At 50.5% G+C, this 1,078,362-nt stretch overlaps 7 protein-coding genes across 20 annotated transcripts in view; 2 read left to right on the forward strand and 5 right to left on the reverse strand.

Annotated features, from left to right (window-relative positions):
- Nucleotides 1-38,334: 38,334 nt before the first annotated feature.
- Nucleotides 38,335-96,339, reverse strand: PER3 (period circadian regulator 3). 9 transcript variants are annotated; one of them, XR_013966656.1, is made up of 22 exons: nucleotides 96,215-96,339; nucleotides 95,554-95,941; nucleotides 94,946-95,091; nucleotides 93,269-93,384; nucleotides 91,870-92,071; nucleotides 87,591-87,639; nucleotides 83,953-84,095; nucleotides 82,793-82,871; nucleotides 81,164-81,270; nucleotides 80,743-80,899; nucleotides 76,884-76,989; nucleotides 75,663-75,791; nucleotides 75,081-75,207; nucleotides 64,913-65,045; nucleotides 64,323-64,447; nucleotides 63,931-64,092; nucleotides 53,530-53,772; nucleotides 52,452-53,126; nucleotides 50,769-50,874; nucleotides 41,912-42,092; nucleotides 41,207-41,357; nucleotides 38,335-40,172 (listed from the first exon to the last, which is right to left on the reverse strand). XR_013966656.1 is itself a non-coding variant. In XM_080800575.1 (22 exons), the coding sequence occupies exons 2-22, from the start codon at nucleotides 95,730-95,732 to the stop codon at nucleotides 40,089-40,091; spliced, it is 3,441 nt and encodes a 1,146-aa protein (XP_080656701.1). In that variant the 5' UTR covers nucleotides 95,733-95,941; nucleotides 96,215-96,339; the 3' UTR covers nucleotides 39,177-40,088. The 9 variants fall into 9 exon arrangements, 4 of the variants coding, with proteins under 4 accessions (XP_080656701.1, XP_080656699.1, XP_080656698.1 ...); XR_013966657.1 differs by having other exon boundaries at nucleotides 74,949-75,207; XM_080800575.1 differs by having other exon boundaries at nucleotides 39,177-40,172; nucleotides 52,414-53,126; nucleotides 53,527-53,772.
- Nucleotides 96,340-100,720: 4,381 nt separating this feature from the next.
- On the reverse strand, nucleotides 100,721-110,142 carry VAMP3 (vesicle associated membrane protein 3). The gene is made up of 5 exons (XM_080800894.1): nucleotides 110,041-110,142; nucleotides 107,801-107,882; nucleotides 104,353-104,511; nucleotides 103,550-103,601; nucleotides 100,721-102,503 (listed from the first exon to the last, which is right to left on the reverse strand). Coding segments are annotated over exons 1-5 (315 nt in total). The 5' UTR covers nucleotides 110,043-110,142; the 3' UTR covers nucleotides 100,721-102,483.
- Nucleotides 110,143-113,492: 3,350 nt separating this feature from the next.
- Nucleotides 113,493-927,994, reverse strand: CAMTA1 (calmodulin binding transcription activator 1). 5 transcript variants are annotated; one of them, XM_080800235.1, is made up of 22 exons: nucleotides 927,857-927,994; nucleotides 899,484-899,553; nucleotides 894,287-894,405; nucleotides 647,374-647,441; nucleotides 514,497-514,632; nucleotides 346,652-346,723; nucleotides 215,621-215,774; nucleotides 201,395-201,535; nucleotides 198,001-199,847; nucleotides 193,412-193,538; nucleotides 188,247-188,381; nucleotides 141,738-141,889; nucleotides 139,167-139,363; nucleotides 138,687-138,765; nucleotides 138,188-138,503; nucleotides 137,227-137,750; nucleotides 132,263-132,450; nucleotides 131,519-131,765; nucleotides 130,616-130,687; nucleotides 127,413-127,606; nucleotides 126,605-126,679; nucleotides 113,493-114,949 (listed from the first exon to the last, which is right to left on the reverse strand). In XM_080800235.1, exons 1-22 carry the CDS (start codon nucleotides 927,899-927,901, stop codon nucleotides 114,886-114,888), a joined length of 5,022 nt encoding a protein of 1,673 aa, XP_080656361.1. In that variant the 5' UTR covers nucleotides 927,902-927,994; the 3' UTR covers nucleotides 113,493-114,885. The 5 variants fall into 5 exon arrangements, 4 of the variants coding, with proteins under 4 accessions (XP_080656361.1, XP_080656358.1, XP_080656359.1 ...); XM_080800232.1 differs by lacking the exons at nucleotides 188,247-188,381; nucleotides 193,412-193,538; nucleotides 198,001-199,847; ... (6 more) ...; nucleotides 899,484-899,553; nucleotides 927,857-927,994 and adding an exon at nucleotides 164,075-164,264 and having other exon boundaries at nucleotides 137,227-137,411; XR_013966637.1 differs by lacking the exons at nucleotides 113,493-114,949; nucleotides 126,605-126,679; nucleotides 127,413-127,606; ... (14 more) ...; nucleotides 514,497-514,632; nucleotides 647,374-647,441 and adding exons at nucleotides 848,661-848,917; nucleotides 887,362-887,502.
- A 54,955-nt stretch (nucleotides 927,995-982,949) lies between these two features.
- DNAJC11 (DnaJ heat shock protein family (Hsp40) member C11) lies at nucleotides 982,950-1,053,540 on the forward strand. Its single transcript, XM_080800333.1, has 16 exons — nucleotides 982,950-983,056; nucleotides 1,004,915-1,005,044; nucleotides 1,007,097-1,007,170; nucleotides 1,013,929-1,014,030; nucleotides 1,034,945-1,035,073; nucleotides 1,035,999-1,036,121; nucleotides 1,037,196-1,037,269; nucleotides 1,040,016-1,040,205; nucleotides 1,040,789-1,040,874; nucleotides 1,041,207-1,041,323; nucleotides 1,048,977-1,049,132; nucleotides 1,050,183-1,050,252; nucleotides 1,050,668-1,050,725; nucleotides 1,050,843-1,050,985; nucleotides 1,051,571-1,051,700; nucleotides 1,051,977-1,053,540. Exons 1-16 carry the CDS (start codon nucleotides 982,985-982,987, stop codon nucleotides 1,052,000-1,052,002), a joined length of 1,680 nt encoding a protein of 559 aa, XP_080656459.1. The 5' UTR covers nucleotides 982,950-982,984; the 3' UTR covers nucleotides 1,052,003-1,053,540.
- Nucleotides 1,053,541-1,054,053: 513 nt separating this feature from the next.
- Nucleotides 1,054,054-1,060,083, reverse strand: THAP3 (THAP domain containing 3). The gene is made up of 5 exons (XM_080801565.1): nucleotides 1,059,957-1,060,083; nucleotides 1,057,266-1,057,458; nucleotides 1,055,407-1,055,469; nucleotides 1,054,944-1,055,042; nucleotides 1,054,054-1,054,775 (listed from the first exon to the last, which is right to left on the reverse strand). The coding sequence occupies exons 1-5, from the start codon at nucleotides 1,060,028-1,060,030 to the stop codon at nucleotides 1,054,389-1,054,391; spliced, it is 816 nt and encodes a 271-aa protein (XP_080657691.1). The 5' UTR covers nucleotides 1,060,031-1,060,083; the 3' UTR covers nucleotides 1,054,054-1,054,388.
- A 552-nt stretch (nucleotides 1,060,084-1,060,635) lies between these two features.
- On the reverse strand, nucleotides 1,060,636-1,069,112 carry PHF13 (PHD finger protein 13; the record flags this gene model as incomplete). 2 transcript variants are annotated; one of them, XM_080801802.1, is made up of 5 exons in its annotated part: nucleotides 1,060,636-1,060,721; nucleotides 1,063,480-1,063,712; nucleotides 1,064,333-1,064,867; nucleotides 1,066,066-1,066,167; nucleotides 1,068,731-1,068,769. In XM_080801802.1, the coding sequence occupies 4 exons, from the start codon at nucleotides 1,068,767-1,068,769 to the stop codon at nucleotides 1,063,486-1,063,488; spliced, it is 903 nt and encodes a 300-aa protein (XP_080657928.1). In that variant the 3' UTR covers nucleotides 1,060,636-1,060,721; nucleotides 1,063,480-1,063,485. The 2 variants fall into 2 exon arrangements, with proteins under 2 accessions (XP_080657928.1, XP_080657927.1); XM_080801801.1 differs by lacking the exon at nucleotides 1,060,636-1,060,721 and having other exon boundaries at nucleotides 1,061,061-1,063,712; nucleotides 1,068,731-1,069,112.
- A 6,315-nt stretch (nucleotides 1,069,113-1,075,427) lies between these two features.
- The window catches only part of KLHL21 (kelch like family member 21), a 12,933-nt gene continuing 9,998 nt past the window's right edge, over nucleotides 1,075,428-1,078,362 (forward strand). Inside the window, exon 1 of the mRNA XM_080800386.1 lies at nucleotides 1,075,428-1,076,480. Within this exon, the coding sequence (XP_080656512.1) occupies nucleotides 1,075,460-1,076,480 (1,021 nt within the window). The 5' untranslated portion in view covers nucleotides 1,075,428-1,075,459. The remainder of the gene's footprint in view (nucleotides 1,076,481-1,078,362) is intronic.

The following is a 1,078,362-nucleotide window of genomic DNA, read 5'->3' on the forward strand; positions in this document are numbered from 1 at the left end:
CTAAGATTTTTTTATTGGACAAATAACTTTTATAGATAATTAAGAAATACTTACACATTTAAAAAACAATAAAGCCACCATTTGCTCACATGGCTTTTGTGACAGAGGAAGCATCTGTCCTCCGCGTATGATGCTGGGATGTGGATCAGGGCAATGTTCCCGTCAGTGTTATAACGAAAGAAGAAAAAAAAAAACCTTTTCATCTTGTCGAAGTTTTTCCTGGGATCATCTGAGTGTTGACTTAAAATGTTCTGGTCCCCATCGAAGAGAGGGAATCCAACACTTAGCGTGCCTGTCCCATATCCACCATATTTCGGAGCAACCAAATACCCTGGTTCAGGAGGGAAATTGCGATGTCAGAAAACAACAGCAACACCGCCATTTTGCAGCCCGTGATGCAATAATTCGTTCAGACAAAGATCATTAAAGGATGGAACCATCCGATAAAACTGGAGACTGGAAACTGGAGAGACAGACAGATGGAAACCTGTGGACGTGCGTAGATGCATATAGACACACAGAAGACGGCTGGCTGGACAGAGGCAGTGGACAAAACCTCTAATCCACACAAAAGAGGTTTTGTCTTCACCTAGATCTCAAAGCTGAATTCACTATGTAATCCCCTTGAATCTGCCCCTCCTCCAACATTCTCTCGCTCGCTCCCGGAGCCTCCTGCCAAGCTCCCTCCCTGGCAAGGAGCCTGGCGGTCCCCTGGGTCCTGTCCCTCACCCCATCCTCACCATCAAACCAATTTACACCCTCAGGCACGCCTGCGACCGAACAAATGTGACCGCCTCACTCTGCTGCCCACCCTTGATCAAGGGCTCTCCAGCATCTCCAAAGTCAAGTTCAAAATCCCAGGCCACCATCCCAGCCAGCACCGAGCCCGTCTTCCGTGGAATCGCCGCTTCTCCGCACACACCGTGGTGTTCCACGGCTCTGGGTTTGACGGCTTTTCCCTCTGCTTGAAATGCTCTTATCTGCCTGACAAAACCCTGCTCTTGCTTCAACATCTGCCAAAGCAGCCTCTTTCTGTGAGTCTGACCTCCCTCTGGACAGCCCCCTCTCCCGCCTGGGTTCTTCCCTGGGCCTCCTATGTCACCCCATCCCGTGCCTCCCGCAGTCGGCATATTGCCCTGTGTCCGTCCGTCGGTCTTTCTTATCTGGCTGTAAACCTCTTGAGAGCAGGAACTGTGGTTTACTCATCTCTGAACCCTCAATTCCTATGCAGTATACAGTATGTGCTTAATAAGTGCTTCCTAAATATATTGCTTGTCTCCTTTAAAACAGGGGGGGGGGGCGTTGCTTGGGTGGCTCAACCAGTTAAGCATCTCAGACTTGATGTTGGCTCAGGTCATGTTCTCAGGGTTGTGAGATCAAGCCCTGCATGGGGCTCTTTGAGCTTAGCATGGCGTCTGCTTGGGGTTCTCCCTCTCCCCCTCTCTCTCCCTCTCCCTGTGCTCCTCCCCCTGCTCCTGCTCTCTCTCTCAATAAACAAATAAGCAAATAAAATCTTAAAAAAATAAAATAAAACAGAAGTGTGGGGGGGAACCTTACATTTTCCCTTAAGGAACACTACAAGGAGAAAAAGAGATTTATCTGCCTGACTAAACTTGTGGTAATTCTAGACAATTGCCAGCAGTTTCCTCCGACAGAGTTAGTGAATTCTGGATTACCTGGCTAAAGAAAACAGCCGCGGTGTGAGAATCGAGACATTTGTGTTTGGACTGTAACTGACCTAGGAAGGTGTGTTTGACTAAGGTTTTAAACAGACTGACGCTTGCGTCTATGCTCTTATCGTATGACGTTCTCCGTGGATATCCTCGTGCAGTAAAGGAAGCAACAAGACTCGCCGACCCGGGATCTTCAATCTGCCCCGTAGAATCCATGTATGGATTAGTTAGAGTTGGTTCACAGTTAGGAAGTTTAAAAACCTTCCAGATTTAAACGGTATGGAGGTTCCTCAAAAAGTTAAAGTTAGCACCACCCTACAAACCAGTAATTGTGCTAGTGGCTATTCACCCCAAAATACAGAAACACTCATTCAAAGGGATACATGTGCCCCCACGTTTGTAGTGACATTATTTACAATAGCCAAACTATGGAAACAACCCATGTGTCCATCTACCAACGAATGGATAAAGACGTCACACACACACACACACACACACACACACACACACACACACACAGTGGAATATTACTCAGACATAGAAAGAATGAATTCCTGCCATTTGCAACAACGTGGATGGAGCTATTGGGTATGAGGCTAAGCGAAATAAGTCAGAGAAAGACAAGTACCCCATGATTTCACTCTTATGTGGAATTTAAGAAACCGAACAAATGAGCAAAGGGGAAAAAGAGAGAGAGAGAGGAACCAAGAAGACACTTAACTACAGAAAACACACTGATGGTCACCAGAGGGAGGGAAGGGGGGGTGGGTGAGGTAAGGGGTGGGGTTAAAGAGGGCACTTGTCCTGACGAGTACTGAGTAATATATAGACTTGTTGACTCATTATATGGCGCGCTGGGATTCATAATTACATATAACTAACATTACTGGAACTGAATAAACACTTAATAAAAAAAATTAAGATAGAAAAACCCTTCCAGATTATACACATATCTCAATCACAACATTTCCAGCATAATTTGTAGAAGTTGGTGTCACATGATTGCTTCCCTGCCCAAGGTCTGACTCGAAAGAGGCCCCCATGTAGACAGGGCTGAACTGGCTCTCAGTTCAGCCTCCAACGCTCTTCCCTGCCGACCGCAGACTTGGTCTTCTTTGCTGAGTCCTACGTGAACTTTTTTGTGCAACTTGCTTTCTCGACAGCCCAGAACAGTCAGAGCTCTGCTTCCTTTCACAGACTTTCATTCATTGTCTCAGCTTCATCCAAAAAAAAAAAAAAGAACCCTGGCTCATACACATATTTATTTGACACATTCCTTAAAAACCAACTGTAAAAAACAAATTTCTATTAGAACCATAAAAATTAAAACATATTGAAATTGATAATAAATAGATTCTAATATAATTTAGGGGAAACAATTATCCTAAGATCTGGACTTTAGTAACCACAAAACCTTAAAATTCTAACTTCGGCAGTTGTAGGCGGAAAAAAAAATCCTTTCACTTCAACTTGGTTGTGAAAGGTACACGTGGATAACGAAACACGGGAAGTCTGGATTTTCCAAATCCAAATTCAGAGTACTGGTCAAGAATAAGCAAGGTAACCTTTTTTTTTTTTGAGCCCCTTTGGTGCCTGCTGAGAATCTAAAAGGTGCTTTTTTTTCTTTGCTTTTTTCTTCTTTCCTTCCTCCTTCCCTCCCTCCCTCCCTCCTTCCCTCACTTCCTCCTCCCTTTCCTTCCGCCAGCATCTTCCTCTTGTTATTAGCAAGCATGACCCTCAAATATAAACATAGTAACACACGTGCCTTTACTCTTGCAACATTTGATTTTCTTAGATCCCAGTAGCTTTCAAGTCCATCAACCGGAAAGCAGGAGAGCCGGCGGCCACTAGAGGGCAGTACGCGCCGCCCGGCAGAGCGCTGGCGGGGGACCGGGGAGGAGGGCGCTCTCCTTCTACAGATGGCGAGGAGGTTTGGGGACTTGTCTGAGACCCTGGGGTTGCCAGAGTCTGTTATCCTCAAAGTTTAACATGCCCCCAAGTGCCGGAATGAAAGAGGAGGCGGCTGGTTAGGGACGCTCTTCCCCAGGAACTCAGCTGTCGGATGATTCCGTACCACTTCCCAGAAGAGAGAAAGTGGATGCTCGTGGACAGGAAATGAGAAACTCTTTCCCGCTGTAGCGCCTTTGAGCTCGCTGTTCCTCCTGCCTGGAATGCTTCCCCCCCGACCCAACCCCCGGGGCTCGGCGCAGATCTGCACAGACATCTCAAACTCAAGATATTCCAAACTGGGGTAGGGTCCGTGCCTGGGGGTGGACGGCACTGGACGGACCCTCCTCACTGGGATGGTGATGGGACGGTTACTTAGCCTCTCTTGTTTGTAAAATTAAGAACATCTGCATCGCAAATTTTTCCTGAGGCTTCAGTGAGGTTACCCAGTCAATTAGATTGTTTGCATCACGTGGCGCGGTGTGTGATCACCTCGATGCCTGGAAGCTTCTTCAGTAGTGGGTATCATGTTCCTCCATAAACCAGGCTTTCTTACTTCCTCTCCAAGGCAAGAAAGCAATTAGCATCCCTCGACTGTCTCTTTCACCACCTGCATTTAACTAACCAACCGGTTTCAATGTACATTTTCAGAATCCAGTCCCACCTTTCGGTCCCAATTGCCACTATCCTAATCTGTGCCTTCAGTACTTGTGGCCTGACTCCCAACCCCCTGCCTCCCATCCAGGCTCTACACAGCAGGTCAAATAATGTAAGTAGGATGGGGTTTAGCCATGTAATAAGAGCCTATTCTGAACGGTGAACTCATCTGGACTTGAGGCTTAATTTGACGGAGTTTTTACCTCTGTGTTAGTGATGCACCTACGACTGATTTTTATGTTTGGTGTGAGGTGAGGATTCCACTCCACTTCTACGTGGATGACCTAACCTGTCCCCCCTTAATCTGCAAAGTCCCTCTTGAAAACTCAGTATCTAATTACGGATGAAGTGAAAACACAGTTTTTGGGCTTCATTCACACATTAGGGTTCAAATAAGGCCGAGAAAAAAATTCGACTCTGTGCTTGAGATTTGTCCCTTGGAAAACGTTTTCAGAATGAGCTAAAATGGGGTAAGTGGCAGTCACTCCCCCACACCCATGACCTTGTCTGGATGACAAAAATGCAGTTGTTTACCTCAAGCTCTGATTTAAACGAACAGACAGGGTTGCTTCTGAAATTTAAAAATTGAAAAATGGAGAGAGCGTCCCCTGATGTACACCCAGGTCTTTTATCCCAGTTAGAATATGAAACTCTTCAACGAATTCTAACAATTTTTGATTAAGAAATGAGGACTGAGGGGCGCCTGGGTGGCTCAGTGGGTTAAGCCTCTGCCTTCGGCTCAGGTCATGATCTCAGGATCCTGGGATCGAGCCCCGAATCAAGCTTTCCGCTCAGCAGGGAGCCTGCTTCCTCCTCTCTCTCTGCCTGCCTCTCTGCCTACTTGTGATCTCTGTGTGTCAAATAAATAAATAAAATCTTAAAAAAAAAAAAAAGTTACGTCTCCTTGAAAAAAAAAAAAAGAAATGAGGATTGAGCAATTTGACCTTTGGCTCTGAGTCAAGGACTATTTTTCAAATGATAGTTATCTTTAAATGAATAATTGACAAGTTATTGATTCTTTTTTTAAAACATTTTATGTATTTATTTGACAGAGAGATACAGCGAGAGAGAGCACACAGCAGAGGGAGTAAGAGAGGGAGAAGCAGGCTTCCCACTGAGCAGGGAGCCCGATGCGGGGCTCAATCCCAGGCCCCTGAGATCATGACCCGAGCCCAAGGCAGACGCCCAATGACTGAGCCACCCGAACGCCCCGACAAGTTATTGATTCTAAAACGGCACCGTGGTGCTCCTCACCCCACTCCCCCTTTGCCACCAGCATCTATGCTGTGAGTTTCCTGCACTGATGAGCCACCATCTTTCCTAAGAGCAAAGGGGATGGCAGTAGAGGACCATAGTCGGTTCAGACCTTCCATGACCGTTGGTCTGGGAGGATTGACCCCTGAGACTCCGGGAGCAGGTGTCGGGAGCACTGTCTGCGCACTGGCTGCTTGGTCCGAGGACCAAGAAGCGACATTGCTCCTTGCAGCGTGGCCCCTAGGTACGATGCACACCGCCAGCTCAGATCCTCTGGGCTTTGGGCTGTGTGATTCATTTTAAAGAGAAGGTTTCTTTTTTCATTTCATTCTTACGTATGTCCGTTATTGATCAAACACACACAATCCGTGTCTTCCTTCCCTTCTTTTGCTTTTCTTTTCACAGAAGGATCTCGAGACTGGCTGGATTCCATCTGCACCTCCAAGCCCTCCGAGCAGCCGCCCTGCTCATGGCGGAGGGATCCCGGGAGCCCAGCGCAGCGCCTGGCAGAGACCAGAGAGCACCTATAGAGGAGGGGAGGGTGTCCCGCAAGGTGATCCTCGAGAAGGGCGGGGGAGCTTCATTACTCACCTTATCCTGAGGAAGGCAGCAGAGTGGGACAGAGTGGGACAGAGTGGGACAGCAGTTACCGAAAGAAGCTTCGCAGCCCAACATATACCTCCTTTTTGGAACAAAGAAGAAATAAAAGTTAGGATATACTTTTGTAGATGTGACGAAGGTTTGGAGAGAGCAATTAGGGTTTTTTCATACATTAGTTGTTGAAGGTGGAACTTGGAAACGTTTCTCTCCTGCATCTTCGTGTCTTTCGGCTTTCTGGCCACTTGAGCATCCTCCTAAACGAATTTCGGAATTATTGAGAGTTTTTAAGAGAACCGGCTTTGGAAAGGTTGTCAGAACAAAGATAATGTTTAATCTGTGAGTCACATCATCGTTTCTTGTTTGGAGACTTATTTGCTCTGCAATGCTCACAGAATTTTTTTTTTAAAACTGCAAATGTTAGCTAAATATTCTTTTATTAATTTGCTGCAGATCTTGTTCTAACACGTTACCATGAAGACATTTAAATAGAAAGTCAAGATTCATAAATTTCAGCCATAGCCTTTCTGATAAAATCGATAGTTTTTTTAAAAAAACTATTTAATTTATTTATTTGATTAGAGAGAGAGGGAGAGAGCACAAGCAGGGGGAGCAGCAGGCAGAGGGAGGAGGAGAGGTCAACTCCCAGCTGAGCAAGGAGCCCAACGTGGGGTTCGATCCCAGGACCCCAGGATCATGACCTGAGCCTAAGGCAGACGCTTAACAACTGAGCCACCCTGGTGCCCCTATGTGTAGCTTTTTAAGGTATAGATAATATGATTTTTAAAAAGATTTATTTATTTATTTCAGCGAGAGAGAGAGCAGGGGTGGGGAGCAGAGGTGGCAGGAGAGAGAGAAACTCGTGCAGACTCCCCACTGAGCATGAACCAGATGTGGGGCTCAATCCATGGCTCTGAGATCACGACCTGAGCTGAAACTAAGAAGAATTAGATGCTGAAACCACTGAGCCTCTCAGTACCGCCATAATGTGATTTTTTTTTTACACTCTACTGTGAGCGTCTATCTTTCCAGGTCAAAAGCCAACTGGCCTCATCATTTGCATGCTGCTAGAAACATCTGGGCAAGTACATATTTGCATATTCTCTAATAATCTCCTCGGGATGGAGTCTTTGCAGTGGTATTACCACATCAAACATGATCTATTTTTCAAAGATTTTTGAGCCAAATTTGGTTCTGAGGACGGAAGAGCCCTCGGCCTGCATGGCCCTTGGGAGGAAGGCGCACATTCGGGTGTCTGCTTGAAAAAGCTCTGAGGGAGAGGAAAACCCGGTTCTAGTCAGCCGCAGTCAGCCGAGCCGGGAGAGTGAAAGGGAGGTAAGCGAGGAAGCCGAGATCAAAAAGGATGTGGGAGAGATTTTCAGAGCACTTTCTAAAAAAAGACGGTCTTGCGGTTGGTTTTTGTTTTTGGCATTTTTCTTGAACTCTTAGTGAAGTGCCGTGCTGGGGAGACTGGGCAGGGGTGCTCCATTATTATCTTTGTTTTATTTTATTTTTAAAGACTTACTCATCCATTCACGTGTGAGAGAGAGAGCCGAGCAGGAGGGGCAGAGGGAGGGAGAGTCCCAAGCAGACTCCACGCTGAGCGCAGATCGCGACGTGGGACTCGATCTCATGACCATGAGACCATGACCCGATCTGAAACCAAGAGGCAGACGCTCAGCCGACAGAGCCACCCGCACACCCTGGAAGCTCCATTTTTAAAGACTGTGCCGTCGCAATGTCAGCCGACAGCCCCCGTGGCCCTACGCAGCTGCTGCACTTTCCCCCCAGTCCGAGGGCTGGTTTCCACGCACTCAGCCACTGCCCGCACACCTTTGGGTTTATCAAACGTGAGGCCCAAATCTCACGCTTTCCATGGGGGCTGAGGAGGCGGGGGCCCAGCACTTTAACCTCCTTCATCTCAGACGTAGTGTCTTGGATGAGATGACCAGAGGATTTTCAGGAGCCCTTTGCCCACGTGGCTCCTGCAGACAATGGAAACCTTGAAGCAGACGCAGTGCTGGGAATGGAGAGGGGACGGTGAAGGGTGTGAACAGCAAACACCGCCCGGACCTTGCAGCGGAGTGACCGGCCGCGGGAAAGGAGAACGGTGACTTGCAGATGACGCATCAGGAGTAGAGGCTCGTCTCCACTGCCTGGCATAGGGGCGAGGGCCGCAGGCCAGATGGCGGGATTGGGGCTGAGAAGGCTGAGGCTGCTGAGTGCCTTTTGGAATGGTTGCAGCTCAGGGAAGGCGCCGTGTGCGTGAAAGGGAGGCGTGTAGCTGGAAACACAGTTTACGTGGAAAAGGAATCAGAGACGGGTGTGGGTCATACACACAAGGTCAAGTGTAAGTGAGACCCAACAAAGCAGAGCCCAGGATGGAGGTGCTGGGGGTGCTTTTGTGTTTTCAGTTGCTGGAGAGATGCAAGGGTTTAACACTTGAATTCTTTTTTTTTTTTTTTTTAATGTAATCTCTACACCCAACATGGGGCTCGAACCCACACCCCCGAGATCAAGAGTCGCTGGCTCCACTGACCCAGCCAGCCAGGCGCCCCTGATTTCCTTTCACGTGCTTGTTTCCTGGAATGTTTCCCCAGAATCTTAGCCCGCTTCTGCCAGAACCAGGCAAGAATTCTCGACGTCTTCCACAGATGTGTTCAGGCTTTGAAAGGAGAACCGACCGCTCCTGGGGCAGGTGGTTTTTGCCCTTTGAGCTTAGCTGAGAGTCAGTGCTATAAAATACCAGCCTGGCTGACTTCATTTTTGAAGAACAATGACTCATGAATATCCCAAGTTCACTTCTAATCTGTTTTTACATTTTAGGTATTTTTTTTAAAGATTTTATTTATTTATTTGACAGAGATCACAAGTAGGCAGAGGCAGGCAGACAAAGAGAGGAAGGGAAGCAGGCTCCCTGCTGCGCAGAGAGCCCGATGCGGGACCCGATCCCAGGACCCTGAGATCATGACCTGAGCCAAAGGCAGAGGCTTAACGACTGAGCCAGCCAGGCATCACGTCATCTTGTCTTTGTCTTCTTTTTTTTTTTTTTTAAGATTTTATTTATTTCTTTGACAGAAAGAGATCACAAGTAGGCAGAGAGGCAGGCAGGGAGAGAGGAGGAAGCAGGCTCCCTGCTGCGAAGAGAGCCCGATGCGGGGCTCAATCCCAGGACCCTGAGATCATGACCTGAGCCAAAGGCAGAGGCTTTAACCCACTGAGCCACCCAGGTGCCCCTACATTTTAGGTATTTAAAAAAAAAATAATACATTCGTTGCTGCAGATAAAGATTTAAACTTGATCTGTGTGTGCTCGCATTCATTAATAGAAAGAAGAATTTAGGGAAGCCTGAGTGGCTTGGTCGGTGAAGCGTCTGCCTTCCGCTCAAGTCGTGAGCTCAGGGTCCTCGGATCCAGTCCCATGTGGGGCTCCTGCTCGGCGGGGAGCCTGCTTCTCCCTCTCTTTCTTCCCCTTCCCCCCGCCCCGTCCCCGACCCCTAGAAAGAAAGAGAGAGAAAGGGAGAAAGAGAAGAAGAGAGAGGGAGGGAGGGAGGAAGGAGGGATGGATTCATTCATCCCTCTGCTTCCTCGATCTCTGCCTTTGCCTCTGGACCCTGCAAATGTGCCTGAGGCCAAAGATACCGTGGGAGCAACTCTGGACCGGGGCAGCCTGCGATGTGGGAGAGAGACCCACTACGGGGTGCCGTCTGCAGGGAGAGGCCCTAACGGAAAAGGTGAGTCCAGCCACTGCGTGCCATCGTGGAACCTCTTAAGACCTGGGCAGAAGAGCCTGATGATTTGTGTTACGCTGACAAAATCCTCCCACATGCTACTTGGCAGTAGAGAGAGGAAGAAACACAGGCAGACAGCCCACAGAATGGCCAAATTTGAACTCATTTTTGCCATTTTCTCCCCCTGACAATTAAAAAAATGAAAGTCCTAGAAGAGTCCGTGTGTAGCGTGCGGCTGCACGGGCTCAAGGACGGAAGCTGAGGGAGAGCCGGGCTGGAGGGGGAGAGAAGTTCCGCGCCAGGGTTCGTGCCAGGGCCTGCGAACCGCTGCTTCGTGGGCCGTGGGCCTCCCTTCCTCCTGGCAGGCCCGGCCCCCTCGCTCAGCTCACCCACAGGCCCCGCCTTTCAAAGAGAACGTTCGAGTCTCCGAGGACTATGGATTCCCCCGTATCTTGAGGAAAGCAGACACTGCTGCTGCGCTTTCCCGGAAGACAGAACGTTCAACAACGGCTTTAGGGCTGTGTTCACGCTGGGACCACAGACTGGTTTCCTTAAACCCACAGTTCCACGTGGGCTTTGGGACCCCTGGAGGTGGGGTGTGGATTTGTTAATGGAAATAAATGAAAACTATTCTGGTTAAGTAGATTCATTTTTATTGTATTGTATTGCATTGTATTTTATTCTATTTTAAATTGCATTGTAGTTAACATACAGTGTTATATTAGCTTCAAGTATACCACGTAGAGATTCAACACTTCTCTACAGCACTCAGTGCTCATCAGGGTAGGTGCCCCCCTTCATCCCCACCTCCCACTCACCTCCCCTCTGGTGATCATCAGTGCATTCTCTATAGTTAAGAGTCTGTTTCTTGGTTTGTCTCTCTTTTTCTCTGTTTGTTCTGTTACTTAAATTCCACCTGAGGGAGATCATATGATACAGTATTTGTCTTTCTCTCACTTATTTCACTTAGCATAATACTCTCTAGCTTCCATCCTTGTTGTAAATGACAAGATTCCATTCTTTTTTTTTTTTCTAAAGGATTTTGTTTATTTGACAGAGATCACAAGTAGGCAGAGAGGCAGGCAGAGAGAGAGAGAGAGGAGGAAACAAGCTTCCCCGCTGAACAGGGAGCCCGATGCGGGGCTCCATCCCAGGACTCTGGGATCATGACGTGAGCTGAAGGCAGAGGCTTTAACCCACTGAGCCACCCAGGCACCCCAAGATTCCATTCTTTTTATGGCTGAGTAACAGTCCATTGTATATACACAGACCACGTCCTCTTCATCCATTCATCTGTTGATGGACACTTAGATAACTTCCTTAATTTGGCTGCTGTAAATAATGCTGCAATAAACATAGGGGTCCATGTGTCCTTGTGAATTTGTGTTCTCATACTCTTTGGATGAATTATCCAGCAGTGCAATTACTGCATCATATGATGCTCTTTTTTTAAGCTTTGAGGACCCTCCACACTGTTTCCCACAGCGGCTGCACCAGCGCGCATTCCTACCAACAGTTCACAAAGCTTCCCTTTTCTCCACATCCTCACCAACACCTGTTGTTTCTTGTGTTTTTGATTTTAGCCCTTCTGACGGGTGTGAGGTGATATCTCGTTGTGGTTTTGATTTGCATTTCCCTCGTGATGAATGTGCCTGAATAGTTTTTAACTACTTTCGAATCTAACAAAACTTGAGTCTGACAGCAGTATTCATTCTGAGCCTGTCCTGTGAGGAATGTCAACTTAGCTTTTTTGAGATTTCCTTTTTAGGGATTATAGAAGTTATCGCTGAAATTATTTTAGATGCCCTCCTAGATATATCCAAAAGGACAAAGAAATTGTGCCAAAGGAGCTGATAAAGAGCTGGAAAGAATCTCTAGGAAAGGGAACCTCTAGGCGTGCATCAGAGGCTGAGTCCGTATGAACTGAAAACTCACCCGTGTTCTGGTTCTAAGGCTGTGTAACAAAGGTCCCAAAATACAGGGGCACAAGACAGTCACTTCCATATGATCATGGATTATGTGGGTCAGGAAACCAGATGGGGAAGATTTGCCTCTGCTTTACCAGCCCCGGTCCTTTAGCTAGAAGATTCCATGGCTGGAAGTGACAGGCTATTTGGGAGCTGAGGTCATCCGGAGGCTTCTTCACTCACATGTAGGGCAGTTGATGTCAGCTCTCAGTGGGAGCCCAGCTGGCCTGTCAGCCAGAACACCTACCCACAGCCTCCGATGTGCCCTGGGATTCCTCATAACACAGTGACTTCAGGGCAGTCAACTTCCTGCACGGTGACTCACACTTCCAAAGGGGAGTGTCTCAGTGAACAACGAAGATGATGCATCACCTTTTAGGACCTCGCCTCAGAAATCACGCAGCACAGTGTGTAGGACTTTTAAAAAATGTCCACAAAGTCTTTGATCCGCCTTCCCCAGGGTGCACCTAATTCTCCTGCTCCATACTTAGTGACTCATGTCTCATGAATGGAATAAGACAGGGGTGACTGTATATGACCTCCAAGACTAGGTAATGAAAGGCACACAGCTCCTTCCTTCCACGTCCACCCCTACCCCATTCTTGAAGCCAGAAGCCATGTCATGACGATCCTCAAAAAACCCAGGGGGCGTCCTGCCAAGAGTCACGTGAGCCAGCTATCTTGGACGTGGACTGTCTTAGTCTGTCAGGGCTGCTATTACAAAAATACCATGTGCTGGGGCTTAAACAACAAACACCGATTTCCCACAGTTCTGGAGGCTGGGAAGTCCAAGACCAAGGTGCTGACAGGTTTGGTGTCTGGAGAACACTTGCTGGTTTCTTCATAGATGGCCATCTTCTTGCTGTGTCCTCATCTGGCAGAAGGGTGACAGAGGTCTCTGGGGTCTCTTTTACAAAGGCATGAATCCCATTCATGGGGGCTCTAACTTCACGATCTAATCACCTCCGGGTTCTACCTCCAAATACCTTCACTTTGGGAATTAGGTTTCAACGCAAATTTGAGGGGGGACACGGACATTCAGCCTGTAGCCCAGATCAAGCCTTCAGCTGATATCTAGACTATAACCTGAGACCCTAAACCAGAACTACCCACTTAAGCCATCCCCAGGTTCCTGTACTCAGAGACTGAGATGATAAATACCTACAGTGTTAAGCTGCTAAGTGTTAAGATAACTTGCTACTCTGCAGAGAAGATCAAAACACAGGGCCAGGCCACATTCGAGGGAAGGTGACCTACACTCCACTTATCAATGGGAAAAGTGCAGAAGAATTTGCGGACCCGTTTTCAAAGTGTCCTAATTCATAAGGGAACAATAAAGAATTATTTTGCTCCCCACTCACCCACCAAAAAAGCTTAAGTGTTCTGTGGAAGCTTCACCACAAACCCCCCCCCTTTCATTATTTCTTTTTCTTAATGTCAAAATGGTCACATGTGTTAGGAATCCTGGGTCCCTACTGGGTCAAAGAAAAGAGAGTTCTTGATGAAGCTGACCTTCCAACATTGACTTGACTAAAAATATAATTCCTTTTTCCGGAGTTTCTCTCAAGTAGCTTCAGTGAACAGAGTATGCTTGGTCTCCCCTTTAATCTCACTGTTCTCAGGCTGGTCCCTACTCTCCTCTTCAATTTCCCTTAGTAGGAAACTAACTCCTATTTGTCCTTTATGTCCGAGGCCAGGAATCCACCATACCCAAAAATATACTCATGGAAAAAAGACTTCCTAGGAACCCCAGCTGCTTGGAACTCCCCAGTGAACGTCTCTCTTATCGTATTCACCACCCTGTGTTATGAAGATCTGTTTGTGTGTCTGTCTTCCCCATTGGGATGTGCTGCAGGGACTGTGTCTTACTCCTCTCACATTGGTGCCAGCATCTGGCACATCAGGAGCACTGCCTGTCAGTAAACAGTGATGATGGTGTGACCTCCACACTTAGAGGACAACAGTAAGAGTTGACACCAACATGCTAAGCACGTTTCACACCATCTCTTTTAATTCTTGCAATGAGAAGACTGACTGCAATTCCCCTTTGGCAAATGAGTAAACTGTGTCACGGAGAGACTGAGAGATTGTCTGTGGTACCCAGTGGGTGAGTGGGACCACCCGCCCACTCACAAGTCATCAGAACCCAGAGTCTGCCCTTCTGCCCCAACTCTATATTGAATTCTATATTCTCAATCCAAACAAAACCAGTTCCAACAGTTAGGATTCTTAGAAAAAAATGACATTTAAATAAGCAATATCTCATAGATTATATATGATTATATATAAGTGGTAAAAAAGAGGATGAAAGAGAATAAAGCACAACCGAGTCATTTTCATAACAAATTGAACACATCTTAAATAAAATGTTGTGCACAAAAATGCAGACACAGATAAAGCTGGGGGCAGGTATTCTTTGATTGAACTATAAGACCTACTCATGCTTAGAAACTCAGGCTCAGTAACCAGGAAAGAAACCATTGAATCCTTCAGCTACATCCTGACATTTCACATTTTCAAACCAGTGAGTCTATTTTACCCTGTAAGAACTTTGGCTCCACCAAACAATTAACACAATCAGCCTGCTTACAGGGAGAAGAACTAAAAGAATGGGCCTCCAACCCTAGCCCACTATAAAGACTAATAAAAACCTCATGTAAACTCAGGAGTTGTATTTACCGGAAGTGGGATCTCCTGCTGTCATGTAATTATATTCTAAGATAGGCAAACACTGTTCTCTAAAAGGCATTTTGATTCACACTAATAAAGTTATGCTGCTTCATATATGCAGGCCAACAAAAAGGGGGTTGTGAGGTGTGTGGGGGAAACAGGATGCAGAATAAACATGAGGCTGACCTTGAAAGGTCAAAAGAACAACAGATGCATTCTCCAGGTGTTTAAAAAACTGATCATGCAGGGAACATGTTTTCATGAGCACCCCTCTTTAGAAGCTTAATCCGGTCTACAAACTGGGCAAAAGAGGTGAGTTTGTGTGCAGTTTACTCATTTGTGTTCCGAATGCAAATGTTATTACTTGAGGATTTGCACAAAACGTAACACGGAGACATCGTAAAGAAAAAGGGAGAAAGCAACTTTCAGTCCAACGGGATTATTACTTAGGTAAAGCCTCCACTCCAGTGACTATTAAGCCCTCTTAGCAAACGAAACATCCTGAGGGGAAGAAGTCAAAGTACAAAGAACAACTATTTGAGAATTGTGAAGGGTAAACAAGGAGGTGGACTGGGAGGGAAATTAAATCTGAAGATTTGGGAGAGGAAGTGGTAAGTTCCTCGTTGTTTTTCCTCTTTTCTTTGCTGCCTTTGATCTGAGGGCAGCTCTGGTCATAAAACTGTGCAGCTCTGGGGCACCTGGCGTCTCAGTCATTCAGTGTCTGTCTTGAGCTCAGGTCCCCACATAGCACTGGGCTCCCTACTCAGCAGAAAGTCTGCTTCTCCCTCTCCCACGCCCCCGCTTGTGCTCCCTTTCTCCCCCACCCCTGTCAAATAAATAAAGAAAATCTTAAAAAACAACTGTGCTGCTCTTTTGTTTTGTTTTGTTTTGTTTGTTTTTTCCAGAGAAAAAGGAGGAAGGACTGAGAGCAACCCCATCTCACATCTACAAGGTAGCAGAGAGCATAGTGATAACTCCGAGAGAAAGTCTTGATTTCTGGCTACGGGACTGAGAAAGGGGCCCCTGGGAGCCAAAGACTGATCAGGGAATTATAGAGAGGAGAGAGACAGTGAAGGGGATCTCTTAATTCTATTGGGCATGAGTCTATATGGGCACGAGTCCTCAGCTTGCCTTAGGGCTGCACATGCGCAGGAGAGACCCAGATCAACCCAGCCAAGACTCTGAGAGCTGAACTACAAACACAAACAGCTGCTTGCACCCCAGCCTACCCTCTAAGTGCTACATGCATGAAACAGAAACCAAGGAACCCAGCAAAGATTGTAAAAACTGAAGTGCCACTGAAACCACCATTCACAAAAGGCAAAATAGAACTTGTGGTAGTAGCCTAGCCAGGGAACTGCCAGCTAACAACAAGTCAGTGTTCTTCAGAGGATTTTAGCAGGACACAGAGTCTCACAACAACATCATCAAAATGTCAAAACACTCTTTGGCATATGAAGAGCCAGGAGTATGTAAGTAACCAATTCTCAAGAGAAAAGAAAATCCACAGACACCAATCCTGAGTTGACCCCAATATTGGAATTAACAGAGGCTTTAATGTGGGTATTAGGACTGTGCTCCATGGGGTGAAGGTAAATACACTTCAAATGAATGGAAAGATAGTCTCAGCAGAAAAACAAAAACCATATAAAGAAATGTAAACTTTAGACCTGAGAAATACAATATCTGGAAGAAAACAGAATGGAGATGACAGAGGAAGGAGTCAGTAAACTCAAAGATAAATCAAAGGAAATTATTTAATTTGAAAAACTGAAAGAAAGATTAATTATAAACAATTGAACACAGCCCCAGGGACCTCTAGAATAACATCAAAATATGTAACATTTGTGTCACTGGAGGTCCAAGAAGGGAAGAGACAGAGACTGGTATGGAAAAATATCTGAAGAAATAGTGACCAAAAACATCACAAATTTGGTGAAAGATATAAATCTACGGGTCCAAGAAGCTCTGTGACCCATCAAAAGGGATAAACTCAAGGAACACAGGCTGAGATACAGCATAATAAACTGCTGAAAACCAAAGATAGAGGAAAGATCTTGACAGCAGTCAGAGAAAAGTGACACCTGTACAGGGAACAATTAGAATGACTGTGGATTCCTCACCAGAGCCTACAGAAGACAAAAGAGAGCAGAACCACGCTCTATACTCAGTGCAGATATTCTTTAGGAATGACAGCAAAACAAAGACATTCTCAGATGAAGGAAGACTGAGAGAATTTGTTGTCAGGACACTTGCTCAAAAACAAATACTAAAGGAGGTTCTGCCAGCTGAAGAGAAGTGATGTCACAGGGAAACTTGGTACTGCAGGAATTCCTTTAGGAACCAAGGAAGAATGACGGAAGTGGTATATATCTGACTAAATACGTGTACCCCTGAAAGAAAAAAATTATAGCACTGTCTGGTAGAATTTTTAGTGGATAGAGGTGTAATCCATACGGACAACTATAATATAAGAGAGAGGAGGGGGGTACCTGGTGGCTCAGTCTATTAAGCATCCAACTCTTGGTTTCAACTCAGGTCATGATCTCATGGTTGTGAGACTGACCCCTGTTTCAGGCTTTGCACTCAGCATAGAATTTGCTGGCAATTCTCTCCCTCTCCCACCCCTCTACTCCTCCCCCAACCCACACTCTATAAATAAATAAATAAATAAATAAATAAATAAATAAAATCTTTAAGAGAGAGAGGGTAAAAGGACTTAGATGTTTATAAAGTTTGTATATTTTATTTGAATTGTTAAAATATTAATCTATATAGACCATGAAAAGTTAGGTATGTATACCATAATCCCTAGAGCAACCACTATAAAATAATATGAAGAGAAATGGACCAAAAAATAGATAAATTAAAAGGAATTACTAAAAACATTCAAATAATCCAAAAGGATGTACAAAAGAGGGAACAGAGGAACAAAACACAGTGAGAAAAAAAATTATGTATATAAAATGGGAGGCCTAAATCCAACTATATCAGTAAGCACTAAATGTAAATAGTCTATTTTATACCAACTAAAAGAGATTGTCAGATAGGATTGAAAACACAAGACCCAAGTATATGCTGTATTTAAGGACATATAAAGCTTCTGCACAGCAAAGGAAACAGTCAACAAAACAAAGAGGCAATCCATGGAATGGGAGAAGATATTTGCAAATGACACCACAGACGAAGGGCTGATATCCAAGATCTATAAAGAACTCCTCAAACTCAACATCCAAAAAACAGATAATCATATTAAAAAATGGGCAGAAGACATGAACAGACACTTCTCCAAAGAAGACATACAAATGGCTAACAGACACATGAAAAAATGTTCATCATCATTAGCCATAAGGGAAATGCAAATCAAAACCACACTGAGATACCACCTTACACTAGGCAGAATGGACAAAATTAACAGGACAGTAAACAACATGTGTTGGAGAGGATGTGGAGAAAGGGGAATCCTTTTACACTGTTGGCGGGAATGCAAGTTGGTGCAGGCACTTTGGAAAACAGTGTGGATCCTGAAAAATTTAAAAATAGAGCTACCCTAGGACCCTGCAATTGCACTACTGGGTATTTACCCCAAAGATACAGATGTAGTGAAAAGAAGGGACATCTGTACCCCCAATGTTCATAGCAGCCATGGCCACAATCACCAGACTATGGAAAGTGCCAAGATGCCCTTCAACAGACGAATGGATAAAGAAGATGTGGTCCATATATACAATGGAGTATTATGCCTCCATCAGAAAGGATGAATACCCAACTTTCGTATCAACATGGACAGGACTGTGGAGATTATGCTGAGTGAAGAAAGTCAAGCAGAGAAAGTCAATTACCATATGGTTTCACTTACTTGTGGAGCATAAGGAATAACACAGAGGACATTAGGAGAAGGAAAGGAAAAGTGAATTGGGGGAAATCAGAAGGGGAGACGAAGCATGAGAGACTGTGGACTCTGAGAAACAAACAGGGTTTTCGAGGGGAGGGGAGTGGGAGGATGGGCGAGACTGGTGGTGGGTATTAAGGAGGACACATATTGCATGGAGTGCTGAGTGTGGTGCATAAACAATGAATCTTGGAACACTGAAAAAATAAAAGAAAAAGGGAAAAAATCTCTAACAGACACACAAAATAAAGAAATATAATGACGTAGGTTAAAAGCAGAAGGAAAAAGAAGGTATACTATGAAAATATTAGTCAAAAGAAACTGGAGCAGCTATATTAATATAGAGAAAGTGAGATTTCAGAAAAAGAAATTATGAAAAAGGGATCAAAAAGAACGTTAATAATAGTAAAAGAACGAATTCGCCAAGAAGACACACCATTCCTAAATGTGCATGCACAATGAAAGAGCTTTAAAATCTGTGGACCAAATCATGATAGAATGAAAAAGAAAGCTCATAATTATTCTTGGAGATTTCAACAGTCTCCTCTCAATAATCAATAATTTCTAGTGCAGAAAATCAGCAAAATATACAAGATGTGAACATTATAAATTGACTCAATCTAATTGAGATTTAGAAAACATTCCACTCGGGTGCCTGGGTGGCTCAGTCGGTTAAGTGTCTGCCTTTGGCTCAGGTCATGGTCCCAGAGTCTAGTGATAGAGCCCCGAATCGGATTCCCTACTTGGTGGGGAATCTGCTTCTCCCTCTGCCCCTCCCCTTGCTCATGCGCACTCTCTCTCTCAAATAAATAAATAAAATCTTTTTAAAAAGACCAACATCCCGTCCAAAACAATAGAATACACATTCTTTTCAAAGGCACATGGGGCATTCATCAAAATGGGCCATATTTTGAGTCATAAAACAAACATTAACAAACTTGAGATCATAAAATTCTGCAAAGTACATTTTCTGGTCATAATGAGATTAAACCAATAATCAATTACAGTAAGATATCTGGGAAACACTGAAACACTTTGAAATTAAAAAGTACATTTCTAAATAATCTATGAGTCATAGAAGTCACAAGGAAATCAGAGAATATTTTGAACTGAATGAAAAAAAATTTAAAATATCAAAGTTTGTGGAATCCAACTAAAACAGTGCTTAGAAGGAATCTACAAGATAGTTCCTAGACCTAACAAGTAAATTTAACCAGGTCACAGCATATGAAGTAGTATCCAAAAATCAAGTGTATTTTTATATACTAGCAGTGAGCAATTAAAAATAGGAATTACATAGACAAGACCGTTCTAATAGCACCAAAATCCACATTGCTACTCCCAAGTGAAAAAAATTTTAGATTGATCGAGAATCTGTATGCTGGTGTGTATAGCATCATTACTCATAATTGCCAGAGACTGCCCTTCAAACGGTGAATGGATAAATCACGGCACACCATTAAATGGAATATAAAGTAATAAAAAGAACTGAAATGTTGATTCAGATGAATTTCAAATGCATTATGTTAAATGAAAGAAGCACATCTCAAAAAGTTATGTACTGTATGATGATTCCATTTATATGATATTCCTGCAAAGATAAAACTTTATTTTTTATTTATTATTATTATTTTTTAAGACGACACTTGAGGGATGGAGGATGCATTGTCAGGGATGTGGGTAGGAGGAAGATACAGACCACAAAGGGTCAGCTTGAGGGAAATTTGTGGGCTCCTGATTATTAACTTGTCAAAACTCACAAAGCTGTTTGGCAAAAAGTGTACATTTTACCGCATGATAACTTAAATTAAAAATGAAAAAAAAGAATGAAATCCACACTCCTCATCTGAGTCCAACCTGAGCTACCAGTCCAGTTCAAAACACAGTGGGATTGCAAAGCAGGGTTCTAAATCAAGGACACTAGAGGAAACCCATTTTTGTTGTTTTAGTTTGATAGAATAAAGAGGGAAAAAAAAATGCGCTGCATCATGTTATAAAAATAAGATGACCAACACCTGTTGATGGATTTGTTAAAGGTTTTATTTATTTTAAGATTTTTTAAAAAGATTTTATTTATTTATTTGACAGAGAGAGATCACAAGTAGGCAGAGAGGCAAGCAGAGAGAGAGAGAGAGGGAAGCAGGCTCCCCGCTAAGCAGAGAGCCCGATGCGGGACTTGATCCCAGGACCCCAAGATCATGACCTGAGCCGAAGGCAGTGGCCTAACCCACTGAGCCACCCAGGCACCCCTATTTATTTATTTGACAGAGAGAGAGATCACAAGTAGGCAGAGAGGCAGGCAGAGAGAGAGAGAAGGAAACAGGCTCCCCGCTGAGCAGAGAGCCCGATACGGGACTTGATCCCAGGACCCCGAGATCATGACCTGAGCTGAAGGCAGAGGCTTTAACCCACTGAGCCACCTAGGAGCCCAGATTTTTTTTTTTTTTAAGTCAGAGGGTATTTCGTTCAGAAGAAAAATACTGAAGAGCTCAATAAGGCAACATCATGATTCCTTATATTACATGCATAACCAGTTTCGCAGGATGCTCCCATCTTTGGATCCTTCTCCTTGTTTTTCTTATTCCAAGAGAGCTACTGATACCGCTACCTTCCTTCCCTGAGCTTGAAATCACAATACAGAGTAAAATGCAGGTCAAGTGCAGCAATGGCTTCTGCACAATTAGACAACTCCATCTTCCGCAGGCAATGCAATCACACCACAGTATATTTTCGTTTTGTTCTTTGATTGCCACACCACTGTTAGGTCGTCATTTGTTTTGGAAGCTATAGATTAGATGGATGTGCATTTGTTCTGGGAAGTATTGTGTATCTAAGTCTTCCCAGCAGGGACGGCCATGAATTGGCTTGCGGCTAGGACCAGTTGTGTGTAAGACATAAGTCCATCGAATGGTACATACCATTAAGAACAAACATTTTTTCAGCATTTTGTAAACGGGAATGTTCTGTAAGTACTGTGCATTTTTACAGTACAGGATAACAGGGCCCTTTACCAAAAAGCGAAACCATACCATTTTCTTTAGCAATTCCTCAAAATAAATTTTATTCCCAGGTGATGACTCAAAAGTTTTAATGGTGTGCAAACATACAACTAAATATCAAGTATAAAAAATCCCTTAATAAGGCAAAAATATATCTGCCCTGTAATTCTAACTGTGAAATTCATACATGTTCATTTACTTTCAATTATAAGAACCATAGAGTGCAATTATGACAATGCTTAACTTCTATTATAAAATCTAGAAATGGACCTCAGAATTAGCTTTCTAAATAATACCGATTTAATTTCTTTAAAAAAGTTTATCTATGATAAAGGTGTGGAATTGTTTAAAACGTGATATAGGGAAACCCTGTTAGAACCAATCCCTTTTGTTTGGAATATTCTAGTTAGTGAGAGGACAGACAGCTCACAGATCGAAATCTGACCCACCTCGACTGATCTAGCATGGGTTTGCGTCCTGTGGATTAACATTAAAAAAATGTCTTTTATATTTATTTAAAATTAACACTAGCTCGAATACTATCTTAAGCATCCCTGTCTGAGCTGAATAGGGCTATCTGGAAATGGTAAAATTGTTTCTCTGTGTGAGTAGATAAACAGTCATCATTCGCGTCGCTTGTGGCAAATTGTCCTCTGTTCCCGCAGCCTGGGCCGAGATGGGTTTGGAGCAAGCAGTGCGGATGGCAGGAAGGGGCCAGAGAGGCCTGAAAGCCTCTGAGGTCCCCCAGACGCGGCCAGGGCAGGAAGGACTTTGTCAGATCTTCCCGGCGTCTTTGTGCGGGAGCAAGGGTAGCGCGCAGGTCTCTACGGAGACTTAACCTGGACACCTGGGATACCTTATAACTCGGAAGAGGTGCGGTGCAGGAGACTCCCGATGGGCCCGCGAGACCAGATAGCTTGATTTTAGGGATGCAGCAAGAAAGGGCGCGAGTTTCAAGCACAACAATCCAAGTACCAACAACCATCTGCCAGGGGCCCCCTCAGCCCTCGGCCGGGCGCTCCACACCCCTCCCACCTCCGAGGGCGCTCGGCAGCATAAGCCCCTCCCCGCACCTCCCGGCCACACCCCTGCGGACTTCACCATCTCTCTCACCTGGCTCCACCCGCGCTGTCCTGGGACGCCTAGCCCAGTCTGGACCACCCGCCGCCAAGTCCCACCCCAGCCCGCCCACCACAGCCCGACCCTCACCAGAGTCGGCCACGCCCCCTACACATATGCCACGCCCCCTCGCCACGCCACGCCACGCCACTCCAGACACGTCACCCTTTGTCCGACCCAGCCCAGCCTCAGCTCCGCCCCATCACTCTCTCCAGGGCCGGCCTACGCGGTTTGCCACGCCCCCAAGCCGCGCCCAGGCCCCGCCTCCGCTCTGGATGCAGGTGCGGGAGGCGGCGCACCTGTGCCCAAGTCCTCCTCCCCTCCCCATTCCTCCCACCCCACTCCCCACACCCCAGGTGACACTATGCCGGGCTTTCTCCGGCACTTCCAGGGCCCTGGGACCTCGTGCTCGGCCGACAATGTTTGTCTCCCAGACCGCAGGGCCCAGTCCAGGTGCTAGCGCCTGACAAAGCAGCCCCATAGATCCACAGACAAGCAGAAATAAAAGAAAACTTATCTTTTGGAAATTGTCCAAGTATATTCACTTTCTGAATGAGACTATGTACAAACCAATAAAAGCTGTAAGTGGATGGAGGGATGGATGGTGGGTGAGCAGGTGGAGGGATGGGTGACTGGATGGTGGAGGGCAGACAGGTGGATGAGTGGACCACTTTAGAATAGTGGCCCTGGGGATCAGGACACTGGAAAATTCCACTAGAAAAGACCAGCTGTGATTTGGCCAGACATGTCATGTATCACACAGACGACACATTCTTTAATTAAAGGTCAGCATCAACAAATACTTTTTGAGCACTGCTATGTTGCAGGCAATGAGAATACAGCAGAGGGCTCGTCCCTCGTGGAGCGCACGGACACCAGATAAACCCACAGCATGTCAGAGGCTGTGGAGAAAAGCCAGGGCAGGTGACGGGGCACAGGAGGTGAGGGAGGATCCTAAGGCAGCTTTTGATTAGATGGATTTGTGCTTGTAAATCCCTGCGTGTCCGTCCCGGAGGAAGCCTGCTGCATTACCTATTTGAGTAATAAGCACGTGGACGGATGGCAAGAGGAAAGCAGCCTCTGGCGCTCACAGCTGGTCCTGCTCAGCACTGATTTCACGAGCACCATCAGACAAGGTCACCTTGTGTCTGTGCTGGACCAAGACAAAACAACAGCGCAGGCAAGCAGGTCTGCTCAGACAAAACAAGAGCTCATCCGAACCACAAGAGTGATCCGGCACCCCCTATCCTGGCCAACATGAGAGACGGCTGCTTCTCTTCCATCAAAGCTTGAGCCTCACACGGGTTGTCCTACTTTCTAGATAAAAGTGGTCGAGATATCCAAGCATAGGATCACCTCTGCTTCCTGACAGCCGCCAATCCAGAGCACAGCCCTACTTCTTGGAGCCCCTAGCCCCTCAAATCCCCCACCCCGGATCAGTTAGGTCCTTTTCAGTACCTCCTTACTGAGATACCGTATGGTTCCCCATGATATAAGGTTTTATTAAGTGAGTCAAAAATCCCAACTTTCTTTGGCTATCAGTGTGTTCTTGGTGTTTGTTTTGCTTTGTTTTTATCTAGAATACATTGCAAAAAATCAAGTAATAAAAATAAAATGATTTTCATAGGAACAATAGTTCGATATTCTATATTTTTAGAAACTTGAGCAATTCTCTCCATCTTTACATTGGAGGATTCAGGTGAACTGAATTCTGATCTTAGAAACAGGTCTGCAAGAAATATAGGAGGACTTCGGAAATGAAAGCTGAGTTACTGTTTCAGGGGACAAGAGGGTTTTCTCAGCTGAAACATCAAATAGTTCTGTGAGTTAGGGACTCTGGTGCCCCGTGAAGAATTTAGTTTTGATGTTAAGATCTGAGTTGGAATGGAAGCAGCAAGGATACAGGCTACCTTCCATTACCCATGAGTTAAGGAAGGGACATAGAAACAGTGATCATGATACAGTCAACCTGCTGGCCCAGCTCGGCTCAGTGCCCACTCTTTTCGTAGACCTATCGCTCTGCTTCACCCCACACCCAGCCCTCAGTCACAATTAAGATTCTCTGTAATGAAAAGTCTCCTGTGACATCGGAAATATGAAAAATGCTGGCTGAAGTCATTCAGGCATCATTCAGGTGACATTTGAGTCATTCCCTTGAACAATGCCTACACGGGGCTCCCATATAATTGGATGGATCCAATCAATAGAGTGAGTGAGTGTTTGCCCAGCACCCTTCCTGTCGCCGTCACTCCTGACGCATCCCCTGGCACATGAAGTCCAGACCTGGAGTGTCACGCTTTGGCAGCTCACCCTCTTTGGAAAGTGGCCTTCTAGGTCACAGGGATGGGGATGGACGTCTCTGCTAGAAAAACGATGCCTGAGAGTGAAGACCCAGCCCATCTGCGGCTGCCCACGAGATCCCATGGAAATGTGACACTTTCAAGGCAAATGGAAGGACTTATTTTTTAGAGTTTATAAAAATCTAGGCCCACCGAGTAGGGCGGGTATCACTAGACACGTTGCTGTTTTCTCGTGTGGTCACCACTCTTCCGGGGAGGGGTGGGTAGGGCCATGCTCGCCCAGTTCCACAAAGTGGCTCCTCTCAGGCACCCCTGCAGTGTAAGGACCCCTGAGCACCCAGGGCTACCCCTGAAAGGGGTCAGTCACAGAGCTCCCCACTTCCAACAGTGTCAGGTCCTATGAAGGATGTCAAGTACGGTGACGTGGGGTCCTAGAGCAGGGCCAACGCTCACACGCTGCAGGAACTTGGCAGGCTTCTGGACCTCGTGCAGCCTCCCTTCCATCATCTGAAAAGCAGGGATGTTGCCGTAGCTCTGGCCCTCCCCACTGGAGCCCTGGGCATGTGCTGCCCACACCGCGCAGAACCTGGACACCCGCGATGACGTCATCGTTATTATTCCACCAACAGAGGAAGTGCCCTACCTGCAAGGCTTTTCCCCATTATTTCTTGAGCCCATTCTAATCAGCCTCTCAACCCTTGATGCCATCAAAACTGTTCTTGCCAAAGACTTGGTCAGTGTCCTGGGCCCTCACCTGCTCCACTCTGCTCCCCTGTCCGCCCTCACGTCCTTGGTGACGCGTGTGGCCGCACGCCTTTACACACCAGCTGCTGACTCCAGGTTCTATCTACACCCCAGGTCTTCCTCCTGGACCCTGTGTGCGTCCAGTTCCTTCTCGACCTCTGCCTGGGCAGGGGGGGCGCTAACAGGCACCCCAAACCAGTATGTCTAAACCACTCCTGACAATCCCCTGCAAGCCTGCTCTACCCACGGCTGTCCACATTTTGTTACGGGTGACGCCGCCCTTCCAGGTTCTCAGGCCAAGGACGCTGGGGTCATCCTGCATGCCTGTTTTTGTGTGGCACCCAATTCGCCAGCAAATCCTAGTGGTTCGTCCTTCAAAATAGCTGTAGAATCTGGCCATTCTCACCACCGCCCTTCCAGCCTCCAGAGGGCGGTCTCCCCACTTCCACCTTGTCCCCCTGGCTGACCTCCCCACACAGTGGCCAGATCGTGTCTTTTAAAACATCATTCACATTCGGCCATATATTTGCTCTAAATGGGCCCTGTCCTACTCACTTTAAAACCAGAAGACTTAAAATAACCAAAAAGAACCAAAATCTGTCCTGCTACCATCTTCTGCCTGCAGCCTGCACTGTTCTCCCCTTGATAAATACTGCTGGACCCATGCTGACCTCCTGGGTGTTGCTCAAAGCTCAAAGAGGCATAAACCAATCCTACCCCAGGCCCTGGGCAATTGCTATTTCCTTTGCCTGGAATGTTTGTTTTTTTTTCCCCCCAGATAGCCACATGGCACCCTCTTCCTTTCCTTCTATACTGATTTCCTAAAATGGCCCCTGTACCCCACCACCACCGTCCTGAGCCTACTCAGTTTTTTGCAGCACCTATCACCTTCTGATGCCCTGGGTATTGAATGACACAACTCCCTTGTTTCGAACCCTTCCTTGTCTCTCCTCTTTGCTATTAAAGGACAAAAATCCAAATTCCTTAACTTGGCGATGTGATCTAGTCATCTAGATGACTACCTCTCCGGTCTTGGCAAGCTGGGTCCAGCCTTTTGCAAACACACTGAGCACATTCTCAGGGCTTCGGTTCAGGCTGTGTTCTCACTCGGTCCTCGCTCACCTCTCCCACAAAGCCCCTGATTCTCCTGGAGGGTGGGAGTGACTGTGATTCCCAAGGGTTATTGCCCCAGTGTGATTGACAAGGGAGGCACTCAGGAGGCATTTACACGCAATGGTTACCCGAGATATAAATTAATATAAACTAAGCCTATATCCAATATAGATTAACTTAAAAATTTCATGAATATGCATTCATGCATATGGATCCAAGAGCCTGTAACCTATGATTTTACACTAACAGAAGTAAGAGTGGACCCCTATGATGTCTGAAACATCCTCTGGATGGGAGCTGTGCTGGTGTCAGGGACCCAGGTCGGCTTCAAAAAACGGCGTAAGCGCTGGAGTGTCTGAAGAGCACAAACGCGTTCCTGATCGACTGTCCTGAATTTTGACAGCACTCACTAAGGAAGCTCCGGACAGGCTTGAAACACTAGGCAGAGTCACTGCTATCAACTTCTCCTCACAACTGAGGACTATCCACAAAAGTTAGGCCCACGGGACACACGGACAGAGACAGCAGCAGGGACGGTGAACTCAGATCAGTTAGATCAGTTTCAAAACAGAGCAAACAGAGATTTCCGACTCTGATGTTTATCCAGTGGACACTGGTGCTCCATGGGCACGAGTCACCCCAAATATGTCATAATCACTGTTTGCTTCTTCAAAGACACAAAAAAATACCCCTCTGGTTTAAAAAGGTAATTTGTGGGGTGCCCGCATGGGTCAGCCCATTATGCATCTGCCTTTGGCTCAAGTTGTGATCCCAGGGTCCTGGGATCGAGCCGCCAGTGGAGTCCTACATTGTCGGGGGGGGGTCCCTACTCAGTGGGGAGTCTGCCCTCCTTCTGCCCTCCCTCCTGCTTGTGCTCTCTCTTTCTCTCTCTCTCAAGAAATGAAAATCCTTGGGGGAAAAAAAAGGTAATTTGCAGCTAATGAAAGGGACCACCCTCCCCCCCCCACGAAAGGTGGTCATCATCGTTCGTACCTATTCTGCTATAACCACAAAGCTGCGTTGCTTAATGCAAGGACCCTTAGGACTGAGTGATGTATCAGTACGTTTCTGGGACAAGGTGACATTGTCATTGATGGTCTGCTGAAGGAAAGAAGCTAATTTTCTTTTGAGCTTAAGCCTTTAGTAGTAACTTAATTAGGCCATCCTGTAAAATCATCACTAATAACTGTCAGAAGTACCCCTGAGTCACCGGAGGATGACAAAGCTTGGCAGGGAGCCCCTTCTATAGAGAAGAGGCGCCTCTCCCAGAAATGTCCTCAAGGGGCACCAACACCCCCGAGCCCCAGCCTGCCTGCTTCCTGACCCCACGGCAGGACTTTGCTTCCTGAATGCTTTACACAGACGCGTGTAACTGACAGATGTAATAAATAGCTACACAACGTGTAGCCACATCAATAGCACCTGGAAGAAGCCACCTTCACCCTCGCACAGCTCTTTTCACCTTTGCGAGATTACATGCCGGTTCTTGTCCACTGTCCTTTCTTTTCCCACATAGTGTCAGTCTCCTTGTATTCTAATTCCTTAACATTATTCTGTTTTCCAAGTTTCTTTTTTCTTTTAAAGTCTTATATGAGAGAGAGACACACACCAAGAGAGAATATGCAGCAGAGAGGGGAAGAGAGACAGGGAGAGACAATCTCAAGCAGACTCCGTGCAGAGCATGAAGCCCTGCGTGGGGCTCCATCCCAGGACCCTGAGATCACCACCTGAGCTGAAACCAAGAGCCGGTGCCCAATGGACTGAGCCACCCAGGCAGCCCTGTTTTCCAAGTTTCTAAGCTCCAATGATCTTCAAACTTACATGCTTATTTTTGGTATTTAGGGCAGAACGGGGTGCCTGAAGGGTGAGTTATGGCTTGTCGGTGTGTACTATTTGATGACATAGTGGGCTTACGGTATTTTTTGGCCATTCTTTTTTTTTAATTTAATTAATTAATTTATAGAGAGTGCACAAGCAAGAGGAGGGGCAGAGGAGAGAGAGAATGCCAAGCAAACTCCCCGCTGAGCACAGAGCCCTATGCAGGGCTCCATCTCATGACCCTGGGATCCCGACCTGAGCAGAAATCAAGAGGCAGACACTTAACCAACTGAGCCACCCAGGCTCCCCTGTCATTCTTGTTTTTTAATTTGAATTAAAATCCAGCCCTTAAAGTCCAGATTTCTAATATCAAGATTTGGCAACTAGCAGCAGGAGTCCACCTTAAGAGAGAGCATAAGCTCTCTACTTTGCCATACTCCCCACCACTCCCTATTGCTTTCACCAAGCTGGCTTCACACACTTACATGATCACTTCTGACTCCCGTATGCAGTTCAGTCTTCGGCCTTTGATCTAACGTCTTGGTCTCCACAGCTAAGGCTGCCAATGATGCCTTCGGGTCATGTTTTGCTGCTGTTGTGTTATCTCCTTAGGGTAAATTTCTGGAAGCAGGCTTACCAGGTCTAAGTGTATTTTCTCTCCTGCCATATTGTATTCAGTTTGGGATGTCTGTTGGGGCCACAGTCTTCTCTTGTGTATGAGCTGCCCCAGGCACCCTCCATGGGGATGTTCAGCAAAAGCTCTGCTGAACTGGGCCCGTTGAACCCTCTCTCCTAGGAATTTGCAAATTGGATTTAAAGATCCTGTGTCGGAGCTGATCTCCTTCAACCGAAGAAAGGCAAATTTGGGCAGTGGGGTGTATGTCTGGTCAAATACACGTGGAAAAGAAAAGAAAGCCAGTTCTGCAAAGAGAAAACAAAGAATGAGCTAAAATGGGCAGAGAGTTATCAAGGCAAGGAAGTGTAGAGACAGAGAAAGGGAGGGAGGGGGGCAAGAGTGGTTTCTGCTGGCACCAACCGGCAGGTTGAGAGCCTCTTTCTCTCGTCTTGGTCCACGGCTGTGTCGCCCACCCGGCAGTGTAGGTGTGTTGTGGCTGCTGAGATGTCTGCTGAATGGGTAGAGGAATCTGAAGATGACCACCCTCTGTCCCACCAGAACTGTGTGCGCAGTTGCCCTGACATTGTCCCTGTCCCTGTCCCAGCAATGACAATGCCCTGCTGTCCATCCAGGGGTCTGGGCTGGACCAATCCTGCCCATGAGCAGCATGCCCCCCCACCCCCCCACCGGGGCTGGGACTCTCCTGTCAGTGCTCCACCCGCTTCCAGGCCATTCTTCCATTTCCTCTGGGAGATCCTGCACTTGTATGGCTCCCCGACTCCACCTGGGTCTGTGCCCACCCGTCCCCCTTCCCAGAAGCCTCTTGCCCGCCTGTCTGCCACCGGCCTCGCTGCACCGTCTCTTCACTCTGCTTTATTTCCCGTAGCAATAAAAAATTATCATAGCAAATACTCATTTTGTTGTCTGTTGCCTCTGGCGGGAAAGTTCACGAGAGTAGAAACTTACTTTGTTCTCTGCTTTTTCCCCGAAACACACTGCCTGACACGGGGTTGGTGCCCCACTCGCTGACTCAGCAGATAGTTACTAAGTGCCTCTAGTTCAATAACGACCTGAAATATGTAACGGTGCCGGAGGGCTTAGTGTGGTGGGATAAACTGAGAGAGGCACAGATATGAGTAATGCCCGGGTAGGTTTGTTGTGATTTTTAAGTAGCAGGGTCAGGGAAGACCTCACGGAGGATGCAACATTCTAGCAAACACTCAAAGGAGGGGAGGAAGAGAGGCAGGAGCACATCAAGCAAAGAACATTTCAGGTGGCGAGCAGCCATTGCAAAGGTCCTGAGGCAGGAATGTGTTCAGGAAGCAGTCGAGTTTAGCTGTAAGCGGAGAGCAGCACCGGAAGAACTGAAACATGAACTGGTTTTAAGTGTTAATCTGCACATTGTCATTCTTCGGGCATGGCAGTCCCCGATACAACAGGACAATTCATCTATCGCTCTTGATTAAGAAATGGGAAACCAACACCATCCATGTCACGCCCTGTGTCACTCCTGCTAGGACTCATAAATCCATGTCCTTGCCTTGGCCACTTCAACTCATGCGTGACCCTTTCTTTGACTTATGATTTATTGCTGTCAGTCCTTTTGCCAGATTTATAAATGTAACTATTCTGTCTTTATATATCTACTTTGTACACTAGGCATTGACAGCAAATTTATTGTCTGTGAGTTGTTACCTTGAAAAATTACATCAATGCAAAGTGATTGCCTTTTAGCCTCCATAGCCAATAAATTTAATTTTTTGGAGGGGGTGATATGAGTCATAGGATCATATATATAACCACTGATCACAGAATAAGGAGCAAGTTGGAAGTTCTGAGCACAGAAGCCAAGAAGGGAGACTCCTGTCTCTTGCCCAGCATGTATAAGCTGATCTCCTGGTGTTTGCTTTTCATAGGATGTTTATATCCTCTCCTCGCTCTGCCTGTCCCTGACTCCAGGGACGAGACCCTGCGGCTCTCAGGTAAAATGAATTTGTTTCCCTTCTTTTTGTCTTGGAAGAGTCTTCAAGGGTCTTAAATGCAAAGTTAGAGATAAGAATGGGAATTCTTGTTTGCAGAAGTCTTTAAGTCCTAGCTATGGATAGAATCCTAGAGGACCCTTACAACCTATTTTAGTTTTTTTTTTTTTTCTTCTAAAATGGAAGAGAAAAAAAAGGTAGTTTTGCTTATTTCATGTCATTTCTGTAACCCAAACTTTTGTTTTGGTCAACTTTTTTTTTTCAGTTTAAAAAATTATATGATGTTTTAAACATCAATTCCTTTTAGTTTCTATTTTAAATGAACTGGTTGGACGTAGAATTTGGTTGTTCCAATTATAGATTAAAACTATTTTATATCATTTTCAGTTAAAAGTAATCATCTGATATGTGTTACATGAAACACAAATGTTTATTAAGGAATAAAAAAGGGACAGTTTGGAGCTAGGGATGACACTGGTTTCCAGGTCAAGTATCTTGTCCTTTTTTATTTATGTCTCATTCAGTTTAAGTGTAAGTTGAATTAAAAAAAGAATCAGTCAGTACTTATTTGGCTATTTCCTCTTAATTTAGTTTAAGGAATAAAACAACTGATGCATAAACATTTTAACTGGATTTTATCTGGTCTTTAATTTAGGGTACTTTTAGACTTTTTTTTTTTAAAGGAAAAAACTCTTCTATGCCATTGATCTTATCACTTCTAGTCTCTAAAGTTTCTCCCTAGAGGCTTTTTGATGATGGCCAAGCACTGTTGGCCACTCACACGTGACCCGTCCTCGGCCGCAACCCCTGACCTCCCGTTGTGTTAGCGGCCAAAACCAGGCATTAACTTTATTGAATCTCTACCGTTTTAAAAGAACAGTGAGAGGCAAGCACAAGATGAAATCGAGACCGGCTCTATCGCTGTCCTTTTCAGAAACGTCCATATTATGATTTTTTTAAAGCTCTGATGAGTGCAGCATCTTAGTCAAACCCTAAACAGGTGACAGCCTCCCTTCAAGTTCTTGTCTCAGTTTTTCTAATTTAGTTGTTCCTACATAAATGAGCCTCAAGACACGTAGCCGGATTTTACAGATTTTTCATTACTACTCTTCAGAAATATTGCGAATGTGCTCAGATACCTTTGTAATGCCTTCCAGCTGAGGTCGTAGCACTGCATCAGTGAGCTGGCGCTCTGGGGCTCCCGGAGCCTCTGATCTCAGCACGGCGGCAGCCGGCCAAGAGAGCTATCCTGGTGCCAAGTGTCCCCTCAGCATACCTTCCGCCTTCTCCCCACATCCCATACCTTGCACACACAACCCATACGCGTCCCAGGCACACTTGCCGTCCATCTTATATTCAGCTGACCAAATCTCACATTAAAAATGTTACTATCAAAGTCTTTAAAGAGGATTTCAAAGGCTGACTCTTTTCTAATAAAGACGGTCTTCAAGTCTTGAGGGGCAGAGAGTCAAGGAGTATTGCCATCTTATTTGGTTTATCAGAAGAACATGGACAGTCTTGGCTCCCAGACAACCAACCCTTCCCTCTTCCTCTCTACGCTATCACTCAGACCATCCACAAGTAAAAGGTAATGGGCAGCAGAAGAGAAATAGGGACAAAAGAGAACGACTTTTCAAGTGGAAACATTCTTCAGCGGGCCCTGCAGCTCAGCCTCTGCTCTCCTATTTGGGGCGGCTGAGCAGCTGGGCGAGGGCGTATAGTCAGAACTAGATGCCCTCCTCTTGATTTTCTGTGCTGCCGGCTTGCAAATTGGACCGTAGCCTCCCCACCTCTCTGTCGAGATACCAATGACAACTCACGAACACAGCACTGGAGGCTTCCCTAGTATTCCCTCCCTGCCCCAGAGCCCCCCGGAACACAATAGGGAACAAGTCACTGAAGGATGAACAGCGTTACTAACCTCTATTTTACTCTATGTAGCACCTGATGGAGACGTGAGATCACCCCTGGATGAACTGGAAAGAGTGGCCCTCCTGCAAATGCTGCTGGAGATGTCAGGGGCAGAGAGGGGTGATGGTCTCAGGAAGGCAGGTAAAGTAATTCTTGCATGGATCGGTGGTCTGATTTTATTGCTACTGAATTACTCTCTATTCTCCTCCACTAGATGAGGTAAAAACCTGTTTTGGAAGAGAAAGATGACCTATAAAACAGGCTAATAAATTGCCTGACACTCTCCCCTCCTGGTGTCAAGACTGCTCTGCAATCTTGTGTTTTCTCTTTCTCACCAACTCCTTGCAAGCATCGTGCTCTCCTTGCCATCCCAGCTTTTATATATATATATATATATATATATACACACACACACACACACACACACACACACACACACATACACACGGGGGGGAAAATATATATGTATATATATATTCCCCCCCCCCGTATGGATTTATATGGAGGGGAAGGAGGGTGTTATCCCAGTTTCCAGTAAGTGCAATTTGAAATCCTGCTTTCCTTCTTGCTAAAATCTTAAGCAAACTCCTTAATCACCTGGTACCTAGTTTCTTATCAGTAGGCGGGATTTGGACAAACACCACCTCAGAGGGCTGTTGTGAAGGCAATGAGACAGGCCAAGTAAACAGCTCCCCACAGTCACACACAGCCACCAATAAACTGTCCGCTTTTACTGTTTTCTCTGACTGTACTCTATGCACAGACACAAATTCCCAGGATATTCTGGAAATGAAATGAAGCCCTTTTTGTTCCCCCTAGAGAAGGGGGTGGGGGTGGGGCAGAGAGAGAAGGACGATCTTCAGCGGGCTCCACGCTGAGCGCAGCAGAGCCTGACCCCAAGTTCAGGACCTGAGCCCAAATCAAGAGTCTGACACTTAACTGACTGAACCACCCTGGCGCCCCCAAATGGAACCTTTTACTAGAAAGAAGTTCATTCATTTAAAATGTTTCCAATAAACTACTGAGCTGCTAACTTCTTGGGGAGAATGCAGCGCCCTTTGTGGACTCCCGTCAGCAAGAAAGAACAGGGGCCCTGCCCAGCGGCCTTCAAGGAAACATCACTGTGGCGTGAAAACAGGACAATCAGAAATTAGATGTGACTTAGTAATATTCTAAGAAAAACAAGCGTAAACCGGAAATCACAGATCTGATGATGAATGGTTTCCAAATACTGTTTTCCAGGTCTCGGTACCGAAATTGCTAACACTAGAGGAAGTATGAAAAACGTAAGTGACTCTATTTGACAGTTAGGTGAAGCATTTTATACCTTGACTTTAGAGGATCCTGAATTCTTGAACTGGGTGGTGTCCTGGGTGGAAATCATCCCTTCAAGTAACTGGCCAATCGGTGTTATTTCAAAGCATTACTTTTCCTAAATTCTGATCCGTATTAAATGTGACCACAAGCATTTGCCCAGAGCCTGTTTTGGGTAAAAACTACTGTAATAAGTTTAAGGGAATGAATAATAGATAAAGTCCCTACTCTCCAGTCTGTTATCCCTGTGCAAGCTCTTTCATCATCCCCACATGTGGCCCGGGGCCAGCAGCCCTGGTGTCACTGGGAAGCTCGTGAGAAATGCAGAATCTCATATGGAGTCAAAATCCCTGTCCTAGTAGGAACCCCGGGTGACTCGTAGGCGCATTCAAGCCGCTGGGTGTAGGGTCTAAGTGGAGGAGCGCTGCGCTCAGACACGCAGGTGGAGCATGGGCGCTAGAGGGCAGGGCACGGGTGGTACCCTGGGTGTGGGGGAAAGAGTGGGATGGGGAATTGGTGAATGATAATGGTAGATGCTTAGAAATGGCACGCAATTCCCGGAGGGCCTCAGATGCTGAAAGGCAAGTCTACACTTGACCATCATCACCAAGACCCCCAAACTCTAAGTGCTTCCCGAAGGGTTTGTGGGTACACCAGTCCCAGCAGCCAATCGACGATGCCCACTGTTCTAGCCTCTCCCGCCTCGGTGATTCTGTGTTATGTCAGCACACCAAAACCTCCAGGAAATCCCGAGGTAAACTTATTTAACTTTAATCAAGAACTTCCCAAACATTTTGGCCAGAGACTTCTTTTTTGGTGTAGTACCCACCAGCATCCTCATAAAAATATACCAGACACACTCCATCCCAGAGACGGCAGACACTGCCTGAGGTCCCAGCGGGGCGAAACCACCCAGCAGGGGTCAGTGTGGTGTCTGCAGGGGACGAAGTAAAAGTCATCATTCACAGGTTTATATTCTTCTGAGTAGAAGGAATATGGCTAAAGATTCTAAAATCACAAAGGTGATTAGTAGGATCTGCTCGTGCCATTCTGCAGTAGCGACAAAACTCAGGGCCCACGCTTCAAGAGAAGTTCATTTCAGGGGTAATACAAGATCTGTTTCACGAAGAAGATAATAAATGGACAGAACGTGTTACTGACCAAGTATTTCAATAGAGATGGGTCAGTGAGGGCTTGAAGAACTTCACGGCCATCAGCGGGCTGGACGCCCTTCCAGAACCACCACACTCCAGGTTCCTAGTGCAATTACACACCACATGACAGAGCAGACACTTTTCACAGGTCCTAAGTCTTAACTACAGTTCCTCTTACTTGTAGGAATCTTAATTCATTGATAACCTATTTTTTTGTTTGTTTGTGGGTTTAGTTTCAAGCCTTCTCTGGACGAGATCCCAACATTTTCCTGAGTCACCTTTTGGCCAGATACAGGAAACAAGATAAGAAGCGTGGGTCTCCTTCTGAATGCTTCTGGAAATACTGTGTCTGAAGTGAAATGAACATCTACTAGTCAACCAAAAATAATAATCTTACAAAGTTAAAAACAAAAATGTCTGATTTGAAAATAGTATAGGAAAAAAAAAACCTAACCCTGTTCATTATTATTTGGAAAATAAATCCTCTATGTTTTGCAAATATCATGAGTGGTCATTTTACTTACAAGTGTGTCCTGAAAATTTACTACTTTTCTTTTCATCAATTTATCCTTGAATTCTCTGAAAATTTAAAAAGTAAAGCTAGTAAGTGAACAGAAGCAAAAGTAAAATTTAGTTAAGAGAGTTAAACTACAAATTGTTTAAACATTATCTTTCCTCCATGTCCTCTCAACCTTAAAAATAACAACTTATGTTATTACTTAAAAAATGTCAGTGGGGTGCCTGGGTGGCTCAGTCAGTTAAGCGGCTGCCTTCAGCTCAGGTCAGGATCTCAGGTCCTGAGATGGAGCCCCTGCCCAGCTCAGTGGGGTGCCTGCTTCTCCCTCTCCTGTTCCCTCTGCTTGTGCTCTCTTGCTCACACATTCTCTTTCTCAAATAAATGAATAAAATCTTAAAAAATCAGGGGTGCCTGGGTGGCTCAGTCAGTTAAGCGGCTGCCTTCAGCTCAGGTCATGATCCCAGGGTCCCTGGATCAAGCTCTAGGTCCCCCAGGGCTCCCTGCTCAGTGGGGTCTGCTTCTCCCTCTGCCCCTGCCCCACCCCCTCCCCTTGCACGAGCACGTGTGTGTGCCCGCTCTCTCTCTGAAATAAAATCTTAAAAAAAAAAAGGGAAAGCTTCCACTTCCTGGATTTAAGACCTCAAGGACAAATCTACAAATCTACAGGGAAAAATGTCTCAAGCTCGAAGAACGAAGAACGGATGCGTCACCTCAGGGACCATGTGGACATTAAGTGGCCGTGGTAACACTGGTATCTCGCGCTGTAGAAATGAAGCTATGCTCGTTCCCCGACGCACAACGCTGGCACCACAAGACTGTTTCATATTTACGATACCAGAAAGAGCCTCGGAGGAATTCCAGGGCGGGGAAACTGGGAACCCTGGCCTGTGTTTCAGGGGTAGGGGCGATGACCCCTGCGGATGGGGCGCCAGGGTCGGATTCAAACGTTCACACCCCTGCCCCCCCCCCCCCCCCCCGCGCAGGGCGAGTCGTCCACCAGGGGAGGGCTCCCTCCACCCCGTGGCTGGGCTGCAAAATGAGGGTTCGAGCAATGCTTCTCTCCCTCTCTCTCTCTCTCTCTCTCTCTCTCTCACATGGCTGCGAACATTAAAAATTCACAGAAAGCACCTGGAGCAGCTCCTGTTAGAGCCCCGCGCCCGGGATAAGCACTCGGCTGTTTCTTCTCCCCGGGATTACTGTTCTGCTGCAGGAAGGGGCGACGGACCTGAAGCCTCTAACATCTAGTCTGGGCTTCGGGATCTCGACCCATGTTTTAACTCTGAGATTTCTGTTGCTGCCACAAAGTGTCCCACACACTTCGTGAAGCACACGTGTGCTCTAGGGAACCGGACAGAACACGTCTGACACTGAATTCGGAGTCAGGCGTTACGACAGCGCTGACAAGATGCACAGACGCTGAGGACCCCACGGGCGGTGTCACAGGGCTGCCGGAGGGCTGGGGGCGGGGAGGGACTCGCCAGCACAGCAGGAGCTCAGATGCCGCGACCGCACACGCGGTGCTGCTGAGAAAACCAACGTTCATCTGAGCACCTTGCAATGCCTCTTAGTAAACATTTCATAATGATAAAAATACATATTCAGGGAAAAAGTTTATTGACACAGCGCAAAAATATGTCAGGTTCTACATGTACACAGTTTATTTGTTTTTACTTGAAAAAGATACCTGATTGAGGTATTAATAACCATTAAAAACAAGTAAATTCATATAATTAATTATAAATTCAGCTGAAATAAAATTTCAATTTAGATTAAATTGACCTTGAGAATTATAATGAAGTTTTACTTCATTGCAAAACAACTCCGTTCACACAGCATTCTGTTTTTCATAAATCCTGACCTCCTACCCAAGAAAATGCAGCCTTTTGGGTAATATTTGTGTAAACGTCAAAGCCTATGATACACGTTTTTATTATCAATTCCTATAGTTATTAATACAAAAAGTTAATAAACTTGCACAACGAAGTGTAAAAGTGGGCACAGCCCCCTTGGGGGGCAGCAGCATCACTGCTGAGCCTCCTCCCTGCTCCAGCAGCGCGAGTGTCACGGTCCAATCCCTACATACGCCAACAACTAAGCTACTTGTCAACATACGAAAGTTATATGCGGTATTACAGGTCTGCCTACAGCAAGCACCAGTTTCATACCGAGTCCGGTGTCACATGCACTCCATAAAATGTGTGCTAAGGCAAAGAGATCAGCGAAGTGAGATAAAACCAATACCAGAAAGACTGAAAAAGAGATGCTTCCACGATTGAGAACGTAAGGTACAAAACGTGCTGCACGAAGCTGCGTGACCTCTGACAGCCACGTGTCATTTCTGATTTATGCAGATTAAAATTTTTGTCCCTGCAGAAGATCACGAAGAGTACACTGATGGACAACATCTGGGCTGGTCAGTTTTTTAAAATTTGATTTCTCACCAAGGGCAAAAATGCCACACCACCTGACTGCCACGATGAGGGCTCAGAAATCGCTCAGCCATCAGGACGGAGCAGAGCACGAGGGCTCCCCTGTCCTAATGCCGCAACGCTTGCACAGAACAGCTCAGCATTTGAAAATGGCTCGGATGCACAGAACTGCCTTCCAGGAAAACCCATTTTAGAAAGGAAACCCGAGCTACGGGAATTGAGAATCAGGGCCCAGCAGTCATCATGGAATCACAGATAAAAAGGTCAAGTCTCCTAATCATTATCATGATACACTTTTACAAAAAAGTATAAAACTTGAAAGGAGGAAGAGTGTTTTCTTAAAAACAAAACAAAAAATAAAACAAAAAAAGAAAGCTCAGTTAGTCTGTTAGATAAAAGATGAAAGGTTACTGCTGCTCCATTACTGGCTTCTGGTCCTCTTTCTGATCTGTGTGGGTCACACGTCACCCAGAGTCTGGGCAGGAACCACGGACTTCTCTGAAGAGCAGGGAGCGAACTTACCAAGCAAACAACCCACTCACTTCCTTGAAGACACAATTATGGCCGCGTAGGAAGCACCGATCTCTGACTGCTTCTGCACGCCTGCGAGGACGGCGGAGCTCCCACAGGCCACTGCTGTCCCCGTGGACCGCTGCTGTCCCCACGCAGCCCTTCGTGGCACTTACAGACTTCCGGCAAAGATAGCCAGACCTCTTGTGTAAATTGGTTGGAAAGAAAGAGTTAACTGTTAATTTTGGGCGAGACAACATTAAATCACTGAGGCATGAAAGAACAATTATTATTTTTTACATGAGTTCTGAAACTTTTTAGTCATTATTTTAAAAACAAAAACATCAGAAAGGGGAATACCACCGGTTGAGCGAGATGCTCTCTCTGTTTGAACGTCACACACGCAAAAGCTAACTTCAGCTTCCGAGGAACAAGCTCATGGTGAGTAGATTCACCGTGAGGGCAGGACTTTGGGAACTTCAGTGGAAGGTGGAGAATTAAAAGGAAAGGCGTCTACAAGAACAAAGCTCAAAATCCAACCCCAACAAGCAGGTATTTCCGGTGTACCGATGGGTGGTATTTGTTACTACTGGTAGACACCAAAGTGACCCGTGTTGTGGGCAAAGGAGAACGTTTCACCTGAATTACAGAGGGAAAGGCCAAGCTGCACGAGGACCAGAGGAAAGTACATTTCTGGGAACCATTCTGAAAAGCAGACGGCCTGCAGGTAGGATGTCAAGTCCTCTCACAGGGAAAGTGATTTCTGTAACACCAGAAGGAAATGAAGGTAGCCAGGTTTGGGGGCTATTTCTGGCTGTAATTGTGACTACCGCGGATTTCGGGTGCCGCTTGTGCACACACCTCTCTAGAGGCCATCCGATCTCCTCAGAGGATGGCAGAACTAGAAAAAACACCTAGCTGACAGCTTTAATACCTCCGGAACGAGGACATAGAAGATGATACACGGCGTTTGCTTCAGAAAAACAATGCCTATTAAAAAATCAAGAAGGGAAAACCGTAACATTGAGTGACAAGTCCATGGTCACTTAGAGTCTTTTTTTTTTTTTTTTTTTGGATGAGGAACGAGGAGACTTTATTTCTCACAACACCTCCCTCCCGTCCCGCACGAGAAGGTCTGGTTGTCCAGCGGGTCCCCGCGGGGGCGCCTCCACGGCCACTCATCTGCTGTTTGCTGCTGCAGCTTGACCACAGGGTTCCGCGGTGTCGCCCAGGGAGTCCCGGCTTTCACAAGTGACGCAGCCCTCCGAGAAAGAACAAGAGTGGGCGCCATGACGTAATGTCATCTGGAAGGTTTAAAGCAGTAAAATGGTGGCCAGGTACCTTACGTCTAGTCCCCAGTTTATTCAGTGTGTGTCTAAGAAGAGCCCACGTGACAGTTCATTCCCAATTGTTGTGAGAAGGAACAGGACAATTGTTTACACAATTGTTGCTTAAATTACTTTGGGGCTCATTCATTTACTCTCCTATTCAAAAAGCATAAAAATAGTGTTTTAGGAACGAAGACACTTGAAATGAGGAGCAGGCTCCGCTCCTGCTTTTCAGGAAAGCCACAGCTAACCAGACGCCGGCTGCGGGAACGCGTTCTGTTCTTTAAAAAGGAGGGAGGGAGATCCCAGCACCTGTTTACTTCAGCAGCCTTGACACTACACTGTTCTGAACACCCAGCTTTCTTCTCTTGCTATAGTTTTTAACTCCCCACGTTGTCACCTCCCACATCCACGGCTTGACACTTGAGGGAATAAAGGCCTCATTCCTGGTACAAGTGTCACAACGGTTCCACAGAGCCACCACAGGGGCCGCGGGCAAACCAGAGCTCCACTGGCCAGGCCGCTTGCACGCGCTCTCACTGAGAAGATCTCGTTAACCGCCAAAGCCCCCGGGCCTCGTGGAAAATCCTGCTAGGTATGAATACTCCCTGCAGTGTGAATCCCACATCTTGAGTTTGAACTCCGTTCAAACACACCTGCATATCTGAAACGCACATCTCTTACTCCTCGCCTCCCCGCCAGCCATACTTCAAAGCAGGGGCCCTGCAGCGTTCCAGCCAGGAAGCACACTTGCCCTCCAAAAGACCGGCATTCAAAGTCAGCGGGACTGTGCGACCGTGTATAAATGATTTAATATCTGTACACGTTACTTTGCTGCTCGGTGGTGAGGTAGAAGCATCTGTGAGGACTGTAATTATCAGTGGGATGGTGCGATGCGTATGAAGTGCCTCGGGCACTGCCTGGCACAGAGAGACATCACACAGCACAGCTGTTGTCACGGTGCTTACTTGGATGCCTATTCCTTGAGGGACAGTCTGGCTCTGAATCCAAGAGTGCACCTTGGCCAGCTCCTCCCTCTGGCCGCGTGAGAACCGGGGCTGCCGCCCCCGCAGGCCCGCCAGCTTCTCCAGGTCCTCTCTCAGTACAGCCTCTGTCACCCTGAGGACAAACGAGCAACCTTAGTCCTGAATAAGGCACAGGGTTCTTCCGTCATCCAAGAAAAGCACTTCTGGGCTTGTGATATACTTTCTATCTCTTGCTAATATATAATGTGCGTGTTAAAAAATAACCGAATCCACTCTTTGTCAATGGGTGAAGCTAGAGCGCTTTTTCTTGGTGGAAAGCATCTACACAGTGCTCGAGAGGAAACAGATTTCCCTGAGCTCCTCTCTTGCAGAATGCGGAAAAATTCAGAGTCTAGAGAGAGAAGTTCTGGTACTTGTGCGCCCTCTTGGAAGCGCTGTCTGACGGCTTTCTGGTCTCACGATGCACATGTGGGTTCAGTGTGGACCCGAGCGTGTGTGCGGCACTGGCACCGTGGCCACTGTCCTAGGCCCACTCATCATCTGACTTCAAATGAGTGAATGTGAAAATCTGGTTCTCTAAGAGCATGTATAAAAACATAATTTGAAAATCATTTTGTATTAAACAACATACTTAAGAAATCATGAAACAAAACTCATAAAAGTGGGCCTCCTAAGGTGCGTTCTTACCTCTCAGGTACCTGGTACGTCATGAGAACGCGCTCAGGAGTTTGCTTTATCATTCTCCACATGGCCTCTTCAGCTAAACCGGGAAATGTTTCCTCTTCCTGTGCGTCCTCAGACTGCTGCCCGTTGGAGGTGGTTTCAGGACGATCAGTACTAGCGAAGTCCACACTGCTGTCCCTGCTTCCTGTCACAGATGAGCAACAGCGACAGGTTAGGAGATAAATCTTAGGGGCTGATTTGCCAAACTTCCTCCTCAAAGACTCTGGCCATCAGCTGACAGTCTGTCCCCACACAGCCCAGCCACGGTCCTGGGTGACCTCACCTCCCAGCTCCTCCGCCTTCCCTAGATCCCCGTCACTCCTCCCGTGATGACTGCGCGCAAGGCCATACCTCGCTCCTCATCATCATTTGCGGCTGCTCCGCGTCACCTCCATCTCTCAATCGCTAACCCCCCACTCAGCTTTACTAGCTCGTCTGCTTGTTCAAGTGTGCCACGTACAAATATGAAACCGTGCCTCGGCCCTTCAGCTCAGAGCCCAGCCCCCATCGTTCAGTAACGTGCTTTGCAATAGCCGAGATTTCTTCTTCCCTCTGACTTCTTACAACTACCCAAATGTCAATTCTCATAAAGCCAACTGTGAATTCTATTCTTATGTCAACCCTAGTAGCCAAAGGTATGGAGAAAAGTCACATATAATAGGGTACGTTGGTTCATCATCACCAAAAGGATCATCCAGATGCTGGGTAATTCTGCTACGGTCTCTGGCCAGCACGCCAGGCTGCCCCAGGCCTCTGCTCCCTCACTCTCATCTGTTAGAAACAGAATTCATTATCCTGACACTAGATGTAAGCTTACTCATATCTACACTCTTTCCTCACTTCTTCCTGTTACAGCAGAGAAGTTACCCATCCATCCATCCATCCATCCATAAAGGCCCGTCCCTTTATGGCTGCTATGGAGCTTTGCAGATCATTCTTTTCTTATCTTACATCTGATCTTTCTAGATCCTTTTCACCAACTTTGAAATAATAAAACAAACAAAAAAATCCAAAAGTACTAAATTATATGGGCAGATATAAAAGATGTTTTTCCTCATTTAAAAAAAAACCTCCCTAAAAGGTAATTGCTTAAAGCAACAACAATAACAATTTTATTGTGGGGTTTATAATACACGTAAAAATATTTCTTTGTAAGCAAAAATAGCACAGAACATGAAGGGGAAATGGAAGTACCCTTTTAAGGTTCTTAGACATAAAGATGAAAATACATATAAGGTCTGAAGGTTAACTATGATAGATAAAAAATGAACTTGTAAATCCTAGAGTAATGACTAAAAAAGAAAAGATGAGAGGTATAGTTGAGAAGCTAGCAATGGAGAGAAAAAAATCATTAAAAATACATAATTATCAAAAAGAAAGAGGGAGGAGGAAAAAAAAGAAAGAGCAGAGGAGAAAAACATAAAATAAGCAGCAAGATGGAAGATTTTATTTACACTTGACCATATAAATAATCACCTTAAATGTAAATGGTCTAAGTATTCTAATTAAAAGGCAGGGACTGTAATACGAATTAAAAAACCAACACCCAACCATATGCTGATTATCAGAAAACAATTTTAAATATACAGATAAGAGTAAAAAAAATGGAAAAAATATGCCAGATAAACACTAATCAAAATGAAGCTGGAGTGGATACACCGATATTTAAGTAGATATAAAGCAAAGTACATTCCATTATAAAGAGATCAATTAATCAAAAGGGCCTAACAATCTTGAATGTGTATGTACCTCATAAAAGCATCAAAATACATGAAGCAAAAACTGAAACATAAGATATAGGCTAATGCAAAACTGTATTTGGACATTTTAACAGCTCTATCTCAGTAACTGATAAAACAAAATCAGTTAGAATGCAGAAAACTAGATCAACATTATTAGCCAACTTGATGTGACTTACATTTACAGAAGAGATGTCTTTTGTGAAAACCACACATGCTTTTCGAGTGCACATGAAACTTTTACCAAAATAGACCAAATTCTGGACCATTAAATAAGTCTCAGTGAATTTTTAAAAATATAGACAATGTTTTCTGACTGTAATTAAGTTAGAAACCAGTAAAATACCTGGGGCCAGCCCCAAATATTACAAAATTAAAAACATCTTTATAACTCATGGCCAGAAAAAGAAAACACAGAAATTTTAAGATATTTTGGACTGAATGAAAATACATCAAAATTTGAGGAATGTAGTAGTGCTTAAAGGGAAATTAAAAGTATCAATTGTTTATATTCAGGAAGGAAAAAAACAGTCCCAAAGCAATGCTCTCAGGTTAAGAAATCAGAAAAAGAGAAAAAAAAAATCCAAAGTAAACAGAAGAAAATAATAAAGATTAGAGCAGAAATTGATAAGATACAGAGTCAGAAAACAATAGGAAAATAAACCCCAGTAAAACCAAAATTGTTTCTTCGAAAAGTTAATAAAATTGTGAACCATAAGGCCAGAACGATCCGAAGAAAATTAACATCAGTAATAAGAGAGAAGACATTCCTATAGACTCTACAGACTTAAAAAGGATAAGGGAATATTATAAACAACTTTATGTCAATAAATTCAACAACTTAGATGAAATGGACAAACTCCTTGAAAGATACAAATCACAAACATCACTCAAAAAGACAGAGATGAACTGAGTAGCCCATATCTATAAAAGAAATTAAATTTGTTGCCAAAAACCTTCTCCTAAGAAAACTTCAGGCCCAGACAGCTACACTGATGACTTCTACCAAACATACAAGGAAGACATAATATCATTTCAATATAAACTCTTCCAGAAAAGAGAAGAGAGGGAACAGTTCTCAACTTACTTTTTAGGCCAGCATCACCCTGATACCAAAACCAGACAAAGATATTACAAGAAAAGAAGACAAAGGGCCCATATTTCCTGTAATAGTGTGATAATCCTTACCAGAATCTTAGAAAGAGAATCCAACAATATATAAAAAGGATAGGGGTGCCTGGGTGGCCCAGTGGGTTGAGCCTCTACGTTTGGCTTGGGTCATGATCTCAGGGTCCTGGGATCCAGCCCGGCATCGGGCTCTCTGCTCAGCAGGGAGCCTGCTTCCCCCTCTCTCTCTGCCTGGCTCTCTACCTACTTGTGATCTCCCTCTCTGTCAAATAAATAAATAAATAAAATCTATCTATCTATCTATCTATATATATATAAACATATATCAAAAAAGTAAGTGAAATCTAAAATGTGTGTATATATGTATTATATACATATATATAAAGGATAAAATAGCATGACCAAATACAAAGTTTAATATTTGAAAATTAGTGTAATATCTTAACAGAAATAAGGGAGAAGAAACATATAATTACCTCAAAAGATGCAAAAAAATCATCTCAGCAAACAAGCAGTAGAAAAGAATTCCTCAACTATACTGATAAAAGGCTTTTAAGAAAAACCTACATTTAACATCATACTTAATGGTGAAATTCTCCCTGCTTTTCCCCTAAGACTGCTAATAAGATAAAAGTATCAGTCTCACCATTTCTTGTTCAATATTAGGGGTCCTAACAGTCCTAAATAAAGACATACAGATCAGAAAAGAAGACGTAAGCTGTATTTGCAAACAAGACTGTCTGTATAGAAAAGTCCTACAGAATCTACAAAAGAGCTACTAAAACTAATGAGTTTAGCAAGATAGCAAAATACAAGCTCAAAAAAAAATTCAGTTAGATTTGTATATGCCAAAAACAAATACTTGGGGGCGCCTGGGTGGCTCAGTGGGTTAAAGCCTCTGCCTTCGGCTCAGGTCATGATCTCTGGGTCCTGGGATTGAGCCCTGCATTGGGCTCTCCGCTCAGCGGGGAGCCTGCTTCCCTTTCTCTCTCTCTCTCTCTCTGCCTGCCTCTCTGCCTACTTGTGATCTCTGTCAAATAAATAAAATCTTTAGAAAAAAAAATACTTGGAAATTGAAATTTTACAATGCCCTTTACAATAGCATAAATAAATGAAATCCTTAGGGATAAATTTAGCAAAGTATGTGTAAAACTTGTGCCCTGGAAACTACAAAATGGTGCTGAGAAAAATTAAAGACCTACATAAATAAGAAATACATTATGCTTGTGGATTAGAAGACTCAGTACTATTAGGGTGATAATTCTCTCCAAATTGGTCTATGATGTCAATAAATATCCCAGCAGGACTTTCTGTAGAAACTAAGAAACTGATTCTACAATTTATATGGACAAAGGACCTATACTATCCAAAATTACTTTGAAAATAAGAATTAAGTTGGAAGAATTGCCCTATCAGATTTCAAGACTTATTTGAAAGCTCTATTACTCAAAAGAATATGGTATTACCATAAAGCTAGCCATAAAGATAAATAGAACAGAAAAGAGAGTCTACAAATGGACCCAACCTGTATGGCCAATTTATTCTCAGCAAAGGTGCCAAGGTAATTCAACAGGGGAAAAGACTAATCTTTTCAACAAATGGGACAGGAACAACTGAAGCTCCAAATGCAAAGAAGGTACATCAACCCTTATCGCATACCACATATATAAAAATTGACTAAAAATGTATCACTGACCTAGCTACCAAAGATTGTTTAAAAAGGGTGGCTCGGTTGATTAAGCGTGGGACTCTTGATTTTGGCTCAGGTCGTGATCTCAGGGTTGTAGAATCAAGCCCCACATTGGCTCCGTGTTTGGCACAGAGTCTGCTTGTCCCTCTTCCTCTGCTCCTCCCCCTGCTCATGCTTTCTTAAATAAATAAATAAAAAATTGGAAGAATGTAGTAGTGTTTAAAGGGAAATTAAAAGCATCAATTGTATATATTTAGGAAGGAAAAAAACAGTTCCAAAGCAATGCTCTCAGGTTAAGAAATCAGAAAAAGAACAAAAAAAATCCAAAGTAAACAGAAGAAAATAATAAAGATTAGAGCAGAAATTGATAAGATACAGAATCAGGGGTATGAAACTAGAAATTAATTATCAGGAAAAAACTGGGAAAAAACACAAATACGTGGAGGCTAAATAACATACTACTAAAAAACCAATTAACCAATTGGTTAAATCAAAGAGGAAATAAGAAAACACATGGAGACAAATGAAAACGTAAACACAATGGACCAACGGGAAGCAGCAAAAGCAGTTCTAAGAGGCAATTTTATAGCAATAAGGGCCTACCTCAAGAAAACAAGAAAAATCTCAAAACAATATAGCCATAACACCTAAAGGAAACAGATAAAGAGCAAACAAAGCCCAAAGTTAGTAGGGAGAAGTAAATACAGGTCAAAGTGGAAATACATGAAATGGAGACTAAGAAAACAGAGAAAAGATTGATGAAACCATGAGGTGGTTCTTCAAAAAGAAAAAAACAAACTGCTAAAACTTTAGTCAGACTCACCAAGAAAAAAGAAAGAATCATCAAATAAATAAAATCAGAAATGAAAGATAAGTTAACAACTGACATCACAAAAATACAAAAGATTAAAATCCACTACTACAAGAAATCATATGCAATAAGTTAGACAACCTGGAAGAAATGGATAAATTCCTAAAAACATACAAACTTCTAAAACAAAACCTGGAAGAAATAAAAATATGAACAGACTGATTACTTGTAATGAAAATGAATCAGTAATCAAAACCCTTCAACCAACAAAAGTTCAGAACCAGATGGCGTCACAGGTGAATTCTACCAAACATTTATTTAAAAATTTTTTTAAAGTTCTATTTATTTAAGTAATCTCTATACCCAATGTGGGGTTTGAATTCATGACTCTGAGATCAAGAGTTGCATGTTCCACTGCTTGAGCCAGCTAGGTACTCCTAATTCTACCAAACATTTAAAGAAGAGCAGATACCTTTTATTCTCAAACTATTCCAGAGAATCAAAGAGGAAGGAAAGCTTTCAAACTCATTCTATGAGGATAGCATTACCTTGATACCCAGTCCAAAGACACTATAAAACAAGTAACTACAGGTCCATATCCCTGATGAATGTAGATGCAAAAATCCTCAACAAAATACTAGTAAACTGAATTAACAATATGTTAAAAGGATCATTCACCATGATGAAGTGGGATTTATTCCAGAAATGCAAGGATAGTTCAGTATCTGCAAATCAGTCAACATGATATATACCACACTAATAAAGGATAAAAACCACACAATCCTCTCAATAATTGTAGAAAAAGCATTTGACAAAATTCAGCATCCATTCACGATAAAAACTCCCAACAAATTCAGCATCCATTCACGATAAAAACTCCCATTATGTTGAGAACATACCTCAACATAATGAAGTCTACAAACCCACAGCTAACATCATGCTCAATGGTGAAAAAACTGAAAGCTTTCATTCTAAGATCAAAAACAAGACAAAGATGCCCCAACTTTTTACTCAAGATCTTATTTATTTGTCAGAGAGAGAGAGAGAGAGAGCGAGAGCGCAAGAGCGCATGCACAAGAAGGGAGAGCAGTAAGTAGAGGGAGAAGCAGCCTCCCTGCTGAGCAGGGAGCCTGACATGGGACTCAATCCCAGGACCCTGGGATCATGACCCAAGCCAAAGGCAGACAACCAACTAAGCCACCCAGGTATCCCATCCAGCTCTTATTCAACATGGTACTGGAAGTCCTAGCTTTAGCAATCAGACAAGAAAAGGAGATCAAAGGCATCCAAATTAGCAAGGAAGAAATAAAACGTCATTATTTGCAGATGGCATGATACTATATATAGAAAACCCCAAAGACTACAAAAGAAACTATTAGAAAAAATAAATTCAGTAAAGTTGTGAGACACAAAATTAATACAGGGAACTATGTCACGTTCTATATACTAATAATGAAGTAGCTGAAAGACAAATTAAGAGAACAATCCCACTGGGGTGCCTGGGTGGCTCAGTCAGCTAAGCCTCTGCCTTTCGCTCAAGTTGTGGTCCCAGGGGCCTGAGATCAGTCCATGTCAGGCTCCCGGCTCAGTGAGGAGTCTGCTTCTCCCTCTGCCTCTGCTCCTGCTCTCTCTCTCTCTCAAATAAATGAATTAAAATTTTAAAAAGCCTCCATAAAAACACTAATTTGAAAAGACACATCCACCTCCATGTTCACTGTATCATTATTCACAATAGCCAAGATATGGAAGTAACTTAAGTGTCCATCGACAGAGGAAAGGATAAAGAAGAGGCGGTGTGTATATATATACACAACAGAATATTACTCAGCCATAAAAAAGAATGAAATCTTGCCATTTGTGACAACATGGATGGAGCCAGAGAGTAGAAAGCTAAACAAAGTAAGTCAGGGAGAAACAAATATCATATTATTTCACTCATGTGGAATTTAAGAAACAAAAGACCCAAGGAGAAAAAAAAAGAGAGACAAACCAAGAAACAAACTCTTTAACTACAGAGAACAAACTGATGGTCACCAGAGGGGAGATGGGTGGCAGATGGGGAGACACAGGGAATGGGAATTAAGGAGCATACTTGCTGTGATGAGCACTGGGTATTATATGGAAGTGTTGAATCACTATTATTGTACACATGAAACTAACCTAATGCTGTACATTACTAGTTTACTATATAGTATATACACTATATAGTATAATATATGGCTACAATTATACTGGAATTAAAAACCTTAAAAAGAAGAGATGTGATGAGCACTCATGCACACACACACATTCATGCGCACGCACACACATGCACTGGAATGTTACTCAGCCTTCAAAAAAGAATGAGATCCTGTCAGCTGCAACAGCATGGATAAGCTAGAGGGTATTACGCTAAGTGAAGTCAGTCAGAGAAAGACACAACTTGTATCACTTGTATGTGGAATCTAAAAAACAAAAGAACCAACCAACCAACTAGAAACAGATCATACATATAAAGAACTAGTGGTTGCCAAGGGCAGGGGCTTGGGGGAGAAGCAACATAGGTGAGAGGATTAAGAGGTGCAAACTTCCAGTCGTAAACAAATAAGTCACGGAGATGAAAAGTGCCACACAGGGAACATAGCCAATAATACTGTAATAATGTTGTATGGGGACAGATGGTAACCACCCTTAGCAAGGGGAGGACCGCATAACGGACAGAATTGTTGAATCACTATGTCGTACACTGGAAACTAACAGAGAATTGCATGCAAACAAGACTGCAATAATAAAAATAAAATAAAGTTAACCATACACTTAATACACAGCCTAGCAATTTCATTCCTAGATATTCACCGAATAGAAATGGAAAACCTATGTCCACGAAAGGACGCAGACTCAAATGTTTCAGGAGCATGATTCATAATAGCCCCAAACCGGAAGCACCTGAATAACCAGCACGCGGGGAACGGACTTCCGCACAATCTAATCCTGCTCCGTCCTAAGAAGGGACAAGCAACCGACACGCACCAGTCAGGATGGATCTTGGCAGCACTGTGTTAACCGGGAGACCCTGAATACGAAAGGCTGCACACTGGACGATTCGGCTGACATGACATTATAGAAAAACCAAAACTGTAGTGCTAGGAAGCGAATCAGCAGTTGCCAGGAGCTGGAGCATCAGGGCAGAAGCCGAGTGTAAAGGGTCACACGAGAACGCCTCCAGGTGATGGAAATGTCCTACATGCTAACTGTGGTGCTCGTGACACTAATGTATATATTTGTCAGAATTCTTGTTTTGTATACCCAAATTTGGTGAGTTCTCTTGTGTGTAAATGTACCCCAAAAAGCTTATGAAAAAAGAAACAATACTTTACTTCCACACCAGTGCCAAAGCCAGACAGCCCATCGCACAGGGATCTCCTGGCCATAGAGCTGGAAGAATTCACCATTTTGACCATTTTGACCCACTACCTGATGCTGCAGAACCCGCTCCGGATGGAGGCTCCTCGTGGAGTAACGCCGTGGACAGCTCACCGGCAGCAAAACCACGGTTCTTCCCACGACTGCCCGAGACGCGCTGCAGGAAGTAAAGACACGGAAAAGATTTTAACCTCTCAAGCATCCTATTACAAAATAACCGGCAGATCTTCAACTTCACGTTAAACGGAATAAAGTGCAGACAGAAGGGACAGATCAAACAGTGCAGCCTGTCCCCAAGAATGTGGCTTTGACCTTTCGATGTAATACTAATACTCCCTTTCTATGTAATACTAAAGATACTGCTGGTTTTTGAGCACCAGGCTCCAGACGGTTGTATGTTTTTTTGTCATTCCAAAAATATATACTGCACGTTTTGTAAGTTCTAAGCACTGTTCTCAAAACTTGGGACTAGAGTCGTGAACAAAGCAGAAGTCCAGCTATCCTGAGCTTATGGTGCCTGGGAAGAAGGATTATAGGAATATTACTTTGTTTAAGCCTCAGAATAAGGCAGCGAGGATTAATCTCTTCATTTTCCAAGTGAGGAACAGAGAAGGGAGGCTGGCGGACTTGGGTCGGCTAACACACCGAACCAGGGCCAGAGCACCCGCATCCCTGCCTTCCTGCACAGGCCGGCTTCGCTCACGGGCATACACTGCCTGCACGTTTCTAAGGACACTAATATCAGGCTTTGAAATTTCAGCGTATTTTCTTGTTTCGGATGATCAGATTGTGAATATTTGTCAAAAAAGGGTATTAGCCCTTGAAAAGAAGACTGAAGAAAAACTGTAAAAATTCACACTTGTCTTGAATCCTATACCTAAATATAGGAATATCCTATTCCCAAGTTTAACCGGATACATACATCTGAGAATGATTTTTAGGTAAAAGAGATAAAAAGTTAAAGGAAAATGACCATTGTAATTTTTGGTTTTGAAAATGATGTGCATTCCTGTGGGACTAGAAGTTGCCTGCTTTACTGAGAAGCCATGGGCAGAAAGTGACTCCTCCCGGCTCAGTCCATATCTGGTGTCCCTCAGCCATGCCTGTAGGAACACACTCACTCCCATCGGGTCTTGTTAGTATGGTTACTCCTGCCTTACCGCCCACAAATCCAGCTGTAAGTAAGAAAACACATTTTACAGGCAATGGGTATGTTAAGTTTAATGACTGGATATCATTTTTCTTAAATATTTTATTTCTTTATTTTAGAGAGAGACAGAGCATGTGTATGTGAGCAGGGGGAGGGGCAGAGGGAGACTTAAGCTGACTCTGCTCAGCACAGAGCCTGATGTGGGGCTCGATCTCATGACCCTGAGAGCATGACCTGAGCTGAAATCATGAGTCGAACGCTTAATCAACTGAGCCACCCAGGCATCCTGGATATCAAATTTTAAAAGGGGGTGGAAACTCAGTTCACATAGAAAATGTGAAAGACAGCACTTTGGGAACAAACCTCACAAAGTGTCTAAGAAACTAGGACACAGCAGATTCTTTAATTCCAGCTTTTGAAACGGAGCCAGGAAGATACAGTACGTATTTCTGGAACACAAAGCTGCTTCAACCCCAGCCGTGATGTCAACTACCCGCTAAGCCTTCAGTGGTGGATCTCAGGGCAAGAACTTTAACAAGGACCCACATTTATGTTCTTGCTCATGTGCTGAAGGTTAGCGTCACTTATATACTTTGCTTCCGGGCAAATATCCCTTCTCGTCTGATCTGAAGATTCACAGGATCCGAGCATGTCTGCTTGCAGTAAGTTTAGCTGTAGTGGTGAGCTGCTCCTTGACTTAACGCAGGGGTGCTCTCCACGCGGCATCTCCCATTTTCCCTCCGCCCGCTTCCGGCTGGGGACAGAGGACAGTGGCTCCAGGTGTGGAGCGACTGCAGATAGTGAGGGCGGCGTTCCAGAAGAGCCCGCTGCTCCCAGGAAATCATATGGTGACAACAGGGGACAGTCAGGGGGATCAGGCAAGAAAATGGTCATCACAGTATCTAAAGAAGGAGAAGGGAGAGCGGGAAAATTCTGCAAGTCGTTCCATAAAGTGGCCTTAGGCAGCCGGTTGAGTGCGGTCAGGGACACTGCTTGCTCTCCTCCCACAGAAGGCAGGGCTGGGATGAGGTAAGGAGCCAGGTCGGGAGCCATCAGGGCAGCCGGGAAGGGAAGGCCGGGTGCCTGCGGAGCGGAGGCGAGGGAAGGGCCCCAGGGCTGCCTGTACTGGCCGTCTCCTCCCAAGCGGAGCCAGAAGGTGTCCTGGGCGTCCCTGCTGTCCCACGGCCCCGACAGTTTCTTCCGCCTGGGCTTCCCCTTCTTGCAGCCAGCTGACCGGGGCTGCTTGGGAGCAGAGTCTCCTGCGACCATAGAGAGGGAGGCATAGTATCAAAAACTCAAACCAAAAAAGAAGACAGGAAGGCCACTTACAGGTAATTATAAGTAGATTAGGAAAGAAGAGACACTTGTCAACAGTAACTATGTCCTCTCCCACTGCTCCTGGAAACATGAGCAAGATCCCAGATAAAAGCTGTTGTAAAATAAACTTATTTCAGTATCTCTCAATCACTTTCCTTAGAAAATCATCTTCTCAGATCCAGGATCTAAGAAAGATCTTCGAAAACAAATTGCTAAGATGAATTTATTCCATCATCATCTTCCACTTTCTTAAAAGCAAAACTCCTCTTCTTTACTCCACATCTCCCAGTACTTACACAAATTTATAAAATTGATAAATGAATATAGTTTTAAAAATACAACTACCTTGAACATACAAATGTTTAGCTTTGCTTCTGCTTTCGTTCCGAAGACAGGATCTGTACGGCGATGAGAGGATCTTTTCCCAGAAGTTATCAACATAATTCTGTTCCTCCTTCTGGGTGTGCACTGACACAACAGCCTTCGTGAGCCCTACGTGCTTAAATTCTTCTGAGGGCAGTGGAGCTGGGGGGGTATGTGCTGTCCAGGGCTCACAAGCAGGGGCGATATCCTCTGCTGGAGTCACTTCTGCTGAGGTAAGACAGAGACAGTTTTTATTTTTATTTTTTAGTTAACATATAATGTATTATTGGTTTCAGAGGTATAGGTCTGTGAGAATCAATCTTATATAATACCCAGCGCTCATTACATCACATGCCTTCCTTAATGTCCATCCCCCAGTTGCCCCATCCCTCCCTTTCCCTCCCCTGCAGCAACCCTCAGTTTGCTTCCTTTAAGAGTCTCTTAGGGTTTGTCTCCCTCTCAGGTTTCATCTTGTTTTATTTTTTCCTTTCTTCCCCTATGATCCTCTGGTCTGTTTCTTAAATTCCACATATGAGTGAAATCATGTGATAATTCTCTTTCTCAGATTGACTTATTTTGCTTAGCATAATACCCTCTAGTTCCACCCATGTCATTGCAAATGGCAAGATTTCCTTTTTGATGGCTGCATGATATTCCATTGTAGATACACACCACATATTCTTTATCCATTCATGGATATCTGGGCTCTTTCCATAGTTCGGCTATTGTGGACACTGCTTCTATAAACATTGGGGTGCAGGTGCCCTTTCGAATCCCTACATCTGTGTCTTTGGGGTAAATACCCCATAGTGCAATTGTTGAGTAGTAAGGTACCTCTATTTTCAACTTTTTGAGAAACCACCATACTGTTTTCCAGAGTGGCTGCACCAGCTTGCATTCCCACCAACTGGTGGGACGTGGTATCTTACTGTGGTTTTGATTTGTATTTCCCTAATGTAGAGCACTTCTTCATGTGTCTTTTGGCCATGTGGATGTCTTCTTTAGAGAAAGGTCTGTTCCCATCTTCTGCCCATTTCTTGATTGGATTATTCGTTCTTTGGGTGTTGAGTTTGATAAGTTCTTTATAGATTTTGGATACCAGCCCTTTATCTGATAGGTCATTAGCAAATATCTTCTCCCATTCTGTTGGTTGTCTTTGGGTTTTGTCGACTGTTTCCTTCACTGTGCAAAAGCATTTTATCTTGAAGTCCCAATAGTTCATTTTTCCCTTTGTTTCTCTTACCTTTAGAGACGTGTCTAGCAAGAAGTTGCTGTGGCCAAGGTCAAAGAGGTTGCTGCCTGTACGGATTCCTGTTTCGCATTTAGGTCTTTCATCCATTTTCAGTATTTTTTATGAATGGTGTAAGCAAACAGTCCAGTTTCATTCTTCTGCATGTGGCTGTCCAATTTTCCCAACACCATTTGTTGAAGAGACTGTCTTTTTTCCATTGGACATTCTTTCCTGCTTTGTTGAAGATTAGTTGGCCATAGAGTTGAAGGTCCCTTTATGGGTCTTCTATTCTGTTCCGTTGATCTATGTGTCTGTTTTTGTGCCAGTACCATACTGTCTCAATGATTACAGCTTTGTAATACAGCTTGAAGTCCAGAACTGTGATGCCACCAGTTTTGGTTTTTTCAACGTTCCTCTGGCTATTCGGGGTCTTTCTGGTTCTTATAAATTTTAGGATAATTTGTTCCATCTCTGTGAAAGAAGTTGATGGTATTTTGAGAGGGATTGCACTGAATGTATAGATTGCTCCAGGTAGCATACAGATTTTAACAATATGTGTTCTTCCAATCCATGAGCATGGAATATTTTTCCATTTCTTTGAGTCTTCCTTAATTTCTTTCCTGAGTCTTCTATAGTTTTCTGAGTAGAGATCCTTTGCCTCTTTGGTGAGGGTTATTCCTAGGTATCTTATAGTTTGGGGTACAATTGTAAATGGGAATGACTCCTTAATTTCTCTTTCTTCTGTCTCATTATTAGGGTATAGAAATGCATCTGATTTCTGTGCATTCATTTTATATCCTGCCACTCTGCTGAGTTCCTGTATGAGTTCTAGCAATTTGGAGTGGAGTCTTTTGGGTTTTCCACAGAGTATCATGTCATCTGAGAAGAGTGAGAGTTCACTTCTTCCTTGACAGTTCAGATGCCTTTTCTTTTTGTTGTCTGATTGTTGTGACTAGGACTTCTAGTACTAGTGGTGATAGTGGACATCCCTGTGTTGTTCTTGACCTTAGGGGGAAGGGGAAATGAGAGCTTTTCTCCATTGAGAATGAAATTCATTGTGGGCTTTTCATATATGGCTTTACGATATTGAGGTATGCTCCCTCTATCCCTACACTGTGAAAAGTTTTAATCAAGAAAGGATGCTGTACTTTGTCAAACACTTTTTCTGCATCTATTGAGAGGATCATATGATTCTTGCCCTTTCTGTTATTGATATAGTATATCACATTGACTGATTTATGGTTGCTGAACTACCCTTGCAGCCCAGGAATAAATCCCACTTGGTCATAGTGAATTATCCTTTTAATGTATTGTTGGAGCCAACTGGCTAGTATCTTGGTGAGAATCCATGCTCATCAAGGATATTGGTCTGTAATTCTCCTTTTTAATGGGGTTTTTGTCTGATTTTGGGATCAAGGTAATGCTGGCCTCATAAAATGAGTTTGGAAGTTTTCCTTCCATTTCTATTTTTTGAAACAGCTTCAGAAGAATAGGTATTAATTCTTTAAATGTTTGATAGAATTCCCCTGGGAAGCCATCTGGCCCTGGGCTCGTTTGTTGGGAGATTTTTGATGATTGCTTCAATTTCTTTGCTGGTTATGGGTCTGTTCAGGTTTTCTATTTTTCTTGTTTTAGTTTTGGTAGTTTATACATCTCTAGGAATGCATCCATTTCTTCCAGAGTGCCTAATTTGTTGGCATATAGTTGCTCATAATACATTTTTATAATTGTTTGTATTTCTTTGGTGTTGGTTGTGATCACTTCTCTTTCATTCGTGATTTTATTTATTTGGGTCCTTTCTCTTTTCTTTTTGATAAGTCTGACTAGAGGTTTATTGATTTTATTCTTCCAAAGAACCAGTTCCTACTTTCCTTGATCTGTTCTCCTGTTCTCTAGGTTTCTATTTCATTGATTTCTGCTCTAATCTTTATTATTTCTCTTCTCCTGCTGGGTTTAGGCTTTATTTGCTGTTCTTTCTCCAGCCCCTTTAGGTGTAGAGTTAGGTTGTGTATTTGAGACCTTGTTTCTTGAGAAAGGCTTGTAATGGCATACACTTTCCTCTTAAACCACCTTTGCTGCATCCCAAAGATTTTGAACAGTGTGTTTTCATTTTCATTTGTTTCCATGAATTTTTAAAAATTCTTCTTTAATTTCCCAGTTGACCCATTCATTCTTTAGTAGGATGCTCTTTAGCCTCCATGTATTTGAGTTCTTTCCAAATTTCCTCTTGTAATTGGGTTCCAGTTTCAGCACTGTGGTCCAAAAATATACAGGAAATGATCCCAATCTTTTGGTACAAGTTGAAGACCTGATTTGTGACCAAGTGTGTGATCTACTCTGGAGAATGTTCCATGTGCACTCGAGAAGAATGTATATTCTGTTGCTTTAGGATAGAATGTTCTGAATGTATCTGTGGAGTCCATCTGGTCCAGTATGGCATTCAAAGCCCTTATTTCCTTGTTGATCTTTGACAAATTTCATTTTAATTGTTACCAATTATTTGCATTTATTTATTTTCACTAATTTAACTTCTTTTCAACAAATTCTTACAACCATTATTACAACAGCAGGCATATAAAAACTTCATCAACCTAGCAAATAAGTTGGTTTTACTTTTTCTGCTTTTCTTTATACTCTTTGTACGCTTGTATATACATTTTAGAGTTGTAATACTCAATGTGTGTATACCTATTAAAATCTTACTGTAAATATTTTATCTTCATAGATTCTTCCAAAATGTTTTTATCTTTGAATTAATTTTACAAATCTGTAATATATTCACGTGGTTCAAAAATCAACAAGCTTTGAAAAAGCAGTCATTAAATCCTCCCCACTCCTGTCTACTATATGGCTAGTTCTTCTTTATTTTCCCCACAGAAAACCATTTCTTTTATATCTTTATCTATCAGTCCACTTTCTTATGTACCTATAAAGAAGCAAGAATATAGATTTTTTACCCCAAAGGCATGTAATATGGACACTATCTATAGCGTTTTTTTTTTCACTTAATGCTATCCCTTCTACCAGTTCAATGACAGCTATCTTACACTTTTTCTGTATCATAGGCTTCCATTTCTTGTGTATACCACAATTTATTAAAGTAAACACCTGTAGACAGACTTTGAGTTGCTTCTAAATATTACTTCTCCCAAGTACAAGAGATTTCATGGTGGACGCGGTAGGCTTCCCCACAACATCCCTTCCACCTCTCCCCTCTGTGCAGTATCCAGGCAGCATGGATGTGCCTGGCCCCACTTTACTTCCAGAAGTGCACTCTGATTCATTTAAATCAACACAGCACAGCCAAGATGGAGTAACAGAGACTGGATTTACCCTCCTCTGCCTGAACCAACTAAGAAAATGGACAAAACATGTGAACCAGTAAGTTCCAAGACACTGAACATCAGTGAATGAAGGAAAGTGACCCCTGAGGGAGGGAAAACAAATGTGTTGAGCCCTGCCCCAGCCTACTGCCTTGAGAGTTTCTGAGGTACAGGGTGGGGAAACCAGGTGAAGCCTGTGAACCCCCTTAGTCGATGAGGCAAAGCCAAGAGTCTGGTTGGTGGCTAGAGTTTTCAGGGAAGAGTACTGGGGAGGAGAGCTGCAGACAGCGGGCTCCACACAGCTAGACAGAACCCCCTGGTGTATTCAGCAGTACACTCATGGGAGAAGGAACAATCACCGAAGCTCACACTATATGGAGAATAGCATGGGCTCCCCTCAGCCAGACTGAAAATCTCCTAACTCATGGGGCACTGAGTACAGTACTCCAAAGGACCTTGCCTCGGTAGCAGACAATAATTAGCCACAGACTACACACTGCTCTGGTTCTGCCTAACAAATTTGAAAAGCAAAGCCTGAAAGGAATGATTTGTTTCCAAGTAACTTAGCTGGGTCCCAGAATAAAGCTCGTCCATATTTATGGGAACGGATACTCATCAGCACCCATTCACAATATCTGGCATCCAATCCAAAACTGCCAGGCATGCAAATAAGCAAGGAAAATACAACCCATAAGACAGAGAAAAGTGAGTCAACCCCTTGGGACTGGAAGAGATGTCAGAATCAGAGACAGGGACATTAGGAGTGACTATACTGAACTCCACACTGCTAGAGAGAAGATCAAATGTGTCAGAGACATGGAAGATGTAACAAAAGAAAAGGCCTGAACAGAACTTCTCAAAGTGAAAACTACAATACCTGAGATGGGAAATACACTGAATGGAAATACAAGTGACAGATACCGCATTAGAAAAGATTCGCGAACTTGAAGACCCAGCAGGAGCCTATCCAAAATCAAATTTAGAGGGGGAAAAAAAGACTGGAAAACTGAACCCAGTGTCAGTGGACTGTGGAACCACCACAGGCTGCCTATATGCATGTAACTGGAGTCACAGGAAAAGAGGAGAGAGAAGCAATACTGGAAAAAATTGGGAGGGAAGACTTTCAATTTGCTGGAAATTGTAAACCTACAAATCCAAGAAGCTCAATGAACCAGAAGGACAGGGTATCTTGGCATATCATACTCAAACCGTGCAAATCAGTGATAAAGAGAACATCTGGATGGCTCAGTGGTTAAGTGTCTGCCTTCAGCTCAAGTCATGATCCGAGGGTCCTGGGGTCGAGTCACACGTTGGGCTCCCTGCTCAGTGGGGTGCCTGCTGCTCCCCCTGTTTGTACGCTTGTTCTCGAGCACTTGCTTTCTCTCTCTCTCTGGCAGGTAAAATCTTAACAAAAAAAAGGAGAGAACCCCTTACAAGCAGCCAGAGAGAAGCCGTGCTGCAAGCAAACCAAGGATGGCAGATTTCATTGAAAACAGGGCATTGAGAAGCAGCAGAGCAACATCTTTAAAGTACTGAAAGGTGAAACTGCCAACTAGAATTCTATGCTCTGCCAGCATACCTTTACACCACGAAGGGACAGCAAAGACATTTTCAGACACACGAAAACAGAAAGGCTTCACTACCACTAGACTCAAGGGACAAGAAATAGTCGAGAAACTCAGGCAGGGAGAAGGAGAATGATCCCAGGTGAGTCTACAAAACAGAATGAAACCACTGGAAGAGGTAACTACATGGGTAAACAGTTGCAGAAATAACCACTACCTATACAAGAATGACAGCAGCGTAGGGTGGGACTTACAACATATGTAGAAGGAAAACATAAGCCAACAAACAAATGCCAGAAGGGGTTAGAAGTACCCTATTGTTGGGTTTTTAATACTACACATGAAGTGATAAAATATTTCCAGAAGGTGGGCTGTGAACAATCGAATGTGTACACCAGGAGCCCCAAAGCAACCACTAAAACAAAGCCCACTCTAAATATTAACATAGCCAGGTCAAAAGTAAAAAGGTGGAAAAGATGTAACATGCTGGCACTAATTTAAAAAAATGCTAGAGTGAATACATTAATACAAGACAAAGTGTATTTTATTTTATTTTTTTTATTTTTAAAAAAGATTTTATTTATTCACTGAGGGAAGAAGCAGAGGGAGAGGGAGAAGCAGGTTCCCCACGGAGAAGGGACCCTGATGCAGGACTCGATCCCAGGACCCTGAGATCATGACCTGAGTCAAAGGCAGGTGCTTAAACGACTGAGCCCTGCAGGCATCCAGACAAAGTATATTTTAGAGCAGAGAATGTACAAGGGATAAAGAAGGTCATTTCACAAGGGAAAAAAAAAGGCCAATTCATCAAGAAGACATGACACTTCTAAACATCTGTGCACAAAATAAGAGTGCTTTCAAAATGCACGAAGCAAAACCCAGCAATACCACAAGAAGAAACAGACAAATCCACAGTTAAGGTCAGAGATTTCTGTTCTTCTGAAGCAGAACAAGTACTGAGAAAACTAGTAGGGACAGACAGGACCTGAACAACAGTATCAACCACCCTGACTTAATTTACACAGAGAACATTCAACCCAACAGCAGCAGAATAAACATTCCTCCCAGTGCGCACAGAACAGTCATCCAGAGAAACCATATCACAGACCATAAAACAAGTCTTGACAGATACAGAAAAATTCGGGTTCTGTATTTTCTCTGACCACAATGGGATTAAATTAGAAATCAGTAACAGAGCCGTGGAAAACCCCCAAATCGGTGGTGCTGAAGAAATGTATGATAAAAAACAACCACAGAGACGCGTGATGAAGAGTGATTTCAAAGGAGACAGCTGGGGGTAGTAGACAGTATCAGAACACGATGAAAATGACACAATCCATCAAAATGTATGGAATGCAGATTTTAATTTGTATTAAACTCCAGTAGGAAAAAAAATGTCTGAAATCGATTATTTCACCTTCCACGCTGAAACACTAGAAAGAGAAGAGCAAGATAAAAGCAAAGTAAGCAGAAGAAAGGAAATAACAAAGACCAGAGCAGAAGTCAGTGACGCAGCACACAGGAAAACAATGAACAAAGCCAGTGCAATCGTAAGCCTGTGCTTTGAGAAGTCCAATCAAATCAGTCAGACTCCAGCCAGACAGATCAGGGGAAAGAGAAAAGACAGACAGAAGGTGCCAACCTCAGAAATGACAGAGGAGCATCATTAGAGATCTAACAGGTGTCAAAAGAAGAAGAAGGGAACATTATGAACACTTTTATTCCAATAAACCTGACAACACAGACAAAATACACCAATTCTTTGAAAGACACAAACTAAGTTCACTCAACAAACAGAAACCCTGAACAGCCCTGTGTCTATGGCAGAAACTGAATCTGCAGTTAAACACTTGGCCAGGAAAACTCTAACCCCAGATGGCTTCACTGATTCCTAGTCATTTTAAATTTGAGACCTATGACAGCCCAACATATTCTATATCTCAGTGAACATATCATGAACACTTGAGAAGAATGGGTATTGTGCAGGTATCGGGTACTGTGTTCTCTCAGGTCAGCTAGTCAATGTCGTTGACAGCATCGCTCAGATCATCTGCTTTACTCATTTTCTGTCCAGATGTTTAAAAATTTTACTTAACCGTCTAGATGTTTTATCACCTGTGCAGAAGGAGTGTTACATTCTTCAACTATGGTTATGGAAAGTCTATTTCTCTCTTTAACTCTTTCTATTTTTACCTCCTATCATGAAAGCTTCGTTATTAGCAAATATGCATAATGTATTCAGATCGCCGTGTCTCCCTTTGCCACCACAAAGGGTCTCTGAGAAGACCCTGTCTTAAAGTCTGAATCACACGGGCTCGCCAGCCTTCTTAAGCTTCTCATTTGCATTGTGCTTCTTTCCTCTTTTATTCTCAATCCATTTGTGGATTTTTATTTAAGCTGTAATTCCCCACAGTATACAGCTGGGTCTTTTTTTTTTTTTTTTTTAATCTGTTCTGACAATTTCTGCCTTTTAATGGGAGTAGACAGTCGCGTTTAGAGTGATTATTACTAGTTTGACATACTCCCTCTGGTGGTGATGGCTGTTGCTCTCTTCCTCCTTTTCTGCCCTTCTTTTGGATGATTTGTGTGTTTATTATTTTTTCTTAGGGTGAGCACGCATGTGAGTGGGGTGATAGAGGTGGGAGAGAGAGGAGGGAGAGAGAACCTCAAGCAGGCTCCACATCCAGTGTGGAGCTTGATCCCATGACCCTGAGATCGCGACCTGAACTGAAACCAAGAGTCGGATGCTTAATTGACTGAGCCACCTAGATTTGTGTGTTTCTTAAAATCACACATTATCTCCTGGCTTCATTTCACACTCCAACTTGACCCTACTACAGATTCAAAGATATGTGTTAATGGAATGGTTTCTGGAGGCTACTTATTAACGTCTGATTCCCTACTCTGCCACTCATCTGCTGTGTGACTTTGGGCAAGTTAAGGGACTTAACCTGTTTGTGCCCTAACTGCTCTGTATACATAATGGAGATCATGACTGGCAGGGAAATGCATATGTGGTCAAAGTCCTCAGACCCCATTTGTAAGTAGAGTCACAGAGTAAGCTGCAGGAATATAAGCTTTCCAGAAAGCAGAAGTTATATGGATACTCTACAGATCTCCTGATTCTGTTTCCTGTCCTTGGAATAAAGAGGTGGCCCTGCAGATGCTGTGACTGGTTTAGATCAGGGGAAACAATGATCAGTAAATATTCCCTGAAATGAAAGCTTAGAAACTTCAGTATGAGTTCTTTCAAAATGGTAATATATATCACAGTACAAAAAGTTTAAAGGCATAATCAAAAAAATCTTTCCCCGCTGGATGAGACCCACCTTGTATGGACTATTACTGGCAGCTGTATGTCCACATGGGAGTTGAAAGTATTAAGAAAGGGACACTGAAAAATGTGCATCTTCCCCTTCCTGAGGGACAAGCTCAGCTCCGAAAGAACTATTTTCAGTTTATTGGAAACATAATCTAATCTCCCAACAGCTGTGCCTCTGGCGTCTTCCCACCGACCCCAGCCCACTGGTCAATACTATACTCTCCATCTCCAAGGGTCAGTGTGAGGGTTAAGGGAGTTAATTCCTATGAAGGACTTGGGATAGATGGCGGCACAGAGTAATAACTCCACGTGTGTTGACGATCTGCCACTGAAGACTAGCAAAGGAACTGAAAAACCTGATTTAACAATTTTGTCACCAGTTCTTGTCCACCAAGTTGTTATAATGACAAAGTCAAAGAACAGGAGGCAGTAAAAAGGAACAAAAAGAAGATACCAGAGTAATTTACCAAGTCATTATGTTATTAAAAGAGATTTTAGACACACCCTCCTCATTATCATCAGGCCAATAGGAAAATGTGGATGTATACTGGTCAATCCAGTCACAACCACAGAGTCTGACAAGGACACCTTCTTTCAAGGGCAGCAACAAAGTGACCTAACGCAGCCCCACAGGAAACTTCATTAGTGATGGTTAACACTAACTGAGGACTTACTACTATATTATCAGGTACTGTTTCTAAGTGCTTCCCACACATCTGCTGATGTGACAACAAATGACAATGACTTAGAAATACAGTCCCAACTATGTAACCAATATAAACATGACGGTATTTCCAAAAGTACTTTAACTGAGTCAAAGAAAGGAAAACGTAATTATAATTTAGAAGTCGTTCCTAAGTAACTGATGTTAAGGACTTTCCTTTTCTCACAGTAGTGTAATTCCCGCCGAGTGTACTTGAGAGCAGAAAGTGAACACAGCACCTGTCTCTGGTGGTGGGGCAGGAATGAGCGTGCTGCGCTGGCTGCACTGGTTCAGTCCAGAGCCCAGGCTCAGTGCCGTGGGGGCCAGGGTCCTCGGAGTGCCTCCTGCAGCGGGTGCGGGCTGCATCTCCAGGTTGGCTATGGCTGGGATCTGAGACACCACTGGGGGCACAAGAGAAAGTCACAATGAAAAGAAAAATCCCCATAGGAAATTTACAATGAAGACTCAGTTGGCAGATGTTTGTGACTGATGAGCTACAACTTCTTGGCCATAAAAGAGCCATAGGAAACTTAGGCTCATTTGTGATTAATGAAATAAGATAAAAATTTAGAAACAGAAAGGGATGGCTTTGTAATCACCCTCTGTCTATCGAGGAGGGCATTCGTGTTACCGTGCAAGGCTTCAGCATCATTTGCCTTGGGGTTGTGTCTGTCTGCTTCGGAGGATGAAGAGGTTGTATTGGTACAGGATATGCACTTTCTTTTCAAAGCTGGAATGTTGTAGCTCTTCAGGTACCTGCAACAACAGAATTAGGTCATGCATGCCTGCCTGTCCCCCAACTCTGCCACTTCCCACATTTCTGCTTTTCTCACAGCACTTCTGTGTGGGTACTTTGTACTCTCGTGTTTAATGAGGTCTTCCCTGACCATCCCAGCCTCAATCACTGGCCTGTCGTATCTCTTTTACCGTGACCTTGTATTGATCTCCAAATCTTGCTTCATTTAATTTTTACGACCAAGGTCTTGTCTTCTCAACCATGCCATTGCTCCTTCAAAGAAGGGATCCATCTTCTAATTTTTTGCAGCCATTGAAATGCTCAATTTATTATAAACTATATGTAAGTAGGCACTCCATAAATATCTAGTGACTTAAGAGTGAAAAATCAAGACAACCAGTAATAAAAGGGATGTAAGGTGTATGCTACAATGATGATGTATACTTTTAGAAAATGGACATGTTCTCAACACTCCTGTCTCACACCTGATAACATTGTCAATGCAGTTTATTTCCTGGTACGATGGGTTATGCTGGTCTTTTCTCCAATCTTCATAAGACTCCATGGGCACACTATTGTTTTTTAATGTCTGGAAGGTAGATGAGGCCTTCTGCTCATCTGAAACAGAACAAAAGGATGTGTAATTAAAAACATTATATACCTGGGGCGCTCAGGTGGCTCAGTTGTTAAGTGTCTGCCTTTGGCTCAGGTCAAGATCCCAGGGTCCTGGGACTGAGTCTGGAATTGGGTTCCCTGCTCAGCAGGAAGCCTGCGTCTCCCTCTCCCACTCCCCCTGCTCGTGTTCCCTCTCTCGCTCTGTCTCTCTCTGTCCAATAAGTAAATAAAATCTCTAAAAAATCTATTACATATCTAAGAACTTACCCAACAAAGCTAGATCAGGTCCTTTAGCATTATACATTCAAGAGAATAATATATAGCTATTAAAGATGAACTCAGCTCTAAAAAAATGCACTGATACAGAAAGATATCCATATGGAATGATTAAATGAATCATTATTTTATTTTTTTTTTACAAAAAAGGAGTAAAACAGATGTTTCAGGCAAAGATTAATAGTAAAACTATCAGATGGAAGGCTAATGAGGACTTCACGATACTGAGCTGACACTACCTGCCAAGTGACCGATGTTGGCCTTACCGGGGGTGGGTGACCAGACAGAGTGAAGTGCAAGGTGGTGCCCTCCAGACCGGTGTCCAACAGGACTTTCTGCAGAGACAGAACCGCCCTGCATCTGTGCTGTCCCGCACCGCGGCCACCAATACCACAGGTGGCCATTGAGCACTTGCAATGTGGCTACAGCAACTGAGCAACTAAATTTTAAGCTTTATTTATCTGTAACTAATTTGAATTTAGAGTGTGGCTAGTAGCTACCATACTGGACAGCGGGGGTACAGAGAGAAGACACAAGGCCTCAGGTTGGAACCGTGACGAACTTAAATCTTGTGTGGAGAACGACAAGCCAAGAATGGAGGCTGAAAAAGCGCATGGAGAAAGGTAAGAGAGAGCCTGCCAACATGGCGTCATGGAAATCAAGACGGGGAAACTGGGTCAAGGAATGAGGAACCGGTTACGTCAAACACTGCTGAAAGGCTGACTTAGCTACCGTTGTTGCTGTTAGTGAAGGTCATCTTAGCTGCCTGGCAGATGCTGCTCCATTTCCAGAGGGGATTACAGAAAAAGGCCTGTTTAACTGTCACTTGTTAACTTTTTTATTTTTTAAGATTTTATTTATTTATTTCACACACACACATACACACAGGCGGAGAGAGAGGGAGAAGCAGGCTCCCCACTGAGCAGGGAGCCCGATGTGGGGCTCGATCCCAGGACTCTGGGATCATGACCTGAGCTAAAGGCAGCCACTTAACCAACAGAGCCACCCAGGTGCCCCAGACTTCTATACTTAAAAAAAAAAAAAATCTTTAAGATAATAAAAATAGGGGTCTTGAACTTATGACCCTGAGATCAAGAGTCGCACACTCCACCAACTGAGCCAGCCAGGAGCTCCTATACTTTTAATTTCTACATAATCTTAACCTTGAAGAGGGTTACAGAAAGAGTAGAGTTCCCGGATACCCTCCACCCTGCTTCTACGGATGTAACACCTTACAGAACTATTAACAGAACGAAGAAAACTAGGAAATGCACAGGGGAAACTAGCTTCTCTGTGAAATTTTCTGCTACAGGGTCCAATCTGGGGCCTCACAGTGATTTTGGTTGTCAGTGTCTGTCTTTTCTTGTCTTTCCCGATCTCAACTCTTGTGAACAGTACAGGACAGGAATTCTGTGGGAATGCCCCTCAACCTGAGTTTCCCTGATGTTCTATCATGATGAGCCTGAGGCTGTGTCTCTTGGGGAAGATTCCCACAGAGGTGCTGTGCCCCTCTCAGTACCTCACACCAAGGGGACATGGCCTTGACATGTTTACTGCTGGTGTGTCAGCCTTGATCACTGGTTAAGATCTGTCTGCCAGGTTTCTTCCACATAAAGTTACTATTTTACACGTAATACATGATGTAAACAATAAATGTTTCAGTCACACTTTGAGGCCATGCAAATATGCTATTTCTCTTACAATTTCACCCACTGGTGAATGGACTTAATGCCACCAAACCGTACATTTAAAAATGGTTAAAAATTGGTTACATACATCCATTCACTGTTGAATGACATCTAGGTTGTTTCCAATTTGGGATGAGCACGAACGACTGTGACAAACATACACAGGCAAGTTTGTGTGTGAATTTGAGTTTTTCTTTTGCTTGAGTAAATAAGAATGGAATTGCAGGGTCATAGGGTAAGAGTATGTTTAATTTATAAGAAACTGCCAAACTTTTTTTGTGGGACTCGATCCCAGGACCTTAGGATCACGACCTGAGCCAAAGGCAGACGCTTAATCAACTGAGCCACCCAGGTGTCCCAAAAACTGTCAAACTTTTTAAAGTGGCTGTACAATTCCACACTGCCTTCAGCACTGCCTGGGGGCTCTGGTTACTCTGCCTTCTTGCCAGAACTTGGTATTTCCAGTATTTTTTCTTTTACTTTTAGCCATTCTAATGGGTGTGTGAAGGTCCCTCATGCGTTGTTTTGTTTCTTGTTTTTAAGATTTTATTATTTGAGAGAGAGCACATTAGAGCAGAGAGGTCAGTGGGAGAAGCAGACTCCCCATTGAGCAGGGAGCCCAACTCGGGACTCAATCTGGGGACTCCAGGATCATGACCTGAGCCAAAGGCAGTCACTCAACCTACTGAGCCACCCAGGTGCCCCTCTCATGTGGTTTTAACTTCATTAACAACTGAAATTGAGTGTTGTTTCCCATGCTATTTGCCATCTGTGTGTACTTCACTGGAAAAGTGTCAGGTCTCTTGACCATTTTTTGAATGGATTATCTTCTGATTGTTAAATTTTGACAGTTTTTTAAAGTATTCAGGATATGAATTTTATCTATAACTTGTAAATATTGTCTTCTCATTGTCTTACCAATGTCTTTCAAGACATCTTTAATTTTATCTATAACTTGTAAATACTGTCTTTTCATTGTCTTATCAATGTCTTTCAAGAAGTTTTTAATTTTTATAAAGTCCACCTCATCAATTTTTTTTTAAGGATCAAGCTTTTGATGTCAGATCTAAAACCTTTTTGCCAAACCCAAAATCACAAAGGTTTTCTCCTAGGTTTTCTTCTAGAAGTTTGTAGTTTTAAGTTTTATATTTAGGTCTATGACCAATTTTGAGTTAACTTTTGTATAACATGTGAGCAGTATGCTGAGGTTCATTTTTTACATATGTGGATGTCTCACTGTACAGTATCATTTTTTTTTTTTTGAAAAGCTACCTTTTGTCCATTGACTTGATCTTGCACTTCAAAAACTGACTGTATTTGTGCAGGTCTGTTTTGGAACTCTCTCATCTGTCCACTGATCTCTTCACCAGTGTCACACTGTCTTAACTACAGTGGCTTCACGGTTAAGTCCTGAAATCAGATAGAGTGAGTCCTCCAAGACTGTTACTCTTTTTCAAAACGGTTTTGGTTGTCCCCCCCCCCACAGAAGTTGGGGGATCCATCTGATGATACATATACAGAAACAAAATCCTGCTGAGAGTTTACTTAGAATGACATTAAATGTACAGATCAAACTGGTGAGAACTGATAATATTGTGTATTCCAAACCATGAACAGGATATATCTTTTCATTTACTTAGTCCTTTTTATTTTAAAGTTTTTCTTTTTATCAGTGTCTTGAAGTTTTCTGCATATGGATTGTTCCACATATTCTGTTGGATTTTTTTTTTTAATTTATTTGTTTGACAGACAGAATCACAAGTAGGCAGAGAGGCAGGCAGAGAGAGGAAGGGAAGCAGGCTCCCTGCTGAGCAGAAAGCCCGATGCAGGGCTTGATCCCAGGACCCTGGAATCATGACCTGAGCCGAAGGCAGAGGCTTTGACCCACTGAGCCACCCAGGTGGCTGTTGGATTTTTTATATAAGTATTTTATATAGTTTAATAAAAATTTACATAGTAGTTTAATTTAAAAAATTCTGTTCCAGCTGTTTCTTGTTAGTACATAGAACTTTAACGGGTCTTATATGTTGACCATGTATTTATAACCTTGCTAAAGTCAGTAGAAGCTTTTTTATAGATTCTTCGGAATTCTTCTGTTAGACAATCCTGTCATCTGCAAATAGAGTTTTATTTCTTCCTTTCCAATCTGTTATGTCTTTTATTTCTCTTGCCTATTGCACTGGGCAGGACTTTCAGTTTGATGTTAAGATGTGGTTAGTGGATACCCTTCACCTATTCTCCAGGTTAGGGTGAAAGCATTCTCTCACCATCAAGCATGATGTTAGCTATAGGTTTTTGTAGATTCCTTTTTTGTTAGGTTAATGAAATCCCTTTTCCACTTCTAATTTTTGAGCATTTATCATGTGTGGGTGTTTGATTTGTCACACGCTTTTTCACCATCTATTAAAATAACCTGTTGGGTTTGTCTTTTTTATTCTGTTAATATGGCGAATAAATGTGGCTGACTTTCACATATTGAACCAGCCTTGCATTCCTAGGATAACTCATACTTGGTTGTGATATATTTGTCCTTTTTATACTTTATTGGTTTTGATTTGGTGATATATAACTGGGGATTTTACAAATATGTTGGCAATGGATCCTGGTCTGTAGTTTTCTTGAATTGTATTTATCTTCAGTATTAGGGCAATCATGGGCTCATAGAAGGAGTCTGGGAGTTTCCTTTTCAAACTTCCTTCTTCTATTTTCTTCTGTCTTCTATTTTCTGAAAAAGATTATGTAAAAACTGGCATTATTTCTTCCTTGAATGTTTGATAGAATTCTCCAGTGAAACCAACTGGGCCTAGAGTTTTCTTTTTGGAAGGTATTTAACTTCAAATTCCATATCTGTAATAGATATGTCTATTCTGTTTTCTTTTTCATTGAGTTCTGATAGGTTCTTTAAGTTATTAATAGACCAAAGTGATAGGAATAGAGTTGTTTGTAGTCCCTTTAACACCTATGGGGTCTTTCATTCCCAATAGTGGGGATTTCTGTCTTCTTTTCTTATTCAGTATGGTTAAAGTTTTGTTAATTTTATCAGCTCTCGATTTCATTTTCTCTTATTGATTTCTGCTCTCAATTCCACTGATATTTGGTTTTTTATTTCTTTCCTTCTGCTCTCCTTGGATTTAAGTTGCTCTTCTTGCTCTTGTTTCTTAAGGAGGAAACTTAGATTATTGATTTGAAACCTTTCTTTTTTTTCCCACATAGCCACTTAATGCTACAAAAATCTCCCTTTAAGCACTGTTTTAGCTGCATTCCACAAATTTTTTGTTGTTGTTGTTCTTCAATTCATTCAGTTCAAAATGTTTTTATTTCCCTTAAGGCCTTGACCTATGGGTCATTCAGAGGTATGTTCTTTAATTTCCAAACATTTGGCATTTTCTAGATAAACCTTCCTGTTACTGATTTCTAGTTTAATCCATTAGGTCAGAGAATATATTTGGTCTGATTTATATTTTTAAAAAATTGCTAAGGCTTGTATGATGGCCCAGAATAAGGTCTATTTTGATGATGGTCCATTTGCCCTTGGGAAAAATAAGCATCACATTGTTGTCAGTTGAGGTGTTCCATAAAGGTCCATCACGCCAATCTTGTTGACAGCAGTGTTCAGGTCTGCATCTTTACTGATCTTCTGTCCACTTGTTTTCTCAATTACAGAGAGAGGTGAATTATAGTCTCTAATACCACTACAGATTTATTTTTCAAAGTCTTTATCAGCGTTTACACCTCATGTATTTTGAAACTCTAATGTTCAGTGCATAAACTTTTAGAACTGTTACATGCTCTCAGATAATCAACCCCTCTGTTGTCATGCAATATCCCTGAAACCCTGATAATGTTGCTTGTCCTAAAGTCTACACTACCTAATATTAATACAGCTTTCCAGCTTTCTTTGGATTCCTGTTAGCATGTATATCTTTTCTAAGCTTTTGCTTTTACCCTATGTTTTTATTTGCAAAATGGGTTCTTGCAGATACTATGCAGCTGCCTCTTATTTTTTTTTCATCCAATTGACAATTTCAGTCTCCCAGCTGGTACACTGAGAACATTCATATTTAATGCGATTACTGAAACAGCGGAATTAAAATATGCCACTTTGCTAGCAGTTTTCCATTTATTCCATCTGGGTGTTTATTTTCTGCCTCATTTTGTATCAAATGTTTTAAATTCCACTTTATCTCCTCTGCTGACATTATTGATACTTCTTTAGAAATGAGTTCTAATGATTGTTCTAAAGTTCACAACATATACCTTTAAGAAATCTTAATTCAACATTTCACTTCTGGTGTAAGGACTCCACAGCAGCACATTCCCAGTGCCTCTCCTGATCCTTTGCAATATTTTTACATATGTCACAAATGCAGAAGAGTCATTTCTACTTTAGTCAGTTACCTTCTAGGGCAACTAAAAATAAGTAAAAAATAAAATATCTTCATTAATTCCTTTCCCAGTGCTTTTCATTTTATTGTGCCGATCCAAGTTTTACATCTGGTACTGTATTCCTTCCACCTTTAGAAATTCCCTTAGTGTTTCTCACAGAAGAGATCTGCTGGCAATACATTCCCCCCTCCCCACCTTCGTTTGAGAAATTTTTATCTCCTTCATTTCTGAAAGATACTTTCCACTAGGTAGAGAATTCTGAGCTAGCAGTTTTATTTTTCCTCTGAAGACATTTAGTCTTCTAGTATACATGGTGTCTAAAGAAATGTCTTCTGTAATTCTTATCTTTCTCTGTATGTAGTCTGTCTTTGTTGCTCTGGTTGGCTTCAAGATATCCTCTTTGCTTTTGTTTTCAGCAGTTTGAATATATTTCCAAGTATGTGGTGGGTTTTTTCTTTTTTCAAGTACGTAGTATTTTTATTTTGTGATTGGTTTTTCTTTCTTATTTTTGTATTCACACTATTTGATGTTCTTCATATTTGTGGGAAAATTCTTAACCATTATTTCAAGTATTCCTTCTGGGATTCCAATCACTCTTATGTTAGATCATTTGATTGTGTCTCCAAATTCTGAGAGGCTCTATTCTGTATGTTTCTTTCTGTGTTTCAGTTTGTGTAATTTCTTTTTTCTTTTTCTTTTAATCTAACAATTTTTTTAAAGATTTTTATTTATTTATTTGACAGACATAGATCACAAGTAGGCAGAGAGGCAGGCAGAGAGAGAGGAGGAAGCAGACTCCCTGCTGAGCAGAAAGCCCGATGTGGGGCTCGATCCCAGAACCCTGGCATCATGGTCTGAGCCGAAGGCAGAGGCTTTAACCCACTGAGCCACCCAGCACCCCAAGTTTGTGTAATTTCTATGTAATCTATCTTCAAGTTTACCGATTCTTTTCTTGGTTGTATTGAGTGCCCGTCAAAGGTATATGTGCATCTCTAATGTCTCCATTTGATCCTTTCCCTCTCTATGCTACGATTACCCATGTGGTTTTGCATGTTGCTTACTGTCCACTAGAGCCTTTAATGTATTATTTGTAGTTATTTTAAATTCTCTGTCAGATCGTTTCCAACAGCTGTGTTATGTCTGACTCTTGTTTTGATGACTGCTTTGTCTTTTCGGAGTTTTTTTCCCTTGCCCTTACATATGTTTCATAATTTGTTGAAAACTAACCATCTTGATAAAACAGCAGAGACCACGCATGCCTTTCCTTCTGCTGGGGCTGTGTTCAAGTTAACCTAATTTGTTGGCCAGGACTGAGATTTGTTGTTGCTCTGGTTTCACTCCGTATATCACAGCTTTCAAATTCCTCTAGTGACACTTTGTGCTTACACGGTGGCTAGTGTGCTAGAGAGCTTTGGGTTTTTGCCAACAGTTGCTCCACTTGCAGCCTTTGATCTTCCCTTTGCATTCATTGTGCCTGGAAGGCCTGTCTCTCATGAGTTACTGATTCCGTCAGCCGGTGCACCAGTATCCAGGACTTGATCTCACATCTCCCTACATGCATGTGTTCCCCTTAGATTTTAGGCCTGTTGGCTGCCCTGGAGCCTCAGGTCGGGTCCAAGAAAGCTCATGAACTTACTGCCATATGGCTTTTTTCCTTGTCCATTTGGAATGATGCTCTTTCCAGCTCTTCTTGAGCACAAACCAAAGCACGCTCACCCTGAATGAGTTCAGTTCATGGATCAATGTTTCCCCCTCAGGTGCTGACACTCTAGAAGTGGAATAGTCCATTTTCCTCAGGTTCCCCAACTGCTTCTGGCAGCTGGCATCAGTATCTGTAGCTGATGAAGGGGATTTTTATCCTCATTACTCCTTGCCTTTCCATATTAACTTCTAAAATTTCCCTTCTCGTTCTATTTCAAAGCCAAACCTGCCCTCATAAGAAAAGTGAAAATATAAATTTAAAAACTTATGTTCTTGTTGGCTCTGACACCCTGTATATAGAACATGTATACAATGATTATTCAGTATTTTCCTCACGATTGGTGCTATTTCTAATATTTAAATTACAACATCTTATCTTTCAGTTACATACTTGTTTCTCTTGAGTAAGGAGTAATAAAAATTTTACTAGCTCTTTAAACTTGTAGGTCTTAAGATATTAATAAAATCAAGATGCCCAAGTAACAATAGTTCCCCCCAAACAGTATCAAATGGCAGATTTTCCCTTTTCCCCAAAAGTCATATGCCATGTGTTAGAGTCAAATAACTAAGTAGATATTATTCTCTTATATTATTCTCCTAAGTAGGTATGATTCTCTACAACAGTATCATAAATACACAGAATTAGTTATAGCTTGAATTTTATAAAATGGTGAATGATGGAATATTGATGTCTGCTTAAAAACATGGCCTTCACACCATGGTACTGATAGCATTTCCAGACTAATGGTAGATGGTAAGAAATGGAACAAAGCAGAAGGTGAGAAACGATTTGTACTCTGACAAGAAATACAGAAGTCAGGACATAAAATTGTGGACCTAACATGAGGTCCTAGGCCCAAGCAGCAGTGAGCAGCACAAAGTGGACCAGACAGTAAAGAAAACATTTAGGAATTTTAGCCTTCAAATACCCCTAAAGAAGTTCCAGTGCCAGGACATGGGATAACAATAAATAGCAAAGAATATACTCAAATTCTTTTGCAGAGAGGGAATTGGATGGTTTCAAGGGACACACAAAAAAGGTATTGTTTCTATCTCATGCCCTTACGTCCATGGCAAAAGAGACAAGCAGAATGTTAAACCTCCTATCAAGGAGACAAAAAAACCCTCAAAGACTGGACGTGGTCTATCCAGAGGGCTGCCTAGGAGCTCCCCATGATATCACCTGTAGCAGCAGGTGGACGTTTTTGTTTTGTAAATCATGACACACCTTGAAAAATATAGCTATTATTTTAAAAAAATTTTTATTGACCTTAGAAAATTTCGCCCCTACTGTGTAAAATACCCACATCTGACAATGATAGAGACCATTAATAACATTCGGGAGACAAACCTATAAAGGCTTCCAAAGCTATATTAACATTCGAGAAGACAAATGAAGGGAAAGACAGCTAAACTAAAAATATAATTTGATCTCTACATTATAGATCTTTCCTCTGCTATATAAGGCCAGTCGGCTGACTTTTCTAAAAAATGTCAATTATCATGAGTGATCCAATTCCTCCGGAATGCCCCTTACCTCATATGTGAAAAAAGTAAACATGTATCAAAAAAAAAAAAAAAAAAAGGGAGTCCCTAGTTGTTCTTTCAATTTCATTTCAATTTTCATTCAATCATAAATATTCTTCATTTGTTGTTAAGGACAGGAAGGGATTACTAGGAGCCGCACTCTAATTAACCCTTTCGGCTGACAGATGCCTCATGGGGAAGAAGGGAAATCTACGAATCTGTTGGTATTATCAAAAACATGAGTTCTTCAGTGGAAATACACAGAAATCACACTCTAATGCCATTTGGCTTTCAGAGCAGTATTTGCTGCTCCCATTAGCATCCTTACCGCCGTCACCCGGCAAGCCAGCGTGAAGGGTCGTCGCAGCACCGGGTGGTGGCTTTGTGCTCGCACGCGCCTCGCCCACGCAGAAGAGGGCGGGCCCGCGGGCAGAGGCTGGGGGCTGCGCCGCCGACTCACCGCCAAGCCGTCCCGGGCGCGTCCCCGTCACTCGCGTCTCTGGGGGCTTGGCCGTTGACTCCACGTAGAGCTGCTGTCCCAGAGTCGCGGTTGTGTTTCCACGGGCGTACACCCGCGGCGAAGGCAACTTCGAGAAAAAGAATAATAGAATATGTTTCAAACATTAGAAAATCAAAAGAGAAACAACAGGCACAGTAAAAGACGGAACACGCGTCACTTCGGGCTCTCCGGGGCCATGAGGAGAGGCCCGGTACCCGCGTTCACTCGCTCTCCCGCGGCGCCGCGACACTCTCCACACAGCCGTTCCCCGCACGGCAGCTGCGCGAAGGCCGGCGAGGACCCCGGGCCGCACCTCCCGAAGGTGCTATTTCTTTCTACGGGCTGTTTGCAAACCAAAATGGAGGAGGCCGTCTGTTCCTCAAACACGGTCCCAGCGGGCCAGGAACAGACGGCAGGAAGTCGCCGCGCTGAGGGGCAGACGCGGGCCCCGCTCGTTTCACAGCACATGGTAGGAGACGGACGGGACGCCGGGCGCGCGCACGCAAGCACACACGCACACGCACGCACGCGTCGCTCACGTACCGGTTCCCGGCGCGCGGCCTCGGTGCGGGGCCCGCTGGACTCCCTGGACGCCGCGAGGCAGACGCAGGGCCCTCGGGAGTCGCTGCCGCCCAGGCTTCCGAAGCCGCTGGAGGCGCCTCCGTGAACGGGCTGAAGGAAGAAGGAGCCGCGCTCGAGTTCCGGCGATGCCACTGCCGGGCGGAGAGCTGCAGCCGCCCCCTCAGAGCTTACACGGCCGCGGCCTCCCTGATACCCTGCGCCCGGGCGGGGGCGGACGCCCCTAACTCGGCTGCTGACAGAAAGGGGGCGCTTGAGTGGCTCCGTGGGTTGAGGCCTCTGCCTGCGGCTCAGGTCATGATCCCAGGGTCCTGGGATCGAGCCCCACATCGGGCTCTCTGCTCAGCAGGGAGCGTGCTCCCCCCCCCCCCGCCTACCTCTCTGCCTACTTGTGATCTCTGTCAAATACATAAATAAAAATATTTAAAAAAAAGAAAAGAAAAGGCCGTCCTCGCCTTCTGGCGCTTCTCGGGGGAGGGTCTCGTTTTCTAGTCTACGCGGGCGCTTCCAGAGCAGCGAGTCTTTAGAAAGCCGCAGAGAACAGAGGAGACAAACTACGAAAATAAACTCTGTCTGTGCCAGGCCGGGAACGGACGGGAGACATGCAACAGAGCCCAAGCTTCGCGCCTCGAACGTCACTCGTGAACCCCCGTTTGGAAACGAGCGGGCTCGCGGCTGCCGGTCTCTTAACGGAACCTCCAGCAGGAATCGTCGCTGGCATCTGTTGTCAACAGGTGGTTTTCCCCCCGCGCTCGCCTTGTAAGAGCCAGACGCGGAGACCTGCCCTCCCCGGGTCCCCACCTTTAAAATCGGAATCTTTTTTTTTTTTTTTTTTTTTAATACTGCAGCCCAGCCCCGCAGCTCCGCGCACCGGTCCCGGCCGGGAAACAAGGAGGCGGCTCTGGTTTAGGAACCGCTTCCCTGTCTTCCCTGCCGGCTTGGCTTGCTCTGTTAGAGCGGGATCCGACAAGAGCGTGCTGTGCATTTACTCCTCTCAGTAAAAAGAAAACCAGATGAATAAGAAGCTAAAAACAAAACCAGGAGGACAAAAATTCCCAGAACGCAGGGCGTGAAGATTTCTCTCCCCTTGCGGTGTATTTTTTTGTGAGGTCACTTCGCCAAGATCGACTGTTACAACACGATCATGGAAATTCTGTGTTTGCTTTTTTTAAAATCTCACTTTACCTGTAAGAGAAGTTTGTGAATTTGTTCTTGTAGTTCTGTGATGTCTTTGTCATGACTGTTTGCCTTCCTTTTTCTGGTAGCAAAAACATCCTCATTCAGGGGACTCCTGCGAAATGCCAAGCAGAAGATGGGGTCAGGCAATTCAAAATTAATTTACAATGAAGTCTAAAGTGATTTTTAAACAGAATGTTCAAATAACAAATCTATACTTGTACAAAGCAACTCTTTGACTTCGAATAGAAAATATAAAGCTAAATACCATCTGTGGAGGCAAAAAAAAGAAAAAATACTAAGACATTATGAGGCTTCTTTGGATCGCCCAGAGCGCTAATTTATCAACATCTACGTCAGCATTGTTTTGCAGAAATCTAAAGTCAGTGAGGAGTAACCTCTTTAGATACCAAAATATCTGCAACAACGACTGGTCTCAAAATTTAACATTAACTGAGTAACCTATTGTAGAAATTTTAAGACCCTAGGTCCGCCAAACAACATTTGATGTTTAATATACCTAATCACTTCAGCAACCCAACTCTTGGTGCAACTGTGGCTGTCAAAACCTCCAGTCTTGTTTACACTAGAGCATTTCAAAACCACGACCTGAACACAGCAAGAGGAAGATGTGCCAGCAGAAAACACCACAGAGAAGAAAATGATGTTCATTTAGGACCTTCTATGTGACAGGAACCATGGCACTTTTATACAACAAGAATAACATTTTCCAAACCCTTACAATGTGCCAGGCACCATTCCAAGTGCTCTAGCAAGTATTACCTCCTTCACTGGAGCTGAAAACTTCTCGAAGTCACCTAGCTGGTAAAGTCTAAACAGGTATTCATGAAGGGACCAGAGTCTAGGCTTTGGAGTACACTTTTGCCACCACAGAGTATTGCCTCTCAGTACCTCAATAACTCAAGTACTATTAACGTGATGCACTGAGTCAGACATGTCATCTCCTGAGTCCTCACAACTCTATGAAGCAAGAATCATCGTGATGCCAGAGAGGTTGGGTCACTTGCTGACACCCATACCTGAAAAGCAGCAGTCAGGGTTTGAATCTACATGCCTGACTCCAAAGCCAGGGCCTTCCCTTTTCTATTCTGCCACCCTGCTGTTTCCCACAACTTTTAACACACAACCCAATTCCCTAAGAACTGAGATACTTTCCCAAAGACTGAAATAATTATTAATTAGCAGTGTCATAAAAGTAGTCAGGTAGAGCTCTGCCTTTGGAGACTATGTCCCTCTCTGTCCAGATCCCCATGGCAATGTCTTCTATGGTGCGCGGACCACGGGTGGTGCCCACCGATAGTTATCAACACAGCATGATGTATGTGGAACATAGATGGCAAACCGTGCCTGGATGCACCACCTGACACACTGTACACAGCACCCCCTTGGCCCGTCTGCTACCCGTTCTCCCCAGCTTCCCATGGGCATGTGAGCTCTGTGGGGTCAGTCTCTCTGGCCTGCTGTGTTCACCTCTCTGGTACCTCCAACAGTGCCAGGCACACACGAGAATGAATCCACCAGTGAAGGAGCAGTCTTGGCCCGGGGGGGTGGGGGGTGGGGTAAGGTTACATCTGACCCGTGATAAATATGGCTATGCACTGGGAGCTTGATACATTCCAGAAACATTTGGTTTGTTTGTCAAATGAAATTCTGGAACAGAAATAGAACCAACTGCTTTGTGTTGTGAGATCTATTCCTGTCCGTGAAGCTTTCTACAAAACCAGGTTGTACCTTTAGTCGGTAATCACATAACTCAAGAGAATGAATGTGCAGGCTGTGGAGATGCAGCCTTGACCCTAAAGTGGCAAATGCCATGCAGCGCTAGGTCACTGGCTATGGAAGGACGCTGCTGGAGGGGTCAGGGAGAAAACCTGGTTTTTCTCTCCACTTCCCAACCTCCTCCTCAAGTGACCTCTACAAAAGTTACTCTGTCGCCGAGTATATGGATATTATCTGGAGGATGAGAGGTAATAGCACATCACTGCCTGCCCACAGAGAGGTGGCTAGGTTCCCCGCTGAACACCCTCACTGTACCCCCTCATTGTTCCCATTTCAACCTCACACTTGCCAAAACTCCACTAACACATGCCATTTCTAGGTCCGGGCTCTCCCACTGCACTGTGAGCCGCAGGTCAGGGGAGATGATGAAAGTGTGGTCTACCATCTTCGTCTCAGGGTCTAGCACAATGCCTGGCATAGCAGGTGACCCATAAGTACTCGTCAAAACAGTTGTATAAATATAATGGATGATTATTTCAAAAGAGCGATGAACATTTACTAGACTCTAAATTTTTCCCTCACATCATCCTGGAAATTGAGATGCAAATGCTGATATAATTTTTTTTTAATTGCAAACACTGTGAGGACTTACATCATCAGTTAATTTCATACGTCATGTAATCACACCGAAAGGACACTTGGGGCATCTAGGACATGGCTCTGGCATTGACGGGGAGGGCACAAAGACCAGTGGACAGACACCCAGGGGACACCTCATGAGAGCAATCGTACTTGCTCTAGGGTTTCCTATAGTCCTACTAAGCAACCACCTGATTTTATTTTCCTTTCCCTACAGATTTCCCTCCCAGGAAAAAAAAAGTCCTTTCTGGCCAACAGGAATAACAATGACTTGGCAGTCATATTTCTTATCCTCGTTACTACATTAGTTTTCTAGCAGAAGTTGGTCCCTTGAGTTAGGGCAGCAAGGAGCCCTTTTCTCCCATTAGGGTTCCAGACCTGCTCTACTGAGAAGCCAAACCCCAAAGCACAAAGACATAGGAGGACCTTGGGACCATTTCTCACCATGGCTATGTATCTTGTATTATGTAGCATTAGGACATGACAAAATAAGTCTCACTGGTACACCTACGTTCTCAGTTTTATGCTTATGTGCACAAAGCTGTATGACAAAACACAAAAGACATGATTTCTCAGCCTTAGCATGATTCTAAAGAGTTAAGTACAATTTCCATGTTAAAAAAAAAAAACACCCAAAGATACCACAGGGGAACCTATGGCCCAGCTGAGAAATTTACAGGCCAATTTTAATTTTAAGCCAAAAAGTCAAGGGACTGGGAGTATTTTAGGCTCCAAGAGTGGTGGGCCACTGGACAAGTAGCAGTGATCAAAGAGGCTAGAGTCAGCCATGTTGTCAGGAAAAGAAAAACTAAAGCATCTAATTTTTAAAAATAAAGATTTGATAAAATGGACACAAGAGGAATTTGACAGCAGAAGCTGATATAAAATGGTTTACATGGTCACTAAAGAGAACTTTAAAATTCAGAAAAGAAAAAAAAAAAACATACACACACAAAAAACACCTCACCCCACTACCCTACATAGAGTCAAAATTTGTATTTTATTTCCTTTCTTCTTCTTTCTACTTCACAGTGTTTATGTGTCATTTGAACACATTTATATTCATACAGTATAAAAAATTTTGTATGCTGCCTTTTAAATCTCATATATCAATTTCTCATGTTATATAATCTTTGCAAAAATTTCCTTTGACCAATAATACAACATGTCAAAGAAATAGTCTAGAACGAACTTAATGATTGACATATAAGCTACTCTAAGTCCGCCATTATGATTGAACATGGTGCAAAATATATCTTTTCTTTATAAAGCTCTTCTATGTTTAGGCCTATTTCCTTAGACTGTTTCCATAAGGGAATCATGAGATCACAGAGGTAGAAATCTTTCAAGGTCCTTGGCAGACCAAAAAAAAAAAAAAAAATCTGTGCCTTATTTAGTTATGTGTCAACTGAGTCAAAGGGAGTCATGGGTGGAAGAATACTATTTGGTATGAACGGTCTTCTAGAACCATGAACACTGACTGACTTACGTTTGAACTTTATGCCGACCAATGATGAAAGACACCTTCCGGCTCCATGGGTTCACAAAGCTGGACCAGCTGGAGTCCAAGATGACGTAATCTCCATTTTGGGTACAAAATCGGATGGGTGAGTGTTCAAAGGGAGGGTGGCCTGCATACTTCAAGACTGTAGAAGATAATACGACGAGATTAGAATTTATTGAATGCATATTTAGTGCAAATATTTTTCCTAGGAATTTATTTGTAAGTTCTTCAGATGTCAAAACAGAAAAAAAATAGTTTTAGCAGCTTCAACACAGTGCTCACTTGTTAAAGGCTGAGCTCTAGTGATAAAGAGCTTATGAGAAGCTCTAACACGAAATGAAATGAAAAATTAGAGCAGAGGAGTGGTTACAGAAAAACTTCCTCCTATAAAGAAGCAGGCCCTTACCTTTTTGGTGTACAGCGAGCATGAGAGAACGATCTTTTGGGTGCAGATAAGCTAAGACGGATGTTCCCATCAGATCCTGAGGTAGATAACCCAGCAAAGGCACCGCTCTGGGATAGACACACAGCACAGACAGCATGTTACATGCAGCAAGTAATTTTCAGACTTTATACACTTTCAACAATACTTTTTAACTTAATTCTACCTATGAAAAAGAAAAGGCATGCCGAAGATATCATTCCAGCATTTATAAAAGGGGCCGTGGGGTAATGGTTCCACAATCTAAGAGATGCTGGGCACTGGACATGTGTTGAAGTCGCCTATGGAACTTGCTAGAAAATGATTCACAGGCTCACCACAGGCTAACTAAATCAGTTTCTGGGGTGGGTCTAGGAATCTGTATTTTTAGCAAGTTCCACAGGGGTCTCGGACACCCCTCCCAATTTACAAAGTTTACAGAGGTCACATCGTAATGCAGAAGACTGCTGATGGTGTTAAGTGAATAAAGCAGGGTGCACATTTATCCAGTATGATTAAAACTGTGCGGAAACAGTGTCTCCCAGAAGGTGGAAACAGACAGACACCAGGAACACAAAGACATGTGCAGGATGGAGCTTCATGGGAGGGCAGTGAGTGCGCAGCTCTCATGGTCATATAGAAAGAACGGACTCCAGGAGTGTTTTCTGTGTGTCCAAATTCACAACCATTTTCTAATACAATAAATTTAAGCCATTACCAGGGTATCTGCAGCTAAATATTCTTACTCTCTACAGATTCCATGATATAAAGTATTTCATCAATTACTGTTTAGTTTCAGGGTACCTATTATTAAATAAACCTATTTTCAGATGTTAAGATTTTTTAAAAATCAAAATGAAAAGCTATCATAGCTGTGCCAACCGTTTTGACTTTGTTGGTTTTCACTTCCGTGTGCCATGGTGCACTGAGTGCCCGATTTTCCGATTTCACGAATAAGTAAATGCAAAAATAAATGTGGGAAGAAACAGAGGGTAATCACCAGGGGATAACAGTGTTTATCTTTCCAAATAAAAGTATTAAAAAACAACAATAAGCAATGACTACTATCTGCTATCATGATTCTTTAAGAGCACTTTAATACCAAAAAAAAGTAGAAAAGACATTAGTTCAAAATGACTGATGATGCTTTAAATTAAGTAAACTTAGCTTTACCAAAAAAAAAAAAATCTTATTTTTCCTTTTGTTTCTCCCTTCAGTTCAGACTAAGAAACATTTCATCGAAAGGTATTTTAGGAAAGCACTTGTCTGATGGAAATCATGTTGGTACAGGAGCTGGAGGCCAGAGTTAGAGTTTTAGTCTCCTTTTGAGGACAATCCGTACCACGTCCACGTTCACTGTCCTCCTGAGTAACATGGAGCAACAATTCCTGACTTACCTAAAGCAGACTACTGCCAAATCAAATGCAACTTGCAAACTCTATAAGTAGAATATGCAAGATCCTTACATTAAAACATAAACTTCGAGCTAACAAATCAAACATGCAAATGGCTAGACATCTGTTTCATCATGTGGACGTATGTAAACGTAATGTAAATGTTCTCATATTTCTATTTTCAGAAACAAATTTTTTTCAGGCTTAAAGAAGCACTTACCTTTCATCTATTTCAAGAAAGACACATCCTGGGGTGTGTGTCGTGGTAAAAATTCTTTTATCCACCGGGATTCGAGGAGCTACGAAAAACAGAAAGACTCACCTAAAGGCAAATATTGAATTAGTCATGCCCTTAACTGACCACTTATATTAAAGAGGGAACAGTATCTCATATGAAACGGTAGAAATCTCACTCGGGGACCTGGCCTTCAAGAAGCCAAGGCTACGGTTATGTTATATGATACTTGTCGTTATCAACTACATTTTGATTAGCTCAAAGTGCAACGGCTACTGAAGTTCATTGTAAGTAGAGTTTATGTCCACGGAATCGCTCATCACAATTCAGCAGGCCGAGCTGGCGGAAATGAAAGGTCAGGCCTGGTGGGTCTGGTGGTATTTGGTGGTGCTGTGTGACTAAGTACAATGAATTTGGTGTCAGGTTTTTAAATCTGGGTCAGAAAGCTCATACGGTCAGTGCTTCTGTATTAACGCATGAATTTGGAAACGTAGTTCTGCCATCAGAGGACAGAACTACAGCTTCCACTCAAGGCCTTTCAGAATACTTAAAACATACAAATTCATTCTTGTGACCTCACAAGAAACTGTGCAACAGTTTTCATGCTCTTTTTTTTTTTTTAAGATTTATTTATTTACTTGAGAGAGAGAGTGTGTGTGTGTGTGAGTGTGGGGGAGAAGCAGAGGGAAGGAATCTCAAACAGACTCCCCACTGGGCATGGAGTCCGACACACGGCTCGATCCCCCAACTGGTAAGATCGTGACCTGAGCTGAAACCAAGGGTCAGGCGCCTAACTGACTGAGCCACCTAGGTGCCCCCAAGTTCCATGCTCTTGTTTCACACAGGGCAGAAGCCAGAAGCCACCAGTCACCAGTATAGAATGGTTCAGACCGGGTATCAGTGGCCAAGTCTGTGCTTAGATCTTAGGCCGCACTGACCTTGAAGGAGACAACTATGGAGAAGTCAGGGTCGGGAAACGGAGACACCATGGCAGATCAGCTCTAAATGCCCAAGAGTTCAGGGTCAACATGAAGCCTTGAGCACGCTTTTCTGGTGCTGCAGCGGCAGTCAACAGGCTTCCACATGCTCCTACCTGCACGGCTGTCAGGTTACGTTTGATCCAGAAGCAGACCCTCCTGCCTTACCTTCATAACCAGAGTGAATCTTCTCCACCAGGGTGAGACAGCAGGGCTCAGATTCCAGCTGGGCAGGGCCACGTACATGCAGCAGATAGGGGATAATCCGGACTGGGCAGTAATGCTTCTCTTGCTCTGTGTCTTGGCCTCCCCTGAAAAGCACAGACATGGTGAGTAACCTGTCCTGATGCATTCAGGGAGCCCAGCGTGAAACGCCTTCTTGGTGATTTCTGAAAGAGACCTATCCAAATCTAAAATGTTTAAATGTGTTTATTTTTTTATTTTTTTTAATATTTTATTTATTTGACAGACAGAGATCACAAGTAGGCAGAGAGGCAGGCGGAGAGAGAGGAGGAAGCAGGCTCCTCGCCAGGCAGAGAGCCCGATGCGGGGCTCGATCCCAGGACCCCGGGATCACGACCTGAGCCGAAGGCAGAGGCTTTAACCCACTGAGCCACCCAGGCGCCCCTAAATGTGTTTATTTTAAAAAGAAATGTTAGTTTACATTTTCAGTGCCCAAGGATAATTACACTCATTCCTTATCCAATGAAAAAGAGGATTCATGGAGAACCAGCTTAGTGGGTTAAAAGTGGAACCAGCCGTTCCACGACTTTTCTTCTGACCCAAATCATGTGACCTCCTGGTTTTACCTCACATGCCTCAACCAAGTACCACATGACAGCAATCAGGGTTCCCTGTGATCGTGCCCCGCAAAGCCAGCTCTCCACCACCCCTACCTACACTCTCGCGAGGGGCTGACTTCGTCGCACAGCTTCACGACTACCTGGATGGGCACAGGGCCCTGTGTGGGGGGAGCAGGCATCAGGAAAGCAGGGCTAGAACCTGCTGGCTGAGCCCTGGCCCAGCTGGGCAGGGGCAGCTCGACTCCCAGCCTTTCACCCTGTTTTATAGCTCCAGCTTCCCAGAGGACATTTCTCCTTGGATACACTGTGGTCCCCTTAGTAGCGACATGCCCACAACCGAATCCATACTCCCCCGTTTCTATGGGTCACACCTTGCCTCACCCACCACTGGCCGAAGTCATGTCAGGGTCTTCAGATGCCCAGAAGCTCCACCTCCGTGTGCCCTGGTGCTCCCCGCCCCGCACCTCGCTTCCTTGCCTCTCCGCAGGTCCTGGTGCCTCTGCTCCCAACTGTGTCCCTGCTTCCATTTGAGAAAAGAGCAGCCTGACCCTGACCCTGACCCTGACCCTCCAGCTGTCCTGTGTCTCCCGCCTGTTCCTGGGCCTGCGTCTCCCAGGCTCATCCTGCCCCGGCTTCTCCATGCTCTGTACGCGCTGACGAACCGAGCACCTGTCTCCAGCCCGGACTTCTCCCTGAACTCCAGACCCACCTCCCGATGCTCCGTCAACACCGCAGAGTTCAAGTTCCACCAGACAAGGCCAATTAACTTGTCTAAAACCAGGCTCCGGACTCTTCCCCTCCTCGGTCCAGGAAGCGGCTCTTTCCTTTCACACCCAAAACTGGTCCATTAATGAACTCCAGTAGCTCTCCTGAACAAAGGCATCTGGAATCCCCAAGGTATGTCCGTGTCTTCCTGCTGCCACTGCCCGGTGACAGCCCTTCTCTCCCCGCTGCCTCTCCTCCCTGCCCCTTCTCCAGCACAGCGCCCGGCAAGGTCCTCTTAGGCCAAGCTGCATCCCTCTGAAAAATGCAACTGGCCTGTCTCTGTCCACTGAGGACTCCCAGAAGCTGTGTGAAGCCTGGTTGGTCTCCAGACGGTAATACCATCTCCCACCTCAAGGAAGGAGGGATCGTGGGAGAAATGATGGACTCCACGTGTGCAGTAGGACACGTCTAGGTGGTGCCTGGGCCACTGTGCCCGGAGCAAAGGCAGCTGTCAGCGCCACGGGGGTACCCTCACACGGCACTGGAGCGAACCTGAAAGGGTTCGTGCTGGCCACAAGCGAGACCATTTGAGCATCACAGAGACGAACGAGCACCTTATGTTTTCGCTCACATTCTGAAATGCTGATGGAGGAAATGATCCACAGTCTACAAACTGCTTCAGCATCAGGGGGAGGGCAGACTGAGGAGTTGGCGGTGGCAGCTATGACAGAAGACTGGCTGTGGATTAAAGTCAGTGAAGCTGAATGGTGAGTCTGTGCCAGTGCACTGTACTATCTCCCCTACTTTCATGTTATTTGGCAAATTCCGAAAGTAAAGCTTTCAAAAAAAAATGATTAACCTGAACAAAACATTCCTTTGGGAAGTCAAAGCTCCCTACGCTCTGGTCCCTGTTTCTTCATCTCCTTCCAGCCATCTTCTCCAGCCATATTAGTTTCCTTGTTACGCCCCCCACAGGCCAAGCATGCTCTGCCCCAGGGCCTTTGCACTTGTCTGGAACACTCTTCCCTCAGGTAGAGGTATGGCTCGCTCCCTTACCACCTTCAGGCTCTGGCTTCAATCAGGCTTCTTTTTAGAGAACATTCCTTAACCACCCTGAACACACTAGTAATCTCTCCCCTGCCCAGAATTCCCACTCCTTCCCTCTCCTCCACTGTTCCACATGGAACTTGCCGCCAGTGGGCACACATGTAGGTACCTGTTTGTTAACTGTCTCCCTTCCACACACAGAATGGAAGGTCCACGAGGGCAAGACTTTGCACCCGTAATCTTGCCTGGCTCAGAGAAGGCAAAGAAATATATTTACTAGCAAAATAAATACAACAGCACTTAGTCCGTGGTGAGCGCTGTTCTAAGGTCTTCGTTAACAGTTCCTCTGTGAGGACTGAATGGACCAACACAGCCCTCCCTCCTGCAGCCCTCTCCCCGGGTAGCCTTCCCCAAGCACTGGAACGCTGTGAGCTCAAGGGTTCCAACCCGCGGAGTGCTGACTGGTCCATTACAAGGACTTTCCTCTTTAGTTTTCCACATCTGGACCCTTTAGTAACTTCAGTACCCACGCTGGCAATCGTGATGTCACTGAACCACATTTCCTTATTGCAAAAGTAACATGAACACAGCACAGCAAATTCAGAGAGAAAAAAATCACTAACAAATCCTATCAGAGACCAGCTACGATTAAAACTTGGGTCAGTTTTCTCCAGTTCACTACGTCTGACCTTAAATCCTTCCCTTAGACATAGGTATCTTACTTTCTTTAGTTATTTAAAATTTAGGAAGTTAGGGGTGCCTGGCTGTGCTCAGTCGGTAGAGTGTGTATCTTTGATCTCACCAGGTCACAAGTTCAAGCCCCACTGTAGACGCAGAGCTTGCTTAAAAAAAAATTTTTTTTAAATCAAGTAAAATTTCAAAAATTAATTTTAAATGTGACCGAGTCAAAAAGCAAACAAAACCCAACAGATCCCCAAACAATGGGCATTTGAAAGTGTACTTAACATCATCCAGCGGTTCCTAGTGAGAAAGAGAGAGAAAGCACATGAGAGAGAGCACGAGAGCGCGCGAGCACCCCCCCCCCCCCCGGCTAAGAATGATCTCTCTGTTCTTTGTCCGGACTGCATTATTATCTCGTCATTTTGAGTGTACGCTGCGTCTCCTCAATCAAAACACGAACTTCTTGTGGCAAGAACTCAGTGCTAGCTGAATAGAAAAGAATCTAAAAAGGGCCCCCCCAAATCAGAGTGTAACCCATCGTTCCTGCCTCTCACAAGCCCCTAGACTTACCGGATCCTGCAGAAAAAGGATTTCACCGGAGCGGAGTCGTACTGAGATGCTGCAGGAAACAGAGACAAAGCGTTAATCACCCCCTCCCAGAGCAACAGGCCAGAGCAGCTCACTGTCCGTGAGACAAACTCCAATTATCCCCAAACAAATGAGAAACTGCTCTTTTAAAGGAGATACCCTTGATTCAAACAGGGCTTCTGCCCTCCCTCTGAGATGGAGTCGCATCCAGTATTTTCCAGGGGGATTTGGTACTCTAGCTGTGACCCTCAGGGAGACAGCAAGCATATGTATGTAGGACTGAGGGCTTTCCCTCATCAAACTGCTAAAACTGCCCATGCTCCTCCTTCCGAGGTCAAGGCAATGATCTGGGGACACAATTACTTTGGTGTCACGTTCTATTTCACCGTGATAGTCCGCAAAGATCTCAAAAACTGCCGATCTGGACCACTTACAGCGTTTAGGTACAGGATACAGAAATGTCTCACTGTTTTCTGTCCTTGGACAAAATCCCCAAAGTTGGGGCCCAGAAATGACACAATCGTCTTAGGCCTCTCACCATGGAGTGCCTCCCTGGTCTACAGAAGATCGTACCAACCACCAGGGTCTCTAAGGACACGTTCTCACCAGCCTCACACCAACGTGTGTGCTGGTTTTGTGGATTTCGGTGTTAATTTCATTGATTTGTCAAGTGGTAATTCCGAAATGTTCAATTTACCTTGATCGAGGGGCTGAACCTTTTCCCAAGTGTTTATCGACTATTTAGTTCTCCTCTGCTTAGAGTGCCTTGAATTGATCTTTGGGGCATTTGCCCACTGGGGTGAAAAAGCCTCAGTTACAAGAACCAAGGAAATGCTTAACACCAAGGAGATATTTTACAAGCATACACCAAAGGAGCAGAAACAACGAGAACTCTGGAGAACCAAGACAGGGCACGTGGCCCAGGTCTTCGCACTTCCGAGGAGAAGATCACAGAAGAGTCAGAAAATGGGCTTTTGAATGATCAGGGAAAATGTACGTGATTGAAAAAGCAAACAAACAAACAAAAAAACCCAGAAAAACCAAACCGTAAAAACTCCCAGTTTCAAAGGCACCAATGATCCAACTCTCAGAATTCAGAACACTACGGAAGTCACAGTCCTGGAATTCTGAAACCAGAAGACTGTTCTTACGGCTCGTCTGTGAGGAGGAACCAAGCTGACCTTGTCAGCTCACCGAACTCGTGGCTCTGAGATACCCCACGGGCCTTAACATCAAAACCACCCCAGGAAAGGGTCAGAGAAGCCTGCGGAGGGCTGATGGCAAGATAAGGATGTCTCAAAAATATGCTTAACTTTTTGAGATGATGTTTATAAACAGGACCCATTCCTTGGTGTCATTTTCAAATGCCCACCTTCGTGTGCCCACGTTTGACATCCTGTTTGATGGTTCCCGCCGCAGGGACTGACATGGTCTGGAGGGGCAGCGGATCCCAGCAAGGGCCCTGACTCACACCGCCAGGGCGAAATCCCGCTCCGCACCTGCCGGTAGTGCGATCTCGGCTGAGTCCCTTAGCTCTGTGCCTCAGGATCAGAGAGACCGAGAAAGGACATGGCTCCTGGCTTCAGGGGACATCACTGACCACAGGCCACAGCTGCTATCCCAGGGCCCCACTTTTGGTGGCTGTTCCCACCCGGGGCCCGCGCACAGAGCGGTACAGGGACAGGACCGTTCCACGTAGACGCAGGGCTCCTCTGGCGCGTGACCGTGGCTGGGACTTCCCTTTGACGGCCAGCCAAGCGGTCCTGTGAGCCGTGTGGCAGGCCAAGCCGCCGCCTCCCCAGTCCCCCGGTTCCCGCTCCTTCCACGGGTGTCAGGTGCACCCCGCGGGCTCCCCCCCGCCCCCCACCCCCTGCGGCACGTCGCTTCCACAGCTAACCCCATCTTGGCGTCTGCTGCTCCGGAGACCCAGACTAACACAGTTACCTTATCCGTCAACTGGGGACAGTGATGGGGTCTACCGCTCCTAAGGTTTTTGTGAAGATTAAATGAGTCAATCCACTGAAACATGAAGAAAGGCCCCGGCAAACAGTAACCGTTCAACAGAACGGCAGCAACAAAGAGGAGCCCTCGAGTTGCAGAACGTTCCAGATACCTCAAGTGCTCCAACCGCCGGCGAGCGTGCTTCTCTCAGCGGCCGTGTGTTAGCAGGCTGGTGGAACACGACGATTTTACAGGGAGAAGCTAAATGGCCTCCTTGGTTCCAGAAGGGACGAAACTCAATTTAAAACTCAGGTCTTCCGATTTCCTTGCTTAAAATTCCTTGCACATAGGAAATACGGCAGCTCTACCGGAAGGGAGACCTGCGTGTCCTGTGTGTGAGGACAGCAGGCACGGCAGTCTCTAGGAGTCGTGCAGGGCCGAGAGCCAGACCGTGGGATCTCAAACAGTGGACGCGAGTCCCTTCTCAGTGCCACACCTCGGCTGCGGGGGCGAATCCTTGTTTTCGGACGTGCGTGCTACACAACAGCGGTCAGACCTTTCCGGGAGGTCTGTACGAGCCCAAGTGGAAACATCCTCTGACGCCAGGCCAAAGGCTGACATCTGCTGAGTTCCCAGCTTCCTATGTCCCCTTCATGCTCCAGGAGCTCAGAGGAAGGGCAGAAGGAGGCAGCAGGGGCCCAGCCCAGAAACGGCTCAAGAAGAGCGGGAGTTGAGTCGCGGAGGTGTGCGAGGCGAAGCCCAGCGCGGGCAGTCGCCAGGAGGAGCACCAGCTCTTTAAGGAGAAAGTCAAAATTCAGGTCCCCAAAACAGCGATTTCAGAATATGTTACCTTTTTACATGTTGGGGAGATATCATGGCAATAACTAACTTGCAAAGATAACACAGCAGAAAGGAGCAGAGACCACAGCGGGGACTGACGGAGGAGGGAAGGTGGGGGACGGGGCGCCTGGGCCGTCTCAGCACCCCGAACAGCTCCCGGCCCCCGGCTAAATGGCGGTGGAGTGGAGGAAGGATGGATAAAAGCAGACAAACAAAAATGGACAATGAGAGGTTGAAAATACGTGCTCAAGAAAGAGGAAGAGAAATGAAATCAACCTTTTCTTAGGGGAACAGGAAAGAGTTGGAATCAAGCAAGGAAGACAGGTGTGCATTTTGAAGTGCCCATGAGCTACGCCCAAAAGACGGGGCCAAAGGTCTGCCACGGAAAAAAGGAGCATGTGTGTCTGTTCCCACTGGACCACGGCCTGCGTTAGAAAGTCAGAATGGGCACAGGGCCCTAGATTTGCAAAGTGAGAACGTTCTGGAGGGGTGTTTCACATCCGTGCCAATGTACCTAACACTACTGAACTGTATACTTAAAAATGGTTAAGATGGTACATTTTGCTAATCGGTTGTTTTTTTTTTTAACTATAATAAACAAATTTAAATTTTAAAAAAACTAGAGAAAAGGGCTTGGAATCAAAAGAAAAAGGTTGAGCTATACTAATGTTACTAATATTCTAATTACTAATTACTAATATTCTAATTACTAATAGTTCTAATTACTAATATACTAATATTCACAAAGAATATGAAATAAGTAATAAAGGGTGACTTTAAAAAGAAATAACGAATTATTTACAGAATCACACACGATTGCAAGTCACAAAGCAAACCAGGACTAGGCATTCCCAGTTCAGGGAAATAACTATTTCAGAAGAAAACAAAGTAATGAGATTCATGAACTTTTGGGGAGAGGCAAAACTGGAAGGGGAGCTAATCGTGAGAAGTTTCTCTCCAAAGCCAAGCAAAGAAATAATGAAGTCAACGTGAGAGGGAAAACGTTTAATTTTATTAACTTAGAGAAAAAAGAATCCTTGTAACAATGAAACTGCTGTATGGGATGCAAGCAGTCAAACAGATTAAAAAAAAACATATTTATGATATGGAACCTATAAAATTAACTTCACGAAGTCAAATGTATTAATTGGAATTTTGTTATCAGAGGATTTAAAATGCTGTTTCCAACACAGTCTAACTTTTTATTTATTCATTTATGTGCCTTTGTTTTTTTAAAAAATTTTATTTTTAGTAATCCACCCAATGTGGGGCTCGAACTCATGACCTCAAGGTCAAGAGTTGCACATTCCACCAACTGAGCCAGGCAGGAGCCCCACATTCTCATTTTTTTACATAAAGAAACAAGAAAAGCCATATAGTTTGCAGGTCCAAAACAATACGTTAATTTTGGTCCTCTCTCTGAAAGAATGAAACTGATCGTTCTGAGGCAAGGTAAGCATCTGAGCCTCGGTCCCATTACCTCTTTGGGTCCAGCTGTTCCAGAGGGGGAGGTGAGCGTGGGCAGTGTGTGCGCAGAAAACCCTCACATCTTGGGGAGCGAGCAGTTCCACGAAGTGAGACGACTCCAAGAAATCTTTCTTACAATTCAGAATTGAAGCAGCCTGTTCAGAAATGTGCACTAACCTTCCAGACAGAAAGGAAAAAACTGCCACAAAGGTATCCTAGGAAAAACATTTAAAATAAATGCAAACATTGAGACACATGTGAACAATATTCCCCGAAAGGTCAATTTGTTCTAGACTCCTAATGTCATCAACACAGGCACATACCCTGCAAAGGCAGCGTGATTCTCCAACATATGCCTTAGTGGTCCTCGAAAAACCCACATTTGATCTTCTGAAGGTCTGATTTCTATACCAGACAATGTACCAGTTCATCCTACATCGACTAAATGTGCATACGGCGTAACCACTTCTGATGCCTCCTCGTTTGCAAATCGACGGGACTGTCTTCTCTTGACCAATGCATAACTCTAGGCTTCAAGACCAGGCTCAAGAGCCGCCTCCTTCAAGACACTGTCTTGGACACGCCTCGCTACGTAAGAATCATGTCTCCCATTTGTTCCATGAGACAGCAGTGACATTTACAAATTGGCCACTGTTCCCGTCCTAGCATCGGCACATCCTTCTAAGTTTTATCTTGAAGATCTTAAAGGGAAAATGTTTTCTTAAACTTTTCCTTGTTTCTTCCAACTCCGCCACACCCACCAGAGTCCCATAAACACCACAGTCAGTGAAACAAACACTACTGTGATCTCAGGGAGCGCTCTTGTTCTGACATTACAAGATCTCTAAGTCTGAGGTCTAAACATGAAACCAAGCCATGCCCATCCCAACAACGAGGCATGAAGCTGAATGATTCTGCCAAAATGAAGAGATTTTAAAAAGATACACGACATGTCTCTTGCCCAATTTTACAGAAAAATGACAGCATCTCAACACAGCTGGTTCTATAAAATCCAGCTGTTACAACTTGAAGGAGTAGATATTGGAACTAAGAATGATATAAATACAAATTAACAATTCGGAAATTAGAAAAAAATGAGGGCGGTTAAGCTGCAGTTTATTTTTTATTTTTTTTATTTTTGGTGGAGAGATCGCAGGGATGCTCAGGAGGCAGGGGCAGTTGGTGAGGGGAGCCCAGCAGGCCACTGCCCCCGGGCCGCCGCCTGAGTTTACATCTGCGCTCTCGCAAAGGCAGCAGAAACTAAGTACAGGATGCCTCCTGGGCAGCCTCTGTTGTTTGCCTCGCATCATGGTTACTGAAGCTCCAACGTATTAGGTTTCAATATCTACATCTAGATAAAGTTGTTAGGAAAAACCGCGCAGGCTGATATGGCAAAATGTGCGGATTCTTACTGTGTTTTTGGAAGGGTACCCCGAGACAGCCGTGCCCAGCTCCTCGAGACTGTAGGTGGTCGCAGCTGCTTGAGGTGCTCCACTCTGACTGAGGGTCTGGAAAAACCCACTGTTGGCTAAGAAACACAGGAAAATAAACAGGTAGTCCAGTGACTGTGATAGCTTAAGGAGATCATTTTCACCACCCTTGAAGTCGGCTTGTTTTTTAGGATGAGGACACCTCGGTGTGTCTGCCTCAAAACCACATCATCATCTTTCACCTAAAACACTGACAGTTGTACCAACGTCGAGCCTTTGGAGTTTAGGATTTTCTGATGTTCTGTGTCATACGAGCAAGCTCCATATAAGGCATGAAAACCCCAAATTCCAAATACATGCACGTGGCGTGTTTATGGCAGAAATATTACTTTCGTATTCAGGACCTGTGTGTCATACATGACGTCACAGAGGTTTGTGCTAGCTAAAGAAAATGTGTACTTTGTTAAATCCCTGGAAAAGAAAGGTCAGAGATAAAAAGGGAAAGGTGCTTGCAGCGGTTCGTTTTTAATTTGGCAAATTCCTTGGCGAGGATGTGGGGAAAGGGGAACCCTCCTACACTGTTGGTGGGAATGCCAGCTGGTGCGGCCACTCTGGAAAACAGCATGGAGGGTCCTCAAAAAGTTGGAAATAGAGGTATCCTGCGACCCAGCAATCGCACTACTGGGTATTTACCCTAAAGATACAAACGTAGTGATCCGAAGGGGCACGTGCACCCCAATGTTTATAGCAGCGATGTCCCCAATAGCCAAATTATGGAAAGAACCTAGATGTCCATCAACAGATAAATGGATAAAGAAGATGTGGTATATATATACAAAGGAATACTATATAGCCATCAAAAGAAATGAAATCTTGCCATTTGCGACGATGTGGATGGAACTAGAGGGTATCATGCTGAGCAAAATAAGTCAGTCGGAGAAAGACAACTATCATATGACCTCCCTGATATGAGGAAGTGGAGATGCAACGTGGGGGGTCTGGGGGTTAGGGAAGGAAAAAACGAAACAAGATGGGATCGGGAGGGAGACAAACCATAAGAGACCCTTAATCTCACAAAACAAACAGAGGGTTTCCGGGGGGCGGGTAGGCAGAGGGTGGTTCGGTGATGGACATTGGGGAGGGTCTGTGATATGGTGAGTGAAGTGTATAAACCTGGCGATTCACAGACCTGTACCCCTGGGACTAAAAATACATTACATGTTAATAAAAAAAATTAATTTGGCAAATTCCTGACATACCATGAATGTGTTGTAACAGTATGTGGATGACACGGACACACGAGCTGTATTTACCAAATGTGTTTTTTCCCCAATACCCTGAGAAAACCATGATCCTTTAAAAAGCGAGCTTTAAAATGTGCTAAACTCTACTCTGCTAAAGCAAATCACCGAAACATGGCAGAGTCGCTCAACAACAGTTCCTCAACTATGACACAAACAAGGTTCTCCTGATATTCCTGATTTGCCAAACCAAGACATGAATACAATCCATGTGGGTTTGCCCATCTCACATCAAGCACCACAAACGCTCAAAACATTTCAGGGACCAGAACCAAACTGACAGCTCTTCCAGCTTGGCCCACGTTTACAAACAAAATGATGCACTCCCAGGACTGTACTTTTTCTCCCGCTCATTTACCTTGTACTCTGTGCACGCAGCGAAGGGCATAGTTGAGAGCATCGACAGTGCTTGGCTTACTGTGTCTCCCTGATGGAAAGTATTTTTTCATTTCTTGCACAACCATTACAAGTTCTTCAGAAACTCTGTTTCGATCCTGCTGTTCACTGTAAGAGAAAACAAAACAAAACAAAAAGAACCAACCCATCAATTCACACTTTCCATTAAAATTCAAATTCAAAAAAAGAGCAGCCAGCGTTGATCAAACGTGCCAAGCAACTTTTTAAGTGCTTCCCACGGGTCATCTCATTTTGTTCCCAGGTTTATTTTCCCCTTTGGAGGGTGGGGGATCCTGGCCAAGGAAACTGGTAAACATCAAACATCTTCCATTTTTTCTCATCCCTCCTGCAGCTCCCCCTGCTCAGATAAATCCTTAACCACTGTTTCCGAACTTCCGGCACTCTTTGGTACTTCCTCACAGTTTCCCAGGTCTTTTCAGTCCGTTGTCTGAGGATCCCCCTAAACTTTCTCCTGGGCTTACAAACAAAAGGATAAAGCGATTTAAGCCCCCCCCCCCTTCCTGGTTCCTGTACTGGCCCTGGAAGAACAAACAGATCAGGCCGGGTCACCTGTTGCTGCTCTCCACCTGTGGGTTCTGCAGTTGGAACTTCTGGCTCCACATCTCCTCCTGTCCTCTCCCCAGGGCCTCCGAGCCCCGGGCCTGCGCTCTTTCAAGTTCCCGAGGCTCAGTCCCCCTGGAGTCCAGACATTTACGGCTGGACCTTTCCAGGTCTTCACAGGGGTCCATCCTCTGCTCAGCAGCCCTCGGTCTGTCGCCTGCTTCCTTTTCACCTTGCAGTCAGCGACAGGAATTTATTTCTCATTTTGGTCCACGCCATTGCCTTAGCGAAAATGACCGGTCATCAGGAGCCGGCGGATACGGGTCCCTGGTCACCTGGCCGGTTTCCTCTGCAGGATCTCCATGCAGTCTCGGATGGCTCGGCTCACGGGGGCAGCCTGGGGGCGCGGGCGGGGGGGGGGGGGACGTGACTGAGGGGACAGGTGTCCAGTGACACGGGCGATACGCTGCGGACGCCGGGCTGTGACAACCCGCCCCCCGCCAGACTCCCGCATTCGCCGGCCTCCCCACCCGCGACGTGCGCCCAAAAACTGGACCCGGGAGTGCGGAACTTCCAGCGCCAAGTTCAGGAGCCCCGGGTTCCCCCGGCCCCCCGCCCCAGAACGGAGGGCGGACTCGGGGAGCTCTCCCCGCCCCAGCAGAGTACTCACCAGCCACCGCCGCCGCCGCTCGCCCCACCGGGCACCGCCGGGCAGCGAGCAGTCCCGAGGCCCGCCGCGTGCAGGCGGCCGCCGGCGCCGCGGCCCCCGTGCACCGCGTGACGCGGCCCCGCCCCTCAGCCGCGCGATTGGCTGCCGCGGCCGGCTCTGCGCGCCCCCATTGGCTCGAGGGCGGAGCCCGCGCCGGGCGCCCCGGTTACATAACCCGAGGCGAGTGGGCGGGGAGAAGGCCGGGGAGCGAGTTACATAACGTCGGGGGTCGGGCGGGGGGCGGTGCTCGGCCAATCCCGTCAGGGCGGCGAGTAGTGGGGGGCGGAGGGGCCCGGAGGGGGCTGGAGCTCAGGCCGCGCTAGTCGAGTGCTCCGCCCCCTTCGGGGGAACGCGACCACCAGGAGGCCGGCGCCAGCGCGGCAGGGATAGGGCGCTCGAGCCGCCAATCACGAGGGGGCGGAACCCGAGCGGGGTTGGCCATCCCCCACATGGGGGGCGCGCAGGTGGCGGGGGTGGCCGGGGTGGCGGGGGTGGCGGGGGTGGCGGGGGACAACCCCGGGGCGCGGTCGCGCCAGGCCCGGGCGCGGGAAGAAGCGCTGGACATCCGAGCGCCTGGTCTGCACCTTCTCGGGTTCCCTGTTTGCATCTTGCTCGACCTTGGTGCTCTCGCGCCCGCCAGCTCCGGGGGCTCGGAGGTGTCGACCCCGGAGCCGTCCCGGGAAGATCAAAGCCCTGTTTCAGAAACGGGATTTTGACGGCGGACTCCGAACATTTCCCTGGTTCCTGAAGTTACAGGTTGATTTGGCAGCTGGGGGAAGACAAGGGTGTGTAAGAGACACCGTTTCAGAAAAGGAAGGTGTAGCCAAGCCCTTTGTAAAAATAGGAAGTCTGAAGGTTTTTTCGACTCCTCCGAAGTGCAGAGCTCCGCCCCTTCCCGGTGTCTGGTACATGAAAAATGTTCAGTATTTTTTGGAAAAATGAAAGGAATTGTATAGAAAGGGGGTGAGTGAAGTAGGTCAGTTGTTCATGTCATGTATTGGATAAACCACCTCCTTTTTCCAAATGACGGCAGATCTCCCTCTCCTCTCGTTTCGTCGCACTGCGTTCGTTCAACAGATACTTACTGAGCGGATGATCTGGGCCGGGATGACCGTGGTCCCCGAGAAAGAGTGGTGGCGAAAGTCCCTGCCATTCAGGAAGTCTACCTTTTATGAAGACGGAAGACACCAGCAAGGGGAAGCACAAGCAAGTGGATAGCGCTGGGTGGAATGTGAAACGAAGATGAAATGCAGCTGGGAGGGGGTGCAGGGTGAGGGACGCAACGGACGCCTTAACCGGGTGATCGGGGAAGCCTCTGGGACAGGGAGAACTGAAACCCGGGTGTGTGTGGGATGGGGGTGGGGGTGCGGGTGGCCGGAAGGGAGGGGGCAGAAGACACCTGCAGAGGCTCTGGCAGAGCAGGTGCGTTGTTCAGGAACAGAAAGAACATCTACTTTGGAGAATTCCCAGAGGGAGGAGGAATGGTGTGAGGGGCGATCAGGAAGTCAGGAAGGGCCAGACTATAATTAGGGAACGCAATTTGGGTTTTCTTTTAAAGGTAGTGGAAAGAGGATTTGAAGGAAGAGAGCGATCTGTATCAGCCAGACTTCTACACAGGGAGTGGTTAACAGGTGGCTGTTAGTTACAAGAAGAGGGCTGAGGACCGGTTGGACTAGGGTGGTGCCAGGAAGGATGGTGAGAGGAGACTAGACGTGGGAGGCATCTGGGGCACAGAACCTTGCGGATGAGTTGAGTGTGTGTGTGAGAGAGAGAGTGATCAAGGGTGACTCCTGGGTCTTTGGTGTAAGCAGAGCTGCGTGTCATGGGTCATCAGCATAGACGGACAGGTCTGGGGAGAGTAAGTTTTGATGAGGGGAGAATGGAGACTGGTTTCCCACACGTTATGTTTGAGCATGCAGGTGGGATGGTCGGGTGGGTGACTGGATGTCCCAGCCTGGGATGCAGGGGAGAGGCCAGGGATGGCGAGATGGCTGACGTTTGGAAGAGGCCAGAGTCCCTACAGCGTTTACAGTCACGGGTGAAATTCTCAATGGGAAAATGCAGATAGAGGAAGGCCAAAGGCCAAGACTGGGGAAGGGGGGAGGCGTGGAGATTTAGAGGCCAAGCAGAGAGCCGGGTGAAGAATAAGGAGCCATAGAGGGGGTTGAAAGAAAAGCAGAAGAACGTTGGGTCATGGGAGCTGGATGAATATTTCAAGGAGAGAGCTATTCACCGTATCAAATGCTGGTGATGCACAGAGTATGACAAGGGCTGAGAAATTTCTGTGGTGCTTCACCGAGACGGTGACCTTGGTTAAGGATGTCCCAGTGGTGTTGGCTGAAGAAAAGTGCAACGGGGGGCAGGAACCACAGCGAGCGGTGGGGAGGGGTTTTGCTGTGTGGGGCTGCAGACAAGTGTTTGTTGGCCCAAGGGAGGGACATAGGGACCACGATTAGGGTCTGATGGGGTGACCGGTAAGGAGGGAGAAGGGCTGAAGCAGGAGGAGGAGACGCGGACAACGGGAATTGCTGGAGGGAGGCTTCCACTAGGCTCAGATCTGGAGCCTGGGCTAAAGACAGGCACTTGTGTTAACTGGGGATTTAAAGACAAGTAGGAGATTTTGAAATGCACTTAGCTTGCTACTTAGAGGAGGAAGGAAAAGAAATCAATTATTTTCTAATAATTATGCCATAATTGACTTATTTAGTAAATTGTGGTTTTATAGATTGAATTTTCTGCTAGTGTAAAAAGCAGCTCGGTTATAAATAAGGATGCTGTTGTTTTTTAAGATCTTATTTTTAAGCAATCTCTATACCTAGTGTAGGGCTCAAACTCACCACCCTGAGATCAAGAGTCTCACGCTCCACTGACTGAACCAGCCAGGCGCCCCCAAGGACGCTATTTTTAAATGCACTGAGCAGTCTGGTCAATTTTAAACAAATAATCCTCACTCAAAACCAATAGAAAAAAATCACCATACTTTTAAAAAACATTCTTTTAGTGATGCAAATATGGAATTATCACGTAGGATGCACAAGTCATTGGAAAATACGTATGAGTCAAGGGGAATTTGCCACATCCTTTGACTGAAATTGTCATGGGGAAGGCAGCTGTTCACAAACATCACATTTCTCCTTCCGGTGACACGTGGTCCCTGCCACCTGTGAGGTTGGGCGGGGTCATGTGACTTGCTGGCCAGTAAAATGTGAGCAGAGCTAAGAACCCTGCTTCCAGACGGAAGCTTTGAGAGCGAGCGCACAGTTCCTGATGTCCCCCTGCCGCCACAGTGATAACCTGAAACGCATGTTTACAGGAAGTCCTTCCCGGAGGCACTGACGGCAGAACCTTCCTGTTGGCTGCCTTTGCACATGAGGCACGAGTGAGGAAATAACTTGAAGCTGTTGAGATTTGGAAAACAGTTATTACGTAGCGCCCCAGCACCTTCTGAGTGATCTGTATGGTCACGACAAATAGCAGCAAGTGCAGTGGACTGGTCTGGCGTGGACGCTGGATGGATGGTGGTGCCATTTTCTGGAACAGACACTTAACGGTAGGAAGAGGAGCGTGCTGCAGGGGAATGCCCAATTCCGTTTGGTCCACTAGGCCAGGAATCCTCAGTACATTCAAGATTAGAGATGTGGGAAGAGATAAGATTGACCCCCGGGAGACCGAGTAGAACGGAAAGAAGTTGGCTGAGGACCCAGTTGGCTGAGGAATCCTGACATTTACAGAAGAGGCAGAAAAGAGCCCATTTATGGTAGATTTTCCTTCAAAATCTTGAGAAAGGAACCAAAATTTATATAGATCTCACTATAGAAAGGTCCTGAACAAACGGTACGATTCTGCTGTAGGTGCCTTACCAGGACACGATAGCATGGCAGACAAGAAAAGTGGCGACCATCTATCCAAGGTCAAGAAAATGGGAAGAAGTCAACCACTTCTCTCTCAGGTTTATATAGGAAACTGGCATTTCACTGTAACCATAAGCAAAGGTTACTTCTACCCTTATTGTATTGTTCCCTGGAGGTGGTAGATTAAGAGTGGAAGTGTATTCAAGGGGAAGGGTGTGCAGAATCAAAAGGAGAGCTGTGTTTGGAGAAGGTTCCCGCCCGCCCACCTTCCCTTCCCCGAGGGCCACAGAGGCAGCTCGCTACTCCACCAAACACAGAGCCAGCTCTGTGGTCTTTGAAGAACGTGTATTTAAGAAGCTCAAAAGCCAGCTCCTGAGCATTCTGGCAATTCTAAGAAAGCCAGCCGCCCCCTCCCCCCCATCTCCAATACTTCTCACGAGGGGAAGGGTTTGCTTGGGTTCACTAGGGTAGGGGGAAATGCTGGGGACTGGGGAGAGGAAGAGAAAGTGCATTTTGGGGTTTCTAAGTGAGAGGGGAGGGCAGCAACGAGGAATGCCAGTTTTGTGACTTGGACCGCACACAGCGATTCTTCTACAAGCAACACAAGATACCAGAATCACGCTTATAAACAGTTTATTCAGTTCATTAGAGTGGGTGAGTTCCCAGCTAAACGCACAGATACAAGCGAGGTGCCCCCGGGTCAGTGCAGGAGCCAGCGGGTTACAGGGACCGGGCACGAGGCAAGGAGAGAGCACCAAGGTTTCCGAGTCAGACCCGGCCAGAGCCCCTGAGCGGAGGGTGGGCTCGAGGCCTGCCCCAGTCTGACGGCTGCGTCCATCCTCCAGCGGGCATCCTGCAGGCCGTGTCCTCAACACGGCAGCGTCTCAGTGAGGCCAGGGCAAGAGAGATTAAAGGGAGCCCATGTCCTGGGGCACCTCAACTGCTGCTGCTTTGTAAGTCACACGCTGGCATATGGACAAGAATTTTAGAATCCTCTAGTAACCACGGGCCAGGGTGGTAACACCTCAGCATTTCTCCCTCAGAAACTCCTTGCCTGTTTGCATGCCAACCTGAATTCCCATCCTGAAGCCACCCGCCCTGATGGTAAAAGTCTCACATACACCACAAGTCTCTCAGGTGACAAAGCTCTTTCCAAAGCAGCATCTTGTACAGTTTCTGACGTTGAAGAAAGTTGGTTAGCTGTCCTCTGGGAAGAGTCATCCACCCCCGACCAATGCCCGGTAGAAAGTATAATTCAGAAGACAGATTTAGGAAGTGGGATATGGATAAAAATAGGAAAACAAACTCCCAAAGGCTATCGTCTATGCGGACTGGGCCAGTTAATGACCAGGTCACAGACCGTCTCCCTCGAAGGCTGCAGGACTGCTGCTCCCGTAATTATCAGAGGCCCTACTGAGCTCAGTCTCTAGGGAGGAGATGCTCAGAGTCTGACTTAAACCCCCTCTCAGCCCTGGGAGAAATGCGGACTCAGGGGGAGCTGCACCACCCACAGCACTCCAGAGGCAAGAAAGGCCTGTTCGGATGGAGACGGTTCACAGACAGTATTACAATTTTAATTCTGAAGGGCACCTTCAGTTCCATCTGTCACTTTCTTAAATTTATCTGTCAGGAACAGACGTAGGGACACTGTACCGGGCATTCAACTTTTTGGCAAAATAGAAACTTTGGTCATAGCCATAGTTCTGTAAAAATGTTTTAAAGAGGCTACTATTGCTGATTAAAATAATATTTTTAGCAAGTGATACAAAAACAGTAACAAGAAAGTAAACATCTTCGTATCTAATGTAAGAGCAGAAACTCTTTATCCACGTCTTATTTTTAAATACAGCGCAAGTCAGTAGTGCTTATAAACAGTAGAAAGTTCTCTTCTAGGGAATCCGAAAAATAGCAAAATAAGGCACAACCTGTTACTGTTACAGATTTGCTTAGGCAGTAGTGTTCTTTCTGGAAGGCACAAACTGGAAATCTGATTACCTAAGGGCTTAGAATGTGGTTCTGAAGATGTCATATGGCAGGGATGGCTAGCTTGGAACAAATTCCCTTCACCGGAATTAACGGCAATTCCTCAGACAACCTGACTTCGAGGTGACGACACTTGGGCAGTTAAGAGACGCTCTTCATCAGCTACTCGGCCATCTGGGAAGGCGCCGGGCCGGGCGTGGGCTGGGCGGCCGCACTTCAAGTTCGGAGTGTTTATGACATCACAAAGGCACGTGGCCTAGAAATTCAACTTTACAGTAACAAACAGAAACTAATCAGCTTAGACAGAACAGTAGGCGAGCTCGAGAATATAGCGGGTTCTAAGTCAAAGGTCTTGAAGAGGTTTCTTGAACGGCGGGCTGGGGCGGCACTGGTTCTTCACGAGGAAACATTCCACACTAAGGGGGAGACACGACAAACAGAGGAAACAACAGTTCAGTCTCTCACTGCAAACCCGGAGTTACCAGTGAACGTCACCGTCTAAATGCACAAGTCAACTTGGCCAACTTCTTACTAGTGGCGTCTCTACGCTTTGCCGAGGGCTTGAGGTCACTGTCAAGAGAAGGGATGGGAAGAACTGCTTTTTGGAAATGGTTCCCAAGGCCTGGGCTACAAATGTCAAAGGCCTGTTCTAGTACTGCATGTGGTAGCCGGAGTGGTAATTCCGGTACTCAGACTTCTGCGCGCACAGGCGCGTCCGTACAGACGTACGTACTTATCCCGCTACCGTCAGTACTACGCGCCGGGGACGATCCTGTGCACCATTCGTAGACTGCGCAGCGGTGTCCCCATAGCAAGCGTACGGGGGTACTATTATCATCCCCACTCTCCAAGTGAAGAAACTGAGGACCAGGGACATTAAGTTGCTTGCCCAAGGCTGAGCAGCTGGACGGGACCGGAGCCACAGGGAACAGGCAGTCATGCTTGTAATCAATAGACGAGACTGTTCCTCGTACGAGGAAGTATCGGATGAAAATGTGCTCAGAGTGAAAACAGATGGGGCAGTGGAAATGAACACATTTTTCTCTGACTTCAAAGGATCAATGTTTATACTTAAAAAAACCCTTGGATTTTAATGAAATAATCAAGTACTTAAAACATTTACTGAAGAGGGGCGCCTGGGTGGCTCAGTGGGTTAAGCCTCTGCCTTCAGCTCAGGTCACGATCTCAGGGTCCTGGGATTGAGCCCCGCATCGGGCTCTCTGCTCGACAGGGAGCCTGCTTCCCCCTCTCTCTCTGCTTGCCTGTCTGCCTACTTGTGATCTCTCTCTCTCTGTCAAATAAGTAAATAAAATCTTGAAAAAAAAATTTACTGAAAAAAATGAAAATCTTTGGAGTGAACTAGTAATTCTGAGGGAACTTTTTTTCCAAGTTCTTGTATGTGACGTCAGCTGTGACCACACCGAGAAGACCTGAACAGTGGATTTAGGCCAGGAGAACTCACCGATGATGATGATGATGATGATGACCACGACGACAATCCCTATGGCCCACATCTGCGACAAAACAGAGACCATCTCACATTTCCAAACACACAGATGAGCGTGCCCACTGAAGAATGTAATATTCTAGTCATGGACCGAGAAGCTAAGGTGCACTATAATCTGAAATAATTCAGTTTTTAAAGCCTAAATTTGCTGTTCTCAATTGTAGTATGAAGTTATTTATCTGCTTTTTAGAAGATGGTCCAATGATTTGTGGTCCCTAGGAAGGCATCTGCATGGGCTACTAAGCCTGTCCTGTGCATTAGGGAGTGTCACTCGTGTGCCGTAAGGGGCAAGATACCTCTGGGCTGCGGCAGGTGTTAAGGTCTGCTCTGCGGTGCGCTGCTCGGGGGGCTGCTTTCTGCACTTCTGTGGAGCACACTGGCTTTCAAGCACCCCCATCCTGTGCCGCTGGAGCCTTTCACTGAACCACAGGCCAGCGGACTGCCAACCCCAGCCCTTTCCTGCCACTGTGTGTGCAGGGCTTTGCGGGGGGGGGGGGGGGGAGACGTGGAAGGGCCTTGGTGGGTTGGTGACCCGATTTTGGACATTCCCGTTCTATATGCATCTTAAGGTCAGCCATGGCTCATGGTGCATTCCTAGCTGAGGGCCCAGGAAGAGGGCATGCGGCCAGGGCTCCAGACTCAGAGTCAAGCCAGAGTTCCACGTACGGGACACCAAACTCCTCTCCAATACCTGCAGCGCCCGCAGGCCCTCTGAGAACGGAGGTGACTCCATGTAAAGTCAGGGGAAAGCAAATCACCTTGCAGTTCTTCCACCAGTATTTTCTCTTCAACTTGGCAGCGCTCGTTTCAAACTGGGATGCTCCTGCCTGTAGCGCGTCTGCGCGGTCATCTAACTCCGACAGCTTCTGGTCTCTTTCCAACACCTTATCCACGTTGACTCTCATGATGTCCACCACCTGAACGGACGCGAGCACGCCGAGTTACACAGAGAGGAAGGGAAAAACAAGCAGAACTCTCAGTGAAGTAAAAGGGCTCATTTCCCTTCAGGTCAGCACTTGATTACTCTGAGCCACGCTTTCATTTAAAAAGGAGGGAGCAGGGAGTGGCTCACTCTTTCATGAGGAAAACACCTGGCAAACTAGAAACAGAAGGGCACTTCCCTAACATGACAAAGAGCATTTATGGAAAAACCCTCAAGTAACACCCAGGCTCAGTGGTGAAAGACGGAGAATTTCTCCCCAAGATCCAGAACAAGCAAGGATGCCCACTTTCACTAATGCTGTTCATCACTCTCCTGGAAATTCCGGCCAGAGCAATCAGGCAAGGAAAGAACAAAAGACATCCAAATTGGAAAAAAAGAAGTAAAATGGTTATCTTTTTGCAGATGATTCCATATACGGAAAATCCTAAAGAATCCACACTAGAGTCAATAAACACGCTCAGTAAAGGCTCAGGGTGCAAGACCAGCACCCAGAAATCAGAACGTTTCCATTCAAGATAAATGAAAAGGAAATTAAAAAAAAAAATTCCACATACAGTAGCATCTGAAAGAATAAAATACTAGGGGATAAACTGAACCAAGGAAGTGGAAGATTTGTGCACTGAAAACGACCTACAAGACACCGCTGAAAGGAATCAAAGACATCATTAAATGGGAAGATGTTCCAAGTTCACAGATAGGAACACTTACTGTTAAGGTGGCAAGATGCCTCAAAGCACTGTACAGATACACAGATTCAACGCAATCTCTATTCAAATTCCACTGTCTTTCTCCACCTACCATCCCCTCCCAGAAACAGAAAACCCAGTCCTTAAATTTTTATGGAATCGCAAGGGGTCTGAATAGGCAAAACAATACTGAAAAAGAAAATGTTGGAGGACTCAGACTTTCCAGTATCAAAACCTTACAACAAAGCTACAGTAATCAAAGTAGTGTGATTCTGGCATAAGGACGGACATACGGACTGAGGATCCAGAATTAACTCAAACTTCTATGGCCAAATGATTTTTGACAAAACTGTCAAATCACTCAGTGAGGAGGAAAATGGTCTCTTCAGCAAACGGTGCTAGGACAATGGGACAGCTGCTAGGACAATGGGACAGCCAAGAAACGAAGCTGGACCTTTACACCTCACCCTATATATAAAAATTAACTCAAAATGGATTGATGACCTAAGTATAAGAGCCAGAAACTATAAAACTCTTAGAAGAAAACATAAGAGCAAACATTCCTAACTTTCAATTTGGCCATGGATTTGACACCAAATCAAGAACAACAAAAGACAAAATAAACTGAACTTTTAAACAATTAAAACCTTTTGTGCAAAAGACATTCTCAAGGATGTGAAAAGACAATCTACAGAATAGAAGAAACTATTTGCAAATAATTTATCTAAGAAGGGTTTAATATCCAGAATATATATACACACATATATATGAACTCCTGCTCCCCAACAAGGAGAGAAACTACCCAATTAAAAAAGCCAGGCAACAGACTTGACTAGACACTTCTACAAAGAACGTATACAAATGATCACCGAGCACATGAAAAGATATTCGACACCGCTGGTCATTAAAGAAATGCAAACCAAAACCACAATGAAATACTTCATATTCGTTAAGGAGGACAGCTACACTCAGAGAAAACAGAAACTAACAAGTGTCGGTGAGGAAGTGGAGAAGCAGGGGCCCCCGGACACTGCTGGAGGGAAGGCAGGCTGCAGCGGCCACTGTGGACAGGCTCGGCAGGTCCCCAAAAAGTGAGACACAAGATTACCACGTCATCCAGCACTCCTGCTTCTAGATACGTATCCAAGAGAAATGAAAACATACGTCCACACAGAAATTTGTCCATGAATGTTTGCAGCAGCATTATTCATGATAACCAAAAGGTGGAAACTCAAAAACCCCTCCACAGATGAATGGAAAAACAAATTCTGTATACACACACCACGGAACACCACTCAGCCCTAAAAAGGAAGGAGGTACTGACAGATGCTGCAACGGGGACCGACAGCAAAAACGTCATGCTGAGTGAAAGAAGCCAAACCCAAGAGGCCACATGGGGCACAAACCCCTTTATCGGAAACAGCCACAACAGGCAAATCTATAGCAAAAGAAAGCCGACTACAGGTTACCAGGAACAGGATAAAGGGGGAACGGCAAGTGAGGACCGCACACGTCCAGGGTGTTCTTCAGGGGGGATGCAGAAGTAGTGAACGCAGACACAGGTTAATGGCGGCACAACACTGTGAGTACACTGAACTCCCCTGGTCGATGGCTAATTGTATGTTAAGTAAATTTCACCTCAATTAAAAACAAAACAAAACAAAAAACAACAAAAAACCCCCACCTCTCCTTAAAATTCCTTTGGTTAAGAAAAAGGACCCAGTTTGATTTTGTAAGTAAAAGAAAGTTTCATCCAGTTAGAATGGGTAAGATGGGTACGAACACCACGGAAATGCACAAGTTTCAGAATTCAGTTCCTAAACAAAACCATCAGACCAGAATATTACCAAATGATTTAATAATGCAATCTAACCCAAGTTTGACTCTGCTTTTTAAAGCAGCTAAGTGCAGAGAGATCAAGAGGTCTTTGTTGCACACTGGCAGCTCTTCGGGCTACAGAATCCTAGTCTGAATTTCTCACAGTCTCCCACTGTGGGTCTGCACATACAGAGCAGAAAAAAGATGCTGTGAGGGTCCCCTGACTCCAGGATTCCACAAATACCGATTTGTCGGGCTAGAGCAGTCTGCCAGCATCTGCCTTCGGTAGGTGAATGGGTGACAACTGGAATGGAATTCCAGAGGTTTGCTCAAGCCTAGTAACCAGTGTGTCAGGCTACTCTAAGAAGCCTTTTGATGAAAAATCAGGTTGGAGGGATTCATCTTGGTTCGAACAACCTAGAGACCTAATCCTTAAAACTCTATTACCCTATTTTATAAAGTGTTTTTTTTTTTCTTTTCCATTTTTTTAAAAATTGTGGCAAACTGTATCTTATAAAGTGGTTCCTGGAGGAATGCTCTCAGGAGGAGTGTCTGTGGTTCAGATACGGGATTCGGTCACGGGAAAACAAGCATGACTCCTGGAGACTGACTTCTCAGAAGCTTAGCTTTGTTATATTTATAAAACAGCCAAAATTTCCTTTATACTCATGCTTTTATGATACTTTTTCTAAAAAGAATTCTTTCCAGGGTGTTCCCATGTTGGTTTAAAATTCAGTTTTCAACACTGGAGAGCAGTACCTCATCGACTTGATTTTGTGTCTGCTGAAGTCTTCGGTTGCTGCTGGAGGCAGCACTTGAACCTGCAGGTGCACTTGTAGACCTGAAACGTGGAAAGGCACAAGCATGAGTAAATTCTGATTTCAGATACATTTCTGTAAGGATGAAGACGTTACTCCAAGACCTCGCTGTTAGAAGTTTCAGAACTAAAGCAGAAAAGAAATCCTTCCCACAGTAATGAATAAAGGTTCTAATGACATTTCTTCTAATTCCTCTATAATTTCCAAGATTCATCCATATGTGAGAAGTGACCAGAGTCTAAAGCGAAGGTTTAACAAGCTTCACTTTGTAACGCTGAAGCACCTGATGTTAATATCAGGAATCCTAAGAGAGGGAAACTCTACTTCTTTATTGTTTAAAGGCACACATCTGCTTAAATGCACTCAGTACTCTTCTGATCTCTCATTGTGGCAAGAATTGTTTTCACAGTTATGAACAATTACAAAATGCCACTTTTCCACTACGGAGAAATATATTCATTTACAGAAACAGGGTCAGGAACATCAAGATGTAGGGAGGAGGGGTGGTGTGAGTGGGAAAGGTGAGATGTGGTGCCTCCTCTCTTAGAAGGTACCCCTCTTTTCAAATCCTCACTGAATGCCTGCTTCTCCCCAGGCAGATCTTCCTTGACCACAGTGGCTCTGAAGTCCTTATTGCTTCCATTACTTGGCTGGCTAGAGTCTGATTTTTCACACACACACACACACACGCGCGCGCGTGCGCACACGCACACCCAGTCAACCCTTGAACAAGGTGGGGTTTGGGGGCACCAACCCCTTTCCCCACCCCACAACTGAAAATCTACATGTAACTTTTGACTCCTCCAAAAATGTAACTACTGACAGCCTACTGTTGACAAGAACATAAACAGCTGACTTACACGTATTTTGTATGTTGTATGTATTATACACTGTGTTCTTACAATAAAGTAAGGTCGAGAAAAACTGTTAAGAAAATCGTAAGACAGAAAAACAGTAACAGTAGTGTTCTGTATTTATCAGAAAAAAACCCACGTGTAATTCACACCCATGTTGTTCAAGGGTCATCGGAACGTCTCGCCTTCCCTAGTAGATCAGACTCCTGTGTCTTAGACGGCTCTTCCCTGTACCCAAGACAGCACCAAGCATGCGTCTTGCATACAACAGCTACTGATGCATCCACTGATTCAAGTTCTTTTATACCTACCATGTGTCAAAGACCAGGGATGTACCAGGTCCCATGCCTGCCCTTACACTTTATTTTTATTCTCTGATAGGTAACAGTGAAGAACCATGTACTGGTACGTCTTCTTCAAGCGTTTTCTCATGTAATCCTTATTAACTCTTCGAAGGGGGTACTACTATTAGCCCCATCTTATGGAAGCCTAAAGTGGGGTTTAGAAAGCCAACACGGCTGGTTGCACTGGAGCCTGTCTCTAGACCAAGTCCCATATGATTCTACGGATCTAGACCTTAACAACCGTTAATTTCCCGGCACAGCAGCCTCAGCAGGCACACTCCAGAGTGGTGGCCCTAGCTCCTAGGAGTAACCCGGGGAAAGCACCCATTCCTTCCTCCTCCGTAGGTGAGCCATGACAGGCTGGAAGGGCACAGAGGGTCCTTGGAACTCTTGACAGAATATTACCGCGGGAAAACTCCCACGTTATCAGGGGCCACTACAAGATGGCTTCTGCCTAAAGAGGGAAGGTCTACAGCTCCGCTCCTGAGTCCACTCTGACCACTGCTGCCTCCACACACAGGGCCGAGGTCCTTTCCCTTGCAACTTCCGGAGCCCAGCCCAGTACCAGGCGGCCAACGGGCGCTCCAGGTCTAGGGCAGGGACCACCGCTCCTCTCGGGAGCCTCGGGCCGGGAGTTAGGGGAAGGGGAGAAGGGGTGGGGTTCAGTTAGGGGCAGGGGAGGGAGGGGGCGTTTCCTAGCTCCGGGAATCCCCCGGCCGCCCCGCCCCCGCCTCTTCCGCGGTCGCCCGCCAGCCGCGGGGCTGCGAGCTGCGCGGCGGGGCAGGCTCCGCCCGCCAGCAGCCCGTATCCTCCGGGCCGCCGCCCATCCCTGGGCCTCCGGAGCCACCGCGCAGGCCCGCGTCCGAGCGGCTGAAGGGGGCGGGGGGCGGGAGGAGGGGGGGACCGAGCAGGGGGAGGATCCCAGCCGCGGGCCACCGTCTCCCGGAGTCCGAAGCCGCCCCGCGTCTCGCCGCGTCACTCACATTTTGGTGGCGGCGGGCGACGGTCAGCAGAGCGGCGCAGCGGGACCGAAGGCCGGGAGCTGGGCGGGGCGGCGGCGCGGGGCAGATGACGTCGCCGGGCGCGGCCGCGGAGGGGCGCGCCGGAAGGGGGCGGGGCGTCTCGGGGCGGGGCCACGGGAGAGCGCCGGGGGGCGGGGCGCGAGCTGACTGCGCGAGGCGGTGCGCCTGAGCTCTGTCGCGCTCGCGACGCTGTGGGACGCGGCGCGTTAGGCACGGTGAGGGGACTGTCTCGGTAAATGGGGGCGGGGGCCATTTCCCTGGCCGTGGCAGTACAGGGGACCCACTGTGTGCTTCTGCTGGACGTCCCGCGTTAACCCGGTGGTCCTGGAGACCCCCGTTTCCCCGGGAAACTTGTTAAAAGGAGATCGGAAGGCCCTTTGGGAGTATTGATCACAGGCGTCGGTAGGGTTAGACTCCCTCTCTTCGTGTGCTCGTTGGTGACTCAAGTGTCTGTCACTGCACAGGCCGTACTACAGTCTGTCTACGGGAGCCTGGCCATGAGGGGCTGTGCTTCGTTTCTGTATTTCTGCATTCCCGGGCCCGGCACAGAGTAGGTCCTCAACTTCTGGTCGGCTGCGGGCGGAGGCACAGATCCAAATGCAGTGAGTTACTTTGCCGTGTATTTAAAGTTGTTACTGGGAGGATTCCTACCAGCGTAGACAACGCCTACCTTAAAACAAAAACAAAAACAAACCAGAACACCCCAGAACACTGCAGAACGCTGCCAGGTCAACCGGCAGAGGAGATGAGAAATGAAAACTAAAATCCTTAAATACCGAACTGTCTTTTCCCACTGTCGATGTAACAATCTGAAAAGGGAGATGTTAGTGTGTATTAGAATAAACAAGAGTGTCACGGAGGAGGTGGGGTTTGAGTTGGGTAAGTAGGTAGGAAGAGAACTCTGCAGGCAAGGGATGAACAAACATGACCAAGGGCAGCAGCGGAAATGGACATGGTTTGCACCGCCCAACCAGAAGGGGCAGGTTGGGGGACAGGTGAAAAGAAGACAGAATAAAGAGTGAGGATCAGCAAGAAAAGAGAATGTCGCTTGAATGCAGTGGGCTTTAGAAACCACCGGGGGCCTGGTGGAGCTGGGAGATATCCTGCAGACTGGGTCTGGCGGGAGCATCCACACCAGACTCCGTGGAAGAGGGACTACCAGGGAGACGAGATGACACCCTGCAGTGAAAGGAAAGGAGATGATGACAGAATTCTCAGAAGAGAAGATGCGTATTAGTAGTCAGCTGGAAAATGCCTTTTCAGAAGCAGCAGAGGATTCTCGCGGCAGTGGTGAATTTAGATTGGCGTCTCTATGTTTCAAGTAACTGGCATGTTGAGCGGTGCCTGAGAAGACGGTTGAGAAAAGCGAGTGTTCTAGGGGCAGTGGCTTACTAAGACATTTTTCTTACGGACACGTCTGAAGCTCTGTAATAGCTGATGACAAAACACTGTCTCTAGATCTAAGGAAATCCAGGGAAGTGATCTCGTCTGGGTTTGAAACAGGCTGGTCACCCCGGATTTCAGTATCAGGTAAAGTTAAAGTAAAGCACACACATAGTATGGGGAAATTTTCTTCATTTTTTAATTTACAGCAGAAAGAATATAAAGCATTCAGAAAACATTTTCCATATTTTAAGGGCAATTCAAAACATTTTGCATGGTTTCCAGCAGCTGGGTTCTTCAACAGATCCATTGATTCAATGATGCTTCACATGCACAATTACAAAAATAAAACTTACAAAAAAGAAGACATCTAGACTAGTTTTACATGCAAGTCTCAGGGACCCCCCATTGGGCGCCAACTACTGTGTGGAACTGCCATAAGCGACGCTGCAGCCAGAGAGGGGTTCGGTTTATTGTCTTTATTTTCGTTCACACAGTACAGCTGATTTCAAATGGGTAACAAGAATAGCAATTAAATCTTCAGGAGACAGAATAAGATTAGCTATTAATTTTATAATGAAGTCCTACTCCTGGCACTTGGGAATTCAGATTATCCAAGAAAGCTGCGCTTACCTATCATCTTATATTCAAAATTAAGATTCACAACCAAGGAAAAGCGGTCAGAAATGCTTCGTTTCAGTGGAAGTGCATTCGTACCTCACCTATGAGTCACAGTTGTACTGGTGGGCTACACCGGTAGGTTTTGAACCTACTTCCTATCCCCTCCGTAAGAACCCTCCTAATTCTATGTTAAGTCTTTATCTTCCAGAAGTTTCTAACTTACTCGGCTAATAATGTAGCATGGGAGACATTAAAAAAATAAATGAATAAATAAACAAACGTGAGGGTTAAAGCAAATCCACTGAGGTCATTACTCTTGTCAAAAGATCAGTTATTTGTACCATAATAAATGGAGTAAACGTATCTAGTTTCAGTTCTAATATGGGATATTCTGAAAGAGCTGGCTTTCACCTTCCTATTCCCATTTATGGATACAATTGTGTGTTTTGTAAATTACTCAGTGTCCTCCTACAGGTCAAATCGTTTAAAATAATAGGTATTTGGGGTGGGGGGAGTGCAACAGCTGCAACATAACCCACACATTTAAAAACAAAATCGAGCCAGGTCAGTTTACAAATGTACAGGTGGCTACTGGTTGTGGGGCTGTCACTGTTGTCAAAGCTGATCACAAGCGGTAAGACGTATACTGTACAGTAATCCGAGGTTGGCAGTGAAAGGAAGTAATTAAAAAACAAGTACAATTATAGAAAAGGCACCAAGAGCACTGACCCCAGTTTTTACCACAATCTTTTTGTATCTACCTTCCTTCTAAAGACACCAGTTTAAAAGCTTATTTGTGAATATTTTTAGGCTTCACAACGAGCCTTTAGTTTTTAACTTACAGTTGGCAGCCAGAACCAAGAAAAAGAAAACAAAACGAAAACTATCACTTCAGCTTTACACCAACTGATCCTGAAACTTTACCTGGGAATTTTAAACTGGCATCAGCAAATTCGAACTTTATTCTCTCAATTTAACGTTAGTAGTTTAATTTTTAAAAGCATCAGATTTCTTTGGCTCCTCGTTATATGGAAAGAGTAACAGACCATGACAACCCTACGAGACCAGTTTGCATCTTTTAAATTTTTAGTTATTTTTTGTGCAATTTTTGTTCCATTTTCTGATTTCCAGCAGGAGATATGAAAAACGTGAGACGTTTTCCTACTTGTCATACCATTTCTTTTGTCAGGTTTTGATCGTTCTAAGTGTTCTTTGTTGGAGTGAGTGGATGGTGTTAAGCTATATACGGATTCATCTTATGATTATCTGTTTAGCAAAAGTAACTTAATTTTCTTAAGCAATATTAGCATTCACATTACTTGGCACCGTTGGCAAAAAAATTTTAAATTAAATAAAATAAACTCCTGGTAGCCAAAATTAAATGTAAACATATCCTTTTTTTTTTTTTTAAGTAATGTTACTCTGCCTTTTATCCTAAGTCTAAATACAGTAGCTCTTTTTTTTTGTTTTTTGTTTTTTGCAGTTTAGTCATGCTTTAGCAAAATGTTCTTCTAAAGAACATTTAAAATAAAGTACTCTTATAGTGAAATAAAGTTTTTTTTTGTTTCATTTTACAGACCATAGCCACTAATGCTTTGCTTTTGTTCATTTCTTTTTTCTTGATTTCATGCACATATCTCTTTGTTTTAATATATACAATATATACAAACAATACATCCACATTTTTTTCTCGCTCGTTCAGACAAAACTATACAAATAATTTTATCTTGCCATGTTATTGACCTTTGTGAATAAAATATTTAGCAATTAATATAATCCCTTTCAAATATTTTCTCACTTTCCGATTCTACCTTCTATATATACACAGAAACTGCTCAGTTTGGATGAGATTATAGCCAAAAATATGGAATTTACTGGCCAGAACGCAGCACCACACTGATCTTTTAGGTGGCAAATGTCCAGGCAAGGTTTATGATTCCTTAGAATGACTACAGTTTCCAAGGTTACTAAAAAAAGCTCCATGCTGTACCAATTCTCTAAGTAAATCTCATTGCACATGAAAGTAAGGCCCAAAAATTAAAGTGCTGAGCATGACAAAAGGGACAAGATGATCACTATACTCGCAGGTTCTTGGGAGGTGGTGGGGACAAGAAAATAAATTTAAACTCTGTAAGCTGTTTCTCATTAGTTCCCATGCATTACCCGTTTACCACACACCCGCCCCTCTGCAAATTTCCACAAGACATTAAAAACCTGCAGATTTTTAAAGTTGCATTAAGTGTGCTGTAGAGATTAAAACAAACACAAATTAAAATAAAATAAGATCAGTGAAGGAAATGAGAACACACGGACCCAATAAGATTTGTATGATCTAAGCCCTCCACTGAGAATCAATCCCAAAGATTCAGCTTCTTGGAAGTAACTGACAGGTGCAGGAGCAGCATTCTCTTTTGTTGCTAGTGCATCCCCACCTTTGCTTGTCTATATTTTTGGTATAAATATTTGTACAGTTCCACACGATGTTTGAATACAGCCCTATATGAGAAGGAAACCGGCTTCTTCCTAAGTAGAGGAAGCCTCTTTCAGTTCCTCGTGGTGTCTTGTTTTCCCATGATCCAACAGAAGATTGAGTTCCAAGATGTCTTGCTGATCAAATTAAAAGTTGTCCATGAAAGTGCAAATGCAATGACCAACACATTCCTGTTAAAATCCTGCAGCTGATCTCCCCAAAACTGCAGAGGGATTGTGTGTGTGTGCGCGTGTGTGTGCGTGTGCGTGCGTGTGTGTGTCGTTGCATGTCTCTGCTAAAAACAGAAATGAAAACAGTCTGAAAAAGCAATGTCACATTGCTAAGGGATGCTGCTGTATGTCTTCAAGTTCCTTGGCCTTTCTCAACTCTTTCACTCTGGAAGAGAAACAGAACAGAACACCAGGTGATAGCTATATAGTGAAACCGTGGCCGGATGAGGGGAAGGGCGGGACCATTCCCTCCGAAGTGAAAAACCAAGACAAAAACCCTTTGGAAGACTGATGGCAAAAGAAACTCCTGCTAAGTTCCTGGGGGAAACATTCAAGAGAAAGACACGTCCCTTCCTGAAACTCTGCTCTGTAGCGAGTGCTCTGAACACAAAGCAAAACGGAAGTCGACAGCTTTAAGTCACGTGTGACGGTAACGTGCTCGTCTTAGGAAAAGGTAACTGTTCGCCTGGCTTTCCTTTGTAGCCTGTTGGGACCACCGTGAATGCCCAGCAGTCCCACGGGAGGCACGTTAGGGAAACTGCACACACACTTGCTTCGCTTCTGACACTCCCGGGGATTGAACTGCTTTGCTCACAGACTCAAGACGGAAGGTATCTTGCAACCCATCGGACGCCTGCACGGCCCTACCACTTGCGCTCGTGCATCGTGCAGTCTTTCTGAGTCTCCTTATTCCTTACCTTCCTCCCATTCCACACTGTCACTTTCTAAGATGTTCGGGTCACTTCCCCCCGTGCTCCCAGATGGACAGCAACAGGGGGCGTACCACTGTGTTCTATTTATCAAACATGTTGTAGTGAACAAATTTAAATGAAATCGTTGTCAACAGAGTCATGGGAAGTTCACATCAGCAAATTACGTGTTACCGATCCCCTCTGGTCTATGGTTTTCAATATAAAACTCTGTCTTGGGTTTTGAATATGGCCACCTGACGTAGGTGGGGTGCCCGGGAAGGGGTTGTGAGCTAGATTATTTCCTTTTAGTGACAAATAATTGAGATCTTGCCTTAATAGCCAAATGATCAAATGCAAGTGTGACTTCAGGGTCTGAGTCCCGAAGGCAGCGCGTGCGGTGCACGGCAGGCAGCGTGAGCTCTGCGGACCCTGTGATAACATTTGTTTCCTAAAACGGGTGTGGGAGGGTGGGTTCGGGCAAATAGAAGCTGCTGTTTCTCAGGACACGGATACCCTATACCTCAACAGCGCGACAAGGAAAAGGCTCTTCTGTTTTGCTCCTGGGGGCCTCTAGAGAGGTCAGTAATCCCCAAACACAGTTTTCTGATTCTCCAAGGCTAAGGTTTCTGCTGTTATCTTAAGTGATACTGGTCAATTCAGATTCTATCTTAAAGCAAATGCCCGTTTACTTTCTAAATAGATTCTTGTTAACACTCAGGGGGAAGAAAACATTTTGAAAAGCAGTAGGAAGTTGTTGTTGATATCTGGGATTCAATGGCCTGACACATATGCTATTATAGCAATTGAAGAAAACAATATATTTACCACCTCCAAGCAGAATCATTTCTGAGTATTCTGCAAAGTTGATACAATCTCTTCAGAGAGAAGTTGCTCTCTTTCAGAAAAAAAAAGCTTTATTATTTTATCATCATGAATACTGAAAAAAATTATCATGTTTGAAAACTTATTTGCCTGATTTATTTACTAAATACACCAGGTCCAGCTTGATCAACAGTGTATCTTCAAAACTGTTAAATCCCTCCTCCTCAACAGGTACGTTTAGAACACGTTGCTCTGTTCACAACTGGACCCAGGTATTATTTAGTTTCAAATTTTGTAATTAAATATACCATGGATTATTAAGTTTCAGGGTAATTTGGATCATATTACAGTGCAGAATTGTGCATCATTATTGGTCCCTAATTTTGGACATGCAGACTTGATAAATAAATGGCTTTTTAAAAATTGAAACATGCTATATTGTGTGTTCAATTTTTAAACATGCAAACTCTATACTAACAGCCCTCTGGCTGGAAAAATGCAAGGCATGCACCGATGCCACCTCTACTTCTGGGCATGCAAATATCTGTACTTGTGCAGAGCTTGTTGCGAATCCCGCAAAATGTGCATGCCACTTTGAAGACAACATTTTATTTCTGCACCAGTACAGAACTCATTCACAGATATGCAACAGTGACTCCATCACTGATGAGACTTCTAGAACCTGAAGAACCCTGAACTCAAAACCTGACAGCATAAACACAGATGTCCATCCACAGTTTTTCGAGAGTGAAGAGGAATGCTTTAAAAATATTAAGTTCATCATCGAGATGAAAGAATAAAGAGTGAACTGTAAACCAGAAATGTTTCATACAGTCTCCTACCAAAGAAGCTATCATCTGCTGATCACAGTGGGTTAAACCTTGAACATTTTTCTTTTAGTTAAAATGGTCACATTTGTTTTTGCAGGTTTTTGGTTTTGTTTTTGCAATTTCTTTTGAAACTAATTAAAAAGTTAACTAAGTTTTCATGAGGTTTCGAAGTCACCACGTAAATATTCTGCTATGAACTAGCAATAGAGAGCCTCACATGGCTCTAGGTCAAGGCGAGATGCATGCCCATACACAGAGGTGGTGACGATCGTCTACACTGGAAAAAGGAGTCGCCCTGATTTCTAGGATTTCATCACCCCCGAGCTATGGTGGAGAACTTGGTTCTCAGTTTCATGATGAAGTTTTTACAGTACGTCAGCATGATAAATGATACCCAAATGGCTTCAGTGGCATAGGCTTTTTTTTTTTTTTAAATCAGATGTTCAAGGAGGAGTTCGGGAAGAGGAAGAGAAGGCTTCTGTTCCAATGGCTGTACGGGCTAAGTATTCATTACCTCGTTTAGTCCTCCCGACACATTCCCATTCTCTCCAACTCATAAGTGCAGAACCTGAGATTTAAAGCAATGAAGCAACGTGCCCCAGGTAATACAGTTAGCAAATGGCAGAGTGGGGATTTGAGCCCAGGCCTGTCTGACTTCGCCTCTCTACCCCGCTGCCTCCAATATACAGTCAGGAGAACAAAACGATGGGAAAAAAAAAAAAAAAACACAACCCAGTTACAGTACTGGTTTTTCCAAAGGCATTTGGACAATCTCTGTGGCATGAGAGGAGTACATTATTGAAAATTGATAACAATTAATATCTCTATTCCTAACAACTATGTTTCCTCAACTCTGAAATGCTGTCTTTTATGAGACCTTATGCTGATTTTACTACGGTGTTTAGGAGAACAAAACTTCCTACACTTAAAATGCACTTAACAATTTTATAAAGATGGACCAGAGATCTGAAAATAGTGGGAATAAGAATCAAGGGAAGGGAAGCATTTTATCCTCCTCCAATTTCTAATCGGCAGACTACACAGATGTCAATTTCTCCCTTGAGGTTTAGATGAAACTGAGACCTTCATAATCTGTCCTACTGAAGTCACAAATGGAGTTCTAAGTTACTGGAGGGCAGATTATTAGGACAGACTACAGGTGCCTAATTTTTTATTTTATTTTGTTTAATGTCAAATGTCAATTGGACAGAAAGTAATGTTTGACTGGTATATTACTGCTGAAGAAACAGAACAATTAACTCTATCACCGAGGTAACTTAGAACATTTGATACTTGAATTTTCCTTCACAAATCTTAAAAAACAGATGTTTCAAATAGTTACAGAAATTTGTGGTTGCCTTATCTCTGCCAGGACGTGAATTGCCACTAAAAGGCCCATATTGACGACACGTACATCTACCACGAAGGGTTGTAAAAGTTTAGGTGTTATTCTCCTGTGGGTTTTTCTCCTTGCTTATTTTTTTTTAAAGATTTTATTTATTTATTTGACAGACAGATCACAAGCAGGCAGAGAGGCAGGCAGAGAGAGAGAGGAGGAAACAGGCTCCCCGCTGAGCAGAGAGCCCAATGCTTGGCTGGATCCCAGGACCCTGGGATCATGACCTGAGCCGAAGGCAGAGGCTTTAACCCACTGAGCCACTCAGGCGCCCCTCTCCTTGCTTATTTCTGTTTCCAAAATGTGCTACAAGGAGTATACTCCTGTAATAATTATTCCTGCTTGTCATTCTCCAAAAAAAAAAAAAAAAAGTTTATGTTTTTCTATCCATCTTTTACTACGATGACATCTCACAAATGTGCAATCACATGACACAAAACACCCAACTGAAAAATTCAGTGGAGAAAAAAAAAATTATTTTATGGTCCCAAACCAAGATCAACGGACTGAACCGCTGTCGGTACTACCTGTATTAAGAGCCTACTGTTTTCAGTACACTTACTGGCAAATAGAGACCAGAATTTTTGAAGCTGGAATTATGCTTGAAAATCCAGTCACCGCATTCATAGAACTTAGAATACAGACGTTTGATAGACTTCCGTCGCATGGTACGCGCTATCTACAGGCAGCTAAAGCTCACTGAGGTTTTGGCTCTCCAAAGTAGTTATACCTGCGAGATTCATTTAGGGCCAAGAAAGAACCTAACCTAAGGATGTCCTGATCATCTAAAAACAAACCCCACTATAATTACACTTGCTTCTGAATTTCACCACACAGAAGACAGGCAAAGCAGCCTTCCATGGGATGGGACAGATAGTTAACTGGGACAGAGACTACAACTTCTGTAGCTCGGTGGCTCTTGCTACCATACGGAGAGCTGCAAGGAGGACACTTCACCGCCTCTGGTCAGCACCGTGGAAAACGGTACTCCTAGGGCCGGCTTGGAGTTGAGGTAATTAGGGCAGCAAGACTTTGACCTGTGACCATTCAACAGGGATGGGAGACAACCCCAGGATTTGCCCGAGCGTTCTAGGCTAAAAAGAATCGCCACCTTGGGATACTGCTACAGTCTTAACAACAAGAAAAATAAAACAAAACAAAATGCCAACCCCGCAAAAAACCACCACCCCCCCCCCAAAAAACAAAGAAAAAACAACAACAACAAAAAAAAACAAATGTTGCATTCTAATGTACCGAAGTGATGTAGTAAGCAACAGCACTGAAAGCCAGCAAAGCCCACAGGGTTTATTCCCGTCAGACGTCCAATGAGAATTCATGAACACATGAAGTGGGTCTGCTTCCGAAACTTGTAGCAAACAATGGCTCCGTGGGTAAAGCATAAGGCAAAGCGGCTTCATTCCATCTACTCAGGAACGCTCAGCCAGAGAAATGTTTCATGAGTCAGTGGATTTCAGCAGGTATATTCTTGCAATGCTGGACGTCAAAAATATACAGGGCAGCCAGATGCGGCTTTCTGATGAGTTACCTGTTGCTCTGAGAGCTGCAATAGCTCGTGGGGAATTTAGGAAAAGAGAGATCTTGCCATTTTCCAGAAATCTCATTTGGATTGCAAAACAAAAAAGACAGAGAGGCCCAATAAGAATGACACAGAGCATGTTGTCTGCAATTTAACACACACCACTGTGTTCCAAAAATATTCATTTCCTAAAAGAGGCAAGTAAGACAAAATTACTTTGGATATTTGAATTACATCCATGATGACACATCCCACACATTCATTTCCTACTCCTCACCGGATATATCGGGCCGCTTGGGAACTACGCCTCATGTCTTATTTAACTAAGGAAGCGTGATGTCACCGTGCTTGACCTAGAGCACTGTCTACTTCTCTCCAATAACCAGGAGCCTTCCAGGCATCGTCAGAGAATCATCCCTTGGATTAAAGTATATACCACAAAGCAGAAGGTGTTTAGTGTAACCTGCAGATCTTGACAACGACCCACTGAAGAGATTTCACAGGACGGCTCTCAAGAGTCAGCACCGAAATCACTACTTACCCAGATAACTGGCACCATCTGGCAAAGTCAAGAGTTTGGAAACCCAGTTGTCAAATACAGAGAAAATCCCTTGCTTAAAATTTTGTGGCCAGAAAGTGTTACCTCTTCTTCCTCCAATTAAGGTTCTTTTATGTAAGTTGTGTAGCTCTGCCCACCTTTACTGAACGCAGGTACTAGGCCAGCAACTCACTAAGACAGGTTATTGGAAAACCAGAGTTCCCACTGTGTATGACAGTGTTTGCAGTGACTATTCTAGGTGGTAAAGCCCTCACAGAAGTATCATCCCAGGGAAAAAAAGGAGTTTATCTAGGAATAGCTTCTCGGAGAGTCGTCTCTCTGGTCTGTGAGAACACTTCCTGATACCCACAAAAAACAACTATCTTAGAGAGAAGTGGAAAGCCATTTTCTAGCTAGAAAAAGAGGGACTGCCCTGTTTAGTCTCAGTACCTGGAGGATGCATCTGTCAGGAAATTCCGGTATTTGTTATTTCTTGACATACAAGGTGCTTTGGGTTTTCTGCTAGGACACTAAATAACACCCTGTTGGATATATTCAAAACCATGCTGGAAAGGAGTGTTTTCAGCCATGTGGGCCCCAAAGACTTCCTCAATCTCAGAAATCCTCCACTTTTTTTTTTTTGGAAGTAGAATTCCTAAATTAACTGAAATAATAATTAAGACCGTTCATTTAAATAGCTCTCTGTGCCTAACAAAAGTTTTCTCTTAAGCGGACAGCTATTGTGTCCAAGACAAAACAAGTCCCTACAAGAGCTACTGGGAATTTGGAAATGGTTTTAAGTCGGTAAACTAGGGGCTAAGCCGGGATGGAAGGCTGGGCGAAAATGAGCTGATGCGGTGAACGGGAGGCTTTTTCTTAGCCTCCCCCTTTAGTATTAGTGAATACTAAAAACTGGAAGACACGGTGGTATTTTCTCATCGCTGTGCTCCTGGAATTAGCCTATTGTGCCTTCATTCAGATGGCCGACATCACCTGCCTTTCCAGACAGCCTTCCGCTTCATCCCTCCAGGAGGCAGAATTCCACAGTGTCTGGCAAACACTGCGCCACAAAACTTAATTCCTTCAGTTTTCAGGTATTATCTTTTGATGTATCAACCTTAAACGTCTTAAGTGTGGTACACAGCGTACACGAATAAGTGCATTAACTTCTTTGACATAAATTCCAGGAATAAGAACTCTCCTCCGAGAATGCTCTGCCTCCCAAGAGTCATTTCAACCTGGGGACTGTTGGAGGGAACCCCCTTTGACTTCTCTGATGGAACAGAGAGGGAGCGAGATCTTGCTGGTAATTAGAGCCACAGGGAGAGAAACAGGACCACTCCAGGATGAACCCGAGCTTCTCCGCTCCTAGCTTGGCTCCGAGCTCGGCTCCTAGCTTTCCGCGCCCGGGGAGGAGTTTTAGGAGCTTGCGACGGAATGCAGCAGGTGCCGAGGAAGCTAAGGTAGGGGCTCTGGTGTTGAAGAGCACCTTTGGAAAATGCACTCTTCAAAAGGACCATTGACATACCAGAAGCTAACAGAAGTGCGTAAGCAACAATCTTACTAGATTCTTACTGGGCTCCTTGCAGCGACTGTAATAATTGCACATGCAAGACACTACAACTGTTAGTTAAACTGAGTCCTCGGGCATGCATCTGCTCTTTGGGAGTTTTGTTTGTTTGTTTTTTCAGTGGAAAGAAATATTATCTATGTACGCAGCCAGTGAGAGGGAACAGAAAGAGAAAGAAATGGAGATTTGCGTCCCCCTTCTCTCTTAGGTTTCAAACACAGACGTCTCTGAACCAGCTCTACCACATGGGACAACTGTGAACAGCAGCCTGGTGCTCAAGAGGACTGACTAAGTTACACTTATAGACCAGCGTAGCTGCTTTATTTATGTATTTTTAAATACATTTTCTTTCAGTGACTATCTATGATTTTAACCAGGTGAGACTTGGAATCTTTATAGAGATAGAGTCTTGTTTTCGGAAGAACTTATAAAAACTCAATTCTATTATCATCAGTCAGCAAGCTACAGTCCATGGGCCAAATCCAGCCCAACGAGTATCTGTGTAAATAAAGTTTTACTGGCACACCTGCCAGAACCATTCACGTGCGCATTATCTACGGTGCTCGCACGCTCCGATGGCAGAGCGGAACAGCTGTGACAGCAACCATGGGGCCCAAGATACTCACTATCTTACTAAAGCCTCTTACAGGAAAGGTAGTTGGCCTCTGACTTAAGATATAATGAATAAAATGTCAGCATTCACAGAAGTGTACTTGGATGAAAAATATTAGCTCCAGAAATATTAGAAGTTTTAGACTTCTTGAATTATAACATCTTCTCAGGAATCGTACACATGACTCAAGTGTGACTGTAGGGCTGGGAAGGGAGGGCGCTGAACCCGGGTGACTGGGCAGAGGTAACGCCTGTGTTCATTTTTTAAGTGGATCTTGTCTTAAGTCTGTCAGACAGAAGTTGTCAAATTTATCTACATTCAGATTTGATTTTGGTGAATGGTATTCCTGGCTTTTAAATCAATTTCTACTACATCCTTTACTGGAACTTCAGGCACGGTCTGACTTCTGGTCTGGTCTGACAGAGACTTCTGCTTCTTGGGCCTACCTACAAATCAGCGTCCTATTCTAAAATCTCAAGGACACCGACAGGGTCTACTAAATACCCCTGTTATCATTTCTTTAAAATACAAATTCTGTTGGAACATCCAATCTTCACTGCAACACAGATATACAGACTTAAGACACTTCACACCGCGTTGTCTTTATTCAGCGTTGCCGTTAAATTCTGGAAGTCAGGTTTGCTCGCTGTGTTCTAACGAATGTCCTGCATTGCTTCTGAAAAAACAGCTTCGTGCGCTGACTTACCTCAGGGCACCAGGGAAAGGGAGATTTAGAAATGAAACTATAGGAACAGGGTAACCGGGAAATAGTAACTCTAAATAAGAAATGGATTCATTAAAAAAACCACAAAAACAAAAAAGGGGAAAAAAAAGCAGCATCACCTGGTGAGCTTTTTTGCTTTAGGAATTTGGATGTGGCAGTAGTTGAGTGAATTTCATTGTGGCCAATTATGTGAATCACAAAGAACCACCTGCTGGATGTTTTCTTTTGGTGCAGCCTTGTTTCAACACCGACTTCTAAGCATGCCCTGCGGGGTTTCAGGAGGCCCTCCCTTTCTCTCACTCATGCATTTGTTCGTCTGCTGTATGTGACTATTGCCATGTTGTATAATGTAGCAGTGTTAGTAATTAGGGTTAGTTTTCATTTTATCTTATTTCATTCAAAATGGATGTGAAACTTTCTGGCATACCTAGGCTGCAGCCCCATGCAAGCAAGCAAAAAGCAAAATATTGAAAATGGAAGATAAAGGTAAACACTGGCTAGCAGGCAGCTAAACTCACCCTTTTGTACAGCCTATGGTCCACCAGGGGGCTTTAGACAGTAAAACAATACCAGAGAGCTATTAGCATGTGAGGGTCACAACAGAAACCTTATACATAGCTTTATTTCAACAACAACAGAAAAAGAGTATAAAGTGCTTCCTTTTTTGGAAAGAAAGGAGAGTGGTGATGGGGTATGTGAAATGAGCAGGTAGGACATTCGATTTACCGTGAAGTCTCAAACTGTGGGGGTCGTATGACTTAGCAAATTCCTTAAGAAATGGGACACCTCTCATTGATTCCTGAAGCCATTATCTACCTACCTTTCCTGAGAGGGTGTCATATGAGGTTTTCTATTTTCATGCTTCTCAGGGCCAGGACACATGACAGTTTCTTTTAAAATAATATTCACTACCCCAGAATGGAGCCAGGGCTACGTTCCTCGTAGGGAAAAGAGGAGCTCAGACTTTCGGTTCTATTGATCTGGAGGATCCAGGGATGGGAAGAGACTTATGGATCTGGCCCAGTGGGCATACAGAGGTCAATAAAATTTGCCTGCACATCCCTCCTAACCTCTGAACTATTCCAGGGCAAGCAAGGAAAAGAGCCAGGAATTCAGAGTCCATAATCTGATGTTCTCCTCAGAACAAACCTTCTCGCTACCCTCAAGAGCTTGCTACTAGTTAAAATAGGAACCTGAGAAAGGTAATCATGAGCTTCTTCTCCACTAGTTCACAGAAAGAGAGCTTTGAAAACAAGAGCGGCCCAGTCTACTGTGGATGGGGGGCGGAGGGGGCAGCCTTTAATGCACATATGTTCTGTTTAAGTAGCTAACCCGCTCACCTCGCCCGGTGTAGACACAAGGCACGGCTTTGGATGAGAAAGAGAAGGAAAGGAGTGTGGGACTTCACGTCCATTTGCTCGTAACGCCCGAGGCTGCACTACCTACACGTGTCTGCAGAGCCTGGGCAGAAGACCGGCAGAAACAGCAAGGAAAGTGCGGCCTGTGGACATTCAGGTATGTTCACAGTGGCCTAAAGAAGAGCAACCTAAAGCTAATTTTCTTGAAGATAAAATCAGCCGGGAAAGCGTTACACGCAGTCTCAGCAGGACTGGGTAGAGCCTTCCTGTGTTTTTCATTCTGCAGGTCGGAGAGGAATAAGGAAGGAGGGAGTGCGAGCACATGTGAGAGCCTCCAGAGAAGGTCTAGGGGAGTCCCAGAGTTTTCACCGAACGGAGAGAATCAACTTCCCTATTTGGTTGCAAGTACTGTCCTGCTGGCAGACGTGGGACAGAGTGGGAGCGAAGCGAGATGGGCCCTTGGGAAGGCTAGAACTGATGTGATTATGTCACAGGTGCCTCCTATTTTCATCTGGATTTCCTAACAAGACTTCCTAGCTGGGTGTCGGTCCTGAAATCTCGCTGGCCGGCTAATTACGAGGGACCGACCAGTCGCTACGTGGTAGAGAGCAGGTGGGCTACTGAGGCCTAGGGGGTGACATTAGCTTCTTCCAAACAGCATTCCAGTTAGAGAATATCAGATATATCCTAAAGAATATTCTTTTGGAAGTTTGTATCATTGTTCGTGTGTGGCTCTGTGCCCCTTTCCTTAACATCATAGAAAAGAATTCTTTTGCTAACAGAAGTCAAAGTACAAATGGCCAGCCAACCCCTATTAAGTCTCAAAGCCAAAAGAGTTTCCAAGTTAGCAAGCAGACGGGTTTAGGAGCGAGAAAAACTGAAGTAAAAGGGAACGTCTGTGGACCTGAATTGAATCTGGACACTTGGGCTCAGGCTCTAGGTACCGTGAAACAGGACGAGGAAAGGAGACGTCAAAGAGCTCGCTCCAGAGCTGGGCTCTGGAACCGCACAGGGAAGCAACGACACCACACAGGGTCATGAAACATCTCGGAAGGCCGCGGGGCCGGATGTCAGACCGGAGTGCTCACCTACTCAGGAAAACCAAACGATCTCACCAGCTCCCCCCAAATCTAAGGGAAGAGCCTAGTGTTCACAAAGGAGGCTCGAATTTGAGGAAACAAAGAGAAACCCTTTCAGCTGGCTCCGTGGGACGCTGCCCCGTCTCCCGGGAAGGCCCCGGCCGGTCTCCCAACTGCAAATGCACGCGCGTCCGCGCAGACGGCGGCCCCTTCCCGCCGCGTCCAGCAGAGGGCACCCGCGCGCAGCAGGAGCCTGGCTGGGGGGCGGCTGGTCTAAGCTTCCAGACGGGAGCTGGGCTGGTGCTCCCCTGCTCCGGGGAGGACTAGGGGCTCGGAGGGAGGAGCTGCTGCGTGTGGCATGCGAATAAGAGGCTGAAGAGAAACGGGAATTAGAAGCTGGTCCCCTCAGCTGTCCTCACCCCCGGACTAAGACAGAAAGTCACTGGTGAGAGCCTCCGCTATTTGCCACGCGGTCTGAGCCAGGCCCCCCGGTTCCTGAAGCAGCAACTCGGGCCCTAGTGAGGTCTGCTCTCCTACTGCGACCGGGACCTTCCCCCCGAGGAATGTCGGGGCCGCGCTGCGGCCGGTCATGCGTGGTCGGGAGGGTTAGGGCTGGGCTCTGGCTCTCGGTGAGCAAACTGTCTAGAGGAGAGTAGGGTTACCTGTGGCGGCAGCGGCGGAGGAACCTCATTATTTTTCGAGCAGCTTGGTCCTGCTTTTTGGTTAGCAAACTGCTCCTGAAAAAGCCGGAACATGACTGTCACGAGGAGGTCCCGTGAAGCTTGACGCGCACACGCCGAACACAGGTGAGCAGCGACAGAGGCCCCTAATCAAACAGTTCAGGGAGCGAACCCGACAGCACTGGCAGAGAAGGAAGGAGGGGGTGGCGGCCCCGCCCGTGGCCGTGATGGGCACAGGGCCCACGTGCGACCCACGGGGACCCCCAGCTGTCCTTTCACAACCCTTCCTGAGCTTGTTTGGTGGAAGAAGGCTTTCCGGCCTTAGACAGGCCTTCTCGGGGTCGAAGCTGACTCGCCCGCGTCTGATACTCTGCTGAACGTCTATGAGCGCGTCTCACTGCCTTCCGAGTCCCTGTCACGCTCTCTCAGATGGCCCAGCCGGCCTCTCACTATCCTCCCGAGGGCTCCCGTGCAATGACGCTACAATTCGGACTCCCCAGCGGAGCGCCGGCTCTGAGCAGGAACGTGGGTCCCGCCAGATTCCCACCCCAGCTGAAGTCGGTGGGAACACCAAAATGACCCAGGGTGGGTGGGGGGTGCGGATTAGAGAGAAGGAATGAGAAGGAGCTGAGCACGGAGGGACCGACAGCACGGGCATCACCACACGCAGGCACAGCACCTAGTCCCACCACAGGCGAGTCGCCCCCGACGTCGGGGCAGGGCCATTCTCCCCACGATGCCAAGGCTCTCTTGCCTAGACAGCTTCCCCCCCGGTGAGAGGTCAACCCACCTGAGTTTCTGTTGTACAATGACGGCTGTTCGGCGAGCCTGCCGTCTCTTGCCACATTTCTTATAACTCCGGTAATACTTTTGGATCAGCACAGCAGCACGCCGGCTCTGCTGGAATTTTTTTTGTTCGTAGTAACTTCGGAATTTACTCTGGATTAGGATGGCAGCCTGTGTCATCTTTTTATAAAGTGCATACTGCAGGGAAACAAGAACGAGCACAACAGTAACAACAGGAGCCACACAAGTCCGTGTCCACTGAGCGTGCCGGGGAACGGGGGAGAGAAACATCTTTTTCTTTTTGCTTTTTTTTTCCCCCTTGATCATCATAGTCTCTGTTTTGGGCTCGGTCATCAAAGAGGAAAACTAGGAACACTTTCACCTACCTTCCCCAAACGCAAAATGTTAGTTTAAGGGTTGCCTTCAGACCATGTACTGCTTTGAATGTGCTTTTCCCCCAAAATATCAAACATTTTGCCCTTCTTGAAAAAAAATTTTTTTTAACAGCAATACGCGTAGACATTTAGGAATAGTAAAAACGTATTTAGAAAGTACAACTTAAATGTTCAAGATTAATATTTACTCTCCAATTTTGAAGCATTTTAAAATAACCTTCCTTATGCGCCCCAGTCGCCACCACACACACGCCCACTCAGCGCAGTCGGCAGCTGCTTCCTAACTACGGTTCCGTAGGACACATTTCTGAGTCGCAAGGTCCCAAATACAAGGCTTATCATGAAACGCTGACACCTTTGAGACATCTAACCTGCAGAAAGACGAGCGCTCACCAGACTGACACAGGGGTAAAGCCATGAAAGCGGGCCAAGTGTCGCAGGCCCGGGGCCAGCTCGGGACCTGGCGCCAGCAGCTCTCTGGCCGGCCCGGCAGCACCGCTCGGGGGAGGGATGACGGCGCGGGAGAAGGGAGTTCTATTGCACTTCCGTCTCTAGGCACCAACGAACACAGAGCTCTCCACATTTAAAAAAAATGCCATGTCCAAACGACTACTGAAATGGAATAGGACTCCGGGGACAAGAAGTCACAAGGAAGCGCTTGGCTTGCAAGAAGGCGACTTACCATCCCGGGGAAAACTACTCCTGAGAAAACGCCTGTGCCTACGTGCATCTCTGCCTGGGGAAGCTGGAGTGAGGAGAGGGAGCTGACTCCCTGGAATGCTCAAGACACAAGACCCTCGCACAAAAATCCTCTTCAGTCTCGTCTGACCTGCTTTCCATTTTCACTTGCCCCCAAATCTTTGAAGACAGCGCGCTCTCCTACAGGGTCCTGTGGCTCTCCTCCCCTCGGCCGGTGCCTACCGCATGCTCAGAAATTACCGGGCCACAGGGAGGCCCAGCAGGAGGGAGGGAGATGCACTAAGTAGCTGGCTGGGCTCAAGGGAATTGGCTTGGACGGATTCTTTAGACTGACACGGCCAAGAAAATGTCTGATGACTGTTAATGCCAAAACCCACTCCAACTGAATAACCGCGTGGGCCCCAGAGATGCGCTGTGGTTAGGCGCCTGGCGAGGGGAGGACGCCTGCTTCCTGACCCTGCCGTCTTAATGGCCCCTTCTTATAGCTGGTGATGGGTGTGAAGTTTGTGACTCTGGTGGAATGGTTTGTGAGGGGACTTGGGTGTCATTACCTTCAAGGCTATCCATGTCAGCTTGGGGAGAAACAGAAAATACAAGATTAATGTTAGATTGCTGAATAGAAGGAAATTAAAAACCAGAACCAATAAAACTCCCAACTGGAAAAAAAAAAAAGGCATTCTGGCTACATTAATGCCTTCCATCTTCCAAAATACTTGTCTTATACTTGTCAGTATTTCAAAAAATCATGCCTTCTGTTTTCCTGGTTGGAGACGACACTTCTTGGGACGGGACTTTAAAAACCAAAACCAAAACCAAGACTCGTGTTTTGGAATAAACACCTGTTGTGACCACAGACTGGGAACCTCGTGTGTCTCACTTGTGCTAACGGGAAGACGGAGCTAGGTACCGTGGTGCCAGCGTTTACACAATAAACCTTCATTTTCTGGGATCATGAACTCAATGGGTTAGAAGTCGAAGACTCCTCCCAGCCCACCCCCTTCCACTAGCAGGGCTTCAGCCGAGAGAAGCTCAAGAACATGGCAACCCGTATGAGAAATCAAAGCGAGCCCTGCCTCGTAGCAGGAGAACACAATACACTTCCACAGGACCGCTACCCGTCTCAGCATGTGTTATTCCTTTAAGTAAAAAAGTTTAAAACCTACCTAGAGCACTGTCTGCTGAAAGGTTCTGGAACCTACTAAAAGGCCTGAACTTTCTCATATGGGCCAGTCAAAACTCAAGTAGGCAAGTTTTTACATTTTCTAACCACCCAGGTGGTTCAGAAAATCTAATACTGACTTCATTTCCGAGCCTCAGCTTCTTCATGGTAAGGGGGACATAAAATTGTTTATTGCCAGTAACTGTAAGGAGCAGATGCGGTGAGATGATGTGGATGCAAGGTACAGTACATCCTCGGGGCCCCGTGCACATTAGTTCCCTTTCCCACGTGGTGGCAGGTAGGTAGCCTTACGGGGTGTTCTGGAAACAGTCACGTGGCGTGAAAGAACACTTAGGGGTCCTTCCCGCATCTCTTAACTAAGGAACGCACAAGCCGTATAAGCTGTTCTGGGCCTCTTAAGATTTTTGGAGATTTTTCCAAGTCTTCATTTGAAAATGGATGAGAAGAAGCTGAAAGGAGAGTGGCTCGAGAGTGGATCATTTCTAAAGCTCAATGTCAAAGATAACCGCCATAATTTCTCTTCTCTGATCACCACATCAGACTCCCTAGAGTCCTTCAATTACTCCAGGTACAATTACTGTACCTGGACAATTATTGTACTGTACCTGGACAATTACTGTACAATTACAATTAGCCTCATTTCAGACACAAATAACTTTCTCTGTGTCAGACCAGCATCTCAGGTGGTCATGATACTGAAAGGCCAACAATCTGAACAGAAATTATTTTGCGACATCACTTTAATGGCAGATGGTTTTTGGTTCGTTTTTTACCCCCCACTCTGGAACATTCCTCTCTGGTGTTTGGTTTACACAGTTCAAAGCCTGTCCTTGAATCAGGTGCTGGACATAGCGCTCTCTGGCCACACTACACGCTAGAGTCCTGTAGGCACAGTAGGCGTACTTCCTACTGTGCCCCAAAGCTGTGGTTTACCTGTTTGTATTTTCTGTAACAACGCTGAATGACAGCGGCGGCCACTTCTTGCTGCTCCCGCAAGGGTCGGCCCTGAAGGGTAAAGTGAAAGAAAAATCCAATTCAGTGTAAGAATTAACGATTTGTAAGAAATGCCAACTTTCTTCAGACTTGAGTAGAATTACTACTCATCTATAACCTTCTCTGAGGCCCCATTGTTTATAAAAATACAGTAGTAATTAATTACAAGTAGAAATTAGGAAAAACGAACTTACAGAATAAATCTGATTCTTCCTTCTAAATAGAACTATGATATTTGGGTGTTAGGAGGTCTAGAAATATTCATTTTGCAAGTATTTAACAAATCACATTTTGTGTTATTTGCCCTTATACGCTGCCAGATTTCCATCGTCTCTCCTAACATAACCCCAACCACTCTGACTTTGGGACTGATGAGTACTGGCTTTTAACACCTTCTCGGGGTGGTCAAAGACTCCTCTGAGAATCTGCGGAAGGCCACAGACCCTCTCCCACCACAGATGCACACACAAGCTTTAGCACAAGATTTTAGGAGTTCATGGGCTGCCTACAGTCAATCCCAGTCCCTTAAGAATCCCTGCTTTAGGTTATTAATTCCTTGTGGCAGAGGTATCAACTCCCTCTATACTAACTAAATACTAAATATCTGTCATCATTACCAAGAACAAGTTGACATGGTGTTAACCACACTCTACTGGTTAATTTCCCTACAGCTTCTGAAAATTATTACTAAAATTTCATGTGGCAGGATAATTCCAAATAACGGTTCTACAGACTCAGGAAAAAAAAAAAAGCGAGGGGCATGAGTTCTAGTTAGGATGATCCTGACTTCCATCTGTGTCCCCGATCTTACCAATGCCACGTCAGGACTCTGTTCTATTTTACCTTGTATTTCCGGAAAGCGGTCTGGACAAGCCTGGCGGCTTCATAGAGCTCTCTCTGCTCGTGATCAGAAAGAGTCAGCTGAGCAAATTCATTCTCCACCTTCTCACTGGTAGACGCACTCAGGAATTCTGACCAATCTGCTGCCGAGGGAAGGCTGGGTTTCTCAAAAGCTATTTCACTGACTGGGGAGCCGACAGGGCTCAAGCTGGTATTAGAAGAAGGGGTGAGAGGCTCGTTATATGCACTTCTGAAACAAGAGGAGACACAAGGGAGAGAGACTGGTGATTGATCAGCACAACCCCCATCACATACTGCTTAGTAAGGAGACAAGGGCCACTACTACGAATATGCCTTCGTTCAGTCCTGTCAGCTGTTAAACATATTCCACACTTTAACTGTCCTTCAGGTCGCGAGATCCTCCTAAGTCCCTATCACGAGTTTAGCGCTATGCTAAATACGAAAGCCACTGAAGATGCCGTCCGGCCCTCAGGAATCTTCAGATGAAATGGGTCGGGGGACATCATGGGACACGACCTCCCAAGTGCTACAAGGAGAGAAAAGTCATGGAAGAGGCGAGGACGTGAGCAGGGATCTAAAAGTGGTGAAGGAACCTGTCCCAGCGTTTCCGTCCTTCCTTCATGAGGTCTCCTATTACATAGCATTCATCAGCTCTAATTAGCCTCCCACACCTCGCGCTGAGCCGGGGAATTCACGCCACCCAGTGGCCCACAGACTTCCGCTGACCTGATCTGCGTAGCGCTTGGCAGGCGGTCGACATCGGCTAGGTAACTGGCCAGCCAGCTCATGGTACTGCTGATGGTGGCAGTGTCTGGTCTTTCCAATGCCGAGGGCTCCGTGGGCACAAAACTCTCCTGTTTAATTCGATCAGGTGTGGCTTCAATGATGTGCTCTGCCAAGGTCATCATGTTCACCTGGAATCCAGAGTTCACAAAACACTCAGGTTAAGAGGAAACCTTAGGAGTTATCCAGCCCCTCCCCCCACCCCACCCACCCTTGGGAAGAAAAACGAAGGGAGGGAGTCCTTCCACCTCAATCCAGTGCACCCCAGTATCACTGTAAGGTTTTATACAATTCAGCCAAATATGCTGAGACCTGATCCTCTCCTAATCGTGGTCTGGCCAAATACCTTTACACTCAAGTCTTAGAGAACTTCTGCCTTGTGTCTACTCTCTGCTCTCAGCTCGGATCAGCCATTTAATGATACTGTGACTGGGCAGCTCTTCAGCAAGTTGTCACGTTACCATGGTGACGCTACAGGGTACCTAAAGGAAGGCCACTGTCCCTGCCACCTGGGCCTTGCCTAGAGACCCCCGGTCCTGTAGAGGGCAGCAATGAGCCAATCGGAGAGGCCGGCTCCGGGCTGACACGAACCAGTCAGATAACCCTCTCCTTGACCTCCCACCCTCCTGCACACTGAGGGGAGGATACGTGACCCACTTCTGGACAAAGAGACTCTACAGACATCTGCTGTGGGGTTTGGGGAGAAGCTTTTTTTAAAAATTTGTTTTAAAAGATTTTATTTATTTGCTTATTTGTCAGAGAGAGCGAGAACAAACAAGCAAGGGGAGTGGCGGGCAGAGGGAGAAGCCGGCTCCCCGCAGAGCAGGGAGCCTGACGCGGGGCTGGATCCCGGGACCCCGAGATCATGACCTGAGCCGAAGGCGGGCACCCAACCGACTGAGCCACCAGGCATCCCTGGAAAGCTTTGGCTTTCCTGCCGAACAGCACCGATGCCCTTGGCTCTTCCCCTCTTCTTCCTGCCTTGGCTCCCAACAAGCGCCAGCACCCACCCTGTGAGCGCACAGCAGCAAGAATCAGGAGGAGCTGTCGCCAGAGAGAACAAAAAGCTCAGGGAAAAGTCTGGGCCCTACTGGCACCCCTGAGCCAATGAACCTCTGCACCTGTTGTCATGTGAGAAAAATGAATCATTTGTTACTAATGCACGGCAGTGAGGCTGATGACACCGGCAGCCCCAAACACACGCCCAACAGAGAAGTGGACTCCTCAGAGCTGCTCGGCACCACTGCGGGTTTCAGTAGACTTAGAGATACGGCTTCGGTTTTCTAAAGATTTCCTTGCATGTCTCTCTTGACAATAGAAATGGAAACAATAGCCGTGTAAGTTTCTAAGTGAAAGTATCCTGAAAGGATCCGTACAAAGGTGATAAAATGCTTATCTTACAACGTGAATGAACCTCCAAAACACTATGCTAAGTGCAAGGAGCCAGACATAGAAGCCTGCAAATTTTAGGATGCCATTTGTATGAAATTTCCAGAAAAAGCAGAACTCTGGGGATAGAAATCAGATTGGCAGCTGCCTAGGGCTGGGGCGGGAGCAGAGACGACTGCAAAGGGGTGTGGGAAACTTTGGGGGGCTGATGGCAGAGCTCTAAGGGGCACACTAACATTACATGGAGCACTTGGAGGGGGTAAGCCTTATGGGACGTGAGGTATACCACAGGAAGCTGCTAAACACTTATCCTGGGTAATTTTCTATATTTTCAACAAACAAGAATGGTTCTTGTAATAGGAATAAAAATGAAACAAATATTGCAGCCTTTCTTTTCCCTCCATATAAGCTTGTTGCTTTGTGACTCAAGCAGCAGGAAGTCCTAGCCTGATACCTTTTCCATGAAAGTATCCAAATGTTTAATTAAAAGCAAAGCAGTATTTCTGGAGACTGAAGACTATGACTCTACAGTCGCCCCCCCCAAGTCCTCCATTTTTATAACACGTGTCAGTGTGAGAACACTTCAGGATCACGACACGTGCCACACGCTGGGCTGCGACACACGCACTTTTTACTGTGCCGGCTGCAAAAGGCAAGGAAATTTAAATGACTTTAAACAAAATAATAACATTCTAAGCAGTAGGACCTGAAAAGTCACATCATCTGCTTCTAAATTTCTTGTGCTGTGGTGAGAGAAGACAGTCTATAAATGTGCAGCTTTAGGTTTTTTGTTTAAATTCTTGTTGTATTCTAACATAGGAGCAATTTTCACGGATCTGTCTAGGATACAGAAAAAGAAGAATCATCTCTATACTTACTATGTGTATGAATCACATCCGCCTGCATAATTACATACAAGCATATCCTGCATTAAATCCATCACATATATTAAATATGTCTATGAAAGCCAGCTTTCTAATAGCCTTGTTCCGGGTTCTCATATCCTTTCCATACCTCCTCGCTCGGACAGATTCTGAGGTAAATGTGAGTCTCACACTATGATTGAGTGTGGTTCCACACTGCTTTGTATTCACTGGTTTTTGCTTTAGTATTCAGAGGCTGTGTTAGTTACACAACTGTGGATGGGTTGTATCTTCTCAACAAATGATACGTCCATACTATTTGCCTTGAATTGTACTTTGAATCTTTTTTTCTTTTTGTACTTACTCGTCTGTCCTATCTCTGCCCACGGCTTCCTTTTCACTCTTTCTGTGTCATCTCTTTCAGTTCTGTCTTTTATAAGCAGCATATAGTATGTTTTGCCTTCTTCTTCTTTTTTTTTTTTTTTTTTTACCCAATCTGAGAATCTTTTAATAGAATTGCCAGATAGCAAAGTGGGAATGGATCATGTTTGAAAATATTCCTATAATATTACGTTTTCTGCTTATTATTTCTGTTGCTTCATTTTTACTTTTTTCCATTCCTGAACTTTCCCCAAATGGGCCCCAGTTCCCTTTTCCACCCTTCAATGACTTAGAAATTCGGTAGCCTGTTTTTATGCGATGTATTAACCCGACATACAAAGCAAGCCTATTTCAGCCTACATTTATCTATCGATAACACAAATGGAACAAAATTTACGATCTTCCCCAAGTAAGAGAGCTGCTTTCATACCCTTCACCTTCTTCATTTCCCCACCTCCCTAGTTTTATTGAAATAATGAGAATATTAGTTCTAAAATAGGATTCCTCCTCTGTTTCAAGCATCCCTTAACAAGTGCTGTGTGTACAGTCACACTGTCACTAAGTCCTCAGACGTATCGGTTTTGCTGGTTTTACTGTGCACTCCTCCATGAACTCTGGCTTGAAGTACTTCATTATTTCTTTAATTCCTTAATTATTTTTCATTGTCTTTTTTTTAATTTGGTGAAATCTTCTTGAGACTATTGCTTTTTCATAGCTAGATGCTCTTCAGGTAGCAAAATGTTACTCTCTCGAGACTCAGTGAAAATGTAAAGTAGAACTTTTCAGGTTATTTCCTGCATCAATCCCATTTTAGCAAAGGCCAGCTGCTACCAAGCTCTGCTATCCGATGGTTATTTAAACTTAAATTAATCGAACTTACATAAAATCAGAAATCCAGTTCCTGAGTCACACTGGCTACCTTTGTGGCTCTAGAGACCACATGTGGCCAGTGGCTACCGTAATGGGCAGTACAGACACAGAACACTTCCTTTGCTGCAGAGAGCCCCAGTGAACGGCAAGGATTTTCAGAGTCTGGTAACTTATTATTTTGTTTACGTTTATAAATATTGTCCTAGATTGCTTAGTATTGACATGCGGTATGGCCAAATCCAGCAGGCTACCTGTTTGCGTAAAGAAAGATTTACTGACACATCGCCACACTCGTTCATTCGATATTATCTAAGGCTGCCTTTGTGCTAGAAAGGCAGATTCAGTCGTCATGACAGTCTATATGGCCCATGAAGCCTAAAATATTTACCATTTGGCCCTTTCCAGAAACACGTTGCTAACCTCCTGTCTAACAAGTTCTTCAATTTCCCTGGCAGGCCTCCCCCAACCTGCAGTGATGGGCAGGTAAGTAATGGGCCCGCACCCCACCTTCTTCTCCCTGTGCCAACAGAGGCGGCAGGAAGGGGATCCTGGGACGAAGAGGAGCAGCTCCGCAATAGGCCCTCTCCCTGTGAACGCCCGCCAGGACAGGGGCTCTCCAGGCCCCTCCTTCCGATGGCATTTCTCTAGACCTGTACCCTACTCAATTTCTCATGGGACTTTTTCCCCTGCCACCTTTGTTTGGGGCTGTAGAGGGACGAGGACAGACAGCAAGTCGAACTCATCCTCTTTGGCTGCTCCTCTGGTCCTCCCCTGCGTAGTATATTTTATTTAATGGAATTTGCCTACTTAATAGCTTAACCTCTAGTTTACTGCAGTCTATCTTCTCATAGTCTATTGCGAATTTAATGTACCAACAGGATTCTGGAGCTCCTAGGTGTGTGAGAAGGACAATTATCCGCTTCAGGGATATTTCCCTGCACCTCAAGAGCCCCACGCCGCATACGCCTTAATGGTGGCCAGATGACAGCTGTGCTCATTGGATCACTTAGGTCAAATTCTAGCCACAGGCCTCCTGTTCTAGCAGTGACTGGGCCATGATTCTGTTAAACTCTCCGTCTCCCTGGACATGGGAGGGAAGCAGGAGACCACCAGAGGGCCCCGAGTGAGCTCCGAGGAGCTGGTGTGAAGAGGGAAGGATTTGTTGAGCCCCAGGTCGCTGGTGTTCAGGCCCCATTCAAACAACATTTGAGTCGCTGAATGAAAATGTGGCCCACAAAGAAGATACTCCAACATTCTTCCATGTAAGACCGCACCTCTAACCCTCTGCTGGCGAGCAAATCGCACGGCCCCGGGAAACGGGCCCGTAAGGACGGAGGGAGGGACGGCGGGAGGGAGCGACGATGGACGGCCCAGCCTCTCCGGGCTTACCTTGTCCGCGCTTACCTGTATCTCGTCCATGGGCTGTGAGCATTCCGCGCGCTCTGCGCTATCGCGGTAGGGCCCCATCTCTGAATCCACCACCTCTCTGTTAGCCATCATCAGGACACTCGTTGGTCCCCGAGGACGCACCTGTGAAGGTGCTGCATCCTCTCCTACACTGGTCCCCTTCGGAGTTCCAGTCACCTGTACTGTAGACACACCAATGTAAAGACCTTTGGAATTCCACTTTACTACAGGCTGAGATCCAGAGGCTTGGAATCCTGCAGTCTCTGGAGTGGGAGGGGAGGTTTCCCGGATGCAGTCCCTCACTCCTTCACTGGGGCTGATTGTCTCGGGGACACACTGCTTAGAACTAGGGCTCTGCTTCCTGATATTTGGCTGTTCCAGACTCAGTGCAGTGGACAGCAGCTTCTCCTGCCTTGCCTGGAAGTACTCAGGGTTCAATTTATGCTTTTTGGGAGCTGGATAATCTTTGTGGCTCTCACTGCTGTAGTAATTAGAGGGTTCAGAACGAGGTCTTCTCAGCTCTGAAAAGTACAGTAGAAAGGATAGTCAGGACAGGCGATAAAATTAGGAATCTTAAAGAATTAATACTTTCTCTATGCCTGAGAGACACAAAGTGCAAAGCCGGAACTCAAGACATGTCCCTAACACTTAAATATTCCCCAGCAGAATATACTAGATTCAAATAGTCCTCCTCTAAAATGTGTATTTCTTTCTTGAACGGACACAGATTTTTTTTTTTTTTTTGCTACTTTCTGCATTTATTTTTGGGAAGGGAAGGGGGAGCAGTAGGCATTCTTAGAGCTAAAGGAAAAATTGAAAACATACAAAACAAAAACAGAAAACCAAAAACCAAACCCTTAAATGTACGTGAATATCCTATAGATTTTCTGAGGGTAGCTGCATGAAAGCGAATGGGAAATCTGTCAAGGTCTGAGACGTAATAATTTTGAGTATTTACCTGGATTGGTACTTGCAATAACAGTGACTCCTTTGGGTATTTCTGGAGAGCTGATGGCTTCACTGTGCCACTGGGTCATCCAGCTCTCCGTGCTGGGCTCCTCGCTTGGAGGACAGTGCATTCTGGGGTTCTGCCCCAGCTGAGCCTGTTCATCTCTCTGCAAGTGCTCCAGACACTCTGCTAATTTCACATGACCCCTTGACCTGGCAATCCCCAAAGGCAGCCTTCCTAGAGAGTCAGGGATAGAGATGGCCCGACGGTCCCACTTGTACAGAACAACGGCAGCTTCCAAGTGCCCTAGAGCACATGCCCACATCTAAAAGACAGCAAAACAGAAAGCAAGTTTTCTCAGTACAAGTTAAAAAACATATTCTGTTTTCACTATTGCTACCAAGTGACAAACCGGTCCTTGCTGGCAATCTCAGCGGGGCCGTAAAAATGTCACCATATCCCTATGCCAGTTAAAAAGAGTTCAGGAACAAATGAACCTATTCCTTACCAGAGGGGTACAGGAGAAGTGGTCCACATTCAAGGGGTCAACTTCCAGTTCCAAATCAATGCTATCTGCATGCTTTGTGCTGTAAGGGATAGCACCAGAAATTACTGCACAATTAATCAGTGTTCAAGAAAGACACCAGAACCTTATAAAACCCACAAAGATGAAACCATAGTGGGTGTTTAACATCCCTGATGAGAGGAAACAGAGCCCCTAATTTCCTAACATGGTTTGGACCAGCAGTCCAGAGGAAACAGAAGTGCAACCTTGAGTTAGTACCGCAGGCCCACATTTCTTGGGCGGAAGTTCCTAAAATTCCCTGGGGAACTGTCCTCAGAGAAAGCCCTCTGATCCTGGGGCCATGGTCATGCTCGCTGACTGGCTGGATCTCTCTCTCCCAGCGGAAACGCTAAGGAGGACGCTGCAAGCGGATGGGCAGGGACGGGCAGGGAAGAGCCCCAGCTGCACACGGCCCAGCCTTACCGCCATTTGATGAGGGTCTGGATGAGCGTGGCATAGCCCTGCGCGGCAGCCAGGTGTAAGAGGGTCATCCCACGGAAGGTCTTTGAATGGATCAAGTGCTTGGACTTGGCCCAGCAGGCTCGGCTCATCATCTTCTCACACACGACCACCACACGGTTCTCGAAGCAGCTCCCCAGTGTCCCAGGGCCAGAAGTGCACTAGGAGGAGGAAGTGCGCATTAACGACTAAGGACCAAGGGCCTCTCCTGGCCAAGTCAGCCTCTTCATGTAGGAGAAACAAATGCTTTACGGCCAGCCGCCCACGCTGGGAAGCAGCAAAGGGCACATAAAGAGGCACCGTGGAACGGAGACTAGCATGTGCTCGGTTCAGCTCAGCAGCACATGGCCACACTCGTGGCATAGGGTAATTTTCCATCACTCTGAGAACACCAGAGTCTGTCTATCACAGCTGACACTCTGATCATGAACATCATGCTGCTCCATCTCGGGGAAAGCGTATCTGACAGAAAAAAAAAGGTGCCACCAGCCTCCAGTTGAAGTTCATGCTGTAGACCGTGGACTGGTAGGAGAGCGAGGCAGGGTAGCCGTCCCAGTTCTTGCCCCTGGGAATATACCATGACCTCTGCCTCCCTGGTTCCTCCTTAAGGAGAATTAAGTCACTCAGAAGGGGATTGTTTCCCCCCAAAGAAACACTTATAAAAATCCATTAATGATCCCATCCTTTGGGGAAAGCATTAGAGATCCTGAAATTTAAGTGTTATTAATAACAATAGAGGTACACGGGAAAGAGAAATTCATGAATTTCAGCTGCGGCTTTCTTCTCTTGATTCCGTTGTAAAGCAAGAGAAATAAAATCAAACTCAGTCCCCTCAACAGTTTGTCTGAGTCTCTGTGATGGCAGCTACCTGCTGAACCTTCCCCCCCACCATATAAATGATACTTCTAGCCTGATTCTCACCTCTGGAATTATTTAAAAAGTGTCCCCCCTCCACCCCCAGTAAGAAAGCCTACAAAATTCAATTACTACAGAAATATTGTTGCTTCTCATTGTTTTGTTTTGTTGTGTTTTTTTTTTTTTTGTTTTTTGTTTTTACTTTTAGGTCGGGGGGGAAATGTCTACAAAAATGAAAAGGCAGATGATAGATATACTGTCATCCTTGCTTGGACTGTCAAAATATCTTAAAAGAGCTCAGGTGGGTGAGCCCGACCTGCAGTACAATGACCTTGCCTCAAAAGGCCCAGGCAGAGCCACCCCACACGTACCAGACACATTCGTAAGCACAGGGGAGTTATGGGTCAGTGAGCGAGGAGGAAATTTTTTTTTTTTTTGCATTAACAAAAATAGCTGCATCTTTATCATGAAAGGTGGACACAGGTATGTTATTGAAGCCAAACTAGATTGACGGAAGGGTCTTTCAGAGCAGTTAATATGGGAGCAGGTCAACTAGGCCAGTTACTGAAGGGTAAGTTGCTAAGAAGACATTACCACGCAACCGTTGTTGGTGAGAGGAAAAGGTTTTCATGGGAAGCTCTTATCTGAGTCATGAGATATGTCAAAGAATGAACACTTCTTTCTTAAAATTTAGGAGTACAGGTGAAAAAGAAGCCTACAGTAGCCCTGATGACACTTTACGGTGTGCCAGGTCCTTCCTTTGCATTTCTGAAGAGGGGTGAGAAAGAAGAAAACTTAAGGAAAAAGAGATTAGTTTCTTGGGTGTGGCCTATTAGATTAAAATTAGAATTAAATTTAAAATCCAAATTTAAAATTTACAGGAAAACATCATTCATATTGAAGAAAAAAAGGATGGTGACCTGAAGTTTGCAGGGAATAACTCAGTAGTAGAGATAGGAACACTCTCTATTTCCTTAAATTTGTCTCCAGGGTCTCCTGAAAAATAATTTCTGCCCAGAAATTTCTCAAATGAATGAGATCCTAAAATGAAGATCCTAAATGCACTTTATTTTCTCAAAATGAAGATCCTCAATGAAATTTCTATAAGGCTTCTAATGGGACTCTTAAAAAATATCTAGTGATTTCCCTATATTTGGCAAATTCTTCTTGGAAGTTATGAAAAAGCATACGTGAAACAGGATAGAACAGATAATGCCATTCCACCAAATAATTACAGAGACAGTTTCTCTGGGTCCTCATGTTGGTCTCTTGAGTTTATAAAAGGTTTCTGAATTACTGAATTCAATTATGTTTCATATTTATACCTAACATAAATATGGAATATGGAATAGAGAATAGAGTCCAACTGAACTCTGAGTCACCATCAGGCCTACTTCTTCCCTGGGTCCCTCAACTCCCACTGCCCGGCGGCAGCAGTGAATTCTGAGATCCACAGCAGTGATTTAAGGCTCCAGGAGGTCAACACCCGGGAAGGTCCACAGTTCGAGGCTTCTTTGCTATTACACAGATCTTAATGCTTCGGGGCACAGGATCATGAAGCACTCTCTGGGATTAGCTCAGGAATGACACCAGTACCGGACAGAGGACTTGCGACCCACTGTTTCTCTGATCAGTAAGACACACACGAGACGAGAGGTGACGGTCAACGCAGGCTGGTACCTGAGCTTGGCTTCCTCCGTTCCCAGTCCCGTTGCCCCCTCCACTGCTGCCTCCTCCGCTCCCCTGCTTGTGCTGCTGGGACCCCGTCATCTCAGCCATCCTCCTTTCCATCTGCTCCAGGCGCTCTAGGATGGACATCCTGAACTGGTTATCTAGGGCAGAACAGAGACGAGTGAGGCTGTGCTCCCGAAGAAGAGCAGTCGACGTGGGGCCTAGTCGAGCCTGCAGGACTGCCATCAGCCTACCGCGGCCACAGAGGTCTGCCCCGGCCAGACTTCCACCCGGGACTCAGCCCGACACCTCCCACAAGACTTGCGGCATCTACAGCAGCTCAGAGTTCTCCGCTAAAGGAATAGAAAATCCCTTTCTGTTAAAGTCCTGGTTTCACGTCCCTGGTACCCCATTTCCTTGCCAAATTCCCAGTGGGAGCCTTGGAGAGATCTGATAGGTAAGCCCCCAGAACAAATAAATGAAAAAAGCACAGTTTAATTTAAATCAGTGGAAGAAAGGAAGATGTGTGTGTGTCGGTATGTATAAACAGTGTGTCTACATAAATTATATATACACGTATTTTTTAAGAGTATTATCTGTTCAACCCAAACACGGGAAAAAACACAGGTCATTCACTGGCTGAGACCCTCACACATTTCCTTTAACACATGACGGTCTTTTAAGACCGATACAACCAAGTGTTCTACCTTTACACAGGAAAAACACCAGGCCATTCCCGCTGCGCCTAGGACTGTAACTCGAAGAAGTCTGTGCTTCTGCACCGCACTGCTAAGATTAGACTCTCTCTCTCCACATTCATACATTTACTCCCACATACATGTGCACACACACATGCATATCAGGATTTGGGCTGCACGCATACATAAGAAAAGGAGCTAAGACCATTATTAAAGTCGTTAGCACCTATATTTATTCAAAAAATTCTAAATAATGCTGTGTCAGGTATTTAGTAGTAAACCCATCAGAAAAGGCCTCTTCCTGCTTGAGTAGGGGACGCAAGCAGGATAACTTGACGAGGAAAGACAGGGTGGGGCTAGAACTCAGATAAGTCAGGAAAGGCGACACTTGAGTTTGACCAGAACCAAAAGGAGCCAGGTCTGCAAGAGCTGTGTGAGTTACCAGCAGATGCAAAGGCCCTGAGGCAGGGTATTCAAGAAGCAGAAGGCAGGGGGTCAGACCACAGCAGAGGAGAGCAGAGGGTGGACCTGGAGAGGGGCCCCTGACCAGACAGTACACAGTTAAGAACCCTGGCTGTGCCACAGAAGAGTCGCGTAGCTTTGAACAAAACCTTTAGCGCCTCAGTTTCCTCAACTCTTCATTGGGGATAGTAACTATACTTACATCAGGGCTGTCGTGAGGACTGAGTATGTGCAAATGCGCAGAACACGTCAGTTCCACGTCGTCATCATCTTCTGACAAGGGAGTTAACTGTCTTGAGGAACTGACTAAGCAGCGGGGACAACCTATTTGGCCCCAAATGGTTAATGGCAGAACTATTTTCAAAATACCACCACCTGAATCCTGGAAAGGAAGGACTCAGGACGGGAGTATTTTATCAGCACACCTGGCCAGCCTGACTGTAAATCCCAACACCGGTGAGTAATTGTCTAAATAAATAAACCAATGGGCACGGCCAGCACTTACGGAAAGTTTCCCGTGTGCCCGTCACCGTTTTGATCGTTTTACAAATATTAACCCATGTACTCTCCATAAGAATCGTGAGGTAGGTACTGTTCTCACCCTCTTTTCACAGAGGAGGAAACTGAGGCATAAGACAACTAATCTCTCTGGGGCTGAAGCATGGAGCTTCACTCCTACATGACACCAACAGGAGGGAGAGGTTGTGGGAAAAGACGCACAGAATTAGTGTTACCCTAGGAAAGAGAACTTTTTCTTACAATAACAAGACAGTAAATACCTGTTTCACAGGAAGATTTTTGAGACTGCTGTCCCACGGATGCCACTTGACTAAACCACAAAGCCAGAGGAGGAAGACCGCTTTTTAAAGATCATGAACAACACCGAAAGTGAAAGAGAACGTCTCCGTGCCCATTGCACACATACACACGGATACGACAAACACCAAGGCCCCTGTGCTGAGCATCTCCGTGGCCGGTCACCTACAGGTAGTAGTACCCTGAGTCTGCGTGTGATGCACTGTGCGTGGTCCTTGCCATCATGCGACCCTCCTGCCTTCACGGTGTGGTACCAGAATCCTCATTCCATGCCCTCTCCCTTAGAAAAGGGACACTTTGCAGAATGCAGGACTCCTTTATGTGGAGCCAAATAAAGACTAAGAATCCTCCCTTTCAGTGTGACTCCCAGTCGAATGGCAGGGTTGCCTCGTGGCCCTTGTCCTTGCTTCTTCCCCATCATGCCACGCATCTACTCACAGACACTCACGCAGCCCACTGAGACGGGGGAAGCTGCTCTAGCCACCTACTGACGATCTCTTCTGCAGCCTCCGAATCCGGCACCCACCCGACGAGTGTTCAGAACCCATTTCGCTGGTTTCGAGCACTTGTTTGGAGCACAGGGGCCAGTATTAACCGTCCGTGTCATGCACAGGGGCGGAAGGGCAGAGAGAGCAGTGTCTGGCTGTGCTCTGCCTCAGCGGGGTGCTGTGGGGCGCCTGGCCCGCCACCTGGCCCGGGGAGATGGCTCTGTCCCGGCAGGTGCCCTGTTGCAGTGAGGACGGCCTCTCGTGCCTGCCCGAAGACACTGCAGAGACAGACCCTCCCTGACATGGGAGGGCCCCGCACATGGTGTCTCCAGATCAAAACACGAAGAGTTTCAGCCCTGTGACTGCCACTGAGGTCCCGGCTTCCGTTCTGGGCTGTTCAGCACCATCCCCACGGCAAACCGTGCACTTGGCTCTCACGTGATTAAGCTGCTCTGAGAAGCACTTCATGAAGACACTCAGAAGCAATTATTTGCCTCTTAACAAAATTATATCACGCATAATGGGATCTATGAGCCTCTCAACTCCAAAAGGGGAAGGTAGTGATAATTAAAATAAGAAACAACCTCAAATGGGAATGACCGAGCGGGCATCCGGGAGCATATGGGCCTGCTGTACCGTGTGGACTGAGAATCACCAGAGCCTTCTGATCCCACTTCCTCTCCTCTGAGCACGGCCAGGGCCCTGCTCTGTCCACAGAGCTGATTCAGAGGGACGAAGTGAGGGTCTTCACGTCTCTGTTCCTAGCCAGTCAAACACAACGACCGTAGGCTTGTTTTGGTTTTATAGTCTGACGATGGTGCGGAAACTGTTGTAAAATACTTGGCAAAGGCAGAGCCTCCATTGTATATTATGTATGGTCATGGGATAAAGGGAATATAATTACTGAGAAGCAAAAAAAAATTTTTTTTAAGATTTTGTTTATTCATTTGACAGAGATCACAAGTAGGCAGAGAGGCAGGCAGAGTGTGTGTGTGGGGGGGGGGGGGAAGCAGGCTCCCCGCTGAGCAGAGAGCCCGACGCGGGGCTCGATCCCAGGACTCTGGGATCACGACCCGAGCTGAAGGCAGAGGCTTTAACCCACTGAGCCACCCAGGCGCCCCCCGCCAAAATTTTTCTGATGACAGAGTAAAAAAGCAGATTTCAGATTCATTTACTCATGCACAAATGTTTATCAAGCACCTACTATGTACCAAGCACTGGGGGTGACTTGGACACCAGATGTCCTTGCCCCCATTTGCTGGCCAAAAAATAATTTCTGCAGCCTCAATAAACCAGATTTTTGAATTAATATGTAGGAGGGAGGGGGGAGAAGAGAGAAAACAAATAATGTATAGACCTAGGGGGCTGATACACTTGGCCTCAGTGCTCACCTGTGACATTTCAAACAAAGCCAACAGGGACTCAGCTTTGAGGGATTCCAAGCCCCATGTCCTTAGGACAGTGTGAGTGAGCAACCCAACTACTCCCCTGTGAGCACTGGACCGCACAAAAGTGTGCCAGGAGGACCTGCTTCCATGAGCACCTTACACTCCTGATGCCCAAGCAAGGGAAGGCAGCTGTTCCAGCCCAAGCTCCTGCCGGGCCGCCCCCAGCTTTCCATTCCTGTCTAGAAGGATTAGGGCTCTGTCTCACCAAACAACAAGACACTGCTTCCACAGAAAGGTTCTCCCACTCTTCCCCTTCCCCTCCTGGCCCTGAAGATAGGGCCCAGGTGACGGCCAAGCACTGGTCCACTTCTCCTGGAGCAGAAGCTCCAGGCATATGTGTGGGCATCTCTCCTGTGGCTGAGTGTCTGTGGGCTCTAGCCACGGTGCTCATCCCTCACTGCCGATGGAGGCCGCCCTCAAAGGAGGCTTCCCCTCCTCGGTGGCTCTCCCATGCTAGGTGGCATCCGAACCACCAGACTGATGGGGTGGGCCCTACTCCCAGGGTTATTTGGTTTTCCCTAGGAGGTGTGGGTGAGGCCCAGAGGTTTGCATTTCTAGCAAGTTCTCAGATGATGCTGATGCTTCTGGTCTGGGGCCACATTCAGGAGCCACAGCTCTAAGACCCTACCTCCCTCCACCAGAATGAATCCTCTCTCCACCTGAGTGCTCGTGAAGGAATGGTCAAGAACTCCCCGCTCGAGCAGATGCGTGGGTTGCTGCCCAGCGTGGACGCATGAGACGCGACCTCAAGGAAACCACGCTAGCTCCATCCACACTGGCTCTGTCAACACCACCAGCTTGCATACTTTCTTCTCATGTACACAGCCAATTAAGATCGGGCAAAACTTGAAAACTATTTAAAATCCGCCCCCTGCACCGCTGTCCGTAACAAATCAGACGCTACTTGATCACTCCCATCAAATCTTACCGCCTCACTGCTCACGTCTCTCAGCTGACCAGCTGAGACTTTGTGTCTTGCTTGTCTCTGCAGTGATCTATTCATGTGCATGGTTTCAGGGAACAAGGGCATTCGACCACCGCACAGCAATTCCTTCCCACGACATTCAAGACCCCTCCCCCCCCCACACACGTGCCTGCGCCCCAGATGGAAAGTAAATAATCCTGATCACTCTGCAGCAGCGGTCTGGCTGGCAATACAGTCAGCCTCTTCCTGAGCCTGTTCTGTATCCCCTTTTGAGCAGAAGTGGCATTTTTAGACTGGGCAGCTGTGATGGAGTGGAAGGAGCATAGGAGTAGAGACGAGAGCTCTAAATTTAATCCTGTTGCTGCATGATTTTTAAAAATGACCACTTTGCACCTCAATTTTCTCATGTGTAAAGAGGAGATATCACTATCCTATTGTTTTTGTGGGGATGAGATAAATTTATGTGAAATTTTTTAAAGTGTTGAGGCTTTCTTCAGTCTGAGCAATTCTTGGACGGGGACCCAGTCATACTGATGGGACTCTTGGAAATGATGGGACTCTTTGAAAAACAAAATACATTTTAGGGGCACCTGGGTGGCTCAGTCGGTTAAGTGTCTGACTTTGGCTCAGGTCATGATCTCAGAGGCCTGGCATGGAGCCCCAAGTTGGGCTCCATGCTCAATGGGGAGTCTGCTTCTCTTCCTCTGCGCCTCCTTACCCCAACTCGTGTGCTCACTTGCTCTCTCAAATAACTCAAATCTTTTAAAAAAATGCATTAAAAAATGTTTTTGAATAATGTTAGATTTACAGATGACTTGCAAAGATCGTGGCACTCCCACAAACCTTTGCCTAGTTTGCCCTAACAGTGACATCTTTCATCCATGGTACCTTTGTCTTTCAAAACACAGACACTCAGTGGCGTCATTACTAATTCAACCATAGACTTGAAATAGACTCGCCGATGGAAGTAAGGTACTTTCTCGGGGCGGGGATCCAGCTGCAGACAGCACACCCTCTCTCTCCTTGGATGAGATGGTCTTCTCTCTAGCTCCTGGTTCCACAACAGTCATGGTATGCAGGAGCACTGGTCACATGCTCTGTAGATGTCCCTCTGTTCAAGTTGTCTGATATGTTTTCTAATGACTGGACTGGAGTCATGAGTTTTCAGGAAGAACATGACAGAGGCAGGAGGCCCTGCTCATCCCACGACACTGGTAGTGTATGATGTCCTGCTGATGTGGACCTTGATTTCCACATCAAGGGTGTTGTCTGCGAGATTGCTCTATGATGAAGACATCATCTTCGGGGCGCCTGGACGGCTCAGTGGGTTAAAGCCTCTGCCTTCGGCTCGGGTCATGATCCCAGGGTCCTGGGATCGAGTCCCACATCGGGCTCTCTGCTCAGCAGGGAGCCTGCTTCCTCCTCTCTCTCTGCCTGCCTCTCTGCCTACTTGTGATCTCTGTCGGTCAATTAAATAAATAAAATCTTAAGGGAAAAAAAAAGCTTAAATGCTTTAAAAAAAAAAAAAGATATCATCCTCTTTCCATACTCTATTCTTTGCAAGTAAGTCAGTCAGTAAGTCCAGCCCACACTCAAGGAAAAGGGAATAAAGCTCTACTTCATGGGTGGGGGAATAGCCACATATATTATTTGGAGATCTCCTACAAGGGAGATTTGTCCTTCTGAATTTATTTCATCAACCATTTATTTATATCCATATGAACTCATGCATATTTACTTTACACTTTGGCCATAATCCAATACTATGTTTGTTTCTTGCTCAAACCGTCCCAGCTTTGGCCCCTGAGAGCTCTTTCATGCTGGCTCCTGTGTCCGTGTGACATACCCCCAGCCTCTTCCCTTCTTTTTCAGGCACTTCCTTACTTTCTGGCATTAGAAGACGCTCTGCTTCAACTTTTATTTGACCTGCCCCAGCCCTAGAGTCTGCAATTTCTCTAAGGAGTTCTGGTTCCTTTTATTGGCGAATGGCATTTAGAAGCCAAGATCTGGGCGTGGGTGTGCTCATTGCTGCTGGGGCGTCACTGCTTCCTGGCCCTCTCAGGGGACAGAGTGAGGAAACACATGTTAAGTGTAACCCATGTATGCAGACACATCTGTACTTGTTCTGTATCTCACTGTAACACACTGAAATAAACTGAGTCCACACTGAGCTCCACACCTCTAACACAGCACTGCAGTGTCCATCCTAACCTTCTGGTGGGTACTTCAGATGTCGATAAGATGATGGTGGGAGTAACTGTGAGCTACCTGGCTATACTAAGCCAATATATTAAATGCTGAAAAGAAATCCCACTGATGTATTGAACTACAATAAAGAAATCTGTACGTCTAATTTCTGTCACTCAAAAATATAGGTATGGAACATAGCATAGTAGTTTATCCAACTACCTTGCTATATATAATCCAGTTCTTAGAGTTTCCCACAACAATATTAGAAAACATACAGAAAAAATACTTATAATCCCAGAACAGCTTTGAGCATTACAAAGGTCAAGAAGAAGTCAAAGGAACACTTCCAGCAAATCACTGGCCTGAGGATCAATGAATGATTCATTGGGGGTTCATATCCCCTTTTCCTTTGCTGGATTCACTATGTCCCAGCCTCCCCTTAAGGGCTGTTATGCAAGTGTTACATGGCTCGGCAGCAGTCACGGGTCATATCTTCCTCTCTGACAGGGATTCCCAACCCTCAAAGGGACTCATTTTACAATGTCCCAAGTTAATACTTACCTAAAAACTTAAATTCCTGAACAATACCAAAGTTTTAAAGACAGAGAAAATTTCATGAAGTCAGACTTCCCACAGTATGTTCTAAGTTTAGAAAGGTTGGTGCTTACTTCTGTAAAAGTGGAGAATCCCAAGTATTTAAGGATCTGATGTAAGAAAGTGTCTCCATCAGGAAACCAACTACTAGCCAGACTTCCTAGGCTCTTAGCACTTAGCTGTGCCTACTGTTGCCTATAGATGACCTCTCTGTGAGTCTTGGAACCTTATTAATTTTCAGGGCTCTATTGAGCAGTACATGAGGACGTTTCAGACATTGTATCAGATAATCTAGTTTAAAAAAACTTAAGTTCACCCCCTCCCTGCCCCAACTTTGACCTACAAAATAAAACTGAGGCTGTCTGGCATGGCATAGAACACTCATGACCTGCTGTCTCAGGCTACTCTTTAGGGACTCTTACCACTCACCGTTCTTCAATCTACTGGGGGTCCAAATGCCCTTGGCCCTTTGGTCATGCTAACTTCTTCCTGAGTCCATCTGGTGAGTTTGCTGTTCTTCAGAGGATGGCTCATGCATCACTTCAGTATTATTACTGAATAATAATTATTAGGTATTATTAATACTAATTATTATTAATTAATACTAATTATTATTAATCCACATGTATTATTTCTAGTCCTCAAAGTAATCAAAAGAAAGCTTTTCCTTTTCATTTGACAGATGAAGAAGTTGAAGCTCAGAAATGTGTTGCTTGCCCAAGGTCATACTGCTTGTAAGTATCAGGGCAGGGATTTGAACACAGGCTGGACTCCAGATCCACGTTCTTTCCACTATGCCCAGCGAGCCTTCATGTCTTGCCCTGTGTCCTAACAGTACTTAGCCAATGAAACGTAGAGTTGTTCTCCTACATGTGTCCTTTCTACTAGAGGGAGCTTTCTGAAAGCAGGGAGCTTGTCTGCACCCGGGACCAGATACAGAGTGGGTGCTCAGTCAATGGAAAAGAATATTATTTTCTAATTTAAAACCTCTTCTGGAGGCCAATTTATTGCCGAGGTTATCAAACTCTGGGGCAAGGGCTCTGAGTGACCTCCACTAGCCACAGGGGACTCCAGGTGGCTGCATACCAGTTAGCAGCAGCCTACCACTTGTTCCCGTGGCAAGAGTGGTCAGGATGATGCAAACCCAATGGAACTGACTTGAAAGCACGTGAGAAAGCTCTAGGAGTTTACTTGGCCGGCTGCCACTTCCTTTCAGCTCAGGGAAGGAAATTATGTACCTGCAGCACGTTGGTGCAAGACTCTGGCGAGAGAGCTGAGAAATATCTGACTTCCTTACGGACACAAACTGGGATTTTGCAGCAGTCCTGAGCTTCGCATGATCTATTTTACATATTTCCACTTTTCCCTGGCAAAATGGAGTATGTGGAACACACATGGCTGGCAGCATACCTTATGGAAGGAGTGTCTATGATGAGTCACAAAAGTGCTCCACAAGTCCATTGGGGGCCCGTCGGGGGTAGGCTGTTGCAGAAACATGAAATTTTCATTGTCTTAAAGATTTTTTAGAACAGCCTCATGAAGTATGCGTGGATCTGAATGCTTGGAAACCGGCTAAGGACTATCTGCAAGCACGAGAACTTGTTGCTACAATTGCTTGATCGGAGCCACCTCCAGTCTGGTTGCCAGAGGTGGAGAAAAAGTTTTGCCTTGGCAGGTAAATGAATGAAGGAGCAATCATCAAATACCACCTGCTATTTTAAAACGCGTTATTTGTAGCTCAAGTGCACATGTGCCCTCCTGTTGCTATTTGGACCGGGAATGAGAGGCCATCTCTCATTCCATTTGCAGCCCTTGGCCACGCTGGCAGGAAGAGCTGATGAAGCAAAAGGAGGCATGACTTGAACTATTTCTGTAGGGACTGCAATTGCTGCTTAGGAAGCCTCCTAAATTTTTTAGGAAGCTCAGAAAGACAGGGAAAATGAAGTCACTTAATTCCTGCCCAGAATAAATGGGGCCCCTGGAGCACACGAAGCCGTCCTCTCCGGCAGGCCATTTAAGATGTCCAAGTGCGGAGGGAAGGGTAAGGGCCGGATAGAGATAAGGCACAAGTTGTACCACTCTGATTTTCCAAAGCAACGGCTAAATTTAGCCTCAGAAAAAAGCTGCCATACTCCACTTTTTAAAAACTCTCCAACTCTATATACCAAGACAAATGGAAATTAGCAATTCTTCTTGGAATTCCTTCACTTGCAGTGACTTCAGATCCATAGTTCTTCTCCTTGGTCTGTGTTTCACACACTTCGCGAATCCAGCGTCTTGGACGTGTCAAGGAGACTTGCTCAACAGCTCACAGCAAGGAGGAAACAAATGTGACAAGAGGAGCCAATCAAACGTACAGGTCGTTCTCCCTTGAACTCCTTCCATGCCAGAGCTTGAGGGGCACGAGGCAAGAATTTCAAACCTCTTCTCCAAGGACACGAAGGCTCAGTGGCACACCCCAGGAGCTCAGCTGTGCTGCCCGTGGCATGAAGCATAGGAGAGCACCCCGAATTATGCAGGAGCTGACAGCGCGGTCAATACTGTAGGAGACCCGACTGGAGTTCAGTGCAGTGAAACCAGAGCTAACTGGTGTGAGAACAATGGAAATCAGGAACTCTGACGCTGGTTCTCTACCTACCCTCACTGTCTACAGAAGAGGGGACTATTTTAAGTCTGCCAGCTTCCAAAAGTAAACAAAGCTGGAGGGCATTGCCACAACAGTTTCAGTACCCAGGGACAATCAGGTATACCACAAGCACAGGAGACTTTCTAACGTAGTAACAGCAAAGTGAGTGAAGGCCAGGGGAACATGTCACCACTAAGACTAATGAGGTCTTTAAAGAAAAAGCCCTGTGAGGAGACTCAGAAGTGAGCAATCGTCTCCCTCCCCTGGACACAAAGGTGTGGTGGTGGGATGAAATTTAAGTGCATGTGGGAAAATGGGAGATGAAAATCCTAACACCCAAGACCCGACAGGGTGGAGAAAAACTACAAAATGCGCAGGAAGTGTGAGGAGGCAAGACAACTTCAATGAGCCACCAGGAGGTTGATCTGCGGCGCTCAGCTTTAACAACAAAAATGCCCGAACACTTGAAATTCCTGGGGAAGAACTATGGAGAATTAGGGCTAGAACAGTTTGTACTGCAAATGCCTAGCCAACCTTCACTCCCAAGGCACGACTACTCAGCACTTGTTCCGGGGATATAACAGGGAACAAGAAAGCTCACAATGTCGTGGTCACCATCAGGGATACAAAACCCAGTACGACAGGAGCCTTTATTTCAAGAACCTCCGTCTGCTGTGAAGGTAAAGAGAAGTCCTGTGCGCTCTGTGAAGCCAGCAGCTACGATCACTATGTCCATGTGAAATTCCCAAAGCCTTGTGGAATGCCTGGCACATAGTTGGGCCTCAATACGGATTTACTGAATAAGTGATTTAACTTCATCTGTTAGAGCTCTAAAATGTGAGTTTGAAGGAGAACAAGGCAAAGGATGTTACGTGGAACAAAATGCGTTTCTAGGAGTCATTTCTGCGGTGTCCTTTTCTCTAGGCAGGTTACTAAACGCAGTCCCTTCCCTTCTTGTGGGCCCACCTTCTACCTGATCCCGTCGAATGTATGAGGGAGCAGACATTTGGAAACAAACAAACAAAACATCTAATGAGACTTGTATCCAAGAACGCTTACATCTGAGAGTTTCCATCTCAGAGGCAGGGCTCCGGAACAAGGGCAGGGTAGAGATATTATGGCAGTGAGGAGATGGGGGGGGGGGGTGGCGGTTGAAAACTCTGTAAGAAAACCAAAACTCTGGGACGCCTGGCTGGTTCAGTCAGTAGAGCCCGTGACTGTTGATCTCCAGGTTTCTCTAGCCCCATGTTGGGTGTAGAGATTACTTTAAAAAAAGTAAAAATCTTAAAAAAAAAAAAAATCTTTGCTAATCACGTGTGCTACCTGGTGCCCGGAGGGGGGGAAAAATCCTGGCTGCTTTCAGCTAATTTTACTAATCATAATAAATGTTAATTGGCCCTGAGTTCTTGGTGAGTTTCAACATCTGAAAAATCATGTGTTAGGGATTCTAGCCGGAAGAGTCCTTCTCTGTGTCCAGTTCATTCTCCATCATTATTTAGAGGACTGCTGTTGTCAATGCTTCGCTCTCAGAACTAATTGCAGGAATGCCATCTGCATAGACATTCCCAACTGTCTTGCCTACTCGTGAGAGTTAAAGTCCAAGGTGTTCCAAAAATATGTATTTTTTGGTAAAACTGGATTCTCCATAGAAAGGTTTCAGTTCTAGAACTTGAAATTTTGTTAACTACAATGATACTTTTTCATAATGCTGTTAAGTTTTTTTTTAAACTCTGGAATAAATACAGATGAGGATGTGATTTCCAAATATATAGACTGAAATGCATATATTTTAAAGAAAACAACTATACTACTTCAAAATAATGGATGTATTAAAAAGTAGGTCTTGATTGATAAAATGATTTAAGAATACTACTTTACAGTTTATCATGGGCCTTTCTGACAATAGAAAAATAAACATTTAAAAAATCCAAGTTATACCATTTTAAACTTTTTTTCAGAAATAAAAATATTTCTCTGAGGGAGAAAACGAGAGTTTTGGAACAATTTTAACCATTAAGTTCCTTTCCAGAGGTGTCACAATCCCTGGGAAAGCAGTGTGGCTCCCGGCCCCGCCTGCCACATCAGAACGCACAATGTCTACCCTCCGGGTCTGTGTGCCACTCGACCACACATTTGCGATCTACATCTCCCATAAGTACTCACCTCTGGACCAGAGTAATCTTCAAATTTCTGCAAATTCCAAATCAGTGAGGCCTGAATGAATTATTGAGGCCAGTATTCAAACATCCCTTGGATTAGGTGGGAAGGCTAACAACATATCATGCTTTCCACTACATGGGGATGAAACTTGATTTCATGGAGTCGAGGGGCTGCCTTGTCGGGCTATCCTCAAGGAAGCCCCAAAGCAGGCTTCTTTAATCCTTCCACTCAGAGCAGAGTGGGTCTAACGGTTCACGGAGTATTTAAGTAACGGAACAAAAGGTTAATAACCAGCTCCAAGGGCAGCGGGTGCTAACCTTGGGGAACATCCCTCAAAAACCCCAAACATCCCTAGCGTCTCTTTTTCTCCCCTCTTCCTCATTTTCCTGATTTCTCTTCCCTGCCCCAGTCCCATCCTTCCTCAACCTGTTTATTTCCCTCCCTGCTCTCACCCAACTGGCACCAACCCCAGATCCAGGTATGTCTATCTGAAGTGGCTAACAAAAATGTTTATAATTAATAATCAGGTAAGATCGAGATTCATGGAAAGAGTAAAATAAAGCTCATGTAAAGCTACTTTATAGAAGACACCCATGAGATCCTCCAACATGGTTAATTTGAGTCCCAAATTTGGCTGAACTTGGCAAAGGAAGCAAAATGGAAAGCAGTTTCAAGTTCACGGTCAGTTGTTTTCAATAGCCTGTGATGTCACAGGCTTTGACGTCCTTGCAACAAAGGCAGTACTGGGCTTCGGAGACTGTTTATCACCATTTAGCATCAACAGACACCAAACACTGTGTCACAGAAGCAGGTGGACAAAGCTCGGGTGTGGTCTGACTTGAGCACTCTCGGAGGATCTGGTCAAAGTCGAGGTGAGACTGACTATTGCTTGCATGTCTATTATCTACTGCTCACTGTCTCCTGAACAGTATTTTAATGATCCTGATTTTTAAATCTAAAAGTAGGCGAGTTGATGGTTTTGTTTCCTGAAGGAAAAGCTTTCTGTACTTCGTTGGTTTTTCATAGTTTGTCATCAAGGAGCTCTCAACAGATTTCTCTTCTGCGGGGCAGGGGCTCTCGACTTTTAAAACAGACCTCTTTACTGCGATGAAATAACATGTCTTCTTCTTTGGGAATAAATACATCTGGAGTTTAATGATAGGGTGGTGTCCTACACAGGCAATTTCTTTCCACAATTCTTGGTGGGAAGAGAGTAACTGCCAGTGTTTACCTCCATTTGACAATAAGCCTAGTAACTGGCTAGTCAGCCACCTGTTTACTGCTTGACGCCCCTGACGGATGCCACGTCTGCTGAGCAATGTCCCTGCACAGACTGAAAATGTGCAGGAGAGGCTGGACTTCCCTCGTCAGGAAAGTTACCCACAACAAGTGATTTCTGCCCTTCATCACGTATTGGCGCTTAGTGATGAAAGCTACAAACCCTTTCCTAGAAAAGTACGTATGTACAAACTCGTACCTTCCCTATCATGGGACTCACAGACCCACGGGCGGGGCTGGCCGTGAGTTCTAGGCTCCGGACGACGTCGCGGGGCTGGTCTACTGAAACATTTCCCAAACTGCACACCGCAGATTCCCCACGCCACTCAGTAGCAGACCCGTAAAAACAAAATGTGTCAAGATGTGTTTGAATTACTAGGTTAAACACAACGAAATACATGTGCCTTTCTTTGACGTAGGACTTCTCTGAACTTTGACATGCTAACACACACTGTAAATCGCTGGTAGAGGGCTGGTAGGCGTGTTCCCGAAACTTATCTGAACCTTTCTGTATGAGGTTGGGGGAGCTTCTTATAAGCGTATCCTGTAACTAATGTTCCCACAGTAGAGTTTAGGAACTAAAACTAGTCCTAAAGAATATCCCGATACAGACAATGTCTGGTGAGGAAACTCCTGGTCCACGCTCCTTGTTTTCCGTCCTCACTCACCAGGCAAGGCTCAGGTGCCCCGCCAACCGCCACAGACCCTGATAAAGCTATGTGGGTTAAGGGGGAACGTCCCCAGGGACTAATATAGGAAGCTGTTTGACCTGAGATCCCTTCCTCCCATCTCCTTTTTCCTTCCTAGACGACTCCTCTTCTTCTGATGGTCTAGTCGGTCCCACTTCAGACAACCTCTGACACACATAACCACCTTTGAACCCACTGTCTGTCCCTTCCACTGTTCCAACCTTCAAGATACCTCAGAAGGGTTTCTTTCTCTTTTCTTTGTGCCACTTGAGAATAAAAATAAGATTGTAATTACAATTGAATATGTATAAAAATAATGTTAAAGTTCTGTTGTCAAGAAACTTAAATTTTACTCCTCCAAAAAGTTAGGGAGCTAGACTATGTCATGTCAGAGAACTATTTTGGCTTCTACCCTATGCATTAAGAATCTTCGCCAGAACGTTTCCATTTACTGAAGTTACTTCACATGTACCTTTATTTTTATTTGAGCAATGACTTTAATGTGAAAACAGAAAGTGCATTATTTCATGTGTTTGGGAACATGTAAGTATATGTAACTAACATGTAAGTAAGGAAAACAAGGGAACATGTAAGTATATATTATGTAGCTTATACAGTTCAGTGTTGTACAGCCTATAATGTGATATACATAAGTATATATATTACTTTAATATTTTTCTCCTGCAAATGCTGAGTATCTATTACGGGTTCAAAGGTTTTTCTTCTCAGGCTGGCCTGGGAACATACTACCATTTGTTGCACTGTTTATCTGAGAAATATCATTCAGTTGACTTATACATCTTTAGAACAACATCAGTTTCAGGCTGGGCCCTTCCTGTTTTTTACATTGTTAGATGAAACATCTCTCACACACGCACACAAATGCCAGAGGCATGGATTCTGGCTAGAGCAGAATGAATGGTTTCTTTCATTAGAAAAGACAAAAGGATGTTTAAATGAATTCTTTGTTGATTTATCCAAACCACAGTGTACAATATATTAAGGACCTGAATCATATTTTCTGAAGATGGTCCTAGGAATTGTTAGTCAGCACCTATTAAAAGGTGAAGGTTCTGGTGTCTTCTCATTTAAAATGAGACCATGAGAATAAAATCAAGGCCTTGGCTTTATTACGAGCTTCTGTGGTTTCAGAATGAATGGTGCTTTCTTTAGGAAGAGGACTATCAGGCTGACCATCAAAAAGTACCGGTTCCCTCACAGTGTGCCTGCCTCGCATCCCTTCCCCCTTCCCTGGCTATGGCACCTTGCTGCTCCTTGGGAGCTGCTCCTGCCCTGTGTGTAGTTCAGGTGGTGCTGACCCCAATTCTTGTTTCCAGGGAGAGAGAGGCAGGCCTTGCTAATAATGAGGGTACCGCCTCCTCTTCACATGAGTCAAGCTGAGCCAAGAAGAACAGAACATTTCCTGGAACAACTGGCAAAGATGTGCCATCTTCCCGGAGATATTTGCTAAATTGGCAAAATACAAGCCTGGAGCCTTGAAGGGGCCATCTTGCTAGCACTGTGGAAATCAGAATCAAATCAACACAGACAAGAGCAGAGTCAAGAGGGAGAGACGAGTTCCTAACGCTATCACTTGAGCATCTGGAACCAGCTGTACCTGAAGAGAACTCCAAAACTGAACTTCATAAGAGTCAATAAATTCCCTTTTTTATATAAGCCAGTTTGAGTTGGAGTTCTGTTACTTGCAGCTAAAAGAGGAGTCTAAGGTGACTCTAGTAACTGAAATGTGGATCCTTTCACTAAAGAAATAGTGAAAGTCTGCTCCCACTTACAAATAAAAAAATATTCAATTAAATATTCATTACATATACCTCGGTTGTGCAAAATTATCATTGGACTCTCCCTATAAAACATGGGCTAAACTGTGGTGGAAATAAGCTGTCATGCTCATTTGAAACATTTCTGTTACCTGAAGAAATCAGAAAAAGGTATACTGAGTTCCAGCTGAGCTGGAATCCTATCTGCTGTCGAACTCCACACCTGCAGAAGTATCTCGGCTCCTTCGACTTTAGGTAAATCAGCTGTTGCAACAAACACATCCCATGGAAGACAGTCACTGCAAAACACTGAGACTTAAAGAGCACTCGAGATCTGATGCAGGGGCTTTCAACAGCGTTTAACTGTGGCCCACAGAAGGAACTAATTCCTGTACACACACACACACACACACACACACACACACACACACGCCCCTGAAACAAAAACTTCCCAAATCCACAGTTACCGTGCACAGGGCACGCTGATTTTAGAAACCAGTGCTGCCGACTGCTAATCTTCTGAACCACTCCTAAGTTTAGAGCACAGGTAAGGCACTGATCCAGAGACATAAGGGGATTTACCTGAGACTTCTCATTTGCTCAGCACAGGGCTGAAAAACAACACAGCTGCTCACCCTACTGTATTATTTCACAGCAAAGGGCTCCTACCCATACACGTTCCTAGATGGCAAGCGTCGGGGCAATCCCAAGAAAGCCAGAACGATGATTCAGGTGGCAGACCTAGAGACCTCACGCTGGTACAGGCCAGGACTCTTCAAGCCCGCTTGAATGAAAACCCCAACCCCCTAGAGACCCTGAACTGCTCTGCCTGGGAGGTCCTGCGGTGTTTGTGTCTAACTGACTAACAAGCAAGACTCAACGGAGTGCACGAAGCAGAATCATCCTTCTCGTTCTGTGCACTAAACAACACCATATGTGTAATCTGTTTGTCAACAGCGGTCCTGGAACTCCAGCCCCCAGACTGCACTATGCCAGCCGGGGAGGGGAGAGGACAGCCTAGGTGACAACATGCCCTGCAGAGAGCCGCTAATCTACGCTGGCAGATGAGGGAAAAGGCTTCATTAATAAGACTTGAGTTAGCCTCAGAGAATTTAGAATATTGAGTAGTTGTTGGGAGACAGGGGAAGGCTGGCTAAGAGAGTGGGGTCAGATTTGAGAGTGGTGAAAGTTGAAAGGTGAAAAAACCTGCAAACTAATTAATCTTGGTAGTTGATGAATGTTAATTTAACGTATTTGGGAGAACTTATGCCATGTGCCATTACTTTCAATATTACAAAGATAGTATATCAGTTCAGCATCACTATTACTTTAACTCCTATACACATTCACCCTGATTAAATTCCTTCTATACTGTACCTTTCTCAAATTTATCATAACGTTATAATTTGCTTAACAATTGACTTATAATAGGTACTTTAAAAAATGTGTTGACTGGTTGATCTTTCTATAAGTCATATGTCTAAAGCTATGCTCTACATTCAGTGCTTCCAAGACAACATAAAATTTGGGGTGCCTGGGTGCCTCAGATGGTTAAGCGTCTGCCTTCGGCTCAGGTCACAATCCCATTGTCCTGGCATCAGGCTCCTGGCTCGGCGGGGAGCTGGCTTCTCCCTCTCCCTCTGCCTCTCCCCCTGCTCATGCTCTGTATCTGTCTCAAATAAATATACCCTTTAAAAATTTGTTTAAAAACAGACAATATAAAAATTCAAAAATTATAGGTACCGTGATATTTTTGGAACTAAAATGTGTTAGTACACAAAAAGAACTTTACTGAAATAAAGCAACAAGCAAGGTCGTACAGGCATTATCAACGCAGCCAGTAGTACAGAAAGCAAAGACGCTATTTACAAAGTATGGTGCCATGACTGTAATGAGCCTCCGTGCTGCTGCGCTGCTTAGGGGGCGGATCGTAACTATTTCTTGACGGTAAAGGCATCCCCTAGCCTGCCTGGTGTGAGTTAACCCATGTCTAGACGTGTCAGAGAAAAGCAAAGAAAGATGGTCATTTGACTTCAGGGCAATCCACTCAGGAAGGGGACAAGTGATGGTCTCCATGATCATGAGGGGCCCTACCCTCACACTATCATGTTCCTGACACCCAGCAGGCTCCTCAGCACTTCCCACATGTTAAATGTGACTAATAGTGACCTGCAGCCTTCAATGTCATTCAGTGCATCTCATCTGGGCTTCTCCCATTGGCACTGAAAAGTCCTGGCTGGCTGTCAGACCTTACAGAGAATGTAAGAAAATCCATGTCAGCTGTAAGGAAGACAAAATTAACCCTACATCAGTCTACTGTTGCCACAAAGCTCAGAATGCAGTTTATGGCCTGCCTCCAGAGTATGTAAAATTTTATGGAATGAATGCTACCAACTTCATTAGAGCCCCCATTTGCCTTTCCTGTGTCCTCACTTTCCTTTGGCTTTATCCTTCTTTATTTCACCTATTTTTATCTTGCTTCATCGTGTGATATATATACAGCCACACCTTAGAGATACTGTGAGTTTGGTTTTAGGCCATCACAATAAAGCAAGTCACATTTTTTGGATTCTCAGTGCCTATAAAAGTTGTTTTTATATTCTGCTGTGGTCTATTACGTGTGCAACAGCACTCTGTCTTAAAAAAAAAAAAACTATGTACCTTAATTAAAAACTACTGCTAAAATATGCTAACCGTCAACTGAGCTTTCAGCAAGTCATAATCACTGATCACAGATCACTGCTAACAAATATAACGATAAAAAAAAGTTAGAAAGATTGCAAGGATTACCAAAATGTGACAGAAACACGAACTGAGCAAATGCTATTGGAAACACGGTGCTGACAGACTTGTTCCCTCCCACGCAGGGTTGCCACCAACTTCCAATTTGTAAAACATGCCTTATCAGTGAAATGCAATTAAAGCGAAGCACAAGAGAACGAGGTATGCCTGTATCTCTGTAGGCTCCCTTAAATCATTAAAAAAAAAAAAAAAGTGAGTGTACACAAACTACATCACGTGTCCATGCCAACTGCTTTTTGGCAAAGGAATATATAACTGAAATAAGCTCCCAAATATTCAGCTTATATACTGTGACAGGATGCCACGGCTGATATTTAACAATGAACACTTGGCACCACTAAGAGAGTCTCTTTTTGAAAAGATCGATGGAATACAAATATTAAACCACTTTAAGCCAGGGGAAGCAAAATCCTTTAAATGTGAGAAGACATGGCAGACACACAATGAACAGTTGGAAAAGCGGTGGGAGGATGCACACCGCTAAGAACAAATGACTTCCAGAAACCACTGCACCAGCTAAAGAACAATGTCAAGTTTAACAAAATGGTCTTTACTGACCTTTCCGGGTGATTCCTAAAGTTGTGTTTTAAATAAATGTATTAACAATTTTCCCTTAGACATTTAAAAAAGGCAGCTCACAAGCACAGTCCTGAAGCTTGAAACGTTCACAACAGCAGTGATCGGAAAACATGAGAAAAATGTTGACGGTTCCCAAAGGAAATTCTAGATCCCCAAAATGTCCATTTCCTGCACTGGCAGAAGGTGAGGGCTTTTGAGAGAGCACCTGCAGCTGAGCCATCAATAAAGGGCCTCCAGGCTTTCGCTAGGGACGCTCACCATTGATGAACTCTTTAACTGCACTATCTTTCTCACATGAAGTACAAAACCCTCCGTTCAACCTGTTGTCTGTGCTCTCTAAAACAGTCCCACGTGAATAGCCTGCAGCTGTGACAGCTGCTGTCGTAGACGGAAAGGCCCAGCAGGGTCCTCAGAACTAATAATGTGTGTGTCTATGTGTGTGTATCACAAAAGCAGAAAGACTGATTTTCTAAAAATGTTAAATAACACAATGTTGTTCTTAACTACTGCATTAAATACTGTGTTTCCACTTTGATCTTGTGGAATATAATTAACCAGGATGATTAAATGGAGGTCTCTCCGATATTTACGATATTTACGGCACTTCTCTGTTTTCACGACTAAGCTGAATTTATTGGGGGAAATGCATATCCTGTAAATAAATGTTATTTTCTAGAACATTAAACATGATGACTCTCTAGATCTAATACAAAGAAAAGGAAATACATAACCTTATTTGCCACTAATTCTGGTCTTAAAAATACGGTTTTCATATAAACACACACCATGAAAGGTGCTACTGCTGAACGTGTTTCTCTTTACCAGGTTCCCAGGCAGCCGTTTCTCTCTATGACACAGTTTCTGTAGGAAAACTCCCTGAAAAATTCCTTTGGGCAGAAAGAGAAAAGGTTTCCTTTACATACAGCCAGCCATTTTACCATATATGACAAAATTCGGGGGGGGGGGCACAGTTTTAAAATTTCAGGTTTTGGCTTCATTGGTGACTGAAAAAGAACGCGCAGAACCAAACACATGCATGAAGCCTTCTGTGAATCCGCCAGCACTTCTCGCGCTTACTGAATCTGCCTTGCTAATTACAGACCTCAGATTAATCAGTAGAAATCATACCAAGCGGTACTGTACAAAATATAAAATAGACTGAAATCGGCATCATTCCCTGGTAAACCAAATGATGAAGACACTCTGCAATAATATTAGACTTTCAGAAATCTGTTCTGATGCCTACAGAAACCTACCGAGATTGGAAAAAGTCTCAAACATCTGAACACCACCAGGACCACCTCTTAAAGTTGTGCACTACCTAAATCAAATCACGGGAGATCCTGTAAACGCAAGAAGGCCCCACGCAGCCTCTCTTCCAGAGCGGCTGAGCGTGGGTGTCCTGGTCTGCAGGTAAGCCAAACTCTCAAGTTCTTCCAAACCTCTTAGGCTCTGAACTCAACCAACTTTCCCCGCCGGGTTCTACGCACACATTAATAAAACGTTCATTCACGCCATTGGCCTGCTAGGAAAGGCGGCCTCCAACCGCCTAGTCCTGGAGAGGCGCCTGGGGCCGAGGTCGGGGCTGTCCCGGCCCCTTTCCCAGCACCCCGCGGAGGGCGCACCTGTCCCGACCCTTCTCTCCTCTCCCCGCGTAAGGGGCGCCTGTCTGGATCTTCCCTCCTCTCTCCGTGGAAGAGGCACCCGTCGCAGGCCCTCTCCCTTCTCCCAGAAGGAAGGGATCCTGTCCTGTCCCCTCTCCCCAAGTCCCGCCGAGGGGGCTCCTGTCCCCGCCCCCTTCCCCGCCCCACTCCCCACCGAGTGGCACCTGCCTCCCGCCTTCTCCCCGCGCCCCGCTGGGGGGGCCACCTGTCTACCCCCGCTCCCCGCCGAGGGGCACCTGTCCCCCACCCTCGCCCCGCGCCCCGCGGGGGGGTACCTGGATACCCCTCCGCGCCGAGGGGGCACCTGTCGCCCACCCCCTCCGCGTGGCCCGCTTCGGGAGCGGGCGCTGGATCCGAAAAGCCCGCCGCCGAGGCGCGCCTCGAAGACAAAAACCAGTCGGCGGCCCCGTGGGCGCCCGCTCGGCTCGCGCCCCGCCGCGGCCACTCCCCGCACGCGCGCCCCCGGACCGCCACTCACCCAAACACTCCCACTCCCTCGCGCACACACGCGAGTCCTCACACCCGCTCCCGCCCTCGCTGCCTCGCTCCTCACGTTCCCTCGCCTCCCCCACTCGCCTCAGGAACACGCGTGATCTCACACCCACTCCCCAACACACCTCCTCACAGACACGCTCGCTCCATCGGCACACGCCGGTCCCGCGCACACTCACGCGTCAAAACACGCTCGTTCCCCTCGCGCTCACCATCCACGCGCGCTCCCTCCCTCCCCACTCGCTCTGTAAACACGCGTGTTCGCACGCCCGCTCCCACACGCGCACGCCCTCCCCCTCGCTCCATCAACACGCGCCGCTCACGCTCCGCCGAACACCCCCTCCCTCACACCCGTGCCGTAAACACACGCCGGTGCCCACGCACACTCACGCGTCAAAACACTCTCCCCTCGCGTGAGCACGCGCGCCCCTCACGCCCCCTCCCCCTCCAGGGCCGCGCGTGTCCTCGCGCCCACTCCTCAAACACACCCCGCGCCCCCTCGCGCGAACACGCGCGCCCCCCACGCCCCGGCCGCGGCGCGCGCCCGCCCCCGGCCCCGCCCCCGCCCGCCCCAGCCGCCCCGCGCGCCCCCGCCGGCCGCCGCCCTCGCCCCGCACGCGCCCGGCCGACTCTCCCCTCGGCCACACGCACACTCACTTGGACTTGGAGAGCACGGCCACCGCTCGGTCCGACTGGCGCCGAGCCGCCTCTGCGTTCCTCCTCCTCTCCCGCGCGGCCCCGCCCGGCCCGGCCCGGCCCCGACAACCTAGCCCGGCCCAGACCCGCTCAGCTCCACACGCCGCAGCTGGAACGACTCGGGCTCCGGGTACCGCTGTCTCCCCGCCACAGCCCGAGTGCGACGCCCGGACCAATGGCCGGGCGCGGCGGTGAGCTCACCGGTCTCGGCCCCGCCCTCCTGGCCGCACGGGCCAATCGGAGAGCGCGACGTCACCCGGAGCCGGGCAGAGGCAGGTGTGGGGCGCGGAGCCGCTCGGCGCGGGGACTGCGCCGGAACTGCGCCGGAGCCGCGCGGCGCCGCGCTGGACGGCGGCGGCCGGGCCCGGAGGGCGCGGGCGGAGCGCGGCCTCGCGGCCCCGGGCGCCCGCACGCGAGGGCCCGGCCGGCTACGGCCCTCGCGACGCCGCGGCCCGCTCCCCGCCCAGATTCGCCGAGGCCGGCTAGAGGGGCGGCCGCGGTCCGCTCGAGGGCAGTGGCGGTCCGGAGCCCGACGGCCGCGGCCGCTCCCCCGGGCTACGGTCCCGAGAGGCTTCCCCGGGGACCCGCGCGGCGGGGGGCGCTCGGACCGCGCTTGCCCGACCCCGCGGCGCGGCCCTACCGACTCCCGGCCCCGCGGCGCCGTCGAGTCCGCGCTGGAGACCCGCGCCCAGGGGCCCCCCGCGTCCCCGGGCTCGGCTCCCGGAGCGGCCCCGGCGCGCCCTGCGGCGGCGGCGGCGTCTGCAATGCAGCCGCGGGAGGAGCCGGCGCTGCGCTGCGCGGCGAGCGGGGGAGCGCGGAAGGCTGGGCGGGAAGGAGGGGCGCAGTGCGCGGCGAGCCGGCTGGGGCCGCGAGGGCGCGGGGCAAGTCCTGGGGACCGGGTGCGGAGGTGCGCGGGCGTCGGCCAGGGCGCGGCCGCGGACGTCTGGCTCGTGACGGGGAATGGCGAGTCCCCTGGGCGTTCGGGAGCGTCCGAGGCTCCCTCGCGGGAGGCGCAGGGCCCCACCTCCGCAGCTGGAGTTCCAGGGCCTCCGCCCACTCCTCGGGTCTAACCCTGGTGTCCAAAAGTTCTGGCTGCGGCTTGGCTTTCTCACTTGGACACTAATGCATTACAACCTCTCGCCTCGCCTCCCGCCCTAAGTCCGAGTCACACCGAGTCAAGGCTCCCCGTGTCCAAGCAGCCTTCCCAGGCGTCCCAAGTGGACACCATCACCCTTTCTCCTTTCCCTGTGTCATTTGTAGCCCTGCTGCTAGTCAAGCACCGCCGCCCCCTCACCCACCTACGGCCTTGCACACACACAGCGCTTGACCCACGCGGACTTTCCGGGAGGCTCTCTTCCTTTTTTTCCTCCATCTTGTCAATTACCTTTAAAAATTGATAATGTCACTTTCCTGCCATCTGGGTTAAAAAGAATCTCAAAAGATGGGGAAGGAGTTGTTTTTTTTTTCCTTACCCTACCCGAACATGCGTGAAAACCATAGAATTTTGCACAACTCTTAAGCCTGTAGGATCAAAAATGAGTAATTGGTTAGAGGCCAAGCCAGGGACGCTCCTGGTGAGGCTGGGTCTGGTTCTGTGCCACGCATCGGAACCAGGGAAGCAAGCAGGTAAGGTACAGTTGCACTCTTGGGGGCTGACCATGGCTTCTGGTCTGCAGCCAGTCCCTCCCTGCCCCAACGAAGTCACAACACCCAATGCTGTTCAGAATCCTGCTCCAACAAGCCCTTCCTGTTCCTGCCACCGCCTGTGTCTATCCTGCTCTCACCACACAGGACCCCTGCACTTCCCAGCTCTGCCTCCCAGCTCCCCTTTATGGACTGGGGTACCCCCATCAGAACTGACCCAGGAGCATTGTTAATGCATTCCTATCACAGCACTTCCTGAGTGGCATCTATTGCTGGAAAGGTAAGGGTTAGTAATCAAGGAGGAGGGCTCTGGAGACAAACCATCTGGGTTCAAAGTTAGACTCTCCCACTTGCTAGCTGCATGCCCCACTTGTCCTGTCTTCATATCAATGGGTGAGAATTAAGAGAGCCAATAGTTGTACTTATACCAGTGCCTGGTGCATCAGGCACACTTAGTACAAATTGGCTCCGGCTGCTACTAGAAGTCAGGGTATCTACTAGATACCTAGGTATGCTACTAGAAGTTAGGGTGGCCACTGGGAAGGGGAGGGGAGGGCTTCTGGGTTTCTGATAATGTTCCATTCTTAACCTGGGCACTAGTTTAAGTTTGTGAAAACTCGTTGAGCTGAGTTGCACATACCTACTCTATGTGCATTTTTCCATATGTATAGTGTACGTTGCTGCAAAGTGCTCTAAAAAACTGGTTGTTATTAGCTGAGACTGAGACAGCTCTAATCTTGAGAGCAAGGACAAGGTCTTAACTTATCCTGGTACTTCACACAATGCTGGGCACACTGTAAGTCCTCAGATAAGAGTTACTGAACAGCTCTGATTGGATTGTGAGCCACAGAGAACAGCTGGAGAGGCGGGATCATGAGGGGCAATGCCTGCCTTTCTTCTCTACACTGCCAGTGAACTCAGGGTGACTAGGATCCAGGTTCAGGCACTTGGACCCCTGCTAAAGAGAAGATGCCTCCACTCTTTACTGTCTCTCAGGCGGGGATGTTTTCCCCTTGGGTTTGTTTTAAAAAGGCAGAGGTTCAGACCTGGACATCCTAGCTGCGTGAGGAGGGGCATCCTGACCCTTCACTCTTCCTCCAGCAGCCCCGTGTCCACCTGCCACGTGAGAAAGGTAGTCATGGGTGTTTCAGCACATCGGCTCTGCCCTGGTGATACAGTCGGGGTCAGCATCTGGAGCTCCCCTTTCAGGTAGCCTGCGGGGACATTTCTGTAGGAGGAAAGTCCCCTTCCCTGTTGCTCTGCTGGGCCCATTACTCTCCTGGAAGACTTGCCATTCTAATTCCCCACTGCACCTCTGTCTCAGGATGGAGACCACAAGAACAAATGCCCTTTTTGGGCCCATTCATGGAAAGTCAGATGGCACTGGGTAGGGTAAGCCAGATGCGTCTGAAGCAAGCTCAGAGCTCTGACAGCCTGCTAGAACAAAGTACCCACAGGTTGTCTCTCCTTATGGGTATTCATGTTTCTTTCTAGCAGGTTAGGAAATGACAGGATCAGGCATGCATGTGCTTAAGGCAGATTATTACCCTAGATTTTTATGGGACTTTGAGTATGCCTGGGTTGTTTTTAAAAATAGGGAAAAAGAAACCTTTGCTCAGTGTTGTCATCACTTGGCAGCACCCAGACCAAGTGCAATCTTTGACGCTTAAAGCAGGGCTGGTGAGTGTTTATCCCAGCCTTATCCTCTGCTGAGGGTCTCATGATGAACCAAAGGGGTGCATCCTGGTGCAGATGAGGAAGAAGGGAACTAAAGTTTGTTGGATGCCTGTTATCTGCCTGCTCTTACGCTAGATACGCTCATACACTGTGGGTTTCTCTTGCAAGTTGGATATTGTATAGAGGAAAAAAAGGCTTTAAGAAGTCAGATAAATTGCCTAAAGGCACACAGATTGTAAGCGGCAGATCAGGGTTTTAGGTTCTGAGCCTGTTTTCATTCTGTGCCTCTCTGAGTGTTCTCCAAGTGCCTAAAAACTCTTGCTACCATTTAGATACCACTTGTTTAAGAAGGCAGTCTGGGAAATTTCTAAGAATGACCATGTTCTTTTCCCCAGCCCTGGCAACTGTGAAAGCCTGTTTATGTAAAGATGTAGACTCTACCCAGGCAGGTACCTGAGTGTCCGTGAAGAACAGAGCTTGCCCTGCAAACTGATGTTGAACTTGAGTACAAGTGGAGAATAAAGCGCTGAGACTGGGTTGTTTGTTAGGGCAGCACAACTTTGTCTCTTCTAGCTCATAAGAAATCAAATGTTTCTAAATATAATGACTTCCAGTAAAACAACAACAACAACAACAACAAAGAGGAGTCTTCTCAAACTAAATGATAATTTAAAAATAATTGCAAGATGCATATCCAGTATATCTTTAAGGCACTAAGAAATTATGGAGAAAAAAAAGAGTCTTTTCAATAAATAAGTCTGGACAACTGGATATCCCCATGCAATAAAATGATGTTGGACCCCTGCCTCACACCATATATAAAAATGAACTCAAAATGGATCAAAGACCTAAATGTAAGAGCCAAAACTACAAAACACATAGGAGGAAACACAGAGGTGAATCTTCTTGTCCTTGGATTTGGCAATGGTTTCTTAGATCTGACATCAAAAGCACAAGCAACCGATAGATAAATTTGGCTTCATCAAAATTTAAAACTTCTGTGCTTCAAAGGACTCCATTGAGAAAATAAAAAAGATAGTTCGCTGAATAGGAAAAAATATTTGCAACTCATGTATGTGATAAGAGACTTATATCTAGAATATAAAAAAATAATTACAAGTTATTTTTTTAAGTAGCCTACTTTAAAAAAAATAGGCAAAGGATCTGAATAGATATTTCTCCAAAGAAGATAAACAAATGGCCAATAGCATATGAAAGAATGCTTGATATCATTAGGCACTGGGGGAATAAAAATCAAAACTACCATGAAATATCACTTCACACCCACTGGGAAGGCTATAATAATTATTGGACAATAACAAGTGTTGGTGAGGATGTGGAGAAATTGAAACCCTTATCCCCTTATCCCCTGATGGGAATGTAAAATGCACCTGCTTTAGAAAAGAGCCTGGCAGTTCCTCAAAAGTTTAATGATAGAGTCACCCTATGACCTCACAATTCCAGTCCTAGGTCTGTCCAAGGGAAGTGAAAACATATGTCCATACACATGGATGCTCATTTAGCAATAAAAGTGGAATGAAGCACTAACACATGCTGTAACATGCTAAATGAAAGAAGTCAGCTGCAGAAGGCCATATATTGTAGGATTCCATTTATATGCAATGTCCAGAATAGGCAAAATTATTGAGATTGAAAACAGATGAATAGTTGTCTTGGGCTTGGTTGGGGGGAGTGCTGGGGAGAATGGGGCATGACTTAATGGATATGGGCTTTGTTTTTGGAGGAATGAAAATGTTTGAAAATTCCATTGTAATGATGTCTGCACAACCCCGTGAGTCTACTAAAAATATTTGAATTGTACTTTTGAAATAGGTGAATTGAATGATATGTTAATCATATCTCAATATGGTTGTAAAACCCACACATGATAAGGAGAAAAAGAATGAAATATCGAAAAGGATCAGTGGATTAACGCTGGAAAAGAAGACTGAAGGCTAGAAAAAGGAAGGCCAAGGTCAGGAGGCCTGATAGCCTATCCTCAGAGCCAGTCTGTTCACCCTTGTTCGCCAAACCCCTTGTGTCCAGCCCAGTGTGGGATGCACGGGTAGAGAATCCAGGTGGACAGGCCCTGCCAGGTGACTGTTCTTGAGGAGACGAGACAGACACGGCAGAAGCACTGAGTCAGTGATAGTGACATCCAGGAGCAAAATTTCTAATATTTTGCTTCTAATAAAATTGCTTCTGAAAGGTTGTAAAAAAGCCAGGGGTGAGTCTGTCAAATTCATTCTTGCAGTGATTAACTCTTTGCCAGCTCGGGATCCTGGAGGGAACAGTGTCCTGAACTTGGGGTTCCCTTTGAAGAACTCCCTGGTGTGTTGGGGTTCTCCATCACAATTGTTGGCTGATTCCGGGGTGAAGATAAACTTTGCAGAGAGCCTCAAACCCCTCTACCTGAGCTGCACATGTCCTTATCACAGCCCCCGAGCCTTCCATATGAGGCAGATACGGAGGGTAGGGCGAAGGGCCCAGGGCTGGGTTCAGCAGCCTGGACTCCGGTTCCAGCTCTACCACTAACCACTGGTGTGGGAAACTCATTTCTCTTCCCAGGCCTCACTTCTTATTTTGCAAAATGAGGTCAAAGAATGTGCAGATGGGGTGTTAGTGTTGTTCAGCACGACCTGGCCTGATACAGCAGCCACCCCTCTGCTTCAGCTGCAGGGACTCTGGATTTGAAATGACCAGTCTCCCAAAGGCAGCTGCGTGCTCGAGCCCAAGCAACCCATAGCATCAAGAGAACAAATGCATGCTTGTTGTTTTTAGACGCTAACCTTTGGGGTGGTTTGTTATGCAGTAGTAGATAACTGCAGGGGGGACACTGGTAAAGGGGGTGGTGGGAGAAAAGGTGTTTGCTACCAAGGCAAACCATGCTGCCGTGATTTGTATCAGCCTGGGAAGGCTGTCAGAGCTAACCTGGAGGGTGGAGGGGATGCGTCAGCCATCAGCCTGAGAAGCTGGGATTTCTCTTGAAGGACATGATGCCGGAAGAGAATCCAAAGAAGCTCGGGGAAATCACCAACTTCTTCTCCCCAGAGGCTTAGACAAGCCCATCTGTTCCAGGCCAGCTGCTGACCCACACAGCTATTCTTTCTATGAGTGTAGGCATCCTCTGCTCTAAGAGGCACAGAGTATCAAGAAGGCAGATAATCCAAAATGCATTCAGGGAGTGGTGGTGTGTGGGGATAAAGCACCCAGTAGGCTTTAGTGTCTGATAGCCCTGAGTCGGAACCCCTAGCTGTGTGCCATAGGACAAGTCGCCCGACTCCTCTGAGATTCAGGTTTCTGTTCAGTAAAATGGGAATGGAAACATCTGCTGGAAACACGGAGAGGATGACATTGGATAATGAATGTAAAGTGAGTAACCCAGAGCCTGCTGGGCACCCAGGGAGGGCTTGGGGTCTAGGACTATCTTCGTGATAAACCCCAGGATCTTTTGGAATGGTGGACTCTTTCCCACTATGATTTACTTCCTCTGCTGTTAAAATGAGCTCGCCTTCCCGGCACACAGTAGCTGGGTGGCGTAGGCATGGCCGGTAATCACACATGGAGGGAAGATAGAGCCTCTCCCCCAATCCTATTTTGTAGTCATTCAGAAGGAACTTGGACCAGAGGACCCAGACCCTTTAGAGCATGCCAGTATAGCTCATGGGTCCCACCCAGGCTAGCCCGTGCCTACACCTCCTTTCACTTCTCTAAAGGTCCCATCTGTTCTAGGTCTCTGGGCAACAAGGACCTTATGGAGAAGGTGGTGCAGTGCAGTAAGTCTCCAGGGTAATGAGACCCCAGTGAGCAAGATGCCACCTGGGGAGTGGAGAGATTTACTCTTCCTCTTGGGGTGACCATCACCATCATCATCATAGTTATCGTCATCATTGTCATTGTCATCATCGTCATTATCGTCATTGTGACAGTCATCATCTTCATCATTGTCATTGTTATCATCATCATTGTTGCTGTCACTGTCATTGTCATCATCACTGTCATCATCACTGTCATTGTCATTGTTCTCACCGTTATCATCATCATCAATATCATCATTGTTGCTGTCATCATTGTCATTGTTATCATTATCGTCATTGTCACTGTCCCATCATCATCGTCGTCATCATTGTCATCATCATTGTCACCGTCATCATCATTGTTGTCATCATCATTGTTGTCATCATCATTGTCGTCATTGTCATCATCATTGTCATCATCGCCATCATTGTCATCATCAATGTCATCGTCATCAGGATAGCAGTCACTGAGCCCCAACTGTGCTTCTTACCCACATCCGTTCTTTCCATGTTTATACCAAGCCTGGGATGTAGGTGCTGCTGTTATCACAGCTCACACAGGAGGAAACTGAGGCACAGCAGGCTTATGTAGCTTGTCCTGGACTATGCACTAGTGAGGAGCAGAGCCCCCCATGCTCTGGGGCTGGAGCTCTTAGCTGTTTGTTCAGCCTCACCGGGGCTAGAGAAGCGCAGCTACAGGGACGGCACAACCAGGTGGAACAAGGAAGCGAGGACAGACGTGGCAGCTTGGCTGACAGTGCTGCTGTCCCTCCCTCCCCCAAACACCCTCCCTGAAGACATGCCAGTCAACTCGATGGCCACCCTTTGGTGCCGGAAGGACACCTCAGACATCCTCAAAGAGTCAGGGTCATGTCTGGGCTGTGGACCCCCTAAGCCGGGCCAGTTGTGCCAGTCTGGGCCTGGGCTTTGTTTGAACCAGAAGCCTAAAATCCCTAGAAGGCAGGGCATCCAAGCGGTGTGTGCTCTCTGCTCAGCAGACAGAAGGGCCCGGGCACCCCTATTTTCCAGCTCTGGCACCCTGGAAAGGGTCTGTTCTCCAGGCTCATCTGTAAAACGGGGATGAAAATAGTGGCCACATCAACATACTCATTGTAAGGACTCAGGTGGGATGTTTGTGAAGATCCCAGCCTGGTGCCCAAAAGCACTTGGTGCTTTGTCTTAGTCAATCAAGAGAGCAAGGTAACCAGTCCACACCTTGGCCAAGATAGAAAACTCTAGCAGAAGCCCTGGTGTTGAGGGACAGGCCCCCATGAGGTCTCAGAGGGCATATCTGGGGCCTTAGAAGAGCCCTCCGGCAGTGATGAAATCCCCTTCAGGCAAGACTTCCCTGGGGAGAATAACTCTTTTGGGGGACTGAACTGTGTCCCCCTCAAATTCACGTGTTGAGCCCTGACTCCCAGACAGTATTTGCAGACAGGGTCTTCCAAGAGGTGATGACATTCAAATGAAGCTGTTAGGGTAGGCCCCCACCCAATGTAAATTTCCTTACGAGGAAATTTAGACCTACAGAGAGACCTTGCGGAGGGAAGCACGTACGGGAACAATCCTGCGAGGACGCCGTGAGGGGGTCACCATCAGTCAGCCCAGGAGAGAGCCCTCAGAAGAAACCAAACCTGGTCTCAGGCTCCCAGCCTCCAGAACTGTGAGGAAATAAAATTCTGTGGTTTAAGACAGTCTGTGGTGCTTTGTTATGGTTGCCAGAACGAAGGCAAGCTTTTTCTTCTACACATTTCCATGCATCTTTTTGCCTGCCTAAGGGCTTCCAGACCCTCATGGGCAGAATTCATGGGCCTCTGCTATGGCCAAATCAGGGCCCCAACCCCCAGAATCCCACTGGAAAGGAGCTTAGGAAGCCTGGGTGCCTAGGGTCCGAGAGAGGGCCACAGGTGCCTCCCGGACCGCTGCTGGCTTCTCTGTGAGGCAGGAAAACCTCGCAAGCCTTCAAAAGAGGCTGCCACGCACCTGCTGTCCGATGGAGTCACGTTTGTGATTGGAGCTGTTTACCTGAAAGGTACACTCAGAATACACTTATTGAAACTGCCATGGTGTGCTTTCTCACACAACAGACACCATCCTTTCTTAACACAAAAATCTGATTAAAGAGAAAAGTCCGTGTTCTCTTAGAGGCGACAATGGAATCCAGAGACCCGTACAGAGAGTATTGATGGCGGAAACGGCTTGGAGATCCCCATCCTGATGGTTGCTGCCTCCCCAAACCTGAGGCTCCCGCACCAGTAAAAACAAGAGCTAGAAAGTTCCCCGTTTAAGGAAGCAACCAGCTACCGCCTAGGAATAATAATTACCGAGGTCGCGGTAGCTGCCACGTCACGTCATGTTCTGAGTTACCAAAAGAAGAGAAAAAGCAGTCAAAAGGGAAGGCACGATCAGAGGCAAGTGCATTTTAAACGGCACCACCTCAGGCACCTCGGGGAAGCAGAATGGATACGGATACGTTAGTTTTAGGTAGGGGCTAACGTGAGAAAAACAACAAAGGTGACCGGACCAAAGAACAATGGGTCACGCACCTCTGGGCTCCTCCATCCCCAGCTCATCTCTCTTTGACACCCCGGGTCATGTTTCTGCTGTGAACCCTCGTGGTAGGCCACGACCCCACGCAGACTGGCAGCTCGCCGGCTTCTTTGGGACCCGTGGGTTGGATCAGTCCCGTGCATGGCCGTGAGCCTGAGAGGCACCACCCATCCCTTTCCAAAGAGAAATCCCCTGAGCGCCCTCGCAAGCATGCAGCCCCGCCCAGCAGTCCTCCTGGCTTCAAGTCGCTTATAAGTCACGTGGGAGATAGAAGACGAGCCACCCACCCACTCTCTTCCTGGGTCCTCCACACGGGAACGTCGGGGGAGGAATGATGTCTTTAAGTGCAGTCAGGCCCTGGAGTCAGACTTCCTGCTGCACAGGGCCTTTCTGCTGGGAGCTGCTTCTCTCTTGCCGCTTTTCAAGGGAGGAGCCCTAAGACTCAGTGATGAATGCATGAGCCACTTCTAAGTGGCGGAGAACTGGGGGCTTTGAAAGCCTCGGGCCCAGCCTGGTGTTGCTGTGTTTGCCATGGTTCTGGGTTGGCTCCCTAGCACCTCTGTGCAGGCCCTGCTCTGTGGGAGGAGCCGGCTTCCACAGCCCCCCGGGTGACCCGGGCCAGGCCTTCAAATGTCAAAACAAACATCCCTGAGCTTACAAAATTAGAGCCTTGAGTCTTAAGAATCACACCGAATTGTTAACATCCTAGAAGGCGGCTGGAGGCTGCAGGTGCGTCTTCCCTTTCTCTTCCGAGGTGAGTTATTGAATGGGAATGCTCTTGCCGAGGTCCCCGTCCTGGCCACCAGTGTCGGCGGAAGGAAGAGGAGCTCTGTGGGAAGAGGGGGATCTGGTTCTGGGGCTTCCCCCAGGCTCCCAGCCCCCAGCATCGGGGAGGGGGAGGGGAAGGGGGAGAGAGGACGGGAGGGAGGAGGCCGACTGCTCCAAATGGAGCTGCTCATAACCCTGTAGCAGCAAATGGAACCATCAGGAGAGCACTTTTGCGAGAGGAGAACATTGCTAGAGCCAGGGGTGTTGTCTGCGGGTTGGAGATGGGACGCAGGTTCATTTACAGAGCATCACAGCCTGTGGCGCAGGTGAGTAATTTAAAGAGGTAATTGAAATAATATGTTAGAATAATAAGCTTAGCCATCAAAGGCTTCTGGAATTTCTTATTTAATTCCCCATTAGATCGACTGATCTGTAATCTACTTACTTTCGTGTCTATGCTCAAGGAGATGTTGAGCTTTGGACAACACTCTGCAGAAGAAAAGCCATTTTTCCTAAAAAAAAAAAAATGTGTTCTTTGGCCCCAAAGAATTGCTGAAGATGACACGAGATCTGTGTGGAGGCAACACTGTTTAAAATCAACAGCAACAAAGACAACAGAAGACACAAATTTCCTCTCCCAGCACGGATGCAGGTAGAAATTGGTCTGCTGCAGTGAGGAGTCAGGGAGGCAGGTGAGGGCAGATGGGAACAGAGAAGGAGGAGGTGCTGCTCTGCTCGGTAAAAAATTTAACCTCACCCCAAAAGAGGTCTGGCCTCTATCCTTGCCTCTGGGAGGTGATCTCTAAGCCCTTAGAATGTTCTGCCTTATGGGAGTGTCTTTATTTGCCTGGAGGCCTCCGGTGGCTGGCGTCCAGCAATGTGATTTAAGGTAAGGGCTGGTCACAGAGGGTATTTAAAGGGTGGGGTTGGCCACACGAAAAGGACCAACAACGTGATTTAGGGCGGGGGCTTTTGGTCACACAGGATCCGCCAACTCTAGAGAGGCTGGAAAAGAATCGGCCGGGTGGACAAGGGCTCATGCTCACACAACGGAGCCCCAGTAAACGCTCTGGATGCTAGGGCTCCTGCGAGCTTCCTTGGTTGGTGATACTCCGCCAGCATCGGCCCCCATTGATGCCGGGCGAGCAGACACTGTCCATGACTCCACAGGGTGGCCTCCTGGTCCCCGCCCTCTGCACATCTTCCCTTGGCTGGTTTTAATCTGTGTCCTTTTCACATAATAAACTCTGAGTATAATGGCTTTTGTGGGTTCTGTGAATCCTTTCAGTGCATTACTGAACCTGAGCATGGTCTTAGGCACCCCAGAACTTACAGTTCATATCAAAAGTCAGGGGGTCTTGTATGGACTGGGCACCTCTGACCTCACAGTTGGCTAACTCCCTCAGATTCTTTCTACATATGAAGAGCACTGCCATGAACAAACATTAAAGTTTTCAGGATCAGCTCCTGTCAAACACATTCCCTTCCTGATGGGGGCACAGAGGGATACCCCTGGCTCTCGTGTGTTCCCATAAACCCTCAGAATCTGCCCCTATGGAGTTGTGTTGTCTGGTCTGTCTTGTGTCCTCGGCTGTGAGCTCCCCGGGGCAGGGGCCTGCACAGCTGACTTATAAAACCCTGGGTCCAACAGAGCACCTCTCGGGAGGCAGCGGTATCTGGTCAGTTCTCGACACACTCCTCAGCTTGCCTGACCTCAGGGAGGACATCAGGGATGCTACAGCCTAAAGCTAAGGTTAGTCTGCAGAGAGGACGATGACCATAAAGCACCACTGACTGTTCATCAGTCCACCCATCGGTCTACCCATCAGCCCATCCATCCATCCATCCATCCATCCATCCATCCATCCATCCATCCATCGGTTCCTCCTTGGAAGAAACATTTATGGAGTACCCACTATGTTCTTAGTCTCTTGGAAATGATAATAATTAAGATAAAAGTCCTTGGCTTCAGGATTCAGCTGTCTTCTCAACTTTGTCAATTTCATCCACATGCCTTAGCCCATTTCATGCAATGCCACCTCCCTGCAGACATGTCACAGACTTCGCTCTCCTGCCATGTGTTTTTCTGAGCTCTGGAGCCAATAGCCACTCACTCACTATTGATTTTTCACATGATGTCCCAAAGGCCCTTCAAACTCAGCCCAACTTGGGACTAGTCCTCTCCGGCGTGAATGACACAGAACTCCCATATTTAATCCACCTACAATTCATGTGATGTCGCCTCCTAAATGTCTCTTGCTTTGCCCCTTCTCTCCAGAACCACCAAGTCCAGCATCATCCCCAGCCCAGAGGATTAACTGGTCTATCCTCACCCACTCTGACCCTCCTTCCGCCATTGTCCAAACAGAAGCCAAGGGCCCTTCTCAAAATACACACACTGGCCATGTCTCAAACCCTCAGTGTCTGCCCTCTTCTTGGGGACAAAGCCAGCTCTCCTTAGCCTGACCCACACAGCCTTATCCTTGAGCACCCAGACTAGCCTTTCTGGTCTTATCCCCCTTCCCTCTCTACCTCACCAGCCTTCCCATGCTCCCTTATACCCGTGGGGCTCCCTCCCACCGCGGAGCTTTCTGTGGATGCTGTTCCCTCTGCCTGGAATATTCTCGCCTTCCCTCTTCATGGAGCTAACTTCTCCTTCCTCAGATCTCAGCTCAAGGGTCATTTACTCAAGAAATTCCTCCTAGACATCCTGAGGAGTCATTCCGCAATTACAAGTACCCCAAGTTCTTGGTTATGGGAAGGCTTGGAGGTCAGGTCTGATTTTTCCTCCACTAGATGGTGAGCTGGTTGAACATAGGCCCCTCCTTGGTTTTGTTCATTTGTTTTGATTCTAGCACTTGGCCCAGCGCCTGGCACAAAATAGTTAGTGAATAAATGATTACAAAGAATAATTGCTAACGGAGGGATTTACAATGTGTGATGGGAAAGCCAAGTAAAAAGAAGAAGTCCTGCACATGGGGAAAAAGAGACAAGGTGGGGAACTGGCTTTTAGAGAGGAGGGGGCTTAGAGTAGATGTTTTGATTAGAAGGGATGGTATCCCATGCTGGAGGGTGAGTTTATCCAGACCTTCCCAAGGAACAGATGACCACCCTCTCCCTCCCAACAAGTGCTCCCTCAGCCCCATGCCTCCCTCCCTAACAGATCTCACTACACTGGGTTATGTTTGCTGGTTTCTTGTCTGTCTCTCCCAGTGGACAGCACCTTGCGCAGTGCCTAGCGCACACCAGGCGCCCCGTCCGTCCTTTCTGAATGCATCAGTGGCATATAGCGTGGATGGGAAGACAAAGAAAGTGGCAGGAAAGTGGCGATATGGGATAAGAAAAGCCTAAGATAGGACAGTGACAGACCTGGGAGGAGGAAGCCCTGTGGGGTTTGAAAGTCCTAATTTACATGCTGCTTGGCTGAGCAGGGGAAGCATCCTAGGAAGAGAGGAGAAGGGGCGCTTCTACCTCTGGAGGCCGGGTCGGAAGCAGCAGGATGGAAGCAGGGAGAAGAGGCTCACTGTGTGGAAGTCAAGAGCGAGCAGGTGGACTCGGACGGTGAGTGTATCATTCTCTCTGCACCTCTGGCTTACTGCTGCGTCTGAGTGTCCTCATGTGGAGGATGGCGCACCTTCTAGGCTACTGGGAGGTTTAGTGCATCAATACACGTAAATGCTTCATGGATAGGGCCTGGCAGGTGTAACCCCTGGGTGGGCAGCTCTGTCCTAACATGCAGCTTTTGCAGAAAGAGACAGCCACGGCGGCTCGGAGGTCTACCAGTTCTCCCGTGTGTGTTAAGCCCGTTGGATGCAGCTTGATGTCACTGAAGTAACACAGGTGGTCACGAGAGTGCTCCTGAGTGGGGTGAGGACTGGGGCGGGGTTCCCTGCTCACACGGCCAGCACATCTGGGACTTGGGCAGGAGAAAGGACACCTGGGGCGCTCCCCCTCTGCTGATGTCAGAACCAGTCACTCAGTGTGAGGGTGGGTGCCAGGGGGCTGCTTTTTCTCTAATCAGTGCGAATCATAGGAAGGAGCATCAGCCCCCTAGGCCAGGACACCTGAGCGAACACGGACCAAGGGAAGGAAACCACAGTGCCACACCACCATGGCTTTGAGCCAGCTCATTTCGTCCCGGCCTCCAGAGCTACGGCAGGTGCGGCGGTGCGGGGAGGGGAGCACGCTGAGCCAGGAGTCAGGAGGGGCTTCTGCCCCGAATCAGGTTTGGGACCAGTCGCCGCCCTTGTCTGGGCCCACATTCCTGCCGGAAGGATGGGGAGGTTGGGCTCGGTGCTGACTGAGCTTTCTTCAACTTCTAACTCCCGAAGATTCGAAGTTTGTTCCCGGCGTGTCAACAATTCCCGCTCTGTTGCGGGCGTTTAAGATGCCTCCTGTTATTCCTACTAAGCGCGGAGCGTCTGACACACCTGCCTGCCACTGTTCGTTCGCAAACAAAGGACTTCGGGTTCACAAGTGTCCGCGAGATCCTGCAGTGGAGGGAGCTGGTCTTCGGCCTGTCAGACTATTTTGTTTTTTTTTTTTTTGTATTTTTAAGATTTTATTTATTTATTTGACGGTCAGAGATCACAAGTAGGCAGAGAGAGGGGGAAGCAGGCTCCCCGCTGAGCAGAGAGCCCGATGCGGGGCTCGATCCCGGATCAGGACCTGAGCCTAAGGCAGAGGCTTTAACCCACTGAGCCACCCAGGCGTCCCAGACTATTTTGAAAGGCTTGTCACAGGCGGGGATGGGGTCACGGGGCTGCTCGGATGGATCAGAAACGTGTGTATTTTGGGGAGATTTTAAAAGGAGAGGCCTTGCTCCTGACCCTGGGCAGAGGCTGTTTTGCCTGCTCTGTCCCATGTGGAACTGGACTGAAGGGAGCTGTCTCCCCTCACCCAGCTCTGGGACCTCTGGGACTCACTTCCTCCGGGGGGGCCAGACCAGCTCCGGCGCTGCCCCTGGCCTCTTCTCCTTCCTGATGACGTTCTGAGTGTCGAAGTCTTAAGACCGTGGCTCCCCATGGCTGGTCAAACAGATCAACATCTCCATTCTTTTCCAGGGAGGTAGATTCAGGGAGCCAGATCCCAGGAGAGGCTAAGGAAGCCAGCTGGCTTGACTGTCCGTATCCCCAGGCCTTTGGGTCTCTTTGGGGTCCAGCTTGGCCAAGAGGCCTTTCGTTGAAGTTATGGTGTCTGGAGCACAGCTGCCCCCATCCAAATGTTGTGGTAGGATAATGGGGATCCCATACAATCATCCCATACAATCCCACACAATCATCTGACGAGCTAGGGGTACAGTTGCCCGAGGGGGCCTGCCAGGCGGTCTTTGGGCCCATCTGTAGGATTCCTGCTTTCCGGCACCAGCTCTGTCCTCTGTTGGGATGAGAGCCATCTCCACGGGGTCTGACAGCCACATGCCCTTTGGCAGTAAGACACAGTTGGTTCCTGCCTTGGGGCTCGCCCCCAGCCCCTGTACCCCAGTGGGGAGCAAGCAGGAGGGAGTTTGTCCCAGGGATTCGGAGCAGGTGCAGGATGTCTCCCCAGGCCCAGGGACAGGGAAGCTGCTTTCCTGGGGCCCACAGGCCTCTGGGCCAACACCAGAAGGCAAGACAGGCACAGCAGGACCTGTCCTTCCTCTTGCGGCACAGGTAGGGCAGAGGTAGGGGAGACATAGCACCTCCTGGGTCAGGTAGGAGTCAGAGAGGCTCCTGGGCCTTCCTGCCCTGCCCTGGACTGGCTCTAAGCGCAGAGACAGGTTTGGCATCTTCTCATCCAGAGCTTTCTGCCATTTCTCTGTTTTTTTTTCAACTCACGTTGCTCTCTCTTGGTTGAGGGTATCCCTCCATGTGGCTTCGTCCGCCTGGAACGCTCTGCCCCTCCTTTCATCCGGCAGGTGATACAGCTGCCCACATCCTTTTTCTTAACACCCTCTCTTCTCCTAGCCTCCCTGGGATCACGTCCTCCCATCTTCTTCCTGACTTGTTGGGTGTGTCTCTCTGGGCTCTTGGCGAGCTCCTTTCTGTCTGACACCCAAATGTCTGGGGCAGCCCATGGGGGACCCGCCCCCTCCCCCCTGCGTTATCGACTCTTCTGTGGGGCGGTGGCGGTTGGCTCACAACTTTAAATTCCATCTACGGCCCAACGACTCTTAACTTTTATCTCCACTCTGGACTGTCCTTGACCTGCAGGCTTTCAGATGTGCACTTGGTGACTCTAACCAGGCAACAGAGTGCGACAGACCCCAAACCAAACTCCTCACTCCCCATCGCCCAAACCCGTTGCTTCTTCAAGCTCCTCCACCCCACAAAACGATCCACTGCACCCCCGTTGTTCAAGCCCCAAGCCTAGGTACGACCTGTCATTCTCTCTCATCCTCCACGTTCAAATCATTCACAGAAGCCTTGACTCCGAACCCCAACCGTGTCTCTTGGGACCCATCATTATGGGCCCCTGAGGCCCCCATCTTCTCTTGCCTGCACTCTAAGAGCGTCAGCCGGCTGGGGGTTTCAAAAACGCGAACCCGAGGGTGTGACTCACCAGCATAAAACCCTCCCTCGGCCCCCACTGTCCTCAGGATAAAATTCCAGCTCCCCGTCTTGGCTGATGGGCTGCTCACGGCCTGGCTCCCACTGACCGCCCTGGACATCTGTCATTCCCTACACCTTCCCCTCCTCTACCCAGCCACGGGCGCCTCCTCAGCTCCTCCGACATGGCAGGCTTGTCCTCTCCCTGTTCTTGTTAGTCCCTCAGCCTGGAATGTTCTTCCCACGCTCTTAGTGTGGCTGGCTCCCTTCCTGTCATATGGCCTTCCCAGAGAGGCCTCCTCCGATGCCCCCAACCTGAAGTAGCCGCGCCGGACCCTTTACCCGGCCACCATTTTAAACCCTGACGTTTTCCTTTGTGATTTGTTGTCGTTTCTCTCCCACTGGAATATAAAACTCCACGAGAATAAAGGTTCCCCGGAGCCTAGAGTGGTGTCTGGTGCACAGCAGATGAAGGACCGATGGCCCCTGGTAGAGGGAGGTGAGCCGAGAGGCCAGGAGATGGTTCGCGCATGTGAGGTGATGTTGGGCTGCGTGAAGGTGGTGGACAGGGGATGCAGAGAAGCAAGAGAAATCGGGGGGGGGGGAACAAAAGCGTTAGGAGGGTGACAGGGTGCTTCCTGGCCAGGGGAATGGTCTAGGAGATGGAGGGTTGCAGGGAGGCAACAAAAGAACGGTAGCGAGTAACATTTGGGATGTGTTGACTTTGTCCAAGAGAAATCTGACAGCAGAGCTGTCTCGGGGGCAGTTAGATGGGTGGTTCTGGATCTGAGGTGAGGCACAGAGGAGATATTGTACCTTTACCTTTGTGTACCATAGCGGGAGCCCTGGGTGGGGCCAAGCCCTCAGGGAGAAGAGAGTAGCCCAGGAGACGGGACCTATTCACGGCCATTCAACTTGCAGGCTCTTGGGACCTGTGACCCCGTTGACTGCCCCATCCCCTTGTGAGGCCCTCCAGGCCCCAGGCTCTGTGGCTTCACCCTCTCCCAGTCCCTGCGACTCCCCTGACTGCTTCTTCTCAGTCTCCACCACAGGCTCCTTCTGGAATGTTCCGCGAACGTATAGCCCGCTTTCTCCTGGGGCACTCTCTTCTCCCTCTGCCTCAGAATGTGACCTTATTGGGCAATAAAGTTTTTGTAATTGATAATTACAAATGTAACTAGTTATAATGAGTTGCTACTGAATTGGGCCGGCCCTCATCCAATGACTGGTACCCTTACAAGAAGAGAAAATGGGGACACGGAGACACACAGAGACAAGGTGCCGCGTGATGACGGAGGCAGAGATTGGAGTCACGCTGCCACTAGCCAAAGGAATGTCAGGGATGGTCAGCCACCACCAGGGAATTCTGTCGCTTTCGGGCGGAGCATGGCCCTGCCGATGCCTTGATTTTGGACATCCAGCCCCTAGAGCTGTGAGAGAATATATTTCTGTTTTAAGCCTCTGAGTCTGTGGTCCTTGGTTCCAGTGGCCCCGGGACACTAATGCAACCGTCAAAGGTGAATTGGCTGAGCCCCCCACCTTGATGCCTCGGGGTGGGGAAGGGAGCCGGCAAGCCCATCCTACGAGAATACCCACATCTGCCCGAGCTCCGGGGCTCCCCCCACAGATCGTCCTTTCCTTCCAGGAGGGAAGATGCAGAGGCCGCCTCCTCGGCCTCTGCAGATGCTGGCTTTGCTCCTCCGTGCTGGTTCTCTGCAGGGCACCATTTGTCATTGCTGCAAGGAGGCGGGTGAGGCCCAGCTCCAAGGTGACCCATTCCCTGCCACACAGAGGAGCCCTTCACAGATCTATTTGCTGTGGCCCCAGCTGCAAACAGCAGAGGATCACTTCTCCACGAGGCATCTGAGGACCAGGCCCCCGGATCCCTGGCTAAGGAGGGCTAAGGACAGACACCCACCCCCAATCTGTAACGATGTAGACCCCACAAAGACCAATTATGGGAAGAGCGCCCGTGTTCTGAAGAAAGGCACTGGCCGGGCAGGCTGCAGCTCAGAGACGGGGATGTCCCTGCCCCCGAGCTTCAAGTCCCACATGTAAGACCAGGTCAGTCCAGGCTTTTCTGCTGCCCCCTTGTCTCGGGAGTGAGCTCTGGGGCCCACGGAAGCAGGTTAGCTTGTGCATAGAAGTACCCATGAGATAACCCACTCCAGATGAACGCCAGAAGGTTCTGGGAAGTACCCACTTCTTCCTTATGGGGGGACCCCTACGTCGGTGCTCCTGAAGCTTCTCTAAAGTCCTCCCAGAGGCAGGTGAGGCCAGGCCCGCAGGCACTGGCGATGGAAGGACCTCAAGGCACCTCTCCAAAGTCAAAGACAATTCCCTCCGCTGTATGTCTTATCTTAAAAACTCTTGTGGATTTTGTATTCAACTCCATAAAATCAACTGCCTTGTTTTTAGTAAAACAGTGACATTCTACATGATTTACAACTCAGTTGCTTGGCTCTGCGTGTGTTCTCCCATGTGGACAGTTCAGCGTCATGCCAAGGCTCAGAGGAGGGTACCTGGGGGGTGGGCTGTGGGTCTACAGGAGGGAGGGAGGCAGGCGAGGAGCAGCTTGCACAGGCCATTCGTCAGAACACCCTGGAGTGTCACTACGGGAGGGAAAAAAACACCCAGAGGCTTCTGGGGGGGTCAGTCTCACAGCTGGAGTGGCCTCTCCTGCTGCCACTGGGCTACCCCCACCGTCTCTAGGTCAGTGTGTGGTCTCTGGCTCCTGGTGGAACGAGGCTGCTCTTAGAAACCGGCTATCAGGGGAGAGGCTGGCAGGAGCACAGCCATAGTTGGGGGGAGGCAGCCTGAGGGCAGGCAGCTCGGGGGTGGAGGCTGAGCTGGGGACCACCCCAGCTACACATCTTCCGTCTGTTAGCATAGAAGATTTGGTCAGTGCAGATGATCAAACGCGGAGGCCAAATCTTGCTTTTCCTTCTCTCCGCTTCCTTAGTAGGGAGTAGCTCTCCCTACTCTTGCTCTTTCCAGATGTTTAACCCCCTGGAGGCTGGCTTAACGCCTCCAGCACCCCCAGCGCTGGTGAGTGCCCACCCTGCCCTGGGGCTTCCTATAGAGGAAGCCGGCACCTAGTGGCTGAAGTCCTTTCCAGCCTCTGCTCCCCACTCTGCTGGAGATGACAAGGTCCCTCTCCTGCCCCTGAGGGTCAGCAGGAGGCCTGCCCAGGTGGCCAGCTGGCAAGCTGAAGAAAGCTGCATCCAAGCCTCACTCGGATCCTGTTGCCCAGCCAGAGGCACTGCTGCCTGAGAAGCTACTGAAAATAGTCTAAGTCTACGCAGCTTAGTGGGGATCCAAGCATGGGGCCGACGGGGGTGGGGCCGGGGGACCCTGGGCTTCTCGAGCTGGCCTTGGGAAGAATTAGATAGAGGCAAGAAAAAGAACTGTGCGCCCAGAAGTTCCACTCATCTTCTATTCCAGGGACAGGAGTCACTTAAAGGTGTCCCAGTGCCCTTGGAGAGATGGGAGCCCCACCCCCTCCACTCCAGGAGCCGGAGCTGCAGTGTCGAATGGCCTGGGTTTATTCTCTTTGCAAAGAGAGGCACAGGGAGACCATCCACACAGCCAGCACATCCTCTCCCTGCGCAGCACAACCCGGGCTGTGTGTGTCCGCAGGACCTAGAGCAGGCAGAAGAGACATTTCCCAGAGTCCCTCCACGAACGTCTCCAGGGTAAACTCGGTCTGACTGCCTGTAGCCTGGAAGAGGTCCCACTGCCTTCCCTAATGCACAGCTGGCCTGCCCCAGGCGCTCTGCAGTCAGGCCCTGGAAAATCTGTGCTGAATTTGCACCTTTGGGTTAAGAAATGGTGAAAATGGTAGTTCTCCGAGTAGCCTGGCCAAAGCCAGCCCCGGCTCCATCCACCCCCTCAGCCCTTGCTGCCCCCTCTCCCTGGGATCCTCCTTTTCATCCCTCCCGGCTTAGCTGATGCCTGCTCAGGCTTGATGTCTTAGGTCGGGAAGCCTTCCCGCCCACAGGGCTGGACTGAGCTCCTCTGATGTACCTGGTGGGCACTCAGTCACTCCCGCGCGCATTCACAGGACAAAGACGCATTGTGGCCTGCAACCTGCCAGCCCGTGCTAGGCAGCGGGGCTCCAGGCGGACAGGGCTGGGGGTGGGTGGGTGAGGGGGGAGAAGCCACCTAGCTCTGGCGGAGGAGCTGCAGCTCTCGGGGCTGGAAGGGCCGCGCTTCCCAAGGTCCGCCCCAGCTCTCTAAGTGCTGGAGGCAGCGCCCCCTTCCCCCCACACCCATCTCCTCCTTCGGTCTCCGCCTGGATGGCTGCGCTCCCGGGTGCGATTTGGGGGCCAAGGTCCAAGCACTTCGCCCGGCCCGGCGGCTCAGACAAAGGCTGCGCCGGGAACAAAGGCTGCACCACCGCGGCCGCGCGGGTTTGCGGCGCTCCACGCTCGTGCTTCCACGCGGCCTTCCGTCTGGCAAACATCCACTTTAAAAAATCAAATGAAGGCAGAAATCTCTTCCCCAAACAGTCCTCCCCCTCCGGGAAGGGGGAGGGGCGAAGGGCGCCCCCACGGTCGGGAGCAAGGCGGCGGGGGCGCAGGCAAGGCCGGCGGCTGGGCTGCGAGCGCCGCGGCTCTGGCGTCCCGCAGGGCTGGGGAGAGGCGCGGCCCGCCGGGTGCGCGGTGCCCTGCCGCAGTCGGGGCGGGCGCGAGGCGCCCCTGCATTGCAGAGCGCGGGGTGCGGAGGGGGGCGCGGGCGGGTGTGCCTGCGTGCGCGCGTGTGCGTGCGCGCGTGTGTGCACGCGCGCCGCCCGGCCGCCGCGCCCCAGTTTGCTCGGCGCTGCAGTCCCTCGCCCCCTCCCCTTTGCACCCACTCTCCTCCCCCTCACCGCCGCAGCACGCGCGTCCCCACCTCCCAGCAGCTCCCAGGGCGAGTCTGCCCAGTAACTGTGGGGGCGGGAGGGGAGAGAGTTGCTGGAAGGAAGGCTTCCGGCGGCCTGCTCCCTGCAGCGCCCTCCCCCACACGAAGTTCACTGCCAAGCCACAGGGCTGGCCAGAGGCCCGTGGACCCCTACCCTCGGGGCTGTCCCAGCTGTCCCTTTGGCTCGAGGCAGATTCTGCCCTGGCGCTGCGGCTGCAGTTCGGGCTCCCCCCTCCCCCCACGGTTATCATTTATCAGGCGGGTGAAATCCTGGGAAACTTTTCCTGCCGTGAATGAGGCACTTGTATTCGTTTAGGGGAAGGGAGGGTCTCACGGTTCCTCTGCTCTGGCCACGTTCCCCTCCCATTACTTGAAAGGATACCTGTCCAAGACCAGAGGGAGAGGGATTCATGAGGCCTGGTGGGGGCCCCGGTCTGTTCCCTGTCCGGGGTGGGCCTCTCCTGTCTTTTCCCCAATCTGTCATCTCTCCCGTGTATTTTGCCAGGGGCTGGAGGATGCTAATTTCAACTGGAGGCCTCTTGGAGGTCTGAGCTCCTAGTCCTCTGGGGAAGGGTCTGGTGCGGATCAGGCGTCCGGCTCGGTGCAGGCTCATTGCCTCAGGGACCTGGTATGGCCGAGGACTGAGACGTGTGTTTGTAATGAAGCAGAGGTGTTTTCCTTTCCCCCTGGTCTCTGTCCCAGCATCCACCCCTGCCAGTAACCTCAGGGTGCAGCTTGCTCCCTGGGCTTCCACGAGGGGCTGGCTGGTGTTTCCTGTGCCCCAAGGTACTGCCTGGCTGAGGCTTGGCTCTCAGAAGGGCTCCGTCTCCCAGGCAGGTCCGACCTGGGTCCTCACCCTGGGGAGGTGACCTGGTCACTCAGGGAGAGCCGGGATTCTGCAGAGTACCCTGTCCCATTTCCCGTTTGTTCTGCAAAACTCAAACCGGATTTCCTGAGCAGGAGCCCCTGGTCACCCTGCCCTTCTCTGTTACAGTCCTGCAGGTCATCATCCCAGCTCCGGCGGCTCCAGGCTCGCCCAGGGTGGCTGCCAAGGCCAGCCCGGGGCTCCCACGCTGCTACTGCCAGGGTGCAGATGTCTGCTGACCCAAAGCCACTTCTGGGAACAGCCTGGAGGCTTTCGGTGGCCAGGGTGGCCGCCAGGAACCCTGTCGCTGCTGGAGCGGGGCAGGGATGAGGCTGAGGTTTGCACAGGGGGCGGCTCAGGAAAGCTGCCCAGGGCATGTGCCCGAGCCCAGAAAATCCTCCAGCAGCCAGCAGCCAGGGGGAAGTCTGGGAGTCGACAGGGCCAAGGGCTGCTGTGTGCAGAGGGGAGAGGTGCTTAAGGAAGTGATCCCTACAGAGGGCCCAGGGGCAGCTGGGGCAAGGCCCACACCTCGGGCTAATGGTCTCTGGCAAGTACCCCACAGACTGGTGCTCCTCTGGGCTGCCCTGAAACTGACATGTGTGCAGCCATCCCTCCGACTCTGGCCCGGGGCCAGCGAGCAGACTACCAGCTCGGCTCCCCAGGCCAGCTTTTCTCTGCAGAGCCTCCAGTGCCAACCTTCACTCATGTTCAAGGCCAGTGGCTCTCAGAGAGCCATCCTGGGACAGCAGGTCCTGTCTCCTCCATCTGAGCCTACTGGGGCTCCCTGGCCCTCCACCATCAGCCATGATGATGATCCTGGACTTGGTTCAGATGCTCTATGGGGCAGAGGCTAAGGTAGAAACAGCCTGGAAGCCGGGGGGCACAGGTGTTGGAGGGCTTCCGTGAGGTTTGGTCTGTTATCCCCAGGAGGCAAAAGCACTAATACACCGCCCCCCCCATCAAGGCCTTGGAACATGTAAGGAGCCGAGCCTGAGCCACCTCCCCTGGACTGCCCACTCTGCTTTCATCACTAAGAGGTTCAGGACTTGGGGATGGCCTCCAGGGGCTCTCTCTTCGAGGACACCCTAGAAATTGGCTTGGGGGGCAGGAGAGCACACGCAGACCCAGCTTCTCAGGTCCTGTCCAGAGAGGAACGTCTGAGCAACCTGGGGGTTTATCTGGCCACTCAGATCCCCTGGCAGGCCCAAGCTCATCTACTTCCTTCTGTGGCAGAGAGAGACCTAGATTAGGGAGAGCAGTCCAGTCGGTCCGTCTGTGGTGGAGACTTCTGCCCCAAGTGGACATTAGGGAAACTGAATGCTTCTTTCTTTTTCGCACCCTGTACACAGGGTCCCCAAGGGTCCCTTTTCCTCAGCACCTGGCAACCCGAGCGCCGTTCTTACCGTCCAGTGACAGCCAGTCATGCTGGGAGGAAGGGAGTGTGGGCAGGGCCCGAGCTTTGTACTCAAACACCACTGAGTTGGAGATGATCTGGTTGTTGAAGGCAACTTGTAGGGTCACGAGACCAGTGTCATGGGCTGCAAGAAAAGGAAAGAGAGGTCAGGGTGGGGGCGGGCGTGGGGGTGGGGACCGTTCCATCTGATGTACCACACAGGAACCTGGAGGGCCCCCTCCCCACCCCCCTTCCCTGGGCGACCCCAGCCTCTGCCTGCTCTTTCCTCGAGGCCCAGATGTAGCGCTTCTCCTTCCAGGAAACTTCTCTGGACGCCAGACTCAGGCAGGCACCCTGCGATCACTCCCAAACCCAAGTAATCGCCCGAGTGCTCCTCTGCTCCCTGGTGAGGACAGGTACCAGTGCCGATTTGCCGAATGAATGCGTGAATGAATGGGCGCCAACCCCGCCCATGGTGCCTGACTTCTCCCGCATCCCATCTCTCCTAGACGGCGTCCAGAAACGGCATTTGCTGCGGAGTCTTGGTGCTTATTTCTCTGTTTCATCCTCTCCTGCAAGCTCGTCCCGCCGCACTCAGCATGGCCTTCCGTGTATTTTCAGAAGTTCCCTTCCTTCCGGACGAGGGCAAGAGCCTCAGCCGCGCCTGTTACTCTGGGCCCACGGGGGCCGATCTGGGGGTGCTCGCACGAAGCTTAGGGCTCCCTCCCATGCTGAGACGGTGGCCTTTGGGAAGGCAGGCCCCTGTGGGTCTCATTAACCCTTCTGTCCCCAACATAGGGCTCAATGAAGACTGCACGGCTTGAGTAAACAGCTGGGACGTTCTCGTTGTCGGCAAGAAGAGAGCCCGCCCCTGGCGGACAACTGCTTCGGTTCTGGGGTAAAGGGGGCTGCACAGCTCCTGTTGAAATCTTGGGGGCAGTGGCCCACAGAGATGGCCCTGGGGGCCAGTATGGGCGTGCAGCCTGCTCACCCCACCAGGCCTCATCCTCTGGTAGATGTCAGGGCTCTGTGCTCTCTGCCCTGCTTTTTTGGAACACCAGATACCAGTGCCCGGGGCCTCCCCAGGCCAGATTTCCAGGGAGGACGCACACAGCGATCATGTTACTGCTTGGGCGCTCGGTTTGCAGTTTACAGACTTGAGAAAGCCATCCAGGCCAGCTGCTCCCCGGGGCAGCGCAGAGCTCCGGCTTCCCTCTGAGGCGGACCTTGCTTCCCATGGGAAAGCCAGCTCATTGAGCTGTGGCCTCTGTTCTTCCCAGGTAGATGTGTGATGCCACTGTCCCCAGAGCGGGTCTTCAGGATGTCACTGCCCCAGGGGGACCAGTGGGCTTCCCCCTGCACTTTCTACCCCGGTGTGGTCTCTTAGCTCCGGACCAGAAGCTGAACTAGTGGCTCCATGGTGGGCTGGGGGGAGGGGGTCCTGTAGGACCTACTGCAGTGCCTCTCTGGGCAGGGGTTCCCGGCCAAGTCCAGAACCTCCGGCGGCCCTGACGGCGTCCCCAGGCAGACTTCCAAGTTCATGGTCACTCATCCTCCCTGGAGATTTGCCTTGTTTACCAACAGGAAGAAAACGCAGCCCGCACACACCCCATCTGAGCCTGCTCAGCTCTGCGCCTATCAGCAGGTCTCCCGGCGTCCGAGGGAGGCTTCTCTGTGTCACACGTTTTGACCCGGGAGGGTGGGGAGTTCCTCAACCCCTGCTCTTCTCCACACCTTCCAGCATCTCCTGGCACTTGTACCACCTGTGATGCTGGAATGTGGACGATTGAAAGCATCCCATCCTTCCACAGGCATACAGAACGGAGAGGAGAGGACATAGTGTCGTCTCTGGGTCCCAGACCAGCAGCTGGGTGCAGGCAGGCCATTGCGCAGGGCGCGTCCTCGGCTCTCTCCCTCCCCTCCTTCAGTGCATCAGGGGGTGCCGGCCCCTCCACTTGTCTCCACCCCCCCTGCCACCGCTCTGAGCCAAGCTGCCGGCCTTTCTCACCTCGAGTCCTGCTGTGGGCAACCTCAGCTGTCCGGAGACCCACCTGTTCCTGCCAGGATGGTATTGGGGGGTGAGGGGCTACATCCCAAAGCCTCCACCTGAAACTGGTGGGCATGCGTTGCCCGGGGAGCTCCCCTCCTGAAGTCAGGAAAGATCACCCCTCTGCCCGCTTCCTACAGTCTCCGTGTTTCTGTTCTCCCTCCCAGCAATCTGTTCTCCCACGCACCCAGAATCATCTTTTAGAGACATAATTTAGATCGCATCACTTCCCTACTTAAAACTAATGGCTTCGCATTGCAAGTGAAACCAAATCAGACTCCTTCCCGTGATTCAGAAGGATGGACAGGGGTTGGTCCCCACCATCTTCTCCAGCCCTGCAGTGTTCGGCTCCCCCACAACCTGTTCCACTCTCCCTCCGACTTGCTTGGTGATTTGTCTCCTTGTTTCTTTCTGTCTCTTGCAGTAAAGTGTAAGCTTCGCGAGATCTGGGTGCAGGTCTGTCCTGGTCACCTCTTTGTGCCCAGGGCCAAGGTCAGTGCCTGGCACGGTACAGCCCCTCAATCGTTTGTTGAATGAATTGTTTCAAAACGCAGTGCACTTGCCCACCTCAAGTTGAATTCTACCCCTTGCCTTTGGTGACCTCCCGGGAATCCAGGGTAGGGCTGTCCTGCCAGCCAGGTCTTCTGGTCGGTGGCTTCTCCTGTCTCCTCCTGGGCCCAGGGGTGCCTTTCCTGAAGTCCCAGGTCTTCCGTCATTATGCCCCTCACTCTGAGCTCAGTGCCCTGACTTGGTCGTCTCTCTCCTGGGCTTGGAGCACTACCGAGATCTTGTAGGGGGCAGACTCCATGCTGCGTGGGTCTGTGGCCCGTGGTGGTGGTAGGGGACCGTGTTCCTGGTCAGGGTCTGGTCTCTTCATCAGGGTGCCGGGCTAGTGAGTGGCGGCCACGTGTGCCCCCTGTGTCCCCTCCTCCCGTGTCATTCCCTGCTCCTAAGGTGTCTCCTCTTGTGCTCCCCGGCCTTTGAGCCCTTCTCTCTGGCAAGGCCAGTTTGGCTCTAGATTCAGGTGTTCCTTCCTCAAGATCAGCTCCTTCTCCTGAGCCCTCGGAAGGCTCGCGGAGGGGCCCGAGCAGCCAGTCTACTCCCCACCCCCGCCAACGCAGTGGTTTCGTTGCATGATCGATTCCTCCCTGGGCCGATTGCTCCTCGGGGTCAGAGTTGGGCTGAGGGGCTGGGCTTCAGCCCTACTCCGTCCTAGATGCCTAGCAGGGCCTGGTAGACGATCTGATGAATGAAGGAACGCGCGCCTACACCCAGCACTGTCTTACAGAGTGACATGCTTCAGTTTGGGCCTGAAAGCAGAGCTGTCCCAAGGGGACCCCCTCTTTGTGGTTAGTTGCAGAACAAAAGGGTGCTCGAGCTGTGGGGCCCCGGCTCTCTGTGTCTGTCTGAGCCTGTGGCTTCTCATCTCTGCGTCCAAGACGTGCTCTGTTAGAGGAGCTGAACCCCTGGTAGACAGGCTGGCCTAGGCAGACTCCGTTGCCAGGGTTTGGGACCCAGGAAGGCTCTGGGACCAGCATAGCGGCCTGCCGAGAGACCCAACAGCGCTGAGCCCCTCTCTTCCTTGACGCAGAAAGCCCTAAGGCTTCCCACAGGGAGCGCCTTCCCGAACTGAGCCTGGGAACCCAGCGCTACACGGACCTCCCTCCCCCTCTGCTCTCACCCATCTGACAGCTGGCTTTTCAGATGTCGAAATGGAGGCCCCGAGGGGTCAAATACGGGCCTAGAGTCACCAGATGGTAAGTGGCTATCTGGGGTGTGCTGTGATGCGCCAGGTCCTGGCTTGGGATGTTGTCCAGAGGGCATGCAAAGGCCAGTCTTTTTGTGGAAGGGTCAGATAACCTAGGACAGGCAAGGTCTGGGACCTCCGCCAGGCAAGACCCAGGTACCGGAAGTGGCTTCTATTTATAGGGCAGGCGAGTCCTGCCCCCGCAGCAGGTGGTGAGCGGACGGCAGGATAACAGGCTGCTCTCTCCCCCTGCCCCCTGGAGCGGAGGTGGTGGGGAGTGGCGGCGGCATTGGCCACGCAGCCTGGAGCCGTGCTAGGCTGACCTGCGCTGGCCTCCTGAGGGCTGTGCTCCGGGCGAAGCCGGGCTGCCGGGAGCGAAGGGGGCTAAGTGCGTCCTCCGGAGCTGGCCAGGCAGTGGTGGGGGCAGGGGCAGGATGGGGAGGCCACCCTGGGCATCATCCCTGCCTCTCTGCGGTATTTGTGGTGAGGGAGGTGCCAAGTTCACGTGGGGGCTAAACCCAGGAACCCAGTTCTGGGGCATTCTTCCCCGCCGGGCTGCACAGGGAAAGGAGCAAGAATGAAGGAAGAATTTTCCATGTGAATCCAGGAGCCCCAGGCTGGGGGGGGGGGGATGGTGTGGATGGAGGCAGAGAGCTGGGGTGGCCCAAGATTCCTGTCCCCACTTGTCTTTGCAAGCCCTCAGCCTCCACAGGGAGCACTGGCTCCTTTTGTAGACGCCTGGCTTCGGAGAACACGGGGTAGGGCTTGCTCTCTGTTCGTTCTCCGGGCGAGCTGGAGTCCAAGGACACATTGCCCACCACGGGCACTGGAACACCAGAACTCTGCAAACAGATTCCTTCACAGAGACTGATCTCCTTGTGGGGTGCCCCGGCGGACACCTGATGACCGGGAAAGGCACGGATCCCGGCTGCACGCGGCTGGCAGGCCAGAGGTCAAGGAGTTGAGCAGACGGGAACGTCTGTCTAGCCAAGCAGATGATGATGAGGGAGGGAGGTGAAGGTCAGAGCCACAGGGACAGCAGAGGGGTCTTGCCCCTGAAACTGGTAGCAAATTATATGACGTGCCCTTTTTGGGGTGCGGGTGCATGGCTCCACATTCTCAAGGGAGTTCGCGCCCATTTTTCTCAGTTTGACCCTCCTTCCCACTGCCACCAGGTCTCCATCCCTCTCTGCACTGCTCAGTGCTCCGTGAGCCTCAACTGATGACGTTATACTAGTTGTTCGGGGACCCCTCCGTCCCAGCGGGGGACCCTGAGGCTCAAAGTACTGACGTGACTTGTCCCAGGTGGCTCCCAGGCTGAGCCTCGGTGCAGCACTCCTGGGGGCCCCCCGAACCCGTGGCGGGTGGCCGGTCTCCTCACCTGGGCAGTAGCAGCGCAGAACCCCGGGCTGAATCAAGGATGCAGGCACTGAGATCTGGTCGAACAGGCAGCTGTAATTATTGCTGGCTTCTTGCCACGGGCCTGTGATGAGAACCTTCACTCCTCCCTGGAGGGGACAAAGAGGAGCAGAGAGGAACGTCAGCCACAGCGGGAGGGAGGGACGGGAACTCGGGCCTTGCAGGCTGCCCCCGCCCCACGTGCTGGGTGAACGTGCACACTCCTGGACTCCAGGGTGCCCCGGCTTTCCAGAACCGCCTTTCCAGGATGGCGGCAGGAAGACCGAGCCTCTGGAGGGGACCCCACACCTTCCTTGCCTTCCTCAGCTGGCATCCTGCACGGCGACCAGTGGTTTTGGTCCCTGACCCTCTCTACGCAACTTTCAGTTCTAGGCAGAAGGCAGCACGGGGTTGGTTGTTCAAACCTTTTCAGCTCGCTGTGCGCCTGAGGACGGGTCAGGCAGGAGCCCTGGAGGGAAGGGGTGGGGGAGGGAGGGAGCTTCTTCTGTCATTTACTTGTGCGCAGGTTTTGGGAACTCCGAGTTTTGAAAACAGGCCTGAGCATGTTAGTGTCACCCCAGGAACAGGGAATTCTGGTGGGGATAGGGAGAGCTGCAGGAGCCCCAGGGTAGAGCCGCGATCGTGGGAGAGGGGGGCACAGACGAGAACGGCTGCAGAAACAGAAATGGGGGAGGAGGGCTCAGAGTTAGAGGGGGGTGAGCGGGACAGGGGCTTAGAGCTGGGGGCTGGGGGTGCTGGCCCCTCTGGCTCTCCTGGGATGGGCCACCCCAGGCCCCAGCCACCTTTCCCCGCAGGGGGCCCGAGACTCTTAGGACAGGGTGGAGAGCGCCACCTAGTGTCCAGGCTGCAGAAAACTGAGCGGCGTACCTACTTGAGACTGGGGGTGAGGAGCAGGGGGTGAGAGGTTCAGGCCCCCTTTTCCCCACCTCTCCAGGCCAGAGAAGCCAAGCCCCAGCTGTCCCACTCCTGGCCCCCTCCAGAGACTCTCTCCTGCCCAGTCACCAGTTCTTGCGTGGACCCTCCTTGGCACTGGCCCACCCCTACCATGGAGGGACCCCCAGCCTCAACACAAGGCTATCCCGGGGCTGCCCACAATGCTCCTGGAACCCAGGCCTGGACCAGAGCTGGCCTTGGGCATCAAGAGCAGGAGGGGGTGTTTCCAGGGATGAGGGGAGGGGGGCTTTCCCACAGCCCAGCGCAGGAGGGACCTTTCCTGACTGACAGGCATTCCACCTGGGCTTTTGGATGGGATGGGATGGTTTTGGAGAAGCCGCCTCACTGCTAGGGGGACAGCAGAGATCGCTCAGGCCCAGAGGCCAAAAGCGAGAGGCCTAGCTGTGTGTCCTCAGCCAAGTGGCCCAACCTCTCTGGTGGCCCTTCCGGCCTTAACGTTCCTTGGGGCTGATACGTGGTTCCCTCGGGAGATTTGAGCTGTGGCAGGACTGGGGCCCACGGGCTGGAGGCTGGGCGCCGGCGGGGAGGCATGCGCCGGGTACAGGTGGAACCACAGGCCAGCTCGGGGCACGAGCCTCCCCGGATCCTGGGAAGCGGAAGAGCAGGGGCTTCACAAAGCCACAGCAGGTTACCACGTGAGAAGGCAGGAAAGCACCGGGAGCCGCTGGCGTGAAGCTGGGGCGGCCCGAGGAACAAAGAACAGGAGAACGGCAGGGCCCTCTCCATGGAAACCGCCGCAAGATGCGCTCTGCACCCCTCGGTTCAGGGGACCGTTCCCATGGCAACGCGGGCCTGGCTGCTGTCAATCCAGCGGTGACGCAGGCCCCTGATGGCTCTAACTGCAGCGTCCCCCGCCTGCTGCCGCCCACCGTCCGTGGAGGCAGATGACGCAGAGGGTTCGGGGGAGGGGAGGGGGCGGCAGACGCCATCTGAGGTCTGTGCCCTGGGAGCCCTGAGGTAAAGGACCCAGATTTCTGAGGCGCCCAGGGCAGATCCCGGGGCACGGGCACGCGTGTGCGTGTGTTGGGGGCCTGCTGCGGCTGCGGTGAAGACGGGGAGAGAGCCTCCGGGAGGTGGGAGGGAGGGACACTCCCCGAAGAGACAGCAAGGTGACCCGGCCTTCGCTTTCCCCCAGAGGGGATTTTAGGGCCCGGACCGCTTAGCTCAAGAAGCGTCCCCGGGGCCTGGGTGACTTGCTACGGGTGTTGCTATGTATCGTGCTCGACAGAGCGTGGCTAGAACCGAGCTCTTGGCACCATTGGCAAGGAGGACAAGGGGCAAACGTGCCAGCCAGGGGGCTGTGAGGGGGCGAGAAGTGTCTCTGGAAGGGGAACCCAGGAGGGGATGGCCCTTGCTGCTGGACGGGGCCCAGTGGCCGGGGAGGAGGAAGTGGCTGGTCAGAGCCCATGGGGCCTCTGCAGAGGCCTCACCATGTGGCCATCGGGCTCCAAAGGGACCAGCTGGGTGGCATCTGTGCATTTCCCAAATCAAATTGAATTTGAGTTGCTTTTGTTTCCTGGAAGCATCAAGGGCTTCTGGAAAACCAGGGCTGGACTCGCCGTCTCGGAGGAGCCCAGACCCACGTTCTTTCCTGCTCCCGTGCTGCCCTCGCGTGGCAGGCCGCTGAACTGACTTTCCCTGAGGTACAATTTGGGGACCTGCCGGTACTGGGGTACGGAACAGGGGACCGGGTCTGCTAATAGCCCCTCGCTAGTGCCCCCAGGCCCATGAAGGCCAGACGGCGGGCCTGGACCCCTGCCGGGGGGGCCCGGCGTGCACAGCCCAAGGCTGGGGAAAGACGGCTCCTCTCCTGGGCCTCAGGTTTCTGCGGGACTCAGGCTCCAGGGCGCCTCCTGAGGACCAAACCTCCCAGGCCTAGGCCATGCCTCTCAGCCATTTGCAGATAAGGAAACTGAGGCCCAGGGAGCCAGGTCTCCCAGCTGACCTCTCACTAGGCCCCCTCCCTATTCCTTTGAGTTGCTTTCTTAGCCCTGGGTTGGGGGCAGGTGGCTGGGCTGAGCTGACCTGTCACTTGGGGTGGAGGGTGACACATGGTGGGTGCTATGGGGATGCCACTGAGCTCAGGATGGCTGACACGGTCAACCCGAGCCACACCACAGGTAGGCCTGGTCAGAATCTTCCCGAGTCTTGGGGGAGGAGCCATGGAGATGGATGGAAGGGGTGGCTGCTGCCCAAGTACTTTACTCGGTCCTTAACGACCAGCCAGTGAGATGAGACACAAGAAAGGCAGCTAGGGACCTTGCCCCGGGTCACCAGCTAGTAAGGGTGGGCGCACACTGTCTGGCCCCAGCCCCGTGCTCCCCAGTACGCGGGGTGACGGCCTCTGGACACCCACAAAACACGCTGCACAGGGAAAGAGGGCGGGGCAGGAGCTGCTCTGTCCAGACCCCCACCGTCTTTCCAGGACCCCCTGGAACGGAGCCTGGGCTGCTGGCTGAGCTGATGTGTCACCTTCCTGAGAGCTGGGGACACTGGTGCCGGATTTTATTTGTGCTTTGCCATAAAAGAAAGAGCAGAGGGAGTAATGAGGCTTCCGGTCAGAGCTGTAACCGTGAGGCCCACGGTCCAGGTGACTTCCCCAAGGTTGTGAGCGGTCAACCCGTGAGAAGGAGGGACAGGAAACAGCTCAGTGGGGCCTCAGTGGCCCAGCCACGGCCGCGGGGCGGGGAGAGGACGCCAGAGGGCCTCGAGCTGTGGCAACCACGGGACAGTAAACAATATTCACTGACTCCTTATTACAGACAAGTATTTTACCAAACATTCCTGGTACTACACCTTGCCCTGAGGAGGGGACTCTTGCCACTTTTTAAGCGAGGAAACTGAGTCACAGAGAGGTGAAGTCACGGCAGAGCCCAACTGATACCCTGGAGTCGGGGAGCGTGTGCCCCAGGAAGCTCAGGTCACCGTGTCCCCTTCCTAGGGCTTCTACCCCAGAGTACAAGGCAAGGTTTCGTCTTTCACTCCCCGCCCTGGGGGCGAGACCTGCGTTTTCCGTTTTCCGGGGCCCTGGGCTGAGGAGCCCGCGGAGGTGGGGGCGGGGAGGCCACAGGTGGGACATCCTGGGTCACGGAGCGCGCCTTTGATTTTACAGAGACCGGGTTTACTCGCAAGACTTTCATGGGTGGCTCTCCGAACGCTGTGCCCCTCCTCGCGCGGTGGATGGGAATTCGCTTATGTTCTGATGCATTGAGTAAAGCAAATCAAGAATAATGGATATGGATGGCCTGTGGTGGTGATTTCTGAATTTGTTTTGTTTAGTTTTAGCAGCTCTAGGACATTCTTAAAAAATAATAATAAAAATAAATAAAATAAAAATAAATAGAAAGCCGAGCAAAACCCAGGTGGGATGTTAATACATAAGAAGCCAGGCCCTGGCGGGAGTGGGGAGGTCCGCCAGACCCCTGGAGACCCGGGACTTTCCAGCTTCGGCGAAGTCTGGGAACCACGGCTGGAGAAAGGCGGCGGGGACAGAGGAGAGGGACGGTTCTGTCTGCGGGGTCCAGAGCTTCCTCCAAAGGGCAGCCCCATGCACACCAGCCTCCCTGCGCTGTGCGCTGGCCGGCCGCAGCAGCTTACCTCCGGGTACGACCACTCCGGGGAGTAGTCGGTCACCATGAACACCCGTGCGCTCGGCTGCAGCATCCCCAGCGCGCCCTGCGCGGGGCTGGCGGAGACCACCTCGGCCACGTGCATGTAGGCCATGGTGCCGGCCCCACCCTCGGCCCCGCTCAGCTGCAGGCTCCCCTGCTGGGGGCTGCAGCAGGGGATGCACATCTCCGCCTGGGCGAAGGGCGCGCGGGCCCCGTCTTCCGACTGGGAGAGCGCCGCGCCGTCCCCCGCCACCAGCTGGTGCCCATAGATGGTGCCGCTGCCCCCCTCCACGGAGATGAAGTCATTGATCAGGTCGGAGAACTGGTTGCTGAAGGAGATGTCAAAGTGGTCCAGGCTGAGCTCCATGTTGGAGGCGTTGCCCAGGCCAGGCTGGGCCACGGGGTAGAGGCCCTGCACCACGTTGCCTGGGAGGATGGGGACCCCACCGGCGCTGCGGATCACCCCCGTGGTCTCGGGCTGCAGGTAGTGCTCGGAGCTACAGGCCTGCAGCTCCCCAGACTTGATCAGGCCCTCGCCCCCTTCGGCAACCTGCGAGGTCTCCATGGTGACCTCCCCTTCCGCAGCCATGGCCTGGAAGTTGGCCTGGAACTGCATGAGGTGGAGGGAGGAGGTGGACTCTATCCTCGTCTCCACGTGGCCGCTGCAGGAGCTGGTTTGCGACGAGGCCTCCGTTTTCACCGTGGGCATCACGAAGGTGCCCCCGGAGTCGCTCAGGCTGCTGTGGGCGTTCTGCTCGAGGGGGAGGGGCTTGCTGGCGTCCTGCAGGAAGAAGCTCGGGGACGGGGTCTGGTGGACGTGGGGGCTGTGGCCCGTCTGGCTGAAGCTGGACGTGTAGTCCTTGTTGGAGTCTATCGCACTGAAGTCCATCTGCTCCAGCGTGGTGCTGGGACTCAGGCCGCCGCCCGACGGCAGGAGGCTGGAGCCGGCGGTCAGGGTGAGGGAGCTGGACGCCGCGGCCGCCGCCGAGGACGAGTACGCTTCTTTGGCCATCTGCTGCTCGAAGGAGGTGTCCTCGGTCTTAATCTCCTTGGTGAGGACGGTGGTGAAGCTGAAACCCCTGTCCACTGGCGGTGAGTGCCGCACGTTGGTGCTGACCATCTCCGCCTTCAGGCCTCCGCCCCCGTACGTCTGGCCCTGCTTTGGGTTATTGAGGAAACAGTCGGGGTCAAAGTTCATGGTGGTCTCTGGAATCTTCCGGCCGCCGTCGAGGGTGGTGGAGAGGACCAGCTCTTCGGACACGTTGGTGGGCAGCATCGACAGGCTCTCCGAGCTGCCCGTGGTGGGGAAGGCGAACTTGTGGCCGTCGGAACTCACGGCCAGGACGAGGCCCTGAGAGGCGTCGGGCGAGAGGAGGTGGTGGTTGGGGCCGGTGGTGGGGGACATGGTGTACACGGCCTCGTTGGTGACCTCAGACATAAACACCGTGGCGCTCTGGGACAAGCTGCCCATCACGGAGGCCACGGCCATGCTGGACACGCCGGTGACCACGGGGCTGTCCGCCATGTCCGGGTCGCTGTTGAGCCCGCTGCTGATGGACACGGGGGAGCTCTGCGTCGTGTCGGGCACCTCCACCTGGTTGGTGGAGGAGACCTCCGTGCTGTTCTGGTGCAGGAGCACCGGCTTGGACACCTTGCCGTTCCTCTTCTCGCGGCTCGAGCCCTTGCCGTGGCTGTGCTCGTGCTTGCCCTCGGACACGTCGTTGTGCTGCACCTCCGCGTGACTCCCGTACCCCCCTGTCCGCGGCTCGACCTTCGGCGAGATGATACGGTGTTTGGCACTGTTGCACTTGTGGTGCCCACTGCTGCCCGCGCCTGTGGAGATCAGAGGCACACCACGCACACGTGCGTGCGCACACGCACACACACATACACACACGCGCATGCGAAGAGAGCGTCAGAGCCGCGGCCGTGATGGACCCTGTCTCTGGGCAGCTGGGGCCTGGCCGAGCCTAGTCTGGGAGCCCGGGCAGCCCGCTGACCCCCAGGGCAGGTGCGTACCCCATGCTCGGGATCTCGGGTTCACCAACCCCAATCCCCGGGCCTCTCACATGCTCCACGGAACCATCCTCCAGACCGGAGGTGGGGGTCTTTCCTTGGGGTGCCTTTACTACTACTAACAATACTAATAGTAGCGCCTCAGGAGATGGGTCATTGGGAAGGAGAAGGTGGAGAGTCTGCTGTCCTCCAGGAAAATCCTTTCCACCTTCAGAGACAGACACCATTTACTGAAACAGCTCTTGTTGGCCAGGGAGGGTAGGGGGAGCTCAGCCCAGAGCGGTGGCCGTGTCTCTCTCCCCTCCCCCAACTCTCCATGCCTGTTCCTGCTGCACAGAGCGTTTTGGGGGGCAGGGGTTGGAGACCAATGTTCTCTCTCTGGATTAACCCTCAGGCACCAGGACCAGATCGGGTTCTAGGCTTTGCTCCAGAGACAGAAAGGTATCTGGCCCCTCCTCCGTTTGGCCAGCCCGGGCCTGTTCTCAACTCTTCGTGGGTCAAAATCCCTACAAGACCCAAGCAAAGACAGAGTCCTAAACCCCCAGCCCACTGGCAGAGAGGGAGAAAGCCCTAGGCCACGGGCTTCTGAACTCTGGCCAGTCTCCGCAGGGCTTTCTGCACACGAGGCCAGGTCGGCTCTTCTCTTTTCTCTCCCCTCTGCAATTGTTTTCATTCCATACGAGGAGGGTCCCTTCCCTTCTGATAAAAGGGTGACTTCTCCCCCCGAGCCTATTATGGCCTCGCCACCATAATTCCTAAATGCATGAAGCCTTTGCGGAGAAGTGACATGACCGTCTAATGGAAATGTGTAATTAAGGCAGACAAGGAGGTGGAGAACGCGTATTTCTAAAAGCAAATACCGTTATCAGAAAAACAGACACGTGAGGACAGGGAGGGTGGGACACTCTATTCTTGGAGGAGACCAAGGTTAAAGAAGGATTAGCCCGAGTGGGCCCATTGACTCCGGGCTGACCTCCCTGAAATGCTCATGTCAGCCCTGTGCCCGGGCAGCCGGGCTTCCTGTCGATACCCAAGATGGGACCTGGAGGGTCCCTGCCGTGTGTAGACGAGGCCTGGAGCCCCAGCCCTAGACTCTCCCCATCTCCACTGCCCCCATCCCTAGAGGGAGCTGTCTCTCTGGAAACGGCTTCTCCTGCCCCAAGTGGGCTTCCCCACCAGCACCACGGGCCAGGATGAGGGTGAGTCTGTCCCGGGTGCTGTCCCGCCCTGTCCCCTGGCTCCTGGCCAACCCCACTGGGCTCACTGGACAGCAAAGCTACCTGTGGAGGAGAGCCACACCTGCGGCCTGGCAGAGCCCCCTCCGCCCGCTTGCCCCCTCCCCGCCCGCAGGGGGCGCTGCTCACCCAAGCCGCCAGTGCAGAGGCAGTTGTGGGTCCGAGGCTGTGGCTTGGTCTGGTGGCTGTCGAGGATCTGCTGCACCAGCTGCTCCACGGAGAAGCCTGAGCTGCTGTTTCCATTGCTGCAGGTCCACTTGATGCCGTGGACTATGGGGAGAGAGAGGCAGAGGGGCGGTCAGAAGTCACCTGGTGCAGGGGCAGGTCCTGGGGGTGGGGGGCTGGGACCTGCGCCCTCTCAGAACAGGGCTCCCCCTCTGCTGGGAGGCTGGCTCTAGGGGGGAGGTCGGAGGACCCAGCGGGGCAGGCTGCCCTGTGGGGCCTGCACTCCCGGGAGCTCCGTGCCCCCTTCCACTGCCCCCTCCTCCCTTCCCTACAGTGCAGCCTGGGGAGAGGACTAGAGATTTGCTTCTGTTTTCCTGGAGTCCAAGTGCACGAGAGCGGCTCTTCCGGGGGCCCTGGAGTGGAGGAGAGGGGAGCCGGGACAGGAAGGAGAGGCGGCAGGCCTCTGAGGGCCCCCCTACCCTGCCCAGACCATAGGTAGTGGAGATTTGGAGAGGAGACGGAGGCTGTGTACCCAGGGTGGAGGCCCAGCCCTGGAGGGGAGCTTCTGTTTCTCGTTCTCACCTGACTGCTCGGCCTAGGGGGGCTGCAGGCTAGGCCGTGGGAGGGGAAGGAGGGGGAGAATGAAGGGCCCACATGACCTGGACAGTCGATGCCCACCGATGACCGGCCCCCTGCATGGCCGACCCCGGGACCTCCGCTGTCCCTGCTGCTCGGGCGGATCCCCAGATTGGCTGAGGTTGGGCTCCCCAGCTGCCTGCAGGACTGCGGCTGAAAGTCTAGAATAAACTGACTTGCCCACGGGGCCTGTGGGCTGATGGGTGTCTCGCCCACTCGTTCATGGTCCTCCGCTGGCGCTGCCCCCGGGCTCGCCAGGCACTCGGCTCTCTCTGGGGGCTCTAGGGGGCCAGTTCCAGGGACAGGGAGGACCTAGCCCTGGGGCTGGGGGCCAGTGCCCAGGGCTCTAGGAGGGACCCAGCTTGCTGTGAAACGGGGACGGTGGGACCAGGTGGTCTGGGAAGAGAAGCGGGGCGGGGGCGCGCTGGGGAGAGGCCAGTGGCTTTGCCAACGCAAGGACAATTTCCTTTGTCCTCTGGAAGAACTTCTCTCACACGGCCTCCAGGGAAAGACCATCACCATGCCCCACGCCTGCCCTCCCTCTGTGAGGCTCCGGGGGGCAGCCACCCAGGGAGACCGTCCACACGGCCGGGAGGAGCTGGGTCAGATTCACACCTGGACGGGAGGCCAGGTTTCGGAGTGAATTTGGGCAAGTCACTAAACTCGCCTGTGAAACGGCAACAGAGCAGCCTCCGCCTCACAGGGCGACCAGCAGGAGAGGCCGACCTCCTGCCTTGTACTTTGTGTGTTCGCCCCAAAGAACAGCTGCTGTCCTGACGGTCCCTGGGGTGACGGCATGAGCAGGCGCAATGCCGGCCTCACCCAGGGCCTGCCTGATGCTGGCGGGGCTGGGCTTGGGGAAGGAAGCTGCTTGCTGGGACAGCCCCCGTGGCTCTGCCTTGGAACCCCGCGGAGAGCGCTCCTCGCCCATCACTCCTGGTCACCTCCTTTATGTAGGACTTCGGTGCTTTTTCAGAGAACCCCTTCCTGCGCAGGTGTGGTGCGCTGGGAGTCCCGGCGGGCGCTGTTTCCTTCCTTCTTCCTTCGGGCACATCGGCCCCAGGTGTTAGCCCCTTCCTGATCAGGCCGGTGGCCCTGGTCCCAGAGTGTCCTGGCATCTGGGGCATCATCACGAGGGGATGGGGTGTGGCTGCCGAGCGGCTCCTGTCCCCGAGCTGGCTGAGCTACCTGGGTGGGAAGTCGTGTCTGCCTCTTCAGATCGCTGTACGAGGGGCCCGGGCAGAGGGTGGCGGGGCAGTTTCCAGACCACCTTCTCCCACCTTGGGATCCCTCAGGGAGCTCTCTGGTGGCCGGCGAGGACATCAGCATTCCCGCTGGCTCGGGCCCCACCTTGTCCTTGGCCACCGAAAGGCAAGGCCCAGGCCAGGGTCTGCAGATCTCACGACCGCTGCGGAGCCCTTTTCTCAAATGAACCTCCACCCGGAAACCCCATATGGAAGATGGCTAAGAGCAGAAGGGACCTGGTCAAGGCAGGAGTGAAGGCCAGGGTCGCTCAGCTGACCTCTCCCGGACTCCTCATTTTGTAGAGGAGGAAGCAGAGCCTGGGGGGAGGGGACAGGGCTTGCGGACCCCTCCCCTTGCACCGCGCAGCTGCACCTGCTGATGGTGTGTCCCAGTCCCTGCTCTGGGGTGGTGCCAGGCTTTTTTTTTTTCTTTTAAAGCTTCCCAAGAGTTCCTCATGGGCAGTCCGGACGGTGAACACGCGGCTCTGTCTCAAGCCTGAATCCTGCAGGTTACTGCCGGTCTGGGAGCCCACCACTGCCGCTCCTTCCTACAGGGGACTCCGAGCGGATGCTTGTTGCAAAGACAGACCAAGGCGTTCTCAGGAAAACCCCCACCTGGCTGTGAGCTTGGCTCTGTGGACAGATGAGCAGTGGGCCTCCCCACAGGGCAGCCCACCTCTGGCTTCTGGCCGCAGGGCCACCCCTTGCCCGGAGGTCTGGGTCTTGGAGGGGGGGTGGGCTGTTGAATCCCTCGAGTGGCAGTAGTCCTCTGGCCTTTGGGACCAGAGCCCCTCCCTCTCTGCAGCCGCCTTCTCCAGTCTTCCTCCCCAACCCTGCCGAGCCGGGGCTCACTTACTGCATTCCTTCTGCCTCTTGCTTTCCTCTTTTCTGTTGTGAAGGTTATAAAATGAAAACCCAGTGAAGGGTGACAGATTGCAAGCAGAGAATTTCTGGATGCTTAATGCAAATTACCTACTGTCTTGGCACATTCGATATGCAGATCATGTCCCTCCCCCTCCGGTGGGGGCGGGGAGAGAAGCCCCCTCCTCCTCCAAGCTGGGGAGTTGTCGGTTCTGAATATCAAATACTATCAAGACGGCTTTTAACATGTCATGCTCTGCTTCCTGACACGTAATGAATCAGCGGGAAAGGAGATTTCTATGGGAAAAGAGCGTTTTATGCAGGGAAGGTTAGTAAACACGTGCACTGGCCGGCTGTCCCCTGTCTGCCCCTCACCCCAACCTTGGCAAAATCAGCGAAAGGGAAACTGCATTAAAAATACACTTGGTTAAATGTAAGGTCGTTACCTGGGGGGTGGGGGTGGGGGTGGGGGTGACTGTGAGGGAAGCACAGAAAGAGAAAAGGGAATTCCTGGAAAAATAGCCTGCCGGTGGCTCTGGGTCATGTTTGTCCCCTCTCTTTGCTAGGTCTTGGTGGGAGGCACTGGGATCCTAATTCCCAGGCCATAGTCGGCCTCCTCAAATGGGAGGAGCCAGCTTTGGCAAATCCCAGGAAGGGGGACCTCCTGGGGTCCCCCTTGTGCCACCCATGCCCGGCCCTGGGTGGTGGTCCCAGGAAGGCTGGGCAGGGTCAGGTATCACAGGGGGAGAAGGCAGGTGTGGGTGGGCCACGCCCGTTTCCCCACAGGCTGGTGCAGTCCGGGAGTTCCCAGGAGAACCCCATGTTCCACTGGAAACCGGGGTACGCAGGTGCTCCCGTGGATCCCCCAGCACTCCCGCTGCTGTCCTGCCCCCTCCCTACCACTCTGGCTGGGGCGCCCAGAGCATTCCCTGCAGGAGGACTGACCAGCAGAGCAGGGCTGGGGTGCCTGTCGCAGGAAACCCCATCCCACTCCTGCGCTGACCTGGCCCGTATGTGACACTTACCCTAATTACCACCCGCAACGAGGCAGCTATAACGCCACTAATATGAATAATCAAAAGGAAATCAATGACAACAGCATGTGGGCCGTGCTTTGGAGAGTATCTTCTGATGAACAATTTACCCAAGAGGCGGCCAACCACTGGGAAGAGAGTCACTGGGCTCTGGGAGAGGGGGCTGGGGACGGGGTGGGGCGGGGGGGCGGTTGCTGCCACCTGGGACTGGGTTCTGGTTGCTCCTGTCCAGCCGTGTGGTGGGAGGGGGGAGCTTTGGCGAGGCAGGCTAGGCCTGAGCCCAGGTGAACTTCCCTGTCACCCCCTGAATGGACAGAACTGTGTCCCCACAAATTCTTAGGTTGAAGCCCTACCCCCAGGAGACTGTGTCCGGAGACAGGGCTTTTCAGGACGCGCCAGGTTAAAGGACGTCATAGGCTGGGGCCCTGATCCGACAGGACTCGTGTGCTTGTGAGAAGAGGAAGAGGCACGGGGAGTGTGTGTGCACACGGAGATTCATTCCATGGTTGAAATTCCCTGGTCTGGGCTCTCCTGGCGTGATGGCCCAGACAGGCTCTGCTTCCCCCCTCCTCAGGCTTACTGGCTGGCGCCCTAGGAGCCCCCAGGACAGAGCCACCCATCCCACACTTGGCGTGCGTGCATTCTAGAGGCCCTGAGATCAGGGACGTTCTGGAACCCGGCACTGTGCTGGGTTCTTTATGTGCTGACTACATCACGAATGTTATCTGTCTCCTCTGGAGCCTTGACGGTGGACAGGGCATTGGGCAGTGGTTCTCAGACTGGGGTCCCAGAAGCAATATAACACCTGGGATCCTGCTAGAAACACACATCCCCACGCCTTACCCAGACCCACCGAGTAAGAAATTCTGTCTGTAGGCCTCAGATCTGGGTCCCAAGAAGCCCTCCAGGAGATTTGATGCTGGCTCAAGTGTGAGACCCCCCAGTCCAGACATTATGTCTCTAATCCCTCCACAATCCTTTGAGGAAGCATTGCCGTCTCATTTCATTCACGTGAGGACTAAGGCAGGAAAGTTAGTGACTTGCCCAAGGTCACACAGCAGGTGAGTGGGGGTGGGAGGGGTTGCAGGGTCCCGCTGTCTGCCTGGGCCTCCCCAGCCCACACCCCTCCAGGGACGGAGGAAGGGCTGGAGGTTCCTTCGTGGGCGGAGGAGGGCGAGCTCTCCCGTCAGGAGGTCCTGCTCTCCCATCAGGAGAGCGAGCGTTCCCTGCTCTCCCAGCAGGACTCACTTCACTGCCAAGGGACAGGCTGTCCGATTTCCCGGGTGGTGACCGTGCAGGGGACCCTGGAACCTGGGGCTAGGCTGGGGGCTGTCCCCCAGCCCCCAGCCCATCCTGACCATGGAGGGTGCCAGCGGCCTCAGAAGGGCCAAGCGAGCAGCCAGGCAGGGCCACCAACCCAGGGCGGGACGTGGGAGGCAGGACACGCCACGGAAGACGGGACGCCGGCAAGAGAGGGACGAAGACTTGCGTGAGGAGCTCGTCCCGGTTTCCACACCCGAGCTGCCAGGGTCCCCGGGTGCTGCTTGGCCTCAGTCCTCTTGGCAGACTGGGGTGTGCTTAGGAGAAATTTCTACAAAAGATGGGGCGCTCAAAGAAAGCCTCCTCCCAGAGAAGGTGGGATTTGCGGGGGGCAGGGTTTCGGTCTGAGACAAGGCTTCCTTGCCTGGCTTTCCAGTCATTGGCGGTGGGGTGGGGAGGAGACCCACTGAGTCCGAGACCAGGTGCCTGCCCAAGCCACAAATGTCCGTTCTCGCAGCGGTGGAACTTAGGGCAGGGGAGGGTGAGTTTCTCACCTCAGTGTCCCAGCTAGCTGGACGGGAAGAGCTGGGGGAGGCGGGGCCGGGCTGGGGGGACCTGCCACCTGAGGCCAGGGGTCCGCCTCGGCCGCTCTTTTCCTCACACACCTGCGATCTCAGGAGGGTCTTCGATTTCTCTCGGCCTCACTTTGCTCACGTGTAAAATGGGTGCTTCACCTGACTGCATGTTCCCCAAGGGACTTTAGAGACGGAGAGTGGGGCCCACCCCCAGGATTCTGATTGGATGGTGTCCATAGGAGCTCCGAGGCACACCAGGGCCCAGGACGCAGAGCCAGACCCCCTGTCTGTTCTGAAACATCGTGCCTGGAACCGTTTGGAGAGGAGCTGGACAGAGTCAGAAAGGAGAGCTTGGAAAGCTCCCCACCTTGCCCCACTGCGGCTCTGGAAGGCTGGTGAGAGCCTGCCCCTCTTTGCTCTGCAGGGCAGAAACTTCTAGAGGTATGACAGGGCATGCTGGCTCCCGGGAGCTTGGGTCACTACAGTAACCACACAGTCCATGCCTGCTGGAACTGGCATTTGGCTTTCTCTGCATGGAAGAGATTTCTCGGTGCTGTGGCAAGCAGGTGACACATGGGATGTTGGTGACAAAGATGATCACCCTCTGGCACTGAACGCAAGGCCTGTGGGGAGGCAGGGCGGGTCCCTTCCTCCTTCCTCATCAGCCTGGATTCATCCAGCACTCCTGCCCAGGTCCTCAACCCTCAGTCACGGCCTATAAATAGGGTGGCCATGTGACCTGGCGGAAGGGTCCCCTTGGGAGACTGACAGGGGCTCTGGGATCATCTGGCTGCACGATGGTATGAACTGGGGAGCTCCCAGGCAACCCTGGACCTGTAGGAAGGGGTTCCTAGGAGCCACGTGACGGGGGCAGCTGGAGGGGGCCCGCCAACCGCCTCTTGCGTGAATGAGCCCGTTTGGATCCTGCGCGTTGTTGACACTAAGGCTGTCTCCATGGCAACAAGGTCAATGGGAACCAACTGCCACTAGTCTCATCTTGACTGTGTTCTTGTTGACTGGAATAAAGACCCTGCTTCTGATTGCTGGGTTCAACTGGATAAAATTCTCATTAGATTTGAATCCTTGTATTTAGACACCCACAAGCCATTCTGTTTCCCCCACTGTGCCCTCAGCTCTGTTCTCCTACGGGCCCCAAGGACAACATTTCCAGAAATCTCATCTGGAGGAGTGTGTTAGGGACAGAAGGGTGTGTGTGCCTAGGGTCACAAGTATGGGGTCCCCAAGGAGCTTAGAGTTCCTGGTTCTGGAAGTCTGGGGTCGTGGGGCATCATCATGGGGGGGAGCACCTTGTTCCAATGGTAGACACGCTGTGGAGAAAGGTCGAGGGCCTGAGAATGGAACACGTCTTGCGGGTGGGAGGGGCCTGGGGCCTGGGGGGTGAGGGGCAGGGGGGGACCGTCCGGGCTGTCCAGGCCATATAGGGATGGCTCCCTGCGCTGGGTGCCTGGCCTCCCACTAGGGTCCCAGTGACATACAAGGCTGGCTCCGCTGGGTGTTTTCCTGCCAAGCGGGCCCAGGAAGCGACATTGTGGGGTCAGTCGGAGGGAGGCTCTCGGAATCTCCTCCCGATTTGGTAAGTGGCCTTGTTGCTGAGGCAGAGAATTCTTTGCGCCCTCGGGTGAGCGTGAACGCGCTCGGAGCTCTGGCTGTCTAATGTCGGAAGCTCAGCTGGCAGGCAGAGAAGCCCCAGCCCTTATCCCTCATCCAGGGAGCCACGTGGGCTCTGGAATCTTCTCCCCTGTTCAAGCTTCATGGCAGACCATCTCCCGAGGCCCTGCTCAGCGGCAGAGATGGCAGGAGGGACCCCCTGACTGAGCAGCCCTGCCAGGCCCCTGGCAGGGGGGCAGGGGACCACGTGGGACTGTTGCCATCTCGCTTCTTTTGAGCCTCTGGGCTTGTAAGGACGCCGGAATCAGATGCCTCCTCCTGGGGTTTGGAGGGGGTACCTCCATGCTGGGAGGCAGGTGGCACTGAGGTGGCTGCCTCTTGGCTCCTAACTGCATGCGCCAGAACCTTCAATATTCAAAGAGAGGCTGAAAATCTGCAGATTTTAATATTGGCAACGATTCCAAAGTCTTGCACTAAGCAAGTCCCCGTCAGCTCTGGGTGGCGGTCGGGCACAGGGTGTGGGTGGGGGTCCCTGGGGACGCACTCCACTGGAGCTCAGCAGATGAGGGGGAGGGGTAAGACAGAGAGGGGCGTTCTGTCACAGCCGGGGGTGGGAGGAGCCCCAGCAGCCAGGGAGAGACGGGAAACCTAAAGAAGTATTTCTCTTTCAGTTTTCCTACTTGGGAGCCAGATCCGCCAAATACAATTTAGCCCGAGGGAGCCCATTTGCAAAGCAAGCCTGGTCCTGGGAGCAGAAAAGGAAACCAACTGGTCTCTGATGCCCACGGCCTGCTGTCCTCTGGTCAGGGTGGGAGGAGCCAGGAAGGTGCGCTGGCAGAAACTGGGGACATAAGGGGACCCACTCTGCCTGCTCCCCGTGCCGGCAGCCCCCCTCCCCAAACACAGGGACCAGCGAAACGGGCAGGAAAATCTTCTCCGGGCCCTTCTGTACTGTCTTCACCCCCCCCCCCCATGATGCCACATCCTGTGGACCCAGGCAGGGAGCAGGGCAGAACCTCTGGCTCTCACATGTTCCAGCCACTGGTGAGTGCCTCTGTTCTTAGGGGCAGCACTGCTGTCCTGGACCCGGGGCCTGCCGTGGGGACACAGATGTGCTCCTGCTCATGGCACACAGCGTTGCTCACGAGTTCAAGTCAATAATGTCTGTAAGACCTTATTATGTGCCTGCCTCTAACATAAGACTTTTAACCCAAGGAAACTTCTAGGGTAGCATATCTTAGCCCAGAGTCTGTGGGAAGACTTCACAGGGCCAATTACATCCTCGATTCTTGGTGCTTCCCTCCCACCTGGATGGGAGAGCCATCGGATGCTCAAAGAGGCCTGTGGCCCCAGAAGGGTGGCGACCCTGATCTCCACAACATGGGTGGTGGTGGGCTTCTTGCCGGAGCCTGATTTGGGTGGGATCTCTCAGAAAGCATGAGAATCTTATCCAGACCTGTGGAATCAGACAGCCTCAGGGGCTAGTGGCTGAGGGGCCGGGAGCCTGCCTTTGATCAACCTGCCCAGGCTGTTTCAGTGACCGCGGCTCCTGGCACTGAGCCAGCGTCTCTGCCCAGCCTTCTTGGGCCTCGGAGCATTGGGTGGGGAGCCCCAGCAGCGGCCAGCCTGGCCATGTCCAAGCTCGTTCCTGACTCACCTGGGCCCTTGTTCCTATCCTGGGTGTAACTTCAGAGAAGGGGACGCTGGAAAGTGCTTCCAAGTGACCCTTTCTCACCAGAAAGAAACTCTCCAACCCTTTCTCACAACAGATGCCCCTTCCCCATCTTAGCGCAACACCTTTGTGACTTATTTTGCTAACGGCCTCCTACTGCCCACAGACTCTGGCCAAGACTTAGGAGACGCCTTCCTTGTCAGGGTGGCACTGCCAGCCCCTTAGTCTAGCAGCAGCTGGCTGCTGTCTGATCAGGAGGGACGGAGTCAGAGAGGAAAGGCAGTAGATGTGTCTTCCCCGGGGCCGCCCTCTGCTTGTTCCAGCCCCAGCCCAAGCCCAGTGCTCCGGAATTACAGAGCAGACCCCTGAGGGCTCCCGCCACATCCCAGACCCCAGGTCCACAGGCACGCGTGGCCCAGCGCCCCACATCCCCAGGCTGCTCGTGGACCCAGGCCTGGGAGACAGGGTCTGGCTCCCGCAGAGGGCTCGCACCTCCGAGCGCTCTGCGGCTGCCGGCCGCCAGGTGGCGCTAATCGACCAGGAACAGGATTCCATGCGGGGCCAGAAAGGAGAGCCTTTGTTGATTTTACTTCTTGATATTCTATAATCACCAGGATTACAATCTAAGCAAAAAAGCAAAACAAATAAACAACCGCCCCCTTACTGGATCTTTGGTCTTTGTCTGGAAAATTATGAGACAACAACAGACGCACTGACTATATAAGCCAGCCTTGGGTGCTGCGTGGTCTGGGCGACTCAGACAGGTGGAGAACCGGCCGGGGGCTCTGGACACGGAGGGTGCCCTTGGCGTCAAGTGCGGGTGGCTGAGGAGCTCCTGGGAGACATGCGTGCCTGCTGCTGAGCCCGCTCCCCTCCAGCCTCTCTGCCACGTCAGCTCCTTCCAGCAGCATAGGGTTCCCTGTCTCCAGGCACCCCGGGCTTAACTACACGGGTGGGTGCAGGCCCGGGGACCAGGCAGGCTCCCCAGCCAGCCCTCCTGTTTGCCCACCCACAGGTCTCGGGACCTGGAAAGTCAGTCCGAGTAGAGCCAAGCCCAGAGGGGGTTGATCTCTGGGGTGATCTCTTGGGCCAAGGAGGAGCACCTATAGGGCATCTCTGGGGTGAAGCACGGTGATCTCTGGGGCCGCGGAGGTTTGCAGGAAGGCCTGAACTCACTTGGCAATGCAGAGCCTCCTGGCCAGCCAGCGTGCTCCAAGAGGATCCCCTGGGTGACACAGCTGGGGCACGATCCCTTTCCGGGAAGGGCTGTGAACACAGCTTAAAATTCATGCCCTCATCCCTCATTCTGGATGGCATCCTCTTGTCTCCTGCTAGCTGGGAAGTGGGTGGCATGCCTGTCCCCTCCAAGGCTGCCAAGGAATGGGGCCAGGCAGAAAGCCACGGATGCTCAGAGGAGGGGATCCCTCCAAGGGCCCCATCTGACTTCCTGCAGGCCCCAGTAGAGCCAAGAGTGGAAGGTCCGGGGCACAGTGGTTCAGAGCCATTGTGGTTCTGGGCAGCCAAGAATCACTGAGCACGTTTCCCAGCAGCAGCCCTGCAGCACAGAGCTCCCTGGCATTCTTCTCCACTCAAAGTTGACCCAGGACGATAGGATCCCACCTGCGCGGTCCCTTGCTCCCACTGTGGCGGTTTGCTGCTCCAAAGCTGGGGCTCTCGGACCAGCTGCACTGGAACAGACCCCAGAATTTCCAGGATGAGACATACTGAGCTGTAGATCACATTCACTTGAATTCTCTAAACTCCAACCCTCAGATGGGGCCTGAGACAATCATTCTCAGGCCTTGACCTAAGGCATGTGATTCTCAGTTGAGACCCCACAGGGACACCCCAGGCTGAGCTCGGTTCCATTCGGCTCTGGATTACTCACACGCGGAACCTTATTCCCCAAAGTGTGTTAAGATGGCAGTGCTTAGCATGAGACTACACTTCCCAGACTCCTTTGCAACCAAGGGTAACCATATTACCAAATTCTGGCCCATGACAGAGGAGTGGAAGTGTTGTGTACAACCTCTGGGACCTGTTCTCGAAAGGAAGCAGCTTGCTCTCCACTTTGTCTGCCCTGCTTCCCACTGGCTGGAATGCAGTTACAATGGTAGGAGCTGGACCAGCCACCTGTACCACAGACCAGAGAGTGGCACCCCGGGGACGGCAGAGTCACCAGCTGCAAGGAGCACAGGGGGCTGATCCCTGACGCTCTGCGACTGCCATGTCAACCCCAAACTCCTTTTGGTCTCTGGCACACCTGCACCGTATTCTAACTGCCCCGGAAGGGTTTGCAAAAGATAGGAAGTATCTTTGGAAACACATTGGGAATTCCTACTAGATATCTTAATTTTTCCCTGTCTTTATTTATTTATTTTTTAATTTTGGAAGAGGCATCCCTCAGACGGCAGATTGAAGGGAAGCCCCCGTGAGACCCAATGGCACAATTGCGAGCATCAAGGTAGGTTCTCAAAGTCAGTACGGCTTAGAAGCCGGCATTTTTGAGATCCCCCGCCCCCACCATCTTGCAACAGGTAAGGCGAGGGCTGCGCACCCGAGTTTCCCTTCACCACTGATAAGCGCAACATTGTGATTGAACCACTGACAACTCTGCTGTAGGGCACAGAAATTTGGAAACATCAGAAAATCAAGCTGTGAAGTCTTTGAAGGAATGTGATTTATGTGAAAATGTGATGAAGCTAATGTGTTTGGCTCCAGCGTTGGGTGGCACGCCGGATTCTGGAGCCCAATCTGATGCCTTCTCGGCTCCCCGCGCACCTCTGCCTTCCCCCAACGCGGTTAGCTGGTGCCCTGTGTGTGTTCCAAGGCTCGTCGCGCGTGACGCTTGCACTGGGGCCTGACTTCCAGGCCTCGCGTCTCTAACCAGTGCCACGCGCACATGTGCACGCTCAGGAACCACGTGCGGCTCGCTCCCCGCCCCCAGATACACGGGCGCGCTAAGTGTTATTAGATTTACAGGGAGTTGGTGGTGGTTTGACATAATTTTCATGATGCATTGCAGACTTTCCTCCAATTAAGCGTCAGAGGTTGACTTGGGTCTGGATGGCACCCCTAAAATTCACAGAGCTTAATCCCCTTGCCCCTAGGCATTCCTGTCTGTCACGGGGAGGCTCCCGCGTGGCGGGGAGGGGTGTATTGTGGGGAGGTAAAGGCAAGGAGGAAAGGAAAAGGGAGCAGACAGAATACAAGAATGAGGACAGTGGCCATGGGTGGCTTCTAGGCCAAGGGCCCTCTGTGTACGCTGGGGAGGACCCAGGCCCAAGGCTCAGACCATGTGGACACCACGAAAGGCATCTTTGCCTTCGGGCTAAACTCTGGCTAGGTGGTTCTGGAGTGAAATCGTGGCCCCAGTGCTTTGGACCTCTCTGCAGAGGCCGGGGGGCTGAGCTGGGCCTGGAGGGGCCGGCTGGGGGCTACGGATCTTGGTACAGACTCTGGATTCTTTCTTTCACCTTACAGAAGGGGACTGGGGTGCAGAGGGTGAGCAACTGGCCGGAGGTCACACAGTGAAGCGGTCACAGAACAGGGATGTGCCCGCCTCCTGGTTCCCCGGCTTGGGCTGCCCTGCCCTGCTCACGTGGCACTGGTGCCCACTGTTACCGAAGCCATCGCTCAGACCCCTGTGGGGAGTGGACCAAAGCTGGGCCCAGACACTTGACACTCGACCATCCGACCAGTGTGCATGTGCCCAGCACTGTACAGGGCCCAGGGAACGGCGGAGCACAGGGAAGTTTCCTGGGGGTTAGCTGCAGGGTCTTCCCAGTTTCTGGGTGCTCTGCAGAGTACTGATGAGGTAGGGGGCCCCTCTGGTGAAGCACGGAGGCTAGCTTCAGTCTGGGGTCTCCCTGGAGGTCCTGAGGCAGCTAGGCGGGGGGTGGGGGGCCGTGTGAAGCCCGGAGTAGGGCAGGGCCTACAGAAGGGCTGATGTGTCTGCTGAGGGCAGAGGGATGGGATATGCAGACGAGGACAGGGAGAGTGACCCACCCTGGGGACGGTGGGAGGTTTAAACAAGATGGGTGTGTCACATCAGTAGTTAAGGAGGATTCCACGAGACACAGCCTGAGCCTTGAAGACCCCTGGGCCTCCTGGTTCTAGATTCCTGGAGCCAGGGCATCAAGGGCAAGATCACTGGGGGTTCCCCCAGCTCCTGGCTCAGGACGATGGCCCAGTCTCGGGGCCCGGCCCCTGGGTGGCTGGGCCTTGGCCCATTGGGGTCTCCCTTCCCACCCAGACCCCTCTGCCCTTCCTGTCCCTAACCCCAACCTTGAGAATGGGGGGTAATGCCCCAGTCTGAGCTCTGAGGACCTCTCAGGATGAGCTGGGCACTGTGGGCGCCGTCAGGCCTCAGCTTGGATGCTCCCAGCAACAGGACGCTCACGGTCCCCCAGGAAAAGACATTTCAGCTGCTCTCTGTATATATGTCCCTCAGCCTCTTTCCTGCAGCCCTGCTTCCAAGGGCGTCACGGGCTCTGAGGGACCCGGGGACCCCTTCTCTTAGGTCCTGTGTGATGACATGTCTTTTCACTGAGCCTCAGAGAAGAATGTTCTGGAACCCTGGGCCCTGGACACTGGCTGGGTCTTCTCGGGTCTGGCAGACCCGTGTCTGTTCTTCCTGAGTCCAGGAGGCAGGGAGAGGCCACCGAGAGCCCCCAGCGGCTGCCCGTGGAAATGAGACACAAGCCGTGCCCAGCTCTCCAGACTCCCTGGGCGTTCTGCATTCAGAGAGCTGCACCTGTCAGATGCTTCAGAGAACATCACTTTGCTGGCAAAATGAAATCCAGCTCATTCTGGTCATCAGCATGCCACCCAGTCTGGGAGCCTCCGGCGGAGCCAGCTCCGCGTCCAGAAGCAGATGGGCTGGGGGCTGGAGGCAGGCCAGTTCTGGCCAGCCCCTCCTCTTGTCTCCAGGCCTCACTGTCCCCAGACCGCAGCTGCTTGCCCGTCTGTGGCCCACGAGACAGCAGTGCCTGGCTCCCTTGGTTCCGCTCCTCACGGACATGGCCTCATGCCTCTGAGCCTCACCGTTGCCATCTGCAATGTGGGCCCGCAGTCCCTGATGTTCTGAGCCTTGGCTACTGCGTAGGGGGCTCAGAGGGTCAAGCGAGAGTAGGGTGGGGGGTGACCCTTAGGAAAGCTGTGGTCACTAGCGTCTGAGCAGGATGACCACAGAGGGCCTCTGACCCGCCCACATGGTGCTGGCCTGGCCTCCAGTGCCGGACCCCGGGCCAGGTGGACCAGGGCTACTCAGTACTCACACATGGGTTTCAGCTGCCCGATGAGCTCCTCTTTCGTCCATTTCGCCCATTCCTTCTTGTCGGTGTTGATGGAGCAGAGGATTGGGCCGCACGGCTTCCCACAGTCCTCGATGGCTGGGACGTTCAGGTAGTGCACCAGGACGATGTCGGGGTTCTGCAGGGAGAGTACAGAGACGGGCAGCATGAGGGAGGCATGGAGCCCATCCAAGGGGACTTCCCCCCCCAGCAGGTGCAGACAGGCCGAGCGTCCCCACACCAGGCTTTCTCATCCTTGGCACCGCTGACATCTGGAACCAGATCCTTCTCTGGCGCGGGGCTGCCCTGGGCCCTGGTTTCCGCCCACGGGAAGCTAGTAAACCCTGCCCCCTCCCCAGGCGTGACAACCAGGAGTGTCTCCAGCCATTACCCACTGTCCCCCGAGGGACAAAATCACCCCCAGCTGCGAACCACAAGGGCTGATTGGTGTGTAAAGGACCACACATGAGGCCGGACATAACACTGGTCTAGCATCTGGGACTTTATGCCAATGGCTGCCCAGGAGCTCTGGCCCCTGGTCCGTGCATTTCCTCACCACAGCTCGCTGGACGCCCCCCACACAGGCATCATCACCCCCTTCCTCCCCAGAAATGGAGGTGCCCCGCCTCTAAGGGCTGCCCTTCAGCCCGTGGGCGTCTCCCTGGACGAGCAGCCCCATTAGCGTGTTACTTCTGAGCAGCACCCAGGAGGTGGCTGTCGCTCAGAGCCTCTGGACACTCCCCCTGGGAAGCCTTTAGAACAGAAAGAATGCTCTGTGTGAAGACCTCATTTTGTCCCCAGATGGTTCTATGGAAATGGGTCAACCTCTTCCCACGAGAATCAATTCCAAACGCCCTCCAAGCCTTTCTGCCCACCACCAGCTCTGCTAGAGACCTCCCGAGGGGATCTGGCAGGGCAGGAGTTTCCCTGCAAAGACCATGGGCCTTCCACGGCTTTCTGGGGCCCTCCAGAACCCAAGGCCATTGACTCGGCCACATCAGGCCTGACAAGTTTGTTAAAAACCAAAAACCAAAAACCAAAAACCCAATCCTAACACTTTAGAGTGTATCTGGGTAAGTCCAGAAACACCTTCTACCCCAAGCAGAAGGTATCGCTTAAACCATAAAGAAATCTCTAGCATTATATTAATAAGCCCCAGGGAGCTGGGGATACAGGCACTTAGAAGGCTCTACCCCAGGCTTTCCCCTAGACCTGTGTCCTCCGCTTTTTCTGAGTGACACCTGCCGGCAAGTCCTGGGAGGGCATGAGGACCTCCAGCATGGGGGAGGCCAGGCCTACCGTTGTCTTTTGGGATGTGGTCAGAGCGAGAGTCATTGATGATTATGTGAATCAATCAGCGCATTCATAAATAAAGACCCAAGAGTACGCCATGACCAGTACAAGAAAGTAGACTGGCATAATTTAAAAAGATTTCCAATAAGGGTTGAAACACGGAGTTTTTTTTTTCTTGCCAACGCTCAGTTAACCAGGAAATTAAATCAACACGAACAGGGGCCTTCTCGTTAATGGCAGCTTTTCTGGATTGCGGTAATCATGCTCCTTCATAACGCTGATAATCCCTGACATCGTCACAGTATGTTATTCTTCTTGGGGCACTTTCCAGCCATTATCTTGTGTGGTGCCCTAGTGCGCCGGGGAGGCCGGCCAGGCTGGGCAGGGCCAGGCAGGGCCCGGGAGAGCGCCCTCCGTCTGCAGCCAGTGGACTGCGGCAAAGCTGTGTGGCCGGGGACAGAGCCTGGGCTGGAAGCCAAGGTTCGGACTCCAAATTCTGGGCCTGCCAAGACATCTGGTGGCCTCTTTTTTGCTTGGTCTAAGTGCTTTCCCACCTTGCATTTCACTTTATCCTTGCAATATGCCCCAGAGCTAGGTAGGTAGGTCTGTTCTGCGCATCACATGGATGGGGAGTGGGGAGTCAGGAGGAATGGGTGGTACTTCCAAGTCCCTGCCTTGTGTTCCTCCTACAGACGCACTGGCCTCCCCAGGGTTGCTTCTGGGCTGGGGGTTCCTGCCTGGGCCTGGGCCTGGCCAGGTGGCAGCACTAGCTGCTGAGCAAGACGAGGAAGGATCAAAGGGCTGCAGGCCCCCCAGAGTCCCCGGGGGCTTCCTCTGATCCCAGCCCCTGAGCAGGAGCACACAGGAACGGAGCCAGGATGTCAGCTGCTTGGGAGATGAAAGGGCTGCAGCTTCCTGCCCCATGGCCTCACTGAGCTCAGCTGGGGTCCTTGGGGAGGCTGCAGGGGGTGGGGCAAGGTGGTGGGAGGGCAGGTGGGAGCTTGGGGAGCAAAGGGCCACCTTCACCGTGCACCCAGAGTTTCAGGAAGCTCTGTCCCTTCTTCAGGGCCTAGCTGCATTTCTGCATAACCAGTTTCCATTTGGTCTCTGAGGACAGGCACAAGGATCGCCTCCTCCTCCAGGAAGTCTTCCCTGATACCTCACCCTCCATAAGTCAACCACGGCAGGATGGGGTTTGTGTCTTCCCAGTCTGTGGGCCTCCGCCTCCTTGAACTCCCTCACAACAGGGACAGTGTCTGGCAATGACCGGTGCTCATTTCGTGTTTGTAGAATTGAATTAGGCTGTCTCAGGACTCCCCATCCTTATGCTTCCCAGGCTTGTGTGCCACCGACATCTGGCTTCTCGTTTCTGGGTCTATGAAGGGCAGAGAGGTCTTTTCTGAAAACGCGTTCCTAGGAGGCCAAGAGGCAAGGCTGATCCTTACCCTTTCTTGGGTCTCAGGCCTCTTGGAGAATTTGATGAAGGCTGTGGATAGTCCACGCCCAGCTTCAAAAACTACCCAAGGCTCATCAACCCTGCATTTCAGGGGTTCACAGATCCAGTGGCCTGGGTACCCCACATCTGTAAACACTGATCTAGGGAGTCTAGATCCATCAGTGTTCCTGTTGAATCGGGGAATGTGCCCAACGTGGAGGCTTTGCTCTGGGTCTGTGGCTGCTCAGTGTCCTTGATACAGTCAGGAAGAAGGTGCCAGCCCATGAGGGTTCAAGGAGTCTGGGCTTGGGATTAAGAACCATAGGAGCAGACGGCATCATGGTCTGTGTCTCCAGCAAAGGTTCTGTCCTCAGGCCTGGGGATCCTGCGGCTAAAACTCCCGAGCTGAATTTTAAGGGATGACTTCCTGGCTGGGACTGGTTTTAAGACACATTAAATGGAAGTGATTGAAGTGTTTTTGGAAATTTGGGGCACACATTGCTTCTTGGCAACGTGGCGATTTTATTCATTAGTGCTATGTTTTTTTAAAAAAAGATTTTATTTATTTGACAGAGATTACAAGTAGGCAGAGAGGCAGGCAGAGTGTGTGGGGGGAGAAGCAGGCTCCCCGCTGAGCAGAGAGCCCGATGTGGGGCTCGATCCCAGGACCCTGGGATCATGACCTAAGCCGAAGGCAGAGCCTTTAACCCACTGAGCCACCCAGGTGCCCTACTGGTACATTTTATTGGGTATTTTTGGGAGAAAAAATATATTAGCCAGAGAGTCCCAGTGCATGAACTTCACGAAGTGCTCCTAACAGAGTCAGATCCTGGCCCAGAGCCGCTCTGCTGGCCGTGCACGGGGGGCTGGCAAGGCGCTTGCCCATGCCCTGCTCGGGGGGACCCAGCTGAGATGCAGCCCAGCAGACCCGCCAGGACTCGGGATTCTGGACAGTTGTGCAGCAACCTGGCCTTTGTCTCCCTGGGCTGCTTGCATGTTTCCCTGGGGTTTGCCACTCAGGTCCGGTCTTACAGGTTGGGGGGCATACAACAGGCTGTCTAGAGGCTCCTCCCTGGGCGAGGGGACTTCTGTGAACATACTAGAGCTGAAGCCCACAAAGACAGCAGGACCCTTGAAGACGAGCCCCCGCCCCCCGCCCCCCGCTGAATTCCAGGAGGCCCAGTCTGGTACCGAAGGCCTGGGAGAGGGACATCTATGGGGGTGGACTGCGCCTGAGGGTAGGTAAGAGTCTCAGACATTCCAGAAGATTCGGGAAAGCCCAACGGACTAGGTGATCCCATCCCTTCCTTTTTTTTTTTTTTTTTTTTTAAGATTTTATTTATTTGACAGAGATCACAAGTAGGCAGAGAGGCAGGCAGAGAGAGAGAGGAAGGGAAGCAGGCTCCCTGCTGAGCAGAGAGCCCGACGCGGAGCTCGATCCCAGGACCCTGAGATCACGACCTGAGCCGAAGGCAGAGGCTTAACCCACTGAGCCACCCAGGTGCCCCCCATCCCTTCCTTTTGATGCCTGGAGCTCCTCACGCGCAGGTGGAAACAGCCCCCCAGGGCCCCTGAGAGGAGTGAGGTGCCCTCCGGACAGGAAGGAGTCCTGCTCTTCTAACTCCCATGCACCGCGGGACCAGACCTCAAACCAAACCAAACTCCGACATTTTTCCGACAGAATGACCAGAGTGAAGCTAGCGGGCAGTTTATCCGCTTAAAAACGCGCTCCCTCTCCACGGCAGCCCCTCTGTCCTGATTTTCCTCTGAGCGCACGGAGACTTCCCTTCCTCTGCGCCTCCCAGCAGGGTCCTCGTCCTTCTCCTTTCTTAGTGACCTCACGCGGCCCTACAACCACTGTGTGGCGAGGATCCCAGCTTCCTCTCCCCAGCCCCAACTCTCCACGTGGCTCAGGCTCACTGTCCGACTGCCCCATGACGGGCCCTGTCGGGGCTTCCAAAGGACCCCTGGCTCGAGGGGCCGAGCCCGATGTCCGCATGGCCCACCCGGCCCTCCCCCCGCCGTGCACGTCATTCTTCTCAGTCCTTCCCCCTCCACATGCCAGTCCAAGTGAGCTCTGTCATTTCTCCCACCCCCACTGCCCGGGCCCTCACCCCCGCCGCATGGACCCTCCAGGGGGCTCCTCACTTCCGCTCTGGCCTCCGTCCCCACCCGCTATCTCAGGCCAGCAGCCACGGTCCTGTGATTCGGGGCAGCCTCCCCGGCCCTGCGAGGGAAGCTCACGGTCCTGACATGGCTAAGGCAAGCCGGTCCACTTCTCTCCAGAGCCGCTCCTGGCCTCACACCCCCCTTGGCCCACCTGGCCGGACAGTCTCCTTCCCCTGACGGCCTGTTCTCTCCTGAGCCCTTCTCCAGCTGGTGTGCGCCAGTCCATACGTCCTGCAAATCTCAACCCCACCTCTGCCTGCACACCTTACTCTGAGACCCCACAGAACGGGGGTCCCGTCCTGCGGTCCCAGCACCTGTCACCACTTCCTGTTTGGCTGTCACCCCCATTCCTTGGTTCTGAGCGGCTACTGCTTGGCCCATTTTCCCACCCGATGTATGAGCTCGGCAGGCCAGGCTCCTTCGGTGGCCGACTCCCCAAACCCAGTGCCCGCACCTGCTGTGTGCTGAGGGTGCAGGACAGCTGAGTGACCTCTGGGGCACGGGGCAGGGACCCGGCTGGGCTGCCGACCTCGCTGGGGGAGGCGGGATGGGGCCAGTTGTCTCCTCCCTGGTGACTCAGCATTTGACACCCACTCAGGAGATCCCCACGTGTGTCTTCCTGAGGGACACACAGACTCAGGAGAAGGGGGAGGAGGAGGAGGAGGAGGTGTCTGTCCTCTTGGAAGTGGGGCGACAGCACCTGAGGGGGCCCAGGGCTAAGCTGGCCCCTTGACCCAGTGCCACCCCAGTTTTCATCTGAAAATGTGAGGTTTGGATTTGGGGGCTGACCTAGTAGCTCCAGGCTGCCAGGACTCTGCAGGGCAGAGATGCGTCGGGAGGCTGAAGGTGCTGGAAGGGTGTGTCCTGGGGGCCAGAGTTAGTTGGTCTCCTAAGACACCTTTACCAAAGGGCATATTTCACCCGACCCTTGGGGACAAAGGGAAGTCTAGGGAGAACAAGCCAAGGACCTTAACGTCTAGAAGCACAGGAGGGGTTAGGAATGTTGCAGAAAGGGGATGCTTTGCCAAAGTCACACAGGCTCCTTTGCGGCAGGACTGGTCAGTCTTTATGGCACCCTGCTTGGCAGGAGAGCCTCCTGGGTGTTGCAGTAGACAGGCTTTCCAAGCTTTTTTGAATGTCAGCCTGAGCCCCTCTTGGGACCCTAGTGTTCTCTGGAACACAGATTGGGAACCATGGCTAGAGTTCAAAACCAGAGGAAATGACTGTCAGCAGCTACTGGAAACAGTTCCTCCCTGCCTGTTCTTGGGTCTCTGGGGCACTGGGGTTTTGGATGCCCCAGAACCGTCCCCTTTACCCTGGGCTCCCTCCCTGGCCCAGCCCGAGGCCCACATGGCATTTGAGTTTCTGAGGAACCCCTGCCCTGATGTGGTGCCCTGTCCACACGGCTCTCCCCTTCCTGGTCGGCACGGGCAAAGTTCCTCCCCCTACTCCGCGATGGGGCTTCCTTTTGGGAAGACTGGAGCGGAACGGGGGCCAGATGGGCAACTGAGTGTCCCCTTTGATCGTGGGCTCATCCCTCCTGACCTGGGCGCCCTGGACCACGGGGGTCCTGTGGGGAGAACAGGGGGAGATGCTGGCCCAGCAGTGGGGAGAAAGCAAGGTTGTCCATTTAATCTTCTTAGTGACTGGTGATGGAATTTGAGAGAGGGAGACTGGTTTGGAAAAGAACGCGTCCCTGCTCCCCCTGGGTGGGTCGCCACTACCGGCGGCAGGGGAGGACGGCAGCCAGGGGGCCGGGAGCGGACTTGTGATCCACATTAATCTGCAGCAGCCCCTGGGCAATGGCACATTTCTGGACCCTCATGCCCGGGCCGAGCAGGTGCAGCCTGGGAAAGCGGCAGGCGGCGATGGGCCGTGTCTCTCTGATGGCGCCCACGGGCTCTCCTAGCAGAGATCCTTCGGGGTTGGGGGGGGGGACCCGGACTCACCCTCTGTGGAGGATTGGACCTCAGGCTGGGGCTGGGGGCAGGAGAGAGAGGCAGACGAGGGGAGGAGGAAGGGAAGAGGAAAACAGACCAGGAGGCACAGCAGACGAGCCCAAGCAGGTGGCAGCCACAGGTGGATGGGAGCACCTAGTCACAGAGACTTGGACGGGGTACTAACCCTTCTCCCAGTCCCCAGAGAGCTCCAACTTTCACCCTGGAGCCAGAGCCCCGCGGTTCCCATGTCTCTGGCTCCTGAGAGTAGGGCCCAGGGGGCAGGGTGCTCCAGTGTGGGCAAGCACTTGACCTGGCTGAGCCTCCGTGGCTGCCCTTTAGCAGGGGGAGGACTGTGACTGGCCTTGACCTGGCTGGAAGACAGGCAAGGCCTTAAGGAGCCCAGGGAGGGCTTGACCCCAAGCCAGTGCTCGAGAGCAAGGCCCCGATGCTGCTGATTTGAATGGGGGTTCAGTAATCTGCTGTGGGCTCAAGAGGGAAGTTGGGGGGGACATTCCAGCTTGTAGGGGGCAGCTGAGCCCGTGCCTGCTGCACGCAGAGCCCAGCCCCCAGGTGTGCAGCAGGCTCCGGAGTGGGCTGCAGGTGCAGCCGTGAACTCTCCGCCAGGAGGCCCGCTCGGGGCCCCGAGTCGCCCAGAGGCAGAGCCTCGCGGGGTGTCGCATCCTCCTCTGGGCCGCCGCTGGATTTTGTCCACTGCTGGGTGCCAGGGGGTCCCCCGACCCCCAGCCGGGGCCCCTCCACCTCCATGGGAAGGAGGAGGAGGCCCCGAGCCAGCACCCCCTTTTGTGCAGGAAGCAGGACAGCCGTGCAAGAAGTGGTTAAAAATGCAAAAAGCTGTTGGTTTTGATAAAGAAAAATGCAGCTGCAACATCTGCTTGACTCTTGTTTGCAGCTTCATCAACGCTAAGTGGTCGATAAATCAGAGTGGCGTGGCGTTCCGTTTCTTCTGTGGCTCAGTCATTAATCTCGTGCCAGTTCTCATGAAAAATGAAGGAGAGAGGCTGTGTGATAGTGAAAATGTATACATTACCCAGAAAGTCATAATAGCGTGTAATAGTGCCACACACCTCCCCACTTGCCTCCGGGTGCGTGGCAGGGGGTGGCCCACGCGGCCGGCCCCGGTGAGGGGGGTGACTGAGAGTGACTCAGCCCGAGCGTGCCACAGGCTGGTTCTTTCATGGCCTCTGTCGCGTGAGCACCGTTGACACACATCCTGAAACCCCCACGAGCCTGATCTTAAGAGGCTGAGCCTTCCCTGTACCTGGGTGCTTCATAAACGGGGTAGATGCCCATAAAACAGGAGTGCAAAGCCGGCAGAAAGAAGGGCGGGATTTATTAGGGAATGAATAAATGATGAGACGGGGCGGCTCAGGGCCGTGGGTGGGACCTCGCTGTGAGGCAGAGAAAGTCCTCTCGCCTGCGCTCCGGCTGCCCGGGGCAGTCCGGCATCTCTCCTCTGCTCTGGGTAAAGCCGCGTCCCTATCAGAAGCGAGGCCAGTCATGGGGCCCTGGGCAGGCTCCAGTTTTCTCCCCTCGGGTCCCTGCTGAGGGCTGCCGGTAGCTACAGGACACTCAGGAACAGTGCTCCCTGAGGAGGGCCAGGGTGGGCGGGCCCGGCTGCCCAGGGCTCCCGCCGGCTGCTACCCCCTTCCCAGTTAGTTCTCTCCTCCCTCTGCAGAGAACTCTGTGTCCGGAACCGCTACATTTTACATCCTCTCTGCTGCTCTCAGGGGGTTGGGGGGGCAGGGACATGCCTGTACCCCCAGCACACACCTCCCGGCGGGCACCTCTATTTGCAAAGATCGCTCCTGATCAGCTGTGTGCGGGACCCCACCTTCCAGCCTTACTGGCCACCCCTCACTTAGCGCCTTCAACAACCTACAGCCGCGGGTGCTATTGTCACGCCTTCCGGGGATGGAGACTCTGACTGCTCAGAATGCCATCGCTCCCTCGAGCCCCGAGCCCCGAGTCCCACGCTTCCCCTCCACCTGGGCCCTGGGGCTCCAAGGGGACTGGCTGGAGCCGGCAGGGGGGATGGGTGACTGAGCGTCCAGTGGCTGGAGCACAGAGAAGTCAGGGGAGCCTGGCTGGGTGATGCAGGGCGCTGGGAGCTGATGGGAACAGGGGCAGGGCTGGAAGTCCTGCTTCCGTACTGGCCTGAGGCAGCAGAGTCCCCATCTCCACATCAAGAGGCCCCACAGGACACCCCCTGTATTTGGGCAGGGGTGTGAGGTGGGGCAGGGGGACAGCCAGGAACGGAGCACTTGGCCACTGGGCCAGGCCTGGCCTCCACCCAGCATGGCCAGGGACGCAGACCGCCTCCCTGCTCCCCAGCCTGGGCCCCATAGGGCGGGGGTCTCGGGGTGATGGCCAGTGGGGAGGGCCCACATGGGGCCTCCTCTCCTTCTCCACATGGGGGCAGAGGCCGGTGGCCCCGGGCCAGCCCCCGCGCTCCCTCCACCGGGCTGTCCTCATTAAGCCAGTGTGCACGCCTCGGGGAGTCCGGGGCTGCAGCCCTTCCTGGCGTCGGAGGGAGGCTGGGAGGCTTAATTAGTTAATGTGGGTAAAGTGGTCTGAAGATGAAAACCCTGGGTAATTGCCGAGTGCTGCCGCTGCCGTTGTTATTACACAATTACCAGAGTTTTCCAGTCGCGGGAATAGACTTCAACAATTTCCACCGGGCGTGGAGTTCCGGGAGCCGCGCTGGCTGAGCGGCCGGCCCCGCGCTGGCCCCTCCAGCCCGCAGGTGCTGCGGGAACCCGCGCCTGGCACAGCTGCGGCTGCATCCCGGACACCGGGCGGTGCTGGCAGGAAATAGAGTCACCATCCCCTGGCCCCCTCCCCGGCGCACTTAAGGACACGTAGGCTTCGAGGACGCCGGGCAGGCCACCTGTCCCAACCTTCTGGAAGCCTCTGAGAAGGCCTGACCCCAAGGCCCCCTAGAAGGTCAAGCCATCCTGCATGACCACCGTCGCGCAAGACCTGGCCTCAGAGCGCACCTGTGCGGCGGGGCGTGGGGGCGCTTTCCGGACGCAGAAGACGTGAGAGTCACGGTGGCGTGGGGCCAGGCCTGGCCTCATTTAGAGTCGTTACAAATGATCTCAGGGAAGGAAGGCCCAATAAAATCTCATTGCAGATGACACTAAACTTTTATGGGTGACGAAATGCCTATAAAGTGCCCAAAGTTTGCGATGGGTCCTGAGAGGACCTCGTGGGGTGGCACTGGCGGGTGCAGAGTGACAGATGGAGCCCATAGTGGGCGAAGCGCAAGGCGACACCTCGGGAAGATCAAAACAAATGGGCTGTGGAGGCGGGTGGGCCCCGCGCTCTTGGCAAACCCAGGGAGACCTCGGGGTTCACGGATGCTTGTGTCCAAAGTCGTCGCTGGGACCGAAGGCTGGAGCTTTGGTGAGCCCCGGGAGCTGGACTCAGAGCAGCGACGGCTCTTTACGGAAAACACGATCTGCCCTAGTGAGTGCGGGGGGTGGGGGGTGGGGGCTACCCATGGAGGAAGGGCCGTGGCCACGGCGACACCAAGATAAGGACTTTTCTGGTCAAAAAGACAAAAGCCGAGAGGAAATGCAATTTAAGTGTTTTAGGTCAGAAAGGGGAGGTGAATGTGTGTGTGTGTTTTGTTTTGTTTTACCGGATCCCCAAATGCTAGGAGTAAGAGCTCCCCTTGGAGCTCAGGATGGTAATTTTAGCATAAACTCTGCACAGCGGCCAGTTAGCATATGAGACTGGTTATCCCACGGGCTGGAAAGGAGAAATTCTAGATTTTTTTGGTAATGGGTGATATTAGTTTCTGAGTGGCTGATCTGTACGGGGTTATGGAAGGAGGTCAGAATGTTTGGGGTCATCTCTCCCTGGGACCCAGATCCGGGGGCACCCACCGGGTGGGGTCCAAGGCTGGGCATGTCAGCAGGGCTGTCCAGCCTCCACCTGTCGTTTCCCACTTGCCGGACACCTGCCAGGGCTGTAGGCAGCTGTCACCCTGGAGCTGGCAGAGCCTGATCTTAAATGAGATTGTTGGGTTTTTCTCCTGCTCTCACCTTGAACTCATTTTTGATTTATTTAAAGTCACAGCAAGGGTCCCTCTAGCCAGCCCTGAGGTAAGACACCCTGGACGTTTGCTGGGACGCAGGACTCTAGGGAGGGGGTCCTGCTCGGTGTTTGAGGCCCGGACCCGGTGGGGAATGGGGGGCGGTGGGAAGCCTCAGGGCCGGCAGTGTGGCTGCTTGGTACTCAGGTCTCGGGGCTGCTGTCACTACTCCTCACATCTCTTCCCTCCCAGGAGCGGCCACATCAGCGGCCACGATCCCCTTCTCTCTAGCCTCTGGCCAAGACTTGGCTGTGGGCGCCTGGAAGACTGGTAGCCCAACCCATTGCTCTCCCCTCTCTGTCCCTTCAGCTCCAAGGACATGTGCCTCAGTCTCGTTCCCAGGGCGGGCGTCTCCGCTCAGAACTGTGCCCCATTAGGCAGTGATTCAACCCCATCAGACGGCAATGGCACCAAACAGTCATTTGCGCATGTGACGTGCTCTGGAGCCTTTCCTGCCCACCTGCTCTTCACAATAGCTCTGGAGGAAGCCGAGCATGTCCCCACTGGCCACATGAGCCCCCTTGGACGGGGAGGTGTCCCATGGTCTGATCAGAGTTACAGGGCTAATGAGAGGCAGGGCTGAACACAGCTCTCTTGCATTGGTGTTCCTGTGAATCCCGATGTACTTTAGGGAACAGACCACCTCTCTTGGACTCGGTCCCGGGAGGGAGCATGTGACTCAGGTGGCCAACTGGAACCTTGCATTTTCTGGGCCATGATGACTGGCCACGAGTCCCAACGAGAGGCAATCAGAGCTAATCCCTGGACTTGGCTGGAGCCTCTAGGGGGCAGGGATGCTCTTTCCTGCTGGACCCGAGCCTGGAATGATGAAGCCTCGTGCTCCTGGAAGCCATCTCTTGCCGCCAGGGCATGGAGTCCAAGGAGCCAGGCAACATGGAGGGAGAGCTGAGAGAAGGAGACACTAAACCTCCATGTCATTGATTGGAGACGCCTTGATCCCATTATGCCTGAAGGTGTAACCTCAAGACTTTTCAGTAACTTAAACCTCCCAATTTTCTTTTATCCTGAAGTTGAATTTTCTGTTGCATCAACCAAACAGGAACCTTAACTCCTAAACAGATCTGTCTTCCTTTTGCTAAGCTACTCCTCCCTCCACTCCACTGTTCAGACTGTCCTCTGGTTCCAACAGCCACTGCCGTCACTGTGATTGCTGAGAGCTACCATTTATCCAGCACTCGTATGCTCCAGTGCTGGTGCCGAGGGCCTCACAGGCCTTAGCTTATTTAATCCTCACCCGGACCCCACGAAGTAAGGACTGCTGATCATTACCTCTACGTTACACACAAGGAACACGAAGTGAAAAGAATCAGGTCGCCTGCCAAAGCGCCACCTTGAATCCAGGTCTATGTGATGCTAAAGGTGACAGTGATGGTGACGTGGGCCCTGGTTACACCTGCTGGGGTTCGAGTCTGGGTTCTGCTACTTCCTAGCTGTGGACCTTGGGCAAACCAATCTCTGTGCCTCAGTTTTGTCACTGATAAAAGGGGGAGAATCCCGCTACCTACCCCTTGAGGGAGTGAAGATGAAATGAGATAAGCATTTGAACAGTGGCTGACATGTTCAAGTGGCAGGTACTACTGTGACTACCTCTCAAACCTGTGTGACTTCATCTCTCGGTATCGCTAATAACCACCTGTCCCCAAGATCTTCGAGCACTTGTGTGTGGAGCTCACCCAAGTTGACTCAGACGTTTTTTATTTGGGAAGTGTAATTCCCTAAGACAGGAGCCCATTGGGGCAAGGTTAAGAAATTCTTCTCGGACACTGAAGAAGCATTGTTAGCACCAGTGGACAGACGCTCCAGCCCTCATGAGCTAAACACGGGCCATTCTTATCCCATCATGAAAACAGGATCTCAGAGGCAATGCTTGGCTATCTTCCAAGTGCTGGAAGAAAACAAAGGCTCCATTTCTCGATAAACAGTCTGTAATTTAAGTGTCTGTGAATTCAGAGAGATACCACCCTGGCCACATCCTGTCACATGGTGAGAAGGTGTGGGGTTCTCCTTGGCCACAGGGGTCGTCTGCTGTCCTCGGCCGGATAAAACCCACGCTAGGTGACCTCAGGTCTTCCAAACTCTTCTTAACAATTGCTCGGCTTCTCATCTGGAGGCTGTGTATACTTTAATTTGTGCATGAAAGATCCTTAAGGATCCTGCAGACCATGGGCCTCCGGACCCTTCTGTGTATTCCTCTTGGAAAAGAGGATGATTGAGGCAGGAAGAAACTTAGGGGTCGTCCAGGCCAACTTTCCCTTCCCCTTCCCTTTCCGGGTGGGAGCACTGAGCCAAGAAAGGCTGTGACTTCTAATGTCGCCCAGTGGAGAGGAAGAGTGAGGCCGGGGAGCCATACCCAACTCCCTACCCCCGGATAGCTTCCTCCTTTTGCCCCGTCCTGGGCTTCAGAACCACCCCAAGGCAATGATCACATTTCCCTTGCTTTGCAGAGAGAAAGTACAGCAGGGCAGAGCTGGCAGACATTCGCCCCATGTGGCATTCACACTGAGCTGGCTTTGCAGCCAATGCCCTTCTTTGCAACCTTGACCGTGAACAGGCTCCCGAGATCCCCGGTGGGCTGGACGGGGGGCACTGTGCTTCGCTCTCGGAGCTCATGCTTTCCGTTCAGCCTCTTCCTGGTGGTAATGATGGCGGGACACGTGCTCCAAGCAGGGAAGTCTGGGCGGCTGGACCCTGGGCCACCCTCCCTCTGCTCTGGGGGAGCCTCTGGGGAGCCCCTCCACTAAGTGCTGTTAAAGACAGAAACCCCTAAGCTCTCCCTTGACGACGAAGGGGCCGAGCATGAAGGCTGCAGAGGACGCGTTGTGCCCGGCCCCCCAAGCGTCTATAGGATTTTTATGCTCCAGCAACTGTAACGGTGAGATTCTAGCAATTGTTTTAGAGGGAATCATGATTAAATTGGGCTGTATGTTTTTTTAATGTGTTCCCCAGTTCCTCTTTAATACCTTGGTAGGACAAGATAAAGTGTAATCACTGAAGTAATTGTGGCACTCAACAGTTTATGTCTTGAAAGAGTGACTGGGGGTTAACAAAGCCACTGCAGGGTGAGGTTTGGATTAGAAATTACAGTTTTTCTTTTTGTTATTTTCTTTTTAAATCCCTCTTTATCTTCCTCCTTTCTCCAGTGGCTCCTGGAGCTGGCTGATAACCTGTAAGCCTCCTCGGGTAAGAACAGAGCCTTCCGCACTAATGACACAAGGCAAATCCGGGGGCCGCCTCCTCTGCAGAGCCGCTGCGGCAGGCCCGCCCCTTCCCCGAGCCCGTGCCCTTGCAGACGACGCCGACCTGCCCCCCAAACCGGCAGGGCTTGACATCCTGAGTACCAACGCCGGTCAAGGCCTGGTCTCCACTGCTACTTACTGAACCCCGGCTGGAGCCGAGCGCTGGCCTGCCCAATGCTGGCCGCTTGCAAATGGCAGAGGAGGAGACCCCGGGGGAGTCTCAAAGCTTCATGCTTGGAGAGCAAGACCCACATTTTCAGGTGGGGGCAGAGTGGAGCCACACACCTGGGAAATTCCAGAGTGATCATGAGGCCACGGCTCCCGGGGCACTCGCTAAGGCACGGCTGGTGCCCGCAGAATGGGAGGGGGGTAGAAATGTGGGAACGGTGAGGCTTTCTCTCTGTCCCCAAGGCCACTGCCCCAGTCTGGTCCTCGTCGCCTCACCCATGCAATGGGCATCAGTCATCTCATGGGTCCCATTCGACTCCCAGACCCATTTCCCAAGTCCCAGCTCCGACGGGGCCACCTGCTGCTGGCCTTCCACGGCTCCTCATTTTCCGTGAATTCAACCCACCAAGACACCCGCCTCCCACGATGGGCCAGATCCCTTCCACCTGCACCTCCACATGCCCTCCTCACATCCCTGGCTCAGTCCTTGGGCCCACCTGGCCTCTGCCTACCCTGCTTCCTCTCTCCCACCTCCGCCAGGCCCCAGCCCACCTGCACGTCCAGACCCAGCTCTGAGGCCACGCTGTGCGTGAAGTCTCCTCAGACGCTCCCAGCACCAAGTAACGGCACTGTCCCCAAACTCCCGGAGCTGCCTTCTGCACTCACACCATCTCCTTTCACAGATGTTGGGGCTCAGGTCTACCTTCCTCTTAGAACCCAGGCTTTTCGACCCCAGAGTTTACATCAGAAGGAAATTCATTCCTCAGTAGGTGGCCAACACGTACTGGTTGAATCAATGGCTGGTTGATCACATCTGCCTTTGGGGTGGTGGGGAAGTGGGACACCCAGGATGGACTTGTCGCGGGGAGCTGGGCTGTGCCTCTGGAGGAAAGCGAGTGAGTCGGCCGACTGGGGGACCGTATTCCCTCCGTTTACCCCCACCCTCCCCCTTCCACCCTCCTGCCATTGCCAAGGCAGAGTGAATGAAGCTGCCTGGGCCGTTCTGGGTCCTTCTGCATTTGAGCTGATTGGACTTTCCAAGTACATGCACGCGCACACACACACTCACACACGCACGCACACAAGCACTCACACACGCCCCTCAGCTGTGAGGCCCGTAGCTCGCTCTCCTTGTTTGTTTTTAGGTCTCACCACGGCTGCCTTGAAGCTGAGAAGACAGACGCTGGGCCGAGGGCCTTGGCACAGGCCCAGGGTAACTGGGACACCCATGTTTGCAAAGAAAGCGTTTGTGGAGTGTGAAGAAATCAGAAGAGGGACGTTCAAAAACTGTGTTTAAATTTCACTCAAAATGTTCTGTTTTGTGTAAGGGGCCGAGTCCCTTCAGAAAAACACTTGCTGGCATTTGCGGACCACTGTTGCCATGGAGCTGTTAAGAGAAGTTGGCTGCCCGGGGTCAGCAATTAATTCTAGTGGCTGTCGGAAAAATGAGGCGGCAGCTTCTTTTGGAAAAAGCTGATGGGTAAGGGGAAGCTGAAAGGTAAAAGTTGAAAAAAATACCTCTTTCTGATGGAGGGTTTTAGACTCGCTGGAGCAAAGTGCCTTTCCTAGCTCTTTCTCGATGCTTCCCTCGCTATGGAGGAGAAAGCGTGTAAGTGCTCGGAGCCCCCAGAAGACGAGGCTTTCTTTCCTCTTAGTTCCCTTGAGAGAGGGGTTGGGGGTCCCAGCTCACCCCTCACCGGCTGGGTACTCCTGGGGGGGATGCCCAGTCTCTTGGAGGAACAGCTTCCTCTCTGCAAAGTGGGGGGGACGGCAGTCCTCACTTCATTCATTCACCCGCTCACATTCATTCGACAGGTGTCTACCCGTAACCGCGACCTGCCGGACACCGGTCTACGTTCAGAGTCTATGGCAAGGGAGACGAAGTTGTTCTCCAAGAGCACGGAAAAGACAAACCAGGCAGATTTGGAGAAAGGAGACGGTGACTTTGGAAGGGCTCAGTAGGAGCTCTACTAGGAGTAGAAAAAGACCAGGCAGGGGGCACCTGAGGGGGGTGCGAGGCGGTTTAGCCAAGGAACTCGTGGAAAGCCTCTGAGGGGGAGACCTTGAGCCGAGCCTGGAATAAGAATCCAACCCGGGGAAGGTCTGGGGGAAGCCAGGGTTCAGACACAGGCAGGGGTGGAGGAAGAGCTTAGGGCAGCCTTGCCGCGCCCTCCCCACGCCGCTCCCGGGGCTATTCCGGAAAGAAGCCACGAGCAGAAGAAACGGAAGTTCCACCGCAGAGCAGAGAACCGGGGCTGGGGAGGGCCACCCCCCCGTGGCAGTGGCTCGGCTCGGCTCGGCTTCCCCAGCGTCAGCCCAGTGCCCGGCCTGGAGCCGGGCCGGGTAAGCACAGTCCAAGGACACATCAGCGTTAAATGAGCCTCCCCCCCGCACTCAGGACTCCGTGTCTCAGGGAAAGAACGCCCGCCCTTAAGAAGAAATCACTGGGGAGGGCTTCCGCCGGCAGCTGAGATTCAGCACGAGGCGAGACACGCCGTTTTACCCACTAGTGAGAAAGTTACCAAAGTTTAACTTGTTTAAGGTTTGTTCTGAAAAAACAATCTGTTTTGTTGGCCATTTGTTGAATGAAGGCATAAAAGATGGGTTATAATTAAGTCAGCTGTGTTCAGCAGCGGGTACTAACTTTGGAACTGAAGGAAGATAGAAACAGCACCCATCTGTTGTCTTGCCGGCAGCCAGATGATGGGAAGAACTTGGACTTGGAATCGGACTTTGGTTCGGGTCCCACCTGGGTCGCTTAAACGCCGTGGGATCCTGGCTGAGTGACTCAGCCCCTCTTTTATCCCTCCCCTCTGAAACGAGGGTCATCGTCCCTGACAGGGCCATTGTGGGGGCCAAGTGAGAAAACACCAAAGGGGCCCCCAACACAGTTCCCAGCAAGTAGTAGCCACTTGGTCATTGGTCAGTGACCTCCCAGACACCAATCTCTGTGCCCTCCTGCCCTCCATGCCTCTAGGGTCATGAGCTAAACGGGTCAGTTTTACGGTGCCTTCAGAGGCGACTAACTCCCCCCCATTTGACTGTGGTTTCTGCAAAACCAAAGGTTTGAAGCGACTCCAATGTCACACAAGGTCACCCCTGGGAAGATGCCTTGCTTTGTCCTTAGCATAATCTCTCCAGAGACAGAGGCGGGGGCCAGGAGGCGGCGGAGCTGTGTTGGTGCCTGGAATTTTGTGACATGCCAAGGCCAGGTGCAAGATCAAAGTGGAAGGTCACTTTGATTTCCCATCCCTTATCCGGTAAACGTCCGGCAGGGCCAGCACAGCACTTGGCAGCTCCCCCCACTCTCCTTGTTACTTAAATACACCCCAGATGAGGGAGAGTGTTGAGCTGTCACTGCCGGGTGGAGGCACTTGGCAGAAAATTAACTTCTTAGCTTCTTAGCTTTGAGGGGAGCCTCTCTATTGAGCAATGCTACCAGGATAGGGTTGACCGGGGCTTCCAGACATTTTAATATGGGAGATTGGCAGCAAGGCATGACCCACAGCCTCCCTTGCCACCTTCTCATGCTGGCACCTGGCTTAGCAAATGTCTCCGGAGGGAAGGGAAAACCCCCAGCCTCTGAGCCTGTGGCCCCCAGTGGAAGTTCTGGCGCTGACAGGGGGCAGTGACGAGACCCTCCTGCTGTGGCCCGCCCCTGTGGAACAGAGGGGCCTACTGGTGCCAGCCTCAGTGGTCCTCCCATCGCCCTTGGCTGCCCTCAGACCAGTGGCCCCTCTCCTTGTGGCCACCTCTCTCTGGCCGCCCCCCTGAGAGGGCCACTTTCCCTTGGATGGTCCCTGCCCAGCTCCCTTCATTCTCCAGCCTCCCGTCAGGGCTCTGTGGGCTCTCCTGGGCTTTTGCGTCTCCGCTCCTGGCCCTGCTCCTCCCATCCGGAGACAACACATCGGCAGGCTCCAATTCTGACTCTGTGACCTTCCTCGGTTCTTTCTCTCTCGCCCTCGCTCCACCTTCTCCAGCCCCATTCATCTTGTGCCTGTCCTTGGGGCTGCCTTCTCTGACCTTCCCACCTTCTCATCTCTCCTTCCCACCTTCTCTTGTCAGGGGACCCTTTGGCTTGGTCGGAATGGTCAGGTTCAATTTCTCCAGCAAAACCTTTGAATCTCTCCGACCAGCTCTGGAATGTCTTTGTTCCCCAGCTAACAAGCAGCGGATCTCAGCACCAGCCAAGCTTTGCCTCGAGCGCCTTGGCCTCTAAGTCCTCTTCTCTCTCCTCAGTCCCAGATACTCCCTCCTACCCCGTCTCCCCTCTCTCCTCCCAGCCCACATTTATGGAGCACCTACTGTGTGAGTGCCGGTATGGAGACAGGGGCAACCGAACAGGAGACTGCTCCCCAGTACAGCCTCCTGGGGACACGCATGTGGGACAGGGCAGAGTGAAATATGCATTCTGTGGGAGAAGGGAAGGAGAGGTGATGCCTGGCCCTGAGTTTCCCAGCTTCCAGTCCCATCTAGTTGGGAAGTCATCTTCCTCTCTCCCCTCCCCCCAGGAGCAAAGCCCCAGGGGAATATCCAGGAATAACCTGGGGGCAGGCCAGGCTTAAACACAGCTTCTCGACCTCACAACTGCAGACACTTGGGACTGGATAGTCCTTTGCTTTGGAGGGCTGCCCATGCACCGTACGATAGTTAGGAGCATGGTGGTCTCTACTACTAAAAGCCAGTAGTAGCATCTTAGAATGGTAACAATTAGAGATATCTCTAGACATGGCTGAATTTCCCCCCGGAAGCCAAATCTGCCTCGGTTGAGACCCACCGAGCCCCACAGTGACCCCAGGTTCCATTCAGTCTCCAGGTACCACGTTGTTCAACTTTCAAGATTCCAAAAGGGGTGGGGAGAGTAAGACTGTCCTTCGAGGGAAACTAAAGTTGCCAGGGCTAGTTCTGGTCTATTCTGGGGTTCATTTTATCATGACTTGGGTTTTTTAGATATACATTTCTTTGTGTTCACCATTCAACAAAACGTTACATGACTTCATGGTGGGTGCTTCTGGGTTGTCCACCAGCATTTGTTCCCCACCCAAATCCCTCCTTCCCCCATGCAGCCATGAGATTGGGTCTACGGGGAGTTGGGGGGTAAGGCGGAGCCCAACTGGCCAAGTGTTCCCCCATTCCCCTCCATGGGGATTGCTCAAGAATGAATCTATGACCCAGTTCTGGCTAATGAGGCAACAGAAGTGTGTGTCGGTAAGAGGATTTCCCACTGGCAAGAGCTGCAGGGTCTCCCATCTTCCTCCTGTGTGTGGGTGTGACCCTGGATTTGCTGCTGCCATCTTGCTCCCAGCAAGAGGACGAAGCCACCATTGAAGACAGCCGAGCAAAGAGTGGGAAAGAACCTGGGTCCTTGGTGACACGGCTGAGGCTCTGAACTCACGAACCTCAGCCTGCACTCCCTCCAACTTTCCTTGCAGATGATGTCACAGAGTCTTTATTGCTTAGGCCAGTTTGAGTTGGGGCAATATCCCCAGGGCAGGAACATCTTGCCATGGTATCGTCTGGTAAAGATGGGAAAAGGCTTGGCGGGGAAGCTAGACTGTGGCTTTCCTCTTAAAGAGCCAGAGTTCACCTCTTCATGTTCTCTTGCATTGGCCAACCTGCGAGGTCCCCTGGTTTGGGGGGAGGCGGCATAGCTTCAGGGACTCCCTGGGCCCCAGCTGCCCTAAAATCCACAGCCAAGATCTACATCAGTCTGAGATGCAAATTTCCTAACTACGTTTAAATAAGTCCCTTATTTCCCTTCCTGATGTCTAATCCAAGATCAGGTGCAGAGAAAAAAACAAAACAAAACAAAGCACAACAGCAACCTTTCTGGAAGAAACGGATCGCTCTGAACTGAAACCCAAGTAACATAACAGCTCTCAAACTGGCATTTGCAATTGGGCTGAGTGAACCTAATTCCATATCAAAGGAACAGGGAAGTGTTTTAATTATCTCATTCTCATAATGGAAGAAGAAACTGGTTCTGTGGGAGGTAAACACCCTAAGCCACAAGGTTTCCTTGTAAATTACAATGCTCAACTTGAGCTGACAAGGAGAGGGGACACTTCTTCCTGTTTGATGGTGTTCCCTGACGTGTGGCCTTTTACTATAGTCATAAAAGGGCAGTAAATTAGGAAGGCGCTGTAAAATATCATCAAAACCAACTGGGATCAACCACGAGAAGCCAAATTTCCAACCAAAGCCTTGAAAATGAGGGAGACATAAACAGCATTAAGCCAGTTCCTGGGGTGGAGGCCCCCTGGCCAGGGGGGAAAGTAGGACGTTGCCTCCAAAGGTGCAGAGTTTCCAAGTCTGGATGGAGTGACACACAAAGCAAATGACAGGAGGTTACAGAATGGGAGGGCCGGCCTCTCCTAGAAAATGGTCCTTCCCTGTGAGGGTCTGCCCGGGCTTGGTGCTGGCTCCAGAGCCAATGTGGGCTGAGAACCCCTCTTCCCATTCACCACTCAGCCAACACTCTCTTGAGGTCCTGTGAGCCAGGCACTGGAGGCGTGGCGACGGGAGAGCAAGTCGCTGTCTGCAGAGTCCCGGTGGCACAGACCAGTGACATGTTAACCATACAGTCTGACGAAGTCAAGGTTGGCTGAGGTGACACTAAGGAACCACAGTGGGGACGGCCACGGTGGGGATGGCCACGGTGGGGATGGCCACGGTGCAGCAAAGCCCAGGCTGCTGGGGAGCACTGCATCTCGGAAGCAGAAGTGAGTCCACCTGAGTGGTCTGGGAGCACTACTCTGTGCACAGGCAGGGCTGAGTTCTCGCCCAGTAGTGGTAATAAAGCCCACGTTGACTGTGCCAGGTGGGCCCTAGGCTGCAGGCTTCATTCACATAGCTTCCTGCACTGAACCTTCCCAAGAATCTTCTCAGGAACGTTACTAGGATCTGTTCCACTTCAGAGCTGAGGAACTGGGCTCCGAGGAGTTAGGGAACCTGCGTCTGGCCAGTTGCCTGTTAAAGGTTCCCATGCTAGAACCCGAGACATCTCATCTCGCTCTGACTAGCCCGGTTCCAACACTGGGTGTAGGAACAGTTGAGACTCTTGATTCTCCATTGGTTGGACTATTTTGCAATAAAAAAAAAATGACATCTGAGAACAAATTTCTTGGGGAAATCGATCCCAGTCTTGAGGAAATAGTGCCTTAGACTCTAAGGGGTTGTGTGTGTGTGTGTGTGTGTGTGTGCGTGTGTGTGTGTGTGCGCGCGCTAACCAACATCTTCCGGGTAAACACTCCTGGTGGGAAACTCAGCACCCGGTCTGTGTCTTCCTGGGTCTCCGAGTGACTGATTAGCAGGGACCAGGGGCCACCCCAAGATCTGAGTACCAGCCAGCCCTGAGGCCATATTTGCTCTGCTGACATGCCGGCCTGAGAACCTGAGGGTAGAGGACTCACGTCCTTCTGGGAATTTCCCTGAGGTCCCAGAGTCTTCCCAAGCTCCCCTCGGTTCCAGGCAGGATTGATATGAGTCACTTCAGAGAGAAGGACATGTACATCTTCAAAGTCTGTACAGGGGGGATTGATAAGACCCTGAAGTTTTCCTTCTATCCCACCTGATTGTTTGCTGCTATGTGTCTGTGCTCTCGTGCATCCTCCCCCACTGGAGGTGGGTAGGGGCCCAGCAGGCGTGTTCTCCTGGTATTTGTAGACAGAATCGAGTGACTCCCAGCCGAGAGTGGGCCTTCCACGACCCAGGAATCTCGGTCATCTGGATACAGGCCAAACAACCCCAGTAATCTATCGGCTGGAAACGAAGCTCAGGGTCACCACAGGGGCCCATGGCTGAGACCAGAGGAGGCCCTGGCCTCAGACCCAACAACTTCTCTCACTCCCAGCAGCTACACTTCCCCCATGGGAAGGGCTGTTTATAAAACAGAAGGAGCAGGCTCGGCCACACTTTACCCCAAGAGCTCAGCCCTCCACGTCTTAGAGAGAACACTTCACTGCAGGGGACACCTGCGGGACGGCAGGCCTTATTCAAGTGACAGATTTATAATAAACAGCCTTATTTTATAAAGCCCCAAATATTTGCACAAAAATGAGCCCTTCGTATAACGTGTGCCATTTATCTCCCCGCTGTCACCTGGTATATCTCTCTATTTTATTACTTTATTTTCCAGTTCCTCCCAGTTCTGTGCTCACCTCTCTCCTCTCATTTCTACTGCAGCTGTCCCTCTGGCGGGCCCCGCCTCCCCTCCCTTTCACGCTCTTGCTTCTGCCGGCGAGTGCCCCACCCCACCAGCTCAAGACACTTGGGATCCCCGGGGCCCCCCATCCTTCCTTGAGGATTCTAGGGGACAGCAGGAATGTGCCAGTAGGGAAGGACCTTTCAGCCAAACACCCTCCCTGCACTCCCGAGCCCGGCCCTCCGTTTCAGCACTCCGGACAGCGCCCGGCACAGCGGCCTCCGCGCCCTCACCACGCTCACCCCCTCACTGCCTCCCGGCCTCATCTCTCAGCATTTCTAACACCACAAAGTAAACCCCAAGTGGTTTCTGACCTTCTGCTACCCCAAGACACAGGCTCAATAACAGATTGCGAAGTGCATGAAGAAAGAAGCCATTTTAATTTCAAAGTTCTGCTGACATTCGAGGGCTCTCAAGGTTTATATAAACAGAACGCCCCGCTTGAAATATCACTTTGAATTCTGTTTGTGCAGTCGCGCCTCTAATGTGCTGCTGTTCTGGTTTCCCTCGGCAATGGGAGCCTTTGTGTTTTAATATTCAGAGGCACAAGGAAGCAGGAAAATTATAGCTGGGGACTCCCGGGCTTGGTTCTTCATCATCCAAGTTAAATTTGGCTGAATTGAGGGAAAACATCCTTTTAAAAGGGTGGTAAATGGGAATAATAATCTCTCACATTTACAAAACACTGGGTATTTTCAAAGCCTGCTCACATTCATTATCTTGTTGGATTTTCACAGCAATCCTGCTCAGAACCTTCCATGACTAGCTGCGGTAGGTGCCACATAGGAATGGCGAGGCTTGGGAGAGCCTGCGCAGCAGACAGAGAAACTGAGGCTGAGAGGGTGTGCATATGACCGACCCAAGGTCACTCCAAGGTGGAGTGCAAGGAGGGCCAAGCCCGGGAGGTGGCCACGCGGGCAGCTTTTCTAGCGGGCTGCCTCCTTCCTCGTGCCCCTTCTCTGTCTTCAAGCAACCACCAAAGGGTTTCCTTTGGGGAAACCCTTTCCATGGGGCTTCTGCCTTTTAAGGGGAATTAAAACCCAAAGCAAAAGGAGAAAATCCCTAAAATTCTCAAGAGTCTTCATCTCCGAAGCATTTACACTTTGTGCCGAGAAGTGTGCCCTTCACTCCATCCCTGACAGGCTTTCTTTCATCCGACCTTCTTAACAGCTGAGCATGGTTTCCGTTCCCTTTCGTGGCTGAGAAGACTGAGGTTCATAAGATTATAGCTAGTCAGCGTTGCGGCCATATCCACACGTGGGCAGCCTGCTCCAAAGCCTGAGATCTCCATCTCCAGGCCAGGCACTTCCTGTTCGTGTCTCAGGGCAGTTTTTAGCATCAGATGTGGCGGGGGTAGGGTGGGGGCTGGGTGTGAGGTCTGCTTTGCCCTTCTTGTGAGAGGCCAGGCTCTTTCCCTCCCTGGGGCTGCTCCTGGAGTGGGGTCCAGGTCCTGAGGGCACCCCCTGCCCGGCATTGTGCCCTTCGGGTTGGAAGTCGCTGGACCGCATTCTGCGCATGGCCCAGTCATTCATGCAAGGTCACAATCGTGCCCGCCAATGCACTGCTGCATGGACGGATGAATAAATGAATGAACGAGGAAGGGGGCCTGACCGTGCAGGTGTGCAGAGTGGGGCAGGGCAGCGGAAGGACAGGACACACCCGCTCAGACTCCCCCACTTGCAGCACACCCTCAGCAGGGCTGACAGTGCCTGACAGCCAAGGTGAGGCAGACGCAGCGGGGCCCACTGTTCCCAGGGTTCAAGGTGAGTGACGAAGGCGTGAGACTCAGAGGATGTCATCCGGGTCCATCAGATAAGCCTGATTTGACATTCCTGGTCTAGTCGGGGCTGGGCAAGCTGATGGCGGATTGTTCCAGGCTCTGTCTCCGGGGGTGGTGTCATTTATAGGTTCTTGAAATTTGTTACTGTTGATAACAGTGACGAGCCATAAATATCTCCAAGTGAGGAATGTTAATAACACAGGAGGCATTTTTTAAGTGGTGGCTTTGGGGAGCCTTCAGCATGTCAGTGCCAATGGGGCCGCTGTTGTCGCTGTCATATATCTGGGAAGTTATTCCGGGAAGGTCGCCCGGTGACTCGATTGTCATTATGTACAAAATATTTCAATTTTCGAGAATAGAGTTGGTTCTGGCGTCAATGAATCTTCATCTTCTCTCCTTTTTATGTCTCCCTGTTTGTCTCTGGGGTCTGGTTTTGTGTGAGCAGGAGAAGGTGGGTGCAAATGGGTGCTTTCGGGCTGGAATGGGACACTCCAGGTCAGAACTGCAAAACGGGAGAGGGTCAGGGGAGGAGGGATGAGCCCTCAAGGTCCTCTGGGGGGACAGGTGGGCAGCTGGGACCAGCTCAGGGGCCCCTCACACACCTTTAGCCCCAATTCGTCTGTTCCAGCTAAACTGGTCCCTGGAGGCAGTGTGCACCTTTGGGCCCCCCGGTTTTCTCACATGGTCATTTCTCCTACCCAAGTCCCCTCGCTGCCTGCCCAGCCCTCAGAGCCCAGCGTGGCCCCCCCAACCTGTCACTCTCCTGTGACCCAGAGCCCACGCAGTGGTGTGATTCATCGGGCATTGCATCACGTGTTTTCCCCTGCCGCGCTCCCATCCCCACTTGGCAACAGGGCTTAAATCTTGTTCTACTTAACTTGTTCCCAATTCGTCACCAACTCCTTGTGGGCAAGCACCATATCATATAGGCTTCTGTGGTTCCTGAACAGGCTGGCTGCTGCCGCCTCTCCTCTGTGCCTCCTCTCCCTCTGGGCCAGGCAAACCACTGCCCGTTCCCCACACCTCAGCGGTGGCCTCCAGGAACCACCCCAGCGGGCTGGGGCCCCTCCTGCGTGCTCTGAGGCCGGCCTGGGCCATCTGTCCACCCAGCCTGCACCCACTGCTTAGGGCTCCCCCCCTCCTTGTCTGGTCAGCGCCAGGCGCACAGTGGGTCCGGAATCAGTGAGCAGATAAACGGTAGCGCTTCAGCGGGGGATCAGCTAGGATTCTGGGCTTTGCTCTGCGTTCCAGTTCCAAGGTGAGAATGGCTGTGTTGATCAGACACAAGTCTATGTCCAGCCCCGGGTCACCCACGCACTAGACACAGTTGCCCAATGTCTTCGTGCTCCCTCTACTCCAGGTCTACGGTGTGGGTCTGGTTGGGGAGGGGGGTGCAAAGACTTCTAAGATGGGGTCCCTGCCTTTGGGAAACACACACTTGGGGGGGAGATCGGACTGGCACACGTGGAAAGATTAAAAAAGAACACAGACCGTCTGGGTGGAGAGGAGCAGCCTGGGGGAGTGGGGGGGGCTTGGGGGTTCCTGAGGAGCAGGCATTCCTGCAGGAGGGCGCCAGGCTGGAAATCTGCTCTCACAGGCTCCGCGCATTGCTTCTACCACCTTCTGCTCCACTTGAACCTTCTCTGAAACGCCTTATTAACTTTCAGAGGGCAGCCACGCCCTCCAAGGGCCCCTGCGGACGGCTCCAGCCCTTGGAGCGCCGGCCTTGCTTCAACTCTGGCCTCTGCACGGTCCCCGGTCTCCCGAAATGTTGCAATGGCTCTGCCTGGCGGGCGTCTCTCCATGCGCCCCCAGTGAGCTCTGAGTAGGTGGGGACATCATGGTCACAGGCCCAGGCGGTGTGTGGCAAGGCACAGAGCTGTGAGGATCCGCAGCTGGGGCCCGGAGGAGGGGGGCAAGGGGCAGCCTGAGGCCACGGCAGCCCTCGCTCTGGCCCCACATACCAGCGCAGCTGGGGAGAGGCATCTGGCAGGTGAGGCCAGGAAGAGCCTGCATGCGTGCAGCCCTTGTCAGACTCTGATTAGTGAATTTGGCCCCACTGTGACTTGGCCCCCCTCCCCGGGGGCCACCTGTTTTGTTCCAAGGTGGGGCACAACAGGGCCTTCTGCTTGCTCACATCACCCTAGTGGGGCTCAAGGCCCTGGGCTGGGGAAACTTCCTCTTCCCCCGAGACTCGGGTCAGCAGGGGAACCATGCACGTTTCTGGCGTTCTGCTCTCAGGCTATTTAGGGAGAAAATGAAACACTGCAGGCTTTCCCAGCTGGGGCTGAGTCTTGCTTCCAAGAAGGAGCAGAGATCAGTTCTGGCTCATGCAGGGTCTATGGACGGCTCCAGGTACATTCCTTCCTCTGGACCACAGTCGTGCATGAGCCACCCCCCGCCCCCCACCGGCCCCCTGCCCTCCCGCAACCATTGCAGACAGGCTCTGGGGGGCGGGCACTCTCCATTACTTTCGAATGACACACAAATCGCGTGAGGTGTTGGAGCTCTAACCCTCTGGTCTATTGCCTTCATTCTGCAGGAGAAGGTGGACGGGTGGAAGGTCATAGCTAATTGTACCGAATCGATCTGTTCACGGCTGCATCCCCAGTACCCAATACAGATCTGTGAATTCCCCTCATTGGACCAATGTGTCTTAAGCATCCATTCAGAGTGCCGTGCTGTGTGTGACTGAACGTGATTCAGAGGGGTTGGGGATCAAGGCCGACCTTGCCCTTCCCACTGGGAGCTGACTATGGGGAGGGGCGGGTGGGCCAAGCGGGGAAGGAAGAGAACCCAGGTATGCTAGCAACTCCCTCAAAGTCACCGTGTGCTCAGCTGTGCGGGTATTTGGGAGGCCCCCGTGCTTGTCTGTCACTGTGTGCGTGTGCACGTGCACGCGCGGTCCCTCACTGGGCTGTGCCTGGGGTCCGTGTCCCTGCGGTTCTCCATCCCAGTGTTTTGTTAAGAAATGTCCCCGAGGGGTGCCTGGGGGGCTCAGTGGGTTAAGCCTCTGCCTTCGGCTCAGGTCATGATCCCGGAGTCCTGGGATCGAGCCCCGCATCAGGCTCTCTGCTCAGCAGGGAGCCTGCTTCCCCCTCTCTCTCTGCCTGCTGCTCTGCCTACTTGTGATCTCTGTCTGTCAAATAAATAAATAAAAGCTTTAAAAAAAAAAAAAAAAGAAATGTCCCCGAGAACCTTCTTCTAGGCTGAGACTGCTCGACTGCCCCCTGTAACCCACTCCCGGAACAGCAGAGAACGTGCTGTGCTCGCGGTCGGGAGGCGGGGGTGCACCCAACTCAGCCCTCCCGTTGCACAGATGGGAAGAGGAGACCAGAAAGCCGGGGGAGGCGAGGCCCCAGTAGTGAATGATCACAGCTCCGTGTTTTGACTTTCCCACACGCGGGGAACTGCACCCCAGCAAGCTCATTCGTGTTCCCCGCTGCCTCATGGGAGAGCTGGCCCCACCTGCTTTCACAGAAAGGAAAGGGAAGCTTGGAGGAGCCCAGCGACCTGCTCAAGGTCACGGGGCCTGCTCGTGATGGGGATCCAGCTGGGACTCCGGGCCTGAGCTCAGACATTCTCAGCAAGGTTACAGGGCCCCAGGGCGCCCACAGGGACCGAGCCCAGGCCCTGCTCCTCACCCCGTTTGCGCTCTGGCCTTCTGCAGGGCCAGGGGGCGTTGGAGGAAAGGAGCCTTGAGGGCAGGCTAGGGACCCCCACCTCGGGGTGGGGGGCTGGTGGCCAGGGCCAGGGCTCCCTTCCCGGGGCTGCCAGGCTCCGGCTCAGACGGGCTTTGATTTGCTGTTAACACCCGAAGTGGAGCGGAGCCTCATGAATCATTCATGAAGGTCCTCCGACAAGATCATTATTTTGAATGTTGAGTGTCAGGAAAACAGTGTCTGACGGGTAAACATGATGTCTGATGACACAACAGCCGATGGGGTGACCCGGCAGCCGGGCCCCTGCCAAGCTGCTGGGAATTTTTAAACATTAGGAAAAAAAAAACCCAACTCAGGCTCAGGGAAGAGCAGCAGACTCATCACAAATCCCTCCTCTGCCCGTGGGGCCAGGAGGCGGGGCGGCAGCGCACGGTCCTCCGCAGGAAGTGACTCAGCGTTGCCCCCAGCCCCACGGGCCCAGGCGGCACCGCGAACCTCCCCTCCGCGGCCAGCTGCTCAGCCCAAGAGCTCTTGCCCTTGCTTTCTTATAGAATTTCCCAATAGACTGTCCTTCTGGAAAAGGCCACGGAGGCCTCTAGCCCCCATCTGTCTACCCTGGGCCATGCCTCCCTCCCGTTCCCCTGGCTGGACCTGTGGCTGGCCGAGGCCCCGGGCCCCCATGTGCCTGGCCATGTCGAAGCCACTTTCCAGGGGATGACAGTTTGCCAATAGCCTCACTACCTGCGTTATTTAAGCAGAACAAGGTGAACCTCCGCTGCACCCTTGAGTGCAGATCAAACTGACGGCCAGAGTGGAAGCTACAAGCAATTAGATTTTCTAAAGAGAAAAGGATGCTGAGGGGACCGGCACAGGCCAAGGGGGATCCTGCTGGCTGGGCAGGGCCGGTCCCCTCCCTGCCGCCAGCCTCTTACGCGGCCCCTCTGCCCTTCCCTGTTGGGGCAAGTGCTCATGTCACCCAGCTGTGGGCCCTGCTGGGCCCTCTCCCCCTCCTGCAGGTCCCGGCTCTTACAACGGAGTGACAAAGATACATACCTGCACCCAGAAGGGGGCCCCCCACATCCTGAGACTCCCCTTGGAACTGGGTCGCAGGCTCGGCCCTGGCTCTGTTTCCCCCATCCCTGCAGGGACCTTTCCAGCAGCTCCCCGACGTCTCCCATACCCCTCGCCTCCATCAGGGCCCAGCCCGCGTGGCCTCCACATGCTTTCTGTCTTCTCTGCAGATCATCTTCAACCAGGCCTGCTGGGGCAAGTTCCAGGGCACGCTCTGAGGCCTGGGAGGAGAGGGGGCAGGAGCACTAGGTCTGCAGTCAGGAGGGAGTGCCCTAGCCATGGGTCAGCAGCAGCAAAGGTAGAGTATGGGGCTCCCGGAGGGGCCAAAGCCTGACCCCGAAAAATGAGCTCCTTGGCCCAGCTGAGGGCACGGGCTCAAGAGGACTCACATAGCTCAGAGCTGCAAAGGCCCTCTGAGGTCATCCAGCCCTGCCTCCCTCCAGCCTAAGAACACCCTTCTTCTACACTGGCACGTCCCTCCTCTTGAACACTTCCAGGGATGGGAGCTTGCTTCCTCCCCACACCATCTATGCCACCAAAAGCATCTGAGTCTTTCTTTCTTAACCTGAAGTCAAATCTGCTCCCCTGAAGAATCTGCCATGATTTTATCTTCTCAATCCACAGGAAATAAGACTCCACTCTTCAGGATGTGATAGTCTTTCAATGATTTGAAGACAGATTCGTGTCATCCGACCATCCGCCCGTTCACTCATCCATCTGCCCGTCCAACCTACCAACCATCCATCCATCCATCCATCATCTATCCATCCAACCATCCACCTACCCATTCACCCCTCTTTGGTCTACCCAACCATCCATCCAACCACACCCATCCATCCACTCGTCTATCCATCCCACCATCCGTGTACTCGCCCACCTGTCTTCTATCTACCCACTTATTCATTCATCCATCCCATCCACCCATCCATTGTTCCATTTAATATGTACTGAGGACCTGTCAAATGCTGATACCACTCTGGTTATTGCAAGATACAGTCTCTGGCCTCCAGGACTTTATTCTTCTGGTGCTGAGGCAGGCACGTAACCAGAGTCACACTGTGACCCGAGTGCTAGATGAGAGGAATGAAAACAGGGTGGAGGTCACCTGCAGCCCAGCACTCCCAGTTTCTTCCCTGCCATGGTCCTGAGAACTCCAGGACCTCCTCTCCCTTATCAGCCTTCTCTGCATGACTTCTGGTCTAGACACCACCCTGTTTAAGCCCAATGCCTACAACTGTGTTGGGAACTGTCTGGTCTAATACCAGCCCTTTCCCGTGGTGGTGGGAGGGCCAGGCCTGAACCCATGGAGGTCCTTCCGCTCCAACAGTCTGGCAGGGTAATCTCTTCTGTGGTTTGAGGCAGGGGGTGGGAATATCTTCCCATGTTCCATCCCCTGGAGAGGAGGAAATGCTTGTGCCATTAACCCGAAATGCACTTCCAAGCTCCTTCATAGATCATGCCTGGTCGCTTTTCGATGTACCAAAGAACATTTCAAATGAGTCCCTGGTGGGCTCAGTTGGGAAGTTCTTTTGGCCACTTAAAATTTCAGCCTCTGAATGTAAGGCATGCTAGCAGTAATTGTTCAAGAAAATCAAATGAAAGCAGATACAGCAAGTTCCTACTTATTTATCAGCCATAGATACAGGCCACTTTTCATCACGCTGAGCCTCCAGAAAAGATAAAAGAGAATTGATCTGAGTCTCTCTTATGCAAGTGTCGTGTCTGGCATCCCAGTTCCATCTTAAAGGAACCACTTCCTGGCCTGTGTTGTATCCTGGGCAGCAGCTGCTGGGTCTTAGGCTCTTCCCCAAATATTCCTTTGGAGAGGTTGTGGTTGCCCGGCGTCCCTTTGTTGGTGGCACCTGGGGCTCTGGACCTGAGTGGGATCTTAATTCAGGACCATGTCTCTGGGGCCTGTCCCATGTTCCACTGAAAACACTGGCTTCTCTCCTCCCTACCCAACCAGGGCGACCACTTTGCTCTCCGCAGAGGGACCTTGCCTGGCTCACATGGCTCAGAGGGCGTGAGCCTTCTGCTGTGGTACCTGTCCTTTGCTGAAGCCTTCCCATAGTCTACCCCACAAGGTGAGAGGTCAGGGGTGGGAGAGATGCAGACCAGGCAGAGGTAGGCCATCACGTCCAAGAGACACAGTGTTGGCAAAGGACAGCCAAGGGCCCTTGGTTGTTCCTCCCTGTGATGCTTAATTCCATGTGTCAACTTGTCTAGGCCATGGTACAGATATTTGGTAAAACACCAGTCCAGATCTGGCTGTGAAGGTATTTTTTAAAATAAAATTAACATTTAAGTCAGTAGACTTTGGGCAAAGATATTACCCTGCATAATGTAAATGGGCCTCATCCCACCAGTTGAAGGTCTTAAGAGAAAGACACAGGTTCCCCAAGGAAAGGAAGAAGAAATTCTGCCGACAGACTGACTTTGGACTCAGGGCGGAACATCCAGTCCTCTCTGGTCTCCAGCCTGCTAGTGTGCCCTAGAGAATTGGGACTTGCCAGCCCCACAGGGGGGGGCCAATTCCTTAAAATCAATCTCTCTCTCTTTGTTATGTACACACACACACATACACACACACACACACACTCTCTCTCTCTCTCTCTCTCCTATTGGTTGTGTTTCTCTGGAAACCCCCAGCCAGGGTCCCCGCTGTACCCCACTGACCCCATCAGACCCTCAGAGGCTGTTCAGCTCCGCAGGTGTATCGCTTCCTTCCTGTGTTGACCTTGGGGCCAGAGTCTGCAATCAACCAACCAGTCAATGATCAGAGAAGATCGCAGAGCTCCCTGCTACTTACTGAGCATCTGTTCTGGGCCAGACCTCGAACCAACCCATCGTATGCATCAACTCCTGTCCTCACACCAACCCCAGGAGGCAGGTGCCTTCCTCACTCCCATCTGAAAGCAGAGGAAATGGATGCCCAGAGAGGTCAAGCTACTTGCCCAATATCAAACAGAGCTGGTGGTTGGTGGAACCCAGACTTGAATCCAGCTTCGTGTAAGGCCCTTGCCTATGCGATGGGTTCTGTCCTGGTATTTACTGGCGGGCCTAGGGAGCGCCTTGGTGGGGTTAGGGACAAGCAGGCTTGCATCTTAGAGCAACGAAGAAGAGGACGCCAGCAATGGTGACTGTCTGGGCTCTCAAAGGGAATGGAAAGTGGAGACGCCCAGGACCAGGCCAGGACCTCCCCGTCCTCGGGCGCCTGGGGTCAACGGGGGAATACAGCTTGTCCACAGGAGCATTCATTCTGTTCGGGGTGGGGGGGTGCAGTTCTAAGTGCCATCGCCTTGTCACTCTCTCCAACAGAGAGAGACGTGGGTGGGGCGGGCTTCGGGGAAATGCAATCTACAGAGCCATGTCGTCCGGAATGATTCCTCAGCGGCTGGCGGCTCCTCGCTGCTCCAAGAAAGGCAGTAAAGCCGGGAGAGCCTGTAAGAGCAAGTGGCGTGGGCTTGACGGGTCTGACTGTCCCCAGCAGGTGAAGGCCAGTCCAACCACAGAGCAGGAGAGCAGTCACCTGGCCAGGGAGCACGTGACCCGAGGAACCGGGCCGCACGGTTCACCCGAGGAATGGGCCCCTGCCAGCCGGGTGGGAGCAGGCCCCAGGCAGGGGGAGGGCCGGCCAGGACGCGGAGCTGCAGGCGGGTGGGTGTGGTCAGCCAGGAGTGCGCTCCACATGGGTGTGAGCAGGCCTGGGGCTTGGGGAGACGCGAGGCAAATTCTGGGCGGAGAATTCCAAAGCCTTGGTGAGGTTTGCTCTAAGCCCAGCTGGATCTACGGAAGGGCGAACCTTGTTTCCAAGACCAGCTACTTCCCGGTGAGGAGCCTCCCCATCTACACCTGCCTCCGGGGGCACAGCCTGGCGGACAGCGGGCAGGCCAGCCCCTCCATGCCAGGGCAGGGATGCGCATGCTGCTCTAGGCCTGCCTTGGACTCCCGTAGGCGGGGCAAACACGGGCTACCCGCCTCCGGGCACCGGGAGCCCTCCTGCTTCCCCACCCACCCCCTGCTCTGTCCCCTCCACCTGGCTGCAGGCCCCCGGTCTTGTCACTTCTGCAGTGGCCCAAGGGGGCTTCCCACCCATCTCCGAGGATACAGGGAGGTGCTGGGACAGTTCAGGCTAATCCGTTGGAGCTGGGGACCTAGGAAGCCAGGGAGACCCCCACCAAAGGGCGGCTGGGCCCTCAGCTATGGTTCACCTGGATACCAATTTTCCCTGCAAATGACACCTTTAGGGGGCAGATAGCTTCCCTCTCTGGAAGGCTGCCTGGAGGCTGACCAGGGCCAGGGATGGGGTATCTGTGAGCAGAAGACTCCGCCTCTGAGTTCAGGTGCCTGGGTTCTGTGGAGCTCTGCGCAGGGGGCTCTGTTTCCTCAGCTGTGGAGGGATCGGGGATGGCAGCGACGTCCCGGATTCTCTGGACTTGTGATGGCACATTTTGGGGGGCAGAGCGTCTCAAACTTTACTGAGCGTCAGGATCCCCCAGGAGCACCCCAAGAATGTACTCCCCTATACCTCAGTTAACTTGGGGGAACTGCAGACTTAACAGGCACCCTGATGGGGCCCCTGACTAGGCTCCTGCAGTGGGTCCAAACCTGGCTGCATCCCCTCCCACCGCCAGCCTGGCGAGGTGCCTGTGACATCTGGGGGGGTGGGCAGGGAAGCCCCCAGAGGATGATGATCTCAAGCTTTCAGTGTACAGCACGTGAGGGTCTCGCCTGGTCCCTCCCAGCTCCGGCATCCTGAGCAAGCTTCCTTCATCGCCTCTAAAAACGGCCACACCTAACTTAGCTTCTTATTAGCCAGTTTCGGCCTCAGTTACCCCATCTCTAAACGGGGGGAATTCACATCACTGGTTTCCCCTCGTTGTTTTGATCTGGTGATCAGGGCACTGTGTTGGAGGCTGAGCCTGCCTTCCCGGGGTGGGGGTGGGGGGGTGGTTGGGGGGGGTGGGGCGTCCCGGGGAGCCTCGGGCTCCAAGATGCTGAGCGAGAACCAGCCTCGGGTTTCAGCAGAACCGGGGGAGGAGACAGCTTCCCACCTCCTTTGTTTAAAGAAGAGCCAAATTAAAGCGCTAAGTTTATACATTAACTTTGCTGCAGACAGGAGAATTTAAATAACTTTCTAAAAGGTATTTTTAAAAACTGCTCTTCGGTGTTCCATTGAAACTCTCCGCCTTGCTTTGGAGTCTCTGCAGCTGCCAAAAATACGATGGAAATTACTAACACGCAGTCTACATTGGCTGGGGAAGGGTTTGCCAATTTGCCTCCCATCATCTAAAAACTGATCACATCTGATCTGAAACACAGGCGCTCCTTTTGCCCACTGTGATGAGCCGGGGCCTCGGGGAGGGGCACCTTTGTTGACAGACCCGCCTGCCCCCCCCCCTCCGATCCCCCGTGGGTTCCTTCCTGAAAGAAAAACTCTCTTCTTAGTTGATGACACCCGCACAGGACCGTTGTCTCCTGGCACCCTCTGCTCCTCCTCCTCCCGCGACCTATAAATGTTGGGATGTCTCCGGGCTTGGTCTCTAGTGTCCCACTCTATTTCCTAATTCCTGACTAGGCTCATGACTTCTCCTCCCAGGTCCAAACTGATAGCAGCTGCTGCTGAGTGGACTGACTACCCGTGTCCCCTGAAATGCACATGTGGAAACCCAACCCCAGGCTACTGGTATTAGGAGAGGGGACCTTCGGGAGGTGATTAGGGTTACATGAGCTCATGAGGGCGGGGCCCCATCATGGGACTGGTGCCCTTCTCTGAACACGACGAAACCAGAGCGCTCTCTCTCTGCGGCGTCAAGACACAAGCAGGGGACAGCTTCTGCGGACCAGAACACGGACCCCAGACCCCAGACCTTCATCTTGGTCTTCCAGCCTCCAGAGCTGCGGGCGAGACCTGTCTGCGGTTCCCCGTGATGGCAGCCCCTGTAGACCAAGACAACGAGTCCCCTCCAGGAACCCAGGGACACCCAGATCCCACTGTGACCAGAGCAGCCCCCGAGCTCCCACCAGGGCCTTCACTTCTGAGTGCTGGGCTCTGCCCCCAGCCTGGTCCTTCCGGCCCCACATCTCTCTGTTACGCCAAGTCCTCTCTTTGCCTCAGTCTGACACGCAAACCATCAGTGAGCAGCCTCACCTCAAGGCAGATCCCAGATCTCCGTCCCTCTCTCCCTCCTCACTGCTTCCGCTCTGGTTCAGGTCATCGTCCTCTCACTGGGCCCCTGCCTGAGCTTTCTGGCTGGTCTGGACACTCCACTCTGGCCTCTTCACATCCATTTTGCCCTTAGCACCCAGAGGAAGCTTTTAGAATGCATCAGATCATGTCACCGCCTGCCGACAATGCCCGAGGCTGCCCCTTGCCCTGAGTAAAACTCCATCCTCTGCCTTTCCTCCAGGGCCCGGCCTCTGGCCGCCTGCCGCCTGCCTTCTTGCTCTGTCCCCCTGGCTCACCACCCATGCTTGCTTGCTTTCTCCCGTCCTCGGAGCCTCAGGGCCTTTGCACCGGCTGATTCTGCCACCTTGAACATTCTTCTGTGTCATTCTGTCAGAGCTCAGGTGTCACCTCCTCGCTGACCCCAGACCCGTAAGGCCCTAACTTTACACACATTCAACGTTTTCTTGTTCATTCGCTCACAGTCTCTGCTTCTTCCCACTAGGACCCCCCCCGCCCCGCCACCACAGCCCATCCATGAGAGTGAGGACCTCAGGACTCCGAACGCCTGGACCTAGAATTGTGCCCAACGCACACCCTTCAGCAATTATATCCTGAGCGATGAACACATGAGAAGTAGGAAGTGTCCCAGGCTCTTCCCCACCTGCCCCCAGGGCACCAGACGCTCACCGCTCGTCCAGCCAGTGGGACCCAGGCCTTCGCTGAGGCGCGCCCGGCAGCTTGCTGGCGAGGGCCGGCCTGCCCTAGGAGTCCCAGGATCCACAGGCCCAGTGGCATCAGCAGCGCAACAAGGCCCAGCCAGCAGCACGGCACGGCGGGTTTTAGAGCACAGGATCTGAGGCCCCAGTTCCTTGACTTCTGAGCATCCGTCGGCCCCTCAGCACAGTGATCCCTACCTCACGGCCTTGCGAGGTAAAGGCGATACCCCTTTTCCTGAGGTGGGGGCGGTGCCTCCTCCCGCCCGGTGCTTCACAAATGCTACCGCTATCGTCCCCTGTTACCACAGACCAGAGACGGGGGTGTATGGGGGTTGGGAAGAAGTCGCGGAGAATCCTCATCTCCCAAGGGAAAGGCCGCAGGAGATCCCAGCTGGCCTCCGGGCCCTGGGCCCTATGTAGAAGGCGCGGACCAGCATGCCTCGGGCCGGATCCAAGGCCCCAAGGACAATCCGCACCGCAACGCCTCGATGCCCACCGCCTCGTCCTGGGCCTGTGGGCAGCTCGAAAGGCAGCCAGGCCTCTCACACGAGCCTGCGTCCTTGAGCTCCTGCTCCGCATGCCCCCCGGGGGTGCTGATCCGTTCCAACGGGACACAACCCATGTCGCATGCCTGGAGCTGTGACAGGGCACTCATTCCTGTTCCCATTAGGATCAGGGCGCTCCAGGGCAAGATGCTGGCGAACACAGCTGCTGAGCCGGGGGACTGTGCTGGCTGGGGTGGGGGGAGGGAGACAGGCAAGAGAGAGGTGCACTAAGGAGGCCATAGCTGCAGCCAGCCCTGGGGCCCACCCGAGGCAGAGAAGCAGGAGAAGGATGGGAGAGCCAGGTGAGCGTGGGGTGGAAACATAATTGTGCAGCTATATTTTGACCAGAGTAGAAATTCGGGTTTTTCTCTGAGTGCAGGTGTCACTGTAGGGACTCTAGTGACCACTGGCCCCTTGGATGTCGCCACAGGGTCTGGCTTTCCCACCTGTTATCAGGAGCCCTTTCCTGCCATTTGATTTGCTTAAACAATGAAGAACTGATTAGAAGTTTTAATTGTTTCTGGAAACTTTAAGGCCTTGGAGCGGTGTGAAAGGCCTACTTTCAATGTTTTACAATAATGGTCTGTTAACAAATTCCAGACTTAATTTATCCAAGAACTTGTTAAAATTCCCTCTGTGCAGCCACCAAAGGAACGCGCTTTTGAAGTCATTTACTTACCAATAAATTACAATGGTCTGAAATCATTAGCAGCAAAGTAAATTGTTTTAATTGATCTGAACTTCCTGACGACCCAGGGACTCTGATTCTGTGCAACTGCACTTTCTAAAAGTCTCAAATAACAAATTAATCTCTCTTGAATCCTGTCATCTTTGGAGCAGTCCCTTCTCTGAGAGACCAGGCAGGGGACAGAATCCAAGGCTTTCTGCCCCACAAGTGCCCAGAAACACTGCAGTTCCGGGGAGGGCGGCCTGGTGCCCGGTTGCTCTTTCCGTGATGGGGGAAGCGGCAAGCCTGGGCGAACCAGCCTCTGTGAATAATGTTCTTTTTCTTGTTCTGCACTGGGGTCGTGTGCTTTAGAATTATTTCCCATCCGCTTGCGTGTTCCGTGTTCCGCTCACTTTTCCATACGTACAGCACGTATGACAAGAGAAACAGGGGTGGCTGCGAAAGGAGTTCTGTGCCAAAATCTCGGAGAGTCTGTGTCTCGTGACCTTGATTCCCAGCCTGCTTCTTGGGAGGATCCTGCCATGTGCCCTGGGTGGGGGTCAGGACAGGGAAAACCACGCTCTGGTCTCCTTGTCTCCTCCCTGATGTTGCCGGAACCGGGAATCCAGGCCCGCATCGCCCTGGGGTGGGGTGGGGTGTGCAGAGGCCCCAGTCGCCTTGAAGGCAGGAGCCAGGCTTTGGGACTCTTCCAGGTCGTCTCCCAAGTGAGCCCTGACTGGTTGAGGGGGAGGTGGCAGGGGAAGCGGGGTGGCTGAGAGCCGGCTGCCCAGCCCAAGTGCGGCTAGTGGGGGGGACACCTCCTCCTGAGACCCTCATGAACCACCTCCAAGCTGCACTCGAGTGTGGAGGCCAGACTGCCCCATGTCCTGGTCTTGCGGGCAGAGACGGCAGCCGCGGGGGGTCGTGCGGGTCCCGGCCTCCCTTGGTCTTCACTCTCGGGAATGAGAACCAGACTGGTCCGGTGGCACCGGGGAGGGGGTGTGTGTGGGAGCCCCGGCATCCATCCAAGCAGCCTCAGCTTGTGCCTAAGCCCCTGCTCTGTCCCCCTGGAATGCGCTGCTCTGTGTGCCTGGGATTTTCCTCCCACTTAGCTCACTGCTCCCAAGGGGGCAGCCCAAGGCAGCCCCCGCCGGCCCCCAGCAAGGCCGGACGATACTGTGCTGTGCCTCAATCCTGTCAGACGTGTCATAGTCTTCAGGACAGTGATGGTGGCTTGTGCTCCATCACTCACAGCCCTGGGTGTGATTGGCACAGGGCCAATAGCTACCTCGGGCTTGGGGGTGGAGACCTCCAGGACAAACACCTAACTCCGGACAAGCACGCTCGTGTGACCCTGCCAAGCTGAGTGTGTGCAGAGGGCTGGCAGATCCCATCCGCACACAGCTCGGCCTCGTGCAGCCAGCCACGGGGGAGGCTGATCAAACAGGACGAGGCCAGGCCCGAAGCCACGCAGCCGGGAGGGCAGCTGGGCTTTGAGACTATCACAATAGTTTATCTTGCCATAGTTTGTCTTGATGGAGGGGCCTCAGGAGGTAACTTAAATTTACAAGCGGGGACTCATTTACATCTCAGCAAAAGCCCCTTTTCTTATCCCTGGAAGAAACGAAGGCAGGCTAGGGCTTTGGGGGTCCGTCCCAAGGCCGTCCCTGCCTCCCCACTGTCAACACTGCCAGAGCAAGGATTTCTTTCTGGAATGTTGAACACACTTCTGAGACCCACCTAGTAGGAGCTGCATAGCAGAGACCCGGGTGAGTGGGCGGGTAGGGGCGGTGGGGGAAAGGGGGGGTGATTGGGGGCAAGGACGGTGGGGGAAGACATGGGGGCTGGGTGCAGAGAACCATCACCGACCAGGAGTCAGAGGCCTGCACACGGCCCACAAAAAGGCCACACAAATGTGTCCTAGACAATTCTCCACCGTCAAAGCCACAAGCCTAGAGTCCATGCTCACCAAGGGGCTCTGCCTCCTCCCAGGCCAAGTGTCTCAATGTCGTCTTCTCTTCCTTCCTCAGAAATGAGACACAAAGGTCCTAGGAGATAGGCTTAAGAACATCAGCCCTTGAGAGCCTAAACAGACCGTGGGGAGGCGTCAGGGAGCCCAGCCTGGCAGGGAGGGCGGTGCGGAGCCCCCAGGAAGAAGCATGGCCCACCCCTTGGGGGGGCACCCTCTCCCCACTGCTCCCCAGAGCCTCGCCTCTGCAGGCATGATGCTCAGCCCGGCGCCCGGCTGACGGACTGACCCAGTGATCCGCGGACAGGCAGAAATAAGGCAGGAGAAGCTTTGCCAAGAGGAAGGGAGGTGACCCCCACACCCTTAGCCCCCGAGGGCCATCTCCTGAAGACAGCTGGAGCGAGATGCCAAGACAGCCACTCCCCCCTCCCCCAACCAAACCCAATCTCAGGGAGGAAACAAATGTTAATGGAAAACACTTAAAATGGAAAGGGAGTCTATTTCTCCTTAACTGTCTCTGGCTGCACAAAATTCTGAGAAGCGATTGAAGGTAAATTGCTTGGTTTTCAATTTTAAGCTGCACTTCCCCAAGCACGATCGGTCTTCCCTGATAGTGGCAGAAAATAATAAGCGTCTGACACGGAGTTGCCCCGGTGCCCAATAACACGGGGATCGCATCCCCATTTCATTATGGGAAGACAGAGAGCGCCTTAAGCAAGTTCACTGATATGATAAACGGCCCCCGTCACTTCCCTTTGGGGGACTCTCCCGCCTAAAGGCTGTTGGCCTGGCTCTGCGGGGCAGTGGCCCCTCGGGCCCTGGGTTCCCCTGTGCCGCAGGGTTATTCTGGCCAGAGTGTCCTTCGATGTCTCTGTCCCCACGGCGTGGGCTTGCCACATCCACCTCCTGCGGTCCGAGGGGCCTGGGATCCAGTCCCTGCCCGGAGCCTTGCTCTGCTGGGCAATCTTGGGTTTGCCCCGTAGGGAAGCTGGTGTTGAGGGCCCCATACAAGGACCGTGCAAAGGGGCCAGCGTAGCTCAAGCACGCAAACTCTGGAAGCCTTCAGCTGTCCTTGGCCCTTGGGGGGCCATTCTCGGCTCCAGTCCCCGCCCAGCCCCAGCAGAGAGCTGTGTGCTCCAGATGGCCGAGTTCCCTCCTCCAAACCTGGCAGAGCCTCAGTGCCACAGCACGACTCTGGGCATCAGGTGGGGGTGTTGGAGGGTAGCGGGACTAGGGTGAGGGTCGCCCTCCCTGCTTGGCCTCCTGGCCTGTGGGCCGATTTGGGGCATCCTAGGAATGGGGTTTCCCTTGGCTGGGATGACAAGAAGGCTTCTTGCCAGCAGATCCCTGAATGGGCTGAGGCTGCATCCTTCTACTGGATCCCAGCCTCAAGGGGCTCTCCTAACAGCCCAGGCGCCCAGGGCAGCACCCAGGACCCCAGCACCTACCCCAGCACAGTGGAGGCGGCCGCAGCTCCCTGAGCCCGTGCATACGTGCACGAGGATGACGGAGCTCCAGAAACAGGTGTGGACGGAGGGTCCAGGGTCTGTTTCCCCAGAAGCTGCAAGTCTCTGGGACGAGGGAGGAAGCTTGTGGGGCTGGTGCCTCTTAGGCTCCCTGGTGGCACTTCCCGTCCAGGAAAAATCTCTGAGCCTGACTCCCATCTCTGCTCCCTCTGGGGGCTTCTCTGCCCCTGGGACCCTCCCCTGGGGAGGGGGCGCCGCCAGGTCCCAGCCAGCCTGGCAAACAGGACCCCGGTCCGCGCACTGCGACGCGGGAGAGGTTCCCGCGGAAGGCGAGTGCCTGGGGAGCCAGGTGTCTCGAACCTGTCGGAGGTTCTCATCTCTAAACACTTAATGTGAAGATAAATGGATCCGAAAGGAGCATTTCCCCCTCAACCATGTAAACACGAAGCGGCAGACGAGTAAGTAACATTAGGCCTGACACGGGGAAGCTGTGAGGTATTACTCACTCTGATAAGTTTAATGTATAATTTAGAAACATATCATCAAAATGGGAAAAAAGGGAAGAACCTCTTAAATAACTCTGAAGGATATTCAGCTCTGAAATCACAGGCGGTTAGAGCCGAGGGTGTCGAGCAAAGTCCCCAGAAGACGCGCACCCCGCGTTTTCAGTAATTGGATTTAGAGGGCTCCGCGCCGAGCACTCCAGGGAGGGGAGAGCTCACCCTTTCCAGAAGGGGGACGGGGCCCTGTCCAGGGCCCACCCAGAGCCGCTGCAGGGCACAGCGGGGCTGCCTGCAGGAGTCAGGTTGGGCGCCAGACAGGCTCAGCCCAGCGGGCTGCGGGCTCTGAACACCCCCCACCATGCTCCACCTCCCCCCTCAGGCTCCTCTCCCCTGCTCCTGCTAGAGGGGCCTCTTCCTTCTGTCCCTGATCTGGGGGTGGGGGGCAGAGAGGGGCAGGCGTGTGGAGTGGCCTGGGGATAGAAACGATTCCTGGCATGTATGCCCCTCTGTCCCTGGGAGCTGGTGGTGGGTGCGTGGGGGTCTCCGGGGAGCTGGGTGTGTAGGCAGTACACAAGGTGGGCTATAATGGGGGTTGCAGGGACATCCCAAGTCCCTGCCTGGAATATCTGGGCCACCCCAAGAACCCCTTCTTGAGCGATGCAGCCTCTTCCGCTAACAGAATGGGGGGAAGCCCCAGCCCACACGCTGTGGTCCTTCCCCACCTAGCAGGGTCCGGATACTGGTTCCTGACTCTGGCACTTGCTAGCTCCAGCTCGGAGCTCCTGGGAGCCCGCGCTGCCTTCTCTGGAATGCTGCAGGGCTGAGACACCCTCTGTCTCCGTGATGGGAGGAGGGTGTGGGACGCCCCCCAAGGCGGGAGTATCACCCGCTGGGCCCAGGAGGGGCATCCTTCTCTCCTTTCCAAGGGTTTCTGCTGCCCGACGAGCCCGGGGCATAGTGCTGACATGGGAGGCCGGCTTCGGGAACAGCAGGTACTGGTGACGGACCAGTTGGGGCTGGGGCTTGGGGCAGGGGTGCGCAGTCCTAGCCGCTGCCAGATCTGCCTGGGGCTTTAAGAAATACCAAGTCTGTGCTGGGGCCTGTCCTGGGTTCTCAAGTAATCAGCCGCTGGACAAACCATGATATTGTCTCCAAGTTCCCTGGTGGTTTACCACAGCTCTGGGGTTTAAAACAGTGGCCTGGAGGCTACACAGGGTCCTGGGGCCCTTGGGCCAGCAGGGGCTCTGTCTCAGGCCCAGGAGAGTCCAGAAAAACCCTCTCCAATAAAGGGGAGGACTCTGGTTTGAACCAAGGACATTTCCCCAATTTCGGGGGCTTATGTTCAGAATGTGTCCATAGCCATGACCTGCTGTACGTAGTGCGGGTGGCTGACACCCAGGACTTGGGCCCAGGATGCAGCTACGGGAAGGCTCTGTCCGTGCTAGTGGGGACCCAGGTGTCCAAGAGACGGACACTCTTCCTGAACCTCCCCTCTGCTCTCGCAAACATCTCTTGTCCTCATTCTGGCTCCTTCTCCCTGGTCCCCGCTGCCCCCCCGGAACTGCTCTGACCACCCCGCCGGTCCCAAATGTCTTAGGGATATCTGGTGTGAACTCCGTCCCTGCCCCATGAACTGCCCCCAGCAGCTCTATGCCTGGAGTCCTGGGAGACACAGAGATCGAAGGCTCAGCCTTGCCCTCCAAGGAGTGGAGCCCAGCTGGGGAACCAGAGATGTTTACTCCCCCAGACCTGAGACACGGCTTGACAGTGGCCGAGAGGGGAGGTGGAAGGCGGGCTAGCTGGGGGCTGATCTGAGCAAAGGCCAGGAGGCAGGAAGCTCTCTGTGGGTTCGGGACTGATGAGCTCTCTCTGCTGGTCTGTCTGAGGTTCCCAGTATCCACCTGCTTCCCTCCTGGTGTGCGTCCCACTCAGGATGCGTGAACCGGGGCTCGCTGGGTCCTGGTCATGCCCTGTTCGCCCCTTGAGGCCGGCTCCTACGTCCTGCAGCCCATCCTCCCCTCTACAGCCTGCACGGCCTCATGTTCACGGTCTCCCAGACTCCTGTCCTCACTTACAGTGAACCTCCAAGTCCTTCTAAGGCTACAGGCTGAGCCCGCCTGCTCTACGTCCCCTCTGCAGCCTCGCTGCCCACTCTCCTTGCTCATCCACTGGGGCTGCACTGGCCTCCTGGCTCTTTCACAGACCGTCCAAGCTCCACACCACATCAGAGCCTTTACACACCTCCTCTCTGCTGGGAGCACTTTTCCTGGACCTACTCGCGGCCCGTCTCCTCACTCCACGCAGGTCTCTGCTCAGACGTCACCCCCACAGAGCCCCCTTCTCGGCTGCTCTAGCTAAAGCCCGGCATTACTCCTTCCCTCGCTCTCCTTTGTTTTTGTTACAGCATTTGTCACTATCTGGAATTATGTTACAGGCCTACAATCCAATTCCAAAATCCATAAAGCTCTGAAAACCAAAAGCTTGTTCATAACTCATTTGGTGGCAAAACGTGATCGGAACTGACGTGAGGCTATTTATAGTCTCGGTTCATCCCTCTTAGTGTGAATATTCATACATTTTGCTGCAGAAATATTAATGCGTTTGATTACGGGGTGTTACTCCACACCCTGCAGGGGACGTTACATAATATATGCTCTATGCACCGTATTACGTTTCTAAAATGCAAAGTCTGGATGCCTAAACCAGGTTTCTGAAGCTTGGCACTGCTGGCATCGGGAGCTTGTTAATTCTTTGCCATGCAGGGCTGTCCCACGAACAGGAGAATTTGGAGCAGGTTCCCTGGCCTCTACCCTCTAGATGCCACTAGCCATCCCCTGAGCTGTGACAAACGGACATCTCTCTAGACATCCCCAGGCAGCCCCCCGGTGGGACTGCTGGCTGGGGTGCATCTGAGCTTAGGGGTTTCGGGTGAGGGACTGGGGACCCCTCTCTCTTTGTGTCCTTGCAAGGAGCGTAAATTCCATGGGGGCAGAAACTGTATTCTTTCTGTTCTCTGAAGTCTGCCCAGTGCTGAGAGGGGTGTCTGTTGCAGAGCCGGCACTTGAATAAGTAACTGCTGTATGAAGAGCAAAAGGATCCTATTCTCCAGCAGACACCTGGGGTCCTCCTCCCAAGGGTTTATCAGAGCGCCCGGCAGAGGCACTCCCCAGCCCTCCCTGAGCAGAGCGCAGTAGACAACCTGCTCTCCATCCTGGCTCATGGCCAGGGATGCGACAGTAGCCCTAAGGGTGTGGGGCCCCAGGCAACTGCGGTTCCTTCACCTGACCCCACTGCCACTGAGAATTCTGAACATTGCTGACCGTTGATCCCTAGAGTGGGGACACTGACCCTTGCCCCCATCTTGAAACAACCCCCCTTTATCTTTTTGTGCACCTGGAACAGGTTTGGGCCATGGAAAGACATTGTGGAACAGGCCTTGGTGACTTGTGAAGAGCCAGGGCCCTCAGATCACCGGTGTGATCCCGGACAGGCTGAGGAGGGAGGGAGGGTCAGGGATAGGGGTCCCTGGTAAGATTGCTCTCTGGCTTTTGCTCTGATAAAAAGTATTCAGGTGGGAAAGGATCCTGGATCCCACCCACATCGCTGTCCAGTGGTAGTTCAGCCTCTGCTTACTTACCCCCAGTGGTGGGGAGCTCATCCCCTCCTGGGGCACAAGACCAATGCTCCCCGCTCACAGCAGTGTTTCTGGAATTCTCAGGCTCCCTCATTTCACATCCACACAGGACCACCAATATTCTTGGTTTTCCCAGGAGGGTCCCAGTTCTAGTCTCTGCTTTTATTAACAGCCTCCTTTCACTATCTAATGGGGTTCACCTTTCATCTGGGTCTTCTACTTAGCCACATTCCCTCACAATATAGAGTCGATCCCCTGTTCTCCCAGGGCCACGAGCAGGGGAGAGAGGGGATCTGCTTCGGTAGAGACCAGACTTCCTGCTGAAGACAAAGCCCTGCCATTCTCCACCAAGGACACGCCTGACCTGTAGTCTCACCCTCAGACTCCTTCTTAGCTGATTTCCAATAGAAGGTTCTGGAGAGTGTGAGCTCAACGCCTGGGTAGAGTTTTTTTACACTCAGCAGATAGTGGTCCCCAAGCAGGTGCATAGGGGTGGGTGGGGGCGAGGGTGGCTCTCTCTGGGACGTAGCCACGGAGCCCATGGCAGAGGCCGTGGTTGTCCCCAGTATCCACTTCCTTCTTCTTCCTCAGTGCCCAGTCTTCTGGGTACACAGCCTCCTGGACTAAAATGACATTTCCCAGCTTCCTTCTGTAGCTAGGCAAGACCATGTGACCAAGCTCTGGTGAAGGGATTGTAAGTGAAAGCGGTGTGTGCAAGTTCCGGAAAGTGTTATTCCTGGCAGCTGGGATGCAGACACGATGGCTGGAGTTAGAGCAGCCATACTGGACCAGAAGCTTCTGGAGTAGACGGCAGAGCAACAAGATAGAAGGAGCCTGGGTTGCTTGGAATTCATGGCTACAGTACAGTACGGGGCCTTGACTGTCCACAGAGAGAGATAAACCTTTAGCATTTGAGCCTCTGTTAGCCTATGTTTTCTGGCACTCGAAGCTGAATCCAACCCCAGGCAAATCAGAGCCCAAGGAGATCTTTCTGCTGGAGATATTCACAGAGGCTCACTCATGACCACACTCAAGGGTGCTGGGCAGGAGGCTGATGGGGTCCTGCAGGGTTGCAGGGGGAAGGGAATGACGAACTCAGGAGGCCAGTTAAAGCACTATGTCACCGGAAGGACAGAGGGGACAGGAGCCCACTCCTTCCTGAGCTGAGCTGCTGCCTTGCGGGCTACCCTTTATAGGAGTGGCCAGCTCCTAACAAAGATCTCTGCTTTACCTGGAGACAGACTCCTGCTTTGGGGGATCAGAGCCAGCTCCTCCCACTACCGAGAGTTCCAGAAGCAACAAATGCAGCCTTGGACCCTCAGGAGAAAGTGTCCCCTGACAGCTTACCGGAACCGGAGTGTCAGACCGACAGGAAGCCTGCTCTCGGGCTCACGACGTGCTCTACCTGCCAAACCCCTGTTGTGGGCTCTGCAGCTTCGCTTAGCCCCCAGCAACCATGCAAGGAGCTCAGGGGGAGGGTTCCTGTCCTCCTGTGGCAGACGAGGAAACTGAGGCACGGCTTAACAGAGCTGCTCCAAGCCCCCAGGACAGAGCTGGGCCTCAGACCGGAGCCATTCGAACTCCAGACACAGCTCTCCTTCCATTCCAGACAAAACCAGCAAGAGGATGCGGACAGACGCCCAGTGCCGGAGCCTCAATGGAGGCAGAGGTCCAGAGAGGGAGCAAGGCGGGCGGGAGGCTCCTTCCTCAGGCCCTGAGTGGGCCCTCAGCCTGTCCCTTCCCCGAGGGGCTGGCCCGTAGCCTGGCAGAGGGCGAGTGACCCTTTCTGTGGCTCTCCCAGGCACTGGGCTGGGGTCGGCCTCGCCTCGCGTGCTCTGGCGCCTGGCCCAGCCATTGTTTCTGTACTTTCTCCAAATTAGAAAACCATTGCTGCCCCTTCCTAGGTAAAAAGAGTTAATTTTCAATTCAAGCTTGTGGGAGGGTGTCCCCGGGGAACAGAGTAATGAAGCCGCTAGTGCTGGTTGCAAAACAAATAGATAAATCAATGTTTCAATTTTCTCCACGCGAGAGAAGGGTTTGTGTTGCTTAGCAATTCAAAGAACATTACTGCAGGCTCTTGGAGGTGGCCATAAACGCTACGAAAGTTGCTGGGGTTTGAGCCATGTTAGAATGACAACCAAACTTACATTCGCCGGGCCCTGCCAGTCGGAGCCAAGGAAGGAGGCTGTTTCCAGGAGAAATCCCCTCAACCCCATCCTCTGGCCTCATAGCGCCCAGCGGGATAGAGAAGGGAGCCCCTTGGGACAGGCAGACAGGGCATAGCCAAGTCCCCACTGGCACCGCTGGCACCAGTGACACTGAGATGAGGCCCCCTGTGACTTTGCTGGGCTTCCTGATGCCTTGTAGTAAAAAGGGGGTGCCTGCCCTCCCTGGACCTAGAAACCCTAGCCCAACCCTGTCCTGCCAGGCCAGGGTGCCTTCACCCTCAGTTCTGCATATGGAAACACAGTGAACTGTCTCCATCAGGTAACTGACTTTTGCTCCCACACCTCCCACGGCTCCCCAGTACCCTGGGCACTGAGGCTTCAAGAACTGCACTGTGTATCACTGCATTTCATAAACACTGCACATCATCCCTTTTCCTCAATAAACTTTTAAGGTAGCTTCTATTATTAGACCCATTATATGGATGAGGAAACTGAAGCCTGGCAAGGTTCTGTGGCTTTCCAAGGTCATGTGGTCAAAACTTGGCATTTTAGCGCCTCCGTGTATAAGTCTTGCAAGGGGCACAGGTTTGGGGCAGATCTTGGTTGGGGAGGCAAAGAGCCAAATCCCAAATTTGCCTCCAAAAGAGGCTAATGGAGGGAGATGAAGCCTGGGAAGGGTTTTGTGCAAACGCTTGGCCCAGAGTCTGTCCTTAGGCCTAGGTCCTGGGGACTTTTGACCCGAAGTCATGGTAACCTTTGGCGTCACTGAGAATAAGTGATAGCAGCCATCTCTGACAAGACTGTCCTAAAACTGGAGTGAGCCTGTCTCCCCCCACCCCCACCTGTCCAGGCGTAGCACGCGGGGGCTGGGTCCGGACAGAAGGCAGTTTGGAGGCTTTTGAATCCATGATGAATGAGGCCAAAAACATGGTCAAGAGACAAAGTCCAACTCCCTCAGCCTGGCACCCCGGGCTCCCCATCTCCTTCCCACCTCTGCCTCCCCCCAGTCCCGCACCCCCCACATTCCCACTTCCGGTCACACTGTCCACTCCCCACATATTGCCCACACCCAGGGCCTTCCACGGCCCCAGCTTCTCTTACCCCACCGGCCAGCCTGTGCGACCCACAAGGGAGGTCCACACTTGTCAGTGGCTGCTCCACACGTGGGCGTCTGTCTGTCCCTCGGCCCGTGGGGAGAGACCCGTATGTCTCGGTGGCCCCATGGTGTCCGCTGCCTGTGTGACCTCACCACGGTCCCCCCCGCCTGGAGGTCAGCCCCCATCAGTCCCTTTGCTGCCTTGCCACCCCTCCCTTCCCCAGATCCCCTGCCGCCACCGGGCTCTCCGTCCGGAAGGCTGCCCTCTTCTCCGCCTGCCCCCTCTAAAGTCCCGAAGCGCACAGGTCACCTCTGCGATGACATCCCCAGGCAGCCCATCCAGTCCGAAGAGACATCCCTCTGCCAGAAACTCCTCCCACACCCCTCTCCTCTCTTGGACGTCGAGCCCCCTGAGGACAAGGCCAGCCTCTTCTGGCCCAGGAAGCCACAGCCACCAGCCCGCGCCTGGCTTAGACACCGGCTGGACACAGGAGGATTTAGCTAAGCGGCCTGAGTTCTGTGCTCGCTGAAGGCAGGAGCTTGGGCTAAACCTGGTGGCTGCACCCCCAGGGGCAGGGTGGGTGGTGGGAGAGCCCCCACCGCCAGGCCCCATTCTGGGGGGGTGTGGCCATCCGTCGCCATGGGAACGGGAGCAACCTGGGTGCTGGGCACTTTGTCAGCGACAGCTGACGGCAGGTGCGTTGGCCTTCTCCCAGCGGCTGCTGGGGGACCACAGGTTGTAGGGCGAGGAGCCTTCCTGAGACAGGTCCCTGGCAGAGCCTGGGGCTGGGGACGTGGGGAGGCGGGCATACTCGGCTCAGTTCTCGGTGCTCCCGGCTCCTTGGAGGACCCAGGGCCTTAGTTTTATTCTTTGTGAAATCGGGGTGGGGGGGTGGGGGGTCATGGAGCCTGAACTCTGCCCCTGGCCACATCCCCTCGTCCCGGGAGGAGATGGACCGTGTCTGGGTGTGGCTGCCTCCGCTTCTGGGTCCGTCCTTCCTAAACTGTCGAGAGAGATGCTACCAGCTGGGTGTAGGGAAAGGAGAAACGAAGCGATCAAGGCCTTCTGGACAAGGGTTCTACAGGCACGTGATAAAACTTTGTTTTAGCCAGTGTTTCCCAAGCCACCTGATCGCGGAGCCGTTTTTATGGGACAGCAAATAAGAGTGACGTTGCAACACAGTTTCGGAAACAAGGCTCTAGACCAGCGGAAGGCAAGCTGTAAACATCCCCAGGCCAAATCCAGCCCGCCACCTGTTTTTGTAAATAAAGTTTTATTGAAACACAGTCACCCCCGTTCATTCAGTCTCCGATTGTTTACGGCAGCTTTCCTGCTACAAAGCAGAGTGGAGTGGTTGTGATAGAGACCACGAGGCAGAAAAGAGTGACGGACTCACCCCTTTAAGAAGCTGGCCGACCTTTGCTTTAGATAGACCATGAGAGCATTTTAAAGAAATGCAGGCTGGTGTGTATATAAAGAACATCAATCCATGTTTATACCACCGGAAGCATTTCCAGCTAGGAAGGAAATCTGATGCTAAGAAACAACGCAGCTTATACTCCAAGCAAGACCGAGCTTGTGTCTGGACTCAGGCGTCCCTCTAAGAGGGCTGATTGGAGGTTCATCAAAAAGTTAAATGTAGAGCTACCCTACAACCTAGCAACCACACTACTGGGTATTTACCCCAAAGATACAAACGTAGTGATCCGAAGGGGCACCTGCACCCGAATGTTTATAGCAGCGATGTCCACAACAGCTAAACTACGGAAAGGACCTAGATGTCCATTGACGGATGAATGGATAAAGAAGATGTGGTGTGTATATACGATGGAATACTATGCAGCCATCAAAATATGAAGTTTTGCCCTTTGCAGTGACATGGGTGGAACTAGAGGGTATCATGCGAAGCAAAATAAGTCAATCAGAGAAAAATAATTATCATATGCTTTCACTCATATGCAGATTTTAAGAAACAAAACAGGACCATAGAGGAAGGGAAGGAGAAATAAAATAAGATGAAATCAGAGAGGGAGACAAACCCTAAGAGACTCTCAAACATAGGAAACAAACTGAGGGTTGCCAGGGGGGCGGGGGGAATGGGGTAACTAGGAGATGGGCATTAGGGAGGTCAGTGATGTAATGAGAACTGGGTGTCATATGCAACAGGTGAATCACTGACCTGTACCTCCGAAACTAATAATACACTATACGTTAACTAACTGAATTTAAATTTTTTAAAAAGGGAAAAAAGGGTTGATAGAACAGCCAGTGGGAGAAGGCCCTGCACTGTCACAGAAAGCCATTAGGGGGCGTGCTGGCCCGTGTTGGTGACAAGAGTCTGTGACACCATGGCCCTGCTTCCAGGAGTCCCTCGGGGGCGAGGCAGGCTGGCCAAAGAAGAGCACGGAGTAGCCTCGGGGAGAAGCCGAGCAGCCCGGCCTTCTCAAACCGGATAATCTTAACATAAATAATAAGCACCACCAGGGGCCACTTCTGAGCCTCTGGGCACGCCGCACTCTACACATGCTTCTGGAGCACCTGGTGGGGCGGACATGGTGCCCGACAGAGAAAGGAGACAGAGGCTTCCCCACCAAGCCTCTAATCCCCCAGCAGGGGACACACAATGCTGGGCTTGTTGACCCTTCCCGCTGATCAGTCCCCAGGCTGCTTCGTTCTTCCTGCCCTCACATTCGCACCACCACCACCACCCGCCGCCTTCAGAGCTCCGAGTCAGCCTTGCCAACATCTGCCCCATATTTGCAAGTGATGACAGGCCATCCTCCTGCCTCCCTGCTCGGGTGGACCTCACACACCCCTGCTAGACTCATCTCTCTGAAATAGGCACTCACGGTACCATGTCCCTTCTCAGGAACTGTCGCTGGCTCCCTAGTGCTGCTGCTCTAAACTGCAGCAGGCGCTCTGAGTGCTCTCCCTAAATAATCTGGTCCCGTTCTGCATCTTAAGGTGCTTGACATTGCCTGTACCCCAGGGCAGAGCCTCCCCGCAGTCAGGCCTCTCTGCTGGCTTCCCTGCTTTGATCACCCTCCCCTGCCACCTCCCTCCCTGAAGCAAGCCGGGAGGGAGGAGCTGGAGGGCCCTTAGCTATCACGGCAAATGGTCATGACAAGTGCGTGCGGTGCGTGATAAGTACTCCTTATCTCCCCCGCCTATACCTGTGCCAGGCATTGCTAATCGATCACAACACTCTTTCCAGCCAAGTCAGAACTCAGACTCTCTCCTGAGAAATGTTATTAAAAGCTTATTTACCATAATTTTGCTGGGGTGGAAACTGAGGCCTGGGGAGGGGAGGGGACTGGCCCAAGATCACATGGCCATTCGAGACAGAGCCAGGCTTAGATCTCGCTTGTCCCTCCTCCTGGTCCAGTGCTTTGCAGTCCATCTGTAAATTGTGGATCTATGTTCTGTCAATAGGATCCCACCTCGAACAAGTGGGAGGGGCTTAGCTCTGTAAGGAGCCCATGGCTCTGGGATGAGGCCCAACCCACCTCCCTATGGATCTGCCGGTGGGCATGATTCTCATGCACTGAAAATAAGGAGGCACCAGGCCCGAGAGGCTGACTGGGCCAGTGAGGGATGGAGGAGGGATGTGCAGACAGAGGCATAGCCCAGTTACTGAGTCAGGCTTGACTCCCACCGTGGGCTTGAACCCCAGCTCCCAGAGTTGTGAGGCTTAGCAAAGAATCCTCAAAGACGTCAGCTGACATTCGCTGAGCGCCTACCATTGGCCAGGGACAGAGAGCCAAACCCTCCATGTGAGTTCTTTCATGTGCCCCTCCCCACCCTCTGAGGCAGTAATACGAACCCATTTTACAGATGAGACCCCAGAGGCGCAGAATTTGATGGATCGAGACTGTATGCATGGAGAGGCAGGAGATGGGCAGGAAGCAGCAGCCCAGAGAGCACCACACGAGTGCCGGTGGGGTTGCTCCTAAGGGTTGGGTCTACACTTAGGTCCTTCCCAGGGGCCCCTGAGCACAGGCCTCCAAGTAAACCCAGGGCTGGGGGGCTGGAGTCTGCGAAATGATGCTGGCAGCTGGACACCGAGTTGGCTGGACCTGACAAAGCAAAGTTGGGGGAACCTAGGCCTTGTGCCCCATCTCTGCCGGCCTCACCCCTGGGCCTCTCCCTGCTGAGCCTTGAAATCCAACGACCTTCTCCCAGGAAGGTGGAGAGAGCGAGGCAAGGGGGCAGCTTGGGGTGAGGGTCAGAGCTGGCCAGGGAGCCTCATCCGCCTGGAAAGGGAGCTGAGTAAACAGCCCTCCCTCCCTGGAAAATGACCCTGCTGATCCCAGAGTTAAAAATAGAGGCATATCGATCGGGGGCCGTGTCCAGCACGAGTTATCAGAGCTTCATTGGCAAAATGACGGGCTTGAGTCAGCCCCTCAGCTGATTTATCTTTCCACTCAGCTGGCTAGGGAGCGTCCCTGCGCGTCCAGGGCCGTGCAAATGAGGCTCGAGTGTCCCCAACACTGCGGCATAGCCACCAGGTCCCTGAACCCCGGGAGGAGGGGCTGCCGTTCCGTCCTGTTCGGACACTGCGCTGGGCTCCCCAGGAATTAATAACTCCGGGAAACGTCTGCTTTGAAGGTCTGTTTCACGGGCTCACAGGACCAGCTCGCAGCCCCCCTCTAAGCCGATTTTCCTCAGCTTTCCCCTTCCCCTGCGGCCCCCACTGACGACAACACGGGTGTTGCCGCTTAGCCGGAGTACGGGGTTGACCAGCATCCCTGCAAATTCACGTCTACTTGGCAACTTAGAACGGACCTTATTTGGACAGAGGGCCTTCGCAGAGGTAATTAGTTAAGGTGCAGTTACACTTGGTTAGGGTGGGTCCTAGCTAGACCCAGTGGCCAGTGTCCTTAAAAGAAGGGGGAGACACACAGGGAGCGGCCTTTTGAAGATGGAGGTAGAGATCAGAGGTGCCAGGTGAGCCAGGGACTGACTCCAGGGATGGTGGGAGCCACTGGAAGTTGGAGGAGGCCCGGGAAGGGCTCTCTGTCTGAGCCTCCAAAAGGAAGCAACTTGCCAACATCTTGACTTCAGACCTCTGGCCTCCCAAACTGGGAGACGAGGCGTTTCTGTGTTTTAAGCCCCTCCAGTGTGTGGTACTTTGTTACGGCAGCTGGGGGTCAAAGCCCCCCTCTTGGAAGTCCCACAAAGCCCACGCCAGGACGGCAAGGAGAGCCGCCATGGCCCCAGAGCAAAGGCAGAACACCCAGGTTGTAGCTGATGAGACAGTTCACACTCCAAAGTCTCAGTTTCCCCGACCCTACAATGAGCACAGTCATCTGCTCTCAGGGGCGGGCCGGCATGTCCCCATGAAAGTGCTTGGTCGAGTCCAGCTGCAAGGGTGTTGGTGATGGGTAGCAGGACCTCAGACTCTGAGGGTTCAGCGGGGCGCCTGGCCCATCTTCCTGTTCCGTTTCCGGCCCCCCGCAGAGCACTAACCCCCCTCCGTGCCTGCACGTCGCTCCATTAGGCTTGTCGGTGCCAGGATTTGAGGCCTGGCCCAGGGGCAGACCCTTAGTACCAGAGGCATGAATCCTATACACCTTAAAATTAAGACATTGCTTCCTCGCAGAACACGGGCCGGGAGTCAGGCCGTGATGAGTTCAGACACTGGCTGCCTCGTTCTCCAGAAGATCTGGGGCTGGAAGAGAGGCCGGGAGGGAGGCGTCTGCATAGTGGCCAGAGCCCAGACTTGGTTTCTCATCAGACTGTGTCCCCCCGGCCCCGGCCTTTGATTTTGTCTTTCCATTCCCTTCCGTCTTCTTTAGCAAACTCCCTTCCCTTTGGACATGGTGGAGGGGGTGAGGACGGGGTAGGGGCTCCTGGGTACTCCTGGGCCTGCCTCTGGGAAGGACAACCGCCCGTCTCCCACCCCACTGAATTCTCCCAACATGCCATGGGCTGATGTTTGTGTCGCCTGTCCAGAGCCATAAGAAATACCTACCCGGAGCAGAAGCCCCCTAGTCCAGGGGATTCTATGGTGGGACCTAAGCTAAGGCACATACGCTAGTGAGACCACAATGACAGCCCCTGTTTTACAGTTGAGGGAACTGGGGGGGTCAGAGGGGTAAAGGGGCCCCTGACCTTACCCACCCAGTTCGTTGGGAGCTGGGTTGACTCTTCCCTGGGACGCCCACACTTCCTCCACTCTGTGACAACATTGCTTTTCTATTCAGGGCTGCGGGTGGTGGAAAACAGAGGCAGGGCCCATCAAAACTGCCAATGGCTGGGTCTGGGGCAGGCGGTGTCCGGGGCAGGTCCTGTGCTGACCCCACAGAGACCATGAGTACCTTGGCCTTGGTGAGCCGGGCAGCACCAGGCTCAGAACACAGACCAGATGCACCGATCGTCAAGGGGCCTCCCTGCTTCTACTCTCAGAACAAAGTTTAACAGCACTAAACAAATCTCCTTAATTAAAAACTAATATCAGAACAGTGTCCAGGTCCCTGGCTGAGGTCATGTGCAGCCAAACTCCCACCCTGCTGACTGCTGACATCCTGGGTGAGCCCTGGGCACATGCGCAGACTGGCAAGAGTGCACCCCCAGGAACACCCCCCATCTCCATCCCCACTCCCCGCTTCCTTGCTCCCCCTCCCCATCCCCTAAGTAGGAAGCTCTCCCAGCTCTCTCCAAGAGGGTCCTAATTCCTACCACAGTGCACAGGACCCACAGTAGAATGCGGGGGTCTCATCAGGGAGGGTCCTATGTCACCCAGCCCCACAGCTGGGAGCTGGGGCAAGGAAGCTCTCCAGATGGATTTCAGGAAGGGGTCAGAGGAAGAGGTAGCGTGAAGGGGCTTGGCGTCCCTCACAGAGCCTCAGAATCTGCACAGCGCCCACCAGCAGAGAGCCCTGTTCTCCTGCCAGAGGTCTTATTGGGATTAAGCAAGGTGGCCTGGAAGCCTCCCAGGACCCCTAATGATCAAAGCAAAAGTAATATTTAATCAACATCCTGCCTTTAACAAAGGTAGAGAAATGGACACATGATTTCAGAAAATTCTCCACTGAGTTAAAAGGATCATGTGGGGTTGTTAGCTGAGTGGGAGAGCTCGTGGTCTGAGCACATCCTCGCGGAGGGGAGTGGGACCTGGGGCACACGGTCCGCACCCAGATGGTGCCGCAATGACGACGATGGTGGCCATGGTGGAGATAGTGTTGACAGGAGAGTTGGGTCCTGCCAGCCCGCAGGCCTCAGCCCTTCCTGCCTGTCATAGCCGCCACCTACACACGCAGCCTGCTCTGAGAAGCAGCCCCCGACCCCGACCTCGGTGAAGAGTTGGGCCAGGTTGAGAGCGGGCGGAGAGTGGGCTCCCCACCAGCAGCCGGGCAGAAGGCCTTGCAACAGACCCCCCGTGGCCGCTGAGGTCGGCTGGGGGGAGGACCTGTGCTGACCCTGGCCATTGGCTCACTTGCCCTCCTCAGTGAGGACCCTCCAGGAGGGAACGGGGAAGGGGGGCTGGGCAGATACTATCCTGGGGCCTGGGGGGCTGCAGCATCCTTGGAGAGGTGACTGGGCCACTCCAGCTTGGGGGAGCTGAGGTCATACTGGCGGTAGGAAAGCATGTTTCCAGGGGTCTCAGCAGGACAGCAAGAGAGCGCTCTCTTGGGAAGGCAGGGGCGAGGGGACCGGCACAAACGTTTCTGTGAGGGGCCTGTTAACCCCAGACCCCATCAGGATTTAAGGCCAGCGGGGTGGGAGTCCCAGAGCTCTGGCAAAACAGGGCGCAACAGGCACTAGGATGTTCAGGGAAGCAAGTGTTCATGGTCTGCGGGTAGGTGTGCTTGGACTTAAAGGGTCAGCTGCCGCCTCGCTTGGACATCAGCGTGGGGAGCAGAAAAACAGGGCCGGCAGCCAACTGGCCGGCCTTGAGAGGGTTAACACCAGAGACAGGGAACCACGGAGCCAGCCCAAGTTAGATAAACCATCAGAGCAATAGCCAGCAGACTCAGGTGTCTTTTCAAAGGCAGTAGGTGACATCTCCCAAAGAGAGGAGACAACATTTCTGAAGCGTGCAGGTGGCCTGACAACCCGTCAGGGGACCCAGGTCACTGCCACCGCGAGGGGCCGCGGGAGGGGCTCGGCGCCCAGGGATCAGGCCCAGCAGCTCGGCCAGCTGGGGTGAAGGGAGACAGGGAAGCAGAGGTCCGCACAAACAAAGCTTAAATTACCCCAACTCCGGGCCTTCCCAGTCTGCTGCTGACACCAAACTGAGTTACACCTCTAAACTATGCAGGAAAATGCTGAATTAAACAGCTTAGTGCCTTTACATATTCAAACCGAGGCAAACACCGTGTAAAATACGCTGAGTAACAGTTGTCTCCGCACATTCCTTCAAAGCCGTTTTTGTGGCTGCAGCGGTGGGTGGTGGAGGTGTAGAGCCCTGGGCGGTGGGCAGCTTGGGACTGACCTGGCCTCTCCCTCTCCTCACAGACAGGGGCGGGGGTGGGGTAGGGGGCGCCTCGGCACTCAGGCAGCTGCTCCCAGGGTCAGAGCTTCCTCTGAACCCCCTCCCCGAGCCACCATCTGGGACACAGCCTTTGCTGGGGAGACCCCGGGAGCGATGGAGCTTCCGAGGCTGGGTGATCTCTGCTTTGCTCCATCAGGCCAGGGTGCATCAGGGCCCTCCCACCCACAAGTCATCTGCCTTCGGGAACCGGGGAGGAGTCATTCTAGGACTGTGGCCTCGGGGACCTGGGAAGCGGGTGGATAGTCTCTGATGGGGCGGCGGCAGCCCATGTGGGGTCCTGAATGAGAGCCAGCTCCGCCTTCCGGAGCTCCTCTCCTCTCCCGAATCCCGCCCTCCCGGGCCTGCAGTGACTCTCAGGGAAGGTTCTGCTCATTCTGCAAGATTCGAGCGTGTTCCGCAGACAGGCGGCCGGTGCGCGCCCCTCGGGGACTGGGAACAGGAAGAGGAGACCTCCTGCCTGCCGCCTGGCTGCCAGTCCCTCTGTTCCCCCATCACCACCGCCCCCCCACCCCCAGCCTCTGGAGGCTTCTCTGACAGTGCTGACCTCAGCCCCAGGGGCTGCGCAGAGAGCAGAAGGCCTGACAGGGCATCCATCAGATGCTGCTGGGGGTAGCGAGGAGGGAAGCGCTTTACCCGCTCGCCCGCCCCCCTCAACCAACCTCTGCCTGAGCCTTGGAGGAGCCTGTAGCCCTGCCACACAGCAAAATAAATGCCTCGCTCAGTCCGGAAAGTGGAGGGTGGGGATTTTCAGGGCACACCCTGGCCCTCACCACTCTTAATAGCTTCTGCGGCTGCTCCTGTCCCCACGCCTCTCAGGCAACTGTCCTGAGGGCAACCTCCAGCCCTGCCTGACCCTGCTTCTCCCGCTCCAGTTCCCAGCCCCCGCCCAGCCAGTGTCCCAGGCTCCTGACGCTCTCTGCTGAGGGCACTGCCGGTCCTGTTGGACGGAGTGACCCGAGCAGTTCCATCAGCGAGCCGATGGTGGGTGACCTGTCTTACGCCAGCTGAAATGCATATCCACCCCCATGACCTTGAAACTCATCATGAGGTCACACTCCTGCTCATACTGCTGGTCAGCCAGCTCCGCCTGGCCCAGTACCTCCGAGGGCCCTGATGGCTGCTTTCAGTGGTCTGGGCCTCGGTTGTTGGCCAGATGGCGGGTCTCCTTGGGGCCCGATGGAGAGAGACAGGGACTGTCTCATGTGTCTGCTGGCTCATTCACAGAAGAGGGGACGGAAGCCCAGAGGGGACAAGCATATCTCATGTCCTGGGCCCTGGCTCCCTACCATACCACATGGGTGACTGCAGGCCCGCATGAGCCTCTGGGAGGTTCACCCCTGTGGGCTCATGGCGGGGTCAGGGCTGCAGCGTGTCTGCACATGTGAGCCAGTGCCCCCGTCTCAGAGGACGTGAAGGGACACAGACGCAGTGGGGCTGCAAGGGAGGGGTGGCAGCTCCCCACGCAGGTGGCACCTGGGCCTGGTCCCCTTCCCCTCCCGGGGGGGTGCCGAGGGACCACCAGGCTGGGAGCCATAACCCCACGGAAGACAGAAGGGAGAAAGCACCCTGCGGCAGCTGCACACCAAACCCCATTTAGATCTGCTGTCGGCCTGGGCCTCGGGCTCCTCGAGTCTCGGGTGATTTAGGAGCAGATGTGCATTTATTTTACCAAAAATCCCCCGAATGACAGAAATACTGCATTTTCCTATGGAGAGCAGAGAACCAAGCTTTCATCTAAGAAGTCACACATGTCCCGAAACTCACTGACCTGTGCTTCCTTCTAGAAACTCCCTTCCAGCTAGACCCCAAGTCTCTGCGTGCTCCTTTACGTCCCAAAGGCTGGATGTTCAGCCTGGACCCATGGCGGGGGTGCCCATGCTTCAGTGAGGACGCCAAGCTCATGGGGCTCTGCTCTGGACCCCCAGGGAGCGGCGGCACCCCAGGGCGCCCCTGCACTGCCCACGCGGCAGAGGCAGGCTGGGGGACCCTCCCATGCAGCAACCCCCAGACTGGCCTGTGGCTTTAACAGGCCCTCTGCTCCAGGCTCTGCTTCCCAAAAAGACAGGAATGCCCCAGCCAGGCTCTCTGCTCCCTCTGCTCCCTGATCCTTTAATCTGAGACTATTAAAACTTCATTCCACTCCTATTGGTAAACCATCAGTCACCGTCAGCAAGCAGCCCCTGGCTTCTGCAGCTCAGTGGGGGGAGGGCAACGGGGCGTGGGGGGGGGGGTGCGGGCACGGCCATTGAGGGCCCCAAGCCAGAAGGAGGCCAGCAAACCCCTCCCCTGGGCAGAGCCCCAGGCTCCAGATAGCTGCTATGACCTTGAGAAGGACAGGGATGCTGGGCGACAGATGGGAGGCAGAAGGCCCGAGTCCGGGGGCGGAGAAGGGCCCATGGCTCCGAGAGTCACCACTCAGGGCCTGTGTCGGCGGGGTGACCGCCATGCCCACGTCCGTCCTCCCGGGTGTAGACAGTGCCATCAGTACCAGCTGCCGCCTCCTCCCTGAGCCACACACATCGGGAGAAACCTTGGCCTTCCTCTTAGAGTGCCCTCCTGCTTTCCACCCTGGCTCAGACCCCCAGGGCCCCCTGTCCCTCTTCCCAAAGACACCCTGGTCTCAGCAGGAGGGACGGAGGTTCTGAGGCCCAACCCCCAAGGTTCATGTCCGAAAAGGCAGCACCAACCCAGAGCTGGCAGGATTATGGGTCTTTTTCTTAATTAAAAAAATCCAATTAAATTAAGATATCAGAACTGAATAACACTCGAGTCATTAGCGCGACTTTTATCTTAATGACTACAGCTGCCGAAACCCTTCTCTGATTCTGGTGGCCTCCCGCCACAGCTGCGGGATGGGTTTCGCTGGAGAGCGGACGGAATGGCCTGCAGACGTGAGGGGGGAGTGGGGTGGGCTAACCCAGGAATCCCTGCTTTCCTGTCCACATGTCCTGGGGCTGAGGCACCCCTTCCATCCCGGGGACCATACTCATTGCCCGTTAGCCCTGGTGGATGTGAGGCAATTTTGGAAGGGACAGTGGTGGGTCCCTAAATGCATTTAAATAACTCCCCCCACCTCCCCAGGAAAAGAGTTCCCTCCTCTCTGCTGGGGTCAGGGGAACAGAGGCCTGGACCCTACAGGGTCCCCTGCTCTGGGTGGATGGAGGGGGCTTGGGTGTTCCCTCCTGGGCCCCCAGGGCCTCCATATGGAGCGCTCTGTACAAAGGGGCTCCTGCCCGTCCCCCTTTCTACCCCTGGGGCCTTGATCACCCTCTTCCTGCCTTGTCCAGAAGGAAGCGCCAGCCATTCTGGTAGGGAATCCGGCCCTGACCCTGAACCCAGAGGCCTGGGCCTCGGCTGAGGGAGGGCCGGTGAGGTGGGCCTTGGCTGAACAGGACTCTGGGAAGCGGGAGATAAGAGGCGGCTGGCACCTGCGGGCCCTGGATATCCGAGTCCCAGGAGGGGGCCTGGGGGAGCCAAGCATGCAGGAGTCCTGGTTAGCACTTTGCCTCAGGACTCCCCGCAAAGCCAGGCAGAGCCAGTCTGAGGCCTGGAGGCCCCAACCCAGCGGCTCTGGTGGTGGGGGTGGGGCAACGCTCAGGGAAGGGAGGAGCTCATCGGGCTCCTCCAGCCCCTCCTTGCCTCCTCCCTACCTCCCACGGCTGCCACCCCAGGCAGCTCCCCAGGCCTGATCCCTCCTTCCAGATGCTCCCGGACAGAGCAGGCTCACAGTGTCTTGCTTCAGCTTCCCACCGGAGGTGACAACATCAGCAGAACTAAGAACATCCGTGGCTGTGGCAGCAAGCGCCCCGAGGGCAAGGACACCATCGGTCTCATTCACCCCTGCTGGGGGGTGGGGGGCAGACCAGTAGCCGGCTCACAGGTGCTCAAGAAACAGGGCAACTGAGCGAGGACGATTGACTGAAAGAGGCCGCGGTGAGAAATGGACCGAGTCTTCCCACTGACTCTGGCCATCCTCCCCTGAGAGCGCAGTACCGCCCCAGTGCTTCTAAAAGCAATGACAATTGCAGCTTCCGTTTGCTTTTCTACTAAAAACAAACAAACAAACAAACAAACAAAAAACTATGTAGAAAGAGGCTCTGGGTCATTCTGGACCTTAGAACATCACTGCCAGGGAGAACGCCCGCCGTGGCATTGTCCGCTAAGGAAGGGAGGCTCAGGGATGGAGAGCTGGTCCCACTGCTTGGCAGGGCTCCAGACACTGCCCCCCCCCCCCAGGCCCCCGACCCCGTGCAGTACCTTATGCACTAGGATGAGCCCATTCTGGACATGGCGGGATCTGACGGGGCCCATGTCAAGGCCACCCCTTGTCCCGGGTCCTGGAGCTGTGTTCAGAGGACAGGACAGGTGAAAGAGAAAATCCTCCCAGCCTGGGTTGAATGGCGTCCACCCCCAAACTCACACGCACTCGGAGCCTCAGAATGTGAACTGACATGGAAATAGGGTCTTTGCAGATCTAATCAGCAAATTAAGATGAGGGGATCCTGGACTAGGGTGGGCCCCAAATCCAGCAGGTCTGGTGTCCTGATGAGAAGGAGGCGATTTGGATACAAAGAGAGAGACACACAGGGAGAAGTCCGTGCGATGGAGGAAAACATGAGTCTATAAGCCAGGAGGTCGACGGCCCTCAGAAGCTGGAAGAAGGAAGCCAGCTTCCTTCCCTGGAGCCTTTAGAGGGAGCAGGGTCCTGTCGCCAGCTCCACCCAGGGCTTCCAGCTTCCAGAACTGTGGGGCCGTGAGTTTCGGCTGTTTTAAGCCAGGCTGTTGGCGGGACTTTGTTCCCGTAGCCTGAGGTCACGACTACCCCTTCGACCAACACGCCGCAGGGAGAAAGCCCCTCCCTGGGATCCCTCCATCCCCGCCTACAAATGCTAGGTCTTCTGTTGCCCAAAATAGGACACGGGGGCCTGGGGGCTGAGCCTTGATTGTCCCCCAAAAGGATAAGCACAGTGAGGGGACATCTAGGGAGGTTAGGGACTTTGAAGTACCACGAGCCTCACCTGAATCCCAGGCTCTGTTCCTTTCTGACCCCATGACTGGAAGCCGTGACATCTCCCGAGACTCGACCACTCATCTGAAGAATGGGGTGAGCAGGAGCACCTGTGTCTCAGGGTTGCCGCAGGCGTAGAAATGATCTATGGAGTCCCTGCTGTGAGCCATGGCCCGTGATGGATGCTGGGGAGCCCTGGTGGGTGCACAGTCTGGTGGGGATGTGGAGCGAGGACTCACAGTGGCCAAGGCCCACAGCGAGGGACAGGAGCCTGGTCTTGTGAGCACCGTTCTGCAGGGGCTGGAAGGCTGGACAGGTGTGAGCAGGTTGAGCAGTGCAGGTGGCCCAGGCTGATGGAGCATTTCTCCAGGGAGTGCCTGCATGTCTGCCTCTCGATGGGGCACACTGTAGAACCTTCCAGAGGCCAGACCGTCTGGGGAGCGGGGAGAAGGTGCACGGTCGGAGGTGAGGCCCGAGAACACAAAGGGCCACAGTGGTCTTTAACCTTAGAATAAAGGGAAGGTGTTTAGCCAGCAAGGTGGTAAGTACACGTGTGTTTGTGGGTCTGAAATGCTCAGCTTAGGGTTTTCCCCTTGTCGGCTGTTGTGTAGAGAAGTTTGGAAGGACCAGACCCCAGCAAGGGTCCCAGTGGAGGTGGGCCCATCAGGCCTTGTTAATTTTTGTGTTTCTGATGCCCTGACATCTGGGGCCTCACTGACCCTGAGAGACCGAGAGAAGTTTGGAAGGACCAGACCCCAGCAAGGGTCCCAGTGGAGGTGGGCCCATCAGGCCTTGTTAATTTTTGTGTTTCTGATGCCCTGACATCTGGGGCCTCACTGACCCTGAGAGACCGCTGCTCTCAGGGCCCGCCAGTTCCGAGAGATGGCAAGTGACTGACAGGAGGGCCCAGGTTTCATAGGAGACCAGCGGATCAAGAGTCCCCACCAACTTCCTCTATCAGGCGTCACATTCCAGGCCACTGTCCCCCTGCCCTAATCACCCAGCAGCAGGTAGAGACAACAAAGGAGTCCCCATGCCCTGTGCCCCAGAACCCACTGAAAATGTTCAAACCAGCCAACTCCAAGCCTACTGATCCTGCCTTGCCCGTTCTTCCCACACAACCACAATAAAGACACTTGCCCCCATTTCTCTCAGTCCCTCTACCTCCTGACAGACCCTGGTGCATCGTCCTGTGACCCTGAGTGGCACAGTGTGCCCCAAGCCCCTTGGGGTCCACTTAACAAACTCTTTTCGATGGCAGTCATCTCCTGTACTGGGGGCCTCACCCTACCCGAATATTACTGAAAGCTATACCTGGAAACAGAAGGATCGTGGTGGTGTGGATTGGGGCTGGCAGTGGGCTGCAGAAAGTGTCTGGATTTGAGCTTATTGGGGGAAGGGGGTGGGGGACAAAGGGATTGACACCGTGGTAAATTGGTGACAGAATGTGAAAGAGGAGTGGCAAATATCTGAGGTTTAGGCCTGGTTTGGGGGGACCTATTCAGGTGCTTGGCTGATGTGCTGGGGTCTTGGCTCTGTCCTGTATGAAGTGAGGACAGCGTCAGCCTCAAGGCTGTAGGGGTCACGGGTGGGCAGCGGGCCAAGAGGCTACGCTGGCCCAGGGGGCAGGAGGAGGGGTGGAGAGGCTTCGGAGAAGCTCTGGTCCCAGCTGTCCTCCCGGGGCCTGCCCACGTGCACTCCCCGACAAGCGTCACCGCTTTAAAAATGGAAACACATGGTCCCTTGCTTTTTGTGGTGCTTTCTGTCAATCGAAGCTGTCAGTTTTCTCTGGTTCTAAATAAGGGAGAGCTCTGCGGGTCCCATAAATAGATTTCCAAAGCTGTGGTCCAATTGCGCTCCCAGAGCCACCCCGCCCCGCCACCAGCCTCCCAGGCACCACCGAGGCTCGGCCCCTGGGCTGGAGGGCAACCCGGGCTGCAGGTGCTTGGGACTATCTGGAGGTTCACAGTTGACAGTGGGGCCCCAGCTTTCGCACATCATTACCCAATGTTGACAGAGGCAGCTGATGACTCTGTGAGCGTTGTTCTCGCCTCCATTAGCAGATTGCTCGAAAAAAAATCTGAAAAATTCAGCTCTCAGATGTGAGTCCCCACCATCTGGCTTGGGAAATCAGCTGGGTTCTGTTTCTGCCCCCAAAGAGGTTGGGATCTTGTTCTTGGGGATGGAGCGAGCCAAAGAAAGGGGTCCTGGAAACTGGGGCAACTCCGGCAGATCATGGAAGCTTAAGCCCTAGGGGAGGAGGGAGACCCCAAGTGGCGGTCAAAGGGGGCTGCTGAGGAGACTTGGGAGGGAACGCTCAAGGTTTGTGTTTAGGCTGGACATGGCAGAAAGAGCACAGGGCCAGAGACAAGCTGGCTAGTGGCAGTGACAGGAGGGGGTAGGAGCAGGGAGAGTCAACTGTTTCCATCTTATTCCCAGATTCTACCAAGTGCGGCAGGGCCAGGTGGAGAAGGATTCTGAGACTGCATGCAGGCTGAGCAGGAAACAGTGCTGCGATCCATTAGTAATGTCTGCCCAGGGCACAGGAGGGGCAGGTATCAGCTGGTAAATTTGTCATTCTTGAACTTAAGGCAAGTGGCTCAGAGCTCAGATGGCAGACAGCAGTGCTGCCTTCCAGAGCATCCTTCTAGGTGGCCCCTAGAATGTGCGGTTCAAGGGGCAGAAGCTAACCGAACAAAACGCTAGGCTCTGTGTTTCTCCCTCAGCCTACTCGCATCTCCAGTGACTTCCCGCCCCACCCAGAGTTCCCTAAGGCCAGACCCGCCACCGTTGCAGATAGGACGGTGTCCGGCACCCTGTCGGCCTCTGCAGACCTCGGCAAATGGCTGGCTGAAGGTGCTGCAGGGTGGCACAGAAGGGGTGGACCCCGTCTGGGGAGTTCCTGAGCCCCAGACCAGCCAGGAGGACACGATCCTGTCGGAGTGGAAGGCGTCCAGGAAGGCCACCTGGCCCTGCCTTTTCTGTTGAGCTGTTCTGGGGCTCCCACCTCCCAGGATGTCCTTGATGCTCGTTTCCCTCCCTCCTTGCAGACTTCTCCCGGCGGGTAACCCAGAATAGAGCACCTGTCCAGGGCCTTCAGAGTGCAAATCCGGCCACTGCGTGCCAGACCACAGCACCCCAGGGCATGTTCCCTGGAGGCCAGCCAGGTGGCCTACTGTCCCTTGTTGCTTCTTTCACCCCCTACTGCCAATGTGCTGGCTCAGACCTGGCTCCCACTTGCTGCAGAAGGCGCCCTTCCTTCTCTTTGGATCCCACGCCAAGCTCCTGATTGCAAAATCTCTCCTTGGAACCTCCTGGCCCAGGGGTCCTGGCACTTTCCCCCAACAGTCCTAGGGAGTGGCCTTTCCTTTTCCTGGGGCTTAAACAGGGGGAAATGTTTCTCCCAGCTTCTGGGCTTCCCAGAGGCTCCTGGAGAGTCAGCTCTGAGCCAGGGTCTATGCAGGGACAGGGACCTTGGGGCCTCAGAGGGTGGTGGACAGAGCCTGGGCGTAAAGCTTTGCCCCTCTCCCACCCTCACCCTTCTGTGGCCCAGCTGCGAGCGCCCCTCTGGCGAGAGTGTCCCCGGGTGGCCAGCCTTGTACCCTGGCCCACACACAGCAGTGCTCAGGACTGATGGCAGCAGAGAAAGGATGGTGTGGGCCTCTCTTCCCCCTGCCACCATGCTCTTCTCTTCCGCTGTGGGACCCGGACTCAGGCTCATCCACCCCTGCATTCCTGCAATGATGCACGCCTTTACACAAGCACCTCCTGTCCCTGAGCCAGTCACCACTCTGCAAGGAGCTAGCCTGCGGCCAGTCCACTCCAGCCCACGTGGTCTGTGTGTCCGCTGTATGGTCTGTGTGTCCTACGAGCCTCCACAAAGGCTCCCTGCTCAGCCACTGCTTAATGCCCGCAGCCCCCCACTGCCACCCTCTGGCTCCTGGTGGGCTCTGTGGAGGCCACGCTGGAGGCCTATGGTGGGGGCCTCGTCGGCCCTTCCATGGTCACCCCACTCCCGTTTGACTGTGCTCCTTCCTCAGGGAGCTGACAGGCTTTTCTAGAACCTAGGACCTTTAAACTTCGCTTGCTCTGTTAAATAAGAAACCTGCCGGTCGGTGTGGATGACAAGCCGGGGGGTGGGACTCACAGTGGGTGGGTCCACGAGGGCCAGGCAGTCAGCTTCTGAACCTTCCCACCCCCTCCCTCCTGCTGGCCAGTGCTCGGCTGTGCCCTGTCCCCGGGTGTCAGGTGCACAGAGGACAGCCGTTCAGCACCATATCCCCCATGGGGTGTGGCTGGGTTGGACAGAGCCACTGTTCCAGGTAAACAAGACTGGCAGCCGCCTTTTGGAGGACAGAGCACAGCCGCCATGTGCCGGGCCCTCTGCCCGGTGCTTGGCATGTTTTGCCAAACTTGGCAGAAGGCTGAGCGAGGTCAGGGGTCAGGAGTCCTGGGTTGCTGCCCCATGTGGCAGAAGGATCATTGTCTCAGCTCCAAAGCTACCCCAGAGCACAGCGGGCATGGCCTTGGGAAGGCTGCCTGTGGAGGGCTGGGTCAGTACTCTGGCCCTGCTCTGCTGAAGGCCATGCCCGGGGCTCAGGCTTTCAACCTGACCTCCACTCTCTCCGGGCTGGGTGACCTCTGGCAAGTCACCCAACCTCTCTGAGCTGCTCTTACCCCATGTCTGGAAGAGGGATGTGCATGCCTACTGGCAGGGCTCGGATGAGGACTGCCTGGGTCTACACCCAGTCCCATGTAACCCTCTTCCCTCGGGGCTTTTCCCCGAGCTGGGCTCCATGCGAAGGCCACCAGCTCCTACAGGGGAGCCTGAGATGTGGTCCCACCCCCTGAGAAAAAAACCAGCAGCTGGAGTCAGCTGATCTGGGAGCCCTGCTGGCAGCAGGGGCCCGTGCGGAGGACAGAGCTGGGTTCTGAAGGAGGAGCCTTAACTAGTCCCTCTCTGGAGGGTCAGGAAGCTTCCGTGGCCTCTAAGCAGGGGAGGGACTGCTGGGAGCCTGGGCTTGGGGTCCCACCCAATGGGTAGAGGGGAGGTGCTAGGCCTCCTTCAGGCAGAGTGGGTAAACAAGGGCCTGGGAGCCTGGGTGCTGGGTGGGTGCTGGGTGGGTGTGCCTCTCCCCACAACACACACACACACACACACACAGATGCACATACACACATCACACACAGACATACACACCATACACACTCCCCCAACACATGCTACATACCACACCACACAAACTACACATGGGCACACGCACATACACACCACATACTATACAGGACAGCACACACACACTCAACATAGGCACACATACACACACACACCACACTCCATACATACACATATCCCATACTCTACACATACTTCCCCCCCACATAACACATATCATACACCACACCACATACACACTCCACAGGAACACACATACACAGACACACACCACAATCACACTCACATACATGGGTGTACACATCCCCCCACACACTCACACACACCACACATACACTGACACAAAGACACACAGACACACACACACACACAATCATGGGTGCACAGGCCTGGCAGCCTCTGGCCAGCTTCCAGAACCCAGCCTGGCTTCAGAATGTGAGGGCCACCTTTTCCCCTATCCACCTTCTTCCCTTCTGGTGTGGTGGGGGTGTTGGGAGGGGGCGGCAGGACAGTCTGGGGTAGAGAGAAGGGGAGGGACCACGGGACGCATTGACGAGTTGAATCCAGACACGTCTCTCTGTGTGAGGGTGAAAATCACATCCGGGCTTTCCAGGTCAGTCCGTTCCTTTCCAGACCAGAACATTCAGGGAAACACCCAAGCACAGACAGTCCTCACACCTGTTCCAATCAGCAATTTGACAAGAATCTAGTCAACTGAACCGGCGGTGCTCTGCCCTGTGGGATCCTTTAGTGGAAAGATGTTTTCCTTCCTCTAAACTCTGTGAAGGAAGCCGAAGGAGACTCCTCCCAGGGAGGGGGCAGGAAGTGTCAGGCCCCTCCCAGCTGAGACAAGAGCTCCACCTGCAGCTGATGGGCCTGGGCGGAAGGGGTCTGGATGCGGGGGGTCGCAGACACAACAACCTGGCAGAGTTCCTTTTACTCTTAACAAGTCTTGTTAGGGACTCCCCCAGTCTACACAAGAGGGGCGGCGAGCTGGAAGGAAACCAGTGAGGGAACTCAGTGTGACCTCTAGAGTTGAAGCATGACCTTGACAAAGAAGGTCAAGCTCACAAGTGCAGACTCAGAGCAATGCTTTCCCGGTACATCCAATACATAGGATGACCAGATGACCTGGTTGGAACCTGTTGTCCCAGTGTAATGATCAACTGTTATTAATTTTAATTATTAATTATTACTTCTCAATCAAAATTGTATGGTCACCTGATCAATATGGATGCTCCCATTGGTTACCCTAAGTCAGACGTAGCTGCTGCATGGGAGGTTGCTCCACACTTCCTGTTCCTCAGTGTGTGGCAGACATTGCTAATCGATGACATCACTCTTCTCTGAGCCTGCAGACGTTCCCGTGGGCTTCTGAATCCTTCTTACGACAGCATTAGTGCGGGGGAGGGGCATAATGATGGGCGAGGAGGTTGTCCATATTCGGGAGGAGATGGTGGCAGAGATGTGGGATTGGTTGTAGGCAGGGGGATTGATCAAATGTGTGAGCATGTTTAAGGATAACAGGAGACAAGATTTCTTACTATTGGAGGACATCACTACAGATATCAAAAGGGAGAAAGTAAGAATGACTTCTCTCGTGGTGTACTGGCATTGGCGAAACCGGAGGAGATTGATGATTCTCAAAACGTCTACCTCTCTATGTAGAAATATAGATGCGGAAGTGTGTATGTGTTCACACACTCGTGTGTGTGACACCACATATTCCCCAGCTCTATCCACGGAGAGGGCTTGGGAGCAGTGACATGCCCACAACAGTGAGCACACTTATGCCCAGATCTTGGCTTCTCAACACCACCTCCCATGAGAAGGAACCAGACTTCTTCAGAGCTATGTTGACTCCAGGAGAAATCAAGACATGCCTGGAACATCTTGTTCAGAAGCCAGGAAGTGCTCAGAGCATGATGTCCTTGTATGAAATGACACAGAAGCCAGCTCGAACGGCACCCACCAATTGTCAAAATAAACGCTGATAGAACCCATGGAATAATGAAATTCTGAATCCCTAAAATTGTAAACAAATAAATGAGTAAACTAAAAGTTTGATGAGGAGTAGTATATTTATGTAGGCTCAATGCACCTCCCCATAAATTACTTATTGATTATGAAGGGGAACAGGGTAGCTTCACAGCGGGGGAGGTTCACAGACACCACCTTCATCAGGTGATCTGACTGAACACGAGAAGCGCGCTAACGGAAATCCCGGGCCGCTCAACAGCTCTCAGCATCGCTTCTTTGAGACGCACAGCCCGAATCTACTCACGAGGAAACATCACACAAACCCGAACAGAGAGTCGGTCTACAAATAACCGGTCTGGGCTCTGCAAGACTGGTGAGATCCTGGGAGTCAAAGACAAAAGGAGGACCCTCTCCAGACTGAAGGACATGACCGCAAATGTGACATGGGATGCTGACGTTATTGGGACCATTGGTAAAATGACTGAGGATGAGGCCGCCGTAACATGCACGTTCGTTTCCTGACATTGAGAGTTCTGCTGTGTTGTGTAGGAGAACATTCTTGTCTGTGGGAAGTACACACAGAAGGGTCTCTGGTGACGGGCGTCAGGTTGCTGACTGTCAAATAGCTTAGAACCAATTTCCTTGAATTAGCCTTTCAACCTTTTAGTTACTTTGTGACTGTTTCAAAAAATGTTACAAAGGACAAGTAGAAATTCCCAAGAACACAAACAAAATACCGCATAAGCAACTTATGGGTCAAATAAAAAGTAAGATAAAAGGAGACACATACGACCACAGTAGTATGTCCTTTTGGGGGTTTGAAGGGTAAATGTCAGCTCTATGGAGAGTTCTCTTGGTGCCGCAGCTCTGTCTCGGGAAAACCGGGCCCATGAGGAGATCATGCACCCATCTTTGGCTTTCACGGGAATGAAAGACAAGACCCTTATACAAAGGCCCTAGAAGGTTAGAGATGGCCCTCACTCCTCCACACCAGGGGAAAGAATGTTCAATGACCAGGATTGGTTACATGGTTTGTGGACCCCGGTGCAAAATGAAAAGGTCAGGGTCCCTTGCTGAAAAATCGTTAAGAATTTCAAAGATGTGACGTCGGACTGTTGAACCAAGCGTGGGTCGCCTGCCCCACCCGGCTCTTTTGGGAATATGCACCATGGCTGTTGTAGTAAGAACTTGCCCGTTTGTAATACTCAGGCCTGAGGTGGAAGGTTCGTGAATAAGATTGGTCAGAGTATTATTTATAATGCTGGATGCTGGAAGCACCACAAATATCCAGCTGAACGGAATGACTAATAAATTACAAGATACCTATAAGACAGAATATTACATAGCTATTAAAAATACTTGAAGGAATAGTGCATGACAGGGGAAAGCCATTGATATAATGGCTATATAAACTCCATTTATATAAACTCCATTTACATCATATTTTATAAAAACGATATAGGTGAGTTTAGCAAAAAGACTGACAAGAACTATGCTGCCAGGGGAACAGGGTTATCTCTGGGTGATGGGAGTAGAGGTGAAGCTTATTATCTTTTTAATACCTTTCCGCATCTTATAAATATTCTACCATGAGGGGCACCTTTATGTCTCAGTTGGTTAAACATCCGACTCTTGGTTTGGGCTCCAGTCTTGACCTCAGGGTTGTGAGATCGAGCCCCACGTCGGGCCTTCAGTGGGGATTCTGCTTCTCTCTCCCTCTGCCCCTCCCCTGCTTGTTCTCTCTCTCTCTCTCCCCCTCTCTCTCTCAAATAATGAAATAAAATCTTAAAAAAAGTTCTACCACGAACATATCTAATTTGTATGCTTAGAAAAATATTTTTAAATATTTAAAAATAATTTATTCATTTGTTATAATGAGCCTGTTTGCTTTTGTAATTAAAAAATTTTAATAAAGTATAAAGTTTAAAACAAACCCATTCACACTCACATTCAACCAGTATTTACGGAACGCCAACTCCAGCCCCGCACGATGCTTAGGTCTAGAGGAACTCAGAGGAGGCATTAGAAGGACAGATGGCATCTGACTCCACGGGCTTATCATCTTGTTGGTGAGGAGTAAACAAAAAAGCACTCTGGGGCCCCCCACAGATCTCTGCCTGGGATCCAGGAAGGTCCCAGAGTGGAGCGGGGACCCCTGGTGGGCAGACGCCAGAGCCAGCAGGCTGAGCCTGGAGGGCGAGCCCCCGGTCAAAGCCGCTGGGGGACAGCAAGCCCCTGGATCTCATGTGCTCCAACAGGGGACGCCAGGGAAATTGTTAAGTTGGGCACATCACCCTTTAATATAACTTAAAAAGCAATGGCAGGCTCTGGGTAATCAATACTACGTTGTAATAATTTCAAGCACACAGATTTATATTCTGTGCACCTTGGACAGCAATTACTTCATTCTTCTAATATACTTGCGAACGCTGCTTTATTTTCACTTAAACCAATTTGCTTTATTGACCAAAGCAAGTCTGGTGCCCATAATACCAACCTTTCCCCCATCCTCTAACTCAGCGGATCCGTTCACATCAATAATTATGACAAAGGTGGTGATTCTTTCCCCCAAGTGCAGACAGCGCTGATGAGATCTATCAGGGGTGGGGGGGGGGTGGGGAGGGAGGGATCACTTTCCCTTCTCCCTTCGGGGAGCCAGGAGGGGCAGGCAGGAGGGGCAGGCAGGGGTTCCGAAAGCAAGTTCCAAACAGAGCCGCTCAAGGAAGGAGCAAGAAAGGGGGTGGGGAGGGAGGGAGGCAAGTGAGGGGACAAACAGAAGGCCGAGAAGAAAGAGAGCAGGAAATCTGGGCCACAAACAACTGGAAGCAAGGAAGGTCACCTTGTCCTGCGAGGCACAGCCCCCGCATCTCTGCTGGTGGGAGGCAGTGTGCAGGGGGACCCCACCGTTCCCCGGGTCGATTGGAAGGGCCGTTGGAAGCAACTCAATGGGGCATGCCATCAGCCGAAGACCGGTAACCTACTCCCTCCTCCAGGCGGCGAAGCAACTTTGTGCAACTAATCAGCTAATTCATTAAACTTCAGAGAGGTAGGTCAAAGCCTCTATGATTTAGTCAATTAATCAAGGACCAGAGTTTCATTTGGTGTTTGGATCTCAGCAATAGTTTTCTTGACCTTTCTTTGACTATATGACCATCCCTCAGAAGCCTTTAACTTACTGCATTTTTCATCTTCAGCAGGTCTGCGGGTCCCCACCTGCATACCAGGAAGGGCCAGCAATCAGAGCCCAGTGTCCAGGTTGGCGTCTGTGAGAAGCAGAGGCAGGAGGGTGTGGACTAGCGCACCTATCCCGCCCGGACGGAGGCGCACGCTACTGACTGCGCCAATTATATGTGTCCCCGAGAATGGAAATCTCCTGAGTTCACGGCCAGGGCCAGGGAACAGAGCTGATGCCTACGCGGCAGGACGCGTACCCTTCCAGCCGCTGCCCCCCGCAGCTGGGCCCACCGTGGTGGGTGGGTGGGGAGTATACAAGAACTCTCAGCCGGGAGCTCCGAGAGTTAGCGGCAAGACTCAGGGTTAGTCACTCTTTTGGAGAAACCTGGTTCCAGAAATGAACTGACCCTGACTAACCCTGCTTGTCCTCCAGTGCCAATGCTCGGCCCCAGCCTGGGCCTCAGGGCTGGAGTTCCTCTATGTTCTCTATCCCTCCCTCCCTCCCTCCTTCCCTGCCTTCCTTTCCTCCTTCTTCCTTCCCTCCCTCCCTCCCTCCCATCCATCTATCCATTCATCCATCTGATAGACAATTATTCACCAGATCGTAACAATGCACCCCTCTATGTCCTAAGCACTGGGGACAGAATCCTGCATCAGGCACATGGACAACACAGTGGGCCAGATCACATCGACAGAAAGAGCACACAGAGGAGCGTGCATGGTGTTTGCTGGGCAGCTGCAGGATCCAGAGGAAGCCCAGAAGAGGGCAAGACTAACTCTCCAGAAAATAAGGCTTCCTGGAGGAGGCTGCATCCTAGCTGGCTTCCGTGGGAGGCACAGAAATTGGCCAGGCAGCCCATGAGGTAGTAAGGACGCATCCAGCAGGGGGCGGGGGGCTGGAATCTGGGCTCTGAGTCCATCCAGTTAGTATGCTCTTGCCTTCCAGGACACCAGTGCAGGCACCTGCCATACTGGGACTACTGGTGTCTGGACCCCACTCTCCGGTGGCTGCTCTCACGGTGTCTTGCCAGAATTTCCATGAGAACTCGGAGGGTCTGCTCTGCCACGGAGACATGAGCGTGATTGACGTGAAGTGGGATTGTTGTGACATGGTTCCACTTTGCACATGAAGTGCATAGGGGTCAGGCAGTGTAGACAGTGTGCTCTACGACCGGGAGGCTCTATTCACACAGCCTTCGATGGTGACATGTCCCCTGGATGGTGCCGTGTGACGGCCCCAGGAGGAATACTCTTCCTTCCTACAAAGAAATATGCCATGCACATTTCTCCTGAAACACATGGACAGCCTGCTCTATCTTTCATTACTGACTTTTGAAATAAACATGGGCAGAGGGAAATATTTCTCTAAGAAAAACCACAGGGCAGGCACCACAAGAAACGGCAGCTACTCGCTGGCCCAGGCCAGCGGAGGGGTGGGGGAGGGGGAAGCACAGGGGGACCAGCACGGAGGACGTGACCTCAGCTGCTGCCTGTCCCCATCCCGTCTCATGGGGTTAGCAGCGGCTACTCAGGAATTCCTCTCTGTTGCTTCTTCTAGGGGATTTGGGCCAACAAGCTCAGAAATCTAAGTTTTTGTGTGAAATTTCCAGATTTGTGTATGTTGGCTCAAATCTTTATGAAACAGTGTGCAAGCCAAAAGCAGTGGGAGGCCTGAGGCTCTAGGTTTGCAATCCTGGCCCTGGAGTGTGTGGGCTCCTAGGTGTTTCTGAGCTATGGGGAGCCTGGCAGGGTATGAAGCAGGATTCAGCCCCTTCTAAATGGGACCCTCTAAGAAATGCAGCCCTTCAGAATTTCAGAGCCCCATCTTCCCCAGTGTCAGGGTAGAACGGGGTGTGGGGGGGGGTGCTCATGGGCCACTGCCAGCCCCACGATGTCTGCTCTGAGCACAGCCTGGTGCGCAGCCATCATGGGGAGACCAGCCAGCTCTCACCCTCCCCCTCCATCATAATCAGGGGTGGACTCCGTGTCTGAGGTCTGTACAACTTGGGAGGCCTTTGTTAGGAAAAAGAACGCACAATTTAGAACACAAAATCCAGATGGCGTCCTGGAGAGGATGCGTAACAACCGTGCTGGGAGCGGGGGGCGCTGTACTGACTCAGGAGAGCCCCTGATACTTCTTTCTTCCCACAGCTCTCAGAGACAGCGTGTCAGTGGCTTGAAATGGACCGTGGTGGGAGTGTTTACTCCACTAAAATTGGCAAGTGATACAAATGGGGGCCTCCCCGCAGAGAGCCCATTGTTAAATTTACCAGAGCACCAAGTCCTAATGAGGAGTGGGCTGAAGGCTTGTAAGCACCCTGGTAACTATGCCTCTGGTCCTAATACAGTCATTAGACAGGAGTCCACTGAGGGGCGGGTGGCCGGGGGGGCGGGGGGGGGATAGAGGAAAACAGGAAAAGATCCTTCTGAGAGGAAAAGGTTTTCCCTTCTCAGTTTGAGCTGGGGGAAAAAAAAGGAGACAGAGTGAGAGGGAAAAGTCTTTCTTCGATTCCCAAAAGGCTCCACCGAACCAGGAGTTTCCCTTTGAAAAGTGCATGGTTTGGGGGCATTTGCTGAATAAAATCATCCCAAATTAAAATCTCATTTCTTTCAAGGGGCTGGAGGGTGTGTCTGTTTGGGACTAAAGGGTTGAAATTCATTTTAAGGGAAGGGGTCCATCGGCAGGACAGGCTGAGAAGCTACTGCTCCGGCTCCCGTGTTGATGCCCTTCGGGGAGCTCCTCCTGGGAAGCTGGGCTGGAGGCCAGTGCACCTGGACGTGCCCCAGGCCTGGCTCCTGGGAGACAGCCTCCCGGGCTCAGCACTGACTATTCGGAAGCCGAGCTGGGGTGGGAGACTGTACCCGCAGCCTTGGCCCACACAGGCGCCTTTAGGAAAAGGGCTGCCGGGCTCTCTGTAGCCCGGGCTGTGCTGCCTACTGCCAGGAGGGGCCTCTCTGTCCATATCCGGCCCCTCAGAAGCTGGAAGGACTCCCTGAGTCTGCTGGCTCCTCAGACGGAGGGGAGGCAGAGGGGTTTAGGGCTCAAAGCATCCTGCAGGGGAGGGTGGAGGGGTGCTCTGCCACCTGCTGGAGTTGGGGCTCGGCTAGTTCAGACCTGCTGCTCAAGGGCAAGGGTGACGGGAAGAGTGTCCTCTTCAAAGACAGCCCCGATGTCCCTTCCACTTAATCACACTCTGCCCCATCAACCATGGGCAATGCGTCCCTCCGGGTCAGGCCATACGCTCCCGTTCTCTGGATGCCGCCTTTGGGAGCTCTGGGGGCCTAAGCGGCTCGCGCTGGCAGCTGCTATGGGATGTCACCCCCTGCGCGCTGCTAGGCAGCCGCTACCTACCGGCTGGACGAGGAGCTCGTGCCCCGGCGGTGAGGCTGCGGGGAGGGAGGCTGGGGCTGAGGGCCACCGACCGGAGCTGGAGGAGGAGGCCTCGTCGGAGATGGGACGGCGGGACCAGGAGGGATTCAGTAGGCCCAGGAGGGCCAAGGAGAGGGTTAAGGGGCTGAGGTCCAAGCAAGTGGTCGACGCCCTGACCGGTATGGGTTCCTGGGAGTTGTTCAGGGACCTCCAGGGCTTAGGGTTTCGAGCTGCAGGCCAAGGGACAGCCCTCGGGGGTTGAAGGCCTTGGGCAGACCTGATATTTAGAAAGAGCCCGGGGCTGATGCCCGGGACCCTGCGCTGGTGTCCCACAGAGACAGCCTTTCCCGCGCTTGGCTGGAGAAGAGCAAGGCTGGGGGCCCGGGGGCAGCGTCCCAGCACCGGCTTCTGTCCCCAACATCCCTGCCCCCTGGGAACCCTGGGCCCGCCCTTCCCAAGGCCCGCCCACCTCCTATAAAACCATATCCCAAATCTGGGAGCTCCAGCTGCCTTTCTCAGAACCCGTGATCGCCCGGACAGAGAGTGAGCTGCAGCGCAGTGGGGGCCGCAGCTGAAGCAAAGGCGGGGGGCCAGCCGTGCGGTCGGGCTGAAGTCAGGGGGCCTTGCTGCCTTCACTCGTCCTTGGACGCTCCTCAGTGCCCCACCCCACCACCCACCCCCAAAATGCTGGATCAGATGCAGTTATTGTTTTAATGAAAATGCAGTGCAATTGATTTTGCATGAGGATCTCTAACTCTCTGCCCCCTGGGAGCCGGGCAGCAGTGGGGAGGGAGCTCTGGGGTTTTACGAGCCCTGTCACTTAGTCCACAGAGTCGCTGGGGGCTGGAACCTGAGCTCCCGGCCACAGCGGGATGCTCAGCCCACCTCGGCCTTAGTCCCTGTTCAGTTTAATGCCAGGTGGGGGTGGTTATAGGCCAAGTCTATAAATAAAGGATTTACAATTAAAGTTATTAGCATCAGGTGGACCCAAACTCGGCGACCTTGCATTGCACACACAGAGACAAGGGTGGAGGGCTTTTTGTTCTGATTAAAAGAGTAATGCCCAGAACACAGGAGAGCGGCCCGTGCCAAGACATGGGATTTCCACACCACCCAGAGGTGCTAGGTTCCTGTAGAGTAGCACCCTCTGCACGATGCCCGGGGGTCTCAACCAGCAGCTGGCTGCGCGTCCCCTCCTGGACACCAGGGCTGTGGCCCGAGGGAAGTGGCTGTTGGTGTAACCTGCAGGGTCTGCTTCCCCAGGCTGTCTGAGTTTGTCCCCATCCTTGGGTAAAATCCACCCCCCCAATCTCTTCCACTCTCTCTCTCTCCTCCTCACCTTTCCATCTTTATCTTTACCAAAACTGAGTCCTTTGTAAGGGACAGAGGCTGCCCCCGTAGTAGGCCATAAATAATGCTTTCTGCTGACCTCTCTCCAAAGCTGGGGACGGTTGGAGCCCCGGATAGCCCTGCAGGCCCCAGCTCAGCCACCTGTGGCTTTCTGAGATCTCAGGGAGAAGAAGGGGGGAGGCCCCACTGGGCTGCGGCTGTTTGGAGCTACAGAAAGGTTTGGGGTGGAGTGGGGGTGGGGAGGGACTGTGGGGCACCTGTGGGGGAGTGGGGCACGGACAGGGGAGGAGCAGGCAGCACCCCAAAGGACCTTGCCTCATCCCTGCTTAGTGCCTGGGAGGCTGGTGGCTGGAACTTGGTTAAGGGGAAATGGATTTTGCATGAAACGTGACACAAATCTATTTGGACAAATAATACACCATTTTAAGCGGCTGCTCTCGCTTGGCAGCCTCCCCCTCTTGGGGCCGCAGCGAGCTCTCCTGAAGTGGGCAGCGAGGCACTGGGGTGTCGGGGAAGATTTAAGTCCTCCCTCTCTGAAATGAACGCTGGAGGGGGATGTCGGTGCGAACTAAAAATAGCCCCACGGCCCCCAGCCTGGGCCTCCAGCCAGCGGGGTTTGGCCCAATATTATGATGATTCTCACGTAAAGAAAAGACTAATGGGTTTCTTCCTTGAGGCAATTAAAAAGTGATTTGTCCCATACCAAGATGTATGGCTTTGTATTGGCAGATAGGAGGCTGTGGAGGGCGGGGCGGGTCCTTAGGGCCTCGGTGTGGCCACGGGTTGGGGTGTGTGTGTGGGAGGGCTCCCAGGAATGAAGCCAGGGCAGGTGGGGGGAGCAGGGGCCCCAGGCTGGGGTCAGCACAAAGGGGTGGCTCAGCTAGCTCCACTGGCCTTGGGCACCAGGCCTCGGGCAAGGTCCCTCCCAGCTCCTGGGAAGAGAAGGGGTCGGAACAGCTCCCAGCGCCTCAGACAACCAGCAAGGTGCGGGAGCCCCCGCTGCCCCTGCCCACACCTGTTCACACCCCCGCCCAGGCCCCTGCCTCACTCACTGGGAGAGGGCTGAACTCAGAGGGCTGGATGCGGGGGTGCGGGGGGGGGCGGCTCCCCTCCTGCCTGGAGGACGAGGCTATAGGGGATGAGAGACCCCCCAGCCTGCATGGAGGTCCTCGGCTCCCTCACAGCTTGGGAGCGAGTCTCCTGATGCAGGAGTCTGAGACAGCGCAGGGGCCCGAGGGGCACCCCGGCCACCCACGGCTGCCCCACCCGGGGAATAAAACCGGGTGATCCTCTCTACCTGCCTTACTCTGTGGTTTCACTCGACGGCTTCAGAACTCGGAGGGGAGAACAAGGGTCTAGTTCTCAGCCTCCCAAGACGCCATCCGTCCTCTCCTAACGGGCCGCCCATCCTGGCCCCGGACAGCTCCCGGGGTCTTGGGGTTGGCGTCACTCTGTCACCTCCAAGCCGCAGGCTACTCTCTCTTTCCGTCATTCCGTCCTTCCTTCTCCAGCGTGTGCTACACGCTGTTCACGGCTCCCTCCTTCTCCCGTTGGTGACGGCACCCGCCACCATGCCGTCCGTGCTAGGCTGGCTGGGGGCTGGGGGAAGGTACTGCCTTCCCGAACTCCAGCGAAAAGTGAGGTTGCCAAGCCCTAGGTGTGTTTGCAGCTTCCCATCCCCCCCTGAGTCTTGCCCACGGAGCCACGGTCTGAGGAGGACGCCGAGAAGGTGGGCCTGCATGGGGTGCCGCGGGCAGTCCGGCTGGGGGGACGCTAGGGGCAAGCGGCCTCTGCACCGGGACTCTGAAGCCCCACGGGAAGGAGGGAGCTGCCCTTGCTGGCCCGCGGGGACGCAGAGGGCTGGCCCTCGGGCTGCTGCCTGGGGCTGAGGGGCTCCCACCAGCCAGCATCTCAGTGAGGGTCCTACAGCGTCTACTTCTGGAGGCGCCCGACCCCTCTTCCTCCACTCACTTTGTCCTCCCTCCTCTGCCATTTCCCTCATGACGTCAGGCACCTAAGAGACGAGCATCATTTGAAGCCACGGAAGGGCCAGGAGTTCGGGGCATTTCGTAGGTGGATTAAGAAGAACCTCTTCATCCACTCTGAAGCCATCGTCCAGCCCAAAGTTTCTGTGGCTGCTGTGGACGGACACTCGGCTCCAAGCGTGACCCACCCCTGCGAGTCCCCTGAGTCTCCGGGCCCCGGTGACGGCAGGCATGGCATGGAAAGTGCTTTGCTGGTCCTTTGCTGGGACGCTCTCAGATACCCTTTACGCAGAGGCAGCTCAGCCTCAAAATGGTCCAGAACAAAGAGGCAGAGGCGCCCTGATCAGTCTGTATCCTGGGGCCACGCTGGAGGGAGCCCTTCTTCTCATCTCACATCCCCGCAGCTCAGGGGACCCAGGCACACCTCTCCTGCTTCTGGTCTGGAGCCCTGGTGTGTTGCTCTCCTGGGGCCCCTGGAGCCTTGAACCTCTGTGCGGATTTGGAGCACACGAGCAGTGGGACGCGGATGGGGACTCCGTCCGGGGCTGCGCCAAGCCACGTGCCTTAGCCCGTTGAATCCTTGCAGGGACCCGGCGAGGTGGGTGCTACGACTATTCACGCCATTTTACAGATAAGAGATGTGAAGCTTGGAGGCAAGGAACATAAAGACTTTGAGACTCTGGAAGGGGCGCAGCAGCCCCGAGTTAGTAAAACTGTGACTCTCTCTCTTAGAGCCACTCTGCTGCGGACTTTGACCAGGATTCCCCTCCTCCCTCCGTCCCTTCCACTCAGCCCTACCCTTCCGTCTGAACATTTACTGAGCATATTAAGAATTTAGGTTCTGTGCTAGAGATACTTTGGTAAATAGAAGAAGTCCTTGTCTTATTCTCATGGACACAGAGCTTCCATTTGGAAGGAAACAGTAATGCACATTTAATCCATCCCTACACAGAGTGGCAGAGACTTGACTCAGACCCAAGTTTAAATCCTGGTTTTCCCACCAACGAGCTGTGTGGTCTTGGGCGAGTTTCTTAACTGCTCAGACCCTCAGATCTTCCTCTACAATTCGCCTCTGAGTGCTGCTGGGAGGGGACTTAGGTTGGTAACGTCTGTGAGGCTCCAGAGCTCCCTGGAGTGGGCTTGGTTTCCATAAATCACGGAAACAAACGCATGTCCCTAGCTGCGAGGGACCAACCAGAGTGCCACTCCACATCGAATCAATAGACTTAATATTTAATAATAATCCGCTGAAAGGCACTTTGGTCAGCTCAATGCATCAGTGCCACACTAATAACAAATTACCTCTTAAATTATTAGCCTTGGTTCCTTCATGAAGCTCTGGTTCAGTTTGTAAAAGGAAGGGGGAAGGATGAGCCAGACCCAAGAGGCTGGGTGGCTATGCGTGGGCTGAGCAGGGCAAGCCTTGACCCTCCTGTGGGTGTGGCTGGCACACAGGAGAGTCCCCCTGGGCAGATGTCCCCTGTGCGTGGGACTCCATGCCCAGCATGTTCTGGACACGTTCCCAGAAGTGCCCTAGGACAGTCCCGCATCTGGGGTCCCTCCAAACCACAGCTGCCACTTACTGAACCCCTACCATGTGCCAGGCTTTATGTTAAGCCATTCCATTAGAAAACCGAACAAGGTCTACATAAATGATTGTTTTCCCCAATTTACAGGTACAGAAACTGAGGTGCCTTCTTCAAGGCCAAGAGCTCACACCTAGAGATCTGGGGTTGACATCTAAGCCAGCAGGACCAGTAAGTGAACGTCTGTGACCTTTGCATAGAGGACGTTTCACAGAGCAGCAAAGGGTAGAGCAGCAACGTCACACCGACTCACTGTGTGACTTCCACCCGCCTACAGTACTATGTGCCCCAAGTCCCTCATCTGCGAAATGGGGGCGGCCGTCATGGTGCCTGCCTTGGAGGGTGCTGCATGGACGAGGCTAACAGTGTCTGACAGGGTTGGCACAAGGCCGGGGCAAGTCGTTACGGTCCCGCCCGGAGCCCCATTCTGCACCTCATCGCTGCACATCCCCACACACAGATGGAGGTGAGGGCTGCAGGGCCCGGGCTCACACAGGAGGATGAAGTGGGATCAAGACTGAGCCCACCCCACATGGGGAAGCAGGTCTAGGCACATCCAAGGTCACAGTGACCTGGGCGAGCCTGTCCCATTCCCGTCTCTGCCCCCCAGTGGCACACTGGCCCATGCTGCCCTAGGTCCTCTCCACCCCAAGAGTTACCCTGGACTCCTGTAAGGTGCTCGACCTTTGACCCAGAAGGGGTCCAGGACCACTGTGAGGGCCCGTGCGCTGCCCCAGAGGGAAGCTCTGCGCCCAGACCCGGGCAGGCCCTCGATGGCAAGATGTCAGAAACAAATCCGATGCCGAGAGGAGTCACCGGAGACCCGGAGTTGTACTTTTCTTTATAAAGAAAGACTTTTTACCGAAATATTAACTGTGGTTGTCTTTGAGCGTTGGGCTTTGAAGCTACTTTAAGTTTTAAAATTCATCCTGTGTTCTCTGTAGTTTGTAAAACTTCATCAAGGAACATGGATTTCTAGTGTCATGAAAATGATAATCAAGGGGTTCGAACTGTAACCCCCCCGGCTATTTCCCTTGCGGCTAAGCCCTGAGTCCTGACTTCTATTTGTCCTGTTGCCAAAATGGAAGAGGGATCATGTGGACGTGCCAATGCCTCAGATGAGTCTCCAGCAGAAAATCCCAGGGGCCTTCTCACTCTCCTGCGGAGGCCAGGAGGCTTCCCTGAGGTGCGGGCTTGGCAGCCGGGAGGTTTCGGCGCTGCCTGTGGCCGTTAAATTCCATACCCTTCAAGGTGAGGCCTAGGGAGGGCGCAGAGACTCGGGTCCATCTTCTCTGGAGTGGGAGGGAAGTCCTCCGCTCCTGGAAGGTGAGCAGGCTTGCTCTCTGCAGGGCGGCCGGCAGAGCCCACAGCCCCAGGGAAACTCAGTGGTGGCACTTCTGGAAGGGGACAGAGGTGTGGGCTGTCTATCCCGGGTATGGGATGAGTGGGCTGGTGTTGCGGGGGGCAGTGGATATGGGCACCCCACCTCCAGGCCCTTTGCCGTTGTGCCCTACAAAGCTTCCCATCCTCTAGGGACCATCTCTACAGTTTTGGTGTTGCCATTTGCCCTAATCTCTGGCCATTTTCAGAGAGAGAGGGGACTGGGTGGGACAGACAAGCACAGGTGTAAATTTGTGGGGCATGAGAACCTCCGCCAGCGGTGGGGCTCTCAGGAACAGCCCTCTCCCTTTAACTGATTGGGGCACGAAGCTAGGGCTGGACCCTCAGAGCCCTGGCTCTGAGTATAGCACCGTCCAGTGACTTCTAAGAGGAAGTTCCTGGGCTAAACCAATGAGGGTTTGGGATTGTTTTTTTTATGTCTATAAAGACGGCCTCGAGTCAACGGTGCTATTTTCCCCTGCCGCCTCCTATGACCTTCCCTGTCCAGAGCACCTCTTCAAGGTTGGGTCCCAGACTCTGTGCCGTGCCTTTGGCTCCAGTCCCAGCATGCCCTACAGCTCTCTTGTTCCAGGAGTGAGTGTAGGCGTCTCCAAGTTCCAGAAAACTAACCTGGGTAGCTTCTCTGTGTTTGGGCCAGAGGTTGACCCAGAGCTGTCCATCCTCCTGCCTGAGGAAGAGTCTCATGGATGGCCAGGGGTCTACGACTCTGTTCAGATCCTGACCCCTCCCTAATGAGAAAATTAGGCCAATGTTCTGAGCCTCAGTTTCCCTCTCTGAAAACAGTCACACCCCCTTGAGGGGGATGTTGTGAGACTTGCAAAGATCATTGTCCAGCTAGCAGAAACGGGACTGGGATCTGTGCTACGGAGTCGGCAGGCCTGGGACCCTGCTCCTAGCTGGAGGGAAGAGCCAGCTGGCCGGAGGCAGGAGGAGGCAGGCCTGCCAGGGCCTCCTGACAGCCCTGGGGGTGGGCAGACATTCCTGGCACTCAGAGCTTCTGTTGGAAAGGCTGGTTTCTGGGAAACACAGGCCCCAGCAGCTGAGCGAAGGGGAAAGTGTTCGATGCCCAGTGATGCAAATGGGGTTGATTATTCAGAGTTCCTGGAGGTGGCCGGGCTCCTGGAGGCAGCCAGCCGAGGCTGGGCAGGAGCTGGAGTCCGGCCCCATCTGCTGCTGGAGCTCCCGGGCCAGAGAACCACAGCCCCCCATTTCAGCTGGGCCCTCTGGGCAGGGGTGAGGATGCCTGGATGGCCCACTTCCAGAACAGGCTGATAGCCTCAAAGCTAGTGGCTAATCCTGTCTTGGCATGCTGGGAAGTACGTGGCCCTCAGTGCTGTGACTCGTGCCCATAGAGCCACCCCAGGGGGAAAGCATCCCCCCGCCCCCACGGACCCCCTAGTAGTTACTTGCTGGCCTGTCTTGCCTCATCTTATCTCATCTGGTACAGCCGAGACACTTCCTCTTAGAAGTCACTAGAAGAAGGTGTTTGTACCCAGAGCCAGGGTGCTGAGTCTCAAGCTACAGCTTTATGCCCTGATCAATTAGGGGGAGGCGGCTCTTTATTTCAGAGCCCCCCGTTCCCACCCTCCTCCCACAATGGCCTGGGGCTCCCAGGGCACCCGGTCCAGGAGCTAGAGGTGTCCAGGAGGTGACCACTCAGCGTGCGGAGTGGTGGACGGAATAATACCCGTCCCCTCCCACCCCGGCCCCACCCGGGTTCCCTGTCCTAAGCTCTAGGACCTGACTCTAACCTTACATGGGAAAAGAGACATCACAGATGTGACGAAGTTAAGACCCTTGACGTGGGGAGATCATCCTGGATCATTCTGGTGGGCCCAATCCAGGGAGCCACAGGGGTCCCCATGAGAGGGACGCAGGGGGTTCGGAGGTGGACAAGGGGATCCGACAATGAGTTTGGAATGATGTGAGGCCACAGGACAAGGAACGTAAGCAGTTTCTAAAAGCTGGAAAGGCAAGGGGACGGATTCTCCCCTGGGGTTTCCAGAAGGGCTGAGGCCCTGCCAACACCTTGATTTTAGCCTGCAGAGAGCGATGTCCGGACCTCTGACCTCCAGAACTACAGGATAGCCGGGGGTGTTCTAAGCCCCGTAGCTTGTTAGATTGGCCACAAGAAACCCCTGCAGGCTGTTCTCCGTGCAGGCTGCCATCCCGTGGAGCTGAGGATGGGACAAGACTAGCCTCACTTGCCCGGTGGGGCTATTCCGATGGCAGGATGGCCCACGGCCGACGGGCAAGGGTCTTTGTCAGTGTAATGCTGTCCGAGGTGCTCAGAAGATGAACAGCCCCTCTCGGATGACCCAAGAACAGAGCTGGGGTGGCAGAACGGGAAGAGGGAGGGCGCAGCACCCTGGGTCAGACTACCGTCCCCACGCTCATCACCGATTGCCACAAACGCACCCACCCCGTGCCAGCCCTCTCCGGGACGCCATCATGTACGGTCTCAGGCCACCCCACCATGACCTTGGGAAGTAGATGTTGTGTCCCCCAGCTAACAGGTGACGGACGACCTGAGGGAGGCTCCTGGAAGAACAGGCAGTAGTGGAGGCAGTCGAAGCCTGTTTGTACTTCCCCAGCCTGCGCAGAAGACAACCATCCCTTCTCTGGCAAGCCTGCCTAGAGCGTCCTGTCTTTATTCATAATGAGGATATTCTGTGTACCATGGATTTTTTGCATGACTTTTGATTTTTAAAAATATTGACTTTTGTGCCCAAGGTGAGTGCCTCGCTCTCTCCTTGCTAGGCTGCTAGAGTCTGGGCTTGGGGCTCACACAGGCACTGGGCTTGCGGGGCCACGGGACGGGCCATATACCCTCCTCTGTCCTGCCAGCTTCCCCTTTCAACTGTGAGCAGCCGCCAGCCCTCCCTCTGCGCCCCCCACCCCTGCCTGGGCAGTAATTGGCCTCCCTAGTTAGTGGGTGAGCAAATGCTCACGGAAGGAGGGCCAGGCTCTGGGTTGCCCTAACCTTGGCCACAGCGTGAGACACAGGAGTGGCAGGGTGGAAAGCAGGGAAGGCTGGGGCGATTTCTCAGGCACTCAAACGAGAAGGTAATAGCTAGGTATCTCTTGACACCCGACATCATCTTCCCGGCTGGGACCGTGCACGGGGGAACGAGGCTCCCTCTGCTCCCAGGAGCCAAGCTCGATCAAGCTGAAAACCAGAAACTCAGCGGCTCTCCCATTCAGCCAGACTCTGCCTGAGGCCACACTGATGATAACATTATTATTATTATTATTGAAGAGATTTGCATATAGAGAAACTGCTCCCTTGATTAAAAAAAGAAAACAAAAAACACAAGAACATCCGCAGTACATCATCCTGGGGCTCTGCGGAAGGTTCCAGGGTCAGGAGCTGGGAGGGGGCAAGAGAAGGCTGGTCCGTCCTCTGCCCCCTGGGGCCTGTGGGCTCTGGCTGTGCAGGAGGGGCTGGTAAGATGGGGACCAAGGGCGGGCTGGCTGCTCCCAGTCGGCTGCAGGGCAGCTGCGGGTGGGGGGCTGGGGCTCTGCGGGGCTGTTTGGGATCCATGCTTCCTGGAAGAAGAAAATGGCAGAGGGAACAACTCCTGGGGCAACTCCGGAGGGGAGCAAGGAGGCAGATAATCGTGTATCAGGCGATGGGGCCAAGTGGAGGAAGCGGACTTAATGCAGGAGACTGAGTTTCTCAAGGGTGAAGGGTGCATCTCCTTGTTTCTGGACCCCAGGGTCTGGCCTCGGGGGTCAGGACTGCGGAAGGAATGAGTGGGTGTGTAAATGAGTGAGTGGGGCACCCTGCCTCTGACTGGAAGGTGGCCCTGAGGAGGGGCCTTGGCAGAGGAGAGATGGATGGGTCCGGTAGAGCATAGAATTTAGAGTCAAAACCTGATCTGGGAGCCCTGGACCATCACCTGCCGCTGTGAGCCCTTCAAGGTTGAATGAGAGAGCAGCTGGGGGGTGTGGCATGTGTTTGGGACAGACTGGCAATTCCCAAGTTCTCAGGTTTTAAGGACAGCGAAGTTTAACAAATGAAGGAACTCTCTTGGCAAGTTAGGAATGCAAGGAAATGATTTCAACTTGGCAAAAAGTATCTACAAAGAGGCCACCTGCATACTATTTAATGGTTAGACAGAACGCTTTTCCCCTAGATTAGGAATAATGTTAATTAGGAATTTATCCAACAGAGTGCAGGAAGTTCTCTGGCATTAAAGCAAAATGGGGAAATAAAAGGCGTACAGATTGGCCAGAAGGAAACAAAACTGTCTCCATTTGCAGATGACATGATCGTCTACTTAGAAAATCCCAAGATATCTATAAATCTGCAAAAAATCTCCTAGAACTAATAATTGAGCACATTAAAGCCATCGGATAATATACTAATAACGAACATGCGGAAACAGAAATTAAAAACACAATACCCTTTACAATAGCTCCAAAGAAAATTCTTGAGCTGATGCTCCACAAAACATGTACAAGATCTGTAGGCTGGATGTTACAAAATGCTGATGAACAAAATCAAAGCTGATCAAATCAATGAAGAGGCATACCTTATTCATGGATTGGAAAACTCAACACGGTGAAGATGCCCATTCTCTCAAAATTTATCTATAGGTTTAATGCAATTCCTATCAAAACTGTAGCAATATTCTTGATAGTCATAGATAAATGTGTTCTGTAATTTATATGGAAAGGCATGGAAGCTAGAATGGCTAAAACAATGTTGGTAAAGAAGAATAAAGTCGGAAGAATCACGCTACTTGATGTTGAGAGCTAACCATACACATGTACTATATGTACACATGAAACAATCAAGATGGCCTCATGTTGAAGGAGGGATCGACACATAGATCAGCGGACTGTGATATGGAACCCAGAAATAGCCCCAGGCAAGTATGCTCCACTGATCTTCAGGAACGTTCTTTATGAGAGCAATTACGTAGAGGAAGGATAATCTTTTCGACAAACGATGCTGGCACAATCGGACATCCGTAGGCAAAAACAAAAAAGAAAAGAAAGAACGAAAAAAGAACCTTGAACAAAGTCCCACACCTTACACAGAAATTAACCCATAATAGAGCATGGACTTAACTGTAAAATGTAAAATTATAAAACTTTTAGAAAAAAAAAACACAGGAGAAAACTATTTGGGATCGAGGGCTAGGCAAACTGTTCTTCAACTTGATCCTAAAAGCATGACTCAAAAAGGGAAAAATGAATAAAGTGGGCCTCATTAAAATTGAAAACTTTTATTCTACAAAAGCCTACTTGAAGAAGATGAAAAGACGCTACAGACTGGGATGAAGTATTTGCAAACCACATACACCACGTGGGAGTAGTATCCAGAACATGTAAAGACTCTGAAAATTCAGCAGTAAAAGCCATCAAGCAATCCAAATAGAAAACGGGCAAAAGACGTGAATAGACATTTCACTGAAGATGATATACAGATGGCAAGTAAGCCCATAAAAAGATGTTCCCCATCATTAGTTTCCAAGAAATGTAAATTAAAACCATAATGAGACATTACTACATACCTATCCAAGTGGCTCAAATAAAAACTACTGACAACATCAAATTCCGGTGAGGAAGTAGAGACACAGGACCCCTGACGCCCCACTGGTGGGAACCTAGGATGGGAGGGCCTCTCTGGAAGACAGTCCGGTGGTTGCTCACAAAGCTAAGCACACAGCTACCCCGTGACCAGCCATCGCACGCTTGGACACTCGTCCCAAAGAAACCTGATGTTCATGTGAAAACCTGAAGGTGATGCCCACAGCCGTGTTGCATGTAGCCCCAGACTGCGTCCTCCCAGATGCCCCTCAGTGCGGGAGCCGCTGAACGAACCGCGGCATCTCCGTAAACAGAATAGTGCTCGGCCACAAGGCGGAGGGAGCTAAGGATGTGGTAGCAACATGGAGGAATGTCTAGTCAGTATCTTGATGACGATGGCGGGTCTACTAATGCACACCTGCGATGACATCGTATAGAACCACACCCACACGCATGCACACGCACGCACACACACAAACAGGAACAAGTAAAACCAGAAGACCAAGACCGGGGGATCGTAACAAGGTCACTATCCTCACTGTGATATGGTGCCCACACCTGGCAAAATGTTACTGCTGGAGGAAATTAGGGAAAGGGTGTAAGGGATCTCTCTGTATCATTTCTCACAAACGCATATGAAGCTACAGTCATCTCAAAAATATTCAGTTAAAAATTTTATTTTTAGGGGTGCCTAGGTGGCTCAGTGGGTTAAGCCTCGGCCTTCGGCTCAGGTCATGATCTCAGGGTCCTGGGATCGAGTCCCGCATCGGGCTCTCTGCTCAGCGGGGAGCCTGCTTCCTCCCCTCTCTCTCTGCCTGCCTCTCTGCCTGCTTGTGCTCTCTGTCTGTCAAATAAATAAATAAAATCTTAAAAAAATTTTTTTTATTTTTAAATTTAAATTATTTAATAATTTAAATTAAATTAAATGGGGGAACCTACAGAGATGTTGCCAAATAAATCCTTAAAAAAGAGTCACCCCTTCTCCTGTCACTGTGCTTTCATAAGAGAAAGGATGCCTTAAGCATAAAAAAGGCAGGAAGATCACTGTCTCAGAATAAAAGACAGTCCTTTGCACATGAACACTTTAGCTTATGAAAAGCTTGCCATGTTTTTCATATTTCTGTCCTTCTCCCTGGACTGATAAGAACTTCATCCTAAGCTACAAAGGATTGAAGATGAGCATTCCGGAGCCACGAGTATTAAGTATTGACTAGTCAGATGCTGTTGGGAAGGGTGGGGTGTGTGTGTGTGTGTGTGTGTGTGTGCGTGCGCACGCACGTGTGCATGAGCCTGCCTGCCTACAGGGGACTTTGCGTCTCTGGCTGTGCCCTGGGAGGGCTGATCAGCCATCACCTTGTCCTTCCTCTGTCTGACACAAGATGCAGAAGGCTGCGTGGCTCTTTGGGTTCTCAGCCTGGGAGCCCAGAGCGGCTGGGGTGGGGCTCTGCCCTCAGCAGCCAGGGGGTCCCAGCATGGCACCGGATGAGATGTCCCTTGGTGTCCTCGGGCAGCTGTCCCAGCCCCAGCAAGGCCTGCACATCCCGCCCCCACGTGCTTCTCTTTAGTTGTAGGGAATGGCATCCCTTTCAGCCGGACCCTCCCTGGGGTAGATCCACCTCTGTCCCCATGACACCAGTGACGGATGGCGCGTGAGACTGGGACCCATGCCCTGCTTGGCCCCTGACTCCGCCAAGAAGCTCGCCCTCAGCACTTCTGGGAGGGCCTCACTCCGGCCCCTGGCCACTCACTGAATAACTTTCAGCTCCAAGTTCTGTCATTTGAGCAGGAATTAGATGTCGCTCAGCCGGCTCCCGGAGCCGTATTAGCAGAGCTTCACAGAGGAGGGTCCCCGGCAGAAGCCGCTGTCGGCCTGCGTCTGCGGGATCTTTGCTGACAGACACCAGCCCCACCCTGAGTATAGGGCATGCCTTTGCTGGAACTTTCCTTGCGTGCGCTGCTGTGTGGCCAAGGCCCCACGCTCACTGTCCTCAAGTGGAGTGGCCGGCAGGCAGGAGGACGGCGGTGGGGACAGAGGTGTCCTCGGCCAGCGAGGCGCAGGCTGCCTCACGCGTTCCCACATGACGTGCCACCTTGTAGGGCTTTGGGTCAGAAGTTGGAGCGGAGCGCGTCTCCTGAGCACAGACACGTGGCCTCCGGTGAGTTCACCCCCATCCACCCTCAGCATCCACCACGTCCCAGGCACTGGGAGGGAACCCCGGAGTGGTGAGGAGCGCCAGGCTGGCATCTCAGGTCCACACCCGCCAGCCGTGCGTTCAGGCCGGGCGCCCCCCGCCTGGTCTGCGAACTGGAGAGAACGTGCGCGCTCCCTCCGAGGCTTGCCTGGAACATGGCACGGCTTCGTTCGCTTGAAGAGTTTCAACACCATGTTGGGAGCGCGTGAGCCCTCACAGAAGGTTAAGCACCTACGAACACAAGCCGTATTCCAGGCTGCGACGCGGACGACAAGACCATCTTCCGGGCCCTAAATAAGTTCACGGTCAGTGAACGTCCGGGGACTGCAGACGACGGCGGTTTCCAAACCGCGGGGAGAGCTCTGGGGAGGGCCGCTTCTGGGCTCCCCCTGCAGAGGCTCTGATCCCACAGCCCCGCGGAGGGCCCGGGACTCTGTATTGTTAGTGAGCCCCAAAGAGCTTCTGATACAGCGGCCCGAGGACCCCACAGGAGCCTGGGGGAGGCAGGTTCAGGTGCCTGCCCAGAGTGGGCCGTCTTTAGGTTTTGAGGTGTTTCTTGAAAAAGGAGGCACAGGAAGACGGGGAGGAGAAAAGTCTGGTGCTCCTGGAGCTGGGGCCGGGCACTGGCGTCCACGAGGGGCAGAGGGAGCTGGGCGGGGGGGTTGCTTTTCCTCCTGCAGGGCGAGGGCCTTTGAAGACTTCTGGGTGGGGAGTGAGATGACGTGACATGTTTCAGAAAGACCAGCCCCGAGGGTGCTGTGGCCACCGGACGGCTACTTCCCCAGAGGAGCAAAGATGGTACAAAGGTCAAGGGCAGACATGGAAGAGCTGGGGGGGGGCGTGGCCGCGCAGGTAGAGAGATGGGGGGACGGGTTGGGAGAGAGCTGGTGGGTGTGGCCTGTCCACGGTGGGCTGAAGCAGGGAGCAGAGGGGGAGCAAGGTGGGAGGAGAGGGCCGGCTGGTGGGAGCTCAGGGCATCCGCCCAGGGGGGAGGCCTCTAGCTGCCCCAGGGGATGTCTGAGGACAGGCAGGTCTGCAGCTCAGGAGAGGCTCGGGGCGTCGTGGCTCGTCGGTGGCCTGGCATCAGAGGCCTAGGTCTTGGAAGTGGTACAGGAAGGTGGGGACGAGAAGGTGGGGACGAGAAGGTGGGTGAGGAGCACTGAAGGGGGACTCAGAGAGCAGGCGGAAGCCCTGGGTCTGGCTCCAAGGGTCCTCCAAGGGCTGTCTGGGCCGCACCCGCACACCAGGGCTCCAGGTGTGCGGGGCTCCCTCTGCCAAGAAGGCCCGGATGGTGGCTCTGAGGAGGAGCTGCCCACCCCCTGCGGAGATTGCCCCGGCCCCTCCTGTCTCTCCTGGCCCCTTGCCCACCTGCCAAGGCCACTAGACGACAGGTGAGGATCCCCCCCGAACTCCTCCCCAGCACGGAGCTCCACGCTGCTGCCAGAATTCCTCTGCCATCTCCCCTTGTAAATGAGCTTTTGATGATTTGAGAAGACTTCTTTCTAATTAGAGCATCTGTTTATTATCTCAACTACAACTGCATATTAACATCATTTCTTTCGTCTCCCTGTCCTGCTGGAACAGGCTGTCAGGCGTGGTGGGTGGGAGGAGGGTCGGTAGATTTCCCTGGGGCCCACCCTCCTCTCTGGGGGTGGTGGTAGGACTTTGTCCCTGGCACCACTCCTCCCCTCAGCTCCTGGGCCATCCCCACGCTGGGGGTAGGGGGTAGGGCAGGCTGGTTTGCGGAACACTTAATTGGGGTATTGCTAAGTTCGACCTCCGAGGGGAGATTAGTACTTGCCAGGCTCCCTGTGCCCACGCTCGTGTGGGTCCTCATGAATTTTCACGAGGACATTTGGCTTCTCAGGAGACATCGCTTGTGGCAATGAGTAATGGGCACTCTGTGCTAGCTAAGCGGGCTCAGCCGGGCCCCTTCTGCAGAATCAGCTCTGGGTGGGGAAGGCCCATCTCCCTGAGGGCAGGTGAGTGGGACCAGGCTCCCTTCCCACCGGGCTGCCCAGCCTCATGCTTGGTTTACTCAGTTGACTTCTACAGGGTGGGCTGGAGGAGCCTCTCCCGTGGGCAGCTGCATGAGGGGACCCCACCTACATGGGCCTCTCTGTCCTTGTACATCGTCACTGCCATGCGGCTATCACTGGGCTCCTAATCAGACTGAGGTGAATGAGATTCAGGCCCAGAATAGAGAGGCCCTGGGGAAAAAGAGAAGCATTTGGGGGGGAGGGTGACTCAGCTTCTAGAAGGCGTAGCTACATCTATGGAGGGGGCTCCTAGAGGTCTGGGGGTCTTACTACCAGCTTCATTTTACCAGATTTTTTTTTTCAAGATGCATAAGAAAGAGAGTCTACAACCAGCCCTGGGAATTGCCCATGGCCTCCCCATTCCTAACATATTCTTCCTAAATAAAACCGCACTCGCTATGACTGCCCAGTGCCTTCTTGAGACCCCAGAGAAGCTTCTCTGGGTCCCAGCCCTCCTCTCCGGGAGAGCATCTCAAGGAGGCTCGAGCTCAGAAGCGGCTCCGGTGTTGAACCAGAGTCATGGGCACACACAGCCAGGCCAGGACCTCCACCTTCCACGCCAGGACTTCTTTTTATAGGATCTTGACTCAAGCCTCTGTTTGGACTCCCCTATCCATTTCGGGATGGGTCTCATCGATAGAAAGGAGGTCCCGGGACTGAACAGATACCATATTTCTCTCTCCAATGGGGGGCAGGAGGGATAAGGCATGTGGAACCGTGCCGCAGTGGCCCTAGGTGCCTCTGACCTTGAAAGCTCAGGGACAAACCCCGGACAGTGCCCGTTCTCAGTATCAGCTTGACCGGAGTCCCCACCCACCCAAAACCTGGCCAAGCATGTCTTAAGCCTGCATAGGCTTTTTATTTATTCTTCCCTTAAGATAATATGATTAGAAGAGATAAAACACACTCAGATGTTCTGTGAACCGATGGATGTAATGTCTGCAGACGAGGAGATAACCTTTAGAAGCACCTACAGAGCGCCAGGCTCTGTGCCAAGCCCCACCGTCTTCTCCACAACTCAGAAGAACAGTGCTATTGTACCCATTTCACAGGTGGGAGAACAGCTTCAGGGAAATCAGAACACTTGGCCGAGTCCCAAGCAGAAATGAACTCACAGCTTTTCCTACCATCAAGAAGTCCCCTGGGACCCAACGATTTCATCTCTAGAAATCTGTCCCGAGGGTACAGCCAGACCAACAGAAAAAGCATTATCAGAGGAGCCCCAGTCGTTAACTGTGAAAAATGACAAAGAATTGCACATAATCAAATGGCCGACTACCGGAGACCAGTTAAAGAAATTACGGCGCATTTGTGGACTAGAATATAATGTAGCCACTAAAAAGGTCCATGCAGATCCATATCCATTAGCCTGAAACGTTGCACAAGATGCTGTTTAGTGGGGGGAGGGGGGGGAGACAGATGACAAGATAACACTATAAAATATGAGTATATATTTTTTTTAAAAGTCCACATAGTTGGGTGCCTGAAAATAGCTTGGAAATTCATACATTAAAAATGTTAAGAGTTATCCTATCTGGATGGTGGGATCTCATATGATTTCTATTAGCTTTCTACTTTTCCTATGGTTGGATTTTAAAGCATGGGCACAGATGATTTTCATAATTAGAAACTAATAATAGAGCTGCATCCGCTCTACGGAGAAGAGACTGTGGAGTGTCCAGCGCATGGCTGCCCATCCCCAGCAGACAGGGCTCCTTTCTAAAGGAATTTGTCTAAAAATAGGCAACAGCTTCCTTTGAGTGGGTCCTTTTCTCTGGACTTCGGGGGATGGGAGCAGGCAGTCCTCTGCTGCCCCTTGGGTCTCTTCTCCCTCTCCTCGTGGGGCTCTTAGGATGATTCCCTGGATTTCCTCCCATCTCAGGGTGAGGCAATGAGGAACAGAGACTCCAATAACATCTGAGCAGGAAGGAGCCATGGGGAGCCATCTGGTTTACCCTTTCTCCCATTCCAGCAGCTTCTACTGCCAGCCCGGTCATCAGAAGGGTCCAGCTCTGAAAAGGATGCATGACGGCCTGCAGGAAGGTTCTCCCAGGCCAGAAGAAGTGTGTGTGGGCTCTGGATCTCGGCCAGGGAGCTGCCTGGCCACCACCAGCCGCCCCCACAGCCCCTGCCTCCTCCTAGCCCCCAATTCCAGTGCAACTCTAACGCGAGGCTTCGGGACAGTAGAACAATTTAAATCCTATTACGGTATAAAAATTAATAACATTAAAATGTCATGATCATCCCACACTAATTAAGCATCTAATGAATAATTAGCTGTGGACACATCTGACATTTTTGGTCATTAATTTGAGCAAGTGTTTTAAGTTCCAAACAAAACCCCTCTGTGATGAAGTCTACAGCTCTGTGTTAAGGCGCAGAGACTCGAAAAGCACCCCGCATTCCCAGTCCCCCGCAAGATGGCCAGGGAGCGGCGTTTCCACCCCTCTAGCTTGGGAGGCGGCCCTGGGGAGGGTGAGGCCCTGAGCCCCTGGGCCTGAGCCACCAGGCCCCAAAGTCTCTCCACACGGGCTGTTCCTGCCCAGAGGCTGGGATCAGGCAGACACTTAGTTGGGACCTGTCACTCCTCTGGACCCACCGAGTCTCCGGGAAGGGCAAGAGCCTGGGGTCACTCAGCAGACCTGCAGATCCCGGGCAAAAGTGGAGTGATGGCTCTCTGGGGTTCCCACGAGGGGTAGCTGGGCAGGGGCAAAGGGAGAGTTGGTTGGGAGTTCCCTCTTGTCCGCTGGTGCCTCTCACTTCAGGATGAGCCGGCTGGGTGGAACAGGGCACACGGGAGAAGCTGCCCTTGCGGAGGGACAGCACGACATCCCGGCAAGGGTTCTGCAGCGCAAAGCCCTGACTGAGTCCCCCCCGGCCCCCCACGGAGCTCTTGAGATAGGCGCTGAGCTGTGCGCTCAGTACACACATATGTAGCCCAGGAGGACACAGTGGCACAGAGACGTTAAGGGTCTCACCCAAAGTCATACAGCAGGAAAATGGTAGCGCTCGGGGGAATCAGGCGGTCTGGCCCCACGGTCTATGCTTTAGATGCCGCTCCATGGCCTGCCTTTCCTAATGTCTTGAGGAACCCTCCCTCACGAGAGCAAGGGACTGCCAGAGCCAGAGGACTGCCCCCACCCAGAGTGATGCCATAAGGAGACCTGATCTCAGGTGGAGGGATCCTGCAAAGACACATCAGTGCTCTCTGAGTCGAGCAGAAAGCAACCGAGGTCTTCTCCTTTGGTTTTTCCTCCAGGTCCGTCTTGAATCTCAGTCACGCACCTCAAGTGGTGGGCTCTGCGGCTCACAGAGAGGGAGCCCCAAGGGTCCCATGCAGACCAGCCTCAGAAGCCCTAGAACTTGTAGCTAGCTGTTGGATCTGCGCCCGGGGGCCCAGGTGGGACAGTGGCTGCCCTCCATTTACGGGGCCTTCGCAGCCCTGTCTCTGGTGACAGCTCTCGGCCCACTTGTGTGCCCCGGACCCTTGTTTCCAAGCGAAGAGCCCTTTCTTTCCCCCATCCTTTTTACCCCTTACCTGTCCCACATTTCTCCTGTCCCTCAATGTCTTTCCAGGGCTCACCCTCCAGCCTTTTCCCAGACCCCAGGACTCTCAAATTCTCTGGGTTGCGTGGCACACACTAGGTGCTCAGTGCTGAGGGAGACGACAGGAGAACGGCCGCCTTTAGCCACGTGTGTTCATCCTTTCGGGAGCCTCCGGCTGCCTCTGGTGTTCCTTCTGGGGGCTGGGGGCTGGCTTGAAGATCCCGATGTCCCAGGGGAATCCCAAGCTCCCTCCCTCACCTGGGGAGCTGGGATGAGACCCCCTAAGCCTGGGATGTGAGTCAGATGGGGACCTATGAGGAGTCCCCCTCACTTGGATGTGCCCCACCCCCCAAGTGCACATGTCAAAGTCACTGGTACCTCAGGATGTGACTAACTTGGTCACCCTGCCAGGGGGCTTAAACAGCAGACATGCATCTCTCAACCGTTCTGGAGGCTGCAAGTCCAAGGTCAGGGTGCCGGCAAATTTGGTTCCTGGTGAGGATCCTCTTTCTGTATCCTCACAAGGTTGAGAGAGATCTTGTGTCTCTAACCCTTCTTCTAAGGACACTAGTCCCATCACGGGGTGGCGGGCCCTACCCTCCTGAGCTCATCTAATCACCTATCAGAGGCCCTGCCTCCAAACAGCATCACACTGGGGGTTAGGGCTCTAACACAGGAATTTGGGGGAGACACCATTATTTAGTTCATGGCATGACCTTCCTTGGGAATAGGGTCCCTGCACATGTCACTGGACAAGGTGAGGTCATACTGAACCAAGATGGGCCCCGGATCCAATAGGACTGGTGTCCGTATAAGAAGGAGAAATCCAGGCCAGATGCATACAGGGAGGAGGCAAGTGAAGGTGAAGACAGAGGTCAAGGCGACCCTTCACAAGACGAGGGACACCCAAGACTATCAGCAAAGCGGCAGAATGTGGAGAGACGCCCGGAGCAGCTTCTCCCCACGTCTACAAGCTTCGTCAACGTGATGTCCCAGCAGCCCCCGTGACCACGACGGTTGGCAAGACCCCTGTGGGCAGCCCGGAAGCTTCCCTGTCTCTAACCCCACATCTGGTTGGCCAGTAGACCCCACAGCTATGCCTCAGAATCTGTCTGGAATTGGCCCCTTCTTTCCACCCCACAGCTCCACCTCGCACCCACCATTTTCTCACACCTGGGTCACTGAAGCACTCCCGGCCTGGCCTCCTGCTTCCCCCTCCTTGCCCTCCGAGTCTCCCTCTGATGAAGACACCAGCGGGCAGTGTTAGAACGTAAGTCACTCGAAGCCCCCAGGAGTCCCATTCCACTCAGAAAAGGTTCTCACAGGGCTGCCACCGTCTTCCCTTCTAGAACATTCCCCCCACCCTGCTGCACTGCTTCCTGCCATGATGAGGCCACACACCCTTGAAGCCTTGGCACAGTCTGTTCCCTTTACCTGCATGCTTTTCCCGCGGTCTGTTGCCCTCCCCCCCGACTCCCTCCCCAGCCTCCCAGGCTTTGCTCCCACAGGGCTCCTTGTGCTGCAATGGGGAGATGGCGCTGCTGTTCGGCAAGCGTCTCTCTCTCCCCTCTCCATTTCCCCCGCTGCTAACGCTGCCCTGCAGTGGGACTTGGGTCGGCCAGTGCAGCAGGGGCAGACATGGCTCCCCAGTGAGCTGCCACTCGGGCCAGGCCTTGGAAGGAGGTCCAGGGGACCACAGCCGTTACGATGGAAATACCTGTTCCAGGCAGCCCGAGGCTCCCAGGCTGTTTGTTACACAGCAGCATTGCCGCAGAACTCTGCCCCCGCCACCGTCAGACCTCGAGATGGGTCCTCCCTGCGGGACCCTCCTCATGGCCTCCTTATTCCGCCTCGTTGTTTCTTTCCCACGGCACTGAGTATCTCCCCTGGGCCATGTGACTTCTTCCGTCTGCTGTTCAGTGCCGTCCCCTTGCTTGGGGGGACTGGGGGCAAGGCCTTTGGTCCACTTTGGTCTCTGGCACACTCCTGATCCCCAGGCCAGCCACCGCATGGAGCAGGTGCTCAGTGAACGAACGGAGGGAAAGAGCCCTCCCGGGTTGGCAGCTGGCCGAGGAGAGGCCTTGGCTCTTTGAGGGCAGGAGTCCCTGCCTGAGTCGCAGTCAGGCTCAGAGATGGGCGGTCCCTGGGTATGGTTCTGTTTATCCAGGCCAGCCCGTGACTCCCACGTCTGGGCCTGAAACCCCAGAGCCTCAGAAGACATTGGGAGATGACAGAGCAGGCTCTCTGCCACCTGCGCTCTGTCTCTGCGGCTTCTGGGAGGTGGTTTAGGAGGGGGTCCCTCTGAGAAGTGATGCTCGGGGACCAGGACAGCCGCTGACCCCCCAGTCTTGGAATAGGTCCCAGAGGCCCGGGGCCCCAGGACGAGAAGGGGCCTGACCAGGTTCAGGGGACAGAGGGGGTGGAGACATCAACGTCTGATGATTTCAGGGTCTGACCCCAGCACTGAGCTGTCCCCTGACACCAGCCTGGGGCTTGGCCCGAGGACTGTTGACTGTTTAGACGGCCCCAGACCAATTCGGTCCATTGCAAGGGGTGGGGAGGCGGGCGCTGGTGTTCCTTTATGAGCTCCCTGGGTCTGGGAACTGCTGGTCTCCCGACTCTATAACCAGTGCTTTCGTGGAAACGGGAGTGTGACATCGAGCCCTACGCTTTCTCGTGTGGAAGGCGGTCTGAGAGGGGTCGTCTGGTCTCCGGGTTCGTGGGCTTGCCAAAAGGGCACCCAAAGGGCCTTGCAGGGGGCATTTCTGGGGCAGATTGATTGTCAACCCAGGAGACTCCCAGGCAGGCACGCATTTTCCCCATGGGTAGCCCTCCTGCCCAGAGGACTGGCCTTGCTAACTTGCGACAACCCGGCTTGGGCAGCCGCTTGGAGCACCCAGCCCGGTGGCCAGCAGGAGGGAGGCCCCGTCTTCCCCTCCCCTCCCGTTAAGGCGGGACACCCTCCCACCCCAGCCTTTGTTCTGGGGCACGCCGGCCAGATGTCCCTGCCTGGACACTGGGAAGGGATTCAGGCAGCTGCCCATGGTCCAGTCCAAGCCTCGGGCCTCGGGGCATTTTTATGGCCAAGCTGTAAACCTCTGAGAAATGGGGTTGATAATGGAAACTCTGACACCACCTAAAATATATCAGCACAACTGGGGGCTCCCAGGATACAGCCCTAATTTATAAACCACTCAGGGATCCTGGGCCATTTTGAAACTTACAGACGATAATCCAGATACAGAGTAAACCAGGAGGAGAAAAAATGGTACAAGTGTCCACAGACGATAAAGTCTGTTGAGGCCAGAGGTTCAGAAATCAAATTGGTGTCACAGTGTTTGGTCTCTACCCTGAATCTTGGTGTCCCTCCGGCTCCCAAGTGATGCCCGGCACGGGAGGAGGCCTGGAACCCTGTCGTCCAGCTGGACGCCCCTGTGTTCGGCTTCCAGTGTGGTTTCGCGTGAGGACTGGGGAGAGCGGGTGGGCGGTGGGGAGGGGGGGACTAAAGTGCACCCATCTGATGGATTAGACGTGTTTCTACGAAGGTTCCAGCACGCTGCTGCTTACACCAGGACAGCAGCAAGAGGAGCAAACTGTTTGCTCTCCAAGGGACACAAGTTTATCACTAACTCGTTCCGGGGTCCCCTGTTCCGCTGGGCTCAGCAGCCCCCAGACAAGCCTCATTCATGGCCGCTCTCCTCTCTCCTGCCTGGGAGGGACCTGCAACACGGCAGCCAGGAGGGAGCCCGTGTCAGACCCGGCAAAGGGTACTCTGGCTCCGTGCCCCCCACAACACTTAGTTGCTGTCTCAGGCCAAGGCCATCTTGCTCCCTAACACTCTGTTGACCCTCTGGAAGGCCCCCCCACTCCCACTTTCTTACTCATCCACTGAGCCCGCAGCAGAAATGGGGAGAGAGATAGAGACCTGGGGGACACCACAATACGACAAGCTCCTTCTTTCCTCGGGGCTAGGGATGGATGTCCCCTGACATTCCCACCTGCTCCGGGTCCTGGGCGTCTCCCAACCTCCCTGCCTCCCGCCCCTCCTCATTCCTCAGTTCCATTCAACAAGCATTTTCTGAGCCTTTGCCATGAGCTGGGCTCCGTGCTAGCTGCGGGGGGCCCATGGGGGACTCTAGGAGCTTGGATTTCATGGAGGGTCACACCCACGGATGCATAAAGACACTAAAGCAGCATTTCTCACCCATTTCAAGTCACGCCCCTTCCGCTAGTCTTCTTTAATGCCATGTGCAGCTTCCAACTAACTGCCGAGGTCACAGACATTTTGAGGAAGCTTTTCCAGACCACAGCAGGCCTCGCCCCGGCTTCCCGAGGACCCCCATTTCAGATGGGGAGGTAGTGCCCTTTCCCCGTGGCTGGCACCCACCAGGGGCCGGGACAGGGGTCTGCAGGGGGTCTTGGGAGCCATGGGCCTGGCACAGTGCAGGCCACGGGGAGCACCCGGCAGGCCTCAGAGCCGAGCTGGGCCGGAGACCCCGGTCCAAGGCCAGTCCCACTTCCTCTTGGGGCAGGGGCACCGGCTCTGCTCTCCGGCTTCCCCATCTGCTACGGGACGGTGCCCCTGCTTCCCACCTCCCACGACTGTTGGCAGATACTCTGAGATAGTAAGTACGGAGCTCAGCTCCCTGTCTGGAAGATGGCTGAGCGCTCGCCAGCTCTGCATGGATCGGAAGGAACAGGGGCGGGGGGGGCCGTGTGAGCAAAGGCCCTGAGACAGGGACTAGCACTTGGTCGACAAACACTTGCTGAATGGCCGCCGTGTGCCATCGTGCGACCTGCAGGGAGAGGAGGAAGACCCTTCCCAGGATGAAGCTCTCAGGAGCCTGGCACAGGCGACAGGCGGGTCCGCCCAGGGCTCCGATGCTCTTCACGGGGTACGCGCCTAAGTCCTGCCCTTCCGGGGGTGGCGCGCGGGACTCTGGGGACTGGACCTCTGCTGGGGGCCGGCGCGCCGTGCCTGCTCGGTGTCAGCCCTCGAAGCGGCCCTCCCCACCCCCTCCCCGCCGCACACCTGCCTCTCACGGCTCCTCAGAAAATGCAATTTGAGTCGAGCCACTTTCAATTACTGCGATGCAGTGTTCTAAGCCCACGAGGTAATAACGGGCCTGTTTTCCCTCCTGGGAATGTTTGGGGTTTTCCAGCGCCAAAGGCGAGAAAAAGAGGAAGTGGAGCTAAGCGCTGCTCGCGGGGAGCAAACGGCTTCGCCAGACCCGGGGCTGGCTCGCGCCCCTCCCACCCCGTGAGCCAGCGTTGTGCGTGAGTGTGCGCGGGGGTGTGAGAAAGGCAGTGTGTGTGGGTGCCCATGAGCACGTGTGAGCATGTGAGTGGGATGTGAGAGGGCGTGTGTGAGCATGTGTGCAAGGGCAGGTGGAAGGCACAGTGTGTGTTCGCGTGTATGACTGCGAGAGGACGAGTGTGTGTGCGCACACGTGTGTGAGGATGTGAAAGGCGAGCGTGTAGAATGTGTGTGAGTGACTGTGGGTGTGTGCTACCGCGTGTGAAGGCAACGGTATGTGAGTGTATAAGCGTGAGACTGTGTGTGAGCGCACGAGTAGTGTGTGTGAAAGGCGATGTGTATAGGTGTGTGAGTGGCATGGGACCATATGGGTGAGTGGGCATGTGTCCGGGAGTGTGTGTGTGTGAGCAGCGTGAGCTGGTGTGTGTGTGTTGGGGATGCCAGTGCTGCTAGGGGTGGGCTCACCTGCCCCCTCGGCTCAGGACCCTATTTGCCTGGGACACGGCCCCCACCCCCACTGTCCCTCAAAGCACTTGGGAGTATTTTCTTTGTTTCGGGAACATTCATCCCATTCCTGCCCCAGATCCTGACAACAAAGGCCAGTGGGACAGGGGAGGCCGCAGAGGGCACAGGAGTCTAACTCGGCTTTCTCTTCGGTGGGTTTCCTCCCTCTCCCCGCCCCTGGTCTGGTCTGTTTGCTTCCCACTGACATGATGTGACACGACACGGCCCACCAGCCCCTTTTCTGCTCGGGAGCATGGAGGCCAGGCAGGCAGCTGGCAGACCCTGTCACCTGAGAAGTCCCTTCACCAGACGGGGAGGGCCAGGGGAGGTGACGAGGGGGAAGCGCCCACAGGCCAGGTGCCCGATGGGACCTCTGTCAGGCTTCACTGCTGCCCTTCGCACACCTGTCACCACCTCACACCCCTGCCTGCCGTCTGCCTCGGGGGCCCCTGGGCACTGGGGCGGGATGCCAGGTTCAGGAGGGACTGGGACATGCCTCTAACCTCTCTGGACCCCCCAGGAATGGACGTGGGGCCTGGCAGACAACCGGCTCCAGACTGAGCAGGACAAGGCTCCGTGGAATCTCCCCACCCTTGCCCCAAGGACGTTTCCAGGTTGTCAGTCAAGATTTCTCCCGCCCGTCTGCTGGCGAGCTGTCTTCTGGCCCATCCAGCTTCCCTGCTCTCCAGTGCTTGGCCTGTCTGTAGTGACCAGTCATCCCGCTTTGCCCGACCCCGTTCCAGTTTTGCACCCAGTGTCTGCGTCCTGGGAGGCCCCCAGGGTGGCCCCAAGAGGAACCCGGCAACCACAGTGTCCACAGCAGGCCTCAGAGACTGGAGAGAGTCCCCACCCCCCGAGGAGGCCCAGGAGCCAGGGGACCACCCAAGCCCTCCTCTGGGACCACCAGCTGTCTGGGCTGTAAGAGCCCGAGGTGGGTGGGGATCTCGCGAGCGGGCTGGGGGCTTCGGCTGTGCGTACGTGCAGGGGGCACGTGTGAGCGTCAGTGGTGTTCCTTCGTGTGTGGCCAGGTAAGCGGGTGTGCACCTGAGTGTGTGTTCACACATGTCTGGTCTCCAGTGACTCATGGGAATCATGCATGTCCCAGGAGGCAAGCAGGTGTGTGTCCTGCGGACCCGGGAAGGAGGCTAGGAGCCATACTGAGCCTCCACCAGTGATCCTGAAGCTGGGCTTGGGGTAGCTGGGCACGCCATTCTGAGAAGGGATAGTCATGTCACCGTGGGATCTCATGTCCCCAGGAGAGTGTGGTTTGGCCCCTGAAGTGATCAGCCCCGAAATTCCTACTGGGCATGGAGCACCTGTATTCTACATGCCGGGGCAGGAAAGAGATGGCAGGCCACCGCTCTGGAAAGTTCGTGACTCCGCTCACCCTCTGCTGCAGACATGCGGACCGTCCTGTGGTACATCCCACCTCTTTCTCCCTCCTGCAGGTCGAGCGAGTGGGGTCAACCTGGCACAAGCCTGTGAACAGCTGGAAACCCGAGGGGCCAGATGTCAGAGCTAGCTAGCGGAGGGACCAGATACATTTCTGAAGGGAACTGTGAGCAGGGGCGTGTGGGGTGCATGCTGTCTGACTGAGGCTGAGCAGTCCAATCTAGGTGCCCCCCCAGCCCCGACCCAGTCATCAAGTTGGAGACCAAGCCCAGGCAACAGGGGAGCCGGACAGCTGGTAAACCTCACACTCCCCACTCCAGGCTACCCAGGAGCCACACCTGGAGGTTCCTCGGGCCGAGAGAAGCTATGGCGGCCCCCTCCATGGCTTTGTACCCCCAGATACACAGGGGGGGCAGACAGAGGTGGCTCAGGGGAGGGGGCCCGAAAAGGCCTGGATGCATCCCATCTGTAGGGCACGTGGATGGGAGGTGTTGCCACGGTGACCTGAACAGCCAACGGGCCAGCCTCCCTCATCCTCTGCTGAACGTGTGCCTAAGTGACCATGAGCCACTCCGGACCCTGGTAGAAAGGGGAAACCACCACAAGAGAGAAAGCTGGCACGGTTCTCCAGAGTCACAGGGAAAGCCTAGGATGGCCTACGGCTTTGGGTTTTGCTGACCACTGGGTACAGCTTCTAGACTGGGCTGTCAGCTAGATCTTTGCAAACGTGGCCCCGTGGGATGCTCACAGGTACGTAGGTGGGCTAAGGAGAATCAAATTCTTTGCTGGCAGCTGCCCAGTAGGTGCCAGATCCAAGCTTAGAACCCACTTCTATATCCTTGCCATGAGCTGTCCTCATGATCTGCCCTCTGGGAGCCATGGGTGAGGGCGGCGTTCAGGGCTGGTCTGAAGGGAGAGGAAGGCCAACTCTCCTGGGCCAGTGGTATTCTCTGGGATGCACGGCTGGGCATTGCCCTCCTGCACTACGGCCTGAGAGCCACTCTGCAAACACACCCTTTGGCTTGCCCTTCCCCTCGTCCACCTACATTTTCTGTGGCAGACGTGTGGGCGGGAAGGGCCTCCACGCCGTGGGCGTGTGCTCTTGTCCCCAGACACGTCCCTGCGGTGGCTGCTGAACTTGGGAGCATTTTCCCAAGGATCTGGTGCTGTTTCACCAGGATGAAGGGGGCTATTGGGTGGTGCTTGAAGGTTCCTAACAAGTCAGAGGGTGGAGAGCAGGCTCCCCAATCTCTCAGGGCCCACTGCATGGCCGTCCTTTGTCCAACGCCACCTGGCACTTGCTGTGCCAGGCCTGCGCTAAGAGCCAAGAACAGAGAGGGGAGTTGAACCCCGGCAGCAAGCTTAGCCCTTAGCACGCATTACCCCCTGGGATGCCCGAGCTGGGACCACGCACCTGTCTTCAGCCCCGAGCTCTTTTCTGAGCGCTGAGTAACGAGAAGTGTCAGAAGATAATAAACGAACAGTTACTATACTTCCCCGCTAGCCACAGCAACTCATTTCTATTCCTTAGCTGACTTTAGGTCTCCATACACACCCGATCCCCACTGAGTGTCCAACGCCCTCATCTCCTCACAAGGGTCAACTCCTGCGCCCCCAGAGCCCTGGGGCTTAGCTCCCTCTCCGCGGGGCTCCCTAGTCTCCGACCTGGGGAAGCTGGGCGCTGGGGGCAGGTCCTGTGCCAAGGGCCTCCGGCTAAAGAGGCCATTTGCAGACTGTAGCTGGGCTCCTGCCTAAGCCAGGGACCAACAAACACTTGGAATTCGTAAGGAGATTCTGCTGAGCTGCCGGAGCCCATCAAATTTTTATTGAATGCATTTCCTCTGGAGAACTTGTGTACTAAATCCTGCCTAGGCTGTATTAGAGGAATAAAAATTCCATGCACAGACTTGACTGCAAATGTTCCTTCCCAGGGCAGAGGACACACTTTCTCAAAGGCCACTTCTTTGCAACAGAAGCCGGTTTGGGCTTGTCCTTGGCTGGGGGCCAGAGGGAAGCCGAGAACTAAGGCTCCAAGGGGCCAGGCTACTTCCCTCCATCTGCCAACGGGTAGGATGGGGACCACTTTGTGAATCCTACCAGCCCGCATCCAAGGCTTCTGTTGACCTTGGACTTGTCCCAGTAAGCTGCAGTCTCGGCGGTGCTGTACCCCAGGTCCTCACCTATGGCAGAAACCTGCCAGCCACCTTGCTGGCATTCTCCTCCCAAGAGGCTTGGGACCACCGCTAAGAGAGAGGACCCCTGGGCTTCCTCCCAGCCCTCCCTGCAGCTTGCTGCAAGCACAGGAGCCCAAAGGCCCCTACCTAGAGGCCCGGGGGGCTCAGGGAAGACTCTGTAGGACGTGGGGACCCCCATGATGCTATAGGCAGCCGAGGAACCTGGCCTCTAGAGCGTGTCGTCCACCATATAATCCCCAAACCCGTAGTCAGGCTGAAATGGATGGAAAAGCAGAAAGATGCCCCAGAGAAAAGCCCACCCAGAGGGCTTGCCAGGTAAGATAGATGATACCTGTTCAACCGGGATTTTGGATAGATGATAAATGCATGTTTAGTATAAGTATAACCCAAATATCGAGTGGAACATACTTACACTATTTTTTAAACTTGTTGTTTATCTGGAATACAAACGTAACTGGGCGTCTATAAATCTGGCTTTGCTAAACGCAGCCGCTCTCCACACCAGCCCCCAGGGTTTACTGCCCAGTCTCTGCTCCCTGTCCCACCAAGTCCCACACCCCAGCGAGCGCAAGGCCATAAAGGGTGCCTTCAGCGAGGCTCTTGAAGACAAGCAAGAGGCAGCTCGAGCAGACCTGCGGCTGGGAGGGCACCTCTGGCCAGGATCCCGCACCAAATCCCTGCTCTCAGGCCCCTCCCCTCCTCTTGCACATCAGACCCACGGTCCACACTGCAGGTCACCTCAGCAATCGACAATCTCCCTCCCGCCCCCGGCCCTCTGCTTCTCTTTCCTGGGACGACGTTGGCCCTCGAACGACTGTTTGCTGGAAGGGCAAGTGTGAAGCAGTTTTCCGGGGCGGAAGGGGGGATCCTTTCCCTTGCAAGAGTCCCCAGCTCCCTGGCAGTGCCCATCCCCCCCCAGCACTTGTCCCAGGGGTGTAATGGCTGGCCCCCTCCGGGACAGCTTTCCCGAGGGCTCCGCATGAGGCAGCTCTGGGCCCCCCCAGGGATGGCTCTGAGTCCCTTCCTGGGACCCCTCTTGTCAGTCGGCTCTGACCCGCCCCATCCAAAGCCCTGACGGTCCCTGGGGTCTGCGGAGGTGGCCGAGTCCCCGCATCCCGCCAGCAGCATCAACCGGCCCAAAGCTTCAAGACAACAAAATAAGTGCAGACTCTCCTTCCTTTTCTCTGAGGCCACCTGCACGCCCCTGGAGGAGGGGGAGCCCGCGGGAGCTGTCCGTCTTCCGCGGAGCTGGCCCTGACCTCGGACGCGGAGCTGTGGTGTTTGGGGCTGGACTTCCAAGAGCACGCGAGCGGCCTGGGTGCCACAAGCCGCACCGGAGCCTGCTGCTGCTGCAGAGCGAGGGCAGGGCCTGGACGCCCGGCCAGAGGGTCAACCCACACCCTCAGGGCTCCGGTCCCCCGGCCGTGCGCAGGCTGCTGGCCATCTGTGCCTTAGCGGCTGGCCCCTGTGCATCAGGACCGACCCATTCTGTGAATGCTCTGGAATGGAATGACCTTGCTTTGTCTAGTGTTTCCCCTGCTGAGCAAGTTTCCCCGGGCGAGCAAGTTCCTGGCTGTCTGCTCTTCCCACCCTCATGGGCGAGCTCTCTTATATTTCTCTTCTGGGCTCTGTGTGGTTGTGTCCCCAAAGAGATAAGTCCTTTGAGATAAGGTGCAGCGGAAAATGAAAGCAATGATATGATTCATAGCAATGATATTCTAATATGGAATATTAGAAGTATGAAGGGAAGGCCCGCACGGTGTGGGACATGACTGCTCTGGCGTCACACAGAGCACGCGCCAGTGTGAACCCACAGAGGGTTGTCAGGGGGGCGCGGCACCGGGGACAGTCACGCAGGGCCAGGTCCTGCTCACTCTCCGAGGGACGGGCTCTGAGTGTCCAAGCTTCCCGAAGAGTGAGGGGCAGAGCGGCGGTTCAGAATCAAGGTGGGCCGGGCTGGGCTCTCGTCCCTGGGGGAGCTGTTGACAAGCAGCGGGGTGCTGGCTCCCGGCTCCAGACATCGCTCAGGGACAGTGCAGTGTCCGTGACCAGCATCCGGACTGGTGGGCTGGGGAGTCAGTCTCCATGTCCCCTGGGGCTGGGGGCTCCGGCTGCTACTCCTCATGAGTAGCTGCGCCCAGCTACTCCTTCCTCCAGCAAGAGGCCAGGGGCCCGGGGCCTCAGGCAAGTCTTCTTTCTGAACAGCTGGACAGTGGATTTACTGTCGGGTGAAATGAAGGGCAGCAGCCCTGCTGGTCCGGCCCTAGATCCCCTGGGGGCTGAGCCCAGTGTGACTTCTGTACCTTCTCCTTGGCCTAGACCCAGGAAGGGGGTATGCTTCTGCAGACCCTTGGGACGGAGTGTCCTGGGCTGCATCCAGATCGAGGGCACCAACCTGAGCAGGCAGGTGACCAGCTGCGCTGGGAGATGCTGCCGGGGCAGGAGGTTCAGCACGCTGGGGGGAAGGCCGGGCCGCAGCCTCCTGGGAGGCGGAAGCATAGATGGCACGACCTCCCCAAATCTTCCTTGAAAGGAGACAACAGGTTGGGGTAGGGATGCCACTCTCCTGCTGCCTTTATTTCCTGAGCCACCTACTTTTTAATTACGGCCGACACGAGACAAATGAGGCCTGACTCAGATGCCAGGGATCAGTTCCCAGGGAAATGTTGCCGTGGCCGTGACATTCAAGAAGGGTACCAAGGCCGCCCCACATCTGGAAAGTCAGGCACACGGGCTCGCGCGTCCCACATACAGCCCGATACTGTTTCTCTCTCTCTCTCTCTCACACACACCACACACACACACACACACACACACCCCTCTTTCTCTCTCTCTGCACCGTCCCCCACGTGGGCTGCTTTTCAAGTACAAATAAGCCGAAGCCTATTCAGGCGAGCTGTCTGGGGCCGACCTCAAGCAAAGACAAGGCCCAGCACGTTGCTCTGAGCCGCCCCTGCAGGCCCAGACGGCCAGCTCTGTACGGGCCGTGCCCCGCTGGCTCCTGGGGAGGCTCAGAGAGCTGGCCCTGGCCCAGGGGAGAGAGAGGAAGTGGTTCCTCAGTTCGGAGGGAGAGGAAAGCAGCTTTCATCTACCTGAGATTAAATTACAGCCGGGAGGCCCCTCTGAACAAGACCAAAATAGATAACGGAGAACACGCAGCCCCTACTATAAATTCCCAGGATTTGCAGTCTTTCCTGGACTGGTTTATCCTTGAGAAGCTCCGGGAGTAATTCTGTTTGAAAGAGATCTAGGGGCTCCACGTGAAAGGGTATAGGCTTCTGGTTAACAGAATCCTTGTTAGCAGAACCCCTTGGGCAAATCCTCGAATTCGGACTCCGCCCCTCAACCCCCTCCCAGCCAGGGGCCCACGGAGGCTCCCGAGTGGATCCTTCTCCACCCGGAAGGAGCCGATGTTCGCCGCTGCCATGCTGCCGGGCCTTGCTGGGCCCCGGAGTGAGAGGACATGCGTCTAGGCCCCAGCAACCTTGGGCTCCAGCCCTACTGTGCTCGAGCAGGCCGACGCCGGCTGGCGGTCAGTGCAAATCACCTACGGGTGGAACACTGGGAGGGGAGACAAATGATCTTAGAAGGGGCTCTGACATCCCAAAGATTCGTTGCTCCCCCCTGCCCGCCATGTCCTGAAGTTGACCCTCCCCTCAAAGAACCCAGAGCACCACCGCAGGAGTCAAATGAACCCAGAGCACCACCCTAGCGAAAAGGACCAAGGATGACAGATCCAGATGAAGAAAGTTACTAACAGTTTGTGGGCGTACTTCTGTCCCCCGTCTCTCACCGGGATGCAGGCGTGCTGTCTGGGTGGAAACAATGATTAGATTTTTAATTATTCATGAGCTTGCTGCTGTCAGTCTTCTCCGGCAACCAAAGAAGAATCAGACACATTTGAAATATTTTAAAAGATGGGGGCCAGCCTTTCTGGGGAAATAGCACGGAGCTCAACACAAGGTGAGGTCCCTTCTCCCTTGCCAAGAAGCAGGAGAGGCTTTAGCCCAAGTCGCCCACCTTCCTCGGCCCCCGACCCTGCTCCAAGAATGTACAAGGCAGAGCAAGTTCAAGGTCCTCTATCCCAAGGCTGCTAGGCTCTGGGACCCTCGCTGACATCCTTCCGGCTGACCCCCTGCCCCCTGTCTGGGACTGGGGCCTTTTGACCCTTGACATACACCCCAACCCTGCCCCAGCAGCCCTGCTCAACCCCCCTTATGGCTTCTACTTCCCAGAGACTACCTACGCCCCCATCAAACACCCCTGCCCAGGGACCGGCCTTTCTGGAGGATGCCCATGGCTCGGGAGATGGAATTCATTCCTATTCCCAGGTGCTATACATTCAGATGAACTTCTCCTTCAGATCTCCTGCCCAGAAAAGGATAAATATTTCTGATCTATAGCAAATGTGTTTTCCTTTAGCTAACATCTTGGCAGGCAAGTACACTAATCTCCCAGGAAAATCTAGGGCCTGAATAGCAAGCAGATTTTTTTTTTCCCTGAGTAAATAGAAATTCTGAGTTGCTTTTTTAATGCTGCCTTTTTTTTTTTTTTTTTTTAAACAGCAGATCTGGAGAAAAATCACAGTCCATTAAATCTGCATCTCTTGAAAGAAAAACCCAGAAGGCCACCTCCCCATCAAAGGCAAAATGAACAGAGTTTGGAAGTGTGTTTAAAATGCACCAAGGGAGCAGCGGCCATCCTAAATTATCCCGCTCAGCCTGAGGATGGCGGGGGCTGCCAGCATCCCCTACGAGACAGAGCAGGAGAGGCCGAGAGGTGCCACGCATCCCGGGAAGTGGACGTGGGGAACAAAGCCACCCATCACCACTGTGGCCTCCGTAGCACCCCTCACCTCCAGGTGTCGTGTGGCCCCAAAGCTGAGCACAGAGCACACACAGCAAGACCACAGACTCCCCCAAACACCCTTGTTTCACATTCCTACATTTTACGGGCTCCTTCTGTGGCCAGACTGAGAGCATCACGAAGTGGCCCCTGAGGATAAACGCTTCCCCACCTGTTCCCCAGGGGCATGGAGGCCTTGCTTTCTGAGTAATAAAACAAAGGTCAGAGATGTCCTGCGCAGGCGCTGGGCAGCCCTGGGGAGCAGGGGTGGTCTTCCCCGTTTTACTGCCGTGGAAAATTCCTTCCATCCCACTTTGCTGCCTCCTGGTCTCTCTTAGGCTTCTGTGAGGGGAGGCAGGCGGGCAGACCGCCTGGCCTGGGGCACACCCGAGCAGAGGACCCCTGGACCACAGTGGGCACTGCCCACTAAGCCCCACCCAGCCCAGGACAGAGCAGCTGTTCTGAGACAGCTCCTTCTCTTCCTCTGGGCTCATTGGGAAGTCGGCTTGTCTGCGTCCCGCACTCTAAAAGGGAAGTGGGCTGCCCCAGCTGTCCTCAATCCAGTGACACACAGGAAATAACCTTCCCCACGCAGACCTGCTCAGCACCTTTCAACAGGGGTGACCCACCATGTTCTCTTTGGGGAGGGAGTCCCTTAGCCATCTGGGAGGGTGCCGCATCCCAGACGGAGCCCCCCAGGTAGCCCTGGGGCCAGCTGGCTGCCTCGAGCCTCCGGCGCCCAAACTCAAGCCAGCTGCACGGAAGTCACCAGCAGCACAACGTGCGCGTCACTGTTGGGGGGGCTCCGGACGCCTCTGCCGGGAGGGCCCCGTTAAGCTCGCGCTTCCATCCCGGAGCACGTAAACAAACCCAGAGGAAGAGCTGCCCATCACTGAGCTGGCTTCCCGACAGGAAATGGTATGAGTGACTTCGTTTTTAAACATTATTATCCTCTTGAAAGCAAAAGATAAAGGACGCCTTGGAGCAGCCAAATTGCTTTGGCTCAAACATCATTTTAAATACCATTTCCTTTAACAAGCCTGCTGCCCGGGCAATGGATCAGCGCTATTCATTTTAACCTTAGTCAGTGGGAAAAAAAAAAAAAACAACAAAAAACAACAAACCTCTGAAGTGTTTGTAATTATTTAGGTCTCTCCCTTTCTCCCCACCCAGATCCGTTAACTAATGACCCAAACAACACGCAGGCAGGTCCTATTTCAAACCGGTGAACGCGTGCACACGTGGGAGCCCATTGTCTCTCCTTGTCCGCTCCGAGCCCAAACACGGGAGAGCCCAGGCCTCTTTTCGGCCCTGCCCAGACAGCGGCGGGACATCCTTCATCGCCATTCCTCGTGGAAGGGCCAAGTTCGAGGGGGAGCTCACTTCTGCCCTTAAGATAAACCAGCACTGGGAAAGCGTCCTCCTCGAGACGGCGGACAGGCCAATGGCTCAGGGTGCCATGAGGACGGAAATGCCGTAAAAGAAAAAAAAAAAAGAAAAGCTTGGAGGATTTCAGATGTGTAGGTGGAACACGCGCTACAGTCTCCTTTTTGTTTTGGGAAAGAAAGAAAAAAAAAGGAGTCTTCCTTGGGTTATCTGCAAATAGACAGAAACCAAAGTCCATGACATTCCCAGAAGGAAGCCCGAGCTGGAGGGGTGCGGCCGAATCGATGGGTTCTCCCTCAGCTCAGACACAGGCACAGAGGGACGAGGTACATTTGCTTCTAAAACCAGAAGGCCTGACTTGCTTGGGGGTCCTAGTTCTGCCTGCAGGGCTCAGGGTCTCCCTGGGAAGAGTGTCCCCCCCAAAAGAGGGCAGCTTGTCCGGCTTGCTGTGTCCGAGGAGGCCGCCTCCACGTCCCGAGTGCCTGACTCGGAACGCGGGCACTTGGTCCTCACGGCTAGGTCGGGAGTCCCCCGCGGGCAGCCGCTTCCCCTACGACCCGGGCAGGAAATGGCCCCGCTGCGGCGTGGGTGCGTCTGGGTCCCCTGCCGCTCATCCGCCAGGCAAAGGGGCAGCTCTTACTGCTGCTCTTGGGGATTTCGGTTTTGGCATCACGAGGGGCTGCCTGTGGGGCTCCTGGAGGTCACCCGGAACAGTAACTGTCTGCACTTTGACCCCCGCACAAAAACCAGCCCCTAAAACCGCCCCAGCAGCAGGAAGCCTGGCCTCAGATTTTCTATGAGGACGGTGCGTTTCTGGGTCTGGGGAAGAGCCATGCACTCCCGGGGCCCCGGGCACTTGTGGGGGAGAAGGCGGTCGCCTGGGACGGGGCTTCCCCTCCAGAAGCGCAGTGCGGCTCAGCAGCCGCGCGTCAACATTTCCACGGGGACCCGCGCGCCCTCCCGTACCTGCTCGAAGTCACCCCGTGTGCCGAGCCGCCCAAAGCAAGCCAAGGACACCGGCGCCTCTCGTCCCTCCCACTCAGCGGACCGGGCAGGGAGCAGAGGGCAGAGAGGCGTCCCTACCTCTTCTGGGTCGTGGGGCTCAGCTGAGGGCCCCAGGGGTGAAAGCCATCCTGCCTGGTGGCGAGGGGTGTGGGGGGCTGCACCAGTGGGCAGGGGGTCCTCCTCTGCCTGGGAAGCCATGTGCTGCCTCAGAGTCTTTGTATGTGAATGTCCGCTCTGCAGAACGGGGTCCCCGTGTGTCCCCTTGCACGCCGTGTGTCGCCGCCTGCACCGCAAACTCCCCGAGGCTGGGGCTCTGGCGGCCTGGCTCCCCCGACCCCCAGCACCTGGCACAGTGCCTGACCCTCGAGTATGCCCTGTGTGCATCCCTGGAGGCTGGCTCCTCTGACACATTTTGGACAAGATCTCAGAACCTAGCACGCCCCCACCCCCACTCCACAACACGGGTTGACCTGCGCTGACCTGCACATTCGCTGGGTGCTGCCTCAGACCAGCCCTCCCAGGCCCCGACGGCTACTTCCTTCCCCGCAAAGCCCCCATGAAGGACCTCTTGGTCTTGAGTTTATTTGAACCCTTCTGGAAGGTACTATATGACTTGCCATCCGGTGAGCTGAACGGACAAAGAGAAGCATGCCTTGGGGACAGCACCGAGGGGGCCCAGATTACAGGGTTTTCGTATGAGCCAGAGCTGTTCCTGGAGGGCCTGGAGCGGACAAGGCCGCCGAGAACCGAGGTAGACGTGGCAGCTTGGGGAAGCGGTGGCAGAGCCCCGCGTGGCGAGAGGAGGGAAGAGGAAGAGGAGGGAGGCCTGCGGACCCTCAGCACTGAGCGGGGCAGGCTCACACAGCTCCGGATCTATATCTTCTTTTCTCAGATGAGGGACTGAGGCCCAGAGAAGGGGAAGGACTGTGACAAGCTCACGTGGACACCGGAGCAAAGGGACCCACACCGACTGTGCGCCCAGCTGTAAGCGAGTGATCTCACAAACGAAAAGGTCCCTACCGGATAGTCTCGTGTCACCCATTTGTAGCCAGGGAAGCCCCTGATCCAAGAGATTAAGAAACATGCCCAAGGTCACACGGCCAAGTGGCGCAGGGGGAGGGTCGGCGGCGGGAAACATCCAGGAGCCGTCAAGTGGCCTGGGCCCCCATGGCACACGGCCTCCCCGCTCCCTTCGGCCCTCGGTCCTGGCACCCAGGAGGCAGGAGGCTCCTTCACTCAGCCCCCACCCTGCAGACAACGGGGAGCCCGCCATCCCGTGCAGCCCCCCGGGGCATGTGTGGAAGCCGTGTCGGTTGGGGCCGGGAGAGCTCGGGCAGGTGCATGGCGAGGTTACTGCAGAACAGAACATGGTATGATCCCCACTGACTGAGTGACGAGGTCAGGGGACTTCCAGCCCGGAGCCGCAGGCAAGCTAAAGCCCTTTGATCACAGGCTCTTCTCATGCCCACTAAGAAATCTCAAGTGTCCACTTGGGCCTGGTTTCCAGCAACTGCGGGAGAGGAGAGCCGGTCAGGCGTGTAATCAAATCCCCAGGAGCACGCCTTCCTGGGGTCCCTTTAGTCCCCTGGACACATTCCATATGAGGCTGCGTGAGCGTCAGGGAAGGGGACATTGGGATCATAGGGCCATGGGGGATGGAGGGACCTTGGGGTCTGGGCCAGTGGGGCCATGACCTCTGGTGCTACGTTTTCTGGCCTTCGGGCTATAAGTGTGTCAGTTGAGAGTGGCTCCTCGCGGGGAAATCTCAGGTTTGTGGACGGTGGAACCTGTGTGTGACTGGGAAACATTCTCCCGTGTCCGCGAAGGCTTCTGCGGGAGCTGGTCTGGAGTTGTTTTTGACAGGGCAGAAGGCTGCCTAGGAAAACAAAAGCAAATGCGAGCCGGGCAGAGGCCCAGGCCAGGCCCAGCGGGGAGCCTGGCAGCTTTTTCCTTCTCCCGTCTTCTTCCAGAGAGGAGGCAGAGGACTTGGCGGGACACCGGAGAGCTACCAGGACCCGGTGAAGGTGGCTGGCCCAGGGGATGGGGTGCTGGAAGGGGGGGCCAGGCATTTGGTTCGAGGCTCCGCCTGGCCCTGGAGAAGTTGCGTGACGGGTGGGCCTCCGGCCTCCATGGCAGAAGGTCCCTCCTGCGTTCCAGAGGCAGGAGGAGAGGGGTCTTCCCGCGTCCTTCCGGTCGCCTCTCACCACCTCTGCCAGTTCGGTGACTCTCCTGTGAGGTTTGCACAGGTGCTCCTGGGGGCTCGGAAGCGGAGCCTCACCCGTCCCGCCCGGCGTGTCCCCTCACCCGCGCCCTTCTGCCAGCCGCTGAGCCTCAGAGACTCGGCAGTTTTGGGCAGGACCCCCTTCCTCCCTGGGGTTGCCCGGACCGCCCCCCTCCCTGGTCGGCCCCCCACGCCCGTTGTCTGCTACGAACGCCCACACTGAAACACCGGGCACGATCGGGAATCCGCAGGGAGCCGGGAGGTAGGGGTGCGGGCTGGAGCCAGGCTCTCAGGGACCACTCAGCAGCGTCCGCCTTCAGAACCGGCCGCCCCTCCACTCACAGTAGCCTTTCTTGCTAGTTTCTGAGAAAAATGTAGCCTAAGTGTTAATAAATAATGTACAAAATCTCAGAGAGGAAATCACTCATTCTGTGGGCGTTTTCCTCTTTGAGGGAGGACTTCCCTGGGCTCCTTCTTCCCTCCCTCGGCAGAGACGAGGCACAGCTCCTCCTGAGGCCGGGGCCTCCTGCAGGGTTGTCAGGCTCCACTGGGGGCAGGAAGGGGTGTGTGTGTGTGTGTGTGTGTGTGTCTGCATATGTATGTGTGTGTCTCTGTGCGTGCATGTGTGTGTGCGATGACATGGGCAGAAATGCTAGGGGGAAAAGGCTGAGGTGCTGAATCAGAAAAGGCTGATTCCAACCCCACACCAGGGCCTTTTGGTCCCAGAGGCTTGAGGAATGAAGCCTGGGGTGCTGTGGGGCTCTTTTGAGGGTGGGGTGCTGGACCAGGGTCTGGACCCATCCCTGGCCTCTCCAGGCCCCCACCCCATCCTGCCTGGGACACACCAGCACTAGGGCCCAGCCTGCAGGGAGCCGCTGGCCTCCAGATCTGACGGTGGGAAGACCCGGTCTCCTGAGTGGCCCCCGGGGCTGAGTGATGAGCACCGATAGAGTCAGACGGTGCGTAGGCCGGGTCGCAGGGAAAAGGGAAAACACTTCCACTACAGGTTGTCATGGTTTTCTTTCCCTGGAGGAGCTGCGTGGAGGTAATGGAAAGTGACCACATGTGTATTTCTCTCCTTCTCTCTCTCTCTCTCTCTCTCTCGTATCCTTTGGGTATTAGTGTATTAGCTGGATCACCGGTCGTTCTATTTTCAACTTTTTGAGGAATCTCCACACTGTTTTCCAGAGTGGCCGCCCCAGCTTGCGTTCCCACTGACAGCGCAAGAGGGCTCCGCTTTCTCCACATCCTCGCCAACGTCGTTGCTTCCTGTGTCGTTAATTTTAGCCATTCTGACAGGTGTGAGGTGGGACCTCATCATGGTTTTGATGTGCATTTCCCTGATGCCGAGAGAGGCTGAGCATCTTCTCATGTGTCTGTTGGCCGTCTGGGTGTCTTCTGTAGAAAAATGTCTATTCAGGTCTTCTGTCCATTTCTTAACTGGATTTTTTGGGTTTTGGGTGTTGCGTTTAATATGTTCTTTATAGATTTCGAATACTAATCCTTTATCAGATATGGCATTTGCACATATCTCCTCCCACTCCGTAGGTTGCCTTTTAGTTTTGTTGACTGTTTCCTTTGCTGTGCAAAAGCTTTTTATCTTGATGAATTCCCAGTAGTTCATTTTTGCTTTTGTTTCCTTTGCCTCTGGGGACGTGTCTAGTAAGTAGTTGCTAAGGCCAAGGTCAAAGAGCTTGCTGCCTGTGTTCTCCTCTAGGATTCTGACAGTTTTCTGTCTCACATTTAGGTCTTTCATCCATTCTGGATTTACTTTTGTGTACGGCGTAAGAAAGTGGTCCCTTGATGTTTACAGCAGCAGTATCAACAAGAGCCAAACTATGCAGAGAGCCCAAATATCCACCGACTGATGAACGGATAAAGAAGTGGTCATAGATATAAGGGAATATTACTCAGGCATCAAAAAGAATGAAATCTTGCCATTTGCAACGATGTGGCTGGAACGAGAGTTACCGTGCTAAGCACAATAAATCAGAGAAGGACAAAGACCACATACCTTCACTCACGTGGAGTTAAAGAAGCAAAACAGATGAACATTCGGGAGGGGGAGAAAGAGAGAGAAAGAGAGAGAGGGAAACAAGCCACAAGAGACTCAACAATAGAGAACAGACAGGGCCGCTGGAGGGAGGTGAGTGCGGGACAGGCTAGACGGGATATTGCATCTAAGTGATGAACCACGGAACTCAATTCCAGAAACCTGTATTGTACACTGCATGTTAACTACCTAAAATTAAAAAGAAAAAAGAAAAGAAAAGAAAAGACAGTGTCCACAGCTCGGGGTTGGCTCAGAGGCCCCTGAGTCAGGTCTGGGTGCAGCCCTTAACTGAGAACACTCCAGCCGAGACACAACAGAGAGCCCAGGTAGCGGGAGGCAGGAAGTGAATGTCAGGGCCAAGGACACGCCAACGCCTCGGCCCCTCCTCTGGGGGCGTCCCTATGAGGGCCCTGGAACAGCCTCAGTCAGGGGCTGAGACCTGAGCCAGGCCCTGGACCCGGAGGAATCTGTCCTCACGTGCGCTCCAGGCCACTCGGGCTCCGGCGTCTGAATGTGGAATCTTTCCACGAGTTTTCTTGAATCGTCCTGTCAGGAATACTCGTGGGCACGGGCTGCTCAGGGCCCGGGGTGAGGCCATGGGCACTTAACGCAAGGGGTACCCGGATGGTCAGCCATCAAGACAAATGCCATTTTGCTGTAGCCTTTGGAAAAAAAAGTCAAAATTACGCAAAAATCCACGATGCACGAAACACTGAAATTTTAGACAAAGTCAGGATCGGTATCGCGGATTTCTTCTTTTGCCTGAGGGCTCTGTTGTGGTTCCGCTGGGCCCCGGAGCTGGAGGGGGCAGCTTGCCCCTGACTGAAGGCTTACTACCCACAGCGCCAGCCACCCAGTCCCGCTCTGGTGGCCGCAGCTGCTTTGCTCCGTGGGCTAACCCGGAGATGAGGGAGCAGCCCCCAGCCACTGCGGGGCGGGCGTGCCACGGGGAGGGAAGGATGCGGGAGGCACAGAGGGCTGCGTGTCACAATCCAGCCTTCCTGCCGCCAGCTCCGGCTTCCTGAGTTCTTAGGACGAGTTACCTCATGGAGTTAGAGCTTTGGTTCCTCTCAACACTCCCCACCCTCCCATGCAGGTACCATCACTGTCTCCAGTGCGCAGGTGAGGAGAGGTTAAGTCACACCCCAAGAGGGTGAGGACGGAGCTGGGATTCCCACCCAGAGCTGCGGTGGGCTGGGAAGGCTGGGAGGGCCCTGTTCCTGCCTCAGGCGAGACAAGCAGTGCTCTTCTCCGAGGCAGGACTTTGCCTCGGGGAGGTGCTGCCTGATGGCGGAAAGGACTGGGCTCACTTGGAGTGGAGCTCTGAGCATCAAAGTGGGACCCAGGGGCAGCACGGCCATGATCCTGCCTGAAAGTCCACCTGTATCCTCCCAAGTGTGGGACGGGGGACAGGCGGGGCCTGGGTTGGCGTGACCCTGGAAGGTCTCTCATCAGATGCTGTAGGACACTTGAGTAAAGGGGACAGACACCATTCCAGAGGCCGGGTCTCAGGTGCCCAGAGCAGGCCCCCTTTGCTCTCAGAAATCTCCATGGTGCCAGCTTATTTGTGCCAGGGGAGACTCAAAAGGGAGAGCCTGCCTTTTCTTCCATGAAGCAGGAGCCTCCGTCTTGGACAAGGAGCAGAGAGGCCCAGACAGGCCCTGTGGCATGGGACACGGACATCCGTCCCCATGTCTGTGCTACACTGAAACAATAAAGCGGGCCTGTGTGGGGTCCAGCTTGTCCCGCCTGGCAAATACTCAGGAAGTTTGCAAGCCAACAGACATCTCGAAACCAGCTCTGGGGGGAATGTTTGCACCATGGAAATTGGTGAACACTACCCATCAGGCTTCCGGTATTCGTGGAGCCTGGTTGTGAAACACTAACAGCCCATCGCCACGGCGTCACAGGACACAATCCTCGCCCTTACAGACGCCTGGCCATGTCTTAGCTGGCCACAACAGCAGACGGGCAGCTGCCTGTCTTGTCCATAAAGAGGCCATCAGCACCCCAACAGCGGTGAAACTCCAACCTCATTTCCGGGGCTGAGCACAGGATCTGTTTCTGGCAGCAGGACTGTCTTTGATCTAATTAAGCTCGGCTCGGGCTGATGTTGTGAGCCCGCACTCTCTGATCAGAAGCTGGGGCTGTGGCTGAGCTGTGCACTGGGGGGCGCCTAGAGGGCTTGGCTAGAGCCCTTGGCTCCCTGCGGGCTCCCCCGGAAGGGGCATGCTGCAAGGAGGCCTGGCCTGGCTGTCGGGAAGCAGGATTCATGCCCAGCTCTTCCTGTGACTTGGGGACTCCCAGCAAAGTCATCTAGCGGCCTGGGTGACAGCTTTCCTACGCAAACAGGGGGTTGGGCCAACTCGTTTCCCAGGTCCCTTTAAGCTCTGCTGCGGGGCTGGGTCTGGTGGGGGGGCAGCAGGCCCTGACTCAGTGGGGGTGGGGGAGCTCCTCTGGATCCCTCTCCACCCAGCCACCCAGAACCTTGGAGGGTCCCAGCAATGAAAATCCTGCCAGTGACACAGACAAGAGGCAGCAGAGCGCGCCAGCCCCACATCCCTAGGGATCCTCCTTCCACTGCGGCTCTCTGCCGAGCTGCCCAAACCACTCAACTTTATAGGGCTTGTCTGAAGAGGTGTTGTGCCCTCATTCCTGGGCCTGGCTCAACCCATGTCACTGCCCAGTGCCCCCACCACCTCCCGGCACCAAAGGCAGCTGCTCCCAGGGAAAGCAGAGAGCAGGGGTGCGTCAGGGAGCATCACGGCGGCTGCCAGCATGGTGATGCCAGTCAGGAGGGCTGGCGGAGACAGGCCTCCTTCCCCTCTCCCCTGGGGCAGCGGAGCTGACTGCTCGACACCAGGAGAGAGGAACAGGTGACACAAGGCAGGCCGCCGGTGCCTGCCGTGTGTGCTCCTGGGGGCTAGCTGCTTCGGTGAGAGGTCGGGAGTGCAGGAGGACACCGGTCAGGAGAGGCTGGGGCCGTGGGGGTGGCCTCGAGCATAGGGGGCAGGTGGGTGAGAACTCAGGGCTGAATGTCTAAATCCTAGCTTATTGGAGACGAAAAAAAAGCTGGTGTGGGACTTTGCTGGAGTTACCCAGGCCAGGCATCATATCCTGTGGTGAGTGGGGACCCGGAGTCGGCCAAGGTCTTCAGCCATGAATGCCGGCAGCAGAGGCTTGGCCAGCGCGGAGCAAGAGATTCTGGTGATGGCCGGGGAGGGAAAGACCCAGGACTGGGGCTCCGTGGGGTCCCAGCTGGGAGGGGGCAGCTCAGTCGGGGCTACACTGATTTGGGTTCTAATCCCGTTTCCAGAGTGGCACAGAGCTGTGTCGCCTTGGGCTAATGAACCCATCCCTGGGACTCAGTTTTCTCACCCATAAAATGGAGCAGTGCTATCGTGTGAGCGTTCAGGGAGAACTTCAAGTGTTTTGCATTAGGCCCAACACAGGGAATTGTGCTACTGTTGTCAAGACTGTCGTGCTGTTAGGAACCCTAGGGCTAACCCCGACAGAGGTGCCGCCCTGTGGGGTGGGGGGAGGGACTGACCGGCCCCAGTCTCACCAGCCAAGTGACCGTGTGTGGTGGCCCCTTGAACCAGGCCCATCTCTTGTCTCTGAGGGATGGGGCCCCCTCAGGCTGTCAGATGTGTCCCCCAAGGCCAGTGAGGGCTCCGTGCCCATAGCTGCCCGAGGATGACCCCCGGTGCCCGTGAGCACAGAGCACCCCACCTGTGTCCTGCTACCTGTCCTTGGGCTTTAACCTGCATCAGGGACCTTGGCTGGGGCCTTTGCACGGGAGCCTCCCGCTCCACCTCGCCCTCCGGCAGAGATTCGGGAGCAGAGGGAGAGCACGTGGAGAGACCCACAGGAACGCACGTCTTTGGAACTGACAGCATTGTTTCAAGAACTTCGTCTCCAAATTAAGAAATCTTTTAGCAATTCGGGATCAACAAACCTTTCTGCTCTGGATTTCCTTCTCAATGCTCTGAGCTAACCTCACAGAGAATTCTCAAGCCTCGCGTCCCCACAGTTCCCTGTCCTCGGTGTGCCGCAGACTCTGACAGCTTTTCCCCATATTATGGCCAGTTTAACGGGGTCTCTGGAGAGCAAACCTTCTCCCGCTTCAGGAGGGGGGTGGAGGACGGCTGGAAGGAAGGAGGCGTGTGCTGTTGAAAGCTGGTCCCTTCTGCTGTCTTACCCAATTCGGGTGCCTGTGGTTGTGGGGCCCAGGGGAGACCGGGGGCCACCGGGGGAGAGCCTGGGAGCATTCCCGGGGAGCCTATCTTCTGGCTGGGCATACAGAGCGTCCACACCCACCCAACAGATCCAGACCCACCTGCCAGGCAGAGCTCTAGACACTGGAGAGGTAGCAGCAACCATGACCGGCTGTCCCTGCTCTTATGAAGTCTGGGGATGGGGACGGGAGATGAGAACAGCTGACACCATGGCAGGGGACATGGTGCAGGAGACGCGTCGCCCGAAAGAAGCCTCACCTAAGAGGACAAGGACATGCTGTACGATCGCATTTATGGGAAGTTCTAGAACAGGAAAAAAGAGTCCATGGTGGACAGCCAGAACAGCGGGGACCTCCAGCACACAGTGTGGGAAGGGACATGGGGGGTTTCTGGGGGTGACGGGAACAGTTTAAATCTTGCTGTGGGCTTGGGTTATGTTGACCGCTGCTCATCAACGACCTTGACATTGGTGCCTCCAACTGTTTCCCTGTGTGCCGATTGCACCTCAAAGCAAAAGGAGAACTGCACCTACCTTGACCTGGGGTCAAGAATAATGATACCCATGCTGCCGTACTGGGGGGAGGCCCACTGCTGTCTACAGCTCATTTTGAAATGCATGAAAAACAAATAAGAGGGAGGGAAGGACTTACAACGGAGAAAACAATATAATGTTAGCGGTAGAATCTGAGTGGTAGATCTAAATTCCTTCAACTTTTCTGTATATCCTAATATATCATAACGCAGTGCTGGGGATGGCTTGCCAGAGAGTGAGGCAAGTATCAGGAAGACTCTGCGGAGGAACCGGGGGATGGAATGGAGACCTGAATCTTATGTCAACCATGGAGGCCCAGCCGGGCCTCCAGGCAGCAGGAAGAGCAGGTGCAAAGGTCCTGGGGCCAGAAAGCTTGGCTCAAGAGAAGGGCAGGAAGAAGTCAGCGTGGCCAGAGAGTGCTAAGGGAGAAGAAGGACGAGGTTGGAGGTGCAGCCCCTCCACGGCCTGGTAAGGGTTTGGCTGCTACTCTAAGTGCCGTGCAGACTTATCGAACTGGTTAAAATATGAGCCCTGGTATGATTTAGGATGTGAGGGGCCCCCTCTGGCTCCTTGGTGGAGAATGGACCGTAGACGCAGGATAGACTCGTGCTGGGACAGGAGATGGTGGTGGTTTTAACTTGGTAGCAGTGGAAGAGAGGCAGAGGGGAATACAGCTGAGACATATTTCTGACGTGGAGGAGGGCTGTGGGCAGAGGATGGGGATCAAGAAAAGCCCGGCTCACGGCCTGGGCGGCAGCGTTGTGGAGGCTGCAGTGGGAAGGTGAGCACGTGGAGGAGATCAGGTTCTGCTTCGGCCTTAGGAAGCCCAAGATGCTGATTCCGCATCTGGGTTGGGTGCTGAGTGGACCTCTGGATGCGGAAGTCTGGTGCTTAGTGGCAAGGTCAGGATGTAGGTGCCCACGTAGAGCTAGCAAGGGAAGCCACAAGAGTGAGTGACATGACTCGGGCAGATAGTATAGACAGAGAGAAGGCCCAGGGAGCCCAGGGACACACCATCATGGAGGGGTGGAAGAGAAGAGGAGTCTGCAAAGAACAGGCAATGAGGGAGACAGGGAGGGTCCCTGCAGCAGGAGAAGAGAACATTCCAGAAGGAGGGAATGGCCAACCTGGTAATTGCTGCCTGGAGGTCAGAAAAGCCGATGCAGTGACATGACCTTTGGATCTCACAATCTGGAGGTTGTGGGTGAGCCCAGGGTATGGCACGTGGCATGGAGGGAAGGAGAGAGGAGGCGTGGGGTGGGGGGAGAGTGGGGTTGGGGCACATACCTGAGAACTCCTGCTGGACAGGGGAGCATTCTATTACGCAGGTAACGTGCCAGAAGTTGATGGGGATAAGAGAGAAGCAAGAGGGTAGAGCTGCAGAAGAGCGAAGGAAGAGGCGGGTAGGACTGCTGAGGGTGAGGGCTATGGGAGGCCACCAGGTTCCAAAGACTTCGCAAGGGCTGCTCTGCCGGGCTGTGCCCCTTGCTTTGGGCCTGTGTTAGGCTTAGGTCTGTCATCCCCCAGGAGCCAGGTGCCCAGGAAGGTATGGACCCCACTAACAGTCCCCATCACCAAGGAGGACTCCGGTGTGTCTGGAGCAAGAGAGGGGAAAGCCCTCAGGACGCCCTGCCCAGCTTGGGAATGGTGGTGGGGATCGCAAGAAGTCTCCTTTGGGCTTCCTAGAGCCCTTCACAGGGAGGAGAGCAAGAGAACGGAGAGGGGAGGAGTGAGGGGCAGAGATACCTGTGTTCGCCGGTGCACACTAGTAAGTCTGGAGTCTGTGGGGTCTCGCACGGGAATAGCAGCATCCCGGAGACCGCTGGACCATCTTTCTGGGGGATGCAGTGATGATGGGACCAGAGTCTATTACCTGCCCGGGGAAGGTCAGCTTCACCAGCTGGGGGGACATCTGGGGGCCTGAGCCAGCAACTGACGGTCACACACAGAGCTGGCCAAGGGAAGGCTCACAGTTGCAGGTTCACTCTTATCATGTTACATCTGAATTTCACTCGTGGGCGGCCGTTTGAGTTCTTTCAGAGGCAAATTAGAAAGCGTTTCCTTTTGTCTCGGCTTTGGAAGCCACCCTTTCCCCTTTGCTCCAAAGGAGATTAGGATAGGAGGACAGAATGTCAGTTGAAGATTACACGAAAAGGATGATTAAACAAAAGCCCCATATTAAACCCCATCTAGAAGGGAAGCTAAGCGGCTTTTGCCTGCCTGCCGCCTTTGAGGGATGCTCTGTCGAAGCGGACTTGTTTGGCTTGATAAATAAAGATAGTAACCAAACCCTATCGCCCATTGTTCTGCCTTTCCATTAAAGACAATTGCTTAGCCAAGCTGACAACACGCGCAGTAGAGGCAGAAAGCCCTCTGCAGACGGAAGGATTAAGAGACTGACAAGTCCTGGATAATAAGACTAATTAATAATTTCCATCTCCAAGGAGTGATACCTCCTTCTTGCTCTGTCTTCCAGTCTGGTCCAGGCGGCTCGGACCTTGGGGGGCTGAAGGACAGAGGGGGTTTGCAGGACGGGCTAGGATAGACGGCGGCCGGTCCCAGTGGGGCAGGGAGCCGAGGGCACAGGCAGGGGGTGGGGGGCAAGGGAGTGAGGTGAGAAGCGCATGATGGCAACAGTGTGGAGGTCCCTTTCGCTAAGCTGGCACCAAGTTCACGCCTGAGACCGCAGGGCCTGTCACCACAAAGGGACACGGGAGAGCCCTAGCATTTTGCCACTTGAGAGCTGGTCTGGAGGACACCTTCTCAGACCTCGTCAACCACAGCCACCCACACGATCCCCTAGAGCAAAGGCTGCTGGAAATACATGGTGGGGGGCGGTGATCAGAGCCACCATTGCGAAGCACAACCCAACGACCTCTGTGGGGCTTAGCTCCGTCCGTCCTCCCAGGGACCCCAGGAGAGAGGTCCTTCCTGCCTGTTTTATAGACAGAGAAGTAAGATTCAAGGAGCATCATTCGCTTGGCCAGCGTCCGTGGCTAGGGAAGCACAGAGCTGAATTTAAACCGTGGGCCCTGGGGTGCCTGCAGGCAGCCAGTGGGAAGCCTTTCCCGGGCCTTCAAGGTCTCCCCGTTGGGCACCTTCCTGGCCCAGCAGGCGGGGGCGGAGGGTCCCTCCTCCCCTGAGCAGGCGGCGGAGATTGGCAGGGTGAGGGTCTAGCAGCTGCGACCTGATTGCTGGTCGTTCCCCCGCCCTCAGAGAAGGCCATCAGGATGAGGGAATCTTCTGGAAAATACCCAGTGACTTTCCTTAGAGAGAATAATGGCTGCTTTGGGGCGATGGCCATATTTTTCTGGAGGCTTTAGGTGGGTATGGCAGAGGCCTTGGCATCATAAATTGCAATCAAGCAAAGATGTCTAAGAAGGAAATAATACCCGCTCTGCTGTGCAGCCTGGCAAGGATCCTGAAATCTTAATGGAATTGAGCAATTTTTGCATAGCACCGTAAATTCCTAGTGTCTACCTTATCTTCTCGTCACGTTATTCAAGGCGCATTAATGGAAAACAGAGTGGAAGCTGCTAGTTAGAATCGAAGTGGCAGAAGGAGGCGGCCCAGGAATGAGCCCTGGAACCCCCCCCCCCCGAGCAGCCCCCGGAGCCACCTTCTCCACCCCTGCCCTTCCCCCCGGCTGCCAAAGGCCTTCCCCGCTTGCTGGCCGTCTGCTGTGCTCCCCGGGAAAGAACCAGGGTCACTTAGAAGATGGGGCTTTGCTCTGTTTCCCTGTCCCTCCCCCTTCCTCTACTTCCCCACTGTTTCCCCTGGGCGGGGGTGGCTCCTGCCTCCTGCAGCACCAGGCCTGGGGCTCAGGCACCAACTCATTTCTCTTCCTTGAAGCATGTGGTGAAATTGCCCCCATGGGGACAGCCAGCCAGCCTGGTGACAATGCCTCCTGCTGCTCTAAGCCCCATCAAAGCCACACGTCACGGCAAGGCCCACGGATTCGCAGTCTGAGTACCGCACGACACGTTCATGGGACCACGTGCAGAGCATGCTCTGTGACGCTCGATGTCCCGGCCACTTCTATCCCACCCCAGCGACACATTCGGAGCAAGAAACCTTGAGTATTTTTTATGAAGCTATAATATCTTTCATTAGAAAACAAGACGAAATAAAGAGAGAGGAGGGAAGAAAGGGAGGGAAGGAAAGAAGGAAGGAAAGAAAGAAGGAAGGAGGGAGGGAAAGAGGGAGGGAGGGAGGGAAGGAGGGAAGGAGGGAGGGAGGGAGGCAGATCTCTCTTGCTGGACTGTCACCTGCATCGTGGGGATGGCCTGTTGCTGGAGTCCCACTCGCTCTGAGTGGAGATGTCCCCACCACCAGGGCGAGCCTGAAGACTGAGGGCTGAGTGTGGCTTTGCTTCTCCAGGTGCCTGCTCGGGGCTTCTGGTCCCTTCTGTGACCCGGCCCCCTTGCAGCACACCTCTGAGGGCTGGGGGCACAGTCCTCGGTGGGGCCGCACTTCCAGAAAGAGTGAGTGGGAGTCGGGTAGGAGGGCACTTTGGTCACAAGTTGCAGAAAGAGTTGATCATTCCCCAGATGGATTTCAAGTCTTTTGGGGCGGGGGCAAGAGACATTTACAGTGACAACATGGCCACCAATTCTGGAATGCGTCTCTTTCTGTGTCCTGCTGCAGGGGAGGGAGGCTCGCAGGAGGAGACACCCCTGGTCAGCAGGTCCTGAGTGGCTCACGTGCTGGGGGCCCTGGCTCCAGCCCCCTACGCAAAGCTTGCTCGGGGGTGTCAGGATCCCGGCTCACAGGTCCCTCCCAGAGCTATCCCTTGTCGGGCCCCTGCTGTGTGCCGGGAGCCGGCTCTGCATGCCCACGTGTCCCTCTCTTATTTCTCAGTGCCAGCCCTGTGCAGTGACACTAACTGCCCCCGTTCACTAAGGAGGAAACGGAGACGCAGAGAGATTGGGTGAACTGTGCAGAGGTGCGCGGCTACCAGAGGCTTCCCTGCGGGACCCAACTCCATTATTTCAAGGGGTTAAAATAAACACCATCCCAAACAGAGGGCCAGTGGTGCTCATTCCCCCATTCCGTGCCATGTGGGGGCCCCGAGGTGGGCGACGTGCTGGGGACAGGAGCAAATGTTCCGTGACCCTGCAGGATGCCTCCGCCTGACCCAACCGTGCCCCCACGTGGCCTCTTCTGGGCAGCAGTGGGCTCTGAGGACCCTTCCTGGGGAGGCAGAGGCAGCACAGGGAGCGTCTGGTGTTGGAGAGAAATAGACACATGTGGGGACACACTACACACCCACAGGGGTGTGGCGGTCCGGGTGCTGCGTGAGGAGGCCTGTTTGCCCCCCTGCCCTCTCCCCTGTCGGCTGGGGATGCCTGGTCTCGGGCTACCCGCTTCGGGGTCCCGCAGAACTTGCTCTGAGTGAGGAGGCTGGGGGCCAAGGGCAGACAGGGCCCCCCCAGACATGCTGGGGTCGAGGCCTGTGTCTGGAGGAGAAGCGGACCCGGAGCTGCTGCCCGGGACTGTCCCCAGCACAGAAACAAGTGTGCTTCTCCGGGGCCCCGTCTGAGAAGCTGCAGAGCCCGGGGTCAGCCTGGGGAGGCTGCTGGCTGCCGCCTCTCATCCCCGGCTGCCATTTCAGGCCCCCTCCTCCAGGCAGGAGAGGCGCTGCCCCGCGGACGCGATGCCATCTCCGGACCCTCGACCCGGCCGAGGGATTTCGGGCCTCAGCACGGCCTGCGGGCCTTACCAGGCAGGTGGGGAAACGGGTTCTCACGGCACTTGTGGGGAGGACCTGAGGCTCTGCCCAAGCAAGAATGGGGGTCTCCCTCCTCCCCTAGAAGACAGAGAGTCCTGTGACGGAGGCCTCCCTCGCTCCTGGGCTGGGGGTTCTAGCGGGGCCAGAGCCGCCAGGAGCTGGCTCCCCGGGGGCTGGTGCCCCACGCGAGTACCCCTCTGGGCTGGCTCCTCGCGGGCCCCCGCGGCACAGCACTCAGAGCACACGGCACCCCGGCACCTGCCACGACGGGGTGGGGCAGGGCTGGCCGAGCTCAAGGGAAGGCAGGAAGCGGAGAGCGTGGACCTGAGGGGCCCCGAGCTGCCTCCTCGCTCCCGAGACCCAGGGCCGGGTGCCCAAAGCGGGCCGGCCGTGGCCACTCCCTATAGGAAAGGGTGCCGCTGGGGCCCCCGGGAGGCAGAGAGGGCGGCAAGGGGTGTCCTCTGCCGACTCAGTGACTGTGGGACTCCGGACAGCCTGGTCTTCTCGCGGGTGACATGGGGCCTACAGTCAGGATCCCACGCACTGTCTGGCCAGGACTCGGCACCCGAGGCGGCCGTGTGGTCACAGCTTCAGATGCTCAGGTCATCAGGGCAGAGCGAGACCTCAGCTCCTCCCTGGAACCCAGACACCCGTCCTTCTCCAGTGATTTAGGGACCCCTATTCCGGGGTCCCCCCAAAGCCCCCGGGTCCCTGTGCTCGCATGGCGGTGCTTGTGAGCCCACGGGCCTCTGTGCGTGCGGCCGGGGTGGGCCGGGAAGGGGCTTCTCGCTACCTCTGCCCCAGTTGCACTGGTCCCGGCAGCCTAACAGCCCCCCGAATGGCGGCAGCAGACACGCAGGGACACACCCCCTGCTCCACTCGAGCACAGAAAACATTCATTAAGCATTTTAGAGGACAAGGGCACAAAGAAAAACACTCATTAGAAGCAGAAATAGTTTCCAAATGAGCCATACAGAATCTGCTGGAAAGTCTAGCCTGCAATGGGGCCTGTTCTCCTTAGGTTGTGGACGGGGGAGAATTGCCCAAATGGATGGAAAGTGGGGGCCCAAGAAGGGGATGCAGGAGGCGGCAGGAAGGCCCTTCCCTGAGTGTGAGAAGATCCCAAACAGGAGAGTCTGTGGGCGGCAGGGATGGAGACCGAGAGCCTCCTGTCTGGCTCACCCCAGGAGTGGCCCCCTGGCCAGAGTGGCCACCCGTCCTCCAGCCCCCAGCCAGGCTCAGGGCCATGCAACTGCAGGGGTAACCAAGTTTAGGTCACTGGAGGCAGGGGCAAAGAGTCAGGGGGCCTGACCCCAGCCAGATCCATAGCTGACCAGCGGCGCGGTCCTGGGTCTGGCCCTGCCTCTCTGGGCCTCCATGTCTATCTAGGATATGCAGCAGCTGAGCTCAGGGGAGCCGAGGCGTCCTGGCGGCTGTGACACACGGAGGCTGGGGAGACATGATGTGACAAAGGAGGTAGGTATCCTGGCCAGCAGCCGGGGCTTCTCAAGTCGCAAGGCAAATCCCTCAAAGGTCCTGACCCAGCTGGGCAGATGACTTTGTGTGGAGCACATAGGTCATGACAATGACCTTATGAACCGTGGGGCTTCACTCCCCTCCCCTCTGCCTCCTCACTCGACTCGCTGTTCACATCTTCATAAAATATTTACCAGCAGTGGAGAGTGGCAGGGTAGCTCTCTCCCTGGAAAACCAGGTCACTCCAAAACTTTTCAGTACTGTGTCGGCTCCCGTCCCCCGCCTCTCCCAGATCCTCTGCTGACCTCCTGCCCCAGGTCAGACGCTCTCTCACCCCTGGTCCCGGGGAGGCCGGCCCCTCTCTGCCTGCTGAGGCTCTGTGCTGGGCTATGGAGAGATGAGGGGTGCAGATCCCTCCGTCAGGGACCTCACGGTTGGGCTGCAGAGGAAAACCAGGTCTGCGTGGTCAGAGGGCCCTGCGCGTTAAGCGGCCTGGGGACAAGCGGTATCCATTTGGGATCCCAGAGGCTGTGCTGGCTGCTGGGTCGGCAGGTCGGTGGGTGTGGCAGTGGGATTGCCCCTTGAACAAACTCTCCTTTACCCAGAAGCCCTCCTCCCTCTCCCTGCTCCCTCTCAGGAAGGCTCCCCTTGTACCCCAGCCCCTCACACCCCGCTTGCCTTGAGGGGCGTGGCCTGCAGCTGGTGGCTTCAGGGGACCAGGCTGGCTTCCCGGGAGCCCGGAGACAGGGTGGGTGCGACCTGCTTTCTGAGCTCCTGCCTCAGCCCCTGTCCTGACCCCTTCATTCCCTGTCCCCCTCATCCGCCGCTGCGCCCAATCCCTTTTCCCGGTAATTGGTGTCAGAGACAAACTGGGGCCGATTTCCACCTGGGCCAGTGTCTCATGGCTTCTTTCCTGTTTAATATCAGAGAAATTAACCTGGCCACACCGTCATTATCCTGGTGTTGTCATTAGCACTGGAACAAATTCCCCTGAGCGGTGCCGGCTGCCACAGCAGATCTCGGGCGCACGGGGGATAGGCGCCCCGCTAATTGCTTTGGCCTTTGCTCCTCAACCTGCTACTGCCCAGCCTGGGCTGGGGGGCGGGAGCCCTCCCCCCTGTGTGCGCCCCCTCCTGTCACCTGCTCACAGAAACGGGGGCGATGTTCTGGACTGACAACTCCCTGGGGCTGGGAAGAGAAAATAAAGGGGCCCAGGTCTGCCCTTAAGATACCAGTTCCTGTGATACTTCCTTTGGGGAGGAGGGCTCCCCTGCCAGCCGGAAGTAACAGACCCAGAGGGACGAGAATCACCCCAGGTGTGTCTCTAGCATATAGTGGCCAAAGCATGGGGGAGGGGAGGGCTGGGGCAGCCGCCAACCCGCACCCCACCCCGGGGCCCCCAGTTCTCTCCTGGCCCCAGAAACCAGGCAAGAGGAGCCGAATCTGAGTGAGTGGAATCCAGCTTAGAGGGGTAATGAGCACACCCTATGGCAACCTGCTGGTGTCTGATTTGAGGAAAGTAAATTTAGTGGGATTAGAAAGCCACAGGCCTTGATGGGATGAAGGAGACAGGCGGAGGTGTGGGTGTGGGAGGCCAGGCCTGGAGGAGAGAGCACCCCCGGAAGAGCAGAGAGCGAGGCTGCAGGAAAAGCTGGCTGGCAGGAAGCCAGCGGGGCGCTGCTGCAAAAGAGGGCAGTGGGCAGGCCGGGAATCAGACTCAGGAATGTGTGCCCACGAGGTGTTTCGATGGGACAGGAGCCATAAAGAGAAACAGCCAGACCGGGCCCTGGGGCCTTTGGAAGCCCAGGAAGGAGCGGACCGGGCTGCAGCCTGCTCAGGGTGAAAATACTTTTCGGCGGCCAGAGTGTGACCCCAGGGACACAAGGACAGGCTCCCACTTCACCGGATCCCTGCGCACAAGGTGGGAGCCCCACACGCCACCCCCCGCAGCCAGGTTGAAGAGAAAACCTTTTGTGTTGACAAGACGAGAAGTATCATCCCATGACCATGTGGGGGGCCCTTTCACAAGAACGTGAGGCCGAGTGATCAGGAAACTGGTCCTCCTAGGCCAGCCTCCCGGGGAGACAAACCCCGGAAACTGACAACAGGGCAAGATGTCAGGGAAGCCGTGTCTTTGCAAATCAGCACATCCTCGGACAATCTCAGGCGTCATCCGCTAATGAACTTGCTGAACCACAGACAATTATTTCTGGAACTGAGGGAGATGGGCAAGCGCTTGGAGGCAGGGGCTGGGCTGAGCCTCTGCGTCCACACCGAGATGGCTCTGGGCCCCGCAGATGCCTTCCAGGCCACCTTCCCTGGGACCAGGGGCCCCTCTGCGCCCTCTGCTCCCTGAATGCACGCCGTGACATTGGGGGCTGTTTATTCTCTGCCAGACCCCTCCCAATTGCACTGCCAAGCCGAGGAGATCCTCCAGCCCTGGGGCCCTTGAACCGATGTGGGTGCACAAAGTAGAATCATAGCGGGCAAGGTCAGAGGCAGCAAAGCCTGGGGAGAGGCAGGAGGAAGAAACTGGGGCACCCGGGCCCGGCCCCCGGCGGCTGGGGCCCGCAGAGAGCAGCTGCGGATCAGAGGACGAGCTTTGCAAAGGATCCAGGTCCAGCCCGCATGAAGGATCCCTCAGACCTTCCCGCTCACAGGGGAGCACCTCTCCTCGGCAGGATGACCACCGATGACCACTCAGCCACGCTGTGCGCGAGCACCACGGACACGGAGCTGGCAGCCGGGCCACCCTAGGGGGGCTCCTTCAGCCCTTTCTCCGTCCCACTGCAGGGCACACGTCACAAATCAATGCCCAGCCTCCTCCCTGCCGAGCCACGGGCTCCTCCTCTCCCAACAACCATTCCGATCAATCCGACCGCCGCTGGCATGCCGCCAGAGCCGATTTTCCACAAGTGCCAACGACTGACTAACCCGCAAGAAAAAATGGACATGCAGCTCTCAGCCCACAGGCATTTTGCTGTCAGGGGCAGAGGGCTCCGCCTCCTTTCTGTCCTCATCAAGAGGAAACTGAGGCACCCCGGAAGCTCCTGGTGGGGCTTTGTTCTCCTGGGGCAGGAAGGACTGCCCGTTCCACCAGGCTTCTCCCCTTCCGGGCACCTGACGGCGCACCGGGCTGGCCACACACCTGGCCTCCGCACCGCACGCCGACGCCCCGAGGAGAGCTCGCCGGGACGCCTCGGCCCCAGGCCGCCGCACGCAGGAGCCCCAGGCCCGTGCAACTCCCTCCACAGACATTCCCCGGCACCGGAGACGGAAGAAGAACCCAGTCCCAGCCACCTACCTGAAGGAGCCAGTAGCACCTCCGGTGGAAGGTGGGGATGATGGAGGAATGGACATAGCAGCCGTACAAGCACTAGGGAGAGAGGAAAAACGAGAATTCAGTTGGAAAGAGGGAAGGAAGGGAGAGAGACGGCGCAACAGAGAAGGAATGAGAAAGGGCAACGGACGCTGCCGGCACCCGGGGAGGCTGAGGGCGGGCGACTCTGGGCCTGGTTCCGGGCCAGGCCAGGGTCCGTATCTAAGAAGCACTCACGGGCCAACACCGATAGATGGCTGGGGTGCTTTCCCTTTTGGGGGGCCTTAGAGGCATGTGAGAACCCAGAAAACCCCGGGGACCAGGACAATGCACATACGTATACATTTTGCCTATAATTTTAGGGGCTTGGAGTTACCCTTGAAGTTCATTCACAGAGCCTAGGTTAAGACCCCTTGGTGTGTGGGAGAGAGTGAACCTATCTGGAATTGATCCAAACACGCACGCACGCACGCCACACTCCAGACCTTCCCTGGTCAAGGGCGTCATGCCAGGCAGGCCAGGCAACCCTGGCTCGAGGGACCTCTGAAGCTGGTGGGGGACGGGGGGGGGGCAACGCTTCTAGGACTGCCCTCCGGAGGCCGAGGGGTCTCTTGTGCACACCCCACTTGCTGGCTTTTAATTAGTTTGTTCATTCATGTCTCTGTTGTAAGGTTAAAGCTGCATCTTTGGCGGATGGTTTTGGAGAACCAGGTGGGTGTGTGCTTCGGGGGGCGGGGGAGGCAGTGGGGAGGGACACTTGGACCCGGGTGCATGGAGCTTCCCGGTGTATGGTGCACACAGCACTAGACACTGTGGGGACAGGCTTGAAGGTAGAGGCAGGGAACAGGGACCGGTGAGAACGGCCCTTCAGGTGCCTCTCAAAACCCAGCTCTGAGAGTCTCAGGGGAACAGGATTATGCCTTTTCTTTTGTAGCCTCGAATTCCAAACCTGAACACTCTCCTGCCATCTCCTGCAGGGTTTCCCTGGCTTCCCAAAGTACAGATTCCCGCCGTGGGGCAGGGCCCTGGAGCCTCGCAGGCCCAGGATGAGCGAGGTCTCCCCTTGACCTCTCAGGGCTCATCTGAACGTCACCACAGCACCACTCCCTGCCCCCCGGCACCGGTGCTACAGGGAGAACCAGCCAGCAGCTCTGTATTAAAACACCCCCCAAAAGACCGAGTGCGATCTGGTTCTACTAGGAGTCCGTTCGAGCCCTGCCTGTCTGATTAGCAGAGTTGAAAGAGAAATCAGTTTGGACTATGGGATTCTGGCTGTAAGAAAATCAGATTTCCAATATGTTAGAACTTTTACAGATTGCTGTCAGCTGGGACTAAACCCTGTATAAACCAACCAAACAAAGCGGAAATTAATTTAAACGATTCTCTTGCAATTCTTGCCCACAAAATGTATTTATTATTAGGAAGCCAATATTCTTTCCTGACTTTTCTTGTTTTTAATACACTGCATTTTCACTTTTATTTCTGATAACTCACTCCTCCTTGCCGAAGGAGACCTCTGTTTGGACGTTTCCTGTGAGCACCTGTTTGCCACGAATGAGCAACCCACCTGCAACTTTAATCAGCTCTTTTCCTTTGGAATTTGCATATTCTCATGGGCAGTTTCATTACTCTTACTCACGGAATGAGCCAAATGGAGAGAGACATAAATTGTTGAGAGAAGAACTCTCTCCTGTTTCTTTGAAATAAAAGGCTACACATCTGCTTTTTCCCCACTGTTCATTCCTCTTGAGGGTTTGCAGACTCCCCCCCTTCACCCGTCTCCCTCTCTTTCCACTGTCTTTTCTTGAACTTGAAAAGAACGTGGTTGATGGGCAACCCCAACCACCCCCCTTCACTGCTGATCTACCTGGGCTGGGCTGTAGTGTCTTTGAACCACACACGAGGACCCACCGGGAATTTACCCAAATCCTACTGTGTGCTCCTCCTGAGAGCCCACAGGAAGGAGACAGCACGCGCCCGCTCTCCCCTGAGCCACCCCAGCACCCGTGGGCAGCCTCGCCTGTCCAGAACTGCCCTGTACCAGCCAATAAGCAGGATGACGGTAAAAGGAAACATCGCCATTTCTACAACAAGGCTCATGCATTTTAATCAGAGGAAAGTGCGGGGCCTCACTCAGAACCCAGCTACTCTATTTTTAGATATGACTCTAACCACCCTGGTGATCCGATGTCTCTGGTCTCCACAGATGAGAAGCACGATCTAAGAAGGCTGGAGAGAGGAAAGCAGACCCCTGAGACAGCGAACCGTGCCAAATAGCATCCAGGGAGGAAGGAAAAGCCCCCAGAGAGCCCCAAGGACTCAAGGAGCCCAACGGCATTGACCGCCTACCCAGGTCGCCAAGCTCCCCATGACGCCATGTTGCCAAGCTCCGCATGAGCTCCCCATGGCGCCGGGTCTCCCCTGGCTCCCTGCCTATCTGTCCTTCTAGGACTGGGAGCTCCCGGAGGCAGGGGGCCTCAGAACCCCTGAATGTAGATGGCCAACAACTGTCCTGTTGGTCTCCACAGGAAAGTACAGGAAAGGACCCAAAGTCAGTAAACATTGCATTTTTGCTTGCGGTGTTCCGAAGACCCAGGTCTTTAAACCACATACTAGAAAAACATCCTGGAAAATGGCTCCAAATTTAGCGCTTACAGGGCTAAGCTTCAGTTTCAGGGAACTCTGAGTCATGTCGAGTAGCTGGTTGACAGTCCTTGTGGGGACGGAAACTTCCAGTAACCCACCTTGGCGAGCTGGAGTCAGCAAAGAGGGGCTTCTGGAGAAACAGGTCCTGCCTGGGGTGGGGACCTGCTGGGAGGGAGGGTCCTTGTCCTTCTAGGCTGTGAAAAGGGCACCTTCTTCCTCCTGTCTCATGGGTGGCTGTGGGGGTCAAGAGCTGATGCCCAAGTGGGTGCCGGGAGCATCGCAAGGGACAGGGGGAGAGGGGGCCAGAGGGGCTGGGGGCTTTAAGATGGGCACGGTTGGCTGAGGGAAGAGTGGGGGAAGGAGTGTCAGTCCAGCAGCCGGAAAAGCAGCTGGGGACAGGAGGTGAGACAGAGGCTGGGCTGAGGACGTTGGGAGGGATTAGAGTATAACAGGCAAGGCAGGGCATGAGGATGGTCCAGTCTGGGAGGTCGGGTCCGGTCACAACAGCCGTGGGGGCCACAATAAGGAGCTTGACTTTGTTCTGGGAATCATGAACAGATCTGCCTTTCGGAAGCTCAGTGCGGCACAGCGCGGCCTGGGGTCAGAGTGGCAGAAGGTGAGGGGCCCGGGACCAGCCCCGTGAGCCCAGAGCCCCACTGGCCCTGGATGGCAGTGGCAGCAGGACAGGTGTGGAGGGGTGACCACACTTGCCAGGTGTAAGGGCGTCTGCCCAGCCTCCTGGCTGCACAGACAGGTGTGTGTGTGTGTGTGTGTGTGGTGTGTGTGTGTGTGTGATAAGTGGTCCCATGCCCAAGACAGGAGACCCCAGGGGAGCAGCAGCCTGGTGGAGGACAGGCTGATTTCACATTTCCACTTGGTGAGGTTGAGGAGCTCCTAAGATATCCAAGCGGAGACACGGGGTGGAGTAAGGTGCAGAGGTCCGGTGCTCGGGCGGGGCTGGAAGCAACAATCCGGGAAGGGACGGTGTTGGAAGGCAACAGAGAAGCCCGGGAGGGGGTGTCCGTCCCGGTGTCCTTCTCCAGCACAGAGTCAAGACTTCAGGTGCACGGAGCAGGCGTGAACTTGCCGGTACCCAGCACGTGACTGGCCTGGCTCACCCTAGGCCCCCGAACCCTGGCCCTCCCCACTTTCCTTGACGGAGCACCCCCCACCCAGCCCAGCCAGCCCCACAGCCCTGATCCCAGACTGTCTCACCAGGTCCCTTTGTCCCCACTTTGTCCCCCCAAAACGTGTCCTGACTCTGTAGCTCTTTGTCCGAGACAATGTCCTCCTCAAGCCCCCTGGGGACTAACTGCACACGGTTTCACGAGGCAGCCCTCCAAACCCATTCCTTCCCCTCCTACTAATCAAAAAAGCAATCAAGTTTGTCTGTACTGATCTGTGTTTGACAAACTCTTGGTGCTTTTTGATCAGGCCTGGGGCTCCCCTTGGGCCTCCGTGGGTTGAGTTTTCCGTTTGGGGGCCATGTCGGGGTTGGAGAGAGAATCACTTCCCAGAGCAGGTGGCTACAGCTGTGTGTGTGTGTGTGTGTGTGCGCGTGCGCGTGTCAGCATGAGGTGTGTGTGCACAGGTGTTGGGGGGTGTGCAGGAAAGCGTGCTGGGAGCCCCTTGTTTATGTGTGCACACAGCGAGAGAAAAAGAGAAAGCAACTAGCTATTTATAGGAAACTCAAGAGAACTTCACCCCTAGCTGGAAACAACTTTCAAAGTCGTTATATTTGCGGAATTAAGATCTGACGGCTTCCTTGAATGTGACAGCTGAGCAGGGAGGAATTTTTCTCTTAAATACTCAAAATTGCTTTTCTGGCACTACGGGTTTTTTTCCCCCCTTCTTAAATAAAAAGGAAAGATGAATTTACAGGGACACCAATAGGAAACAGGAGCTCCCTTTAATTCAAAATACAGCTTCCTATAAAGAAAGGGCACACTGGCTGCAAATCTTCTCCAACGGATTTCACCCTGATGCACTCAGGTGCTGGGAGTCCCCCCTACATGCCAGACGTCTGACAGGCCTCAATACCCGATGGGCTCAGTCGGTGAAAGAGGGGAGCACCTCTGGGTGCTGAGCAAAGCTTTGGTGGTTGGGGCACTGGGACACCGTGGGACGCCTCTCCTTTCTGTCCAGCTCTCAGTGGCTTCGTGTGACCAGCTGATTCCACCCCTCCCTCCCTCTCCTCCCCTCCTCCAGGAAAAGCTCAGCCCTCTGTGGTCCCCTCCACTCTCCGCTGGGGCTCCCGAACACGGATGCACTGTCCCCAGCCCGACCTCGTGCCTTCATTCCCTCACTTCCCCTCCTGCGGTCCCACTGCCTGTGCAAACCCCTCCCAGCCTGAGTGCCTCTAGGTTCTCCCTCCCCCAGGAAGCCCCTCCTGACCAGGTCCGTGGAAGGCGTCCCAGGAAAAGGACTCCCAGGGTCCTGGGCAGCCATGAGGTGTGGATTCTGCCCCAAGTGTGATACACACCACGACGGTTGTCCGTGGGCCTGTCCTCTATATCACAGAGCTGGCACTTTCCGTAAAGGGCCAAAGAGAAAATATTCTTGGCCCGTGAGTCAGACGGTCGCTGTTACAGCTGCTCAGTCCGGCCTTCATAGGTTATTATATAACCCTAACCCTAACCCCACAAAACCTTAATCACGGATATTGTAATTTGAATTGTGCGTGATTTCACATGTCATGAACATTATTCTTCATTTGAAATCCCCCCCAACCATTATAAAATGTAAAAACTGTTCTTAGCCCGAGCTATACGAAAATAGGTGGTGGGCCACCTCTGGCCCGTGGGCCCCAGTTTGCTAACCCTTGCCCCCGGCCCCCCGCCAGACTGGGAGGAACGTGAACTGCATCGTCTTTTGTAAAATTCCACACAGTGATTTCCACACTGCAGGTGCTCCATAAACTGAGTCCACGTGCTGGGACTATCTAAGCAGGGCACGGAGGGGGCCGTGGAGACCTGGATGGAAAGGAAGAGTCCGCGCGCACACCAAAGCCACACGACCCAGGAGAGTACGGGCCGATCCCGTCTCCCTCCACCATCCACGGCAGCTTTCACAGAACTTGGGGGTCTCTAAAACCGGACTCAGCTGTTGTTGCTTGTTTTCTGGGCCTCAGTACGTTGGTGTATCACCCTAAATGCCTCACAGGAGATTAGCCGACTCTCCGGCACGGGGCTAGGACCAGAGCCCTTCTTGGCCCTGGTGGGAGACCCCCAGTGGGAGAAAACATGGCTTCCTGTGCCTGCCAAGCACGTTCTTATTAACTACACAGAGTTCAGTGAGAGAAGGTACAGAAAGCTGAAAGCTCAGTATTGGGGACGTACAGGTGCGTCGGCCCTGTCTCTCAGAGGAGCAGCACATCTCCGCGGCCTTGGCTGCCAGTAGAATTTCTTCACTAGAGCAAACATTTCATTCTGTTTCTGGACCGCCTCCCACAAGAGGCAGGGAAACCCCAAAGCCAAGGTTTGCTGTTGACCTCCCTCTCTGGGGGCAGTGGGAGCCCAGCATCCTACTCCACGTGTCCCCAGCTTTGCTCGCCAGGCCCCTCTAGAGGGACTGTATCCCACATGGCAGCCACGAACCTTGTGTGACTGTTCAAATCCAAATTCAAATTCAAATTCAAATTTGAATTCAGTAGAAGGAAATAACGTTGAAACTTCACCTCCCCAGCCACTAGCCTCACTTCAAGGGCTCAACGGCCACACGTGGTTACCAGCTACCACGTGGGATGGCATGGAACATTCCGTCATCACAGAGCGCTCCGCTGGACCCTGCAGCTCTAGAGAACAAGCGTGGAGATCCAGTGCTGAGATGTCTGGCTGAGACTCTTGGAGCCTAAGACCCCAATGGCTGGGATCTGGGGGAACCAGGGTTTGGGGGAAGATGGCACATGGGGGTTGGGACTTTTGGATGTTGGCTCCACTTTGGGGAGCTGGAATGTCTGCAGGTGGGTACGTGCCATTCGCCCCAGGCCGGCTTGAACCCATCTGCAAGTGTCTCCCAGGGTCCCCGAGCCACCACAGAAAAGCTCACTCCCTGCCTCTCCCCCACCGAAAGCCTTCTCGAATGCAGGTGCAACACCTGCTCTGTCCTCAGATTGGGGTGTTTATGGCAGACGGCTGCTTAGAATCCCAAGAGCTGGGGTAGGCTTGTGTCGGCAGCCCCCGGGCTCCCCCAGTGGCCTGGCCCCACCTCCCTCCCACTGGGGAGGTGACGGTCTGCACAACGACCGTCAGAGTGAAAATAGATTTTCAGGTGCCTGGTTTATCTCACACACTTGAATCTGATGTTCACATGACAAAGATGAAGAGTTTTGAAAACGTGTCATGGTACGAAGGAGACAGAAGACAAAGAGAGGATAGAAGGGAAGGGGGAATCCACCCAGAAGATAACGATTTAATCCTGCTCTGAAGTGACGAAGGCGTGAGCGGCCATTTGTTCAGAATATTCTGGCCGGGGCAGGTGGGAGGCCGTGCCCGGGCGGATGGAGTGACAGCCAGGCCCTCCAAGAAAGGGCACCCAGGGCCAGGCTGGGCCTTGTCTCAGCTGTCAGAGGAGGGCGGGGAACTGGAATTTCCCGTAAACAGGTTCCCACTGTTGACCCTGTGCCTGTCCTGAGCTCAGGGCCTCCACGGTCCCTTAGTCTCCCCTGTGGAGAGAGGGACAAGCAAACCAACAAAAACAGATCAAAATGGGCCTGATGCTAAGCACAAGGTGCCCCAGGAGAGAGTGTGACGGAGGCCGGGGGTGGGGGAGGGAAGAGTATGTCTCACGCTGACGGTCAGCCAGGTCCCCGAAGTGGAGGTGACATTTATGATGAGTCAGAAAGGGTGAGTAGCAGAAGACTGGGGGATCACAGGGGGTTAAAGGCTAGGGCAGTGGACAAGAGAAGCAGAGGGATGGGTGGCCGAGTCTGCCAACCACAGGCTGTTCTGCCGTCTCCCCCACGAGACCCGTGATGAGCGGTCAGCAGATGGCCTTGCGTCGAAGCTAAGGCCCAGTGATTCTCACGGCTCTGCCCCGCTGCACTGGCCCGGACTCTGCCTGTCGAAGCAGTCCTGGAAGGACTGCGGAGCTTTGAAAATTCGAGGCACAAGTGCAGAGGCAGGATGAGAACTTGGGATCTGACCCCATTGGCTCTCCCTCCCTCCCTCTGCCTCTGTCTCTCGTTGCCGCGTGTCTTCCTGGTACCTTCTCTTCTCTCCCTGCAGCTGGGCGGCTAGCCAGAGTCCCATCCTGCCAGCGGGACTCCAGAGGCACCGAAATGTCTTGCCTGCCTGGGCTGTGAGCCGGCGGCCCTGGGACTCTCAGGGGAGCAGGAAGGCCCCCGAGCAGGCAGAGATGTAGGGCTCTCAGGAGGGGTACACACAGTCCCTTTGCTGCCAAATCTTGGACATCCTAGGACGAGCAGGTGCTGTCCAAGGAGCAGGTGAAGGGAAAACCCTCCGGTACCTTCCGGATCTTCCCAGACCAGCAGCAGCTACTGCAAAGTACGCAGTCCGCAGCTCTCCTGGTGCCCTGAAAGCTGGAGCAGATCCCAGAAGGCACTAGAAGGTCTCTTGTGAAGGCACTTGTGGTGGAGGTGGCGGTGGTGGTGGTGACGTGGACGCTCTCCTGTCCCTCGTCTCTAGCTCTACGTTGTCCCACAGGGCGACATCTGGGGAAGGCCGAGGCTGGGCAGGCTAGCAGTTTGTCCAAGGTCACGTGGCTGGGAAGAGGCAGAGGGGGACTCTGACCTCTGCTTGCTTGACCCTGGCCCAGCAGGCCAGCCCCTGGCAGCTTCACTCAGGCATCTGTGCCAATGGCTGAGGGTCAGGCCTTCTGCTGGGCCTGCCTGCGTCAAAGACGAAGGGGTAAAAGCCCAGGCTGCTCCCAGGACGGTCCCCACTGAAGGATTTGGTTTGTATTAATCTAAGATTAGACCAAATGATTCAATTCATATGCTGCCTGCGAAAGCACTGGGCCTCAGAACTTGTTAAATAGTGAATTGCTTTAAAATTAGTTTGAGCTAAATGGGTTGCAGTCTGATTTGGCCTCCGGGTTGGGTGACAAGAGAGATCTGGAATATCAGATCATCATTGACCCTGTCTCCATCCTGGCCTCTCTCCTAAGATAGTCAGCAATGGCCTCTCCCAGTGTGGCCGACGCCCCACCACCGCAAGGGACCGAGGCCAGGAAGCAAGGGGGTTGGCTGGGCTCCCCGACCTGATGCCAGTGAGTCACACAGGCAGGTCCCAGCCATGGTCATGCTTAGGTCGCCCAGTGGGACCAGACCCTTCCTTGGAGAAAACCCTTTAGCCCTGTACCTTCTCTGGTAAGGGGGGGCCCTCTGGGCAGAGGTGGGCAGGCTCCCAAAGATTTGTTCTCCACGGCCTCGAGGAACTCTTCCTCCCTGAGACTGGCTACCTCCAGGCGTGGGATCCTGGCAGCCGACTCTCCCGGGACATTAAATCGGTCTTCTTGCCGACTCATAGAGAGTCTCCTATGCTTCGTGCTATAGGTGACCTGGGGGAGGGGAAGAGTCCAGGGGCCTCTCCACTACTCTGGAAGGGGCTGGGATGTGCCCTGGGAGCTGGGGCTCAGAGATACCAACTCCCCACCCAAGGTCATGTGGACGTGTTAGAGTTCGAATCTGAACTCTGGGATTTCACCCCCATTTCACAGGCGGAAGTTTTGGTGCATGGCCAGAGGAACACCAGGGGACCAGGTGACCCAGCTTGGCTGCCAAGCTCGGATTCCCAGGGCTGGAGAAATCAAGGGGAAGACAGAAAGGGCTGGGGCAGCAAATTTTGTAAGGCTGGTGGCTTCTTGCCCTGTCCCCAAGACAGGCGGTGTGTGAAGGAGGGGGCCAGAACGGGGCAGTGCTTGGCAGGCCTGGGGCATGTGTGGACCCCGCCCCATCGTCTTGCAGGCAGCTCTGTGGACTCCCAGACCCTGGGGACGGGAGTGCCCCTGGGCACTGGCATCAGCAGGAGCTCGGTGGAGGGGCATGCAGGGGCAGCAGCACACTGGGCAAGGAGAGAGACCCTCCAGGTGGGGAGTCTGGGGGAAGGAGGAGGAGCCACTGTCTCCCTCTCCAGACCTCAGAGCCCCTGGGTCTGGGTGAGGAGTAGAGCGAAATTCTCGGAGGTGCTATGGGTGGATGATGGAAAGGGAGGATCCCAACGTCTCCACAGAAAATTCTAGATCATCTTTCTAGCCCACGGGCCCTTTAGGTCTCTGGTAAAGGGACCTGAAGGGGAAAATGAGCAGCAGGGGTGAGGGGACAGCATGAGTTCCGAGAAGCCCCCTCCGCACCAGCCTCTTCCAGGGACCAGAGCAGAGCAACACAGCCTGATGGGTCCCCGCTCGTGCTGGCACCCCTGTGCCCCGCCCCCGCCTCTGCTCACCAGGGTGCCTCCCCCAGGGAGAGGCTGAGTGTCCTTGGGACAGCACATCTGAATAGGGCTGCCTCCTCCTAACTGCGCCATGAGTGAGAGGGGCAATAAAGATTAAATGAATTTTTAGATAAAAAGGCATAAAAATCATGTTTAAAGATATAAATAAAATCCCTGGAGCTTCAACTTTACTGTTTTTGGGGGGTTCCAGGATTAATAAATTAGTGGGTATAAAATGGAGTAAGAGCTAAAAATTGATAATGAGATAAATTTAGATTTAGGGAAGGAGGTGATCTGAGCCATGGCTCTCCAGCATAGAAGGGGGGTGGGGGGCTCCGCTCTGGGGTCCTCCTGGCTGGCCTGAGGGCTCTGCTTTGGACTCCATGGCCAAGCAGAGGGGCTCCTGCTGGCCAGTCCAGGCACCTGGCCGCCCATACCTGCCCGCTTGCCCACCCTTGGGACCCTCAGCCAGGTGGGTGTGGGCTCCTGTCTGTCCCCTGCCCTCACCAAATAGCTGTGGGAACCAGCCCTCCTGGTGCGTTCCCATGTCTCAGACACCCCTCTAGGCACCTGGTCGCCCACAGGTTGCCCCTCCTCGCTGAATATGCCTGCCACCAAGGACTGCCGGAGGGGACACTGCCCTCTCTCCCTTCCCCACTCTGTCTCTCTGTCTCCATCTCTGTAGGTACATGCACACGTGCACTGACTCAGCTCCCTCCCCACACTCACGTTCTTGTGCTTTGAGCCCATTTCCATATATATATCTATATATCTGGGCTGTTTCTATTTCGAACACTTCCTAAAAGTACTGAGCATAAATAATAAATAAATAACGTGGAATTTCCTTTCTCTCATCAAAGCATGTTGCTGAGCCCTATTTCTTGGTGCCCTGCCCGTGGCCAGAACCGCTCTAGAAAGTGCTGTGTGGCGGCGGTGGCCTCCCTCCCTTCCCTCTGCCACTAACAGCCGTGGGGCCCCCTACTGCGTACCGGGCATCCCTCTCCCGAGGACTCTGGTGAGGCAGATGGACTCCCACAAGCAACTCTCGGTCTAGCGTTCCCCTTGCCGGATGGCCTGTTGAGGCTGACCCGTCTTAATGTGGCTTTGCAGGTTGTAGCCGAAGTGATTGCTAATGGGGGACGCTGAGCCTCTGTAGGGGGCCAGCGGCTGCGTCCTTCGGCGTAGGGGTTTTCGGCGTCTGTTCCAGGTAGCTGTTCCCTCTCCTGGCTCTTGACCCATCCCATGGTCCCAGTCCCAGTCCCAGGGGGCCCACACCCATCCACAGGTGCCCACGGCGCTGGGCAACACATGTGGCTACAGGCGACAGGGGAGTCCGGGAAAGGGATTCTTGCTTCAACCAGGCAATGGGGTTTTGTTTATTAAGGAGCTGGAGGGAAATGCCAGGGCCCGAGTCTGTGGTCATGTTAATGGGAGGCTGGGCTCCATGCCAGGACATTAAGTAGAATCGAATTCCTGAAACCAGCTTTAATCAGCAGATTTTTAAGGTTAGAATTACTCTCTCCTCTCAAAGCCTTGCCAAGGTTAATTTGGGCCTGAGCATGCAGAATTAATGGGCCGGACAGAGGGAATCAGCCTTTTCCCGATTTTTTCTCAAGTTCACAAAAACATCACTAAAAAGAGAGGGGGCATCAGGGAAGAGCCCTCCGGGGAAGGGTGCGCCCCTGGCCTCCCGTGATCACTCCGGGGCCTGTGTCAGAGATGCAGCCAAATGGGATTACGCCGACAGGCCTGTTCCAGCTCAAGGGAGACGCCAGGATGGGTGGCAAGTCTGCTTGTCCTGGGAACCCAAGGGCGGTACTGAGCAGGGTCTGAACCCGATGCTTAGGGTCCCTCAGGAAGTCCTGAGCCATGACCCTTCTCTGAAAAACGAATGTGCTGGGAACACTGTGGAGGGCCTACCCTCACCAGGCCCCATTCTCGGTGCCTCCAAGTGCCTGAGCACGTGCGACACCCCCGCGGCCCTGGGGGTGCTCGGCGGCCCCTCGGAACCTCAGTCACTTTGCGCCCTGAGCTTCGGTTTCCTCATCTGTAGAACGGAAATAACAATAATGATAATGACGGGTTGAGGCCATACAAGGTGGTACCTGTGGTCTCCCAGGAGGAGGGCTCCACGACCTTGGATGGGAGCCCTCCTCCCTTTGAACACAGGCTGATGAGGAACGCTGGCCCTCGTGGGAGACCAGGGGGAGGGGGGAATGTCCTGGAGGGGCCCCGAGGCCCTCAGACAGAGGCTTCTGTCCTCCCAGGCACCTCTGGAGAAGGGCAGGGTGGGGGGGCCCTAGGCCCCTCCCTGGCCTTCCTGATCTACCCCTGGCGCAGGGTGTGGGCACGGGAGCCTGACCTTGGCTGGACGCTCACAAGTACTTCTTAGAGGGCACAGAGGACTGGGAAGGACTAGGGGTTGGGGGGGGGTGTTCTCCTTGAATGTCAATGTCCTTAGTAGAGGGTACAGAGGACTGGGAAGGACTAGGGGTTGAGGGGGGGCTGTTCTCCTTAAATGTCAATGTCCTCAGTAGAGGGCGGGCTCTGACCACCCCAGGTCTTGCAGGTTTGTTCGATCGAGTAAGGGTTAGGTGACGGCATGTTTTCTGTGACTGGAGCACAGGAGGTCTTTCTCAGTTTCCCCAGGTACACCCTCCTCTTGGAACGGGAGGATGGTGTCCCCACCCTACAGTGGACACAAGTGGGGACATTAGGGACACCCCTTGTCCATCAGAGACCCTGCCCCCGGGCTGGAGTGTGAGCTCCCACTCAGTCTCCTTGCTCCCCAACACATGCAACGGCCCCCACCCGCTTTAGTCCCCTGAATGGTGCGGACCCTTTGTTTCCTAGAGCCGGGGGGCTATTCGCAAATCTCTTCTGACCCTTGTAGAGAAGCGGTGGCCCATCCCTCCAAAGGTTCAACACGGAATGACCATATGACCTAGCAACTGCCAGAGAATTCCAAACAGCCACGCAGACCAGCACGCGCACCCGCGCTCACCACCCAGCTCTTCACAAAGACCAAGCAGCCCGCGCGGCCATCCCCCCTCGGTGGGTAAACAAAATGGGGTAGAACCACACGACGGAATGTTGCTCGGCCCCAAGGAGGAAACCTTGAAAAGACTGAGTGGAGGGAAAGGCTCAGAGTAGGCAAACGCATACAGCCAGAAAGCAGCTTTAGCAGGGGCAGGGAGAGAAGGGGGGGGGGGTCTCCTCGGTGGGGGACAGAAATGCTTTGGAACGAGATAGAGGTGACGGTTACACAGCCTTGTGAATGTTCTAGATACTGCGGAAGGGTTCATTGAAATGGGTTAATTTTGTTATGTGAACTTCACCTCAATTAAAAACAAAGCAAACCTGTGGCCCAGGTGCAAACAAGGGTCAGGGACCCGACTGCACCCAGTCCCTGCAGACCCTGCCTGGGCTTCACCGAGGCCTGTCTGCACCCCACCTTCTCCGCTGACAGACACTTGCCGAGCGCCTGTCACGGGCAGATGCTTGCAAGGTGGTTTGGACCCATGTTCCTCTACATCTCCCCAGTCCTGGCACTGAATGTTCTGGAAACGCTGGTTAGGCCAAGGACTGGAGGAAAGCTTGCTCAGGAGAGACAAAGCCTGAGCTTCCAATAGGGATGGAGCCTACCCATCTCTGTATCTGCAGAGCAGACCCCCTTTGGCAGAGCGAGCTGAGGCTTCCAGGCTCAGAGGGTGTCAGCTGATGCCCCGGGGAGGGGGAGGGGAGAGGAGGTCCCATAATGGCTGTGCGCAGGGGCTGAGCCACTCTGGCCGTCTAGGCAACGGCAGCTGCTCTGCCTGCGGAGATCTGAACCCTGGAAACCCTCTTTCCAAGACCCACCCCTTAGAGGTTCTGAGAGGTGGGCTCTGCGGGGGCGATCGGGAACGCAAACGGCTCCTCACTGGAGCGGAGGCTGGTTCCGCACTTCACCGGGGCCAGTGGGAGGCCTGGTCTCCCTAGACTGGAAGCCTAAGCGCAGTGAGAGGCGGGGTGGAGGGTAGTCTCGGGGCTCACACGTGTACTTAGGTCGAGCAGCGGACCCTACATCCATTAAAGCATTGCCCGGCCTGGGCCTCTGTAATTACACCTGCTTCTCCCGAGGAAGCGCGGTCCCCAGCCTCCCTGGGGAAATAACAGATTGTCCGGCAGCCCCCAGGACGTGAGCCTTCCGGGAATGCAGGCAGGGGGCTGGATTCCTAATGGGGAGCGGCGGGCCCCCTGCACTGAGCTGCTTTCCCTGGGCCCCGTTGGAGGGCTCTCTCGTCCACAGCCCTGCATTTTATCTGCCTTGTGATGGATCTGCAGGTTCCGGAAAGAAAGAATGCAATATTTTAAAGTGTGTAATGACATGCAGGCTGCATGTGGTACAAATTTCCTGGATGTATAAAATGGGAAAGAAACAGGTTTTCTGTCGCCTGCAACTATTCGGCAGCGTTAAAATATGACTCGTTGGAATCCAATATGCTGCTAACCTGCGAGGGGCGGTGTTGAATCTTGCAGGCAGAGCGGGGAAGTGGCGGGCTTGCAGCCCGGGGCACCTGCGGATAATTCAATCCCACCTGTCTCCAGTTCTGCATCTGTGCCGTTTACAAGGCCAGCGAGCGCCACAGCGCCTTCCCTCCCCTCCTCGCCCCTTCACACTGGAGGTGGGCTGAGGCCTCGAGGGCTCTGCTTTCCCTCCTGCTGCGGCTGATTAACAGAAACCCCTCCGTGGCACGCTTTCTGTCTTCTGCGTGGAGCTTGGCTACGCGGGGCCTCTCCCTGGACTTTTGCATGTGTCTGGCCGAAGTCGCCTATGGATGAGTCCCGGCATGCTGGCTACAGGGCACACATCCTCCATCTGTCCCCGCAACGACCCTTCCGGGCAGGAAGGAGCACTCCAACTCAGAGGAAGAGGACCCCAAGCCTTACAGAGGCCAAGACTCCTCCAAGTTCAACAAGAATTCCGACCTGGGGCCAGCTGGATGGTGACCTTGAAGCCGATGCCCATGGCCCTGAGCAGGCCGCATCTGCTCTGGACTGGAGACTCTTATCTCCCCACGTGGGACAATGGGCCTTAAGGTGTGTGACCGCAGGGTCAGAACTAGAACCCAGACCCACTGTTCCATTTTACCGCCAAGCTAAGGCCCTTCTCACCAGGGAACAGCTTTGAGAGAAGGAACAGCATTGACTTAGGCCTGTCTTCTGGGAGAAGATACTCGGGTCGTGGACACGAAGGTGGGTTCAGGGCCACAGCTGGGGAGTGGCTACGCCTGTCCTTGGGGCACTCTGGCCACATCCCTGTTGGTTCCTACAAGAGCTGCTCAGTCTCTCCTGGTGCCATGAGATGAGATGAAAGTCAGGAGCCTCATCTCAGGACAACGCCAGGGTGTCCCGGCATCCCTCCCCTCACTGAGTACCGTTTCAGGTTAGGACACCCCGGGCCCACCCTGAGGAAGGGGGCCGGGCCAGCATCCCAACACCTCATCAGCTCTGTGACTTGTCCACAGCACACCCCACACTCGCGGGGTCGGCCTCTGCCGTCTTCCCTAAAAACATGTCAGCCAGCCACCCTTCCCACTCCTCAGTGGCTTTCGGTGGCTGCCCTGAGCCTCCGGCCCACCCCTGCGGCCTCCCACCCAAGGTGCCCAGACAGGCCATGGCGGGATCCCTAGTCACAACAGATCACTGGCCATTATGGGAAATACTTTGCTTCTCTACCTTGGAACTCTTTTCCATCTGTGTGAGTAGAATATCCCGGATAGTTACGAGGGTGGGGATGAAGACCGGGAGGAGGAGGAGGATGGGGGGCCCTGGCGTGGCTGGCCGGCAGCAGGGCCTCTGTGGCCTTGAGGTTGGAACCCTGCTGAGAGAAGCCCAGAACAGGACAGGGAGAGGGCTGGAGGCCGCCAGGTCTGAGGTCTTCAGGGGAGGTGCCACATGGGAACAGTGAGCCAGCCGTGTGGCCCCTCGCGTCCTGGGCTCTGCAGCACCCACCCGGCCTCGCCATTCCGCACAGACACCCACGCAAAACTGGCCCCACGCTCCAACTGGCTAGATGTCCCCCTCCCTCCAGCTGGCACCCAGCCATCCACACACAGCCAGTGTTTACTGCCTTTCTTGAGAGTGGAGTTCTCAACGGGGCCTCGAGCCCACACAAGGACAAGGACTGGCGGGGCCACAGGCACAGTCTGGGAGAACCCGGGGGGACACCCCTCACGCAGCCCTCAGGAGGGACCTTGAGGTCTGCAGCGGGCACTGGCCCCACAGAGGGTCCTGCTAGAGGTGCCCCTTGGGGGAGAGACACCCCTGGAGGAGAGACCCCCCCACACACACACGCTCAGCCCCCAGCAGCCCCTCCGCAGCCCTGCGGCTCGTGTGTCACTTCCCCTGGCCTCCGTCCTGCCCTCCCGGCCTCCTCCCGTGAGCGGGATTCCCCGCGCCCCGTGGGAACCGAGCCACAGACAGATTCTCACCCTCTCGGAGCCTGTCAGCCTGTGCAGCTTTTGTGATCAAATATTGTTATATTTACCTAAGGATCGGTTAGGAAGCAATTTTTGAGATGATGAATATTTAATGCAATATTTAAATATTTAATAGGAACTTTCTCAAACCTGACTTAATAATCCAAGTCGTAGGGAAAGGAAAACGGGGGTTGCGTTTCAACATTTTCACTTCCTCTAGTACTCTCTCCATGCTTGCTGGGCCTTTTTTTTTTTTTTTTTTTTTTTTTTGCGGCAGAATTTTAATTATACTCAATATTCCAGAGAGAAATTCTTTTCTCATTAAAACTTAACTCTTGCCGACAGCAAGGTGGGCGGGTGGGTGGAAGACGCATTGAATTGGAAAGTGTTTGGAGGTGAAAGGGGCTCTTGTGATCGTCCGTGTGCCGGCCCGGCCGAGGGAAGGAAGGTCCACCTGTCTGTCCATCGGAGGTGGGGCTGGGCGTCGGCGGCGTCGCACAGGAGCCAAGAGCTCCATCCGTGACCCCCCTTGCCTCCGGTGTCTGCTCAAGTCAAGGCCCAGACCCTCCCCAGTGGGGCTCCCGTCAGGTGGCACTGCCAAGCCTCGGTCCTTCCAGCCCTGGCCATGACTAAGCGCAGCAAAATGAGTGTTTCAGCACTTAGGAGGTGACCACAGACCTTCCTGGAAGAAAAGTTCAAACCGAGTGCAAGACTCCTCTCCCATGAGCGTCAGCTGTGAGGACGGTGGAGTCCTTGCTGGAGGCCAAGTCCCGCGTGCCCCACCTTCCCCCTGGACTCCTCCGGCATCTGGTAGGTGGCCTGTGCCTTTCAGTCCAGAGGTCAAGAAACTCCTTCCACCTCGTGAGGGGTCTTAGGACAAACCCCCCAGTCCAGGCAGAGCCTCCCGGTCCAGGGTCACCTCAGGCAGTTTCGCTCTGGCTGGGCTCTCACAGCCCGCGGGCCAGCCCGGGCCTGCCTCACACTCCACGAGGGCAATGGGACATCACTCCGCTGACCACCCCTTTAGCTCAGACCACAGCTCCTGTGGGCTCCCCGCTCTTTACCAGCCCTGCCCCCCGCCCTCCTTTCTGCAGGTCCTTTTGCGATCTCTTCTCATCTCTTCTCTTCCTTGCTTGGATCATTCCAGATCATTCCAGCTCCCTCCTTCCCAGCATTCCGGATCTCCCTCAAGGGAGGCCCGTGCCTTTCCTCTCCGTTCCTCAGTCCTTTCTCCGTCTCCTCCATGACACCTCCCTTGGTGGCCAGTGTGTTCAGGCCACCAGCATCGGAGTGAATTAGTGTCCCTCCAAAGCCACCTAGGCATCATCTCCGGAAAGGCACAGACGTAACCCCGCCTGCCCTGTTGTCCTAGCGCGGCCGGGGGAAATTGCATTGGAGCACCCTGCGGGAGCACCCTTCGGGAGCACACCGCCCTTCACATCAGAGACCGTTTCTAGCCCACCTCCCCTACCAGACTGCAAATTGTACGCGGGGCGGGTCCGTGTCGTGCTCATTTCTGTATCCTCCGTGCCCGGCATGGTTGCTGGCACCGAGTAGGCACTCATTTGTTCGTGGAATGCATCCCTGAACGTGCCGTGTACTTTCAGATTCTCTGCCTTTCATCCGCTCTGCTTTGTTTTTGAAGTCTTGGGGAAAGCCCTGTTTCTAGGCTTGGCAAACTCGCGTTTGTCCCTCAGGGTGCCGAGCTAACACTCGCTTCTCCTCTGATCTGGCTCTGACTCTCGCAGGCAGAGCTGGGTGGTCCTGCTCTGCTCCCCGCCCCTCCCTCCCTAGGTGGGAGCTCCTCCGTGGTAGAAACTTGGCCTTCCTTAGCTTACTGCCCCCCCGCCGGCCTGGTGCCCAGGGAGGAGGGAAGCCACACAGAGCCCCGGGCCGGACAGACGAAGTCCATCATGGAAGATGGACTGCAGCCTGCCCCGCCTTCCCCCCACACTGTATTCCGAGACCCACTCTGGCTGGCGCAGGCCCCGAGTCCCCTTGCAGAGGGCACCGTGGCAGGGGAGGCCCACACTGAGCTGCTAGATGTCCCATGTGCCCGGGGCACATGATCTCGGGGCAAAGGTTATCCTTGGCAGGGGTGCTTGGACATGGCCCCCTGGCCACGTTCCAGAGAAGGACGTGAGAGATGAAGGGGCTGACATCTTTCAGACGGTAACTCTTTTAATAAGGACTCTTTAATTATTCAGCAAAACAGTAGAAGAGGCCCGTTCAGCCGGGAGTGATAGCTTTAATCTCACTGAGCTCCAGTGGGTTTCCTCCAAATGAGGGAATTCGGCTTCTCCCCTCTCCCCACACCCCAAACTCTTGCAAAATCCTTCCAGGAGTCTGAGGGAGGGCTCCCGAGGCTCGCTGGCTGATCACAGTGTGTGAGCCCAGCAAACTGAGAATGGCCATCTCTGAGTCCTTGTGTCTGGGCAGAGGTGTGGGTGGGAGGCCGGGCCTCCTGGCCCGTGTAGCCAGGGTCCCTGCAGATGCTGCCTTGAGACTCTGACCCAAATGTCAGGAGGTAAAAACAGAGAGAAACGGGTGCTGGAACATGAGGGGCCATGACGGTTTGTTTGTGCCCCTCCCCCGGCCACAACGCCCATTCTCACTTGTCCTCCCCAACTCTTCCATCTCCAGTGCAACCGGCCTTGGCCTCTGCCCTTCCAGAAGGCCGCCTACCCCTGCTCTGGGCTTCCCTCTGTAGGACACTAACCTTAGTGCACCGCAATGGGCTCTTTCCTTGCCCACCTCCGCTGTCCCACTCAATGCTGCCGGAAGGCAAGGACAGGTTCCCTGTGCCTCAGTAGGGCCATACGCCAAGCAGGAGCTCAGTAACCGTTACTGCACTGACGTGGTCCAGGCCCAATACCCAGAAGACGCTGATCTGCATGTGGGGCCTGGGCAGGTCTCTACCCTGCCTTCTCTCCCCGGCACAGCCACCACCATCTCGGTGATGCTTCCAAGGCCACCTTGACTCAGCATCCATGGACTCCACAAGCCTCTGCTGATGCGCCAGGCCCTATGCAGCCTCCAAGGATGCCCTGGGGACCAGGGCTGACACGGTCCCTGCTTCCTCGGGCCAACTGCTCCTGTGAGCAGAACCACGGGGGTCAGGAAGACCATCACACATCTCAGGGTGGGTCAACGCTATGACTGGGTCATGATCAAGAGGCCACAGCGCTTGGTGGGGTGGAGGTGGGGTGGGAGGGGTTGTCCCTGGGGATCTGACCTCTCAGGACAGCAGCGGTTGTCCCTGGGCTCTGACCTCTCAGGACAGCAGCACACTGAGCTGGGGACTGAACTTCCATCAGCATCAGCACGGTCAGGAGTTAGGGACCGTGTCCCTGGAAGCAGGAAGCAGAGGTGGGAAGTGTGAAAAGACCAGGGGATGGGGAGACATCGTATGTCTGGGTCCAGAAGGCCGAGACAGAAAGTGGTGTCTGGGAAGGCCAGGGCGGTGGCCAGCCACTCCCTTCTGTGCCTCAGTGAGGAGACCCCACTGCTTCCCCAAGCCCCTTGCCAAGCCCCCGCCTGAGAAGTGCTGATTCCTAAAACATACATCCTTAACACCACTGGGGGCTCCGAGTGCCGACCGCTGCTGCCCACCTCCGGCCTCTCCCAGGGCTGCCACCCTCCTGGCCTGCTGTTTGTCTGGCCACCGTGGACCTGGATGGCAACCCCCTCCCCCCAACCCATGCCTACTCACTCTCTCCTCCCCCTGGGGAACAGTCCTGTGGCCTCCCCCATGCCCCACCTCTTTGCAGCCCTAGGCTCTCCTAGGCACTCAGCCCAGATGTTCCTTCTTCCAGAAGGTCTCCCTGACTCCAGACAGGTCAGGCTCCGTGGTGACCACCCCCTCTCCCACGCTGTCCGTGGCCCTCGCTACCACCGGAATGGAGCCGTAAGGTGGGGTCCGTGTGTCACACCTGTTCTCGGCAGGAACACCAGCCCTAAGAGGGGCAGGGACCACGCCCCTTATAACTCTCTGAAGAGTAGCACGGGACGGGCATATAGTCAGCGCTCAAGAAATACTTGTGGTGTGCATAAAAAGGGCCTCCCAGACATCACCTCACCTCATCCTAACGACTACCTGACGAGGTACGGGGGCATCCACATCTGGCCAGCAGGGGTGGAGGCCCAAGAGAGGGTAGGAACCTCAGCCGAGCCGCATGGCGGCTGCATGGTGGGGTGGGATTTGAACCCGGGGCTATTCTGACGCCAAAACCCATATTCTCAACGGGTGTGCAATTCTGATGCCAAACGGCAGCGGGGTCTGCTCTGGATTGAGCAGCTTCCCTCCCCCGGTGGCCTCCACCACCTCCAGGAGCACGGTCTGGTCATTGGTATGCAAACCTGCATTGGCCCTGCCCCAGGCCACCCGCTCAGCTCGGCATATTTCTTTATTAAAATGGGGATCCTTTAATCTCGGTCTAATTTTGTCTTCAGGGAAGCTCTGTCCCCAGGCTGCCTGCAGCTCCAGCCCTCAGGAAGGAGCCGCCTGCTTGGGATTCAGGCCGGCGTCTCCATCTGTCAACACGTTCGTCTCCTGTATCTGCCATCTCTTATTTATAATCCCGCTCAGATTAATGAATGACAGTAGTTCTCATCACAGGAAATTTGATTAATCAATTTAAGTGCTTAATCACCACAGCCTTGTTGAGCGCTGAACATAAGGGATCTCGCTTTGATGTAGATGAATTCCAGAAAGCAATGAGAGTCGGAACCAGCCAGTCAGCACTTGTCCCCGGAAACACATGGGGCGAGGGAAATGCTGAGGAAGTCCTGGGGGGTCCCCAGAAGCCAGAGGCAGGTGGCTCTTGAGAGAGGACTGCTGGCTGGCACAGGCATGGAGAGGTCCTCCGAAACTTCTGGAATCAAGGCCTTCCTGGGCCCTGACTCTGCTCAGAAGCCGGGTCCTGGTCTAGGAGCCTGGAGAAGCAGGCATGACCAGGCTACTGTGACCCAACCAGGGGGGAAGAGGACCGTCCCTGTAGCCACACCGCAGCCCCTCAGGGACTTACTGCCTAATTAACCAGGGAGGCAAGCAAGAGCTCTTCCCTACAGGCCGCCCCTTGGCCAGGCTCAGCCCCACCTCAAGGCTGGCTCACTTGTGCCGCTGCCCCTTCCTCTCAGCTGGTCCCGACTCTGCCATCTTTTGAGGCTCAGCTCAGGGCCCCCAGCTTCCAGAGAGCAGACTGTATCTGCATCATTCCTTTTTCAAGCTCCTCCTGCCCCTGCCCACCGCCTGCACCAGCGGGCACTGCGTGTGGCCTGTGTTCGCCTCTCGGAGAGCTGGGCAGAGGGGGGTGCTGACGTTGTTCTCTAGCCCTCAGACTGGCCCAGCCCGGGGCACGGCACACAGCAGGCGCTGAGTGTGACACCCGGAGCTTTTACACTCAAGCTATCAAGACTCAGGCACTCTCCGGCAGTCTCTCAATGGGAGTCAAGGGCACGCGCCCTTGGGGCGGGCAGATCAGGATGAACCTGTTCGCTGTTGCACCGTTTTTGTTTGGGGATACAGAAAGAACCTGCCATTCTGGAGTACAAACAGCAGAAACAGAACCGTCCACAGCAAAGCATCTGGACTGACAGAGAAACCCAGGACTCCCCCCACCAAGGCTGGCACCTGCAGGAGCAGACGGGCCCCACTGGACATCTTCATGCCAAAGGGACAGGAGTTAAAAATAACCATTTGCAATCTGGCACCAACTGGACCCGTGGAACAGAGATGGAACCAGCGCCCCAAAGCCAAGAGGAGGGCAAAGAAGGGAGGAGGAAGCTCCTAGTCCCTGAATGTTTACTGAGCATCTACTACGTTTGAACTCCACGTTTATTTTAACCCCAAGATAGCTTCATGAAAACCCACGGCCACTGCACTCTTGGGGCTGAGGAAACCAGGGTGCAGAGAGGGGCAGAGAGGTGAAGGCGCCTACCCCCAGGCCACGGAGGAGCCCTGCAGCAGGTGGGCGTGGCCTCCCCCGGGCGTCCCTGGGCTTGGTTGGCCCTGAATGCACTGGGCCCGGTGCTCCCCAGCCTCCAGGGTGCGGGGGTCCGGGGCCCAGCACCCTCAGCTGCATCTGTCTTGAAGGAAAGCAAGTATGTGCTACTGACAAGTAAAAAAACGCCTCTCCCGCTGTTTGTGATCGCTGCTATACAGAGAAAGGCTAATTTTGGAAACAGATTATTAAAAAATACATCCACGCCGAGCGGCACAATCAATCAGGCACTCCAGACGCAGATTCACCCCGTGTTCCGGGCCTTCCTGGCAACTCACGGCTCCTTCCCGGGCCGCAGGCCAGCCCTGCCAGGGCCTCCTTCCCATGGGGCTGCCCTGGCTCTGCCCTCTTGGAGACCGGGCCTTGGCCTCTCAGGGCACCACCCAGGACTGTGAGGAGGCCAGGATGCCCATTTGCTTACTCATCAGGGCGGTTACAACAGAACTGCAGCTGCCTGGGCCCCAGGCTCCCCACACCCCGCTACAGCCCTGGGGGAGGCAATGTGCCCCCAGACCCTGGAACCAGACTGGAAACCACTCTCTCCCCAGGTGGTGGGCACAAAGAGCCTGAGTGCCTGTGTGGGGGTCATCTGTGCAATGGGAAGTGTTGTCTCTGCTGCGCGCTGACGCACGGGTCCCTGCGGCGTGTGTGGGAGCCCAGGGCAGGTGTCTGCCTGTTTTCCCAAGAGCTGCCTCCCTCTCTTGCCACTGAGACAGGCCTGCTGGGCCTCCACAAAACCGACAGAATTCTAGAGGTTAAACCACCAGGGACCTCAGGCCTCCTGGTTTTACAAAGGGGAAACCAGGGCCCAAGGGGTCATGCAACTTGTCCATGTGTGTCACAGAGCACCTGGGGATCAGGCACTCTGACTATTGGAAAGTGCCAGCTACCCTGGTTCACTCCCATAAGGCTGGGGGCGCTCCCCTCGCTCCCTTCCTCTCTCACGCACCCCAGCACCAGAGGCCTCTGACCTGCCCGGACTCTGCCTGCCCACCTGTCTAGGACGACGAGCCACGAGGGCCAAGACCCACAAGAGTCGGCATCTGCTCCCCCTGGTCCCTGAGTTCCTGCAGCCTGCTGGGCTCCCTCCTGCCTCCCGGCCTGCGTCCAGCAGCCCAGAGCCTGTAACTCCTTACCCGTAGTTCCTCGACCCTCATTCAGATTTCAGCTCAAACACCATCTCTCAGCAAGGCCTCTGGTGTTTTCTCTCATGTTCCCATTTTATGTCCTTCATAGTAGCTCTCATGCCCACTTGGGATCATTTTTTATATTTGTTGACCTTTTTATCGTTGTCATTCTAATTCCACCTAGAAAGTAAGGCCCAGACGGCAGAACCTTGTCCATTTTTCTCCCTGCTGTGTCCCAAGTAGGACCGTAGAAGGGGGCAGGCGCCAGTGAACGCTGGAGGGGATGAGTGAGCAAGTCGTAGACTTACCCCACAGGGGTCCTCTGGGGAGACAGACACCCCTGTTAGGGCCCCCAAACCACCCACAGCCAGTCTTCTCTTCAGACCCAGACACTGAGGTCTCCCAGGGAAAGGGTGTATTTCTCCGTTTCTCTTCCTAAAAGTCAGAGATGCCCTCTTATGGGGTGCATTGTGTTCCCCCAGAATTCACATACTGAAGTCCCAACCCCAGGAACCTGAGAATATGAACTTGTTTGAAAACAGGGACATTGTAGATGTCACTGGTGAGTCAGAAGATGAGGTCATGAGGGCAGGCCCCTAATCCCATAGGGCCGGTGTCCTCACAACAAGGGGCTTAAGGACCCAGACTCACACAGGGAGAATCCCATGTGAAGCCGAAGGCAGGGGTCAGCGTGGCACATCTCTGAGCCAAGTAACACCAGCGACCGCAGCAAAGGGCCAAGAGCGGGTGCAAGGCCTGCGGCAGATTCTCCCTCACAGCGTCCCAAGGAACCAGCCCTGCCCCCACCTTGATCTTGGGCTTCCAGCTGCCAGAGCTGGGAGAGGTCTCTTGATAGGCCACCTGCACAGACACATATCCTTACGGGGATGGTGTGGTGTCCAGGGACTGCAGGCCAAACAGGGGCCGGGCTAGCTGCCAGGATGGCCAGAGACAGGCCTCAGACCAGGGGCCTGCGAGGAGACGGACTGGGGTGTGGAGGGGCCTCCGCAGGGCCCCCTTGCGCCAGGGCAGCCCCCTTTGCTTGCCTACAACTGTCCACTTCCCCTTTCCGGTCTTGCCCCCAACCCCGCCCCAGGCCAAGGCTTCCACCTATGCTCAAGAGACAAGGTCACAGGATTGGAGAGAGGGTTTGAAAATGCGGTCTGTCCTATCACTTCCCTGCCAGGAGCCGGACTCTGCAGGCCGCTCAGAGTGTACCCGCCTCTGTGCCTGGCACGGAGACCTGCAGCCTTTCTCTGCCTCCCAGCGGGGCCCTCAGCTCCCAGTCGCCTTCCTCATCCCACCCCCACTGTCTGCCCACAAGGACCCCAGTCCCAAAGTCTTCCCGGATCTGAAGCCAGGGGCTTGCGAGTGAGTAAGAATCTGTACCGCAAAGGGATCAAGTGTCCTGGAGTTAACGATGATGCCTTAAGCCTGTGGGCAGAAGGGACAAATCCCAGGAATCAGCATTAACTGCCTGGACATTGGGGCGGGGAGCAGCGGATAAGGGGCCAGGCCTGGCCAGGGAGGCTCTATGATCTGCGGGTAAGGGAGGCCAGGAGGTTAGCAGCTGGCCGGCTTGCTAAGTATGTATAGCCCAAGCCTCTGCTGGTCCCATGAGACCAGACCTCAGGGCTCGTCAAAGGCACTGCGGGATCCTGGGAGAATTCCTCCCAGTGGGTCCTGGGGGGCGTCCTCCCAGGAATGCACTGGAAATCAGTCTCCAGGCTGGCATGCCATCTGGTCCAGAGAACGGCACTGCAGGGAGACGCCAGCTTCAAGCAGCCTCTCCTGCTGGGGCATCCTCTCCCCTGCCCGGCTCCCCTCTTGTCTTCCCTGCTTGGAGAGCACCCTGGCAGCCCCATGCCTGGGCCCCAAGGGGAGGGCACCTCTCTAGTCAGTATGCACACCAGGCTGAGGCCTGCGCTGCTGGGCAGCTGAGAATCTACTTGATAAATATTGAGCTAAGAAGCCCAGAGCTTCCTCATCCTGCTTGCAAATCTGGCTGGTCTGCAGGAGTGGAGGGTGATGGGGCACTTCCCAGCTCCCTCTCCTGCTCCCTCAGTGTCTCTGCTGACTGAGGAAGAGCCTCTGGCAGGGACAGCATGACCAGAACCCCGGGTTGGACCCTGTGAGCACGGTTCCTACCAGGCCTCCGCAGAAGCCAAGGGAGCAGGAGGAGGGGTACGGCCTTCCGGGGGAGGTCATCTGGGAGGGCCCTCTGCCTGGACCAGCCCCACTCCACACCCGTCAGCCCTGGCGCCAAAGGGACTGTGCGCCCCCAGGGGAGGGACTGTCCTCCTGGCCTCCAAACCCTGCCAGGCTGGGCACGCTGCAGGCCTAGTGTCTACAGCTGGCGGCTCTCCCTGGTGACGAGGGCACCTTTCCTGGAAAACGGTAAGGGTCTGCTTTAAAATATGGACAGCAGCAGGGCAAGGGCCCAGCCGGGGGCCAGGGCCGGGCTCCCTTATGGCCCCAAACAGGATGCTGGAGCTTTAGGATTCCATGCCCCAGCGCTACAGGATCCTGGTGTGAGCCAGCACCTGACAGAGCAGTCCTGGGGGCTGCGCCCTGTACAAGACCCAGCTTTGGGGGCAGGCAAGCTGATGCCAGGTTTATTTCAGAGCATCTGGTACCTAAGAAGGCTCCTAGAACATGTCCCGGGGATCTGGGGGCATTTGCTAAAGGAATGAATAAATAAAGGAACAAATGGTACATTCCTCCTGCATCCACACGCATCTGCCTCTGCCGGGGCTGAGCTGGAGAAGGCAGATGCCCCTGACGCCTCAGCTTAGCCCTGCTCCCTCCCCTAATCCTCAAAGGGATCAAGGTCACAGCTGCCATAGGGAGCTGATCCCTAGGGAAAGAGCAGAAACCCCTGCAGACATTCAGAGCAGTTGATGGCCTTCTCTTTCCTGAGAGCAAGTTTGGAGAGGCGAGGAGAGGAGAGAGAAGCTGAGGGCAAGGATGCTGGGGGACACGGAGGGGAAGAGGACTCGTGAGGGGTGGAGATCGAGGCTTCCCCTTCCACCAGGGCTGGGTTCCCTGCATGCGGAGGGCTGATCCCACTTGCCCGTCCTTGGGGCTGAGAGCAGGACCGCCTGCTGTCCTGGGGCCAGTGGGTCTCCATTCCTCCAAGGCCTGGTGTTGACATTGGCGCAGTCAACACAGAATATTCCCACCCCTTTTTAGCCACACCCACCTCCCTCCTGCCCCACCCGCTTCCTAACTGCCTGAAGCCACTAACCCCTTCTCCCTGTCTGCCATCCTGTCGTTTCAACAATGTTACAGCGATGGCACGGTCCGGCCCGCAGCCCTTGGAACCCGCCTCTTGCACACAGCAACGACCTCTGTAGACTCGTGCGGGTGACTGTGGGTTTCAATAGTTTGTTCCTTTCTTCTCCCACCGGTAGCCCCCGGCCGCTAATGGCTTTGCTGGGACTTCCCCTCCCAGAGAAGCAGGTACCGGGCAGGACCCTGCATCAGGAAGCTGCTGCGTGGTCCCCGGAGACCCCCTAGGTACAGGGCTGGACTTGGACTGGAGTGGGCAACCGTACAGGCCAAGCAGCTTTCGGAAGCCCCCAGATGCAAATGCCTCACCTGAAGGGCTCCCAAGAAAGGGAACGAGGAGTCACAGAGCCCCCAGCCCACCCAGGAGGAAGGGGGGTCCTGCCGCAGTTGCTGGCAGAGAGCCTTAGACAGGTGGATAGTGGAGGTGAGCAGGACAGCCCTTCCTCCCATCCCTCCTTCCTTTTTGGACACCCGCTACCAGTCTGTTGGAGCCTGAGGCTGACCCCTTTCCTGGGAAGCTCCCCACTCAGGGACCTGGAGGGCAGGAGGCAGGCAGCCTGAGGTCTAGGGGACCATGGGGGCTGGGGGCCGGCATGTGGCTCAACCACTGGAGGGAGGCTCCCGTTTCCTTTTGGGGGGCTGTTGGGTCTGGGGACCCTTCTGGGGTTGGCCCTGCTTGGGCCACCCACCTCCCTGCTACCTGTCTCCCTGTGGGGCTCAGTGCAGGCATTTCCTGCAGAGAATGAAGTAAACAAGGCCATAAATAATTCCCTCCCGCGGAAGCTGGGAGACAGGGAGGCCCTGGGTAGGGATAACAGGAGGTGCGGGGCCACAAGGGGGACAGCAAATTTTGTTCCGCTGTTCGGCACTCAGACAACAGAAGTCTGAGGGAGCCAGCTGCCTTCCCCAGGGCCGTGTTTAGGAGGGACACTCACCGTGCCAAAGGTTTAGCTCTGACCTTGGCCCTGCATCCTTGTGCATGCGGAGGTGGAGTGATCCCACCAGCTCTCACCATCCTGGCCCAGCCATGGACCCTACCAGGAGTCTCCCTCACCCAAATGAGAGCCAGTCAGGAGAATGGTCTACGTGCCCCATCTCCCCTACTACTCCTGGGACATGCTACCCTCCAACCCTGCTGGCCCTGTAGGTCATATCAGAAACACTCACTCATAGAACTACCTGGACCAATCTCCCTGGGACCCCAATTTGTAGTTAGGGTCTAAATCATGACTTCCATACTTCCTGGCTGTGTGACCTTGAGGAGGTCACTTTCCCTCTCTGGGCCTGCTTCTCCACTGTTGAATAGTAATGTTCTACCTAGTTCACAAGGTAAAAGTGAGGATGAAGAGAGAGAAGAGATGTTCCTAGAAGCTAGCACGTGCTCAATCAACACTGGTTCTGTCGGGGGTCCTCTCAGCTCCCCACCACTCAGCCTTGTTCTGGGCTGCTTTAGAGCCTAGAACAAGGGTCCAGGGATGGGAATTCACCCAAGGCATCCTGGTCTTCAGATGGGCTGGGACCAGCTTGAGAGAGATACTGATCCAGGCTGAAGTAGAGGTGCCACGACTTTGGCACCCCCCAAAATGGTTGTCTGTCCAGGGAGAGTGCTTGGAAGTAACCCTTCCTCCAGCTGCCCGGTGGGATGCCCAGTATGGCACTAAGTTGATTTCAGGGACAGGCAGGGATTGAGGCCCACTGGGGACCCAAGGCTGAAGGCACAGTGGGAATTTCACTCCAGGTGGAAACTGGAAATCTGGATGCCCAAGTGACTGGACCCTCTGGGGTAGGGTGTGATGGCCACCTGGAGGCAGCCAGGCAGGAGGCTATGGTCAAGGGCTCCTCTCTTCCTCCCTCCAGACCAAGCTTCTTGACCAGGCTCCTTGGGCCCTTGGCTGTGCAAGAGTCCCAAAGGAGATGTCCCTGACTTCTCAGAAATGGCCCAAGAGAAGGAGACCTCGGGTGCTGCGGTAGCTTACTCTCCCAAGGCTGAGATGGTACCTCTGAATCGGCAGAAGGCTGCTCTCCCTGAATCTCCATAAAGTGTCCTGCGCTTCCACTAACTCATTGATCCCCATGTTTTCCCATGCCTGAAGATTTCTTAACTGTCATCACAAGGTTAGAAGAATTGTGAGTTGGAAAACCATGCAGCATATTAAAGTCAGGCTGAAATATTGCCACAATACAGAGAAATATTTTATATTTATTCTCTTTTAGAAATTGTTATAAAGGGAATATAATGAGAATGTTGCAAACGAGTGGAATATTTTCTTCTAACCTGACAATAAAAATATGTCAAAGGGATGCATGAAACTCTAATAGGAAACAGCTGATTGGCCCTGGAAGAGCAGGGATTTAGCAAAGGTTTTACTTGGTGCCTTACTAGCTCACGACAGAAAGAGAGGCATCTAGAGCAGTCTTTCCTGTGGGTAAACGCACGGAGGACGGGAGTGGCGAGGGCTGGATGGTCTGTGTGCCTGATCAGGGCCTGGCACTGGTCAGATATCAAATAGGCTTACAAAGACCTGAAGGCACAGAGGCTCACTGAGCCTCAAAAGGACAGAAACCTCACCACCATCGCCATCATCATCTTCATCATGTCCATCATCACCATCTTCATCACTATCCCTATCATTTCCATTATTCTCATTATTACCACCATCCCCATCTTCATCTTCCCCCATCATCCTCCTCATCATCCCCATCCTCATTTGCCCAACCTCCTCCTCCCCATCCTTATCCCCATCCTCATAATTATCATCTTCATCACCACCATCTCCATCATCATCTTCAAAACCACCACCACCATCCCCATCCCCATCATAATCACCATCATCCCCATTCTCATCCCTGTCATTACAACCTTCCCCATAATACCTGTCATCCTCTCTAAGATATGACAGTCACCGCTACCATCATCACCATCACCACCATCATGACAATCATCACCATCACCACCACCACCATCACCATTATCACTACCACCACCATTATGACTGTCATCATCACCACCACCACCACCATCTTGACATTCATCTTTTATCATCACCATCACCACCATCATCATCACCACCACCACCACCACCATCATGGCCATCATCATCATCATCGCCACGACTACCATCATCACCATGCTAATAGTTTCCATTTGTTGAACACTTACAATGTGTTATGCACTGTGCTACAGGATTTATACAAATTGCCACGTTTCAACCTCACAGTAATCATGTGAACTGCTCTTGAGTTTATTATAAATATGGAAGCTAATGTTCAAAGAGATGTAGACCTTACTTAAGGACACACATTCTGTGTGGAGCTCAAATTGGAACCCAGGTCATTCTGGCTCCAAGTCCTGACAATACTTGTCTCAAATGGAAGAGCTTTCATAAAACCTGAAAACACTCCACACAATCTCAGAATGGCGAGGAATCTTCTTTGTGTTGGGCGTGTATAAACTCAGGGCAGAGATGACTAATCCCATCATTGTTGACTGACCAGAGGAAAGTCCATTTAAGAAGTGCCCAGTGAGTCCCCACAGTGTGCCAGGCACTGGGTTTGGCTGAAGGAATCAGACATAGAGACTGCCAGCATCTGAATCCGTATGCAGACAAAGGCCATACAAGACAAGACATGGGATGAAGGGAATCCTTCTAATTTGGCACAGGGGTGCAGGTGTGGGGCCGTGTTTATGAAAAAGGAGGCACTTGAACAGGACTTTGAAAGACTGATATAATTTTGCCAGGTGGCTATGGGCCAGGACAAAGTCACCCCAGTGGAGAAGGCAGTGTGGGAAGGTAGAGAGAGGAATGGCCAAGAGTTCCTCCTTCTGACTTCAGAACAAGATTCTCAGGAGGATGCGTGTGGGGAGGCCCTGGTGGCTCCCCTCAGAGCCCTAACCTGTGCTTCATGAGGGGTGGGGGGCTGTGGACCTGAGTCTGACAAGCAGTGTGAGAACCACCAAAGCAACTGAGCCCACAGTGGGGGGAGGCCCGGTCCCTGACTTGTGACTGACACTTGGCCAAGTCCTAGAGGCCCCAAGTTCTGCCTCAAACACACTTCTGTCTCCTCCCCTCTTTCTGAATTCCACCATAAAGAATCCATTAACATAACAAATCCTTTTGTGTACCTCCTCCTGGCTGGGCACTGTTCCAGGCGCTGGGGTTGGAAGGTGAAGAAACCATTGACGGTCAGCCCTCCAGGGTCCACCTTCCTGTGCAGGGACCACATTCCTGCCCCAGGCTGACCACCTGACCAGAGCCCAGCTCTAGTCCGTTCTTCCCAGCAGCACCAATGACCCCACAACTCCCCAGGGTCTGACAGGTGCCTAATGGCCTCACAATCCTCACCTCTCCCCAGTGTGTGCCAGCCATACCCTCCACAGACATAATATTCTCCAAAGACACCAGCTCCAATGTTGACCAGTTTCAGGTCCATGTGAGTCGGGAGGGGAGAAGGCTTTGTTGGGGGTGGGGGCAAGGGAGTGGGCTCTAGCAAGTCACCGCACCTCCCTCCTTCTGCTTTAGGGCCCTTCTCTTGTCCCTAGCTCATCTCTGTAACACCCAAGAAGGGTAGACTCCAAAGAAAGGAGGAGTGGCAAGGAGCCTGGAGAATACTCTGGAACCCAGAGCTAGCTCTACCTCAGGGCTGATCCCAGAGCCTGCTGCAGAGGACGGCTGGCCCGCGGCACCCCGCTCCCCCCCACAGGAGCCTCTGGGATTATAACTCTTCCCTAGGCCGAGGGATGTGTGCAGAGGGCTGAGGGGCCATCCTGGGGGAAGGCTTTCTCAAATTGACATTCAATTTCCCGTCGCTAAAAATACACCTGAAGCCAAGCCATTCAGGATTATAAAAGAGACCAGAGACTGAGCATTAAGTACATAGGCACTCAGTGCTGGGAGGGGTTTGACCTTCAAAACTTCCTTCCGATGAATTCCCAAATAAAACACTATTTATACAGCTTAAAGCAAATTATTGTGTAGGCCAGTACTAAATCTTCACATTCCAATTTAGACTCTGCAGACCTTCCCAGACGTTGGCTCCGCTGTAAGCGCAGTCATCAACCAGGGCTTGGGAAGACCTCCCTGGACCCGTCGCTACGGAAAATGCCGGGTGTGGATCCCCCACGATCAACTTAGAAATCCTGCCTTCACGCTCCCCACACCCAAACAGCTGAGCACCCGTCCCTTCAGATTAGTGACTAAATGTGCTGAAATTCACAATGCACAAACAGAAAAGGAGCTCTTCTGACATTTGTGGGCCACTCAGCAAGCGGTCAAAAGGTTGACATCGTCCCGGTATGAATTTTTGATCAAAGATGGCCTAGCTCCTTCTTAGGATTGTAATAAACGGTCCTTCTTGACTTGGATACCTCCAGTCCCCCACCTGCTGGCACCCTCCCTTGCCCCTGGGATGGGGACTCTAGCTCTTCAAACCTCTAAGTCCCTGCTCTGCTTCTAGAAGATTCATCCAGGACAGCTTATGGGGGACGACACGTAGGGATGTTGAGTAAGGAAAACCCGATTCTAAAGGCCATCCCCAAGGAGGAAGGCTTTAGTGGTGCCCTGACAAATTATTGAAAACACAGGCCAGATTTAAGGTGCAAATTTAATCTCAACCCGCCTCCCCGGAGGGCAACTCTTCAGGCCTTTCTGACTCTGGTTTTGCAACTTTACGCCGGCCCTTATTTATAAATCACGTGCTGAAAGGAAGTACAAAATGATCCAATTTGGAACCCCCACTTCTGCGCACCTCAGCCTCCTCCTCCCCACGTGTGTCCAGCGAGGGAGCTTACTCTCTGCATTTCTCCAACCCCGCTCTTCTTTGCCGAGTCATCTCCAGTCCCCCAATTACAGAAGCTGTCAGCCAGGCTGATTAATTAGGGATCTGCCAAACCTTGAGGCTTTCACGAAAGTTCATCTTCTAAATGATCTCCATGCAGATCGGGCCTTGCCCGGCCCCATCCAGGACCCTCTACTTTAGCTAACAAATAGTAACACTCGAAGCGAGGCCTTTATTTAGCAGCTAATGGGCTGCAAGCTGGGAACCCCAGGTCAGCAGTTCTTGGGGGAGATGGCTTTTGCTGGTCCTCTATTGGTGCTGAGACAGGTGTCAACACTGCCCCCAGGCAGCCCGCCCCTTCCTGGCCCCATCCCCCTCAAAGGCTGGTACCCAGGGCAACAGGGGACGGAGAGCTGCTCTGCTCCTGAGGGTCCCAGCTCTGGGCAGGCTCCTGGGCCCCAGGGCGTCCTGACCGGTCAGTGAAAGAGCGAAGCCTGCAGGAGGCGCTCTTTGCTTTTTTTCAGTTTTTTGATGTCAGGCTCTGGTTAGAAGGTAGCCCACCCACAGAGGCTTGCGGTGGGCGTGGGTGCTGGGGCTGGGGCAAGGATGCGAGTACTGCCAGACGTTAACAGCCCCTCACCCTGCCGTGTTTTCCCAGGGCCACAGATCACCCACGGATGCTGTTTCATTGTCATCATGGCCTGCTTTCTAGTCCCTGGCATCATGTCTGGCCCGAATGGCCACTCAGTACATAAACGCATGTTGAATGAGTTCAAGCCCAAACCACGGCCGCTGACAACCATCTGTGGTTTCCTGCTCCGCCCAGCGGCTATCTGGGCCCGAGAAGATGGGGAGCCTGGAGCCATGCTGTGTGCCTCCCACTGTGCAGCGAGGCTGGTGGCCACAGTGCAAGGGGAGACCTGGAGTGCAGGGGGGCCCTCGTGCCCTCACTGAGGACATGGGCAAGTGGCATGAGCCCTTCCTGCGGCCTGTCCCCCAGGAGTGAAGTGTGCACGGCCCTGCCAGCCCCCAGGGGAGGCTCTTGGGCACATGGGGAGCTCTCAAGCCTACAGGAGGGTGGGGGGGGCGGCGCCTGGCCTCCATCTGACTGTCCTCTTGTGCTTTCAAGCCTCAGCTCTCTCAACACTCTGACCCACAGGCCCCGGCAGCCCCATTCTCACTATCTTCCCGCCCCTCGTCTTCAAGAGCCAAAGGTTTGTCCCTTTTCGCCAAGACACAGCCACTGATGTGGCTCCCAAGGACTCTGGCCATGCAGCCCCTCCCCCAGAAGATCCCCCCAGAGGTCTGTCCTTCTTGCTTCCCTCCCAGGATTCACAGAGACGAGTGACCCAGGGTCAGGGAAGGCTAGGGCCTGTCCCCACGGTTGAGATGCCTCCAGGCCACAGGTGCCTGGGGCCCCTCCTAGGGCTCCCAAGAGACTGACCTGTCCTTCCTCAAGGCTCCTTAGAAGACCCAACAGATTTTCCATCCAGTGAGTAAGCTGAAACTCTGGTCAGTCCTGTGGTGGCCTGAGCCATGGATCTGCCTGTCCCACACCCCCTGCCTCCCGGACTCTTGTCTGCTGCCATCTCAGTGCCGGGCTTGGGGCAGAAATCCACTCAACAGACATTGGCTGGATGAGTGGGTGGATACGTCAATTTCTTTTTTTTTTTTTTTTTTAAGATTTTATTTATTTACTTGACAGACAGAGATCACAAGTAGGCAGAGAGGCAGGCAGAGAGAGGAGGAAGCAGGCTCCCCGCTGAGCAGAGAGCCCAGTGTGGGGGCTCGATCGCAGGACCCTGAGATCCTGACCTGAGCTGAAGGCAGAGGCCTAACCCACTGAGCCACCCAGGCGCCCCGGATACGTCAATTTCTGCTTTCGGTCTGCACCTCCCTCCTGAAGGAAGCAGCACATCCTTCTGTCTTCCTGGGATGTCCTTCTCCATGAGATGCCCCATGTGTGGGCAGCAACAATGGCTTACATCCCCGGACAGAGCCTCTAGCCTGGGCTCTGTGGTCCTCTGAAGCCGTGCAAACCATGTGCGATGGGCTGGTATGCATTCTTTTTCTCCTCCGGGATCAGGTGTATAGCTTTGGTCCAATTCTCCCATACATTCAAGTTCTCCCAGAAGTAAACAGGCACAAAGGTCCAAGGGCTTAGATGCGATTCCCCAAGATCTCCTGGAAGTGACTTTGAAACCAACTCCACTCCATCTCCCTGACTGTGTAGGGACGCCCCTTCTTCTTGCACACACACCCCCCTCCCCCAGCTGGAACACAGCATCCTGCAGAGGACGCCTGCGGCCACACATGAAACTACATGTCCTGAGAGGACAGCAATTTATCAGGCTTGGTGACGGCTTCCACTGCAAGTCCTGGGCTACCCGGACCTTGGCCATGTCCCCGTCCTGCCTTAACATCGAGCTGCAACTGCCGACAAGGCCCGTTTTCCTACCCCCAACTCGTCAGCTGTGCCAAAAGGCTGAGCTTCCGTCCAAAACAAGGCTATTCTGCTGACTCTTAGGTGCGGTGCGGGGTGCGAATCATAGTGTGGCGCCCCCTCAGACAGGCAGAGCCCCACCTGCCCTCCCTTCACAGTGTCGCCTCCCAGCCGGTCCCAAGGAGGAATACGCCTTCACGGAAGGGCCCTCACCATGACACACTAGGCAAAATGATGTTTTCAAGATCTGGCAGATAATAAGAAAATCAAAACAGTTTCATTTACGGAGCAGAGGAGATGGGGGGGAGGGGCTTTTATTTTTGTTGCTTTTATAAAAATCTCTGTGAATGCTTATATGATAAATGACTTTGGAAGTTTCTTGTTGGCGCAGGAGAGAAGGAGTTGCTGGCGCATGGATGGTCGTACCCGTGAGGCTGCCCGGCTGCAGGGGCCGGGGGGCGGGGGCAGATGTGCCAGGGAAGGCAGCCGTGACTGCACGGGACAGATCTGCTTTTATCCATTCTTCCCTCACCAAGCACCTGCCAAGCACCCACTGAGGGTGCAGAGGTGAGGAGAGCAGAGCGCTTGCCCCAGAGAGCCACAGCCTGGCACCAGCGCCACACGGTGAGTGCTACCAAACAGCCCACAGTCCTCCCTGAAGCCTTGAGGAGGAGGTGATTTGGGGCAAAATCTTGAAGGATGAATAAAAGTTCACCTGGTAGATAAAGATGAAGAGCATTCAGAGTCCCTTCCCTCCCTACCCCCGACTCCCCTCACACCCCACTCTATTTTGCTTTTCAGAGCACCTTCTCCACCTGAAGTGTACGGAAGGACTTGCCCACTGAACAAATGAATGAATAAAAAAAGCCCACACAAAGTTCTGGAAACATAAAATACGTGGCTGTATAAAGCCTCCACCCCTACTACCCCAGCTGACCCCGATAATAGCCCTAAGACGTAGACAAGGAAGGGAGCAGCCCATTTTATGGATGAGGAAACCGAAGCAGAGGGAGTGAACAAGCTGCCTGCTAGGGAAGTCATGCTGATTGACAGAAGCAGGAGATAAAGTGGAATGTGCAGGACCAGCCCATCTAAGAGGAACAGGTACAGATCAAGGGAATCCCCCAAGGAGTTAATGGCCCGTTAGCTCCGAGAGGGTGTGTGCATGGACTGTTCTCAAAGTGAGCCCAGCCAGGAGTCGGTGGACGCATGCAGCGTGCACCGTCTGTGCCTGGAGTTCTGAACTGCTTAGGTCAGGCCCCAGCTGGGGCTCTTTCGCCCTGAGACTCTGCCTGACTCATGCTGTATCTTTATTAGCCTCATTGGTAGTAATCGGCTTCCCATCGAGATTAAGAGAGAAAATATTTTCAAAGCACTTGAACATGCACTTCCATTAATCTGTGTTCCGAAAATTAATCTTGCGGGGCAACCTGTGAAAAGTGCTCATTGCCCTTTTGGACACGGTCCCCGGAAGGTGGGCAGAGGGCCGCCCATGTCCGCCTGCATGCCTCTGGGAGCCAGAGGGGACGTCAGTCTTCAGCTCAGTGCTTTGGGACGAGGCAGCCCCGGGCTGGCTGGGTCACCCCGGGGGCTGTGGGCGCCACACAGAGGTGACAATCCGCCCCCACAGGTCATGAGCTGCTATACGGACCCCTCTTCCCACAGTGCTCCCACAGGTGGGAGTGTCCTCCCCCCATCCATAGGGGCTCTTTGGACTGAACGCCTGTGTCCCTCCCCAGTTCATATGTCTCAGAGGTGGGGTAACCTACTTTGCCATCAGAAAGAACCACAGGAAGCTTAGGGCAAATCCCGAAGTTGCCACTACAGCAGCTAGTGTGGGATTCGGCTGCACGGGACAGAACACCCCAAGGAGGAGTCTGAGCTGTGCTCGTGACGGCTGCGTCCAAGCTAGTTGGAAGAAGAGACCGGAGGGCCCTTTTCTCCCCTCCCCCAGCTTTATTGAAGTATAATTCATGTACCAAACAATGCAGCCAATTAACATATACGATTTGGTGAGTTTGGACATGTGTGCATAGCAACCTTACCATCAGCACAATCAAGACCATAAACATCCCCATCAACGTCTAAAAAGCTAAAAGTTAAAACAATTGCACGTTGAAGTGCAAACCCTTTGATGTGAGGGTATTTGATGTGGCCTTTGGAAGATAATTAGGTCTAGAGGAGGTCATGGGGTGGGGCCCCCATGCTGGGACCAGCGCCCTCCCGGAAGAGACCCCGGAGAGCGTGCTCGCTTGCGATCTGAGCTCTGAGGACGCAGTGAGCAGGGAGACATCTGCAAGCTGGGAAGGGCGCCCTCGCCAGAACCAGACCGCACCAGCACCCTGGTCCTGGACTTCCAGCCTCCAGACTGTGAGGGAATAAATGTGTGTCCCTGAAGCCGCCCGGTCAGTGGCATTTGTCATGGCAGCCTGAGCCCATGGCGACGGAGGCCCCGATGAATGTCTCCTCGAAGGCAGTGGTCCTGCCCTCACCAGGAGGAAACCAGGTGCTTCCCACTCTCCCTTGGTCCTCTCTTCTTATGTGGTCCTCTGTCGCCCCTGAACCCCAACTGCGTGCGCTCATACCTGTGGCTGCCCTTGCAACAGCCTCTTGAAGGCAGAGCCTGCATCCAAGTGTAGGACCCACGGCACAGAGTGGGGCTCACCACCACCCACCCAGCTCCCACCCGGCACATCCCTCTCCACCAAGTGGTACTTGGAATTTGGCATTTTTATGCTGCCATAGTTTCTGATCCACAGCATGTGCCTCCCTAGGCTGATGATAAATATCTGGCGGACCTTGAGGAGGGTGATAGGAGAGCTCCAGAGACCTGTGTGCCTGTCCTCTTACATGTCGTCACACCTTGACTCGCCCTGCTCTCTCCAAATGCGGAGGTCGGAGAAAAACGAAGGCACGGGAAGAGGCGTCTCATGCAGAGCGAGACCCGCTTGGTCACATCCCACCTGCCCTGAGCCGTGGAGCCCTCTGTGCCAGGAGACCATGGATGCCCAGCCCTGGGTGGGGGGGGGGGTGGCAGCCTCCTGCCTCACTGGTTCTCAACTTCCTATCTTCCATCCCAAGATGCCACTGCCTGAGGCCATCGCCAGCAACAACAAGCGCTGGCATCTGGGGCCCTGCTCCCCATTCTCTCGGCTTCACATCAATTATTCATTACTGCAGCCTAAGGGGGCGCTGCTAGCATCTCCAGCTCACAGATGGGGAAACTGAGGCCCAGAGATGTTAAGTGACTTACCTACGGTGACCCCACCCGCAAGGCACAGCCCTAGTCCTCGCACTCAGCCACTCCGCTGCATGTCCTCTGCTGAAACACACTCAGCCAACACTTGCGCGAAACTTGGGGTGCCCAGCCTCGATCCTAAGGGGGGCTGAGAGTCCCCTGGATGAAGCCAGAAAGCAGGGAGAGGACAAGAACAAGCTGGTTTTCTCAGGCGGGGGCCCGAGACGGTTGAGACTTGATCCCCAGGGACGCACATTTGAACAGGTGTCTTCACATCTCCGGGACATGCTTCTGGGGGCCTCAGAGGACCTTGAGCCCAGGCCGGGGTGACACTCAGACCCGTGGCCAGGACGGAACTCCTCAGGGTCTGGCTGAGCCCCTCGCCCGCCCGGCTGAGCTCTCTTCTCCGAGGCCGAACCGCGAGGGCGGCTTTGCACTTGCATGTGCCGATCGCTTCGCCCCCAACGTGGCGGCCCAGAGAATATGCTGATTTGGCTCCGGACACTGCTAATATTTGAACTGTGAGGTTATGTGCATGGATTTCCAGGGGACTGAGCACGGAGCAGAGACTTGTTGACAGAGCAAACGCAGGGTCCATGGAGAAGCAGGCCGGGAGGGAGGCTCTGGGCTACACGTGAGCCCAGTGCAAGGGAAGGCCCCCACCCCCCGGCCCGTGCACTCGCTCATCCGTCTGTCAGACACTATGTCCCGAGTGCCGGGCGCTGTTGTAGGCCCTGGGGATACAGCAGCAAACATATCTAGACCCCGTGAAGTTCCACTCCCGTGGACAGGCAGACACAGACAAATGACTAGACAGAGCATTCCAGATGGTAACGCGCAGCAACAGAGAAGAGTGAGCCGGGCGAGGCGTTGGGAAGTGCTGGGGGGCTGGGCGGGGCCGGTCCTGTGGTGCAGGAGCAGAGCAGAGACGGCCTCTCTGCTGGGGGTGTCTGAGCAGACACGGGAAGGAGGAAGAGGGGGAGAACAGGCCAGAGGCAGCAGATAGCTGGGGCGGCGAGGGTGAAGGCCCCCAGGGCAGGCGTGCCCGCAGGGGTGATAGAAAAGACTGGAGTCCGGGCGGCAGGTAGGGCTGGATGGAGGAGGGCCCTGTGGGTGGGGCGAAGGTGTGGGCTGTGGCTGGGAGCCCCCTGTCTGGTGACTTGCGAGCAGAGAAGTGACAAGAGCTGATGGCTGCCACATTACAAAGAGACTGTGGGGCCAAAGGCGGAAGCTGCAGCATCACGGTGGCGATCTGGGGAAACGTGACAGCTGAGCGATCCGGAGCGATGGCCAGAAGTGGGGAAGTATGGGTGTGCCCGTGTGCGGAGGGCCTGCAGGGGATGGGGGGTGCGGCAAGGATGAGGCCCAATTTTGACCGAATGACTCAAGGGTTAGAGTTGCCATTTCCTGACTTAGTGTCCCCTGCAATGGGAGGGAGCATATTGGGCGGTGGGGGCGGGGACCCCGTGGTCACCGTGTTAGCGTGGATATGTGAGCGTCCGGTGGGAAGGCTGAGTTCCCAGGTCTAGATCTCAGGGGTGAAACCCAGGCCCTTACCATGGGCTTGGGAGTCATCAGCTTCCACACGACGTAGAAAACTACAAGATGGAGAGAGCTCACCTAGGGAGTGTGTGTAGACAGAGACAGGAGGTCCGGGAAGAAACTCTACTATTTACAAGTCAAGAATAATTTGGTGAAACAAGCCCAGGAGACTAAGAAGCATGGCCAGGAAGGCAGGAGGACAACCAGGACACCAGTGAAGACGGCATTTCGGGAACGAGGGCGGCGCCAGTTGGGGGAGGCCCAGCGGACCAGGAGAGATGAGCTCGGAGTCGGAGCTCTGAGCTTCTGCTATGCAGCCGCCAGCGACCCACAGACGGGAGCTGCCGCCGGGCTCCGAGCAGAGCGGTGCCCCCATCTGACCTGAGAGAAGAGGAGTCTGGCTTTAGTTGAGGACGGACGCGAGGGGCAAGCGTAGGGGCGCATGTACCAGTGGAGGCTGCGGCCCTGGGGGTCCCCGCCCAGGAGGATGGCGGCCCAGTCCCAGGCACCAGCGGAAGTGAAGAAGCAACAGGCTTTACTGACATGGGGGAGGAGGGGAGCCCACAGAGGGGAGTTGGGGGTGGCTCCAGGCTGCTTAAGGGAGCAGCGAGGCGGGAGAAGCTGAGCTCCAAAGCTGCCGGCCCCCGGCCCGCGGAAGAGGACAAGATCTGCCACGAGAGACCCGGGCTCGCCGTGCTGGGGATAGGACCCGGGCACGCAATCTGTGTGACTCTCCAGAAGGTCACTGAGACGCCCGGGTATGCACACACGTACCCACCCTCCCTGCCCCCCGAACCCCAGACTTCTGCGGGGCCCTGGAGAAATCCTCCTTTGAACCAAGTCTGTGACGCAGCTAGCAAATCTCTCTCAGCAGGTCGCTCTGTCTGGGTCTAGAACACCCCGGGCTTTACACGGTAACCATGTTCTGATTCACTTAGTAGCCGCGACCTGAGGACTCGGCGTCCCTTGCCCTGACAATAGCTGAGCTCATTGGTCTCTCATGGGCAGCCTGACTGGGTCCTCCCCCAGCATGTGGGGCGAAGGGACGAGGTGGCTGCGGGGGCAGGGCTGGCAGCCTTTCCCAAGGGAGGACAAAGAGGCCAGGCATCGCCGGATGTCTTGGATGGATGATAGGCCCCAGGCAGGAGCCTTCCGACAAGCTGCCAGGTCTTTCCCTCTGAGCTCACCTCGGTTCCCTCTGTCTCTCCACCGGGGATGCCAAGTACACGCAGAGCTGAACCCAGATGGCCGCCCGTCGTCAGAGGCCTGTCTCCCTTCTAGGAAGTGGATCCGCCGCTCCTGGTGGCTCCCTGCTGGGAGGGTAGCCTCACTAGGCTCAGTTCCCTCTCCCAAGCCTCCGTCAAGACTCCTTGGAGGAGAGGCCATGGGCAGGTCCTTGAAGGAGTTCCTGATTACTGTCCGCTGAGAGCTAGGGGGACGGCAGGAAGAGCGATCCCGGGGCAGGCTCCGGCCCCTGCTGCTTCAGTGGGGAGAGCAGCCGGCCCGCGGGCACTGAGGCTCGGAGCTGCGGAGCTGCGGAGCTGCGACAGAGGGGCTGCGGGGCGGGCGGGGCGGCGTGGGGCTGGGAGGGGCCGCCCTGGGTCCCTCGCTGAAGCTGATGGTGGGGCTGACTCCCAGGGGACATGCCCGCCAGGCGGAGGTGCTGCGTAGACGGCTTCCTCCTCCCCTGCCGCACCAGTGCTCTGTGAGGCTCCCGTGCAGGGTCCCGGGTATACAACGCGAGGCCCAATGTGGGCCGAGGCCAGAACAAGAGGGAACAAAAGCAGGATGGTGGGCGTCTTGCTGGGTGTCTTCTAAGCTCCCACAGTAAGAAGAGTTTCTTCAGAACTCCCGGCATGCCTGGTTGCGTGTGTGACTTTGCAAATCACCCGCATGACACATCAGGCCGCACGTGCTGTCTTTCAGGAGCACCGGCTGCTAGTCGGCTGCTGTGCAAAGGGGCCTCCTCCCTCCTTGCCTGAGTCTGGGGCTTGGGGACCCTAATTCCCTGACGCTCTGAAGGCTGGGCCATGCTCCCCGCCTTACCCAGGGATCCGGCATAGGCCCCTCCCTGGGGTTCCCCTCCCATTCTCCTGGTCCAAAGGAACCCGAGGTCGGGCGGCATTCACTTTCGGGGGGAGGACGGGGCCCCGCCAAGCCTGGGCAGCTGCACGAGCCCCAGCCCCACGCTCGGCAGGACCCTCCACCCTCGGGCCGAGCATCTGTCCGAATGATGCCCGTTGCTCTCCTAACCCCCTGGTGCGGTTCTGGGTGAGGACTGGAGTGAGAAAGATCACTGCCAACTCTAACAACTCCCAAGGGCAACAACGGCGCGGCCGGATAAGAATGGTGTCCCCTTGTCCCCCCACAGCGGGGAGGCGCCATCTTGCTCATTTGACACGGAGTCACGCATGTCAGGCCTCGGGCCGGCACCGGGCTAAGCGTTGTCCTCTTGTTCACGGAAGTCCCACATGCAAAGTGCGCTGTTATCCCCATTTACAGACGAGGAAACTGAGGCTCCACAGGAATAAGTCACATGTCCAAGGTCAGGTGGACCCCAAGTCTTGTACCCTTTTCGGGGATACCTGTGTTCACTGTCACGCCAGGTGATGGTGCCGGCTGAGCGAGAGGCTTCGTGGAGGGCACGTTATACTGACCTTCAGGAGGTGAGTGAGGGGGAGGACCCCAGAAGTCCTTCTCCCCCAGGCACCAGCCCCCAGGAGCAACGGGCACCGCCCACCTGCGGGGCGCAGCTGGTACCAGAGGCCTACAGCTTAAAACACACCCCCCCACGCTCATGGCAGTTCACCTCCGCTCAATGGTAAAATTAACGGTTAACTTATTGTTATACTAAAAAGACCTCTATTTTAAGCTGATCATTAACTAGGGAGGCTTCATACTCCAGTTTGGTTATGGAGAGACCTGAAATTGCTTATATCAATCTCCTTGTTCTGCGGGGACTGACTTTTTCAAAATGTGTTTTAAATTGTTTTCCCATCAAAGGGAGGGAGGCCTGCTCTCTCTTTAGGAGGGGTCTGGCTGCTGACGGGGACCCTACACGTCTCTGAGCCTGGCTTCCCAAAGAGACCCCTTAGCAAGACTCCTGGGAGACCCCATGGGAGCCCGGTCCCAGGGAGTGACATTGAGCCTGCAGCTCAGCTGAGCACAGGGTCCCTGCTATCCTGGAGCACAGAGGCCTCCACCCGCCAGACCACACGGAGAAGGCAGCCCTCCAACCCCACCCAGGGCCTGGGTTTCGCATCAACCTCATGCTTGGCCCCAGGCTAACCTCATGGGTGATCAGCACAGGAGGGCGGGCTCTGCCTTCGGGCACCCACCAGAGGGTTATCCACGCCAGGGCCCATGACAGCCAGTCTCTAAACACGAGTGGAAACTGCTCAGAGTGAGTGGGAGCCGTCGCAGAGGGTTTGGAGAGGCACCAGTAGAAGGGCGAGGTCCACACGGGAAAACCCAAGTTGAAGGGCATTTCTGGGAGCCGGGACAACACAAGGGTGGGCTCAGAGATGGGACCAGTAATGGCTTCTGTAGGTTGGACAAGAGCACATGGGGCACTGGGGACAGACAAAATGAAAACAGGGGTCAAAACCGCAACATCACATGAGGAAGACTTCAGGTCAACAAGCAAAAAGTAAGTCCAGAAGGACGCTCTGTGATGCGCGCGGGAGAAGTGAACTGTTAGGAAGCAGATAAAAAACAGCCGCCTCAATAAAGCAGAACTTCAGGAGGACGGAATGACCCACAGAAAGGTGCTAACGACAGGTGCCTTTCACTCCCTTTCTCTGTCCCAGAGAGACTGCACAGAAACACGCACGGATGGAGAAGACCTAGCCAAGATAAGTCGTAATTATGGAATAGGACAATTACAAATGCGTAAGTGGTCTCTGCCCCGGCGAGCCCATTTCTGGAAGGTACCCTACAGATGCACTTGCTCACGCGCTAAGTGACCGCAGAGAAGTATTTCCCACGAGAAAATGTGTCAGAGCAAAATGCTGGAAGCAATAATAAATCACCGCCATGTCCGGTGGAAAAGTGTGTGCGCGTGCGGACATTTGTACAAACACTGGAAAAAGGCAGAAGAAATTAATACAAGTGTGCCTTTTAAAAATATCTTGTTCTTTGAGCCGTAGTAATGTGGTTGGCAGAATAATGGCCATCCAGAAACGTCCACGTCTTTATCTCTGGAACCTGTGAGTACATGGCCTTTCCCAGCAAAGATTTCACAGATGTGATTAGGTTTAAATGCCACGAGGCAGAGAGGTTGCTCCGGACCGGCCAGGGGGGCCCAGCATAAGCACACGCATCTCTAAAACCAGAGACCCCTTCCCGGCTGCGGTCAGGGGAGAGGTGACCGCGGAAGGAGGGTCAGAGAGGCAGCAATGCTGGCTTTGAAGATGGGTAATGGGGCCACGAGACAAGAACCTGGGAGCCTCTAGGAGCTGAGGAAGGTGAGGGCGCATGGCCCTGCCCACACCACAATTTTAGCCCCGTGAGACCCATGTCAGGAGCTGTAAAATATTAGCTGTGTGTTGCTTTACGCCGCCAGGTTTTTGGCAATTCGTTAGGGCGGCCAAAAGGAACGAATGCAATTATGGATTTGAAACAACTCCATCGAGAACATCAGGAAGACAGTCTTTGCTTTGTCCTGCTGGTCTGACTTGGACATTGCTGGTGGCGAGAGGCGCCGGGTCAAAGCTGACCAGGTCCCCCGCATGCTGGCCTGCCCACCCCTCGGCATCGAGTTCAAGATCGAGGAGCCTGGACACTCCAGCTAAGAGCTCCCTTGGCGGGGGTGTGGTCCTCAGAAACAGTCTCGTCCTGTCGACTGCTCTCAGAGCCCAAGGCCACTTGGCAAGCAGGGCCGGAGTTAATCCAAAAGTGAGTCTGTAGACCTTGGAGTTATAAATGGAACTTCATTCAGCCAAACAGCTTTGGAAAGGCTGCCCAGAGGGCTTGCTGACAGCCGGGGATGGTACAGAGTGACTCACAGTCTGGCCGGGCCCAGAAGGTGACCATGGGGTGGGCCTTGCCCACCCTCTCTGCAAAGGCCCACGTGGCCTACAGAGCCGCAGTGGGAGGGCCACTCAATATGGCAGGCCCTCTGGGGAGGCAGGGACCCCCCACGTGTGGGGCTGGGGTAGCACTGGTCAAAGCCTCATTCGAGTCGGGTCTGGGCTGTAGTGACTCTCCCTAACTTCTTCCGTGGACCACCAGTGAGGTTCTACTAAACACCCAGTCTGCAGTGCCGACCCATAGTCATGGGGCTGGTGGGTTCCTTGGCCACGGAGGGGATGGGCACGGACAGAGCTCCCCTGTCTGCCTGGAGCTTGGCCAGGGCAGCACACTGCTCCCATGCTGGGGCTAGAGCTCTTCCCCTCTATCACCTTCCTGTCCCTTCCCCTCCCCCAACACCTGATCAGCAGCTACTCATCACTGAAGGCCTTATGTCACCTCCTCCAGAAAGCCCTCCGGGAAGCTTCCTCTCTACCCTCCCTACATATCTCTCTATCATTAGACTTACCCACACTGTCCTTTTTACTTTTGTGTTTGCTTCCCTCACTAGGCCTGGAGCTTGTTGAGAGTCAGTACTGTTTCCCATTCAACTGAGGATTCCAAATACTGAGCCTCGTGCCTGCTGTGGAAACCCGGGCACCTGCTCGTTCATTCCTCTCTTCATGATATATTCCGTGCCTCCTTACTCGGCACCACAGACTATTTTGTGAATGATAGAGTAATGAATGGATGCCAGCTGGCCTGCTCTGTCCCCATGGCGGAAGGGAACACCCTGCTGACAGGGTCTGTGCGGGGCGCTGCCTGACGGGGGCCTCGGCGGAGGCTGATGTGCTGCATTCTAGACTTCTCTTCAGCTCTGGTCTCAACAGTGATGTCAAGTGAGGCTCCCCACCTCCCCCAGCTTCTGCTCACCCCCTCCGCTTGCCAGAGTCTCTCCTAGTTTGCCTGTGGCCAACCCAACAGAGGTGCCTCCCAAAGTGACCTCAAACCACGATGAGCCCCCGAGAGAGGCTTGGCATCTCTCAGTATCATGGAGCCCCCACTGTGACCAGAGCACTCACAGGTCCTGTGACAGGCCACAGAAACAAATGTGATGCCCTCCCGATGCCCAAAGTGTGGGGGGTGGGATGGATAACCAACCCCACTGAGGACAGGGGACCATGGGCCACTGCCTCGGGCATAATGACAGGTGCACAGCGATGGCGAGCTACGGTGGGAGGCAAGGAGCATGGGAGAAAAAGGTGAGGGAGGAAAGTGCTTTTGGGTCAGGGGTGGGCATGCAAAAGGGAAGCCCCCGGGTCTGCTGAGTCAGTGTGAGAGAGTGGTGGGCGGCCGCTGGAGCCCCACAGAGTGTCAGCGGCTGTCTCCTGACTCATCCATCCACCCACATCGCCCACTTTCCCAAGATGCAAATGATAACACCTGGATCGGAAAAAAAAAGAAGAATGACTAGATCTCAGGTGTGTCAAACTATAGATGCCAGACCGCCAAGGCCCTTGCTGCCTTCATCACTCATCTTTAATGGTCCTGGGAGCGACCAGAGAGCAGGTGGCGCAATCCTTGTGTGAGAGAGAAAATCCACAGCCAGAGGCTGGAGACTCAGAGTCAGGTGCTGGGGCAATATCCCAATAACCCAGTTCCCAGACCCGGCTCCCGGTGCCAAGGAGACAGCATGGGGGCAGGGTGCAGGGCTGGATGTGGAGCCCAAAAGCCCTGAACTCAGCTCAATACACAAGAGAAATCAATCGCATTTCTCTATAGCAGCAATGCATGATTGGAAATGGGGGGAAAGAAGTATCATTTGCGGCAGCAGCAAAAAGTACAAAAATGTTAGGAATAAATCTAATAAAATACGTGTTAAGATCTGTGTGGTAAAACTACAGGTAAAACACAGGTGAAAGAAATCAAAAAAGACCTAAATACAGCCATGTTCCATGTTCATGAACTGGAAGGCTCAGGAAGGGGTAAGCTGTGAATTCTCCCTGACTGAGCTGTGGACTCCATGCAATTCCAATCAACGTTGGAGAAATCAACAAACAAATCCTAAAACTGATATGGAAAGGCCAAGAAGTAGAATTGCCAAAACAATTTTGAAAGAGAAAGACAAAGTTGGAAGACTTACCCTACCTGATTTTGAGACTTACCACAAATCTACAGTAATTAAAACAGCATGGTATTACAAAGCGGTGGATATCAACCAAGTAGAGTCCAGAAATAGAACTGTATGTACATGGGCCATTGATATTCAACAAGAGTGCCATGGCCATTCAATGGGGAAAGGATAGCCATTTCAATAAATGGTGCTGTTGAAGTTGGATATCCATATGCCAAAATAGAGCTTTGATCCAAGCCTCACACCATATACAGATATTTATGCAAAATAGGTCACAGACAAAAATGTAAAATTTAAATCTAGAAAAAGCAGAGAACTTCTTTGTGATCTTGAGTTAAGCAAAGACTACTTAGATGTGACACAAGACACTATTAAAAGAATACAATGAGAAGCCATGCATTTGGAGAAAATATTTGGAACCACATTTATGAGAAAGGACTTGTAGCTAGCATATATAAAGAACTCTCAAAACTCAGTAATAAGAAATGATAAGAAAACAAACAACCCAATGGAAAAGAGGCAATATTAATTTGAACGGACCTCCCCCAAAGGAGATATACAGATGGTATTCAAGCACGTGAAGAGATGCTCAACATCATTAGTCGTTAGGGAAATGCAAGTTTAAAGTGCAGTGAACACTATTAAACACCTGTTAGAAGAACCTAAAAATGATAATATCAAATGCTGGTAAGGTTGGGGAGCCATCCGAGCAAATTTACCAGGCGGCCCAGCAATTTCACTCCTAGGAACTTATTCCAGAGAAATAAAAGCTCACATTTACACAAAATGTTGTAATGTTATCCAACTCACCAGTACAAAGGAATGAGCATTCGATGTCTGTGACGATGTGGGTGAAACACAATCATTGTGCTCAGTGGAAGAAGGCAGACTCAAAGTGTTATGTACTGCACGACCCACTTATATGACACACTGGAAAGGGCAAAGGCATAGGGACTGGAAACAGGGTTGCCAGTGGTTGAGGTGTGGAAAGGACCCAACTACAAAGGAATCCAGGGAAATTTTTTGAGCTGATGGAAACATTCTTTATCTTTTTTTTTTTTTAACCCCAGTTAACACCTGTCACCATACATAATTTTTTAAAAGATTTTATTTATTTATTTGACAGACAGAGATCACAAGTAGGCAGAGAGGCAGGTAAAGAGAGAGAGGGAGAAGCAGACTCTCTGCTGAGCAGCGAGCCCGATGTGGGGCTTGATCCCAGGACCCTGAGATCATGACCTGAGCTGAAGGCAGAGGCTTTAACCCACTGAGCCACCCAGGCGTCCCACCATACATAATTATAAAGAAAAAATGTTTTTCTTGTGATGAGGACATTTAAGATGTACTCTCCTAGCAAAGTTCAGATACGCAATCCATTGTTACCAACTAGAGTCACCATGTTGTACATGGCACCCCCATGACCCATTTATTTTATAACTGGGAGGTTGTACCTTTTGACCCCCAAAATGCTCTGTATCGTAAATTTGGTGGTGATCACATGACTGCATGCCTTTGCCAAGGCTCTCAGAACTGACACACGAGGGGGCATTTTACTCTGTGTGGATTGTACTTCGAGTGGCCCTGGAGACCAGACACCCACCGCCAAGCCACGTGACCTGGGGCAGGAGACTCAAGTCCCTCTGAGCAGCAGTTTCCTGATCTGCAAACAGGGGAAGATGAAAAACGTACAGACTGCGAAGAATCAGCTGAAGGCACGCCTCTGGGCTCTGTGTAAAAGGTCACACAAAGGATCCAGATATGTGGGCACAGGAAATTGTCCCAGAACCAGGGAAGCAGCTGGACATGCCATCCAGCCCCTTTGACAGACAGGTGACCTCCTTCCTGCGAATGAGTGCAAAAACGACCAGCTTGACAGAGACAGAGACAGAGACAGAGACATTGGCCGGGCACATCGGGCAGCGTGGAGATGCCTGCCCCAGGCCCAGACAGACGTTCTACTCTTGGCTGCTGTGCGTTACCTCTGGGCAGCAGGCTACCCATTCCTCGTGGAGACAGGAGGCAGATTTGTCTCTTCTTTGGGGTGGAAGGGATTATAGGCATCCCCCATTCTTCCTTTGGTACTGAGTGCTTAGCACAGGGGCCCTGCCAGGAACTTGTCACACGTGGGGTGTCTGTATCAAGTGTGTCTTGTTACTTTCAGTGTTCCTGATGCCCCGGCATCCGGGGTCTTGCTCGCCTGACCTGGGAGGGACGGCCCCCTCCTCCAGCTAGCTGGTTCCTAGAGACGGCCAATGACTCACCAGGCAGCATGCCTTTCCTAGACAAACCAACCAGTCCAGGGCCCTTAGAAGCACCTGCTGCATCTGGCTTTCACACTCTGGGAAGCAATATTCCCCCTACCCTACTCATCCCAGGGCCAGGCACCAGACAGCATGGGACACTCCCTACACCACAGAGCCCACCAAAATGATTCAAACTGGCCAATCTGACACCTGTATACCCTGCCTTGCCCATTCCTTCCTGCAGGAACCACAAAAAAGGCTCTTGGCTCACATTTTCCTCAGGCTCTCTCTGCCTCCTGAATGACTCTCGTGCTTCCCCCATGTGGCCCTGAGTGGCGTCCTGAGCCTAGTGATCTGTGAGTTAGAAGCTTCTCAATGACCTTCATTTGTGTGTCTGGTGACCTACCATACCTGGTTGAAAGAGGTCCTGGGTACATTTTAAAATGGTATCTGAATAGAGATTATTATCATCGGTCCCACTTTACACAGGCAAAACCAGTCCAGAGAGGGGAAATCAAGGGCAGGGTCCCAGGGCGGGTAAGGAGGGGGCCATTCTTGGAGAGGTGGTCTGTCTGCTTCCCAAAGCTCGTCCTGGCCCAGTGGACAGACACAGGGTATCATATAGGCAATGGAGCCCACCACTCGGGGCCCAGATGGAGTTCCAGGGGCGGCTGGTCTGGAGCGTGGGACTAGAGTGCCCACCTGGAGTGAGTCCCAGCCCGGCAGCCCCCTGCATTGGGCCAGATGCTTGGGGAAAACGTCACCTCCAGCACCCCTTGTCACCCTTCCACCCCACCCAGTGAACCCTGACCTTTACACATGGGAATCCGGTAGCTCCCCAAGGCCCAAGGCCAAGTTTCTCCAGGTCCTCAGGGTGCCAGGACAGGAGCAGGACGGGTCAGCCCTGAATGTGCTTGGGCTCTTGGCTCTGCTCAGCCTCCACGCCCACACCCAGATCGGCCCCACAGGAGACAGCAGGTAAACGGAGTCACTCACTCCGAATACAGGCCAGGCAACCGGTAAGTTTCCAAAAGTTACAGCGCAGACGATAAAATAGTGCCTCGTGGTAAAAGTGCCCGTGTGCTAGATTAGCTCCCTGGGCTGGGAAAGCAAACCTCCCTGTGGCTGTTAGACGCCCCCTCCCCCAACAGCGGCCTGCACAGGGCCCACCCGTCCCCATCTGGGTTACCTCCTGCCTTCCCCAATGCTTCAGAGGCCACAAGGTTTTCCCATCCTTGTCCCCCTGCCCCCGCCCTCCCTTGGCCTCCCCCTGCTCCCCCAGGGACTCTGTGTTTCCGTGCCATCCTTTCCCGTCCAAGCACAAGGGGCTTCTGTCAGCTCCCAGAGACACAGGCTCTCCCACTCTGCTCTCACACCCGCGGGGCTAAGGAAGATCAAAGACTCCCTCACAGTCTGCCCACATGCATCACATTGGAGGCCTCTTCGGCCTCGCGGCTGCCGATATGTCTCTAAGGGACCAGGCAGGGCAAATGAGCAGGGAAGCTGGGCCTGCGCTTGGCCAGGGGCCCTCAGTGGAGCCAGGTACCTGCCTTCCTGCTGAGCCTGGGATGGGAAGGGTCTGGAGGCCACTCCTTTCTGCCTGTCTCCCGGCCAGGAAGCAGGCTGTTTACAACAACACTAAGGGAACCAGCTGGGCACGTGTGAAAGGTCTGGACACCCAAGACTTCTGGAACCCAAAGAGACCCAGCAGGGACTACAGGAGGGACACTGGCAGAGCCCAGCACCGGCGGACAGCCCCAGAGGGAGAGGCTGGGAAGGACGGATCTGGGAAGCCACAGGCCAAGGAGAGACGGCGTGGGGGTGGGAGAGCATCCCTGAGTGTGAGGTTCTACCTGACTCCCAGTCTCCAAAGGGAAAGAACATTCCCAGGAAGCACATCCTTGGGGGGGGCGGGGCGGGCAGGAGCTCTCCCCAGGGCTCAGCACAGAGAGCCAGGCTGCTAGCCAATCCCCCCCCCCGACGCAGAAGCCCAAGGCCCCGCCATTCTCCAGGGCCTCAGAACAGTGTCTCCAACTGCCAACCCCAAGTGCCAGGCTCCGAGGCCGGGTCACCTGCCCTTCCACCTTCTAACGGCAGCCCTCCCAGGAAGAGAGGGTGGTAAGCACCCCCATCAGATGGCACGAGCATTTGAAATTCGTGAGGAAAGCGAGCTGGATGTGTATACAAAGCCACACCAGCCGGACTCTTCCGACGGCACCCGAGGGCACCCCATGGCACCCGACAGCTCCCGATCAGAAGGCTGCTCGGACAAACACAAGGAGACACCCCCTCTGTCTGGCTCCCCACGGACAGAGGGGTGCCTGCCTCCTCTCCCGGCAGCCATCCAGTGACGGGATTGGTAAGCCGAGGCGGCGTGAGCATGAACCTGAGCAGAGGTATGTGCTCGCGAGGCTCTGCCCTCGGTCACGGCCATGGTGGCAGGACGACAAAAGCAGCAGTGGGAGAGCCGGCGCGCACTGAAGCCGAGCACTTCCCTGTGCCCTGGCTCCCAGTGCCCCCGCGGCCCTGTGGGAGTGGCACCATGACCTCATTTCCCGGGGGGAAAAATGATCTTCAGGGTGACAGTCTGCCCAAGGCTGGGGTTGAGCCTGTGGTATGGCCGGGTCAGCAAGCCACAGACAGACAGGCACGTCTCCCCAGCCCGCAGGGGAAGGAGGAGGCAGCGTCGAGCAAGGGGACACCTGGGGACGCCTCCAACAACAGAAAGGGCTTTCCATGCATCATCTGCAAAAAAAGCCAAGTGAGGGAAGGGAGGAGAAAAGCAATAAAAGCAAAGATCAATTGTGTTGAAGACAATGTGGCAGGAAGACAGATCTTGCTGGAAATTCCTTCTGACTGGACTCTGCCAGCATCAGAGGATTTTTCAATCCAAGATTAAGCAAAATTCTTTTCCATCATAACCTCCTACCCATCTGTGTCCAATCTCCCGCTATCATTTTTATCCCATGCACAATTTAAAATCTATTTGCAGCTTTCTCCCTACGTGCATCAGTTGAGGACGCACCTCTAGCTTTAGGGCGGGCGGAGAAGCACATGGGGCCCCGGGGATGTGCGGAAGGAGGAAGCCTCCCGGCTGGGTCACGGGAGCGGGGACCCTGCCTGCCGCAGGGGTGGCTGCGGCCACGGAGCTCAGAGACCTCACGGCCTGGCTTGGGCTGGAACAGAACAGACGGAAGGAACCAAGAGCCTAGTAAGGAACAGGACTGGGGATGTGGAGGGCAAGCAGACACTAGGATCGTGAGGTCCCTGGTTTGGGGACTGGGTGGACATCAGTGTCACTGACTGTAGCCAGGACAGAAGCTGGACATTTGGTGGTGCTGGTGGTGCTGGTAGCGACGTTGTTGGGTATGGGAGGGAAGAGGCTCCCATCTGAGCACGTTCAGTGAGAGAGGCCGACAGCATGCACGAGGGGGGTGTGGGGGGTGTGGGAGGACTGAACTCATGAGAAGGGATGAGATCCGCCCAGGGCAGAAGGCAGGGACACTGGGAAGCCAGGAGGCCAAGGACAGGATTCGAGGGGATTTTGACTTTTAGGAGAAGCCAGCAACGGAGCTGGGGACCAAGAGTTTAGTAAGAGAAGAGGGACCCAAGAAACAGCATCACAGAAACCTCAGCAACGAAGTGGGCAGCACCACGGAACATCCCAGGAAAGACACACCGGCAGGACGGAAGAGACACTAGACTTGGCAGTAGGGCCTCCTTGGAGCCGTTTCCGTGGCCTGCGTGGGTGTCGGAGGAGGAGGGAGGAGCCTCCCTACTGAGCACCGTGTGTTTCACCCATTCTCTCGTGACCCCTCAACACCGTGCAATGCTGGGGAACGTCGCTGTCCCCTTCCTCTGTGGCGGGGCGAGGGCAGCTCAGACTGAGCTCGCTACTGCGGGTCACACAGCGGGGGAGGCCTCCCACTCTCTTTGTCCCTTGTCCAGGAGCATGCTCCTTTTAGGCAGAAGGGGGTATGTCAGGGAGCAGGAGGGTACCTCTGGGGGCTTCAGGAGACGGGAGGGAGCTGGGAATGGGACGCAATCACAGGAGATGAGGAGAACCTCCCGGGAGCAGAGCTGAGGTCCTGGCCGTGGCTGAAAACCACACGTGGGAGGCTGGAGCCCTGGACATTGTTGTCAGGGTGAGGCAGAGCTGCCGCCTCCCAGAGAGGGTAGTGCCCACACTGGGTCTTCAGACACCGGGTCCCTCTCTGCGCTAAGCAGCTCAGCTGGGTGACAGCTGTGGTTCATGAGGCCGAGGACATCAGTGGGACCCACACACAGGACAGTGTCCTGAGCTCTGCGAAGTTCACTCAAAGCCATGCCCTTGGCACAAATGTGGACGAGTCAATTCCTACTTGTCCCAGATGGAAATCAGGCTCAAGATGCAGCTTGACTGACAACAGATCACCTTGCAATGGGCAGCGTCCCCCCAGCGCATCGTGGGGGGCATCGGGGTTTCTGCTTGAAATTGGATTTCTCAAGGGAGTCTGCTTTTAACAGCCGTGGGAAGGGAGGCTGGGCTTCGGAGGTGCCCTTCAGAGGAAACCCTGAGGGAGGCACGGTGCAATCCCGGGGTGCCAGAGACGTGTGCAGCCCGGAACCTCGGAGTGAATGGGCTTCATGCATGCAGAGAGAAGCTCGAAACCACCCGGGGTGGAGCCCGACCGCCACATAAGCCCCACATTTCTGATCAGACAGTCAGAAACACGTGCAGCCAGAGGGCCGGAGCGGATGGGACAGCTGGCAGGGCAGCCCCCGCTGAGCTCTGGGGGAAGTCAGTGGGTAGAGAGGGTACCCCGAGGTTGCTTTGGATACCCCGAAGCATGGGGGCTGGGGGTGAGTGTGGAGTCAGCTCCGCGCACCTCTGGGCCGCTGCGGCCGAGCACCCTGGGAGCACTTCTCCACGTGGCTCAGGGCTGGCCGGGCGTCACCCGTCCGTGTCCCTCTAGTGTTCGCTTCTCCTGCTGGTTCACTCACCGGGGAGTGCAGAACGGCCTCTCAAGACCCTTCCCAGCCTGTCTGGTTCCCCTCACTTAAAGTCCTGGCAGGCGGGCAGGAAATTTAAATGTCCCAAACATCCCCGCGGAGAGGCTAGGCAAACAGCGAGACCAAAATAAACATATTCCAGTTGAAACATAAAAACACCTAAAGCAAATGTCTGTGCAGCTTTATTTGTTCTGGAACTCCTGCTTGCTGCTGTCCAGCTAAAATCACGGCTCGCGCTACGAGCAAGCAGGGTGGGTGTGTGCGGTAAGACGAGAGAGAGTGGGGCTTCTTTCGCCAGCTGAAGCCCCCGGGTGCGCGGATGCCTCCTGCAGCCAGAGCTCAAGCTATGAGTCCTGGACTCATCTCCTGCCAGACCTGGCTGACCTGTCCCAAGACAGAGTACTGACCTGTGAGGGGAGACGGAATCCCACGCTGGCTGGGGAGGGGTCACAGGCGTCCCTGAGCTCTTCTGTCCCTTGACACTTCTGTTTCGTCAGAAAAGACTTGACCCCACGCTGCTCCATCCATCCCCTCCGGATGCAACATGAGGAGCTACGTGACAGGTCTGGGACTCTGCCAAGTGGGTAGAGAAGGCTGGGGGCTGGCAGGACCGGCCTCTCACTGGTTCTTACCCCAGGGCTGCTCTGCGTGGTTATGAGCCAGCTCTGGCCTCGTGACCTTGGAGCAAATCTTCTCCATACCTGAAGAAGCCACCCAGCAGCTGTCCAGGACCTGCCCAGTCCCGACAGGCTACAGAGCAGCCTTCTGGCCTGCCTGCCTGGGACCCAGGCCCAAGATTGGGGGGGGGGGGGTTCCCATCAGGCCCTGAGTTGGAAATTAAGGCCGCAGCCTCCAAGGGAAAAGAGGCAGGCAGGGGTCCCGGTGAGTATGCCTTCTCCACACAAAGGCAGCTTGGCCTCAGATCTCCTCTTAAGTCCTCAGAATGGCCTTCGGAGGGGGGCATCGCCCCACTAAACAGTAGGGGGCGCTAGACCTCCTTGGGGAGGCTGCAGTCTGGGGAGGGAGGCAGGTGTCTGCAGGGGGGCGGGGAAGGGAGTGCTCCCAGAACGGAGGACAAGCCAACTGAAGGTTCCTGCCGGGAGCTGATCCCCAGAGCCGCGCCCCTGTCCCTCCTGATTAAGGACCACGCCGCATCCCAGTCACGTGCTGAAGTGATTTGAGTTTTATGGTCCGTGATTTAGCACACCTAGACTTGACGATCTCTATCCTAATTAAATTAACAAAAAATTAAGAGTGACGAAATGGCAAGGATTTACTGACTTATCTAATGTGTGCCCTTGCTGCTTAGATTGGTACCAACTCCTTTTAACTGTGAGTAAAATAAAAACGACCATCAGGCATTTGAGCTTCTCCTTGGACAAAAATTTAGCAATGGATTCAGAGGAGGCCCTCTAAGGCCAGCACGTCCCCTGTACCAACTGTCGCACACAGCGTGGCGCCCGCAGGGCCGCCCGGTGGTGGGCATCAGGCAACCACCGGCCCCGGGCACCCAGCATCAGCACCCGGCGAAGTCTGCAGCCCTCGAGGGCCCCAGCCACTCCCAGAGCTCCGTGAGAAGCAGTGATTCTAACTGCGCGGTGGATGAATGGAGCCACGGCCAGCCTGTCCACCTGTTGTCCCAGGTGTCCACACCCTGCATCAAAGCCTCTCCATGGGGCCTTCCTGAAAGGGAAGCTACAGCGTCCCCATGAGCCCTCTGCCTTCCCAGAGTGGCCTCACGTGGGGGGCAGCTGGGAGGAGAGCTCCATGCCTTCCTCTGCCGCACAGACCTCTCGTGCCACCGCACCCAGGCTGCCCTGCGGCCCCTCTGGACCCTGCACGCTCCCTGCTGTGCTGGTAGGTCTCTGTGTTCCTCTCTGGACCCCCAGCATGGATGGTAATGGCCGGGTTGTGGGGGGAATTCATCCCCTTTGGTCATCAGTATCTCCATCCTCCTCGTCCTCATTGTCATTGTCATCCGTGTCACCGTCACCACCGTCAGCATCATCGTCACCACCCCCCTCCCCTCCTCCTCCTCAACGCCATCGGCAGCAGCATCACTAACATCCCCGCCCTCCTGAGCCCGCGCTCACGCAGGCCGGGCCACGGGTTGTTCTAAATGCTCAGGAGCAGTAGCTCACCTCAGCGCTCTCAGCAAGTCCGGGAAGTAGGTCGACTATCATTTGCCCTCATTTTACAGATGAGAAGGCTGAGGCACGTGGAGGTTAGCGGCGTACTAATAAGAGACAGAAGCAGGATTTTCACCAGTTTGAAGCTGTCTCTAGAGTCCACGTTCCAGATCACTATCCTATACTGTGTTGAGCGCGTGTACGGATGAAGGTTCGGTAGCTGTCAGGGAGCCCTGGGAATAAAGGTGCTTCTACTATTTATACTTGGCAACAATATCCGTCCTGGCCTCCTCCTTCATTTCCTGTGGCAAAGATCTCCATCTGTCAGTGAAGTGGGGTTGCGACCCACGCCCTCCAGGCCTCGTGCTGTGTCACTCGTAAGTCAGCGCGCACTTGTTCTGTGACGATGCGATGATCGTGCTTCTGACCCCCACGGAACACCCAGCTCTATATGATGGTCTGTCTGTGCGTCACTGTCTGCCCACAAACTTTCTTAGACCCCACCATTACATGACAGAATACATTCCTGCGTGAACCCTGTGTATATATATAAAATAAAGAAATTCCTGGGTCTGTATGTCCATGTCCATGTGTCCGTACGTCCGTGTGTGTGTGTGTGTTTAGATAATAAATCACTGCAACAAAGGGGTATGCAATTAATACTTTAGATCAATGTGTCCTTTCATTTTTCCCACAGCAGGAAGGTGCGTAAATGTACAGAGAAACCAGAGAGCACTGGATTGGACATGTGAGTGATGGTCCACGTTCTCGGACAAGCCTCGCTACAGCGGGGCTGTACACCTACGCCTGGGTTATTATGGAACACAAATGTGGTGCGGTGTAAAGACAGGCTGTGTAAGCTATGGGGGGTGAGAGAGATGATCCGGTTTACTAGCTCCGCAGAGGAATTTACCAGTTGCCCTAGTGGTGGAACTTGGCCTCAAACTGAGGAGCCAGGGGCTGTGCCTGTCCTGGGGAGTGATGATAACTCTCACCATTTTCCTGGCTCTGTCTGTACCTGGGCCTACACTATACACCAGAGAGTGACTGTCTCATGTATCCTTTACAACAGGCCTACCAAATACCTGGTTTTACCCATTTTATAGATAAAGACATGACCTTCTGAAGGCAGATCCTAATTCAGCTAAGGCAAACAACCAGCCTGCATCGAGATCTCTATGGCAGAGACAGCTTCTGCACCCCTTTACCCAAAGTTTTCTTCTTGGAGTACTAGTTGGTTCTGAGGCCACCCAGAAGAAAGACCATATTTCCCAGCATCTCCTGCTTACGTGTGGCTGTAATGGAGTTGTGGCCAATGGGATATAGGCGGAAATGTTCTTCTCCCCTTTCTCGCTGCTGGAATGCAGGCACTATGGCTTGAGCTCAAGCAGCCATCTTGTGCCATGAGGCAGAAGCTGCATAATGAGAATGGTGATGTTACTATAGGAAGCTGGGACCCTGACCAGCCACCAGCTGCCATGCTGGCTCTGGATCCCCTAACCAATCTTTGCCAAGGCAGAGAAATCGAACTATCCTAGTTAAGCTACTGCCGTTTGGGGGTTTGGGTCACTTGCATTCTACTCTAATATAGTCTATCTGACTCCAGAGCACATTTTCTTAACCACTTTCCTTAGAAAGCAGCCAATCTTCATCGACCTTCCAAGACCCTAGGATGTTGTGATGAACCCTTGGCACGGTGTCTGGTCCGGATGAATGCTCAATAAATGCTAACCAGCCCCTGTTTTCCTTGTTCTGTGGCTCCTGCTGCTGCTGTCTGCAAACACGTGGGACTCTGACAGCTTTGCTCAGCAATTCAGAATGACCTGACCAACCAGGTGGGCGGGCAAGGTTGTTTCCAGAAAGCCCAGAGTGCCCACCCCTGCCTGGCAGGAAAGGAGGACTGCCATTTCGTCTCCAGAAAGTCTTCAAACTATTTGTACCGAGCATGTATTCATGCCCGAGTCTTACTTAGGCACGATGGAATTTGGCTATAAAGAGGCCAAATTTTCAGCTCAGGAGGCGCAGTGGAAGGGTAGCCAGAGCGCGGCGAAATCTGATCTACCCAGACAACCTTCCTGAGGACACCCAAGGAGAGGGACACGCCGGGCTGATGGACAGTCACTTCCTGAGCTCGCAGGAAAATCAACCCCGTGGTCTCTTGGGAAATCCTTTTGCAAGAGCCATATTTGCATATAAATAATAGACATGTCGAAACATATGATGTCTGGATTCTGGTATTCATCCTAAGGGCTGAATGCACAATTTGTAATAATTTCTTCAAATTCTAGAGAAGCTCTTGCAGACTGTCCTGAGCACTGGCATGGAGTAATTAATTAAATGGCCATTATATTTCCCGAAGTGGTGACGGCTGATTAAGAATTGCCTCCCCCACGCTTGCTTTGGCCGTGCTGTTTCAGCCTGGCCGAGGCCTCACGGCGTCCGTGCTGGAGAACGCGGGCGCACAGACGCAGGTGGGACTTTCCGGCTCCCCGAGGTTGTGGGGTTTGAGAATCGAAAACACAAGGAAGAGGAGGTGAGGAGAGGCAGTGGCTCGGACTGAAAGATCACAGTGAGGAGTCAGAGGCGGAGACAGTTAAGTTCAATGCCCTTTCAATCCTGCCTGCTGGTCCAGGCGGCCACTGCCCTTGCCTTCGGGGACTTCTGCTGGCAGAGAGGCACCGAGGTGCCCCAGAATGCCCCAATGAGACCCCAACAAGAAGAAGACCCATAGAGACAGCGCTTTGCTTTACGTTTCCTGGGCACGACACCCACGGGCGTCTCTGCCACCAGCTTGAAATACGAGACCCCGGTGTTTGTTCGGGGATCCCCGGACTTCAATTATACCAAAGAAGAAACATTCCTGAAGGAAAGGATTCCCTGCAGATAATGGTCCCTCACGATGGGTCTCCAATTGTAATAAAAATATAACTTGAATGTTAAAGGTGAGTTTCAATTAAGGATTCCATCACATATTTTGCTCCAGACCACAATAAAAGAGGAAAAAAAACACAACACAACCTTACTTCACTGCCAACAGCGAGTCTCCCGTGACATCTCTTTGAAAACCAACTATTTTTGAAAGCCAAGTTAGAAAAACACAGGTGCTCTAGGGTATAAAGAAAGCGGCATTGTGTATAAAATGTAATACTGAGAGGTAGATCTTGGTATATTGACATTATAAAACCCGGGTAGCAATGGGAAACAATATTTTTACAAAGGTGGCAAGCATAAATGCCAAAGCTTCGGGCAAATTTATGGAGTCTGTCATGCAATGCGGCATTTCACCACCAGGGTGCTGAAGAGAGCCGGGGGAGGGGGTGCCTGGGGGACCCCCCGAGGCAGGCAAACCCCTGGCAGAACGCCTGTTCGGGGCGGAGAGCAGGGGGGCCGCCGGGGAGCCCGTGGGGTACACGAGCTCGGGAAGAGCGGGAATAAAGTTCTCCAGGAAACCAGACCTTGGCCCTGCGGCTCCCCGTCTGAACACCTCCGGAGCCCACGGGCCCTCCCGTGCAGTTTAGCGCCGACGCAGGCTCTGATCTCTTTCAATCGAGATAAAATCCCCGCAGCACAAAACTCACCCTTTTGAAGTGTGCGATTTCGTATGCTGGCGAGGTGGTTTCAGGACACATTCGGCACCCCAAAAGGAAACCTCGTACCCATCTAGGAAGAGGTTGCCCCCCCCCATGTCTCCTCCCCAAGACAGCCCCAGCTGTCCCGAGGATTTACCTATTCTAGATGGTTCACAGATAGGGAACCACACACCGTGACCTCTGTGCCTGGTTTCCTTCACCCAGGGTCGTGCTTCTGAGGTTCATCTGTGTTGTAGCTCGTGTCAACACCTCGTTTCCCTCTATGAATGGAGAATATTCCACTCCCAGGAGGTACAACGTTTGTGTATCTGTTCTTCAGCTGCGGGATATTTAGGTGGCTTCCTCCTTCTGGCCGTCTTAACTGTTTAATATGGCTTTGTTCCCTTTCTCCGAACCAGGCTCTCTCCGACAGGGCAAAGGGGATCAGTTCAGCCAAGCTGACCAAGCTTCGTCTGCTGAAGGAATCAATGATGCGGACGTGCAAACGTGGACCCAGTGCCTTCCCAGGATTTATTCCTGCCCTTGCCCCTTGATGTCACACTCATAAAAGTTGAGGGGATCTCCTCTAACACCCACTTCCAACATAGGTTCGGGTGTGTGTAAGCCAGGCAAACTTTCTCTGTAGAAGGTCAGAGAGCGCATCTTTTCGACATCGTAGGCAATAAAGTCTCTGTTTACCTTCTTGATTCTGCAGTCATGCCCACTATGTAAATAAAAGGGCCGTGTGGTAATAAAACAATAAAACTTTATTTACAAAAGCAGAAGCAGTCTGGATTTGGTCCACAGGCTGGGGTTGGTCAACTCTTAGTCTGAACTAATTGCATCCTCTCAGCCAAAGAGATTGGGTCCAGGCACTCAGATGACCTAAACTGAGCCAATCGAAGTGAAGCCCAAGACTTTTTTTGTCTGAGGGTTGGGAGAAGGGAGGTTCTTGTCTTGTTTTGGACAGTCGGTGATGTGTCTGTGGGGCCTGAATGCCTGTACCCATTTTATTAACATAAGGGAAGACAGCTGAGGATCCCGAGGAGGAGGGAAACATGGAAAGCATCACAGAGAACAGGGCCAGAATCTTGATCGGGCCATGCCTGACATCCCCCTAAATCTGGACTTTCACTGCTTAACCTATGTTCTGCTCTTATTACTTGTCTCTCTCTCCAACATGAATGTTTATTAATTGCTATCTCCCCAAGGCCTTGCACTTTTTAAGTCCTTAAAAGTTTTCCAAATGAATGAACTCCTGGAGTTTTTCAGGTCTCTCCTGGGGTGGTGGGTATAGAGAGGAGAGGCAGAGGAGCCAGGACAGCTCACGCTTCCTTGTGACACCGCCCACCCCACCCCCCGCCCGGTGCTCTCCATGTGCTGGGGGTGGGGTAGGGGCTTGCTGGCAGCAAAGTCCTCTTCAGAACAGCCATGCAGCAGGGGGCCAGCCCCTCCAGACTGGTCCAAATCTGTCATCCAATCTGTGATCTCAGTCGCAACAGCCTCTGACATGGGCTCGGGATGAAGCAGTCGAGCAGCCCCCACGGAGAGGTGGTTTGGGGCCTGTGGCAGGGGCGGAGGCAAACGGTAACCAGTATCAGGCATAGCGTGCATTGGCTTCCATCTCCGGGCCAAGAACAGTGCCAGGTCCAGAGCACAGAGGGTGTTTATAGTCAGGAGGACCTGGAGTCCAGTCCTAGTCTCATGATCCCCCGGGAACCTGCCCTCGGGCTATGACGTTTTCCTCCACTGGCCTGTGCTATAAAGCAGGTACACTAATTCCTACCCCTTAGGAAGGCAGTGCCATCGAGGAGGAAGGGCCCCACGATCTCACCGGCACAGGAGGACCGGGATACTCGGGCATGCTGCCTGCCTCTATCAGATGCTGTTTTTGTCGACGAGTTCCAGGTTCCGGGCCAGGGTCACCAAGACGACAGCACATCCCAGCTCAGGCTCAGCGCATTCTGCTCCTGAACTCCCTAGAGCTAGCCAGCTTCCTTCTAGAAGGTGCGGCCTGCATGCAATGCAGGGTTTCCGCTTAGATGCTCCCCAGGCAGACAGGCGGCTGTCAAGAGCAGGCGAGCACAGGGCTAGCACAGTAGAGGCACTTGCGGTCCCCTTATGCCCACCCTCAGCCAGGTGGTAGAAGGAGCAAAAACAAATAAATTCATAATGAAATAAACACACAAAGACCTGTGTTCTTACTCGTCATACTTCTGCAATTTGAAATATTTCTAGACCGAGGTGGCCGGGATGCTGGAAATAAATGAGACCCAGGGGAGCCCTTGGGTGACCTTGAAATATTTATTCGGCCTCCCCATTAGTGTTTTAAAAGCTGAGGACTCAGGGGCTCTCAGGCCAAGGCAGGCGAGGGGGAGAGGCAGCAGGGAGGCCCCTCGGCAGGGCTGCTCCCCGCAGGAAGGGCCCACAGGGGATGGTAACGGTGGTTGCTGTCCTTGACTGCTCCATTCTGACGCCCCCCACCCCCGCTGCGCCCCTCCCTGCGGTGCTCCCCAGATGCTTCTGTCTTTGCCATCAAAGGGGGACTTAGAGTTGACTCCATAAGCTTCTATATTTGCATTAATCAATGGAAAGGCCGTGATGGTGGGAAACACCTGATTCACAAATTCACGAACAAACCTGCCTTTCATGTGTCTTGCCTGGGACCGGGTCCCTGATATTTAGGGGGATTCAGGCCGGTGAGACGGTGCCAGGTCTGTGCAGGGGAAACACCCAGCCCACCGCTGCTTGGGGAGGGGAGATGTGTCATGACGGCTGAACACCTCACCCGTCCCCACCGCCACTGGTCCACGGCTGGCCTCTTCCTTCCTCTGCCAACACGCTTAACTATGTGTGTCTGACTCAGACCCCCAGCGGCCACCAGGAAGTTAAGGGCAGGTTACCACCGCAGCAATTAGTCTTTGAAACAGGTTGTTGCTTCCTCTGGGTAAGGTGACCTGAGTCCCCTGTTGCAGTCGGGGGGTGTGACTGGTGCTTGGGAGAAGGCTGTGGGGTGGCCCCCAGGACCAGGCTCAGTGCCTCTCTCACAGAAGGTCATCTTGGCTTTCTCGGTGCTCCAGTAGAAATGACTCAGGCTACAAACTCCTTAGTCACCTGCTTCCAGGACCCTCCAGTAACACACAGCTTCAGCAGCATCACTCCACCCCCAGCCCACCCGGCCAGGCTGCGGCTTCCTGCCAGTTGTTTTAGCATGAATAGTGGCCTAGTGCCTGGGCCCAGAGGCCTCCCTTCCCCTCCTCGAAGCCCCATTCGCCTGCTTCTGGTGAGCACGCGCGCCCGTCACTCCCTTCCCTGCCATCCAGCAACTTCTACAGGTTCCTCCCGCAGCTGTCGCACCAGCACACGCCGAGTCTCCAGGGCCACTGCTGCGTTTCAGGGAATGCCACAGCCTTCTTCCCCTCCACGCAAGCAAGGCTGAGATGCAGCAAATTGCATCTGTGTTCAGGAGAAGCGGCTACTCAGGACCTTTTTGTCATTGTCCACAGGCCCCCTCCTTCCCGCTCCCTGCCTGCCCCCCCCCAACCCCCCCATTTAGCCACACGGCCTGGGTGCCCGGGGATCGCAACCATCCGCTTTGTGTGGAACGTGGCCATTCCTCCGTTTCCGGTTTGAGGCTATGACTCCGCTTTCGCCCTCTCTCAGCAGGCTGCGAATGTGATACGGAGAAAACCACGCGAGGCAGACGCACACACCATCACAACTTGGCGCCGCCCGGAGCTGTGGTCTCGAATAAAGGCTCGGCGGAGGAAGGAGCAGTTCGGGCAGGGCGCTCGCTTGCTGCCGGTGCTGGGACGGGCGGTTTTCCACCAGGGACCCGGCGGCTTCCCAGCAATTTGTCAATGACACGTGCTCAGGCTGGGCTGCCACCCGGGGCTGCAGCTGCCGGCGCCGGCCAGGAGGCGGACTCTGGGGACTTCTCCCTCGGCAGGGTCACCGGTCAGGACCCCTGCCCACTCTTCTTGCCTTTGTCCGGCCCAGAGCCGCCGGCTATCCCTGTTCATCCCGTCCGTGGGAGCGTTCTTTATTACCCAAGGAAATTGAGGATGTCCAATAGTGAGGGAGGAATAAATCATTGTTCTCCGCTAAATGGAGTAGTGCAGATCTGCTGAAAATGCTGCCTTTTATCAGCAGTGCAAATAATGAAGATTCCATGCGCTGAGAACAATGAAATGAGCCACCGCACTATTGATGGGGTATTTGTACAACGCTGTGAGTTATGTTTCAAAACCAGGCTCTATTAAAGATGCAGAACCTTTTTCAGAAGCAAAAAGACTAATATTGCTCTCCAAATAATTTATAAGTTTCCCCACAAGGCAACAAAGCAAAGTTGTCTGGAAGCAGGCGTGAGTTGTTTTGGGTTTCCTGCTGGCTCCTGGCTCCTCGCCTCCGCTGGGCTCTGGGTGGTTCTAGATGCCCCACACTTCCTTCCCCCTGGGCAGGGGGAGGGTTCCAGCCCCTGGGAGGGGCAGTGGGTGGAGGCAGAGCATTCCTGCCCGCCTGCGTGACTGCAGTGTCCACACCTGGGCCTCACTTTACTCACCAGCAGCCAACTCGGGGTCACAGAGTAGTGAGGAGAACTGACACCAGATCAACAAATCTCACTCAGGAGTGGGTGTCTTCCTGACGTCACGACTTTGGCACAGCTCCTCAGCCCCAGCGATCTGGCTCCCAGCGCATGTGGTAAAGTCTGGAGACATCCCTGGTTGTCACACTTGGCGTGGCAGACTTGCCACTGGATAGCAGGACTCTGGTGGGTGGAGCCAGGGATGGTCCCCAACGTCCTATAATGCACAGGGCAGCCCCACAACAAAGAATGAGGTGGTCCCCTACACGAGTGCCGCGGCGGAGAAAGTCCGGGTTAGCGCGTCCCTCTTTCATTCTCCGCTGCTGGCCAAGCGTGGGTGCAGGGAGCCAGCAAGGACCTAAGGCGCGTCCACCTGGGACCCTGGGTTGAAGCTCTGGAGACTTCACAGCCCAAGAAGACCCGCCACGCCACCCAGGGGTATGTCGGGGGGCCCGTCCAGCAGCGTGAGGGCGCAGCCACTGAACGGCCTCGTGGGGCGGCGGCTTAGAGGACGGGCTCTGGACAGTGTTTCGGGGGTCCGGCTCAGGCCCCGCTGCCGACTGGCTCTGTGACCCGAAGCTGCTCGGTGAGTCTCCCCGAGCTTCCTTCCCACACACTGGCTGGCGTGGGCCCCGAACGAGCTCTCCCACGCGAAGGAAGCACTTACAGCGGCTGGCACGGTGAGCACGTGTAGCGCGGGCTGTTATCATTATTAGCACTGACGATGATGGCCGTGAGGGAGAAACACAGAGACGTGCTCACGCATAAGCACGTGGTCTAAGTAAGACCATATTCCACCTCTGGCCCCTCGGGAACGAGAGCAAAAAAGCCCCAACCCGGACAGAGGCGCCCCTGCTACTAGATGGTGGGCGTCTGGATCTTCGCTGTCTTTTGAGGGAGAAATCAAATACTAATAACAGAACATAAAACAAAATACCATAAACACACTGGCAGGAAGCTTCACTTAAAAAAAATCAGCATTTTTTCGTCTTATAATCAGTTTTTGGTCTTATCCGGATTTGTGTCGCTTGGCATTGGGCAGGTCCATTGTCCCCACCAAGAGCCCGCAGTGGCCTCACCAGTGTTACAGGGGGAGAGTGGCTGGCGAAGCAGGGGAGAGGCTAGGCTGGTGCAAGGATTGGCCTGGCAGTGGTTAAAGATGCAGCGAGACTGGGAGAGACTTAAGGTAGGACAGCGGCCGCCCCCCAGCAGGCCCGGCCACAGTGGACCTGGGGCTCCAGATGCTGCGGGAAGTAAAGCACACCAGCCGCGGCAGACGCCTCGGGCACAGGCCAGAGCAGGGGGCCCTCGGCAAAGAAGACAGGACTCCCCTGGACTGGCAGCTGAGGTCTGGTCAAAGGTGTGGAAGGAACCGGGGGGCCTCCAGGGAGGGTCTTGTGGGTCTCCACCACGGGCTGGTTGTAGGACTGAAGAAGACACGGACCCTTCCTACATCGCGGATGCCACGGGGCTCCAGGAGCAGCACCCCGATCCCGGGGGTGACAACCAAGAATGCCTCCAGGCATGGCCAGATATCTGTGGGGGGTAAAACCACTCCCCCGGGGGGAGACCCACAGAGCCAGAGGCTGTCCAGGCCTTCTTCAGCCCTCAGAAGTGACCATCACGGAAACGGATTTCTAGGATTTCTACAGGAGACCCCGCAAAGGCAGGGACTATTCCCAGAGAATTCTGGAGACTTTTCCAGCCCCAGAAACAGCAGAGGGGGTGTGGTAAGGGTGACCAGGAGATGTTAAAAGACAGGAGAGTGGAACACACAGAGCCCGGGACCCTGGAACAAGGAAAACGGGGTGGTGGTGCGGACGACAGGTGTCGAAGACGCACACGTGGAGTTGGGATAAATTTTCGATGAAATGTAAGAATGGAAAATTGGCATAATTTCTCCACTGATATGTTAATCCGTGTGGCATGTGATTTTAAACACATATGAGCAAACACATTCATAAATAGCAAAGAGCCCAGCAACGTCGAGTGTGAGAGCCCTTTCCCGACCACGCTTTGCTTTCTCACCCGGCGATCTGTTAATCCCGGCACAGTAACACGTGTCAGTGAAGAACAGTCCGCGGGACATGAAATGTTAAAAGCGTTTCCAGTAATGTGTGTCTTCCCTCAAATCCGACCTGGATCATAATGGATTGTTTTACTCCATTTCTGGATATGCATGTTTCTTACGTATATTTTAAAACCCTTGGGTTCAAATGTACCTTATTACATTTTAAAGTCTTTGGATTGTAGCAGAAAAATGTTCTGCGCTATAAAACATGGAGCATGGTTGAGGTTTGATGGGTTTGCTTCCATTTTCTACCCCACAAAACGCTTTCTAAATGCCATTAAAATTTAGCATACACCATAATAACCAAGCTGCCTTTGTTCCATGTTTAAGTCAATTGGCTTCTGAGCTTTATTTCTTTCATATACATCAAATCAAATAAAGTCGTTGCTGCAGCCAGAGGTGAGGAACGCGACGTGGTCCTTGTAGACTAGGCCCTACCGCCCCCACAGAGGGCTGGGTGGGGGCTGTGGCTGCTGGGAGCCCAGGGAGGAGAGGGGCTATGACGTAAGAATGAGGACAACTTGTGGGTGGTACCAGAAGTTAGGGTGCCCTCACCGCCCCTCCGTTCTGCAGGTGGTGTCAGAAGCGAGCCTGGTCTTATGGCTGTCCCCTGACTTCCCACTCATGGATACTGGTGTGTAGTGGAAAGAGCACCAATCAGGAGGCTCAAGTTCAAGTCTCAACTCTGTCCTTCTGACCCTCACCAGCCGGGCAGCGGCATGCCCAGGGCTCGGGTCATCTGTGCTTGGACAGCATCCTGGCTTCCAACCAAGGCCAGCATGACAAGTGGGAGTCCTCCCTCTGCTCCCGGGCCCCAGGCTGAGGGTCCAGTCCAGACACTTCTCACCGAGGAGTCCACCCCACCTTCTCCAGGTTCCTGTGACAGCGGTAGAGGAGGGGGAGGGAGAAATTTGCCCAGCCCGGGACCTGCTGGAGCCCCCTTGGGCACCTGTACCTCCACATTCTCCCCCCTCTAATCTTGAGCAACATGTCTGTTTTGACTGAACGACCCCAAAGTAGAAGCAAAAACAGAGGAGGGGGAGGTGTGGCATGTCCAAATGCAGTTTGACAGTCGTGGTGTGCTGGGAGGTCGGGAGAATGGAGTGGTGGTGGCATGGGATTTACAGTGGGGCAGCTCCGGCCCAGCCCAGGCCTCTGTCTGACCAGCTGGCAGCTCTGGGGAAGAATGCTTCTCACTTCCTCCTCGCCCAGTCATTGGACAGCAGAGCACCGAGTGCCTGTGTGGGCTAGCTACACTGCTGGGCACCAAGGCAAAGACGGTATGTGGCAAGTGCCACCACAGGTAGGTGGCCCGAGAGGACCCAGCAGGAGCCCGTGTCCTCGTGGGGGGCTGGGCGGCTGCAAAGGCTTTGCCAGCTCATCCGTCAAATGGGCCTGGAAAGCTGCTTCGTGGGTCAGCTGTCTGCACCCAGTGAGACGAGGGCCGAGGGTCTGCCGAGGGTCTGGGCCGGGGTGAGTCCTCCACGAAGAGGGTCCACTGCAGTGTTGGCGCCCAGGGCCCTAGATGTGGTCCAACTCTTCTCCTTGTACTGGCCCAGGATCGGGGGACGACAGCAGAGGGCAGAGCGCCATGGGCCTCCCGGCATCTCCCCGTAGGGCCCATCTGGGGGCTGGCCAGAGCCAGCTGGGCGCTCAGCCCCAGCCGCCGGGTCGGCCTCGCCAGAGGACTGCACGGCTGCCCTAATGTGTTATGACGGAAAGGAAGTACAAATAAACATAATAAATCTGGCGGAATGGTCATTATGATGTAGAGTTTGAAGCCGAGCTGGGACGGGGGCAGTCGGGTCCGTTATGTCAAGGGAGCTTAGAGCGAGCTCTTCCGTTTTACCTGGGGCTCTGCTCTTTACAGCAAATTGGACCTTTCGCTCTGAAAGAAATAATTACTCTCCGAGGAGAAGAGCGCTGGCCATGAATGCTGATATGACACACAATGTCACCTTGCCAGTCAGGAGCTCCTCGGCTTGGGTCCCGTCCAACTCCCCGTTTCTGTCTCATAATGGAGGTCACCTCTCTATAGAATTTGTTGATGATCTCCAAAATGACAAGTAAGAAAGGTCCTGTCAGCAGGATTTTTTTTTTAAGAGGAAAGAATGGCCCAGAGATGAAGAAGCAGGCGGCATGGAGGTGAGGAGAAGGGAAGGGACCCAGAGACGAGGACAGAGGTCAGATTCTGCATAACCAGGAGCGAGATGACCGTGAAACTCCATCAAAAACCAGCTTCTGGAACCAGTGACCCAGATGGATGGGTCGTATCAGCAACAGGGTGCTGCCCCTAGTCCGTCCCGGGGAGGGAGGCTACAGAGGGCAGCCTGGCTGGCGGGTCTCTCGTTGGCACAGGAGGCCGCGCTGGTGGCTCTGTTGCCCTTTGTCTGGGCGCCTTCATTGCGGATACGGGCGCTTGGATGCCAGCTTGCCCTCGGGGATGCCAGCGTCCACAGCCGTGCCCCTGAGCACCAGCGGGGAGGGAATCAGCTCTCTGCAGGCAGAGAACATTGACTTCCTCACCGCAGCTCATCTGCGGAGCAGGGAAATCTTGGCCCTGCAGCTGTAAATAATTCCATCTGCCGAGAGTCCAGAAAAGAATTCTAGCCGCGTGTGCACCCGAGCGGTGCCTGTGGTGGGGGCCACGGAGCTGTTCCCGGCTCTTGCCAAGGCGTCGGAGCAGCAGCAGGAGAGGAGGGGATGGCTTTCCCACCTGGCTCTCGCCAGCCGGGGACAGGCCTTTCCTTCCTCCGTCCCTCGTAACCCTCAAGCAGACTTAGCCACGCGATCTCTGCCCCGGGCTGCGACGCTAAGACTGGTATCCACAGGGAAGCGTGCCTCCAGGTCTGGGTCAGGGGAGCTAGCCAAGAAGAAAAGGAAGCAAGGAAGGAAGGGAGGCATGCTGCCATTTACCCAGGAGGAAGCGTTTGGCCTGGGAGAACCAGATGTGCCAAAAACATGGCCTCGGCCCTAAAGAGGTCCTAAGCTCCCCTCTCGTTAAGAATCCCTCCCCATCCCCAGCCGGCTTCCCGGGTGCTGCTGCTCACTCTGCCGTCTATCACACATTTTCTGAGCCCCGGGCTGACAGCTGTGCTGAGCCCACCAGAATTACAGCAAACAGGGGCCTGGAGGGGAAAGCACGTGGTGAGCGGAGCACGTGAGGGGGCGTGTGAGCCCCACGGAGCCTCAGAAAGTCAGACCAGGGACGCCAGACTCCTTAGTGCAAGGTGGGAGTGCCAGGAAGAGGAGGAGCGTTTTCCATCGCTCCCCCTGCCCGGGGGCCTGATCTCCCTCCGGGAAGGCTAAGCCGGCTACCCTGGGTTCACCAGTCAGTGCCAAGGCCAAATTCCAGAGTATCTGGTGAGCTTTCCCAGAATGGTCTTCCTGGCAAGTCACTCCAGAGCTGGCTCAAGGCGGCGGCAAGGGGAGCCGCCCCGGGGCCTGGCTGAGCATCTTACGTCCCGTCGGCGCACACAACCACAGCCTTATGAGGCACCCAGGGGAGAAGGGGAAGAGGGTGCCATCCTGCCCAGACAGGGGCATCAAAAGGGGGCCTGGCATCCCAGCCCCTGTGGGACTTCCCTCTGCCAACCAACCCAGATAGGGCCACACCCGGGCATTCGGCCCTGGGAGAGCAGCTTTTCTGCACATTCAGACTTTTAGAAGCATTAAAAAAAAAAAAAATAGAAAGGTCTGAAATTATTTTTTAAATATGAACAGGAGGTTTTAATCAGAACAGGAGAGAGGAATTCCTTTCTAGTAATAGCCTAGTAATAGCACTTCCGAAAGTAATGAGATTTTGGTATTCAACAATAAAATGTGATCTATTCAGGATTTGAGGAAATAAAACTCTAGAAATAATTTTTTGGGTGATTTTCAGATGCCTGAGTTGGTGTTACAGGTTCACCATTAAACCCGCTCACAGGAGGGGGCAGCCAAGTGCCTGAGGCCAGGCCTCCTTATAGAGTGTGGAAGGCAGCGTCCACCGAGGGCCTCCTCCCCTGAGACCCGGGGGGACCATGGCCCCTACCCCGGGCCAGTCCTCGTGGGGCCCGGCCTCAAGATCAGCTGTGGGCTGCCTTGATGTCACTGTTGCTCCCTCGGTTCAGAGCCTGGAGGTCACCGTCTGGGATGACTCACAGTCCTCCATTCCTAGCCACACACCGACCGGGGGGTCGCCCACGACAGACCTCACCACCACCAGCAGCGCTGGACCGATGGGAGAACTCATGGTTTGCCGGTGGCTCATGCACTCACTGCTTCATTCCACAGGTCCATACAGAGCCTCTGCTTCGGGCCAGGGACTCTGGCAGATGCTGAAAGCCACGTTTCCTCTGGACAACCCAGGAACCACAGACAGGTGGCATTCTGGAGCTTCAGTGCACGACCCAGCAGGATGCCCCTCTCCCATAGCCCCGAGAACGTTCTACTCATCTCCTAGGTCTTCCCTTCCCCCTTCCGTCCTCAGGGAAGCCCCTTCTCGCTCGCTCTCCCTGAACTCTGCGCCAGAGCAGCTCCCACACCTCCCATAGCACAGCCTGGAGCTGTGATGCTTACGGGGCCCTCCTGGCTTACGAGGCTTCAGCCAAGAGGCCAGGGTCCCCACATCTGTCTTGCCCTTTCTGAGGTTCCCCAGGATAACAGACGCTTATTATTGGGGTCAGTGGGACCTCATCCTTACCCGGAGTTACGCAGATAGGAGACCGCCTCCCTCCCACGCTGGCTGGGCCCCAAAGAGACCTGCTATCACCAGGCTCGAATCCCCCTAAGGTCCCAGGGAGGCCACCATCTGACGTCGCGTCCCCCACCCTGTGGAAATACCACGCACCGGCAGGAACCAAACCACCTAACCTGCAAACTGCCTTACCCTGAAAGGCAGGAGATAGCGCGAAAGGAAGGATTAAGTGAAGTTCGGCTGACAGATGATGTTCTACAAAAGGTCACCCCCCAGATCGTTCCTCCATTCGTTACTTATTAACAACCTCTCAGACACCAGCATCACATCAAATGTCCGGCACAGGAAAATGATGAAGTAATATTTTATAGCTGGCGGCCTCTTAAAGGTGTTAACAAAAAGCTTACAAAGTGATTTCAATGTGTTACAAAATAATTTATTAAGAATTCACCACGGCTGAACATTAAAAAAGATATTAATCACTGAGTAAAATGGACGTAAGAGAAACAGCCCAGCCCAGGTCCATGGGGGATACTATGAGTGAGTTTCATCTGTGTTGATGCTTGGCCAACGGCGTGGGGCAGCCAAGGGCGTGGCGCACACCACCCGCATCCCGTGGGTTTCCAACATGGCATATGTCTGCCTTAAGAAACTTCCCCCAAATGCTCCAACCACTATAAAGAGCCCTCGTCATCCAGGTGGGTTGGCAAAAATCGTCATGTTCCCTCAGTTGTGTTCCACCCATCTCCTCCGCCCCAGGTAGCCGTGCCCCCCGACTCCCCCATCAGAGGAAGGCCGATGAGATGAAGTAAGTGTAAGTTCCAACGTCATGTGACTGGGGCATGAAGCAGACAGAGGACGAGAGGACAGCCCAGCGAGGAACCTGGTCACTGGGGAAGAGGTGTGACTTGGCCACCTAGTCGTGCCCAAATAGAGAGAAAAGTTTCACGGGTGGTTTTCCGAGACAGGTGGATTAGGGCCTATGCGTTTAGGAAGTGAGTGGAATCGGGGGACTCTTCCTCAAAGAGGAGCCGAGGCAGAGGGTCGCCTCAGGGCATTGGGAATGGGGTCAGAGTTGCAGAAAGTGAGGAAAGGTTGCGGAGTATGGAAGACAGGTCATGTACCCGGACCCTGCCTGGAGGAATTCGGTGGGATGGCTCCCACCAGGGCAGCTTTCACCCCAGACTCCTCTAACCACAGCAAGTCCGCTCTTGCATAAGAAATTGATTGTGACGTATAAAAGTTTAATGTACCCCCAACCTCCCAGGTTAATATTTTTTGCATGAAATGAGATTCACCTTGACTTTTTCAAAAAGGCGAGCTACGGGAAAGTCACTTTGGTGACTGGGTACATAGGACCTGCATATTCCAGTTCCTTCGACCAAGTAAACAATGAGAATCACAGAAGTCCTTGAAGGAAGAGGACACAACTCCTTGGGGGTCTTGGGTTCCGCAGACTCCTGTCCCAGCCTGGCCAGCCTCGACTTATCCATTGGGTGTCAGTCAGACGGTGCTGTCCCATGTAAGTTTTCTTCCCCCGGGGAGGTGACCACCACCCTGTACCCTGAAGGACCTCTGCTTGGCTCTAAGTCCCATGGGCCTGGGGCTCACCTCTGTCCTGTTCACCTTTGTATCCCTAGTGCTGGCGACAGGCCTGGCCCGAGCTAGGAGCTCAGGGGAGTTTCGTCGAACAAATGAATGAGTGTACGTTCAGAGAGACTAGGGGGCCCACCCCTTTGGTTCAGCCCAATGGTGGCAACTTGTCACAATGAAGGGCCACAAATTCTAAACACAGTGTCCTCCTTTTTCCTGTTGAAGGCAACCCCTTGGCCTGGTTGGCAGGCAGCGACCAGAGACTGAGCTTTTTTCACTAGGTCCTCCATTAGCTGGATCCCCTCCCGAGGAGGAAACCTCCAGAGCGAAGCTCTAACACCCACAGCCCCGTTTTCCAGGGGTAAGTCCCATTAACAATGGCTGGGTACCAGCCGCCTGGGAACCTCAGCTGAGCACAGACAGATTTATGTGCTGCAGAAAACGACCCTATTAAGTTCAGCAGTAAACTCCCTTCAACCAAGCCACGGTGTGCCCTGACTGCCAAGTGGCTGTGGACGGACCTGGTGGAGAGAAGGTGGCCCACGTGGCAGGAGCTCACGCATCTTCCCTCGCTGCTGATCCTTGTACCCGAGCACACCGCCCGGCCTGGTCAGGATGAGGCTAAGGGGGAGGGGGACAGACAGAAGCCCCTTGGGGGTCACACGGTCTCAGGGGTGGGGGGAGGAACACACACAAAGTCTGTGGGCATCATCATGCTCCCGGTAGAGTGGGGGCACAAAGACATTGTCTCTGCTCTGTTGCTGCCTCCCAGAGCAGCCCTTCAAGGGGGTGGTTATCCCATTTTACAGACAGGACATAGAGCCTCTGGAGAAGTTATGTCACCCGATGGAGGTCACAGGCTGGTAAGCAGTAGACCTGAGGCTCGAACTATGGTTTACACGAGCCCGTCTCCTCTGCCCTCCACCCTCCACTGTCTCAGCACAGGGGGCCCACTGGGCTCATCCTCAGGGGAAATCACTGCCTAAACCCACTTCTTTGGTGAATTCCAGCTTCCCTGTCAATAGGGTACATTTTCTCTTTCTCAGCTGTTAGGGATTAAATTGTATCCCTCCTAAAATTCATATGTTAGATTCCCTAACCCCCAGGTTCTTGGAATCTGACCTTATTTGGAGATAGGGTCCTTGTAGATGTCATCAAGTTAAAATGAGGTCATCAGGATGGGCCCTAATCCAATACGACTGGGGCCCTTATAAACATGGGAAATATGGACACAGACACGCACCCTGGGACAAGGCTGTGTAAAGACGAAGGCAGAGATGGGGGCGAGGCTTCTACAAGCCAAAGATGCCAGGACACCACCAGACACTGGGGCGAGGCCCGGCATAGAGTCTCCCTCCCGGCCTTTGAAGGACCCAGCCCTGCCAACACCTTGATCTTGGGCTCGCAGCCTCCAGGCCCGGGGGAGGAGAAACGTGTGTGGTTGAGCCTCTGGGTCCTTGGTGCTTTGCAGTCCTAGCTGATCGAGACACCCGCTCTGGAAAAGCCCTTCCGGACCCTGGTTCTGAAAGCGGGTGTTTTCTCCTGTCTGCCTGTCATGCACACACGCTACCCTCCTCCCTTTCAGAGCTGACGTTCCAGGAACACAGACCGCTTCCCCCGAACCAGCTCAGTGGGTATGGCCCACCGCAAATGGATTTGCAGGACACCTTGTCTCTGCAAATGACAATGGTCAAGAATGTTTTTTGCTGTAGCAGAGCTAAAAACCAGCTGTAGAAGGCGAGCGGGGGAGGGAATGCAAGGAGTGGGAGCCGCGTGCACAGGGAGGAAGACGTCCTGAGCCCAGGTCTAGCGGGACGGGCTGCCCGAGTCCGTCTCTTCCTGCTTGGCTCCCATGAGAAGCACCGAGGGGGCATCAGAAACACAGGGTTCTCCGGCCTCTTTCAGACCACAATTCAGCAAGGCCAGCCACCACCTCCTCTGTCCTGGGAATGACAGGTCCCTCTCAGACCTTCCACGGCCCCCGCATGCGGCACAGGGAAGAGGAAAGGCTGGCCATCTTCCGACCCCAGAGTCTCCCTGGACGGGGATCTCCTGGCCTCACAGCTGGGAACGGGGCTGTAGGGATGGAGTAGGAGCCGAGAGGCCCTAGGACAGCACCGCTCCCGCACACAGGTGAGCCTGCCCGCCCCAGCCTCTGCAGACAGGGAAGCCTTCCAGAACATTCTAGAGAGGTCCCCACCTCCCTCTGTGCCTTTTGGGTGGCTGAAGGGCGAGATGTCACCCCCGGCCCCGGGGCCTGCAGACCTTCTGTCTCTTTCTTAACTGCGAATGCCGGTCAGAGACGCGCTCCCACCACGGCGCGGGGGAGACTAAGCCAGGGTGACCTGCGTGGCCATAACAAGCACACTTCGTGGCAAGGAGCCCCATGAACAGGACCCCGAGGCCTCATTTTGCCTGGAAATAGCAGCATTTCCCCTGACCGGGCGCCTGCCGTGGCACATGGGGATGGCCCGCTAACACAAGCAGGAAGGAAAACGTATTTCTCTCCAGCACCTACGATGTCTTTCTGCAAGCTCGCGGAGGCAGCCGAGCCAGAAGGGGCAAGTCTGAGTGCGGGGAAGGAGCCGCGGAGGCGAGGTGGGGAAGGGGAGGCACTGGGCGTGGAGAGACCACGGGATCTCCTGGGGGGAAAATAAAACTCCGCACCGTGAGCAGCCCCATCGCGGCCGGCCTTAAGTGATGGCCACCTGAGCGTGACTACATCAATAAAAAATACAAACAGTGTAAGAAGTCATCAAGCAGAGATGAGTTTACTACTAATTATGAGAAGCTTGACATGCTCCAACTCCTCGTGAAATAAATGAAGTCCATTTTTAATATCTGCTTCCATGACTTCTAGATAATAGGCAAATTTACTTCAAGGTCACATCTCATTTATCAAGTCAAGGTTTTTAGCTACAGATTCAGAAAAGCAACTGGAGATCCCACCTCCTCCAGCAGAGAACAGAAGCGCCCAGACTATGGCTGTCTTGTTCCCCGTGACCACCGGCCACAGCCTTGCCCGCTACCCTTCACTGGCAGAGAAATGTGGAGAAGCCTGGAAAAGGGGCTGTTTTCTGTGTCCATCAGCCTCCCAAAGATCTGGGCTTAGACCTTCATTCTGAGGATGAGCCCACAAACCCTCTCATCCCCCCAGCCTCAGCACAGCCCAGAAAACAGCAGACCCTATTTGCAACCATCCAAAGAGATGCCAAGGATGAGAAGAGCCTTCCAGGAAAGATGACGGATGGTCTCTCCAGAAAGTCCAACAGGCCGGACTCCTGTTTGTCAGGCGTGGAGACCCAGGGGTGGAGGGGTTAAGCCACTGGCCAAGGTCACTAAGTCAGGAGGCTACAGAGCTGGCATTCAAATTCACATCTCTAGGCTCTAAGCTGTGCTTACCCCAGGCCAGGTCAGCGAGGGAACAGAAAGAAAAGGAGAGGAAGGGAGGGGCGGACCAAAGGGAGAACCAGAGGAAGGGAGGGGGGAGGAGGGAGGAGAGAACGGTGGCGGCAGAGATGGGCAGGTTTCCCGGCCACGCTTCCCCCAGACAGAGCTCGAAGGGCAAGAAGCAGAAGCAGAGGACAGACAGGATGAAACAGAAGTGGAAGCAGAGCGACGTCTTCAAACTAAAAACAACTTTTTAAAAAATGCAGAAGCAAGACCTTAGAAATAAAATTTGAATTCCTTTTGAGTTTAAAATGCTCTAAACTTGATTGCATCAAACTGGTAAATTCAGTAAAAGTGCAAAGAACTGCTTGTGTTTTCTGGGCCCAGAGACAGGTCCCCGCACTCGGGTAGCCTTGGCTGTGACACATCACGTGAGCCAGGGTCGCCCCGGGACCCTCGTCCCCCCACCCCCACCAGGAACACCAGATCCCCAACCTCAGAGAAGCACCGGTCCTCTCTCTGACCCCCCAACACTGTTTCAGAACACCTCCCCGGATCTCATTGCCCTGCACAGAGGTGGCCCGAGGGCCTGGCACTAGAGATCTAGCTGTTCCCTCTGAAGTAGAGTTGCCCGAACAGGTACAAACAGCTCCAGTTAGGAAGGTCGGTTGCTGGTCCCACAGCGAGCATCCCGGGGGATGTGCTGGGAGCAGTTAGGATTATCGAGGACCTCCCGTATGCTGGGCCCTCCGTTAAATGTGTGGATGTGTCTCGTTCCGCCTTTTAGAAGCATAGACTAATGATATGTTTACAAAGACTAATGATATGTTTACAAACAACGAAAACAAACGACCCAAGACACCTCTATGGCTCTCTAGAACCCTCTGGATAAAGGGTGCAACCTTCAGGGCGGGACAGCCCTGCAGACGCCCTGGTCCAGGCTTCATAGCTCCCCTCCCACATTCGTGAAATGAAAGGACTGAACATCCCCTGGGCGGGAATCATTATCCCACTTCACAAACCAGGGAACTCGGGCCCAGCGAGGTGAAGCGACTTGCTCAAGGTTGCCCAGCTGGGAGGGGCCGTACCAAGCCTGAGACACCAGAATCTAGGCAACTTAGTTCCTCTCTTGTGCTGTTCCCCTCCCTCAGACCCCCCTTCCTTCTCACCGGAAGCCCTGGGGGGCCTCTCATGAACCAAAGGGACAAGGTTTGGGAAAGGAGATGGGGTCCTGGACTCCTGGGAATCGCTGCCGCTGTTAGGGGTAGAAAGAAAGGGAGGGTGGAGAATCCTAGAAGAGTTCTCTCCTTCCGAGACTGGATGCTCGTCACGCTGGGTAATATCATGGGGACCTTCATTTTATCCCCAAATCCCCTATGGACCGAAATGCACCAAAGCACTCATAGCATCTGTGTATAGCAACATCCTTCACCTGGACCCAGAAGATGCCAGAACAGATGGCTCTGGGGAGCCGCATCCACCGTGGATTGGCCGGAGGCCCGGGTGGGGATGTCAGCGGGCAGGGCCGTCACAAAGATGACGATGTACTGAGTGCGGAAGGTCACAGCAGCAGGGAACGTGAACTTGGAGCTCACCCGACCCCAGGAGGCAGGCACTGCAGTGGCCCCATCACAGAGGAAGAGACTCAGGCTCAGAGAGGTCAAGCACCTTGTCCTTGATCCAGTGAGTGGACGAGGCAAGGTCTGAACCTGGGGGTACGTGACTCCACAGGCCCCGCTCCTCACCAGTGTTTTACCATTTCCCTACGAAAGCAGCCGCCAGGATCGGAGCAGCCTGGGTTCCGGCAGAGCTGAGCCCCGGCGTGGTGGAGGGAGCCCCGTGGACAGGCATCCTCCCAGACGGCCCGGAGGGTGGGGGCTCCCCCTTCACTTAGACTTGGGGGTTTGAGGAGGCGGGGGTAGAAGCCACCAAGCACATCTGTGGATTCCACAGGCATCTTGGGCAGGATGAGGTTCTGAGGCGAACCTCTGAGAAGAACACGCCCAGAGGCAGGGCTCACCCAGCTCACCAGGTGTGGCTCAACTCAGGACGGAGCCAAAATGAGGTCAGCCAAAGCCCAGTGCTGGGCTGGAAAATTCCACAGCGGGTGCCCAGGTGTGCTGCACGGCAGTGCCTGGCCTGGCCTCCAAGGGCACGGGGGCCCCAGCCCGAAGCCTCCACGGAGGCCCCAGAACTGCCCGGAAGGTGCACCCACCTCTCCACAGGCATGTCCCTCAGTCACGTAGGAAAGCCAACCAGAAGGAAGAAGCCTGCCACCGTCAGGCACCCCTCGGGCCTTGATGTCCGTCGCTCCCAAACCTGGCCGGCCATCGCAGCGGCAGGAGCCCTGCCATGGGGCCTTCTGTGGCCACAGTCTCTCCCCGAGCTCTCTCCAGCCTTCTAGACGGGGAGGGTGGCCGCTCCTGGGGCCAGCGAGGCTGGAGCCGAGGGAGCAGCGGGGCGCCTCAGCAGAGGGCTCGCCAGGGTGGGAAGCAGCGCGCGGACTGGGGATGGGGCTGTCGGGTTGGCCGAGCCATCACGCGAGGGAGAAGAGGGAAAGTCAAAACGCAGGACGCCTCCTGGGCTTTCGGACAAAATGGCGGGCGGGTGGATGCGGACGAGCTGGAAGAAGTGAGCTGGGTGGAAATTTAGGAGGAGTTCCATCGGGTTGGAGTAAGTTTGAGAGGCCTGCCGGCCCCCGAGGACGAAGGGAAGGAGGCACGAGCTAGGTGTCTGGGCTTCAGGGGAGACGGCAGGGCTGGAGAAGTAAACTGGGGCTTCCCGGCGTAGAAGGGTATTTGGTGTGTCATGCGGGTCAGGCAGAGTGCTAACAATGGTGAACAGTGACAAAACTGTCACCTGTGGTCAGGTAATGTGGCTGAGGTCACACCATGACCCCGGCTGACCACCTAGGTCCCTTTCCCCAGGTGGGCAAGGTGGTGGCCTTGAGTGTCTCATCAGTGCGCAGAGCCTCCAGACGCTTCACGGACATCCGTGGCCATCTTGACCTACTGCGCCAACTCCGGGGGGCGAGGACGTGTTGCCCTGGACCTCCATCTCTGATCTGTGGAGAGGCTGGCCCACTCAGAGGGGGAAGAGACCTCCTCCCCAGCTTCCTGCTTTTTTCCTCAAGAGTGGGGCCTGGCCACAGGCAACGGGTCCAGCCAGAAGGGAGGTGCCCCTTCCAAAGGATCCATGGGTGAGACATTTGGAAAGGGGTCCCCCCGTCCCTGAGATGGACCTCAGGGCAAGGCCATACTGAGACCCCACTCTACTCCCACTTCCCCACGTGGGAAAGAACCAGGAGGTCTGCACGCAAAGGGCCTGCCCAGGAACGGGACTGCTGGACCAAGGCCAAGAGCCCCGGAGGACACGTGGTTCGTCGGGGCAGGTTTAAAAATCCCTTCAGTGGGAAGGGGCGCACTGGCCAATGGTAGAAGAGTCTCGCCAGAGAGGCGGTCAGCCAGAACACTTTCTGAAACAAACACCACCGCCGGGGAGCTCGGCACAGGCATTGCCTTGGCCACCAGCCCCCATTAACGTCCAGATGTTCAAGTCCGGGGGGATGTGCAGGCACCTGGACAGACGGACCTGTGGAATTCCGCAGCACACCTGGTCTTTGGAGCCCACAGCCCGAGGAATCTGTTCAAGGACCCTTTTGAGGAGGTGTCAAGGCACACACGTGCTCGAGCCACCCAGGTGAGAAAAGTGATGCCCCCTTCCCCTGGAAGGGACTAGTAAACCCACGCCAGCGGTGACCGCAGGAAAAATCAACAATGAGTGCATTTCTCCCCTCCCTCCCCCGGGATCTGGGTGCCTCCTGCCTCTTCTGTTTTTCTCTGTCTTTCTCTCTCCCCTCCCCCACCTTTCCTCTCCTCCTTCCCTCCTCCATCCTTTTCCTCTCTCTGGGAACCGGCTACCCCTCAAGGCGAGCCAGCGCCCTAATTTCATCAGTGGCGACTTTCATCTTGGCTGCCCTGGACCTGACACTTTCCTGATGGTTTCAATTTTCTGCTCTGCGCTTCCCTGTTTTATAGCAGTAGTATTAAAAGCGGGAGCATATCACTTTGTTCTCTTTTGTATAAAAACTTCCCTCTCACTCGCGTGAGCTCTCTGCTCACTGCCTTCCCCTTGGTCGGAGGCTCATGATTTGGTAGTAATAACGCTCTGTTTATACTTGCCATAAATGTCAAGCCCAAATAATATACCGCCATCGGATCTTATCCCGCAACTCTGGGATTTATGCACAGCTCCAAATGCAGAGTTCCAAGGCTTCCCAAAGGACCCTCGCCCCTTGAAGGCCCCCGGGCAGACCCACCCTGAGGGGACACGTAGGCACAAGGTCATGACGCGCTGACCAGATCGATGGTTCGCCCGGTCTCCGTTTCCACGTCTGTGATCGGATCAGCGTGCGAGCCCTGGGAGGCAGGTTCAGGGCACAGCCCCGGGGCCTGACCATCCACTGCAGACCAGACAGGGCCCCCCCGAGGTGTCTCTACTAGAGGGAACTTTCCTGGGTGGTGGGACTCCCTCCCTGTCTGAGTTTGGAGGGGCCATGGCCCTTTCTCACAGAGCAGCCTCATCCTCGCACTCTGCATTTCAGCCGGGTCAGGAGCCTGGAGGGAGGTCTGGCCTTCATTCTGCTAGAAGTTCCTACCTGGCTGTTCCCAGCTCCCCGAGCACCCGTGCAGCACTAAGATTAACAGGCAGAACGCTGCACCAGCTCTGCACAGTCCCCAAATGAAAGTAATCCTTCAGACATCAGGCCGGTGCCTGGGAAGAGTGCAAGGCCGCTTGGGTTCTCTCCTGCAGAAAATGCTCCCCTTGGAAGGTGGCCTTGTCTGTGTCGTCGAGTCTTGGAAGTCATGCTGCCCCGCCCCCACCTTCCTGGGGTCTGAAGAGGCTGAGGTTGGCCTCCGCCAGAGTGCTCCGAGGGACAGCAGGGGCCCTTCCCACCACGGGCGTGGGGGGTGGGACGCAGCCAGCAGCTGGGGCCACATGTGGGGACCGCCTGCCACTAAGCATGCGGGCTTCCACTCAGTGAGGGGGACAACAGGTCCCAGCAGAATCTGGTGGGACAGAGACCCAGTTCCAAGAAGTGCTCTGTCCGGTATGCGCTGGGCTTACACACACACCCACATGTTCACACGTGCGTACACACATCCTTAGGATTTCGAGGATTTGTGTAATCCTCCCCTGTCCCACGCACAATTCCGTATCAGTGGTTTGATACAAAGGAAGGTTTTCTGGGAAATGGACTTTGGCTGCCTATAAAGAAAAGAAAAGAACTTTCCTGGCAGCCGGGGAGGGGGCTTGCCAACGCAGGAGTAACGAGCAGCCCTCACGGGACTGTTCAGACAAAGGCCGCTTCCTACCGGTGACGTCCCAGAGCCAACTCCACTGCACTCGGCTCACCTGAGAGCCTTCCTGGACCAAGGGAGGGGAAATGAATGAAATCAAAACAAGATTTCAGGTCCCCCCCAGGTCAGGGATCATGTGACTGTGTTCGCAGGGAATCAGGGAAGGGCAGGGGCTCCGGGCCTGGGTGATAGGGAGTCAGAGGACCATGCGTGACGCAGCACCAGCATGTCACACCCACCACGGGCACCTTCCCTGGGCCTCAGGCCGAGTGTGGACTCAGAGTTCCACGTGCTGAGCTGCACTCAGGGCAGGGAGACGGCTGGGGGAAGGAAGGGTGCTAGGGCAGAGGCCAGTGGGTGCTCAGGGGGCACACAGGAGAGAGCGCCTTTCCCCAGAAGGCTGGACTGGGGCCTTGGGAAGGGTCACAGGCCCAGCCAAGAAAGAAGAGCTTCTGAAAGATCCGTGGGGGAGACGCTTGGAAAGGGGCCCCTCCCCCAAGTCAGACTCCAGGGCGAGCCCGCACTGAGATGCCACATTGCTTCCCTCCAACCAGAAGGCCTGCCTGCCTGCAAAGGTCCTGCCCAGGAGCGCACCTGGTGGGCCTTGGCTGAAAGGCCCGGAAGGCACACGGCACACCGTCGCGCACTTGAAAGTGGGGACGTACGCGCCTCTTGCTTCAGTGCTGTTAGGGGCTCCCCGGTATAAGTTCTAATTCCCGGTACCTGTGATCGTGACCTTATCTGGAAAGAGTCAGCAGATCAAGTTAAGATGAAATCATTAGGCCTTATTCCAACATGATTGACATCCTTACTAAAAAGGGGAAGCACGGGGCGCCTGGGTGGCTCAGCGGGTTAAGCCTCTGCCTTCGGTTCAGGTCATGATCCCAGGGCCCTGGGATCGAGCCCCGCATCGGGCTCTCTGCTCAGAGGGGGGCCTGCTTCTCCCTCTCTCTTTGCCTGCCTCTCTGCCTACTTGTGATCTCTGTCTGTCAAAGAAATAAATAAAATCTTTAAACAACAACAACACAATGCCTAATGTTAGCAAACATCCAATAAACAGCCATTAGACAAATAAATAAATAGGGGAAACTTAGACACAGAGAAAGACACACATGGAAAAAAGATGTGATGAAGGCATAGAGAGAAGACAGTCTACTAGCCCAGAAACGCCCGAGGCTACGAGGAGCTGGGAGAGAAGCCTGGGAGGCACGCTCCCCCATGGCCTCAGAAAGAACCAACCCTCCCAACAGCCCGATTTCAGACTCTGGCCTCCAGAAACCCGAGACAATAAATTCCTGTTGGTTCAACCACCCGGTTTGTGGTCCTTCGCTATGGTGGCCCCAAGAAGCTGGAACAAGAACCAACAAAGAGACGAGCAAAGGGAAAAGAGAGAGAAAGAGGCTAACTAAGAGACAGACTCTTATTAACTATCTGAGAACATACTGATGGTCGCCAAGAAAGAGGGGGTGTGGGAGGGGAGCAGGGCTGGAGATGAAGGAGGGCACTTGTTGTGATGAGTGCTGGGTGATGTAGGGAAGTGTTCCGTCTGTAAATGGCACCCCGAAACCAATATTACACTCTATGTTAACTGAATGGAATTTAAATAAAAACTTTAAAAGGAAGAATCAGCATTCCAGGCTCTGCAGCCTGGTTCTGTCATCTCTGTTTATTTCATAGGGAAGAGAACCCAGTATAGTCCCAGACGGGGTGAAGGGTTTGCTCTGAGTTACCTGTGAGTCCGTGATGAATGGCGTGGGCCTTAGAGTCAAAACAACTTGGGTTTAAATCCCAACATGCCGGTTACTTGCTGTGCGACACTGACCATGTTACTTAACCTCTCTGAATTCAAGTTTCCACAGCCCGTAAGAACACTGGGGATCACGATAGTACACCCTCTACAGGATCACTGTACAGGTAACAAAAGAACGTGGATGTAGACACGGAGTATCGTAGCCGGCACTAAGAGTTGGCCAACTTTTCAGATTAAGAAAAAATAAATCTAGTGCCCGGTCAGTTCCTAATGCAAAGCACGGACACTTGATGGCCTCAGAGCCCCTGATGTGTCTGCCTCTGACGTGGCCCTGAGGGTTGGAAAAACTGTCCACAAGCCATCTGATTCTCCCCAAGCAGGTCTATGCCAACCTCCACCCAGAAGTGGGACTGTGTGATGTCCTGCCCAAACAAAACGCTTTTGAGATGAAAGGGGGTGAGATCAACCATCAGGTGGGGGCTGATAGACTCAGCTGGGAAGTGTGGTGCCCCCAGAAAAAAGCAGCTCACGGAGAAGCCCACTTGCCCAAAAAAGCCTGCCACTGGGCCCACGGGAACTCAACGTGTGTTATGAGCCGAAGTGTCCTCCCAAATTCACATGCTTAAGTTCTAACCCCCAGTGCCCCACAGTGTGACTCTATTGGGTCCCACGGTCTTTATAGAGGTGACTGGGCGGGGGGGGGGGCACCTAGGTGGCTCAGTCAGTTAAGCAGCTGGCTCTTGATTTTGGCTCATGATCTCAGGGTCCTGGGATCAATTCCCAAGTCAGGCTCTGCGCTCAGTGAGAATTTGCTTGAGATTCTCTCTCCTTCCTTGTGTCCCTTCCCCGGCTCATGAACACACACATGCTCACACTCTCTCCCTAAAATACATAAATCTAAAAAAAAAAAAAAAATGACGAGGTGATTAGGGTAAACTGAGGTCATATGGGTGAGTATCCCACAGGACTGGTGTGCTTTTAAGAAGAGGAGTTCAGGACACAGGCACGCAAGGAGGGACAGCCCTGGGAGGACACAGGGAGGGGACGGCCATCTGCAGTGCCACGGAGAGAGGTCCCACTCTCTCCTTGATCTCGGATATCTGGCTTCCAGAACCCAGGGAAAACCAATCTCTGTTGCTTAAGCCCCAGGGTCTATGGTGCTAAGCTCCCGCTTAGGGGCTGTGCTGAGGGCAGAGGCCAGCATCAGAGGCCATCCCCTCCTGGATGGGAGGGGACAGAGGAGACAGGCAGGAGAGTGTGTTTTCCTTAGATCCCCAGAGAGGCTGGAGGTCAATGTCAGGAATGACGGGCTCATAAGGCAGTAATTAACAGTCGCAGGAAACTCCTCTCATCAGATGCTTTGGGAAACTGTGCCAGTCTCCATTTTGCTGACTTTGGAGAAAGAAATGACGATGAATAAATGTAAAGCACACGGGCGCTGGCGTGAAATGATGCTTCATCTAATTATCACGATTCCGTGGTGTCATTAACACACACTCGAGGAGAATGGGAATGACTTTTACGTTCCTTTCAGCGCGGATCTGCTGTCTTAAGCCCACAGCACAGGGATGCGATATTCCCCAGGACGGTGTCTCTGGCACACAGCGAGAGGACCGTCCGTACAAGCAGGTGACAAGAAGGCCTCACCGCTGCAGGCACCGAGCTAACACAGGGGTTCCGGGAAGACCCCAAGAAGACCTGAGAGTCAGGAAATGAGGAGAGGGTAACTGCCAGGCGTCCAGGGGAGCGGCTGGAGAGCCTTTCCTCGATCATAGACATCCCTTCCTGTCTAATGAGGGCTGCAGGGCAGGGCCTGTGGCTCCCTCTTTCTTGGATAGTCCTAGGATCGTGGCATCCCTGGAGGTCACTGTTCTGAATCTAAGGAATGAATGAGACCCTGACTAATGCTAGAACATTCCCAGGGGGCTGCTTTTCTCAGGGCCCTATGATCTATGTCTCTCTCCCTCAGACTGGAGTAAACCTGAACATGTGTCAGGTAACTGACTATTTGACCAGCCCACCTTGTGGACCCTGGTCCCTGACGTTCTCCGGCAAGAGCACGCAGCTGCTCTCCACCCCGTGCCTCCCATCCCTGCCTCTTTTGAGGGGCTACGCCCGGGACCCCAGCCCCTCTTGCCATCGGCCCAACAGTGTCCCCTGTGCTGATGTGGAAGAGGGGCACACCGGACAGGGTATGGCCCCCAGCTCACCCCCCAAAGCTGCCCCTGTTCCCACAGCCTTGGCCGTGAGCTCCTCCTAAAGCAGCTGTGCCCCACTGACTCTCTGGCGGGGACCTCGCTTGGGAATAGAGTCTTTGCAGATGTAGGAGGGGACTGAGACAACACATTGCATTAGGATGGTCCCGTAGTACAATGGGGATGTCTTTACAAGGGACAGAAAAGGACACTTAGAGACACAGAGAAGTCAGGGGAACGTGGAGGCAGAGAGGGGGTGATGGGGCAATGAGCCCCAGGTCAGCAGGGGGTGCTGGCAGGTGCCTGGAGGGAAGACAGAAGAGAGGCAGGGATTAGATTCTCCTGCAGAGCTTCTGGAAGGAACCAACCCTTCCCGCACCCTGGTTTGGATATCTGGCCTCCTAAACGGAGATGGAACAAATTCCTTCTCTTTTAAACCACCCAGTGTGTGGCAATTTGCCATGGCAATGAGTACAAGCTCTCTGAGCAAGTCGTGGCCCCTTGCGACCAGAAGGACACTTTTTACAAAACATAACTTCGTGGCCATGACCCAGAGGGTGGGTGTGACAGCAGAGGTTGGGTGACTGGGCCCCATGTCTGCCTTGGGTACCATCCACTCTGTGGCCTTTCCTTCAGTGGGGCTCAGCCGCCACCTGAGAAAACAGGGGATGAGCCTCGAGGCCCCTTCCTGATGGGACAGTGCAAGCCGCATCGTAGATTTCAAGGGAAAAGGCTGAATGGGGATGGGCTAACAATGCAGGGGACAAATTCTCAACTATTTATTGTTTTTTTAGAACTGATCACCATTCTCCTCTCCAAGGAGCGTTCCTGAGACTCAGCATGGAGATGACGTAGCTCCCTACCGGCTGCCATAAATAGCTTAGACGCTCTTTACCGCCAGCAGCTTGGAGCCGGAAGGGCGCATGCGGCCTTTCCGAGGCTCTCTGCGCAGGCCGGGTCACCCCGCGGAGGTGGAGGGGGGCACCAGGGCTGTCTGCCCCATTCACTCGGTGCTTCTGTGTGTGACAGCTGAGGAGGGCGACAAGGACACCAGGCTCCCAGCTGCACCCAGGAAGACCTCCAGGTCCCCTAGGATGCATGGGAATGAGTACCTGCCTGAGGGGCCCCACGGCCTCGGGCAGACCGACAACAGCCGGCAGGGGAAGTCAGAGCTGGGAGAGAGCAGCCTTCCACCGGGCCAGGAGCCGGGAGGCTGAGCCATCTCCCGACAGTGAGCCCGGCCCCACTTCCGAGGCCCCAGTTTCACTGTTCACTTTCTTCCTCAAAAATCCCACTTAAAAATATTTCCGGGTGGGAGAAATGGGGAGAGGCTGGTAAAAGGTACAAGCTTCCAGGGATAAGATGCATAAGTCCTGAGCATCTGGTGGCTGGCACGGTGTCTATGGTTAATAACACTGCGTTTTGCCCTTGAATGTTGCTGATGGGGTCCCAAATGCTAAGCATGCGAGGTGACGGGTGTGTTAATTAACTTGATGGTGGGAACCCCCCGCAACAGATACACAGAGCAACTGATCGCCTTGTACACCTTAGATTCTTATATGCTGTTTTCATTTGTAAATTGCACCTCAGTAAAGCTGGTAACAAACTCAAGAATAGAAAACAAAACAAGATACTTCAGATTTTCAAAACAATACTTGATGATTGTGGTAAATGCCCAGAAAGAAAATCTCACTGGCCAGGCTCATCGGGGCACCTGAGCCTCTCCCAGGGGGCAGTGATTCTAAACAATAGGGAGGTAAACCCCAATTAAGAAGCAAGCTTTCTGTAAAGTCAATGCACAGAAACCAGTTGCATTTTTATACACAAACAATGAGACAAAAGAAAGAGAAATTAAGGAATCAGTCCCATTTACAATTGCACCCAAACCCATAAGATACCTAGGAATAAATTTAGCCAAAGAGGTTAAAGATCTGTACTCAGAAAACTATAGAACACTCATGAGAGAAATTGAGGAAGACACAAAGAAATAGAAAAACTCTGCGCTCATGGATTAGAAGAAGAAATATTATGAAAATGTCTACGCTGCCCAGAGCAATGTGCACATTCAGTGCAATCTCTATTGATAACAGAGCTGGAACAAATAACCCTAAAATTTGTATGGAACAAGAAAAGTTGCTGAATACCCAAAGGAATGTTGAAAAAGAAAACCAAAGCTCGTGGCATCACAATTCCGGACTTCAGGCTCTATTACGAAGCTGTCATCATCAAGACAGTATGGTACTGGCACAGAAACAGACACATAGATCAATGGAGCAGAACACAGAGGCCAGATGTGGACCCTCAACTCTGTGGTCAACTAATCTTCGACAAGGCGGGAAAGAATGTCCAATGGAAAAAATACAGTCTCTTCAACAAATGCTGTTGGGGAAATTGGACAGCCACATGCAGAAGAATAAAACTGTATCATTTTCTTGCAGCATACACAAAAATAAACTCAAAATGGATGAAAAAGCTCAATGTGAGACAAGAAAACATCAAAATCCTTGAGGAGAACATAGGCAGCAACCTCCTTGACCTCGGCCACACAACTTTTTGCTAGACATGTCTCCAAAGGCGAGGGAAACAAAAGCAAAAATGAACCATGGGACTTCATCAGGATAAAGAGCTTTTGCACAGCAAAGGAAACAGCAGACAAAACCAAAAGACAACCAACAGAATGGGAGCAGATATTTGCAAATGTCTTATCAGATAAAGGGCTAGCATCCAAAATCTATAAAGTAATTATCAAACTCAACATCCAAAGAACAAATAATCCAGTCAAGAAATGGACAGAGGACATGAACAGACATTTCTGCAAAGAAGGCACACAAATGGCCAATAGACACATGAAAAAATGTTCAACCTCACTCGGCATCTGGGAAATACACATCAAAACCACGAGACACCACCTCCCAGCCGTCAGAATGGCTAAAATTAACAAGTCAGAAAACGACAGATGTTGGTGAGGATGCAGAGAAAAGGGACTGCTGGTGGGAGTGCAAACTGGTGCAGCCACTCTAGAAAACAGTGTGGAGGTTCCTCAAAACGTTAAAAAATAGAGCTATCCCTACGACCTAGCAATTGCACTACCAGGTATTTGCCCAAAGGATACAAAGGTATGGATCCAAAGGGGAACCTGCTCCCCAATGTTTATAGCAGCAATGTCCACAATAGCCAAACTACAGAAAGAGCCCAGATGTCCATTGACAGATGAATGGATAAAGATGTGGTCTATACATACAATGGAAATTACTCAGCCATCAAAAAAAAAAAGAAAGAAAGAAAGAAATGAAATCTTGCCCTTTGTAACAATGTGGATGGGACTACAGGGTTTTATGCTGAGCGAAATAAGTCAATCAGAGAAAGACAATTACCATATGATTTCACTCACATGTGGAATTAAAGAAACAAAACAGAGGATCATAGGGGAAGGGAGGGAAAAATAAAATTCGACAAAATCAGAGATGGAGACAAATCACGAGAGACTCCCTTTGTTCTAGGGAACAAACAGAGGGTTGCCGGAGGGGAGGGAGTCTGGGGAGCTGGGGGGATGGGGCGATGGGCATTAAGGGGGATGGGTAACTGGGCGACAGGCATGTGATGTAAAGCGCTGGGTGTTATATGCAACTCATGAATCACTGAACGCTACCTCTGAAACTAACAATGCACTGTATGTTAATTAACTGAATTTAAATAGAAATAATGAATGAATGAATGAATGAATGCACGCTGTCGCCGCTTACACCTGAAGCTAAATCTTGGGCTTTTCTTGCTCCAGTTCTGTGTCCTCAGCTTGAGACAGGGCAGCGTCATCAAACATCTGCTGCTGTCATCGACCCAGAGACCACTCGCAAGAGGACAGCCCGAGAGACTGTCTGGGCCACCGATGGCCCCCTCCATTCTAAAGAGAAGTACCTTGAATATCAGAGAGGGAGAATGGCGTAAGGTCACACGCAAGGAGAGGCGGCACTGGGACCAGAATCCAGGACATCAGTGCTCTCTTCTCCTCTCGGTTCCCGGCCTCCAGGGAAATACGTTCTGACTCTTGGGTAAGAGACAGATTAACTCACCGCAAGGCTTCAAACCCTCATACCATTAACTGCACTAAAAGCGAGCCCCAGGTTACCACTGCCATCGGCCCTACTCCAGCTTAACTCGTAAGAGCAACCACCACCGGGCTTCCCTGGCATTTAGGGCTTCAGTGTGGCTGACCATGATGGTGAAGGCTCCAGCAGGGAACCCCGCCCCCCACAAGGCACACCCAACATGCCTGCTCAGGATCCCGCAGTCCTGATGATTCTCTGTCCTGCATCTTTCCACAGACGCACAGTGGGCTTCTCCCCATGTGTCTGGGAGCAGAAAGTAGGGAAGGTCAGTGACAATATTACAACCAGAGTGACTGCAGCCAATGCTTTAAAATTCAGCTTAGTGATGACAGCTCCCAGACATTAATCCTTGTCAACGGCCAAAACTTAAAACTTCAAGGAAAATTGTGGTGAACATCTTTCTGACTTTGAGACAGGGAAGGATTTCTTTCTTAAAGAAGATGAAAAAGTGCTAGCCATAAGATAAAATATTGATAAATTTGCCTATATCAAAAGCGAGAAATTCTGTTTATCAAAAGATACCTTAAAGAAACTGAAAAGCTACAAACTGGAAAACAAAAGCTATTTGAAACCCAAAAGGAAAAAGGATTGGCTTCAAGAAAATATAAATAATTCTTATGATAAGAAAGAGGCAACTGAATAGAAAAATGGGCAAAAGACTTGAAAAGGAAAAAGGAGAAACATGGGGCCAATAATTGTATGAGGAGATGCCCTACCTCACTCACGATTAGGGAAATGCAAATAAGGTCATGGCCAGATCCCATTTTATACGCATTCAACTGATACCAACTAAGAATCTGACAAGGTCTGCAGAGGGTAAAGACCTTGGGAATCACTTCTGCATTGCTGGGGGAACTGTTGATGATACAATCACTTTCGGAAAATAACGTGGGTTGACTTATGAAGATGAGTATTCACCAGCCCTGTGGGTTCCACTAAAGAGAACCACTTGCTGCTCCTCCTCTGGGAAACCCAGTGGCTCCGCCCTTGGACCTGGGCTGACCCAGCAACTTGCTCCACCAACAAAACATGGCGGGAGTGCCGGGCTGAGACGTCAGGGTTGACCATTAGAAGCATCCATGAAAACCTGCACCGGGAGCCCCAAGTTGCTGTGTCAGGAGATGTGAGGTGAAAAGCCCATGAGGAGAGGTCCTGGGCTCCGGGGACAGAGAAGTGCCAGACCAGCTCCAACCACTCAAGCCACCCCCTCTGATCCTTGCGAGCAGCACGCATGGTGTGGTTGTGTGGGACAGTGGGATGGTTTGTGTCACAGCAGTAGATGACTGGGCACCCCACCTGGGACTCCTGTCCAAGGATACCAGGGGACACACACACACACACACACACACACACACAGTGGCCCTGGGCAGTGCTGAACTGGAAACAACAGATGCCCACAGGCAAGGGAAGAGTGAGGTAAATTGTGGCAGAGACCTTCCAACAGAATATTATACAGCTGTGAAAAATGAGAACCATAGCTATGCACCAACATAGCAGGTCTTGGTGACATAAAGTTCAAAAATAGGCAAAGCTTAAAAACAAAAAAGTAGACAAAACTATCACACACATTTTTATAGGGATACAGGTATAAATGATAAGCCTGAAACTATCCCAACAGTGATAAGGAAAGATAAGTGTGATTCAAGATCTTGATTATCTGCGGGAGAAGGAGAGGTGGGGGAGAGACGGGGTACACCCCCCCCAACAGAGCACGAAGGTAGATGCATCTGTTATTATAGTGGTTAAGGGAACTCTCCAAAGTAAGTAATAACAGAGCGATGGGAAATAAGATAATAATTAATCCCATTACTCTCTTTAACCACACTTTTAAAAGCAAATCCTCCACTAGACCGATAACCAAGGCTCCCATCCTACCCAACTGCACGGGGATGGCCAAGATGGCCCAGGCAGGAGCCTCTAGCTTTGGGCGACAGAACATAAGTGACCGATCACACCCAGGTGCGGTGCACTCCACAATCCAGGAAGGCTGGCTCTCTGTAAGCTCACCACCATGAAAGGCAGCCTTTCCTCACCCTCCCCGCCCCGAGCCACCTGGAGTCACCGAGGCTTGTGTTTTATTTTACAATTGTGCGCCTACCACTTAACGTGGAAAGATATTACTTACAAAAGATGATTCCTGAAAGGAAAGTTTGGGGTTTTATTATACCTCTGGGCTAGATTGGGCGATCATTGAAGAAATAAGGTTGTACCCTTTTCATCTCCTCTCCGCAGGACAATATTTTAGCAGTGCGAGGGGTCAGGGAGAAGGAGCCGAGGACCGGAGCTGGGCAGCGGAACCAGTGCCCGTGGAGCGCGCTGGGCACTCGCTTCAGACCTTCACAGGAGCAAGGAGACCCGTGTCTGACAGGTGCTCCCAGGAAACACGGGAAATGGTTCTCGAGAGACAGGCATAAGCTTGTGGAAAACAGCCAGGGAGGAAGACAGTCTGCCCACTGGCCAAGCAGCCCTGGCCGCGAGACGCCTCCAACTTCAAGCTGCCCAAGGGTCTAGTCACTCCAGTGACCAGCTGGGAGAGTCGGATAGCATCTCCCCTCCCCCTTCCTCTTCCCTCTTCTCCTTCTGTTTCCTAGATAGTGGTTGGATCGCTTGTTTCCTAACGTGGCTCCAGCCCTGTATTCAAGGATTCTAAGCGTTTTGTAAGAATGAGGAACATTCTTCCAGGGTCACTACGGGCACCTCGCCGTGAGCTCGGGGATTCCCTTCTTCCCATCCCAGACCTCACAGCTCTCCAGCTGCACATCTTCCCCACGGCCCAAGCCCCACGCCTACAAGCACACGTGGAACAGGGTACAAATCGGTGCCGTGCGGGCGACGGTTCAGCGGGAAAGAACCCAAATCCTATGCCGCGACCCTGCGATGGCTCACCAGGGCAGCTCCGGAGACCGCAAGAGGAGTGGCCAGCGGGGTCAGGGCTGGGAGGGTGGCAGGGACCTGCCTCCTACCCCAAGGAAGCCTGGAGGACCCCTAGCCTCCGCATCCACCCCGCTGTCTCTGGACAGACCACAGACTCTGGAGGTCTTCTGGGGTCACCTGCCCACCACTCGGGGCCATCTGAGCCCCACAGCCACTCCAGAGACACCCACTATGGGGGCTCCAACAGCACCTGGGGGGGCAGACTGGGACGCAGCCCATTTTCCTGAAGGAAGAAGCACGTGTGCCTCACTTTCCTTATTTGCAAAATACGGCTGCTGGTGGCACCTCCCTCACAGGGTCAGCGTGAAGATGAAATGAGGTATCTGCGCAAAACTGCCCCAGGACAGAGCAGACACACAATCCACGAAGTGCTCCCAACAACACGGAGAAGCGAGACACCTGGTGCCCGCTCTCCCGCACGGTGGGCTCCGGGCGGCATGGAGCAGAGGGCCCACAGGCTGGCCCACCCCTGCTCACCCTCACAGCTCCCAGGAGGCCAGCCCAGAGTTCCTTCCCAAATCCTTGCTCTAATTCTGCTTCCCCCCCGGGGCAGAGACACCACATCTCATTTATCCCATGGGGACGAGACAGTCACGATTCCGAGTTCTTTGGAGAGAAAGCACTGGACCCTGGCCAGCCTGCCGGGCGCAGCCTGTCTGGAGATAACGCACACACAGATGATGCTTACAGCGGAACAATCACGCAGACATTAGGCTGGTGGCAGCCGCGGGAAACCCAGGCTGGCAAATGCCAGCCGGGGCTGCTTTCACCGTCATTTGTGGGAGGTGCGGGGCGGGGGGCAGCTCCACGCTGGGCGACAGCTCAATTCAGAGGGAGAAATGGACTCCCCTAACAAGAGAGCTCAGCCTAGCCTTTGTTACCGAAAACAATCTCCAGCCTACTTTGTTTGCGCCTAGATAACAAAGAGAAAGGATATATTTTCAATTCACTGGACATGAGGACAGCTGCTCCCCACTTCCTGGAGGGTGTCCCATTCTGCTCACCAGACATTTGCTGGTCACCTGTTTCCATGGGTGAGAGGACAGAGGTGACTTTGCTTCTCTTCCTCATGGCCACCCTCCCAAACCCCAACAGCCAGACACTCCTCAGCACCGTCCCTGTGTCCTTGGGAACTAACTCTCCTTCCCACTCTAAACCTTAGGGGAGCCGAGGGCTCTGTACAACTGAGAGGCAGGTTCCTGCCTGCCTTGGACCGTGATCCAGAGCTCAGGGTACAGGCTGGCCCAGAGACCTAGGAAAACTTGACCTCAGAGATCCTTTGGAGTCAAGGAGCTGGTGTCCTTAAGTGTGACAGATAATGAGAGTGAGTCTTGGTTTGGCCTAAGAAGTGAAGGCTTCTGGGGTGATAAGGGCTCCACCCCAGGCTACCCCCACCATATCTTTATCACAGCATTCACTCCCTTAGTTGATGGGCTATGTGAGTTTGTTCATGGAGTGAGCTCCTTGAGAGCAGAAACTGTGTCCTGGTCTCCACTGAAGGCCTGTGGCCTAATTCATGGCCTGGTGCCAAGTAGGATCTGAGGACATGTTTGTGAATGAGGTGATGGATGGATGGAAGAATGCACGTCTGTACGCATACATGTGTGCTGGGGGGAGTGGATGGGTGGGTAGAAGGAATAAGGTAGTTATATATAGATACATTTGTGCATGTTTGTGTGTGTGTGGTTGGATGGATGGATGGATAAATGGATGGATGGATGCATGCATATATGTTAGGGGGAGTGGGTGGGTGGGTGGATGGATAGAAGGGGTAAGGTAGGGGTGTGTGTGTGTGTGCGCGCACGTATGGATGAAGGATGTTTGGATGGATGGATGGATGGATGGACAGATGGAAAAATGGATGGGATGGGTGGATGCATACATGTGTGCTGGGGAGTGGATGGGTGGGTGGATGGGTAGAAGGAATAAGGTAGATATGTATCATGTATGGTGAAATGGAAGGATGCATGGATGGAGGGGTGGATGGGCAGATCAGTGGATGGAGGGATGGATGAATAAAAGGCAGAATGCATGCATGTGTGCATACGTGGGTGGGTGGGTGGGTGGACCGATGCATGGATAGATCGAAGGGAGAACTTACACAGGGACAGGCAGATGGACAGATGGACAAAAGGATGACAGGTCATTGGTGGCCCATGGGAGAAAGCAACTGCACAGGACAGGCAGCTTCCTGGGACCTCCCTTCACCTGGGTCTCTCCACGGAGTTGTGCCTGTGGGTCAGACAGGGGTCCTGCTTCATCCTCTTGCTCTGGGGGCATCCAGCCAGGTGAAACACCTCACATAGCTCTTCCTGGACACGTTGAAGGGGGAGACAGAGAATATCAGGCCTCCCTCCAGTCTCAGCTTCCTTGGGAAGTCCTTGCAGAACAGAAAAAATGCCAACCAGAGCAGGAGTTTGCCAAAAGTGGTCCCTGGGCCAAACCCAGCCTACTGCCCGTCACCGTAAAACTTTATGGGAGCACACCCTGTCCATTTGCTTACGTGATCATGGCCGATTTTGTGCCGTGGCAGCAAGGTTGGGGACCTGCAACAGAGACCCCAGGGCTGCCAAGCCGACAGTATTCACTGCCGGGCCCTTTCCAGGACAAGTCTGCTGCCTCCCAGGACGGGGTAGTGTTTGGAGCCCCATCATCGGCTGTGGGCCCCGGGGCCAGGCCCTGAATACCTGCTCCTCACTGTGTCTGCAGGAAAAAAGAAAAGAGACTAAGGACCCCAAGCAGAGAGGTGAGTATGGAAGTGGTCTGAGAAGGGGAAAAGCAGGCAGAACCCTGAATGGGTACACGGAGCAGGACAGGCCCCGGAGGCAGGCAGGCCAGTGCTTGCTGTGTAGACCTGCCATTTTGGTTGAGTCGCCTAACCTCTTGGAGACCCCTCTGAAAAATGATGGCCAAAGCTCCCACCACATGTCACCTTTTCAGAGAGGTCTTCCCTGAGCTCTGTATCTGAAATGACCCGCCCACACCTGGCTTTCTCTCTCTTTACCCTCTCACACGGATGGCAAGAAGGCAGGCTGGCGCGGCCGCTCTGGAAAACAGTATGGAGGATCCTCAGAAAGTTAAAAACAGGGCTACCTTATGACCCAGCAATGGTGCTACTAGGTGTTTACCCCAAGGACACAAAAGCACCGATTTGAAGGGGCGCCAGCACTCCGAAGTTCACAGCAGCGTTAGCAACATCAGTCAAACTACGCAGAGCCCAAATGTTCTTCCTCTCACGAGTGGGTGAAGGAGATGTGGTCTGTATATGCAATGGACTATTTGGCAGAACTACTTCTCCAGGAAACCTCAATCAAGGCTTTCAACTGATTGGGCGAGGCCCACCCACACTATGGAGGCTAATCCACTTCACTCAAAGTCTACAGGTGGCTTCACAGCAGCTGGTGTTTGACCAAAAACTGGGCACCATAGCCTAGCCAAGTTGACACCTGAAATTCAGCATCACAATTCCCAATTGCACATGCCGTGTCCTCACTTTCCAAGTCCTTTTCACCCCCTCACAAAGGGGGAGGGTAATGGGGCAGACTGAGAAGACACCTTGGAAAGGCTGCGGAGAGTTCATAGGTCCCCAGCGTCCATTCCGGTCATGAGGCGACAGGCGCTGACCAGGCCTCCTGGAACAGCTCAGTGACTGTGGACTCACCAACTTCCTGCTCAGCGATCCGCCACCATCTGCCTAAGCCACTCCCCAGAGAGGTCAAGGCCTCAGTCATTTATTGGTTGTTGCCTCTGCGGCCTCAGGAGCACAAGGCAAAGGGGAAACCGGCCTCTGGGTCCTGCTGCCACCGTTTTCCTTCTTCCTGGGTGGAAGCTCTCGCTCAAAGCAGGTGAAAGGAGGCCTCGGGTCCCTCGGGACATGGGGACTCAGGAGGACAGGAAGAAAGGACCCTGCAGTTGGCTCTGGGAGCTTCGGGAACCAGGCCCAGCGCTGAACCCTAGACAGGATGTTCCCATCCATCCCGTGTTCCTTCGGACATGAAACACAGAAATGTGATCAACAAAGATCACCAACAAAGGCCACCGCTATGGCCCACTGGCCCGGCCTTGTTGACCTCAGGTCTCTCTGCCTTTCATTTCTCAGGAAACTTTCCTAAACCTCTTTGACATTCCCAAGTAGTTCATGAGACAAGCCTGTGCTCGTGAGTCAGTTAGCTTTTTCTGGGTCCCAGTGCCCATTCTAGCAAGGCTGGCTTCCCAAGCTGGGTACCTAAGCCAGAGCCCATCCCCCCAGCCAGCCCTGGGCTGGATGAACGGCCCCGACTTGCAGCCCTGACAAACAGGCGCACTCTACCAGCCCCAGCCCCGGGCTGCAGCCAGCAGAGCTACCCAGCTCAACTCACGGCAACTTCACGGGGGGCCATCTGGGCGACCCCTTTCTGCTCCCCAACCCCCGATTTGACCACCATCCCAAGTATTCCAGCCCAACACGCAGTCCGGGGAGGCAATAGACGGTGGGATGACCGACCTGGGCTTGTGCTGTGTGTCCCTATGAGATAACAAATGGGGGGGAAAAAATCACAGGTGCTCACCACGAGGCTGCTTCTTGGGCAGGAAAGCCCTGTTCCTGGAGCTGGTGAGCCCGTGGTTCCATTTTAATTAGCTGATACTTAACTATGTCTTTGAAGCACCTGGTCCGTCTTACAGGCTCTTTCCGGCTACTGATAAGTTAGTCTTATTTAACCGCAATTTTACTTGCGACATAAACCCGGGTCTGTGTCTGAACTACCAAGGCAGCGGCGGGCTTGTCCTCGACATCATCTCTGAACACATCTGCCTCCACTGACTGGCAGCATTCCCGCACTGTGACTCACCCTGGCGTGCTCAGCCCAGGGGAGCGCACGTGGGTGCCTGCCCGTCCTCTCGGGAGTCCAAATCCCGGCCTCGCTCTCCTCCGTGTGAGGGCTTGGCCTTGGTCATCTCCCCAGGGTGAGATGTGTATGACTCTCAAGTGCAAGGTCATCTTTTTAAACAGAGCCTGGAAGCCTCTGGTCGAGCCTGAGCTCAAGGGCATCAGGCCGGGAAGCTGCTGATGAGCGGAGCGGAGAGCACTTGGCTGTTCTGATGGGCATCTCGGGGACTGAGGGTGTCCCCGGGAACTGACAGGTGGCTGCTGGATAAACTGTAATTTAACCTATATGTTTACTTTGATAAATGTGTCAATAGGAGCATGCTGCCTATAAATTTCCGTCCTCAGGGAGAGTGTTCTCTCATTCCCACGATATTGATCGCCAAACGTTGCTTTGCAGGACAGGCCAGGGCCACATGAGAGCCGGAGAGCCAACGCACTTAGGGCGTAATCGGAACTTTCCCAGAAAAATCAAAACAGAACCCCAGAAGGGTGGCCGCTGGCTCTGACTTGCTGGCGATCCTTCTCCTCTGTGGTGTTTGGGGACAGTCAAATCAAGGCAGGCGCACCTCAGAGCCTGGGTTCAGTTTAAAAAATGGTTTGTCCTAAAGGGAGCGGTATGGGCTCCCGCAAGCAGATCCATCAGTCTAAACTGTCTGCGGCGTGCAAAACCCGAGCTTCCTCCTAAGTCACACTATGACATGTTCTAGTTAGGAAGTGAGCTTTCCCGCACTCCAGATGTCAGGTGATAAGAATTACTGATGCATTGCTTTCAAAGCAGTTGGTTTTATGGCTTGGCAAGGCTGGCTTTGAGATTCTGCTGGGCTTCATTTGCATACCGAATGACAGCGCAGGAAAAGGCACTGGGAGGCCTCAGCTACCCTTAGCCTCTCCCATCTCTGCTGCCGGTTCTAGGTCATTTTAAACTAACATCTGGTGAGTGTACTTTTAAACCACATCCGTAGCTTTAATTAGGGATCTCCCGGGAATGTCAGGGAGGAGAGAGCGAGACATCCCCGGAGGAAAATTAAGACATTGGCGGCTCCACTGAATCAAAGTCCCGGAGGCCGGCCTGGCCTGAGGGAGCTCTTTGCACAAGAGAGTCTTAACATCGGCTCTCTGCTGGCCTAAGCAGAAATTTGTTTCCACACCGGAAGAACCTTCTGCCCTTCAAAAAGTAGCTTCTGTGCCCCAAGATCTGAGCGGGGGTCCCCCTAATGTAGCCACAGAAACCAGATCTGTCCCCAAGCAGTTGAGGTCACCTTGGGGCTCTTTCATCAAGAGCGTTTGCAACAAGGAACTGGTCAGTGGCTTCTCTGCCCTGCCGGGGAGACTGATTCCCCCCCTCCTTTTCTTTTCCAGCAAGGACAATTCTTGAATAGTACCTCCTTAAATGAAACAGATTTCCTTTCCACGCAGGTCAATGAGATTTAATATTCTCCTTACACGTGTTCATTTCTTTCAGTGATGTTTGAGATCTAAAGCACTATTTTAAAATTCTACAAACTCTCAGGGATAGATATTTTAAACCCAAATAAAAATAGCCTTTCCTCTCCTTTCTGCTTGCCTGGCTAAATGGCAAGCTTAGCTGACATCAGACCGTAGCCCACTGCTGAGGAGAGAAGCCGGGGGTCTGAAGAGAGGCAGCCCTTCCGTTTGGCTGCTTCCATCCCACCTCCTCCCTTGATAAATGTAAGTAATAAAAAAAAAAATTCTCCATTTCACTGGAATGCCCATTAAAATGTAAACACAGAGAGAGGATTTTGAGTAGGCTACAAAAATGCTTTATTTAAGAGACTGCAAAAGGCAAACCAAATCTGAAGTTGACTTTTAAACCTCGGACGTACAGTATGTAAACATGCCAGGCTCACTGCTGCTCAGGGGCATGCGGGGAATCTACGCATTTATCGGAAAATCTGCAATGTGGTGTCGGGGGGCTGTCAAGCACCCCTGCAAAGATGCAGGCTCGGCCTCTTCCCTTTCCCAGCTGTCTGTCTGAATCAGACACAAAGATCCTGCTGCCCACGGCTGCACGCGGCAGGAGCCCCATGACATTTCTCACTGACAAAATATGGGACCTTTGCCCGGAAATCTCCCAATGCAAAGGGAATTTCAGAGCAGAAAGAACGGCGTGTTCTATCTGCACCCACTCGGGATGCTTTTTTCCAGGTGTGACCTTGGACGAAGGTGCACAGAAGCAGCAGCTCTTGCCAGGAGTCCGGTACAGATCAGAGCCATCCACAGGTCTTTTCCTCTTTGTCAGGAGGACAAGGTAGGATTCCAGTGGTGTCGATTCCCACGGGTGGGCAGTAACTGCCAAGAGGTCAGGCTCGTGCGGGAAGCTCACCATCGCCACTAGAGTCAAAATCGGACACACGTTCGCCAGACCTGTCTGAAAACTGCAAAGGCGACCAGCCTCAAGTCCCCTGCAAGTTCGGCAACTACATGCCAATTAGCAGCTGGGGCCCCGCTGCTAGCGTCAGGGCGACCCTGCTGCTAGTGCCCTTCGAGGCGGTGCAGGAAGAAGCGGTCGAGAAGCGAGAGGGAGCAGAGCTGACGTCAAGGTCATCATACTTGCCCTGGTCCAGCTCTCCAGAAGCTCACAGTCCTCGCAGGGGCTAGTGGAAGAGTCTGTCGGAAACTTACAGAACGCAGCTTTCCCTGTTCATGGTGGAAAGCTACGTTCATGTTTTGTGTAGCCAACGGGGGCTACAAGCCTACTAATAGGTATCGTCTGCGTGACTCTGTGGGTTTGCGCATATTTATATAATCTGTGAGTATATTCTTTATTTTTACTGCCTGCTCTGCTCAGACTGCAGACAGCACTAAGATCATCAGCGGCCTCCTAAATTATAGATCAGCTCGCCAAGTACACTGTGTCACTCATTAGCTACATCATCTCGCAGCTCCGCACAACAATAAATTAAGTAACACAATCGCTGCAGGGAAATTAGGTGAATAATTCTCACATTAAACTAAAAAGTTTGGGATGCCTTTGGTTTCTTCCGGGCTGCTCCGAAGACAACGCAGTACCATGAACAGACAGCAGACAGGACTCTAAATTCCAAGGGTACAATTCTTCAGAGCAAGTTAGGTGTGGTTTACATTAAAAATAGAACAGGCTCCCGCAAACAGACTTGTATTTATATAGAATGTTGCGACAACTGTCATTTTACATTAGTCAGAGAAATCCCATGGGACCGGTGTAAGTATTAAATGTGGCAATTTTTTTTGTTTACCGACAAAACATAATAAAAAGAACACAGCCTCCTGGATGACATTCTGGATGATTTTTTTTTTCCTCTTTCCCCGAAGTCATTCATAAAATAAACATGTGTTCCCAGTCCGTGCAAGGCTCCTTTATGAGAGTCTCCTGACAGTGAACTGCGGATGACAGAGTGGGGGTCCCCCAGGACCCCGACCCAGCAGTGCCCACTGCGGCCCTCTCACCCCACGTCCACTTGCTGCCTGAACAGCAAACACAGAGCACAGTTCCGGAGTCTTTCTTGAACCGCGAAAGAAGGACCGAGTTAACGGGATTTCGGTAGGGACATTTACAACACGGGGAAAGCCAGTCTTTCCGCACAGATGAGTCGGGGAGAGGCCTCTAAGTCACGAGTCCCAGAGAGCTCGCCATGTGCGTCTCACTGCCACAACATGGAGATCGCCAAAGAGTTCCACGAAAACACCCGGACAAGAAAAGAAAGGATTGGGGGAACAGGTCAGCTGCTCAAATAAAGTTGGCAGCCCTCGGTGGCCCACCTTCTCCTTGCCCCAACTTACTGCTGGTAAAGGGGCCACAGAGGCAAAAGACCGAGAGAGCCTGCTGACTGCAGCGGGAGACGGCCTCTGGGCGTGCCGGGCTCGTGGTTTGGACCAGAGCTCCCTCTGGTCAGCTCTCCGGGGCTGTGCCAGCACCCATACTGTCCTCGTGATGACCCTGAGACATGGTTTGCCTCTGGGGGGCAGTGGTGTTTTCCAGAGGTTTCCCTGACTGATGATGCAGTTGCACTGACAGCTCATGGAATGTGCAATGCTTGCGCATCCCTCGGTTTCTAAATTCCCTCAGTTTTTTTAAATTAAGTGTTTATTTTAATTCCAGTATAGTTAAAATACAGTGCTGTATTAGTGTCAGGTGTACGATACCGTGAGTCAACAGTTCCATACGTCACCCAGTGCTCAGGACGAGGAGTGTCCTCCAAAATTCCTTCAGGTTTAATGCAAATATAGTGAAGGTCAAGAGCTATAACCCCATCATCTAAAGCTCCTTGAGGTCCTCATTGAATTGAAGAGTGTAAAGGCGTCCGGAGACCTGTCTCCATGTGCTTGAGGCCCCCCTAAACTCTGGTGCGGGGGACCTCCCCAAGCTCTAACTCGAGCCTGATGAGTCAAACACAACTTGGCCTCCCAAATCTGTGCAACAGGCTCAGCCCGGCCCTGGAGGGCGCTGGCAGGCACCAGTGACACGGCCTCCCCTTCCGCCACCACCTGGGACAGGGAGGGGATAAACAGCTCCTGCATGACCGCCCTCGGCCGTACAGCCCGTACGTTACAGACAGACGACCGTCACAGACAGACGACCGTCACAGACAGACGACCGTCACAGACAGATGACCATCACACACAGACGACCGTCACAGACAGACGGCCGTCACAGACAGACGGCCGTCACAGGGGAGCGTTGCCAGTTACACTTCCGCTTACAGCTTCACAGACAACCAGTACAAGTAAGCGTGATGGAATACTATTTATTTATATTTACATTCACATTTTCTACTGTATACCCACTGTCCTGGGAAATAGGTTCGTTTAGAATTCAGGTGTGCAAGACTGGATTTGCCATGAAAGGTCTGTGTAATGAGGCCAAACGCCCAGACCCTGCCGGGCTCGCTCGTGGCTCCTGCAGGAAATGCTGGTTTCACCTCTGGTCCCAGCTCTCATCCGGGCCAGAAGCATCCTCCGAAGAGCTCGCACTTGTCTCCTGGCCAAGGCAGAGGGCTAAGGGACTAAGGGAGCTCAGGGTAGGGAAGGGACATACCTCTTCCCCAAGGTTTGCGGTACCTCGAGGCCCCTCCTCCCGAAATGGTCGTGACATGGAACCTGGGGCTTATTCTGCTGACAGCTAGCCATGTGGCTGTGACCCACCATTTGCTGTCTTGGATCCTCGTCCCTTTACTGTGAATCAGAGATGACAGATCTACTTCTCTGCACTCTGAGGGGAAGAGGAGATCTGAGCGGAGGCTCAGCCTAGTGCCTACTCTGTCCCTGTGAGTGCCTCCCCTTACCTCCTGGCAGAAATGGCCCAAAGCGGAACCTGACAACAAAGACCAGACTCATGGCACGTCTCTGTGTCCACTGTCTGCCTAGAAGCCAAAGGAGAAAGCATGAGGAAGGAGGGCAGGGGGGCTGGGACACCCTGCCAGACCCCCCAGAGCGTGGGGTCTGGAGGAGGCCCTGGGGGAGACTTTACTGCCTACCCTTTCATACGGTATGTAACTGTAGCGGCTCGGTGCGTATTTTCATAGTAATACAAAAGCGAAAGCCCGTCTTCGTATTGGGATTCTCATCATTAAGTGAGAATTTGCTTCATTGTCTATTAAAGTGACATTTTTGCAAGACTTGGCATTACAGAACCCGGCAGCAATGAATTGGGGCTCACACAGAGAAGAGACGGTGCACCACTTCTGTGATCAAAGGCACGCTTTCCCCGTCCCATTATCACAAACAGACCTGGTATTTGTTGAAAAATACATTTCTCTGGATGCTTCATCTTCAGGGAGGGGTGGAGCTCCACGGCCCCATCGGCTTCTAAGGTCTGTGATTCCGGAGATGACAGCCCCAGCGGAAAATTAAAGGAGTTTCCCAACTCAGAAAATTAAAGCCTGAGAACAAAAGGTGCTGGTCAGAGGCAGCGCAAGAGGGCATCATAAAGTGACACGATTTTCAAAGTCATCGAAGCATCTCTTGCTTCTGTTTGGTTTACAATTTTGGAATCTCTTTCCACTAATGAAAAAGGTCTCACATGAAAGGGAAAAAAATGATTAATTATGAATTCAACAGCAATGTCCTAATTATTTAAAAATATTAAATTTAATTATTCAGAAAATATTTAGTCACAGTTTATGTTCATCTAGGGAAGAAGATTTAAAAACCCCAACATAATTAGAAATTACATTAAGCTATTAATTAAGGGCTCAGGGTTCTGTTTTGTTTTGTTTTTCAAAATGTGACTGCAACTTCTTTGACTTGAGGCTCCTTGGCCCGGAGTCGAGGGAAGGGCCCCCACTCCGAGGGTGGGACGGGCCCGTGCAGGAAGGACGGGGACGCTGCCCATGGGATCCCTGCATGTTGACATGACTGCGGGTATAGTTTGGGGAGCATGAGATGAAAAGGAAGAAACCACCGAGCCCAGGAGGAAATGATCCTCTGTAAGTGGAAACCAACACGGACAAAATCAAGTTGAAAACCAAAAAACGGCAAAGACCCAGATATCGGAATGGTGAGAAGCAGAAGCTAAACCTGGCTTGTTTTGTCTGCTTACAGGAAGAGAATGGGAGGCAATGGCGATGAGGGAGCAAGAGAAGCTTGAAACTGATGAGGCAGATTTGAAGTAAAAGGGAAACAGAACTTCTGGGGAAAAAAAAAAAAACACAGTAATAAACACTTATAACTTGACGTAAGGGAAATATTTGGCAAAGAGAGAATTGATGAACTGAAAGATAAATCAAAAGGTATTACCGAGAAGGCCAATACGGAGGGCAGGTGTTGGAAGAGGTGACACGGAGGCTACAGGGCGCGCAGGGGAGGCCCCGCCCGCGGTCTGAGCGCAGAGGGAGGAGGGGGGAGGCGGGCAGCAGGGCTGAGCCCGCCTGACAATGTCCATGAACTCTGAAGGTCGGAGACGCGTCCAGCCATCGCAGATTCTCGAAGCCCGGTGCCTCCCCACCAGGAAAAGCGAAGGCAAGCCCTCGTCGGATTCGCCGTTGGGAGAACGCGGACCACGGAGGGAAGGAGGGAGGGGGCCTCCTCGGCCGTGTCAGGATAAGAGAAATGACAATTAGACCAACAGCTGATTTCTCAACTGCAACCGTACGTCCCAGGAGACACGGGCCTAATATTTTCAAGTGCTGAGAGAGAGTAACTGTCAACCTAAAATCGTACATCCAGCCAAAAAGTCTTTCAAGGGGGAGGATGGAATGAAGATATTTGCAGCAGCAAAACAAAACCGCAACAAAACCTGAGCAGGTTCCCTGCCAGCAAGACTCCATGAAGGAAGTTTCTGGAGAATGTGCTTCAGGCAGAGGGAAAGCGGTCCCAGAAGGACGGTCCTGGAGGCGAAGATACGGGGTGAGGAAGGACGTGGCCGAACCGAGGGCACATTCTAGCAACTTCTCTCCCCTCTGCACGCTCCGCTCCTTCTCACCCCTCAAGGTCCAGCCTTCAGCAGACCCTCACTCTCTGCCCCCGACTCTCTCCTCGTCCCTCTTAAACCAGCTCCACACAGATTCATTCCCGCGGCAGCCTCGGGGCTGAGTCCTGGGCGCAGGCCCAAGGGGGCGAGCTTCTCCTTCCCTCACGAGCCTCCGGGCTGATCCCGGGGCTGCTTCTTTCATACCCCCTCCCTTACCGACCCCGGTTCCTGGGTTTGTGGTCGCCGTGTACCACACAGTTGAGCAATTTACACCAACAGAAATGTATCCTCTCTCGGTTCTGGAGGCTGGACTGAATTCCGGGGCCGGTGGGCCCAGCTTCTCTAGGAGGACTCAGAAGGGACCTTCCGGTCTCCTCCCCGGGTCCAGGCTGTGCTGGTAAACCTTGGTGGCCTGTGGCTTGGCTGCATCATGCCACGCTCTGCCCCCCTCATTTCATACCCTTCCTTGCGTCTGCGTCCGTCCATCCTTCCTCTTCTTATAAAGGCCACCGGTCTCAGTGGGTCCACGGCCCACCTCACTTCAGTACGACTAAGTCCCTACTTCCGAATAAGGTCACACTCACAGGTACTGGGGGTGACTTGGACATTTCAAAACTAAAACCGCCACCTCTGTGCTGAAGACACACGCGTTTATATTTCTGGCACGGACTTCCCCCTCCCCCACCACAGAAAGGTCGTTCTCTGTAGACTTAGTAGAGCTCACGTTTCTGGGCCTCTCTTGTATCTGATTTTTACGCAATTTTGCATTTTCTTCTTAAAGAAGGTCCTTAAAATTGTATAAGCTTCAGGCCGAAAACAAACGCCTGGATCTGCCTTTGAAACCCCAGTCCTGGGGATCCAACTGCCTAGCTGAATGTAGACATCTCAAGTTCAACGTGTCTGAAATGAAACTCCCATCCCGCCCCCCAAACCTGCGCCTCCTGCAGCTTGCCCATCTCCGGGGATGGCTAGTCCGTCTTCTAGCTGCTCAGGACAAAGCCCTCTGGGACACGCTTGATGCCCCCCCCCAACTTGATCCATGAAGAAACCTACTCGTGCCACCTTCAGATTAGACAGTACGAGACCCCTTCTCACCATCTGCCTGGCTCCACGCCGGCCCCAGGCACCAGGATCTCTTGTCTGTGTTATTACATTAACCTCCTAACTGCTCCCCTCATCAAGTGGACTGAATGTGTATACCCCCACATTCGTATGCTGCAATCCAACCCCCAACATGATGGCTGTAGGAGATGGGGCATCTGGGAGGTGATTCGGTCGTTCTTCTCTTACGGGATAAGTGTTCTTATAAAGGGACCCCAGAGAGACCCTCCATCTTCCCACCACGTAAGGATAGAGGAAGAAGTTAGCAGCCTGTAACCTACAAGAGGATTGCCGCCAGAACCCCACCATGAGGATATACGGGTTGCAGACTTCCAGCTTCCACAACTGAGAGGAATTTATTTAAAATCCACCCAGTCTACGGTCTTCTGTTACAGCAGCCCAGACTGACTCAGACAGCCTATTCCCTCCTTCCCTTCCCCCAGGGTACGGGGGACGTCGCAGTGGGCTGGAACCTTTCAAAATACAAAGCAGATCCCATGGCTTCGAGGCTCAGATCCCTCCAGCAGCTCCCTGCCGCCACAAGCCAAAGCCCTTACAATGCACGGCCTGCAGGGCCCCGGGACCTGGTCCTCCACCTCCTGTCTGCTCTGCTCTCCTCTCTTACTCTGCCCACCCCAGTGGTCTCCTTGAGGACTCTGAACTTGCCAAGCGCACTCCCACCTCACCGCTCCCGTGTTCCTCTGCTGGCGAACACGGCTCCCTCCCTCGGCCCTGCAGCCTTCACTCAGACCTCACTGCCTCCCTGAGGTCAGCCCAAGCACCCCACCCCATAGACACCTCTACTTGCATTCACCTCTCCGCTGTCCCGTTCTTTCATTCTCCCAGGGGAGTTATCCCTTTCTAAGCTCTTACATAATTTAAGCATAGATTACATTTCTGGTTTAGAATCTGACACCCTTCCAGCTGGAATGTAAAGCCCGTGAAGGTGGGGACCTTCCTCTGCTCCACCACTGTGTACCCCAAGTGCTTAGAATAGTGTCTAGGGCATAGTGTTCAATAAGCATCTGCGAAACAGAATCAAAGTATTAACTGTGCAAATGAGAATGATGACAGTATCTATCTTGTGGGATATAAAATCATCAAGATACACTCGACACCTTCCCAGCAAGAACATATTGGCTAGATGAGGAGGGTGTGGGCGGGGGCTGGTCACCGCTAAGTCCCTTGCATTTCTTGCATTGTTCAAGAGACTGGCCAACCTACTGATTCACTTCAGACTCTGGCAAGTCCGGTACCTATGTTAACATTTGTATGATAACCATTGAAGAAATAAAGGCTACAACTTCCAAACCACAGGAATTTTGTAAAAGGTGGAAAAGGGAAAAACACAAAAGTTTAATCAATCGAAAACACAGAAAGAAAGGAGAATAAAAAGAAACACACACGAAAACCTCCGAACGATCAGAAAGTTCTAGATGATAATCATGAATTCAGTTGATCAACAATTACAGCCAATATAAATAGACTCGATTTTCAAATTAAAGGAAGAGATTAGGAGTCTGGATTAAAAATAAAATCTCGTGATATGTTATTTAAACCTGGCATAGTTAAAAAAAAACAAAACATAAGGAAATGAACTGTTCAAAGTAAAAAGATGGAAAGAGATCCACCAAATACTAATCAATAAAATGGAAAAAATAGACCTTAAGGCCAAAACCATTACTAGAGATAAAGAGGATAAGTACAGATCAATGAACAATTCAATTCAGGAGGAGAGATACCAACTCCTGAGAAGGTGAATGTGGAACAAAGATCCAACAGGGGTGGGAAGCAAACCACGCGGATTTCCAGAGAAAGAGTTTTGCAGGTAGATTATTATGGAAATCTTCACCCTTGCCATGTATCTGGAAACTTTAAAATACTCCAAACAAGCCACGAGTCTGACAGAAGAAACAAAAGTGAAAATTATAAAATACACTGAACTAAGTACCAACAGAAATGCTCCCAATCAAGACACGTAGGTGCACCTGAACTAGCACTTGGAGGAAAAAATCATATACTTTAAGGGTTATTTTTTTGAAAAAGAAGAATGGGTGAAAATAATGCATTAAGTAATAGGGCGAAAAAGAGTAAATGCAAAGAGAAAAAAAGCAACACAAAGGAAGTAGAAAGAGAAAAAATAGCACAAACCACAGCTGGAATTTATGACGCGGAAGCACATACTCAGCAGAGGGGATCAGCGAAGTCAAAAGCCGATTCTTTGAAAAGCCTGATATTGACAAACCTCTGGCAATTATCAAAGGAGAAGAGGGAAGGTACATTTAAACAATATTAGGAACACACAGGCACACATCACAGGTGAAACAAGGGGTCAAGAGGTAAGATTACGACTATAAACACCTTGAGCCGGTTAGCTTGAAAACTGAGGCGGGATGGATGCACCACGAGAAAAACGCAGAGAGCTAAGTGTGACTCAGAACGCAGCGGAAAGTGGCTGTGCCATTGCACATGGCTCCCGGCAGTGTCCGAGCGTTCCGCCTGGGCTGATGGGATGGCGGGGCTATTGCCACAGACGCCCTGCCACAGAGGTGGGCGAACAACTGTCTGCAGAAGGCCGCCTGTTTTTGTAAATAAAGTTTTATTGGCACGTAGCCATCCCCATTCCCTTATGCAATGTGGCCAAGCTGCCTTCACAAAAGCAGAGTTGAGAAGCTGCAGCAGAGGCCCACCGTATGGCCTGCAGGCCCCAGATATTTACTAGCTGTCCCTTTCAGAAAGAGTTTGCTGGCCCCTGATTTATAGGAAGATAATGAAACGCTGAGGGCAAGTAATAGGCCACCGAAAGCCAGGTGTGGAGGCCTGCAGGGCAGCCCAAGTTTAGGGTCTAAGAGACAATGGCTGAACCACAGAGCCGATGCCCGATGGAAGCACATTTGTTATGCCACGGTCAGGGTCCGAGTTGGGAAAATCGGGAACCCTGACACGTGGGATGGAGACATCTGGGGAGAGGCCTCCAAAGATTTTGATTCCCCAAGACAACTCGGAATCTTCCGAACATGCAGAAGTGCCCACCCCTCCCTAGGAAGAGCTAGGGCTCTCCTGGGCTAGAAAAACAATGCAGAGCCCTCAACTCGGGATATGTTCCCACCCCCCTACTAAGTATTGGCCCTATAGGTAGGGTTAAAGAACAGCATAAGCCAGGGGGAGGGTGCTGGTCTGATAAGGAAGGACAGGGATTAGACCCTAAAGTAACTGCAAGTCCCGGCCAAGAAGTGGTGGGGGAAGGACCCGGGGGACTGATTCTGAGGGTGCCTGCTCGAGGACACTTGACCATAAAACTGAATAATGAAGTGAATCCAGGGGTTTGCTCCTGGGATCTAACACTCTGGTGAAGACCCCTGGAGATGGGGTAAACTCTCTACTGGAATGGCTCCCAAAAATATGCAAAAAGAGAAGTGTCAATGCCAGGAATGCCCTGGTCAGTGGCAGAGGAAGGGATGAAAGGGTCCAGGAAGCTAACGCCTACGACCAGAACATCTGCCTATGAGGATGCTTCATGGGAAGGACTGGAGGACACACTGTACTCTAAGGTCATAAGGAACGGGTCTATGGGAGGCGCCCAGCAGTGCAGTGGTGGCCAAGGCTCCTTGGTAGGCCGGGGCTGCAGGGTGAAAGGAGGAGAGGCTGATAGAGAATCCGGCTTGCTGATAGCAATGGGGTGATAGGATGTCAGACAGTAGAGGTGGCAATGCTTAACCACCAGCAGTCAGGGGTCACAATTATTGAAACAGGCAGCAAGATCAGTAACAGCCAAAGATCTGCAGAGTTATAGAGAAGGTCATTAGAACATGGGACAAGAGAGATGAGACGCTGGTAAGCTTGTTCAGTGGAAGAAATCAGTGATGGATGCCCAGGGAGTTGAAGGCAGGGCAATTACCCCAATAAAAAGTCACAATCTCTTGCCTACCTCTGGACCTGAGCCAATTTTTATACTGGAACCACTGGAAGATGAGATGGCCAGGTACCCAAGAAAAAGGAATTCCACAGCAAGTATATACAATGGGATGATCCCCCAGTCCTTCCTACTGCCGTTTTTGGGCTTATTGTGCACAATCCTTATACAGTCAGAAATTAGACAACTGTGATGGGGCACCTGGGTGGCTCAGTGGGTTAAGCCTCTGCCATCGGCTCAGGTCATGATCTCAGGGTCCTAGGATCAAGCCCCGCATCATCTCAGGGTCCTAGGATCAAGCCCCTGCCATCGGCTCAGGTCATGATCTCAGGGTCCTAGGATCAAGCCCCACATCGGGCTCTCTGCTCTGCAGGGAGCCTACTTCCCTCCTCTCTCTGCCTGCCTCTCTGTCTACTTGTGATCTCTCTGTCAAATAAATAAATAAAAATCTTAAAAAAAATAAAAAGAAATTGGACGACTATTGCTAGACACAGAGCCCGAGTTAATATCGAGACTCAGAGACCCCAAGTGTCATCATATTCCTCCCATGAGAGTGGAGGCCTGGTAATAAATGGACTCCTGCCCAAAGTCCACTTACAGTGGGTCTGCTGGGTCTGTGGTCTACCTGGTGGTCATATCCCCCATCCTCAAATGTGTGATTGGTATTAACCTACTTGGCTGTTGGCATAGCCTCATGGTAGGCCCTTGGTCTAGAAGGTACAACAGGGGAAAACCAAGTAGAAGTCTCAGAAAGTACCTCCCCCCATGCTATCTAAGATAGCAAACCAAGAGCATTACTACATCCTAGGGGAGTGGCAGAGACAAGTGTCATCCTATGGATCTAAAGGAAGCAAATATGGTGATCCCGCTTATGTCATTACTTAATTCACCAGGAGGAGCTCCCGCAGAATCCCGATGGATGCTGAACTCTGACTGCAGACTTCTACAAGCTCAACTGAGTAGCAGCCCCAGTCAACCCACACCTACTGTGTCAGATGTCTTTCCTAAAACAGATTACTGTGGCCTCAGAGACATGGCATAGGATGACTGATTTGGTGACTGTGTTCTTTTTCTATCTCAATCAGAAAAGATCAGAAAAGGTTTTCGTTTACATGGAATAGATAACAATATTCATTTACAACAAGCAAAAGCTCTGAGCAAATGGGTATAGAAGAGAACTTCCTTAATCTGGTAAAGAATATACATATAGCAAATATTATAATCAAAGATGAATTATTGAAAGTTTTCCTTCTGTCAAAAAAAAAAAAAAAGAAAGTTTTCCTTCTGATGTCAGCAAGACAAGGATGTCTGCAATCACCATTTCTCTTTGATATTATACTGGAGGTCCTAGCCAGCATAATAAGGCAGGAAAAAAAATCAAAGGTATAAAGATCAGAAAGGAAGGAATAAGACGTTCATTATTTGCCGATGACATGATTATGTACACGTATATGAAAAATACAGAAGATTCTACAGATTAGCTATTAGATTGAATGAAAGGGTTTAGCTAGATACAAAGTCAATATACAAAAATGAATAACATTTGTCAGCAGCCATAGAATATACAAAACAAAATTTTGCAAGATAAGGTTTAGTATAGCTTCAAAAATATCACCTGCCTGACCATAAATCTAACAAAAGATACACAAAACTTTGTAGTTTGCTTTAAGCTCACTGAGGACAAGGATCCTATTTGCTCACCAGTGTATGTCTGCAGCACTTGGAACATGCCTGGGACGTGAAAGGCGCTCAACAATTATTTGCTGAACGAATATGAGTATGTGATGCCCATTATGCTTTTCCCCTTTACCATACAATACTCACCCTTCCTTTCGATCTTTGTATCACTTCCTCGGATAAGCCTTCCCTCAACCCTGCATTACATTAGGTTGTCCTCATAACATCTCTTTTCCAGGGCCCACCGCAATTATACTTAAGTAATTAATTGTGTAACTGCTCCATGTCAGCCTTCCCCACTGGAATGTAGATTCCTTGAGGACAGGAAATGTACTTGGTACGAGGAGCCGGCCCCCAAATACTCCTGGACTGACTAATTAACGAGCCACACTTGCCTGCAATTCAATAATGTCTTCGAGCCTCCTTAGCTGTCTGTTTCCACCCATCCGGCACCCATGACTTTGTGCTGCCTCCTCTCGCCTAGTTTCCCCACCGGGTGCATCTTCACCAGTCACCACTCATTCATTCATTCATTCCACCAGTATAGACTGAGACTCCAGCCTATGCCAGGTGCTGTGCTAGCATCTTGGGTTACAGCAGTTCTTGTCCTTCATTGGTAGCAGGGGGTGGTCACTGCACGCCACCGGGAAGATCTTCTTATCTGGCTGCAGAAGAGAAGGGTTCTCCCTTTTTACAACATTTTATGTAAACCCCCAAAATAGCTGAGGAAAAGCATTCCTCCTCTCCCATTAGTCACACAATAATCCTCTCCCATGGAATTCCAATTTGGTAGCTCTCTCGGCTGAGCAGTCATCGAAGGAAACCCCATTAATACAGTCAGAGCCTACACTAGCTGTGATTCATTTAATACCAAAATGGAGGGAAAAAATCAATAATACTTAGCTCTGGTCACATTACATTTTTCTTTAACCAAACTAAGTGTCTCTCATAAATATCCCCCTAAAATGGTTGTGAAACTCATTGTCCCCCTCCCCATAAGTTTGCTCAGTGTTGTGTTTCACTCAGGGTATACCGATGACCTCCCACGGGAGGCTCCCAGCCACGTTGTCACTGACAAAATTCACAGTGAAGCCTTTACCAACTCACTCAATGGGAGAAAGGCATTATGCCTCCCTGTATCGCTGCAGTGCAATTTCCACCTTATCAGAAGGAACATGGCCTGTTCTTTGTGCAGCGGTACATCGTACACACGCCAGGGAAGCGGCCCCCTGCACTGCACGGGAGTCCTGGGCTCTGACAGCAGCTGTGCAGATGCTTCCGTTCCCTTTCAAGCATGTTAGCTCCACACACCTGCCCATTTCCCAGAGCTTCCTCCCACTCTATGCAAGGCAGGTGGCACACCAGCCAGCAGGGCCTTGGTGGTTGGAAGGGCCTCTATGAGGAAAGCCTTTGCCTCTTCTTAGGGCTTTAAAAGGATCAAGAAATGTGTCCAAGATTGGGAAGAAACAGAAAATCAATAAAACTTAGCTCTGGTCACATTATGTTCTTCTTTAACTTACCCTGAGTGTCTCTCGTAAATATCCCCAAAAAGAGTTGTGAAACCCACTGCCCTCTGCCTCCTAGTTAAGTTGTACAGTACTGACCTCCATTCAAGATATCCCAGATGACCACGCGGGAGAGACGCCCAACTAACCTGCCCTCGGGTAAGAGCACAGGCTCAGATGTGACACCTGCCACATGGACGCCACTCAGCTCAACTGCTTTCAGGCCTTTGCAGTCTCCTCTGCCTCCTGGGCTTGAAAGCATCTGAGCACGATTAAGAGACCCCGACGAAGAGTTCTTTCATCTCATTGTAAAGTCGCTTAGACTCGGTGGTCTACCAGATGGCAGGATGAGCAAAGCCACGAACAGGCTGTGTGTGTGCCAGGTGGTATTCTTAGTGCTGTACATGTTCTCATCTATGTAAGCTTTGCACCTATATTCATGACATTCCCATTTTGCAGATGAGGGAATTTTGCTACAGAGAGGGTAACTAACCTCTAAAAGGTCACACATACTGATCTGAGATCATTTGAACTTCAACATTATGTCTAATGGCTAATCTAGCCAGCTCCGAGGTATGCAGGCATGCAGGAGTAGAAAGGAGGCCTGTTGCTATCCCTTCCCAATGCGAAGCCTTCCTCCCCCAGCCTCCCAGCAAGAAGCTCCTTCACTTCCCACAGGCTTCATCCCAGGTGGAAAGGAAAGGAAGGACCATGCTCCCTGCTGAAGGCTCAGGTTCAGTCCCAGGACTGGGGTCCACATGTCTACCACATGTCTCTCTTCCACCCTTCTCATTCCCAGCGAGAAGACAGAATCTGCCAGAGTTGGGGCCCCACGCTGCAGCCAAATGAAGAAATGATGGTCTTTCCCCTCTCCAAGCTCTTACATGCTGTTGCTCCCTCAGTTGTTTGGGGACAGACAACACTTACTCACCCTAAGTCTCATCCCAAAAGCAATCGCCTCTGAGAATCTCCCTGACCCCCAAGGGGGCCTGAGAGCAGCTGCCTCCCCCACCCTCTGCCTGCTCTCCCAGCACATACAACCTTACCTACTGCAGTTAATCCTGCTACAAGTGTATGTGCCTCTTTTCCCCGAATGTGAGCTTCTTGAAAACAGCAGGCCGTGGCTCTCGTTTCTGTATCCCTCGGCCAAGCAAGCAGAATGTCTGCCATTTAAAGGTCTGTGACTAAATGAATTAACAGAACTGTTATTGATACTAGAAGTAACAGTAAAGCCATCCAGTAAATGCTCTATAAATGGTTTAAGTGACAATAGTAGATATCACTTATTGAGCACTCACTGTGTGTCAGACATGATGCTAAACACTTCACATGCGTTGTTTCATTTAAAGTATGTGCATTGGGTTGAATAGTATCTCCCCAAAATTTTGTCCACCCTGAACCTCTAATGTGACTTTATTCGGAAATAGGGTTCTTGTTGATGTAATGAGTTAAGATGAGGTTATATCAGCTTAGGGGGACCCCTAAGTCCAGTCATTAGAAGAAGGTCATGTGGAGACACAGAGGAGGAGACAATGTGATGACAGAAACACACAGGAAGAAAGCCATGTGGTGACAAAGGCAGAGAGTGGAATGGTGTGTCCATCAGCCAGAGAATGCCAGGAATGGCTGGCAGCCACCTGGGAAAGGCAAGAAAGGATCCCAAGTTTCCTAGAATCTCCATGGTCCTACTGAACCTTAATGTGGAGTTCCAGCCTCCAGAACTGTAAGAAAATAAATTTCTATTGTTTTATTTTTATTTTTTTTAAGATTTTATTTATTTACTTGACAGACAGAGATCACAAGTAGGCAGAGAGGCAGGCAGAGAGAGAGGAGAGAGCAGGCTCTCCACGGAGCAGAGAGCCCGACGCGGGGCTCGATCCCAGGACACTGGGATCATGACCTGAGCCGAAGGCAGAGGCTTTAACCCACTGAGCCACCCAGGCACCCCAATTTCTATTGTTTTAAACACCTCAGTTCATGGTAATATGTTACAGCAGCCCTAGGAAATGAACACCACATTCTAAGGGGTAGAACGCCCATGTCTGGCAGGTAAGGCATTCAAGGTTCAGGAAAGTTTTCTCTAATTTTCCAAGTTGACCCAGCTAATAAGCAATACACCAGGGTCAAAGCCAGATCTGGCTGCTTCCCAACCTCCACTCTGAACTGCTGAACCAATCCACACGGGAAAAATGTGAAGAGGGAAACCATCCTCCTCCTTGGTTTGTACATCTCAACCCCTTTACACAAAAAAGAACAATAGAACCAAATTCTGCCTCCTCAGTCTGTGGACCCAGGCCAAACCTACACTTCATACACAGAGAAGTGTCTTGAGCTGACAACAGTGATAATGTGTCTGCAGCTCCAAGCCCTGAATGTCCTCCTCTCAGGCGGGTCAGAGTCCTAAGGTATGTGGGTAGATCCAACATGAACCTCAGCCCCAGTGCTGCTCTGAAAGTCAACAGCTCACAATTGCTTTCCAGGAGAAGGAGCAATGAAACTGAACCTTTGAGCATGCTCTCATTCACTCTTTGTGCTTGCTGACACCCATCACTGACCTGCAGGTCCAAAACCCCTTCAACATCCTCACCCCTGGCCTTTCTTTCTCTGAATCTAATCATACATCTTGTGGATGTCTCAGGGTTGTGTCTGCCCTTCAGCCAGAGAGTTTCAGGATGATTAAAACTTGGGGATTCTCTCTGAGAATTGGATGGAGGACAGATTCCCTGGGGGTCAGAGGCTGTTACTATTAGATCTCAGATGTACAGCAAAGTACTTTAGGCTTTCCGTGGGTGTGCCTGAAGCTCAGCCCCATAAATATAGAATTGGGGGCAGGGGAGTTATATCCCAGAGGCAGAAATCTATAACTGTCAGAAACACAAAAGATTCATCAATGGCACATGGAATCGGGTACCTAAATTGTGAAACCTCAGTCACAATTCCATTTGTTATGTCATAATGTAAAAGCACAGCTCTCTTCCTTGGCTCCCTCTCTCTCGCCAGTCATAGCCTGTTCGTGCATTCATTTGACAATTATTGGGAGCCAACCAGGAAAAGACACTGGGGTTCCACAATTAAAAGAAGAGACAATGACCTATCTGGAGATTGTGGTTGAGGACCATGGACAGCACCACAGACACCCTTCTGCTGGGCACAGACCAGTCCTGCTCCCTGTCTGGAACTGGGAGCTATGATTTTTGACCCAGGCAGGGTTGTGTCCACACAGCCCCAGGGATGGCCATTCTCTCCAGAACTGTCACACAAGGAGCTGCTTCTGTTGAAGGACTCTGCCTTCTAGTCGTGGAATAGCTGCCATACTTGTGGAGAAGAACAGATTCTTGGGGCTCCCAACTAGAGAATAGCACCAAAGGATACAAGTAGCTGGAAGGCAGACTTCAGGTCTCTGTGACAACTTGCCAGGAACTGAGCTGTTCAGCCCTGGAATGGGTCCTCTTGAGGGAACAATCTTCTACTTATTGCAAATAATCACCTCTTGAGAAAACTGGGATGGGCTGCCTGGCCTGCCCTGAGTGGGAGTTCAGATTCCTGACATAAAAATGCCTTCAGAATATGGAAATCTTTAATTAAGTGTCCCTTTAGTGCCTCTGACAGCTCTTTCTGCCCTCACATGACCCTCTGTCCTGCTTCCTAACTGCCTACCTACCTACGCAAGGATGACGAATGGCTACAGCTAAGTAGCTCACCCTCCCAGGCTCTCTTCCTGATTTTTCACATATATTGTCTCCCCACATACTTCTTCTGTATATATATATCAAGTTAAATTTATATAATTTTGTATAATTGAGGGCAATCTGATAGTATGTATCAAAGTTTGATACATATTATGATAATACATATCGAAATAAGCCTATCCAAACTCTGATTGTAATATGGTGGTGCAAATATGATATCACCCCCTTCTCTTCCAGGAAATCATTCCCAAACATTAGAGAGAACAAGAGAAATACAAACTCCGGGCTTGATAGCCAGAAAATGTCTCTACTCTCACAACAGGTGTGAAGCAGGGCTGCCGAGTACAGTAAGGTCTAACCAGGGTATGGGAAGATGCTCAAAGAGAATGTCTTTAACTACAGATCAGGCAAAGCCTGCAGAGCATAGCTCATCAGGGCAAAGAGCATATGCCTTACGGAATAAATGTACTAGTTTGTATTTGGAACAATGGGAACAGGATTCACAGATAGATAGTAGAGAACTGCCAGGCCCCACAGGCTGGTCCAGAAAACTGGATATGGGAGATTAAGAACTAGGAAAATCTCAATTTTCATGGAAAAGATACACAGATGTTGGAGTTACCTGACCAAGACTGAAAATCTTATTATAAAAATATTCCAAGAAGTAGGGTCCATCACCTGGATGGCTCAGTCAATTAAGCGTCTGACTCTTGGTTTTTGGCTTGGGTTATAGGATCAAGCCCCATGTCAGACTGCATGCTCACTGCAGAGTCTGCTTGGGATTCTCTCTCTCCCTTTGCCTCTGCCCCTTCCCTGATTGTTTTCTCTCTCTCTCTCTCTCTAAAATAAATAAATAAAACCTTTTTTTTTTTTTTTTAAAGAAGGGTAAAACACTCTTTAAAATATGTAAACATTAAAAGTCTCGGAAAGTAAATAGAAAATATAAGGAAGAATAAAGACATAACAACCATAAATGTGTATGCACCTAACAAAAAAGCTTTATAATATATGAAGCAAAACCCCAAAAGAACTGAAGGGGAAAATAGACAAATCCACAGTTCCAGTTGGAGGGTTCAATACTTTTCTTTCAGTAAAAAATAGAATAAGTAGTCAGAAAATCAACAAGGACATTAATGAAAACTGAATAACACCATTAACTAACAGAATCAAATTGATATTAAGAGACCATTCCACCAACCAAAAGCAGAAAACATCCTTTTTAACCATTCATGGAATATTCACCAAGAAAGACCATATCTTGGGTCATAGAACAAATATGAAGGATGTTCCCTGATGACAATAGACTTAAACCAGAAATCAATAACAGAAAGATAATGAGAACATCTGCAAATACTTGGGACTTACAAAGAAAACTCTTTTAAATAACCCACAGGTGAATGAGAAAATCTTAAGAGGAATTAGAAAATATATACAACTAAACAAACAACTAAAATCAAGATTTGGAGGGTGCAGCTAAAGCAGTACTTAAAAAGAAATTCATAGCATTAAATGCTTATAGTAGGGGGAAAAAAAGGTCTCAAATCAGTAATATAAACTTCTACTTTAAGAAACTAGCAAAATCAGAGCAAATTAAGCCCAAAGTAGGCCAAAAGAAGGAGGTGATAAATATAAGGATGAATTGCAAATAAAATTGAAAGCAGAAAGACAATAGAAAAAAATAAATAAAAGCAAAAGCTGGTTCACTGGAAGATAAATAAAAGATCAATGACTAAACAAAAAAAAATAATAAGGAAGACAAAAATTATCTACATCAGGAATGAGAGAAGAGACATCACTATAGACCCTACATACATTTTTTTAAAAAAAGTATTGAAGGAAATAAATAACAACTCTCTCTATATAAATTCAATAACTTAGATAAAATGACCCAATTTCTTGAAAACACAAACTACCAAAATTCACCCAAAAAGAAATGGGTAACTTGAATAGTTCTATAACCACTAAATAAGTTGAGCTGGTAATTTAAAACCTTCTGAAAAAGAATTCTGTAGACCCAGATAGTTTCATTGGAAAATTCTACCAAACATTAAAAAAAAAAAACAACTACACAATCTCTTCCAGAAAACAGAAAAGGAGAGAGCATTCCCCTGGATTCATTTTATGAGACCAGCGTTACTTTGCTACCGAAACTAGACAAAGATAGCTCAACAACAACCAAAAAGTACAGATCAGTATTCCTCTGGAAATGGATGCAAAAATCCTCAACAGAATATTAGGAAATGAAATTCAGCAATATGTAAATAGAATAATACACCATGATCCAATGGATTTCATCCTGGGAAAGGAGGTTCAATATCCATGAATCAATGTAATCCACCATATCAACGGTTTAAAGAAAATCATATGATTATATCAATTGATGCAGACAGAACATTTGACAAAACTCTACATCTGCTCACAAAAAGATTCTGTAAAATAAGAATAGAAGGGAACTTCCTCTCCAGATGAAGGGCATTTATAAAAACAAACAAACAAACAAACAAAAACCCCGAACATTATCCTTAATAGACTGAAAGCTTTCCTTCTAAGACTGGGATCAGGCCAAGGACTCTCACAATTCTCAAAACTCCTATTCAGAATTATATGGAAGTCCTAGCCAGTGCAATAAGGCAAGAAAAAGAACTAAATATCATATAAATTGGGAAGGAAGAAGTAAAACTGTCACTGTTTTCAGACAACATGATTGTCTACATAGAAAATCCTAAGAAATCTATCCCCAAAATTAACACTCTTAGACATCAGGAGAGCTTAGCAAAGTTACAGGTATAAGGGCAACACAAAAACCAGTTGTGTTCCTATATACCAGCAATGAATATTTAGAAATGAACAAACAAAATGCTTAATACCATTTACAATAGATCCAAAAACTTGAGATACTTAGGAATAAAGCTAACAAAAGTTTAAAGGATCTGTATACTGAAAACTACAAAACACTAGTGAAAGAAAGCAAAGCAGACCTAAATAAATGGAGATATCTATCATGGTCATGGATTAGAAGACTCAGCATAGTAAAGGCTTCAATTCTCCCCAAAGCAATGTATAGACTTAATGCAATATCACTCAAAATCTAGCAGGAAGTTTTGTAGCTATAGACAAGCTGATTCATATCAAAATTCGTATCTAAAGGCAAAGGAACTAGGATAGCCAAAATGATTTTGAAAAAGACAATCAAGTTGGAGAAATTTCATTACACAATTCAAAGACTTGTTACAAACCTACTGTAACCAAGACACTGTGGTATTGGTGAAATGATAGACATATAGCACAATGGATAGGATACAAAGTCCAGAAATAGACCCTCATTGATTTGACGAAGTGCAAAAGCAGTTCAATAAAGAAAGGATCTTTTTTTTTTTTCAACAAGTGATGGTGTAACAACTGGTCATCCATAAGCACAAGAAGAAAAAGAAAGAATCTTGACCTAAACCTTTATTAAAAAATTAACTCAAAATAGATCATATATAAATGCAATATATAAAATCATACAAGGTTTAGAATGAAACAGGAGGAATATAATCATGACCTGGGACTAAGCAAAGATTTCTTTAACATAACACCAAAAGCAAGATCCTTTTTTAAAATTGATAAATTTGGGGCACCTGGGTGGCTCAGTCCGTTAAGCGTCCAACTCTTGAGTTCAGCTGGGGTCATGAACTCAGCGTCGTGGGATTGAGCCCCATGTGGGGCTCTGCATTGACTGTGCAGCCTGCTTGGGATTCTGTCTCTCCCTTTCTCTCTGCCCCTCCTCTCACTTGTGCATGCTTGCTCTCTCTCTCTCTCTCTCTCTCTCTCAAAATTTAAAAAAAAAAACAATAAAATAAATACAAATAAAAATCAGTAAGTTAGACTTCAAGGAAATTTAACAACTTTCATTCCATGAAAGGCACTCTCAAGATACTGAAAAGTCAAGCTACAGACTGGGAAAAATATTGGCAAATCACATTTATGACTCAACCTTAAAAAAAATTTTTTTAATGGGCAGAAAACCTTAAACACTTTGCTTAAAGAGTACATAGGAATGGAAACCAAGCATACAAGGTGTTCGACATCACTGGCCATTAAAGAGAGGAAAATTATAACTACAATGAAATACTGGTCTATATGGATCAGAATAGTTAATTTAAAAAAAACTCGAAACAATAAAAATGTTTATTCAGGGGCACCTGCATGCCTCAGTCAGTTGAGCATCTAACTCCTGATTTCGGCTGAGGTCATGATCTCAAGGTCTTGGGATTAAGCCCCGAGTCGGACTCCACACTGAGCATGGAGCCTGCTTAAGATTCTCTCTCTCTCTCTCTCTCTCTCTCTCCATCTGCCCCTTCCCCGCACCTCACCTCATATACTCTCTCTCTAAAAAACGAAAATGGTTTTTCAGTTTCTTCTAGGATTAATCAAATATTTACCATATGACACAACAATTACACTCCTGAGTATTTACCCTGGAGGAATAAAAACTTAAGTCCAGACCAAAACCTACACACAAATATTTGTAGCAGCTCTAGTCATAATCACCAAAAATGAGTTTATTCAGTGAATGGGTAAGCAAACGGTAGTATATCCACACAATGGAATACTACTGAGCATAACAACTTGGATGAATCACAAAGGCATTCAAATGAATGAAAGAAGCCAGTCTCAAGGTTCCATACGGTGTGATTCCATTTATAAGACATTGTGTAAAGCATAAAACCACGGAGATGAAGGATAGATCAGTGGTTGCCTGTTTCAGGGTTGGGTAAGAGTATGGCTACAATAAAAATACCAGCTAGGATTTGCTTTTAGGTCTGGACACTCGTTCGGAAGTTTGTTACAAAAAGGAACAAGGAAGGGTGGCCAAGAACATTCTGGAAAAGAGGAGTAATAAAGGGGGACTCGTTCCATGTGTATGGGAATGTACTCTGTAACTACAACAATGAAGAGTACAGCAGTAGAGCGTGAGCAGACAAATCACCTAAACAGTATAGAATAGCCAAAGATAGGTCCAAACATATTTGGGAATTTAGTAGATAATAGAGGAGACACATGCCCATTAATAGATAAAAAGGAGATTAATTCAATAGATAGTTTGCAGCCACATGAATAGCTATCTGGGGAGAAAAACTGTACACTGACCCTATCCCTTCTACTTTAATAAATTCCAAATCAGTCAAAGATTTAAATTAAGAACAGAGTGAAACCATTCAACTACTAGGATAAGGTGGGGTTTTGTGTAATTTTGAAGTGGGAAAAGGCTTCTTCCACTAAGCCACACATCTTGGAAGCTACAAAAGAAATGACTGATAAATCGACCAACTTAAAACTTTTTTTGAACAGATAGAAAAGAATTTTTTATCAAAAAACTTAGAAATTATTTATGATACATCTTAAAGAAGAAGGGACTATTTCCATAATATATAAAAAGCTTCTCCAAACCAATAAGAGAAAGACCAATAATCTAATACACAATTTTACAAATATGTGAATACACAGGTCACAGAAAAGAATGCTCAACTTCTTAACAACACAATAAATGCACAATCCAACTGCAAGATAACTGCCTGCACATGTTGGAACCACATGAAACAGGATGACAATACGGTGTTTGGTAAGGATGTGAGGAAACAGACATATAAGGTTGGTTGCAATGTGATTTAATTCAGCACGTATCCATCAACAGAGTGATGACTACATTAATTTTTATACATTCATGTGTTGAGGACCAGATCCCAACTCAAGGCCTTGCGCTTGCTGTTATAACAGGAAAGCTTCTCCCCTGGATTTCCAAGGGCTGCTTGACCTTCAGCTCTTTGTCTTCATGCTGCCTCCTCAGTGGAGTCTTCCCTGACCTCCCAGTTTATAACTGGACCTGCTTCCCATGCCTTTTCTCAGATTTATTTTCCTTAGTGATGCCCACCCCCGTATTTTTTTTCATGATTTACTGTCCATCTCCCCTCTCTAGATTGTGTGTCAACAATGCCCCTACATCTTTGACACTTAGAACGATGCTGGGCACATAGTAGCTGCTCAGTAATACTTCTTACTAAGGATGAGGCAGGTCTGCATGTACTAATAGGAAGCAATCTACAGGTTATAGCCTTAAATTTAAAAATCAAAGTGCCATCGCTGTGTGAAGCGTGCTACAGTTTGCACAAAGGAAAAGAAAAGAAGTGTCACTTCCAGAAGGATCCATGAGAAGAGATCCAGGGGATCTCTGCGGGGGTAGGGGAGGCAGGATGGGAAGTAGACTTATTTTTTACAGTATATCTTTTTCTGTCTTTTGAATTTTCTATCTTGTATTATTCCTTCAAACTTCACGTAATGTAGAGTTTAAAAATGCATAATTTTTTAAATATAAAAGCCCTTTAATTCACAATACCATTTATAGAAATTTATCTTGAGAAAATAATCAGACAAGTATACAAAAAAAAAAGTTCAAGGATATTCCTAGAAGTGCGGAGAGAAAAAAAAACAAAAAACTAGAAACAACCTATTTAACAATAGAGTAGGTCCCTACAAAGGACTACCATGCAGGTGATAGAAAGTTTTATTTGTATTGATTTGTTTTATTTGAATTGATTTAAGTGAAGTCCACAGTACAGTGCTGGTGAAAAATGATACTTCTGTATGTGTGTGCAAAAATGCGTGTATGTACACTGGATTGTGGGAAGACTTTTACTCTCTCTATATTTTATACTGTTTGCATTTTTATAATAGGTTGGTTTTGATATCAAAACAAAGACAATAAATATACTTCCATGTTGGAGAACATATAGTGTCTCTCATTCAAACCTTGCAATGCTGAAGGCCATGCTCTTTAACAAGAAAGAAAGTGACCTTGCCATGATTCCAGCCACTAATTTTTGGGCATAAGACAGCAAGAAATCAAGTAATAGCAAAGGTGGTTATAATAGTTAACATTTCCTGCATGCTTAATTTGCACCAGACATCACTCTAAATAAATGCTTTTATACACAGAAACCTGTATAATGCCCCCAACAGCACAAGAGGGAAACAGGACTGTGCCCCACTCACAGAGGAGGAAGCTGAGCCTTCATTCAAAGTCATCCTAGACTCCCAGAGGCCTGGGCACCCCTCTCCCTGGGCCTCATCACCTGGACTGTCATCACCTCATAACTGGTCTATCCCCCCAATCGACGATGCACATTTTCAAAGACGGATTCAAGCGCAGCTCTCCAGCCTGGCGCGGTTCTAAAAACACAGCAGATTTTACGGAACCTATGTTTACTAAATCCGTATCAGCTTCAAACAAAGGAAAAGGCACCATGCAGGGGAGCCCAGCACCTGAGAGCTATCCCCTGGCTACAAGGGCTCCCCTCAAGAAGAAGGACCCTCAAGAGGGCCACCCAGGGGGAGAAGCCCTCCGTGGGCTCGACCCAGGGAACAGGGGAGGTCGCCCCACCCTCCTAATGTGCGTGTGGAATTGCAGGTCTTCTCACTGCAAGTGTTGGAGGTGTGCATTTCATCGCTCTCAGCATTGCGTATTTATAATTTAGTGGTGTGGAAAAATTTATAAAGGCACAACTAGTGGCTGGTTAATGACAGTTCTCGTGGCAGCCCGTAGTTAGTGTATTTTTCATGTCACAGAAGTCTGGCCTGGAACAAAACAACGCACGCATAAAGCAGGTGATGAAAGAGGAGAAACGGACTAGGGGTTTGGTGCCTAAACGTTCCCAGCCTTGCCATGGCCGACCCCTCTGCCGTTGTGGACGGGGGAGCTGTTCCAAAAAGGAGACGCGTGGGCATCTCTCACTGAGCCAGACACCTGGAAGCCCACTGCCAGCCGGGCTTCAAAGAGAAAAGCTTTCTGCCAGAGAATAATTAAGGCAGGAGACCCCCAAGAGAAAGCAGTCGATGCTATTGCTGTATTGACAAATGCATAATTTTATCTTGGAAAAAGAAATCCCTTGCCTTTCCAAAAGTGAGTCCTAAAATAGCTGCCTTCCAAGGACCAGCGTCCTAATCAAGTTTTTATTCATCAGCGGCTGCAGATGAGCCAGAGCAGGGCCTGGAAGTTTACCCCCGAAGCCATGGCTCTGGTCTCACAACTCATCAATTCCAGGCACTAGATGACATGGGGCCCGGCCCAGGGGCCGGAATGCCCGGGGTCGGGGATGGAGCTAGAACAGCCCATCTCCGGGTGGGGCCGGGAGGGCGGAGGCCTCTGTGCTGCGGGAGAGGGAGCTGGCCGGGCGCCCTGGGGCTGGCTGCCCTTGCAGAAGGGGATGGGAGAGCACGATGGCTTTGAGAGGAGATCCCGGGAGTACCTGTGTCCTTGCCCTGCTCTCCAAAGATGATGAAAGAGCTTTGGCTTTTCCCACGCTAGCCACAGTGTGGGCAAGAGGCGTGTGGCTTACATGCAGATGTCATGAGATCGATCCACAGATGAAGCACTGCCAGGCTCCACTTAGGTCACACAAGAGTCAGGCAGAGTCCAAAGCGCTGTCTGTATGGCCCTGGAAGGATTCTCCCCAGGCCCCATCTGGCGAACCACCGCGGCTGCCAACAGGGGCTGAGAAGCCATAAGACCCCTTTGTACTCCCCAAATGCAAAGTCAAGGAATCTGATGAACAGAGTCATCTATTCTCACTTAGTGCGACAATTAAAGCAGATCCATATTTTCAAACCATCACCCCGAACAAGTCAAACCACACTACAAATCAAAAAAGAATAATTAAAACCTACACTTCTTGCAATACCGCAGAGTAAAGCAATTACACGACGCTTCTAATGAGCAATTTATGTAATTTAAAAAGTCAGACCCATAATATGCAGAGAACGCTTCCGGTGAATTATTGCCGGGTGACTTGATGCACTTTGATCCTTGGGACTGGTCCCTGCCCGTCGTGACTTCTCGGTCACCCTGTCCTAGCATTTCTGGGCTCCTGGATAATAGCCACGGAAAATTTTCTGCCGAAGCTCAGGCAGCCACTCACATTTAGAAAGTGCATTTAATACCGACTTGCATAGAGCATGGTGGGTAATTGCGGCAAGGCCCAGTGCGTGCGCTGTAGCTCATCTATGATACGCAATTTAGAAGCTATATCTGGTAAGAGAACTTTATAACTTGCTGTCATGATAAATAAAAGTTTATGGCATAATGGAATTAATATTTACTTTGAATGCAACACAGACTATTCAGATAACGTTGCTCCGGAATCACTTTAAACCAGGAGAGTCTGACAATGTCATCGACAGACATCGGGATTTGAATTCGCTTCCCCTTACTGCCCGCCGATGACTCACCGTCTTTCCATTTTCTGGTTCAATCAATGTCTATATGATTTTTTAAACAACGACTGCAGCTAAAAACACCGGTGGCATTAGGTGGAACGTATTAAATGTGGAAGGTACCTGGGGGGCTGGCAGCTTGAGCGGCGATGGGGCAGGAGGGCAAGAAGGGAAGGGGTGGGGTGGTTCTGAGCCAGGGCCTGAGAGGGACGTTGGAGGACTGAAGGCAGCCTTGGAAGAAAGAGAATCATGTTTTCTGAGCGAGCCCCTCTAATGCGGCTGTTCTCAGAAGGGCAGGTGTGACTCATTGGACATTCAATCTGTTGTTGCTTTAATGTGAAGGAAAAAAATTTTTTTTAAAGAGCATTATCTCAAATCTGAATTACGCTGTGGTGGCTGGATTCTGAAATAAATATACAGCAAGTAATTCTCTTATTTTATTCTAAATTAAAACTTACTTACGGTGCAGGGAGCAGTTATTTCGAATCTTAAGTGAATCAGAACAATGGGCAGGTTTACCGTGAAGCTAACAGCGCTTCAGCGTCAGGATCCCCCCAAGCTGCCTGGATCCCTTCTCAGATGCAGGCCTAATCTTGTGTTCGTTATTTTGTCTTGTTTATTCCTTTACAGGCCCCTCTTTCCCCCACTGGCTTCAACCCATAAAGCTGGGAGCTGCCCCTGATCAGAAATAAACTTGCATTTCAAAGCAAAAAAACAAACCCATAAGAGGAGCAGGACATCCTGTCCCATGGTGGGGAGGGGACATCCCAAGGTCCTTGGCAGGGGGTCTCTTAAGTATGCGGGTCTGGGGGCGCTGCTGCCTGAAGGTGACCAGAGAGGAGACTGGGCTGGAGAACTTTATCTGAAGGCTCCAGGACACTGAGACACAATGGCCAGCTTCTGACTCAGGGGAGCTGCTGGCTCGGGGCGAGGCTGGACGCTCTCCCAGTCTGAGTCATGCAGCAGCAGGAGGCAAATTGCCCAGACTATAAACAAGCGGGAGAATTGCAGAGAAAGTGTGGATTAGTGGGGTGGGCCAGACCCCCCCGCCGGCTCTTCCCCCGCCCCAGCCCTACTGAGTCACACGCAGGATGCTCACGAGGGAAGAGTCAGCTGACGGCGCTGAAGCTCTGGCCCAGAAGCCGAGACAGTTTTTGATAATGCTTCTAGATGTACAAAGTGCCTTTAACATGAAAGAAATAGAGTCACTGCTTTCTCTCAGTGTTACGATGAAAAGCAGTTTTCCTATCGGTCTTCCTAATGACTGGTCCATGGACACAGAAGGTGCTAGACAGGGAGGCCAATCTCTGCATTTCCTGCTCATGTTTTGAGTCAGAATTTTCAGAAATTCTGGAGAGGAGGAACCAGGCCCGGAAAGGGGGGAAGGTACTTGCTTAAGGTCACACAGCATGTCCAGGGAGAGGTGAGGGCACACTTGGGACATGTGGCCCCATTACATTAGCCCTATTCATTAAAGCCAGTGACCTCCTTACATCCAGGAATCCTGAGCCTGGTCGGCCCTGCGGGAGAGGGCAGAGAGCAAGGAGGGCTGCTCACTGCCCAGGAGCACTCGGTCCTGGACATTTTGGTGACCGCCGTCACAACGCAGGGGACTAGACTCCCCACCTCTCTGAAATGGCCCCTGAGTGCTTTTCTGAGCCTTGGATTGAGGATTTGGGGGCTCCAAAACCTGGCGCAGTGCCTGGCACATCTTTGGTGCTGATTACAATTTGCCACATAAATAATTAAGTTTCTGTTCCCAAATGTATCGATAAATACATAAGTAACACCCCAGATAGAAGTGATACAACAGGCTTCTGTAACCCTGGGCCATTAAGACCTAAAACTCTAGAATTTCCCGTATAACACGTGACAGGGGTTCCGAGCCTGTGGTTGGGGAATGTCCCTATGGGAACTGACTCCTGAGAGAGAGGGCCAAACACATCAGGTCAGGGAGAGCTGAGGGCCCCATTTCAATTTCCTGTCAGAGAAAAGACGATCGCTGTCCCTTTGAGCAGAAAATAGATCCCTGGGGACCCCAGAGGCCTGAGAAGAACCCATCAGTGCCTGTTGTGGAGCAGAAAAGTATCTTTGGTGTAAGGAAGAGGGGACTGCCCCCACACCTGGAGGGGACCAAGCATCTCTGGGGAAGGGTGAGGAGGAAGTCATTCCCTACTGCTGACCCAGGCCCCCCACCATGTCTCCCTTGGTCCTTGCCCTGCACCTGTCCCCCAGGAAGCCCACCCAATACTCAGTCCTAGGGCTCTCTCTCCGAGGATGTCCCCTTGAGCCTTCCCTGGGAACCCTTCCCTGGGAGCTCCCTATAGACACCAGCCTGTGAGCACAACAGCAGTCTTTACCATGGTCTTCGCTCATTCCAGATTACAAATTGTCCCAGAAGATTTTATTTCAACCGAGAGGGCTGCTCTATATCACATAAAACTGTCACCAATAAGGGTGACAGTCTGGTGCTGGGAATGGGAAGAAACTGGCAACCTCGAATCAGAGTGACTGGGCTTCTAGCCAGAGAAGGGATCAGCACGGGACCTGGCCCCTGCTGGAAGCAGCCACACAACTAGCCTCAAGGGTCTGACGCCGCTCTGTCTAGGCACAGGACCCCAGGCAGTCCGGGACTGTGATCCTACAAGAAAGAAAGCCTACAAGATGAGCCTCATGTCTGCCCGGCTTTCTGGACCATGACACAGGGAGGTGGGGTCCAGGCAGGGCATGGCCTCCCTGGCTGGAGAAGGCAAAAAACCAGAGAATAGCTAGAACTTGCAGGTGTGGATTCTGGAGGGAAGGGACACATGCAGAAGGCAGGCCCCAGACATCAGCTTGGGTTCCCCTGGGAGCATGCGGTTGAGGGCAGAGCTCCCCATATGCAGGGCCAGACTCACTGCCCCTATAGCCCAGAAGGCTACAGACACTCTAAGGTTGTGCAGGGCTGGGGGACCTTTGAGATCTGGCCCAGCCCGACGGCAGAAGCCTGAGTACCTGGTACATTTGTTTAAGACTCTAGAAAGTCCCAGTCTTAAGAGTAAGAACCATGCCCTTAAGTAAGGGCCAGAAACCCCACTGGTTGAAACAAAAACAGAAGTGTCCTTGTTAGATGAGAACCAAGTCTGACCAGAACTTAGAGGAGCTGTCAGCAATCTAACTGCCTGTCGGAACCAAACTGAACACCGTTTGCTGGTATGTGAAAACATACCCCAGACGCATCTTCCCTAATGTCTACACAGACCATGTTCATGGATCAAAATTGGTCTACAGATTTAACAATCATAACGAAAAGGAGATACTTTTTTTTACAGGGAAGAGAAACGGTCTTGAGCAAATTAGGATCTTTCTGAATATCCAGTCCTGCAGCTTTCCCGCGCCGTCCCCCCAGTCCCCCTCATGAGACATCTGGCACAGCACCCCCCACTTCCTCTTCGAGTCCCCCCCCAGCAGGCTTCCAGGTCATCACCCTCTGCTGCCTCGTGGGCCCCTTTGCTGGCTCTCCCTTCCCTGCCAGGCTACTAAGTGTTGCAGGTGCCAACTTCTGCCTCGGCCAACTCCTCTCTTCTCTCCGTGGGCAGTCACCCACGCCCGCGCCGGCATGTACAAAAGTCTGTATCTCTGGCCCAACCGCTCCCCTGAGCTCTGGGTTTGCACACTCGGTGGCCTCCTGGACCTCCACACCAGTGTCATACTTAAGACGGCCAAAATGTCACTCTTGGTGTCCTCCCCCACACCGACTCCTTCTTGTTCTCCTCTGTGCCAGGTAAGGGAGCCACCCTGCCCCCAGCTTCTGGGGCCCCATCTTTGGAATCATCTGTAATGTCTTCCTTCCTCCTTATCCCCACATCCAAGTTGTTAAGAAGTCCTTCCAACACATACCTCAACCAGCTCACGTGTCACCATCTCCACTCTGGCAAAAGCCACTGAGCCGCCCTCTTCTCTCGTTGTTAGACAAAAAGGCAGAGTGACGGCAGGAGAGTGGCCGCTGGAGCCAAACCCCGGCCCTGCCCCTCACTAACTACATAACCATACTCAGGCTCATTTCCCATCTGCAAAGTGGAGTTCCTCATTGTACCCACTTAACTCAGAAGATGGGCCCCAGAGACTGTGAGTCGAGGGCCAGCAGGCTCGCTCTCTTCTCTCTGATGAAACAGGTGAGGGAGCCCCAGAGAGGCCCACGTGGCAAGGTTCTTCCCCACAACCCCACAAGGGAACTCAGGAGAGGGTCTCCAACCCGTCAGACCTGGAGGCGGCCACAGCCCTGGCTGTCATGGTGACGGGTCCTGTGACACTCCCTGAGCCAGACGGCCCAGCTAAACGATGCCCAGACCCGCAGCCCACGGAATGGCTGGATAATAAATGTGCGTTGCTGGCAGGTGCCACTTTTGGGGGTAATTCGTTGCACAGAAATAGATACTAATCCACCCCGCCTTCTTTGTGACACTAATCACCTGCTGGATTGTATCTGTCCCTTGTCAGTCTCCGCGGCTGCCAGGTAAGCTACAAGAAAGCACGGATATGATCCGTCTTATTCATTTCTGCGTCCCCAGGAACTACAGCAGGTCCACAGCAAGCACTCAATAAATATTTGTTGAATAGATGAATAAATATCACATAGTGGGCCTTCTCCCGTGTGGCCATGTGATGCTGAAATGATGAGCACCTGGAAGTAATTTGGAACGGACTTCTTAATCTATACTCCCAGGTCCTCGGTATCATCAACCACTCAATCAGCCGGCAGGTGTCCCCCGGGCCCCTACCATGTGCCCAGAACTCTTCTAGGAGCCGATGCGTAGACGGAAAAGAAACATGGCCCACCCTCCCCTTGGCAAGTTACAGTCTGGCCAAAGGGAAAAGGTCAGCTCGTGAAGACGAGTGGGGTGGCTTAGCTCTTGGTCTGGGGGCGCTGATGGAAAGATCACAGACGCAGGTACAGCAGGAGAGACAGGGCTGGAGTGGGTCCCAGGGACACTGAGTGTCTGTGGGTGCGGACAGCGCTCCAAGCAGGGAGCTTGTGCTGCCCCGACCCCGAGAGGTAGGTGCCACCATGATCCCTGTCTTACGGCTAGATGACCACAGCAGGAGATCGGTAACTGCTCACAACAGGTAAACATATGACCGCGGGCCCGCCCTGAACCTCCACGTGATGATGGGCCAGGCAGCAAGTTGGGGGGTTGGGGGGGGCAGTGTGCACCAGAATGACCTCGGAGACCAGGTCCAGTGTGAAGGGAAGTTTCGAGGCAGATCCATGATCAAGGGCCGTGGCAGCACGGCCTCATAGGGGAAGGACTCTGGTGAGAGTTGCTGCCCGGGGACTGTGCCCCCGGCAAGGCTGGTCCTCACCTGCAGGCTCAGAGGCCCATGTGATTGCAGAGTCTGAGACGGACTGTATTCCTTTTAGCCAAGTTCATAAGGCAAAAGGATACAGTGGAAATACCCATTTATTAATGTCTGACAGGAAATCGCTATGCCAGGGACCAGAAAGTTGTGTGATTTAGAGCATTCTCTCTGGGAAGCTGAAGGAGACTAGGTGGGTGGTTCCCAGCTTTAAGGCTTTGGGCAGATGTGGCCAAGGCAGCCCCTTCTCCACGGGGCTGGCCTCACCAAGGACGTGTATGAGCTGGCTGCCAGCCAAGACGGCCTGTCCCCCGAACGCTGCTTCTGAGACGCCGCCTTGTCCCGGGGACATCAGGTACAGGCCAGTCCTGGGAACCTGAAAGCCACTGTCCTTTTAAGGGGACAGCACGTCTCTGCAGTTCCACAGTAACTGCTGAGAGTGGATGAGCCGTCCTCGTTGCCTGGCCTTGGCCGAAGCTCCGCGTAGCCCCCAGCGCTGACCGTGCCCTGACCGTGCCCAAGTGGGGAAGAGCATAAACCCTCAGAGGGGTCAGACCTGGCTGAACAGAACAGAACATCCCCATCCACCAAGCCTCGAGGGGGCCCCTGCCACCTCTCCTGTCTCCACCCGAGCACCGCAGGCATCCGTACTTGCAGGGGAACTGGCTCTGGGGTGACCTTCTCCGGTGCCTGGGTTACTCCGGACTTGGGGTTCCGCTGCATCTCCCTGGGAAAGTGCCTGCCCACGGTATCTTTGCACACTTTGACGGGTAGAAGGCACGAGACTGCAGCAAGGAGCAGAAAAAGATTATAAAAGCCAAGTGCTCATGACTGAAAATCTCCCTCCAATAGGCTCCAAGAGACCCCACGGGTGCTTCTGAGTTTTAGGAACGTCGGGGATGCAGTGGAGCTGGGGACCCTGGGCAGCCCGACGGCAGCGCTATTACAAGAAGCTATGAAGCTGCTCCCTGTCCTCTTCTGTAAGGGGACCTGCACGCTTGGAGGCGCTAAGCTGGGGGTACTCCATGTCTAGACTCCCCCACCGACAGTCCTAAGCGCGCTGCAGTCCATTTCTGCCGCCCTGCCTCCATCACATTGAAAGAAGCACATTTTCATCGTCACAGATGGAAACAGACCGCCGCATGACAAAGGCAGTGATGATAAACACATTTCCCGGGGGAGGGCTAGAGAGCAAATGGCCAACAAACCCAAGCAGGAAGGTGCACACGTGGATCCCAGACCAATCTGGGCCTTCCCCCCACCCCACTCTGTACGCTCCATAAACCGGCTCATCGCGACTCTTCCGACTCGGCTGACAAACGAGCCAATGGGCTCCGCTCACACCGAGCCCCAGAGCAATGCTGGCCCTGGGAGGGCCTCCAGGTGCAGGCAGGGGCATGACTCTCTGCGGCTGGTGGCCTGCCAGCCCACGCCAGCCCCGGCCCTGCAGGCTGCTCGCGTTGCCGGGACAAGCTGTGCGTGACTCTGCCTCCTTTCCCAGCCCCCACGGCTTCTCCAGCCCAGGCCCTTCCCGATCTGCTGGAAAGCTGTGAGAGGGTAGGAGACAGCAGAAAACCCACATGGAAATTACCAGGGCTTCAGGAGTCCCAGCAACCCAGTAGGGAGTTGGGCCCCATGCGGAGGGCTTGCTGCTGCTTAGCCTGGCTTTTCCTCCCCCAGCGCCCTGGGACAGTGGGGAGGACTGGCTTTTCCCGGAGATCCCTCCTGATGTCTGTCTGCCGGGAGAGGGGAGGTGGGGCAGGGGTGGGCCACGCTCCGCAGGAACTCCAATGCCTGTTTCCTAAAGATGAAAGCAAGGCCGCAGGAGACGCCTGGCTTTGAACTAGGAGTTCCTCTAGGAGGGAGTGCGGGACATGAAGGGCAACGACATCAACTCGCTTGGGCAAAGTGGCCGAGTTTCCTCAGACGTGTCCGTGTCTAGCACCCAAATGTACGCCAGGTGGTGGGGGTCCCTAACGCGGGGGAGAGATGGCAGTCCCTGTGAGTTGTAAAGGGCTGGGAAGAGGTTTCTTCCGAAAGAATTCAATCAGGGAATATTTCAGAGGCGAAAGCCAGAGCCGATTTGAGCTCCCTCTCCTGAGTACTGAGAGGGGGGCTCGGCAGAAAGAAGCCGTACCGCTGTGTATCATCCTTCAGAAGATAATTGAGTCCTCGGGACGAATGGTGAGGCTGGGGTAGCGTAGGCTGTGCGGGCAGGGTGGGGGCGTTAACGCAGCCCCCAGCCTCTCCGCAGTGTTCAACCAATTCCCACAAAGATCCACAAGAGACACACACATACACACACACACACACACACACACAATCATTCACTGGAGCTGAAATTCAAGGTAGCTTCCAGAAAACACAGAATATTGGCTCTGCTGCTAAATAAGTTCTTTCAAAGAACTTTTTTTTTTCCTTTTCAAACTGCCAGTATGTACGAGTAGTTCGGAATTGATCCCCAGAGAAGGCTCTGTCCAATAAGCCTCCCTCCAGCTCACATCCTGGGAAGCCTCGGAGCGAGCCACCGTTTCAACAATTCAATCTCCATATATTTTATTTTTAAAATATTTCATTTCTGGCCACCAGTCCTTAGATCTCCAATTTGATTTAGTTTCTATAAATGGATTTTTCACAGTGTAGGTGGAAAGTATATTTAATTTCAAATTTCTGCAAACTAAAATATTCAATATAAACGTCAGAGTGTGTTTGCGCCACACATCCTCCCCGCGACGCACGCGCCAGCTCTGAGATGGGCATGTGTGCCCTTGGCCAGCGTTCTCAGATGTTTCCATCCGCGGAGCCCAGTCAAAACAGCGGGGGTGGCTGGCGGCTGGTTCCCTTCCCTGCACCACTTTCTGCTTCCAGACAGTTGTTGGAGAGAAGAATGCACCTCGAGAGTTCCAATTGAGAAGCCAAATTTGGGTGACAACCAAAAATGTCTGACAGTAAATATCGCCAGTGGAAGGGAGCCAGGCCGGCTGCCCTTGTCCACACTGGCCACCCAGTCCTGGGCTAAGTTCGCAGCTCTCCCACTCTGGCAGGTACCGAAAAGGGACACATAAAGTGGGCGGAGCTGTTCAGGCAGCTTAAGTGGCTCCCTCGGAGCGTCCCTCCAGCAGCCACTAACTCCCTGCTCGGAAATCCCAGCGGGCCATTTGCTGGGTGTGATGGGGAGGGTGTACTCAGAGGAACAGCCCACCCCTGGGAACAGGTGCTTCACATGCACCTCCTCTCAACAACTCTCAGGAGTTTTACATTATTAAGTTTATTTTAGACGACGAAACTGAGGTTCAGAGAGACCCACTGTTGTTACATGACGACCGCACGGCAGAGACCAGTCATGTTGGCGCCTGAGCCTCGGTTCTCCCGACCAGCACGGCCCGCTCCGGACAGGCCCAGCTCTACTGCATCTCAGCTCCGGCAGGGGGGTCGTCCAGCCACAGCGCAGTTGCCCCTAGACTTCTCTGCCTGCGCTTGGCTCCACCTCTCCCAGGACACTGCTTCTGCTCCTGGAGGGGAGGCCCACGAAGGCCTTTCAGTGGGTGCAGACGGAGGAAACCAGACCCTGCATCCCCCACCCCATTCCCCTGGCATGTGACTCAGCAGCTCCCGGGGCCCCCAAAGTTTCTGGCAGACTCAGAAGAATGTGAACATGGACTTGGGAGCCTGTGTCGGGCACCCAAGAGACAGGGGCCAGTTCCCATCCTGCTACTGAGAGCCAAGTCACCTCCTCTGTGGGTCAGCATCCCCATCTCCCACACCAGGGCGGATTCCAGAACAGTAAAGTCAAAAGGCACCTCGAAGAACATGTTGGTAAAAAGCATGAACTGGATACGGTTGGGGGTTTCCCAGGGATGGGGAGTGTCACTCCACTGCTCTCCTCTGTCAGAGAGGGGCGAGCGAAGGATGCATCGCTCATTGTCCCGATGTGATATGGACGATGATGACGGTGACAACGACGGTGACAGCAACAATAATAGAATGGATGAGAAGGGTTTCTATGGACGCAAGGAAAGAAAAGCTGAACACGGTCACTTTTCACATAGAGAAAATATGTAAGATTTATTTCGACACAAGCCGGAAGATGAAGGCGGTGAGTTCCTTTGGACGTGCAGAATGGCCCGGAAGCGCCCCGGGGACGTGGCCCTCTCCCGCCCCCCTGCCGGGACTGGAGGGCATGCGACGGGCACCCCACCTACGGCTCTCCTCCCCAGTCCCCGACCGAAGCGGAGGCACTCTTCCTCTTGAGGCTGCAGGCAGCCAGGAAAAGGGGAAACCATGTTTTTTTAATCACCTAAATCCGGAGAGACTGCAGATAATGCAGGAGAAAGTCTCTGAGCCAAGGAAAGCGGTTTCGAAGGTGGAAACTTCGAGTTGTGGGTCCCGGCCCCCCGCCATCCCCTCACCTCCCCCAGGCCATGTCCACGGCTCTCCCTTTTATGATGACTTGAATGGAGACGCCACACATGTCACGGCAAGTCTACATTTCCCGCTACTTTCAAACGCGCCTTCATGTTCTCCACTGTATTAGTTTCCTGGGGCTGCTGTACAAACTACTGCAAGTGCGTTTGAACCCCTCACAGTTCCAGAGGCCGGAAGTCCACAGTGCGGCGTGGGCGGGGCGCTGCTCCCTCCGAAGGCTCTCCTTTGCCTCTTACACTTCCGGTGCTGCCACGAGTCTTGACATCGCTCCGCCCGTGGCTGCATCTCCCAGTCTCCGACTCTGCCCCACACGGCCTCCTCCTCTGAGTGTCTGTGCCCAGCTTCCCTCTTATAAGGACAACAGTCACTGAATTAGGGTCACCCTATTCTAGTATGACCTCATCTTGACTTAATTAATCATATCTGTACAGTCATATTTCCAAATAAGGTCACATCCTGGGGTTCTGAGTAGACATAACTTTTGGGGACACTATTTAACACAACACCCTCATGATAACTCAAAGGCTGGGGGTGTAGGGAGAAGGATCTTCTTCTATAAATAAGGAAACCGGACCCATGTTCCTCTGTTTCAGCTGTCTCAGAGGAAAGAATGTTCCTTCTTCTTTGCCTGTGATCTAAACCTCCTGTCCTCCTTTGTCCTCCGGGACGGGTCCCAAGCCAACCCCCTCCCTCAACTCTTCTTCACTCTTTCCTCTCCCACTCATTTTCCCTCACCCAGACACACACGAAGACTCCCAGGCTCAACCCACCTGGGACCACACTGCCCATCTGTCCTGTTAACAGCCAACACTTCCCAAGAGCGGCCCGGACCAACTCACCGCCTTCCCCGCTTCCCACTCTCACTCCATCCTTGGCATTCTGGCTTCTGCCCATCAACGTGTTGCGCTTTCCAAGGGCCCCGTGACACCTTGGTTACTGTTCTCTTCCAATGTTCTCCCCCTTCGTGCCTGTGCTGCCGCAACACAACGAGCCAGCTCCTCCTTCTCCACCCCTGCTTCCCCCTTGGCCTTCCTCCATCCCCCTTCTTCTGGGTCTTCATCCACATTCTTCTTTTCCTGCTTCTTCCCTTCCACACCCATGACTCCAGACTCCCTATCGACTTAATGACCCACCTCATAGTTACTCTATTCCGTACTAAGTATCTATTAGGCCAAGGACGATGCCGAGATGCACATCTGACACTGATTCTGAAACTGAAAATCTAGTAGAGAAGACAAGTTGAATGACCGTAGTGCCAAGTAAATAAAATAGAGATAAGGTGCTCGGAGGGGTTTAGGACAAAAAAGCAACCCCTTTCTGTCAGGAAAGCTCTCTAGATGTCAAGCTCTTCGTGTGGGCTTGAATTGTGCTGAGCGTTCCCGTAAGAGGGTAGACTCTGGAGTCCCACGTTGTACTTCCCGAACTCTGGCCCCACCATTAACCATGGTAAGTCAAGTATTCTCTGTACTTTAGGTTCCTCAAATGCAAGTAGGGATAATAATGGCACTAAGTCTTTGGGTTTCTCTGGAAAATTATGTGAGATAATGCACACATCGTAGAGACTGGCCAGTGCTCATAAATGTGTCATCTCTTCCTCGTGGGCAAAGAGAGACTACATTTCCCAGCCTCCCTTGCACCTTGACCATGTGACAGAGTTTTGGCCAATAAAATGAGGGTAAAAGTGATAAATACCATTCCCAGGCCTGGCTCCTAAAACACCTTCTCTTTCTTCTCTGCCCTCAGGGATGTGAAGTAAAGACTCTAAGATGATGGAGCCCTACGATGAAAGGAGCTGGGACCCTTCACTGCCTGGAGGAGAGCACTCAGGAGAGCTATCCGACCCTACCAGGGTTCTAATGACAGAAGTAAGGCCAGATGGTATTAAGCCAGAGTATCGCAGGTTTACTTGTTACCAGGGCTTGGCCTAGCCCATCCTGACCAATACACCATATAAAAATATTAGCTATGATGATGATGAAGGAGAAGATGGAGGACTGTCATCAGAATGTCCCAGTTCAGTCCCAAGAGCAGTCTGTACACACACGTTAGCAATCTCATGAGACTGGACCTTCTCAGAGCTCTTTGTCCTCAGATGACGACACTGCCTGTCTGTACCATCGTGATGAGGTAATACCCAGTTTGAGTCCTGAAACGAATCAACAGCGATGATCGTGTTCAGCCTCACAGTACACGCACTCTGCGGACACGGGAACGCCTTTGGTGGGATGTTGGGCCCGCTTTTTCCCACTGGTGGCTCACCACGCTCAAGCTACTCCTAAAGGCCAGAAGCCCCCCTGTAGCCTCCCCTTCCCCCACCTCCAAGCCTGTTCTCCTTGCCAAGTGTTTCATGATAAAACAAAAACAAAAAACTTCGCTTTTCCTCATTCTCTGACCTCCCCCAAAAAGTTCAGGCAGGCTGATCTCAGCTATAAAGAATCAGATCGAGTTAATTTCTACTGATCAGGTAAGTCTCATGATGATAATCACAATTTTTGATGCTTTTAGTAATAGGGGTAGAAGAAGTCACAATGAAAGGCACTGAGCAAAACTCTCTACATGCCATCTGGAGCCCTTAGGGCTCCTCTGTCCTCATTTTCACAGGGGGAAACTGAGGCTGAGAAAGGTTCATTCACATGCCTGAGCTCCCAGTGCTTACAAAGGTGGAGCAGGGGGTTTCACTCAGGCCTGTTCTCCTTGCACTCCGCCTCCACTGCCCCCAGATCTCTCACTAGTTGACTGTCACACAGGAACATCGGGGTCACTTAAGACCATAACAGGAGCCTAACCTACTTTGAGATTCGAGAGCCTGGCCTCCAGCCTGTGGTTCCAAACATCTTCACCCTACATAGAAAAACACTGGCTGCCAGACTCCTGATCAACACGGTTTGCTCTGTGGTCAGTACTGTACTGTACTTATTCTCACTATAATCCTTACCTTATAGGCAACAAGAGCAAAATACTATTCAGCAAATACTGAAATAGCCTTTCTGTGTGCCAGGGCCCAGCTGAGAACACTGACTCACTCACCTAATCCTCATGGAAGATGAGAAAACAAACATGGGAGAATATACATAAAACACACAAGGTCCCACAGGTAGCCGGAGGGTTAGAATGGAGACTCAACCCGGGTAGCCTGGCCCCGAAGTCTCATCTCCACCCAGCAGTTCCAGATCCCCTCCTGAGAGCAGAGGAGGGACTGTAGGGTTTGCGTGGTGGAGAGCCCCTCAGTGGCAGCTGAATGCCCGGGGGACCAGAGCTGACCCAGAAGCACCATTTGGAAGGACAAGGCTAAGTCCATGTGGTGATATCTTAAGCCTGTGTGATGGCGAGAAAGGAATGGATTTGTGAGCTTCAGGAGGTAAAGGGATCCAAGTTGTTTGGATGCGGGACTGGGGGAGAAGACTACGTGAAGAAACACTCATGGTTCTGGGTAGCATGATGGGATGGATGGTGCTGCCTTCCACTAAAACAGAGACACATGAAGACAAAGGTAATGAGTTTGGGTCAGACCTGCTGGGTCTGATGAGATAGGCTAAAAGGGAACCTGACGGTCCTGTCTGGAGCTCAGAGAAGAGGTCCAGGGGCACAGGAAGTAGAGAAGTTCGAGTCACCCATGGGCAAGTGCCAATGGAGCCACAGACATGGATGAGCCAGCCTTGGAGAAAGTGGAGAGTGGGAAGGGACTACGTCTGTCCAAACTTCGAGGGGTGCCATACCCCATAGCAATGGATGTCCATCCCAAGTCAGGACTATAAGGACTACGGGAGGACATGAGAACCTGCTTACAACATAATATTCAGCAGAGAGGCTGCATCAAAAGCATGTGTGGAATGTCTAATGGAGTTGGGTTGGCAGTGGATACCGTGGATACCGTGGGTCTCGTGTGGTGTTTGAGGGAGGGGAACACACCAAACCCATAACAGTGGTGATTATCAGGGAATAGGATTAGAGATGATTTATTTTCTTTTTTGTCCTTCTTTATGCTCGTCTACATAATCATTTACTCAACAAATATTTATAGAGTACCATGATTTATTTAACTAGTTCCTTATTGTTGGAAAGTGAAGTTGCTCCAATTCCCACACTTATCAATACTGCTGTAATGAGTGTCGTCGCACATCAATCTTGTGGACACCTGTCATATTTTTCTCCTGCTCAAAAACTTCTCTTGTTCCCTGCAGCCCAAGGCAACTAAACCACACCACTCTGTACCCAGGGATATCTAAATGCCAACCCAGTCTTCCTTTCCTGTCCTCAGCCTTCAAGTAGAGTTGCTTTCAAGCCTCATACCAGAAGGAACAAGATGGCAGAGGAGTAGAAGACCTAAATATCATTGGGTCCCAAGCCTCAGACCAAAGCCTGCATGAAGAAGGAGCGGTGAGGGAGAGAGGTCAGCAAGACCCAGATTTTTGGGTCAAGAACATCACAAAAGAGGGGTTTTAAGGAGGCCAAATTGAGCTGTTATCAAACGCTACTGAAGATTCCTGAAATGCAGCATGAAGGCTCTCCGGTTGAGTGAAGGGAAGATCACTGGTCACTGCTGCCCCCGTGGACTTGCTCTGCAGATCCGGGGCCAGAGAGGCAAGAGCCACAAAGAATGAGAAGGACGTGTATGGGGACAGAGACGGCCACGCCCCAGCACAAGGGCAAGAGCCTACGGGATGCGGGGGGTGCTGGACTAGAGCATGCTTGGGTGGTCGCCATCTGGAAATCCTCTCTAGAGGACTAGCCGTTTCCATAGTGCTCTGTGAGTCAGAGAATCCACTGGAAATGAGCCTCCTTCAAGCTCCCTCCCTGCGACAATGGGGTGACCATCAGCCCGACTGCATAATGAAAGGCTGACTTGAATGAGCGGGAGACCCCCTTCACCAGGCTAAACTGAGCATTCCTCAAGATCGCACAGAGAGCTGCGGCCCCAGGGGGACAAAAGCTCCGCAGGTGGAGGAAATACCGATTCTTGGCACAGCTGACAAGAACGAGGGGTTGGTTTTTACCTCTTCTACAAAGTAGGAATTGGGGTTTAGCTTCAATAAACACACACACACACACACACACACACACACACTCTCACACTCACACACACTCACACACTCACAGATGTACTTCTCCCTCCTTCCATAAACAACAAAAACAACAACAAAAGCCCCACATGAATTTGGAAGGTTTTGCAAAGATAATTTAAGAACTACTTAATACCCCATGAAATTCATGCTGGTAAATTGAATGGACAGTAATATTAAAATATTTCATTAGATGTTTTTTATGCCAAATTAAGTTGCCGCAATTATATTGATATTCAGTCTGCATTAATCTAAAACTATTTTAATACTTTTTCTAATTTAGCATGATTAATTCTTTCATTTAAGAACATACTCGTTTTTAAGTTTTTGATTGTTTTTCTACTTTGCCTCTTCGACATCTCTTTGCAGGAAGGTTTAATTCACAAGGGAGTCACGCTCAAGGGGATGGAATCCAATTTTTCAGGACATTTACCTACCTGGGAACAAGGTTTTATTCTTGTTTCTACAACAATTATTTCCTCCATGTGGTAGACCAGGCCTTTGACAATTAACCATAAAACATTTCACTTTATTAAATATATACCTACCACCTTTAAGCCCAGAAGGCCTTTTTTTTAAAAGAGATTCCTGAATTGGTTTGCAAGATTAATATTCTGCCTAGTTATACATAAAAAAGTTACAAGTCTGTGTTTTAAAAAGTGAACGAATATCCTCACTACAATTTCTACCACCAGTCGGGGACGGGGCTGGAAACAGAAGAGCCCCGTGCTGGGGGTGGACCTGGCCAACCGGCTAAGGGGAAAGGGAGCCTCTCCACGCCTGCCAGCACTCATCATTTTCCTGTGGACTGTTTATCAGTGGAACCATTAATTCTGTGTTTGTAAAGAACTTGGCTCTTTAAGTCAAAACAAATGTGTCACATTTTGGATTCCTGTTTACGAAATATTTGTTTTAGCTTTTCAGCAGCTCGCTCCTAATTTGGCTTTAATAAAAAAAAAAAAAAAGTGTACAAGTTACAGTGCCAGTTCCTTTCTCCAAGATGCACCACGCCGTTGTAGTATCAATTACTCAGACAATTTCAATCCATCCAGACACTAATGTCATTAGTCCATGGAGAACCTTTCGAAATAATTTACATAGAAACTGCCTTTACATGTTAAATGAAAAATGTGCAGCCCGCGTCCATGGAATGTGAATTACAAGCCCACCACACGCCGGGTGGTTTTATTCATGCTATTTATTAAACAGGAAGAAGGTGATGCAGTTAATTACAAAGCAATTACCTGAACCGTTACTGCAAACCTGGGCCACATGGCAATGAGAAAGCTCCCCCCACCAAGAGAAGAGCCTGCCCTTGACTGCTCTCCTGGACGCCCACAGGCACCCAGAGCGCACCCTCAGGGGGCTGCCACCAAGAGTCCACAAGGTGACTAACTCTGCAGGAGGCCCTTCTTAGAGTCACACTTGCGCCAAGCCCAGGACTTTCATCCTTGGGTCAGGAAGGTCTTACCGTAGAAGCAGGGGGCTTGGAGAACATTCCAGTGCTCCCTCAAATGAGCCAAGATTGCTGTCTAGATGAATCCTCCTTTGTTCTTTGCCGGTGACCACAATTCAGAACACCAGAGGGTTTCCGAGGGCCGGTCAGCCAGACAGGGTGGAGGAGACCAGCTGAGGCCTGGCGCCCAGGCCGGCAAGAGGCACAGATATACATCAGGCTGGGAAGATCACGGTCACTGGTTTTTGTTTTGGGGTGGTTTTTTTTTTTGTTTTGTTTTGTTTTGTTTTTGAGGCCAGGTGTTTCTGGCATTTCCAGGAACAAAGGTGTCCAGTGAGGGCTGAGTGACCTCTACAGATGCCGCAGGGTTTCTACGGCAACCACGGGCCCCTTCCTCCCCCTCTGGGTCTGCCTTCTCTCCCTTCCTACCCGGGGGATTCTGGGATAAGGATCCTGCTGGGCAAGTCCTTCTTCTCTGGTCCAGGGGTGCCCAGCAGGAATGGAGCCTCCCTCTCATTCCAGAGACCAGACAGAGCGAGGGCGGCTCTCTGAGTCCTGCTGCCGCCTCAGCTCTGGCATTTTAGCAAGCAGACTGCACACCATCCCAGAGCCCCAGTCCCAAAGCCCCGCACCGTGCGCTCTGCAAGTGCCGAAGACAGATGCCAAAAGAGAAAGCCGGCCCGCAGCGCGGCCAAGTGTGCGGGTGGAGGCCAGGAGGCTATCTGCAGAAACCTGACCGTTTTGTTTATGGTGTTCTGACAATGCTCAGAGCCGCTCCGAGCAGATGCTCCTCGTACCAAGCTGCTTGACATTCTGCCGGGAAGGTAGCTGCAGCTCTGGAAAGATGACTTGTGTGACATATGACAGCTTTCAGGGCCGCTGGTCCCCTGACTTCGCCGCTCTAAGACCTGAGCCATCTGTAGCCTCTCACTTCTGAAGCCGGAGGCCCAGAATGGCAAGACAGAAGAGGGAGAAGAAACTAATCAAAACAGAAAAAAGATGAAGAAAGGGAAAAAAAGAAAAAAGAAAAAAGAAGAGCTGGACCACCCGCTGGGGACAGTGGAAAGAGAAGCGCCTCCTGTTTGAATCCGCACCGCACTCCCATCCGTCCTTCCCATAACACCCAAGCGATGTTTTTAAAACAATAAAAGGACACCACTCCTCTAGTCTAAAGCTTCCATGGCTCCCATTGCTCCAGTGCTAAATCCTAAACATCCTGACGCAGCTCGGGAGACTCTGCCAGGCTCAGTTCCCACTCTCCTCGGGGCCCTTCAGACTCTGAGCTCCACGTACATGACTCGAACTTCACGCCTTTCCTCCAGCATACTACCCTTCTTCCTGCCTCAGGGCCTTTGCACAGCCTCTCCCTCTGCTGAAACACTTGCCCCTTCTCCTTCATGCCCTCCCCACCCCTACTCACTACCAATCTCGGGGAGCATACTTCTTCAGGGCTGCCTCCCTGGTAGACCAGATCCCTCTGCTGGGAGGTCTTAGAGTCCCTTGCTTTTCCTTTATGGCACTGACCATATTCCTTTCACACAATTAAGTGATGAATTTATGTCCCCTTGACCTGGCTGGAAGCTCCATGAGGGCCCAGACCTTGCCTACTCTATTCCCTCCTGGCCCTTGGAAGGCGCTCGATAAATACTTGTGAAATGGGTAAGTTCCAAAGCCAAAGCTATTAGGAAAACAAAGACAAGTTAAAGTCCCAGATCTGTGACTGGAGTTCGAATCTGAGCTTGGGGGTCGGGGTGTCTTGCCCTGGAATCACGGCGCTGCGGGTCACCAGCTCAGCGGCCCCGCAACTGCTCAACTGCCGAGCCTCAGCCTCTCATCTGTGAAACCCCCAGAGCTGTGCCTTCCGCGACATACGTCCTTGTTAACTGAATGGCTGAATGCGGCTGGGAAGATCCCTGCAGAAGCTGCACACACACAGAGCGAGGGCGGACTCTTCTTTCCTCTCTGAGTGACAAGAAGGCATGACACACGTGCCCTCAGTACTGCGCTAGAGATGCTTGCAAAACAAAAGGCTTCACCCCTCTGTTAATAATTATTACCTCAGTTAATGATACGAGGCCCAGACTATGAGCCTTGCCTGTGCCAAGCCCTGCGGGGGGTGGCGGGTGGATTTGTTTAAGGAGCAGGACCTCCCCATCATCCCCCGTGCGTTTGGAAGTTCACGCCATCTTTCAAGGACGATCTAGCCATATGTGTGCAGTTTTTAGGCGGATATACCCTCTGACCCAGCATTCCTATTCCATTTCTAGGAATATACCCAAGAAAACAATTGGACAAATAAGAAAAATCTGGCTCACGGAAAGTCTTCAAACATTTGTTGAAGGAATACTGAATAAATACCAGGATGTTACAGTGTGACTTCTAATGGCGAACAGTAGGAACATTCTCAGTGTGCAGCGGCAGTGAGTAGGTCGACTATATGGCATCACACAGAGCTATTAAAAATGACATAAACCACTTAACATGGAATCAAGCGGAAAAAAAAGCAAGTGCGAAATAGTGTGAACAATATAATCCCATATTTTGATAAAAGTGTGTGCGTGTGTGTGTGCACGCACACGTGTGTGTGTGCGTGCGTGTGTGCGTGTGTGTGTGTGTGTGTGTGTGTGAAAACCCTTCAGGAGTGTGTACATCATGGGCCGTTTTATCAATGGGATTTATCAATGGGGTTTAGGGTGAATCTAATCTCTCCCCACTTTGCTATATCGTCTGACTTTTTTTAATTTTTACAATGGGTACATATTCATTTTGAAACTGAAGAAAAGAGGAAGGTGGTTTCTTTTGAGGAGAAGATAGAAGAAAAAATGACATATTCTCTGTGCCACGGAGGGGCTTCCTGGGAAACCAGTCTATCTATGAGGCAATGCGAGAACGAGTCTGTATGGTTTGTATTTTTTATTTTCTGCATATTATGATGTTCTGACATCTTCTTTCAAACCGCTTTACTGAGGTATGATTGACATGTAAGAAGCTGTATATATTCAGTATACACAACTCAATGAGCTTGGAGATAAATTCACACCCATGAAACCATCATCCCCATCAAAGCCATAAACACATCCATCCCCTCTCAAGGCTTCCTCCAACCCCCAGTGTTACTATTATTTATTATCTTCATCATCATCATTATTATTTTGTGTGCTCAGTACATTCTGTAGTAAGTGTTCTATAGTAAGAACGCTTAACAGAAGATCTACCATCTTAGCAAATTTTAAATCTATAATATAGTATTGTTAGCTATAAGCACAATGTTTTATTGCGAATCTCCAGAATTTACTCATCTTGCATTTCTGAAACTCAAAAACCTTTCTGGCTGGGGAGAGACTGCCCTTGAGGGCTAGCTGATTCTGAGGGATAGCAAAGGGCTGAGCCAGGAGTGTGCCTTTGATATGCAAACTAATCAACTTTAGGCCTTACCTCTGCCTGGCCCTTAATCCCAGGAGGCAATATTCCTCTGCCTTAATCATTCCAGGGCCAAGCACCAGGACTATCCCTACGTTTTAGAGACCACTGAAATAGTCAGACCACCCAATCCTAAACTGTTTATCCTGCCCTGCCCTGTCTTGCCCATGTAAATTTCAATAAAGACCCAGGTTTCTCTCCTCCCTTCATTTATGGCCCCTCCTCTTGTGACCACCCTGGTGTGTGTGTGTCACGCTCCCTGTTCCTAGGACCTCTGCGCATAATGAACTTTCTCTTCCTGAGCCTCTCCTGTGTCCCCTCTTGTGCCGCCCCAGATTAACCATCACATAAAAGAACATAGAGCCCCATCTCTCTGTCTCTCTCTCTCTGTCTCTCTGTCTCTCTCTCTGTCTCTGTCTCTCTCTCTCTCTCTCTCACACACACACACACACACACACACCATCACAGCTGGGGAAGATTAAATTAACTCTCCAGTTTGGCTCCCAGGAAAGTCCAGACACTGAGACCTGAAATCTGCCTGCCTGAGACACGGGTCGACCGACAGATACAGACACCGCACGGTCTTGCTTCCTTAGCTGTAGATTAAGTATTAAAATCAAGTAGTGCAACTTTTTAAGCCTTATTTTTATAAATTCTTTTAGCTATGCTAGGTCCATTTTGTGTTTTATATAAATTTTAGAATCAGTTTATCAATTTCTACCAAAAAAAAAAAAAAAAAACCAAAGCTGATGGGTTTTTGATTGGGATTGCACTGACTCTATAGACCAATCTGGAGAAAACTGCCATCTGAACACTAAATCTTCCCATTCATGCATAAAATATATCTCTCCATTTACTTAAGTATTCTTTAATTTCTCACTGCAATGTTTTATACATTTTCATTTACACATACTTTGCTAATTTTAGCCTAAAATATTTCAAGTTTTTATGCTATTTTAAATTGTACATTTCTTTAACTTCAATTTATTTTCCTAATATATGGAAATGGCTAATATATGGAAAGACATTTGTTCTTTAAATACCAACCTGGTTCCCTGTGGACTTCTTAAATTTATTTATTAGTTCCAGCAGTTTTGTCCTATAAATTCCTTAGCATTTTCTATATATATGTGCATGTTATCTGCAAATAAAAGAAGTTTTACTCCTTTCTTTCCCATCTGTATTCTCTTTATTTCTTTTTCTTGCCTTATTGCACTGCCTTGGACCTCCAGGATAGAAGAGTGGACATACTGGCCATTTCCCAATCTTAAGAGAAAGTGCAATAATATACTATTAAGTATGGTATTAGATGGAGGCTTTGTATAGATGCCCTTTAACAGACTGAGGAAATTCCCTTCTATTCCTACTTTGCCAAGAGTTGGGTTTTGTTTTTGTTTTTTTTAAATCACGAGTGAATATTGGGTGCCTGGGTGGTTCAGTTGGTTGAGCGACTGCCTTCAGCTCAGGTCATGATCCCGGACTTCCAGGATCAAGTTCCGCATCGGGCTCCCAGCTCCTTGGGGAGTCTGCTTCTCCCTCTGACCTTCTCCTCTCTCATGCTCTCTCTCACTCATTCTCCCTCAAATAAATAAATAAAATCTTAAAAAAAAAAAAAAGATAAATCACGAGTGAATATTGAATTGTATGGAATACTTTTTCTGTATCTGTTTAGACAATTATATAATTATATGGTTAATATCCTTTGCTATTTTGATATGGTGAATTACACTGATTTTCAGATGTTAATCCAACCTTGCATGCCAGCAATTAACTCCACTAATGATGGTATATTGTCCTTTTTATATATAGCTGCATTTAATTTGCTAAAATATTATATTAAGGATTTGTACATTTATGCTCATGACAGATAACGGTCCACAATTTTCTTTCCTTGTAATGTCTTTGTCTAGTTTTGGAATCATAAAATGAACTGAAAAGTGTTCCAATCTCCTATATTTTCTGAAAATGTTTGGTAAGCTTAACATTATTTTTCCCTTAAACGTTTGATAGAATTCATTCCGAAGGAGTTTTCTCCATGGGAAGATTTTAAATTAGAAGTTTAATTTTTCCATTTCCTTTCCTGTCAATTTTAATAATTTTTGCCTTTTAAGAAACGTGTCCATTTCATCTAACTTGCCAGATTTATCACTGTAGAGTTGTTCATGATATTCCTTGGTTTTACCTTTAATCTGTCTAGCATCTGTGATCATGTATCCTTTTTCATTCATGATGTTAATAACTTGTGTTCTCTCTCTTGTTTCTTGATTAGACTAGCAACAGGCTCGTCATTTTATTGATCTTTGCAAAGAACCAGTTTTTGTATTATTTGTTTGTCTATTTACTGTTTCATTGATTTCACTATTATCTGTACAATTGCCTTTTTTCTACTTTGGTTTTTATTGTCTATTCTTCTAGCTTCTTAATGTGAAAGCTCAGATCATCTTGTAAACATTTTTTAGTATGAATTACATTTATTGATTTCAAGTGTAAATATTATATAAGTATTTAATACAAGCATTTATAAGAATGAATTTTTTTCTAAGACTTGCTTTAGGTGCATCAGACAAATTTTGTATGTTGTGTTTTAATTTTGATTCATTTCAAATTCTTTTCTAGTTTCCTTTATGACTTTATTTCCTTTTACCCTTAGAGATGTGTTGTTTAATTTCTAAATATTTGGAAATTCTTCAGATATATATTTTACATTTGAAATTCTAAATTAATTCAGTTGCTTCCAGAGAAACAGTAATCCTTTTAAATTTAATGAGACTTGTTTTGTAGTACAGCACATGGCCTACTAAAACTTTTACGTGCATTTGAAAAAATATATTCTATTGTTGGGTATTTTGTCTCAAAAATGTCAATTAGATCAAGTTAGTTGATAGCGTTATTCAAGTTTTGAAGTCCTTACTGAATTCCTGTCTATTTTATTCATTATTGAGTAAGGCATGTTGACATGTCCCTCTATAATGATGAATTTCTCTGTTCCTCCTTTCAGTTCCATCACTTGGCATGTATTATGAAGCCATATAATTAGATGTGTACACATTTAGGACTGTTATGTCTTCTTGATGGACTGACCCTTTTGTCATTGTGAAATGTCTCTATTTTTAGTAGCAGTCCTTCTCCTGAAGGACTTGATAATACTCACTTTAGCTTTCTTATAGTTTGCACACTATGTCTTAAATATACAGTTTTCACACTATATCTTTTATCCATCTTTTTACTTCTGACCTATTTGTGTCTTTATTATTAAAGTATATTTCTTGTAGAAAGCATGTAGTAGGCCTTACTTTTTTGTCCATTCTGATAATCTCTAGCTTTTTTGGGAATGTTTAACCCACTTATAGTTGATATAATAATGTATACAGTTTGGTGTATCTCTATCATCTAGCTATTTGTTTTCTATTTGTCCTATCTGTTTCATTTTCCTCTTTTTCCTGGCTTCATTCTTTTCACTATTCCACTTCATCTCCACTATTGGCTTGCTGGCTATTTCTCTTGGATTTTAGCGGCTGCTCTAGGATTTGTAGTATATATCTTTAATCATAGTATTCTAGCTTCAGATAGTTATAGCATATCCGTATTGTAAGAATCAACAATATACTCCCACTTCCCACTGCTTTCCTTTGTATTATTGTTGTCATGCACTTTGCTCTATATGTTATATTTTGCTTTAGACAATCATCTTGTTTTTAACAGTTTGTTGATATGTAGCTTACACACCATAAACTTCACTCATTAAAGTGTCTCTTGGTGTTTTTAGTATATTTATAGTCTTGTGCAATCATCACCATAATTTCAGAACATTTTCATCACCCCAGAAAGAACCTTATACCCGTTAGCTGGCACTCCCTATCCCCACCCAACACACACCCCTTCAGCCCGAGGCAACTACTGCTCTACTTTCTGTCTCTATAGTTTGCCCTATTCTGAGCATTTCATATAAATGGTGTCATGTATAATGTGGTCTTTTTATATTTTTTATTTTCCTCCTGCATACTTTAGGTGCTATTTGCTTTTTTAATCTAATTTTCTGAGTTGGAAGTTTAGGTTATTATTTGGGATCTTACTTCTTTTTTGTTATAGACATTAAGAGCTATAACTTTATAATTTTTGTCAATTATCTTTCAGAGAGAATTTTTAAAACAAGAAGATATGTATTTTATATTTACCTACATATTTACCATTTCTGGTGCTCTTCATTGTTTTGTGTAAATTTGAGTTTTCATCTAGTAACATTTTTCTTCAGCCTGAGGAACTTCCTTTAATATGTCCTATAGTAGAGATCTGCTAGCGGCAAATTATCCTGTTTTGGGTATTTTGTTTTTGTTTTGCCTAAAAATGTCTTTATTTCACCTTCCTTAAGAATATGTTCATTTAATAAAGAAGTGTAGGTAAAGTTTTAGTAATGCAAAGATGTTTCATTGTCTTCTAGCTTTCAGTGTTAATAATGAGAAATCAGTAGTAATTCTTGTGATTTGTTGTTTTTTTTTTTTTTTCCTTTGCCTAATTAAAAGACTACTTCTTTGCTGCTGGTATTCAGTAATTTAATTATGACAATTCTTGGTGTTCTTTCTTATGTATTTGTCCTGCCTAATGTTCAGGTTCATGGAGTTTCTTAGATCTATGACTTTATAGTTTGCATCAAATTTGGAAGAATCCTGACCATTACTTCTTCAATATTTTTCTGCTGCTCCTGTTCCCACTTGACGATAGTCTGGGTCTCCAGTTATAGGTACATCAAATCGCTTGATATGTTTCCAGTTCACTTAGTCTCTCATTTTTCTCCTACCCTTTCTTGCCTGGGTCCTTTATTTTCAGGTGTTTCTATCGCTGTATCTTCATGTTCATTGACCTTTGTTTTTAGTGCCTAATCCACTATTACGCCCATTGTGATAATTAGACTCTAAGATGGCCCCAGTGGTCTTGACCTCTATTAGTCATATGCCTGTGTTAATCTCCATCTCTTTTTCATGGACTTATTGATGACTTGCTTCTAATCAATAGGGTACATTAAAGGTGATGGGATGTCACATCTGTGATTAGTTTATAAGAGACTGTGAATTCTGTTTTGCTAGCAAACTCTCTTTATTTTCTTTGTGTGTTATATACTTTGATGACTCAAGCTGCCATGTTGGAGAAGTCCATATGCAAGGAACTGAAGAAGTCCTCTGGCTAAGACCCAGGTAGGAACCAAAGCCCTCAGTCTAACATCTTCCAAGGACCTGAATTCTTATAGCAACTAAGCAAGCTTAGAAGTAGATCCTCTTCAGCTGAGCTTTCAGATAAGACCTCAGTCCTGGATGACATATTGATTGCAGCAGCCTTATGAGAGACCTTAAACAGAGGATCCAGCTAAACTACATATGGATCCCAAACTCTCAGAAATTGTGAGATAATAAATGTGTGTTGTTTTAAGCTGCTAAATTTGTGATCATTTTGTACCCCTTAGTCAATAACTAATATACTCATCTGGTAAAATTTTCACTTTAGATATCATATTGAAATTCTACAAGTTTTATTTGGGTACTTTTTCTTATAATCCTCTCCTTGCACTATTTATCTTTTCTTTTAAATCATTGAAGATATTTATAATAGCTGCTTTAAAGTCTTTGTCTTCTAATTTCATATTGATTTTACTTGGGACTCCATTTCTACTGACTATTTTTATCCCAGACACAGGTCATATTTCCCTGGTTTTTACATGTATAATTCTTTTTGATTGGACATAGGACACTGTCCATGATACACTGTTGAGTGTAGATTTTTGCTGTCATACTTTAAAGAATGTTGCATTTTGTTATGTCTGGTACTTGCATTACTTTCAGATTAGCTTGCTTATTGTGAGGTTTCTTTTTGTGCTTTGCTAGGGTGAGTCTAGATTAGTCTTTATTCCAGGGAGAATCTGTCCTATTCTTAAGGTGTGGCCCTTCTGAGGTCTCTAATAAATGCTCCAGGTGTTCAATAACATCTCTTCACACAGCCTAGTTCAAACCTGAACATCTCTCAGTTGCAACATGTGTTCTGAGAAGTTTTAGTTACAGCTCCCAGTAGTTGTTTTCTTTGAGCAACCTGATGGAGTTTCACCTTATACATACTCTGCTTGGTATTTAGCCAATGACTCAAGGAGACCTACTATGCAAATTTCTGGATCTCTTTCTCTGTCTATGTTCCTTCTTTACAGTAATGTTCCCTATAAACTCCAGTTGTCTTGGCCACCCCAAACTCTGATCTAGATCTCCTTAACTCAGCTAGACTGCCAAGTTCTGTTTTGTTACCCATCTCTATGCTATTGGGAAGAAGTCTACAGCCCAAAAGCCAGAACTCATCTTGTTTACTCTTCTCAGACATCAGATTCCTGCAGTGCTTGTTGTCCAACAACTGACAACAGTCATTTCACATACTTTTTCCAGAGTTCTTGTTGGTTTTGGTGGGATGCTAAGTTTGCTACCAATTACTCTGTCATTGCCATTAGAGGTCTCTGGGTATTCTTAGAGATATACAAGACATAATGGAATTAATACTTAGCTCTGTCCTTGGGTTCTTAACCTGTTGCAGATACTCGCCTGACTTACTCATGGCAGTGGAAGGTGGCTAGGGGATGGTAGGGAGATGCATCAGAATGTTCTTCACCAGCTGTGTCATAACCTCCAAATATCAAGATCACTAGCAGCATGCATGACAACCAATCCCTTTGCCTTCTCAGCAAATAACTTGTCAGTGTAACAAAACCTACCAGAAAGCCCCTCAGTCTACCATGGATTTATTCTGTGGATCACACCAGATTCCCTTTGTGCAAAGTGAGGTAATTATAATTTCCAAACTAAGACCCTTGGTCTAATGGTAAGCCTACATATTTAGACTTGGAGGGATCCCAGGAGACTCTGTGTGTCTCAGGCATCTGACATACTATTACACAGATAGTCTCTGGCCACAGGGGCCATCTTTATTCCCTCTTAGAGGCACAATCCCCAGGGGATCTCCAATTTATCCAATATCCAGAACCAAACACCTGGTAAGCTTTTTAAAAATTACAGATGCCGGGGTGCCTGGGTGGCTCAATGGGTTAAGCCTCTGCCTTCAGCTCAGGTCATGATCTCAGGGTTCTGGGATCGAGCCCCACATCGGGATCTCTGCTCAGCAGGGAGCCTGCTTCCCTCTCTCTCTCTGCCTGCCTCTCTGCCTACTTGTGATCTCTGTCTGCCAAATAAATAAATAAAATCTTTTAAAAAAATAAAATAAAATAAAATAAAAATAAAAATTACAGATACCCATGTCCCACCCCAGACTACACATTAGAACCCTAGCAGCCCACAGTGATTCTGCGGCACTGCCAAGGATCATTCTATCTTCTTGTATATTATGAGCCAAGGAACACACAAACACCAGGGTTGAAGACTTCAAACTGCCAGTGCCTTGTAAGGTACCCAGAACCACCCCCAAACATTCTGGAAAGTCTCTCTTCTCCTACCTCAGCCATCCCACTTCATAAATAAGGAAACCAACACCCTGAGGGATTAAGCGGCATGCCCAGTATCTCTCAGTCCGGGGCCAAGTCACCCACCCAGAACTTCCCCCTACACCTCTGAGACACCTCATAAAATCTCTGAGAGCAAAGTCCAAAATCCTTACCTCATCTGAGCCCCCACATGACCCGGTTCTAGGCCCCTCTGGCCACATCTCACACAACCCTGTCCTTGTCCCTGTCTCCAGGTACACTGGTTGCATTCTGTCAACAGGAAAACAAGGTCTTTCCCACCTGAGAGACTCATGCTGTCCTGTTTCTGAGAATGCCCCATCCCAGCTCTTCATCCTTTGAGTCACATGTAGAATGTTCCTGCCTCATTCAGGCTCTCCCGAACCACCAAAACCCAACGCCTGGCCATTGCTCTTGGCTTGGGCACGTTCCTGCTGCAACCCCCTTAGCACTTCCCTCAGGGGTCCTGAGGTACTTGCTGTTGACCTCTGCCCTGTCTGTCCCTGCCCCGTTCAGGAGAGCTTCAAGAGAGTGGACAATGGATCTGCTTTGTAGATCATTGTATCTCTAATGCCTAGCAAAGCACCCAGCACGCAGTGAGCTTATAGTAATGTTTCTTAAATGAATGGATGGATGGGAGAAGTAAAGAAATAATCAACAACTAAAGAGTGACAGAAATCACTTTGTCTCTAACCCAGCAAGTATTATGAAGGCAAAGCTCCAGGCCCTGCTCCCTTCAGGGGTGCAGCCTGGGGCTTTGGGGTCTCAGGCTCTGCCCTCTCAGCCACAAGACCCGCTGGCATTGACTTCCATGTGGAACACACTGATATCCAATGTCCAGATACCCTGACATGTGGCACGGCACAAGTGTCCCCACACACAGAAGCATGTCCACCATTGCCCGCTCTAACAAGCACGCCCCAACTCTGCAGACCTGCTCCAGGGCTGCCCTTCTCTCCTGCCATTCAAATGGGTCTGCATACACGATGAAGAAGAATTTAGGATTCACCGGTTTCCACTCTGAAGTAACCTGGGAGCTGGGCTCCTCCATCCACAGGCAGAGACTTTAATATTCAAGCCAGAAGCATCAGCCCAGCGCTATCGAGGGATAAGAGTTCAATTTTCTCATATCATGTTGTTCTCCTATGGGGCCCTTCGAGTCTCCAACCACACCATGAAACAGCCTGCCCTTGCCCTGGCATCGCATCTGAAGGTTCTGATTATGAGTCAGATCCTGATGCAGCGCCGATGGAAGAATTAGAATCAGAGTCTAAATTATGGGCACGCTTCAAAGTAATCTAGGTCCGCAGCCTCTTGGTGAGTGAGCCCGGGTCCCAGCGCTGTTCAGTGAGTGTAGCGCAAGCCCCACTTTACCCGGCCCAGCAGCAACGGTAAAGAAGTCAGAAGAAACAGGTGAGGCTAATTTTAAGGATATGTTTTGTCTAGCCAACATATTTTAAAATCTTGTAACACGTGGGGGCGCCTAGGTGGCTCAGTGGGTTAAAGCCTCTGCCTTCTGCTCGGGTTGTGATCCCAGGGTCCTAGGATCGAGCCCCACATCGGGCTCTCTGCTCAGCAGGGAGCCTGCTTCCCTTCCTCTCTCTCTGCCTGCTCTCTGCCTACTTGTGATCTCTGTCTGTCAAATAAATAAATAAAATCTTTAAAAAAAAATCTTGTAACACGTAATCAATATAAATATTAACGGGTTATTTAACAGCGCTTCTCCTTCCTCTTAAGTCTGTGAAAGGCAACGTGTATTTTACACGCCCAGCTCATCGCCGTTCAGAGTAGGCACGAGGCAGGCGCTCAGCAACGACGCGCGGCTCGTGGCCGTTGTTTCGGACAATGCGGGAAGAGTCCGCCTGCTCATAGGTGGGGCACCAGGAGGGGGCACCGCGGCCACTCCCCGAGCCGCCTGAGGATTTCTGTGGAAGACAAAAGGAGGGAAAACCTCTTTCTGGCCCCCCAGCGCCTTCTTCACCCTGCCCCACTGGCCCTGATGGCGGGCTGCAGGCAGAGCTGGCAGGGAAGCCGCCGTGGCCGCCCCGAGCTCTGGGTTCTTGGCTGCCTTCACCGGTATTTATTTGGCTTTTTATAAACAAAAGTCAGACTTAATGCATTCCATTCATCACCAGGAAAGGGCAGTAATCCTAAGGGGATCTGTCAGACAGACCCTCTTTCTGTAAATAAATAAAAAGGTGACTGCGGGAAAGCAAAGTTCCACTGAAGCGAAATCTGGGGGTTTTTCCATTTTAGATCCATAAGCCAAAATATTGCTAAGGCTTTTTATAAACAAAGATAATGAGTTGTATAATTTATGTAAATTAACTAATGCTGCTGCATTTTCTAGAAGTAACATAAACTGCATTATTTATTTGACGTGCCTTTTGGAGTAAAAAAAATAATTGTAATTGGATATTATACCTAACAGGTCTCTCCCGTTGTTTTCTTACGAGTATCCGCGGTTTTGAGCATAAAGCACAGGATCTCGGAGCGCACTACAGTGTGGCTTTCCTTCCGCTCGTAGGAAAAAAGACCAGAGTCAGACCCCTGGCCACAAGCTCTGCATCAGAAGGAAAGCTTCGCACGTACTAGGTACCCGGGCTTGGCCTGGTCACCAGCTGTTGGTTGGTTTCAGCTAGGGAGGGGGTGCTGGGAAATGACCAGCAGCCCAGGACATCCAGCTGACGCGACCTTCCCTCCCTGATGTCTACGCACCTTCACTATTCAAAGTGTGCGTCAGAGTAGCTTCGCGCCACTCAAAGCAGTGCCCACATCTCCTGGGAGCTCTCTCTAGAGGCAGCACCTCAGGCCCCCCTCAGACCAAACGAATCAGAACCCCCACGGGACTGGTACACACAGCAAAGAAAAACCCTTTCCTACGTGCTTTGTGGTGGAGACCTGGTCCCTTCTGGACCCCTGCGTCCTGGCTTGCAGCGTCCCCCCACGTCTCCCCGCCCATCTAGCATCTATTCAAATGAGCAACACAGAGTCACACACTGCAGTTCTTAATATTATCATATTAAGAGCATTAAAAATGCAAGAAAGGATAATTAAGCAAAATAAATTAAACAAGGATCTTGAAATACACAGCCTTGGAAATACTTTTGTTGCCTAAATGCTTGCAAACATCTGTTAGCTGCCATCACGCTCGCTCTCCTACTCTGATATTCAAAGCACAAAATATGGTCAAATACCAAATGTAAACAGCTCTGATTCGTAACCCTGTTTGTGCAGCAAAAGATGGCCCTGAGGCAGAGGAAGGCACTCTATTGAAAGTCCACTGATCTCTGGAAAGAGCTTCTCGCTTGGGACCAGAGGTCGCCTGCTGGAGGAGCCGGCATCATTCATTCACTAGCAGGGGTGAGGAGAAACAAAACAAAAGTATCTCCGACCGAAAAGGAACGCAGGGTAATTTACTGAATTTATTTCATCTCATCTCCCTTAATCATGTAAAAACAAAACCCAAAAATGTTCTACATTCTGGTTTGTGTCCAACACAATGTGCAAACTAATTGAGTGTAAAAAGCGTTGCTTTTGCATTATATCAGTTAAAGTGAGTGTAACAATTGCTCTCCCTGCCCCCGAGCTCTGTTTCATTTCCGTTTTTGTTATAATTCAGTCCATTCACAATATGTCATTGCAAACACTATTTGCAAAAGAAAGTATAAAAAACAGATTCTTTATTTCTTAGTGCATTTATTTTCATTTCCCCTCTCAAGCTCGCCACATTTATACCGTGCTTCCATCTGGAGGGCTTAAAAAAGTTATAGATGAAGTTACTATACATTATGAGGCAACACTCATCTGGTATTTAGCCCGAGAATTTTATTGCCAGGTGTTGTGAAAGGAAGAAAAAAAAAAAAAACGGGCAAAATACTGTGCTGCGTCTCGTTTCCAAACATTTCATATCCTGCCTGAAAGTGCTCATTAATTTGGGAGGGAAGCTGCTTCCACAAGGCTTCCTTCACTGTCTCCCAGGAAAAGGCAAATGTGGGGGCTCTGCCTGTGGGGAGTCACCGCACCCCAGCCCCGGTGGGTGTCCCAGCATCCCGCGACACACACCTCTCCCCGGGTTCCAGGACCCGCCCGCAGTCGGGCACCCCAGACTCTGAGCAAATAGAAACGGAGTCCCTCCCGCGCTCAGCGCTGGGGGGACAGAGTCCGAGCAAGCAAACGAGGAAAGGGGAGCGTGCCCAAACCCACCTCCTGGTTCAGAGGCTCCGATCATCAGGCATAAAGGGAAAACGGATCCCAGGAGAGCAGAAGAACCAAACAAGAGCCTGCTGTACCAGGCCAGGGAGCACCCTCTGTGCCCACCTTTTGATGGGGGCTATAGTGCACTCATTCAACTATTTTGCAGCAACTAGTGAGCTCACTTCTTCCTGGACTGATTCGTCCCGTGGAGACCCAAGCAATTTTGTTTGTAAGAAATAACTGCAAACATTCAGTGTGTGTTCTTCAGGGAAACTGATCTCACTACAGCATTACGCTGATGATTAGGTCTGACTCCATGTATAAAAGCACATAAGCAAGCGAGGGGTTCAAGAAAACGTATCAATGTCAGGGGTGTCACACCACGGAAGGATTGGGCTGCTCTGCGTAGGGATGAGTAAGGAAACTGGGCGAGATCGGGAGTCTTGGGGGTCCCCTCGCTAGTTTCCCACAGTCTCCCACAGTAAAGATTATGGCATTGGACCATCTGTCGCATGTTTTGGGAAGAGAAAGAAGTCGGAATATTTTGAAACTCAAGCTATCGGACAACCCCAATCCCTTCACAATGTCACCATGAGACGTGCTGGCTTGTCATTCTCACTAGACGTCCCCCGGGAGCTCTGCACGCCCTCTGTCCTGAGGTGGTGGGCCTGACAGCCACCCTGCTAGGACTCCCTGGCTCCGTGTCACCTGAGAGTGGGCACAGCTCCAGGGTGGGCCCACCCACTGTCCTGGTGACAGCTGCGGCTCACCAGGCTGGCTTCACTGCCCAGTGGTTTCCCCAAGAATGGGTTCAGGGCAACATCCCACATCCTACATGAGCCGACCACACTCCGGTCGGGGTTCTGAGACCTCCCAGTCTCGTCTCCTTCTAGACTTAAACAAACCTCCTCGGACATTCCAAGTCAAAGGAACACTATCCTGGTCTCCGCCAGCATCTCAGGGGCTGACATGCACAGAACTCAGCAGAGGTTTGTAACAGCATCAGAAATTAGAAATAGGAGGAGAAAGATGCCGAGACTGAAGGACTCTGAATGCTAGAACCAGAGCAGGTCAGCCATGAGCACAGGATAGAAGGAGCCAAAGGGAGGGGAAAACCACAGCCACTTGCTCAGAATTTATGTTTCCGTAAGTGAAACATTAGGATTCTCGTATGGAGAAGAAATTATTGATACGCATGTTCCCTTAAGGAAGGCTTCTCAAGAGGCCCATTCCAGATTTAATAATAATCCATATTCTTCCCCTGAAATGGCAAACGGAGTCTTTGATTTCCTTATCACTGCCGCAGATGCATGAATCATTAAGCTGCAAACCAGCAGAGGTTCGGTTTATCACACGCCACCTAGAATATTTAATAAAATAAATTCTAAATAATCAATTCGTGAAGAGTCAATATCTCTTCCACTTTTGTAATAAATGTCTACCTCCTGCATCCATCATAAAACTGTACGTAAATTGTGGCAGTAGAGATGAGAGAGAAAGTCCCCGGTTTTCTCGTGCTGTCATGTAAATACTTAAACACGGACAAATAACGTTCGTACCCTCCCTGCGGCCTCTATTCTTGGGGAACGTCGTCCCAGCAAACACGGCCAGGCTACTTTCCAAGCACTTCCGGCCTGAAGATGCGGGGGTCTCAGCCTCTCCCTCTTCCATGAGAGTCCTTGACCCGCCTAGTCACAGCAGGGTCACATGCCTTTCTTTGGCTCAGCCGTCCCCGCACCTCCCTGGGGTTTGTCCTGCCCTGTCCGCAGCACCATGAAGCCGGCTTGTGGGAGGAAACAGGCCATTTCCCAACTGCCCTTGCGAGGGACGTCACCTTTTTCAGACTGAGAACAAGCACGCCTGTGCCACATGGACATATTACCATAACAAGGAAAGAGAAAGAAGACATCCTAACTACGCCAGGACAAACAGGATGAACAACACGGAGGTGACAGTGTGTTGTGAACAAAAGTGTTAATTCCTTACAGAATTATAAGCTGAGCCTGAACATTGTAAGGCTGCGAACATGAGTCTAAAAACATACCAGTGCTCAGATAGGAGAGGCAAGTCCCTAATCATCCCCCATCGATCTCTCACGAGTTTCCATAGCACCATGCTCCTTCTAGAACTTGCTGCCATAATCTAGAACAGGGGGTGACAAACCACATCCATGGTCTAAATCTGGCCCTCACCCTGTTTTGGCAAATAAAGTTTTATTGGAACACGTTCACACCCATTCCTTAACTGTCCTCTATGGTTGCTTTCACACTGCGCCAGGGTGACGGAGACCATCTGGCTGGCAAAAATGGAATTGTTAACTGTCTGCCCCTTCACAGAAGAAATCCATCAACTCATCCATTCACTCAAAACATGTTTACTGGGCACCAAGTGTGTAGCAAGTACCACACCAAGTGCTGGGCTACAACAGGGGACAGAAAGTGCCCCGTGGGGTGGAGCTAAATGATGCAGGAACAGGGCCAGCTCCCCCAGGGAAGAAGGCGGAGGGAGCCAGTGTGCTTTGCTGTCAGAAACCCGCTATTCCCTCTCCTTCCTGGCCAAGGGCAGAAGAAGGACCAGTAGCTCAAAGCATACCTTCAGGGATTTCAGCTAGATGCCTTGTAAAGGTGCTGGGAGTCAAATAATGAACTATCAGACCAACCTATAAAATTTTCCTTTGGACGTTTTTCTTAACATAAGATTAAAAGAAAACAAAACAAAAAAACCCACGTGCCCAGGGCTGAGTCACTGAGGGACTCAGCAGCAAGAGAATGGCTGTCCCAATCCTTTCCAAACGAACGGGCCGATGAGTCATGGGAAGAGACACTAAAAGGCAGATACTGATTCAGTAGATCGGGGGTGGGGTCGAGACTCTGCCCTTCTCCCCCCTTACCCCCCCCCCCCAAGCAGCAGGGTGAGTAACTGCTCCCTTCTCTTGCTTCTGCACTAACACCTTCCTCAGCCACTCCTCCCGGGTGCAGACAAGCCCGCCGCCACCCCCTCCATCTCCCCCATGGTTTTTGCTGGTCTGTGAGAAACAGATGCAGAAACCTAGGCCTAATTAGTTTGCAAACCATATACCTTCCCTGTGTCGGTGACTAACTCATGTCCGCTCCAGGGGTCAGCTGCGACTCTCCTAGGATGGGCGGCAGATCCGTGCCCTCTGAGCGCGGACAGCACCACACGGAGACCAGCCACGGCCGCCAATGAGAGGCGTCAATTTCCCCAGCAACATCAGGGCATTTGAAAGATGTGGAGAAGATCAATAATTTACTCTTCGGTCAAGTGAAGGCCAGAGATATCCTTTACCCAACACAAGCAGCCATATCTGGTCATTTACCGAGGTGGGTGGGATATATATCACGTTCTTAAAAGGCATCCCCAGCTTCTGGATGAGGCCGTAAATTATTCTTACAAAATCAAGGTTATGTGTTCTGTGTAACGTCTAACTTTGTGCCTGCTGGATGTTAGGGCCCAAAAGGAAAGACCCTTGGGTGAATTTTGACAGTGGTGTTCAAGAGTTTCCATTGTAATTGAATATGCTGAAATTTCCATTCATGTCCTTGTGGGCTAATCTGCAATCATGTTAAGGGACTGTTATGATAATAATTAAATACAAGTTCAGCATACCAAGTTGATATCTTGCTGCTCTACCTTCAACAGGGAGTTTCTAGCTCAATAGGGCTCAAATCAAGTTTAAAAAAGGAAATTGCAAAATATTTTACCAACTGTAATCTACCAGAGAGACGAGGAAGGCAGAAACTACAAACGCATCCCCTCAAAATCTTCTGGCACCTCTTTGCCAACAAGCTCTTCAAACATCACTGGTGGGAGATCTGCTTCCCGGAGGCAGCAACCTCTAAGGGCAAGACCTGGGCCTCTGGCTGTCCTAGTGGCCCCCAAACTCTCTTTTTAGAGAGAGCAAGGGGTCCCCAGGCCTGGCAGCCCTTGGGTTTGCTGGGAAACTGCCAGGAGTGCCTTTTCTCTGTAGCTGTGGCCAGCGCCCTTCCTGGTTTTTATGGTCCCTGCATCGATTTTGTGTCTGGAGATAAACCAACTCTCTTCCTCAAGTCTTCAGTACCCAAGCAGTCAAATCTCTATCTGCAAAGACTCAAAGGAAACTGCTCTGATGGTCAGAGGGTTGCCAGAATTTCAGACAAGCAACAGATAATATGTTAGTTTAAGTATGTCCCAGGTGGTTGCATGGGACACACTTGTACTGAAAAATTATTTATTGCTTATCTGAAATTCAAATATCACTGGGCATCATGTGTATGTGTGTGTGTGTGTGTGTGTGTGTGTACACGTACATGCACTAAATCTGGCAACGCTGCATAGGGAGTGTGAGCACACAGACCCCCATGGCAAAGTGACGTGCCTGGAAGCTGGAGAGCTATGGCTTCAAGATGGATAGACGCTGACAACTCATAGTGGGAAAGAGAAATGCAACTCATTGTCCCTCAGTTAAGGTTGACATGGGGATATAAAAAGTTCCTATGGGACCGGGCTGACATCAGAGCTAAGGAGTGACAGCAGGTCTGTAGGTATTCGGAGTGTTGGGGGACAGAATCCCACCCACTGGAGGGCAAGAGGCCTCCAGATCATCTTCTCGCAGTCCCCAGGGGCCCGAGGGTGCCAGGTCCGTGAGCTGTAGGAACGGTGAGGGAGGGGCTCCTTCTCCTCTGACTGGCTGGGGTTATAAAGAAGGGAACGCCCACTTGGACTAAAGACCTTCCTTATCCCCATCCCTCGTCTCCCTTGAGACCTGTGCTTGGGGGCAAGGCGCTGCAGCTCAAACCCCACGCCCCTGGACCCCCCTGGTCTAAGCACACGTCTTCTGGGTTTTGAGGCGTTTTTGAAAGCCCATGTGGTCTAGTGATGAGGAAACTGGGAATTCGTGATCCCAGAGCTGGGATTCCAGAGCTGGGGTAGTATCTCGACTCTGTTACTGACCAGCTGGGTATCTGAACAGGTATTCAGTAGGTGTTGCGTAAATGCTGCCATAATTGTCCTTGTTGTTGTTAACTGCCTTGGGTCAGGGAAGACAGAGCCTTAAAAAGAAACAAAGCCGCCATCCTGGCCAGGCCTCCATGAGCTCAGCAGCACATGAACCAAGGCTGTTGCTGCTTCAAAGTGTCACTAGTTTAATGTTATTTATTAGTTAAAATTTAATTATATGAGTTGGGTAGGGACATGTCACCAGGGATGCTAAGTAATTAGAAATTAAAGAAAGACTATGGATCTGAGTTCCTGAATTGATTCTACCAAAACACATCCAGGTAACAGGAAATTAGGTTTTAACGTGTTCGTGCACCAGCAGAACACGACACAGAAGCTCAGATGATTAGAAGCCAGAAGAGAGCTGAGGGAGGTGGTCCGAGGTGCCGTCGAGCAGGCCGGCATCATGAGACCAGAGCAGCTCAGCCACCAGCCCCGGACACCAGTGCGGAGGCAGCGGGATCGGAAATCCAAGACCTGAGTGGGAGTCCCCGTGGGGATAAGCATGTCTGACTCACACGACTCAGGGGCAGGGGTGGGGCAGGGTGGGGCACAGACCAGGGGGTGCCTGTGAAAGCAGCTGGTCACTTAGCAGATGCCACCGCTCAGAGCAAGGGCCTACAGGGGGACCGGCCCGGACCCTGTCCTCCAGAAGGGGAAGGCAGCCCATGCCAACACTCCAAAACCTCTGGTGACAGCTCCCGCCTCTCACTGAGATGCCCTGTTCTGTGTTTCTGTAAGTTTGTCAAGTGTGAGGCTGCGTCCTAACTGCCTCTCTCTATTCGTCCCTTCATAGGCCGTCCAGCGCCTCGATACCAGATACAGACTTCCCCGCGCCCAGGAAATACGAGCTGCCTTCTACCTGCTTGTTGACCCGGACAGCGCAGTGTCAAGTCCGAGAGCGCACTTCCTCAAGAGAGGGACGGACGAGGGCTACGGACACGGGGGGCATGAGTACTGCCGGCTGGAGAAGCCGGGGACGAAGCCCCCGGAAGCTTCAGAAATCTCACTGGGGCCGTGGGAGCCCACAGGCTGGGAGCAAGGAGTGACACGCAGTAGCCACCGGCGGGCGCTTGGCGAGTCTGGAGGGCAGCGGCGGGGATCACTAGCCCCACCAGCACCCACGGGTGTAAGAAGTATCGGTTCTCTTCAAAACAGCTGGGGGCAACGTGGCGACTTCGGGAGCCCAGCGGCTCGGCCACCTTCCCTCCTCCTGATCTGCTCCGAGCTGTCTCCTGAACCGGCTCGGGGCCCCCCACATGCATGCGGCCGGCGACTTCACACACATTCCCTGGGTGGCCAGCAAGATGCCTATTTATCTTCCGGCGGCAAGCCGGGCTGGAATGATCTGGCATCGCCACGAGGCAGACAGTTATTTCATGCCCTGTTAATTCCTGATGCGGTAACTACAATATCATTCCTACTTTTGAAAGAGGTGCTTTTTTTTTTTTTTTTTTTTACTTTTTAATATGTGGCCTAAGTGTCCAAATAAAGAACATCACTTTAATGAGGCTGAGTCCAAAAACATAACCTTGTTACCGCGGCTGTCTTTTCATCTATGAGATGGGTATAAGAATAGGAAATTTACACAGATGTTTCGATGAGGGTTGAATGAGCTAGTAGAGCTGGGGATTCGTAAGCCAGCGGCTTACTAAGTGTGAGGTTCCTGTCTGCTGTGAGAATCTGCACAGAAGGGGTCGGGAAGCAGAGAGCCCAGCACTTGCCTAGGTTCTGAATAGAGCCATAAGCTTCTGGGGCCAGAGAACAGCTCCACGAACTTGAAAAGTACATGAACTCTTCCGCTTGGCCCAAAGACTTCACCCAGCTCACCTAACCCTGGGTGTGGCAATCCCGGAGGCACGGGGACGCTTCAGCCCTGCCCCTCTGCTCTCAGGGAGTCTCCTCCCCCCGGAGCTCCTCCCCTCATCGAGGTTCCAAAGAAGCAAGCGCGACTCTGCCCGGGGAGCAGGGCGACCTCCGGCCTGCTGCGATTTCATCTCCTGAAACGTTGACATCACAACCACCTTCCTTTTCCTCCCTGCCAACCTTTGTCGTCCCTGGAAACCTTATCGAGCTAGCTTCTCCGTGGCTTACAGACAAGACGACTAATCGTGGACTTAACAGCTCGTCAGCTTCAGAAGCGGCTGCCCCCTCCTGTGCCTGGCTGAGAAAATCAATGTGCTTTCGAGCTGCCGCGTGTTCCTAGGGCCCCAGCCTCGGAGAACAAAAGAAGCCAGACCGCTGAGCAGTTCCGTGAACAGGGCTGGAAGTTTTCCTGGCCTGAGGGAAGGCTTATAGCAAGTGATATGCTAAACGGTAGATCCAAATATCTTTATCATGCCCTTGAACTGAGGAAGCCAGCTCAGTGGTAGAAAAAGCACATCTCCGAGACCCTGTGCAGGACCGTCTGTCACCCCCACGGCAGGGGCAGGGGCTGGTCCCAAGCCTGGCATGATGGATGTCCTGAGTCCATGGGAGCCACCCGGCTGAATCCGCTGAAGGAGGAGTCGGGGTTCCCACACGGACGCTTCCTCCCGTGAGACGCGAAGCTCCATGTATGTCCGCACGGTGACCTCCCAGGTAGAAAGGACCACCTGCCCCCTGTCCCCGCATGACCTCTGGGCTTCCCTGCCACCGGTACATACCAGAGCAAATGCAGGAAACGCACAGTGAGATGTGGGGCTGCTCTTGCCAAAAAGGTCTTTCCTGGGAGCTGTTTTAAAATTATGCCTGTGGTAGACAACCCATCACAGAGGACTTCCACTAACATGACATACTCATCCCCACAAATAACTAGGTGTATCCAACGGCGTACATACAGGAGGGTAGGGAAGGGACGGTGATTCTTGGTGCTGCTGGGTGTGTAATTAGCACAGCCATTTGTAGTGTCCAGTAAAACGCAAGACGCTCAGACCTTGCGCCCGGCCACTCCGGCAGGTCCAGGCTGCACACGTGGACAGACAGACACGTCTTAGCCGATTTCCTGACGTACTATAATGTTGACACGCTCAGCCGAATCTAAGAGTCCGCTGACGGGGAGTGGCTCCAACGCATCCGTGGTGACACAATGTAGATCAGGGAGAAGGGATGGCGGCTGTACCTATCAACAGAGACGGCGCTCAGACCCCTGCGCTAAGTGGAAAGGGGAGCCTAGAATATTAGGTAAGTCACGGACACAGTCCCACCCACCTTCAAGAGCTGAGCTTCGAGCCCATCTCACTAGGAAGCTTCTCGGATCATCCCAGCCCACTCCGGACCCTCTGGACACTTGTCCTAAAAGCTCAGGTTTCCACACTTCTCAGTACTGTCAGGAACTTGCAGGTGTGGACACAGCCACCTCTTCACGTGGACCGGGAGTCTCTAAGGCAGGAAACATGGCTTCTGTTTTCCCTGCGGACACGGTGCTCACTGACTGGCTCAGGGGGACAACTCCCCGAGCTCCGTGGAAGCGGCCACCACAGCATGTGCCCGCCGTGGTGGCCTCCCTCTCCAAGAACCAGAAAGCAGGCCCTGTGTGTGGCCAACCAAGGGTCTCTAAGCCCCTCTCCTGTTCCCACTCTGCATGGTCACTTTATGCTCAGCAAGTCACAGAGACCCCTTGCTGTCCCTTCCCTGGGGTCCCGAGGATCCCAGCTCCCCCCATACAGGTGTCTGCATGGGAGACGGTAAGCATGAGCCACAAAGAACTCCAAACACAAACATGACCTAAAAACAACCGCACGTCATTCTGATTCCACCCAGTGACAATTCTCATTTATCATGTGAGGGAAGAAAGTGAACACTGGTGGGTTTTGGCCCTGGGCTTCCGAGCTGCTGCGAGGGAGAATTCTACCCTGTCTCCGTGGACGACCAGAAGTTCCTGACTTACGTAGGACCGAGGACGAGCCCCACCAGAGACCTGCGGGCACGGGGCCGACGGTGCAGCTCTGGCGTGAGCTCCCGCAACCCTGCAAGTCCCAGCAAGAGCCCCTCGCGGGTCCCGCCCACCCTGCTCCTTCCGAGCCCCCGCACCCCCCGCAGCCCTGGCTGGTCAGCGGGCACGATCCCCAGTCACCGTCCTAGAGCTAGACCCAGCACGCTGGGGCCATCTGCGTTTTCGTGTCTCACCAGCTGACTCGAGCACGCTGTGCAAGCACAGAGCACGAGAGAACGTACCGAAGAGGAATTTCTCGTGTCCGGGCTTTTCTTTGTTCTTCTCTAGAAAGCATTGTTATTGGGTGTTTAAAACACACACACACACACACACACACACACACACACAGAGACATAAAACAAAACTTATCTCTCTCTGTGGGGTAATATAATAAAAGCCACCAGATGCTATTTTTAACAGCCATAAAAGCGCGTGATTAATATAGAAAAAGTCACAATGACGAAGTGCGTCACAAAGAACGTCAGCCTGGAGTGGGAGCCGTTGAAGTCAAGTGGGCTCACGGTGCACGTGATCAGTCCCGGCAGGCTGGGGCCCGACATACCAATGGCCTCCACGATCCCTGGCTTTCATCAGTGCAAAATACTGGATGGGCCCCGGGCCAGCTTCTCAGCTCCTGGCGGGACACAGCACCGGACCACGGGGGAGATCCTTCATGGGGGAGATCCCTTATGAGGGTCAGCAAGCAGAGCCGGGACGTGGCTGCTCGCTAACTAGCAGGCCAAGAATGCACTGTGATTCATACCTTCTCCCTCTCCCACTGTAGCACGTGGCTCGGGCCCTCAAACAAGGAAACGACCTCAGGAGAATGTCTCCACGGCCGCCCGAGAGTGAGAGCCTGTGGCGTCAGAACAACAGCAAAGGAGCCAGCCTGCTCCCTGACTTCCCTCAGGACCCGAGCTGAAGTTTGCACAGATCCCAAGACGTGTCCTACAGCACCCACCTCTACCCCAGCCGCAAGAATCCCCCACACCTTGCGATCCCATCCAATTATCTTTAACACCTTCGAGCTCCCTGAGGTCCAAACACCCAGAGGGAAACTGAAGAGGCCATTAGTAGAGGGAGGCAAGCCAGGCTCTGGTTGGAGATCACTAGCTCCCAAGGGACCCACTCAACAGAGGCGGGTCCAGGCCACCTCGAGAGGGAGACCTCAGGCGGCTCCCCTCCCTCGCTCCTGCACTCTCCATGTCCCTCTGTGATACACACAACACAGGACTCTGCAGGAGTCTAGCAAATGCCAGTCTACACACCGCGGACTCCCACGAAACACGAGGACATTAGCTAAACCTGGCCTTCACGGACACCGGCTTGGAGACTGTCGGGTAAGAAAGCAGCAAACAAAACAAAACGGCAAACGGGGTCTTGGCAACCAAAAATACTGGCAGCAAATCACTCTAAAGCGATTCTGTGTCCTCGCAGCCCAGAAACAACATCTGTGGACCGAGAGAAGCTTCCTGCCCTTTACCTCCACTCCCTGGACCTTCAGCTTCATGTGGTCCTCTCTGGTCGTCTTCCCGTCTTTCCTCTTTTTCCAGCAGTATCCATCCTTCCTGTACTTTACTTTCTTCCTGTTGTAGAGGATCATTGAGCCATTCTGTGGTCTGGAAACAACAAATGGTTAAGTTACCAAGAGAACGGAGCACAAGAAAAATTTATGAAGAAAGATATCGTAGACCAGTAAAAGTCTCTACAGAAAAGCAATATTCCACATTTGCTGGGACATAATTTTTCACCTTTTATTGCAGCTCCCTGGATTAACCATGTTTTATGGCCAGCCAAAATTTGCTTGTGGATTTGGTACCTAATGAATTAAATGTGTCAATGATAGGCTTAAAAAACATCCCCTTAGTAATATCCACCATCTAATCAAGATATACGATGTGGGGGTCTGAGCTCTGCGCTGAAAAGTAGAAAAAAACAGCAAGAGAAAGCAAAAAGAGCCGGGGGTGTTGTGGCAGCCGGCAATATCTTATCTCTTGTAGAAAGATTTTCTACACATCTTTTAATCCATCACCCAGCATTAGGAAATAAATAAGTTTAAGGCAGACGCTAGATGACTATGTTAAGAACAGACCAACGGAAGGACTAGCCGTCCCGGCCACGCGCTCTTGATTCATTGCCCGTGTTTAGATCACTGCGAGATTCACAGGAACGTCCACAGCCCCTCTTCCCAGGCCGGCTAAGTACCTGATTCTTTCACATTTGGGCTTGGCTGTCGGAAGACTCAGCCCTGCCTGGTACATTTGTCTGTCTGTCTGGCCCACAGCCACCCTAACCTTAGGAAAAGAGCCCACTGCCCACTTGCTAAATGCTGAGAGTGGCCGGTCGCTCTAGTGCCGTTTGAAAAGAACAAACAGAAAGAACCTTGACTTTTCCTAAAAGAAGTCGCGCGCCAATCAGAGAGCAGAGGACGTCCACGCATACTTCCGCAGCTGCAGCGCGCACACGCTTTGGAAACCCCCCAAAAAAGAAAGAACCAAACTCCTCCGGCAGCACGTCCATGGTGAGCCCCTTCCAGAATAAAGTGGCAGCGGGGATGGGCACCTGCAGCTGGCAAGGAAGCCTGCGAGTCCCCCCGAAGGCTCACAGCACACCGCACACGCCCTGTGGCCAGCTCCGTGTCCCTCTGAGACTGAAACCCCAGCACAAAGGAAGGTTCACGGGGGAGTCCGTGCGCCCAGGAGACCAGCCCAGGCACATGTCGCTCCCAGCCACTGCGCGAGGGCTCTTCACGCAGACAAGGCATAGGAGGGCGTTTCTTCCAGGGCCGGTGGGCTTTTGGGTCTCTGCTAGAGCAGAGGGGAGAGGGCAGGCCAGCCGGGTTTCCAGGGGCAAGAGCCTCCTCTTCCCCTGAACAAAGGGGAATTTCACAAGTAGGCACCCAACACTGGCCAGTGAGGTCTTACTTTTCCACGGTCTGTAGGGGAAAGAAAGTCACGCTGGGGTGACAGCGGCTAATGGCCGTTCCCATCCAGCCGGCTGTGTCCTTCAGCAGCAAGCTGATGACCGACCAGCAATTCCAATGGAAATTATAGACTTTCAACAGCGACTCCCACCACTTCATTGTTTGCCGATCACGGTGCAATTGGTTTGTGTCAGCGCTGGTTTCCTCCCTACGTCTGGCCGACTAAAACAATTGGGAAGTGGCTTCCCATACTTGTCACAATGCTGTCACCCGACCGTCTGTCTCGAGCTTACAAGTTTGCACTGAAAACCCTACTGTATTCTTCCATTTCTAAAGGGCAAGTACGCTCAAACGTGGGGCCGGCTGTGCCTGCCTCTTTCCACTCAGCCCTGCTCTAGGCTCGTACCCTTGGGAGAACCCAACATGCAGCTGCTGTGCTCCGGGCCGTGGCCTCAGGAGTACGCAAAGGAATGTGTCCAATCAAATAGATGGGTTCTGCATTCGTCTCGCCCCCTCCACCAGGAAGGAAGACATCCATGGGTGTTGCAGAGACTCCACTGGTCCCAGAAAACTGGTCTGTTGCAACATCAATCCAGTCCAACTGCTCGTGAGCAAAGAGGCTACACAGAGATCTGCTCCATCCGCCTGCCCTTTCTAAACAGGGTCAGTGGGGCGCCTGGGAGGCTCAGCCAGTTAAGCATCTGTTTTTGGCTCAGCTCATGATCCCAGGGTCCTGGGATCGAGCCCCCCCATGAGGCTCTCTGCTCAGCGGGGGCCCTGCTTCTCCCCCTCCCTCTGCCTGCCACTCCCCCTGCTTGTGCGCTCTCTCTCTCTTTCTCTCTGTGTGTCAAACAGATAAATAAAATGTTTAAAAAAATAAAGATTAAAAATAAATATGGTCAGTGACCCTCAGCAGCGTATTCAAAGCAGCTGTCCCCAGATCATGACTGTATGACCCAGACAGAGTGAACTTTCCCAAAATACTGTCAACGTCCCCAGTCAGAACCACAACTACACCCACCTAAGGAAACCCATCCTCCTCCAGCAACCTGCCCTTTGCCTTCTGGGAACGTGAGAATGGCCCTGTCACCGGACACTTTGAGATGGACACAATCCCATGGGGAACCAAAGTGTCCACCCTAAATGGCCTTAATAAATGGAATCATCACTTTAACTCGCCATAATGAGCAACGCAATCGTGTTTAATCCAGCACTCTGATTTTATTAGAACTTGCCTCTGCTCTGTGTTGTAGGGAAGGCCCCCCCCTCCACAGTTCTTGGGTCCTAAGAGAAAACCAGGCCGCAGAGGGGCCCCACAGCTCGAAGAAAGCAAGGCTGAAGTGCCGTCCCAGAAGATAATCCGGAGTAAGCCGGAGCTGGTGGGAAGGGGTCCAGGAGAGGAGGGAGGCATGGGCCAGTCAGGAGAGGGCTTGCGAACATCTCGTGACAGCGTAAAAGGTAGCACTCACCTGAGAAGAGTGGGGAAAGGGGAGCAGCGTCGAGGACAGAGGGTCAAGTAGGGGGCACGGAAGTCCTGCCCCTTGTGGATCCGCAGTCCCAGCGAGGGCTTGGCATGGGAGCGGGCCCCAGGCACGCTTGTGCCCCCGTGCATACCTGCGTCTCGGTCTGCCTCCATGTGTGTGTCTACACCGACCTCTGCAGCTATATCTGCCTGTGTCTCTGGCTCCTTCTACACCCCACTGTGTGTCTCATTGTCGACACCTGTACCTACATCACAACGACATCCACAGCTACATCTCAATCCGTGTGATACTGTCATCATTTCCAACATACAGATGAGGGAACAAAGCCCTGGTACCCAGAAAGCATCTGCACAGGATTTACTCGGAGTCAGCGTGACTCCAGAGCCTCCCCAAAAGTCTCCTGGTTTAGCACAGACTGTGAGGCCAGTCCTGGTTTGCTCTACTGGCGGGGTGATCTTTAAGGCCCTGAAAGCATCCTGCACCCAGTAGGGGGATGGGAAGGGGGGTGACGTCCTGGCTTCCTCATCCCGCAACTGGGACAACTCTGAGGCAATCCCGGGTGTCCTCACCCCATGCTTCGGACGACTCTGGGTGCTCTACATGGTCATCCAGAACCTACGTTCCAGCTGCCCAAGTGGACACCTGCTGGACAAGAGCCCTTCCTTTGTATTCCTCTCCCTCCTCTCTCACGGTCATGCCCCCTGCTGGTGTTTCCCGGGACCACGTCTCAAATAAACGGCCGGTATGCAAGTCCCCATCTCAGGCTCTCCAGGGGGACACTAAAGCTGCCGTCTAAGAGAGCCTCAGGGAGACAACCAAGTCCCCCACCGCAGCGGAGAGGAATATCAAGGGAAAAACCGTGGACAGCAGGGAGCTTCATTCTAATGAGGGGCTTCTAGCCAAAAACCCTTTGAATCTGAGAAACTAATGGCTGGCAAGACCAATGACACTCATGCAGTCTGGTCAAAAGATCATGGGATCAAAGGAGAAACTCCCGCGAATTATGAAAGTAAACAAGCAGATATAAAATGCAGATACGTGATCAATAGTGTGTGTGTGTGTGTGTGTGTGAGAAATGCACACGCTCACACACGCACACACACAGAAACAGGAGGAATGACGGAGGACGCCGTCGCATGTGTACGGTATGACTTACATCAGACAGTAAGCACTATGGAGAAAGAGGAAACAAAATACTTGGCCATAAACTTAATAAGAAATTTCGAAAACCTGAGGAGAAAAGCTACAAAAGTCTACAGGACAAGTTAGGTTCTGTGAGTGCAAAAACATAACATAACAGGAAGAGAGAGGTCATAAAAATGTCAATCTTCCCAAAATTAATTTATAAATAAAAGGTAATGACAAGAATCCCATTAGGATTTTTGCTGGATCTAGAGAATTTTATTACAAAATTTATTGGGAAGGAAAAAACACCAGCGATAGTCAAAAACTTGAATAAAGAGGACCGAGTTGTAGAAGCTAGCTAGTCCTAAAAAGCCTCCATATTTTCAAAAGTATGGAATTGACACATGAATACATAGAAAGACCAAGGGAACAGACTAGGAGATCCAGAAATATTCCCACTTGCATATGCAAATTTAGTACACACTAAAGGAGACATTGCAAGTCAGTAGGGGAAGGGGACGACTTTCCTAAGTGATACTAGCATATGGAAAAAGATAAAATTGGATCTATCCCTCGCACTGTACAGCAGCATGAATTCCAAGTGGCCCAAGATCTCAATGTAGTAAATAAAATCACACTATTGGGAGAAAATACAGGTGAATTTCTCTATAACCTGAAAGTGGAGAAAACTTCCTCAGCGTGATCAAAAACCCAGCAAAAACAGGTGAAAGACAGACACATCAGAGAACAAAAACATAAAACTGTCAGCTTGTGTTCCGATGAGGCAGCGCCATTGTACCTTCTGACTAGAGCTGAATGAGGACTCCAGCATCTCCACACCGTGCCCAGCCTTTGGCATTGTCTCGTCTCTTGGGTTACGGCCATCCTCCTGGGTGTGTGGCAGTGTTTTCATTTAAATCTCCCTAAAGATTAATGATGCTGAGCATCTTTCCATGTCCTCATTAGCCATTCACAGAAGCTCCTTAGTGAAACATCTATTTGAATCTTTTGCCCATTTTTAATCGAGTTGTGTTCTTCTTTTTGAGTTGTAAGAATTATTTCTCTTTTTTTTAAAGATTTTATTTATTTATTTGACAGAGAGAGAGATCACAAGTAGGCAGAGAGGCAGGCAGAGAGAGAGGGGGAAGCAGGCTCCCCGCTGAGCAGAGAGCCCGATGCGGGGCTCGATCCCAGGACCCTGAGATCATGACCTGAGCCGAAGGCAGAGGCTTAACCCACTGAGCCACCCAGGTGCCCCACAAGAGCTATTTCCATAAGATCTAGATAGAAGTCCTTTATCAGACATCAGATTCGCAAATGTTTTGTCCCAGTCTTTGAGTTTTTCTACTCTTTATGGGTTTCTTTTAAAGAGCAGAAGTTTTTAACTTTGGTAAATTTCCAATTTATTGATTTTTTTCTTTTATGAATCATTCTTTCAATATCATATCTAGGATTTCTTTTTCCTAGCCTGAGGTCACAAAAATCTTCTCATGTGTTTTCTTTATAGTTTTATAGTTTCAGCTTTTACATTTAAGTGTATGATGCATTTTGAGTTAACTTTTGTCTATGGTGTGAGGAAAGGGCCCAAGTTGATTTTTGGCACATGGACATCCAATTGTCCCAGCGCCATTTGGTTTCTCTTGTTTGTTTCTGCTAAAAAAAAAAAAAAAAAACAAAAAAAAAAAACCAACAACTTTCCTGTCCCCCATTGAATTATATACTTGCACATTTGATGAAAATACATTGACCATAAACATAAGACTTTATTTCTGGACTTCATGCTTTGCTCTGTTTTCTGTCCTCGTGACGATATTAAACTGTCCTGATTGCTGCAGCTCTGTAATAAGTTTCAGAGTCAGGGACTATATGTCCTCCAACCTTGCTCTTATTTTTCAAAATTGTTTTGGCTATTATAGGTCCTTTGTATTCCTGTAGAAACTTTAAAGGTTAGTTTGAAAATTTCTGCAGCAACACAAATGCCTGCTGGGATTTTGATAGAGGTTGCAGCGAGTCTAAAAATCAATTACGAAAGAACTGCCACCTTAACAATATTGAGTCTTCTAATCATTTCCAATCATGGAACATGGAGTGCCTTTCCATTTGTGTAAATCTTTAATTTCTCTCAGTAAGACTTTGTAGTATAGGTCTTATATTTTATAAATTAAATTTATCTAAGTGCTTTTTCCCTTTTGATGCTACTGTGAATGGAATTGTTTACTTTTTATTTTTTAAGTATGGAACACTTCATGAATTTGTGTGTGATCCTTGTGTAGGGGCTATGCTGATCTCCTCTGTATCAGTCCAATTTTAGTATACGTGCTGCTGAAGGGAGCACTGGAATTGTTTACCTTAAATTTCCTTTTTGGATTGCTCATTCCCACATTTCCACTTATAGATAGATACACGATTTGATTTTTGCATATTGACCTTATATTCTGTGACTTTGTTAAATTCATTTACTAGTTCCAGTAAAAAAAAAAAATTTGCAGCTTCTTTAGGGTCTTTTACATTTGTAATCAAGTCACCTATGAATAAATAGAGTTTCACTTCTTCCTTTCCATTCAAAGGCATTCCATGTCTTTTCTTTTTCTTGCCTTATTGCACTGGCTAGACCCTCCAATAGAAATGGTGAGAATAAATACCCTTGTCTTGCTCCTCGTCTTAGAGGGAAAACACTCAGTTCACCACTAAGTATAATGTGAGCTGTGTCAAAGATTTTAAATCATATAAAAAGAACTCGGGAACCAAACTGAAAAGACTCCAAAAATGGGCCAATTTAAGCATCAATAAGAATAGCAGCTTCTTTGGGTTAAAACACATTAAATATATTTAAATCCATAAGTTCATAATGAAACTAAGGCACATAAACAAAAAAACTAAGTGATTATTGTTGGAGGAGGCTAGTGACGCAATACATTATTCTGAAAACTAAAAAAGGATTAGGAGGAAGAATCAGGCATTTATCTCACCTTTCCTGTACCAACTGTACCTTTGAGTTAACAAATCACAAAAAAAGGAGGACTTTCTCTGTGAAAGTATTACTACCAATAAAAGAAAAAGTGACAAAAAGTCACCATTTTGCAACCCTTTATACTTAATGAATCATCGACAGTGACTGATATCACAAAAGAGAGACAACCAGACAGGATGTGTCCCTGGTAGAACACTTTGTTGTAGGAAAAAAAAATTGTTTTAGTTAGAAATTACTCAGACTTCTTGATCTACCACTTTCTAAGATTCACAGAGGACAGAAGAACATGGTAAAAGACACCATAGGGATATAGTCAGCAAAATCCAGATTGTGGGAAGCTCTGCAGGACAAATGACCTGGATTCTTCAATAAATTGAGTGAAAAAAGAGAATAAGAGAATGCTAGAGTAGAAATACACAGATTAAAAGAGACAAAAGATGTGTCAATATATAGACCTTACTTGGATACTGAGCCAAATACAAAAATAATAAAATAAAATAAAATAAATATATACATATATATGGTATTTTTGAAACAACTGGAATCTTCAACTATTATAGGCATTTAATGATATCTAGAATTACTAATTTTTAAGAGTGATAATTGTCATGCAGAGTATTTTTTTAAAAGAGACCTTATATATTAGAGCTACACACTGAAGCATTTATTGATGAAATTGTGTAGCGTATAAGATATGTTTCAAAATAATGTGTGTGGTCATTGGGGGATGTGACTGAAACCAGACGGGCCATGTGTTGGCCATTGTTGAAAATGGATGATAAGTACTTAGGAGTTTATTACACTAGCCTGTCTATATTTGTAGATGTTTGAAATTTTCCATAATAAGAATTTTTTTTAAAAAACACGATCATGGGATTTGAAGTGAGCCCAAGGTTACAATCTTGGCTCAGTTCTTTATGAGCTGTATGACCTTGAACAAATCATTTGGTCTCTCTGTCGTAGTAGACATTATGCATGCAAGGTGCCCAGCATGCTATCCACCACGTAATACATACTAATAATGATAACTCGGCCCCTTTTTCTAAGGTTCCACTGCCAGAAGCAATGATGGTGAGACTTGGACTTTGAAATGGCATGTTGTAGGGTATGGCTGGAACATTATGCATTGGAGAGGCCATCTGTCTGAGGCACCCACACACTCATCCACCACTTTAAGGCAAAATACATTTTTCATATTAGGTACATAGGAGACAATTGATAATAGAAGATCAGAGGAGTGAGGTGTTATTGAGAGGTTTTGGGTGTGGATATTAAATAGGAATTTATGGAGCCACTGGAAGTTGCAGCCAAGGCTAGGTTAATCCTACAAAAGGAATGGTCCGGACACTGTTTCCTGAGCCTGAGTCTAACTTTCGAAATCAGTGTGCCACATTGGGATACCACCTTACACCAGTTAGAATGACCAAAATCAACAAGACAGTAGACAACGTGTGTTGGAGAGGATATGGAGAAAGGGGAACCCTCTTACACAGTTGGTAGGAATGTAAGTTGGTGCAGCCGCTTTGGAGAACAGTGTGGAGATTCCTTAAGAAATTAAAAATAGAGTTTCCCTATGACCCTGAAATTGCACTACTGGGTATTTATCCCAAAGATACAGATGTAGTGAAAAGAAGGGCCATCTGCACCCCAATGTTCACAGCAGCAATGGCCACAGTTGCCAAACTGCGGAAAGAGCCAAGATGCCCTTCAACAGACGAATGGATAAGGAAGATGTGGTCCATATATACAGTGGAGTATGATGCCTCCATCAGAAAGGATGAATACCCAACTTTTGTATCAACATGGATGGGACTGGAGGAGATTACGCTGAGTGAAATAAGTCAAGCAGAGAGAGTCAATTATCATATGGTTTCACTTATTTGTGGAGCATAACAAATAACATGGAGGACATGGGGAGACGGAGAGGAGAAGGGAGTTGGGAGGAATCAGAGGGGGAGACGAACCATGAGAGACTGTGGACTCTGAGAGAGAAACTGAGGGTTTTGGAGGGGAGAGGGGGGCATGTGTGAGCCTGGTGGTGGGTATTAAGGAGGGCACGTATTGCATGGAGCATTGGGTGTGGTGCATAAACAATGAATCTTGGAACACTGAAAAAATAAAGTAAAATTAAAAAAAGAAAGAAAGAAAGAAAAGATACCAGTGTGCCGAAAACAGTTCAGGTCCATGGCCATTCCTCCTAGAAGCCCCCTTTCCCTGTCACTAACAGATCATTTCCAGGACGCTGACACCCACCTTATACTCCATGCAGACAACTGAGGTCACCCTGCTCCCCCAGCATCCGTGGGCTTCCTGGAGTCTCTTGTCAGCCCCTTCCCCTGGCTTGGCCCAGAGGGAGCAGACTTGGTGCAGCAAAGTTTTGATCTGGCTGATCAGCTATTGTTCCGCTGAACTCATATGATGTGTCCCTGTGGCTTCCCTTGGAGAACAGATGAGGTCCTCGTTCCTAGCAAGCCTCCCAAAGCAGTGTCTGGATGGTTTCTAAACAATGAGCATCTCCAGAGAGTCCCCTTTCCCAGCTAGAACCCGAACCTGCGCGGGCTCCCCATACCTCCTCCCCTTCTATTTATTGCCCTTGGTCCCATCCCTCCCACCACGAGGTACAGAGAAGGGCCTGCGTAGAGGGAAATGCAGTTCTTGCAGTTCCAATGGCCTCCAGGCCCTGACCCCAAATGTGAAACGCCTCCTGTGACAAGGCACAAAGTGTCCTAGAGCAGGGGAGCTGCTCCTGAGGCCAGGGCTAAGTCTCCACCCCGGGGGCAGTTAGAGAATGAGAAGAGCCGCCCTTCACGGCGGCCTGCACACGCGTCCCCACACCTTTCCTTCTCATCTTTCCAACACAGAACGGCCTGATTTCAATGTACCCTTAGAAGTACATGGTCTAGTCCAAAATGTCAATAACCAGCATGACAACAATTGCTATGACAACGAGAAGGGCCACTTGTCAAGCGTTCACAGCGTTCGTAGAGGTGAAGCCCTTCCTACCCATTTCTCCTGGGAATCCCATGACAGCTGTAGTAGATGAATACTGTGAGCCTCGCTTTACAGATGAGAAGGTTTGGGACACAGAGAAGGGAATTAACTTTCCCAAGGTCACACAGCTGGTAAGAACAGAACCGGCGAACCAGCCCACTGCACCCCTTCCTGGCGTCTTGCCATAAATCCTTGGCACATCCCCAGGTACCCTCTCCCCTTCTCTAGTAGCCACGACCCCAGGGCACTTTCAGAGCCCACGGTCCCTCTCACGGCAGAACATTTCATATAAAGGAAGGATCGTCTGAGCCCGATTTGAATTGTTCCTTTAGTTCTTCCTTTTGTTGCAAGGAGAGGAAAGGGATCTGGAAAAGGAATGTCTCCTCTGCTTATCTCCCTTGCACACAGACCCAGCGAGAGCAGTAATTGATGGCTGGAATGCAGCAAGGTTGATAGGACGCCAAATGGAACCCCAAGAAGCCACAGCGACAGCTCGAGTCTCCTGGACGGGAGCTGGCTTATTAACTTTCAACCTGGTGTTTCCTTCTGACTTGTTTATAGGGTCTTCCCGATCTGGGGGACAAGGAGCAGGAAAGCCAGTGGGGAGCATTCTGTGCCCTCCCCTCCCCCCAGCGCAGTCTGGCCACCGCGAGCTATTTATGGAACGATAGGGAGGAAAGGGTTGTCAGGCCCGGCTGGGGCTGCTATCTGCCAGATATGAAAACCAATTGCTTTTCATAATAAATTCCAGCTGGAGCCATAGAAATAATAGGGACCAAGAGAAGGTAACACCAATTTGCTTTATTTGATTAGCTCCTTCTTGGGCGGTCCAACCCCAGCTTCTTTTCATTAAAATAAGGGCAAATTGAAAATCGTAAAAGAGGCTTTCTTATCAGGAAACAAACGAAACGATTGGGTAGATTCGGATGCCTAAAAGCCCCGTCGGCCGCCAGCCATCAGTGCCTGCACCCGCTGGCGCTGCTCCAGCTGCGCCCATCCCCAGGGGCTCCGGTGGAGGGTGTGCTGACACCTGTTTTCATGCTCCAGAACAGAGATGGGAACAGCCTGCCCTGCAGTGAGTGCTGCGTACACCCAAGTCCCGCAGGCCGCCCTGTACCCCCGAGGACGGCCAGGCCAGGGGGACCCCCGGGGAGCAGTGCCATGCTCTCCTGTCCACAGGCCGGGACGTCTCTGTGGGGGACTGACGGCAAGATGAGGGGTCAGCTCAAGCTGCCGGAAGCCAATCTGTTTTCCCGAGGGTCACTCCGTGCAGCCTGCTGACCACAGTTTTGCTCCTGTAAATGGAGACTGGGGGTCACTGGAAAGACTGCCCATAGGAGGAGATGGTAATGACCATCAGTCCAGGGCAAGTCTGCAGGGACTCCTTAACAGCTCCTTCCCCAGAGCTCCCGGGGCGCTCAGCTCGAAATTCCATTACGACCTTCAGCGATTTATTCAATTAATATTTATTGAGCAGCTATTATGGGCCAGGCATTTGCTAAGGCACTCCAGGTGCTGCTGTGGACAGAAGTGTCCTAAGCCCTGTTTGTGTGAAGCCTGCTGTCCCGTCGGGGAGGAAGAGGCCGGTCCTGTACCTGCTGCGTCCAGAGGAAAAGGAAGCGGGCCAGCCCGGAGACCTCCTCTGGGACGCAGCATCTGACCGGAGGCCAAGGCCAAGGCCAGGGCTCCCAGGAAAGAGAGAGCAGCACGGCCAGTGGCCTGAGAAGCAGGTTGGAGGGCAGAGAGCAGGTGGAGGTGCAGGCAGAGGGGAGAGCCGGGCAGGCCTGTGGTTGAAGGAACGTGGGTTTTGCTCCAAGTGTGATGAAAGACACAAATGAACCAGGTAGGGGACCCGCCCCAGCAGCAAAGGAGGAGCAGTGAGGAGCCTGGATGTTCATGCGAGTATGACACAAGACCTAAGATAACATAAGTTAACTCTGTCCTTGCAACTGCAGCACACACAATGGAGACGCAGCATGGGGCACACACAGGGAGGGGGTCACAGGGAGGCTTTGCAAGGTGGTCCCCCCCCAACCACCAGCCCCCACCAGAGAATTCTGAACTTCACCTTCGCAGGGCTGGGAAGCCCCTGAAGGTTTTGAGCAGAGAAGTGGGGTGACCCTCTAGAGCCGGCTTTCCCAGACTGTGTCCCTGTGACTCCTCTACCTGCCATCGCACCATGTAAACAGTAAACACTCTGTAATTGCTCGTCAAATGAGCCAGATCCTCGAGAAACTCAGTGGCTGGAACAAAGGAAGTCCTCTCTTTTTTCTTGAAAACAAACAGAAAGCGCTGCATCCACGTGAAGTGTTTGGTCGATGACAAAGTGGAAGATAAAAGTGAGAAAGAACACATGGCATCACCTTTCTTAGGATCCATCCCTGCTGGAAAGAGAGAGAAGCTTCCATCCCTGCTACTCAACACAGCCCAGATTACGGGAGCCCAAGCCCAGTGGAGCGAAAAGAGGACCACTCAAATGCCACCAGCATCTGGGTCACGTTTGACCCCACCGACATCTCATTTGGCTAAAATCCGTGCCCCTAAACAAAGCCTGGCACTTCTACAGACCCTCACTTGTCACATTCCAACACTGATATTTTATTAATAATCCAATGTAAATCTGAGGGAAAATTAATGTGTCATCTCCTAGCAGGAAGGACTAAACATCTCAATGTGACGGTCTGTTAGAGTTGTCATTTATCATTAGCATGCAACTCAAGGCACGCGTCCCACATTCTGGTGGGAGCGTTCGAGACAATGAATCTCTGGGAATTAGCTTCTGGTCCAATTATTCCTGTCCCCCCCCCCCCCGCCCCACCTACCTAGGAGATAAATTCTGTCTCGGTGGGAGGGAAAAAAAAGAAGAAGAAAAGCAGGAGGAGGGAGTTTGCTCTTCTCCTTCCTGGGTGAAATCAATTTTTCTCAAGGAGACAATGCAATATTCGTTTTGAGGGAAGGGAATAAGGCTGTACGCTAAAGGCCAATAAATGGAACCGTTCTGATGAAAACTTCCTCAAATCAAATGTAGGGGAACCTCTTAATGGGCTTTGTTCTTCTTTTCCATAATCCATAACTATTAAGAGAAAGATGGGCAGACAGAAGATCTGCCAAGGGGGAGCTGTGTAAACATAAGGCGGGGCCACCTTCCAGGGAGACGCAAAGAGGTCACCGCCAACACCAGGCCCTCCGGCTCTCCACACGCTTCCAGGCGCTCCCTCCGTGCTGGGCACCACTGTCGGCCCTGGGGAGCCGCGGGCAGCCTGGCCCTGGTCCTCAGGGAGCTTAGAGTCTAGCAAGGGAATCCGTCAATACATGGGCAAGTGTTCTACAGAAAGTAACCCAAGATAGAAATGCTGTGCATTAAAATAGAATTGTTTCGTCTAGTAACTTTTTTTTTTTTTTTTTTTTTTTTTTTTCAGTAGAAACCATAAAAGCGCTCTCTAGAGTAAATCACGCTTCTGAGTCCAAAGCAAACGGAAGAGGCAGGACGAAGACTGGTGTTTCCTGCCAGCGGGCGCTCAGGGCCAGCCCTGCCCAGGCTGACGGTAGCATCCAGCACAGGCACAGCCGGGCCCAGGGGTCTGGGGCACCCTGGCTCAGACGCCACAGATGGACCCAGGGAGACCATCCCTGTGTGTGCTGGTCACCCAGGCTGTGTCCTCCAGCACGGCAGCCAGCTCCCACCCAGCAAGACGGACCACTCAGCCCCAGAGTCCTTCAATGGGCCCTGCTCTCTCTGTGGGGCCCACCACCACGGCGGGGGGGGGCTCCCCATAATGCTAGCCCCAACACATCTTCCACCAGCACCGTGGGTCCCCCCTTGTGACACTTGACAAGCTGAGCTGTCCCTGCTCCGGTAGCCTCTGGGAGGCCAGGGGCCCTGTTGACTTGTCCGAGCCACAGGAGTCCTCTCCTTCTACCTGCACAGCCCTGCCAGGTGGCTGCCACTGGCTCCCCGTTCTGAGGAGAAGCAGACCGCGTCTCAGAGGGGACCAATGCCTCAAGGTCCCTGAGCTGCAGGCTGGAGAATGAAGTCAGCCCCTGGTCCATCAGATACGAGGGGTTGGGGGATGGAAAGTGACCTCTGCCCCCACCCATCTTATCACCGGGCAGTCATACCACTGACTCTGATCGAAAACATCACACGACTCTCGCACTAGAAGAACAAGTGATGAGTGCCTGGGGGGCCCAGGAGGCCTAGAACCGCCCCGCCCAGCCAGCTTGCCTGCTTCCTTCCTCTCTCCTGCCTGGCCTTTGTCCCCCGATCCCGGCCCAGACAGCGTTGGCCCCGTACCGACCTCAACGCCATCATCAGGGGGTGAAGATGCCATCCACACAGAGGGCTCCAGGACACCCTGAGTTGGGAGTCCCTCCTTGCCATGTGACCCAAGCTGCCTCTTCATGCTGAACGCAGCTACCTGGGGTCCCCGGGACGGCTTCTCTTCGGCCTGCCGTGGCCCAGGCACTGAAGCGTCCCTCCCCCTCCGGCTGCCGAGCTTCCCACCACAAGCAGGCCTGGGGGCAAGTCGTTCTGAGCTCAGAGAGGGAACTTCAAGAAGGAGAGATGCTGTCTGCCCACGGGACAGGCCTTGATGGCCATAGCCCTGGGCTCTCAGAGAAGTCACAGGCAGCAGGTCTCAGTGCCCAACTGGCGTGGAGCCCAGGGGCTGCAGGGTGCGTCCAGAAATCGTCTGAGCTGCCCTTTACGTGGGCCGAGAAATTACTTTCTCCGCAGCCTCTCAGGCTCAGGCTCCTGGGCAGAGAAGCCGAAGTGATAACCTCCACCCAAGGCCACGACCTGCAGCGCTCACTTCCATCTTGACATGAACAACGATCTTCTCCCACACGGAAGACCGAAAACCCCAGTAAACGCTGCTGGGATTAATAACAGAATCAGGGAAATGACCTTTGGTGCAGATGGAGGGGTGATGAGGCAGAGCATTCAGGGGGGTGTTCCAGATGGCGGGAGACAGGCAGGGAAGGAGCTTCCCCACGAGCAACGGCCAGCCTGGGGAGGGCTGCGGGGAAGAGGGGTTAGCCCAGAGGAGCCGTCAGGGAGAACACAGGGATGCTAAGTGGCCTCAAGTGCATGGGGGCGGAGCTAGAAGCTGCTAGGTCCCCTCAAAGACAGCTTCCTTCCCCCCCCACCCCTCATCCCTGACCCTAACCCTCTTTCCTGCTTCCCAGAAGCTCCCTTTAATTGGGCTCGTCTGGCTGTCCAGCAAGGCTCTGCAACCAGAGCCTGGGGCTGTGAGCCCCGAAGCTGCTGCCTCTGAACCAGGGGTTCGGGGCCACAAGAGTACCAGGGGTGCTTTCTCCAGGCTGGGGGGAGGGAGCCTTCCTTCTGAGCACCCAGCACCGGCTCCAGAATCTTCCACGGGCTCACACCGTGGGCACCCTCCACCCGGCTGCTTGGGCTCCGTGGCCCCCAGGGACACCCATGCTCCATCCCTGAACTTGGAGGGCCCCTGGGATTTACCCACTGAGGCCTCAAAGGACCATGCTTTGGGCCTCAACCAGCTCAAAGCCCCGAAAAGAAACATTTGGATGAAAGCGGGGATGAATGCCAGGCCCCACATCATGACCAGGGGTTAGCTGAGCCTGCAGGACTCAAAGGTCTGCTCTTTTCCTTTTGCCTCACTCTATTTCTAATTTGCCCACAGGAGCATGTACTGTTTCATAGTAAGAGAAAAAAGAAAACTCTCTGTCATTGGAAAATTGAATTTTTAGGGATGCTTACGCTGTTTGTTCCCTGCCATCTGTACGACGGCTTGGCACCCCTCTGGGTCCACGCTCCTGCCCCCCTCCCTCCCCTCTTCACCCACCTGCCTGACCCCCCAGACCCCCATTCCTCACCCCAGAGTCTGCAGACCCTGCCTCATCATCGGGCACTCAAGGGTTGAGGCTTACCCTCCGGGGCCCTTGGGAACAGAGGCCACATCTCACCCATCTCTGCAGACCTTTGTGAAGTACTCTGCAAGCCATCAGGCTTCCACCAGGACGATCGGGACACAAAACAGGGAGGTGACATTATATCACTGTCTCCCACCCCCTGCTCTCACCTCCCGCCTCTATTGGCAACTCCCCTGAGCTGCCCACCCTGGGACAAAACTGCTCCAGCCCCACTTGACCTGCTCCAGTGTGACCTTCAAGTCCCAATCACACAGTCAGCACACTGCATGAGGCATTCATTAGGCTGGCGTCAAAGCCTTCCGCCGACTGGGCTCAGCCTGCTTTGCTGCCCTTTTCCACAAATGCCCTTGTGCACCAGGGACCCAGCCCCAATGGGTCACCTGCACAACATGTATCCTCGGGTCTCTGTGTCACTGTACAGGGTATCATCGTAGCCTAAAAGTCCCTTTCTTCCACCCCTGGCCAAAGCCAAAATCCCGTTGGGTTCTTCAAGGCCTATCTCAAATGCTACACTCTCACTGTCTCCCTCCACGGAATTAAATATCACCAGTTCTGCCCTTCCACAGCGCAACACGGGCCTCCATCTGGACCCTCGTGGCACTGGTCCTAGTTTGATTCCAGTGAGTTCCACATGTCTGCCTCCCCAGAAGCCTGGAAACCCCAGGCAGGAGCCATATCCTTTGATTTGGAGTCTCCTATAGACCCGGAAAGGCATATTAACTATGGTGGGCCTCCCAACATATCTCCAGTGGGTTCCTAACAAGGCCTGGGGGCAGAGGGGATCTGTAAAGACCTCCTCAAGCCCCTGGAGAGGCCAACGCACACAGCAGGAAGGAAGCGTCAGACGCTGGTTGAGCGCAGTGGGTGGTCCTGCCGCTCTCCCCGGAGGGGGCCACCCCGGTTCACAGAGGCTAGACAATTTGCCCAAGGCCACACGGCAGTTATGGGTGACACCGGCCTCCTGTGTAGGCAAGTGTCACCCCAGGCACACATTTTTAGCCCTGTCCTATGCTGCTCGCCCTCTGACCCTGCCCCGGAAGACGGTTACGACGCGCACCGAGACTCAGAGTCCAACGACACCAGAAGACTGGTCGGAAAGGGTCCGTCTTGTCTACCTCAGACCCGGCCGGATACGGCTTTCCCCTTGATGCTACAACGCGGCGAGTCGGCCGTGTGCCTTCCGCAGACGGAGATGTGTGATCCGCACCTTCCAAGGTGCTCTCAGCACAGTGTAGGGCTGCGTCGTTATCAGGGGGATTCGCCTCTGACTTTCATTAATCATAGCGTGAATTGCGCTGAAGGTGTTTTGGTCAACAGAGACCTCTTTGCCTCCTCTCTCCAGAGCTCGTAAATCTGGCCCTACGGTCTAACGACCACGGTGTTCCCCCTAATCATGATACTGCAATATTAATAAGGCTCTTTAATGCAACCAGTTCCTTCTAAATTGTCACATAAAAATTTGGTAAATGTCAGACACATCATTTAATAGAAAACGATGTTTTATTGCCAGGGGAGCCAGGTAGCTGCGAGGATGAGGTAAAAAGCCCAGCGATGACCTTAAGGCAGGCTTGAGGCACAAAGTTCTACCTCGGGGCTCTTGCCTCGGGCCCTACTTTCCCGGCAGCCAGCAGTGGCCCTCAGCCCACTGTGTGCGGGACTCTGCGCAAGGACTCCTGGCGCAGGGGTCAGGGTCAGGTGAGAAACACACAGTTGCACCTGACCTCGTTCGGAGCAAGAGACAACAACCACATCTCATTCTTCACGGTGTCCCTTATCATAGGGGATTACAACTCCTATTTAGAAAGTGCAGAAAGTTCCCGGACACTGGTCCCACATAGAAGCAACCTCACATTTGTTAGAGGCGGATTCCCAAAAGCCCACTAGGAGGTGAGTGGCAGGGCCACACTCAAAACTGGGGGGGAGGGGCTCCCCCGCCAGCTTCTAGGGGAGGAACAGAGCCTTCCTCAGAGAGCGCAGACCCCAGGTTTCTCCACCGGAGAGGACTCAGAGCCCACAGAAGTCTGCACGTCTGACTGTGACCTTGTCCGGAGAGCAGACCGAGGGAGAGAAACGAAGCCCAGAAACTGAGCCGAGTGTCCTGGGGATCCTCTGCATTTCTCAGCCGCGTGGCAGTTTCCATGGCTATGCGGCGCTAAACTCGCCACTCATCTGCATGACCTGACTTCCCGACAAGTTCCAAGCTCCAGAAATCCAGTGTCATAGAAAACGAATCCCCACTCCTGGTCAGAGAAGTTTTTGGGAAACTGCTGGTGGGGGCGCGGAGAGGGTGATGGGAGAGAAGGGACTTTGCAGGGGAATCAAAGATTTGGCTCTTGGCGGGTGCCGCACCAGTCTGAGCGGCCCCATTCGCCTGGCACCCTTGGGCTCCTTCCTGACACGTCTAGACTCTGCTCCAACCTCCCTGTGGGCTGTGGCAGGTCAAGGCGCCTCACGGCATTCTGCCGGACAGCATGATGGCGATGCACGCAGTATATAGAAACCAGGCCTGGTCACAGCAGCAGCCGTGTCCACAGGCAGCAAAGGAAGCTGCAGTGTGGCAGGCACAGTGCCATCAGTCAGGCTCAATGACACAGAGTAGCTGATATGCAGGGCCTGAGCCAGCAGGGGACGCGCACCTACCAAGCGCTCCCACGGAAGAGCCCCAGGGAGCCTTGGCCAGCACCTCACCGGCCCCAGAGCCTTGCCTTTGACAATCACGTGCCTCCAGGACAGAGGACCCTTCCCTCCACGCTTCCGACCTACCAACGGGGCCTCGGGACCCCCCAGGAGCGGCAGAGGAAGAGACCTTGTGAGTTCTGTGCTGCCATCCAAAATGATGATGATGTCTAAAGATAAACCAGTACATAGCAGATCTCCTTAAATAATTAATTTTAGCAAGTGGAAAATCATTTTGGAAAACGTTTCTACCCTGGGCCTCCTTGGGAGTGTGAACACACTGGGACCCTCCAGCTGCTGGCTTCTCTTCTCCCCACCAGGTGGGAGCTGAGCCACCGTGGCGGTGCCCCTGCCAGCTGGAATGGGAGCCTGCAGACGGGCGCAAATGTAGGCCATCCCTCGGAAAACTCAGGCGCCGTAGCCACGGGCTTGCAGCCTGACCTTGAGCAGCGATTACATTTCCAACCAAACCCGCAGCCTCTCCTGCTGTAAAACGAGGCCGGCAAGACCTATGGCCCCACTCTGCAGGGAGTCGGCTTCTCTCCCCCTCGGGGAGCGGCGGGAAAGTCTGAGCTCTCCGGCTTTACACAAAGGTGCCGCGCAAGTCAAGGCAGCATAGAAACGCTTATGATTCGCAGCAGTGGTCGTGATGAGGACTGTTCTCTGCCATCACAGCCCAGTGGCCCCCGGAGCCGGCCCTTCCGGAGGCCTGCCCCCAGGACCTCACGGGCTGGACCACCTCGTCTTCCCTCTACCCGACATATGGAAGATGGGAGGACGCCTTCGTTAAATTTCTCATCGATCCAAATGAAAAACTTAGATCCAATAAATTAAAATACATCTAATAAAATAAAATTGGAGATTCAAAGGAAACTTGCTTACATATTCATGAGTCAAGTGAAAACTCAGATGAGCCCTTCTTAAGCTTCTTCTGCGCAGGGAGTCAGATTGACCATGTGCTGGGAGCGCTTCTTCACAAATATAAGCTGGTAAAGGCACAGTCACCCGTGTACTCGGTGAACAAGCATTTACTAACCATCCCCCGGCAGAACTATTCATTTTGCATTTCCATCCCTCCTCATAACCCTAGTCAAAAACCCTTGCAACCTCATACAAATAACAGGCACTCAATCGACTGCCTCCTGATGCGGCTGTTGTTCTAAGGCTTTGAAAACCACAACCCCTGTCTTCACGTTGCTTATATACAGTCAAGGAGAGTCACTTCCTTCGTGAAGCCTTCCTTACTCTGCCGGACCTGGAGGCTGACCCTTCTATGCATTTCCCACACAGTCCTTTCTCTCCCTGCTCAGGACCACCCCCTACCACATGCACACACATGCACATGCATGCACACGCATGCACACGCAGGCACAGACACCTTTTCCATGTGTCTGTCCTCTGCGGGACCGTAAGCTTCGTGACAGCGGAGACTGACCCATTTCACTCCCTACAGTCTGGCATCTGCATGGAGGAAAGGGCCAGTAAACTGGATGAAGGAAGCAAGGAATGCATGAGAGGAGGGAAGGGGGAGTGGATAATGGATGGGCGGGCAGGGGGACAGAGGGATGGAGGGATGAGTGGCGGGATGAGTGGACGGATAGGTGGGTGGGGAGACAGGTGGGGGTGGGCGGAAGGAGGAGTAGATGTGTAGGTAGACAGGTGAATTGGTGGCTGGGTGGGCGGGTGGGCAGGCGGATAAGAAAGAAAAGACAAGATGGAAGGCTGAGCTCGACCCATGGTAAGATGTATTGAGAGGGTGGCTGGCAAGGGCAGGGAGGAATGAGGGTGCTGGTGAGCAGGGGAAGAAGATCTAGAAGGAAAGGGCTCTGAGATCTTAAGGAAGAGGAAAGATTTGGCATGGCAGGGGAGCTGGTATCTTCTGATCGCTTCTTCTGTCCCAGGCAGTGTACTGGACCCCTCATAAGCGTCACACTGCATCCCCACGCCACGTTTGAGGAAGGGAGGAAGGAAACCAGGCTCTGTAGGACAAGCCTGTACGACTGCAGAGCCGGGACTTGGCGGAGCCAAGATCGGGAACCATGAAGCTGGCCTAACACAAGCTCCCTCCGTGATGCGGGAAGACCAGTGGGCATTTCCTGCCCAGCGTGGGACAGTGCTACAAAGAAGGAATTATCTGTCAAATTTCTCTGCAGAGAGCACAGAGAGGGCAGCCGGGTGCCTCCCAGCAAAAAGCAAAGTGTTGAGGCTCTCCAGGGAGGGCCCTGGATCCATGACCCCCTCCAGCCCACAAAAGCCCAAGCTCCCTCTCCTACGAGGCACAGCCATTGTTTCACAGAGGGGAGAGGGACAGGCTAGGGAAGCAGCATGACTTACCTAATTAAAACTCTGTAGTTGCCAGAGTCTCGGGCAACAGGGAGAGAGAATGGGAATGGGAGGGAGAGGAATGAGGAGCAGGACAGACAATCAGGGGTTCCATATCAATCAGATCTCTGCTCCCCAGAAGAGGGGTTGAGACAGGAAGTCAGGCCCCTTGCTGCCAGCAGCACCCAAGCAGCTGGCCCAGCCCCATGCCCTGCCTCCCAGGTCCCAGGTCCCAGCTCCGGTCTGCCGTAACACTCAAGGGACTTTCTCAAAAGCATCATCTATTTAGCTGATGGCCCCGAAGTGTTTCATTTAGCTGGAAATCATGCTTGGTCCATTTCCCAGATCTGACATTATTAGAACCCTGCACATTGTGTCTGCTGCAAAGCCGTTCAATAACCCGCTGCAGCAGGTCAGAGTCTCGCCTCCCATCTGGGCAGCTGACGGTTCAGACAACTTCTGAAAGGGAAAATCCCTGCTGCCTCCCAGGACAGGGCCGTGTGAAGCCCGTGTCGTGTGTGTGCAGACACCTGTGAGTGTGCCTGCATGTGCACAGGCGGGGGCTACCAGAGGGCACGAAGCCATAACCATCCTTCCCGACCATGCGTAAACCTCACCAATTCCTTTACCTTACTTAATCCTCCCATTGAGGCTAGCATCCTTACCCCCAAACTACTTAGGAGAAAACGAGTCTAGTGGTTCATGGGATCCCAGGATCCCAGTGCCATAGCCATGAGCAGCAGAGCTGGGATCGAACCCAGTTCGGTCTAAATGCAAGTCTGTGCTCTTGACCGTGACCCTGGGGTGGCCCCATTCAGCAGACCCATGGCTCTGCTGTTCCTCCGTAAGGAAACGTAGCCTCTGTAGACAAAAAGATCTGCACATTTTTCAGTTTAGCAAACTTGAACCGGTTTGATTCTGGACAGGCTTCCTCCTTCAAAAGCTAACAGACTGTGAGTCCCCAGAAGTCACAGCGGCCGCCCTGCTCTTCGAAGTTCCCTGAAGCGCTAAGGGCCTATGCTAGGTTCTCAGAGTCTAGCACAGTTCCGGGCACAAGGCAGGAGACGGTAACGGTCAGTGTGTGAGAGAGACAGTGAGTAAACGCACAGCCGATGCCATGAATGACAGTTCTGTCTAAAGACACGAAATAAGGCTCTGGAAGAAAAAAAGCCACAGTGTCACCCTGTTCCGTCACCAGAGCTTCTCGTATGGCATCGAACCTTCCTGAGCTGCCTCTGACGCTCCCCACGATGGACTCTGAGGAAACCAGACCATTCATTAACCACATGGCCACCACGTGCTGGCCCCGTGCGGCCTCTCAGGGCCTCCCGCCTCTGGCTCTCCGACCTGGCGGGCCCCGCAGGAGCTCCCAGCCAGGGCTCACTCCAGGGCCGACGGGCCAGATGTGAGACAGGAAGGCTGGTCCGGTCTGAGGGCGGGGGAAGCCGAGGCAGAGGTCTTAAGGACAGAAACAACTCCTCAGAAACATGGTCTCCTGGTCTTGACTGGTTCCCCCTAGGCTGGGAGTTTGGGGGGTTGATGCCCAAAATTGGGAATGGGACTTTTGGACTTGAGCAAGCAGAAGGGGCTGTCTGGACACTGGAACACAGACTCGGAGCCTGACTCACCGCCTGCTGGTTCACAGGTGCCTCCTCAGGGAAGGGAACCCCTGAACCCCTTCTTCCCTGTTCCGCTCAGCTTCACACCACCACTCGTTCTGACAAGGCAGCTCAGACTTAAGTGACGGCCTTTCAGAGAGGCTCTCTGAGGCACCCATCCGTCCCAGGGAGGGGTCCAAAGCCACGGACGTGAGGTGGCCCCCTTTCCTGGAACCCACCGAGAACAAGAGAAGACAGGGCAGCAGACTGAGGCCCCCAAATGACCAAGCCCATCCGTGGTCCCCGAGGAGACACAAACTATTTCCACTGGTCTGGGTGCTCTTGGGAGCACGCACTGGGCCAGGAAGAAGGTATCAACTCCGAGAGAAAACGGGCAGGCCAGGATCCACATGCCCGTGGGAGGGCAGGACAGCGGCCCAGTCTGCTCCTGGCAGTGCCGGGAAGCTCCCTTCCGAGGTGGGCTCGTGACCACAGCTGCCCGGAGCACCCCACCTCGGGGCCCAAGAACAGACCCCCTCCCCAGCTTTTCCTCTCCTGTGAGCGGGCCTGGGTTCTTCTATTATACTAACGCAGAAGAGGTTTATTTTCAGAATGAAGATACTCAGATCATTCCTTCTGCAAACGTTCTTCGGCCCTCCGCCTTGTCAGGCGCTGAGTTGCCCCCGACCATGGAGAGCCGACTCAGACTCGGGCTTCAGGCCTTGCGCGAACACTCTGGTACAACGCGGTTGGAGGGCGAGCAGTCTCTCCTCGACAGAGGCGGACACGTCAAGGCCACCAGCTCACACTCACCTCTGGCAACAGAATGGCCAGGCTTCCGTCAGTGTGTCACAGCACTGGTCAAAGTCTCCCTGAGACCGGCCCCTCAACACGAGGCCACTAGCCCCCTGATATTCCCGGGCAGTGTCTCTGAGAACGGGCTGGCTCCACAGATGGGGTGTAAATAAGCTTGGGGGGGGTTCACCTTCTAAAGAGAGCACACCTTTTCAAGCATGTCCTCAAGATGTGTTTGTGTACAATTAAAGAGAAAATACTCTGTTAATAACAGGCTTGGGCTCCCATCGCACTTGAAACTGAGGGAACCGCACCATCTCTTAAATGCCGCAGAGGGGTTTTCCCGGTAGCCAAGGTAACCGTGATCACAATAATCCCAACCTCCCCTCCCGCGCTCCAAGAACGACCCAGGTCAACAAGGAGAAGCAGTAACACCACGCACAACCCCCAAGGAGAGAGAGCAGGGGGCTTAAGAGTCCATTAAAGATACCCGAAAAAAGAGAAAGTACACCGTAAGTGCGAAACCACGCAAGCGTGCGGAGGGGACCCGAACGTTGACCAGAGGGAAGGGGCGCCGCGGGCACCGGCCCCCGGAGGCAGCTCGGGAAGGGAAGGAGATGGCGAGGAAGGGGGTGGGCACCACTCGGGGAGCTGCGGTGGAGCGGGGAGGGCAGGAGGCGGACACTTGGGAATCCGCGCGAAGCGAGAATAATAATCAGCTAAATCCGAGGGCGCACCCGGCCGCCCTCACCTCCGTCCACCTGCGGCCGCAGAAGCCGGCGGCTCAGCCTGCGCTCCCCTGCACTGACAGCAGAGGGGGCTCTTGAACCAAAAATCACCGAAACCAGGCGCAGCCGGCGGGCCGGCACGCACAGGGGTGAGCGTCCCGGTCCACGTCAAGGCTACACTGGAAGGAAGGTGAAACCGAGAATCTAAATATTCCAGCTGATGACAAGTCCTCCAAAAATGCAACCACAAAGCAGGAGTACAAACGGAAACAGCACCGCAAATGGAATGAAAAACCCCCAAGATGCGCTTGAGGAGACAGCGTCCCAGCCCGCGAACCAGGAGACCCAAGAGCTGGGGAGGGCAGGAGAGGGGGCAGAGGCGCGCGAGACGGCTCCGAGGCAGCCCTGGCCGGGCCAGGGGGCGGCGGGGCCGCCTTTTCCCCAAAGTCAGACCAAGAAGCTGTGAACTGAAGGGTTTAGATCCAGCAAAGCGGATCTTCAAAAATCTGAGCTGTAGAAACAGAGCCTTAAAGGTGTGCGAACTGAGGGAGGAGCGGAGCCTGCGCCCGTCCATTCTCAAGCAACGTCCTGGAGAGTTCACTCGTCTGCCAGGGGGACCGGGGCTGTGTGGCCGCGCGACGTGCAGGAAACACTGCGTACGTTCAACTGCAGATCTCAGGTACATGTGGGAGTAAGGGCAGAAGGAAAACAGCGATGTTACATGCCGGGTCAAAGCATGCAACTATGAAATGCTGGACGGGGCGCCTGAGGGTCTCCGTGGGTTCAGAGACTGGCTCTGTTTTGGCTCAGGTGGTGATCTCGGGGTTGCCAGATCCAGTCCTCTATCCAGCTTCACGCTCTGCATGGAGACTGCTTGGGGTTCCCTCTCCTTCTCCCTCTGCCCCCGCCCCTGCTCATGCACATACACACTCTCTCTCTCTCTAATAAATAAAATCTTTAAAACGGTAGACAACAAGAGGAAGACAAAACAGGAAAAGCCCCATGATGGTTGTGTAGGACATTGTACCCAAGGTGGTTGCACAGGGAGTTGAAGGACCCATCAGCTAAGGACGAGCCAGACCGTAGAAGTTTGCCGAGACTAAGGGAATTTTTTAAACGCCATAAAGACAAAGGTCACCATTCAAATGAAAATAAAAACGTTTTAAATATCAAAAGAAATTCAATAAGTGAACAAAGAAAATGCATTCTGCAAAGCAAAAAATACAATCAATAGAACATAATACATAGTATTTATTATACCAAATATTATGAAAATGTTAAGACCAAGTATATTATAAATCTTATAAATATGGGACATAGAAATCATTGTGAATGGGCTTAAATCACCTTTGAAAAGAAACCGATTTTCAATTTGGTTTAAAAAAACAAGATCCAGCTACATGTTGTACACTGAGGTGCGCTTTTAAAAAGGGATTCAGAAAGGCTAAAAACAAAGAGATAAGCAAAGCAAATGGAAATAATAACGAGTATTACAGTCTTGGTATCAGACAAAGTACAGTAAGTCAACCTGGAAGAATAAAGCTTCTGACAGACTTTTTCTGTTGCTAGAAATCTCCCCATGCTTGACAATAAAAATATAATAGTATTATTAAGCACCAAGCAAGACTACAACTGCAATCACAAGTACAAATTGTAGAAAATGAAAGGAATATAGATGGAAACATGCTCATACAGGACGCTTTAACATACCACTTTCAGCACAAAAGACACCAGTTAGCCAAAAAGTAAGTAAGGATACAGAGTCCTAAACACATAATCAATAAGCCAGGTTATACAGAGATATCATTTATTTTAGAGGGGGAAGGGCAGAGGGGGAGAGACTCTCAAGCAGACTCCCCATTGAGCTTGAGGCCCAACACAGGGCTCAATCTCATGACCCCAAGATCATGACCTGAGCTGAAATCAAGATGCCTAACCAACTGAGCCACCCAGCTGCTTCCAAAAAAGGAATAATTAAAAATTTTAAGTGCCAACAGTAGACAAATGAAAAAGTGCTCAACATCACTCAGCATCAAGGAAATACAAATCAAAACCACAGTGATTTTGGTCATACCAGTCAGAATGGTTAAAATTAACAAGTCAGGAAAGGACAGATGCTGGCGAGGATACGGAGAAAGGGAAACCCTCCTAAACTGTTGGTGGGAATGCAAGCTGGTGCAGCTGCTCTGGAAGACAGTATGGAGGTTCCTCAAAAAGTTGAAAATAGAGCTACCCTACGACCCAGCAATTGTACTACTGGGTATTTACCCTAAAGATGCAAATGTAGTGATCTGAAGGGGCACGTGTACCCGAATGTTTATAGCAGCAATGTCCACAACAGCCAAACTATGGAAAGAGCCTGGATGTCCATCAACAGATGAATGGATAAAGAAGATGTGAAATATATATACATATATATATATATATATATGAATATTATGAAGCCATCAAAAAAACCAAAATCTTGCCATTTGCAACAAAGCGGATGGAACTAGAGGCTGTTATGCTACGTGAAATAAGTCAATCAGAGAAAGACAATTATCATATGATCTCACTGATATGAGGAATTTGAGAAACAAGACAGAGGATTATAGGGGAAAGGAGGGATAAATGAAACAAGAAGAAACCAGAGAGGGAGACAAACCACAAGAGACTCTTAATCTCAAGAAACAAACTGAGGGTTGCTGGGAAGGAGGAGGTGGGAGGGATGGAGGGGCTGGGTGATGGACATTGAGGAGGTATGTGCTATGGTGAGTGCTATGAATTGTTTAAGACTGATGAATCACAGACTTGTGTCCCTGAAACAAATAATACATTATATGTTAATTTAAAAAAATTTAAGTGACAAGCTTAAAAACCTAGAAGAGGAAGAATAACAATAAAAGCACCAGGAAGGAAAAAGAAAGTTAAATGCAGAAATTAATGAGGTAGATTAAACTGATAAATAAAAAAATCTGGATATTTCAACAAAATAGGATAACCACTAGCTAAACTTAATCAGAGAATGAGAAAGCACAAATTGGCAAAATAAGAGTGAAAAACAGGCAGGAAGTATCAGAACAGAAGGCTTATTATATAGCTTCAGTTATCAAAATTGTGTGATATTAGCAGAGAAAGAATTACATAAGAAAAATGAAACAGAATAGAGTGTCCAGTAATAGACCACACAAATATGCCAAACTGATTAGTGACAAATGTGCAAAATTAATTCAGTGGAAGGAAAGCCAGCCTTGAACAACTGCTGTGACAGTAACTGGACATCCATGGGTGAAAGAAAGAAGAGAGAGAGAGAGAGAGACAAAAAAGGAAAGACAACTCAACATAAGTCCATTCTACTCATTAATAAGTTAATATAAAAATTAACTCAGAAAAAAATGATGGACTTAACATAGGGAAAATTTGGGGATCTAAGGCTAGACAAAGAATTCCCAAAATTAACACCAAAAGCACAATCCATAAAAGGAAAGTTTGACTAACTGGACTTCAACAAAATTAAAAATTTTTGTTCTGTGAAAGATGATGCTAAGAGGGCAAAAAGACAAGACACAGAGTAAGAGAAAATCTTGCAAACTCCATTTCAGACAAGGGACTAGTATCTAGAATATATAAAGAACTCTCAAAACTCAACAGTAAAAATATAATTAATAATTAGAAAATGGATAAAGGACACAAACACATATTTCACCAAAGAGAATATACAATGACAAACGAACACATGAAAAGATGTCCAGCCTCATTAGTCATTAGAGAAATACATGTTAAAATCCCAAGGATATGTCAGTACACACCTATCATATCAGGATGGCTAAAACAAAAATGAGGGACAACACCAAATGCTGACAGGATATGGAGAAATGAGATCACTTGTCCATTGCTGTTGGGAATGCTAAGTACACCTACTTTGAAAAATACTTTGGCAGATTCTTTAAAAGCTAAACATGTAACTATCATACCACCCAGAAATTGGACTACTAGGTCTTCATCTCAGAGGAACGAAAACTTACCATCACACAAAAACCAGACAAACACAAATGTTTATTGCAGCTTTATATGTAATAGCCAAAACCCTGGAAACAGGTAGGTGTCCTTTGGTGGGTGAGTGGCTACACAAACATGGTCCAGCCACACCAAAGAACACCACGCAGCAATCGAGAGGAAAGAAAGACTGCTACACAACAACCACGTAACTCTCCAGAGAATTATGCTGAGAAAATAGGCAATTTCAAAAGTTTACTTACTGTGTGATTCCATTTATGTAACATTTTTGAAATGATAGTATTAAGTATTATAGAGATGAAGAACAGATCCATGGTGGCAAAGGCTTAAAGAGGGTTAAGAGAGAGAAGGAACTGGATGTGGTCAGATCGGGAAACAGGGTACCCACCCCGCAGTGATAGAAATGCTCTGTGCCTTGACTCTATCAGTGTCAACAGCCTGGCTGTAATTGTGTACCGGAGTTTTCAAGATGGTACTATTAGGGAAACTGTTTAAAGAGTACATGGATATGAATCTATTATTTCTCACCATTGTATGTGAATCAACAACTCTCTCAAAATAAGACATTTAATTTTTAAAATTAAAAAGTAATGTGCAAGGTGCCTCATTAGTGCAGTAGGGAGCGCGTCAGTCTCATAAAAAGTAATGTGCAAAGGAACATCTCCCTTTCGTGTAAGAAAAAAAGGAAAAAATAAGAAAATATACACATACTTGCTTATTTTAGCAAAAGAAACACTGGACAGAGAAAGAAAAAGTACTGTTTACCTACCTGATGAGAGGGTTGGAGGCAGTGACATTTCTCTGAGCTTAGCTTTTTTGCATAGTTTTATCCTTTCTAACATGTTAATGTTATACATGCTAAAAAAAATCAACAAGGATGGAGAGGATCCCTAAAATTGAACACAAACACAACACAAACCTAAAATTATATAACCCAGAGTAAACTGAAGTCGGGAGAGGGAGACTAATCCAAGTCACTCTTGGAAACAGTATTTCAACCTTACACGCTCCCATGAAAGACAGAAAGTGCTATATGCAAATTGAACTCTAGTTAGTAGATTTGTTTTCTTCCATGGTACAGGTTAATTCTTATTTAACTACTTTATATATATTTTAGGATTTATAAAACGAATGAATGCTCACAAAAATTTCTCCACGTTGGAGGAGGAAGTTCCATATATGAAAAGATAAAGACTAGAATGAACCAGCAGTGCTGGATTGGAATTTGTATCATTATGAACTCATGGTTTTACATACATACACTCACATGCACAAACACATATAATAGAAATGGTTGTAGACATATATGTGTTTATGTATTCATGGGTGTACACTTTCCATGTTTCTTAGCTTTTTCTATTAAGAGAGAGAGAAGGAGCACCTAGAAGCAAAGACATACCAGTATGAATAGAAGTAAAACATACCAATGAGCACACCTGGAATTCAGAAACCATTCTCTACTAAAAAGAACCAGGACTCCTTGAAGAGAGCTAAACCCAGGGCTTATGTAAGGAAAGTACAAGGCAACCTTGGAACATTGTGTTGTGCCAGAAAATAAGGAGGTGCTAAAAAAAAAAAAAAAATGAGGGATGAATGACTGATGTAATCAACAGCATGCATAAATCTGAGAATCATTATGAGAATTATCCTCATACAAGAGAATACATACCATACATGATCCATTTATCTAAAATTCTAGAGTAGAACCTAATCTATGTTACTAGAACTGTGGTAGGTGCTGGAGAAGATAGGCACAAGGAATGATTGGAAAGAGACATGAAAAAACTTCCTTGGGGGTGAGGACAGTGTTCTACATCTTGATAGGGGTTTAAGTTACTTAGGTGAATGTACTGATCAAAACTTATCAAATGGTCCACTTAATATTTGTACATTGCACTGTATGCAAATTTTCACCTAATAAAAGAACTATAAACAAATTTTGAACTCTAGACAATATGTCTTCCAAAATGGTTAAGAATGAAGGGCAGTAATGTCTACAACTGACTTTGAAATGCAATTTAAAAATAAGATGGATTGCTGGATGGACAGACGGTTAGATGTATGATAACAAAAGCATGGAAAAACATAATTTAAAAATGTAGGTAATAGGGGCGCCTGGGTGGCTCAGTGCGTTAAGCCACTGCCTTCGGCTCAGGTTATGATCTTAGGGTCCTGGGATCGAGTCCCGCATTGGGCTCTCTGCTTGGCAGGGAGCCTCCTTCCCTCTCTCTCTCTCTCTGCCTGCCTCTCTGCCTACTTGTGATCTCTCTCTGTCAAATAAATAAATAAATTCTTTTAAAAAAATGTAGGTAATAAGTGTATGGTTGTTGACCAGAAAAATCTGTTAACTTTCTGTATGTCTGAAAATTTTCATAATAAAATATGAAAAATATTATGGGAATTTGTCAAACAGACACAGCAGCAAAATTGAAGGGGCTCCCAGTGGCCAAATCTGTGACAATTTAGCCATCAAAACAACTAGATTATAAACCATTGGACAAATACATTACTCACTGAATGTAACTTAGTCAATTTTATTTAGTCAATGTAACTCATTGACTAAAATGGGAATACATGAGTACATATGGGTATAAATAAGTAAATGAGTAAATAAATAAATGTAACAAAGCAAAAGCTCTCCAATACAGTAGAAAGTACTAAACAATAAATTTAGGAAAAAAACACCATCTGGCAAACATTATAATAATAATTGATTCAGACAAGAATTATCAGTGGATGCTAAAACAAGTGGGTAAAAGTTTAATGAATAACAAGATATTTACATACACGTAAAATATCTCCTCACAAAATACCAATTAATTACAAAGGAAGAAACAATAACTTCTCACTGGAGAAACATAGCAGATACCATCTTAACCAGGATCAGAGTTAACAAAGCCAGTACTGGTATAGCTGGTAACCATGAGCCTTTGAATAGGAGGCACTGAGAAGGACCCAATATCACATCTCTGGTCTCCCTGCCAAAAATGCATGTCCTGAATCTAGTTACAAAGAAATAGAGAACAACCCCAAGTTGAAGGACATTGTTCAAAATAACTAACTGGCCTGTTTTCTTCAAAACCTGTCAAAGTCATGAAAGACAAAGATTGAGGAACTATTCCAGATTGATGGAGATTAAAGACACAGATATAAATGTGAGATTTGAGGGGAACTTAGAACAGATGATGGTGATGGTGATGATCATGCTGATGATGGTGATGATGGTGATAACAACAATGATGATGATGGTTACATTCTGCTAAAAAGGACGCTACTGGGACATGATTGGTTATAGGAATAAAGCCTAGATTGGATCATCATATTGTATTAATACTGTTTCCCTGATTCTGATCATTGTACTGATTTATGCAAGAGAATGTACTGGTTCTTATGAAATACGCATTATCTGGAGTAATGGGCATCATGTCTGAAACTTACTTTCAAGTGGTTCAGAAAAAATGCACATGCACACAAATAAAGTATGATAAAGCAAAAATGATGAAGTGTTAACAATTGGGGAATCTGGGTGAAGGGCATTGATTTCTTTGTACTAGTGCTACACCTATTCTGAAATTTTGAGATCATTTCAAAATTAGAAGTTTTGAAATAGAAATTAAAAATAAGATGCCATATAACGTAGGTTATTCCTTAGTTCTGACTAGTCTCTCCTGGTCCAAAATGGAGAGGTGCCACCAATTCAGAAATCTCTAAAGACTGAGAGCTCCTGTGGCCTTCTGACACTCACTGAAGAGACACAACATTCACGGCACAAACCAGAAGCTAACCAACCAGGTGACTTGCAGAGAGAGCACCAGCCATGCTCTTGGGTCGAGGAGTGAGGTTGTTTCATGCATTACTCTGGCCAACTCCAACAGACTGTTGCTGACAGAGCCCTGAGTTCTCTCAAAGAGAGTGCCAAGGAACAGGCTTGACAGCTGCCTCTCCCTCCCAGTTTCTGGAACCACCATCAAAGATGCAATTAATAATCCAAGGGCAAGACTCCTCTATCTCACACAGCCTCGGATACAAATCAACCCCAAAGTGTTAATAGATCAACAGTTATCTCTAATACCAAATACAATTTGCATTTAAGATGACATCTGCAATATTTTAAAAGCCAAAGTCTAAAACAACAAACTTGGCATTTTTTCTGAGTAGCAATTAACACAGTGACTAATCCTATCAAGGAGACAGTAATTGGCATGGAGATATCCTTCTCACACCAGCAGCAGGTTGAAAACCTTAATCCTAACCTCTTTTTAACAGCACAGACTCTAGAGCATCTCGGCTCATCAAGGAAACTAATGCAATTATTAAGGACAAGGGTAATTACCCTACAGCTTCAACAAAAAAATAAAAGTGCTCAAACAGCAGTCATACAGGAGAAGGATGAGAGGCTTGACTTGTGGATAAAGGCTATCTCTGTATCATGGCCATACCAGGGCTAGGCTATGCTACCTCTCTAGCTCTGCCCAGGGCAGAGGGTCAACCACAGCCCAATGCCAACCAGTTCTCCCCAGCATTGGCCACTCTAGGACACAGCTTCTTATACAAAGGTTCCACGTACTAATTAATTGAGTGGCATTCCCAAGGATATGACCCATGAAACCTCTACCACCATCATGATGGTCTCTTCAGTATCTCTAGAACCCACTATACTCATTCTGAGCACACTTGGGTTATTCTCCCCAGGTATGATGCCATCCCCCAGAATCTGTCTCAAGTTTACCCATTGTTCTGCGCTTCAAGTTTTAGGAAGCAATCCTAAACCACTCCAGCCCTCAGTGAACACGAAGCTAATATAAGCCCTTCTCATCCAAACCATGATAGCAAAACACAGAGGTATACATGTTCACTCGTCGATTTGGGTGGGCTGGCTTTGTTTGCCAAATAGTTCCACAGGTCATGACCATGACCCATGCACCCTTGTCTAGCACAGGGCTAGACAAACAGGAAGAGTTCTGGCAACAACCCCGCAAGCTCTCAGATGCTCAGAGACACTTACTGCTCCATGGAGTAAGGGGCAAGAGAGGTTTTTTGCATGTGTGGGTATTTCAACTGACAGGATAATTACAGAATTTTCAGTGAAGTCCACAGTATGTGCTTAACAAATTAATGAATGACTAGGTGAAGCCAAAGAATAAGCCAACTAGCATGAACTGGGCCAGTTTGCTTGACAGACCAGCAAGTGGACCTAGTAAGGCTATGGACAAGATATCTGCACAAACCAGCTGGCTTCCCCCTAGAGCACTGCTTGGCACGAACTGTCTACAACTGCAATGTTGCCCAGCTGCCTCGAGGGTGTGCTATTGGCCACAACAGGACCAGGCAACAGTGAACGAGGCATCCAGCTCTAAAGGGACATGTCACCCTTACGTAAAGTGGGTGGGTGAGGTGGCACTTTATTGAGCATGGAAACTTCTTACCCATATGGTGTGATCAAACCTTAGTCATACACCCGGACTGGGCTGGCAGCAGAATGAGGGACTTGCTAATCAAGGAAATACCTGAACCCAGGTGGGCACTCAGCACTGAGAAGCCCAGGAGAGGTAGCAGGGCTCAGACACCAAGAGGAAGGGAACAGTGCCACTCTCAGAATGGCTGAAGAGATGAGGCCTCCAATCTTAGAGGTACCAGGAGCTCTGCATGAACTACAGCCTGGGGAGAACCACAGAGCCAGTGATCCGGTCATAAGAAGCAAGGGCACGTCATCTGGTGCTGGGTCACAAGTGGACCAGCCACCAGGTCTCATGACAGAGGATCGTGAAATGTGCCCACTTAGGAATACAGTTGATTCCACTTTTCTGGAATCAGGTGGAACTCAGAGGAAAGTGCCACTAGGTGAACCCAGCCTCAAAGATGAAATTTAAGTCGTCTGTGATTGTACAGGTTGGAAAGACAGAGGGGATATTTTAGATGCTGCATGCGTTTTTACTAGGATGAATTTAGTCTGTTTAATGCAAGAAGAAGAAACTCAATGACAGCTTTTCCTACTGAACTTGTTATATGATATGAAGAAAGAAATATGCCCTTTTCTTTTTACATTCATTTTATGTAGAACTTTCTGTCTGCATCAGCAACCTAGCACATAACATCCTCCTGGGGCATTGCTGGTGTTACCTAATGGTATCTTCTAAGGCAAGCATGTCTTCTCTTCCAATTAGGTTATAAGCCCCTTGAAGGTGGGAACTGTGTCTAATTCATCACTACACCCTGTACAGAGCCTAGCAAAATGCCAGATTCAAGCTGTTACTCGGTAAATGCTGGCTGCTGATTATCATATAGCACTGATTAATACAATTAACTCAGCAAAGAAATCCCAGTACGATGCCTGACCTGAGGCTGAGCTGTCCTCCTCTAATGCCTGAACATCCTGTTGTTATAAAAGTACCTTTCTCTCAAAGGTATGAAAGAGACATCTAGTTCCCAATTCCTATCAGAAGCCAAACACTTTTGAGTGAGGGAAGGGTGCTGAGAGGAAAGACGTATGAAGGCTGCAACCCACAGAGACCCGGTCCTTGTGGAAGGGATCATTTGGGTCATAATTTAGAACCAAAAGCCTAAGAATAGTCATTAGAAAACCATATTACTCCAGGGGCGCTTGGGTGGCTCAGTCAGCTAAGACTCTGACTCCTGGTTTTGGCTCAGGTCATGATCTCAGGGTCCTCAGGAACCCTGATTCAGGCTCCACACTCAACGGGGACTCTGTTTCTCTGCCTTTCTCTCCTCTCCTTCTACCCCTCCCCCCACTCACATACTCTCTCAAGTGTGTGTGCTCTCTTTCTAAAACAAACAAATAAATCTTTTAAAAACACATATATTACTCCACCATCTGCTACCCATATGACTGACAAAATTTAAGGCCTGACAATGGTTAATGCTGGCAAAACCATAAAGCAATGGATTCATACACTACAGATAAGAGGAGAGAAGTGATATAACAACTTTGGAAAACCACTTAGCAATTTTGTCTAATAGGAAACAATCTAAATGTCCATTCACTTATGACTAGGTAAATATATTGTGGTATATTCACACAATGGAATAGAATACAGCAGTGAAAATAAATAACTTAGAGCTACAGGCATCCACACAGATGCACCTCAAGAAAATATGCTGGGGGAAAAAACCCACATTTATAACTTAAATCAAAACAAGGATTCAATAAAGTAGCAGGATACAAAATTGGCATTAAGAAATCAATAGCAGAGAGAAAATCCTATTCATAATGGCAACAACAAAATACAATATGTAGGAGAGTAAACTTTGCAAGAGATACACAAAATTGCTATAAGGAAACTTTTTTAAACTAACACAAAACACGAAGGCCTTCTTGAACAAAGGGGAAATGTAAGTTCTTCCTGAAGAGGACAATTAATATTATAAAGACATCAGCTTTCCCTAAGTTAATTTATAAGTTTAATGGTATTTTACAGAGCTAGACAAATTGATACTAAAGTTCGTACGAAAAAATAAGCCCTCAAGAATAGCCAGGAAAACACTGAGAAAGAAAAGCCTCAAGGGGAAGTAAGCCTTACAAGATGTTAAAAATACTACAAGTCCTCCATAATTAAAACAGTGTAGCTCTGGTGTATTAATAGATATAGAAGTGGAGTAGACAAGGAAGTTTGGGTATAGATGCAGCTATATGTGGAAATTTTGTATCTGAAAAAGATGGCCTCTAAAATCACTGAGGCAAGGAAAGACTTTTTGATAAATGTTGCAGGGACAACTGGCTAACAATTTGGAAAAAATGTTAAATTACATCCACGCCTCACATCAAACACAAAGAAAGTTCCAATGGATCAAAGATGTAAATATAAAAAATGAAACCATATTAGTACTAGAAGAAAATGTGGGTGAACTCATTTACAACATGAGTATAAGGAGAAATTTTATTATTATGATTCAAAAATACAGATGCAGTTAAAGATTGATAAATATGACTATATAAAATAAAAACATTTTGTACATGAAACACACTTTAGATTCAAAAATATAAATAGATAAAATGATGGGCAAAATACATCATGCAAAAAACCACAAGAAAGTTGGAGTGGCTATACTAATATCAGACAAAATAGACTTTAAGCAAAGAATGTCACTGAAGATGAAGAGAGACATTTCATAATAATAAAGGTCAATGTATCAGGAAATATAACAATTACAAACACAGATGCACCTAATAATAGAGCACCAAAATACATAAAGAAAAATTGACAGATGAAGGTAAAAATAGACAATTCTACTAAGTATTTGAAGACTTCAATATCCTACTTCTGATAGTGACTAGAACAACTAAATAGGATATCAACAAAGAAACGGAATGCCTGAATAACACCACAAGTCAACTAACTTAACAGACGTCCTTAGAACACTCCACCCAACAACAGAATACACACTCTTCTCAAGGGCACATGGCACATTTTCTAATATAGATCATATGCCAGGCCATAAAACACACTTCAGTAAACATAAAAGGATAAAAATAATACAAAGTATTATCTAATCACACAATGAAATGAAATTATTAATAAATAGCAAAAAAATTTGGAGGAAACCCATAAATGTAAATTACACAGGAAGTCCTAAATAACCAACTGGCTAAAGAATTTAAATGGAAAATCAGAAAATTGAGAATAAGTGGAAAAGGAAATACAAGATACCAAAATATGGGAAGCAGCAAAAACAGTGCTTAGGAGGAAATAAATAAAAGAAAAAAATAATCTCAAGTCAATAACCTAATCTTCTACCTTAAGACTAGGGGGAAAAAAGAGGAAAATAACCCTAAAACAACAAGAAGGAAGGAAATAATAAACATTACAGTGGAAATTAATGAAATAGAGAACAGAAAAATATAGAGAAAATCAATAAAACAAAAAGCACTCTTTGAAAAGAACAACAAAATTGACAAACCTTTAGCTACAATGACCAAGAAGAAAAGAGAAGATTCAAATTACTAGAGCTAGAAATGAAAGAGGGACATTACTATGACCCTACAGAAATAAAAAGGATTATGAAAGAATACTATAAGCAATTTTAAACCAAAAAATTAGAAAACTTAGATGAAATGAGAACATTTCTAGCTAAACAGAAATTACTAAAACAGATGCAAGAAGAAATGGATGACCTAAACACACCTGTACTAAGTAAAGAGACGGCATTAGTAATCAAAAGTTGCCCACAAAGAAAATCCAGGCTGATGTGGCTTCATCACTGACCTCTACCAAACACTGAAAGAATATTTAATCCTTTACTGTTCTACACAAAATCTTCCAAAAACTGTAAGAGGAAAGAGAACGATTTTCAATTCACTTTATAAAACCAGTATTACCCTGATATCAAAACCAGACTGAGACATAACAAGAAAACCAACTACTCACCACCAATAACTTTTGGGAATATGCATGCAAAAATCTTCACCAAAATATTAGCAAACTGCATTCAGCAACATAACAGTAGTCCCGCCTTAATCTGTAGGTTTGCTTTCCATGGTTTCAGTTACCTGTGGCCAGCCACAGCATGGAGTCAGATGCTCTTCCTTCCGACATGTTGTCAAACTACATTACGATGCCTACATTATTCACCTCGCTTTCTCTTCATCTCATCACACAGGCATTTTATCACCTCACATCATCATCAGAAGGATGAAGACAGTACAATAAGATATTCTGAGAGGGAAAGACCACATTCACATAACTTATAGTACAGTATATTGTTGCAATTGTTCTATTTTATTATTAGTTGTTGTTGTTAATCTCTATTGTGCCTAATTTATAAATTATACTTATAATAGGTATGCATACATGGAAAAAACATAGTATATATAGGACTCAACACTGTCCATGGTTTCAGGTGTCCAGAACAAATTCACTGCAGATAAGTAAGGACTACTGTATAGAAAGGATTATACATCACGACCGAGTGAGCATTATAGCAGGAATTAAGGTTGATTCAGCATCTGAAAAGCAACTAAGTAATACATCATACAAATAGACTGAAAAACAAAAATCACATGATCATCTCAATAGACACAGAAAAACTTTTGCTAAAATCCAACAAAATTTATGATTAAAAAAACAACAACAACACTCAACAAACTAGAAGGGAACTTCCTTAACCTGATAAAGGTCATCTACAAAAAATCCACAGTTAGCATCATAATTAATGGTGAAAGACTGGATGTTTTCTCCCAAGATCACAAACAAGGCTGTCCCCTCTCACCACTTCCATTCCACATTTGTACTGAAGTTCTAGCAAGGACAGCGAGGCAAGAAACAGAAACACAAGACATCCAGGTTGGAAAGGAAGAAATAAAAGCATCTCTATTCACAGGTGAGATTATCTTGTCTATGTTCTAATGAACAAGTCCAACAAAGTTGAAGGATACAGGTTAATAAACAAAAATGAATCGTATTTGTATACCGTGGCAATGAATGACCCGAAAATAAAATTTAAAAAGCAATTCCATTCCCAATAACATCAAAAAAAATAAAATACTTAGAAATAATTTTAATAAGACAAGTAAAAAACTACACCGTGAAAACTATAAAACACTGTTGCAAGAAACAGACCTACATAAATGGAAAAACATCAATGTTCATGGGTTGGAAGACTTAATGTTAAGATAGCAATACTCCCCAAACTGCTCTACAGATTCAACGCAACGTCTAACAGAATTCTGACTTCTTTGTAGTTATTGACAGCCTGACTCTACAATTCATATGGAATCGCAAGAGACACCGAATAACCAAGACAATCCTTTAAGAAGAATGAAGTAGGAGGACTCACACCTCCCAAATTCAAAATTTGCTACAAAGCAATGGTAATCAAGACAGTGTGGTACTGGTACAAGGACAGACATACAGATCAACAGAATAGAACTGAGAGTTAGAAATGAACCCAAACATCTATTATCAATTGATTTTCAAAAAAAAAAAAAAAAAGTACCAAAACCATTCAATCAGGAAAGAATAGTCTTTTTAACAAATGGTGCTGGGACATCTGAATAGCTACATACAAAAGAATGAAATTGGACCCTTACCTCACACCACACACACACACACACACATGCACTCAATTTTACTCAAAATGGAGGAATCAAAGAACTAAATGTGAGAGCTAAAACTATAAAACTCTTAGAAGAAAACACACAAGTAGATCTTCATGACCTAGAATTCAGCAAAGCATTCTTGGATATGACACCAAAAGCATGAGGAACAAAGAAAAATTAAACTAGACTTTAACAAAATTAAAAACTTCTGTGCTTCAAAGGAGCCACTGAAAAAGTGAAGAGACAACCCACAGAATGGGAGAAGGGAGGAAATATTTGCAAACCACATATCTGATAAGAGACTTGTATCTAGACTATGTAAAGAATTCTTACAACTTATAAAAGACAAGGAGCCCAATTTTAAAAAACAGTTAAAGGATCTGAATAGATATTTCCTCATGGAAAATATGCAAAAGGAAGATATGCAAATATACACATCATTAATCATCAGGAATATATATATTTTATATATATTTTATATATATTATATATATATTTTATATATATTATATATATTTTTATATTTATATATATATTTTATATATATATGAACCACAATGAAATGCCACTTCCCATCCACTGTGATGTCTAGAATCAAGAAGTTGGATGTTAGCAAGTGTTGACAGAGAAGCTGCTGGGAGGAAGGTAAAATGGTACTGCCACTTTGGAAAATGGGCTGTTTCTGGCAGTTTCTCAAATACTAGTCAATTTCACTACTAAGCATACACGCAAGAGAAATGAAAAATATACCTACACAAAAAAATTGTACACAAATGTTTGTAGCATCATTATTCATAATCACCAAAAAGTAGAAACTGCCCTAATGTCCATCGATAGGCAAATGGATAAACCGAATGTTCTGTGGAATACTACTTGGTCCTAAGACAGAATAAAGTACTGACACACCGAATGAACACTGAGAACATTATACTAAGTGAAAAAGGCCAGACACACAAGTCCGTACATTCTGTGATTTCACTCACGTGGGTCCAGAAGAGAGAAATGCACAGACAGTGAAGGTGGGTTCAAGGGTGGCATGGAGCCAAGCGGTCAGAAGTGGGGAGGGGGACAATGGGCTGATAGCTCAATGATACGGGGTTTTCTGAGGTGATCAGTATGCTTAAACTTGAGCGTGGCACATATCTGCGACTATACTGACAGCCACTGAACCGTACAGTTTGAATGGGTGAGTTGTATAGTGAGTAATACCATAATAAAGCTGTTATTACACATTTAAATTGTTTTTCATTTTGGTAAGGAACGAGATAGTCACACAGTCCCCAAGTGTCACCTCATGAGACACTTATTAATTACAAAAAGGAAAACAGCAACTTGACAGTGGAGGAAGCTGGCGGAAACCACCCACACCGCGTGATCAGACAGCCTCACTGGCAGTGAGACAGACAAGCACCTCATGGCTCCTACAGGATGCCTGGAAGTGGCCATCACATGGCTTCTGTTGTGTCTTGGACAAAAACCGTGTATCCCAATCTACCCGTGAGGAAACATCAGATAAACCAGAACTCTTCAAGAACACTCAAGAACAAAAGAGAACAGACCAAGGAAAGGCTGCAGGTGAGAACAGACGGGAGAGGTTGGACAACTAAGCGCAGCCCGTTGCTCCTGCATCAGGTCTAGATCAAAACCCAAAATGCATTTTGGTTCTGCCATAAGAAGCATCAATGGGACAACCGCTGAAATTCCTATAGGGTCTAAGCATTGGATGACAGTATAGGAACAAGGCTAATTTCCTGATCGTGATCCTTGTACTGTGCTTCTGGAAAAAAATACCCTCGGTCTTCGGAAACTTGCCCTCAAGTATTTAGAGGTAAAGGAGCATCTCCAACTTGCCTCAAGTGTTTCAGAAGAAATCTGTTACATATGTACACAATTTCATGTCATGTGTGTGTGTTCTGTGTGATGTGTGTGTCTACACATGTATACGGAGAAGAATGCTTATGCACCTGTATTAAAATGTTAACACCTGTGGAATCAGAGAACGATACACAAGTGACATTCGTACCATTTTTTGCAACTTCTCAACATTTGGAAATTGTTTCAAATAAGATAACTTAATTAAAAAAGTGTTTGTGGTACATTCAATGATTTATATTTAACAAACGTGGAAGGAAATTACTCATTAGGAACAAACACATATATAGCAAAAGTACAGAAACATTCACAACAGTGATCAGCTCTAGGGAAGCTAGAGCCCGGTATAGACTAGCTGTGTTTTGTTTCTCAAGCTAATGCTGGTATGGGACTATGCCTTTATTATTGCTTACATTTTTGTATATCTAAATACTGAATACTAATTTTTTATTAAAAAATATTCCTCTCCCTTTATCTATCCAGCACGCCCCCCCCTTTTTTTTTAAAGATTTTTATTCATTTATTTGACAGACAGAGATCAAAAGTAGGCAGAGAGGCAGGCAGAGAGAGAGGAAGGGAAGCAGGCTCCCTGCTGAGCAGAGAGCCCAATGTGGGGCTCCATCCCAGGACCCTCGGATCACGACCTGAGCTGAAGGCAGAGGCTTTAACCCACTGAGCCACCCAGGTGGCCCCCAGCACTCCCTTCTTCATGCAATGCAAGACTTCATAGAGCAGCCAGGTCCCTCTTGCCCTCAGATGTATTTCAATAGCACTGAGAAATTCTCACTGCACACAAGGGATGGATTCCCTGGAGAAGGAAACCAGGGACAGAGAGCTTCACACACGTCTTGTTCACCTTAGTGGAAAAGATGAAGTCTTACCAGACAGCAAGCAGCTGGATGCTTTTGCACAGGACAGGAGAGGGGAAGGCTCCATGCCAGGAAAGGGGGTGTTTGGAGCCACGGAGGTGATGGCTTCCTGACCTCAGGGAGGAGCCTGGCAGGGGCCACCCAGGTCTGGGAGACAATACAGGATTCCCACCGCTGCCTGCAGAAGCAGGCATTCCCAGCGATCCTGAACCAATAGGGCCTCCTCCCCAAAATGGAGCTAACACCGCACCATGCCTGGACTATGGTAGTAAAGGAGCTGGCATCTGCCCAAGTCACAAATGGCCCTCTTGGCCTGGAGTGTCCCGCTGACCACCACTGACTTCCCTGACAGACAGGCTGGAGGAAGCCTTTCCAGGCAGGAAGGCCAGCACGGGCTGGAACCCAAGCCAGCCCCACAGCAGGGAAGCCAGTCAACGAGGTGGAGAGGGCCCCTACCACAAGCCATGCAGTCCTCTAGGCTCTCAAAGAAGGGGAAAAGCTGATAGCAGCCTCTGTCCTCCCTGGAGGACCTTAGAGCAAAGATGGGGAATGAGAAAATCTGTGGGTATGGAGGAAAGATTGTTCCAGACCCTGGCAACAACAATGCAAAGGGCGCTGAGCAGAAGCCTGCCTTCTGCCTCCGTGGATTCCAGAAGCAGCAGCCAGCATGAATGACGTTGAGACCACTGGATTGTTGGGGTCCTGGTCAGCTATGCGTTTGCTCAGGGTGATGCAGGGAGTGCTGGACCTTCAGAGCAAAGTGACAGGTTTCTGAAGACTGCTCAAGTGTTTGCAGCCGCCACAGTCCAAGGAGGTTCTGCGGGTACATGCTGCATCAGCACTTGACTTTGCAAATGGGCTCTTCATTTTCCTCTGAGGGTGTTGCTTCCCATAAGAGTCAGGGTCAGGACTGTGGGTGCAGGAGCAAGGTCCCTAGGGTACAAACTGTCAGGAGGTGTTCCTCTTGGGGTCCCCAAACACAGGGTCAGTACCTGAGAGTCTTGGTCCTGCTAAGTGTATGAGCAGGCACCACTGGGGGTGGTCCCCCTGCTTGAACAAGTCTACCCTTCATGCAAGAGAAGAGCCTGGATTCCTGGGCTTGGGGGCCACCTTGGTATTCTAGAACTTACTGAGAAGCTAGGCCTTGGCCTGCTATTCTCTGGAGCACTCTCTGTACCCTGAAAAGGGGCATAGCCAGGAGTCAAAGACCTCTCTGCAATCTTCTGGCTAAGTGACCTTGAGCAACTTTTCCAACCTCTGGAAGTCCGTCTTTTCATCTATGAAAACGGAGTGAAAAATACTCTGGTTGCTGAGAGAAGTCAAGGAGATAAAAGAAAAAAAAGCACACACAGGGCCTGCTACAGAGGGGCAGATCTCACGAGCATCCTATGTCCCTTCCTATCTCCCTCTCTCCCAAGGACATCCCATGCTCTAGTTCCTAAAAAGACCAGCCACCTCTGGTTCCAGGGAGTTGGGAGCCCACAGTTTCTCAGGAAATTATGCTAAATCTTGGTATGATAAATGCCCACACCCGGTGGGATCATATATCTCCAGAATCCAGTCTGCATTACTGGAGAGCCCCTGTCTTTGGGATCCCCAAAATTCCTTCCTGTGTCCAGGTCTGGCCACAGCCATCCCTCATCCTGGAACATGGACCCCTCCTTGCCTCAGCCAAGTCTCACATCTCTCCTCCTTTCTGAGGCTGTGTTAGCACCTACCCAGCCCCAGTGAACCTTGTGTCCCCACATTTTGGTAAGCGTCCACGAGAGGCTCCCGGCTTCTCGGATGGTTTCATGATTTAATCCTCCCATGAATTTCATACTTCTGGAGTTCAAGAACCACATACATATTTGATTTTTTCTATATTTTCCAAGGCTCGTGGCACAGTGCCAAATTACCAGTACGTGAATAATAGGTACTTGTAGAGTTGGAGGTAATAAAATATATATTCATTTAAAATTTTTAATTAGAAAAAATGACTAAAATTTGATAATGAAAGTTCTGTCCGTGGACCAAATTTGAACTTTTTCTAGAAACACTTTTTTTTTTAATGGACTTTGCAGGGAACCAAGCAATTAATGCCTTTTCATTACAATTTAGCACTGAAACTGGAATATTAAAATTGCCATTCAGTGGAATGTACATGAAATGCTGAAAGTCTCCTGGTGAATAATTCCTGGTTATAACGACATGCTATAGACTTAAATCTTACTCCTAGACATGAAAAAAGACAGTTAAATCAACTTTGTCCATTTAAATATCATTTCAAGATATCTAGAACCTATCTCTTTATTGCTCAACAACCCTTGGCAATTTCTTTTGCCCTCATTTATTTCTGGTTCCAAAGGGAATCCTGTCTGATTTATTGGAAATTAGTTCTTACTGCTAGTAAATGCTTTAAACTGTTTTCCTATAAATCACTCCAAAATCTGCTAGTGCACTGAAGCCTGGTCCGAGCTTCCCTCCAGCAACACCGAGCGCCAGCGCACCCTCCCTCCCACTGACTGTGAGTCCTTTACCATCACCACCGCCCCCCCCCCCCGCCCCTTAGGAAAGCTCCACGGAGCAGGCAGATGAGTCTCTAAAGAAACTTGGTTTTTACTCCTTGCAATGGTCCCTCTAAATAAAAAAAAAAAAGAAGCAGCAGCAGCAGCAGCTTAGCTTTTCTACACACACAATCAGCTGCTCCTTCACCTTCCATTTGCAGACAACGATCGGCTACATTTCCACATGTTAACAAGCCCGCTTCCTCATGGGTTCCGAGCTAGCTCTCGAGGAGACACAGCGTGCAGAGGAGTGTGAGCACACTGTGTGCAATGGCAGCATGCCCCCGGGAGGGCGGGGCAGTGCCTAGGCTTTACTGCACCTGTGCCCTTCAGGGTAGGTCGGGCTCTGCTACAGTAACAAGGAAGGTCCATTTCCTGCTCACACCACACAGCCGTTCTAGCTCTGCAGCGGGAGGCTCGGCGGCTGTGTGCGGTCCTCACTCAGGGAAATGGGCTGGCGGGAGCTCAGCCCCACCTCTTCACATCTGTGCCTTGAAATGATACATGTCATTTCTGCTCACATTTCACTGGCCAAAGAAAGGGACAGGACTTCCCCAAACATCAAAGCCGGAAGGAAGGCAAAGCCCATCATGCAGCCCCAGAAGGTGGTCCATGCTGATGGCGATCACGCTACCCGACTCTTCCCTCGTGCATGCTGGACAAGGCAATGCTCCACCATTTCTGGGAGGGGTGTGTGTGTGTGTGTGTGTGTGTGTGTGCTTGCACCTGTGCGTGCATGTGTGTGTGTGTGTGTGTGTGTGTGTTCACCATAAAACCAGGAGCATTCTGCCGGGCCAGCAGGCATCTCTCTACTCTGAAAAGTCTGACACTTTGCCACATTGTAGCCCTTGAGATGCCTAATGCACTCTTTATCAGAATCAATCTTAAAAACAAATGGTTGTTATTTAGGTAACTACTAGGAATAGAAAGAGAGCTCTTCAGCTTGACAAAGAAGGAGTGAGGGAGGGAGGGAGGCCTTGGAGGCATAAGTGGCAAATAAAAATCCCAGGATTCTAAGACTCTTCACAAAAGAGAAAAGCCAGACCTTCCTCACAGCCCAGGGATGCTTTATAAGAGCTCAGGGAGGGCGGGGGTCTGCCGATGGACTACGGTGAGTCCTCCTTGCCCTCTCCCCTTTCAGTTTCCCACAAATAAAGAGCTATTTTCAGAAGAAACCCTCCAAGCATCGCTGTGACACAGCAGGCTGTAATGCTCACTACAATAACAAATGTATGTAAAAGATCATCTGTAGAAATCATTTTTAAGTTGAGATATCGTTCAAAGGCAAAAATGATCTATATGCTGAGAGACAGTGCTCATATATCTTTTGGAGAAATGATAGGGCCTTATTTAATGATTTAAAGAACAGCACCATAAAAAAAATAATTCCATATATAAATATTTAAGTATGGTTTATTATATTCAATACCTGTCCAAATATATCCTCCTTCTAGATCTTTGCCAACTGCACTCAGAGCTAGTGAACTCCAAGAATACTAGAAGGTATCAAAAAACATCAGCTAGAAAACTCTGCCATGCGTTTAGAAGACAGAGCTGTTCTTTAAAACTGACTTACCAGAAAAGCAGCTGTGTTCCCACCAGCTCTGGAGGAGAAAAGACGATTGCAAAGGGAGGGAATTTAGTAAAAGTATTTTTTATTCTTTTTCATGTCCTACTTCAAAGACCACATTTCAGGAGGTGAAAACACTTCCTATTATTAGGTACAAGTCTGTATTTAATATGTATCGTCTGCATTTCAGGCCACAATACGCATATGTATATGTACATTACATTCTTCTGTTCATGTGCACCCTCTGCCTATCGATGAGATTTGGTGCTAAGGGCGTGGAAGATTTTCAATAAAATATAGGTTCCCACTTGTTCTGTTGCTGTCTTCAAGGACCCTGTCAGTTCTGCATCAGAGATTGTGGAAATCACTAATGGAAATCTGACAGCTGGTGACAACTTCAAGCCAGGAGTCTCGTCTATAAAAATCTACCTGAAAACCTGAAGGAGTACCCAGAGAAAATAATTCTCCAAACCTCACATTCTTCTCCCGCTGCATGCTTATAGGATTCTGGGCTCTGAAATGCTTGCATTCCATCGAGGGGTGCAGCGTTCAAAAGAGCCACCCCTCGGCTCTCTGCACTTGGAACAAGCTTCTGTCCCACTCTCCCTTAGGCGGGCGCCCACGGGTGGAATTCATGTCTCCAGGGTCCTTGTCCTTCACTTCCCTGCCGATGTCCCTTCTCCTACCAGACCATTCCCTCCTGCAGCAGCTGGCGTTCCATGGAACTTATCTACTATTATCAGAAACGTCAACAGTTTTCAAGAAACAGATGCAACGGGGCTGCAGTAACCTACTTAAGTACCATAAATTCCAGAAGGCGCTTGGCTTTCATGGACAACGTGTGACTTGAAAAATGACACACTCTTGAGAGAGCGGATGACTATTTTTAAAGGACTAGCCGGAGATGCTGGACTCCTCAAGGAGTCCTGGCGCCTGTGGGGGTCTCTCGCTTCATAGGGAGCCCCGCCCCCGGGCCATGGGAACCCAAGCTCTCTCTGCATAATGAGATCAACGAGTGACTCAGCACGGAGCTCTGAGAGCCTGACTCAGGACCTCGCTCACATGCTTGCCCAACACGCCACCCACCCTCACATTCTCAGCTTCTGCTCCTGCTGGGGAATCTGCATTCACTCTCCGCTGCTGAGTTCAGATCCTAGCCCTGCCAGAGACTCGAGGTGTAGCTTCTGGCATGTCATGTAACCCCACTAAGCCTCGCTTCTTCGTTTGTAGACAGATATCATGTGCCTCAGCTGGAAGGTTAAGAGGCCGTAATGCTCAGACCGCTCCCCGCACCACGCCCAGCAGGGAGCAGGTGCTTAGGACTGGGTCTTCACTAGAGTCACCGCTGCTCTGGGGAAGGGCTCCTGCCTTGTTTCAATGGTGAGCATCAGCTGCAAGCCCTGATCTTCTTCTGAGTGGCTGTGGCCTTGGGTTCTAGCTCTAACTTAAGAATTCCCCGATCATGCAATCCCAGGCACCCCTTCCCCCACTGACTGTGGGCACTCCTCTCTCCCCTCCCACCGTCCGGCTATCTGGCTTCAGCCCCTTCTCGCACTGGGATTTGCCCCAAGTACTCACGTGATCCTGGAGAAAATATAAAAGCTTCTGAAGGCTGCAGCCACTCGAGGTGAGGACTGATGCCATTTTAGCTGAAGGCCAAGTACCAAAGCCCTCAGCAAGGGGAGACACCCACACAGCACAGAGTGTGCCCCCAGGCCTTGTCAGAGCTTAGCCCCAAGGTGGGAAAAGATGCCAACGAAGGGGCCAGCTGCTAACACTAGATCAACCTCAGTGTGTGTCTTACGTATCCGATCCTGAATGCGACCAGAAGAGCAAAAGAGCCAGGAGGTTAGTAACAAAGAAGACAGTGACTGCATACTGACATGTGATTCTGCAAATAACAAGCCTCAGCTTTCCAAGGGCTCCTGATGAGAGACGGTACTATGCCCCCACCAGCCCTTGAAACATGCTGAAGGGAAAAGACATTATGGGAACCTGCCCATTCCACAGAGGGGGACATCGCCGCACAGAGAAGCAAGAACCCGCGTCCAGGGTGACACAGCAAGTTCCCAGCGTTCTCAGGAAGGGAGCCCAGCTTCCCTGATGCCCAGCTGTTCTGTCCTGTCCTTCTCACGAGAGGAAGGGAATGTTCTTGGAGACATGAGGCAGGGACTAATGTTTCACGGGGACGCTAATTCCTGGGGGGTGCGAACTAGCGGTGCAGAAACCGTCAATGACAAAGTGTTTCCCCGCCGTCCTCTGCATTTGTTATCCCCACTTCTGTCCTCATCCCTCATGCCTTGCAGCTGTACCAGATGTGGAGAAAATTACATGTTCCCTGAAACTTAATGACCAAATTTAAAGCAATTTTAAACTAATCAGGGTTCTGTTAAGCTGATTTTATTAATTTAACAGTTTTAAGAGTTTAACAAAATGATGCACTTGGAAATCTTTGTTGTGGAAGCTGCTCATTTAGGTGCAGAAGGCCTGGCGCCATCCAAGAAATCCTCCTTCAAAGAAAAGGATAATTTGTAAATGACAAAATAACCCTTCTCAAAAACATACAATTGTTGATAACATGGTAAATGGTGAGATGCTATACTTACCACGTAGGCTATTAGGAACAGTTTATACGTGGTGCTTATGCAGAGGTAAACCAGTGAGACACTCTACCCAGAATTAGAGACTTCACTGTTAACTTTAAAATAATCCATCAACCAGGGCCCCCGGGTGGGTCAGTCGGTTAAGCGTCTGCCTTCAGCTCAGGTCATGATCTCAGGGTTCTGGGATCGAGCCCCACGTCGGGGCTCAGCAGAGAGTGTGCGTCTCCCTCTGCCTCTGCTTCCCCCCACTCCCACCCCAGCTTGTGTTCTCTCTCTCTCTCAAATAAATGAATAAAACCTTTAAAGAAATAAAATAATCTATCAACTCTCCACTGACAATTAGGGTTCAGAACAAAGCTATGAGTTGCCCTACCTAGTAATTCTTTTTATTTAAAAGAGAAACATAGAATCTTTTTTTTTCTGATGGAGGCTGCTGACAAGTTCCTGACACCCTTCCCATGACCAAGGGCTCTTAAGATCAGAGCTGTGTTCAAATGAAGCCAAAGCAAATAATAATAATAATAATAAAATAAATAAATAAAAAGGCCCAAATAGTTCCTGAATCTTACAAGAACAATATGTGGCATTTTGTTACTTTCAAAGTTAAATCAGAAGTTAAAATCCAGGGTTAAGCCTCTGGATTTTAGTGGGTGAAGCCTCTGCCTTCGGTTCAGGTCATGATCTCAGGGTCCTGGGATCAAGCCCCGCATCGGGCCCCTTGCTCAGCAGGGAGCCTGCTTCTCCCTCTGCCTCTGCCTGCCATTCTGCCTGCTTGTGCTTTCTATCTCTCTGACAAATAAATAAATGAAATCTTTAAAAAAAAAAAAGAAGTTAAAATCCAGATTTTTTTTAAATCACCTGTGCGCCCATCTAGAAGACAGCTGTGTTATCATTGAAGAATTATGGGCCACTCACTAGCTACGTGACTTTAGGGGAGTGACTTCACCTCTCTGAGCTTCTTTGCACATCTGGAAAATGTGGACAACCTTCAACGTGTGGCTAGTGAGGATAAATGAGTGAGTGCATTTAAATGCACTGAACAGAGTCTGGCTCAGTGTGCACATGAACAACACTGACCATCACTGATTGTGATGACAGCGCAGGGTCACTGTGTGTCATGTTTAGGTCGGAAAATAGACGTAGTACCATGATTGATGGTTTGGGTTTCATGACCGGCACCTCAGGCTCACAATATTTGGGTTTTTCCTTTCTTCTTATTTTTAAGTCACAGAAGTGACACGTTCTTATAAAAGAAAGGAAAGAAGGAAGGAAGGAAGGAGGGAGGGAGGAAGGAAAGGGGAAGTCAAACAAGTGGGAAGTATGAGAAGTGAAATGTGAAACTCCCCTCCCCTAGCAAATTCAGCCTCATTGCCAGGAATCATCATGGCCAACAACCTCATACATACTTCCCCAGAACCTTCTATGTGTGTGTTTATAAAAGATATATATATATTTACATTACCTGTTATTTATGTTCTGGAAAGGTATATAAGAATGATTTACATGACATATAATGCACCTTACATATATTATGCACAATTATACACAGTCACACACACTTCCACACACAGCTATGCACACATGCAGGTTCTCAAGCTGTCCTCTGGCTCGGCTTCTTCACTTAACCATGTCGCAGAGCCCTCACTCCACACCGGACTTGCAGACAATTCATTCTTCGTTGCCGCACGGGCTTTCACGATCTGCGTGGGGTAGATTATTTGACCTCTCCTCCACTGATGGGCATTTAGGGTTTCTCTAGTATTTCCTTGTTAGAAATCATGCCACGAGGACTAGCCGTTCATGTACAGACTTGAGCACAAGGCAAGCACAGTGAGGGGTGGTGGGGCCAATGAGAGAATGGGAGGCAGGGACAGAGGGTGGACATCTGCTTTGCATATTGCTTGGTAATAAAAATACAAAGCTGGGCGCCTGGGTGGCTCAGTGGGTTAAAGCCTCTGCCTTTGGCTCGGGTCATGATCTCAAGGTACTGGGATCGAGCCCCACATTGGGCTCTCTGCTTGGCCAGGAGCCTGCTTCCCCCTCTCTCTCTGCCTGCCTCTCTGCCTACTTGTGATCTCTCTCTCTCTCTGTCAAATAAATAAGTAAAATCTTAAAAAAAAAAAAAACAAAGCTTAAAGTACAATAGTTTGATAATACTTTATACCTGCTACATTGGCTATTATTATCAAAACAGGAAAGCAGGAAGTAGAAAAATTGGAGCCCTTGGGCAGTTGGTAAGAACGTAGAGAGATGCATCTGTTGTAGAGAACAGTCCAGTGCTTCCTCAAAACATTAGACACAGAATTACCATACGATCCAGGAACTCCATATATCCCCCGAAAAAAGTAAAAGCAGGCTCTTGAGGGATTTTTTGTTCACCCATGTTCGGAGCAGCTTATTCACAATCGCCAAAAGATAGGAACAACCCAGATTTCCACACACAGGTGACTGCGTTAGCCGTATGTGGTGTGTGCGTACAATGGAGGATTATTAGCCTTAAAGGGAAGGAAGTCCCGGCATGTGCTGCAACACAGACACGCCCCCGAGGACATTATGTTAAGTGAAATAAGCCAGACACACAATGACAAATGCTATATGATCCCACTTAGAGGCACACAGAGTAGTCAAATTCATAGAGACAAAAAAACGGAGAAGGGAGAGTGCCAGGGGCTGGGGAAGGGAATGACCCCGGAGTATTTCATGGCAACAGAGTTTAATTTGGGGAAGAGGAAAAAGTTCCACAGATAAATGTTGATAATGTGAATGTACTTAACACCACTGAATTGTCCACCTGAGAATGGCTAAGACGGCAATGTTGTTACGACGATTTTATCCCAGTTTTTTAAAGAGGTGATGGTTTCTTTTAGGCGTGGTCCAAACAACCTGCAATAAAATGGTTGCTTCAAAAAAATAGCCCCCGAAGAACTCTATGAAAAGACCTGTATCACATGGCCTGGGCCTGGTAAAGATCTGGTCCCTGCCTTTGAGCATGTCACACTAAAGGGTTGCAGGAGCGAGGGCAGGTAAACAAACCATCGGTGACCACGGAAATGGCAAAAACACAGCTAGTACAAAGGACTGTGGGCTTTTCAGAAATCCAGAGGGCAGGTGAACCAATGTTCCTCTTATTCTCTATAATTTTCTGTATGTTTAAAATATCTTATAATAACAATAATAAATACATTTTTTGAACTGGAAAGTGCCATGAACTCTGTTTTGGAAATCTAGATGATCAGGTTCCCAGATGTTTTAATTTTATGATCCAGTTTTTAAAAATGTAATGAAGAGACAAATATAGGACTGACAACTTTTTATTTTGCCATGTAAGGACACTAAAGAAATTGCCATCTGCTTTCAATACTATTCATAAAAGAAGGCGTATTTTATGTTACAAAAATGAGCTTGGACATAAAAGATTGTCCTTCCTGAGAAAGGGAAGTTGGCAACCCTTCCCAGCATGATTGTTCAGATACCGTATTGCCATAATTCCCTGCATGTCCCCACAGACCAACATGAACTTCTCCAGAGGCTGGTACTAGTCAGGGCTCCTGGATTTGGGACCTCCCCCCACCCACATTCCTCACCTGCAAACCCAGAGTCATTTCCAATGTCAGCTCCAATGCCCCAAATGCTCCTCCCACCCTGAGCTCCAGCTCCCCCCAAACTGTCCCAAGCAGAGCTTCACCACCCCTGTCTTACATTCTTTCCCAGGGGAGCACCTCCATCCCTCCTCCCAGACCCACTAGAATTAACCTCCCAGGGAGACTCCAAAACACACCCATCAGGGAGATTCTCAGTACGCCTCCCAGGGTGACTGGATACATCCATCAGGGAGACTTTCAATATATCCACCAAGGAGTCCTTAAATATACCCACCAGGGAAATGGCTGAGTGTACACACCAGGGAGACTCTGAAAACACTCGGCAGGGAGACTCCCGAGTACACCCACCAGGGAGACTCTAAATACATCCACCGGGGTGACTCTGAATACACCCATGAGGGAGACTTAGTACACTCTCTAAATATACTCACGAGGGAGACTTCTGAGTGTACACGCCAGGGAGACTCTGAAAACACCCGGCAGGGAGACTCCCGAGTACACCCACTAAGGAGACTCTGAGTACACCCACCAGGAATAATCCCAAATTACAGCCAACAAGGAGACTCTCAATTTAGCCACCAGAAAATATGCACCAAGTTGTGTGTTTCTCCACTGTGTTGTTTTACATATTTCTTTCCTTCAAACTGCAGTGTCCATTCCCCCCAGGAGCTGGCTTCTTGCAAGGAATAGTGCCGGCTACCTCGTTTTTAGAAATCGATGTTTGTAGTGAATAAATTCAATAATGAATGACTTAACCTCATTCTAAAGTAGGTCTATCTGGAAGCTAGCACCCCCAAAATGATGGCTTACGTAGGGGCTACCAACTTGCAGTCCCACACCGGGTGGGTATTTGAGCAGAGCCGTCTGCAAGGCTGCCATCCATTACCTGCCGACAACAAAGGAAGTCCCACCGGTCAGCTTCTGAGCCACACTGCTGTCATGATAGTAAGAGCCAACACTTCCTTAGTGACTCTATGCCTGAGGCCCGGCAGGAAGCACTATATATGTATTATCTTATTTAATTCCCCCATCACGAACTACCAACAACTTTCTATAGATGTCTGTCTTGAAATATTCTAAGACTTACAGAAAACTTACAAAAACAGGCCATTCTTGTATATCCTTTACCCACATACCCCAAATGTCAACCTACACCTCGTTTACTTTCCCTTCCCTCTCTTTCTAAAAACACACACACACGCACATGATTTCTGAACTATAGGACACACACATGCGTGCGTGCGAACATGTGGCTTCTGAACTGTAGGAGAGTAAGACGAAGTCACGGTGCCTCTTTACCTCTAAGTACTTTATTGTGTATGTCCTAAAAATCAGAACATTAACATTGACACAAAACGATTATCTCATCTACAGACCTTCCAATGTCACCAATTGTCCCATAATGTCCTATGGAGCAAAAGAAAAGAACGAAACCTCACCTGGTCCAGGACCCAGTCCAGCATCACACTAACATCTACTTTTACCTCCGTTAGTCTTCTTTAATCTGGATCAGTTCCTCTGGGTTTTTTTTTTTTCTCATGACCTTGACATTTTGGAGTACTGTACAATTATTTTGCAGAAGTCCCTCAATTGGGGTCTGTCTGCTCTTTCCTAAGATCCAGGTTGTACATTTTCAGCAGGCAGACCACAGAAATGATTCTGTGTCCTTCCTAGCGCATCGTATCCAGAGGCACAGGAAGGCTATGATCTCATTATTAGTGATATTAACTTTGACCACTTGATTCAGTAGGGTCTGTCATATTTCTCCAATGTAAAATTAGAATTTGCCCTTTGAAATTAGTAAGAATTTTGTGTGGTTCTGTTGGGATTTCATAAATGCTTCTTACACTGTCAATTTACAATAAAGAAATATCTCCACTTATTTGTGTATATGAGTTTGGTGATAATTTGCTCAGTTATCCCAGATTTGATCCCTGGGAGTCTGGCTCTCATGTCCCTTTACCATGTCTCCATCATTCTTTGAGCACTTCCTTACTTTCTGGTCCATCTTGTACAATCTTTGCCCCAGCCCTGGAAGTAACCATATCTCTAAAGACTTCTGGTGTCATTTAGTGGAGAAGTTATTTAGAAAACCACACCTGGGCTGCTGGATTTGCTACTGAGATGTCACTGTTTCTAGGCTCTCTCGGCAGGCAGAGCTACATCAATCCATCCATCCATATTTTTACTTAGTTCTATGTATGTGTGTGTGCGTGTTCATACAGACACCTCCAATTCTAGTCCAACACGACAGGACGAAGCTAGCCACCCACCTTTCTATGTAACTTCCTTCACTGATTTGCAGAAAACTGGCTCCCACTACTCCCAATAAATTTACATATTTCCTCTATCTTGAATACAAATAATTTGAGTTATTAATCCACATTCCTTCAAAAGACAAACCTACCAATTAGAGTAACAATATACTTATTTACACTTATTTTTTTGTTATTAGCCTCCGGGTGTTTGGTCAAAATACGGAATCCAAGTCACCTGGGGAGTTTCCTCGCCTCCAGTGTGGTCTATTATCCATGTGAAATATTGACATGTTGATAAATGTCAAAAGTATATAAAAAGGTATCTCAGAAAATCTCACTCATCAATGCTTCTGTCCCACTGCCACTCTCCTACCCTCGCAACCCTGTGCCAACCACCTCCATTGGTAATCGATCTCATCACATTCTCGTTTACCCTTCCCAGGGTTCTTTTTTGCGAAAACACACAGATGAGTTCATGTTTTCTTGTCTTACCTTTATTACACAACAGTAGCAAACTAAAAGCGTTCTTTTAATGGCTTTGTTTAGGTACATTTTTATACCGTGAAATTCACTCACTATGGGTGTACAGTCTGATGAGTTTTAGTAAAAGTATACAGTATGCAACTATCCCCACCATCCAGTTTTATCACACTCTATCGCCCCCAGGAAGTGCTCTTGTGTTCATCTGCATTCAACTGCTGCTCTCACCCCTCATAATGACACTCTCCCATGCTTTGCTTTTGTCACTTAGCCCTATATCCTGCCCCCTTGCCAGTTCTCAGAGACCTCCTTCTTTCTTTTGACGAGTGCGCAGTCTCCATTATTCGTGCATACCGACAAGTACTCAACCACTCCATCATGCTTGGACATTAGACTGATGCCAGTATTTTGCAATTACAAATAATTCTGGAATGAATAATCTTGTGCATAAAGTGTTCTCATACTTTTGAGATATATCTTCAGGGTTAACCCTTAGAAGTAGGATGCCTGGGTCAAAATGTAAATGCTAAGGTAATTGGCATAAATATTGCCCAGTTTCCCTTTGACAGGTTTGTACCCGTTTGCATTCCCATTAGCAATGTATGTGAGAGCCTGTTTCCCACAGCTTTGCCGACAGATGTGTTGTTGAGCCAAACTGATGGGTGAAACATGGCATCGCAGAGTCCGCTCAATTTGCATTTCTCTGATTATAAGTGAGGTTCAACATCGTCATAGGTTTAGAGGCCACTCGAGTTCCTTTCATGCGAATTATCTTCTCTTCATTTTTTAAAATTCAGTTTAAACCAAAACAACAGCAACTCCCTCACCAAAACCCAGCTTGCCCATTTCTCCCGCCCACCTCCCATGCCTGACCTCTGACAACCACCAGTCAGCTCTCTGTATATGAGTTACCTTTTTAAAAAATCTTCTGCTCCTTTTTCTCTCAGGTTCCCCTCTCCCTTAGTTTTAACAGTTCTTTATATATCAAAGATATTAACCCTTGGGGCGCCTGGGTGGCTCAGTCAGTTAAGCCTCTGCCTTTTGGCTGAGGTCATGATCTTGGCGTCCTGGGATTGAGCCCCACATCAGGCTCCTTGCTCAGTGGGGAGCCTGCTTCTCCCTCTCCCTCTGCTCCCACTCGTTTTCTCTCTCTCTCTCTCTCAAATGAACAAATAAAATCTTTTAAAAAATATATTAGCCCTTCATATCTAATGTATGTCACAAATATTTGCTCCCCCTTTGGACATTTGGACTGTGCTTACGGTTCTCTGGTTGTGGTCTTTACCCTGTCAGAAGTCTTCAGTTTCACATAATCAAATGTATCACTCTTTTCTTTTACTAAATCTAGAGTTTGAGTCATAGTCAGAAAACCTTTCCCTACACCCATGTTATAGGGAAATTCACTCAGGTTTTCCTGCAGTACTTTCATGATTTCATTTTTTGTATTTAGGTCTCAGAGTCCATTTGGAGTTTATTCTTGTGTACAGCGTAAGAAATACATTCAATTTCTCTTTTTCCAGGGGGCTAGCCAGCAGTCCCAGCACAATGCACTGAAAAGTTAATCTGCTCCCATGGTGTGAGACGCCACCTTTATCAATACTAAATTTCTAGATGCCGTCGGCTCTATTTCTGGGCTTTGCATTCAGTTCCACTACAATTTTGTTCACACAATACCACACTAGTTTAATAACAGAGGCCTTCTAGTTCATTTTAATGTCTGGTAGAGCTATTCCCCCAAGTAGCTTTTATTTTTCAAGATTTTCATGGTTATTGCATGTTTGCTTTTTCATATGAACTGGAGTATCAACTGTCTTAGCTCCATAAAAAAGCTTATTGGTGTTTTTACGGGGATTGAGTCAAGTCATAAATTAACTTTGGAAAAAGTGGCTTTTTTTATGATGTTAAGTCATCTCATCCAATTCCAAGGGATGTCTTTCTATTTGTTCAAAACTACTTCTGCGTCTTTCAAAAGTGTATTAAAGTTTTCCTGATATAAGCTTTACCCATTTCTTGCTAAGTTTATTTCTAAGTATTTTACCTTCTCTGTTGCTATTGTATCCTCTAATTCATTCTTATTTATGTATAAGAAAGCTATTGATTTCTGTATGTTAATTTTTTATCCTGCTAAAAAAGTGATTTTATTGTTTGATTTACTTTTACCATTGATTCTCTTTCCATATACTGGCTTTCCCAGTATATTATCATATCATATCATGTGCAAATCAAGGTAATTTCGATTCTTCTTTTCTAATACTCATGCCACTAAAATCTAATACCTCAAGTACATTTGTGGGATAGTAGTGGAGATATGGGCATACTTGTCTTGATAATGATCTTTGTGGAAATGCCTCTAGTGTTTCCCCATCAAATAAGATGTCAACTATAAAATCCAGGCATCTAAAATATTTTATCATATTAAGAAGTATTAATTCATTCGTGTTTTCTTAACTAATATATAAGGCATGGGGTTGAATTCTATAAGCGGTTTTCAGCATCTATGGAGGTAATCATGTGATTTTTTTTTCCCCTTAAGTGTATTATTATATTAACGGGTTTCCTCATGTTGAACCAACCTTGCATTCCGGGAAAAAAAAATTATTTGGTCATGATGCCTTGATTTCTTAATGTTGTATTGGGTTTGATTTATGAATACTTTGTTTAGCACTTTTGATTTAATATTTGTAAGTGATACTGTTCTGTAATTTCATTTTTGTGCTTGCTTGTTAAAATTTTAAAAATTTAGGTATCAATGTTATACTTGCTTTCAAAAAAGAACTAAAATGTATTCTTTTATTTTCAATACTCTGAAACAACTCACAAAGAATGGAGACTATCTAGTCTTTGAAAGTTTGGTAGGATTCCCCTGAGAAACCATGTAGGCTTGGTGCTTTTTTAGTGGAGTAGTTCCTGAGAGATTTTTTTCTTATCTTTCATTGAATTCGGTTTATTTAAGCTTCTTGTAATGAATGGAGCTGATGTTGGTACTGCATTTTATCCAGATTTTATTTTTATAGAAGACGGCAAAATAGTCTCATAATGTATTTAATTTCTTCTGTCTCAATGGTATGCCCCCTTGTCAATTCTTATTTTATATATTTGTGCTCTCCCCTCATTTTTTTTTTGTTAGCAACCATTTTGTCCATTTTGTAAATGTTTCAAACTAGATTTTTTGAATTATTAATTACATCTATTATTCCTCTGTTCTGGGCCTTATTTTTTTCTTTCTTGTGCTCTCTTGTAGTTTACCTGGTGGTTCCTTTCCTATCTTTTGAGCTGAGAATTTAGTTTGTTTCTTTTTTTAATTGATAAAAATGTCTGGAGATATGAATTTTCATCTGATCTGAATGTATCCCATAAATTCTGCTAGATAGTGTGTTCACTATTATTATTTCTTTTTCATTTTCAATTTATTTGTTTTCCCCCTTTCATCCAAGGAGGATGTTGTCTAACAGAGTTTTTAAAACTTTTAGATGAAAGTGTCTTTTTCATTTTGGTTTTTGTTAATGCCTAGTTTTAGCACACTGTGATCAGAATGTTGTAATACTTGTACTTCATAGACTGTACTGAGGTTTTTCTTTTGCAAATGTTCCACTTAAGAAGAAAGAATAGTCTGTATTGTGATGGCATAAACTTATACATATATATGCAAATTAATTACCTGCTTCATTAATTATGTTGTTACATTTTTTGTCCACTGGATCTACATTATGCTGAGTGTGGTTATGTTAAAATCTTCATTATTATCACGTTTCTAAGTCCCCTTGTTTCTTTGTAATTTCTGCTTTATAAAGGTGATTTCTGTGTTAGTGCACAGCTATTCAAAGCTGTTCTATAACTATTTTGAATTATTAGCCCCCTTTTCTTCTTGGTGCACGAATTAAGCACCTGTTAAGCACAAGGCAATGTCCACGCCACCATTTATTCGTCCGTGTATCCGGGAGCGGTGGCCACAGAGGGACACAGAAATGGCTTTCCTTGGTCATGAAGACACCCTGGGGCAACAGCGCAGGTGTTCCTCGCTTAGGGCACCTTTCCTTAATGTTTCTTTAATTGTTCTAGAAAGAACCCTTGGCTCCTAGGCTATTCATGCCTGTCCACTCCGCCAGCGTGCCGGAGAGCACTTCCCCACAGCCAAGCAACCTACTGCTGCTGAAAATGGATGCTTCCAGGCCGGCTGTGTTTTTAAAAGACGACTACAACACCAACCAAGGGAATCTCTGAGGTTAAGATTCTCGACACGGCACCATGATCGATTTGGCTGAATTATGGCAGGACTTCTTATGAAGAAGCTGAACCGACTTGCATCCTGCCTGCCCCAAAACAGCCGCGGGTGGGGGGGGGGGGGGCTCTCTGCATCCTGGCTGCTCCACGGGACCCTCCCCCTTTGGCTTCTCGAGGGAACGCCCTCCCTGCCCATCCGCGGCGCCAGCTCCCTTGGCACAAGTGGCAGAGCAGAGGGGCCACCCTCTTTGAGCAGAGAGAGCACTTTGGAACCAAAGCCAGCAGCCCTTGGCTACGAGTCAAGTCAGGATGTAAATGCAGAGAGAGCCAGCTTCTTCATTGATCAGCAGAGTACCAGACAGCCCCAAGTGACCCTGGGGTTAATCAGCGGGCTAGGGGAGGAGGTGTGGCTTAGTTCAACGCCATTAACACAGGCTCCCTCCCTGCCCCAACAGACAGTCAAAAATGTTATGTAGAATTTGCCAGCCTAATTGCAAACGCCGAGCTTCGTTTGGTGGGCAGCTCATAGTCACTCGAATATAAATCAGGGCAGACACACACACAGAGGAGAAGTGTCCACAACCTTTTCAAGGAACCTTTTAAAAACCTCAGCAGAGATACGGCCTAGCCCGGGGCAGGGGTGCAGAGCGGCATCCTTCCTGCCCACCCACACTCCGGACCGGCCCCGCAGGCCTGGGCACGCAGACAAGAGCGGCGTCGCCGGACACACAAGCGCTGTTCTCGGGAAGCGTTCAAGCCTCTTCTTCGGGCGGAGCTTCCCAGGGAGTGGGTCGATGTGGGAGGAGCCTCGGCGTGGGGGCGGAGCCTCGTGAGAGGAGGAGCTGTGGGGCGTGGGCGGGACCTTCGTGGGGGGAGGGGCCTCAGCACGGGGGAGGAGCTGCGGTGCGCGGAGCGGCCCCAGGGCGGCGGTCGGGCCTAGCCTAGGCCTTGCGTCTTCCGTCGTGCAGCCCGGTTCTCCCCTCCTCTGCCCGGGCGCGCTACAAAACGGTCTTTCCCAGCCCCACTTCTCCGCCGTGCTGGACGCGTGTGACCAGCGTCCGGCCAGTGGAAGTCGCCGAGAACGCTGCGCGCCACCTCCCGGCCGGGTCCGCCGCAGTTTCTCCCACGGAGACCGTCCATCTTCATGTGCCGCCCAGCAGGGAGGCCGCGCTCAGCCCTGAACGGCGGTGGAGGGAGCCCGGGCCCCTGGGTGACTGCCCGGTGCAGCCCGCAGCCCGACAAGGGCCCCGGACCGGGACAGAGGGCGGCGCGCTCTGGCCGCATCCCGGCCGCCCCCGTTTCGCACGTGTTTTATTGGGACGCAGCCCTCGCCGACGCACCGCCGATGGCCGCTCTCACACGACCAGGCCAGGGAACTCACGGCCCACGGAGCGGAAGGTATTTACCGCCTCGCCCTTCACAGAAAAATGTGTCAGCTTCCAGATTAGGGGACAAACGGCGCATTTTTTACTACAGGAAGCGCCTGAGATTTGAGGGTAGCCACGGCCGCTGGCCTACCTGGATTCATTGATTCACGTGAACTTCCTTTATAACAAGTCTTGGAAAGAGTGGAGGCCGCTCGAATCAGTCACACGCGGAATAACCCACCCAAGAGGGGCTGTGGCGACCGTAGAGGAGCGGTGGTGGCGGAAGCTGAGTGGCCAGATCGGGTTCCTCATACCATTTTCCAATAAAGGAACCGGGGCTCCACGGAGAAACGGCTGACTCTGGGGCTGGGGCAGCAAGCGGGGAAGAGGAGCTGGAACCTGCCGGGAGACAGGGAAGTACCAAGAAACGCCCTCGGGGATGGAGATACGTCAGTGCGGACTCGGGAGACGACCCGAAGACGCCCCAAAGACGGAGCACATTGAGCCGCAAAGTACAGCAGCGCGCGCACTAAATAGGCCAGAGCATGAACCAGAAGTCTGTAGAGAAATGACTGAATGGGAAGACACAAATGTCCTGTGCAGAAGAATTCCAAATGATTTACGTAGATCCTCCTCCCGAAGGGGTGCAGCCCCAGCCCTGCAGAAGAAAGGGAGTCGGGACTGTAGGTGAGGGCGGTATGGAGGGCGCAGGTGGCAAAGATGAACTTGAAGCACAAACACCGGCAAACACCGTCTCGGTGGTACTTTGTGGTCCCACCCCAAATCCGTCACCCAGTCAAACCCAAGAGAAAAATACCTGACACATCCCAGCTGAGGGGCAGTCAACGATATACTCGTCCTCCTCACAACAATCAACAGTCAAGGTCATCAAATCCAAGGGGAACCCCGAGAAACTGTCGCAGCCAAGAGCCTAAGGAGACGAGACCACCAAATGCAATATGGTGCCCCAGATGGGATCTCAGAGCAGGAAAGGACATTCTTCTAGTTTTTTTTACTAGGACATCTGAACAACGTATGAGCTTTAATAGTAAGGTATCAACATGAATTCATCGATCGTAATGAATTTTGCCATTCTGATGTAGGATGTTAAAGACAGAGAAAGGGAGGGGAGTGTGTGATGTCTATCTGAATGAGCCCCACAGCTTTTCGGGACTTCCCAAAGTGGTTTAAAGACAAAGCTTATTTTTAAAAAGTTTTCCTATGTCCTCCAGAGCCATTGGTGTCATGCTCCATATGGGACCGACATTATCTCACTCAGGCCTCAACAGCAGGAAGGTGATGGATTAGGAAGTGGTTCCCTCGGTTTCTCTCTTTGGACAAAGACTGTAACGAATTGGTATAATTTCATCCTTAAATGTTTGATAGAACTCACCAGTGGGCCCATATGGGCCTGGTGTTTTCTGTTTGGGAAGGTTATTAATTTTTTATTCAATTTCTTTAATAGCTATAGGCCTATGCGGAGTGCCTATTTCTTCTTGTGCAAGTTTTATCAGATTGTGTCATTCAAGGATTTGGTTCATTTCATCTAGATTATCGAATTTGTGGTCATAAAGTTGTTCATAATATTCCTTTATTATCCTTTAAATTCCATGGAATCAGCAGTGATGTCCCCTCTTTCTTTTCTGTATTAGTAATCTGTGTCTTCTTTCTTTCTTTCTTTCTTAGCCCAGCTCAGGCTTATCAATTCCATTGATCTTTTCCAAGAACCAACTTTTTCTTTCTTTGATTGTCTCCATTGATTTCCTGTTTTCAATTTCAGGTGGGGATTTTTATGATCTTCACCTGGAAGGTGAGGAAACTAGGTGCGGGAGACATTTAAGAGAGACTCGAGGTGCCCTGGCGGAAGCTACACTTCACGCTGTTATCACTATGCTACACCGCCTCCTGGTTCATCCTTTCTCCCAAAGCTTTCTATTAAATACAATACGCCAGGATCTGGTGCCCAGAGCAGACCCCCGAGAGGGGTCCTGGACGGTCGGCCTCAGGATCGGTTTGTCCCCATCCCTGACCCAGGCCAATGAGGAAAAAGCACAGGTGATCTACTAAGGCAGAAGGGCTGGCAGGGCTCAGAGGGCACTTGGACTCAGCACGGTGTCCGCCCTTGACCCTGAGGCCAAAGGACACCATCTACATGACTGAGCGGGTTTTCTGACGCACACTAGAGTAAGCTCCCCATCGCCTGAAGCCCCCTTAGCTCACACAGAGCACGCAAGCACCAGTCCCTAAGAAGAAGCCCCTCACACAGACTCTAAGCAAGGGGCAGGAGTTAGCAACCCCCACCCCTACCCCTCAGCTCTGCTGCCCCAGGGCCTTTGCACTTCCCGACATCTCCTGGGCAACCCCAGGAACGTTCTTTTACCACAGAACTCCAAGTGCTCTGAGCTTGGGTTTTTCTTCTCTTTGGTTTTGCCCCTACATCTGTCCCCTGCTCTGGCAGGGATGACTGCAGTGCCCGGAACATCTCCCTCCCAGCACTAGACTCGTACTCCAAAGAGCACGCTGCTGGTCCCCGGAGGGGAGGTGAAGGCAGGGTAGCAGAGCTAGGGGATGGGGATTTGGAGTGCACTCGTTGTGACACGCACCGGGTGACGTATGGAGTTGCTGAATCACTACACTGTACACCTGAACTAAGATAACAGCACAGGTTAAGTGTACTGGAATTAAACTAATTTTTTTTTTTTTTTAAAAAAAGAGAATCCTTGCTGCAAAAAAAAAATTCTAATCTTACAAAATGCAGCAGGGGTGGCTGGCCACGTTATAAAAAGATTTCATCATTTTCATGAGTCTGGAGATGTCCATTCCCACCCCAGGCCTGCATCCAGAGAGGGGAATGTGAGGGCAGAACACACAAAGGAGGGCGAGCCCACCCAGGCTTGGTGGCAGGAGCTGCAGGCCCAGAGTGAGTGCAGCCCCCCCCCACCCCCGGGAATGGTGTCCCTAATCCAGCCCAGTGTTTGCCTACAGATCATTAATTCCATAAGGAAGGGTGCAGAGAAATGGATACCAAAGCATGGGGAAGGACTGACAAGATCACTAAAAGGAAAATAACATATTTAGAAGTCATAGTGTCTGTCGAGGAGAAAGAGCTCTCCCTGCCACCCGATTTTCTGGAACCCTGACAGCACTGAGCAGAGCCTAACTGTCCAGAACACGCAATGGCCAAGGGGGCCTTGTTTGCCCCCCTCAGCTGCGTCCAGCCCAGAAGACTGCAGTGGGAGACCCTAGCCGGGAGCAGGACTTCGCGCCACCGCGTGGCTTGACTCGCAGCCCGACTCAGGACATGGCCGGTCCCATGAGGCATCGCACGGGCCTGCAGGCTGGGGTTCAGCAGTGGACTGGCTTTTGCAAAAGCCAGAAAAGGAGCTCACAGAGTGACACTGAGGCTGGTCCGGGGCCACCCCACAATCCCACCTGTCCCGCAGGGGCGGGACACCAGCAGTGCTTGGGAGCGGCCACAGAGGCCGCCGAGATCCACGGACTTAGTGGCAAGCGTGCTGCCGGTTCGTGCACGCAGCAGCATGAGCATCACAAACTCGCTTCACCTCGGCAGGCCTCAGTTTGTTCATCTTTAAAATGGTCATATCCCTGACATGGTGCCTCATACGTATACATACAGCAACTAGCATCGAGTAAGCGCGTCCCATGGGACAGGCTCCGAGACTACCAGGAGGAGAACAGCTCAGGCAAGCAAATGGCACTGCATGGCCTCCTTATAGGTCTGTGCCAAGGACAAAGGAACACGGAGCCTGCGAGGGGGCTCTGCTGCGGCCTCGAGGGCCTGAGAGGAGAGTGGCAGCCCCCCAGGGTACCCCGCCTCACACCCAGATGGGGAGCACCCACGTGTGGAGGGCCAGCCGGCCCCGCCCCAGCGCCCAGCCGCAGCGCTCCGTGCACCCCGTTCACTCAGCCTTCTAAAGGGAAGCACGTTTTTGGAAAGCCTGGGACTCCGCATTTTAATTCCGATTACAGCTTAATACAACACATAGACCATTTGGCTGAATGTAGGAACATTTTAATGGAATTGGGTTATCACGCACATGTGTGGCCAACTGTTCGAACAAGATGCTCTCTCTGGCTTTCCCGACGAGCCACGCAGTGCGGGGAGAACAGGAGCCCGAGGAACAGTGATCCCGGGACGGGGCGTTGATGCACCGAGAAAAACATTCCCATTATTTTACTGACGTGCATCTAATGTCCCCATCACATATGCCGCGACACTGAACCTGTCACCGGCAGCACAGCCAGATGTCAATGACCCTGCCCACTGGTCTCCCTGGGCGGTCCACAGGGACAAGAGGCAAAACCTGGACACAAGAGGCAGCTGCCTTGTCACTTAGGCCAGAGTGTCTGTCTCTTTCATGCTCTCTCCTGCCTCTCCTTTACACACACACGCACACACACACACACAATATCTATGCACGCACGTACACACATGCACACGCATGCCAGGAAGCACCAACATCATTCATGAAATACTTTTCTAAATTTCTGATTTTGTAAATCATGGTAGCGTTACAGCATTTGAAACCCTTTCTAATTTTCTAAGTTATTTTCGAAAAGAATTTAGAAAAGCACCACGTGCTAATCCTGGAGAGAGACGAGCTGATGGCCCAGCGTGACGGAGGAGAGCCACGGGCCACCGCGCAGGCCTGAGCGCCGTCAGCAGCTTGCTCTCCTCCTTCCTGTCTCCCGACCCCCACCCCGGGGCTCCTGGGCACTGCTGCACCCCAACCGCTCCTGCCCTCCTCCCATGGCTCAGATTCCTCACGGTTCCCCACAGGCAGGGAGACCCTCCACTGACACAGCCGTAAGAACCAGCTTTCTTCTGTTTGGCCCCTGCAGGAGCAGTTGGAAGCATCAGAACCGGGGTCCAGGGTCTGCTCCCCATTTCCCGAAAAGCAGTTCTCTTGGTGTCCCCTCAGAAGCAGTGGCCTGAGCCTCGGGCCAGGTGCCCCTTATGCTCCCAGTCTGGGAGGAAGACGTGTGCTCTCGGCCCCGTCTCATGGCTTCTCCTCTGGAAAATTCCAGAGTCACGCACAAGGCTCTCTGGGTTACCTCTTTCCTCGCCCAAGGCACTTGTAAACACTGACTTTTTGAAAAAGGGCCTTGTGTATTTTTACGTACCCAAGATTTATGGAAATCATTAAGAAATTTGATTACAATTCCATTGTAGCTGTTTACTTGGAGAACAAACCTTTCTCGTGAACACTTTCCCACACTGACTAATGCGTTTGAGTTTCTTTTTATTTTTACGGCATAAATTTTCCTCGTTGACAGTGATTTTGTATAGTGGTTGCAGCTGGGGCTGTTTTTACTAAGTTTCTAATCCAGTAAGTTCTGCAGAAGAACGGTACTACCTCATTCAGAGCCGCTCCTTCAGGGGAGAGCAGGCCTGGAGGGTTTCTTCCCATGGCTCCTTGACGGCCCATTCTTCCTCAGGAGCCGGAGAGAGGGAGCCAGGGAAAAAGCAGAGTGACTCTCATGCCAACCGCCTAGAGGCTTCCACAGTCCCAACAACAAGGGAAGGGACCCAGGGACAAGGCAGAGCTCCCAAATGCACCTTGGAGGGTGGGGGTGAGGGTACAGCGGGGACCACAGTAACCCGCGCTAAGGCTGAGCCCTCCGGAGCCTGCTGGCTTTTGCGGGAAGGAAAGTCTGCTCTGATCCTCCCCCCACTCCCTCCCTCCCCACCAGCTGGAGGATCACATAAACGAGTCTAGAGACCGCATTTTAAAAGTATATTCTCGCTGTCCTGCCCTGGCATGAGGACAGAAGACGGGCCCTGACATTAACTGAGAACCTACGGCCAGGCCCCGTCCATCGCATTCAGTCTGCACAAATCCATGATGTAGGGATTTCGATTCTCGCTTTTGGCCAATGTGCCGCGGGTCACAGGACTGGGACGGGGAGGCACTGGGATTCAGACGCAGCCCCTCCGGAGGACATAGGGCAGCGAAGTGCTGCTCCTCTCACCTGTACCGACAGCACAAGCTGAAGGCAAGGAAGGGGCAGCTTTCTGAAGCTGGCGATTCGGAGCCTCATCCCCGAGCCCACACCCGCACAAGCTGTCACCAGCTGCACTTTGGCACAGGATGGATGGACAGAGCTGGCCTATCCTCCCCCAGGCACTGGGGTAGGAATCTAATTTTAGCTCACAGAGCCTGAAATTGCTGGTGCAGAAGAAGATCATTAAACACTTGGCTGTTCCCAACCTAGGGGATCACAGCCGGAGAGTCTGCAAAGACCTACGATGCAAGGAGCTGGCGTGATTGCATCATCGCCCCTCAGACCTCACTGCTCAGGGCCCCAGGGATGCCTGCCACTCATGGGTGCTGTCCTAGGAAGGCAGCATCCTTCCTGCTGCTGAGTACAAGTGTCCTGCCACCTCCCAGGGAGGGGCTGGAGAGAATAAAGCCACCGGGCCAACGAGGACACACCAGCCTGGTGAGACCAGTTGTTCAAAGACCAAGGAGAAATCCCAAGGCTGGTTCCCTGGTACCTAGGGGTGCACACACAGAAATCCAGGCTCTTGTGTGCTGATGACCTCCCCCAGTAGTCTCAGAGGCCTCCGACACTGAGCTCTGGGATAACTCAGAGTTCAGTGGCTCCCTCCTTCTACAGACACCCCACGCTGCCGGCTGACATTCCCCATACCCTCGCCCCCTTAAGACACAATGGAGAAGAGTTCCACATCCATTGGCTTCAAACTGAACCTCTCCCACAAGAGTGAAAAACAAAATGTTGGGTGAGGAGGCAGAGTGAGAGGAAAGGAAAAGTTATCAACACAAATAGTAGTGTGGATGGATGGATAAAGAGAGAGAGGGGCGCATCCATACAACGGAGTAGTAGGCAGCCAGGAAAAGGAGCGATGTTCTGACACACGGGACAAACCTGGACAACTTGAAATCCTGATGCCCAGTGGAAGAAGTCAGACCCAAAGTCACATTCTGTGATTCCACGTATACGAAATGTCCAAAGTAGACACATCCATGGAGACAGAGATCAGATGAGCGTCTCCAGGGCTTGGGGAGAGAGGGAATGGAAGTGACTGGTTAACGGGCTTGGGGGTTTTACTTTGGAGTGATGAAAATGTTTTGGAACTAGACACACGTGGTCATACAACATTGTGAATGTGATAAATGCCACTGAATGATAGTGAATTGTATTTAAAATGGTTAATTTTATATTATGAGAATTTCATGCATGGGGCACTGGGTGTGGTGCATACACAAGGAATGCTGGAACACTGAAAAGAAATAAAATAAAATGGGAAAAAAAGGAACATTTAAGGGATGGATCTGACTGGGGAGGAGGTAATAATTCACAGGAGGAGTCACTAACGGCAGAAATTATCTCAGTCCAGTCACCACCTGTTGACCACTCACACGTTGTGAGCCCCGTGCCCAACGCAGGGGATCCCAGAGGACACAGGAGTGGAAACAATCATAATCAAGAACAGCGTGGAAGATAAAAAGTTTGCCCTTGATCAAAGGGTGGGGAAAAGGAGTGGTTAAAGGCAATCTCGGGGAAAAGCACAAGCAAAGGCACAGAGTTGTGCACGCGTGTGACCGTGTTTCTAAAGTAACACAATTGAACGTATTGGTAGCAGCTCACTGCGGCTGAGAATGATAGATGTGATTCCAGCCTTCCTCAAACTGGTCGCTGGAAAAAATGGAACGAGGAACAAGCTGTATTTTCCTCTAGTTCCAGGAGAACGGGTTGAAAACAAATTTATCAAGAAGTGAAGTAGTCAATAAAGAAAGCTCTGACAGAAAGACAAGGAGAAACTGACAAATCCACTATTATAAATTGGAGTTTTCTAGCATAACTTTCTCAGTTATTTGTAGATCAAATAAAAACTAAAATCATAAGGATAGAGAACATTTGAACGACAAAATTAACAAGCTTGGCCCAAAAACATATTTAGAACGTTGTACCCACTGAATGGAAAATACGTACTCCACATTCCATATTCAGTGGGACCAATACTGGGTCTGAGAAATTTCAAAAGGACTGGCATCATATAGATCATGTTCTCCAAGTAACAATTAATCATACTAGAAACAAAAAAATTCAATTAGAAATCACTAACAAGGGCGCCTAGGTGGCTCAGTGGGTTAAAGCCTCTGCCTTCTGCTCAGGTCAAGATCCCAGGGTCCTGGGATTGAGCCCCGCATCGGGCTCTCTGCTCTACGGGGAGCCTGCTTCCTCCTCTCTCTCTGCCTGCCTCTCTGCCTACTTGTGATCTCTGTCAAATAAATAAATAAAATATTTTTTAAAAATTAAAAAAAAAAGAAATCACTAACAAAAAGATGCTAGAAATATCCCTATATGTTTGGAAATTAAGAAACCAGTTTTAAACAACTCAAAAAGCAAAATAAAGGTTATAAAATATTTAGAACCTAATGATAACAAAACACTACATATTTTTAAGCTGTATGAGACACAGCTAAAACATATTAGGGAGGAATGTATACATTTAAGTGATCAGACAGAAGAGAGGGAAGAATAAAATTAAAGAGCGAAGCTTCCAAACTAACACCTTAGAAACAGGAAAGAAGGACACACTTAAAGATGCAGCGTGTAGAAAATTAATATAAAAGAAACATTAATAAAGTAGAAAATGTATATGAAATTGATATGAAGAGCAAAGCAAAAAGTTGGTCTTTGAGAAGAACAATCCCGTTGACAAAATCCTGATGGAAAAGAGGAATGGGATCTGGAGAGAAGAGCGGAGCCAGGCGGCTTTAAAGACTGAAATGTTACTGGGAAGATATATGGCACTCTCCTGACAATAAATTGGAAACTTAAATGAAATGGCCAAACTACAAGACAAAAAAAAAATTTACTAAAACTGCCTCGAGAATATATAAACATGAGTATTCTTGTAAACATACACACATACACACCCACACACTCACACACACACAAAAAGAAGCAGGAGAGAAAAACACAGGCCCAGACAGTTATACCATTTAAGTGGTTCTATATTCAGGTAACAAATAATTTCAATCTTACACAAATTTTTCCAAAGAATGATTATTCCATAGCCTCAAACTAACAGTCCTGACACCAAGCCTGACAAGGACATCATAAAAAAATAAATGGAGAGGCCAATATCAGTCATGACATAAATGTAAAACTTCTAAATGAAATCTTAAAAAGCCAAATCCAGCAACATATAAAAATGATAATACATCATGAACAAGTTGGATTTATTCTAGGGTTACAGAGGTAGCTTAACATTATAAGGTAAATAAATATAACTCATCGCATTAACAGACCATAGGAAAGAATTCTATAATTATTCTTAATAGTTGCATTAAAAGCAACCAATAATATTTAATATCCATTTGTGATCAAAAATCTTAGCTAACTAGGAATAGGAGAAAACTTTCTTGACCTAAGAGTTTTGCAGCATTATTTACAACCACCAGATTATGGAAGCAGTTCAGTCATCCGTCGACAGATGACTAGACAAAGAAGATGTGGTGTGTGTACACAGCGGCTGTTCGCAACAACATGGATGGAACCAGAGGGTATGACGCTAAGTGAAATAAGTCAGAGAAAGACAAATATCATAGGACTTCACTCATATATGGAATTTAGGAAATAAGACAAATGAGCAAAGGGAAAAAAGGAGAGGGAAAGGCAAACGAAGAACTCGGACTCTTAACTACAGAGAACAAACTGATGGTTACAGAAGGGAGGTGGGTGGGGGATGGGTGAACTAGGTGACGGGGGTGAAGAACTGCTCTTACCATGATGAGCACCGGGTAACGTACAGAACTGCTGAACCACTACATGGTACACCTGAAACTAATATAACACTGTGTGTTAACTATACTGGAATTGAAATTTAAAACTTAATAGAAAAACAAATAAAACAAAATCAAAGGTAAATTACAGCACACATGACTATTAATCATGAAATACTTGCAGAATTCCCTTTAGTATTACATGGGAAGCAGGAGCTCCTATTAGTACCATTTCTACTCAACACCGCCCTAGAAGTCCTAATTCGCACATTAATGCAAGAACAAGAAATAAAGCTGTAAGTTTGGGAAAGTAAGAAAGAACACTCGATATTCAGATGATGTTACATAGACTCCAAAAGATTCTACACACAAGGTATTAAGTTAGTAAAAGATTTTACCGGAGTGGCTGGATAGAAGAGCAACATACCAAAAAGGTTACTTTTCTATACAACAAACAGAAACAAACAGAAAATAGAATTTAAAAGATACTATTTATGGTGGCGCCTCAGTGGCTCAGTGGGTTAAGCCTCTGCCTTCGGCTCAGGTCATGATCTCAGGGTCCTGGGATCGAGCTCCGCATCGGTCTCTCTGCTCAGCAGGGAGCCTGCTTCCCCCCTCTCTCTGCCTGCCTCTCTGCCTCCTTGTGACCTCTCTGTCAAATAAATAAATAAAATCTTTTTTAAAAAAAGACACTATTTATAATTGCAATTAAAAATATAAAGTTCTAGGGAATAAATTGATGCGTAAGATATAAAACTTTACAGAATGTAACAAAGAAGGCCTGCATATGTGGAGGTTTATACCACATTCAAAGATAAAAGGCTCCTTAACACCCTTCACCCATAAGGAGGGCACCTGTTATGATGAGCACTGGGTATTATATGCAAGTGATGAATCACTAAATTCTACCCCTGAAACCAATTTTACCATGTATTTTAACTAACTAGAATGTAAAAAAAAACTTGAAACAGAAAAAAAAAAGGATAAAAAGCTCAAATCATGAAAAGGTCAATTCTTACCAAACTGATAATTCACTATGATTCCAAAATCTCCGCAGGAATGTGATGATCTTGACAAGTCTGTCTCCCACCATGCTCAGGGGACAGCGAAGACTAAGAGTAGGCAAGACACACAGAACACGGTGGGTGGGGGACCTTGATCTACCGCTCATAAGACTCACTGCGGAGTTACAGTAAACTTCAAACTTCTGTCATCCCGACAGGCACCAGGGCAGGAGCAATAAACTGACCCCTGCCACAGAACCCAGAGTCTAGAGTCACACCCGCCCACTCAGGACTGCCCGTTACAGGAAAGAAGTCGTGTGGGACCTCCGGCTGGGCAGATCCTGGGAAAGGGTGAAGTGCTCGGTAAAGGGTATGGGACAACTGGTTTCCAACATGGAAAAAAATAAGAATTTTCCTATGAAAACTGAATTCCAGAGGGATTAAAGCTGAAACATGAAAGCCCAACACATAAAACTTTTAGAAGATCATATTTACAGTTTGGGATGGAAAAAGTTTATTATGTAAGAAAACAAGCACGAACCAGAAAAAGTAAGATTGACAAAATTCAATTACCTCAAAAATCAAGAATTTCTACCCAACAAGAGACATTAAGAATACTTCCCTTAAGTGTCTCAAAATGGAGAAGATCTTCATCATACACGGGGCTGATGAAGGATCGGTATCAGAAAGTATAAAGAATCCCTCCAAATCCATCAGCACATAAAAGACAGCTCCGTAGGAAACCAACGGGCAAAGGAAATGAATGAGAAATTCGCCCAAGAAACGCAAATAGCAGGTAACACACGCGAAGAGGCCCAGCCTCCCTGGTAACGAGGAGCTGGAAATCCAGACATGATGGGGGATCTCCCAGTCTTCGAGCTGGCGAAGCTCGCACGGTCTGTAATGAGAACGTGGGAGAAATGGGAGCTCTCACATATGGGTAGTTGGGAGCGCAAGTCAGTGTCATCGCCTCGGAGAGAAACTTGACAGTGTGCGGTGAAGCCGAGGATGTCTGCCCTCCGCCAGCGGCAGTCCCGCTGTTAGGAACGGGATATGTGAGCAAACACGCACACGCCTTACAGAAGCCCGGCGCAGCCGTGCCAACACAGTGGGAGTCGACGCGGCGGCTGAAATGGGGAACTGGGGTTACACGCGTGCGTATGTGAGAAGTCTGCGTACGACATCGAGAAACGTCTGCGTATCAGCAAGGACAGGGTCTAAAACAGAGTTTGTAAGAAGATGGTCTCATCTCAACACAGTTTTAAACTCTGCGAAACAACGCTATGTGTTATTAAGGCGTGTGGGAATGCATGATAAAAGGATGAAAACACATTGGCATGAAAACGGTGCAGGAAAATAAAACATAGCGAGCCTGAGGGAGGACGGAGGGAAGTAGAAGCAGGATGTGGATGTGGATGTTATGCTTCATGTCTTCCCAAACACGTCAGATGAAATGGGACACAGGTCAGACTTGGTAAAACTGGGTGGCGCGTGAGCCGGTGTGAGGGCAGTACTTCTCTGTGTCTGTCCACAGGTGTCGTATCATGAAGGAGTTAATAATCCATTTCGAATAAAGATCCCCAATCACTGATTCACGCAGGGTGATCTGGTCATCTTAACCGATTTGAACTGACTTGACAAAGTTCCATTTCATTTTCTTTTTTAAAAATAGATCTTTTTTATTTTAGTCAGTGACATCTACTTTATTACTGCCCTACTTCCAATGTTTTCAGCTATCTTGTATTTAAGCAGCTCTTCAGTACTTTTTCATAAGGTGACAGTTCCAGAAGGGACAGAGGGACAACCATTTTAACACAGGATACTCCTGAAAAGGACAATACCGCTAGCGATGTCCTCACCACCGAAACATCAAAGAGGGCAGAGACGCTTGCCCGCCTCATCTCTCTGGGTGTGCCAGTAGTCACGATATTACAGGTGGACACCTGGCATTGAAGTCACTCAGACGCAATTAGATAAAGCTCGGTTAATTGTTCTTTATAAAGGAAGGAAAACTTCCGGACTGAAACACTACGAACACAGGCACCAAGTCATTTTAATGTTCGAGCAGTCTGTCCATGTCCATTTCTCGCTGGCCCCGAAGGCGCAAATAAGGTGCATTCAGCGCTTCCCGTGGGGTCTGACCTGGAGCCCAGCTCAGCGCACGGCAGGCCGGGGCCAGCCCTGGGCACGGGACCCGGACTCCGGCGGCTGCGTGTTGCAGGTTCCAGAGCTCCGGAATTAATAAAGCGCCAGGCAGAGTGAGGGATGCCAGCTCAGACAGAGGCCACGTTGGCAGCCAGCCGCCTGCCCATCAAAGCCCGAGCACTTCGCTAGAATCCTCAGATGAAATAAATATTTGGCAAAGCACCGCTGGCAAAAAGGACAATAAATCCAGCTCAGTTCCCACCACAAACTGGCAAACTCCTTCAACAACCCAATCCAATCTGTCTGCCTCAACTTCCAAATAGCAAGTAATGGGGCCAGCTGGGGCCTGTGGGATCCTTGTAGTTCTAAGTCAATATCTTACGCCTTGTTATTTGCCAAAAAAAGAAGATCGGAGATAGAATGGAGGGCAGACTTGGCTCCACCACGAGGGTCAGAACAAGGAAGAGCTCAGAAGAGGGGGACAGGGGCGCCTGGGTGGCTCAGTGGGTTAAGCCTCTGCCTTCGGCTCAGGTCATGATCTCAGGGTCCTGGGATCGAGTCCCGCATCAGGCTCTCTGCTCAGCGGAGAGCCTGCTTCCTCCTCTCTCTCTCTCTCTGTCTGCCTCTCTGCCTACTTGTGATCTCTCTCTGTCAAATAAATAAATAAAATCTTAAAAAAAAAAAAAAAGAAGGGGACAGGCAAGCCTCCAAGGTCACAGGCCCCTCTCCCGGGCCCTCGGCTGGTCGCCATAGCAGCCTGATGGGGGAGTCCCCACCGAGGATTCTGAGTCTCCCACTCAGCCCACAAACACTACTGAGCACCCACTAGGGGCTGAGCCCTGTGCCGGAAACCGAGCAACAGCGGCGAACAATAAAGACTGAAAAACAGAGCATGCAGTGTAGAGGGACACAGTTGTGCTAAAAGCTCCAGTCTGTTTCCAGGTTGGGCCCCAGACGAAACCTGCTATTCCCCAAGGAGGCTGAGTCTGCCCTGACGCCCCTCTTTTCATACCCCAAGCACCACAAAGCCGAAAGGTGAAGCTGGTGCCCTCCTCATTCCTTATTACAGGCTCCAAAATATTTTTCCGGCTTCCTCCTTCTAAACCACGCACAGTTCTTTTAAAGCTGGTGACTACATCACACTGCCTGTCCTTCCCTTCTTCTCTCCACCATTACAGACCTCCTGGCCGTCCTGCGCACTCTGCTGTTACTCCCAGGCAGTTCCCTTCCTCTCCACCCATCGGTCTGCCATCGGTCTGGTGATCCCTTCCTCTCCACCCAGTCTCTGCCATCGGTCTGGTGATCCCGACATCCACGGATGATCCATCCCTCTCCTGGGCCCCTCAGCTCCTCAGCCTCCTCCCCTCCACCCCAATCTGGCCTCCCCCTCCTCCAGACACCAGTCACGGCCCTGCTCAGAAATCACCACTGCAAACTTTCTCCCTTGGACCAGCATCTCCTATCCCTCTGGTTCTCTCGGGCAATGACTGATACCCAGTCATTCTCAGGTTGAGTTAGACTTAATGGTCGCTCTCCATCGCTCCCTTCCAGCCTCACTGTTGTCCTCACTGTCATAGTCCCTGCTGGACACCCTGACCACCTTGCCCCTCTCCCTGCACTGGACTGGAAAAAGAAAAGGAGGAGGATGAGAGAGAGCATGAGGAGGAGGAGGAGAAGGGAGGGGAGAGGAGAGAAAGGAAGGAAAGAAACTTGTAAAGAAAGAAAGAGGGAGGAAGGAAGGAGGGAGGGAGGGAAGTTAGGAGGGAGGAAAGAAGGAAAGGAAGGAGGGAGGGAGGGAAGGAAGGAAGGAAAGAAACAAATGTCGGAATTCCACTGTTGTGTGCAGATGACGACGCCTGGCTGGGAATGGTCCAGGCAGCGCTGCTAACGAGTCTCAGGTGAAATCCATGAACACACACCGTCCTTCCCTTTCCTGAAAGCCCACTCAGCCACATTCAGACTGCCACATGTCCCCACCCCTCAAACAGCCAACATCACTCCTGTCCCCCACGGCCCAGATGATGACTTGATTTTTACTTTCCTCTGAGAGAACGGGAGTGCTGGCTCATGAGTTAACCCCAGGCTCTCCCCCTGTCCTAACAGCCCACCTGCCTTCCCGACCTTCTTTCCTGCCCAGTTCTCCTCCCAGTCCACCTCCCCAGTCTCCTCCCAGTCCACACGGAGGCCACTGTCCCCCTGGGCTTGGGTCTGGCCCTCTTGCCCTCAAGACTTTTCTCCTCCAATCGTCCTCTCCCCTCTGCATTGTCAAAGTCTAGTCTAGATTCTCCAGCCTGGAGTCTAGCTAGTCTCTAGACTGGAGATAGTCCCCAGTTCCAAGTCACTGCCCTTTCCCTCCTTTATGCCCGTCATTCAACACGCTCTCCGTGCCACCAAAATCACGTGTATGTGGCCACATGCGGGGGTCACTTCTCAGCCTTCAAACAACTATGACTTCCAGTTGCATGTGACACCCTCCTTCTTAAGACATGTCCCTTCTCTCCGTTTCTGTGAAACCCCCCACGGTCTCCTGAGCCGCCGCCTCCCTCACGAGAGGTCATTTTCAGGCTCCTGCAGTGGAGTCTCCCCTGCTTAACCCTTAAATGCTGGAGGGCCCCATCACTCAGTCCAAGCCCCACTTCTCCGCCTTCCCTCCTCTGCAGGTAAGCGAACATCCTCGGATTCCAACTGTTGCTGTAAGCGGAGGGTCCCCCGTGTGAGTCTCCAGCCCTGCCCCATGCGCTCGTGGATCCACTGCCTCCTCCCCGTCTCTTCTCGGAATGGCCAGTAGGCCTCTGACAACTGATGCTTGGGAGAACACCTGGCTCACATCCCCGTCCCCCAACTCACCAGGTGGCCCAACCACCCACCCTCCGACCATGGAAAGCCCCCCTGACTCTTCCCTCCCTCATGGCACCTCCCCACCCCAGGAACTCTGCCAGCGACGCCACCAAGCTGCACCCTGACCTGTCCACCTGCCTCCACCCTCAGGGCAGAACCACAGGGCAGAGGACCAGCTCGCGTCCCCAAGCGTCCTGCGGTGACCTCCCGACAGGTCTGCCTGCTGCTACTCCTCCCCCCTCACCCATTCTCCACAGTAGCAGAGAACCGAAACTTCGAGACCTTTCAAAATAAATCTCGTGTGGAAACTGAATGGTGCAGCGCCTTTAGAAACCAGCCTGACCACTCCTCAAAAGATGGAATGTCAAGTTGCCACGTGACCCAGCAGTTTCACTCTTACTCATATGCCCAAGAGGACTGAAAATGTCTTGTCCGTGGGAAAACTTGTACACGCATGTTCACAGAAGCCAAAAGGGGAAGCAACCCAAATGTCCATCAGCTGATAAGGGACAAGCAGAGAGTGGCCCCTCCACACAGTGGGATATTAACCAGCCATAAAAGGAATGAGGTACCCACACCGGCTACAGTATTAGTGACCTTGACCACATGACACTAAGTGGCAGGGGCCAGTCACAAGAGACCGTAAATTATATCATTTTATTTATATGAAAGGTGCAGAATAGGCAAATCTAGAGAGAGAGAAAGTACGGACACGATTGTCTTGGGCTAGAGGGGTTGGGGGGGTAAATGGGGAGTGAATGCTCATGGGTATAAGGGTTTCTTTTCAGGGTAATGAACATCGATCATGTTTCTAACATTGACTGTAGTGATAGTTGTACCACTCCATGAACACACTAAAAATCACTGAATTGTATACTTTAAATGGGTGAATTATATTGTAAGTGAATTATCTCAATAAAGTTTTCATATTTTTTTAAAAAACTGTAACAGATAATATCACTCCCTTGATTAAAACCCTCCAATGGCTTCCAATGCACTAAAAATAAAATCCAAACTCCTTACTGTGACCTACAAGGGATGAGTAATCTTCCCCCAGTGAGCCATGGAGGCCTGACACCCCCCTGCCCTCCCTGGGGCTCGCGATGCCCCAGAAACCTTGGTCTTCTTCCTTGTCCTCAAACCTATCCAGAAGCCTGCCCTTGGGGCCTTTTGATTTGTTTCTTCTGCCCGGGCTATCCTTCGCTCTGATCTTTGCATGGCTGGTCTCTTCAACTCCTTCAGGTAAAAGTTCAAATGTCCCCAGGGCTAGACGACTTGGTGTTTCTGACTTTGTACTGCATTACCTTGTTCTACCTTCTTCAGTGCTGTTACCAATATTGGAACCTACCGAATGAATCACTGATTCACTTACAGTCTTCCCCCCAGTAGATGTCAGCTCCGTGAGCGTAAGAGCCTTGCCTCTCCATCTCCGCGCCTGGATGCAGTGAGCACTCAATGAGTAATTGTTGCATGAATGCGGAAAGCCATCAGAGGAGGCTTCCCAGGGGAAGTGGCAGCTCAGCTGAGCCCTGGAGGATGGGGAGGACTCATCCAAGTGAACGCGGGGAGGAGGGTCGCAGGAAGAGAGTACGAGACGGAAACGCCTGCCGGGCAGTTGGAGGACCTGAGAGACGGAAGGGATGATGGGAGACGGGGTTGCACGGCAGCCTGGGGCCAGACCAGGCACCGCCCTGCCGATCTTGTGAAGGAGCAACAGGGAGGTCCTATGATGTTCTAAGTAGGGACTGACATCACCAAAATTGAGGTTCGGGAAGTTATTCTGGTCTCAGTAGAAAGAATGGATTGAAGGATGACAAAAGAGGGAACAAGGGGAAGTGTGATGCTTCTGCACATCCAGGAAGGAGACAGTGGGTGCTGGGACTAGGACAGACAGCAAGGACAGAGAGGAAGATCTCACCCCAGGTGTCAGCAGAGGGATCTGACACAAGTGGTAACTGATGGATGTGGGAGCGAAGAGACAAAAACTCAAGGACAGCACCGTACCCTGCAACAGAACTGGGGCATGTGCACATCCCAGGGCAGGGGAACAAGCATGGGGCGTCCAGGTGGAGGTGTCCACAGTCCCATGAACCAACTAGTGTCCTGACAGTCAGGAGAGCTCTGGCTTAGGGATGAGGACTTGGCTGGCATCACTGGAACCAAAGCCATAGATGCAGATGAAATTTCCCAAGGAGAGTTTTTTCGCGTAAGGAAAACAGAGAGTCTTGAGGGCCACCAACCCCTAAGGGATAGGCAGGAGCTCACAGAGATAAGAGAGAAGACAGCGGGAGTTAGAGAGAAAGCCAAAGGGCATCTGTCTGAAGAAGTAAACGTGGTCCAGAGAAATGAGGCTTGAGAAGCCAGATCATTGGTGGGAGCATTTTCAGGGGTTACAGGATAGACATAGCCTGTGGGGGAATGACTTGAAGACACTCGCACGAGGGGCAGAACTGGAGGGTGAGATTATATGTAAATTTTATAGTGAGATACAGAAAGGAGGCATAATGGGCAGAGTTAAGTCATTAAGAATAAAGGCTGACAGCTCCTGTTTACTCAATCTGTGCAATGTGCCAGGCACATTCTGAGCACTAGAGGTCTACTAATCCTTTAATCTTTAGGAAACAACACTGTGAAGTAGGCAGAGAGGCAAGGCCTCCCCCCATTTATCCAGAAGACAGAGGGAGCCAATGGTGGTGAGCAGAGTTCAGGGAGGTGGAAGGCGCATGGCCCTCCCGCCCAGCCGGCCAAGCGAGAGGCAGTCGGGAAGCTGGTAGTTGTGGGGCGTGGCTAGAGCACTCTGGTTTCATGTCTTCTGCTGTGGGGTTTTTTTTTTTCCACTTTTTTTTAAAGCTTTTATTTAAATTCCATTTAGTTCACATACAGTGGAATACAGGCAAACAACACTTCCATAGACCCATGAAGGAAACAATAAAACTAAAAGGCGACCTACAGAATGGGAGAAGATACTTGCAAATGACATCTGATAAAGGGTTAGAATCCAAAATATATATAAAACTCAACACCCAAAAAACAAATAATACAATTAAAAACTGGGCAGAGAACCTGAATAATTTTTCCAAAGAAGACATCCAGATGGCCAACAGGCACATGAAAAGATGCTTAACATCACTCGTCATCAGGGAAATACACATCAAACCTACAATGAGAAATCACCTCACACCTGTCAGATTGGCTAAAATCAACAACAGGAAACAACAGGTGTCAGTGATGATGCGGAGAAAGGGGAACCCTCGTGCACTGCTGGTGGGAACGCAAGCTGGTGCAGCCACTCTGGAGAACAGCATGGAGGTTCCTCAAAAAGTTAAAAATGCAGCAATCACGCTACTAGGTGTTCACCCAAAGGATTCAAAAATACTAATTCATGTCTTCTGTTTTGGTTGGAGAAGTAGGAAGTGAGATCATTTGCTAAGAGTGAAGAGGGAAGGTCATTGGATTTGAGAACTGAGTTACCAGAGTTTCACTCCCAGCTGTACCACTTCTGTTTTTCTACTAAGATTTAAAAATAAGCATAGTGAATATACCCATCACTTTGAATTTTTGCAATGAAATAACATCAAAATTTAAAGGGATGCTTTCCAAAATCATGGAAACATCACTTTTTACCCTATGTGGGATTTCTGCTATATAGTGATAAAACAATCCCTTCCCCTGAATTCCCTCATGGACCCAAACTATTTAAAGCCAATTTAAAACTGAACTCCCCTACCTCTAAGATCTCACCATTTCCTTTTAAAAAAAATTTTCAGAGCCTTACAAATTTTTTTAAAATCTTGCTATGTAATCCTAATACATAAAATGATGTATGTTCTATATATGTAAATTGTAAAGCTTAAGTAAAAGACCCAACCCGGCCCCATCTCACCCCTAACTTAGAGACTAGAACATTCCACACAAAGCCATGGTGGGTATCTCTTTGAACCCATTCTCAAAAGTACAACCAGAAAGACAACCATTATCCTGATTTGTGCTTAAAATTCCCTTCATTTTCTAATCTGGTTTGACCAGATATGTATGAGTCCATGAAGAACACATTGTTTAGTTTCCCTCCACCATTTGATTATGAAAACTATCATACAGCAGAGCTGAAGAAATGTCGCAAAGAAAACGCTCCCTCTCACCACCTCGGTCCTACAATGTACTTTTTGCTTTATCTTGTAACTATCCGTCTGGCCATCCTTCTATGCATACACAACTCCATTTTATTTTCTGATGCATTTCAAAGTAAATTGCAGACTTCTGCAGGTATATCATTAACTAGACTTTAATATTTGTTTGCAGGTGTTTTTTATTTTGGGTTTTTTTTTTTAGGTAATATTTACAGAGTAAAATAAATATGCAGCTCTTCAATGAATGACGGGATGAATTTTGAGATCTTTGTAATCCAAACCTCTGCCGAGGTAAAGGACATTGTTATAACCCAGACAGTTCTCTCATGTCCCTTCCCAGTAAAACTGCAGAAACAATCACCCACAACAGCAGGAACCACTACTGTGAATTCTTTTCACCATAAGTTAGCTTTGTCCAAACTACAGTTTCATGTCAATGACACATAAATATTTACCTGTTGGTAGATACTGAGTTGCTTCCTATTTTTAATTACCATGAATGAAACCACCAAGCTCATTCCCATGAAAGTGTTTCTGTGAACAGATCTTCTCATCTCTCTTGGTAAATACCCAAGAGATGAGTTGCTCTATCACAGGGAGATACGTACTTAGTTTAGTTAATAAGAATACGCCCGATATTTCTCTAAAATGTTTATCCCACACTCACCCACTCTTGGTAACCTCAGTTTTTGTGTTTTTTTCATGTTCACCTGTTGGTTGGGTGTGTTGTATATCTGTGGCTTTAATTTAATTTACATTGCCTGTACTATAAATTTTTGATAGTTATCTTTCATCTCACAGAGAAAGGGAACTTCTATCCCTAACTTGCTAAAAGGTTTTTGTCATTAATACGTGTTAATTTTTATGAAACACTTTTTTTCTGCATAAGAATTCTTCCTGGCTCATGATTTTCTCAGAAACAAAGGAGGCGACTGAGATTTTTTTTGCTTTATTTTATTCTATGTTATGTTATTTTTAAGGAGTCCCTACACCCAGCAGGGGGCTTGAACTCATGACCCCAAGATCAAGAGTAACATAGCCTACTGGCTGAGCCAGCCAAGCACCCCAAGAACTTTTGCTTTAAAAGCCTCTCTTAGAGTTCTTGCTGGTTCATTAGCCAACGTCAACGGTAAGAGAACCAGCGAGCGGTGGTCATGGTCTTCTCAAGGAAGAGTAAGGCTCACGCTAAAGGTACTACTGTCTTTAAAGTGTCAAAAATACAATGTGGTCCAGGTAATCTGAAAATCGTGAATGTTCTGCTTGCCGTGAAATTAAACACTGGCCATAAAACCACCCACAGGATAACAGTTATGTTTGCTGCAGATACTTTGAAATTGTCTTGGTCTTAAAGCCCAGTCAGGCTTCCCAAACTGTAGGCAACTTTGAGGAAGAGCTTACACTATTTCATATTCACTCTGGGGTCTGGTTTAGCCTCTTGCAAACAAGGCCCTGCCCTGTGATTTCTGTGGTTCAGTCTGACGCTCAGTGTGGGTCAAAGGGAGCTCACGCTGAAGGGAATTCAGCTCAGACGTTACCTCCTGATCGAGAAGCCCTTTGTGGCCCTCACAGGCTGGCCAGGCGCCTTTCTCTCCACTCCCACACACGTATTTCTTCCTCCCGGCATTACCTTGTACCCTGCCGGCTCTGTGTCCGCCTCCTCCATTAAACTGTGGGTTCTTTGAAGACAGAGACAATCTCATTTATCTTTGCATCTCCTTCCTGGCACAGAGCTAGACCTACAAGACGGACTTAACACATGCGGAACTGAACGCGTGCAGAAACGGATGGAAACGACCAGGGAGACGTGTGGTCTGGAGCTGGTGACACCAGGTGGCGGGACCGCCAACAGTGGCAAACAGGAATCTCAGGTGGGGTGTCAGTCCCGGGTTGAGGCCACACATCTTCAGACTCCAGGAAAGCATCCCCCTAAACCGTGTAAGTGGGAGGATGCCAGCATTCCCTGCATTTTCACTGCTCTCTCCTTCGAGGGCCTTAAAGCACCCCCAGGAGCCCAGCCACACTCTGCATTAAGATGAAGCGAGCGTGTGTATTTGGGAAACAAGAGCTCACGGGTGGGCGGTTGTCATTCCCAGCGCCCTTGCTAATCCATTTCCAGCCCAACAGTTCCAGGTACGGTGGAACCCCTGGGGCCCCCAGGACGGATCTGCTGTGCTCGGGACCATATCGGAAGCCAGTGCCCGGACCATGACAGGAGCTCAGGCCCGGTGACTCCCAGTTCCTTCGGCCTCTGCTCCATGTCCCAACACAACCCTCTTCGGTGCCTCAATGAACTCCAGGCTTCGTGTGGCACAGGCTCTGTCATTCATGAAATGCACCCCAGACCCAGAATCCCTGCCTCTCACACGAATGGACCCCAAGCTGAGAGAAGAGGAAGAGAGTCACAGAGCCCGGGACCAAGCAATGCCCTTGAGCAGGAAGTCAGCCGGGGTTGGAGGCAGGGGGGCTCCAATCCTCCCACCCACAAAGACCACCAGAGTCCACCAAGAGGAAGGGCAGACAGGAGCACTCGTCCTGCCCCACCTCCAGCCCCGTCCCCGCCCTCCTGGTCCAAGACTTTCACCCTGCACCCCGTTTATCTCCTGTGGTTTATGCGATTTCCTCAGAGGGTCCCCTACAGGGGACTGAGAGACAGAGCCTCACTCATTGATGGGGCTGGCGGCCGGTCACTCCGTCTCTAACTCCCCCTAAAATAACGCTTGAGAATGGGAAGCTCCAGCTGGACGGAAGGCGTGTGCCTCTCAAGCAGTGGCCTAAAGGGCTCCCAGTCCTACCTTTCATTGTCTCCCCTCCTACCAAGCAACTGAGGTCCCGGGTCCTGACCGCAGACGTCCAGTTCTCCTCTGCAACCAAGTTTCCTGAGAGTGGGGACTTGGTCTTTTTCATGAATACAAAATATTTCCATTAAAGTACTACCTTCTTTTTTTTTTTTTTTTTTGCATTCCAAACACTGCAAGAGACAGAGGCGGATTGGAGACATTCATTATGCATCTCTCACCGCGCCTCCCGCGGCAGAAGTCTGATGAACTACTGCGATTCAATATCGCCCGTCCCGCCTAACTCGCTGCGAGTGTCTGTGAAATGACCTCGAGGTGCTCGCCGTTTCTGCTGCTGAGGCAGTATGCAGATTTTACAAACAAGATTTAGGTTCACAGCTGGTTTTCAGAACAGCTTAGAGTCAAAGATTCAAAATACAGAACACGGCGAATGGGTTCTTATCAAAATGTCAAAATCGATTTGGCCAGAAAACCTTGGCCTGCAACATCTGTGAGAGGCTGGGGGTGAGCCGCACTCCCTCCGGCTCGCTCGGAAATTAATCAGGGCAAACGAAACATGACAAGGCGGCGTGAGGCTTGCGTTCCTCCCAACCCCCCACCCTGTCTCCGGAGCGGGAGCTGGGCTCAGGCTTTGCGGGCAGCAGGGACCGGAGGGCAGGCAGAGGGTCCACGGACTGCTAAGCAGACAGAAGGACCCCCACCCCAGGCACGGAACACCCCACCCCCTCTCCCAGCCAGGAGCTCGGACCCAGAGCAGGGACCCACGTCACTGCCCCTGTCACCCTGCCCCTCTCCCGGCACCACTTTGACATGGCCCCAGCACAGGAAGATGGAGGAAAGTGTCAACACCAAACACAAAACTCCAAACACGAGCCTCTGGACCCACCCACCCAGTGGGCCGCATCACGTGTCAGAAATGAAAGCTGGAGCGGGGGAGCCTGAGCGTGGGGCCTCAGCGGCTGTGTGCCCGCGGGGAGAAGCCGCCCCGGAGTGCTTCCTTGGAGGCTGAGTCTAGACACGAGATGCTTTCACGGAGGGAAGGGCTCTGAGCCACTCCAAGGAGGGAGGGGGAGACGCGAGGTCTTGTCACTGCCGGTCTTAGCCAAGAGCCGGGGCTAAGGGCTCCAAGGCCTCACCGGAAGATTCTGGCTGCTTTGATGGCGTAATTGACATCATCTCCTGCACAGCGTAGGCTGGCGTGGAGGTCAGAACTAATTACTGATTCTAATTTTTTTTCACTTCAGACAGAATCATAACACTATTAAGATCTAATACATTTATGACTGTGATTCTCAACCGGGCAGTATTAGAACTTGTGAAAGTGACTTTGCAAATTACCAAACAGTCACCAAGCTAATGAAGCAGGACTTTTAAAGTGACTGGGAAATAATTCCTGCGTTATAAAGACAGCGATCTGTGAAGGGAGATTCGGTTTTAAAAAAACACATTATAACGTATAACGGAAAATGTTAATCTGTGGTGAAACCAATCAGAGCCAGCTGAAGAGAACAGCATAAGGGAAAATAGAAATGAAGTGTGTGTGTGCTCGTGAGCCCACGTGGAGAAGTTTTCCAGAAAGGAGGTTCCCTCCAGAAAGGAGGTTCCTTCCTGGTAGTCACCAGCCTGGCACCAGGGACCCGTGACATTCCTGGCTGGGAGGATCTCCCCAAAGCCAAGGAGAAACTGGGGAGAGTCCGGAAGAAAGCCCTGAGGTCCCTCTCCGCCCTGATTCATGGGCATGGCCAAGAATCAGCTGCAACTCTATGGCTTTCTCTGTTTTGTGCCTTAGATCCTCTGCCAAGAAAGAGGAGCTCACATCTTAGAGGACAGTCACATCCAGAGATCTGGCTCCAAACAACAGGGAGCGGGGACATGGCCCAAGCCCAGAGGGGTGTCAACAGGGGAATCCCCCACACATGCGAGGTCCACACAGACTTGCTGGGCAGTCAGAGCTGCCTGCTGCCCACTGAAAAGAGATAAATGGAAAGAGAGCAGGGGGCCCCAGGCCTGCGTCCGTGCTCCTGATAAACAATCTGGCTGGGGTGCTCCCCTACAGTAGAAGCTCCCTTGACAGTGGAAACACGTTAGAAGGCGCCATATCAAAGCACCGTGCAGAAGAAAGCCAAGGAGACAGACGTGCCAGCCAACACTGGCCAAAAGGGAGAGAGGAGGCCCATGTTTCTCGTTAGCATCTGACAGCAAGCACCGTGTGTTACTTAGTGAACCAGATCCTCCTTTATGCAGAAGTGTTTTTCTCATTCTTGGCCCAATGGTTGCAACGGTTGCTCCCCACAACAGATTTCAAATCCTATTCTACAGTAAACATCTGTGGCATTAATTTTCACCCTATAAACAAAGGCAGGCAGCTGAGGCAGATCATTTGATGAGTCAATCAATATATGAACTGCACACAATGCCTGCTTGCTTTGCACGGGCCAAACAAAACAGTGCTTTCTATGCCTGTCTGCAGCACCAGCCAGCAGTGCTGGTATCAGAAGAGACAAACTTCCCACTTGTACGTCTCACCAAGACCCAGGCCATTTCCCTGGAAGCATCCAAAAGGAATGACTCTTACCCCCAGGACCTGGGCTCTGCATCCTACCCTTTGGCACGTGCCAAGATTTGGTCCCCAAAACGCTAAGAATCCATATCTTTGCATGGTGTAGAGCAGTGCTTCTATTCCCCCAGGGGATAGTGGGTGACGTCTGGGACATTTTTGGTGTCACAGCTGGGGCTGAGGGCGCGTGCTACTGGCATCTGGCGGGCAGGGACCAAGGATGCTGCTAGACACTGTGCAGTGCACAGGACAGCCCCCAGGGCAAAGACCTATCCACCCTGGACATCCACGGCACCACAGCTGAGAAGCTCAGGTGCAGAGACTCTTGTACCTTCAAGGACACGCATCCCCTCCCTGATACGACACAGTCCCCATGGAGGGAACAGCGACACTCCTTCATTGCGTGCTGGAGCTACGTGACATCCCCTTTGGCATCCTCCCGTCGGACAAGCATCTCTGTTCCTGCCCCATGAACCACACCCACCCAGTCCCAGTGGGTACCATGTCCACCTGTCTGTCAGAGCCAACCTGCAAAGCTAGCCAGGACCTCCCAGGCAGGACTGCATTCTGTCGCAGGGGAGAGGGAGGCTGCCGGGTCTGGCTGAGGCCCCAGGCTCTGCCTGCACTGGCCTCACTCCCCGGGAACCTTGGACAGCGCTCGGAGTCAGCAGTCCCGGCTGCCCCGCCGGGTGAACACAGTCTGGCTGCCGGAGTCCCATGCCACCATTTCCTTGTTTAGCTCGATGTCTCAAATCTCGGTTTCCCTGTGTGAATCCTGGGCAATCCCTCTCCCAATGATGAAATGAACAATATGGAAGCTCACCTGATACCACAAGCCCCAGAGAACTGCAAAGGCAGGAAGCATGACCACTATTCCAGGAACAGTGGTCAAGATGTGTGCTGCCGTAAAGGCGGCCTGCACTTAATCTCCGTCCCCCGCCTCCTCTCCCACGGGCACTGTCGGCCCCTCCGGCCTGGCTCTGACCCGCTGGCCACCTGCCCAGGCACCAGTTATTCTGGGAATTAGCTGGCTGCGTCCCTTCCCCCCAAAGCTCAGAAACAGCCATCCCTTGAGGACCAAGCACCCAGTGCTTGTCTCCTGGTCAGCGTGTCTGAGACGAGCTAGGCACTCTAGCCTGGCGTTCAAAGTCAAACAAGAAACAACCCATGTTCCCAACACTCTGCCTTCACAGACATTAAGGCATCTGACCCTCCAAACAGTCCTAGGAGGTATTGTTATTATCTCAGGCACAGAGAGGTTAAGAACCAGCCCCAGATCACACAGAGGTGAAGTGACCAATCGATCACCGTGGGCTGAAGACAGTATTGCTACAACTAAGGGCTGGAGAGGAGAAAGCATTTCTTCTGCTAAATTTGCTCACAATCGAGGGGCAGAGAAGGAGCAAATTCCCTTCAGCGGGAGCCCCAGGCTGCGCGGCCCCGAGCCTGTTTGTTGTCCCAGGAGCCTGTTTTCAGGGTCAGACCCTTCAAGGTTCCAGCTTGTTGGCCACTGTCTGCTCTGCCGGGGGGCCCTTCTACTGCTCAGAAACAGGCCGCCATGCTCAGACACAAGCACTCTCTCCTCCGGGAAGAACTGCCCCTTCCTAGCCTAGGATGGAGGCACCTGAGACTCCCGCCTCGGGCAGGGAAAGCTGACCCTCTCAGCCCAGCTATGGCTTGTCTGGAGAACAGTAGGAAGGGACCCGTGTCTCACCTTGCCCCACCGCAAGCCCCCAGAGGAGCCCCTGCCCCACCCCAGGCTCTTGGCAGTTGGCAGGGAGGGCACTGTGTGGGGGCACCAGGCCTCCTGTGAGAAGTACGCAAGAGCACAGGCCACTTCCCTCCAGCCTGTTCCTCAGAGAGGTGCCCATGGGGTACATGTGTCCTCTGACACCCGTGACCAAGGCAACAGATATTTTTGTGCCCTTCTCTGGGCCCGGTCCTGAGCAGACATGGAGGCCTTGGGACAGCAAGCCAAGCCCTGACCATAGGGGACCCACAGTCAAGCTGGGCCAAGACATACGTGATGAGACAGCCAACAGCAGGCTGGGCGGGAGAGGAGGGCTGCCCACACTCGCAGTCAGTGCTCTGCAGGGACCGCCTCGTGACAGCCACACCCAGAGGCCCCTGCGACCCCTGGAGAATGGAGGGAGGAGCTAGAGGCTGGTGAGCAGCGACAGCTGGACAGCTGGATGCTCCGGGACTGACCGGGCTGGCCGGCTGCACCCCAGAGCGGAACGGGAGATCCCCGGCTGCACACACCCGGGAGTCGGCCAAGCTGGGGCCGGACACACTCTACCCTCTGATGCGTAAAGATGTCTGGTAGAGAGCGCCATTGTCGCGCCTGCAGGGGTGAGTGGACAGGGCAGGGAATGTGCCTCATCAGAGAAGACACACAGACAGCAAGCACACCTGTGAGAAGACACTCCACATCCGAGGAGACCACGGAAATGCAGATTAAAACAAGAAGAGACAGCACCACACACCTATTAGAAGGGCCAAGATCCAGAACATGGGCGACCCCAAATGCCAGGGGGACGTGGAACCCCGGGGACTCTCATTCATTGTGGTGGGGCTGTAACGTGGCGCGGCCACTTGGAGACAGGTGGGTGGTCTCTTACTGAGCTCCACGTGCTCTTATGAGACGATCCAGCAATCACATCCCTAGGTGTTCACTCGGAGGAGTCGAAAATGCGCGTCCACACAGAAGCCTGCGCATGGATGTTTACGGTGGCTTTATGCCGAATTGCCCAAGCTTGGAAGCAACCAAGATGTTCTTCCGCAGGTGATGGATAAACTATGATCCATCCAGACAACGGAGTGTTATTCAGGGCCAAAAAGAAATGAACTATCAAGCCATAAAAAGGCACAGAAGAATCTTAAGAGCATATTTCTAAGTGAAAGGAGCCAATCTGAAAAGGCCACGTACTGTATGACTCCAACCCTGTGGCATTCTGGAAAAAGCACAACTGTGGAGACAGTAAAAGCATCAGTGGTTTCCAGGAGCGTGTGGGTGGGGGAGGGGATGAACAGACCAAGCGCGGAGGAACTGGAGGGCAGGGCATATACTCTGCGGGATACCATGTGATGGGCACCTGTCATCACACGTGTCCCAGCCCACGGGCTGTCCAAAACCAAGAGGGACCCCCGTATAAACTGTGGACTCAGTGCTGATGACGCGTCAACACGGGTTCAGCCGCTGTAACAAATGTCCCACTCCGGTGGGGAAGGATGTTGGCCATGGGGGAGGCTTGCGTCATGGGGAGGGGACAGAATATGGGGACTCCCTGTGCCTTCCCCTCACTTGTAATGTGGACCTAAAACTCCTCTAAAAAAGAAGACTTAATTTAAAAAAAAAAAGGAGGGGAAAGAAGCAGGACTGACATTTGGAGGAAGAGGGGCCCTCTGGGTCCCCGCCAGAGGACCCCAGGCCTACCCTTCCCCCACCATCTGATACCCCAAGGCGTCCCTCCACCCCGCAGTCCCCAGCGCGGGGTCGGGACCCTGCCCCACAAGGCAGGACAGGTCTCTGAAGCCAGCAGTAGGCGACCAGGGCCCAGCCCAGAGCTCACTCCAGAAGCCTTCAGGACACTGTAGGTTCCCAGTGTGGAGGGAAAGGAAGCCCATGGCACCCGGCCAGGCAGCATTCGCACAGCTCGCTTCTCAGCAAACCAACAAGACGGATATTCCTGGACAAGACTCCCGACGGGAGGAATTCACTGCCTTTCTTAATTGAAAGATAACCTTCCTGCAGGTTCTCCACTTCTTTCATACGTGCGCCGTCCCCCTGCAGCATCTGTGAAACTCAAAATCTACTATTCCGAGGCCGTGGGTGAGCCACGTCACCCGAGGGAGGAGGGCTTGCGAGCAGGCTCTGGGCTGTGCGCGGGCCGAGCTCCTGCTGCCTGGGTACCACGGGCAGAATCGGAGGCCCATGGGTTACTCCTGCAAAGACCAGCTGGCCGGTCCTCCAGGGGGCCGAGAAGGCGGCGCTGTCCTTACTGAGCACCCCCCAGAGGGAGACAGTCAGATGGGCCTTTGGAAACGTCTCATTTAAAGAAGATGACCCAGGGGTGCCGGGGTGGCTCAGTGGGTGAAATGTCCGCCTTCAGCGCAGGTCGTGATCTCAGGGTCCTGGGGTTGAGCCCCGTGTCAGGCTCTCTGCTCAGTGGGGAGCCTGCTTCTCCCTCAGCCCCTCCCCCTACTTGTGCTCTCTCACTGGTTCTCTCTCTCTTACACACACACAAATAAAAATCTTAAAAAGGAAGGTAGGAATGAAGGAAGGGGGGAAGGTGACCCGATGAAAGCACACAGCATAGGACCACGACGTAGTCAGCGCTCGGGAAACGGAAGCAACAAGCCCTGTACCCACTAGTCCAAGGGGCACGTACCATCTCTGCTGTGTCAACAGAAGGCCGACATTCAGGAGGATGAAGCCACCCAGCTCACAGACAGCAGAAGGGCATGTGAACCCAGGACTGTACTAATCGAAAGCTCCTTCCTCTACACCACGAGCATCTCACCACACTCCAGTTTCCCTGAAAGGCAGCCTCTCCTTCTACTCATCAGCCGTGTCACACACCCCCAGCCAGGAAGCCACCAGTCTATGGCTGGCTGGGCACAGATGAGGGGCTTGCAGGTGCCCAGGGGACTGCCCTCCCCTGGCCCCCAGGGGCTCACGGACTCCTGGATTAACATGGCCCTATGCTGGCGGCCCAGGCTCTAGCTCCTGCCCCCGCCCCAGGGTCACCGGACACTGAGCAGCAGACACTGTCCTATAGACCAGCCTTCCCTGGGAGGCCTTTGCCTGGGCCCCACTCTGGCCCCATCGCCCTCCTTTCCAAGCCCACGAGTTTCGGGAGCACTCCCTTCCTCTCCAGCCCCACTGCCTCTCCAAGTCACAGGGCAGACCTGCACTGCCTGTTCCTGAAAGCCCAATTTTCCCTGCGCTATTAAACAAATTTCTTCAAAGATAGAACCTCACATTGAATTAAACCCTTTCTTGAAGTCTTTAGTGGTTTCCATAAATACAGTCGCTGAAAAAGCCTGCAGCCCACTAAAATCCTTATTTAAGGCAAGATGGAGAGGGACCTGGAGCCCCACACAAGCCACGAGGAGCAGCTGCAGAAAGGTGCCCTCCCTGCCCTGGCCCAGGAGGGGAAAGGCACAACGGGCCAGGGCTGGCCCCCATGGAGAGGAGGCACCCCTACCTCCTGAGGCTAATATGGTTTTTTCGGAGAAGCAGCAAAAAGGGCCCTGACAAAGGGCACTCTTTGAAACTCATCCCCTGGAAGGTCTTGGCCATGTCAGTGACCCCCTCTTTCTTCCCATCACTTGCCCCCCAGAGCCCAGTGATACAACAAAAGGGACACAACTCTGGGAGAAAGAGAAGGCATCCAGGTTCAAGTTTAGCCACACAGCTGTGACCGGTGTCCCTGCCGTCCCTCATTGTGCTCTGTATTTGTGACATGGGACGAAAAAGCAAGGTCACGTCTTGGTTTGTTGTGGGGTACAAAATGACCAACTTCTAGCTGACAACTTACAGTTTTTCGAATTACAGGGAACATTCTCAATTGCTCTACTTTGAATAACGTAGTACTATTTGGAGAAGACACAGTAGCTAAGCCCTCCATCAATATTAGTCTGGGATGCTTCTAGAGGTCACCAATTGGAACTGGGAAAAGGAACAAATGAATGTGACACAGGTTTAGTGATCATTCTGAGTGGTACGAATTCACGATCACAACTCTGATGCCTTGTAAGGAGTTCTTGCAACAAGAGTGAGTCCTTACCATACGGAGACCACAGCACATACATCCAAGGCGGATTCAAGCATGCTGCCTGACGTTATGTATAGTGGCTGTCACGGCCCGGCGCTATGGACTAAATTGTGTCCCCCCCCCCCCAGTTCATATTTCAAAGTCCCCAAGCCCCCCAGTGTGGCTGTGTTTGGATATAGGGCTTTCAGGAGGTAATTAAGGTTAAGTGAGATCGTAAGGGTGACGTCCTAATGCAGTAGGACTGTGGCCTTATAAGATCTCTCCCAAGCAACGGCAGCAAGAAGGCACCATCTATAAGCCAGGAAGAGAGTCCTCATCTGCACCCGACCCCGCCAGCACCCCGACTCTGGACCTCCAGCCCCCAGAACTGAGAAGGCATAAATGTCAGTGGTTTGCACTGCCCAGTCCATGGAACTCTGGGGTGGCCCTTGAGCTGACTCAGACACACGGGATGAAATTTCCAGTGTAGCATCATTCCCAGATTTCAAGATCTCTATCTCTCCCAACAGAAGTATGTACCACCTCTGCTGTGGTCAGGAGAAGATCACAGTCAGGGAGATGAGGCATCACGCACGTGAGGAGTTCGAATAAAAACTACTTCACAAGTGCAAGAATGGAAAAGTCACATTTCCACGAATAACTTCGTTTATACACACATGATCTTTACACATCCACACAACCAAATTCGTAGAAGCAGTGTAAGTTGACATCTGAGCTGCTCTATCTAAATCCCTAGGAGTCACTCTTTCAAGTTGACCAAAAACACATTTTTTGTTCTTTATCAGGAAAGGGGGTGTTTGCCTTGCCGTTGAGGTCAAGTGCGGTAACTGCTCCGGGAGGACTCCTCGAGAGAAGGTGAGAGCCCTGGGTAAACTGAGGCCCAGGGCACCTTGCTTCCTTTGGGAGAAGAGTCTCACCGTTGCCTGCAGATATGGGCCGCTGCCATAGGAAGGAGCTGACAGCTGGTAGCAGGAAAGGGGCCCCCCGAGGTGCCTGTAGGAAATCCCACACCAACCCGAATAACCAGAGCAGAGAAGCCAGCTCCGTCCGGAGAAACAGCTGGAGAAAGGCGGCTGTTGACACTCAGGAGCTGGATGAAGTGAGCGGACGGTGACGGATTCTCGCTCCGCACGTCTGAAGTGGCAGTGACCAGTGCAGCCAATGTCTGGAGGCATCTCGAGGAAGGTTTTGCTTCTCATGGAGACTAATGCTTGAGGATGACACTGATATCCCAAATCCATGATAGCGGCTAGGATGGGGACCCACATCTCCCGCGCAGCCGTCCACCAGCCTGGCTCTCACCAGCAGCCCTCCCCAGAGCGCATCTGAGTGGGAGCCCTTCTCACCTTGCTGTTGACAGCCCTCCCACCAGCCGTCTCTGGACCCTCAGTGTCAATGCCCAGGCCCTTCTCTGCACGGAAACCCCGTTTCCCACCTGCTCTGGCGTGGCCCTCCCCCCGCAGCTCCTGTCAGATCAGCGCCCGTCTTCCTTTCAGGCTGCCCGGAGGGAGAGGGATCGGTGCCCAATCCTCCAATGCAGACCTTAGACCAGGAAAACACCAAATCAGGGAAAACACCAAATCAGAATCCGCAAGTGTGGCCTGATAGCGCCTTGAAAACAGCTGGCTGAACCCTTTATTTATTTATTTTTTTAGATTTTACTTATTTATTTGAGAGAAAGAGCATGAGCATGAGCGGCAGGGAGGAGCAGAGAGAGAGGGAGGGAGAAGCAGACCCCCCGCTGAGCGGGGAGCCGGTCGGGTCTCAGGTCGAGACACTTCAACGACTGAGCCCCCCAGGCGTCCCTGCCGCTTTCCCACAAGAGCATCAGCACAACCACATTCCAGCACAGGGAAGGAAACACGCGTCCTACAACAGATTGTGATGGTACCAGATGCCCAGTAGGGGTGTAGGAAGCAGAAGGACCCCTGCACACCGGAAGGCTCTTTACCATCCAGGGAGGCACCGTACGGCCAGTCACTCCGCCTGCAGCCTGGGACGGCGGAGGCGGTCAGCGGGGCTCTCTAAGAAAGCAGGGGCACTGGGCAGCCATCCCAGCAAAGTAACAGAGGGCTGCAAGGGACAGCCAAATCCTGCAGCTTTGCCTCAGCCCTTCCCGGTGCAGAGCAGGCTGGGAGGAAGCGAAGCCGCCAAGCAATCAGAAGCGGGGGGGGGGGGGGGTGCGAGGGAACGAACCCCGCCTCAGCTCGCTGTGCCTCTACGTGAGCACCTTCTCTGCTGGAAGCACCTGTTCTCTGTTCTGAAAACCTGGGGCTGCAAACAAGATGATCCCTCAGTACCCCGCCCTGTCTGACGGCGGACAAGCCTCCCAGGCCGTGTAAGGCACTACTTATTTCCCTTCCTTCTGCCTGTTGGAAGGTTCCAGAAGGATCCTAAAGAGGGCCTACAAGGATCTGATTAGAATTAGAATAAGATATTCATAATCTCAATAATAGCCAATATTTATTCAAGGCTTGCTATGTACCAGGCTCTATCATAGGTGCAGTGTAAGACTGAGCTCATCTAAAAAGTAACACTGAGTGTATTTACAGCTGCTAATTAGCTACCACCGGAACCAGGCCTGGGGAGGATTCCAGCACCCAGTCTGCCCTTCTGTGAGTCTTTTCTCTCTGCAAAGGCCATTACCTAGGGTACCGATGTCCACTGTCTTTATGGTCTTCTGTGAAGGATCCGGGAGCTATAGCCCTATCAGGAGGCCAATGGCTGATGAGCAACCACCTGTCTGTGGGTGGTCTGTATTTTAACAGAGAATGAAACATCTATGTAATTAACATCTCTGAAATTAAACACCTCCAACATTAAAGGGATAACTTTAAACAGAAAAACAAAAAGTCAGATGTCAGAAAGTCATAAGAAAGGCTTCTGGGGAGGAACATGAGCAAGGGGTCCTAGACGGGCCCCTGGCAAGCCACTCTGAGGGCAGACACCCGAGAAGGCTGTTCGCACCTTGGCCAGCGCAGGAGGAGCTGGCCAAGTGGCATCGCCTCCCCTTTGGGAAGCTCTGTTACTCTCTTTGTTTCTGGAACAGCTACAAGAGGTTGGAAGGGGTTGGTCAGCCAAAGGCTTCACAGCCTGGACCGCAGCAGATACCCGAAGGCCACCCTTTGGCCTGGAGAGGGCCTGAGACCAGCTCGAGAGCCACAGAAATTAATATTTAATTGAAAAGTGATTTCCTGCGTAAACATCCCCAAAGGTTCATGGAACAGCCATGCTACTTCATCCTCTGTCGGTAAATTTTAAGAAAGAGGCGAAAAGGTAGCAGAGAGTGGGGACGGTTCAACTTTAAGGTACATTTTTAATTAAAAGAAACAGATCAGAGCTGCGATGCGGCATCATAAAGCAGATAATTTTACAGCTGGATGGTCTCCCTCTGATGTACTTGAAAACCATTTTCAAGCGACATAAAGTTTAACATACCGGTACATCTGCCTACCCACTAGATTCTACATGGAATTTAAAATTTAATTATATTAAAGCTTTGTTACAGTGAGCATTGCAAGCACGCTAACCAAGTGGAACTTTGACAAAATCTCCGCAGATTTTTTTTTTCTTTTAAACTCAGTTTTGTGGGACCCAGAGTTTGACCAACAGTTGATGATGCTGTCCAAAGTGTGGACCGTTTATATAACACACCGCTTGGGACCTAAATGTTTATTCTCCTCGGTCTAACTCCTGAGCTGACCTTCTTGCTAAGGCAGAAAGGTAGCCAGAGAAGTCAAGTTATCAAGTGGTCAGGGAGCTGAGGTTGACCCTGGTCAAGCCATGTAAGGATTTTTTTTTTTTTTAAGGCGGAGGTAAAGTTAGTTTTTCTGAAGAGTCTTTTCACTACTAGTTTCATGTGCAAGTTAAAGAACTACTTTCTCAGAGGGGAAAAGAGTTGCCATATTAATCTATTAATCACAAATTGGTTGCTTTCTGCAATTAAAAAGGCAACCGGTTTCAACGGGAGGAAACAATTCCACGCGAAGCTGGTTCTCCAGGAGCCAAGGGCAAGGTCAGGCTGTGGACCGGATAGCCCTGGTTTGAGTCCTGCTCTGTCACTAGGGAGCTGCGCATTCTTGAGCGAGTGATTTCTGTTCTACAAAACAGAAAATATAACAGTATCCAATTCCTACAGACTGTTGAAAATTAAAGAAGACAATGTCTCTAAAGTATTTAAGTGCGGTGCTCATACAAAGTGAGCACTCAATTAAGTGGCAACAGTAATTTTTACTGTTATTATTATTAGTGCTGTTTATTTGTTTTTAAAAATGCCAGTGCTATGGGTGATGGACATTGGGGAGGTATGTGTTAGGATGAGTGCTGTGAATTGTGTAAGACTGATGAATTACAGACCCGTACCTCTAAAACAAATAATACATTGTATGTTAATTTAAAAAAAAATTAAAAAATAATGTCAAGGCTACCCCATGTTTGAGAAAGCCTCAATTTCACCTGATGGACTAATGGAAGAATTAGCTCACGCCTCAGCCAGCAAACCTGCAAGATCTGTGTTAGGAAGCATTTTGGGGTGTCTCTTAGGGGGAAAAAAAGGAAAAGAAGCTCCTTTTTTCCATTCTCCACTTACCCATCCATTCATCCATCCAACAAGCATTTACTGAGCCCACAATTATGGAAGACACAGAACTACAGAGGACACATACTGCCTGGTCCCCAAGGGGTCTTTCATCTCCTGAATCAGAGCAGTAAGTAGCCACACTGCAGGCAGAAAGGAGGGAGCAGAAGACCGATGGGAAAGGGGCCAGGAAGGTTGTGACATGGGCAATGTGACACTCGGTTCCAAGAATCAAGGCTTTCCAGGGAGGGGCTTTTGAGCAGTGATCTTCACAAGTGGGGCATGCCCAGGACGGGGAGGGGGGGTGCAAAACAGATCTCTAGGTGTTAGAGGGTCACAGAAGATCTCAAGGCATTAGCGTAGGGAAATATCTTTGGTATGTTTTTAGGTGAAAAGAAAAAGAGAGCTATATAGTACAGAACATTTTTAAAAGATCATATGTCTGTGTGTGTGTGTGTGTGTGTGTGTGTGTGTAATCTATACAGAGAAATGACATACACAACACTATCAACAGAGGTGTACAACTGGGGACGGTGGGATGGAAAGACAGAGGAATGGGAGAAAATGTGGAAGAGGTCATCTTTCACTTTTTATTATGCGTTTCTGTACAGTTTGAATCTTTAAAATTAGCATAAATTTTTTATCATAGTTATTAATGATAAAAATGCACATTCAAATTTTAAGTGATTTTATTCCCTTTCAGTCATCATATTTAATTTCCGAAATTTAGATTAATATTAAAGGAGGACATGGAATTTTTGTTTATTAATCGAGGACACGGGTTGAAATTTATTCATTCTAGAAAGATTTACTGTGTCTCTGTGGCAAACTGGGCCCTTCTCTAGCAGAGCCGTGAACGAGGAATCAGCATGCCTGCCCGCTGCATGCTCCGAGGGGCTGTGGGCGGTGTGACAAACCCGGGACCAGGCCGTAGGACAGGAGGGGAGGAGGGTGCTATGTTCTGCCGGGTGTTCAAGGAAAACTTCCTGAGAAGGTGATGCTTGAGAGACACCTGGAGGAAGTGAGGGAGGGAGCTTGGAGGGCATCTGTGGAACAAGCATCCCGAGCAGAGGAAACAACGAGCAGAAGCCCGGAGGCGCGAGCACGCATGGGGCAAGTAAGCAGCGAGGCCGGGGCAGAGTGTGCGGGCGGGAGGCGATGTTCCAAAGGTAGCAAGAGCCAGGTCCGGCAGGACTTTGTAATCATTGAGTAGTTCTGAGGCTGCCGGGGGCTTCTGAGCAATGGGGGTGACATGAGAGACTGTTAAAAGGAAATCATAAAAGAGGGCTCCAGTGGTAGTGCAGGATAAAGATGAGGGTGGTACAGACTACAGGGGAAAGCAGGGAGGTGCTCTCTCTCTCTCTTTTTTCTTTTTCTTTTTCTTTTTTTTTTTTTTTTTGAGAGCAAGTAAGTGAGCAGGGAGAGGGAAAAAGGGAGAGGAGGAGAGAATCCTCAATCCTCAAGCCGACTCCCCATGGAGCGTGGAGCCCGACGCGAGGCCCAATCCCATGACCCTGAGATCATGACTTGAGTGGAAATCAAGAGTTGGATGCTTAACTGACTGAGCTACCCAGGAGCCCAAGGAAAAGAATGAGGGTTCTGAAGATGTCCATGGGTTTTGGATCTACAGTCAACAGGATTGTGGATGGATTAGATGAAGGAAGTAAAGAGAAAGGGGTCTGGGATGACTCGCCAGCATTAGGGCACACTGGAGTTGCCACTCAGGGAAGTGCCACTCATGGGACGTCTCAGGGTGTGAGTGTCTTAGGAGGTGATGAATCGAGTCAGGGCTGGAATGATAAGTTTGGGGTCATCAGCACGTGGCTGACATGTACATGAAGGCCTGGAGGAAGTCACCAGGGAGTGCTTGAGTAGGGAAGTAGAGAATATGATAACTGAGAGTGGGGGCACCCCAGGATTCACATGTTGGGGAGACACGGAGACACTTGGGGGAGAGAGAAAAGGAGCCAAAGGAGCACCGGAGTGAGTGGTTTCTGACTGGAGAGGTGAGCAGGTAAGTTAAGTGCTCCTTAAAGGCCAGTAAGGTGGAGGACAGGGACTGGCCAGTGGACATGGTCTCCCTAACCAGAGGTTTTCTGGAGGAGACTGGACAAAAGCCTGGTTGAGTATGAAAAATTATGGGGCACTCAGCTGGCTTAGTCGGTTCAGTGTCCGACTCTTGATTTCCACTCAGGTCATGATCTCAGGGTCATGAGATCTAGCCCCACGGAGAATCCTCTCTCTTCCTCTCCCTCTGCCCCTCCCTGCTATAGATAGATGATAGATAGATAGATAGAGGCAGCAGAGTTTCTAGTTTCCAGAGGAACTGGAAAGAATGCATGTGACAACAGTGCAAGTTGTTTTGCTGCAGGGGGAAAGTCAAGAGATCGGGCAGCAGGTGCAAGGAGAGACTTTTTTTTTTTTTAAGAGATGCTATAGACTGGTTTTGGTGATAGGAATGATCTGACAGAGAGGAAAAAGCTCAAGTTGAACAACGGAGCAGGAACCATGCCCTGGACTGGGTAAGAAGGAAAGGTGTGCAGCACACGAGCAGGAGCACCGAGGGGCTGTCTGCACGAGCAGGGGGAGGGCTGGATGCAGACACAGGTAGGCAGGCCGATGGGCACATGCAGACTCTTCTGATTCAGTCTGTTCTCCAGCGACGTCAGAAGAAAGACTGAGGCCTAAGCAGAGCTGTTATTTGAGAGAGGAGATGCTGGCATGGTCTGGCACAGGTACGAACCGAGTTACATATAGAATCTCGGGGGCACAAAGGCCGTGGTGAGGGACTGGGGATATAAATGACACCAATTAGCTTCGCTGTGTATTCTCCTCCGGCCACACTGGGCTGCTCGGGTGCAAGCCTTCAGAAGGCGCGTAGCTGGATGCACCAGGTGAGTCCCAGGGAGGCATGCGGGTCGCAGCATAAGCAAGAAATAGTCTCTTGTTACATTAAGCCGCTGAGATGCTGAGGTTTGTTTGTAACAGCAAAGAGCATTCCTTCCTGTGGCTAATACTCCTGGGTTTTGAAAGGCTCCCTATGTGGGTATTAAAATCACCAAGAATTATGACACGTGTGGTGTTGGAAATAGACAGTGAAGCAGGTGTTTCAAACTCTTCAAGGAATGAGAGAGAGCAACTCAGGGAATCTGTGATCATCGTGAGAAGGAAAGACACCGGATGGTGGAACCATGAAAGCATTGAAGGAGAGTTTGTGGGGAAAATGGGATGACAGTGGCCTGGGAATGAAAATGAGAAGCAAGGGAAACAAATCAGAAGTCACTTGGCTCCCCCCAGAATACTCTCAGCTCACTAGAATAGAAGGGCACTTCCTCAACCTAGTAAAAGACATCTATGTAAAACCCACATTTATTTAATACACTTAATGATAAAAGACTGAATGCTTTTCCTGACAATATCAAGAATAGGGCAGGGATTTCTGCTCCGCATTTTATTTTCTAGCCATTGCAATAAGGTAAAAGAATTAAAGGTACACAGATTGGGGGAAAAAAAAAAAACTACACTGGTTTTATCCACTGAAGAGAAAATTCTATGGAGTCAACTAAATAATAGAACAAACAGAACTAAAAAAGGAAGCCAGTAAGTTCTCAGGATACAAGGGTGATGTGCAAAAGTCAATTGTATGCCTACATGCTAGCCTCAACAACAGAGAGTTGAAAATTTTTTTGAATTCCACTTATAATAGCATCAAAAAAAATTAGATAGTAGGATAAATATGACCAAAATACATGCAAAATGTGTACAGTGAAAACTATAAAACACTGCAAAAAGAAATTAAGGAAACATAAACAGAAAGATGTATCATGTTTGTGGAAAGAAAATCATGGTATTATTAAGATGCTAATTCTCTCTAAATTTATTTACACATTCGATACAATATAATCAAAATCCAAGCAGGCTTTTTGTAGAAACTGATGAGCTCATTCTAAAACGTATATGGAAATGAAAATGATGTAGAAAAGGCAGAATGAAAATGAACAAAACTGGATTATTCACACCACCCGATTTGAACATACCTTGTAAAGCTGTATTAGTAACGTGTGGTATCAGCACAAATACAGATAGAAAAACAGAATAGGACAGATAGTTTAGGAAAAGACCCACATGTACATGGTTCATTGATTTTCAGCAAAGGGACCAAGGCAGTTCAATGGAAAATGAAGATCATTTCAACAAGCAGTGTTAAAACAACCAGGTGGCCCCAGGGGGGGAAGAAAAGAACGCTTAACTGCATTTCACACCCCATACAAAAGTAACTGGAAAAGATGATAGACCTAATGTAAGCCATTAAGTACAAAACTACTAGAAGAAAACATAGAGGAAAATCTTAATGATACTGGATTTGACAAAGATTTCTTAAATATGACACAACAGCAAGGCCATAAAGGAAACAGTCAACAAATTTGGCTTCATCAAAATTAAAAACTTTGTATCTTGCAAATGATCCTGTTCTGAAAATAAAAAGACAAATCACAGGCTAAGTGAAAATATTTGTAAGACATGTATCTGACAAATAATTTGTTATCTCCAATCTTCAAAGAGCTCCTGCCACTTAGTCCTAGGAACACAATCTGATTCTAAATGGGCAAAACATTTGAAGAAACAAGACATCTGGATGACAGATAGGCACGCGGCAAGGTGACTGACACCATCAGTCATTAGGGACGCAACTACACCGGCAGCAGATTAGCCACAGCACGTTTCACGTGAAGAAGCTGACCCTCCCAAGGGTTAGCAAGGACGTGGGGCAAGTGGAACCCACACGCAGCTGGTGCGAACGTAAGACGATACGACCACTTCGGAAAACAGTTTGGAAAACAGTTTGGTGGCTTCTGACGTTAAACACGTGCCTGCCACACCATCTGACCACCCCCACCTCTAGGTATTTGCCCAAAAGCAACAGAAGTATCTGTCCACACAAAGACCTGTGTGCAAATGCTCATAGCAATTTTATTTGTAACAGCAGAACGTGAGAAACAAAGCTGGGCATCACTAGGTGAGCAGACAGGAAAAGGTACTGTGGCATATGCATAAAATGAGCTACTACTCGATCATTTTTAATGAAGTTTTTATCTTAATTCCAGTATGGTTAACACACAACATTCTATTAGTTTCAGCTGTGCAATGTAGTGACAAGGATACACACATGCTGAGGCATGTTGATGCATGCCGCATAGATGAAATGTCAAAATCATTATTATGTTGAGTATAAGAAGCCAGAGCTGTAGGGCACAATTTATATAAAATTCTAGAAAATGTAAACTATAGTGACAGAAAATATAAGTGTTTGTCTGGAGAAAGGAAAGGGGCAGGAAAGACGGATTATACAACGGCACAAGGAAACCTTTTGAGTGATGAATATGTTCATTATCTTGGCTGTGGTAATGGTTTCATGGTGTATATGTGTGTCAAAACTTACCCAGTTGTGCACTTGAATCGTGTATAGTTTATTGTCCATGACACGTCAATAAAACTATAAATGAACAAGCCTACTAAATAAGCACTATTATTATTGCCATTTTGCAGGTACAGAAACTGAGGCACAAAGGTATTAAGAACATTGCATGAAGCGGAAGCCTCACACAGTTGGGGTTCCAGAACAAACATCCTATTACATCAGGGACAGGACTCTTGGTCACAAAGCTCTTCCCCGACCCAAAGGTGACTGTGCACAGTACTCTTCCAAAGCAGTGAGCCCTGGAAAGACAGTAGACCCAGAGGGAAAGAACAGAAAATAGAAACCTGCCTTAACTGTTCTCAGTAACCTTTCTCGGGAAGGCTCAGGTCCTGCCCTTATCTATACATGGATCTGGCAGAGAGAACCCAGGATGTCTACAAGCCAGACAGACCTCAATTCATGCCAAGCTCTGTCACATACTGGCTGTGGGAGGCCAGGCAATTGATCTTATTTTGTTCATCTTTAAAAATGGGGCTAATCTTTTCTACTTTGTAGGGCTGCTGTTCAATCAGAAATAAAGCAAAATCCAAGTTCGTTAATGTGGCTAAAAGACCCACCATAATCTAGGATTTTCTACCTCTCTCTCTAGGCCCATGTCTCATTGCACCCTCCCAGGAACACCTCTATCCACACTAACTTTTTTCAGTTCCTACCTCAGGGCATTTGTACAAACTCTTGGGCTTGCCCATGGTGATTTCCAACACACTGTCTCATCCCTACTGTTCCTCAAGGTCTTAGCTAAATGTCACCTCATCAGGAGGCCTTCCCTGACTCCCTGTGTTGGGGGATTCAGAGACCACTCCAGTTTGGTAATTGACTAGAAGGACTCACAAGACCCAAGCTATGGTCATATTCATAACTAAGCTTCATTACAGCAAAAAGATGCAGAGCAAAATCAGCAAAGGGAAAGGTGCATGGGGGAGAACTCGCGGAAACCAGGTGCACGCTTCCGAGGGTGCTCTCCCAGCGGAGTCCCACACTTAATTCCACACTTAGGACACATTTAATTACTCCAGCAACAGGTTGTGACAACACATCCAAGTACCATCTGCCAGGGAAGCTCACCACAGTCTTAGCACCTGGGTTTATTGAGGGCTGGTGACATAGGCATCGACTGCTTAACACAGAGCACAATTCCAGACTCCAAGAAGGAAACCAGGTGTTCAGCAAGAACCACACTATTTGTACAAACAGTTCAGGCACTGTGAGCCACTCTTACCATTTAAGATAAATTTCATATCAGAATAAAGGACTGTTTCCCAATCAAGTTCTCAGACACTGCAAGCAGGCCTTTCTGAAGATCCCCAGTGGGCCCACTAGGCTGGCTCTTTTTTGCACACCACTTCCACACGAGGCTAAATCTCTAGGCCTGTTTCCTTCGTAGCCTCTGTCACACTTGCACTTAATTTAGTCATGTGTAAATCATTTGTTCAATGTCTGTCTTCCCTTCCAGGCCCTAAGTTCCATAACGGCAGGTGTGGTGCATGCTTCACAGAACTCCAGTTTGACATATATGCAGTGAATGAATGAATGAAGAATGAATGAACAGAGACAGTCCAGCAGAGCAACTGTCACATAATCAATTCTAGCACGTGGCAGTTCTCTTCTGTTAAATGCTTGATTCTTGAGCCTCTGGGAGAGTCCTGGGGGGAGCTCAGTAGCCACAAGCAAAGAAAGTCAGACAAAAAGACAGGCTGGAAACTTTAAGACACCGCGCCCAAAGTCCCAACCAGAAGGGCAAAGAGGGGTTCAAGGAATGTGAGCAAAATCCCTGGGCACAGCGGTTGAGGACCCATCTCAGATCCTGAGGGAACAGTTTCAAGCTCAACAAAAATGAAAAACTAAACAACCTACAGACTCCCTCTGGCCTTCCCTTCACCCCCAGGGCTGCAGGCACCCAGGAAAAGCTGAACAGTCTGGGGATTCCCTTGAGGTCCCCACATCCGCTGGCTCCTACACACTGGGCTTTCGAAGACCCCAGACTGCCCGGTGCCTCGAAAAATATCAATCCTACAGGGTAGCAGAAGGAAGAGGTAGGGATGTCAAGTATTTGTTGCAAGTTATGTACTGGTTGGGTCTTCAGCGATCAGAAGAAACCAATTTTTTAAAGCGCACCAAGTTCTAAGGACTACTCAGTTATTTTAATACAGCCAGACGCTGTATAATCGATATGAATCCTTGTATTTTTAATGTGAATCATTATTCAAAATATGTCACTGCCCCATCAATACAAAGTTAAAACTCATCAATATTTAAATTTTTCCAATTGACATCTTATCATTCTATCCAGAAAAGAGCTCAGCAGATCACAAAATCCATTATTTAATCTTTTAAGTTTGCAGAGTTCAGAATTAAACACCACTCCATGTCACTACCTGCCTGAACAGAGGCCAGTGGCAGATCAAAGTGGGGAGGGGTCTGGAGGAGTTGGGGGGAATCCTGAGCCAGGGCCCTCAGGCTGAGCTGGCCTCAAGACAGGAAGGCCTTTGTCCAGTGTCCATGGACTGGCCAGGCTTTGGGAGGGAAGGTGGAGAGGAAGGGCTGCCTGGAGCTCCTGCCATGTGACCTGGCTTTGGGCCAAAGCTGAAATTCCTTAGCTTGGGTGACATAGCAGGCCCTCCAGGGCCTGGTCCCTCAACCTCCATCCCCCTATCCCACTGTTTTGATCCTACTGAACCCGCGCTCCCCCCTCACACACACACCTCTTGTCACTCCAGTGTGGCTCTCTAGCCTCTATACCTTTCAATTCAGTTCCCACCTGAAATACCCCTCACCCTTCTCCCCTTGCCATTGGTCTGGCTAATTCCCTGTTCCTCTATGAGGTCTCAGCTTAGATGTCACTGACTCCAGGGAGGCATCTGGAATGGGCAAGTGGCCACCATATGTGCCACCATGGGACTCTGTGCTGACCTTGAATACAGTATCTGGTTGTCTCTCAATCACTCTGAACTTCTGTGTCACAGGGACAGATCCTATCCACTCTGAGCATCTGGAACTCAGGAGGAGCTCAGCCAGCATCAGGTGGAAAAATGGATGGATGGATGGATGGATGGACGGATGGATGGATGGACAGACAGATGGGTGGGTGGAATGGACAAACAGATGGACAGATGGACAGCTCCCTGAGACCCAGCAGATCTCTTCATGTCCCTGAAGCTAACTTGGTGGCGGGTGACCTAGAGATGGGCAGCCCCTGCAGGTGGTCAGAGGTGGACTCCCACATCTGGGTCAAACCTTCTTGAAGGGGTGCTCCTCCAGCTTAAGATGGTGTGGAAGCAGAAGATCATTAAATTGTTTGTTTGTTTGTTTCCTGGGGACTCTCCTCAGGGGAGCAGGTATAGTTTGGGATAAAGAATGAGAGAAAATGGGGACTTTTCACTCTGAAATCAAATAGTCTGATAAGGAAACTGGGGCTCGGAGATAAGAGGACAGGGTGCAGACATCACCCTGAGTATACTTAAGACCACCAGGAAAACCCGCCACACAAAATCTCCTCTCCTTTCATTTCCCGATCGCCACCTCTCCGGCCTCCCACAAATGAAAAGTCATTCCTTTAGAGCCTGAGGGTCTTTGTTCTCTAAGAGTTTGCCACTGAATTACGCAAAACCTGGGACGGTGGACATCAAATCTCTGGCGGCAACTTCATTCATTCTGCACGGAGCTGCCAGGCCCTCCTTCACAGTCAGCCCCGGGCTTCACCATGGGGGTCCAAGAACGAGGCCCAGGACCCGAAACTTCAGGGAATCTGCTTAACACTCCATGACAGCAGAGCCGGAGAATTTAGTCAGTGAAGATACTGGGCAGCCCCCAAACAAAACTTTATGTTTTTACAACATAAAGTACCCAACAGCAAGCACGTCGCCCCAGCTTCGGGGAAGTCAAGGGAAGACAGGTCGGGAGTAAGTGCCTGTGGAATGAGTTACGGTTACTGCTTTGCCATCCACCTGCCACAGAAAACCGCCTAACAAAGAAAGAGCAACTGAAAAAAAGAAGATGGGGGGGGAGGCAGAGAAAGGGCAACTGAATGGCACTGCAGATGTGAAAAAAAGAAATCGGAGAGGCAGGCATTTGATCCAAGCCCAGAAGGTTGAATAGAATGTTCTAGGTGGGGGACTTGCTGCAACAAGAGAAAGCATAACCTTGTCCCCATCCCTACAGCAGACGATGAGGGTCTCGGAGGGAAAGGATTCATTCCAAGAGGAGGACAAAGAGCCCAGAAAGAGGCACGGAACCTCAGACCCACAGCTGCATGTTGCCAAGTGCAGACTCCGGACACAGTGCTCTGGGCTCTCCTGCTCAGTGGAGTCGCCCACTGGGGCCCAGCTAAGTATTGCAAAGAAGGACAAAGTGTCCAGCAGGTGTCCAGCAAGAGGTCCCCAATGGAGAGAAGACAGCAACTGTGAGGTGGGAGGCCGCTGCCCCAGAGCCGGCCCCATCTCTTACCGACACACCCCTGCAGACGAGAAGCCACAGGGGTGGCCGGGGATGGGCATGTCCTCAGGGCTCATCACTGAGTTCCCCCTCTCGGGCCGACCCCACGAGATACCTTCCCAGCAAAGCCCACAGCCACTCCCTTGGCTGCCCTTAGATCGGACACAACATCACAGACCTCCTACCGCAAGGCCAGCATTCCCACCGCACCACCAAAGAGACACAGTAGTGAATGGGCTGGACACAGTCTCTTTCCTTGCGCGGCTGACATCCCCACGGGGGAGGCAGGCCAGGGACGTGAGTTAGAGGAGAGAATTCCGATGCCCTGGGAGTGACAGCAGGACCCTCCAAACAAGGCGGGAGTCCACGGGAGGCCCCCCTGAGGAAAGAACCCAGTAAGTGATCAGGGATCAGCAGGACAAAGGTCTCGCCCAGGCGAGGCACTCAGGGCTTAGCAAAAGCAAAGGCGACGCCACGTGTTCCTGGGTGAAGGCACACAGCAGGGAAGAGCTTGGTACAGCCAAGGAACAGAGAGAGAGCAGGTTGCAGAGCGCGGAGGGCACGTGATGCACACGGCATCTATGGTGAGCTAAACTGTGTCCCCTAAGAACTCCTAACCCCAAGTGCCTGTGACTCTGATTTTATTTGGAAACCAAGTATTTGCCAATGATGACACTAAGATGACATCACTAGGGTGCACCCTAATCCAGGATGACCAGTGTCCTTATAAGAAGGGGAAATCTGGACACACACAGACACGCGCAGAGGGGTACCACGGGAAGACACGGGGCGCAGACGGCCGCCTGCAAGCCAAGGAGTGCCTGAGGGCACCGGAAGCCAGGCGAGAGGCGACGGATGCTCCCTCGCAGCCTCGGAAGGAGCCAGACCTCTGGCCTCCGGAACCGTGAGCCAACGAATGTGTATTATTTCAGCCACTTGGTTCCCGTCCTTCGTTACGGCTGCCCAGGGACACTAACCCAGCTTCTCCCCATCACACGGGGCCGGGGGCCAGGCTGGGGCTGGGCCACGCGGGGCCTACTGGCCACATCGGGGCTCTAGAGTTCCGTCCCTGGAAGAGCTGGCAGCCACACGGCGTCTCGATATGTGATATGTGACATGTGATATGGTCAGACTTGCACTTTGACAGAATCGCCCTGGCTTTCTGCAGGGACAGTGGCTGGCGCGGGCTGAGGGTAGAAGGGAGACCAGCTGGGATAAGCGCAGGGGCAGGTGTGACGGCGAGTAGAGAGGGAACTCGGGGATGGTGCCCAGCTCTGGCTTCAGCCATGGGGCAGCTGGTGGGGCTGAAGATGGGGCAATCTTGGTCTCACTTTCAGCATCAGGCTCTGAGCCGTTCAAGAATAAAATCCTCTGAGGGAAGAAATCCGAATCTTCTACCAGCCGCTCACTTCGGACATCTTTCTGAGATCTGTCTTGGACAGAAACGAGAGGGAATTTTCTGCGCCCCTTGTCGGGAAGGGAGTAGGGTCTCCGCGAGCAGAGCTGGGTGCAGAAGACAAAAGAGAAAGCCCCTCCCCTCTGCAAAGCCCTGGGCCACTCTGGAGCCCAGAACTTTCTCCACAGCCTTCCCTGAGCGCCCCGCTCTGCCAGCTGGCAACCCCCCGGGTCCTTCCCCCCGGAGCAACCCTCAGGAGCCAGGTGACTGACTGACAAGCCGGAGGACCAGCCTTGTCCCCAAGGAGAAGGTGACATCAGGCAGGGAACCGAAGGACAACAGCAGTGCTTCCCTAGATGGGGTCTCTCACCCATCAAATCCCCCTGAGACTCCGGGACATAGAGCGACCCCCCAAGAGTGCCCTGACCTCACCACTCCCCTCCCTTGACCGGGGAGCCTTCGCCAAGCCTGAGTGCCAACAACTCAGTACAGGTTGTTGCCTGAGAAGGGCTTCCAGAATGAACACGCTGGCCTCCCGTTTCAGCCGGGGAGACCCCCCCACCCCAGCCAGCAGAGTGGAAGAGGGGGATTGTGCCCACTTTTTCTTCCTAGTGGCCCCGGCAGGACCTTCTGGATCTAATAATCCTGAAACCCAGCAGGGTCCTTTGGGAGATTCGGGAATCACCCCATTATAAGGACATAACCACCAGTGCCCACAAATCATCAGAGAAAAGTGAATTAATGGTTGATGATCATGGTTCTCATGTCCACTTTCATGCACGAACTATGCCCATGACCCTAAGAGTTTTCTAATTCATTCAACACTGACCGCTTCTGTGGGGAATATGGTTGATCTCTGGTAACCAGAACATCCCATTAATGAGAGCATCTAATTCCTGACAACACTGGAGCTTTATTTAATCCACATTATTCACCTGCTGCGTGCTGGAAGTCACTGCTTCTTCGTCATGTCTCTCTCCAGTATCTGCCAGGATGTCCTCCCAGATCCCCAGTGGGGTTACTTACACACGTAGCTCAGCCTGCTCTTTCCCATTTAAACCCTGTCCTGGGCCAGCCCCGGGAACAAAGCCAGACTGTCTAGGGGCAGAAATGCACACAGATCTTTGCTTCCCACTGCACTCAATTCTCCAGTCACTGTGATGGACTCGTCTTCTCCGGGGAGGTTTTTTCCCTCAAATTGTGGACACCAGGTCCTTAGGAGTCCTCTGGGTGCCTGACACCCCCGGCAGATTTGCTGACTTTTCTTAGTTGCCAAAAGCAAGAGAGCAACTGCAAAACAGCCCAACGCCCTTGACACGTCCTCTGGAAACAGATTCACTTTCTTTGAAAGATAATTTTATGAAATCTGTAATATCGCATCTCATACATTAATCAAAAGTGTGGCTCTGAGATTTTAATTCTGTTCCTGATAGAAAACAATGGAAATTGTATCACCTGAGAGCAGACAGTTCAATTAAATCTCTGGGCCCACATGGGGCATCTCCATATCGCCACGTCGGGTGTCCTTTCCTCCACACCGGGGGAGGCAAGGCCTGTGCTGCACTCTGGACTCTGTGGTGGACAGACTCTCCGATGTTCCCAGTCACCCCTGCCTCCTGGTCCTCACACCCTCGTGTGATCCCGCCCCTTGAGTGTGAGGAGAAGGTGTGCTTCCCCTCTAACCCGCAGGACCCAGCAAAGGTGATGGATGGGACGTCGCTTCTGTGGTTAACTTATATAAGGTCATAGCCCCTGTCTTGCTAGAAGACTCTATCTCCTTCCTGACGCACATGCTTTGATGGAGCAAGCATTCATGTCAGAGGGGCCCAGAGTCAAGGAACCAAGGGCTTCTGCCCCAGAGCCTGCGAGAAATTGGTGTCAAACTGTCTGATCTTAGGAGTAGACCAGGCTCCGGCTGAGCCGCCGTGTGAGACTGTGGCCCCAGCGGACACACAGCTGTGGCCGAGTAAGAGACCCCGACTCGGAGGACTCAGAGGAGAGGAGCCTCGACTCCTGGCCCACGGAACTGACGCGCGCCCCGCTACAACACTAAGTGTGTGGTGATTGGCTACACAGCAACAGAGAACTAACACAGAGTCAGACGGATCGGGGTCGGGGAGGGGTTCCAGTCCTCCTTCTGCCATTTACTATCTGCAACCTCAGGTAAGAGTATTGTTCAGTGTCTCCAAGCCTTGGCTTGTTCGTCTGTAAAATGGTAATGAAGGTCACACCTGTCTCAACAGGCAGCTGTAAGGACGAAATGAGACAAAGCATCAAAAGGGTTTAGGCTTCTTCAAGTCAGCTGTTCTCAACAAGTGCTCCCTGAAGGAGGAAGCCCTGGGGCTACAGGCTTCCATGGAATGTAAGGAATTAACTTCCCTCCTGTGCATCAGAGCAGTAGGAGTCAGAACCATCCTTGAAAGAATTGAGAAAAAGGCCCACACGGCATTTTCCGTACGGCTTACACCTCTCTGGATCCGCAGGTGAGAAAGGCGGCCAGTGCTCAGCAAGTGGCAGCCTCATCTTCCAGGACTGTTGTGTGTCCTACCTCCTGCCCTCGCTCTCCAAGGCTGGAGCCTCGCAGGGTCTGCTGCGTGTCCGGGAGCCTCTCCGGAGCCCCCTTCTTCCTGCTATGGAAACCACTGTCTGCGCTAGCCACCCATGAGCCCAGAAGACAGATCTCAGGGTGAGCTAACGACAGCGGCATTTCTTGCCAATAACAAGCATGTTCTCCCATGTTTGGGGCTCAGGGGTTCCCGGTGTTAACTCTTCCAGGACCCGAATTTGACAGGACATAAATAAAAGTAATGGTGCCTCCATTAATGGCCATGCTTTCCCAAGGATTTTGTAGGTTCGGAAAGGAGAGCTGGAGTGGGGAAGTTAGGGCCCTGGTGTTGAGGGCTGTGGGCTCCTGGGCTCCTGGAGGGGCTTCTCCGATACCTCCCCACTGGTCTTTGTCTGGGGCCCCCACTGAGATCCCAGACAGCAGCCAGAACCAAAGGTGGGGCTTGGAGGTGCCTCAGCAGCTCTTGACTGATTTGGGGGGGGTGGGGAGATGCTGCACCAAAGGAGTCATTTTAATGAAAATAGATCAAGTACTAGTCAGTCTTCAGAGAAAACAGAAGGCACTTAACCCTTTAATTTCCAAAATATGAACCGACATCGGGGTCCTTTAAGTGCCCTGGGAAGGAAGGCAATTTCCTGCACTCCAGACCCCAGGCTGTGTGCAAACTGGGAAATACAGAAGTCCCTGGCTTACCAGATTATTTCTCACTCCACACAAAGATAAACTCTGCTCATTGCACATGCCACTCTCTGCTCTTCGCCATAAACGCCAGCTTCTGAAGCCATCTTCTAACAAATGCAGCTTGTTATACAAATGGGTCTGTATTCAGGGAGCCTGAATAGCAGGTTCTCCCCTATGCTAGCTCTTCAGTCAAGGTCTCCCGCCTCTGTCCCTGACACGCAGATGGTTCCGGGGCCGCCGAGCCACATCCCCCACTTCTGCCATTCAGTGCATTTGCAGAAGCGAATCAAGTGCCATTTATCTAACACATGGCAACGCACATTTTTCCACAATGAAAAATTTCAAACAATGTGTGAAAACACGGGCATAAACAGTTCTGATTCCAAAAACCACCTTCTGATTCGAATCAAAAGCGTCAAAGCCCTAAGTGGGATGCCAAGAACTTGAAGTCTAATTCTGGCCCACCTGACTCCGGAACTTGGAGGACACAGTACCCCCAGGACAGGAGGAATGGTGGAAAGACTCCGGAAATGAGTTCCAAGCAGTCGGAGATGGTTGTATCCGTCAGTGGAGACCCCCACCGGCATCAGAAGATGTGAGAGATGCCCTGGGACCTGACTCACCTGTGTGAGTCAGCCCGCCGTCCAGGCAGGAAGTACAGAAAGCTTTTTTAAGCCAACACGTTGGCTGAAAATGCTGGTAAATTAATCAGCCAACTGCCTAATAGGACCCTCAGGGGCTGGGATGCAGAACAGAGAAGTTTTGTAGGAAGAGTAAAGAGCCAGGAAAGCTCAAAGCTCCATGTGAGGAGGGCAGGCCCAGTAGGAGTGATGGGGAGCAGAACAGCAGCGCAAAGCGTCTAGGGGAGCAGCCCACCATGCAGAAGGGGGTAGTCAGGAGTTATAAACATGAGGAGGGGGGTTGAGATACACTGCTTTTTAGGTACAGTGAAAATGGCCCGTACCTGAAGCCCACGCTTCAGACGTGCCCGGCCTGCCCAAGACTGGAGGGTAGTAGGCTGTGTGCTAGAGTCATCTTGTGCCCACGCAGAAGGGCCAGCTGTGAGGTTTTCAGGGGGCTTTGAGCTGGGTGGGCTGTGAAGCCGCCTGTACTCTGAAATCAGCACGGCGGGAGTCTGCACCCCTGGAGATCTGCAGCAGCCACAGGCTGGAAGCGCCAGCACCCACATCAGGGAGCACCCATCAGTCCAGGCACCACGGAAAGTCATTACACTCTCGGAGTGCGCGTTTCTTCACCCACCAGTTGACTTCCCATGAGTCAGTCTTGACCCACCGAGAGTCAGTTACGTCTCTTTCCGAGCCTGTTCGTGCCAGCTGTACTTTTCACTGTGACCGTGTAAATAAATGAGGTATAGAAAATAAATAAATAAATAAATAAATGAGGTATAGAACAACGAAACACGAGCATAAAAAGAAAGATGGTTCTTTCTGTGAAAAGTCAGTCAACTCAGAAAGATGCATGGAAGCCAGTGGCTGGAAGAACCTGCCGATCAGGGGGACTCATTCAACTCTACGGTATTGGAGGGGCCGTCAGAAAGCTCTGGGATGCGTCTGTACCCAGACCGCTTCACAAGCGTCCCGGAGCCTTCCCTCCGCCTTGGAGAGAGAGAAACTGGAAGTGGTCGGCGAAGGGTTACAAGGGCTACAAGGTGTGAAAGAAGATGGGCCTCCCCCCCGCCACAGCAGACCCCCGGGAGAACCAAAGTGGTCTCGGCCCAAAGTCAAAGGACTGGCAAGTCAATACCTCCCTTTAAATAATTTTTTTGAATGAACTGCTTTATGACTCAACCCGGCTGGGTCAAGAGTCAAGCACCAGAAGTCATCTGCCAGGGAGGACGGGGGAAGGCCCGGGGGCAGAAGGCAAGGAGCGAACCGCGGAGAGAAGACCCAGCGAGTATGACAGGGCAAGGGAACTCCGAAGCAGGAGCTACCATGGTGGACGTCGCGCGCCCACTTGCCAGGGCCACTGCCCTTCGCACGTAGTTGGTCAAACGTTATGTTGAGTGTGTCTGTGAGGACGTTTTGGGGTGAGATTAACATTTCAAACAGGAGACTAAGGAAAGCACGTGGCTGTCCGTCGCGCAGGTGAGCCTCATCTGATCTGTTGAAGGCCTGAACAGAACAAAGAGGCTGAGCCTCCCGCAAGTACGGGAAAACTCCACCTGCCTGAGTGCCTTGACCTGGGACATTGGTTTTTTTCCTGTGTTCAGTCTGGAACTGAAACACTGATCTTCCTGGGTCTTGGGCCTGCTAGTCCGTTCTCCTAGGTCTCCAGCTTACCCAGCAGAGGTCTTGGAAGCCGTTGCTCTCTACAGTCACATGAGCCAACTCCTTATAATGTATCTCTACAGACACAGACACAGACACAGACACACAGACACACACACACACGCCCTATTGCTTCTGTGTCTCTGGAGAGCCCTGACTGACACAGAGGGCAACTGAGAAGAGCAGAGAAGCCTTCCCCGACTGCTAACCCTCTCCAGCTCTCCGCCCCCGCCCCCGCCCCTGCCCTCCCTCTTACCTTCATCACCACACCCTCCTGTGGCTCTGCCGCTGTGGTCTGCGGATGCGCAGGCCCCACCAGATCAGAGATCTGAGGGTCGATAAGAGCGTGATTCACCACACTTGGCATGTGGCAGGTTCTCCTCGGAATTAACGAGAGAGGACTCTGACAGAGGTCGGCCAGTCCATGGGGTCAAATACTGCCAAGGTCCAGGGGAATGCTCGCAGAGGGAGGTCCTCACACTAGGTATGTCAGCTGGTTACGGCCCTGGTGGCAGAGGCTTTAAGCAGCAAGAATGAGCCGCGAAGAACTAGAAACGGTTCTGGACTGAGCCAGAGGAAGGCCCATCTGGCCACAAGGCCAAGGGCGCCTGTGGTTATATCACCGTCTTACCCTCCCAGAGAGTCCAACCGAGAGTACAGAGAGGTAGAAACTCCTACATCGACATGATTTCCCTTTCTCCAGGCATTTGGATGCAAGAGGCACTCACTTCTTTCTGTCTGTTATATTTTTGAAGCATAAAATATATTGCTACAGCGAGAGGATATCATTAAAGGTTAATTATGAGAAACTTAAAGGTTACTTTTGCATATCTCACCTCTTGGACAAAAGCTGCTCTCATTACCATGTTAGAATATAAATTAATCTGAAAAGCGTCTAAAATGCCACTGACGCTTTAACTTTATTATGATGGGAGACACCACGAACACACATGCGTGAGAGGTCGGCCCACAGCCCTCCTTCCTCCCACCGTCCTCCTGGTGCTCTGAAGCCATTCCTGCCCCGGAAACCTCTTCTCCAGACCAAAGTAGTCAGGTCAGGACCACTCTTCCAGAAGGAGCAAAGACTGTCTCCTCTCTCTTCCAGGTAGCCCCGTCCAGCGAAAGGGGCCATAGGGACACACTTGAGCACGAGGCCCAGGGCACACACGGGAAACCCAGCCAGAGCCCAGGCGCTGGTGCACAGCCCACGGCCCCTGCAACCCCCCGGCCCCAGAAGCCATCGAGTCCCCCAGCCTCCTGTGCCTCCTACCCCCCTCTGTGGCTTCTGACAGAGAAGGATGATTCCGGCCTTAATAAAGTTAGACTGAGTTTCACTGAATAATTTATTTGCACACACTGCATTTCAGAAAGTCGCTGCTTCTCTTGCTGATGCTACACCTTCCTGGGGTGAAGTGGGGGTCCAGTGGGCAAAGCAGGAGGGATGCGACGAGCATGCCCGAAAAGGGGCCGTGAGTCTGCCGGGGGGAAGGCTCCACTGATGGGCAGAGGCAGAAGGGCGAGGACAGCAGAGCAGGCCCACCCTGAACCCCTACCCCACCCCTACCCCATGCAAGGAGGGGAGTCCTGGAAAGCGAAGGGAGTCAACGAGGGCCCCGTGGGTTTGAGCAGCACATCCCCACTTCCCGGGAGAGCAGCGGCCTGGAACCAGAGCACCGGCTCTCCCCGGGGGGCAGGGCCACGGGGGGACAGCTCAGCTCCGCGGGGCTGCAGCCGTGCCCTTCGTCACTCAAGGGCAAGAGCGGACAGGAAACTGTTGGCCCCCGGAATGTGCTGCCACAAAGAGACAGAAATATGGGGGGACAGGGGCCCCAAAGCTTATCAAGAACAGCCAACACCTGCTGGGCATCTGAGGAAAGCAGGAGCTAGAGCTGGAGGAAAGAAGACTCCGTCTGGACCAGAAGATTCGCCTTGGTGCTCAGCTCTGCCACTGACCCACCCCACAACCCTGTCTGAAAGAGGGACGGAATGTCCGCCTCGGCCGGTTGGCTGAGGAGCGCAGGAGAGGGCACAGCCAAACCCTCTGCGGGCCGGGAGAGAGCTAAACTGCGAAGATTATCGACAGGTGTCTCGAGAGAGACAAAGAAAAAGGCCAGTCCCCCTGTGTTCCGACGGACACACGGCCCCATATTCTCCAGGTAAGAGAAGGTCTGGATGGAGCCAGACGTGCAAGACGGATGAAGGGAGGCGGCAACCCGCAGCTCTGGGGAGCAGGCCTGCAGCGAACGCACCAGCCCCCAGTCCCACAGACACCCCCACGCAGGGTCTGGGTTGTGCGCTGATGGAGACGCCAACCTCCCAACAGAGAGACGCCCGCACACGGAGACTGAAACAGACCGCTGCGACCGTCACGGTAACAGCCCGCCGTCTCCGACGGCCTTTCCACACATGATCCCGTCCACCCTGTGCAATGACCCCGGAGAGGGGTCCGCATCAATAAGCCCATTTCACAGGACAGATGACTGGGCTCAGAGAGATGAAGCATCTTGCCCTCCGGTCATCAGCCGTCGCACGTCCAACACTGCTCTCCAGCTCACAGACGGCAACATTAAAAAGGATCCAGCTGTGTCTGTCTCCCAAGCCCCCCCTCGTAAAATCGCACTAGCCTGCCTGCTCAGGGGAGCTTCTTGATAGAAATTTCCAGAAAGCCAGGAAGAGCAGAGCCAGGGCAATGTGGATGTAGAGGCAGGAGAGATCCTCAAAGATGCCCATATCCTCACCCCTGGAACCCATGACGGCATGAGGCCACAGGGCAAGGGGCACTGGAGGTTGCAGACGGAACTCAAGCTGCTGGTTCACTGACCTTGACACGGGGACAACAGACCGGATTATCCGGGCGGACCCTACGTCATCACAAGGATCCTTCAACGTGGAAGAGGGAGGCAAGGAGGTCCCCCAGAGACAGGGTCAGGGCACTTCCCCAAGGATGGCCCTTGAGACAGAGGAAGGGGCAGCGAGCAGAGACATGGGGGTGGGGGGAGCCAGGGAAACAGACCCCCTGCCTCAGGCCCCCAGAAGGAGCGCAGCCCGGCAGACACCTCGCTTTTAGCCCATGAGACCGTGTTTGCACATCCGACCGACAGAACTGGAAGATGATGAATGTGCCGTTTCAGGCCACAAGTTCATGGTGATTGGTTCTGGAGGCGAGAGGACCCGACTACGGGAGGGACGTGCGTGGGCACAGCAGTCACCCAAGAGTCCCTGATGGGAGGGGCCCAGAGTCACTCACTTCCTGCTGGTGCAGGAGGACGGCCACCCCACAGGTAGCACATAGAGTCCCGAGGATCGGCACTGTCCCTCTGGGATCAGAGGACAAACCGGCCACCTTGAAGAGGCAGGAACCCCACCCTTCTAAGAACACCGTCCATGTGCCCCAAGTGAGCAGCCGCTGTCGGTAAAAAACGGCGCTGGCCTCCAGGTTGCTGATTAAATATTACAACAAGAGGCCCCACGTGCCCCTGCAGCGGGGCTGAATAATTCATAGCGGGCTTATTTGAATGAAGCAGAAGGCAAGGACCCGAACTGGGTCAGGCCGGCTCGGCCTGCTCAAGCAATGCGGCTATTAGGTCATCGTAAAACAAAAGGGATGAGCTGCTGAAAGGACTAATTATTGGCTTCTCAGCCCTCCCGAAGCGCAGTGCCTAAAAATCATTGCAAATCGATGTCTATTAAACTGCCTCTGAACATTCCAGCCCTTCAGGAAAAGAAACTTTAAAATAAGGAGGGGGCAGGAGAAATTCTAATGGGCTGGGATGAAGGGTTGCATGGCCCAGAAAATGTGCTCTGCTCCTCGTTAACAGAATGCCCCAGCAGCTCCCGGAAGCGACGAAGGGGTGATGGCAAGATCTCAGAAGCAAATTAAGCCAACACCTAGAGCCCAGGAGCATGTTCCAGGAAGGAACAGAATGAATCACTTGAAAGCCAGATAAATTGAATGCAGAAACACCTTGGGCCACCTCGAGCTCATTTCCAGAATGACCTGTGCTCCCTTTCCAGGCTGCCACAGGCTAGAGAGTCACCAAGGCCAGATCTGCCCCCATGAGGAACCAGAGAGAAGCCCACCACACCAGCGAAAAGGCCGGGTCAGGCCAGCCCCACACTGGGTCTCAGACTGCAAGGCCTGCCCAGCCTGTGTGCCCCCTGCAGCCCCTCACCTGGAGTCCAGATGTTGCATGAGAGGGGAGGACTGGGCAGCAGACGGGCCATCCGATGTCTCCAAACACGAAGCAGTCAGCTTTCTCACTCTGGCCAACAGGAGGACAGTCCACCTGCGCTATTTAAAATCCTGCAACATCTCGATCAGTGGCGTGTCATGCCATCCCACGGAATGTCCTCTTATCGGCGACTCAGCAATGGCAAATGGATGTCAGTGCAACTAGTAGTGGCCCTCTGAAACAGAGCTGTGTTAAGAAGGCTTCTGAGGCTGAATCCAGCTCTCAAGAAAAGGGAGTCATGATTAGTGATGCCTGACCTGGGCCTTGGTGGGTCACACATACATGCCATCTCTGAACCCAATTCAGGCATCTTAAGGAGAAGGAAACTGAGTCCCAGAGAGGAAAAAGCACTCTGTCCAGGGTCACACGGTAAGTGAGTGTCCACGCCATGATTAGCTCCCCAGTCACACTATGCCTTTCTTACCGGTCTCCATGTGAGACATGAACTGAGACATCTCAGTTCATCCCTGGTGATCCTTGCCTCCTGGAATTCTTGCCCTTGGTGATGCCCTCCTCCACTGCGAAGTGGGCCTGGTGACTCTCTTCTAAGAAACAGAGTCCAACAAAAGTGACAGGATGTCATTTATGAGATCAGATTCCAAAGAGACTCCAGCTTTGGTCTTGTTCATCCTCCCATACTATCTTGCTCACCTACTCTGATGGATGAAGCAAGCTGAATTTTGGAGAGGCCCATGTAGCAAGGAACCAGGGTGACCTTGGCTAATGGCTGGTGAAAAACTGAGCCCCTGGCCCAAAGCCGAAGAAAGACTGAATCCTCCAACTACCACATGCGTGAGCTTGGAAGTGGCTCGCACCCCACTCGAGTCTTCAGATGAGTCTGCAGCCCCAGCTGACGCCCTGGCTGAGACCCAGGGGCAGAGGCGTCCAGCTTAGCTGTCCTGCCTTCCTGACCCACAGAAATGGTATTTGTTATTTTAAGCCACCGAGTTCTGAGTGAGTTGTTACACAGCAATAGATAACTAACTTAGTAATCAATAAATATCTTTTACATGGATAATCAATGAGTTTGGGCTCTGAGTTCGACCTCCTATGTAACCGCCTTCCATCCAAAATGCCCTTCTCTGCTGACTGCTGTGACATGAACTCCACTAATACTCTCTCCTCTCAGAAACTGGTTTTTCCCAAAGAGCACTGCTGGTAGTTGACAATGACATGGGTCTTCAGACCATCATTCCGTGCAACCACAAAAACAGAAGCAAAGAACAATCGGTCTGTGTGCGTACAGAGCCCAGGGCTCTGCCCTTCTGGATGGATTCCTGGCAAGATCATCATAGTGAATACACCAACACCATGTCCCATGAGGGTTCGGCATTTCCTCGTTTACTCCTCACAACAGGCACTGTTTTAATTCCCATTATACAGATGAGGAAACTGAGGCACGGGGGGGTAGTTAACTTCCTGCTAATAAGTGGCCAAACTGGGATTCAAATCCGGTCTGGCTCATAACCACCTGGGACTTCAGCACAGAATTCTCTTCAATGACACCAGGGTTTGTCCACCTCAGCGCTACCGACTTGTAGGGTTAGATAATTCCTTGAGGGGGGAGCTCTCCTGTGCACTGCAAGACACTGTAGGATGCTTACCAGTGTCAGTGGCCTCTACCAGTAGATGCCAGTAGCCTGTCTACTCCCACCGTGATCACCAATATGTAACATATTTATGTCTCCAGGTATTGTCAGAAGTCTCCTGGGGATACCCAAACTCTCCCCAGCAGACAAGCACTGCTCTCCAGTCCGGGAAGAGGCGGGCATGATCCCAGTGGCTGACCGGGGGGACCTTGCAAATGGCCCCACCTGTGAGGTACACAAGAGCAGAGGAATGACAGAGGCTTTCGAGTCAGACAGCCGCTGTGAATCCCAGCTTGGGAAGTCCTTCTAACCTCCCCGCACCTACCTAGACACTCGATAAAAGGGGGCCGTGGCTGTGTCTGCCAGGACAGCTCTTCAGCATGGAGAACAGCTCTGGCTCCTTATTCAGCCTCTGCCAGGCTCCCCGCAGACCGAACACAAATGAAGACATCCCGGCGGCAGCCCTCCCCTCCGCGAAGCTTTTCTTTCTGGGCCTTCATTCTTTCCTAGTGCATCCCATGGCCTCTAGAGCCTTCTAATCACTTATGCCAAAGCCACCAATTAATTTGCTGTATCCGTGGTTTCAGGACAAGAAAAGACCAAGTGTCGCCCTCCTGTCCCCCATCCCCTCCCCTCAACCAAAGTTCAGGGTTTTCTGATTGAAATTCACCCCTACAAATGTTGCTGTGCTGTTTTTCCCAATGAAATCAATTGAATCCAATTGATCTTGGCCCCGTTTTGCATTCCTCCTACAGCTCCGTGTGTGTGCGAGCGCATGCGTGTGTGCACGCACACGTACGCCAGGCTCTCCTGTGTGTGCTGTCTGGGAATTACTCTCTAGTTATCTTGGACATGCATGACCTGTCTCTCCAATTGGATTAGGGGCCATGTTTTCTACTGCCTTTGTAACCACACAGTGCCTGGTACAAACCTATGCACACAGTAGGCACTCAATAAAGGCTTGTTGGTGAATGCTAGAGATTATAGAATTGCCTTTCAACAACCCCTGTCCTCGCCCCACCTGCCATCCAGCATCCCCGCTGAGACAGGCTGCCCCTGGTGGTCTCCACACCAGCTCCCGGAGGCAGCTCTTCAGCTGCCCGTTGGCAATAGGATCTCGCCCTCCAAGTTAACAAGATCACCAGCCCAAACCAGAGAGAACCCTGGAGCCTCCCTGAGTCACAACCGGGAAGTCGAGATATTAAGCCATCTGCCTGTTGGAAGCTACTTTCCAAGCCAATTAGGGATAATTTTAGGAGAGCAGGTTCATGAGATGTAACATCAAATGCTCTCCTCTGAAATGAAGGCTTACTATAGGATTGACTTCTCCAGAGCAAACAAGTTTTGCTGGAAAATTATAATGAACACTTGGTGATGCAGAGAACCGCTCCGTCGGGCTATAACTACTCCCAAGTGCCCCACTACTCGGGGTGGTTAAGAAATTATTTTAAAGCCCTAAGATGCTGAAGTTGAAAAAAGCACTCCAAAATGAGTCAGAAGGACCCGGGCTATGGTCTCAACATCCGTGTCTAATTAAGCTGAGCGACCTTGGGCGGATAATACCATCAGTAAGACTCAGTTGCCTTGGCCTTGAGCAGAGGGAAGTGGATAGGCAGGAGAGGGAAGGACTCCTGTTCTCTCTCTCCCCTCGCTTCCCCCCTTCCCTTTACCTCTGTCTTTCTGTCTCCCCCCACCCCACCCCCTGCCTCAGTATGCTACAGGCACTCCCCACTTTGTAAGGCTGTTACGAGTCTTGAGATCCCAAGCTGGACGGAGCAGCTTTGCAAGGTACAGTCTGTGAGGTCCTGAGGAACGTTCAGTGCTGGTCTGGGGTGGGGGGGGCTTTATAGCAGTTTCACGAATTAACATAAACCAGGCCTCAAAGGAATCAGATAGCTGGAAAACACAAAAACTGAAGCTATAGATACCCCGTGGCTGAGAACATTGCCGGACGGGAAGTCACAGCACATACCTCCTAGAACTCCAAGGGAAAGGCCAGGTATTTTAAAACTGACTTTGAGATGTTTGCATGGACCACTCTTTTACCAGAATGTACACCCTCATCACGTCAGGTTTGGGTTAATATTAAATTATGTTGTAGTTGGTGAACAAGTAACGAACAGCTCAAAGCAACAGCCAGATGCTGGCTGGGAAGGACCCCAGATCTGCCCTCTGTGTACCCCCACTTCCCCGTGCTCCCATCCGTGCCCACCAGAAACTGGGAGCGCTGTGGGGGAAATCCCCAGTGGACTCATGGAATGTTCCTAAACTAATGGCAATGTTACTTCTGTGAATTCAGACACTTATCCAGGTGATGAAGCCCTAACTTTCTGGCGGGGGGTAAACTCACTAAGCAATGACCTTAACTTAGTAAATTAATTCCAAAGCACAATTGTTTTCAATCTTCATTTGAAATCAGCCTTCGTTAATCTAGATTTAATGGCATATGAAATGGAAATTCCCTTAATAAAATAAGTTATGAATATTTATCATCCCATTTTACCTGAAAATTGAATAATTCATCAATTAACTCTACTATTAATTATTTAATGCAAAATTAACAAACTGCAAAACTCTGACGTATCCTTGCAGGCCCTCTGGCCCTGGAGAAATGGTGGACCATGGGTCACTCCAGACATGAGCTAACGGGACACAGGAGTTAAGGTTGGAAGTTTTTATAGGAAGCGAGAACCACTGACTCGTAAAGGGAAGGATTTTCTTCTCAGCTTGGAATTCTGTACCACGGCCAAAAAAGAACTCAAAGTTTGGCAGTTGTTTCAAGGGAATATTTCTCCCGTGCGTCCCCTCTGTCATCCGTCACTATCACACTGTTGTCAATATTTTTCTACCGCGTAGATGTGGTGTGAGGCTATCGCGCCCAGCAAGGCACCGGGGACCACGGCCACCCCTGGAGCCTCGGCCGGGCCCCCAGTGTGAAGCGGAGCAAGGAGGCTGTGAGGAGGCAGAACGCAAGGGACCGAGGGGCCCGTGGGGGTGGCGGCAGCCGAGGCGGGGCTACCGACATTCTAAGGGAATCGAAGCTTTGGGCTCGGAGCTGCTGAGCCCCCCGTCAGCCAGGGCGGCCGAGAGTTCTTCCGACTCTCTCAACTCTCAACGCCAGATCATACCTTGTCCCCGGAGAGGACAGCAGCTAACGGGACGCGGCAGGTTCAGAGGGACAGTCTTTCTGTCAGTAGCGCGGATACCTGCAGAGGTGAGGGAGAGCTCCGGGTTTCCCTGCACCTCCGTCCTTGTCCTCGCCGTGCGTGCTCCGCTTCCGGGGCAACCGGGATGGGGCTGTTAATCATCCGGCTCCTTCACCTGCCCTGCTCAAAACCCTCCCCCAGGTGTCCCCGATGGCTCTGGCATTATCCCCAGATCTTTGCCTGGTGTGCGGCCCTCCCTGCCCTCAGCCGCACCCGCCCCTCCAGCACCGCCCTCCGCCTGCGCTCCCCACCGCCCCCACCACCTCCAACAAGGACTTCATCCAGCCTCACACGTCCCTCACGCCACGCCCCCAACATACACGCACACTCACGCGCTTGCACACACGCACACGGACACACACATGTACACATGCACACACACACACACTCAGCCCCTCATCTGTCCGTCTCTGCCCAAAGTCTGGCCTTTCAGGAAAGCGGCCCACCCATCCCTCTCTCCCCGCTCTGGAGGGGCAGCCTCCCCCGCACTCGTCGCTCCTAGCATTCCTCCAAACCGCCCTCGTTTCACGCTCCCTGACTCACCCGCACATCCCCACCGGCCAGCCCCGCCCGGGGCGCACAGCGGGCCATCAGAGCCCTTCCCTGAAGAAACAGGTGAACAGAGCAGACCAGCAATGACATGAGGGGACAACGCGGTGTTGTGCGGTTCGGAATAAAAGGGCTCGTGCGTAACCCCGTTGTCTTGCCCAGCAGAGCCCCTTCAAGCCCCAGATGGGAGGAGCGGGGACAGCATCCCCCAAAGTTGCTGGACGGGATTAATTCCTGGGAGCCTGCGACAGTGGCGGCAGAAGAGCCACGGGTGTGCGTGTGGGAAGCCGCATGGAAACGGCGCGTTCCGCAGCGCAGGCTGTGCTCCGGGACAGATGCGCGTGTGCCCGTCTCTTTCCTCTCCTCTGCCACCGCACACGGTTTCCTTCTTGCCCTGATCTCACTGCCTTTCTCCACGGCTTCTCCCTGAACCCTGGCGGGGGTCTGGCTTCCCCGGCACTGTGGCCTGGCCGCCCCCTGCCGCTTGACCCACAGATCCCATGCCACAGAGGCAAATCGGTCCTGTGCCTCATGAGCCCCCACCAACACCCGCCCCCACATTCCTACCGACCTCGTCGGGGCTGCCAGGGGAACAGCAACGCAGCCGCCCAGAAGCCACCTCGGTGAGGGCCGCAGCGTTTGGCTCAGCCAGGACCCGCTCCCCGACTCTCGCAGCTGCCCTCCCCCTGGGCTTGGGTCCCCCCTGACCCCAGAGGCCCCTCCGACGAAGCAGCTCGATCCGCGGTGAGTTCCCCACTCGGGGAGGTCAGGGCAGTCATTACAGAAGAATTTATCTCTTCTTTTAGGAGAAATTGCATTTCATTCCATCTTATTAAATTGGTGAATGAAAAGAAGGAAAATTTTCCCAGAAGTATCGCTCGTACAAAAGAGAGCAGGGACTGAAGGACTGTGAGTATACATGTGTGTACACGTGTGTGCATGGGAGTTGTGCATTTATGTATGTCCTATACATGTGTATATGTGCCCAAGAGTGTGTGTTTCTGTAGGTGTGCGTGTGTAAACATGTGTGTCTGCACATGCACATGCCTATACCCGTCTGTGCATACATATGTCCACGCATGTATTAAATATGTACACAGATGCACCTGTGTCTGTGTGTGTCTACAGGTGTGCATGTGTGTACCATGGGTGTGTGTGCATGTGTGGATGCCTAAACATACACACACCACACAAAGCAACAGTTCACATGGCAAGTGGGATATGCCGGAGAGCTGGAGAACCACGAAAGGTTTTCTTCCTTTGTTTTTGGTTATTCTCCATTTTTTTTAAAGTCCCATCATAAAGGACTGTGGGGACTCTAAGAACAGCAAAGACAGTCACAGCTCCTAACCAGACTGAGAACAGTGGGAGAACCTCCCACCCAGAGTACCAGCTAATCTGGGAATTACTCCTTACACAGAAGACCATGATTTGCAAAGAATGGTCTCTCCGGAGAACGTGCCTTCCCACCCGGCAAAGCCGCTAGGCACGCGGGCAGCTCCTTTTCCCTGCAGCCAGCAACAATTTATTAGATCAGAATTGATCTGCAGGAAATACCACAGACACCAGCCCGGGCCGTCGGAAACACCAGACAATCCTAATTTTCCGCGTGCAGGAGGGGACTGAAGACAGGAAGAAAGAACCGGCAGGAGCAGAAACAAAACCAGACCGCGGGGCGGGGGGCAGGCACTGATAAGGACTGTAAGTGCCGTCTGCAAGTGTGCGCACAGTGCCAGCACTGTCTCACTCGTAACAGTCCTCACTGCAGGGTTATCCCGCACAGAGACACCGGCAGGAGCCCCCGGGCCAGCGGTCTCCATGGGTGCCCCAGCACCGCACCTTGCACCACGGGGGCCCAGATGAGAGCACCCCGCCCGCACAACCCAAGGGAGACATGCTCATAGCCACATAGAGCTAGAACGCATTGAGGCACACGGTCAGATGACAGGCATGGCATACCACAGGGCCCCCAGCAGCCCCCAAACCCCTAAAATTCTGCCCAGTGAGAGGCCACGCCACACCCCTTGTGCTGACACCAGGAAAGGCTCTAAACCAAGGGCAGGACAGTGAAGCAGGAGAGGCACGTGTTGGGGGTGTGGTGTCCGCACGCCTCTGGCTGCAGCCTTGCACACGAGAGGTGTGTGCATCGCGGCAATAGGATTTCCTGGGCCCTGAGTGCGTTGTGCATTTACAAACCTCAAAATGACATTATGAGGCTCTTCTCCCCGAAAAAGAGAGACAGAAAAAAATAGCGGGAGTGAAACAGCAAGGGAGACTGAGCGCTCACGAGCCGCAGGGGCGGGGCCGGCTCCGGCACAGCCAGCCACAGAGGAAGGAAAACAGGTCCAGACCCGCAAGGACGGGGCGGCAGGAGCAGAGCTGGGACTGGGACAGAGATGTCAACACATCCCAGCAGAGCAGACACAGCCCAAAGCCACGTGCCCCACAGGGGACACGGAGCACAGCAAGTCCACTTGCCCGCGGAGCCCAGGCCGACTGGCAAACCGCGAGAATTAGGTGCCAGAGAAGGCAGAGGTTGGAAATGAGGTGGGAGACAGGGAGAGGTCGCAGGTCTGTGCAGGGAGCGGTCAGGCCCTCCCAGAGCCCCACACCTATCCCAAGCCGCCAGGCAACCACCTGGCTTCTCTGCCGCTATTGGAGACACATTTCTTCTCTGGAGAGAGAGACCCTTAAAAAATCCCGGGACTTGAAGACCACGGAGGAGAGGCAGGAAACAAAGATGCAAACTGGGGGGACTCACTAACTCATGGTGACATTGCAAGCCCCTTCCCTGCCTGGTTCCCAGACCACTGGCAGCACCTGGGAGACCCCAGCCCGTGCCTCCAGACCTCAGCGCCCAGAGGGGCTGAATCTCAGAATTCCGCAACCAAAGCCCTTGGGTGGGGGGGCTAAGGAAAGTGCAGCAGGCAGCAGGGGAGAGAACTGAGCCCTCATTTAGCCTATGAGGAAGTCAAAAGACAACCGCCCAAACCTGACAAAGCAAGAAAGAGCAGAGGAACACACGGAGAAGACCGGGAGGTAAATCTCAGCGCTGCGGGAATGACAAGTGGCGGCTCCTGGGATGCAGGTCTGGGCCGAGGGGCCGAGGTCTGCTGCTCCTTCTTCCAAGCCCTTTAGGGCCTTTTGACTCGTTAAACTATGTGCATGGATATTTTTGACAAAAAGGAAACTAGGGAAGGAAGCGGGAGTGGGAACCGGGAGCAAGCAGCCGCCTGTCCCAGGGAGGACAGACATAAAGGTCCATTCCCTCTCCCTGCTCCCTCCGGGAAGGAGGCCCAGGACTCGCTGCCCTGGCCCCTGGAACCAGGAGCTACGTGATGAAAGCTGGCCCAGCTGCTGCTAAGCACAGACGAGCCCCCCGCTTCCCCCTGCCCACCCACAGAGGGGACAGCAGCGGAAACCTCCCAGGGGAACCAGGGTCGCAGGGACCTGGGCAGCCCCCCTCCCACACGCAGGGTTCCCGGAGAGGCGGCCTCCGACGGCACCCCCCCCCCTTCGTCTCCTCTGCAGTCCGTGATTCCGGATAATGAACTGGAATCTGGGACAGACCCGCTGCCACACGGAGGCTAGGGATTTCCCCACCACTGTCGAGACACCACACGCTTTATCCATCAGGATCCAGGTCACGGCTAATTCCCTTCCTCACCGGGAAAGGTCTCAAAACCACAGGACGCTGAGGCAGACGCCTCCCGGGAAGGTCCCGGGGCACAGGGCAGATGGGGCCTCGCAGACGTCTCAGGCAGCAGACACCACGGCTGCAAACCCCCTCGCTCGGCGCTTGCTCTTTGGTTAATGATGATAGTTCGCACTTGGTCAGGGATTTGCTCAATATTTTGGGCGAACGCTGAAATGGATCTAACATGACACATCGCTGTGTTAATTTGATAGCGGGTCCCCAATTCAGCAAAACGCAAAGGTCGCCACATTGAAACGACTGCTGACCCAGTTTATTTTTTCTTTGCAGCCGCGAAGAACGGAGTCCTTGAAACGATGTAGGTAGAAGGGCTGCCCTGTCAAACTCCGTCCCCCAACAGAACCCCCTCCACCCAAGCACGCGCGCGCGCACACTCCAGCCAATCCCTGACCCCCGGCCCTGCCCAACTAGACACAGAAAGAAGCTGCTATGGGAATCTTTTTTTTAATCGTCAAATACAAGCAACGTGAAATTTACCTTTTTTACCACTTTGAAGTGTACAGTTCACGGCACTAAGTTCATCCACAATGCGGTGCAGCCGTCACCAGCATCCGTTCCCAGAACTTCCTCCTCTCCCCATGAAATGCTCACCCCACATCCCCGTACCCCGCCCCTGGCTCCCACCTGTCTTCTCTCCGTCTCTGTGAGTCTGACTCCCCTGGGACTTCACAGAGTGCAGTCACACGGGGTCTGACCCCCTGTGGCAGGGACACTCAAGGGAGCGAGGGTCCTCGAGCTGCAGCCAGGCTGCGGGAACCGTGTGTCAGGACTTCTCCGAGGTTTACTTCTGCGAAGTCTTTAATCACCCAAAAACGACCTCTCCAGGTGACTTTTGCAATTCTATTCTGGTCTCTCAAGCACCCTCCCCAGCAACAGGGGTTGACCAGGGATCCCATGCCCTGCAGGGGGCCAAGGGTCAGCCCCACGGGCCACTTACGGAGGCCCTGGCACAACACAGCACCGACTTCACGGGGACAGGCCTGGGGCCGGATCAGACTGGCTTTCCAGCTAGAGCCCCGAGCCCACACCCTGGTTCTGCCCCGAGCCTACACCCTGCCCTGTGCCCCATCGAAGTTCCCCTGTGCACTAGCCATTCAGAGACAAAAGAGGCAGCATGACCCAACGGCAGGGGCTCCCATCTCCCCGTGGAGGCAGGACTGCCGTACAGATGGCGGCTGAACTGTCACACGGCTGGCGATACAGCACATGTGGGCAGCAGAAGCTGACAGTGACAAGGCTCACTACATTTCGGTGCATCTGCGGGGCCTCCCAGAAAGGGGTGAGACTCGAGGGACGGGCAGACTAGGCTGGACATGGAGCATTCTCAGTCTGAAGGCAAAAATAGGGGCCACGGATATGTGTTTAGAGAGCAGGAAGCAACCGCCTAAGTAGTAGGTGCTTTGAGGTGGGAATCAAAGGGAGGTACTGAAGAAGACGGTTGAGGCAGGACAGCGACCTTGAATGTGACACCAGAGGGGGACTTGACACATAGGAAATCTCCAAGGCATTGGAGGGGAACAATGGTGCCACAAAGGAGCATTGTAGGGCAGCTGGTGCAGGGAAGGGGTCCAGCCCAGAGAGGGAAGCGCAGCAGGAGCGGTTCCCCTAATCTAAGGTTGACAGCGGTGGTACGGACAACCTGGGGGACTGCAGATATGAGCTACAGTCCAGAACATGGGCAGAAGCATTCGCTACCTCCATGCAGGGACAAGAGTCCTGGGGTGGGGGGAGGACATGGTAAGAAAGAGCAGAGGACAGAGGACTCAGTGGCCACCCTCCCGCCCCGCCACCACTGGGAGCACAAGAAACAATGGACAGTGAGGTCCAGGAAGATGAGAGAGGGACAGTGGGGTGTCTCCGGGTGTCACATCGGTCTTCTCAAAACTTGGGTCTCGCTTTCCTTCTCCCTCCTTCCAGAGTCCCTCCCTAGACTTGGCTGTTTTACTGCTCATTGACCAAGAAGCACTCAGTGCTCATTATAGGAAAATTCTATTACTAGACCTTTAGTGCTTCAGTGTTAGGTGCTATCTATATAAATCTAATTAATTAATTAGATAATTAATAGCATCTTCCGGCTTCCTTCTAACCAGTAAACACAGGATTCCTGGGAAGGAAAGGCTTCCAGTTCCATACAGAGCTCTGCATGTTCCCGATTTCCAGGGAAGGCTGCACGTTTCCCAGGGGAGGAGCGACGCATTCTTGGGATTGCTGAACTCTGCAGGCCGCCTCCCTGTGCCCTGCTCCACTCTGCGGTCTGCACTACGGGCAGGGTGCCGTTTTCCCACACTGCCTGCCGCCGCCGGGAGGCTAAGTCCCGTGCTGGAGGGCAGCATGGGAACGCACCCGACGGACGCACCCGAGCCACGCTCACCGACGCAGGGGAGCTTTGCCCGGCACCCGGCTCTCCCGGGTGGCTCAGAAATCTTGGCGGTGGGAGGTGGCAGGGAACAGCGAAGTCCCGCATCGGACCACCTTCAAACCCCACACCCACACAGTGGGACAGCATAAAAGCTAAGATGATGTGCCTTGCCGGAAGATAACCACGGACTCAAGTTCCAGTTCCAACATCTGCTGTGCAATCTCGGACAGATGGCATACCCTCTCTGCATCTCGCTGCCGGGCAGGGCAGTTGAAAGGATCTAAGAGCACAGCACCAGGTCAGTTAACCGATCCGGGGACACACAAAACAGAAACAGGATGGGGCAAGCCCAGATCTCTTCCTTCACACACTCAAGACACGTCTTCTGTCTCAGGCTCATTCGCGCCACAGACGCACACTGAGGCCCGACCGCATGTCCAGCGCGGTCCCAGGCACGAGGGGTACCCCACGAGCACACCAGCACCGGCGGTACTGTCACTTTGGGGGAGAGGAGGTCAGACCAAGAATAAATGAATCAGACAAATAAAAAGATGAAATACATTGTGTGTCAAATGGCGGCAAGTGCTCCGGGGAAACATAAGAAAAAAGAAGAAAGGAGGTCTGGCAGAACGGGAGGGGTGTGGTTTTAAATAGCGTGTTCAGGGAAGACCTTGCCGAGAAAGTGACACCAAATCAAGGCCAGAAGGAGGAGCTGGAAGAACATTCTAGACCGAGGGGGGAGGCTCCTCATTCCAAGACTCTGAATTCACCTGGTGGGGTGGGGAGTGTGGAGTTCCCCAGGGCCTCCAAACGGTATTATTACAGTGCTGAGCACACAGCAAGTGCCAAATAGAGACGTCCTGAAGGGTGATTTTTCAAACTGCCGTTTCCAGAAGGTCCCAGTTGCTGATAATACAATATGGGCTGTTTAAACATTCAACACTCAACCCTGTCACGGGGCCGCCACCGCCCCCGAGGCCCCCAACCCTGGGAGCCTCCTTGTAGCACACCTCATTATGAAACAGGTGAGGGGGGCTCCTGGGACCTTCTCTGTAATTAGGACAGTATCTGGGCAAGGGCTATATTTATAACCCCCAGCCATCAGCAAGCCACCGAGACAAGGCATGGGTCCCTGTGCAGCTCCCTACACCAACATCTATATGTGAACTGATTACCACAATTAATTTAATAGGGATTCCTCCACACAAACAATGTATCATTTTATTAGGAAACTCTATAAATGTCAGTGGTGCAATTCATTTTTATTAATTTTCCAAAATGAAATTAGCAGTGGCGGTGGCACACAGAACTCGCATTGCCTTCTCATTCAGCGGAGTATTGGTGTCATTAATTCCTTAGTACCAGGAGGCCGGTTTGTATGAACTCAGCAGTTAACTGCACCAATTAATTTCAATACTAGGGACGGGAGGGGGGCACCCAAACTCAACTCAACAACTAATTTAGGAAGGTCCTTGAACAACCACAGCAACTTCTCCCTCCTCCTGGGACGAGAAGCCTTCAAGTGTAAACACGGAGTGGGTATTATAATACTAATAGGAAACGTTCCGTCTTTACCCTCTGCCTTGAGGAAAGAAATTTGTCTTCCCGAAGCCTGGAGAGACTCTGGCAGATGTCTCTGAAGTTGCAGCCTCCGGCGGGCCCAGGGACCACCCCTTGCAGACAAGAGGAATGGGAACGTCCGCGGGCAACCACACTGAGCCTCCCAGCGCACAGAGAAAGCCAGATCACGAGTACAGTCTCCCTCGATCCTCGTGATGGCCCAGTGAGGACAGGGGCATCGAGTCCATCTCATACATGGAGAAGAACAGAGGGGCTTTTAGTGAGGCACTAAAATGACTTTCTACAAGTCCCAGAGTGATCAAGGGACCCGGGTTTGTCAATATCCAACTACCCCCATTCCCTCTCAGCGGCACGCACGCCCCTTGTGCCTCGGGATGGGAAGTCTCCTGGCTCTATTTATACTCCAAAAAGTCAAGTGAGTCAGGCATGACCGTGAGTGACATTCACTTCTCAACTGAAACCCAAACTCTGAAGGCTGAAACACGAGGCAAAATCCCCGCTTGAAATGTTTTACTGATCTGCAGTCGGGGGGTGTTCTAAAACACAGCACTTCTCTGCGTATCTGAAATCAGATGTCTGGCCCGGGACGCATTCCGGAGAATCTCACTCTCTAGCTAGAGGAAGCTCTTTCCTCCCACTTAGATTCAAGCAGGGTTCCGCTGAGGAGTGAGGTGCGCACAGATAGCTGCAGGCTGCTTGAGATGAAGGCACTGTTGGGAGTCAGGAAATAGTGCAGAGACAGAAATCGGACAGACTCGCCTCCCCCACCCCACCCCAGAAACCAGGGCAGCAGCTCTCAAAGTGAGGCCCCAAGACTGGCCGTGTGCTGGCTCCTGGGAACTTGTTGGGAATAACAGGTGCCCAGGCCCCACACCAGGACCAGTGAATCGGAGACTCTGGGGGACGGGGCCCCGGTGTGTGCATTTCAGCAAGCCCTCCAGCGGGTCCCGGTGCCTGCTCAAGTCTGGGAATGTCCGCCCTGGAAGAAGATGTCCCCAGAAGAAAGAAGAGCCGAGTGTGTCAGGCTTTCCACAGCTGGGGACACGGCTGTGTTCCCCAAATAGCTGACTGCATCACCATTCACTCAATCACCCCGCCCCCTCCCGCACGCCACGGAAGAAAGTCCTTCTGGGCCCTGCTCTTATTGCGCTTGGCCACAGGAATGGCTTCGGCTAATGGATTTGTGAGCGGGTGCGACCTAGGATGCCACAGCCCGCCGGACCCTCATTATGCCTACGCGGGTTGCCTTAGGCTTTTAAGCCCCTGCCATGCTCCATGACCATATGTCCCAGGCTATGGATGCTTCCTCAGATCCCAGAACAAAAAGACCCATGGAGCAGTCCTAAACCCAACCAAAGCCACAGCAAACCCACACATCGTGAGCAACGGGGAAGAAGTCTGCTGTTCCGAGTCACTGCATCTGGAGCTTGTTTCGTAGAAAACACGACTGCAGCAGAGCTGGCTAATGCAACCCGCCTGGTTTTAGAGCAAAGGAAATCGTGGCCCCAGAAGGCTGAGGCGTTGAGAACATCCTGCAGAGGGACACGGGCTGGAGGGGAAAAAGAATCAGTGCCAACCCCTAGCCCCACCCCTAGCCCCAGCTGTGGAGATGCGAATCTCAGAACTAACTTCCTCCTCAATACCCTCCAACCTCTTCCAAAATGGACCTTTCTGTCCTCATCAAAATGATGCTAACCAGTAAAAACTGAAGCCCAATAAAGTTGTTCAAAGTACCGTCCAGAACGAGTAAACAGTCTAGAGGCTAAGACCCTCTTTCCTCCATGGCTCAGAAGGGGTAGCGGTCGAGGACCTGGCCAAGGGGGCAGAGGACACACAGCCCTGCCCCTCCCCCGGGTCTCCGTTAACCTACCTGGAGAATTGGGTGCTTGCACCCCTACTGAGACCGAGCTTCTCCCTCTGAAGTCACACCCGCGGCCCCATCACCGTGGGAGCCGCGCTCCGGCTGACACGCGTCACACCGACAAGTGCCTGGCCCTGTCACCACTAATGGAAAGGGGGTGGCAATTGCTGGCCATGGATTTCCAAGGCTCTAAAGTGTACCACACCAACAATGATACTGGAGGGCAGGGGAGGAGAGAAGAGGCTGCCTTTTAAACACACCCTAACCTCACCGTGGTTTACACAGCGGCGTCAACCCCCCGGCAGGACACAAGCCGGCCTCGTTGTCACCGATGCCCCACGGCCCGGAGCAGTGGCAGTCGGAGGTTCAAACTCATTCACTGTACAATAAACCGTAATCGGAGCCCCTGCTTCCGACTTGGAAGATCTTCTCACCACCACCAAAATTAACTCGGCCTTCAGTTGTAAAGCACGTTGGGATGAACGTGCACAGTTAAGGTAGTTTCCCATATAAAGAGTGGGCTTCTAGAGAACACGGGGGCAGGTGGGCACATTCCCCAAACAAACCTCCCCTGATGTTCCCACCTGCCAAGGCTTTCAGAGCCACCGGTTGGGGGGCCCAGTGTTAAGCTATCCCGTTAAAAGTCCCAACTCATGTGACAGCAGCCACACTGTTTTTAAGCTGCCTGATTGTGTTCACGGCCATGGCCATAGGTCTGCTCAGGAGACCTCAGTGTCGCGCACTATCAAAGGCAACATGGCACACTCCACTTGCCCATGAATTGACTTGCCAAACCAGGTAGTCAATGAAAATCAATCCATTTACCGTACATCGCTGAAAAGCTGCGAGATCTGGGACATTACCTTGTCTTAGGGGAGGTGGTTAGCCATTCTTCGTGCTTCTCAAATGTTATTAAATAAGCTGCAATTTCCTGAAACAGAAGAATAAAACAATAATAACAACAATTAGCTCATGTCAGCTCCCGAGGGGTAAGAAAGTTCTTATTCCTTCCCAGCTCTCGCCTCCCTGGCAGGGCTGGACCCCCATCTCTGCTGGAAAATGTTTGACTTGGAGGGTGCTTCTATTTTGAATTTGTTAAGCCCCTTCCGTTCAGCCCGCCGTACAATAATAATCAACGCACTGGATTTCAGAAGATGAGTCGGTAGCAAAGACAAAGCTATTTCTCTGTGGGAGGACAAACATCAGACACCGTTTCAGATACTAAATGTCACTAATTTGAAGGAGGGACAAACACGTGCCAACAACAGGTCCGCACTCGGGCAAGGTCGTCATTGGGGTGTTTCGTCCGTCTTCTTCTGAAGCCAGACTCATCCTTCACCACTGTCACGGGAGACGTCATGTTCCCGCCACCTGATTCCCACGCCCCTGTGCCAAATCACACAAAGATTAAAAAGGAAAGATAAAGCCATGTTCCAGAGCGAGAGAGAGAGAGAGAGAGGTTAACCTTTCCCCCCACTGATAACTTAATCTATTGAGTCGTGCTTCTGAAAGAAGAGCCATGTCAGCAGAGTTTAAGGCAAAGATGGAAAAAATGTGGGCACCTGAAGGTAAATTAAATATTTATAAACACAACAACATCGCTGCAGATAGAATTACTGATTTATTAATAATTTCCATAAAAAGCCAGTGGGTGACATCAACATAAGTCATTGCTCCAGCTCTGGGGCACGATATGGCCCATTACTTTCAGCTCCAAACGGATCTGCTAACATGAAATTGGCAGGGATTGGGAGTTAAATTAAGGCCGGACTAGTATACATTTCCCTTGATCTTGGTGATGATACAACACAGAGCTGCTGCCCTTGACTATCAAAACATGCAGAGAGGAGCCTCCGTCTCAACTTCCTCCGCAGCTGGGGTGCCCAGAGGGCTCGTGATGAAGCAGCAGCCCATCCGCCCAGAGGCCCTAAGCCCCACTCTGCGGTGAGCCTCCTCCGGGCCTGGACATAACGGGACTGTGACCTGTGACCTGTGACCAGAGACGCTCAACCTGCCCTTGAAGCAAAGAGGAGCCTCTCAGCAAAACCAGGTCAGCAGAGCAGGTTAAACCAGAAAACACCACCCACACAGTGTGGCCTGAAGACCACAGGCTCAGGCGGAGACCAGGATCTCATATCATCACAGACAGCAGCCACTACTCCCAGGTGGCCAGTGAGGTGACCCAGAGTCCATACCGCCTCATTCCAGAAGCCCACATCTTTCACCAAGAACCTGGCAAGCGGAAACCCGGGGCCCAAATGGACAGGTTCTTCTCACTGATGGCCACTGAAGAAATGGATGGACAAGCACCCTGCTCTCTCTCAACTCTGGGCCTTTTCTGTTCCACACTCTGTTTCTTCTCCTTAGAAAACGCCTGCCCTGAGGCCTCACCATAGACAGACAGCCGGCCCTCCTGACTATCCACGGCGGGGTCGGCTGCCCATCCTGCGTGGTCTCTTGGCACTGCACCTTCCAGTCCCTGTGATTTGTCCCTTGGCGTCCTAATTGCTTGCTTACTTGGATGGCAACCCCCACTGGATCACGAGCTCCTCGAGGGCAAGGAAGATGTCATCAGTGATGTATCCCCAGGACCTAACGGTGTCCTGACAGGTGTTGGTTAGGCAGATGGATGAGTGGGTGGGGGGGGTGGGGGGGGAGTAGAGGGGAAGGGAGGAGGAAGAGCAGGTGTGAGAGAAACAAATGGGCAGGTAGAAGTGAGCCCGTGTGGCCACGTGCCTGTGTTCTACGGCTGTCCTGTGCTCGTATAGGTTTGTTATTAGGTGAAGTCATAGCTCAAAAGCAGCAAAATGCAGCGGCTCCTAAATAAACCCTTGCCAGGGCTTTCAGGACCTCCACAGCACAGCAGCAAGGTGACGTAGTATCACGGTTAAAAACACAGGCTTTGGAAGCAAACAGACCTGGCTTGGGGCACTGGCTCTGCCACTCATTAGTGGTCTGGTCTTGAGCCCATTGCTTTCCCTGTAGAAACCTCGGTTTTCTATGAAACGGAGATAGGACCACCTCGTGGGGCTCTTACAAGGAACTACAAGTCCTAATACTCTGGCCGGCCCGAGCGGCACACAGCAATGTCCCCCCCCCCCCCAACCCCACCACCAACCACAGCTAGTGCAGTGCTCATTATGGGGCCCTCATGGTGTGAGCTGCCATCTGGAGGCCCCCGATGAGGGAGCAGGTACCAAAGGGGTGCAGCTCCGAAGCTGTCAGCCCTGCCAGGCTGACCTCCACCCATCCTCACCTTCCATCCCTCCCCATCCCCGCGCCCCATGCCCGCAGCGAACGGTGACATCACAGTGACCGCTGAGAGCTAGCTAGAGTTGATATTTCCATGTATCTATTGATGCCCATTTTGCTTCACAAAGCACAGACAGCCGGCAGTGGTTGGAGTCAGGGAGTGGGTAAATTGAGCCACTTATGTGAATCAGTCCATCTTCCTGATTTTCAGAAAACCTGGCATCCAGAAAAATAGTCTGTGCCAACCTGAACCCCTTGGATCCACGTCCTTACCCAGGATCATGCTGAGAGCTAAGTGACCCTTACTGGCCCAGAAAGATGGGGGCACAGCACATCCCAGCCACCTCCAGACTTATCACCGTGTTCTGAAGACCCGGACACCCAGAGAAGACCTTTGTGAACATCCCTCGGCCAGCATTCACCCCCAACCCAGCAGGACCTCCCACGCTCCTGTCCTTCAAAGAAACAAAAGCCTTGGACCTTACTGCCTTCAATATTTACTCTACAAATCCTTGTTGAGCTCATTGTGTGCTAGTCAGTGAACAAGACCAGTCTGACGCCTGCTCTTAAAGAACCCATGGTCAAGCAGATGATAGAGACAACATGGTAGAGCAGCATAAGCCCCATTCCAGGGTTACCTGCCCAGTCGAGTCCGTAGACACACCCGGAGGGACATCCTGGGCCTCCTGAGCTGTTGTACGAGTGAGCAAACCACAGGAGGTCACACTGATTTATGAACTAACCTTTGAGCACTGGCCGCTGCTTCTCTACCCGCAAGGTAACAATACCTCCACACAATGCCCGTTGATGGGGCACTCATCCCCTCTTAAGAGCAGCATTTCTGAGCAAAGGAAACTTAATGCCCAGACCTAGGCACTTGCCTCTGTGGGGTTCTAGTTGGTTGCCTGGCCTCCAGCTGGACTGGACATGTCTGAGTCCCCTGTCCACTCCCAGGCCCATGCTACCCAGTCCACACAGCCTGTTTCCCTGATGCAGGTCTTGGTCCACCTCATCATCGGCTGGGCAGACCATGGGCCAGATCCCCCCCTTCCCAAAGCTAAGGAACATGTTGGGAAAATGGATATACACATGTGCCAAAGAACCACATAGAATAATAGATGCTAAACAGTGTAGAGCAAAGTGAGGGCCACCAGAATCCAGAGGAAGGAGAGCCAGCCTGGCCAGGAAAGGGCATGGCTTTGGGGGGAACAGAGACCTCATCATCTGCGTCATCATTACCATCATCACAATGGCTAACGTTAGTAGAATGACGTCTAAGCCCAGGTACCGATCTAGGACGTTAGGAGGGATCATCTCCCTTAATCCTCATAGCAAACTTTGAAGCAGGAGCCATGCCTGTTTCACGGGAGGGAAAATTGAGACACAGAGCAGTTAGGTGGCTTGCCCAAGGTCACATGGCTAATCTCTGTGGAACCAGATGCCAAACCAACGTGGAATGGTTCCAGAGCCTACACTCTCCACTATAGTTCTGAATTTATGATGTGCTCAGAAGGAGAAAAGGAAACCAGCATGTGGAGAGTCATGCTTCCTCCAACACAGTTTAACAGCCTCCTGCTTCCCCACTGACCCAAAGGCACTTCACTGTCCCACCACCCTTCGGGGGACCAAGGGAAGCCAGGCTGAGCACCCAACAGTGGGATTCTCTCTTTCCAGCAGGATCAAGTTCATTTTCACCCAGAAGCCCTTGTATGATTCATGGGACCATCTATACTTCAGGGACAGGGAAAATCCCTTATTTTCAGAAACCATTTACTTAAAATATCTTACAATGCAGAGAAAAGCAACAGACAATAAGAGAGACAGTCAAGCTGAAGAAGGAAAGAGGTTTAAGAAAAGAAAAGGAAGAAAGAGCTCTGAAGCCCGACTGTCTGGCCTTTCCCTCTTTCCCTCTTTCCCTCTTTCCCAGAGCTTCACCGCCCTGGGCTCCAAGGAAGGCAAATGGAGAGAGATCTGGTCTACCTCATTTTTTTACAGAGCAGGAAACTAAGGCACAGAGAAGGGAAGGGACTTACCCAAGGTCAGTATTTGTGGGCTGACCTGAGCTGGAAACCAGGGCTCCTGGCTCAGTGCATGCATGATCTTATTGGCTTTCAAACTCAAGTCTGGCCCAGGAAATTCATGGAACGCTTAAACAAGAAGAGAGCTTGCCCCCAAAGAAGTGAAAACAGGAACTCAAACAAAATCATGTACGTGAATGTTCACAACGGCATTACTCAAAATTACCAAAAGGTAGAAGCATTCCAATGAACATGACAATATAGACGGATACACAAGACGTGCGACAGCCCACACAGCAGAAGGCTGTCCAGCCACAAAAAGGAATGAAGTTCTGATTCATGGATGAACCTTGAAAACATGCCGAGGGAAAGAAGCCAGAAAACAAGGCCACATATTGTAGGGTTCCATGGATACGAAATGTCCAGAACAGGCAAATTCATAGAGATGGAAGGTAGATTGGTGGTTTTCCAGGGGCTGGGGGGAGGGGACAATGGGGAGTGACTGCTGATGGGTATGTGGTTTCCTTTTCAGGGACGAAAATTGTCAGGAATTAAATTGTGGTGGAAGTTACCCCAAATTGCTAATGTACCAAGCGCCACTAGTAATGAAATAGAACAAGAAGAGAGAGTAGACACCCAGCGAGGTGTGGCACTGGGGTGCAGAAAATGCCAGCCTACAAAGTTGCCCTGCCTACAAAGTCAGACCAAGGCCCACTGGCCTCCTCCAGCTCCCTGGTGCTCTTGGGATCTCTTTCTTCTTGGACCCCAAGTACTGCAGCAATGCTGAGAAGAATGACCTGACTGTCAAGATGAAGGAATTCACTGCAGGCTCCAAAGCAAAGACTGTCCAGCTTGCAGATTCTAAATGTTCACTTTGTCCTTTGGACATTCAAATCGAAAAACTGCCGCCAAGGTATAGTGTCTGTGTGTGGCAGGGCTCTGGGGACGAAGAGGGGGTAAGTCCCACAGGCCCCTATTTCTGCTTGGCACCAGGTCCCATCCCTGGAGAGCAGGGAGGAGGGTGGGCATCTCTCCATAGCACTGACCCAGCCCCATACAGGAGGGCAGAGGGGGCGGGACCAAGGGACATCACAGTTCACGTGTAGCATTACTGCCTTGCTACACGCTGTGTCGTCGTGAATCTCCACCATCCAAAGGCGTCACCACCTAATGGCCAGGTAAGGCTGAGCCTGTCTGCCTGCCCCGACCCCCAGCTGATGGGGTCTGATGGAGGACTGCAAAGCCCCTCTTGGTGGCAAGCAGGCTGTGGTCATCCAAAGTGGCTGCCCTGAGATTGGCTCTTTTTGCCCCTTCCCACCTCCACCCCTGTGAGCTGATTCTGCCCCTGCCACCTGCCTGGCCCTGTTCGTAGCCCACCTCCTTCCCTGCCGCCTCACTCCAGGGCACTCCAGCTTCTGCAACCTTCTCAGCAATGCTTGCACCACTCCTGGCCTCCCAGCACACAGGACCCTCTGCTGCTAGCATTTCTGGGCCTGCTGGTTCTCCCTCCCTAGTTTTGCAGCATCTGGGGAGGGTCTGAGTCTCTGAGTCTCACCACTGTAGAGCCGCAAACAATTCTGCATCCGGAGGTGACAGCAGACCTAGTGAGGGGGGGATGAAGGAATGCCCAGTTCTCGTAACAAGGACGCAGACAGAAAGAGCCCATGTCTGAGCCGACTCCTGCTGCAGGTCGGGGGCTGTGGAGGTGAACAGACGAGGGCGTGGTTGCCATCAGGGCTCCCTGTGCGCAGACGTGTCACAGTCCGCCCAGCGCTCCACCACCGAGAGGCGGCACCCAGCCCTCCCGCCGGCCCCGAAGCACCCCTGTCCAGCAGAAACACAATGGGAGCCACAAACACGAGTGAACCACAGGTGTAGTTTTCAAGTTTCTAAAAGCTATGTTTTCCCAAAAGTAAAAACAAACAGGAAAAATTGATTTTAACCCTATGGTTTGTCCATATATTTTCTATTTTTAACCCACTAGATCCAAATGACTATGATTTCGCTAGTTTACAGAAAGCAGTCGTGAGCTAGTCTGCCTTCTTTCTCGTACTAAGTTCTCAAACCCCAGCGTGTGTTTTCCAGCACAGCCCGTCTCAGTTTGGAACAAGTGCTCAACCGCCACAGGCGCCGGCCACAGCAGACGTGCAGCCCTAGATACAGACATCAGAGGAACCTGCAAAAATCAAGACGGCTTCTAAAGCCGAGCCCTCTGCACCCACAGAGCCCCCGGGGGGCCCGCCAGTTGGTGCAGGTACGGCCCCAGCAAACGCGTCCCTGGAAGCTGGTCCACCTCCGAGCTGAGGAGCCGCGTCCTGCCTCTGGTGCGTGCGCAAGCTGCATCTGTTGGGGAGAGGATGCGGGAATCTCAGAGCCCAAGCTCGCGGTCACTTCCATTCCCTGTCAAGAAGGAGCCTCCCGCGGCAGACACCCCATCGGATCATCCAGCCCAGAGAAACTGGCTTCCCCTTCAACGATGCCACCTGGAGCGGCCCTCAGAAAAAGGGCAGGAGTCCTTCCCAGCTCTCCCCGGAACAGTCCATCTCCGATCTGGCTTCAAGGCGAGGGTCCAATGTCGGGAAAGAGTAGAGGGAATCTCGAGGGGTCATTAGTGCTTATTGGGACAAATTAAATAGACAAAAACAAAAAAGCTATACAGAGACATGTTTTGTTTTTATACGCCTGAGGCCAAGTAATAAAAATATCTGGGGTCTACACAATCTTAGATGTTTTGCATACCGGAAAAATGAATCTTCAACCAAGGGGTAATTTTTAGAGTTTGTGTTTTATGAGACTTCTGCACAAGGGTTTTATCTGTAAGGGACCAGAGCTGGGGGGAGGGGGGAGGGGAAGCCAGGACTCTCCTAGCAGCTGGCCCCAGCATCTGCTGGAGCCACAAAATGCAATTATATTGCTCCCAAACGAGAAGTAAAAATATCTTGTTTCCAATACTCTTGGTTTTAAGACTCATACTTAATGTCCTCTGGGTATTTCAATGGTGCCAGATCTCTGTGTTATGTACTTTATTAGGGATGTGTGAATGTCATATTAATGACTTCTAACCAACGTGTTTATAGTGGAAGCACATTTTCCCAGAACCCACTGCTCACTGCACTTTACAAAAAATAATTGGCCTTAATTTAAATAAATAACCATTCCACAACCCTCTCCCAGGGGCATCTCTCACCTGCAGGACACCTCATGCATAAAGCTAGTGGGTCTCCTCCTCCATGATAAATATTCCAACCCTGGGTCCAAGAGTGCAATGTCCTTCTCTGTATATTTCTGTCCCCATCCACTGTTGTACTTCCCAAGTACCCAGCAGGCCAAGCCAACACCATCTATAGGATGCTCTGGGTCCTCTCCTACAGATCAAAGACAGCACCCCAGATCATGCTTTCAAGATGACTAGAATACAGAATATAACTATCAACCACTAGAATACAGAATAATGGTTTCTATTTTTTTATTGATAGGAGTGGTAACATAGCTCTATGCTGACAACTTATAAGAATGGTGGTGATTAATATCAAGGATCCAAGGGCATCTGGAGGACTTTCCATAAAATGGTAAAGTAGCAATTCAGGACAAATTCCTAACAGCCCAGACTTCTGCATTAAAGCCTGGCCCAGTGGGCTATCTTATTTAGATGTGGTAAGGCACTGTCCTGCCCATCAAAGTGCCAATCCAAGCAGAAACAATGAACCATTATAAAAATGTTCAGAGAGAGATTGGGTGAAGGAGCAATCCACCCAGTCTTTCATTCATTTCATTATCCACTCATTGGTTCACTCTTCTGATGAACTGTTGAGCACCTACTATACACCGGGCACTTGGTAAGGCCCTAACGATACAGGCATGTGCATAATGGTCCTGGGAAATACAGCTGGGAAGACAGAGGGGCCTGCAAGATCCAGGGCTCTTGTGTCAGCTACAAAACAGATGATGACGCCAAACAAGCAGCACAGATCATGTGTCCATGCTGAGAAGAGAAGTGACGATCTCATGGGGCAGCTAATATCTAAACTGGGTCTTGAAGAATGAGTAGGAGGTTGCCAGGCTGGCAAATGCTAAAGGCGTGAGGAAAAGGAAATTGCAGGTGCAAAAGAAGGAAGGTGGGAGAAGCAAATGCTTTGGGGGAACTTTGAGCAGTAGAAAGTAGGTAGTGTCTGCAGGGCACAGGGAATGACAGAACCCAAAGCTGGGCGTGTAGGAAGGCATCAGACTGGGCAGGAATTAAATTGACCAGTGAATGGAGCTTTATCCATAAGAACCAGGGGAGTCACTGAGAGCTCTGGCTTGAAGGGGAGATACAAGAAGAGCTGTGCTTTGGAAACAGCGCTCTGATGGTGTGATGGCGGAGAGGGACAAGAGCCCAGGAAGGAGAGGATGGGACTGGGATCCTGAACTATAACGTGGGGGTGGGAAAGGGGAGCAAAGTCGAATTTTTTCAAAAGTGAACATTTCAGGGTTGGGAGATAGGCCTTTCCTCTTTTCTTGAACACTAAGATCTAGCAACTCCAGACCCACGTTCCTGCGGAGCTTCCGCCGGGTGAGGCTGAGGAGCAGCTGTCCCTTGGGAAGGGCAGGGGCTCTCGGATGGCCACCTTCCCCACCTGGCTGGCTTTCTTCACTCACAACACCTACGTGGACCTTGTAAGTGCATGACTTTGGGGCTCCCACTCTGGTGTTTCTGGCATTGAAAACAAAGTGGATTATAAGAAATAAACCACAGAAGCTATCTAGAAAGAAAACACATTCAGAGCAATAGATTCCAGAACAGAGGATAGATTCCAGAACAGAGATACGGCAGGGGCGCTGGGTGGCTCAGTTGAAGGAGCAGCCAGCCCTGAGTTACAGCTCAGGTCATGATCTTCAGGGCGTGGCTTTGAGACCCCACGTCAGCCTCTGTACTCAGTGGAGAGTCTGCGTGAGATTCTCTCTTGCTCTCCCTCTGACCCTCATGCTCGTGCTCTCCTTCTCTCTCTCTTTTTCAAATAAATCTTGAAGAAGAAGGAGGAGGAGGAGGAGAAGAAGAAGAAGGGGGAGGGGGAGGGGGAGGGGCAGGGGGAGGGGGAGGGGGAGGAATATGTTAGCCAGAACAGTCACTGCCCCTTGATACAATAGCTGGTGTTGAAGCTGGACCTAAGATTACCCCACCTGCCATGTCGGTATCGGCCGGCTGTCAATGATTATCTTTTAGCTCCAATGTCACCCTTCTTTGTCCTGCTTTGTGATACTGATGATGGGCCCGGTAAACATCTCTCCTGGGCCAGCCTAGCAAAATCCTAAGCTTCACTAACAGAGAACAATGAAATCATCCTGCAAGATGACAGTGGCAGGAAGACGTCTCCTTTCTGGTTTCTGCCCTCTATCGATATTATTATCATTACCACTATTGTTCAGAGCGGGAGCCCAGTGGCCATGCACATGAGCTCCAGCAGCACCCCACAGCACACTCCCTCACTGACAGGCTGCAGCTCTGGTCCTCCCAAGGCCCTCAAGCAACAACGAGTCACCTCTGCAGACCCACGGCAGCCCACACACTTCAGCAGCCAGCATGTCCCTGTGTTGGCCATGTGCTCTGAAGAGGTCTGAATTTCAGCCCAAAGGGTGGAAGGAACTCTTCTGGTCCATAGATTATTTATGGTCTACTCTTCCTCAACCTACAGGCAGTAGCTGCTCTTCCAATGGTATCTGGTACTTTCAGAACCCTTAGAATTTATCCTTATTGGTAGTCAACCACCCTTTCCTAGTTAACAATTCTTTACACTAAATTTTCTCTGTTCAAATAACCAGTATGGTTTCTGTGTCCTAACTGGACTCAACCACCATCCTGAGGTTATTGATGACCTCACTGCTGTGTCATCCTAGGAAACATGCTAAAGAGCAGAGGGTAATGAAAAGACACCTAGAGGAAAAGAAGCATGTTTTAGGGAAAGTGTCCAAGTTATCCCAGTGAGGACTCTGTATCCACTTTCTCAGATGCCAGTCACACAGTAGGCAATTTGAAAGGCATTGGAACAATGTGTACCCTTAATTTGTGAGATCTGATCTGCCTTTTTGGGGAGAGAAAAAGCATTTCTTGTAGAGTAGAAAAATGTCACTCCATCTCCCTCTGGCTTCGTGAATTGGGTCAAGTGACTTGACATTTCCTTACCTGTGCTATGGGATAACACACTGTATTCCATAGGGTAAGATGAGCAGATTCTAGGCACACAGTAGATCGCTGGGGTACAACATTTTTAATCAGCTCTGTCGAGGTATAATTTACATACAGTAAAATCCAACTCATTCCTTCATTCATTCATTTTGGTAGAAATGCCTTCTGATGTTTTTCTGTGGCAATGTACTTTATTTTTTTAATTTTTAAGATTTTATTTATTTATTTGAGAGAGAAAGGGTGCACATGTGCACACCATTGTGGGGGGGGCAGAGGGAATCTCAAGCAGACCCTGTGCTGAGCACAGAGCCCCAACATAGGGCTCTATCTCATGACCCTGAGATCACAACCTCAACCACGAGCCAAAATCATGAGTCGGATGATTAACCTCCTGAGCCACCCAGGCACCCCAATGGACTTTATTTTTTAATTGAATATAACGTTCTATTAGTTTCAGGTGTACAACATAGCAAGTCAACATTTATATATATTATGCAGTGCTCGCCATGATAAGTATAGTTACCACCTGTCATCTGTAAAGTTATCACAGTATTATTGACTGCATTTCCTATACTGTACTGTGACTTATTTGTTTCATAACTGGAATTCTGTACCTCTTCGTCCCCTTCACCTATTTTGTCCATCCCCTCCACACTTCTCCCCTCTGGCAACCATCAGTATGTTCTCTGTATTTGAGTATGTTTCTGGGTTTTTTGTTTGTTTGTTCATTGGTTTTGCTTTTTAGATTCCACATATAAGTGTAATCACATAGTATTTGTCTTTGTCTGACTTCTTTCACTTAGCATAGTACACTCTAGGTCTATCCATGTTCTTGCAAATGGTAAGATCTCAGTCTTTTCTAGGCTGAGTAATATTCCATTGTGTGTATATTATATCGCCTCTTCGTTCATCTATTGATGGACACTTAGATTGTTTCTGTATCTTGGCTATTATAAACGGTGTTTCAGTAAACACAGGGTGCATAAATCTTTTCTAATCAGTCCTTTTGTCTCCCTCAGGTAAATAACCAGAAGTGGAATTGCCGGATCGTACCCCTATTTTTAACTTTTTAAGGAAACTCCGCCCCACTGTCCACAGTGGCTGCACCAATTTTCCTTCCAACCAAAAGTGCAGGAGAATTCTCTTCTCTCCACATCCTCGCCAACATTTGTTATTTCTTTTCTTTTTGATGCTAGCCATTCTGACTGGTATGAGGTAATATCTCACTGCAGTTTTGATCTGCATTTCCCTGATGACTAGTGATGTTGAGCATCTTTTCATTTGACTGTTGGCCATGGGTATGTTGTCTTTGAAAAAGTCTATTCAGGGCCTTTGTCCGTTTCATGATTAGACTGTTCCAATTCATTTTAAATGTACAGTTCAATGAATGTCAACAAATATATTATGTATCTATCACCTCATTTAAGATATAAAGTGTAACCTGTACCCCTGGGGCTAATAATACATTATAAGTTTAAAAAAAAGACATAAAATGTTTCCAGCACCATGAAAATTTCCTTCATATCACTTTTCAGTCAATCTCTATCATACATTCAGCCCCAAGCACCCATTGACCTGCTTTCTGTCCTTGTAGATTAGTTTTGTCTGCTCTAGAATTTTAAATAAATGAAACCATACTGTATTTTTTTCGGGTCTGGCTCCTTCCATTTGAGATAATGTTTCTGAGGTAGATCCATGTCATTGTGTAGTAATCTATTCCCTTTTATTACAAAGTATTATTCCATTATAAAGATTTGTCACAATTTATCTATTCATTCAACTGTTGACAGACATTTATGCTGTCCAGTTGTGAGCTGTAATGAATAAAAACTCATAAGGAATTAACATTCATTCACGAGTCTTTGTGTGGGCATGTGTTTTCAGTTCTCTTTGGTAAAATCTAGGGCATGGAATTGCTTGGTCATAAGGTAAGCATGTGTTTAACTTTATATGAAACTATCAAACTGTTTTCCGAAGTGGTCACACTACTTTATTTCCATCAAGAATGTATATGAATTAAAGTTGCTCCACATCTTTGCCAACACTAGGCACTATCAAGCTTCTCTATTTCAGCCATTGTAGTGGGTATATAACTACCTCATTGCAGTTTCAATTTGCTTTTCCCTAATAAATAACAATATGTAACATTTTTTCTTGTGCTTATTGACTATTTATGTATTTTCTTTTATAAAGTCTGTTTTAATTTTTGCCCAGTTTTTAAGAGGGTTGCCCATCCTTTTATTGCTGAATTGTAATAGTTTATTTTGTATTTTGGATATGAGTCCTTCATAACATTTATACATTATGAGATTAGGAGTGGTTTTCTTCCCATTTCTGGCCTAGTTTTTAATTTTCTTAAAGATCTATTTCAAGAGCAGAAGTTTTGTTGTTGTTGATGTTGTTGTTGTTGTTGTTGTTGTTTTGAAAGAGAGAGTGCAAGGGGGTGGGCAGAGGGAGGGGGAGGGGGAGAATCTTAAGCAGGCTCCATACCCAGCATGGAACTCAAGGTGGGGCTTGGTCTCACAACACTGAGATCACGACCTGAGCCAAAATCAAGAGTCTGATGCTCAGCCAACTGAGGCACCCAGGCACCCCAAAGAGCAGAAGTTTTTAATTTTAGGTTAAGTTCAATTTATCTTTCTTTTCTTGCTTAATTTAAGAAATCTGTGTCTACTCCAAGTTCTCTGCTTTCTTTTGGGAAGGTTTAGACTGTGTTTAATGTAATTATCAATGTAGCTGAGTCTAAATTTACAGCCACACTCTGTGTTCTCACTGTTCCATTTGTCCTTTGTTTCTCTTTCCTCTTTTTTTTCCTCTTGACCTTCTGTTGGATTAACTAATTTTTTTTTTTAACTTATAGTAATCCATGTATCTCCACTATCAGCTTCCGAGTTTTGCCTCTGTCTCATTTGTGGTTGCTCTAGGATTCACATTATGCCTCTTTAACTTAACAGAATCTACCTTCAAATAATACTAGACTTAACCAGTGTACTTCCACTTTGCCCCTTCTTTCATTCCTGGTATTGTCTGTTGTCAAATACTTTACTCCTAAGTATGCTCTAGAGCCCCAAAGCAGTGATTTAAACAACTGATTATCTTTTAAAGAAATTAAAAATGAAGGAAAGTATCTTACATTTACCCTCACATTTACCATCTTCAGCACTCCTCATTGTTTTGGATACCTCCAGGTTTTCATCCGGTGTCATCCTTCACACAAACTTCCTTTAACATTTCTCATGGTGCAGGTCTCCAGGCAACAACTTCTCTGATGTGCATGTGTCCGTGGGTGTGTGCGTGTTTGTGTGTACCTACTGGAAAACATCTTTGCTTCACTTTCATTTTTTTTAAGAATAATTTCACTGAATATGGAATTCTAGGCTGATAGGTTTTTTTCTCTTCAGCACATAGAGATTTTACTCCACGGTCTTCTGGCTTGCATGGTTTCTAATGTGAAATCTGCATAAATTCTTATCTTTGTCTCTTGTAATGCGTCTCCCCCCACCATTCCCTGCCAACCCCGCCTCTGGTTGACTTTAAGATTTCCTCTTTATCATCAGTTTGAAGCAATTTGATTATGGTGTGCCTTGCTGTGGTTTTCTTTGTATTTATCTTGCTTGGGGTGTGTTGAGTTTCTTGGATCACTAAGTTTATAATTTTCATCAAATTTGGAAAACTGTCAGCCATTATATCTTTAATAAGGAGTGTTAGGCTTTGCTCTGGAAGGCATTTAAGTTACTTGTAAATCAACCTGATCCTCTTAAGACTTAATCTTTGTAAAGGTGGGTCTACAATATCTCTTACTCTACGAATGTTTTAGCCCTACTATTATTTTTTTTTCCTTCTGTACTACATGTCCCATTTGTCCAACCTGCTCGTCAGAATTTGAACACCTCCCAGTCCTGTATGAGTTCTGGGAATTTTACATCTTACAGCCCTAGCTGCTTTTAGCCCAACCTTGGCATATTTCAACAGTTCAATATCCAACAGATATTTCCAGAGTACCCATGCGGATTTCTGGAGCACTTTTTCCACAAGATTTTCTACTTTCTGACATTCTGCCTTCTGGTATCCAGCCATCTCAATCTCCCCAAACTCTGATATCTGTCTCTTCAACTCAACAAGATGACTGTACTCTGCTTGGGGTAACCTCCCTGAAAACAAACTTGAAATGCCTCCAAGCAGAAAAACCAAGTGGCTGTAGGACTCATAATATCCTCCTGGGAACCAAAGTCCTACCTTGACTATTGCATAACACCCAAAAACATTATTCAACATGTTTTGTCCAGTTTTATACTATTTATGTAAGAGGACAAAACTGGTCCAGTTACTGCATCATAGACAGCAGCAAAAGTCTTGCCATGAATTTTTAGATTTTTAGATTTTTGTTTTGTTCATTGAGAGATCAGCAATCTGATGAATAAAGGACATAGCCAGGGTTAAAACTTTGAGGGCACCACTGTTGCCTCAGGGAGAAGTTATCCTGAAGTCTATGCAGACCCAGGCTCTCTCTAATAACAAAAAGTGGGAGGAAGAGATAATGCCTGATACAAGTGAAACTAATTCTGCTTTAACAACACCCACCCTTCACTTCTACCCTCGGATGAAGATGTAAACTTGCTGATCTGACATATTCAGTTCAAGAATCAGAAGAGCCTAAAAGAGCACAGATTGTTGTTATAAGTCCTTCCAGAATAGTGATATAAACCTGAATATGAAACAGAAGCAGTGTTGCAAGAATTTGGCTTCTTTTTCAACCTTGGCAGGATTCTATCTGCACAGAAAGTGTCACTGACAGCCACACACTGCCAACTCCCATTAAGAACTAGGGACAAGGGACAAGCCATGTAAAAATATCCTGCATCTGCTGGTCTGTGTATACCCACCTCCCTTTAAGATAAATTCTGAATCCCCAGCTATGAAAATCAGGAATTTACATCAGGGTGTGTGTGTGTTCTTGTCCTACCAATAGATAACCCTAGCCACAATGCTAAAATCTACCTCTGGTCTAACTCTAACATTAACCAACAGAGCCCTTTGAGAAATGGGTCTTAAATCATTCAAAGAGGTGAGAAAAGGATCTGAAGGTAACAGTGATGGTTCTGGTGCCTAGGGACAGAGTAGAGGTGGGTATTTTGACTTGCTCTTGGCCCTCCTGCCTCCAAGCAAAGCAGAGCCACTTAACTCTGAACAACTAAATTTCTGTGCAGAACAAACACTAACACTCATCCTAACCCCTCCCCCACCCCAAATCCAATAAAACAAATAAAAACAGAAGCAAGCCATCTTAGAATTAACACATCCATGATACAAGCAGAAACCATTGATCAAAACCTCCTATCTTCCCTCACAGCCGACAATTCCAGAGCAGCCTTAACACCCCATAATGGAATCCCATTATCTACAAAGGAAACTCGTTCCAGAAGAGAGCCACAGACAAAGAGAGAATCAAAGGAGGCAGGCAAAGGGGGAGACTCCAGCGCTCGCCTCTGCTCCCATAGGAGGGTACAACACTCAAGCTGAGAGAGACGTGAAAACAGCAGCAAGGCAGAGGCACTTGCCGTAAGTTACGGAACTGAGAACGAAATTAAGGAAGAGTCCAGTGGGGAGGCAAGCCTTGAAAGCCTACTTCTTTCCATCTGTGCAAAAGCAAAACAAGCTCATTTCATGTAGCAAGAAAATTGAGTCAACAAATATCTGTCCTTAAATTCCAGAACCGCCTGAATTTGGAAAATACAGGGATTTCTGCTAAAGTAGGGAACAAGTAAGATTAATTAGCGAATGCCTCAAATCCTTAATTCACACTTCAAACAAACAAGTTAATTGTGTAGCTAACAGAGTGTGACTTGATTATAGGCCACTGGTGGCCATTAATAGATGAAAGGTGTTTGGATTTCAATAGTGTTTGGATTTCATAACCCGCCTTCATAAAAGAAGTTAAGCTTAGTCACCACCTCCATTTGCTAACACCTGTGATCATGAATCCCACATGGCAAGGCAGCACCCCAGCTTTGAGCTTTTGGAATTATAGAGTAAACAGGAGAAGAATTCATGAATTTTCTAGAGGTAATTGTTCTACTCTACTTTGAAGAGCAGTTGAGTTTGGTCTCAGAAGACCTTAACATATGCATAAACACAGCCACACAGCCTTCCTAGCTGACACACAACTCAAAGGCCCACTGCTATGCTGCTTCAGCAGGATCCCCTTTGGGAGAGCAGAACAGGACCAGGCTCCAACCTGCAGATGATACAGGTTGATCAATCGCGCAGACATCCTATTCCCAAAGACACAAACATAGGTCCGTATGAGGCCTTAACTGGAACTAAGAATGGGAGATGCATCCCAAACCTGACCACAGGGAGTCTGTGTCAGTCTTCCCTTTGACAAGGCAGGTCCTACCCTCAGAATCTCAGATTACTTTAAAAGGAAAAAAGAGATCTTCCTCTTCTCTTGTTTCTTGATAATATCAAGGAGTAAGATGAACGATAAGGAGCCCACAAGCATCATCGTGTGTCATCTGAAGAGCAGCATGGGCTGTGGGGCAGAAAACACAGTCAATCAAATGTATCTTCCTGAGAAGGTTGTGATGTGATAATGCATATAATGTCAAAACTTTTATTAAAAGGGAGCTTGCTTCTCAAAGGGTCACAATATGGCAATATCAATAGGAGGAGGACAGAACTGGCCTTTTTTTCTGGTCATATAAAAAAGAAAAAAAAGGATTCCAGTGAAGGGAGGCCTTCACTGTCCAATGTGACGACAGTCTACGAAGCATCCCCAGTGAGTCTGCAGCGAGCTGCACCCCCCAAGGGGCAGCCTTGATGCAATATCCCTATCTTCACTTGTTCAGCTCCATTAATTCCTTGGGAATCTGGGTCAGTCATTACGGGGGGATAGAAACATGGAGAAGACCTAGGTTCTCTCTTCAAAAAGCTTTTGATCTTGGAAGACTAAGCACCTAAACTAGAAAGTGGTGTGAGGCTCCAAGACCACTGAGATCCAAAGTGGGCCACAGGAAGTCCAGGCAGTCCAGGCCAAGTCGACAGAAGCTGGTGGAGTCGGAATAAGAAACCAGCATGCAGCGGCCGAGGACGGTGCGGGGCCGCTGTCTTTGGTCCTGAATCAACCAGGGCAGCAATTTCCTACTGCATGTCATAAATTAACCCATTGGTGAGTCCTTAAATCAATCTAGGGTGGAATTTCTTTATTTCTTTGGAATGGAATGGAACGGGGTGGGGTGAAGTAGAGTGGAATGGAATGGAAAATATCAGAGTACGCCATAGGTAGCATTGTTTCTTGAAACTTCTGTTCCGATGTTCTGGATCATGACGTGAAATGTATTTCTGGATGTCAAGGACAAATGTTGGGACATCACTACTCTAGGGTACAGTTGATTCTTTCCATACTTGAACATGAAGATTCCTGTCCCCAGGAATTCTGATGGAAGTTGCAACTAAGAAGCAGTGGTAGAGGAGAATGTAGGATAAAAATCAAGAGAAAGAAATAAATAGAAGACCACAACTACTAAGAGATTATAAGGGAAGAGATGGGGACAGACTTCTGATTTTTACATGAGTTACTCAAATTTCTGGGATTTTTGCCCCTGCAAAGTTGAAGTAGGAGGCATGTCACCCACCTCCACTCCCAACACTACAGGTGTTTCAAAAAGAAGGTAGCTGCATGGCAAACCCAGGCAACACTGGCTATTTTATTACCAGTTCTTTCATCCTTTGGTCCTTACATTCGTTGAAGGGCTTTAACTCAGCCTTAAAGGCTTTACTGTAAACTAGGAATGATGACTGTACCTATGTCAGAAGGTGGCGATGAGGATTAAAGGAGTTAATTTATGCCAAGTACATCAAACAATGCTATATGAGGGTTAACTATGATCATCACTTTACTTTGATATAAGTTTAGATGACAAACTCAAAGATTTCATATTACACAGCCATTAAAAACATGCATAAGAATTTAGTGCTTAAAATACAATATTGAGGGAAAAAACCTGAGAAACAAAGCTGTGTAACAGTATACAATTTCAAATAGGTTTCATACACATAAGCAGTATAACAATCTCAGTTATGTTTTAGAAGAGTTCAAAAAAATATTGGGAAAAAGTCTCCTGAAATGTTAACTACAGTTGGATTTGGGTATGAGGCCTTAGATAAATTTCTCTTTTGCACATTCCCTTCAACTTTCTAGTTTTTTCTACAATTAGTACGTGTTTTTATAATCAGAAAAGAAAATACTTCAGAGGCTCTAGCTCAAAGTCCAAATGGCTTTCATCTTGAAATGTGCCATTCTGCAAAGCAGGCAATAAAACAGAATATAGGCGTGAGCACAGCACCACGCCTCATTTGCATAGCCATGCAGATAAGCCAACCATTTAGCAGGACTGTGGTGCTTCTGACTTTCTGATCTTTCTGTGCCATTTCACAGCTGCTGAAAATGTTGGGAATTGACCCAAACTTTTGATTTACTTCCAACCCCAGGAGGGCAGAGGATCAGAGATTACCTGAAACAACCCTGGATGCAGACACACCAGCTCAAGTCCTCCTGTCCACACCTCAGCCACGGAAGCCAGGCAGCAGCACCAGGAAACATGCAGGAACCCTACTATGTGCCAGGAGCTGAGAGTCCAACAGCATCTCATTTAATCTTTCCCAACAGCTCTATGACAAACGTATTATCATTGTCCCTTTTCACAGACAAGGAAGCTGAGAGTTTAAAAAGCACAAAAGCCAAACTATGGAAAGAGCCCAGCTGTCCATCAACAGATGAATGGATAAAGAAGATGTGCCATACACACACACACACACACACACACACACACACACACACAGCGCCCAGAATATTACTCAGCTATCAAAAAGAATTAAATCTTGCCGTTTGCAACAATGTGGATGGAACTAAATAATAATGCTAAGAGAAACAAGTCAGTCAGAGAAAGACAGTTACGTGATTTCACTCATATCGTATGGAATTTAAGAAACAAAACAGATGATCATAGGGGAAGGGAAGGAAAAATAAAAGAAGACGAAAACAGAGACAAACCATAAGAGGCTCTTACCTCTAAGACACAAACTGACCGTTGCTGGTGGGGGGATGGAGTAACTGGCTGACGGGCATTAGGGAGGGCGCGTGATGTGACGGGCATTGGTGTTATGTGCAACTGATGAGTCACTGAACTCTACCTCTGAAACTAATACTATACTATACATTAATTAATTGAATTTAAATTAAAAAAATATTTTTTTAAAGTGGTGCTACCATTCCATCCTTTGCTCCCCTTCAGGGCAAACTTTCAAAGAGTGTCCAAAGTGGCTGCCTCCAACTTCTCCCCTCTCACCCTTTCTTAGGCCAATTCCTATCATGTGTGTACCCCCACATTCCATCAAGGCAGTGCTAGTCACCATCACCGATGGCTTCCACACTGTGGATGCCGGTGGCAATTCTAGGCCTTCATCTTGTCCTCTCGGCTCCCTCCTTGTGGAAACACTATCTTCACTCAGCCTCTCAGACCCCCATCTCTCTCTCTCTTGGTCTTGCTTCTGCTTCTCTGACTGCTAGTCTCAATACTGTTCACTCATTCCTCCTCTCCTGCCCTCTAAACACTGGAACGCCCCCAAAGTTCCATCCTTGGACCTCTTCTCTACCCCCCCGCCAACCTCCTGTCACCTCACGGAGACTCACAACTCCAAACGTCATCTCTACACTGACTACCCCAAAATTACTACTTTCTGCCTGGACTTGTACCCTGAACTCCAGACTCACACATCCAGCTACCTATTAAATAACCACCCACATACCTGATAGGCATTTTAAATTCCACATGCCTCACATGTGAACTTGAGCCCCTCACACACCCACACACAAAACCTACTCTTTCTATGGTTTCCCCATCTCAGCAGATGACAGCTGCACCCTTCCAGGGCCTCAAACGAAACACCTGAGAGCCATCCTTGTCTCTTCTGCTCACAGATTCATGAGCAAATCCTCTTCATTCTACCTTCAAATTATGTCCAAAACACAACACTTCTCTCATCTTTCTTGCTGCCCCTTTGGTTCCAGCTGCCAGTACCTCCCACCCAGAGGATGGCAATGGCCTCCTAGCTCATCTCCTGGTTCATACCAGTGAGGAGCTTCCTTCAAGATGGCTCCCACCTCACTCAAAGTCAAAGTCAAGGTCCTCGCAGCAGACTACCAGCCTGTATTATCTGGCCCCAGTCCACCTCTGATCTATACCACTCTGCTGCAGCCACACTGCAACCTTGTTACTCAGTAGACAGACCAGCATGCTCCTGCCCCAGGGCCTTTGCATTTGCACTTCCATCAACCTAGAAGAGACCCTTCTCTCAGAATTCCACTTGGCTCATTTCCTCACTTCCTCTCAGTCTCAATCCAAATGTCCCCTTGTCAGTAAGGACTTCCCTAATCACAGTATGAAATAGCAACATCCCCTTGTATATGCCCTGTCCTCACCCACATGATTTTTCCCCGTGGTATATATTCCCACATGATATTCTGTGATACACTATACATACTGCTATACTGTTCATACTGTTTTTTTTTTCAATTGTCCCTCTCCGTTCTTACCACCACCCTCACTGAAACGCAGAAATTTCCTCCATTTTGATCCCAGTCCCTAGAATACTGCTTGACCCAGATTCAATAAATATTTATTGAATGAACAAGCAAACAAATAAGCCTGTTCAAGGCCATCTGGCTAACAAATTCTGGTGGCAGGTTTCAGACCTAGACCTTGTGTCTCCAGAGCCCACACACATCCCATCTACATTCTCCTGCCTCTGGTTGCCAAGACATGTTGCCTGACAACCTTGCAAAGTCAGAAGTACTGTATACAGCCAGGGAGGAAGTTGGTGTGAGACTCCAAGTGGCTAATAGGACCAAATATTGAAGATAAGAGGTTTGCACGAGGAAATTCAGGACATATGATCATGACACTAATACCATGCGTCATGTAATGCAGCTTGGATGAGTTCAGTGTTGACAGAGGGGTCAAGGAGCTGATCTCCACGCAGACCAGACTGCATGCAAAGCCTCAGCAAGCATGCAACAAGGATTTACCTTTGACCTCAAGAAAGCCCAGAAGAGGGGCGCCTGGGTGGCTCAGTGGGTTAAAGCCTCTGCCTTCGGCTCAGGTCATGGTCTCAGGGTCCTGGGATCGAGCCCCACATCGGGCTCTCTGCTCAGCAAGGAGCCTGCTTCCCCCTCTCTCTGCCTACCTCTCTGTCTACTTGTAATCTCTTGTCTGTCAAATAAATAAATAAAATCTTTAAAAAAAAAAAAAAAGAAAGAAAGAAAAAAAGCTCAGAAGACACAAGGCAGATGGGCCACCACAAATCCATCTTTACTATCAGAGAAATAACCCAAAACCCTGATCTACAACAGAGCCACTAGCCTCTGCTTCATCCCTCAAAGACCATATCGATAGTCACCTCCACCCTCTCTGCTCATTTCCTGACGACCCCAAGCAGGAGGGCACAGGATATCTGAACCACATTATGCCCCAAACCCTTTGCTTTAATTGGTACTAGCCATTTCCACTTTTAGCTTCTTTCACTTATTTGGTTTTAAAAGTCAATCTCTGCGTGATCCAATAGGAGCCCAGAGAATAGAGAAGATAGTGAGACTAATCCATAGCATTTGTGTTTAATGGTTAAATATTAACTGACTTTTTAAAAAGTGTGTAAATCGGTCCATTTTCGGTCTTTGTAATCTGTTCGTTCTCATTAATAGAGGAGCAACACTCATCAACAACTCTGTACTACATATCACCTTGTAAAACTATAGTCCGTTTATTTTTAAAAAATAAAATAGATTTATCACAATTTGAAATACAGAAAGTCATTAGAATAATAATTAAAAACACAACTACAAGCACAATAAAAGTTCCATGATAATAAACCACATTTTAATGTATACTAATTCTCCTAATGATTTACTCTCTACATCTTACAGGGTCAAATCAATGTCTGTACAAAAAAAAAAAAATTCAATTAAATTCTATTCACTCTATCTTTCAAGTGAGTCTATTGTTTGCTTTTGTTTCCTATCAGGCCATTTGTCAGTTGTTCTAGCCCAAGATTACAAATAGGAGGGACACGGCCCCATCAAGGTCAGAAGAAACACGTCCAAGTCCTACCCAAGCTACCTTCACCATCTCCTATTCATTTGTCATTTGTGACCTTTGCTGGAGGAGGGGAAGAGAAGGGGGAGGCACCATTCCACCCCATACTCCGGCACCAGCCGTGGGCCTGTGGGCTCCGACCGGCGTGCCCTCCCCTGGCACGCTCAGCCAGCACAGGCACCTCCGTGCGGGAGCGGAAGCCGCTTCTGCCAGACGTGGCAGCCGGCAGCTCAGACTGGCCCTCGTTAAACTTTCTCTTGCCCAGAAACACACACACACACACACACACACACACACACACACACACAGGTGGTCCTCCCCTTCTGAAGTGCATCTTGCCTCGGTGCTCAGAGCCAAAGAAAAGACCTCTGTTCCCTAGTCCCTTGCACCAAGACTTACCAAGTCTTTACCGTGCCCAAGTGATTTTTCTAGAATTAACATATGCGCGCTCACACACACACACACACACACACACACGATTTCTATGCTTGGAAACAATGGCCGGTACTGACACTTTGATGAGACGGAAGGATGGAGGGTGGAGGCGACTGGGGGAGACGCTTCTGCCTGTCCCCTCGTTGCCACCAACAAAGAAGGGCATTGCCCAGCGACATGCTGCAGCCAATGTGGAAACAGGGGTCCTGGTCCAGGCCTGGGTCTGAGCTGACCACCTCCTTTGTTGCCACCACTAGGGCTCACTAGGTGTGACCTGCACAGCAGAGAGAAAGCTGGCTTCTCAAAGTGCATTTGCAGTGCAAACAGAGCACTAGCATGCGGAAAGGGAAACGTGACCCCGGCGGCTGGCTCCAGAGTCACGGGGAGCCGGCAGTGACCACAAGAACCAGAACCACACCCACTTTTCAAGGGAGGGAAAACATGTTCCTGAATGAAAATTAGTTACTTCAGCACCCAACCATTAATTACTGAGGAATTAATGAGGACGCTGAAATAAGGCCAGAAGTGGCTATTTGATATCTCGTTCTTGTAAGTCGAGAAAGTCTAGGGAAACCTACCCATCTCCTTTCTGGAACCTTCCTGGCCGTGATGCCAGGAGAGCCTTCTTGAGATGCCCCCACGTGAGCTGCGCTGATTTTGCTGCCTTCCTTTTCTCGGACACAAGAAAGAAGGGGAGCCCGCAGCCCCTGCGCTGTCCCATCCGGGAGCCCGCCGTTCCAGGCACTTCTGGGCCCCGCCTACAGCCGAGCCCTGTTTCTCCAGAGAGCAAAGGACGTATGCGACCAAGGAGCTGCCCTTTGACCCCAAGGAGCATCCGAAGAGGATGAACGAGCAAGACGGGGGGAGGCCCAGGAGAGAGCAGGAAGTGGCAGAGGCTCTCATTAAGCAAGACGGCCTCATGCTGGTGCTCCGCTTTATAAGTCTCAGCTGCGCAATGCTTTTTAAAATATAGGTGCAATTTGGGCCTGTGGTTAATACTGTTTAATTTTATTTTGTACTCTGTAATATTTTCCCAAGCTGGGCCTAGAGTATGTCTGGAGTCTCACTCAGCTCCAGACCTGGCTGGCCCGGCAGAGGCCCCTGGCCCGGCAGCTGCGTGTGAGTCCCCGGGCGCCCCGCTGGCCGCCCCTCTCCCCAAGCGCCCCTCAGAGTACACGGCCTCCCAGCAACGCCGCGGGCCAGGCTCCCCTCGGCGGCTCCCTACGGCCGCGGACACGAGATCTATCCTGTCGGCTGGCCCGTGATCCGACTCATTTGTTTGCGCCTTCAACGGCTACATATCGTCTCCTCGCTCCGTGGCAGGCGGTCTGCATCCAATTTTTGATTTGGAAAATAGGATCACTGTGATCCCGGTGGAAGAAGGAGAACCTCCAAAAAAGAAATTGCAGATTCTAATCCCAGTTCCACCACTCCCAAGCTAGGTGACCCTGGGCGAGCCACTTCACCTCTCAGTGTCTCCTTTCTATCCTCAGAGGGTCTCTGTGAGATCTGGGGTCTAGGGGAGATGAAGCAGGAGAGCGCCCTGCACAGCCCATGGCACAAGATAGGTGCTCGATAAATGACCAAATGATCATTTGGGCTAATGTTGACAGCCTCCGCCAGTTGCTTTTGGGTTAAGGGAACAAACAGGAAAGAAAGAATTTCTGTGAAATGGGAAGACGATGTCCATAGGACGCTGGGGGTCTCGCAGGACCAGTGAGAGTCTGAAACCTGCCTTTGCTGCTCGAGGGCAGTGCAGGGACCAGGCCTGCCGCCCTTCCCGCAGGGCCAGGGGCTCTCCAGCAAGAGAATAATAAGGGACCACGCAGAGGGTCCAGCCTCCCTCTCCGTGAAGACGGGGCAATAATCCCACTCAGCTGAAACATCCCATAAATGCTAGTGTGTACAACGAGGAAAGACAAGAGAATGTTCCTGCCCAGCATGCTAAGAAATAAGAAAGGGGCTCTGTCTCAGGGCAGTCCCCGGAGCGGCCAGGAGGGTCCCCTGTGACTGAGAGGGCCCGGCAGCTAGTCAGGAGCTGGGGAGCTACACAGGGGCCAATGTTCTGTAGCCATGAATTTTTCTGAATCCCAATAAAGTGCCTTTTACTTTATTTGTCCAGATTATTTATAAATGGATTTTTCAATAAAAAACAGAGCTCAGGCCGCATGATGGAATTTTCTTGGCACCTCCCTCGAGACACTTTCGTCCCCACTGCCGCCAGCCTGGCCCAGTAGTACCTGCCTTGATCAGCGCGTCCTCCCCCTCGGGCCACTGATCAGCTTTCCGTGATTTCTCAGAAGCCCACGGGTAGTCACTAAATTTAAAGTCCCGTCCTAGAAACTCAAACTCAACTCAACAAGCACATACTGATATCCTACTGCATGCAGGACACTAGGCGGGCCAGGCGCTGTGCTGGATAGAGGGGATGGAAGACAGAAGCAGAGATTTCCTTAAGCAGCTGGCAAGTGAGAGAAGAAAGCACTTTTGCACAAAACTGAGTCCAAGACAAGGAATCTCGGAAAGGGTTAAAAGGAGGCTGCTGACGGAGGACATCAGCAACATCATCGGGAGCCCGTGTTTGCTCTTTCGGCCGGGACACCTTGACCTCGGGCTGCACCCGTGGGGCTCACCCACGTGGCAGCAAGGGGTGGTCACGGCAGCTACCTCCAGTCATCACGTTCCCAAAGCCAAGAACCCCCTTGGGAGAGCTAGGAGACTAGGAGATCTTTCCCGGCGCTCCTACACATCCCCCTGGTGCTAACTAGTTACACCTGCCCCGACACCAAGCACTCGACGACGGCTCAGACTGATCAGTTTTACTGCCCACAACTGGGGCGAGAACTGGCCCGTCCCAAAGATTCTGGCCCCTGACATCCACTAGCAAGAGAGGGAGGGGCCTGCGGTTGAGCAAACAAGGAGCTGCCCCGTCTGGAGAAGCTGCCCTTTGCGTCAAGCTACCAAAATCTAGACACACGCAGGCAGGGGGCTTGCCTGTTGTGTTCTTTCTGCGACTTCTGCAAGCCGCGCCATGCCCAGCAGCCAGTGGACACTCAACTATTGGACAAACGAGAGAACGAATGCTGGGATGACTCAACGGACGGTCTGCAAATAGAATAGAGGACATCCAGACCCCCAGGCGGGTCTCAGGGAGGCAGGACAGCAAATAGGATTGCAGAGGTAAAGGACACTGATGTGTTCCCCTAAGCTATGAACCCAGGGTGCTTCCCAGATGACAGGCTAGCCCAGCAAGGAGGCAAAACTCTTTCTCTTAATTTCACCTATGATTCCAGTGAAACGAGCCCCAGACGGTCCCCGAGACATCGCTAGGGTGTCGTGTGGCACAGAGACCGTTAGCATCAGGAACAAGACTTCCAAAGGCTGCAACCTTTTATTCAAGAAGACAAACGCACCTTCAGCTAGTTTGCTTTTCTCCCAGTAGGACGTCAGCTTCAACTTCCTGCATGCTGTGGTTTGATACCAATTCTAAAACCAACCCGATCATGGGAAGCAGGTAAGTGAGTCCATTCGCGGATCTTACTGGCACTGCGTACCAAAAGGAAGCTCGTCTATCTTGGAAGCAGTAAAGTCGGATCGATAGGCAATGAAGTCAAAGTGTTGTTCAGAGACCAGAAAAATCTGTCCCAACTTTTGTCAGTGACATGCCCTCCTTCCCAAGAATAAGCGAGTGTGCACGTACACACAGGTGTGCCTGTCCGGCTTAGCACGTCCGGTGCCTCCCAGAAGCCTGCCCAAAACAAGACACCGCAGGTAGAGCCAAGGACAATGCTGGGGAGGCTGTCACCCCCAGAGAGAAGAGGGACCAACTGGGAAGAAGGATACCTTTGGGGTGCAGCTGAAGGCCAGAGAAAGAGAGAGGGGTCCCCAGGCAAGGGTGGGGCCCAGAAACGGAGGCGGGACAGGAAGCCAGCCGTCAGGACACTAACCAGTGTGGAGTCAAGGTCAGCGGCCCGTCCCACAGAAGCCAGTCTGTCCTGGGAGGGGCACGACGGGCCTCATTCCTTTGTCCAAGACGTGTGATGCCAAGCTGCTCCAGCCAGTGCAAACACCCTGGACAAGGTCAAGCACACGCTGTGTTCTTCTCTACCTCCTCTTGCTCTAAATACCGCTACACTTCCCAATGTCGAGGACACAAAGGCCTAAGGCCACCTGCTCTGTGAAAGGAGGAACATCCTTCTCCAGGTCGGGAGAGAAAGCATTTCCCTGGTTGGTCTTTTCCACACTCAGACTTTGGCTTCCACCGACCAACAGCCCAGGTCTCTCTTCCGGATCCCTCCAACCAGCGGCTGCCTTCCCCCTCCTGTGGCCCCGGAGAAGCGCCCTGCTTCAAGCAGGCTGGGTCCCTCCAGAGCTGCCGGGCACCCCACCTTCTCTGGCTTTCTCAAGTTTTCTTTCTTCCGCATCATCCGTCAATCAGAATTCTTCTCCCGCTCCTCCCTCCAGCCCTCTCCGTTGGTTCATTCCGCTCCCACCGCTGCTTCTCCTCTATTAGCTGCAGCACTTCCCCCAGGCCAGTCCCCTCCAGACCTCTAAACCCAGTCTGGCCTCTTTTCCCATGGCAGCTCCCCAGCGGCCCGGCGCAAAACTGACCCCACGCCCCCTGCCCGCCCAGCCCTCCTCTGACGCCCCGCTGACACCACGCCTTCCCCTCTCCTGACCAGGGGCTCCAAACCCTGCAGGACCCTTCCCGCCCTCCTCACTCCCACACCTGCACTCTCCCAGGGCATCCTCACCGGGCTCGTGGCTTGGAGCAGCAGCTAGTTGTTGGCAGAGAAATGTCCTGAGCTCCTGATTCCTGTATCCAACGCCTCCTTGGACATATAATAAACATCTCACATTTAACATGTCGAAAATAGTCTTGTTTTGCTCCTTAAACCTGCTTCTCCTCTAGCTTCACCTTCTCGATATACTGCACTGCTCATCACCTGGTTACTCAGAGTGAAAACCCACTAATTCTTTGGCTCTGAGTCTAAGGGGCATCTCAGATCTGTGCACTCCTCCTCATCACCACCGCCAGGCCCCTCTAGTCTCACCTGGAGACCGGCTCGACACCTGCTCACCTGCCCCGACACCTGCTCACCTGCCCGCATCCCACCACACCCCCTCCGCCTTCTCAGGGTTCCAGCAGCCAAGGCGGGTCTCCCTTTGCCCTGGACCACAGCCCTGGACCACAACGAGCCCCTTCCCATCCCAGGCCCTTTGCAACTGCTGTTCTTGTCGAGTACCCAGCACCTTCTCGGCCCATCCCAGGCCGCCTCCCTCCCTCCCTTCCCATCCCAGCTCCCCAGGGACCACCCTCATAGCATCCCCTCCTCCCCCACCAGTCAACTACTCTCTCCCACAGCACTTCTCGCCAAGGCCAGGGTCTTGACTATCTGTTCACTGACGGCTGTGGGCTGAAACGCATCCCCACGAAGAGGAAGCCTCCCTCATGATGGGATTAATGGCTTGATAAGAGGAAAAGAGAAACAGAAAGAGAGAGAGAGGGCTCTGCCACGCCAGGACACACCAGGAAGGTGGCCTTCTGAAAGCCAGGAAGCAGCCTCTCACGAAAACCCAAACTGGCCGGCACATTGGTCTCGGGCTTCCTGGCCTCCAGGACTGTGGGCGATCAATGTCCTGTTTAAGCTGCCTGTTCTGCGGTATTTTGTTACTGCAGCCAAGCTGACCAACGCACTGACTTACTTTCCTGTCTCCCTCACTAGCATATAAACTGCAAGAGGCAAATGTCTCTGGCCCGCGCTCCATTGTGTTTGCTCCCCACACTGGCAGGAGCCGACGGACAACAGGAGCTCACGGGCTGTGATCGTCGCCCTGGTCCCCAGTTCCAAGCTACAACTTGCTGGTTTTTTCATGAGAAAAAAAATGTTTCCTCCTTTAAATCTAACTGCAAATGCAAATTAGAGCCAGGATGTATTTCAGAACCAAAATAGCTTTAAAACCACAAACAGGGAGGAGGGGGTCATGCGGCGATATTTCTCCAGGAGTCTTGCCCTGCAAGAGTGGGGAGGCTCTGTCCGTCCCTGCCTCCGGGCTCCAATGGAGCTAAACCAGCCTTTCCTGAGCTACGTGCCACAGAACATTCTCTCCACAGATGTTCTCCCAAAATAAAGGGATGGGGAATGGGGTGGGGGGGTAGGGGAGGTGGAAAGTTCCTTGTGGTCAAACAAGTTAGTGAAAAGCTCTGGATAATCCCCCCCACCCGGGGAGGCTGTGCCTCAGCACATCGATGCGTCTGAGGGCCTTGCAGGACAGATGTGCTGGTGACTTTCCTTCCGCCGGCATTCGAGCCCAGAACGGACCTGCTCTTGAGGTCCAAATCGTGTCCCCAAAAAGATATGCTGGAGTCCTAACCTGGTACCCGGGAAGGTGAGCTAATTTGGAAATAGGGTCTTTGCAGACAGGATCGAGTTAAAGCAAGATCGTCCCTGGAAGGGGGTGAGCCCTACAGAGGGGACAGCTATCCTATCATGTCTGGCCACGTGCAGAGGGAGGCACAGGGAGGGGCCCACGGAGGCGGAGCCCGGAGGGAGGCAGCTGCTGTCCCAGGAACGTGAGGAATCGACGACCCCCACCGGGAGTGGGGAAGAGGCAGGTCCCGTCTGCGGGCCCTGCCGGCACCTTGCTTTGGGCTCCTGGCCTCTGGAACTCTGAGAGAATGAATGTCTGTCACTTTCGGCTGCAGAGTGTGGGACTGCTTCGTGGGAAACACACCCCTGCAAGCCTCAGAGCCCGCTCCTCACGCCGCGGCCTGGGCGACGAGCCTCCCAGAGAGGCCTCCCAGGGCCTTCCCACACCCTCCCTGGACCCTCAGCAACAGTGTCTCCCCTGGTCGCTGGCTGCTCGGGCCTTATAAGCGCAGCTCACAGAAGGTTCTGGGTCGCGCTCTCCGTGATTTAATCCTGCCTCGGTTTCTCGTCCTTTCCTCACTTTTTGCACCAAAAATGTTTAACTGGCTGTGTTATATGTTTGTTTATAATTAGCTTTAAATATATAATCTACCACACGGCTACTTGTTGAGCATCAGCTACGTGTCTGGAACCTAAATCCTTTCTCAAACAAGGTGGGATATTAAAATGTGTACATTTTTAAAACGTAATGGGACCATATAGATCATCATGTTGAACCCTTTTCTCGCTCAGCCTCAGACCCCCGGCACTGCTGCCAGACATGCAAATCCCCGGTTATTTGGATCGGGCTCGTCTTCCCAGCTCCCTCCGCCAGCCCCTCCCTCTGCCCAGCTACCACTGCCCTGCGCTGTGCCCCCTCCAGCCTCCCTAGCCAGCCCCGTGGCTCTGCCTCTGTCCGCCCCCCACTGTCACCGCTTCACGAAGCCCCCCATGCCACGCACTGCCTCAGCGCACAGCCTACGTCCCCTACTTAGAATGGCCTTCCTCCTGCCCTCCCCAGTCTGCTCCACTTCTACTCAAAATCTGACCTAGCCTTCACCTCCTCCAAAATGCCTCTCCCAGCACCTAACACTCAGCCCAATCCCCTCCTGTCAATGTGCCCTTCACAAGGGTGACATTCCAAATATTAAGTGGTTTGGCACAGAGACGACTACTCAGAATGGACACAGGCCAGAGGAGTGGGGGTGGGGCGGAACTCAGGGAGCGGCACCTTCTTTATCAATAGTTATGAAATTGTTTGGCTAGGTTAACAGCCTGGGAGCAGAGGCGGCCGGCAGCCCAGCTGAATGCATATTCTGGGCTACGTGGGACCCCCCTCGAGAATACGCATGAGCCGCCATGTCTGCCCTGCTCGGGACAGGACTGGATCTAACCCAGCCTCAGAGCCTTGGCACCTGACATCATCCCTGGCACAAAGGAGTTACTCAATTAATATTTGTTGAACTGAACCAAACTCTTTCAGGCAAAGACAAAATGGAAAGGCTGGGGATTTTCCCAGACTGTCACATCGCCTTGGTGAGCCAAATAAAACCTGTTCCTGGACAGTCTGTTTGCTCAGATGGCGAGTCTGTCAGATTTCACAGCTTCAGCGACCTCATGAAGCTCTGACCTGAAAATAAATTGAGGGAATAAAAAAAGAAGGAGGAAGAACAAGGGAAAATGATCTGCTCCTTCTGAGGCCGCTCTTCTGGCAAGCACACTCCAGTCAGTTCCAAGAAACAAAAGGAAATCTTCCTTATGTCAGAAAAACCGACATAAATCTCCAACAATTCTGCTTTTCTGGCAACACGTTATGTGCTCCTGGGAAATTGGAACCCAATTCTCGAACAATTTCGATGCAGAAGGCTTGTCTGGGATTATACAAGAGGCCACAGAACTTTCCACATTCTGGAGAAAATGTATGCTGCTCTGGAAGGAACATAAAATCAGGGGTGTGAGGGCTTGGGGCCATAACCCCTTCCAGGGTGACCTTGACCTGTGGCCGGCTGGCTTACCCTGGCGGTCTGAAGACACGTGCGCCAGAGGCTAAACCGCGGTCACCCCGAGGAGACGCCGCAGTGTGAAGCAGAAGGCCCCTGTTATGGGCTGAAGGGTGCCCCCCCAATTCGTATGTGGAAGTCCTAACCCCCAGAAGCTCAGCACGTGACTGTAAGGAGGTGGAGAAGGTAAAGTGAGGTCAAACCCGCAGGCTCGGGTCCAGCCGGACTGGTGTCCTTAGGAGAAGGGAGACACACCAGGGACGTGCACGTGGAGGAAAGACGGCGTGAGGACAGGGCAGGAGGCAGCCATCTGCAGGTCAAGGAGAGAGGCCTCGGGAGAAATCAGCCCCGCCCACACCGGACCCTAGGTCTCCAGGCTCCCAATCTACCAGGAAATAAGTATCTCTGGTTTAAGCCTCACGGCGTGTGGTACTTTGTTCTGGAAACCCAAGAAGACTAACACAGCCCCTTGGAAAGGGAATCCACCCACCTGGGGTTCCCCGCTCACAAGCGTCTGCCTAGGACGCACGGGACGCCGAGGGTCTCACGGAGGAGGTGCACTGACAACACCGGGGCCTCGGGGCCGGACTGGGGGCAGGTGCGCCAGCTGAGGGCTGGGGACTCAGAGTCCGGTCCTGCTTCTTCTGTTTATTTGGTCTGTTACCTGGGCCTCAGGCCACTCCAACCAAAAAGAGGGGTAATGATACCTTCTGCTTCTTAGTGTTTGGGGGAGACTAGATCCAACCATAGTTTGCCTATAGTCTGAGCACCGAGCATACGTGCCCGGAACAACGCGCGGCTCAATGAAGCCCACCCATCGCGTTCTCTCTTCAATCCTCCTCAACGCACATGACCCCGCTCTGATCACTTTAGGCATCAGGACAGGGGAGAAGCTCCTTTGAGAATAAAAAAGGAAGAAATGGGGTGACATTTGAGGAAGGGTGACCACAAGGGGACCAGGACGGTAACCAGAGCAGGAGATTTCTTAAATTCTTCTAACTTCGCCAGGCTTGCCAGCTTCAGGCCTGCCATCCCGCCATCCACTTGATGACATCTTGAACTGAACCAGACTTGAGCCCTTGGGGTCAGTAAAGAAGCGAGGAGCTCACCGGAGCTCCTCCCCAGTCCATCTAGAGAGAGAACTCTGCAGGGGGAGGGCAGGGGGTGGGGAACACCCCGAGATGGAGGGAGGCGGTGGTTCATCCTTGGGAGGCCCAGGGGTGGACGCAGAGGAAAGCCCAGGAACAGAGGGACGATGCTAGACGCCCAGGAAGGCCAGGGAAGACCCAAGGGTGTACTTCCCCGGCCCATGAACTCAGGCCCTGAGTCTAGAAGACCCACAGCTTTCAGAGCCTACAGACATGGCCCGGAGCACAGAACAGGAGAGAGCGTGGGGTGCATGCACACTCCACTCTCTACACTCACCTTAGCCATGGGGAACTGTCTGATTTATCAGAGGTATTTTTTAGCCTTCCATGGGGCCAGATGACATCTACATTATATTCGCTTAAGGAAAAGAGGGGATTTTCATAAGGCCTGGCCTCAATGTTCAGACCCGAGGACTTGGGGGACTCCATCCATCCAGATGTCATCTCTGGAAAGGAGAGCCCAGCTTTGGGGGCTTCCGCCACCAGCAGGACTCACACAGGCACCCGTCCCCTCTCTACAGGCCCAGCATGGCTCTGTCATCCCGCTGGGAATCGCTCTGAGCGAAGGGACCGTGCGAACCCAGCCTCCGGGCAGCGGCACCATCTCGGCAGCGATTCCTGGTGGGGGTCCCCCAGGCAGGCCAGCGGCCCGTGAATGGGGTGCCTGGATGTCTTCCTCCACTTTTCCCCACAAAATATCAGGCCCAGAACAGAAATGAGAAAACCCAAGCCACCCCCCACCAAGGAACATGCTGAGCGTAAAATAATCGGCAAGGCCAGAAACTCTCTCCCCCAGTCCCAGAGGCAAGAGAGTGGGAAGCGGCCAATCGGGGTCCAGGGTGCCTCATCTCGGCAGCTCTCGAGGTATCAGGGCACTGGGGAATCCAGAGGAAGAGCCCCAGGCAGGCAGAGGTGGGTGTCCGCAGGGCTATTTCCATCTGGCGAGAGGGGAAGGAGGGTGGGGACACTCTCCTGCCAGGGCCACTCCTTGGGGGAATATCAGCCACGCTCACCCCCTGGGTAATACCGACCTCCATAATGGGGGAGTCACCTCTGAGAAAGCCTGATCCTGCTGGCAGAGTCCCCTCCCCGCCTCTGGAGCGGAAGGCAGGCCTCGCTCTGCCCAGTCCTGCCACCGCCAACTGGCCTGCCCGGGCTGGGCTTCCCAGACCTAGGGTCCAGGGAAGGCAGACCCTCCCACGGGCAGTCTTCTTCCCAGTCCTGGCTCTGGGAAGTTGCTGGGGTCTGCTCCAGCTCAGAGGGGAAGGCTTTACTGTACCTGTGAGGAACCATGACTACACCCAGGCTGGGGGGCTCACCCCACTAAACCCTCATCTGCATTTCAACCAGAATGTTTCCAGAATGGTTTCCAGAAAGGCCTCATGCACATGTAAACAAAACCACACTCTGCGCTTGACCTGGATAGGACCTCACTCCCATGAGTGAGATTAGTCTGGTGGCAGCCGGACACCCTCCCAAGCACCCGAGGAGACCCCTGATATCCTGGCCCCTTCTCTGGGAGGAGGGCAGACACAGCCTGAGTAGAGTGGGGCCCGAATGCAGCAAGGGCCGTCCTGCCAACCTGAGATCTGCCGAGCCTGCTGCATAGAGGTATCATGAAATCCACTTTAAATCTATGTTTAAATACCTGTAAGGTTGGCCTTTTTAAATACTTTGTTCTGGCAGAGATATGAGCTCTTTCAAAGATCAATCCCCAGGACCACTCCTGCTAAAGCAGCCAGAGTGCGAGTCGTTTCCACGCATCGCAGGACGCTAGGGAACTGGGGCAGGGGGCCCCGTGCCCACATCTCCATTTCCCAGCCGAGAAACTCAAGGGCAAAATGGAGATTGCCTTCATCTCACAACAGGCCAACTTCCAAAGGGGCCTTGAATTGGAAAGAGACAGAGGAGCACCAGGAGCCCTGAGCACGGACCCCATCTTGGGCCTGGTGGGAAAGAGCAGACAGCTTGAGGTCCCATCTGCTTTCATCCTACGCTGGGCTCTCCATCCACCCAGAGAGATGCCCGCCCCAAGCCACGAGGGTGAGCAGGAGAAAGCAAGGCCCAGGGAAGCCGTGACCGATGCGGAGCATCATGTGAGCCAGGGAGGCCAGCTCTGGGGGGCCTAACGCTGAGTGCTCCCTGTGGAACCTCCAAGGGAGGCAGGATTAGCCCTCTTGGTCCCCACATCTTTGGGAGGGAAGGACACACACTTGCCTGTGTCCACTCCCCTGAAATAGCACAGGGCTCCGGTCTCCCGGTCCTCTCCTGGTGTGGCAGGCCCCTCTCCTAAGCCATCCCCCTGCTCATGCCACCTTATCTGCACCTGGCAGGTGTTTCTCGGAGATCTGTCTCCCCCATTCCCAGACTCTGTGCCCCTCCCTCGGCAGGGAATCCCCATCATGTCCATCATTGTGTCCCCAGCACCAAGGACAGGGCCTGGGTTGAAAAGGTGTTCAGGAAGCATGGGCTAAGTCCACGCACCCAGGAGTGCTTATGTCTGGTATTCTGCAGTACTGCGTGTGTGTGGCTCTCTGTTTTAACCGAGCTTATTATTATTATTACTATTATTTTAAGATGTAAAAAGAGCTGGGAAAGTAATGACTGCCAAATGCCTTTGAGATAATCACAGGGCAGCCTGGGCAGACAGATCAGCTCAGGCTCTCCCTCGCCCCCTGGCGGCAGAGTGATCTAATTGCAGGCTCAGTTACTTGCGAGGTTAAAAATAAATGATTGAAACCACAAATGTAGACATTCAAAAGCACCATGGTGACGTCAAAAGAGGCCACCAAACCATGCAAGTCTGCAAAATTCCATTTCCTGGCTGTCTCTAGGTGAGGAGTGATCCAAAGGCCCCTGAGCCAATACCCCCCCGGGGTGGGCCCTGGGCCCCAGGACCAACTCTGCCTTCTTGGGTGTTACCAAAGCCTTTTAGGAGCAGCAGGAGAGAAAGAAACTTCAGGATAGAAGAGAAACGGAGCTCCTTGGGCCAAGCGAGCAGGGACAGGACCTAATTTGGAGCCCCCCCACCCCAGAAGGGCCCCCCAGCCCAGAGGTTGTTCTCCACCGGGGTTGTTTAGCCCTAACATCCTTCCAGCTGGGACTCATGGCACAGACAGAACACAGCCTCTGTATGCCTCGTGGGCCCAGGCGGGTGAAGCCCTGGGTGGAACAGACTAAGCAAGTGGCCTGGGGTCTGCTGAGGGGGGACATGGGGCAGCCCACGGTGAAGCCACTGCAGCCCCCAAATAAATATAGAGTCACCCAGGACAGTGGCCATGGCACAGCAGTGTCTGTGTGGGTGGTGGCCACCTCCCACGGCACCCGAAACAAGTGGCTGTTCGCTGTGTGGACAGACATTAACAAATGCCAACAGCACCCAACATGTGGATTGTGTATGGAGTTCAGAGCCCCTCTCAAGTACCTCAGTTTGTGCCCAAGGAAGTGGGTGCTCAGGGACCCTGAGACCCACTGGAGCACTGAAAGGCAGAGCAGAACCATCCCAAGGCTTCGAGGTGCCATGTGCAGGAAGTAGAAGACGAATAAGTACATGATGTTCCCTGGCCCCTGGCTCACCCATCAGTGTTGCCAGCAGACCTCCAACTCAGAGAAACCCGGGGAGGCAGGCTCTTTGTGATAGGAACTAAGAGATGTGGGACAGCGGCCTCCCTTCCCATCTTTCCTCCCAGGGGCGGTTGCGGTTCACCCAGAAACTGTCCATGCATCAGCAGGTGAGCCCCTGGCTCCCTGCGTAAGCCCGGGGTGAGAACAGCAGGAAAGGAGGTAGGCTGTGCTTCAACAGTGATTCCCTGAGAGGTGGGAAGGGCGGACAGCCTGTGATGAGACCGTAAGCACAAGGACCCACCCACCTCACCCCCTCACCGGGACTCACTCCCGCAAAGGCAGTGGGAGCACATGGCCAGCGGGGAAGACATCTTGTCCAAGGCCAGTGAGGACAGAGGCTTGCAGGGCCCACAGGAGGAGACCGTGCCAGATGCTGCATTCCTAAGAGCCATCTCATCAGGAACCCTCAGTGCTCCTGCTGGCAGTGTTCATTCATTCGCTCACAAATGTGCACTGAGCTCCAACTACTCGTCAGACCCTGTTGTAGGTGCTGGGGACACAGCAAAACGGAGAGGAATCCCCGTCTTAGGAGTGCATGGGAGCCATACAGATACTTGGGGGCGAGAGCATTCCAGACAAGAACAGCCTGTGCAAAGGCCCTGGGGTGAGAAATGGTGACATGGCCCGTGTCTTTGAAGTGGACTGAGCAAGGGGAGAGGGGAGGGGCAAGCTCAGAGGGACATGGCTGGGAAGGTCCTCTGGGGCCTTGTTGGTCACAGTAAAGACCCTGATCGGCCTCGAGTGAGAGGGGAGCATGAGAGGGCCATGAGCGAGGCATGTTGCTCACGCAGCTGTCGAGAATGTACTAGAGGAAAGCAGGGGTGAAGCAGGGGGACCCACTACAGAAAAGCAGAAGGGAGGCTGTTGCCATGTACTCTCAGGTCTGAAACTGTCATGGCAGTAAAGTCAGAGGCAGGGAGCAGAGGAGGATTTGATATAAGGGGAACAACACACAAAAGGAGTCAGAGCCGGAGGCGGAAATGAGTCTAGAGGGTGTTTGTTAGCGACGGGAGCACCTGTGGATGCTGATGGGCAAGAACCAGGCGAGCAGGAGGCGAGGGAGGAGAAGGTGGGAGAAGACTCGACCACTGCAGGGGAGAGGAAGGAATGGGGTAGCGCGACGGGGTCAAGTGCACAAGGGAAAGTGTCCCCCGAGAAGAGCATGACCAGCCTGGGCTTCCCGCTGCCCCAGCAAGTCACTCAGTGCGTCCCCATCTGGTCCCCGGACCTGTCACATCCTCAGATGTGCTGGATGGAGTCCAGGCCTCCTAACACTGAACCCCCTCATGCTCCGTGTCTGCCCCACCCAGGCCACCCCCAGACTCAGTTCTGTCTGGCTCCCCAAGCTGGCCGAGCATGGGGGCAGCAGCGGCCATGAGGCCGGCCAGCCTGAATGCCTCCCTTCCTCTCCTCTCCTCTTCTCCTTCTCCTCTCCTCAGTGGCGGCAGGCAGGAGGGAGGGAGGCTAGGGGAGAGGGGAGGAGAGCACATGGGAGGTGACGTCAGCGTGAAGAATGCACTCGAGGTTGGTGGCAGTGATCCGAAGGCCCTGAGGTTCCCTTAGAGGCAGAGGCTGGGGCGGACACAGGGCAGCAGGGGGTTCGGTGTAAGGAGCCCGGGATTCCACCAAGCACATCTGACGACCTGGCAGGCCCAGGAACCAGATGGGGACACACGATAGTCTGAGCTGAGTTAGGAGGGGCGTGAGGCCATAACGGAGGTGACCGGGATCCCCGCTTTCGGGAGAGCTCGCGTGGCAGAGCAGGAGACGCGGTGTTGGAAGCACCGGGAGGGTAGGGCAAGGAGGACAGGCAGGTCTGGAAGGGCATCTGGAACCCGAGATCATGACAGCGGAGGTTGCAGATACCAGATCCCAGCAGTGGGTGTGAGTCAGGGAAAGTGGATGCCATCATGCCATCGCGGGCAGAGGATGTAAAAACATGGTAGAACAAGAGAGGTTTGGCCCTGCCCAGGGTGGGGCGGAGCGACCTTACAAGGCCCCATGGAGGGCTGGGGATCAGGACCATCTGAGGACGAACTGGGGGAGGGACAGTGATCTCGAAGAGGCACTGAGGACCAAAGCGCACCTCCTGCAGGACAATGGTGAGAGCCAGAGGCCCTGCGGAGGGAGAAGGGGGAGCTGGCACTGGAGGCGGGGTAGGGATGTAGAGGCTTGCAAGTTCCAAAGAGCACAGCAGAAAGCTCCAGGAGTTGGGGGAGCAGGGAGATGGGGTCAGAAAAGGGGGTGCATGGAGCTGCCTGGGGATCAGAGTCGGGGAGCAGAGGGCAATTTGGGAGCTCTGAGGAGCCACCTGTTAGAGCGAATACGGACCCAAAGGGAGCAGCCTCTGGTTCGGGGAAGTTCTGAGTCTGTCCCGGCAAACAGAAAGGACATTCCATCAAAGAGCAAACAGCAGCTGAGCCCCGAAGCTCATCACCAGCCACTTTGAACCCCAGGCTGGGTGCCCGAAGTGAGCCCACAGCGGGAAGCCCCCAGAGATGGGAAGGCCAGACCCCAGCTGTACCCATCAGCCCCACACAGACACAGGATTGAGTATAAGGACCAGTTTGGAGGTGTCACCTGGGACGGGAGCTACAGTGACACTGGGTAATCTCCCTTCTCTCAGGGGCTGGAAGGTCACCAGGCCGCCCACAAGCCTCATCCGTGTATCACCGAGAGCATGTGGCCTTCTCCCCAACACCCCACTGCATTTGGAACGAACTCGGAGTCGCCCTTCTGGGCTGACATTTTCAGCCCATAAGCAACCAGAAACAAGAACTTTCAGACCCAAGGTACGGTATCGACCTCTCACCAAACCTTCCTATCAATACGCAGGATGCTGACTTCGATCTTGGTGTCTCCGGGCGCCTCCCCCCAGCCCCTCGCCAGCCAAGACTGAAACTGGAAGGACTGACTGGGGTCAGCCCTCGAGCACATGCAACCCCAATCACCCCTCCCCAAACAGGCAGCATGACCCCTACACCCTCCAGCCGAAGACAGACTTGACCAGGATTCAATTCCCAAACCGCACCCCCCCACCCCCGCACTGCTTCTCCCAGTGCTCTTGCCCCAGGCTCCCAGAAACATGCCACCGTTTCTGTTTCTCTGTGTCCTTAGGGGAGCCCCCGCCTCTCGTCTCGTCTCACCCCACAGGACTAGAAGCTCACAGAGCAAGGGCTTCCTTGGGCACACGCCCCCCAGCTTCCATCGCACGCTCTCTTCCATCCACCCTGCCCACCGCCCCCCAACATTCCACTCTGCTACCAGGTTCCTCATACACAGAAATATGGCACAACTTGGAACTTGTCTGCCTGGGGGCAAAGGGTCAAGGGGACACGCTTGCACTTTCCGTAGTCTGGGTTGCCCTGACAGACAGTATGGGTGGCAGTGGCAAAAGTGTGAAGTCTGCTCTCCCCCTCCCTCTCCCCCAGCCCACTGCTGGTGCTCCATGCAGCCAAGGTCTGTTTCAGAGAGGGGCGATGTCTACACCCACCATCCCACCAGGATCCAGAGCAGCAAACAGCAGCAGGAGTGTGGACCCAGCCATCCCCAGGGGCTTGGGTTCAGGTTTCTCCCTCCTGACCCCATCCTGCCCCCAGGGCTCCCTCTGGAGCATCTCAGGGTCCGGGGGCTCATTATCTACAGACTCCTCCCGCCCTATCTCCCCAGTCAGACGAGACGGGGAGGCTCCGGCCCTACTCCATTCCTCCACAGCCATGGAGGCAGGGCAATGGTGGGGAACAGCGGCCCCCAGCCCCTCCCAGTGGCCTGAGTCCCATCCCTTCTCTGATCTCGGCGCCCCCCACCTTGCCCTGTCCTGTTCACCCAGCTCCAGCCTGCCCATCCCCACAGCCCTCCAGAACCATCCCCTCAGGGACACGGCACCTGCTACTCCCTCAATCCCCAGATGGCCACATGGCTCCCCCCTCCCCTCCTGAGGCTTTACCCGGACAGTAAGGTAGGTTTCCTGACCGCCCCACTTCCTGCTCCCTTCTCCCATGCGCCAGGACCCCCGTCCCTTCACTTCCTCTCAGGGCTCAGGACACCCTCTGAGACATCACCAAGTTCCCCACTCCCCCTGCTGACCACCTAAACCGCTCTGCCCATGCGAATACAAACTCCGTGAAGCCAAAGGTGTGTAACTGTAGTAACCGCTGCCCCCGGGACAGTGAGCCAGTACCCGACCCACACTAAGTGCCTAATCGACATCCAGGAGGTAAGTAAACACTTCGAAAAGCATCGCATCTTTTTGGCTGTTAATTGTTTCTTTGAAAACAAGGGGCACCACATAAGGGTGGAGGGGAACCATGAGTATGCTACGACTCATCCATCCCCTGAAACTGCGGCTCCGTGTGGAGGAGTGGGGGGCTGGGGGGCGCCCTGGAGAGCACCAGTGGCCACCTGCTCTGTTTCTTCCTAATGAACCTGCTCGGCTCCAAGTTCACGGCACGCTAGCCGTTCTGACCTGACAGCCTCCCCCCTGGGCTGCTCACATTGACCCCTTCTGGATCATCAGCTTAGCCCAAGCCTTGAAACCAACACTCAGGGAGCACGGAAGCCCCGCCCGTGGAATGCGCCGTGCCTGCGGGCCGGAGAGCGGCCGGTGCGAGGGTCAAGTTAGCTACCGGATATTTGATGACCGTTTCCTCGTGGATGAGAGCAGGGGGCTGCGGGCTGAAATGAAGCCACGCACTGCGTGTTCCTGAGCCAGCGTGGGGCTAGGGAGATTCGACCTCTCTGTAACTTTAATTTTAAGTTAATTCCTAAAGCTGGAGGAGATTTGCAACACCGGCTGCCGGCTGCCGGGTCATCTTAAGTCTTGAAAATTCTATGAAGAATTTCAAATGCATTTGGGGAAGGCCTTATCACAAAGCCCAGCGTCAACGGGCCGGCGCCCCCACGAAGACACAGAGGCCCGTGCACGCACCGCATTGCACACGCCTTCTGGTTGTATATCCAGTGTGGGACAGGCCATCGTCCCGGCGACAGGTGAGCCTGCCTGCTTTCACCGGCAGAGCAGCTGAGAGGGCTGCTCAGGCGCGGGCACAGACGGGGGCGCGCTGCACTCCCTGCATTGCTCAAAGGGGGCACAGACCCACCCGAGGCACGGAGAGAGTCTCTCGGGGCGAGCGCTGCGGGAACACGGGAACACGGCTCCCCACGCCCCAGCTGCCCAGCCACACCAAAGCACACAGCAGACTCTCCTTTCCCCCAAGAACACTCATTCCAGCAACTTAGTTCACTGATTCTATCAAATATTAAACTTTTAATTGTGTTTTGTTTTTCAAACGACTCCCACTGTGACTATCCGGTTCCCGTTTGCCTCGCTCGTGATTACCTGGACCTTCCGAGCTCGGTGCTATTTTACCTCGGAGTGACTCCTTCTCTTCCCTTTTCCACACTCCAAAATTTCTCCTTGTCCTAATAATTAATAGGCTCTGTTCCCACAGTGATTGTATTATTATCTTAATAAAGCACAGCTCGGAAGGCCATCCAGCCGACCTCTTCATCCCCGAGAAGCCAGGAAGACTCCACCCTCCCCACTCCCCATAGAAACTTCTCTGTGTCCGGGGCCCCAGACAGACCATGCATCTGTGACCAGCAGACCAGCAGACTGCCCTGCTCTCGGGGCAACTTAGCCTGGAATTCACCCACTGGCCAACCAGGGAATTAACTGGAGGGCAGGGCTGAGTGAAGCCCTAAAATATTTTGTCACTGAAAACCAGCAAAAGTCACCTGGCAACACAGATTCCCGGGTTTGTAAAGCATCGACCCAGGTCACACGAGCTCAGGTCCCAGGGCAGCGTCCAACGTGGGTGGACACTCCTCAAATATGCCCCCTGCCCAGCTGCCTGACACCTCACTGCCATCCCCACATGGACAGTGGGGAGCGAGCTTCAGGCTCTAACCCTGGTAACCTCTGAGGGAGGGGGCAACGGGCAGAAGCTCGGGGTGTAGGAGAGAGGGTGCAGCGAAGTCCTGAGATGGGTAACCTTGCCGGGGACACAGGCTGGTTGTGTCACAATTGCCAAGGTCACAGAGCCTCAGGACACCTGGCAAGAGGAGAACGGAGGAAGAACGGGGGTGGAGAACAGAGAATGCAATAGGGGAATGGAGGTGATTGGAGGAGGAGCACATGGTGAAGACAGAAATCTGCTCTTCGGAGCCAGGGTTGCCGTCCTGGAGTTCCCTTTTCCCCTTGTGCATCTGGAAAACACTGGCTCCTGACTACAGAGGGGGCTTGAATTGAACCTTTCCCTTCTCCCTGCAAGGAGAAAATGGATCCTTTTGAACATTTAGTCAGGATGTGCCAAGTTCTGCTGCCGTAACAATCAACCTTAGAATTTCAGTGATTTGTTTCTTGTTCATATCACACATCCAGAGTGTGCTCCTGGGGCGGGAAGTCGGTGCCCATGGTCTCTCAGGGATCCTGGCTGATGGAGCTGCCACCTTACGCGAACATCCGGGTTACCAAGTTGGGGGAAGGGCACATAGCAAACCACACGCTAGCTCTTAAAGCTTCTGCCCAGGAGAAAAAATAAAAATCTTTAAGAAATTTTTTAAAAAAAGCTTCTGCCCAGGAGAGACTCAAGTCGCCGGCCAAAGCCAGGCCACACATGACTTCGAAGAGGAGAGGTTAGAGCAGTCCTTCCATGGGCCCCCAGACGGAAATGCAGATACTGACAGACAGACCCCACACCCTGTCTGTCCCAGGCCAGCAGCTGTGATGGGCAAGGTCCCATGACAGTCATGCATCTGCTTTTAGATTTCATCCATATACCAAGCCTGGGAAAAAAGCACTGCTGTGTGCATTTTTTACAGATGAAGAAACCAAGCCTCGAAGAAATGATATTTACTGAGGTCACACGTCCATTTAGTAAAAAGGGCAGTATTCAAAAAGTGGTCCCATGTGGGTCCAAAACACATAGCCTTCCCCATCCCACATTCTCTCTCCGCTGGCCAGCACAGTGTCAGGCATTCGAAAATGTCTGCAGGGTGGACACATCAACGTCAGTTCCGTTCCGGGGATGTGTGAGCGAGGCCTGTGCAGCTCCAGGATGCTATGGCCTTTCCCCATGAGCCCGGGGTTCCCACCAGCTCCCCATGATGGGAACCGCTCACGGAAAGCTCCTGCATGGCAGTCAGTATCCTTACAGGTGGATACCTCGTGCACCTGGCAGGCCACGTGGGAGTTCTCAGGGGACGAGGGGTAGAGGGTCTGCTGTCCCAGTCTCCTGGTGCTCCAGTGCACGCTCAGACCCTAACAAGTCAGCCAGAAAAATCTGGGATGCTGTAAACAATGCTCCCAAGTTCTTAACCATGTGGGCTTTCCCACACTGGCTGCTGGCTTATTAAATAAAGTAAATTAGGTCTCAATTATTTGCTTACACACCAGGCAGGAAAAATGAAATTTTCAATTTAAAAGTAACACCGCGATTTATATGCAGAAGCAGATCCGGAATTGGACTTTCTGTGTGTTTCTACCAAGAGAGGTCAGAGGCCAGAGGTCCTCGCAAAGGCATCACCTCCCCGGCAAGGCACCCCACCACAAGAAGCCAGGCCTTTCAGAGAAGCTGGGCTCTGGGCACCTGGAAAGGCAGTTTAGGAAGGAACAGAAGCACCTAAGCCATTAATTTAATCTTGTCTTTGATTTTATTCAGGTTTAAGTATCACATCGCTGCCAAATGTCCTGATGACATTGTCTTTCGTACAGAAAAATCTCAATCAGGCACATTTGAGGGCTCCAGATGTACATTTTCTAAGGGAAAGGGACTACCAGTATCAGGCAGGGCCTCAGTAACCCCAAGCACTTATCAGTCACACTATCCAAGAGCAGATCTTGGAGGACATCTTCAAAGAAGAGACTCCTGAAATCCACTCACGTTGCTTTATTCAGGTTCCACGGGCACAGCGTTCTCTAAAAGCCAATTTCATATCTCGACTTGAAAGAACCAGGCCTCAGGAACGCCGGTCACATTCCGGTCCCCTCTCCAGAAACCTTTTTCCCTCAAGGGCATCTACAGCAAGCATGTAATGGTTCTAACGGAATAAAAATAATCTTTCAAATGTAGATATATTTAAAAGTTTAAAGAGTTCCAGGCTGGCCTGGGGGGCAACTTAATGACGAGTCAGACACACATGAAGGGGATTTTGTGCAAGACGGAGACCAGCTGTTTTCTGTTTCAGCTGAGGGCAGAATGAGTGGGAAAGATGCTTCCAGCTGCAGCCAAAGGTGTCAGACAGGCAGGTGTGTGGCTGGTAACAACCGGGACCGTCCCAGAAGAGGCTGGCCACTGTCCCTGGAAGTAATAGGTCAGAGTGGGTAGAGAGTGAAGGCTTTGGTGTTCTGCCACCTTCCAGCTGGGTGACCTCAGACACGTTATCTTTTAAATGCTCTGAACTTCTGTTTTGCATCTAAAAAATGGTGCTAGCATTAGTACTGGCTTCTTGGGGTCTTAGGAGGATTAAAGAGATAAGCATATAAAACATTTGCTTGGCATCTGGCAGAGAGTTAAAAACAGGATAGATTCATCTGTGAAGAGTTTTGGGGTATAAGCTATACTTTGCAAGGTCTCTTCATGCAGAAGTTAGCAACAATCGAAGAGACTGAACAATTATAAAGAGGGCTGCTTTCAGAGAACTCCAGGAACTGTGTCGAAACCCCTCACCGGTTTGGTTTTTGGCTTTTGTTTTTAGGTCCAAATGGCAGAATGACATAGGGACAGGAGATATGGCTGGCAGACGGGAAGAGGTAAGAAGGTTTGCAGGAAAGAGAAGGGAGGGGGAGAGAGGGGACAAGGAGCAGCCGGGAGGGAGCGAACCAGGTGGGATGTAAGGGGGACAGCACACAGGGACAAGTGCCCTCTCCAAAGGCAGCAAAGAGCCAGAGCTTCAGAAGGTCACTCAGGGAGCCGCGGGCAACGAACTTCCTGCCTCCAGCTCACTGAGGCTCTAAAGGGCATGTCTTCAAGGTCAAGGAGCCCTCTCCTCTGTCAGAGCCCATGGCAACATCTGTGCACGGGAGACCCATCACTGCTAGCTAATCATGCCTATGCCTTTCCAGCTTCAGATCCCTCTGCACCAGCTGAAGCCCATAACATTCGTGCTGTCAGTCACACCGGAAGGCACACTGCCAACAGCAGGGTCGCCAGCAGCACTGCTCTGTCTCTCCGGGTCTCCCGGCCTCCCTGGCCGGTCAGGGAGGACCCCGTGGCCAGTCTGTGGGCTTGGGTTCACGAGCCCAGACTTGCAGCCCCACCATCGATGCTGCCAGGTCGCCTGCTCTGCAGCCCCGGTGACGTTCTGTGTGTGTATGTGTGTGTGTGTGAGTGTGAGAGAGAGAGAGAGGGAGAGAGAGAGGCACCTCTGCAGAGACATCCAGGGGAAATTACAGCTGAAGACGGAAGGCAGCAGTGCGTCCTGTAGATCACTGCTCCTGACCTCCTCCGCTGGCGGCCCAAACGGCCCTCCAGAGGACCCAGGTAACACATTCACCTTCCCCAAGACCCATATATCCTCCAAATGTTCCCAGGGAGGAGTGTGAGCACCTGCATCCGAAGCCCCACGCAGCCTGGCTCTGCCCGGAGCCGCGTGCGCCTCTAATCTCTCTGTGTTCGGGCGGCTCGGGCATTTGGAGCTGGAAAAGAAGTGAGTGCATGAGAAACCTCGCAGAACCTCCAGCCAGAGGACCCAAATGTCTGCCAAATGGGGGCCACCCACCCTCCTGAGCTCCACGGTTCTCCTGCCAGCCACCCACCGAAGACAAAAACACCTTCTCTGGAACACACACTCAGATGCTGCTGCCAACAAAGGCAGGCGTTTCTTACTTCCCACTGAGCACGTCAACATACAGAGAGGATGGCCAAAGAGGGCAGGGAGGGGGACACCACGATCCGCCGAGAAAGAGTTCAAGCCCCTCTTCGGGGTCTAGATGCTTCTCCTGACGGTCCTCCCCAAGAAGAATGTCACTATGGCTGATATTTCTCGAGCTCTAGCTATGAGCCAAGCACCGAGCTTCCTGCATCATCTCTTTTTAACACCGTGCAGCTCCCGGGGGACAGTACTGTAACTAACTCCATGTTACAGGGCGGGGGGGCGGGGGGGGGCACGTACACACACTCGATCCTAAGAGAATCTAATCTCAAGATGGCTGCAAGGAAAAAAAAAAAAAAAAAGCTGGCTGCAAGAAATGGCCTTCAAAGATGAAGGTCAGGGCGTGCAGTGGGCGGGACAGGAGGAGAGCCCTCCTGCCAAGTGCGGGCCCCTGATGCACAGCACAGGGCGCCTGCCAGAGGCCTACACCCGTGGCCCTGGGAGTAAAGGCTTCCCCAGGCTCTGGGGAACCGGGGCTGCCCTGGTTGTGCCAGGCTTTGAGGGGGGCAGACCAAGTGAGAAGAAAGCAGACCACAGGTCCGCACCCCACAGCACACTGCGGCACACCCAGGCCAGCCAGAAAACTGGGGGAATTTTGTTTGGTTTCATTGTATTTTTTGAGCCAACTACCAGCTTACCACTCTCGGAAACACCTGTTTTCCACCTTATTACAGTGACCTCTGGTGGCCAAGAGCCAGGCATTGCAGGCCCAAATTAGAATTAAATGGCTTAATTTCCAGCAACTCCAAATAACAAAGGCCTTGAGGTTCTTTAAGGACTTCCAAGAAGAGCAGAAGAAAGGAGTGTGAGAGATGAGAACCGCCACCAGCCCCGTTCAAGGTATGGGCCTGCCGTGATCAGGCCCTGGGGGGAACCCAAAGCGAATGCAGAAGGCCTCTCTGAACGCCAGCCTGGGGCACGGCTCAGCCTCTGTTCCCCTCCCCCACAGCAGGTGGCATCTCGATACCAGGCTTCGAGGGCACAGGCTCAGGGAGGCTTTTTTGGAAAAGTTTCAGCCCTGTCAGGGGACCTGCTAGGAGCTCAGAGGGAAAGGAGTGTTTCTAGAAGGCTTGTGATCTCGGTGCCGCCAGCCAGCCATGCTCCGGTGCCTTGGACCTCCTGCCAACAGACCTGGAGACTGAGTCCAGGAAGAAGGGAAGCAGCTCTCCCTTTCCCCACCAGAATCACAATCCCCAGCCAAAAGAAGGTCTGCAGGGAACGAGAAGGGGAAACGGGGCTTCTGACAAGGGGCCAGGGTAGCCCAGGTAAGGGGTGAGATGAGGCAGGGGGAGTCTTACGTGGGATAGAGAGCTGAGCAAGGTCCCCTGTGGTGTAGAGTGTGACGGGTATAAGGAACGCAGCGCTGCCCCCGGCTGCCGGCAGTAATGCTTCGCCCAAGCTCAGAGCCTCCATCAACTGCCCCCAAACCATCCCTGACATACGCTTTGCCATCCTAGAAACTCTTCAGAGGAAAGGACCTGACAACCTCAGAGTCATCCAACCTAGAAGCCTCTAGAAGCTTCCAGTTCAGAGTATCCAGAAACTGATCTTTCCACGTGTTATTTCAACCTCTTTTCTGGTCCATCCATGGTGTGTAGGCTTAGGCCAAATCCCCAAACACAAATGAGAGACTCTCCCAAGATCCCTGCAAGCATCAGCTCGGACAGGCTGGGCCTCCCTTCGGAACAGACTGGTTTGTATCCCGGTATTCTTTGGGCCTAAAAATGGATGTGGAATATCAATATTGTCTCAATTTTCCTTTATCTGCAAGGAGACGTCAGCAAACCTTTCTGCCAGGGATTGTACAAGGATCATTAAAAGGAAAATGTCCATGGTAATCGTGCCTTTATGCATATTCCTTCACTCCAATATTCTATAACATAATAATGTTTCACATTTCTACAGAACTGTCTTTTCAGCATGTTTTCGCATTATGCTTAATTTCGTAAGAGTTTCTCAGCCCCACATAACGACACAGTTCAATGCAAAATCAGATATAAATCTAGCTTAAGAGACTCTCAACAGGAATTTCATTTAAAACTGTAAATGTTAAAAGATTCTGGCTCTGATTTATGTTACGTTGTGTGTGTGTGTTTCAAAGAGAGAGCTCGCCTGGTCCCCCCAAACCATAGATGCACGTGAACTCACAGCCCCCACACCCCCAGGCCTTCACAAGTCTAACCAGCCGGCCTCCGCTCATCCAAAAAGGAAGCGGAGAGGAAAGCAGACAGGCCAACCTGTGGTCAGGGCGCTCGCTCCCAATTCAGCCGGGGCCGCGTCTGCAAAATGGGCAGAGTACCGCGATGCCATTAGTGTTCTGGCTCGGGGGCGACCTGTAAGCAACAATGTTTCAGCTTCCTCTCGCCTCCCTTCTCCTCCAACCCCCCAGGCTCCACATTAGGGCCCTCTGTTTCCCTGCTCCTCCTTGTCCCTATCTTTATAAAAACACGGACGGAGATGGAAGGGAGAAGCAGAAAGTCGTGGGTCCAGAGTGTAACCTGCACTCTACCTGGCTGTGTCCCTGGGCCCCCTCAGTGGACCCCAGTCCCTCTTCACAAACACATCTTGCAGGTGGGCAAACAGACCTGCTCGTGGCTAGCGTGAGACAGACCAGGCTGATGGCTTCGGGCGCTGTGAACTGTGAATTCACGATGGAGTTCATGAATCTGGAGGAGGAATTCACATCCATTGTCTAAGCACATTTAAGACAATTTTAAATGTGGATTATTTACACACTGGGTTCTAATGACTCTGGAGCAACTATTACAGTCCGTCATGTAAAACCAATTTTACCGCAGCCTATCACACACATGCCGTGTTGAGACAACGTAGAATACACAAATTATTTACATCGTGAAAACATCTCTGTGGCCCTGGCATTATACTATCAACAAGAGACAACACAGCAGCAGTAGATTAAATTGAAATATGCTGGCTGCTTCTGAAACTTTAAACTCTATTCCAAAATGCTAAAAGCCCAAAAATTCACAGTTAGCATTTTGGAACCCACCGTGTCTAAAATTTCACTTAAAAGGTGGAGCTATTGTGAGTTGCAGCCCAAAAAAGAATAAGTCGCCACTTTGCAATTGTAAAATCCATTTATTTAAAGAAGACTGAAGCATCCAAACCCTCTGATAGCACTTAACATATTGAAAAATATGCACTGCAAAGCTCTAAAAATTCCTGAATTCCTCCATAAAAAAATGTTTTTGCCACTTCTAATGGACGCCACCCAACTCCAAGCAGGATCTGTAGGCTACACGCCCCCAGGAAAAAAGCAATTGAAATGACTTGACTATATATCTTTCCAGGAAAGTAAATTATATATAGGTCTGTATTCACACCCCCCACTCCCCTATGGTTACCCATTTTTCCTCCCACACTCCACAGCCCACAGAAATGAAGAGAAAATTATCCAGTGGGTTTAAGCACTTGGATACCTAATTGCAACAAAGCTAAGAGCCTCATCTTTCTACCTTTTAGAACTTTGGTTTCAGTCTGCAAAGCAAGTCCCATTAGCCAAGGTGACACATGCCAATTAGCTTCATGCATTTCACAGAATAAAACGCCCCTTGAGATAAATCACCCCACATTCCCACATGTCTTCCCCAAATATCCATTTGTTTTTCAATATTTCGTTAAAATCAGTCTCTTGCGTGATGGTGCAGATATTTACAAAAGTGCTATTACTTTTAATTCAGAGACCTCATCAAAGGTATCAGAAAGGACCCCAGACTTAATTAAGGGCAAAACAAGTGTCTCCAACTGGGAAAGGGTCCCATTTTTGTCCCTTTTGCTGCATGGAATGCAGTGGTTGCCTGAGTATGTTGTACCCTTACAACAGAAGCTTCCTGTAACTACGTTTGATGATGATGATGATGATGATGATGATGATGGAGGGGGAGGACGAGGAAGGGAGGTAGGAAGCGGACCCACAATGCCATGCTCCGGAACTATATTAAATGTCATAATTCAAACTTTGTAAGTCAAAGTACACCGCTCAGTAACACCACTCCTAACAGATTATCCCCACAACTGGTTTGCTGTGATCCGTGTAAACCCACACATATAAACATCTTTGTTTACTACTTAAATGGGTTCATACAATATCTGTATTATTATAAAACTAACTTTTCAGAAGAACTGTAAGCAAGTAATGGACTCTAGTCAGATACACATGCTGAAGTGTTTGGGGGGAACTATACCAAAGTCAGCAACTGTCTCTGAAATGAATCAAAATATTAAGCTGCTGGCTGGCTGGATAGAGGAATGGATATGTGATAAAGCAAGTAAAATAAAATGTTAATTGTGGAAGCGAGTTGGTAAGCATATGGATTTCATTGCAACATTCTTTCAACTTTATTATATCTTTAAAATTTGCCAACTGAGGGGCTCCTGGGTGGCTCAGTTGGTTAAGCCTCTGCCTTCAGCTCAGGTCGTGATCTCAGAGTCCTGGGATCAAGCCCCATGTTGGGCGCTCTGCTCAGCGGGGAGCCTGCTTCTCCCTCTCCCTCTGCCTCTCCCACTGCTTGTGCGCTTTCTCTCTCTCTGTCAAATAAGTAAAATCTTTGGAAAAACAGTAAAATAAAATTTGCAAACTGAAATGACAAAAAAAGAATAATAATATGGCACCAATCTCTTAACATGTTAATACATTCAAATCTCTTTATCCTTTTTAAAAATATTTTATTCATTTATTTGAGAGAAAGAGCGTGCACACGTGCAAGCCAGGGGAGAAGCAGAGGGGGAGGGACAGGGAGAGAGAATCCCCAGCAGACTCCTCACTGGTTGCAGAGTCCTACACGGGGCTGGACCTCACAACCCGGAGATCATGATCCCAAGATCATGACCGAGCCAAAACCAAGAGTCAGACCCACAACCGACTGAGCCACCCAGGCGCCCTGCTGTTTAGTCTTTCCAACAGCTGCACTGGATTCCATTTCATGGTTCATCAGTCCCTCACTGATGGACACTTAGGTTACTTCACAGTGCCAGTGCCGCAGTGAATATCCAGGTCAATGTGTCTTTGAATACATATGACAGCTTTTTTACAGGGTAAATCCCTAAATGTGGAGTTGTTGACTCAAAGAGAATACAGTTTTACTGGCACTAACACCTACTGCGGGTTTGCTCTGTGCAGACACCGTGGTAAGCACTTTCCATGTCTTGTACTCACAATGACCTAATTAAGTAAGTACTCTGTAGCCTCTTTTCAGAGTTGACGAAACTGAGGCACAGAGAGGGTAAATGACTTCCCCAACGACTCACGGCCAGAAGGCGGCAGTCCGGCTCCAGAGCAGGTACTTTTCACCATCATGCTTACAAATTATAGTCAAAAAGATGACACCAATATATATTCCCACCCACAGTGTTTGAGAGTCATGGCTTCTCCAGGCTGTGTTGGCCTTGAGTTCTTTAAAACATAAAGAAAACACTGTTCATACTTCCAGATGCCGTGAAGACAGATGTGAAGACCCCAAGACACCAAGAAAGCCGCACGAACGGAAAGAATGGGTTCGGCAGGGAACGAATGCCTTGTTAATTAGCAGGGGAAGCTGGAAGGTCCCACCTGCTCGCGGGAGTCTCTCCAGCTACGCTAACCGGCTCTCTGCAGCACGGACCCTCTCCGGCTTCTGCAGGAGCCCTGGCACGTAAACATCCCTACAAAACTCTCAGCCTTCTGCTTTTAAACCCTGGAAATCCTCAACCCCTCTTCCCAGATGCATTAATGTAATCTCAAGGATTCTGCCTCCGTTTTTCTTCACCAGACAGCTGCAAGAGGGGAAAACTACACAAGTATGTAGACCACCTCTTTCCGTCATCTACTCGATGAACTCAAATCAATCTTCAGATCATGCTTGACGTGTCCGTGGGATGTTATTATCGACAACCTCAAAGGGTTCTTTTGTTTCATCACCTAAAACACTATAAATGATCCCATCGCAAAATTGATCAAGAAGCCTTCTGATAGCAGGCTGTAGTCCCAGCCCCAAACTTCCAAGGCCTCATGGAACGAAGCACAGGCGCGACACGATTAGCTTCAAAGACAAGAAAGCTGCAGCCACTGGCAAGAGCCCTCTGCAGATCGCAGGGCCTCAGCTCGGCTGAATCTCACACCACCACCGAACAGTAATAATACCTAATAATACTGCCCCATTATTGTTGCTATAGCAACAAACACAATGTAATTGATCCAGCTGGCTCACTTAGTAGAAACCTAACAAACTACCAAAAAAAAAAAAAAATGGTTGGGAAGAGCTGAAGGAGACATAGAAACAGAATAACTTCACATGAAAAGCCCGTCATCTCAGACGTCAGTAGAGGGGGGAAAGCACAGACCTGGAACCCAAAAGACCCAGATTCTAACTGTGACTTCACAACTGACTGCGTGACCCTGGGTGAGTTACACATCTCAGAATGTGCATGGTCTCATTAGGACAATAATCCCGTTTCGTAGGTGATCATGAGGTTGAATGTGAAGCTTGGTCAAGTGCCGCAGTCCCTCAGTAAATGACAGCTGCGGGCACCAGGATAATCCCAGGGGGAGCTCTCCAGCCAGTGCTCACCGAGCCTGTTCCGTGGAACTGGGAACCGACCATCTACTGATGCAGCTTTTCTTTTTGTATATTTCTCAACGGCAAGGTAGACGATGATGAATATGAAGAATTTCAAGCCTTCCCCAAACTACAGAATATCATAAAAAACTACCTGCCCATCAACCACACTTTCAAGTTTTCCTATTTTGCTGGATTTTTCTCAGATTTATTTTTTGGAAATGAAAACTCAAATTACAGACTTAACTAGAGTTCCTGTCACCTCTCCCATCTCATCCTCCTCCCTCCAAGAGGAAGCCACTATGTCCATACTACAAATGTAGGTATCCACAAACACATACATTCTTTCCCATTTTAAGCTTATATAAACGGTATCATACCGCACATCTCTTTCTGCAATGTGTTGTTTTTTCTACCCAGCCGTTTTGATCTTTATACATGTAGACATATATAGCTTTAGTTGATGCATTTTAATTGCTACATATCAATCATTATATAAATAAACAGTTCATTTACCTGTTGTACTTCTGATACGCGCTTAACTGTTTTCAAATTTGTACAAGTGTAAACACTGCTACAAAGAAACATTCCTGTCCGTATATCCCTGTACACAGGTAAAGAGTGTCTGTAAGTGATCGCAGTTCTCCAAGTGTGGTCCATGGGTCCTTGGGACATCCCCAAGACCCTTTTAGGGGACTTTGAGGTCAAAACTATTTTTCTATAATACTAAGACGTTATTTGCCTTTTTCTCTGTGTTGAAATTTGCACTGCTAGAGCCAAAGTAACAGTAGAGAAAACTGTCGGGGCCTTGGGACCAGTTAAGGGGGCAGCAACAAACTCTACTAGCCATCGTATTCCTCGTCACCACGTACTTTCCAAAACACACTCTGGCTCTACTTAAGAATTCCTTAATGGAGCAGTAAAAATGATGGGTTTTCTTTTTTTCTTTTTTACTGAAGTATAACTAACAACAGTGTTATACTAGTTTCAGGTGCAGAATGTAATAATTCAACAATCCTCTACATGACTCAGTGTTCATCACGGCAAGTGTCGTCACTGCCCGTCACCAGGTAATCTCATTTCCATCTTGTTGCCTGTATTGCCTATGCTCTACTTCCCACCTCTGCGACTGACTGACTCTGCAGCGGGAAGTCCGTACCCTTCGTCCCCTTCATCCCCTTTATCTGTTTCACCCACCCACCCCCGCCCGCCTCCCCTCTGGTAACCGCCAGTTTGTTCTCCACATTTCAGAGTCTGGTTTTTTGTATGCCTCTTTTTTTGCTTTGTTCATTTATTTGTTTTGTTTCTTAAATTCCATATATGACTGGAGGATGGCGTATATATGGAAATGGTCTTTCACAAAGCATCATACCCTCCAGCTCCGTCCACGTTGTGGCACATGACAAGATCTCATTCTTTTTTATAGCTGAGTAATATTCGTGTGTGTGTGTGTGTGTGTGTGTGTGTGTGTGAATCCCACATCTTTATTTATTCATCGATTGATGAATGTTTGGCTTACTTCCAAAAATTACTAGTTTCATTAAATATCAATCTTTGGTTACATGTCTTTTCCGTACCCTGTGTGACAGAATGGAAGTAGGCCCAAAGCGCTTCTGCTGCCAACTGAAGTACGTCAGGTGACCGTCCTGGGGAAAAGCATGTGTGTGATTGGTGTGAGTAGCTAAACTAGCTACTTGTCCCGTGGAACACCATTTTTCCTTGAAAAGATGACTGACAAATTACGGTCATTGAGACGTGGGTATTTGGCAAGACTTCGCCTTCTGGCCAAGATGGAGTGGCACGAGCTGCATGTATCCTCTGGCTCGACACAACTAAAAAGCTAGACAACATAGAGGAGTCACCAGTTTTCTAGACATGGGACATCAGGCAATGAAGGACAGCAATCTCGGAGAGATGGGAAATAAACAGAGTGAGACCTCTGGCTGCCCTCGCTGCTTACCAGAGAACATCTATAGGTTCTTTACAGACGTATAGGTCTATAGACATACAGGTCATGGCACAGGAAGGGGACCCAGGCAGAGCCCGGCAATCTCCCTGAGTTGGGGAGAATGGCTAGGGGCCAAAACAGGAGGAGGTCAGAGGCAGAATACCAGAGAAAGTCACACAGAGAACTCCAGAGCTATACAGGGGATCCCTCCCAAGTATTCAGAAAATACAGATTAATGCATGTATATGAGGAAACTGTCTGAGGTCATATAATGTATCATCCCAAAAATTAGTGAATAATCACCATCATCCACTAGATTCATCCTTGAATAGGACCTATTCCCACCAACCAGAATGAAAAACCTCATAATATCTAGGGCACGGGTAGAGTATTTAGTAGAATTTTACCTCAGTCCTGGGGAAAAATTAGCCCTTGACTCAAGGCTGTTGTGGATCACCTAACAAAGCTCCAGGGCAAAGCTCACGAATATTTATAGAAATGAAAATGTGTACCCTACCCAACAAAGTGAAATTCATATGTCTGGGAGCAAACAGAAATTTTCCAAGCCTGTAAAGAAGCAAGAAAATATTACTCATAATGAAAAGAAAAATCAGCCACAACCAAACCAAAAATTACACAATGAGAAAATGAGCAGGTAAGACTGAGCACATTAAGAAGAGAAAAGACATGGGGGAGCGCTCAGGGGCTAAAGCATCTGCCTTTGGCTCAGGTCATGATCCCGTGGTCTTGGGACTGAGCCCAGTGTCAGGCTCCCTGCTCAGTGGGGAGCCTGCTTCTTCCTCTCCCCATCTCATGGCCTCTGGCTCCCTCTCAAATAAATTCTTAAAGAAGAAGGAGGAGGAGGAGGAGGAGGAGAAAGATGAAGAAGAAGAAAGAAGAAGAAGAAGAGACATACAAATTGTAAACAGACCCAAGTAAAACTTCTAAGGAAGAAAACTGCAATGAAAACCTAAGGTGCAATATGAGATTAGAAAAAAAAAAAAAAAGAAAAAAGAAAACCTACTGGACAAGAGTCACAGAAAATCAGACTTCTCCAAAGAAAATATTAGTGAACTTAAAGACATGGAAATAAAAACTAACCAAAATGAAAGAGAGAGAAGGGGGGGAAAATGAACAGAGCATCAATGACAACTTCAGTCTAGTATACATAATGTTCCCAAAGGAGAAAGGACAGAAGAAATTTTGAAAAAATATGGCCAAAAATATCAAAATTTGATAAAAATTACAAATCCACAGATGGAAGAAGTTTGATGAGCCCAGTCACTAAATAAATAAATAAATAAATAAACAAACTATACCAAGGCACATAATAATCAACTCGATTCAAACTAGTGACAAAGACAAAATCCTAAAAGCAGCCACAGAAAACGGACACATTGTACACAGAGACATAAGGATACGTAGAGCTGCAGGTCTCTCACCAGAAACAAGACAAGCCAGACGATACGTCCGGCTCGTCCTACTCCATCCTGGCCAGAAGGAGAAGTCTTGCCAATACCCGGAAGACATAGAGCACCTCTATAAAGTTCTTAGAGGAAAAGCTGTCAACCTAGAATTCTTCCTCCAATGAAAAGCTCTTTCAAAAACAAAGACTTCTTCTCAGAGCTACGAAACCTGAAAAAATCCATGACCAGCAAATACGCAGGACATGAAATGTTAAGGGAAGTCATTCAGGCACAAGGAAAAATGTAGATCCAGGATGGAAACCTGGATCTACAGAAGGAAATGAAGAGCACCAGAAATGGTGACTATGTGGGTAAATATAAAGACTACTGGGGCCCCTGGGTGGTTCAGTCAGTTAAGTGGCTGACTCTTCATTTCAGCTCAGGTCATGATCTCAGGGTCCCGGGATTAAGCCCCGGGTTGGGCTCCACGCTCAGCGGGGAGTCTGCTTGAGGAGTCTCTCCCTCCACCCCTCCCCCTGCTCAGACTCTCTCTATCTCAAGTAAATAAATCTTTTTAAAAATATAGACTATTGGATTACTTAAATCTCTTGAAAAGACAATTAACTATTTAAAGCAAAAATAATAATTAATTACGGGCCTTACAACATATCTAAAGTAAAATGTGTGAGAAGAATAAGAAAATGGAACAGAAATGGAACTAGACTGACGTAAGCTTCTTACACTAGACATGCCACGGTTCAATGTCACTTGAACGTGCACTGTGATAAGTTAAGCATGTGTACTAAAAACTCTTAACAACCACTGAAATAACAGAGTTAGAGCTAGTAAACCAACAAAACAGATAAGATGGAATAAGAATTTTTTCTTAATTTGTCAGTTAATTGAAAAGAAGGTAGAAAAGGAGAAAAGGGAAACAAACAGCAGATGGGAAGAAAATAGAAATCAAATGGAAACCCAACCGTAGTGACAATCACATGAAATGTAAATAGGCTAAAACTTCCAATAAGAGACAGAAATTATAAGATTGGCTTTAAAATCAAGATTCAACTGGGGTGCCTGGGTGGCTCCATGGGTTAAGCTCTGCCTTCAGCTCAGGTCGTGATCCCAGGGTCCTGGGATCGAGCCCTGCGTCGGGCTCTCTGCTCAGCGGGGAGCCTGCTTCCTCCTCTCTCTCTGCCCGCCTCTCCGTCTACTTGTGATCTCTCTCTCTGTGTCAAATAAATAAATAAAATCTTTTTTTTTAAAAAAAGGTATATTAAAAGCAAGATTCAACTCTATGCTGTCTATAAGATGCTCACTTTAAAGGCAAAAAATAGACTGAAGGTAAACAAATGGAAGGAGCTACACTGCCACCACTAACCAGAAGAAATCTGAAGTGGTGATGTTGCTATCACACAAGGTAGATTTCAGAACAAAGAGCACTCCCAGAGGTAGAAAGGTTCATTTCACAATAATGAAGGAGTCATCTAATCAAAAGGATATCACAGTCATAAATGCTTAAGCACCTTTTCATGTGTCTGTTGGCCATCTGCAGGTCTTCTTTGGAAAAATGTCTATTCGGGTCCTCGACCCATTTTTTAATCGAATTTTTTTTTTGGGGGGGGAGGTTGAATCATATAAGTTCTTTATGTATTTTGGATCTTAAACCTGATTGGCTAGATCACTTGTAAATATCTTCTAACACTGTGTGTCAACTATGCTCAAATAGTAGCTTTTTAAATAAAATTAAAACATCCAATAGGCACAAGTAAGTGTATGTATGCTTCTATGTATACACACCAAACAAGAGGTGTTCAACATATACGAAGCAAAAACTGATGGAAATACAAGCAGAAATGGACAAATCCACAATTTTAGTTAGAGATTTCCACACTCCTCCCTTAGTTGGAAAATCAAGCAGACATAAGAACAGTGTGTGGAAGACCGAAACGACACTATCAACCAACCTGGCCTAGCTGATGGTTACAGAACACTCCGACTTAACAGAATTCACATTCCTCTCAAGTGCACACAGAACAGTTATCGAGGTAGATCACATTCTGAGCCACACAACAGGTCTTGATAAATCTAAAAGAATTTAAAGAATTCAAGTCATACAAGTATGTTCTCTGACCACAATGGAATAAAATTGGAAATTAACAACAAATATGCATCTGACAGATTTTTTTTTTTAAGTGAACATAGTAAGACTCTCACTTCAATTGATCAGACTTGCAGGCAAGGGCAAAATTGGAATTTTCCAGAAAAATTAGAATTCGGGATATTTACCACTGTGATATTTTGTACTTTGTTTCAGATTCCACATTGCAATTAACCTCTAAAAAGGACCACTTGTCAAGTTTCAGTATAATATCCAAGAAGAATATTCAAAATTCTCTGAAAAGACAAAATACTTCTTGCTTTTTTAAATTATGCATATGAGGCTTAATTTCTTCATACATTTCAAATATTGTAACATTGAAGTCAGAAGCAGATGTGTGAATTCAACAGTCTTCCATGAAGCTAGACATTGAAGAAAGTTGTAAAAATGTAAAACAATGTTACTCTTCTCACTAAATTTCGTTTCTTGTTGGAAAATATAGTTACTTTTCATTAAATGATGTGCATTTATATTAACATGAAATGACTTTGTTACTGTTATTTTTAATGAAGAATACAAATTTTAATTTGTTTTATTCTCTTTTTTAAAGATTATTTATTTATTTGAGATAGAGAGAGAGAGAGAGAGAGAGAGCGAGCATGCACGAGCAGGGGGAGGAGCCGAGGGAGAGGAAGAAGCAGGTCCCTCACTGAGCAGAGAGCCCAACATGGGGCTCCATCCCAGGACCTCGAGATCATAACCTGAGCCGAAGGCAGACTCCTCCGTAACCGACAGAGCTACCCAGGCACCCCTCTGTTTTATTTTCTGGTGCAGTAAATATCATAGCTCTCATCCAGAAGCAAAAGGTCTTTGGGGTCCTCGACTTTTTAAGAGCGTGAAGGGCTCCTAAACCCAAAAAGTTCAAGAGCCTCTGCTCTAGAGAAGTTGATCGCTCAGTCATAGGCTACACAAAAAGATGTTTCTAGATGTTTACAAAATCACCAGGAGATGACTGAATAGACATGGACAACTACTAGAGCCCTTGATTTTATAGCAGCGGTAATGCTGATCAGAGTAGCGACAAAGGCTCTTGCGTAGTAAGCCCTACTATGTGGTCTTCTCAAACTGAAAGCCTCGCTATGCGACAACCGCTATGGAAACTGAGTGTGATTCATGTATGACAGACAAAGGAACTGGGGTTGAGGTTAAAGTATTTGTGCTAGACAATGAAGGAGTCAGGTTTTGATCCAGATCTGTCTGACTCCAAACCAATAACACCTCCCACGTTCACTGCTCTGAAACTGTGTCCTTTTATTCTCTCTCTCGTCCTCAGAATTTGCCTGACAGCACGTCTCATAGCATCCACGTATTATCTCTTTCTGCCCCATCAGAATGTAACTCCGTGAGCTCAACAGAGGTTTCAGTCTGTCTTCCCAAATCCAAGACCTTTCCTGGTACCTTAGACGTCAGAGCAGGCAGCCAGTAAGTGTTTGCTGAACGGGTGAATGAATGAACCATCCGTAATAAACAATTCTGTAATCTATGGTGCTTAGAGCTCCAACTGCACTCAATTAATTTTAGTCCTCATCAATTTTTTGCATAAAAAAAGTTCTATGGGGTTTATGTATACCATATATTGCCACAGTGGATAAGGGGAGGGATAAATCTCCCCATTTTATGGAAGGAGAAATCAAGCTCCAGACAGTTGTTTGCTCCGGGCCTTGAGGCCTCAGGAGAAGTTCCCTGGCTTCGGGTTAGTATCTGGTCCCCGGATCTTAGGACAGAGACCTTTCTTGAAGTTTTGGGGGAAGGTGGGTGGGGCGTGCATTCTCCTCTGGACCTAGGAAGTAAGGGGGAAAATTGAGAGCTGGGCATTTGGTCTTTACTTTGTTTGGGGGTTATTTCAAGTTATTAAAAATCCTAAGTTCAGAACACTTTGAGGCCCAGGTCAGAAAGAATAAAAGTGCACGTTTATTCACCTCTAACATCCCAAACCCTCACTGAGCACACCAGGTACCCCATGATGCTCTGGACAGGCAGAAGGACAAGGAGGCCACAGACCCCAAAGCTGGGAGGACGGATGGAGACATAAAACAAGGAATACCAACACCAGAGTGTCTCTCCAAGCCCCACGGGGATGCCCATGGACGAGTGCCGTAGGCAGTCTGGAATCAGCCATGGTGGCCAAGGGTCGGGGTGACCAGAGACATGCTGGGAGGAAGGACAGTCTGCAGAGTAGAGCTCAGACTCCCAGACAGGAGCAAGAAGGAAGAGGTGTGAGAACTCCAGCTGGAGTTTCCGAGAGCAACCAGGAGCCTGGCTGGAGGGGCACCCGTGTCTAAGACAGGCTCTTAGGCTGGAAGACAAGGGGCTCAGCGGGGTTGGCAGTTCTCACTGGTTCGTGCTGTGAGTTCTGGCTGTGGGTCCACCCTGGCCCCCAGCCCTACCACCCAGAGACTCCCCGGCAGGAATCTCAGTGCTCCACAAGTAAGACAACGTAATGCCTGGCGGCCACGTCCCTGCCAGCCCCACCACATGACACACTTTCCCTCTCCAGCTTCATTTCTGCCACAAACTGGGACCCAGAGAAGTGTCAGGAAGCAAAATGCAGAAGAGTATGTCTGGTTAACTCAGGCCTTACCACCGAAGGGAATAAATAAAAAGACACAGAGTCACCACATCTGCCACCGGAAACACCAGGCCGACTGAGTAGACTGAAAATATGGGCCCAAGTGAGTGCTGAGATTTAAAGAACGGAAAAGAAAATGTAACCTGGCATATATTGATCTCTAGTCCCCGAAATGTATAAGGAAGCCTCAACTCGTCCCTTGCCCCAGGGCCAGTGGGCCTCTCAGGGGTGGTGCCCTCAGGCTTCAACTTTAATTGCTGGTTTTTAAATGTAGCCCGTGCACTGCTACAGAGCCTCAAAGCAGCCTCTTAATGCTGTAGTCGTGATGTTATCATGAATCCCAGCAGCTAGAGTGACATGTGTATGTGTGTGCGTGTGCGCGTCCCTAAATACAACCAGGAAAGGTGGGGGGGGGGGTGTTTGTTTGTTATTTTATCTCCAAGATCTGGGCAGGAAAATGCTACCACACTGACCCTTCGGCTGCTTTTCCCCACCCCCTTCTCTAGGCACGAGAAGCTGGAAACTTCCCGAAGCACCAACCTTCACCAAGCACACTCAAAGACCAAGACCAAGGATCCACCCCAAACCCAGCGCTGCCACCTGTCAGAGAAGGCCCCAGCGCAAGGATAAGACCTACGGAAGTGGCCAGGGGAAGTCTGGGCCAGAGAAGGTGGACAACGGCTCCTGACCCGCATGCAAACCTTTATTCCTGGGTCAAAAGCTGGAGAAACGGCCCCCTCCCCTGTGACAGGAAACCACCCATGAAGGTCCCTAAAACCTTGTGAAACTAATTGTGTGGTGTTTGCTCATACCCGCATTCCGGCTAGAGGAGCCGCAGGCTGCAGGAAACCTCGAACTGCTGTCCGTTCTCCACCCAGCCTCCTGCCCTCTAAAATCCCAAATCCAAAATCCATTCACCTGAATGACACGTCGGCTGTGCCCCACACGCCTCCCTAAATAAAAACGTAAGAGTAGCAGGAATGTGCCGCCTCCGACCACGGCCCTGCAGTCCCTTGCTGGGACGGCGCGTCTCCCTTCTGGGCCTTCACCTGTGTGGTCCCCTCCTCACCTGCCCTTGCTCCAACCGGACTGACTCCTTCGATCTGGCTCAGATACTGCTCAGACAGGAAGCCTCCCCAGCCCCGGCCCCCTCCGCTACCTCCACTCCCAGAGGAGGTTAGCAGCGGTCCTCTGCGCCTTGGTCAGACGGCCACCAGGGCAGCCCTCTGGGGCGCTGCACTCATCTGTTTGGGTGTCTGTTCTTCCCACTCCCCGGAGAGCACCTTGAAGGCAGAAGCAATGTCTTTTTTTTTTTTTAAGATTTTATCTATTTATTTGTCAGAGAGAGAGAGTGTGTGTGTGTGTACAAGCAGGGGAGAGAGGCAGAGGGAGAGGCAGGCTCCCTGCTGAGCAAGGAGCCCAATGTGGGACTAGATCCCAGGACCCTAGGATCATGACCTGAGCCAAAGGCAGACGCTTAACCCACTGAGCCACCCGGACGTCCCAACAGAGGCAATGACTTAATTATTAAATGCCTCCCCAGCACCTAGCCCAGAGCCTGGCACAGAGATGCACCCAATTCCTGACAAATGCAGTTGTGCCCGCCCTCCTCAGTCACCTCCCACCACACTGAGGCCAGAGGGGCTGAGAAGATGACCCCAGAAACTGGGGACTGCATCCCACGCTTCCCTCCAACACCCTGCGGTCCTTTTGCTGAAGAGACCCCAGCCCTCCGCCTGTGCACAGGGAAGGTCTGAACGTCCACTCCTCCCTGCAGCGCGACAGCGTGGCCAGGACCCCCCGGGGCCTCCGGAGCCAGCTCTCGGGTCCTGCGGCATCCATTCCCACAGGGGAAAGTCATTGCATTCAGATCAGCTACCGCGGCAATAGGTCAGGCTTCCAGAAGCCTCCCGCAAACGCTGATTAATGGCCAGGAGCGGCTCTCGCGCATCTCATTACGCACATAGCTGCCATGAAACCATCTTTGCTTTACAGTTTTGTGCAGGACATAAAAGTGGGAAATATCCCAGCCTTCAGAGGGAACAGGCTATGAATATTGAAGCAGACCCGGGTTATTAATCCAGCACCATTAGTCTTAGGGAGTCACCCTAGCACTGACCCCCTAGAAGGAAATTTCTCTTGCTGTCCATTTCTCACTGCAAATTATCCCTCTAGCCACCATACCCACCACCTGTGAATTATTTGATATTTTGGAGAGGAAAGTAAACAATATAAAAAATCAGCAGAACTTAGGGGATCTATAAATTCTTTGCAAGTTATTTTCAGAGTGAGGAAAGCTGATTCATATGGCACTTTACTTCCCAAGATTAATTTAGTTTGCTTTTTTTTCCCTTTATTAATAGGAGGTAAGCACCCTGGAAAGATCACATTTTCGTTCTCAGCAGCACCTGTCAAGGGGATCCCAGACCCACAGCCCATATTTGAAGGCTTATCCCCGAAAGGTATTCACGGACCAGACACAGCATCCGTGGCACGTCGGGTGAACAGCAGCTCGCGGAGCCCCCGGAGCAGACACGCAAGGCCCCTGCCGCTGTTAGAGGCCGGCTTTCCATCGCCAGTGCAGGAGGGCGGAAGCACATTTTCCCCTGTAATTTTCCTAGCAAGATGTATTAAAATGGAGAAGGCAGCCCCTATCCTGCATTTCCCCCTTTTCATATTTATCCAAATAAGTGAGGTCTTATAGCAGCTGCTTTCCTGGGGGTTTGAAGGTTTGCCTTCTCTCTGGCGCGCACTCCTTGCGCCATGCTCTACCCACACGCGCATCTGGGCTTTTATGGGACCCCGTGTTCCTTTTCAGTAGGAGGATCTGGGTCTGTCTTTATTCCTTCGGCTGTGTTTCTCCCAAGTCCGCCTCCCTCTCGTTCTGTCTTCTCCTTCTGAGACCCCATTGAGACATGCAGGACCTCCTCACCCACAGCCGCATCTCGACTTTTCTGCCCCAGCGTCTGGGCGGCCTCCTCACTGGTTCCTCCTAACTTGTTCTTTAGCCATGCGTAGAAGCTTTTGTTGGCCTCACCTATTAGGAGTTAGTTTGATGGGGGCTTTTTTTTTTTTTTTTTTTTGTCTCACTTACTAGATATGTTTATCTCGAACAACTCATTGATTCTTTAAAAAAAGGGGGGGGCAAAAAAATTGCCCCATTATCTCCTAGTCAAGTCTCGTGGATTTTATTTCTTATTTCATCTCTTCAAACATCTTAAGTGCATTTTGTCTACTTTCTCAGATTGCTGTTATCTAAAGTTCCTGCCACGTGAGTCCTCCTGTCGTGGTGTCTGTGGGTTTTCTGTCGGGGCAGGAGCTTGTCTTGTCTGCCTTATAATCCCCGTCCCACAGCTCATCTACGTTGGGAGTCCCCCAGCTTTCTTTCCACAGGAGTCCCGTGTGTGCCCGCCGCTGAGGACGAAGCCCCACAGGACAGCTTCACAGAAGCACCTGACAAAGCCCAAGGGTCTCACGAGGCCTGGACCAAACATCACATTAGGTTCTCCCTCAGGGCAGGATCTGGCCGCACATCTACGGACCTGATAGGCTTGGTATCCCTCTGTCTGGTAGGAAAACTCTTTTTATACCTGGGCTTTGGGGTGGGGCATGCCATGCCCCGAGTTGACAGACAGAAGCTTCCTAGTTTCTACCGATAGGGCAGCCTCATCTTGTCCCCAGTTTGGGGCAGGAGATCTAGCTCCACCTCCCCAGGACCTGGAAAAACCCCAGCAGAGTCACTCAGCATAGAGCCCGAATCTCCACCTCTGACACCCACAAACCTCCCCAGTTCTCCTGGAAAACAGGCTACATTTCACTCCAGTTGTATCTAACCGAACCCTCCTCTGGAAATAGAGTTGGAGGCACGAGTCCCAGAGGGGCATGGTCTGTGTCTTGACGGTAAGTTCACCTGCATCCCCCCCTACCCCGAGGGATTAGACTCTTGCCTAACACTCACCAAGAACACCCAAGAACACACCGAACCGTGGACAGAGCTAGCCCTCCTTCAAACACCTCAGACGTGCGGCCAACAAATACCATCTGGTCAGAGAGAGAAAAGATAATGCCCCCCAAAAATGCCACCCAGCACTTGGGGCCCACTTACATCTCTAGGATTTCCGAGGCTGCCAAGGCAATTCTACCTGGATATTCCAAAAACTCGGAAACAATTATCGGACCAAACCCAACTTTCCTCAAGAGGCTGTTTCCTGTCATCCTAGACTGATGAGGGAGGCCAAATCAAGATTAAAACCCACTCCTTGGGTCCCCTTGCTGCATAACCAGCCACACAACACCGGCCCCACACAATGCTCATCGGCGCCATCCTGGCCCCTCCTCAGAGGCCTCTCTCCACAACCAGCCAGAATGTCTGGCTTACCGCAGAAGCGGTAATGAGGAGCCTGTCCCTCAGCCCAGAGAGCACAGTGCTGGGACTGCGGTCGTGGCAGAGAGAAGAAATGGGCTGAGCAAGAGGCGCAGGCCATCCGCTCTTCAAACGCAGACCAGATCTCACGGGAACAAGGCGGGCAATCTCCAACACCCTTTGGTAATTGTTCCAAGTGGACTTTTTATCCCATCCCATGATGGTGCTGGAGGAGAGGTCACACTCTGGAGACCTGGGTGTGACGTGGGACTTTGCCGTGGACCTATGTGGTCGTGGGTGTGTCCCTTCACGTTCCCTGAGCCTCTGGGGACAAACACAAGAGCTATTTCATAGACTTGTCAGGCAGACTAAACTGCCAGCCAAACACAGTAGTCGCGGACGCTGCTGATAATGATGTTAGAGCACCCGAACCCCAGAAATAAATCGTCCTAGGCTGGGTCTTCTCCTCCCTCTAATTTACAGGGAGAGAGAACACAGTCTTTTCTAAAAGTCAAATATTCGAGAACATATCCTCACTGCTCTCCCACTCCAAATGAGTGAGGGTTTCAAAACCAGCTTTATTGAAGTCGAACTGCTACCCAGTAACTGCATAGACTTGAGATGTACAACTGATGGGTTCTGACACCTGCCTACACTGATGAAACCATCACCAAATCAAGACAGTGAACGTCCCCGTCATCCCCAAATCTCCCTCCTGCCCTGCTCGCTCTGTCCCACAGGTAGGATTTGATTACAACGAAAAATCTAGTAAGAAAGGAGAGAGAGGGGCAGAAAGGAAGAGGGAGAGGAGAGAGAGACGCAAGGAAAGCAAGAAAGCAGAACAGGTGTTTGATGGCCACACGATGGCCGGGAGAGACAGAGGGAAAAACAGGGAGGAAGCGCGAGCATGCAAGGAGCAGAGAGACAAGAGAGAAGCTGAGGACAGGAGTGCACATCTGTCCACTTCCCCTCTGGGAGCCAGAGGAGCCACCCACTGCTCCCAGGGGCGCCAGATGCCCTGCTCAGGAGCCGGGCTGCAGCTCAGCGGGGACCCTGCACCGTCGCGCCCCATTGCGTGGCCCCATTTTTCACTGTCAAGGCCCTGCTGCAGCACAATTCATCACGGCCAAGTTCGGAAACTACCCCTGTAAACACGGAGTGATTCCACCTGGCAAGGGCTTGATTGCCCACACCGCCTGGGCTGCGTCAGCCAAGACGGCTGGCATCTGGGCGGTCTGGGGCCTCACCCCTGAGACCCAAGGGCAGCAAACGGTTAAGAGCAGCCAATGACCAGGCCTGGGTACCCCTCGCCTCTGCAGGATGCAACGACCACGGCCCGAGTCTGGGACCCAAGATGCTGGTGCACAAACGGGGCACAAAGGAGGAGACTCCCACCCCCAGCTCTGCGTGACAGCTTGCAGGAGCGAGCTCCAAGCTCAGGCCCCGACAGGGGAGGACCTGGCTGCCGCCCGCCCCACCTGTCCACGGCGCTGCGTCTGACCCTGGTCATCATGCTGCCTCGTGTCACGGCTCAAGGCCAAGCCCACAGTGTGCAGCCCCTACCACTGTGACAGATGCAGGGCACACACATCCTGGTGCCCTCGGGGGGTCCTAACCCCGCAACCTTGAGCCTCAGGTGGTAGAAAATTATTTCTTCATCTACTTATTTGTTGCTGTATGTGCTGTGGAATACACCCCCAGTCTGCGTCGGCTCCTACTCACACTCCTTCGGAGCTCAGAGCAGAACTGCCTCCAGTAACAGCCAAAGCATCATTCTGCCGCTGACACTGCCATCCCGGCTCTCCCAGAAAAGCTGGCAGCCAGTCACATCAGCCCCCGAAGAGTCCCCTTAATGAGAAGCCATCAACGCCTACCACTCTGGGGTTCGGGCCTCAAGTGTTTCTGGAATCGCAAGCCCCAGGCTTGGGACAGAGAAGGAAAGGGAGCCGCCGATTTCCGAGACTACTGGAAAATAGTGGAGTTAGGGGGGTTCCAGGGGAACAGAGCCAGTGTGGGGGGCGGGGCTGGCCGCAGGGGTGTGGACACAGAAGCCGCCTCTCCAGGATACAGCTTGGTTTCAGGTCAAAGACAAAGGGCCCACAGTGTTCTGCATCCGTGCGTTCTGTCCTAATGGAAATTTTTGCCGAGTTTACAGAGCAGCAGACAGAGGAAGCCGATGCTGGCTTCCCGTCCACCATTTGTGTTGCTGATTTCTTGTACTCTGATGATCCGACAGCATTTCTGACAGTGAAACACTGTCCCCTCTGGGAAGCTGAGGCGCTGTCTGATGTGGACTCAGAGGTCTGCCAAGAGGAGCTCCCTTCCTCTTCGCTCCTCAGTTTGGGGCTTTGTCCCTCTCACCCCCGCACTGCCGGGAGCTGCCCTGACCCCCGGGTCTCCTCGCACACAGGGTACCTGGTTGAATTCACACACAAAGCCCAATCCCATCCCCAGCCCAAACTCGCTCCTCTGGAAGGTCTTGCTGGCCAACGAGCTAGGCTGTCCTTCGGGAAAGCCATTCCCAAATGTTGCCAACCGGCTTTACAGAAACTATCCAAGTTGACGGCAAAGGCTTGGACCAGGAAGACTCTTCCTTCAGGAGGTCTGCCCAGCCCGTCTCCATCTTGAGGCAAGCCAACCCCTGAGAACCAACTAGGTCCACGGGTCCCAGAGCAGGACTACACTGAAGTCACCGGAAAAGTCAGTGGTTCGGAGCATGACAGGACCTGTGTCTCCGCGCTGCTCCTGGACCAGCCCCGCCTCACCGCCAGGGCGCCTGAGCCCTCTGCCCAGCTGGCAGACCACAGAGCCAGAGTTGGAGCGGACACTGTGGTGCCAGGATGGACAGTCTTTCCCCATCCCCAGTGCCCTCTCTTCAGGATCCCCAGGCTGCTTCTCTGATGCTAAGCACAGAGAGCAGAGTAGGGCACCAGGTCAGCACAGAGAGCTGCTCCTCTCGGGGTGATGTAATGCCAGAAGAGGCTAGAAGCTTTAACAGCTGGGCAGGGAAAGGATGGGCGTTAAAAGCAAGAAATGACTCCAAAAATGGTTTTGACCCCAATGACGGGGAACAAATCTTCCCTCACGTGCTCCCGCTCTGTGATGCCTGTGGCTCCGGGGCTAGAAGGAGGGTAGGGTCTACTGTGTGTTACTGAGAACATATTGTCAGCTATCGAAAACATATCTATAAAACCGGCATTGTCTGCCGAGAGTTTGTTGCTGGTCTCGTATAATTGGCAGTATAAATTCGGGTGGGGAAGGGAGGGTTAGAAGGATAGAGAATGTTTGTAAAATTGCCGTGGAGTTTTCCAGATGGAGAGAAGGCAGTCCTCCACAAATCTTGTCCCTACCTGTTGGTTCTTGGATGAAGGTAATCATAAAACACTGTTCCCCCTCAAGGCAAGCCCACCAGGGTGAGAAAATGCCTGTACCACCTAGAGGTAACAGTCCTAGAGGCAACAGATAAGCCATAAGCACCATTACCCATAGGCAGGCCCACGCCTCTCTTCTTGCCTTCAGCTGAGTCTTATCTGTTGCCTCTAGGACTCCCTTCATGGGAACCCCCCTTGAGACCATAAAGAAGTTTATTCAGCGGAGCTGCTTTCTGACGGAGTGGAGGGATGGATCTGAACCCCCAGCCCCACCCACCACCTGTGTGGGCTGACACGGCCCTTGAGCCCTCAGAGCCCAGGAGGACCAGATGGCGGTGAGCGCAGAAGCTTTGGGAAGCACGGAGGGCAGAGCAAAGGAAAGGCGCCGGCATGGGAATCCTCAGCAGAGGACCGTCCGGATACCGCAGAGGTCAAGGTTGGGAGGAGCAGCCCAGAGAAGGAAGGACCTAGTTGCATCCGGTTCTGCGCCAGGTCCCTTCTGGAGAAAAGCAAGTCCTCCCTCCGCTCTTCTGCTGGGGACAAAGTGAGCGGCCCATGGAGGTGGGCGGGGCTGGGGCCGCGCACCAAGCGCTCTAGCCCATGTTTCTGGGGCGCTCGGACGTTCAGCCCTCAGGAGGCTCATCTGTAAGACACCAACCTGAGTCTGGTGATCCCAGAAAAGGAGGCAGAAGAAAAAAGAATGACCCATAGAAATTAGACTGGGCCATGATAACACAGGGCTACTCTTTTCTTGTCTCCTCTTCATTTAAAGAAAAACCACGAAGCCGTCAGACGATATTTGCAAATCTTGCAAACATTACGACTCTCAAGTTCAAAGGGACACACAGTGGGCACCTAATAAATACTTGCCAGGTGAGCATGTGCGCCAAGAAGCAAGGAGTTCATATTTTACAAGGAACGAAAGCCACCGCCTTAGAGAAACCGCTTGCTTGTGTTGGGCACGAACGTGCACACTGAGGTCACCCAATCACAAACCACATTGCTTCAGAGTTTGAAACACCATTCTCGGCTTCATTATCTAACAGATGTGTTCAGAATAAAGAAACTAGAGACCAGCGAAGGGAGGCAACGTCAATAAGGTCACAGAGCTGGGACTGGCAGGGTCAGACCCCAAGGCAGCCTCTCCGCTTCCAGGCTGAGCCCACTGCACTCTGTCGCTGCACCTGCCTCCCCGAGACGCCAGAGAGCGAACCTCAGAGCCTCGAGCCTGTTCGGGACCTTCCGGAAGAGCAGCCTTTCCCCTACCTGCGCACCGGTGAAAGCTAAGGCGGTGGGGCAGGAGGGGAAGGATGCGCCCGGACCCCATGACACAGCAGGGGGGTGGGCGCCAAGAAGAGACAGGAAGTGGGTGAGGAGGTCGAAGGGAACCACTGGCACACGTTGGCCTGGTTTTTTTTTTTTTTTCTTCCTACTCACAGAACACAGCGGGGGGACTAATTGCTTTTAATTCAGGAAACCAAAAGTTATGCTTAGTAGGGATGTGTTTAGGACAGAGAGAAAGCCAAAGTTCTATGAGATCAATGTCACTCTCGTGTCACTGACCCTGCTGTCCTGCCCCAGTGACATAGGACACGTCCTAAGAGAAGGTGAAGTTCGCCAAGGGGAATGGCTTCGTCCCAGCAGTGAAGGAACCAGCTGATACGCACAGCTCAGATGAGTGTCAGAGGCACGAGGCGGAGTAGAGAGGCCAACCTCAAGGTGACATTGTCGAGAAGACCCCGCCACAGCGTCCGAGAGCAGCTCAGTGACTGGGGGTCACTGGGCAAGGGCGGGAAGGCGTCCGGGGGGGCAGCAGCAGGGAGTGTTTTGGGTGATGGGGCTGATCTGTCCCCCCGAGCAAGCCTAGTGCTGGTTACATGTGCTGAAGTTCATAGAAATGCACTTCCCCCCCCAAAATAACAATTTTACAGTATGATCGTTTTAAAAATACAATGTTTCAAATTGGAGAAAGCAACACCGCACGCATTCCGAGGAGAGGTTGCAGCCCCGTCGGAAGACACCTCATCAGACGGCTGCCAGGATTGGGACCCGGGGAGCAGTGGGACACTTCAGGCAGAGAACCAACAAGCCAAGGAAGGGGCCCAGGTGGGAGTGTGTGGCAGCCTTGCGGGGAGGGGGCGGCTCTGTCGGGGGACGAACGCAGCCGTGGGCTGCGCCAGAGGCCCTGGGCAATCCACTTACTAGCGCACTGCGTTTAACCGCCTCCACCTGGCCCAAGGAAAAGGTTATTGGGCCGCGAGGAGAAGGTAGCTCACGGGTACAGGGGCTGAGAGCCTCTCTGAAGATTAGAAATCTTGAACATTTCAAGGTGCCGGTCCATCTAGCAAAACCCAAGTCGGCACTAGGAATGGAAACTTCCAAATTCCAGGCTTCTGTGCTGGGAGGGAATTCTATCCTATAACTTTCAAAATGTCTCGACTTGGAATAATAGGGTCAGAGGCGATCAGAGCTGGAAGAAAATTTACAGATCATTTAGCGTGTGGTTGTTGGGTCAGGGAACCTTCCAGAATCTGAGAAAAAGCTCCATCCTCTTTGTCCAGAAGAAGACACACAGAGACCTAATTATGCAAATGATTAGCAGACGTTCCTGAACTCCCTGACACTCACCCCTGGGCACACAGGGGCCCTTAGACTGTCCACAAGTGCCAAATTAAGACACCCAGACACGACCCCGAAGGCCCGGACTTCCCCAGCTCATGGGTCTCGGGTAGAACGTGTCATCTCCAGCACACCTGACCTGGCCCAGTGCCACCTATCCCAAGGGTCCTGGAAATGGCACCAGACAGAAGATGGTTCCCTTTGGGAACAGAGCCAAATGTTGAGTGACGAGAAGTTTCGAGCCTGGAGATGAGGGACAGAGCTCACGCACGGTCCTGCAGCATTCACAGGGCAGCTGGGATGTCTCTACCCACAGTTGGGTTGGGCTTTGGTTACAGAAGGGCTGGTCCCCGCGGCCGCTCACTTTTGTCACTGCAGCGTGTAACGGGGCGAGCTGGAGCGGGGAGCAAAGCTGAGCTCACATTTCTAGAGGGCGTTGGGATTCCCGGGAAAAGGAGCCTGTCTCCAGCTTGTTCACAGTTGACTATCTCCAGCCCCCTCAGGCCTCCAGGGCTATTTATAGCCTCACACCCAAAACACAAACTGTTGTTTGCAGCTTTTCCAAGGCCTCGCCCCAGGCTCTGCTTCAAGTCAGATTTCCATCTGCGCCAACCCCGCCAACCCCGGACGGTCACGGGACGGCTTCCAGATGGGGCTTCAAGAACTAGGGTTGGATGGGCCACCACGGAACCTGCGCACCTGGGAGCCAGACCTGGGCCTCACCTTCCCCATGCAGACGGGGCCGAGGGGGACAGCCCCGGGTGCCTACGTAGGGCCCAGCCACCCAGCAGGGCCCGTCCCCTCGGCAGGGGGGCTCCACAGAGCCGGCACGATGGGCAGGCTCCCCGCTCCCACGCGGACGGGTCTATTTTAAGAGATGTATTTTTAGGATGAGCAAATGTGCCGGGTTTCTATGTTCCAAGGTCACGGCCTCAACTCCGGCAGCAGCTGCACTGCCAGGCCTCCTTGTGATTGACTTTGGAGGTCGCCTTCAGCTGGCTGTTTGTGGTTTGGGCTTTAAGTGAGAGGAGTCTCAAGGAGGAGGCCAGCACCGTGAGGTGGTGTGGGCCTGGAGGAGTAGAGGCAAGACGCAAAGGTGAGTTCTGCCAGCTCCCGGAAGCGGAGGACTGCAAAGGCATCATCGCCCTTACCGCCAAGAACGCACAAAGAACCAACCCGTGGCAAGGGGCCGCGGCCACCCCGAGGCGGCGGCAAGTCGGCTAGATCCATGTGCAACCGCTGGTTCCGTCCTGAGCACCTGTGCTACCTGCAGCCAGGGGCTCACTGCACGCTGAGGGGGGCTAGCCGGGCCCACCTTGTGGGCTGCTGTGCGTGAGTGAGGGGAAGTACTGAAATCACTTGGTCCCCGTGGCTCACTCAAGGGCAGATGCCGCCAGGATCATTTTCTCACGAGAAAGCCCTCCCCTTGGCCCTCTCCTCCATGCCACACCCAGGCTGGTGACGTTCTCTGGGACGTGGCCCGGGTGGGGTGCTCCCTTTGTCACAGCCATGTCCTCAGCCAGGCCCTCCCACCCACAGCCTAACACCATCTTGACCTCAAGCCTCTCCCTGGCCCCGGCCATCCGCATGCTACCAGCTAGGTGAGCATTCTCGAACACAGATCGGAGCCTGCCACTCCCCTGCGTGCTCAGAGGCCTTCTGCATCTCCCCGTGCTCCCCAGAAGAAAACGGGACTCCTTAGGCCTCACAGGCTCACTGGAAACCTCCTCCAGCTCAACAATAAAACAAATAACTCCACTCACAAATGGGCAAAGGACTTGAATAGTCATTTCCAGCACGAAGACCTAGAGATGGCCAGCAAGCACGTGGAAAGACACTCAACGTCACTAGCCGTTAGGGAGATGCAAATCGAAACTGCAATGAGATCCCACTTCCCCGGTATGAGGGCGGCTGTGACCAAAACAAACAAACAACAAACCAGACAACAAGGGCTGGTGAGGATGTGGAGTAACTGGGAAGCCCCGTGCTCTGCCGGAAGGGACGTAAAACGGCCCAGCCTCCCTGGAAAACAGGATGACCCAGCAATCCCACTCCTGGTTATAAACCCAAAAGACCTGAAAGCAGGGGCTCAAATCGATATTTGGAGAACAGCGTTCCCAGCAGCATTATTCCCGACAGCCAAAAGGTGGAGTACCCTGAGTGGTCCCTGGACAGACGAACGGATAAACCAAAGGTGGTCCTACAGGTACAGGGAAATATTACTCAGCCTTACAAAGGAAGGAAACTGAGGCACACGCTACAGTATGGGTGAACTTTGAAGACCTCATGCTCAGTGAAATGGGCCAGACAAAAAAGGACAAATATTATATGATTCCACTTACACAAGGTACCTAGAAGAGACAAAGTCATAGACACAGAAAGTCCAATAGTGATTATTAGGGCTGGGCACAGGGAGCCTGGCAAGTAATGTTTAATCACCATCGAACAGTTTCCATTTGGGGTAAGAAGTTCTGCGGAGGGATGGTGGTGACTGTACTTAGCACCACTGAACGGTACCTGTAAAAATGGTTAAAACGGGTGCCTGGGGGCTCAGTCGGTGAAGCGTCTGCCTTCCACTTGGGTTTGATCTCTGGGTCCTGGGATCAAGCCCTGCATCGGGCTCCGGGGTCTACATCTCTCACTGTCTCACTCTCCTTGTGTCCCTCCCCACTGCTTATCCTCTCTCTCTCTCTCTCAAATAAATAAATAACATCTTTTTTTTTTAATGGTTAAAATAGTGGATTTAATGTCATGTATATTTTACTTTTTTTTTTTTTTTTTAAAGACAGCCTGATTCAAGGCTGCATTTCCAGGCTCATCTGGCCTGGAGACTGGCCTAAGAGCCACCAAATGTCTACTGGGTCCTGAAACCCCCCGTTTTCTCTCATCTCCACGCCTTTGCTCAGACGCTCCTGGTGCCAGATGCGGGAGAGAAAGGGCTTCCGTTCATCAGCTCAGCAAATTCATTCAAATATTTATCAAGCACCTGGTCCGTGTAAGCGGCTGTTGTGGGTGCCGGGGACACACGGATGGGAAACGAGACCAGGCCCCCTGTGCTCATGGAGGAGCAGCAAGTAAACGGCGTCAACCTGTGCTTTCCCAGTGGCGGCGCCGTGGGGGAAAGTGCGACGGGGACAGGGAGGGGCTGGAACCATCCCGGGCGGCTCCCTGGAGAGGGGACACTTGGGGAGGACCCACTGGGCACGGCTCGCAGGGCAAGGGCAGCTATTCCAAGTCAGGTCCTGCCCTGGGAGTTCTGCGCGCGCCGCCCCGTGGAACCGGGCTTTATCTCCTCATTCTGCACATGATGGTACCGGGTCTCCCGTGAAGCAACCAGCAGAGAGTGGGAGCCGGCGATACCAGAGGAGGGGAGGAGCATTTCCAGAAGCCCAAGAAGAAAGGGCGGCAAATGCAAACAGCTAGGCTGCGGGGTGGGAAGAGCCAGCCAGGCAGCCCCGCTGGGCCGAGGGCAGGACAGGGCCACGGGAACGCGGGCCCAGAGAGGAAGCCGCAGGGTCCGTGCAAGGCCGTGTCCTCTCACTCTCAGCGCCGTGGTAGCTACCGAAGGTTCTGAGCACAGAGCAGCCTGCGTCTTGGCCGAACTGTCTGGGCCTCGGGCATGAGGAAAGCATGAAGGCCGGGGCAGGAGTGAGGGAGCAGGTGCTGGGTCTGCAATGATACGCGGGAGCTGGGAGGCACCTGCTCAAAGTGGGGAGATGCCAGACGTTTTGAAGGGAGGGCCCACAGGGCGTGCCAATGGACGGGGTACGTGCAGACAAAAGTGGGGCGGCTCAAAGGGCATCCCGAGGCTTTGGGGCTAAGAGGCTGGGAAGACGGAGGTGGTGGGAAAGAGCCAAAAGGTCAAGTTTGGGCAGAAGCAAGAGTAGCCAGCCGGGTTTGGGCTGTTGACCCATGGAGGCATCGGAGGAGCGGATGGACGGGCGAGTTTGGGGTTCAGGAGGGAAGCCCAGGCCACCGACTCCTAGGTGGGGGTTATATTTAGAAGCATGCAGCTGGCTGTGAGTGGCAAACAGGGAATCCAAGGACAGAGCTGGAGCACGACAAGATTCGGAGCGGGGGGTGGGGGAAGATGAGCAGAGCCGGCAAAGGAGACCGCGAGAGAAGGAGCCCAGGCGAGAGGGAAGCCAGACAAGGCCATGTCTGGGAGGAGGGGCCCAGGGTCAAGAGTGTGGCAGGAGGTCACGGATGATGGGGGGGGTGTGGGGATGACGGTCCAGATGTGGCGGGCTGGCGGGGCATCCGCGGGCACGGCGGTACCAGCACTGCTCCTGGCGGGCAGCCGGAGGCCAGAGAGGTCAACAGAGGGGTGGCTTCCACTTTCTCCTTCACACCTTTCTAAACTTCCCAAATTTCTGCTTCCCAAATACTGATTTCCAAATTTTTTATTGTGGGAAAATACACAGAACCTACAATTTACCGTCTTAACCCTCTGCGTCGCATGAAGTCCATTCACACTGCTCTGCACCCATGAGCGCCGTCCATCTCCAGAAGTTTCTCAGCTTTCCCAACTGAAACTCCGTCCCCACGAAACACTAACGCCCCGTCGTTCCCCCTCCTCAGCGCCCCCGCCCTCCATTCTGCTTTCTGCCTTCTGATTCTGGCTCCTCTCGGAACGTCACATACGTGGAATCGTACCATTTTCGTCTTTTTGTGACTGGCTCTCCTCCCTCAGCATAATGTCCTCGAGGCTCACCCACGCTGCGGCGCGTGCTGGGAATTCCTTCCCTCTGAAGGCCCAGTGATACTCCACCGTGGGGCTGGGCCACGTGTGGCTGATCCACTCATCCGTCCCCAGACACGTGGGCTGTTTCCCAGGTGAATGTGGTGATTGTGAACAACGCTGCCGTGAACGCGGGCGCACGGGGAGCTCGGCAGGCCCCTGCGTTCAGTTCTTTTGGGTACGCACCCAAGAGTGGAACGGAGGGATCAGATGGTCGTTCTATTTTTAATTTTTCGAGGAGCAGTCCTACTGTTTTCCACGGCAGCTGCGCCATTTTACATTCCCACCAACAGCGCGCAAGGGTTCCAATTTCTCCACATTGAGAGGGATATTTTTAAGATGGGAGGGATGGTGGCATGTTTGTATGCTGATGGGAAGATCCAGGAACGGGAGAAAAATAGACGCTCGGGAAGGCAGGGAAGCAGGACCAAGAAGAGCCGCGGAGGACGGAGCCAGGGCCTCCCGGTAACCGCGGAGAAGGTCGTTCTCGGGCACAGGTGCGGGCGCTGGCAGGCTTGGCAGGGGGAGCCCGCGCAAGTTCGTGCTCCGATCTCCGCTCTCTGCTCAGCAAGGTCGTCAGCCGAGACAGGGCGAGAGCAGTGTGGGGGGCCTGAGAAGGGGGAGAAGGGAGCCTCGAGAGTGAGAGGAGCGGACGGGGGACCCCAGGGGGCTATGGGGCCTACACGGCTGCAGGCAGAGAAGCCAAGAGCGTGACTGAACCAGGGTCAGAGTTTCACCAGGGGAGCGCGAGGACGTGAGAACGGGGCCAGAGTCAGGAAAGCGACTGGTGACACTTGGGCAGGGAGGGAGTGAGCGAGGAAGGAGGATGAGGATGGGACAACCCACCCCCCACCCGCATCAGGGGTCCACAGTCCCAGGGCCAGCTGGGAGCCTGGAGGGGTGTAGCTACCGGTGAGGACAAGGTCACACACAGCGTATATTAATGAGTGTCTCCACCTGCCAGCCTCCAAGGGACAGGACCTCAAAGAGCTGGCGGCCCAGTGGGGGAAGTGGACCAGACAGGAAAGGAACAAACAAATAAAGGAGTTACAAACTGCAATTAATGTCATGAAGGAAGGAGGTGGCCGCGTGGTCCCCTGAGGAGGAGACCTGAGTGAAGGGAAGGGACCAAGCTTGTGCGCAGTATTGCGGGAAGCCCGGGGGTCTGCGGAACAGAGGAGCACGGGGCAGAGGCAGACATGGTGCCGGGAAGCTGGGAGGGGCCTGCGGGCCACAGAGGGGCTTCCCCTCGCTTCTTCTGAAGGCTGTGGGACTACCTGCAGAGCTGGCAGCAAGGTGACCGATGCGAAGTAGAAGAGACCATCGCGAGTCGACAGCGCGGGGAGTGCGACCGGACCCAGAGTCTGCGGTGGCTCCCTTCTGAGGCCGTGGGGCCAAGACAGAGATCAGGAAGGAGCTCCCACCCTCGACAATGGTGCCACACCGGGTGGTGTCTGTACGCACGGTTGCTGGCATGTTTGGGGCTAGAATTTTTGCCCCAACAATCAGAACCAGACAACACCTGTGCCTGGACCCAGCCGTCCACGTGACAACCACGCCCAGCCACTGACCAGGCCACATGAGCCACCCAGAGCTCTGCCCACTGCTTGCTCCGCCCGGAAGACTTGGCTGAAATGGAAGAGAAGGTGGTTGGGAGGCCGAGTGCAAGAGACCGTTAGCAACAAACCCGACCGCTTGGAACCGTGTAGAAAGGAAGGCTGGTGGGTGGGGGGCCGAGCGCACGGCAACAGCTGACACCCAGGCAACATCTAGTCCAAGGCAGGTCCCACCTCCACGAGCCTTCCACGCACTGTCTCATGGACTCTTGGGCCCAGTACGATCTTCCGTTTTAGAGACAGTGAAACGGGGAGTCACACCGGGTAACAGCAAGCAGGAGAGCCGAGATGTAAACTTGGGCCTTTCCTCCTCCAAAGCCCACTTGCCAAACAGCTGAGCTAATAAACTCAGGAGGCAGGCACGCTGTTTTCAGAAAAGGTCTCCTGGCCCCCACAGGGCTGACCCAAGGTCCCGAGGAGGCACCTGAAGGACGCGTGTCTGAGCCAAGGGCCCCCGGTTGCCAAGTAAAATGGAGCTCAGACAATGTGCAGGCCAGAGTGGACAGGCCTGAGCTCCGGACGCAGAGTAAGGAGCACTGGCCAGGGAGCCAGGGGCGGACCCTAATGCTCATGTTCCCTGGTGGCTTCTGCAGTCTTATCCTCTCGCTTCTCTGGGCCTCAGCTTTCCCAAGACCCAGAGAGCCCTCCCAGGGGCGCGTCCTGCAAGCCAACGGCTCGGGGTTATACCCAAGGACATTCTGCCCTGGGGACACAGCCAGAGAAAAAAGAAGGCTCTGATCTCACCCAGCGCTTGAGCTGGCCGCGCGGGCTGAAGAGCAGACCCAAGCCCACAGCCTCATCGGAGGTGGTTCAGAGGCTCTGCACCCACCCGCGGAGGGTGGGCCCGCATCCTGGTCTCAAGGCAAGCTCAGCAGCTCAGCCTGAATCAGGGGTCCTGGCTCCGTGTGGCCCCAGGGGGACAGCTACAGCTGCCAGACTCACCCCGCCCCCAGCTTCCTGGAGCTACACGTTTGCGCACCCAACCCCAGCATGAAGCTCGCCCCTTTCTGTGGCTGCAGCCCATCCTCCGGGGCCGCCACGGCACAGGTCCCTCACAGCAAAATGTGCCTGGCAGCCCGGCCGGTGCAGATGGCACAGGAAGTGAAATGCAGGGGGAAAGCACTGAGTGAGCCCCTCAGCCAGGGCCGCTGAAGCCCAGAGAGGGGCAGGCTGGGGTTTTCCTTGGGCCACCGGGCAGACCCTGGTCTTGAAACAAACGGCCCCCAAGAGGACGTGGACCCTGGGTTTCCTGTCTGCCCTTACAGGAGGGAAGTGGGCAAGGAAAGGCAGCCGTCCCACCCCCAGCCCTTCAGAGCCAGAGCAGATGCCTCCCAGCCCCAACACTGGCGCGGAATGAGCCCCAGAAGTCCAGGTATGAGCCCGAAGTGTACTGAGAAGCAAACAGATAAGCCCTCCCTGGCCTCAAGCCACTCTGAGGGCAGAGGGCACAGATCACTGCAAACTCCAGGCCCTACAAATAGGGCGGTGCCTCCGAACCCCAGGGCCAAGGTCCCAAACCAGCTTCATCAAGCCACCCAGTAAGCCCGCTACAGCCAGCTGGCACCACGCCAGAAAGCAGGCGCACGTGCCGCCAGGGAAAGGGAAGAGAAGATTCGGTTGGCCGGCCTGTCTCCCTGCTTCCCTCCCTCCCTCCCTCTCCTCTCCCCTCTCCCCAGCCCTCTCCCCTATTTCCCCTTCTCCCCCCACCCCCACATGCACACTTGAAAGCTCTGGCCTATCCCGACAGACAGACCAGCCGGCCCCAAAGAGGCCACCAGGGCTCCCTTGCTCCTGATAGATCAGCCCTCCTAGCCCCCCCAGAACTCCCTTTCCCACTGAGCCCCAAGATTGCTGGCCTGGCTCTGTCCCAGAGCTGCCTGGGTTCCGAGGGCAAGGAAGGGACACAGAAAAGTTCCCTCAGCCAGTCCTGGCCAAGCCCCCTCCCTTGGATTGGGAGAAATGCCCAGGCTGAAGGGGCTGAGAGTAAAGCAGGAAGAAAGGGGGAAAGACTAAAGCTAGTCCAGAAAAAGGCAGCGGAAACTGAGCGGCCGGGAGAGTTCTGGGAGCTCTGGACCCCGCCTGGAGAGCAGAGCACCCCGAACGGAGAATTCAGAGGGTTGCCCCACCTGTAGGGCACTCTGCAGGCTGGGACTGTATCTGGGAATCGCCATGGCCCCGCTCTGGATGGGAAGGCTGAGACTCAGCCAGGAATGTGACCGATCTCAAGCAAGGTCATGCAGCTAAAAGTAACCCTCCAGCGTCCTCGCTCCTCGGCCACCCGTGAGCTGCCACCACAGGGGGAAAGTCAGAAGCACGTGAAGGGGCCGCGCCCCTGGGCTCCTTTGCCGAGAGCCAGTGGATGAGAGCCCCTGCTGACCCACAGGGAGGTGCAGAAAGTGCCAGCGCCTCCCAAAGCCTCCTTACCCAGGCCCAGGAGGCCAAAGCATCTGTTTCCTTTGGGTTTTTTCCTCCAACACTAAACCATAACATTTATCCTTAGGTCACTTAAAGCATACTGATCAGGTTAAATATTTCATTCACTAAATAGCTCAGATAGTTATGGATTCTACCATAAGAGAGCAGAAAGTTAATTCTACCCAATAATATGAAATAATCATCTTAAATGAATATTTTACAGTTTGCATTTATTAGCAATCCAATTCCTTGAGAGCTGCTGGCGAGGGGTCCCGATGTCTTAGGAAATTTAAACAATGGAGATGAAGCCATCAACATGGAAGAGTTCCAGTGACGCGGCACGGATACAGGGTGGGAACATGCTGCTTCCCCGGGCCGGGCCCTCTGCTGAGGGTACTCGAGGCCCAACCCCCAGACCTGGCTCCTCCCTTCTCCAGGAAGCTTCTGGCCGAGATGAGCGGGTCTCCTGCCCCACACAGAGCCAAGCTCATGGCTGGCCTGTCCAGATTCTCCCACCTGGTAGCCTGTTCACGTCGATGAAAACAAGAAACCAACAAGCCACCCAACTTTGAGGCAGCACGTGCTGTGTGAGCAGCGCTGCCTCTGTCCCCATGACACTCCCATCACCATCAGTCTCCCGGAGGCATGAACCTCTGCTGACAGTCCCTGCTCGGAGTTCTCTGCCGCCCGCCCCTGCACACACAGTTCCTCTGCCTCACTCACCCCACACTCGTCTGCCCAGGTGTGGTTCTAGGAGGATCTCGCTGGAGAAAAGCTGAGGCCCCAGACAGGAATTAAGGTTCCTTAAGAGGCTGGCTCCTTTTCCACATCTCTCTACTGCTACAGAGTGCCCCAGACAGCACTGGTCACAAGGTCAACTCCCCCTCCAGAACCCCCCTTTCCAAATCCCACTGCCTGGATGGAGGCCGGGCTGCAGGTCTTCCTTTTCAAGTCTCTCCGGTCCTGCTCCTGAATCGGGGGGGCGCCCGCCCCACGCCTGCTTCCTGCCGCTCCAGGAGCCCGCCCGCGCTCAGGACCGTGTATGCTAACCATGCAGGGTGCTGTTTGCTCTTACACACTCTAGGTGGATTGTACGTGAATTCAATTAACAATCATTAAGGACTTAGTCTGTGCAAAGGCCTTGGGGGTAGAGAGCAAACCACTGGTTTGTCCGCCTTCGTGGAATTTGTAAGCCTCTAAAGAGGGTCTGCAGAGGATTGCCGAGCACTATAGGCCGGTGGGATCGGTGCTGGAAGAGACAGAATGTTGGCAGCCCCAAGAGGCAGGCCTTCGCCAAGAGGCAGCACCTAAGGGCAAGCGGAGGACCCAGGGCAGCCAGACCACGTGAAGCAGCCAGTGGCCTGAAGGAGGGGGTAAAGGTCGGGGGGCGGGAGGCAGGTTGGAGCTCAAGGCAGGAAGGTGAACAGAGACCTGATCTTCAGGACCATGAAAGGAGTGCTGAGCACTTTGAACTATTTCCAGGAGGATGTGGGAATACCCGTGGAGGCTGGAGGCAAGGGAAGGACCCAGGAGTGACGTTCTGTCTCCCCAGCTAGACGAGAAGCTGCGTCAGCTCAGCCAGCGTGTTCTGGCACTCGCCATGGCCACTCAGGGGTCCACATTTTGGACTCTCACTTCTAGAGTCCTCTTCCCTTAGGCCTCGGATTGGATTAAGTGCAGAAGCACTCAACGTGTCTAGGCCTGTTACCTGCTGTCACCTGCTCTAAGCACAGGGTCTCTAACCCACCAGAACAGCGTGGATCTTCCTTCAGAGTCACATCAAGTAAGATCCCATGTGATCAGCTCCTTGAAGGCTTTAGTGACACAGTGGCCCTCGTCTCAGAGTTGGTCTTTTCCTTCCAAACAAATAATCAGACACCCCGATAGCAGCTTTCCCTCCTGCCCCTGACTACCAGGCACTTGTAGCTAAATGTGATGCCTAATTCGATAATGTTATTAATATCAGTTTTTTAAATTTTTTACTTCTGTCTGGCAGCCTTGTTGGAAAAGCGAGTTTTATTATAAACCATCACAAATCCTTCCTGGAAGTAAACGGGGTATAAACCCAGGTATGTATCTTCCTTGAATTACAACTGGGTTACAGCCTAATAAACCCATCATACATTGAAAATACTATAAGCTGGAAATGCATTTAATAATCTCACCTACTGGATGTCAGGGCTCAGCCTCGCCTCCCTCGAAGGTGCTCCGAACACCTACAACAGCCTATAGCTGGGCAAAATCACTTAACACGCAGCCGGTTTTACAACAGCGTTGACGAGCCTGTGGACCTCACCGAAGGCTCTGCTGAAACTGACAAGCTGTGCCCACCAGCACGTGCGTCCCTCACCCCGTGGTCGCTGCGGCTTGCAGCCACCACCCGGAAGCATGACAAGAGAAGATCGCAAGGGGTATCGCTAGCCCAGGAAGAGCTCAAAATTCAAACTTAAAAAAATAATAAAAGATACAAATAAAAATTAAAAAGGCAAAGGGGCACCTGGCTGGGCTCAGTCAGTGGAGCATATGACTCTTTTGTTTTTTTGTTTTTTGTTTTTTGGTTTTTTTCGGAGCATATGACTCTTAATCTCAGGGTCATGAGTTCGAGCCCTGCGTTGGGCATGGAGCCTACTTAAAATTTTAAAAAGTAAATACAAAATTAAAAGAAGAAGAAAAAAATTCGAACTGCAAAGTACGGTTTCTGCCGCATGCGTATCACTTTTGCACCATTATCAGGTCCAGTCCTTAGAAGTCAAACCACTGGAAGTCGGGGATGCACTGTCAATAACTACGTCCTCGAACCAGGAAAAAAACAAAAACTAAAAATTATACAGTGTTTCCACTGTTTGGTTTCATAAAAAGGTTAAAGGCGAAATCATAGAACATGTGTGTGGGAGATGAACGAAAGACAAGTCTTGTGACTCGGATGGGGACAGACCCCTACCCTGAGCGGTGGAGGTGAGCTCAGGCATGTCAGATGCAGACAGCCCCCTGTGACGGGTGATGGGAGCTCAGTCACAGCAAGTGCCCAGCACTGGTGACGGTCCAGGGCACGCTTCACCCAGCCCAGCCTTTGGTGGAGGTCACCATCTCATCCCCTCAACCACATTCCTAAGCCTGCCTTTAGGGATGGGTGAGCTTCTATATCATTTTCTTTATCATCACTAAACTAATTTCCTAGGCCTGGGCCTCAGGGTAATTCTGAAAGGAGTCAAGGGTTTTGTTGTTTTGTCCATCAGATAAACAATGAAAGTGATAAAGCCTGCCACCTTCCATTCAATAGAATTTCTGAAACTGATAGTACATGCTGGTAAAATACCACCATGCCTTTTCTTCTCCTTTCTCCTTTTTCTTCTCTTTTCTCCTAACTTTTGGAACTTTCTGTAATAAGCATATGTTAGTCTATAACCAGGAAAAGTAAACTCCATTCTTAAAAATCTCTTTGCTCACCAGATCGTCCCATCCGGGGTTTTAAGAACAGAGTCAGGAGAATCAGAAGACATCCCATCGCTCTCATTGCTCAAGACAAGACTTGATTTAAATCTGTGGAGTTCCCAAGCCCCAGTTCCATGGCCTGGTCTAAGAAGCAATTCCCAGTGCTCCTCCAAGTCTAGCTCAGCCCAGAATGTGGCACCAGCATGCCCCCCGCCCGACTCCCCATTCCTCCCAATGCTGCTGGCCAACCAGCCGCTCTTCCTTGTCATCTCCCAGGCCTCCCTGAGTTCTTTCTCCATCACATCCCCTGCCCTTGTCTGTCCCGCACCATCCCCGACTCAGCCAGCTCTTAGAGCTGCTACTCGTGGGGACGGCCCCCTCCAGACCCAGAGCTCTGGCAGCGTAGATTCTGGGAATGGTCTTGCGTGCTTGAGTGCTTAACCCACTGAGGTGAGCTGACAGGACTCTGCGGAAACAGGACTCATGGTGGCCCTCACTGGAAACATCTTTTCCCCTTCTTTCCTGCATGATGCAGTCAGGCTTAGCCTGCTCAGGCTGCTATAACAAAATACGATCGACTAAGTGACTTAAACAACAGAAATTAATTTGCTCACAGTTCTAGAGACTGGAGAGTTCAAGCTCAAGGTTCAGCGTGTTTCAGAGTTCGGTGAAGCTCTCTTCCTGACTTGCAGATGGCTGCTTCTCACTGTGTCCTCATGTGCTGAGAGAGTAAACTCCAGCCCCTCACCCTTCCCAGAAGTCCCCATCATGTGGTTTCTACCCTCAGCACCCCACCTAACCCTAGTCACCTCCCAAGGCCCCACCTCCTAATACACTGGCAATTAGGGCTTCAACATGTGAACTGGAGGGACACAATTCAGTCCACATCAGGGCCTCCTCCTTCTTCTTTGAGGTCCCTGCCTGCAGGAAGTTGCCCTGGCCCTCCCAGACAGAGTTAGTCTCCCCAACCTATTCCTCCTGTACACCACTCTTTGTCATGATCTGTGTATTGATCAGGCTTTCCCTCACACCCAGCAGTTGCGATCCATCAAGGCAAAGACCATCTTCCCAATCAATGTACCCCAGCACCTGGCACGGATCCTTACCGTGTTCAGAAAATATCTGTCCGGGCCTGCTTGGGTGGCTCGGTCAGTTAAGCGTCTGACTTCAGTTCAGGTCATCATCTCAGGGCCCTGGGATGGAGCCCCACGTCAGGCTCCCTGCTCAGCAGGGAGTCTGCTTCTCCTCTCCCTCTGCCCCTCCTCCCCACTAGTGCTCACTCTCTCTCTCAAATAAATAAATAAAATCTTTAAAAAAAAGAAAAGAAAATATTTGTTCAAAGGGAGAAGAAAGGAGAACAGGGGAGGAAGAAGAAAGGGAGAGTTTAATGAATTAACTCATGGATGGGTTGATTGGTCACTTTTCCCAGATTACTGAACCCGGACCTCCGGAAGCTCCAAAGACCCCCACCCGCTTCATTGTGCCGAGAGCCTTCAAACGGGCACTTAGCATCAGTCAGGTTTTGGCAAACAGAGTACCTGTAATAGAGTAGTCTGGAAAACTGGACTGAATATAAATCGGCCCGAATATGACCTAAAAACCTGGCCCCGAGGTTGGCATCTAACAATTTCTCAGGTAAGACAAAGCAGACATGACAAAATGATGCCAATCGGTCTGTGTCGGTGAAGTGTGGACAGTGCTCAAGACATTCTTCTTGCAATTTCTATACAGGTCTAAACCTCTCGAGCTCCAAGAACTGAAAGAACAGGCAAAACTGTTATAGGGTTAGAAGTCAGGACGGTGGTTGTCTTTGAGGATGGGGCGGTGAGGGGAGCAGGCTCCAGAGACACTGGCACGTTCCACTCTTGAAACAGATGGTTTTCACATTTCCCCTGATCGGCACAGTTCTGTCTGGGATGCTTTTTTGTATATATGTTTCACGTTACAATAGAAAGAGTTTTAAAAAAAAATTTTTTTAAGCAAACAAATGCATTTCTGAAGACTCCACGGCACGTTCTAGCACTAGGAACCGACCGCAGCCCCGAGCTCTGTCCAGATGACCGCCAAGCCCCCAGGTCTGATTCCAGAAGTCTGTGCAGGGCGGCAGCCTCGCCTTCCCCATCGGAGCTCCCATCCGAGCTCTCCCAGCTGCCTCACACGAAAGTCCAAATACAACTGATGCCAGACCCCTCTTCCTGAGGAAAACAACAGACTCAGTCTCTCTGCAACTTGGCAATTATTCTCTCTTCAAATAGACAATTTTTCACCATTAACTGGATGGCGGGACTGTAGTTTATAAGGTGATCCATCTAGAAAATAATGTGGTGTCCACCATAATTCCCATTTCCTAAGCATGTTGGGCTATTTTTTATTTCAGGAAAAGCTAGGGAAGTCATTTTCTATAACTGGATGTGTTCTTGTGCTCAGATCACCTCAAAACAGCTTACAAGGGAGTGTCCCTCGGAGAGGCATAGCATAGCCGGGCCCCTTTGGGGAGTTAATTTTCAAAATAAAAATAATAATGATGAATAATCTCTTGTTGGGCAGGCAATGGCAGGCTTTGCCTCACCTCTCTCAACTGCTATTACCTCCCAGGGCATAAAGGAGGCACTTTGGTAAAGCTGGACGTTCTCCATTATTCTCTTCAACCTGTGGTGAGATGGGTTTGTTCTCACTGGTGTATGAAAATTATTACTTTTTCTAATGGAAACAATAACTTCTGAACAAAGCACCTGTGTGGCCTCCCCTGCCCGCCAACCTACCTGCCTGAGTGATGACTTAAAATCAAAGAACCTTAGAAGATGCCCCTCGATGTGGTTTTGCTGCCCGATCCACAATAATGAAGGCCCGAAACTCTTCTGTGACGCACAGACGAGATGGGAGAGTCTGGCAACGTCTTCCCCCACGATTCGAGTCTAATTCCACTCGTTCTCTCATGGACCAGCCCCAGCCAGCTATCCAGGCCCCAGCTCGTAATCCCAATCACGTCCCCCTCCACCCCCGCTCTCACCCTGGCACCAAACGTGCTTCTGGACCACATTTCTCTAGGCTGACAGAGCAAAATCAAAGCGTATGAACTCACTGTGATACTAACCTTGGCAAAATGCAATTAGAGCAGCAAACCGATTCTGAAGCCAAGTTCAGAAAATGTGGTAGTAGGTATCACTGTTTTTTTTTTTTTTTAAAGATTTATTTATTTATTTATTTATTTGACAGACAGAGATTACAAGTAGCCAGAGAGGCAGGCAGAGAGAGAGAGGAGGAAGCAGGCTTCCTGCTGAGCAGAGAGCCCGATGCTCAATCCCAATCCCCGGGGCTCAATGCTCAATCCCCGGGGTTCAATCCCAGGACCCTGGGATCATGACCCGAGCCAAAGGCAGAGGCTTTAACCCACTGAGCCACCCAGGTGCCCCAGGTATCACTGTTCTAAATATTTCTGCTCCTCTTCCCTTTAGATAGACCAACGGTTTTTAACAGGAGCACTCCCCGCACCCCCCCACCCCTGCCCCCACCAGTGACCCAAGGGGCATTTGGCAATGTGTAGAACCACTGATCATCCCAGCTGAAGGTGAGGGCTATGGTCATCTAGTGGGTAGGGGCCAGGGTTGCTGCTAAAGATTCCACCACATGCAGGACAGCCCCCCCCCACAGCAAAGAACTCGCCAGCCCCAAATGTCAAGAGTGCCGAGGTTGAGAAGCGCTGAGTTAGGCAGATACAGGCCATTTACTGTGGTCCTTACCATGTGCCTTCCAGAAGCTTCTGTGACTTGTTTCTTTCATGCTCTGTGATGAAATGCTAGGGACTGCGGGTTTGGGGAGCACTCAGGAAGCAACTGGGAGCCGCGGGAGCCAGTCCAGTACCATCAGTGTGAGTCATGGCCAACTATCACATGTCCCTTGGTGACAGCACTGCGGTTCTTGTGCCTCAGTACCTCTGGGTTTTGTGAAGGCCATGGGCAAGGGCCCTCATGTTATCCTTCAAAATGAAGCCATACAGGCTAGACAGTAGTACAGGTGGAAAAATTCATCACTGATTGAATAACCAAACTTTCAGTGTCTAGAATAATAGATCCCAGTCACCCTAGGGGGAGGCCTCCAATAGTGTGCCCGGGGTTTACCCTCAGCCTTATCATATGGGACATTTCTATCAATGACTTCAATAAAGTCTTAGAAAAGGCTCATGACATCCCATGAATAACAGCTTTGAGAAGGATGCTGATGTTCTGGTGGGCTGAGCACAATTCAAACAGACCTCAATGGATTTTCAATAGAATAAGGCAGGTGCGCCACAATAACAGGGGGCCTTAGACATCTTTATGGCTTTTAAAGTACTTTCACGCCAGGCTGTTCTATTGGATCGTGACCATTAGATCACCGATCCATAGTGTGGGCAGGTCTCCTGAGTCCCAGCCCAGCTCCTTTCTACGCCCTGCCTTGCGGAGGGGTTGAGCCTGCATCCAGGTTCAAAGCCTCTCCCGGCTGGAGGCCAGGACCAGGGAGAGAGTCTGCTGGAAAAGGGTTTTAGCCGAGCAAACTTGGAAGGTGCTCATTTGGCTGCATTTGTGCAAGGAAATGTCAAGGAAAGGAAGGTAGCTGTCCCATTACTCTCTGTTCTGATCAGCAGACGTGCTTGTGGTTTAGTGCTGGATTGGCGACCACATGTATAAGCAGTACTGAAAACAAGATCCCACTCTGTGGAGGATCAGTAACATGGAGAAGAGTACCAACATCAAGCCGAACGAAGGAGCTGGAAAGAACAGGGGACATATGCTTGCCAGAGGCATCCCGGGATGCCCCACCATGCTGGTCTTCAACAACAGAGGGGCCGTCACGGACAAGATGGATGCAAGGAATTCCCTGTGGTTCTGGAGGACAGAATCGGCAGTAATGTGTGTTGAGGAGGGATGATCTAAGCTCAGCAGACACGAGAACCTCCTAACTACCCAGACCACTCAGACGTGGCAGGTGGGTCACCATGCTGAACGGGAGCTCTCCGACTTCGAAAGTGTTCAAGCTCAGGTTGGAGCTAAGAGAAGGGGTCCGGCATAGGATTACTACCGACATCATTTGTTCATTCAGCAAACGCGCACTGAGAGCGCTGTCCCAGGAGCTGGGCAAAATGGCAGTGAATAAAAGACAAAATCCCATTCTCGTGGGGTTGAGAGTCTGTGATCGCAGGGCTGTGGGCAGTGCCACAGAGACATGAGGCTTTCAAGATAACTAAGAACTTCCAGTCAGCTTTTTTTAACACTATTCCTCTAATATTCAGGTCCTTACCACTTAAAACAATTACAAATATAACAATAAATAACTAAATAAATGTGCAGCTAAAAGTAGGGGAGCTTCCCGATGGGCATGGGATCTGGTCCCTTAAATGGGTCATTTGTGAGTCAAATATAAGATCATATGAAATCGATGAGATCTGTCACCTCCGAAGTCTCTTCCTGCTCAAAGACACTGGAATTCTATAAAACCATGTCTGTGGCTTCCCACACACTCTCTTTCTGAAACAAGCCTCACCACTTCACAACAGAGCAGAGCACTAGGAGTCTTTGGCAGCCCACGAGGCAAAAGAAGGAACAGGAATGAGGGAGGTTGACAGGTAATGGTGGGAAAGAGAAGCAATGCATTTCACAGTAAACTCATGTAGTAGATAGGTCAGACACACCCAAGGTCACAGGCCAGAGAAGCCGCGTAACCCAGAACCTCAGGTCCCAGTGGGCAGAGGCCCCAAGGAGAGGGCCTGCAGGCCCCTACCCAGCCCTCTGCTCTCCAGCAGGACTGCAACCCCTTAGGCCCAGCCTGCTCTGGACCCCTCCCCCCAAGATACACTCAAGGCTTCAGTGTTCCTCTTCTGCAGCTGCTCTCCCAGCACGGCCATTTGAAGCCAACCCTCTCCGCTCCCCACCCACCCCTCATCCCCGCCCAGTGATCTTCAGAGCAAAATACCTTCAAAACCAAGAAGCTCCCAAGAGGTGAGCTGACACAGGGTGGCAGCTCTCCATGCTTTGGAGATGCCCCTGAACAAGAAGCAGAAACTGAGACGTTCTCAGGAGGAAAAAGATGCAGAGTCCCATGCCAGGATTTGCAGGACTGGGCGATGGGAGAGCCATCTGCTCCATGGTGAGCAGAGCTGCACGGAAACTTCCCAGTGGCCCACGTCTCCACTCCATCATGCCCCGGACAGCCGTTTCCCACCCTGTCCCCAGAGGAAGAGCGGCCAAAGAGCAAAGGCGCCAGCCCTCCCCTAGTACCACTGTGAGGACAGGGCCTGGCGAAGGTGAGAAGTCTGTGACAACAGCAGTGGGTCTCGGGGGGCCCCGAACACCCCACCTCATAGGCAAGGGTTTGCGGCAAAGGCTGCCAGTTCTCGGCAAAGAGGCTGGCCTGGGTGCAGGGAGAGGGCACCTCAAGTCAGGGAATGGGCGAGCCCAGACTAACAGCCAAGTTCTCCACCCTCTGGGCAGCCCTGCCCCTGCCTGCTCTCCAAAAGTCTCCAGGAAAAGCCAAGTGTAGGCCTGGGCACGACCTTTCTGCCAGGTGCTTATCAACGTCAAGGCAGCTGTGGCTCCCAGGGAAAAATAATGAGATATCTCAGGAGATAAGCACCCCTAGGAGAAAGACAGTAGACATTCCATATCTGTCCATAAAACAGAATTAACGGACAAAACACAACAAGAATCCAAAGTAAGCAAATAAATATCCTCGAAGAGACAAGGGAAGATAATTCAGAGTATGAAGTAAGAACAGGCAGTTGTAAAGAAGACCCAACTGGAAACACTGGGTATGAAACCCATAAAATTTCTGTTTAATGGGGACAGAGTTTCCGCTTGGGAAGATCAGAGAGGTCTGGAGATGGAAGGTGGTGACAGTTGCACAGTAATCTGAATGTATTTAATGCCAATGAACTGTCCACTTGAAAAGGGTTAAAATAATAAATCATACATTAAGTATATCTCACCATAGTAAAAACATACAGAAACAAGTGAATATTTATTTATCTGAAGATTTTATTTACTTATTTGAGAGAGACAGACAGAGATAGCGACAGAGAGCACGAGCAGGGATGAGAGGGAGAAACGGCCTCTCCCCCCAGGATCCTGGGATCATGACCTGAGCTGAAGACAGATGTTTAAACGACTGAGCCACCCAGATGCCCCAGATGAATAAATATTTAAATAATACCATTGAATGTAAAGACCCTAGCACTGTTTCTAGAACAAATAAGATATCCAATGAAAGGTAGTTCTCACAAAATAAGAATAAGTGAAACAAAGAATACAGTGTAGGGCGCCTGGGGGGCTCAGTGGGTTAAGCCTCTGCCTTCGGCTCAGGTCGTGATCTCAGGGTCCTGGGATCGAGCCCTGCATCAGGCTCTCTGCTCAGCAGGGAGTCTGCTTCTCCCTCTACCTGCTGTTCCCCCTGCTTGTGCATACTCTCTCTGACAAATGAATAAATAAAATCTTTTTTAAAAAGATAAGAAAAGAATACAGTATAATCATTGGCTCACTTAGCAAATATTTATGGACCATCCACTACACGCTAGACACTGCACTGGATGTTGGGAAATATGAGAGCACAGACCAAACCAAAAGGTGCTACTTGCCTGGCTCTTATGTTCTGGCAGGAGAGACAGAAAATAAATAAGATAAAGAAATAAAAGGCAGTGTATAGTACGTGGTGATAGGCGGAGAGGGTAGGAGGGGATTCTGAACAGAATGGTGAGGACGGGCATCACTGGGAAGGGACCCTGGGAGTCAGGCTCCTGTGGGAAGTGCTGACAAGGGGCCGATAGTGGGGGGCAAGGGCACATCAGATGCATGGGAGAAATGGGGGCGGAGCCAAGAGGACACACCTCCCTCTGGACTCAGATGAGGAGATGAGGGTGGTCAGAGGTTCAAGCTTATCATACTCTTTTCCTAAACTAAAACATTCAAAATGAGCTGAAGAAGGATTTTGTGAGCTGGAAGACCCCATCAGAAACTTTCCTGGGAAGCACCCAGAAAGGATAAAAAGCTGGGAAATATTTTTTAAATAAATAAGTGAAAGGAAATACGGCAAACAGAAGCAGACCTGCCAACACCCATATTCTAGGATCCCCAGAACAGCAGAGACGGACATAAATGGAGGGGGAAACTGATGAAGAACTAATAACCAAGAATCTCCCCAAGTTTAAAGAAAGACGTAAACACCCCACACTGAAAGGATGCACAGAGCGTCAAAGGCTAGAGAAGAGAGAACAAGGAATACCAGCTGTTTCGGGAAGGAACACTAACTCAAGAAGATGTAATGATCACAAAAAGATACACACCTAAGAAGAGGGCCTCAAAAAAAAGAAAGAAAGAAAGAAAGAAAGAAAGAAAGAAAGAAAGAAAGAAAGGCAGAGTAACAACTGCCAGAGCTACGAAAGGAAATAAATAAATCAAGACATTTGGTCAGAGGCTTTAACGTGCCCCTCTCAGAAACTGATGGCTCAGATACACAAAAAGCAAAATACAAAGATGAAGAGATTTATTAAGGTTGGACTAATAAATCCATGAAGAACTCACCCAACAGAGAATGCACGTCCTTTTTGAGCACACATAGATCGTCCGCAAAAATTAAACTTGCACTAACCCATTAAGGAAGATTCAGTAAAGGCTGAAGAATCAACATACAAACTATGTTTGAGACTGTGACATAATAAAATTGTAAAATATCAACAAAAGAATTGATCGCAAATCCAAATATCTGGGAACTAAGAGACACTCTATTGATCTCTGTTAAAGGAAAAATCATAGGGGAAATTTAAAATCCTTAGAACACATAGTAAAATCACCGTATGTCAAATTGTATGGGATACAAGGAATTCCACCTCTAATCATGGAGGAGTAGCTCATATTGGTCCAACCCTCCACATTTAAATATATATTTTTTAATCTGAAGACACCAGACAGAGACCAAAAGCAGGTAGAAAGTGGAGAAATTTGGATACCTGGAAGAAGATGATGGCATTGGGTAAGCTTATAAGTATTTTTGTTTTTATAGCTTTTGCCTAAGGCAGACCCTTGTCAATGTCATCAAGCAGCTAATATGCAGATGGAAATCTGAGGATTTCTTATTGGTTGTAGAATCAGAGGACAGAGTTTAGGGGACCATGGTAGTTAGAAAATGAAGGAGGAAATCCCAAAAAGGAGACCACTACAAAGCAAGAGTTCCAAAGTTGGTATATAAGTTCTGCCCAAATCTCTGGCTGGTCCTGGAATTACACGTGCACGGAGCTGACTCTTAGCAGCTAATGCTTGTAAGACCCGGCAGAGACTTCTGCTGCTGCCCAATGCAACAGGGATAGTTTAGAGTTTGAATCTGGCAAAGTATGCTAAAACAAAAGCTCACCGTTATTCACAAAAACATAACAGAATCTGCAGTCCCTGCAACATATCGTCCACAAGATTCAGAATATAATCCCCAGTTACAAAAAAATACAAGCAGGAAAATGGGACCCAGACTCAAGAGAAAAGGCAGTCGGTGGGGTGGGGACTAACAGATGACACAAAAGCTTGTATTAAGCAATTCTTTTTATTCTGATGCTTTGACATTTTGGGACCTTGTAACACTGGAAGAAACTGCCCCTCCTAGGGCTAGCTCATTCCTAGACAGAGACAACAACTTTGACAAGGAGCACACCTTTCATATGCCAGCCGACCAACCTGAAGCTCATACCCCAATCATCTCTTTTGTTGGGCTCTCCCAAGCCTCTTCCATCAGACCAAAGTCCGCATACCCAGTCACCCCAGCACCAGCTACCAGACAATTAGGGAAAGCCCCTATACCCCAGAGCTCACTGAAATTACCCAAACCGTGCACGCCCTGCCTTGCTGTGTCCTTCTCTCAAAAACCACAATAAAGGTTCTTCTCTGCATTTTTCCCTTATTCCCTCTGCCTCCTAAACAGCCCTGTGCTTCCCTGTTTGGCCCACTGTGGCATGGTGTGTCCCTTTCTCTTGAGAACTATGAGTGACAAGTTATATTTTCAATGGCAGTCGTCCTCCAATCTCTTGGTCTCAGCAAACCAGAATAATAGTAAGACTTACATTTTAAGACACTGTTAAAATCAGAAGACAAAGATTTTAAAGGAGCTATTTACAGCTGTGCTCAAATGAGGAAAGGAAAATACATTTAAAATGAATAAACAAAGGGGTCATCTCAGTAGAAAGGTAAAAACTACCAAAAGAGAGGCAAATGAAATTTCTATAACTGAAAAATAAAATAGCAAAATGTATCCACTGAAAAAAATGTATTTACTGAATTAGAGATAACAGAAGAAAGAATTAGTGAACCTGTAAACTGGATAATTTCTGTCAATTTATCTAATTCTCAGCGGGAGGTGATTTTTGCCCCCCAAGGGACATTTAGAAATGTGTACAGACATTTTTGGTTGGCACAAATGGAGGGCTATGCTACTGGCATCTAGTGATGGTGGTGAAGGATGCAGCTAAATGTGCTACAATGCAGGGGGAACCCTTCCCACATGCAACAGATAATGATCTGGCCCAAAATGTCAATGCTGGGGTTTATAAATCTTCTTCTAGCTGAAAAACAAAGATGTTTTCAAAAATTGAACAAGTATCAGTATTTGGTGAAAATAACACAAGCTCAAATATACATATAATTGGAGGCCTAGAAGAGAGGAGAATAAGAAAAGGGCAGGAAAAAATATATTTGAAGAAATAATGGACATTTTCCCAAACATGTTGAAAAATGTAGATTTTCAGATTCAAGAAGCTCAACAAACCCCAAACAAAATAAAGCATAGTCAAAAAATACCTAGGAACATCATGGTCAAAGTGAGTACCACTGAAGATTAAGAAAAATTCTGAAGACAGCCAGATACAAACAACACATTACATAAAGGAGGTAAATAAATAAATACTGGATAACTTCTTATCAAAAACAATAGACCAGAAGAGAGGAGAACATCATCTTTAATATGCTAAAAAGAAAAACTGTCAGCCAAGAATTCTATGCACAATGAAAAGATCCACTAATAATGAAGGCAAATAAAGGCATATTGAGAAAAATAAAATATAAAAAAATTCACCACCACAGAGTATTCCCTATGAAAAAAAGCTAAGTGAAATTCTTCAGGTTGAAGGGAAGTGATAGAAACAGTAACTCTCATTTCAGAAAGGAAAAAAGACTCTCAGAGATGTGGATGACTATAAAAAGATATCATTTTATTCTCTTATTTTCCTGAGTTACATATACTGCTTAAAGCAAAAAGAAAAAAATGCATTATAGGGACTTACAGCATACATAGATATAAAGCATATACCAAGTATAGCATGAAGAAGTAGAAGTACATTAAACTACATAATTACAAGATTCTTATAACTTACATGAGGCAGTGCAAATACTAACTATAAGTAGAGTACAAAAAGCTCAGAATATGTATTATATTCCCTACTGCAACCACCAAAAAATGCAAAACTTGCAAAAAGAGCAAAGCTAAAAAGCTAATCGAGGAATTAAAATGAAACTCTTTTAAAATATTTAACCCAAAGAGCAATAAAAAACAATGAAAAAAATAAAAATCAAATATCAACATGGTAGACGTAAATCCAACCATATCCATAATTACATTAAACATCAATAGACTAAATACACCAATTAAAAAGCAGAGATTGTCAGAATGGATTAAAAATCAAAATGGTTGTAAATGCTGTCTACAAGAAGCATACTGTAAATATAAAGTCAAAGAAAGTAATACATGAAAACAGAAATATCATGTAAACCACCAGCATAGGAAAGCTGAAGTGGGTATTTTATATGATAGTCTTCGAAATAAAGAGTATTACCAAAAATAGAAATATTCCATAACGATAAGTGGGGTGATTAATCTGGGAGACATTACAATCATAAATACAAATATGTTCAATAGCAGGGCTTTAAAGAAAAGAAGCAAAACTGACAGAAAGAAAGAAACAGATAAATCTCTTATCTTAATTAGAGATTTTAACAATAGTGTTCAAAAACCATAAAATACCTGGAATAAATTTAACAAATGATGCCTAAAACCTCACCACTAAAAGCTATAGAACATTGCATAGGGAAAATTAAAGATCTAACTGACGGCGTATTCCATAGTTGTGGATTGGAAGATTCAATATTTTAAAGATGGCAACTGTCTCCAAATTGACATATAACTTTAACGCCATTCCACTTAAAATACCTGCAGATTTTTTTAATAGAGATTGACAAGCTGATTCTACAATTTAAATGGAAAAATGCAAAGAAAGCAGAAGAGCCAAAGATATTTTGAAAAAGAATACAGTTGGAGGACTGGCACAAAAACAGACACATAGATCAATGGAACAGAATAGAAAGCCCAGAAATGAACCCTCAATGCTATGGTCAACTAATCTTTGACAAATCAGGAAAGAATATCCAATGGAAAAAAGACAGTCTCTTCAACAAATGGTGTTGGGAAAACTGGACAGTCACATGCAGAAGAATGAAACTGGGCCACTTTCTTACACACAAAAAAACTCAAAATGAATGAGAGACTTAAATGTGAGACAGGAATCCATCAAAATCCTAGAAGAGAACACAATTAGCAACCTCTTTGACCTCGGCCTCAGCAACTGCTTGCTAGACATACCAAAGGCAAGAGAAACAAAAGCAAAAATGAACTATTGGGACTTCATCAGGATAAAAAGCTTTTGCACAACAAAGGAAACAGTCACCAAAACTAAAAGTCAACCTATGCAGTGGGAAAAGATATTTGCAAATGTCTTATCAGACAAAGGGCTAGTTTCCAAAATCTATAAAGAACTTATCAAACTCAACACCCAAAACAAACAAACAAACAAACAAAAAACTAGTCAAAAAATGGGTGGAAGACATGAACAGACAATACTCCAAAGATGACATATAAATGGCCAACAGACACATGAAAAGATGCTCAACATAACTCGGCATCAGGGAAATACAAATCAAACCACAATGACATACCCCACACCACCTCACACCAGTCAGAACGGCTAAAATTAACAAGTCCAGAAACGACAGATGTTGGCGAGGATGCGGAGAAAGGGGAACCCTGCTGCACTGTTGGTAGGAATGCAAGCTGGTGCAGCCACTCTGGAAAACAGCATGGAGGTTCCTCAGAAAGTTCAAAATAGAGCTACCCTACGACCCAGCAACTGCACTACTGGGTATTTATCCACTTATCCAAAGGATACAAATACAGCAATTCAAAGGGGCACCTGTACCCCAATGCTTATGGCAGCAATGTTCACAATAGCCAAAATACGGAAATAGCTCAAATGTCCATGACAGGTGAATGGATGAAGAAGATGGTAGATATATATACATATATAATGGAATATTACTCAGCCATCGAAAATAATGAAATCTTGGCATTTGCAACAACATGGAAGAGAATTAGAGGGTATTGTGCTAAGTGAAATAAGTCAATCAGAGAAACACAAATAACATATGACTACCCTCATATGTGGAATTGGAAACTGGAATGTGGAAAACAGATGAACGCAGAGGAAGGGAAGGAAAAATAAAATAAGATGGAAACAGAGAGGGAGGCAAACCATAAGAGATGCCGAATTCTAGGAAACAAACTGAGGGCTGCTGGAGGGGAGGTGGGTGGAAGGAAAGGATAATTGGGTGATGAGCATGAAGGAAGGCACTTGATATAATGAGTACTATGTGTTATATGCAACTGATGAATCACGAAATTTTACCTCTGAAACTAATTTTGAAAATAGCATTTTAAAAAAGCTACAGCAGTCAAGATAGTGAAATGCTAACATAGGAGAGACAGATTAGACCCATTCTTATATGGCCAATTAATTTTAGGCAAAGGTACCAAAGCAATCCAATGAGGAAAGAAAAGTCTTTTCAACAATGGTGCTGACACAACAGGACATCACTGTGGAAATTAATAATATTGTCTCCTGCTTTACACCATACACAAAAATTAATTTAAGATGGAAAGCAGACCTCCATTTAAAAGCTGAAACGATCAAGCTTCCGGAAGGAAACCAACAAGATGATAAGCAAAGGCTTCTTAAGACAGGAAAAGCAATAACCGTAGAAGGAAAAAAATGATAAATTAAACTTCAGCAAAATTTAAAACCTCTGCTCCCAAGAAGATACCATTATAAAAATGAATCAGCAGGCCATGCCCTAGGAGAAAATATTTTCAAAACATATAGCTGGGAAGGGCTTGTATCCAGACTGTACCAAGGACTTCTACAAGCCAATAAAAAAAGGGAAATCCAAAATTTTTTAATGGGAAAAAGACTAAAACAGACATTTCATCAGGGAAAATACATGAATGATCAATAAGCACATGAAAAAATACCATTAGTCATCAGGGAAATGGAAATTAAAGCCACAGGAAAACCCACTACACACCCACAAGAGTGGCTATAATTAAAAAGACGACAACATTAAATGTTGGTGAGTATGTGAAGCAACTGGAATCATCATACATTGTTGGCAGAAATGTGAAATGGTGTGATCACTTTAGGAAAAAAATCTGTCTGTTTCTCTTAAGAGACAAAAATAGCGCCCAGCAATTCTCTCCTAGGCATTTATTCCAGAGATATAAAAACACACAGCCCCAAAAAAGACTTGTACAAAATATTCACAGGAATTTTATTCATGACAGCCAAAAACTGGAAACACACCAGATGTCCATTAACAAATGGATAAACAAACGCTGGTACATTCATACAATAGAATACTACTCATCAATAGGAAGGGAAAAAACCACTGATACTTGCAACAACAGATGAATCTCAAAACAGAAGGAGGGAAGGAAGCCTTACCCGAAAGAGTGCATATTATACGAATTCATTTATGGGAAGTTCTAGAACTGGCAGAAATAATCTATGGTGAGAAAAATCCCAACAGTGGTGGCCGGTGGGGGGGAGGGGGGCGTTGACTAAGAGGAGGCAAAAGGAACATTCTGGGGTGACTAAAATGTCTGTATCTTGATAGGAATTTGAATGACGTGGGTTAGGCATTTGTCAAAACTTAGCACGTGGTACTCTTAAAATGGTGCGTTTCCCTATGTGTAAATTTTCCCTTAGAAAGTAAGTAAACAGTTCACAATACGCATTCTGCAATATTCAGAGGTGACACACTGTCATCTGCAATTTACAATGAAAGTCACCAAAAACTAAGATGGACTGATGAAGACACACATGAATTTGATACGTGATCAAGCAAATACAGCAAAATGTCCAAGTGGCAGAGATGAGGACGTTAGCGACGATTGTTTGAACTTTTCTTTTTGCTTGAAATTTTTCCTAACACAGCACTGGGGGGAAAGCAAAACAATTGTGAGATACAGCGTATGCAGTATTTAAGGGGAATATTACCATTAGGATGCATTTAACAGCAAACAAGAAAGATTAAGAATAAATGCCCTAAGCATTTGTGCTTAACACTGCTGGTGGCCAACCAATATCCATTCTCCCCTTCCTCCTAAATAGCACGGCCTCATTTTACCAGGGGCAGGAAAGTGAGGAGTGAAAGATGACCCCTCCCAGCGCTCCCTGCAGAGAGAGGTGGCCAACAAGATGTCACCAAAGTGGGGGGATAGGACGCCCAGGAAAGCCGGTTGGGGGGAGCCCACACAGAGCTGGCCGGCCCTCCAGGCACTTCTTGCCTGGAGTCCAGCACCCCCTCTGCTACTCTGACGCCCCTCTCCTTTGCCCCATGCAGCTCTGTTCCCCTGTGTCCCTCAAGCCCGGGGCCAGCCACCAAGCGATAACAAAATACATTTTTAAATGTCTAAACCTCTTCGCAAATAAATGACGGGGCCGTCCAGAGTCAGAAGCAGATGGTTCTGCTCTCAGAGGAAACCCCACGGCGACCCCAGGGTGGCCCCCGGGGCCCGGGCCAGCGCGGTGCTCGTTTTAAAGCCGAGGGCACCCACCGAAGTGAAGAGGTTTACTGCCTCACTGAGGAGCAGTAACAGTGCAGACGCCTGGAACCACGGGTGCTCGTAAATCTTGTTTGGGGAGAAACCCTTTCAGTTCCCAGTGGAAATAGGCAAAACAGCCTCCACACTGTAAATCTTGCTTTTCAGTTCTAAAGAGATAAGCTGGACCTATTAACCTCCCGTGTTATTTTCAACTTCATTATTTGAGCTGACACGACAAGAGAGCAGTGACGGCTCTTTCTGGCAGAGCGCATGTAAATCGCTTTCTCAAAGGAAATTACTTCTCCGGCCTGAATGTTATTAATCTAAATTCTCCGTTAGTCAAATTGTTGCCCATAATAAATATGGAACAGGTTCTGATACTCATCGAGTGTGGCCCTCCTGGCGGAAGCCATGTCCACTCCTACACTCCTAGCCACCCCGCCACGGAAGTGGCCCTGGGGGTCTGTGCGGATCCCGTCCCGGGCCCCTGACTGCGGGAGGTGGGAGATGGCTCACCGCAGGGATGGTCCTGGGCTCCCTCCCTCTGTCAGTCTGCCCCTCTCACCTTGGCAGGGGGAAGCAGCTCCCCACCCAGGAGAACATTCCCCACTCATGCCTCCCACACTGAGATAACATCTTTCAAGGAAAACTACTAGGAGGACGAGGCTTGAGTCCTTGCCTAGGATGAGCAGAGCCTCTCGGCTAAGTGCTTCAGAGACCAGGTCTCTCGGCTCCCTCAGGCAGCCAGCCAGACTACTGACGGACTGACACCAGCGTTGTGGGTTAAACTCTTCACAAGACCATTTAAGTCGCATTTTGCTCGGCACCAAAGTCTTTGAAAACCAAGCTATTCTCTGAATGGGGAGTGGGGGGATGGAGCCGGCCCACCTGCCTGCGGCCCAACCCTACCATTGGCCAAGCCCCAGAGAACTCTTTGCATAAAGATACCCATTTCCTACGAGGCCACCTTAAAGATGGAAAAGCAGGCTGCCGCGAAGCAGGAGTGGAGGAATACAAAAAGCTTTTTTCGGTTTCTACTGGGGTTTTTTCCAGGGTAATTACAAGAAGTTTAGGATCCATTCGGGGACTTGTAGTTCATTAAATGAATTTCCATCTGTGTATCCACCACCTAAGAAGTATCGCTTGGTACAATACTCGGGTTTTTATTGTATATAAGTCAGATTGTTAATTTGCAACATGCAGCACAGAAAGGATCATTTCGGCAGCGCCTGATTATGCAAAATGAGCCTCGGTTTTCATTAGGTTTGGCTCCTGTGCTCCTTAACACTTGATGGGGTGCCAGAATGTGGGATGGAGCCCCGTTCAAGGAAGGAAGCCCAGCACCAGCATGCAGAGCACCCCGGTCCTTCTCCCAGCGGGTCTCCGAGCCCCTGGCCAGGACTCACGCCCACCTTCCCCCCCACCCCCCCCCCGACTGCACAGCCCCGGACAGCCGCTAGGAGAACCGTCACAGGAACTGGAGCTTGGGAGCGATTAGCTTCCCTATTCCAAGCATGTCCTGGGTCTATTGATTTTAGTTAAGGGATAATGTTCCCAGGGAGGAGGAATGGGAGGCCGAGCAGCCCCTGCTGATGGTGCAGTGCTGGAGTCAAACCGAGCCGGCTAAGCCCCACCGAGGTACAGGGGGAGATCAAAGCTTCCAGAAGCCAGCCCCTGCTGCAGACGCTGCTCACCCAGGGACCACGAGGTTGGGGTGCGTACCACGTGGCACAGGCTGAGCATGCGAGGAGAGAGGAAGGAGTGACAGGGAAGATGGGAACCAAGGGCAAGGTGGCCCTTTTACATGATGACCTAGAGGCTTTGGTCCTGTGTACTCTGCATTGCGCCGCCAGCAATGAATATCTATCTGTAGGTTACCAAAGGAGAGAAAGGAAGAGTGACAGGCCTTATAGACAGATGGCCTTGTGTCCCCAGCTTAATTGTTTGTTCTGATGGGACCTGCGTTCTTCCAGCTAAATCACCGGAAGGCCAGGTCACCCGCCTGAACGGTCTCTGGGTCCGAAATCTGGGTTGCACGTTAGAACCATCTAGGGAGCCTGAGCCCCTCCTCAGATCATTTAAAATAAAGGCTCTGAGGATGGGCCCCGGGAGCAGCAGTTTTCTAAAATTCCCCCAGGTGATGATAACGTGCAGACAGGGCCAAGAACGTCTGGGTCAGATCATCTCTGGAGAGTTTATCAAAATACCCACCCCAAGAGACAGACAAAAGCGCACTGGAGCAAACTGACCCCCGGGGTCGCAGGTGCCATTATGGGCCCAATCAAACTGCAAAATCTGCCCGAGAGCCAGTTTACAAAGATTGGTACTGCAGACACCAAAGGGCTCGTGTCCCAAAAGAAAGCAGCAGGGGGTGCTTCCGTGGGAGGCTGGGCTGCAAACTGGGCCCCGCTGCTCTGACGGCTGGGAGCTCTTCTCTCTGCATTAATGCTCATCCCTGGAAGAAAACCCCCTTGGGGCCAGGTACCAATAATGCACCGGGAACTACCTTCCTGGGGCCCCTGTACCTGTGGACTCTTCCAGGAAGCCTCCCATTCATGGTGACCACGGACAGCCCTTCTCAGCACGCCCCCACATTCACTCTCGGTTTATACGTGTCCATGGAGGATTACTGGTGAGCGGCCTAGAAACACTGTCTCTTCCTCCACATTCTGTCTCCTTAGATCATAAACACCCCCCAGGGCAGGCACAGTAGCATCCACATCCTTCCTAAACACTCAACCTCTCCCAGGACAAGACTGTGCACCCTGACCCTGACCAAAGGGTCCACTTCTCTCTCTGTGGAATCCGCTCCGCCAAGTGAGCCCTCCTCGGACTCCCTCTGTCACACCTTAGGCTGCGCCCTCTGCCTCTGCTGGGGACAGAAGGCCACTCTACTCCTCTTGCTGAGAGAAGATCTAGACTTCCCTTCGACCATCCCATGATGCTGAAAGCCCAGCCCCCACCTGGTGACTCGAGCACCTGAGCAAAGCTTATCTACCAAGAGGTGATCTGAGGCAGCGAAGCCCGGTCCCCTCGGACCCTCCACCCTCAGACAGCCACCTGCACATGCTGCCAAGGGGATGCAGAGAAAGTCCCAGCAGGGCTGGACCCAGGACTGGCCTCCTAAAAGTCTGAAAGCGCAAAGCCTGTTGTTTCCAGAATGTTCTCCCACCCCTGAAGGAAACGGGTTAGCCCAGGAAGAGTTAAGCCTCCCGTAGTCAGAGGTTAGAAGATGAAGCTCTTGCCCATACACAGAGGGGCAGAGAGCATTCGGAGCATGATAAATCTGAGCGTGCAGAAGGCCTCTCTCCTCATTTGTTAGTCAGCGATGTGTGAAAATGTTAATGAAGGGAGTTATAATCTATGAGAATTTCACTATTAAAATGTAGTTCACGTCTGAAGGCTTCTGCTTACAGGCAGCCCACTGTACATCAATCCTCCGCGTGCACGGCTAATAATAGACGTAATTGCCTCGCTCTGTCTGGCCACCTTCACCCTAGCAATTCTAAGATTTGCTACAACTGTTATTGTAGAAATTATTTTCATGCTATTAACTTTGAGTTTTATTATATGTGTTCTTAAAAGAAAATAAATGCAGAGAGATTGTAAGTGTATAGAGGGCCCCCGATGAAAGTATTTTTAAAAAATATAACGTAATGACAAGAAGCACTGAAGTAGGGTGATATAATGGTCCCTTCCCTTATTGAAACCGAAATTAGACTCTGCATCGCAAAAGTGCATGAAGAGGTTTCCTTCTTGTCATGAGAAAATCTCTAGTCTGAGGTGGCAGCACATGGCCTCTTGCAGAAGTAGATGGGGGAGAAGAGCCCGGCTCATCTGAGGAACCCAGACTCGGATTTCGTGGTGGCTGATGTCTGATGTAGCCCAGAAATGTCTCACTTGGGAATATCCATGAAACTCTTACGGGGGTTGGGGGGAACACTAGAGCTCTGGCCACCACCCTCTCCCCAAAACCAGGCAGGCCTGCTGGGGCTGATCTCCACTTTGCCGGTGAGCCCCAGTGCCCTGTACTCAGAGCCCCAAATGGGCAGGTTTTGCAGGCTTGCAGCTGAGCAGGGAGCCTTACAGTCCATGCGGGCTTCGAGGCCTGGGACTGAAAAGGCATAGGACCAGAAAGGCATCAAATGGGCTATAAGAACATTAGCCAAAACTGGAAACAAGATCCACAGAGTAGGCTTAGGTAACCAGTGTGGCAGATCCAATGACCCCCTTCTCCGGGAAGGGCCGCCCATACACACACCACAAGGGTGAGCCCTGGCGGTCTAAATGTGTGACCCTTGTCCCCCAGCAGATGACTCCTGATTGTCTTCTCCAGGAATCTGGGACTGGATTCAAGGGCCTGCCAGTCACCTCTTCATGTGACTGACCTGATAACGTGTAAACTCGGGACTAAGGGTACTAGTGTCCCACCGCACAGACCGAGGACAGAACCAAGCCAGTCTGCCAAGAGAAACAGTGCAAAGTGCAGTGTGTGTCCAACTCCACACAAGTTGGAGAGAGAGTCTGGAGGGCCTTCCCACTCCCTGTTCAAGTTTCTACCTGAGCCTGCTGCTCCCTGTGAGACATTCCTATACCCTTACAATAAGTTCCCTTTTTTCTCAAGCTGGCTTGGCTTTTTTCTGTACTTGTGACAAGAGTCAGAATATAGTTGGCTAATATAGGATGGGCCTAGGGACATTTTAAGATTCTTAGCTTAATTTTCATGAAATGCCCCAAAAGGAGTTCATATTCTATCCATGCATGTATCCATCCAACCATCTATCCAGTCCTCTACCCAACTGTTCACCCCTCTACCCATCTATCCACCCAGTCATCCATCCACCCATCCACCCATCCACCCACAGTCCATCCACCCATCCAACCATCCATCCATCTACCCACCCACCCGTCTACTCATCCATCCATCCATCCATCCATCCACCCATTCATCTATCCATCCATCCATCCATCCATCTACCCACCCACCCATCTACTCATCCATCCATCCATCTACCCATCCATCCATCCACCCACCCATCCAACCATCCATCCATCCACCCACCCATCCAACCATCCATCTATCCATCCATCCATCCAACCACCCACCAATCCACCCATCCATCCACCCAGCCACCCAGCCACCCATCCATCTATCCACCCATCCATCCATCCATCTACCCACCCACCCATCTACTCATCCATCCATCCATCCACCCATCCATCCATCCACCCACCAATCCACCCATCCATCCATCCACCCACCCATCCATCCATCCACCCACCCACCCATCCACCCATCCACCCATCCATCCACCCAGCCAGTCAGCCAGGCAGCCATTCACCCACCCATTCATCCACCCGTCTACCCATTCACTCGTCCGTCCAATAGATCTGTGTACTGAATGCCCACCATATGCCAGGCACTGGCCTATAGGAGTGAACAAATAAGTTACGGGACCTGCCTCCATGGAGTTTGCAGAGAAGATAAATGTGAAATAAAACAAAACGCTAAAGCAAATACATAAAGACAAGTTGTGATAAATATTATGAAGGAAAAGCATATAGTGTGATGACAGATAGTGACAGAGGTGCCTGGCAGGTTTGGAGGGTTAAGACTTAAGCTGAGACTCAGCAAGAGTTAGCAGAGGAAATGGGGAGAACAGAGCGTGGGTGCCTGAGGCCTTGGACCTGAAAGGCAGCCAGTATAGCTGGAAAGTGGGGCGGGGGGGCAAGGCTGGGAGGTGACACAGGCCCTAAAACCTAGTCCTTTCTGAGGACAACTCTTTTTTGAGAGACACGGCATCAATAGGGAGAGTTTGCAGAATTCCAGCCTTCCCCCAACACCCTCTGGGTTTCTTGCTGGCATTCCCACTCACACCACCTGCCGCAGGGGACAGTAACATGGAACAAAGACAGCAAATAGGACCCACACGCAGCACATTTTGTAAGCCCTAGGGACTGTTCCCAAACCCTAAGAACCATCTAGAGAAGTATAAACAGCGCAGCTCAGAGGCTCCCCAATCCAGAAAGGACTGAGTCATGTAGTCCAAAATTCCTACCTCTATCCCATGCCCTAATCTCACGGGAGGGTGACAAGAAGCCTGAAAACACGATCAGTCATCTCCAATGGCCTGCTTCCCACCGAGCCCAGAGTCGGGCAGGCAAATCTGAGCAGGAGGCGGAGACAGCACCACTGAGGCACAGGACACCCCTGCTCCTCCCCGCCCCAGGCTCTCCCAGGGCCAGCACCCTCACCAGAGCCACTGCCCAGAGAGCTGAAGGGGGACCCCTGTGGGTGAAGGTGAGTGACTAGAGGTCCCCTCCAGGACCAAGAGCCTCTCTGCTACCTTCCTAGGGACAGGAAGCTGGTGACGGAGTGAAGCTGGCTGCCACTCTGAGGAAGGACATCGGGTCACGGGAGCTTGGGACACTGAGGGAGCAAAGAAGGGGCTCACAAGTACGAACTGAGGCAAGAAATACTCGTGCCGAGGGCTGTGCCACCCACCCATGTGGGGGTCCTGATGCAGACACCCAGTCTGCCTCTCCTCCTGCCCTCCACAAGGGCAGACAAAGGCAGAGCCACCTCTCCAGGACCCTCTCTGGGTGGCGGGACTCAAACCTCCAGCCATGAAATAAATGTCACGTACAGCACGGCGACTCTAGTGAACGATACTACAGGGCATCCTGGAACGTTGCTCAGAGATCTTAAAAGTCCTCGTCACCAGAAAACAACTTTGCAGCTTCGGATGGTGACGGACGCCAACCAGAATTCTGGCGGGGATCGTTTTGCACTACGTGCTGGTATCGAATCATTCCGTCGTACACCTGAAGCTAGTATAATGTTACATATCGATTCTAGCTTCATAAAATAAACTTCCGTAAAGTCTAGAAATCAGTAAAATTGGGAGCCACGGCCATCTCTTTCCAGAGGGTGCTTTTGTGAACCTTTCAACTTCCCCTCAAGGAGCACGTGTTGCTACCGGATGCAGCCACGTCCTTTCTTAGAAATCCTCAAATCCAAAACACTCGGGGAATCCAAAGTTTTGTTTTCTTAAATTTGGCACGATGCAGCGGCAAGCCTTACTGTGAACTGACACAGTTTCTAGTCCTTGTTTACCCCACTTAGCGTGAATATGCATGTGTTTTGCCGCAGAAATATCAATGTGTTTGCTTACAGGCTGTTCCAAAGCCGCCGAGCCTGTGCCAGCATATACACTGGATTACTTGTCCGAAACCCAAAGGATTCTGGTTTCTGCAAGCAACTGACTCGGAGGCTTTCCGAGAGGGGAACGGAAATCTGGAACACACAGCTGGTGACAGTGAAGGAAGGTGCTTCCCTTACTGACTTGCTGTATGATCTTAGGGGAGTCACATCCCTCTGGGGCCTCGGCTTCTGGACTTGGCAGAATCCAGAATGAAGTCAGAAGATCCAAACCCTCTCCAGGGTCTGCCTTTCTACACACTCCTGATTCCTGGAGCCATGGCCATTCGGTGGGTTCCTAAGCGGGCCCCATCCCTTCAGCCTCCCTAATGGCAGACTGAAAGGCAACTGGCAGGCAGGGAAGAGAACTTCTGCCCTGAACCCCATCCTGAACTTGCAGGCCCAAAGCACCAGTGCAGGTAAGCCAAGGGCCTCCCCTTCTCCAGCAAATGCTCCTCGCAAAGGGACAGCGGAAGGGCTTCCCACCAGGAGTGCACCTCTGGAAGAAAAGCCCAAGGGAGTAAAGTCCCAGTGGTGGCATTTTAAGGACTTGAATGACAGAAGGACAGGTGGGGGGTGTTCCTTTATGTCCCACAATTGAAAGCACTATGACACCCCCTTCTTCATATGCACTTAGCAGACCCGTCCCACAGCTGTGCTGGGCAAGCAGCGCATAGTGGGTGTGTTCAGGGCAGAGAAAGTGCCCCACACTCAGGGGTCCTCTCCCCCAAATTACACCACCATCGCCATCACCGCTTTGTGATTTTTAATTTTCTTCTAATTTTAGGATTGGAGCAACGTTCTAAGAACCCCTCTAAGTGTTTTAGGGAGATGGTAATGGTCCTACACTAAAATAATTCAACCAACACTATAATTTTAGTGCCACCATCAAAATGAAATAATGGCTGTTTACTATGTTACACCTTTCAAATGACCTTCATTTGAATACAAATTGTGGCTTGAAATTCTAAAAGCTGCTCCCGTTCCAGAAGGCTGCAAAATGCGGGAACTCTATGATGGCTCCTCTTCCCAAGCCTCCTCCCCGGGACCCGCAGTTTAAATGGATCTCTTTTTCTGGAGCTGCTGGAAACCCATTTAGCACCTCCATGCAGAATGGAATGGCCTTGCCCTCGCAGAGCAGGCTGGGAGCTGGGCGGTGGCCCGGAGCGCAGAGCAGGTGGGAAGATGTTACCTGGGAAGCACAGCCCTGCTGGGCCTGGGGCATGGTGGGGGAGGCAGGGAGATTTCCAGAAACCTCCTCAGAGGAGACAGAGGCTGCCCTGTCCCTTCCTCCGTCCATCAGCATCCTAGCTCATCTCCTGCTTGTCCCCACACTGCCTGCCACACACCCTCCTCCAGTCGCACCAGACCACTGGGTCCTGAACCTCATCCGGTGCTTTCAGACACCCACCCCAGCAGGCAGAAGAGGGAACGAGTGTCCCAAGCCAACTCCCGCCTGTGCAAGCATCTCCAGAAAGATGGCACAATGGAGACCCACGGGCAGGTTATGTGGGTGAGTGTGTCCCCACTGTGCGCGTCGGGGACACTCCTAGGATCAGTGGCGTGTCCTACTTGACCTTGTATCCCAAAGGCCCAGCCCTCAATCCGTGTTTGTTGAATTGAAAGCTATTTCTAGAAGTGTTTATATCCAAATGAAAACTTTTTAGATATGTGATTTAGGGTAAGCTCTTCATGTCTCTAAGTCTTAATAAAGTAGTAGTAAGAATAAAATCTGCCCCGTAGACTGTCGTAAAGCGTGCCAGTGCGTGGCGCGCACAGTATGCCGTATTCATATGTTGTGCTCATACTTGCCCGGCTGGCTTGTTCCCAATGTTCTCTGCAGGCTGCTGATGCCAACCCAGGGCCAGACCCACGCTGCTTCTCTCCCATCCAGTGCCCCTGCTCTTATGACTTGCCTGGTTGGATCCAGAATATTCCCTTCTCTCCTTTCTGCCTGTGGACGGCTCATCCATCCTGCAGGGAGAGCTTGGCTCCTGACTCACAGATGTGCTCCCTGTGATGAGGGCCTGACTTTCAGGTGGACCCGCGCTCCCAAAGGCAATCTCCTTAAAAGAGGAGCCTTGTCTCTCAGGTCCTTCCTCCAGAACCCTCCAGCCAACAGAAGCCTGCGCCCGGCCATCACTCTGAGTGGTGGAGTGCAAGTGGAGACGCACCTCTCCCTTTCTCATCAACCTCCACACAGTTCATGCCCCAGGATCCAGTGTCCCAGGCCGAAATGCAGCTCCCCCTCCCGGGGCCCTTATGCGTGTCCACAAGATCCCCAGGACTGTGCCTGTTCGTGCGTCTCTCTCTGTTCCCTGGTTCCGACCGTCCTCGTCTCCTACAAAGAAACCCAAGAAAGCCTCCGTGCTTATCTCTGCCTCCAGACATCCGTTTCATCTGATCCTGCTGTCAGACTGAGCGTCTCAAAACTCCCATTTGATTAGGTCAAACTCCTGCTCAAGCAGCTTTAGTTTAGGCGTCCTGGACCCTAACGTGACCTGCATTCCAGATGGTCCAATCTGTGTCCACACCAGGGACTATCACTCGGCCACAGAGTTAAGGACACCCTACACAGGCTACAGCGTGGACCAACTCTGGAAACACTGTGCTGAGTGCAAGAAGCTAGGCCCGAAGGACCACATATTGTAGGATTCCACTTAGGTGAGATGTTCGGAATTGTCAGCGGCTTTGGGATAACAGGTAAGGTGTGTAGGTTCCTTCTTGGAGGCTGAAAATGGTCTAAAGGTGACTGCAGGGATGCTTGCCTGACTCTGTGAATGCACTAAAAACCACTGAGTTGTACCCCTAAATGGGTGAACTGTACCATATATGTATTACATCTCCGTGAAGCTGGTTTTATGCTCCAATCAGGACCCTGTCCCTTTTTACCCACCAGAGCGCCCCACCGGCCTAAACCAGTGTTGGTCATTCCATTCAGCCTAACCATAAAAGACGCACCCTCCCAGGTCCGCCTCCTGAAATTCCTATAGCATTCGTCCACGCAGGCCTCCAACCAGGGACACCCAAGCACCCGCAGGCATTCGTGGGCAAACTCAGCCTCATGGAAAAACAAAGAACAGTAACGGCAAACAGAAAAGCAAACCAAACGGTGATTACAGTGTAGTAATGCAAACCAGACCACTCTCTTGCTCCTTAATTTCTGTGCTAAACTGTTCAGGGTTTACTCTTCCTCGGAAAGAGACCCCCAAGACCCCCCAAGGGCAGGGACAATGTTCTGTACTTCACCGGAAGTCACACCGTGTGTGGCAGGTGGAGTGAGTGCTGGAGTTGGCTTTGGAAGGCCCAGGACTGCTTCGGGCTCCATCGGTGGCGTGACTCCTCACCTCAGACCCTCAGGGTTCCCTAGAAAACAGCGATGGTGCCTCCTTCACAGGAAGAACGGTGTGCAGCAGGGGGATTTACTGAAAATCTAGTATCCTAGAAAATCAGTGGGATCATCTGTTGAAAAGTTAACTTGTATCTTGACTCTTCAGAAATGAAAGGTAGGGGCGCCTGGGTGGCTCAGTGGGTTAAGCCTCTGCCTTCGGCTCAGGTCATGATCTCAGGGTCCTGGGATTGAGCCCCGAATCGGGCTCTCTGCTCAGCAGGGAGCCTGCTTCCCCCTCTCTACCTGCTGCTCTGCCTACTTGTAATCTCTCTCTATATATTCAATGAATAAATAAAATCTTAAAAAAAAAAAAAGAAACAAAAGGTATTTTCCCCATCACCCAGGAAGATGGTAAGCCTTTTAGTTACTCTAACCCATATTTGATATTTGTTGAATGAATAGATGAGTTTTTTTTATTATTATTATTTACACCCACAGGGAAGCAAATAATTCTCTTATGTTTCAGGGCAGGAAGAGATTGGCTGCCCCAAGGAATCCCTGGACAGAGATGTCCTGTATATCCAAAGTCTCTCAGCTGACTCCTGAGATGGGAGAGAGCTAGAGGTTGCTCCAGAGCAGGCCTGATCCCAGCAGTACTGGCTCTTCCATGGTCTGAAGAGAGCACAGGCGGAGGGCCTCGGGGTCCAGGGATCTGAGCTTGATCAGGCGCAGCAACTCTGAGGTTATAGGACTTTAGAAGAACGGGGGATGTCTGTGAAGACCAGATGCCTAATCAAGGCTCACAATGGCCCTGCTTGGCCAAGTGTGGGGTCACCCAACCCCCAGCGGCCTCTGTTTTCCTCTGCTGGTGTTAGCGGACCTAGGCAAGCCGTGGCAGCCACACACAGGGGTTCTTCTGGACTTTCATACAGCCCCAGGGTGGAGACCTCAGAGAACTCCAGATTTTGGACCGACTTCTAATAGAAAGTTCAAGGGAAAAGGCTGGGAACAGAAGATAATGAATGAGTAAGAGCCTCACTACTCCTCCGACACTACTGGAACAAAAGGTAAGGCGCTCAATACTGATTGACTGATTAACGAGACTGAAATCTTAGGAGATTACAACTATCCTGAAGACAGCCCATGGCTGGGAGCCCAGTAGGCGGGGGTCCCAGGGACACCTCATTTCAGCTGCCAGCACTTAGGCAGATGGCTATGAATCTCAGTGAGAGACACTTTTCCAAAAACACTCATGTTATAGACAGCAAACAGGTGGGGCTCTAAACTCAGGAGAGATTGACAAAGAAAAATATTCCAATTCGATGTGGCTCAGAGATCAGTCCCAGTCTTGCTTCAAGCAAACCTGCAAAACACAGCACTTCTCGGCCAAACTTCCGCCGTCTGTGACCAATTCCAAAGTGTCAAGAAACCACAGTCCCGACGCCTAGAGGGTTCTCCAAGACATCCAGCCCCTGAAAGGACGCTTCCACACAGCCTCCGTCTTGGGAGCCTCCTGTCCCGCAGAGCCCCACACGACGTCTGCTGGCATGGAGTTGAGAGCAGAGCAGAGGACAGCAGACAAGCTTCCCCCTTCCGTCTCCCCGGCCAGCGAGCGACCAGCTCCCCAGCTCACAGAAGGCTTTCACTCTGGGACGAGACCCAACACGGCAACCATTTCCATCACTCTCTCAGCTTGTTTAAGAAAACTTCTTGCCTACAACTGCTGGCCGCCATGCTGCGTACCACCCCAGTCAGGGTTTATCCGACATGAAATCTCCAAGCCAGAGACCTTCCAATCAGTCTGCGTAAAGCAGAATTATTGGTCCAAGTGTTTTTAAAAATAGATGCAACTCCAGACCCCAAGAAACTGAAGGGATATTATGGGAATACACAACTGTATTGTTTTGTTACTCTATGAAAAATTAGATTCTCGGCTCCTGTGTTCCCCTCCTGCTACCTTGCTCCCCCTTCTCCTGGTTTCCCACGTGAGAGGCTTGCAGCTCCTGGCATCAAGGACAATATACATTACAAATGAGCTCCCTGCCGGAACAGCCCAAACCAACCTGTGGGGTCTGAGCTGCTCTGTGGGCTGTTCCCGCCCCACCCCCCATCAGCTCTAGCTTCCATCTTTCTTCAGACCAGAATGCCATTCTAGGCCAAATTTTAAATAATGAGAAGCCCACAAAAATCGACCACAGATTCAAGCTGGATTTGGAGACCACATCTCGCCAAGGGACACTCAAGCAAGACCGGGGGAGTTCATTTTGGCTCTGAGATTCTGAGATGTGAATGGTCCTTCCCCAGCCAGATGTCCCAGGTGTAACAAGCAGCCTCTCCGGCTTAGGCTCCCCACCAGCCACGGGAGAGGTAAGAGGAAGGGGAGCCTTATCCATGCCAGTGGCCACAGGAACGGCCAACACGCACGGTCCAGAGGTGGCTGAGTGAGGCCACAACAGCCCTATAAGCTAGCTGTGGTCCAGCAAGGGAGGAGACCGAACAGGTTAAGAAACGTGGCCAGGGTCAAGAACAAACTGGGTCCTGGCTGTGTGTGGAGACAGAGAATGAAGTCCACCCTGCCCCCCACTTTCCTCTAATTTCAGTTCCTGCTATAGACTCAACGTTTGTGTCCCCCTAAAATACCCATGTTGCAATCCTTACCCCATTGTGATTGCTATTAGGAGGTGGGGCATTTGGGAGTGATCGGGTCATGAGGGCAGTGCCCTCCTGAATAGGATTAGTGCCCTTTTAAAGGGACCCCAGAGAGTGACTTCCCAGCCTTTAGGACAGTGAGAAATAAATTTCTGTTGTTTATAAGCCATTCAGTCAATGGTACTTTGTTATCTAAATCCAGATGGACTAAGGCAGAGCCTTTAATCAAGATTTCTCTGGCCCGTCATCAGCCCCTAAGACAGCTAGGTAGGACTTCCCTCTCCCCCTGGACAACATTTTCCTTAGAATATAAGCTCGATGAAGGCAGGGCCCACCTGGTTAGCCACCCGAATTCCAGAAAGAGCAGTCTGGCACACGGCAGGCCCTCAGCGGAATTGGATGGAATGAATAATGGCTCATTGCAGGTTCTGGTGCAAGAAAGTGCTTACTAACCAGGGACTGGTGCTCCAAATGCAGGAAAAGTAAAAATTCAAACCTTTGTCGAATGTCAAATCAATATTAATTTACTCAAGGGCATGAGTAAATGTCTTAAACGAGGCTTTTTTATCCTTATTAAAGACAAATGACCAGGTGTGTCACTAAGAGTACACATGGGATTTTCTTTCAAGTTGCTTATTATTCTTCCCTGCAACCTTCAGAAGCTTACAGTCTTTAGACGTTCTAGAAACCGAAGTCCCTCCCTACAGACCAACGGAGCAGGGACCCGCTTCTCTGCACAGGACCCTGATTTATCAAACCTTCTCCACCGGGATGCTCCTTGTTGGGGGTACGGAGAAGCACAGGAGACATCCAGCCCCATGTTCTTTCCGGAGCCCTCAGTGTGCCCCTCGTGCTTTTCTCCCTCCCAACAATGCCAGGCACAAAGCAGCATTCCTGCTCCCAGAGGAGCCCTACCCTTATGCTCACCCCACTGGGACGACGCGCCCCCCCCCACCATTCTCGGCCTGTCTGGGACATACAAAGGGGTCCCCTCGAAAGAGCAGCCAGCAGCTCCACCAGGATGGTGAGGGCAGCAGGAGCCGACACTAATGACAGAGGACGCAGAGTCACCCCTGGGTGGCAGTGCAGGTGTCCCTGCAAGACCCCGGGCCAGCACAGACTAGCCCCGCCCACTTCCCCAACAGAGCCTGTCCTCTCTTTTCTTTCTTCTTCGGAGAGCAGGGAATCCATGCCCGTCACTTACCAGCTAATGATGGAGAACGGTCCTGGGTGTTTTTATCCTGGCCACAGACGCCATTAGTCTGCACCAAATCAGCTCTAATGCAACAAAGACGTGAAAGTTATTAAACCCCTTTTAATAAAAAGGCCTGCCTGTGGATCTCTCCATCAGCTGCAAATCCAGGCAGCTGGTGCTTTTGCCAATGCGCAGCTTAAAAGACAAACGGTAAGATTCATGGCGAGGGCCGAAGGAGAGGAGGCCCACCGCCCGCGACTGCCGAGGGGTTTACAAACTCTTTGGGATATTACAATTTCAGATGTTCTTTTTTCTATTTACTTGTAATCCTAATTGAAGTTGCCGCAGAAAGATGCGGATACGACTGCACATGCCGCTATGTGATTACCTTTGTGTAAGTATGGGGCCGCGGAGACGAAATTTCAACACCCCAGCCCAGACAGGCGTTGCTAGAAATACTCCCACTCCCAGACACGCAGGTGTAATTCCTCACAAAGTGCAGAGGATGAGGAAAGACCGGGGCCCGCGACGTGCTGCTCTTCTTCAGGAAGTCCCTGACTCTCGCTCTCTTCATTACTTTCAAGGGTTTCTCCATCTCTGCTTCATGCTTGGTGACAGTCCCAGGACTGGCGAGCCAGCCACGGGGTGATGGACCCGCTCCGGAAAGCCAAGGGGCTTCCGGCCCTCGCAGGGACAGAGGCGGGGCTGCAAGAGGGGCCCATGGCCTCTCCACCCACCACACCTGGTCCCCGCCGGCCCGCCCAGTGCCCCTCCCTGGATGCTGTTCGCGCCTCACTTCGACCAATGCACACAGGGGGACGTGTGTGGTCTCTGGCGGAAGAGCAGGGTATGGAAGCCCACAGGCGTTAGGATTATAAATACATTAAATATTTGCGTATGTGCCAAAAATGACACAGAGGACAGACACTGAAACAATGGTGGTAGCCGTCTGGGCCCGGCCGAAGAGCGGGAAGAATTTTCCTTATATGATCCTAAATTTCTGGAAGATTATTATAATACAAATGAATAAATTCATACTATAAGGTAATCTTGCAGGGGCGCCTGGGTGGCTCAGTGGGTTAAAGCCTCTGCCTTCGGCTCAGGTCGTGATCCCAGGGTCCTGGGATCGAGCCCCGAGTCGGGCTCTCTGCTCAGCAGGGAGCCTGCTTCCCCCACTCTCTGCCTGCCTCTCTGCCTACTTGTGATCTCTGTCTATCAAATAAATAAATAAAATCTTTAAAAAAAGAAAAAGATAATCTTGCAGAAATAGAGCACAAACCAGTGGTCATCTGGGGTTTGAGACAGTGAGTGGAAGGGTGGGGATGGAGAAGGGGAGGGGGAGAGCTTCGTGGTGGGGAGGCCGTTCTGGATCTTGACAGTGGGGGAGGTCCCATGAGTCTATATGTGGGACATGAAGAGACCAGACAGATACGCACCTTGTATCAACTCCAGGGTCCAGGTTGTGGCCTGGCATTACAGCGGGCTGAGATGCAGCCCCTGGGGGGAGGGGCTGGAAGAAAGGTACGCGGGGAGGCCTCTTTGTGCCATCTCCACAACTTCCTAAAATTTTATAATGATTTCAAAATAGAAAGGTTAAAATAGACCCAACTATGGTCCACATCCAACACGGAGAAATGCAGATGAAGCCAAAACTGTGGGGAGAAACTGGTTTTTAAGGCCAATAAACAGACATCCAACCTTAGCCTCATAAACGGAGAGACCAAGAGCACGCAGTGTCTTACGGTATTCAGCCCCCAAGTCATTCCCAAGGAAAGTCACCGGATTACGGACAACGATGCTGAGGCAGAAAAAGTGCCCAGAGCTAGAACCAGCTCCTCCAGCCAGTCTGCCTTCAAGCTCATCTCAGGTTGGGCCCAGCACAGCCGCGAAGCAGGGGTGACTATCCTTGTCTTCGGGTGGGGAGCCCGGCTGGATTACGGGGTAAGCAGCAACACAGCAACTGGGGTCCAGAACGCTGGCGGCCAGGCCCGACGCCTCCCCCATCTGGCCACCCAGCTTCTGCAGCACCCCAACCCCCGTCTGGCTCCATGAGGTCACATGCATCTGGCCGCTGCCTCCACAGACCACAGACATCACCTCCTTCCTGCCCAGACTCCAAGTTCAGGCCCATCACCCACATCCTGTTCCAACCCTGCCTAGTTCAGCGTGGCCCAGGTGAACGGGACAGTGTACTCGGCAGGGGATGAAGCCACTACTTTAGCCCTTGCTGCAAACGCTCAGGGTGGCCAAACAAGGACCCCCTATCCCCGCCCCCACGTGTCTCAGCTGCCATTCTTGTCCCCTTTGATCCACTTACCCCCATGTAGTCTGGAGCTCTCTAAGGCAAGACAGGGGGCCCCTGCAGTGGCTCTTCTCTCATTCAAGACAAAACCCAATTTTTCTATATATCCCCCAACTTGGCTAGATGGACGAGGCCCTTGAAGACTGAACTCGGCTTACCTCTGCAGCCCACCTCACCACACCTCTCCCAGACTTGCTCCATCCTGTGGCCATGCTCACACCCTGCATTCTCTCCGCAAAGCCACCGCACATTCTGTTCCCTCTGCCTCGCGTGCTCTTCCCTGTGCCCCGTCCACAGCTCCACTCTCCATCCTGCCGCCTCCCCTTGCCAGGGTGTCTCCAACTCATCCTCAGGTCTAAACTGACAGAGCATTTCGTCCAAGAACTCTCCCTGACCCACCAGGACAGGATTATATGCCCTCAACAGGTGCTCCAGTGACCCCCCAATGCTTCTAATACACACACCGATCGCATTCCTATCACTGCCTGCTGGCTTGTCTGCCTACCCCAGCAGACCATCAGCAGCGAGACAGCAAGGACCATATGCACTGCCCAGCGTATCATCTGGCCTGCAATAGGTACACAGTAAATACTTGTCAAATTAATGAATTTCGGACAAAGAAGCTGGTAGGACTTCCCAAGGCCACGCTCACGAGTGGAGAACTGGGACAGGAACTAAGGTAGTGGCTATGATTTTTCCAACTTAACCAAGGATGAGAGAAGGTCAAGGGCAATCCCTCAGCTGATCTGGTCCCAGCACAGACAGAAGCAGGAGGTAAACCAGGACACGCTCAAGAGAGTTCAGGATTCAGGGGAATACGCCCAGAGCCACTTGAGAACAGTTTGCTTAACCCACAAATGAGGTAATGGGCTGCTCCTGACGGTGCCACCTGGGACAGGGTGAACCAAGGGAATTCTTGGATTCCATGATTCAGGAGATGGGGGTGGTCTCAGCAGCAAAGGGAACACGCTGCCCAATGCTTCAGGCTCAGTTTGGCAATTCGTCGATGTTCTTCGAGTTAATGCATTATTATGAGTTTGCATATTTATAATGTGCCCTCTAGTTATTAACGGTGATATAATGCCAACTGAGAAAACCAAGAGACCTCAGAAATATTTACATAGCAGCATAATTAAGACTCAGAGCTGAGTCACTGAGGAATCCTACTGATTTTCTGGGAGAGGAAAAAATAGCATGTTCTGTCTTCACACCCTGCCCTAAGACCCTCCCTAAACATGGGCCAGGCAGAAGCCCACTGTGCCTCCCCGGGAATCACCCCCGACCGTCAGCAGAAGACAGACCATCTCCGAGACGTACAGTTGTTGCCCTCCCCCACAGACTCAGACCAGACCTTCAAATCGGTGGGTACCCCATGTCGCCCCCCTCCACCTCCATTCCATGCCCCCAGTCCAGGCTGCCGCACAGCCCTCTCCACACTGATGTCCCTCGTCAGAGAGACTGAGGGTCCCTTTCAACATACAGAAAGAAGAGCAGGAAAGCGCCCCGAGGACCCCAACATCAATTCTGGGTCAGAGGCAACTGACCTCCTGCTGAGTGAGCCCCTCACCAGGCCAGAGGGCAAAGAATCAGCTCTCTCTTTTCAAAAGGACCCACAGCCACCACCACCCCCCGCAAGCATCTCCTTCCATCCTCTGCTTTTTCCTCCATCCAGAACTCCACCTTCCATACAGAAAACTCAAGCTGGTTCCGATGGGCTCAACCAGGGTTTTTTCATGTATCTTTTCAAATGAAAAAGGAAAGAGATTTTATACAAGAGGGAAATCAACTGCTGAAAACCAGCAAACTGTGCTCCATCCCTACAATGGAATGTTACTTGGCCACGAGGAGTGACGCCCTGCCACACGCTACCACATGGATGAGCCCTAAAACATGATGCCGTGTGAGTGAAGCCAGACACATGCGTATGACTCCACAGTCTCAAATTATCCAGAGTAGGTAAATCCCCAGAGACCGAAGGTCGGTTCGTGGTCTTCTAACGCTGGAAGGGGTAAGAGGACTGGTGTGATGGCTAAGGAGTCAGGGGTTTCTTTGGGAGGTGATGAAAATCTTCTACAATTAACTGTGGTGATGGTAGCACAATTCTGTGAATACATTAAAAGCCACTGAATTGTGCATTTTAAATGAGTGAATTATATGGTATGTGAATTAAATATCAATTTTTTTTTAAGAGCATTTGGGAGAGGGCGCCTGGGTGGCTCAGTTGGTTAAGCGACTGCCTTCGGTTCAGGTCATGATCCTGGAGTCTCCGGATCGAGTCCCACATCGGCTCAGCAGGGAGTCTGCTTCTCCCTCCAACCCTCCCCCTTCTCATGCTCTCTCACTCTCTCTCTCTCATTCTCTCTCTCTCAAATAAATAAAATCTTAAGAAAAAAAAAAAGAGCATTTGGGAGAAATTCCTGTATCTCCTGGAATGGGGCCTGAATCCTAGAATGACGGTTTCCCCAAGATCAGCCTCCAACAGGTGCCCAGGCAAAGTGTGACCCTGCAAAGCCCCTCCCCACCCTGGGCATCCCCCACCACCACTCCAAAAGTAGCTCTCGACACAGGAAGCTGCTGCGCCAGGTCCCAGAAAGATCCCAAGACTGAAAATCTACATTCCACAGGACACAACAAGCAGTAACTAATGCCAGACACGCGGCATCGAGCTTGCAATAAATGTCATCCTGTTTGGCTTCTGAAAGGGTCTCTGATATGCAGTTAATGCCGCATTCAGGCTCCATCCAGCCTCCATCACGGGCGATATGCAAATGCGGCTTTTGTCACAACCGGCACTAACTCTAATAACTCCCAAAGTGAAAATGTTCCCATAAAAACCGCCATAAAAAGTCCCTTATTTTATTGCCAGCTAAGTTTTCTTTACTTGTTGTCAGGACTTTCTCCTCACTGTTGATTAGCTAACAGGCGGCACGTCATTTTTTTTCCTTTAGAGAGACCGGGGCACACAATCACCACCCTGTCCCCTCCCTCCATCTGGAGTACGCCTTGCTTCAGCTGCCACTGCTGCCCAGCCCCCTCTGAGCTAAAGGGGCTTATAAACCACATTTACCTTCCCCAACGGGCGGCTGAAATGCATTACCTTTGGTCTGCTGGTTGCACTCCCTGCTCAAGTGGGAATATAAAAATCAGCCTTATTTATAACAACAGAACACCTCTGTTCCCCGGATTAGACATGGCTTTGTGCCATACACACGCATGCGTACACACACACAGCACACACATGCACGGACACACACCCATGCGAGGACATATAAACACATGTGCACACAAAGTACTCGTGGGCAAGCTCACAAAGGTGCTCAAACACATATGCAAGCTTGCACACACATACAGAAAGACACACGCACGCGCACACGCACATATACGTCATGCTGCTTTTCCCAAAGCAGGATACATCCCGTTCATCCCACAAGAAAGGGAAAGAATAGGGGCGCCTGGGTGGCTCAGTGGGTTAAGCTTCTGCCTTTGGCTCAGGTCGTGATCTCAGGGTCCTGGGATCCAGCCCCGCATCGGGCTCTCTGCTCAGCAGAGAGTCTGCCTCCCCCTCTTTCTCTGTCTGTCTCTCTACCTACTTGTGATCTCTGTCTGTCAAATAAATAAATAAAATCTTTTAAAAAAAGAAAGGGCATGGCCAGGCCCTCCCAGCTAGATCCCGCCTCTCTGGGCCTTGGTGGTGAAGCGGGCCCCTCTTCCAGCCCAGCTCCATACACCCCGGGCAGAAAGGACGGGGCAGGTCTCCAATAACAAGACCCTCCCTCTCTGCGGGAGAACACAAATAACTCTCCTCCTTAAGGTCCTCGGAAGAGGCCTCACACCTCCAAAAGAAGACAACTCTTTCCCCAGCTGACCTGGTCTCCCCTCCCTGAGCCTCTACAAAGATGACATGACAGAAGACAATCCCCTGCTTTTGGCCACAAAGGCCCACAGGCCTACCACTGACTGACTCATCTCTGCAGAAACCTTCTAATCCTCCTTCCAGAGAATTGCTGGTGGCATCCCACAAGCAAGTCACAATAGCCGCTTCCCCCAAGAGGCCCCTTGGAGAGAAGAGTCCAGTCAGCCCTCCGTGTACCGCACAGGAACCAAAGTAAACCAACGTCTGCCAAGGATTCTTACAAAACCGAAAGGGACGCTGAACTCTAGGAAGCAAACTGAGGGTTGCTGCTGGAGGGGAGGTGGATGGGAGGAAGGGATGATTGGGTGATGGGCATTAAGGAGGGCACGTGATTAATGCACACTGGGTGTTATATCCAACTGATGAATCACTGATCTCTATCTGGTAGCTAGTAATACAGTATACGTTACCGAAATTGAATGTAAATAAAGAATTAAGAAAAAATGTAGAAAGGAAGGAGTGAGTCAGTCACCTGTCTATGACCATTTGCCTTAGGGAACAGCAAAGTGAGAAAATGGAGCCCTCTTCACGTAAAATGCCCATGTGGACCCACTGAGTAGCCACTGCCAAGAGTCTAGGAACCCCATCATGGGAGGAAAGCAGTAGCGACCACCACATTTTCTGCCCAAGCAACAAAGACCTGAAGTCTCAGAGGAAATGTGGGTCCAGGGATTGCCCCAGGCTCTGTGACGTGCAGAAGGAGCACCCGGAGCAGCCAGGACGCAATGGCCCTACCCAGGACAGTCTCCAGCCAGCTAGGATAACCTCAGGACTAAAGTGGGCCACCCCACCTTCACGAACAGCCCACCGTCCCCCAGACGACCCTCTCTCCCCACTAAAGCCATCAGGGGTCCAGACCGTGGTGGGGGACGTTTCCACTCACTCCATGTCCGCTCCTCACGCACACACCCATGGGTGACCGTCAGGGTACAAGTCGCTACCTCCCATCCCCAAAAGGGCCCTCCAGCGCCGGGGGTCCCCACACCCGGTGGGGTCCGCAGCACTCCTCAACCCGGTCGGGGGCGGGGGGCGTGAACCCCGCGGACAGGCGGAGCCCAGTTCAGCGCCCTCTCGCCCCATTCTCCTCCTGGCAGTTCGGATTCCTTTTCTTGGGGTTTTAAAGGTCATGTTCTCCGTCGGCGGAAACATTCTACATGACACTTCTGAGGCAGAGGCTCCTTTCAGAGGCATTTAATCCAAGAACAGGCACCCTCTGAAGAAAAGGGTTTATAGGTCACCGCTCAGACGGCCGAACAAATCACTGGGCCTCCTGCGGGCTTGGGCGGGGGGCGCAGTAGGAGTGGGGAGGGGCGGGGCGCGGCCTGGACGCCTGGGGAGCAGAGGGACCCAGGAGGAGGGGCGACAGCCGGGGCGGGGCAAAGAGGGAGGGCGGGGCCCGGCCAGGAGGGACCAGGCAAAGGAGAAGGGCGGGACCACAGGGCGGGGCGGGGCCAGACGCCCCCTGTACCGCCTCCTGGGCCGGGGACGCGCGCGGGCCGCTCACAACCAGGCCCTCCAGCATCCCGGGCGAGCTGACCTTGACCTGACGAAGCGAGGCGGCCTCCGAAGAGGGTCTGCGGAGGGGCTGCCCGGCAGACAGTGGGGGAGGCGGTGGTATCTGTGTCTGAGCAGAGACCCTGTGCCCCTTCCCCACTGCGCTCTGTGCCCCACGCAGAGCGGACATACGCTCTGAGCGTGTTTGTGCAACGACTACGGAAAGGCGCCTGGGAGAGGCGTGGAGGCCACCGGAGCAGCAGGCGCTGATGCTCCGCACAGCGGACGCTCCCTCCAGCAGACACTGCAGAGAAAGGGCTCAGCGCCCTGGTCCCAGGTCGCGTCCAGGGGACGGGTGTTAGTGGGACCATGGAGTTAGTGGGACCATGGAGAGGGCCGACTGAGGCTGAGGACTTCGACCTGACAAAACCAGGCAAGGTGATCCCTATCCCGGAAGACCGCGGACGGGCTGCAGGGCGCCATGCCCAGCCACCTGCTCTCGCACCCCTGGAAACCTGGACCCCCACCCTGCCTTGAACTAGGGCAACAACCTGCAACAACCTTGCGAAAGGTCCCCGCTGTCTGCTCAGCTCTCCTGGGACGCCCAGCCAGATGCTACCTCCCCTGTGCCAGGGTCTGGTGCCATCCCCATGAGAGAGAGTCTTAACCCCAGTTTATGCCCATTTCCAAATCTCCAAGCTGGCCTGGCCTGTGGTATTTGTGTCCCTTGGAGCCCCACAATGAATGCGCTCAGATCAATTGGATCAATCCGCTCAAAATGTTAAAAACCTGAGAAAGGTCACTGCCAGTGAATATTCCTTTCAGGAAGAATCATCCGACCCACCCCACCCCCAGCTCGAAGAATATGTCTCAAGGAATCATGACAGTGAGCCTTGCGCCCTCGTGATCTTCAGCCCCCTGGGCCACCACGGGTGGCCCCAGGACCGCTGAAGGCACGTGAAGAGCAGGAACCCACAGCAGCAGACAGGCAGCTTCTGGCAAAGTCTGTTACACCTTCCTGGCCACCCAGCACCCACCCACAGTCAGTCTTAACAGCCCCCTAGTTTTGTTTGGGTCTTTCCCCTCTTTACCACACAATCAGGTTGGCAGTGGGGCCCCCAGGAATCTGGGGGTGGAAGGGAGTGACAGGAAGACTGGAGACGAGGGAGCGCATCCCCACAAGCCTGCCCTCCAGCTCCTGCTGCGTCCGTCCCAGCTCCCCAGAGCCCTTCAGCCAGTGCAAAGTTCTGCAGGCTTCGCCGCTTCGCCAGAATCCAGTTTTGCTTAATTTAGCTACAGTTGCTTTTTGTGGCTTACAACAAAGGAGCCTTAACTGCATCACAGCCCAAACACTTTTTACAAACATCCCTAAACTCAGAAAAGTTTAAAAAAAAAAAAAAAGTGCAGTAAGAATTAATTTCAAAGATTCCCTGGTAAGAATCACTGCTCCCAATCGGAGTGCACTTCTCTGTGAGGCTGCCTTAAGCAGCTGTGTCCACCCCAGACTACCTGGGATTTAAAAGCCCAGCTCTACCACTTGCCAGGGCAAGATGTGAAGTCACAAAACCTCTCTGGGCCTGTTTCCTCACCTGTAAAATGGAGACAATAGAGCTGATCCCCCGGGGACCATCATGAAGACTAAGTAAATTCATCTGTGTAAGAGGCTCAGGGCAGGACCTGCGTGTCATAAAGGTTCTGTCACTATCTGTTGAATTAAATCAAATTCAATCACCTAACAGTCATTTACTCATTCATTTATTGAGCGCCCACTGTATGCACAGCGCTGCCCCAGGTGCAGGGACACAGAGGCAGAGTAGCAGGGGACCTGCCCTCGAGAAGTCCCTGTCAGCTGCAAAGGGAGACTTGTAAACACATAAATCCGAGTCCGATGTGATAAGACTATTCTGAAGGTATCAACAGAGTGCTGTGGGAACACAGAGGAGGGGTGATTAATTTTGCTTCAGGGGTTGGGGGAGTCTTTGCAGAGGAGGTGACATTTGAGCTGGACTTTGAAAGACGAGCTCTCCACAGAACTAAATCTGGACCCAGTGCCAAGAGAGTCAGCCTTGGAAATCAATCCAGCCACCGCGGGAGGGGCAGTCGGCCACAGGCTGACTTCCCACAGGCTCCCTGCCCCCAGGACAAGGACAGACAGGGCCTCAGCTCTCCCAGGCTGTGAGAGTCCACACTCTCTCTGGGAGGCCAGGCCAGGCTTCTGTGTATAAACTGCTGTCTTCTCCCACCATTCAGCGGTCCGCTCACCTCTGGGTAAGACGAACTCTCTGCTCCCTGCGAACTCCCCCAGTCTCCACCTCTTGAATGCAACTTGCATTTTCTTCCTCCAAGAATGAAAATCACCATGATTGCTTTTAAATTACATCCTACTTTTGCAGACTGCTTTACAGATTTCAAGACAGAAGAAATACAGAATATCTGTCAAGGGCAGAGCTGAAACGCAGCTCTGCCACAAACTACCCAGTGACCCTGGGCTGATTATTTCATTTCTCGGGCGTCAGTTGCCACATCTGTACAATGGAGTAACAGTGTTGTCGTGGGGATGAAATGAAGTTTTCAGAACAATATCCAGGCAACAGTGGGCAAAATGGAGAGGGTTACTAAGGTAAAGCCCACCATGCCCCTCATACCTGGTATGCGAGATGCTCTTACCACTATTAGCCACACTCCCTTTCCTGGCACCTGACTTTTCTGTGCCTTGTCTCCCAAGCAGACTGTGACCCTCGGGAAGTCTAGGTCACATCTCACTGGTACTTAGAGGGCTGACATTCTAGTTCTGAGCCCTGCGTCCACTCTGAGCAAGCGGCTTTCTGCAGGCTGGGCCCAGACAGGTGAGCGGTTGTGCCCAATCCTCCCCCCAGCACTTCCTACAGACCCCGTCACAATGCCCCCCACACACACACCACCACCGGCCCCAGCCTCTCCAAGTACACGCGCTCATCTCTTCTTAGCGCTATTTGAACTGCCTGTTTGAAGGGGATTCTGGTCACCCTCTTCTCCCAGAACACACTGTGTTCAAATCTGTAATTTCCCCTGGATATCTATATAATTTTTTTTCAACACAGACTGAACCGAGGATGAACATGTTTTCAGGACTCTCTGTAGAACTGCTGATGTTATTTTCCAATTGTTGGCAGCAAGGACTCCGCCAAAATACTCAAGGTCAAGAGACCAGCATGGTTCTAGGCAATCTGTACCTCTTAAAACAGTGACAAATATGTTATTTAATTTTAATGAGCTTTTTTGCATCTCAAATCTAATTACAGCATTATCAAGTACTGCTTTGAACTGCAGGTGGCTTCTCATTACGTGTGCAAAGCCTGCCACGAGCATTTTTCGTGAATACTAATAACTGCTTAATTTTACTATCCACTTAAAAAAAATAAAAACTTCCAGCAACTTATAAGGCTGGGCTTTCTAAAGCATCTGTGGAGGGTGAGCCACACAGCAACACGGCTTAATTAAAAAAAATAAATACTGTATGTGGCCACCCTCGAGGATGACAGCTCGGGAAGCAGCCGAGGCCCGGCGGACGGGGGTGGGGAGGAGACGCGCTCCGTGCGCTTCTCGGAGGCTCTGTTTTATTGCAGGCTTATTGCATCACATTCAAATTTCCCAATTTGCTTGCAGTTCAGAGAGAACGGTTCCGTCAACAGATTTTCTGGGTGACGGACTTCAGTAATAGGCCTGGAGCTGGAGGTCCCGGAGGACACGCTCCAGAAATCTGTTGTGCGGACAGGTCCGGGGAGATGCCTGCAAATCATCACGAAAGCGGTCCGAGAGGGAGGCCAGCTGCCAGCGCTCCAGGAGAGGGTAGAGGCAGCCCACCGGTCCGGGCTCTGTGTGGAAGGCTCTGCAGCCCCAGAATGGAGAAAGTTATCGAGCCCTGGCCAGTGGGTCTGAGCCACGTCTGGGGTTTGTGTGTCGTTCAATTATTTTGAAAAGTGTTAATGCTGAACTTCATATTTTAAGGCCAGTTTCCTGATTTGCACCTTCTCTAGGGAGGTGGGCTAGGAGGGAAAGTCTGTTACTGTCTACTACCCCCCACCCCCCCGTTTGTGATTTTCATTCAGGAAGATGTCAACAATCTGGGATGCCATGGGTAGGTCTCCATCTGGGTTTGGTTCACACACATCCACACTGTCTCTGACTAGGAGTCCCTGGAACCTGCAAGTCCCGTCTGCAGTGTAGGCTTGTCACCTGCACCGACAGGTCACGCCATTGACCCAGCCACGCTTCCTTCTCTTTCTCATTTCCTGGAGGACCAGCTCAGCCATCCTTCCTCACGTTTGAGCCCTGCCTGTGCCTCGCTCAGAGGTTGCAAAGGCCAAATGGGCCACAGCCCTGCTCTCCACCTGCCTCTGGCCAAGCAAATACCATCCCCCTGAAGATGCCCACATCCTAATCCTCAGAACCTATGAATGTATTCTGTCACATAGCAAAGGGCAACAGGACTACAGGGGCAGGGACGGTTGCTAATGACCTGATCCTGAGACGGAAAGATTATCCGGGTGTGCTCAGTATAATCCACAGGAGGCCTTAAGAATGGAAGAGAACGAAGGCAGAAGAGCCGGGTCCCAGAGCTGTGACGTGAGAAAGACTCCACCCTCCTCCACTGCTGGCCTTGAACATGGAGGCAGGGAGGCCCGCAGGCTAGGAACCTCGTTGGCCCCTTGAAGCTGCACTGCCCACGCCTCGACTTTAGCCCACTGGGACCGGGGTCAGACTTCTGACTTCAGGGCTGTAAGACAATCCATCCGTGTTGTCCGAAGCCATAAGTCCGTGGTCCTCTGTTCTGGCGGCGACAGGGAGTGAGCACAGTACTAAGAGCTGGTCTGCAGAAGGGCAGCGGAGCCCCCGGGAAAGCGTCGCCCCATCAGGCCACCCGCAGGAGCTAAGGGAAGGACAAACAACCTGCCTACCAGCCTTCGTCCTTCTCCTGAGACTTTTGTGGTCCACAAGGTTTCCTTCCAGAGAGCAAGTTGGAAGCAAGCCTTCATCACTCCCACTGAACCTCAGAGTCCCACCTCGGATTTCCTCTTTCCGTGTGTTGAGCTGAAGAGTGGCAGACCCCGGGGAATCTCGCTGCCGAACCTTGACTTCGACTCGGGCCACGATCTCGGGGTTGTGAGATGGAGCCCCGCGTCAGGCTCCACACTCAGCATGGCATCTGCTTGAGATTCTCTCTCTCCCTCTCTGTCTGTCCCTACCCCCCTCAAATAAATAAGTAAATTAAAAAAAAAAAAAAGAAAAAAAGAGTGGCAGACAGCACTGGCCCAGTGCCCAGTGGCTTCTGCCAGGAGGATGGCAGAAGTTCCCTGGGCCCCACCAAGGCCAACCTCACCAGCCGCTACTTACTACGGACCGCGTCCCACCCGGCCCCAGCACTCAGCCTCTGCCTGGACTCCGAGAAGGCCCCGCCTCAGGCAGGACAGGATCCCTGCGGTCAGCTCATTAGCCGGATGCTCTGCCACCAGGGCCCTGACATCCCGACAACAGAGGGAGTTAACGGACCAATGCTGGGCCCTTTGTTTTTATAAGAGAACAAGTGGTTCATGACAAAGAACGAAGTTTCCTTCTTTCCGAGGCCATCCTTGGTGCTCCCTCTCCGAGCCCATTACAGCCTAGTTATCTCGCACACGGCTCTGCCGCACAGGTACCCTCGCCACCGACAAGTTCATTTAGGAGGATTTATGGCCTGATTGTGCAGCTGTTGCCTTCTGAGTCAGTTTTAAGAGATTGTTACACAAGCAGTGTCATAATTTAGTCATGTTTTCATCTCACAACTGTACTGTAATTACTGCTGTTAACAGCAAATGGTAAACAGGAGTGTGAGGAGGACCAGCCAAAGGGAGCCTAAAACACTGTGGACCAGCGAGGCAGAGGGAGGGACGACCGCTGGGACCCCGCACCGCCCCCCCGGGAAGCCCACGCCGACCCAGCAGGCCCCCAGGTGGACCGCGGTGTGCCCCGGCGTATGCAGGTGCCTGTAGCACTTGAGGGGTGGAGCTCCGCCTGCCTCCTCAGTTCCTACCAGGGTCTGGGGCGCCCACGGGGCTGCCAGAGGCAGAATGTGGCAGGACCCAGGATGGTTCTGGACGTGGGGGGTGGCAAGCTCCACGTAGTGTGCCTGGAACAGTGGCTGCTCAAGCCACATGAGCTGTGGGTCCCCAAATGAGATCCCGCTGCAGCACCTTCTCGAGCAGAAAATGCTGCTGCGGGGAGCTGGGGGGAGGTGGTGGTGGCCACGGAAGCAGCACTGAACCTTGCTTCCCCTGATGCGCGGCTTCCCTCCCGGCTGTTGCCTGCAGGATTATTTATTTGCACAGAAAGACCCACTGGAGCAAATCTCTCTGATGTTTTGGGTCTTAACCGCTAGCCACGGGGAGGATGGAGGCCAGATCCCACCACCCTGGCAGCTAAGCTCCACCCAAACCAAACAGCTTCTTCCCCACAGGTGGCAAGATGGGGAGCGTCTGGCCCCAACGGTGATCTAGATGTGGTACAACGGTTAGAGACACAGATGGGGTCCAGGCAGGGTCCTTGGGAAAACCAGTACCCACTCCACGACCACAGCAACGATCATGTCATCCTGAGGGCCACTCCCACAGCAGCATCCGCCCCCAGTGCCCTGACTTTCCCCAGTGTAGAGAGAGCCTAACTAACTCATCTGGGGCCACAAAGCCAGGTCTCCGCCCAGATCGAACCAACCCCAAAGCTCTGGCTCCTTCCCACATGCCATCTAGACCTGCCCTGGGGCTATCAACTAGCAGCAACTTCTCTCCCCAACCCCACGTCTGCCTCTGAACCAGGGCAACCCCCAGCAGGTTAAAGGGCACGTGCCCATGACCCCAGGGCAGAGGAGGCATGGAGGTGAGAGAAGAGGTGGGAAGATAGGCAGCAGGTGCAGTGTCTGGTGTCATCTATCCTTGGGGGAGGTCCCGTGGGCCTTCCCCCCAACCAGCCCCAGCCCTGTGCACCCTGTCCCCCACCCCAGCTCACTCAGAGCCACTGGCCATGATTAGTGGGAGCTGATTAGGAAAAGGTCGGATGCTCTGCAGAATCCGGGGGCTAACGAGGCTGGAAGACTCATTTCCAGATTACCGGAGCTGCAGAGAAAAATTGAAGGTCTGGACACAACAATCGATAAACATGAAGCCCTTCTAACAGTGAAGAATCAAGACCGTGAGGTGAAGAGGCATCAAAAGAACGACCAGGAAAGCAGGTGCAGACTGAGAAAGGGCAGGGTCGGAGCCCGGCAGCCTACCCCCTGCAGCCCACCCCAGCCAAGGGACTGCCCTGCCCCAGGCAAACAAAGAGAGGGAGGCGGAGGCGGAGTCCCAGCCTCATGTACTCGGAAATAGGCACCCAGGGGTGCTGTTCCAACTCCCAGCTGCCCTGGGGGGGCCTAGTGAACTTTTAAACAGGCTCACGTTCCTGAGGGGCTTGGCCTTAGAGCCGGGCTGCTGAGCTCGGAGCCTCTCTCCTGTGTGGTATTGGACAAGTGACATGACGTCTCTGTTTCTCATGGCTTCATTGGGAGAGTCCCCACCGCCGGGCTGCTCTGTACCCCCACAAGCCAGGCACAGCGACCAGGCCACAAACAAGAACTCTCCTTCCTATTCTGCAAAGCAACACTCAGACCTCACCACCCTACAAAACACCTGTTGCAAAATACTTGTTTGGGGGTTCGGGAAGTGATCTGGGAGATCTACTTTGGAGAAGGAGATATTGGGACTTGTGGCACGGGGCTGTGGCCGATGAGAACACCTAGAGGAGTCACGGGTCTGAAGACAACACTGGAGCTTCCCTCACCCACACCACACCTTGGGCGCAAGTGCGAGGCGCCTTCAGCACAGCACCGGGCACCAAGCAAATACCCCAACCCCACAACCCTCTGGAGTCAGGGCCGAGCCGGCACCAACCTCCGCACACCGCACCCAGGACTTCTGCAGACAGCCAGCACCCCTCACCGGCCTCGGCGCTGGTAGGCCATGGAACTGACATTTACAAAGCTGCAACATGGGACCAGCTCTCCCCGGTTAGCCGACCAAAAAAGCAAAGCCAACTTCCGGAAAAGAGACAAGCACAAAACAGTGTGGGTGGCTGGCCCTGGAGGTCAGGGTTCAAGCCACGTCAGCATCATTGGCCAGGAAGGGGCCTGAGCCTCGCACCCCAAGGACCCGTGTGCTGCCCTCAGGTCAGTGAGGGCACGTGTTGGCCCTGAAATCTGGAACCTCCTCAGAACCGGAGGGCTGCGGCTTCTCCCCCAGAAGCCAGCCCCCGCCCTCACGGACTCTCACATCGGCACTGGGTTTTTATGCCGGGATAATGCTCAGCCATTTTATGTGGGATTATGCACTGTGTGTACCAAAAAGCTCATAAAAAAAGAAAAAAATTGAATGAACATTGTTTTTAAAAGGCCCTTAAAAGGCTATAAAGTGCAGTGACTTTCATACCCTTGGGTTTTTTCCATCTTGTATTAGAGAGTTCCTCAATCAAAGCAGACTCTGGGCATAAGGAGGTGACAAGGAGGTAAGGAAAGTGGATTCCAAGGTCAGGGAGCCGGGAAATTCTGGAGCAAGCCGGCTCCCTGTGGGCACCAGAGGGCACACACTTGGGTCCTATGCCCGTCCTCCATGAGACGGTCAGCCCTGAGCCAGCAAGGCTGCGTCGCTAGGTGGGGTCTGCTTCTCAGGCCTAGGGGGTCTGCGAAGCCACAGCCTCGGAGCGTGATGGTGACAGTGCCCCCCACCCCCAGCCCAAGACTGACAGCAGCTTGCCTGAGGGTGGGGCCATGGAACAGGACCAGGGACCGAGGACACAGTAACATGATCCGGACCGCTGAGGTCACTGTGGCCAGGTCCCCCAGTCTGGACCCCGGCCCCACCTCATCGCTCAGGGCTCTCTCTGCACAGCTCATACAGGCCTGCAACAGGCCTGGCGAAGGGAGAATTCTGTCAACAGTTTCTAGCATCTCTCGGCCTCTCAGACAGGGCCAGGCTCCACAAAGGGAAACTCTGCTGGATTCCTCGAAGCTAAAAGAGCGACAGAGAGAGGAACGATGGGAGCCATGCGAGGGGCTATCAGGCAAACATTAAAAATCATGTTTCCAAAGCATATTTAATGACTAGGGGACAAGCTCACAATATGTTGTTAAATGAACAAGGAAGCTACCAAAACTACAATCCCAGTTATGAAACAAAACAAACACATGTCCAGACGGCAGGGGGCTGGAAGGAAACAGACCACAATGCCAACAGTTGTGACCTCTGGAAGGGGAGCTCCACGGGTTACCCCCGCTTTTCCTCCAAATTCTTTTCTGTATTTTCAAAGTTCTGTGCAATGATTAATTATTTTTATAATGGGGATTGATGGTGGTAAAATAAGTTAAATATTTAAATAATAAATATTCCTTCCAAAGAAAACATACCATTTTATCCCATTTGACGCCAGAAACACCTAAACGGGTCAAGGTTACGTTTTCTTCTCCACAGCTGCCGCCACAGACAGAAGGCACCAGAGGTGCACACAGCAATGGGGATGCACTTGCACAGAGGTCGGACAGGTGGTTCAAGAGAGCAGCAGGTGCTGCAGGGGCAGGGAAGGGGGAAGCCAGCCCAGACGCAGCGAATAAAAACCACACTTCATGGCCATGGGCACCCCGTGGGCACCCTGTGGTGTGCGAGGCACACTCACCCTGGACCCTCTCAAGCTGACATCAGGGGAGGGGGCCTTTCCCAGGAGGGGGCAAGGCTGTCCACCCCAGCCACAGGAGAGAAGGACAGGGCCCAGGAAGCCCCAGTGAGGGCTCCGGAGAGCTACAGCCTGCCTGGAGAGGAGGGAGAGCAGACCCCTCCACAGCCCCCAGCCCTGAAGGCCAGGAGGACGCTAAGTCCCCCAGGGGCCTGCACCAGCCTGGGGTTTTGCACAGACCGTCTCTTTTGGTCTTCCTAATAGTCCCATGAGGTAAAGGTGCTTCTTATGACACCCATTTCACAGACCAGAAAACTGTGATTTGTTCCTTCAACTGGAATCCACTGCGTCCAGGGTGTGCCAGGCCCACACCGGGGATTCCCATGCAGAGTCCCCGGAATCCTCACAACACCCCCACGGGGCAGGGAATGGGTCCCAAATTTTAGAGATGAGAAAGCCAAGGCCCAGCGAGGTTAAGTGACGTACCTAAAGGCAGAGTTAATAAGATGAGCAAAGCTAGCCTTCAATGACGGATGGATGGACAGACAGACGGACGGAGCCCTTCTGACCCAGCCCTGCAGCCTCCCCTACAGGCAGCTGTCACACTCCTGTCTTTATTCGCTGTGCCTCCCAAGCCCATCCACCGCCTGGCCCCACAGAAAAGTGGGAACAAGCACATTTCCTTCTTCTGGGACCTTGTCCTTGGGCCCCATCCAGATTCCTGACCCCTAATCAGCTACAGAAAGTGTGTCTGTGAGTCCCAGCCCACAGCCATAAGGAAAAATAAGGTGAAGATGATTCTCTAGCCTCCGCCTTCTGTTCCAGGACAAAGGCCAGGCCCCTGTTTGCAGCCTCGCCCTCAGAGGCACTGCAGAGCCCTGCAGGAGGTCAGCACAGGCCTTGGGGACGCTGCTAGACACCTCTGCTGGCTGGACAGCCCCACAGCAGGAAACCCCTGCCCCCACCCAGAAGAGCTCTTGTCCCACTCCTCCTCTCCCGTGATTAGTTCTGGGACACACTGTCCCCCATGACAGCATGTGGCAGGATTGCCCCTCTGTGCCACCCCATTTGGGGGGTGGGAGGCAGGGGCCATGGAACTAGTTCTGTCTGGTTGCTTCTGGCTGGAACATTTAGTCACCAGGTGAAGACCCCACGGCTCTTGCCTTCCCTCTTGCATAGTGACCAACATGCTTGAAAAGGGGGCTCCATTGGCCAGGTCCCTGAGTGGCCCCAATGAGCCTACACCCTGGCCACCCACAATGAGCCTGAGGCAGGAGTGGCAAACCATGCACTGCTGTCCCAAGTCACTGAGACTTGGGGACCACTGTTCCCACAGTCTGTTCTGAAATGCAGTTTGTAGGAAGCCTGGTTCAGAAGGCACTAGGCTCCTTTCTCACCAAAGTCCCAAAGCTCTCAGCCTTGGAATCCCAGGGAATACCTTACCATCTATAATTTAAATGTATAGCATAGAACACCACATCAGGATGGGAGGCTGCCAACATGTCACAGGAGCCGACAGCCTCCACGGGTCCCAGGCTCCTCTTCCCGGGTAGGCTCACATGCAAAGGGAGAATGTGAGAGGTGGTTTGGGAGCAGAACCGCCTCCCTCACCTTCTCCTCCCCAGGCTCTCCCAGCCAACGCTGCCCCCCGCCCCTGGGCAGGTAAGGCCGCTGCTCAGCGCCCCAGAGGCAATGGCTGGTGGCTGAGCTGAGAGCCAGCCAGCGGAAGGGTCCAAGGACGCCTACATCTGGGGGCTCTGTGGGACCCACACGGGGCTTGGAGTCAGGCCCACGTGGATTCCGGTCTGGCCCTGCTGTGGCTTTGCTGTGCAGCCTCAGCTGAGTAACCTTTCCTGGCAAGTGGGGTAGGAGAGCACCAGCCCCTCTGAGAACGGTTGTGAGGACAATGAGATGCCCAGTGTATCACTGACAATCAGCACATGTCACTGCCCTTCCCTCTGTCCCTCACTTACCGTGTGGCCTTGGGGACAATTCCAAAATCCAGTGCCTTCTTTTGAAAAATGAGCATGGCCTAAGTGAGCTCTAAAATGAAAAAATTGAGGATGAAAAAAACTAAATCATACACTAAAGGTCATACAGAGAATGAGCTGCCAGGGGCTTGACTCCAACATCCAGGCTCCACCCACTCGACGCCAGGGTCTGAGGGGCGGGCTTCCTGGCAGCAGCCCCTCCCCCACGCTACAGCACTTGTCGGCTTTGGCGACTGGGTCCCTGTCTTCAGGGACTTTTGTAATCTGGGAGCAGAATGTTGGCTCTTGGAATAAAATGGGAAAGGAAAGTCACAACAAAGCAGCCTCCTCTTCCCAGAATTCTCGCCCACAGCACCTTCCACGCAGTCAGTACCAAGGGGGCCCACCCTGCATGTCCCTGTCCCCAGGGCATCTGGCTCTGCCCTGAGCGTCCACACGGAATCACCTGTGATGTCAGCAGAAGAGGCCACAGTGCCACGTGGGACCTGACCCCAGCCCCACCCACTGGAAATGTGGAGATCCTGACAGTTCACAGACCCTCCCACAACACCCCACAACACCCTAACCCACTCCCCCCAGGGAACATCCAGGTGTGGGGCTGAAATGGGAATGATTTAACCCATTTCGTTAATCATCAGTTCTAAAGATAAAGTCGGGGAGTGGATTAGTCACAGGGACTGGATTAGTCAGACTTCTCTCAGAAAAGGCAGGAGTTTCTGTGAACAGGTCTCTGCTTTTCCTGCAAGATTATCCAGCCTCTCTGGACAACAGCTACACCAAAGGGGCGGGGCGGGGGGAGGGGGCCACGTCTCCGGGAGCGACAAAACCTGGCAAGGCCAGCCTTCTGGGGATTGTGCTTTTTCCATGTTTGTTTCCCTTTAATGAATTTCCTTAATCATCTCAGGTCTCCTGGTGCAGGGACAGCAGGTCCAATTTCTGGGGTCAAATGCCTCGGTTTGAGGGGAGATCCTACCATTTATGAGCCATGTGCCTGGAGCCACTCCTTTAGTCCCTGTAACCATCCATTTTCGGAGCAACCGCAAGGGGATAGTGATGAAGAAAACATCGTGTGTGGAGCGTTCAGCTCCATGGCTGGCCTCAAGAAGATGTTCAGTCCCCGGGACATCCCACCCCATCCCGACCACAGCAACATTTCCCAGAGGCCAGGCAAGCCACTTGAGTCTCCCGAGTACCAGCTCCTCCTCAGTAGAATGGGGACACTAGGACTCATCCCTCTCATACCAGGGCTGCTAGAGGATGAGATGAGGGACTAGAAGACTCCGGTAGAATGTTATAGCTTCCGTGTTGCTGACTTGCCTTACAGGTACCTCACGAGGGTATCCGGCGCACAGAGTGGAGCTTAGTCCTGCCCTCAAACTTTCGGAGCTTGATGTTAAACCCCCTGAGTGTCATCAAGCAGGTTGGCCTTGGTCTGTCTCCAAGTCCCCACCACGTACAGAAATGGTACAGCCGTAGGAGGAAGGGCTCTAACAAACAAATGTAGGTAGCAGTTCCGGGCTGGCCCCACCGCTTGATCATTTGCCAGCTGTGTAACCTCAACTTATTTCATCTCTCTAAAGGCAGTTTGTCTATCTGTCAAATGGGAATAAACATTATAATTACCATACTGAATGATGTGAGCATTAATTAAAATTCATTTAATTCTGAGTGCCTGGGTGGCTCAGTCAGTTGAGAGTCTGACTCTTGATTTTGGCTCACGTCATGATCTCGGGGTTGTGGGATTGCTCCGAGCTCGACACAGAGTCCACTTGACCCTCTCCCTCTGCTCCTCCCCCACTTGCACACATTCTCTCTCTCTCTCTCAAACACATAAATAAAATATTTTTTAAAATAAAATAAAATTCATTTATTCTTTCCATTGAACCTTGTACTTGAGGTTCTAGCCAGAGAAATTAGTAAGAAAATAAAATAAAAGGCATCCAGATTGGAAAGTAAGAAGTAAAACTATCTCTATTTGCAGATGAGATGACCTTATATATAGAAAATCCTAAGGAATCCACACACAGGGAAAAAAAAAAAAGCTATTCGAATAAACAAGCTTGGCAAGGTTGCAGGATACAAGATTAGTATACAGAAATTAATCCATTTTGATACACTTGCAATAACAAGTCCAAAAATGAAATTTTTAAAAAGAATTCCATTTGTGGGGCGCCTGGGTGGCTCAGTGGGTTAAAGCCTCTGCCTTCAGCTCAGGTCGTGGTCCCAGGGTCCTGGGATCGAGCCCCGCATCGGGCTCTCCGCTCAGCAGGGAGCCTGCTTCCCTTCCTCTCTCTCTGCCTGCTTCTCTGCCTACTTGTGATCTCTGCCTGTCAAATAAATAAATAAAATCTTTTTTAAAAATTCCATTTGTAATAGCATCATAAAGGATAAAATACTTAGGAATACATTCAACAAAAGTAGCATAAAACTTATATTCTGAAACCTTAGAACATTGTTGAAAGAAACTAAAGTAGATCTAAATAAATTAGAAAGACATCCACGTTCATGGATCAGAAGACTTAACATGTTAAGATGACAATATCCCCCCAGACTGATCTACAAATTCAACACAATCTGTATCAAAATTCCAATTGGCTTCTTTGCAGAAATTGACAAGTTAATTCTAAAATTCATATGGAAACAAAAGGATCCAGAATAGCCAAGAAAATCTTGAAAAAGAACGAAGTTGGAAGTCTCACACTTTCCAATTTGGAAATTTACTACCAGGCTACAGTATGCAGGACAGTATGGGACTGGCCTAAAGACAGATGTACACATCAGTGGAACAGAACAAGCAGTGCAGAAACACACCCTCCCATTTATGGTCAACTGACTTTCAGCAAGGCTGCCCAGATCATTTGATGGGGAAAGAACAGTCTTCTCAACAAATAATGCTGGGACAACTGGATATCCACCCTAGAACGAAGTCGGACTCCTACCTCACACCATATACAAAAGTAACTCAAAACGGATCGAAGATCTGAATGTAATAAAGGACAAAGAAGTTAATTTTAAAAAATGGGCAAAGGAACTGAATAGACGTGTCTCCAAAAAAAGATAACCAAATGTAAGATACACAAATATGCAAGTGGAAGATGTTCAGAATCGTTGGTCGTCAGGGAAATGAAAATCAAAACCACAGTGAGATTCCACCTCACACCCAGTAAGATGGTTATAATCGAAAAGAAGGAGAGCACTGGTGAGGCTGTGGGAAAACTGGAATTCTCACACACAGCTGGCAGGAATGGAAAATAGTGCAGCCACTTTGGGAAGCAATCCGGCAGTTCCCCAAAAGGTTACACACGTAAGAGCCACATGACCCAGCAATTCCACTCCTAGCGATATACACAAGAGAAATGAAAACATACGTCCACGCAAAGAAAGAATGTGCATGAATGGTCACAGCAGCATTAGCCACAAGAGTCAAAAAGTGGAAACAACGCAAACATCCATGAAATGAGGTGTAAACAAAATGCGGTCTGCCCATGCAATGGATTACCAACCAGCAAGAGGAAGGGAAGAAGCACTAATACACACCACAACCCGGCGCAACCTTGAAAACGTGACGGGAAGGGAGGGAAGCCGGTCGTAGGAGACCGTATGGTATAGGACTCCATTTATATGAAATGTCCAGAACAGCGAAGTCTCTACAGATAGAACACAGGGCCAGAGGAATGTAGAGTGACAGCTGAAGGGTTTCTTTGGACGGTAATGGAAGTGTCCAAACATGCCGATGGCTGCACAACTCTGTGAATGTGCTAAACGCGCAGAACCACGCGTTTAGCACGTGAGTCGTGTGCTATATACATTATATCACAGCAAAGTGGTTACCAAAAAAAAAAATCATGTATTCACTCAACAAGTGTTTACTGAGTACCTATGACCCACCAAGCACTGTTGTAGGTGCTCAGGAAACCCCCATGAATGGAGCAGAAGCGATCCCGGCCCCCTGAGAGTAGGAGACAGATAATAAACACACTAGAAAGGTGAATTACATAGCATGGTAGAGGGTGATGAAGGCTATTTTCTGAAGGTCAGGAGGGTCTGAAGGGGCCGGTGTGATGCAACGGGAGTAGGGTGTTCCGGGCGGGCGTATCATTGGAACAAAGATTTGAAGGAGACGACAGAGGAAGCCAAGGAGCTCTCAGGGAAGAGTGTCCCAGGCAGTGGGCGCGGAGGGAACAGCCTGGGCCTGGGCCACAGGGCAGGAGTGAGCCCATGTGTCTGAGGAAGGAAGAGAGCTCAGTGTGGCTGCGGAGCTGCACGGAAGGGAGGGGTACCAGAGGTACAAGAGGCGGGCTGGACGGGTCCTCGTGTGCCATCCTGCGGGCGTGGGCTTTCCAGCAAGAACTGGAGGGCTGCGCTGAGCAGACGACTGTCACGGTCTGACTTGTGTTAGAAGAATCGCTCTGTCTCTGCCCAGCCACGTTCAAGCAACATTATTCTCAACAGCCCAGCGGTAGAAGCAGTACCTGCTGGTGGATACACAAAATGTGGTAGGTCCGTACAATGGAATGTGATTCAGGCTTCGGACGCTGAAGGCAACGCTGACCCCTGCTACAGCATGGGGGAACACGGAGGACAGTATTATGCTCGGTGATGCAGGCGGCCACGAAAACACAAAGGCTGCACCATTCTACTTACATGGCAAATGGTGAGAAGTCAAATTCAGAGACGGAAAGTAGCATCGTGGGCACCAGGGGCTGGGGGAGCGGAAAGGGACTTAGTGTGTAATGGGTCCAGAGCTTGAGTTCTGCAAGTCGAAAACATTCTGAAGACCGACGGTGGGGAAAGTTGCACAACAATGTGAACCCACTCAATGCCACCAAACCATCCGCTTAAAATGGTAATTTTCACATTACACACATTTTATGATTTTTAAAAATTTTTTTAAAAAAACCCAACCAGACTCACTCTGGATGCCAAGTTGAAATAAGTCTGAAGGAAGGCAAAAGTGGGAAATGGGACTGGAGGCCATTAGCAGTGTCCATACCTATTTCTGGCATAGGACAGGTTCCCTCTCCCTGCCCTCTGGAGGTGGGTGTCACCAGCATTTGATGTCCCCTAGCCTCTTCCCCACCCCCTCAGGAGCAGCAATGTTTCAGAGTCCGGCAGCCCAGAGGGAGTCGGCGGGAAGGAAGGGGACCAGAGCTGAGCCCTGAGGCCTCCAGAGGAGACCGGCAAGCAGCCGCCACCAAGGCGAGAGGAAACCTGCTAGCCAGGCAGACTGTTCTAGGGAGGAGGCAGGAATCAGCCGTGTCCAGTGCTCTGGCGGCTCAAGCGACATGAGGACAAACCACTGCATCAGCCGTGGGCAGGTCACTATGACCTTGACAAGGAGTAACACCTGCAGAGCGTTCCGCACATTGCCCAGCACACTGAGGGCCTCCACAGAAATTACCAGAAGGTGGGAGGGCTGGGTCCTCTGCACTAACATTCCCAGGCCCTGCCAGCGAGGAGCAGAGTGCCCCAGTGTGGACTGGCAGCATCTCCAGAGGGGTCCACCTCATTGGCACGACTCTGGGTCAGGGCGTGCCCACCACCACCCAGCTGAAGTCCACGTCCCAGCACACACAGACGCTGCCCCAGCGCAGCCCCACGCTGGGTGGGCACACTGGCATCAGTGGCGAAGAAGGGCAGCCGTTGGGCCTCTGGGGACGGTGTGGCCGACAGGTCACACTCTGCCTTCTGCATTCACTCCCTTCTCTGCTGGTTCCATGAGAAGCCCAGGGTTTTAACTCTGAGGTTTATCCACCAGCCAAATAAAGAGTACTTTATAAAATTGTAATACTGCATGAAATTGCTAAGTACATATATAAGGCTAATGTCACTGTAATATTAAAATACTAAATTCATTTATATACTTTTTATTTAAATTGCTGGGGCAACTTGCCAGAATTGATTAAAAATTCTGAACAGGGTGTATTGTATGGGCCAATTATGAAACAGGGTGTAAGCACTATGAACAGCACTGTAATATGCAGAAGACCATTTATAAAATGAGTTTCTTTAAAAAAAAAAAAAAAAAAAAAAAAAAAAAAAAACAGGTGAAGAGAGAATCAGGGCCCAGAGGCAGGCTTCCATGCAGCTGAGTCGTCACGAGCTGAACCGTACGGTTGAGGCCCCCCAGGAGGCAGCACAGCCGCACCCACACCCTGTGGCCAGTGGGGCTGGCTTCCGTCCTGTCATTCACATGCCTCCCTCCTTTTCAGGCTCTTTGGTGACATGAATTTATCATAACACAAGCCTCCCACCTCTCCTCCTGGAGTCCTGAGAAGGAGCCCTGGCCACACATGGAGTGGCCACACCTGGCTTCTGGTCTATCCCAGGCACCCGCCTGGCTGGGCACAGTCACAGAGAGGTGTGACCCACCTGCACTGCCTCCGTCCAACCGGAGGTCGCCCACAGACCTCCCTGAGCATCCGACCCCTGCTTTCAGATGGGGCTCAGTCAGCCTGCGGGACAGCCCGGAAGCACCGGGCCACTAACGCCCCAGGAGTCCCTCTTGGCCTGTGAGACACGGGAGCTAGTGGATCCACACCCTGCTTTGTCAGCCCCCTACCGGGACTGCTCTGCACCGTGCTCCCACATCTCTGAGCCCAAGGTGCCAGCTACTCACTGCCACCAGCTCACCTTCCAAAAGACACAAATCTGTGCCTCGGGGTCAGCTTCTGGGGGAGCCACACGCAGACACCAAGTCTCTGCATGTTCTGGGTCATGGCGTCCCTGCTATGGAATGGACACCTGCACGTGACCCCTGAGGGACTGGGGTCAGGGAAGAGCTGCTAGAGCACTGGGCACACGTGCACTCCAGGAGGGCCTGGGGGCTGCTGGGCATCTTTCTCACAGGGACACTGTAGTCTCCCAAAGCTGTCCTGTGGCTTCACACATAGCAGTGCCCGGTGCCCGTGAACAATGAAGCTGGCTTGGGAGGGGCTGCTGGGAGCCCCCATACAGTTGTGAGACACCCTCTGGGAGGAGGTGCCCAGAGAGGCAGCGGTGGATGGAGGCAGGAGATGGTTCTGGAATTCTCCATGGCTGCCATTTACTGGCCCCATGAGCCCCGCAGCACAAGAATAAGAGAGACCACGCCCACCTGTCAGGATGCCCCACAGACACCGCGGGCAGGCAGGGGTGATGATGGTGACTGACAAGGAGACAAAGCCGACGGCGACACTTGCAGAGTGGACACCTACTGTGCCCTTCCCTGTCCTTCCTGCCAGGATCCATGGCATGCCATCACAGCCCTGATTTCCTCTGCCTCTGGAGACCTTGGACTGTCACTCATTTTGGGCCCTCGGCTCCCCAGAACGCCCATCGCTTCTTCGTACTGAGAGATGCACCAGCCCCAAGCTGGCCTCCACCCCTCTGGTCGGACTGTCAAAGGTCCCACACAGACGGAAGTGGAGATACCAGGATGCTCGGCACCGGCCGTGTGGCGGAGGCGGGGCTGGGGTTTAGGGGAGGAGACGTTCATCCACCCGTCCATCCAGTAACTAACTGCGGCTCCCCGGGTTGAGAGACTCCCTGATCTCCTGGAGCTCAAGTGGGTATGAGGCGGCAAGCACTGAGAAAAGCCCTCGGAGAGTACGTGAGGGCCAACGTCTCAAGAGAAAACCTTGTGATGTGATAGAGTGACGGGGGTTACCTTGGTCTGGGTTGGTAAGGAAGGCTTCCCTGAGGGGAGGCCTGTGCCGTAAGAAGGCCATGTATGCTGTGTCCAGCGACAGAATCAGAGAGTCCTGGACAGCGGAGGGCCGGGAAGGAAGGACTTGCCACAGGGACTGGGGCCCAGGGGGGCCAGGCACTGCCCCAGGTGGGGGTGAACTCCACATTCCAAGCACCGGGCAGCGCTGGGCCCGGAGCCCAGCCTGTGGGTGGTGCTGTTCCCCGACACTCATCCACACATCACCATGGTGACTCCCTTCCACTGGAAAACAACCATGTTTATTTTCTCTCCTACATCCTGGACTAAGGCCATATGATCATTACAAAACGCACAACCCATAATGTGTTCTAAACTGTGTCTGCATACTCTGTGGTTTTGGAATAATACATAAAATGCTTAATAAAAATTAATGTGGAGAGGAGAGTCATCAGCCTCACTTGGAAATAAAATCGGCATTAATTTCTTTGCACATGGTTACCCTGATAAGCTAGTCACGACGTGTCTCGTCTCCCTGACCTTTGGTACAACCCACATGGGACACACGTGCTCCTCCGAGGTAACCTCCAGTTCCGACGGCCCCGGGGTCTGGGAATGACATGCGTGAACATGGTGGACAACCACACGGCTCCCAGCACACAGGGGACACGCAACAACTGTTTGCTGAAAGCTCTTTGCTCAGAGACTCAGGGCAGGCAGACACCGTGGTCGTGGAGTGTGTCCACGCAGCTCTGCCACAGGTATGAAGACACAAACCCAGTTGGCCAGCGCCATCACCGAGCATCAGACCTAGAGCCCTGGTGGGCCTCTGGATGCCAGAGGAGGGCACGAAGGACCAGAAATACAAAGGTCAGGGCTATGCTGCTTGTGAGGGGTGGTGGGTGCCGCTTAGGAGACCCCGGGGGACGGCATGGTTGAGTGTCTGTGCCCAAGGCCTGCCAGCAAGGCCTTCAAGGGCCCCGTCCCCATCCCCCTCCAGCGGCCAAGGCCCCAGTGCTGCCAGGACAAAGCAGAAGCTGCAGCTCCCCTGATGCATCCCACCACGGGCTATGACTCCGCCCTGGGGCCCCACAGCCCCTCCTCTGGGTCCCCACGCAGCTCTGGCTCCTCTCAGGGACCCTGATCCCTGGGGCTGAGAGAGTGGCAGCTACCGGGGAAAAGGAATCTCTAAGTGTTAGTCTTCAAACTCGAGACCACTGACATCCTCAGACTGTTTTCTTGGCAAGAGCGGAGTGGGCTGGGAACCTAGGTGGCTCAGTGGGTTAAAGTCTCTGCTTTCGGCTCAGGTCATGATCCCAGGGTCCTGGGATCGAGTCCCGCATCGGGCTCCCTGCTCAGCGGGGAGCCTGCTTCCTCCTCTCTCTCTCTCTGCCTGCCTCTCTGCCTACTTGTGATCTCTGTCTGTCAAATAAATAAAATCTTTAAAAAAAAAAAAAGCGGAGTGGGCTTTCTCGTTCCTTCCTTTACCGTACAAGATCAAGCACAAACATTACACATACTCTGTATGGTACACATTACAGCTCCTGACTGAAAACACAGGCTTGAGCTCCAGGGCCCGTCTTCGGGTTCCAGCTCCGTCACTTATGAGAACCTCAGTTTCCCCATCTGTAAACTGGGCAGAATAGTATCTACCCCATGGGACGGGAGAGGACGAACGTAAGACTCAGCCAGGGGCCTGGTGCGTGATTCGTGGTGACGTGATGATGAACGCGGCCGTGCCATCATGGTGGCCGTGGTGGTGCTGGTGAGGATGGACCGTCTTTCTGGCTTTCGGGCAAAATCTTGCACGAGAGCTCTGCTCACCGCCCCAATCCATGAGCCCGAGCTCGCCTTCCTCCCCCAAGTCTCAGGTCCTGCAGGCTCAGCAGATGCAGTCGTGCATCCTGATTCATCAAAGAGAAGGTCAGAGGAAACGCGCCCCTCCCTGAGCCAGCTTGCATTCATAGAAACCTCATCCCCTCCCGCCCCACGCACAGGCCGCCTCCGGCCACCAGCAGCACCAGGCACCTTCAGAAACCCTCAGCGTCATCTCTCCCTGTATCCCAACTGCTAAGCCAGTTGTGTTTTCCTTTCGGTGGAAATTCCATCACTTTGTACTAAATCCCACTGTATACAAAACATCGAGTGGCTTCTACTGATAAGAAGAGATACCGCAGGAAAATTGTCACATTATATACTGCCTATCATCGGGGCTATTTTTGTTGAAACCTGCATCATCTTAGGCACAGGCTAATGGCCCAGACTCCCCGCGGCCCTCACTCCATGAGAGCCAACGCTCTCCACCGAGCCAGGGTGCTGCCGCTTCGTCCAGGGTTTTGCTTTCCGGAAGGTTTCAGTGCCAGACAAGTAGGAGGCAGATCTGTGGGGTCACCCTCGAGGATCGGGCTCATCGCCCCAAGCGGCTAGAGCTCTCACAGCCGTGGACCGCGAGAACACAGGGGCTTCCATCCCAGGCCTCCCGCCCTCTGCGGCCCTGAGCCCACCCCCTTAGGCCCAGGGGGGTCCCCATCTGGTGACAGAGAAGGCCCAGCGAGGGGCTCTCTAGCTCTCTCGGGATCCCCCTCCCTGAGAAGCACCCTACGACGGCGATTTCCATGCCGACAGCAGAAACGTGAGCATCCGCCGTCAGGTGGCACTTTACAATCCAGGAAGGAGAATTATTCATTTCGGCTCAGAAAGGCTACGGAAAAGTTTACTTCTTGCAAATGTTTTCTTTACAAAAGCCAAATCCCAAAGCTAATATGATGGGGGGCGGATTAGACAATTAAAGCAGGCACACGGAATACAAATCTGCATTTGTTCAGCTGGGTCGGCAGGAGATCGTCATTCCCTTCCTCCCACAAGTCAATTTACTCAGAGAGCAGCCTTCGCTCCAGATAAGCACATTGACTTTAAAATAAAGTGTGTGCCAACAGCTGCAGCCCCGCGACCGGAGCAGGCAGGGATGTGGCATGGAATGATAATTAAATATATTTTCATCATCCGTCATTTTTTTGCTGCAGGTGCCAGGGTAATAAATCTGGACTCGCCTCTTTTGTCAGCTGGCAGTGAACACATTTGAACGTGAAATCTCCCGGGAGGAATTAAGAGTCACTTGGCCTTGTAAAGGAGAAAGGGTTTTTACTTCCAAACTGCCAAGTGGGGAGCTCACAGCTGATTGGTTTCATAATACTTTATTATTTGACAATATATGTGCCTCAGGTTGTATTTCAGAGGACCACACCTACGGGATAACCAGCGCTCCAGGAGATCTGCCATCAAATTCGAGAATAAAAACTTATTTGGGGAGATTTTCACCATTTCTTTTTATGAATCCTAAATTTAATGTCTTATTGACTAGGTATATTCCCATATTTTAAAACTTTTCCTCCATTCTTTAAATCCCCCAACAGTCTTCCCCGATCTCCCCACCCCTGTAACCCATTGCAAGGAAATCTGTTGCCTTTGCTGCCCGTCAACTGAGTTAAGTGCTTTCGATTGGCCTAAGGAGTTTAGTTGACTTTTTATTTTGACAGTTTAACAGCTCCTTCTCCCCAGGGGCGACCTCCGGTGAGCAGTCCTCAGAAAAGCCCAAGGAAATGGCACCTCAGAGCTCCTTCAGAGCCTTTCCTTCCTCTCCAACAACACATCCCCTGCAAAACACCTTCACCGAAAAGCAGATCTGGGGAAAGCCAGGGCACCTGCCTGGGGGGCTCAGAAGGCTCCTGCCGGCCACACACCAGCCCTGGAAGAAAGTCAGGGACACCACGGTGCACACTAACAGGCAGGAACACACAGAGACACATGACCAGCCCAGGCAGGGCCACAATTAGTGAGCCTTCTTCTCTTTGCTTCTCAAAGGAATGTTCTGGAAAGGAAAGCCCTGCCCAGTGCCTACTGATAGGTCACCTGAGGCTCCACACAGGGTCACCATGCATTCACACCTGTAGAACCTCAAGCACTAACAGTTAAGGCAGATGAAAGGGTCAGAGTAAAGAAGAGACCCACCTGCGCTTTCCCAAAGGATAGCCGTTTCCTTGCCAAGCCTTGACCCAGGACCACAAGCAATGGAAACTTCCACAAGCATGTTTGAATTTGTCAGCTCTGCATTCCTCAGCAGGGACCTGGGCTCAGCCAAAAAAAAGTCAGATCCTCACCCCCTAAGGTCAATGCAAAATGTCTCCAATTATAAATACGAATATCCTCTCTGACGACGGGGGCCTTCCCGTCCAGCCACTCACTTGACCCCACAGCTGCCCGCTGTGGGGCACTGCCAGGTGACAACTCCAGAATCGAGGACCCACAGAGAATACAATCTGAGGCTCGATCCTAATCACAATCCCTGCAGGCCTTGTTTCAGAAACTGGCAAGCCAATTCTAAAATCCATATGGGAATGCAAAGGACCTAGAGTATCCAAAATGATCTGAAAGAGAAGAGTGAAGTAGGAGAGCTAATTCTACTTTGATTCAAAGGGTTTTAAGACTTGTTATAAAGCTATAGTGGTCAAGACAGTGTGGCACTGGCACAGAGAGAGATAACCAGACCAACAAATAGAACAGAGTCCAGAAACAGACCCTCGCATATAGAGACAAATGATTTTTACAAAGCAGCAAAAGGCAATTTGGTGAAGAAAGGGGGATGCTTTTCAACAAATCATGTTGAAATAACTAGCCATCTCCATGCAACAGAAATTAAAGTGGACCTCACCCCATACCTCACACCATATATAAAAATTAACTTAAAATGAGCTGTATACCTAAGTTTAAAACCTATAACAGTTTGAGAAGAAAACATAAGAGAAAATACTTGTGACCCTGGGTTAGGCAGAGACATGACACCAAGAGCACCATCTTTAAAAATAAAAATAGCAATAAATTGCACTTCATCAAAATAAACTTTAGTTCCTCAAAAGATACTGCTAAGAGAATGAACAGAGAAGCCCCAGACTGGAAGAAAGTCTTTATAAAACATTTATCTACTAAAGGACTATTTGAATCGTACATAAAGAATTCCCAAAACTCCATAACAAGAGCACAAATAACCCAATTTTTTCTTGAAATGGACAAAAGATTTGAACAGACATTTCACCAGGAAGATAACAAGGGGTAGCCAATAAGTACATGAAAGTCACGAGTTACTAGCAAAATGCAAATTAAAACCACAAGCAGATGTGACCACATACCTAGTAGAATGGTTAAAATTAAAATGAACGACCACACAAAGTGCTGGGGAGGTGGGGAAGGCGGGGAACTCTTGGACCCTGGGAGCGGGAAGGTACTATGGTGCCACCGCTCTGAAAAGCAGGTTAGTCACTTTCAGGTGATCTGCCCATTGCACTCCTAGGTATTTACTCAAGAGAAAAGAAAGCCGATGTCCTTACAGAGACCTGTACACAAATGTTCCTAGCAGCTTTGTTCATAATAATCAAAAACTGGAAACCACCCAAATGTCCGTCAACAACAAACAAACCGTCTCACATCCACACAGCGGAACACTACTCAGCAATAAAATGAAGTGAACTGATACACACAACATGAATGCGTCACAAAATAATCGTGCAGCCCCAAAAGTGAGTACAGACTGTACGGTTCCAACTACATAAACTCCAGGAAATGCAAACTAACTATCGTGACAGAAAGCAGCACAGCGGTTGCCTGGGGGCGGGAGGCAGGACGGCCCGAGGGACGGATCACAGGGGCACTCGAGGACACTTCTGGAGTGGGCTGGACCTGTTCACTCTCTTGAGTTAGCGATAGGGACGTCGACCCCCACCAGGCTGCACGTTTTCAATCTGTCCGGTCTCGTGTGTGTCAATTACACCTCAGTGACGCTGCCTTTAGACAGAGACGAGAATGTGAACGGTGCCCCTCAGGCAGGGGCCATGAGCCCGGGAGAGAAAAAGAAAACATCAATGGAAGGAACAGTGATTCGCCCATGACTAGTGGTGAAAAAGCTTGCGTTAGAGCTCAAAACATCCCGTCTCGTTCGTTCAGCCAGTGAATGGGTGTTCGGAGCCCTGAGGACACAGAGAAAGATAGGGTTACTCTGCTGAAAGACGAGGACAAGAACACTGGTTGTTCTCGATCTTGGCCATAAACGTGCACCCCCTCCTGCCGGTGTGCGGGCTGAGTACCTGGCCAGGCTCCCAGCTGACTGCGCTTCGGCAAATTACATAAATGCTTTGTGCCTCAGTTTCTTCACCTGTAACAGAAGGAGGAGAGTACCCTCCGCCTCACAGAGTTGTTCCGATTTAACAAAACAGCACCGTCTTCGCGTCTTAGGAGGATGCCTGGCACGCTGTGAGCGCTCCATCAGTGGGAGCCCGTTTCGCGCTACAACTGTCTCTACTTTTATCACTGAACTGTCTGTAGAGACACACGCCGAGACAGGAAGAGGTCTCCAGGGGCTGAGACAGACGACTGTCTCTATCTGCTTGTCTGTATTTCCTTACTTTTCCTCCCTGCTGCTCTATCACTTCAAAAACGGAAAGTCTTCAGTAAACAACCCCACCAAATAAGCTAGAGCACCGTACTACCGGGCACACCTCAAAGGCAAGTCCCGCGCGGGCGCTGAGCCCACAGCCTCTCCCCTTCCTCAGATGCCTGAGAAGCCCCCCGACAAGAGCCCAGATCAGAACCTTCACCCACAGCGGGTTAACATGTTGGAGGTGTGACTACAGGTCTCTCTTCACCCCTCATTTCTTGTAGCCTATAACTCTGACCCAACCAAGGGCATCTACACCCCAGGGCAAGAGGTGTCTACACTCGGGGGAAGGGCTGCTCCGTCGGCCAGAGAACCCAAGAACGGAAGCCATGACCTGGACGTATGCCAAGGAGTACAAGGGACACCCCACCAGCGGGGGCCTTTTCCTGCCCATAGCCGAGCTAGAGGGAGAGTGGGGACCGCACATCAGGGGCCCAGGTCCCACCCCCTCCCCGTCCTGGTGATGGGGGCCATGAGAACCCCACAGAGGCCTCACTCCCCAAGTGGAGCTGACAGCATTCACCAAAGAACAGAGATGACTGCTGGGGGCGTGGGGGCAACTGAAGGACGCCTCACCTACCCAAGAGGGCTGCAAAAGCACCTGAATAGGACCCGGCCCTAAAGAGGCCTTGCATGGGGCCAGAGGGGCCCAGCAGTGAGAGTGTGGGGTGCCAGCCAGGGGCCTGAGGAAGCGGCAGTCACTCAGGACCAGACCCCTCACCCCCACGCCCTCCCCACGCACCAACAGGCCCAGTAATGGATTAAGGGAAGCTTTAAATTGACTCAGAAACCCCAGAACTAAATGAGATTATGTTCCTGTGGCCTGGTGGAATGAAGGATTGAAATAGAAATTAAATTCAGTTAGCGAAAGAGAGAGAGAGAGAGAGAGATCTGTGTTGCAGGCCCCTGAGTTGTGGTCCGAGCTGGGTCCTGCTACACACTTGAACATGGTCACTGCCAGTTCCACAGACAAAAGCAGAGCCAAGTGCACAGTGAGGGTCACAGCCCACGGGGCCACACACACACAAGGGAGGGAGACCTGCATCTTGTCCTGGGGAGCTCACCCCCACAGGAGACGGGTGTGCAGACAGATGATGACAAGGTTGCCGATCACCAGGGGAAAGGGGGAGGCGAATCCTGTCCTGCGGAGCTTCCAAAGAGGGCGCCCGGGCAGAATTTGGAAGTCTCCAGGGACGGATGAGGGCATCTGAAGTAAGTGCAAAGGCAACTTAAGTCTGAAAGGGGTTCCCCCAGGGGTTCCTGGGGGGCTCAGTCATTAAGTGTCTGCCTCCTTCGTCTAAGGTCATGATTCCAGGGTCCTGGGATCGAGCCTCACATATGGCTCCCTGCTCAGCAGGAAGCCTGCTTCTCCCTGTCCCACTCTCCCTGCTTGTGTTCCTGCTCTCCCTGTGTCTCTCTCTGTCAAATAAATAAAATATAAATAAATAAATATGAAAAAATAATAACAGAGGATTCCCCCAGCAGGAGTCTACAACTTAACGAAGGACACACATGCCATGAGGATGGCAATGGGGTCATCACTAAGTTCCACGGAGGGTGAAAGTGGTGGCCCCCAAGTGCTCACTGATGGACTTACGTCTTTCGTGAGGGTTTCTTTTTTTAACAAATAATTTATTTGAGAGAGAGAGAGAGAATATATGTGCGAGTCAGGGGAGGGGCAGAGGGAGAGACTCTCAAGCAGACTCCCTGCTGAGCGCGAAGCCCAACACTGGGCTCGATCTCATGACCCTGAGATCATGACCTGAGCCAAAACCAAGAGTCAGACACTTAGCTGACTGAGCCACCCAGGGGCCCCTTTGACCCATGAGATGAGAAAAGGGACAATGCAGCACGTTTTCAATAAAGCTAAACTGATTCCAGTTAAAGAACTGTCCTTTATTCTGAGACTGTGTCCTTCTAACTTTTCTTTCATGAAATGTTAATGATACACGGTTGCTAGACTTTTTCTTTCTTCCTTGGCAAAATTAAAAGTTGGTGACCCTGTAAGTCCCTCCCATTTAAAAAAAAAAAAAAAGGCAAAAAACAACCAGTATTGTCCTCTGAAAACACTCACTCCGCAAGATGTATCTGCTGGGTGCCCATGACGGCCCAGGCCGGGGTCCAAGTACAGAGAAAACGACAGTGAACGGCACAGACGCAGATGTAGACATGGTCTCCACCTGGATGAAGCTCGTGTTCAAAAGGCTGTGAAGAGTAAATCATGAGGCTGGTGTTTTCTTGAGACAGGGCCCACACGGATACCTCATTGAGAAGTGACATGTGAAATGAGGCCTGGAAAATGAGCGGGGGCCAGCCATGGGAGTGGCTGAAGACAGAGGGTCCCAGGTAGGGGAGTGGCAAGTGCAAAAGTCCTGAGGTGAGATCTTAAATGGACAAAGAGCCAGCGAGGAAGCCACAGTGCAGAGGCACACCGCTAGAACCGCAGGGAGGGGCCTATCTGGGAACAAGGCAGCCAGAGGCATCTTCCAGGGGCAGACAGAGGGAATGGAACTTGTCCTTGGGGAGGGTTCAGACGGGAGCAAAGGTAAAAAGAGGTCTGTGTGAGAGCCAGAAAGGAAGAAGCAAAGCCCTTGGCCGAACACCTGTTCAATGAGACACAGCCCTGCCCACCTGGGTTTACACTTGGTCTGTACCTAAGACACAGGCACCTGCTGAACAGGAAGGGACAGAACATCTGGTTCCTGCCCTGATCCCTGCAGAGTGGGCACAGCACCTCAAAAGCCTTTTTAGACTCCCCATCTTGGAAGTCCAGTGGTTTGGGGAACTCCCTGCCCACTGAAGCAATGGATTTCAGTACTTTAGGCTGAGACCACGTACCCACCAAAACGACAACGGGTGTTCTCAGCTCTGAATGGCAAATGTAATTTTCCTGAGTGTCAGCAGCACAGCCACAGATCAGAAAGCATTTTGTTGAGAGGGAAGGTTTTCTGAATGCCCACCCCGGAGGATTCGGATCATCAAGTTCTTCCGTGAGTGCAGAGAAGATGCCCTTCCATCCCCACCCCTGCTCCACAGCTGAGGACCCCAGCAAGAGAACAGGAGACAGAGGGAGCAAGAGTGTGGTGCCCGCCCCTGCCTGTCCCGAGAGAGGAGGGAGAAGATAGGGCAGAGGAAGAAGGTGGGACGAGATCCTCATCCTCTCTCCCACACCACCCCAGATGGGTATGTAGGACTCTGAGAGCCTGAGGCCTAATGATCTGCTTCCCGGAAATGAGAAGAGTCACAGGCTCTAGGAAAATGGTTCCCAAACTGTGTACCGAGGCACCCTGCAGAACCTCAGTAAACTCCTGGCAGGCCAGCAGTTACTGAGCAGTACGAAGTACCCATCAGACACTATTGGAACTACTAGCTTGGGGTGGTTTACAGTTTCACAGGCACATCGCCCTACATTCCTTCTGAGCAAGTGATGTCACTGTGCAGCCGGGTTTTCAGGGCTTGCTGGGATAAGCCAGTGCCTTGCAAAAATCAGTATATCACGACGCTGGTGACACCCACTATGATTCCGGGATTTGAGGAGATGTCCGCTAACCGATGGACACACATATCCCGTTAGTAAGTAATTTGGTTATTTAAGAACGAAATAAAACCTTATGAGTATTATATTTTCAAGCCGCTATTAAGTTGTTGGGACACAGCTCTTTATTAAGGTATTTGGATCTAACTACTTAATAAACAGAACCATGAAGTATTTCTTGCAGCCTAGGGACATACGGAGGCACTTGGGAGGTCAAGAGCCAAGAAAGTTTGGTAACTTGTGCTCAGGGGGGACCTTGGCCCAAGGCCCCTCCCAACACTGAGCAGGCAGATGGCCAATAATGAGTAATCAGTGCCACCGAACATGCCAGGTGCTGTCCTAAGGGACCAACTTGGTGTGGTGCTGCTCGGTGGTAGTGATCGGTCAGCGGCGGTGTCATCCCTGTTGTATTATTATGGCTTTTCTTCTCAACAGGACACCGGTCGGAGGTGGGGTGCGGAGGGAAAGGAAGGTCCCCACAGCTATTCAGCGGGGGGGGGCGGCACCCACAGCCTGCCTCTTACCCCGCACAAGGTCCCCGGGGGGAGGGATCAGCAGAGGGCAGCTTAATGCCTTGTTGAGAAAGGCTGAGGGCTCTGATGGTCAAGGCAGAAAGGTCTTGGCCTCTTGGTCTCCCAAGATAGAACCAGACTCGACCTAGGAGGACTCCTTCCCCAAAGTCCAGATGGGGCCATTGCTCCTGGAGTATCAGCAGCACGGCTCTCAGCAGAAGGGACCCTCAACCTCAGCTACCACCAGGTCCCAAGGACACACCCCTCCCCGTAGCCCAGGGTACAGAGGGGTCTCTGAGAGGCACTCCGAAGACTGAACATGGACCCAACACAGCCAGGCAGAGACAGAGTAACAGGACGGGCCGCAGCAAGCCATTGGACTACTCGCCCGAGGGGAGCCCTCCTGTCTCACCAGCAAGCTCAGGCCACCTGGAAGGAAGCTACATGCTCTCAGAGGCACATGGGAGTGACCGTGTGACCCCGGGACACAGTGAACAAGGCATCAGAGGTGAGGGACGCGGGAGAAAGTGAGCTGTGGGCTGAGGACTGAGCAGCCCCGTGGCCTGGTTCCACAGAGGAAGGCAAGGAGCAGGTTCCAAAATAGCTTCCCCAAGTCCCCAGGCTCTGGGAGCCCACCTCCCCTTCAGCCCACAGCCACCGCGGGCCCAGCACGGCCTGGGGCCGACATCTGCCGCCGCAGGGCCGGCCCCCCACCCTACCCAAGAAAGCTAGTCTGTGTTCCAGGAAGAAAATGCCCAGAGAAAGCAGACCATGAGGCAAACTTAGACTGCCAGAGTTCATCAAAATCGCTATTTGCAAGATTTCTATCTGCCCGACTCGAATCGTTTCAATTCCAAAATGCTAGATTCCCCGGTATAGTAATAGAAAGGGTATTCATAGGCACTCCAGCTTCCAATAAGATGTAAAAACTTAGCTCACATTTTTTAAAGTTTATAAATAGCCTCGGAAAAGAAGCTGGAGCGCGCTTCTTAGTAAATACAGCTGACCCATTTTCCTCATTCTTCACCAGGAATAAAGCGACTGTTACCACGGAAAGTACAGAAGAGTCTAAATATATACTCCCCCGCACAGGCACCCAGATCAGACAAGCGGAGTCGACACCCAGGCGCTGAAGGAGGGAGAAGCCAGGCCAAGGAGGGGCAGCCCCCGGCTACCTCCCCACACTTGAGAGGCCAGGGTGGAGGGGTTGGGGGGGGCATGTGGAGTGCCGTGTCCCAGCTCTGGAAGGGGACAAGCCCTGGCTCCCGGCTCTACAGCCCACTGCTCACTGCTCCAGCCAGGCTTTCCCCCGACCTGTGCCCTCCCAGCAGCTGGCTTCTTCTCCAGCATGTCATGTGTTTCTACGGCCTATCCCCCCAGCGAGAAGGCAAGCTCCCTCCGGGCCCACCTTCCACCCAGCGCCCGGAACGGGGCCTGGCATGTGATAAACAAACACTGATCCGATGAACGGATTCGTGTCTGCGTGGCCAGGCCTGACTTAGCTGGTGTTCCGAGCACTCTTTCCTGATTAAGGGTGGGCTTCTCCCTCATCCGGGAGGCTGCAGACCAGTCTGTCTGATGGCCATGGAGGGAGTCCTTGTTTCTGATTAATTTTATACCCAGGGACCTCTTTCTGGCCCCCTCCTTTTGGCAGCAGCTGGTATAAAAAAATGATCCACCAAACCCAGCAGGTCTGGCTGATTCAGAGAAGGAACATATGTAACTTTCCGGGCAGTCCCGTGGGGAAGGTAAGAGGGTCTGTCCACCGTTCTGTCCCGAGGACCGGGAGCTGTGCCCGGCACACAACAGCTGCTCAGTCACTATCCCTGAGGGGGCTCCCCGGGCAGAGCCACTGGTGGGCATCTGACAGCCTCCTGAGGACGCTCAGAGGTGGCCGTGCTTCCTGCGGGGCTGGGAGCAGACCCACTGCCCCAGAAGAACTGTTCTCAGAGGGGCTACAGACGGGGCAGAAATGCCAAGCCTCCCGGCTCGATTCTTCCAAGGAACCCCAGCAGACACAGAGAAGGGGTCCGCTCTGGAGGGCCCCCTAGGGATGGGGCTTGTCACCTGGAGAGAACTAGAAATTTCCCTCAGACATTTCAAGGCATCCGAGTCTGCAGAGTGTCTGCCGCCCAAGGACCGAGGCACGAGGGGCAGACACACGGCTCGTGGGCAGAGGTGAAGGACACGCAGGGAGGCTTTACAGAGAAGCTGGGAGGCTGGCAGCCGGGAAGCCCGGCCAGACCCAAGGGGAGGCACCTGGCTTCCGGTCACCGGGAAGCCGATAAATGGCACGTACTCCCACTCTTTGCCCTGCCCCTCCTGACGCTAAACGCACCCCAGCGGGCCAGCTCTTCACCACCGGAGGCAACCGTGTAGTCCACTGCTTCTTGCATTCGAGACACTTCCGAGGCTGGCCGAAGCCTGTTTCCTTGCCCCATTTCACACATCCGACCTGGGACAGTCCAGGCTTTGTGACAGAGACCAGCAAGGGCTGCCAGCACCGTGCTGGGGACTGGGCCACGTGGCTGGGGGGGAGGGTCTGCTACTCCTCCTCCCCCTCCCGGGACCCTTACATAAAGCCTCCTAGAACACAGGAAAGTCCAGAGCACCTCTGAGAACCAAAAGCCAGCTAGCCCACCAGCCCATTCGCCCACACCAAACAGAGCCCCTCCTGTGCACTGGTCCTGATGGGGCGACACGGGGACACTCCCAGTCTGACCACGGACATCGAGGGGCACAGGTCCTCCAGAGCCCCTCCTCTCACATCACTGGCCCCCTGCATGCCAGCCCAGCGCCTTGCACGTAGCAGGTGCTCACCCAGGGCTAAAGGCTGCCCTCCCAGAAAAAGTGAGCAGGTGCCTGGGATTCTGCGAGTTCACGCCAGATTCCTGAAGTCTCTATTCTTTTACTGGTTGTTTCTCTAGATTGACTTCAATTCATCATCTCGGTTATGATCATAAAAGAGCTTAATTGATACTTAGTTGGTGGAATCTACCTTACCTAGGAAATTTATTACTCCAGAGAAGTGCGGGCAGGGACCAACAAGCAGCGCTCGCCACCCATCAGCAGAGAGCCGCCGACTTTCTCCTCTCCGTGACTTGTTCCTGAAGCACGTACGGAGGGGAGGGGACTCCCAAGATCTCAGCGCCCCAGATTAAAACCTGGCTTTCCAGGGAGCTTGGGAACCACGCAGTGCTTTTAAAACATGTCTGCAAACCCCTTGGATTCCTCCCATCGGAAAGTCGAGTCTAAGGCCCCTCTCCTCGAGCAGTGGCACATGGGAGGGACACTGTGTGCTCCCATGGTCTACCTGGTTCTCGCAGGACACGCACCTCTGGGGCCCACGTGCAGGCTGGCTGCCGGGAAACTGCCGTGGAGACCACGTGGGGAGGGGGGTAAACCCCAAGTAGCCCCCACCGGGCTAGCCGTTTGCATTTTCCCGGACACACGAATGGCATTAGAGCCCCCTGGCCACACCCAGCTAGCCTGCAGCCCCAGGAGAGGTGTCAACAACAAGTGAATTTGCTAAGTCTGCGGCGATTTGGGACAAAACCAGAAACAGCTGGAACGACATAGACCTCACGGCTCTGGGTCCCCGGCCGGGCCTCCTCCCTACTGTTATTCATCTGGAAGGAACTGGGGACCAGGAACGGGTTCTTGTCAGCCTCTAAATAAGCGAGAGAGAGAAAGAAAGGAAAAAACAAAAACCGGTACCGTGGAACAAATTCCTCCTAAAGCTAACTTTATTCCATTTGAAGAAATATTCTTTGTTTTGAAATGACGTCCCTCTCATACGGTTGGTGCTAACAAAGTCTTCCTTTTATGAATGAGGAGGTAGTAGCTGGTGATTGGCTTTTAATGGCCTCACTCGGTCAAATTAAAAAGTTTTTAAAATAGGACCAGCCCATGACATCCAGTGACAGGGAACCCACTCGGTTAGATGGCCTCAGATCACTTCCACATCTGATAGGCCGTGATTTATGAAATTCTCTATAGAAGAGAGGGAGCTACCTCATCTCCCCGCAGATACACTCTACAAAGCCCTGCCCCGGCTTATCAGCTCAGACACCTGGCTCTGCTTTAACGCAGCTCGTCGGTCATGTGACGGGTCCTTAACAGGCTCCTGTAAACCATTCCACCAAACGCAGCAGCCTCCGGCCTGCCTGCCCTGCTTCCGGGGGCCACTCCTCCTGCGGGGCCCTCCCCGGCTCCAGGGCCAGCCAGTGGGTGGAGAGCGTGAAGCTCCCACAGAAACAATCCCGCCAAACCGCAGCACGAAGCGCGTGGCTTCTGAGCCCCGCATTTCTCCAGCAGCATCTGGCTTGTCCGAGGCCGGGGCAGGCCGCCACAAAGAGAGACACAACAAACCAGAAGAAGGTGTCAGCAGATCTGCACTTTCCAAAAACAGAGTGTTTTCAGGTCACGGAACACGACGACGCCAGCCAGAAAACACTGTGGACTTCATTTCTAAAATGGAGAAGTGGCCTGCAAGGTCCCACTCTTCGGTTCCCGGCTTGCGGGGTCTCACCTGGCCTCCTGCACCTGTGTGACTCTGGGGCCGCCACACCTCGGGGGGAGGCCACGGCAGCTGCCAGCCAGGCTGGCCCAGGGTCTCGGGCTCATCTCCCCTGCAGCACGTGGTCTGAGGCCAAGGAGGAGGAGGGGACAGGCGCCTACAGCTCCGGGAGACCGCCTGCGGTAACACAGTGGGGTCCCCGAGCACGTAAGTGTCTGACTCACGCCACTGTCCGCCACGGGGTACCCAGGAGCCCGGCCTCCACCCTCTGCCCGGCCCACATGCAGACACAGAAATGGGCCCGACGCCCCTGGGCCTCCTCCAGAGAGGCTGCAGGCAGGACCGGCTGGTGCTGATTACTTCTCGAAGCCAGATAAATACCGTTTTGAAGCCACAGTATTTCTCGAGCACAAACAGTACAGTAAAGCCCAGACATTTATATGCAATTGGGAGACATTTATCCTGTGACAACATTCTATTCCAATGACTTTTCTATTACCGCCAATGATTAATGATGTAAATTCTGTCACTTGGGATGATGGATGCCGGGCAGCCGAGGGGCCTTTGCATAGATTACCCAAACCCCGGCTTCCCATTGGCTCCCAGGACAAATGTGGTCTGTGCTTCAGTCAAGCATAAATGTAAAGTTCGTTTAGATTAAAAAAATATTATTCTTCCTCAGTGCTCTCTGGTAGCAGCTCAGGACCGGGTGGAGGCTTTCTCCTCCGGGAACGTGTTTTTGCTCCTCAGTATCAGGGCTGCTGAGAAGAACTGCCTAACTTTGCAAACAGGAGCTGGGAAGGCCTTCACCACTGGGGGCCCCAGCGGGAAAGCTGGAGCCAGGAGAGCAAGGCCCAAGGTCTCAGGCATCTGGAGCCCCATCCAGCCTAGGTCCCAGGCAGACGGGCCCCCTCCCTCTCGACCTGGCATGCTGGTCCGTGACCTGGACTGGCCTCCTCAGCTCCCCATGGTCTCCACTCGCTAGGAACCGCCATCATTCTGCACCATTCTGCATCATTCTGCCAATGTCCCTGATCCTGCCTTGTGGTCCTGCCTCTGTCCTCCCCCTAAATGCGGTGCCTCCTGGGGCTCTTCCAGGCTTGCTTCCCTCTGGCTCCACTCGCTTGGGGGTTTCCGTTTACCTCCAGGGCTTCGGTTGCTGATGGCTCCCAAACCTGTGTTTTCCAGGCACATCTCCATTCTGAGTTTCATGCTCCCAGATCCTACTGCTCACAGGGGTCTCCTTGGGGCTCCAAATGCAGCCTCCCATACTCCCCTGGGTCCTGCATGGCAGAATACAACCTTCTCCAGCCCAGCCGGCCAACACAGAAAGCCGGGAGCTACCCTGCACTCCTCTCTGGCCTCACCCTCCATTCCGATGGATGACCAGCTCCTACAGATTCCTTTCCTTAACAACCTCTGGACCTGTCACTCCAGCTGCATGACCCCAGTGTGGCCCGGCTGTCACCTAGACTAATAGTAGCAAGCTCACGGTCTCTACACAGCTCTCCGTGTGTCCACCATGGCCTTCCCCTCCGAGCAACAGAACTCTGTCAGCCGCCCCTCCCCTGGGCCCTCCAGACCCTTCCTAGGTGCGTGATATAAATGCTCCCCTCCAGCTGACAGGCTCTGTACCACCTGGCACCTGCAGACGGCTCCAGCGGCATCCTGGGCACACCTCCCCAGGCTGCATACTTTCTGGACTTCCTGCAGTTTCTAGACATGTCATGCTCTCTGGACACCACGTCTCCACAGGGCAGCTCCCCTGCACCCCTTCGGCTGGCTAACTTATCCTCCAGGTGCCAGCTTTAACGTCACTTGCTCAGAGAAACTTCTCTGATCCAACCCCTGGGCCCCCAGGCCACACAGTCTCTGCTGTGGGCCCTGGCCTTCCACACAGGGCGAGTGCAGGGCCCACCCGGCCTGGGTCACCACGGCGCCCCTAGAACCTCCCACAGTGTTGGCAGAGTCACGGTCTGGCACACGGGGGCTCAGCGGCCGCAACAAGCGGAGAACCCATCTGCACACCCGGCTTCTTCCCATCCCTCCCAAGAACGCAAACTCCTTGAAGCCCAGAACTGTGCCGCGTCCGACTCTGGACCCCTGGGGAGTCTGCCACGATCTCACCGCAGAGCAGGTGTTCAAAACAGGTTATGGAGAAGCTGGGAAAGGAGAAAGTTAGAAAACTCATAAAAGCACAAGGAACTCAGAAAACCAGTGGCCTCATTCATAAGGCAAAGGCTTAAAAGTTTAAAGAAGGAGAGAGAATTGATGTGAAGTGTGCAGCCAACATGCGGGCCTGTAAATCAAACTGTTGTCAAACCCCGGGGAGAGCTGCCCAGCTTCCCTGCAGACTCGGAGAAGCAGCTGTAATTCAGGGGCGGGGCGAGCCTTACAGGAACTCGGGCTGCTCGCGGGGCTGGATTCCTGGCACTCCTAACTCAATTTGGCCATCTCTCCCGGTGTCCTTTCTTGGAAAATGGATGGGCTCTCGACTCTGTGAGGCTGGGGAAAGGCCCCGGGCTCTGTGCTGACAGCTGGGGGAACCGGATGCAGGCCAGCCAGGAGGATCCCTCCCCCCCCAGCCCCCCCACCCCCGCCACCAGGGGGCAGGGAGAAGCACGGGGGAAGATCACGGACACTGCATGCCCTGGCTCTCCTCCTGACCTCTCCAAGGCATCTGGACCTGGGGCAGATGGGGGACCGGTCCTGTGCTGGAGGCTGGCGACCACAGCCTGACGGTGGGATCAGACGCTCTGTTGAAGGGCAGAGGGCAGAGGGCCTGGGAGGACTCACCGGGGCCCCTCCTGCCAGCAGGCCCCAGGCTTGGTCAGCAGCTGCGCTGATTGCCCCTGTCTTAGCAACCATGAACATCACGGACTCCATGTTCCTTCCCAAACCCGTGGCTCCAACCCTGCCAAGGGGCCACCGTGGCGGGAGCCTGAAGCTAGCCGCTAGCCGCTGCCTCTCACATGATCCCCACCTCGGCCGACATTCGCACCCCCTCCAGCTGCCCCAGCTCTGCCCCCACCCCAGGGACCTTCCTCCGGCAAGCCTCTCCTTTCAGACCACTTCTCTGACCCCTCCCTTTCCCTGCTGACTGCACTGGTCTCTCCCCCCTTGAAAAGTTCACGTGACTCTACCAAGTCTTTTCCTTCTGGGTTGCTCTTCTTCCTCTTCCGGTGAAACCTTGAAAACTATAGCCCTAGTCAGGAGCTGGGCCGGGAAGGACGGCAAGTCCAAGTCCCCAGGAGGATGGGGCAGAGAAATGATGAAATGCAGAAATTCAGAGATCTTAAAAGATTGCTGCATTTCTTGGCTGAGTGAATGCACATACCCCAGTACAAAAATTATTTTCCAAGTTTGGCTTTTAGGTTCCTGGAGTGGAAGGAGTAAAACATCTAATTTTTGAAATCTTCATAAGTATATGCATTTTTTTTTTATAAAACTACTTAAATGAATCCACTTTTGCCTGATAAAGCAGAGAAATCCAAAGCTCTGGGATTTTAAAAGCTTCCATTAAAGCAGCTTTTCTTTTTTCAAAAAATAATGAATTGAAAACTAAATCAGAAGGCTTCATTAAGCCCAGGGCCAATGAGAGGCGGCCAGGACGAGCTCCGGGCCAGCCCAGGAAGCTGGAGCAGGGCTGCGTCTCTCCTGCTTGTCTTACTTCTGCAGCAACGCTAGCTGAAGGAATGCTTTCGAATCGTACAAAATTAGAATTCCGCTGTGTTTTTTTTCGGGCAGTACAGTATGTCTTCATTGGTGCTCCAGCAGGCTCGCAAATTAAGATAAGATGCTGGTGAGGTGGAGACAAGAACGTGTTCCTATGGAGGGGAGAGAGCACAGAGCAGTGCCCTGGACTCGGGGGCAGCTGACACCGCCCTGGCCAACAACACGGGCTCCGCGGTTCCTCGGACCTGCTGAACTAAAAGCCTCAACTTGTCAAGCCAGGCCTAGGCTAGCTGCATCTTGAATCGAGAAAGGTCCGGGGCCCAACCACGCACACATGCCTCCAATCCCTGAGGGCCAGCCTGGGATCAGAACCTGAGAAGGGGCACACAGTGCCTGGACAGCCAAGCCACTAGCCAGAAGCCACAATAAATGGCCACGGGTGGCCACAAACTGGGGCATTCTGTAGCGCTGTGTGTGACTTCACCTTAACTCACACGCCTACCCATTCATCTGTGAGCTTCCGTAACCCCTGTGTATCCATCAGGCCCTGTCCTATCGCCAGAGGTACACAGTGAAAAGGTCAGACATGGGCCCTGCCCTTTTGCGACCTATATTCAACGGGGGGAGGCAGGCATCAAACCGAACCCCTCCAAAATAATCGGTTGTGACTACACTAAGAACCCCAGAGGCAGTACGAGACCATGTACGGAGAGTTCCTCCACCTGGTGCAGCCTCTCTGCCCCCTCTCAGAATGCTGACAAGCCCCTGGCTTTTCACATGCCCTCACATCCATCCTTGCCTGCCCCCAAGCCTGCATTCTGCCCCACAGGGCAGGCCTCCCTCCCTCTCTCTCAACCATCCAGCTCGAACCAACCTCCTGCGGGAGCCCCCCGGTCCTCTCCCGCCGTCACTTGTCTCCTCCGCAGTCTCTGGCTCTGAGTACACAGCCTGGCACAGGACGGAAATGCTCAGCCATGAAGCAACTTGAAAACACTCAGGAGGAGTGCAAAATCCAGTGCAAAGAAGGTTTGTTGATGGAAGCTTCCAGAAAAAAAGCCCAGCTGGGTCTAGGGTGGAGGAAGCTGAAGTTCGGTGTGGGGGAGGGAGCAAGGTACACAAAGGCCAGGCCAAGGGCCCCTGGGGGCCACGCAGTGCTCCGACAGTGTTCTCACAGGGAGGGCATCCCAGGAATGGGAACCACAAAGGCAGGTCTCTGTCGGCCCCTCAGCCGAGCGCTGAGCCACCTGGCAGACCTGGTGTCCAGCGTGAAGTAACAGGAGCACAGGTGCGAAAGGGGGGCTCACAGCCATGTGGGCCGGCTGAGAGAACCTTCGCAGGCGTCCAGGCCAGGGCTCATGGGGCCAACCGATGGCAGCTGCAGCAAAGATGCAGGCACACACCTGGAGCACAATGGGAGAAACTAGTGCCTGAACTCCAGCCCTGTCCTCAGTGACCTTTGTCCTCTGGAGTGTTCACACATGAGGGGAAGGACTGCACTTGGTCCCTTTATAGAGGCCAACGGAGGCACAGACAGCGTGACTCACTCCAGGTCACAGCACATGGAAGGCAGCCTGGGGGGCTCAGGTCTGTAGCTGCAGGCAGGAGGTGCTGGGGAAGGCCACACAGCACGGTGGCTCTGAGCCCAGGCACCAGCATGCTGCGCACAGGGCTGTGTTCAAATCCTGCCTCTGTGATCGACCGGGGCTGCATCTTTGGACGGCCACATACCCTCCCTGAGCCCAAGCGGGAACAGAAACACCTCCCCAGCTGCCCAGCTGGGGGGTTGGGAGGATTCTGCGACACATCTGTGATAACAGGCAGCAGGCCTGGTTCAGTCTGGAACACCTATGAGCGCCTATCCCCTATGAACTGGCGGTCACATCTTCTGTTAAAAAGAATGCAGGGGGGCCTGGGTGGGCTCGGTCATTAAGTGTCTGTGTCTGTCTTCAGTTCAGGTCACGATCCCCAGGTCCTGGGTTCTCCCACGCAGGCTCCCTGCTCGGCAGGGAGCCTGCTTCTCCCTCTCCCACGCCCCCTGCTTGTGTTCCCTCTCTTGCTGTGTCTCTGTCAAATGAATAAATAAAATCTTTAAATAAATAAGTAAATAGATAAATAGATAAGTAAATAAATAAAAAGGAGGCAGAGGTGGAGCATATGGGAGTTGGGAAACCTGTCAGTCTGGGGGACCAGTTGCTGGTAGAACCAACCCAAAGAACCTCCCCAGGTCTACCATACACACCCCCACAGAGGGAGGGAGCCTCAGCCCAGACAGACAGCCACCAAACATACACAAAAAACTTCTCTCTTATGGCAGCAGAAATACCAAGGTTATCTTGAAGAGTACTAAGAAATGTTAATTCCCTGGGGCTCTTTATGTAAAGATGACTAAAGTCGAGAGGATAGAGTAGCCCCCAGGAGACAGACAGGAAGAGAGACACACTTTAATATTTCATTAGTGTCCCATTAGCAAGACAACACACATTTTCACACTTGGTGACTTCTTGGGAATAACGTCTCATTCAGACACAAACAGGGGACACGGCTGCTGCTTACCCTGCTGGCCTGCAAAGCATCCTGAGGCAGCCAGTCGGAAAGGACTTGACCTTCAGCGCTCTGGCTCCCAGAGCCAATGAACTCAAGAGTGCAAGACTTCCTGGGTGCCTCCTACAAAAACTGCTAATCTGGGATTGAGAGCCGGGCTGCCGAGCGGAAGGAGGGAAAACCTTTCTGATGCTTTTTAAGGCAGGCGCAGGAGGCTTACCTCTCCAGGCCTGGCACAGCACAGCCCCCCCACCAACCAGGCATTCTAAAATCTGAGCCCTGGACAGTGGAGGGCAGGGAAGAAGAGGGGAGGGAGCAGGGATTTGGGAAGACAACCGGTGGGGTGTCCTTAACTATTATTGTGCAAATCATCGTCACATTCATTTGCTCAACAAATATGTACCAGGCTCCCAGTGTGTGCCAGGAGTGAGCCTGATGCTTGGCTCAGGGCAGGGAGCACGCAGACCTCAAACAAGGAATCAGAAAGAAATAATAAAGTTGCGGATTTGTGTTCATGACTGACCCAGGAGGCGGGACCACCGTTCGCACTTTTCAGATGGAAATGCTCAGGGAAGTTAACTGCCCTCCGAAGCTCAAGGCAGCTCAGGGCCCCGGACTCAGACGCCTCTTCCTGCGGCTGGAGGCAGGGGCATGGCACAGGGAGGGGCCCGGCCACCCCTCTCTTGGCTGAACCTTCCCAAGGATGCGGACATGACAGCACACGGCTGCAGACCCCGTGCAGAGGGGCTCTGTGTTCAGGCTTCTAGACTTGTCACTACATTCTCTGGATGGACACAAACTGCCAACAGTCAGGATGACCGGCACAGAAAGTCAAAGGAAATGACAACAGGCAGTGTCCTCTCCAGTCAAATGGGCCACCTTTGTAGAAGTGGCCTCCCGGGCTCCTTCACTCCCTCCCAGACCACCTCCCAGGGCCAGCCCGCGGGCCCTGGTCCTGAGAAAAAGTCAGCCTCCACATCCAAGGAGCAGAGGGCATCTGGCCTCCAGGGACACCCTCCCCGAGTCCCTCTAATTTGGTCTATTAATTTAAAGCGGAGGAAGCTGGCCAGGAGTGGAAGGCGCAGGGGACGTCTGAGAGGATGTAATTAATGCAGCTGCTCCACACGGAAGGTAACGCCTTGTCTCCTCATTAGCAGATGTACGGCAATTTAGGATGACATCCTGGAGGACAGCGACGGGGACACACAGCTCCCTTCAGGTCCACGCCTCGCCCGCCACTTCAACCTCCTCACCGCTGGGCAATTGCGAAGCGCTCCCAGCACCGCCTTGCGAGCTGCTGGCAGCCGGTGATGGGGCGCTGGCGCTGGAAAGGCCGGCGGCCCAGGGGCCGGGCCCAAAGCACCCGAGACTCAGCAGCCACGGGTCCCCACACAGACGGGCAAGGGGTCAAGAGCACATAGCCCCACCTCCGCAGCAGTCCCTCATTCGTATTCAGCGTGGGTTCCTGACCCTGTTTGCTGAGCGCTGTAAACACAGAAGACACAAGACGGGGTCTGCGAGGATGCGAGGGCTTTCCCAAATCGTGACATGTCGGAGGGCCACAGGCACGCAGAGAGCTGTTTCCAACAAGCACACGTCAAGTCGTATTAATTTTCCCCTCAAACAACAAGACCAGCATTTTTTTTTTTAAAGCTGGTTTTTCCTTGCAAAGCTCAAATGTTGCAGAAACATTTCTGTAGTGAGGGTCAACCCTACAAAGCAATGCTCTGGCTCTGGGCCCCCTGGGGGACTAGCTGTGCAGAAGCTGGGAGCGGGGGGCGGGGGCGGGGAAGAAGTGGCCGTGTCCGAGTTTGGAGATCTGGAGATGGCGGCTCTTCTTTCCTCCCCAGAGACCCCCTACGGAAAGTCCACGGCAGCTTTGGAATCACGTGGGGTGTGAACCTAATTACGACCCGGCAGAAGGGCAACAGCCTGCCCCTTCAGTCCCTGTGCGACCCCCTGGGCCGCCTGACAGGTAACACTGCTTCAGCCCGTCCGCAGCAAGGGCTTTCGGCAGGACGCCAGGACCTCACGAAACACAGATAAAGCCAGAAGCCAACACGGGACAGCTGCAGGGTCCATGATGGCACACTGTAAGAAAGGCCACCAATCTGAGGACTAGTCGAGGTTGGCTGCACAGAGCTCGACACGGGCCAGGCAGCCCTCGAGGCCAGCAGCTGAGGAAGATGCAGGGAATCTTCCTTGGCCTCAGGTTAGCGCAAGCCCCTCACAGAACGGAGTCTGAAAAATGGGACCTGGAAAGTTCACTCGGGGGTGATTCTGACAAGTCTTTTTGTGCACATGGATTAGGTTTACCTGGTTACACTCAGAGATAAGCTGGGTGGCCGGTGAGTGTCCCCCCGTGGCCCACTCTACCCACTGTACTTAGAACCACATTGCAAACTGTCAGGACCCCAGCTTTTTAGGCAACTAGAACCTCCTACGCTCCACGCTCTCTCCCACACATGTGCACCTTCGCCAGGTAAAACTCCACCCCTCCGACAGGCCAGCTGGCCCAAGGGTCTGCTCTAGGACCCACCTCAGGGTAGAGCCCCCATTCACCGGAGAACTACACCCCTCTGGAGAGGCCTCAAGACCCGGCAGCCCTGGGATGGGCCTCTGCTGGCTGTGCATTTCTAGGTGATGACTTTTCCCAGTCTCCCCCAGGGGCCAGCAGCATTTCCTTGTCCATCATTTCAGGAAGTGCCCAAGAATGAAACAACTATGATTTTGCTTAGAAAGAACAGCTACAGGGTTGTTGTTTTTCCCAAATGCAGCTGGAACGGGGAGACAAAACTGACCTTTCACGTGTATTTTGAATTAATTCAGAAATACTCTATCCAAGTATAGAATATTAGGTGACTTTACTTTGCGTGCCCTTTCCTCTAAATTATTAAAAGTCTCAAGGATTCTCCAGTCTGTGGCTAACATTTCAGATGACCAAAGCAGACAAATAAATTGAGTTCTCTTTTAAGGCAAGGAAACCTTTGTTTTCCTGAAGAGTAAGAAACAATGTGGCAAGTTGGCCTGCTTCATCCTACTGGCCTCTGCTGAAAAACCGGGGTAAGGGTTAGAGTATAAAGGGACCAGAATGCTTGTGGTTATTACTATATTTTCCATGTTATTCTTTGATTCAATACCTTTTAATTAAATTTAAATTGATTGAGCAATTTCAGCAATGATTCCTCAATGCTCATGTGTGATTCTGAAAATGTCGGAATCTGGCTAAATTACTCTGGCACACTTACCTGTCAGTGACAACTCCCGAGAAATACGGCGCACTCAGGAGCCCGGCGAGGACTGTGCCCCTGAGTGGGGCGGGGGGGACAAGGCACAGGGCATCTCAGCACATACTCCCAACGAGCTGTGCAGCTTGGTCTCACAGTCACGGACCCCCAAGGCCTCATGAGCAGTATTTTGGCGAAGTCAAATTAAAGCGTATTTTATTAAATTTTACAACCACCTTCCAATTCTCCACCCCAACAAAATAAAACAAATGAGGACTATGGTTCACCACTATGAACTCTGTGCCAAATGTGGAGAAGGGGACAGGGCCACTGTCCCAAGAGGCTTGGATTTACGGAGGAGAATGAGGCGGTGAGTGAGTTGCCCAACAGCGGACACAGAAACCTTTTCTTCAGAAAAGCACCCGAAACTTGACTTTCAATATGCTTCTTGAATATTCTAGCTTAGCATCTGCAGTGAGCAGTGAACAGCGTCTCCCGTGCCAGGAAGCAGAGAAGCCGTGGGTAGAAGGCCTGGCTAGGGAGTGCGAGACAGAGGCCCAGCCGTCAGCCTGCCCGCCACCCAGGGCGGCGGGGCGCCCTCAGAGGGCACGGGCACCCCACTCAGTGCCGGCTCAGGAGGCCAGGGGCCACAGCAACAGCTGACGGCCAAAGCCCCTTCCTCCTGTCACGAGGGAGATGGAGGACACACAGATAAGGAGATGCCACCCAGCAGGCGTCTGAAGCACATCACAGGAACCCAGCAGGCAGAGGGGTGAGGGAGCGCTCATCAGATAAGGCGGCCACAGACATCACCCAAAGGGCGCATCTGAGCACAGCTGAGGGAGAAACGGGGAGGGAACTGTGGGGGGCTCCTGGGAGAAGGAACAGTAGGTACACAGGCATCGGGAATGGGGGCGCTGTGAGCCAGACCGCCAGAAGCCTGGAGGTCATGGGCTGTCTCTGGATTTTACCTGCAGTGTATTGGGATCCAAGCAGAAGGGCTGGCTGCCCAGCCCGTCGCCAGGAACTCTGTCTCTGAGGGGCTGGGAGCACCAGGTCTCACGTGTGCCCGAGGCCAGTCCTGGTGTGACGGAGAGCACTCCCAGCCCGCTCCCTGTGACCGGGCCCAGGTGGCTCTGGCCCCTGGGACGGGCACCGGTACTCCCCTGTTGGGTGGGCCTGGTACCTGCTGCTGGACCCAGAGCCTTTGGTGTGTCACCAGGAAAGGACTGTCAACCCAGGGAACAGCACAAGCTCTTGGTACGGCAGGAGGCACGAGCTTACGCAGGCCCCAGAGCAGCTGTTTGGAAGAAACCCAGGACCCCTCAGCTGCCCGCAGTCGAAGCTCAGCCCGCAGCACAGAGCCCTGGACCTAAGCTGTCCAGACCTGCTCTCACCCTTTCAAAGCTCCGCAACCCTTCCAGAAACATGGGCTGGGGGAAGGCAAGAGGGGGCCGCGGGGACGACAGCAGCTGAGGCTGCGGGTCAGCCGGTCACGTCTCCTTACAGCAAGAGTTCCTAGAGGTCAGGGCTGTGTCCCTTTAGCTGTCCCAGAGCCCAGATGTCTGGCGACTCAGCAAACAGTGACTGTTGACGATGCTGGCCAGGCTCCGGACATCCTAAACTCTTACCGTTTCACCAACTCAAGGACACAGTGGAAACCACACACCGGATTTTGAAAAAGCAAACAAACTGAAAAGCAATTAGAAAAGACAAATCACAAATATTTAAGCGTTGAGGCCTGCGATGGATGTCTATCTTGAAGACGGATCTCCACTTCCTCTTCAGACCCAGGGGGCTGCTGGAGCACAGCGAGGTCGTGTCGTGGGCACGAACGGCTCCGGCCGCCTCTCGGGTGGGTCACGACCGCTCCCCCTCAGGTGCCCACAGCGGCGCAGGCAGCAGGGGCTCAAACTTCACTAACACGAGTGTTTTGACTGGCAGAAGAAACGTGCGCTGGCCCTGGGCAAGTAATAACTGGACGAGGACATGTCATACAGCACCTTCCTCTTCCACTCCCTCTAGGGAAAGGACTGGCGTGCTCGAAAATGAGGGGGAGGGAAAATTAAATACAAAATATATTCAAATAATAGTCACAGAGCGGGGAGGGGAGGCACGGATTTCTGAGCCAACTTCCAAACTCGTCCTGCTCTGCTTTGCCTTTGAAACAGTCTCACTTTGCCTTCTGTTGCTTAAACAGTAATTATTAAAGGCATCAATTAAAAATGCCCAACTCTGCCGTCCCCATGGCCGCGGTCCCTGGCACGCCTCCCGCCCCGCCTGCAGCACCTGCCACCACCCTTGTTTTCTGTGTCAGTGGGCTAGCACCAGTCCAGAATGCAGGCTCTTCTCTGGGTCCACGGGCTGCTTTATTTGAGGTCAGGAGCGGGATCGCCGCCCACCCACAGCCCTGCCAGGAGTGGGAGGAAGGAGCAGGCCTGACGTGAGCCTTTTCCATCTGGAATTAGCACGCGCAGCACAGACACAATGTATGAGTTCGGCACGGCAGACACAGTCCTCTCTGCTAGGAGGCTGGCATCTTCGCCTCCTATAGAAAGCCCCTCGACAGTGTGTTTCTCCCCGCCCTTCTTCCCATCCCTCCACGGGAACAGGAGAACCCTGGGAGAATCACACCACCAGAACCATTTGGACAGGACATGAAAGAGGAAATCCCTCTTCTTGGCACCAACACTGGACAGCTTCCAGATCACAGAGTGGTCCCTCCTGGCTTGTCTGAAGAAATTGTGGGTGATTTCCGCTCACACTCCCAAGTAGGCAACGGGCTCATTTGGCCAGAGTGTCAACATTCAGCTCTGCCTCCCCTCTGGGGCATCTGGAGGAGCAGGGAGAGTATGTGGGAACACAGGGGCAGGGAGGGATGGAAAGGCTGTCTGGCCCTGGAACACACACAAGATATCCAGGTATGATCCCCAATGTGTACAGACACATTCACAAATTATTACAAAGAAAGTGTATGAAGAGCCACATGAACCCAGAACAGGGAACCAGTCATTCTGCCGGGGGGCGATGCCAACACGAAGAGGAGGGGAAATTTAACCGAAACTTACAGGCGTTCCCACCACCCAGGTGCAGAAGGCACAGGTGCTGCATGGACAGAGGGTTTCACAGTCATCCTAAGGAGCTGAGGCTTCAACCTGCAGAGTAGGGGTAACTGCCTTCATCCGAAGGGGGTTATAGGGAAAGGAAGAACAAGGCAGGGAGACCCAGGGATAGTCCAGGGGTCACAAGGGCCCACACTGCGGCAGTGGCTGGGAGAGTTGGAAACGACAGGCAGAACCTGTGGATCGCCATTCAGACTCCAGGAGCACCACAGGGCATCGAGGAGGACGCCAGAGCTGTGAGCCTGGGCTAGCTATGAGACCTCCGTGGGGAGGAAACAAAGGATCAGGCGGGGAAAAAACAAGGAGTCTCGTTTGGGACACAGGGAGTTTCAAGTGTTAGGTATGCAACATGAAACAAAGATGTGAGACTCAGGCAAAGGGGAGGGCCTTAAGATCCAGATGTGGTACCATGGGTGTAGAAGTGGAAATTTAAGCCACCAGATAACGGAACACAGGCCAGAGTTCTCTCACAGGAAAAAAGAGGGCCAGGGACACAAGTTTAAGGCACTGCAATCTCAAAAGATTGGCAAGGAGAAAGGCAGGATATGTGCAGCAAAGCAGGAGAGAGAACTGTGACCCGGACGCAACCAAGGGAGAGGAAGATTTTTTTTTCCCCAAGAAAAAAAAGGAAAGTCCACATTAACAAACGGCACACACAAGCTAGGAAGGAGGACGGCTGAAACCAGGCCACAGGATTTCGTAATAAGCATTCTCAGTAAATCCCAACAGAAGTTTCTATTGCACGGGATGCGGATGTCAAGGCCTGACATTTGTGGCCGAGGAAAGGTAGGAAGGGAAACGCAGAGAGGAAGCAGTTGCAGGAAAGGTTTGAGAGAAACTTTACACAAAAAGAGAATAACGGCACATCTGTGAGCAGAGAGGACGGAGCAATAGAGAGGGGACGGCTAGAGAGTTCTGACCGGGAAGAAGAGCACAAACTGCAGGGCACTGGGGGACCGTCGACAGACTGGTGACGGCAGAACCCACGGCAAGTGTAGCGAGGAAAGACAGACCAAAGCAAGAGCCCTGATGTTTAACGCGAGCTGGAGCAAGAGACTCTTTTCCAACCCCTCGTCCCACGCATCCAGCTCAGGCCATGGCCTGAATTCCAGCCCATCAGCTTCCAGAAGGGGTCGCCCCTCGTAAGGTGCATGGGGGTCTTCAAGTTCTCCGCACCGCCGATCCTACACATGACAAGCCGGTCAACAAAAGCAGATCCGACAGGACATGGGGCCGAAACACACGGGGTTACTCACCTGTCCCTCTGACATTCGGAAGCCATGGCCATGCCAAACCATGCGATCAGAAGCTGAGCCTTTCCGCCTGCCCCAGTGGGATACTGCACAACGTCAACGACATGTACCACACAGAAAGCCGGGCTTACACAAAACGCATGCAATGATGACCAAACAGAATAAATGGCTTAACAAAAAAAAAAAGGATTCAATAAAATGTGTATAAAACTGAGTTAAGATAATTTTATTAAGGTATAATTAACATACAGTAGAAAGTATGGATCTGAATCTGTTTGATGTTTTAACAATGACATCTGCCCACACAATTACAACCTAAAATGGGATTTAGTGCACCTCCGTCACCCTACTAAGTCTCCTCCTCTCTTTCAAGTTACTTCCCCCACCCAGTGTCCTCAAGAACCACTTTCCATCACCACAGATGGGTTTCACAGAGCATGCACTTCTCCTGTTTTCGAGATCCATCCAAATGGCTTGTACCGGTAGTTCATTCTTTTTATTGCTCAGCAGAATTCCACAATTTGTTCATCCGTTTTTCAGATGATGGATATTTGGGCTGTTTCCAGTTTGGGGCTTTATACAAACACTCTTGTGCAAGTCCTTTTGTGAACATATATGGGAGCACCCCCTTATGCACAGGAGACTCCTTCCAGGACCCCCAGGGGATGCCTGAAATCATGGATAGCACTGAACCCCATATACACTAAGTTTTTCCTATACATCCAAACCTGGAATAAAGTTTAGTTTATAAATCAGGCACAGTAAGAGATGAACAGCAGCAGGGAACAAAACAGAACAATCGTAACAATATCCCACAACAAAGTTAGGTAACTGCGGTCTCTCTCCCTCTCTCTCATCCTCCTGTACTCACCCTTCTTCCCAGGATGGCGTGAGGGGATGAAATGTCTGCGTGCCGGGATGAAGGCGGTGAGTGGTGCGGGCAGGTGACACAGCGTTAGGCTACTGCTGACCCTCTGCCGGAGTGGATGACGGAAGGTCATCCACTGCCGGAAACTGAAACCACAGAAAGCAAACCTCCGTGTCATACCCACGCCCAAAGGCGTCCCAAGAAGCTCTGTCACATGACGTACCGACCAGCGACGTACAACATGGCACCTAACGGCTTGAATCCACCCCTCCCTCACGAGGGACGATGTTGAGCAGCTTTCCACATGTTAACTGGCCTTCCGTATGCTTTCTCTTGTGAAGTACCTGTTCAAAGCGTCCCGGTCTATACAGTCTGACAAAGACATATAGCTGTGCGACCACGACCATAACCAAAATTCAGAGAAGTTCCCTTGTACCCATCTGTGGCCAACTCACCCCCACCTCCAGCACCAGCAACCACGATCTGTTCCCCTGCCGTGTAGCTTTACCTCTTCCAGAAAGTCCTATAAATGGAATCAGGCAGTAGCAGCCTTTTGAGTCTGGTTTCTTTTCACTAAACAGGATGCGTGTGAGGACCATCTTCGTGGTATCGATTTGCCTCTTTTCCCCGCTGAGTAGTGTTCCACTGAGCTGACAGAGTCGTTCGACAGCGGAATGACACGGGGGTTTATGCTCTGGGAAGTCATGAATAAAGCCACGGCTCCCATGCGAGTTCTTGTACGAACACAGCCTCTTATTCTCTCAGGTAAATACCTACAACTGGAACTGCGGGGCCATATTGTAAGTATAGGGTTAACATTTTTTTTTAAAGTGCAGGTTTAGGGAAAACTCACATTTCTTTCCAAAATGGCTGTACCATTCCGCATTCCCACCAGCCACGTATGAGAGCTGGTATTACCACGGTTTTTGTTTTGTTTGGAAGACTTATTCCAACAGGTGCACACTGGCTAGGCTCACTGTGGTTTCTACTGCACTTCTCTGGTAACTTTTTTTTTTTTAACATTATTTATTTATTTATTTGAGAGAGAGACAGAGAGGGCATGAACGAGGAGAAGGTCAGCGGGAGACGCAGACTCCCCGTGGAGCTGGAAGCCCGATGCGGGACTCGATCCCAGGACTCCAGGATCATGACCTGAGCTGAAGGCAGTCGCCTAACCAACTGAGCCACTCAGGCGCCCCTTCTCTGGTAACTTTTGACCTCGAGGTCTCCCATGTGCTAAGCTGTAGATCTTAACGTGGCTATTCAAATCTCTTCTCCATTTTTAAGTTGGCCATTTTAATAACTCACGTTACTGAGTTTTAAGGAGTTCATATATTCTGGATGCAAGTTCTTTATTAGACACAGGCTGTGCCTATGTTTCCTCCCAGTCTGTGGCCTATAGTTTCACTGTCTTGATGGTATCTTTGGAAGAACAGAATTTTTAAACTTTTGATGAAGTATAAAATCCATTTTTCTTTTAGGGATCTCTATTTATTCCAAGGTCACAAAAACTTTCTCCTGTGTCGTCTTCTAGAAGTTTTATCAAAGTTTTAGACTCTAAACTTAGCTCCTATGATCCATTTTGAGTTAATTTTGGTACATGGTCCAGGGTACGGGTCAAGGTTCATGTTATTTGCATCAGATGTCCAATTGTTCTGTTGCCGTTTGTTCAAAAGACCATCCTTTCTTACGGAATTGCTATGCACCCTTGTCAAAAATCAACTGCCCGTGGATGTGTGTCCATTTCTGACCTCTTTATTCTGCCCCACTGATGTATGTGTCTACCCTTGGCAATACCACACGAGACTGACTATTGTAGCTTTGTAAGAAGTCTTGAAAATCAGGCAATGAAATCTTCTAGTTTTATTCTTTCTCAAAACTGATTTGGTTTTCCCTAGGTCCTTTGCATTTCCATATAAACTACAATCGGCTTGTCTAACTTCTGACTAGGATGGCGCTGAATTCCTAAATCAATTTAGGGAAAACAGAAAGACATCTTAACAATACTGAGTCTTTCAGTCCACAGCCTCGGTGCGGGGCTTCTCTCGTCTCTCTCAGCAATGCATTCGTTTTCAGGGCAGAAGTTGTACACGCATCCTCAGTTTTTTGTACTGGATGTTTCTAAATCTATTGCCAATGATACTGATTTTTCTAATTTCACCTTTTGCTAATATATGGAAACACAATTGACTGCATTTTGTATCTCGCTGAATTTACATATTCTTAGAGGTAGAATATACAGATATATACTCCATAGGATTTCTCATAATCATGTTGTTTGTATATAAAAGTTAAATTCTAGAGCTGGGTTTATTTGACTATCCAAAACTCCAAAAGATAGCTTTTTAATGACTAGAAAAGTGTCCAAACTTTCATGGGGGGGTGGGCACTGGAAGAAATTCACTGTAATTGCATAAATTGAGATAGCAACATTTCCACCTCAGAGTTTTATTTCCTATTCTTACAAGGGGTGGCAGTAGGCTGGGTCACTGCACAGCAATGCAATGCCATCATCAGGGAACCACAGTGGCCGTGCCTGGCATGGTTTCCCTCCCCGCCCTCCTCCTCCTGTGCGGCGCCGGGGCTGGCGATGAGCCTGAAGGAATCAGTGTGCCACGGGGCAAAGCAGACGTTCTCGTGCACCTCCAACCCTCTGCGACCCAGACAGTCCCCATAAACGTCTGCCAGTACGACCTCCCTCGGCCTGGTAAACACACTTGGATTCCACGTGTGACTTCTCAAAGAGCTCTCAAGTCCATCTTCTGAAGAGCTCCAGGAAGCGGGGCTGTCAATAGCATTTTTCCCACCGCACAAGAGCCACATGAAAAGGTCTCAATTATAGGAGACCGACAGTCCAACAACCCCAAACACACGGCAGCGCCTGAAATGTAAACACCAAGGTCCCTTGTTTAACGGGGAGGCAGCACCAAGTTCACCAAGTTTATGGCTCAATTACTGACGTGTAAAGAAACAAGGAACACATCACCTGATCAAAGTCTTGACGGGGGCTTGGGTTTACGACGTATTTCTGCCACCATCTGATTCTTCTCCATCCTGTAACCTTATACAATACGACTCAGGTCCTCAGTCACACCTGTGGTACCGACTGCTAGGATCTGTTTGCAGCTCATTACTGCCTCCACCACAAAAGTCAAGTAATGATTTTTCACACTAGTGTTTCTGGCCAGTGGTTTCAGACACAACTTCTTTATTATGAGGCGGTGGAACTATATACGAGTGCACGCACACGCGCGCGTGTGTGTTATATATATAATTTTTTAACGGAGAAATAACTCCAGACCACTCTGCTGCCATTCTATCAAACGCAAGGCAAGTGATTGCTGAGTTCCCAATTATGTTCAACCTTAAATCACACTGTTTGGTCTGGTTGTATATCCAGCCCTACAGGGAGTTGTGCGAAGGCATATATTTGGCAAGCTTTCAAACCCCGGCTACAAAACATGTGCTGAAGAAAATGATTCAAAATATTAAGAAAGCAGTCATTTATTTTAGAAAGCCTGTTCACGTGAGACAATAAGCTGCTTCCCAGAATAGGCTCCATCCATCAGGAAAACACTACAACCCAGCACACACTGGCTGGAGCCTGCCTTTCAGCAATCACGCGGCCATGATTATTATTTATCAGCTGCGGGGCATCTCAGATGGGTAAGCGGGCCGGGCACACTTCCACGGGGACAGCAGTGTGTCGGGGGCAGCAAACCCACCCTCACCTTGGAGAAGCACTCCAGGTAAGATGACTTCACAGACCCTCCAGGACTACCTGGTCTGTCCTACAGATCCACACGAGGGCAGGCCGCAGGCGTCCGGGTACATGAAGGGGACGGTAGGCAGGGGTACCCTGGTGCTCAGTCTAGATCATCCAGTTCACCATTAAAAAGATCATGGTTCAAACAGAGCAAACCAGGGGATCTCCGTCAACCGGGCACCTGTGTGGAGGTCCACTAGGTGACAAGAGGGCGGGAAGTCTGTCTAGGAATCACAGCTGAAGCAAAAAGGAGATTCCCCTTGAGACAAGACTTGGGAAAACCCCTTTGCAGCGTCCTTCCAGAATTCTTCCCTGAAAACCGTGTGTACCATCCTGAGGGGCCAATGCCACGCGGGAGAACTGCTCCCCGCGGCTGACGCCTTCTCTCACTGTCTGCGAGCTTTAACTTGTCTGCCTGAAGGACGGAATCTTTAAGCCTCATCATTGCTACAAGCCAAGGAATGGGCAAAAGATGGGTCTTACAAGTATACACAGTAATTCTTTTTCTCTAAGTCGGAAATTTAACTGAAATTTAACAAATATTTAAGTTTCTCAACCGACTTTCTCTAAGTCGGAAATTTAACTGAAATTTAACAAATATTTAAGTTTCTCAACCGACTTGAAGGATTTAGTGAGTCAAACCCCATCTCAAGACAAGGAAGTAAAACCCCACTGCAGTGGCTGAACCGCTGGCTTCCCAGCTTTCCTGAGGCAACAAGTGTGGATTTGTGGGGCTCTTCATGTACCACTAACCACAGCATCTGCAACAAAGAGGAAAGTTACGGACGGCTGGTTAGCCAGAAATTTCTGCAAATATCTTGGCCACGAAAGGAAAGACCAGAAAAAGAAAACCAAGCAATTTATGGGCAGGAAATCATTTTGGCTTTTTTAAGGCTGGAAAAGGAGACGGGAACAACAGTAAACGGGCACTTGTCCCTTGCTCACACCCAATGCCAGGAAAACGTAACCAGGATGCCCTTCCAGAGGGGCAACCTCGCTTCTTCAGGCCAGACCAGAGCACCCTGGTTCACGCTCAATTACAGAGTAACCGCCACATACACAGTGTGTATGTCAAGCATAATGTCAAGTGTGCTAATCGCCCATGCGGGAAAATCAGTGCTCTTCAAATACTTACCGGCCAGGTATGGACGGGAGACTGTTCCGAATATTCAGTTGACCAAGCCATCACCTGAACTTCAAAAGCAATCAACCAAGAAGGACCAAATCAAAAAAGACATATAACTCAGGGGTATGCAGTAGACGGCTTCTCCCAGTGTCTGTCAGAGAAGGAAATGGCTCCCAGGAAAGACAGGCATACGGAGTTTCCAGTAACTAGGAAATCAATGACGGGTACAATTCTCCCAGCTCTTCTCCTTGTCCCCAGGTGGCCCTACGCACACCCCAGTTCAACAGCTTCATTATCAGGGGAAACGACCTGCTGTGGTTGCCTACTTTTTACCTGCAAGACCTCCCAGAAGCAGCTCGAAACCCATTTTTCAACCCTAGCAAGCCCCCCCACTGTGTACATCTCTGGCTCAGGCAGTCCAGGCCTTTTCTTGACTCTGCCTGCCTTCGTCCTGTTTGTTCCCTCCAGCTCGAGCCTGTTCTCTAGCCGGGCAAGTGGGGGGCTGGGTAGTCAAGACACCATGCCATGGGTGGCACGAGGCTCCAGTCACACGTGAGATGGGGTTGGGGGGGGGTTTCTCTTAAATCCAGTCTAATGAGCTGATGCTCAATCAAAAACAATGCAAATGCTCCAGCTCAAGGGTTCTAGCCCTAGGTCTTGGGTCTAAGAAGGTCCATTTCAGTATAAGATAACTGAGAAGTTCGTGTTTTTACTAAAACAACCCAACAGTGTAATAACGTCCAGATAAAGAGAGCACCAAGAATGGAAGCTTGCACAGTGGGGCTTTGCTCCTGAGTTCTACAACCCAATCCCTAACGAGCCTATGCGGGACCAAAGTCAATGCTCCGACAGACAGCCTGCAGGCACACATCATATTTGAGATGGCCATGTGGTTTCTCTTCCTCCCTAGGAAAGCTGAACATGTAGGTTGGTTCAATTTAACTATCCTCATCAACTTGCCAGCTATCTAGCCTCACCACATTTTCCTCCCAAAAATCTAAGACGTAGCCAAGAGGAGAACCAGGGAAGCTAAAAGCTACAGGGCGGAGTTTAGACTTCTGCAAATAACTGGAATCTTCGGTGACTGGTCCCCGAACCCCAGAGAGAAGGGGGAACGTACAAAGTGTACCCATAGAGCTCACAAGAAAGATGCCCCGGGCAATCACAGAAAATGAGGTCTAGCTCTCAAGCTGGCTGTCGGTGAATTCAAATTCAATCTCCGGCCAAGTCAGGCAGTGCTGTGCCACCGCCCCCAGCAAGGAGGCAAAACCCCCCACTAACGAGCTTCCTCGAAACACGAGCACTGGGAATACCGACTTTTCGTCTCACTAGCGAAGCCAGGAGAGCGAGGTCTCCAACTCTCATTGGACATGGGCTGAACCATGTTCACAGCCATTCTTTGAACCCCCAAATGTCAACTTTCAATGTGCAAAAGCAAGGTTTAGAGTGGTGTTTTCCTAAACCATTCCAGAAACCATCTGGGGACGAGGACTTCAGGACTGTCCCTCTATTTGCCCAGTTCCACCAGATCAGCCCCCTCCTTGGACCTGAGTGCTGCCTGGGGCTCCTCTCCTGCATTCCCTTAATCGGTGGCAACCTGTACACTCACAGGCACCTGTCGCTGCTGAGAACATAGCTGAGGAGACGGACTAGGTCCCTGCCCGAAAAGAGCTCACGTTCTAGAGGGGTGGGGAGGAGAGCAGAGAAAGGGAAAGGAATACAAGAAATAATTTCCGACAGTAATAAATGCTACCCAGACACACCACATGATAGAGTGACAGAGCACCATGCTAGCATGGGTTGTCTGGGAAGGGCCCCCCTGAGGAGATGACAGCTGAGGTGAGACCTGAGAGGCCTGAAGAAGGCAGCCCACAAACACGGGGCAGGAGGGGACACCACTGCAGGTAGAGGAAACTGCAGAAGAGAAGCACACGGGGTGTGTTCCAGCCGTGGGAAGGGTCGATGTGCCCCGAGGAAGAGCAAACGGTAGGGCCTGAGAGCTGTCCCAGGGACCAGGTCACATGCGCCAAGTACACTCCGAATGAGCAGGGCTCTGAGGCGAGCTAGTGACCTCACCCCGCTTGTATCTTTCACAGATCACCCCGGTCCCTGCATGGGGAGCAAGACTGGCAACTGGAGTCCAGAGAGGAAGAGCGGACAGACGTCAGGCAGAGAAAACAAGGACAGCCCGGACTCCAGAGGTGCCAGCAGAGACAGACAGCGGGCCACACGTGAGAAGGAGAAAGGAACTTACAGATGGGTCCCGCGTGGGGCAGGGGACAAAAGGCAGAGTCAAAGACACACCTGAGCTTCTGGCTGGAGGTACTCACTGACTGCCCCATCTGGACGAGGCGACACTGGTGTTTATTTTCACAAATATCCTCCCAGGATCTTTTCACCAACACTGAACTTCAACCTCACCAGACGGCGTTTAATCGTGGACAGAGAATGCCATACCCGCTTCCAAAACTGAAAAGCAGATTCAGGAACCAATACCTATACTCCTGCTTCCCAATGAAAGGCCGGTAAACTCGGCCAAAGGGACAGCTCACGGGCGGCTCTGAGCAGCGGCCTGAGTTACGTGCCTCCTCCCGTGACATCACCTTCCCCACGGAAAGGTTTCCTTCCCCTGGCTTTGCAAAGGCCCTCTGCACAAAGCAGCTGCTCCCAGAGCTTTTCAGCTTCCTCTTACCAGGCTTTTTTAAACAGATCCCTTTTCTACCCTGCGTTTGTCACCATGTAAAATGTTGTGCTAGTTAGCAGTAATTATGTAAATGCAAGCAGCCATTTCTAGTTTTAAAAGGGAACCCCATTTAGCATTCTCACATCCTGAAATGTTTAAAATAGCTAGTCCAGTGATGTTTTCACTTTATTCCAACTGTTTGCGTGGATTTAAATACAGGTTCAGCAGAAACCAAAGCAAGTCAAACATTTACTTTCTATTAAACGTCTAAATCAGAAGATTAAAAACCTATTTTACATTTAACAGGAAGAAGCCGTCAGATCAGCAGTGGCTTCACCGTGCTTACTGCCAAGCGGGGCTGGTGTCTGAGAGGCAATCAGTTTAGGAAGGGAGGGATGGATTTCTTTAAACTCTTCAAAAGGGGACAAATACATTTGAACAAATCTTTTAATTATAGTATCTTCCAAAGAACCCCCAAAGCCTTTATTCTTTCCAAACTTAATGCTTTGTAAAGGCAACTCCTGCCCCTTAATTCCACATGAAATATTCAGCATAGCATAATTAAATTTAATTCCATGCTATTTTTATTGGGTTCACAGAAATAGAGGGTGGCATCATTTCGGAAACAAACTTCCAGCAACTTTGCATTCACCGTGAATGGTTGGTTCTCAAAATTGAACTTAAAATGCAAAACCTACTCCAAATGCCTGTTTCAGTCCAGGACAGACGGGCGGGTATCAAAAAGATAGGCTCATTCATATGTCACACCCAACCTTCAAATAAACAAGCGCCCCAGTTCTCAGCTTACTTCACTGTGCTTGCCACAAGGCGCCTCTGGGCATAGATCTTAATTTCCAACAAGCAAATACTGGGGTCTGTTTTATTTTTCAGTGTGAATCTATCTGGTGGGGAAAGAAAACAGAAAGGAAAAAGACAAGGGAAAAAAAAGTGCCCTGTGGCTGAAAGAAATTTATAATTTGAATGAATATTTGGATAATTGGATGGTTTGTGGAGAGCAGGCTTGAGGTTTTTGGTCATTATTGTAAATTACAACTGAAGTCTTCCTCTTCTTTCCAGTCAGTGTCAGAAAACCCCACGGGAATACAAAACACCCTCTTCTCAGACTGAGTCACTCAAAGAGGGAAGCGGTAACTACCGTGGTCAAGCCACAGCCCAGCCGCCCGCTGGCGGCAGCACAGCAGCCCCCGGTTAACCTTCTCGGGGTCCGTCCCACAGGACTCCCCCTGGTGGGACACAGCCTATCACGACAGGCAACTTCCCCACGACGTGTCCGAGAAGCTAAAACTTCATTGTGATTTGTGACCACGTCAGCAGGGACAATCTCAGGTCGATGGTTACCCAGCTGGCCGGACAGCCCCATCTGTTTTACAACTTCCTAAAGAGGGTACCTAGAACACCAGCAAAGCCCTCTCCCATGGGCCATCCATAAGGGAGCAGCACGCCCACCCACACTAGAGGCGTGAGGAAAGCCACCAGGGATTTACCCTGATGCGGCCCCAGAATGCTGAGGTGCCAGGAAGGAACCAGGTAAGCACTTGGGGGCTTTGTCAGCTTAAAAAAAAGAGGTTCCTTAATGAGACTCTTAGAACTTGAAAAGATTAAAACATATCTTAATTCTTCCACTTGACTTTGGCTTTGTAGATTGGTCTAGGTTACTGATTAGAAAACAAAACAAAGAAAACCACCCACCAAACTCCCCAGTGTGGTCAGTGAGACTTAACCGGCTGGGACTAAGTACCACGACAGCCACCAGCACGTGGCTGCCTCTGACCTCAAGGTTTCAGAAAGGTCAGATGAGATGCTGTTAGAAATGGAGACCTAACCAAAACCAAATAATGCCAAAATTAAGTTTTATGCCACAGAAACAAGATACTAGAAGACATATAAAAGCACCATATTTGCCAAAAAAAAAAAATTTCTTAGGAGACTCATTTCTGTTTTCTGATTAGATCTAAATGTGTAAATACGATATTCTGCTAGCTTTTCAAGAACCGAGTCAGTCCACTTATCACTTTTTCAAACTACATCATTTTCTGACTCAAATATCTCTGCGGTTCTTGTTTAAAAAAAAGAAGAAGAAGAAGAAGAAGAAGAAGAAGAAGTAGAAGAAGAAGAAGAAGAAATGTCCCATGTTGTCTCCATGGCCAAGGTTCCCCCCAGCACAATACGCAGCCCAGGATGCCGCCTCTAAGAAGGCCGCAGGTACCCCAGGGCCTGCGGGTGCTCGGTATCAGCACAGACTGCGACTTCCCCTGATGGCCCAGGACGGTGAGATTCTGATAAATCAAGCCTAATCATGCTGATCTGATAATACTCAGGAAGAATCTGGGTTGAAACAAAATATATAAATTGTCAACTAGGTATCCAAAAACTGTGCATATTAGAAGCACAAATATGATCACTGGGGTGGAATTCAGCCAACATAAAAGAGGGAAAACAGCATTTTCAAAGCCACATTATTGCAGGCATGCTGGGGGAGGCCCAGGCGAGAGGTGTTCAGTCATGGGTAGAGTGGCTCTAATGAACTTGGCCTCCATCAGTCACCCCCTGGCCTCCCTTACTTCATCCAGGTACACGAAAAGGGAGTGACAAAGCTCCCCTGCCTATCTCTCAGGGTGAAGAAACCAAATGAGACGCTGTCTGTGAAACCACTTTCTTAGAGCATAAAGGTACAATGTGAGCTGCTACTGTTTTCTATCTACTAACTGCGGACTCTCTAGATAGTAAAACTAGCTGGTGGGCTTTTGATTAGGAGGCCACGTCAGTTCTATTTGTATTTCCAAATATAAGAAAGGTTTTTGGGATTGGGGGGTTTTTTGGGGAATATGCACATGTTTCTACCTTGACTTAAGCTGTGGTGGTGTGAGAAGCAGCCTGGGGTGCCAAAGTGCCTCAGTGACATGGCGACATCGACCGCCTGTTTCGTTCCGCCTGTGGGGGCAAAGCTCACTAACTGCATCAACGGGGAATCTATTTAGGTGTTAAGATCCTGGAAAACCAAAGACTACTCTATCGTCAAGTGGTCACAGACATGGACCGAGATAAAACCGAAGGATGATCTGGAGGCAATGCCACATCTTGAGCAGAATTCGGGTTTTCAGGCAAACATTGCAGCCTCATAAATGCTGAACTGGCACTTTAAGCCAAATATGGTCAGAGTCCACAGGGGTCACATATTAACGTATCAGGAAACCTCAACAGCATCCAAGTGAGGCCCGCACGAGAAGCTAGATGACGGCACTATGCAAACTCTGTACCACCTCTGCGACTTGGCTGTAAATATAGAATTATTCCAAGATTAAAAGTTCAGCTTTTAAATTAAAAAGGAGGGAGGAGCTTGCTTTAGGGAAGAGAAGGAAAGTACGAGTGTAACAGCTATCTGCACAAAGGTCAAGAGTCGCTCACTTCCACCACATGGCGGTCTCCTGAAGTGGCAGCAGCCAGACCACACGGCTAGAGACTCACATAAGACGGAGCGACTGTCCCGGGGTCCCCCAGCTTTTCAGAGGTGGGGGTGGGATGCTGTTCCTGGTCCGCCTGACCCTAAAGCCCAAAGAGTAAGCGAGTCTGGCCAAAGGACCCAGGCGGGAAAGGCGGGCCCTGCCCTCCAGGGAAGAGCTAAATGAACAACAAATGCCCACCTGCTTCCCATCGGTTTGTCTCAAGCGGCACCCCTGAGTCACCCAAAGGCCATCAATCCAAGAAGCGAGATGGTCCCCTCTTCAAAAGGCAAATTAAGAGATCCATCTGAAAATGGAGGTCCTGATCCCCCTTGGAAAATCTTAACGTTGGGAGACCCTCCTCCAGCACGTTCACCTGAAAATCCTTTCACCAGGAAACCCATCCTAGCCTATGCTGCCAGAGAAGTCTCCCTGTAAGGCTGTTACTGTCAACCCCAGGGCCACGGCTTCATGGAGCAGGGCACTGACGAGCTCCCAACACGTGAAAGGTAAGTCACAGACGGGTATAATCAACCACCGTAGGCCTTTTCAAAACCCACCAAAAAGAAAAGCTCTCAGAAAAGAACCAATTACAAGATGGCTCCTGCTCCCAAGAGCTTTCTGAGGCTCCCAGGTCAGTCCTTCCCTGCCTGATGTCCTCTGTGTGCCACCAGAGGGCACTAACTCATGTAATCACTCTGGAAAAACTTCTGTCACATTTTAAACTGCAGGAACGTTGAATGAAAACTAGATTTCTAATCAATGCAGCACTAGGTATGTCATTTTGACAGCGGCTTTAAGCATCTGCTGGTCATAAATCTCAATTTAATTCCATAGAACTTAGAAGTACACACACACACACACACACACACACACACAGCAACGGGGCATACTTAAAAAAAAAAAGTCAAACAAATCTTCAGGTTTATGAAATTAACGGATTTCAAAATACATCTAGAGTTACACATTTGCTCCTGCATCTCTCGCCTCCAGGGCTGTCCTCTGGGTAACCTGTCCCAGGATGTCCTACATGGCGCACATAAGAGCCCAAAGAAAAACGTTTCAGCATCTTCCTTGCTTTGAAAGCCACTCTTGATTGAGTTAAAGTGGACTTTCACCATGCTAAATTACAGTTCAGTTTATTATGCATGATTAAAACATGATTTAGTCTTTTGTACTAAAATCCTTGTGAAGAGATAAAGAGCACACATTTCCTAGTGCTCACTACGCCCTGGGCTGCTATTCTGAGCACATTACACTTATTTAATACTCACGACATCCCTCAGAGAGGCTGTAAAATTCTATTTTAGTAAAAAGTTCAACCTTGCATTTCTTGAACGCAATCAAGAATTTTTCTTTACATCTGTATCCTCCACTGATGATTTATTTGCCCACAAAACTATAAATGCAGATTTGTGAGTTCTGCCTCATTAACCACCTTCTGCAATTATTTCTTCACCCCAGAAAATTCACACTTCTTATACTTTCATGGGAGGATAAGATTACATAATCAAAATAGTTCAGCGATAAGTTTAATGAAAAATGCATTATGCCCTGAAAGGTTTTTTTGTTTTGCTTTGTGGTACATAAAAATCTGCTCTTTGCTTTTCACACTTTATTTAAAAGCAAGTGAAACATATTTACTGATTTGATCAGAAATGCTGGGTACCTCTCTACGTGACAGAAATTCAAGCTCAATTGGGCCTTTGGTTTTCCTGGTTTCCCGTGATTCTCTCAGTGCACGATGAATAACTGAAGTTCACGACGGAATGAGCACGACCTGACAAATGCAGTACGCTATCCCTGGGCAGCTCAGGTTCTTCCACGGTCTGGCACAACTTAGTGCCCCAAATAAACTCTCCTTGAGGTGACAGTCTACGTCACAGGATACAGTTTCCCTGGGTTTTGACCTCTGGACTAAAAACCAACCAACCAATCCTCCTCGAAGGTTCTCAAGGACATGTGGGTACTGTGGCCTACACCAGCACACAGGAATAGACAGGGAGCAGCTGCAACACGTGGGTGTTCTAGAACACAAGTACTTCTGTTAGTACCATCGGTGTAACTGCCTCCGTGTCTTTGTGAATGCCCCTTTGGTCTAGGAAATATTTTGGTTTCTCTGGTCTACTTGATGCCAAAATCTATTTTTTAAATTGTTAAATATTAAGAAAAGTTAAAAACTATCTACTTTCTCCCTAATTTTTTTCAATGCTTCTTTCCAGACTCTCGCTAGATATCCTGGTATTAGAATAAAGGAGCTCGTTTGATGGCTTTGCTTTCCAGGGCTTCACAGGTATTGAGTTTAACAAGTTGAGGGTTTGTGGCGACCCTGCGCCAAGCATGTCTATCGGCACTATTTTTCCAACAGCATTTGCTCACTTTGTGTCTCTGGGTCACGTTTTGGTAACTCTTGGAGTATTTTAAAATTTTTCATTATTATTATATTTTTATGGTGACCTGTGATCCGTGATCTTTGATGTTGCTACTGTCATTATTTTGGGACGCCACAAACCACAAACATGCAAGATGGCAAGCGTTACTGGTAATGCTGGGTGTGTCCTACTGCTCCACTGACCAGGCGTTCCCTGTCTCTCCTTCTCCTCAGGCCTCTCTGGTCCCCGAGACACAACAATACTGAAATTAGGCCAGTTAATAACCCTAGGGTGGCCTCTAAGTATTCAAGTGAAAGGAAGAGCCCACGTCTCTCACTTTAAATCAAAAGCTAGAAATGCTTCAGCTCAGGGTGGAAAGCACGTTGAAAACCGAGACGGGCTGAAAGTGAGGCCTCTCGTGCCAAAAGGCCAAGTTGTGCATGCAAAGGCAGAGTTCTCGAAGGAAATTAAGAGTGCTACTCCAGCGAACACGAGTACGAAAGCAAAACAGCCTCAGCGCTGATACGGGAGACGTTCCAGGGGTCCAGAGAGAAGATCAAACCAGACCCAACATCCCTTAAGCCAAACGCATCATCCGGAGCAAGGCCCTCACTCCCCAGTGCTTGAAGGCCGAGAAGAGGGGACGGGGTCGCATGAGAAAGGTCTGAGGCCGGCAGAGGTGGCTTCGTGAGGTTAAGGGAAGCCGTGTCCATCACCCGAGAGCACGAGGGGAAGCAGCCTGCGCTGGTGCAGAGGCCGCGGCGAGCTCTCCGGAAGCTCCGGCTCAGAGGACTCACGAAGGCAGCGACGCCAACAACAGATCGTCACTGTTACACGGAACACCTGCCGTCGGAAGGCTGCCCCAGCTCTTCACCGCTAGAGAGGAGAAGTCAGCGCCTGGCTTCAACGCTTCCAAGGACAGGCTGCCTCTTTTGTTGGGGCTAATGCAGCTGGTGACGGGACCCGGACGCCAATGCTCATTTACCCTTGTGCAAGTTCTAGAACTATGCTAGAGGAACCACACTACATTTACTCTGCCTGTGCTCTATCGACGGAACAACAAAGCCTGGATGACAGCACATCGTTGACAACATGGTTTGCTGAATATTTCAAGCCCACTGTTGAGACCTACCGCGCAGGGAAAAGATCCCTTCCAAAATAGTACTGTTCACTGACAATGCCTGTGGTCGTGGAGAGCTCTGGTGGAGATGTACAACGAGATTAATGTCGTTTCCACGCATGCTAACACAAACATCCATCCTGCAGCCCACGGGTCAAGGAGTAATCTCAACTTCCGAGTTACTGTTTAAGAAACACATTTCATAAGGCGACAGCTGCCCTAGCTACGAGTTCCTCTGACGGATGTGGGCAAAGTAAACTGAAAACCCCTGGAAAGGTTTTCACCATCTAGATGCCACTAAAAACATTCATGATTCACGGGAAGAGCTCAAAACATCAACACCAACAGGAGTTTGGAAGAAATGGACTCCCACCCTCATGGATGACTTTGAGGTGTTCAAGACGTCAGTGCAGGAAGGAACTGCAGGTGTGGTGGAAACAGCGGGAGAACTAGAGTTAGAGGCGGAGCCTGGAGATGGGACCAAATCGCTGCAGTCCCGGGATAAGACTTGAACAGATGAGAAGTTGTTTCTTACGGACGGGCACCTTCAGATAGAATCTGCTCCTGGTGAAGACTGTTGAAATGACAACAAAGGATTTAGAATATTCCATAAACTAAGCTGAAAAAGCAGTGGCAGCGTTTGAGGGGACAGAGACCAATTTTGAAACAAGTTCTACCGTGGGGACAATGCTATCAAAAAGCATCACATGCTAGAGAAATTTGTGAAAGGAAGAGTTGATCTGTGCAGCAAATTTCATTGTTGCCTTGTAAGAAATCGCCACGGCCACACCAGCCTTCAGCACCCACCACCCTGAGCAGTCCGCAGCCACTGCATCGAGGCGAGACCCTCCACCAGCAGAAAGGTCACCACTCGCTGAAAGCTCTGGTGATGATTAGCATGTTTCAGCAATATTTTTTAATTAAGCTATGCACGATTTTTTAGATGTAATGCTATTAACACATTTAACAGAGCACGATACAGTGTATACGCATCGGAAACAAAAACTTCCGTCTGACTCACTTTATCGTGATACTCGCTTCCTTGCAGTGGTCTAGAACCAGAACTGCAAGGTCTCTGAGGTGCGCCTGTATTCCAGACACAGGACTCCTGTCTCTCCTACACCTACGTCTTCGGCTTCTTCATCAGGAAGCATGGATACCAGAACAGAGAGTAAATTTGTAATTTAATATCCTAAAGCCGTGATTTGCTCCGGCATCTCAAAAACACCCCGCACCACTCATTTCAATCACAACAAAATTTTTATATTTACCCCCAAGTTTCACTGTTTTATCATTTTAAAAAGTTATATATAAAAGGCAAATTAGAAGCAAACATTCAGAAAGGAGGCCATGCCAGTGGAGCCATTTACGCACTCGACGGCATTTATCCACACAGAGCCAGGCCCTGCCCCACACACCGAGGCCAGGAACAGCACGGAGGCCCTACCCTTGTGGGACTTCAATCCTGCAGGACACAGACGTTAACAACACATAACTGTATCTCCGCTCTGGAGATGACCGCTCTTAGGAAAAGAGAAGCCTGCGAAGGGGACCGAGAGTGGCATCTGGGCATGAGGATGATCACCGGGACCTCTGTGACCAGGTGGCATGTGGGCAGAGACCTGCTCTCCCACAGCCAGGCAGGACTGCAGATCTCGCACATTTAACAGCTGTGGGGAAAGCAAGAGTGGGGCACTTCCGTCTTCTCCATTTCCAGTAATGTTCGGTTCAAATTAATTTGGGGTTTTAAGTACAACACTTCACTAACGGAATAATCTTAGAGCCAGATATGGGGCTACAGGATGGCAAGATCCCCCTACGAGTTCTGCCAGCTCGGAGTCCCATGTGCCAGCGCTCACGGCTCCAGCTCTGCGGGGCCCTCTTCTTGCTGTGCCCATGAACAAGTGTGTGGTGAGAGCCTGAAATAAATAAGTGTAAAATGGGTCAAGACCATCGCTTCTATTTCTGTTTTTAACTGAAGAAAATGTGCCCCATTTCCAGAGGCAGAGGGAGAAGGAGACATCCGAATAAAGACAAACTACAGTGCGTATTAAACACACACATATGTCTGTGTATGGGTATGTACACGTATAAATGGACCACACATTGTTCACATATATATCCCCACAACCGACTCGCTTCCCTACAGTAACTCGGCCTTTTTACAATCATTACAGCGTAACTTTTATTGGTTGTATCTTTAAGAGGTCGCATGAGTTTTTTAAAGGATCGAATTAAAAATTAAAGGTTCAAAGATGATCAAGGTTCAGATTCAATTAACACTAATTTTAGAAGAATTTTTTTTACTGACTCTGCATATTCAGTAAACTACTTAAGTTTTTGTTTTCTTTTTTTCTACCACGGCATCCCCAAGGAGTCATTATGTACAATCAGCTCTCTAATTCAGATTAGCGTGCCTAAGTACATATTGATGCAACAGAACACAAGGCTTCGAGAGGCTCCCCTGCTGGACACCACGGGGGAAGCCTGGGCCTGAGAAGGCGGACGGCTCAGACTGAAGCCCCAGCACCAACACTCGGTCCTTCTAGCAGCTTCACAGGTCAGAGGGATGTGGCACTTGAAAGAAGCACCGAATGAGGAGGAGGACGACCCTTTCCTTAATTACGAAAGATCCTACGAAGCTACAGGCGACCTCCACAGTGGCCCTTAAGCCACCAGACGCACGCCGGTGTGGAAGGACGCGCAGAAGGTCTGTTTTTTCCAATTGGTCTCACTCACCTCCCCTTGCTTAGGTGCTACCAGAGAGGAAGGAAGAGCCGTTTTAAAGGGAGTGATTTCAGGTAAAACACCGAACACCATGTTAATGAATCTTTGAGGGGAAAGTTGGGAGCTGGTTACAGGGGGAGGATGTATGACGCTAATTTGTTTTTCTACTATGGGAATGATTTCCACCCAAGCCTCAAACTGACGCAACAGAAGCACAACTAGTGAATTCCCGCAGAACCAGGAGCTTGTGAAAGAACCATCGTATTCAAGCATGTGTCCAATGCAGAGAGGAAGCTCAGTCTCACAAGCCTCCAGGAGGTTGCCAAAAAGGACACATCACAGAGAGAAATGTGGGCTCCTCACAAGGGAAGTCCTCACATGTATGATCTACTCCCCTAGTTGTTACTCAATTAAATAATTAGTTAAGACACCAGAACAACAAACTGAAGATTTCAAGGCGATCAATGGTAAATTACATTTTTTTAATATAAAACGTGACTGTCTCTGTGGAATCAGACAGCAGCTTCTGACTGCTTCTCTGCATACTTGCTTTCTGCCACCCAAATTTTAAGACCTCTATAAACAAAAACAGTATTCATTCTCTTCCCCCAAAACAATTAAAAGTTTACTTTTTCAGCTTGAAGGTGCATTACCCCACCATCCCCTCCCCTTTCGTCCTCCCACACTCATTCACTCACAGCCATGCACAGATGCTGGGCTAGCCTCTAGGGAAAGAGCAATCAGTGAGGTCTAGCACCTGCCCCGAGGCGCTCACAGTTTAGGGGATTAAAAACACCAATAAAGAGACGACTTAAAATATGCTCTGGCATGGGTCATCAGAGGAACACAGAAAGCAGCGTCCATTAAAAGTGAGCCAGCAGGACAGGCTGTGCGGAAAGGGCACATGGAGAAGTGACATCCGGGCTGGCCTCCAGAAAGAGCCTGTCTGCCAGCACAAAACCGGGAAGGGGCAAGAGCAGAGGAGGAGGCCGGGGTTGGGGAGCAGGTAGGGCAGGGTGTCCCTGTTCATGAACACCTCCACCGACATCTGCAAACCGGGGGGGGGGGTGCGTTTTCAGCTAACGAATGTTTATTAATAAAGGCAAGTCCAGATGCCAACACAGAGAAGCATCCAGAGAGCTGGCTTGCACGCAGGGTCTAGGACAAGGGAGGGCACGGAAGGGCACGCCCACTACGGAACAAGCGGCTGCCTTGGTTAGGGTTACGCCGGCCAGGGTGGATCAAGTTTCAGTGTCAGCAGTAAATTTCTGAGGGAATAAAGTACCAGTTTAAATGTTATGCTTTGGACTTTTTTGAGGCAAGAATTATTCCGAGAACATGCTAGTGACCCAGATCTAAATAAAAAACAATGAACAAATGTCAAAGCACTCACTTCCCTAGTCTCCTAGACACACTGACCTTCACTTTCAAAGAAACTAGAATGGTGTGTGGACCGAATTAAGTAATCATGCTAACAGTGCTTTTAAAAAGCTAATGCTTTGGTTCTCTTACAGAACATGTGTTATCATTTACAAGTAGCATCATGAACTAGCTCCTCTTTTGTTGGAATAAATTCCAGTCCATTCGTCATAAAGATTTATGTGTGAAGGAATGACTTTGTAAGCAACCACCCTTTCGTGGAGAGAAAAACCTCAAAACGAACTACAATAAAGCCATCAATGTTCTTTCAATTCTTGCTTAATTTCCAGTTCTTAGTATTCACCTACTTCCCTACTAGATGGAAACGTTTTAATTAGAATAAAGAGAACTTAAGAAAACTTATGTAATGAGTAAGCTTTCCTTGTCGCTAACTTGTGTTTACAGGGTTTTCTTTCACACGAGTACACCGCTGCCAGAGGATGTCGTATTTGCAGAGGGTGCACAGTCAGGGACCACGGGGACTCAGTGACACCCTCATGGAATTACTAAAGTCTGGACCTTAACAAGACAAACAAATAGACCCCACATTCTTGTAACATTAATTCACACGAAATGAAGCAATGGCTCCTCAAAACAGAGGTCAGCCAAGAACACAAGGTTCACAAGTACAGGGCTCAAAACAGACTTTTCCTAAATATCGGGACTGGTAGGACTTTTGAGTTCGTTTTTTTGTTTGTTTGTTTGTTTTTTGTTCTTTGTTTTTGGTTAATCTTAATAGAACAGGAAACAAACTAAAGAGAAGTTAAAATAATTCAAACTTGATAAAGGTACGGAACGGGAGTCCCCATGACTCTTTTCCCCAGGGGCTCATTACTGGTGTGGAAAAGAGCAAGAACATGCAAGCGGCCGAGGTGTTCTGTTCACCCTCTCAGAACAGCTCAATCTTCCTGGCCTACAAAGCTAAACAACAGCTGCTGACCTCGCCATCAATTATTATTAATCTTTAAATAAAGGCACCTTGCGGATCAAAGCCAACTATAGAAATTTACCTATGTAAGTTCCTATACACGTGCACGGAACTGAGCGAGCACGCAAGTGCACCGTGTAACTGCGACTCCGGCCACTGCAAAGGGCTGACCACGCCTGCCCTCCCCAAAGCATCGGAAGAGGACGGGCAGGCTCCGTGTGCTGCGGCTTCTACCACATGGGCCCGCCTCAAAGCTACCAAATGCTGGCTTCTGCAGGGATCCCAGCACACTTAGGATGAAGTGTGACTAACATTGGAGGCACCGGAGGATTATGCCAAAATAAAAACAGAAATCTAAAGATATGACATAATAAAGATAAGAATCTAAAGGATATTTTTTTTCCTGGATGGGGGGGTGGCTGTAATGAGCTGTCCACATGGAGTTAACATTTTCATCGGTGAGTCAATGAAAAGCCTTCTGGATGAAAATAAAATCCCAAGTAAAAAGCTGCCATTTTTGGAAGAATTTGTCAAAATTATGGCCTTGTGTTCTGATTCTTCAATGTGATTCAGAAATCTTGTCCCAAACCTATCATCCCAAGGAGGTACCACCTGGATTTTTAATGAGGCGAAAGCAATGCCTCAGAACCTGACAGATGCTTTGAGAAGCAGGACAGCATCAGGGTCAGGAAATGCTCCTTGGCAGGCAGGAGGTTAGAGCAATGGCCACTGAGGCAAGGTTCCTACCAACAGCCACAGCATCGCCCTTCTGCCTCCCCAACCCTGTTACTCTCATCAGGAGTCATAACCTTCCTTAACACTCGCCTGTTCTCCAGTAACTCTGAACCATCCTTCCACGAGCATTCCCAACCTGTCCAAGATGGCAGCCATGAGCCACATGTGGATAACGAGCACTTGAAATTGTATCTGGTCTGAATGAAAATGTAGTGAAAGTATAAAACCCATATCGGATTTCAAAGACTTAGTAAAAAATAAATGTAAAATATTGCAATTTTTACACTGATTGCACATTCACATATTTTAGACATATTGAGCTAATACATCATTAAATTAATTTCATTTGCTTGTTTTTACATTTTCATGTTAAACATGGCTTCTAAAACATTCAAAATGACACATGCGGCTCACATTATATTTCTATTGGACAGCACTGCCCTAGGCCTTGATGTTAACCACAACTGCACTCTTTCAATATCAAATTCAAACATCCCTCTCTTTGACTATCCCTATTCTAACCACTCTTTTTCTTTTCTTTTTTTTTTTTTTTTCTAAGAGAAAAGGGGGGTGGTCAGAGGGAGAAAGGAGAGAGAATCTCAAGCAGGCTCCATGCCTAGAGTGGAGCCCAACCCTAAGACCATGATCTGAGCTAAAATCAAAAGTCAAGAGTTGGACGCTTTACCACCTGAGCCACCCAGGTGCTCCCCCCTCGACTCTAACCATTCCTGATCCTGTTCCTTGAATCCCCCTGACGCCATGGCCTCTCCCTCATGCTTCCCTTTTGCTACCTGTCTGGCTTAGAGTATGCAGTCCTTCCTCACACCAGGGCCTGGCTCCCTTGCCCCTTCCCTCACCAGTACTCCCCCGGCAAAATCCCAATCCCAGGTTAAACCCTACTCTGCCCCCTCAGAGCCCGTATCTGGGCAGCAGAAAGAACTCTTTGAAAGCACCAGCTCTGCTTCCTGTCCCATTTCCGCTTGAACCAGCTGGGACGGGGCTTTGGTCTTCACCACCTCGCTCATCCAGCTCCTACCGAAGCTGCCACTGACCTCCCTGCTGCCGATCCACGGTCAATTCTCAGTCTGCATCTTACTTGACCTTGAGCAGCATGTGAACAGAGGACCACTCTCTCTGGTCTGAAACACTTTCTTCCAGAAGACCTTGCTCTCCTGGCTCTCCTTCTCTGGTTATTCCTTCCCGTTCTCCTTTCCTCCTTCTCCTTCCCCTTAATACCCCAGTGCTCCGTGTTTGAACGCCTCTCCCTATCCCCACCCCCTTCGGGATTCCATGCAGCCCAGAGCAAGTAAGAACCTTCTATATGCTGAGAAGTCTGGCTCGAGCCTAGGCCTCTCCTCTAGATTACAACTCACATGCGTGGCTGCCTAGTCAACACCTCCACTTGGCATGTCAGAGTTAACACGTCCAAAACACAACTCGTGCTTTCTCCTCACCCTTTCTCCCAACCTGCGGCTCCCACGGGCTTCCCATCTCGGCAAAGAGAAGCTGCATTCTCCCAGCTGCTCAGAGCAAAAACATTGGCATCCACCCCAACCCCTCATATTTGCACACAACCTGTCAGCTCCTCCTCTGAACCACATCCGGCGTCTGACCGCTCCTCACCGCCCCGGTCCAGGCCACCGGCAGCCCTCGCGACTGGTCTCCTCACTTCCAACCCTACAGCGCTAAACCGGGGCTCAGCAAACTTTTCTTAAAGGGCCAGAGAGTGAATGTTTTAGGCCCCGTGGGCCAGATGGTCCCTGTGGCAACCACTCCCCTCGGCTGCTGCACCTCAAACGCAGACCCAGACGATACGCAAACGAATGAGCGCGGCTCGATTCCAGTAAAACTGGAACTTAAATGGACACTGACATTCGAGTTACGTATGATTTTCAGGTACCACAAATTATTATTATGCACCTTAGTTTTCTCAACCATTTAGAAATGTAAAGGCGTCTTAGCTCGCGGGCTGCACGGAACAGGCGGCCGGCTGGACCCGGCCTTCGAGTGACGGGCTGCCGAGCCCTGCCCTCGACCGGCCTCCGCGCCGCACTCGGGGTGCTCCCTTCATCGGCTGCCGCGCTGCTCAGCCACCTCGGACGGCTTCTCTCCTCACTCAGGAAAATCAGAAGACGCCACCGTGGCCCGTCAGGCCCCGTGGGACACGGCCGCTGGCCACCTCCTCCCACTCTTCTCACCACACACGGCCTCCCCGCTGCTCTCCCCGCTGCTCTCCCGCTTCTGCCAAACCCACGTGCCACCGGGGCGCCTGCGCTGCGTCCTCCCTCTGCTTGGGACACGCTCACGCCAGCTACTGCCCGGACCGCTGCGTCACCGCCGTCAAATCCCCTCAGCAGACACGTGCTCACGTCACACTGTCACACAGCACGCACTGCACACCCCCCGCCGACAGCCGGGGACCCTCCCGACGGCCACGCCGCTTCGGGGCTCCCCATCACACCTACGGCACCGACACCGTCGGAAGAGCCGATGAGGCCGCTGTTTAAAAGGGGAAAATGATGGGCGCCTGGGTGGCTCAGTGGGTTAAGCCGCTGCCTTCGGCGCAGGTCAGGATCTCAGGGTCCTGGGATCGAGTCCCGCATCGGGCTTTCTGCTCGGCAGGGAGCCTGCTTCCCTCTCTCTTTCTCTCTGCCTGCCTCTCTGTCTACTTGTGATCTCTCTCTGTCAAATAAATAAATAAAATCTTTAAAAGGGGAAAATGACGCGGTGTGAAGAGCAGGGAGCCCGGAGGCCGGTCACCGGGGCCGAGGACCAGCCGCACCGTGTCCTGCTGCGTGACACCAAGAGTCACTCCTCCCTCTCAGTACTGCGCTTTCCGCTGCCTGGTCTTGGTCGGTGGCGGGACCCCTCTCCCCGCCAGCCAGAAAATAAGCTTTCTGAGGGGAATGGCCTTCTTTGTTTACTGCTTCGTTCCCCGTAACCAGGACAGCACCCGCTACTGGGCATTCAGTCAGCACCGAACCAGCGAGAAAGTGCTCGAACTGAAGTCCTGTGAGGGGAGACAACGCTCCGCCGCCCGCTCCAGCCGCACCAGGTATCAGGGAGAGCGAAACTCTCCTCAAACCCACCACAGAATCAGAGATTTTAAAAACCTCCTATTCCGGGGGGCTTGTCTGCTGAAGTTCCCTTCCCCGTGTGGAGAAGCAACACTCTACTACCCCGAAGGGAGACGCTCCTGCCGCGCACCGAGCCGCAACACCCGGCCTCCCGAGAAAGCTCCCACAGCCGCCGCCGTGCTACAATGCGCAAGAGTTCCCTGCTCGGGTCTCTGACCAGGTGAGAGAAGAAACAGACTTCAGGGGCGCCTGGGTGGCTCAGTGGATTAAAGCCTCTGCCTTCGGCTCAGGTCATGATCCCAGGATCCTGGGATCGAGCCCCGCATCGGGCTCTGCTCAGCAGGGAGCCTGCTTCCTCCTCTCTCTCTGCCTGCCTCTCTGCCTACTTGTGATCTGTCAAATAAATAAATAAAAATCTTTAAAAAAAAATTTAAAAAAAAAAGAAAGAAACTGACTTCAGCGCCAGTCACGTTCCAATTTTGCACATAAAATGGCAACTCACTAGCCAGGAGCACTTCTCCGCCGGTGTGACAACATCTCCCGGCCACCAACACTGAAGACCACTTGATTCAAAGCAGCTTACACTGCACTGGCTTCTTCTGAGAACAAACAGCATCTCCCCAGATCACTGACGTCTTCCCCCAGCATCACGACGATGAAACCTCTCCCTCCCCGTCACACACACACGTCGCTCACAGCGCATCACGGGTTCGTGGTTTTGGCAATTCTGCTAGGATGACAGAGTCCGGACTCACAGATGGCGTGAGGACGAGTTAAAGTACTTGTGGGTTCTACCACTTCGTGACACAGTCTGTAACGTGGAGACACCTGTATACGCCCCGATGTGGCACAGGCGAGAGCCCTACTTCCTCTAAAAGAAACAGGGAGGGACGCCTGGTGGGCTCAGTCAGTTAATCATCTGCCTTCGGCTCAGGTCATGATCTCAGGGTCCTGGGATCGAGCCCCGCATCGGGCTCCCTGCTCAGCGGGGGGCTTCCCCCTCTGCCTGCCGCTCCCCCTGCTTCTGCTCTGACAAAGTAAATAAATAAAATCTTTTCAAAAAAAGAAAGAAACAAACAAACAAACAAACAGGGATAAGGTTCCCTACTATCAACAAAATAGAAACTACTCTCCCAACCTCTAAACTATGGTGTTTCACCGTGAAATAGAAGACGAGCATCTTCAACACTGGTTCTACCAAGCAGAAAACAACTGGGTGAGACGTAGGTGTTCAAAACACACCTACATCAACGGGCATCTACCTGAGCTGCGGAACCGGCAGTGCCATCGTGCCAGGAAATCCAGAGCGTGCAGGCGTCAACGATTACGAGGAAAGGTGAGAAACTGGGGGCTGAGGAGTGGGTCCATCCGTCCCAAGAGGTGAAGGTGAACCAGCGCAGACCTCCGGAAGCCTCTGCCCCGCACCGCTCAGGCCTCCTGCTAACAGTGGCACGACCTGAACAAGTTCATGGGGCTCCCTGGGCCGAGGCTGTTCTAAGTGGTAAGACCTGAGGCAAGTTTTTTTCTGTTATCCCCTGTGGTGGTTTTGTTTTTTAAATTCTGCACTTGGTCGGTCATTAAGGTCACCGTGACAGAAACAACATGGAGGATGGAGGACCTGCAAGAGCTAAGCAGGCACACGCCCTGTATCTCAATACTGCATTGCTCTACCGTGGCAAAAGCCGAAAAATCAGGCTGATGGCACTCTAATACTGTATTTAGCTGATGATCCTAAATAACACTTTGTCAGCTTTTGTGATCTAGCACAAAACCACATGCCTTGTGATATACCAGCTGGGCTGTGGTAATGCCCTTGACTGGAGGCTTAAAAGCTTTGGTTGGGACATAACTTTGATGTATCATATTTCCATTTCAAACTGCAGTGATTATCCCTGGATTTGGCATAACATAGACTACTACCAAAATTAGATTATGGCTAGTTAACAAGAGTTCCCCTCCCCTCCGGTGCTGTCCGCAAGTGATGCTAGTCTCCCCTTTGCTTGTTTGATCGAAAAGCCATGGCTGTTTGGTTTACAGGATGCAGGCAGAAGAACCATCTGCCTGGTCTGGTGTTTCTTTAATTAAAACTTTAATTACAGATATATCTCTGCACAGATACGTGCGGTCTTTCAGCTCCTGTTCTTAATTACCTGTGCTAATGAGAACGGAAAAAGCGAGTGTTTGCTGAGCGTCTACTATGTGTAAGCTCCTGTACCAGATGCTGGCACATGTGCGCGAGCAGCCCAAACCATGCCGAACGGCCCAGCCTGAGCACCAACCCTCCTGCCAGTCCTCCTGCCACTGGAACGAGGGAAGCGAAACAATCACTCGGGTCTCTCCTTGGAAAAATGAAGGGCGGAGAGGGGTAAAGTACTCGGAAGGACCAGCACAGCAGGGAGAGAAAGGACTGGATGATCGAACCCGAATAACCAAGTTCCGAGATAGGCCCGCATGCTCTCTGTCATCGTGCAGAGCATTCGCGAACCCGGGGGAAGATGTGTACGCAAAGTGCGAAGTCCCGTCTAAATCCTAGGATTTGGAAGCATGTCACAGAGTCCACGGTAACCGTGGCCACAGTCTCCCAGGGAAACAGAAGCACAAACAAGAACAAACAGGAGAGGTTCCCCAGGATCTCCTGACTCTGCAGCCACACACTGCCACCTCTCCCCCTCTAACTCCCTCTATGGCTAGAGCTGACTGCCGCTGAAGAATGGCAAACCCATTTTCCTGTCCCTGGAGCAGGTTTCCTGGTCTCCATGCTGCCTGAAGAAGGGCTAACACCTCCCTGGGCACAGCTCCTGCGGCGGCCCGGTGGGGGCCATGAGGAGGCCCTCGGTCACCCCCAAAGCACTCTGTCCCGCAGAAGCTGTTCACTGGTCGGGAGGGGGACCAATGCAGAAGAGCTGGCTGCTTCCCCACCATCTCTCAAGGCGGACAGTGAATGACACACATGCACTCGTGTCCCAGCCTCTGCTCTGCTCCCCTCGGTCAGTGTGACAGAGTGGGAGGCGCCCCGAGCAGCACATCTGGACCAGTGAAGCGCCCTGAGGACGGGCCTTCCCCTCTCAGGAGTAAAGGGAGGGGTCCAACCCAAATGGCCTCACAGTCCAGCTCTAAAAACTACATGGCAAACACAGCAAGAGCCTCATACCAGCGCCTCGAGAACAATCAAGTCCATCCTACTGCGCAACATTCCATCCTAGTCTGTCAACCGCCAATGAAAGCTGACAGTGTACAGGCTAATGAGGGGTGGTGCACACCCCTTTAAAAGATCGACATGAAGGAGCGCCTGCGTGGCTCAGTGGGTTAAAGCCTCTGCCTTCAGCTCAGGTCAAGATCCCAGGGTCCTGGGATCGAGGCCCGCATCGGGCTCTCTGCTCAGCAGGGAGCCTGCTTCCCTTCCTCTCTCTCTGCCTGCCTCTGATCGCTGTCTGTCAAATAAATAAATAAAATCTTAAAAAAAAAAAAACAAAAACTCAGTAAAGAGAAAAAAAAAAGATCGACATGAAAACAAACCAAGAAATGCTGATATGAACACCTACTTTGTGCTAGGCTAGGCCTCCTGGAGGACTTCAAGTGCTCTGGGGTCCAAAGGAAAGACACACCCAGAGGGATCTGGCCCATGGATGGAGACAAAGCTAGAGGAGAAAGGAGCTGAGAGCTAGAAGAAAGGACGGAGGGGGAAAAGCACAAACGATGGGAGAAAAAAAGAAGTGAGAGAGGAGGAAGGCAGAGCCCTCTAACTGTATTCAGTTCCAGAACCAACTTCAAACCTGGTCTGGGGGAGGGTCAGATGCCCACTCCCAGAGCACTATATTCTACGAAGGGGATGGCTGGGACTTTGACCACAGAAGGGGTGCTGACTACAGGTGGCTGAATTACTAAACTGGCCCATGCAGGCCCACTGAACTTACAGTGCAGCTAACTAGAGAATTACTAGCACTAGCCCATGTTCTAAAGGCACAGGTCTGTATGTGCACCAGTTATTTACATTTTTTTCTGCTTATGACATAAACCTCCTATATTTCGGAACCTACCAATTCTGCCAGAAAGGCCAGATCAGAGCCTGGGATGCCGTCAGGGCTCCGTATTTGAAAGCTGTACAGTGATCCTGGACGAGCGGCCAAGATGGAGGAAGCCGCTGCTATGGAGCCCTGCTAAGTGCCACATGGAGGAGGGAGCCTTTCTGGCAGTGGTGGTGGCAGGTCACAAAGTCAGCACTGCTAACAGCTATGGGGCAATAATGCACACAGTGGAGTCCCCTGCAACCAAACGGCTGATTTGTTTCCTATCAGGGGTCCAGCCACGTTTGCCAATAAAACAAGGAAGCCGGTGCCAGGAGAAGGACAGCACCTCAACTGAAGTCCCAGTTCCATTATTTCCTAGAATATGACCCTATGAGGGTTGATTTAACCACGTGATCACCAGTGTTCTCAGGTGCAAAATAAGGTGAACATGCCACTCACTTCACAGATAAACTGAGAGAATTAAAAATGTATAGAAAGCATCTAGATGAGCACGTGACCCCAACAGTGACTTCCTTTCACTTCTTCGACTTAGGAGGAAGCACTGAAGCCTCATACGAGTTTTCGGACTCCTTGGGAGCCAGATGAGCGGTGAAAGATGGGGTGTCTCTCCCACGGGTCTCTTTTGTTGTATCTCTACAGCCAAAAACCACTAACAGGGAAGGGTTAACTGCTCTTCCTCATCTAAGCTTTTCTTCCTACAGGGTTAGGAGCCCAGACTGACCTTTACACACCTGAAGTCGCACCCGCTTCAGAGGTGCCCAATCACCACCAGCACCCCAGCCCCTCTCCCCGTAAGCATGGCTCTCCCAGAGAATGTCGCAAGACAATGAAAAAGCTCCCTGAAGCTTCGTTTCCTGCGAGGTGTGTGCCCCCTCAGAATTCCATGTCACTGAAACCCCCCCTTGCCTGGGTCTCTTCCAGTGTGCAGGATCTGACGGGGACGCCACAGCCACTGCCACCCCTTGTGTCACCCTTGCTCTAACTTCTTTGCAGACATTCACCCCCAGAGACGCACCATGACCCCCTTGGGCAGGGGGCTATTTTTATCAGCTCCATCTTAAAGAGGAGGAAACTGAGGCACAGAGAGGTCAAACCACTTGCAAGGGGCCAAGGTGGGAGGTGGCACTGGGGTGGGCCCAGGAACCTGGCCCCAGAGCCCATGCTCCTGGCCATTCACCATAGACTTCACTACAACTGCCTCCCAGCATGACGGTCACAGCTGCCAACAGCGCAAAGGACGAAGTTTAAGTTCAAAGTTTAAGTTCAAGTTTAAGTTCAAAAGCACCTTCCTTCTGGGTTCCCAGGGTGTCCAGCATACAGGGTTTCATTTATCCTGCCAACAACCCTAAAAAGCAAGTAGGAGACAAAACAGCATCTACATTTCACATAGGATAAAACTGAAGTCGGATCCATGAAATGTTTTACAAACTCCTATATCGTTAAACTGCACAACTGATTTCCGTGTTTTTAATAACGTCGACGTGAAAGTCTTTCGAGGCCTTTCTATTCCAGTTGTTCAGTTTTGCAGAACTCCCTGAAAAGACACAAACGGCACATCCAGATACCCTGCTAGTCAAAAGCATGTTTTTCTGACTCCCAGACTAGAGTCTTCTCTGAATCATGCTTACAAACACTACATCCATGTGGCTTACAACTGACTCGAATCCCTAAATGCGAACCAAATAAGCAATGTTTCTCGAAAGTAAGTAATAAATATGTCCATACACTCGCTCTCTCAGAAAAATTAAGTTACCTTAAAATGCACTAAGCAGAAAACTGTAAAGAAAACCTAATTGACCTAATTGCAAAATAAAATACCACAATGAAAACATTTCTCTTGTGCCCCTATTTATGTCTCTTCAGCTCCTACTGAACTCGGGAATAAAGCAGCTATCTCTAGGAGCCATGGGAGCCTACAGGGAAGATGTCAAGAGGCCCTGATTCTGTCAACAGGGCACCGGTGACTCTCTGGGGACCAGCAGCCTGCTCCCCTCAGGGGCTTCGGCAAGAGGAGTAGAGCACACTCTGTGCAGTAAACCCGAGCTGTGCACTATTCCTTTGGGACAGGAAGGATAACACATCAGAGGAACAAATAATGGGTGGGATCTGGAAAACATTCCTACACAACTCCGAGAGCATTCTCATTTAAACAAAACAAAACAAAACAAAACCCTTAAGATGCAAGGCAACAAATAAGTTGCTCATAACTACTGGGACATTCATTCCGTGTACTTTCTGGCTTTGTAATCACAGGATTTGTATTTCTCAGCTCTTGGTATTCTGCGATTCTCGGAAAAGATAGCCAAGGTCAAAGGCAGTTTTCTAAGTATGTGAGTATAACAGACGAAAACAAGCTAGTAAGCCTGAAGAAGTGTTCATGAGAGTCCCAATCTCCAATGAGCAGCTCACTACAACTAATTTTAATTTGTGGTTCTAATGAATGACATAAACTTTTATAGGTATCAACAAAGCTCAGAGAGGACTTAAATCCATTTCAGTGCTCATTGAGCAGCTTCAGCTGTGTGCAATTAAAGCATCAGCATTAAATGTTAGAGAATAAAATAATGAGACACTTAAAAAATAATCTGTGCTTCAGCAGGCCATGCTAAGAAATTCCACAGGATTTTTTTTTTTTTTTTTTTTTTAAGGAACATGATTTCTTGGGAATATCCTGCCAGTTCAAAGAACTAACTCAAGTTTGATTTTTGTTTTTAGACTTTGGTTTGTTTTTGCTCTTGAATAAGAATTTTCTGAAAAGCAGAACACAATTAAAAATGTCTCAACAACAGTCACAAAATAGCACATGTCATAAAGCAATCAGGTATACAGACCACTGAGCTGAGTACCCAGGCTTCAGCAGAGACAAAAGCACATTTCTGACCACGTTAAAAATGTTGCTTGTTATTAACTTATGCCTCAAATAAAGAAATAAATATTAAAGGAGGCGAAAGGTACTTTCTGGGGAAAAGACGGCTTTCTTATCTTCTAGTCCATACATGGAATTAAGGGGCTCAACTCTCTGTCCCAATAATACTTGAGAATATAAAATGTAATCTGAGGTTGTACAACGTGGCAGCTAAAACTGCTAAGCTCAAGTTGCCACTATTTCTGAAAGAAAGAGGAGGTAATCTGCATGGGAAGGGGTGCGTGCTGACAGGGCGGGGGTGCGTGTGGAAAGGAGGTGGTGGTGGCTGGCTGCTGTGCGTGTGAGTTATGTGTGATCGGCAAGGTAATCTAGCTGTTGCAAAACATGAATAGAAAAGGAGATCTATTGTATAGGGAAATGCACTCACTAAACTTAAATTTTAAAAGGATGAAAACACAGATTACACTTTATTTTAAAAACTGAAATGAATTTTAATACAGAAAATGAAGACAGCATTTTGCAAATTTATCGCTCAAAGGGGTATCTCTATTTGAGGAAATCAGCGTGTTACACTTTGAGAGATGAAATGTTACAGCTTGTACACCAAAATTAAAAAATGAAATTAAATTAAAAAATGAAATGGTTACCAAGGTAATGCAGGTCAGGGGATCAAAGGTGAAGGGTCACACATTATTAAAAAGAAATCCAAAAGGACGGCTGCATCATGATCTCTGCAAAACAAAGGAGCTCTAGTAAGTAAAACTAATATCTCTGAGAATTTAAAATCAAGTTCTTGAAAAGAAGACTCCCCTGTAATTGAACACAAGTCATGACTGATTCCGTGTAGAGCCATTTTTATTTAGGCACAAAACCAAATTTCAATTACCTGTTACCAACAAAATTTCTGTAAAAATTTAACCACACAATCATATGAAACCCAAAATGTCTCCAATTATAAGTGACTGAGAAGTACTGACATTTCCACTGGACCCCACACCCTGTTTTCTGGAAATGACAGTGTTTGATAAGTTGCCAATATATCAGAAATCTAATTTGGTCACAGTGTGGTGAGTTTTTTCCCTCTCCTCAAGGAATGAGTTCCAAAATTGAGTTTTTGCAAATTTGTTTCATTTGAAGTAGCTGCATAAAATTTCCATTATTGGAACATTTAGTATAACAATGTTCTAGAAGACAGCAATAAAGTGATACACGATAAAATAAACTGTGTAACTCTATCTATTAAGATCTGTTCTCACATTCAACTCTCACTGCACAGAGGGGAGAAAAGACATTTTAAGCAAAATAACTTGCAGTTCTGCTGGAATTACACAGAATTAATAGAAGCTTGACAAGATGAGTCTCCAACAATGAAAAGCATCTGACAGGTCAGGCTTCAATTTCTTACTATTTACTCATCTTCCTCATTAACAAATTAGAAGAGTTTGCTTTTAAAAAGACAAGAAGAGCTAAGATTTTGTTTTGCAACACAAAGCTACCATCTAAGTCATGACAAACATACTTAACTTTGCAGCAACAGTGAGTGTATTAAGAGTTACAGCAAAGAATTTCCATACTCCTTTCGCTACCAAAGGAAGTGAACGCAATCAGGATGCAGTGATCTTTAGTCTGCTCTCTGAACCCAACCGGAGCAGGCCACATTCCCTGATTTCAGGCTCCGCGGTGCCCAGCACTTACTGGACCGCAGGCTCTAACCGCAGTGCAAATGAGGGCTCAAGGGTGGGTGGGTAATGGGGACATAACTGGCACCACAGGGAGCAAAACAGGACCTGATTTAAGCACCATCCTTCTTCCAGGCCCCTAGTTGCGCTCCATCCCACAGTATCCAACATCAGAGTTCACCTTGTTAAAATCAAATTCCAACAATACTTACATATTAAAATATAGAAAACTGCCCAACAGGATTTTATTAAAAGGAACAGCATATTCTTTCTGATGGCTCAGAGCAATCAATAAATAAACAAACTCTATAAACATCAGATTTCTGTTCCCCCGATTAGGTTTTGTTAAAAAATAACTTGCAGAGCTTCATGCACTAGATACAAGTGTGTTAGTGCCTTAAGGCCACGATTCTAAAAAACATGATTTCTTTTTTTCAGTTCCACAGCTACTGAAAAGTAAACTAGCATTTCATTTCTCTGGAATGCTCATCTCACGTAAAGTCTGTCACATATGTGTTTGTTGCTGGGAGGCATGCGAGCAATTGGGAGCACTAGGCAGGAATCGATAACCCATCCAAAAAGGCGTGTGTACTGCTCCAGCCAGTCTGCAGGCGGAGGCAAGAAGCCGGCGGTGTAACGGGAGTCAACTTGTTTTACTAAAAGATTTCCTATTAAAATGAGAAAAGGGTATCAACTCAGATCAAGTATCTACACTAACCCCTTCATTAACCAAAGCACATGTACTTATTAATTTCTTCTTAAAACAAGAGGATAGAGCCACTACAGAGGCTGCTTCTAAAGTCTTTTAAATCACTCCTAAAATTCACCAACCACCAAAACACGTTAGCCCAAATGCTGGACCAGTTTAGCCCCCGCCAAAGTTGTTCCAACGTGACAGCAGCCCAAGCAGTCAGGAACCGCTCCAACTACAACCAACCGGATTCCCACAGGTGACTCCATGGAAATGATGACAACCTAAGCTAAAAAACACACAAACAGAACTCTCCCCCAGTCCTGACAAACAAGTGCCGCTGAATAAATCTGTGCCAACAAAGAACGTTTTAGGTGACTCAAGAAAACCTGCGAATAATTTTGCTAATTGGGATGGAGGAAAGTAAAGGCCATCAGGAAGTAGGACGGCCCTCATCAAGGGTCCTGGAATATAATTTAATGCCTGAAAGCAGGGCTCAAGGACAGGGCACGTCTGGGGAGCACTTGAATTCAGCTTCAACAATCATGTGTTGTCGCCAGAGCCCCTCACTGAGATAGGAATTTGGAACATACATACGTTTTCCCAGAGAAACAGTCTGGCAATTGTCTACTTAACCTGAAATCTGTTGAAGCGACAGGTTGGCTCTGAATTCCAGAAGCTACGGGACCCGCACTGCTCCCCCCCGCCCCCACGGGACTGGCCCACGCTGAAACATGATGTATGCAACGGATTTTCCTAGCTCCCTTCCTGGGCCCCAGATGGAGTGGCTCAGGAACCAAATGACCATCTTCAGGTCTCCTCCAGGAGCCCCTCTCTTTTCTCCCGTGAAGGCCAAGCACTAGGTGACTACAAATGGACTGAATTTATACACGCCGGTGCATGCAAAGACTAAGGCGGCTTCTTCAACCCAAAACAATCCCTCGCTGGTAGAACTGGTATTTTTTACATCAAGGGGCACAGAAGGCTCACATACTGCAAGACGGTCCCCTTCCAAAGTGGTGACCAGTCACTGAATTAAACAAGAAATGAGCAAAAATCCTAACCCCCCAGAACTTCAGGGGCATAACTAACATGCATGCTATCCTCGATCTAAACTGCAGAACTATGTCGCCACAGCGTAGATTAACAACATCACAGAAACACGCAACCAAGCTTCACTGTCACGGGCCCATCGGGTCATCAGAGTTCCAATGAAGACCACTTTTCCCGGGAAATCCTCACTCATAGTAAGCTCTCAATGTCTGGATCACTTTTTAGAGGGACATGTTCTCCAACACACTCAATTTGTATTCTAGGTTCGTTTGTTTCTGTTTTTGTTTTTTGCCAAGGACCTGCCAGCATTTATAAGCACAGAGAATTGGTTCATTTCTCAACTAAACAGACACAGGACAAAGAACATCATTTCTAATGAGGTTAAATCACAACACAAATGCTGCCATGTTTACCTCAAGCATATAACTTACAAAACAAAATACATGGGAGAACCAAAAAGAAATGAAAAACAAACAGCTGAGAAAATGCAGAGTCAGAAAGCTCGGCGACAGCCGAAACAAACCTGACACTAGAACCCGATCTACCTCACTACTTCCTTACCAGAAGTCAGTAACTCGGCAACATGGCGCTCAGTGCAGACCAACCTCCACGACTGCACTCAGAGATGAAAAAGAGAAATGTCCAGACAAAAGTTTCTTACAGGGAGAGGCCAAAAAAAATTTGAAAGCATTTGGTCCTCCGTGCCCTTCCAACAGTCACCATCTCTACGATCTCTTCGACCTTTCTAGAAATGCATCTCTGCCAAGCTTCTCAGAGATCGTCTGTCGTACGAGATGTGTCTTTTTCTCAAAACTTTCCTCCCGTGACAGAGCAACCTACAGTTACAGTCATCACATCACTTCCACTAGTCCTCAGGAGGAAAACGAAAGCTAGAAAATGCAGGTTAAATGCCTCTCTGCCTATGACTTTATCCTCAACAATATCATTTTTTTGGCCTAACAGATTCCACAAAAGGACGACGAGAGTGGGAGGAAGGGACAGCAAAGAGCCCCCAAGAACCTTTCAGAGCGATGAACGCGTCCGTCGCGGCCGGGTGGAGCTGGCCGCGCGGGGCGTGCGCGTGCACTTACAACCACTCTAAGTGCTGTTTGTTAAACGCCAATTATACCTCAAAAAAGCCACTTTCAGAATGAGCGGGCACACAAGACAGAGACTCTGCGCTCCCCTGCACCCTGTGAGCCACGCGGCCAGGCTGCGGTCCCCAAGCAGAGAAAGCAGTGTCACGGGGGAGTGTGGGAGAGCCACTTTCGCTGAGCCGCTGAACCCCAACTCTGGAAGCCCATTCTCTAAGTCAAAAATCAAGGCACCCTGACCCTGACCATCCTCTGAGAATACAAAACCAGCTTTAGACAACATACTCCGAGCTTTACAAATGATAAGTAAATTCACCGAATATTCTCACATTTTTTTGGTCAGATTTGAAATTTCTATTATGTCAACTTGTCATAGCCAAGACCCATTCCTTTCTGGTACTGTCCCACCAGGGGAAAAGAATAATATAACATATGCCAAATTCCCCCAAATACAAATTGGTAAGAAATAAACAGAAGGAGAACAGATTCGTCCACTGTATATTTTGCTCGTACATTACCTGTTCCTAAGCTGACTAACCACCCATGCCCAGGCTAACTGCTCTGTGGCTTCCTGCACAACAGTCAGGATCATTAACACTCCTACCTTCCCCATCTCCTCTATTCACTGATTCTCAAACTTCAAGCTGAATAAGAAAGAACCCCCCTACTTAAAACGAGTCATTGCAAAAATTGTTTCCCAAGACCTGCCACTAGGAGATGACGATTTAGTACACCAAAAAAGGAACTGAGGCCTGCAGTTCTGGTAAAACCACCAGGTGAGTCTGACCATAGGAGCCTCAATTCTCACTGTAAGAAAAAGTGCCCAGGTGGGTCCAACCCCACCTTCCAGTCCCCCCACACACCCCCTGCCTCCCGCAGGCACAGAGTCACAGATGTCAGAGTGGCCAAAGTGTACAGTTAAGGAACAAATTCCAGCTGACAACAGCTTAAAGCAGTTCTTCCTCCCAAAACTATTAACATTTTTAAAATGCCAACTGATCCCAAAAAAGTCTTGAAAAATCCAAAATGAAGCTGCACTAGAAGGTTGGCGGCTTCACAAGACACAGGGAGTCCTTCCTGGGCTCTGAAATCAGGTCACGTGGTTCTGGCTTCCAGTAACAGTTCTACCACTTACTTACTTCCATGACCTTGGACAAATTCTTCAATTTTTTAACCGAGTCTCTCTCACTTCATTTATAACATGAAGATAACGTGAGCCCTACTTCATAGGGCTGCTGTGAGAATTTATGACAATAAGTAATATCAACTGCTTAGCATAGCGCTTAGAACCTAAAAAGCAATCAACATTAGCTGTGTGTGATTGCAATGATTATGATACTGATCATATATTCTTTTGCTTATCTCATTCTTTCCAAGACTTACAAGAGTGATAATGCTATTACCACGTTCGCAGATGGGCAAAGGTTAAGTTCAAGACACAAATCTTGGCAGAGCTGGAATTGAAACTACATCTATCCAGCTCTACCCTACTCCATGACTTAGCGCCCGAGGGAATGGAAGATGTCCCACAGGCTCCAAAAGTACCATCTGGGCTCTGTGCAGGGCTCTGTATACTGCAGCTCTCAAACACATTTGGAGGATGAGGCAATGAATGAATAGGTAGGTCCTTGAGGTGCATACACACTTCTCCATCCACTGCTACACCCATCACAGGACCTTACACAAAGCATTTACAAGGATACAGATAGGATCCAAAGCAGTGGAATGCCAGAATTAAATTCAAACACTTACTGACATATTTGCATGCTTAAAACAAGGAAGATAAACTGGTTTCCACTGTGCAGTTCTACCCATTACTCTAAATGAAAGATAAATTCATTTAGTCAAATATTGAGCACAAAACTCTGGGGCAGGCTCCACATGAGAGGTGCCCCGGGCACACAACGAAAGGCAGAAGGAGTGCAGGAGCCTGTGGAAACCTACACTGGGTAAGGCCCTCAGCTGAAGGGGGCCTGCAAGTTCTCCCTAAGGAAATACCACACAGCTGCGACCTGAAGGCCAGCAAGGTGGCTGGTGACCATCTCCTAGGCAGAAGAAGCGACATGTAAAAGGCAAAGTGGCAGGAAGCACCTGAGCGTGCAGAAGGGACTCGGGGAGAAGGAGGGGAGAGGGGCTTGTCCAGAGACTGGAGGGTGACAGACGTAAGATCCCACAGGCCCTGCACATCGCGCAGAGAAGTTGGGATGGTATCTTACGTACAACAGGAAACCAATCAAAGGATTGAGAAAAGGGGTACAGTAACACAAGCGCCTTTTTAAAAGACCACTCTGGCACCTGGGTGGAGACTGGTTGGGGGGGATCAAAGTGCATGTAGGACAGGAGCCAGGAGATCCCTCAGAGCAGTCTGGGCACAGGTAACTGTGGCTCAAACAGCAGTGGTGACTGTGAAGAGAGAGATTTGGACAGAAAGTACGTTTATTTGCAAACAGAACACGTAGGTTTGGATTCCGTGTGGAGTAAGAGAAGGAGGGGTCAAATGGCCTCTAAAGGGGGAAAAATAGTAAGTTTACAATGGAGAAACCAGATCAACACCACCTCAGTGGGTGATCAAGGTTAAGATGGTCAGCCAGCAGCCATGCTGACAGCAGCACCCTTGACAGGCTGTGAGGAGAATGGCAGCACACCTCTGGGGTCTTCTTTCCCAAAACCCATAACCCCAGCCTAGTGATGAGAAAAACAGCAGACAAACCCAACTGAAGGACATCATACAAAATAGCTGATCTGTCAAGGTCAACAAAAACAAGGTCAACAAAACAAGGAAAGTCAGAAACTGTCACGGTGCAGAGGAGCCTATGGAGATGCAATGACTAAATGTAATATGGCATCCTGGGTAGGGTCCTGGAACAGAAAAGGACTTCAGGGGTTTAAAACCAAGGTAATCTGAATAATGGGCAGAGTTTAGTTTATAGTAATGGGTGAGGACTGGTTGGTTGGGACCACCGTACCGAAGTAATGTCAATGGGAGAAAATGGGCAGGGGGTACACAGACGCTCTCTAAAATAATCTTGCAACTTTTCTGTAAACCTAAACCTGTTCTGATTATAGAGGTTTATTTTAGACAGACCCCCAGGCCTGACTTGAGCACCTGGGACAGGCCCTTTATTGAGACAGGAGAGACAGAAAGGAAGACAATCAGTTCTATTTCAGACACGAAGCAGAAGCCCGTCAGACCCTCCAGCAGAGGTACCTGCAGGCAGCTCTGGTGAGGAGCTCAGCCGAGTGCTGAGCTCACAAAACAAACCAGGGAGCCTGGACAGGCTGAGACTGTGGAATTGGGCTGGGGGCGGTGGGCATGGCGGGCGGTCACTGCAAGAAAGAATGGAAATCTAGAAGTAAAGGCCCTCAGATTCCCAGAAATACCCACATTTAACAGCCACACAGGAAAGACTAGTTTCAAGCCCTGAGGAAATTCCACCGTTAGCGGGTGGGTAAAGATCAAGAAGGAAGAACCAGCAGTGGGAAGAAAACCCAGGGACGTACACCAACCCAAACAGTACACCAACCCAAACAACGAAGGGAAAGGCATGGTCAACTTGCTTGACTGCATCTGAGAAACCAAACCAAGTCCTGAAACATGCTCCTTACATTAAACAACTTGAGGTCACTGGTGATCTAAGAAAGAAGTTTCTGCAGAATAATGGAAGCTAAATTCAGACTGGAGTATCTGAAGAAGAGGCAAAAATGGGGTGGGGGAGATACCTCTTCTAAGAAGTCTGCCTCTCAGGTTTATACACCCACGTTCACAGCAACAAGAGTCCCGACACCCAAAGGTGGAAGCAAGACCGGTGTCCCTCAAAGGACGGACAGGTAAAGTGTGTGTATATGTCACGGAACATCATTCAGCCTATAAAAAGGAAGACATTCTGATCCATGCTACAACACAGGTGAACCTTGAGAACATTGCACTAAGTGAAAAAAGCCAGTCACAAAAAGACAGATACTGCGTGATTCCACTTCTGTGAGAAACTTGGAGCAAATTCACAGAGACAGAAAGGGGAAGAGAGGCGGCCAGAACAGGCGGGGAGGAGAGAAAGGGAGTTAGTGTTTAAGGGGAAGAGAGTTTCAGTTCTGCAAGAGGAGAGAGTTCAGGAGGTGGATGGTGGTGACAGTCACACAGCAGCGTGAATGTACCTAATGCCAAAGAACTGTATACTTAAAAATGGCTAAGAGGGTAAATATTTATGTGATGTATATTTACCACAATTTTTTTTTTTTTTTAAAGAAGTCTGGCTCTCAGAATGTTAACTCCGTATGAAGCTATAATGACCTACAGTGAAAACTGCCTGGAGCTCAAGTACCTCTCCTAGGCCAGCACTTCCTGATGACACAAGGAACCCCATGTGCAGCTTACAGATGCTGAGCCCCTCATGCTCTGCCAGGAGCCTGAGACACCCAGACCCCTATCCAGTGGGCTCAGACCTCAAGAGAACCCACCCACTAACCCAGCACACCCCAAAATACTTCTACTTTTGATGTATGCTAAGACAGGAGGAAAGGTCGAACACAACAGCTAGAGAAATGAAGGCTAGAGGGGTGCCTGGGTGGTCAGTTGGTTGGGCGGCTGCCTTCAGCTTGGATCATGATTCCAGGATCCTGGGATCGACCTCGGCATTGGGCTCCCTGCTCAGCGGAGATCCTCCTTCCCTCTCTCCCTCTGCCTGCCGGTCTGCTTACTTGTGCTCTCTCTCTACCTCTCTGTCAAATAAATAAATAAAATCTTAAAAAAAAAAAAAAGAAAGAAAGCTAGAGATTATTTCAATTCTATTTTCAGTGGCAAGAAAAGTTGCTTTAATTCATTTTCTTCAACAACCCACAACATTTGCTGCCAGAAGGAAAAACCTCAGTTTACAGAAACTGGTGTCTGATCATTCAGAGAAGCCAATGAAGTCACACTCTCTTTTTTTGGAAGAAAAAGACTAGAAAAGGAGCAATAATTTTCAAAATAATTTTCAAAATACCTTAGACTGATAAAAATTAAATGTGTGTGTAAGGAAAGAGCACACAATGTGGGACTGACAAAGACACACGAAATAGATCAATGAAGAGAGGGCATCAAGATAAAGAACCACGTGTTTGTGAAAATTTAGCACAAGGTAATCAGGCAACATTTCCAATCAGTACAAAAGGATCAATGATTCAATAATCAGCATGTACTGGGAGGGGGATGAAATTAAGAGTTCTACGTCACTCTTCCATTTATAAAAGTGTTTCTCTGTATTAAACATCTCAGATAAAAATACGTAACAGATAAGAAAATCTAGGGAGAGTAATGAGTAAGTGGGGTGGGGAGACTGTCCCAGGCATGCTATGTGGGCCAGAAAGATTCAAAGTCTGAGGGCATGACTCACAGGACTGCCACAGGACATATAACGAGTTAAGAAAACTGAGAATGAAATACAGGTGACTAGACAGGAAAAATTATACCCACACTTGTTTATAGAAAAACACACAGAAATCAGAAAGGAAAAGATGAAGAATGTACTTTAAAAGCGAGGGGGCGGGTAGAAGAATGATCAGACAAGTCAGAAAAGTAACACAACCGGCCAAAACATACCAAATTTTAGGAATATGCAAAGAAATGCAAATTAACAGAGACATGATTTTTCATCTGAGAGAAGATTTTAAAAACCTAGTGTTGGTTAGGGTTTGGGGAAATGGACACTCTCGGCTAGTGAGAAAAGACACTGGCACAACCTTTCTGGAGGGCACATGACAAACATTTCCACTCTTAGATGAGCAACTAACCGCACAGTAGGCCTCTCTCCTACAGAAATAACTGGAGAAGTGTGCAAAAATACGGGAACAAGAATGTTAAGTACATCACTAAATTACACGAGCAAAATGCTGAAACAACCCACAAAGGGCTGGTTTAAAATTTTTACAAAACATCCCTGCTCTGCAGTTATGCATCCACACCCATGCATCTGTGCGGGAAATAACCGGGCAGGGGGAGGGGGATGATCAGGCAAGAGGCACGCATGATTCCTCAGGGCAGGTGTATACTCACACATACAAACACACACAGAGCCTTAGACACATGTAAACGTGCATATATACATACTCTCACACACACACACTACACGTACATACGTGATTTACATATGCATTTTTAAAGTCCAGGGAAGGATATAAATCAAACTGTTGACAATGGTTATCTCCTAGGGTGTATAATTTTAAGAAAAAGTTTCCATTTTTAATCTCTATGTGCCTTTGTTGTTAGCATGCTTCCAATGACCATTATTTTTGTAATAAAATACATGTGTGCACACCTTTTTCAATATTTTATCTCGAGAGCCAGAAAGTGCGTGCAAGCAGTGGGGGGGGGGGATCTTAAGCAGGCTCCATGCTGAGTGCAGAGCCGGCAGGGCTCCACCTCACAGCCCTGTGATCATGACCTGAGTCAAAATCCAGAGTCGGACACCAAATCGACTGAGCCACCCGGGCGCCCCTGTCTGTCTACTTTTATAACAGAAATATAATAAAGTGATTTCTACGGGAAGGGGAGACTACCTATGGCAAAAAGGATGCAGGCAATTTAGTGTGCTCCCCGTTGCTCATTCAGAGACGCAGTCCTTCGAACAGAAGCCTGCTTCCGGTTATGGCTGGACAAACTCTTCTCAACAGAAGAGTGCCCTATACTTCTCAGTCAGAAGCTCTATCTTCTTGCGCTATGACATTATATATGACACTGGAACCCTCAAGCAGAAAGCAGAAGACTCGACAAATAAAGGGCAATCTTCATGCGCACCTAAATTGGAGGGAGTTACGGTCTGTCAATAGGATTTCAAGCAAACAAAAAGATCGTCATGAGGCTGACCTCAGCAAAGGCTACCCGAGAACTCACCAAGGGTCTGTCCAATTGACAGACCAGAATGACTGCAGAAAGCGCAGCTTTAAACTCAGTGTACAACCACTGCTACCCCGCTGAACTCCAGCTAACCTGGCTGAAGTGGCATAAAACCACCGCCCCACGTGTACACACACACCCTGCCAGCACCACAACCTTATGGCAGTATAATGCAGCAAGACAGGTGGTAAAAAAATTTCGATACATAAATCAATATATAACACCAATTTGATTTTAAAATTACTGAAAGTAGTCACCTTTCAATTGGGTAATATCCCAGGGGATAAGCAGATCTGTAAATTATTACTAATACAACTGAGAAAACATACAGTGGAAAAAACTAATGCCATGAAACAACATTAACTCCAAGAATTCAAAATGTAATTGAATAGTTAAATCCTTTAAAAGCAAATATAATTTACAGTAGTCCCCCCTTATCTGGGAGGAATATGGTCCAAGACCCCCAGTGGCTGCCTGAAAACACAGCTGGTACTGAACCCTATATAGAGAATATTTTTTCCTCTATATACAAACGTACCATAAGGCTAAATTTATAAATTAAGAGATTAACAATAATTTAATAATAGAACAATTGTAACGATATACTGTAATAAAAGTTATGTGAATGTAGCCTTTCTCTCAAAATATCTCATTGTCCTGTACTCGACTTTCTCCCTGTGATGACATGAGAGGATAAAAGGCCTCCCTGAGGACGCAGAGTGACGTGGATGGCACAGGCACTGTGACAGAGCGTCTGGCTACAACTGACCTTCTGGCAGCATGTCAGGAGGAGGAGTGTCGGCGGCTGACCATGTTTAAGTGCTACCATGAAAAGCAAACCGGTTAAGGAGTGACTACTGTACTCTGAATTGAGGATATCAGTATTAATATCCCTACAATATCAGTATTAATATCCCTACAATATGCATACCTTCCCTATAAGATAACTTCATTTTGGTCTCTCAATGGGAGATAACAGAAAACATGTATTATTCTCTGGCCCCATGCATGGCACAGAGCTCCCAAAACCCTCACAATTTGCCTAAGTGAGATTATCTTTTTTCCCAGTGTTTGGTATTCGATCCTATCCCTGACACAGGGCTCCTACACCCTCTGTATCTTCCTAAGTGAAAAGAGCACTTGAAGCGTCTTTTGTTCTAACGAGGCACCTTCAGATGGGTTCCTGGATGGCTCCTGAGAGCTGGCGGGTCACAGAAAAGCCAAGCCAGGATTGGAAGCTTAGATCCTCCAGCCCCGCCCCACCCTCCAGAGAGCCGAGAGGGGCTGGAAATGGAGGAGTTTCTCAACTCACAAGGAGCTGAGGAACCCTCCTTAAAACCCCAGCAGTTCGGGGTTCCGAGAGCTTCCAGGCTGGCAAACACATCAATACAGGAAGGCTGATACACCCCACGCCCTTAGGGACCCACCCTTGCCCTCGGGACCTCCCAGACCTTGTGTTTTCCTGAGTTCTGTGAGCACTCTGGCAAATGAAATAAACCTCAGATTTACAGCCCATCAGAAGCACAGGTGAGCACCTGCACTTGCCATTGGCATCTGAAGGGGGCTGGGAGCAGTCTTGTGGGACTGAGCCCTTATTGTGTATCTGATGTAATCTCTGGGTAGACGGTGTCAGAACTGAGTTAAACTGTAGGACACCCAGCTGGTGCTAGAGAGAACAGCTTGGTGGGGGAACACCCCACAATGTCTGGTGTCAGAAGTGCTGTGAGTATGGCAGTGGCACGAGCGTCAGGGAGACAGGTGAATGGAGTTTTCCCACAACTCATTCCTTCCCATCCTTGGGATCCAGCATCACTCATCATTCATACAACATTCACTGAGCACCTACTATGTGCCAGGCACTCCAAACTCTGGGGATACAGCAGTGAATAACACAAGAATCTCTGCCCTGGTGAACGTCACATTCTAGTGGCATCAAACCCAACCCACCACTTACAACTACATCCCACTGCCCGCCCAACCTCAGTTCTTGTATCTCCCTGTTAACAGGTTCTAGTTTTCTTTTCACAATACATGTAGCACCTTATTTTGTTTATTTTCAGTCTCCTCCTTTAGAATGTAAGCTCCCTAAAGACAGAGATCTCTTTTTTTGTTGTCTTATATATTCCAAGAGTGCAGGATACTGCCTCATGTAAGACACTCAACTAATGGTTGGGCCAAAGAGTGCCCTCTCCTCTAAGTTCTCTCCCTCCCAACAGAAGGCACTCACATCCCCCACCTATACAACGGAGCACAAGGCTGCCCACTCTACACCCCACCCCAGCCGCCACCTCACAGCCTGGCCTCTTTCAAGTTACAGAATGGTTGTGGCTTGCCTCTCCAGCCCTGTTCCACCTCTCCTAGCCCCGGCCCCTCCCTGCTTCTCCCACTGCTTCAGATGGGCCCACACTCTTCTTGCCGCTGTCTAGAAACTCCTCTGATCACTGATCTCATCAAGCTAACTCCTCCTCATCCTCAAGTCTCATGTCATGAAAATATCACTTCCTAAGAAAGCCTTTCTTTCCCTGCTTCCAGTCTAAATTAGACCCGAGACCCTCCTCTCTTCCAAAAGCCTGTGTTTCTGCTTCCTCAGCCTTTATCCGACTTTGTAAATACATGCCTATTCTTATGACTATCTGCTTAATGGCTGTTTCCCAGTGAAGGCAAAAGGTGTCGGGATCACCACTACAGATACAGATAATACAGATCCAGATACAGACACAGATAGAGCCTTCCCCAGGGACTACAGCAGGGCATGAACCACTGCCTGTCAGAACGGCTGGTTATCCAATTTAGACTTATAAAACGCTGCAAAAGCAAGCTTAATGTCTATTTTGTCCACTCAAGTATCTGGTAACAAACACATTTCTATATCTGGCATAGAGAGAATGTTTAACATGTATTAAATAAATGCTGAATGAATACAAACAATGGGAGACACCAGAATCTTAACTGCTAGGGAAACAAAGCAAAAAAAACAAAAACAAAAACAAAAACCACCACCGGCTTCTTGGCATCTTGATCTAAGCAGCTTTCTGAACACTTTCACGCAAGCGTCCAGCTCCTTCAACACAGGTGGCTTCTCCACATCTATCTCCAGCAGCACACACAGCTCCCCAGCGTCCACGCAGCGTCCATGCAGCGTCCACGCAGCGCCCACCCAGCTCCTGCTGTGCAGCAGCTTCTCTGGCCTCCAGAGACTGCAGCATACAGAGGCCAGCATTGCCTGGCCGCAGCAGCTTCCCCCAGGACCACCACCTTGGGGGATTTGAGAGCAAATGCTGTAAAACAGTTCCCCACAAAAAGCTTTCCTATGATGCACTAGAGAGCAACTTCTGCCAAGTTCCAGAGGGCAGATTTCCATCAAGCTCCACCAACATCCACCAGCACACCACCACCAACCATGGTTCTGCCTCGCATTAAGCCATGGAGTCTTGGTCCTAGGAGTAGGGGACTTTTACCTTGGGCTCTCTCTCTTAGCCCTAGAGGGAACAACTGTTCTCCAACTGCTACACTTATCTTCTTTTTTTTAACTAGCCAATCTCTCCTTACTTCAATTCCCTGTTACAGTTAAAAATTTTTCATATTAAACTTTTTCTTTCAACTTACTGTTTGGCTTCCCTTTCCTGATTGGATCCAGCCTGATACAGATTTGGAATTAATTTCTGTTTGTAGGGTACAGGGTCACATTTCCTTTCTTTTCTTTCCCACGTGAGTATCTAATTAACCAAACACCACTCATTGAAAAGACTGTCCTTTCTCTATTATCCAGCAGTGCCTCCTGTGCAATCAATCGAGTGTCCAGATCAGAACGGGTCTCTTTCTGGACTAGTTTGGTCATTTGGTCTACTTACCTAAACAACACTCTTCAAACTAAACAACTTACTACAGCTTGGTAAGTCTTGCTATCCAGTACAGTAAGCCAGCCCAGTTCGTTCTTTGGAATTATTCTGGCTATTCCTTGCTTTTAATTTCCAAGTACACTTTAATATCAGTTTATCAAGTTCCACAAAAAAGAAAAAAAATAACCTGCTGATATTTTCTCCGGTATTATATTAAATGCACACATGAACTTCTGAAGAATCAACATCTTAAAATATTGAGTCTTATTCAAATCCATGAACATGGTATATCTATTTAGATCTTTAACTTGTCTCAATATTTATTGTTTTCTGTATAGATGCCTTATATTTCTTTAGATTAATTCTGAAAAATCCAACTATATTATTGCAAATGATATTTTTAAAATATTTTATTTATTTATTTGACAGAGCGAGAGAGATCACAAGTAGGCAGAGAGGCAGGCAGGGGGGGGGGGGAAGCAGGCTTCCCGCTGAGCAGAGAGCCCGATGTGGGGCTCGATCCCAGGACCTGATCATGACCTGAGCCGAAGGCAGAGGCTTAACCCACTGAGCCACCCAGGCACCCCATTTTGCAAATGATATTTTTATTACATTTTTTGTTAATTGTTGATATGTAAAATTGCAACTGTGTCCAGCATTACCTTAAATCTTCCAACCTTATTTATTAATTATAATTGACTTAAAGGAAATTTTTTTGGACTTTCTTTATATACAATCATGTCACCTACAAAATCAGTTTTTTCTTTACTTTCTGATCTTTGACTTTTTATTTTTCTTGCCTTATTAAATTTAGTAGGAGAAATGGTAACAAACAACTTATTTCTTTTGCAGTCTCAGAAGGAAATTCATCAGCATTTCACCATTAAACATGATGCTTGCCATAGGACTTCTCTAAGTAATCTCTATCAAATTAAGGACTGTTACTATTTAGTCATAATGTGTCATGGGACTGCATTTTAAATTGTTAATTTTCATTATCTATTGACATTATCACATTACATTTCAGTTTTATCTCATTAACTCAGTGATTTACACTGATTTTCAAATAGTAAGCCTATGCTTATAAGTCTGATTTCAACCTTTTGAAATTTGTCAAGAATTACTTTGGGGATCAGCAATTTTGATAAATGTTCCATGTTTGTATGAAAAAAAGTTCAGTCTACAGATACTGGATACAGTCCCCCATTAATCTCGTATTTCATTTTATTCTATATTTCATTTCTAATATTTATCATTTCAGTTTACTAGTTCTTTGTCCTACTGTGTTCAATCTACTGGTAAACCCAGTAAGATCTCAAGTTTGTTAATTGTGTAACTGAGATCTTTTATACCCTGATTCTTTATTGGTTAATAAAGCGTATTTAAATCTCCCACTATGATTGTAGTATTTGTCTATTCTTTGTTTGTTTTGTCAATTTTTGCCTTGTGTATTTTGAGACTATGTTTTTAGGTGAATATAGATGTAGAACTGTTGAGTTGACTATTTTATCATTATGTCTCTCTTTATCCCTATTAATGCTTCTCTGCCCTAAGTTCTACTCCATTAATATAGTACACAAGTTTCCTTTTGAGTAGTGTCTAAGTGATATGTCCTCTTCTACCATTATACTTTCTACTTATCTGCATCCTTGTGAGCAGCATGAAGTTATGAATCACTTTGTTTTGTAAACTAATCTGTCAATCTTTGTATTTTAAGTGAAAAATTTAGTTCATTTTTTACTTCAAATAATTACTACTGTCATGGTTTAAATCTATCATCTTACGGTTTGCATTCTATTTTTCCCAAATGTTCTATGTTCCTTCTTCTGTCTTTTTGCCTCCTTTTGGATTAGCCAAATTTTACTTGATGGTAACTCTTCCTCCTCTGTATTTCCCCTCTATTTGTTAGGTATACATTCTTTTACTATTCTTTTCATGAATATCTAGAGATTAAAACATGCAACCTTGATTTACCAGTCTTAAGTATATTACTACTTTTACTACTTCCTGGACAGTGCAAACACCACAGGATACTAACTCTGTTTACGTCCCCACAATTTATGTTACCTTAATATGTATGTAATTCTTACGTATACTTTAAACCATTCAAGGCATTATTGTTGTCCTATATACATCAAGATTCATTTGCATTCACCTTTGCGTTGTTCTTCACTTTTCCTGAACCTTAAAGCTGTCCTACAGGATTATCTCCCTTCTGCCCAAAGAAGAATCTTTACTATCTTCCAGTGCAGGTCTGGTGAGATTACTTCTTTCTACTTTTTGCTGATCTGAAAAGGTGGTATTTTGTCTTTACTTTTGAAAGGTTTTCTTTCTGGGTATAGAATTCCAGATTGGCAGTTTCCCTTCTTGTTTACATTTTTTAAATATCATTCAATTGTCTTTTGACCTTTGCTTCTGTCGAGAAATTAGCTGTCACTATTATTGCTTTCTTTCTTTTTTTTTTAAATAAGAGAGAGCACGTGTGCGAGCCTGGCGGGGGGGGGGGGCGGTACAGAGGGCGAGGGAGAGAGAATCTTAAGCAGGTTCTATGCCCAGTGAGGAGCCCAGCACAGGGCTCAACCTTATGACCCTGAGATCATGACCTGACCCCAAATCAAGAGTGAGATGCTTAACTGACTGGGCCACCCAGGCACCCCTATTGCTCTTTTAAATGTAATGTGTAATTTTTCTCCAGCTACTTTTAAGATTTTCTTGTTATCTTTGGTTTTAAAAGCAGCCTTATGTTTCAGTGAGATTTTATTTGAATGTATCTATCTAGCTTAGGGTCTATAGTATTTCTTGAACTGGTGATCTGATGCTTTTGTCTGTTGCAGACAATTCTCAACCATTTGCTCTCCAAATACTGTTTTTGCAAGATTCCTCCTCCTACTGGGATGTCAATTACACACTCATTAAACAATTTCACTGAATCTCACATCATACATACATTCTTTTATGTGTTTCCCACCCATTTTTCACATTTCTCATCATTCTGAATATTTATTTTCAAATTATTACTACCACTATTCTGTTAAGCCCATCAATTAAGATCTTAATTTCAATTCAGTTACAATCCTTCAATTTAGAATTTACATTTGGTTCTTTTTTTCTCTTTTTTTAAAAGTTCCAGTTCCAGGGCGCCTAGGTGGCTCAGTGGGTTAAAGCCTCTGCCTTTGGCTTGGTCATGATCCCAGGGTCCTGGGATCGAGCCCCACATTGGGCTCTCTGCTCAGCAGGGAGCCTGCTTTCCCCTGTCTCTCTGCCTACTTGTGATCTCTCTCTCTCTGTCAAATAAATAAAATCTTTAAAAAAAAAAAAGGTTCCAGTTCCTTGATTCTTAATCTTATCTTTTATTTCTTTAAACATATTACATACAACACCGTTTTCTAAAACTTCATTATCTGGATCCCTGTGGATCCATTTCCATAGTCTCTTGTTTCTTTTGGTTTTGGTCAAATTGTCTTAAATTTTCATCTGCTGGATGAGTGCCAGTCATTATAAATAAGTGCAGATATCATTTGAGGCTCTGGGTGATATTATCTTCTTCCAGAAAGAATTTACATTTATGTCTGTCAAGATCACCTTGATCCAATCAAAAATTGAAAGGATTTGAAGTTGGACTTCAGCACTTCTGAGAGACTATTATTCCTAGGATCCAGGCCTTTGGGACCCCTGCTCAAAGCCTAAGAAGTTTCCCAGGGTCCCTCCTCCCCAGTCTACATGTATCAAAGTACAATTTCTGTCCCCCACCCTCTAATTTTTAAGTCCATCAAAATCTCTATTTGACTTTCCAGCTTCTTGCTTGCCTGCCTCTTCTTAATTAGCAGATTCCTCTATGACAGAAGTAGATTCAAATCTGATCTCCTATCTATGAGCTTCCCTCCTCCCAGAGATCTTAGCCCCACAAATCACCATTTTCTAGCTCACCATTACCTTCAACATAAATTTTGGGTTAAATTGTATCCAGCTTTCCCTACTTGCAAGAAGGAGAGCCCAACCACTTAGTCTACCATTAACAAAAATTTTCCCTACTCCCATATTTTCTATCTTTGCAGATTTATACCTCTTGTGATTCTCTTCTATCATTTTTTCAAAATTTTGGAAGGAAGTAGAGATAAATCCATTTTCAATGAGTAACTGCTTAGCCAGAAATCTCCAGTTACTCATTTTATTAATAGATCTTCTATATATTAAGGATATTAAACCATTGTCAAATATGTAGCAAATATTTCTCCCAGTTTGTCATTTACATTTTAATTTTATAGTATTTTTAGCACACAGAAATGGGTGAATTTATATGCAGTCCAATTTATAGCCTCTTCCTATCTAATTTGGGTGTCATCAAGAAAACCGAACACTTTATAAATATAGACCCATACTTTCTTCTAGTATTTTTATTATTTCCCCTTTTTATATTTAATTTTTAAATTTATTTTGCATAAGGTATGAGATACAGACTTACCTTATATTTTTTTAATTGGTAAGCCAATTGTCCCAAATACATTTAAATAGATAACCCTCCATTTCCTCCTCTAAATGATATCTTAATTATCACAAAATATCACAAAAACTGAAAAATATTTTCTTAGTATCTAAAGAATTTTTCTTTGCAACATGGTACTGCTGATCCCTCCTGCTCATTCTCCTTACTCCTCTAGCCTCCCTTGGCTTCTGTGATCCTCCCCGTTCTCTTCCTCTCCAACTGTTCTGAGTCTCCTTCACAAGCTCAATTTCCTTCCCATTCTCTCTTCCTATTCATCTGAGGATGCTCTCTTACTTTCCAGAGAGGATGGGGGAAATAAATCATTTCTCGAACCTCCCTTTTTTCTCATTTTCCCTACTTTCCTTGGAAAATATCACCTAAGGTCAGTTTCCTCAAGCTCTCTCCTGAGCACCCAAATCTATATCCAGCGGCCTTCCGGTATCTCTGTCTAGGTGTTCCACAGGTGCTCTACACTCGACTTTACAAATACTAAATTCAGTATCTTAAAACCTGCTCTCCTTCCCATATTTTATTATCTATAGTATCGTTCAAGCCAGAGTCTTAGTAATCTCTCCTCTCCTTTGCCATCCTATCTTAGAGGTCATGGTAATTCCTCTGATTCTAGCTCTCAGGTCAGATCCTTCTCTACTGCACTGCCTAGAAACAGGTCTTAATTATCTCTGGTATGGATTACTCCCCAGATTTCCAGCCTCTAAACTGCCCACAGAGTGACTGTATAAAATGAAAATATGACCATTTTGCTTTTCTGATTAAAATCTTTCCGTTGATCCCTATTACTTATGAGATGAAAAATATAAACCCGGCATGGCATATAAAGTGTTCTGTGAGCGGGCTGCTGCCTGTCTCTCTAACCTTAATTCATCCATCTCTCTCTTTAAACCCTACGCCAGCCATTCCTGATTACCCAAGGAAATCACTCCTCCTTCCATTCCTTGACACAGTTAGTTCCTTCCCCTGGAAAGTGGCCTTGCTGATTCTCTTTGCCTGACAAACTCCTAATCATCTTCAAAATACACCTTGAGTGTAGTTTTTTATACAACAGCCACTATTTACAGGCCTCAAAATTACCTTGTACATACACACTTCATAATTTCATTATATCCTTTATTGTACCATACTGCCATTATTTTTTATGTATGTCTTCCAACTTGACTGTGACCACCTTTTTCCTTACTTCTGCATGGCTAGGCTTACCTCAGGACTTGAGGCACACAGTAGGCACTGAAAATGATTACTGAACAAATGTATTAACAGACAAAATGCTTAATTAACTAGCTTACAAAAATTATCAAAAATGTATTTCTTGGGGCACCTGGGTGGCTCAGTTGGTTAAGCATCTGACTTCAGCTCAGGTCATGATCTTGGGATAAAGCCCTGCATTGGGCTTCCCACTCAGCCCCTCAGCCCCTCTGCCCCTCCCCCTGCTTGTGCACGCACACACTCTCTCTCTCTGTCAGGTAAATAAAATCTTCTTTAAAATATATTTCTTTTTAAATATTTTATTTTTAAAAAATATTATTATTTAATATTATTAATAATATAAGTTATAATTGAATTTTAATAACTTATAATATTTAATATAATATATTATAATTAATATAAATATAAATATAAATTTAATAATTTATAATATAATTATAATTTGATATTAATATTAAATAATATTATTTAAAATATTTTGGCCCCTGAGCCAGGCAGGGGCCAAAAATGTATTTCTTAATGGAAAACTATAAAGGGTGACATTTGACTCAAAATAAAACCCTAAGAATCTCATTATGTAACAAATGTACCTCTGAAGTTTTCCACATAGTCCAGAGGCATTATAAGTAACAGTAACAGTAATGAGGCTTTATATCATAAATTTAACCCATGTAGGAATAATGGTTTGGGGGCTCCTGTTAGTTAAGGAGTTAAACTGTCTTGCTCAAATACCCTGCTTTTTATGTTCTACACCAAAAGAGCATAAAGCTGAAAGTCTCCATAACTAGAGCAAAAATGTTTCTAGCCTTTGCATACAAAAGGTACAAGATACTCTTTGTTTTTGAACTTCAGTAAAAACCTTCGCACCCATTTCCTGACTATGGTACAACTACAGCCCCAGGCAGGAAAGCTGCATAACTTTCTTCATTTGAGCAATCGCTTCCTCATTACAAAGAGGATAAAAAGAGCCACAGCAAACATTCAAACAAAAAGTGGCTCCGTGTAAATGAAGAGTGGTTAAGGGCATTTTCCACTAAGTTTTAAATGATGAGAATGTTTTGATTTCTCAGATTATCAAAACAGATTTGTTATGAATGCTTTAATGAATCTGTATAATCTACTTTTAAGTACAAAGAAATCTTAGTTGAAATTCTAAAATCAAATATACACAGGAAAATGACAAGAATATCCTATTAACCTATTTTCAAAACTACTCACGGACACGTCAGGAGCCCTTGGAGGCCTTGTTCCCCACAGTCCCGGTCCCTGCCGCCCTAAGAATAAGCCTCACAGTAACACTGACACAGATGGAGAAGCAGCAACTACTACCCTGAAACTTCCAGATCCCAAGATGGAACACTGAAATCATTCACGTTAACATCTTCTAATCGTTAAAAAGCTAGAAATCGCAGGCTAGAGCACACTGTGCCCCCATAACTTGATAAAGCACCCCACCGCACCACCGCCTGCACGGGGCTGCGAACTCCCAGCCCCCGGGGTGCACGGGCAGCCACAGGGCAAAGTGACGGAGCCCGGCCCACAACAAGGAAAGAGTCCCTAACATACCACGCTTGGGAGGGAACCAATCTCCTGATTATCGAACTCGTTATTTCCTTGCTTTCCTTTGGGGTTTTCAACCTATAGCAGGCTCTGTTTAGACACCAACTTTACAGAGGTGTCATTCACATGCAATAGAGAGGATTTTACGATATTCACAAGGTCGTGCAAACACGGCTGTGGCCATTTTTACCTCAATCAATTTGGTCAAGCTGGACTTTCCCAGGATCCCTTCCATGAATCTACCCAAGATTTAAAAGGTGGAAGCAGAAGAGCCTCTGCTCTCAGAAGGTGGGGACAGAAACAGGAGCTAGAAGTTTCCAGCTTATCCACGTTTCTTCCTCCAACACTAGCTTTATTCCCCAACTAGTAGCCCTGATGAGCAAGAGAAGACACCTTCTTCCCTTAACCACCAGCCCCCCTCCAGGCCCCACCTAGCACTAGATGCCAGGCAGCAGACCTACAAAGGCAGCAGCCTGGGGAACCAGCGAGACTGTCGGTTAAGCGTGTGACTCAGGTCATCAACTCAGGTTCCTGGGATTGAGCCAAACCTAGGGCTCCTTGCTCAGCACAAAGTCTGCTTGAGATTCTCTCTCTCCCCCTCCCTCTAGCTCTGCACCTCCCCCCACTCATGCAATCTCTAAAATAAATAAATAAATCTTTCAAGAAAAGGGGGACGGGAGGGGAGGGGAGGGGAGAAACAGCAGCAGCCTGGCAGAGGTGACAAGCCTGTCCTGCCTGGCCGCCCAGAACCCCGCTGGCTGCCAGGCCATAAAGAAGCTGATTCCTGATGCTTCTCCAACCCTCTAATTCGTCCACTGGATTCTGTTTCCATCTTCTCCCACAGCTGCATTCAGTCTATTCTTATAAGTAAATCCCTTATTCCATAACACTCATGGTTCTGCTGCCCTGATACCCACCAGTACTTATTTTCCCTAATGATGGCTAAGCATCAGCTCCTTCCAAAACGCCACATTTCAACATTCTTCCATGCCATTGTAGGTGGCTGTATTTTGCTCATTTCTCACTGCTCTGTAATAATAATCTAGTTTACACTATATACCATTTCAACAATTTTTTACTGAAATATTATTTACAAACAAAAAAGCACAAATCACAAGTATATTCTTATGGGTCCGTGTATACGTATCACACCCACGATCAAAAACTAGAACTGACCAGCACCCCAGAAGCCCTAACTGACCCTCCCCTACCCTCCAAAGGTACCTACTCCTGACATACAACCTGTGATTAATTTTCCTGCTTCTCAACTGTTTTGAACTTGTACCCAGAATCACACGATATATAAATTTGCAAGTCTGGTTTCTTTGACACCACAGTATGTTTGTGAGTTATTCATTTCCTGAATATAGCATAAGTTCATTCATTTTCATTGCTGCTTTTTACATTATATGAATATAACACAATTAATTTTTCCATTCTGTTGTTGGGGAGCATTTGGGCTATTTCTGGCTTGGGGGCATCTGGAATCACACTCCTGAGGATGTTCTTGTACTTATCTTCGGTATATATATGCACGTTGCTGTGGGAATATACGTGAGCAGCGGAATTGCTGAGACGCGTGGCGTGCGTGTCGGCAACCCTAGTTTTGCAGCACTAACCTGGGTGCCCTTCAGCAGTGTATGAGAACTCCCACTGCTCTGGTCCTTGCCAGCACCTGATGCCCTCTTTTTTAATTTAGCCGTTTCGGTGTTCAATAGCATGGTGCCGTGGCCTGAGTTTTCTTCTCCCTGATGACTGATGAGGACCTATGTATACTGACCATTGGTGACATGCATGTTCAAGTCTCTGGCCCATTTTCTACTGGGTTTCCTCTCTTTTCTTTGTGACTTTCAGGACTTCTCAAAATGTTCTGATTATAAGCCTCTGTTGGTCAATCCTACTCTATGGCCTGACTTCATTCACTTAATGGTGCTTTTTGATAAACAGAAGTTCTTTCAATGTAATCCAACACATCGACCTTTTATTTTACATAAAGTTAGTGCTTTTTGTTTTGTGCACGTACACACACACTCTCTCTCTCTGTCAAGTAAATAAACAGTTTTATTTAATATTTACTTACTATAGGGGGCACCTGGGTGGCTCAGTGGGTTAAAGCCTCTGCCTTCCGCTCAGGTCATGATCCCAGGGTCCTGGGATCGAGCCCCACATTGGGCTCTCTGCTCGGCAGGGAGCCTGCTTCCCTTCCTCTCTCTCTGCCTGCCTGTGATCTCTGTCTGTCAAGTAAATAAATAAAATCTTAAAAAAAAAAATTTACTTACTATAAATAGGGGCAAATGAACTAAAGCTTTATAATGTATTATGGTGAGTTTTAACTGTTAACTCATGGAATTCTCCAAACCATCTGAAAAAGTAAGTAGAATCAGAGAGCCTGGGTAGCTCAGCCAGTTAAAGCATCTGACGCTTGATTTCACCTCAGGTCATGATCTCAGGGTCATGAGACAGAGCCCCACATCGGGCTTCATGATGCACAAGATTCTCTCTCTCACTCTCCCTCTGTCCCTCCCTGTTTGTGCACATGCATTCTCTCTTTCTGTCTCTCTCTAAAAGAGAAAAATAAATTAAATAAAAATAAATAAAATAAAATAATTAAATAAATAAAATAATTTTTTTAGAAAGTAAGTAGGATCATCTTGGAGGCACACAGCGCCGTAGGTGCAACTGAGCAGAAGAGGAGGCTGCCAGACCCAGCAGGCTCGTATGACCTCAGCACTGTGTGATACATAAGCCTACTGAGAGTGCTTTCTGACCACACCTGACCCTCACCCACATACACAGAACATACACACACGTAACATGCACTCACGCACAGAGAATACACACATGCATACATCACACATATAACATTTACCTATGTACAGAGTACATACATATAAATAACACTTATCCACATATACAGAACACATACACACATACCTAGGACATTTACCCACATCAAAAGAATAGGCATGCATACATATAACACATGTGCACAGAACATGCACATACATATAACATTCACCCACATACGGAGAATACACCCACATATAAAACATTACCCACATGCCCAGAACACATATACACACATATAACAAACATGTAACATTTACTCACATACGCGTAACATTTCCAGCCCACATTTCAAAGATTAAAGAAGTCAAGAACCAGCAAAGTCAGCCTGACTGAAGACTAAATTATGTTTCCAATGCAATTTCATGAAAGGAAGAAAAGATACAGGGCTAAACCATTAACACTAGCATCAATTCAGAGAGAATCACAGGCAGAGGATGAATTTAGTGGTACAGATGAATAATTCAAAAAAATGAAACATTAAGAAAACTGAAAATTAATGAGTGGGTTTGAAGGAAAACAACTTTTTTGGTCAAAGAAAGCAAAGTGAGATTAATCCTCATTACATATTTGTGAAGTATTTTTAAAGCCATACTAAATTTGCTGTCATTGTGAGCTTGTGTCAGTGTCAGAGAGGAGGAGTGCAGTGAGAGAGATCCGCAAGCGTACACGGATGGCTCCAATTACTCTCAATGTCACTGCTCTCAATGGAACAATTATGAGAAGCCATCAGCAGCCAACACCTACTCTGAGAACTCCCTTCGTAAGGTCTGAGCTTTTCCAGATCCTTCCCTGACTAAGCCAACACCATCAGTTTTCTAACAACTTAAGTTTCTCAGAAACTTATCATCTTGTGAAAGACCAGATGGCCATTGTATCAGGAATGTTCACTGTGGTCACAGTGTCTTGGAATTAAACAGGAAATGGAACAAACTCTGAAAAGCCGTGAAGTATGGAAAGAGAACAGTAACTAAGCGATGGAAATGGACTGCGGGAGGAAAAGAAGAGAGAAAAACTTGTCACAAAAAGGTGCTTCATCACATTAGGTTAAAATATTCAGAAAGGAAAAGGATAAAGAAGGCACAGGGAAAACAGAAAGAGAGAGCCTCTGCCCAGACGACAGACTCTGAGTTGCATCCACCGCTTGAATCTTAGTCCAAATTCAGAAGTGTCAGCTGCTTCCAATGATGTGTGCTCTAATAATGCACTTGTACATTTCATAAAGCCCACTTGACTATTACAAATGTTCCCCTCCAGATTTCCTTTTGCTTACTTTTAACCACAGTCTGTTTAATTACAATGAAGGCTCCTTCTGAAAGCAGTCAACGGTAGAGTTGAGGTGGTGATTCTCAACCCTGGCTGCACTTACAATCTCCCAGGGAGCTTTTAAAAATCCTAAGCCTGGGGCTCACCCCAGAGACCTCCATTTAATTGGTCGGGGGTGGGACCTAAGGCCCTGATATATTTAAAAGCTGTCCAGACGATTCTAACATTCAGCCAAGGGTAAGAACCACCAACGTAAAGAGTGCTGGGAGCAAAAGCAGGGACTGGTTTCTCTAAGCTCCTCCACAAGGGCATTTTTACCATTTGTGCAGAATCAGAGAAGACCTACACGTACACTCACCATGACACCCAGAGTACTCCCACTTGTTTCTGAATACCCTTTACAGGGTCAGAACCAGCCCCAGGTGGGAGCCACTGATGCAGACAGTGAACGGGTCTGGTCTGCAGGAACTTGGTCTCCACCCCTCCGGGCGTCAGGGTCCAGAGCCAGCATTCTGGTCCGTCACACTCTAACCTTGCTTCTGACACCCCGGGAGCCCAAGCCACACTGTGGCAGCCGCCTGGGGAAGACACCAGAAGCCCACCAGGCAGAGTAGAGCCCTGCTCCCCAGCTTCAGCCAGGCCATCTCTACTTTGGTCCTTTTTACAGATTTAGGTTTCCTGTAAGTTTATGTTTGGGGAAAAAAAAATGGTTCAGCTGCTTAAAGAAATTTTTTCAGTTTGAAAACTGGCAGACCCTCCAGTTGCCAGGTCCTTGCATGCAGCTGAGAAACCAGGGAAACACAGGGCCCCGAACGGCAAGCTCCTGTCTCCCTCCCCCTGCATCCAAGCCCAGCACGACCCCGACACTCAGCACAGGGCAGGGATTCTGTAAACGACCAGCTAGTGGGCAAAAGAGGAGTGAGAAGGAGCTGGGAAAGTGGCTTTCTCTCCCATCTCCATCTACCACTTGGACAACTCCTCATGGACGTTTCTGAGACTACAGAATTGTTAAGACGCAGACTCAGCTCCCGTATGTCCTATGTGGCTTGGCACATAGCGACCACAGGCCCTTCTGTGAGGAGGTCCTCTGGAGAGACATGTGGAAATTGTGTTTCTTCTTTTAAGGTTACAAGTGTAGATAGATGCCTGGGGTAGAGGGTCAGGTGGGAGGGAGCTGACTGGCTCTAAGATCGCTCCCACCATCCTGGCCTCCAGTGTAAACTCCCTCCCCTTGAGTGTGGGCAAGAGGACCCACACCTGTGGACCTGAAAGTTGCTTCTATCAAACAGAACACAGCCACGTGAGGGGACGTGGGTGACCACACGTATGATTACATCACTGAAGACTGCAGCATTAGGCCTCTCTGTTCCCTGCTGGCTTTGAGTCAAGCAGCCACGTGAGGAAGGCGCAAAGAGCGCGGAGCTGACAGCTGTCTTCAGCTGATAACCAGCAAAAAACTGAGGCCCAGAGTCCAACAGCTCACCAGAAATGCCACGTGCCAACAACCCCATTAGCTAGGAAGAGGATCCTTCCACCATCAAGCCCTCAGATGAGAATCCTGGCCGATACCCTGGCCAATGCCCTGAATGCAGCCTCAGGAGACCTTAGAGCAGAAGGCCCAGCTAGGCCTTGCTGGACAACGGACCCACAAAACCTGTGAGACAGGAAACACACGGTGTTTAAAGGCACTCAGCATAGGGGAATACGGTCATGCAGCAAGAGATTACCGCGTGTAACAAGGACACAAACAGCACATTCCGTGGTCCTGCGGGGTGGGAAGAGCGAGGCACCACAGAAGAGCGGAAAGAGCATCGATGAGGCTCAACCGCCATGGGGTCGAGGGCCTGAGATGAGGCAGGAGACGGAGCGCGGCCAGGTGGGCCAGAGAGTGCCCGCCATCTGTTTAAATTCATATCCACCCAACAGTGGGAAGCACTTGAGGAGTGTAAAGTGGGGGGAAAACATGACCTGATTCACGTTTCACTATTTTAAGAAGGTATCTCTGGCTGCTTCGGGGGAGTGAACGAGAGGAGGTCGGAGCAGAGGCAAGGGAGTGACATGGGAGGCTCACACAGCCGTCCGGGGAAGCAGTGCTGACGGTGGCCCTGGGACAGTGGAAGGGTCACAGTGAAGCCAGAACCGGGTTCATGAACTTGAATGAGAGAAAAACTGTACCCTTATTTCACTAACCTCCAACTGAAATGCAGCATCGTGTCTGACTGTGAGTGCAGGAAACAAGCCCCGGCGATAGCGGCTGTACCTGAGGCCTGTAAACCTCGGATGTTTCCATGCCAGTTACTAATGTCCTGACACAAAGTATCATTTGTGGGTATCATTTCTTCAAATTTATGAAAGTCACAGACCCACCGCTAGATCCTGTTCTTTAAAAAACATTTAAGGAGTATATATGCTGTCATATCACAAATCAGATCTTTGTTTTAGTAAGATTTTGATAACTACTTCAATACAATTGGTTTCCTTTGTAATCCCGTAAATGGTCTGCTTTGAGACATAACCCAAGAAGGTAACCACAGGCTTCTTCACTCTACTGCAAAAAAAGTCCGAGAAAGCCCTGGGCAGGAGGCAGGGAGAGACATGGTACAGTCTGGTGCTGCACTCGATCTTGGGGGTGGGAGAGAGGGACAGTAGGATGACTATAGAGGCAGCATATCTGGGGAAAGATCCAGAATTCAGCTGTGGACAAGCTGCCTGAGGTGCCCATAAGCATCTGAGGTGGTGTCTGAGGAAAAGCCAGGGCCTGGCTGGGGGCGTATGGATATAGCGCGAGCTATGTGGGTAGATGAGAATACCTCAAGACAGTGTGTGGTGTGAACAGAGACACTGAGGGCAGAGCCTGGGGGAACCTGACCCTTGAAAGGCTGGATGAGAAAAAAGACGGGCGTGGGGTGCTGAGAAGCAGGGGCCCAAGAGGAAGGAGCGCCCAGAAGATGCTCGATCACAACCACGGAGAAGTGTCTGGAATAGGGAGGGCTGTGAAGAGGCTGCAGAGTGTTTGCTGGGTTTGGCAACTTGTACGATGTTGGAAAAGACAGGCAGTTTCACTGGAGCAGGGGGTGGAGGGTGCAGACTGGAGCTGGAAGTGGAACCGGGTGAGCGCGCAGAGGAAATTTCTAATGTTGAGGACTTAAAAATCCCAGTGATGGAAAGGGAAGCTGGGGAGGCTGGGGAAGCTGGTTTTTGTGGATGTTAAACTGGACGAGCTGGCAGAAATGGAGGAACCGAGGATGCAGGAGAATGCAGGAAGACTGCCAGACTGACGTCCTGGGGGGAAGGCGCTGGCGTCCAGAGCTCCCGGGACCACTGGCCTCTGACAGAGGTTAGAAGACTCGGGCTGATGGCAGGAAGGTCTGGAGTGAAGCGGCTCGGCAGCTGAGAGGCGGGGGTGGTGGTGATGGTAAAGGGGGTGGTCTAGCGAGAAAGTAAGAAGTGGTCAGGGAGTCAGAACAGGCTTAGTGGACGGAGAATCCTAGAGAACTGTGGGCGGTGCTCAGTGCTCACTCGGTGACCAAGAGACGACAGAGACAGAAGTCTGACTCTGCATCCCGTCTTTCTCCAGCGACACTGAGCCGCTGGGGTGCGGCACACAGAGGCCAGGAGACGGGAAGGGTTCGCTGGGAACAGGGATTTGTCCAGGTGGGTGCGACAAGAGGAGAGAATGGCAGGAGAGCTGAGGACATTTTAAGAGCGTGATTACACGCTGCGGACTCGGGAACTTAACGTGCAGGAGGAACAAAAGGGAAAGAGGACGCCTGCGGACGGAGGTCCGGGGAAGGCCTGTCCAAGGAAGGGTGTGAGGCGCGCTCAGGTCGCCCCCGAGGGAAGTGAGCGGGGACGGCGCAGGGCTGTGGGTGAGGAGCAGGAGCTCTGCCGACAACGGGAAGCGCCGGCCCGCTCCAGGTGGCGGCCAAACAGTGAGGTTAAGAGAGGGTCCACCAGCTGGTAGAGCACCCAAGAGCCCGAGAAGAGCAGCCCGCACAAACTCAGCGCCGTGCCTCGCCTCCCGGACAGGACAGCCCTGGACGTACGTACCGCTTATGAGACGGGTCCTCCCGAACGCAAGCTCCGCAGGACGGGGCTCTGTTCGGTTCGTGCCTACTCTGCCCAGAGCCTACTGTTCAAGAAGCACGACTGCGTATGAATGTTCTCAGAACACAGTGGAGTGCGGGAGGAAACGGAGGCAGGAAAGGACTGCGCTCCACGCTGCAGGGAGGACGTGCTCTCCCCCATGGCTCCGGGCCAGACCACTGTGGGTCCACGAGGAATGAAGGGCAGATGTTCTACACGGACTTCGGAGATCTGGCCAACAAGGTGGCGGGGCAGGGACCCTGCAGCAGCTGCTGACCAACATCCTGAGCACTGACCCGGGCGCACGCAGACGAGTCATCAGTACGTTCTGCTTGACTGTAAATAACCACACTAATTCTTTTTTCAGGTGTTACCAACTCTATAAACCGTGTCTTGGTCTCAATCTAGGTTCTTGGCTCAAGTAACCCACTCCACCTGACACCAGACTCGGCCCCTTAAGTAGAGGTCTTCCCTGAACCTCTGCACCAAAGAGGGCTCCCACTTCACTCTCTTAGAGCTGTGCTCTGTGCTACGCTTGTAAACTGAACCATAAGTCCCTTTCCTTCACAGCAAAACTCCCACCAGAAATCACTAACACGGGGTGCCTGGGTGGCTTAGTCGTTAAGCGCCTGCCTTCAGCTCAGGTAATGATCCCAGGGTCCCGGGATCAAGCACCACATCAGGCTCCCTGCTTGGCAGAAAGCAAGTTTCGCCCTCTCCCACTCCCCCTGCTTGCGTTCCTGCTCTCGCTGTCTCTGTCAAATGGAGAAATAAAATCTAAAAAAAAAAAAAAAAAAAAAAAAGTCACTAACACTTGCAGGCCCCACATCCCCACCCCTTCGTCCTTCTCCCCAGCTCCAGTGGGGTCTCCGCACCCACCACGCCACTGAAACCATCCATCAAGGTTACTAAGAGCCTCCAGGTGCCCAAATCCAATGGTGGCTTCATCCTCATTTTACTTGACTTCTCAGTAACCTCTGACTATACCCTCCGTGGCAGGAAGATTAGCATCCCCAAAAGATAGCCACATCCTAATCTCCAGAACCTGGAAATATGCTGTGTTACATGGCAAAGTTTCAGGCAGAATTAAGACTTAAGGTTTCTAATCAGCTGAGCTTAAAATAGGGAGATTATCCTGAATTATCCGATGGAACCAATGTAATCGTAAGAGTCCCTAAAATTCGAAGTGGACACAGGAGAGGTCAGAGTTCGAGACCATGGAAGCAGGGTCAGGGACACGCTCTGTGGATGGCTCTGAAGACAGAGGAAGGCGCCGTAAACAAGGTACGTGGGCAGCCTCTAGAAGGCAGCACACGCAAGGAGGCACTCTCCTCCAGGACCTCCAGCACTGACCACAGCCCTGCCCGCACTGTGACTTAAGCCTAGTGAGACCCAGGTCAGATGTGTGACCTACAGATAACTCGAAGATAATAAATCTATGCTGTGTTAAGCCGCCAAGTTTGTGATAATTTGTTACAGCAGCAAAAAGAAAACTGATACAATCTCCTGGAAACACATTCTTCTCTGGGCTTCCATCTCACACTGGTGTGGTTTCCCACCACTCTGAGGCTCTGCTGCCTCCTCCTGCTCCACTCAGGGCTTATCTCATCCCTTCTCCTAAATATCTTTTGCCCCCAGGGTGATCTCATCTAGTGTAATGGCGCTCCAATTTATCTCTCCAGACAGGACCTCTCGCAGACTCCCAGACAGCTGCCTACTCAATGCTGCCACCTCAGTGTCTAACACACATCGCAAAATCAATGCCTCCCGAAGAACACTCTCCACCCTCCCCACCCACCCCAGTCTTCTCCGTCTCTGTGGTGAGCACCAGCACCAAGGTCGGGTGAGGCCACAAACTAGGAATGGTTCTTGACTTCTTTCTCCTACCTCCTACCTCCAGTCCCCCGAGTCCTAACACCTCCACCTCCAAAATACATCGCACTCCTCAGCCTCACTCTTACCATGAGCGCCGGTTACTGCACCAGCCTCCTCGCTGCTCTTTCTGCTTCCCCTGTTGGCCACAGGGCGGCCAGAGAAAGACTTTGGAAATAAAAAATCCATATAATATGCCACTCACTTCCTGAGAGCTTATCCTCCAATGACTGTTACTCTTAAAATAAAATTCCAAACCTTTATGCCTACCAGACACTTTGAGAACTACTCTCTGCCCACCTTGCCCATCTCACCTCCAGATGTCCTCTCTGCTCCTCAAACCAAATGCACTCCTGCCTCAGGGCCTTTGGACTTGGCTCTTGCCTTGCCTAAAATAAAATGTTCTTCCCCTAGATACTCAAGCAGCTAGCCCCCTTTCATCATTCAGATCTCAGCTCAAAAGTCACTTCCTACGAAAGTCAAACCACCCAACCAAAGGACTCACACCTCGGTACCCTATTTTCTTCTTAGCCCTCTCTGAAATTCTTGTCACCTTGTTTACTCAGGTATTGTCTCTCCCTCTAAACTATAAACTCCATGAGAAAAGGAACGTGATCCTCAACCCGTGCCTGGCACAGATGAGGCCCTCAAACATGCCGCTAAGCTTAACTGATAGCACAAGACACAACGGAACACTAACACGCAGTCAATAACATGATGCCATGGGTCACCATCAGAAGAAGCCCTAAAACAGACATAATTTATTCAGAAAAAGACAGATTACAAAACCACATGCCCAGTAAACCTAGTCTGAGTTAATGAATAAAATGTACAGCCACATCAGCACAGAAAAATGTCTGCAGAGACTTCTATCAAAAAGTCAACTTTCAGGGTGCCTGGGTGGCTCAGTGGGTTAAAGCCTCTGCTTTCGGCTCAGGTCATGATCCCAGGGTCCTGGGATAGAGCCCCACATCAGGCTCTCTGCTTAGCTGGGAGCATGCTTCCTCCTCTCTCTCTCTTTCTCTGCCTACTTGTGATCTCTGTCTGTTGAATAAATAAATAAAGTCTTTAAAAAAAAAAAGTCAACTTTCTTTCTGATGGTAGACTTTGGGGTGATATGGCCACCTTTCTACGCGGCCATACTGTGCGAATTAGCTGCGGGGGGTGGGGGCGCCAGCGTGAGGGTCCTCCCTCTCCCTGGTTTCATTTCCCACATGGCCAGAGCTCCTCCACAGAACACAGTCTTGGCTTCCTGCCTCACCTTCCCTCACGTGCAAGACAGACTGACTGACTTATCTGCCTGCTAACTCTGACATAAGGACTGAGTGTGCTTGCCTCCACCCTTCTTTCTATGGATTTGGGAACCCGCGGGCAAGCAGGGAGCACCCATTCTGCTCTTCTCCACATCACAACGTTTTTAGGGGTAGCTCCCATGAATCGGTTTGTCACTAATAGTGACTATTACTAGCCCAGGTTGTAGAATCAGAGACAAAGTATTAGCAGCACACTTGAGTAGCAAACCTAAGCCGTGTCTGTTGGTCACTAAACAGCCACTACGTGCCAGGTACTGTTTCAAACTCTTCGGTTCCAACAGTAAACAGAAGAGATGAAGATTCCTGTCCACCTAGACCTCACAGTCCAGCAGGAGCACCCAGACGATACACAAGAAAAAGAAGTAAATTAACAGTATATTAGATGATGTTACATTAGATGACGTTACATGCTAATTCTAAAACACTTACATCTCACCATCTTCATTTATGAAATAAAAAATACATAATCACCCCACAGCAGGCTCTCTGAACTGCTGGAGGAAAGGACTGTTAAAAATTACTGGAAAATGCAGAAATATAAAAATTTTGATTAATAATGATTAAAGCATCTAACAAAACTGATTCTTAAATGGAACAATTAGAGTTAGGAAGTTGAAATGTTGTTCAACAGTACAAAAATAAAATAAAATCCTAGTATGCAAATTAACAACTATCTTCTGATGCCGGGAAAGGGGTGTCTGTCACTACATGGTTTAAAGATAGGAAAAATGGAAAATGACTCTACTCTGACCTCAGTTTTATAGATCCTGCTTAATTTCAAGCTATTTTAATGTATCCTTTCTCAGAAATGGGAAGCAAATGCCATTGCCCCTTTCTGTCGAATCTTTCTTAACTTTTAAAAAGGCAAATATATTGGGGCGCCTGGGTGGCTCAGTCATTAAGTGTCTGCCTTCAGATCAGGTCATGATCCCAGGGTCCTGGGATTGAGCTCCACGTGGGGCTCCCTGCTCAGTGGGAAGCCTGCTTCTCCCTCTCCCACTCCCCCTGCTTCTGTTTCCTCTCTCGCTATGTCTCTCTATGTCAAATAGATAAATAAAATCTTTTTTTTAAAAAAAGGTAAATATATTTAAGTGTTTTCTCCCCTTCTCTTCTGAGAAAGCAGCTTTGGCAGCCCTTTCTAAATAAGATCCCAGCTTCTAACAAGATAGCATTCTTCTTGGCCAGCTTCTCTGAACAGGCCCTGTCTCCCACCCAGAACATGAAGAGGATGTGGCCTTTCCCACTTTGTCCTTGACCTTCTGTGTTGGGCCTTTCCTCCCTCCCTAAAGTGCTACACACCCTTTCTTTAAAAGCGAACTTCTCCAGGCATGAGTTACACACAGAATGTGGTCCCTCAGGGGAAATTCTCAAAAGGCTTTTGGTCACTGAAGACCCACTACATGCCAGGTACTGTTTCAAGCTCTTCGGACCCATCAGTAAACACAGCAGATGTCTACTCTGCAGATGTTAGACCTTTTTAAAAAAAAATCACAGAACTAATAAGCAATTATAGAAAAGTCTATTGCCTTCCAGTATACCAGTAATGAACAAATGGAATTTGAATTTTAAAATAAAATCTTAGCATCCCCCCAAAATGAAATAACTAGGCATAAATCTAACAAAATAAGTACATAATCTAATGAGAAAAAATACAAAACTCTGATGAATGATATCAAAACATTATGGAAACAAACGGAGAGATAGTCCATGTTCACAGACAGGGAGACTTAAGACTGTCAAGATGTCAGTTCTTCTCAACTTGATCTATAGATCCAATGTAATCCCAACCTAAATCCCAGCACGTTACTTTGTGGACAGCAACAGAATGACTCTGAAGTTTACACAGAGAGGACAAAGACCCAGAATAGCTGAGTCAATACTGAATGACAAGAACAGACTCAGAGGAATGACACTACCCAACTTCAAGACTTACTATAAAGCTACAGTAATCAAGGCAATGTGGTATCATCAAAAGAGACAAATCAATGGAACGGAAGAGAAAGCCCAGAGATAGACCCACATAAATACAGTCAACTCATCTTCAACAAAGGAGGAAAGGCAATACCACGGAGCCAAGACCGTCTTTTCAACAAATGGCGTTGGAACAACTGGCCATCCCCAGGCAAAAAGAAGAAGAAAGAATCTAGATCTACATCCTTCACAAAAATCAAATAAAAAATGGACCCAGACCTGAATGTAAAATGCAAAACCATAAAACCCCTGGAAGAAAACACAGGAGGAAACCCACCGGGCCTTGGGGGTAGCACTACTGTACCAAAGGTGGGATCCATGAAAGAAATGACCGATAAGCCGGACTTAATAAAAATAAAAAACCTCTGCCCTGTGAAAGACAAAGTCAAGAGAATGACTGGGGGAAAATACTTGCAAAAAGCACATCTCCTCAAGGATTGTTGTCCAAAGTTACAGAGAACTCTTCACACTCAACAATAAGAAAGCAAACAACCTAATTAAATGGGCCAAAGACTTTAACAGACCAAAGAGAGCTCTAGATGGCAGAGGAGTATGTGAAAAGAGGCTCCATTTACCTATCATCAGGGAAAATAAAACAACAATGAGACAACCACTACACAACTACTGAAAGGGCCAACATCCAGAACACCAGCACCACCAAATGCCGGGAGAATGTGGGGCTGTCACCGTTGCTGGCGGGAACACCAACAGTACAGATACTTTGGAAGACAGTTTGACAGCTTCTTATAAAACTAACACTCTTACCATAGGATGCACCAATTCCACTCCTGGGCATTTACTTAAAGGGGCTGAAAACCAATGCCCACACAAATTCCTGCAGCACACAGACGCTTACACCAGCTTTATTCGTAACTGTCAAAAGTTGGAAGCAAACAAAATGTCCTTCAGTAGATGAAGAGACAAACCATGGTCCATCCAGACAATGGAGTGTTAGTCATCACTACAAATGAGCTACCAAGTCATGAAAAGACATCTTAACACCGAGAGTGACCCATAATGTAAACTAGGGACTCGGGGTGGTGATGATGTGTCAACGCAGGTTCATCAATTGCAAAAAAGGTTCCAGTCTGGTGGAGGGGCGCTGGTGGTCGGCGAGACTATACATGTTTGGGGGCACAGATAGTATGGCAACTCTGTGTACCTTCCTCTCAGTTCGCTATGAACCTGGAGCTGCTCTAAAAAAAAATTAAGCCTTAATTAAGAAAAAAAAAAGTAAACAGAACAAGTAGAATGGATGGCCTGGATTCGAGTGCTCCCGCTGCAGCGTCTCTGGAGGCCAACCCCCTCCGTCACATGCTCCCTCTGACTTTGGGCACAAGGGGCTCTACTTGCTAGCCCAGGTCAAGCTACTTTTAGGCTTCCTATTCTCTTGGACATGGAAACTTCTTTTTTTTCCCACAAACTCCTTTGGAAAATGAACTTAAGGCAAAATGAAGCTTGCCTCAGAATTCCACCCTGGTTCTACCACAGCTGCCCCACAAGGATGGGTGTGCACCCACACCAATGTGCACGCATGTGCACGTGTACTGCACACACACACACACACCTGTTCAGTCCTGTCCAATTCCCCAGAGCCCCAGCTCCTCCTACTTCCCTCCCTTCTCCCCAACTGTAAACAACAGGTTCTGTAAGCTTTACATTTATTTCAACTCTAACACCCTTCGTCAGACCGGAGAACACACAAGCATACGAGAAAGCCTCATGAAATCCACACGTCCTGCCCATATATTCTCCCTTACAGAGAAAACACTCTCCCAAACACAAATTTATCTTCATCACATCCACCCCGGCCCATCTGTGGTTTCTCAGCCATCTAGAAAGGACTCCTTTGTATGTGTTTTTCTTTTCCATTTTTTTCCAGCCTTCTAAAAGCATTTAAATTGGAAAACTTAGGTTATATTTTAGGAAGGTCTCTTAAAATCTTCAAGAGAACCTCAGAGTTACCAAGATAACAGAACTTATCATTAGAAACATATGGAAGGTAGGATTAACAAGACAGGAAGGTGGGCAGACAGGTATGTAGGTAAGTAGGCAGGCCACGTTGGTCACCTTTAGGGTTCTGCTGTTTTCAGCTATTTGGGCCAAACGGAGATGGAAAAGAAAGGGGGAGTGAAGATGATTCCTCATGCTAGCTTTTCAAAACAAGGTCACAAAAATTAGGATATGCCTCCACATAACCCTACCGTCACCCATACTTTAAAGGGGCTTTCTAATATAACAAGACATTAACCAATACTTTAGATAAATACCAAAAAACTAACTGCATTCTCTTACTTCTAAGTATATGAGAAGACCCTAGAAAGCTCAATTGTACCCCATGTAGCCAAAGTATATCAAAATATACCTGAATGACAGAAGGGTAGCAGAGCTGAGACTAAAGTCAGGTGACTTAAGAATACGCTTCTAAGGGCCTGAGAGTCTTCATCTAGAGAAGTTTCACGAGGAACCTGTTAAAAATACACATTCTTAGGCCTCAGCCCAGACCTACTGGCGCAGAAACTCTGGGGGTGGAGCCCAGCAGTCTGCGTTTTAACAAGCCCCTCCAGGTGACTGGGATGCCAGCTCAGCTTGAAAGCCAGTAAGCTAAAAAGAATGCCCCGCTTTCCACACATCCTTCCCTTTTCCAATCTCAGCTGACTTCCCGCAGGGCTCAGCTTCTCCTTATGCAAAGTCACGGCCACAGAGTCTCCCACCATTACCAGAAAGAGGGACACTACATCCCCAGGTCACCCACTAATGGGAGTTTGCAGGGCACACAGTTTCAGTTTTCAACCAAAAACTCTCCCCAAGCCCTCTTCTCTCAGAAAAACGAGTCCCCAACTGGATCCTCACCGGCACTTGAACATTCTGAAAACAATCTCAGGACACAGGGCTCTGTGTTAAGACCTGGACAAAAAGACAATCTACTCTGATTTCAGCTCCAGCTCCACGCAGGTATAGAAACTTGGAGGAGATAGCAAAGAAGAACCCTGAGTCCCCTAAAAAGAGGCTGGCTGCCCCTTGACGGGGCGGACTCCGCCAAGTCTGGAGAGACGGAGAACCCGAGCTGCTGGGGTGATGAAAATGTTCCAGAATTACATGACAGCGATGGTCGCGAGACTGTACTAACAACCACTGAATCACAGACTTTAAAAATAAAAACAAAGGATGATTAACAACAAAAAATGAACACACATACAGCCCAGCTGGACCCAAGCCTGCCCTGAATGCCCCTCCAAAACTGGAGGAGGGGGCTTACGACACCTCTCTAAAGACCACTCAGCACAATCACGGCAGACTCAGACTCAGGACAGGCCAGGCGGGTGGCTTACCTAGCTAGCACTCAGCTGACTGGTGGCAGAGCCAAGATGAGACAGAGCCAGCTCCTGATTGCCCACTGTGTGCGCCTTCCAAGATCTCAGTGGTCCTTGAGTTCACTATGAAAGTTCTCACTTCACATCTTAATTTATAACCTGAAAAAATAAAACCTATAACCAATTTTTCTAACACACAGATCCACTGCTCAAGTCTGTGGGCTATGATTACAACCTCATGGGAACCTGTTTAAAGCTGTTCTCGGACTAATGAGAAAATCCAGAAGTGAACTTCAGACTAAATCATGTATTTGCACCGAGGTCTGACAAGAGACTTACAGAAATGCCTGCTAAGCCAAAATCAGTTTCTAAATAGTTCAATGGGGAGAGGGGTGGGATCACTGCAGGGCACATGACAGTGTCGTGTGCCAAATTCAAAAGACCCTGCCTGAGAAGAGTCACAGTTACATTCATGTTACAAGAGACAAGTTGGTTTTGGCAAAACATCATCCATCACATTTAATTAATGTTGTTAACATAAATTTTATTAATTTTCTAGTCTTTTTTATGTAACATATATACTATTTGAGTCATATCTACATAAGAACTCCCAACAGCTCAGAAATATATACTGAGTTTTTTGTATTTTTACGTATTTCATTCATTCAACAAATATTTACTGAAAACTGACTATGGACCAAGTATTCTTCCAAGTGCTCCATTCTTAAGTAACATCATGTAATAAAAACCCCTGGGGGCAAAACTGAGGCAGGTCCACAGGAATTTTCGTCCTTTAAAAAAATTATTTCTAGGGGGCACCTGGGTGGCTCAGTGGGTTAAAGCCTTTGCCTTCGGCTCGGGTCATGATCTCAGGGTCCTGGGATCGAGTCCCGCATCGGGCTCTTTGCTCAGCAGGGAGCCTGCTTCCTCCTCTCTCTCTGCCTGCCCCTCTGCCTGCTTGTGATCTCTGTCTGTCAGATAAATTAATAAAATCTTAAAAAAAAAAATTTTCTTTTCTGGGGCGCCTGGGTGGCTCAGTGGGTTAAAGCCTCTGCCTTCGGCTCAGGTCGTGGTCCCAGGGTCCTGGGATCAAGCCCCACATCGGGCTCTCTGCTCAGCAGGGAATCAGCCTCCTCCTCTCTCTCTGCTGCCTCTCTGCCTACTTGTGATCTCTGTCAAATAAATAAATTTAAAAAACATTTTTTTTTCTTTAGTATCTTATTCAAACGTCATGAACCTTACTCTACTCTCTACAGGTAAGATCTGCTTCTTCTCCAGCCGTTCCTCAGGGCTAAACCCGCTTGTCTTGACCTCTCCTCACCTGTCTTCCCCCAGAGATGCAGAAGGACATCCGCCCCCAGCATTTCAACACAGCCACTCTCCGTCTGCTACCACCACGGCTAAACCGACACAGGCTCTGATGACAGGCGCGTGCTCATTGGGACTTCAGTATCCGTTTACCTGAGCTCGTACTACTCAGTGAAACAGACAGGTTAGAGTTAACCCAACTGCTCCAAAATCATCACACTTAGTTTGAAATCTGGTACCACACACTGTATTCAAAAATCAAATGGCATCCCTCTTAAAACCTGGCTCTCTGTGGTGCTGTTCGTATCTGCACTTTCCTACCTGCGCCTGAACCAGGAGAGCCCCTGCCTGGACTCTGAGAATCACCTGGGACCATTCAAACCTGTTACCAATGCCCAAAGCTACACAAAACAAAGGCCAATCTCAGGGTTAACTAACCTTCTGAGTCATCAAGGCCAAACACCTCGCTCACCTTCACAACACTAATGCTTTTTGATTTAGCTTGCGTGGTGGAAGTCTGCAGAGTGCTAAATGATTATCCCCCCCAAAATGTGGGTCTGTCTTTCAAAATGAGAACATATAAATACACTAGAAAAACCAATCATTGAGAAAAATCACAACCCTTGAAACTATGACTCTGTAAGGTATACCAAGAGAAAAAAACACTCAAGAATCTATGCCTATACACACACACACACACACACGCACACACAAAATGACTAAAGAAATTTTGAAAAGGCGGAAGTATTGAGGTATTAAAAAGGCAAAGTCTCTCCCTATAAAAAGCATTTCACTTAGGGGTTCTTTCCTTCCGGTTCTTTGGCACGACTTAGACTGCACCAGTGGAGAGATACACGCGCTCTACACAGACAGGTTTACCATTAAAAAAGATGCATTTAATATGAAAATCTCTGAAGCTATCACCAACTGAAAACTTTTGATGCAACTTTCTTTACGATGAGTACAAACTAGAATTCTCTTTTGTTTACTTCCTCTAGAGAAACTTTGTATTAGAGGAAAAACAAAGAGCACTAACAGTTCAAAAATAGCAGCACACAGAAGTGACTGGACACTGAAGCAGAACATTTTCGTTATAAAGGCTTGTCGGTGCGGTTTCAGCTCAGCTTCGGAAGAACGCCGTCTGAAATCCAGATCCAGCGAGTGGGGGGGAGGGGGATGCAGTAGTTGTATTTTAAGTCAAACAGCTAATTAATGGCTAAACAAAAGAATTTCGGTCTGGACAACATACATGGAGTACTAATATGTGTAATTATGAATAGTCATTTGTGCAATCAGAAAGTTGCATTAGCATAATTATTTCTGGCTCTGGTCCTTAAAAATATTAACTTAAAATGCAGAAACCTTCTAACAGTTCACCTAATGAAGACGTGAATGCCAAACTGATTATGGAATAAGAGCTGGTTCTTCAACAATTCTGCTCTGTTTAATACGTTCTTTCTCTCCTGCCCTGGATATAAAAATCAAGCCTAACCCTCAAGTTACACACAGGTTCAAAATTTCTACTTTTAATATTTTTTTTTCATTATCCAGAGCCTACACATTAATATTCATTAAGAACAAAACTACTTCCCTAAGAAATGAGTGTTACTTTTTTTTTTCCTCTAAGTTGGCTCCACACCCAGCATGGGGCCCCAACTCGGGGGCTTGAATCACACCCCTGAGATCAACACCTGAGCTGGGATCAAGAGTCAGATGTTTAACCGACTGAGCCATCCCAGCACCCCGAAATGAGTAATACCTTTAAAAAATACTTCACGCAGAAGCCTGGGTGGCTCAGTTGGTTAAGTGACTGCCTTTGGCTCAGGTCATGATCCCAGAGTCCTGGGATGGAGTCCCGCATCTACCCTGCATCGGGCTCCCTGCTCGGCGGGGAGCGTGCTTCTCCCTCTGACCCTCCCCTTCTCCTGCTCTCTCAAATAAATAAATACAATCTTTAAAAAAAAACACTTAATGCAAAACTATATTAAGTTTATGTACAATATAATACTTGAAGATGTAAATAAATAAAGAAGCCAAACAATTCTATACAACAAAAGGATCAGAAGTCACTAAACAGCTGTGAGATCTTGAGAAAGTCTATTTGAAATTGTTCTTTGGGACAGAACTGGAGAGGGAATGGGCTCCGAAATCAAGCTGCGTGTTAGACTCCCGAGTCCAGCGCTCCTGGGCACATAACTTAACATCTCTGTGGCTCAGATCTCTTGGCTGATACCTTACGGATAACCACACAGTCTGCCTCACAGGATGAATTCCAGGAGTAAACGTAAGTATTCGCATCAAGGACCCTCCAGTGCCTCACACACAGCGCATGCTCAGTCCATACTTGCTGCCGTCATTACTGCCACCACCATCATCACCCCTCTTTTAGGCCTGCAAGAACATGGGCGAAGGCAGTGTGCGGCTGAGAAAGCCTAATCCGAAGTGATTTGTTTCTAGACACAACATTATTTTGCAATTGCAAGTAACGTTCAGGAAGTGCAGGAGATTTTACCTATTCCAATGCGTTAAGAAAGGTTCCAGGAGCTTAGCTGGGCCCTAAGACCTCCCTATCTTCCGGTAGCCTTCCTTTTTAGTGACTTTCAGCTTCACCAAATATTTGCTTATGAACCCACCAATACCAATCCTATGTTAATTCTTTTTAATCCAAAATTAAATGACAGAATGGATTTGCCAAGCACACTAATGTGGTTAAGAGTTGTGGGTCTTTGATTAAAAGCCAAGAAAACATAACAACAGAACGAATGTTCCTAAGAATTAGTAAACAACATACAAGAAATCAAGCTGAGAGAGAGACTGGCCCTAACAAGTATGCTATCTTGACCAAATGAGTTAACCACTTTTAACCACTGCACCCCCATCAGTAAAAGAGTAAAAGGAAATATGGCCTATCTTGTAACATTATGTTAAGGCTCAGAAGTAATTACACACAGTGCCCAGCCACCAGCACAGACAACGGGGGCTCGATAAATGGCAACATGCAATGGACACAATCTCACTGTCCCTCTCAACAAAGATACAGTAGGAGCACCAAGCCACAGCCCTCCCTCCAACCAGCGAGAAGCGGCCCTTCCTAATGGCGGTATGACTAAACTCAACTCCGTGAGCAGTTCAACAGACCTCACGGGCAGCTCTGACTAAGCATGACTCTGCCGCAAACAGGACCAAAAGCCCCAGTGAGAGACAAGCCGCCTCCAGGTTTAGCGGCAGCATGCAGGATGGCCCGCTGCAGAACAGGGGAGAATGCCAATCCCCAACTAGACCAAGGAAGGAAGTACTTTAATAGAAGCACTGATTGTTTTGTTCCCGTTATCCAAGCCAGTCTAAAAAAATTTTTTAAAAAAGGACCGGTTACCATCACCACGTAACACTCTGCAGAATTAAGGACTCCTAAGACTTCGACTGTCACTCCAAGAGTCCCCTATTTTTCCTTAAGCCAAAAATAAACAAGAAAGAAAGGCAATGTCTTCTACATTGAAATGAAATATGGGCCAGCCTTTAAATTCAGTTCTCTCCTAAGAGTTTTTGTCAGTGTTGAGCTGACAAATTACTGAGAGAACAACGGGTCACAAGGGAAAAGGGTGTGAGAGCCTTGACCCCTGCCAGCTGAGCCACCGGTCCTGCCTCCAGCCACCCTTGGGAACACACTTTGTTCACTGGCGTTTCCAGCAGCAGTGGCAGCTTGCACAAAACAATCCACATGTCTCAGACCCCCGTTTTACGGTTCGCCAGTCAGAGAGGGGGCCACAGTTTCCTGTCTGGACAGGGACTTTCGAAACACTGTGACCTAAATCAGTGGTCTCCAAGGAGCTGTGAGGGCCGGGGTCCTAGAAGAAAGGACGGAACAACCCCGTATTTTCCTTTTAAGCTCATCCTCCATAAAAACTCTTTATTAGGTGTTTTATAATGTATCTGAACTATGAGTAAAGGGGAACACATCAATAACCAGAGATAAATAAGTGAGAGATGAAGTCCTGTGCAAGGATCTGAACCGTCTACGGACCGGCTTCAGGTTCTACGACTCCAGCTCCAGAAGACCCTAAAGACCACGAATTTTAATTAAGCGCCTGCTGGTTTCAAATATAATTTCAAGTCATAATTAAAAATAAATTGCCAATTTCACATAAAACATAATATTGAAAAAATATATACCAATTATGTACTTCGCTTCATTTATAAATAAACTGGAGCTAACATACAATAGTAAGGCGGCAGAGCCATGTTCCAGGGAATACTAAGAAACACACTGAGTTCTTAAATAATTCATGACCTAGTTATGACCTACTGAATGGCTCCCAAACCATACTATTTTGCTGACAGAGTAATGATCTATGATTAAAACTAATTTTCAGCATATTTACTTTGTTTTCATGTTTAAAATAGTTAATCAATGAGTGATTAAAACAACAGGCCTCTAAACTACCTAATGTTTGTCAAGGTAGAAGTATTCTGTCTAAGGGGGAAATATAATTAATGCAAATAATCAAAATATACATACCTTAAAAGAAATGTAAAATCAGTTGAGACAAGGTATCAAAGCTATGCAGGTCTACTAAGTATTTAAATCCGTAAACTAGGATTAAGTAGACAGACTCTCACCCATATAACCTCTTAAAATTCAAAACAAAAGCACTCTAGGTCAAGAAGTTAGAACAGAATAATCTTTAAAAGGTAAGGATAAGTAAGGAGCACTACTGTCTTCTTGCGTCTTTTAACAAAACTGAGGGCCCAATACGGGGTGCGGGGGGAGGGTATTTAACTTAATTTGGAAGCAAATGTTCAACCAGCAACACAAACTGACTTAGATCAACTTCGGAAAACCAGTAATCACAGCCATCTGAACTAAAGGAACAGAATTCCCAGATCGATGGACACATACCCAGCTCTCATCACCACACTAAATGGGTATTACCCTACGTGGAAATATTCAGATTTCAAAATTAAAAAGATGACAAGCAATGCACCCTTAATATGAAGACTCCCACGCTAAGACTTACCAAAAATAAGAAACATAATCCAAAAAGACACTTTCATTCATTCTACTTTACCAATCTTCTAATCAGACGCCAAATACACAAAACTGTCATACAGCCTCCATTCCTAACTTAAAAACTCCTATCATTAAGGTAAACCCATCAACACTCCATGCAAACTCTTTTCATCACAGAGGACTGACAGCTGTTTTGCTAATAAGAAGCCTGCCCTTCCCAGTTCTACAGAAACTTCACACTGTCAGGACACTGCACGTCTTGTGGAACACTGGGGCTGTCTCTTTATTAATTCACGACAACATAAAAACTAGTGTTTAGCTGAGATGCAGGCAGAGTTAACCACCAAATGCAAGACGCCAAAATGCAAGAGAACACAAGTATAGTAACTCATGCTACTTTAGTAAGTCAGCGTGCACATTTTATATTTTTCAACGCAAGCCAAGCAGATTAGAGGTAGTTCAAGAAATGGAGGTTTCTGTTAAATCCAGATTAATAGTCTTCTCATTTATAATCCCCTAGTTCAGTATTCTTATTTTAAAACTAGTAAAAAGTAGTATACTATGCCAAATGACCTAACAACTTCGCCCTTAAAATAATTATACCCCTAAAAATAGAAATTTATCTACCTCATTAGTGTTCCAACGGTGCCTCTCTTTGGGTAAACTTGAACATTTCGGCAGACATTCAAGCAGCTTTTTCGGTAAAAAGATTTTTACATGACTACTATTGCTGTTCCCATGATCATCTATAAAGAAGAAAACAATAGATTCAGAGAAAATAATAGAGGAAAATCTCCTTTTAAGTATACTGGCAAGGTCAGAAACGGCAGCTTAAGTTTGGTCACCGTGAGACCAAGAGCACCATTCCTCTCGGTTAGCAATGCTCTTTTACACACTGATCAGATCGGGGGCAGCAGGGATCTGGTTAAGAGGCTCTAAAATAAGATCGAGCTTTTTTGTTCCATGACAAGCGAGTGGACAGGGAATATCCCAGCAGCTGCCCATAACCAGAACATTACTCTTAAAGGTTCTCCCACCAGGTTTCCATGAAGTACATCCAAATTGCAAAAGGATTTAACCTCACAAAACCCAGAAATCTTCTATCAACCAGTTGAAAAAGTTTTAAGTTTTTTAGGGAAGAGGAATTATAATAAAATATGACTATTTTATTCATAAGCTAATACTACTTCATCCCCAAGAATACAAATGAGACTTATCCTTTCAAAACCAAATTACAAATCTTATAAATATAAGGAATTTAAACCTACAGGTAGTTACCTAGGTAAATACAGAGGCTGGTCCTTCTAGCCTAAACCTAAAAACATACCATGTTAATTAACTTGATTTACATATACATATCTATTTAAGTAGTATCTTTCAGCAAAATGTAACTCTCCTAAATTAGTGAGAGCAAACAAAGTTCATTACTTTCAGACAAGATGGTATGTCTGACTGCCTGATAATCAGTCTCCCAGATACCTTCTAGAAGAGATCATTTCCTTTATGTATTATTTCATTCATTCATTCATTTACAGGTCATTTCTTAGTTCATTCCCATAACAAAGTCCCTTTGCCTTGCTCAAAATTTCTTGCCGGTTTTGGCACACTTAGGTCAAACTTTTGAATTACACAGTCCAATTTTTTTTTTTTGTAATGCTAAATGGAAGTCCCAATATCCAAAGAGTGCAATGCATAACCAGGTACTAGGAGCAACAAATTAAAACACTAAAGACTGAATTTGCTCCAGAAAATCATAGTTAAAATAACTTATTCTGATATTAAAAGGTATGATAAAACACTGAACTCCAAATCAAGAATTCAAGATTCTGACCCAGTTCTGCTACTTTCTAATTGTGTGACCTTGGGTAAGTTACTTAATATTCTCGGTTTTCTAAATCAAGAAAAATTAAGTAATCTCCAATGCTCCTCCAGGCATAAATCCCTATGAAATTTACTGCCATTCAATAAATTTAAATGCCTTACGATTAAAGAACCTTACAGAGGCATACAGGAATTAGTTAATAATATTAAAAGTTAAATACAACAATATATCTTTCCAGTCATTTACTGTAATTTTGTTTAGCATCGCCTATTTTTTGAACATGTGAAAAACATAAAGAATTAAAAATTTTCTACAATCACAACAAAATCTCCAAACATTTTTCATCTGATTAACACATTTCTTCTCAAGGGAAGACCTTAAAAGAAAAATACTGGGCACAGAAATAAAGTCTGAAAAAATTTACTACATAATATGGAAATATTTTAAAGGGAGGAACTTAAGAGAATTGTAGCATACTAAATCTTTTTTTGGTCCATGAACTACACAACCGATTGAATTATAATGCCCAATACTCTACTTCTAGAGGCAGTATAAAAACTTGAAAAACTTAAAAACTGCTTAAAATTTTAACAGCAAAATAAAATTAAAAACTTTTTAAAAATCTTGCTATGAAACCAGAAAACAAAGTGTTCAACTAAGAGAATGTTCATAGAAAGTTCTGTATTAATTACCCTCTATAAAACCAATGTGATATTATGTGCTTATGCATGCTCCCTGCACCTCATCCTCCCCAGGGAGGCACCGTGGGCCATAAAACTTTAAAGCGCAGAATACCAAATCACATGAGCCAATACCTCCCTTCTCTCTTCCTTTAAAGAGGTTTTATTCCCATTTTTTTTTTAAATCTCCCATGATGTGTACAATTCTGAAAGTAGAGGTGAAATTCTAAAATCTATACTCGATTCAAACAGTCACCATTTACAGGATAGGATGCCTTTTACGAAAACAGTATTACACGGGTGCTCAATCAATGGGCTTACTCTGAACTGTACGGGACTAGTCATATCTCCGAGAAAACTACTATTTAAGGTATAATTTTGAACAATGATGAACAGAAGATTAAATCCCAGCTTCTATTTTTGTTTGTGATCACAACCTGACGTTAAGTATCTGTTCTTGTAAGCCTCCTTGAGGGACCCAGCTGTCCTGTGGCTATAAAAAACACACGCACGTGTGTGTACCCCTACGTGTGTGTACATGCATGTACATACACCTAGACGTGCATGCTCCTGCCCGTGTACAGACACACATGTACACGCGCGTGTGTGTGCGCACACACAGGTCATGAGAAAAAGAGACACTCTTCTCCACGGCACAATTAGCTGCCACAGAAAAGGCTTCTGTCTTCCACTCTGATACCAAATCAGGCAGCAGAGAATTGGCCCAAAGGCTTTTTCAAGAGGAAAAGGAGACTGTCTGTGTAAGCACGGTCTCAACCACGACTCCAAATACAGCACTTTATAGGGATGTGCAGTCATGGGTTCAAAAGGAAGAGGAGTATGACAGGCCAATGGGTTACCCTGAATCAGTTTTTAGACTGTGAATTTCCAGAATTTTAGGTTCATGCTGAATATAAATTGGATGTTTTTTAGAAATATAACAATGGGTAAATTTTCCCACTATGCATTATGAAGATGGCAATTTTTATACTGGGGAAAGAATATTAGAAACTCAAACAGGCAGAATCTTAAACTCGTATTTTCCAAATTTCGTTTTTTCCAGTTACAGTGTGATAGGAGAGCAATTCTGCTTTTCATACTGGAAAAGAACTGCTCGCTTGGCCATACTGCACAAGCTTGTGTTTTTTAATTAAAAGCTGCTTTTTAATGTTTTGGGAATAACTATAAATGATACAGTAATTAGACAAATCATTGGGCCAGTTTTTAAAAGTTTGTCTCAGTACTAAGACTATCAACAATATCTTGAGTTAACAGTGAAAGTAAGGTATATACCAGTTTCAACTGCGTTTAAGCATTTAATCCAAATAGTTAAACTTTGACACTGCAACACGGAAGTGTCAACAAAAGACAGGAAAACATTTCATTATCATTATCTAGCAAAATATGCGTGTATGATATATGACTTCACAAAATAGTTTTCTAACCTACTTCACAGTAAAAATAACTAGTGAAGCTCTTGAAACTGACAGATGATGTGGCTGACAGCTATAATTCTAGAGAATGAACCATCCTTTCCAGACAACCTTCAAATATTTTCCAAACAATAATTTTAGAGGCATCGTACAATTTAACTAAAACTCTCTAAAATATGCAAAAATGCTCTTTCACTTAGTTAATTAAACAAAAGGTAGAATTCTTATTTTCATGTTTTATTTCAAAAAACCAAAACTCACATTACCAAATCCTTTATCTAAATCAAAAAAGATATATAGAACTCTCTCCTTCGAACACCCTTATTGATTCCTGTAAGGGAAATTTTAACTATATTAACTCTAACCTGGAAATGATAATATCCATTTTATTTTGATTCATAATTAATAAAAATTAAACAATTTTGGTTCCATGAATAATTATGAACACTGTTATTCAATCAAGTCAATTATGATTAATCTCTCAACCTCTAGACCAAACTGTTCAAAATAAGTTGGTATAACAGTGTATCCAACTGCTGAATCTTATTGGGAATATATTTGATCAACAACTTGGAATGGTAAAATTAAAAGGAAACTCTACAATTTTTCTGTTCAGCTCTAATTATTATGTGCTTAGATTTAATTAGTAGGATAAGAACTGATTCAGGAAAACATAAGCACATATTGTTATATTCAAGTCAGCACAGCGCTCACAGCAGCAAATACAGCCGTCACTAACCTAAGACCTTCAAATCACTATGCATCCAAAATAAATATTAATTAAGCAACAATGTGCTTAATTATGCACCAAGCATCAGTATGATAACTCTCTAAAAGAAATTCTCCAAAATGAATTACTCAATTGTAATTATCCAAGAGACTTCTGAAGTTGGAAAAAAAAACAAAAAATAATAGTTTGGGTTTTTTGGGTTTGGTTTTTTTTTTGTTTTGTTTTGTTTTTTTTTTTCATAGAAAACATAACTAGTTTTCGCTATTTAACAACCCCTTTCCCTCTTCTTAGAGTACATGACCATCAAATCTCACCCTGCCTTTTTTTAGGTGGCCCAAGTTTACCCGCTCTCCCTGTCAATCATACCACCAAATCTCTGGTCTGAGTTTAGGTCAACTTCTAATTCAGGTTCAATAAACTTTATCATTATTTCACTTTTTCACTATTTAACAGGAATTTACATTTTCAATTTAAAAATACGCAAGCAGAGGCAGATAAAGTGGGAGCACAGAAGTTGTGCAATTGATAGCTTCAATTTAGGTTCCAGGGCATCCTCTCATTCCATTCAATTTCAATTTGAACTGCACGTGATCAAGTAAATTTATTTTCTACTATTTATTAGGAAGTAAACATTTGCGGGACTCTACATCAGGCATCCAGGAAAGATTTTACATTGCATTCTCTCATTTAATTTTCACAATTACCCATCAGGGCATAATTACCCCCATTTTACAGATGAAGAACCTGAGGTTCAAATTCCCTTGCCCAGGAGCCGCAGCAAGTGACTCAAATGGGATTCAAATGTGACCCGTTGCTTTTCCCACAATACCACACGGCTCCTACTCGAAGTCACGGGAATTAGATACTAGAATTATAGAACTATTGTATTAGTATCTAGCATTTGCAGAGTGCTTTGAATTTCCCATGTGATTAAACGCTTCGTCTTTTTTAACCCTCCCAGAAACTTTACAAAGGGAGTATTATTTTGCTACCCCCAGAAGGATTAAGTAACTCATCTAAGATCACACAGAAAGTTAAAGGCAGAACGCAGGTCCCCTAAGGCCCAGCCACAGGCTAGTTCCACTGCACTATCATGATGGAATTACTCTTACTGCCAAGCCCACCCCTTCCTGTAAGTCAAAAGCTTTTCGAATCCTACCTTCTAGAGGTGGCACGGTGTTGAGAACACAGTAGGTGCTAGTTCCGCAGAATACACTTTGGGAAACGCTCTAAGGAAACAGAAAATAAAATGTAAAACTAATCTTTGAAAAAGATATATACTGGCTCTTCTGTGATATTCCTACCAAAGGTGCAAAACCTGAATCTAATCATGAAGAAACATCAGACAAATCCAAATTAAGGAACATTCCACAAAATGACCGGCCTGTAATCTTCAAGAGTGTCAAGGTCCTGAGAGTCAAAAAGGACTGAGAACTCCTCTGTATTAAAGGAGTCTGAGGAGACAACAGAGTGTGACCCAGGGTCCGACTGGATCTTTCTCTACAAAGGTCACCGTGGGGTCACCTGGCCAGCTGCAGGAGCAGGTGAGGATCAGAGGGTAGAAATGCCTCCGTGTTAGTTTCCTGATTTTGATCACTACAGTGGTTACAGAGGAGAATGCCCTCACCTCCGGTTTGCAGGAAATACGTAAGCAAGCCTGTGAGGACATATACCAGCAACATAGGTGCACAAGGTTCAGGGGGCAAAGAGCTCTTCCCACTACACCCGAAATTCTTCTGAAGGCTTCAGAGTGTTTCCCAATATAGGTGTGTAGAAAAAAGATACGTGCTGGTGAACACATATCATGTGCAGAATTTTCTAATAAGGACCATATGTGCTGTAAATACAGGAAATGTTTGCTAAGAACCAATGCCATATTCATTTTATAGTCTAGTCAGTTTCAACAACATCGCTAACCATTTCCCAACAGTGCGCCCAACCCCCAGCTCATTCCAAAGGGCTTAACGGGTGCCAACTAACAGAACGGCGGTGCAGTAAGTCAGGAGGAAGTTGGAAGACCAGGTCTCTGCTCTCAGGCTGCTTCACGTAAATAAAATTAATCTTTGCATGTAAAAAACTATACAACAGTACCTTTTACAAAAGGAAAACAATTTCTGCGAGTCTTGCCAGTCAATTATTTTGGTCCTAAAAATATCCTTCTTCAGGTGCAGTATTAAAAAAATTTTTAGATTATTCATCCTGCATTACAAACCACATACGTGTAGACTTAGGACAGTTTAGAAGTTCAACAACCACCCTTCGCATTTTATATTTAAAATAGGAAAGGCTCAGTTCTCTCACTAGCAATCCTTGGAAAAGTAAACTGACCCCTCCATATGACCTCATCAGAAAGGGGCAGCACTGGCGCCTCTCCGGCCTCAAAGGGTCGTGTGGAGGATCGCAGGGCATGATGTGCGCAAAGTGCTTGAAATTCAAAACCACAACACGAATACAAAGTGCCACTGTTTCCGTGCTTAGTAAGAATAATCCTTACCAGTGTTAACATTTCCTAACAACTGAGGATTGCCTGAATTTTTTGTGCCAAAGAGAGTATGAAATCTTGAAATCTGACTAAACTTGACCTCTACGAATTTTTAATTTTCCTCTCCTTACATCCATGATCAAGCGCTTCACCAGACTAGGTCTTTCTCCACAATGTGACTGCTAGCTATCAGGATAACCATCAGCTCCCTAATTATTTACTGTTTTTGGAAAATTCTTGTTCAAGGGCTTTTAATGTCTCTGTTTGACTTAATCAACAGTGGTGCCTACTGACTAGCAACCTGTGGTAACATCTGAGCCTAAGAATTCTCCCTATAAACTATGGACTAAGCTCAGAATTCATGAAGCCTTTGGAAAATCAACATTCATCTCTTCCCGTGACTGTGCGTGTGGAATTACAGGACATTATAAAGAGTGGCGATGGAAAGCCGACAGCAGTCTGACTTCGAGTAACATCTGTAAGAGCCGCCAGCAACAGCCTTCTAACCACAGAATTCAACATCTCATCTTAATGTCCTTTTGGAATTGAAACTTGAAATTTTATGATGTTGAAAAGGATGTGCTACATTCAAGGCTTAACATTTTCTGGCTTCCTATTACCCAAAAAAAGACAGTATAAGTTTACCACTTAACAAGACATCTTAACAACAGTCTTAACGTCAAAAGATTTAGAAATGACTAACATACAGTGGGACACACTAATGAATGGCTTCATAAAAAAGGACTTTTACACTAAACTTCAAAGTTCGACAATAGGTAAATGAGCAGTAAAACATACCAAATAACAAATCAGAAGAATTAAATGCTAAAAAAAGAAAAAGTAACAGAAATATCACAATCAACCATGACTTCTCTTCAACACTGGCATAATAAAGTCTTAATTTAACCAGAAAAGAAATTCACTCACATAAACTGAGAGTGAAAGCAAGTCATTCTATCCTCAAAAACACCAGGTTCTCAGGGAAAAAGGCTAAAACACAAGAAAACTTCCATAAGCAAAGGCTACCTTATATTGAAGACCCTCAGGCCAGACTCTGGGATAGGCCTTTCATCCTGAGGACCCTCAGATTGCTTTCCAAAACCTGTTCAACACAACACCCAGCCAGAGGTGGCTCTGGGATGGAGTGGCACCCATCTGAGGGTCTGCAGAGTGGAGCCTCTATCCCAGTCCCACTAACTGCTGAGGTCTAAAGCAAACAGCTGGCCTCTCTGCCCCCAGGACAACACTCTAAGTGCAAGTTCAAGGGCAGACAGATTTGGGTCCAAGACCATCCTCAGCTTCACCTCTTCATGCTGCCCTTCCTGGCTGACTCTTGAAGTCAACCGTCCTTTGGGAGCCTTCCAATGACAGGTCACCCTGCTGGTGCCATCTAAGCAGCCCGCAGTTCCCTCTGTGTCACAACTCCTTCTACCTGTCCTACAGATACTAAAGGGGCACCTAATGTGTGCCACACACTGTCCTGGGAGCTGGGACCTGGCGGCAAACAAGACAAAGGCCCTGCTCTCATGGTGTACCTGCCAGTGAGGGGACTGAGTGGTAAGCAGGGTAAATGCTATGGATACAATGGGTGATGCATGATGATGAGCAGGCAGGTGGGGAAAACATCTCTGAATGTATATCCATGCGCAGAGTGAAAGGCCTCCTTGCCTGAAGCATCAAGAAAGCTGGCTTCTCTCATCAACCAGATGAGCAGCTCTCAGCTCAGCTGTGAGTCAGTCATCCAGGGAGATTTTCTGAATGCTGATGCCCAGGCTGCAAGCCTGACCAGCTAAGTCAGACTGCGTGGGGCTGGGACCCAGGCATCAGTATTTTTGAAATGTTTCCAAGTGATCCCAAGATGTATCCAAAGATGGGAACCACTAAAATAAACAGCTGTGTGACTCTGGTCAACTCCCTACTTTAACTAGTTTCTTCAAGAGTAAAATGGGGGGGAAAAAAGAGTAAAATGGGGGGCTGACCTTCAACAGAGACTCTCCAACTTTTATGTGCATGCAGGTCACCTGAGGACCTTATTAAAAATGCAGGTTCTGATTCACAGGTCTGAGTGTGGCCCCACCCTATGCCTCTAAGAGGCCCTGGGTGATGCCCATGCCATGATTCAGGGCCATACCCTGTGTATCAGGAACTAGAAGTTTTTCTAAAAGATCAAGAATTCACTTAAAAAGATCCTTCCAGTTGTAACATTCCTCCATAATTCTAAGAATTCCCAACAGACTAAAAAAGCACATTTGTCTGTTAACACAAACTATAATACAAAACTGTACTAGAAAATTCAAGCAAAATAATTAAAAGAAACTATAGGGATGGTTACTCAATTTACATAGTGTCCAGCATCTCTAGAAGTGCCCAAGAGGGGAGAAACAGAAGCTCTATTAAATATATTCCCTGCCTTCAAAAAGTACTCTACCAAGTTGCCAGCAGACAATACTAAAAAAGTGTAATGAAGAAACAATACATGATTTATTAAAGGCTAAAAGGAGCAGATGGTAGCAGTACAGAAACTCCGTAACTATCTGTGTACCTAGCACACTCTTTGGAGGTGTGGATGCCCTTCGGCAGCCCAGGTCAGGGGGTGACACAGAGTTTTGGGATGCTGGAATAAATGAAACGAAATGCTACATAACAAGAAGTGATTACAGGCTTTTGAACAGAGAAGCTGCATGATGAAAACTGTATTTACAGTTCTTTGAAATAAGGACTCTGAATGTTTAAGTCTCCGTAGAGTCCCTTTAAAGCCAAGTGAGGCCCCACACAGCTCATTAAATCAAAGACAGGGAGAGGCCACATTGAACCGCAAGAACTTGTATCAGTTAGAAATGATACACTAAAGGGGCAACTGGGTGGCTCAGTGGGTTAGGCCTCTGCCTTCGGCCCAGGTCGTGGTCTTGGGGTCCTGGGATCGAGCCCCGCATTGGGCTCTCTGCTCGGCGGGGAGCCTGCTTCCCCACCCTCTCTCTTTGCCTGCCTCTCTGCCTGCCTCTCTGCCTACATGTGACCGCTCTCTCTCTGTCAAATAAATAAATAAAATCTTTAAAAAAAAAAAAAAAGAAATGATACACTAAAAAACTTTTGCCAGATATTTTATCATGACTTCAACTGATTCTTGAAATTCACCGGTCATTTCATATAACATGACATATAAATAGTCAAAATTGAAGCAAAGTCCAAAATTCTTGGCACTTGACTACACTCACCAGTGTTGACTAGATTAGTCAGGAAGGCTACTCAGAGCAAACTGTATCATGGCTCAAATACCATAAATATTTACTTCTTGCCGGTGTGCAGTCCAAAACAGGTGTTCACGATCAGCAGAGGGCTCCCTTCCAAGCAGCAGCTCTGGGAGCCGGCACCCTCCTCGGGTCACCAGGCTCTTCTGCCTCAGCAGGGGCGGGCTGTACACAGGGCACACATCATGCCTGGAGGGTTTTCCGGGCCAGGCCTAAAGTGGCACACTTCTCTGCTCTCACTCCATTGGCTAACATTTGGCCACAAGGCCACGCCTAATTGCAAGAGAGGCTGGGAAATGTGGTCTGGCTACCTGCCCAGGAAGAGGAGATGGGTTTCTTGATCAGCCAGCAGCCTCTTGCGCAATGCCATTTGCGTGGGCTTTTTTTTAATTACAGAAGAAATCACTCCTTTCAGAAATGCCTTCTGTTAACCTACAACTCCACCTTTAATCCCTCAGGCTATTCAGCAGCTAAAACCAATCTACTAGTTTTTCTTGTCTGGTAAGTATTTTTCTAACATACTCAAAATAAGACTATCTCAAGGGCATCCTTAAAGGGATGTCTGGCTTTTGGTCCCGGTATCTCCAGTACTTAATACTTAATGTCTGGCACACAAAGGAAGCTCAAATGATGGTTGAATTCCCAGATGAACAACATTCCCAGAAGCTCATGGAAAAGAGAAAGAGTGGCCCCATGTCTTACCATGGTGATGGTAGGATTTAGGACGGCCACCCTCTCTCCCACCCCTAATGCTGCCCTGAATTGCCATCCATCCTCTAGCCCCCTAACAATCAAGCGATAAGCAACTTCAGACCCTTCAGAAAGAACTAAGGGTTAAAAATACTCAACAGTGTTCACAGACACTAGGAGAGCTGATACTGAAACATTTCTGGCGAGAGCACAAGCCTGCCCAACAAGAAGGAGCACAAGGTCTGGCAAAGGCCCTGCTCTGGAGACAGTCCATAAAATCGGGCTAATGATCTGAGACTGTACCCCTAAACACAAGTGACTTTATCCTTTTTCTGAACCACAAAAGGTTAGTGGAGGGAAAAAGGAGATAGTGCAGGACAAAAGTATTTTGTGCTCACATATTACCTCTTTTCAAGAAAATTAAAATATACCATAGGTGCTACTATAATAACCCTTACAACATTCCTGTGGGACAGAGACGAAATTAAAGTATGTACTCAAGTTAAAAGGAAAGCCATCTGATAGGTGGCTGACTCCCTACTACCAGGGCCTCAATAAAAAAGTGAAGCCCTAACCTCTAAGGTAATTGGGGCACAAACCATTTTAGGCTCTCAAATTGAGTTCAACACCTAGAATTGAGTTCAAAAGCAAACAACTAGCTAAAACAGACCACAAAACAGCTGAAGTTCTAAGAAGCTTACCCAGGAACTAATAATACAATATATCAAGCCTGATTTATGACCTGAGAAATCACATTAATTGATTCGCTATTACCAGAGATTCATGTAAAGCGTATTTAAAGTGATTTCAGAATGAAAAAAAAAATTATTCTTTCTAGATGTGAATCACAGTATCATTAGAATTTTCATAAATTTAATTTGGCTAGGAAGCCAGTATACTCAATATTCTGAAAATAATCAAAGAGCACTTATTAAATGTCCACAGTTGTACAAGCAGATTCTAATAGAACATACTCAGAAAAAACTACATAAAATTCAAAATTACACTGTTTTAGCAGCACTTACCATTACTAGCACTAATGATAACAATTTTTTTAACTCCTCAAAGACAGACCACTATAAAATACCAACAAAATCAGCCCAATAAACTAGGCATTTGATATTACGTACGAGAAACATAAAATCCTATTTTGGCCCCAGCAGGTAGCAGAGCAGACAGGAGCCTATTCTAGAAAAGGAGACACCACAGCATGGTTACAGACACTTGCCAAGGCCACTGGCTATAAAAGAGCAGAGCAGGAACCTGGAGCAGGCCTTCCCGCACACTCCTGTGCTGTCTCCACGAGAACAAAGGCTTTCTCCCTAAGGACGCAGTAAGGCTTCTCCACAAGGAGACAGTGCAGAAGTTTGGGCAGAGAAAGTACACAAGACACACTGACAGAAAAGCTAAAGCGAACGTAGACACTGACGGATACCCAAGCACATCGAGTACCTAAGCCGGGCATTCAGCATCCCAAAGACTACCGAGGAAATGCACCGCAGGACCCCACAGGCCTAGATGTTGATCCGGTGGAAAGATTTTTTACCGCACCCCCTTAAGTATTTTTTGGTCCATGCACTACAGACCACCCATCACCCATCACCACTTGCTAATGCCCAAAAACTAAAACCTCATCAAAACTAAAGGGGAGAACGACACTGTTTCTCATAACAGAGCAATGAGGCGTATGCCAAGAAAATGGCAGCCGCACTCCCCTGAAAGGAACTCAGCTATGTGGGAACCTCACCTAATCCGCACACAGCCAGAGCTAGGAAGGAAGCCAAGACACACTCTGAGGCCAAAAGAGTTTTTTACAAAGTCCACGCACAAAAGCTCCTACACCTCATTGTGAGGAGAGCTCTCTGATCCGTATTCCTAGCTTGATTACTATTAAACTACTCACAGTTCTAATAAGCTTAATTATCAGGTTGCCAAGCCCTGAGAAGATCAGAAACAAAAATGAGAAGGGGAAAGGATACCTAGAAATTGACAGATCGTTAGAAGCAAAAGAGTGACAAGGGACAGCAAGGACAGATTTTTCACAAACAATAAAAACTGGATACAAGGGCTTGAAAGGTACAGCAGTTTGGGGTCATTTATCACAAAAGCAAACACTACTCTAAAAGCCCTAAAAATAGCACAGTATTAAATAAAGCCCAGTTCAATAACTTAGGTACAACATAACAAACCATGTTAACAAGTAAAATGTACATTAAAGTCTGCACATCCTACTGAACCTGGGGCTGGGGGAGAAGGCACAGTTTAACAGCTTTGTCTGCATACCACCCTACATCCAATAAAACACTTCCATGTGAGTTACCTCGCTAACATCCTACGGTAAGCAAGGCAGATACCGCCACTGACCAAGAATTTGCTGGTAAATTATTCAATTTTAGCAAGGCAGAAGGGTTTATTGGTGGCAATTATAACTCGGTCTGTTAATCTAACAGGAAAGAGCACTTGAAGAGACACCTACCTACCCACCTTGTTAAGGGATAGAGAGAGGACAGGGAAGGTCCCCTGAGAAATGTCACCAACAACTGTATCCAAACACTCACCTGGACCTCTACCTCCAAAACTTCCCATCCTGCCATCTGCATCCTACAGGCCTCTTTCTGAAAAACAGCCCTATGCCTTCTAGTGCCATCGTCCCTCCGCACTGTGGTGGACAAACTCTATGGAGGACCCTCCATGACCCCATCTCTTGATGTTAACATTTAACACTCACCCTTGTGCAACCCCTACCCTTGAGTGTGCAGCTGAACTAGTGACCTCCTCCAGCCCCACAGGTCAGAGCAGGTGACAGGATATCACTTCCATGAACAGGTGATACAGACAGTGCCTTCTGTCTGGCTAGGAGACTCCCTCCCTTGCTGGCTCTGAGAAGCAAGCCGCCATGGCTGGAGAGGACCGTGGGGCCGGGAACGGAGGCCCTCAGTGTAACTGCCCACAGAGAAGGGAATCCTTCAGACCGTGTGGACTTGGAATCCCGAGTTTCCTCCCGCAGTCGAGCCTTCAGATGAGACCACAGCCCTGGCCAAACCCCTTGGCTGCAGGTTTGCGAGGCAGCAGACGTAGCAGAGCCCTAACTGAACTTAGAATCCACTGGATCATAGAATAAGGGTACCCTGTTCTATGCCACTAAGTACTTGACAACCATGATAGCAGCAACAGATAACGTGTACCTCTGTGGTCCACCAGGTCCCAGGGACCTCTCTTCTCAGCTTAGACCTCCTCTCTCGTGTCACTCTCGTGTTCACCCACACTCCACATTTAACACCACAGCCTCTGAAGGGATTATCTGCCCTGTGCCATCTCCTTCTCATTCTTTCACCTCACTACCAAAATGACAAAATCGTTAACTTTTTCTCGGTCGTCTTTCTGCCCAAACTCTCTACAGCATCACAACCTATAACCTCCTTCCAAACCTCTGCATGTATGTTCTTCTCATTCTATTACCTCTGACCTTTCTCTCTCAGTGGCCACTGGTCCTCTCCCCTCTGGTGGCACATTTCTTTTCCTACATCCCTTCTTCTCCCACAACAATTTCACTCACTACTATGTCTTCCAATTCTTTTGAACTGATTCATTCATTCTTTCAACCAAATGGCACTACTCTTGGGCAAAGAGATGTAACAATGAGCAAGACAAAGCAGGTCTCTACTTTCACGGAGCTTATACGCTCTACCAGAGGCTGTGCCAGCATATCTCTACTTGCCACTCCAGGTCTACCACCTGCCCTCTGCCAAGGAGGCTACTTCATCACCAGGGCCCCCTTGCCCTCTGAGAGTTCATTAAAGAAGAAAAAAACAGTGACAGGAATGACTCCCTAATTTTGGACCCACATTTGAAATGTCATATTGTTTAGGTATTGCATCTAAAAGATTACCGATACATTTGTATCCAGTCTCCCAAAACACATCCTCCTGGACTGCCTATCCTGACTAGTGACCTTCCCTAACCTCAGCTGTGGAGACTCAAAAGCTGGGAGTCACATTCAACTATTCTCATCTTCCAAGGCCCACAAGACTCTGTCTCTCACAAACACAGATAGTTCAGTCACACTTGCTCTTTTCTGCTATGGACGCTTTTCTGCTACGGACACTCTTGCCGGAAGCTACTTTCTCCCAGTGCCAGCCCTTCTTCTTCATTCATTCACTCATTCAACCAACAGATATTTACTAAGCCCATTCTATGTGCCAGGTACTGTAGTCTCTGCCTAAAGATGCCTAATGGAGGGAGAAAGATAAATAAAGGAGCAACTTCAATACAAACTCAAATGTGCTTAAACGAGAAAACCGCAGAGTGCTGTGGGTGCACACAGAAAAGGCACACAGTCCCACATGAAAAGAGAGGGACAGTCAAAGGCACTTCTTGGACAAGCTCCCTGAAGCTGAAACCCAGAGCATGAGGAAAGTCAGCAGAGCGGAGCACATGTCTGAGTCTGTGTACATGTGTGCTGGAGGAAGGTGCAGCTTCTCAGTCCAGGCAGTGGCAATGTCCAAGTACAAAAGAGAAAACATTATGCCCCCACCAATCAGAATCTACAAAAACGTCACATGGCCAGAGAGTGGCCAGGAAGCTGGAGACGTAAGCAGGAGGCCCTTCTTAGCACCTTAAAAGAAAATTGACTTTATCGAGTCAATCCCACTCTGCTGTTAAAGGGGGGAAAAAAACAAAAACAAAACAAAACTCTCAAAGCCTCTCCCAGAGCAGACAAAATAAAAACCAGACTCTGCAGTCTGACTCTCCAACCCCCTACACCCTGACCCTCCCTACTTTTCCAGGCTCATCTACCCACATACACACAGAACTGCAGCCCCCCCACCCCCCCGGTACTCTCCAGGCTCTATGCCTTTTTGTTTCACTCCCTCTGCTCGCAATTTCTCCTCCAACTACCATGTTTGCCTGTCAGTGATGCCAGGTCAAATTCTACCGCCTTCAAGAAGTCTTCCCAGCTCCCCCCAGTGCCTGACGACAGCATTCTTTATGACTTGCCTTGAATCAGTCACATCCATACCTGCTCCTCTGCAGACCAGAGGCTTCTAGAGTATGTATGAACTGAAGTGAATCCCAATTCCAAAGACTAGGAAAAATGTTCAGAAAAATATTCACTTTACTAGTCCTGCATTCCTAAGTAATCAATGATGGAAAAATGACCAAAAAAAAGTTATTATTTTTGGATTCTATAAATACAATCAATCAAAAGCCTAAATTTAAATCTTCATTTAAGTATTTCTAAATAAAAATGGTTATGCACTGCCTCATAAGATTAAAAAAGTTACATAAATAAGCTCAGAAGGGTTAAATTACTTGCGCAAAGTCACAGGGCACTTAAGGGGCAGAGTCAAGTCTCCGCATACTCTTTCTCAAAAGCTATTAAAAAAAAAAAAAAAAGAATATAACCAGCTCATCCGATTACCAGAAACTTATTTTCCTCATTCTTCCCTCAATTAATTCCCATTTTCCTCCAGAGCTCAGCTCAAGAAGACTCCCACAATCCTGCGGGTCAGTCAAATCCCTTTATGATACACTCGCCTTCACAGCAGAGTTCTTCATGGCACACCGCACCTTTACTGTCAGTTTCCCAGCCAGGTCCATGAAGACAGAGGCCATGTGTGTCCTCTGTGCCTGGCACTTTTTTTTTTTTTTAAGATTTTATTTATTTATTTGACAGACAGAGATCACAAGTAGGCAGAGAGGCAGGCAGAGCGGGGGTGGGGCAGGGGAGGGGGGGGGGAAGCAGGCTCCCTGCTGAGCAGACAGCCCGATGCAGGGCTCGATCCCAGGATCCTGAGATCATGACCTGAGCCGAAGGCAGACGCTTCACCCACTGAGCCACCCAGGCACCCCATGGCACTTTATTTTTACTTGTCGAGTAACCGAACTGATTTAGGAGAATTAACAATAACTGATGGTCACATGGCCCCCACAGGACTTCGAGACCCTAAACTATCTTCTGATAGACGTGACAATAACAATTACAAAAATTTTAACATCACAATCTCATTGTAATATGCTCTAACTCTTGGGTAACTAAATATTCGTATCTGAGATCTGTTAATTCTCTATTAATCATGAGTGTTACGCAGAATACCACATCTTTTTCGAAACATGCAAGGTATCAGCAAACTTACACACCGAAAAAATACAAACCCAAGCCAAACTATAGCTTAAATGAATAGCTAATTGTTCTCCTGGAACCTGAAGAATCCAATTCCAGCCTAACAGTGAATTACAGTGTTTCCGCCAAGACAGCCTACTATATTAATAAATTAAAACAATATTCTTTTTAAGGTAAGATGCTTTGCTGCTTGAGTTACCAGTAGTTCCCAAAGCAAACAGCAGAGCTGGATTCATAAAAAGGATTTGAACTCCCCAAGTTGACCCACAGATTTAACATAATCCCTACTGATATCAAAACTGCCTTTTTTGCAGAAACTGACAAGCCAATCCTAATATTCGCATGGCAATTCAAGAGACCCAGAATAGCCAGAACAATCTTCAAAGAGAACAGGGTTGGGGGACCGACACTCCCCAATTTCAAAATGTAATTACAAACTTAACCGTAACTTAACCAGTAATCAAGACAGTGTGGTACTGGCATGAGATTGGACACACATATCAATGGATCAGAATCAAGACTCCCAACTTAAATCCACATGCTTATGGCACACTGGTGTTTGACAAGAATGCCTAGAAACTGCAGCGGGGAAAGTACGGTCTTTTCTTCAACAAATGAGGCTGGGGGGGCGCCTGGGTGGCTCAGCGGGTTAAGCCTCTGCCTTCGGCTCAGGTCATGATCTCAGGGTCCTGGGATCGAGCCCCACATTGGGCTCTCTGCTCAGCGGGAAGCCTGCTTCCCCCTCTCTCTGTCTGCCTCTCTACCTACTTGTGATCTCTGTCTGTCAAATAAGTAAATAGAAAAAAAACTAAAAAAAAAATTTTTTTAAACTAAAAATAAATAAATAGAATCATACAATAAACTCTTAAAAAAAAAACAAATGAGGCTGGGACAACTGGATATCCACATGCAAAAGAATGAAGTTGGAAGCCTACCTAACCTCACAAAATGACAAAAATTAACTCAAAACGAATCACAGACCTAAATGTAAGAGGTAAAATTATAAATCTCAGAAAACACAGGTATAAATCTTTATGACCTTCAGTTAGGCAACAGTTTCTTACTTATGACACCGAAGGCCCACGCAACAGAAGAAAAACCAGATCTGTTGAACTTGAAACTTAAAAATTTTTGTGCCTCAAAGGACTCTATCACAAAAGTCAAAGAACAATCCACAGAATGGGAGAAAATATCAGCACATTGCACATCTGGTAAGGGACTGATATCCAGAATATACAAAGAACAGCTACAACCCAACAGCCAAACAACAAAGAACTCAATTCATAAGTGGATAGAGGACTTGAACAAACATGTCTCCAGAGCAGATACACGATGGCTGATGAGCACGTGGAAAGATGCTGAAGTCGTTACTCATTAGGAAAATGCAAATCAAAACCACAAGAAGATACAACTTCATATGTACAAGAATGGCTATAATCAAAAAAACAGATAATAACAAGTGTTAGCAAAGATGTGAAGAAATTGGAACCTTCAAACACTGCTGGTGGGAATGTAATATGATGCAGCCATTTTGGAGAACAGTCTGGCAGTTCCTGAAAAGTTAAACACAGAGTTACCTCATGACCCAGCAATTCCACTCCTGGGTATATACCCAAGGAAACCAAAAACATACATCCACACAAAAACCTGTATGCAAATGTTCAGAGTGGAATTATTCACAATAGCCAAAAAGTAGAAATAACTCAAATGCCCACCAACTGATGAATAAACAAAATGTAGTGTAACTGTAGAGTACTGTATTATTCCCCCATAAAAGGAATGAAGTTCCCATATATACTACAACATAGACATACCTTAAAACCACTGTGCTTTGGGAAAGAAGCCAGTCATAAAAGGCCACACATTGTAGGATTCCATTTATATGAAATGTCCAAAAAAGGCACATCCATAAAGACAGAGAGTAGATGAATGATGACCTAGAACAGGGAGGAGGGAGGAATGGAGAGTTGCTACTAACAGGCAGACTTGTGGAGTGGTGAAATGTTCTAGAATTAGATAGTGGTGACGGTTGCACAACTGTGTAAATATAATAAAAACCACTAAATTGTATATTTTAAAGGGTGAATTTTGAATTTTATCATAGATTAATCAGATCTCAATAAAGTTGTTATTAAAAAAGGAATCAAACCCTTTAACTACTAAAAACTACTTTGATGGTTTTATGTTTCTTTAAAACATTATATACTGGGCACCTGGGTGGCTCAGTGGGTGAAGCGTCTGCCTTCGGCTCAGGTCATGATCTCAGGGTCCTGGGATCGAGCCCCGCCTTGGGCTCTCTGCTCAGCAGGGAGCCTGCTTCCCCCTCTCTCTCTGCCTGCCTCTCTGCCTACTTGTGATCTCTCTCTCTGCCAAACAAATATATAAAATCTTAAAAAAATAAAAAAAGGAAACATTATATACCTCTGGGTGCCTGGGTGGCTCAGTCGGTTAAGAGTCCAACTCTTGATCTCAGCTCAGGTCTTGATCTCGGGGTCATGAGACGGAGCCCCACATCAGACTCCATGCTGGCATTGGAGCCTACTAAATCAATCAATCAATCAATCATTATATACATTACTCTCTTGTTAAGCAGAACATACCAAGTACTGCTTTTCTCAACGTACTCAACGGTCATCACCGTGAGGCGTCCGTCACTAGGCAGCTGCAGAGCACTGAGGGCATGCGCACTGCGGGCCCCTTACAGCCGTGCCCCTGCCAGCATGACAAACCAAGAAAAACCAGCTCTGAGGCACGATGGACAGATCAAGGAAAAGCCAAACAAGTGTGCATCCCGGTGGCCGCACACACTTAAAGTAGAGGCCGTTCTGTTTCCTTCCCCCACACCACGTAGCGTCTCCCTTTCTCACTAAGGATGCGTGTTTCCAGGCTGTCAGGTGGAGTGGTTCACAGCGCAGAGAACAGGGAGGAAGCCCACCCGAGTATGTGACCAGTGGAAAACCTCAGATGACACGGACATCCCAAGCTGCCTTACTCTACCCGAGAACCACACAAGGCAAAGACCGCACAGACCATCTCGTCCCAGGGCGGCCCGCCTGCTTCACCACCGGTCACACCATGGGCCCTGGGGCGGTTCCCACGCCTCGGGCTGACTTAACTCCGCACACACCTCGGGGGGCAGGCTGAGGGCGCTGGCTTCCTATTTGCAGTTACCATGAACATTTTTTCTTCTAAAAGTTTACTTCCGAGAGCAACCGAACAAAAGAAGTCCATTTAGGAATCAACAGCCTTTCTCCTTACGCTAACAGGAGACAGAGCTGGAGATGCCAGGGCCCGGTGCTACAGAACCCTCTCACACAATTCCCTCTGCCTGTCCGAGCAGTCGGCAGACCCTAACCACCTACAGACCCTAACCAACCCTCCTTCCTCGGCCAGGCCAGGACGAACACCTGGCCTGCGGAAACAAAGCAACTGGCTGAGAGGAGTCAGTCCAATTCTCCGTCTCGAGTATTCCCAGTATGAACCCTCGGGACTGGAGCCCGGCGATGGCGAGCACTGGCCCGTACAGGAGCCAAGCTTGGGGCCTCGACAGGCTATGGTGGAGCAGGGAAGCCACGTGCAAGCAGAGAGAGCTCATCTGCGAGGAGAAACACGGGGAAAAGCAGAGCTGGGAGCTGTCGCATCCCAGGAGAGACCCCAGCTCAGCCCACGGGGTCTCCGGAGGAAAAGCCTCCTACCTCAGAGTCTCCAGGCGCAGCTCCCGAACCGTCTGGCTGCACTTCCGTTTCTGTCCTGGGAGGCACAGAGTGCTCCTAGCTCTTCTTATACAGAAACCACCTTCCCTGAACTAATCTCAACGGCTTGTGTTCCCTGCCCTCAAAACGGCTCTAAGTAGGGCCTGTTACTTCCGTGACATCAACTGTCCTAGCATCCACTTTCCTGTGGAAATGAACTCTGGGCCTGATTACCATCATTTACTTACTCTGTGTGTCTGTGTTTGAGAGAGAGATTCTGACACATTATTTAAGGCACAATTCCTCACCTTGGAATAACGAAAATATTGTCAAATATTTACTGTTAGGACCTAAAAGCTACTTTTCTCATCAGGTTTTGAACCCATCTGGAGCATGGTGTGTGTGTCTGTGTGTGTGTAGGAAACTATACCTAAAACTTACCAATTAACCCTCTTTGAGGACACCATTTAGTGGCATTAAGTACATTCACACTGTTGCACACTGTCGCCACTCACCATTGTTGAATTTTAAAAGCATTCTGAAAATCATGACTTGTCCATTCTTTCTAAACAAATGGTTTCTATTTATGCTCCCTCACCAAATGATAAGGGCGAAGCAGCTCATGAAGGTGGTGCTGAGGCAGGCCGGTGAAGCAGGTAGCCGGGAACACCCACAACCACTCAGAGCAGCACCAGAACAGCTAAATCCAGACATGGCCACGGAGGCTCGAGACTTAAAGTCCCTGGAGAGGACAGATAACAGCTGTCAAGGATACTCAGCCAGCTAGAAAGGTTGCCACTATCACCAGATTTGCATCAGAAGACACCCGGACAGGCAGCAATGGGTCACACGTAGAATAATCAGGCTCCGTGGAGAAAGACGGATATTCCCTGCCTCCCAGGACGCTTGGAATAAATCTCTGGGCCTTGAATTTGGTCAAGTAATCTATGATCAATTTCTAGAGGACCCCTAGGAAGATAAACAAGTACTTCAAAAATGTTGAGTGCCCACTCACCACCTTCTGCCTGTTAGAGCTTTCTTTTCAAACACAATGGCCACTATCAATAAAGTTAAATCAGGAAGAAACCTCCATCAGAAGCTCTGTCAAGGCAAATGATACAACCAGCACATTTCCTAACAGCAAAGACAGTAAGGATAGGGCAGAGAATGTTGACAAGAACACCAGGAACTTTAACTTGCCCCTCAGTACCTTTAAATAGGAAAAAAAAAACCTTCTAAAACACAAGTGATGTTCAAGGCCTCTCCAAATGCCAGGCCTGCAGCATATGGAGGAGCATGCCCAAGAGAAGGTCCTATTTGACTGATTTTAGCAGACTCGCCAAAACTCCCCAATCCACGAGTTTCTTTTTGGTTTTTTTTTAAGATTTTATTTATTAATTTATTTATTTATTTATGTGAGAAAAAGAGAGAGAGCCTGAGCAGTGGGGACAAGCAGAGGGAGAGGGACAAGCAGACTCTGCACTGAGCACAGAGCCTGACACAGGGCTCCATCTCATGACTCCGAGATCATGACTTGAGCCAAATTCAAGAGCTGGCTGCTCAACTGACTAGGCACCCAGGTGCCCCTCCCTGAGTTTCTCAACAGGAAGAGTCATGTTTACTGAATTACTGGCAATCCATACATTTCGTAAAAGGTTTTTGGTTTTTTTTTAAAGATTTTATTTATTCATTTGACACAGAGAGAGATCACAGGCAGGCAGAGAGGCAGGCAGAGAGAGACGGAGGAAGCAGGCTCCCCGCTGAGCAGAGAGCCCGACGCGGGGCTCGATCCCAGGACTCTGGGATCATGACCTGAGCCGAAGGCAGACACTTAACCCACTGAGCCACCCAGGCGCCCCCATTTCATAAAAGTTTTATCAACCAAGTCCAGAAAATACAACTAGATAAACATAAGTAAGACTACCTTAAACATAAAAGTCTGGGTTAGCAGACACCTCTTCACCTGTAATCATGTCATGTAAGTCTATTTCTCCCAACTGGGACCTCTCCTCCACACTAGAGAGCTAAATGTGTCCTAGGGGACAACCAAGCAGAAGGAACATTTCTGAGCTGTGTATCCTTAACAAATTTAGTCATTTTTTTCCACTTTTTAAAGTAAACATTTATGACCGGGATTAGACCTAAAAAGTCAAGGCCTCTACATACAGCAGGAAGAAGGCCCTCCGGTGACCACCGTTCACATTCCTTCTCCACAGCCCGAGCCAACGATAGTAATTCTGGACCTGGAGCAAGTACCTCAAAAAGAGGAGACACGGTTACACAGGACAGAGCAGCTGCGCACCAGCGAAGCAGCCAGACGGCAAACCCCTGACATCCGACTTCACCGTCTATCAGCCTAAGTCAGGACGAGAAGAGACTCCAGAGTCAGCACCAGGACAACCCTTTACCCAACACGTGAATTGTCTCAAACTTATCATCAACCAACTCAGTATACGAGACCTCAAGTCAGGGAAAGCAGGATGAGAAGCTGTGCCAGGTCCAAGAGTGATGAAGGAGAATCTGGTGAGAAGAGAGGGTTGCAGGAGCCCGGGGATGAGGCTTCTAGCCCGGGGCCTACACAAGCGGGGCAAGAACAGCAGGAATCACACGTCGGCTGGGCTCCCTCGTGCTCCCTGCCAGGCTCCCGGCTGTGAAAGAGAAGAGCAAGAGCTGGGGGCCGCCGGCGGGCTTGTGCTAAGAGCCAGGCAGAACACCTAAAGCCTTTCGGAGCAGAGGACTCATCTAGCAGTGCTCCGTCCGGGGCATGGCAGAGCCGCGGCGAGGCTGAACGCACAAGTCTCCGCGCATCCTGAGCTCTGACGTCAGAACCCGGAACTGTCCCCGGAACTGCCCGTCAGTCCTGCAGCAGAACACAGTGTTGACGGTTAGGGAATGTCTGCAGAGACCCTCTACCATGAGACACTCCTTTCTTCAACAGTATTTGCAATCAGATTCCTTCATAGAAATTATACGGAAATAATTTTTAAATGTCTTAGTTCTGAGGGAAAATTATGATAAACACGAAGTCATCTTTGAATGCCTGTTCACATCTACTTGCTCTTACTACTTCTCCTCGAGCACCTAAGGACAGAGGACGAAGCTCAACGAGAGACCACGTGTCTCTGCTCCCCGTCAGCCAGCGGGACCGAAAGGAGCCCAGAGCCAGCCAGGACGCGGCAGACGCCACCTCTGAGTAGCCACGGGGTGGAAGAAGCCGCCCGGGGAGCAGCACGAGGCGTCAGTCAAGATGGCCGCCGTCTGAATCAGCCACTCCAACCACACACTGCAACCGAGCCACACGGGTTTCTAAATATAACACGCTTTATTTCCAAAGGTTTCTTGGCAATTAAATATCTAGAAAGTCAACAAACCCCCGAGAAAGCAGAGAAAATGAACTTTTTGAAAGCTCACCATTCATCAACTACAGGAGGCTTGGAAGATGCCACACGCTGGAGGCTCAGCCTCAAACCCGGCCCTGCAGAGGAAAACTCCGAATAAGATTTCTGCAGGAACTACTCCCTCGCAGTCCGAAATGACACGCAGCGACCTCCCTGCAGGAGGAACGGGGGTCCACAGCGAGAGGGAGTCCCCCGGCGTGCGCTGCCCACCGGCGGGGAGAGGAGCCGGCCTCAGACCCCCTCCCCGGCGGGCCCGCGGGGTGCAGAACAGCAGCTCCCGGCGGCTGGAAAGCTAAGTCCCAAGCAGCAGAGTTGCAGAAAATATTTCAAGAACAACACCGCGCCCTGCTCCCCCGCCCCCCAAAAACATCCAAACGTTCCAGAAGCCGTCGGAGTAGAACCTAACTTAATGCCGGGCCTCACCTCTCTGCAACAGAGCAGATGCTCCAGTTCACCCGAGTCACCACCGAAAACACTACTTTCTACCGAAGGAGCTGCAGCAGAGTGCACCGAACTTCGGGGAGAACCAAACTGTAGTGTCAGTGTGCTCACAACGCAGCTCAACCCACAAAATCATGAGGTAATTAAACCGACTGTTTTTAGGTTTCAATCTGTTTCGCCAGAAACCCTGTCCAAGCTACACTGATGGAAATCAGCAGGAGCAACCAGAGCTCCATCAAAACAGCCCCGTATCTTATCTTCTGCGTTACCTTTTATCGCTGATTTATGGGCTGACTAATGGTAAACTGATCTGTGCAGGTGCCAGGAGTCAGTTCAGGAATACAAAACGAGAAAAGAGAGTTAGAAGAGCAAATTCATGAATGAAAATGCTGACGTCATAGTTCAGCTCCCAGCAGAGCTCAGGGGAGTCTGTGAAGAAACAGTGGACCTTTTGGGATGTTAAATCAGCACTCATTTAGGAAAGGAGATGAAAGAGAAGAAGCCCTTGCTCAGGACACGGAGGAAGAAAAAGAGAAAAAGAGAAAAAGCTGTATTAACCTTGTCCCCAGACCAAAAATGAAAACCGCACAATGTGTACGCCACAAACAAGCGTAACTTCTAAACCATGGAACAGCTTCATGGTCTCCTTAAAAGTAGTATTTTGTAAAAATATGGTCAGCGCGTCTCTAAATAAGTAAAATACAGTCCTATCCCCACCTTAAATCTTCCTCCATCACATTCAAAAAAAGAGCACATGATAACAGTTTGAGTTCTTCACTGAAAATTACCTGGTACTGCCACACCACACCTAATTTTAACCAATTCTGAATATAATGGGGTGGGACTCAATAACCTCAGGCAAGCTACTAGAATTTTTATGTGCGAGGGGAAAAAAAAACCGCTTTTATCTAATGATGTAATATAAACTAATAAAAAAAGAGATTATAAAAATTTGATTTACTTAGAACTATTAAAAGCGGCTAGTGGTGTGGATTGTTCACATTTTTCATCTCTTGGCAGGGCTGAAAATACAACCAGTAATACAAACTTATGTAAAGTTTAGACACGATTTCCCAAAATCCTTTTACTAAGGACACGTAAGTCACTGATTCCTAGATGCCTAACACTTCCCAGGAAATTTACTACATTATTACATTCTTAGAAAATAAGTGACCCCCAGATCCTTGGTAACCTCTGCAAAGCACAACACTACAAGGACATCCTCTCTTCCTTACCATTCATGTGGCTTAAAATAGCCATTCACCCAAAATGGGATTTTTTTTTAATTTAAGCAATAAACAATTTTGCCAATAAACATTTTAAAAAGAAGATCTTATTAAGTTAAAATGCAAACATACCGGTTTTATCTGTAAATCTAAAATGTTAAAAGAGATCATCTCACATTTCCACCACAAATATCTTTGATAGAACATCACTACCCCCTTGTGGATTTGCAATAAAAAATCCTTATCTTTTATGTTCACTTTTTAAATATTTCATTCTGAACTTCCATTAAAGTTTACATTTTCTTCACTAAGGAGGGTTATTTTATTCCAATTACCTTTTTAAAAAGAGAAAAAAACACCTAACATTTTAAAATAATCAATCCCATCAGGTTCTTTATCTTCTAAGCAACTCCATGTTGGGGAGTGCTTCAGACAAGAACTGTGTGTGCCAATTTCAACATGGTACCCATGCCAACACCCCATTTTTCCTTAGAATATCCAAAATTACACTTCCTATCATCACTGTAGATGATCTTCAATGATAAATGGGTAATTTCTTCACTAGCACATCATTTTTCTATTTTATAATTTCACACTTTATACCAATTTCTTTTTATCGCTTCCAAATGGTTTGATATCCAAGTACCCCAGAAAACCAATGGGGCACGTACATCCTCAGAAATAACTTTCAAGAATTAAAAACCAAATCTGAGTTTCAAAATGATTAATTCTTGATTGTATTACTATACTTTCAAAAATGCTTCCTGGCACTCTAAATCAACTCCAATGAAGGGAAAAAAACAAACAAACAAAAAAAAAAGATAACACCTGTTTTTCAAAACTAGAAAGAAAGGCTTTGTTTTTCTCTCTTTGTTTTTTAGTTGCGGTTGTATCTGCAGATCATTCTAATAAAACACACAGATACATCTTGTTAAACGCATACTGTAAAAAAGATTAAATAAACTTAAACATCTGGTTTATCACGTGTTACAGACACCAGGCTTCGCTTAGAGTAGAAATCGTCTCTAAAGCAATGTGTCAGCTACAGAGTAAGCCTGAGCCCTGCCTAGTCCCAGAGCCATTACTGGGTGTGAGCTCCCCATCTGCCCACAGACGGGGAACACAAAAGTAGGAACACAGTAACTTACTATTATTATGAGAAGTAAACCCCAGTTTTCGTTCCAGTGGCTAGATGAAAATAAAGGAGGAAAACAACCCACCTTGCAAGTGTTCTTAAGTAACTAAATACACAATCTCACCTGGGGGACAGATAAGAAAAAAAACGAAAGATACAATGTGTGGTCTGCAGCTAACTGACTGAAAAAGCTATGTGTTTCAGAGGCTCTCACAGGGCCGCCCCACTGAATACTGTATACATAAAAAGCACCAATTAAGCAACACGTCTAAAGCTTGTGACACAACTGTACAGCAGAGGCAGTCAGAGTTGGCCTTCACAGTTGGCTTTTTTGGGATTTTGTTATGATTGTGGTTTGGGGATTTTTTTTTTTTTTGGAGAGAAGGTAGGGGGAAGATACTTCAGATGACACTAGAAGTAAAATTAGTGGCGGGAGTAATGCCACTTAATTGGCCTCCAAGCAGTAACGTATTTAAAACCATTAAGAACTCAGATCCAAACAGTTCTTCAAGGCACATCATTTTGTACACTTGGAACTACAGGACCACACTGCAGAGAACAGACCGAGGAACACAGCCCCAGACCAGCACATGTCCCTCGCAGTCACTTTCTGGGAAGTCTCAGGCAAGGATATGTTACGTGACTTGAAAGGCCTGGCTAAATCTGAAAAAAAATAAAATAAAACGTGACTGCACTTTTTCCAAATGAGTAAAGGACTCATGTATAAGAGAACATCCAACTCTATTAAGAATGAGCAAAATACTGGGGTGAATGCAGAAGAATCATTTAAAAAATATCTCTGGCCATTCTGTCTTATGACACGTCTATCAGTTGAAAGTAAATAAACAATCTTCTAAAAAAAAGAGAGAGAGATGAAAGGGAAGTAATATGGCTGACACTTGGCCTCTCTTTGCAATGGGGTACCTAGTATTTTTCAGTCCAGGGTAATGAGCTAAAAAATGCTCAGGAAGCATTACCAATCCTTATCCAAGGAGGCCTGTGACCTTCCACAAGCAATGGCACTCAAAGCAGAAGATGCAATAAAACCCCAGAAATACCCAGCCGTCATACTGATGGGGGGGAAGAAAACACCTTTTACTTTGTCCCTCCATATACAAAATCAGGACTGCTGCCTATTGTCAACATATACAGAGAAACACTGTCCTTACCAACACATGACAAATACCATGGGATGGAAGACCATCACATATGACAGAATGGCAACACATCTTAATGACAGGTCTGATGGACACTACATCCAAGGGTGGTGCAAAATACAGGGACTGGATAATGTCTGGTCAACCTATATCCTGAACCTGATCGGGTGCACCAAAAAAAAAAGGGGGGGGGTGGGGGGAGAAGAAGAAGAACAAGAGGAAGAAGGAAAGAGAGAAAGATTACACACTATAACCTGCAAAAAGAGTGAATGACCGTGAAACCCTATTCATGTTCTGTGGACAAAGAAGGAGAACACAGGAACTCTCCCTAGTCTCACCCTCAAACACCAAAGACTACAGCTAATATGACAGTAGCATTAGAAGACCCCCATCTCCTTGTGAATGAAGGTCTCAAATGAAGTAGTGTACTTGTTGGCTCTGCCCAAGGAAATTTACGATTATCAAGCCAAAGAGACAGAAGGAAAACTGGCTAAATGCAGCAAAAACAAATTTCCAAAATCCTACATGAGGAGTCCCAGATGCCAGAAGGACACAGTGTTTCACCCTGGGATGCTATCCACTTACAAATACTACTATCAGCCCTGGCCTTGTGGTTTAAACCCCATTTCATCCCTCTAGCCTTAGGGAGACAGAGTGACGCTGCCCCTTACTACAGGACAAAAGGAATGGTGAGCTTCACCCTTTAGTAAAGACAGAAAGACTACAAATACAGTAGACCTGCAGGTACTTTTTTATAATAATGACAAGGGCAATAAGGAAACTTCTTCATATGGGAAAGAAAAGGAGGTAGGACTTAGGTCATCTGAAACTTCAAAAACAGGTAGGATAAGTGATTCTAGAAGATATAGAACATTTTAGAAAATGATCTGTTATAATGGAAACAAACATCACCTGTCCCACAAAAAAACCTTCAGTCATATATTCACATGAATAAAGGACACTGCCAAACCACATACTGTAACAACCCTAAACGAGAGTTCTTAAGCGTGAAATACTAGAACTGGTTTCTACAAACATTGTGGAGGGGAAATCCGATTTAATACAGAATGAAAAAAAGTGCATTTCAGGTTAATTTTTTATTACTATTGTCATCACTCCGTATACCAAACCTACACCCAGAAATAATCAGAGGCAATTTACTCCCCCCAAAACACAAGACACAAATGAAAGTACTACTAAAGAAAGCATAAAATATCAGAAGTCACATAATAAACAAAAGCAGTCATAATTTATATCAGATACCTAGTCTAAGAATGGTCACTACCATTAGGCATAAATTTAGATATAACACTTGGCAGCAAAAATGTAACAGCATCTCATACAGTTCTTACTATCTGAGGATATGAAACATACCAGTTCCTCATAAGAGGAAACTATTTTTCTACCCCTTCCTCCTATAAAGGATGCATTTGATTTTCTGTTCTACACAATACCTAGCACGTTCCATACAATACCTGGTATGCTGCTGTTCAAATATTAAACAAGCATTCCAATCAACGGTATATCTAAGTGACCTAAAAGTTCAGCCTAGCCATTTTAAAAGAAGATGGACCTTACTTTTTTCTACACACACCCTACACACAGTCTGAGGGAAAGCTGTTCAATGCCCCTCATGCTGCCTTCCACCCACTCCAACACCCCCAGTCCTACAGGGAGGGGTAAGAGTTCTGTGGGATAGTACGCCATTCGAGTATATTTTTGTAAGATTACAATCCAAACAATTAAAGTTCAGAAAAGAATTCCTTAAAAGAATATATGAAAAGACAAGCACAAGAGACACTGAAGTGTCATCCACCCTGAGAGACCTCAAGCAGTCACATCACCACCACAGGTCCCTGCACAGAACAGACGCTCAGCGACCGTCTCCCGAATGAATGCGCCCAGTGATGGAATACGGGCGCCAAAACAGCTTCTCTCCAGAAGGACAAATTCAAAGGTCTCCCGAAGGAGGCAAAAGACACAACTACGAGGAGAAAGAAAGAGAATGTGAGAATCACCTTCTATTGCTTTTCCCATAAGGAAATTGGGAAGAAGTACAACTGCACACAAGGAGGTATTTTCCTGAATGTTGGGAAGTGGGAAATGAAGAACGGCCCGCAGCAATGACGGAGTATATTAAAAAAAAAAAAAAGTTAAACCACAAGATGGGCTACCTCAGAAGCAGTCAGAAAAACTGTAATCCCACCAGGCACATGTGCTACATCCAACACAAAAAGAGAACGAAAATAAGGCCACCTGACACTGAACAGGCCACTTCAGAGGCGAAGCCTAAACACTGAAGAAATGGAAACACATGGGTAAGCAAGATGTATAAATACGTCTCAGAGAATAAGAGCAGCCCTCCTCTTTCGGAAAGGAAACTCCAAACCAACCTGACCTTGAGTAGAGGCTGCTGTGCGCATGTCAACGCCAGGAATCCGCTAACCGCTGAGACAGAGAAACCCAACATTTAAGAGCAGGAGAAGTCAAGTCTTCAAGAAGACAAGGGAAGACAGGTCCCATAAGTCACCCAACCTTGTCCGAAAAGCTGGAGGTAAGGGCTGAGGTGGAGGAGAGAGTGATGTTCTAACAAAAAGATGTAAGAAAGAAAAGTTCTTAAGAGAACCCGTCTGGCAGGCCTAACGCCCAGAGAACAGCGTGCAATGGAAGAGGAAGAGGGAAAAGCTGATTTCCCGTAACCAATGGGGCGAATGACACGGAAAGCACAACCACATTTAACTCAGAGAAAAGAGTCCAACTTTACACACTAACCTCAAGTGTGTTCCTGTAACCCTTCCATTGTCCTTCCATTGCCCGTTGTGCAGAACACCTGATTAGCAGAGGAGACCCAGAGAGGCAGTCGGCGGTAGGCAGAAGGACAGCAAAGGATCCACGACTGGAAGTGAGATGGGAACACTCACTCTCCTACGAACACCCCAACATCTACAGCAGGTACTCAACTCTCTTCTTCCAAAGGTCATTAATACCATACCTTAAAAATACACAATTCCATCAAGCTGAGTATAGATACAGACACAATAACAACAGTATAAAGACTTAGAAAAAAGGGAAATCGAGCTTAAAAGTGCTACTTTGGGGCAGTGGGTTTTATGCCCACTGGGTAACTCTGTATTACCTGAAGGGCAAAGTCTCGAAGTCAAAGCCTAATGCTGACCAATGCTCTAAATCCCCTTGCCTCCCTTACTTGGTACTCCAGGTGGAGAAATTCATTGCTCCAAAAATGCGTAATGGTCCAAATGCTCAATCTGACGAGCTTGTTGGGGAGGATGAGGCTCCACACTCAGCCTGACAAAAAGGAAGACTTTTTGCTGCTGAGTGACAGCAGCGAGCAGCCATTCCAAGCTCAGTGAGGGGAGTGGGGCCCCACAGGAGGCTCCATCATGGCCCTGCCCCAGAGCCAAACCTGCAAACTGTGATACTCAGGACAAACCTGGACAACAGCCCCTCCCACCCTTCAAGTGTCACAGGCCTTCCCAAAGGTACCTTTTCCTAATGTGTACAACCTCTCTCAATTATTTAAATGGCCAAAATAAAACAGCGACATATTTATGGCTGCTCATTCCTAGTTCTGTCACAGAAACACATATTCTCATCCCCTCCTATTGATGCCCCAAATACATGAAACCTCTTTTCCATACCCAGCAGTAAAGACATCAAGATGAGAACTTTTCACCCTACGAAAAATCAAGGAGAGAATACTGCCCCTGAACTCAGAATGCCTAAGTTTGGGTGTGCATCGGCAAGGCTGTACACTTCTTGTATTCGGGGACTTGGTGAACATTCAGGATGTCATTCTGCTTATTCAGTACAGTACAAATGACAAATGAGAGAGTGGTAAAAATTGGCCATTTATCAATGAGTTTTCTGATTCTTCTAAACCTGAAGAGCTACCAACAACGAAAATATATATTCATACTGGTACACGTCAAGGTCCCTACGTACACGCAGAATGCAGAGCTAGCCATGTAACCCTTCCAACTTACAGTGTGTAAGTGACAGATGTGACTTTGTCTTTTAATGCATACCTACATGTGTATATATACAAACAAATACATGGCATCGTGTTTTTCGCCAAAAGAGAACCAGAGCAGCAAAAAAAAATAGAAAGCACCCAAATTTTCCCTTCACCTGAAAGCTACAAGATAAAAAAAAAAAAAAAAAAAAAAATGTTCAGCTCCCATGAGAGACAACACGAGGCCAAAGGAAGGTTCTAGTACAACAAGAAGCACACTAGCAACCCCTTCCCGAATGGCACGTGGGCGACATGAGTGTCTACACTCCCTTTTCTAGATGGAAAGGCATATGGCTTCTTCTTACCCAGCCAACATGAATACAATTTAAGAAAATCAGAAAAAGTCAAGGTAACAGGCTCACTAAATATGGCTGACTGGGAAACAGAAGCCATAAGGAGGATATGGGTTCTCTTAAAAAAGAAATGGGAAGTTTATTTCCAGGGAAGGTTCAAAAACTCTTGAACGCAGGATGTACAAAGTCAGGTTCTTACTGCACAGAAGACAGTGATGGGAACACCAAAAAACAAGGGCACAAGACCACGTTCTCGGTGGGGAAGCGTCAACTGGTGAACGCTGTCCCTACCTCAGAGGCAAGAGTGAAATGGAAGCAAAAACAGACCCTTGGCTGATCGCTGTATCCCCCTCTTACCTGAGTACTAGGCACAATGGAAGCCCTGCCCTACATCTGATCAGGGCCCCTAGTCTCACCGAGACAGGAAACTCTGAGGACAGAGAACATGTTAGGGGCGCTAGCCAAATGGGGAAAGGAGCACTAGAATGTCCAGTTTCTCCCCTAAGAAAAAGAGGGCAACTCAAAGGGTATTCAGGAAATGAGCTCACCCTAACCCGGGAAAGTGTGCAGAGAGTATGCCTAATCTGTAAGAAGTATGTGCTTTCCTATTTAGAAATGACTTCAGAGCTGCACAGGCCCCCACTACCCTCTGGGTGAGAGAAGAACAGGGGGAGCCCGAGTCCCCTTGTCCTGGCTAAAGGGTCAGAAGATGGTGTGCAGAGGCCCCAAAAGATTGCACAGAAGACGGGAGGTTGAGACAGACCCCTCTGCCAAAGAAGGATCAGGGTCACAGAAGGTAAAGGGCAAGGGAGTATGGAGAGCCTCACTTGCCATAGAAACGGAGACCCCACCCTCCTGGCTGTGAGGGGTGCAAGGGCAGGAGTAGGATGGGAACGGCTGCTAGGGGCGGGGATGCTGCGCAGGCCCCCTTCCTAGGCAGGGAAGGGGGAGGGGTCACACGAGGCCCTTCTGCCCGGGGACGCTCAGGAGGGGGTCCCCCTGGCGGGGAGAAGCACGGGGACCCCCGCCGGCTCTGGGAGGCGCCCACGGGGCTCCAGGGTGATGCTGGACGGAGTCCGCCTGGCCCTGCCGCCCGAGAGCCACCGGCGGCGGGGCTGAGCGCCGACCGTGCCCCCGACGGGGACCGGCCCGGGGCAGCGGGGCGCGGGGCCGGAGGGGGCCTGAGGCGGATAAACTTTCCGCCCCGCGGCCCCCACCGGGCCCGGCTCGGGGGGCGGGGGCCGCGCCGGGCCCGGGAGCTGCGGGGATGCCCGGTCCGGGTGGGGGAGGCGCCGGCCCTCCCTCCGCCGGCTCCTCCTCCTCGCTGGGCCCGGCCCCCGCCCGCCGGCCCCCCGCCCCTCCGGCCCCAGCCCGCCCCCGGGTGGGGGTGTGCGGCGCCGCTCTCAACCGCCCGGCGAGTCACCTCAGGACCCGGCCGCGCTCCGCCCCCCCACCCACCGCCCCCTCCCCGGCCCGGGGCGCCCGCCCGCCCGCCGCCGCCGCCGCCGCGCCCCCGCGCTCCCGCCCGGCGCCGCCGATGCCCGGGATGTCCGGCGGGGCCGGGTCCCGCTGCCCGCCGCGCCGTCCCCGGCCCCTCACGCGCCGGCTCTTACCTTCCGGCTTGTTTTCGGCAGCCATTTCCCCTCCGCGCGCCACATCCTCCTCCTCCTCGCGACCGGGACCCCGAGCGCGCGCCTCGTACCGCCGCCGCCGCCGGCCCAGCCACCCCGCCGCCGCCGCGCACCCGCCCTGGCCCCGCCCCGCGGCCCACGCACTGCGCCTGTTGGACCGTGCGGCTGCCACTCATAGTGCCCGCCACCAATCGCCCCGCACCAGGGGTCTCACTACTCTCCGGGAGGAGCGTCCTATCCGCCCGGCCCATTGGCTGGTCACCACCCAACGGAATGAAAGGATTGGTCAAGAATCAACGCCCCCTCCCCACCCACTCCCAGGAAAGCCCGCCTTCCAGACCTAAACAAAGCTTCCCAGTGGCCAGAGCCGGAAAGAACTGCCCAGTTAGGACAGAGCCGACACGGAATATTTCCTCGAGGCCGAGACGTGGCGCTTTGATTGGGCGTTACTACAGTGTTTCCCAGGCCGTCCAGACCAATCAAAGGGGGTTCCCGGAACTCGGGAGCGGCGAAGGGAAGCCCCGCCCCCGAGCGTGACCGTCAGGAGGAAGGCGCTCGCTCATTGGCGCGCTGGGGCTTTTCCCGCGTGCTCCCGGGGCTGAAGGACGTTCCCGGGGAAGCCGCTGCCGGCGCGTGGGGTCCCTGTGGCAGTGGAGGACGCGGCGGGATCTCCGGAATCCCGCGGCCTGCCACCGCCCGGCGGCAGCGGGGCCCGGGGCTTCGGGGCGGAGGTCGGCCGGGCGCCGGCCGGGCGCCGTGCTCGGAGCCGGCCGGCCCGGGAGTCCGGGCGTCGCTGCCGGCCGTGGGGGAGGGGCGCGCCTCTCCAGGCCCCGCCCCTTCCCCCCCACCCCGGCCCCGGCGCCCCGCCCCCCACCCCGGGCGCCCGCGCCGCCGCGGCCCCTCGCGCGGGTGCCCGGCCCGCCCGTGCCCGCCGCTGCCCGCCTTCCGCTGCCCGCCTCCGGTGTGCTCCGTTGTCCCCTTTTCTAGCGGCTTAAAATACTGAAACTTTATTTTGGTCACGTTGGCCATGTGACCCGCAGAGCCGATGACTCATAAGTGCCTGTCCCAGGATGAGGCCGCCGGAGGCAATCTCGGAGCAGCGCCGGCCCGGAGGGCGACGCAGGCCGAGTCTCCTTCCGTCCCGGGCGCACGGTCGGGGCTCTTCCCCGCGAAGCTGCCGGCGCCCGCCGCACGCGCGCCTCGGGGAGGCCCGCCTGGAAGAGGTCGGGAGCCTCCTGCGGGGGACGGACGCGCCGCCGCCGCTGCCCTGCGAGTCCGAGTCCGCGCCGCGCTCCGGCGCTCGGCGCCCGGAGCGGCCCGGAGCCGCGCGAGGTGGCCGGGAGGGAGAGGCCTCGCGCCGGAGAAATTCAGCACCGGCGCACGTGGGCAGGCGGTGCCAGAAACAAAGGAGAGGGCAGACACCTCCAAGTTAGAGGGGGGAGAAAAGTTGCAGAAGCAGAACTCCAGCCCCTCCGGGTGCGTCCTGTGTGGCTGGCGGTGGGAACGTCTCGTCCCTCGGCTGTGCAGAATCAGCGCAAGGTCCCCGTTGGAGAATTTGGGCGTTAAGATCTGAATGTCAAAGTGAATTCTGTGCCAGTCCTAACAACATGCGTTCTTCTTCTAGGGTTCACCAGTACCCAAGTCTCAAGTTTTCCAGAAATAAAGGTGTCCCAAAAGAATGTTTTGTATTAGACACTCGCTCTTCAACAAACTTTAATTTCATGAGCCTCAAAAAATGCAAAATTTTGACAACTAGGGTACAATACTTTCTCGATCGACATTCTTGATAGTACCTATGTTGACGATTGGGATAGTGAAACGTTCCTGAAAGCGCTGGTGGCATTGAAAATTAGTATAACCCTTTTGAAAAGCAATTTTACTGTAGGTATTAAAAGCCATAAAAAACGCCTGCATCTTTTGACCCAGTAATCTTACTTCTGGGAATCTATTCTAAGGAAATAACACTAAATGCCAAAAAAGCTGTGTGTGTGAAAGTCCTCACAGGATCACTGTATTTATTACAACAACAATTTGGAAGCATCCTAAGCATGCTAATGTTGGCTATTTACTTAGGACGTTGGGTTAGGGCCACGGGATGGATATGCAGTCACAGACATCAAAAAGAAAAACTTAACCATTGCTACCATTGAGGGGAAAAAATTATTCAAAATTATAATGTTCATTTATTATATATGATATGGTACTAGCTCCAAAAAACTGCATTTTGTAAAAAGACCGATACAAAATAACCCAAGAAATAATATTTGGCTGATGGGGAGTTTTGTTTTCTACTGTCCCTATTTTCTATAATATAGTCATAACTATACAGCTTTTTTTTTTTTAAGATTTTGTTTATTTATTTGACAAAGACACAGCGAGAGAGGGAGCACAAGCAGGGGGAGTAGGAAAGGGAGAAGCAGGCTTCCCACGGAGCAGGGAGCCTGTATGCCTGGCTCCAGGGCTCGATTCCAGACACTGGGATCATGACCTGAGCCGAAGGCAGATGCTTAACGACTGAGCCACCCAGGCGCCCCAGTAAATATACAGCTTTTAAAATTAAAACATGTATTTAGACTAAAACGTGAATTTATCCAATGCCTAATGGAGGCCAGACACTGTGTTCGTTCCTGAGGATATAAAGGTGAATAAAATAAAGTTGAGTGTCTCCCTATACTGGGCCCACAGCCTAGCAGGGGTTGACAAACAATCACAGGAGGTCGCAGGTCAAGGTGCCATGGGGACACAGACCTCATGAATATCACAAGAACTTCAAAGAAGGAGGACTGTCACAGTGGAAAGCACCTATGGGAAGCACCCTAGACTCGGACAGAAATGGCAGTTCTCAAAGCGCAGCCTGGAAACCTGGGGAGGTGGGGGGAATCCTCAAGACTCTTGCGCTGGATCTACAAGGTCAAAACTGTCTTCCTAATAACTGTATCAGCCTCTCACGCATGTACAGTGAAGTTTTCCAGGGGCCTCATAATGTATGACATCAAAACAGCCTGAGAGCAGAAGCAGATCAGAGAATCTAGCTGTCTTCTATTAAGTGAGGTATTAAAGAGACGTCCACTCAAATATTTTTAAAATTTCTGTATAGTACATAAGCTATAAATAAACATATCACAGGGGGTCTGGGTGGCAAGGTCAGTTAAGGTCCCAACTCTTGGTTTCGGCTTAGGTTGTGATCTGGGTCCTGAAATCAAGCCCCACATGGGGCTCTGTGCTCCATGCCAAGTCTGCCCAAGATTCTCTCTCTCCCTGTCCCTCTGCCTCTGCGCCCCTCACGCTCTTTCTCTCTAAAATAAATCAATAAATATTTAATAAAAATAAACATATCACAAATAAAATTTCTTTGGGGGGCGGTGCCTGGGTGGCTCGGTCGATTAAGTGCCGCCTTCAACTCAAGTTATGATCTCGGGGTCCTGGGATCGAGCCCTGTGTCAGGCTCTCTGCTCATCAGGGAGTCTGCTTCTCCCTCTGTGCTCTCTCTCTCTCTCTCTCAAATCAGTAAATAAAATCTTTACAAAAATAAAGTAATAGTTCTTTGGGGTCGCTAATAATGTTTAAGAGTAAAGGGATCCTGAAACAAATGGGTTTGAGAACTGCTGACCCAGTATATGAGATGTTAGGGGTGGGGTGTGGCTGATGTTAGGGGTGGGGTGTGGCCATTTGGCTGTGCTGGTGTCTCGGTCACTTCAAGCTCCTACAACAAGGTACCGGCAACTGGTGGCTTCTAACAACAGAAATTAATTTCCCACAGTTTAGAAGTCTGAGATCACCATACCTCCTCCCACTGTGGAAAGCAGAGAGACAAAGCAAGCCCTCTCATGACTCCTAAAAGGGCACTAACCCTAGCACAGGGCCCCACCCTCACAACTTCATCCAGTCTCAGATCCACAGCCCCACCTCCTAATACCACCTCCTGGGGTGTAAGACTCCAGCCTACAAATTTGGCCGGGGGTGGGGGTGCACAGAAATATTCAGTCCGTAACAACAGGTGCCTGTCTTTGCTTGTTTCCAACACGTGAACATTTGTCTTTGCTTGTCTTTGCTTGTTTCCAACATGTGAGCATTTACAGTGTGGGAAGCACCACTTAGAAACTGGCTAAATGAGCCCATTTAGGAGGGGGAGGAGTCAGAAAATATGCTGGACACCCTAACCCTCTGAATCCTGGCCCAGTTTGGCCCCAATGTTCTTTAAGGAAAGAATGCTACTGTCCAGGGGCAGGTGAATATTAAATGGTTACCTTTCACCTCAAAAATAATTGTAAAAGGCTATTCTTTCCTGGTCAGCATTCTGCAGTAATTAAAGTGCTTACTTATCATTGCAGTTGAAGGAGATAATAAGAGTGCTAAGACTTGCCTCCTTAAACCCGAAGTTTCTGGGACTCCATGTTACCGAGTTGACAGAGAAAAGCATGCACTGAGCTCCTTCAGAGGCATAAAGGCTCCTGCTCACTCTTTCCCAACGCAGGACAAGAAAGAAAGGAGTTCTTCTGCCCGTGCCTTGTTAAAAGCGGCATAGTTAAAAATAATACTGTCCCAAAGTTCTACTTCCAAAAAGTTTCTCCTCTTGCTCTTTTCTTTAAATTTTTTATTTTAAGATCACTGTAAATTCTCATGCAGTTTTAAGAAATAATACAGGAGATCCCATATCCCCCTTGCTTTATAAGATAAAACATGATGAAAACTTGTAAGCTTCGTTCGAACAAACCTTTCCCTAGATATCCCCTGTTTTCCCAAGCCTGCAAACCCTCCTTTCTCTTTCCTCCTCTTTGCACCCCACCTGCCTCTGTACACAGCATCTCAGCCATTGTCATCTCCAGGGTATACTCTCAGGGAGCAAGAGCACAGACTTGTCAGAGAATCTACACATACAGAGATCTTCAGAGCTAGTAGGGCTGCATTTCAGCTCATTGGAAATATAATGGATTTTAAGAGATGTTGTTTAAACAACTCTTTTAATCGTAAAACCTTTCTACATTAACCGGCTATTACATGAAACAGACCTGAGGGCACCTGCTCTCCATGGACCCTCCTTGGAGTTAAAGCTAGATGCCTTTGATAGGATGTATCTCAGCTTCATGCCTAACTTAAAAAGTCAGTCCAGTTTTTTCTGGACTTTCCCTTTAAAACTAAAGTCGTGGAGTGCCTGACTGGCTCAGTTCATAGAGTATGTGACTCTTGGTCTCGGGGTTGTAAGTTTGAGCCCCACATTGGGTATAGAGATTACTTGAAAATAAAATCTTAAGGGGTGCCTGGGTGGCTCAGTCGGTTAAGCGGCTGCCTTCAGCTCAGGTCATGATCCCAGGGTCCTGGGATTGAGTCCCATATCGGGCTCCCTGCTCAGCAAGGAGCCTGCTTCTCCCTCTCCCTCTGCCTGCCGCTCTGCCTACTTGTGCTCTCTATCTCTCTGTCAAATAAATAAATGAAATATTTTTTAAAAATTTTTTTAAATCTTAAAATAATTAATTGAAACTAAATTCTCTTTCCTCCCTCTTGAGCCTTCTGGTATTATAGCCTAATCAGTCTTTTATTATTATTATTATTATTATTATTATTATTGAAATTGAACTTGGTACCAAAGAAATGCCTTCTTTTTTTAAAAAGAGGGAAAAGGTTAAAGAGATAGGTTTGGCTGGTTCAGAAGGGCACGTATGCAAAGTGAGGTATGACTCCTGAAGCGAACAGATTTAGGAGACCAGGACACTAGCTCTGCTTCCTGGGACCCAGAGAGACATTAGTAGGGTTCCCAAACTCCCCAGAGAGCAAGGACTTGCGGGCAGCAAGCAGTCTGATTGGAGGGAGAGGCTAATGCCCTTAGTGTCTACCACGCAAGCCCCCTGCTTGCACATTCCTTGTCTGTTTGGATGGTTCCAGGAGGGGAATAGAAATGGTAAGTTTGCTCATCACTGCCTGGCCACCACTGAAGGCTGGACAGAGCATCCAGAAGGCTCCTGAGTTCTGTTTTCTTTGTTTTCCTATCAGCATCAGCATTCTCCAATGCAATTTATTTTGACTCTCAGTCTTCCAAGGAGACTTTATTTAGTCGTTGAAAGTAAAATGACCTGTCAAAACACCTGAAGGAGAAAGCAGCTGATGTAGGTATCAGTACTGTGGTCTCTGATGGGCACCCAGAACACTGGAGAAAAACCAGCCCACTGCCATCCACTGGAGCCTGGAAACACAGCGTGGACTGGCCACAGCATTGATCTGTCATCAAGTTCTCCATGTTTCAAATGAAGTGAGCAGTTTATTTTTCTTTAAGTATGAAGCTGTGGGATATTACACAGCCGTTAAAAAGATGGGGGTGTCTGTCATGAAGTGCTGTTATGTACGTTTCTCCAGCTTAACTGTCAAACGGGAACAGAGTAACTCACCGGGCACAGATGTATACTACTCTCAGAGGTACACAGATCTAACCCCTGTTGCCCGCTTAGATATTCTAGCACATATAGAAAAGGTTTCTGGAAAGATAACAAGAAACCTATAGTTTCCTTTGAGCCTAAAGCAGAAAACAGAAGTAAGTCTTCCTCTTCTTTTGATATGGTTTCAATCTTTTTCATGTGCATTCACCCAACAAATATTTTTCAGGTGCCTACGGTGGACCAGGCCCTGGTTCTTGGTGCTGGGGATACAGCCGTGAACAAAACAGAAAAAAAAAAAATGCCTGCCTTCATGGAGCTGGCATGGAAGTAGGAAAGACGGATGATAAAGAAACATATGATCGAAGGTTAGAAAACGATCAATGCTTGAAGAAAAATGAGGTAGGATAAGAGGGTGGGGCGTTGAGGGTGCTATTTTAGATAGGGCGGGGTCTCTGAAGCCTGAAGGAAGTGAGAGGGAGCCACGCAGTTATGGGCAGGGGTAGAAGGACATTCTAGGCAGAGGAAGCAGAAGGCGCAAAAGACCTGAGGCAAATGCGCACTTGGTGTGTGGGAGGATGAGGCCATTCGGGAAGAGTGCAGGACCTGAATCCAAAGAGGACTCTGAGGCCAGATCCCATAGAACTTTGAATCCATGGTGAAATCTTTGGATTTTGTTCCAAGGTCCTAGAAAGTCGATGGTGGGTGTTGAGCTGGGAGTATATCTCAGTGGTGTTTTCAAAAAATCACTGGGACATGAGGCGGAGCACAGACTGCAAGAGGGTAAGAGAGGAAGCCCAGAGGCTCGCCAGGAAATGATGGCAGTCAGGATCGGATGGTGGCTCAGACAAGTGTATTAGGTTCCTGTGGCTGCTGTAACAAGTCACCCTAGTGACTGAAAACAACAGAAACTTATTCTCTCACAATTCTGTAGGCCAGAAGTCCAAAATCCATTTCACTGGGCCAAAATTAGGGTGTTGGCAGGGCTGTACTCCCTCTGGAGGCTCCAGGGAAAATCCATTCCCTGCCTCTTCCAGATTCCAGTGGCCGTCCGTGTTGGCTGCTGGTCACATCTCTCCAATCTTCCAGGCCAGCATCTTCAAAACTCTGCTCCATCTTCATATTGTTCTCCTGCGTGTGTATGTGTGTCTGTGTATGTGTAAGAGGACAGACAGGCAGACAAGCAGAGAGACAGAGACACAGAGAATCTCTCTCTGCTTCTCTTTTATGAGAACACTTCTGACAGCATCTACAGACCACCCACATAATCCAGGACCATCTCACCCGTGTCAAGATCCTTAATTTAATCACATTGGCAAAGACCCTTTTTCCGAACAAGGTAACATTTATAGGTTCCAGGGATTGTGACCTGATATCTTTGGTGGTCATTATTCAGTCCGAGGATTAGCAAATTTTTTTTCAGTAAAGGACAAGTTAGTAAATATTTCAGCTCTGAATATTTGTGATCTGTCACAACTACTCAACTGTCTGAGCTGCCGCGTGCCGAAGCAACCACAGTTGGGGCCACGGTTAGACTCCTAGGATATCGGCCTCAGCAAAGGAGCTGGTAAGTGTTGCCCCTTAAAGACTGAGGAGGCGCACGTTTCAGAGAGACATCTAGAATCCCATTTAGGATGATAATTCTGAAATGCCTGTCAGAGAGGCAAGTGGAGTCATCAAGGAGGCAACAAGGATAGGTGCGTGTGGAGCACAGAGGGGTTGTGGCTGGAGATACAACTCAGAGAGAAATCAACCTTCCATGGTGTCTAAAACCACGGGACCAGCTAAGGTTCCCTAGGGCAGGGAGTATAATTCACCTTTTTACTCGCTCATAATTTTTAAAAAGCCGATAAAAATCATGACTCCCACACAAATATAAAGTGAGTCTGTGTCAAGAACTGTCTTGAGCTCTTTAGATTATGAGGGAACCAGTAAGATATTGACCCCAGCTGGGAGGAGAATTTGAAGCACAGAGGCATATTTATACACAAGCAAAAATGCTTGCTAGAAGATGCAAAAGGGGTGCGTATCTTTTAGGGCAATAAAGTTCCACGTGTGGGGTCCTCCTTTCCATAGGGCAGAACGCAGTCGCGTCTACGGGCAAGAATCATCTGCATTCCTCTCAGCGTTCTGCTTCTACCCCGTCCACAGAAAGGCAGTTAAAGGTGTTCATTCTGATAGAATCACATCCTCCCAGAGGGTCCTCCAGGAAGTACCCAACACTTTGCCGAATGGACAGGCTTGCTCCTTTCCAAATCTTGGACAATTTTCTCTGATACAGGGATTCGATATTTATTGAGCATCCTACTAAGTGACAGGTACCGCTCTGTGCAATGGAAGTACATCTCTGAACAAAAAACACGGATTTCTGCTCTCTTGGTGCTCACCTTCAAGTGAAGGCAATAAACATAATACAGAAAATCCATAGGATGTGGGAACTCCATAAGCGTTACGGGAAAAATAAAACTTGCAGCAGGTCAAAAGGGATCAGAAACACCAGTGCTGGGGAGATGTAGCTTCAAATAGAAGTGGTCAGGTCCAAGGCCAGTTAGCTCAGCAGGTTAGAGCGTGGTGCTGACAAATAGAAACCATCGGGGAAGACATCATTAAGAAATTGACACTAGGGGTCATGGGGAGGGGCAGGGGTGGCGCCTGGCTGGCTCAGTCGGAAGAGCCTGAGACTCTTGATCTCGGGGTTGTGGGTTCAAGCCCCATGTTGGACGTAGAGATTACTTAAATAAATAAAAAAAAGAAAGATATCGACATTTGAGCAAAGACTCGTGGGAGCTGAGAGAGTTAGTCTCACGGATACCAGAGAGAAGATTGTGTAAAATAGAAAAAAAGAGTTCGGGATTTTTTAAAAAGAAGGTTAATTTTGTTTTTAATTAGTGAAGGAAAAAAATGTAAGCAGTCAAATTTGAGTCATTGATTGAGTCAAAACAGTTTGTTTCCCTGCCTGCGACGCCTTCTTTCCAATTCTAAGCAGACTGTGATGCTGCGGGTACAAGATAAATGTGAAATCAGGAGAATGATTCTAACAGTCCTGATCTTTTCGCCCTTTCCGAGTGAAAATTGGCTCTTCCTTCTTATTGGAGAGGAATCCCATCTGCCTCGCTATCCCACCCACAAAGAATTTGACTGCATGTGTGACAAATACTTAAAGGAAAAATTAAACTTTTAGTAGTAAATAGCAATTCAAAAATAGGTTTCTCGAAAGAGAATTTGCTAGTTAATGGAAGTGCTGGCTGGAGTAGACTGAGAACTCCTGATCTGATTTCTAAAACTCTGCTGTAGTAAATGTATAAAAATGAAGTGTTGTTTCTCTGCTCTTTATTTCAGAGAGAAAGGGGGCTCAGATTATTTCCTTTCTAATTCGAACCGCGTAAAGCAGAGTCTTAAGACTTGGGCAAAGATTTCTCAAAGTACAATTTTCCTCTGTGACAAAAGATTTCTTCCTTTTTTCATCTTGTCAAACATAATCACTCACAGATAAAGTCAATTCGCTCTTTTGCCTCCATGTTGGGCTGTTTCCTTTTGCCCGCTGACTAACGTTTTCGAGGGCAGGTTGGACTTAATCATTCAGCACCCCGAGATTTTTCAGAGCAGCCGGGGCCAAGGACTCGAAACAATAAAACCCACGGTTCGCCCTCTGACAAAAGACCTCATACTTGGCCAGGAGGGAGCCACAGAACACCTCAGAAAGAACAATTTGGAAAATTCTACCTAACAGCCCAATTCCGCTTCTCCAGTTCGGGAAAACGCATTCATTTGTCACCCTAACTAGAAGTCATTTGGTGCTAATTATTCCAGAACTGGTGGCCGTTTTCTGCTTCCCCAAGAGGCCTTCCCGTCAAGTGCAAGCGCTCTTCATTGTTTTATCTCCGAAGAACCCCAAGCCTGCCTCACGTTTCCCTCCCGGCAGCTCTGCGGTTGGCATGTGGGTTCTCCATCCAGCGTCTCTGGGTGACCTGAAATGTCACGTTCTTTCCACCAGGGTGATGTCTTCCCCTTCCCCTTCCGCAGAGCCAGCCTCGGTCTGCCCGGGCTCCAAACCCCTGGCCACTTGCCTTGCTCACGTCTGGAGCTCCAGGACCAAAAGGCACAATGCGGTCCCCGGCACAGAGGAGCAGCGGACTGGGAACAGGGGCCGGCCAGGGTGCTAGCTGAATGTCAAGGGATATTTGCTGCAAAGAGGCTCCAGAAATAATGTAAAATTGTTCTGTCCTTTTAAAAATGGAAAATGCCTTGGCAGGGTGATATATTATTTGCCTGGCTGCATTTTCTCTCTGTCTCCGTCAAGGCTTAGAAAGTACTGGCACTTCTGCCTTTTCATGCGGAGCTCAGTGTAACTGGACCACATCTAATGCTTGTACGATGCAAATGAAGATTGAAAGTGTTGTTTCCTTTGATGTGTGTGACTAAATGCTCAAAGGGGATATTTTCTTTTCGATCCTCCGGTGGTAGAGCCTCTTTAAAGATACCTGTTGGCTCCTTCTTCCCATTGGCAATTGAAGTAATTCCCTGCACTGGAGACGGAGGCTGGGTACGGTCGTGATGAATGTCTTTCTCTGGGAAGAACACCCTGCTCGGGTTGGCGATGATTGTGAAAGCTCTGGGGGGAATTAAGAGGCGTGAAAGGCACGTTAATGATGGGTGTCTGCAATGAGCCATTCGGGTTTGCCTGAGAAAGTCCAGAGAGCACATTTGGAGAGCGAAGTTGGGGAGATGAGATGAGTCACGGCTGGGCTTCGCGGTGACGCTAGCTCTTTCTGGCACCCGGTAGCTTAAAGGACCTGGGAAGCTGGGGGGACGGGGGTGCTGCCGTTGGCCCGAGAGGCTGACCCACACCTCGGCCATTCAGTCTTCCCACCAAGAGGGGAAGCGGTCCTCACCCGTGCTGGGAGGATCCTAGCCCTTCTCTGAATCCGGGTGGTTTCTGAACACACACAAACACCCGCAAGGAAATTAATAGCTTGGAGCGTTGTCAGAGCCGGCCAGCCTCCGGACTGGCTGAGCTCGGTGCTCTGAACCGCTCTCCCTATGAGACGAGGCGTAACCATAATCCACCCCAGCGACTCTGCCTCGCATGCCCATGTTCAGCAAGGCCATCGACAAGAGACGCTTCTTTGTGAAAGCAAGAACAAACAAACATTTGGATCCATCTATAAATCATGATCTGGGTCATCGGATTTACTTTGGATGGCACCTCTTCCCCCTTTATCCCCGGTAGATGTTTGCAGTAGCTCACCTGGGGAGGAAGCCGGAAGCGCGGATTATTTTGGAGCCGGGAGAGGAGATGGGAGAAGATCTGGAAATTCCAGGATAACAGAGGCTTGGCGGTGGCCACTGCTGCGAGCCTCATGCCCAGACTGGCCCAGGCACGGGACAGGTGCAGTCAACACGGAATGATGAATGAATGCTCAGCCCAGCCTTATCCAAAGGAACCACATTGTTTGGGGTGGCGTGGGTGGGGGTGGGGGTGGGGAGTGTTAGGAAATTCACACGGAGAGGAATTAAAGACAGCCTTTGGGCTAATCTGCTAAAGCAGCTGTAAGAAAATGCCACGGACTGGGGGAGCTAAAACAACAAAAATTTATTTTCTCACAGTTCTGGAGGCTGGAAATCAGGGAGCACAGCGCCGGTGGGTTCAGTTTCTCCTGAGGCTTCTCTCTTCGGGTTGAAGATGGCCACCCTCTCCCCGCGTCCTCATGCGGTCTTTCCTCTGCACACCAGCGCTCCTGGGGTCTCTCTCTCTCTCTTCGAGCCCAAATTTCCTCTTCTAACAAGGACGCCAGTCATGTTGGATTCGGACCCATCCCAATGACCGCATTTTAACTTAATCACCTCTTCCAAGGATCCATCTCCAAATACAGTCACATTCTGGGGTACTGGTGGGGTGTGGATAGGGCTTCAACCTACAAATTTGGGGGACACACAATTCAGTCCATAACCAGTCCAGACTAGTCTCACACTGAAGCTCAGTACTTTGGGGCTCCTTAAAATAGAAGAGCACTGGTCTCATTTCCTGCTCTATTAGCTAGGGCTTTCATCCCATACTCGGCAAAGCATGTTAGGCAAGTATCTCTCCTGTGTAAACCCTGCTGCACTTTGTTTTCTAGATCCTGGTTTTCCATCCGCTTTCCTCTGATTCCGGAGAGGCAGCGTGGCATGTTGTCACACTGGTGACAACTGGTGCCTCCTGCCTGTGCCCCCACAGACTTGCTGGGGCAGCTCTCTCGACATTGCCGAGGGCCACCTTGTTCTCAGAAGGGGCTCAATCATCCTTGCCCTGCCTGCCTCATAAGACCGCTGTGACAACCTTACGATGCCATGTCTATGTGTCCAAGCAGGTACATGTGCCCAACAAGGTGGGCAAACCAAAGTCCTTCCTTAAAAAATATGATCGTTATATTAAAATAAGCACAGATGCATTAGGAAGCCGAACAAAACATTGGCATGGAATGCAAATAAACTGAAGATTTCCAATAAAATGTGTCCTTGCTGCAGCCTATGTGTTGCTGCCATCCCAGGCTCTTGGGTGGGAAGTTGAAGCAGTGCTGGTTATGCCATGAAGATGTATGAGGCTGCTCTCCAGGTACTGATATGGAACAATTGCCAAGATATATTACACAGTGAAAAAATTCAGGTGCAGAACGAGGTGTTACCATTTGTTTAAAAAAAGCAGGGGGCGTGTGGGTATTTATAAAGGCTTGTGAATGCCAAGCATAGTTGGGAGTAATACAAGGAAACCCATAACAGGGGGTTACCTCCAAGATAAAGACCTGGGGAACCTGGGAGACCGGGATGGGAAGGAGACTTCACACCAAAACCTTCCTGTATTATCTGATTTCTAAAGATTTATTTATTTATGTATGAGAGAGAGAGAGAACGTGAGTGGAGAGAGGGGCAGAGGGAGAGAAGCCTCAAACAGACTCCCCACTGAGTGCAGAGCCTGAAGGGGCCACAGTCCCATGACCCACGAGATCATCACCTGAGCCAAAACCAAGAGTCAGGCGCTTAACCGACTGAGCCGCCCAGGTGCCACTACCTCATTTTTTTAGACATATGGAGTACCTATTCTTAAATGGTGTTGTTTTTAAAAGCCACAGTCCTGATTTTAAAATTAATTTATTATCATTATTCAAATGATAATCATAGGCATTACCTGGAGTACATGAGTTATATGAACTATATGAGTCATATGGACGCTAGGAGTATATGGGATGTAAGGATATACGGACTATATGAATTATATGGACTATGAGATCTATGGAGTATATGGAGTACTTGAGCATGTAGAGTAACAAATATTTGGAGTATGTGAATACATGTAGTGAGAGACTTTACACGCAGCCCCGGGCAATGTTAACATTGGACAACCAGAGAAGCAGAAAAGAAAACCCAGAAAGCGTGTAGGAAATGGAGGAAGCGGGTTTTGAGAAGGAAGTATCCATAAAGTCAAATGCCACGGAAAAGTCATGTAGAACCATTTCCCATCCGCTAGGATGACTATTATTGAAAGGAAAAAACAAACGAGAATAGTAAGTGTTGGGAGGGTGTGGAGAGCTGGGACCCTGGTGCACGACTGGTGGGAGTGTAAGATGGTGCAGTTACTGCGGAAACGGTAGGGTGATTCCTAAACACAGAACGACCGTATCACCCAGCAAATCCACCCCCAGGTCTATACCCCAAAGATCCGAGAGCAGAGACTCGAACAGATATTTGTACACACACGTTTGTGTGTCTACGCTGTGAATTAGCTGAAAGGTGAAAGTGACCCAGACGTGGGCAGACGGGGATCAGCAAATACGGTGTTCACACAATGGAATGTTGCTCAGCTCAACCAAGGAATGAAATTCTGACCATGACACAATGCGGATGAACCTTGAAGACAAAATACGCTAAGTCACAAATAAACCAGTCACAACACAGCAGATACTGCACGATTCCACTCACATGAAGCCTCTAGAACCATCACATTCGGAAGACGGAAGGAATGGAGGTGGTGGGGGCCTGGGGGCGAGAACAGGGCGTTAGTGTCCAATGGGGGCAGAGTTTCAGATGGGCAGCCTGAGAAAGTTCTGGAAGTAGACCGTGGTGTCGACTGCACAGCCGTGTGAACTCACTTCCTGCCGCGAAAAGGTGTGGTTAAAATGGTGGATTTTATGCTTAGTGTATCTGCCCACCACCACCAAACATCCAGTTAAAGGACGGATGTGAATCCAGCCTGGAAGTTACCAGGGATTTTGATGAAGGCAAAAGGGCAGAAGCCAAACGAGAGTGGGTGTGGGTAGGGCAAGACTGAAGGGCATGAGGACGTGAACACGTTGACAAGGTGCCTCTAGAAAGTGGGAGAAAGGCGAGGTGGGAACTAAGGAGTGGGGAGCACGTTCACAACCATCCCTGGACTTTCCTGCACCCTTAGCCAGGCCTGGGCTCTAGAATCATTGCTAATGCTGGGATACGAGGAGGAGGCACCCCGTGCCCACGCCAAGGAACACTCTGGCTTCTTCCAAGCCAACCTGCTCCTCTCTTTCTCTTCCGTTGTGAACATTCTTCAGTTTTCTTACAGGTTTAGGCCTTCATAAACAAGGGCCAGCGTCTTGCAGCTATCCCCACAACCTGCCAGTCCCAGAGCTTGTCAGAGGCCATGAAATGCAGAGCCAGCTGCCTACCTGAAGTAGCGGAAGGAAAACGAGAAAATACAGAGAGGGAGAAAACCATCAGAGGACCTTACCTAGTGTACGTGCTTCCTGGGTTCTCAGAGTCCGTGTGCAGCTTTTTGGTTGCTGAAATCAATGAGGTGAGTGGGTTTTCTACCAGCTCCCCTTCACAGACCTCACCGTCCGTCTTCTTCTCCTCTCCTCTGTGGTCTTCCCGGTGCCCTCGTGCCATGCTCCACCTCCCCTTACACTTGACGTCAGAGTTCATTCAACACATTGTTTATTAGCACCTGCTACCTGGCAGGCCCTATAAGCAAGACAAGAGGGCATTCCTGCTTGTGGGTTTTAACTTTCTTGCTGTGGGAGATGGATTATAAAGTTTAAAAGTTAAGTACGTATATGAGATAGTGGTAACAGCTATGTGGGGGGGGGAAGTCCAGAAATGGGAAAAAGAGGGAACAAGAGTGACGAACAGAATTGCAATTTCCAAAAGGGCAATCAAGGAAAGCAAGTGAGCAAGGATCGAAGCAGGTGAGGGAGAGCCCTGCGGGTCTCTGGGGGAAGCGCATCCCAGGCAGGAGGGAGAGTCAGTGCAAAGGCCCTGAGGCAGACACTTCCGTTGTGGATTAGAGAAAGAGCAAGAACGACTGCATCTGAGTGAGCAGAGGAGAGCACGGTGGGAGACACGCTCAGAGGGAAGAAACGGGCAATCAGATCTGATGGCGGGGGCTCCGAACAACGTGAATACTCAGGCTCTCGTTCTGAGTGCGAGGGGACGCCATCAGAGAGGATAGGAGCGCTGCGATGTGACCTGAGAACTGGAGTCATCCATCTGCCCCCAGTATGGAGAATAGACGGTTGGGGTTGGGTAGCGAGAGCAAAAAGGCAGGAAGACCGGTTACAAAGCAACTGCACAATCGCGCGAGAGGAGATGGTGGGTTGCACCAGAGTGAGATCTGTCGGTGCGAGGAGGAGTCAGGCTCCGGATCGATTTTGAAGGCAGAGCAGTCAGGATCTGCGGGCAGAATGCATGTGCAGTGCAAGGGAAGGAGGGTCAGGAATGATTCTGGGAAGGGGAAGCATGTTTGTGGGGGAGGAGGCTGCCTCATCCTCTGGTCCAGTCCCCTCCCCGGATGGCCCAGCTCCTTCCCAGCACCATCCGAACGGCCCCACCCAGGAGACGTGAACTTGGAGTTTCTCTGCTGTATCACAAAGCCCAGAATCCGGAGTTTGCTTCCCGCCCATTCTGCCACCAGTAGGTAGAAAATGAACCTGTTACAAATGTTAATAATTTAAGAACAAAATGTTACTAATTAAGTTAAGAATAAAATGTTAACAGTTTTGTAGCCTGTCCCTTTTCTTAGAGAACCAGAACGCCGGAAAGCGGAGCCTGTCATTTCTTGATTATCAGAGCCAACAGTCGATGTGGCTTATGTGTCAGGAGACTAAGGGATTGATCTCAGGTCGTCTTTGTTAATGTGGACGGTTCTGTAAATATCTGTCTACCTTCCGAATGTTGAGAAGTCAGATGTGTCAGAAGTGGCGGTGTCCCTCAGTGAGTAACGCACCCACCCTTTTCTGGTGGGACACACTGCTGGATCCGTGGTCTTCGAGGTGGGGGGTCCCTGGATTAGCTGCATTTAGCGTTTTCTGGGATATTGTGAGAAATGCAGATCCTGGGGTGCTATTCCAGACCCACAGAGTCAGAAAATCCTAGAGAAGAGTCCAGCGCTCTCTGTCTCAACAAATGTCCACTCCCCCCACCCCCCACCCCCCCACCCCCGTGATTCTGCTGGGCTCCGAGGCGCCGCCCAAACCATCAGCAATGCCCCACCCCCTCCCAGTCCCTGCCTTCAGGAGGGGTAGACACTGGAAAGCTAGAATAGGAAGGGACATTTCTCTATGCCTTTATCTTCTAGGTTCCCTCTCTGGTGTTTTCTTTATTTATAGATTGTCTCGACTTATTTGAGATGCACACATGCAAGCATCGGGGACCACATCGAGGCATTTTGTCGTGAGCTATCAACCACTTACACACATACATGTCCCGTGGCTCTGGCACACCTCACATAATCAGATGCCTTATACCCTTTCTCATGGTAAGAATGACAATATTGAGACCTTTCCCCCCTCGTGCCAGTTACAAAGTTTCTCTGCAGAGGAAAACAGCGATACAAATGCCAAGTGATGTTGTCTGTTGAACACTAGTCAAACACGAGGCTCACTTTTTCAATGTTTGTGTGATCAGGATAAAGCCGACTTCTTTTGCCCAGCACCTTCTCATGTATTGTTCTTTCTAAACAGGGCAGAGGGGAAACCCTGCTAAGCTAGCCTACCTCACAGTCTGAAGCACAAACGAACTCAGTCCTTTTTTCTTTGTTGGAATAAAAGTTTGAATCCTTGTCACTACCCAGCTGTACGCTCAATGAGACCCTGCCTCGCTTACCAAGTATGGGTTCAAAACCACAGGGAAATCCCTATCCCTCCTGACAGCCCTGCAGTCTGGTGGCCCATCCATCTAACGTGAGTGTCTTGCCATCCACTGATACGTCCTTTTGAAGGCAAACGGCCATGCCAACAACTGCCGAAGAGCCGTCAGTGCTGAGTCAGCGTGGGTGTGGCATATAATATTTTTCTTAGTGGCCTGATGAGACAAGTCACCAGACTATTTCCTACCTTCCAGGCCTGGAAACCCCGCATGAGAAAGAGTCTGCCTGCCCCAGTGCACACAGACGTTCGGTGTCAAAGGCAAGGAGAAAATTCCCTCATTTCCCATGCCGTTCCTCAGAGACTACTTTCTCGGGGTAAAAGTAGTCCCCGAGGTACGGCAGGTCTGGGAAGAGGGAGGGAAGGTCTCTGTCCGAGCTCTCCCTCGTCAAGGGGCAAACCGAGGCTGTACCTGGACAGAGAGTGGGGAAGGGGGGCTTGAGTCCAGATAGAATGGAGAATCTGCCCATGCCGAGGGGCAATGTCGATGAGCCCCCCAGACCTAGAATTATGATGCTCAGCCGGACACAACACTACCCTCCCATCATGCCCCAGCCTCGAGCCGTATGAGCTCCCAATGCCAGACCCAGGATGAGGGCGAGGCGAGAGAGCGGCCCCCACCCTCCTCTGCTCCCCGCCGGCACGTGCAGGACCTGGCAACAAGCCCCTTCTCGGTCTGCACCCAGGCCTCCCCAAAGACACAGTGAAATCCTACAGAGGATTATTGAACAAGACAGGCTGGAGCCAGTACCCAGCACAATTCTTCGAATCATCACATAGTTAGCAGTAAATGTGCAAGACGGGAAAGGAAATGGAGAGAAAATTCGAGGGCGCTTGCTTCCAGACTCTTACTTGGCCATCGGCACTGTGGGCGGAGAGAAGCCCTCAGCTTCCCTCGCTGTTCCCAGCGCTGCCCTGCAACTTGGGAGCATCTGCAAAAGGCTCTGGACCAAGGGCCTGCCTCAGCCAAAGCGACACGGGGGCACTGAGCAAGTCACATGGCTTCTGTGAGCTTCGATTTCCTAGAAAACGTGCATGACACCGACTACGGCATCCCATGAGCTGTGGGTTTCAGAGAACACCTGTAAAAGTTCCTTTGAAAATGCAAGCTATTTCAGGGGCGCCTGGCTGGCTCAGTTGGTAGAGCGTGCAACTCTTGACCTTAGGATTGTGAGTTCAAGCCCCATGTTGGGTATAGAGATTACTTAAAAATCAATTTGTTTAAAAAAATGCAAGACGTTTTGGGGCGCCTGGGTGGCTCAGTGGGTTAAAGCCTCTGCCTTCGGCTCAGATCATGATCCCGGGGTCCTGGGATCGAGCCCCGCATCGGGCTCTCTGCTCAGCAGGGAGCCTGCTTCTCCTCTCTCTCTGCCTGCCTCTCTGCCTACTTGTGATCTGTCAAATAAATAAATAAAATCTTTAAAAAAAAATGCAAGACGTTTCATAGAAATGAAAGACACAATGGTTGCTATTCGCTCTCTACTGTTTACAGATCTGTGGTACGTCTCTGTCCAACCAGTCATCCTCATTCCAAACTGCAGAACCCTGGTTTGAGGTTGTAAGAATTTAAGAAGCAAGCTCCAAGACTCAAATGGAGACTTCCAGACACATGTCATTTATTGATTTTGTCAAAGTTATTTCCTATTGGTGGGGCGCCTGGGTGGCTCAGTGGGTTAAGGCTCTGTCTTTGGCTCAGGTCATGATCTCAGCATCCTGGGATCGAGCCCCGCGTTGGGCTCTCTGCTCGGACGGAAGCCTGCTTCTCCCTCTCCCACCACCATCCCCATTTGTGTTCCCTCCCTTGCTGTGTCTCTCTCTATCAAACAAATAAATAAAAAATCTTTTAAAAAAGTTATTTCCTATTGGTGTTCACAAAGTGTATTTAGCCCATCACACTGAACTAAGAGAACCAGCCTGCCTGCCTTCTGGGTTTGTAAATGAGAAGGTAGCCCAGGCTTGTATATGGTACCCCCTGAGTAAAGGGTGGTTCGAACTAGAGTCACCAATGACACACACACAATTCGTGAGGAGAAATGCTTTTCACAAATTCCAAATGCTCAACTCCATTCATTCAGCTCTTCTTTGTTCATTCACCGGCCTCCCAGAAACTCCAAGGATCCTGCAGGCCATTAGAGTGAGGGAAGGAGCTCCAAGTTGCCCTCCAGAGAGGAAGATTGAAGGGTAATGGTATTAGGGTTCTCCAGAAAAACAGAACCAGCAGGAGATATGGAGAGAGAGAGAGAGAGAGAGGAAAAAAAGACGTGTGTGGGGGGGGGAGGGAGGGAGAGAGAGAGAGAGACATTGTGGGAGTTGGCTCAAGTGATTACGGAAACTGAGAAGTCCCATGATCTGCTGTCTGCAAGGTGGTGACCCAGGAATGCCCGTGGTGTAATTCAGGCTGAGTCCAAAGGCCTGAGAACCAAGCATCCGATGATTTAAATCCCAGCCAGTGCAAGGAATGGAAAAGATGAGATAAGATGTCCCAACTGAAGCAGGCAGGCAGAAAGTCAAAAGGGCGAATCCCTCCTTCTTCTGCCTTTGATTCTATCCCGGCCCTCCGTGGACGATGGCACCCACCCACACCAGGAGGTGAAGGTACATTGCTGAGTCTACCCGTTCGAATGCTCTCATCACTCAGAAATACCACCCCCCAAGACACAACCAGAAATAATGTTTAATCTGGGCATCCCCCCCGCCCTGCGCAGACAAGTCAACACATACGATTAGCCATCAAAGTAACCAAATATTGGCTATGGGTATTCCAAGAAATGTCACACTAAGAGCTGGGAGAAACAAAGGAAAGGTCACCTCCATGGGAGGACCTCAAGGCGGCTTTACTGGAGAGGGTTGACCAAGACCAGCCTTGAAGGCCAGATGGGCATCACCATCCCATAGCATCGTAGTTGCTTTCAGAACATTTGCCCCTCTCTGTATTCATTCAGTGACCCCACAAATATCTGCGTTTCTGTACCAGCCCAGGCCCTGATGATAGGGTCGGAGAGGACAGACAATGTCCTGCCCTTACAGAGCGGGAGATGGACAACCAGAGAGAGAACAAATAAGGGCAGTGGCCATGTGACAGGTGTTCTGAAATTGACAAAGCAGGGAAATGGGACAGGGAATGCCTGACCAGGGGTTCGGGAGCGTGGGTGGGGGTGCTGTTCTGGCTGGAGCTGTGACTCTCTGGAGGAAATGCATACCGGCACGAGAATAGCCTTTTCAACCGCCCTGGGGATGGAACGAGCTTGGTCGAGCTGATATGAACACCACACAGGGAAGGAAGGAGCCGGAACTTAAGGGTGCTTGTTGGCTGCCTGATGAGGAGTCTGCGTTCTATTATAAATGTAATAGAAGTCCATTTGCAGGATTTTCAGGAGGAGAAATCTTATGATCTAAACTTTTAGGGAGCCAGGACTTTGTTTCTCCATGGTTTCCAACCATTTATTGAACTAAACTGAATTTCATCCATTCTCCCAATATTAGCCAAAGGACCTCGACCAAATTCCTTCACCAACAACCATCCTGCAGAATCTTCTTTGAACTTAAGAGGCGTGACCCCAGCATGTGTTCCATGAAACCCTGGGTTGCCTCCCTGGAATGGGAAGGTGGCAGGTGGTGACTGGGGTACTTACTGGTTCCAGGAGTTCCATGCATGAGCCTGTGACCTCAAAAGACTGATAAGGTCATAGAGTTACCCGAGCTCCTCCTGGTGCTAAGTTCCCATTGGATTACAACTGCTCATTTTCCTCCAGAATGACCCAGACCCCTCCCTCGACTCTCTGCCACAAAGGGAAAATTAACAGTAACAAAAGTTAAGAAGATGAAAGGACATTATCACTCTTGTCAACAATAAAATCTGCGGCTGGCATTTGGTTGTGAAGACGGGCACATCTATTATTTATAGAATACAGATTGTTAAATATTAAATACTTGAACCTAGGACAGGGTGAGGGTAAAACCAAGAGTGTGAACTTGTCAAAATCGTAAAAATGGTAACTCTTTGCAAGGGTGGAGTGCACCTACATTTATAACGGCTTTTACTGCTCTATAAATTAAGGGGGGAAACTTATGATGTGTCAATTCCAAGTTCTAAGCAATATGCATTGTCTTTGGGATGCGATCTGTTTAAGTCAGCTTCACAAATAGCTACGAGCCCACCTGCGTAGACCTTTTAACCGGTTTGGGCTAGGAAGGTGGTAAAGGATAAGGTTTTCTTCCTCATTTCCCACACAAGGGATTGGCAGACAAGTCAAACATCTCATGAGTTGGCAATTTTTCTTTTTTTTTTTAATAAAGATTTTATTTATTTATTTGACAGACAGAGATCACAAGTAGGCAGAGAGGCAGGCAGAGAGAGGGGGGGAAGCAGGCTCCCCACTGAGCCTGATGCAGGGCTCAATCCCAGGACCCTGGGATCACAACCTGGGCTGAAGTCAGAGGCTTAACCCACTGAGCCATTTTTCTTATATCACTTCAGATCTGATCTTACATTTGCCTTTGGGTTAGCATTGATGAAGGCAAAAATACGTCTTAAAAATCTTAAAAGTTACATGTGATCTCAAACATCTTCATTTTTATATGATTTTGATGTACTCTAGTTTACCCTACTTTCTTTCTGGCCTGAATTTTTTGTGCAAATTTTAAAACTTGAATCACTGCCATGTGCTTTGTAATAGGACATGAGATACCGTGAGATGTCACAGTCCAAGCATCCGCTCAGCCTACCCCTAACTTTCACAGGTGTAACAGCTTGATTTCTTGATTTACTGCTCGTAACAAAATGATTTTTCTGTCTTCTTACAAAGAAGATTTGCACATCCAATTTGGTTTTCCTTTAAAAAAAAAAAATGTGTTGAAGTAGCCAAAAAATTTCCAGTGAAGCACCTGATTCAAATACAAATTCTGCCCACTAAAGTAGGCAGTCTTATGTTTAATAAGTACTCAACAAGGATTATGCATTAAATTATCTTCCTCAAAAACTTGCTGATAGACTTATCAATATTTGGCTTAATTTTAATGTTAAAGAAGCAAATTCTTAATATTTCCAGTTTAGGAGGACAGGAAACCTATGACTTAATTGTACAACAGTTTTAACCTTGATTATCCCTTTTTCTGATTGAACACTATACAATGATATTAAATTCAAAAATTAATCTAGCCTGCGGGATGGACAATTAGTCAAAAGCAGGGAAAAGTCACAAGAAATTAACAATGAAATCAATTCCTTGATTTTGTGTCACACCTCTTTCTCCTGGGCATTCTGAGGCAGATTTTCAATATAAGCTCATTTCCTTCTTCTAAATTCTGCTGAAGTTTTATTATAGAAAGATCTAGACTTTTCCTTTTAGAGATGGGAAAACCAAGTGAAAGCAAAGTTCCATGGTGACAGGAGGAAACATCAGAAGGAATGATTTAGAAAGGGTTGAAGCAGGAAGAAGGGAAGAGCCAGAGATCAGAGCTGCTGACATTATTGGGGAAGAGCAGAAGGCCCAAGTGGTTAGGACTGGAGCAGAAAACTGCTTCCAAAAGCCGCTGGGGACCCCACGAGCTACCACCTAGTTTGGAACAGGAAAGCAGGGAGCTCCAGGACGAAATCTCTGGTGGAAATAAATGGAATAAATGACAATTTGAAAAGGAATTGAGGGCACGTGGGTGGCTCAGTGGGTTAAGCCTCTGCCTTCAGCTCAGGTCGTGATCTCAGGGTCCTGGGATCGAGCCCCGCATCCCGCATGGGGCTCTCTGCTCAGCGGGGAACCGGCCTCCTCCTCTCTCTCTGTCTGCCTCTCTGCCTACCTGTGATCTCTGTCTGTCAAATAAATAAATAAAATCATTCCAAAAAAGGAATTAAGAATATGATTAAGGCAAGTCACAGGAAAGAAGAAAGAAAGAATGAAAGAAAGAGAAAGAAAGAAAGGAAGGAAGGAGAGAGAGAGAGAGGGAAGGAAGGAAGGAAGGATAGAAGAAAGTGAAAGAGAAAGACAGAGAGAGAGGGAGGGAGGCAGAGAAAGAAAGAAGAGGAAGGATGGAAGAGAGGGAGGAAGGGAAGGAGAGAAAGAAGAGAAAGAAAGAAAAAGAGAGAAAGAAAGGAAAGGAAAGAAAGAAAAAAGTAAGGGAGGGAGGGAGGAGAGGAAGGGAAGGGAAGGGAAGGGAAGGGAAGGGAAGGGAAGGGAAGGGAGGCAATTAGACCCTGGAGAAAAAACAACAGAAAGTATACAAGAAATAATGGTTGGGGCACGTGGGTGGCTCAGTCCATCAGGTATCTGCCTTCGGCTCAGGTCATGATTCTGGGGTCCTGGGATCAGGACCCACGTCAGGCTCCATCTCCCTCTCCTCCCCACTCGTTCTCTCTCTCTCACACACAAATAAAAATAAATACATAAAGTCTTAAAAAAAAAAAAAAAGGAATGGTCCAAAAAAGAAGCAAACAAAATGGGTCATAGTTTTAAGCAATCAGAGGACTATGATGATAACTTTTTTAATATTTGGAAACAGGGCACAGAGTTCACTCTTGACGTCAAACACTCCTGAGGATGTCATCATGACGTAAAGCCGTTCATTGGCTCTTGGCTTTTCAGTTCACCCCGTAGACCGGGCTCCCGAGAGCTAGTTGTGTCGTCAGAACGCAAATACTACCCTATTGTTGTGAAGGCCGATGGAGAGAACAGGGAAGGAGGGAGGAAAGGATGGGTACTAACGTCCTTATCTGACCAACTGGAGGACCAAGTGAAGTCGCGGACGGTTGATGTACCAGAAATCAAGACGTCGGCCCGTTATTTAAAATTAAGAAAATGACTTTTAGAAGTTTTAAGATAATAATGTAAATATCAAACATTTAGAGGGAAACTCAAGAGGGGACTTGAGAAATAGAAAATATGGGGCACCTGGGTGGTTTGGTCAGTTAAGCGTCCAACTCTTGATCTCAGCTCAGGTCATGATCTCAGGGTCACAGGATGGAGTCCCATCTCAGGCTCCATGCTGGGTGTGGAACCTGCTTAGGATTCTCTCTCACTCTCTCTCTCAGCCCCTCCCTGCCTGCTTGCTCATGAACGCACACACACCCTCTCTCCCTCTCTTAAAAAAAAGAAAAGAAGGGGTGCCTCAGTCGTTAAGCGGCTGCCTTCGGCTCAGATCATGATCCCAGGGTCCTGGGATCCAGCCCTGCATCGGGTTTCCCGCTCAGCGGGAAGCCTACTTCTCCCTCTCTCACTCCCCCTGCTTATATCCCTCACTGTCTCTCTCTGTCAAATAAATAAATAAAATCTTTTCTAAAAAAGAAAAGAAAGAAAAGAAAAGAAGAAATAGAAAATACAAATAGACCTACAAGAGACTGAATTAGTAGTCAAAAACTTTCCCACCTTCCACCCTCCTACACAAAAGGCCTGGCCCAGACGGCTTCACTGGTGAATTCTACCACATGTTTGAACGAGAATTAATGCTATTCCTTCACAAACTCTTCCCAAAAATAAAGCAAGAGGGAACACTTCCCAACTCATTCTATGAGGTGAGCATTCCCCAATACCAAAACTGGATATACACATCACCCCAAAAAATCACACACCTTTTGGAAGATAGATACAAAAATCCTCAACAAATTATTAGCAAATAAAGTTCAGCAACATAGAAAAAGGCATACATGACCATGTGGGATTTCTCCCAGAAATGCAATGTTGGCTTAACATGTGAAAATCAACCATGTTGGGCGCCTGGGTGGCTCAGTGGGTTAAGCCTCTGCCTTCAGCTCAGGTCATGATCTCAGGGTCCTGGGATCAAGCCCTGCATCAGGCTCTCTGCTCAGTGGGGAGCCTGCTTCCCCCTCTCCCTCTGCCTGCCTCTCTGCCTACTTGTGATCTTTCTCTCTGTCAAATAAATAAATAAAATCTTAAAAAAAAAAAACCTGAAAGCCATGAAATATTATTGAAAGAGATTAAGGAAGACTTACATTAGTGGAGTCCATGCTTATGGGCAGGAAGAGTTAACATCTTTATGACAGCAGCTCCCCAAACTGGCCCACAGAGTCAACATAATCCCCCAGAGACCTAAATGTGAGGACTGAGACTATAAAAATCTTAGAAGAAAGCATAGGAGTACATCTTCATGACCTTGGATTAGGCAATGATTTCTTAGATATAACACAGAAAGCATGAACAGCAGAAGAAAAAATTGATGCATTCGGTCTGGATCAAAATTTAAAGTATTTGTGATTCAAAGGACACCATCAAGAACGTGAAAAGACAACCCCGTAAAATGGTAAAAAAAAAAAAAAAACACAATTTTTTTTGCAAACCATGTATCTGATAAGGATCTAGTACCCAAAATACATAAGGAATTCTGGCACCCCAGCAATAAACAAGCAATCCAATTTTAAAAGACAAAAGACCTGTGGAGATAGTTTTCCAAAGAAGATCTATGAATGGCCAGTAAGGTCATGAAAAGATGCTCAAAATCATTCGTAATTAGGGAAAATGCAAGTCAAAACCAGAGTCACAAACCAGCGCACGTCCACTAGGAGGACCATGAAAAAAAAGACAAATCTTTTGTGTCAGTGAAGATGCAAAGAAATGAGTAGTTGCCGGGGAGGGTTGGGAGGAGGGATGATGGAGATGGGGTTTCTTCGTGGAGGGCAAAAGGCAGACTGCGATGGCTTTAGAAGTGGTTGCACAACTTTGTGAACACACCAAGGAACCACTGAATTATGCACTTGAACATGATGAATTTTATGGCATGTGTCAGCTCAAGAAAACAGTTACAAGCATAAGAGACAGAAGAGGGCGAAGGGAAAAGGATAGAGTTAGGTGAGCTCAACCTTAGCTTCCCAGTTAGGAGTCAAAAGGTAAGTGGCCCAAACTGACAAATCCAGCAGTAGGGGCGTAATCCTAGAGCAGCGTGGTGGGGGGAAACTCTGGAAGAATTAAAGCAAGGAGCAGGTAAAGTCACTCCGCGGGGAGGGCTGGGAGGTGTCGGCGGGGGAGAACGTTGCTTTTGAACATTATCTCTTTTCTACTTACTTGTTGCTGTGTGTGTATATTATTTTGACAGAACAGGAGGGGAAAAAATCTTAAAAAGGCAAGCCTCTTTTCAAAGCTCCTGTAGGTCGAGGCCAGGGAAAGGGAAGCTTTGCAAGGTACTTAGGGGACGCAGAGATGGCGCTTCTGGACCAGGCGTCTTCCAGGAAGCCGCCCTCGTGCTGGAATCTTGTCTCAGCTTCAAGCCCGCTGCTCCTCGCCGCTGTCTCCCTGCTGTGGCCGGATGACCCTGTCCGGGCTCCAGCAAGGGTAATGCCCGGCACAGACTTTCCCCAACCCGCTGAGAGATCAGAGAGTGACAGTCAAAAAAGGAACAGTGAAAAGAATTAACTGTGAAATTAATTAAATGTCACGCATCAAAATCACCACAAGATTGGAGCAAGAACGCGGCTATGGTTTAAGCAGTCAGCGCTCAACTTTTGCATACGTCTTGAACAGCCTCCCAAGTGTGCCGAGAAATCAGGGGTTCACGCCGTCACCGGTGGTCTGTATGACTTTAATTCCACATCACTTTTCTTCTGGGTCAGATCTTTGTTTAGCCAGCACACGGCTCAGAGAACTCTCCAACTGAGGACTCTCCAACACTCAGGAAAAGAAAAAGAAAAAAAAAAAACAAAACCAAAAAAAATCCCCACAACTGTGTGTAAGGTAATTTTGTCCCAGATCTTTCCCTCCAAGTCATGAACATAATAGATTTGACTTTTTACATCGTGTGCCCCCCTAAGAAGCATAAAAGAAAGGTTACACTGGCAGGCAGCTAGAAAAGAGTTTAATTAATCCCAAAGTGTGCGCTTCATTTGGAAAGTGCATCACAAAAGAATCCTGTGTTTACTGAACTAGATCCTTAGGGCCATTATCCCTCCACCAATGGTGAGATTTTTCTGAGGGAGCCTTGTCCCTTGTGGTCTGGAAGGTACTGCCATTAAAAATAAGATCCACACAGGGAACCAAAATTGAAGATGCTGAGGTTGCAGGCACTTTCCCCTTGGCAGAGGTAATTGACGTCTTGGCATTTGTGGAAAGATCTAAACCCTAATCCTGTAGACTTTGATGGGGCCAAGGCAGCTTTCCCCAGACCATGCCCACGGAGGCGTCGAGGGGTAGTCTGTGCTCGGTATCCCCCTGGCTGGCTATCCCTTCTTTGAAAGCAGAGCTGCCCTGTTTTAGCAAACATGCGCTAGGCTAACCAGAAATTCCTGGTTTAAAACAAAAAATGCAGTTGTGTTAATTTAGCATTGCTCTTATTACAGGAGTGACTGATTTAAATGCTTAGGACACTAGACGTGGGAACGTTGAAAATTACTACGCTCCCTGGAGTGTGCCCATCACAAGAGGACAAATACTCTGTGATTCGTCTCTGTGAGGTCCTAGGGGAGTCAGACACACAGAGATGGAGGGAAGAAGGGTGGGAGCCAGGGGCTGGGGGACAGGGATGGGGAGGGAGCGTTTGGTGAGGACTGAGTTTCCCCTCGGGGAAGATGAGAAAGTTCTGGAGACAGAGGGTGGTGATGGGCTCACAACACTGTGACTGTACTTAAAATGGTTAAAATGGTACTTTTTCTGTTGTATTTACTACAATTTTTAAAAATTTATATTTTTTTAAGTTGGGGCTCGTTCTGTTAGAAAAAAGAACACGGTGTTATGCTTTGTGCTACGTGGTTTGGCTTCATGCTGATTCCAGGGGCGGCTCCGAAGCCAAGGCAAGGGACCCTTGGTGGGCATCCGAGGGCAGACCCAGACTCTTCTGGAGACCAGGAGGAAGGAAATTTGCCCTGCTCATGAGTAATGACTGTGGTTTTCTGGCAAACATTAAGGAGGAAGGAACTAAAAATACTTAGCGGACACTCTGCCAAAACTCCACAGTGCTCAGAACGTACCAGGCCAACATGTAGAAGCACTTTCAGAGCGAGAGGGATCGGACTAGGCGCCAAGGTCAAAGTCATTTCACACTTCTCCTCCGCTCTTGAGAGGCTGGGGCAACCAATGAGGGGCCAGGTGCCCAGCACTGCCCCAGTCAGCCGTCCAGAACCACGGCCCAGGGGAGAGGAGGCAGAGGACCCGCAGGGCCCCCAGGCCGGCCAGCCACGGTCCCCACTCCCACCCAGCTGCAGGGCGAGCCCTGCCAGGCAGTGCCCTTGCTGCTCGCCAACTCCCAGAAGCTAAGACAGAAAGAGCCACATAGACATTTCCCTGATGCTTCCTCCAAGCTCCTGGAGTCAAAGCCGAGGACACCTGCAAGAGGGGGTGGGAGAGGAGGAGACACAGGTGTGTGAGCAGGCAGCCCACACGGGGTCTGCCCTCGAGACCCATGCCTCTCCAACTTGAAGACACACATGTTCGCCGGTGGAGCTGGTTAAAATGCAGTCTCTGATTCAGCAGGTCTGAGTAGAGCCAGAGATCCTGATTTCTAACAAGTGCGCAGGTATGTCGACGCTGCTGGCCCAGGGACCAAGACCCGAAGTGAAGCCCACCAGACGCAGGGAGCAAACAGGGGTGGGGGCGAGGCTAACAGCGATGGGCTACTCCGGTGTGGAGAGCTCTCCCGGTTTGGAAGGCGAACGTTTTCTAAATCCTGACCGTGCCCATGCAGGTTGGCACATGAGCCGGTGGCCCATGTTTTTGTTTCTGCCACAAGTGAGAATTTCACTCAGTGTCCACGCTGTCCAAGAGCCCTGTGGGTTTGGGGGGAACAGGCACCCACTAACCACGAGGAGAAGTATGTCCCTGCAGAGACGGTACACACTGATCCAGATGGGTCAGTCGGGGAGTGTGACGCAGGGGTTCAAGGCCCAGATGTTACTAAATGATGACCATGGAATCCTGCTTCCAAGCACTTCCGATGTCCAGAGGTCAGACCATCTTGGGGGAAGGGGATCCCCAAAGCGAAGACTTTAGAATCACTGATGAAGCACAAAGGAGACATTAGTCCTGACGATTCTAGCCGGCATCACGCACTTCCCCTTAGCTAAGGATTAAAGTGCACTTTATAAAAATCTCTATACCTCCACAGTAATTTCACAAAGAAATGCCATTTTCGAGGTGGGGAGGAAGGCGTGTAAAAGGGATGATGTCCAGCCCGAGTTTCAGGCGGATGCAAAACGGGGCAGACACCGAACTGAGCCTCCCGGGAAGGACTTGCTCATCGAGACCGTGGTCACAGCCCTAACTCCCGACCGGATCTCAGGAGGCTCCTGGATTACCAAACCTGGACCCGGGCCAGGGCGTAATGGATCATAACTATGGGGTAAGTTATTCAAATTATGATCATTTCAGGAACCATTTTTTATGAGAAAATAAATTTTAAATAATAGCATTTTAAACTTTTTATGGTTACATTTGTCATGTGACCTGAGACAAGGTATATTTTTGCACTAAAATGGGACACATTAATTATCTCCAAAGTAACACTCACTCAGTGAAAATATCAGCAGGATGAGAGGACAGGCTGATCCAGACAGCCGTTCCTTCTGTCTGAGAGTCGTGAGTGCACACGCGTGTGTGCGCACACACAAAGGATGAAGGTAGAACGGTCCGGCTGCTGGGTCCGACCCAGGTCACTGAAAGGTGGAGGAAGATTGCACACAGGCAGTGGATTTAATGGAGATCCAGAAAACCTCGTAGTGTGTGTGTGTGTGTGTGTGTGTGTGTGTGTGTGTGTGTTTGCTTTTCTTGCTTGTTTAGCAGTTAAACAATTAGCTTAACTTTGGCCATATGCTTCCCCAAATTCCTAGAAATGGAAAAGAAATTTCTATCAGCAATGACTCTCCACCTTTCTTTCCATATTCCCGTGGAAGTCCAGAGGATCTGAGCCCACCTACTGCCTGTGCAGGTTATCGGGGGTCTGGCAGCAGACCATCGGATTGTGCGAACAGGGGCTTTCCTGGCAGGAAGAACAGTGACTGCACACAGGGGGTCCACACAGCAGCGTCGGTCCCTGGGAGGAAGGAGAGGAGGCTTGTAAACAATAAAAAGAATGTTTTCTATAGTGCTTTACAGTTTACGACTCCTTTTCCACATACTGCCTCACCTGCCTAGGACTGCCTGTACGATTTGTGTAAGATGGAAATGCAGACCTCCATTTAAAAATTCTTAGGAGGGGCGCCTGGGTGGCTCAGTGGGTTAAGCCTCTGCTTTCGGCTCAGGTCATGATCCCAGAGTCCTAGGATCGAGTCCCGCATCGGGCTCTCTGCTCGGCGGGGAGCCTGCTTCCCCTTCTCTCCCTGCCGGCCTCTCTGCCTGCTTGTGATCTCTGTCTGTCAAATAAATAAATAAAATCTTTAAAAAATAAATAAATCAAAATAAAGTAAAAATTCTTAGGAATTGCAACAACGGCAGAGCATTAAGCCAAGCACAGGACCCTGTATGATTGCCCAGGTCCACCACCTGTGAAAGCGGCCCAGCCGCACCGCCCCCACCCCCCCACCCCCGGATCCATTTGAGGCATATGTACGACCCGTTATCTCCCATGCCCCAAGACTCCCGTCACCTCCCCTCCACCTCCTACCCCTCACCCATCCACCGTGTGCTTTCAGCTGCAAAATACAAACACCCAAGGCAAATTGGCTTCCGCAGAAGAGAAATGTGTTGGCTCCCACAGCTGAAAGCGGAGAGAAAGCCTGGGCTTCGGGACCTACCTAATTCGCTGGCTCTAGCTCAGTTTCCCCGCCTTGCTCTGGGTTCTGCCCTCTTGGGCAATGACATCATCCTCAGGGCGGAAGCAAGGGTGGCTGCAGCTCTGGCCCTGCCCGGCCCTGGATTCTTGGAGAATCCAAGAATGGGGGAGGTAAAATCACCTTGATTGGCTTCAGCCGCCCCTTCCCCACCCCGCTGAGTTCAGCCCCTGAATCACATTGAGGCTGCTTAGCCCTGGGTGTAGGCGAGATGATGCCACGGGACCACAGCCCTGCAGGCCCGTACGGCTGGGAAAAAGCTCTCTGACCCACCATGCTTCCCAGCCTCTGACGCCGACCTCTACCCATGTTTGTCTGGGACAAGGGTACCCCTCCCTGAGGATCGACCATCCGTTGGTTATGTGTTGCCCTGTGCAGGACGATGGGTCGGATCAGGTTGTTGCTCTGGGTATTTGAAGGAAGAAACTATAGGAGCAACAGGGAGGGGAGACTAGTTCATGGTCAAGATTGCAGTTTAAACATTACAACACAAAAAGAAGTCAGAGAGGCCGGCATGGGTCTTGTGCAACTGAAATCTCGTGCGGGAAGCGGGGACAGCAGAAGCCGAGGAACAGAGAGGTCGAGTGAACGGCGAGAAGCAGGCAGAGTCGCCGCCTGAGTGATGGGCAGAGGGGAACCCGCGAACTCCGGCTCCCAACAGCCCGCGGGCAGCCCTGGATCCAGAGCAGCCCTACGTCCCCGCGCTGTGCAGGTGCCCCTCGCTTTCCTCCCCGGTTCTCCCAGCGGGTCTTCCTCACAGCCAGGTCTCAAACAAAGGATCTTAGATTTAACTGCTCTTTTCGGCTAAGAGGAGAAATGTGCAAGGAAAGAGCCCTTCATTCATTCAATCCATACTCTGAACTCCGAGCCGAGCCGCTCCGCCAGGATTCGGGGATGCGGCGATGCGGGGGGGGGGTGCCCCCTCAAGGACCTCAGGGTGTCACCTTGGCGGAGGGGAGGAAGCAGACAGGTGAACAAGGAATTATTCCGTGGTCTGAGGAGCATGACAGGGAGAGGAAGGAAATGATTAAAAGGTCCCAAACTCCATCGTCTCTGAGGGAGGTGTCCCCAAAGCTTCAACCACGTTGGGAATGAACGCTCTGAGTGAGGCTAAGAGGCAAATGTCAGATAATAAGCAAGCATATGGCCAAATTCTTCAGTTCCCCTCCCCACCATGTCCCCTGGATCTGTCATCCTTCCACTTCCATGAAAAAGAATTAAAAACAAACAACCGAGGCACTGATCAGTCCTTCCAGTGGGTGAAGCCCACAGAGTACAGCTTGCAGTCACGGAGAACTCTGATAACCAAAACCATATCCATGGTAACTGATCAGAAACATAGGAAATCTATGACATAGGCATCTCCGATGAAACAGAGTAATCGGACGATGATACTGACTTGTGAATCTAGTTACGGGATTTTATGAGAAAAAGCGGTGGAGAGGGAAGGAAGAGGGGTCCCATCTCAACAGAGCATCCATCTGTGTCGGAACAAACCACCGCGCCTTGATTCCGAGGGACTTGTCTTTCTCTCTGAAAATACCCGGGGGTCTGAGACTCAAGAGCTGGGGGTGTCGGCAGGGTGGGGGTGGGGCACGGGGAACGAGGAAGACCTTGCGTATTTCCACCGCAAAGACGGAGCCACATGTTCCTGACTCCCTTATCCCATGGCATTCAGTACACCCACTGGACATTCACAGGTGGATATTTGATACTTGATATTAAAAGCCTGGTTGAAGAAAGCATGAAGTCCTACGGGTGGGAAATCTTCCGGCCAGAACTCTGAACCAGAAAGGTCCAAGGAAATGTGCTCCAAACTTTGCGGAGGGACATTAGCTTAATTCAGAGAGGGACGTAATTATAGCCTTTCCCCCTCCTTGCCTCATTGAGACCTCCCTAACATCTCAGACGTGCTGCTGAAATCTGAAAGAAATAGCACTGCATAAATCATAAAGACTGAAATTTAATTTTTAGATTACAATAGAGAAAAGCGAGCCTGAGAAGACAGCCCTAAGGTCAGCCGAAGGGGACAGGAATTGATTTCTTCATGAAGTCATTGTTCAACAAACCCCCGGCCAGATGTGACCTGGCAAATGTCCACATCTGTATCAGAGAATCCAAATGGCCATCCTTTCATACTTAGAAAATAGATTAATAACCAGGCAAGTCATGATTACATTAACAGCGTAACGGCTGCCTGTCTGATGAATTGGAATGGGCAGTAGTATTTGGAAGCTACATTCTCGGAGTCAATGAGTTTTGATAACTGAGTTTACCCCTTGCAACGAGTACCGTTCTAGGAAACCTAGACAAAAGTGTTATGGGCTTTGTGTAGCCTAAGTGTTTCCTGAGCAAGGACCATCAGCTTTGTGTGACTTTTTTGGACATTTTGTTGTCATTCCACCCAGGATAGGATTTTTGGTGGTGCTCTCCAGCATCACAGAGCCCTTTTTTTTTTTTTTTAAAAATATTTTATTTATTTATTCGACACACAGAGATCACAAGTAGGCAGAGAGAGAGAGGAGGAAGCAGGCTCCCTGCCGAGCAGAGAGCCCGATGTGGGGCTGGATCCCAGGACCCTGAGATCATGACCTGAGCCGAAAGCAGAGGCTTTAACCCCCTGAGCCACCCAGGCGCCCCACAGAGCCCTTTTTTAAAGAACATGTAGAAAAGCAAACAAATCACACAGAAAAAAGTCCAGCAGCTCTCTGCTTGGTGGATGGCTGGGAGAGGCTGACCCTTTTCTGTTGCTGCCACCCCCCATTACACACAGTAGCCCCAAGGGGGATCCTGGGGAGCAGTTTGAAAACAACCTCATGATCCACCATAAACCTCTATGATTCTTCCCTAGTTAATGGATTATCACTGAAGCTTTAGGAGGATCTTGGCTTGGGTTGGCCTTGGTTTGGGTCTGCATTTGCAGGACAAGGAGAGAGCTGTCTAGAAAGACAGTGCTCTGAGGACAAGGGGCAGGGATGGGAGGGAACCTGGGGTAGGAGGAGGCTGGGAGTCACCCAGATAGGGTGCCTGGAGGGATACGATAAGAAGGAAGGAGACAGATCAGGAATTTGGGGTGAGACAAGGACATAAAGGGTCTTGAACACCAAGCTAAGAAATTTGTCCTGTGTCACTAGGTTCTGTGATTGGTGGATCAGACTAGTTCCCTAAGGCTCCTGTAACAAAGTGCCACAGACTGGGGGCATACACAACAAGAATTTATATCCTCACCGTTCTAGAAGCTGGATTTCAGAGAGCAAAGTGTTGGCAGGTTGATTCCTTCTGAGGTTCTCTGCTTGGCTCATGGCTGACCACCTTCTCCCTATGGCCTCACAAGGTGGCCCCTCTGTGTGTCTGTGTGTCTCACCCCCTCGTCTCATAAGGACCCCAGTCCTGTCGGATCAAGGCCCACCCTAATGACCTCATTTTGACTTAACCACCCTCTTACAGATCCCCCTCTCCAAATACAGTCACATTCTGAGGTGCTGGGGGCTAGGAGTTCAACGTGTGAGTTTGGGGGGGGGGGACACATTTCAGCCCATAACATCAAGATTTATAATATAACACACACACACATACACACACATACTTTTTTTTTTTTTTTTTTTTTTTAGGCTTTAAAAAAAAATCGTCTAGCAATAGTGCAAAATAAACGGGCTGGCTCCAGGCATAGCGTGGAAGTGGCAGGAGAGAAAGGGGAGAGAAGCAGGAAGGGCAGGCCCGCGGCGATGCTGGCGAACAGCACACACACGAACACAAGCAGAGGTAGTTGTATCCAGCGCTGGCTGGGACGGTCCATCCAGGGTACCACGGGGGTTCGGGGAGAAGAGAAAAACCGGCGTAGAGGGCAGAAGGTGTGGCGGGGGGCTGTGGAGGGATTGCGCCTGCAAGTGTGGGTAGGTTTGGGCTGGGAGAACGGAGGGAGGGTCTATGTTAACAGAGGGTGAAGACAGAGGCACAGGACGGGCTTTGCAGCTCGGAGCTACGGGTCGCAGATGTCCTCGTGCAAGATCGAGATGGGACTGCATTGCTGGGCTCTTGGGGGCCAAACTCGTGAGCCTGGGAAGCCGCTGCACAGAGCACGATATTTAAATACGAAGGACTTTGCCCTTGTATCTTCATTGCTCCTGAAGAAATGCCCGGAGGTAACGCTGAGAGCCCCAATCCTCAGAAAGCACATTTCCTTCCTTCCCTGATATGTCGTTTGCATTTTTATCCTGTTGCAACACGCTAGGCAACCTCTCGTTGCTTCCAAAGCCCTCCTAGGCACTCGCCCCAGCCCCCCGTTGGAGGATAAGGGAGGGGTCCTCCCAGTCAAGTCACAGAGAACCTGACATCCACCGTCGTGCGTGTGTGTTTCAATGGCACTGGTTTTTAAGGAATTTTTAGATGGGCTCAAATACCAACCTAGAAAAGCCAGATTCCAGAAAACAACGAGAAAATGTAAAGAAACCAAATATAAAAATACTGGCACGTGCCAAAGAAAAGAAAAAAAATAAATTCACTTCCCCAGATCGCAGCTGGGAATTCCCAGAGGAACAGGTAGATTTTTGGAAGAGGAAAAGAGATTATATTTTATGGGAAGAGACACAATAACCATTCTCTTCCCATAAAGCAAGTGATGGAAGATTGTCTCTGCCCCATAGACACACACTGCACATTTTCCGAATAATACCAACAGGAAATCAATAGGATCTTTTATATGTGAAAAGACATTATCTCTCCCGAAAACTTGCCCCTCACCATTAATCTTGGTCCTGGGACAGTAAGTAGCCTTTAAATCCAGATCTTTGTTTATTTTTAAATTATCCTTATTATTTATTTGTTTAGATATGATCACGTTCAAAGCTTCACCCTTCGTTAGAGCCAAAGAGCCTTCGGATAACACTCTCTGACAAGTGTCTCCACCGTGGGCCGGATGCTCTCCAGAAAGCCCCCTCCCAGTCGCGTCCATGCAGGTGAACGGCCATATCGTTAGCCACCAAAAGCTTTATCAGAGCATAATTTGGCAGCCGTGACAGGTTCAATGGGATTTATGGGATCTCCTGGTTTTTTGCCTCCATTGATCTGAAATAGAACCAAAGTTAATATTAGCAAAAAGCACTTTGTGCTGGGGTAATTTTCCCATGAAAGGCTTTGGCGACGGGTAGCTTTGAACATCTATTATCCAGGTGCTCTTGGCCGACTCTAGGTCATGAGTTTCGTAATACCTGAAAAACTAAATATCCTTGTCTCTCTTCCCATATGAGAATCTGACCACCATCTTGGTGAAATCTCTCATTTTTCCCCAACGCTAATTTAATTGCCACAACCCCATTAGTATCAGGTTTGGATTTAGCCCTGGTTCTGCCCTTGTTAGTTTCCTGGGGCTGCCTTATCAAGGGGCCAAAAACCAGGTGGGTTAAAACAACACAGTCAGGAGGCCAAGGTGTGGGCAGGCGTGAGCTCTACCCGAGGACCTGAGGGGAGAGGATCCTTCCCCATGGCTTCTGGCTTCAGTGGCGGACGGAAGTCCTTGCTGTCCCTGGGCTTGAAGCTACACGGATCCGTGGTCTTCTGTGGGTGCGTGTCTATGTCCAGGTGTCCCTTCTTTATAAGGACTCCAGTCCCACAGATTAGGACCCACCCTAAGGATGTCATGTCGACTTGATGACCTCTGCAAAGACCCTATTTCCAAATAAGGTCACGTCGAGAAGTACTGAGGATTGGGACTTCAATAAGTCTTTTCTGGAGGACACGATCCAACCTAAAACAGCCCGAAAGGAACTCACCTGTCATTCTGTGCAGCCCAGACAACACTCGCACGGATTAGGTTGAACGTGGGGGGGGGTCTCAACCTCAGCACAGGTGACATTCTGTTGGGGTAATTCTTTGTTGTGGGGAGCTGTCCTGCGTCCTAGCTGTCCAGCTAGAGGTACAGGGACACCCCTCCTGCCCCCTTGTGACAACCAAAAATGGCCCCTGACAGGGACGCCAGGGTGGCTCCATCGGTTAAGTGTCCGACTCTTGATCTCAGCCCAGGTCTTGATCTCACGGTTGTGAGTTCAAGCCCCAAGCTGGCCTCTGTGCTAAGTGTGGAGGCTACTTTAAGGGGAAAAAATAAATAAATAATAAAATAAATAAAATAAAAATGTCTCCTGACAAATGTCCCCTGAGGGGGCACCACCGTCCTGAGAACCACAGACTTAGATGAAAAGTAAACCGAGCTTATGAAGGTGCTTCAAGTCCACTGAACACTGAAGAGATTAGGGCGTTCACATCGGTCAGAGTCGAGTCCCTGAAGGAGACGGGCCCTGAGCAACTGCCCCACCGGATTCCTTCATTAATTTAACAAATACGGATTGAGTCCTAGCTACATGTTGGGTGCTGATCTGAGCCTGGGGTTGGGGGAAGCTGGATTTTAAAATCCCTGCCTTAAACAACATACATTTTAGCGGGGAAGCTGAAAATAAAGAGGATGAGTGAAACATATAATGTGTTAGCTATTGATGGATGTGAATGAGAAAAAGGGAAACCAAGCAAGGAGGATAGGAAGGGGGGTGAGGAGGGGGAGTTTGGGGGGGAGAGGACGGGTGCTGAAAGTTTTGACTGAGTGACCTCAGAAAGGCCCACTGAAATAGGGGTGCACACCTAAGAAGGTGGGGGCTGGGGACCAGGCCATGCAGATTTGGGCAAAGGGCGCTGCAGGCAGACCGAACAGCAGACTGGGACATTCCCAGGTGCCCGAGGAATGGGGGAGGCCTGTGCAGCAGGACAGATAACGCAAGGCCTTCAGGTCAGAGCCAAGACGTGCCGTGGCTGCGGGCATGTGTGTGGAGGGGTGGTCCGTGGCCCAGCGTGCTGGGCGATGTGCCGGGGGTGAGGTTCTGGACAGTACGGGCGTGCCGAATGTGGACTGCAAGAGCACGAAAAGGTCTTTGGTGTCAACAAATGGAAAAATCAAGTTGGTATGAAGTGAGATGAAAAGTCCGCAGAAACGGAGCAGGTTCGAAGAAAGTGGCAGAAGAGTCAGATTTTTTTACAAAAGAAAATGTACCCTTGCGACCGTCTTGAACGCTACAGCTCGGTGGAACTTAACACGTTCCTTGTGGTGACACCATCACCGCCATCTTCCTCCAGAACTTCTACATTTCCCTGGCTGATTCTCCGTCCTCCTCCTCGCACCCTCCGCTGCCCCCCAGCTCCTGGCAGTCACCACGCTGCTCTGTGTCTCCTAGGACTCTAGGAACCTCCCATCAGTGAGATCGCACAGCACACGTTCTTCTGCGACGGGCTCATTCCACTTAGCAGGAGGGAGGGACTTCAAGGCTCATCCTGAAGCTCATCCTTCAAGGCCCAAATCTGCTGCTTTTTTCAGGCTGAATTGCACTCCATCCGGGCACGGACCACCTCGTGTCTATCCGTTCGGCCGTGATGGACACGTGGGCTGCTGCCACCTCTCAACCACCGGGAATAACATTGCTAAGAACATGGGTATCCAAACGTCTCTTTGAGTCCCCGCTTCTGGTTCTTTGTGATACATGCGCGGGAGTAGAATCCTCAAATTCTATGGTAATCCTGTTTAAGGTTTTAAAGGACTGCCCTATCATTTCCCTCAGCAGCTGTAGCATGTTATGTTCCCAAGGGCAAGGCACAGTGTTCCAATTTCTCCCCATCCTTGCCAACACCTGCTACTTTCTGTGTGTTGGTTTTTGAATAGCCACACTAACGCATTCAAAGTGGTATCATATTGTGATCAGAAGGTGAGTTTTGGGGCACCTGGGGGGGGATCAGCTGTTACAGCTTCTGCCTTCAACTCAGGTCAGGATCCAGGGGTCCTGGAATCAAGCTCCACGTCGGGCTTCCTGCTTGGTGGGGAGTCTGCTTTTCCCTCTCCCTCTGCCCCATCCCCAAATAAATAAATAAGTAAACTCTTCTTAAAAAATATTAAATGAAGGGATACCTGGACGGCTCAGTCAGTTAATCTTCTCTCTTCTGCTCAGGTCATGATCCCAGAGTCCTGGGATGGAGTCCGTATCTGGCTCCCTGCTCTGCGGGGAGCCTGCTTCTCCCTCTGCCGGCTGTTCCCCCACCTCGTGCTCTTTCTCTCTTGCTCACTCTCTCTGGCAAATAAATAAAATCTTTTTTAAAAATTAAATTAAATTAAATTTTATTTCCTTAGTTACATGAGCTACACTTCAAGCACCTGATGGCTGTATTTGACTAGTAGCTGTGATATTGGACAGCACAGAGACCGAGCATTCCCAGCCCTGCAGAAAATTCCATCAGACAGCGCTGGTGTGGGTAATATTGTAAGAGTCAAGAAAGAAAGAGAGAGAGAGAAAGAAACAGAGAAAGAAAGAAAGGAAGGAAGGAAGGAAAAGAAAGAAAGAAAGGAGAAAGAAAGGAAGAGGAAGGAAAGAAGGAAGAAAGGAAGGAAGGAAGGAAGGAGAAAAAGAAAGAGAGCGCCGTCCAAGCACTGGGTCACAGGGCACATCAACCCTGAGATTGTTAGCAGAGCATGGTACAGGTTGGCCTAAAGGTAAGGCTACCAAATGTCCCTCTTTTCTGGGGACAGTCCAGCTTGTGCCTCTCGGCCTGACATAATTAAGAGCAGCTCCTTTCAGGGCCACCCAGGTGGCTCAGTCAGTCAAGCAGCCAACACTTGATCTCAGTTCAGGTCTTGATCTCAGGGTCCTGAGTTCGAGGCCTGCACTGGACTCCACAGTGGGCGGGGAGCCTACTTTAAAAAAAAAAACAAAACAGCAACACCTTTCGTTCTGAAAATCACTCTGGTCTAGATGATAATATGGTCACCCTGGGGCGCCTGGGTGTCTCAGTAGGTTAAGCATCTGCCTTCGGCTCAGGTCATGATCTGGGGGTCCTGGGATCAAGCCCCACATCAGGCTCCCTGCTCGGTGGGGAGTCTGCTTCTCCCTCTCCCTCTGTGTACGCTCTCTCTCTCTCTCAAATAAATAGATAAATCTTTAAATAGATATAGATATAGATGATATAGATATAGATATAGATATGGTCACCCCACCTACTCTAAGGCAAGGGTCAGCTGGTGGCGTCTCCGATACAGAGAGGGTGCGGGGTCCCAGTGATTGGGAATCCGCCCCTGGCTCCTCCATCCAAGCACATCAGTTACTGGGAGCCAGGTAGGGGACAGCTCTGCTTCTCCCTGCGACTGACTGACCCTTGGAAAGTCTGTGCATGGGTACTGGCAGGAGGCAGGTGTGGACTCCCAGCCCCCGTCCTCAAGGTCATGAGGGCCAGCCCACCGCCCTGGGTCCGCCTTCCCCCTCTGTGCGCTGGTTCTGATGCCCTAACCAGAGGTGAGTTTCGACTGGTAAAGTGTTGGCTGCGATGTCTCCTGCTAGGATTTCCGCCTCACCTGCAGCCTACCCCGTGGGGACCATCTGGTTATTTACAGCAAATCTCACCTTCCCTGTTGACATTTCCACGCACAGGCAGAGCTAGGAGAGAGCCTGAAGACCCGAGGTGCGTGAAGACCCGAGGTGCTCCCCTGTTGCTCCACGTTGCATTAGCCAGGTGGGCTGGAATATGGCAGAAAATCAGGAAGTTAGGGACACACATTCCAAACCCCCCCCCCCGTGACATCTTCGGAATGAATGAAACCCCACGGCTGGCAGAGACAATAGCCCTTGTTGAATTCTAAAGTTCAGACACACGTTGGCACCGTTCTATCTCAACCTTTCATTTCCATGGAAACCATTCATGATGCCACAGAACGGGGATTCTGACCAGAGTGAGAAGGGAGTAGCAGCACGGATCCAAGCTTTCCAGCGAGCCTGTGGCAGTCGGAAAGACAGGACAGGCCGAGGAGCCGGACCTAGAGTTTTTGTTAGGGACAGTGGCACTCTGGGGGTCCCCAAGTTGAGCACCTGTAGCCCAGGAAGAGCCCACAGACCCCAGAGTGGGTTCATCTGATAACCCAGCCGGCTGCATGTTCCACCCCAAATCTGCTTTCCCTTTTTTGCATCTTTTCTTACCCAGAAAGTGTGCTCTCCAGTCAATGGTAAGGCTCCTTGGCTAGAACTCAAGCACAGAAAGGCATGGGATGGAGGGAGCAGAAGCCACCCATGATCTGAGCTTCCCGTGGCCACGGTAACAAAGTGCTACAAACCGTGGAGGGACTCAAAGAACCGAAATGTAATCTCTCACCGTTCCGGAGGCCAGAAGTCCCCATTGTGGGTCTCAGCGGAACCACGCTCCCTCTGGAGGCTCCAGTCCTGCCTTTTCCAGCTCTGGTGGCCCCTGGCATCCCTTGGCTTACAGACACATGGTTCCAACCTCTGCCTCTGTCTTCACAGGAACTCTGTCCCGTGTGTCCACGCCTCAAATCTCCCTCCGCGTTTTCTTGTAAGAACACACGACTTTGGAATTAGGGCCCGCCCTAACCCCAGGAGAATCTCATCATGAGATCCTGAATTACATCTGCAAAGACCCTTTTTCCAAGGAAGGTCGTATTCACAGGATCCAGGGATTAGGACTGAGACTTAACATTTCTGGGGGACACTCTTCTACCTGCCACCCCCACATACCAGGACACTCTGCCGGGGAGAGGCAAAAATTCTCATTCTTGGCCCTGAGTGGGTGACCCTGCCGGTCTTGAGGCTTCGGCCAATTTCAGAGGAACGCCATGACCAGTTCCTCTCTCTGTGAAACCTGGGCAAGGCAGGGAATTTGAGTCGTTGCCATGGTGATCCCACACCTTGAAACTTTTGTCCTTGTGTATTGTTTGCAAGGACCTAATTACTCTAAAATCATGTGAAACACCTGAATCCAAGAGGTGGGCTCTTTCTGGAGGAAACTCATCGCTCAGAGGGGGGCCTTCCTCTTCCTTCATCAAACAAACCGAAATCTGTGACATTCTTTGGATTTCTTCCCAAACGACCATTGTACTAGGCTTAGCAACAACCTTGAGCATCATCAGGCACGTCCGTCCGGGAGTGAAGAGCGGAGACGAGTTTGAAGAGGAAGGAGAGAGGCTCCTGATACCCACGTTCCAGCCCTCTGATTCCAAAGAGATTTTGAAAACGCTCAACTCGACAGAAATGCGGGTGGTAACACGGACAGGAAAGGAAAGCCTCTGCCCGCGCAGCTTACCATGATTAATACGGCTCTGCCAGGCACGTAGCTAGTTCGACGCAGAGCTAGCAGAAGGGCCAGGCAGCAGGGGAAAGCCTGCTTCTCCGGGAGACCGCACAAACTTGGAGAAGTTTCTGTTTACCCTCCCTGCGGTTTCCATGCGGGTGAACATGGGAAAATGAAGATTTGGGTAAATTCATCAGAGGTTCGGCCCAGATAGAAGTTTGGCTAAAAGTTCTGTGGGTAATTTTCTTTTTCATAAAATAAGGACCGGCGCACCTGTCCTCTCTGAAGGCAGCCGTCCCCTTCTGGATTCAGCGTTCCCCTGGGGGTAGCACGCTGGGACCTGAACACATGGCCCCACGGAGCCCCTGAGGACCTACCAGCTAGGAGGACGCAGAGGAAAACCCACTCCTTCTCAATGGTATTTCCCAGCGGAGACAGTTCTGGTCCTGTGACACTGTCACACAGACCAAGAACAGCTTAATAGCGATAACTCAGGGAAGGGGAAAGCAAACTTAAGGGGGTCTTTCCACTTTACGTTATCATTATGGGAAGGAGGTTGTGCATTTTTTTTTTAAAGGACAGGACAAGGAAATGCCCTGCCCACAAAAATATTAAAAAAACGGCCCCAGCTCTGGACGAGCGAAGGATGCGGCTGCCATTTTACGACGCCTTCCCCCCTCTGTTCCCAACCTCCAAGAACAATTTTCTTTGCCCACTGCTGTCAATTGGGACCACAGGTCTGCCCTCTGCTGGTTAAGGGATATTCAAGCAGTATTCCGACCGGGAAGGGGATAACGTCTGGGCCCCTGAGCCACCTGTCTCGCCAGGGATGCAGGAAGGTACCTATCCCCTAACCCACAGACACTTGATGCGGGACTCAGGGCTGTTGAGTGCGCAACACTCAACCCCGCCCTCGCGGGTTCCCGATAACATCGTCTCACACCACATGACCCAGGGAAGTGTAAGATAAAGCGGACGTTAGCCCCTGTATGCACAAAGACCCCTGAAACATCATTTTACAAGTTAATCTAAAAGAGAAAAAACCAATTAAACATCAAGACAGTCATAAACGGAGACAGGGCTGGGACAAACACCTGCCTGAGCCCAGCTTTCTTCTCAGTCAAGTGACGCTAATAAGAATTACGTCGGAGAGGGAAGCCTGGGTGGCTCAGTCGGTTAAGCGTCTGCCTTTGGCTCAGGTCATGGTTCCAGAGTCCTGGTTGCATGTTGGGATCCCTGCTCAGTCGGGAGTCTGCTTCTCCCTCTGTGCCCCACACTGCTTGTGTTCTCCCTCTCTTGCTCTCTCTCCCCCAAATCTTTTTTCATCTTAAAAAAGGAATTGGGTTGGGGCGCCTGGGTGGCTCAGTGGGTTAAAGCCTCTGCCTTCGGTTCAGGTCATGATCCCAGGGTCCTGGGATTGAGCCCCGCATCGGGCTCTCTGCTCAGCGGGGAGCCTGCTTCCTCCTCTCTCTCTGCCTGCCTCTCTGCCTACTTGTGATCTCTCTCTCTCTGTCAAATAAATAAATAAATAAAAATATTAAAAAAAAAAAAAAAAGAATTGGGGCACCGGGGTGGCTCAGTGATTTAAGCCTCTGCCTTCGGTTCAGGTCATGATCCCAGGGTCCTGGGATCGAGCCCCGCATCAGGCTCTCCACTCAGCATGGAGGCTACTTCCCTTCCTCTCCCTCTGCCTGCCTCTCTGCCTACTTGTGATCTCTCTCTCTCTCTCTGTCAAATAAATAAATAAAATCTTTAAAAAAAAAAAAGAATTACATCAGAGAATTAAATGAATCAGTTAGCACAATGTCTGGCACATAGGAAATATTCCATAAATGGTAGCTTAAATATTTTTTTTCCAATTCATCAAATTCTAGAAGCTAAAAATTTTTTCTCCGAGTGCCTGCAGGAAGAAAAGCCGATGTTGATGAAGAGGGTCCTTGTGGTTCGTGACCAGTGTCCTCACCTCTAGCCCAGAGTTCTCAATCAGAGTGACTCTGTCCCCCAGGGGAGTTCTGGAGACATTTCTGGTGGTCACAGCTGGGAGGGGTACTGCTTAACTAGTGGGTAGAGGCCAGGATGCTCCTAAGCTTCCTATAGTGCCCAGGACAACCCCACAAGAAATTTACCCAGCACCAGATGTTGATAGCAATGCAGTTGGAGACCCTGCTCTGGTCTTTCTGGAAGTATCTTTAGCTTTAACACTGAAGAATGAAGGCTTCGGCCAGCCACTGTCTACTACTGAAGTCATGCCTCCATCATGTTGAAAACTCATTCAGAAATGCAACATGAGGGCGCCTGGGTGGCTCAGTGGGTTAAGCCTCTGCCTTCGGCTCAGGTCATTACCTCAGGGTCCTGGGATCGAGTCCCGCATCGGGCACTCTGCTTGGCGGGGAGCCTGCTTCCTCCTCTCTCTCTGTCTGCCTGCTTCTCTGCCTACTTGTGACCTCACTCTGTCAAATAAATAAATAAAATCTTTAAAAAAAAAAAAAAAGAAATGCAACATGAGTCCTCACAATGTGTCAGGTTGGCCTTGAACAGTAGTGACTCTCAGCTGTGTTCCAGAACTTTCCATTTCTGAATGACCGGCAACATTTCTGCTTACTGCTTGGCTTTCTTGATGGCAGTGAGATCAGGAATAAAATCTCTGGACTTAAAGTCACCCAAAGTTAAGAGGTCAAGACTCCCAACATATTTTTAAAATGTTTTTAATTGTGATAAAATACAACATAAAACTGACCACCTTCACCCTTTTTAAGTGTACAACTCAACAGGGTTTGTTTGTTTGTTTTTTTAAGATTTCATTTATTTGACAGACAGAGATCACAAGTAGGCAGAGAGGCAGGCAGAGGGAGAGGAAGGGAAGCAGCCTCTACGCTGAGCAGAGAGCCTGATGTGGGGCTGGATCCCAGGACCCTGAGATCATGACCTGAGCCCAAGGCTCACTGAGCCACCCAGGTGCCCCTCAACAGGGTTAAATACATTCACCTCATTGTGTAGCCAACCTTCAGATTGGTTTCCATCTTGCAAAACTGAAACTCTATACCCATTAAACAACTCCTCATCCCCCCTCCTTACAAGGATTCCTGCTATTTTTGTAAGATTAAGTATTCTTGTATTTTTTTAAATGACCTACAGCAGCCATCCAGGCACTGTAAGAGGATCCAACTCCCAAGAACACCAGGAACAACATGGAAACCACATGGGAAGGGTCTTCCTCCTTCATGGCATAGTTGAGCAGCTGATCTGTCTGCTTCTGGAACCACCTGGCTTTGGGCCTCTTGTTCGATAATCAAGTTCTTACTGTTTGGGGGGGAAAGAAACACGTAAAAACAAAAGAAAATGAAATAGGGACCCCTGACTGGCTCAGCCGGTAGAGCTTGCAGCTTTTACTCTCAGGGACCTGAGTTCAAGCCCCACACTGGGTGTGGAGCCCACTCAAAATTTTAAAAAACAATAACTATTTTTTAAAAATAATAAAATAACCACCCAACCAACAAAATACCCAGACATTTTTCTTTGAAGTTGACACTTCATTTAAAAGAAGACATTTCGGGGCACCTGGGTGGCTCAGTGGGTTAAGCCTCTGCCTTCAGCCCAGGTCATGATCTCAGGGTCCTGGGATCGAGCCCCGCATCGGGCTCTCTGCTCAGCAGGGAGCCTGCTTCCTCCTCTCTCTCTGCCTACCTCTCTGCCTACTTGTCATTTCTCTCTCTCAAATAAAAAAAAAAAAAATTTAAAAGAAGACATTTCTTCAAACCTGGCTTGACTCTGTGGTCACGACAGATCCCCACTCGCCCATCTTCTGTGACAAAGCCACCTCCGCCTGGCTCTCCTTGGATTTCCCAAGAAGACAAGGGAGGGAGATGGGCAGCTAACCACACCATACAGCCATGCACTGAGACCAGGGGTGTTTGGGGAGAAGGCTGATTGATCCCAAGCCAGAAAGACCTGGGGCTTCCCTTGGCTCTGCTCTGCTCTTGGGATCCCTGGCACCCCAGGCTGAGCTCTGTCTCCTTGCCTATCAGTGGATGAAAATGTCTCTGTGCTTCTCCCCTTCCATCTTGTTTTGCTTCCAGCTCTCTCTCCTCTTGGTTTCAAGACACATTAAATACATGTATGTAACTTATTATATATAACTCTTATTATATGCAAGACACACAATGCTTTTGGAAATATAAAGACAAACTATTTCAAACACTTGCCTCAGGAGCTTACGGTCTAACATAGGAAATAAATGTGTAAATGATGGAAATTTGTCACTGGAATATACGTGGTACAAATGGACATTACATTGTACAAAGAGACTGGGATTAAAACTGACAAAAATCCCTCCAGAAATCCCGATAAAAGGATAATAAAGGAATTAAACAAGTATAAGCACATATGGACATAATGCATGGGGGAGGAGATGACTTGGGACAAAAGACATGACAAAAATATTACAGCTTTCTCCACTCGGCCAAATGCCTGTGGAGTGAGGGGAGACAACAGAAAAGTGGATTGGTTTGTACTACGGGATCCAGGAGTGGTTCAGGAATTGGAGACTGGGCAGGGGTATTGCTGGTCTACATACAGGATAGTTTAGAACCCCAGGTGTCCTTCCCCCATCTACCCAGGCAGTCAACTAGTCCCCCACCCCCGCCCCGTAGGAGGTTTATTATCTGGTGAGGCTCACCAAGAAAGGCTCTGGAGTCTAGATATCAGAGCATTGCTACTTACTGGGTATCATACTAAAATGCTACTCCCTTCACTGTGGAGCTTTTAGCTACCCCAGGCCAGGGAAAGTAGGATTCCTCCCTGGGAAATCCAGTCCAGCCAAGAGAAAAGACCTACAGACCCGACATCTGGGGGACCTTCCCTGACAACTCTCCAAGAAGCCCACCAGAAGAGTAGTGTTGAACATGCATGTGGAGGTCCATGAATAGACAGCCAAGGGTCACCAGAGCTTTGAGGAAAGTATACACACACACACACACACACACACACACACGCACACACACACAGAGGGAAAAAAAATTGGAGGATACAAAAAGTGAGAAGGTGGAATAAAACTTAGATACATTCTCAGAGATGTGAGAGAACACATTGCCTACACAAAACTATTTTAAAGAAAAAATAGGTGCGCCTGGGTGGCTCAGTATTTAAGCATCTGCCTTCGGCTCAGGTCATGATCCCAGGGTCCTGGGATCGAGCCCCGCATTGGGCTCCCTGCTCAGTGGGGAGCCTGCTTCTCCCTCTCCCTCTGCCTGCTTGCTTCCCTTGCTGTGTTCTCTCTCTGTCTCTCTAATAAATAAATAAATAATCTTAGGAAGGAAGGAAGGAGGAAGACTTCTGGAAATTTTTTAAAAATATAATATAATATGGAGCACTGGGGTGGCTCAGTTAGTTAAGCATCTATCTTTGGCTCAGGTCATGATTCTGGAGTCCTGGGACTGAGCTCCATGTTGGGCTCCCTTCTCAGTGGGGAGTCTGCTTCTCCCTCTCCCTCTGCCTCTCCCCCCACTGATGCTCGCTTTCTAGCTCTCTCTCTCACAAATAAATAAATAAAATCTTTATATACATATATATATACACACACACACATTATGACAAACATTTTTTTAAAATCAATAAAAGAATTGGTAGGGGCGCCTGGGTGGCTCAGTGGGTTAAAGCCTCTGCCTTCGGCTCAGGTCATGATCCCAGGGTCCTGGGATCGAGCCCCGCATTGGGCTCCCTGCTCAGCAGGGAGCCTGCTTCCCTTCCTCTCTCTCTGCCTGCCTCTCTGCCTACTTGTGATCTCTCTGTCAAATAAATAAATAAAAATCTTTATAAAAATAATAAATAAATAAATAAAATAAAAGAATTGGTAGATATAGTTGGATCTCCAACAAAGACCAAAAAGACAAAAGAATGGGAATCATTCCAAGAGGTCTGACATTGCAATAAACATAGATCCAATGAGAACAGACCAAAAAAAACAGTTAAGCAGAATTCAGTTATCAAGCGATCAAATATACTTCTCCAGAGTGATGGACAGAAATGAATCCACTAACCGCATAGCACCAATAAATTTTGGAAGACCATACAAGGCACATCACCATTGAGCTTCAGAAAACCAGGAACAAGAACAATATTTCCAAAGAAAGAAGGAAAAAAACAGTTACAATGTTGTTGGTATTAGAACAGAATTCATCTTACAACAACATCGGGAAACAGGCTAAAGGCTTTAGCAATGCCTTTAAAATTATGAGGAAAAATTGTTACAACCTAGATTTTTGTACCCAGTCAAACTATCTACCTAGCAAACTCACCATCATATATAAAGGTAGGATAAGGGCATCTAAGGTCTCAAAAAACAGGGAAGATTTACTCCATCAAAGCCAAGGAATGAAACAAATAAATAGGAAATAGGGCATTCAGGAACCAGAGGTGCCCACAGTGAGGACAGGGGAAGGGTCACCTGCAGTGAGAGTCTAAGCATGAGGCAGGATGTATGTCCCATATATAAAATTCTAGAAAATACAGACTAGTCTACAATGATAAGCAGTAGATTAGTAGTTCATCATCTTAATTATAATAATGGATTCATGGGCGTACACATGTCAAAACTCATAAAATTGTTCACTCTAAATATGCATATTTTCCTGCACATAAACTATACCTCAATGCAGTAGTTAAGAAAACTTACAAAAATGAGAGAATCATAGAGAAGTGGAAGGTTGCTCATGCGGAACTATCCGCAAAGCCATAGAGATAAAAAGAAGGAAGACACAAAAGAGAGAATAAAACGCAGAGAGAATTGGGCGCCTGGGTGTCTCAGTCAGTTGGGCATCTGGCTCTTGGTTTTGGCTCAGGTCGTGATCTTGAGGTCATGATCTCAGGGTCTTGGGACCAAGCCCTGCATCAGGCTCTATGCTCAGTGTGGCATCTGCTCGTCTCCCTCTCTCCTTGCTCTCTCAAATAAATAAATTAATAAATAAATAAATAAATAAATAAATAAATCTCTTTTTAAAGAAAGCATACAGAGGAGTGTCTGAATGGCTCAGTCAGTTAATCATCTGCCTTCATCTCAGGGTCCTGGGATCAAGCCCTGCATCGGGCTCCCTGCTCAGCAGGGAGTCTGCTTCTCCCTCTCCCTCTGTCCCTCTTGTGCTCTTACTGTCTCTCGCAAACAAATAAAATCTTTTTTAAAACGTATACAGAATACACTAAGAAGGTCTAACAGGCTTAACTGAGATCCCCAAAAGAAACAAGAGCATCCCCTCGCAGCAGCAACTGCAGACGCCTGAAAGAAGGGAAGTGATGCTGGAAACATGTGCTGGAAAACAAAATAATTGCCAAACTAGCTCCCTCTACCCTGAGGGGGGAAAAACCCTTTAGTACTAATAAAGGAAGATAAAGATCTTTTCAGATGGACAAATGCTGAGAGCATTGTTCAACAGCAAAGTCCCTCATCCCACCCTCCAAACAATGTTTTCCACAAAGCGGTTTTTTAGGCTCAAGGTCAATGACCCTTCCTGGAAGCTCGGAGATGCCAGAAAGGATGCGCAAGTTCAAGAATGGTTTGGAGATTAATTTTTCTTTTTGGGTAGAACCAACGCCCCATGAAGAAAGTTGGGAGGCATAAGGCTAGAAGAAGTGTGAACCCAGATCGCAGGGAAAGAAAGGGGGTTGGATGCAGAGAAACATGGAGGTCAAGAGAGAGAGACGGAGAAGCAGAGGTGGGGGGCTTACAGTGAAGGAGGGGCGACGTTGTCACCAGCTGCCTGAGGTCCAGGCTGTCTGCAGTTCGACAGATGCATCTGGGGCTCAGGAAGCCGTCGGAAACTTTGAGGAGGGAATTCTAAAGAATGAAGGGAGCAAGGGTCTGATGGCAAGAGGTGGAAAGAGCGAATGGAAAGGAAGCAGAAGCAGCAGGTACCACCTCCATGTCGAGGTCTAGCAAAGACGTAGCTCTATGTCTCCCAAAAAGAACTCTTTGTGACGCCCTCCAAAATCTTCCCTTGCTTCCGCAACAGCATCCGTGGTCTCACTACCTAGCAGCGCAGACCAGAATGCAGGAGCAACTGCTGATGCCGCTCTTCCCCGCCTCCGTCCCCCAGACCCAACGTATCGGCAGTTCCTGCCGACTCCAGTGCAAGGAGCAGTCTGTGCCTGCCAGCCCCATGCTTCCGTCTCAGTGCAAGCCCACCACCGTCTCCTCCGGGAACACGGCATAACCTCTAATGGGGTCGGGTGAGGGGCTGATTCCATTCTTGTTCCTTCTTAGCCCGCCCCCCTGGAGTAATCCTTGAGCGGGGTGGGAATTGGACCATGTTACTTCTCTGCTTAAAGTCCTTCGATGGCTCCCTGTCGTGGTTGGAATAACATTTAAATTCCTGACCTCTACCCTCCATGAGCCTGTCCTGACTAAGCTCCTCTAACATCTTTTCCTACTGCTCTCCCCAGCCTGCATCAGCTTGTGATCACGGGCTTGCTCCCTGCTTCTGGAGCACACCAAACCTCATCCCATCTCCGAGTCTCCACACCAGAAGATTCTTCCTTGAGGTCTTACAAAGCTGGCTCCTTCCCGTCATTCAGTTCAAAATCACTTCTTCAGATAGATCTTTCATAACCAACCAGCCCACTTAATGTGATCTCCCTCCCCCTGACATGTCCCACCATTGTATTACTGTGTTTTAATTTACTCGTAGCCCTTAGCATCAGACATTACCTTCTTTATTAACTAACTGGTTTACTGTCTGCACCTCACCACCCCCCAACCCCCTTTAGAGTGTCAATTCCACTAAAATGGAAACCATTTCCTTCTTATAAATTGCTGAAACACCCGTGCCCAATTTGGAGTTGTCTCCAAATTCAAAGATAAGCTGAGTAGACACTGTGGGGAATTTATAGAGTGCAAATAAGAGATGAAGGTAATGGGGTTGCCAAGTAACACTGGGGGCCCACTGAAGTCAGATAGCATCAACTTTGTATTTTCCAAGACTTTCCCCAGCTACTTCCGACAGCCCGGGAGGAGTGCAGAAAGGGAGATAAGGAAGAGAAACCAAACTGAGAATGGTTGTGGTGGACAGAGCCAAAGGTGAAAGGATTATGGTATCAGCGAATGACCGAGAAAGCAGATCGGAAGGGGACCCCAGCAGGGAGCTGATGCATTCGGATGGATTAACACACCGGGACCAAGGACCTAAAGTTGCAAACAGCAGGGGAAACCTGTACCCTTGGCATGTCGGGTGGATGACATTACGGATAGAATGCTGAGTTCCAAAGGCAGACGCTCTGGACTGGAGATTTTGGAGATGCACGCTGTGTTGGGATGGTGAGTTCTAAACCTGGTGAGTGGCAAAGCCCCAGTCCAGCCGCGCCAGAGGCTTCCTCCACAACCTTCTCCACACGGCAGGTGTGGCCTTTCCTCTGGGTGCCTCAACCCTTCTACAATTATCATCTTGGCTGAAGATGTAAATGACAAGTCCCTGAAATGCTAAGGGAGGAGATACCATTAAGAAAATTAAATTCTGGGGCACCTGGGTGGCTCAGTGGGTTAAAGCCTCTGCCTTCGGCTCAGGTCATGATCCCAGGGTCCTGAGATCGAGCCCCGCATCGGGCTCTCTGCTCAGCAGGGAGCCTGCTTCCTCTTCTCTCTCTCTGCCTACTTGTGATCTCTGTCTGTCAAATAAATAAATAAAATCTTTAAAAAAAATTAAATTCTTTTTTTTTCTTAAGACTTTATTTATTTGACACAGAGAGAGACAGCGAGAGAGGGAACACAAGCAGGGGGAGTGGGAGTGGGCTCTCTCTGAGCAGGGACCCCAACACGGGGCTCAATCCCGAGACCCTGGAACCATGACCTGAGCTGAAGGCAGATGCTTAACGACTGAGCCACCCAGGTGCCCCAAGAAAATTTAATTCTTGAGTGTCTGCACACTGTCCCTTCTTTTCTTCAGCCAAGGAACCTTTCCCCCTAACTCCTCTGAACAGGGTTATCAGAGCTCATGAGGGAAAGGGGAGAACAGGCTACAAACGGCAAGCAAGCACTGAGTCTTAATCAGGACTCAATGACAAGAGAATAATAAAAAGATTAGAGGTAAATTTTTCCTCCTGAATCATAGAGAAGGGGTATGGATTCAGCCCAAGTGCAGAAGGGGCTGGGTCAGGGCTGCTTAACTCATCACTTACCAGTACTACTCAGGAAAAGAGGGAAGGAGTGAAAGGTTTCCAGTTGGGGTTGCCAGATGTGGCAAGTAAAAATAGTTAAATTTTAATTTCAGGGCGCCTGGGTGGCTCAGTTGTTAAGAGTCTGCCTTCAGCTCAGGTCATGATCCCGGGGGCCTGGGACCCAGCCCCTCATCGGGATCCCTTTTCAGCAGGGGGGGCCTGCTTCTCCCTCTCCCACTCCCCCTGCTTGTGTTCCCTCTCTCGCTGTGTCTCTATCAAATAAATACATAAAATATTTTTTAAAAAATTTATTTCAGATATACAGTGAATTTTTTAGTATATGTAAATGCTCGTGCAATATTAGTATACGTATACTAACAATTATTCATTGCGTATCTGAAATTCAAATCCGAGCATCCTGTATTTAACGCTAGAAGGGAGGCCCCCCCCCCAACTACATTAAGCCATTGAACAGAGGAACCTTGCTTCCTGATGGTTGTGCCGGGAAGGTCAAATATTCTGGGGTCATTCTGAATACAAATGGTGGTGAAGGAAAATGTCCTTATGTTTTCTATTTACAGCTGAGAGAATTCAAAAATGATTATCTATACAGATATATAACACATACACACGTAGCTATATAAATATATTATGTAAGTGTATCAGGCTTGGCTTTGCAGCTAAGTTACAAATTGCTTTGTGGCTTTACCCAATAAAGAGAAAACAAAAATGCAAGGCAGTGAGTTAATGTGGGTGAGTTTCGGCGGCTGCCCAGGCATGAGTGGTGGCTGGTTGGGTGTGGTAACTTATCAATTTGTGCCGCTCCTGCTTTCCATTATTTCGCCCATCAGAGATGAAGGCTTTTGGAGGAAGAAACAAAACAGCCAACCTCCAAAATAAATTCACTCTCAGGCCTGTGGTGTATCTAAGCTTATTTTCCATTTGTCACATTCGCTTTCCAAGTAACCGTAATACAAAGTCTCGTGTGCCCGGAAGGGGACAAATACAGAGCATCCCTGAGTCACTATTTATTTCGTTTGAGTGGCGATAAAAACCAGGTCATTCTCAATCATAGAAACACAGACCTGGGCCCTCGGAAACATATGTTGAGTTCCGTTTATAGAATTCCTACAGGCAGTGTTTTCCAAGGCAGAGGGAAGATGGCAAGGAACTTCTCTACCCAACTGAGCATTATGGCCCAATTAATGTCTACAAACCGAAGGAAAAAAGGAATGTCTCAACGTTGTAGTTTTCTCCCCCAGCTTCTCTGTAAGAAATTCTTTTAAAGACCAGCAAATGTCAGCAAGCTGCTTAGCCCTAATCACCGCTCTGCAAAGGAGGAAAAAGGAAAGACCATAAAAAATTGCTGCAATTGCGGATGGCATGGGAGCGTCTGTGAAAGCTGTTGTGGAAAAGTCTCACCCAGACGAAGAAACGGCTCTTCCTCCACAACCTGGGCTGAGGTCGGCTCCAGCCTGACTCAACACTCCTGAACAACCTGTCTCAGCACACCTACTTGTCTCACGCCAAAAGATCCTAAGAGGGCTGAGCAACTTGGAAGGGACCATACACAGGCCCAGATGGTGAACATCTGGCCAAAAATGAGGAAGAGAAAGAAATCAGCTTCTCAAATCCACAGACAGGTGTTTGGGGCTTCCCAGGAGACCTGCTTAGGAAGGGCAACAGGGATGGTTCTAAACCGATAGTTAGTCAAAGCTCAACGAACGGTTCCTGAGAAATACTGAGGAATTGGTACAGGGCAGCATGAACCAAACGGGGGGCAAGAGCACGGAAGCTCTGCTGTCCACCTCCTCTTGATAACGGCATCATTTCGAAGACATTTAAATTATTTAAATGTCTCGGTTGTAACCGAGACATCTTTAATAATGCACCAAACAGCAGGCACCAGGTTGAAATCAATTAGACTCCACTGCTAAATCAGAAGGTAGAAAGTTACAAGAGGAGGGCTCCGGGATAGGGACTGGAGGTATAGATGCCTGCCAGAGACAATTCTATTAGGAACCCAATGGGTATTGCCTGGTCAGTTAAGCAGCAGGAAAAAAAATGGCCAGGTGCTCCTAAATATAGGGCAATAAAAAAATAAATAAATAAAAAACTAAAAAACCCAACATCGAGGAGGCTCGTCCTCTGGGCAGGGTTCTGGATGGCCAGGAAAAAGACGAAGAACAATGGAGGCAGGAATAAATCCCATTCTGGAGGTTTCCTGTGCAAAGAGAAGTCAGCCAGTGGGGCCTCGAGGAGCCTCCGGCCCGGGTGGACTCCGCGTGGGGGGCCTGGGCGGGGCGGTTTGGGATAGGATGCTCCCCGCACTGGGATCCGGCGTGGGGGACAAGGGAGGTGTCTCAAGGGACAGAGGGGACCACCCCCCAGCCTCCCTGCCGAGTCCCAGGTGAACCTCAGGGAGGCCGGCTGAAATTTAGGTCCGCGAGCAGCACGTGGCGGACCCCGGCCGCCGCGTCCCGCCCTAGACCGCGCGGGGGCGCAGGGCGCAGGCGCGCAGCAGCGGTGCGCGGGCGGCGGCGGCGCCCCTCCGGTCCGCCAGGGGCCGCTGTGGCGCAGCCGGGCGAGTCCATGCTGTCGGGGTCGCGGCTCGCCGGTCCCTCTTGGGCACGGCCTTGCCGGTTTGGCGGGGTGAAAGGTTGCGAAGATGGCGACGGCCTTGAGCGAGGAGGAGCTGGACAATGAAGACTACTACTCGTTGCTGAACGTGCGCAGGGAGGTGAGGCTTTCGGTGGGACGCCCTCTGGGCGGAGACCGTGCCCCGTGGTTCGGGAGGGCCGGGCTGGCGGCCACCGCACCGTCCCCGCCACGGGCGGCCGGGACCCGGCGGGGAGGCCGCGTGACCCCGCCCGACATGCGCGACCGCCCGCCGACCGGGCGGTCCCCACCGCTTCGGCCCCTGCACCGGGGGTGTCCCGGCCGGCCTCTGCCCCTGCTCCCGGCGGCCGGGGGGCCGCGTCCTGGCAAGGCCAGAGGCTCCGGTACCCACAGGAGGGAAGGGGTCCCCGAGGGAGAGGCTCCTGGAGTTGGGTTCCCGGTCCTCCCGGACCCCGTGCCGCGCCCAGCTCACAAACTTGCCTCGGCCGAGGGGCTGTGTCATCGCCCCTGGCCGGCAGAATGGGAAACTGAGTCTCAGGCACCAAGGTCAAGGCCCCGAGGGAACCTTCCCGCGGCGTCTGTCGGGTTCCCGAGTATTCATGGGGACGTCCCGCTTTTGAAATGAATCCAGGCCCAGAGGCACGTGTCTTGTGCCCTCCTCTTCCCTGAGCGCCTGTCCAGAAATTCAAGAAAGAGCGTCCCGTACCTACAGTCTCTATTCGGAGGCCGCAGGTGAGGAAGCCGCTGTAGAAACAAGGAAGCCGCGGTGCCCCAAGCACGGCCTCAGCATGCGCGCCCCTCTCCACACTCGAGGGTTTGCACCCTGTCTCCTCACCCAGTGAAAGATAAAGTCTCCCGCCGTGTCTGGCATGCAGTAGGGCCCAGTCCGTTTCCTTGGCTAGGCCAGCTGACATCAGCGTGAAGGGCAGGAAGGCTTCCAAGGTCAGGTCCTAAGGTGGATCATTTATCTGCAAGCTGCTGGGTTTGGTCTTCTCAGCCCTGCTAGAGAACCTTTCATTCCATCTCTCAGTTTTCCCAGTGACCATAATTAGCCAAGTTTGAGTATTTTAGGCAAAGCCGGCCAAGTATGTGCTGTCCGTTAAGTGTTGGTGTGCACGATGTCGGTGAGAGTTAACATTTTTTGAGTGCTGCTTTGGGCAGGGCCACCAGGCTGAGCAAGCACTTCCTGTTACATTACCTTGTTTAATTCTCACTCCAGCCCCTAAGGTAAGTATTGTGATAATCCGTGATTTATACCTGAGAGAACCCAGGTGGAGAGAGGTGAAGTCGCTTGCCCAAAGCAACACCAACAGAAAGTGCAGGAACCTGAATTCCGCCCTCAGAAGTCTGACTGGAGCCTCAGCTCTAGACTTCTACACTCGGTGTCATTGCCAGCCAGCCCACAGAACTGCCAGTTCTGGTCTGTGTCCTTGGGCACACGTATAAAAATCCCTCAGATGCATTAGCCCCCTTGTATTAGGAAAACGTCCAGTGACATATCAGGGGCGACTGCAAATCGTGTTGGGCTGCCACAGGCACCTGGAGGTTCTGGTAACTAATAAACAGTAAGGCTTTGGTAAACCATTTCTTTGGCCTTCAGTTCCTTCCCCTTTGAATGAAGCTGTTCGGCTAGTTACTAACTTTTCTCCAGTTCTTAGAAGCAAAGCAGTGAATGAAACTACCTTTTCTGAACCAGACTTTCTGTTTTTAAAAAAAGTTTTTAAAGATTTTATTTATGGGGCACCTGGGTGGCTCAATCGGTCAAGCATCTGCCTTTAGCTCAGGTCATGATCCCAGGGTCCTGCTCAGGCTCTCTCCCTCTGTCTCTCTTAAATGAATAAATAAGTAAATAAATATCTTAAAAGATTTTATTTATTTGAGAGAGAGCACAAGTGGAGGGGCACGGGCAGAGGGAGGAGCAGATCCAGCCACCTGGGCTGGATCATAGGTCCCTGGGATCACCACGCAGGCGCCCCAAAACCAGCCTTTCTTACCATTCATTTATAGTCTGGGTTATCAGTAATTGAGCGGCAGTTTGCCCATTTACCAGGCTTACTGAGTCTTAGGCAGATGTATATGGTCAAAAAGATCTAGAATAATAGGTTTGGCCAGAGTCCTCGGTAAACGGTAGTCAAAGGTGTACCTTGAAACTGCTGGAACCTTAAGACTTATTGTTATTGGACTGATGAGTGGGAGCCAAATAACTATTTCTTTTAAAAAAGATCACTTTTCCCAATGAGTTATGGCACTTCTCCTATTTATGGCTATGGGTGAAGTCCCCATGAAACATGTTCTCTCGCTGAAGTCACTTTGCGTTCCCTTTGCCAACAAACTCTGTGTGAAATGTCAGGGTGTGCAGATTTTCTCTCTCAAGATTCTACTGGAAGAGAAGTTCTCAAGGTGATCTCTGTACTTGATATTTACTAGGATTTGGGGGGGTGGGGGAATCAGAAATCAACCTAAAGTTGAAATAGCATGATTTATTGGAGAGTTAGAGGAGGAGTAGAAGTAATGTTAACTCTTGCACCTGTTGATGTATTTCCTGTCAGTTCTATTCCTTCTATAGCTTGATACCGTTTGTTTACCTGTGGGAGGCAGGATCCCCTTCCTGCCAGTATTTCAGAGTACCTCAACCCTGTGTTCAGGAAGTTCAGAGACTGGGGCACCTGAGTGGCTCAGTGGGTTAAGCCTCTGCCTCCGCTCAGGTCATGATCTCAGGTCCTGGGATCGAGCCCCACATTGGGCTCTCTGCTCAGGGGGGAGCATGCTTCCCTTCCTCTCTCTCTGGCTGTCAAATAAACAAATAAAACAAATAAAATCTTTTAAAAAAAAAAAAAGAAAGTTCAGGTACTTTTCCCTAGAAATCTCAAATTAAGTAACCTGATGCAAAACCAGGAAGTTCTATTTAAAATTTTTAAAATTACAAGCCTACTCTATGGTTACCATTGGAGTAATACAGAAATGTCAAAAATCAGCTTGCAGATCTTTTCCCAGGTTTTAAACCTCAAAATATCCCCTCATACTGTATTTCAGTGAGTGAAGCAGACAGCTAGAGAGGACCAGATGCCTCTCTCTAAATGAGACTTAAGTGATCTTTAATGATTCCCTTTCTCCACTGTTCTGGATTTCCTGTTTACAGAGTAGAGCTATAGTTGCACTGAGCGGAGGGAGTAATTTATCATTAACTGGGCACATTAAAACCAGATTGACATCTCTGGTTTAGTGTAGTCAAATGCGTCATCAGGGGCCTAAAATCTAACCAATCTGAGACTTCTGAGATGATTTTCCAAAATTTATTTGGATAAAGGATTCCTGACCAATCAATCCCTCAATTTTTCTTGGTCTTTATACATTTTATAGACATTTTAATTGACACCTTCTAAATGGAATTTATTCCTAATCTACTCAAATTCCTACTTTATCAATGTTGTATTACCATTAAAAGAAGCTCTTCGATTTCCTGCAGGACATTCAGCAGTGTTTATAACCCATTTTAAAATCTTTGGTCCCAATCAGGTTAGCTTCAAAAGAGCCAGTCTCTTCAAGTTTTAAACACTTTTAAAAAGCACAGTGAAGGGCGCCTGGGTGGCTCAGTTGGTTAAGTGACTGCCTTCAGCTCAGTTCATAATCCTGGAGTCCCAGGTTTGAGTCCCACATCAGGCTCCCTGCTCAGCAGGGAGTCTGCTTCTCTGTCTGACCCTCACTCCTCTCAGGCTCTCTCTCTCTCTCTCATTCTCTCTCTAAATAAATAAATAAGATCTTTAAAAAAAATAAAAATAAAAACATGGTTAGGTAAAAGATAAACTTAATGTGAAAAGATTTTTTCTTGTAGTCCATATGGGGAGGTCAGTATTCTGGGTTTTTCATCCTTCCATACAAGCCTTGAAACTAGAATTGCAAAATTGTCACCCACCAGGAAAGTTTCCCCAGAGTCCCTGCATTTTTTTTTTTTTTTTTTAAAGAGAGATCACAAGTACACAGAGAGGCAGGCAGAGAGAGGAGGAAGCAGGCTCCCCGCTAAGCAGAGAGCCGGACGTGGGGCTCGATCCCAGGACCCTGAGATCATGACCTGAGCCGAAGGCAGAGGCTTAACCCACTGAGCCACCCAGGTGCCCCCCCAGAGTCCCTGCATTTTCATTCCTTCCCTGGCTTAGGGTGTGTTGGTGCACAATTTTGCAGTTTTGGGTTGTCTGGATTTCTCTGGCTGGAGGTTACAGTCACAGAGTGGGACTAAATGTTCAAGTTCGGACTGCAGATGGAATGAGCTAGAGCAGTGGAGGAAGGTCTGCTAGCCACTGTCCAGATTGACCTAGGGGGACGTCAGGCAGCCCAGCAACCAGGATGGCTTGGATGTCTGTAGAAGTTGGAGTGTGGGTGTGTCAGCCAAGCCAGGTGCACACCCGGGTTCCTAAAGTAGCGAGGTGCTGTGGGTATATTCATCCGTTGCTGACCTAACCTTGTGATGGGCAGGTAACTTAGTCTTTAGGAAAGATATCAAGATAGGTCTGAGAAGGTCATTGCTTCGGTGAGTTTCCCATCAACTACATTTTGCTCAGAGCTCGGTATTTATAACAGTGACTCTGCTTAAAATGTGTGCATTCAGCAGGTAGTGCTAAGCCTTGGTTACCCAAAAACTGAACTTAGGCAGGTGATCCACTTCCTAAGGTGTCCCCTAAGCGAAGAGGCTGAGGAGCGGGCGACAGGTCATTGAACCTCTGCAGGTCTCCACTTCCGTCCGTGCTGCAGTCCCTCCGAGTTACTGAGAGAGTGGGAGGCCACACTGCAGCTTTGCCGGAGTGTCCTGGGTCGCAGTCTTTACTTTGGGGGTGGGGAGGCTCGGGTTCATGCCTCTGGGCCAGTCGTCTACGCTTTCTGCTTCCCGTTTTCTTTGACATTGAAATGGAGGGAACAGACAGTAATGGATTAGGCGCTAACTTACTGTGAGCTGTGAGCTGTGTGTTGGAGTGTTGTGCTGTGACAGGGGTCTGTGCACACTGCCTTGTACAAGTAGATGTTCGTTTAATGTTTATTGTTATTTCTTGAATTCTGACAAAGCATGAGGTTGTGCTTATTTTCAAAGACATACATGTACATAGAAAACTTCGGTTAAACCTGATCCTGGCTAAATTTGCTATCCGACTGTTAAATATTAATTTAAAAAAAACATAGAGCCAGAATCTATGCTAAGCATCAGGTTATGAATTCCTAAAGGTTTCTTTTCTCTTTCTGTTCAAAATACTGAGTTTCTTATCTTCAAAAGGCAGTTATCTCTCTGAACTCTGCTTCCTGCAAAGTCAGGAGTTTTCCACATGGAGGGCTCGGGGGAGGAGCTCCCAGAAGGCCGAGCTCAGTTCTCAGGGTAGGGGGGAAGGGATAGTCCCCAAAGACAGTGAGTGTCTGGGGTAAAGGCAGAGTGCGACCCAAAGACGTAACTCTTGTGAGCTGTCAGCTCCTAAGGGGCCAGGCAGCGAGGGGAGGACCTCCCTGATCAGAGTAGAGAGACAAGACAGCACTGGGGTCAGGAGGGTACCCAGTAGGGTCCAGAGAGGCTTCTGGTGGTCTTACTTCTGGGTGGGGACAGAGTTCTTAGGATACCCAGTTAGTTCCAAATGTCATCCTGTAATATGATTAGCAAACACCATGAGGTTGAATTTTACTTTTTTTTTATTAAAAATTTTTTTTAAAGATTTTATTTATTTATTTGACAGAGATCACAAGTAGGCAGAGAGGCAGGCAGAGTGTGTGGGGGAGAAGCAGGCTCCCTGCGGAGCAGAGAGCCCCATGCAGGGCTAGATCCCAGGACCCTGGGATCATGACCTGAACCAAAGGCAGAGGCTTTAACCCACTGAGCCACCCAGATGCCCCAAGGTTAAATTTTAAAATGTGTTTTCTTTAATGAACCATAAGCCAGTTATTACTTTTCTGCTCTGGGCATTTTAAACAATTGCTTCTTGAAATTTTAATGCTCTAGTTCTGGTTTTTTGTTTTTCTGTTTTTTGTTTTTTTTGGTTTGTTAAAGAGAATTCAATTGAAAGCTTTTATATTTGCTATGAGTTTAGAAGTAAACAGTAGATAAGGAAAATAAGGGACACACAAGCAATGTGTTTTGCTTGGCTGTGGAATTCTGGTGTTTACTTTTATTAAACTTTCATTTTGATTTTATTTATATCCTACCTTGTTCAAGAAAGGATTTAAGACAACTAAAAGGGATGAATAAATAAAATAGCATAAAAGTTTAAAAGGGGGCACCGGGAGGGGAAAAGACCATTGGGAACACTGCTGCTTTATTACTACCATTGTGGCCCACACTTTATAAAGCCTCTGTTCCCTTGAAGGAGCTTGGAGCCTCCTCCAAGTTCATCTCCCGGTAGCTGGGTCCTGTTTGGCTCTTGGACTGTGGGAACGACTTCTGCGTGCAGCGAGTGCACAGTGTCCCCTCCCTAGTTTGCAGGAGCCAGAACATTCTTCAGTAGTAAAATGCCAGCAGACGTCAACCACAAGAAGTCCGCATGGGTGGGCAGGTGTAACAGATGGACATGGACGAGAGAAAGTATAAGGTCAGGCTTTTTGGAAAAAATAAGCCCAGCTCTTTCTGTGACCATCACTTCTGACCCAGAAAGGAACTGGAGCTCATTTTCCTAAGATGCTGGCCTTTTTATTTACTGTTGTGTCTCAAGGGCACCAAATACACATATGGACATGACGAGGAAGAGAAATGAAAACCAAATTGTACAATGGTCGGACAATCTCTCCTCAGCCCTTGGGAATGACCTCTGATCAGGAATCAGACTTTCTGCTCCTCTGGCTCCTTTGTTCTCACATTCTGTCATCAGCAGAAGTGGACATGGGGACAAGATTCCCCCCACCTCCTAAACCTTGAAGGTGACCGGGGCCTGCCTTTTTCTTTGTTGGTGTGTAGACTTCTGTCCTTACGGATTGCCTAATCTTTTAATTTATTTTGCCATCTTGGGAGTAAAGAGTTCTGTAAACTTTGTAAGTTTTTTCCTTCCATGTAAGACAACTGACTTAGGTTACCTCTACTTGCAGAAACCTGGAATTGCTTGATCAACCTCATATTTAGCTTTTCTGACTTATTCATGGTTTAATTGTTTCTCTCTCGAGCCCACCTTCTCAAAGCAGAGTCTGAAATGTCTGTGGGGGACGCCTGGGTGGCACAGTCGATTAAGCGTCTGCCTTCAGCCCAGGTCATGATCTCAGGGCCCTGGGATCGAGCCTCATGTTGGGCTCAGTGCTCAGCGGGGAGTCTGTTGTCCCTCACCCCTGCCGCTCCCCCCGACCCTGCCACTCATGCTCTCTGTCTCTCACTCCCAAATAAATATTTATTTTTTAAATAATAAAATGGCAGTAGGAGGTTGACTTTTCAAAATCACATGACACAGAACGTGTCCACTTGACCTCTGTACTCCAGAAAGCTGTGACGGTGCTCAGGGGTTTTCAAGAAGTACCCCGAAACCACTGAGCCCAGCACCTTCCATGGGAAGCCCCTGTACACCCTCATGAGTGATTCTTTGGAAAGGCGGTGGAGCTTCGAAAGGGGTCGGCGGCTTAAAGAGCGAAGCCCTTGCGGTCAGGTTTGAGTCTGACTTCCTAGCAGCCTGATCCAGGGCAAGCCACTTACCCTCTCTGAGCCCATCTCTTCATCCATAGAATCCAGACAATAATTTCACTGTCCTAGGGCTTTGGGGAAGATTAAGCAAGAACGCACATGAGTGCTCCGCGTAGTAATGGGCATGTTACTAGGTAATGTAAACGTCGATATATTTTTGTTAGTGTCATGAGCACGAAAGTCAGCAAGGACTGCTCTTAGTGATGTGTCCGAGTTCTTCACAGTCTGGATGAGCCCGCTGTGTGCTAGATGCTTCCTGAGTACTTGCTCCTTCTCTGGGACCGGGCTTTGGTCTGGGCGGGGCCACACAGGCACTTAATCTCCAGCCAGCTTTTGGGTCAGGGGGCCAGAGTCTGGAACGTTCCTTCTCTCTCTCAGACCAGACTTTTATCTTTTTGATCCTCACTGCTTTGACCCGTAAAATGGAGGCTCCAGTGCCAATCTCAAGGTGTTCTGTGAGTGTTAAGCCTCAAATGGGAAAATACCAGCTGATGCATGTGTGCCTTCTGGAATGATCTCTTTGTATCCTTCCTTACCTTGTCAGGTGCTGCTTCTCGCTCCTCACAATTCCCCCAGGTTTGGGCCTCTTGAGTTTGGCTGTTTTTATAATCACTTGCTTCTCCTGCGTCTCCCCCTGCCTCTGGGCCTTGTACTTAGGTGTTCGAATTTACCTTTTCCCCAAAGCCTGAGGCTTCCAGTTTCTCCCCAACCCACGCCTCTGAGCCAGAACCCCAGATGTGCTCTTTGGTGTGTTTTCTCTATGTTGTACTGAGCCCCTTTCGATGGTCCCACAGCCCTGCCCAGCTCGCGAAGGCTCCTCCTGACCCCAGCCAGCTCTGATCCTTGGTTTCCGCTTTGACTTCTGGGCAGCCAAGGAGCCCTCCTGACCTCAACCCTCCATTTCTGCCGTAGTGTTCTCTAGGTCTCTCTGGTTTTGATTTTTGTCGGTTGTAGTCAAGCTGTACCAAATTAATATTAACAAACAGTACTGATAACATTATTTCCCTACCCAGAAGCCTTCTGTGGCTTTCCGCTGTTTATTGAGTAAGGGGTCAAACTCCTGGACCCATTTGAAAGTCCCTTATAAATCAGATGTTTTATATGTTTTCTGCCTTCCTTGTGATGATGCTCTGCTTTCCTCCACTGCAGAGTAAGCATCCCGTGGTCAGGGACCATGGCTGTCTGATTCACCGTTGTACCTCTTTGGGCAGGGCCAGTGTTTACTGAATGAATGGGCAGGCGGTTGGACGCCCAAGTTCAATTCCAGCTGGCGTTTGCTCTAGTGTCAGCCTGTTCCTTAGGACGTTCTTTTCCCCTGAAATGCCGCAGCCCGTCTTGGACACCAGCACGTATCAAAACCCGCCTTTCTTGTTCCTATTCAGATCCCTCCACCTTCGTGCGGTTTTCTTTCAATTCTGACTGCCCTGAACTTATTTTCCCACCATTCATATTAGCATTTTTGTGTTCTTACTGTTTAATTAAATCCACGTGGGGTTTTTTTTTAGGGGAAACACATATGCACACCTACTTTGTAATCTTAATACCGCATTTCTGTTGGACCTCCTGCGGCCCTCAGAACAGGTCAGGCGCTCGGTCAGTGCACTGACTGGAAGAGTTCAGTATTTGCTGGTGTCATACCCGCCATGTCCGGATGCTTTTTGCTTTGTGGAATGCCTGTGTTGAAGACCACATTGCAGTTTTGGCAACGGATCATTCTAGAGGAATGTATTGGTAGGAGTTTATCAGTGTCATTTGGCAGATCTGAATGGTCACTTGTCAGAATTGTTCAAAGCCAGATACGAGAGGAAGAGAGCAGATTCGAATGCTCACCTTTATGCCCGCTCCTGGAGTAAGCCAGCGTGCACAGAGACTGGGGATCGTGCTGAAGAGAGCAGGGCTTGTCCTGCTGGGCTCGTCCCTTTTCGTCTGGCAGGCTTTTGTTCCTCTTCTGTTCCTTTGTTGCGGTGGGAGAAGGTTACTTGTTTATCGTCTTTCGTACGAGCATTAGTAGTATTAGTAAAAGTAAGTACATTTCAGATGGATTAGATTGTTCTTGGAGTTTTTTCTTTTGTCAGAGCTGAATGTTTAGGGCAGACTACACAGGTTAGTCTCACTTGAAATCGTGTTCCACTGGAGGTGCTCCTTACAACGAGCACCTCAGGCAGGACGAGTTAGCACGGTCCACACCGTGCTCGAGGTTGCGTGTGAGTCCACGTAGGGTGTCGGAGTCCTGCTGTTTGCAGATCAACCCTGGCTTCTTTCCAGACCCTCCATCCGTGTTCAACATAAAAATGAAAATTGTAGAAGGCTGTGTGCGAGAACAGTTTTATTGTGCGACGCTTTGGGCTGTGTGGTGGGAACCTTTTCAAAATGAAGTGGGAAATTTTTCCAAGTCCAGTTAGTGTTTGATGAGTACACGCCTTGGTCTCCTTGGTGACACCAAGTAGTCTGGAACCCCTCCTCTTCATGAAACAGCTCTTATTCAGCACAAAGCACCCATGCTGGCTTGGTGTTCATTAGCTCTGAAATCTGCTTTTTCTTTTAAATTGTATGAGCACCAAGTATCGTAAAAAATTACAGGTTTTATTAGCTGATGCAGTTTATTTCAATCAGGAACATATGGACAGTAATGAATCTTCAATTGTGGTAATTAGGCAAACTTCCCAAAATCCAATAGAACGTAGTTTTGGAGCTTTGCTGAAATACAGCAGTGTAGACACAGCTGGAAGTTTGAGCTGGAAAGTATGGGCTTCAGTTGCAACAGACCTAGTGACTTTCCTGTTCCTCAGATGGATGTAAGCATGAGGTGTAAGTTGCTGCTTGCCGGCTCTGTCGGGTCTTCCAAGAACATTGGTTCTTTGCTTGTCCGGCCCATGGTGGGACTGCACTTGCCAGTCCCCCAGTGTTCAGTGAGGCCCTGTGACTAGTTCTAGGCAACGATATGAATGGAACTAGTATGTATTCTGCTCAGACGGAAGCATTTAAGACAATACAAAGGAAAAAATGGGTTATTTCATAAAAAGTTGTCCAAAATGCAAATAGATACATGGAGAAATGTTCATCCTCAATAGTAAACAAATCACTTTTTTTTTTTTTACGATTTTATCCATTTATCTGACAGAGAGAGATCACAAGCAGGCAGAGCATCAGGCAGAGGGAGAGGGAAAAGCAGGCTCCCCGATGAGCAGAGAGCCTGACATACTCAATCCCAGAACCCTGGGATCATGACCTGGGGCAAAGGTAAACACTTAACCTACCCAGGCGCCCAACAAATGCAGTTTAAAATAGCTTGCCCGGTTTTGTCTACCATGTTGACAAAGTTTGTTTTCTTTCTCATGGTAGCACTCAGTGCTGATGAGATGAGTGTGCTGACCCACCCAGCCAGGAGACAGGACGATCATTCCCTGGAGAAATTGAACCAGGAAGGCCGTAGACTCAGGAGAGGGCGAGAGTGGCAGCCTTGCAAAAGCAGGGAATACATGAGTGATGACATCCTGCGTGGAAACTTACAGCTTTTCCTTGTTCTCTGCGTCCTTCCGTGAAGAAACTGACTTATCAAAGAGAAAATACCACCAAATGACACTTCCGGGTCCTCCCGTAGGCATTTCATAAAGGAGTTCATCAGACGGACGACAAGGCCTGTTCACATAGAGCTTCCAGATAGCTCCTTCGTGTCTTACTCTCGGGTATGAATTGGTACCAGAGAACGTAAATATTTGAAGGGATACCACAACGTGAGTTTCTAAGATCATGCGACAGCAAAGAGAGATGAAGGAAGCAGACAGTGCAGGGAATTTGAAAGCTAGATCGTCTTCGGAGAAATAAAATATTACATGAAAGAAATAAGAACAAAGTGATACTTTTTTTTGAAAGATTTTATTTATGTATGTGTGTACTTATTTAGACAGAGAGTGAGCACAAGTCAGGGGAGGGGCTCCCAGCTGAGTGCTGAGTCTCAGGGAGGGCTTGATCTCATGACCCCGAGATCATGACCTGAGCTGAGGAAATCAAGGGCCTGCCGCTTAACCGACCACCCAGGCACCCCTGTATATGTCTCTTTTAAAATTATCACCTTGTTCTGGGTCGCCTCGGTGGCTCAGTGGGTTAGGCATCTGATTTGATTTGGGCTCAGGTCACGATCTCAGGGTGGTGGGATTGAGCCCTGTCTCAGGCTCCGTGCCCAGCTGGGAGTCTGCTTCACGATCCTCCCTCCCTCTGCCCCTCCTCCTGCTTGCTCACACTTTTCTCTCTCTAAATAAATAAATCTTTTTAAAAAAGAAATATAAACAAAAGAAGATCTTGGAAATTAAAAATAAGATAGAAATAAAAATTCTGTAGAGGGGCTGGAAGATAACGATGAGGAAATCATCAAAGTAAAATTTTAAAATTAGAAGACCAACTCTTACATATTAAAGTAAAATGAAGAAGAAATTATATTAAACAATATGAGAAGAATTCTCAGAACTAAAAGATATGAGACTGTAGATGGAAAGGGCCAATTAAGTAACGAGCTCGGTGGGTTGGAGAAAAGACCCATGCTGAGGAAATCATTGGTTAAAGAGAACATGCTAAAAGTTTCCAAACAAGTCACAAAGGATTGGAAATTGGAATGACATTAACCTTTCTCAGCTCAGTACTATAAGCTAAGAGACAGTGAAACAAACAATACAGTAAAAATTCTGAGGAGAAAATATTTCCAAGCTAGGGTTCTATCCTCAGCCAACTATTTATGAAGGGTAAAGGCAGAATACAAGAAGAGAACATTTTGAGGTGCCCCTGACTGGCTTAGTCAGTAGAGCATGTCTCTTTCAGGATCCTGAGTTTGAGCCTCACAGTGGGTGTAAAGCTTACTTTAAAAAAGAGAAAAAGGGGTGCCTGGGTGGCTCAGTGGGTTAAAGCCTCTGCCTTCAGCTCAGCTCATGATCCCAGGGTCCTGGGATTGAGCCCCACTGTGGGCTCCCTGCTTGGTGGGGAGCCTGCCTTCCCCTCTCTCTCTCTCTCTCTCCCTGCCTCTCTGCCTACTTGTGATCTCTGTCAAATAAATAAAATCTTTTTAAAAATTAAATAAAATTAAGGATATAAGTATAAGCATGTGATTTTGAAATATAAATGAGGAAAATGCTGAGAGATTTTAAAGTACTTATCACCTGAGGAGTGGGGATGAATGCTGTTTTGGTTGTAAGTCTAATAGTTACATTTATAAACTGTTTTATGTATCCCTTTGATAAAATTAAATTTTTAAATTTAAAATAATTAAATCTTAGACAGTAGAGAGCTGTTCAGCAGATTAAAACAGAAATCTTACACCCTTTAACCCAACGGTTCTAGAAGCTTCTTTGCAAAAAGATAATCATGGATGCACATAAAGTTTTAGCTGTAGGAATGTCCACTCCAGCCTTTTGAAAACACGTGAAAATTGTTCATAGGGAATCCTTATATAAACTGATAATGCCATATTTGAAATACTATGCAGCCATTTAAAATGATGTGGAAAATGCTTGATGACCAATAAAAGCTGCAAAAACAAAACCTCACAAAGACTTTTAACTGAAAAAAGGGGGGGATTATAAAATTCTATTAAAAAAACAAATTTTTATTTTAAAACATGTTATCTCTATTTTCTATTTTATCCATGAAGAATATGTATACTTTTCTAATAAAAATAGCAGGGTGTTTTTTTTTTAAGATTTTATTTATTAGAGGGATGGAATGCACAAGTAGACAGAGCTGCAGGCAGAGGGAGAGGGAGAGCAGGCTCCCTGCTGAGCAAAGAGCCCAATGCAGGGCTCAATCCCAGGACCCTGAGATCATGACCTGAGCCGAAGGCAGCCGCTTAACTGACTGAGCCACCCGGGCGCCCCAAAGTAAAGGTTTTTTAAGGTAATTCAACTAGGAAAAACATAGCCATTGACTCATTTCTTTAACCTATTTTGACCATTAGAATTGATGCCATTTTTATCTCTCTGCTAATGACAAAGCTTTTGTTCATATTTTTGAAAATGTTGTTTATTTTGCTTCACATCCTCACCTACATTTAATATTCTCAGTCTGTCATTTTAGACATTCTAGTGGTTATGTGGTATCTACTTTTATTTTTAATTGGCACTTCCACAGTGACTAACAATACTGAATGTCTTTTCATGTACTAACCAGCCGTTCCTGTACCACCTTTGGCTGAAGTCTCTGTTTAAATCTTTTACTCATAAATTTATCGGATTGACTTCTTCAGTAAGAGCTCTTCATATATTCCGGATACAAGTCTATTACATACATATTTTACAAGTATTTTTCTTTTCTTCTGTATAGGAGATCTTTAGCTCAAGGTTACAAAAATGATGTTTTTAGAAGTTTTATGGTTTTAGCTTTCACATTTAAGTCCTTTCTTTTTTTCTATTTTGAGGGTTTTTTCCCCCCAATTATTACTATTATTTTTTAAGATCTTATTTACTTATTTGACAAAGAGAGCACAAGCAGGGGGAGCAGCAGGCAGAAGGAGAGGGAGAAGCCGACTGCCCGCTGAGCAGAGACCCAGACTTGGAGCTTGATCCCAAGACCCTGGGATCATGACCTGAGCCGAAGGCAGACACTTACCCGGCTGAGCCACCCAGGTGCCCCTCAGTTGTTTAAAGTGTCAAATACATGTAACATAAAATTTATCATCTTACCCGATTTTTACAGTTCCGTGGTGCTAAGCACATACCTGATGTTGCGCAACCGTCCCTGCCATCTGTCTCCTGAAATCTTTTCATCTTGCAAAACTGAAATTCTACCTATTACACAATAACTGTCTACTCCCCCACCCGGCTCCCTGGCGAGCATGATTCTACTTTCTGTCTCTGATTTTTTACTACTAGATTCCTCATCATAGAATCTAGAATCATACAGGAGTCATCATTTTGTGACTGGCTTATTTCACTCGGTATGTCATTTTCGGGGTTCATCCACGTTCTAGCACATGTCTTTTTAAGACTGATCATTCCGTTGTGTGTTTGTACCACATTCTGCTGATAAGCATTCATCTGTGGATGGACGCTTGGGCTGCTTCCGTGTCTTAGCTGTTGTGAATAATATTGCTGTGAACGTGGGTTTACAGGTAGCTCTCTGAGACCCTGCTTCCGGTTCTTTTGGCTCTATGCCCAGAAGTGGAATTGCTGAGTCATCTGGTAAATCTGTTTTTATTTTTTTGAGGAACTACCACACTCTTTTCCACGAAAGCCATACCATCTTACATTCCCACCAGTAGTGTACACGGGTTCCGGTGTCTTCACATGCTTGCCAACACTTGTTATTATATGATTGTTCTGTAGTAGCGTCCTAATGGGTGTGAAGGGCTGTCTCATGGTGGCCTTGACTGGCCTTTCCCTGATGATTAGTGACACCGAGCATCCTTTCCTGTGCTTATTGGACATTAGTATATCTTCTTTGGGGAAATGTCTGTTCAAGTCCTTTGTCAGTTTTTTAACTAGGTTGGTTGTTTTTGTTGAGTTTTAGGGGTTCTTTATGTATTCTGGGTATTACTTCCTTATTAGGTAATAGGATTTGCAAATATTTTCTCTCATTCTTTAGATTGTTTTTTCACTTTCTTGATAGTATCCCTTGATTTATAAAAGTTCTTAGTTTTGCGGAGTTCAGTTTGTCTGTTTTTTTCTTTTATTGCCTGTGCCTTTGATGTTATAACCAAGAAATCATTGCCAAATCCAATGTAATGAAACTTTTGCCCTGTGTTTTCTGCAAAGAGTTTTTTACACTTCTAGCTCTTATGTTTAGGTCTTTCATCCATTTTTAGTGAATAAACTAATAAGTGAATTGAGCGAAGTTACATGATAAGAAGTCAACACAAAAGTCAATTGCATTAACTTTTATATATGGTATGAAGGAAGGGTCCTACTCATTCTTTTACAAACAAATATCCAGTTTTCCCGGCACCATTTGTTGAAAAAACTGTCCTTCCCTATTGAGTAGTCTTGGCACCGTGTCAAAAATCATTTGACCATATATGTGAGTATGTATTTCTGGACCCTCTGTCCTATCCTATTGGTCCATACATCTGTCTTTATTCCAGTACCACACTGTTTTGATTACTGTAGCTCTGTAGTAAGCTTTGACGTAAGGAAATACAAATCCCCCAACTTTGTTCTTTTTCAAGATTATTTGGCTCTTCGGGGCACCTGGGTGGCTCAGTGGGTTAAGCCGTTGCCTTCGGCTCGGGTCATGATCTCAGGGTCCTGGGATCAAGCCCCACATCGGTCTCTCTGCTCAGCGGGGAGTCTGCTTCCCTCTCTCTCTCTCTCTCTCTCTGCCTACTTGTGATCTCTCTCTGTCGAATAAATAAATAAAATCTTAAGAAAAAAAAAAGATTATTTGGCTCTTTGGGGTCCCTTGAGGTTCCATGCAAATTTTAGGGGGGATTTTTCTATTTCTGCAAAAACTGGCATTGGGATTTTGATAGGGATCGTATTGAATCTTTTAGTTGCTTTGGGTAATACTGACATTTTAATAATACTGTCTTCCCATACGTTGATGTGGAATGTCTGTCTTTTTTTATTTTTTTTTTAATTTCTTCCTTAATTCTTTCAGTGGCATGTCATAGTTCTCATTATAAAAAATCTAATACCGGGGCGCCTGGGTGGCTCAGTGGGTTAAGGACTCTGCCTTTGGCTCGGGTCATAATCCCAGGGTCCTGGGATTGAGCCCCGCATCGGGCTCTCTGCTCACCAGGGAGCCCACTTCCTCCTCTCTCTCTCTGCCTGCTTCTCTGCCTACCTGTGATCTCTGTCTGTCAAATAAATAATAAGTAAAATCTTAAAAATAAAAAATCTACCTCTTTAGTTAAGTTTACTAGGGTTTGCTTTTTTTTTTTAATGCTTTTGTACATGGAGCTGTTTTTCTTCCTTTCAAGATAGTTCATTTTTACTGTACAGAAATACAGCTAATTTGTGTGTGTTGACTTTGTATCCTGCAACTTTGCTGAATTCATTTATTAGTTCGAAATTTTTTCTGTGTGGATGGAATTGTTTGTTTTCTTCATATAAGATCATACAGTCTGGAAACAGATTATATTACTTTTCAATTTGAATGCCATTTATTTCTTTTTCTTATCTAGTTGCTCTGGCTAGGACCTCCAATACTATGTTGAATAGAAGTAAAAGCAGACATCCTTGCGTGGATCCTGATCTTAGAGGAAAATGTTTCAGTGTTTCACCATTGAATAGGATGTTCACTGTAGATCTGCCTTCAGTTGTAAGAGCTCTTTATGGCTTTTATTATGCTGAGGTAGTGTCCTTCTGTTCCTAGTTTGTTGAATGTTTTTACCACGATAAAGTGTTGAATTTTGTCAGATGCTTTTTCTGCATCAATTGAGATGATCGTATGGGGTTTTTTTCTTTTCATTCTCTTAGTGTAGTATATTATATTGATTTGTGCTGAACTATCCTTGCATTCCAGGAATAAATGCCACTCAGTTACGGTGTATAATAATCCTTTTAGTATGCTAAGTTCTGTTTAGTAGTGTTCTGTTGAGAATTTTTGCATCAGCGTTCGTAAGGTTTTCTTCTGCTGTCTTCTTCTAGCTTTGGAATGAGTTTGGAAGTGTTCCTTCCTCCTCGGTGTTTTGGAAAATGTGGAGAAGGATTGAGATTAATTCTTTAAATTTCTGGTAGAATTCACCAGTGAAGCCATTAGGTCCAGGACTTTTTCGTTTTGTCAAGAAGTCTTTGATTAGTAGTTAAATCCAGGCTGTGATTCCTGTCGGTACTCTGTTGGGGTTACCTGCAGACATGTCCTGAACACAGTCGTTTCGTCCATCCCTGAGCAGGCCGTGTTTGTTGATGGTACTCTAAACAGTATTGTCTTTTTAAGTTTGTTTTTAGATTGTAGAAATAAATTGATGTTTGTGTAGTGACCCTGTCCCCCATGACCTTGCTAACATCACTTAGTAGCTTTTTTATAGGTTCTTTATGATTTCGCATGTAAGTGATGTCTGCAAATACAGAGTTCTTCTTTTTCATTTCTAATCTGTAAGCCTTTTATTTTTGTGCCTTATTGCAGAAATTTCTTTTTTGTATCCTGTAGCATGAAATCCAACCATTTTAACAGACCACTAAACTCTATGGTCAGGTCACAGAGGACCTTTTCACTGCGAGTTTTATGATCTATGAGGTTGAATTTATAATAGATTGACTTTTTACATTAAAAACAGAACCAGATGGGGGCACCTGATTGGCTCAGTGGATTAAGCCTCTGCCTTTGGCTCAGGTCATGATCTCAGGGTTCTGGGATTAAGCCCCGCATGGGGCTCTCTGCTCAGCAGGGAGCCTGCTTTCCTGTCTGTCTCTGCCTGCCTCTCTGTCTGCTTGTGATCGCTCTCTCTCTCTCTCTCTGTCAAATAAATAAATAAAATCTTAAAAAAAAAAAAAAGAAACAGATGATTGAGATGATGAAACTTTTCAGACTTTTTTTTTTTAAGATTTTATTTATTTATTTGACAGAAAGAGAGCGAGAGAGGAAATTTAAGCAGGGAGAGTTGGAGAGGGAGAAGCAGACTCCCTGCTCAGCAGGGACCCCACGTGAGGCTCCATCCCAACACTTGGGTCATGACCTGAGTCGAGTGCAGAAGCCCAAAAACCGAGCCACCCAGGCGCTGCAAAACTTTTCAGACTTAAAAGCACAATACTCCTCTTTACACAGGATTTTAGAAATGAGTGTGCAGCTGTAGGTTTCATTTTTAATGATATCACAGATTTTGAAATAATATCAGTTTTTTATGATAAAGAGTTTATTGACCCAGTGACCTCAGCGCATCAGTTATGATGAAAGGTCCAATCTAACCTTCTACTGAATGTAATATTTATTAAAAATGAAACTTCTCATTTCTGTTACTTAATCGATAGCACATCAAGTCATTTATTAATATGATTACAGAAGGTCTTTCAGATTAGATATCTCCCCTCTCCCCTTTATCATCTCATTTAATTTTAACAACTAGGAAACAGCAGCCTAAGCTAGAAGTCAGCCGGGCCTGTCTAATCATGCACTTGCAACTTACGCGATGCTGGAAAGAACGATTAAAATTGGCAGAAAGAAAATAACCTGTAATTGCTGTTTAGGAAGGAACAAGCCCCCTTTCCATCATTACGTGGGTAAACCTACCTGGAGGAGATCTGTTTTATTCAGTTAACTATTATTTGCTTAAAACAATGAGTTTGGTACAGGGGGCATATTGGCCAAGTGTGGCAAGAAACGCATTGCATGATTGCTGTTGGCAGGGAAAGAAATCAAGGGTAAGAAAAAAAGACCTGCAGACACAGGAATGTTGACGCACATGTCTTCAATGGAGTCTCATGTTTTTATTGAAACAGAAGGTGTATCTAGAAGAGGGTGCATGTTGTAAGTGTGCAGCTCGGTGGATTTTCACAAATAGGAACTGCTTCACGATTGAGTGCTCCTGCCAGCCCGTGCCAGGGTGACACCTTCTCTCTGATCTGTTCTGCTTTCCGGGGGGTACTGAGCTAACACTTTGGGTTATGACAGCTGGAGTGATCGGATCCCTACTGTGAGCACAGTGTTGTTGAGCCCTATATGGGTCTTACGTCCTTTACTCCTCACAGTGACTTTGGGGAGAGAGGTACCAGTGTCCACAGCTGCAAGGTGAGAATACAAAGAAAAGGTTTTACAGGAGCCACACTTCGTAAGCCTGTGCTCTGTGTCAGGCACTCTGCGAAAGCCCCGTGTGGTCACGCTCTCATTCCGTTGTCTGCCCATCCCAGAGACTTTCGCCCTTTTGCGGATGAGCAAGCTAGGAGTCAGAAAGCTCATTTGCCCCAAAAGCCTGTGTTCTTCACCAGTAAACTTGGAGGTCGGTGTGTCACCACAGAGGAAATCTTGTAGGTGAGCAGATGGAGAGAGAGAGGGAAGGCAGCCAACTGCAAGTTGTTGGACAGTATAATTCTCAGAGGCCGCACCAAAGAGAACGAAGGCAGGCAGGGGAGCTAGAATGGGGCAGAAGTCTGCCTGATTCCAAGAGGACAAGGGATACTCAGTTAACGAGGTCTTTGACCCTCTTTAGGGAGCTGCTGATTTAAAACTACGTGTAGATGAGCCTCTGTCCAAATAAGCAGCGAAGGTCTGTGTCTGGTTTAAAGCACAGGCTGAGGGGCTCACAGATGGCTCTTTCCAGACGACAGAGCATGTGAAGTCAGCTGGAAAGGCCCAGAGAGGTCAGCCAGCCAGCCACCTCCTTCCCAGAAGAAGAAGCGGTGGGCCTGGAAGTGAAGACATTGTCCAGAAGGCACGGAGGGGCACTGGGCACGTGTGACTGACACATCTTGCCAGTCACGTGCACAGTCTTCCTTTGGAGGCCTCTAGAATTCCTTGTTTGAAACCTCTAGTTGGGGGGGGGCGGGGGTGCCTGGGTGGCTCAGATGGTTAAGCGTCTGCCTTCGGCTCAGGTCATAATCCTGGGGACCTGGGATGCAGTCCCGCATTGGGCTCCCTGCTCAGCGGGGAGCCTGCTTCTCCCTCTGCCTCTCTTTGTCTCTCATGAATAAATAAAATCTTTTAAAAAAAAAAAAAAAAAGGAAAGAAACCTCTAGTAGGGGCACCTGGGTGGCTCAGTCAGTGAAGCGTCTGGTTTCAGTTGAGCTTATGATCCCAGAGTCCTGGGATCGAGCCCCGAATCGGGCTCCCTGCTCAGCGGGGAGCCTGCTTCTCCCTCTGCCTCTCTTTGTCTCTCATGAATAAATAAAATCTTTTAAAAAAAAAAAAAAAAAGGAAAGAAACCTCTAGTAGGGGCACCTGGGTGGCTCAGTCAGTGAAGCGTCTGGTTTCAGTTGAGCTTATGATCCCAGAGTCCTGGGATCGAGCCCCGAATCGGGCTCCCTGCTCAGCGGGAAGCCTGCTTGTCCCTCTCTATCTGCCCCACGCCCACCCCCACCCCCGCACTCGCTCACTCTCTCAAATAAATAAAAGTCTTTAAAAAAAAAAAAAAACTTGCAGTAAACATGCGCAGTGTTGCCGGTTTTCTAGCGTCTGGATAACATACTCATATAAAGTATTTAAATTTTGTGCCAGAAATTACTACTAAAGTACATTAAAGTTTTGCCTTTTATCCTTAGCGGGGGGAAAAAAACCTTCGTGAGTCCTGGAATTGGAAGATACTGAAAAGTTGTAGAAATTATAGGAAAATATGCTCAAACGTGTTTCCTTGTCACCTTGATCACTTGATGAGTCCCTGTGGTGGCTGTCCCTGCAGATACAGGTTCTGAGACTTGGTCCCAGATGCCCAGATGCCTGGTTTTTTGGCCCCCTCTGGCACGTTGTCCACGACCCAGAAATGGGCTTCTGTGATCAAAATGGTGAGGGAGTTGCCTCCCAAAATAAAATGTTCTTTCTTTGGCCGATCATCTGGATAGAGCTGCCTGTTCAGCATCGCCTCTGATGGACCAGAATGGTCCCTGAGGCTGATACAAAATCAGATCTAATACTGCTCAAAAAACAGGCCTGAGGGGCTAGCCACATAGGTAGCTCAGTGTTCTAGGGCCTCTGAGGGAGGATGTTCCTGCTAACTTCTCGGTGGCCATGTGGCAGGCAAAGCAGAATGTGGGTTTTGTCCTCACCCCCATGTCCCTCCCTTCTGTGTGCCTAAAACACGGAGTCCATTTTATTTACTCTGTGTCATCTCCTCTCGTGGTGCATGTTCTCCCTCCAGCTGAGGACTTTGTGAGGACTGGGGCCTTGGGGGCAGGGGGGGCGTCTTTTGGATTTGGGAAGGAGGGCTTTTGTTTCTACTGTAGGACAGCAAAGGATTTTTGCCGGCTCTCTGCACTGCCTTTTGGAATTAGAGGTTGAACCGGGGGCGTGTGTTGGCTTTACAATTTTATTTGTCTTTGATTTTTTTTAAGGGTAAATATATTCACCGCATTTCTTTTGTTGGAAAACTGCGTAAAATGCATGGCATTGCTGTCTAGTGGTGTATAGCTTTTTCCCTGTCTGAGCCAATTTTCTGTTAGGAATACGTTGTTATGATTTATTTCAAATAACTTAGGTTAAAAAGTAAGCGGGTCTCTGACGTTTTTTGTTTCAGCTCAGAACACAGTGAACCAGTTTAGAGACACATCTGATCGCAGCATTTCCCAGCGAAACACAGTTCCTATTGATGTCCATAATTGATCACTTTATTAACTGGGGAAAAAAGAAGCCTTATTGAAGCAATAAAGCATAACTTCATTATGTCCCGGGTGCAGAGAGCAGACACGTAGGAAAGTGGCTGACAGGCTCCCATTTCAAGGCTGATTCTGATAATGATAATATTTAAGGAGCATTGATTGTTCTCTAATTGGATTTTTCTTTCTGTAGGCCTCTTCTGAAGAGCTGAAAGCTGCCTACCGGAGGCTGTGTATGCTTTACCATCCCGACAAGCACCGAGACCCCGAGCTCAAATCACAAGCAGAACGACTGTTTAACCTTGTTCACCAGGCTTATGAAGGTCAGCGGAGGGCTTGGCTTCACGCAGATGCCCTGGACAGCTGCTCGATTTTAAGAGACTTGATTTGTAGAGGACAGAAAGAGAGTCCTTAGACGTGTATAAGAGAGGAGGGTTAGGTCAGTGCTTTTTTACTGACAGGGTCCTTTGAAAGAGTAGTATTTTGCTTCAGAAATCAATATGTGTCCAGTAAGTGGGAAGTGAGAGTGCGGGCAGAGCAGCGGACGGGCTGGGCTGCAGGGAGCACTCGGGCTCTGAGTCACTCGCTGGCTTTCTTCTAAAGGGAACTCCTAGAGGTAAAAGGCTGATCGCTGCCGACAAGCCCCCTTTGTTCTCTTGTTATGAGAAGATGTACAAGAACGTTTTTTTTGGCCCCGATTTTACTGGCTCCGGAGCGTTCAGTGAAGGAAAGGTTCTAACAGAAGGAGGGGAACGATCGTGAGAAGGCCAACAGGAGGTAGAGTCAAGTAACGCAGGGTGTTCTGCTTACGTCTCAGGTACTAGAGAAAGAAAATTCTGTGATGTAGTTGGGTATAAAACGTTCAAGTCGCTGATAGGTCCCCGGTTTCTGTTGGAGATGGTGGCGAAGCTCTTGGTCACGCGGTGGTGGTGGTGGTCACACAGCGGCGCAACTGCCCTCAGTGCCCCGAATCGTACACTTCAAAGTGGCTAAAATGGTTTCTCTGTTATGCGTATTTTGCCACACTTTTAAGAAAGATTAAAAAATATTAATTTACTCCTAGGACACGCACCAAGTAAAACAGGCTGTTTATTCCAGAGCCATTTGGTGATTTGCTCCTTGGTTAGACAGACCAAAAATGAGTAACGTGTTTCTTTAGAGAATAAAGACTTCTCGTTGCAGTTGTAAGAGCATATGCTGTATTTCACTTAGTGGTTTTACCGTAAAATTAGATTTTACTGAGGAGGAACGCTTGGGCCGTGGCACGTGGCACGGGTCTGAGCTCAGTGGCGGGTCTTCATCACACGTAACTCCAGTGAGACCGCTTCCGTGGCGGTCCTGACCAGAAGCCTGGTCCTTCTGTCGCATCCTGCGGGCTGAACGGCTGCGATACTTTGACTGCTGTCCAGATCACCCTCAGCCCATTCGTGTGGTGCTGGGGATTCAGGGAAGAGTTAACAGAAAACCCTCCCGGAGCTGGTGGAAGTGCTGCGGCAGCAGAGCTGGCCCCAGTGTTCACCCTAACGGGGAGACCAAAGCAAAGCCGTGAATAAGTAATTCCCTATAAAATCCTCCAGATCAGCTCGAGAAGTCTGCCTCCCACGTTTTCCAGTGGTCAGCATTTCTTTCTTCCCCATTAGATTTGAATATGGATAGAATCATTTACATCATTTTTTTAATTAGGCCTAAAAATATATGGGAAGTCTCAAGGGAAAGAAGATTCAAAGGTCTTGAACAGAAACTGGCAGAGGAGAAGAGGAATGACCATTAGCTTTCCTGACACTTGTGTTCAGTTCGGATGTCCTTCCAGTGGCTCCGTCCCTCACTGAAAGACTTTGATGTACTGAGTTAGGTGATGTGGCCGCCACCATAGTGACGGGTGTTTGTGTCTTTAAATGATTTATTAATAAAAGGAAAGATTGGGGAGAAGAACCTGTCTTCAGAGTTAGTGAAACTCTGTAATAGAGCAAATAGTAAATCACCTTTTTCTACAATCAGAGCCTGTCTGAACAGGCTTTAGAGACTGGAATGAACAGCCCGTGTACGTTATGGGCTACGGCAGAAACTGAGCTCTGTTAGAAACAACTGTTCTTTAGGGACACTCGGGAGCAGCCTCCTATAAGGTGAACCTCACAATTTAAGAGTAGCCAAGACACGAAAAATCCAGTATTTCTCATTCGTGTCCACCTTTCAGCACATCCTAGATTAGATCTAAGAGGCAGTTAGGAGGAAGGACGCACGGGATGGAAAGGGCCTCTTGCCGAGATTGGGGTTGGATAGGGAAGAGGAAGAGGTGAGCTTACCGGGTGATGTTGTCGCTGGCTCTGATGGGAGAATTCCATGCTCTCTCAGCATGTGTCGTTCTGAATTTGCAGTGCTCAGCGACCCCCAGACCAGAGCCATCTATGATATATATGGGAAGAGAGGACTGGAAATGGAAGGATGGGAGGTAAGAGAAACCGCGCGTCCTGTGTCCCGGAAGAGCCCTCCAGCTCCACACCCTGCGATCGTGGGTTGGAGAATACCAAGAGACGCCAGAGTCCCGTCCTCATTGGTCTTTTGGTCTCAGAGACTGAGTTCTAGGCTCGGCTGTGCCTCTGCGTACCTCTGTGCACCTGGGCAGGTCAGTCACCCAGCTTGTCCTCAGTGTCCTGACCTGTCGGGTGAAAACCTAAGGGCGTAGATGCTGACGGTAGTTCCTAACCCCAGGGAGGGCCCGGGCCGGTTGCGGGGGTGATGGAAGACCGTTTCTGCAGAACACGGTTCTGCCTTCACCTGCATTTCCTGCCACCACCACCCCCCGCCCCCCAGGCGGCACGGTTCTGCAGCCCCATCTGGGACGTGTTCCTGTTGGTCACGTGCTGTGCGTGAAGAAACGGAAGCACAGCAGAGTTGAGAACTGCCGGGCTAAATGGCCCTTCGTGAAATAAGCTCCCCCGGCAGCCAGGCTGTATGAAGAGTCACTAAAAGTCACACAGTTCTGTGCTCCTTCATGCCACCTCCGCCCAAGCCCCGTGCACGTCCGCGCTACCGTCTGCAGCAGGAAGGCCCGAGGCTCGAGTGGGAAATCGAATATGAGAATTAGTGGGAAAACTCTTAAGTTGCTGTAAGAACATGTAGGTGTTACGATTTAATTTCATTAAAGAGACTTGGTTCTGATGCCCGAGAAATGGTGGGAGGCTGTTAGCGTTAAATGGGCCTTCACTGGTTTCTCTCTCATCGCATAAATTAGAAGGCATATGCAAGGGCATAAATTACCCTTGAAGTTCTCTCGGTACATGGTCTCGAGCCGGAGGCGTCTCCTCTAACTAGTATCGGAGCCTTCTCCAGGCCTTCGGAGAAGGAGTGCAAGAGAAGCCACACGGGTTCTAGTCCCTTGCCACTGCTGCTTCGTATTTATGGCAGCTTACGGGCCATCTTCTGCCTGTGGCCAGGTTTTGGATGCCCACGCAATAAATTGTAGTTGCTAACATTTATAAAAATGGGAGGTTTTACATAAATACCCAGTTGTTTGTCTTCTCTTGGAAAAATCGGAAAATCTGGTAGCAGCATATCTGAATTGTCCTGTGAGGAGCCTCTGCCCCGTGGGCGGGCCGTGCTGTTGCCGTCCCAGCGCTCACCACCTCCTGTCGTCTGACCGCTGGCCTGCCCTTCGTCCGCGTGTCCACCTGGCTCCAGCAGGCATTTGGGTTCTGACCTGTGGCTTGATGGAGGCAGCAGCGCTTCACGTCACATTAGTTCCTTGTAACAAAACGTTAGGTCCAATAGCTTCACATTTTTCCATTCCTGAAAGGAAAATAGAATCCCGTCGTATTTACTGACTTTCTCCTCATCCTTTGTGCACATGGTCAAGCTCCCTTGTGTTTTGAACACGTGGGTCAGTTATGGTTTGGATGGGTGCATTCGGGGCCCCTGAAAGGCCGGGGGCTCCCCCTTTGGAGTCTGGGTGGTTAATTTCCAGCATCATCAGCCCATCTAATGGAGCAGTGGGATAACGTCTTCCTGACAAAATACCGCATGGTTTCCTATCGCCAAACCAAATTATCTCCCCATTAGAAACAAAGTAAAACCACACACACAGTAATGATTATAAAAGTATGTAGGCAGTCACAGATGGTGAATGGATAAGCTTTTCTATTCATATATTTTAGTAAGCTACTTTATAAGGAAATTAAGTTCTCATCGATCAGAATTGGCTTTTTTTTTTCATTGATAACTAAGCTTTTTTGCATTTTGCTTTCTTTGCATTGATACTAAGCTTTCACTGAAGACAAAAATGCCTTCAAGGAAGAGCATGTGAAGATACCTCCCCGATATTTACTAAGAAATGTATGGGTGCCTAACATACGATAGAAACTTCGGAGCCCGTTCATGTCGCACAGGAACGGTCTCACCGAACTCCAGAGCATTCTGTGCGGCTGGCGTCGTCACTCCTTCCAGGAGACCGTCCCACCCCTACTGGTTAACGTGCAGATTCTCCGGCTTCAGCTGAGTTCCCTTCCCTGTTGCTGGTGTTCTTCAACTGTTAAACCTTTCTAATTGCTGAAGGCATCCACTTGCCACATACCTGTTAGTCTGAACGTACCGGCAGTCGCTGAAGGAGGGAGGGCACTGTCAAAACCATAGCACCTGAGACGCCTTTAGTCCCGAGATGTCAGAGCCCACCTGGCGGGCCCTGGGGAGGAAACCTGAGCTTGTTCAGGCTGCACAAGATACAAGCCCTGCTTGCAGCCGTCAGTCAGTTTCAAGGTTTGTTTTGTTTAGTTTTAGAGAGAGCGAGAGTAAGCAGGGGTTTGGGGCAGAGGGAAAGAATCCCAAGCGGTTTGCACACTCAGCGCAGAGCCCAACAGGAGGCTTGATTCCACGACCCTGAGATCATCACCTGAGCCAAAATCAAGAGTCAGATGCTTAGAGGCGTGTGGGTGGCTCAGCCGGTTAAGCATCGCCTTTGGCTCAGGTCATGATCCCAGAGTCCTGGGATCAAGTCCTGCATCGGGCTCTCTGCTGAGTGGGGAGCCGCCTTCTCCCTCTGCCTGCTGCTCCCCCCGCTTGTGGGCTCTCTCTCTTTCTCTCTTTATGACAAATAAAATTTTTTTAAAAGGGGGCTCAGATGCCTAACCAGTTGAGCCACCTATGCTTTTGCCCTTTTTTTTCTTTTAACCTTCAAGAGGCTTTGTCATTCTCTGGCAGGATTCCGAAGGAAGAAGACGCAGACGTACAAGTGATCGCCACTTGTGAAACCAGCCATTTTAGTTACCCAAGTTGGTTAGCAGTGTTTATGCAATACCCATGTTGAAAATGAAATTGGCTTGAGTGGCGAGCTTCACCTTTGAACTGGGAGTGCTCTGGGGCATTGAAGCTGGTAACGGTGAGCCGGCGGAGTGGAGAGCCCGTGACTCAGTAGCACTGGGAGATGTTCCATCGTGATCTTTGGCTTACACTGCCCACGGTCTAGTTTTTGTCCGCAGGCCCTGCCAGTATCCACCTCTCACTCTTTCCTGTCTCCCGATGTCCATCTTACAGTGGCTACGACAGCAGCCTGCATTAGGCAGAGCCGCAGTATGGTCAAGGTCATGAAAACAAAGACTTAGAAGCTCTCACAGACTAAGGAGATGGGATGACAAAATGCAAGGCCAGAGCACACAAGGGATGTCAGTGGAAGAGCTGGTGAAATCGAGAAGGTCCGGGTTCAGTTCCTTGGAGTGCTCTAGGGTTGGCTTTGAGATTTGGCCGCTGTCCTGTGGCTGTGTGAGGTGTTAACATCGGGGGAAGCTGGGGGAAGGGTGTAGGAGAACTTCCTGTACTGTCTTTGTAATTTTTCTAAAGTTCTGAATAATTTTCTAAAATTGTTCCAAAACCAAAGTCAAGTAGCTGGACTCAGAATTTTCAGACCACACAACCCCTCAGGAATCCTGTAGTCTAACCCCATCACTGTAGCAGGGATCTGAGGCTTAGAGAAGTGAAGTGACCCTCCCCGCACCCCTGAGGCTGCCAGGAGGTTAGAGGCAGGGTGGGAGAGCCTGCCTTCTGTCCTTCTACCACGCTGCCTTGCTTTTAGGGATCCCTGCTCCCTCTTCCACAAGGCAGATCCGTCTTCCTGGCTAGCGCTGGAACAGACCTCGTTGGTGAATGGACAGTTAAGGTGAACGGGACAGGTGTGTAGATTCGGGGGCTGCACGTGATCTGCCCTGTTAACGGAAAGTGTCTGGTATTCACCAGCTGGCGTGCGGTTCTGGGCGCTGTGTTCCTGGGTGCGTCTATCTAAGGGTGACTGAGATGGAGGAAAGTGACATGTGGCTGACTCGGTCTCCTTCCCTTTTCTGCCGTGGTGCACTGCGTGTAAAGGGCAGAAAGGACAAATGATGTCCGGGGCCTTGGAAGCGGGACTCTGCCCTGCGCTACCCAGCTCGTCACCGCTCTGGAGGTGCCAATCGTCTTGACTTTGCAGTCCGCTCTGATTATGCACCAGCTGTTTGCCAAACCTATGTAAAATTGACTAGAAATGGAATGACTTCACACGTTTGGAATATTTGCCTCTTCAGCTTATCACAGAGTATGGCAGAGAGAGGGATTTGCAGCTATTAATTCAGTCAGCAAAGGTCAGACAGCTCTAGAATTTCTAAAACAAATCTTGTTTTGCTCTGGCTTCTGCAGAGCCTGACGCTTTCCAGTCTTTTAACTCCTGAAATCTTACAAATCTGTGTATTTAAAAAATATCAGGAGAGAGGCATATTCATGGAGTCTGTGTAGCTTGGCTTGTCAAACTTGTGCCTAGTCTGCAGTATCAACACCAGTGTCCCACTGGACAGAGTATTCGGTGGGAAACCTTCTCATCCAGGTAGAACAGCTGGGTTATTCCGGGACCCGTGCAGCCCACGCTTTCCATCCAGACCCTGCTTGACCTTCGTAGTGCAGCACTTAGGTCACCACTGGTAGGTTCCACAGTCATAGGTTGGGGTTCAGAGGTCGTGAAGAATTTCTAAAATACTTTAAATCCTTTTTTCCTGATCTTTCTTGATCTTCATGGTTAAATGGAATAATTGGTAACTTGTATCTCCCTGAAGCTCTTTGGCTTCTATTCTCTGTGCTGAAGGGAGAAGCTGGTGGGAGACAGGGATGCGATAGAAGCTGAAGCCCTGAGTTTCCCTGCCCCGGCTCTGCCCCCGGCTCAGTCCAGGGTAGGGACGCAGGGTGGGTGCTCACACCACAGCGGCAGAGAACCAGCGGGCTGAGCCGCCGTATCCGTTCAGTATGACCGAGGATGGTGCTGGGAGGCCACAGAGCAGTCACTGGTGCCACTGATTTATTTGCTCTTGGATGATTTTTGTGTTTTTATTTTAAAACTTCCTTTAAGAGAACTACTGCCCCCTTTTAGTAATTCTTGGTTGTATCGGGTTATGAGAGGAGAAAAGTTTTCTTTATTTTTTTCTCTTTACTTCCTGAGAGAAGTAGTAAATACATTTCTCAGTGTTTTTTTGGATAAACCAGTCTTTATATTACTTTTTCTTTATTGCTGAATAATAAAACCAAGGTGCACAAAACCTAGACTGTGACCCATTTATGTGTTAGAATATACATACACACACGTATGTGTGCACAGAGATGTCTAGAAGACACAGAAAAACTCGATGTTAGCCTGTGGGAGGGACGGTGGGAAAGAGGGTGCTATAGGCGAGTTGCACTGTTTGCTTTATATCCTCCTGTACTATTTTGATTTTTTGCTGTAAGTGTGTATTTTTTTAAACAATTTTTTAAACTTGTGATTTCCAGGATTGCTTCTTCTCACATCACCTCCCTTTTTAGCTGTTCTGTGAGCAGCCTCTCAAGACTCCTCTGTGTTTCTCCCACTGCTACAGGCAATGTGCTCTCGGGGCTTCCCCCCCGCCCAGCTCCTGACGCTGTCCCACCCTGGTCTCGGTGTTTCTCACAGGCCGTGGCATCTTGGACCCTAAAATCACACGGTGTGGTTTCCTCTTTCACAGATACAGGGCCTGAGGCCCACGGTGGCCTTCTGTTGCCTCTTGGAAATCTCTACTTCGTGACGCGCTAAGAAAAGCCACAGTGGGAGGCCATCTTTCCTCATCGATCCGACATCATTGTGCGGCCCCCAGTGTTCAGGGGGTCTGCCCGTCAGTACGAGAATTGTTGGTGCAGAAGTGCACCCGACATCCTACGTCCTCAGGGTCCTGTCGTAGTGTAGTGGGGAAGGTTGCAAAAAATGCCCAGACCTGATGGCTGAAGACCCCTTGGTCCGAGCCCAGAAGGCATCTCTAGCGATGGCCCCGGTGCGCTGGGGAGAGACGGCCGGGCTGGTGGGCCCCTTTGCCCTTTGCTTCCGTCTTTGAGGTTTATTGTCTGTGCTGGGACCGTTGGGAAATTTAGACCATGAGACTTAAGGTGATGTGTTCTTGGGGAGCTTGCCTGACCCAGTTGGTTAAGTGTCCAACTCTTGATTTCAGCTTGGCTCATGATCTCAGGGTGGTGAGATCGAGCCCCGAGCAGGGCCCCAGGCTGGATGTGGAGCCTCCTTAAGATTCCCTCCCTCTCGGGGCGCCTGGGTGGCTCAGTGGGTTGAAGCCTCTGCCTTCGGCTCGGGTCATGATCCCAGGGTCCTGGGATCGAGCCCCGCATCGGGCTCTCTGCTCCGTGGAGAACCTGCTTTCTCCTCTCTCTCTGCCTGCCTCTCTGCCTACTTGTGATCTCTGTCTGTCAAATAAATAAATAAAATCTTTAAAAAAAAAAAAAAAAAAAAAAAAAAAAAAAAAAAAAAAAAAGATTCCCTCCCTCTCCCTCTGCCACTCCCCCACCCCCGACACTTGTGCACGAGCTCTCTCTCTCTCACCCTGTCTCTCAAAAAATAAATGAAAATTTAAAAATAAGGTGACGTGTTCTTTGTAAGGTTCCTGCAGCCTCGCATCAGTTACTGAAACCGGGGAAGTCATGCTTCCGTCTCTCCGGAGAGCCGAGGAGAAGCACGGCGGCGGGGACGATGAGGGCAGAGCTGAGTGGGTGTGACCGTGAGCCTCGCCTCACCAGGGCCCGTGTCCACGGGAGAAAACCCCACTGGGCGTCGCTGGCGTTGTTAAGTCCTGGGGAAAGGAACACGAGCCCGGGCCACGCGGACTCGCCAGTTAACCATGTCAGCTCATTGCGTCTGTCTTCCTTGCTTTCTGGGTCCTTAACTGTCTCCTTCTACTGTGCCCACAGGTGGTGGAGCGGAGGAGAACGCCGGCCGAAATCAGGGAAGAGTTTGAGCGGCTGCAGAGAGAGCGGGAGGAGCGGATGCTGCAGCAGCGCACCAACCCCAAGGTGAGCCAGGCCCGCGTGAGGACGGCGCAGGGCGTGCGGGCCAGGAGGCCAGCCCGAGGTCCGTGGTGCTGCTGGGGTTTTTTTTGTGTTGTTGGTTTTTTTAAGGTAATAATGTACAAAACTGGTGGAACAAAGTTTTGTTTATCCAAGTGGCCTCTTTATGGAAAGCAGCTCCCCGTGGCTTTCAGCAAAGCTGCGGCTGAGGACCTGAGTAAAGGGTTTTCAGCCATGTGCAGGGCAGACAACACTAATCCCGTGGTTCCCCAAAGCCAGGGAGACATCCCAGACAGCAAGCAGCACAGGCAGGTCCCCGAGACCCTTCCCTGCAGTCGAGCTGCCCACACTCTTGCTGGGTGACAGTCAGGGGGCGCTCGCTGTCAGGGAGAGGGCGGCCACCTGACCACAGTGAGGCAGCTGGGTTCCCTGCATCACTTAGGACATGGTACAGTTCCAGACTGCCTTGTGCAGGGGCCTAGGCTTTTATCCTCCCCGGACGATAGGGCCGTGAACACCAGTCACTGGGCTCTTTGTGGCAGCGGCAAGATGACCCCCTTTGACTCGGTCAAGTCCCCAGGGGAGTTTGAGTCCTGTGACCTAGTGACGTGCCTGAGTCTGGGAGCTACTTCTCAGTCCCACGTACGGTATCTCTGTCCTTTGGTTTGTTAGGGAAGCACGTTCTGAGTGCGTGTCCCAGCCCTGCGGCAAATGGGACACGTCAGTCAGTCAGAGGTACCAGATGTGCGAGTGGCTAACCGAATGCGGCCCGGTGTTCCCGTTCAGTGTGCTGGGTAAGCGGGGCTCGGCCTCCATCAGCGGGACCAGGGTGACCCGGCAGGTGGCCTGAGCGTCTCCTGAAGGAAAAGAACAGACGCCGGCATACAGCTGGGAGGTGCGATAATACAAACTTCTGATCAAATATATTCCAGAAAGTGGATTTTTTAAAGACTCCCACAGCACTTAGAGGACTGTATATTCAGAACACTGCCGTCTATTTGAAGCCTGCATTTCAAAGTATATTTATAAATGCCCACACCTCTCCTTTCTACCCAGCCTCCCTGCAACAGATGATGGCGTCAGTGGTGGCGAGCGGCTTTTGGTCACAGGCTGGTGGAGAATTGAAACACCGGCCAAACCGACTCGGGGCGGGTGACATAGTCGGGGGCACTAAAGATCTCGGGGGCGCCTGAACCGTGCTCACGGGGGACCTTCGCGGAGCCGGCGGTCGGGGCCGCGCACTGCGGGGAGGTCTGGTTTGAGGGGTCGGCGCTGGCAGATGGCGCGAGGGTTGGGGAGATGGGGCGGGAGCCCGGCGGGAGCGCGCTGTTGCTTTGGTGTCTTTGCTGCGCTGGCTGGAGCTCTGCCGCATTCAGAGCAACGAAGGGGAAAGAGAACGTCACAGTAGCCTGAGCCTCTGTGTCCTGCAATTAAATTGGCCATCTGGGTGTGCGCAGTGATTGCTTATTGGGATTCTGTGGAAATGTGTCTCCGGGCCATGTTTCTGTGGAACGAGGGAGCACAGCTGTGACCGTTTCACACAAGCGTGCAAGTTATTGTAAAATTCCTAATACTGCGCTACTTGCATAAACCGCTTCCAAATAAGACGTTTTCTAACCAGAAATAGTGAGTGATAACCAGATGTGGGCTATGCAGCATTTCGGGGAGAGGTTTTGAGCTGGGTCTTTTATTCCATTTCTGAGGGTTTTGCTTTTCATAGTGGAAGGGTTTGGAATGTTCTCATCCTAAGAAGACAGGGCAGTCTCCTCTTAAGAAAACCACAGAGGAAGGACCCTGCCGGTGACCATCAGGCTCAGCACTGCCCTGTCCCAAGGGACTGGTAGGCAGGTACCATTTTTGGTGCTGCCATCTGAACCTTGGATGGGCATTTCTCTCTGTTGCTACCAGAAAGAGTTTGTAGGGCGGGGATTTTCTAGTAGGATGTATGTACCAAGAACAGGCAAAGAAGTCAGGTGAGAAAAGTCACAGATTGGAATTCCTGACTCTGATACAGTGATGCGGGACCCGGAGCAAAGCATATGACCTATGCTTCGTTTTCTTGTCTGTAAAATGAAGCCATCTGGGGCCGCCTAGGTACCTCAGTCGGTTGAGTTGTCGGCCTCTTGTTTTCGGCTCAGGTCATGATCTCAGGGTCGTGGGATCGGGCCCTGTGTCGGTCTCCATACTCACCGCAGGGCCTGCTTGTCCCTTTCCCTCCCCGCTCCGCACCTCCCCTCAGTCGGTCTCTGTCTCTCTCTTTTTCTCTCTCTCTCAAATAAATAAAATCTTTAAAAAAAAAAAATGAAGCTGTCTGGCTTTCCTGTCATACAAGCTGGGTAATGATTTAACCTTTTTTTTTTTTAAGATTTTATTTATTTATTTGTGAGAGAGAGAGAGAGAGAGGGCGGACAAGTAGGCAGAGAAGCAGGCTCCCCACTGAGCAGGGAGCCCAATGCAGGACTCGATCCCAGGACACTCATGACCTGAGCTGAAGGCCACTGCTTCACCGACTGAGCCACCCAGGTGTCCCGGGAAAGGATTTTAAAAAATAGGAAATAGGAGTTAATTTATTAGAGACAGACAAGCCTGCTAAATAAATGCATAGTGGTACTTATCAAGTACTAGTGAGGTTAAGAACTCAATTTCATTTTCATTTTGCCTCCAGCACTGCGTGGGAAACGCTTGGTTTGGTCAGGCAGTTCTGGGCCCGTGGTGGTTGGGTCTGGATGGGGTCTGGCAACTGGGATTTCAAAATGGCCCTCTGACAACACCATCAGCCTTCTGCTACGGCCTTGGTCCAGTGGTGTTCAGCGTGCCCAGCTACCTGTGAGTCCTGGCTTGTATGAACGAGCTTGGGAAAGCACTGTGCGGCTCAGAAATGACGAGCACAGCTCCCAGCTCTGGTGTGTGAGCCGGCAGCAGAATGCGTGCAGACACGCTCACGAGCACATGCCGGAGACAGTGTGGTGGAACCTTCCACTTGGAGTCAGGAGCCCTGCACAGGGATTCAGAGTCCTTCCTCCCATCCTGGGCCCTGGGTCAGGCTGCTTCTCCTGTCTTAGCTCAGTTTCCCCTTGTGTGCAATGGAAGGTTTGCCACAAAACCCACCACTTGGGGTCAGAAGACCCCAAAGTCCTTAGTTTCCTCGCCTCTGTTTTCTGTGTTTGCTGCATGAGAGGAAAGTCCTTTGTGTCCCCTGCCGGAGACCCCCAGGCTCAGGTTGCTGGCATCCAAGGACCTCCCAGGCCCCGGCACTGAGCAGCTCTGGGAGGGCGTTTGCGGCCGGGCCAGACGGCGAGGCTCGTCCCCATCGAGAGCGCTGGTGCGACTGGACTGTCGCTGCACCACCCTGGCCACCCTCCCTCCATCCTCCGGATCTCTGTCTCGTTGGCTCAATCCGTCTACAGGGCTTGCCTTTTAAAGACTTAGGATCCCACCATAGGGTTGTTCCGTGTTGCATTCACTTGAGATTGGTTGCCTTGATTCTTTCCTTTGTTAACGCCCGGAAGCCTTCCCTCCCTCGCACGGCGGCTGCTCTGGGGCCCGGACAGCGGATATTACTGCCGCCTTCTGGGGACCTTGTTCCCATTCCATCCGAAGCGGAGCTCTAAGTCACGAGCTGTTGGGGAGCTGCTTGGGGGGCCGCCGCCGTCTGCCTCCGGGGGTAGGCTGGCCGCCTGCTGATCCCGTTACGGAACAGTTCAGGGGGCTCGCCGCGTCCTGTCCGTTTCCTTTTCGCCGTTCAGAGGTTCACGTAAGCCCCCTGGCAAGAGCTCCTCTCTGATTTCAGAAAGGCCGGCTTATCGGCGTGGTTCCTGCGATAGCTTAAAAATAGGATTCAGCTTTATCGGGAAAAGAATTTAAATAATGTATCAAGGAAGACATGTAACAGTAAAAATATTTTTAAATCCCATAACGTTTTCATAAAGATGCAGGATTACATTACTCAATTATTTTTAAAGGGTTTTTAAAAAGCTGTGTCTCGGCTGCCGCGGCTGACGGTCGTAGGCATTCGAATGAGCCCGTGGCTATGACTTCGGTCTGTTTGGGGGAAATGGCTCTGATGTCATAAACTGACTCGGCTTTGCTGACAGGAAAATTGTGCCGAAGGAAAGCTCTTTGGACCCATATGTTTGTTGTGTTCGATGGCAGGAGGGGACGATTTAGCATTTGCAGAAATAGGCAGCCACCGCAGGGGAAGAGACTGGGAAGTTGTCGTAGAGGAAGGGACCGAGTGAGGAGGCAGAGCCTTTGCGGGAGGCAGGAGGCTGTTCTCCCCCATCCTGTCAGCGTCACCGCTCCGAATCAAGATGTCCAAGGGAGAGACTGCTGTTTGGGGGGTGAGGGGACACGGGGATGGGGGCATCCTTGGAAACTCCGTGAGTCTGCGTTTGAGCCTCCCTGAGCTCAGGCAACACAGGTTCCGACTCTGATCTCACAGGGACTCTGCGGACACGACCTCAAGAGCCACCCTGGGCCCAGCAGCCGGAAAGCGGCTGCACGTTGCCTCTTAACGCACTTGCCTCCTGGGGGAAGTTACAGTTAGTCATTGAGAATGCATTTGACAGAAATTTCTCACATTATCCTTATGGTCAGATAAAATACAAACATGAAAATAATTCAGAACGGAGCATTCCTGACTGAATGAACGACTGATTCTCCTCAAAGAGGGTTGATGAATGCACCATCTCCAGCCTGGTGAGAAGCCTCTCGTCGTGGGAGAAGGGCTGTCACTTGGCATGCTCAGAATTCTATGAATGATGCCAGTGAAGATGTGTCTGTCATATTCTCCGGTGACCCAAGGCCTTAGGACAAAACCACGGTTCTAGAATATCGCAGTGAACTAGAGTGGAAAGGTGACACGGGCTAGCTCAGAGAAGGGGAGCCGGGGAGAAATGGTGGTCTGCACTGCCTGGGCTTACTAATATCAACAGCAGTTTAGAGCAATGGTGGGTTGGTGGGTAAGCTAAAGGTGACTCGGGTTCACAAGGCGGTGTAGACTGGGTGCCCGAAAGGAGCCAGGCCCTGCTCCAGATGTGGGCGTGCTGCAGAGAACAGCAGACAAGCCCCTGCCCTCTGAGATTCGAGTTGAGAGAGACAGATACTACACCACAGACACAGGAGGTGATGATGCTGAAGCGGGGAGATAGGGCGAGGTAAGCGGGGAGGACTGCAGTTTTAAATGGGGTGCTCGGGCCTTGCTGAGAAAGCGACACTGAAACTAAGAGGAGAGTTACCGTGTGGGTATCGGGGAAGAACCTTCTGGAAGGAGGGAGCAGCCAGTTCAAAGGGATATGGTGGGTCTGGTATGTTCGAGGAATAGCCAAGAGGCGAGTGTGTGCAGCAGTGGTGGAGGGAATTAGTAGGAGCTGAGGTCAGAGAGGCTCAGCTTCCCCCTCCCTGTGGAGAAGCAGCAACTGGTCTTAATTTGTGGTAGTTGCAGAGAACAGAACCAACAGCTCGAAGACGGTTTTGGCTTGGTGCGAGGAACAAGGAGGGCTGCTGGGGACTAAAGGAAACCACACTTTTCTCCACCATCTCATCCTGAACACAGAGCAGCAAGGACCTACATCTTCCAGGGGGGTGGGGGGTGGGGGGAGTTATATAATTAAGATAAAAATAAGTTTTCCCGGCTGTTCACAGAGTCAGTGTGGGAGTGGATTCCCGGCCGGCAGGTGGTGCTCCCATCCGGGCTGGGTGGAGTTCTCTGATGACCTCTGGGTTGGGGTGGGGGGGGTCTCTCTCACCGCAGGCCCTGCCTGTGAGTAATGGTGTCATTTGGTTATGTGGCTCTTCCCAAGGAGGAAATTTTTGACACTTACAGGCACAAGAAGTCTACTTATTTTTAAATATGCATAGGGCCTTTTTGAGATTTTAATCATTTTTAAAGATTTTTTTTATTTATTGGAGACCATGAGTTGGGGGAGCAGCAGAGGGAGAAGCAGACTCCCTGCTGACCAGGGAGCCCGAGGCGGGGCTCCATCCCAGGACCCCGTGATCGTGACCTGAGCCAAAGGTAGGCACTTAACCCACTGAGCCACCCAGGCACCCCAAGATTTTAATCGTTTTTAAGGAGACTCTAGTTTTGAAGTCTGAGGTATGGGAACATTTTTCTCAGTTTTTTTGTGGTCTACGTAATATGCATAAATAGTTGAGAAAGTCAGTTACTCAACCTACTACAAAAACAGGCTCTCGCCGCTCCCCGCTGGTCTTTCCAGGCCTCGCTGCTGCCCCTGCCCCAGAGGCACCAGGGAGAGACACTGCGAGAGAAGAACACAAGCAGGGGGAGCGGGAGAGGGGGAAGCAGGCTTCCCGCAGAGCAGGGAGCCCGATGCAGGGCTCGACGCCAGGACCCCGGGATCATGACCTGAGCCAAAGGCAAATGCTTAACAACTGAGCCGCCCAGGCGCCCCCGCTCTTAGGTCTTCTGTGTCTCTCACCCATCCTGTTGGCAACCTCTTGGCATCCTCTGAGGCCCCGCTCCACCCTCCCCGCTCCCACTCCAGTCTGGACCCTGCTCTCTGGCCTGCTGTACGGCCGGAGCCCCACGACTCCTCACTGGCTTCCTAGGAATTCGTTTCTGTTCGCTCAGGCAACACCTTGTTCCCCAGGAGCAGCCATGGGGGGCACTGCCGGGCCCCGAGACGCCTGGAACAGCACCTCCCTCCCCTCGGTGGGCTCCCTCGATCCCTTCCTGTGGAGAAAACCCATCTTCTAGCAGCTTCATTAAAGGAAATCCTGGAAGTCAAATTTCATGGTCCTTTTCTCCCCCATTTTATGGTCTCTTGAAAGAGAAAATAATAACGTAAGTACTTACACATACACATGCGTACGGCGGGCCACGTGTGTCGTCTGAGCCTGACCGCGGTCAGGGACGTGGAGGTACACCCTGCCTTACCCCGGGACAAGAGTCCTGCCTGCACCGGGCGTCCGCCTCCGTGGCCCCCTCCTGCCCCATCTCCGGGCCGCAAAGACCAGCCAAAGCGAGGGGTCATCCTGTTGCCTTTTCAACTTTGTCACAAATTGGATACATGCTTGAGTGATCTGCTGTTTGGTTTTTATTGTTTTCGAGCTTCACAGAAGCGGTCCGTGCTCTAGGTGGGCCTCCGGGACTTGTTTTCTACCCACACCTCCTACTCGTGCAGACGTCTGTGCGTTTCACGAAGTCGTGACTCAGTCATTTTCGCCGCCGTCCGCAGCGTATGCCTTCCCCTGCGAGTGGGTGTCTGGTCTCCGGGTTTCTGCGACCGGGGATGTTGCCTCTGGGGACGTTCTCGTGCTCGTCTCCTGGTGCACGTGTGCGGGAGCGTCCACGAGCTCCTCCGTCTGAGCTCGAGGGGTCCCGGGATGTGTAGACGTTCAGCTGGGAGAGATGGTGCCGCAGCGTTTTCCGGAGGTGAAACGCGGCCTTTCGTAACTCAGAATGTCTCGATTGGATCTTCAGACCTAACTAAGCGTAAAGCTCGTGTCTGGGTCCTTCTCACAGTGTGTGTATAGATAGACGCGCACATGGGAGGAAGTGTGTCTCAGCGTTGAGTGAGAGCTCTGTGTTTAATGTTAGAAATGGCTGCTCTTGATCTGTTTTAGACCTAAAAAACAACAGGGGTTTTTTTTTTTTTTTTTTTGGTGGGTTTTTTTTTCCAACCTACAATTCAACAGGATATGAAGCTCCAGTTTGGAAGTCATCTTTCCTCTGAACTTGGAAGATCTCATTCCAGTGTCTTCTGGCTTTGGGGACTGGTGTTGAGAAGACCCATTCCAGTTCCTCGTTCCCATGTGGGGTGGTCTTTTCCCCCTTTGGAAGCCTGTAGGGTTTTCCTGTCTGGGCTCGTGCAGCTGCGTGTGGGAGGCCTTGAGTGAGCTGCGCCGTGGACCCGCCCCCCGCCCCCACGCCCATGCCGCAGCCCGGGCACGTTTTCTCGGGTTCACTCTTCCGACTCTCCTCCCCTTCCGTCCACATTCCTGCCTTTTCATATATTGCACTCTCTGGACTCGTCGTCTCACTTGCTAATTTTTTCCTCTCTGTTTTGCATATTTTTTATTAGTTCTACTTGTTAGAGAGTTTCTTTTTCTAGGTGGTTTTCCTGCCTTCCTACCAGTGTGAAAAATGCTGCCCTATTTTTTAATATCCAAGAACTTTCTTCAGTTTGTTGTTTTCTAAATTCTTGCGGAGGTACAAGGAAGGGCTTTGGTTCTTGAGCCGTGAAGAGAGTTGCCCTGCATCCCCGTCCTGTCTCTGACACCCCCCAGCTGTGTGGCCTTGAGCAAGACACTCGGCCTCTGTTCTTGGTGTCTGCATCTGTGAAATGGAGACAGTAACAGTACCCGCCTCGTTATTAATGGAAAGATTCAACGGAGTAATGCATGTCGAATAATTCAGAGCGTCCCCGACACTTCCTAAGTGTTCATAAATGCTGTTTTTTATGATGAATGCAGTCTCTTTTCTTTTACTGAGCGCATTACTTAGTCATTTTCTACCATTTTCTTTGGCACTTGTATCCTCTGCTTCTTTCTGGTTCTTTTTGATCTTTACTTGGTTTTGGATTTCCGTGTTGGAGGTTTTCCTCAAATGTCTGCTAATCTCTGACCAGCTGCCCTTGAGGCAGTGAGGCTCGGGGGATGTGTCATGAGCTTGGCAGGGCTTGACACCGATAACCTTAACTCTGGGGTGTTTGGAAGGAGACTCCCATCCCCCGCACACACACACAGGTTAGTGTTGAAAGGCTTTTTCTACCTACCAGGTGGTACTTCTCTGCAGAGGAAACCCCCAGTCTCTCACCTGGCTGCTGGCAGTCTTGTTGCCGAGGGGGTGGGAAGTCGGGAGCCGACCATTCCGTGTGAGTCTCCCTTCACCTCGTTCCTTGCTTCCAGAACCTGCCTCCCCACCCCACCCCACCCTAGTCTTCCTCCGCTGGCCCTGGCATGCCTTCCTGGGGTTTCTTCAGAGAGCAAGCCTCTGTCACGGGTCTCCTTCGAGCCAGCGACTGGTCCCTCTGCTTCCGGAGCCAGCAGAAGCCTCGTGTCTTTCTCTGCTCAGTCAGTGACCACCTCCGTTCTCTTCCAGTTTCTAATAAGGCTTGGTTAGCATCTCTCATCCTGTCGTTCTTGGTATTCCTTGAGTGTCCCTTTGGGAGGGAGGAGGATTTCAGGAGAACAATCCCGTTGGTTTAACCAGAAATCCAAATGTACTTACTGGAGATAATCGCACCGGAAGACTGATGTTTGTCCATAGTCATGGAGATAGAGGAACAAAAAGTGGCCACAACTCTGCAGATGCAATGTCTTGGAGTTAAAAGACGGTCAGGGGTGGAGGGTGCCTGGGTGGCTTCATCGGCTAAGTGTCTGACTCTAGATTTTGGCTTAGGTCGTGATTTCGGGGTTGTGAGATCGCATCCCATGTCAGGCTCTACGATCTGTGCAGAGTGTGCTTGAGATAGTCTCTCTCCCTCTCCTTCTGCTCCTCTGTCTTTGTCTGTCTGTCTCTCTCTCTCTCTCTCTCCCAGACAAAATCTTTAAAAGCCTGTCGAGTTGGAGAGCAGACCTGGGGTCACCAGGGGTTGGGTGGAGGGGAGGGGAGAAGAGGGGAGGAACCGGGCTCCACATGGGCAGCGCAAGGATCCCTGTGGCGGTGGAAGTGTTCCATATGCTGACTCGTTCTGGAGGCATGAACCCAAGTAGGTGATCAGGTTGTATAGAGTTAAATGCGCGCGCCACAAATGAAAAAGTAAATAAAACAGAGGAAATCTGAACAAGAAGGTTGGATTGTATCAATGTCAATATCCTGGTCATGATTTTGTACTGTAGTTTTGCAAGACGTAGCCGTTGAAAGAGATGTGATGCGTCAGATCTCTCTTATTTCTTACAACTGCATGTGAATCTACAATTATCTCGATAAAATTTTCAGTTAAAAAAACGGGGTGGCTCAGTCGGTTAAGCGTCTGCCTCCAGCTCAGGTCATGATCTCCGGGTCCCAGGATGGAGCCCCACATCGGGCTCTCTGCTCAGCGGGGAGTCCACCTCTCCCTCTGCCCCTCCCCCCACTGGTGCTTGTGTGCACACATGCGCTCTCTCAAATATATACATAAAATCTTTTTTAAAAAGTGCAGATTCTCAGGGCAGCTGAAGGGGAGTCTCGGGCTGCTACCTGGGAATGTGTATTTGAACAAGCTCCAGAGGGAATTCAGATGGTGGCTGGATTGGAACTATTAGAGTAGTCTGCCAGTGGTGCTATTTTTATGTAACGGTTAAAAAAAAAAGAGTTGACTTACGAATGGTTCGTTGGACACCAGGAAGATGGTGACCTGGTGGGCTTATAGTTTAGAGGTTGGACCAGATGCTTCAAAGGGGATCTCTCCAGCTACTGCCCCTAGTGTTCAGCTCCTTAAATCTGATTTTTACTGAAGACCTCAAAACCTGAGACACTGAGTAAATCATACTCACTTGACAAGTTGTGCTACATCGTTATTCCTGTTACCTCATTGCGTGAAGACAGTTTGAAACTTTGGGTTTCTGGGTTGTGTGCCGTGGAGTCGAGGTATTTTGGCAGGGGGAAGGCAGAAACTGGCCTGTACAATAGCTTGAATCCTCCAGCTCCTACACAGTCACAAATGTCTCAGCTGGCATCTGTGGCTGTTGTGTGTTCCACTGACAGTTTTTCAGTGCATCATGACGGTATGTAAAAAGCTACATAACTGTCATCGTTGTTGTTTTATATGCTGATAGCAGAGTTAAGTACCATGGAATGAGGGTCAGCCAACTGCGGCCTACTGTCTAGTTTTCTCCAGCCTGTGAGCTAAGAAACACTTTTATTACATCTTAAATGGTTTTTAAGAAATCAGAAAGGATAGGGGCACCTGGGTGGCTCAGTGAAGTGGGTTAAGCCTCTGCCTTCGGCTCAGGTCATGATCCCGGCATCCTGGGATCAAGCCCCGCATCGGGCTCTGCTCTGCGGGGAGCCTGCTTTCCCCCCTCTCTCTGCCTGCCTCTCTGCCTACTTGTGATCTCTGTCTGTCAAATAAAGAAAGAAAATCTTTAAAAAAAAAAAACCACATTAAAAAAAAAAAGAAGGATAATTCATGACACATAAAAATGATATGAAACTCAGATTTCAGTGTTCTTAAATAAAGTTTTACTGGAACACAGCAACACTCATTCATTTAAGTATTACCTGTGGCTGTTTGTGCTTCCGGTAACAGCACAGGCTTGAGCGGTTTCAGCCGTAGTTGCCCACAGAGCCTCCGGTTCTCTCTGGTCCTGGACTGCGGCAGTGTGGTGGCCCCGCTCTACTGAACAATAAGGTGACATGTGCAGGTAATTTCCTTTGTAAACTCCTTTTATCTGAAAAATGGGATTTAATAGTAAAAGAACACAAGCCTGGCTGCGCTCAGCTAGCAGTTGTTGGGAGAGCTCTGGCTCATCGGTTTGTCCAGCCTTAGATCTGTTTTTTTGTTATTCCTTATCTTTTTTGATTTTCTGTCAAAATTTGGATCTCACTCGCATTCCTCAAAGTTGGGACTTCTCGTATAAAAGCATTTTGCCTTGAAAATTTTTGAAAGTGAGTTGTAAGTTGCAGCCAAACGCCTGGTTAGCACGTAGAGAAGAAAGCTGTCCGGTTCTGGTGCTGGGGCCAGTCCGTTTTCAAAAGGTTATTTCCTTGAACTGGAAGAACAGCAGAAGGCAGGCATCCAAACCACTCCTCCAGATATTAAAAGCCATGTCCTTGTGAGCTCACAGTGATGTGACCATTCATCTCTGGGACAGTCCGTTTCATCAGCCGTGGCTGGCACCGGAGCCTAACATTCTGTGCGGCGGGTCTCGTGACCTTTCTGGCTTAGTCCTTTTCCGCAGACTTGGATCAGCCCCAGAGGCTGCTGAGTCTCAAAAGCCACTGGCTGGTTGAAATATTTAGTTATTTTGGCCTTGTTTAAAGAAACAACAAGATGGTTGAAAAAGTGATGATGTGAGCAATATTTTTTTTTACTTTTAAAGGCTGTTCTGGGCGCTGGTGAGTCATTTGATTGTCAGTGCACAGTTAACACAAATATTTATCATTTTAGAAGTTTTCTTTGGGAAAGGAAATAAAACGATATTGAACATTATTCTGGAAGTTTTAAGCCAATGCAGTTTGACAAATTATAAAAGAGATGTAAATGTTGAAAGGGCTGTGATTTTCGGTGTAAGATACGATTGCCTGTCCTTAGAGAACCAACCGTGAACTATCAGGACTAACACGCTGAATGAGGCAGCCAGTTAGGAGACCCACATACCTAGGACAGCAGGTTTCTGCCGTTCCTGCCATCAGCACTTTGCGGATTACGGAATAGCCTCTCCTGCCTGCTCTCCCTGCCTCCCTCCTTCCCCCTCTCAGTCCCCCAGCACGGCAGCCAGATTGAGCCTGCAGAAACTCAGGTCAGACCCGGTCACCCTGCTTGCAGAGCTCAGAGGCTGGCATCGTTCATTGTCAGCAGCATTCTCCCCGTGGCCCGTAGATGCGGCGACCGTCTTGCATCATCCAGACCAGGACATTTTTGAGAGTGTGAAGGGGTGCTTAAAATAATTAAAATTTTATAGTTCTTTGAAATGTTTATTGACCAAGGCACCCGGGTGGCTCAGTCAGTTAAGCGTCTGCCTTTGGCTCAGGTCATGATCCCAGGGTCCTGGGATTGAGCCCCAAATCGTGCTCTCTGCCTGGTGGGGAGCCTGCTTCTCCCTCCCGCTCTGCCTGCTGCTCCCTCTGCTTGTGTGAGCACGCACACATGCTTTCTCACTCTCTCTTTCTCTCTCAAATATATAAATAAAATCTTTTTTAAAAAATAAATAATTTTTAAAGTTTAAAAATGTTTATTGACCAACACTGGTTTTATTATATTGGAGAACCTAAAAATTGTTTATTCAAAAACTACTTCAGAAATATTTCCTTTAAAAAATGTACCTATGGGGCGCCTGGGTGGCGCCTGGGTGGTTAAAGCCTCTGCCTTTGGCTCGGGTCATAACCCTAGGGTCCTGGGATTGAGCCCCGCATCAGGCTCTCTGCTCAGCAGGGAGCCTGCTTCCTCCTCTCTCTGCCTGTCTCTCTGCCTACTTGTGATCTCTGTTTGTCAAATAAATAAATAAAATCCTTAAAAAATAAAATAAAATAAAATCTATTAAAAATAAATAAATAAAGAGTGTGCCTGTGATGGGGTGCCTGGGTGGCTCAGTGGGTTAAGCCTCTGTCTTCGGCTCGGGTCATGATCTCAGGGTCCTGGGATTGAGCCCCGCATCGGGCTCTCTGCTCAGCAGGGAGCCTGCTTCCTCCTCTCTCTCTGCCTGCCTCTCTGCCTATTTGTGATCTCTGTTTGTCAAATAAATAAATAAAATCCTTAAAAAATAAAATAAAATAAGATCTATTAAAAATAAATAAATAGTGTGCCTGTGATGGGGTGCCTGGGTGGCTCAGTGAGTTAAAGCCTCTGTCTTCGGGTCAGGTCATGATCTTTGGGTCCTGGGATCAAGCCCCCGCATCGGGCTCCCTGCTCTGTGGAGAGTCTGCTTCCTCCTCTCTCTCTGCCTGCCTCTCTGCCTACTTGTGATCCCTGTCTGTCAAATAAATAAATAGAAGCTTTTATAAATAAATAAATAAATAAATAAAGCAAGCAAGCAAGCAAGCAAGCTTTAAAAATTATGTTGATTGGGGCACCTGGGTGGCTCAGTGAGTTACAGCCTCTGCCTTCGGCGCAGGTCATGATCCCAGAGTCCTGGGATCGAGCCCCGCATCGGGCTCTCTGCTCAGTGGGGAGCCTGTTTCCCTTCCTCTCTCTCTGCCTGCCTCTCTGCCTACTTGTGATCTCTGTCTGTCAAATAGATAAATAAAAATCTTTAAAAAAATAAAAAATGAAAAATGAAAATTATGTTGATTATATGAACATTAAAAGAAACAGCAGCAGTGGCGCCTGGCTGGCTCAGTTGGTAGAGTACACAACTCCTGATCTCAGTGTTGTGAGTTCAGAGCCCACGTTGGGTGTAGAGCCGGGACAGAGGGAAGAAGGAAGGAAGGGATAGAAGGGGTAGGAAGGAGGATTCTTTCTGGCAAACGTTTAAATAGTTTTAATCAGCTTCTCAGTTATATTTGTCTCTGGTATTCTGTGTTCTGGTTATGCATAACCACGCCAGAACTCAGTGGCATGAACAATTTGATTTTCTCTCATGGTCCAGTGGGTTGACCAGACTCAGCTGGATGGTTCTGCTGGGGGTCTCCTCATGCGGCTGTAGTCCAGTGGCAGGGGGGTCATGTTGAAGATGGCGCCTGCGCCCCTGGGCCTCCCACATGGCTCTCCCCGCCCTGGCTGGCTTGGTCTTCCTCAGAACATAGCAGTCTCGGGGGGGCGGTGGAGTGTTCTGTTAGCTAGCTTCCCCAGAAAGCACCTCCAGGGGCGCCTGGGTGGCTCAGTGGGTTAAAGCCTATGCCTTCAGCTCAGGTCATGATCCCAGGGTCCTTGGATCAGGGTCCTTGGATCAAGCCCCGCGTTGGGCTCGCTGCTCAACGGGGAGCCTGCCTCTCTGCCTACTTGTGATCTCTCTATCAAATAAATAAATAAAATCTTTAAAAAAAAGAAGGAAAGAAAGAAAGCACCTCCAGAGAGGCCTAGAAGAAAACTGCAAGGTGTCCCGTGACCTAGCTCCGAAGGCCACACCAGTCACAGCCGCTGCACTCTGTCGGACAGGAGCGAGTCTCTGGTCCTGGGCAGAATCAAGGAGAGGGCTCTGTGCAAGGGTCAGATGCCAGCAAGCGGGGCTCGCAGGGAGGCCTTCTCTGGACCCTCACTCCTGCCTTGTGGCACTGCTCTTTTCCCAGAGAATGTGCCTTCAGTGTGGTGGTCTTTCTTCTGTAACATTGCCTACCATCTTTTTGCTTGTTTGTTTGTTTTTAAGATTTTATTTATTTGAGAGAGAGCGCAAGCGAACAAGCCGGGGGAGGGGCAGAGGCAGAAGCAGGCTCTCCGCCAAGCAGGGAGCCCAGTGTAGAACTCAGTCCCAGGGCCCTGGGACCACGACTCGAGCCAAAGGCAGCCGCTCAACAGACTGAGCCACCCAGGTGCCCCCATTACCTACCATCTTAATACATTTGTATTTAGTAAATTTGAAATCTTTTTTTTTTTTTTTTAAGATTTTATTTATTCATTTGACAGAGAGAGAGTGAGAGAGGTAATCCAAGCAGGGGAAGCAGGAGAGGGAGAAGCAGGCTCCCCACTGAGCAGGGAGCCCGATGCGGGGCTCGATCCCCGGACCCTGGGACCATGACCTGAGCCGAAGGCAGCTGCTTAACAGACTGAGCCACCCAGGCGCCCCTAGTAAATTTGAAATCTTTAGCATATTTGATTCTTCTCTGTATACTATAGTATTCTTTTTTTTTTTTAACTTATTTATTTTTCTCACCATAGCACATACCTTCCCCAGTGTCCACCACCCAGCCACCCCGTCCCTCCCACGTCCCTCCCCTCCAGCAACCCTCAGTTTTTAATCCTCAGGGATTAAGAGTCTCTTATGGTTTGTCTCCCTCTCTGGTTTCGTCTTGTTTCATTTTTCCCTCCCTTCCCCATGACCCTCTGTCTGGCTTTACCATAGTATTCTTAATTGAGAGTATTTTCTCAATTACAAATTTTGACTTTGCGGAACATATGCTTTGGCCCAAGTATTTTCGTAGGGTATTATCTTTTTGCCTCCATTTAGAATATTTTTGATACTTTTTTTTTCAATAAATTGTCTTTATTTATGATCTTTGGCATGCTTCATCAGATTTCCAGCCCAGCCACAAAACCGCAGGCAGGCCTTTTCAGTTTCATTCCATTCCAAGATAGACGATATGTTTAACTAAAGATGACAGTTCCATCAAAAAAGTTCTTACCAAAAATCGAGATACTCCAAAATGCTCTTAGGGAATTTCGAAATAAACTGTTGGAGATCTTATTTTGTTTGTTCAGTTTGTCCTTCCTTAAGAGCTCAATTTCAGAGTGACACGCTTTATTTTTGGTGATTGCAATTTCTTTCTTTCTTTTTTTTTTTTTTAAGATTTTATTTATTTATTTGACAGACAGAGATCACAAGTAGGCAGAGAGGCAGGCAGAGAGAAAGGAAGAAGCAGGCTCCCCGTTGAGCTGAGAGCCCGATGCGGGGCTCGATCCCAGAACCCTGAGATCGTGACCTGAGCCAAAGGCAGAGGCTTTAAACCACTGAGCCACCCAGGCGCCCCGGTGATGGCAATTTCTTAAATATTTTAAAAGCTGCAGGGTTTATTAAAAGGAGTTCTTTAAAGGCCCAGATGTTCCTAATATTCAATTTCTAATACACAGGCATGCTGCAAATTTTTTTGTTTTCAGAATCAGCTTTGGGGTGTCCGGGTGGCTTAGTGGGTTAAGCGTCTGACTTTTGATCTCAGCTCAGGTCTTGATCTCAGGGTCATGAGTTCAAACCCCACACTGGGCTTTATGCCCAGCATGGAACCTACTTAAAAAAAAAAAAAAGGAATCCGCTTCACAGAAAATTATTGTTACTCTGAAGACACAAAAATAATTGTACATTTTGACAGCTTGAGCTTAATTTTCCCAGGTGGATTATCGCAGCTGGTTTTGACACAATCACGCATCCGTGTGCGCGTAACTAATGCTGAGGCTGTTTCTCCTCCGTAGGTTTCTTGCTTTAATAAGACATTTTTGCCATAATGCTGTACTTTACCAGAATTGGCATTTGAGTATCACCACAAAAACAGAAGCTTACATTCACACTAGGACTTTTTGACTTTACAGTAACACTTTCTTCTAGGGTTTCCCACCCAGTTCCAGTGTGGAGGATGGGGGGCAGCTGCAACCAGCAAGAATCCAACTCCAGTCCGGGGGCGCCTGGGTGGCTCTGTCAGCTGAGGCTTTGATCTCAGGGTCGAGACTTCGAGCCCCACGTTGGGCTCCACGTGGGGTGTGGAGCCTGCTTTAAAAAAAAAAAAAAAAAAAAAAAAAGTCCGTTCAGCTCTGATGCTGTCTGCCTGGGGACTACATCAGATTCCACAGGTGGAGGGTTCAATCCTACAACACTGCTGCCACCCCCCACTTCCGATGACCCAGGACTGTAGATGCCAACACCCTCCTTCTCAGATTCCTTTAATTCACTAGAGGGACATGCACAAATCAGCAGCCGGTGGGACTCTGCAGAGCAAAGGCTGGGAAAAGGTACTGGATTTACTCGCCCTCTCAGGCACCCTGCTCCCCTGCACCTGCACTGTCCCCACCAATCGTGAAGCTTGCAGAACCCAGTCCGTTTGGATTTTCACGGAGGCTTCATGGCATAGTCAGACTGACTGGTTTCAACCTCTGATTCCTCTCCCCTCCCTGGAGGCTGGGGGTAGAACTTGAAAGTTCCAGCCCTCCAGTCACTTGGTTGGTCCTCCTGGCAACCAGCCCCCGCCCTTGGAGGGAGCCGAAAAGCCACCTTCATTAACGTAACAGAAGACGCATTTATCACCCTTACCAGCAGAAATGTCTGGGGTCTTAGGAGCTGTGAGCCAGGATCCCTACGGATGAAGACCAAATACAAATAAGAAGTACACATTTGGTCACCTGAATGACCAGACGTACATTTCTTATAAATCACAGGATTGCATGTTTTGGGGGGTTTTTTGTTTTTTGTTTGTTTGTTTAAAGATTTTATTTATTTGACAGAGAGAGAGAGATCACAAGTAGGCAGAGAGGCAGGGGGGGGGAAGCAGACTCCCCACTGAGCAGAGAGCCTGATGCGGGGCTCGATCCCCAGATCCTGAGACCATGACCTGAACCCAAGACAGAGGCTTAACCCACTGAGCCACCCAGGCGCCCAGTATTGCATGTTTATAATTCAAATCAAACCATTATTAAGATTCACTGATTTTCTCTTTGAAGCATCGGGTAACACTGACATAAAATTGGCATCGTTAGCAGCTGTGAGGTTCTCTTGCTAATAGAACAAACACATAAATAGCTATTGCCTTATCTTTCCTCTGTGCGGTACAAACCTTAGAATGGACAAATGAGTGAAATTAACAGAGCAGAACTACTGTCTGATCCACAGTTACCTGGAAAGTCCCTGCTGCTATGACTTGCTTTCGGGCATGGTCTTTTTTTTTTTTTTTTTTTTTTTATTTGTTAGAGCGAGCGAGCACAGGCAGACAGAGTTGTAGGCAGAGGCAGACGGAGAAGCAGGCTCCCCGCCGAGCAAGGAGCCCGATGTGGGACTCGATCCCAGGACGCTGGGATCATGACCTGAGCCGAAGGCAGCCGCCTAACCAACTGAGCCACCCAGGCGTCCCTCGGGCATGGTCTTTAACGAAGAGCGGCGGACTAGGGACCAAGGCCCTGGAGTTTGTTTAGCAGGTGTAAGACGATTTTCGTATGGTCTGAATTAGCGCTACGGATGGATAATCGATATTGAAAAACGTTTCCTATGAGTTACAAATTCATCAGCTCTCTGAGAAAATGGAAATTGAGTGCTTATTTCGTTGTTGTTAGATATACAGTGTGTTTAATTTTATTGCTGCCTGAAGAATTTATCAGAAAAGAAAATATTACCCCAAAACACAAACGTCCTACAGATTTACATCAGGAGTTGCACATTTGGCCGTCTGCCAGTTTTTATGTGACTTACAAGCTAAGAATGGTTTTTACTTTTTTTTTTTTTTTTTTAACAGTTGAAAAAAACCAAAAGGGGATGGCTGGGTAGCTCAGTGGGTTAAGCATCCGACTCTGGATTTCAGCTCAGGTCTTGATCTCAGGGCCATGAGTTCAAGCCCCACATTGGGCTCCACGCTGGAGGGTTTTTTTTGTCTGTTTGTTTGTTTGTTTGTTTGAGACATGAAAATTTTATGAAATTCAGATTTCAGGATGAATAAACAGTTTTACTGGACAGCCAGGGTCAGTCCCTTGCTGGGTAGTTGGGCTGCTTTCCCTTCAACAGCAGAGTTGAGTTGCGACAGAGACGGTAGGACCCACGCCTAAAATAGTTCCTGTGGCCCTTCACAGAAAGTGTCACCTCCAGATGATACCCTTCAGTAGAGGAAAAATACTGCAGCAGGAATATTCAGACTGCTGTCTGCTACCCTCTGCTGCAGGACCGGCCCGCCTCTCTTTCCCACCCTGTTCATACGCACCTGCAGGTTCCCGCGCACACGGCTGCCCACAGCTTCACATATGTCCCAGGCCGAGGCACAGGCCACCTGCCTGCTGTACCAGCCGGGCAACGGCATCTCCTGCTTCTCATACCAGCGGAGACTAGGAGAAGGTGACTGGCTGCCAGCCACCACACCAGCAAATGTCGGGGCTGGGCTGAGGGTGGAGAAAGGCTGTGGCCCTCGACACACAACTAGATGAGACAATGTTGGAGGCTAAGAGTACCAAGGGCGGGCCTGAGCACCAAACCCGTCTGGCTTCTTAGCTTAAGGCAACTATTGATGATGATGCTAATACTCGGTTTCAAAATAAAAACCTAGACCAACTGCTAATCCCACCGAAACAGCAGGGTTCAACTGGTCATCTCCTGGATAGCCCCCTGCCCCACGCCGCCCACCGTAACGTCCACGGATCACCCACACACAGCCACCCACAGCCTTCCTGTCTGCCATGTGCTCCCTCTACTCCAGCCCCGTGGCCTCCTCCCTAGTTTCCCGCTCACGTCTTTGTTCATGTGTCCCCTTCTCAGGCAGAAAAACACATGCGCCCACGCTGCTTTTGGGGCGATAGAAATGTTCTGTGTCGTGATTGTGGAGGTTGGTTTTGCGAGTCTGCATGTCTGTCAGAACTCACCGAAATGGGCACCTCAGGCAGTGCGCTTTCTGTCATTATTTATAAATTCAGCCTCAGTACAGTTTTTTAAAATGGGCTGCAGGGAACCGAATAAAAAATGTGTGTGTGGTCAGATTTTTATATGTGGGATTAAGATATATGCCCATTTGAGAAATCTTACGATGATAAAAAAAAATAATAAACATTGATTTTCTGAGGATAGAGCATTTTATATCAGTCAGCAAGTTTTAGCTTCACATTTCTTGGGAGAATATGCTGTCCCATTTCTCCTAGCTTAATTCTCAAATTAATTTTAGAAGGTGAAACAATTTTTCAATCTCCATTCATAATTAATTTTGTTTGCACTTTTTTTTTTTAAGATTTTATTTATTTATTTGACAGAGAGCACAAGCAGGGGGAGTGGCAGGCAGAGGGAGAAGGAGAAGCAGACTTCCCACTGAGCAGGGAGCCTGACACAGGGCTCGGTCCCAGGACCCTGGGATCATGACCTGAACCAAAGGCAGACACTTAACCAGCTGAGCCACCCAGGTACCCCAACACCTTGCGCTTCTTGATCTTTGAAGTTACTTTATGTTTTAAAGAGTTTTAAGGGCACCTGGGTGGCTCAGTCAGTTAGACATCTGCCTTTGGCTCAGGTCGTGATCCCAGGGTCCTGGGATCAAGTCCCACATCAGGCTCCCTGCTCATGCTCTCTCTTGCTCTCTCAAATAAATAAATAAAATATTTTTTAAAAGAAGGGTTTTAAGGTAGTTTTATAATGTAAGGGTGTTTAGAATCAAACATTAAAATGTTTAATTTGTGTGGCTCGTGTCTAAGTGGTTTCTGCATTCACAGGTTAAATCTGGAGGTGATCTATTTGGGCCCTAAAATTCATCTTGTATGGGTCTTTTTTTCCCCCCAAATACTTATCTTCTCATTTGCCTGCCAGCATGACTGGTTTCCTGACCCCAGCGGTCTGTGAAGCTCTGCTGCTGTTTGGTGTGAACTGTGACATTCATGCTCTGTGGGCCGCGTGGTGGAGTCCCACCCACACCCAGTGTGCTGCCGGCTGCCGGAGTGTAGATTGTCTTTCATTCCACAAATACCACCCCTGCTGCTGACTGCTTGTTTTTCTGCCCCAGGGGACCATCAGTGTTGGCATCGATGCCACTGACCTTTTTGATCGCTATGAGGAGGAGTACGAAGATGCGTCCGGAAGTGGCTTTCCGCAGATTGAAATTAACAAGATGCACATATCCCAGTCCATTGAGGTAAAGCCCAGACTCCCCCCGCCGAGTGCAGTGAGGCTCAGGTTAACGAGGCACAGCGCGCCGAGCAGATGCGGTTTTTCTCATCTTTATTTATGAAAGGATGCAATTAGCCACTTAAAGAAAAAAAGTAGTTCCAGGCACAACCTTGTTACTGCTTTGCTGATGAGTTAGCAACATGAGTGCCAGGGGGCACTTAGCTTCCAAGGTCGCTGGGCTCCCCCAGCAGAAGCGCAAGTGGTCTGGGAGAAGTAGAGACCAAGGTCAGGAAGATTTGGGGTGAGAAAGCAGACCTCCATGGGTGATTCAAAGAACCAGTCTCCGTTTTAAGGCACACTCTGTTGTATGCAGAAAATACAACATTCAGCTGAACCCAGGGTCACTAAAATGTCATCTTTCTGCACACTGGCGGGGGGTCTGCTGAGGCTCACAGTAGGTCTCTACCTCCTCAACTCTGTTTGTTCTCAAGTGCATCAACCCAGAAGATGAAGTCCAAACTCTGGGGAACTTGCATGTCTGGCAGAGCTTCCAGGCTTGGCTACTAGGGCCACGGATTCAGTCCCTTCCCTGGTGCTGGTGGCGAGCAAGGACTGTAGAGTCCCAGACATGCCACTGTGGGAGGGAAGGCACACGATGAAGCCACTGTGCCATCTGATCCTAAGAACCAGCATTCGGCCCTGTCTTTCCCCTGGAAATTTTGAAATTTGCCCAGGAAAGCTTTTGAAAAACAGTATCTTGGTGGCGACATGCAGCTCAGATAGCAGAGTGGGAGAGAAGTGAACCCGTTGAGGTCCTTGTGCGTCCTTAGACCCTGGAGCTGTGGTCACCCGCACCTTTGGCCGTGCACTTGAAGTGTATTCCTTACACTGCTGTCCGTGTGCTTCCTCGTGCTTTGACTCATTCCTTACCAGCAAATATCATTTCCTAGGCACCCTTGACAGCCACAGACACAGCCATCCTCTCTGGAAGCCTCTCAACCCAGAACGGGAACGGAGGGGGTTCCATAAACTTCGCGCTTAGACGAGTCACGTCCGCAAAGGGATGGGGAGAGGTAAGAATGTCGACGGGTAGGGTCATGTTATCCACTGCAAAGCCTGATTTCTGAACATTTGCACTCTAAAAGCCAACCCTCAAAAAGACCTAGGTTGGCCACGTCATTGTACAACAGGATACCAGATGTCAAACTTGCATCAGGTGACTGTCCCCAAGAGAAAAACGCGTCTCCTACTGGAGCCGGAATCCCCCGTCTGCTGGACAGCCCAGAGGCGGGACAGAGCGGCAAGATTGCCCTTGAGACGCCAACTCACAGAAACACAGCCGCGAGGAACTCCGAGTCTCTGTTCCCCTTCAGCAGAGACCTGTAGGTGCTTCCCTTGTCCTGCCCGGTTCGGAAGGCAGGTGCCGCGTCGGTGCTCCCAGCCACTGACGGGCGGCCGTCTCGCAGCCGGCTCTGCTGAGCAAATGGACCTGCCTCAAATTAACATTGAAGAGGTGCCTTGAAAGTCACCCAGACTAGTAAACGAGGCAGCCGGCACTGGCTGGACTTCCCGGGCTGAGTGTGGGACTGCTGATGGGTTAGCTCCAGACCCCTGAGGACCATCTCCAGTCACCTGTGAGAGCCGAGGGCCACGAAGCAGAGCAAGAACACGAGGCAGGGCCCCCCCCCCCCCCGCCCCCCCGCTCCTGACCGTGGCAGGCGGCTCTGCACACGGCCGGGCATGGAAGCCAGTCTCCCCTTCTGACTTGAGCGAGGGAGACCATCGGAGGCCAGCAGTGTTTTCTTTGGAGGGGCTCCCTTCCGAAACCTGCCTCCTTTGGATCTGTGGCAACAGCCCTCCATTTGGTGAAGGTCCGGATGAGGTCTTGGGAATCTTCCAGGGGCCCTGGTGGCTCAGTCAGTTAAGCATCTGACTCTTGGTCTTAACTCAGGTCTTGATCTCTAGAGTCGTGAGATCAAGCCCCACGTTGGACTCTAAAATCTTCTAACCCCTACTTGCAGAGCCCTGGCAAGGGCCAGTGGCATTAAATTAAAAGAAGGAATTGTAACCAGATGTGCTTCCCCGAGACCTGGGTTGCTGCTGTGAGAGTAAACACTGCTAACTCTCTCTTTTTCTCTCTTGAACAGTTAGAATTTGGAGCCGGGGATCTGCAGGGACCTTTATTTGGTCTGAAGCTGTTCCGTAATCTCACCCCAAGATGGTAAATACAGAGAAATCCTCTTTGATGATCTTTGTGGATTTAGCAGACTAGAACCTGTGTATTTTTTTGGTCAAGGTCATCTGGAATTACCTCTCCTCTCCTACAAGGTCGTCAGGGGCAAACCTGCGGCGCTGGCGGAGAGCTAAGGCAGGGTTCCGTGGCGCAGACGCTGGACTGGCGGGCGCGGGGAGGGGTCATCTGCTGCCTGTCTGTCTGCCCTGGGCCCGGCTACTGCTCTGTGGCCCGCAGTCTCCTGCTTTATGGGGATGAGGCTCCCGCCTGTTCACCCAGGGCTGTGAGCGCCAGGAGAGTGGAGAGAAAGCACCTTCACGGGGAAGCCGGCCAGTGGCCTGAAATACTGACGAACTTGTGGATCATTTCTTTGTCCCCGAGAATGTGTTTCGAGTTCCGGAAAGGGTGTGTATTAAACAGTGGGGCACTGGTGAAACTGCCCAGTCATCAGCGAGATGGGCAGACGCTGGAGCGTCAAGCACCCCCCCGCCCCAGTCCCCTTCGTCTTTGCTGTTGCAGTAACGTCCCACTCCTGGACCTGTAACTCGCTGCCCTCCTAGAACCCCAGAGGTGTCCTTGTTTCCCCTGTTGGGTTACTTTGTGAGCACAGCTAAAGAAACTGGGTGGAAGGTAAAATAAAATTCTCTTTCCTCTGGAGGAGAAAGTAAAGGAGTCCTGGGATGAAGTATATGTTTGGAAAGAAAGCTTTTCACTTCCACTTAGATGTGTATCTGCACACCTGCCCGGTCCCACTGGTCAAGACCAGTCCCTGCTCCAGTCCAGTAGGAAAGGCGCGCTCCCAGGTGGGTGGGACATAGGGTACGGAAGGTCATGAGAGAACATGTGTGGCCTCTGGGACAGGTAGAGACCAAGCTTGTGTACGCACGGGCTGAAAGCAGCAGCGACAGGTGCTCTTGGTCCCGTTGAGGATCACGCATGCGTGGGTGAGAACACGGCTTCTCAGGCCTCTGCTCCAGGACTTAGGAGTCCTTGGGTCTGGGAGGCGATGAGGATTTGCACTTTTAACCACTTTAGGCTAAGAGTACACACACCTGTTGTCCTAACACACTGGCCCAAGCGCTCATGTGCGTCAGTCTGTCTCCTCTTGTGCCGCCAGAGAGCACAGAGTCCTACCCTGCTCCCCACACCGGCTGATTCGGGTGCTATGGGAGGCCCAGGAATCTGTATTTATCAAGCACCTAGGTCATTCTTAAGCCCAGACACATTCAGGAGACACTTGACCAAGGGAAAGCTGTTGGCCATCTTATTCTGGCTGAGCCTCAAAGTGCTGAGTGGTGCCCGGGGAGGGGGGCTAGGGCTTGCCGGTTGTCGGCCTTTGGAAATTAAATGTCCTCATCGTGCCCAAAGTTCATGACACTTGAGAATGCAGATGAATAAACGGGTGCCAGTTGGTCGACATACGGCGTCTGCGCTGTGGGGTGCCCTGATCCTAGGGCCAGGCCATTTGCAGGTCCAGACTAGTGATCACAAGGTTGGGTAGGGTGTAGCGCCAGCCCCGAAAAGGCAGACAGCCTGTAGAGTTTTCTGTCTCCCTGGGAAGTGCCTGCCTTGCTGATCTCTCTCTCTCTCCCTCTCTCGAATCGGTCTCTCTCTCTGGGACATGCTGGATAAAAAGACTAAGTCGTATTACTTTAATTAAACAAGGATCTCAGTCCTTCTATTTTGATTCTCTTAAATGCCACAGTCTGTCTTGAAATTCTAGGGTGACTTTGGCCTCTCTCCTCCCTGCCTGCCTCCCCTGACCCCAGCATGGCTGAAGCAGAAAAACGCAGCTGGCACCCGGGGTGACTTGAGAGAAATGAGGGAACATTTGGGTTGGGGGCCCCGTGGTGGGGAGGACAAAGTTCTTAATTCGTGGGAGCTGCTGAAGTTTGCAAGAGCAGTGCAATCAGCGCTCTCTCGTTTGTCATTATTTAACGGCAAAAGTAGCGCCCCTCGAGCTTAGGAAAGAGAAAGAAATCAGACTTTGGCGGTCTGGTGAACATTCAGCTTTTTGCTCACCTTTTAACGCTTTGGGTAGAGTGGTGTGAATTCCTTTGTCGTTGACATGAAATACCCCTTTTTAACCAGAAGATGGGGCTGACTGCCTTGGAAACAAACTTCAGATGCCTTTCAGGGCAAGCGATTCACCGTACGAGCTTTCAAGGCAGGGCCATGGACAGTCCTGGAGGAATCTACTGATGCCTGCCGCCCCCCACCCCGAAACTCTGACGTAATTGGTCTGGGGTGGTCTCTGGGTCAGGGGTCCTCCCGCTTTGCCACACATTAGAATCACCTGGCAGGCTTTGAACACTCCAAACCTGTACATCGGAACGCCGGGGCTGGGAACCCGGCATCAGCATTTTTTAGATCAGCCGCGTGATGCCAGTGTGCAGCCTGCCCCCTACCCTGAGGTGGTTCTGACCTGCAGTAGGGTTGGACCTAGTGGTTTTCGGTAACAGACATCCGGGTGTCTCTTTGGTCATAGCTCAAGGTGGAATGGCATGGTGGGCCGTGAACCTGAGCAGGGAGAGGCACTAGGAAGACGGCAGCAAGGCCCTCTCGCTCCCTCTCACGGAGAGAGGCTCTGTGTCCTGTTTTCCTTGTGGGGCGCCGGCTCGGGGCTTCACGGAAGGCAGAGCGAGCAGGGTCTTAGTGTGACAGAGAGAAGGGGCCAAGAGGAGCCGAGAACCGGGTGTCATCCAGGACCGTTTCTGTGTGTGTGTGTCCCCAGCTTTGTGACGACAAACTGTGCTCTGCAGTTTTCGTCTCGTGGCATCCGGCCTGGCCTCACCACCGTCCTAGCCCGGAACCTGGACAAGAACACGGTGGGTTACCTGCAGTGGCGGTGGGGGATCCAGTCGGCCATGAACACGAGCATCGTCCGGGACACCAACACCAGTCACTTCACTGTGGCCCTGCAGGTGAGGACAGAGCTGCTCCCTTGTGTGCCCCTGACATCCCTCACCCGGGCCACCCTCCCCGGATCGCAGCGCCGTGGGGCCCGCAGGGAGCTATTCCATGCACGAGCGCTCAGGGCTGCTGAGACACTGTCCTCAGGCTTCCCGGGAAGCTGTGTTCCTGTTACCCTAAGACAAGTGGCCCTTTCACATCTAGTAGGAGCCCTCAGAATCAGGGTGGGAGAGAGCCTGGGCTGGTGAGTGACCCCAGAGCGGAGTCATGTGCTCGGGTGCCACCATGGTGGGCAGGGACCCAGGGCGTGAGGGACCCCCCACCTCAAAAGGCAGCTGCTCCCCAGCACCCACCGCCGGCTGCCATGTCAGAACGCAGGCCCCTGGCCATAGAATGTTCTGTTTCTGTGAGCAGCCAGGAAAGTGGGTTTTTACGTGAACTCCCCCAGGTGTTAAATATCGGCCCCTAGTAAGTGTTCACACACAGGGTGAGGCCCCGGCCCGAGAGGTCTGCCCTCGATGGGCGCTCGGCAGCTGGTGGGACACGGCACCTTGGCCACTAGCCTTGTCTTCCCTTCTCCCCCTGTCTCCCCAGCTTGGCATCCCTCACTCCTTTGCACTGGTCAGCTATCAGCACAAATTCCAGGACGATGACCAGACCCGCGTGAAAGGGTCGCTGAAGTAAGTCCCGGCTGGGGGCTTTCCACATTGTGCACCTTGCGGAGGGGGATCCAAGGGCGGGGCCGTGGCCAAGAGATGCCCGCCCGTTTCTGCAATGTTTCTCGAGCGCTCCTGCGGGAGGCCGTGGGCTGACGGACGGGCCGCACTGCGGCTGGGCTGACTTCGCTCTGTCCAGGCACCGAGGGTGTCAGTCCTGAACCACTCCTGGGGCGGTGGGGGGCGAGGGCAGGAAGGGGGCCCCGGCCTGTGTTCTGGGTGACAGCTGCCCGCGGGGACCACGAGAGATGGAGAGCTGCAGGGCCCCCCGTGCTCAGGCCTCGCGCTCCCCGCAGGGCGGGCTTCTTCGGGACGGTGGTCGAGTACGGGGCCGAGCGCAAGATCTCCAGGCACAGCGTCCTCGGCGCAGCGGTCAGCGTCGGAGTCCCTCAGGGTGTTTCTCTCAAAGTCAAGTAAGTGGAACTGGGTCTTTCTGGCCGAGCGTTCTCGGGCAGCTTGTAGCCCACCCCGGTGAGCGTTAAGGATGAAACAGACCTGACTTTGTAGTTTTGTTCTTAAAGATGCGGTGGCCTCTGTATTCAGCGCGTAAGCCAGTGTCAGAGGTCCGGAAGCCCAGTGTTCACCCAGGGTCTGAGGCTCTGCAGTCAGGGACCACCCACCAGCCGACTGCATCTCCCTTCCCCGGTGCCCCGGGGCCAGCCCCGCTCACCCACACCTCGCCACTGCCGCTAGCACACGCGACACATCCAGGGCCGCCCCCAGTGTGTGTGGCGCCTGTTTGCCCCTACCCCCTGCTCCCCTGCTCCGATGGCGCGCCTTCCTGCCTTCCGGCCTCTCCGTGCCAGCGTCTCTGTTACCTCACTGGCCAGTTGCTGTGTATGGCAGCGTCACAGTGGGGCCCGGTCCCTCTCAGTGTAGACGCCCTCCCCAGGTGGCCCCACCCGGCCTGCTGGCTTGAAGCCCTTCCTGCACTGACAGCGCTCCCACTTACAGCTCCGGCCAGGCCCGCCTGTCAGATCTCCAGCCCCTGTATCCCACTTCCTCTTAACACACGGCTGCTTGGCTCTCCACCAGCCTCTCGGATGGCCCCTCGCAACTCTGATGCTTCCAAACCTGCTTTTCCCAGATCCTCCCTGTGCTGGTCAGGAGAGGCCCTGCCTTCCAGCTGGCCTGTGCAAAACCTTGCAGTTGGCCTCGGTCACTCTTTTTCCATACACCAAAGTTTATGCACCTCAGAACCATCGCAGCTGTCAGAAAGCATCTCCTGCACAGGACCGTCCCTCACCCCCAGTGTCCGGTTCGGAATGACTGCGCTGGGAGCCTCGCGGCCATTCTCCTTCGCCACCTCGTGACCCTGCTCTCCACACAGGCAGAGCCTCTGAACATAAGTCAGTGTTCGTCACTCTCTGCTTAAGCCCTCGGTGACTCTCAATCCTGGGCAAAAGCTGGAGTCCTTCAGAACCTCGCCTCCTGCTGACCGCCCCCTCCCATCTGCCCCTTCTCACTCCACTCCAGCCAGCCCGGCCTCCACGCTGCCCCAGACAACAGCGAGCCCACTCTGTGGCCACACTGTGTGCCTGCTGTTCCCCAGTCCCCAGAAGCCAGCGTGGCTGGTTCCTTCGATTCCCTCAAGTCTCTGCTCAGAAGTCACCTGACTGCCAGGAGCATCCCTCGTCGTCCCGCAAGAGCAGTATCCTTCAGTTTGGCCCGGGCAAATCCTTTCCGTTTCCCCCGTTTATCCTCCACTGTGCGTCTCCCTCTGATCATCCGTTCACCTCCCCGGCTCTTTAACTGTGTCCACTGTGTTCGTACTGCACTCCTGGACCCTAGAACGCAGCCTGGCACTTGAGAGAGCTCTGTGAGAGGCAGAAGGAGGGAGGAAGAGATACAGAGACCGGAAGGAAGCAGATCACACCTCTTTGTGGTTCGGAGATGAGAGCCAGAGCAGGTCACCAGGACCAGAACCGCACCAGGCCTCTCTCCTCTCAGAAATCTGAAGACCCCTGAGATTTAGTAAAGGACACACAGAGAGCGACAGATGGTCTGCATTCTGATCCCTTTGATTCCCAAATTGGGACAACTAACGAGACACGGTCTTCTGGTGCCAATTCTGTTGTGAATACTTCTTATATGAAGATATTGCAGGACGTAATCGGAATTGAATTCTCATCCCAAGAATGCCACTCTCCCTCCTGGGAAGAAGCATCTTCACTCCTGCTCAGGTTCCCCTGTCAGCGGGCTGAACTGTCCAGACTGTATCGCTGTATAAACCCAAGTTTTCCAGAAGGCCCCGGAGTTCAGCAATAACACATGATCTTACTCTGCTAACTTTTCTCTTACGTCCTGCTTATTTGGTGAATCACAGTGGTTTTTGAATGTTAAACCAACCTTGTATTCCTGAGGAAAACTCCCCTTGATCGTGACATATATAATACTTTTTATGTAGCGCTTGATTTCATTTGCTAATTACTATCTTACTAAGGCTTTTTATATCTGTGTTTATAAGGGATGCAGATTATAATTTTCTCTATTATGTATTTGTCAGATTTTGGGATGAGTTACGGCAGCTTGATAAAATGAGTTAGGAAGCATTCCTTCTTCCTCTCTTTTCTGCAAGGATTTTGTGCGAATAGTTTGTTCTTTTTTGAGAGAGAGTGCACGCGCACAGGCAGGGCCAAGAGCAAAGGGGGAGGAGAAAGTCTCAAGCAGGTGCCCCGCCAAGCGCACAGAGCCCAACACAGGCTCCATCCCGTGACCCTGAGATGACCTGCGCCGAAATCAAAAGTTGGACGCCCAGCCGACTGAGCCACCCAGGCGCCCCAAGAATGGTTTATTCTTCAAGTTTCATAGAATTCACCAGTGAAGTCAGTTGAGACTGAATTTTCTCTATAGGAGGGTTTTTTGGTTTTGTTTTAAGATTTTATTTATTTGGCGGAGAGAAAGAGAGAGCATCCACAAGCAGAGGGAGAGGGAGAAGCCAGCTCCCTGCTGAGAGGGAGCCCGATGTGGGGCTCTATCCCAGGACCCTGGGATCATGACCTGAGCCAAAGACAGAGGCTTAACTGACTGAGCCCCCCAGGTGCCCCTGTAGGAGGATTTTTGATAATGGATTCTTTGATAAATACGGGGCTTCTCCAATTTTCTCTTTCATCTTGTGTCAGCTTTGTTATTTTGTGTTTTTCAAGGAATTTGCCCATTTCGACTGTCGCATGAAGTTGCTCATAATATGCCCTTACCCTTTTACTGTTGTCTGTAGCAGTCTGTTGATGACCTCTGCCTTCATTCCTCATGCTGGTCATTTGTGTTCTTTCCCCCTTTTTCTTAACCAGTCTGGATGGGGCACTGAACCTTTCAAAGAACCAGCTTTGGCTTTGTTATGGTCTCTGTTATTTAGCTGTTTTCTATTTCATTGATTTCTGATCTTTTTTCTTCTTTCTGCTACTTCGGTTTCACGTTGCTGCCTTTTCTAGATTTTAAAAGCCCAGCCTTGGGTTATTAATTTAAAACCCTTCTTCTTTTATATTATAAACACTTAAGGCTTTAAACCCAGTTTTAGGGGCGCCTGGGTGGCTCAGTGGGTTAAAGCCTCTGCTTTTGGCTCAGGTCATGATCCCAGGGTCCTGGGATGGAGCCCCACATCGGGCTCTCTGCTCAGTGGGGAGCCTGCTTCACCCCCACAACCTGCCTCTATGCCTACTTGTGATCTCTATCAAATAAATAAATAAAATCTTTAAAAAAAACAAAACAAAACAGTTTTACCCCATCCCACAAATTTGGATATGTTACTGTATCATTGTCATTCAATTCAAATTGTTTCCTAATTTCACTTTTGGAAATGTATTGCTTAATTTCTAAGTATTTGGGCTTTTCTGTATATCTAATTAGTGATTTCAGTTTAATTTCATTTTGGTCAGGGAACATATTCTGTATAATTCCAGTCTTTTTAAATATTTTGAGACTTCCTTATTTTATAGCCCATCACGTAAGCAACCCAGCAGTCGTGTGCACTTGAACAGAACGTACATTCCGCACTTGCTGGGCTTTGGTTCTGTAAATATCAGCAGGTCAGAGTGGTGGACAGCATTCACCAGAAACCACAAGTTCTGCGACTTTATTGATTTGGACCAGATTTCTGTCAGTTGCTGAGAAAGTGGCGTTAAAATTTCCAGCTACGAGTGTAGAATTCTGTCTCTTCCTTTGCCAGTTGTGGCGTTGTGAAGTCCATCCCTGGCAGCGCTCTCTGACTTGAAGTCTCCTTTATCAGGCACCGGACGGCTGCTACGGCTTCTTTTCCTTCCTGTGTCTGTGGTTTATCCTTTTCTGTTTACGTTTAACCTGTTTCCGTCCACATACACAGGGTGTCTCATAGCATAAATCCATCCATCCAGTTTCTTGCTTTTTAATAGGAGCATTTGTTAGTCCATTAATATTTAATGTAATCGTTGGTACAGTTGGATTTAGGCCTGTTATGATCTGTCTTCTATTCTTCCCTTCCGGTTTCTTGTTCTTCTAACCATCCTCCATCTTCTCTTAATGAATATTTCTAACATTCCATTTGGATTTACCTGTTGACTTTTTGGCTGTACCTCTTTGCAGCGGGGTTTTTCCCTTAGGGGTTGCTCTAGAGATTACATGTCATTAACCTTTTATCATCTGCTTAGACTTCATTCGTATCACTTCATGTAAAATTCAAGAACCTTGAAAATTTCTGGGGCCATCTCCCCTCCCTCTGTTCTTTATGCTGTACGTGCCATATGCATTGTAATTACACACATTACAGTCCCCACAAGAGTGTTGTAATTCTGACTTTAAATAGTTTATATATATATTTGTACATACATTTGTGTTAAAGAAATTAAGGGGGGAAGTCATGTTTGCCCCCCCATTTTTTTAACCATTTCCAGTGTTCCTTATTCCTTCCTAAAAATCTGATTTTCCTTCTGATACTCATTTCTTTGGCCCGAAGAACTTCCTTCAGCTTTTTCTTTTCCCTTCAGCCTTTCTTATAGTGTAGGTCTGTCAGCGATGACCTCTTAGTATTCTTTTCCAAGAAAATACCTGTATTTTTTCTTTATTCTCCTTTTATATTTTATTAATTTATATTTTATCTAGATACATCACTTATTGTTATTTTACATTATATTAATCTAAAATAGTTTCATTGTGGGCACTCCTACCCCAGAACTAAGCTGTTATTGCTGTAATTTTTTTTTTATTTTATTTATTTATTTGACAGAGACAGCAAAAGAGGGAACACGAGCAGGGAGAGTGGGAGAGGGAGAAGCAGGCTTCCTGCTGAGCAGGGAGCCCGACATGGGGCTTGATCCCAGGACCCTGGGATCATGACCTAAGCCAAAGGCAGACGCTTAACGACTGAGCCGCCCATTGCCTTGCCGTAATTTTTAAGGTCAAGCTTTATTGATGTAAACTTTACATAAATTAAAATTCATCTGTCTCATTATACAGTCCTGGGAGGTGTTTTTTTGTTTTGTTTTGTTTTGTTTTGTTTAAGATTTTGTTTATTTGACAGACAAAGATCACAAGTAGGCAGAGAGGCAGGCAGGGAGAGAGAAAGGGAAGCAGGCTCCCTGCTTCGAGCAGAGAGCCCGATGCGGGGCTCGATCCCAGGACCCTGGGATCATGACCTGAGCCGAAGGCAGAGGCTTTAACGCCACCCAGGCGCCACTCCTGGGAGTTTTGACAATCACATAAGTTTTTACATAAGTTTTGATGGTCCTGTGACCACCATCATCATTAAGATATAGCACATTTCCATTGTCTCCCAAAATTGCCTCCTGGCCTTTTCACAGTCTCCTGGGCCCTTGGCCACTGGTCTGTTTTCACTCCCTACATTTTTGCCTTTTTCAGAATGTCACGTAATTGGAATCACACAGCGTGAAGCCTTTCGTGCTTCTTTTTTGAGCATCACGCATTTGAGATATGGCCTTACAGTTGCACACGTCAGCAGTGCGTCCCTCTTTCTTGTTCTTTGGCATTACCTCGTGTTGATACACCACAGTTTATCGGCGTCTCAGTTTAAGGACATTTCAGTTGTTGGCAGTTTTTAGCGATTACAGATAAAGCCAGTACACATTCACATAGAGGTTTCCCTTTCTCTTGGGTAAGTACCTAGGAGCAGGCGTGCTGAGCCAAACGGGAGGTGTGTGTGCCCCGGGTAGGAAGTCACGGAGCTGCTCTTCCACCCGCAGCCTGGGGAGCCCCATGGCTCCGCACCCCCGCCAGCCCTGGGTGCGCCCTGTCTGGCTCGCTCGGGCTGCTTTAGCTGGCGCATGAGTGTGTCCCACTGTGGGTCCGATGTGCGTCTCCCTGATGGCCCAGGCGGTGGACATCTTTCCACGTGCTTCTTTGCCATCCGTATCTTTTTTTGAGTGAAGTCTCCCTTCAAACCTTTTGTCTGTTTTATTGTTGGGTTGTTTGGTTTCTTGCGTTTTGAGTGTCTTTGTCAATTCTGGTGTTGCTTTTCTTCTGAAGGATATTGTCCCCGAATGTAGAATTCAGGGTTAATAGATTTGGGCTTCCAGCCCCTGATGGTGTTGTTACTCTGAGGCTTCTGGCCTCTGCAGTGGTCGTTTGAATCATCATCCCCCTGAGGGTGATGCCTTTTTTATTTTTCTGGCTACTTAACTTTTTGTTTTGCTGTGGTTTGGGGTTTTTATTTTTTTAGCTTTTTTTTTCTCAGCAGTTTGTTCCTACAACATAACCTCCATGTGTTTTTTGTTGTATTTATGCTGCTTGGGGTTTGCTAAACTCCTCGCGTCTGTAAATTTATGTCCACATCAAATCTGGAACTTTGGGGCCATTAGTTCTTCAAATCTTAATCCTGCCCCATTCTCTCCTCTCTGGTGCCCGAATTACTCAAGTCTAAACCTCTTACTATTGTTCCAACAGTGTCCGAGGCCCTGCCCACTTGCCCTCAGGTCTTTCTCTTTGTTCTTCCGATTGCGATTGCGTAGTTTCTGTTGCGGGGTCTGCAGGTTCTCTGACTGCTCTCACCTCCACTCTGCTGTTAAGCCCGTGCAGTGAATACTATCCTTGGGCTTAAAGTGGCGCTCTAAAACCTTATGTGCTCCGTCCAGTATCTGTGTCATCTGGGGTTGGTCTCGTTATCTTTTTCCTCTGTTGTGCATCTAGGTATGTAGAGTCGTTTGTATTGTACTTGGGTATTGTGACTAGTACCGTATAGAGGGTCTGTATTCCAACTGTGCCTAGATTCCCAAAACGTGTTGATTTTTTTCCTTTTCAAAGGTAATTAACTTGGCCAAAGTCGGACTGTGACCTGGGACGGATGTGTGTGGCAGCAGCTAGAGTAGCACAATTATTTCACCTGTAGCCGAGGCCGCTGATAGACCAGGGATCGGCTGGGGATTTGTGCCACACTTAAACAAATAACTCGGGGCTCCCCGTCTCTGATTTCCCTTGTTGGGGGCCCCCCCACTTCCCAGCTGCTGTGGCTGCCTCTCAGTCTGAGCTCTGGGTCTTCAGTCTCTTAGGACTGCAGATTTCTTTTCAGTGTTTACTATCAATGCAGCAGCAGCTAAGACTTGCCCTCGGGCTCAGAGCCGTTGACACAAACAGGAAACCAGTGCCTTGTGTGCTCTGGACTCTGAGCCCTCCTGTGTACCCACCGACCCCGGGAGTCTTTGTTGTTTGTGCTCTGTGTTGACAGTGGCTACCTGTGGGATGACTGGTCCAACAGGAGCTACTGGGCCGTTACCAGAAGCAGAACCTCGTTAATCTGCCAGCTTTGGAAATCTTCACGCACTTTTTTCAATGGATAAATTGACCGCGGAGCGGTCTCCGTCACCAGGACCCTGGGAGGTGCCCACTTCTGTCTTCTAAGGCCACCTTGGACAAGGGGTAGTCCCTGCTTTGACCAGGAGTTTAGCAGGTAGTGGGATCCGACCTAGGCGTCGGACCTAGCAGCTAAACTTGGGAATAGGGCCCGGAAGGTGTGTAAATTGGGAAACTAGCCGTAACTGGCGTTCTATGTATCTTGAGAGTTCTCCCGCGCTGACACCTCCCTTACCCTGCCCTGGAATTCCAACCCGACTCATCACGGTGTTCTGTTCCGTTCTTGTTTGCAGGTTAAACAGGGCCAGTCAGACTTACTTCTTCCCTATTCACTTGACGGACCAGCTGCTTCCCAGCGCCGTGTTCTACGCCACTGTGGGGCCGCTCGTGGTCTACTTCGCTCTGCACCGTCTGGTCATCAAACCATACCTCAGGGCTCAGAAAGAGAAGTGAGTTCCTAGCATGTCCCGGGGACATCAGTACACAACTCTGTGCCTCAGTTTCCTTGTCTTTAAGGTGGAGATGATAATAATAGAACCTGCTCAGAAAGTCAGTACGAAAATGAACTCCTACACGCGAAGCCCCGGCACGGCGTCCGGCCCGCAGCAAGCGCTGGGTGGGCGCCAGCTGCGCTCGTGAGCGGCCCTGCTGCGGGCCCCCCTCACTCGTCCCTCCTACTTCCAGAAAGGGCTAGAGCTAGTTTCCAAGACTGTGCGGACAACACAGCATGACCACAGAAACGGGGCCCTGTTCTCTCTCCGACCGTTTCTTTTCCCGGCACCGAGTCCAGCCGCAGGGGCTCGAGTTCGGACACACAGGTGTGCCTTCAGCGCAGTCCTGGAGTCACCGAAACGGGCCTTTACCGTGCGGCTCCTCAGGGAAGCTCCGGCCGTAGCAGGCCACGTGGTTTACGGTCATTACTCGTCACCGTCCAACGTGATAGGTCGCGGAGCTCAAAGACGCTCCTCCCTGGGCCCCGCCGCGTTTGCGTTTGAATTCGCGGAGTGCGGGGCCTGCTGCCCCGGGAGGCTTGAGGCCCGGAAGGAGGAGCGTGCGGGCTGGTCTGGCAGGACCGGCGTACGCTGCCTGGAGTCCCAGTGCTCGGCTACATAAGAAGAAAGTATATTTTGTACCTAGAGCAGGAAGCATTGTCTCCCCCCCCCCCCGCCCCCCGCGAAGTGTTCTCCGGTAATCCCAGAGGGTGGCCTCCCCGGTGCTCCCACCCTCTCCTCCCACCTGCTGGGCTGAGAGTCCCCTCGGGTGGGGGCTGCTTCCCTTGGCCAGGGTCCCTGGTGGGGAGCCATCTAGGGACAAAAGAACGGGACGCTGCCGAGGCCTGCAACGAACAGATTGGCTTGCGCCTGGCTTGGAAACATTGTCTGAAGCTCCAGAAGCAGGAGCGCGGCGGCCGCTCGCGCCGTACACCGGGCGCCGGGCCAGCGCGGGGCTCTGTTGCCTCACTCCGCGCTAACATGTGGCCTGTGTTTTTCTCGCTTAAGGGAGTTGGAAAAGCAAAGGGAAAGCACAGCCACGGACATTCTGCAGAAGAAACAAGAGGCAGAAGCTGCCGTAAGTGCTGTGGAGACGCGACTCCGACCGCGCCTGCCGGCGGGCCCCTCACCCTGTGCCAGCCGCACGGCGCCCCGCATGTGGGCCTCGGGCCTCACTGGGCACCTCAGTCTTTCTGATCCCTGCGGGTATAGCACCGGGAACTCCAGGCCCGGCCCTAAGGATGAGCTCCAGTTACCCTCGAAAAGCGCCACGAGGCATTTCTAAGAACGGGAGGGCGCAGTCTTCCTCTCTTCCCTTTCAGCGAATTGTTCTTAGGTGACAGAACAGAAATGTCCAGGAGAAATGCAGGGGGACCCCTGGGTTCTTTGTGAACAGAGGAGGGGCTGAAACGCACCCCGGCACGGGACTGCAGCTGAACCAGGAGGCGGGGCCCGGGAAGGACCTGACCGTGGCGCCCCCTTGTTCTTTGCAGGTTCGGTTGATGCAGGAATCTGTCCGGAGAATTATCGAGGCGGAGGAGTCCAGAATGGGTGAGAAGGCCTGGCTTCTCCTGGGGCAGGGTGGGCGCTGGGGGCTCCTGCGGTCCGGCAGTGCGAGGGGTGCCCAGCCGAGACCCCCGCCCGTGCTCAGACCGCGCCGGTCCTCAGGGCTCATCATCGTCAATGCCTGGTACGGGAAGTTCGTCAACGACAAGAGCAGGAAGAGCGAGAAGGTGAAGGTGATCGACGTGACCGTGCCCCTGCAGTGCCTGGTCAAGGACTCGAAGCTCATCCTCACAGAGGCGTCGAAGGTACCCGCGGGGTTCGGACCCGAGAGGCCTGCAGGGGGGCGGGGCGGCCTGGTGCTTGGAGCAGCCGTTTCACTGTAGCGTGACCACGCATGTCACCGGGGCCAGCTGTGTGACCCGCTGCCCGGCGCCCCAGTTACATTTGCACCGCAGCTGTTGACATTGTGCGTCCCCTCGGCAAGGATTTCCTGAGCATCTACTGGGTGCCGGGGAGAGCAGTGAACAAAACGTACATCCTGTCTCCATGGAGCTCACGGTCTCCTTACTCTGCCTTGTTCTAGAAAGAGTGTGAGATCCGTAGCTCGTTGGAAGCCCAGCGCTGGGCACGGTAAAGGCCAACCAAACCGTCGATTAGCGAAGGCCACTTACCGCGCTCTCTTGGGAGCGCTGACGGGGCTTCTGCGAAGACAGGGGTGTCTCGCGGGGGAGAACGGGTCTGTCCTGCAAGAGGGGCCTAGGACTAAACAGGCAACTTCCTGATAATCTCAGCTCCGCAGTATGCAGCTCCCATGGTGGCGGCCCACGGCGGCGGTGCTGGGCTCGGAGCACCGTCTCAGGTGCCATGGGGTCAGACTGTGTGTGTTGCAGGCGGGGCTGCCGGGCTTCTACGACCCGTGCGTGGGCGAGGAGAAGAGCCTGAAAGTGCTGTACCAGTTCCGCGGCGTCCTACACCAGGTCATGGCGCTGGACAACGAGGCGCTTAGGATACCAAAGCAGTGTGAGTAGCTGCTCCTTGGCGGCCACCTGCCCCGAGCACGGGGACCGGGGACATGGAGTGCGAGTGACAGCCACCTTCCCTCGGTTCCCCACCTGGGAGCAAGTGACTTGCTCAGAGCCTGTGGTGGGGCGCCCTGAGGAGGGGCGGTGGCGGACCCGGTCACTCCTGTATGTTCCGGAACCACGGGATTCTCCGCAGCGTGTCCTCCCCGTCAGTGGGAAAAGGGACGCAGAAACAGTTGCTTGTTGATACATTGTCTTGTCTTGTCTTTCACAGCTCACAGGATCGACACAGATGGATAAACTGCTTGAGAAACCAGATTTACAAGAGGCTGCAAAAAATCCTTTCCTAGGAGTCTACAAATTCAGAAGCAGGGAAAAAACCCAGACATCAGATGTGTTTATTTTATATTATTCCTATAGAGGGTGGTACCGTATCAATTATGTGGAGGGACACAGACACCCACTTCCGTGGGCGCTGTCGGTAGGACTGAGGCAGCCCCACCTGGACCAGACCCACAGCACGGCCTGTGGCTCTTTTCCCAAGGATCATGTCCCTGGAGGGAAGGGCCCTGGGCCCCGGCCCCCTAGGCTCCTGAGCCCGCGTGCTGACTGCCGCCCCCGGTAGCGCCCGGTGTGTCTTGAGGTGTTTATGGGACATCCTGCCCTCACACATAGAACTGAACTACTTTTCCTAAAACCCACACTGAGCATGGAAGACGAAACGGAAAGGAAGGAAGTTGTTCTCGCGAGCAGGGGTCTCCAGAACAATAGTGCGTCTGTTTGGTCAACTTAACCAAAAACCACTTTTTCCTGCTAAAATATTATTCAGTGAATCTGGAGGATTGTGTGGGTTTATAAATCTGCTTTTTATCTGAGAACGAATGGTTTTGGAAATTAGTGTCTTTTTTCATCCTCCTCCCAGAACTTCTCGAATCATTCCACTGGCACGTGGCTTGGGACAGAGTGGTAGAACCCTCGGGTCCCAGGGCCCAGCCCTGTCACAGGTCCCTTCCTCCCAGGAGCCACCTGTGTCCTTGCGGCAAAAGGCAGAGGTGAGCTAAGCCATGTCCCTCGCAGCCCGGCCCCCTGGCTCAGTCGGACCTGCCGCTGCGCCTCCACTGGAGCCCAGAAACCGAGAGGCTCCGAGGACAGGGGCAGCATGGGGCAGGGACTGAAAGGACCCTGGCTCAGGTACGTGCCAAATCCCCCTGCCCTGGGAGAGCAAGGCCCACGGGAGCCTCGAGCGCTCTCACAGGTGCGGCCGGCAGGTGGCGCTCGTGCGCCCACACCCCCTCCCGCCGGGCTCCTTCCTCGTGGTGGGGGGCGAAGGGGGCCTCTGGTGTCTGCTCCCAAGACCCTTTTCTTTTACTTGTCTCCTCTGTGGATGCAAAACATCTCAGGAGCCAGGATGCTCCTGAACAAACAGCCCGGTCTGCTGACTTTGAGTCACCCGTGAGCCAAGAGGCCCTGGCCGCCCGTGGTTCTGACAGCCCCCCCCCCCACCACCACCACCCCCCCCCCGCAGCTTTTGCTAAAATCAGGCTTCGCTCCTGGCGGCGGTACTGGAGTCATCGCTAACGCCCCCTCCCTCCAGTTTTCAACAGAGTTCAGGTCGTCCGATTCTGTAATGTTTATCTCCATTTTAAAAAGTCTTTCTCCGAGCTGCTGCTCTGAATGTAAATCGTGCAATAAGCGTGGCGTGAACTCTCGGCCTCTGGCCGCAGCCATGTGTTCCCTCCACGGCAGGTGGCTCTTTGGGGCACCAAGTCTCTTGATTTTGTCTGAAACAGACTGTACGGAAGGCACTCTCACCACAATAAACCTTTCCTGAAAACCAGGGGCAGTGTCCGGTGCGTCTGTGCGTTCGCGCTCAGGGCTGAGCAGACCCCGCGGGCGGTAGGGCCCTCCCCACGCCGCCTCCCCGCTCCAGCCCGCGCTGCGGGAACCACGATGCTCCCCAGGAGGCTGAGCTCAAAGCCGGGGTTCGGTTTCCACACGAGACTCTGCCTGAGAAGCACGAGTCCGGAGTCAGGAGAGGACCCGGGCCACGATCCCTGTTTTCCCAGAGCCAAAACCAACCCCCTCTGGTTTCGCGGACACCGGAGGACACATGTTAGCCGCGGCTGCATAAACGCGGGCTGCAGCCCAGACGCTCAGCCGCCGCCGCGTCTCGTTCCCAGGGAAGGGGGGGGCCCAGCCCGCGGTGAAAGAAACACTATTTCTACTTTACGCCTTTTGTCATAAAAATGAAAATCATCTTCAGATTTCTTGAAGTTAGAGAAAGCAGGCACTAATGTAGGTCCTTTGGGAAAGCAAACTCTCGAGAAACGGGACACCCGGACTCGTTTGTAAATAAAGGAGGAAAAGCTGCGGAGTTAGACACTTTATTCGGTCTGTCGCTCACAGCAGGCCGGGAAGGGGGGCCCCGCCGCTCCGAGCCCACCGTCCAGGCGACAGTGTATCCCTCCTGCTGCCTGGGCGCCACCGTCACCCGCTCTCGTGTCCTTCCTGGCCCGGCTGCCCCTCAAGGAAATGCACTCCGTCCCCACACTGGCCGGGTCGCCGCCCGACGCTGTGGTTCTGAGGACCCCCGCCCAGCTCTCCCCGAAAAGCCGGCTGCCCCGGTCACCTCCGGAAGGACCCAGTTCGACGCGCTCACGGATCCGTCCTGTCCCGGCCAATGCAGCTACACGTCCCCCGAGGTGGCAGGGGTGTGCCTGGCCCGCCTCACGGTCCCTTGACGTGTCAGCGGCGGGACAGCGGGGTCCACAGCCCGAGCCCCGAGACTCGGACGGGAAAGCCTGGCCGCACGGCTCAGCTCTGGCTCCGGCCGCAGCCCGGCCCGGGATCCCAGCTGTCCCGGCCTGTGGGCCCGCAGGCGGCCCGACAGCCTCTGGATCGCCAGCCTCTGGGCCCGCAAGCGCTTTCGGAGCTTTTCGTTCTCCCTCAGGGTCACGAACAGTTTGTTTTTTAGGGCGTCTAAGTCCAAGAGGGCGTAGCTGTGATCAGACGGCTGCGTGGGGCCTGCCGGCTGCCCGGGGACCGGGGTTCCCTGCGGTCTCGGCGGCAGGACCTGGGGACAGAGGCGCGTGCAGGTGAGGCTGAGCCCGGCGCTCCTGCCATCGGGGCCCCGTGCCGTGGCGCTTGTGGCTTGGCCACCAGTTTGCTTCAACATGTTTGAAGCGAATCCCCCCGTGCAGGGACCCACCAGCCCCGTGCTGCCTTGGGCCCCGGGCCTTACCTGCTCAGTGGGGCCACCAGCATTCGGGGGCGGCGCTTCGAGGGCACTGTCCATCCTCCTCCCCAGGCCGCACTCTGCCCGCCCCACCTCAGGGACGACCTGGGGACAGCAGGGCAGAAGCAGGCAGCCCACCAGGAATCCTTCCTGCTCTCCTGGCGGGGGCCAAGGCCAGGGCACCAGCAGAAACCGAGAAACAGCCTCTCCTCCCGGGCCTGGGATCAGACCCCCAGAAACCGGGCCCGAGCCCACCCTCCAAGCAACCTGGCCTGCCTGGTATTAAACAGGACGGAGGCATGGGAGGCCCTGCTTTCCCTTCTCTAGGAAAACATAGAATCCTGAACCCTGGTTCGGGGGGCAAGCACGACAAAGCAGGGCAGGCCAGCCGGGGGACAGGGGTGGCCCAGCCGCGCTCGGTGTCTGCGCCAACCACTCGGTGCTGACAGGGGCACCCGCGAACACTCACCTCCTCCTTGCGACCATCTGCATATGCAGCCCCACCTGCCGGGTCCGTGTTCTCCCTCACCAGCTGCAAGAGATACAGCACCGTCTGCAGGCTCCCCAAGGGTGCAGTAGGTCACCCCGAGAACACCCGCTGGCTGCCCGGCCTCGTGCATCCCCCACCCCACTGCTCAACCCCATGGGTCCAGCCAGATGGTGCTCTGAACCCGGCTCAGCTCTCGTCACCACCCACCAGCTCACTGTCCCCAAAGCTGTCCCCAAATCAGGTCAGAGGCTGTTGAACCAGGGACCTGGTTCCTCTGTGTACCCCCCTGGGCCTGACATTCTAGGCACGTAGAAAGTGACTCAAATTTGGCTCAAGGAGTGGCAGACCTAGGAGAGAACATCCAACTCAGGGCCTTGTGGCGGGAACCAGCAGCCCCCGCCCCTAGCTCTGGGCCCTGGGCACCGACAGCACCCAGGCGCAGGCTCACAGATGGCCCCCCAAGGTGTTAAACTAATCCCACTTCACATCTCACCACAAATGTGTGAGAGGCCATCAGGCTCCACTAGCAACGGGCACTGATGGAGGAGGGGACTAATCAGAGGGCAGAGCCTCAGTCCCGCTGAAGATGAGGTTTTAGACCCTGTGGAGCAGCCTCAGGCCCGAGTCTTCTTTGTCAAGAGGCCAGATCCCACGTTAAAGGCCTTCCACGTTGACAACAAAACGTTCTGGGCACTGGGAGTAAAGCCGGGAACAAATCCCTGCCCTCAGGGAGCCCAGCAAAGACAGAAGCTGAACCACAGCAAATGTAAGTGTGGCCTCCCCTGCCCTGCAGAGTGGAAAAAGCCAGCAGGAAGGGCATGCGGGCCAGCAGGGGGGAGGCGGACGGGACTGGGAGTGTCCCTCCTCCAAGGGCTATGAACCCGGACTTGGAGGGGAGGCTGCGACCCAGCAGATGGGCACAAAGTTCAGATGGAGGGCGGGTGCCCCGACACAGGGCCTGCCGGGCCCCCACGCCCGTGCTTCCTCACCCCTGTAACAGCCTTGCCTCTCGCCGCCAGGACCATCGAGCAGCGCAGGGACCTGGCGGCCTGGAGGTCTGCTCCACCGCCGCTTTGCCTTCCGGGTTCGAAGAGCTGCCCGGTGTGACACCCGCACTCTGGGACTCAGCACACCTTCAGGATTTATGAAATTCCAGATAATCCCCCTCATGGCCTCAAGGCCCAGCTGCCTGGGAGCTCTTCCCGGAGCCAAACCTGCACGTCCCGCCCCACGGAGCCCCGGCCACTCCAGCGGCCTGCGGGAAATCCAACTCCAGACTCACAGGGCCAAACCCAGAGACTCAGGGCCCCACCTCCGCCGGGGGCTCAGTGAGCTGGGCCCTCGCTGACCACCACCCTCTCGGCCCGCTGGGTCTGCAAAGGCCGTCCGCTCTCACGACCACAGCCCCCTTTAGCTCAGGCCACCACCCCGACACCTACGACACCAGCCCAGGAGAGTCTCTCACCCCACCTGGCACACCACAGGCCTCTGCCGGCCGGTCACCGTCTGGCCCCTGCAACCTTCCGAGCAGCCAGACAGACGCTGTCTGCGAGCTCGATCCCATGACACAGATCAGCCAAGAGCCAGACGCTTAACCAACTGAGCCACCCAGGCGTGATCCATTTTTCCAGGGTCTTTAAACTGCAGATGGCCTACAGCAAAGGTCATGGCCAGCAGCAGGGCAGCTGGATTCTGAATCCCAGGGGCTTGGCGGCGCTGCCCTCCCTGCACTTCTCAGCCTCGGCCTCTGCAGCCCTGCAAACCACACGCCCACCCCGACTGCCAGCGGCACCCCCGCAGCCTGGAGCCGAGGACGCCAGAGGCAGCGCTGTGCTCACCCGCGCGGCGTCCTGAAAGGCGAACACCGTGGGCACGGCGTTCTGCTTCAGGTTTTTGCGGTTTCCAAAGGCACTGAAGCACTCGGGGCGGAAGTGCTCGGAGCAGATGACCGTGTGCTGCTTGGGCTTGAAGTTGCCGCGGCCGATGTTCAGCACCCATTCCTTCAGCAGCTCCGGGCGGCTGAACGGGAACCTGGCGGGCAGAGGAGGGAGACAGGAAGGAATCCACAAGGCTCAAGTGAGCACTGCAGAGTCTGGAGGCATTCTGAAAACGCCACACGGCATTTTACTGGACAGCTTGGAGAATTCAGTGACTTCACTCTGCTAAACCACATCCAATTTCTGGAAGCTTCTGTCACGCCCGTTTACAGCATACCCACTAGGCTTCTGAAGGTATACTTGCAGGGTGAGCCTCTTGGTGCCCTGGGGAGTCAGCCGCGAGCAGGCCCTGCCCCTGGCCCTGGGAAGTAGGAGTGAGTAAGTTGAGTGAGTCCCACCCTCACAGAGCCTACATTCCAGAACAGGGAAACAGTAAACCAGACAGACATAGGCTGCGTAGGAATAAAGACAAGCTAGTGGTCAGGAAGGCCTCCTGAGAGGTGACATTTGAGCAGAGGCCACAGGACACAGGGGAGCGAGCCGTGTGGGCATCAGAAGGAAGAGCGAGAGCAAAGGCGCTGTGACAGGAAGGCCCAGCAGGTCGGAGTGTGGTCAGAGGCGGGTTTGGCTGAGAGGGCGGGAGCAAGAGGAGGGGTGAGGACCTCAGGAGGCGGCCCTGGGGCAGGTGAGCGTCCCTGGAAGCTCTGGGCAGAAGGTGAGAGAGGAAGGAGGGCACCCGGTGGCTGGGGCCTGAGTGTCAGGGGAGGGGTCATTAGCAAGCGGACCTGGGATGTATTTTGCAAGCCGTGCGATCAGGTTTGCCGGTGAGCCGCAAAATAAAGAGAAGGAAGGAGTCCCGTATATTAAGACGGGAGGCAGGTCTGCGGGATCAGAATTTTGGTTCTATTTGTTAAACCTGAGGGGCCTTTTACATGTCCAAGTGCCAAAGTGGAGCGGCAGGGGACACGTGTCAGAAGATGTCAGCGTGGGGACCGTCCCGGTGTAAGGGGTGGTAAAGCCTAGGTGAGATGGGGAGTGAGTGTGGGTGGGGAGGGTACACGAGCTAGTGCTGGAAATGAGGAGGATCGGGCAGAGGAGACCGAGGAGGGGCACTGTGACAGAGGAAGAGGTCAAGGGGTCCCTAGAAGCCAAGTGGGAGAGTGTGCAAGAGGTCAATGGTTGGCTGTGCCAAACGCTGCTGAGAAGTCCCTTTGGATGAGGAGGGAGCGGCGCTGAGCAGGGCCACCGGGGACTTGGCAGAGCTCCTCTGTGGGAGAGGTGGGGGCCAGAGTCCGGCCGGTGTGAGTTCCAGAGGCAGCGGGAGGCAACTCCGCTCCTGGGATGTGCCCCACGGAAACCACGGGAAGACCGGCCCCAGCAACACGGTCCACAGTCCTGTGCTTGTGGTGGCCAAGACACAGGGGCGCCCAAATGCCCTTTAATTGTAGAACAAGTCAGTTCTGGTATAGTCACTGGGCAGGGCACCGGGAGAGGTCGGGAGGAAGGACGCGCAGGTGACTCACAGCCAGGGGCACGAGACATGAAGAACCGCATGCCAGGTCCAACATAGGCCAAAGCGCCCCACTGTGACTGCCAGAAGGGAACATCCAGTCCCCCTTGGGGATGAGAGGGGACAAGGCGCTGGAAGGGGGTGCAGCGGGGGGCTCCCTGGTGCTGTTCTGATTCACAGCAGTCACACGAGTGTTCACTTTGCAGAATGGACTGGGCTGTGGACTTGGAATTTGTGTGCTTTTCTGCAGATCTTACACTTCAATAAAAACATTCACTTTGAGAAGGAAAATGGTGATGGGAGGGGCAGTGGAGACTGAGAGTGCAGCTGGCCTTGGGGGTCCTGCCTTAAGGGGCAGTGGCTGGACCCTGGGCTCCCCGGGGCAGGGACCCGGTACCCACCAGGGCCGACACACTGGGAGCACTGGGAATGCGACGACACACTCCCAAACCTCCCGCCAAGGTGGCGCGGCCGGCCCCACTCCCCGGACAGCCCGGAACGTTCTCCCTCCTCCATGCCCCCTTGCTTCCGGACAGGACGCCTGGCCAGGGCTAAGCGGGGTGACCAGCTCATGGCAGCCACACGGCCGGACGCCACCACCGCTCATTCATTCGGAAATGCACTTGGCCAGTACGCGCCGGGCACCTGCCACGTGCCAAGCCGCGTCTGTGAACAGGCCCACGTCCCAGAACTGCCGAGGGGGCTGGGGGCTGCGGGGCGCGGCCTGAGGAGGGGGCGGCTCACCCCGGCCTCCTCCGCACGTGACTGCCCCGGCCGCCCGCCGGCGAGGCTGTGCGCCTTCCGCAGGTTGCTCAGCCTCTCCGACGGTCTCCCCACGCGCCCAGGCCCGCCAAGGCGGCGCCCGGCCGCCGGTCACCTCACCTCGCCTGTCCCCGGGCCGCGGGCCCCTACGCGAAGGGCCCGGCTGCACGCCCTCCGGCCTCCCCGGCGGCCAGGCAGCGGCCCTGACGTCCCCACCCGGCGCGCCAGGCCTCGGGCTCCGGCGGGGGCCGCGGCCGCTCGGCCGGGCCGGGCGGGTCGGGAGCCGGGCCCCCGCGCCCCACGGCGCCCCCGCCCCTCACCGGTGGAAGGTGAGCTGCTTCCTGCGGCTGCTGTAGCGGTTGCAGCACTGCCTGGCCGCGCACGACTTCGGCATCTCCAGACGCCAGGCCCGCTGCCCCTAACAAAGATGGCGGCGGCGAGACTGCGGGGCGGGGCGGGCGGGGCCCGGAGCGGGACGACGGGCGCGGCGGGGCCAGCGGGCGGAGAGGGGCGGGACCAGGGGGCGGGGAGGGGGCGGGGCCAGCGGGACCAGGCCGGGCCTGAGGCCCCGAGCGGGACTGGCAGGGCGGGGCCAGCGGGCGGGGCGCGGTCTGCAGGCGGGGAGGGGCCTGCGGACCCGAGCCGGACTGGCAGGGCGGGGCCAGCGGGCGGGGCGGGGCCTGCGCGACAAGGCCGGGCCTGTGGGCGGGGCCGGGCCTGTGGGCGGGGCGGAGCCGCCGACAGGTGGAGGCGGGCCCGCCTCCGCTCTCCTCCCGGGTCACCTCCTCGCGCACTCCCTGTGTGGGCTCTGGGGTGCTCCCAGAGCCATCCCCGGCCCGACACCCCAAACAGCGCCGCCAGTGCGAGCTCCACCTGTTCGTGAAAGCCCAGGGCCCTCCCCTCCTGGCTTTGAGGAGCCACACCCCCAACCACCTTGGACGCCCCAAAACAGGAGAAGGGCTCGCCGCCCCACCTGGCCAGTATCTCCAAGACTCTAAGAGGTGTTGATGCGTGGATCTTGGCTGCTCGAAAGGAGGTACTAGTTGACTCCTAATGGGTCCCAGATTATAGGCGGGCAGACCCAGCTGAGTGACAGAAAAAGCACAGGGATGAGGACCCCCAAGTGTAAAGGGGCAGAATAAGCACCCCTGGGAGGCTGCAAATAGGTTTGCAGAACCTCGGAGGTAACCACTCACGGGGGCTTAAGCTAACCCACAGCATGGTGAAACGGTGAAGGCCATTCCCATCTGTTCACACTGTGGTTTGGTCCTGCAGAGGTCACTAGGGCACTCCTCCTCCCGCTACACCAGACTCGGACTTGACCTCCCCAAGTCTCTATGTCATCATGGTTTAGGAGAGCTGATGACGGGAGCAGAGACACCACTGTCCTCCCCCAGAGAAAACAAACACCTGAAGCTAGGCATGAACCTCAAAGTAGCAATATATTTATTTACAAAATATACAGTTTCACAGAAACAGCTTCGCTTTATACACATAAACTCTATAATTACACAGAACCATGTAAACGATGTTAAGTGTCTGGCCTGGCCAATGCCAATGAGAGGGGCTTACTCTTGGGGTGACAGCTTTCCCTCCCCTCACTTTATTAGCCACCAACCAGGAGCCCCTAGATGGGCCACGCCTAATTTGCATAAAGCTGATTGCAGCTGCCCAGCTCAAGCTAACACAAAAACCAAGGTGTCCTGACTTCCTAGACACCACCCACAGGGATAGATACGTCTGTTAAAAGAACAAAAGGGAAATGAAGGAAACAGATCGAAATGACTATCAAGCACCTTCCAGAGGCGTCACCAGGCATCGAACCTTCTAAGAGCAATACAGCAATCGCCAGGCCTGGCAGCTCCACTCTAAAACCACACGTATTTTTAAATGCACTTTTAAAACTTTGTGGAGTTTTTTTAAAAAAGAAAAACACTTTGGAACTTTGGCTATTATCGTGGTGAAGACACTGGACAGGCAATGTCAAGGGGCAGATCTTTGGCAAATTCCTCTCCAACTTCTCCTGGACGTTTGCCCTCATCAGAGCCAGACAGCTGTCTGGGGAGAAAGTGGTTTCTAAGCCTGCTTCTTACTACTCTTCTCTACAGCAGAACTTCTCCCTTGGGGATCTTCACGATCAACTGGGTTTCAGAAACTACTTCTCTCTATTTCTGTGTTAATATAAGCAACAGAATTAAAAACAAAACAAAAAAAACAAAAAGCAGCTGGCTGGCGAAGCATGAACGATACGAGCGCAGGACACGGGCTCCGGTCAGCCAATTCGAGTTCAAGCCCCTTCGTGCCTCGGGGAGAGAATGTGAACAGTCCCCCGGCATGAGGGAGCCACATGAAGACCCCAGCAGGGAGGCTGGGGGTCCGCCCTGCTATAAATAAGTATGACCAACTTGGGCATTCTTCCCTTTTCATGCTTCAGAAGAAACCATGTGTATGAAAACGCACCCGTCCACTTACCAAAAAATAAAAAATAAAAACAAAAACGATTTTGAGAAGAGTATTTGAACTGCTAAAGAGCACTGTCAACTTTGGAGAAAGTGGGAGCCTTCTTGTCCCTGTAGGCTCCAGAGCTCCAGCCTCCACGGCCCTCGGACAGAGCCCTGTGGGAGCTGCAGGCAAACCGCCCGGCTTCTCCAGGCTGGCCTGCCCAGGAGCCTCCCCAGTCCAGGGTCCCAGTTCGGATCTAAAGAAGTCTGCACAGCTCCGTGGTATACTCCTGGAGGCCAATGTTACCGTATCGCTCACTCACCAATTTCAAACCAAAAAACAAAACAAAACGAAACAAAAAAGGTTTCAAATCCTAACTGTGCCCCGTGAAACCAGCAGGCCAGCCTGTGTGAGGGCATCCTAAGAATCAACCACAGGAGAGGCCTTCCCCTCGAGTTCTCGCTACCTCATGATGCAGAGGAACGCTGTTCCCGTGACGGCCTAACCTTTACGTTGCTACTGGAACAAAGTGAGGGAAAGAGAGGAGGACAGAATCCAGGAGCCCTCTCGCTTGAAAACACCTCGCCTGGGCACTCCTAGGACCTCACACGCCAACTGGGAAGGGCACCCCGGCAGAAATCTGCCAATACTTTTGGCTATATCGTGCAAAAAGACAGGTTTTTTACATCGTGCAAAACAGGAAACTGAGTTATGAACACGGGCCACCTCAACCCCCCAACCAACCCCTTTTCCGCCAAGAAGCGGCCACATACTGTCCCTTTGAACAAACAGAAGGAAACCTAGGGATCACTAGCTAGCCACCGCCCCAGGGCTCCTCTCACAGTGAGACCAGAGGACTCCAGGTGGGAGCCTGCGGGGACGGACAGGTAGCAGCCAAGGCAGGGAGAAGGCAGGCCACGAAGGTAGGGGCAGCTGGATGGTTGCTGTACAGACACTTACGGTCAAAGACTTAACACTTGAGAAAAAGCTTACACGTATGGCTGTTCATTAACAGGCCTGGGAAACTGAACATCTCCTCTCCCAAGACAGCGGAAGCAGGAAAACAGCACTGGTTCCAACCGGCGGGAGCTTGTTAACAATGATAGCAAGAATCCACAACTACCACAGCCCTCACTTGCAGGCGAGCCGAACCCACTGGACTCGGGTGGTGAGTCCGCCTCCACTGCAGAGAACACAGCTCTAGCAGCAGCTTTGGCCAACAAGGATTTTATTCAGTCACTGGCTATGTACAGGTCATACCTTGGACAGCCTGTCCTTTGGCTTAGGCACCTGAACGGCAAGGGTCTGCCCGCACCAGAGCTGAGAGTTCTGTGCTCAACTAAGAGGGGCCAAAAGGCCCCTCGTCCTTTCTGATTCCTCGCCCACGCTCTGCTTGCTCACCAACAGTCAGTCCAGAAACAGTTTCCGCGAGCCCATCCGGGAGCGGTTGGAGCGGCGGATGTCAAACTTGGAGTCCCGGCACTTTTGGCAGACGAACACTTCCGGAACGTTGGATTTCCGAATCTTCGCGCAGGACAGGTGGATCCAGGTATGGCACTCGTTGCACTCTATCATGGGGCGGCCGGCAAACGGCTTCATGCAGAAGCAGGTGACAAGGTCCCAGGAGTCGTCATCTGAAGGGACAGACACGCGGGTGAAGAGGAGAGAAAACGCTTCCTGCACCCCCTCCCCAGCGGGGTCCCGCCCCCCAGCCCAGGCGGGGACCGGGCAGAGCAGCGGAGCCGCAGTGAAGCCTGACCCACAACACACGCACACTCGAGGGCAGGCCGCGGAGTCCGCGCGTGACGAAGGACACTGGACTGTGTGCGGCGCCCCCAGGAACTAGCCGGGAGACGTTTACTAGGAAGCTGTATGTATTTTCATTTTTTTTTTGTTTAAGATTTTATTTGTCAGAGAGAGCGAGCAAGCACAAGCAGAGGGAGAAGCAGGCTCCCCACCGAGCAGAGAGCCCGATGTGGGACTCGATCCCAGGATGCTGGATCATAACCTGAGCTGTAGGCAGCCGCTTAACCGACTGAGCCACCCGGGCGTCCCTGTACTTTCGTATTTTAAGGCCTGTCCGAACCTCAGCTGTTTCTGGCCGCAATCGCCCCCTTCCTAAACATCTCGGTGTCCACCTTCGGATACCTGCCTCCCTAGGGGCGGTGGGCACACTCTGCTGTCACCCTCCAGGGAAGGGACCACCCTTTGGGCCCCCAGCCCCCGGCACGGCAGCCCATCGGGGGCCACTCACCTGAGTCCACCATGATGTCCTCGTCATTGCCAGTGCTGTCCTCGTCCCGGAACACCACCTGCTTTCCCTGCCGGACAATAGTCCGTTTGCCTTCAGTTTTTATTTCTTTGACCTGATCAGGCGACACAGTGATACAAGACCCGCTGGAAGGGGTGTCGGAGTCCCAGCCCGAGCAGGGCTCGCCGGGGGCCTGGGGGATATCCTGCAGGGCGGGACTCGTGGGGGTCTCCACGTAGGGGTCAGCGGCTTCCAGCTTCAACAGGCTCCCCATGTACCCCTCCTTCACGGGCACGTCGCTGTCCCTTCGCTTCCTCTTCTTCTTCTTCTTCAGCTTGTCTGTCTTCTTTCTGTCCAGCAGGAAGTTACTGGGCTTGGCCCGCTGCAGGAGGCTGGGCTGCAGGTGGCCGAAGCAGCGGTCGGAGACCGGCAGGGGCACCGCGGACGCAATGTCAGTGAAGCCAGCGTCCCAGCCGTCGCTGTCAATGGTGCCAGCGGTGCTGTTGGCAGGGCTGGGGCTGCTCCTCAGAGGGAGTTCCTGAAAGGACAGAAGCGCAGGTAGCCGGGGTCGAGGGCTGTGCCCAGTCCCCGGCACAGAGCAGAGCTTCCCCGGGCACGCCCCCAGCCCACCGACAAGGGCTATCAGAACCATAACCTTCGCTCTCGTAAGCGGTGCTCTTTTGAAATGGTGTCCTGAGTACTTTACCACGACCTTCCAGATAGAATGCTAACCCACCAGGAGGAAAACCCTCCTTTGCTGAGCCCTCAGCCCCTGTCCCAGAGCCAGGAACTCATTCGATGCCCTCTGACCCTCTAGAAAGCTGCCAAGAATACCCTCTCCTAGCCCCTTGTCTTTCCCAGACTGTAAAATCTCCCTTCCATTTGCCCTCCCAAGGGGTGTATTTTTTTTTAATTAAATGAATTTAAATTAGTTTTGAGAATTCCTGACACTCTTTCTAAAAACTGCAGATATCCCCAAATACTACAAAATCAAACTAGGTAATTACTGCCCCAAAGCAGTGAGCTAATCCCTACAGTTCCTTCACAGCATTCAAGCGTTTTATATGCAAAGAGTGGCGACATTCTGCGTGGCACAAAGGAAGCATTTACCCACGTACACAGCAAACAGAAAAGATAAGCCAGTACCGGGGTTTGGTCTCTTCGAAATACCAGATTCCTTTCTTTTTAGCCCTAAACAAGACAAGGCTGAGCACCGTGACAACAGCGGTTCTCAGTCCTACCCATTATCTAGCATGGAAAAAAAAAAAAATCCCTTAAAACATGGGATCTGGGCCACAAGTTCCCAAGATTCTATAATACGATGCACACAGCAATCGGCCAGCTGCTCACCAGGAAGGACAGTGTGGACCCTAACCACCCGGGGGCACCCCAGGTCTGTGCCCCAGCGTCCTCATCTGTGAAATGGGGATCAACAACAGCACCTGTCCCAGATACTGTAATACACTGCCCGGCCACTGCAGGCCCTCAGTAAGCCCTGGAGATTCAGGGTAGATGGCCGTCATACATGTCACCTGCAAACCAACACTCAGAAGTTTAGTCAATCCTTTCTAGACAAGCCCTCGTGTGCCATCAGACTTTTAGGAACCACCTGCCAGGCTGGGCTGTTTTCAAGAAAGGCTTCTCTACCTGACAGCTGTCTGGCGTCCCCCCCACACAACCCCTCCCAGACCCCCACCCGGTTGGTTTCACTGCCAGCAGAAGCACGTAAGATTTACCTCCTTTGGGTAAGGAATGTAGCCAGCATAGGCCAAGACAAAGGTGCAGAATTTGTTGAAATCCTCCACAGTCCTGCGCCTCTTGTAACTGGGGGAGCACTCCTGTTAGCGGGCGAGAAGACGGGGTGCATGTGAGAGTAGGCACTTGTAGGTGGAATCCAGAAACAAAACTAAGCCAGCTGGAGCTTTTATTGTCAGTCCCTTGGAAACACACCGCCACATTTACAAACACTCTCAGAAACAAGATAAGGTAGGTTTGGGTCAAGAAATAACACTGCACTCAGAAGGCTCAAAGAGGGGTATTGTGATGTTCCCCCCAGCAGGAGCTTGCTGGGAAACCGGCAGGAGATAAAAACACGTGCAACAGTCTACTTCTCAGTGCTCCCTTGGCATTTTCCGACATTATCATGGTCTGCAGGCCTATCGGGAGCTCTAACAACTACTTTTTTGCTACAAATTTTCCATTTTTGAAAACAAAGTCCAGCTGCAGCTGTAACCAAGGTATTTTTCTAAAGACTTATTTACGTATTCCACACAGAGAGAGAGCGCACAAGCAGGCAGAGCGGCAGGCAGAGGGGCAGGTGGAGGGAGAGGGAGAAGCAGGCTCCCGATGGGGGGGGCTCCATCCCAGGACCCCCAGATCATGACCTGAGCTGAAGGCAGCTGCTTAACCCACTGAGCCACCCGTGCGCCCCTGAAATCAAAGTATTTTAAGTGATTTCAGAAGTCAAATGCCCCTGATCCTACAAAGCTCACTCATGCCTGACCCCTCCCCAGCCAGGGCTGCAGGCGGACCCCCTCCTCCTAGCACTTCCTGCTTCTCCCTCCCCTGCTGCAGCACCCAACATCCAGGGGCTCAGCACCCAAATTTTCTCTGATTCAGAAAATAAACCAGAAATGCTCAGGCTGGGTTTACTTGCACCTTGAAAATGAAATAGGAGGGGTTGGGCTTGTGTCCTGTCTCCACTCAATCTAGAAACGCCCTCAACAAGAAGGGTTTTTCTTCTGAGGAAGAGCCGCTCTGGGAGAAAGAACCCTTATTTGCTACTAAGCAAAACAACTCTGTTTTATTCGGATTTACTGGACTAGCGTATTTACCGAGGTCTCCTTTACGCACTTCAGCACCCACCCCGACCCCATCCTTACGTGCTCAGCTACCATTTCCAGGGCCCAGGGTCCCACTACCCCGCAAGGACGAACGCGGCACAGGAAACTGGGGAGGGGGGGGGTCCTGGACCCATTCCAGCCCCTTCCCAGGACCGAAGGCAGAGAAAGCAGCGGGCGGGCACCCGGCGTGCTGCCCGCAGCTCTCCTTCCAAGGGCCCCACTTATTTTCTCCATTAGGTTCTAACCGACCACCTCCGCCTCCCACCCCCGGCCGCTCGGAGCCCGGGGGGCGCGCAGGTTGGCGGAGCACCCGCCTCGGAGCGGCCCCGGCATTTCCTGCGCCGGAGAGACCCTGCCCCCACCCCCGGGAAGAACTGACCGCCCGCGCTCCGGCCGCGGTGGGAGGGCCTCAGCCCTCGGCCCTCAAACTCTCGGGGAGAACTTTTATTTCGGCGGGGAACACGCACAAGTGGGTTGGGGGCCTGGACGCCGAGGGCAAGGCGGCGGCGCCTTCGGGCCCGGGGCGGAGGGACCTGCGCCGCCCCCGCCCCGCCCGCCTCGCCGCCTTTAGGAAAAGCAGATGGCGGTGCGGCCCCCTCCCCGCCCTCCGCGGAAGCCGCCCCCCGCCGACACTCGGCCCCGGAAGGTGCGGGGCCCATCCCGCGGGGGAGGGGACGCGGGAAGCCGGGCGGGATTCGGGGTCCGGAGCTGGTGGGCCCCGCGAACCGCCGAGGCGGCAGCGCGGCGGGCGAACGCGCCCGGCGCCGCCTCCCCCACCCGCCTGCTACTGGACCCGCACCCCGGCCCCGCGGGCCTCGGGAGGAAGAGGGCACCGAGGCGGGGGCGCCGGAGGGGCCGCCCGGGAGAACCGAGGGCCGATCCCCGGAAGGAGGGGGAGCCGGGGCGAGGCGATAGAGCCCGCGGCCGGGGGGCGGGGGCCTCGGAGGGGGAGGAGAGCGAGCCGAGGGTGGGGGGCTCGACTCGGGTGTTTGCGGGGGTGGGGACCCGGCAGGACGAGGCCCCACCGGCGCCGAAGGGGGCGGGGGCCGCGCGGGAGTCAGGGGGCGGGGCGCGGGCTACCGGGCCCGGGGGATTAAGGGAGCAGGCGGGGACGCGCGGAGCGGAGTCCCCGTTCGAGGAGGACCGCGAGCCCCTCCGGGAGGGGGGAGGGGGCTCCTAAGAGAAGCGGGAACGCGAGGCGGCGGCGGCTGGGACTGAGTCCCCGGGGGCGGGGAAGGAGTAAGCCAAGCCGGCGGGGAGGGGCCGGGGGCGCAGACGGGTCCCGGGGCTACGCGAGGCCGGGGAGCGGTGGGCGCGGCGGCCCGAGGGAAGGGGCGCCGGGAGGACGCGAACGCCCGCGATAGGGACGCCGAGGCGAGGGCCGGCAGGGAGGACGGGGCGCGGGCCCGAGTGGGGGGCGGGGTTGGGCGCCCAAGGGGGCGACGAGGGAAGGCTGGGGGAGGGGAGGGCGGCGCTCGGCCGGCGGGGGTCCGGCTGCGGGGAGCGCAGGACTGGAGTCGAGGTGGTCAGGGGCGGTCGGGACGCAGCCCTCACTCACCTCCGGGTGGAAGGCGGCGGCGCAAGAGTCGGAGTCCATGTTCAGGGTGGGGGGCGGCGGCTACGGGAGTGCAGGGGCCCGGGATGCGGGCGCCGGGCCGCCGAGCCGCTCAGGTCTGGGGGCTCCGGCGGCCGCGCAGAGCGAGGGCGGACCCGGGAGGGGTCGCCCCGGCTGGAAATGATAAGGGGGCTCGGCGCGTTGCGTCCCGGGCTCAGTGCTCCCGGGCCGGCAGCTCCACGGCCGAGCAGAGTTGGCGATGCAGCTCCTGCGGCCGGCGCGGTGGGAGAGGCGGGAGAGTCGCTGCGGGGGGCGGCGGCGGCGGCGGCGGCGAGCGGGAACCCGACCCGCTCCCCGAACTGACGCCCAGTTCGGCTCGTGTCTCGGGAGGGAGGGCGGGAGAGCCGCGAGGGCTGTCGGGAAATGTAGTCTGTGGGCGACGGGAAGCCGAAGGCGCGGGTGTGGACGCGGAGCATTGTGGGAGTAGTAGTCCCAGCTCCGCCTCTGAGGCGCACAAAGGCCGCCTCACGGACTCCAGCCCCCATAGAGCTCCGCGGCGGCTGCCCGGTTTGTGGGGGCGGTGTCTCCGGGCCCTGAGGCTGCCGGAGCGGGGGAGGTGCGGAGGCTCGCGCTGGCTCTGCGGTGGGGGAGGGGCGGCGCGAGCGGTAGCGCCGCGGTCTCCGCGGGGGCGAGGGGAGGGGGTCGCTGCGGCGGGTGGGGGCGGGGCCGACGGCCTTGGTCGAGGAGGGCGGCGGCGGCGGCGGCCGCTGCCGTCTCCTTTTGGACTTGGGGGTTCGTGCCCCTTTGTGGGGCCGTGGTCGCCGCGGCGGGGGCGACGGGCGCTGACGTCGCGGCCGCCCCCTGGGCTCGGACCCGGCGGGGCCAACTTGTTTCCGCGGCCGGGGTATTCTGGCCGGCTCCTCCTGGCCCGGGGGTCCTGGGACGGCGGGACCGAGGATCTCCCGGTGTCTGTAGGATCCGCGTGCGGGTGTCGAGGATCGGCGTTGCTGAAAACTGCGTGCCGGGGTTGTCAGGGTTTGGAAGATGCTAGTCTTACTTTCGCTCTTTCCCCCCTTCCTCCTCTCTGCCTGACCTTGGGACCACCCTGTTTTCTTACTTTCACTGGATTATCGGTGTTTTCCGCCCAGGGTTACAGCGGTGGGGTGAGGGGAAGGCGCGGTTGAGGGATCCGGTACTGACTGGTTTTACTGGTGTTTGACGGAGTTTGCGGTGTTCACTCGCTGGGCCTGCGGAGTTCCCAAGTTCACGCGCCGAAGGCCGACGACTGGACGCGGGGTGGGAGGTGGTCGGCTTCGCTGAAGCCCCGGAGCAGGCCCGGCGGCCGAACCTCCGAGAACCGTTCGACAGGAGGAAAAGTCTGCGGGTGATTCAGTACGTGTCGGGCAGCTCCGAAGACAAAGGAGCCGCGTTAAAGAGGAGGGACGGAAAATTATAAATTCGAGTCAGAAAACTGACCCCCCGGACCTACTAAATCAGAAGGAAGGTTGGAAGAACCTGAGGGAGTGAAGCCCTCGCCGGCGGCCTGCTGCCGTTTCGATTAAGATAATTCCGAAGGAAACTGCTGGCGAAGGGACTGGGTTTGCCTCAGAAGTACTTTTCTGAGCCTCAGTTTCCTAAACCGTAAGGGTTTGATCTAGTTCCTTTCTCCATAAATGGTCGTTTACTGTGGTTTCAGCAGTGCCTTCCCGGATTGGAGGGCTCCCCAGTGTGGAAACAAACTGAGGGTCTCTAGAAAGTTAGTAAGATTGAAGACAGACATCGGACTTGGCCTGTGGGAATGTCACCAACAGCTTCGTAGAGAGTGGTCACATTCAGGTCATTTAGCCGCATTTCGAATGAATGTTACCTGATCACCGTGGCCAGAGCAAATGTCCTGAGGTCAGTCGGCGTTGCCCAGGCGGGATTACCAGGAGCAGCTTGTTTTGCCTGAATAAGAAGGGCCACCACGAAGGATATTATCCTATTGTTAGTTTTAACGTGTAAATGCCAAAAAGAATATTGATTGGAGGTGAAGTACAAATAAGAGGGACTTTTTGTTACTTATCATTGTTGACTATGATGTAATTTTTCACATAGTAAATATTATTAAAGTGAAATAAAGAATTTGTTCATTATAATAATGGACTTGATGGGGGCGCCTGGGTGGCTCAGTGGGTTAAGCCTCTGCCTTGGGCTCAGGTCATGATTCCAGGGTCCTGGGATTGAGCCCCACATCGGGCTCCCTGCTCAGCAGGGACCCTGCTCCCCCCCCCCCCCGCGCCTGCCTCTCTGCCTACTTTGTGATTTCTCTCTCTCTCTCTGTCAAATAAATAAAATCTTTAAAAAAAAATAATGGACTTGATGACAAAACCCTAGATTTCGGGGCTCTATATTGAATGGAACCACTCAGTCACACTGAGGAAAGAACATTCCAAACCTGGGTTGTGTCACGTAACAGTGATAACTCTTGCTCAGAATAGGTATTCAATAGGTTTTCTTTTTTTTATGATTTTATTTACTTACTTGACAGAGAAAGAGACAGCACAAGCAAGGGAAGCTACAGGCAGAGTAGGGGGAGAAGCAGGCTCCCCACTGAGCAGAGAACCCCACGTGGGGCTCCATCCCAGGACCCTGGAATCATGACCTGATCTACCCAGGCATCCCACAATAGATATTTCTCGAATAAGTTATTCATACACAGTAGTTCTTAGTACACAGATGTGACCAGTACTACCTGATGTAGTCTGCTTGTTTCCCTGCCCGCCACTCCAGTATTTTCATGGAGGACCCTCTTGGCCTCCTTCCTTTGATTTCCCCTTAGAAATTTTAGCCATTTGGAGGAGATCTAGACATTATGTGTACCATTCTATCCCTAGACTCAGGGAAGGACTAGAATACCAATAATTGACCCAGATTCGATAGCATAATATGTACACGTGGGAGAATGTAGTTGGTTTACCTAGTTTATTTCTCAGGTGTCCTGTACTACACCTGGGCTCCAAGAGGCAAATTTGGAATTCAAGGATTAATGTAAGAGCATTCTCCATAGTAGCCAGATTCTCAGTCTGTGATTCCTTGTTTTCTGCTTTAAAAAAAAAAAAAAAAAATCTGATGATTATAGTTCTTTGGAAAAGAAGGAAAAAACCAACGTTCACACAGGTTGTGACAAGTTTTAAAATACTAAGAATACCATAGTTTCCCAGTAAGTAACTTGAGAATGTAGTTATTTTAATTGGGTTACCAAATATAGCTTCACCTTTCTAAATCTCACCAGCTACACTACATTCATTTGGGGAACATTCTGGAAAGATTTCTGCCTCCCATTATAACTCAGTGCTTGAGTGCAGGCATGAACATAACCAAAGGTTTGTTTTTTCCAGAAATGCTTGTTGGTGGCTCAGCTTTAATACTATGGAACTCATATGAATCATTCCCAGCAGCAGTTTCCTGACTTTTTCCCTTCCGTCCCCAGGAGAGGAAAAAGAAGTGATAATTCCCGAAGTCTTGTTTCAACTTTTAGTAGCTTTACCACTGTATGAATATATATATGGATGTGTGTGTGTGTATGTATATATGTGTGTGTGAATAGTTTTAAGTCATTAATAAACAATTATTAAGCCATGTACTGTCAACTCTTTGTATAACAAGGGAAATAACTTATGCACAGAGATCAAATGAATTTGCTGTGTTACCGCTCATACCGGTAAACCATAAAGATTAATAGCTAACACTATGCCAGATACTGTTGAAATGTTTTGATCTAGAGTGTCTCCTTTACATATAATAATGCACTTAATAAATATAGTGAATACTGTAGCGTTCCTTAAAGGAAATTTTACGTAAAGTAAATTCATCACAAGCCACACTTTAGGTGCTCCAGAAGCAGAAAGAATCAGGGTGTACCATAGCAAAGGAGCCACAATCTCTTTTTGATGGTATCAGTGTTGAAGTTCGTGTTCCTAAATGTTCTCAGAGTGGGGAGACAAGGAGAACAGTGGCTTTTGTAAAATGATCTCCGTGCCCTCTTGTCCTGTCTGCCTAAAATTAGCATTCCAAGATCAAAACTGCAGAGTTTAAATGTTTAAAATGAAATGGTACCATTATTTGTTAAATCACGTTAAATTACGTTATCATAAAGAAGTTACTCAGGCAGAGACCACTTTCCTGATTGTGGAAGAGGTAAATTTTTAAAACTTTTATGGTTTAAAGTTTAATCTTTTTTTTGTCCGTACCACCCCCAGCCCACCAGCTACCCTCTCCCCAGAAGTTTAATCTTCAAATACAAACATTTCCCCCTAAACCATGGGTCATTGACTAGAGTTAACACCTTTCTTACCAAACACTAGTGTTTCTACCATGGCTGGCTGTGGAATGACATTTGAAGAGTTTGCCGACTGTATCGATCACATGGTCCTACTTCAGTAAATGAATTTCTCACATTCCCATCATGAACTCTTAAGGATGATGAGTGAAAAAAGGAACAGATAGCATGCCTGGGTTAGTGGGTTCTTCAAATTTCCAAACACAGCTGATGGGTCTAAATCTGTTTCTTTATTTTCTGACCGCATTCCTTTGTCGACTTAGATATGTACCCACGGCTTCAAATGCTCCCCTTTTAGGTCCTGGATATTAATATACCTTTTTTCTCAAAAACTGAACTTTTAATTTTATTTTAAACTTGTATTATTATTTCCTTAATACACAGAAAATACAGAAGCCCGTACAAAACAAACCTAACCACCTGGAGAATATGTTACCTTCACAATTGTTTCGTAGACAACAAACTGGGTCACACTGCGGGTAATCAGATTTTTTGCTCGACAGGACAGCATGAATATCTTTCCATTTCAGTAAACATATGCATCATCATCATTCATCAAGCCTTCACAGTAAGGCTGATTTATTTAAATAGTTACACGAAATAGTTGGACTCCGTTCTTCACTGCCGAAACATTTTTGATTTAGTAAAGCTTTGCTTTCTGCAAGGTGGACGTGCTCTGACCCAGAGGGACTGGAGTACTTTTCCCCCCGCAAACATCCCACTTCCTGGCTACTCAGACTTTCTTGTCACAAAGCCTGTGCAAGTAAGCTATTGGCAGGGCTCCTGGGCCCAGGAATGCTGCTGTGTGAACAGTCCATCTATGGGCAACAGGCAGCTGCCTGGGTACCTGAATGTTTTCTCACTCAGGCCCGCGCTTCCCATGCTGAAATGTGGACCAGAGACATTCTCATGGCAAGATGATGAGGTTCATGAGGACAAGGGAAAGCCTGTAGTTTGCATTTCAGAGACGGAATCAAAACAAGATGTCTTCTCCAAAGGTTGCACCGGCTTAGCTGGGACCAAGAAATGACAGCAAAGCCCCCCACCCCCACCCCGTGTGCCTGGCCCACCCCGGGACACACGTGGGCGAGTGGGTGAGGTGACGCCCAGGAATGTCGGCAAGGCCCATGGAGGCCTGGGTGGGGGCTATTGAATAACCAAAACCCAGGTTTCTTCAGAGAAACAAAAGGACTGGAGTTGAAATAAGGGTCTTGGCTAAAGTGGGCAAAGCATACATTTAAAAAAAAGCCATGGCTACGTTGAAAGTGCTGGCATTGTGTCTCCTGGAACCAAAATAAGGAAGATTCCTTTCTTCACAGTCACCCCGCAAGTGACTGAGACGTTCCTGAACGCCCACACCCCTGGTTTTTAAGGCAGTCCCCTGTCTGACCTTGAACTAAAGGCACTGTCCCAGGGCCCCTCCTGTCCCCTCTCCCGGAATAGGAAAAACTGTTTTCCCCGGAATTATTTACATTACTTGTATTATTATAATTTTCTGGTCCTTGAGCCTTTTGTTCAGCCTCCTAGTGGGTTCTTCTGAATTCTTGCCACCGCACCCTACCCTCCGCCTCCCATTTCCAGGAGAGGGGGCCAGGAGGTCCTGGGTCGAGCCTGAGCAGGCCTGGCCCCTTCTCAAGGCAGCTCTGGAGCCCGAGTCTCTGTGGATCGACAAGTAAAACTGCGCCTTGTGCCCTGACGAAAGTTAATGACCGTGTTAGTCAAGTTTGAAACTCCTGCAGGAACACAGTGGAGCGGATTCCTGGCAGCTGGCCCCGTGTCACTTACAAATGCGCCAAGAAAAAAACTCTAAAAAGCTTATACTTGTTCAAGCTTTGGTCCTGAATCATAGAAATCCCGTCCTCTGAAATCTGCCCAGCGAGACGGCGAACCAGCAACCCTTGGAACCGGTGGAATTCAAAACAAAACAAGAAAAGGGCATTGTAGCGAGCCGCCCAGGGGCTCGGGGCCGACGCAGTGGGGAAGTCTGGCGCGAAAGGGGTGGCTCGGTTCCGGGCGTGGAGCTTGCCCCCGCCGGCTTTCGCTCCGCAGCCGGGCCCGGTGGGCCGCGGGCGGACTCTAGAGCCCCCGAGCCCGGACGGAGAGAGGACTCTAGTCGTCCCGCGCGCCCGGCTCGGGCGGGGGTCCGCCCGTAGCCCCGAAAAGGCGCGGACGCGGGGCGGGCGGGCGGTGACTCATGCCGGGGCGCGGGGCGGGCGGCGGCGGTGCCGGGCCCGGAGGGGTTAAGTGGGCGGGGGCGCGGGGGGGTGGGGCGGTCAGCGACGCCCCGCCCCCCGGGGCCCGCCCCCGAGGCCGCGCCGCCCGGCACTACTTAAAGCGGCGGCGCCGCGCGCGCGGCGTTCCTCCCGCTGGCCACGGCCGCGGCGCGCCCCAGTGCCCCCAGCGACGGCGCCATGGAGCGGCCGGCACCCCTGGCCGTGCTGCCCTTCTCGGACCCCGCGCACGCGCTGAGCCTGCTGCGCGGCCTGAGTCAGCTCCGCGCGGAGCGCAAGTTCCTGGACGTGACGCTGGAGGCGGCGGGCGGGCGCGACTTCCCCGCGCACCGCGCCGTGCTGGCGGCCGCCAGCCCCTACTTCCGCGCCATGTTCGCGGGGCAGCTGCGCGAGAGCCGCGCCGAGCGGGTGCGCCTGCACGGCGTGCCGCCCGACATGCTGCAGCTGCTGCTCGACTTCAGCTACACGGGCCGCGTGGCGGTGAGCGGCGACAACGCCGAGCCGCTGCTGCGAGCCGCCGACCTGCTGCAGTTCCCGGCGGTGAAGGAGGCGTGCGGCGCCTTCCTGCAGCAGCAGCTCGACCTGGCCAACTGCCTGGACATGCAGGACTTCGCCGAGGCCTTCAGCTGCGCGGGGCTGGCGAGCGCGGCGCAGCGCTTCATCCTGCGCCACGTGGGCGAGCTGGGCCCGGAGCAGCTGGAGCGCCTGCCGCTGGCGCGCCTGCTGCGCTACCTGCGCGACGACGGGCTGTGCGTCCCCAAGGAGGAGGCCGCCTACCAGCTGGCGCTGCGCTGGGTGCGCGCGGACCCGCCGCGCCGCGCCGCGCACTGGCCGCAGCTGCTGGAGGCCGTGCGCCTGCCCTTCGTGCGCCGCTTCTACCTGCTGGCGCACGTCGAGGCCGAGCCGCTGGTGGCGCGCTGCCCGCCCTGCCTGCGCCTGCTGCGCGAGGCGCGCGACTTCCAGGCGGCGCGCTACGACCGCCACGACCGCGGGCCCTGCCCCCGCATGCGCCCGCGCCCCTCCACCGGCCTCGCCGAGATCCTCGTGCTCGTGGGCGGCTGCGACCAGGACTGCGACGAGTTGGTCACCGTCGACTGCTACAACCCGCAGACGGGCCAGTGGCGCTACCTGGCCGAGTTCCCCGACCACCTGGGCGGGGGCTACAGCATCGTGGCGCTGGGCAACGACATCTACGTGACGGGTGAGGGCACTGGGGGCCCGCCGGGAGGACCCCGGGTTAGCCTCCTGCGCCCCTGGGGGAGCGCGTTTTTCTGCTGGAGGAACCTATGAATCCCGGGACCGCTCCGCAGTGAGAGCGGCCCCTTCCCTACCCCCTCTCTGCCCCCCGCAGGCCAGTGGGTACACTTCTAGAGCTGGTGCTTTCGACCTAGAAGACCGTTGTGTGAGCGGGGACGAGCAGCTGCTTGTGGGCTCTTTGTTGGTGGGGGGGCAGCCTAGATGACGGACGAGCCCCCTCCTTGCCCGGGAGGTGCCCCCACCCCCATTTGGTTAGCGGATACAGGGGCATTCACCCCATACAATGGGTGCTTTCTTTTTCTCCCTAAGGAATCCAGAGACAGGCAGGGGCTGGCGCTCCCTGAGACATCCGTTCCCGGTCCTGGGGATTTCTCCCGCCCAGCTGAGCCACATGGCCCCCCTGACGCACTCATCCTGTCACCAGTGACAAGGTTCCCTCGGGCTTGCACCTAGGCTGTGCGCTGGGGGTCACATGGTGTTTAGGCTGCTCCCGGCCCAGCGACTGTAAACACGGTCACATGCTAAGAGGTTTTCTTCCAGTTACTTGGCCCAAACCCCAAAACACTGCCGAGTCATGCTGGGCGGGTCCCAGCCTGCTCCGGTCCTGGGCATCTCCCACATTTTTCATTAAAGAGAAATCCCAGTTCAGATAAGGGGCTACCTCCTTCCTGGGGTGAGGAGGGGCGGTGTCTGTGACAGCTATATAAGGAAAGAACCCAGCTCCGGGAGCAGTGGGCCCCGCGGAAGCCTGTTATCAGTCAGTGAACCGAGGCCGGGCCCGGCCATCAGCGCTGCTGTGCCCAGCCCGGCACATTCAGGAGAAAGCCAGCTCTGAACTCTGGTGCCCCCCACCTCCGGTTGACAAGTGGAGGAATCCCGGCCTGAGGACACGCTCAGCTCTCCCTTGGCCTGCTGCTGCGTTTCAGCCTTTTCTGGAATCTGCTGGAATCGGTCCCTTTCTGACCTGAGATCAGCCCTGTGTTTGGGAGCTGCACTCTCCCAGCCCATGAAAGTCTGGCCGGTGAACTCCCTCCCAGAACTAGTTAGGCTCGCCCAACTTCGCACACCCCTTCCGTAAATGTCTCAGCTGAGCAGCTAATCCTTTGGGTTTAGACAGGTGGCTGGGTCATTCCATACAGCTGCCTGTAGGGAATTTCACGGGGGCGACAAAGCCGGCTTCAGCTGCCCCAGACAATTATCCTTTACAAGGAAGAAAGCAGGCGGAGTGCACTTCGTAAGAGCTTTGTATTTTTAAAAAACTCAGGGCTATGAGACGGATAGAATGTCCTGCGTCCTCTGCCCTGTGGCGCCAGCTTTGGGGACAGGAGGGGATGTGGCCCCCAGAGTGCTTGTGGAAATTCTAATGTGCTGGGTAGGCCTGGTTTAGTTGGTGATTATAGCCAGCCCCACTAGTGGGGCTGGAGGGTGGCACGAGGGGTTAGCTCTTCTCTGAAAGAAAAGAGAGTGGGCGTTGTACTTGTGGGCCTTGATGCATGTACCCAGACGGAGCACGTGTCGGTAACCTGCACCCGATCAAGAACCAGAGCCCCTGAGTTCCACTCGTCTTGGCACTGGTTTGTTTGGGGCGGGGGGCTGCCCAGGAAGGCGGGAATTCCTTTAACCAGTCCCTGTGCTCCCTACCCTCCTGCTTTGAGGCTCTCCAGAAGTTTTGGCCCTGAGACGGATGTCCTGGTTCAGTTGAGGTGCCCGGCAGCGTATGGGGGGTGTCTAGACCGAGGTTGCGGTTTACTTAGAATTCCGGCTACAGGGTGCCTGGGTGGCTCAGTGGGTTAAGCCTGTGCCTTCAGCTCAGGTCATGATCCCAG

This window comes from Martes martes (genome assembly GCF_963455335.1).
Source record: "Martes martes genome assembly, chromosome: 4".
In the NCBI taxonomy this organism is placed as follows: Eukaryota; Metazoa; Chordata; class Mammalia; order Carnivora; family Mustelidae; genus Martes; species Martes martes.

Bases quoted from the DNA above. Each gene is read 5' to 3' on its own strand.
- PER3 (XM_080800572.1), bottom strand. From the start codon at position 95,732: ATGGACCCCTGTGAAGACCTGGAAAGGTCCAGCCGTAAATGTCTGGAC. The intron at 93,385-94,945 runs GTAAATGAGCGG...TGTGTTTCTTAG, and splicing joins CTGCGTGCACAGAGTACAAG to CCAACAGTGGGTTTTTCCAG. The intron at 80,900-81,163 runs GTAAGGGCCTGC...TATCTTCTACAG, and splicing joins GCTCGCTGTACACCAAAAAG to TCTTGAAGTATGCAGGCCAC.
- VAMP3 (XM_080800894.1), bottom strand. The intron at 103,602-104,352 runs GTGATTTGCTTT...GTTTTGTCGCAG, and splicing joins ACTGGTGGAAGAACTGCAAG to ATGTGGGCCATAGGGATTGT. The intron at 102,504-103,549 runs GTGAGTTCTCCT...TCTCCCCCTTAG, and splicing joins CATCATCATCATCATCATCG to TGTGGAATGTTTCCTCGTGA.
- CAMTA1 (XM_080800235.1), bottom strand. From the start codon at position 927,901: ATGTGGCGCGCGGAGGGGAAATGGCTGCCGAAAACAAGCCGGAAG. The intron at 199,848-201,394 runs GTGAGCAGCGCC...TGATCTCCACAG, and splicing joins CCTCTGCACTGGCGGCTTGG to GCGCGGGCAGCAGTGGGCAC. The intron at 139,364-141,737 runs GTACCAGCCTGC...TCCTCCTCCTAG, and splicing joins ACGGAGGAAGCCAAGCTCAG to TGCACTTCTGGCCCTGGGAC.
- DNAJC11 (XM_080800333.1), top strand. From the start codon at position 982,985: ATGGCGACGGCCTTGAGCGAGGAGGAGCTGGACAATGAAGACTACTAC. The intron at 983,057-1,004,914 runs GTGAGGCTTTCG...TTCTTTCTGTAG, and splicing joins TGCTGAACGTGCGCAGGGAG to GCCTCTTCTGAAGAGCTGAA. The intron at 1,051,701-1,051,976 runs GTGAGTAGCTGC...TGTCTTTCACAG, and splicing joins GCTTAGGATACCAAAGCAGT to CTCACAGGATCGACACAGAT.
- THAP3 (XM_080801565.1), bottom strand. From the start codon at position 1,060,030: ATGCCGAAGTCGTGCGCGGCCAGGCAGTGCTGCAACCGCTACAGCAGC. The intron at 1,055,470-1,057,265 runs GTGAGCACAGCG...TATCTCTTGCAG, and splicing joins CCTTTCAGGACGCCGCGCGG to CTGGTGAGGGAGAACACGGA. The intron at 1,054,776-1,054,943 runs GTAAGGCCCGGG...CTCTGTCCCCAG, and splicing joins CTGGTGGCCCCACTGAGCAG to GTCCTGCCGCCGAGACCGCA.